The 1030552-nt window shown below is 44.8% G+C and overlaps 3 protein-coding genes, 3 long non-coding RNA genes and 1 other non-coding gene across 12 annotated transcripts; 4 read left to right on the top strand and 3 right to left on the bottom strand.

The window, feature by feature from the left end:
* Window positions 1-100441: 100441 nt before the first annotated feature.
* LOC142776599 (uncharacterized) lies at window positions 100442-113541 on the top strand. The gene is made up of 3 exons (XR_012887660.1): window positions 100442-101818; window positions 102356-110653; window positions 110903-113541. It is a non-coding gene; the product is annotated as an uncharacterized LOC142776599 (long non-coding RNA).
* Window positions 113542-116850: 3309 nt separating this feature from the next.
* On the bottom strand, window positions 116851-610738 carry LOC119160896 (uncharacterized). 5 transcript variants are annotated; one of them, XM_037413166.2, is made up of 30 exons: window positions 610518-610738; window positions 564656-564726; window positions 558196-558354; window positions 552069-552153; window positions 501396-501562; window positions 456359-456685; window positions 424045-424210; window positions 363796-363941; window positions 351366-351455; window positions 339216-339323; window positions 330721-330802; window positions 326274-326446; window positions 321027-321215; window positions 316427-316666; window positions 295232-295513; window positions 294168-294351; window positions 274551-274735; window positions 270392-270490; window positions 258288-258415; window positions 257207-257353; window positions 226143-226234; window positions 212822-213281; window positions 205590-205745; window positions 204979-205103; window positions 170563-170834; window positions 128411-128480; window positions 127996-128195; window positions 121185-121309; window positions 120141-120290; window positions 116851-117199 (listed from the first exon to the last, which is right to left on the bottom strand). In XM_037413166.2, the coding sequence occupies exons 2-29, from the start codon at window positions 564720-564722 to the stop codon at window positions 120150-120152; spliced, it is 4665 nt and encodes a 1554-aa protein (XP_037269063.1). In that variant the 5' UTR covers window positions 564723-564726; window positions 610518-610738; the 3' UTR covers window positions 116851-117199; window positions 120141-120149. The 5 variants fall into 5 exon arrangements, with proteins under 5 accessions (XP_037269063.1, XP_037269064.1, XP_075736643.1 ...); XM_037413167.2 differs by lacking the exon at window positions 316427-316666; XM_075880528.1 differs by lacking the exon at window positions 558196-558354.
* Window positions 128115-163063, top strand: LOC142776601 (uncharacterized). The gene is made up of 2 exons (XR_012887662.1): window positions 128115-128232; window positions 151851-163063. It is a non-coding gene; the product is annotated as an uncharacterized LOC142776601 (long non-coding RNA).
* On the top strand, window positions 333059-333183 carry LOC119162432 (U5 spliceosomal RNA). Its single transcript, XR_005108607.1, has one exon. It is a non-coding gene; the product is annotated as a U5 spliceosomal RNA (small nuclear RNA).
* Window positions 567472-572984, top strand: LOC142776600 (uncharacterized). Its single transcript, XR_012887661.1, has 2 exons — window positions 567472-570121; window positions 570676-572984. It is a non-coding gene; the product is annotated as an uncharacterized LOC142776600 (long non-coding RNA).
* A 364536-nt stretch (window positions 610739-975274) lies between the features above and the next one.
* Window positions 975275-976963, bottom strand: LOC119185365 (ELAV-like protein 1-B). The gene is given in 1 exon segment (XM_037434411.2): window positions 975275-976963. A coding segment is annotated over 1 exon segment (960 nt). The 5' UTR covers window positions 976785-976963; the 3' UTR covers window positions 975275-975824.
* A 30529-nt stretch (window positions 976964-1007492) lies between these two features.
* On the bottom strand, window positions 1007493-1013018 carry LOC142776598 (uncharacterized). 2 transcript variants are annotated; one of them, XM_075880526.1, is made up of 4 exons: window positions 1011812-1013018; window positions 1011021-1011278; window positions 1010305-1010427; window positions 1007493-1009746 (listed from the first exon to the last, which is right to left on the bottom strand). In XM_075880526.1, exons 2-4 carry the CDS (start codon window positions 1011115-1011117, stop codon window positions 1009586-1009588), a joined length of 381 nt encoding a protein of 126 aa, XP_075736641.1. In that variant the 5' UTR covers window positions 1011118-1011278; window positions 1011812-1013018; the 3' UTR covers window positions 1007493-1009585. The 2 variants fall into 2 exon arrangements, with proteins under 2 accessions (XP_075736641.1, XP_075736642.1); XM_075880527.1 differs by having other exon boundaries at window positions 1010305-1010349.
* Between the last annotated feature and the right edge of the window lie 17534 nt (window positions 1013019-1030552).

The following is a 1030552-nucleotide window of genomic DNA, read 5'->3' as shown; positions in this document are numbered from 1 at the left end:
GAAAACAGGTGACAGCGGTGGTGGGCGCCGTGAAACCCAAGGCCATTTATGGAGGTGACAACGCCAGTGTTGCGTGTGGCATTGAGCAGCCTAAAAAAAGCGCATGCACTAGTGGAAATGCAGTGTTTTGTATTGTCGCTCCCAGATAGCACGACAATCTGCTCACTCCTGCTAGGTCGGCCAATGGCGTGTGCAGGTTTAAAAACCAAGTTTCTCAACTCATATGAATAAATACCTCTGGTATGAACGCTTGACTAGCAGCACTGCCATGACGGTTTTTTTAATGCGTCCATGTTGGCAATCGTGATGCCAGATGATTCTGATGCGGTGCGCGTATCTCACTGAAAAGTGAGAGTTCTACTGGTGAGGTTTCCCGAAGCAGCGCGTTTCGGCTCCTTTGTGCCGCGATCTGTTCAACTAGTCAAGCGTGAAATGTTCGTAAAGGTGCGTTAATTACACGCTCCAACTGCTTTGTATATATGCATACGCACAAGTACCTGTAACAACTGACATACACCAAACGCGCAATAGGCGCCCTCCTGGCATTTCAATGAAAACCAACAAATAGGCTCGCTTCAGAGATCCGCGTCGACGTAGTCGACGGAGTTGAAAGAAAGCGTTCGCGTGAAATATTTGATAGCTACACTTCACGACACGCTTCGTTTTCGATAGTACAAGGTAAGTTGAAGAGAGTGATACTGTTTTCTGTTGTTTTACGTCAACCCAGCATTGTTGTAAAACATTGATATTGCATTGAACGAGCACGGCGAAGCAATCTCGGCTAACTTCTCGCCAACTAAAACGCTCCTACTGGCTACGATTGCGTATTTGGTCAAAGTGATCATCCGTCTGGAACCATATGCACATGCGTACTCGTTTTGAACCTTTTGCATATTAATTAATACCACCACCGGCCGTTTGCAAGGTCACGTGCTAGCAATGCACCAATTACGGACGCGGATGGAAGAGAGAAGGAGGCGTAAGCCATAGAGTGAGAATAACGGCTCGAGAACAATGAGTGACGCTACCCTGGACACATGTTTCATCTAGAGGCCTTATTTTGTCACGCACTCTCGTGGTCTCCGAGATTTAAAGTGAAACTGTACACAAAAGCAGCCTGCTTTACGCGAGTCGGTGTGGGCTGTAAACAATGGCAGCCTGCTTTGCGCGACTCTATATGGGAGCATCATTTTGGTTTTACGAGCTTTGGTTAGGCTACCAACGTCTGACAACCTCGAGTGACTCTGGTATGTTGCCGGCGGGCTCTGCTAATATGAACATCGTGTCGAGTTACTCCTGGAGTCAAGAGAGAGCACCAGATGCTTCCGAAGAACGAGACGCACTTGTGGGGCCTTGTACTACTCAGTCGTGTATAATTATTAATAAACATACATTTATAGAATAGCGCCAGATGATAATTCCTGTACACAACCTTAACTTCAATCTAAGCCGAAATCGGGCATAGTTTGGCTAACTGTAGTCGTTAAACCAACGAGCTAACGGTTCGTCCAACAGAGACTGCAGGCCTAACCAATGACACACGCATGCACGCGTCTACGCGTTAAAAGCGTTGAGTCGCGCCGGTGAAAGCAAAGGGCGCAAGCACTAGTACGCACCGACCGCGTCGACACTCACGTGCCCACGGAGGAAGGAAAGGTAGGAGAGGCCCTGACGTCACTCGTTGTGAAGCCGCGATGAAGCCGGAAGTCGGCTATATTGACTGGGAAAATTCTCCTCTCTTGTTTACATCCAAATGTAAAACAGAAGGCACGACTCTCTCTCCGGCTCGGAAAGCACGTGAGCTGCATGCGCTGCGCGCGTGTCGTGACGATCCAAAACTAATGGAACGGGGCTCAACACTCTGGTTCAGCGCGACACCTTCAGCAAAATCATTTCGTCCGAGTATTAACAGCGAGTAACAGGTCATCGACAACAAGGCAAATACAAGAGAACGCGCGCTAGATGCACTGACAACGGCGAGTGTTTTCACGTCATTAACTCAGCAACTGTACAGACAACACGTTCGTTTGTGCGCCTTTAACGGTTGCATTCCGCCACGTGGCCGACGCAGCATCCGGCCACTGTGTCCGTGTTCCGCATGAAAGTCACCAGCGTCAGTAATCTGCTACCGTGGTGACTTTGACCAAGGTGCTAGTGACACTTTAACGCGGTTGCTGTTACGTTCAGATTACATGCAATGCTGGGGGAGAGAATACGAAGGTTAAAAGAAAAGGTGTTTTAATTTGCACATGCAAGTTGTTAGTGTACACACACAACACAAAACTACGTATGTGTACATAATCCTCATTGCGTCTTGCTGGGCTCAACAGCGTCGTCCGTTGTCACAAGCAGGAGCACTGCCCAACCGTCACTGACTTGCAAGGCGTTCGTCGTCGTTCCGCTTCGACATGGTCCCCAACGCTATTTCGCTGAACAGTGATTGCTTCATCCGCATCATCCGCCGCACGACACATCGATATGCACTCGTTATACGCACTGTTGATACCCCGTGATGGACAAAAAGATTCGTAAAAGTTTCTAAGAGTACAGTAACTGCCAGAAGAACACTGCGTAACCAATAACGTGGCGCAGAGCTCGGATATTGTCCGCCACGGCTCAGCATGAGACCGGGGGAGGCACACATGCCGTCGCCAGCCACGGCCGCTCCCTGCTAGACCAGCTCCACTGCGCAAAACGTAGCCATAATAACGCCGTTATTGTGTCCAGTGAATATGGCTGCCATTATGTCACTTGCGCCACATTTTTCACGTAGCGCGCCGGCTGGGCATGCCCTCTCCTATCTTTCCTTCCTCCGGGCACGTGCTGAAGGCTGATGCACAGTGTTGTTTGATTTTTGGGACTGAAACTGCCCAAGTTCATCACAAAACGGTGCGTTCCTAACTGGAATGGGTTCGTAGGTTGTCTAAGATATGAAAGCGGGTTAAAACGTTGATTGTGCTTCACACGCCACAGTTTTGAGTATTTTAGAAGCGACTGACGTAGGAGTGACCAATGTAAACACAGTGGTATGTACCCGCAATCAACTTCAATGCATGCGCTGTTCCCCGGAACGGAAATTCATGACTGACGTAGGAGTGACCAATGTAAACACAGTGGTATGTACCCGCAATCAACTTCAATGCATGCGCTGTTCCCCGGAACGGAAATTCGTGTCTAGGCCACTGCAAGTATATCATAGGCATGCGCAGTGTTCTCCTTAAGAGGGGAGAATGAAGGTTCATCGCAGTGCTCCCCTTTCCGGTTATGTCAATGTACAGGCTGACTTAGCAGCTCCTTGTCTATTATAACAATATATGGCATTTACATTGCGCCCTCTTCTTTGTTGACTAGGATGGGGGGGGGCAGCCATCTTCCTATCCTCCTCCTGTGCACGCCTATGACGTCTATGCGTCATGGAGACACAGCCAATTATGTTTGCGGAATCGCCAGTGATCGTCTTGACGCCTGTTGACGACTTTGCTATTAGTGCAGAGCAGGAACTTACATCTCCTGTTCATAAAAATGCTACAAATTCTGTCGCTGCTGAACAAAAGTGAACGGAAGCGGTATAGCAGGCACCGTCGATGAGCTTGACGACGTCCCATGACGACTATTATATGTAAGTTCGCCGCATAGCAATTAACTAATACTTTTTAGATTATTGAGGCACTTCTTCCAACCTTAGTTGTTCTACTGTTTATTACATGTACCAACAGTGAAAAGTTCGATTCCTGGAGAATATATACATAACTCATTTTTTCATATCTAAAACAAGAAACAACCAATACTAGACACCCTAACTGATGGCCCCTCTAACAACGAAATGCTCGTAAAATGAACCACAGCTGATAGAAGTACATTTCCTTGTTTCCTCATGAGTTAACATGCTCTCCTCAGAACAACTAAAGTATTCATCAGTCTTTCCTCTCACTTATTGCACTTCCACGCAGCACACAAGACATACCTGATTATTCTTTTTTTCTGCAGAGTATGATGTTTTAAGAAAGAAGGTCAGGTATATAAAACAAACAACGACTATATATAAACTACCATACAACAATCGTCTATTAGTAGTGTGCGAAAATTTTTGTGAAATAAAATGAGTAGTATGATGGTGTCTGTAGATCAAGTTATTATTGTTACGATTTGCTCAAAAAGGAATTTAGTCAACTTTGAGCTGTAATTTTGGTCCTTCTTGTTGCCAAATGTTTTACAGCATAAATCCCCTACTAAAAGATTTCATAAGCAAGAAATGAAGTAGCATGAATGTTTTTAAATCATAAGGGTACAAGACCTGCACTACCAAATCCATTATTACCGTCAATATGCTGGTACATTCAGAGCATGTTTACTCCTATTATTTCACAGCCCTCAACAACCTAATTAATTACATCTGAAACTTCATGATATGACAGATTTGAATCATAACAATTCAATTGTACCCTGTGTAGAAGCCCTTCGGATGGTCTCCGCGGAAGAAATATTTTATAGTACAAGGAAACGCACTTGGTTCTTAATGATGCAACAGATATCGGTCATAAGATGAGAACCAAGCACTGCGCACAATGGTTTTCGAAATTTCCTGAAGTCAAAATACACACTAACACAACTAACTTTGCCTGACAGTTCATAATGTCAGAAATATTGGTCATAAGACTGAACCTGAATTTTACACGCAAGACTTCTGCGCGTTTTCTGTAGAAAAAATATTCTCTGAAGCGACAAAATGCACCTTAATCTTCATAAAGGCTCAGGTCACAGTCATAAGATTGCATATAAATTCTGTATGGAAGGGATTTGAAGATTGGAACGTCGTTTACCCAGGGAAAATATTCTCTAATGCAACAAACCACACCCGACTCTTCATTATCGAACCGAGAAGTGCGTAGAACGCTTTCGCACGTTAACTTTCTTTTTTTTCAAACACTCCAGCCCAATGCTGGGCTAAAGCATCAGTGGTGCGCACAAATACAAAGTCGGAGAATTTCTTAAACAATAATCTCACAAGAACTGTGCCAGCAGAAACAAATATCGCTACCTACCTCCCTCCTGAGTGCAGCCGAGGAAAAATGAGAGAAATAGAACAAGAATATCATAAAAGTGTATCTAGAAAGTCAGACACTCATTTCACGAAACGAACAAAGTAGATCATTCCAGTGTTTGATAGCTTTCTTGTGGTGCACCTGGAGTGTTGTTCACTTGTACTCGGCGAGATAGTGCATAGATTATTGCTTAAGGCCATCGAGCAATTTCTTTTTTAGCTACAGTAATCGATGAAACGTGAGCGCTTGGTTTTGCACCGCACACTCCTGTGTCTATTAGAGCGTGGCATCGCTGTAGCAGCCGCCCGAGGAACTGAAACTGAGATACAGCAAATCATTGGCTATCATTCTATACTTTCGATGCCTGACGCTTTGCGTGCTACCTTGCTACTATCGGCCGAAACTTCTTTCTTTCTTTGTCGTTTAATGGCTACCGCGTGTCCCCTTTGCCTTCTTAATTGCCAAATAAGTCAAATTTGCACCCGCGCTATTGTAATCTCTCGAGATAGCAGAATTCTTGGCTAAGAAAATGCGTAGCCAAGAGAAAGTTGTGTGAATACGGCCCCTGTTTATTTCAAATATGCTTAAGTTCCTGCATAGTCCAAGTTGGTGCGTGTACAAAAACAATCAATAGAAATGAAACAGTCCTAGCAAACACATACAACGATTTAATGTTCGAAACCATATAATAATTTCTTCAGCTCAAATTAGTTTGGACGAACAGATTAATAAATGCACAACTCTGAACGGTCTCTGGTTGCAGTTTCTCTGGTTGCAGATGATGCACTGTTTTCATTTCTTCTATACAAACTATACCAACACATGTAAAACAAGTATACGAATGCTTCAAAGTGTCCAGGCTCAAGCACTTCGGATTTGTCTAGGCTTGCCCAAAGTGCATCAAAAGTGGCAACTATCTCCATGTCAAGGGATTACCTCATGAAGAGCCACATTAATGTTGAAGTGCTGAGTACACATATACGACACGTTGCTCGAACTGCTCGCCATCCTCTAGCCTCTCTACCAGTGGACCGACCATGCGTATCTTACTGCAACACAGTGAGCGCACATGGCGAGTTGATCCCAACCTTCTTCGGTCCTGCCGCTAGACCTGTGACTCCGCCACGGTGTCAAACTCAACCAATTAAAAATATTACCATACCTGGCGTCCAGAAAAAGCCAATTTGTCGTCACCAGCTCTTAATCAGCTCACACTACTTCTCTTGTATGGAAAATATCCAGACTCCATACATATATACACTGACGGATAGGTTCAGCCGAACTGCTCAACCGGAGCAGTCGTGATACCAAGGTTGGTCACGACAATTGAATTCAAGACATCTCACGCAACAACATCCACGGCAGCAGAATGGGCAGCACTTCGTACTGTGTAGCAATTTTTCATTGATCAGCCTACACGCAAGTGGATTATTTTCTGCGACCCGAAGGCCGCACTGCAGTCTATATTATCAGCGTTACGCCGTGGACCGCACGAGCAGCTGGTACTAGAAATAGCAGAGGTTATACGCCACCTGATTGAAAAAGGGCTCCACATTACATTTCAGTGGTTACTCAGACACTGCGGAATCATCGGGCATGTATGGGCCGATGAAACTGCCCGCTCAGCCTACGCAGAAAATCATGAACTACTACTACCACTTTCTAGGACAGATGCTGCACGAAATATCCACTGGCTTACTCGCTAGCAAACCACATCACAATAAAATCGGCCGCACTTCAAACATGCCCGACTGTACTCGCTTGACCCTACGTTAAGTCTACAAGTCCCGTCGAGGCTTTGCCGAGCAAAGCAGACCCTTCAATGTAGGCTGTGGTTAGGCGTTGCGTTTACCTACGCCCAAGCTTTCCGCATTGGGGTGGCCGACACCGCAGCCTGTGGCCACTGTGGCAAAGAAGAAACCATCCAACATATCCTTTGTGACTGCCTAGAGTATAGTAGACAACGACTATGCCTTCGCAAGGAGCTCGGCAAGTTATATAATCAATCTCTGTCGGAGAAAAGATTTCTACAATATTGACAAGATGTAACCTCACAGAAGAAGCCCCTCAAAGCGCTACTGCACTTTTTGCAATCGACCGGCCTTTCTGAACGGTTGTAGCCAGAACGCCATTCCTGTGTGTGTTTTCGTTTTCTCAGGAGTGCACGTGCTTTTTTTGCTCTCTTTCTATCTATTCCCTCTTTCTGGGCGGTATTTCCTCACCCTCAATTCTGGGTAGCAAACCTGATGCCAATATCTGCTGCGAATTTGTTTTCTTTTGAAGTTTCCCTATCGGAAAAATTGCCATGGTGGATACTGGAAAACATGGTGGGCGTAGTGGAAATAATAGTGGGCATGGTGGAAATTATGATGGATATGGTGGGACGTAGTGGAAAATATGGTGGATATGCCGGGACATACTGGGTGGTATGGTGTACAGATGATGGGTAAAGTGGAAATGATGGTGGAAAGCAGGGGCTAGATAGTGGGCAATCATGGAACACTCTGCCCACCATTGCGATAATGCTGGGAAGCCCTAAACATATGGTGGGTAGTGCTTATTATGGTGGGCCACATGGTGTACCAAGCTGAGAAACTCTTCCCACCATTGCGATAATGCTGGAAAGCACTAAGCAGATGATGGGTGCTGCTTGTTATGGTGGGCCACATGCTGTATCAAGCTGAGAAGCTCTGCCCACCATTGCGATAATGCTGGGAAGCAGTAAGCAGATGATGGGTGGGCTTATAATTAGGGCATATTATATAGTGTACCAAGCTGGGATCTGTACACTACATGTTCTACCACCATGATTTCCACCAAAGGTTAGGCCTACCGACCGAGCCCGTACAATTGTGTTATACGTGCTTCCGGGTTTCAAAATACACAATTTCGACGATTAAGAATGACAATCCAGCACAGCCATGGCATCAATTAACCTAAATGAAGCATTTTTCATTGTGCATGGTGTCCGCTGAAGAAGCAACAAACATCGATGCGACGCGATTCAAGCACTCCCAGAGAACGTACGTCTCTTCTCACCGACAGCCGCCGGTCGCACTCGCGGGTACTTCTCTAGTTTTATGCGAGAACTCAGACGTGGCAATTCGTATGCTTGGGCAACCAATATGATAGCGTAATGTTTCCGGCAGGCTGCATTTGTTTTGGCCAAGCCGTTATGTAGTTGCTTTAGTGAAAGAGCTACAGCATTACGCTGGCACGACCGCCCTCTACATTGCGCGAAAAGCATCCCAATACTCAATCAAATAAACTAGGCGGGCGTATCTATGGAGTGAGCCAAGAAGCGTCATAAAGTGTGAGCAGATGTCGCCCTTTAGAACGAGCGCGAAACGGATATACAACTTGGCAGACCCCGCCGGTAAACTGCTGCTGCTCCCAAGTCCACTTGGGTTTTTCTTCTTGCAGTTGTGAATTGCAAAAAAGAATAGCACTGGTGTCATTAACACAGTGGCAATTGTTACAGGCAGCAGTTACTTGTGTTCAATAAACGTGCAGTTTTTAGTAGCAGGTGCAGATCTCGTCTGTGTCTTGTACACGACAAACCTAACTGAAGTTGAACCGTAAGTTTGTCTACTAACTAATTAAGGCATGAGGAACCCCATGTTGATATGGCACAGTGGTTAGTGTCTTCGAATGGGAATCCGCAGGTTGCACGTTCGATCCTCCGTAGCACCTTGTTTTTTTTTACGGAACAGGTGTTTTTTACACCGTTTTTATAGAATTCTTTTTTATTTTTTGTGGCAGCTCGTCACGGTGATTCTGACGCCATTTCGCGCTCAAGCGTTGCCGGCACTGCGGCACCCACCATATCCCACCATGCGCCATGGTGGGCATTTCCCACCATTCACCCACTACATTAATCCACTATAATGGTGGGTGGTGGTTTACACCATGCCGACCCTTCGTTTTTTCCGATAATTGGTTTGGATGATTTAAGTTTGTTCTGGGATTTTGAAATGTAATTTTTAGGTATCTCAGCTGATAGTGTTCAGATAACACATTTTCGGTTTCTGTTTTATTTTTTAGGCGTTGTACACTTTTCTATGGTAAGCGTTGTTCAATTTCATAAATGACACGCATAGGAGCTTGTGTCATGGTAGATATGAGCAAATGAGCCGGGGTGATGTTACGAACTAACTACGACTGAGAGCAGAGACGCAAAGATATCCTTTGCGAGCTTTCTCAGAGTTCACGCGAAAGTTCTTTTTGTTGTTGTAAATTTACTGTCTTGTTTGCATGGGTGGTCAACGCCTGGGCTTGCCACCAAGAACAGCGTACCACCGACTGCCGCGAACAGAGCTGGGACAGCGTCTCGCTCCGAGACCAGAACAGCACCTGGCCGTGACGAACGCCGCTTCAGACCAACGTGGGTGCGAGGTGGGGCGATGCCCAGTCCAGGACGCAGCCGAGGACTTCAACGCCGGGACGAGGCCCGGACACGGAGGGTCGGAACGAGCAGCCGGGGCGTGGCCCGAACCTGCCCTTGCTCTCTGCTCTCTGGCGAGGTGGGGCGATGCCCAGTCCAGGACGCACCTGAGGACTTCAACGCCGGGACGAGGCCCGGACACGGAGGGTCAGAATGAGCAGCCGGGGCGTGGCCCGAACCTTTCTTTGCGTTCTGCTCTTTGGGGTCAGCCGAGCTGTCCCCGTGGCTCGGGAGCTTTTCCACGTGGTGCGCGCACGAGCACGCGCATAGGCGTGCTCATCGTTTTACCGCTATCACCATCATGGTGATTCCCGCGCACCTTGAAATACTAAATCAGCCCCGCACACCGATTTCCTTCGTCAAAGCATGACGCACACTCTCCAGGGCAGCGTTTTATACCACATCTTCCCCCCAGTTCAAGAACAGCGGAACGCTGGGTTAAGAAGGGTCGACATGTTCATAGAGTAGACTAGAATGTTCGAGTGTCTCGCCGGCACCACAGGGCACTGTAATATACACTCAAAGATTTACCGGCATAAAACGCACTTTGGCAGTGATATTCTTTATCATCGCCCATCCACATGGACGGATGACAGTGAAAACAATAAATAATAATAATAAAGGCAAAAATATGTGACAAGATTGTGCCACACCTAAAAGAATCTCTACACTTTTCAAGTGTAACTCGACTTCATGTGCCTTGAAATAACATTTCAGCTCTTAGGTTGTCATATTAAAAGCGTACAGCTGGTTTCACTTAGCTGACAATTATTCTCGGTGACTGTGGTTGTTCGTGGACCCAGGAACTCGGACGCGCAGAGCCGTGACCGTGAACACAGAAAATACATTCTCAAGTAAGACGGAGCACAACTGAAAGACATAGACAACCGACACAATACGCATAAACTGAACACATTCAACAATGATAATGCTTTTCTGTGACGATGTACCAAGGGCGTCCACACGGAATGCATGGCACCGCACGCTCGTGACCCGATGCCTAGGCCAACGACCACTCACTCATGCCGTTGCGGCGAACACAGGCGCCGGGCAGCACGATGAATTCGTCGAGTCAAGCTTGGAAGCATCGACGCCGAGTAAGTCGGGCAAACATTATGTCAGCGCGGGGAGTTCCGCATGCAGTTCGAAGTCCATTGTCGTGTCGCAGTTCAGTTCGGAATCGGTCAACCAGGTTTGTACTCTTCCTCCTTTTCTTCCACGTACTAGCGCAGAACCAGAGTTCTTCCTTCCTATGTGCTTCTGTGTACCGCGGTGGCTTCTCGATGTTCATATAGATGGAGGAGTATTCAATCCAAACATCTGGGTCCGAGCGCCAAGGTACGCAGTCCAAAGCACGCCGTATCTTTCGGTTGTCTTGAAGTTGGTGTGCCTCCGCACGGTACAAAGTACCATGTTGTGGGCTCACAGCGTTCCTAGCTCTACTACTACTCTTGGAGTTCCGGCCCCTCTTGCTCGAATTATGGTCATCTTCTGGCTCTGTTTTAGGGTTTTTCAATGCCACTCGCTTTTCGTTGGGCTCCGAAGCAAGAGTCTCAGATACGCATGACGTGCTCTTTCTTTGGCCGAGAGGTTTCACCTGACCACTGCAGAGGCCATGCTGCTCCATACTTCTGTCACCTTCAATGCGATCACGTATATGCTTAACACATTCACTTGCAGATCGTGTACACAGAGCTACATCATCATGTTCTCCGACATACACTTTTTCGAGTGTGTCTGACAGACTTGTGTCAACATTATGGATAACTATCTCATCCTTGAGATTATTGACTTGGTTCTCTTCATTAACCTCCTTAAGCGCTACCCTATTTGCAATCTCTCGGATTTCCAAAATAGCTGTGCTGATCTCAGACAACAGCTTCTCTCCTTCCTGTCGCAAACGCACACGCTCATTGTCATTTTTGCACATGTACCGTAGTTCGAAATCAATTCTCTTTTGTTCCTCATCAAAGTCTTCTTGCAACATTCGCTCTAAGTCGGCGCAAGACCACCCGACCTCCTCTCCAATACAAAGCTGTCTTTGCACGTTTACCGGCATCCTGTGTGCGACCGATTCTCGCCTGAAAGATGTTGAGTGCCGATCCTGGCAAGACCCATGTCCGTTCCGATTGCGTGCAATTTCTCCTAATACATCGGTTCGTCCCGCCCGTCTGGCTCTCGGCACGAAGGTAAGGCCGATCTATCCTGGCAAGGCTCGCCAAAATTTGTGGGGAACTGTGGGCGCAGGTTAGCCAGATTAGGACAGAGGACGTTCGAGGACATCGAGAGACTTTTATACACACGAAGACGGACAAATGGATACACACAACATAAAATCACACAGATATACACGCGCTAACGGTCCTACGCGAAGAGAGTTATTGTTCTTGTTCGTTCACTCACATTCTACTCTTGGGGCGTGAACGTTGCTCTTCACCTTGAGCTCTCTGGTAGTCAGGAGGCGCGATGCCTGGTGCTTGCGGAGTTCCTACCGAGGCGGGGCTCGGTCTAGAAGATAACCGCCAGAGCCATCCCAGTACGGTGGTCAACGCCTGGGCTTGCCACCGAGAACAGCGTACCACCGACTGCCGCGAACAGAGCTGGGACAGCGTCTCGCTCCGAGACCAGAACAGCACCTGGCCGTGACGAACGCCGCTTCAGATCAACGTGGGTGCGAGGTGGGGCGATGCCCAGTCCAGGACGCAGCCGAGGACTTCAACGCCGGGACGAGGCCCGGACACGGAGGGTCGGAACGAGCAGCCGGGGCGTGGCCCGAACCTTTCCTTGCGTTCTGCTCTCTGGGGTCAGCCGAGCTGTCCCCGTGGCTCGGGAGCTTTTCCACGTGGTGCGCGCACGAGCACGCGCATAGGCGCGCTCATAGTTTTACCGCTATCACCATCATGGTGATTCCCGCGCACCTTGAAATACTAAATCGGCCCCGCACACCAATTTCCTTCGTCAAAGCATGACGCACACTCTCCAGGGCAGCGTTTTATACCACAGCATGTGTCCGGTGTGGAAGAAAAGCTAATTTATACATTTATGTGTATGCTTTGTAAGAGTAGTAACCACAAGGGAAAGTTAAGTAGTAGTTCATCCATGCAGGAGCATTGTGACGAGCGTTTGTGGACGCATAATGTGGATATTCCTGATGCCGGTGCCGCATGACAGTTCTTTCTTCATCAGCTATGAAGGAACTGACAACTAGCTTTGACGGTACAAAATTTTGGGAACAAAAAGATAGCGTGAAGGAAAGCGCTTTATTTTATGAGCATGAGACTTTGTAGGTTACAGCGGATTACTCAGGCTAGCAGAAAAGTCTGCCATGGGGGGGGGGGGGGGGCGTCAGTCCAGAGTTTTTCTTGAAAGCCAATTTAATTGGAAAATTATTCTACAATCTGGATTGAGAGTTTTGGCGAAAGCTCAGAGAAAGGTTTTAATTGCTGCTTTGTGTGTGATAGTAATACTTAAGGAAGGTTGTTTTGGAGAATTTTACAAACATGATGTGTCTCAGTGTGGGCAGGGCGCTCTCCCGTGACTGCTGTGGTGTGTATGAATAGTTTTCCTAGAAGAGAGCCACGAGGAACAAGCGGGAAAGAGTCTTTGTCAGGGCGTCATAGACAGTGGCGTGGAAGACGCCACCACACAACGACACTTCGGGCAATCTGTGCAACTGGTCACCCTCAGGTCAAATATGCCGCCTGCGGACAAGCTATTGCGACTGGCGCATGAGCTTACGAGGGAGCGGCGCTGTTTTAATGTTAGAACAAGCAGCCAAACGGCCGTCTGTCAAAGCCAGCCAGCTATTGTCCATCCTAGCCGGAGGTTCAGGCATCGTGTCACCACGATGCATCAAGCCGTTTGACAGGCGACAAGTGCAGCATCTTCCTTGGAAGAGACCGTGGTGGTGGCTGCGAATCGCCCCGCTAATTGATCGAGTACTTCATTGGACCCTTTGATGTATGCAGTCGTAGGCTTGGGACTCCTCGGCAAGCGGCACACACACGACGAAAAAGAGCCCCGCTGGTGCCCCACTGAAGTGCAGTGATCGCTCCTCAACACTAGACGTTCACATGGGCCGTGCATGCTCGTCATCTTCCCCGGTTGTGTGTGATCTGTGATTGGACAGTACCAACTGAACGCGTAGGTAAGCCGGGTCACTTATTTTAAAGGGTATCTTTTCCCCATATCTAGGGATCTGTGCAGAACAAACCCTTCAAAATGAGCCACCAGGCTCATTCGAAGGAGAGCCATGGAGAGAGCCCTGTAAAGGAGCACCTGAATCGAGAGCTCGCCACGTAAGAAATAGCTCGTCCTGTACGAGAGCTCGCCGTGAACATAATGTAAGTAAACCCTCTCAAATAAGTCAACTTCTTACTGCCTCGACATCTTCATGCCGTATCTCCGGTGCCTGCGAACCCCGGTCACAACAGACCGAACGTCTAGACAGCACCACTGATATTTCGTCATGGTCTTCGGAATTTGACCAAGCCTTCTCCACCCTTCGTCGTCTCCTTGCTTCACCACTAATAATGCTTCAGTTCGATCTTACGGCAGCAACTGAGGTCCAAACTGACGCTAGCGGTGTCGGCCTCGGTGTGGTCCTCGAGCAACGTAAGCCTGGATTCGCCGAGTATGTCGTCGCATACGCCAGCACAACTCTCACCAAGGCTGAATGGAACTACAGTGTCACCGAAAAGGATTGCTTGGCGATTGTTTGGGCTCTTGTCAAGCTCTGCTCATACCTATATGGCCGTAATTGTGATGTAGTAACGAACCACCATGCATTATGCTGGTGTATTTGCTCAAGGATCCATCGGGTCGTCTTGCCCATTAGGTTCTTCGGCTTCAAAGATACGACATCCGCGATTTATATCGTTCCGGCCACAAGCATACCGGTGTGATTCACCATCACGCTCCTTCATGTCTCCTTACATTGCATCTATTTCCTTAAACAACATGTTGTCAGCTTTTGTCTTGGACACCATCTCTTCTGCACAACGCAATGATTCATGAATCGCTTCGCTTTTTGACGCATTATCCGAAGCACCGACACTTCTATTTACTCGAACCCCGTGCCACCAGGCTTCACAATTCTGCATTCGGGATGGTCTTTTGTACTATCGCAACGATTCAGCAGCTGGTAGAAAATGGCCACTAGTGATTGCCCGAACGCTGCACTGTACATTCTGTGCGTCGTTTCATTCCGACCTGCAATGTGCTTACGACGTTGCTTTCAAAACCTACGAGCACCTAAAAAAAGGTATTACTGGCGTGGAAATTTTACCTTCATCCGCCAGTTCATTCACGGCTGCCACAAATGCCAGCTGCACAAAAACCTGCCATATTCTGCAACAGGTTCATTGTAACCACTTACATACCCAGCACCTCCACCAAACGTAAAAGGGCTTTATTGAATAAGCCGAGCAAGAGGATGGTAGCTCGAAAAAAAACGCAGGTGGACCAAGATGGGGGTACTTGATCCCTTATCTCATGCCTTATTCTCGTGGTGATAACAGTTTAGCCCATGGTATCACCGTCTTTCTTCATCATTATATTTTCAACAGTCGTCAGGATTATCTAGTCGCAGACCCTAATTGGAGCCTGAACTTGGTAACGTTTAACACTAGAACCTTATCTAGTGAGGCAAGTCTAGCTGTACTATTCGAGGACCTAGAGGGTGTTAAGTAGAATATAATAGGGCTCAGTGAGGTTAAGAGGACAGATGAGGCCTACACGGTGCTACAAAATGGGCGAATTCCTTTGCTATCGGGGCTTGGCTGACAGAACTGGGAGTGGGGTTTCTTATTCACAGACACATAGCTGCCAACATAGAGGAATACTATAACAACAATGAAAAGGTGGTAGGTATTGTAAATAAACTCAATAAGCGATACAAGATGAAAATGGTACAGGCTTACGCGCCTACATCCAGCCATGATGACGCTTTAGTTTAATATTTCTATGAAGACGTGGAATCGGCAATGAGTAAAGTAAAAACACACTATATTATACTTATGAGTGTTGCGACTCCGGGTCCTGCGGTCTCAGTTTGGTAGTGGGCCCCTGTCCAAGGATCCATCGTCGAACAAGTCATTTGAGACGCTCGTAAAAACGGAAACAATGTATATACATGATTAGTAACTGACATGGAGAACAAGAAGTCAAGAACTGAACACGAGAACTGTTGAAATGTAGCACTCGTGAACACACAAGAGTCTTTCGTTTATATAGCGCCGCGTTGCCAACGCTGGGCGCACTGTCCGTGGCTTCAGCCAATACGGCGCTCCATGGTCTAGGCTCTCCACCCACGAAGGAGAGGAAAGACACCATACAATGCATGTGGAGAGGGCACAGTTCGCACGATGCTCAAATATGGTCGCCAAAGCACTGCACCGACGTTTTCGCACCCGTCACCAAGTTTCGCGCGCGTCCGATGATAATTGTTTGCAAGATTCTTCTGGCAGCTGGGTGAGCTTTGAAAAACCGGCTGCCAGTACACGTGTCAAATTTGCTTGGCTGTTTGGGTAGGACAATGTCGTGGTGGGCCCGAATATCGCCAAAATATGCCATGCCACTCAGCCAATCTTATGGAGGAAGGGGGCAGGAGGAGTGGTCCACCAATCCCTCGTCGTCGAGGCGAGCTCTCGCAAGGGCTGCAGCACATAGTGCATTATTCTTTTCTTCACCCCCACATTCCATTCCTGGTTGTTTGCTAGAAGCTGTGGCTTAGCTGCGAATGTCCTCATTGCCTGGAAAGCTTTGCATAGAGTCGAGCTCACAATGGCCTTTCTGGGCTCGTGTGCCTTCCTTGCGCAGACCGGTCCCGGCCCCTTTTCACGTTTTGCTGACAGAAAACCAACGCGTCTTGAAAGCCCTTCCTCGCTTGGAATGCGTCGAAATTTTTTCGTCCCTTTCACAAAGGCCGAAAAACTTCAATATTGATGACGGTCGTAACAGTTTCTCGCACGGTGGGGTGAAGATCTCGATGGGCTGAGGTTTGCAGCCACAGTTCGGAGAGATCAGCACTGACGTCTGGTCTGGTGAAGGCTGTCCTTGATGAAGTAGTGACCACCTGCTTCATTTTGACTTAACAGACATCACATACGCATATGAAACACAACCACGCACCTAGTGAGCGCCAGACAATTCCGTCAAACCCCACCAGGCATATTTACCCTTTTACAACAAATTAAAAGAAGCACTCTAGTTATTCTAAATTCCTCTCCTACGTTTGAGTGAAACAGAATAACAGCACTGGAAGCACACCCAATCTAAAGCCTTAAATAGTGGTGTCTTCAAAGTACTCACAATGAGTACAACGAACTCTAAAGGCAACAAACAACAACAAAACCTAATCAATGGTCCTCGTCTAGGTCAGGAAAAAATACTTCAAAACTCTCGAGAATGTCGTTCGCTTCAAGGACAGCAACTTAAATTCTCAGCGTTGCCATGGTGTATCCCTCCCTTTGAAACGTATGTCAAACGTATACTGTTGCAAAACGAGGCTCCAACGCAGAAGGTGGCCATTCTTAGAGAACAAAGGCAGTAGCTCCGAGAGAGGACAATGCTCCACCTCTATAAAACTCACTAGGTAATCTAGTAAGCTCGTTTTTTGAGCTGCCTTCCCTAGGCCTTTCCAGCACCTGGACAGGACACTTTCAAAACAACGAAAGGCTCAAAACAAAGAATTCTCGCATGAGTTCCGTTTACGCACAAAGAAGAACTTAAGTCTTCGCGCGAGCTCTCGGCGGACGCTATAACTCAAGCTCAAAGGTTACCGTTATTCACGTCTCTAGTACGACACACCTTCACAGACTCCAAACTTCAGATTAGACTCATCTGCATCTTATAACTGTCCGAAATGTTGCTGTAACCTCGACTTTCGGTAACGCGTAACGCTCCGCTTAAACTATCACACGATACTTAAGCATCCTATCAAAACCAAAGGGACGGAACTAAACCGCGCGTAATATTCTAGTTTGGTTAATGTTACCCTAGCATGCCCGTGCCTTAAAAAAACGCACTAGGTCCCTTGGGCGTGTTAGCTGTACTCTCACTTATAGAGCGCTACAACATTTCAGGACGAAGCGTACGCTTCCGTACCATTTGAAAATCTTCTAAGCGTGCATTTGATTGAAAATGTAACACAATCCGCGTTTAGCATGAACCCTTTGAAACCAGTCTTTGTTTTCTTATTAAACCTTAAATACAAAAGAAAACTTTACTTCAAAGGTTCAAAACTACAAAAATATTGAGCAAAACTCCATTCCACAAAGTATGGGTTTCATTCTGCGAAAAGTTCGAAGCTGACCTTCATGCTGTTAGTCTTGCACGTGGCGGTCGTGCTCGCTGCCACTTTCGCTATTGCCACTGGCCACAATGAGCGCGAGCTCCTAGCCCAACTTTCCTATCTCGCCTCAATCGTGATTTTGAGCGGCTTTTTTCGTAACACCGAAGATTCCTGAAGTGCGGATGAAAGACTCGCCATTGTCCTTTGTCAATTGGTTCCACCCTGAATTTAGGACCAACAACCTTTCTTTCAGGAACTTGTCGACATTGTTGTCGACACGAACCTGTCCTTTTCAACCGTGCCTTTCTTCTTGGGGACGCGTGTCTTTTTCCGCTACTCTTCGCTCGCCAATTTCGCCTGACAGGATGCCGCAAAGGACAGTTTGTAGAATTGCCCGATGGCCAACCCTTCCGTTTTCGCTGCGGCGTGCCTTGTGCCTCCAACTTTTGTGGTAGCGCACGTCCCCAATTCCATCTTTTGCGGTGACGCTTACGCACAACCTTTGTTTTTTTGTTACAAACTTCTCTGGTTGCGTCCTCGGCAACCCTACAGTTCAGGTGCGCTTGTGCACCACCCTTTCTGCAGCCTTTGTTCTTCAGTTTCTCCGCTTCATTGCTCTGTCGGGCTAGTTTATCTGTTCTACCCCTCGCAAAACCAGACGCTGGGCCCTCCACAGATCTGAACTCCCAGAAATCAGCGTCCTGCTTGATTTCCGGGTAGTTTTTACCGTTCGGCCGATCGTTTACGTGCCGCTGCACGAGGCATGTCTCTAAAAACACGCAATCTCTGTTCATGCTGCTGGGATTAGACTTTTCCTCGAAACGATGTTCCACCGAACTTTGCCTGTTTGAACAACTGCTACAGCCACGCAATATACCTTCTCACCCTCTGAACCATTTCCCACGTTATCTGTAGGAAATACTTTCAACAGTAGCTCGCCCTCGCTGGCAGTACTGTAGGGTTTCAGTAGCGTTTTGTCTTCGCTACATTTAGGACTAGGTTTGTCGTCCTCTCTTTCCATGCCCGAAAAGTAATTGCCCTGCTGAGGCTAGAGCATGGTCTCCAGCTCACCAATCTGTTCAATGACCCCATCAGGGCAACTGGAACCAGCCTCGGTCTCACACGCAACACCTTTTGGACTTGCTACAGTTTGCATACCAGCCCCCGTACCGCTCTCTGCATGCACTACCTTCGCACAATCGGAGAGTCGCGTACCTTCCCTAGGCGAATTTTCACTAACAACGACCTGTTGCTCTTTTCTCTCCGCCGAAGGATCACTTTGCATGTCGCACTGATAGAGACGTGTACCTTTCTCGGGCGGTCCCTCACAAACAGCAGCTTTCTCAGTGACTTCACTCCGCACCATACTCAACACTTCACCGCACCTTTCGGGCTCTACACATACTGAACATATACACGACCAAAGATGCTTTCGATCCTGTGCCCTAACTTCAAGTTTCCTCCTTTCAATATTGACACGTGCGGTTCTTTTGGTTCACGAAGGAAGACGCTATCACTTTCTGTTAAGCGCAACGCAGGCCGCGTTTATCTTGTATGCCACTCTGGAACGCGTTACGACGCGTGTATAAAAAACTGACACGTGCGGTTCTTTTCGTTTGGGAAGGAAGACGCTATCACTTTCTATTAAGCGCAACGCAGGCCGCGTTTATCTTGTATGCCACTTTGGAACGCGTTACGACGCGTGTATAAAAAGCCGGCGCAGTGCGCCACTGGGGGTCTTTTTATACACGCGTCGTAACGCGTGTATAAAAAGACGATGTTCTCAATGAAGAACATCGTCCTCCGTGGCGGAGGACGATGTTCTTCATTGAGAACATCGTCCTCCGCCACGGAGCCCCCGAGGTCCTCATCACCGACAGAGGTACGGCCTTTGCGGCTGACCTAACGCAAGCGATCTTGAGGTACAGTCAGACAAGCCACCGCCGAACCACCGCGTACCACCCACAGACGAATGGCCTCACCGAGCGTCTAAATAAGACCATCGCCGACATGCTGGCCATGTACGTGGACGTCGAGCACAAGACGTGGGACGCCATACTCCCGTATGTAACCTTCGCGTACAACACGGCCGTGCAGGAAACGACGCAGTTTGCTCCATACAAGCTCGTCTACGGACGGAGCCCAACAACGACGCTTGACGCCATGCTACCGGTCGGCACCGACGAAGAAGACCTCGACGTCGCCAGCTACCTGGATCGCGCTGAAGAAGCTCGACAGCTAGCCCGCCTGCGTATCAAGAGCCAACACACGGTAGACAGGCGCCACTACAACCTTCGACGACACCACACCGAATACCAACCAGGTGACCTTGTCTGGGTCTGGACGCCGATACGACGACGGGGATTGTCTGAGAAGCTCCTGCGACGCTACTTTGGACCCTACAAGGTAGTCCGACGTCGTGGTGAACTGGACTATGAGGTCGTGCCCGATGGCTTAACGTCATCCCAACGACGCCGTGCACGACCCGAAGTCGTACACGTGGTGCGACTTAAACCTTATTACGCGCGCTGATTAGCTGTGACGCATTGTTAATGTAATATATTGCATGTACTCTCTCTTATGTTCTGTCTTTAGCATCGGGACGATGCTTTTTCAGAGGGGGGTAGTGACACGTGCGGTTCTTTTGGTTCACGAAGGAAGACGCTATCACTTTCTGTTAAGCGCAACGCAGGCCGCGTTTATCTTGTATGCCACTTTGGAACGCGTTACGACGCGTGTATAAAAAGCCGGCGCCACTGGGGGTCTTTTTTTTTTCCGTCGGCCGACGACTGTTCACGCCGCTGTTGCTGTGAGTTGTGTTTGGCCCTGTTTTTCTGGGCACAAGTTCGCCCAATAAACAGTTCGCCTGACACCGCCCTGACTCCTGCGTGCTTCCTCTCAAGTGCTGCGTGTATCACAACCTCGTGACAATATCTTCGTCTAACGCTCGTATTTTAGCCTCGTGTATACGTATTCTTTCGGCTTCTTCTGCCTCTTCTCTCTGGGCTTCTGCCGGTTTTCTCAGTTGAATGCTCTCGAGATACTCTGAGAGGTCCTCATCGCTTGTCCATGTCCCGACGATCCGCTCGATCAGTTCTGTTCTGTTTGGGGAGTCTGACACATCCAGTTTCAACTCCTCTGCGATCGCTAGCAATAAAGGTTTTCGCAGGGCTTTCAGATTCATGACTGCTTCCGGTACCGTTCTCTGTTCTACAAATGATTCCTGTCTTGCAGCTAATTAACCCTGACAACAACGACAGCCCTTGTTTTCTGCCTTGGCTCATGTTACCTGTTAACTTAGTCTGCAAAAGCTTCCTTAAGCTCTTACACGGAATCCTGTTCTGTCACTGTTAACCTTGCTGTCACCCACAGATTATAGCTTAAACAAGCTATCTCACAATTACCTACCCGACGCAAGTTATCTGTTAACCATATGACTAAAACAGCCCTGTCACCGTTAACATTGCCGTCACCCACAGACTATAGCTTAAACAAGCTATCTCACAATTATCTGCTCGACTAAAGTTATCTGTTAACCTGATGACTAAAATAGCTCTGTCACTGTTAACTTTGCCGTCACCCACAGACTATAGCTTAAACTAGCTATCTTACAATTGTCTGCCTGACACAAGTTATTTGTTAACCCAATGACTAAAATAGCTCTGTCACTGTTAATCTTGCCGTCACCCACAGAGTATAGCTCTATCAAGCTATCTCACAATCTGCCTGACGCCAGTTACACAATGACCAAATAAGCTATGCTCCCTACTAGCACTTACTCACGCATTAGTAAATGCCTGGTAAAGTTTAACAGAGAAAGTCGGCACTCACCCGGCTCGCAGTCGTACCTCCAGCGTCGTGCATCTCAGCAGTACCTTCCAGTTGCCTCTCGCAGTCGATGACCTCGTGTCATCCAAGAACTGTCGTTCGGCTGCCTCTCAAGTCGATGAGCTCGAATCATCCGACCGTTATCGTCCAATCGCCTCTGGATGTCGATGGGGTCGTAGCATCTGTCGGCTGTCGTCTAGTCGTTGCTACCTGGGTTGATGCCATCTCTCCGCTGAATTCAGTGACCTAAGATGACGCAATCCCACCGCTGCCATCCAGTGGTGGCGACCTGGGTTGACGCTATCCCACCGCTGCCACCCAGTTCGTGCGACCTGGGTTGACGCTATCCCACCGCTGCCACCAGTTGTTGCGACTCCGGGTCCTGCGGGTCTCAGTTTGGTAGCGGGCGCCGTGCAAGGACCCATCGTCGAACAAGTCAGTTGGGGCGCTCGTAAAAACGGCAACAATTTATTTACATGGTTAGTAACTGAGAAGAAGAACGAGAAGTCAAGAACTGTACATGATAACTGTTGAACTGTAGCACTCGTGAACACACAAGAGCCTTCCGTATATATAGCGCCGCGTTGCCAACGCTGGGCGCACTGTCCGTGGCTTCAGTCAATACGGCGCTCCATGGTCTAGGTGCTCCACCCACGAAGGAGAGTCAAGACACCACACAATGCATGTGGAGAGGGTACAGTCCGCACGATGCCCAAATATGGTCGCCAAAGCACTGCACGAAAGTTTTCGCACACGTCACCAAGTTTCGCGCACGTCCGATGATTTAGGTTTCCAAGATTCTTCTGGCAGCTGCGTGAGGTCTGAAAACCAGCTGCCAGTACACGTGACAAATTTGCTTGACTTTTTGGGTAGGACAATGTCGTGGTGGGCCCGCATATCATCAAAATATGCCATCCCATTCAGCCAATCCTATGGAGAAAGGGGGAAGGAGGAGTGGTTGACTAATCCCTCGTCGTCGAAGCGAGCTCCCGCGAGAGCTGCAGCACATAGTGCATTATCTTTCTTCACCCCCACATTCCATTCCTGGTTGTTTGCTAGAAGCTGTGGATTAGCTGCGAATATCCTGGTTTGCCTGGAAAGCTTTGCATTGAGTCGAGCTCACAATGGCCTTTCTGGGCTCGTGTGCCTTCCTTGCGCAGACCGGTTCTGGCCCCTTTTCCCGTTTTGCTGACAGGAAACCAACCCGTCTTCACAGCACACCCTCGCTTGGAATGCGTCGAAATATTTTCGTCCCTTTCACAAAGGCCGAAAAACTTCAATTTTGATGACGGTCGTAACATGGGAGGCTTTAACGGGAAGGTTGAGAAGAAGCAGGCTGCAGACCAGGCAGCGGGTGATTATGACAACGGTACTAGAAAAGGCCAGAGGAGAGCTACTAGTAGAATTCGCAGAACGCAATAATTTACGGATTTGGAATACCTTATACCGAAAACGAGGAAACCGCAAGTGGACATGGAGGAGCCCTAATCGCGAAAATAAGAACGAAATAGGCTTTATAATGAGTGCACACCCAGACATCGTGCAGGATGTGGAAGGGCTTGGCAAGGTACGATGCAGTGACCATAGAACGGTACGGTCTCGAATTCACCTAGACTTGAAAAAAGAACGACAGAAACTGATACGCAATAGGCTCATAAATGAGCTAGCACTAAGAGGGAAAGTAGATGAATTGAGAGTCTCACTTCAGAACAGGTACTCGGTTCTTATCGAGGAAACCAGCCTTAGCATTGACTTATTGAATGATAATCTGACGAGTATCATTACGGAGTGTGCAGTGGAAGTTTCAGTTTCAGACAGGACCATGGCAAGCTGTCTCAGGAGACGAAGAACCTCATTAAAAAGCATCAAAGCATTGATTGATTTGTGCGATTTAACGTCCCAAAACCACCCTTTGATTATGAGAGACGCAAGCACCAAAGCATAAAACTATTGAGTACAACAGGCAAAATAGAACTGGCAGAGCTCTTGAAGTTGAATAATAAGCGTAAGGTATACGATGTAAAAGGTTAACTTGGAGAGAATTGAACACGGTCTGAAAAACGAAGGAAGCGAAAAATCAGTGAACAGAAAACTTGGGATAGGCAAAATCAGATGTACGCACTACGGGACAAAGTAGGCGAAATAACTGCCAATATGGATAGGATAGTTAAAATAGCGGAGGAGTTTTACAGAGACTTGTACAGTAGCCGGCACAACCCTGAACCTAAACTAAGAGAACTAGCAGTCACCCAGATGCCGTCCCACCAGTAATAATAGAAGAAGTCAGAAAAGCCTTGGAGGGCATGCAAAGAAGTAAAGCTGCTGGTGAGGACCAGGTAACATCAGATTTGCTTAAAGATGAAGGACAGATTGTGTTAGAAAATCTTGCCACCCTGTTTTCGAGGTGCCTCCTGAGGGAACCAGTACCAGAGTCTTAGAAGAATGCTAACATCATTTTAATACACAAGAAAGAAGATGACGAGGACTTGAAGAATTACAGGCCGATCAGCTTGCTCTCCGTAGTATACAAGCTGTTTACAAAGGTAATTGCTAACAGAGTGAAGAAAACATTAGAATTCAATCAACCAAAGGAACAAGCAGGATTTCGAACAGGCTACTCAACAATCGACCACACTCATATTATCAATCAGGCAATAGAGAAACGCTCAGAATATAGCCGACCACTATACATAGCCTTGATAGATTACGAGAAGGCGCTTGATTCAGTAGAAATATCAGTAGTCATGCAGACACTGCGGAATCAGGGAATCGATGAAGTATATATAAACATCCTGGCAGAAATATACAGTGGATCAACTGCTATCATATTCCTTCGTAAAGATAGAAACAGAATACCAATCAAGAAGGGTGTAAGGCAGGGGGACACAATCTCCCTAATGCTATTTACCGCGTGTTACAGGAGGTTTTCAGAAGCCTAGAATAGAAACAGTTAGGAATAAGAGTTAATGGAGAGTACCTTAGGAACCTGCGCTTCGCGGATGACATTGCATTGCTGAGTAACTCAGGGGACAAATTGCAACTCGTGATTACAGATTTGGACAAGGGGAGCAGAAAGATGGGTCTTAAAATTAATCTGCAGAAAACGAAAGATATGTACAACAACCTCGGAAAAGAGCAGCGCTTCGAGTTAGGTAATAGTGCACTTCAAGTTGTAAAAGACTATGCCTTTTTAGGGCAGGTAATAACCACGGAGCCGAAACGCGAGATTGAAGTAACTAGAAGAATAAGGATGGAGTGGAGCACATGTGACATGCACTCTCAAATTATGACAGGTAGATTGCCACTATCCCTCAAGAGGAAGGTATATAGCAGCTGCATCTTTCTGGTACGCTGCTATGAAGCAGAAGCCTGAACACTTACAAAGAGGGTTCAGCATAAATTGAGGATGACGCAGCGAGCAATGGAGAAATGGTAGGTGTAACCTTAAAAGACAAGAAGAGAGCAGAGTGGATTAGGGAACAATGAGGGTTAAGGATATCATAGTTGAAATGAAGAAGAGGAAATGGACATGGGCTGCGCATGTCGCGCATAGACAGTATAACCACTCATCATTAAGGGTAACTAACTGGATTCCCACAGAAGGCAAGCGGGTTAGGAGGAGACAGAAGTTTAGGTAGGCAGATGAGATTAAGAAGTTTGCGGGTATAAATTGGCAGCAGCAAGCACAGGGCCGAGTTGACTGGCGGAACGTGGGAGGGGCCTTCGTCCTGCTGTGGACGTAGTCCGGCTGATGGTGATGATGATGATGAAACCCTGATTTATGCGAGCAGCTGACTTGATCTACCCCTATGTCATAAACGGCAATGTTCTTTTCACATATAGGAGCACTGCTGATATCAGTTATATGCGAAACAAACGCCCAAAAGTAGAAATAAACTGTTTTCATGGCACACTTGGCTTCGTGGCCCACATGATAATACATCATTTGCCTCAATGAAGCAACGATTGGTGTCGCGCGTCCTGTTAATATACAGAGTGGTGCTGCTCTGGTGTAATGAACCATGGGGTGACGATGAACTAAACATTTATTTTTAGAAATAGTGTTCTCGAGTTCGTGAACTCCGGCTCACCCTAGTTGGGAGGGTTCCTTATTCCAGGAACCCTCTGGCCGAAATAGCCTCCCGGGCACCGGCTACAAGTCCTCGTTGGTCGTCTAGGTCACGTGCGGCAATCTCGGCGTCCCACGTGTCGGCTAGGGGGTCGATACGTGCAGTCATTGCAGGCTTAATATTGGCATCTTCGTGGAGCCATGGGCACTCAAGTAGTAGGTGTGCCAGTGTTCCTGGCACGTCGCATATCGGGAAGTTGTAGGCGTACTGCATCAGCTAGACTCTATGCAGTAGGGTGCCATGGTTATAATGTTAATTTGAAGTCTTCGAAATGCTGTAAATTCTTCTTTAATCAGTTGGGGGTGAGATGGCGGGTATACCCTGCGAGATAGACGATAGTGTTCTAGGATGGCGTTGTATGTCTGTGGTATGGTCTCCACTTCTACTGCCATACTGGCTCACCGCGGGTCGAGCAAGGTGCTGAGGAAGGCCCGGTTGACCTGACCGCGGGCCACGGTTTGAGCCGCTTCATTTCCCTTGAGCCCCTAGTGCTCCGGCATCCATACCACGCAGTTGTAAGGAAACGGAGTTCGGCTCTTTTTAAGAATTTTGAAGAGCTTCAGCGGATATTCGGCCTCGCGTGTAATTGCAGACAGCGGATTGGGAATCTGTGATAACTACGACCGAGTCCTTACCAGTCGTAGTGGCAAGGGCGATCGTTGCTTCCTCGGAAAACTTCAGCACCGCACCCGGAGGGTGGTGGATGCCAGCTCTTGTCCTTCTTTATCGACCACACGTAAAGCGTAAGCGTTTTTGCCCGGATATTTAGCCGCATCGATGTGGAAAGCATCTGGATCGTGCTAGCGTCTTTTATGAATGGTGTCGACTCGAGTGATTCGTCTTTCCCGGTGGTACTCGGGATGCATGTTACGCGGTACTTGGGCGATGCTGAATAATTTTTGCAGGTGTTGCGGCATCTTCTCTTTGCGGTCGGCCTCGCAAATGTAGCGCTCGCCGTAGCCCAAGTGCTCAAGGACTGATTTGCTGTGGACGTGAGATTTAATCTCTCGAGTTGGCTGGTCCATTGGGCTTTAATCAGCTCTTGCCAGATGTTTTGTATAACCATTCTCAGAAGCCTCGTGGTCGACGCCAATGGAGCTAGCCCTATGGCGAGCTTGGTAGCTTTGAGGCTTAGCACATTCAGCTTGTCGACTTCAGATGTCTTGAAAGAGGGGTAGGGGATTCCATAGGTGCTTCGGCTGGTTTGAAGAGCCTGCACGAATCAGAGGGTACCATTTTCCTTCAGGCCACTGCGTCGGTTTGCGACTCTCTTTACGAGGTGCGTGATCTGGACGACTGCGTTGCAGTCTAGCAAGCGTGGCGGCCCCTGATCCTCGTGGTGCAGGTGCAAGCCGAGCACGCGAATTGATGTGACCTTCGGTATTTAGACCCCATAGAGGATGATGCATAGGTCTGGTGCTTCGCAGGTTAGAGGTTTGGCTCGCATGCGGGCCTTGAGTATCAGTAATTCCGATTTTTCAGGTGCACATTGGAGGCCGCAGCTTTCGAGGTAGTTCTAGATGACAGCACTAGTGACCACCTCCTGAAGGCAGCTTTCTTGCTCTTCAGTGCTCTTGCCCCGCGTCCATAGCGTAATATCATCCGCGTAGATGGCGTGACGTAGGCCCTGTATTTTTTCGAGAAGCCGGTGGAACTTAAGGAGTGCCACATTAAAGAAGAGTGGTGACGCAATAGAACCTTGAGGTGTACCCTTGTTCGGCAGCTCAAAATTTTCGCTCTGTAGGTTGTATATTCCCACTGTGGCCGTACGACCATCGAAGAAGCTTCGAACATAGCCATAAATCTTGGCACCGCAGCGGATATCTTCGAGATTTTGTAGTATTGCTTTATGGCTAACATTGTAGAAGGCGCTCCTGACATCAGTGGCAAGAAGGAACGAGTTGCTATTCTTGCTCAAGTGATCAACCTGATCTTTCTTTAGGAGTAAGAGAATGTCCTACGTAGAAAGCAGCTGGCGGAAGCCGAAAATGGTGTCCGGGAAGTACCCGTTGTCTTCAAGTTGTGACGTGAGCCGGTGATGGATCATATGCTCAATTAGCTTGCCAACACATGAATTCAAAGAATTCGGTCTCAAGTTGTCAAGAGTTATGGACTTCTTGGGCTTAGGTATCATGATAACCTCTCAATGCTTCCACGCAGCTTCAAGCTCTCCTTTGGCCCAACACTCATTGTAGTACCGTAGGAGAGCCGTCATAGCCTCATTAAGTAGCTGCCGGATGTGCTTGTTGACTATCCTGTCTTTGCCTGAACTTGTGTTTCTTGTCAGCTTAGAAAGAGCTGCGTGAAGCTCTGCTGGTGTAAAGGGCCTGCCTAGGTTGGAGTTGGGCATGCCTTTGTATTTTGGTGTGGTGGTAGCATTGCCGCTGATTTGACAGGGCCACACAGCTTGTTGCATAGTTCGTAAAGTAGGTCTTCTTCCGAGCCATCGTAATTGTGTGTTAGCTGACGTACTCGTTTCTGCTGCTGCATCTGGGTGGGGCGGTCACCGAAGAGAGTCCGCAGCAGGCGCCACGTCTTTTTGATGCTGAGCGTACCCTGCAGCTGATCGCAGAAGTCGCGTCAGTTGTGTTTTGCTATGCTTTCGGCATACTGTTGCGCCTCTTCTGTCAATAAGGAAATTCTCTTCCCGAGTTTATTGTTCAATTTTTGCCTCTAACATCTCTTCAGTAAGGCTTGCCTGGTCTCACTGGTATGGAGCAATGGGAAATCTACTGCAGGATTGTCTTCTTTAAGCTGCATTACATTGGTGCACCGTTTGGTGGTATCGAGTACCTTGGTGAGCCAGGCGTCTATGTGCGCTATTGCGTTGTCACTATCAAGCTTGTTTCTGAAGGTGTTTCAATCTGTCAGTCTTGCTGTGCCTGTTTTTTTGGTCAATGGTCATATTTGATTTCGAGTTGAATTATGTGGTGATCACTACCAGGCGTCTCCGGGAGACAGGTCCATACCACCTTCTTGATGTCTCGTGTAAAGGTGAGGTAAGAATGGTATCTCTCGAGATGCTGTTTCCCACTCTCGTGGGCTGGAGCGGATCTTTCAACAATGTAAGGTCATGCTGCTGAGTGGATTCGCGGAGTCTCGTGCCTTTCCTGTTGGTGTTGGCAGAACCCCAAGCTGTGTGAGGCGCATCGAAGTCCCCTACGACCAATAACCGGTCACCTTTTGTGCGTTTTCTGTGAACCAACTAGTCTGCAAAAAAGTATTGCGTTTTCTGAGTTCGCGGATTAAGAAATCGTAGTCCTTGAGGTGATCTCGTGTTAGGTGGGACACAATAGTAACGTAGAGGCTTTATTGTGATTTTCGTTCCAGTATGACTTTCTCGATAGAGTGTTCAACTGTAGTGACTTCTATCCTGTGTGCTCGGGCCGCAACAGTTTCTTGAGTAGATAGGCGGTTCTTGGGGTCACAGCGAACGTGTTGTATCTTTCGAGCCGCGCTTTTTCAGTATTGTTCTCTTGTAGAGCGATGAGGTCGGGCTGATTTTCTTTTAAAAATTCTTGCAGACTTTCCCGCCGGGGTCTGTATGATTGACAGTTCCACTGCCAAATCCGAAAAAAATGCTTGCGGAGTAAAAATTCTATTCTTAAAGCCTGCCAATTTTGTGAATATCTTGTACATTTTCCTGCTCGCCTTCGGGAGAGAAGGAGTGAGAAACATTTTTCTCTCTGTGGGCGTGGTTTTTTTCTGCCATGGCAGCCTTCAAGTTCCGCGTGACTAATGCAGTTGTTCTTGGCTTGAGCCACAAAGGTGGTTAGCTGCTACTTGAGAGCGTTTATTTGGGTTGTATGAATGTCCATTCTATGGCTAAGCATCGTAAACGTTTCCCCGATTGGGGTAGAGATTGGCTCCAACTTCACCACGATGAGTGTTTCGAGCGTCGATTCGACTGATGCTGCGCATTGTGGCTCTACTCTCGCCGTAGCTGCGAGTAGACAAGGGCGGTGAATTTTGTTCCTATAATGGAGAGTACTTCGGCCTCCACGACACCTTCAATATCTGGTGTGGTGAGTTTCGTGGCCGGTTGCTAGGTTGCTGCTATTTCAAAAGTCGAGTGAGCCTGTCTATACTTGCGTTCGGCTTCTGTATTATCTTTTCTTGTTCTTGGCACAGGTTTTCGAGCTTATCGACAACTGCCCCTGATCTCTGGAGCTGGTCACGCTCTCTTCGTACAGATTTTTGCCTAATCAAAACGATTTTTTCCGAACTTTTGAATGCAGTGGATTCAATATATGAGCAATCTGGAGTGTTCTTGTTGTTCAGGGAAGTCAAATCTACGCGTGTTGCAGCATAGCTGAGGCGTTGGGCGGAGAGTGAGCGGGATGTTGTGCGAGACCTGGAGCGCGATCGCAGAATAGACCTAGACTTGCTTCGACTGCGCTTGTCGTGCAGTGTGCCGCTGGGGCTTGGAGATGTTCTGTGAAGCTCGGGAAAGTCTTCACTGCGAGAACTTGGGAACCACAGTCATTCTTTCGGGCTTTCGTCTTCTGGAGTGTTTGTTGTATAACTTGGTAAGGTGGTGAGTTTAGTGCTGGCTTTTTCTTGCATTCCTTGCCGGCGGTTTTTGGGGGTTCTTCACATATTTGGCAGTTGGGAATACATTAGGAATCTGTGGGAACTGCGTCTTGTCCACACTTGTAACAGGTCTTCCCTGGGCTTGGGACACATGTCTTGTCGGTGCCCAATGGCACCGCTTTGCGGCAGAACAGCACAGACTTTTGATAGGATCTCCAACTGTATTATCCACTTTGGTAGGTGATGTAGTATGGGACGTGTGGGCCATAGAAAGTGTAGATGGTGGTGGATGACCAACCAAGCATGTGAGCGCTAAGGAGCTTGAATCGTGAGTTCAGTCTGAGGCCACCTACAATTTCTGCACTGCTGGTTCCGAGGAGAAGTCCGTAATGACAACTCTGCATACATCGTCGGGATGTCTCATGTGGGGGTTTACACTGAGGAAGGTGCCGCCTAACCGGATGTTAGCAATGCTTTTCCACTTGGTTGCGCGTTCTGTGTCGTCGGTATAAGCAATGATGATGTTTTCAACACTCTGCACTTGAACTCGAACGTTGTCGTGAAAATCTTTTTGTGTGAGACCGTTTCATCGTCCGATAGGGTGCGTGATTGAAGTTAGACTCCAGTTCGAAAAGTCGAGTCTGACTTGTGGCCTATAGAGTATGTTGAATTCGTCCGTAGGAAAAAGGGCCATCTCCAAATTGCGTTGCTTCGACGCTTTTTTCGTGGGAAAGGGCAATTACTAGGGCTTCTCGTTAGAAGCTTGAATCAGGTTCGGCACCCATTTTTTTCGCGTACGACTTGCAGCCATTCTATGTGCTCCTTTTCTGGTGCTTTGCCGCTTGTGACCTCACACGTCCATGCCAATTTTTCCGTGGCGACTCAGTGATCAAGTTGGTTTGCATTGATGTTGGTTCTTCTTGTGGTTCTGTTGTAGCACTCTGCTTGCTTTGAAAACCTACGGGGCGGGTAGCATCTGGCGCATCCCTCTAATTAGTTTTTCTGGACGAACGAGGAACGCCGAGCTCCTTCCCGGGCCCCCGCGTTGGGTGGGTGTACGTGCATCGTGAACCCCGAGTGCGAGAGGCACTTGCGGGTCAGATCACGGCATAAGCGCCAGCGGGGTTGTTTTTGGTGTCAAGATGCTAAGAGTTGGGTGTAGATAATCACTCACCACTGAGTGGGAGGTGTCAGTTCTTTTCTTGCAACTTGGTGAATTGGCCAGCACAAAAACCCAGAACTAGATCTGCGTCGAACCACAAAAACTAGCATGAAAAGCAGGAGCCCATCTTAAGTGAAGCCGCACTTTACGGCCTCATAGCAAAAACCACAACCTCAGAAAAAATTTATATATCAGGTTTCTATCTAAACTGATACTTACAAGCGTGACAGCACAGTTGCTACAATATTGCCTGTGGACACTATCTGAAAGCAGTGGCTGTTTCTGGAATTAGCCTACACTTATTTGCAGTGAAATTGTGCACCAAAAGATATGACAAAAACATGATACCGAATTACGTGATAAATAATGAGCACCGGCACACAAAAAGTCTGCACGCAAAATCTGCGGTGGTATTCTCGGGTGAGCGCATTCGAGATATTTTTCGACACTCGATACTAATTTTTCCGGTGAGCACGCGCCCACAGGAAACAAAAAAATGCTACCAGCACTTACTCGGATGCGTTTAATACAAATACCAATTGCGGAAGCGACAAAGTGACATCTTTTTAAAAGAAGTTGCCCGTGAACAACGTGACATGAAAGGCAAATACCTTGTCATATGTATACGTTTCAAAAGCGCCACATGATTGGGAGGCACACTGCAGGGTAATTGTGACCACCTCACATTTATACCTGCTGCACATGTGTCGTCTTACTGTTCACCGCCGTGAGAGTGCGTCTGCCGTGGACGAAAATCGAAACTATCTTCGAGGTAAGCAGCGCGAAAACCTGACAGCCCTGATCAAACCGTGTACGCTGGAGCACAGGCACCACGAGCAATTGTACAAAAAATTTTGTTTTTAAAATGTTTCCAGGAGCATTATTGATGCTTCTTTCGTCATTTATTTTACAATTAGACAAGCATAAAATAAACAGTGGCAGCACAATGGCGTACGAAGCGAGCGCGTGATACCTGTACGTGTGTCACACGCAATTCGAAGAATCCATGCCGTGATGTCATGCGAACCTCTCACCAGGTGGGACCATACATCTTTTGGGGCTAATAGGCCACACCGCTGCTGCGCTCTGACGTCATTCTCTCCCTCACCTGTCACGCGCTCACCACGGCGCCCGCACAGCAGCTGCCACCACGGCCGTTCCCCACCAAGAAATGCTTCGCATTTAAAAATATCTAATGGCAAATTTGCGAACTGATCTCCAACTTGCTCCTTAGATTGCTTTTCCCAGGTTTTATGCTTCGAAAATTGGTAATTAGAAACGTAAGTAGTGAATTACCAAAACACAACATTGACGAAGCTTGCAACAAGCCATTGCTTGCAAAAACGAAACTGGACGGTTCCAAAAACTAATCTGGTCCTTTATAGGTCGATTCTAGGCCTCGATTGATTATTATGTGGGGTTCGACGTCCCAAAAGCAACATATGAAAATGAGAGACGTGATAGTAGATGGCGCAGAAAATTTCAATATCCGGCAAGTCGAACGCACACCCAAATCTGAGCACACGGGCCTATTGCATTTGTTTCAAGGATTTGGGTAGTTGATAAAGGGTCTTTGTAGGCCACTTCTAGGCCATTGATGGGCTTGAACTAAAGTAGGTTGTGTGTATGGTTAATTTTCAGCTCAAAGAGCTACGACTTAAACCACAGAGTCGCAGACACTGCATGATTTTGTGCACTCTAGAGACGCCCCACTGTTTGCAACTGCCACATATCTAAGTGCGCGTCGTCATCGGCATTAGGCTTTCAACGCTTTGTGGTCCACTGTTGTTTAGTATTATCTGCTAGTTCATCGTTACCTTGGCCTCTCCCTGTGGTGGTCGTTAAAACTCTGCCGCCCCGAAAAGAAATCTGTGCGCCTGTAAACAGACCCTTTGTGACTTCTGGTATCCCTACTGGATGTACTATTTTGAAATGCTGGCTACGACATATTTGTTATTTTTGTTATTTGGCGAGATAGCAATACGGATTCGTTAGGCAGCACATGCACCTCCGCAGCAGCATACGTTGTTGATGCTTTTCTTGAAGAAGTTATTAGGTATACCGATTCGCATTGAAATTAACAGGCTTTTACAATAAGTTTTCGCACTGCAGGAACTGATTGATTTGATTTATTGAAATGTGTGGTTTAACGCCCCAAAAGCACCGTATGAATATGAGAGGTGCAGTAAAGAAGGGCTCCGAAAATTTTGATCACCTTGTGTTCTTTACGAACTCCAAAATCTGAGCACGCGGGCCTACAGCAATTTTGCCTCCATCGAAAATGCAGCCACTACAGCCGGCATTCGATCCCCCAACCAGTGGGTCAGCAGTAAAGTTCTGTAGCCACTAGACCACCGCGGCAAAGCGCTCTGCAGGCGTAATCGCATATTTTTGTGCCTGATGTATAGTACTTCATTCAGCCACGCAATAATACTTATGCCATTAACACTCACCACCCTACCAACTTTGCATAGCATTCACCGCTGTTAAGTGACAATAAAGTGACCTCTGTCCAGCGGAAAAAAAATACTTGACAATATTTCTGTTGATATAAGCCTAATGCTTATAAATGTGGAAGTCTCAGCAATCCATGTTAAGCCATTTTATTTAAAAATGACAAAAATTACTGAAAATTTTCAAGTACTCATCATAGAAGTTTAGGACTGATATCAAACCGACAACTGATGGTGCGCAGGAAACGCAGCCGCTCTTTTACTGCCGACAAGAATTCCCCGCGACAGCGAAGTGTGCATGGAAGTACCTCCACAGGACATTTCTCAGCGGCACTTTGCGCAAAGCTTCAACTGTCGTGCTCCAAAACAAGAGTTACGAAAAACAAAAGTGCCAGTAAGGGGAAGATAGAAGCTTCCGATGAAAAACTCCGTAAACAGAGGTTGTGCCGAGCTCTGTTTAGCCTTGATAAAGAGAACTCTGTTTCGCGGAACGTCTGCTCGACACAATCTCTGCTTATTATTTTTCATCAAAACAGGCATTCAGAAATTTTAAATATTTAACTTCCTTCTCTTCTTGCGTAGTGGCCTGAATTATTCTAATGTTCTTAGCTTTCTTTGTGGCACTGGCTAATATGGCGCGTAAACATAATTTTGTTACTCTTTTCCACATTTAGCAATTTACTGTTTCTTTTTCCTCCACTCAATTCGTGACCCGAACCAAGCAGTGGGCTGCACCCTTAAGCACCAACTAGAAGAGTTATCTGATGACCTAATTTGCAGCGATGTCTGTCAAAAACTAGAGATGGTTTGACTGCTTGCTCAGTAAACTTTTTTTCTTATTGGTAGTATTATCTCTAAACTAATTTTTCACATTGGCTTTAATTTTATTTTAGTTTCTTTAGGTATCCTGCCACCCGGTTCTTGGCCCATCCCCCTCTGTGGGTGAGCTCAATCCATCTAAGGTCATCAGCATCAGCATCAGCTTTACGTTGCTCTGGACGCCCGTGACCAGCCTTAACGAGGTGTGAAACGCTCGGGTTGTCACGCTTGTGCACCGCTATGCTTTCTAAGTGGAAGGCTTCGAGACAAGTTCAACGACACGCGGACTCTTCTTACGGGCACATAGGCGGTGCCACAGTGAGTACCTCGGTTGTGATAAGCGACTCGTGTGATACCTCGTCTGGAACCGCCAACTCCGTCAATGAACGCCAAAACCCTCTGGAGAAGGAACAGTCTGTTTCGCAGAATGCAGCATCTGCAGGAGGATCTTTGGTAGAGACAGAGGGGTCTGCAGTGGAGCGTTCTTTGTCGCTTCCAAGCTGCAGTGGCCATTCTTCAAAGGCATGCCAGGGAAAATGTCGACTCAGGTCAGGGATGGGCGGCCTCTGGAAGCGGTTGTTCGAGGAAGCGGCCGAGACCATGTCAGGGGCTCAAACAACACAACGCGAAAGAGACGTAGACGACGGCCAAGGTGTCCCCGTTTGCAGAACGTGCTCCTTCAGGCGGCAACTGTTTGAGCCGGAAAGCAACAAGTACCACTGGTGGGATCCCGGTCCTCCGAGGGCCGATGGCAGCGAGTATAATTTGGCCCACGTCTTCTGGTGAACTAATCAACAGCGGTGCGACTGGACATGACGTCAATGTTGTTTTCATGTGCATTTGTTACAGTTTTACTGCCCTTCATTTTTTATAAATATGCGTTACATGGTTCACTCCATTCAATTGAGAATATGTTCAACACGCGTACATAGGGCCTCAAGTTCAATTACGGGAAGCGACACGCAATAACATCGCATCGATTCGGTGCGCAGTACCCTAGTACGGCGCACCTTAAAAAATGGTGGTTTTTGCACATCAAACCTTTATAATATTACCAAGAACCATTACGAGCAATTTACTCGCCTTGGGGGATCTGTAGTAACAGTTGTAAGGAGGGCATTACGTAAAAAAAGATATTCAAATTTGAACAAGAAGACCTATGCATACCAAGTGGTCGAATGATGGGAACATCTCAATATTGATATTTGATGTCAGTGCTCCTATAACGTGCACCCAAATCTAAGCACACGGGCATACTGCATTTTCGCCTCCATCGAAAATGCAGCCGCCGCAGCCGGGATTCGATTCCGCATCTAGTGGGTAAGCTACAGAGTACGTTAACCTCTAGACCACTGTGGCGGGGCATCGTGTTATGCTGTAAAAAAGACTCTATGGTGCGTCATTCTTTTCAAATCTGTAAAATTCTGCCGCAAGAAATTACACCTACGTTTGTTGGTATTTAAACGTATTGAACCACATCAGGAGCAAGCAACAAGAGACAGTAATATTTGCCGGTTGTGGATGAGTGTTTACGTATACTAGCATTCTAAGGAAAAAGGCGATGCTTCTAAATTTAGTCATGTCGAGAAATCGCATCTTCTTGCGGTAGCAGCAGATGCAATTTAGTCGGACGTTTATAAATGACATAAATATAGCGTAAATTCACACAAAGCCTCTTATAAATTTGCTTAATGCAAATCATTTGAATGAAAAGAACATTTTTCCAAGTTAATAAAATTCTCTTGAGTCCCTAACTTCTATTAAACTACTGTTGAAAAATCAATACCTGCTTGTACAAAAATGTCTATGCATCTCGGCTCTTTCATGACAGCCATGAAATCAACTTGAACTGCAGAGGCAACATGTACGCAACGAAGTTCTTGCTGCTGAAGATTACTGCTGGCGGTGGTCGCGTTTCGATGGAGTCGGAATGCTACAGGCCCATTTACTGTGCGATGTCAGTGCACGTAAGAGCACCATATGGTGAAAACTTCCCGATTCCTCCAACACGGCGTACCTTAGGACCATATTGTGATGATGGCGCCTCAAACACCTTAAATATAATAATAATAATAATAATAATAATAATAATAATAATAATAATAATAATAATAATAATAATAATAATAATAATAATAATAATAATAATAATAATATTATTATTATTATTATTATTATTATTATTATTATTAGGTCCGACGCAGATCTTTCACTAGCCTGCGTGACGCTGTTTCTCCGTACAATGCGTCGCTACTGCAGCTGTTGGCGTGGTGCCAAGTGGTAGCCCGAGAACGAACACTGCTTCCGCTGCAGTTGGGCAAAGTGACGTCAAGGCAAGGACTCCACTGATCCGAGCTCTCTCTGAGCTGTAGATATTTAACGCTACATAGTAAAGGTATTTATTGCTGCTAATATTTGGCTTAGCTGCAGAAAGCATAAATGAGGGTGCAAGACAGCGACACATTAGTTGTTTTCACCATGCATGTACTGCACGAAATCAATGCTAAAAAATGTCCGTGTTAAATGGATCTGTCTTCATCACAACTAGGCGTAGACAATTCAGTTAAACCTTTATGTCAAAGAACTACAACAGAAATTATGGCGTTTTTACTTTACTCACAGCATTGCCATTTTCCCAGCAAGTCAAGTCTGGCTTTGCAATTATTGTAGGTCATTTAACAGAATTACGCTTTGGAATGCAAGAGACTTCAAATGAATCTGTCTGTCGGACACAATCACATATATTAGTCCGAAAAAAGTAACCCTGCGGCCCACACAATGGCTTCCAGGATTCTTAAACGTCATTATACTCGGATCTCATGTACAAATTTCTTATCAACAGTCGTCAGAATTACGTAGTCACATACCCTGATTTACGCGAACAGCTGACGCAATATACCACCATGTCATAAACGGTAACGTTTCCTTCAGATAGGAGCGATGTTGATAGCAATCGTTTGCAGAACAAACACCCGAAAGTCGAAATGAACTGTTTCGATAGCGCACTCGTTTTCGTGGTGCACGTAATAATGAAACGTCATTTGCCTCACTGAAGCAACAATTGGTCTCGCACGTCGTGTTTATATACATAATGATGCTTCTCTGGTGTAATCAACCATGGGAAAGATCTATTTCTCAGGTTGCTGTCTAAACTGGTACTTACAAGTGTGACACGCAGCACAGTTGCTACAAAGTTGTATGAGGGCACTATCTGAAGGCAGTATCCGTTTCTGGAATTCACCTCAACTTTTTTTGTAGTGAAACGAGGCACCGAAATAATTTACAAAAAACGCGAAGGTAAAAATGTTATGAATGATGAGCAACTGCACACAAAAAATGTAATGCAAAATTTGTGGTGGCATTTTCGGGTCAGCGCATTCGAGATATTTCGCGACACACGATACTTAAAAAAAGCCCAAGCAGCAGCTTCTCGGATGAATCTGATATATATGCCAGTTGTAGAAGCGAAAAAAAAAACACGTTTTTCAAAAGGAATCACCCGTGGACAACGCAACCTGAAATGCAAATACGCTGTCGTGCGGATAAGTTACAAAGTCAAGACATGATTGCGAGGCACGCCGGAGAGTAATTATGGTCACCTCAATTTTTTACACCTGCTGCACACGCATTGTCTAGCTGTTCAGCTCCGTGGGAGTGCGGCTGCCATGGCCGAGAATCGAAACATTCTTCGAGGTAAGCAGAGCGAAAACATAACCACCCTGACCAAGCGTGACGCTGGAGCGCCGGCACCATGGAAAATTGCCCTGAAACAAAAGTTAAGTTTTTCATGTTTACCAGGAGCATTATCGAAGCTTCGTAATTTATTTTAGGCGTGATAAAGTAAAAAGTAAACTCTGGCAGTGAAATGGCGTACGAAGGGAGCATATGTCACCTATACGCGCGCCACAGTAAAGTTCAAATTATCTCTGCCGTGACGTCATGCAAGCTTCCCACCAGGCGGCGCCACTCTTTCTTCTCGGGGCTAATAGGTCACATCAATGCTGTGCGCTGACGTCACTTTCTCCCTCATTTTCCATGCGCTCCACGACTCGCCCACATCGCAGCTACCACCTCGTCCGTTCGCCCGCTAAAAAAAGCTTCGCGTTTAAAAATATTTAATTGGACGCTTTGCGAACTCATCTCTAAGTTGCTCCTTGGAATGTTTTCTCTTGATTCTATGCTTCGAAAATTTGCTGTATAGAAAACGTAAGCAGTAAACTCACAACAAAACAACATTGACAACGCTCGCAACAAGCCGTTGCATGAAAGAGCGAAAGGGGACCCGTCCAAAAACTAGCCTTGTTCTTTCTAGGTCGTTTCTAGGTCGCTAATGATTTATATGTGAGATTCAACGCCACAAAGCCACCATAGGAATATAACCTACGCCGTAGTAGATAACTGCGGAAATTCCGACCACCAGGGTTTTTTTAGCGCGCCGCCAAATCGGAGCACACGGGCCTGTAGGATTTGTATCTAGGCTTGAGGTAGTTGATAAACGTTCTTTATAGCTACTTCTAGGCCACTGCTAGGCTTTCGCTCAAGTTGGTGGTTTGTATGGTTAATTCTCAGTTCAGAGAGCTACGAGTTAAACAACATAGTCGCAGACAATGCAGGATTGTGTTCACTCAAGAGACTCGCCCCAGTGTATGTAGGTCTCAAATATCTAAGGGCGCGTCGTCATTGGCATTAAGCTTTCGCCGCTTTGGAGTCCATCGTCATTTAATATTATCTGCTTCTCAATCGTTAACTCGGATTCCTCTCGCAGTGGACGTTAAAACAGTGCCCCTACGAAAAGAACTCTGGGCGCCTGTAAAAAGACCCTTTCCGTCTATTCTGGTATGTCTATTGGATGTACCATTTTGAAGTGCCGGCTTCGAAATAAGAATTGATTTAAGTATTCGGTGAGGTACTGCTACGGGTTCGTTAGGCAGCACATGTACCTGCGTAGATGTACACGTTGTGGAGGCTTTTCTTGATAAAGGTGTCAAAGTATGCCGATTCCCTTTGAATTCACCAGGCAATTAGATCAAGCTCTCGCACTGCAGGCGCTGATTGATATCATTGATTGATATGTGGGGTTTAGCGTCCTAAAAGCACCATATGATCATGAGAGACGTCGTAGTGGAGGGCTCCGGAAATTTCGGCCACCTGGTGTTATTCAACCCACTCCTAAATCGGCCCACATGGACCTACATTATTTTCGCTTCCATCGAAAGTAAAGCCTCCGCAGCCGGCATTTCATCCTCCGGCCTGCGGGTCAGCAGCCGAATACCTTAGCCACTAGACCACAGCGGCAGGGCGCTCTGCGGCCGTATTCGCTTATTATTGTACCGGATGTGGTACACCTTTCAGTCACACAATATTACTTATGCTATTAGCACTTATCACTCTACAAACTTTGCATAGCATTCAGCGCTGCTAAAGTGACATTGAAGTGACCTTTGTCCAGCGAAAAAAAAACATGACAACCCTTTCTGTTGATATCACGCTCTTTGCGAATAAACTACTTTAGGTCTCGAAAACTCATGTTGTGCCATGTTGCTTGCAAATGATCAAAGGTGCAAAAGATTTCAAGTACTCATCATTGAAGTGTAAGACTGATATCAAAACCGCCCACTGATGGCGCGCAGGAAACGCAGCCGCTCTTTTCTACCGACTAGAATTTCCTGTGATGACTGAGTGGCCATGGAAGAAACTCCGCAGGGAATTTTTCAGCGACAATATACTCAAAGCTTCAACTTTCGTTCGCTGAAACAAGAGTTCCAAGGAAAAAAAAAACGTCAGCAAGGGGAAGATAGGAGCTTGCGATCAAAAACTTTGTAAGAGAGGTTGTATCTAGTTCCATTTTAGCGTTGAGTAAGACAACTCCGTTTTGCGGAACGTTTGCTAGACACTACCCCTGCTTACCATATTTTTTTTGGAAAAAAGCATTTAGAAATTTTGCATATTTAACTTTCTTCTTTTTTGTGTAGTTGCCGAAGTTATTCTAATTTTCCTCAGCTCTCTTCATGGCACTGCTTAATATGGCGCGTAGTCATAAATTTATCACTCTTCACCATATTTAGCAATTTACTGTTTCTTTTTTCTCTACTCAATTCGTGGTCCAAACCAAGCAGTGGGTTTGGCCCTGTCGCTCCAACTAGAAGAGTTATCCGATCTTCTTGGCGACAAGGTAGGACAAGCTATCTGATGAGCTCTACGCTGCCTTTGACGCTCATGACCAGCTTTCACGAAGTGTAGAACGCTTGGGTTTTCGTTCTTGTGCACCGCTAAGCTGTCAACTCGGGTGGCTTCAAGACATGTTCATCGACACGCGGACTCATCTTACGGGCACAAAGGCTGTGCACAGTGAGTACCTCGGATCTGATGACCGACTGGTGTGAGTACTCGAGTCGAACCGCCACCTCCGTCAATAAATGCCGAAACTCTCTGGAGAAGGAACAGTCTGTTTCGCGGAACGCAGCATCTGCAGGAGGATCTCTCATACATACAGAGGGGTCTACAGTAGAGAATTCTCTTTCGAACCAGGGAAATTGTCTACTCAGGTCGGTGACGGGCGGCCTCTGGAAGCGGTTGATCCAGCAAGCGGCCGAAACCCTATCAGGTCCTCAAACATCGGAGCGCGAGGGGGACGTCGACATCGACCAAGATGTCCGTGTTTTCAGAACCTTCTCCTTCAGGTGGCAACTGTTTTAGCGGGAAAGCAACAAGTACCACTGGTGGGATCCCAGTCCTCTGAGGGCCGGCGGCAAAGCTTATATTTTGGCTGACGTCTTCTGGTGAACTGATCAACATCAGTGGCAGTGTACATGACGTCAATGCTGTATGATGTGCATTTGTTGAAGTTTCACTGACATTTATTTAATTTGATATACATGCGTTACATGATTCACTCAACTCTATTGAGAATGTGTTCAACACGCGAAGATACGGCCTTAAGGTTACTAACGGGAGGTCACATGCAATAACGTCTCTGTGCATTGATTTGGTGCACGGTACACCACTACGGCGCACTTTAAATGAAATGGCGGTTTTGGCACATGAAACCTTTAAACTGTTGCCAAGAACCTTTACGACCACATTTACCCGCTTCATGGGGGCAAGTAATAAATGTTGTAAGAAGGGCAGTTCACAAAAAGAAGGCACGCGACAGTAACACTGATAATGCTAAATATTAAATCATTAAGGACATTGGTGACTCCCGTCGCTGTTAAGCAGGAGATAAGGCCGCATTACCGTGTAATGCGGATTGATTGATGATGGACTTGTAGGGTTTTACGCCCCGAAAACTCCATATGATTATGAGAGACGCTGTAGTGGAGGGCTCCATAAATTTTGGCTGCCTGGGGTTCCTTGACGTGCACCCGATTATGAGCACACGGGCCTACAGCAGTTCCGCCTTCATCAAAAATGTTAATAATAATAATAATAATAATAATAATAATAATAATAATAATAATAATAATAATAATAATAATAATAATAATAATAATAATAATAATAATAATAACTATTATTATTATTATTATTATTATTAGCGTGTGCCTGCACTAAATTCTTCTGGTTTTTCAAGCGCACGCAGACAGAATTTTCGATTATTTAATATTAGTTTTCGGCTTATTTTCGTCTTCTTTTGCCATGATTGATCTTTCTGAAACTCGGCTTGGCACTCGAATTTCTTCAAGTAGCCTTCTAAATTCCTCATCTTTTTCCCTCCGACCTTCATTACTGTTGTGTTCCAAGCATCCCTGTGTCACGAGCCAGCTCCGAACCCGCGAAGGACCGGTTGCTGAAACTACTTCCAAATGTTGACTCCTTCCCTTCCCCCGCTCGGCGCAAACGAGCCACCGTCGTTTCCCCCGGCAGTTCGGCCGCCGCCTCCATCCGAATAGGAATAAACTTGTTTTTAACCGTTCGAGGCTGTCTGAGCTTTTTGGACTACCGCGACCAACGCGTACATCTATGGGCCGACGGCAACACCGGACATAACAGTGGCGACGGGGAAGTGGATTTTGACCAACGCTACGCAACGATATTGACAAGCTACAAGCTATGGCTACGCACGGGCTCCCAAATCGGCTACCCAAATTCAACGGATCATCATGGTCATCGTGGTTTGGACGCCTGCAATTTTACTTCGAGGCTAACAACATCACTGATGCAGCAATGAAGAGGGCCAACCTGCTAACGCTGTGTGGGGAGCAGACATACGACACAGTCTGTGCCCTGATTCAGCCACGCACTCCAGCAGCCGTTGACTACGACGACATCGTAGCAGCGCTACAAGAGCACTATGACCCAAGGCCATCGGAGGTCTACTGCCAAGCCAGCTTCCAACGGCGAGACCAACTGGAAGGCGAAAAAGTGGCCGAATACGTAGCGGCTCTCAAAACGTTCGCTGCTGACTGCAATTTCGGGACGTTGACCGCGACAGCTGCAATTACTGCGCAGGAGGGAGGATCGACTGCCACACCTGCTAACACCACTATGCGCCCCTTGGACGTTATGTTGCGTGACCGTTTTGTGTGCGGACTGCGTGACGCAGGCCTACAACAACGCCTGTTCGCGGAGACGGGTCTCACCTTCTCCAAAGCCTACGACATCGCCCAACGAGCGGAGAGCGCCGGTCACCAGCAGAGGGATATTCGACGGAACGTCGAGCCGGTGCATCACACCAGTCAGCAGTCACGTCATTCCACGTCTAAGGCGAAATCAAGCAGAAAGACACAGCGCTGTTGGCGATGCGACGACATGCACGATCCCCAGGTATGTTGATACAAGACAGCGACCTGCAATTTTTGCCAAAAACTAGGACACATTGAAAGGGCATGCATCTCGAAGCGCAAACAGATCGGACCGAAGACTTCAGTGCAACGGAACAACAATGTCGACGCACAGGAGGGCCAGACGCAAGATACAAGCCGAACAGCACTAACGTCATGGGCACTATATGACTTAAACGCCGTTGTGAACCTCGGAACGAGACCGAAGATTACAACTGAAATTATGGTACACCAGCGCCCTATCAGGTTTGAGGTGGATTCCGGAGCAGCATGTACGCTCATCAGCGAGGACACTTTTTGCGCTACTTGGCGAGAGAACGCGCCAGCTCTCCAGCAAGACGACACGCAGCTGAGAACGTGGTCCGGACATTCCCTTCCACTGCTGGGCTGTGCCAACGTAGACGTGTACTACAACGGGCAGACCCATCAGCTCCCCTTGCTAGTCGTCCACGGTTCTGGATCAAGCCTTTTAGGACGAAATTGGTTCACCCCCCTTGGAGTGGTCATTGGCGGAGTTCACCACACACTCAGTTATTCGTCAGTGCAGCAGCTTCAAGATAAGTACAAAGCGGTTTCTCCAAAGAAATACCAGAGAACAACTGACCTCCAGTCACACTCGAGCTGCGGGAGGATGCGACGCCGAAATTTTTGAAAGCTAGGTCGGTGCCTTTCGCCCTACGAACGTCAGTCGAGAATGAGCTTGACCGACTGCAGGAACAAGGGATCATCGAACCGACGCAACATTCGGAATGGGCGACACCACTCGCTGTCGTCCGAAAGAAGAATGGTACCCTACGCCTCTGCGGAGACTGCCGGAGCACTGTCAACCTGGCGACAAAAGCATCTTCCTACCCACTGCCGACACCGGAAGAGGTTTTTAGCACGCTTCGTGGTGGAAAAATCTTGAGCACCTTGGACATGACACAAGCCTACCAGGAGCTGAAGGTGAGCGAATCAACGTCTGAACTGCTCACAATAAACACTATTAAGGGTCTTTACAAAGTTAAAAGGCTACCATTCGGAATATCTGCAGCGCCAACAATCTTCCAGAAATTTATGGAGTCTACACTTAGCGGGATCCCAGGTGTTTGCGTCTACTTGGACGATGTTATTGTCGGTGGCGCCTCCGAAGAAGAGCACACAGAACGCTTGGAGCTCATTTGGGAAAGGCTAACAAATGCTAATTTGTGCATCAGTAAAAAAAATGTGTTTTTGCGGTGCCTGAAGTGAAGTTTTTTGGACATCAAATTGACGCGCAGGGTATCCATCCCACTGAAGACAAAGTGCGTGCAATCACCGAAGCACGAGCGCCTACTAACAAGCAAGAACTGCAGTCGTTTTTGGGGCTATTGATGTGCTACGACCGGTTCTTAGAACATCGAGCTACAGTGGCCAACGATCTATATCAGCTCCTGCAGAAATAAGTCCCATGGATTTGGTCGCCACGCCACCAAGAGTCATTTGTTGCCCTTAAGCAACTACTTCGCAAGTCTACTGTTCTGCGACACTACGACGAAAGGAGACCCCTACTGCTAGCCTGTGACGCATCACCATACAGAGTGGGAGCAGTCCTCTCCCAAGTTGACGACCAGGCACGGGAAGCCCCGATCGCTTTTGCTTCGCGCACCCTATCGCAGGCAGAAAGGAATTATTCCCAGCTAGATAAAGAGGGACTTGCCATCGTCTACGCAGCAGATCACTTTCGGCAGTACATTACCAGCAGGAAAGTGACTTTCATAACAGATCACCGGCCCTTATTGGGTATTATGGGTCCCCAGAAGCCAATGCCACAGACATTGTCGCCGCGAATGACACGATGGTGCATCAAGATGTCGGCGTACGATTACGAACTCGTACATCGCACGGGGAAGGATCAAGAGTTGTAATTCCAGCGGCACTTCGCGAACAGGCCATGTCGCTTGTCCACGCAGGTCTTCGAGGCATTGTTGCATTGAAAAAGTGCGCCAGAAGTTATATGTGGCCGCCTGGTATCGACCATGATATAGAATTAACAGTTCACGATTGCCAGCCTTGCCAAGGCAACCACAGAAGCCCGCCAAGAGCCCCTATTCCTGAATGGGAAAGACCAGACACGCCATGGCACACCCTGCACATTGATTTTGCTGGACCTATCGAAGGGTGTTCGTTCCTGGTGGTTGTAGACGCATACACCAAGTGGCTGGAGGTAAAACAAATGGCTACAACGACATCGGCAGCAGTTATCGACACTCTGCGGTCGTTGTTTGCAACGTTTGGCCTACCGCGCAAGGTGGTCTCGGACAACGGCACTCCGTTTGTGTCCACGGAGATTCTCAAGTTTTACAGCGACAACGGCGTCTCGTCTATTACATCAGCTCCTTACCACCCGGCTACGAACGGACAAGCCGAGCGCTACGTGGCTGAGCTAAAGCGCGCCCTTACTAAAGACCAGACTGGGACAATGCAACGCCGCATCGCGCGCTTTCTCTTCAGACAGCACAACACTGTTCAAAGCACTACCGACCGACCAAACGCCAGCGAAATTGATGTTCGGACGAGAAATGAGAGCCCAGCTGACAGCAATTGTCCCGGAGCCCTCAGCGAAAGCACCGTCGGAGGAAGAAAAGCTCCCACATAGCAGGAGAATTGAAAGTGGACAGCGCATATACGCCCACCAGTTCCACAGAAAGCCCGGCTGGGTTGAAGCGATGGCACTCAAACGCATAGGTTCGCGGTCATGGCTCGTCGACATTAGGGAGTTTTAGTGCTGGGTACGCATTCTCTTGGGGCGTTGCGGGCTTGGGAGCGCGCGGCGCTGCGTGCCCAACGCATACCCAACCCAGAATGCCTTTTAGTTGGTGCCACGGTGGCACGCACACAAACGCAAGCCGCACGAAGTTCACACGCGCTCGCAGAGCCATAGCGTTTTGTCGCGTAAGTATTATTGAAGTCTTTTTATGATTTAAAATGTTAAAATAAACATAAATAGTGATCAGTACACTTTTTTTATTGTGTACAGTAATCTGGTATACGCAAAAAAGTGAAAAATACAAGGTTACTCTAACGACAGTGTCGACATCTCGTGACACTTTGTGCAACCGCAGTCATGAACATGTTAGCCTAAGCGAAATGTTTTTGAGGTGAAAATGAATAAAAAGGTTACTCATTTGTAATATTGTCGCTGCGCAGTTTTTGCACCAGATGTACAATGCACAATGTTTCTGCAATAACAAAGTTGTGGTTGTCTGTTTCACTATGGCCGCGCTAGATGGCGCCACCTATTCAGGTGGTTGGGGGCTGGCATATGCTTTTTAGTGTCTATGTTCCAGGCCATTCTAGCTTTGGAAATCTGGCTGAAACCGTGTAATCGCTATAAGTGCTCGCACTTTTGCTTATTTTAACTCGACGGCTAGAATATCCGCAGTGCGGATACCGTGAGTTCTTGCGAAGGTGGACCGCGCGGACGCATGGCCCCATCGCCCCAGCGATCTTGCGACGCACTTGTTTGGGGTTTCGCGCATGCGCAATACCGCCGCCCCAACGTCCTGCGTACGCAAGCCGCTTGGGTACCCAGCACTAAAACTCCCTATTGGTGGAAAGGCCACACGCCGCCACCTTCATCAGCTACGCCGTTCAGGTAATTTGCCAAGGGAACCTCCCATTCAGGCAGCCACCTCGACGGAAGCTTCGTTCCACTTAGCCTGGCATCTCGCACCAGATGAATCGGCGCCGCCGCCCGCCGGCCCTGAACACAAGAGAAACGACACCCAGCGAGCGGAGGCTTCTCTTCCTAGTGCGTCCAGAGCGTCCACGCGCCCACGGCGGCCCCCAGATCGCTTCCAAGCGACAAGCTAAGGAGGGAGGAGATGTTGTGTTCCAAGCACCCCTGTGTCACGAGCGAGCTCCGAACCCGCGAAGGACCAGTTGCTGAAACTACTTCCAGATGTTGACTCCTCCCCTTCCCCGCTCGGCGCAAACGAGCCACCGTCGTTTCCCCCGGCAGTTCGGCCGCCGCCTCCATCCGAATAGGAATAAACTTGTTTTTAACCGTTCGAGGCTGTCTGAGCTTTTTGGACTACCGCGACCAACGTGTACGTCTATGGGCCGACGACAACACCGGACATAACATTTACCAAACACAGTGAACGAAATTTCAGTGGAACCAAACACAAAGGCAGCGGTGTGGTGATTGCCATTGACAGTTAACTGAAATCCTTTATAGGGAAAGACTTGTAATCCTTCGAAGAATCTGTCTGCTGAGATATCAGCCTGGTGGGCTGGGAACAATTGTTGACTGGAAGTTTCCATCGAGTACCCATAATTTCCACTGCCTTGTTTTGTGACGTCATGTCTTCCATTGAACGTGTGAATTCATCTCATAGTGGGCTCGGGATTATTGTTCTTGGTGACTCTGGTGTGCCGGGAATAGACTGTGGCACGCTAACATTTTTTTCATTATAATCACTTCATCGACAGAAGTGGGGCCACTCACTACTGCAACATAACGCAGTCGTCAATGACAACGTCTTGAACCTCTGTCTGTCAAACGATCATCCCGTTGAAGTTTCACGCTCCGACATCTCTCTTGTTCATCCTGACAAATTCCACCCACCACGTAATATAAGAATAATTGTATGTGGTGAAACTACAAGCTACAGCAGTCGTCTCCTAGTGTTGCTTTCAAGAGAAAGTACTACACGGGCTTTTATGATTGCTTGTCACTCGTTGAAAGCTCCCAGGTTACTGACAAAGCAATTGTTGATCAACAAACTGAGCAGTTACGGAGCTTGTATTAAACAGATTGCGTCAGTTTATACTGAAATATACCCCTAAACGTCTTTATTATCCCCGTTGGTTTTCCCCTGAGGAAATAAGTGACTTAAGCATAAAGATCGCACACGCAATGAGGCTCAGTTTTCTCCATTAAGCAAATGAAAGGAAGAGTTAAGCTTTTGCCGAGTTATCTCTAAACCCCTATATATGCAGGACCACAGCTCATATATTGCATTACTACAAAATTATTTCTGACAGCCCCCCCCTAGCGTTTTGGAAGTATGTATGCAAATGGTGTAGAAAGTGGGGAGTCCTTAAGGCTACTGGACTCGGAAGGTGTCGAAGTGCATGCCACCGCTGACTGTTTTGTCACGCATTTTTCATCCCTTTACAAGACATTTGACTCTAAGACCCAGATAGTGCAACAGTTCTAGGCAGTTGGCACATCCAGTAGTCTATCGCTGGATGAAAACCTCATCTGCTCATGCGTTAGGTGCTTAAAACAATTTTAAGTGTGTGGCCCAGACGGCATACCATCCGCCAGGTATACCCAAGGCTTATGGTAGTCTATTTGTCGGAGTACTGACTACAATGTATAAAAACTGTCTGAACTATTCGAAATTTCTCAGCTTGTGGAAAACTGCGCGCGGTTTTCAGTACTTAAGCGGGGCTGCAAAACAGATGTTTCTAATTATCACCCGATTTCTCTACGGTGTGCCTTATCCGAGATATTCGAGCTGGCTCTTCACTACGTATTGTATGTTAGTGTGAATAATTCAGTGCCTATTAGTCAGCACAGGTTTCTCTTGGCTGCTCAGCAACCACAATTCTTGCTAGCTTCATCAAGCAAATTTCTTCTTTTTCTCAGAGAGGACAGGTCCACGTATACCGTGACCTGTGCTAAGCTTTTGACGTAGTCAGCCACTCACCCCTTTTGTTTAAACTTGCAAACTTTATTGTTGACTCGTCTGTTTTGAAGCTCCTGCACAGCTATCTGTATAACAGATCACTTTATGATGCCTTGAATGGGCAAACATCTTCCTTGTCCATAACGTCTAATGGAGTCCCTGAAGAGTCGGTGTTAAGCCCACTCCAATTTTTAATTCAGATTAACGACGTTTCCTTTGCAATTTGTTATTCTTCTTTCCTCTTGTATGCTGATGACATTAGGATATTTAAGAAAATTTATCCTGTTAACTGCTGTCGCTTGCTGCATTCAGAATATTTTTCTTGCTCTGAATGATGTGGCAGCAATAACCTTTGTCTGAATACCTATAAAAACGAATTCAAATAGCATATCTCACGAAATATCCATTATGTCATTTCCATACTCGGCCAATACCATGCCCTAATGTAATGTATAGGAATTCAGCGATCTTGGTGTTCTTTTCGCTAGCATGCTAAATTTTTCTGCTAACACTGGACGTACCGCCATGCGTTCTCTTCATTTTCTCGGATGTGTTTGTTGAATCTCTCCGGAATTCAGTTCCCCTCCAGCCTTCTACCAATAGTACACGGCAATATGTCTGGAATGGCTTTGCTAAATCTGGCAGTGATGCCTTTGAGCGATTTAAGAGAAAATTTGTAAGCATTTACAACCACTGTTACGCTAGAAGTGACTCTGAATTGCGTTGGAGAACTGCCAGATTATTACCATAGTCACCACTGCCCTAGCGAAGAAATCGCGCTGGCCTTTTATTTTTTTTACAAACTAGTTCTTGGAAAAATATTCTGCCTTTTACTCAAACTTAAAGGTTGTGGATTCCGATTAAGTTAACTACAGAGAATTCACCATTTCATGTACCTGCCACCTTCTTTCAACACTCTACTGTTCACAGAATACATAGTGTCTGTAATGTTGACTTTAATGATCTTGATGTTTTTCTCAATCCAATGTCGGAGTTTTTGCCTCAGCTTTGCACTGCCTTATTATAGTTTTTCACAATTTCTTCCTTCTTCTTTCTTACAGGAAGGTTTCAAAACAGTTTTGTATATTTCTTATTTTTCAGTTTCTTTCTATGATTCTGATGTTGTCTTCTTATTCCTCCCATTTGGTGCTCATTTTATCGTCTGTGTTTTCCCTCTTTGACTTTTTTGAGGAGTGTCATGTATTGTTGTTTGTATTGTGATATTTCTGCGGGTGCTTGCGTGAAACCGCATGGTTGTTTCAGGGCACGTAATTAAGTCATTGATTGATTGAATCATTGATTGATTATTAGATGAAAACCAGCTCTCTGACTAGGCTTGGTAACGCTGTCTCTTCGTACAACGCTCCGCGCGTCGCCAGTGTTGGCGTGATGCCAAGTATAGGTCGCACCACTGCTGCTCGATGACATCGCACTCTCTTCACAATCTGCGCTGACGTCACCCTTTCCCTCACTTTCAACACACTCGCCGCCCCCCGCCGCGGTGGTCTAGTGGCTAAGGTACTCGGCTGCTGACCCACAGGTCGCGGGTTTGAATCCCGGCTGCGGCTGCTGCATTTCCGATGGAGGCGGAAATGTTGTAGGCCCGTGTGCTCAGATTTGGGTGCACGTTAAAGAACCCCAGGTGGTCTAAATTTCCGGAGCCCTCCACTACGGCGTCTCTCATAATCATATGGTGGTTTTGGGACGTTAAACCCCACATATATATCAACACTCGCCGCGGCGCCCGCACCGCTGCTGCAACCTCATCTGTTCGCCCGCAACAGCTGCACCGACCACCACTCGCTACGACGCCAACTGTTGGTGCACGCGTGATTCATCATTTCAGAAAGCGCTCCATATGCTGACAACACTGGTCAAAAAAAAAAACAAAGATGGCTGTGCCTAACAGGGTCAATGCGGGTTTTTCGCTTGGCGCTGTGATGAAGTTTATTGATTGGGGCGACGGATCGCGTAGCTTCGTCGGAAGCGAAAAGTAGCTGGCTGTAGACCACCTCATTATTATCGGCATAAAGGGTTTTCCGCACCAAACTCCGAATATAGTACATATATGGAAATAAACATCGAGTCTTTCATGCAAACCGTACAGGTTTACGCCTAGTTGCAGATTCTGTCTTGTGAGCCTGAGGTTGAAGAATGCAACTGCTCATGTGTAGAAGGCCTCTCCGAATGATGCTAGCACTTTTGCGCTGCGTTGCTACACTGCTACAAGAAAGGCCTTAACAGTATCCGTAGTAACTGCGCTGCTGCTCGTGCTGCCAATTGCATGTGTCCCGTTGAGTTTTATTGTCCCGTCAAAAGCTAAATACGCATGCCGTTCACTTGACTATAAAACAAAACTATGCCTGTACCAGTGTATCTTGAGATTTAGCATACTGTAGTTTTGATTGTAATGGGAGCGCTCTTTTCTTTTCGTTTGCGATCATGTTATGAAGTTCTAATGAAAAAGGCTGTGTGCTTCCGAACACTCGTGTGTTCGTGTTGGCAGTACTTGGTATTCACAACAGATATATGTACTATACGAATACATTGACATGAAATTTTCATAGGGTCGTGACGTTGACGAAAGGAGCAGACTATAGGTCGAAGATCAAACTGTTTAGCTGGATGACCTTGTGGCCAGTGAACAGAAAGTCAGATTACAGTGATACACACTGGCATTGATAGCAGCGAACACAGCGTCGGCAGTCGACCAACTCACAAGCGGTGAAGTGCGTCAGCATTTATACACGTGCCATCAAATTATTCACTGGTCACGTAGGTTCCAGACAAATTAATCTGTAATGACCGCGTAGTGCGCGTTATCCTAACAAAATGATATACTACAGACGTGAAGCTTCTCGAACAGTGCAGGCGTGGTTTGCGATGAGAATTATTTACAGTATCGGGGCTATACCAAAGTTTAAGGAAGGAATGTCGCAGCACGTATACACACGAAAATACACAGATCCCCGCTGTGTACGCGTGACCCTCGCGCGCGCATTTATGGGCGTGTATATACACGCATTCGAAATCTGTAAAGTACGGAGGTAAGGATATCAGCAGCTTAATTTCAGAATGGGTGGCACTAAAACTTGATCTGAATACAAGCGTATGCGAAATATACGGTCACAAACGTAACGCAACATATTTCTTAATGCGTTTGCTTATATGAACAAAGCTGGACTTCGTGCCCAAAGAACCTTAAATATTCATAAAGAAAGCAAACACACAAATTAATGGTTTACTCACTGATGAAAATTAGGTCGTCGCGAGCGAGTTCATTAGTACAAACTACCGCAGTGTCCGTCATCTTCTTTTGAATTGGTTTTGATTTGAGCCATTCTCCGTCGCACATCGTCTGCATCGTCCGGCATATTTGGACCTTGATGCCACGGATGGCGGCACACTTCAGTGGTGTGTGTACATTGTTTTCTTCTTGCTCGGGCTCACTCGCGTGGCGCCCCGCCGCGGTGGTCTAGTGGCTAAGGTACTCGGCTGCTGACCCACAGGTCACGGGATCAAATCCCGGCTGCGGCGGCTGCATTTCCGATAAAGGCGGAAATGTAGTAGGCCCGTGTGCTCAGATTTGGGTGCGTGTTGAAGTACCACAGGTGGTCGAAATTTCCGGAGCCCTCCACTACGGCGTCCCTCATAATCATATGGTGGTTTTGGGACGTTAAACCCCACATATCAATCAATCAATCACTCGCGTGGCTGGGCGAAAACAAAGGAACTATGCAGCCGCTTCTAACACGCGTAGCGCGGTGACATATTGCCTTTTATGTTTGACCCTGTTAGCACCGTTTCTAGGCGCGGCCGCTAGGTGGCGAGCGCCTAGTTGGAGTAGTGAATGAGCCTTACGCGCACCTAACGTGTACACGTAGAAGCGTGCCTGTACGTGTTACCTTCAAAACCTACGCCAGCCATCGCTTCTAACAAATATTCCAGAGCTTACCGCAGCACGCGCGTTGGCGCGGTTCTACCCGTGACGCAACCTGTGCGAAACTCTACTACAAATACTATTACGGTTCCCTTCAAGGAGGTGATTGCTTGCTTGCTCGCTTGTTCCTTTCTTTTGTGGCTCTCACCCACTAAGGGGGATTGGCCAAGAAGCCGGTGGTTAATGCAAGTCAATAACTTTAGGTTTTCTAGACTAGGGGAATATGATTGCTGTGTTTTGTCTGTGAAATTATTTTGGTGCAATGTAAAAAAAAGAAAAAAGGGGGAAAGAGAGAAATAATAGCATTTGTTGAATATCTCAGGTGTAATCATTATATGAAATTCTTCTGAAAGTTGAATCATTGCAGTGTATCAGCTAAATAATAAGAGGTAGTGTGGCTAGTAAAATTTGAGAGCTAATCACTGGCTCAGCAAGGTAGTTTTCTTGTGTTATATATGAATTCACAGAGAGCCCCACAGAAGTTCCTGTCGCTGTGTCCCAACGAAGTGGCCCCAAAAGACAAAATATTGGGAGTATTAAGTGATATTCCTAGTTTTCTGAATAAAATTTCGATGAGATGATCCAAGTTTTATTTTTCTGCGCGTTCTTCTTCATCTTTGTATTCTTCTTCTCCTTCTTCTTCTTCTTCTTCTTGATATTATTATTATTATTATTATTATTATTATTATTAATATTATTACTTATATATAAATGTGGGGGGGGGGTACCTGTGCGATTTTGCGTGTGTGAATAAGTGCGTGTGTGGGTCGGCACGTGTCTCGCGCCTTGCTTCCTCTCAAACTATTATCGGGCGTATAAAACTTGTCACTCACGATTTATACTGGCGACATAAAATCATTTAGTTACCTAAATATGAAAGTTCACGAAGATTAAGAAGAAATATGATGGTAGGCTGAAACAAAGAAGTTTGACCAGAAATGAAACCTGGGTACTGAGAATGTTTGGAAGCATTCTGGGTCGTTCGTGACACTTTAAACCCGCCCATTACAAAACGCAAACGTCATGCCTGCGCGGCAGGCGCAGCACCAATCGAGCGAAAGCTAAAAGAGCGGCCTTTCATAGCCTTTTCTAAACATTCATTGGGTAACTGCTGCAAGCACACTTGCTGGGTACCCACTACGGCATTATTATAATAATTTCTGGGCAGTAGGCTAGCATTGCAATGCTATTTTTTGTTATTATTCTGAGAAGCGTTGTATCCTCTAAACACCTTCGAAGAATTTTGTGCCAATTGTTCCTGCAGCGGCTGACGACTATGAGGAATTATGCCTGAAGTGGGTATGCGCCACAATTATTGGGCGATTGAAACCAACCTCTTGTAATGAGTTGGAGGAATGCACGACCCACTCGCTACGCTATTCGCATTGTGCGTACCCTCATTGTTCTATTGCTGTTGTAAAACGGTTCATTAGTCGGATTGACGTGTTTCCTTTCCCCGACATCAAGTCTGGCTAAGGCAAGTTTGCAAACAAGTCCCTAGTACTGGCGTATTTCAGTGAATGAAATACTGGGCTGGCACGCAGTTGATCCGGGTTCAAGCCCCACTTGGTAGTAGATTTCTTTCCTTAATTCATGGTAGTGTTTACGAACACTGGTGGCGGTAGACAACTGCGGCGCCGCAAGTGACCCGAGTGTTGATCACATAAGAGCTTTAGCTGTAAAATTCCAGCCAGGTTCACTTCTGCAGGTGTCAAAACAGCGATAGTAGTTCGCGTTCTTCATCAGGCTATGTTTTTACTCTTGTTCTAATTTTCCATTCGTTGGTGCTCAGCTTCGAACACTCTTGTGGAAACACCATGATTGGTTCGGCGATGCCATGTCTGCTCCCGCATCCGCTCTCACTGGATCTCACATCGGGTGGCTTCTTCCTCGGCAGTAGTTTTGGTCATTATAGAAGTGCAAACCCACGAAGGACCAACGTCCTGCTTGATAGACCATAGTTAAAGCGCTGGCGAGGAGCCGCCATGTGTTGTTCACCGAGGCACCGTGGTACAAGCGTTTCTTGAAACTGCTGAAACGGGCTGGGACACAGCGCGGTGCACCATAAATGCGGTGCTCAGCAGCGCGCAATGTGACATCCATAAGCGCTGCAGCCGCTCAGTGTTCTCTGAATGCCGAGCATCTCCTTTCACGCGACAACATTTTTGGATAGCAAAACTGTGCCCAGGAGCTAGCCAAACAGCGCGAGAAGACTCAGCAAGATTGTAGAGAAGATTTGAGTAGTTGCGGCACCGTACAGTTTACCATGCTTTTTGGAGCTCTAATATAACAAAAAGAAAAACGCTTTTAGGTTACGCATTCACGCGTGTAAATGTTGAGCTGAACTCTGCTCAGCAGTTTCTTCTCTCTCTCTCTCTCTCTCTCTGAAAGACTGCAGGGATGGATGTTTTTGTGCTGTTCAATGACGCCTATTGTTCTACTCGATGGTTGTTTAGTTTCTTGTCGCAACATGCAAATGGGAAAGTTTCATTAGGCAATGTCGTCAGTTTTCAAAGCAAAACCCTGGAGCTAAAAATACGTGTCGATTCATAGCAAGACTATTCGAAAGCAATACGTGGCATAGAGCGTCCGAAACCTTTTAGTTGCAGCAGAAATAGATGCAGCTTTCATGCTGACTCCCGTAGTGTTAAAAAATTTATCTGCAAAAAATTATTTTATTGCACATACGCTTTAAATCAAATTAGAAACCAATTAGGATTACGTTCGAACTTCATATTGATTTATTAGGTTCGATCCTTACGAACCTGGCGAACGTATGCACATTCTACGCGACATGCCTATAGGTCATGATCTACTTAACTAAGATCATAGGCTTTCGCCTTCAGTGACAGTACGTCACAAGGGCACTTTTGATCGCGAAAAGCCGATTCCAGGTGATGTCTCCTTGGTCTTTCTCTGATGTCACAGCAAAGCGTTGAACCAAGAAATGACGAGTTAGACATTCCTCAGGCTGTGAGATTCGACGAATATGTTCGGTAGACATGAATGTATAAAACAACCACCAGGCCATCCGGAACGCGAAGCACAGTCAAAGCAAAAGCTGGAAGAGCGGCGTTTCAGAGCCTTTCAGAGTTTCGTGCGCGTTAACTGATAGTTATACCATACTCTTTGTGTAACTGCTACAAGCAAACTTCCTTCGTACCCACTAAGCCATAAATAATCAATCGTTTTGTGTAGTAGGCTTATGCTATCTTGTGCCATTCTTCGGCGAAGCATGAGAACGCCCCGCCGCGGTGGTCTAGTGGCTAAGGTACTCGGCTGCTGACCCGCAGGGCGCGGGTTCGAATCCCGGCTGCGGCGGCTGCATTTCCGATGGAGGCGGAAATGTTGTAGGCCCGTGTGCTCAGATTTGGGTGCACGTTAAAGAACCCCAGGTGGTCTGAATTTCCGGAGCCCTCCACTACGGCGTCTCTCATAATCATATAGTGGTTTTGGGACGTTAAACCCCACATATCAATCAATCGAAGCATGAGATCCGCTACACATTTGCCATAAATTTAGTGCAATTTTTTATGCAGTGGCCGAAGACGATGAGGATTTATGCCTGAAGTGGTTATGCGCCCCAGGTATTAGGTGTTCATGAACAAGTTTTCTAGTCACTAGGAGCATCGGACGACCCACTCGTTGCGGTATTCGCTTTGCGTGGCACCTGATTTTTGTGATACTCTGAAACGCGTTATTACTATTATTAACGCGATTATTTCCAGACATCAGGCCTGCCTAGGGCAAGTTAAAGTGCGAGTTCAAAGCACCGGCGCGGCTCACTGGTGGAATACGGGGCTGGCACGCGGTGGACGCAAGGTCGAATCTCATGGTGCCCTTGATGCTTTTACTCATTGAGTTCTTTTTTTATTTTTGCGATACAAGTTAAGGACAACGTTGGCGGTAGCGCACAACTACGGCACCGAACGGGTCCGTGTTCTGATCTCATGCCAGCTTTCACTTTGAAATAAGATATTTTGTTATATTTAGGTTTGCCTTTCCAACGTAAACGAAATTTATAGTGAACGTGATAATAGTTTTATAGTAGGCAAGAAACCTAAACACGCGTGTGCTAAATTTTTATATATATTATTACCTTAAGGCTTGCTGTCTGCTGCGCTATGCGTGTGTGAGTTTTCTGGCAACATTGAGAAGTATGTTAGCTGCGGTCATAGTTTCATATTATAGGCCACAAAAACTGCAGAGATGGCCTTTATCCTTTCGAATACATTCCGTACGTCGTTACCGTTTTAATATTTCAGTTACTTTTCCTTGAAACAAGTGATTGTGTGCCAGATTTCCGCAGTATATGACCCTATGCACTTGCATCAACTTCAATCAGTAGAAATTATTGTCTTCTGTTCAATTGCAAAAGCTGACATTCTACTCATAGTGAATAAAGGACATGAAAGCGTCTTGAATACATGCCGCACAAACAGCAAGTCTTCGTGTTCTCGTAAACGTTTCATATCAGCTGCATCAGCTGCTTTCTATTTGGCTGGATGTTCATGCATCCAACGACGCTGCAGTAGACATCACACTGCCGCTCCAATTATTTGAAAAGCAAGGAGCCGAGGCCGCCATTTTCTAACAGTTCTGACAGCAGCGACGCAAGAAAACAAGCGACGCGAAGCACAGCCATCTCCTCCTCCTCTCAGCAGCTACAGCTCAGTATTTGTTGATGATCATGGTAACCAAACGTTCCCTCAAAATGTTTCTGTCAATTGTCGTCTGATGAACTATTTATTTTGAAAACAATATTTTTAACCACTTTTTGTGATGGCAAGGGAGGTCACAAGTTGGAATGGGCAATACATTCGAGTGTTGCTTTATAGTTTGAAGCAAGGGAACGTGCGGGGTAAGAGAGTTTTTCGTACGTCACGCTTTGTCCGCTTGATAAAGGTACCAAAACTTTACTAAGCGACCTCCGAGTTGGTCAGCCATGGAAAAGGTTGTGTTTTTTTATATAAACAGGCAGAGACGGGCTTCACTTCGCCCCAGGAAGGCTTGGTTGCGACTGAAAAGTGGAGTTTTTTCTGTTGAGAGCTGCAGTATGGGTCGGATGACTTTTTGTGCTATGGGGTGGCACCCTTTTGTACAGCAAAAAACTTCGCATTAAGTTCGGTCCTTAATTAGGCACACTGCGCATTTATTTTTCATTTTTTACAGGACGTAACCTGCACCTAAAGGAGTATTGACGCAAAATTTTGTGGCTGAGATAGCCTGCGGGGTCGACTGCCGCGAACATGCGTATTTCATCTGCAAAATATCAACAGCAAATATAGCGTGAAAGTATTTCAATTGAATTTTGAAGTTGGCGCAAGTTCTCGAATTCTTCGTGCCTATGACACCCTCGAAGGGCACCCTTTTGGGACTCCACCTCCAACTTCCCTTACAATTACTACGCTGCAGTCAATAAAACAAATTATAAAGCCGTCATAGCCACCATTTTTCTTCGCTGCATTTATTCTCCATCTCTATTTTACGGCGGCTGGTTCCGACTGCATGGCGTGCGCTTTGAAAGCTTTGTGTTTGGTGACACTGCTCCTAAATTTCTATTCGACAGTAATTCTTGATGCGGGCAGTGCGGAAGTAAGTCACAGTTCTGTGCGCTCACGTGATCAAAAGCTGCACACGCTGGGTGACGGTTTTTCGAGATATCTACAACTGAAAGAGAAACCGGTTGAAAATGAGGACCTTGCAAATAATTATCTGCCGCGTGCTTCGGCAAACAATGTGTGTTGTAATGGCTAACAGGCCCACAGCAACACATTGCAGCAGCAAATTGCGAGGCGAAATTTTTTGTGTCAGTACCCCTTCAAGTTGAGCAGAGACTTCTAAGTTTTTTATAATGATAATCATGGTTGAAAGGAGTGACAATTTAGAGCATTAGAGTGGTATACGTTAACGCTTGAAAGTGTCCAAAAAGTCGCTAAGTCTCCGAAGAGATAAAAAAAAACACTTGGATAACTGAAAGACGCTAAATTCAACGACTTTCTTACTAGGTTTCTTGCTAGGCACCACCAGGTGGTGCCTGGTGTCGAGAGTTGTGGTGGAGCTGACACTCTAGGTATGAAATAAAATGCACTCGGTAACCTATTTCTTGCCGAATGGTTGATTCTTATCCATTCAGCCTCCTTCTAGCCCCTTTTCACATGCCTTACGTTGCTTCTCGTCACGCTGTGATGCGACGCGATGAGAGCTACGCCTTTGGATGTAGAAGCATAGAGAAATATTCTATATACAGAGTTTTCACTCAAGCCTTTTCGCGGACGAGCAGGAAAAAGTTTGATCAGCCGCTAGATAGCATACCCATGCACGTTTCTACTTCTAGAGAAGGTAAGAGGTGACAAAAGGGTTTAGGTACGATGTGAGGAGAGATAGAAAAACAGCTAATGAACTAGAAACTGATGGTATAAGGGTTTGTAGAAACACACCCAAAAGACATGGAACAACAACCTATAAATCCGGACTACGCATGGGAATATCGTAATAGAACAGAAGGCAGTGGAAAGGAAGGTGGTATATGGGCTTTCATTTATAAAAGTACAGACTGGCAAAGTGTTAAGCAGGAATATAGGAAACATTTATGGCTAAAAGTGATAAAGGCAGGGCAGATGACGCTCTTGGGTTTTTTATACTTGTAGACCTTGGCAAAAGCCAGAGTGGAAAAGCAAGAAACGGTGCAGTGCATAGAAAATTACATTGATGAACTAGGAGAAGAGTGCGAGCTAATTATATTAGGAGATCTGAATGAGCACATAGAAGATATGAATGAATATACGGCCCAACAGGCAGTATGCTAATTAATACGTGTTGAAAGCATGATTTATTTATTTGCAACATTACCAAGAAGTTTAAAGGGCAGATAACATTGGGAGGTGGGAAGGCTGTAGTCGACAATAAATTACACAATGATGTTTGATAGGATGTATAATCGGCTAAGGTTGATACACATAGATAAATTATGGGTCCAAAAATTTACGCAGTATTCACAAACGTATCAAGTTAAGATTTGGAAGATAAAGAAAATGAGAAGGAGGCATTATGAGGTCCCACACGGTGATATTTACTCTTGAAGGCAAATAGAAATAGCAACTAAAGAGATTGATATAATGATCGCCGAGGACACCAAAACAGAGTGGACGTAAACAAATATAACTCTCTATTTTGAGTTGTACTTTGCCAGGTACGAATCAACCGGGAAAAGCAGGCACAAACCCAGAAACTGGTTGAATGAGGATTTCAAGAGAGTCATAGTAAGACGTCAGGAAGCCTCCTGGGAACACAGGTATGCTAAACAGAGGGGTGAACCGGGATATGGTGTCAAAAGAAAATGGGATGACTTTTTGAGCTGCAGGTGGGAAACGTCCAATCTAATCAGTGAAAATATTAGAAAAAAGGGGCCTCATTTGATGGAGGAAGTAAACAAAAATATAGAAAGTCAGCTGCATAGTTTTGAAAGCATCTCAATTCCTTGAGTGTCAAGACAAGCGTGGAAAAGAGGTTTATAACTACAGTTGAAGGAGTTAGAGTGGACAAAGATGAGGCAATAGAATATATAATAAATGATGACAGAAAAATTCAAGCACTAAGAAAGCGCTGCATGCACCGTACCTGATGAGGATGGACCAATTAGCGCAGTGGCTCTACTGGGACAACGAAGTTGGAAAGGGCAGAAAAAAGTGTTCCTAATAGCACATAAACAGGCCCTGACGGCATCCTAATTATGCTAATAAGAAAACTAGGACCAAACTCTAAGTGAAGTTAAAAGAGGCAGCGAGAAAAGCAACATTGCATGGTGAAGCTCCAATAGGTGGAAACTAAGGTTAATGAGTATGATCTCTAAAGGAAAGGGGGACAAAGCTGATATAAACAACTGCCGTTCTATAACAGTGACATCAATAGTTTACTGCCTGGTGATACACATAGTAAAGAAAAGACTACAGGCATGGCTGGAGAATGAGGGGGTACTGGGAGAACTGCAATATGGGTTCTGTAAACGAAGGAGGTTGCAGGAAAATTGGTTTTCATTCATGCAGTGTATTGAAATATCGGAAAAAGTACACAGGCCCCTGTGGCTTGCATTTCTAGATATCAAGGGAGCTTACAATAGTGTGATTCAAGAAGCCTTGTGGGGAATACTGGATACACTAGATGTGGAAGATGTAATAACTATTCTAAATCATATCTATAAAAGCAACAAGGAAGTTATAAATTGGGAAGAACTGCTATCTGAACCTATAGAAATACAGTGTGGGCTTTGACAGGAATGTCCTTTGTGACTTTTAATAATTATTCTGCTTCTACAGAGAATAGAATCCACATTTGAGGGGAGTGGACTTCGCTTCAGCTTTTCTTTTCCCAAGCAAGAAAAACATATTGAACTGTCAACAATAGCAATAATGTATGAAGAATATATAGTATTATTAGCTGAAAACAGGAACAATCTGCAGGGATTGATAGACATCTGCAGTAATGAAAAAATAGGGTAAATTAGAAGTTCGGCAAGGAAAAATCAGCAATCGCGATTCCTAATGATAACGAGGGCAAAGAACATAAGATAAAAAAGTAACTCTAAGAATAGAGGATAAATGCAAATATTTTGCGCGTATGGATAAATATTGGGGCTGAGTACGCAAGGGAGCACGAACGATACGGATTGACTAAGGGTAACAGGAAAGCAGCTGCAATAAAAAATAGGGCAATCCTGAACATCAATAGGTATGACGTCGTGAGAAGGATTAAGAAAGGCGTCATGGTCCTGGGTTTGCATTCGGTACTGCAGTCTAGTGCATGAGATGAGAGGTTCAAGCACAATTGAAAATTGAACAACGTGGCATAGGTAGATGCTTTGGAAGCACACAGGAGCACCCCAAATCAGGGGGTACAGTATAACATGGAATGGACATCGTTGGAGAGCAGGGAAGTTAGCAGCAAGATGGGATTTGAGGAGCGATTGAGAAAAATGGGAGAGGAGCGTTGGGCTAGGAATGTTTTTATCTACTTGTACATAAATAATGTTGTTATAAATGAAGAAAGTGAACTCAAAAATTGTCAATCAAGTATTTAGGCAACAGCAGAAAACCAAGCCTAAAGGAAACATTGGTTAAGAAAAAGGTGAAGGAAACAAAGAGGGACATGCAGACGATTGAAATGCTTACAATATTATCACTGAAAACCTACCAAACATTCCAGGAAAGAATTTCAATAGAAACTATCTATGATAAATCTCGGCGTAGTTATCTGCTTCTCGAAGCCAGAACAGGAGTAATGCGGACCACGACATACCGAGCCAAATACGAAGGCACAGACACGGTATTTAGTGTGTGTAGAGAGAAAGAGGAAGTGGCTGAACATTTGATGATGTTCTGTAAAGGGATCCACCTAATATTTCCAGATAATGGTGCAGAACTTTTGAAAGCATTCGGGTTTAGGTACAGTGAAGGCTAAATAGACTTCAAACGGGTAGCCAGAAGGAGGCTAACTGATTGGGGGCTACAATCAAGGTGTTAGTGAAATCCAATCATTAAGCACATGGTGATGGTACTTAACTGTATCGCTAGGTGACGTGAGCCGCCGCTCGATCTAAAGGGCACAGCCAGATAAGTTCATCGATCCATCCAATCTTACTCCTTTGTCAAGAAATGCAATAGCCCCCTAACGAGGACCATCAAAATTTATAATTGGCATCAAATTGTTGCCGAGAAAAAATATTATTGATTTGTAAATATTTCTATATCCGTGCCTTATCGTGTCGGGCTGAGGCCGTTTAACGCATTACCACAAAAATCGGTAAAGTCTGGCTAGATAGTGTTGTCTTTCTGCATTTGTTTTGCACAAAGGGTGTATAATCACGTGGTTTAGATGTACTGTTTATGTAATTCATTTGTGTAGGCCTAGGTGTGTAGCCTTGTGGGAAAGCCACCCGCATTCAGAGCATCAAGGTGCAGGATGGAATCTCAGCATCGGAAAGAAAAGTTTTTGTTATGCTGAAGACACTTTCGGGCCTGACCAGCTACTCGTGGTGCTGAAAGCAGCACAGCAGCTCCGGCACAGGGCCCTACGGGAGTGTTCGCCCTTTGTGTGTGTAACACAGAAGACAGCGACTCATGTCCATGACTCTAGTCACTTCGTGCTGCTAGCGTCAGAGATGAGTATCGATGATGACGAGAGCCTGGTGTCGTTCGATGTCGTTTCATTTTTCACCAACGTGACAGTACCCTTAGCTGTGTCCTCTGCCCGTGCTGTGCTTGAGGGTGACGCATGCCTCAGTGATAGGACGCCTTTGGCTGTTGACGAGCTCTGCCGTCTACTAGAATTCTGCCTGTCTGGCCTGCACATCTCCTACAAAGGGGCAATACTTCTTAGCGGCTGACCCGCAGGTCACAGGATCAAATCCCGGCTGCGGCAGCTGCACTTCCGATGGGGGTGAAAATGTTATAGGACTGTGTGCTCAGATTTGGGTGCACGTTGAAGAACTCCAGGTGATCGGAATTTCCGGAGCCCTCCACTACGGCGTCTCTCATAAATATTTAGTGGTTTGGGGACGTTAAACCCCACATATCACATCAATCAAACAATTTTCAGGCAGATCAGTGGAACCGCGACGAGAGCTTCCATCTCTGTCGCGATGGCAAACCTCACCATGAAGCACATAGGAGAGAAAGCACTCAGCTCTTTCTAGCCGTGATCCACGCTTTTTCTTTGTTATATGGACGATTGCTTCTGCGTCATGAAGACGTCTGAAATTGAAAACTTCAGACAGCATCTGAATTTCGTGCACCCAGCCATACAATTCACGGCCAAGTGTAAAAGTGACCGCTGCCTGCCCTTTCTCGACGTCCAGGTGTCAAAAGAACGCAACGGCCTGGAGTTCTCTGTTCACAGGAACCCAACGCACACTCGCCGTTACCTTCAGTATGATTCATCTCATCCCGCCTGCCACAAGGCCTCGGTTGTTACCGCGCTACTTCAGAGAGCTTAGAACATATGCTCCAATGACACAGAGCGAAAGAATTACGATGCCTGCGCAACTACGGACCTCAGAAAAAAATAGATACAAAAAAAAGTGACAGCTTTGCCGCAAAGGGGAAGAAATCAACGTGATAGCAACAAATTGGAAGGCCGCGCGTAAAATGGCGAGCAGTTCGAAATGTGCCCCGCGTTTCGAACGCACAAATGGCGCACGAAACCTACTCACGGGCACAGATGAACGCAAATAAGCGTCATAGTTGTTACTTCGCCTTGTCTGAAAAGCACGCCCTGTTCGCGAACGGAGGATGTACAACGATTGGAGTGACCAAGTGTGCACGGTAACAACACATTCCTTACGAAAAGTACGGACCTCCCCACTGCAACATAAGGGCGCGCGATCGAGCGTATACCCCCTTATTGCCTAAGCTGGTCAAAGTATTCGTGAGAGATGCGAGTCACTATGCATTGACTGCGCTATCTTGCTGAAAATGCTGAAAATATGATAGTTCCCCTCCAAGATGCCTGCGAACAGCGGTAAGTGGTAGAGATAAAAAACTGACCCCGTATCTGCTTGTAATCTGCAAATGTCGTCGAAAGACGATTGTATTGCGTGTGAAGAGAGTGAGCAGGACATTTATTTGATGTTCTGCGCAACAAAATCGGTGAATGGTATTGTGGAGGCGCTGTGTTAGAGTGCCTCGAGCGTGCAGCGGAAGCGAATGAGCGCAACAAGTCACGTCACACATGAGACTTAATCGCATCTGGCGGCTGTCTTAGAAACCAAAGCAAGTGGCTTTGAAACGAGTGTGCGCGCCCATGTCAGAGGTGATAAGGTGTAGAACGCAAGGCAACGGGTAGGTGTCACTGCCGTTTCGTTTTAGCAAAGCGTTGGAAACACTCACCTTTCCGTGCAAGCGTTGCATGGTCAGCGCGCGTGATAAGCGGTACGGTCCTTAAAAGTACTTATGTATGCCTTTTATAGTAAGAGACGGACATGCAGAATATATACGTGTTGTTATGGTGCCCCTCCACATGCGCAATAATTGCTTTTTAATTGACAATTGCACAAGCGTGAACGCTGAACCTTCAGCGGCATAGGTGGGCGCTGCGAGTGGGGTCCGCTGTTTCAGATACCCGATGCCGTAAGAGTGGACAAACAGACAAATGTACAGACAGACAGACAGACCAAAATTTTCGCGTCGAAGGTCCCCAAGAAATGCTATCGTCTTTATTAACCTGCTGTTTCAACGGCGAAGGAGGCACCTCATGGGGGCTCGGTGGTTACCGCTTCGCATTCACGCCGTGGAGGTCCCACGTTCTATTCCGTGCGCCGTAGTCTTTTGTTTTCACGATTTTGTTCTGTCCTGCATTTTCACATATATAGGTACGTATACATATACGATGCGTGACATCGACGCCGACGCCGGTGGTGAAATCTAGTCGAGAGAGTCCATATAATTGCCAAAGCAATAAAAACTTCATTAGAACCGCCGCTCGCCACGCAGAGCAACGGAGGACATGGAAACCCCAATCAGCTTTAATTGACAGCCCTCTGAAACGCGTTCCGGTCTCATACGTCCAAGGAACCAGCGAGATGTTGGCGTGGATCTTCAAAAAAGAAGGGGATCACATCGCGCACGTGCCTTCTCGTACGCTGGGCTGCCTCCTCTCCCGCCCGAAAGACAGGCCAAGAATAAACTAGACCCCCGGTGTCGTGTACAAAATCCCGTGCGCCGAGTGCCTTTCTTCTTCTTATATTGGCCAGATAAAAAAACCTACCGAAATGACTCAAGCAACACGCCAGTGACGTGCGGAGGCTCTACAAAGAGTGCAGCATAGACACAAAGCATGCTGAAACTTTGAACAACCGGATAAATATTGAAGCAACGACCATCCTTGAAAGCGAGACGAACGGGAGGAAAAAGTTACAACTAGAGTCATGGCATATACAGTGAACAGACCAAAACATCAACCGCTCTCTCGGAACCCTTCCCCCAGTGTAGGCACAAGGTCTGGGCTCCACGGCAAAACAAGAGAGAGAGAGGTCATTAAGCACCCCGCGAGTCATTGAAGATGCCGTTGCTAAGTAGTCCTGCAGTCACCACTGAGGAAGGAACCAACTTCCCAAACGTCGGGTTTCTTCACAAACTTTCTGGTTGGAGTTTAAATCATTTTCCAGTTTTTATACTCAACCAGACAGACATCTGTCGAACGTTTCCATTGAAATTTATGTAAGTAGGTTTCACTATGGTAGAAGCCTCGGCTATGAACAGCTTCACTGTAAAAAATTCCCCAACATTTGGCGTACACCTTGGAGCACAAACATTGGGCTAGCCCAAAGTTTGTTCAGAAGAATTCTCGCGTAAGAAAAATCACTGAAGCTTTCGCTATCTGGCAAGTTGGTGACACGTGTGTGAGCACAGCGTCGATTGCGTTGCGCTTGACTTTGGAAGGATTTATACTTGTATAAGAGGTAATGATGGTAGAAGCCTGGAGTATTTTCGACAAGTGCAGACGTGGCGCGCGCATGTTTCTTTAATTATTCCTCCCTTTCGTTTGAAAAACAACTCTGTTTTCCGTAAGCGCTTATATATATTCATCAACCTCTTGTGCCTTTTGAGCTGTTTAAAACATAAGAAAGCACCACATGAACTTAGGACCGTGTGCAGCGGCTATTGTGCAATGCGCCCACGGGCTGTCTTCCGTGGTCTCCCATTCAGGGAGGCAGTGAAGCTACGCTCAGTCTGCTGCGGTTGATGTGAAATAGGCTGTAGAGATTATTCGGGCTAGAAGTGCTACTACAGACAAGGCATCCAGGTGTTTTGGTTGATTGATATGTTGGGTTTAACGTCCCCAAAACCACCGTATGATTATAAAAGACATCGTAGTGGAGGGCTCCGGTAATTTCGACCACATGGCGTTCTTTAACGTACACCCAAATCTGAGCACCCGGACCTACAACATTTCCCCCTCCATCGGAAATGCAGCCGCCACCACCAAGATTCGATCTCACGATCTGCGGGTCAGCAGCCGAGTACCTTCGCTACTAGATCACCGCGGCGGGGCAATGTATGCAGGTTTACATATGCATATGTCTGTCTCAAATCATTTAGCTTAATTTATCGCAAACTCAAAGCAACTTTAGAGGTGCACTGAAAAATCCCATGTCGCAATGTTGTAGTCATCAGCGATATTTTTTTGCATAGGCGGCACGTAGCAGTAGCGGCTGCGATGACAATAGCACAGCAGATGTGCTCTGTTAACGGATGTCTCACTGCCAGCTTGAAACGGCTTGAGATCAACTACGTGGTAAAAAACTTATGATAGAGAAATAACTGCGCCCTTGTACAATCTAAACGTGCTGCCGCAATATATTTGCAAATAATCGCCGTATCAAAACTTTCAAAGCGTAAAACAAGCCACGTTGGCGGGTTTTTGTTTCTCGCTCATGTTTTTCAGTCTTCTCTTGCTGCAAGAGGAATAGGCGTAGCTATCTGTCGCGACTTTAGCCACTTCGCCAGCGTAACGCGACATCAGGAATTACGTCAATGACACGCAGCCAAAAAGAAAGGAAGGTTCTTCAAGATGCGCACATGGCTAAGCCGCGCGGCGGGGGGGGGGGAGACATGGTGTGAATAGTACTTACGAGGAATTGGCAAAGCAAGCCCCTTTTTCCTATACTCTGCTTCATACATTATGTGCAACGCCGTGGAAGCTAGCGAGACTTCTTGCAGTCGATGCGTTCACAACAAAAAATAACGCAATGTTGTTCAAATCAATAACCTCGATTTTCTTTTCTTATTAAGGTGAAATTCACTGAATATAGTATGTACCTGCTTAACGAAAACACCGTTCAACATCGGTTATTATGTGGTTGTATAGCTTAGCTTTCCTGTGACGTCAGATACAGGCTCCCTCCTATGGGTACGTCACGATGGCGGCCACCTGGATCTCAGTGTTAGTGATGCTCAACGTTCGTTGATAGTTTTTCAGTTTCCGAACTCCTCTTTTCGAGGCGGGTGCGATTTTCTTCGAGAGAGTGTGGGAGCTCTGCCATTTAAGTTTGCACCAAGTGACCAGCCGCTCTCCACTGCCTCACCTGGCTACACTGCCGCTGCAGTTTTGCGCCTTCCATGCTGGTGTTCTGTAGCACCACTGTTTTTCTGTACTTAAGCTTTGTCATAATTTATGTGCACGTGGCATGCTTTCACAGTCTTTTGGAAATCCAAGGTGTACATACACAAACGCACTCAAGCCCAAAACACGTGCAGCGTTTTGTCGGTGTTTTCGCGGCGTTTCGTACGCCAGCGTCACTCGGCGCCGACGCTGCTTGTGACGGTGGCCGAAATATCCAGCTCTGGCCGGTCCAGAAAACCAACCAGCACCGATGCCGGAAGCACTCAGGAATAGCTGACCAATCAGCACGTGCAGTAGTTCTTGCCCCTAGATTCTGCCTGTGCTCTCGATGTCGTCGAGGTGCCGATGCTCTTGATCAGAAGTGGTGGTTGGAGCGCACGTCGAAACGTAGTGTACGCATTTCATTCATACGCATGATGCCTGCCCACGTCAACATCGACACTGAACGGGTTATTGGAAGTGTAGAGGCGAGGCAAGTATTGGGGCAGGTGAAGCACATTGACGTATGAAGAGTTTGTTGAGGCGTCCTAAGAAGAGTGTGTTGTGGCGCGAAGTCTCCGCGATCTTCCTGCCGGGTGCCCCAGATGCAGGTGTGCAGCACTTTTTCCGTATTTGCCGTGATGTATGCCTCTTCTAGGCTTTTATTAGCGAATTTACTCTGAATGTCGCGTGCGGTCTTGCAATAATATCGCTCGCTGCGTCTTAGAAGGAGACAGGATGCATTAGGTTTCATTATTTCAAACAAGTAAACTTGAGCAAAACGAGATGTTTCCACGACGTGTTCGTTAACAGCCGCTTATTGAAAGAAGTAAATGTGCACGACTGACACTGTCGAATAAACTATTTTCTTGGCGCTTGCTTTTTGCATCTTAAAAGATGCGTGTAGCCGTGTTGCATGCACGTATATGAATGTTTGTCTTGCCTTCCTCTGGAAAAAAAAACCTCCACTGCGATTGTTTAGTGCATTCAAGCTTGTTGTCCAGCACCATGGCTTTTTACGCCGCCCTATCCATATGAGTGTCTGTCACGCAAATAAATCATGTGTTGCTGACCTCTGTCATGGTGGTAGAACAAAATTTCAATCACCATGGCCTGTATATTTTTATTACGCGTGCATTGAATTGTTTATTTACTTATCGGTACGGCTGCTTTTGGCAGTGCAAATAGTCATCAAGTACGAACTAGCCGCTAGCCCTCACAGCTGCTCTGCTTGCGTCATACATGGTTGTTACGATTTCACTTCCTTCAAAACTCAACAATTTTCAAATGTGGAGTAGTTCACCTATTCATCTGCCCGAGGAATTTTTAATGGTTATGACGGACATATTTTTGCAGACAAACAAATTACAGCGCGCTGGAAGTCTCTCTGAGACAAGTTCCGGCGGCAGCACACAGCCTTGAAAGCTACCCACAAGAGCGGGGCCAGTGCCCAGGACACTGAGCCGAGGACACTTTGAAATGTTGCTCTTCCTTAAGGACACCACTGAGAAAGACCGTAAGCTGCTGGCGTGAACGTTTTGTAACATTCTTTACAAACAGTTCACTAGGGCACTTGTAAAATAGTAGCCATAGGTCGGCAAAATTATTGGGGCTCACTCAGAATCGGTAAAGAAATATAGTGTTTGTTGGAGATAACACGAGGAAGATTCAGCCCTGACAGCGACCAGTTTTCGAACTGATTTTTTTTTATTATTGCGCTGCACCCGCCGCGTGCCCAATGCCAACTTCTTCGTTGACGAGCGCTGCATTCTGAGGCGCTACAGGGCTCCCCCCGGTAGAGCGAGAGCCGTAAGAGTCACCAGAGCAGTCGCCCAGTGGACATGCTTGGATATGGGCATCCAGACTGAAGTTTGAAACCCCGCGGCAACGAGAGTGGCGATATACGCAGGTTTCAGTCAATCAGCAACCACGACGTCTTCACGGCCATTGAAGTCCAGCGTGAACGTCTTAGGTGTACGATGGTGTACGTGGAATGGGTCATCATAGGCTGGTGTGAGTGGTGGCCGTATTTTGTCACGCCGGACGAAAACGTGACTGCAGTCATGCTGATACTGGCTGACGAAGACAGACTGGGGGTGTTGGTCAGCAGGAATCACCGAAGCAAGGTCCCGAAACGTAGTGCGCAGCTCTCGAATGTACGTGGAGGCATCGTGAGTGGAAGGTGGCGATGATGACTCGAAGAATTCTCCTGGAAGACGCAAGGAAACACTATAGACTAGTTCGGCTAATGAGCAGCCGAGATCCACTTTCAATGCTGATCGGATGCCCAGAAGTACGAAGGGGGGGTCGAGCCAACGTTCCCTTGGCTTATGAGCAGTGAGGGCAGCTTTCAGTTGTCGATAAGACCGTTCGAACATGCCATTGGCGAAAGGATGGTAGGTAGTTGTGTATAGTTGTCGAATGCCGAGGATTTTGGCAAGTGCGGTGAAGTGGGTCAACTGAAATTGACGACCGCGATCAGTGGTGACAACAGAAGCGCATCCAAAGCGCGACACCCAGCCGTTTGTGAAAGCCTTGGCAAATGTTGGTGCTTTATTGTCGGAAATCAGAAACGTTTGCGGCCACCAGGTGAAGTGATCCACACATGTCATCAGGTAACAGGCTCCTTGCGATGACGGAAGAGGGCCGACGATGTCGAGATAGACGTGGGAAAACCTTGCGTCTGGAGGCTGAAAGGGGGATTTTGCCGTGAATGTGTGACGGTGAACTTTAATGATTGATTTGTGGGGTTTAACGTCCCAAAACCACTATATGATTATGAGAGACGCCGTAGTGGAGGGCTCCGGAAATTTCGACCACCTGGGGTTCTTTAACGTGCACCCAAATATGAGTACACGGGCCTACAACATTTCCGCCTTCATCGGAAATGCAGCCGCCACAGCCGGGGTTTGATCCCGCGACCTGCGGGTCAGCAGCTGAGTACCTTAGCCACTAGACCACCATGGCGGGGCGACGGTGAACTTTAACCAGCTGGCATTCAAGGCAGGTTCGCGCCCAGCATCGGACATCAGCATTAATATTTGGCCAAAGGAAACGAGATGTGACCAGCTTCTGGGTCGCACGAATACCAGGATGGCTCATGTTGTGCAATTGATCAGAAATTGCGCGACGAAAAGCTTAAGGCACGAAGGGCCGAGGTACACTAGTCGACATTTCGCACGTTATTATTGAGGTAGAAAATGGAAGCAGGCCCTCAGTGAACGTCAGAGACGTGGATGAAGAACGAAGACGATGCAGCTCAGGATCTTTTCTTGGGGCAGCTGCTAGCTCTTGCATGTCTAGTGGTGGCTGGGTCGACAAGGCATCGATGCGAGATAGTGCATCAGCAGCAGCATTTTCCTGCCCATGTACGTGTCTGAGATCCACAGTGAACTTGAAAATAAAGCATAGTTGACGGACCTCCCATGCAGTATGATTGCTGTGATTGTGATGGAAGGCAAACATCAGGGGCTTGTGGTCTGTAACGACGTAAAAGTCCCAGCCCTCCAATAAATGACGAAAATGTTTGATGGCGAGGTATACCGCGAGGAGTTCTCGGGCAAATGTACTGTATTTTGCTTCCGGTGGCTTCAGTTTTTGCGAGAGAAAAACCAAGAGGCTGCAAACCGGATTTATGCTGCTTGAGAACGGTGCCAACTGCCACGCTTGATGCACCGGTGATGATACGACTTGGGGCATTAGGGACGGGATGTATGAGCGTGGTGGCGTTTGCCAGAGCCTTCTTGGCAGTGTTGAAGGCAGACGCAGCATCCTCGGTCCACTCCAGTGACGCAGCCGGGTCTTTCTTTTTAGCCATGAGGTCGGTGAAGGGCTTTAGCAATGTGGCACACTTTGGAAGAAGCGGTGATGGAAGTTTAGTAGGCCCAGAAATTCTCAGAGTCTCTTTAGTGAAGTCGGGGGTGGAAAGTCTCGAATAGCTTTCAATTTGCTGGCGAGTGTTCGGATAACCTTTAGAGTGACAAGATGGCCTAGGGACTCTATTGTAGCGCCACCGAAGAGGCACTTATTGGGATTAATTACGAGGCCCTAATCATCCAGGCGGTGGAACAGGGTGCGCAGGTGGGCTTCATGCTCAGGGCCGGATGAGTTTGCTACAAGGAGTTCATCTAGGTAGGCAAATACGAAATCGAGACCTCGCATGACCTCGTTGATAGTACGCTGAAAGGTCTGTGCAGAGTTGCGCAATTCAAAAGACATCCTCAAATATTCAAACAGACCGAATGAGGTGGTGATGGCCATCTTCGGAACGTTAGCAGGTTCAACAGCAATCTGATGGTTAGCTTTCACTAAGTCTATCTTAGAGAAGATTGTGCACCCAGCCGAATTCGGCGTGAAATCCTGTATGTGAGGAAGTGGATAGTGGTCAAGTAAGGTATTGGCATTGAGAGCGCGGAAATCCCTACATGGTTGCCAGTCGCCAGGATCTTTCTTCGGCACCATGTGGAGTGGCGACGCCCAGTTGCTGAAGGAAGGCCGCATAATACCGAGTTCAAGCATGTGCTCGAATTCACGGTGGGCGATGGTGAGGCGTTTTGCAGATAGTCGATGGTGTCGTGTAAAAACGATAGGTTCAGCGGTCACGATGTGGTGAGTGAAGGAATGCTTCAATGGTGACTCTCAGGTGTGTGGCTTTGTGATGCTGCGAAAGTCGGCGAGTATTTTTGCATACGGCGAAGCAGGTGTGAGAGCTCGCAGTCCCGATGGCGAGGAAGTACGGAGTACACCGTTGATGGAGAGGTGGGTGTTGAGATCAATGAGGCGATGAGCATGCTTGCCTACAGCAAAGTTGAAAAAACTGAGGAAGTCAGCTCCAAGAACAGCGTGCGAGACGTCAGCGAGGAAGAAAATCCAGCGGAACATACGGTGTAGCCCAAGGTCAAGTGTAATGGAGCGTTGGCCGTATGTGCGAATGGTGGAATTGTTGATCGCTTGGAGTGGGCAGGTCTGTTCGTTGTGACGGTGATCTGCACACGTGGCCGGGATGACGCTAACTTGGGCTGCTGTGTCGACCAGGGAGCGAGCGCCAGTGATCTTATCAGAAACATAGAAAAGGCGGCATAATTTTTTACTGGTACCATTTGCCGTCGTCAGCGGCTGGTCATCACATTTCCCAACCATGAGCACGGGCGAGTGCACTTGCGAGCAGAGGCACCGAATCGACGGTGATATCAGGACACGGTTGAGGATGAGACGTGTCGAGGCGCATTGGTTGGCGGAAGTTCTGGAGAACGTGGGGGTGTCGAGGAGTGACTGTGTATTTGGAACTGGATGACGGCCGACGATGCGCAGGTACTAAGTCATCGAGGTACCTGGCAAGGGTGTCCAAAGAGTTCTCGATGCCCGCGAGTGCCGGGTCTGCAGCGGTGGCCGGTGCCGGTGTGGTAACGGCGTTGAGGCTATGTGCCCGCGTGTAGTTTGCCACTCGGTCAGCCGTTTCAGCGAGGGTGTCTACTGGGACATCTCCTGCAGCTACGAGGACCAGGACCATGCTCTGCGGTAAGTGCTGGAGGAACAACTCACGTAACAGTTTCTCCTGCTGAGGGGCGGAGGGGTCGCCAAAGAGCTGGCGCATGCGTTGCAGGAGCTGTGATGTGCGACGGTCACCGACCTATGTAGCCGTGATGAGCTGTTGAAGTCTGCTGTGTTCGGACTCAGACTTCTGGGAAATTATAGCTGCCTTCTACGTGTCGTAGGGATAGCTTCGGTGCGGCGAGGCTAATATATCAGCTAAGTGGTCGGCTACGTCCAGAGGTAAGCAGGACACCGGTTACCAGTACCTGGTCTGTTAGCTGGTGATTTGCCGTAGACGGAAGTGCGCCTCGTCTTGCAAAAACCATGTGCTGGGGTTGTTGGGCAAAATGGTGGCAGGTTGGCATGTTGAATCGCGGCGACTGCAGTACCGCTAGGTCTGGCGTCTTCTTGATCGTCAGGACCGGCAGGATTGGTGGCAGAGCCGGTGGCATCCATGCGGGATGATCGGGGCTGTGTGTTCTTTATCGAGTCACCATTAACTGTCTGAGCTAACACGAGGAAGATCCAACCCTGAGTGTTCAGTTTTAAACTGATTTTTTATCGCGCTGCACCGGCCGCGCGCCCAATGCCAACTTCTTTCTTGACGAGCGCCGCATTCTGAGGCGCTACATGCTCTCTGAAAGCTCACTCGTACTCATAGTCATCATTATCTCCCTGACTCGGACTCAGCAAACTTTTTCTCAATAAGACTTACTCAAAATCAAACTAATAATTACATTTAGTTCACACTTGGAGTCGCCAGTACTTTTCTCAGCCGGAATCCCGACTCACAAAATTTTCCTCAGCCATACTCACTCACACTCACCAAAATATTGCCCACCCGGACTCACGAAGACTCAAACTCATGGCTTGATTAGAGTCTGAGCGAGTTAACTCGTGGGTTTGCCGACCTATGATAGTATGTTACCATTTGGAGAGCTGCATTGAGCAAGAAAAGGCAGGAGTGAACAGTTTCAAACCTGAATTCTAGGATTAGTTTTTGACAGATTAATTATACTGTAGCAGCTTAATTGAGAAAAATCAAACCTTCATTATCACTGTCCTAAATTTGTTTGTGGTCCACAGGCTTGTGTTTCTTGAGTTGTTCAAAGATGTCTGCATTTCTTCCAGGTGGTTGCACCGTCACCACCTTCATTATACAAGTGTATAGAAACGGTCATGTGCATGCAACTGCACTAATACAGGTCGGTTGTATCTGGTAGCTTGATGAACCTAGACGTGTTATCAATACACAGCTATGGCATATGGTCCACTTATGCGGTAGTCCTCAATTTTGTGTTCTCTCATTACCAAGCATGGCTTGGAAGGCTATACTTGGGCACAAAATTCAACCCATCAGTGATTTCTCCACCAGTGAAACTGTGTGCGGGCTTATGTATTAATATTCATAAAAATTGAGAGGTTCTACATGACATTACAAAGTTGACAGAACACAAAAGTGAATTCTTTGGACACACGTTTTGAGAGCTAAAATATGAATTAGTGCTACAAAATGTGTTTGTTATAAGTCATCATGAAAGCTGAAAAATTCACAATTATTACTTAAAACAAAAAGTTGCAGTTTTTAAAAACGTCTTGGATTCAGCATATTCTAGTCAGTGTTCCATGCAAGCACGTTTGGCTGTGGTGTTGAATGTTGTATTTACGCAAATTCTGGACATCAGGAAACACGGAAATGACGCAAGAATTTTATCAGATGATCAGCTGATGTCAAGAAAGCTACACTGACATTGAACGATTACGTAATGATACTTGTCCAGTGCTTAGTTACGTAGAAGTGTCACTGAGCACTGGACATGCACCAAGAGTTGTCACGATCAATGCCAGCGACAACCTTCTTTACGGAACATCACCAAGTACATCAGCAGCAGGCAGTGTCACTGCACCTGAAAAACAGAATTGCCTCCAAACACCACAAGAATACGAGAGAGATTTTCATTGAACAACTACGGCACGTGCAGAAGGCGCTTATTACGTGTTCCACTACCAAGGACATTGAGGAAGACTTTGCAGCAACTTTGGTGGATCGCATGAAACTTGTGGAGCACCCTGGACATGCAGCTGTAGCTTCTTGAGGGGGTCAAGAAGTTTCAGATCTCTGCACAATATATCTCCCTCTATATTTTCCAGATATTTTGTTTCTTCATCCTGGCTATAGAAAAAACCGGTAAGGTTACTCATAGGAATAATCACTTGGAAGCTATTATTTTCTACACACTCAGTGTGCACAAGCATCAAATGTACTGCCATTTTGGCATAATAAGAAAACCGGGAAAAAGTTCAAGGGGAGAGCTCTGTTTGCTCACTTTCCTGGTTTCTTTGCACAAGAATAAGCCATGGTTTTGTGGATTGTACATGAATCAATTGTCCCAGCAACGTGTACTATTATTCGGCTTGCTGTGGGCCAGGGCAAAAGAGCCCTGGCACACAGGTTTTGCAGTACAGGAATGGAATGAAAAAGCAACAAATCTAAACGTCATGTCTGTGCGTGCAGGCTAATGAACCAGAGTAGGGCGAAACCAGCACATTTTTTGTTGTGATGAGTTCCGAACTTTCATAATGATATAATATTAGGCTCAGAAATTAATTTCAAACAACTTAATCAGCCTAACAAATACACCTAAGTTTTGCTAGATTCCATATCACACCGAGGCACCACGAACCGCCAAGCCACCAGTGAGGCGAGGCGGTGGGTTTTAAGCGGTCGCCGCCGTTGAGCTCGAGCAAGCGAACGCGTGACCAAACACGCCGTTGCACGTGGAGCGTCTGCCGCCAGCGAACCTCGAACAGGAGAGCGACCGTACGCTGAGCCGCCGCCACGAAGCGCGCCGAGTTGGTTTGAAGCCAGCGCCTAGAAAACCAACGGTAATGCGGCCCTTTTTCCCGAAGTCGAGCGAGTGCAGCGAGCAAACGTGATTTCGCTGCTGGGGCATCCGTCAACGAACGGCGCCGAGCTGCTTGCGACAGATCCACGGGGAATATAATTGTAATGGCGACCGATTTTCACAGACTTGGTTCAGATACTAGCGAAAGCCCAGCCAGCCCATGCAGGTGCACTTACAGCGCGCAACATACTACAACCAAGCTCGTTACGAGCAACCCCGACGTGTTTTGGGCGACACGCAAAACAGCGACGAGGTCTCCTCTAATATCAGCAGCCCGTAGCTCATCACGGCGGCGAAGACAGGTGAGCACTTGATGACCGAGCGTCCGGGTTGCAGACAGCATAGGTGGTCAACTTCCGGGTGGTCAAAAAGCACAGGGCAACTACAGACGCTGAAGCCGACATTCGCAGTGCCCTTCATGCGTGCAATATGCAAAACGACAAAGCCCGGTGCCTGCAATCGCGAATCGCATCGCACATCGGACAAGTACGGCAGAAAAGCGAAGGATCACCTACTTGTGAAAGAATATAGCACTGATTTCCGCCCTAAGACAGACTTAAATATTGTATCCGATAGGCCTGCTGTTTTCTCGGCCGCCATGCTGGCCTTTAATCCTAACCGGTGGTGTGGTCAAATGGTCGTGACCATCTTGACTAAGCCAAAGATATACAGCACGGCGTGGCGACGTGTTGAGACCTGCTCCAGACATCATGGGTGCGGTGAAATGTAAAAGAAGTAGTGCAGGCTCATACAAACTTATACACATAACACCACAGGGTAATTTCTAGATTGTCGAGCTCTCCGAGTGCGACGCAACGCCAACCGTCACCAGCAAAATACGGGGGAAGACTGAGCCAGGAGTTGAGATGGGTGGCTTAGGAGCGAGCCGAATCATTTGAGCGGCTCTTCTGAAAGAACGAGTAGTCCGCATCTCAGTAAAAGTGAAGCACGGTTCTTCGAGAGACGGCTAAGCGCGAAGCCAACTCTCCCGCTACCACTAACCGCTCGCGGCTCACCGGCTCTTGGCTCTTCTACTCATTCGGCTCGGCAACTGACCCGCCGCCTCAGCTCTCAGCTCACAGCTCTCCTACTGAGCCGGCGAACACCTACTGAGCCGACTCAGCGCCTCATCTGAGCCGACGATTCAACGGTTCAGCGAGAGCCGATGAGCGAACTGAACGACGGTTCTCTCTCACTCACTCTGAACAGACGATTCCTAAGCGTTCGCTCTCTTACTGAACCGTCGCATCTTTACCGTACGGACGAACACCACCTAGGCTATTCACAAGGCCCCTTCACACCCCTCTCTACAAACTGCATACGTCACACTAGTTCCCGATTCTGCAGAGGCTGCGGGGACGCGCCGCTTAGGAATGTTGTTCTTACCGTGCATTTTTTATCCTGAACGACGGACAACCCACGACAGGTTTGGCTTTCGTCGCTGTATGCCTGCTTTGCTGGTTAGACTGAGTTAGGTTTGGTGCTGCATCGAATGGCTCTGTCTTCGTTGCCACGGCCATTGTGTATTACTTTATTGGTGTCCCATTTGTGAGCACGTGATTACACTTCGATCAGTACGACATTGGACATTCTTGCGTTCCTGAGTGCCGCGGAAACTATGACAGTGGTCTCAAAGTGCGTGTTTTTAAATTCCCCAAGAATGAAGGTTGGAAGAAGGCTTAAATAAGAGTCATTCCCCGAATATATTTCACACCAAATATACACTCCATGGTGAGTGTAATGAATGGACAAATTTGGGCGCTAAACGCGTGTGCGTGTAAACTTCGGTAGAATTTCGAAATGTTTGTGCAGGCGTCCGAAGTAAAGAAGGACGAGGTCAAGAAGCCGAGCCAGTAACAGGTGGCGACAGCTGGCTGCAGGGGCACAAAAAAGGAATAATTAAAAGAGAGGCACGTGGAGAACGCGCAGGAAACCGATCAAGTCCTAGCCGAAAGGCACGCCGGAATAGGACTCTGTCCTTGGATGTTTTTGTGTCGTGCTATCAGAGGGTTTGGTGCTCGCTTGGTGGTCCTGACGGCGGCTCCAGCTGGTACACAAGGAGTAGGGCACTGTCCGTGCAGCTCTTCCTGTCTGTTCTCTGGGAATCGAGGTCCGGGTTCAGAGGTACCTGTTCGGGGCGACCGGCACCGGGTGCGGCTCCTGCTCTTCGGCGTGCTCGACAGGGACGATGGAGTTCAGATCGCCGCCGCCACCTGAAATGGCTGAAAGCCGTCGATGAACGTGAGGCCTGACAGAGGCCTTGTCTCCTGCTGCGACCGCACGCGCCACCTAAAAGCCTGAGCTCACTACGGACATGTACGTATCGCTGTGTATGGCGTGTTACCTCCTCGGGACGCTGGTTAACTCAATTGTGACCTATCGTGTAGCCACGTAGATTTGACAGTAGCCGCTCGGACTTTAGGCAGTTTAGGTGTTTACTTCTGTGCTTGCATTTGTGATAGTCAATCGAGTCTCTTGTTCTTATAAATGTTGTTCAAGATCAACTCCGGCGTCATCTCATATCGTTCATTTCGTTGACCACGCACGGTCTAAGGTGACATATTACCCCTGTCATTTCAATATTATCAGGCGTCCGTGACAGAACTAAGCTCTTCCGTACATCTTTGAGCCTCACGTTGCTTCTGTGTGGTGGACGACGATGGACGAGAAGAGAACGCTCGTTGCGATAGGAAAAGAAATAGTACTACGGGGAGAGGTGTTGCTAGCATGGTTTAGTGCAGAGCACAAAGAAATAAGCGATCAGCTAGCTAAAGAGCGGGAAAAAGCTAAGGTAGCGGCACAGGACGACCAAGCGAGAAACTCGGCGCGCATGGAGGCAGAGCGGGTGCTCCTAGAAGCACAAAGGCGTGTGTTAGAGGTAGAACAGGCGATTACAAGAACCGCAAGTAGCGAGACCGGTGGTGGTCAGAGTTCCGCAGCCCCCACAAGATAATTACTCCGTTTAAAGAGGATTCAGATGAGCTAGACGCTTACATTCAAAGGTTTGAGAGAGTAGCTTCTAGCCAGGGTTGGCCACAAGACAAGCGGGCCTTTTCATTGAGTCTCTGCTTGACGGGTGAAGCACTGACGGCAGTATGTCAGATGTCCGCGAAAGACGCTACCGACTACGCCAAACTGAAGTAGACCCCACTGCAACTATTCTGCAACACGAAAGAAGGCTACCATGTAGTTTCAAGATGCCAAGCCTGAAAACAATGAAACAGCAAGTTTGCCGGTCGCCTTCTTGGCTACTTTGACCATCGGCAAGAGCTAGCTAAGACACCAAAGACGTATGAAGCGCTGCGAAACAGGATCGTGTCAGAGCAGTTTCTACGTTGCTGTGAAGAAAAGCTGGCGAGCTTTCTCAAGGAAAGAGTGTGTGAAAACCTCGACACAATGTGAATGATAGCTGGCCAGTACTTAAAAGGCCAATGCATCAGTAAGCTTGCTGAAGGCAAGGAAGAAATAGAAGACAAGAGGAAGCTGCCTGGCAGTTATGAAGCCGGTGCGACGACAGGAAGCAAAGAAAAGCCCTTCTGCTTCCGTTGCAGCAAACCGGGACAAAAAGCTTCTGACTGATGGACCGGTCCTACTGCACCGAAGCAAACACCATACCAGATATGCAAGCAGACTGGCCACAGTAAGGACGTGTGTCCTACTAGCTCTGGCAGGCATGAAGCTTCATGCACTATTCTTAGGCATGTTCAGATGGGGCGTCAGCAGGAGAAGTCAAAGCCTACCCAGTAAAGTGCATGCAATGGGCATAGTGTTTTCGAAGTTGCCCAGAGCCGTGCAACGTTCTGTGGAGGGGGCCAACAGTTGCGGTCGGTCACGGGGCGTCTTGAGAGAAAAGTGGTCACTATTCTCCGCAATTCTTGCTGCAACCAGATTGTAATGAAATGGTTCCTCGTTTCTAACTCCAAGCTAACGGGCATTCGCCATGTTATACGCCTACTTGATCGGTCAGAGCAGTGTTTGTTAGGAGCCAAAGTGTTTACCGATCCCAAGTTCTTCAATGGCGTAATGTCGCTCTTTGCATGGAGAATCACCTGTATGATGCTATCCTTGGCAACATTAAGGGTGCTGTTTCGAATGCCAACCCCGAGGTCAAACAAGCAGGTTTAACAAAGGAAAAGCGAAAAAAGCATAAAAAAGCGTAGGAAGGCAAAAGAGACGGCTGCTACAAGAAAGAAAATAGAAGAGCAAAGGAAACTACCCATACCACTAGTCAAAGCGTTAGACATCAGTCCGGAGGAACTGCGGGAATCGGTGAGAAAAGATCCCATACTGGAGGCTTGTTTTCGAGCAATGAACCAACTGGAGGCTGAGATCAAGAATATGTCTACAAATGTCATCGAGCTGAAAACGAAATTACAGAAAACCTGTAAGATGGCTCACGAAACGCTACAGAAGACAAACGCTTCAAGGACAAAGCACTGCTGCGACGGAAAACATAAAATTATACAGCTATCTGCAGATGACTGAGTCTTGCTGCTCCATTCATCCAAAAATAATGAGCTTATAATCACTTGAGAAGGGCCCCTCACCATTATTGAGAAGCGCAACGACAATAATTGTACACCTGCGTTCGTGACTTAGCTTATTCCATGCCAGCCTCCTTAAAAGACTTGAGAGGACGGAAACCGAATCACATCACCGCTAGGGTAGAATGCACCTGTATTTCGTTCGCTCTGATCAGCCGTTAATTTGTGAAGAACACAATGTGAACAGTGTTGTGTTGTTAGTATTTAGGACTAAGGACAAGTTGTTTTATTGAAACAACTTTTTAATTGTAATGAATGGACAAAATGTAGTCGCTAAACAAATGTGCGTGTGAAATTTCAAGAACTTTGGAAATGTTTGTGCGGGCGTCCGAGGAAAAGAAGGAGAAGGACAAGAAGCCGAGCCAGTGACAGGTGGTGGCAGGTGACGACAGGTGGCGGCTGGGCCCCAAGAAAATGGAAGAGCGAAGACAGGTGCGTGGGGCCGAAGAGAGCTGATCAAGAGCTAGCCAAAGGACATGCCGGACCAAGGGCTGTCCTTGGTGGTATTCGTGGCGTGCTCACGGAGGGTCTGGTGCTTGCCTGTGGTCCCGACGTTGACTCCAGCTGGGACATGCGGAGCAGGACGCTGTCCGTGGAGCTCCTCCTGTCTGTTCTCTGGGAATCAAGGTCCGGGAGCAGAGGTACCTGTTTGGGTCTAGCGACACCGTGTGCGGCTCCTGCTACGTCGGCGTGCGCGACAGGAACGACGGGTTCCAGCTCGCCGCCACCACCTGTGAAGGCTGAAAGCCGTTTACGAACGTGGGGCCTGACGGAGGCCTTGTCTCCTGCTGTGACCGCATGTACCACCTGCGTGCCTGAGTTCGCTATGGACAAAGGGCATCACCGTGTATTAACTGTCACCTCCTCGGGATGCTGCTTCAACCAACTGTAGGCTATCAGGGAGCCACGTAGATAGGACAGTAGCCGCTCGACCTTAGATAGTTTAATTGTGTACTTTTGTGCTTGTCTTTGTGATACCCGATCGAGTCCCTTGTTCCATTAAATGTTGTTCAAGATCTGCTCCAGCGTCATCTCTTATCGTTCATTTTGTTGACCACGCACGGACAAACGTAACGAACCTCCCCAGTCATTACAGTGAGAAACTAAAATTTGTGCTTTTATCGGCTGCATTGCGTTACTTGCGTTCCTACTATGTTACTGTTGAAGCGGCTTAATATCGTGCATGTGTGTTGATTATATTTTTGTCGCGCTTCAGGTAGGGCTGTGCGGTAAAATTGAGCACAAATACTCAGGGCGGCATCAGACTTCTCATTAGATAATTGGGACACATTTATTTTTGGCGCACGTTTGTGAACTACACTTCCTTCAGGGTGACTTCATTACAAATCTGTCACTTTTCAACGTAGCGCCGGGAAAAACAGTGCCAGTCGGCGGCGAAGGGGTACGCCTAGTGTCAGAAGCAGCACCATCGGTTCACCTGAAATGTCCATCCACCTGAGCACGAATTGCACTCTTCGAGAATCTACAGTCTCAAAACGAGCTCGTAGGAAGGACGGAGCCTTCAGCGAAGCTATTAAGGACGCTGTGTGCACAAATAGAAGTGAAGAGGTGAGAAATTCTGTGTCTTCTCTCACAGACTTAAAAAGCAAGCTGTCTGCTGCATGCAGCAATGATTTCTAAGGCGTCAAGGCCAATGATTGTTGTGCGATGTTCCTCCGCATTAATGATATCCTTGCACCGCATGTGGTATATCAGTGTCTATGTTTGCCGATCTCTCACTTGCAGTCCCAGCAGGTATGATTAAGCTGGCTTCATTACCTTGCGGTGGCGCAATTCCAAATGCAGTGCGTGACACCACGACGTTGTTCCCGCTGCTCCTGCAGCTGCAAAACCACATGGCGGAGACAACTGGAGTTGCAAGTGCATCTAAAACAGCGACGGTGATGCAGCAGATTGGCTCCTTGCTGAGTGAACTGTCTCAAGATGGTGCCACGACAGAAGAACACTGTGCGTTGCTCCATCTGCTAATTGAGCGAATCACTCTTGCACTCGATGCCCTCATTCGTTGCTATACTGTGCTGAAACACTAGTATTCTCTATCGTCCTGAACTCAATTTCTCCGCACGCCAATCACTTTGCTAGAGCAGCGTCGGAGTTGACATTACCCCATCCTTCAGCTCTGCGCCGCGTTTGTTCCAAGTATGAAGCCGACCCGCTAAAGGAGGAAAACGAAGCTAACTTTCTTTCCTACATTCCAGAAACACTGAAGTGCATGCAGCCGTACGAAAATACGGTGACGATAATGGTTGACGAAATTCTTATAAAGCTAAACTTCGATTATAACGGAAGCAGCATAGCAGGATCTTCAGCCACTTCTCAAAAGGCAGCCACAACAGCTCATGCTTTCACGTTCAATCAATCCTCTCATCCAGCAAAGATGTGTTTCAGATTCTTCCTATTTCCAAAATGACCGCCGAAATTTTACATGACTTCTCCAAGAAGATCATTATAGCAGTAGAGTCTATGGGCCCCAGAGTCACTGACAATTCGCTCAGAGTCTATGGGCCCCAGAGTCAATCACTGACAATTCGCTCAACCAGAAAATTGTCTTTTTTCACAAAGAACATTGAGATAACCATTGTATACCCTAATCAAGTTGATCAAATGTGACCTTTTTTATGTCGTCAACCCTGTATACATAGTGGAAAGCATTAGAAACAATTGGCTAAATCATAAAAACCAAAGGACATGTTTCTACTTTCCTGAACTGTACTCATCAGGAATATTTCCCGATGGGCAGCCTAGAATGAAAGTTGCAACATTTGAAGCTATACGGCAGCTATATTTGTTGGAACAGACATCGCTTCTCAAGCTTGGCTAGAAACTAAATTCTAAAGCTATCAATCCAACATCTATTGAGAGACAGAATGTGAAGCTGGTGTTGAATGTCATTATTCCGTTTGTATCAAATCCACTTGAGATGCTTGGTGATGACCTCGAAACCACATGTGCAAGTTTTACAGCGCTTTTTATCGGTATCATAGCGACATGGTGAAAAATTGTCAACGTGAAGACTCCTTCGAAAGGTCACCGACTGAACGACCCCTCGTAGAATTCAGTATATTTCATGGTGGATGAACAGCTGGTTTACCTAAGTGGTATGTTAGACTGGCTGGATGTTTGGAGGAGTGTCAGCATGACCAGTGGCTGCTTGACGAAGGAAACGTATTCGTCTTTGAGACTAACTTGCTACTCTCTTGCTGAGCTGACGCGGTACTGCTTATAGGAGCTCAAATTCAAGTCTGTTCTGCTGAAAAAATTTCGAACTGACACCCGTGAAGATTGCTTCGGTCGCTACCGTCAGCTTGCTGGCACACAATATCATAATTCTGTGCGGTAGCTATTGCAATAAAAAATATCCGACTGCATAATTTGTTGATGCTTCCACAGTCAGCCAGCAACAGTGAGAATCACACAGAAGTTTCAAAGCACTACTTTTCTGTTCACCTCTCAATTGTTGAAATTTCCAGCCCAAAGCACGACATGGATGTCGTTGCCTATATCGCTGGGTTTCGTGCTCATTCAGCTCTGAAAAAGTTGTCATGTGCAACTTGCAACAGCGCACTCGTTCTTGAAAACAGGATAATAGGATTGAAATCGAACGAAATGATTGACAACTTGCCTAGCGGAAGCTTAAAGTTTCCACAGCCATGTACTGTGCACATGGTACTGGTGACGACACTTGTTGCCGGAAAGCTCACCAAGGGAGAAATCGCAAAACGATTTCTCGCATCTAATTACCCAAGCAGTGTCCATCGCCACATCCCTGCTGGGAGAAGTTGAGCTGAAGACTTACGAAAATGTCATATGTCGGAGACTCTCGTGCGGCATGTATTGTGTGCTGCAAGAAATGTTGCGTTGAGCAATTTTTGTAGACTTCTAAAGGGCACCATCCAAATCACCGCACAAAAGAGGCTGCAGACAGAAATATGAAAACGTTGAGCATGAAATCAGGAAAGCCAGATTTTCGCATTTCCCCCTATTAAAGGCATTTCTGCAAGTGCATTTCCGACTTTGTTTCAGTTTGAGGCCCGTGAAGTATGAAAGCAGATGTAATTATTTAAGTACCTGTCTTGAATATAGAAAAAATTGTATTGTGCATCAGTGCGCTTGTTCAGGTTGTCTGATTTCCAAGTGGAACAAACTGACCTACCGGCTTTGAGAAGTGCCCATAGGAGGTATAACGAGTACGAGTGACGACGGGCGGCCGGGGAGCCGGTGGGCAACTAGCATGACGCCACACTCTCCCTGGTGGGGCCTTGTCTAGGTGGTGTTGTACTGACCCACACCACCTCGTTTCGTTCACATTCCGTGAGATGGCTGGGTCTGAGTGAGTGCGGCTTTTCCGCCATCTATTGGCGTTGAAAGAAATAGAACTTCCTAAAGCTTGACCTCGCACAGCGTGTTTCTCTCAACCCTCCATGCGCTCGGCATCTCGAAAGTCATGTGAAAGGTGTTTGTGTTGTGGACTTTCCGCCACCTGGCTGGCTTCGAAATCCGTAATTAGTTTTGCGTCTGGCGTTCCCGGAGCGTGCGCTGGCGATCTACGCTCGCCTGTTTCATGGTACTCGCTTGCTGTGTGCTTGTGCGCCGTGATGCTTTACAAGATGCGCTGTTCATGCAGCGTGTTGCTCAAATATATGTAGGAAGAAAACCACTCCGCGCTTAGATACTTGTGGAACAAGTTCTGGAAAATGGTGCTGACGCCCAAAAGAATGACAGGTGAGCGTGCCCTTTCGGCCTTAGTTTCCATTGTGTCAGTTTTAATTTGCGTCCACATTGACTAGCAATGCTATATCTTTATTTGCATTGTGGACACAGTTATTATTTTCGAATATCAGTGACATGAAAAAGGTGCAGCGTCGACATCATTGTACAAACAGTGGACAAGCACGTGCAACGTAACTATATAAAAATTTACAATGGCGTGAAGCCTAATGTTTGAATCCGTTCTTTGCATTTGTGTCGGGCAAATCACTCGTCATCGCTTATAATCGTGTTTCTGAGGCTTTAGGTAGATATATAAAAATTGTATTGCACTGTTACAAATAAACACGTTCGTTTTAGTGCGATTCTCCTGCGCTCTTCATCATTTCGTTGAACGTTGTCACTTTTCTTCAATATGGCAGCGTTCTTATTAGGCTATTTCACAAGGCCGCAGCTGATGGATGCGCACAGAAGATAGCTGAACAATTGCAAATCGGGGCTCCTAAATGAGAATCGCCCTTCAATATTAGGTGCTCAATGTTTTCGTGTTCTTCATAACATTATAATTAAATGGAAAATCAACGAAGTGTGGCCACTATTAGTTGAGCTTATCTGGAGTTTATTTTGACATATTTAAATCTTTAAAACATTATTCTATTTTTTACGTACTTCAACTACTTTCATTGTAGTCGCTATGGCATGACTTTTCACGTTTGTTTGTTGCCGTAATAATGACATACAAGCTAAACCGTGTGCCATATTATGCGCATACGTGAAGACAGCTTGTGCACTTTTCTCAATATAATGATGTTTTTTTTTAATTTGTGCCCAAGTGTTCAATTTTATACCATTTTTATGTAAGTTCTAACCTTGCCGGAAACTTTCGCCTTCAGTGAGATTGAACATGTGTATGTTTTTTATAAGAGTAGAGGTTTGTGCCAGTTGGTGATGCATACAGTTGAAGAAATGAAGCGCAATGAACGGGACAACAAAAGAGCAGGCACACTGACAAAGTGATTTGTCTTGCGTGCTTCTTCTTCTGTTGGTGGTGGTGGTGGTGGTGGTGGTGTTGTTGTTGCAGCAGGCGGGGTTAGCCTGGCCTGCATGGCCGGCAATTGTTCCGCCTGAGTATCTCCTGAATTTGGAAAATGTCACCACGTGTCAGACAGCTCAGTGTCTCGCAGGAACACTAACGAAATTCGTTGCACGTTCCTCCTAGTGGCCGCGGGTCCTTCAGGAAAGGTGACGTCATCAACTGTCTGGTGCCTACGACAGCCTTTTCGCAAGGTGTGGATCATCGCTGCTTTTTGTACGTCAAACTGTGGGCAAAGCCAAATGAAATATTCGATATGTCCGATGTCACCACAGAAGGCACAGAACGGGGAAGCGTATCTCCCAGTCTTGAATGACCAGGCCGGGGTGTATGCGGAGCCGGTTCTTATGTGGTACAACAGCGTCGCTTCTTCACGAGAAAGTCCATGAATTACACATGCTTGGTGTGAAAACTTGTCGATTGCCTTGAAATGATTGCGTATCACATCTTTGTTGTTTTGGTAAGTCTTGGGAGTTCTTACTTTTGGAAACGATGTACGTGCTTCGCATGCAAGGGCATCAGCCTTTTCATTGCCCTCACTGCCAACGTGGGATGGGATCCATTGAAACTTTATATTAAAACTCTTGGCATTTAGGTGTTTGATTAGTGCCAGAGATTGCCTGGTGAACTTTTCTTGAGGTAGGCGACGATGCAGTCTTTGTAGCGCCGATTTGGAGTCCGTCAGCACTACAACATCTCGTGCAGAAAAGGATCGCTATTTTCGCAAAGCCGCCGTGATTACAGCGCTTTCTACCGTTGTGGACGAAATCACGCAATCCAGGCGGCCCGACCATAACACGCCAAGGCAGGGTATGCAGAAAGCCGCTGCGCAGCTATTCGTTTGTGTGCACACTGATCCGTCGGTGTACACTTGTAGGTGGCTGCGGTACATGGTGCTCAAGTGGTCCAACGCAAGAAATTTTGCTTCCGCGGCTGGAATGGTGCGCTTCGCTGGTAGATTGGGCACGCTGAAGTTACACGCAACATCCACAAAAGACCATGGCGGGTCCATAAAGCGCCCTTTAGGCAGTTTCAAGCCTAAATATCGAAATGTGTTTAGTGCCGCGTTGACATGTGAGCCAGTTCTTGCTCTTAGCCGCCGGAGAAGCGCCATGCCTGCGAAGGACTCGCCCAGTCTTGAAAGCTGCGTCAATAAGGCCTGAGACGCCAAAAGGTGGAGCGGAAGAGACTCATCTTCATTGGTGACCTTCGTGTTTGAAGCCGGCTGAGGGACTCCCATTGCCAAGCGAAGACACTTTCTGTGCACTGCCTCTAGGCGTTCGAACTGGCTTGGTGATGGTGATGTCAGGGGCCGCTGATAAAGAATGTGGCTTGTTATAAGCGCATTATTCAATTTAAGCATGGACATAGGATTGTTGCCCCAACGGACCCCTGCCATGCGACGAAGAGCGTTGATCCTTTGCACTGATGCAGTGACCATACCATCAACCGCACGTCACCATAATAGCTTGTTGTCGATGGTAATGCCCAGGAAACGGACACTTGTTTCACAACGAATTGAGTGGCCTTGAATATTCAGCGACAGACGTGTTGACTTCCGTCGCGGTCCCGGGAAGAGCATGAAGGCCGATTTTTCCGCTGATAAAGATAGGCCAGTGTCAACAAGTGACGCTCAATGATTGAAATTGCGCTCTGTGCTATCCGGGCCAAACGTTTGTGCTGGTACCCTGAGATCCAAATGCAGATGTCATCGGCGTAGATGAATATTTTACCTGCTTTCAGAGCTAAGTGCAGAGTGTCGGGAAGGCTGGCCATGGCAGCGTTAAAAAGCAAGGGAGATAAAACACTTCCTTGTGGGACACCGAGGGAAACGCGTCTTTCTTCGCTCGTTACATTTCCAAGCTTAACACGGACACAGTGGTCTCTGAGAAATTCATGTACGAACCGAAGAGCAATTCCCGACACACCCATGGCTTGGAGCCCGTTCACAATGCCTGCCTGAAGAACACAATTGTATGCCTTGGCAACGTCCATGAAGACGGCGAGTGTCGAGAGTCCGCTGACGTGGTGGTGCTCGATGTGGCTAAATAGGTCCAAAACACTGTCCTGGGCGCTCAGTCGTGGGCGAAAACCAGTCATACACGATGGCCATCGTCTTCTGTGTTCAAGGTACCAAGTTAATCTTGTACACATTAATTTTTCATCAACTTGGATACGCATGATGTAAGAGATACCGGTCGATATGACGCGAGGCTCGTAGGATCCTTTCCGGACTTTAGGACTGGCACCACCCATGCTGTCTTCCAAACAAATGGGATCTCTACCGTGCTCCAGACATGATTAAATATGTCCAAAAGTGCCCTTTTTCGCTCATATGATAGATTTGTCAGCATTTGATTGCTGATCAAATCGGGACCCACGGCACAGCGCCTTCTTAATTTGCTAAGTGCCATATCCAGCTCTCGAAAGGTGAATGGCGTATCCATTGTGTGAAAAAGCTGGGGTGACAGAGGAATCGCCGCTCCTGCTGATCTACCAGATGTGTACACGTCTGCGAAATTCTCTGCAAGTTTTGCAAATCTCTTCCTTGTTTCAAAGCGAGTGCTTCGAATGGCCTGTGTGTTCGGATCTTCCCAGAAAGACTATTTATTACTGCCCATATCTTTGTCAAGGGCGTCAACGTTGATAAACTCTCACAGAAAGTGGCCCATTGATTTCGTCTTAGTTTTTTTGTATGGCGACAAATCGCAGCGTTTATCCTGTTATATTCGGTTTTCGCAGACGGATTTCCTTTTGTTCTCATCATTTTCCGCTCCGCCCGTCTACGTGCTGCGCAGAGGTTCTTCAATTTCAAGCCAGGAGCAGGAAAATGGTCGGGCTGTTTCAGCAACGAAGTTGCTGCTCACTTGCTTTGCAACATATCTGCGAACAGCTCACTAGTGGATTTGTCCAACGCTTCTCTGTAGGTGTCGCAGCGTGTTGCATTGCAGAATTGTCGACCAGCAGATCGAAATCCCAGGATATTGGTGAAGTTGGGGAAATGGTCACTGCCCATCCTGTCTGGAGCGTGATTAATAATACCAGAAGGTCTGTGGAGTGAAGTACAAGGTCTATTGCACAGCATGAATCTGGTGGCCTGAAAAATGTAGGTTTGCCATCGTTCGCCACACATAAGTCGGCAGCATTCGCAGCTGCTAGAAGTTTCTTGCCTCGAAAATCTACACTCTTATCTCCCCAGAGTGGATGATGGGCGTTCAAATCACCACAGATTATTCGAGGAGCGGGAGATCGAGTGCAAAGGGCCTTTAGGAAAGTCTCCATGAAGACCTTTTTTCGTGGGCTTATGTACACCGATACCACACTCAGTTTTCGGTTTCCCAGGCACACTTGCACAGCAGCGACTTCCAGTGAGTTGGAACAGAGGTCTTGCACTGGTAAGGCAACGTGAGGTATTTCCCGCCTTATGTATATTCTTGCGCTTCCATTTGCAAACGACGTTATGCTCGGGTTTCCATGTCGGGTGTACCCTGGGAGCGTCTTTGCATTCGGTAGACCGGCTTCGGAGAGGGCTAGAATCGGTATTGGAATGTCGCACAGAAAAAGCTTGACTTCGCACAGACGTTTTAGAAGACCGGCGCAGTTCCATTGCATTATTAAGGGCACTTTTTAAAGACGAAATAGACCAGGTGGGCGAGACGTTGCCATTATTCTACTGCGTGTTTGTAGAAGCAAAGCAAAGTAACACTGACTCTAGAGCCAGGACTGCTTCCAACATATCTTTCGTTGAACTCGCAGGCACCTTAGCGACGTGAGAACGTAGTGCGGTGAACACAGCGCGAATAACCTGCTCGAGGTTTTCTTGCTGTTTGCTTCCAGATGGTACTTGAGGTGGGCTCAGTGCATCAGCGTAGGTGCTCTTGGCGGACTCTGTTGTGATACATTTCTCACCAGCGTTGAGCACTTGCGTTGACTCAGTAGCAGCTCTTGTCGGATTTAGGCGCGGAAGATTTCCTGCGTGCTGGTTTTTCAAACCGCCATGTTGTGGCGCGCCTGACGTCTTCTTTGTGAGTGATGGTTCGTTCACAGTTTTCGGGCCGAGAACAAACGTCTTATTTCTTCGCTGCGCAGCTGTTTGTGCTGGACATCGGCCGTAGCTAGCTGGGTGGTCGCCGCCACAGTTTGCACACACAAGTTTTTCTTTACTTGTACACGCCTTAAAGTCATGAGGCCCCCCACAGCACTTACACCTTTGTTCCCCACGACAGTGCTTAGCAACATGTCCAAAACGCTGACATTTAAAACAGCGTGGCGGCGTCTCCATGTAGTCTACCAGCTCGTGTCTGATGAAGCGAAGGTTGATCTTCTCTGGACGTTCCGAATTGGGAGGTAATGTGAGAACCACAGAGTCAGTGCGCCTTGATTCCCACTCTAGGATGAGGTTTGGACCCGTCGTAGGATTCTTCTTGCGTGGTATACTCCCTGAGGTCTCGGGTACGTTAACAGCTCTTCGTCCGAGTACCATCTTGGGACCCCTTTTGTAATGCATGTATTTTTCATGTAGCTGTGTGGTACACGGGCAGATATGGCAAGGCCGCAGATAGTGTTGGTCTCTAGAAGCATATTAGCATGGTGTTCTGTCTCTATATCCAAGAGCAGGGCTCCCTGTGCTGTGAAACGGCTCTTAACTGGGGCTCCACCAAGAATCGTTTCAATTTCCGAGTGTAGGTCAATAGGATTCACTTGCCTCAAGTTAGCTCCTTCGGATGTTGGAGCAATTAACACAGGAATGCCCACCGTCCTGTCTTTGCGATGTCGCACAAGGCGGTAACCACCCTCGTCCATGTCTAGATCTGTGAGGTTCACCCCGTTGTGGTCCCCGACGACGGTTAATTCGTCCTCTGATTCAACGCTGTGTTGTCGCTTGCAGTCAGGTATGCTTGCGCAAACGAGCTGGTGCTTCTGACCTGGTGTCACACCTCGGAAGGTCATGGTGGCGCTCTCCCTGATGCTTGTTTCGTTTCTTCTAGCACCTATCGACGCGGCGGGCTGCGCAGCACCCGTCGGTCGCCGATACGGCAGGTACCTTTTCGAGTCGGCCGACATAGACGACGAAGCTGTTGCTGCTTTGCTAAGTAGCTCTGTCTGCATTTATCGTTTATTTTTTTTATATTACGGCTCAGCACTGCTCTTCTTCTGTCGTCCAGTTACTGTGGTTCATTTCTTCAAGTATCAGAATTTTATTTTCCTGTTATTTTGTTGATCGGTTGAGGCTGTGTCGCACCAAGTTTAATGATTTTCAGAAATGAGGACAACTACATGTTGATTTTCGGAAACGAGCACAATAGAACGAGGCCAAAGACATATTGTGTTGAGTGCGATTCATTCTGTTGTTTTCTGTCAGATGCACGCATGGCTGTTGGAATTACAGAATGCATCCTTGCAAAATGCGTTAATTGAAACGCGCGAAAGACGGCGTAGCACGAGGAAGCGGATACATTAAAAAGAAGCGTCGCACATATTGCAACACGCACGAGTCGGTTCATAAAAAAGAATGCGCCCGCGCATGCGACAAGAAACGTTAAAACCGGCGGGTGAGAAAGAGAGCTAGTTGATTAGACGTGGCTGGTTCTGGTTTTGCATTATGACGCACAGCATATGCGTGGCGTTTGCTGCCCTTTGCAACTCTGAATCCTCTTTGACAGGGTCGTAAATGAAGGGTTATATAGCGCTACCAGCGCTGACGTCATCAATTAAGGTGTCCTGCGGGAAGTACACAAAAAACGGACCCCCGGTGAACCAGTGAGCCGTTGAACTGAGCCGGTACACTATAGTGAGCTTAGCCGCTTTGCCTATGTGTAGCCAGGAGAGAGGAGGACCGCTAGTGCACTTGACAATGCTTTGCGCACGTCCCGCATCTCCCGGGCGGTTCATCTCTTTGGAGACTAAGTGGTTTGCACGTGGCCCTCATCCCTCTGTGGTCACTCCTCAACGGTCCCTCCGTTCATCGCGTGCGCCTAATGGGTCTATTACTCCTTTTTCGGTAATTTTGCCTTACAATGTACTGCTGTGCCAAGGCTCGAACTTTCCCTACATGACGAGGGTGTGTTTTGTGCCCAGGTTCCCCAGCGCGCCATCCTATTCTCTTCGTCATCTTATGCGTTGTTTCTGCTAAACAAAGAAAGATAAATTCCACGCGCGCACAAAAACTTGAGAAAGACGCGCAAGATGTGCGATGTTCATTTTCAAGAAAGCTACATTTCAAAGACATATAAGCGTGTCATAACTCAAGATGCCCTCGACATCGACGGAAGTGCATGGACATTGAGGATTCATGCAATTCGCTAGTTATATCCGAACTGCCTGAAGACGAAAGTCGGCAAAAAATGGCACGTGTACCTCAACAAAATGTTGGTGCCCTGCGATTTGCCAGAAGAATCCCGGCAACAGGTATCCGCTCTCTCGAAGGAATTCAGTTTTTCTGAGCAAGTGGAAAACGGTGTTTCATTTGAGCTTCCGCGCAACTGGACATCGGTGGTACCCGAGTAGCCCAAAATACCCCCGCTACTTGTCTCTTACAATGCATAACTATAAGAATACATCTGCTGCATCATCGAGGGCACTGTCATTCGCTAGATTTGGTTCCACGTGGTTTCGCCAAGTGGAGACTTGCAGAAAAAGTCATCTTTTAGTATATCCCGCGGTAATTCGAAGACATAAAGACAGCCATATATTTGGGCACTCTTTCTAGTCTTGTCTCGGCTGTCCTCTGCACAGGGAAGAAAGAACAAGCGTTTCTAAAAAATATTCATCACAAGAACTGTGCAGACGGCAGTAGTGCTGACAGAGGTACATGTAGGTCTCGTGTTATCTTAGCGAGAACACTGAATAAGAATGGCAACAATTGTCCAAAACGAGGTGCAGATTGCAAACAGCGAATGAATGAAACGCTTAATCTGTGCCACCGCCGCTCGAAAACAGACAATTTTCAAATACTCCAGCTGAATTTATCGTTCAATACTGCGCCCCTAGTGACTCTGAATGACTTAGTTTGATATTCGCCAGAAGTGCAGATGGTGTCCATTCCTACATGCACCAAGCAGTAAAATCAAGGAATAGGTATAAGTGCACAATAGAGTGGCTCATGATTTGTTTCATACTGATGCGCGCAACCCCGAATTGTTACAAATAATTTCGGAACCTGTGTGAAGATCGAAATCTCTTGAGAAGCATACAACAAACACATTTCAAATAATATTAGTTGAACGCAATGTACTTGTAAACTACTGAGTGATCGTGGTAAGTGTTTTTGTGTAAATGTACTGATATTACTTTCACAAAAGTTGGATTCTTTGTTTTATTGATTCGAAATATTATCCACTGACGGACACCCAGAAATCTAAACATTTCAGACTAAAAAAAGTGCACTTGCTTATGTCACCTTAACATAGAAATAGCTTCGTTTCAGTGGAATTTATTACAAGGTTCGTACCTTATACAGCAAAGGCTCGGTTTAAACTTACTTTGGTGTACAGCCCACGGATGTCATTATTACTACGCGTAGTTATTGTACACCACGTCGAAGATTCATGAATGAAGCTTCTAAACAAGTAAGTTGGAACCAGATGAGTCACAGTTTTTACCGAGTCTTTGTTGGAACCTAGCTAATACAACTGAGCTCCAAATATTGTTTCTAATACCCGAGAAAAAAAGAAAATGTGACAAAACAGCACTTTAATTGACAAGTGCACCCCTAGCACCACGCTTACGCGAACTATTTTTTACTGAGGACCCGGCCAGACCCAGATCCCACAACAATGCCTGAAGTTGTATTCCTGATGCCTAAAACAAGAAGTTCTAGTGTGGAGCTTTTCCTTAGCCAGAAATTATTGCGTAAACGACGAACTCCGGTGACACCGCACCTAGCTCAGTGGCAAACGAACTTCGTTTGCTTAGCGCAAAGCTCGACTGCAGTGCCATGACGGCGGGAACTGCAGCCGGCCGCCTGCTGCCGTAGGCGAAGCGTGGAGTCCAAAAAATTTAAAAAAAGTATCTATAAACACTGGTGCAGCTAAGAGAGGACACCACTGGGTCGTTCAGTACACGCGTTGTTTTGTGTCCTCCCCGCTTTCTTCTTTTCGGCAGTCGCGCCAAAGAGCAGCACAAAAAAACGGGAAGGTGCACCGACAATAATCCGATGTCATGCGTGCGACCACCAGACGCACAGAATCGTACGTTTTGCTCGCGGACCTTCTTGCTCAGCTCCAACAGCGTTGAATCTAATATATGAAACGGAGTATAGCGGTATAGTAGTGAGACGCCTCTTTACGTTGGGCACGGCTGTCTTTCAAACAATACCACTTGTCCCGATACTAACAGGCTCAACAAAATGCCAGAGAGCAGCCCAGGAAAATGAATACGGAGACTGCGTGGCAGACATTGCATCTCCGCATGGCCAATGCAACCGTTTGGTTGCGCAGGACTGATCGACAAGCTGAGTGGTATGAAATGTTTCTCATAGACAATAATTCACTTCATAATTTTTCCAAGTGTGTTAACAGCTAACAACAGATTGATTTAATTTTCATAGACTTTTCCAAGGCGTTCAATCGCGTTTCTTGCCTTACGCTTGACCAGAAAATAAAATGTCTAATAGGAGAAGAACCACTCACGCGTTGCACTCAAGATTATATGAGTATGCACAGTACAATGACCATATATGTGTTGCTGTTCTCGTTTTAGCGGCTGTACCACAGGTTTTCATGTTAGCCCCAATGCTTTTTTACTGATTCTAGAATAAAGGTGTCTTCGCTGTTGGAGTGGAGCAAAGCAAAGGTTTAATAAATCAGACACACAAGAAACGCGTCCATCATCTGAAAAATGTTAGTTCGAGAAGTACCATGGAGTACGTCTCGGTGAGCAGGCATAAGATGAGCTGAGTTATCAGTTCGGTAGTAGCAGTGGTTTTCTTGCCGCACGTGAGGTGAGGTTTTTTAAGGCACGTTCGTATGCTGACGATACGCTTGTCGTCGATAAATGTGTCCTGGCGTTCTAAAGAATGGTTTTCAGGTCATCCGTCGGAGTGGTGCTGCCTGATCGCTTTGTCGTGTCGCTGCTTAAGCTCTTGCTTTGCGGCAATGTGTCGTGCTGAACTGTGAAGTGGTTGCACAGCAACTGCTCAGTCTCAATCGTTTGCTATAGTCGAGCTCAGTGGCTTTGAAGGCGGTGCGATTTTGATTCACTGCTTATAATGCTGCATTTCCTCGTTCGATGAACACCTGACCTCGTTCTTGCTGTCTTCGCTGATAATCAGATCATAGATACTAATGTATTAACATAAGAGAGTCGTTGCAGAATCACGGGATCCATGTGTCAATGCAGCTCGTGCGAAGTACACAGATTTGCGTAACAGCACCTGTAGAATTCCGCTTTTTGCATGGTATTAAACCTTGAATCACCCACCTAAACTTTGTGGTAAACGCAGCTAAGCATCGACTGTGCTCATGCGTACCAACTTCATTAAGGATAAATTTGTAAAACTGGTCCGCCCCCACAAGCAAGTTCATACCAGTCCCTGCTTTTAATAAAAGAATTGTAGTCATGTCTGCATTAAACTTTGTTTTATGTAGAAGCTGCTCCACTAATTGGTTCGTGGGGGGAAGTTCCATCAGCTTCTCACTGATGAATGGTACTTGTATAGCTTCGACATTATGCTTGGTATGGTCAAATTGATTCGTGAAAATCGCTTTCACAATGTTTATTTGATTTCTGAGGGATCTGCTCGCTCCTCCGAATGCCTTGACATCCATTTCGATGGAGCAAACTGTGGGTAATCTTAGTTTCACGACGATATTTTAGCTAATGAATGCCTGTTGGCTTCCATTGTCAAAGACACCTTTACTAAAGCTGAACTCAGGTTGGTTTATCAACCAGGCTAGGAATGTCTGAAGCGGAACTATGTTCTCAGTATCTTACATGAGAACTTGTTCGTTTTGACATGCAAGCCAGGCGTCCTTGATTTGTTTGATCGCTGCTTCTGAGCGTATTTGGGGTCACAGTGAACCGTTGTGTGTCTTCCGTTACACTTGAAACACATCAGATAGCGACAGCATTCTTTAGAGCGATGTCCTTTACTGGTACACTTGAAACATCCGCCAGCTTTTGCCCAGCGGTTCTTGCTTTCTATTTGATAATGTGGAAAGACATGACTCGATAACGTGTGCTGAAAAGGCAAAGGAAAGCCGGTACCTTTCTCAGTCGTTGCGTAGCAACTCAGACAAGATGCCGTAGGTGAAACGTTGTGAAATGTGCCTTGCCGGTGATATAAAACACTACGACCACCGGTGTCCACAAAGGCAATTCTCACACGAGCCCCCACCTCCACGCGCACGTAATGGAGAAGCGCCGGGCCCGAAGATCCATCTCCAATGATGCAATCGCCTCGACGTTCGTCTGTCAGTTCTGTTGTTTGAAATAATCTACGAAGGTATCTCTGGAGATTGCTTTGGTGAGGACCTCGACGAGCATGGCATCACACGAGAGCTCCGGGCATCTGAGTGCCTTGAGTTCTCTGATGTTGATGTGGACGGTGTCCAATAGGTGCCCAACGAAGTGACATCACTGGATGACCTTACCCATTTGAGTGTTCGCTGGTTTGCCAAGTACTGTTGTTCAATGATCTTTTTCTTCTGTAAATTGGTTTCGTAAAAGTGTGATGGCGTCTTCATAGGAGTTCTACGTGGCTTGAATGCCGTTGATGGCTTTCGATGGCTGTCTAGTCACTGAGCTCTTCAAATATTGGAATCATTCAATATTCGATCGACTAGGCTTTCAGTGAACAGCGTGCCTGCACATGTCCCTGAAAGGCTGCCCCTACGTTGTGCTCCCATTAAAGTGAAGTTCAAGTTTAGGGAGACGAGAGCCGGCGAGCCCGTGTGTCATCTCATCGTCAATGCCACGGCTCCCTGCCAGCGCGATACCCTCGTTCTTTGTGTTGGTGGTCGCACTGTTTGGAATCCTGGACGTGGACGCCTTGAGCTCCTCCACGTATTGACTCACCAACGACAGCGTAGCAGCAGCATTCTCCGCACAGTCTGCTACAGAGGCCTAATCTTCTGCGACTTGGTCGTCGGTTAGGTGTGCTTCCACCTCAAACTTGAGCGCCCACCGGCCTTGGTTGCATGCTTTTGCATCTCGTACAACACACAAAGATCTGATAAGGCAAACTGGTTGGATTCGATCAGCTGCCATGCTTTGTTTTTCGAACACGCGTGCATAGCTCACTGCGTCGTTCAATTGCCTTTGATGCATCTTTAACAAACTGCAGGCTTTTCGCGGTCCATGTAGGAGTAGGGACAAGAAGATACATACTAAGCATCGAAAAAAAATACATACCGGAAGATCTCATAAGAACGAAATAATGCTCTTGCATTGTGCCAACAGAGGACAGCAGCTGGTCCTGATGGGATAACATATGCAGCATTAAAAAACCTGGGTCCTGTGGCCACATACACTTTTCCTTAAGATATTTAATGATGCATGGACAACAGAGTGCCTTCCACCCTCCTGAAAAGTTGCAAGAGCGGTCCTAATTCTCAAATCCGGAAAAACGCCTTTATCCCTAGATTCTTAGCATCCTGTCAGCCTGACTAGCTGTCTTTGTAAACTTATGAAAAATATGATAGACGCTAGACTTCAGTGGTGGGTGGAATGTACGAACGTGCTTTCAGAAAATATGGCAGGCTTTCGTAAACGCCGCTGCACCATGGATGCCATTCTAGACATTGTATTTGATGTAGATCATCAGAGGAGCTGTGGAAGAATCATCGTTGCAGTATTTTTAGATATAAAGCGAGCATTTGACACAACCAGCCACGCTCATGTACTACACGGATTAAGTCAGTTAGGAATAGTAGGGAGGGCTCTAAGATAGATTGCAGAATTCTTAAGAGACAGGAAAATCTTCATTGACACGGCCGACGGTAAAAGTAAAGAGCATGAACTTAGTCAAGGAGTCACGCAGGGTAGCGTACTAAGCCCATCTTTATTTAATGGCGTTGTGGCTGAAATATCTCATATCTTACCTACTAGTTTGAAATATTCCGTATATGCACACGATCTTTGCATTTGGGGGTCAGACACGAGCATTCAAGCAGTTCAGCAAAAACTTCAAGGTGGGCTGACAATAATCAATGGTTTTTTAAAGAGCAGAAGCATGATTCTTTCCTATGAGAAAACATCTGTACTTCCGTTCACAAGGAAATGCCTTAAAAAATTCAAAATTCAGGGCCCAGATTCACGAAACTCACTTACAAAAACATTTTTGCGCAAGAGAAATTTTGTAGCGTAAGTCGATTCACGAAACGAAAAAACGTCGTAAGAGGCCATAGTTGTCACATCGGCCGCTGCAAATAAAGCGCGCTGTGACTGCCCGGGAACATGTCAGCGATGGTGATGCAGTTGCTATATTTGCTTACGTCACCGAAAAGTGCTCGTAAGTGGATTCACGAAGCGAAATTGTGCGTAAAAACAGCATGACTGAGAGAAAATCCTAAGAGTGGTCTGGATCACACTTAGAAACAATGTGGCTACTTAGAACCTGCAGCCGCAGCGGTATACTTTGGTGCCCTGGCTGGTTCAGAGTTAGTTAACGCCCATTAAGGGCTGCCTGATGACTGCTGGAGCGTTTTTATTTCTTTCGGCGCTTTGAGCTTCGCGTGTTGTTTCCCTTGTACGCAGTGCGTGGTGTTGATAACCACCATCGTCCAATAAGTTCGAAGTCGCAGTAATTGAAGAATTCTATTGGGCGTCAATGGCCTAAAACTACGCATGTAAAGATTTGTGGTTGGATGAAAACCAATGTGATACGTGAATGGTCGGTGCATTCGAACGTGACATGGCATAGGGTCAACCTTATTTGTTATGTAGTTGTGTTGCGCCCCATCTCATCCAATTAAAAGTGAGACTCGAGATCCTTGCCTCATTGGTGAAAATTACCATCAAAGAGGTTAATGGGAGCACAATCTTTGCACCCTATTGGAAATAAAAATGAGAGGAAGTTTTCAGTGAGTGATTCCTAAAGTTTGTGCTCTAGTGTACATTCATTGGCTCTAACTGTTCAATGGTTGCGATCTCTGAAATACAGCTGTCGATACACTTTGCGACGATCTGGAACAAAGCATACTTTGTAAACCAAAGCGTATTAGGGGTGCGCGTGATTACGCATGGAACTACAAACAAATCATGCATCTTCGCCTTCACTGTTCAGACACCGATATGGACCGTGATATTACGGCAAGCAATCGGAATGAAATGACCCTAGTAACTTTGTATGACACCGAGAATATGCAAACCCTCACGATTCTGGAGCAAACCTTGGCTTAATTCATCCCTGCGTCAATTACCAGCCATTTAACTTGGCGCACGAACATCATTAAAAGGTACAGCGAGCCACTGACATGTATTTTGTGCGACGTAGCGACCACTTGAACTGAGAATAATAGCGTTGCGAAGGCGAATCCCCTGTCGCATGCTCTGATCGAAGCAGACGACAAACGCGAGCAGACGACCGCTTGGCCGACAGACACAGCTTGTGATTGGTTGTGAAGCAATACCCTCTACATCAGCTCACTCCGTGACGTTGCCAAAACACTTCTTTCATCTGGCACGCCTGTCCTGTTCGTCATATCACCCCCCTCGCACATAAGAGAAAATTTTGTCACGCCGTGAAAATAGTGCAAGTACTTTCTAAGAGCTCTCTTATCATCTTAGGTGCTGCGCAGTTGTCGAAAACAACATGGCGTCGTAAACAGCATATCGGTCGGTGCGACTTTCAGCAAACGCTTCTCGCACGAGTTACTTCAGCGTTTGACCGGATGTGTTGTGATTACAGCAGCTCTTTCGGTGCGTGTAAGCAGTGCGGAAAGCTGTGGCAGTGCAATGGTGTACGGTGAAGCGCAGCGAAGCCTGTGCGTCGGTGTGGTTGTCAAGCGGGGATTGGCGTCGATGTATCGACGGCAACTAGCACTCGAGAAGCCTGCAATGTGTGTTTGTGTGGCGGTAACAGTTCGTTCGCTTGACTTTCCAGTCTCTCAGTTTGGTGCTGTGCGACATTTCGGATTGACAGCGTTTTGACACGTTACTTGAATGACCCCAAGTACGTACGGAAACGTATGAACTACGCGCTCGACTTGCTTCGCCACTAGTTAGCCCGTACGCTTCTATTTACTTGAGAGCAATGTACTGTTCGGGAGTGAAACGATGTTCTTTGTGAACAGTGGTGCTGTGTTGACGTTCCAAGACTTGTGAACAAGCTGTGCTCGTGTGACCGAAAATTGAAAAACAGCGTTGATAACTGTTTTGCCCTGCGAAGTCGTGGTGGGGCAGCTTGGCGCTTTTGTTTGTTAAGTCGTCACTTCTCCTTTTTGTGATAACCATAGTCCTAGCACTGTGACGTGACAAACCAAAACTGCGAGATGCTTCTTTCTGTTGTGGATCGTGTTACTTTGGAAGCGCGCCTAGACTGTTTTTCGGTAACAAATTGAGAGTTCTATGTGGCAGCGAGAGCCCGTGAACGTCAAGCTTCCCTCCGGCCCCCAGAAAAAGCAAAGATTTCACCGGTGCCTTGCTTTGGATATAGTTGTAGGCCAATATCGCCTAACAACAGGTTTCTGAGTTCGCCTGGCCATCGTTTTGCACGGCACTAAAGCCTTGACAACAGCCGGTGATGGCCAGTTCTTACACTTTATCAATGGACGTACACGCCTGGCCAGCCCTTCATTGCTGTCATTGGCAGCTTCCAGTCTGCAGATAGCCTTTGCCTGTTGGCCGTACTTGGTTCCTCATGACACCGACGGCTACTAAATGCTGCCATCGGTGAGTTCACCTTGCAGAACTAAATTTCACCGGTACTATAATTCACGCAGTTCCATAACGTGTGCAAGTGTTTAAGCCCATCAGATGTAATGTTTCTCTATGGTAAGTTGAAGCATGAAAACTTCACTACTACTCTTATATACATACATATATTATGGAGCAAATACATAAAAAGTTTTTTGGGATTTGATAAAAGTGAGCTCTTGTTTGATTATGAGGTTGGTCCTGTCGATTGATCACGTTTGATAGTTGGAAAGTTAATGTAAATTTATTTTTCAGGAGCCAGGTTGCACTTAAAAAAGTTACGTTATTTTGGAAAATTACTTCTATAGATGATTACCACTGTGGTAGTACTATACTTCAGTAGGACATATATATTGCGGTACGTAAATTTTACATGAGGCTTCAGTTTATTTCAAAGTGATTATAGCAGATTTTGGTCAGCTTAACGAAGTGATAGCTTCCTCAAATAAGTATTAATGGTGAGTGCTTTTAATGATTGTTTTTAAATATCTCGTTTTTCTTGGCTCTTCACAGATCGCAGAGATTGGTTCGTTGAGGTCCTGTGATGCATCGGTTGCATGTTCTGGCACATCAATCCTCATCACTACTTGGAGCACCTGTACAAAAATAGGAAGGACACGTTCTCCCTAACTGTGCAAGCCTATGTCACTGCTGGGACTGTTATCATTCAGCGGATGTGGCGTAGAAGCATGCATGGCAGCCTCATCTGGAAGGCCTGCAATCTGCTTGGGAGCTTTGAGGGCACAAAACTGCCTAATGGCTGGCTGCAAGTTTATTTTTTCTTTAATACATACGATTACATGAACACCACTTACTGTGCACAAATTGAAAACCCAAGCATGGTTGCTTTCAGTGGATACCTGTAATATTCTTACACCTAATTCTTATTCAACATTTATAGAACTAAATTGCAAGATAACTGAGAATGTTGAAAGCTGAAAGCCTGCAGCTTATGAATGAAACTCCAATAATCTGAGACTCAAAAGCTTGTGCTTGGAAACTAGCACAAATACTTTGATTCCTTATTGAGCTATCGAGCTTGTGACTCCCTCTGTGGATCAAGTGCTCTGGAAGGAAATAGCAAGTGGGTGAAAATTGCCTGGCTGTTCACAACTTGCAGGGAGAAAGACCTATTGAAGCAGCCTCAGATGACATAGGGCCAGTAACTGCATCTTTTACCTAATGTAGCTTTTTCTCTCTCAGTGCTGTTGCTTGTGTTTCAGCCGAACATGTTCACCATGATTGCATAGTGATATATATTTTTTTACAAATTGTACCTGACCTAAGTATGCATTGTTGATCTCTGAAGGTGACGTTCAGTGTGTTTCAAAGCCATGGCTTCTCATTTCTCAGTCTGTGGCTAGCCTATTTCAGCAGCAGAGCGATGCAGCTAGCACACATGCAATCCAAGTCATGGAGCGCTCCTTTGGTGTTCTTGCAGGACACAGCATATCCATCCTGCAAGACACTGGTATCAACAATAATGGTGAGTGTTGGTGACACCTGTAGGAGCCCGTTGTGTTTGTTGCGTATGATTATTTCCCCTGATGAAGTGCATTTTTGAAAGGTTTTCTTCATTTAGAATAATAGATGTCAGTAACAATCACACTCATAATCCACAAGTTCTTTGTGTCTTCTAGACTGCCCATTTGCTCCTATATGCGGTATGGTGAGCTGGCTATGTTAGACAGCCTTAAAGTTATCAACATTGACTGTTGTGTTGTAATGCAGTCTAACTTGTGTTTCTCAGTGAACTTATTTGTGGCCTGCTTCTCGCACCTAGTGTAAAGTCGAAATAAAAGAAACTCTATTGGCTTTTTATGCCTGTCAGAAGTTTCATGCCTTCATCTATAACATTGTGGTTTTGCTCTTGTATCATATTAAATATATTTTCAGCCTTCACTGTTTGTGTGTGTGTGTGTGTTGAGGCTTGTCATTGGCTTCGGAAAATACAATAATGTAAATATGAGCACATAATTGACAACTATACACTCTTGCATGTAGCATGGTTGTAACAATGATCTGTATTTTTCTAAGTTCCAGAAGTAACAAGGGGTTCAGTGCTCCACGGTCATGTACAGTGTATCAAGAACAGAACACAGAAGACTAACAAGTATAAAGGGACTGCCAGTGACTGTTCTGCTCAAAGTTTACAACAGCAGAAAGAGCACATTGTGATGTCAGGAGCAGCTGCTGCTTAACTTCTTAGCAGTGCATTATTCAGCAGTTCCTTTGCTTGCATTCGAAATTATTTAAATTTTGCCTGCAAGATACCAAACTATGACCCTAATTTAAAGGCTGCTGTAGTGTTAGTGGGCAAAAATTTTTGAGCTGAAGTTTTTAACATGTGTGTTAAGTGCCTGCGTGCCTCTACATTTGCATGCCAGAAATCACAGCATCCATGGTCGCCAATGGTAACTGTGTTTGCATTCTTTGTAGTACAGGAAGTAAAGCCATGGATGCAGTAATTATGTACTTAGTCAATGTGATCCTTCAGTGTACACTCATTTGTATAGCACCAATGATGCCATGAGTGTAAAAGCTCTGGGAAGTGAATCTATGTGGATTATTTTATTTGGAAGGAAGAGGATCATCACTGCTCCTAGTATATCTTTACAGTAGATTCTGGTGCTTGGGTATTATCCCACTGCCTGTCCGTCCTTCAACAGTCTACTTATCTACTGTGTAAGTGTAACTTTTTAAACGTATACTTTGCTCGGATAGGTTTGTTCATAATGTAATGCAAGTGACTTATCATCTATGCAGCTCTACTCAGACTAGAAATAAAAGTGTTTATTTTTATATGTAGCTATAGCATGCATTCACTTGTGTTTTTCTAGATGCCTGTACAATTGTTTAGCCCTACAAAAGTGCTGGTATACTCTAATATTGAATCTGGCATTTTAAAATAGTTTGTTAGTGGAAGTAAGAATGTGTTTACAACCAATATTACTATCCTCAGATGAACTGTGAAAACTCTGTGGAAATTTATTTACAGTTTTTGAACGTTGTAAAGGCAAATGTTGTTATGTTCTTTTATTGTGGTGCCTGTTTCTTGCAAATGACACATAATTACTTTGCAGTGACATAGTATTAGTTGTTATTTTACACATATGTGCTGAGCAACATCGCAGTGTAGGCCAGCAGCAAGACATACATGCAGTGCACTGGAGCATCACCTCATATAGTGTACAGTCTTTGCCCACCAGTAAACTCAATATTTTTCAAGCAGACTAATAGACAGCTGTATGGGAACTGTGTTGGTGTGCAAACTTTGAAGTCTTCTTGAGGATTGTTTTTCATCATTTTTGTCCAAGTGAAGTAGCTACCCTAGGCCACAACTGGTGGGAATGTGGTGGTTCCCTCTCTCCAAAAGCACTCCTACCAGCTGCCTCAATGTTAGCATGGGGTGAATTCACGAACTAGAAAAATAATTGGTCTTTGTTTTCTTGGCCGAAAGAGTCACTTCCACCGTTGAGTCACCACGACGCGCTAGAATAGAAACTTTTAGCTAAATAAAGTTGATTCTACTTTTGAGAAGTGTTTCGGAGAAACGAAATGGTACCTATAGCTGTCAATATAAGCACTGTTTGCACAAAGGAGCTTAGTAGCTTATAATTGTATTATTCATGTATTGTCTATAATTTACTCGCGCTGTGCCAACTTTCAGCCCAAGTGTCCTAACATGCTTTGTTAGTGGGTTGTGAATGAGCCAAGCTATGCAAATAAACAGAGTGATATTGCAGACATGTACAAAATATTGATACACAGCCCTTTTCTTTAGCATGACATTGTCAAGGGCTTTATTGCTGCGTTTTTTATAAAAACTCCTTATCACTGGGCAGCAGCGGAAAACTATGCATCAAGCTTTTGCGAGATGGTTCGAGAAACACCGTGTTCAGACATAACAGTGCCGGTGGATTTCTCTCGTAAGTTACTTTCTGTAGTATATTCAAAATGAGTGTATTAGAATTGTTGTTTTATAGCCATTCATTTTATTATTTACACCTGAGTGTATGTATGTATGTATGGGTGTACATATGTATACGTGTGTGTGCGTATATGTATGTATGTATGTATGTATGTATGTATGTATGTATGTATGTATGTATGTATGTATGTATGTATGTATGTATGTATGTATGTATGTATGTATGTATGTATCTTTTAAATGAGAATCCGTTTATCATTGGTGAGTAAGTTTGGTAATGATTTGGCTGAATTTGTTTCTAGTTATTTCTCTTTTGAGCCATTATACATTTCAATTTGTTTTGTACTGCATAAAAATAAATGTAACCTTACACAGAATATGTGTGTTAAAAAAGTTGTTTCATTTACCAACCTACAGTCATGGGCGAGAAATTGGGTAAAATGGAACGAACCTGCGAAGATTAGTTTAGAGCATAGCTACTCTACATGGCATATCTCGTTCACATTGCGTTGGTTAAATATGTCGATTTCAACCTTTCAATTTTAATCAGAATAAGCAAGCTATCACCCGTGGTTGTATATGTGTGTGATATTTATGCATACTGTGATACCGGCTCGCAATGACAATTAAGGTCACAAACATAGTCAAGCTGAATACACGAGTTTTGTCCATGCACCTTTCATCTGCACTGAAACTGTTGTTAATAAAAAATAAACTTCAGCATTTGGAAATTTATTCTAGTAACCAAAAGCAGGGTATCTCTTTATCACACAAATCAAATTGCCATGGTTGTGTTCCATTCTGGACAATAGGGGACCCTCTTAGCAGAACTCGATTAACTGCTATAGTTCATTTTAACCATTGACAGCGACATTACACTGAAGCATGCAGCATGACAAATAGCGGGAGAGAAGACACAAACTAATCACTCTGTTTGCGTCGGCTCTAACTGTCCGTGCTCTTTGGTCTTGCTGCATGTGATGATGCCCACCAAGTTAGCACGAAAGCGTGTCCCTACAAAGGCAGGCAGCTTGGCTGCAAGCAGTTAGCTCACTGCATGTGTAGATTTTCTTCAAAACACCGTGAAGACTGATTGCTGGTCGAATATCCAAACACGTGAAAAGTGATATACCAAGTATGTTATTGGTATTTCAGTACTGGACACTTTTGCGATAAGAGAAGATGGAGGAGAAAATTATGAACCTTGAATTGTTTAATTTTTAAAGGAGCACAGTACAGCGCTTTTGGAACAAAAGGGGAGTGAAAGAAGCAAGTGCGAAAGCCTACTTCTCAAAAAATTAGTACCCGCCACCACGCATAATGTCAGGCCGGGCAACCTCTTGAAAAAAAAAAGTGCTCAGTGATTCTGCGAATCGAACCAAGTACCTCCTAGATTGTAGTTGAGCGCTGTAACCGCTCGTCCACTGCAGCAGTGCTTGCATTCACTTTATTGCTGATATATCGTCATTCCTTCGAATGAAGCCAAATGCAAAAACGTCCGGTGAAACTTTGTCAAAAATAGAAAAAATAGTTAGAATGCGTTTGCCCAAGGTTACTAGAAGATAGAAACCGCCACGTGTGAATGTATAACCGTGCGCTATTTATTCTTGTACATTACTATCATGACGTTGGGATAGCCGGCTTTAACGTAGGCTACCTTCTCATAGTTTGCCAAATATAAATAAGGAAATAAAAATATATATCGGCCTGTGACAACGCTAATCAACTATTATGAGTTCACTGTCACTAGTGTCACTTTCACTAGATGAATGCTCAGTTTGCTTCCATTATCGTTATTTAGGAAAGTTTTGGCTCATTAACTCAACTCTCCTAATTAGCATTGATTCTCACATCTAAGGACAGTCACACTTCATCTCGCTTTCTGAGTGGCTGTCCCTCTCATATAACGCGTACTCCACTTTTTTATGCTCTCCGATCATCTGACGCTGCTTTGCGGAGACTTTCCCTGACGTCTGCTGGGCCAGAAAATTGTCTTTATTATCTATAAATTTCAAGCTTTCGCGAAGCCTAAACGAGAGTCTCTCTCTCTCTCTCTCTTTTCATCTTTTTCGCACGTGTGATAACGTCTCTTGACCTCAAGACTCGTATACACGTCCCTTGCTTTGTTTGGGCACTCAAACAACGCTGGACGAAATATTTGCACCGTGTTTTGTGGAAAGCATTAGCACTGAGACACCTCCCGACGAGTCTCCCTCATTTTACGTAGACATATACCTAAGCGTAAGCGTATGCACGTTCTCGCATTCCGACTTTATAAACATGCTGCGGTGCATGGAACCAGCGAAATCATGCTCACAATTTCATTTGATAACTGCTGCTATCTATTTCCGCACAATTCGTCTGCAGGTACCAAAGTCACTCACGTGTCTTGTAATAAGAATATTGTAACAAAGGCTACCTTTGACTAATGGTACAAAACACCCTTACGTTCACCACTATACCGTGCTAGATTGCACCGAATAAGTTAGGTAGCAGCGCAGCTTCAATGAAATGTAATGTAACTGGTCGCGTTAGATAGGGGAAGGCATTCGAGGCACATTTTAAAACTTTGCATGCATCGATTTATGTGTGGATTCATTTATGTGATGGACCTGGAGTGTTGTTTACTTGTACTTGGCGAGATAGTGCATGGATTGCTCGGTGGCTTAAGGCCATCAAGCAATTATTTTTTTTAGCGACAGTCGTTGATTAAAGGCGAGTGCTTGGCTTTGCACAGCCCACCAAAACGCCTATTACAACGTACGCGGCATCCCTTCAGCGCTGTAGCAGACGCTCGCGGAACTGAAACTTAGATGCAGCAAATCATTGGCTATCATCGTATACTCTCGATGCTAGACACTTTGCGTGCTACCTTGAAATTATCGGCACACACTTCTTTCTTTCCTTGTCGTTTCATCAGCTATCGTGTGTCCTCCTTGCCCTTTTAAGTGCCGAATAAGTTAAATTCATACCCACGCTATAGTATTCCCTCCTGATAAGAGAATTTTGGGCTTTGAAAATGCGCAGCCAAAGAGAAAGCTTTGTGAATTCGGCCCCAGATAGACTCTCAGCGCTTACAACTTGTGTGGCAGCACAAATTTTTAGGGGTTATTTTAGACAGACGTGTGTCTTGGGCACCACAGATAAATCATTAGAGGACAAAGTCAACTCTCTAATCAATATATTACGTCGACTGACCGGAGTGAGATGGGGTAGTTCGTGTTCTTCTTTATTGCATGTACATTCAGCAATAGTTCGCAAAGAATAGCCGACTCTGCCCCGGTTATAGATGAGATATCACGTAACTTAGAGGAGAGGATTCAAAGATTGTTGGCCAGAAGCCTTCGTATATGTCTTGGTGTACCTCGAGCGTCTGCCAGTGCTTCAGTAAATGCGGAGTCTCGTCAACCGACTTTCCATGCTATGAGATTTACGGAAACTTGCCGGCATTATCTTCGGTTGACAACTCAACACGCTAATCATCCCCTTTACCAAGCTATTCAGGATAGATCAGCTGCAAGAATACATAAAAATATAGTGGAATTCAAGAGTTTACTGCCTATGCATGAATACTGGCCTCCATGTGCATCCCACCGACTATGGCGACTCAAATATTACAACTTCGATTCCGGGAATAAATTGTAAGAACAATTTGTCCATAATCGTAATAAAACAATTAACTTTAACACACCTTTATACTAAATATGAAGGCTATATTCACGTGTACACCGATGGATCATGTCTGAATCAAAGCTCTACGTCAGCATTTTTTGTACCTGCATACCAAGCGAGAAAAGCGTTTAAACTCAGCCATTTCACAACATTCACAACGGCAGAACTCTATGCAATACTCTGTGCTTTACGCTTCATATGTTTACAGCCAGGTCCACTTCGATGGGTAGTTATCAGTGACTCACAGTCCTCATTAGTTTCTTTTAAAGGAATGAGCTTGGGAAACAAAGCTAGTGAGCTCGCATATAAAATACAGAGGACGTACGCTATAGCAAAAGATTTAAACCGCACGATAATGTTCCAGTAGGTGCCAAGCCACTGTGGAGTCACAAGAAACGTCATAGCTGATCACATTGCAAGTGCAGCACATCAAGAAAATAATATATCACTGCTACCTCTTTCGATGAGTGATGCACGGTGTCTAATAAATAAGTTGATCTGTCAACTGTCTATGGAAACCCGGTTCGAAAATGGTGCGCTAAACTCTCTGTTGTATAACATTGATCCCGGTATAGAATTGAATATTCCGTTAGAGGTTGGCCGATCGGTAGAAACAGTCATCCATAGGCTTAGACTTGGTACAGCCTACACAAAGGCTTTCCTTTATAGAATAAGGGAAGCTCGCAGTCCTACCTGCTCATGTGGAGAAGCTTAAGAAGACGTGGAGCACATTCTTCTGCATTGTAAAAATCATAACGTACCCCAAAAGAACCATTTTCAAAAACTCAAATCTTTAGATAAGCGACCTCCATCAATTGCAAAAATCTTGGGTCCATCGCCAAAAGGAAAGCTACAAGCCACTGCAGCGCGTGCAGTCGTTCACTTTCTGGAGGAATCCGAAATAGCTGAAAAGTACTAAACAAAAAACAAATGTTAACCGCGGTATGTTTCAAAACAGTATTTTCGTGTTTCACAACGATATTTTTGGAAAAACCTTACTGAAAACATGTCAGTATTTAAGCGACAAGATCACCTTAGAGATTTTATTGAACTTTCACGTTTTGTGTGAACACTTAAATTGGCGTGACTATTTGTGTGTTTTTTTGTTTCTTTACAAACTCAGTGAGGTGCGGACACAGTTCTATGCAGTGTGGACCCATGTCTGTGTGGTGTGGACACTCAGTTTGGAAAAAACGTGAACTCATTGTGTAAGTGTTGTACTATGTACATATGTACAGCCTTGTGTTTACTACAAAATGTGCAATGTTGAATTTTGTGCAAGAAAAGAGGAGTAGCCGGCGCCACGCATTGGCACCAACCTCTCCTTACATACATTTATTTAAAAAAAAGGCGAACTGTTGGATTCGATCAGCTGCCATGCTTTCTTTTTTGAGCGCGCGTGCATAGCTCACTGCGTCGTTCGATTACCTTTGATGCATTTTTTTGACAAACTGCAGGCATTTCACGGCCCATGCAGGAGTGGAGACAAGAAGATACATACTAAACATCGAAAGAAAATGCATACCGGAAGAACAAGAAAGAAGGTATAATGTCAAACCGCTCATAATTCAAAATGGACACACTGTATTAGGTTCATAAATGATTGAATAGTGTTACAGCACACAATATTGTTGTCTAGTCTATTCCTATGGTAAATAGTTGAGAGAAAAAGGCAATGTTTGTGAGCATTAGGACGACTGAAAGGTTCGTGGATCGTTTTAGAATGGTTCAGTCACGGTGAGTGTTTGGGCGGGTCTAGCCGGCTATGAGATCGCGATATGCGGAATTGACCATGATACAATTGGTAAAAAAATTTTAGTCGTGAGATAATTCCGCGTTGCGAAAGAGGCTTTAAGTTTGCCCTTGCGAGCAAGCCTGCAGAACTGGATTGCCTCGAGAAGTCCGAATATACAAATCTGACTGGCAATTTTTGTATTGTTTCTATTTTAACAATGACGTGATTTTTTTTTAAATTGATATGTGGGGTTTAACGTCCCAAAACCATCATATGATTATGAGAGACGCCGTAGTGGAGGGCTCCGGAAATTTCGACCACCTGGGGTTCTTTAACGTGCACCCAAATCTGAGCACACGGGCCTACAACATTTCCGCCTCCATCGGAAAGACAGCCGCCGCAGCCGGGATTTGAACTCTCGACCTGCGGGTCAGCAGCCGAGTACCTTAGCCACTAGACCACCGCAGCGGGGCAATGACGTGCTTTTAATGTAGACTCTAGATGAGACCGGCGTACTCTAAACATGGTATAATTAGTGTTTTGTTTGCATCAAGTTTAAGGTGTGATGGTGCCGAGCGCTATTTTCTTCTCAGGAAGGATATCATCCTCTCCGCTTTACGAAATATGGTTAAAACATGTGGTTCTCAGTTGAGGTTTGATCAGAATGTAACGCCCAAGTATTTTACTTGGTCGCTTTTGTCCATAGTTGTGTTTCCTTTAGTATATGTAATGTTAAGGGGGTTGGTCCTATCTGTGAATGAAATGAAGTGAGTTTTGGTTCTGTTTAATATTATTCCCTAAGTATCACACCTGGAATAGATCATTTGCAATGACCTGTTCAGGTTAACTTGATCATTGGAGTTGTGTACGACTGTGTACATGGCACAGTCGTCTACGAATAGTCATATTTGAACAGGATTATTAACAGAAAATTGAATGTCGTTAATAAACATTAAAAACAAAATTGGGGCAAGTACCGATCCCTGAGGTACTCCAGAGTAAACATCAAGCGGTTGCGATAGATGGTTGTCGATTGTAACTCTCTGTTTTCGTTTGGTTCAAAAACTGTTAATCTACGCTACTATTTTATCATCAATCTCAAAGACCGATACTTTTTTATTAAATCTTTGTGTGAAACAACATCGAACACTTTAGAAAAGTCTAAAAAATGGCATCTAAGTGACTGTTCTCGTTAATTGCATTGGCTATGTCGTGAGTTAATTCAGCTAATTGGGTTGTAGCTGAGAGACCTAATCTGAAGCCATGTTGATGTTGGTAAAGGAGCTCATTTGTTTCTAGGTGAGTTATTATGGCTTTGAAAGTTATATACTCTTATATTTTACAGCATGAGATCATAAGCGACACTGGGCGGTGGTTTCTTATTTGTAGCTTTGAGCCTGATTTGTGTATAGGGACTGCTGCAGCATTGCACCAGTCGTCCGGTAATTTCGAAGTGTGTAGAGATAACGTGTATATAATAAAGACATATTTAGATGTTCATTACGCATATCGGCATAAAAATCTTTGTTGTGCGTGAAGTCCTTGCATTGCGTCATTTAGATCGCAGAGTCTCGTGTTTCGGCGAATTAAAATGTAGAATAAAGGTTCTTTCGCAGGTAGAGAGGGAGCAAAAACAAAAGTTTAATAACTCAGACAGACAAGAAAAGCGTCCACCGCAGGCGAAACGTTCGTTCGGCACACAGCAGGCATGAGCTTGCTTGCTTGTTCCTTTCTTTTGTGGCTCTCACTCACTGAGGGTGATTGGCCAAGAAGCCGGTGGTTAATGCAAGTCAATACCGATAGATTTTCTAGATTAGGGGAGAATGATTACTGTGTTTTGACTCACAAAATAATTTGGCGCAATGTCAGAAAAAAAAGAAAAAAGGGGGGGGGGGGCGAAATAATAGAATTTATTGAATATCTGAGGTGGAATCGTTATATGAAATTCTCCTGAAAGTTGAATCATTGCAGTGTATCAGCTAAATATTAAGTGGTAGTGTGGCTAGTAAAATTCGAGAGCTGATCGCTTCCTCAGCAAGGTAATCTTCTTGTGCTATATATGAATTCGCACAGAGCCCCGCAGATGTTCTGTCGCTCTGTCCCAATGAAGTGGCCCCAAAAGACAAAATATTGGGAGTATTAAGTGATATTCCTAATTTTCTGAATAAAATTTTGAAGCAGTTTTTTTTTTATTTTTGAATCGGTGACATGTGATAGGAAAATTGTCGATAAGTTCAGGTTCGTTACAGCTTGAGCACAGAGGGGATGGCACCAGACCAGACCTGTTTAAGTAGAAATCAAGAGGTGGTACACGGCAACGTAATTTTGTTATCAAGACTTCCAATTTACGCGTGGGACACCATTTATTATTCCATGTGAAGTGCAGGTGCGAGAAATCTGGATTCGGTATCATGATTTTTGATGAGTCTTCAAGAAGGGAAAGTTTTCTAAACCTCGCTGCTGTTACATAAGCTGTAGGAGGCATGATTGGCACAATCGGAAGATCAAGAAATGTTCGCGCAAGTTTGTCAGCCATCTCGTTTATAAATATACTACGATGGCCTGGCACCCAAATCATTCGCACTAGACGAATGTTTGCTGGGATTAATGATTTAAAAGTCTCTAGTACTGCTGATGTCGACGACGATGATAAGAATGAACACACGGAATACGAGTCAGACACTATCACAACTATCGAATGAGTCGCAGGAAGTTTACGAATAGCTAGTATAACGGCCGTTAATTCCGCTTCAATTGGTGTATAATCTGGGAGGCGTAATGAAAATGGCCAGAATAATGAGAGAGAAAAAATACCCACACCTACCTTCTCGCCACGCATAGATGCATCCGCGTCAATTACTATATTAGTACCTAATTTAGACAGGTGTTGTTCTAATAAACTAATCAAATATTTAGAGGGCAAGTGCTTAGCGTTCATGGGGAAGATATCGTCAAATTTTATTTGCACTTGGCCGATTGGTGTGACAGATGGTGTGATCTCGAATATATTAACATTTAAAGCATCTAGAAGTGTTTGAACAAATAGCACTTGGGGTTTATATAGACGGGACCAATGCTCAATAAAAAAGACACCAGGCTCGGCAAAAAATACAAATTATCGCCTTCTTAAAGTGGACTCAGAAAATTTTTAAATAGGTGTTTACTGTTAAAATACGAAATCTGCAAGCAAGGGTGGGAATCCGAGCTTCTTGATTCAAAACATTGTTAGCTGTGAATTTTGGCACACCTAAACAACTACGTAGGGCTTCCCGCGCTAAGAGAATGAGGGGGTTTATTTTGTATGCTGGTCCACCAGCGAATAGTACACATCCGAATTCAAGAATCGGACGCACTCCTCTGGTGCCCGCACTTCGTTGTCTTCTTTCTTGAATGAACTGCATATAAATGATACAACTGAGCACGTCGATATAAACATTATGCTATTTGCAGAGGAGTGCGTACTGTACGACACATTGAAAATTGAAGATGACCAAGCGAAAACTCAGAGATTATCTGTACAAAGTGACTAAGTTGTGTTCAGACTGGTAAGTGGTAATAAATGCAGAAAAGACGATATATATAAATATATATGAAGACGTTTATATATAATATATATGAAGGTGTTTTTGGTACAGATACCTGCACACTAAAAAAATATCGAGTGAACAGGGTGTCTGTTTGTCCCACAACAATAATCGTCATCAGGCTTGCGTGCGCTTTCTTTCTTGAAAACTTGGCGCTGGCCACTTGCCTATCAAGAATGCAATGTAACCCTGATAATGGGCATGTCGATCGTGACCGGATTGTACCGGGCGCGGGGATAGCGCAAGGATGGAAGGCAATATAGATGACGATTATTGTTGTGGGACAAAAAGACACCCTTTTTACCCACTCTTTTTTTAGAGTGTGGGTGTCAAGTTAAGCAAGGACCTTGGCTGGAACACACATGTGCAGGAAATTTCTGAAAAAAAAAAACCTATGAATAAATTGTTCTTCGTCAAACGATCACTTGCTGGGTGTACCGTTGAAACACGCTCCCTTGCCTACACCAGTCTCATCCAACCAACGTTAGTATACGCCGGTGTTGCGTGATTTCCGCACACTAAAAACCACATCACTGCGCTTGAACGGGTACAAAGAAAAGATGCCTGTTTTATTTTCAATCGTTACAAGCATAGCGATCCCCCGACAGAGCTGGCTGGCCTCGCCACTTTGTATAACCGAGTGAAAGTACCCAGGTTAAATTTCCCGTATTTAATATTACACAATATTAGAAGCTTGCTCATTTTGCTGGGCAGTTGTGTCTCGTCGAAGCACCGGTGATTACACTAGTGCTCATTGCTCCCGCGAGAGGCGCAGCTTTGGTCTCCGTTTCAACAGCGCCCACTCAATAGCGCACCGCCGCTCAGCCGATGTTCGTTTCACTCTCGCGCGTGTTCTAGTTTGGTAAAAGACCATTAGGTGGTCATGCTATAAATAGCGCTCGCTCTTGGCGCGTTTCCTTTCTGTTTCGCCGGACATCACTCAGTAGGCGTCAATGCCGCTACCCGCTATCAACATCGCAGAGACTAAGATGACGGCGCGGAGGGCTCGCAAAGCGGCTGCAGCGCGGGCTCACCGTCAGTACCCTTCTTGAACTTTTCACTACATCCTATTTTTCAAGATACTCTGGCTTTGTACTTTACGGATCACAAAGTCATTACACTAAGAAGAAAATTATACAAAAAAGCTTATGTGATGCGCCAATTAGCACTTGCTCAGAATGTCTATATTGCATTATTATGTAGATATTTGTTTATTCTACAGTTATATGCATTGTTAAATATTGTGTACATAACGTGTATATAAAATCACACCACAACAACTCTCGTCTCACGTCGCTTTATGTCGATGATTGAGCATATGAACAAGGAATTCATGGTTTACCGGATTTAACTTCTGAAGCAAGCTTCTTCATCATCATTGACTTTGTCAATATGCGTGAGTCTTTTTAAAGGCTTACCCCAGGTCATCTTTACATACAGCTCTGCCAGCGAAATGCGACACAAATTCACGTTAGAACTTCGCCCTGATAACAAAATACTCCACTTTTCTTTTTTTTTTACAAGCAGTAAAAGGCAGGGATGCCTCAGATTAGTTAATGTTTCACTCAGCCTACGCTAGAATTATTCACCGAACTTGTGAAAGACGTTGTCTGACGTGGACACCTGTCCATCTGTTTATTGTTCTTCCTTTTGCAGTTGCTCTAGTCTACTTGATGAAATTGCTTACTGTGTGTAAGTTTAGAGCGTAAAATTTTGTTTATGGGTGTAAGCACTATAACCCATAAGCACAATAACCCATATGGGCGCATATTTTGTTTTTCGCATTACTTCTGTATATCTATGTAAAACGTTTACTCAAACACCTTGCAGTAATTCCTTTGATGAGTTGGCAGTGTTCGCGAATAAAGATTACACAAATAATAAACTTGTCACTGCACGTACAAAGAGGATTGAATGGGCGTAGGAAAGAGGCAATGAAAATGCCTTTTTTGAAATGAATGGTCTGCGTGCCACACAGCGCAGTAATCGCAAAGCATGACTGCCACGGTGTGCTGCCTTAATTATCGAGCTTGTTTGGTGGGGGGTAAAAAAAGAATCGGAGCGTTTATATTGGCCCCTCAAATGCTTCGTTGGTAATACTTTATTGCTCATTGTAGACACAAAAACGAACTAAAATATTATGCACAATCGCAGCCATTTCACAAAAAATGTAAATAGCACAGTATCACATATGTACTAAACCTTTGAGGGTAGTTTTAAGAGGTGATTAAACCCACAAGAGCAGGAACGGTACTGAATGCGTTTGGGCTCACAATGTAGGATGGGTTCTCAGTGAGATAGAATCAACCAGAGGGCATGGTAACCTCAATAGAAAATGATGAATTTTTGGTATGGAGCCACCATCTTGTGAATTGCCGTCGTCTTGATGGCAAACTCTGGACCGTCATCAACGACCGAGTCCAATGAACCGAAGCCTGCAGAAAATCAACAAAACAAGCAATGACACCGTAAAAAGTTACTTCATAAAGTTTTCTTTTCAACTCTCTCGCATTGAAAAAAATCAGTTAGACACGGCAGGGTGACCAAAATTGTAAAGACGGGGTATCGCTTCAGCCGACACTTCAACAAGACGACTTGGCTTCTTCGAGTCTTTAACTGAGTATCAAGCCATTCTGGTAGAGTTATTAACTGTGCACTTTCTACCGTGAAATCATCGTTGTCAGGCTGTGAATTTATTTGACAAACATAATTCAGTGAAACGCCTACAAGCCTACCCACCCTCGCACGTGAATACCTCCCCCTCACTTTGTTTTTGACTGAGAGCTTCGTCTCTTTATTTACTCAGCTAATTCAGCACGATGGCTCCTTCATTACCCGCCTGTCTTCTCAGTAGGGCTTTCCTCCTCTATTGCTTGAGCCGAAGGCGAGGGCATGAAACGTATACGTACACGTGCTGAGGAAAGAATCTCAGTTACAGCTTTGAATAGGACACGTTCATTTGCAAAAACTTAGGCTCCAGCAACACCTTATGTTCAGCGATTTAAGATCTCTCTAGGCTCCCATTTTCGGGTCCACGTCTACTTCTTTTTAGCGTAAATCATAGTGAAGTTGACGGGAAAGTGTCAGATCTCTACGAAATGTAGACTTTATCACATTATTAAATCATTAGTTTTTATTTGTATCGCATACGGTGATTTGTATCATTGCCTTAGGTAGTCTACACAAGCAACACAATCGGCCCAAACGAACAAGTTTTTAATTTTTATTGTTGTTGGGACACATTCAAGTGTGTTGCCACAAAATCAGACTCCCCACCGAATATAGTAAAGAATTCAGAAGAGTTGACTGTTGCGCGAGAGAGTGTTCTGGCATAGAAATCATCACAAGTAGCGGAACTAAACAAGACACACTGGAGCTCGTCCGTTCCTTCTCGTGTGTTATATTTAATTGCGCTACTGCCGATATTTTGTGTAAAAGAAAGGATAAATCAGGATTATAATAATATTTATTATTCTCATTGTTTTTCTAGCTTAAGTGTTATGTTGCCTTATTAGAAATAGTTTGTCTTTATTGGCACAAATTCCAAAATTAATCCTGCTATTCGTTCCCGAATTTATTTAATTATTTACAATACTGCCACTCTCATCCGAGAGCATAGCAGGAGGGCATACAAATGTGTGTACAAGAAACATGTGAATCTGCAGGCTTGATTCATGAGGAAGAACAAAAAAGAACATATGCACACAAAGACGGAATAATTGCACAACTTTACGCATAAACACGCCTATATTACAAGCTGTAGTAACAAGAAGAAGAAATAAACCAAAGAAACAAGTCCATCAAAATGGTAAGAATAGTTCCAAGACAAGGCTGCAGCAATGAAATACACAAGAAATTAACAGATTTGTAAGCTGGAAATGCTACACGTGTGCTGTTCGGTTAGCGCAACAATAAGTGTTATTTCTACACTGAATAATCTAGCATTTCGACGAACTTGGATAACGAGTCAGTGCTTGTTATCACGGAGTCGAGTTTATTCCACTCGCGTATTGCCATGGGAAAGAAAGAGTACATAAACGTGTCGTTACTGCAGGAATATTCGGTTATGGTGCGGTCGTGTTTGTGACGTGTAGGGTGGGTCTGAGAAAAAGATATGTATTTATGCGTATCAATCTTGTAACTGTTATGAATTAGCTGGAACAAGAATTTTAGGCGAGCGTGCCTCGCTCTAACTGACAAACTTTTTATTCCTGAATCAGCCAAGAGATTGGTGGGAGAGTCAGTCCGTTTATATTTATTGTAGATGAACCTTGTAGCCTTTCGTTGGACACTTTCAATGTTTTTCATGAGGGTAGTCGAGTGCGGAAACCATATCGTGCTTGCATATTCCAGAAGCGGTCTTACGAACGTTCTATAAGCTAACAGCTTGGTAGGAGTGGGGGACGTCTTTAGGCACCGTTTTAGGTAGAACAGTTTGCGCAACGCGGCGGCGGTAATATTTGTGATGTGTGAATCCCATCTAAGATCAGAAGTAAGCGTAATTCCTAAATATAATTCCTAAAATAATTCCTAAAGTATTTGTATTCTAGCCTTATTAGAACCTTACTTGAACCTTATTGTTTGACCTGATGCACCACTATATTTTCTTGTATTTTGACATATTGTCTTGCATATTTGGTCACTTTTACGCTAATGAAATATGATGTCAAAATTACGACAACTATCTCAATGCGACAACTTGCTCATTTGAGAGGTTTTTTTACACTTTTATTATCTTTCATTCTTGCAAGTCAAGTGCGCTCCGTATATACTCGAAGTATAGACTGCACTATCATCTGAACAAGTCAATGTTTTCACGTCATAAGACTGACATATCACAGAAAAAACTCACAGTATCTCAAACGTGTTTGTCTCAGTCAGCTCCAAGGCGAAATACATTCTGTTCTTTTTGTCTGTATACTGAACGTGCCGCGCCCGCCTCTGGAACATTTCAGAATCAATTGTTGTTTAGCAACACTGCTAGGATTGGAGACGCTGTATACTTTCCGCTCCTCGCCATGTTTTGCGTTGCGTCCGGGATCTTTCACCAAGTATTGATGTGAGATGATGACTTCGCGATGCTTCGTCAGAAACTCTGTCAATATTGACGTCAATGTATGACGTCATGATGACGTCACCTGGGAGTGTCATGACGTGATGTTCATTCGCGTCATGTGTGGTGACGCAGCCGTTGTGAAAGAGCGGCCAGTTTTTGTGTATGATGAGGCGTCTGAGGATTTCTCCTTCACAAGCCATTTGGGATTCTTTTCACTGACGTTCGTTGAAATTCGCATTCTTAAATGAGCAGCTCTTATCATATTCATCAAAAGCAAGTAAAAAGTATTAAAGCATAGCCAATCAGAGAATGTATTTTACCGAATGGTGTCATGTTGATGTAGTCTTGACTGCTGATGAGGACAGCGTATTCTTGAAACCATGGTCAACCGTCCTCTCTTCTTTGCTTTGCCATAGACGATAAACAACATGACCAAACCAGAACTCTCTTGCAGTTTTTTCATAAGCTATCTGTAAGAAAAGGAGGCTCTCGAAGATTAATGAGGTACTGAAGGAACCTCCGCGGTGACGTTCACAACCTACTGGAGCACTAAACAGAAAAACATGAGTTTTTCTTATTAGTATATCACTGTTTCAGAACTCCGAAATCACCACATTTCTCTCAAAACTATGGTTGGTATGTGAGAAAGCATGCCAAAATATTGTTCTGCTCGCGACGTCATCACAAAATTTTCGCACCACACGCAATGACGTCAGAGACTTTGGTAGTGTCTACTATGTTCGACGCAACTTAAAATCAGTAAGACTGCGAGAAACTGTCTTTTGAGTTTGATATAGACTTCGAATACCAATTTTCAGAAAATTCCGTTGAACCAATGTCACCAGAGCACAACAAAGCGCGCTTTTATATAACTGGCGGCATGAACGAAGGCACACGGCATCAAATTCAAAAATAAATCTTTGATCTTAATATTCCGTGCCATTCGTAAACGCATGATAGGCAGGTTAGGGTAACTAGTGCTTTCAAAATACAATTTTTGACCTAAACCAATTCATTGTTAAATTTATTGTACCATTACTCTGTCTGAATAATTTACAACTTCATCCAAAATATAAGTATTGTTTTCAAATTTTGCACACAAACAGAACCAACCACAGTATTTGTCAATTAAGTAAAGCTATTCTGCGTCTAGAAATCACCACAATCATGATGGTAAATGAGAGCGCATAGTTATGTTTAGCACCATTTTATACAATAAAAGAAGTGTTTTATCAAAGTGTCGCACTTCTTCGCTTCAAAATCACTTTCTTCCGAGCAAATTATCCCAAGAGCTATGACTTAACCATTTTATGTGAGATTTATTTATGCTAAACTTATAATGAATTGTTCGAAGTGTGACTCACGTGAAAAATGAATATAACGAGACCCTGCAGAGAGCTGCTTATGACGAACAGATACTCGAAAAGATGACCCCACTCATGTGATACAGATCGTATAAGACTCAGGTATGCGAAAATCCACGTAAGTCCTGTGAGGAAAAGAAAGTGTAAGTGTGAGACAAATAAGAGCAATTGACACTTTTGCGAAAACTGTTGTGATATAATAAATGTCTGGTACATGTGGTACATTTTACTATGTTAGACTTTTGTAAGTGTGACAAACAAATGATTTCACAAGCGGCAAACGAGAGTTTCCTTTTACTACTAAGGTAGCTATTTTACTTTTTGGAATATCAGTGCGTAATAACCACAATGCACTATAACCACATTGAACCATTGATAACCACATTGAACTATTTCAGAATGAGGCGTTAAAGCCACCATCATAATGGCAAGCGCTTGGAGCAACAAACAGGCTGCAATAGGTATTGATGTGTTGTACATTAGCATTGTCATTATCGAGTACCCCGCTGACCCGAAGTTCTGTGCTGCAACTTCTAAATCGGTGTTTGCAAAAACCATGCACTGGGTGCTGTAGGAATGCTATGAGTACTTGTATGTTGATTTCAAATAAAGATAGGCCCTATCAGAAAGGCCGAACGTAAATGTCTCAAGAGAAAAAAGAAGTAATAGAAACCTTGGTAATGTAACTGTTATCCATACATCATCAATTAAAAACAAGGCAATGTGATGGCTTATTTCAGCCGAAGGTGCAGCACAAAATGCCTCACGTGGCAGCCACAGCGGCACACGTAGATGCATTCTGAATGCAAAAAATATTTGGAATTGGTAACTGTGAAACAACACGCAAACAAACAAAGATTAAGTGTACTCAGATTAAGCTCTTCACCAAAATTCTTTACATTTTATTAAAAACAATTATTGTTTACTCGTTCATTATGAAAGGCAGGAACTTCTTGGACAGAGAAATGCAACCCACCCAAGACAATCGGGGCTTTCTCCGCAAGGCAAAGACTAGTAAGGAAGCACAGACAGAAAATTGACTGGAAATGCAATTTTTAGAATTTATTTTCATCGCAGACTATACCAGCAGTGTTTACGAGTGTTTCCACGGTGTGGAGCGTTGTTAGGCGCAACGTAAAGCACTTTTAAATGGCGCCAAACGCACCTCACCCCTTGGCTACACATACTTATGGTACGAGTTCTGACAACGCATTGTAGCATTTGCTTTGTTGTAAATGTGAGACGGCGCAAACGCATTTGAAAGAATAATCGCTTAGATTGGCAGCCCATGTCTTGCTAAATCTTTTTTTCAGTAATTCAGTTCTTAGTCTAATAGATCGTTGAAGTCGCTGAAGTTTGTGCGCGAAAGTCTGTACATCCGCGTTCACACCACTATACACCCACGTTCTGCTCCTGCGTTCTGCAATTCTTGCCATTCCGGGAGGCTAACAGCTGTGATGTGCATCACATACGCACTGAGGACGAACCACTACCTTGGTTGTTACTACATCAAGGCGAGAATTGGATATTCTCGCAACACTGTACCTTCGAGAGCACAGCCAAGACACTGAGATGCCACCAATCAGTGCAAGGGCTGCCAAGTTTGCAAGTGATCTGCGAAATTTGTTTTTCGACTTACATGGCTGCAAACTAACATAAATAACGCATAATTTATTTCATAAATAATGACGACAGATATGCAGCGGGTTGAATTTTTCCTCACTTGACGCCAACCCGAAATTTAAATCGCGTTTTCTTCAAACCACTGGTTTTGTCAGAAAATGAACATTTTATATGCAAACACTGTAGCTACCAAGAGCAATTTTTGTGACAATTCTGAATGCCTGGCGCTCTTTCTGAATTAAAATAATGATGTTGAGTTCAAAATTTCATTTTAAGAATGCTTTTCTTTATGAAAAAAGTTTAAGGTTCCATTGCTCAAAGATCTACAATTTTTACAAAAGAATGGTCATGCCTACAGTTGTTATTTTGCTTATGAAAAATATTGTGGGCAAACTTAGGCACCAACAGATTCATCACCTTTCGACACGCAAAATTTTTTTCACCATTTTGTTTCAAAAACAAAAATATAAACAATAATTTTAGATTACTTTTAAAATAAGGACGTCTAGCGTATGACGCAATATCTTCTGGTCGGGAGAAAGCATTGAAGAAGAAGAAACGCGGACAACAAGAAAGACGAAAAAGAAAAACAAGACATTTCGATTTTTAACAAGGCTTTCGCGTGGGAGCCGATATGCCTTGCTTTTTTGTTTTAAACTGTTTCTTTTTGCGGTTGGCATTTTGTCTGATTTTACTTTTAAAGTGGATTCGTAATTTCTCGCCATATTCGTAAGACTTTGGTAAAATCTTCATTGAAGAAGTGTGGAGATTTTAGCTAAATAGCTTTGCTTCGCTTTAGATATGCTAGTTGGTACGACCCACTACATCGTGAGTGGCTCTTGATCCTCTTGATCATCTTTTACTGTGAAGTACTCAGGTAGTGCCTACATTTATGATAATGGACTATTATTTTTTAAATGGTCCTTCCGGAGCATACTGTGTGACATGCGCTCTTATATAGCATCTGTATTGTTTAAAAGCCTTTTTGAAATAGCAAACAACACTAAATCTATGCTTTTCTTTCAGTGTTTTGTCTTTTGGCGATTCTAGCTACCCATAATCCAGGTCATAAAGCCACAATTTGTCACATACTGCCAACACTTTCCTAGTTTTCTGTGACCGAATTTAAGCCGTGAGAGGCACAGTTAGTGCAACCACTTTACAGACCTTGAGATACAATGAGCTCTCTTTCTGTTGCATTTTCGACCAGTTCTAAAATATACTGACAACATGTAGTGCGTAGTTTTACCAAATGAACGCACTAATTGCACGAAGATAGTTCAGGCTTGCCTGTTCGTAAAGTTTACACGTTGGTTCATGGGATTGAACCCCAATCGCGCTAGCGGTGTTTTGATGTAGGCAAAATAGTAGCAACCAGTGGGGTTATACTTGGGTGCAAAACTACAGGTCGTTGAAATTGGCGGAGCCTTTAAATGAGGCATATCTCATATTCCTGTCCCGGTTTGTAGACGGAAACCTAGCTTAGCTGATCAGGACGTCTTGAGGGGCTAGTTGGTTCATTACTTCAAAGAAAAAAATTGCGCAATAAAAAAGACACCCCAAACAAGGGACACTGAAACAGGTCGAACGCAAACTACCAACTGTTTTTTTTTATTGTAGATTGTTGGTTAAATAGAGAATCCGAACATAGCTACGCCGACGCACCAGGGTATATCACATACTAACGCACCTTTTTGATCAAAAAGGAAATTTCTGCACCGTATAGCAATATCGAGGCCTCACCTCCACAGCCATCGTTTTTTGTGTTACTGAACAATGCTTCCAAAACCTCATGAGCACACGTGTTTCTTCTAAGGCAGAGTACCGTAATCTGTTGATATAGTGCTTCACATCCATAGACTGCGCAGTGTGCAGGCAAATTACCCATTTCGTTATTTTCGACTGACAGCTGGTGTTCCTGCAAATGGTCGTTTATGCAGCTGCCTGTGTAGCTCACATAAAAATTGCAGCAGGACAACGCAGCTCCGTATACCACCTCTACATCACATTGCACCATGGCTTCCCATGCTTCTTGCTACAACAGCGCTCTTCGCCGCTTGAAATTCGTGAGCACAACCTCGAAAGTTTCTTTGGTGCAGAAGGCACCATGCCAACTCCGTGGTGCTTGGCAAATTTCTTCAGGTTGTGTGTTACCCTGTGTAAGTAGGGTAACACTATCGGCTTCTCACGCTCACTGGACGCGTCTCTCAGCCGTCGCGTACTTTTAGGTCCTTCAAGAGCGTTTCAGCCACCGCTTCCAGCAGAGACGGCGGGATCGCTGCTGCTTTTAGTTGTCGAATCTTCACTGATTGCTTGATATGTTGGTTTTAACGTCCTAAACCAACCTTATGTATATGACAGACGCCGTAGGGGAGGGCTCCGGAAATTTCGACCGCCTGGGGTTCTTTAACGTGCACCCAAATCTGAGCACACAGGCCTACAGCATTTTCTCCTCCGTCAAAAATACAGCTGCCGCAGCCGGGCTTTGATACCGCGACTTGTGGGTGAGCAGCCGGGTACCGTAGCTACTAGACCACCACTGCGGGGTATTCGTCCAATCTGAACAAAGAAGCTGACTAGCCTCTCAAATAAGAACTACTTCACCAGCGCAGACTCAAAACACGTTGACGCGATTGCCCTCTTTACTATTTTAGAATGTGAAGATGTGTACGGTAAAGGTTTCTTTCTAGCACGCGGACGGTACGTAAGACAAGTATGCTGATCCTTGAATGTGACCTTAAGATCTAAACACTGAAGCGTTTTTTTCAGGCGGTAGCTTATAGGTAAATAATAGACTCCTCCCATACTTCTTAAGCTTTATAAAAACGTTGTCCACATTATAGTTTGTGCTCAATAGCTAGCCCAGTACAACCAGACAATCGTCTACGTACCTGAAAATCTTTAACACTCCCTTGCTCTTAAGTGCTTCAAACAGATCGCGGTCAATGTAGGCTAAATATAGTAACAAGACAGGGGCAACACAGGAACCAACACAAATGCCTTCTTTTTGCAGGTACAATCCTTGTTAAACCTTACGAAGGTGTGCTTCAAATAAACTCGAAAAGCGACATAAAACTGTCAATTCTCAGACTCGTTGTTTTCAAACTCTATAGCTGAATTCCCTAAAATGCAGTCAATACCACACTTAAAAAGTTCGACATGTGAAACCGACTAGAAATCCTCTTGTACAATCGCTGAGAATGTCAACCCAGGTGAAACTTTGGCATCAAAAAGCTGGAAAACTTCTATAAAATTCTCCGTGGCGGATGAATCATTCACACTCAACCGATTTGAGCACTTTAGTAAAAACAGGCTAGCCTGGTGCTGCCATGAGCCTTTTTCACTTACCATAGTGCGAAAGAGAATCTCTACTTTATGCGTTTTAGCACTGAAAACACTTGTAAGGTGCAGGATTTACTTCTTTGAATCGCATTCCCAAGTTTTGTTAGCTTGATATTCTTACCCAATGCCACTTCTTTAGTTTTGACACCATCTTTAGTAGGCTTTACCTTGACGAAGTTCTCGATATGCTGCCGAGCTTTCTCCTGGTAGGTTGCTGTCGGCATAACCATGAAGCCCGCTTCTTTATCAGCCGTCGTCAAGATGAGACCTTTGCCTTGAAGTATCTGACAATGTCCCCCAGGTGGTCTTTAGTTGTCCTCTTTGCTGGTGCACTCGTGCTCTTTTGAAAGGTTTTCAACTCCTTCTTTTTTTAGCTCACATTGAACGCTATCTGTTTGAGGATTTCAGGAGTGATGGATTGTTAAATATTTTCAGGTAGGTAGGCAACTATCTGGTTGCTGTGGACAAGCAAATGAGCACAAACAATACTGTGGACAACGTTTTAAAGAAGTTTAACATGTATGGTAGGGGTGTAAGTGTTGCTTACGAGCATGCATATTTACTTAGCAAGAAAACAAAACGCTTCAGTTTTCAGATCTTAGGCTCATTTTTAAGGATCAGTATGCTTGTTATGCGTACGGTCCACGCGCTCGAAAGAAACCTTTACTGTACACATCTTCACTATATAAAATAGTACAAATGGCGATCGCGTCACAGTGTTTGGAGTGGGCGCCGGTGAAGTCGTGCTCACTTGAGAGGCTAGCAGGCTTCTGTGCTCAGATTGGACGACCAAAGGCAGCTGCGTTTCCGTCATCTGTGCTGGAAGCGGTGGCTGATACGCTCCTGAAGAAGCTGAAAGGACGCTCGCGAAAGCGACGGCTGAGAGACGCGTGCAATGGGCGTGAGAAGCCGATAGTGTTACCCTACTTACACAGGGTAACACACAATCTGAAGAAGCTTGCCAACCGCCACGGAGCTGGCATGGTGTTTCTGAACCAAAGAAACTTTCGAGGTCGTGCTCGCCATTTTCGAGTGGAAAAAGCGCAATAGCCTCTGTAGCAAGAAGCATGCCAACCTAAGGGTGCAATGCGATGTAGGAGTGGTATACGAGGTTTCGTTTTCCGGTGGCAGTTCTTAGGTGGGCCACACAGGCCGCTGCATAAACGACCGTTTACGGGAACACCAGCTGTCAATCAAAAACAGCGAAATTGGTAATCTTCCTGCCCACTGCACAGCCTGTGAATGTGAAGCACAATTTCCGAATACTAATATACTGGCTCATAGCAGAAACACGTGTGCTCGTGAGATTTTGGAAGCGTTTTTTATTACCTTGAAAAGTGATAGCTGTGTAAGTGAGGCCTTGGTATCACTCTACGGTGCAGGAACGTCCATTGTGATCGATATTGTGGGTTACTATGTCATATACCCTGGTGCGTCAGCGCAGCTATGTTCTGTTTTAATATTTAACCGACGATCTCCAGTCAATGAAACAGTTGGTAGTTTGAGCTCGACCTGTTTATTTGTTCCTTCTTTGTGGTGTTTTTTTGATTAGGTATGCAATTTTGTCCTTTGAAATTTACTTAGCATTTATGGATTACTTCTTCTTTGCGGATGAAAAACGAGAAAGTGACGTTCTCGTCACCTCCACTACCCTTCGCACAAGCAATGTATTCTCCACCCCACTTATTGTTTCAAATCGCCTGATCATTGTCGGGAGTGATCGCACGATCCTATCCGGATTTAATGCTGCTCAGCTACACGCTCTTATCCCCACTTGCGCAGTAATCAACGTACAAAATGAAGTGATTTACGTGTGATACGAAACGTGAAAATATGTGATACCAACCCAGGAGGAAGACGATGCAGATGGTGGCACGCAGCTGTGCTTTGGCGAGCTCCACTTGGCTTTGAGTGCTGCGCAGCCCTGTTTGACGGCGGCAGTATATGTTGAACACTATCACGCAGAACACGATAGTGTTGGCCGCCAGGATCACTGCCACGGGCAACAGGAAGCTGAAGAGCAGAGCCTTGTCTTCTAGCCAGCAGCTGCTCATCGTGACCCACGTGGGGAGAAAAGCCCGAGGTAAGTACATAAGCACGACAACCAATAAGAAATTCAACTTAGTGGCCTTAAATAAGACGCAAAACTACTATAAGCACCTGATATCTGGAAAATCCAGATTTAAAAGCCCATTAAAATGTACCATTTGCCGTATGTTTTCACGAATCTTAGGAAATTCTGTATTGACACCGATACTCACAAGTCTTTGCGTTTGTGGTAGTGCATTGGGTTTATTATAAGGACGCATAGTATCACAAGCATTGGAACACCTGAAAAAGAAAACGGGAGAAAATATGTTTTAGGGTGGAGGCAGGATTTGTTGTATCTTTAATAACAGACTGTACATTTTTCTTGTGCAGAACGCCCTATAAACAGAACACAGTTATTTTTATGGACTTTTGAAGAAAGACGTGCCGTAGGTCGCAGATCCTGCTGCATTGGCGGGATAAGAAAAGAATAACTACTCGCAAGTTTGCTCGGCTTTTTCCACAATAAAACATCGGGGATCCTTCGCATAAAACTACTGCAGTTGTAACTGAAAAAAACTCATACCATTCCTTGCTCATGCTAGAGGGCCAATCTAGGATAAGCTATAATTCCAATGCTGATGAAGTCCAATGCTCATAAATCCAATGCTGATGGATCAATAATAAACGCCATAGCAAGAAATCGGTATGTCACAGGAATGACAAGCAGCTCGACATTTGTAGCGCGCGGCTCGAACACAGAGGGACCATCATTTTGCCGTAAGGTTAAGTTGGGCACTTCTCAACATGAACAACAAGAATAATAAAAACACGCCACTGACTACTGAGATATATTTTTGAAATTACACAATGTGTTCTTGCCATGCCTACGTTGGTATAAAATATCAATAATCTGTGACACATACCACCTTCTGCTGACACATACCAGCCAACGCGTATTTGCCACTACTTTCGAAACCATGAAATACAATTAGCTGCCTTTAATTTGCAGTTTGAACCCTTTCTACAATGTGCTGACAACCTGTAGTGTGGAATTTCTCGCTAACGTCTTTTGCCAATCTTGTGCTAATATTTTGTAGAGAATGTCATGTCCTATCTTGTTATCACTGTTGTCCATGTTAAAACGTGCGCAACCTAACCTTACGATAAAATGATCGCTCACCAACTAACCCAGCTCTTAACCAATAGAACAAAAGGGGGCACTCATAAACTACACACACTTATGGACTAGATAAGCACGAACTAACAGCTGTCACAGTACCATGTCTGAGTTGGCGCTGTGCGCTTTAAGTGTCGACAATGTAGAATCTGGCCCTCTTCATTTTTTTTTTCAAACAGTGGAGTGTGAAGTGGCTCGTGTTCGTTGTCCGCCACCACGCAGTGGCTTGTGATGAACGGTGTGCCCGGCGTTCTTTCTATTGTGACAGTATCTATATAGAGATCCTCGGCTAGATTTTGTCGTCAGCGTCACTGTCGCTCACACTATATCTATAAGCACCTCTCTATATCTAAACATAAGAAAGAAAAGGAATCCAGAAAAACCTCCGGCACGCAAAATCGAATGTTCGACCTTTCGTTCGCGAGTCCGCGGCGTGAGCCACTGAGTCACGAAGAAAACCTCCTTCAATGTTGAAATGGCAAGCTATTTATATCTACCATGGGGTAAATGGCGTTTTCTCATCATTACCAGTGACATGGCGCGATGAGCGTGCTCAGCGCAAAGGTGGGCGCGACAGCTCGTCGCGATGAGCCAATGCGCGCTCATCTCCCACGCGTGCTTTGCTCCGCGGAGGGAAGGTGCCTTATCCTAACACTTATCCTGTGTTGCAAGAGAATTTAACTCATTTGGTATTGTTCAGAACGATTTCGTTTAGTTGCCGGACACGCAAAGATCACTTGGCTTACTGCACAGGCTCCGCGCGCGCGCTTTTCAAACAAATCAAAGTAACAACTTGAGAACTTTTTAGTTCTTACTGATATTTGTATTTGTGATAACGTTTCGTGCGCCATTTTTGTTTAAACAGCGGATTAAGTGACGAGCTGTAAAACGTTGTTAGTTGGCTCTCGTCCTGCGTGTGCTGTTTTCACGCGTCGTTAGTGCGTGAGCATTGCGCCGAACGTTTCGATCTGCTTGCCCTTCTCAGCGTTACATTCCAAGATGTTGCTATCATATTCATTGCTTAGCCCTTGCAGCGAAACTGTGACTTTCGTTCTTTCCACACCACAAATGAAAATAGAAAGGGTTCAGGCTACTGTGCGTGTCTGAAGGCCATTTTAAATTATTTGCGCACTGCTAGCACTTTCGGTGTCTAGGTGACTATCTACCTATCTAGCCGTGTATGTCTGGGTGCCCCCTTCACTTTGGGTGAACTGAAATTATTATGTGAGCATAAGATGGCTTGACAAATACGACTGGCTGGTTATGACATCATTAACGTCACAATCTCTTCGCGCACGTCGTCGAAGACAAGAAACCTGTGGGTGGGTATGTGCCACTAGTATGCCGGTATGTGCCACAGGTGATTTACAGTTCATATCTGTGCAGGAACAGTGAGAAGACACATGTGCAATTTTACCCCGTGAGCATTAAGGAAAAGCGGACATCGGCTGCGTCAACCCGTCGAATGTGAAGCGAAAATGTTAGGGTACCAGTAGGAATCCAACCCCATCATTCTGCGTTGCAAGCGAGAATTCTACCACAAAGCCACCCCAGGTCTCGCATTTGCTTTTCAAATAGGCTGTAATAATCGTTATGCGTCTATTGGAGATACAGAAATGGCTGTCAAACTTTATAAACATTACATATGTACTCCTACAATTTAGGCTGGCGAAAATTGTGGAACTCACTCGGACTGACTCACGAAACATATTTTGCACTTGGGACTTACTCGAACTCATGCTCCCAAAAACTCTATTCAACTGCACTCACTCTGACTCGAACTCACAAAAATATAACTCTTCTAGACTCACTAAAAAAGCTGAAACTGAGTAGATAAGACCATAAGTGGTCAAACATCAGTGCAACTCACCAAGATTTTCTCGAAAAAAAATTATCTCGCGCTGTGAACATACTCGTACTCAGGCTTACTAAAACTCTCTCACTAAACTTTTTTTAACTGTACTCACACAGTCTGAAACTCACCAAAATATTACTCAACCGCACTCACTGAGACTCAGACTGACGGCTTGATCTGATTCTGAGTGAGTCGACTCTTGAGTGAGTTCGCTGACCTATGCCTATGAGAACGCTGATGAAAAATAACTACAGCCAAGCACAATGCACTGAAAATGAATGAAAGTTTATATCAACCAAGGCACGGCGTGAAGAGACATTTTAAATTTATTCAGAGAGCACTAAGCAATATCAGTACATCTCTACGAAGTGAATGACGACGAATGGGCGAAGCTACAGGTCCTAAGAACTCTAAGGTCTGCGTTGAAGTGACTGACTTGTATAGAGGACGGAGAGATGGAGGGAAGGACAGGTTAACGTATGCACGGATATACGGACAGTAGGACGCCCGAACGCGTAGATAGGATGCACGGATAGATGAATGGACGGATAGACAGGTGGACAGGCGGACAGATGGACGGCGCGGTAGGTCATGTATTTAGCTGTCGTATGGTTTATTGCACACAAAGTCGGTTGTTTACATATCTGTTCTCGTTTTTTGTTGTGGAGGTGCTCAGTGTAGGTTTGCGTTTTGTGGGGCGTGATGGGCGCCAACAAGGTCGGCCTTATAGAGCTTCTTTCCTGAAAGATGGAATGGGCTACATTAACCCAACAAACGCATTAAATAAATGTGGTCGCCGCAAGAATCTAACCCTATATTTTGCGTGATAATCAAGTATTATACGACAAAGCTGGCCTCGCAACTGATTTTCAAGTAGACCGTATTGTTTGTGGAACTTCAATTGTGGTTGCAGTGCTGCCTTTGGAATGCTTTGAACAGTACCTACGTACTTTTATCATGGAGCCGTCACATTGAGATAACGGCAATTGTAGGGAAGTGCCGTCCAGAAAGCTCATTTTTCTAGCAGTGTGCAGGGCTGCCATGCTCACTAGCGCAAGCGCTGCATATGAGCTTACTGCTCCTCATCATTGCTGGCGACTTTAATTTGGTTGTTTTGAAACACAACCTGACCTTTTCTATGTAGATAGAAGTTTCAGAAATCTCGTGCTCACGACGAGAAAAGGTGTGATTGACGCTTCTTCGAAACAGACATGAACAAATTCAAGCAATCATGCATACGTCATACTTCAGTGTACATATACCCCTCATTGCCGCTTAAACAGATAATTATAGGGGCAAATATACTTGTGCCGATGGTGATAACATTTCACAGTGATTTTGCCCAAGTTAAAGAGATTCCAGCAGCCCACTGGACGCGTATTCATGACCCATCGACACGCGGACACCACAAATGTACGCGTATTCGCGTTGTGTACGCATATAACCACCATAACGTGCTCATGAAACATTTCACCCTACCGCAGTTCATCGTGATAATGCGTGTTGTTCGTACTCGTATGCCTAACACCCTTACATCCACTTGCTTAGCATAATGATGATTCCCAAAGCACGTGCGATCTGCTATTTTCTAAGGTGAAAGAAACAAAAAAATGTATAATTGTTTGATTGAGAACATGGTCAAGCTCCTCCAAAACCTGCGTGCCCACAGCGGTAAATTGCGCATATAAATAGCTCACAGTCATTACGCTGGCGCATTCACAGCGCGTGGTTGTGTTAGCAAAAGCGACGTGCTGTGTTCGATGAGTCACAGGTTTGAGCTACTGGGCGGGTGCTCCAGCTGAATGTTCCCGTCATGATTATTTTTTTGCGCGTTATATATATTATAATCAGTTAGAGTAATATGTGAATGGGCCAGTTTGTCTTCGTTCAGATATGGGCTATAACAGTAAGAGAGCGTTGTGAAGAATGATTCATATATTATTTGCCAACAGTTTCGAGAGGGCTCCTCCCTTCGTCAGGGGATAACTGATTCCCTGACGAAGGTAGGGGACCCTCTCGAAACTGGTGGGAAATAATATCTGCATCATTGTTGACAACGCTTTCATTGCAATATATATATATATATATATATATATATATATATATATATATATATATATATATATATATATATTTATATATATTTATATATATATATATATATATATGTATACATATATATATATATGAGATCTAACAGACAGTAATGCCAAGGAATGTATAGGGGAAGTCATAAGTACAAATGGAATGTCAATAATAAGAAAAAAACGTGGGTGAAAAAATAACCAGCCGTGAGCAGGTATCGAACCTACGACCTTCGAATACCGCCATCGATGTTCTAACCACTGATCTATCACAGCGGCCTTCCCCCACCCCACTTTTTTTAGGTTTATAAGTGAATTTAGAAGTAGGAGTGTCGGTCAGTGCCATCTCGCCCCTTGACTTATAGATGGCGCTGACCGACACTCCTACTTCTAAATTCACATATAAACCCCGAAAAATTGGGGTGGGGAAGGCCGCTGTGATAGCTAAGTGGTTAGAGCACTGAACGCGTCATTGGATGGATGGATGGATGGATGGATGGATGGATGGATGGATGGATGGATGGATGGATGGATGGATGGATGGATGTTGCTGTACCCTTTTGATCGGGTGGAGGGTAGCGCCACGAAGCCGTAATACTTAATGAACCAAAAACTAGATTTATTTTTCTCTTAAATAGTGAGTTTGAGGATTCGTACTTTGCAGTGAAGGGTTTAATTTTCACTCGTGCCTTGACTTTAGCCACCAAAGAAATACCCTCCATCTAGTTAATTCTAATCGCTTAAAGTCTATTTTGCCCTCACTGTCCCTTAATACCAGTGCTTGAAAAACTCTGCGCCATCATTCTGAACTATAGGGCGAAGCCCTTTACAGAACATTATCAAATGTTCGGCAGTTTCTTCTTCCTCTGCACCCGCATTGCACACCGTGTCTAACCCTTCGTAATTGGCACGATATGTCTTGGTTCGCAATACTTCCGTCCTGGCCTCAAACAGTAGAGAACTACCCCGAATATTATGATAGATCCTTTTCTTAGCAATTTTCTGCTTAAAAGTTCGCTAGATCTTTAGTGCGGACTTCTTAATCATGCCAATTCTCCACATATTGGTCTCAGCTTCCTTCACCTTCTTCTTAACCAATAATTTGTTTTCACTTCCACCCTGCTGTTTTCCAAGTATTTGCCAGTCAATTTTCTGGTTCGCTTCCGCCATTTTGTATCGACATTCTTCATGTACAAATAGCTGAATACTTCCTAGCCCAACGCTTCTCTTCCATTTCTCTCAATCGCTTCTGAAATTTCACCTTGCTGCTAGCTTTCCTGCCCTGAAATGATGTCCATCCCATATCACCTTGTACTCCCTGATTTGGTGTATTCCCGTGAGCTCCTAAGGCAAGCCTACCTATTCCACGTTGCTTAATTTCTAATCTTGCTTGAACTTCTGATCTCATGCACAAGACTGCATTGCCAAAGGTCAAACCAGGAACCATGACCCCTTTCAATATTCCTCTCACAACATCATACCTATTGTAATTCCACAGTGCCCCGTTTTTCATTACCGCTGCATTCCTGTTACCTTTAGTCGACACATATATTTCGTGTTTGCTTAGGCACTTGGCCCCATTGCTTATCCATACGCCCAGATATTTGTATTTCTCTGTTATCTCTAGCGTGAACTCCTGTATTCTAAGCTCACTACCTTCGTTGTCATTAAAAACCATGACTGCTGATTTTTCCTTACTGAATTTGAAATCAAACCTATCTCCCTCATTACCGCAGATGTCCACTAATCTCTGCATATCTTCCTTGTTGCCGGCCATTAGCACTATATCATCTGCGTACATCAATGCTGGTAGTGCCTGTTCAATGAGTTTTACTTGTTTGACGAAACAGAGGTTGAAGCCCAGTCCACTTCCCTGTAATTTGGCCTCTAATCCTTGTAGGCACATCATGAATATAAGGGTGACAGGAGAAACCCCTGCCTAAGCCCCCGTTTTATCTCTGCAGGCTTGGATACTGGTTTGTCCCACTTTATAATTACCTTGTTACCTTTATAGATATCCTTTAAAAGATTAGTGACTACATCTTCCACGCCTAGTGTGTCCAGTATTCCCCATAATTCCTCTTGAACCACGCTATCGTACGCTCCCTTGATATCCAAAAATGCTAGCCACAGGGTCTGTGTTCCTTTTCTGCTATTTCGATGCACTGCGTCAGTGAGAACAGATTGTCTTCCAACCTACTGTGTTTCCGAAACCCATTTTGCAGTTCCCCCAGCACCCCCTCATCCTCTATCCATGCCTGCAGTCTTTCCTTTACAAATCTGCATCGCCAGCCTGTAGACCACTGATGTCACTGTTATAGGGCGGTAGTTGTTTATGTCAGCTTTGTCCCCCTTTCCTGTATAGATCAAGTTCATCCTGCTAAGTTTCCATCCATCGGAAACTTCTCCATCGATTATTATTTTGCTCACTGCCTCTCTCAAAGCCTGCTTAGACTTTGGAAGTAATGTCTTTATTGGCTTAATTAGAATGCCATCTGGGCCTGTTGATGTACTACTAGGAACCCCTTTCTCAGCCCTTTCCCTCTCTTGTTGTGAAAATCGAGCCATTGCGCCACTTGATACATCCTTGTCTATTGTGTTGCATAAAGCACTTTTTTGTTGAAATTTTTCTGTCACCCTTGTTCTTATGTATTCAATAGCTTCGTCCCCTTCTACATTAGCACCTTGATCTGTAGTTATAAACCTCTGCTCTTGGCTCGTCTCCTTTCTTAGGGACTTTAGGTGGTTCCAAAATTTTGCAGCTGCTTTTCTGTTCTTTTTGTGTACTTGTGCCAGCTACTGGACTTCCTTCGTTCTAATCTTTTTATTGATCAGAAGGGATGTATCCCTTCTACAGCTTAAAAAGATTTCCTATTTTCTTTCAACATCATCTGTCAGTTCACCCCGCTGCTTAGCATGCCTGTGTTCCCTAGAGGCTTCCTGACGTTTTGCTATGGCTCTCTTAACTTCCTCACCCCACCAACTTTTGGTTTTGTGTCTTCTTTTCCGGGGTGACTTGTCACGTGACTTAGCAAGCTCTAGCTCAAACAGTCTAATTAGATTCGTGTATGTCAACACTGTTTTATTATCCTCAGTGATTACTTTCTCAATTTGTTTAGTGGATATTTCAATTTGCCTTTCTGAATACATATTTTCCTGGAGTTGCTCATCTTGTCTCCTTCCCACTTTCACTGCTCTTTCAAAACTTAGCTTGATACGTTTGTGATCACTACCCAGACTTCTGGAGTCACCTTCATCTATGTGCATTTCTCTGAGCTTATCATAGATCCTATGTGACATCAGTGCGTAATCTATCGTCGACTGCAGCCTTCCTACCTCCCATGTTACTTGCCCTTCACAGTTCTTGGTGGTACTATTGCAAATCATCAAATCAAGCCTTTCACATATATCCATGATCATTTTGCCTGTCGGGTTGGTATACCCAGTTATATCTTCTATGTGTGCGTTCATATCTCCTAGTGTAATTATCTCGCACTCTCCCCCGAACTCCTAAATGTCCTTTGATATACACCCTACCATTGCCTGGTTTTCCTCCCTGGCCTTTGCTCCCGTCCACAAGTACACGAAATCAAGGAGTGTTATTTGCCCTGCCACTTTCCCTTTTAGCCACAAATCTTCCTTGCACTGCTGCTTGACCCTTTGCCAGTCTGTACACTATGAATGAATGCCCCAATACACCCCCTTTCTTCCGCCTTTTGTTCTATTTCAATATTCCCACGCGTAGTCCGCATTGTTAGGAGGTTGTTCCATGTCCCTGAGATGTGTTTCTACAAAAACGTATACCATCGGCCTCTCCTCCCTTAGCTGTTCTATCTGTTCCAACTTCAGCCTGTTCCTACCACCATGCATGTTAATATACCCTATGTCAGAATTGGCTCGGCGCTCGTGGCTACGTCTATATCTGCCCCGGACTTTACTTATCTTAGATACTGGTGCCACTTTGGAATCGTATCTGTCCATACCACCTGTCGAAGAGTCTCCCTGGTTGTTTTCTTCGTTACTAGCTATCCTGCACCCCGAAGGGCCCGCTTGCCCCTCAAAAAAGCTACTGCGCGTCCTGCAAGTCGCCAACCCACCTTATGACCTAGCCGCCCATCGAAGTGAATTCTGTCTCGTTAAAAACCACCCCACCGATGCACCTCTCTCTTTATTTCCACCACCTCAAAGCCTTTTTCTCGACTCATCCGCCATATCTCTTGGTTTGCGTTGAAAACCGCTCTTTTCAGGTTGCTATCACGCACCGTTACCTCCGGTGTAGTGCATATCGCTACCTGTACCTGAGGAGAAGTGGCGCGCATGTCATCGACGCCTTTCGCCAGTGTAGTTTCTAGTCCTGCTGTATCTTCATTTAAGGCATCGTTTAAACCACCTGAAATCATCACGAGGTTTCGTCTATCAGCTGAAGTTTTGAGTTTTGCGCTCGCTTGCCTCGTGACTGCTTTTAGCTTGCGTCCTGGGAACGCCCCTACTGCAACCCTCTTGTCACCTCTTACCATCACGGGAGACAAGAGTGCCATCTGGCGGTTTTCTTGAAAAACGAAGCGCGTGGCTTTGAGACGGGTGTGCGCACCTGTCTCAGAGGTGATAAGGTGTAAAATACATGGCGACGGGTACGTGCCACCACCGTCTCGAGTTAGCAAAGCGATCGAAACACTCGCCTTTTTGTGCAAACTTTGCATGGTCAGCGCAGCGGTGATAAGCGTTACGGTCCTTGAAATTACTGATGTAAGCTTTTTCTTGTAAAAGACGCACATGCAGAGTATATACGTGTTGTTATGGTGTCCCAGACATGCACAATAATTGCATTTTATTTGACAATTCCACAAGTATGAACGCTAAATCTTTAGGAACGTTGGTGGGCGCTGCGAATAAGGTGAGCCGTTTCAAGTACCCAGTGCCGTTAAGAGTGGAAAAACAGACAGAGAGACAGACAGACAGACAGACAGACAGACAGACAGACAGACAGACAAAAAATTTGCGTCGAAGATCCACAAGAAAGAAAAAAGAAACAATGAAGGGAGCTCTTCTCAAGCGGTCACTACGAAGCGAGAAAATATGCCCTTCGACCTAGAGAGGCTTCATGTGTGCGCGTCTCCGTAGACGTGCGCACGTGAAGTCTCTCTACTTCCATGGTTTAATTGTCAGTTAAAAGCTGACGTATAAACAGAAAGGAAGAGAGGACAAGCGCTTTCTCGCAACTTGTACTTTTGGGTGTACCTTTTGCCCGCAAACGCATGCGTTCTTTTTTGATTGCCTCTTTATATAGTCTTTCCTTTCTAATATATCGTTTAGTTGCGAGAAAGCGCTTGTCCTCTCTTCCTTTCTGTTTATTGGTCAGTTTGAACTGACATTTATGCCGTGCATATCCAACTAGCCCAAAATTCCATTCTGTTGCTCCCTACTTCGACCAATCTCTGCTTTGACCTTTGAACATCGACGGCACCGCGTGAGAGGGAACGCGATGTACGCAGAGAAATAAGAAAAAGAAAAAAGAACATGCGAGAAAAGAGCAGTTCAAGTTCCGAAATGCCAGCGGAGATTAGGAGATGGCCCCAGCGACGTGTGTGCGCGATAGCGAAGCGAAGCCGTCACGGGATGACGTTCGCCTTTTGAGCGACGCATTTGAGCTGTACGGCTATGTGTTGCGGTGTTGTGCGCGTGTTTCGTGCGTCAGATGTAGTGGGTTCTCTTCACTGGACGTGAAATGTGTGGTTTGGCAACAGTGCCGCACGTCGCAATGTGAGTGCGGTGATATGGCTATGGCCCTGTGACCCAAACGAGCATGCCAGCTTGCCACTGTGTAGAACCAAGCAGCTTATGGGCGCACAGTCAGGAACACAAATGATAGGTAATACTTGTGTTTCCTCTGTTCGCGAATCTTTATTGTCACTTTAGCCACAGTAGGGGGCGTTTGGCACTTTGCGTTGCGTGAAAAGAGCAATGAAAAGCAAAACGCAAAGTCGGTAAGCTCACATAACGATGGGTGGTACATGTCATAGAACTCCTGTGAATATCTCGGAAGCTTAGCGCAGCCAGGCAATTCAAGCAAGTGCAACTTAAAAAATGGCAAGTTTGTGTGACGTAATTTATTTGGTTATAATAAAGCATGAATGAAACAGTGCTTTTATGGAGTATACACTCAAGCAAAAACAAAGAAACAAAGAACCACTGTTATCGTGCTGCCATGTGACGAAGTGTGCATTAGGCCAAATTTGTTTTCTATTTATTCTTGTCTTATGCCCAGACTATGAGTTTGTAAGAAGACTTTACGATAACAATTTTGCATTGTTCACATCGACTGCGTCGTAGAGAAAAAATTACATTCCATATCAAGGTAAATAGCAACATAAGATTGTATCGATTTAGCTTGAAAGACAACTTATGTTAGAGGCATAATCATGACCATATGATGTCACAGACATGTGTTTAGTGAGACGTTTTTTGAGGAAGCACATGCATTTTACGGTATTGTCACTTCATTATTCACATATCAACACTTGAACTTGCCCCGTTACATGTGAACATTTATGGCATTTAGGAGATTTGTCACTTATGCATGGCTAATTTATTTGCATTGATATTAGTCAGTTGAATTTGTTGAACCTTGTTATTTATTCACCTTGATTCTGGCTTTTGGCTACTTTGTTTTTCATTTTGTTGCCATAGCGCACATGATCAATACAGAGTATTCTGACTATTGAGACAACTGCTGGCAAGGTAGAAACTGTTGGTATTGTGTCTTGCTCTTCTTTCATCATCATTACCACTTGGTTGCTTATTTTTGCCATGAATCAATAACAAGTCACCCAAGCCCGGTCACGGTGGTCAAGTGGCTAAGTTACTTGGGTGCTGACCTGCAGGTCACGGGATCGAATCCCGGCTGTGGCGGCTGCATTTCCGATGGAGGCGGAAATGTTGTAAACCCGTGTGCTCAGATTTGGGTGCACGATAAAGAACCCCAGGTAGTCGAAATTCCCGGAGCCCTCCACTACTGCGTCTCTGATAATCATCAGTGGTTTCGGGACGTTAAACCCCACATATCAATCACCAACAAGTCACCCAATCATAAACCTTAGCAGAATAGCTGGGGTTGTTCAGTAAGCCAGTGTTCTATGTCTTTCATCGTAAAGGGGTGTAATTGTTGCTGATTAACGTCCAAAAACTATCTTGTGATCATCAGTGACACTGTAGTGAGGAAGTACACAAATTTAGACCACCTGAAGCTCCATAAAGAGCACATTTATCTAAGGACAAGGGCCCCAAGCATGTTTTCTTCATCGAGAATGGGATGAATAACAACATATATCTTACTCACATTTGCATCTCTTTATACTACAATGCTAACTACATTGCATATCAAAAACTGTTGGAATAGTAGAACACAAGGCAAGAGTACACGTGATTCTGATGTAGTTTTGAATTTATTCACCATGATGTATTTCTCAAGTCAGTACTACAAGTCAAAAGTTTACAAGCAACTACTTAAGATCATCTCAAACTTGTATCATGTTTTGTTAGAAAGTCTGCAATGGTACTGTCAAGTGTGAGTCAGTGGTAAGGCATTAATTTTTATGCATACGCAAAACGTAATAGAATTTTTGTATTCTTTTTAGGAAGATATTTATGTAAAAGCAGCAGGCGTTGCTCACCCACCTGTTTGTGTAGAAGACAGTGTTTTGTGGGAATACTCCCCTGTGCCTCAATGTACACTAATTCGAACATTTCGTGCATCTTACAACATTTGGCATGATACTCTAAGAGTATTTTGTTATACACGCAGAGTTTTATGCTTGGTACTGCATGGAACCTGTCCAAAAGCGTGCCCATTTGAAAATTTTGCATTTTCAAAAACGACACTACGTGGAACCGGCTTTATACAGGAAGATTATTCCTAAGATAGACAGTTGGGCGAGTTGATAAGTGATAAGAGTTAAAGAAACAGCACAAAAAATGCACATACCATAGTGAAAAGAGAACGAAATGCACAGGACAATGCGCTACTAGAAAGGGAAGTGTGGTGCCAACCACAACAAATACACACGCAGAGTACAAAAAATTAGAAGATGAAAGTACCATGCAGTCGCAGATTGAGTTCTAACGGGACTAAAATAACCATACATGCAGTAAACTTCAGCTTTTTTACTGCGTTTCCCTGTTCTCTTCATTTCAATTTCTATGTTTGTTTGTTATCGCACTTCTTTTGACTATGGAGTGAATTCCTAGCTTCTTTACACTGTATACATTTGTAGTCAAATTAGTTTCAACCGCATGACACCTCAAGCTGTGACACACAATATGATAACCACCATCTACTATATATAGGATGTTTTGGTTTTTATGTGTGTGATTGCTTAATATCAGGTTGTATGCTGCCCAGGTACCCTGATTAATTTTAATGTGGTAATTATGTACAAGTCCTGAAGTAAGGAATTAAAGATGAAGGACTTCTTAGGTTGCAGATGACAATGGTTCGCATGAAAGTATTGTAAATATTTCTGTACTAATCATGTACAAATAAAGCATCGGTGTATTACAGCTGTGTGATAATGGTGAGAAGTTTTCAAGCATAAGTAGTTCCAGAAAATTACGTTATTTTTCAGATATGCGTTAGTAAACTTCTCAAGCCCAATACAAATGCAGTGTTGTTATTTTTTTGGCATGACTGATTATAGTTTACGCTCCCGACACGCTAGAATTGAACACTGAAAGACACACTGAAGCAAAGGTACGACACACAGGAGCGCGAACTAACAACTCTTTAGTCGATTGAAATTTGACAAAGATATATGGGGTGAAAAGAAACGAAAAATATGAATAGCGTAAACCTTCCCACTGCCCATCACAAGAAAGCAACCATCTATGTGACATCAAATATGGCCTTGTCAACTATCTAAAATATCCACGTATAAAAGCATATTCATTGCTGGACAAATGAATAGATGGTGCACTAACACACCTGTCTTCACCAAGCCTGCGCACCATGAAAGGTTCAATAATTTCTGTTTCCTTTGTGTATTTAGATCTTGGTGAAATAATGGTGTTTTCGAAATTTTACTTAAGTTCACATTTCATGCAATGGGTAGCTAAGTTACCGGGGTCACTAATGTGCTTGCAGTTGTAATCATGTTCGAATAAATGTGAATCAAGACATTAACCAGTTTGCCCAACGTACCAATTTTCGTTTGGCAGAGGAGTACCATATACAACATTTCTCTTCACATGGTTCAAACTTGTTGACATGCTTAACCTGTATGGTTGTTCTTCTGGTTGTTACCGTTTATTTGGTGACAAAAATTGATTTGTGAGGTGCGGTAAAGGTCATAAGTATGTCATTCCTACTTGCAATTTTTTTTCAGTTCGTGTGAAATGCCGTGGACGTAGGGCAGAACAATCCGCCTCTCTTTTTACTTATCTTTTAATTTTACGTTCGTTTCGTACGTGTTGCCGATGGCTTTTAAGAGGCTCTCGGCTAAGGCAGTGATCAATGCATCAGGGTAGTCGCTGTCCCTAAGTCTATCAACTTGCTTCATCAAACTTCACGTTACCATGTGGTGACATGACTTTTGGCAGCTGGTAAATATGCAAGCATACGTGACGCTTTATAGTGTTTTTTAGTGTTCAATTCGAGAGCGTCTTGAGTTTCAACCACATACAACCAACTAGCCCCTACTCGGGCTCTTATGAATGAACACTTTTACAAATTTTGGTAAGTGGATGTACAATGAAATCAACATGTCTCATTTGAACATATATGCAAAAAACTGAAGTTATGATCATATCACACAAGTGTTTATATCATAGGTCAAGGTAATTCAATAAAAAACAAGAAGCCTACTTGGATAGTTGCATGTTTAAAAAAAGTAATGCAAGCCTTATTGTACTAATTTGCTAACCTTTATGTGTAGAATGACTCCAAGTCTCTAGTACATCCCAATTCTTTGGATTGTGCTCACATTTTTTTTTGGATTGTGCACTGTGAAGTGCACATGTTAGTTTTGTGTTATGATGAGATTTTCGCTCTAGTTTCATCTTGCTATACTCCGGTGAATATTATATGGTGCTTGGGCTGTGCTTTGTATGTTCTTATTGTTTTGTATTAGGTATAGGTACTGTATGGAAATATATAAACATACATATGCTTACAATGACATGACAGCTGATGATGTTATGATTCGAATAAAATATTTTAACACTGTACTTTTATTCATTTGAGGTATGCCATAATAATTGCTGAAATGCAGCTGATTCAACGTCATGGCTTGTGTTTTTATTACCAAGCAAGTAGAGCAGATGTTTTGCTCTTCAGAATTACTGTGGAAGATAAATAGTTGACAGGCAATCAGGCAGAATGTCGTCGCTCTGTTCATGCATACATTAGTGAGTGCTTCATCAATCGTAGTATAATTGAAGGGGCGTGTTGCAAAAATAAAGTTAAATATATTATGCAGGTGACAACAGAGTTCTACAATAAGTAGGATTTTCCAATTTGGTGTCTATTTGCTGTACTGCTCGGGATTTCTGTGTTATGGGTACGAAATTTTGAATGGCAAAAAAGCCAACCTGTCTTCTTCTGTGCGTATAGTACGCGAGCAATTAAAAAACAATTGTTTATTGAAAAACGGCTGTTTCACAGAGAAAGACTGTAACGCCACGTTTGTTTTTATTTAGTGCTACGTCATATGTGCAACAAGAGTGCCAAGTACACGTGGTCGTTCACAAGGGCGAAGTGCTTGTGAATTAACATCATTATTTTGCGAGAGACTTGTCAACGGCTAATTTGTGGTGGTTGTGCTTGACAATGGGGTATGTCTTAGGTGTTCTCATCAATACATTTGTCTACTATTTAACAAAAAAGGTTGATTGTTAAGCTTGTAGGTAGTCAACGAGTGTGAAATCAACTAAATATTTGTTTGATTGGTGACCAAAGAGTGCAGATCCGAGGGGTATAATGTGAATGTTTTTTGAAGAACAAACCAGTTAGTTGTTAGATTGCGCCCGTTTGTCTTTCTTTCTGTTCCTGTGTGTTTTGCGCAAAAATTCAAGATAAATATTGAGTTTGGGTTAGAGAACCACTGTGTGGCGAGCTAAAATACGAGTTACGAATAAGTGCTAATTGCGGATATAGATTATTGTTTAGCTGCTTATAAGGCGCTGCTGACCTTGCGTTTGGCTCCCCACAGTACGCGTGCAGTAAAAGCACTTAGGGTACGTGCGTTACAGCGTCCTTAAAAAATTTGCACCTACGTAGGCATGCACACAAGAGCGGGGAGGGGGGAGGCACCGTTTCCCGCAATTGCCTAGGCAGGGTTGCGAGGTACACTCCGTACATTGGCTTAGTAGGGAGGGTGGGCGCTGCGACAAACCTTGGCCCCTCCCCTCTTCCGCTGAATAGGAATCCTGTGCATGCTTATAAGCATCTTCTTGTGTAACTTCCATTTTTTTATATGCTATGGGAAACTGTAGCGTTGGTGAACGCACTCGAGGCAGACTGGAACGACATACGATGGCACGCTCGCGCTCAGCAGCTGCTCATAGTCAGTCGCGTCAGAGTCTTGAAATGATAGAGATGTTGCTCAGTACTTCTTCCTCGTGTCTGATTATTCTGTGCGGTGGCAGTCCCAGACATCTGTCTACATTGGAAACAAGAGCTATCTTGAACAACTCAGGACACGCCGCTGCCACGGGACGCGTGCAGGTCTTGGCACAAATACCGGAAATAGCGCCACAGCATATGCCCATGGAACGCACATATAATCGGCCATCTGAACATAACTTTTGTCATGCAGGTATGCACAAATTTCAGGCGAGTGAAGCACTTTCCATGTATAGAGAAGTGCTAGCACTCGTTTACTATTTTTCACCAAACGACGAGTTAAATAGTTCGAAGCCGAAGGTGTTTACCATGGTCTGCATGACACCCTTCACTTTAGTCAGTAGCCTTACACAAGCGCTGACACATGCCGCTGCTACGAAAACGAAAGTTTGAAGCGTCGCCAACATGTTAGTGGCCCCTTTGTACATATAAACTCACGTGATAAATAAGGCAAGCTAGTGGTGGCCCTTTGGTGTAATGGTTATCGTGTTAGCTTTCAGTACGTGTGATCGCGAGTTCGATTCCTGTGTCGTGCGTACTTGTATGCAAATGTCTTGTTTGTGCGTAAATGGTAGATGGACGTTTTTTTATATGTTCTCGCGATTAATAAGAGCAATAAATGTCTCCGAAAATCAAATTTTATGCCTGAAATACATTTTTGCGGCCGCGTATAAAAAGGCGTTTTAAGACTCTCAAAAGAAGTAGAAAAATTTCCGCTGCGCTCCATTCGAGCCCCCAAACTGAGTTAAATAAAAACGCCAACGTTACCTCGTAAATTCCTTCTTTTGACACCAATTACTTCGTAACCAAACCTTGTTAACCCTTCTGCCAACACAAATGGGCCATGTTTCTCAAAAACGGAGCTATTTTGTCGGTGATACACAGTTAGTGGAGCTTCAGCACTAAATTCTGAATCAAATACGGGTAATATCTGTCAATAAATGAGTTTAATAGAGCAGCCTAGCAGCCTGACCACTAGAAAGATTCTAAGTGGACGGCCTTTACTTCAGTAGGTGCCGCCATCTTGACCTACGTATCCCTTTAGCACGCTGGTGTCCAAACGAGGAAAAGAAAACTCCCCAGAGACCGTACAAAACACCGCAGACAAGGGTGTTAGTGAAAACCTCATTTTAAAAGGCGTTTCACTCATTACCTTTGGGATGCACGCTTGAAGACAAGCTAAAAACACTCTAAAGGCTAAAACTGGTTTACAGTGTAGTAGCTGAAGTAGTCAGTGGTGACAGCAATATCAGAGAAAGGTGTTACAACCAGTACACATCAACTAATGGGCGCCAAACTCAGGCGAAAGTTGCCTCCTTACGGCATGTTACGGTATTGAACGGCATTGGCGCCCGGCTAGAAGAAAACACCACACGCGTTGTTTGTACACCAATGGCCGGCGACAGTTTTTTGCTTCATGGGCGTAAATGGAAAGCGCTGAGTTAAAGCCAGATGGCGCAAAGCCATTTTTGGTATGCTGAATGCTATGAGCGAGGTCGACGCTAGGGGTAATGTCACCAACTGACATTGCAATATTGCATTGACAAAATTGCACTTCTGCTCTCGAAAGTGTGCTGAAAGGAATTGACGTATGGAAAGGATGAATTGAAGGAAATAATTAGATATGTCATGGTCATTAGCCCTTTGCGAAGAGGGCAGTGCTAATTCGAGGACGGTGCTAGATACAAAAGGCGCGTTTGTAATGCTTTTAAACTCTGTGACCGTACTGCAGTGGGTAGCGTCCAGAATTTGATGCCACGGACCTAAAGGCCTTCTTTTCGACTCTTGTTGACGGAGCTTTTTTATTTGAATTTTAGTCGTGTCTTTTCTTCGACGTCATTTCCCAAAAACTACGTCATTCAAGTCTTGACAACATGACAACAACCTTTATGTCTGCTTGCAGCTATGTGTGCTTCCTTTTCTTCCTCCTCACCATGCGAGAGGAGCACTTGGAAAGGAGAGATGAGCCAAGAAACAGCGTGTATTGAAGGAAAGCGCGAAGTGATTGAGGACTGTCTTCTGTTGGTCGAACAAGTGAAAAGTCGCAATTACGGCAGCGATTCCAAATTTTCCATCGGCTACACGTTTTTTGTATATTTTCACAAAGCTGCCGCCCCACATCTAAACTTCAACCTTCAAAAAGTTCTGTTGGAAGCTTTGAAGGGGCCCTTAACCACTGTTCTTGGTAATTATCAAATGACCTCAGTCTCTGCGCGTGTAGCCCAACAATTCTAATTTCAAAGAACAAGCGCATTCACAGTGATTTATCACCCGCTTGATATCCTTTCTCTCTTTGTCCAGACAATGGCATTCAGAGCTTCACAGGGTGGTATTACATGGAGAAAAAATATGTCAGTGCACGTCAAGGTCTATTGCACACGTGCTTCAACGTGCTTATTCTGAACTGTTGTGATGTCTATGCGTGACTGCGGCTACACAGCTTTACCAAAGCATTGCCTGAGAATAATTGAGAAAAATCTCTAGACATTTCGGTAAAATTTTAGAAGAACCACGTATGCTGGCAGCATTCTCCTAGACCTTCAATACTGGCAGTGAACTTGACGTCACAATATTTCAAACCTTTCGGCCCTGACAGTGTCAACTGACACAACCGCACAACATTTCTCTTAGCACCCAAAAAGAAAAACAAGACTGCTCATTTTGGCTGAAACGTTTACTCAATCATTCCCACTACAGTGGACAACAACGTTGTGACATATTTGCGGACGTGGAAACCACAAAGACGAAGCTTGCCCGAAGTAATTAGTGTCACGTAGGCCAGTAAGCTGAAGTGGCTGAGCGCCTTTTTCGGGGGAAAGTACCGAAACAGTTCTAATGACTACTACGCTGCCCAATAATAGGTTCAGACCGGGTTGAGTTTAGTGAGTAGCAAGAATAAAGAAGGCATTTTTGCACTTTTGCAACCTCTGACCCTTGGAGACCTCATTAGAAACCTTGTTTGTTAATCCATAAATACATGCACCGTTAGCACAATTCCTTGTTTGCAAAGTTTTTTGGTTTTAACTGTTATGAAAAAACACACGAAATAAATGATTCAGCAAAGTCTTAAAGAGACAGATTCTAGGTACCATGAGAATCGATGTTTTTATTCTTTATTGAGTAAACTGTTGAGTTGTGGCGGTAAAGATATGTACAAATGCAGGCATAGACATACATTAAACCGCCGCATATGCTTTATATAACCGGATAATTACAGTTGCGTAGCAATTCTAGCAGCAACATAAATACTAGCAGCACCAGAAGCGGTAAGCTGATATAAAGCACTGGTGGTCATGAGGATGGCACCTCGGGACACTGTTACACTAATCAGCTTGAGCGGATAGCACTTAAATAGAGCGGACGTTCACCCAACATGAAGGCTGTAATATAGGAGCACGTATGGATAGTTTATTAAATTGGATAGCCAGCACTTCACTCACAAATGACGTTTCAAGAACGTTTGAGTCTATTTGAGCAGCTGTTCTGAAACCTGGCGTGGCTCTGTGGTAGAATGCTTCATTGCCGCGCAGATTGCTGGGGTTCGATTCCTGCTGGAACCATGACAATTTTTCTTTGCATTCGTGCGGTCAACACTGCCAATGTCCACTTTTTTTATTCTGAGGTGTTAAAATGATCTATGTCTTTTTTCGCCATTCCTTGGTAGATGTAAAATGTTACTTACCTGTGGCACATATACCTCCATAACAGTGGCACATAAGGAGCCACGCGTATGTGCCACACGTCTCTAGGGTAGAGTGAGAGGGAGTCAAAGTTTTTAAAAGATCTTACCCTTATATATTATTTTTGTTGACCAAAGTTATGGGGGTGGTCACAACAGCACCGAGACGTTGTCGGCTAGATAGACAGATAGAGAGATACGAAAGCAAACGCTGCAAATGTCTCAAGATTGAAAAAAATGCTTCGCAAATAATGTCAGGGCTGTATAGACTCAAGTTGTAAAAAAAAGGTATGGTAATCTTATGGCCTTAGTCTCCCTCATGATTTTCTGCGAGCACAAAATGAGTGCAAACTTTAACGAACAGTTTACGTGTCTTTCAGGAGTATCCTTATCATCACGTTGCAATGGCCACTGTTGCTGCAGGTTTAAGGAAACGTAACCTAATAAAATCCTTGATTGAGCCCTCGTAGAGTTATCTTCTTTTCTTGTGTGCTATTCCCTTGCACTTCAATCTATAACAGAATCTTAAAGAAGTCAGTTTTTTTATCCGAGCACGGTTCCAGACAGCTATACGAAAATTACAACACATGTAACAGGTATTCCTTGCATTGATTAAGCGTTTTACCGGCTAAAATATGTGAGAATACAGTAGATGCAGCGCACAAGTAGCTTTTACGGCCGCAAGTAAGCTAAAAATTCTTTGCTGTTGTACATACAAAAAATCAGTCAGCAATAGGCAAGCAAAAAACTGACGTGTATTTCGTGAAACGCACACACAAACTCATCAATTACCATAGAGGTTTGTCCAAAGGTGCTAATAGAGAGTTTTAGAATAGCGCACCATGAGCCCTTGCAGTGCGGTCGCTGCAACTGCTCATGCGTCGTAACGCGAGTCGGGGTTCGCGTTCGTGGATTACACGCAGAAAATCCGAAATTTCGTGTGGTGATAGCGGCCCGCATGTGACCCGCAACGCTGGTTTCGAGGCTACGGTGTCGCTACGATCGTGCGCTGCGGTTCGCAGCAGGGCAAACACTGTTCTAAAGCTCTTATGGCGCCCGCAACGCGCGCAGCGCTTGTAAACGGTATTCTAAAACTCCCTAATATTTTATTACGCAATCAAGTTTATCGTTAAAAAACACTACAAGGTTATGAGAAATGCCGTACTGAATGATTTTGGAAATTTTGACTATCTAGAGGTCTTCAACAACTAGCTAGATCTAAGTATACAAGTCTCGAGCCTTTTCCTTCGCCTGTATCTAAAATGCGGTCGCCACGGCGACGATTTGATCATGCGGCCTGTTGGTCCGCCCTCGAGCTTCATAACCACAAGACAACCGTGATGGGTGCCGAAATTCGAATAAAGCGCCGTTTTGTGTGTTAACATGAAAGAAGGGTGGAGCGTCTAGGACAGGGGCGCACTGACCTTAGAAGTGATTTTTTAAGAATGTTGCATCGCATTACCTCTAGCTACAAGCAATGTACGCGCCTACAATCAGCCACGATGACATAATAATGTAGAGCTTCTATGAAGACGTCGAATTGGCAGTGAGTAATGTAGAAGCGCAATATGCTATAGTGACGTGCGACTTCAATGCCAAGGTAGGAAAGAAGAATGCTGGACACCAGGTAATAGGGTATTATGGCATCAGGACTAGAAATGCTAGACAAGGGTTGGAAGAATCCACAGAACGAAATAATTTACGGGTCTTCAATACTTTCAACCGAAAACGAGTGAACCTTAAGAAGATATGAAGGGTTCCTGATGGCGAAAGTAACAACGCAATAGAATATTGTGTGTGTACACCTAGGAGGGATCGTACATCATGTGAAAGCGCTTGACAAATTACGTAGTAGTGACAAGGTAAAGTCTCGAATTCACCTAGACTTGAAAAAGGAACGACAGAAACTTTTATATAAAATAGCTAATCAATGAGTTAGCACTGAGAGGTAAAGTACAGGAATTCAGAGTGTTGTGTCAGAACAGATACTTGGTTCTTACCGAGAAACTAGCTTTAACTTTGACGCAATGAATGATAAGCTGCCAAGTATCATTATAGAGTGCGCCGTGGAATTCGGTAGTTAGGACACTAGCAAGCTTTCCCAAGAGACAATGAACGTCATTGAAAAACACGAAAGCACGAACGCCGAAAACATAACAGACTAAATAGAGCAAGTAGAGCTTTTTAAAGTTTATTAGTTATCATGAGGTATCCGATGTAAAACACATAAAAAGAATTTAACATGCTCTAATCAACGGAGAATGAGTCAAAGCGGTTAAGAAAAAATTTGGGATAGACAAAAGAAGGAAACAGATGTATGCACTAAGGAGCCAGGAAAACAAAGTAACCACTAAGATTGCTGCGAAATTAAAGTAAACAGGAGTGTTGCAGAGATCAGTTCAGTAGCCGGGACAACCATGACCATATTGTAGGAAGTAACGCTACTCCAGAATAAATCCCACCAATAATGCCAGAAGAAGTCAGGAAAGCCTTCAAGAAATTGCAAAGATTCAAAGCTGCTGGAGAGGATCAGGTAACAGAAGATCCGCTGAAAGACGAAGTACAAATTGTGTCAGAAACCTGGCTATGCTGTTTACGAAGTGTCCACTGACGAGGTTGGTACCAGAATCTTGAAAGCTTGCTAACATCTTAATCGATAGAAATGTACGTCATTGACTTCAAAGTTTACAGGCCGATTTTAATACTTTTCTAAAACTATTTACAGAAACATTAGCTAATAGAGTTAAGGCAACACTAGAGTTCAGTTAACTAAGGGATCAAGCCGTATTTTATACAGGCTGCTCAATAAAAACCTAAAATCATATTATCAACCTGGTGATAAAGAAATGCTCAAAATACGCCGAACCACTATACGTAGGTCTCAGAGAAGACATTTGATTAAGTAGAGGTATCAGCAGTCACGCAGAAACTGCAGAATGAGGTCGTCGAAGAAGTATACATAAACATCCTGGAAAAAATATATAGCGGATCAAGTGCCACAATAGTGCTCCACAAAGAAGCCTACGAAATAGCAATAAAAAACGGTGTGAGACAAGAGTATACAATCTCCTTAAGGCTTGAATGTAGACATTTCACAGAAGTCTGTCTGGTTGGTTATGAGACTGGGAGATGATTTAGACTCCAAATGAAAGTTTTGAAGAAATCCGAAGCTTCAAACCGACTTGGTTTCTTCCTTAGTGGTGGCATATCGGCGGACCTCGCGTCGACATCATGTCAAATCCGTTTATTTTCTTCATGCAGCTTCTCGTCTTGGGGTCGACGGTGACGGTCCGAGAGGCGCATTGCACATTCGTCCTCGCTGAAACCCTGGAAAATTTTGAAGACTGCGCAGGACAACCAGTGCACTACAAGCGGTGCTGGGAAGGATGGAAAGTGCCACGTGCGGCTACATCGACGTCACCGGACGGAGATATAAATTCACGGCATCCATCGAGCTTCTTCAGTGGGTATGTCGGCTGGCCTCGCGTCTACATCATGTCAAATCCCTTTATTTTCTTCATGCAGGTTAGTGATGATGTTTCACCTGTCAAGTGTGAGGACCCTTTCTTTGTCCAGCTGACATGCCCATGTAGCTTAAGCAGAATATGTTCTGGTGCACGCGAAATGCTTCTCTTTTTGTTCTTGTTTTGTGGCGACGTCGAGCTGAATCCTGGTCGTGACGTTCAAAAGTTGCTTTCCGAGGTTTTGGATGGCCAGAAAAGCATTCGAAAAAGGCTGCATGGCATTGAGCTGAAGGTAAAAAAAGTGGAAGAAGTTGCTACGGCTGTAAATGAGGTGAAAACAATGGCGTATATGTTGGAAAAAACGGTCGTGAGCTTGGAAAGCAAGCTAGCTGATTTTGAAGATAGAAATAGGCGGAACAACTTGATTGTCCTCGGTATACCGGAAACGAATAATGAAAGTTTCGGTGAACTCAGCGAAAGTGTGTGAAAGGGTGTGTTTACCGATATCCTGGAAATTCAAGTTTCGTCTGCGGAAACAATTCACAGAATTGGGCGCAAACAACTACGTAAGCCTCGTGCTATAATTCTAAAGCTTATTGATTACCATGACAAGGTTGCTGTGCTTAAAAATTGCTCCAAACTAAAGAGGTCAGGTTTCTCGATTTCTGAGGACTTCTCTGAAGCTACACGACATAAAAGAAGAAATTAGTCTATGACAAAATCCGAGTTAACGGTGTTTTGTTCGTTTGGGATGCAGACCGCAACGAACGAGTGCCACTTCCAGGTAATGTCGTTAAAGAATCTTAGCAGTGAACCGAAGCACAATCAGGCAATTTACTTCGCTGCATTCAGTGTAACGCCCGCAGCATCATTAATAAACTTGATGACCTGGAAATTATCACAATAGCGCTTGCACCCCATCTTATTGTAATAACAGAAACCTGGCTACATTCAGATATTAGGATGACGAAATAGTGCCCCCAGGATGTGGCATTTATAAGAAAGGCAGACCATCGCGTGGTGGTGGTGTGGCCGTCCTGTTTAAAAACTACCTCGATGTGACTAGGCTTTCCGATAGAGACGGTATTGAAGGTGTCATCATTAAAATACACCTTGAGGAAATGAACCTGGTTGTGGATGCATTTTACCGCCCTCCGCATGCCGCAAGGCGTTTTTTTGATGGTATTAATGATTTTCTTCGTTCATGCAACACAAGCACTTGTAATATATTGTTAGCTGGCGAATTTAACATTCCTCAAGTTAATTGAAACGCGGATTTCCCGGAACCGCTTTCCAGTGCTGCTGAGCCCTTGGTCGACGTTGTACTTTTTCATGACTTGACACAGTTAGTAAAGCAACCCACCCGTGTTCAAAGTAACGCACAATCTATTTTGGATCTTTTTCTTGTGAGTGACAGAATCCTTCGTCGAAATCCTGCTTTGTGCGTCTATGACGGTGTATCCGACCATCAATTTTTATCTTTGAGCATTCCACTCCACGTAAGAAAAGAAGTGAAGGAAAAACGCGTAGTGCCAAATTTCACTCGTGCTGATGACGTCGCCGTTCTTGACATGTTAGATATATCGTTTTCTGATTTCAGTGACATGTATGAATCCAGTAGTTGCTCTGTCGAAGGTTTGTGGGGTTTCTTCAAGAATCTTGTTATGAAATGCGTCTCAATTTAAATACTTAGGTGTTTGGTATACCCCAGAATTATCGTGGCAGAAGCAGGTTAACTACGTAACTGGAAAGGCGGGAAAAATGCTGGGCTTCATTCGCAGGAACTCTGGTGCATTCAGTCAGTCCACACGTGAGCTACTCTACAAGACGTACGTGAGGTCCGTCCTCGAGTACGCTTGTGTAGTGTGGGACCCTACGACGGCGCGCGACGTTATTAAACTTGAAAGAGTTCAGAATCTTGGTGCGAGGTACGTGTCCCGTCAATACACAATTAATTTCAGTGCAACAAGAACTAAGGAAGAACTCAAATGGGATACCCTGCTAGAACGACGCAGAAAGCTGCGCCTGAAGCTTTTTCATTCCATTTACTATGGTACGATTAACATACAGAGAGACATATATATAATACCGCCTAACTATAGGTCCCAACGCGTGGACCATGAGCGAAAAGTAAGAGAGGTTCTATGCCGCACGGAACTTTTTAAGAAATCTTTCTTTCCAAAAACAATCCACGATTGGAATAGGTTACCTGCTGACATCGTCAACGTAGTTTCGAATGAGGTGTTTTTTGCCCTGCTGAAATGATTGTTTCTTTGATCTTTTTAGGACGTACTGTATGTATTACTGTTCTTATCTTTTGTTCTTCTTTCTTTTGTCCTCACACTGTATGCAGAAGGGAATTGTGGCTATACTCCGATATCAAATCACTTATTTTTCCTGTTGAAGTGACTCAACCTTGTAGTGTTCTTGTTTCTCACATATACTGCATACTGCTGTGAATAACTTATGTTGTCGATCTGCTGTAGCTGTTGTTGTTGCTATTACCGTTTTCCACGCTTTATATATGACAAAATATTGAACTGTCCAGACTGACTGTAAACCCCTCCCCCACTGTAATGCCTTTGGCGCTGTGGGTACTAAATAAATAAATAAATAAATAAATAAATCAAGTCATGTACCCTCATAGATTATCAGAACGCAATCTGCTCGCCCTTGGACGACGAGGGAAGTAGTGCGAGCGGGAAGCAAACTAAAGAAGATGCGCAAAAAACTACGCCAGAACCCGTCATCTTCTTATGTATCAAAATTTTCTAATAAGCGTTTGCAGTTAAATGAAATCATAAAGAAGACAAAAGACTACTTTTTCAACATATCTTTCAAAAACTTCTTGCTTTCCACTCTTGCGAAGTTCTGGCGACGCTTGTCACCTAGGAAGCAACGGACATATAAAATCCTCATTAATGGAGATTTGGTTAGTGATGAATCACTCATTGCGTCATTGTTGAACAACTTCTTCTGTTCAGTCTACACAAATGACGATGGGAAACAACCAAATTTTGCGATTTCCGAGGACGTACCTAAAATTTCTGGCTTAATGATAACTGAAGAGGGTGTCTTATCACTGCTGCCTAAAATCAACCTAAAGAAATCACCAGGAATTTATTGCACACCGAACGCATTTCTAGTAAGGTATGCAGAATGGTGTTCAAGTTATTTATCTAATATATTAAAATAAACATTGTCCACTGCAGAACTCCCGAGATATTGTAAGCGCGCGAAGGTTGTCCCGATCCCTAAGGCGGTAAATCCTTCACTAATTACGTCATACAGACCAGTATCTTTACTGTGTACCTGCTCAAAATTGCTAGAACATATTATTTTTACGCACTTGTCAAACTTTCTGCAACAAAATAAATTGATTGATTGCCGCCAACATGGTTTCCGTAAGAGAATGTCGACGGTTACCCAACTCCTTGAGACGATACATGAGTTTGCCTCAGCCTTAAATATACAGAGTCAAGTCAATGTAATTTTTTGGACTTCCAGAAGGCATTTGATCGCGTCTCGCACCATAAGCTTTTGTTAAAACCAAGACCCATATTACAAAACAACTCACTTCTCTCATGAATAGAGTCACACTTATCGGCTATAGGAGTCAATGTGTATCAGTTGGCGGCTCGTGTTCACGCCCGGCGCCCGTGCAATCAGGCATTCCCCAAGGGTCGGTTCTTGGGCCATTATTCTTTTTAGTTTATATGAATGATATCGTAAACAATATACCAGTCAAAATCAAACTGTTCGCAGACGATTGCATCCTTTATCAGGAAGTAAACACACCCGCCGACCAGGCATTATTAAGTAGTGCCCGGGACAAACTACATATTTGGTGTGGAAAATGGCAGATGAGCATCAATACTACAAAAACCGTCTCAATGACAATTTCAAAAAAGAAGGCACAACTTACTTTCCAGTAATCAATAAATGGTTGCTGTCTTAGTGCTGTAAATTGTTATAAATACTTAGGTTTAATAATCACTTCAGACCTCCGGTGGAATGAACATATCACTTTTCTAGAAAAGAACGCCATGAAAAAGCTTGGATATCTTAGAAGATCGTTACGACAGTCAACGCAAGAAATAAAACTATTGCATATAAAACCTACATTCGTCCCCTTTTGGAATATGCCTGCACGGTCTGGGACCCATACACAAAGAAAAATATTGATAAACTAGAAAGCCTACAAAGAAAATCTGCTCGATTTATCTTTCGCTCATACAATCGCCTCACGTCAGCCACTGCTTTGCTTCAGACAGCGAACTTGGAAGCTTTACATTTGCGGCGATATCGCGAAAGACTAAAATATATGTATCTGCTCTACCACGATAAGCTTGGCATTGATTCAAGTGCGCATATAGAAAAAGTTGTGTGACGACCCACGAGGGCGGATCACTCAAAAAAATTACAAGAATTTTCTTGCAGAACGAACTTCTACATGGGCTCTTTCTTCCCACGAACTGTACGCGAGTGTAATCGCCTCCCTGGTGGGATTGTGGAGGCGGTGACAGTGGCGTCATTCTTATCGGAGCTAAAAAACTTATAGCATGTCTTCCTGCCATATTTGTACTTTTTGTTTTGTGACGTTGCGTTGTTAGTACACAAGTGATGTTAGTACGCAATTATATAGGTATTATGCTATGCGCAATTGCATGTCATGCACTGTATATTTTTCTTTTTACCGCGTTAAAACCTCTGTGTCCGTGGCATTCTATGTGCGTAATATATTGTGAAAATGTTCAGTGTGCTATATTTATATGTTACCCACTCCTGCTTTTGAATTCACTTTGATGCCAGCAGAAATCCTGTAAATAGACTGCAGGACTACCTACCAGCAGCGTCTTCAAAGCACTCGCGTGGTGGATAATGATCCCCCTCTCGCTCTCTCCTTTCGCTGTGGAGCGCACTCCATGCGTATACACTAGAAGAAGAGCTCCGAGAGAGCGGTTGATGTTATAGGCTGTCTTTTGTATGTGCCACGACTCGAATTGAAACTTTCTCCTCCAGTTCGTTTCGCTTTCAAGGATGGTCGTTGCTTCGAAATTTACCCGGTGATCCAACGGCTCAGCATGTTCGGGCACTGTGCGGAGCTCTCTGTAGAGCTTAGACACATCGTTGGCGTTGTGCTTCAGTCGTTCCAGTAGGTTTTTTGTCTCGCCGATATACAAAAAAGGGGCACTAGGAGAACAGAATTTTTTAAACGACATTGGGAGTCCTCTCCATTGTTGGCCGGTCTTTCGGGCAAAGGAGGAGGTGGCCCAACGTACACCAAGGCACGTGCGTGATGCGAACCTCCTCCTTCTTGAAGATACGCATCAACATCTCGCTGGTTCCCTGAACATATGGGACTGGTACGCGTTTCGGGGGGCTGCCAATTACGGTGGGCTGGGGTTTTCGTGTCCTCTGTTGCTCTGCGTGGCGGGTGACAGCTCGAATGAATGTTTCGGTATATCCGCTTTTTCTTAGGTCCGCCTTTACGCAGGCCTCTTCTTTCTATCGCTCCGTCTCATTGGAGCATAAGCTCTTACCTCTCTGGAGTAGCGTGGTCACAACAGAGGCCTTGTGGCAGGCGGAGTGGGAAGAATCAAATTCAAGGTAGCGGCCAGTGTGTGTTGGCTTCCTAGGAATGGGGAACTCCAGGTCATTGCGCTTTCTTGCCACCTGGACGTCGAGAAAGGGCAGGCAGCGGTCGTTTTCACCCTTGGTCGTGAATTGTATGCTTGGGTGCACAAAATTTAGCTGCTGTATGAAGTTTTCAACTTCAGACGCCTTCATGACGCAAATGCAATCCTTCAAATAACGGAAAAAAGCTTGGGTTACTGCGAGAAGGAGCTGAGTGCTTTTTCTTCTATGTACTCCATGGTCAGGTTTTCCTTCTTGACGGAGATGGAAGCTCCCATCATAGTTGCACTGTTCTGCCTGAAAGTAGTTCCTTTGTAGGAGAAGTACGGTCTGGACCGACAGACCTTCAGTGAATGACCGAGCTATCAACCACCTAAGGAGTCATTTCACTCAGGCTTTCGTTCCCCTCAAACGCAGAACGGGCAGAGGAGTCAGCTAAAGGCACTGGCACATTGGTGAACAATAAAAAGAAATGAAATAAGACTAAGCTCTCATCATCGTCGATGTTTACATCTGACGCTAGCATTACGAAGTGGCTGGAGTCACGGACATGAGTTGGTGATTTCCGGGCTTGGGGGGCGGGGCGAAGATACGGTCTAAAGAATTTGAAACGGCTCGGCATGGGGAGGAAGTGAAGTCTATAATTGATTGGAGGGGGGTGTGAGGCTTGCGCATTTTCAGTAGTTCTTAGAAACTCGGTGTGGATCTGTTACGGTAGATTAGTCGCAGGCAAATTGTTCTGAGATCCGGGTAATGCTTTAAAATTTCCGCAAGTAGCTTGTTTAGCTGGCTCTGGGTTTGCTTCGTTGGGTCTATTACTAGCTGCGTGTATGCGTCTCTTCTAAAAGGGCTAACATCTTCTGATCGTAGTCCCCGCTGGCCAACACATCCGTCGAATTGCCCTTGTCGGTGGGCAAGATGACAATGCTGCCATCCCATCGGAGTTCGCGAAGTGCCTGGTTCTCCTCTGTGGTCCAGTTCTTTTCCTTTGTAACGGTAATTTTGAAAAGTTCCTAATTGATTTCAGCCTAATTTCTTCTCAGGTGCCCGGCCTCACGCTCTAGACGGCTTCCTCTACAGGTGCGACAAGGTTCAGTAAACGGGGCCTCGCTGACATGTTATAGCCGTGTCCCTTTTACAGAAGAGAAGTTTTCGGAGCAGTGAGTAAACGAGATGAAAGATTGGTGAAAAACCTGAAATTCGGGATGCTCCTGGGGGAACTCCGGTCTAACATGTAGGAGAGTTTGTTTTCCTGAGCGGTCCATTGCTTTTTTTTGCCGTCGATGCCGAAACGGAGCCCATGAACGCGTCGACCGCAGATATCAACTCAGGGATGTGGTGCTCAAGTTGACGCTTGGCGAAGAACAGCTCCAATTTTTTTTCTGTAAAGAGCCATTATTTCATGAAGACGGGCGTTCATCACTCGTTGTCCGGCTCTCGTGACGACTTTCAAGCCTTCATGGGTCAAGACAGGTCGTTTGAGGCACAGGATTTGAGCAATGACATTTCGTTTTTTGCAGGTGCGGCTGAAGTCGAGATGAGTCTTCGAGACTGAGATGCCTTCCTTAATGCGTATGTAGCGCTTGACGACCTTCCTGGTGTCGTGTCCGAAGTCTTGGCTGATTGACTAGAATGTAAACATTCGACAGAAGTCTGTCTGGTTGGGTATGTAACTGAGAGATGAATTAGACTCCAACCAAAAGTTTTGGAGAAACTCAACGTTTCGAAACCGACTTTGTTCCTTCCTCCAGGGTCACTGCAGGACTACCTAGCAGCGGCGTCTTCAAAGCACTTGCGGGGCGGATAATGACCCCCCTCTCGCTCTCTCGTTTCGCCGTGGAGCGCAGTCCTTGTGTATACACTGGGGGAAAGGCTCTGAGAGGGCGGTTGATGTTATGGGTTGTCCCCTGTATGTGCCATGACTCGAGTAGAAACCTTCTACTCCAGTTCGGCTCGCTTTCAAGGATGGTCACTGTTTCGAAATTTATCCGATGATCCAACGTCTCAGCATGTTCGGCGACTGCACTGCGCTGTTTGTAGAGCTTCCGTACATCATAGGCTTGGTGCTTCAGTATTTCCGGTAGGTTTTTCGTCTCGCCGATATTTGAAGGAGGGCACTTGGTGCACGGATTTTTGTTAACGACACCGGGATTCCTGTCCTTTGTTGGCCGATCTTTCGGGTGGGGGATGAGGTGGTCCAACGTACACTGAGGCACGTGCGTGATGTGAACCCCCTCTTTCTTGAAGATCCGCGCCAAGTTCTCACTGGTTCCCTGAACTTATGGGACCAGTACATATTTTAGGCGACTGAGAGATCGGAGCATTGTCATCTTGCCAGCCGACAAGGGCAATGCGATGGTCGTGCCAGACAGTGGGGACTCACGATCGAAAGAGTTCAGCTCTTTCAGAAGGGACCGCCTACACTCACCTCGTAAAGGACCAAACTAAGACAACCCAGGCACAGATGAACAAGCTACTCGCGGATATTTTCAAGCATTACCCGGGTCTCAGAACACTTTCCCTGTGATTAATCTGCCGTAATGAATCCGCACCGAGTTTCTAGGGACTGCCGAAAATTCGCAAGCCTGACGTCCCCCTCCGACCGACTGTAGACTTGACTTCCCCGCCATGCTCAGCCCTTCCGAACTTTCTACACCGAATCATTGCCCCACTAACCCGGAAGACACCAACTCATGTTCATGACTCCAGCCACTTCATGCAGCTAGCTTCAGATGTCAGCATCGACGATGACGAGAGCCTGGTCTCGTTTGACGTCGTTTCATTGTTCACCAATGTGACAGTGCCCTTTGCTGTCTCCTCTGGCCGTTCTGCGCTTGAGGGGGGACACAAGCCTGAGTGAAAGGACTCCTTTGGTGGTTGACAAGCTCTGCCGTCTACTGGAGTTCTGCCTATCCAGTGTCTACTTCCCCTACAAAGGAACTATTTTCAGGCAGAAAAGTGGAACCGCGATGGGCGCTTCCAACTCCGTCACGATGGAAAACCTGACCATGGAGTACCCAGAAGAGAAAGCAGTCCGCTCCTTCTCGGCGCGACCCAAGCTTTTTTTTTCGTTATATGGACGATTGCTTCTGCGTCATGAAGACGTCTAGAACTCAAGACAGCACTTAAATTAGATGCACCAAGCCATACAATTCACTACCGAGCGTGAAAGCGACCACTGCCTGCCCTTTCTCTGCGTCCAGGTGGTAAGAAAGCACAACAGCCTGGACTTATCCGTTCCGAGGAAGCCAATGCACACTGGCTGCTACCTACAATTTGATTATTCCCACCCCTCCGGCCACAAAACCTCGGTTGTAACTACACTACACAAGATAGCTAAGAACTTATGCTCCAGTGACACGGATCGAAAGAAAGAAAAGGCCCACGTAATTGCGCACCTCAAAAATACGGATACCCAAAACCTTCATTCAAGTCGCCACACCTCACGCAGAGCAACAGAAGATAAGAAAACCCCAATTAGCTTGGCTGCCCTCCGAGACGCGTACCGGTCCCATACGTTTAGGGAACCAGCGAGATGTAGGCGCGGATCTTCAAGAAGGAGGAGGTTCGCATCATGCACGTGCCTCCGTGTACGCTGGGCCACCTCCTCCCCCGCCTGAAAGACCGCCCAACAATGGACAGGACTCCCGGTGTCGTTTACAAAATCTTGTGCGTCGAGTGCCTTTCTTCGTACATCGGTGAGACGAAAAACCTTTTGGAACGACTGAAGCAACACGCCAACAATGCGTGGAAGCTCTACAAAGAGCGCAGCGCAGTCGCCGAACATGCTGAGACGTTGGATCACCGGATAAATTCTGAAGCAACGGCCATCCTTGAAAGCGAGCCGAACTGCAGGAGAAGGTTACTACTCGTGTCGTGGCACGTACACACCACAGCACATAACATCAACCACTCTCTCGAAGCCATTCCCCCAGTGTATACACATGTTCTACGCCCACGGCAAGACGACAGAGACCGATAGGCGTCATTATCCGCCTCGCGAGTGCTTTGAAGACGGCGCTGCTACGTAGTTCTGCAGTCACCCCTCAGGAAGGAACCAAGTCGGTTTTGAAATGTCGGGTTCCTGCAAAACTTTAAGTTGGCGTCTAAGTCATTTTCCATTCTCCTTGAGGGTATTTACCGCGTGCTTAGATGAAGCTTTACGAGGCCGAGAATGGAAAACTTAGAGGTACGTGTTAATAGAGAGTACTTTAGTGACCTGCGGTTCGCCGATGAAATTTAGTGGACGAAGTACAATTTATGATTACCTGATAGTACAAGGAGAGCAGATAGGTAGGTCCTAAATTTATGCAGCAGAAAACTAAGGTATTGTTCCGCAATCTCGGTGAGCACAGTGCTTTGTGATAGCTAGCAGTGCACAGCTGGTTAGAAAGTAGTATGTCTACAATAAATAGGTAGTAACCATGTAGCCGAACCACGAGATTCAAGTAACTAAAAGAATAAAAACGGGGCGAAGCACAATCGACAAGGTTTCTCAATTCATGAGCGGTAGATTGTCCCTATCGATCAACAGCAAGGTACACAACTGCTGCTTCTTACTGGTACTTACTTATGAAGCAGATACCTGAAGGATTACAAAGAGGGTTCCGCTTATGATGAAGACGATGGTGCGAGTAGTGAAAAGAAAAGATGGGTGTCACCCTAAGAGACCACAATAAAGCAGAGTGTTTCAGAGCACAAGCGAGCGTTAGCGACATCATAGTCTTTCATCACTTTCATTTTGAGGGATTGTGGCATACTACCCTTGATAATTTGAGAATGCTTACCGATTGTTCTCCACCACAATCTTGTTGTCCTAGTTACTTCAAGCTCGTGGCTTCACTCGGCGGTTACCACCTGACCTAAGTAGACGTACTGTTTTAAAACTTCAAGTGATCTTCCACCTATATCGAAGCGCTTTTCTCTTGCGAGGTTGTTGCACAATACTTTCGTTTTCTGCAGAATAATTCTAAAACCTACCTTTTTGCTCTCCTTTTCTACCTCAGTAATCATAAAGTGCCATTCGTCACATCAGTTACTCAGTAATTCAAAGTCATGGACGACGTGCTAGTTACGAAGGTACTCACCGATACCTTGTTTCTCCTAACTTTTGCCATTTAAGGCCTCGGAAATCCTTGTGTAAGCAGGCGGTAAGTACCATTGATGAGATTGTATCCATATATAATACACCCTTCTGTATTGGTATTATCTCCTCAAGAGCAGAGTGCTTTGGCTATTTCTTGTCATTTATTGTTATGTATGATAGAAGTTGTAGAGGAAGTACCTATTTTTGTATGTATATTGGTTTTTTCCACCCCTGTTATAGCCCAAATGGGGCTGACAGTATAATAAAATGAAAATGATTGAAATGAATGTCGCTTTCTTTATGGAACCCTATGGTGGCAGTCAATCTGCTGTAGACTTTTTGCTATATGCTTCATCGACACACTCGAATCGCATTGCCTGCATGACTGCTGATATACCCACGGAAAGAAATACCTTCCCGTAAACAATGAAGAGTATGCATAGTGGTTGGGTGTATTATGGACACTTCTCCGTCACTTGATTGATAATATGAATGTGGTCAATGCGTGCTTTATCGTTTAGTTGATTGAACATTAGGGTAATCTTAATTTTGTTAGAAATTACCTTCGTAAATAACTTGTATACTTCGAAGAGCAAGCTGACTGGCCTGCATTTTATCAAGTTCTTGTCGTTTCCTTTCTCATGAATTAAGACTGTGTTAGCATTCTCAGAAGATTTTGGTACGCTTCTCATCAGGACACATTTCATGAACAGCGTGAATATTTTTCTAACACAATCTGTCCTCATTATTTCAGCAGGTATCATGTTACGCAATCATCACAAGTAGGTTTTACCACTTTGCATTCTCTTCAAAGCTTTCCTGAATGCTTTTGTTATTACTGGTGGGATACCATCTGGGGTAACGCTACTTCTTAGATTATGGTAGGGGTTGTTCCAGTTACTGTAGAGATCTCTGTGAAACGCCTCCTCAATTTTAACAACCCTAACAGTATTATTAGTTACTTTGTCCTTCTTGCCCCTTAGTATATATATCCGTGCTTTTTATGCCTCCCTAGTTTACTCTTCACCACTTTTACGCCTCCTTTATCAAGTAGAGAATGTTCAAGTCTCTTTGTGTTATACCCTTTTACGTCGAATACATTGCGCTTATTATTCAACCTTGAAAGCTAGCTAGTTCTTTTTTGTCTGTTGCGTTTTAGGCTTTCATGCTATGACATTTTCAATGAGATTTTTCTTTTCCTGGAACAGCTTCCTAGTGTCCTGTCTAATTACTGAATCCCACTGCACACTTCGCAATGATACTCGACAGATTATGATTTATTGCATCAACGCTAAGGTTGGTTTTCTTGATAGGAGCCACGTATCTGTTCTGAAGTGAATTCCTGTACTTTCACTCTCAGTTCTATCATTCATTGGCTTCTTGCGTATCAGTTCCTGTAATTACTTTTTCAAGTCTAGATTATTTGTGACCTTACTAGGTCACTGCGTCATACCCTGCCAAGAACTTCCACATCACGCATGATGCCTGGGTATGTACTAGCCCTTAAGAGTTTTGCGTTCCCACTTCCGCCGTTAGGGCTTCTCGATATCCATTTACGGTTGACTGGTTTTTGGTAGAATGTATTTGAGAAACGTAAACAATTGTGGTCTGCAAATGCTACTAATAGGTCTGCTCTGGCATTTCTGGTACCGATTCCATAACCCCTACTGCCTGGTGTCCAGCCTGATTCTTCTTTACACTGACATTGAGGTCTTCCATCAGCATAGTAGCCTCTGTTTTCACTTTACTCAATGGCGAGTCTATGTCTTCATATATTATTGCTACTAATTCTTCATCATGGCTGAATGTAGGTGCGCAAGCCAGTACCACCTTCATTTTGTATTTATTGTTAAGTTTAAATAAAGCACCTGCCAACCTTTCATCAATGCTATAGTATTCATCTATGTTATCAGCTACATGTTTTGTAGATATAACTTCCTCTCCCGCAGTTCTGTTCTGTCAGCCAAGCCACAATAGCAGATGACGTGCCCATTCTGTAGCAATGCATAGTCCTCATCTGCCCACCTAAGCTCACTGATCCCTGATTTATTGATATTCATTAACCTCCCGAAACCACCATATGAATACCAGAGACACGGTAGTGGTGTGGTCCGGAAATTCCAACTACTTTGGATTCTTCAATCTGCCCCAAATCTGCGAACATGATTGCACAGAATTTTCGCTTCCATCTAAATTGCAGCTGCTGTTGCCGGGATTTGATCCCGTAACCTGTGAGTCAGCAGCCGAGTATCTTAGCCACTAGACCATGCGGCGGGGCCTTCCCTGAACACTATGACATCCCATTTAACACACTCAACTCCCAGATTATCAGAGCTAGACTTGTCTCACTAGATAGCGTTCTAGCGGTACATTTAGCAAAAATTCAGAGTTATTTATGTGTTGTTACTTGATATTTGTGCTTGCATACCATAAACTTAAATATGCGACAAGTCAGTTTTGGCAGCTATGCCCTCGTACATTGTCGTGTCAGGTTTGGTAGACACCAAGTCTAAAAAGGGCTGTCAGAGTTCCAAGACCAGTAGTGTATGTCATTGCCTACATGACTGCGTGACAATATTTTTGTGTACTGATCAGCTTTTGATGGTTTATTCTCTTACTATGTCATGTAAACTTTTGGTACTCAATAAAATTATGAAACCGCCATTGCAGCTCCACGGCAGGTCATATATGTTTTGGCGTGCATGATATGCATGACGACTTTTTCGTTTTATAAACCAGTCATTTTTTCACGTTATGCTGTTATCTTGCCCTGTCAGTTCTGAATTACATAAATGGCAACTAGAGCCTTATGCGACTGCAATATGTGTGTCATGGCGCACGTGATTTGTATGACAATCATTTTGGAATATGGCCAGTCATTCATGTTTTTCATTCACTCGTGTATTGGCGTGTCAGATTTGGCCCTCGTCAAGTTAATTATTTTAGTAAAGCGTCCAGAAACGCTCCATGACCGGGTGATGTACGTCACGGCTTATACGACAGGCAATACAAGGTTTTTGGGTTATGACCAGCCTTGTAAATTTTGTCATGCTCTTGTGATGCCATTTTATTGTTGGTATACATAAAATTCACAAAACAGTCATCTAGTTCCTTGAACAATTAACTTATCTGATGGTGAAAATAATGGCATATTAGAATTTTCATGCATGAACAGTCATTCATGTTTTAACATGTCTTTTTCATGTCATGTCATTTTTATGCTCGTCAATTGAATGAATCAGCCGCGAGGGCACGAAAACCAACGCAGCTAGTGAGACAAACAGACCGATAAATACGCTCTAAGTGCTTCTATTCCGCCACTAAATGTTTTGTGCCTAATTAGTAGTGCCTAATCTATTTATTAACAACAATGCGTGTGTAAGCTCTATCAGCAGAAAAGATAAAGTGAGCCAAATTACGGAGCATTTCGCTGGACGCGATCTATGTAGGCATGCCAGTCAATGCGAGCGTTTGAACCAATAAACGGTAGATAAATGCAGTGTCTCCACCTTGTTCCGGAGGAACACACCTAGGCACTCAACAACGAAGCGCATTGCCACGCCACCTGTTGATGAAGGTCAAAGTTACTGATGATCGAAGGTAGAGCGACCTAGAAATTAGGGACCGTCTCCCCGAAGGCAAAGCCTGGTTGGACGCCAAGCAGCAGCGGTGCGCTCGGCGTTAACCCGGTTAAAGCGGGTGTCGACGCGACTGCTTGAAGAACGGTTTGAAACTAAACTTGGTGTAGCCTGTACTCGAGTAAACGTTTGTTTGAAACGAAAATGCATGAAAGTTGTATTGGGCTTCGAGCAAGCTTCATCGAAGATAAACGTGCCGAAGGAGTAAACAGCTTTATTCACGCGTCTGCAACAGCTGTATGGACGCCGCCTGTGAGCCATTTGCAATGGGAAGCCGCGTCCGTATTGCTGTTGCGGATGCGCAACGAAATCTGTCTACTATTTCTACTCGACTTGTGGTCGAGCGTGTTGGGTGGTGGAGACGGTGAAGCGAGAGAGAAGTGTGTTGCGAGTGGGCGTAGGAGCCAGCAGCAGCTGCGGGTGAGGACGAGTGACTTGAATGCGCAGAAGTGACTTGACCTACTTCGCACCGCTGAAAGACCTGCCCGTGCTTGTCCGTGTGATCAGATTTGGGTGCACGTTAAAGAACCCCAGGTGGTCGAAATTTCCGGAGCCCTCCACTACGGCGTCTCTCATAATCAAATGGTGGTTTTGGGACGTTAAACTCCCCATATCAATCAGCCATTTAGTACGTGTGTGTTAACAAGTACTGATGGTTTATCCCCTGCATGCATGCAGACCATTATTGAAAGTGAGCCGTATTCGGCTTCTAGACGCATTGGCCTCCGCTCGGCGCCGTTCGACCTCCACTTGCTGCTTCTCGTGACACTCTTGACTGCGTGCTATGTTGTCCATCGCATGCGTGCTTGAATGCAGTCTCGGTTGTTCGTGTCTTGAAACGCGGAAAGGTATACTATGAATTCGAAGAGCCTCGGCGTTGATTAGTGTCTTCATATCTCCTTTCTTGTTCACTTGCCTACAGTGGAATGCACTCCACACACATGAACTTTGGGGTTGCTTCGTTGAAACTTGAGCGCATTATGTGCGCCAGCTAGCCAGAATCTTCGCTGATTTGTGCGAAGCAATTTCCTACACCCACGCTGACTTTCAATACAATGTGGTATTCGAAAGAAACTACTATTTGTCGGCTGCTTTTTTCTTATGCAGTGGTCGCCACGATTATAACAGAGTACAACTGCTTATATATCGTCATCGGAGAAATAAACTCGGCTGTACGGTGAGGCAGCGCTGCTGATAGTTTATCCGCTGGTCACCAATGCGGCCGGCGCGCCCAGAGCCGTCACTCTGAGTGAATTAGGTGGAAGCCATCTATAGTAAAAAGCGAAAGGCTGAGAGACGCCCAGATTGTTTGAGTGGACTGCACTGATGTGTGGTCTGTTGAACAACGTTTAGGTGGCTGCTAATTGAGCAGACGCTTGACTTGGAAAGCACTCATTCGTTACACGCGCTTTACTTAGGAGACAAAATGAGCGGCAAGTGGCTCCCTTTGTGAAAACGCTGGCTGTGCCGGCCGGCCGCGCATGAGCAGTGGTCGTCTGTTTGCTTACAGGGCTGGCAAAGACACCCAGCTATTGCTCTGTACTAGTGCGTAATTTATAAGGGGCTTAGTGGGCCAACGGACCCAGCGCGGGAGCTGAGGAAGCAGTGGAGCGCAAAATAAACATATGAGCAACAGATCAGTGATTCTCCGCTTTTTTTCGTGGAGCCTATTGCTGCACCACCTGTGGAACAAGGTTGAAGTTAAGCAGGACTTTTTGGGCAAGTTCGTTTATTGTTAGCTACAAGCTAAACAGCGCAAAAAACACGATGACGTAAAAACGCAAGATGCGTGCGCGCGGTTCAAATCATGCACACTTGATAGCTTCAGCTGACCATGTATTTTGCCTACCTGATGGTTTTGTTTGGCGAGTAGTTAGGATAGGTGTTCTCAGTTTGGCGCGCTGTAAAAGGAGTGGTCGGTGCAATAAAAATTTCAGTTGTACATGCAGCGCTCGTGTCTCTACCGTGTTTCTGTGTCCTCATATTTGTGAGCTGTTTTTTCAACCTAAAAAGCTAAAGTTAATTTAAATCGAGCAGACGCTTTGCTTGGCAAATGCTTCCACGCTCGTCCGCTGTGCAAGCTTTGCTGAAGAGACGAAATGAGTAGCCGAGTAGCTCGCTCCGTTGCGCGCACGCATTTGGCGCTTCCACTCGTTCAATGACCTCACAGACCCGTTGAGCCGCTTGAGTATTACTTTCTATCAACTCGATGAGTAAAGTGCTACTTTTAGAAATAATTGTTGTATTGATATCCGTTTGTGTTTTTTGGTAGTGAGCTAAAAATTGGTGTTGTCCATGGGGGAATATGCGGCATACAGTACTTGCAAATCATTCAGCACTACAGAAACCTTTGGTACGAAAAAGAATTGAACCCAGGCGTTCTGCGTGGCCAGCAGGTGTTCAACCATAGAGTTACACCAGTGCTCCAAACAGCTTCATAAAATTATGCCCTAAGAATCTCACGTGCTAGGAGGAGTCTCTTGAACGCATGTAAAACATCGAGGCAGAAGAGTGGAATTGCACCTGGTATCAAAACATCTGATTTGTGCCATGTAGGGTTGATTGAAAGGGATCCTGCAACACTTTTTGAGCATGGTCAGAAAACGATACTGATCTGCACTAGAGGCTCTCGACAACATGCGAGCCAATTATTGTAGCGCAGCACGCGGCCTGTAATTCGCAATAAATGATCAAAGTCAGGTAAAAGTAGCTTTCTCTTCTCTGGACAAAACACGGAAAATAAGGCCAGTAAGACCACCTATCAGTCATTGGTTGATTAGAATATGACGCGCTCGGTTGTTGCAGAGGTCGCCGCGAGAGGCCGTCACTTCTCCACGCGTGCGCGCGCGATCGCAGTGAGAAAAGCCGCGTATTTGAAGAAAAAAAGAAAAAAATGCTCAAGTTGACGAAGCTTGAGTGACGTTTTTTGTTTGGCTCTCCCATTCCTATCTGCTCAGCTTCCAGAGCTTTCGTCGGGACGAGAGAAGAGAGGTTGTGATTGCAGCTTGTGACAAATTTTTGTAACTCCGCTCGTACTTGATAAATTCCTAAAATTTTCGCGGCGTTGAATTTGTGATGTAATATGCTTTTCCAGTGAAATAATTTATTGGTTGCTCAAAAAAGTGTTTAAGGCCCCTTTTAACGTAGCACACCCACAACAAAGAGTGCAGTTTTGTAGACTTGCGTGGCACATGAAGGCCTAGTGGGTCCTTACTGAATTCACTAAAATTAATTATGGCGTAGAGGGCTCTTCGAAACTATACCTCACCAGGCAATATAGGATAGTTACGATTGACGAATGATAGGCACAACGACATGTTTTCTTCTTACGGAATGATTGAACGTTGTGTACAGAGCACCAGATAACACTATGGTGTTCTACTCTTGAAGGCAAAGCTCGAGCGTCCTCTAATACTTACAAGCTAAATGCAGCACAGTGGTAACCAACCAACCTTCACTCATCTGATATGGTAACCATGCACTAAGCACGTCAGAGTAATTGCATTATCAAAATGTCACTTCAATCTGGTGCAGCCATTGGGAGAATGAGCAGTTCTCACTACTGCGAGCATAACAAGGGGGCAAAAATGCAACGACTATACGCTACGTTTTAGCTCATATTCATCTTTTTATGTGAGATTTGCACCTACCTTTAACATTTACTTTCTGCCTTTCTGTCCAACAAGACATCCACTTCACACTATTTGTTTAAACCTTAATCGTCATAGCACTAACAGTGCCTGTTTATGGTGTTTTATATATAACGTAATGAATACATGTAGCGGGGCGTTTTTTTGCGACAGACGTGCCCTTAAGGCTCGATATTTTGTGTGTCTATGTGTACTAAATGTGTGTTGTTGGGCTGCTGTTGTGTATGAAGTAAAGTATCGGCTTGTGCAATGTGTTGTCATTTATCCAGCGGTCATAACTGGTAGTGTCACTGTAGCCAAGGCTGGCTTGCAGAAGGTTACGGGAGCACTCTGTTTGCAACGTTTGGCATGTCTAGCTGAGGTAGTATGCATCTACTTGAATCACTGGAGTTGTACAATAAATGCATGTATCATCAACTGCTAAATGTGAGCAGTTGCACTCTGATATAACAGCTGGCGTAAGCCTCCTCCCCCCTGTTATTTTTTACAAACACTTACCCCATGCTCCGAAGGCTGCCTTGAGCACGAGATTAGGCACATATGTTCCCAAAACACGGACGAATCGAAGGTACTGCAGCAGGGCCTCGATGAAAGTCCATGAGAAGGACACGAGCAAGAAGTAGTGGAGAGCTACACCCACGCACGTGCAGGAGACCAGGCTGGCAAGTTGCTTGGGAATGTTCGCCATTACCACAAAGGAGACAAGGGCTCCAACAAGTGCAAGGCAAAGGTTGAACAGGATCTGGTGGCCCGTGCTTCTGCGCCACTTTCTGCGCATAGTAAAAAGAAAACAGAGCTGGTGGGAAGGGGGATCTGCGTGCAGGCAAAGAATCCATCAACTTGGTCATGAGTAGCACAATGGCATATTAGGTCGAGATCAAGTTTAAGAAGGTGATTGGTAAGCAAGGAATCGTGCTGAAGCTAGGAATATCTGAGAAGAAAATACTTGCCCAAGGCACTACCACATCATAAACGCCATTTGTCAGAACTGTGCTCTAGTATACCAGTGAAATGCATGGCAAACTAAAACAGGGCTTTCATACAAGTCGAAATCATTATCCCAAAGCATTTGCGTGATAAAACATTTTGAATGATCAAATCAACTTCTTCTGACGCTTTTCCTTGTTCTGATTATAAACACGTTCGTTTGTTTTCATGAAGTGTTCATGATTTAGAACAGTTTAAGAAATGAACATTATGATTTAGGCGACAGCATGGACAAAAATAGTAATATCACAGGCTTTCTTACTGCTTTCCGAGCAGTAATATTACAGGCTTTCTTGATAAATTGGAAGCAATTTTCTGCGTTTTGTCGGGGCACAAAAATACAACAGTGATTTTAGTAGGTGACATGAACATAAACACATACAACGTGACAGACAGTGATTATGGCTATTCGTTGCAGTCTTACAACTACCATAACTTAATTACGACACCAACACGTATAACTCGGGAACCAACGTCTTTAATCGACCACGCATCGACAAATCTGGACACGGGGGTCACCGGAGGCGTTCACGTAGAGCCAATCTCTCATCACCTACCTAAATTTGCTGTTTTAGATTCCCTTACGGGTACCATGAAAACAAAAAGTAACATAGTATTCAAAATAGATTGCAAGTTATTACGCCAAAAAATTCGTGGCATTAACTACAATGAAGTACACATTGAGGACATAGACATCGAAACTGATAACTTAATCAAATACCTTCAAAACGGTATAGAAAGGAGTAATCGCAAGATAAAGAAAAGCCGCCATGATAAACCTATGCGCCCTTCAATGACTGAACAGATACTTCAAACACTCAAGGCCAAAGAATGCTGTCACGACAAATGGCGTCATAACAAAGACAATCTCTACTACTTACAGCAATTGAAAGCTCAGCGGAATAAGTCTGTCGCTGATTCGATCACGCAAAAGGCAGTATTATACTCAACTAATTAGACAGACCGCTGGCAACACGAAAAAACTGTGGGAAACTATAAAAGAAATTATAATTAAACAACGTAAGCAGACTGTGCTTCCCGAAACCATTGATGAAGACGTTGTAGAAAATTTCAACACATATTTCGCAGGTATTGGTCCATCACTGGCCAAAAAACTTAATGACTCGGACAACATTTCTATATCGCAGAGCCCTCTGCCCAACACCTTCGTTATGTATAACATTGAGCCCGAAGACGTGATATCAGAAATTAATAAAATGTCTGCCTTTAAAGCTTCTGGACTAGACGGCATTCCTATTCGAATTATCAAAGAAAATATAGATGTATTTGTAGCAATATTATGCCTCTTGTTCAATCACTCCGTCAGCTGCTCCAGATATCCATTTAAGCTGAAGATTGCTAAGGTTGTCTCTACCTACAAAGACGGAGACCGCAATGACCCTTCTAATTACAGGCCAATATCCTTGCTAAGTACCATTATTATTATATTTGAAAAATTCTTATCAGCCGGTTCCAAAAATTCATTCAAAAATATCAGGTTATTTGCCCGCAGCAACATGGTTTCCAGCCAACTCACTCTACTTCATCAGCAGTGTTAACGCTTACTCAAAAACTTAATGTATTTTTGCAAAGTAATATACTTGTGTGTGTCATATTCTTGGACCTGAAAAAAGCCTTCGACATGGTAGATCACAACATACTTTTACATAAACTAAAACATTATGGTTATCGCGGTAGCCCATTAGATCTTTTGACTAGCTACCTTCATGAGCAAGTGCAGGTGGCTAGAATGAACGATATTACGTCATTACCAAAGTATATGCGCACAGGAGTCCCTCAAGGATCCGTCCAAGGGCCACTTTTATTTTCATTATATATTAATGACCTCCCACAAATTTTAGACACTAGTGAAGTTATTATGTACGCCGATGACACTTGTATTGTTATAACAGCAGGCAACATTCAAGATCTGCAAACTAAAGCAAACAAATAGTTAAAAATATCAAGTGAATGGTTCGTGAAGAACAAACTTACTATAATCGTCAAAAAAAAAACTAAATATTTAGTGTTCGACTACGCAACAATATCATCCATTCTATATCACTAGATTTGCGAATAAACGAATTTCAACTTCACGAAGCCATGTCATTGAAATACCTTGGCTTGATATTTGATAAAACTCTGCACTGGCAAGAGCAAATAAACGCAGTTTGTACAAAGCTCTCCTCGGGATGCTATGCACTTTCGCAAGCACGTCATCATCTTGATACCAGTACTCTGCGTACTTCATAAATTTCACTCATTCACAGCCACATCTCATACTGCGATGAATCATGGAGTACGACATATAAAAGGTTTCCTGAAACTGTTCGCAAACTTCAAAAACGAGCCCTGAGAATAATCACCCAATCTTGCTACAATCAGCCGAGTCTGCCTTTGTTTATAAAATTGAATATTTTGCCTTATGATAAGGTACACAAATTAAAAATTGCCACGTGTGTTTTTAATGTTGTTAAAAACAACCTGCCTTTTCATGTTTCCTTATTTTGCACATCCTCTCATGTAACCCTTAAATCAAATATATGGAAATTTCAATCTTCTTCCAACTAAGAATACTTACGGACAACGTTTGCTGCAGCTTTCAGGGCGAAAAATTTAGAATAATTCACCAGCAGAAATAAAACAGTTGAATAATTTTTCATCAGTGCTCAAGACATACTTACTTACACTTAACAATGTTTATCACTTAAAACAATTATCATGTCATTTGTGTGTGTATCTGTATGCATGTGTGTCTGCCAGAAACTTGGGAAATCGGTTAAAAATACTATTGTCACCCAGTGATTTGGTTTTTGTTTTCGGTATTAGCCATGCACAATTTAACCTTCATGATAATGCAACAATCTGCTTTTTTACTTGTGTTTTCGTCTGTTAGAACTGTTAAAAACAATCGTGCACTTACCGACACTTTCGCTCTCCCTTTGTATCGCTCGTGCAAATTAAGAATGCACGGTAACTATCCGTATGCGTGTGATATATCTTTTTTGTACATGGAACTCTTAGATATTTATTTTTTTTGGACCCCCAACTGGCGTTCGGCTATGGGTCCAACCAGTCGTGATGTTTCTTTTTGTTTCACAGATTGCGAATAAAAAATGGATTGAATTCAATTGAATGGTATTCATTGGCTGTTAAAGTGACGTAGGGAGCCTTGCTGCCGGGAGGCCGTTGCCTAAAAACCGACATGGTGCAGACCAAGCCGATGCAAGCGATCGGCCACATTAGAGAAAACGAAATCGACCTGTGCACCTTCTAGGTACCACAAGTGACTACAAGCAGCAACAAAGAGTCTCATTGACAGAAGAGAGTTGTGGGAACTTTAATCGCGCGATGTTTCCGGGTTGCCAACGACACATTGTGATCGCGCGAGTGCTGAACGACTCCACGGTCAGTGGTGCGGTAAACAGGTGAGTGAGCTCTTCTTGAAACGTCTGTGTTATCCTTGTCACGCGGTGCTAAGATTGGTAATGTTGGGTTTATGGGTACACAGGTTATCAATAATAGGCTGATTTTACAGGACATGCATCAGTAAACGTCAGCGAAAATTCCGATAATGCCTTGTTTAGCCTAAGAGTCTTTTTCTTAACATAACTTCGGTAATTTTAATTACACCACACTAATATTTGGAGCACTGGTTAGTTATCCAATAGTGAAAAATATCATGGTTTCGGGCTTATTCTATAAAAACTTGCTAATTGTTATAAATAAACGAAACAGGTCAAAATTTGTTTTGGTATTGTCATCATATATAAGCAGTAATATTTGTCCGCTTTCCATATAAACTAACGCCGGTTCGAGGTGTACCTTTGCATATAAATTATTATGATATATAATGTAAGCTGTACTAATAAACATGAATAACTGTAGTCTCTGTCGACTGTTTATAAATGTAGTTATTGAGCTGGGAAAATTTGCTTGGTACAGACTTTAAGAACGGATAGAAGCACTCAATTTGGTGAAAGTTTTTTTCATTGTATAAGTGGTGTCTGAAATATCAAGCCCTTCGGAGGTCGTTCTGCTTTCAGGTCAAGATAGAGATGGTAGAAAGGAGATGACGAGACCAGTGGCGAGTAATGCGTGAAGAAGCGAGGGTCGGGTCGCTTGGCAAAACGGTATGTAGAGCTTAGAAGAACCGAACATTGGGCGATTTGGTATTCTATTGTGAACGGTGTTTTGAACAAAAAAGAAGAAGAAGGTAGTAGTTTTTGCTGTTTTTTGTGCCCATATTTTTTCGTAATACGCCGTTCACGATGGTCGCACGACTTCCGACGTTTCTGGGAAATTGGCGGCGGGTGGATTGAATGCTCAATTCTGCAATCTATTTGACCGTACAGCTCAAGGTAGGATGGTGAGGCATAGTTATGAAAATAAGGGGGAAAGGAAAAGGCACACTACCTACTAAGATGCAGCATTTTTGTTTTCTCTTTTCAGTCCCGCTGTTCTGACTGTGAAGGCAGTTTTTTTTTGGGGGGGGGGGGGGTAGAGACTGGAGTCAAGTTTTCCTGGCAAAACAGCTAAAATTCAAAATGCTTGATTGATATGTGGGGTTTAACGTCCCTGAACCACCATATGATTATGAGAGACGCCGTAGTGGAGGGCTCCAGAAATTTCGACCACCTGGAGTTCTTTAACGTGCACCCAAATCTGAGCACATGGGCCTACAACATTTTCGCCTCAATCGGAAATTCAGCCGCCGCAGCCGGGATAAATACAAAATGCTTGCTGTCCAGTTCAACTTCTCTCTGAAAAGAAAACGCTTCTTCCTGTCTCTCTCTTACGAACAGGCCTCGACTACCACAAGCAACAACGCTGGTCTGTGACCACGACGGGGGAAAAGAAAATTTCTCGAATTTTGGAGTACACGTTGCGAGGCTTCTACGTGAATCACTTTCCATGACCTCCGGACGTTTATATGGGCCTGTAAGTTGAGTAAACTGGTCGACCCCCTTATTTCTGTCAATATATGATGTAAATGCAGCTGAAATATGTGACGTAGTGTTCGTACTTTTCGTTGCTAATTTATTTTGTTACGCCGAAGTCAACTTTTCTTGGTTTTGTGCTTGAGGTTAAAGCAACTCATCCAATACCTACTTCGAAAAATGTTCACTACGACAAGTATCGAAACAGTGCACATGCAAATGAAAAAAAAAAATGAGAAGAATGTCAACATCTCTCGAAGACTGTTTTGACAAGGAGAATGAAGGTACTCTTTACTTAATGACAGGCCGCAAGAATTGAAACTCTAAGGGCCTAATTTACGAGAATTATGACGATGAGCACATAATAAAATGCGATTCAAACTATTAGCAGTAACATACATAAATTAGAAAATAATTGGTATAGGCATTCCTGATGCTGTTTTCGAAAGCACCAAAATTCACTATTTTTATCGAAAAAAAAAGGTTTCGCATGTTTCAGCACAAATGGAGCTATAGATTTAGAAATATGCAGAAAAACCCACAGTTTTCAACTTTGTTGACGTCACGGGGATGTGTTTTTTTGTTGCGTAGCTGCTGTCTAACAACAGAGTACGTGAGTTCTATACTAAAGTGCTTGTTTGGGCCGGTTGGTACATAATGAATGAAGCGAAAAAACAGTGTGTAACAGGGTAGTGCGTAGCGCACTCTCTTCTGTACCTTTTGGTCGAACGAGGGATTAAGAGGCTCACAGCTTCCCAAGTTGTTGATTTTTCGGGTTGATAAATAGAGGCCTGTAGTTTCAGGATAATACGTTTAGTCAGCAATAACCACAAAGTGAATGTCAATGCTATAAAACTGCTAGGATATAGTATTCTTATGTAGAGGAAGAACATCCCTGTGACAGCGACAGCCTCCACATTTTAAGTGTGGGTCCGTGTTACGTTTCAAAAATATATGCGCTCGCACTTTTTGGCTCATGACATTGGCCAAAAAGGAGTGATGTCATCTTGCTACATCAAGTAGCTATACGAACTATACAAAAACCAGGTTGAAAAGCCCGTGCTCTACTTCAGCCGAAAGCATGTGTATCCGAATAATATATAAAGGATGAATGTCGCAAGAGCAATTTGCGACCTGTCACCTGGTGTTACTGCAGCTTTAAACCATCTCAGGGTCCAAGCTGGGCACACATCAAGTGCCACATTCGCATATGCAGGCCAGACCACCATTTTGGTGCAGATCATGTATCGCTGGTTGGTGCTGCATGACACTAGTAACATAACCCAGCACATTCACAAAATGGCCTAACGCTAAACATTTCGACGGAATTGAAGATGCCAGGTTGGAGTGGCTAGAAGTAACACTGCCTATTTACTTGGATGAATTGAAAAAAGCTCTGAAAACCAAAAAATGTAACAAAAGAAACAGGCGAAGCATTGCTTCTGACCACGTATTCCACAGTTGACTGCATCAAGTACCTGCTTTTAGAGGAGAAGTAGCTGTTTATTCTTACTCGCAAGTTCAACAGTGACCCAATCGAGTCACTATTTGGCACATTGCGAATGTACTTTCGATGTAAAAACATGCTGAATGTTAGTTTTCTTTTGTCAGGCTTGGAGAAGGTTATAAAACTGGAATTGCAGCATCCAGCGTGTCATCAGATGTCGCCCATAGTGAAAGTGCACAAATGTCGACAGGTACTCTGCCCACCGAAGCTTCCTTTTTACGAGCACAGCAGGTTCCTCAGCTACAGAGAGCAGCACGAGTTTCGGAACGACTCAGCGCGACACTTCTGCCACTGCAGCTGCCTTCAGTTGAAATTTCAGCAACTGTTTACGTTGGATGTCATCTTTATTGCGCGTGTTATAAACGAGCACGTGAAATGCGAAAGTTGCACTGTAATCTACAAGAAGTCTGCAAGTGGTCAGCCAATTTCAGTTCACTTGCAGCCAGGACCGAGGTGCGATTCTTTACCAGTCAGACCAGTTGTTGTTTGCAGTTAATGTACTCTACCTATTTGCTGATTGGGGTTCTCCCTTAACGACAACCCCAGTCAGCAAATGGGGGTAGAGCGTTGTTGTCCCTGAGGAACCATCCAACTCTACCACAAGTAATGTCAACCTTAGTGAAACATCGTGTGTGAGCCCTGTGTCCTTTAAACTTGCTCGAGTGCAAAGACATCGATGACATTCACAGAAAAAAGCTCATGTAGCTAATAGCTGTTTGATTACCACGACCACTTCTGGTGAACTATACCTTCAATGTCAGCGTCAAGAAAGATGCGTTAAGCTACATTGCAATGAAGTATTTGTCCGGAGGATATATGTGAAGTTTTAAGGGCTTAGCGGCTATGAATGTGCAGATAGGTAGAAATAAGCGTTTTGTGTTGTTTTTTTTTCTTTCTATTAAACTTCTCTCTATTTCAATTACGTGATATTTGGTATTTTTAGTGTATGAAACGACCATGCAGTCAGTGTTCAAAATATATGGAAATTATGTCCACGCGTATGTGCACACTGTGTCCACACTGTGCGCTTAACACACACCTGCTATTCAATATATATATATATATATATATATATATATATATATATATATATATATATATATATATATATATATATATATATATATTTATATATATATATATATGGTATGAAGAAAGGCAGGTAGGTTAATCAGAAAGCAAGCGTTTCGCTTGCAATTCAAGGTTTGAGCGCGAAACATAGACAATAAAGCTGTTTTTGTTTGAGTGCAGCGCCAGCAGCGACGCTGTTTGGGTGGTCCATCGTGCCTCGTGACCGTACGCTGCACTTTCGCCGACGGAGATTCCTGATGTTCTCTCACGATTTCACCGGGCACTGAAAGTATACAGGAGTCACTGCTACTGCATATCCTGGCTTTAAGAGCAATGGTATGTGGCGCTGGTGTTAGGTCTAGCCACAAATAGGGAGCTCAATGAAACAAATGACAGACATATGATATTGGAGCTGGAAAAACGTCTTTCAAATCTACTGGGCAAAGTACGCGGACGCAAGGTTGACGCAAATATGGCTAACCATCATGGAGACTCGAATCACGACCAACAACTGCCTTTGAGGAGCGCACGTTTGCACTAGTTTTGAAGAAATAAAGGAGACGTTGAGCGAGGATTGTGCGAATCATTTGGACACGTTCGAGAAAAGGAAATTGCTCTGTGCACCATCTAGATATCAGAAGTGGCAACAAAGGTTGTCAGCGACCTGGTGATTGCTGGCGTGACGCAAAACCGGTCACTGACATCTTCTAGAACTATCTGGGTCATTGTTGTCAGATATTGCTAATATTAAGTAATGTTGGGTTGATAACAAAACATATTATTAAGCTTAGGGTAGTTTTACCGGATGCGCCTAAAAAAGCCAGCGGAAGTTCAGTAAATGCGTTGCTTGGACCACGTGTTGTTTTCTTAGGATAACTTCCGTAATTTTAGTCACATCACAATAACATTTGAATTGCTGATTGAGACTCTGTTGATATGCAATAATATAAAACATCACAGTTTTTGGTTATTTCAATAGAAAGTTCATAATTATTATTCGCAACTTTCACGAGCTAAAGTTGGCGCGATTGTACATTCAGCAGAGCAGCCTTTGCGATGATCGTGCCGAGAAAGAAGTTACTATCTAGCACCTTAACGTTACTGGGAAGTATACGTTTGGAGAAGAGTTCAATTCTTCGTGCTTCGGTGGCCCTTTGATTTATGTTTGTCTAAAATTAAGGCAGTGCTAAGATACTATAATAGGTAAATAATTTCTGGGTAGCAGATTGAGTAGGCAAATATGATATAAACTGTAAATTATGCTTAGACAATCTTCACAATGTTGGCTGTGCTAATCACGCACAACACCTGCTGTAAAGTTGAAAAAACTTTGTAAAGGAGGCTCGGAACAAATTTCTTAGTAGTATAGGAGACATTTTTTATAAATGCGCTTTATGTTGCAGTGATGCCTGCATTTCATATAACCGCTAATTCATTCAGCTCACCTAAGCAGGACGAGCATTAGAATAAGCAGACGAAAAAAAAGCGTGTTGCTTTTATATACCGAAGCCCAAGCACCAATTGAGACATTTCCTATTACCGCCACTAAAATATATGGCACATTCTTGACTAAAGAAACTGCAGAGTATGAAGAGCATGAAGTCGGCAAGCAGCGAGCAAAATCAGTGGTAATATGCAATTTTCACGTATAACACGGACGTTCCCGATCTATATTCTCGTGTTTGAAAAGTAAAAAAGATATGATGCTGCGCGGAAGAAAGGAGAAAGGGTGCCATCAGCAAGTAATATTGTATTGCAAACATATTGCATGCAGATATGCAGACGTTAAGATCATTGAGACATTGCGCCGACGCTCCAGATGTGAAAAGATATGTTGAATATATTCGAATTATTAGTCCTTTATATATATATATATATATATATATATATATATATATATATATATATATATATATATATGTATGTATGTATTTATATATATATATATATATATATATATATATATATATATATATATATAGGGTAGATCCTTCTAGAGCAGTCACAACATCGTTTCTTTCGATGTTTCAGCCAGAGTCTGGCCTTCATCAGGAATGAGGGTACAGTTTGAAGGTGCTCAGCTGTATACAATCCTAAATAAGAGGGGGTACACGAAAAGAATGAAGCAAGCAAGAAAGAAAAAAAAGAAAAAAGAAAATGGGAACATGAGATGAACCCCCCTATCTGGCCGCCCCTACCACTTTGCTTTTTCTCTTCTCTTCCTTGCCCCCTGCTTTTCAAACGATCACATTTAAGATGTCCGAGGTCTGCGTATCCTTCCTTCTACTAACTCATTGTTCCCGACCAGACTGCGTCGAATGACTCTGGCGGTTTCTTGTGGTGAAAAAGAGCTTTTTCAAGAATTTTAGTCTTAACTACTCAGTGCCTCGTAGACGTCTCGTCGTCTAAAGAAGGGGGCCGTGTATTGCCGCAGCGGCTGACTAGCGGGTGCAATGTCAATTCTGGCCTGCTCCTGAATTTACACAGTAGGGTCGTCCTGATTGTTCACAGGTTTGCTGTTGGACATGTCTTTCTTGGCACAATTTCTTGGATAGTAAGGTAGAAACAGACGACAGCTGTACTTAAAAGGAGTAGTTACATTTAGAAGCATTTCCAGTTGTCCAGTGCCCGTCGCAGCTGCAATGCCATGAACTCAGTTATTATTGTCATCATTGCTGTTATTGTTTTTTAATGCTTTAACTGCTGCAAGTGTTACTGGAACCGTATTTATTCCTCTATGGGGGGTGTCAAATCAGTGGATGAGGTATGACTCTCGTTGTACAAGTTCTCGTTTTGGTTTAAATCCAGTTTCTAAGAATGTTACTGATAGTTTGTCGAATTCGTGGTCAAGAAGGTTGAGATGTTTTGATAGAGGTAGACTTGGGGCTGCTTTCGCATGGGCTCTGTGAATATTGAAGCAAATCCTAAATGGTGTTTCTGTCTTCCGATGTACTGCATACTGCACGCGTTGCATTCGAGTAGGTATACCACATTATAAGAATCGCATTTTAGGTTTGCTCGTATGTTAATCAAAAACCTGAATTGTTTGCTGGTTGCTTTGTCTGTTTCTCGCATCGCTTTACATACGAGACATCTTGACTTCAATCAAGGTCAGCATGAATTATTAGGAAGTGAGGTATTGATTTGAGAGTACACAAATGTGTCTTTGAGGTGGCGCGGTCGTCGGTAAACGACGCCAGGTGCGGGTGGGAATGCGCGTTTCAGACGTTCACTTTTGTTTCAGTGAGTTGTAATGTCGTTTAATAATTTTGTTTACATTGGGGAAGTTTGTGCTGTAAGTTAAGCACAAGTTTGGTTGTTACGGGTCTTTTTGCGGTGGTCGCTCAATAGGTAAGTCTTCACGCTTCAGTTCTCTCGCTTTCTGAACGGCGTCATCAATTACAATTGGGCGGTATTTTTGTTTATAGCATAAATTTTAGCCTCTGTGAGATCTTGTCAAAATCAGCGTCCCGTGAGCAGATTCGCCTAAACAAGTGAGCCTGGCAGTATGGAATACTGTCTCTATAGTGGCGCGGGTGATCGCTTTGGTAATGAAAGTATTGTTGTTGATCCGTTCGTTTGATTGATATGATTGATATGTGAGGTTTAACGTCCCAAAACGACCATATAATTATGATAGACGCCGTAGTGAAGAGCTCTGCAAATTTCGTTCACCCGGGGTTCTTTAACGTGCGCCCAAATCTGAGCACACGGCCCTACAATAATTCCGCCTCCATCAGAAACGTAGCCGTCGCAGCCAGGATTTGAACCCGCGACCTGCGGGTCAGCGGCCGAGTACCTTAGCCACTAGACCACCGCGGCGGGATGATCCGTTGGTTTGGAATATAGGGTGGTAGAAACTTGTCTTCTTCTATCTTTATGGTAACATCTAGAAAATTGACGGTTGCTTACGAGTAGGTGTGTATGAAGTGTATGTTTAGATTTACAACGTTGTAAGTGTCGGTACAGCTGAGAAGTTTATTCTCACTGTGGGTCGAAATAAGGAAGATGACTATGTATCTCTTATATAAGAGCGGTTTCAAGGAACTTTGTGCAAGAAATTAGTATTATTGCTTTCTCATAAGCATGTTGGCATAATTGGGTGTCATTTTGGAGCCCATAGCGTCCCCAGTATTCAAATGAAAGTACTCTTGGATATTGAAATGAATTTATTTTTAGGAGCATCTTCGTCTAAGCTGCGATGGCAGAGAGATCTGGGGTATCAAGTTGTCTATGGTCTGTTTACATGTTTTGTAAAGCAGCTATGCCGTCATTGTGAGGAATATTTGTATACATTGATGACACGTCAAAAGTAACCAAATACGAGTTTTTCGACACACACAGACCTGCGATGTCTCAAAGAGAATGTGTGTTGTCTTTTGTGTACGTCGCGAGGTTGCATGCAATGTGATTTATTCGTTTGTCCACGTACCCTAATAAGAGTTAAGTTATTGTACCTATGCCTGATATAATTGATCAACCTGGGTTACCGGGTTTATGAATGTTTTCGAGGATGTAGAAGCGACCTGAACGAGGGTATGCTCCTCGAATTAGTTTGTGGTCAGTGTTGGTCCTCCTTTCTGCATCCAACAGTTTCTTTAGTTCTGTTGATATTATACGTTTGTATTCATTTGTCGGATCACCTGAGAGGCGTTCATAAGCTTTTGAGTTTTCTAGTTGGCGGTATGCTTCTTGTCAGTAGTTGGTCGTATTAAGGACCACAATTGCTCCTACTTTGTCAGCGGGTTTTATTGTTATGTCTGTCCTAAATGCCAGATTTCTCATTCTCATTTTTTCAGATCTAATTAAGTTTTATCGCTTTCCATTCTGTCTGTGGTATTCATGTGCTATATCTTTGTCTTGTCTACTGCGGTTGTTTAAAGGTCCAGACACTTGTCTCAAACACTGCTCGGTGTGCAATCATTTGTTTTACGAGGGTAAATTTTTTCGTGGTTAGAAGGCCTGTCGAAGAAATTCGTGCAACCTTAAGCTTCTAGCGAAGTTGTCGTGGTTTCGCAGCCAGTGGAATTCAACAAAAAAATTGTGTGATTGGGCAAAAACGTTTTCCTTTATTTAAGCGTTTTTCTTCGTCAGGTGACAATTTCGTGCCTGATAGGTTTACAATTACAGTGTAAAAGGGTGTGTTCATAGATGGGTGCTTGTTTGTACCATTAGTGCTTTCCTGGGTGGTGGTGTTGAATTGGTATGGAATTATCTCTGAAAATGCGGGGTTGAGGACAATGTCTCTTTTGAATTTATGAAGTTTTGTGGTCATGATGACCTGGTATTCTTTTTGTTCGAATTTTGTTAGCAGGGTGATTACCTTGTTCTATATCGTGTTACGGCGGAGAATGGAGCTGGTAATAGCGACCAATTTCTTTACCTACTTAGCACTGTGTTCAAGAGCGATTCCTGTTATTTCAAGAGACGCCTCAAGGAGGTTGTTCCGTCATGTTATTTGGTCATGTTCGTCTAGGTTACTAGCAGCTAGTGTGAGAGAGAGTGTCATTATTTTGGGGGCTATTTTAGCACGAAGACACACTTGCCATGTTGATTATTGCATTTAAAGTCCAATTCATTTGCCAGCGAGATATCGTACTTTAAGAAAGGTGGCACTCCAACTGAGAAGAAATGGGTCGAACTTAAACTTTAGAGGTTAATGTTCTTTTGGTTGTGGGGATGGCACTGACGAAGTCCGCAGATTGTAGTTGTGTCCAGCGAACCCTCGTTGTTGTAGGGGGGATTTTGGTGTTGGTCTTCCGGCGAGCGTTGAGTGCAGAATACTTGTGTCCGTTGGGAGTTGTGGTCCGTGGTCTGGAATAGAGGGACGCGGCTTCGTAGTTCGGCAGGCTTCCCTTTGAGGAGTGGTGTGGTAGTGCTGTCGTGCAGTGCTTTTTGTCTTGTCATTCACAATTGAGGGAAGCGTGTTGGCTGTACAGCAGACTTCCGCTCTAGTAGTAGGGTACTCTTGATGGTGGTAAGGGGGTGCTTGTGGCGCGCGGGTGTCACAGTTTTGCCGATCGTCGGGAACTCGGCTGGGATGTTGGGTGAGTTCGAGGCTCTAGTTGCATGTTGATATACGGGGTTCGTGTCATGAGTGTCTTGCTGTGATGAACGAATATTTACGAGAGCTATGGGTTGAGTTGAACACCCCATGGTAGCTTCGAGGTCTTCGTGACCTAGTGTGCTCTTCAGGGTTTCGGCAATCGATGCAACACCCATAAAATTCAGATGAAGCCCATCCGCAGCAAGGAAGCGTCTTAGTAGTAACTGCTTGAATTGATAGTTGATGTATGACACCTTTCTTTGTCTTCGGCATTGGACCTTGACTGTCTCGCTGAATTGACAAACTTCCTGGTTGAAGCGGTGCACGAATTGTTTGTTCGATCTTTCTACTAGGTGTTGGTTGAGATGACGTGGCAGCACGCATGTAACAACGAGTCTTTCAAATTCCTGGCGTGTTAGAAGCGTGTTGTTTACGAGGCGACGAAGGCGGCGTAGCGATTCGTCTAATCCGTACGACGCCAGCTCACTCGTACCGACGCGGTAAACGAGCGTGGTCACAGATCTTGGTATGGCAGTCAGCTCTTTCTCGATGTCGAATGTCCACAAGTTGATATGATCGCCGGTGTTGCCTTATTATGTGGGTTGAAATACCTGTGCAAATACCTTGTTTGCGTGCTTGCGATTATGCCTGAGGTTGGTGCATGTTTAGGGAGCTACCGTAAGACCTGCTCGACTGGAGGTGCGTCTGTGGCCGTTCTTATATAGGCAGGCATGGTGGTGGAGTGCCCGTTGCGTTGCCAGTAGTCAAGTAGATCCTCCGTGAGCAGTCGCAACGTGGTTTATTTCAACGCTTCAGCCAGAGTCTGGCCTTCACCAGGAGTGAGGGTACAGTTTGTTGGTGCTCAGTTTCATGTAATCCTAAATGAAATGTGGTTTACGAAAAAACGGCAATGAGAACATAAGGCTGACCCCCCTCCCCCCCGGCAGCCCCCTTTCACTTCCCTTTGCTTTTCTTCTCTCTCTTTTCTCCTCTTTTTCCGACGATCACCTCTAAGATGTCCGTGGCCTGGGTATCCTTCCTTCCACTAAGGTATTGTTCCCGACCAGATGGCGCCGCACGACTCTGGCGATTCAATGTAAGGAAAAAGAGCTTTCTAAAAAGTTTAAGGCTTTAACCACCATATGTATATATATAATGAGAGAGAGAGAGAGAGAAAGAGAGGCGGAAGATATTCTTTATTATTTTTTTAAATATTTGCACAGCGACCGTGTACAGCAGAGAAACTAAGCACGAAATCTCCTATTTGGGGTGGAAACCTTCAATTTGCTGCACTTGTCCACAAAATGGGTGCTGCGTACATTCATAGGCTTTGGTTATTTGCCTGCTAAATCGAGTCCTTTTAACCACACACGGCTTTTGAGGCGCTAACAGCCTATACACTTCGAGACAAAGTAAGCCTCCAGTTATAAATATATATACACTATATATATACACAAAATGAGCACACACAAAATGGGTGATGCGTACACTCTCGGGCATTGGTTATTCGCGTGCAAAATTTATCCCTCTTAACCGCTCACGGCATTTTAGGGTGCAAATTAAAACGGGATGCTTACTTTGTCTCTCAGTGGCAGGCTCTTTGCCTCGATGCTCACCATCAAATCAGTCGGCAGAATTTTAGTTTCTGTAACTAGAGAAACCCAAATGCTCACTCAGAGGCCACTCACAGCTCTGCAAAATGAGCACAAACGCAGGAAAAGATCCAGCAACATTTGCTGTTTGAATCAGGTCCAACACTTCAATAATTTCTACTGTGCTTCCGACCGCCACCACTAGTGGAGCCATGGTACATGAAAGTTGCGAAGAAGTATACCTAACTAGTTAAACAAGCTTCTTGGTGCTAATTGTTAATAATAATAAACAGTATTATCTTCCCACCTTCCTAATCGAAAATGCCAGGTCAATGTCTACCGTTGCGTATAAGTATTTTTGTTTATCATGGCAGCTGAACTAATAAAACATGAAAAGCTGAATACAGCCTTCTTTCTTCGTAAATTTAGGGAGTTAAGGTAGGACACTGTGTTTCGCACATACTTCGAGAACGCGTACACGCACCTATAATGATTATGGGGAAATAATTTGATTCTATAATTGGTATCTGAGATGTTAATCTAGAAGTAACTGACACGTGGTGCTTTCAGGACAAGAAAAGAAAAGGTGGGGTAGGAGCTGACGTGGCCTGCGACGAGGAATGCGAAAAGAGGGAAGGGTCGCTTGACAGAAAGGGTTGTGGGGCGCTTGACGTCACTGTAGAAAGGAGGTAAAAGAGAAGTAGTCGGAGAATTAAAAAAAATGTTGACATCTGCAACCTACTCGACAAGAAATGTCAATAAAAACGCAAGAAAAAGAAAAAAAGAGGGCACTTTCTCGATGAACTCGCGATATTTTCTTCGTTCGTGATGAAGGAAAGTACTATCGCGCTGCTGTTTTTTTTTTTTGCAGTAGGGCAATAGTATTCTCGAAACGCTCCTACCATACAATTTGTAAGAGCCTTATTAAACGTATGACGATGAGCACATTCTGAAGTCTGACTGTAATACTCAGCAAAATATTTTATAAATTTAAGAGAAGTCGGAAGAGGCATTCTCGATGCTGTCTTCGAGACTAACAAAATCCTCTCATTTTACTCAAAAAAATGTAGAGACAGACAGAAAGACCAAAAGTTTTGCGTCGAAATACTCTAATAAAGACTATCGTCTTTAGAAAACCGCCAGGCCAGTGTGAACGTGCAGCACTGTCACAGTGAAAACTAGAAGAGGGGCCTTTAAGAGCCTTTTCAAAGACGATAGTCTTTCTTGGGGTCATCCTCATCATCAGCCTGACTACGTCTCCGGCAGGATAAAGGCCTCTCCCATGTTCCGCCAGTTAACCCGGTCCTGTGCTTGCTGCTGCCAGCACAAGACCGGGGTACTTCAATGCAAATATTTTGATTGGTTTGTCTGGGTGTACATTTGCCTGTTTGGGTGTATATTTGCCTGTATGTCAACCGAAACAATACCCGGAACGCCCAAAATCTAACCCCATCCGCAGCACCCAACAATATTGTTCAAGTTACAGCATTCATACTTGTGCGATTCTCAATAGAAAGATCTTATTGCGCATATCTGAGGCACAATAACAACACGTCAATATTCTGTGTGTCTTTATACTATAAAAGGCATACACAAGTAATTCTAAGGACTGTAGCGTTTATCACGCTGCGCTGACAATGCAGCGTTATGCACAGGCGACTGTTTTCAACGCTTCGCTAAGACGACCCAGTGGTGGCACCTGCCCGTCGCTTTGCCTTCTACACTTTATCGCCTCAAAGACAGGCGTGCACGCCTTCCATCGTTTTCGAAGATAACTGCCAGATAGGGCTCATGTCTCACGTGCCTCGAAGCGCTCGTTCGCCCTCACAGCGCCGACCGAGACTCTCCAACGCAGCACCTACAGAATACAATTCACTGATTCCCTCACGCAGGATAATAAATAAACGTTTTGTTCACTCTCTCCACACGCAAGACTATGATCTTTTGATGACATTTGCAGTGAAACATGAAGATACATGACCAACTTTTTTTCAACACTCTTTACGAAGCGACTGCAAACACACATGCATGGTACCCACTACGCATTAATCGTTGTGTAATAGGCAGGTATTCACTATGCCATTCTTCGTCATTCTTCGGAGAAGCGAAGTATCCGCCAAACACTTGCGAATAATTTTGCGTTAATTTTGTTTTTCACGCAGTGGCGGACGAAGATGAAAAATTACGCCTGAAGTGGGTATGTGGTAGAGTTAATAGGTGATGAAGAACAAGCTTTTGTAATAGATTGGAGCATTGGATGACCCACTCATTGCGCGATTTGCATTGTGTGACACCTGTTTTTCCTTTGCTGTTTTGAAACGCTTTATTAGCCATGTTAACGCGATTCCTTTCACAACACCAAGTCTGCCTATGGCAAGTTTGCGAACAAGTCCTAAGCACCAATGCGGTTCAGCGGTAGAATACCAGGCAGACATGCAATGGACCCTGGCTGGAATCTCACAATGAAACTGGTGTCATTTTTTTTTTATTTTGTGCGAGAGTGGTTACAGGCACCGGCGGCGGCGGTGGTGGGGGACAACTACGGCACTGCGAGTGCCCCGTGTTGTGAACTGAAAACAACTTTCGCTGTAAAAAAAAGAGCTTTTCAGTGTTTCATGAAAAGTAAAGCAATCAATCTAAAAATATATTGAAATTTTCTGCATTTTTAAACCAAATTCGCTTCACAGAGGTATGCTTTTTTATCATGAAGCTGCTGACACCGGAGGACATGAGATCTGTTTCTTGATATTGAAAGCTCGTCCTGTCTTCATATGTGTGTGGTCTGTTTAAGAACCCCGATGTTCTTACGGACTCGCAGATTCTATAGGATTTGAAAAGTACACGTGGCTTCAGTGTCTTAAGTCTTAATGGTTCTCACACAATTCGCAGTTCTAATTCACAACTACTTTTTTGGCTAAATTATGCAGGAACCGATAAGCTGAATTCTTGCGTCATCAATGAATCTTATGAATGTTTCTTCGTGGTTGGTGAACTTTTTTGCCGGACGTCACACTTTATACATTTGTTGAGCATCATTATGGGTTCAATTTCAAAGTGCCGGGCTTAAAAATTGAATGCTGTTGATTTTATGTAATCTGTTTTGTCGTGTTGTGCTTTTTCTTTTTGTTTAAATCCGAACCAATTCGTAGCGAACTTTGGCCACTTTAAAAGTATCTATCTATCTATCTATCTATCTATCTATCTATCTATCTATCTATCTATCTATCTATCTATCTATCTATCTATCTATCTATCTATCTATCTATCTATCTATCTATCTATCTGTCTGTCTATCTATCTATCTATCCATCTATCTATCTATCTATCTATCTATCTATCTATCTATCTATCTATCTATCTATCTATCTATCTATCTATCTTGCCGTTTACGTGTGGGTGCTCTCGTGGTTACCCCCTTAACTTGCCTTGAGCCAAAATTAGCATGATAGGGTAAGATTGTTTGACAAGTATGACGCCCTGATCAAGACATCAATAATACCACGATCCCGTCATGCACGTCATCGAACACTTCCCGCCAGACAGTGGCACATACCCACGGGCGGGTATGTGCCGCTGGTATGCGGGTATGTGCCACTGGTGATTGGCACTTGCTGTCTACCCAGGAACGACGAGAACAAACATGGACAATTTTAACACGCGAGCGTTTCGAAAAAAAAAAGACATCAATAACTTTTAGCAGACGAATTCAAAGATTAAGTGTCCGGGTCCCAGCTGGAATGAAACCCAAGCATTTTGCTTGGCGATGAAGCATTTTACCAAAGAGCTACGCCAGGTCTCACAACTATTTTTCAAATAGACGCTAATCTTCCTGAAACGTCAATAGCGGTGGCAGTGCTGCCTACTCAGTTTATAAACATCACATATGTACTCCTTTAATACAGCCATCACGTCGGGTTAACGTCAATTGTGGTTAGTTGCCGTGCGCTGAAGTTCATTTATGTAACAGTTCCCAGGACCAGCATCCTCGAGAGCATCAGTGCTTCATATCAGCTTCTGGTGTTCCTTATACGCATATTCCAGTTGACATCGTTGCGCAAATGCAAACGACTTGTCATAAAACATCTGCAACTCTTCGACATATGTCTGTATGCGCAGCATTTGTACATATATTTAGCGTCATTTAATGACGTGTCGCTCAATAAAAATTGCAACGTGGTCACCTTGACAATGACAATGACTTTATTGTGGCATCAAAATAATGAATGATACGACGCGGCGGGCGGAAAAAGCTGTCGTTTGGACAGCTTGACAAAGCTGCTGGCCCCCTCATTGGCGCTGAACAGCAGTGATGCAACAACAAGAAACCCACACAAATCAGCATTATATAATACAAGACATATATAGAGAAAAAAAACAATAATTTGTAAGTTTACAAAAATGCGATCCTTTGCAAAGACCAAGAAAAAAGAAAAAGAAGAAGAAAAATACCGCATTACAATAACGTTCTTCCTACGTGACCTTAATTATTCATGTGCGGGAAGTTTAGAAATGAGAGGCATCAGAAGAATGCTTTTCAAGAATAATTTGTCTTGAGTTCAAAATAACTGTGTCTGGCTTCAAAAGACATGTTTTGTCATTGTAGCCCTTCGCAAATCAATCTGTTTAATAATCTTGGTAAGTTGTTACCGAGTTTTGTTTACCATATATTGTTCGCACTGTCGGTATTTTCCAGTACTTCAATTTACGTGTTGCATATACAGGGGTGTATTCTTGTAACCTGGAAAGGCGCTTAAGAAAATCGGCTCTGGTTTCAACTCTTGTTTACACGCCTTACACAAACGGTAATCATATAGTGTTGTGGCTGGAAGTACCCTATAGTTTAAGAAATACTAAAGTGCGTGGAAATGTCTCGGGACATTTTCGATTCTGCGTAAGAACTTTTTTTGTAAGACGTGTATTCTGTGCAGATTTCCTTCTGTAGTGGTGCCCCAGACTAAATGACAATAGTTCAGTCTGGATTAAAACAAACTGTTGAAAATTAGCATCATAATGTTCAGTGGCAGTATATGACGATTGCGGTAAACAATACTAGTCACTTGAGAGAGCTTTGTTACTAGGCAAACGACATGTGCATCCCAGCATATTGTTTTCTGAAAGATGACGCCTGATGTTTTAAAACTGGATACGAGGGCGATAGGTGAGGCGTTTACTGTTAAAGTTTTAATAACTATATATTTTTATTTTTACTGCGAAATAACATAGTTTTTGTTTTATTTGTATGTAATTTGAAACTGTTTTGCTATGCCCATTCGTCTAACTTTTGTAAGGTTAAGTTGGCTTCATCTATTAACTCATCAGCCTAATTCCTTATTAGAAAGGTGCTAGTATCATCAGCGCAAATTATATGTTTTGCCTGAAGGTTTATGGCAATATTATCAATAATACAGAGATTAAAAAGGAATGGACCTAAGATACTGCCTTTTGGCACACTTGAAGACACGGCAAGGGGACTAGAGAGATCCTGGTTTATGTCGACTCGCTGAATACGATGTTGTAGATAGGATTTTATGAGTTCTACCGCCTTGTCGCAGTAGCCATAGCGTAACAGTTTCTCTAATAGAAGGGTATGATTTATAAGATCAAATGCTTTAGTGAAGTCAACAAAAATTCCTAGAACTAATTTACTTTCGTTAAGTGTTGGTAATATTAGGTCTTTTTGAGCCAATAACGCCATTTTAGTGCTAAGACCTTTGCAGAAACCAAATTAGAATGGTGTTAGAAAGTTATGTTTTTCTTCAAATTCAGTAAATTGATTCAAAATTATTTTTAAGTACTCATGAAAATACTGGAAAAATAGATATAGGGCGATAGTTACCTATGTCTTTTTTATTACCCTTTTTAAATAACACCATCACACGTGCAAGCTTGCACTCTGCAGGGAAAGACAGCCTGGTTTCGACACAGGTTGAAAATGTAAGAAAGAGGAGGTGCTAATAAATCAATTACATGCTTTATGGGTTTAGTCTGGAAACCATCTATGTCTTTTGCTTTGCTGGTATTTAGGTGATGAGTTATATAAATTACTTCAGGCTGATTTACACGGTTTAAAAATTGTGTTTGTAATGTAAGGAAGGCTATTAACATTGTATTGCCCAACGGGAATATTTGCAACGCTAAAAAATAGCCTATTAAAAGCGTTTGCAAGCAGTTTACCGTAGAGCTCTTCACCATTTACCTCTAATTTCGTAATCTTTTCAGGAGTGGTGTTTACTTTTAAGACAGTGTTCAGCCTTTTCCACGTAAGCTCAGAACATTCAGCAGCGGTGGTGAAATAGTTTACAAAGTAGTTACGCCTAACTTTCTTTATATCCTTATCCAAGCGATTACGACACAATTTGAATTGGTGAAACAGCTCACAGTCTTTAAGTTGAATGAATCTGCGGCATAATTTATTCTTTTCCTCGATTTTAGAAAGAAGCTCGGAGCTTATCCAGGGCTCCGCATGCTTCCTTGCTTCCGCATGCTTCGCATAACGTGAATTCTCAATTACGTGGGATCTGCTGAATTTTTGAATGTTTGTTTTTTGTCATCTTTTGTCGAACGCTGCGTCATCAGCGAGAAACGGCAGCTTATTTTGAATAAATTAAGCAATAAGAACTCAAGTGTTCCAATATATTCATATGGTATAGCTTTGTGGAAAAAGTACTCAGCAAATCTGCAATGTTGAAATGAGAATTGAGAATTCCTGCATCTTGCACAGTGATTCGCGCATGATTGTTTTAAGGATTACATATAATTTGATTCAGGCGTCTTTCCCTGCCGTGGTGGTCTAGTGGCTAAGGAATTCGGCTGCTGACCAGCATTGTATGCCGGCTGCAGCAGCTGCATTCTCGATGAAGGCGAAACTGCTGTGGGCCTGTGTGCTTAGATTCAGGTGCACGTTAAAGAACCAAAGATGGCCGAAATTGCCGGAGTCCTCAAGTACGGCGTCTTTCATATTAATATGGTGGCTTTGGGATGTTTACCCCACGTATCCATAAATCATTCAGGCATCTCATTACAATCTCCGGATTAAACACCTGCTTACTTCAGAGTTTTGTCATATGTTTTAACCTTCATCGACAATGAAGAAATTTTGCCAAAATCCGTCTGCCTCAGTGAAACAGTGGCTCAGAGGCTGAGCTGCTGACCCGAAGGTCGTGGTTTCTATTTCGGTCGAGGCAGTTGCATTCCGATGGAGGCTAAATGGTCAAGGCAGGTTATTGTGGGAGTCAGTGCACATTAAAGGACACATGGTGGTGAAAATTTCCAGAGCCGCCGACTAGGCTATCTGTCCTAATTATTTATCTCCTTCATGGCCCTTGTTGTTTGCCTTGTATATATTGACTTATCTACTAATATAAACTGCAAAATAAAGGTATTCGCGGATTACTGCATCACCTACAGATAGATTATAAAGGACTAAGACCACTACTCGCTCAACAAATCTCACTATGCTATTTCCGAATGGTGCTCAGACTTTCAAACGACAATGTAAGGAAAAAATCAGCTTTTATGACATTATTGAGGAAGAGGAAGCCTTCAAACGTTTGCTACACTATGAATTCGGGTGCTATCACCAGAATATATAACTATAAATGCCTACGCTTGTTATTACTTCAGACTTAAAGTGGGACGAGCACAGTAATCACATTATTTCATCTGCCCTGAAAAAAATTATTTTTCCTTCTCAAATCGCTTCAGATGGCAACCTTGACAACAAAAATCCTAGCATAGAAAACATCCGTTAGGGTGATCCAAAATACAGAAATACAATGTGCTTGCCTTACACCCGCACAACCAAAGACAATCGAAGCCGTACAGAGGAAGGCGAGACGATTCATCCACAACAAATACAGGCGTGAACACTCACCTACTCATCATCTCTTTCTGAACTTCCTACTCTTGAAGAATGGCACGTTTAAAACGTATTTAGCGACTCCGGCAAACTTATTCTTAAATAGGCATTTCAAATCACGTGTCTTATTTAGAAACACAAGTGACAAGACAGAAAATTACACATACCATAGGACGACTCAAACAAAACACTGATGTCTTTAAATATCCTTTTTTTTCAGTTGCCATACGTGAATGGAATATGTCGATCCCTCAAATAACTAACACCGAGTATTTATCTCCATTTGAGGCAGATATAAAAAAATTGTCAGTTTGTTTAAGTAGCCAATGACATTAGTATTGCAACCAGTATGTACTTTCAGGTTCTGTAAGTAGCCATGTGGGCAGCCTCATTGTTGAACTTGCAATTTTGCGTGTACTTACATTTTGTTTACACATTTTGTAATGTAAAGATCACTCATCTCCAAAGTGCCAAGTAGATGTTACTCTCATTTTCTGTAATGTTGATTTGTTACTATGATGGGCATTAATCGTCTGAACAGTGGGCCTACCTGCCATGGTCTCAGTGGAGACAGGCAGTATCGCAAACAAATACTTAAATAGTTATATAAGTAAGTACCGTGGTTGCGGACTGTAAAACCCCCGTAAATAATAATAATCTCATCCTTATTATTAGATTTTGTCAATGTATGCCGAGCGCATGTGTTGGTCATTTATGGGAAATATTATTGGCAGGACAGTTCATGTCCAAACCCACCGTCGTCATAATAATTATACAGTTATTGGCTTTATCTCTTGAGCCGTTCGGTTTATCACGTTATACCAAGCAAGCCCCTCCCCCGCCCTCACCCGTCAAAAGTGCAAATTTATTGCTGCAACGTTGCATGAAAAAAAAATGAGGGCACAGGAAAAAACAAACGGAACCTAAAGCGAAACTACCAGGCATGTGTTTATTTGTACGAGCACGAATAATTGCGCTTCCACACTTGAGAGGACGAGAAGTTTTCAAAAAGCGCATGCGCCCTACCCTACTAACGCATCTACTGGGAAATAGGAGCTACAGCCGAACCTAGCGCAATGGGTTGCCCAATTGCTGCCTGTCTTCATTGTAAGATTGGTGGCGTCCAACACTCGCCGGTCTGCCTGACCGAAACACAAGCCTCCACTGGATACCATATATATATATATATATATATATATATATATATATATATATATATATATATATATATATATACTGTAAGAATTTATTGAGCTTCGTCTTCCTCATCTGTCAATAACCACCATCAGTCTTCGCGGCGGCCTCTTCATCATCGGCGCCATCTTGCTGTTGCTTGAATAAAGCGTCAGCTGAACCGTGGTATTTCAAGTGGTGGAGGTGCTTCACGATTTCTTCGACCTCTCTCCATCCAAAGCCAGCTCCTGGAGCTCCGTTCAGGACGCCGCTTACGCCAGAAGAGCACCATGGCGCAAGAGCAAGCCCAACCGAGCCACCTGCCGCCAACCCCAGCCCGGTCAACAACCCCCCTCGGGCGCTTCCAATCTTCTCCGGTCTGCCTGGCGAAAATGTCGAAGACTGCCTCGACAACTATGACCGCGTAGGTGTCTACAACAACTGGAACGAGGCATCGAAATTATCACGCGTCCAGTTTTACGTCTCCCAGGTTGCCAAGACGTGGTTCCTAAAGCATGAGAGCGACTTCCGCGATTTGCCTTCCTTCAAAAACCATCTCCGACGCATTTTCGGCACACCGACCCTCTGTTCAGAAGAAACTGGCAGAACGCGTTCAACGTTGTGGTGAGTCCTACACTTCTAATATTGAGGATATGCTTGCACTTTGCCGTCGTATCGATGACACCATGCCCGAAGCTGATCGCGTCCGACACCTTGTGAAGGGTATCGGACCTACCGCATTCAAGTCCCTCGCTGCGCACAACCCTTCGACGGTTTCCGGCGTCGTCTCTGTATGCCAGCGGCTTGATACCTTACAGTCAATCCGCCGGTGACCCGACTTCTCTGGGAACCTATGGTAAACAGTATGGAGCTCCGATTCATCATTTGAGCCATAATTCGTGAGGAATTACAAGCCTACGGTGTACCTCCTTCTAACAACGTTCCCGCTCAACCTGTCTCTAGCGGTCTGCGTGGCAATATCAGGGAAGAAATGTCAGCATCTCAAAGCACCCACCATGCTCTATCTTGCCCCCAACCCGCTTCGTACGCACAGATCGTTTCAATGCGACCCTCGCCGTCTTAAGTATCACCATCTGTGCTTGATCGTGACCATCTCGCCCCTCTAGTCGCCCGTCCACCAAACCCTACCTACCATTCTCCCTGGCAAGCCCCACGGCCTATTTGCTACTACTGTGGAATTCGAGGACACATTTACCGGTTCTGCCGACGTCGGCAGCAAGATGAACGTCGTGATTATACCGCTTTTGAACGTGACGACTCATCTGCTCGAGGTTACTACCGTTATGCTGACAGTCCTTCCAACCACCGATCCCCGTTTCCTGTGCACATTTCCAACACGACCAACAATATACGTGCCTCCCGACAATGCTCCCCTTCGCGACTTCGACGCTCTGTTTCACCACTTCGGCCTGTCTCTCAACTGTCTTCCCAGCGATAGGAAAAATAAACAGTGCAGTTTTTGGAGGTAAAACTGCATCGTGGCGAAATGATCCAAGTCCTCCTGAACGATCGTCAAACATGTTATTGGTGACTGTGCAAGGTGTGCGGGCCTTGTTGGACACGAGAGCATCTATTTCAGTTATGCGTGCCGACTTCTGCTCTCGATTGCGGAAAGTGAAAACACCCTACCTTGAATCATCCTTGCTTGGGGCCATTGAAGCAATAATCAGACTATCGGCCTAATGTACAGCGCCTGTCTTCATTGATGGTATTCGTCATCACATCACCTTCGCTGTTTTAGTTTTGTGTGCTCATGAACTAATTTTATGTTGGAACTTTCTCTCATGAGCATCTGCATTAACTTCTTGCCGTCAACGTGTAGTCCAGATGACCGAGACTGATCACTGCAACGAACGCGTCGACGAGAAACCACTGCGTTTTTTCACAGCTACCGATTACGTACTGCTCCCGGGTCAGGAGCAGTATGGAATCAAAGCAACTCATCACCATCACTGCTCCGAATATTGTCAATGGTGACGTCCTATCACCCCTTCAAGCCACTGTCTAGCTCGTGGCGTCATACTCCCCTCCAGCCTGGTGTGGTTGAAAGACAGTGCTGCAATAATCGTTGGCCTGAACCCGACCCCAGAGCCTCTTCTCCTACCCCAAGGTTTTACAGTGTCCTGCTATGTGGATACCCAACCGGTATCTTTGGTCTCTCTTGACGCCTTGCCAGCTCATCCACTACAGGGCCAGCCTGTTACTTCCTCCTTCTTGGCGGCCGGAATAAATCTTGATCTTTCTGCTCCTTAACGTGAGGCGTTGCTAGATTTGCTAACGGAACACCAGGCCTCCTTCGACGCCAATGCCTCGGCACGAGGGACAGACCACAGTTGCGCATCATCGCATCAACACTCAAGGTCAGAGTGTTCTACACCGTCGTCCCTACCGAGTATCCTTGGCCAAGCACCAAATCATCGACGAGAACGCGACCGATATGCTAAAAAAATCATCATACGACCCTCTACCGGTTATTCGTCATCACCCGTCATGTTGGTACAAGATTTATTATATATATATATATATATATATATATATATATATATATATATATATATATATATATATATATATATATATATATATATATATATATATATATAAAGGTGTTTCTGTGTAAAGGCTCCTGCAGTTTTCGCGCATAAACTCGAAGTCGTGGAGGAAATACTTTGCCGTGGTTTGCACTACACATTTGCGACTATTTAACTTGTTAACTTGTTTCCTATCTCTTTATTTATTAGATGGAGGGCAAGTGTTTATCTCACTAAATTGTAGTGCGTGTCGCTTGATCGCATAACCATTTTTCAGAAATGGTCAAATTTGCCAGTCATTCGAGATATTCATCATTGAAATAACGGGCGAAATCAAACCTGATCTCTTAAAGGGCGCACGAAGCGCAACCGTTTTACATCACACCAGAACTACCCGTCACACGAGAGTGACAAAATTGAGTGACCGCGTGCCGCGGTCACTTACCTTTGTGAAAACTTGCACGTCATCTTACTTGTGCCGGTGTATCACCTTTATTTTGCGCCTTCTATTTTAGGCTTAGCTTTTTCTTGTGGAATTGCACCGAGGAAATCGAGAATAGCAAACCTCTTCTTGGTCGGAGAAGCATAAAACACTTGGGTGGTCACTGTGCGGCTTCTTCTTTCATACAGCCAGAACAGCTTTTTTTTCGCCTTCGTATAGTTTGCGAGAAAAACAGATATGCATCACCCATTGCACACAAGCTATAAAGTAGGTCAGTAGTTAGCGACAGGTTGCTTGTTTCCTGACTTACGTATTCAAACCACATTCACCACATGAGAAACTCGCAACACCTGGCCTTCTTTGAAAAAGTGGCAAAATGTTTCGCACGGGAAAAACAAGAGATTATATATGATTGCTTTTTTAAAGAAAACATGGAGTTTATGTTGTCAACGCCGCAAGCAGAGGACTGTTGGAGTGATTCAATTATTCTCCAATGCCACAACCTTCAGTCCCAATAGCAGACATTAATAGATAATTGCGCATTGTTGACGGAACCGTGGTAGAAGTGGAGAATACTGAAAAGTTGCAAACAATGTTTTCATGCAAGTGTGTTGCATACTTCTCGGAAGACTTGGGAAGCCAACCGAGCAAATAAAATTTTAGTGTCATCTAAGTTGCGTTAGAGTTTTTCAAAACTTTCTCGATTTACTTACAAGCATTGATAGTAATATGTTTGTCTTAGCATTCTAATCGATGCTAAAAGATGCTGATAAAGTTTACGCTGCACTTTAATAGGAAAGCCAGTGTTTTTGTACAAAAGAGTTTCATAACAAGAAAAAGCGTGATTTTCAGCATATAATAACCCATGGTGATGAATGGCCTAAAAGTATGAAAGTTAGAGGAGCAAAGGTTTCACGAAATTTGTAGATTTCATTAATAAGAATATCACAATTTTTCTGCACGCTTGTGTGATAAACGTCAAGCAGGTGTGCGTCACGAAAGACAGAGAGTTTGTGGTTGATCACTTCAATGTTTGCGTCGTTGCAGTCATCAAATACCTTGCATATTTTAATAGCGGTTGAGATGGTAATGCGTTTGTAAATACGTAGCTAACAGTTATCGTTGAGGCATGAAAGTGATTTTAATGAATCAATATTCTTGGACGTTGTTGTTAGAATGAAGACACAAATGTTCGAGGAAAAACTGGCAACGGAAATTGGGTTATTTACCATCTGCATAACACTAAAGATGCTGAAAGTATGTAGGAAGCATTGGCCGTTTGAAGAAAATAGCACAACGTGCGGTAACGATGACGTTCATACTATGATAGGATAGTTGAAGTCTTCTCGAACAGTTATTGCAGTTGTTGAAGCTCACTGGTACAGCATTAAAATTTTGATATCGAATACATGAGAATTCAACTAATTCTCGTATACAGCCATCAGGTCAGCTTCACAAGAATTGATAACAGGGTCAAACGCCTCACAATTCCCCATTATGTTACGGATGTTCGTGTAAAGCACCAAAATAGGACACGACACTGCTACTTCTTCTTACTGATTATCACGACAAGGATGCGCCCGTAACAAAAGCACCACATCGGACAAACATACCTGAAAATTATGGTTGTGATCAGAAGTAGATTACCTCAGAATTTGGTCGCGAATTCTGCTGTGTGAAAATGTTCAGTTGTTTCGGGAAGAACGCCAACCGAAGCACCATAAGAATAACTTGTGTGGTTAGCAACGAGCTTGGCAGTATGAAGGTAAAAATAGGGTTGGCCAGGCAACCATTCGGCGAAATCACACAGCATCTTGAGAGCTTATGTTGTAGCCTGATAGAAAACCTCTGATACTGGCCCGTTTGTCAACTTTGAGATCGACACGCCATCACAAGTTTTTATTGTTTGTTTTGTGTTAAGACATGCAAAGTTTACTATGAATTTTCTTTCAATTTTCTTCTAAGCTTAACGGATTCAGTATATGATTCGATAGTCAATTTAATTGGCAACCCCTCATCACAATTCGATTTGAATTGAATTCGAAATGAAGTTTCACAATTCGTCCACCCTGAGTTATCACGTTGTTGTTTTTTATACTGCGAAGAATAAAAAAATTTAGGCTTGTTTTGATTTCAGAAGAATATTTTTCAGACCTGTATAAAACTAAGATACGCCCTGATTCCGGATATTTTGTGCTTGTAGTTATTGATATTTGAAGCTGTATTTCAACGCATATTGAATTCATTATACGACAGTATCAAATGTAGCCTTAACTGCAGTTCTACAATAAACACTTTTGATATAGAACTAATTCAGTAGTAGTAGAAGCAGCAGTAGTGGTAGTAGTAGTAGCGATACATTGAGCAACTTCAGCTATGCATGCGATCAGGACCCTTTCACGCTGAAAGCAGCCGACTGCGTATAGTAGACGCGAATTCGTGGCCACGCGTCTATGCTGCGGACATTTGCGAATTTCTGGTCTTACGAAGGAGTTTTGTTACGCCGCTGGAGTTCAAAGCAAGTAAGGCCCTTTGTGGCCTCAGCCTCTCGACAAGCCGCTGGGTACACGAAACTCGAGCGAAGTAAGTTGCCATCGATAGAGAGATCGTCTTGACACAGGTAAGCTTGTAATGTTTTTCGTATATTTGTCTTATTCATTTTGCTGATAGGTGACCCATTTGAAGCCTCTCAATATGCCTCCTGTCAATGCGTGGATCCTGGGGTTCCGGCTCGGCGAAATTCTAGAGGCGCACTCAATGTGCCAAACCGGAAGCAGCCATGTTTGTGCAGTGCATTTTCCCGTTGTAGCGCTCGTGGCCTTTCGGAGAGAGCGTCTGTGCGTACTATTTTGTCTTTTCTGACTTAGTTGTTATTGTTTGGTACTGCTCACAGTAACAACAAGCGCGATAACGCTGGCGTGTGGGTGTGGTTTACTGGGAGCTGCAGCATACGCGCTTCCCGGGTTAGCTGGCTATGAGTTCAAAATGGTGAACGGCTCACAATGCACAGTGTTACCGCCTCTAGTGAAAGCTTTTTATAGGCAATGCTAAGCGTAAATATGTGTGCACGTCGCGAATGGGAAGAATTTAAGCGGAGTCAAAGTCAAGATTAGGGTACAGACAAGTAGCCTTGTAATCTAACTTTAGTGCCAATTTTGAAGCCAAACAGAAGAACAACGTGACGTTATGGGTAGAGTACTCACAGTATAAACAATGGGGTCCAGAATAAACGAAATCCGAGTATAACAGGGACATTTTTTATCCACCTGTTCTTTTTTTAGCAAATCGCAGGTAAGTTCAACATATATGAATAATTTTACTTTCAGTGTGCCTGCGCATTTTGTCTTCCATACATTTTCTGCAAAAGTATTTTTAACATACCAAACCACTCAGCTGGAACGTTAGATGTCGAAGGTGTTTTTTTTTTGAAACCATAAACCAAGATTACTACAATGTCAGAATAATAACAGACTAGCTTAGAGCAGAAAATTCTGATCGAAAATCAGACATCTGATCATGTTCTCAGATATCTGAGAACGCGCTGTGTTTCACATAGGAATCTGGTGAGAGCAATGCCCCGGGAAGAAAAGGCGGATGAGCTTTCAAGCAAGAAGGACGTGTGTTATTGCGCTCCTGTCCTCACCCCGAACTTCGTTCCGCGCTCATCGCGTGCAGCCCTTTTAAGGGCTACTTACGGCGCCTCGGCGAGGCACCAGAAAAAAATCTACGCAGCAGGATGCCATTCTGGCAGCCTCGGCATCATCTTCGGTGCCAACACAGCAGCAGCAGCAGGCCCCAGCCAAGCCAGCTAGCTCCAAACAACCCCCGCCGCTGAAAGTCAGCAGCCATCACACTGCTGCTGTCTCCGCGGCTTCGAGCAAAGGCAAGGCATATACTGGATCTTGCTCGTCTCCTGCCACGGCCGTGGCTATCTGCGAGGGATACCCCCCTGGCAGCAACACCTCCTCATCTCCTTCAACCACTCCGGCCGCCGAGCAAACGGCGTCTGCCTCCAGCGAGCGCGGTGTGTCTCCAAGCACGCTCCCGCGTTCTGACGGTCCTCACGTTGCTGACGACCTTCCTCCGATTGGATGTGCGGCCACCATCATCTTTCGGCCTGTCGGGAAGAAGGCTAACTTCCTGGCTGCTTCGAGGGATGCGATCGCCGCCTTCCTTTTGGGGTTCCCAGCCACCAAGCGAGTGCGGGTGAATTTCCGGCGTAACCTTGTTGCTGCGGACAGCTATCCCAACACCGATCTGACTGCCCTACTTGAGGTCGGAACGCTCTGTGCAACAAAAGTTCGAGCCAAACAACTCGACCTCAACACCTGCGTTGGCATGGTTTCTGGAGTCGACCCAACGATCCCCTTCGAGGACCTCGCCGACAACCTTGCTTCACCTGTGCCCATCGTGTCCGGTGTACGCAGAGGCAACTGCCTCACCCTCACCTTCGCTGGGACTACCGTCCCACCGGATATCCTGCTCTATAAGCAAAGGCGCCCAGTTCGACCCCGTCAGCCCCGGCCTCTGCAATGCTCCCGTTGCGGCCGCTTCGGGCACGCAACCGCCACCTGCTATCGGGACGAACGGTGCCTGCGCTGCGGCCTCAGGCACGTCCCAGCATCGTGTGCAGCGCACCCCCGTTGCTTAAACTGCAGCGGGAAACACCCTGCAACCGAGCCCCGCTGTCCAGCCTGGCAACTTCATCGCAAAGCCGTGGTCATCATGGCCTCAACTGACGGCACGGTGACTCGCCGCCAAGCCCTGCAGCACGCTAGGACCCCTGGCAGCAACCCCTCCATCATCAAGGGTCGCTCCTTCCGGGATGCGCTTGCCGGTACCGGTGACACCACCTCGGATGCCGCCCCTTGTCTCGCAAAGAGTGCGCCCGTCGTCCCCACAACAACGACGACTGCCCCGCTCTCGGCCACAGCTCAGCCGGCCCCTACTGTTGTCGAAAAGCGCTCGACAGTGACGCTGACACCGCGCGCTTTTTTCCAACCGCCGCTTCCCGTCACCGTCAACACAAGCACGACGATGGAGCCCGCTACTGCAACCTCGCAGCAACCTGAGGTCCAAAAAAGGAACGAGCTCCTGACCGCCCTTGCTACAGCACTTCGAGTGGCGCTCAGGGCCCTACCAGAGGGCTATGATCGCAATGTTGCTTCTTGGGCCTTCTTCAGTTTGGAATCAACCTGGAGAACACACCCGGTTATCAAGAAGCCGGCTCCCGTCCGCTATAAATCGTGCAAATCAATGTGCCGCTGGCCTTTTTGGTGGTAAGTCCCAGTTGGTTGCGTCTGGTATACTTTCTTTGCGCGTATCCTTACTCCGCTCTTTTTTTTCCTTCTCTCCCTACTGCTACGTCGCGCTGCACACCACGCCTTTTTTTTTTCCTGCTCCGAGTTCCACGTGTACTTGTTTACATGGGCTGCTCGGAGCTGCCTGACGGCTTTTTTTCCCTCTCCTTGTTTTTTTTCTTATTTTTTTTTCTTCCTACTCTATGTGGGCGCATTTAGCCTTTGCAGCAGACACTCTCTCCCCTTCACTATCAGTTCGGGAGCACCCTACCTTCTTTCCACTTGTCTAGTGGTTTCTTTTATTTTCTCTCTTCTTTTTTTCCTCTCTTGCTTTCCCTTGATGGGCGCATCTCCACACCCCCGGCTTCTCCACGGGCCTTTCTGTATGTCGCGCTTTCACGTTTGTTTCTTGCACGCGTGTGCGATACGAGTGATCGAATGCTTTTTACCACTCTATTCTTACCTCTTCTCTTCTGTCTCTTTAATTCCCATCCCCCGTCCCTGCGCTTACCTGTGGAGGTGCCCTCGTTAAGAGAGGCAGTAACGAGACAGCGCTTTTTTCTTCCTTTTCCTCTTTCATAGCCACTCAGAGCAATGCCCCGCATAGCCATTCGTTTTCTTACATGCGCACATGCAATTAATTTCTCCACCGGAGAGGTGCTTCTTAGGGGCTGTGATGCGCAGTGGCTTGTTGGTGGGGCAAGAGCAAGTGCGCGCATAACGCAACAGCAGAGACAGGCATAAACAAATAATGATTACTCTTTAGATTTACTTCTTATTTTCAGAAAACCTAAAAAAGGCTGATAACTACGGCAGAATTGAAGTTCAAGGTAGGTAGATGGGAACCATAGTGTCCACCTCAAAGTTTCTTGCACGACAGGGTCGGAGAGTTGCCCATTTGGCGCCAAGTAGCCAGTAACAGCAATAATAATGTGCGCGGCGAACATAGCCTGCAATAATCGCAGCTCACGTGGACGCTGGCAACGCCATCTAAAGCGAATAAACAGCCCAACGGCAAAGCCAGCATTGCTGGAGAGAGCGGGGGGCATGTAGTGGACAGTGCGCGTGGCGTCAGAAAGACGACAAAGTAAAAGACATAAACAAAATAAATAATGCGACACGTGTACTAGGTAATCCGTATTTTTCTCATAAATAAGTTACAATAGTCTAAAACATCATATATATTTTATAAAACCACTCAATTACTGACAGATTCACCAAAGTCGGTATCACACGAAGTTATTAGGTGGAGAAGAAAAAGAACAAGCTCAAACAGCATGGCTGTCTGAGGTCCGCCATTCGATAAATAAATCTGCGCGGAGCCTTCTGCTCTCCCACAGCGTTAAAAAGACCTGCACCAGGCCACATTGAAAAGTTTTGCGCACTGTAAGTGCCTAAATCAATTAGAATTTCCATCAGCATTATTTGTTTTTATAAAACACTTACCTATAGCAAATGTATGTGAGAATGACGAAGAACAGTCCCAAGCCAGAGACAGCTATCCCGAATGAAGTCAAGTAGCTGAGAACAGTATCATGAACGTTCGTTGTTTCCTGGCTTTTGTCATATCTCTGCAAAAACACAACTACGCTCAGCAGTCTTGTTTACAAAAGAAAGCAGCAGCTGCAACAGTTCACCATGCTTTAGAATCCTGTCAGCATTTCTATGTGATAGAAGTTCCCAACGGCTTTCTTAATATATGAAGGTTGTACGTTATAAAGTAGTTTCTTTTAATTTTTCTCTGAGGTATACTCGTGCCTTTTTGAATGTTACTTTTAGAGCTGATTACTTTGATACAACTACTTATTATGCTCGAGATTTTAGAATCATTAAAGTTTTCTTGCTGCACAGGAATTGCATGTGTTAATGGTTTGTACGTAAATATTTTGTTGGTATATAAAACAATTTGGCGCCATACAAGATTATGCATTATTATGCTATATGTAAAATTAGCTTACGCGAATAATATAATTTCTGGCAATGTTAGCATTGAAATGTCGAGAAGCTAAAAGTACTTGAAAGCAGTTCTGCAGTAGAGTATAATTCTTGCTACTCACAAATATGACGGCGAAGCTAGTCAAGTGCGTGCAATTGCAGAGGTGGTAGTCATGCACCATGTTGAGGTACTCGCATCCATCACCAGACCATGAACCAAGCCCCTCATTTTCGTTGATATCCCAGAATACGCACTCAATTTTAGTAGGTAATATATCCTGAAAAGCAGACATAAAAAATTAGCATCTTCATAGACGCTGCCTAGTTGGGAAATAGCGCCAAAGACAACATATCTTATAAATTGGGCGGAGGTTGGTACTAAAACCTTACGAAGCATGAAATTGCAGTGACGAAATGATTCGTAAAATGGAACAGTTGCGCTAAAAGCTATCTTTAAAGTCGAGGCTTTAAGTAAATTTGGGCTAACTGCAATGTGCAGCAACGGCAATATCGAATGCGGGCACGCGTCGTGCTTTAAAATAAAATGTGCTTTTAAGGTGGTCATGCGACCCAGGTAACCAACAAAGTGGACTTTCGCATTCGTAAATAAGCTGCTTACTGTTTCAAACTCTTGTGTACCGTAGAACCCCACTAATGCGCTCCTCACTTACTAAATTTCGCATGTAAATTACTTCACCCGCACCGGTGGTCTAGTGGCTAAGGCACTGGGCTGCTGACCCGCAGGTCGAGGAATCGATCACGTCTGGGATGGCCGCAAGTACGATGAAAACAAAATTCTTGAACTTCCTTCTTTAAATTTTTGATTTAGGTGTACGTTTAATAGGCTGAGTTGGTCGAAGTTTGCTGAGGCATCTGCTACGACATCTGTCATAATCATATGGTGATTTTGCGACGGTAAACTTCGGGAACTATAATAAAAAGTGTATGATATTTTGTAATGCAGTAATGCAAAAAACCTAGAAAAAGTTGTGAATTAAAATCTCATTGGATTGACACTCCCGCCCCGTTTCTCTCTGATATGTAAAAACTGCCCCTAGTGCTGGACATTCAGAGCAAGTACATCAATGAGTCGAGGATTTTGAAATTCCAGAAGGTCATTGAAAAGCTCGAAACGGGTGTGGTTCCGGCATGGACACAATATAAACGGCAGGCTTCAATGAATAACTTTTTAACCGCTGAGGAAAAAAAAACGTTGGCCCGTATCCGCATGTTACATTGCAAATGTCGTCGACAGACGATAGCGTTGCGTCTGGAGAGAATGAACAAAACGTTTTTTTATTGTTCTGCGCAAGAAAATTGGTTAATGGTATTCTGGAGACGCTGCGTTATAGTACCTCGAGCGTGCAGCGGAGGCGAACGAGCGCATCGTGAAGTCACACGTGAGACATGAGCGCTATCTGGCAGCTATCTTCGAAAACGAAGCGCGTGGCCTGTGTGCCTGTCTCGGAGGCAACAAGCTGTAGAACGCAAAGGAACGGGCAGGTGCCATCACCGCGACGTCATAAGAAAGCGTTGGAAAAACTTGCGTTTTCGTGCAACTGTTCCATTGTCAGCGCAGCGTGATAAAGGCTATGGTCCTTATAATTACTTACGTATGCTTTCTCTAGTTTAACGACACACAGAATATTGACGTGTTGTTATGGTGCCTCAGATATGCTCAATAATTGCTCTTTAATTGACAATCGCACAACTACGAACGCTGATTCTTGAGCAATGCTAGGGAGTTTCTGTGGATGGTGTCGGCCATTTGGGGTATTGGTAAGTGTAGACAGACAAATGTACATACATACGTACAGACAGACAGACAGACCGACAGCCAGACCAAAATTTTTGTGTCGAAGGTTCTCAAAAAAAACTATCGTCTTTAAAATTCTCTTGAAGCGGAAGAGCAGGGTACTATTTATCTGTTTTGTTGTTTATTTGCACTTCAAATCTTTATCCCATGCTCGCATTACACGTTTCCCGGACAATGAAATTTCTTTTCGTTCGGCGCAGTAAGAAACTTATTGGGTGAGTTCTGCTGCATTCCAAGAAATTATTCGATGAACTCAGATGTTCTTTTTCTCAGAGTTTATATATGTGGTTCTCAGAAATTGCGACAAACATTCACAGTGCTATCATTCCTGGTAATTCTCAATGCGCTTAAATGTATTGAATAAATTACGTCATTACACATGCCATATAACATTTGTTTCTGGCAGTGCAGTTACAATGTCACAAAGACAATTTAATTGCACTCAAAAGAAGCCAATAGTTATTTTTTTATGAAAAATAAAAAGCATAAATAATTGCATACGCTGTGATGACTTTTGAATACCAGCTTTTGTAAATATTATATGACAGCGTGAGAAACACCAATGACACCTGAATTTTCATCTGCATTCCGCAGAAAAGGTATGTTTCATTTTTTTAATTATATATGTTGATATTTTTCTACTTTTTATTTTTTCACTGCGTTGCAGAAATAAAATATCTGGGGCAACTATTACCTGAATATATCCGTATAAACCCATATTTAGCGGACCAGAACAGCCCTCTACCAAACCAAATAGCACAATGCTAACCCATGCCATCGAGACAAATATCATCTTGTTTATGTCAGATGATTTTCTAGTGACGTACATCATTATAACGGCCAAATGCCACAACAAAGAAGAGGTCATTACTTCTTAACAGAAAATATTTCATTTTTTGAAAGTGAATGTTGTGTCTGCTCAATTATTTACTGTGCTAGCAAGACCTGCCTTCGTTTCGCGCTGCAGTCCGGACCAGAAGAAATCTTTTTTTTTTAATTTTAAACTTGTTCTTGAAGCATGTCTATGAAATTTGTGGAGCTGCAAGCTGAGAATAGATGAACGCCTGTTTGTGCCTTCAAAATATGCCATTTACATGTTGTGTCTTTGTATACAACAGTCATTGTGAACTTGCGCAATGTTTGTTGGCCAAAAGGTAAGGTTTATATGAAGACTTTTGGCGAGTCGCAAAAGCAGAAATGAGAATACAAGAACTCTACCTTTTCAGTAAAACGGAAGTAGGAGCAATATGAAACACTCATCTTCAGACACAGTAATTTCGCGCTGAGTGTTTCTAGGCATTAACATTGAGAACGTTAACGCTTTTTGCCTGGTTTCAATTACTTGTCGTCAAGTCCCATAAATTTTGAAGAAGATTATCTGTCGAAGAAAATAGCAATCTAACAAAAAGTTTCGTAGTATTTGCTAAAAAAAACCACGTCGATAACAAAATTTGATCGTCTCTAATATTTCTTCCTATTGTGGAGAAAACAGGTCTATCACCAGTGTTATAACAATTTTACTATTATATTAGCAGCTATTGAGACATTTTTGTTGTTAGCACATTCTCATTGGTTTTTATTTGTTGAGGCTTAAGCTTGAGATGCTTTTTGAAATTGTATTTTCGAAAATAACGAATTTTGACATAGAAAGAAATAGACTTCGGGCTCTCCGACGGCGTGTGAAAAGAAGGTACCGACGCACAAAACACTTCAGGATTTAAGCAGTGCTAGACGCTTGCCGAATAAAATGCACAAGCGGATAGACATTCTAGACTGACAACTTTGGGTTGCCTTCTGTGAGTTGGTAATTTCTCACAAGCGCCTTTCATGCTTATGGAGGACAATAAGAGGACTCCGGACACTACCCGTTCAGCTGTTTTTATTTAAGGCTCTAGCCCTATCTCAACAGCGATCGGAGGTTGACGTGGCAGAAAAGTTTTATGCGAACTCATGTGGTCAGATCAGAGATCACAACAGCTTCACGCCTTCGCGTGGCGTTCCGACATCACGCAATGGCTGAATGAACCTACCCTTTTTAATTCATAAACTTAAAGCCGCACTAGCTTTGTGTAGACGGACATTGGCACCTGAGGCTGATGAAATTTTTACAGAGCCCTGAGTCAGCTTGATGTGCATGCCTGAATTTCTCTCCTCTAGTCATGCAACAAATTCTGGTGAGAGGGCACACTCTAAGTTAACTGGAAGACTAGTCGTCTGGTTTCATTACTGAAGCCTGGAAAGTCTCCACTGGTGCTCACACCGTACAGCCCGATTATACTGGCTAGTTGTGTGGGCAAAATAATGGAAAGATGGATTCTAGGACGCCTAGAATAGTACCTAGAGCATCAAAACATCTACGCAGATGCTATGACGGGGTTTCACCGTGGTCGCTCATCGATTGTCAGTGCCGTCAGCCTGGTCCCCTACGTACAACACGAAAAAAGGACACAATCGTGCCTGCGTTTTTATTAAATTTTTGTCGTTAAAAGGGCGTATGACAATGTCAGTCATCAAGCTATCCTCGCCACTCTCAAAGCGGTAGGAGTGGGTGGTCCGGTGTTTCAGTGGCTACACAGCTACCTCTCAGAGAAATTCGTTTTCGTGACAATCGAAGTTGGACCCACTTTCTACATTACATCCAACGTGATGTTTCATAGGCTGGAGTACTGAGCCTTGTGCTCTTCACCTTGAAGCTAATCAGTCGCCATGAGCACCTGCCATGCTCTGGGAGATTGTCAATGTACCCTGACGACATCTGCGCTTGGACTTCTGCAGTAACGCGTCTACAGCTGCAAGCACAGATTCATGGAGCGAACACACAAGCTGCCATTCACCTGCGCAAGTGAGGTGTTAGAATTTCCTGCGAAAAATGTGTGCTTGTGGAATTCACGCGCAAATCAACAGAGAGATACAGCGAAACGATAAGTGGCGAATTGATACCCTACCTCGGAACGTACTAGTTGCTCGGTGTATTATTGACAGAGACATCTCTGGAGCCCTCCTGTACATGAAAAAGCGATTGACAGGCCTCTGTCACCTGTTGAAGTTCTTCACATGAAATAGACAGCGAATCTCCCAATCACCAAGTTTCGATTAAACAGGGTTCTTTTTCTTTGATTTCTTTCGTGCAACTTACCTGCGCTGCCCAACGGAAATGAAGCAAGTCTACGGACGATTGAAAGTGTTCAGGCTCAGGCATTCCAGATTTGTGTAGGCTTGGTTTAACGTGCATCAACAGTGGGGACTATCACCATCGCAAGGCACTAACTAATCAAAACACAAATTGATATGGAAGTGCAGAAGACACACATATACGACACCTTGCTTACACTCCCCGCCATCAACTACCCTCTCTACCGGAGTATTAATCTCGTACGTCTTACTGCCAAACAGAGACTGCGCATAATTTGTCGATACCAACTTCCTTCATACACGCCGCTGGACCTCTGGCTCCTCCATGGTGCTTCGCTCAACCTAATATGAACATTACCGTACCTGGGGCCCAGAATAAAGCCAATTTATCGTCACCAGCACTTAAGCAGCTCTCACCATTTCTCTTGTATGAAAAGTAGAGACGCAAGATACATCTACAGTGACGGATCTGTTCTGCCGAACAGCTCAACCGGCGCAGTCGAGTTACCAAGGTTGGTCATGACTATTAAATTCAAGACACTTCACACAACAACATCAACGGCAGCAGAATTGACAGCCCTTCGTGGCACACTACAGTTCGTCATTACTCGACTAACACACAAGTAGACTATTTTCTGCGAATCGAATGTGGTAATGCAGACCCCCAGTCTTACGCCGCGGGATGCACGAGACGCTGATACTACAGACAGCTGAGCTTAAACTTCAGCTGATTGAGAAAAGGCACCAAATTACGTTTCAGTGGCTACCCAGTCACTGCGCAATCATCGACAATGAACTGGCCAATCAAGGTGCCGGCTCAGTCTGGTGCCGGCTCAGTCACGCAAAAGACCATAAGGTGCTACTATCACATTCTAGGACCGAAAGCTCAAGGCAGCTACGCTGGTTTGCTCGCCAGTGTTCACGTCACAATGGATTCAGCTGCACTTCAAGCATGATTTGGGTTCACGTTAAAGAACCCCAGGTAGTCGAAATTTCCGGAGCCCTCCACTACGGCGTCTCTCATAATCATATGGTGGTTTTGGGACGTTAAACCCCACATATCATCATCATCATCATGCACTTCAAGCATGCCCGACTGCACTCGTTTGACCCTACGCTACGTGTTGAACTCGCTTCGAAGCATCGCCGAGTAGACAGGACCCTTATGTGTCGGCTGTGCTTGGACACTACGTTTGCCAACGCCTACGATTTCCGCAGTGAGATGGCTGATATAACCACCTGTGACCACTGTGGCAACAAAGAAACTTTTGAACATAAATTTTGTGACTACCTGCAATATAGTGCACAGTGACTATGCCTTTGGGCGCTTTCAATTTTATAAACAAACCTCTATCGCGGAGGTACGAATTTCACAATACAGTAAGGATGCAACTTCACGAAAGAAGGTCTTACAAGCGCTGTGCTTTTTGCAATTGACCGACCTCTCTGAACGATTGTAGTCAAAACGCTGTTCGACCTCTCTATGTGTGTGCGCCTGTTTTTGTTGTCTCCTGCGTGCACATTTGTTTTTGTTCCATTTGTTTTTTTCTTCCCACACCCTCTTTCGTGTTCCTATTTTCCACCCCTAGTGCTGGTCAGCCAATCAGATGCTCATAACTACGTAACCTTCCTGCCCTCAGCTTCATCTCTTTCTCTCTCTCTACATTTTCACGGTCAGCAGTACACAATTAACATTCATTTACCACACATATGCACCCGCAATGCGTATCTACTGTTATATCAAAAAACGGTTCTAGATTGGTACGCAGCACTATTTTAGTGGGCGCGATTTAACTCACAAATATAGATTTTCTAAAAAAAGAGATTTACTTATAAAACATATACCTGAGTATCTTTCTTACAGAATACGTCATGCTATGCCCTACAATATCTGAATTGTAGCCTAAAAGATTGAATGTATCAACCACTTGGAACAGATACAGAGTGTGGCAGCAGTCGCGAAATATACATTGTCAAAGAATTGCTACGTAATGTATTGGTGTTCAAGTCATTTACGAGATATAATGCGTAAGAACACACTTTGTATTGAATTGCATGACGCAGCAGTGCATTTGACAGTCCTTATTTGATAACTACTTCTCTGAGAAGAAACTCCGCTTTAAAAAATTAGTGCATTTAACCCTTGTGAAATTGCTGCTCTAGTTTGTGTGTTAGAATAGCTGCGCTAGAGCAATGAGTGCAAGATATGTTTCTGAAATCTTCATACTTATTGAATTATGCATCCTGAACTTTAGTGTAAGCAGTTTCCTTCTTCAAAAAATGTTGGATCCTAAAATATTTTGTTAACAATGCAGTAAAACACATGTTTCATGCTGACTGAATTATGCCAGACAACATTTCTTAACTTCTAATATGTACAATCAGAAGGATCTTAAGTGTACTTACACATGTCTGACGAAAGAAGAAGCTGAATCTCGCATTACTACTGGTCAGATTTGCGGTGCCATCATCAATGGTGTATTTCACCTGCAATACTTGGGTACACACTTCATACGTGGAGCCGACATTTCTGTCATTTTTTCCCACTTCGAGTTTGGTGCCATTTCTTTCAACCTCGTGTTCGGTGTCATTTCTGCACATTTCCTTGAACAGTGCACCAGCGGGCATCAGTGCAATCGTGAGATGTGGTATGGAAGCATTGGGTTCGGCAAGAATGATTGCGGCGTCAGTGCCCCTGGGGATGCTTTGTGGGTCACTGAAGTGGTATGTACTGTTGTCTCGCAGGTGAATGGCAATGCCCCGGTTGTATTCTATGATGTCCACCTTGCCCACAGCCACAGAACCACTGAAGATCACGGTGGATGTGGACAGCGCTGCGGAGGCCTCCTCTATGGCAGTGAGGATTCTGCAGCAAGCAATCAATGAGCAAGAAGAAAAATATAACAACACTCTCTGATGACTTCGTGTCACAAAGTGAGCCTTCATGAATAATACATGCTTGCTTCACTTGAGCCTTAAGAAATTAGAAGAAGGTCTTCCATTAGTCGACTTCACACTAAGAATTTTTTTTGTATGCGCCCCCCCCCCCTTTATGCGCCAACATGCGTACACCAGCATTTTTGTGAAACAGCTAGAATTTTAGCTGTTCAAATCATCTCCTGCAAAGGCTTGTACCTATCTCTGCATATTGATGACATATTGTTACGAGACTTGTAAATAACGTTGATCAGAGGCTTATTCACAGAGCATGGATGGGAAGTGCGTGCAGTACTGAGGGTCATTATTCTTTTCACCCTTTTTTTTCTTGTTTCTGCTGTGAGTTCGGTAGATTAAACTCACTGTAATAATATATACATTCATATACAGGACATAACGGCAACTGCGAAAATCACCCGAGATCGTCAGTATAACTTTTATTGCAATACAAGTCACTAAGCTTCCAAGGAGATATAAGTATTGCTTGGATCATCGCAAATCCGCCAGATATAGTGACTTTCTCGCTAACCTAACATAACTAGTGTCTAGGGCCAGCATCCTCACTCGCACAAGCGCTGAATATCAGCTTTCCGTTTGCCATCGTCTGGCGACATTAAGATGGGTATTTGAGACCAGGTTCACACAATACATGCAAGACTTTTGTACGTAGAGAGAGCCTTCCCGAATTCCGCGCCCACGACGAGGCACAGTAGTGTCATTGACAACTTTTTCATAAAAGACATCAACAATTTCTAGAAAATAAACTATACGTCACAGTTCAGTTAATATAGGCCCCTCATCGCTGCTATAACACATGGGCAACTACATTTCTGCTGATAGTGCTGATACTTTACAATGATCCAGCCCAAGTTAAGGATGTGTTGAGAGCCAGCTGGATGCGTACTTATGACCCATGGGCACATGGGCGTCACAAATGTACGTGTATTCGTAGTGTGTGTGCATGTATTCACCATCATGTGCTAATGAAACATTTAAGTCTACCGCAGTTCATGTTGGCAGTGCGTGTAGTTTGTGTAACTAACGTCCTCCCATCCGCATGCTTCACATTGCGTCGATTCCTATGCCGCGTGGGATCTGCTGAAATTTTGTGACCTTCACTATTTCATGATATATATGTCGTATAAAATCGCGAAAAGATTACTCCATTCTGATGTCATAAATGCCCTTTTCAATTTTTTTACTGATACTTAGACACTTTTCGACCGTTTCTCAGTCGCTTTAGGTTGACTTGGGCGCGCCGGGAAGGTACGATTGTTGATTCCCCTGTTTTTCATCGTCCAGATTGCTTTGTGCTCTTCATGGCAATTTGCTGTCACCGCTAATCATGACAGGCTGTAATTCAACACTACGCTATCTGCACTGGGACAATGCAAGATTTACAAAGCGGAGCTGCCACCGCATGCCGACAACATCACGTTCGAATACACTTCTTTGTGGTGATTAAAATTTCCCAGAAATAAACTGCCGATACTTGTGCCCTGACCAACGAGAAATAGCCAGTGCAAATTTCTTAACAAAAGAACTTAGTTTCGCAATATCTCCACTAGTATTTTGTGACTTTCATTTTGTAGATTCTTTTTCAATACTTAACCTCGTGTTCGTTATTAGTTAATTCAAGGACTTATGTATCATTGTTAAAAATGAAATTTCTGGCCACAATATTGTTTTTTTGTGTTCTATGAGGCTATTGCAAACAAACAGAACAAATTACCTCGAACTACATATTTCAAAGACTGTGCGCATGCGGACGACAATATCGTTTTAGTTCATTTAGATTCATTCTTTCCGAATTTCGGGAAAATAGACAATGTGAACAAAATGTGGTCATTCTTTAAAAATATCGAGAGCTATCATGAAACTTATCACGTTTCTTTGAAAAGGTAATGCGTTGATTGAGAGTATCCGTGGGTAACGCAGGAGAACCTACATCTAAAAGAATTAAACGCTGCCGCAAGCGCGGAATATTTAGCAAACTACACAGTTTTTTGGCCACGATAAAGAACAAAATTTATACCGCCAAGTATGACTTCCTTCCGGAACCACCACCGTATTTCATGCGATGGGAGTGAAAAAAAAGTTTTGGCGCTGTTTGTCGATTCACCATTCAAAATAAACTTTGCCTTCAAACTTTGCCTCTTGCTTTGAGTGCGCAAGAGCATTTTCGTGCAATTTTTACTTGAAGTGCTTGAAACAATGGGGGATAAAAATTCGGGCGACATGGGCAATATTGCAGTGACCCTTGCTGAGAGGCAGCCAAATAGCATTAAAGGGGTCGTGAAATTTCTAGGTGATCTGGTGGGAAGACTTGACGTGTTCTCCACAGAGGTTAAATGTGAGATAGCTAAGGTCGCTTCCTCGAACACTGAAAAATTCACTGAACTTGGACGTGTTCGAGGTGCTATTGGCTGCATGAATGAGAGCTTTGAGCTTTTTAGGACTGACGTGGAGGCTTTTCGCAAGGAGATTGACGTGGTAAAGGCTGAGAGTGCGCAGTGTCGTAAGGAAAACGAAGAACTGCGGAGGGACCTGAAAATAGCTAGACGGGAGATTTTCGAGCTGAAGCAATACAGCCGCAATATGAATATTGAAATCCAAGTTCTTTCGCTAATCGAAAAAAAATTTTGGAGAAAACTGTCGCAAACATCGCCAAGTGCTTAGGAACTTATGTCACAGATAATGACATTGACGTCGCCCACCGCGTACTATCTAAAGATAAAAAGAAATCAAATGTGGTCGTCAGATTCTTCACCAGAACGGCGCAAGACAAGATGTTGTCCGCAGCAAAAAAGATTAGACTAGATAAAACTCGTCTTGGTTTTGACAACAGTAACCCTGTATATATAAATGAACACGTGTGCATGGAAAGGAAGGTTCTGCTCAATAAGGCGCGGCAAGCAAGGCGTGAAAGAGAATGGAAATATGTATGGATATCACAGGGCAGGATCTTCATGCGGAAAGCAGAGAGGACACCTGTTTTATATGTAACTTCTGAGGCGGATCTACCTTAAGTAGTCTAGCTTAATAGTAGACTTATATTTCTGCTGTAAGCATTGGCAATGTATTCTAGCGTTTCTGAATTGAAATCGTATGTAAGTGACCGTCATAGGCAGCCCATGACATTCCTTCACAATAATATGCAGTCAGCTCGTTCGAAAGAAGAAAACTTTCTTTTGTTTCTTGATGAGTTTAAATTTTTTCCGTTATTATGATGCCTGAAACTTAGTACCGTAGTGAAAAGCACGTGTTTCATATTGACGGATGTAATGTTGTGTACCAAAATAGAAAATTGAAAATTGGTAGTGGTGTATGCTTGTATGTCAAAGCAGAAATAACGTATGGGTATCGTGAAGGTCTGTCTCTGTGCACCGATGACCTTAAGGCGTTAACATTACAGTATCACAACTACACTTTTGCTGCAGTTTACAGGCCACTAAGGGGCAATTTTCATTCATTTATTCAATATTTAGAAAACCTATTTCCGTTGTTAACCAATTTAATTACAAACTAGTGCTGGGAGGTGATCTTAACATAGATATGTTGAGCGACACAAAGAAACAGATGAGATTTTCAGACCTTCTTGCTTTTTTTTAGCAAACGTAATTACAATTCCAACACGTATTACTGATACCACTTCGATTCTATTAGACTTGTTTATTACAAGTAGTACAAACAGTAGGTTATAGGCAGGCGTCCTGCGTGCCCCGATAAGTGATCATTTGGACATATATCTAGTCATAGAAAACATAACCAGTGTAAGGAGTCAAATCCTTCCTGCCGTTCACTTTCAACAAATTCATCTGCGAACGCTATCTACTTTTAGAGAGGAAATGAGAACTCTAAATTGGAACAACGTTCTATCTGGTTTTTCTGCTGATCTCGCTGATGATTGTTTTAATGACCCTCTATGCTCTGTGTATAAAAACATTTCACTTACAAAGCTTTAAAGAGACCAAAACGGGCGCGTAAACCTTGGATTTCTTCCGCAATACTCAATATAATAAAAAAATAGGTTGTATCAAGAGTTTCTGATAAAGCGAGACACGAATAAATTTAAAGCTTTTAAGGTATACAAAAATAAACTCACTAAACTACAAAAACAAGCTAAACGCGATTATCACTTCAAGATGTTTGACGGTGTCACCGATTCTAAGCAATTATGGAGCAAACACAATGCTATTATATCTACCAAACAAGTGAGTAATGATAATAGTGAGATGGTGATCAAAAATAAAATATACAAAAGTGCAGTACTAGCAAACAAATTTAACGAGTACTTTACCTCAATAGTTGACAGTAGTCATAATTGTGATTAATTAGGTTATTTGCCTCCTGCTTTAAATAATTCTGTGTTTGCTAATCCTACAGACGCGCAAGAGGTCATCAGCGTTTTTTCAGCATTTCAAATTGAGTAAAAGCGAGGACATAGATGACTTAAAAATAGAACTAATAATATACATTTTAGATCTCACATGCGCCTGCTTAGTACATATTTATGATCTCGTGTTCGCCACTGGGCTGTTTCCTCAGAGAATGAAAAACGCTAAAGTAACGGTTATATATAAGGGTGGGAACAAAAGCAAATTAGGAAACTACAGGGCAATTTCGATTTTACCAGCTTTCTCTAAGGAGTGTGAAAAACTTTTCACTCGGTTACATAATTTCTTTAATAAATACAACATTATTACGCCGTCACAGTTCGGTTTTCAGTCAGGCCTCTCAACCGAAAGTGCCCAACTATACCAAAAGGAATTGATTCTAAGAAATATAGAAGCAAAAAAACTTACCCTAGGAATATTTCTAGATTTCTTGAAAGCTTTCGATAGAATAGACCATGATATTATGCTAGAAAAACTTGACTGTTATGAAGTGGGTGGTACCGTTTTAGCTCTAATAAGAAGCTACCTATCTAATAGGGAACAATGTGTATCAATCAACCGAGAGCTATTATCATCCGTGAACGTTAAGAATGGTTGAATAGTATCATCCGTGAACGTTAATAGGAGCATTTTGAGACTCCTATTATTCAATACTTTTATCAACAATATTGTACGTGTTGACAGCTCTGTAGAATATGTACTCTACGCGGACGATACCAGTATATTTTTTCTGGGGAAACGGCTCATGACATCATTGTTTCTGCTAATGAAATACTAAATAAAATATATGCCTGGACTGTGGCAAATTCTCTACACTAAGGTCATTTGAAACGTCTCACAAACTAATACTTATTAACGTTGAAATTAAACTTTGTCAAACAGTTAAAACTCTCCCTGTGCATTTTCAAGAACACATGGCACGGAATTACCATGCCGAACACATTAGTCACAAACGTTTTAAAATTTTAGGTGTGTTGCGTCGATGCCAGAACATACTACCTGTGAAACAAAAAATATTAGTGTACAATGCTCTCTTTTCTTCACATTTACACTATTGTCATCTGGTCTGGTCTACAGGCTCTAAAGCATCTCTTATTAACCTGGTCGTGTAACAAAAAATGCCTTGCGGTGCATTGAAGGTGTATCCTATAACATGTACACGGCTTCAATATTTGCAAAATATAGAATTTCGAGAATTACCTGTTATTACGAATACCAGCTTCTGTCAGCTTTTAAATCAGAGATACGCACAGGAAGTATCTTTTTACGCATCTTGGTTACCTTGCAACCAAATCCTGCCAGTCGCGTTACTCAGTGTACGGAGACTTTGCACGTACCTTGTCCTCGCCCAAACTATGGATTTGAAACACTACTTTACCGCTTTCCAAGTGTGATGAACAAATGAAAACTAACAACTGATAATCTGCGTATATTGTCTAAAACTGAAATGTTAAATCGGATGTGCTGATTGTGTTGTAAATGAATGTTGGGTGATTTCTGTAATGGCTATTAAGTTTTAATTTTTTCATACATCGCTTTGTTATGAATATTTTTGTATGTGTTTAAGAGTTGTCATGCTATTATTTGCTGTCAAGGGGCACATGCGTGTTTCTTTTTGTATTGTCGCTTTCCGCTGCCTCTAATTTTTGTAATTTTTGTAAATTTGTAGTTTAGATTTTTTTCTGGGCGAAGGGGCCAGTGAAGCTGTGAAATGCAGCTTTTTTCCTTCACACCAAATCACGTATACAGTGTATTTTCGTGTACTTGTCACGTGGTTAAATTAACTCAAACTCAAACTCAAAAATATCCCCCAGCTTACATGATGCCATCTAATCGCTACCCAGGCAGGCCAAATAACTAATAAAATGAGCAATGTGTTTCAGTATATCTTCGCGAACGGATCAATTGGTGGAACATTGCAATCATGTTTTAATTGAACATAAGTCAAAATTAAATGCAAATCTAGATGGTGTCCACTGCTTACAACGAACAATTGGTCTCAAGAGCTCTGCCAGCCAAGATAACATTTCCAGCACTTTCCTAAGGAAATTTTCTGACCACATGAGTCAATATATATGCAAAATATACAAGTTTTCTCGATCAACACACACAATCTTTGATAAAATTATATCTTAAGTTGAATCTCCAGACGTCTTGAGATCCGTCTTGAAATCCGCATCTCAAGAAGAAGCTGGCCTTTGCTACACCTGTTCTAGAGCAACCAAGGGCTTGGACATATTCAAACATGTAAGTTTTAAAGGCACTATAACTACTCTAGAGGTTCACAACCTGCGCTACTCTTGGCAACACGAATTTTGATCTGGCTCCCCAACAGTTGTATAGCTTGCCGTGATCACCAAATAAATTGTAAATGCAATGAACACAACAGGACAAATAAATGCTGTTTTTCTGGGAATCGCAAAAGCTTTTGATGTCATTCCCCACCATGATATCACTGAAAATTGAAGCAATCGGTATTTAATATAATGTTATTCAATGAGTAATGTCATTTTTAGAAATTGTAGATATTCATTTCAGTGAACAAGAATATTTCAAGCAGCCTAAGTGTCTTGTCAGGCGTGCCACAAGGACGTGTATTAGCGCCAAGTATATTTCCTAGCTACATTATTGGCATTTCTTTTTGCGTCAATCCAACCATTTAACTAGGGCTTTTCAAAATCTACTTCGCGGTGTACACGATGATAAGTCAATGTCACAAAACGAGTGCTAAAAAAAACGCGCGCCGCCAAATTCTCGCGATGAAACGCCGGAGTGACGCCGCGAACTCAACGATAAAAGAAAAAGAAAAAAGAAAACAAGCTTCCAAAGACACCCCAGGCACGCTCCCTCTCCCCTCGGAAGTGTAGGTTCGCCGACGAACCTCCTCACTCCACATCGGCGGCCGAGCAAGCACTCGAAATTTCTAGATGGAAAGGGGCGTGGAGATGCCGGATTGAGTCATCCGTCACGGACGGCCTTCGAACCGTCTCGCCCTCTACCCAGACTTTGCTGCGTATCGCGCCGACGAAATGATGAGAACTTTCTGGAATGTCACGTGGAAGGTATTTAACCGAGCAGCGGAGATGAGAGATCAGGAGAAGACGGAAGTTAGCGCCACAGCGCGTAGGGTATTCCGCCGTGTAGTCGGTGAAGGTTTTGTCCGTTAGTGACAAAGCAGCAGAAGAAGAGGATTTCCACCGTAGGGGTGACGACTCGAGCTACAGGCAAGAGTGTGTGTTTACCGCTATCGAGCGAAGACGCGTGGTAACAGCTGCGTGTGTGAAACCGACGTGTTTCCGGCGAAGAAGTTTGAAGCTTGGAGAGTGGCCAATTGGAGACGCGAGGTTTCCTGGAAGAGAAACTTCAGCGAGGTTTCCTGGAAGAGAAACTTCGGGAGCACTTGAAGACGCTAGGTTTCCTGGAAGACAAACTTCGGGAGCACTTGAACACGCGAGGTTTCCTGGAAGAGAAACTTCGGGGGCAGCGGAACGACAATGGACGCGAGGTTTCCTGGAAGAGAAAGTTCGGGGGCAGCGGAACGACAACAACGCTGAACTTTGAGTGAGTGATTCTCGGAAGAATATCATCCACACTTTTGTTCCAAAAACTTTGGACTGAATAGGTTTTCTATCTCTTTAGTCTTTAAGTGTCTTGGTTGTTCAATGCATGCGACTGCATTGTAGTGCGTATTGTTGTCTGTGTCCGTTGTTTCGAGTGTGGCTGATTATACTGTGTAGTACGTTGTTTGATTGGTGACATATTGTACTCAACTATTGTGGAGTGTGCATACTTGTGTATAGTTTTTGATCTGACATTATTGAGAATATAATTTTGTTTGTTTATCAACTCTCGGCTCTGACTTGTTCTTTGGGCCACAGCTGGCGTCCGTTGGCGCGCCAAAAAGGACCACTTCTAAATTGTCTACGCTTTCGTGGTGCGGTTCGAGGGCCAATACTTCGGCCCTTGGAATTAGCTTGGCGATCGCCTCCCTAATTAACGGGACCTGTGACCATTATTCTGGCGTCCGCGACGAGGACCTTGTGGTGCACAGTGTGCCCAAAGTAGTGAGAAAGAGCCTCGAGTTGTTGATTGTGCTATCGGAACAATTTTCTGTGTTGCTCAAAGTTCTCGTTAACGAGTGCAGGGGAGTGTTTCGATAGACTGATTTAGGCAGACACTTTTTACACGCGGCAAGACTGCATTTGCGAGGCACAATGAATCTCGAAAAGTTAGTAGCTCTTGGTGAGAAGATGGGTCTTTCTGGCGCCGAACTACGGAAGTGGGTAAGCCAGAAGGAGAAAGAGGCGGTGGAGAGAGAGAGGTTGACAGCTGAGAAAGCCAAGGAAGAAAAAGCAGCTGAGTTGGAGCGAGACAGGTTGGCAGCTGAGAGAGAGAAAGAAGAAAGAGAGGCAAATGAGCGACAGCTGAAAGAAGAAAGAGAGGCGAAGGAGCGACAGCTGAAAGATGAAAGAGAGCAGCAATTGAAGTTGGAGCTGGAGAAAGAAAAGCTGGCCGCTGAGAGGGCGAGAGAAGAAAGAGAGGCAAAGGAGCGACAGCTGAAAGAAGAAAGAGAGGAAAGGGAACGGCAGTGGCAGCACGAGATGGAACTCAAGCGGCTCCGTTTGCAACAGCGAAGTGAAACTTCCGTCCAAGCTAGAGTTGAAAGCAGCGAACGGGAAGATCATGGCTTCCGCTTGAACCCAAGCAAGCTGCTCGTAGCGTTTGATGAAAGGAAGGACGACCTTCACGCGTACCTCCACCGATTTGAGACGATTGCAAGGAGCCAAAATTGGCCGGAACATCAATGGGCAACTGCTTTGAGTACCTGCTTGAGTGGTGAAGCGCTCAGTGTATACGGTAGGCTGACGCCGACTGATGCAGCCAACTATGCAAAGGTGAAAACTGCTTTGCTGAAGCGATTTAGATTTACTGTCGAAGGATTCCGGGACAGATGTCGGACGGGAAAGCCAGCTGATGGTGAGACAGCTACGCAGTATGCCGCCCCACTTTGCCATTATTTCGACAGAAGGATTGAACTTTCAGGGACAGCACAGGAGTACAATGAGCTTAGAGAGCTCCTAATTAGAGAACAATTTCTTACTAGTTGCCACCCAAGCCTGTCGCTGTACTTGAAAGAGAGGAGAGCTAAGTCACTTGAAGACACGCTTGAATTAGCTGACCAATTCTTGGAAGCGCAAGGTGGCACTAATTTGGCCAAGGTCAAGAAGGAGTGTCCTGAAGATTAAAAAAATTCGGCACCCGAACAAAAGAAGCGTGCACCGGAGAGTGTTCCGCGATGTTTTCTGTGTAACCGAGTGGGTCATCGCGCGAACAGCTGTCGTACTAACTTTACGAGCCCTACGGTAGTGAAATGTTTCAAGTGTGGGCAAAATTGGCACAAAGCAGACGCATGCCGTAACGGAGCGAGTCAAACTTATCAGGTACCCTGTGTGCTAGCAGCACCGAAATCTGATGATAATGCCGTCACCGACGGATTTGTAGAGTTGGAAAATGGGGAGAAAATTCCTATTGTGGGTGCTGTATTGTCAAAACAGCCCACCTGTGTTACGATGGGAATGCCAACGCTGCCTGGAAAGGTTGCCGGCAAGAAGATTACGGTTCTAAGAGACACCGGTAGCTCCACGGTTATCATGCGGAGAAATTCGGTACGGGAATGTGAGTTAACAGGCAAAACTAAACCAGTTTGCCTAATTGACCGTACGGTTCGGATGCCTCCCGAAGCAGAAATTGAGGTTAAAACTCTTTACTTCAGCGGAAAGGTTACTGCTCTATGCATGACGAACCGCCTCTCCGACCTCGTCATTGGAAACATCGACGGGGCGCGAGGGCCGAATGATCCAGAACGATTGGGAGAAGACCCGAAGATGAAGCCCTCGCCAACCCAGCGACCGCGAGATACAGTGGAAGAGCATCTCGTGACTGATCTCACTCGAGCCCAAGTTGAAGCCGCGGTGCAAAAGACAGTGAATGAGAAGACGATAGTGTTGAATGAGTTCACGTGCTGGGCAGCGGGACTTAAGTCGGCACGACCTCAACCGACCGGCAGTGTGAAGGTAAAGGAGTCGGCCGACCAGGCCCAATGTTGTGACATGAACAAGCGGGTCACCGGATCGGTTGAACGTTTCGACCCGTTAACGTTGTCGGAAGTGACAACGATGGCTGAGACGCCGCCTCAAATACCGTCATTGGAAGGGGCTCGCCGGAACAAAACGAGGAAAAACAATAAGAAGAGATCGAGAAAGCACCGCAAGAAAGGGCGCAAGCGCCGCTCGAAATGCACAGGATAGGTGTCGAGGTCGATCCGGAATGTGTTTGACAGTGCTTTATGTTAAGTTAATGTGGTTGTTATCCTGTGTCACAACTGTATGTCGAGTGAGTCAAAATATTTGTTACGGTGATGTAATGAGAGGACTTTGTACATTTGTATTGTCTGGAATATGTGATGGAGTGTTGTACTCATGTACTGGTGGTTATATTTCATGTGTGTCAGATTGAATTACTATGTACAATTGAATAGAGTGATCTATTGTGAATGTGACGGTTCATGAGCGATGGACTTTGTTATAGTCTTTGGGAGTGTGGGAACTGTTCGCGCTTGTTTGTGTGGTTTTGAATATTATGAGATAATATTTTTAAAGTGGGGGGCAGTGTCACAAAACGAGCGCTCAAAAAAGGGCGCGCCGCTAAATTCTCGCGACGAAACGCCGGAGTGACGCCGCGAAGTCAACGATAAAAGAAAAAGAAAAAGACAACAAGTATCCAAAGACTCCCCGGGCACGCTCCCTCTCACCTTGGAAGTGTAGGTTCACCGACGAACCTCCTCACCTCACATCGGCGGTCGAGCAAGCACTCGAACTTTCTAGATGGAAAGGGGCGTGGAGATGCTGGGTTGAGTCATTCGTCGCGAACGGCCTTCGAACCATCTCGCCCTCTCCCCAGCCTTCGCTGCGTATCCCGCCGAAGAAATTATGAAAACTTTCTGGAATGTCGCGCGGAAGGTATTTAACCGAGCAGCGGAGATGAGAGATCAGGAGAAGACGGAAGTTAGCGCCAGAGCGCGTAGGGTATTCCGCCGTGTAGGCGGCGAAGGTTTTGTCCGTTAGTGACAAAGCAGGAGAAGAAGAGGATTTCCACCTGAGGGGTGACGACTCGAGCTACAGGCAAGAATGTGTGTTTACCGCTATTGAGCGAAGACGCGTGGCAACCGCTGCGTGCGTGAAGCCGACGTGTTTCCGGCGAAGAAGTTTGAAACTTGGAGAGTGGCCAATTGAAGACGCGCAGTTTCCTGGAAGAGAAATTTCGGGAGCACTTGAAGACGCGAGGTTTCCTGGAAGAGAAACTTCGGGAGCACTTGAAGAGGCGAGGTTTCCTGGAAGAGAAACTTCGGGGGCAGCGGAACGACAACCGACGCGAGGTTTCCTGGAAGAGAAACTTCGGGGGCAGCGGAACGACAACCGACGCGAGGTTTCCTGGAAGAGAAACTTCGGGGGCAGTGGAACGACAACAACGCTGGACTTTGAGTGAGTGATTTTCGGAAGAGTATTATCAACACTTTTGTTCCAAGAACTTTGGACTGAATAGGATTTCTATCTCTTTAGTCTTTAAGTGTCTTGGTTGTTCAGTGCATGCGACTGCATTGTAGTGCGTATCGTTATCTGTGTCCGTTGTTTCGAGTGTGGCTGATTGTACTGTGTAGTACGTTGTTTGATTGGTGACATATTGTACTCAACTATTGTGGAGTGTGCATACTTGTGTACTGTTTTCGATCTGCCATTATTGAGAATATAATTTTGTTTGTTTATCAACTCTCGGCTCTGACTTGTTCTTTGGGCCACAGCCCGCGTCCGCTGGCGCGCCAAAGCACCCCAGGCACTGCTCCAGAGCTAATCACAACAAAATAATAAGAGGCTTGAAAGTCATAACGACATTTATAGAAACTTTTTTGCCATCAAAAATAGCATACTGGATTAGTCTACCATCGTCTGCGGTAAACAATAAAACGTTAGAATTTCTTGCTAAAATATCAGGAGTATTTTTTTTCTCATCAGTGTATTAGATTTTTCCTGTTTGGTACTCGTACGTTATCTAAACACGGTATCTTTGAAACTGTTGTTAACTTGCCATCTTATATCGAACTGTTTCTCTGGAATGTGTTCGTCACTTTCGACATAATTGTATCCACTTCATGTACTGCCACTCCTGCTTGAACCGAGGCCTGCGGTATATTGAGATAAATAAAAAAATGCCAGTCATAGTTTTTCAGTGAGCACTAGCATTGTGACACAAGATTGTGATAGCGAAAATATGCGCAGCAACTACACAACCTGATTTTTTAAAGCTGCATTACTGATGCCACGTACGGTGCCACGTACCTATTTGTCGAGTTGCCAGAACGAGACTGCTGGAGTGCTGTTCTGTTGACATTCATTACGTGATCGATTGTTGATGCAATGTTCCTTGCGGTCTGAAAAATAAAGACACATCGAAGGAAGATTCAGTTTTCAGTGCATAACAAATGAAGCAGAATTTACCTTCCAAGCTGGATGGATCAATTTATTTACAGAGTGAACACGTCTTGCTTAAGATGCAGGTTTGCAGGTACTTAAGATCAAACGGGAGGCTGAAGGGTCAAGCAAATAAAGTAAATCAACATGAAAAGTTTTCTGCTGGAAACAAGTTGGACGGCTGAATGTCAACTCTGGTGATTTTTTGACCATGTCAGGATAATGATGTTTTTATGTTCCTGAGACACTCTTGGCATGCGTCCAATCACTGAAACAATATACAAGTACGAAAATATGTTTTATTACAAAAAAACTGCAATGACGAAACCGAGACCCAACCGAGTGTGCTTCTACGTGTGACGCAATCATTTCTCGAAGCTGCCTGATTGCGCACAACGTTCGCCAGATGACACTATCTGTCAATGCCATCCAGAGTTACTGTATATGCTACCGTGGGTAGCTGAGTTGCGCTTAGTTCCGCTATCTTTCCCACTGGCGCGTCCATGATAAGCAGGAAAGCCACCCCTGTGGGATGTAGGAGCCTACGCAGCTCAGCGGCTCCATGTACTCTCTCAGTGTACGCTCATTAAAACACGGCACTGACACTGGCCCATAGGTAAAGAGAAGGGACGGGGTTTTTTGCCGAAACTCTGGGTACATGAATGTTTCTGAAAATGACTCAAAGAAATGAGTGTTTTAATGGTCTTCAGCAAGTCAGCCCCCTACCCCCGCGAAAAATAAAGTTGCTGCTTATGGGTTGGCGCTTACAAAAAACTTACTGACTCTCGCTTACAACTCTCGCTTACAAAAACTCTCGCTTACAAAAAACTTACACTGACAGCAAGAAACAGCACCGCAACACCGACGAACAGTTCACACTGTGCTAGCCGAACCGCTTCGCCGGACGGACGGCTTGACGGTGCAGTTGTAGCACTGGTGGCGCTGCGGTCACCAGTACCGGTGCGGCCATCAAGTTGGATTTCCCTTAAACGGACGATTTTTTCGCACGTGAGCGCACTCGGAGAATGATGGCGCGAGCGGCGAGTTCTGTCAAAAGCGCATTCTGCTACCTAAAGGTAGCATATACAGTAACTCTAATGCCATCTACCACGATAGGCGAAAACGCTTACGCTGTTATGGTGATTATACGTCGAATGACGCGTAGCACATAACGCAACACCACTTGCCACCTGTTGCACGCCAACCAACACGAAAAACGAAACTGCACGCTTAACCAAAGAAGCACCCGTCCAATCCACACAATCCATGGAAAACTAACAGACGCTGGAGTTGCACATTAGTTCCGTCTCTTTCGCCAAGTAAAACTCAAAGCCACACGCACAGAGTTGCAAATAATTCTGCCAAGCGATGTGAGCGTTTCGAGGCAAGGTATAACATTCATTTGAATAGAATTCGAAACTCTAAAGCTTGTAATTTGGCATAAATGGCGCAAACGTGCAAATGGACGTACCAAAGTGAACTTGATTCAGATCCATTGACCTCGAAAAACTGCCGGACTTAGCCATTTGAATATTAGCGTGACATTGTCACAAAAGTACGTTGCCTACAGCCCCTTTTAGTGTAGCGGAATAGCTTTACGTGGTTTACCTTCCCTAGCGCGGACAGTGGCGCTACCTATCAGAGGTTGAATAAGTGAAGGAACCGAGAAAACGAAAAAAATGAGTGCCTTGCTGTGTAATGACACGAAGCGATGTTACAAGCTTTTTTAAAGTAATAATAAAATAAATAACTGTGAAACACCTCCCAAACACACAAATTATTATGTTGCCTGTTATGTTTACACCAATCTTCTAGTTACGCCTACAGACGTTCGAAATGGGAAGCTATCTTATAACTACGCTAGCTCATCTGTAATACTCGGTCATCGAAGCTAACTAAAGAAAAGCAAAGTCATTTTAAACTTCCGTTTGCTGTGAAAGAAATGGGTCTTTCAAAAAACTACATAAAAATTGTTTCCGAAAGGGCGTTCAAAATGGTCGTCATGTTTCGAATACACTACGTAAACCAAGCAAACATGGTAACGTTAAATCTGAAAAATACCATGCGCACGGTAAGCGGTACGGTTCACGTACACTACTGCGGACGCGCACTTCAGTACCGATATCTTGGTAAGCCCACTACTCCGCTAGCCCTGGTAAACTATAACGGTCTAATAGCACGCGCACCAAACACAACAAATTGTAGGGCAAACTTCAGCTGGCAGAGGAAAAATTTGCGCATCGCAATGCGGAGAGGACACCTTTATGTGGGCGACTGGGCTCGAACAGTGAAGTGCACTCCACGCCCATACATAGGGCGCTGACTTTTGTCATGAAAATATTGCATTTCATAAGCAGATAACACACACACACACACACACACACACATATATATATATTCTGTTACATCTAATTATATTGTGTCAGAAACACCGAAAAACGAGCCCTAAAATATACAGTTCTTTCTCTTATTCATTACCGAGGGTCTCGTACCGGCAGACTTAATGCGTCAAGTTGTATACGAGGTACTATTGGTCAGCTGCCAATTAGTATTAAGTTCACGTGCTACGTGACGCCAAACAGTCTCATAAAGAGTGTGCCACACTTGCCACCGTGGGTACTAATGGCGCTGATTGACCCTCCCACGTTTAAATTCACATATATACCCAATAAAGGAACTAGGAGGGTAGCCTCGGCGGTAGCTCGGTGGTAGACCATCGAAAGCGTTATTCGAAGGTCGCAGGTTTGGATCCTGCCTACGGCAAGTTATCTTTTCACCCACTTTTCTTTCTTCTCATTTACATTACAATTGACCTAATAACTTCCCCTATACCTTCCTTGGCATTATTGTCTGTTATATCTCATAATTATTGTGTAAACACGGAAAACGAGCTCTTAAGTATACACTTGTTTCTCTCATTTATTAACGAGGGTCTCGTACTGGCAGACTTGATGCCTTTAGGTTGTATACGAGGGACTATTTGGTCAGCTGCCAGTTAGTAATAAGTTCACATTCTACTTGACGCCAAACAGGCTGATAAAGAGTGTGCCACACTCGCCGCCATGGCTACTAGTGGCGCTGACTTACACTCCCACGTTTAAATTGACATAGATACCCAATAAAGTGGCTGGGGGGATAGCTGTCGCGGTAGCTCAGCGGTAGAGCATCGAACGCGTTATTCGAAGGTCGCAGGTTCGGATTCTTCCCACGGCCTATTATTGTCTGTTAGATCTCATTATATTCTGTAAACACGAAAAACGAGCCCTTAAGTGTACACTTGTTTCTCTTATATATATATATATATATATATTGCAAGGGGGTTCAATAGCGACGCCAGGTAATAGACAGACAGCCGGTATGGAAACAAATGCTTGGGCAGTCCAGCGTCTACAGCTCGTGCACCCGCTCGCGCTTCGCACTCAGCGATGGTCCCACTAGTCATTGCCTTGCGAATTCCCCACTACGATGCCTGGGCGGCGAAGACGACCCATCCTGGCGACTCAAGGTGACGAGAGAACAGGAGGGTCGTAACCGGGCTGGAGGCGACAGACGTGTAACGCTATAATGAATGGGCGACGTGGCCCGGCTCATACTCCATGTTTATTCTATAAGCACTTCTTCCTTCTCGGCTTCTACCAACCATCGCTACCTTCATACGTCACATGATTCCCCCTCCCCCCGAAAGAATGCGCGAGCTAAAAACTATGAAGCATGAACAAGTGGTGTGTCATCATAGGAAAAAATATCACAAAATAGAGTAGTTCCGTGTAACACGGCAGTTCCATGCACTTGCACAAAAATCTTCACAGGGAAGGCAGTCCAGTGACATCTAGGAGACCTCAGGTGGGCGAGGTTGGCTGTTGCGTTCTGGAGAGCATAACCCTCCATTCGACGTGGAAAATGGTGATGACACAGCCTGGATAGTAGCGAAAAACGAACAAGGTTGGGAGTCCTTGTAGCATTGAAAGGTTGGACGTCTAATGCGTCGGATTTCGAGTCGTGGCTGCGACAGACGCATTGTATCTAGAATGCGTGCTTCTTGAGAGATCGTGACGGCTAGATGCCTGTGTGCTGGTGGCGTGCAAGAAGTGCTTCCGCGTCTTTCTGGGCGTTCCGTGGTGTTGTCTGTGTAACCGCAGACGCAGAGAGCGTCTCTGGTGACTTTCCTCTGTGCGAGAAAATTTGACGTCTTGGAATACTTTTTGGGTTAGAGATCTTATTTTCCGCTGTTCTTCAATTGGTGAGTGTGCTTCCGTTGAATTTCGCGTTCGTCGATGCCTTCGTTGCAGTCTATTTTGTTGTCGCATGAGGTTGCGCGCTTGGCTATGCTTGCTTTGCTGATGCTGCTCAGGAGATGGCTGTAGTGGCAAGCCTTCCGGCATGGGACATTCATTTACTTTGAGGTTTGACGCGTCCTGTAGACAGCTGATGCATGGTGAACAGGTTTCTTGATTATCTGGCATGGTTGGTGGTGCGCCATCATTGCTAGCCTGCTCTTCAGAGGCTTCTGTGACGTGGTTGATTACGGACGCGTCTGAAAAACAACTGCGTACGAGGTTTGATGTATGATTTGCTTCTGAGTTGGTCCGAATCTTGGATTGGTGACCACTGCATGAGAGTACGACATGTGACGTCGCATCACCAGGTTTAAAATGCAAATTTTGGCATGTCTGCGGTGCCGTGGAAATGAACTCTTGCGACAAAAAACATTCAGAGTTGACAGATAGTTCATCAGGGGCTTCTTCTTCGCGGCTCACTATGAGTGGTTCTTGCGCCTGGTAGCATGTGACGTTCGATGCGTCTGAGCCTTCTGTGTTTGGAGTTTCTGGTGGCTGCGCACTGGACGGCAACACCGCAACAGGGGTAGTTCGGTAAGGTTTGAGTTGTGAATGGCCCTCTTTCTGTGCAACTAACGATGCGAGCTGTTCTGGCGCATGAATCTGGGTGGTAAGTCCAGGGCTTGGCGTAGCATCGTCCAAGCTCCGCAGCTCTATCCCAACCATTGTGAGCGTGCTAGATGTGAGATGAACATTGGGAGTCACGAAAGAGCCAAGCGATGGAAAACCAGGAGGCGGGCCAAGTCTGCGAGATGGGGAGTAAGCTGCTCCAATGCGTGAAGACTGATTTTCACTCTTTGAGTCATCTTGGCGTTGTTAGGTATTTTCCCCATGTGTCAGCCGTTCTACCATGAACAAGGCGTCCTTATGACACGAATAGTGACCGTTAGGAGCAGAGCTGCGTCGTAGAAAACCAGATGGTGGACCATGTATGCGAGACGAAGCTTGAAAATCATCAGTAGGGTGAGCGACGTCTCGTGTCGTATGTTGGTGCCACGACTTTGGAAATGCCGACTTTCGTGCACAAGGGAGCTGCGCTTGACGGTTGGGTTTTTCCGAATATACGCATGGCCTTCTGTAAGTAAACGCATGTGCCACTTCGTCTTGAGGCACTTGTCGATTCGCGCTGGACTTTCTAATGCTTGAGGACTGCTTAGGAAATTGACGATAGTGTGCAGTTGTCTCTAGCTGGTTGGCAATGACTAGGTCTTGGTCATAGTCGTTAAAACGGGTAATCATCTACTCTTTGATTTTTCGCCATGACTCGTCGTTCTCGAATATGTGAATTAGGTAAAATTTAAATGCCTCACCGGTGACGTAGTCGCTGAAGTTCGTAACCATCTCCCGTTCCGACCATGATGCAGCGGTTGCGTGGTGCTCGAACAGGTCGAACCAGTCCTGTACAGGTCCATCGTCCGCTGCTCCGGTGTACTTGGGAATGGGAAGGTCATCTGATGCTGCTGTCATGATGCTTGGTGGTCTTGGTGGTCCGTGTTCTTCTGTGGTCCGCGTTCGGTCACTGCGTGTTGCTGAGGTCTTCGATGATGATGGCCAGGCGGTGAAGTGGTTGCGAGGTCTTCATCCTGTCGACTTGTGTAACGCTATAATGAATGGGCGACGTGGCCCGGCTCATACTCCATGTTTATTCTATAAGCACTTCTTCCTTCTCGGCTTCTACCAACCATCGCTACCTTCATACGTCACACACATATATATACATACATACATACATACATATATATATATATGTATATATATATATATATATATATATATTGCAAGGGGGTTCAATAGCGACGCCAGGTAATAGGCAGACAGCCGGTATGGAAACAAATGCTTGGGCAGTCCAGCGTCTACAGCTCGTGCACCCGCTCGCGCTTCGCACTCAGCGATGGTCCCACTAGTCATTGCCTTGCGAATTCCCCACTACAATGCCTGGGCGACGAAGACGACCCATCCTGGCGACTCAAGATGACGAGAGAACAGGAGGGTCGTAACAGGGCTGGAGGCGACAGACGTGGACCATCTCACGACCAAGGCGGCGCTTGTCCGTGGACGGCTTGAGTGGTTCAATCACATAGGTGACAGAAGAAGGGTGCTGTGTGACGCGGGAAGGGCCCGTATACTTCGGTGCAAACTTGAGAGTCAGTCCAGGATAGTGGAAAGGCAGTCGGAGCCACACGAGAGATCCGACGGGGAAGGTATTCTGAACAAGGTCATGGTCATGGCGACCTTTTTGGAGGGCTTGGTTATAGGCTATGAAGGACCGTGCAAGCTGACGACACTCTTCGGCATGTTTGGCCATTTCAGAAACTGGGCTGAACTCGGAGGCATCAGGTTTGTATGGCAGAATTTTGTCGAGTATGTTGCATGGGTCACGACCATATAAAAGAAAAAATGAAGAAAAGCCTGTTGTTGGTTGAATCGCCGTATTGTTGGCGTACTTCACGAAGGAAGAACAACGTCCCAGTTGGAGTGCTCGCAATCAATATAAATAGCGAGCATGTCTCCGAGCGTTCTGTTCAAACGTTCCGTAAGGCCGTTCGTCCGAGGGTGGTAGGCTGTTGATGTGCGGTGTTCCGTACGGCATGAATGTAGGAGCTGCTTCAGAACTTCGGACAAAAATACGCAGCCTGTGTCACTCAGGAGCTCCCGTGGTGCACCATGACGAAGAACAAACCGGTGCAAGATGAAGGTTTCAATGTCATGAGCGCCAGCCGAAGGTAGCGCTGGCGTTTCGGCGTACCTTGTGAGTTGGTCGGCAGCCACAATCACCCATCGGTTACCACCAACAGAGCACGGTAGCGGGCCGTATAGGTCAATCCCAACACGGTCAAATGGGCGTGCAGGACATGGCAAAGGCTGCAGTTGACCGAGTGAATGAGAGAATGTCTCGCGCTGCTGACACTGGGAACATGAGCGAATGTGTTTGCGTGCAAATGTGTACACACCCCGCCAGTAGTAACGTTGGCGGATGCGCTCATACGTCTTTAGCGCAACGGCGTGTGCGTGTTGGGGTTCAGCATGAAAATATTTGCAGATATCAGACCGCATATGGCTGGGTATGACTAGCAGCCATTTACGACCCGCCACTTGATATTTGCGATGGTATAACAGGCCTTCCCGTATGGCGAAATGGCTTGGCGGCGAAGAGCACGCGGGTAACCGGAAGTTGATGCGTCAGAAAGCATATTCAAGAGCGAGGCAATCCAAGGGTCCTTCCGCTGTTCGGATGGCATGTCTGTGACGCTGACAGCAGAGAGGGGAAGGTCCAGGGCTGGTATATCCGTATCATCAGATTTCACGGGTGATCGTGAAAGCGCATCTGCGTCAGAGTGCTTTCGCCCCGATCGGTAGACGACGCGTATGTCGAATTCCTGGAGGCGTAGTGCCCAATGTCCGAGGCGGCCGGAAGGATCTTTCAGTGAAGCCAACCAACAGAGTGCGTGATTGTCAGTTACCACATCAAAAGTTTGGCCGTACAAATAGGGGCGAAACTTGTTTAGTGCCCACGCAATCGCGAGGCACTCTTTTTCCGTAACAGAATAGTTAGCTTCGGCCTTAGTGAGGGCTCGGCTTGCATAGGCGATCACATACTCCGTAAAACCTGGTTTGCGTTGCGCGAGTACTGCACCAAGGCCGACGCCACTTGCATCCGTGTGTACTTCGGTTGGCGCAGTAGGGTCGTAATGGCGCAGTACGAGTGGTGAGGTAAGGAGTTGGCGCAGTGTTGCGAAGGATTCGTCACAAGCTGCTGTCAAATTCGAAAGATCTGCAGGACCAGCAAGGAGTTTGGTGAGTGGAGCGATGATGAAGGTAAAGTTCCGGACAAACCGACAAAAATAGGAGCACAGGCCCACAAAGCTCCGTAGTTGTTTAACTGTAGTCGGCTTAGGAAATTCGGCAACAGCACGAAGCTTGTCAGGGTAGGGAAGGGTGCCGGCTTTCGAGACGACACGACCAAATTTGGTGAGTTGTTTAGCCCCGAAGTGACACATCTTCAGGTTAAGCTGAAGCCTGGCGTTTGTAAGGCACTGTAGAATCTCACGGAGAAGAGTGAGATGTGAAGTAAAATCAGGTGAAAAAACCACGTCATCAAGATAGCACAAGCATATGTTCCATTTGAGACCGCGTAAAATGCTGTCCATCATTCGCTCGAATGTGGCAGGCGCATTGCAGAGTTCGAATGGCATTACGATAAATTCATAGAGGCCATGCGGTGTGACAAACGCCGTTTTTGAATGATCAGACTCAGCCATTGGGACCTGCCAATAACCCGAGCGAAGGTCAAGAGAGGAAAAGAATTCTGCACCTTGGAGACAGTTGAGAGCGTCGTCTATGCGGGGAAGAGGGTAAACATCTTTCCTTCTAATGTTGTTTAGGCGCCTGTAGTCTACGCAGAACCAGATTGAACCATCCTTTTTTTGACGAGTACAAATGGTGAAGACCAAAGACTACAAGAAGGCTTGATGACTCCACGCTGTAGCGTGTCGTCTACTTGTTCTGCAATTACCCGACGCTCCGCCAGTGACACACGATAAGGGCGCTGGTGCAAAGAAGTACTCTTTCCTGTGTGAATCGTGTGCACAACGGTGTTCGTTCTTCCTAGCACCGCTTGGGGAAAGTCAAACGAACGCTTGATTTCGTGCAACAGGGTAACAAGCTGCTCTCGTTGAGCCGGGGTGGGATGGGTGTCAGTAGAACGGTGAAATGCATCGGTAGACACGCTGTTTGAAGCAAAGTAGGAAATCAATGCGTTCAGCTCCATATTCTGCTTGGTGTCGAAGAAATCGGCAGGCACGATAGTACCTTCATCGATAAGCTGAATGTGACCGAGCGTCTCCTTGCGGCGCAAACTGAGGGGGCACGAGTTTGGATTGGAAATAAATATCCCGGTAGTGTCTTGACAAAGCTCTAGAACGGCGAATGGCAGCGATGTGTGATGGCGGCTATCGAAGATGTCAGATGGCGTGAATAGGACGGTAGCATCAGAAAGTGAAGCACAGCAGGCAGGGACAAACTAGGTGCTGAAAGGAGGAAGGTCTATGTCCGTCGCGACGACAAGGTTAGCCACACTAGATACGGCCACATCTACAGAAGGCGCATCACGAAACGGTAACAGCTCCACGTTGGTCCGAGCGCAGTCCACGACGGCGTGATAACGTGATAAGAAATCCCATCCTAGGATGACATCATGGGAACATGAAGCCAACACGTGAAATTCAACGGTGTACGACACGTCTCGAATAACCACTTTTGCTGTACATGCCGCAATGGGCTCAATTTGTTGGACGCTTGCAGTGCTAAGAGAAACCACGGGAGAAAGCATCGTCACTTTAAGAAGAGAGCGGCAGAGCCTTTGACTAATCACAGATATCGTGGCACTGGTATCGATGAACGCGAGTGTTCGTACACCTTCGACGATTACATCGATAAGATTGGCGGGAGACAGGCCAGGACTTAACGATTAGACGATGACGCAGCTCGTGCCTCCGGAGCTGCGGCAGTTAGTTTTCTGTCTCAATGGAGGTGGGTTGTCGACGCATAGGCGATACAGAACAACGACTTGTTGAAGGTGAAGGCGAGCGGGAAGTAGAACGTCTAGAAGCGAATGTTTGGGTGCTGGAAGCAGTTTGCGCATCGCGCTCGTGAACTTCAGGTGGTACGTGAGCCGCGTGGTATGGAGGCCGAAACGAATAGTCAGGATATTTTTGTGCGTTAACTGTGAAGGGCCGACAGTATAGACGTGCAACGTGACCTGGAATTCTACAAAAGTAACATATGAGCCGGTTGTCAGCAGTGCGCCAAGGATTTCCGGCGTGCGGCTGTGTAGCTAGAAACAGCGTGGTGGATGGTCGCACAGGTTGTGGCATATACATTGGCAAACGAGATGGAGGCATTGCCGCGACAGCCGCATAAGTCAGTGGCGCGGCAACATGCGTTGGTGGAGGGGCAGGCGTAGGTAATGGCAACGCCTCGCAGACCTGCTCCTGAATAACTTGTCTGATTGTCGGCGTTAGGCGGTTCGTTGGTGCTTTGGTGGTCGGTAGATACGAGAGACACGAAAGCTGTCGTGCGACCTGTTCGCGTACATATTCTTTTATCTGCTCCAGCATGGAGCTGTCACCACCGACGGCCAGGACAGCGAGAGAGTCGTCTGCTGTCGTCGACCTCCGAACTGCTGCACGTTGTTTCCGACTCTCTTCCAAGCTCTGGCACAAAGTCACAAGTTCGGATACGGTACTTGGGTCTTTTGCCAGCAACAATTGAAAGCCATCATCGTCTATGCCTTTCAAGATATGCCTGATCTTGTCATGTTCGGTCGTCTCAGGGTTAAAGCGCCGGCATAAATCGATTACATCTTCAATATAGCTAGTGAAGATTTTGCCCTGCCTTTGTGCACGTCCGCGTAGGCGCAGCTCAGCACGCTGCTTGCGCTTTGCGGGGCGATCGAACACCGCTGCGAGGGTGGTCTTGAAACCGGCCCAAGTGATAAATTCAGTACGGTGGTTTGTGAACCACAGGCTGGCGACATCTTGAGATAAAATGGGACATACTCCAATTTTGAGGGGTCGTCCCACTTGTTGGTGGCGCTCACCTTTTCAAACAGCTGCAACCAGTCCTCCACATCTTGGTCCTCGCTGCTGCTAAAGAAGAGGGGATCTCGTTGGCGCAGGGTGGTAGGCACAATGACCAGTTGAGATTGGGCCGTGCTTTGCTGGGTGGTGCCTTGCTCGGTCGTTTGATGAGGCATTGCTGATGCAGTGAGCAGCTTCCGGCTTCGAAGTACCAGGTTTGCGTACGCAGCACCTCCACCACGTTGCAAGGGGTTTACTAGCGACGCCAAGTAATAGGCAGACAGCCGGTACGGAAACAAATGCTCGGGCAGTCCAGCATCTACAGTCTACAGCTCGTGCATCTGTTCGCACTTCGCACTCAGCGATGGTCCATCAGTCATTGCCTTGCAAATTTCCCACTACAATATATATATATATATATATATATATATATATATATATATAGGGGAAAGAAGTGTATACCTAAGGGCTCGTTTTTCCATGTTTTGACACAATAATAAGGAGATCTAACAGGCAGTAGTGCCAAGGAATGTATAAGGAAAGTTATTAGAACAAATGGAATGTAACTAAGAAGAAAAGTGGGTGAAGAAATACCCAGCCGTGAGCTGGAATATATATCGTGCATGAGCATATGTATATATATATATATATATATATATATGTATATATATATATATATATATATATATATATATATATATAGTTATATATATATATATATATATATATATATATATATATATATATATATATATATATTTATATATATATATATATTGTAAAAACTAGGCTTAAACACCGCTTATTAAGCCCAAGGGATCAGCAGCGAACGGGCTGTCTGAAAGAGAGCGCGCACACAGCCAATGATGGTGGTGGTGGCACCCAGGGAAGATGAGGACAGATACCCAGATGGATGCTGACGAATATGATAATGCATATATGAGAAGAAGCGCATAACGAATGCCCCCACTAATTCCGCCCAGATGAAAACGGCCAACCAGGCCATATATCAAGTCAATGTGACAAATAACGTCGCCCTAAAGGCTTCATGCGTAAGAACACGCACGATATCTGTGGTGCGGCGAAGACGGTCTATGAGGACGGCAAGTGGAGTCCCACGATGACTAACGGGCGAAGCCTGCTCGATAACTTTGTAATACCTAGTGAGGTGTGGCTGAAACTTGTAACATAAACGAGGTGTACAAATAGGTGTGAACACGAGCCCCTCGTCAGCAGGTCGGAAGAATAACAGGCGATAGGATGCATCAAAAGTGTACTTTTAGACCTTGCTGTCACGCTTCCGTGTTCATGCGAGCATGATTGCCACACCAGGCTAGTCTTGAAAAATATCTCTCGCTGGTAGATGGGGACTAGTTGACGTCAGTGTTCAAAACGGAACGTCGAGGAAGAAAGCAGGGAACATCCTTAAACGAGGTAGAATGGCGAATATCCGGTGGTATGCTGAATGGCAGTGTTGTAGGCAAAGGTGTGGAATGGGAGACGGGCATCCCAGTTTTTGTGGTTTGGACTGATGTAGACGGCTAATATATCAGCAAGAGTTCGGTGAAGTTTCTCGGTGAGACCATAGGTCTCAGAGTGGTAGCTTGAAGCGTTCTTGTGTGTTATACCAGAGGCGCGTACTTGGGACAGGAACACCCTTCCACAGTCACTCAGCAATATACCAAGGGCGTCATGGCACAGAGAGATAGCGCGAAGAACGAAGTCAGCAACATCCGGAGCAGAGGCAGTTGACACCGACGTTGTCTCCGCGTAGTATATCAGGTGGTATGGCGGTCACTATCCATCGTTTGCCAGTAGAAGTGACGGGAAGAGGGCCTAAAAAGACTACACTTACAACTTCAAGTGGCATTTTAGTGCACGGAATATGCTTCAGAGGCCCGGCTGGTGCAGGAGCCAAAGTCACAAAGCTAACTTACGAAAAAGTTTTCGCGAAAGAATTATTTTGTTGAGTAAGTTCATTTACAAATTGAAAAAAAAACGTCCTAAGAGGCCATCGTTGTCACACCAACCGCTGCAATAAAGCACACTGCGACTGCCCTAGAACATGTCAGCGATGGTGTTGCCGTTGCTATATTTGCTACGTCTGCGAAAACTGCTCGTAAGTGGATTAAAGAAGCGAAATTTCACGTGAAAACAGCGTGGCTAAGAGAAAATCCTATGAGTGGTCCCAACCACTTTTAGAAAGAATGTGGCTACTTACAACATGCTTGCCCCGCCGCGGCGGTCTAGTGGCTAAGGTACTCGGCTGCTGACCCGCAGGTCGCAAGATTAAATCCCATCTGTGGCGGCATCTCCGATGGAGGCGGAAATGTTGTAGGCCCGTGGGCTAAAATTTGGGTGCACGTTGAAGAACCCCAGGTGGTCGAAATTTCTGGAGCCCTCCACTACGGCGTCTCTCATAATCATATGGTGGTTTTGGGAAGTTAAGACCTACATATCAATCAATCAATCAATCAATCAATCTTCTTAAAACGTGCCGCCGTGGCGCTATACTTTGTACCCTGGCTGGTTTTCAGTTAGTTCACGCCCCTGTAGGGCTGGCTGAGGACAGCTGATGCGTCTTTATTTAATTCGGCGCTTTGAGATTTGTGTTGTTTCGCTTTCATGCAGTGGATGTTATTGACAACCATCGTCGACCAATAAGTTCGGAGTCACAGTAACTGAAGAATCTTATTAAACGTCTATACCGTGAAATTATGCAAGTAAAGATTTGTGGTTAGATGAAAACAAATAAGCTTCGTGAATGGTCGGTGAATTCGAACGCGGCATGGCACATGATCAACCTTATTTGTTATGTTGTTTTGTTGCGTCTCATCTCATTCAATTCAAAGTAAATCTCGAGATCTTTGGCTCATCAGTGGAAGTTACTAGCAAAGAGGTTAGGAGAGCATTCCTTGCATGACATTGAAAATAAAAATGAGCGGAACTTTTCAGTTAGCGGCTCATGAAGCCTGATGCACTTCGTGTACTTCGATTGGCTCCAATTGTCCAATGTGCACGATTTCTGAAACAAAGCTGTCGATACGCTGTTGGACAATCTAGAACAAGCGCGTTCTTTGTAAACCGAAGCGTTATAGGAGTGTGCGTTATGACGCATACAAATACAAACAAATCAAGCATTCTCACCTTCACAATTCAGAAACCGAAACGGGACGTGATAATATGGCAAACAGTCAGGATAATTTGACCTTAGTATTTTAGGCGACACCGGGAATGTGCAAACCCTTATGATTCCGGAGGAAACCTTGGCTAAATTCGTTCCTGCGGCAAATACCCGTCGTTTAACTTGGCGCACGAATATCAGTCAAAGGCAGTGCGAGCCAGTGACATGTAGTTTGTGTGACGCAGCGACCACTTGATTTGGGAACATTTGCGTTGCGAAGCAGAAACTGCCGTCGCATGCTCCGATTGAAGCACATGACAAATGCGAGCAGATGATGGCTTGGCCGACAGGCGCAGCTTGTTATTGGTTGTTAAGCAATATTCTAAACATCAGCTCAGTCCGTGACGTTGCCAAAACACTTCATTTTTCTGGCACGCCTGTCGTGTTTGTCATATCATCCACCTCACACATAAAAAATATTTTTTTCACGCCGTGGAAAACTCGCAATTACTTTGTAAGAGCTCTGTTGAGTGCTGCGTCATTTTTGAAAAGAGCATGGCGTTGTAAACAGCGTATTGGCTAGGGAAGGGGGCGAGTGATTGTAAATGAAAAGAGAGAAAAGTGAACCCTATAACTGTCTCTCAGGGGGGGACACACCTAAACAGTAGCTCACCAGGGGTGGGAGTAAAGGAAAGATCAAAAGGATAGGATTAACAGGTAAAGAGATAAAGAGAGAAGAAGGAGAGAGCGAGGCAGTGCAAATTTTAACAAACTCCTCTCACTTGGGTTCCTTCAGCGTTCGACTGGATGTATTTGTGCTTACCACTGCTTTTTTGGTGCTGTTATTTGGTGTGAAAATCAGCAGCAGTGTATCAGTGTACGGTGACAAGTAGCGAAGCCTGTGCCTTGGTGTGTTCATAAAGCGAGTTTGGCGCCTGCTCATCAGTGACAGCTAGCGCTCGAGAAGGCTGCGGTTTTTGTTTGTGCGCTGGTAACAGTTTGTTCACTTCACTTTCCAGTCTCTCAGTTGGGTGCTGTGCGACATTTTGGATTGACAGCGTTTTAGCACGTTACCTGAGTGACCTTAATTACGTACGGAAACGTATGAACTACGTGCTGTGTTCGGCTCTTTTTCGCCACTGGTTAGCCTGTACGCTTTTATTTTCTGGTGAGCAGTCTAGTTTTCTTGAGTGAAACGGTGTTGTTTGGGAACAGTGGTGCTGTGTTAACGTTTACAAGACTTGTGAAGAGGCTGTGCTCGCGTGACCAAAAACTGGAAGACAGCGTTGATAACTGTTTTGCCTTGCGAAGTTGTGGTGGCGGGGCTTGGCGTTTTGTTTGTTAACTCGTCACTTCTCTTTTTTGTGATAACAATATTTCGAGCGCCGTAATGTGACGAACCGAAGCTGCGAGATGCTTCATTCTGTTGTGAATCTTGTTGCTTTGGTAGCACGCGTAGACTGCTCTTTGGTAAGAACTTGAGAGTTAGTTCTATGTGCCAGTGAGAATCCGTGAACGTCAAGCTTTTTTCCGGCCCCACAAAAGAGCAGATTTCACCAGGGCCTCTCTCTGGATAAAGTTGTAGGCTAGTACCGGCTAACTACAGGCTTCCGAGTTCGTCAGGACATCGTTTTGCATGGCACTAGACCCATGACAACAGCGGCTCATGGCCAGTTTTTACACTATAATAATGTACGTGCACCCCTGGCCAGCCTTTCATTGCTATGTAGTCGATAGCTTCCTGTCTGCATATGTTCTTTGCCTGTTGGCCCCAGAGCACACTTGGTCTCTGATGACACTAATGGCTACTAAAAGCTGCCATCGGTGAGTTGACCTTGCGGAACTAAATTTGCTTCTATTCACGTAGTACTGTAACGTGTGCAAATTTTTCAGCCCAGCAGGTGTAGTGTCTTCCTATGTTAAATTCAAGCATAAAAAATTGCTACTAATGTTATATACATACATATATCATGAAGAGGGCAGCAAATACATCGGCAGCTTTTAAAGATTTGATGTAATGAAGCTCTCGTTTTATTATTAGGACGGGCTTGTCTATTTACCACGTCTCATAGTTTAAAAGTTAATGTGAATTTATTTCCCTGGAGCCACGTTGCACTTGAGGAACTCATGGTAATAAAAAAATATTTCTCTTCACGATTGCCGCTGTGGTAGCACTATACTTCACTAGGACATATATATATTGCAGTATGTCAACCTTACATGGGGCTGGAGTTTGTTTCAAAGAGATTATAGCAGATTTGATCACTTTGACGAAGTGATACTTTGGTGAAATAAGTATTAGAAGAGAGTGCTTTTAGTGATTGTTTTTAAATATATCGTATTCGGTCCTTAACAGATCGCAGAGTTGGTTAAAGTCCTGTGATGCATTGGTTGCACGAAATAACATATGACACCTCCTCATGACTTGGAGCACCTGTACGAAAATAGGAAGGACACGTGCTCCCTAATTGTGCAAGTTTATGTCACTGCTGGAAATTTCATCACTCAGCAGACCTGGAAGCGGCCTGGAAGCATGCATGGCAGCCTCACCTAGAAATACTGGGTCCTGTCTGGGAGCTTCGAGGGCACTGAACTGTCTAACGGCCGGTTGCAAGGTCAGTTTTTAAATACATACGTTTAAGTAAAGACCACTTACTGTGCACAAATTGAAAACCCAAGAATGTTGCTTGCAGTGGATACCTGTGTTATTCTCACATGTATAGCTTATTGAACATTATTATAAGTAAATTGCAAAATAATTGAGAATGTTGAAAGTGAAAACCTGGAGCTCATGAATGAAACTTCAATCATCTGAGGCTGAAATGATTTTCAATGAGCGCATATACATTGATTCCATATTGAGCTCCCGAGCTTGCGACTAGCTCTGTGGAGGAAGTTCTCTGGAAGGAAATAGCAAATGGGTGAAAATCACCTTGCTGTTCACAACTTGCAAGCCATCTGAGGCTTGCACTTATCGTAGAAGCCTCAGATGACATAGGGCCGGTAACTGCATCTTTTACTTGAGGTAGCTTTTTGTCTACCAGTGCTGTGGCGTGTTGTGTTTCAGCCCAGCGTCTTCACCACGATTGCAAAGTGATATATTTTTTTCTAAAAATCGTAACTGGCCTAACTATGCATTTTTGATCTTTTTAAAAGTGACGCTTGGTGTGACTCAAAGCCATAGCTGTCTACCTCTCCGTCTATGGCTGACCTACTTCGGCTGTAGTGCGGTGCAGCGAGCACCTATTCAAGCCAAGCCTTGGAGTGCTTTGCTCCTTTGATGTTCTGTGCAGGACACAGCATATCCACCCGGTAAGACACTGAGCTCAATATTAATGGTGAGTATTGGTGGCACCTGTAGGAGCCCGTTGTGTTTGTTGTGTATGAATAATTACGCTAATGAAGTGCATTTTTGAAAGAATGTTTTCGTTTAGAATAATAAATGTGAGCAACAAGCACACTCATATTACAAAAGTGTTTTGTTTCTTCAAGACTGCCGATCCCCTCCTATACGCCGTATTGGGAGCTGGCTATGTTAAATAGCTTCGAAGTTATGAACACTAGCTATTGTCTTGTAATGCAGTCTAACTTGTGTTCCCTTGTCTACTTATTTGTGGCCGGCTTCTCGCACCTAGTGTAAAGTCAAAATAGAAGACAATTTATTTGCTTAGTATGCCTGGCAGAACTTTCATGGCTTCAAATATAACCTTGTAGTTTTACATTTGTATCATAATAAAATATATTTTCAGGCTTCACTGTTTGTGTGTGTTAAGACTTCCTTTATTTTTATGATTTTCGCATAGTTTTCATCGGCTTCTGAAAATACATTTGTATACATGAACACATATTGAACAACTGGGCACTTTTGCATGTAGCATGGTTGTAACGATGATCTGTATTTTTGTAATTTCAAGCAGAAACAAGAGATCAGGTGCTCCATGGTCATGCAACGTGTATAACGAACAGAGCACAGAATACCAACGTGTCTAAAGGTACAGCCAGTGACTGTGTTCTCCTCCTCTAAGTTCACGACAGCAGAAAGAGCACATTGTGATGTCGGGAGCAGTTTGAATTGTATACGTAGTAACATTCGGTGCAGCTGCAGTTTAACTTCTTTGCAGTGCATAAATCAGCAGTTTCTTTGTGCTTAAGCATTCTAAGTTAATAAAAATTTTCTTAAAAGATACTAAACTACGACACCAATTTAAAGGTGGCTCTAGTGCAAATGAGGAAATAATTTTGAGCTGAAGTTTTTACCCTGTACGTTAATAAAAGTGCCTGCGTGTCTTTGCACTTTTCTGCCATAAATCACAGCATCTATGGTCAGCAATGGTAACTGTGTTTGCATTGTTTGTAGTACAAAAAGTAAAGCCATGAATGCAGTAGTCTTGTACTTAGTCGATATAATCCTTCAGTATACACTCATGTGAATTGCACCAATGATGTCATGTGTTTAGAAGCTCGGGCTAGTGCTCTTATGTGGATTTTTCTATTTGGAAGGAAGAGAATCATCACTACTCTTAGTATATTTAACACTACGTTTTACTACTCGTGTAATGTTATCCCACAGCCTATCCGTCCTTCAACACTCTACTTGTCTGTTTCTACTGTGTAAGTGTAACTTTCTAAATGTAGTCTTTGCTCCTATTGGTTTGTTCATATTGTAATTGTGTACGCTTGATTGATTTGTGGGGTTTAACGTCCCAAAGACACCATTTGATTATGAGAGACGCCCTAGTGGAGGACTCCGGAAATTTTGACTAGCTGGGCTTCTTTAACGTGCACCCAAATCTGGGCACATGGGCCTACAACATTTCCGCCTCCATCGGAAATGCAGCCGCCGCCGCCAGGATTCGATCCCGTGACCCGCGGTCAGCAGCTGAGTACCTTAGCCACTAGACCACCGCGGCGGGGCAGTAGTCCAGGACGTAAAACAGAGGTATGACATCCAGCCACAGTGACGCGGGCGGCACACATCCCACTGACAGCTGATGGTGCTCCATCGGCTACTCGTACTACAGTAATAGTAGCAGGAGTGAGCACTTTCTTTAGCCATGCACGAAGGCTGTAGTTCATTACTGACAGGTCAGCACCGGTGTCAATGAGTGCTATTGCAGGTGTCCTGTCTACATTTATGTTGATCAAGTTCTTGTGTCCGGGTAGCACGCGCAGAGGAATTTCAAGTTGGGTCATCAAGGCATGCTCACCTCTAGCAGCTGCGTCCGTTAGTTTTCCGAGGACTGGCGGTGGTAGGAGGGTGAGAGAGATCAGCAATGGGTACGTGAACGGGACAGGCATCTGGATGATGATGCCGAATGAGTTGGTCGAGCGTACATGGTTAGCGGAGGGTTGTCGTGGTCAACGTCTAACTGGCATGCGGAAATCATTAGCTGGGTACGGGGTGTTAGCGCCGTGTGGCCATGGCTGCCAGTTTCAGGAATTACGACAATGACGTGAAATGTGGTCGACTCGTTCGCTGCAACCGGAAATGGGTCTGTCATCGGAGGTTTGCCATTCAGCCGAGTTTCTGTAACGTGGACGGCTGTGCGGGCCGCCGGACATATCAGGTGCACTTGGTAGTCAATCGGGTCTGCTAACTGGGCAGAGCATCTGTAGCACGGTTTTGGCCAGTTCTTGGCGCATAATGGTCTGAATTCAAGAAATTGTTGCAGGAGAATTGTCAGTGACACGGGCAGAATCAAAAATGAGGCGATGCGGCCTCGATTTCACGGCCAACAATGCACACAATATTGTCAGAAGCAGCAGTGGCTGGTGGGAGACGGGCATCTTTGCAGGTAGATGTGGCCGCGATGTTGGGAAGACGCGAAAAGTAGGGAGTAATATTACAACTTTTCGCTTCTTTAAAGCATCAGCATTCATTACTGACGTCGTCTACTGTCGAAGAGCTGCGGAACACGAGAACAGTGAAGGCATCATCAGAGATTTTTTTGAGGACGTGCATGACCTTTTCCGATTTTAAGGTTGTGCATGACCTTTTCAGCGGCAGAGGGCGAGCACATCCTGGATGTGTATTAAGTATGAGTCAATGCAGGATGGCAGTCGCACGTGAGTTCTTTCTGCGCTGAACGACGACGCCCGTTGAGCTTGCCGAAGAGGTCGATATGTTTGCGTGTGCGAATGTCGCAACTGGTCATCTCGGTTGGAAAATCTAACTTCGGCCGCACCCTCAATGTAAAATATAACATTTGCCAACATAAGCGTCGGGTACCATTTGTATAGTGTGCCTACGCGTTCGTATAGCTGAAGCCACTTTTCCACATGCTTGTTGTCCGTACCGGAAAAGGTGCTTGGGTCATCTGGGTTGGGGAGAAGAGCGGTGCGGTTCGTGACGGCTGGATGCGGCTCTGTCGGTTACTGCACCGTTGGACGATTCACGCTTGATGAATTTTCAAATGAATCTTCGTTCTCGTCATAATCAGCCACCGCAGGGGCAGGTAAGGAACGTCCGCTTCGTAGAATCGTCGTGGATGTTGATTCTGGGAAGACCCGCCGCCCACATCAAATTTTACGAGAAAAAAAAACGTCTGAAAAAGATACTTGCTAAAGATACAAAGGCAGGCATACAAGAAGGATACCAGTCTGCACAAGAGCTCAAACTTTTTCTTCTTCCCTACCGAGTTCCTTTGTGGCGTCCTATAGCAATATTGTGACGTGCCGTTGTTGCCGTCGGATATACTAGGTTCCGAGGCGGCCTAAGAAGAACGTCGGATGTGCGGGCATGAAAGCTCCTTGGCTTTTTTGTAGTCGTTTACGCACTACCAGTAGTTTGATTTTTCTTTGAGCGCTTCAAGCTCTCGGCGGCTGTATACAACATTTAGTGGTAGCACCGGATCCCTCCTGTAGAACAGAAAGAAGGGAGTTCGGCGAACCATGTCTTGGTACCCAGTGTTATAAACAAAATACAATATAAGGAAGGACATCAGCCAATTTTTCTCCCCCGGCGGTAGTTATGGCAATCATCTGTTTAATTGTCTTGTTAGCTTTTTCGCACAAGCCGTTTGCTGCGGGGTGATATGCAGTAGTGGCAGCATGTCTGATGTCCCGATGTTTGAGGTGTGCTTCAGTAGAGCGCACCATAATTTCAGTACCGCTGTCTGTGATAATTGTGGCTGGGCATCCGTGCTTTAATATGATCCATGATTCGCCAAACTTCTGGGCAGTTGCGGCCTCTATGTTCCGGAGTGGTTTTGCCTCAACGAACTTTGTGAGGTAATCAATGGCTACAAAGATGTACTTGTAAACTCTTGAAGTTTCGCATGGCCCTGTTATGTCCATTACAACTGTGAGAAATCGTCTGTGGACTTCTATTGGCTGTCTTAGACCATTGGGCACCAATGTCGACATCTTCATCCTCTGACAAAGGTCACAGTGACGCACGTACCGTCTGTCATCTGCATAGAGCTTCGGCCAGTAATACTTAGACCTAAGGGCATTTCATGTTCGCCTGATGCCCAAGTGGCCACCGTATCGTCTTTCATGTATTACACGGAGTACCTCAGCTTGTCGTTTTGCAGGAAGGCAGAGGAGAAATCGACTGCTGACTAGGCCTTGGTCTCGTTTGTACAACACGTCGTTATGCGTCATAAACTTATTTTGCACGCGTTGCTGTTGCTTTTTTGTGCCCAGCGCACCCCTAAGCATATGCAGCACTTTAACGCAAAATGCAACCTGGCGCTGCTCCCCACCTATGTTTTCACACAATCGCAGTGATGAATATGATACTGCAAGAATTGGTTAAGCATCATCAACAATGGGGATTCCTGGAAAGACAACCTGGTGCGCTGTGCAAAAGTCCTGACTTATAGATGACATCAAAGTTAAATTCTTTCAGAATCAGTGACAAACGAAGAAGGCGTTGGTTTTCTTCCTTGTAGCGCAAGACACAGCACAGTGCACGGTGGTCGCTGACAACTTGAAATTTTCGGCCAATCAGGTATGGTCGCAGCTCTCCTAATGCCCATTTTACTGCAAGAGCTTCCAGTTCTGTCGAAGAATAATTAAACTCGGCGCCTTTGAGAGATCGACTCAAATATAGCACTGGACAATATCATCGCTCTTTATTTTTTTGCAACAACAGACCTCCCAAGTCGAGCCGAGATGAATCTGTGTATACTTGGACATAAAATTCTGGTTTTCGGAGAATAGCTCAAAGACAGGCGGCTGGCACAACGTGAGCTTTGATGTCTCAAATGCCACTTGCAGATCTTCTTCCCAAAAATGTAGCGTTCTTCTTTAGGAGTGATTGAAGAAGTGCTGCGATAACGCTGCAATTTGAGAAAAACTTCCTGAAGTACGATGTGAGACGGATCAATGATTGTAGTTCCTGTACATTTCGAGGAGGCCGGAAAGCCTGAGCTGCTGCCAGTTTCGATGGGTCAGGAGATACACCGTCTTCTGTAGCAACGTGCCCAAGGTTAATGATGGCAGTACAAAAAAAGCAACACTTCGTGGCTTGAACTTCAATGGTCTAATTCGAACCTTGTATATATGTTCTCAAGTTGCGAACCGCGTTCTTCAAATGTCCAGCTGAAGACTACGCAGTCATCCATATACACAAGGGCATTGTCGTATTTATTACCGTCAATGATTATATCTACGGCTCGATGACATGTGAATGGGGCACCTATAAGCCCAAATGGCATCCGGAGGAATTTGTAAACAACCCACAGCGTGATGAAAACAGTCTTCTGTAGGTTATCTCGATGCAAGGTGATCTGATAAAATCCAGACACCAAGTCCATAACAGACAGCAATTGCTTCCAGTGAGTGCCTGCAGCGCATCTTCAATTCTTAGGAAAGGGTACAAAATGTCCTCAGTGATGAGGTTGAGACGTCAATAATCAGCGCACATGCGCGTCGTCCCGTCTTTCTTTGCTACAAGGACAAGGGGTGACGCCCAAGGACTTCAAGAAGGTCACACTGTATTGGCATCAATAAGGTCCTTCATCATACTTTTGACGAAATCACACTGTGCTGGCGACCATCTACGAGGGCGTTGCGATATTGGTTTTGCGTTTCCAGTTGGAACGCAATGTCACTCAACTGATCAAAAGCCTACATCTGTACTTCACTGTGCAAAGCAAACTGAATGTCGCACCAAGAAATCCTTCACGACCTGCAGCTCATTGGAAGATAACGTTGTTCTAATGTTAACGCTGACGTCTCTTATTGCAATTGAACGGTGCTGGGGATCGACGACTGTATGAGCTGGTGGCGCATCAAAGGCCACAGGAGAATGAATGCATGAAATTTGTAGGATCTTTTGGCAGTCTTCTCCAGAAAGTTCATTACCCTCAATTTCGCTTACTTCTTCAATGAGGCTAATGGTCAACTGATAAGGAAGCAAAACTGCTTGAGAAGAGCAGTTTGTGATCAAAATCTTCGTTGTATTTTCCGATTCAACTGTTACCATGGGCTTCACTATGACTGAATAGTGGTCGTACAAAAGCTTTGTCCCGGTAATGACCAATAAATGATTTTTATCTTCCGACACGTGATGCCAGGCCACAGGAACTAACTTCTGCGATAAAGCTAACAGTGGTTGCTTCCTAACAAGGTAGACCTTGCGTAGCCTTTGGGGGATCGATACCGCGGATCTCTCCAAGCCCCAGTCGATGACGGCTCTTGAAGCCCGCAAGAAGACATCGCCTTGCAGTATTCCTTCATGATATAACTGGGGAGCGACAACAAAGTCTTGCTGCAGCGTTTGGTCGTCGACACTCACCACAGCACTGACGACCTAAATTTTGTAGCTGATGGCCGCTTGCTACTACCAAATGTAGGGACGAAGGCGTTATGCTTAATTCGAGTTTGTCAACTATTGATGCCGTAATCAAGCTTTTAGCAGCTCCAGAATCCAAGATGCTTTTAATCGTTTGTCCAGTGATGACGACAGCTACAAAAAGAGTACCCGCTTCTGAGACACGTGGCACCTTCTCAATTACTCTTGACTGCTCGTGGGAATCGGCATCACCAGCTGTTTGGTTTCCCGCGGTTGTGAGCTGGAAAACTCGAAATCATCCTGCCACTTCAAAAACTCTTCAGTTAACGGTAGACGACTGTGCGCGACAAAATAGGCACTTCTGGAGCATTTCAAGCACAATTTGTTAAACTATCAAGACATTTCTTTGCGACCTTTAAAAACACGCATTGCGAAATGAGTCGATTGCCGCGACGGTGATGGCTTCACTTTCGTATTCTCTTTCACATTTCTCTCAGCTACTTCATCATCTGAGTAACCACTAGACTCTATGCTGTCCACGCGTTGACGATGGCGCATAGGCTTCCGAGACGAACGCGTTGCCATAACACGGCATTCGGCGGATGGCATTGTGGATGGCGTTCCGTTTTCTTCCGCAGCCAAAATTTGAATGCTTTCCTCCGAATCCCTGATGCGGTCAAAGCGCAGAAAAGAGCTTATCGTATCGTCTAGCCGCCTAAATGTTTTATGAAAAAAGTGCTTCTTTGCCTTGGGTGACAGAGTAGCGATGATAACTTGGCACTTTTCCTGTTGTAGTGCAGGATAGTTGCACTGTTCCATCAGGTCGAGCTTTCGGTATGCGACGTCTGTACATTATTCGCCTGCGTGTTGTGATGCACCGAACATTCACTGCTTAGATGTTGCATCGCAGTCCAAGTTATAACGTCAATGGAATTCTGCCTTTTTGTCAGCCCAAGTACTGATACTAGCCACCTTCGTGTGGTGACGCAACCTTGTGAAGTCTTTAGCTGGGAGCCTTGAAATAATGAACGGTATGGCGACCTTATCGGGAACGCAGAAAGTTCTAAACCAATGGTCAACTTGGTAAAACCAGACGTTTGAATCTTTCCCGAGATGCGGTAACAAGCTCGCCGTGAAACTCAAAAGTCGGTTGCGAGCGTCTCCAGTGTTAGACATTCACACGGGAGTATCACTTCTGGCTTGTCTTTGTTGCTTTCTCAAGCCGTGTTTGAGATTCATCGACACACTGCTCTCTTCTGCACTTGTGCTTGATTCGGTGTCAAAACTGTCATGCTGTTTTATCTCTAGACGCTCGATGCGCTCCGCCAGTGGAGCAAGTAAGTTACACAAGTGGTCGTGACTTGCCTTCATCTGCGAGTTAAGAGGTGGTTTTGGTGCGTCGTCGTTTGTGGCGGCGTACTGTCCTTGAGGGTCGTCAGTTTCGGTTCTTCCCATTTGCTCCGGAGCTGGCCCACCTCGGTCCTTAGGATATCGGCTTCGGACACAGCTAACCGGTAAGCTTCTACCCGGGTGGCGTCATCCAGCTGCTCGAACACGTCGACAAAACACGGGACCGTCGCCATCTTAAGATCACTGAGCCGACGCTGTCCAAACGTAAGTGGTTGAGCCAAAGGAGCGCGTAGTGAGCAACGTCCCCACACAGGAACTGTAAACATCTCCGTAGTTCACCTCGAGCCATTGGGTGTCAATTGTGACGTGTCGTTGTGGCCGTCAGATATACTAGGTTCCGAGGCGGCCCAAGAAGAACGTCCATACTTTTTCAAGATCAGGAAGGCACTGCCAGACCCTTTTTTATTTCACGTTCTTAGAGCACCCGCGAGCTCGGCACCGATTGCCTTCGTTTTCCTCGCGCAAAGGTGCGATTCATGCATCGAAGGTCGTCTGCTATCGGTCGTCAGAATCATGTTGGCGAGATGAGTGGTTACTTTGTCCAGATTTTGGCAGACGTTCGCTCTAACTACAGTTATGGGTGCTACAGAGACAACTAGTCCCTGTACTTTAACGCCAATAATTAAGAGGTTGATTTTGTTCGGAGACAGCAGTTATATTTTGAAATTTCGCCGACAACGCAGTTCTTATTTCCAGAATGGCGCTCATCAGTTTCGCTCTTGTTTCTGGGCTGTCGCGAGTTGACATTAGAGATATTGATTGGCAACGAGGAGAAGACGAACGACTTGAACCAAATAGTTGGCCACCGGGAGGTAAATACGGAGGTAAGTTGGCAGGAACGAGATAATAATGGTGAACAGGCGTGTATTTGGATTTACCTGCAGTTTCATGAGAAAGGAAGCTGCGATGGCAGCAGTGACAAGCGATATTGGCTTGAATGTCACATTAAAAACATACGGGCCGATTATCATGAGTGCGACATTGGCTGACGCTAGGAGCACTGTTCCTTTGAATAAGGAAGTATGGTGGCATGGAGGTAGATTGTGGCAAATGCAGTACCCAGCACCCCAACCATTTGAAACATGGTGTTTTGCATACAGGGGTTGACTCGACGAAACAGATTTATTTAACGCAAGGGCTACGGGCTAACTCGATGGCAGGCAATTACAGTACGTCGTCTTCTTGTTCTGCTCGAGCTCTGTGACCACCGCCCTCGATACTGTACATATATTGCAAGAGAAACGAGACTCATATAGAGCACCCGCTTCTAGGCAGGCTGTTCTTATTGTCTGACTTTGTCGTCCTCTCTCTCTCGCCAGGATTGCTCCGAGCATGATCACTGCTTTGTCATCACTACACTGGGCCACGCTTCAGCTCGTCTCTTCTTGTAAAAACACACAAATCATTGTCACATTTGCCAATGTATGCAGTTCTTCATCCGCGACACATGCACCGCAAAGTTATTTCGTTTCCTCTTGTCACTTCGCACATCAGAAGCCGTGGACTTTACCGCTAAGTGTTGTCTCTCAAGCGCTGGGAAACAATGAAAGGGCCTTCGAACTTTGGGCACAGTTTGTTTGAAGACGACGGTGCACCTCGCTATAGCCCCATCCTGTCAGCTAAACTTTATTTCGGCGCTCGACGGTGGCGTTGGTCGTAGTACCACGTTTGTGTCTCATGAGCATGTGCAATCCTCCTACGCGCCTTCAGACGGATATTGTGACAGTGTTGAGCTTGCAACAGATCGCCCCACTTTTGCGGGATGCATGGTAAAACGTATGTAGCATTTACCTGCGGGAGCGGACCGTAGAAAATGTCATAAGGGTAATTTCCTGCATTTATATTTGCCGCCGTGTTCTCTGCGCGCGCAGCTGCTTGGAGGTGATCATCCCAGTCAGTGTCACATCGTTTATGATTCTTATAGTACGGTGCGAGTCGAGCCTGAAGAGTCTGGTTTCACCGTTCCGTCAGTCCATTCGCCGGCGGATGGTATGCCGACGCGAAGTGATGTGTCACTACAGCTTGATTCAGGTAAGTGCGGAGCTCGCGACTGCGAAAGGTGGTCCACCGGTCAATCAGCTTGTCAGGAAGATCATGTCGCCATTCGAAACGCTCTCCCAGGAATCGGATGACGTACCTAGTAGCAAGCGAAGGCACGGTTGCGACCTCTACGAACTTGCAGAAGTAGTCCACAGCGAGTAGAATATAACAATTACCCGCTGGGGTCTTTGAAAAAGCACAATGTGGTTTATTCCCAACCTGTGGATAACTGTCTCTGAAGGCATTAGCGGTATAACAAGTCCACGTTGAGCTCCGGAACGTCCTTTGTGGTGTTGACAAACCACGCTACAGGCAACTTACGAACACACGCTTTCATCTACTTTCAGCCACCAAAAAAGTTCTTGTGCCTTGCGTAGGGTGGTTGGATAAACGACATGGCCTCCTTCAGGGCTGTCTTACATGGCACGTAGTACGTTTGATGTTAAGGTGTGAGAAATCACCAGAAGATGACAATCGTGGCGTTTATCGGCCCAGTAACGCAAGTATAACGTTTCATTGCGTTCTAAGACGAACTTGGTATTGCGTCCTGCATCGCCATTTGCCAATGGAGTCTATAACCGATGCAAAACTCATAGGCGCGTTCGGCCTTGGTCACGGCCTGTTGAGAAAACATGATGCATATTCATCTATTTATCTTGGAGGGCTACTGGATCGCATTACGCGATACAGCATCCGTTAGCTGCTTTTGGGCTCCACCACAGTGACGGATGTCTTGGAGTCGAACGATTCATCGGGCAAACTTGTGCTTGGGATGGTGCTTCTGGAACATCCACGCCAATGCGGAGTTGTCTGTTACTACCATGAAGTGTCGGCCAAGCTAGTAGTAGTGAAACTTTTCGTCCACACTCCATACTACAGCCAAACACTCCAGTTGATTCGAATGATAATGCCATTTGGTGTCTGATAGTTTTTGACTGGCGTTACAGATGACGTGCCCACGCCCACTTGTGTCACACTGATGTAAAACCGCCCCTAGGTCAATCTGGTTCGCATCAGTTTGGACTTCTGTAAATCAATCTTAATCAAAAAGGCAGAGCACGGGGTATGTGTAAACTTGTCTTTGAGGGTATCGAGAACGTTGTTCTGGTAAGTACTTCATTGAAAGTGAGCACCTTTTCTCAGTAAGTTCGTGATAGGAGTAGTAGTCAACGCAAAGCTCAATACAAACTTGCGCAAGTTTGACGCCAATCCTAGAAATACCCGGAGCTTTTTTGACAAAGTTTGTGCATGGTATTCGCCGACGGCGTCTATGCATTCAAGCAATAGTCGTACGACAATATGAAATATCTGATAACCGAGATAACACATTGTCGTCAACACAAACTGGCACTTCTCATGGTCAAGTTTAAAACTGGTGGTATGCAGCCTCTGCAAAATTGTGTCCAGATTTTGTAGATGTTGTTTTTCCGTTCCTGCGATGACTAGAATGTCGGCGAGATAAACGACGCAGGCGCGGTCTATCAGTGTGTGAAATACAGTGTTCATGGCACGCTGAAAGGTGCTTGTGGCCGTTTGTACACCCACCAAACTGCATCTGGTTAAACTCGTACAACGCAGATGGTGTTCGCAAGGCCGTCTTACACTTATATTCTTTCACCACATTGATCTGCCAACACCATGCTTTCAAGTCTAGAGAGGAAGAAACCTCGTATTTTGTACGGCGTCATTTGTATCGTCAATGCGTGGCAGTGTGTAGGAGTCCGGTGGAGCGTCTTTGTCCAGCCCACGGTAGTCGACACAAATTCAGAGTTTGCCGTAATTTCTATAGACTAGAGGAACATGCGCTGCCCACAGGCTGGAAGACGGGCTTCTGATGTTTGTGGCAAGTATTTGTTGCACCTGATGATCAAATACATTCCGCTCTCATTCGGCGTATCTACGCAACCGTATGGAAGCTGGAGGGTGATTGCCAGTCGTAATATGATGTTATTGCAGGATAGTTCTGGGAAACTGATTTTATTGATTGATATGTGGGATTTAACGTCCGAAAACCACCATATAATTATGAGAGACGCCGTAGTGGAGGGCTCCGGAAATTTCGACCACCTGGGGTTCTTTAACGTGCACCCAAATCTGAGCACATGGGCCTACAACAATTCCGCCTCCATCGGAAATGCAGCCGTCGAAGCCGGAAATCGAACCCGCGACCTGCGGGTCAGCAGCCGAGTACCTTAGCCACTAGGCCACCGCGGCGGGGCTGCTGGTGTAATGCTGAGCATGAAGCAGTGCTGATAGTCACAAGCAGTCAACGCTGAAAGTGTCGTGAGGGTTATTTGAATTTCGCAACTATGTATATTCATGTGTATCTCCTATGTTTCAAAACCTATTTTGAAGTGAAGCCTTGTCCACTTATTTGAAGATATTCTCCAGACACATGAGGATGCTCTTTGAAGCATGCTCACAAAGAAACAGTTGCGTGATCGCTATCCTGATAGTTGTGATTGCTTTCCACAAAACATATTAGTGGTGGACTCATTCATACCTCAATATTTTCATTGCAAAAAACAATCTTTCTCCTCCACCTACAATTATCAAGAGAAAAACCTTTCTATAAAGCGCATTTTTGTGGTACCTATTCCTATATTTCTCATCGGAGACACTTGATCACTTGGTGTATGAGCTGAGTGAATTTTGTGACTTCGCTAATTCATTTGTCAACATCCACCCGCTTTAGTGAGCACCAATACATAGGTAAAAAATAACCTAGTTATATGGGCTTGAGAACCACTGTATATGTGATGCTCATTACGCAGGTATATTTAGTAAATTCTTCAAAACGAACGTGTGCCATGTGGAAAGCTCCAAATTTTTTTAGGTTTTGCTGGCCTTCCGAAACCTCATACGTTAACATTTTGTATCGACGAGCTAATTATCTTCCCTTTAAAAGCCGTTAGCGGAGAACTTTACCTTACGATAGCATTAACACAGCGTGAATGAGCTTTATTCTCGTCAGTCGATTGCATCTTAGGCATGCTATGATATGTAGATGACTTGGTACATATATTGTATTAAATTTCCATTTGTAATATTTACTGTCCCTTTAAGCTGCAAAAGATATTTCTTGCATAGTGGTGCAAAACGTCATAATTGATGGCATCGTTCATGTTATTATTAGTATAAATATTCAAAATGCTAAGCGCCACAGCATTTTCGCATAGTGAAGCACATACCTTATTAAAACCTATGTAAATTTGCGGTCTAAAAGTAGGCCATAATTTAATACTGTCTCTTCTAACTTGCACTTTACTATAAGCAAGAAAATTTAGAAATATGGTACTATAAAGGAAAGGCATCTCTTTGGGAAAAAATAATATATTTATGCAGACTTCAGGTTTGCCGTTACATCTGCGAAGAAATTCCAGCTTTAAAATGTACAGATTGAACAGGAGTCTTCCAAAGAGTGCCGATTGCCACGCAGATGACTACTTCGACAGCTATTCGAAGAGACCGTGGCATCGGACTCTGCGGCACAGATTCTTACTCCTACAGTGCAAGCATTTCAGAATTGACATGGAAATGCAACCAAAAAATAAGAGTTTACAAAATCATCTTTTGTTACAAGCGGATGTACTATGGGCCAGGATAGCCTTGGAGTTTTCCATACTGCAGCAATGAGTCAAAGTGGGTTACAAAAATTGTGCGGGAAACAGCTACAGTTTTGAATATAAGCATTTGCTTACCTGTATTTCGATAGTACCAGCGGATACTATGTTCTCCAGGGTCGTTGCCACATACAGCACATCCTGGGCACCGAGGTTATCACTGTCCGCAGTGAGCTCTCGGAGGCGTTCAGCAGTAGGAGCGATGGTCGTGTTGGTGACCATTGCCTGGTTTTGAAATAGATGGTGATTCCACGAATTTCGAAAATATCCTCATTAAAATAATTGCCTCTTTGTCATTGTCTCCGACACTGTAGGAACCTATTGCCTAGTTGCATCTGTTAGGAAAGATTATTAAAAGAACACATAAATATTTAGAATGAGTATATCTTCAGTTATTTGACGTATGCATGTGGGAGGTAGTGGCCAGATACTGCACCAGGGTGGCGAATTCTTCTCTGGTGAGGGAGTGCGTTCCCGGCGGTGGTTGCCGGTGAGGCTACCCCCCAGGCCTTGTAATGCAGTTCCATCACCACGCGGATTTTTTTTATCCGGTTGGGAGCTGCGCGGCACAGGGATTTGAACCACGAACCTTTTGCATCAAGGCGGATGCTCTTACAACTGCGCCATCGCTGCTTCTCTGGAAATCCAGTTAGTTACCCCAGCCGTTAAGGGTAACTAACTGGATTCCCAGAGAAGGAAAGCGGGTTAGGGGGAGACAGAAGGTTAGGTGGGCAGATGAGATTAAGAAGTTTGCGGGTATAAATTGGCAGCAGCAAGCACAGGACCTGGTTAACTGGCGGAACATGGGAGAGGCCTTTGTCCTGCAGTGGACGTAGTCAGGATTATGATGATGATGATGATAATATCTTCAGTAATCACACCACAAATTCATGTAACAATTTACACATTACAAAAATTCTGTGTGTAATTAAAATTCAGAATAAGGTAAATACTTATATATTCGGCTTTTAGGTTACGTGACACTATATGCATCTGGTCAAACAAAATTTATTAGGCCTAGAACAAATAGTTTAGGTAGCAAGTAAGTTGATTTTTGAGAGTTCTTAACTGCGTGATGAATTCAGAATTTCAAAAAAATAATAAATGAACATTTCAACCGAACAGCATGGAGTGGTGAAGTGATACGACCACAACTTGCCATAGAGAGGTTGCGGAGGTCTACGGTTGTTTGAGATGGAGTGCGCTCACATATTCCTTGGATATTCCCCCAGTGGGCCCCTGTCGTGAAGTTGCCTTCACAGCGCCGTACGACGGGTTGACCATCACCTATAAAAATATATGAAAGTGAACTCTTACATCAGTGGCTCCAAGTCATCTCAGCTGGAGGGCAAGCGTCATGATATTTTGCCCCACAAGATCCGGTACAGTGAATTTCAAAATAAATTTGCAAGCGCGAAAAAGATTGAACATTTCGAAACATTTTGCGCTAGTAAAATTATCTTAATCATGAACCAACTTGCCCAAGCAGCCGTTGCAGTAAAGATGGTGGAAGCGGGGAGGGGGCATGGGTAAAGTTGGAACGACATGTCACTTAACTTCACCATTAATCATCGGGTTTCAGAACGCATATCGATGGTGATTTCCACTGTGACCTAAAACTGCACTCTGGCTTTGAAACATTCACTTTACATATTGAAGTTATGTTCAAACTCGTAGTGACCACATTGGGTGCATGACGAAAAAAAATGCTTCAAACCAGTTTTGTCACGGTAGCTTACTCGAATGAAATGTTAATATTTTGAATAGGTGAGAAAATAAACTGAGTTCTGTGCTTAGTACAGTCGCAAATATTCATTTCTTGCGAAGACACGGACAGCAACCGGCCAGTTGGCCGCGTGTTTGGTAACCCTGTCTTATATGAACACTTTCTGTGATTGTGAAATGATAAGAATAGTGTGTTTTCAAGGTTCCCGTGCACTTCAGACAACTACCCGGATATATTGCTGACATCATGGTGACAATTATAAACAAATAGGTAAAAGTCAGCGTAACCGGTAGACATCGTGAGCAGAAATCTGTTTCTGTCCACGGCAAGATGTTATCCTTTCATCCACATTTGTTTGTTAACATGTAGCTTACGATTCAGTCTAATAATTTCCCCTATACATTCGTTGGCATTATTCTCTGTTAGATCTCATTATTATACATATATTATCAGCCTGACTATGCCAACTGTATAGGCCTGTTGGGCAACAAACGTCTCCCTTTTTGGCCAATCAACCTGGTCCTCTGCTTTCTCTTGTTAATGTAATCGGTCCATCTAATTTTCTGTCTCCCACTTAAGCGTTTGCCTTCTCTTGAAAATTAGCCAGTTACCTTTAGTGACCACCGATTATTTTGCCTCCTTGTCACGAGCCTTGCCCATGGTAATTTCTTTTTCTTGATTTTAAATATGATATTCCTAACGCTCGTTTTAATCTGATCGACTCTGCTCTCTTCCAAGCTCTTAAGGTTACACCTATCAATTTCTTCTCCGTTGCTCGCTGCTTCGTCCTCAATATGAGCTGAACCCACTTTGTAAGCCTCCAGGTTTCTGCTCCGTAGGTAAGTACCGGCAAGATTTCTCTCTTATGTACCTTCGTCTAGAGGGATAATGGTAGACTACCATTCATGACTTAGGAATGCTTGCTGAATTTGTTTCACGCCTATCAGAATATTGTAGTTATTTCAGTTTCATAGTTCGGATCCGTAGTTACTACCTGTCCTAAGTAGATGTATTTCATTTTACCTTTTAGTGTCTCGTGGTCTATACGCAAAGCGTTGCTTTCTGTCAAGTATTTACACATTACTTTCGTTTTATTGATAATATTTTCAAACCTACTCTCCTGCTTTCCGTGTACCTTTGAGTAATCATGATTGTAACCTGATCCTTGAGTTACTCATCAACGCAATGTCATCTGCGAATCGCAGGTCAATAAAATATTCGCCATTACCTGTTATCATTACGTCTCCCAAATCTAGGACCCTGAAAACCTTCAGTGAACATGTGGTGAATGCTATTCGACAGATCGTGCCTCCCTGCCTTATACCCTTTTATGTAGCGATTTTGTTGCTTTCTTTATAGAGACTTATGGTGACCGTAGATCCACTGTAAATGTTTTTCAGTAAGCTTATATATGCTTCGTTGATGCCCTGATTTCATAGACTCTACATGACTGCTGATATCTTGACCTAATCAAATGCCTTCCAGTAATCTCTAAAGGCTGTGCATACGAGTTGCTTTTATTCCGCGCATATGTCCATGACCTCATTGATAGTATGTGTGCCAGAAAAAACCGTGCTCATGCAGCAATCCAGAAGTGTTTTCGCCTTGGCAGAATAGTTGGTCAACTGAAACACCTTCTCTCCAGGCTTGAGAAATTATTTACAATTCACTGTTCTGCTACAATTTGAACTACTGCGTAGCGGCCTGGGGCACGACGACATTTTCTAACATTCAAAAATACATAAGATTCAAGAAGCGTTGATTAGGTTACTTACCATGTACTTTTTGGAGGAGGAGAATAAAACTTTATTATAAAAACCAGCAGGTTTAGGTGGCCCAGCCTATGCCTCTCCTGACTTTTTAAAGACATCTATCACCATTCATCAGCTGGATCGCAGTACTCCAAGTGTCCGCTTTAAATTCGAAACAAAAGAGAATATAAAATGCTTGAGATTTTGAGTGCCAATAAATTATGCAGTTATGCGACAATAAAAGAGGAGACGAGGATGGTACCGGCCACGCGTTTAAACTCTTCAGTGCAACGCTTGTTCCATGGCTCACCTTCGCATGGTAATAGATACACATTAACTAATCTTGATGTCTTTTGTTGTATATAAAGCAAGTTACGCTTGAAATTTGTAAACGCTAAAGGTTATGGATATGTGTATTTTAGTTTTTTTCACTTGTTGGTCTTTTCATTAGTCGGTTGTTGAAATACATGTTTCCAAGTGACTTTGCGTTTTCAAAATCATGTGGCTTTTTTTCTTCTGCATCTGTTTTGAAATAATTTTCTAATTGTAACTGTTACTGTGATGCCGTGAGCTCTCGCTATGAGGTAAGCGGGCTTGTCAAGCTGTCAGAAGACAGCTTTCATTTCCCGCTCCTCTGTGTCTTAGAAATAGCAGAAAAACGTTGATTAATCGATTATGGTCTATTGTTGAGCAGCCTGCATGAAATCCTGCTAGGTTCTTAGATTGGTTCAACAATAATACCTCCTTCATTCTAATAATAATGGTGTTTGAAAATAGCTCGGAAACAACGCAAAGTAAAGTGATCAGCCTGTGGCGTTCTCAGTTCTACATATCTCTTTCCCTTCAAGTAAGACGATGGTAGCAGTCTTCAAACAATCTGGTAACTTTCCCGTCATAAGGCATTTTGTATAGAGGGTGGCCAGTTTTTCTAACATGCGCTCTTCACCGTCTTTCCACAAGTTTGGCGTCAACACATTCTCACCAGTGGATTTTCCTCCTTGCCTACCTTCCATGGCTTTCTTTAGTTTTCCTGTCATTTCTGGTGGCACGTCAGATTCCCATTGTCTGCAAGTGCGTGTTAACTTATCATATTCGCTGTCTCGGCTGCTGTACAGGCCTTTCTAGAACCATTATGCTACTTCTACTACTACATCTACATTGAGTGTGACCTTGCCTTTGTGGATCGAAACTCCCTCATCCAAGTCTTGCCCAAGCACAGTTTTGCCTTCACTGTTTTGAGGCTTTCTTCGTTCTTTATAGCATGCTCTATTCTTCACACGCTACGCCTCCTCTCGGCTACATCACGCGTATTGATAAACTTTCTTGCAGAGTGGAGTAATGGCATTTATGTTAGAAATGCCGAGAAAAGGCACTGATGGCGTGGAGAGCACCTAATAATTTAGAAATCTCGAAGACCTTCTACAAAAAATTGTCCAACAATAAGTAGAGGTGGAAATGTCCTAATGGCAAAATAAAACCGAAGTAGACCTAATTGAGTGTGCACACCCAGGCATTGTACAAGATCTGGAAGAAGTTGGCAAAGTACAATTTCATTACCAGAGAATGTCTGTAATTCCCCTATACTTGAGCAACGAATGGCAGAAACTCATACGCAAAAAGTCAATAAGCTAGTGCTGTGAGGAAAAATGTAAGAATTCAAAGTTTCACTTCATATTAGATCCGCCGATCTATCCCGGGAACTGAAGTTTCCCAAACTCTACTATGGGGTAGGGAGCCGTAGAGGTCGATACCCACGCGGTCAAATGGGCGAGCCAAGCAAGGCAGTGACTCTAACATGCCAGAAAGGTGTCGCGGCGGTGTCTTGTTTTATTGGCATGTAGTGCAAGACTCAACATATTTCTGCACAAAGCGATACATTCCTCACCAGTATATCGCTGACGCAGCCTTTCGTAGGTATTCAGTTCAACGGCGTGAGCCATTAAGCGATATGCATGAAAATTCATGCAGATCTCAGAGCGATTATGACAAGAGACCGCAAGGAGCCACTTTCGACCACCTGGCATGTGGTTACGCCGGTACAGATTGTTGTCTGACACAGAACAGTGGGCTGCGTGACGGCGTTTCGCTCTCATGGAAGGGACAGCCAATGGATCGGTAAGGTAGTCGAGTGACGTGGCAAGGTGTGGATCTTTAAGGTACTCCGAAAGCATGTCAGTAGTGTCTAGTGGTGACATGGTGTTAACAAGGGCGACATACAAGCGATATCCGGTGTTACTGGTGAGCTGGACAGTGCATCGGCACATGACTTGCTTGTGACTGGAGCAATATACGACACGAATATCGCATTCTTACAATCAAAGTGCCCAACGACCCAGCCGTCTCGACAGGTCTTTCAAGGTAAAAAGCCAACAAAGAGCGTGGTGGGCTGTCCCCATGTTAAAAATACAGCCATAAAGGTACGGGCGAAACTTCATCAACGCCGAATTTTTCGTCAAACACTCTTTCTCTGTGAGTGAGTAACTTAATGCAGCTTTTTTGGGAGTATAAGCGACTACGTATTCCGCTTGGGTGCCTTACTGTTGTGCTGTCTTTGACCAGAAGTATATCAAGACCAACGCCACTTGCATCGGTGTGAATTTCTGTGTGAGAAGTGCGGTCATAATGACGAAGCACAGGTGGGGAGGTTAACAGGCAGCGCTGATAGTGAAATGCGTCGTCACATGCAGGTCATCATATGGTTATATTTTTGCTGGTGGCAAGCAGAATCGTCAGAGGTGCGATTATGGACGCGAAGTTTCGCACAAAGCGACAAAAGTATGAGCAGTGACAAACAACATTTCTGAGGGCTTTCAGCGTTATGGGCTTTGGGAATTCCTCGACTGCTCGAAGCTTATCGGGATCCAGAAAAACACCGTCTTTTGAGATGACATGTCCCAAGATGTATAAACTGCGTGCTGCGAAGTGGAACTTATTAGTGTTGTGACGTCCCCGCAAACACGGACTGAACCCCGGTTCTTTCAAGATGCTTAAAAAAAGGAAAAGAAAACCTTCGGTGTAACCAATGGGCATTGCGGAGTGGAGTACCTACTGTTCTTACGCCCCCCCCCCCCCCGTGCAAACACGAGGACCGGGCGGCGCCTTGTGGTCTACAGACAGTGTGACAGTGCACGGTGGCAATAATCCTCGCGCACCCTTCAGATTTGTGGCATAGGGGAGCAGCAGAGCCCCTTTTGTTGGTTCCGGGAATGCAACCCTGCCACAGTGCCTGTGCCGGGTCCGGTCTGACTTTCCGTCAGCTTCCGTGGCTCCAGGGCTCATTACTGCGTTCTGTGCGGATGGCTACCCGTGGCGTTGAATGACGAAGAAGCGGTGGCTACGGAGAATTTTGCGGGAGACACCGAGCTGCTTGGAAACGTTGAGACTTGGTCTGGACACCGGCTCATCAAGTACCGGAAGCATCGGGACTATTGTTCTTCCGTAATTAAAGTGTCTTGGGACAGCTAGCCCATCTCTCTATCTCTGAGGCTTGAGTTTGTACATTGTTACTTGCTCGGCTTTGTTTGGGAGAGGGTTTCTACTGGTGTGAGCCGCGGGGGCGGCCACCGAAGATGATACACTCTGACTGACAAGAAAATATGCCGCGTCGATAGTAGCGATTGGTTTGGTGCCCCGGTAGGGCAGAGTCGGAACACGAGAAAAGCGGCCACGTGTCAAACAAGGAGAAAGGCGAAAAGAGTAATTCTGAGGGGAGAAAAAGAAGTACACAGCGACGAAAAGGACAGATCAGACCCCGACGCCAAGAACCAATCTTCGGCCCCGACTCGAGCAGCCAACTCCAAGGCCCCGACTACATGGACATTCTGTGAGACGAACTTCACCTCCTTTATTTAAACGAGCTTTGCGGGAAGGTATGTGGCATATTGAGACAAGTAAAGATAACAGACAAGCTACGGCGTTTTCCCTACACAATAGTGTCGCGCCTCGATAGGAGGCGGGGAGGGCTGGCTTGTGGGAAGAGATGAAGCAGCCCCGGTATCGACAAGGCGAGGTGAAAGTTCAAATTGAAATGGTTTCACGGCGTCTCCCCGCACGGAAGTGTCGCGCCTCGTTAGGAGGCAGGGTTGTCGTGATCGGTATTGATGTACAATGCCCAATGTCACAGTTGCACTGGACAGCCTATACGCTACGTTCTCAGCCAATCCGAACACGCAATTCGCGTTAAAGGTCCCTTTCCCTCACCGACAGGTGCAGCAGAGGCCGGGCAGGAGATGGTATGCGAGGGTAATTCAGTGTTGCTGCCTCTATGACCTATGTTGTAACGCCATCCCGCTTTTCGTTTGGTTTGAAATGTTCGATAAGGCCTTAAAATTTTGTGCCTGTGTGGAATGAAAGCGTATTGAAATGTGTGTATTCTCTGTTCGATTTTGCTGAGAGTGGCACTGCAGGCAAAGTGTGTGATGTGCTCGCATGGTAGTGAACTTTCCGTACACTTGACTGAACGTTAAGTGCCAAACCACCTGACGAGCAGCTGTGAGCAGTGTGCGTTTTGCCCACGCGTCATCCACGAGTTTCTGCGGTGATTTTGAAGGTTTCTAGTGTGTTGTGCGTTGTAGAAACACGGAATCAAACTGCTTCGCGGAGGGTGATGATTCAGCAACAATCACAGATTGGTTCCTCTCAGCGACGTGCTGTCACCAGGGCTGAGTCACAAGTGTGCTGTGTTCGCTTACCGTATTCCTAGGACTGCCGCAATGTCTCCATTTCGCTGCGCAACCCGAAGGCGCTATGCGCCCGCATTCCTCGTGTGTGAATTTCCCCGCTGGGTAAATTCTTCTGCAAGGTGAAGGGATTGTGACGTCCCCGCCAACACGGACTGAACCCGGTCCTTTCAAGATGTTGACGCTCATTTCTTAAAACCCACGCATTAAAAAAAAGAAAAAGAAAACCTTCGGTGTAACGAATGGGCATTCTGGAGTGGAGTACCTGGAAGGATTATTTCTGCTGTTCTCACGGGCCCCCCCGCGCAAACACGAGGACCGGGCGGCGCCTTGTGGTCTACAGACAGTGTGACAGTGTACGGTGGCAATAATCCGTGCGCACCCTTCAGATTTGTGGCATGAGGGAGCAGCAGAGCACCTTTGTTGGTTCGGGGAATGCGACCCTGCCGCAGCGCCAGTGCCGGGTCCGGTCTGATTTTTCGTCAGCCTTTGTGGCTCCAGGGCTCATTACTGCGTTCTGCGCGGATGGCCAGCCACGGCGTTGAATGACGAAGAAGCGGTGGCTACGGAGAATTTCGCGGGAAGCACCTAGCTGCATGGAAACGTTGAGACTTGATCTGGACACCGGCTCATCAAGTACCGGAAGCATCGGGACCATTGTTCATCTGTAATTAAAGTGTCTTGGGACAGCTCGCCCATCTCTCTCTCGCTGAGGCTTGAGTTTGGACATTGTTACTTGCTCGGCCTTGTTTGGGAGAGGGTTTTCTAGAGGTGTGGGCCGCGGGGGCAGCCGCCGAAGATAATACACTCCGACTGACAAGGAAATATGCCGCGTCGATTGTGGCGATTGGTTTGGTGCCCCGGTGGGGCAGAGTCGGAACCCGAGAAAAGCGGCCACGTGTGAAGGAGGATGAGAGGTGATGAGATGATGACTGGGGCAAGGACGGTACGATGAGGAATGAAAGTTAGGGATAGGAGGCGAGTGAATGGAGTGTTACGAAAGAGGGCTAGGATAGAAATCACTGAGAGGCATGACGTAGGCGACGATGACGGAGACGATGAAGACGGTGACGAATTGGCTAATGACCCCAGGAAGAAGCCCTGAGCCCCGACTCGAACAACCAGCTCCGAGGCCCCCGTCAACATGGACCTTTCGTGAGACGGACTTTATGCACGTTATTCAGAATATTTTTGCGGAAAGGGAGGTGGCGAATCGAGACATTGCGCGGTTTTATTGAATAATGACTTTATAATTTGTGTCGTCATGTGTTTACTCTGTATTTAGGCATCCTTGTATTGTCACACTTCGCTTATGTATCCTCTTTCGCGTGTCACGAGTATTTGCTGATGTGTTACAATTTCGTGTAACAGATGTCGTTCACGGGCAGTATGTGTGTACGCCATTTGCACTTGCTATTTAATTAAATGAATCAGTAAACAGAAACAGGTAGTAGCGTCTCTCACTTTGCGACCCCAGCACGAATCCCTGTATGTGAGAAGTGATTGAGACGCATAGCCAAGAACGAACCGAAAAGACAAGGGGTTAAGTGGTCTTCCCTCTCTTTGGTAATCGGTGGCGTAGCAGGAAACGTCTCAGTGTGAAAGTGTTAGCCAGCAGAAGTTAGACACGTAAGAATTTCGTGAAGATGAGCAAGGTGTATCCGGAAGTATAATAAAAAGACTACGATATAGTGCAGGTCACCAAAGCAAATCTTCTAATTGTGGCATTTTAATATGGTATCATTCGTTCGCTCAAATGTCACAGGTGAGTTCCAGAGTCAAAATGGCTTGACATTGAACTCATATAAACCATCCGGCTTTATAAAGGCTCTTTTAGGGTGATCACATCCGGCCATTGGCACCTGCCATTATCCGGAACGCAAATTCAAGGATATATAGTTCTCGACGCCTTGTAAACAGTCAAGAGCATCCAATATTCGTGCTAGCAGGTTGACGTCTTTTTTGTGATCTTGTTTAGGTGGCAATATTAAACGCAAAATCAAATGTGGCCATCTTTTTTCTTAACCAGTACCACAAGTGATGACCAAGGGCTTTAGGAAGGGTGTATGATTCCAGTTGAAACATGTAATCTACATGCGCCCTAATGACGCGGCGCTCTCCGGCGGAACGTGGTAAGGACGCTGTCGCAAAGGCGAATGGAAGCCCGTGTCCATAGTATGACTATAATCGGGGTGTGGCCTAAAGAAAGTTGTTGAAAGTCGAAAGAAGAAAGAAACTTGCTAAGGAGAGCAACAAGTTGGCGTCAATGAGAGGGGGGGGGGTCTGCGTTAATGCCATTGTCGAAGGCTGACGAACTTGATGGCGCAGACGGAAGAGTGGTCGTGGAAATCTTCCACAATGAGGTTTCATCGGTAAGATCAAGATCATCGACAGTATCCACAGAATGCACATATTCTAATTTTTCACCATGGAATAAGCCAATGGGGTGGTTGCGGTGGTTGGTAACCAGCATTATGGTTAAACCCTGCGCAATTAAAAGAACAGCGAAAGGAAGAACGATGTCCTTGCGTTCAGTAAACACTGGAGTTGGCGTAAACACCACAATGGTGTCAGGCTGCGCAGCACATAAAAAGGGTATAGGGAGTGAAGCTTCCGGAGGCAAGTTGATATCGTCCTAAACGATTAGTTTGCAAAGACGAGGAGAACTGTCGGGTGATGAAAATTCACGTGTTGGCACAAGGAACACTTCCGAGCAGGAACAATTGATGATAGCTTCGTGATGTGACAGGAATTTCGAATCTAGCATGAGGTCATGAGAGCTAGACGGTAGAAGTAAAAATGAACCATGTACAGAACACCTAGGATGGCGACGCGCACCGTACATACAGCGGAGGAATGAATGCGTTGCGCGTTTGCCGTGGATAGCACCAGGTCACACAGAGATGTGGTCACATTCTTGGTTCTCCGACGAAATTTTTCGTTCATCAGAGAAACGGCGGCCCCAGTATCAACAAGCGCTACTGAGGAGACTCCTACAACGTAGACAACAATAACGTTTTCAGGCGAAAATAGAGGCCATGAGAATGACGCAGAAGTTGCAGTTGGTGCCTCCGGAACTGCGCTGAATAGTTTCCCTGCTCAGAAGGCGATCGATGACGCATAGGCGATGGCAATCGGCGATGCGGGGATGGTAAACGAGCACTTGATTAGCGGTAATCGGTGTCAGATTGCCTCTGTTCAGATGCAGATGTGGTAGCATGTTGCGGCGTGTATTAGTTTTGAAGGATGCGTATATAGGTGTGGGAGGGTGGGGGCAGACGCGTACAATATGGCCAGCGATGCCACACGCGAAGCCGATAGGGCAGCTGTCGTGGATGCGCCACGCATCAGATGGACGAAAAGAGCGAGGCGGCGGCCTGAAAACTGGAGGTGAGGAGGGATGAGGTGGTGCTTAAAGGAAGCCCGGATGCGGTGGGTGCCCCACGGACACAGCTAAGCTGGCGCAGGTGGCCCGTAGCGGGCAGTCTAGAGAGAATATGGCACGGAAGAACATGGGTAAGGGGCCGGAACTGCAGGGAGGGCATCACACTTTTCAATAATTGATTGATATGTGGGTCATTAGGGGAACTAACTGGATTCCTAGAGAAGGAAACTGGGTTATGGGGAGACAGAAGGTTAGGTGGGCAGATGAAATTAAGAAGTTTGCGGGTGGAAATTGGCAGCAGCAAGCACAGAACCTGGTTTACTGGCGGAACACAGGAAAGGCGTTTGTGCTGCGGTGGGTGTTGTCAGGCTGATGATTATTGTGGTGATGTAAGGTTTAACGTCCCAAAATTACTATATGATTATGAGATACGCTGTAGTGGAGGGCTCAAGAAATTTCGATCACTTGGCGTTCTTTAACGTGCACCCAAATCTGAACACACAGGCCTACCACATTTTCGCCTCCATCGGAAATGCAGCTGCCGCAGCCGGGATTCAATCCCGTAACCTGCGGGTCACAGCCAAGTACCTTAGCCACTAGACGCATCACAAATGTCGGTGCGTATGGCCTCCTGCAGTGTCGAAAGCAGGCTTGCGGTGGGCGCGTCACTATGAGGCAGCAGGGAGAGTTGTCGGCCGACTTCCTGTCTGATAAAGTCTTTAATCTGATTAGAGAGGGTCCCTTGCCAAAGGTGGCCTTTGCGCCTGTGACGGCCAATATCGTGTGATATCGTGTGGTAGGACACTGTGCCGGGCAATGAAACGCTGACAGCGCATTTTATCGAAGCTCTGGCACAGGTTTACGAAGACTGCCACAGTGGTCGAGCTTTTCGCCAACACCTGGAATACGCCATCCTCGATACCCTTGAGAATGTGTCAGGCATAGATTGGTTGACACGCCTGCAGAGGTTTAGCACATTTTTAATATAATTAGGAAACGTCACTGTAGGCTGCTGTGCTTGGTCGTGTAGACGCTGTTCAGCACGGAGCTTGCGGACCGTTGGTCAGCCGAACGCTTCGGTGAGAGCAGTTGGCGATGGCGGTTTCACGGATGGTGAACCAAAGCTTAGCGACGTCAGCCAAGTAAAAGGTAACCTAGGTGAGCTTAGAATCGTCGTCCCACTTGTTTCTGGCGCTTACGCGTACCTATAAGCAGAGCCAGTCTTCTACGTCTTGCTCACCACTGCCGCTGAAGATGGGCGGGTCCCGTTGATGGGTAGCGCAGGGGCACAGAGACGGGACAGCCGGTGGTGCTGGCTGCGCAGGGGTGGGCTGGTTGGTGACGGCGTCAGTCATGTTGTGCGGTGGTCTTTTGGCCAACTTGCGAGAGCAAAGCTGCACGTTTGCTTGGGGATCTCAGCAGCCTCTACCGAATGGGAGGAGGGTTATTGAATCAGAGCATTTGTATTGAGGTCGCAACAGAAAAGCGCCATACGTCAAGGCTGGCAAAGGAGGCACAGGTACTCGCACAATCCGAGCGCGGGGCTTCTCGTCTTCTTCCGAAGGTGCATACGCATTGGTGCATATGCTCCACTACACTTACAAAATATCTTGACCTTGAACACAGAGTCCCTAGGCAATCTGTACTGTGTGTTGGCACACCTTCTTGGCATGAACATTTTGACATAAACTGCTTTAGAAAATGAAAACAACGCTGGCTTACCCTGAATACATGCCTCACGAGGAACTGCAACTCTTCCAATAGTAGTCGTTGGCCACGTCAGGGTCTCTTCCAGCTTCGTTTTGTCTTCAAAGCACATCTCTGCGAGGAAGCAGGCAAAGTTTAAAATACACTTCCGCGTACCTGCCTTGTTTTTTGTACTTCAAGGTACTGATAAATATTACGACAATTAAAACAGCATGATAAGCCAATATTGAATTGTCAGTGTGAAAGAGTGAGAATTTATTAGAAGGCAGAGAGGTCGGCCTGAGCTTGTTTGCTCTAGCCTGCTACTCTACACGGGAGATTAGGAAAAGGGAAGGAAAGAGGGATTAAGGGTGATGATGGGGACAAGAAGAGGTAGTGCGTATGTACAGTAGCCACTTATCATAGTACCCTACAGTCTAGTTTCTAGTCCAGTGCTTTTTATAAAGTCTAGAACAGCCTTTGTTTAATTGCTGACAATATCTGGCTTTCACTTAAAGGTGTTCGACCTATGCTTGCCAACGTTGCAGTTAGTAATTTTCTTTGCGCCACGAATAATGCACAGTCACAAAATATGTGAGCTTTCGTTTCGCGCACTTGGCAGCGTTCAGAATTCGGGCTGTCCGCACGGCCGATTAGGTGGGTGTAGTGGCGAGTGAAGGCGACGCCCAGGTGAATTCGGTGCAGGATATTAGCATGTCTTCGGCTTATTTTGTCTGGAAGACGAAAAGTCATACCGGGGTCTGTTTCACGCAGGCGCTTGTTCCGGTGATCTGGTAGCGACCAATAGGTGGCAGCGAATTTGCGCATGAGTGATCTCAACAATGTGTTGACGTCACTTTGCGAATACGGTACTTTGACGTACATAAGAGCGTTGTATATTGCCGCTCTTGCTTTGCTATCGGCTGTTTCGTTGCCAACCAGGCCGCAGTGTCAAGGAATCCATTGGAGTGTAATCAAGTGACCGCTGCTGTCTGTTAGGTCAAATGCTTGGATGATTGCTAATGCTAACTCGTAAAATTGGCCTCTTCTTGAGCAAGAATGGATAGCTTGAAGCGCTGATTTTGAATCAGAAAGAATTGTCCATTTACGTGGTGCTTGGTCGTTCGCAAAATATATGGCTTCTTGTATAGCAACAAGTTCTGCAGCTGTCGAAGATGACCTATGATCTAATTTGTACTTTCGGGAAACACCGAGTTGAAGGACAACGAAGGCTGCAGCTGAGGCGGATGAAGTTATGGATCCATCGGTGTAAATGTGCATAGAGTCGCTGTATTGGTCATCTAAATGTGTCAAGGTGAGTTGCTTGAGGGCAATATAAGAAACACGCGACTTATACAAAATTCCACGTATGTGAAGGCACACCAGCGGTTTAGTCAATGTCCTTGGAGGCACTGCAGGGATTACGGAGGGTGCAAAGCCGGAAGGGATCATGTGCCTATGCGTATCGAGGCATCGCGAATAGGTACAGCCTGGTCGGTCCACTTGTAGCGAAGACAACGGGTGCTGTGCATGTCGGGTCAGCAGACAAAGGTGCACTCGAAGAGGCTCACAGGACGTGTAAACCTGTATAGGGTAGGTGTGGGACTCCTCTATAGTGCCAGAGTTTGACGTGCACCGTGGCAGGCCAAGGAATATTCTCAGTGCTCGTGCCTGAAGGCTCTCTAAATTACGAAGGCACGTTACCCGCATGCTGGAAAGCACAGGTGAGCTCTACCTTATACAGCCCACAAACAATGCCTTGTATAACTGCAGAAGACTTCTCTGAACAGCCCCATCTCAGTCCTGCTAAAACACGAAGAACATACACAAAACTGATTAGTTTGTTTTGCAGCACAGTCACATGCTTTGATCAGGACAGGCTGCGATCAATGACGACCCCTAAATAGCGGTGGTGCTTGACCGCGGGAATCACAGCTCCGTAAGCGAAGATTGGGTACCACGACATTGATTTCTTCGTAAATGCCAATGCAGCACATTTTGCTATTGAAAGTTCCAGGCCCTGAAGACGTAAGTACTTAGATGTTATTGATGTGCCTTGTTGTAGCCTTGCTCGCAGTTGCGGTCGCGTTGCTCCAGATGCCCATATGCATATGTCGTCCGCATACGCACTGTTTCTGACCACGTCGGGAAGCTCAGCTTCAAGGCCAATGAGTGCTATATTAAAAAGCATGGTTTTCAGGACAGCGCCTTGCGGTACTCCACGGCTTACGAGGTGCCTGGCTGTGTCACCGTCAGATGTCGGCATAAAAATGGCACGTCCTCTGAGATAGCTCACTATCCATGTGTGTAGTCAGCCACCTACGCCGATGTCTTCAAGTGCGTCAAGAATGGCCTCATGGTAGACGCTATCCTATGGGCCCTTTATATCTAAGAAAATGGCCCCTACCCATCTCCGACGTTGTCTTTCCTTTTCAACAGAAGAAACTAGAGCTACAACACCGTCATTACAGAAGCCATTTACAAAATCTGGTAAGCCGACATTATTCTCCAGCAGCCATTCCAATCTCGCCAGCACCATGCGCTCCATCACCTTACCGATGCAACTGGCTAGGGCAATGGGTCAATAAGAAGACAACTCGTGTGAACACTTGCCTGGTTTCAGTAAGGCCACTATGCGGCTGCACTTCCGACTCTCTGGGACTGTCGCTGTTTCCCACGTAGAGTTGTACAACGACAAGAGAGCCTGCCTTGCTTCTTGGCTGAGGTGATACAGAGCCGAATAAGTGATTCCGTCAGGCCCTGGCGCGGACGACCGTCGGGACGCAAAAATCGCAGCGTCGAGTTCGTGCATTGTGAATGGTAAGTTGAGGCGATCGTCGCTGGATGGCGGTGAGGATAAACACGAAGGCGATATCGATGAGGAGGACATACCTACGAGTAAGTGGCAGTAATCTTCTGCAACCTCTACTTTAGGTCGACCTTGCTTTAGAGTCAAAGATCGAAAAGTAAACAACTGTTGAGTGGGCGCCTGAAGGCTTCGGACAGTTTCCCATATTCGAGACAGGGGTTTTGTGGGATCAAGAGAGCCACAAAATACCGTCCACCGTTGCCTATTGAGCTTATCGAGGTGTCACAATACATGTCGTTGTGCTTGACGTGCTGTAGATAGGTCAGATGGTGATTTCGTCCTCCTGTATTTCCTCTCTGCCCGGCAACGAATTGCACGAAGGTATTCATATTGTGCGTCAAGTTGTGATCTTGGTAGCGACACATTCACAAGTTACGTATGCGTTGTTAAGGCTGATGCAATAAGGTTTTCTATTTCAGATATAGATTGAATGTTCCCGCACTGAGCCTATACAGAAGCTTGGAATCCTGGCCAGTCTACGCTTTTCACAGGCAGGGGAGTCAAACGACAGTGTCAGTGTCGACTTGTCAGTGTTTGAACTATTACCATGGCATTCTGAGGAAGTGTTACAGAAACGTTGGTATCTAAAAAAACGGTAGCTCCTGCCACAAAGCACTGTCCGTTCTTTAGTTCGCTTGAAAAATCCACATTTCGCTGATTGCATAGAAAACAAGCGGTAAAGTAGACCGAGTAAGTAAAATAAAACACACCATTTACTTCATTATTTGCGCCTAATCTAGCCTATTTTAGAGCTATGGTAGACATTTTACGAGATGTACGGTAGAATACCTGCTATGTATGAATATTAAGCACGAAGTTAGGCATATAAAATATCTCAGTGCTATTTTTCTTCCACTTTGATTGGAGGAAAGCAGTGGTCCGCAGTGTGCTTTAGCCATAGCATCTATAAAATTTCGCCAACTGTGAACATTGGGAAATAAGAATGACCGAGACACGAGAAGGAATATTCATTGCAGCTCTAGTGTTAGTATACAGAAAAAAAGACATTAAAGTTGGCTGCCATACGCGAATTTTTAAGCTGTAACATTGATTTCAACAGTCATGAGCTCCATGTAATAAGCAGGCCTTGTTAAGAGAGCACCACTGCGTTTTTTTTTACTGTCACGAATTATATGTAAGCAATATATTTTATAGCAATGTATGCAGAGTACTTGAGATATGAAAAAAAAGAGACATGTTTATTGCCTAATTCTTCTGAAGCCTTGCCCTGTATCGTAAAAAAATAAGGCTAACCACTGCAAAATTTCAAATATAAACCAAGTAAGGATTTATTATGTCACTGCTAGTTCTGCTGTGGATTCTTACCTGTGCTCTTAATTTTCAGTTTGTGGGGAAGGACTCGTGGAGAAGTGATCAGTGAGGAAGTGCTGTTTATTACGGCTGATCTAAGAGATCGAATTATGTCCATTTCTTCCTCCTGTTTTGTCATTCTTGACAGCTGTTCGAGTTGCCTGAAGAACACAAAAAACCTCACGGCGTCGTCAGTAGCTCTGAAAAACACAAGAAAAGTAGAAAATAAGCCTAACCTAATTTTAGTTATTGAAACTTCTTTGCTTTACTTGTTGAATGCGTAGACGTTCTAGTTAAGGTGCAGCCTTACAATAAAGATATACAAAGAAATAAACTAAAGAGAAGGTGAGAACATTCAATAGTGTGTACCCTTTTAAAGTTGTTGTAAAGCAGGGTTTGCAAACACAGGGCCCGCTTTGGCTTGTGCAAGATTGACTAATAAGTCATCCTGCACAAGTCATTTTATAACTTGTAAGTTAGAAGTCCCATATAAGGGCGTCCCAAACTCAGCACGGTATAAAAAAACGAGAAACGGGGAAACGGCGTTACACGAGCAAAGCTAATGCATATTTTTTTCCTGTAAGCCGAAGTAGACGCTAATAACTGTTTCGTTCATTATCAACAAATTTTTGTCATAGTTGTAAGGGTAACCCAAAATTACTCGCCTAATTATTAAAATACCAATGAGGCAGATGTACAAAGCTGAAATTACATCTGTATATGTTACTTCCAACAACGTATTCATTGCGTGCTTATTCTTTTTCTGTGAATAAAGAAAGCATGCAAATTATATAAAAAAAGAAATTGCAACCGTGATGACACGGGGCATTAGAAAGCAGTTCCCTCAAATAGTATTACTAGAAGCTTCCGCTTCTTTTATTTTCCGTTGCCTGAGACAGCGTTTCGCACATTGGCAAAGATTCATGTCGAGCAACAACAGCATGCGCCACAGTTTTCCAGGGATTTCCGCCCAATGGTACGCCGCTATTGCCATTCATTTCCCACGATCAACTGTTTTCATTTATAACGCGGCCAGATCTCTGTTTTGACTGAATACAGTCGGGCTGTGTGAAGAAGCCGGTGCGTTTCTTCAGATGGGATATAACACAATCTGCATTTTTCTTTCTTTCTAATTATTTTTCAGTGCTACTAGCAATCTCAAAGCGAGTTTATTTGAAGCCGGCCTTTTCTGATGCACGCAGCTGTGTAGTCGCGTGTTATTTTTCTCAATTCGCGAGCTTTCTTTACTATAGAGAAAAAAACATGAGCCCTTAGTTAGTACGTTGTTGAAAGTAGCAGAGACAGAGGGCGTTTCAATAGATGCACATCTGCTTCATTGACATTTTGATAGTTGGGCGAGTACTTTTTGAGTTACGAATATGATTATGACTCAATAACTATTTATCGCTAAGAAAACTAGTAGTAGCTACTACAGTACACTGGGAAGTTTTGGTTCGCGTAACGCAGTTCCTGTTTGTTTCCAAAATTGGGCTGTATGGTAAGTGGGATGCCCGATACATGTAGTGAATGCTTCTCTAACAAGTATTTTCGTGAGTTATGCCTATGTGACTGGTCCGAAGCATTTTTTTCGTGACACACCCCATGCGGTCTCCATGCATTGTAAACAAAATTGTACAAGGTACAGAATGTATGCTGATTGCGAATAAAAAGCTTATAATGAAATGTATATAATAATTTACTTTTGTTTTAACATTTTTCAGCTTTCATTGGATATCGCCTTATATCAGCCTTCATAGGATATCAGCCTTATAGAAAATACAAAAGAAATGAATTTCAACACAACGCAAGAGACCTAGAGCGGGAAGATCAGTGGTTATTGTTGTACTGAATGAATTCATCACGCGATAAAGGTTTACCATGCCCAGGCAGCGCATTCCATATTTCTATGATGTGGACAAAACACTGCAATTACAGGAGTTTGTTCGGTGATTAAAAGGAGCATGTTCAACTCATGATGCTGTCTAGTGAAAGTTAGTTCAGCAGGTGTTATGTAGTCGCAGAGTGAAGGAAATTGTGGACTGTGACTGGGAGTGTAAATTATCTTCAATGATGCGAGGTGACGACAAATAGAGAGAGTAGTAAGCTCAAGGCTATGAAGATGAGAACTAGGTGAAAAATACCTGTCACAGCGACGATTTATGAAGCGTACTTCTTTCTTTTGGACGCATTCGTTTTTTTTGTCAGAAATTTTGTAGGATTCCATATGACAGAGCCACACTCGAGTATTGGGCGAACTTAGGTTTTCTGAGTAAGGAGCCTTGTATTAGTTTGGGCCAAACGTAGCGTACGTGGCAGGTACCTCAGTTTTCTAGGGGTACGGTTACACATTACTTCAATGTTATGTGACCAAGTCAGATTCTTAGAAAATAAAATGCCTAAGTATTTGCATCCAGACACAATTTTCCAGAAGTGAACCTACAAAACTAATAGGCAAAAGAAAAGAAAAATTAGCGTTTTGTAAATGACATGAAGAAAGTTTTGCGGAAGGTAATTTGAATCTTCCAAGCTTAACACCTTCATTCGACTTATGCAGATGGATCAATAAAATTATTTCATCATTGGTGGTTTTCGTCATATGGTAAAAGACGCACTCGTGCTCGTACATGCGAATTTTAACGGGAATTTTATGTGGTAGATTTTTATGTATATTAGGAAAAGTACAGCGACTAGAATGGAGCATTGAGGCACGCAAGCCGTAACACTAGAAATAGTTGATCGACCTGAAAAGAACTAAATTGTACGTACTGAAACCGGTTTCAAAAAAATTCAATTAACTAATGCTTGAAGGTTGAGGGTGACAGAGTGCTTTTCTAATCGTTTACAGTGTGGTACAGTATCAAATTATTTTGAAAAAACAATGAAGATCGCAATATTTGGTCACCAGCATTGAGAGCTGCAGTGATATTTTAAATGAATAACTGAGTTGGTTTGTGACCACGTCGAAAACCATGGCAAGCATCGCATAAAATTGTATTTGACTCCAGAAATTCTATGATGCCTGTTTCTGTTATGTGTTCAATATTTTTGCACGAGTGAGATGTAAGAGAAATAGGTCTATACTTATTAAAGACTAATTGTTTCACAATTTAAAGACAGGAAGAGTTTTAGCGGACTTCTATGTTTTAGAGACCTTTGAGGTTTGAAGAGATTTCTGGAAAACGACAGTTAAATGGTGACAAGTTCATGATGAATATCTTGTGAGGAATGCAATGTCTATTTTCTCCACACTATTAAAATCCAAACTTAAAATCAAGCTCAATACTCCCTAACTTCAGGAAAATATTAATAATTAAATTTTGAGACTGTTTTAACAAAGAGGAACGATGAGGTTGTCATAAGAGAAAACAGATATGAAATAAGTGTTAAAAACGAATTTCCTCCTTCATAGAAATAAATTGAGTCGTACGAACGGCTTTCTCGGCACGTTTAACACACCACAAACGTCCGAGTCGTCGCGATAGATGCAATCTTTCTCGATTCATCTAAGACAGCTCTGAATTAGTCATCTTCGTTTCCAGTGGAACGAAATGTGCATGACACGTTTTAACAAGGTCCCGGAAAAATTCCTTTTTAGCATCAACATCATCAAGGCAGCTGATCATTTCACACTGGCTAAATGCAGTGCTAAGTGTATTTATAACGGAAACATGATCCGCAGGTTAATGTCAAAAAAATTATTATATAGACATTTTGATTTAGGAAGAGGATAAGAAATAGATGCAAATACTGCCGTATGGTATGATATCCTGTCCACTACAGTGCGCTCATACCCGAGGACTGAAAAAGATTAAATCCATAATCGCCGTACCTTTTAAAGCATCTCAGACTGTTTGTTTATGACCGTAAATCAATGAAAAGTGCAATGCTTCTCTCTTCACTTTAAAGTCACCATTCTTCGATGCCAGCGAAGGCCATTGTATATCTCGAACGTTGAAACAACCTGGCATAATATGTTTGGAGCGTGAGGTGCGATTTTTTAAATGAGTTAATGAGGGAAATGAGTGAATCAGGGAAATAAAAGGGTCCACAATGTGGTCAGGTGGGTGGTAGAAGACGCCAACAACAAGAGTAATGCCTGAACCAACACGGGCAGAGAAAATGGCATTTATCTCCTAATTAAGTACAAAAAAGGTAATCCATCATCTCGGAGTAGTTACCGTCCGATCTCACTCACCAGCATACCATGTAAATTAATAGAACATGTTCTTTATTCTCACGTAACAATAATAGTAATACCCCAAAACTTTTTCCACCCCAATCAACATGGCTTCCTATAGGTACTCTCGTGCGACACTCAGTTAGCCTTATTTATTAACAACGCCAGTACCAGCCTGGATAAAAATGTTCCTGTAGATTCACTATTTCTTGCTTTTGAGAAGGCATTTGACAAAGTTCCATAAAACAGATTATTTCTGAAGCTATCTTGTCTAAACCTTCATCACGCTGTATTTACTTCGTTACCAAATTTCTTAAGTAACCGTAAGCAGTTTGTATTCGCAAACTCGCACTCTTCTAGTTCATCTCCAGTTCTCTCAGGAGTGCCTCAAGAAACAGTTTTAGGGCCCTTACTATATCTAGTTTACATTATTGACTTGCCAAATATTATTCCATCTAACATACGTCTATTTGTTGATTATTACGTCTTCTATCGTTCCATATACACTTGTAACGAGAATTTAATTCTCTAGCTTGATCATATTATTATTATGAATTGGTGTGATACAAGGCTAGAGTCTCTTTATGTCTCTAAAACCTCATTACTGTCTTTCCACCGCATCGCTACGTAATTGGCAGTTCTAACGGTTCATCTGTTCAATCCTATAAATATCTCGGTCTTTCCTTATTCAAGGATCTGACTTGGTCAAATCACAATTCGAACGTGACCAACGATGCTAATCGCGTTCTTGGGTATCTGCGCCGTAATTCAAGTTTCTGTTCTTCACCCGTCAAACTGCTCGCCTATCAAACATTTGTCTGACCTAAAGCTGAGTACGCATGTGCGATCTGAAATCCCCGTCTCTCTAACTAATCTAATACACTTGAATCTGTGCAAAAACGTGCGGAAAGGTTTATTTATTCGACCTACTCTTACCACACAAGCGTCAATAAACTAAAAAGCCAAGCTAATCTTCCTCTACTCGTAACAAGGCGTAAAGTTAAGCGGCTGTGCTTCTTTCATAAGACTTATGATTCACGCATCGTTACGACAGTCATATAAGAATTTCATCGTCACTCTGATCACATCAAACAACCACTGGCTGTTTACCCAGGAAAGACTCTCAACTCGGCCCATCAGCACTCTCTTTTTATCGAAACAGCAAACGACTGGAATGATCTGCCAACCGACGCCGTTGTCATCTCCAGCCCCATTCATTTTCTTGAAACAATCGAAGACATACTCTAACAAAACCAAGTACCAAAACTCTTTACTGACCACAAATGACATTGTTCACAATATATGCCTACCCCTCATGTGAAACCCCTGGATGCCTTTGAGGTATAAAAAATAAATAATAAATGCCTTCAGATTGAAGGTCATTCGCCTGGTGTCACACGGATGAACGAAATGGCATTCGCCCTAATGCCATCGCCAGAACTCATTCGACTGAAAAATGCGCACTCTCGACGGCACAGCTGATGAAGTAATTGCATAAAACCACATTTGATTTAACTGAAAGGAACTTTTTGCGTATTTTATTTACACTATTCACCTAAACAACTGCTTAAAAACTTCTCTTCGACTGGTAGGCGTTGTAAAATAAATGCGCCAGGCGCCACTTTTTTTTTCCGCTGCGGAACTGACTAGCTTTGGCTTAAGTTGCTACACGGTCGGTTGCAACGTCATGAAACAAAGTAACGAACAAACTCTAACGGCAGCGTAATATGCATACTTTTAATTATTATCGAATGTGTATGAAGCTTGTAAACGCTTGTTTATTTTTTTTATTGCTACTCAGCCGATGCTCTCGAGGAAGGTGCTGCGATCGACATCATCAAGGCAAATGCCATTCGCTTTGGACATGTAGCAGCACCGCCGAAAAAAATGTCATTCGGGAACTCAATGCCTTCACTACCGAATGTCATTTTCTATGCCCGTGTGGCACGGGTATAAGTGATTCAAAATACACTTTACACTCAGTTTGCAACAGAGCATCAAGTACGAAAACCTTCAGGTCATAGTACAAGTATTAAGTGATCCCTCCCCCACTACCTTCACCTGTGTGAGTTCTCATAACACTAAAACCTGGTAATGACACGTCGGCGTCAGATATGTCCTCATGAAACCACATTTCAGTAACTCTAATGATATGGGGGGAAAAACACAAACTTCATGACAAGAAGTCGACGAATTTATTAACTAAACTTCTGGCATTATTAATTAAAATGAGTGGGTTCATTTAGCGTAACTGACTGGATTTGCAGGGAAGGCAAACTTGATCGGGGCAGACAGAAAGTTAGGAGGGCCGATAAGATTGAAAAGTTTTCACTATATTGTGGCAGCAGAGACCACAAGGCCGGGTTGATTGACGGATCTCAGAAGAAGCCTTTCCTGTGCTGTGGGCGTAATCAGGCTGATGATGATATTTATGAAAGTCCATCAACACTGATGTTAGAGTGCGGACGTAAGCTTCGTTGAAACGAAAAGCATGCTACAGTGTGATTCACAATGGTTGACCTCGTAGCAATACACTAAGAAAGGGTACGTATCATGTTTACATCATCGGACGCCATTGTGCGATATTGTATTTTGTATGTAACACTTCGAGCCTGCTTATAACATGAAACGTAAAAAGTTGTGCAGTTTTAGATCAGTGGCGTAGGCACGACGTAATACGAGAAGCTAGAGGGTGAAGACGAAGTAAAATGCAGGTAGCATGTTTGTGCACCTGATGTTGTTCGCCAGTGTACGATCTAGACATTGCGAGCCACACATAGTAGAAAATCTCGTGTCGCAGAAACACAATACTTCAGATAGGCCCTTACGCCTCCATGATGCTTCTAAGCTTGCACAGCTACTTTGTAGCCGTGCCCTTGGTGGAAGCACTGTTACTCTCCATGTAACTGGTACAGTCACAAAGGAGGGTACTGCAAAATGAAGGACCCATTTTGCACTTTTCGAGACAAAGATCATTGCTCAGAGCGCATAACTGCCCCCCGCTGAAACCATTACCAAGATGAGTTTCCTCGGAATTGGGCTTAATTGATGCACGTAAGTTAAGCAGGCCCAATATATGCCACGTTTCTTTTTAAATTTTTATGTAAACCAGTCAATTATTCTCACGGCGTAATGCGATGTATTTTTGGACAATGTAGCCACCGCAACTACAACCTCTCTTGAGAGGTTGCACTACGTGATCCCTGGGTATATTACGCGACATGTGGGGACATCTCTTAAAAGCCAACACAGATTTATTAGTGAAAAGTGGTTCCCTGCCTACGACAATCGTAGGTGAAGTGGTACCTGTTGTCGGTAGGATAATGCAAAGTCTTGTCTTCTTAGAGTGTCCAATAGGTCACGCTCGACTAAAATGTGAAGCAGTGTTAGTGCTTCACCACATCTGTCACACAGTGGTGAATCGCCACCAGACATAAGATATGAGTGAGTCATGTATGTTAGTCCAATTCTGAGACTTCTTAATGTTACCTCTGTTCGACGCGATTTCGATACTGGCGGCCAATTACCAAGGTGCGGCCTAATAACGCGCAGTTTGTTTTTTGTGTGTGTCCATTCCTCATGCTCTGTCAATAATCTCTGAGCTTTCGTTAGATAGAGGCTTTAAGCTCAAGTGCTGGAATAGATATGGGTGTAGTGGCAGTGCTTTCGTAGATGGATGCGGCAAGCTTGTCTCCCCTCATGTTGCCTTGCATCTCACGGAGTCCTGGCACCAAGCACACTACGGCAAGTTGTTTAAGTCTGTAGAGTGTGCATATTAGGGAGTACTAGGGAGTAACTGAGGTAAGTACGTTTTTGGTATTAGGGAGTGCATATTAGGGAGTATTAGGGAGTAACCTGTCATAACTTGAGAGTGCTTGCCAAATGTGCTCCACCCCATTCTTATTCTTCTAGTTACTTCAATCTCGTGGTTCGGCTCCGCGGTTATTACCTGCCCTAAGTAGACATAGTCTTTTACAACTTGAAGTGCACTATTACCTATCTCGAAGCGCTGCTCTTTTCCGAGGTTGTTGTTCATTACTTTCGTTTTCTGCAGAATAATAATAAGACCCACCTTTTTGCTCTCCTTGTCTAACTCCATAATCATGAGTTGAAATTCGTCCCCAGAGTTACTCAGCAATGCAATTTCATCGGCGAAGCGCAGGTTACTAAGGTACTCTCCATTAACTCTTATTCCTAACTTTTCCCATTCTAGGCTTCTGAAAACCTCCTGTAAGCACGCGGTAAATAGCAGTGGGAAGATTGTGTTCCCCTACCTTACACCCTTTTGGATTGGTATTCTGTTGCTTTCTTTATGAAGCACTATGGTAGCAGTTGATCCCCTGTATATTTCATCCAGGATGTTTATATATACTTCATCGACGCCCTGATTCCGCAGTGTCTGCATGACGGCTGATATTTCCACTGAATCAAACGCCTTCTCGTAATCTATGAAGGCTATGTATAGTGGTTGGTTATATTCTGAGCATTTCTCTATTACCTGATTGGTAGTATGTATGTGATCGACTGTTGAGTAGCCTGTTCAAAATCCTGCTTGTTCCATTGGTTGAATGAATTCTAATGTTTCGTTACTATGTTATCAATTATCTTTGTAAATAGCTTGTAAAATACAAAGAGCAAGCTGATCGGCCTGTAATTCTTCAAGTCCTTGTCATCTCCTTTCTTATGTATTAAGATAATGTTAGCGTTCTTCTAAGATTCTGGTACTCTTCCCGTAAGGAGACACCTCGTAAACAGGGTGGCTAGGTTTTTTAACACAATCTGTCCTCCATCTTTCAGCAGATCTTTCACCTGATCTTTCACCAGCACCTTTGCCTCTTTGCATACTCTCTAAAGCTTTTCTGACTTCTTCTATCATTACTGGTGGGGCGTCATCTGGGTTACTGCTAGTTCTTATAGTAATAAATTCGTGGTTGTCCTGGCTACTGTACAGATCTCTGTAAAACTCCTCCGCTACTTTATCCTATCAATATTAGTAGTTACTTTGCCTTCTTTGTCCCTTAGTGCATACATCCGATTTTCGCCTATCCAAGTTTCCTCTTCACTGCTTTGACGCTTCCTCCGTTTTTTGGAGTGTGTTCAATTCTCTTCATGTTATACCTTCTTACATCGGATAGCTTACGTATATTAATCAGCTTCGAAAGCTCTACCTGTTCTATTTTGTTTGTTGTACTTGTGACTTTCATGATTTGACGCTTCTTAATGAGATTCTTCGTTTTCTGGGAAAACTTGCCAGTGTCCTGTCTAACTACCCTGCCTCCAACTTCCACTGCACACTACGTAATGATACTCGTCAAATTATTATTCACTGTATCTACGCTAAGGTTGGTTTCCTCACTAAGAGCCAAGTTCTTGTTCTGAAGCGAGACTCTGAATTCCTGTACTTTCCCTCTCAGTGCTAGCTCATTGATTTGCTTCTTGCTTATCAGTTTCTGTCGTTCCTTCCTCAAGTCTTGGTGAATTTGAGACCGTACCATTCTATGGTCACTTCATAGTACCTTGCCAATCACTTTCACATCCTACACGATGCCTGGATGTGCACTCATTATAAAGTCTATTTCGTTCTTGTTTTCGCCATTAGGGCTCCTCCATGTCCACTTGCGGTTTCCTCGTTTTCGGTAGAAGGTATTCAAAATCCGTAAATTATTGCGTTCTGCGAATTCTACTAGTAGCTCTCCTCTGGCGTTTTTAGTGCCGATGTCATAATCTCCTACTGCCTTGTCGCCAGCCTGCTTCTTCCCTTCCTTTGCATTAAAGTCTCCCATCAGTATAGTATACTGTGTTTTTACCTTACTCATTGTCGATTCCAGGTCTTCATAGAAGCTTTCAACTGAAGCGCCATCATGGCTGGATGTAGGCGCTAAGCCTGTACCACCTTCTTCTTGTATCTTTTATTCAGTTTGATTACTACTATCCCTCAAGAGGAATGTATATAACAGCTGTATCTTGCCGGTACTTAGCTACGGAGCAGAAACCTGGAGAAAGAGGGTTTAGAATAAATTGAGGACGACGCTGCGAGCAATGGAAAGAAAAATGGTAGGTGTAACCTTAAGAGACAAGATTAGAGCAGAGGGGATCAGGAAACAGACTGGGGTTAAAGATATCATAGCTGAAATCAAGAAGAAATGGTAATGGGTCACACATGTAGCGCGTAGACAGGATAACTGCTGGTCATTAAGGGTAACTAACTGGATTCTTAGAGAAGGCAAGCGAGTTAGGGGGAGACCGAAGGTTAGGTGGGCAGATGAGATTAAGAAGTTTGCGGGTATAAATTGCCAGCAGCAAGCACAGGACCGGGCTAACTGGTGGACCATGACAGAGGCCTTTGTCCTGCAGTGGACGTAGTCAGGCTGATGATGATCATCATTTGGGAGTAACTGAGGTAAATACGTTTTTTGTTCTTGAGAGTTCTCACATATTTTACCACACGGAGGGACTCCGTGTAAATTACTGCTTTTTGTAGTTCTAATTGGTTGGTGTGATTAGCGGCCACAATTATTGCGTAAGCTTTCGCTGTGAAATTCCTTGTATCTGGATGCAGAGGGCCAGCGTTCGAAAAGGATGGGCCGACAGCAGCTTAGCACACATAAGAGTTAGACTAAGAAGCAACTGTCAAGAACTCGGGGCGTGTGCATTTGTGTTTAAGTTCTAGGAATTGTGTGTGGATATGGGCAATGGGCACGTGTTTTGTAACTGCTAGGAAGGACACATCGCAATTCACAGTCTACTGCTCCCATAGGGGCGGGTATGCTGCATTAAGGCTCTGTTCAAGTTTCCTAGGGTAGACTCTTCAGGTGAAACAAGTAGGGTTGTGTCATCGAAGGCCTGTGTTGAAACAGAGTAAGCTCGACAAATCATTAATAGTAGAGCATGAGGGACGCTTTCTGCGTTCACTTCAAGTAAATATACAAATGAGATGTAAGTTTTATGCAGATGAAGCGACCTCTCAATGGACTCTATGTACAGGCTTTCTATGGGGCCGGTGCTAAAAGCACCGGTAGAAAAGTAGATGCTTAAACGGTGGGTAGGATCCAGCATTTGCCATTATTTATGGTTTTCATTGAATACCGGTAGCAGAAATGGAGATCGAATGATTATATTTGTGAAAGAGTAGGTATTGTTACCGTGGCTGTATTATGAAGGTCCTTTCCGATTCAAGATACAGGCGCCAGGAGAGAAAACGAACTGTTCGAGTAGGCAACCTTACACGTCGCAACGAGAGTCTCCCCATAGATAATTATGAGCAATAAAATCTTCTTGGACAAAATATGGTTCGGGAAGTTCATCAATATTGGACTGGAATTCATGTTTCTGCAGCTGAAAATGTTGAAGTAAGTATATACAGAAAATAGTGACGGGTTTGTTTAGAAGCATCACTCGAACAGCCACTGCCTCAAGAGACGTCTGGAGTTTGAATCATGTACATGCTATCCCTCCCTTATCTATAACAGCTACCCCTACGGATGATACCATGGCATCATTGCGGTCCTTTCAAAAATAATGTAACGGTGTCGAAAGTTGGTGTGTTTATATTTTAAGTGTGTTTCTTGTACACACACCACTTTTGGTGAGTGCCTGTGCAGAAGTTCTTAGACATCGTCCAGATTTGTAAGAAGTCCTTTGATATTCTACTGTATAATTTCTGTTTCCTCATTGAATAGAAAGTAGTGCATTGTATACGGAAACGAAGAGCCGCGCCGCACTTCCGCCACCAAATGAATCATGTGTGTGTCCCTTCTCTCATATGAGACACTGGACGCCCATCAAAGGGGACCGCTGTTGCGTGTTTGCGACCTCGCCTGGCTAGACGCAGTGGGAGGACCCGACGACCCTGGACTCGCCTGCGTCTGTGGCGTGGTTGGTGTAGCATTCTTGACTGATTCCACCATGGGGGCGGCCACCATAGCCATTGACTCACTTTGCGTGACATTTCCTAGTGGTGGAGGGGGATGCGACGCTGTCTCCTGACGTGCGGCATCAGCGTAGGTTGTGCCTTGAAAAGACGGATACTTTTGGTGTGCTTTTTGAAGCACATGTTTTTGTAAATCTTTAGTGAAATAATGTCGGTTTTTTTTACACTGTGAACGAGAACGTGAATATACCACATGGTCTCTGGCACAGTGTACACAGTGTGGGATTTTAATGCAGGTTTCCATAGCATGGCTTTGGGTGCCGAAATTTGAACAAGTAGCACAACCACAGTATCTCTAAGAACAAAGGCCGAACCTTTGGTCTCAGTAACATTTGCGAGGATTTAGTGTATAGAGTTTGATCGGTGTCGAGTGTATACATTTTATATTGCTTGTGGTAGTTTACTTGTGGCAAATGTGAGTACTAAGTGTTTTGTGGGGATTTGCTGACTGCTTCTTCTATTCAGATTTACTTCACACTAGTTGAATTCTGCTGTTTCCAGCACTCGAGGAGCTGAGCCTCCGTTAGGTCAAGAAAATCTTTTTGTTAAACAACTCCACGTGCAGAGTTCATGCATCGATGGGGTGTTACACTGATGGGGATGTCACCGAATGTTGGAAAGTTCCTTGGTTTCTCAAATTATATTCGTCACGGACTTCTCTAAACAAGGTTTCCACAAGCCATTTTTGTAAATTTATAGCCATCACCTAACGTGGTAGTCCATTATTGCGATACTACGAACGGGGACACTGTTCTGGCTGTTTTGTTGGGCTTCTCCCTGTGTACCACATTATAATAGGGAAAAAATTTTCTGGTTTGCTGAAAAATAGAAAATTCTTCTGTGTGCGCGCGCTTTGAAGCGGCACAAATACTGAGGAGCGGAAATATTCTATGCATGGTAGTAGGATATACCTCAGTAACGATGGGTGCCACGCACGATGGAACCCACAAAAAGACGCTACAAAGGTTCGCGATATGAGAAACATGCATCCGCCAGCCATGCGCCACTACGATAACCCAATTAGCGTATGCCAAGATTGGCTAGTTGCACACGGTTAACGCGAGCCGCCAAATGAAAATGAGAAGTTAAGGAACAGCTTAGAAGACAGCTAAGACACATGAGAAAGAGGACAGAGAAAAAAGATCAGAGATGGAAATAGGGAAGGGTGACCGCCGATTTCCCCGAAATAGGTCAGCCCGGGCGTGCTGTTTGTTAAAAAAGAATTGACGATGAAGAATAGAAAGAGTACTGGTCTTCAAATTCACGTGCTGCAACAGCTACCCACGGAGATGGTCTGTATTTTATTGTCAATAAACCCAGTTCTTATTCACAACGGGAGGCTCGATTTTCTAGATGTGGTGACAAAACCCATCGGAATAGCAAACCACGCCGATGAACCGAGAGTAGTCGGCTTCTCGCTTACCGATTTGACCAACCAAATTGCAGTTGCTGAACGCATTGACGCAATATGGAAGCTCTCTAACTGAAGCTTAAATCCGAGAGAGCCCAATTAAGGCGTTTATGAATGAGTCAGAAGCAACACTCGCCTAAGAAATCGTTACGAAAGAGGAGCTTTGCGTTCTCAATGAATGCCTCAACCAGCTTCACACCGACCTGAAGGCCACCGACTGCAACGTCATCCGTCTACTATCAACCGTAGAAGCGGAGACAGAGTTCGACCGGGTTGTTAAATACAACAATCAAGGCACAACCACGTCAGAGAAGCTGAATTATAGACTACGCCAACTTTCAGATTCCCAGAACCGCGTACTACTACCGGCGGCACGTACTGAACCCATGTCGCACATGACCAAGCCCACCTTCCTACTTTTGAAAATCGACCTCAGGAAGGTCGGTGGGCAACTGTCACCATGGACGCTTTTTGGGGAGCAGTTTCGCCAATTATTTCACAACAACGGTATGCTCACTGACGTAGACCGCTTCGCCTATCTACGTTCGGTTCTGACCGGTGACGCGGCATCGGCTAATGCGGGACTTGCATCCAGCAACGGCAAGCTGCAATTGTGAAGCCCTGGACATTTTAAAACAACGCCCCACCAAAATCGATGTCATCATTCAGGCTTAGATGCAGCGACTCATCGACATGCAGCCAGTGCAGTCCTCGAAAGATGTTCGAGGACTTCAATTTATTTACGACACGATTGAATCACAGACGCGTGCCGTTAAGAGTCTCGGAGTATCAGAGGATGATTACTCCGTGATTTTCTACCCCATCCTACTCAAGTCGCTTCCTAAAGATATACTCCTCGACATCAATGGGGCCACAGCACGTCAACGCACAGAGGACCCAGGATGGCCCACCCAGGATGCCCCCCCCCCCTAGTACAGAAGGCGAGCTATATATCTTTACCGTTTTTTATTCGGACAGAAGTATAGTCTCGCAAACAAACTGTCCTGAACGTGTCTCGAAGGAGCTCATGTCGAAGTGCCAAGGTAGAGATTCACGCACTAGCACGACAGCTTCTTTGCAACATCAACGGTTCACAACCGAGTCACAAACAACATCGGCGAAGCTAGTTCCAAGCAAGAACTTCTGCTTTTTCTTGTGAGGCAAATACCCGTAACATAGAGCAATGCGACTGTCCGATTCCTCTCGAGAAAAAGACGAGTACTTTGGGGAGGCCCATTTTTATGATATACATTTCAATATCATTTGGCGAAAAATTGCTGAAAAAACGTAGCATGTACAAAATGCAATCGAAGCTATGCCAAAACAATGTGTGGCCCTCGGTTGCTGAATTCTATTAACAGTCCACAAACATGAAAAGCGGCAATTCAGCCTAAAATTATTGAAACTGGCAGCTCTAAATGGCTTCTGTTCATTCATACAGCTACAGATAGGGCCACCAGACAAGGAAACAAATGCGTAGTTAGAGTTTCATTCGATAGAGAAAGCCAGCACAGTTTCATCACTGAGAATTTGGCTCAAAATATAAATTGTCGCGTACTGAATCACGAGAACCTAATGAGGCGATTTTTAGGACGACCACATGATGAGAAGGCTTTCCAGCATGTGCTCGTTTTTTCTACATCTCTGCATAGTCAGATGCCACTTTCGATCAAGCCCTCTTCACAACAAACATTTGTCACCAGTCTATCCCACGACTGCATCAGGCCTTCATCGACAAGCTTGAACAGCAACGATATTACTTCTCTGACGTTGATCAAGCCGGAAGCTCAAACGCGTTCGAGGTCTTGGTGGGTCGTGAATAGTAATGGTCACTTGTCACAGACAATACGCCAAATTTGGACGCCGGACTCAAGGTCGTCAACACTAGTTTAGGCTGGACTCTACATGTACCAGTAGCCTCCTCCTCTGCTATCACGTATCGCAATGATGCAATTTTTCTGAAGGCAGGGACAGACTGTAAATTTACAACGAGCAGTTATCGAGACTTGGAAGTGATAGAAATAAAACTGGAGGAATACAAGAGCACCCCGGATGAAAACCCAGTTCTGTATTTTGTCAACGGCACAGTCATGATGTAGCATCAGCCCTACGTGGCCTCTCTCCTACATAAACTGACCATTCTCAATAACAACAATAGAGCAAACGCAAAGACATGTTTAAATCAGCTTCACCAAAAACTTCGCTGATGTCCTCATTTGCTAAGAGTGTCATGTTGGCATACGCAATCACGCGAAAGATGGTGCAGCTCAAAAGGTCATTGAACATAAAGCAGAGGACACTGTGTATTACATGGTGCACCATCTTCCATGCTTCGAGTATTCGATGCTTTATCTCATGAAAAAGCAGAATTCTCATTTAACGACAGTCTCCATACTGCACCGAACCTAAATGCCGATCTCATGGGTGCCGATCTCCGCTTCAGAAAATGGCGCATTGGCTTAGTCGGAGACATCGAAAAAGCCTTTCTCCAAGGAAGCGTTAACCGCGAATACCGACATGCATTGCACTACTTGTGGTTAGAGAAAGCGCCACTACAGTTCAATCATTGCCTAAAGTCGCAACCTTTCGCAGGCAAGGGTACCATTTGGCACGACATGCCTCTTTCTGTTGGCGGTCATCATACATCATCACCTTGATCAAACATCATCAGCTTACACCAAAACGACCACATTACTGAGGAATTCCAGATATCTCGACAACATTTCAACTGGAGCGAACTGGGTCGAAGAAGCGGCTGCGTTTGGAAGCTGCCGAGTTACTTCAAGTGCATTGATGAAGCTACACAAGTAGGCTCAATTGACCTACGCGCTGGGCAACGTGTAACAAAGAAGCGATACCAAACGCTTCATGCTACCGACGATCTCCCGCCTATACAACCCCCTCGGCATGTTCACTCTTTTCACAATACGGATGAAAAGCAGTTTCCAAAAGCTTTGGCACATGGGGATAGACTTGGAGGAAGAGTTACCTTTGGACGTTCTACATGAATGGAGGACTCGGTGCAATAACCTTTCACACCTCTGTAACATAGGAATACGTCGGCTCTACCAACATAGTGGACGTGGACTTGGCGACAACTCCGCACTCCATTTCTTCACTAACGCAAGTTAGTCAGCCTATAGTGCAGCTTGCTACATTTGCACAACAGGATATACAAACAACAAAAGCTGAACAATTGCTTTATGCAAGTCCAGAGTAGCACCATTGATAAAAATAGGTCTTGTCGGACTCGTTCTGCTTGCTTGTTTTATCTCAGCACAAATGTACGACTATGTGCGCCGTCAGCTGGACAAGGCCATCACTTCAGTACAGTTTTGAACTGACTCAATGATCGCACTGTACTGGAGAATCGAAGATCCTAACAAATGGAAAGATTTTGTTCGGCATAGGGTAACGGAGATTCAGAGCAAAACGGGCATACATACATCGAGACTCTGGCCAAGAGAGCAAAACGCAGCTAATTTTTTAACGAGAAGACTGTCCGCTTACAACCTAATAACAAACTCAGTCTGGTAGAGGGGACCCAACTCAATTACATGTAAAAAAACGAATGCCCTACACACCAAATCCTCAACTCCATCGATAATCCACTGAGCATCACACAGGAATTAACGCATTGGGCAACATGTTTGGAGTTGTCGTTTGAAAGGAACCGCCCATTCAGTAGATTCATAAATAGAGCTCCCTCTTAAGTCAACACCCCTTTACAGCTTGGATACTAAGGTTTCGACGAAGATGAAGCGGAAGTTCTCGTTACATGGAGCCCTGACTGCTAAAGAAATACAAGTGGCCGAATTATATTAGATAGAAAAAGTACAGAGTTCAGCATTTTATCAGGAAATTGAGTGCATTCAATGGGCAGCTCAAACCTTGAAGGGCTTTATGCTTCGCGATGAGACCTGCTTCCTCAGAAATGGAGTTCTTCTCGTCCAGGGACGCTTACAATTCAGCAAAAATCTCACGACGAAAAGCACCCAATTGTATTACCCAAGAAGCACCACTACTGCAAGCTTCTCGTCGTGTAGTACCACTGTCAACGCACTCATGCAGCAGTTTCGAATACACTTGTTCAAATAAGGGAGAGATTCTTGATACTACGAGGATGAACACTGATCAAGAAAATTATCAGAGGGTACATAGGTTGGCAAAGCTCTAATGTGAGACATTTGTCCGAAGTAGCAGTGCCGTTACCACCTGAGAGAGTGACCACCTCGGAACCTTACAAGTAACAGGACTGGACTTCGCCGGTCCACTATACATAAAATACTAAGATGACTACACCAAAATTTACATTTGAATATTCACGTGGGCCGTGATTCGAGTAGTTCATATCGAATTAGTCGAAGATATGACTGCCGCAAGCTTTCTTGTCGTTTTCTGATGCTTCGTCTTGAGGCGAGCTGTTCCTTCTGTTATATATTCAGACAATGTCTTACCGTTCATGAACCGCAAAAAGAATTTTCGACACAATGGCAATCAATGACAAATGAAGAAGTTTGTAGCTGATTCACCAACAAAGGATGAACTGTATATTTATCACCGATCATGCACCATGGTGAGTGGCTTTTACGAGACACTTGACAGGTCTGTCAAACTGACGAAGAAATGCATATGAAGAGCGTCTCTTACAGAAAAACAGCTACAAACTACCTTAACTGAAGTGGAAGCTGTCATCAATTCTCGACTATTCACATACCTTTATAATGACTGTCGAGAGCTAGAACAACACACTCTGGCTTACTTTCTCATCGAAGGGGAATATCTGCACTTCCCGACGTGACTCACGCCGAGATCACTGTCTATATTTGTAATGTGTTACCTATGTGACAACAAAAAGAAAACACTCAGAATTTTCAGAGAGCGTTGGTTTAAATAATACCTCTCGGATTTGAAAGCAATGCCTTTTCCCAAATAAGCGACTCTGTCTGACCGAATCAAGAAAGGCGACCTTATTTTTTTTGAAGAGATCAGAAAGCCCCGACAACTATAGAACGTCGTTTGAATAGAAGAGCTCCATAAAGGAAGGGATAGCAAGGTCAGATCCTGTACGTTGAGACTAATGAGTGGAACTACCATTAAACGGGCCGTTAAACACCTTTACCTTCGGGAATCAAGCTTTGGATGAACTTTCACGTGCGGGTAGTTTGTTGAATAAGGATCGACGATGAAAAGGACCAATAGTACTGGCCTTCGGATTCACGCGCTCCAGCAGCAATTTATAGAGTCAGGCAGCGCTTTATAGTAAATAAACCCATTTTTTTCTAAACGGGAGGCTTAATTTTCTGCACCCCCAGAATCCCCTTTTCCCCGACCCGACTCAGCCACGCACGGCTTAGCGTGGAAGAAAAACGAAACCCCCCCCCCCCCCCCCCGTTAACTCGGGTCCATGGTGTCAATACGCGCTACCGCCTGCTTGCGCAGATATGTTGCTGTGGGGATCAGGAAAAGCAGGACACAGGCTTTAAGATAATATTTCAACAAGATCAAGTGTTGATTATTTAAAACTGGTCTTATACAATGTCATTCGCACGAGAAGTATGAAGAGTATCGTGACTTCAAGAATATGATGCACTTATATCGGGAAGTCCCGCCGCGGTGGTCTAGTGCTTAAGGTACTCGGCTGCTGACCCGCAGGTCGCGGGATTGAATCCCGGCTGCGGCGGCTGCGTTGCCGATGGAAGCGGAAACTCTGTAGGTCAGTGTGCTCAGATTTAGGTGCACGGTAAAAAACCCTAGGTGGTCTAAATTTTCCGAACCCTCCACTACGGCGTCACTCATAATCTTATCCTGGGTTTAGAACGTTAAATCCCACATATTTATCAATCATATAGCTGGAAGTAAAACGAAACTAAACGACATTAGAAGAGTAATAACACCATACATATTCTGAGGAGTCCGGTTATGGTTCTTTGCTTTAAAGTTAATGTGCACTGAAGCATGACAAGAGGCGGTCCCATCATCTCTTTATCTATGTAATAACAGAAGTTTCGTGCAGTTCATAGGTTTCGGTAGTCTTGTGAAGATAGTATTTCATTACATACGAGTGACAGACCTTGATGGATGCAATGACACCAAATAGCTATCAATACTTACGTGTCTTGGACAACACCCACAACTTGCAGTTCATTGTGGTATCCTTCCAACGTTGTGTCATGAATCGCATACAAGAATTCTCTTCGAAAATTAGAAGCAAACCGAAGCGCCTCGTTAGAAGAGAATGCGTAAAGTTGCGGATTCCTTCCGTTCAGAGACATGCTACAGGCGTATGTCTTCACACCTGAAAGAAAGTACGGCAATAGTTTTACGTCTGCCTTCCTAATCATGTAACGGTTTTTTTAATAGGTGCGGTAGCTCCATACTGTAATTTGGAAATTCTGTTTGATACAGTGTTAGGCGTTCCAAAGACTTTCAGTTCCTCTCAGCAAAAATAAATGCAATTTATGAAGTGCACTCGCATTTGTTATAAAAAAACTGTTTGATAACAAGGTCATCTACTTTTATATTACTTTGAAGCTAATGTCTTTTAGCGCCACCCTGCGCGGGGCCTCAAGCAAACGTCTTTCGAGCAGCCAGGATAGAATTATAAAAGACGCCATAGTTGAGAGCTCCAGTAATTGGATCACCTGGCATTTTTCAGCGTGCACTGACTTTGCATAGTACCCGGAAATGTACTATTTCGCCTTCGTAGAAATGCGACCGCGACGGCTGGAGTCGAAGACATGACCTTAGGGTCAGCCCATAACCACAGGGTGTGCAGGACATGAATAACGTTTTTAACACTACAGGAATGTCACTTTTGACGTTATTTTATTGTGAATTTACCAATACGCATGTCTTGCAAGACTTTTTTAAGAGTTTATTTTGTAATGACCGTGTAATCCCTAACATGAAAAGAGAATTAGGCAAATGACTTTACGAACAATATTTGAATGTTCAACATAAAATAATGTTTTGGAAAGTACTTGCTCTGGGTTGAGCAAGAGTGCGCAGCATTGCTTGACAGATAAATGCAAAAAGCATGGCAATGATATAGGGACACGTGACAGCCGCCTACAGCGTTTCAAGCTTTGCGCATAAACTGAAATTGCTTCAAAGCGCCAATGTTCATGGATGTACCTCTGTACAGACGGCTGGGCTGAGAAGCTGTTCTTCCTTACCTGGAAAGCGGACGAGTAATTTCTTTGACTCCACCGGTCGAAAGTCGACCACATTTACACCTTCGCACCAGTAATAACCTTGCAAGTAGGAGTTCTCTGGCGCAGCTTTCTCGATAACCAGAACGATGTCATTTCCGTCAGCTGTTCTGACCCGGTCACCCAGTACTGCGATGCCGTCCTTGTACCAGAGAACGCTGCCGGGAATTATTTCTGCTGAGACGCGGCACGTGAGCACCATGCGCTGGCCCCTGTCTCGGCGCTCAACGCGCAGCCATGGTGTTCCTGTCAAAGGAAAAAAAATACTATTGAAGTCACCCAGAATCGCATGTTCAATAAGTGTACTTCAGTTATGCGTGAAAACAGCGTGCATATAGACGGAACGAAGACAAGGTAAGAAAACAGAAGCGCTAACTCTCAACTGGTGATTTACTAGGGTACTGTACAGACTAGTCAGACACTTAAACAGAATGCACCTCCGCAGAAGAGCTTGCAAGGCACCATAACCATCCCATCTTTCTATGAGCCTCAATATCATTCCTGACCAACTCCTCTGCGTATGTTCAGTACGCTCATTGTTTAAGTATTCAGTATATTCTAATCACCAGTTGAGAGTCAGCGTTGACATTGTGTTACCTTATCATCGTCTGCACACTGCTTGCCCATAATGCGCGTATGAACAACTATCCCCACCTTCAGTATTGATTGTTCAGTTATTAGGTGTTCCGTAATACGCAATAGAAAAGTCGTGTTTCATCAATTTTCAAGCTAGGTAGGACACATGATATATGGTCAAACACAAAACTTACGCTCTATTTATTGTCACTGGCCGTGTGTTCATCACCTCCAGTGAATCGACACCCATGTCTGGAGAATTTTCAGTTCGAATACGCGAAGAACTTACGCGGTGACGAAACTTCTATGAAACATGTGTGAATACCGGGATCTTTCACCTCTAGGCAGATTGTTGACCACCGAATCCGTGTACACTGCTGTTAGTTTACAGCGTGCATTACCTGTAATTTGACTTTTTGTTCCCGCTGAACAAGTTCGCTCAATTGAAGAGTTTCATATCTGCAATTCTTTATTGTTGCCTTATTCAATGTCACAACCACGTGACATAAATCATGTTCGTATGAAAAAATGACAGAGAACAGTGAATAAACACAACAATAACAGCAATAATAATATTAAATATTAATATTTTTTTGTTATTAGTATTATCAATAATAATAATATTTTATATAATTGTTATTGTTAATAATGTAATAGGAATCATCACCATTATTATTATTATTATTATTATTATTATTATTATTATTATTATTATTATTATTAACATTACCGTGGGTTTTACTTTCCAAAACCACGGCATCATTAGACACTATATTGGAGGGCTCCGGAAATTTCGACCCTCTGGTGCTCAGTAACGTGCACTGACATCGGACGCTAAAGCAGCCGCCACCACATCACCTCCGAAATGCGATCAACGTGGCCATGATCGAACGCGCTACTTTCAGGTTAGCACCTGAGGGCCGTAAACACTAATTCACCGCACAACAGTTGGAAACTCGGCTTGCTGTAAAATACAATAGGACGAATGACCATGAATCAAGAAAAATACAGAGGTGCACACTCAGTGACCTGCGTTTAAAAATATCTAAACAAAAGGATTTTTTCATCAGATTTGCAAGCAACTCGCATAAAAATTCATAAAAGGGCCTTCCAACACTATTCAAGCTACCTATTTTTTACTCGCATGTTGCAGGATGTGAAGGATGTCCGTTGAACGGATGTCCGTCCCGCCATCGCACAACTTATGACAGAACTCGCTGTAATTGCGGAGCTCTCGAGACCACCCGAATGGTGTGTGGTGTACACTCTAAATACTAAGAGAGTGCTAGGTGTTATTTTTTGTCACACATTAAAGATGATAGTCTTTCTTAGGGACCTTCGACGGAAAAATTTTTTTCTGTCTGTCTTTACAATTGTCTGTTTGTCCACCCTTAACGATACCTCAAACGGCACCAAATGGCCGACCCCATCCGCTGCGCCCACCAATATTGCTCAAGATTCAGCGATCATAATTGTGCGATTGTCAAACAAAAAGCAATTATTGCGTATATCTGAGGCTCCATAACAACACGTTGATGTTTTGTATGTGTGTCTTCATACTAGCAGAGGCACACACAAGTAACTATAAGGACTGTAGCGGTTATCTCGCTGCGCTGACAGTGCAACGTGACGATCAAAAAGTAAGCGTTTTCAACGCTTTGTTAAGACGACATGGTAATGGCACCTACCCGTCGCTTTCCGTTCTATACATTATCACTCCCTAGAGAGGCGCGCATCTTTTTCCGCGGGCGCGTACGCTTTCGTTTTCGAAGATAACTGGCAGATGGCGATCGGGTCAAAAGTGCCTCGATGCGCTCATTCGCGTTCACTACCCGCTCAAGGCCCTCTAACGCAGCACCTCCAGAATACCATTCATCCATTGTGTTGCATAAAACATCAAATAAATGTTTTGTTCACTCTCTCCAGTGGTAAGACTATCGTCTTTCAACGACATTTGCAGTGTACCATGCCTATTTGAGGCCAATTTTTTTTCAGTCTATTTTGCAGAGTAAATCACATCTTTTTCAGGCAAAATATAGTTATTCTCCCAGAAATATTCAAAGTATTCCACGACAACAGAGCAGCCTTAAGCTGCCCGAAGTAGAGTAGCATGACCCTACCCAGGGTGTTAGTACAATAAAAATAGCAGAAATCGGGCCGAAATAGGGCTTTGTAATTGATTGTCACAAATTTTTTCGCGCGCGGCACGCTAGGGTGGCTAAATACGAGTACAAAAAAAGCAACACCAGAAATTCCTTAGACTCGAACCTTTGATCTCTAGACGCACTTCAAATTGAGACTCCGACATGCTGACCACTACACCACACAGGTAGACGGCTCACGAGCACTCATTTCTTCATGTCTTTAGTCATGCATATAAATTTTCTGAATTTCTTTGTTTAGAAGCGCTGACGGGAGTGCCTCAGCGCTTCTAACAACCATTAGGTCTGTTGTTCATGTGTTTGATGTGTTTGTTTTGTGCTTCGTGAGCTCAGAACGTCTATCCGACACGTTTTACAGTAGGAAAGTATAGCGCAAACGATTGTATGAATGACATTTGCAAGAACTGGCTAAGCGGTTAGTCATTTCTGTGTACAAAACATCACGCCTCTCTAGTGCACCCTGAACAATTATGTTTTATTCCCGTCCTTAGACAGACTTTCAGTAATTCAAGTTCACGTTCCACGACTGAAGCCACAATATTTTACTGTAGACATTCCGAACGTTAGACTTACGGCAGGATCCCTGTGCGATGGTGATCCCATAAAACCTAAATATTATTATAAAAAGGACGCAATAGCCGTTTGAATTTATTTTGAATTGGACCGAATGAACGAAGTCGTATTCGCTCATTTAACTATAAAGAACTGAGTCTAAAAATGAGGAGAATAAGAGTTCAAACTGTCTGCCAGTGCGATGAAACTCACTGGTGCGCGCTGAAAACGCTGTTGTTTTTTTATCGTCTCTCACGCCACAACAAACAAATTCGTTACTTTTTACTACATATAACAGTGGTTACAAAGTAGCGCTAATCACTCGCGGGTTGCCACGGCATCAATGTGTAATCAATAGCAAGAGTTTAATCGCGTTTTACTCTCTCACGTCTTAACATTCCATATTATGGGCATTACTCTCTCTCCGAGAGAGGTAAACAGCAGTTTCACTCTCTCCGTTCATTCGGAGTGAAAATGGTTTTCATTCAATCTGATGCTTTGCGACAGTAAAAAAAAAATATTCTGAAGAATAACAAGGCCTTTTTACTACTGCGATACCCTCTGCAATTTTAGGGTGCATTTGAATAGCTTGCCGTTCCTAAACTGAACTGTATACGCTTCATAGGTCAGTAAAATGGCGCCGCCCCCTGCGGAGCGAGAGGTCGTAGTTCTCACGCCCCGGCAACAAAGCTTTCTGCATATATTTTCAAGCAATCTGTAAGACTATATTTTATGACGTCATACTTATGACGGAAATACGTCAGCGGATAACACCGTGCATATGAAAGTGTTATATGCCATGGTGGGTCACTGCATAAACGCTATTGTGTACAAAAAAAAACAGAAAAGGAAACGAGCTAAAGGACGAACAGTTTACTCTCCTTTCTGGTTATTTCTGTTAAATATGTGATTTCAAGTTTTATTCTGTTGGTTTCTAGCACCATCAGTTTCATATTATTAGTATAGACGAGAAATGCCTGGAAAGTTATGGGGCCTAACACATCTGCGAAGCAAGGCTGCCAGGTAACGCTCACCGCAGTCGCAACAAGAATTAGGTGATTGAATCATTTTGTTTAGAGGTCTGAAGCCCTCAAGTTAAATGTCAGAGACCAAATAACAGGAAGCGCCACTATCATGTGTTGCATTAGTCCTTTATTTGTTTTTGTTGCAACGATATATCTGTTTGGCGGTCAATGCTCAAGCACGTGAAAAAAATAAAGCTTAAGATATTGGTTGTTTTGAGGCATCAGTGCCTCCATGTTTAAACGACAAGCATTTCTAAGCGAACTTCGGCGACTTTGAGCGTATCTATCTATCTATCTATCTATCTATCTATCTATCTATCTATCTATCTATCTATCTATCTATCTATCTATCTATCTATCTATCTATCTATCTATCTATCTATCTATCTATCTAACTGCCTATGCCTTTTAGCTCTCCTTGCCATTTCGCTAATAGTATCAATATAAAAATTGATGAGGTATAACATGACTGTATGATGAGCAGAAGTGGCTATCAATACCATGAAAATCATGACATATATGTCACAAATGTCATGATTTGCGATTCATGGTCTTGCTTCTTTTGCAGTAGTTTCGTTCGCGTGGCGTATACCAATACTAGTATCTTAACACATGACTGCATGGCGAACACATGTGACAGACCTGAATGTGGAAATTATGACATGTATATCATGTAATTCATCACTACACGCCGTGTTCATGCTGTACTCGCGGTCATTTTGCTATCTTCAGATATAGCAAATTTGGCATACGTGACGTGAATGGACGACGAAAGTAAATGACATGTCCGAACATGATAATTATGACATGCGTGTAATGTGCAACATGACTTCATGCTATACTCATAGAGCGCTAAGCGTCCGTTTCGCTAGCTTCATATAGACCAATTTTGGTGTTACGTGACGTCAATGGATTACAAATGTATGTAAATGGTGCAAAACTGATAATATTGACATGTGTGTCATGTAAGAACATGACAACACACCACCATCATGATGCGCTCACAGCCGTTTCGCTAGCTTCACATATACCAAACATGGTATTACGTGCCGTCAATGGACGAAGAAGTTAAATGACATGTCCAAACTTGATACGTATGCCACAAGTGTCATGTAAACTCTGTACACATGCTACGCTTATAGCGAGCTCGCGGTCATTTCGGTAGCTCAACGTATACAAAATCAGGTATCACGTGACGTGAATAGACCACGAAGGTAAATGACACGTCCAGACATAATCATCATAGCATGCGTGTCATGCAAAATATGACGGCCTGCTATGCTCTTAGCACGCTCTCTGCTGTTTGGCTAGCTCCACATTTTTCTATATCAATATCACGTGACGTGAATAGACGACGAAGGCAAATGAGACGTCCAAACATGAAAATTATGACATGGAAGTCATGTACGGCATTATATACGTACGCTTCGTAACGTTGAGCTGATGTTCCTATGTAAACTATGTACATACGCTACGCTTATAGCGAGCTCGCGGACGTTTCGAAAGCTTAACGTATACAAAATCAGGTATCACGTGACGTGAATAGACCACGAAGGTAAATGACACGTCCAGACATAATCATCATGGCATGCGTGTCATGCAAAGTATGACGGCCTGCTATGCTCTTAGCATGCTCTCTGCTGTTTGGCTAGCTCCACATTTTTCTATATCGGTATCACGTGACGTGAATAGACGACGAAGGCAAATGACACGTCCAAACATGAAAATTATGACATGGAAGTCTTGTACGGCATTATATACGTACGCTTCGTAACGTTGAGCTGATGTTCATATGACATTAACCTTCCTTATTCCTGCTTCGCATATCATCTATTCCCACTGCACATGGAAATTGCCAATATTTTCTCCCATGTCACTTATATAAACAATAACCTGCGCTCGTCGACATTTACGCCAACGATAAATTGATGAATGTATGGTATCTGGGTCGGCTTTATAGCGGCATGGTGACATTTGTGTCGCCAGAGTCTACCAAAAAAATTTGAATCTCCTTTCCTTTTATGTTGGCTTAATGCATTGTCTGCTTTGATTAAACTGATATGACTATAGAAAAAAATAAGTCACAGCTTAGTTATCAGCCGCCTTGAGGTAAAAAGCCCTCTATTTTCGCACTATTTATTTTTAACCTTTCTGTCTATTTAACAATACTCTGTCACACCAATTCTTAAGGCAGCTTCCTTAAGCTTTTCATTGCCGTCCCCAAAACCAAGGTGTACCCTCGTGGCGAATTGAACACCTGTGTGGATATCTCTCATTCAATCAGAGCTCAATTTCTTGCTTATTCAGTCTAGATTTATAACAATGCGGTATAAAAAAACCTTACCTCGCTTCGAACATTACAGCTCTTCCAGTTAAATTATCATAAAATGTCTCACTCCTTATTTTGTTTCGTCCTTTTGTAGTTCATCAAAGCCCCCTCTTCTTTTTTAATCACTACCATCTAAATCCTCTGCGCCTCACTGACTTTGCACCTAATACTCTTCGTTGCTATATGGCCTACACCGCTAGCCGTAAAAAGAACTAAACAAAATCATGAATCAAACTCAAGTTAGTTGTAAGGAAGCTGCTCTAGTCAAGGGCCCCACTGGCCTTAGGTGCCCTTTCTACCTGGTCAATAATCGCTTTCTGGTCAGCCCGGGATGAGCGGCACCATCGTGCCTCCCACTATTACCACGTGTGCATTGAAGTCTCTTTTGTGTTTTTCAGGTGTGTTCTGGAGACAACCTAAATACCTCACATTTCCTGGGGCTGCTTACAGTATTGGCCGTGTATCAACTACTGAGCCTCTCAGTTCTTTTTCACGAAAGTGTGTCACGCACCTTCGTTTAAAAACGCTTAAAAAAAACTTCTCTGCCCTTCTAACCCCTTTGCTCTGCTTCTCATTAAAACTCACTTTGCGTTCAGGTTCTCTCAATTCCACATTTGTACATTTCATATCACCCATTTCAGCCTCATTCGTTGTCTTCCAATAAGCGCCCTACACGAGGTGTCCCACAGTCCTTTGATTCGCAGACTTCAAGCACACCACTGAGTGGAGAACTTTAAGCTCCGGATTTATGATCTTTATTAGTCAAGAGCTGTAAAGAACTAAACAAGAGAGAAAGAAAAGTGTACAAAAAACAAAAAAAAAACTTAAGGAAATTTGAAGAGGAACAAAGCGAGGTCAGTCCTGCCATCAGGCTCGGCACCAATAATGCAAAACTGCCTTACTTTTTTGTCAACTTTCTTTTCGCCACTGTGCAATCTTTCTGTTACCGCTGTGTGCAGTGTCTTGACTTCTCTTTTGAGCCCATGTTTGCACACCCTGTCTCTAATAGAACCCCAAAACAGCATATAAATTTGCAAAGTCGAGCACGCTGTTTTCTCATGACGTTACAAGTTTTTGAACGGTCTTTTCGTGATGCCAGAATGGTGATTTACATGACATGATTAGAGCAGAAACTTTTGATTGGTACATTTACGAGAAATATGAGTTGTGAATAGTCTGCTAGCCTGCCTTGCCATGTAGGCGCCCACTCACCTATTAATGTCTCGCATAACTACCGTGCACAATGAAGCTATTTCACTCATTTCTCTGTGTTTTAGAGTGTGATAGTGGGAAGAACAGCGTGTTGCAGACAACCGCGAAACCACACTCTGCTTACCCCTTAAAGCTCACAATGCAGGCGTGCTTTACTGCAACAATAGGCAGAGATAACATGTAGCCTGTAATAAGAAAAGTCAAAGGGAGCACGAAATGATTGGAAGAGGTGCCAGACTATTTGATTCCTTCATTAAAAATACACCTTCCTTCAATCACAATGCAGGGGTGCTATGCAGGATCGGTCGAGTTTCACAAAACTTGGCATCTTCCCGAGCTCTGGCAACACCCTCATGATTGAGCCTACCAGTACGAAAAAATCAAACCCACCCCTCAGCCCACAGCGTTTCATTGGTTACGATGGAACCAGTCATTGAGTCAAGGACGGTTGAGTAAGTTGGGTGGCGTTTTCAAACCAGGGACATCTTCTTTCTTATGTTTGATTTTTCACTGAATGCAGAAGTGCACCCATGCAATAAATGTGTCACAAAAATTTGGAGATATTATTCGGAGGATTGGGGTGTTTATATTATATTATGAAGCATTTATTGCCTGCACTAAGTCTGTTTATAATAAACAGCACGATAGCCTCTGAGGTCAGTACCGGCTGAGCGTCTCACAACATCGCTACCACAGCTAAACCCGAGGCCACGTGTTAATAATATTCATAGTCTGCCAGTACATTCTTCTCTTGTCTTGTCACCTAAGAGATCTTGGCTCATACCCACATGGGGGATTTGCCACACTATACCTTACAATAGATTTTTTTACAATGCTACTAAAAAAAGAAAGAAAAATTAGATAAGAACAATAATAACGTTCCTTTGAAAAAACGTCAAAAAAGTGCTCAATTTTATAAACTAGAATATATAAAACAAATGAACAAGAACGAGGAAGGGGACAAAGAATTGGATATATTTGGCAGTACCACTAGCAGCGTATCCTCCCGGTTGCCTGAATGAATTTATGTAGTGCTGACAGAATAGCTATGCGGCCCACACCCAACTGACTGGCTCCAAACCATAATAGGGTGAATGTATTGACTGGCAATCCGAGCATACAAATCGGTCTTTCAAGAATTATTCAGCGCAGTGAGGCAAAGCGGCGGCATGTGAGAAGAAAGTGATGTATTGTTTGCGGTTCATTGCAAACTGCACATGGGTTAGTTAATGAAAATCCTGATTTGTTGAGATAAAAATTTAACCGAGGAACTCTACAGCGAAAGCTTGTGAGGGTCACCTCACATTGACGGGAAAGGCAATTTGCGGTGTTCCATGTGAATTGCAAGTGCCGAAATTCTTCATATTGTAGGAGCGACGTTTCATTGATTTTTAAGACTAACAGGCGTTTGAATCGTTCGGCAGTAATAAAAGGAAACTGTGTAGCTACTAGCACCACCGGGAAATTTAAAGATGCCGAAGCAAGCGAATCAGCAATTTCATTTAGTACAATTCCAGCATGCCCGGGGACCCAAATAAACCGAGTTTCTGATAGGCTATGCGGTACGAGAGGCCAAAGTATCCGGAGAAGATACTAGTGCGCAGCTCGGCCGGTGCGCGTCGTCTTTGTTGTCATCGCCGGCTAGCACCCGAGCACGTGCGACTGGTTATTTATCACTTTGGGGTGAAGCTCTTGTTGCCGTGGGTCTGTCACTCCTATCTCGTGTGACAAGACGGTCAAGTTAATGACTCACTCAGCAGGTGTGGGTGGACGAATAGACAGAAAGACGATTCACAGTTTATATTAATAAAGCCTCCGAAGTCTTTTCCCACTCGTTATCATTCACGCCATGGATATTCAGCAATTTTTTGGGCTGCGCGGTACACTTGGCCAGTTAGAGCAGGACATGCTATGACCAAGCTAATTACGCCAAGTCATTGTAAAGCCGAGGAAATGAAGCCACATCTTAAGACTACCGTACTAATGAAGCCATAAAAACCAAAAACCAGGCTGCTTAAAGCATGCTAGTAGATGAGCAAACTAAACTATGCCAATTAATGCGACGTTATTCACGAGCAGGCAAAGTAAATCCATGTATTTAACCCTTATCAATATGGTGGCAATTAGTACCCTGCTACTCAGGATTATGTTTATTAGATCGATACTGATCTTGTCCTCGGTAGTTTCGCCCGAGATAATTGCCTTTTAACTACAACCTTATTAATGAAGACAGCTCATTGTAGTTGTCGTTAAACCTCAGCCAATTAGTGCAATTAAAATTAAGACAGAACAGATGTGGTCCTCACTTCGAAGCTGACCACGCACATAAGCGGACCACTAATTTAGAAGGCAGCAGGAAGCTAGGTTATCACAAACTCCTTTATGGCTTCAGCCTTGCACAAGTAGTGTAAGCTCACCAAACTATTTTATATGCAAAGAAGCTGCCGCTTAGCGTTCACCACATTAAATGGTCGACAGTCACACCGGCACAATCCCAGTCCCGAGTTGAACTCGCGCCTTCTCAGAATTAACGAGTTTGTATCTGAGTTCACGCGTCCATCAGTTTGATGCAGACGCCCGCGGCGAAGATCAGGAATGCCCACCACGTTTGCTCTAGCCGAGGAGCAGCACTCCCATTGAGCGGCACGATTAATCTGTCAGCTTTATCACGCAGACTATGCACACACGCTCGCAGAAGTAAAAAAGATATCTCCACGCCACTACGATGTCTTGCATTCGATTTCCCAGGGTTCACGACATATTCAATCACAGCCGCGTTGCCAACAATATGCGAGTGCCCCTAGTGATCACATGTCCATATATTTATCTGAAATATTTGATAGAAGTGAAACGAACAGCACGAGTGTGCTGCGTGTGCACCCTTGCTGCCTGATTGATTGATATGTGCGGGTTAACGTCCCAAAACCACTATATGATTATGAGAGACGCCGTAGTGGAGGGCTCCGGAAATTTCGACCATTTGGGGTACTTTAACGTGCACCCAAATCTGAGTACACGGGCCCAAAACAACCCTTCCTGCCTTCGAGAGTGCAAATTTTCATGCTACAGATGGAACAAAAGAACCTGCAAGGTATATGTAAAGTGGTAGCGCAACTTCCGTTTCAGATTCACATCATATACCACCATTTAATTTGAGGAATGCTTGGTTGCTAGAGAGTGCGCAAATTATCTCGATATGTCTGTGCAAAAAAGAGTTTGTCCTCAGAGCTGAGCAGATAGTTTACTGTAAGAGCACCAACAAAGATGTACTAACAGCAAAAAGGCACAGCGCATGCCTAAAGCTTATTTTCTTATAATTGGGTCTTTTGAATCTGTAAGCACACACATCATAACTCTGTTCCTTTAGCATATATGGTCGCAGCATACGCAGCAGACTGGTTCTTATCTGCGACGAGAAATTCTAGTTGTAGTAACTGTGTAACTTAACTCTAACAATAAACGTACCAAGCCTAAAATATTTTAGGCCCATCACCTAAATACATATTACCTATGATAAGGGCTCACGGCGGAGAATTAAAACTAGTGTTTACCCTGCCGACACGATGCGACATTGTACAATTGTGAAGTATTCATTGTAGCATTGCAGAACAAAAAAGATTCAGAACTGTACGCATCCGCAATTGTTCTTTTTTAACAAATTTAGCAAAATTACATTGCTCTAACTGCGTGAGCTATCTATCGGCAATGTGCAAGTTTCCTTCCCGATTTCACATTATGCAGTCACTTCACTTCAATATCAACACTGCATGGCAAGCGCTGCATCTGACGACAGAATTGGACGCTTGTCCTGAAGCCACGCTATTAAACTCTAACGCCGCAACCCGATGAGAGCGACGTTCATTCACTGACCTCGATGTTCAGGTATATGCATATGCTTGTTAGCTTTCAAGAGTCTTTAGAGATGGGTTGAAAGCTTTCGATGTGTATGAGTGACTTGTTTTATTCGGACCCGACCATATACATTGGTTGTACTGGCTTGCACACTCGCAATAAAGGATGCCAACCTTACTTGGTTGCCGTTGGTATTGCCAGTCGAGGTCAGTTAGGTTACCTGGATAAAATTAAACATGCGAACCACGACTTCGCGACGAAAAAAAACCTAAATTTCAACGGAAGCGAGCAGCGCAAACCAGCAGTGAGCCCCCCACCTGCAGCAAAAAAAATGCGTGAAGATGATACTACTGCCAGCGCCATATCGCCTCACGATATTGCAGTTCAGTACGCTGCCACTACTTATTTGCATGGTATTTTGGTGCAACAGCCCAAAGGTACAGACAGTTTCCACTCTCTAAACTGGTAGTGGCTCGGCGACCGAGGATGGAAAAGGCTGCTGAGTGGCGTGCCTGCAGGGCGGCGGTGGCTCGCGGTCGAAGGAGAGACCCCGACGTGTGGGCACGGTAGACAAAAGTTCGCCGCGAAGCCTTACGGTGGCGCCGCGAGGACCCTACAGTTCGACAATGGGAGGCTGGAGCGGCGTTGTTATTTTACCTGCGACGAAAAAACTTTGGTCTGTCTGTCTGTACATTTGTCTGTTAGTCTACCATTACCGCGAACCGGTTACTCTAAACAGCACCAGCCGATACACCAAACGGCCGACCCCATACGCAGCGCCCACCAATGTTGCTCAAATGTAAGCGTTCATGCATGTGCGATTGTTAATTAAAAAGCAATTATTGCGCATATCTGATGCACCATAACAACACGTATATATTCTGCATGTTCGTCTTATACTAGAAAAGGCATGCATAAGTAATTCTAAAGACCGTAGCGCCTACCACGCGCGCTGACCATGCAATGCTTGCACAAAGAAGCAAGTGTTACCAACGTTTTGCCAAGACGACACGGTAGTGGCACCTACCCGTCACCTTGCGTTATACATATTATCACCTCTGAGACGGGACGCGCGCGCCCGTCTCAGGGCCACGCTCTTTGTTGTCCAAATAAAACTGCCAGAGGGCGCGCATGTTTCACGTGTGACGTGACTTGATGCCCTTACTCGCCTCCGCTTCACGCTCGAGGCACTCTAACGAGTGTCTCCGGAATACCATTCACCAATTTTCTTGCGCAGAACATCAAATAAATGTATTGTTCACTCTCTCCAGACGCCAGACTATCGTCTTTCGACGACATTTGCAGACTACAAGCAGATATGGGGCCAATGTTTTATCACGGAGGAAGGAAAGGTAAGAGAGGGCATGCCCAGGCGGCGCGTTACGTGAAAATTGTCGAGGAAAGGACATCATAGCGGCAATGTTCACTGGGAACAATGACGGCGTCACTACGGTTACGTGTTGCGCAGTGGAGCTGGTCTAGCAGTAAGCGGCCGCCGCTGGCGCGGCATGTGTGCCTCTTCAGGTCTCATGCTGAGCCGTGCCGGACAATATCCATGCTCTGCGCCGCGTTATTGGTTACACAGTCTTCTCCTGGCAGTACTCTACTCTTACCAATGTTTACAAATCCTTTTGTTCATCACTGGGTTTCAACAGTGCGTAGAACTAGTGCATTTTCATGTGTTGTGTGGCGGATGACGTGGATGAAGCAATCACTGTTCAGCGAAATGGCGTTTGGCACCATGTCAAAGCTCAACGACGACGAACGCCTTGCAAGCCAGTGACGGTTAAAGAGTGCTCCTGCTTGTGACAACGGACGACGCTGTAGAGCCCAGCAAGACACAATGAGGATTATGTGCACATACGTTTTTTCGTGTTGTGTGTGTACAGTACCAACTTGCATGTGCGAATTAAAACATCTTTTCTGTTCCACTTCGTATACTCTCTCCCAGCATTGCATGTAATCTCAACGTAACAGCAACTGCGTTGAAGTGTCACTAGCACCGTGCTCAGAGTCACCACGGTCACAGAATGCTGGCGCCGGTGAGTTTCACGCGGAACACGGACACAGTGGCCGGATGCTGCGTCGGCCGCGTGGCGGAATGCAACCATAGAAGGCACACGTCCGATCATGTTGTCTGAACAGTTGCTGAGTTAATGACGTGAAAACATTCACCGTTGTCAGTGCATCTAGCGCGCGTTCTCTTGTATTTGCTTCGTTGTCGATGAGCTGTTACTCGCTGATAATACAGGGACGAAATGATTTCGCCGAAGGTGTCGCGCTGGCCCAGAGTGTTGAGACCCGTTTTATTAGTTTCGGATCGTCACGAAACGCGCGCTGCGCAGCTCACGTGCTTTCCGAGCCGGAGAGAGAGTCGTGTTTTCTGCTTTACATTCGAATGTAAACAAGGGAGGAGATTTTGCCCACTCAATATGGCTGACGTCCGGCTTCATCGCGGCTTCACAACGAGAGACGTCAGGGCATCTCCTACCTTTCATTCCTTCGTGTTTTTTATCAACGCTACTATCATTCGCTCCGCACAGTATTCATCCCATGGCCAGCAAAGGGAGCTGGGATCAAACTCGGCTGCCCGAGAAGTTCGGACCGTGTTGCATTGCACCCCAGGACTCCAGATAAAAGCCAACCCGCTTCAATTTATTCAGATATTTTTAATGAGATAACAACTACATGGACACTATGTACAGGTTATTATAGTCGCCACTATGTTCGCTATAAATTTTAAAATCACTAACTTTTTACGCCCATCGTATGCTGCACACGCCAGCAAAAGCGTGCGAGTGCTAGCGGCAAAGGGTGCTTAAGCATTACTGGGAGAACCGGCCTATCTCCGTCGCACGGAGAGCACATGCGATAAAATGATGCCACGTGCGAGGTGTTAGGCCAGAGGCAAGGTCCTCGTTCGGCAGCGCTTTTGCCCATGAGAACGAGTGCAGTTCCGGTGAAATCTCCCCCCTCCAGTGCCAACTTCCACGCAGACGCCGCCGAGCCACGTGTAGTTCCGGGGTAGGCTTCACGTCCTCCACCAAGCACCGCGAAGTTGTCTCAGATGACAGATACAAACGTTATTTAAGGCCGTGCCTGACCGATGTTTGAGGATTTTGCCCCAGCTAACGTCGCCGTGCTGGCCGGCTCTGTAGAAACGATAAGCTATTGATATAATCAATGCTACCTTTTTTTTGTTTTACAAAGTACTTACCTTCTTATTCCGCTTGTGGGCAGAGCCTTCAGCGACGTCCTTTTGGCTGCTCGCCGCTCATGGTTACCGCTACCATCGCTACACAGCGAATTCATAACAGTGGTGGCAGCAGTGGAATGCCATCAAACTCGAATTCATAACAGTGGTTGGCAGCTTCAGGATACACTACCCTACGTTTGGCAAGTCTTATCAGGTTTCTGAGCATGAGTACGACGACCGTGATAGCGTTTGGCTATGCTGAGATACGCTACGCTATGTTTGGCATGCCAGATTGAACCCATGGAAGCTCAAGCACGACCAACCTGATATCAGTGTTTGGATACGCTGGGATGCGCTACCCTGTTCTCATCGTTCGGCAAGCCAGGACAAGCTACCGTGGATCTCAACATTGGCAATTCGGACCAGATCCTTGAAGGCCAGAGGACTGCTACGGCACTGTTTGACGGCAAATACGACTTGGAGCATCGTCAGCTACTTTGGGTGAGTGAAAAGCCAACGTTTACTGTTCTTTTCGCCGGACCTCTCGAGCACAGGAAGATGTTAGGAGTGTGTTTGTGTTCTGTTGGTTATACTTTAATATACACGTGCTTTAAACTATGAGATTGGTATTAGAGTATGGTGAATATCAGTAGTAGATCATCACGATGGACAAGATTACGATGGAGCTGTACCTTGTGCAGGACCTACTTGAAATTTGTAGAGCAATGGGAACTTCCGCAGGATTTGCTAAAACAAGGGAAGCGGTTCTGAAGGTGATGCGGGCAGAGAATGGAATGGCCGAAGAAGCTTAAGAGTTTTGGGAGCTCATTTGTGATCAAGAGCAGATGGCCGAAGTACGAGAGGCCGAGCAACGTCGCGAAGAGCGAGAGGCTAAAAGTCGCAAAGAGCATAAGGTCGAGGAGAGTCGCGAAGAGCGAAACGTCGAAACACATTGTTGTTGTTGTTGTTGTTGTTGTTGTTGTTGTTGTTGTTGTTGTTGTTGTTTGTGGGGTTTAACGTCCCAAAACCACCATATGATTATGAGAGAAGCCGTAGTGGAGGGCTCCGGAAATTTAGACCACCTGGGGTTCTTTAACGTGCACCCAAATCTGAGTACACGGGCCTACAACATTTCCGCCTCCATCGGAAATGCAGCCGCCACAGCCGGGATTTGATCCCGGGGCACCCGAAACACATTGTGAAAAGCTCGAAGCTTAAAGACGTGAACAGTGGGAGGCTGAGCAGAGTCACAAAAGGAGAGAGCATGCACTCGAAATGAGAGAGCTTGATTGTAAAATTCAAACGCTTAAGTGGCAGCAAGCGAAACGCCAGTTCCACAACTTTCAGACAAGCGAAAACATCGCGCATTTTTTTGATGATTTTGAAGTTGTTTGCAGTAATGTTGGTGCTAGGCGTGACTTTTGGGTGGAGAGACTAGTCACGTTGTTGCCACGTGACATCGCACATATTTCACATTGCTTATCGGCTGATAAAGCAGGATAACTTAGTCGTGCTAGATATGCTTTGATAAGATACTTTTTTTTCAAGTCTGGAGACTGGGAAAGTGGGAGCAATAGACACAGCACAGAAGCGTGTCGTAAGGTGCTAGAAGTAGATGCCCACCGAAAAAAGCGAGAGGATGAGGCGTGTCGTAGAGAGCTGGAGGAGGACACGCGCCGTAATGCGATAGAGGCCTGTCACGTGGCGCTTCAGAATGAGGCTCACCGAAAAGCGTTAGATGAAAAGAAAAGACAGGGAGTTCAAGAGGCTGAGGCCCGTCATTATGCGCAAGCCGGTGGAGTGCGTCAGAGAAAGCGGAACGCTGAAAAAAGTCGCTAGGCATCTGATATTGAGGCCCGTCACAAGGTGCAGGACACCGAAGTGCGTCGGACAGAGCCGGACACTGAGGAGCATCACGAGGAGTTAGAAGCGGACGCCCAGCGGTTACCTCGGAATTCAGAGGCGCATCGTAAAGCGCTAGAGACTGGGCCGCTTCACCAAGAACGTGATCGGGATCAATCGCGTCAAGGAGAGCAGCAGGCCGTTTACGAAGACCTAGGAACAGGAGCTATCCTGGAAAGGGAGAGAGAACACTTACGAACTGAAGAGACACCTTCAGGTGAGTAGATCGGCTTTAAAGACGTTGGAAATTCAGTTCTGTCACAAGCAGAGACGGCTAGCAAAGGGGCCGAGGAAAAGCTAGCTAACCAGTCGAGAGTTTTGGCAGTGCCTGTCAAAGGCAGTGAACTTGAAATTAATTGTGTCGAAGCAGCCAGCATTCTTAACCATTCCGTCAAAAGAACGCGTCGGCGAAGGCGTAACGCAGAAAAGACAAGAGCCAAGTGCGCTAAAGCCACTGTTAGGTGCCATGACGTTTTCATTCGAGACGCCAGGTTCAGGGCTAGGCGCAAGATCGCTAAAGGGCTCTCTAGGAAATGTTTGAAGCTCAGACAATCACTGAGATCAAGATTATGCGGGAAGCGAGTCAAGATAGACCAAATTTCAGGCAAATTTGAAAGCCGAGATCACCGCCTGGTCTCATCCTTTTCACTGCCACGTTGATGCAAGCAAGTGAGCAAACCTTGCGAGCGCTTGAGCTGTAACACAAGCGGTTGTTACCCACCGTGGCGAAAGGAACACTGGTCGAACCAGCGGGGTAAGCGATAGAGTGTAAATGCCCCTTTGTTCGAGTTCAGCGGCTGAGTGTCAAAAGTCGCTGCTACTGATCTCAGTGAACAGGTTGGTTCGTCATCCCTTTGTCAAAACCAGAACCCTGAAAAGCTATGCAGTGCTCGACTCCCCAGAATTCGTCTGAAAGAGTGGCAACTTTCCTTTACAAAGATTGAATTTTGTATTCAGCTTTAAGAAATCTTTTTCTAGTTTTGTGGTCAGCCGTTTAGCAAGGAATGCGTTATTATTTTTGTAGGTTTTACTTTCTTTGTTGTCAAAGAAGCATACATAGAGATTTTTGTTCCATTATTTTACTAACATTTCGAAAGTTAACAGTAAAATTTTCGAAAGGCTGCGTAAAAGCCCCTGTTTAAAATACCTTCAAGTATTGTAGCTTTCTTTTGTATCATGCACGCAAGTATGACTTTCAGTCTTAATTTATTGTTTTTTTCAAGCGTGCTTTCTTTTGACGTGATGATCATTGGCGGCGCGCACTGAATGAGAGCTTGTTGCTGGACTAACTTTGTTATGTTTAGCGGTCTGATGCTTGCAAGCGACGCCAATGTGCGTGAATGAGAGGTGCTTTGTATTCTAAATACTAGTTTCGGGGCCAAGTTTAGTTATTCTTAGACTATTCCATCATCCACAATCTGCCCATTTCACAATTGAGAATCGCTCAAAAAATGTGTTAGGGTTTAGCATTGTCATGCACTGACACTTAGCTAAAGGTGTGTCCGCATTCTGTATTCCTCCTTAGATACGTTGCTCATGATGCTATTTATTAGCTCAATCAATCTCGAGGAAATATTTACGTTTCTGTTTGTCTGGCGATTTGATCAGCACTTGGAAGGCGCTCGGTTTGGCCAGAGTGGTTTGGCTTAGTGCTTGACTCCGTCGTTCTAGTGATCCTCGTCAGGGCTCTGAAAGTCACCACGGGCGTAGAGAGCGGAACAGCTACAGTTCTCAACAGTCAACCAGTAATTCTCCTTCAAAGCCACGCTAGACGGTTCAAAACTCCGGCTGAGTTTTCTGGCGGCGGGGTTGCTGTTAGGCCAGAGACATGGTCATCGTTCGGGAGTGCTTCTTCCCACGAGATGAGCGCAGTTCCGGCGAACGCTCCACTCTCCCAGCGCCACCTTTAATACAGACGCTACCGAGCCACGTGCAGTTTCGGCAAAGGCTTTGCCTCTTACGCCGAGCTACTTGCAGTTCCGACGAAGGCATCGCAGACGGCGGCGAGCCACGTACAGTTCCAGGGAAAGCTGGACCTCCTCAGCCGAGTCACGTGCAGTTACAAGGAAGGCTTCGCCTTCTCCACCAAGCGCCGGTAACTGGTCTCAGAGAAAAGACCAAAACGTTATTTAAGGCCGTGCCGGCTTGATACTTGAGGATTTTGCCCCAGCCAGTGTCGTCGTGCTGGCCGGCTCTGTACAAACGGTAAGCATCAGCTCTAAACGTTGCTACCTATTTTGTTATACAAGATATTAGCCTCCATACTCTGCCTTGGGTGAAGGCTTCATCGACGTTCGTTTGGCTGCTCGCTGCTCTTGGAAACCGCTACTATCGGGACACTGCAAATTCATAACAGTGGTGGCAGCGGTGGGATATCATCAATCCCCAATTCATAACAGATGACTGTCGTAGATTGCTCGTCAACCTGAGAGGAAGCCCCCTCTCCGTATTTCACTCCAGGGAGGAGTAAGAAAATTGCTGTGGTAGAGGAGCTGCGCGGATCGAGCTGCAACTGTTAGCATTGACCATATGAGTGTGGTCGCAAGAACTAGCGTGCGCGCTATCTCGGCCGGCATCATCAAACACCTCGTGTGCTCTTTTACGTGCTATCAGCTCACGACTTTGTGTTGTGTTTTGTGCCTCTTTCCCAGTAGTGGCTAATTTCCATGCACAAGCGTTTTGAAATTTCATGAGATTAGGTTAAAAATAGTTAGATGCTAGCTTTAGTTCATTATAGCAATAAATGTCGGTAACATATTCACTCCGTCACCCTAGTGGGGAAGAGTTCTTTTTTCAAAATACAAGAAAAAAAAATTTCTCTCCCCACCGACTCCTGAATCCTAAATATAATCTACCCCAACCCCCCCCCCCCCCCTTCCCAACCAAGCCGTGCCGCCGTCAATCCGATTAACCCTTTTCTGTGAGCGCACCACCGCTGGTGAGTTTAGGACACGCGCACAAGTTTAATCATCTATTTGAAATAGGGTGCCTAACCTACAAACCTGCCTTAGTACTCGTATTCTTAACTTAGAGCAATTGTCGACGGCACTGAACGAAAGGGTGGATATTCATTCAGTATTTTGCGCCTTTGCATTACCACACTTCAGGGAAAGACAACAATTATTGCCTTCTAAAGATTCCTTGACTTGAAGTTTCGTAGATTCATTTGATTGTCTTTACCAAGAAACAGGCGCGCTCGAAAAACATTTCCCTTCTTTGCAGATAGATGGTTTCAAAATTACAAAAGTTGTCCCCGAATAAACTTCCGGTCACCTCGTTTATCAGCTTTTAACGTCAAAACTGACAGCACGTTTTCAAAATTTTTTTTAAGGTTAAGGAAAGTTTTTCTCTAGTTCTTCAGTTAAAATGATTGTGCGTGCTGTTCAACAAAATCTCTCATAAACTTTACGTAGCTCAAAAGACGATTTACTTGAATATATTTTGCTAAATATAGCAAGGGATTTGTAGCAAATTTGCTGGATATTTTCTAAGACTCTTTTTTATCACCAATGATATTAGGGCACATCGGTGGACGAAACCACATGTCATCAAGGGCCTGTCTTTGAGATTAGTGCAAGGGTCCATATAGCAGTCAGAGCAACATTCTCTCAGAATAATATTATTCTACTCTATTAATTACTCTAGTTTCTGTCTGTTTATACACTTTAGATTTTTTACTTACACACCATATTGCACACAAACTTTTTCAACTAAAGACCATATGGAAACATCCGGCAAGTTAGTAACCTCTATTGAAATCCTGCTTTATTGGACAACGTTTAGGGTAAGTGATTCCTAAAAGTCTTTCGGACTGTAACACGGAACAATGTGCACATGCAAATCAAAATAATAGGAGCAGCCAACGCGAAGCATCGAATGTTCTAGTAAACAATGAATTTAATTGATACGAAGCAGCGTATTTATGCTCGCATTTCGCTGATGCAGGTGATGCGTTAAAGTTACACAGTTGGTGGCACGAGAAGCGCGGAAAGTTGTATGATTAAATATGTCACGATAAGAAAGCATCAGCTGGTGCTTTGCCAGAGTAAGCAGATATTGTTAGGAGTTGATTGATACGTGAAGTTTGACGTCTTAAAATCACCATATCATTATGAGAGACGTCGTAGTGGAGGGCTTTGGAAATTTCGACCACCTGCAGTTCTTTAATGTGCACCAAAATAGGAGCACACGGGCCTACAACATTTCCGCCTTCATTGAAAATGCCATAATGCTAGGAGTGGTCAATTTTCGTAAAGCGGACATCATACAGGTGCGTTGACGCTCAATAATACAGTGAAGCACTGGAATTAGCGCAAAAATAGAGCCGCGGTGAAAAAAGCACAGCCACCATACCTGTTCGCAGGGGAGCTTGGCATATAAAGGGAAGCTTCTGACTTGGATCCTCGAGAGAATATCGCATGGAGATACCCCCTTGAAGGTAATATCGATCGATGAAGAGAGTGCCTGCACTGTGGCTATAGTTCGTCCGGGGGTGCCAGGCGAAATCACGCAACGGCTGACCGGTCTCCCACTTGTAGATACCACCCGACGACTTCTGAAGTGCAATCCAAAAGCGGTCGTACTTGCGTGGAACTGAAGAGAGGTCAGAAACGCCAAACGTTGCTACTTTTGTCAACTTCTCTTTACATATTGAGGCAATTGGGAATGAACTAAAGTGCGCTGCTTTCACTGCGCCATATATATGCGGGTTTCGGGTAGTTGCATCTCATGATATGCACCACCGCTAAAGACATAAGCAATAACCTTCAGTATCTACTACGTTGCCTTTTCTTCAGCTATTTTTGCCAAAGCACGCCAAAAGGTTTCGCCCTCTTGGACAAGCAGACAAGCCCCTTGTCTGGCGTTTTTCAATGCGCCCGCGGTACACTTCTATTCAGTGATATGCTATTACTGACAAAAAGTCGACACCATAATATTACAGGAACGCCAAACTTGCTGGCGAGTGAAATCAGTGCTTCATATCTAGTTGCATGTAACAGGTCACCAGCTCAATCCATCACTAGTGGGGTGCTTGAAGTGCCGTATGTACTTGCCATCTGAGTATTTTTTCCGTCTACATTTTTTCTGACGTTGCCTACGTATGAGAGATATCTACGAATGGGTCACTATTCTGGCATCACAAATATTGAGGGAACGGAAACACTTTCTCGGTTTGCTTCCGCGCGAATTCACAATTTTTAAAATTTCCAACTCTTAGGAATGAAGGAGTGCACAAGATATATATCTGCGTGTAAACACCTTAAGAAATGGTTTTAATGCAGTGCAAGATCATGTTGTCGTCAAACCACCCCTCTAGAAGTAGTCGCAATTCTGTGAATGGCAGAGGCAAACTCGAATGTACAGAAATCATCTCAGGCTCATTCTGGGACCAAGCTCAAGCTTCAACGACTGGCGCGATTACTCGCTACTAGCTGAACGGACAACCGAATTTCTCTGGCGGCAAGTTCTGCCGGGGCTGAGAACGCAAGTACAAAAGAAGCCCCCCGCACCATCGAATCCTCTTCACGTCATCGGTGATGTGAACCTGCCCGACAAAGTGCGACAGGTACTCAAGTGTGGACCAAAGTTCGCCGTCGAGCCGCGAAAATCTAGCCCCGAACTTCTAGGGATGGTTCGGAATGTCTCAAAACAAGTACCTGAAGGTGACGTTGACAGGTGTGTATCTGAAGGTGTCGACGTTCTCATGCGTGTTCGTCCTACGGGTGTAAGATATGCTATCCAGGAGACCATTAGGCACTTGAAGGACAATTCGCTCGCGCTACTACCAGCCGATAAAGACGGTGGCTTTGCGGTTATGCGTAAGTCACTGTATCGAGCGAAGGCGTCGGAGGCCGTCAATTCTGTTTTTGATACTCATAACAATATTTCGTTACAAAAAGTGCGAACTGCCGCGAAGAAGCTATGCAAAAGCTTTAATCTTGAAGGCCTGGTTAGATCAATTGAGAAGACAAAAAAAGTGGATCTTGATATCTTTTTCACGGCAAAGACGCATAAAGTTGAATGCCCTTTCAGAGTGATCATCTCAGAGAATGAATCGTGGCAAAAGTGTATCGCGTTATTTCTACAAAAGCATTTGAAGTTGATATCTCTTGACGACCCCTTTTTGGTGAAACAGTCGGAACAAGTACTAGACTTTCTTGCAGGCAAGGAAAACGCAGACCTTTTAGCTTTTTCGATCGACGTTAAGGACCTTTATTACACCCTCCCTCAGGCAGAGTTGATGGCGTGTGTATCGGAAGGTATAGACAGAGTAGGAGCGGTTGATTTTCAAAATACTGCCGGTGTGTCGAGTGATCAGTTTTTAGAGCTCCTTTACTTTTATCTTAACTCGACCTATGCGACATGGAATGGAAACACTGTAAAACAAAAGAACGGGATATGTATTGGTTCCTGCATAGCCCCGTACCTGAGCGACCTGTTTTTAGCAAAACGTAACAAGGTCCTTGACGAACGTATGAAGCACAGTGACGTTATTGCTGTTTTTAGATATGTAGATGACTATCTGATCGTTTCCAATAATGCTCATAACAATTTTGACGCAGTTGTCACTGAAACTCTAACCATGTTATTGACAGTGTTATCTCCCTTGGTGCTGACGCATGAAGTACCACATGACAATTTCATAAAATTTCTTGACCTCGGGCTGTATTTTTCACCAGCAAGAGTATGCTGGAGCTATGAACCACGAGGGAATAAACCGGTTCTACCGTTCACGTCCACTCATTCGAAATTGGTAAAGCGTGCGGTGATAAAATCCTGTTTTCAGAATTCACTGATCAAGTCGTGCCACCACAAGCTTGATGAGAGCTTGTGGGCTCAAGCAAAACGTTTATTAAACTCTGGCTACCCCTCGCACTTGTTGACCGCTGTCGCCGAATCTATAAACAGGAAAGGAAGGGCAAACGGCAAAGACCAGGCAACCGCCACTAAGGCAGGCAAGGTTGCTGTAGTGCCTTACATGCATGCCATTTCGCATAACTTGCGAAGGATAGCAAGGAAGGCGGGTGCGGATGTAGTGTTTTCTGCTCCCGAAAAGTTGCAAGGAATGTGCAAAAAGGTCAATGCAGAGAGTAGCGGGAAACAGGTTTGTAAGATTAAGCACCGGGAGAAATTTGTGAATTGTTGTTGTGGTGTTGTCTATAGCACTCCTTTGACTTGCGGTTGCGAATACATAGGCCAATCTGGAAGGTGTGTGAATGAAAGACTAAAGGAGCACAAGTACAATGTAGAAAGAGCTGTATGTGGTCATTTGGCCCTTCACTGTCAGAGGTGCGGTTGCGTCCCTATGTTCCAAAACACCCGTATACTCTTTAAGGCCCGTGACAGAACCACACGTGAAATTATTGAACCTTTTGAAATAGACAAAATGAAAGAAAAATGTGTGAGTGTGGCTTCCTTAGCATTATCATCTAAAGAAAAGAAGTATCTGGAATTTCCGCTTTCACGAGCTAGTGTAGATTGTCGCTATCAGTGATGACACGTGCATGGGCTGTGCTGTATTCTTGACGTGACATTATCCATGTTTTATCCGTCTCCTGTTGTATAAACAGCGTGTGTGATCGCAAATAAAACATTAGTTGCAAGTTAGCGCTGTGTGTGTGTGAATCTCTCCTTTGTGTGTGTCCTTGTCGTGGTGCGCTATACCAGTGAAAATGATGAATTCTGTGAGGCCTCACGTGAAGCCTAAATGTAGGTGTCGCACGAAGGGTAAATTTCCAAATCAAGTCGTTCACAAACACGTTTTTGGATTGAGTTTTAAAGAACTTTATCCAGTACTCTAATTGAAAAAACAGGTGCTGTAAAATTGAATTTAGCATATCTTAAATTCGTTGCTTCACAAATCGCAGCGGACGAAGTTAAAAGCCGTAAAACACCTGAGCTGTTCTGCATCCTAACGCTGAAAAGAGGCGATGAAAATACGTCAAAAAATATCTAGCCTCCGAATGTCGAATAATTTAATAAAGTGCGAGCTTTCAGAAAAGACAACATTAGCACACATAATGAATAGCGGTGTTGGATCTGCAGGGAGTTATCACTCACACAACACCGTGTTTTTTCTAGATTCAATGTGTAGAATCGAAAGACTTGGCTCCTTAGGACATCGTGAGGACCAATAAAGTGAACTTCAAGTGTCTGTACTCTAAAAAACTGAAAGAAATATTTTTTTGACACTGTATCGTTTTGCGCCGCAGGTTTGGGCAAAATAACATCCTAAGCATTTAATTATGTTTAAATTATGTTTTCAATGTTGGCAACAAGGCAACACGTATGTAGCACATGCCTTGTACCCAAATGAAAGTTTCTGCATTGATGTATTTGTAAATAATGAAATAAAATGAATTCGCACTTTTTATTATTTTTGTTGGAATTTACACCACCCAACCCAGCAGCACTCGTTTATGCGTCTTTTTACGTGTGCCTGTTTTGTGTCCTTTTGAACACTGCTTCTTCAAAAATAATGACATTAAATAACACAAGTAGTGCATATTAGGTAATAGATTAGCCATGACACAGGTTTTGTTGGAGAGTAATGGCAATTATTAATTATGTCTGGTAGGTTTAAAAGGAGGGCGTACAAATGATGTTTTACCATAAAACTGGGAATGCACAACGGTGAAAATTTATACTCATTTAAATAACTATCGACCACTTTTTCCACCTTGCCTTTAGTGTAAAATGTTCAAAAAATTCAAAGAAGTGTTTTAACGAGAACATACGTCGAGTATATGTCGAAAGACGCACTAAACTCTAAAATAACCTATTTGTATTCGAGCTCTCAAACAATTACAAAGTCCTAATAAAGAACTCTTCTTTTTGTGTATCGTTGGAGACCTGACACGTCTTCTCAACTGTTATTTGTAATACTTCCTCATCTAAAAGTTTTTTTTGCACTACGGACACGAAATAGCAGGTACATGTGCGGTCTACTTACCATTGCTTGGAGTGAGCAGTAGTGTGAGAGTGTAGGACAATGAAGAGTTATCGATCACAGCCAAGTGTCCTTTATTAGCACGACACTCCTCAGCGGCTTGCGTGTAATTCAATGGAGATAAGCTGAGCCACAAACAGGTATTCCTGCTCGAGAAGTCCAACCACCCTCCTTTTGGACAAGGATACAGGTCTCGAAAGAGAAAAAAATGCAGACACTGAGAGGAACAAATCGCAGCACAAAATATTAGACATTGAATATTCACATATGCTGAATTGACGCATTTAAACTCAGTAACCTTCAGCAGTAACGACAAGTGGTCGTCAAGTGTTTACCATCTCAACTTTGTACCAAGATTCCTAAATATAGTAAAGAAAGAAATTCAAGCAGCAATAAACACTCCTAAACCAACCATCATAACTTTAAATAGACATTGCATCTTTCCAACTAATAGTAGCTTCCTTTCCGAGTTATTTCCAAGCACACACACCTTACCACTACACGCAGTGGCCTCATGGTTTTCGTAGCGTAAAGTTTTTGAAAGATCTATATACGTCTATAGTTCCACGTTGTGTATCGCAGGCGCTGGGTGTTTTCTCAACCCTGAATAGCCGGCCAAAAGCACGTCTATATTCTCCGTTATGTATCGCGGGCGCTAGGTGTTTTCTCAACCCTGAATAGCCGGCCAAAGCCTACATAGGTGAGGGAGCGGTACGAGGGCGTTAGAGCAAAGGGAACAGGAAGTTACGTCAACACATGCCATGGCCTTGAATACGTTTTGTGCTGTTTTTAACGGGTTGCCCACTTATTCCAGTTGAGATGTGTACTACGACAGCAAGTGCCACAACTTCGCCATGCATGCTGTGCGTTTTCAAGACTACATTGCACTACTGCGATAAAAATATGGGAATGTGTATCCTTGGCTTAGGAGTTGAAATGCATGAAGTCGATATCCACATGAACGCACACAAGCTCTCAAACGCACGCACACATACAAACACATGCACGCGTAAACACACATGAGCACACACACAGACAAGCGCATGTTCGTACGCACGCACACAAGCACCAAACACGCAGACATATTACTAGCTTTACAAGCACTAGTCTCCATCGCTTCTCTTTAAGCTGCGTGGTAACGCAAGCCACAGCGAAAATTACTGATAATTCTATCCTTATTTGCGTCTACCCCAATTTTTTTTTCCGCTCAGAACTCAAGACGCCGCCACGACAACGACACCAGCATTTCTTTGAAACGGGCTCTCATACGTGCATGGCGCAGCACTGGAATCATCACGCAACTGTCATGCCTTAGTCTGGCGCAGCTACGTTGGTACCTTAGACTTTGTCCTGCATAGTAAAGTAGTAAAAAACGGGAGTAGTGAGGAAATCCGGAATATATTTTTAGCTAACTATAAATTCGTATGCTAAGGTATTCTGCCCCATTGAAGAGGAACATAGAAGAGAGCTTTTATATAGTGGTAAGCGCAGTAAGGCAGTTGTAGATGATATGCATCATAAACTACTCTCTTCGAAGACTCCCTATAACAGCAGCAACCGATTAAGGCTCGTTCTGCTTGTAAATCTTGCACGTAACATGCAAATCGCCACCTCACGTGTGCGTTAGGAATAAAACTAATATTTACCAGATGACTATCGATCGCGGTCTCAAGTGAATGAAGAGATACTTTTTCGGTGTTTTTGAAGATACGGACGTTCCTGCAATATATTGATTGAGGTTATTATGCTGCACAGAAATTACTAAGGATACTTTTGCAGGGTTGAACACAGGAAGTGATTGTGTCAGTGCCACGTATTTTGTAGACAGCCCAGTTATTAGCATAGTTTGCGGACGAGAAAGAGAGCAATTTTCGGCTGTTTTTTACACAAACCTACAATTTCTCTCCAACATGCAGAGCGAGAATATTTAGCTGATTCGTTCACACAAGCTTTACAATGTCGTTGACTCGGGCTAGTTGGTTATTTGCGATTGTGAAAATTACTGCAGAAGTAGCGAGGGACTAACACACAGAGACAGTGCTAACTTCTCGTTGTGTTTGTCATTTTTTGTGTGTTGTTCTTTTTCCGTTCTCAGATGCATTGACCGTTGATCAGCAGCATGTTTGGACCATCTTCCAAACGTAGTGCAGGGACTTATGTCAAGAGGTAAAAAGGAGGCCACCAGTTTTCATCTCCAAACAGCGCACAGGTGGTTTCGGCGTGAAGCATGACACAGTTTTCTGCACAAGATCCCTTTCACTGCAGCACAATTTGAGGATTATATGTCATTGTAAGACTTTTACTTGCCGGTAAAGTACTACACAGTGTAGCATTGTCACTTGCATCAAATGTGAGTCACAAAGAACAGGTTGATTACAAAGCCGTCGTCTGCAAAACTAGCAGCAAGAGTTCTGCGGCTTGCTATATGTGAATTCAGCTGTCACTTTGAAGCGTGTCGTAGTAATGCTGATCAGAATCGATTTAACCTATGAACAAGTGCTCAGTGAGTGCCAGAAAACGATGAAGAGAAAGAGGGATGAACAAAAACAGTTGCTGAGAAATGGAATAATGTTAGTAAAAATCAAAATGAATAACATCATGACACCAACGCTAAGCACATACCTAACGTACTCAGGCCGTAATAAAAAAGCTTAGTTTAGAAAAAGGTTTCCCGTTAAAAACATTGTGCCTATAAACAGCATCGTGAAGTGTACTAAGTGTCGCAAGAGGCTAGTCTATCGCATCGACAACCGCAATAATGCGTGATGCAGTTTTTGTATTTTCTGAACTCCCTGAAAAAGACTTATAGGTGGATTTACGAAGTCAAATTGTGCGCACAAGTATTGTGCCAACAAGCAAATCTCAAAAGTTCTCCGGATGAGTCATAGCAGCGTTTAGGAAATGTGGCAGTCGCGCAGTGTTTGAGTGGTGTGCATCATTACGAGCCATTCAGTCTTGTAAGGCTACGTGCTGATCGCAGGCGCGTTTTGCTTTATTTCGGCACGATCAGTTTTGTGTGTTTTGTCACTTGTACGAAAGACGAATATTGATACTCGCAGTCGGCCAACAAGCTTGGAGACGCTGTATTCGAAGAGGCCTAATGGGTATTAGTAACACAAAAGTATGTGTGTAAAAGCTTATGGTTGCTTGGATTGTGAATATGGTTGGAAAAAAAGAGCTACATTAAAGGTAGATAATGTTAAGAGTGGCGCGATGTATGGCCAACATTTTTCTTATGTCGTTAGGTTGAACTTTATTATTCGAATTCAATGTCCAACTTATATTGATTACGTATGCGCCATTGGCCACTATTACCACCAGATAGGTCCACAGGAGCACTTCATCTTCACACTATTGGGAATGAAGTAAACGAGCCATTTCAGTTTCATATTAGCTCCTATTTAGGCATATTGTTTGGTCCGAGAAGTTGTCTGGTCAGTTAGCTTAAACGCACAATAGCCACGCTTTGTCAAAAGTACTGTCGCTATATACAACTTTGACCAATACGGAACAGGCAATACTGTAACAAACCAGAAAGTAATAGAGATGTGCGGGATTATTGTTAAAATCACGAGCAAGTCCAGCCCTGTAGATTGTCACTGCGACGCAACCGAATTGGAACGCATTAAGTCCTATAAGCAAGGAGTCAAGAAGAAAATGTTGCCGTAATTTGAAACGGCATTGAAAACGTGACCGAAAGCAAACGATTTTCAAGTATAAGCAGGGCTTTGCCTGGCTAGTGCCCCATTGACAATCAACTGCCATTTCAGTTTGAGGGACAGTATGAGTTAATTCACCGTTGATATGAATTTTGTGCGATGATGTGGCTGCTTAACCTGGAATTAGTCGCGTATCCAAGGGAGCGGGTCCGCTGCAGGCCCTCATCGTAGCAGACGACAGAAGTTAGTCCACGAAAGCTTGGTGAACAGGCACGGCTTGTCATTGCTTGGGGAGCAAGCATTCATACGTCAGGTTATCTTATGGCATTACTAAAAAGACATCACTGATTTCTCTATTCACGAATTCTGCTCGAGCTCGCCTTGTCAACTCCCTCGAATGTAGGAAAAGTTTTTGCTTTGCATTTAAAGTACACGCAATAGTTTTCTATGAGTTCTCCAAGTACGTGCCACTGCTCGGAACTGCGGGAAAAGACAGGTGACGTAAACAGTTTGTGTGTGCCATTTTAGCAAACGCTTCTCGCTTGAGTTCCTGCAGCGTTCCACTGAATGTGTTGCGCATGCCACTGCTATTTCGGTGTGTCCAAGTCGTGTAATAACCAATGGCAGTGTCTCTCAGTGTATGACGAAACTCGTTGATTCTGTGAAGTGGGGATAGATGCTTGTGTGCCGACGTTAACTAGTAATCGAAGATCCTGCAATGTGCGTTTGATTGCTGGTAACTGCTCGCTTCCTTCGCTTACGAGTCTCTCGGCGTCCATGGGCGCGACTAATATGCAACAGCGCGCAGAATTTATCGCGCACACCCCAGGTTTTACCTCAACATTTAGAGCTGCACTCTTTAAAAGCCACGTGTGTAAGCATCCATTACAACAGAGCGAAATATAACAAATACGTTCAGGTGAAAATGCGTGTGATCATGGGAGTCAGTGTATGCGTCCCGCAAATTTTCTGTGACAACGCCAATATTTGATTTATTCGTGGAATAGCTCGATCTACATCATACTGTTCGCAAGTCGTGAGCTTCTAACCCACGTCACCAGTAACGTCAAGTTTCACGCTAACATAAATCCAAATGCAAACCCAAATTTTATTTTCGCATTGCCCATAGCCTCTGTTGTAAAGCCAACAATATCTGCCTGTAATGTCAGGCCAGAAGTATTGACGTATATAGGATTATCGAAGAGACAAATCAGCACAAATATTTCCACTTTGCACACTTATTGCGAGGTTTGTTTAAGGTTGCACAGCTGATTATCACGACAATGCTCACCATCACCTTGCTGAGGCTTAGGAACCTAATTAGGTTTCTTGTTAGAGCACCGTGATTTTAAAGAATGTCCCGATTACTTCGCATTGCACCTTGTGCTCATCCTCAAACCTATCTAACAAAAAAATTTCATTTTAGGAAGCTTATTCAATGGAAGGAAGGCTCTAAAGCCTTACCACAAAGAGCAACGCATGTACAGTGGGTCATGGCTTCTCAGCAAAATTTGCTTTTCAAGTGTTACACACCTGTTTAAAAATTCTACAAGATCAAAAGCGAAACAAGTAATCGCTTATTAGTACATACCACGAAAAAAAGAGCGGTGCGTAAACTCGCATTTCCCTTGCCGTGTGTCGGAGCACGAGGATTCCATGATAGCACCTTCAGCAGATTGATTTTGGGACTGGGCTGGGCTGACATAGAAGCAAACGTCTTCCGCTGAAACCATGGGCAGGACTATTGGTACCAGCAACTCAGACCTGCAGGGCGACAATTTACGATAACATACTTAGTATATTTTATAAATAAAATGCACAAATAAGACGTAGGCCTTTCAAAATGTTAATCAAGAAATGACATTTATCGTGTCTTATCCTGTTTCTGATGCCTGCCATGTTGATTATGCTATGTCGTTCAATTATACTAAAAAAATAAAACTGTATACACAGAAGTAGGATTTTTTAGAATACATTGCACTGGAGACACATCTTTTAGTCAAAAATATTGGTAACAGAAGTGCAGAACTGCTGATACCCACATAAATATTGATGCATGGTAGCTTTTAACAACATCATATTACTTCAATAACACAAATGAGGCAGAAAATTGCTTTCACATCCACGCTTTACAACGAAAAGCAACGTAATTAGAGTGAAGATGTTTCACATTCACACCCTCTCAGAAGAGCTTTCCTGAAATCTCCTCAAAGCAGAAGCCCGTACAGTTTACTCTAAGAGACGAAATGCAGTCCTCGGCAAGTCAATCAGCACCCACGCCTTACAGGCCCAAAGATCATCTCTTCTGAGTGCTCTGATTCATATAAATATAAAAATGTGGAATCAGCTATTTAGAAGCTCTGACAAAGTAACCTCATTCTGCCAAGCAATTTTTTTTCAAAAAAAAAACTATTGCGTCCAAAGTAGCATTATTTCATGCTTTTTTTTTGACGAAGAATACTAATGGCTTACATTACCTGATGCAATCCGGGACAAACTTTCATGCTGAAAATGGTTCTAGTTTTTGTTGGAAAAATATATATTTAACTCGATCTAAAGTAAAGTACTAATAAATACATGGGAACCCGACATTTGGAATTGAATTTGTTCCTCTTTCACAGGAACAGTGGCGAGGTTGCGACGTTGTCTTGAAGGCACTTGCGGGGTGGTTATTTACCCCCCAATTTGCCGCGGAGCGTAGTCCGTGTACATACAACGAGGGAACAGTTTCGAGAGAATGGTAGATGTTTTGGGCCGTTCGCGGTATGTGCCATGACTCGAGTAGTAGCCATCTCTTGCAGTTAGGCTTCCTTTCCCGGATGGTCGTTTCTTGGAAAGTCACAGATTTGCTGCAAAAGCGACGCGATGAACGCAATAGAAACAAATTCGAAGGTCACACGCAGAATGGGAAGCAGATGAAACCGCACCCTGCGGTTCTCACGAACAAATGATGCACGAAACGTATACACAGGTAGAGATGAACGCGAATAAGCGTCTCAGCTGGGTCTACGCTGCGTCTGAAAAGCACGTCTTTTTTGCAAACGGAGACTCTGCTACGACTGCAGAGATGCGCCCGGTGCGCCCGGTAACTACAACAGAATCGTTCCAATTAAAACCCAAGATAAGATACCAAGACGTACGATGGTCCCCACCACGAGATAAGCGCACGCGCTAACGTCCAGCCTGCTCCCTCTCCGTGAGGCAAAGTACGCGCGGGAGATGAGAGCGCACGCCGCCACGTCCTCACGATGTGGCGATGCACGCTCATTGCGCCAACTTCTTGGTAGTGATGTAAACACGATAGTACCTCCCCCCCCCCCAAGATTCCAGTCACCAGTGGTAAGGGGTAGATATGAATAGCTTCCGATTTGAACATTTGATTTGAGGAGGTGCTCCTTCGTGGCTTAGTGGTTAACGCCTCACGCGCAAAATTTAGAGGTCCCGTGGTCGGCACCAAGCACCGAAGTCTTCTTTTATTTATTTTTTCTTGCATTTTCATTTATATAGCTACGTATACATATACGGTGACTGACGGCAACCACGATGCCGACGCCAGCGGCAATATACAGGTGATAGTGTCAACATAATTTATGTTGCAATGAAGTTTATGTGGTGGTCAAACGTCTCACAAACGCTGGCGCTCGGTGACGGTGCTGCGCATTTCGTTCAGCTTTGGGACGTCTTTGGGAGTCATTCCGGTAGGTTTTTTTTTGTTTCGCTCATATATGCAGCAGGGCACTCGGTGCACCAGATTTTGTAAACGACACTCTTCATTTTCTCATTCTTCCAGCCACAAGGCCTTCTTTGTGATCATGTGACTCCAGAGAGCCAAGAACATATGCTTCATCGTACAAAGTGCAGAAAAAAAGAGGCGCGTGTATTTGCGCGCCTCAAAAAGACGGGCCCCTGCGAAATTTCATACGATTAATCACTCGCAACGAAGAGCAATACAGACTACGAAGATCCCAATCAGCAATGAATGGCAGCACTCCAAACCGCGTACCAGCGCCACACGTTCAAAGAATTAGAGAGATGTTGTCCCGTAACTTCAAAAAAGAATGGGTGTGCATCGGGCACGCCCCTTCATGCACGCTGACAATCCCCTCCACCACCAGAAAGACCAGCCAAAAATTAACAGGAGCCCTGCTGTCGTTTACAAAATGCCACGCGCCGAGTGTTCTTCTTTGTACATTGCCGAGAGAAAAACCTACCGGAACGTTTAGGGCAACACGCCAACGACGTCTGTAAGCTGAACGAAAAGTGCAGCGCCGTCGCTCAGCATTTCGAGACGTTTGAGCATCAGATATACTTAAAAAAAACAACCATCTCAGACAGCGAGACTAACTGGGAGAACACAGAACAGAACAGAAGATTTTATTGTGTTAAATGAAGAAGAATACATGTGCATGATATACAGAAAGAGGTCCCATAGTCAGAGACTGCAAGGGGACCTCTTGTACAATGTAGAATTGATAATGATTGTGATGTACATAGCAGGGAGACAGAGCTACAGTAAAATGCAATTGAAACAAATAAAGTAAGAATATACCCTTGTAATATCACAGAAACAAAAAGTAAGAATAACGTGCTAACTTCAATGACAAATGATTACAGAACACAACTCACAATGAACAGGAATCAAACAGGCTAGTTAGTTGACATGATATGATTTTTTAACTTCGATTTAATTTCCTTCAGGGATCGACATACTTTAATGTCGAAAGGCAGACTATTCCAAAAAGAAATTCCGGAAAAATGAATGGTTTGTTTGCCATAATTGGTGCGAACTTTTGGCAGTAGAAAGTTATTGTTAAGGGCAAACCTAGTGACATTGTTATTTGAGAGAATGGTAGTGAAATGTGGAAGTTGGTTATTTATAGTTCTATACATGTAAATACCAAGGTTATATTTAACTAGCTCAGATACAGTTAATATATTGTTTTCGTGAAGTAGTGACTTAGCGTTAGAGAGATATGGGCTTGATGTGAGAATTCTTATCGCTTGGTTTTGAATTGTCTGAACTGAAGTAAGATGAGTGGTGTATGTGTTGCCCCATGAAGTAATACAGTAAGAAATGTGCGAAATGTGCGAAATAAGAGAAGGTTACTACGCAAGACGTGGCACATCGAGCGAACGGCCCAAAAGATGAAGCGTTCTTTTTTAACCCTTCCCTTGCTCTATACGCGCGGACTATGCTCCGCAGCAAAATAGGGGTCCATTAAACGCCCCACTAGTGCCTTCAAGAAACCGTCACAACGTCTATACTGTCCCTCCTGAGGTAGAAACCAAGGCAGTTCTGAAACGACGGGTTTTTACGTATTTTCACGGACTTTGCATTGGTTGGAGTAAAAATAGTTTTCCTAGTTTATCCATGCAACCAGACAGACATCTCTGGAATGATTACGTTCTTGTTTTTGTTGATTCTAGATGCACATTACTACTACTCTGAAAATCCTGATTGCCATACTTGTCCTAAAAATAGTGCTCGTGAATGTAATATTTATGTGATGCGCATACCCACAGCTGTAAATAACAGGAAGACCTCCTATACTATAATGGTTCTCACGTAGATATAATGTTATTGTGGTCACCTATGTAAGTTTATGGAACTTCTTGTGCGTTTCTGCCTTCTTCTGACATAAATTACACTAACTTTAAGTCAGCAAAGGCTAGTAGAAATGCGCAATAAACCGGTATTGATTGTATAGTATGCGTGCACTCGCATGAACTTGGGAAAGGACTCCCTGCAGTTTGGTGGCATCAATTAACCTGAATAGTTGATCATCAATCAGAACACTTCAAATTTTTATTGCGTTAGAAAGTATGACGATATGAAATGACTCTTTTCATTGGGAGATGGGTAAAGAATTACAATTTTTATATTACACGTACGCATCCTCAAACTGTTTTGTAACCTTGCCTTCAAAAAAATCAAAGACCTATTTGTTGGTTCTTTTACAATTACTTTTTTGTTTTTCCTCTTAAACAGTGGTATTCAATGTTTGTAAATATTCGGTACGAATGATTTCAACACCTACACTTGTAATGCTTCAAGAACGTCAGGTTGCCCGGTGCTGTCAGACTGAAGATGACCATGCTTTTTGACAATGCCAGTCCAATCTGAAAAAAGAATCACTTTGTTCATTCTGAAAAACTGGGCTTGCTGAAATTTTTTGAATACTCTGAGAAAAGTGAAATACAAGAGACAGAAAAAGGTCGCTGATTCAAGCTTCGCCAAGAAGTGCAACATTTTCTCAGATACGACTTGCTCAAAATATAATTTATAGGTAAGACGGTGTGCAGTTCACTGGCAAATTTCAGTGCGTGGGTGGCTTCACGATAATATAAAAAACGCAGATTTACGACTGTACTCCGGGTCATATTTCTAATGTTTAATATTCTGCGGCGTGTTGCTGCAAGTGTGAGATAGATAAATGGAGGGGTGGGTCATACACGAGAAATTACAGTAATGAATGAGTTGATGGATGAAATAGAATGAGTGGATGATACTTCTATTTAAAAACAGATAATGACTGTTCTTTTCTTTTTATAGTCCGCTGTTAGAGATGATGCAGGAGAAGAGTAACGAGATTAATTGGTGATGAGCAGCTTCATGCCATACTCTTTTACACCTTCCGAAACAGGCCGCTTTGACTATCGTATAATAAGCAGCCTTCTAATTTTGAATTCTTGGGTGGCCTGGATGGAGGAAGTGTGTTATAAGTATCTTTATTTGCACTTAACGGTGCAAAAATTTAAATGATGAAGGAGATGTTATACGTAGCAATTGTGATATGGATGTGAAGGAAGTAGGTGAACAAATAACTTGTCAAAAAGACGACTTGATCGAGCCCAGGATGAGTTGTTCGTTGATTGATGGTGTGCTCCCGCCAGTGGTGAGTTATCTCTTTGTTCACTTTAGTTTCTCCCCATTTTCATCATAAATATATAAATAGCATTCTTTACACATTTCTTGGCTTTGTTGCGTGTTAGTTCGAAATAATGTTGGGTCTAGAAATTGAAAACAAAGTTTTAAAAGTTTCTTTCTTTTGTTTTGCTTGAATTCATTTGTACAAATTTCCCTCTGGAAGGTAGAGTGCACAATTTACAAAGACTAGAGCTAATTTTCTTTTTCTTACAATCTCTTCAGTGGAACATAACTTCGAATACTACCAAATATGAGGACATAAGCTCCCACTACATGCTCTATTTTTGGTAGCAGGGGCACAATCGGCAGTGTTGTTAACAACCATTGTACAACTTTTTTGCTTTTTTCAATGAAAATCAATTTGTTCAGAACAACTTGTTTACTACATCATAAATAAGTCCAGTTGACCCATGCATAGAATAACACCACCTGCGCGACAAGCTAACGCAGGCCCTGTCGCACATTGGAGGCCATCAATGCTCATTCTTTCACTAACTGCTTATTTATTCTGAGGCATAAAGAAGTAGTGAATGACGAACAAGCACGTTTCATCATGTCGAGTGCGAAGCACAAGCAAGTCTGAACGTGAAGCTATCTTGGTACTAACTGCGAAATCAGCTCTGAATGGAAAATGTACGTGGGCAATATTTGCCGTTTGGAAGCAAAAGTTCTTCAGTTTACGCATACAAATTTCACAACATCAACTATTTCATACCTGGACCATTGTTTTTTTAGCCTTTCAAGGCTGAATGTCACAGTGAAGATTCGTTCAAGATTGGCTTTTCAAGAATGTTTCGGCATTAAAATGTTTCTCAAAAAGCCCGAGCGTACATCAAATCTAATGAAAACTTGGCATTACCTTGTGCAAGGATGGTTCCACTCTTCCTGTCACCTGCTCCGGGTTGGTCACAAAATAATAATACTTTTTTGTTGATGCCCTTATAAAAGCAGTACGATCCTTATATCAGTAGGATATATATATACATATATAGGCATGGTGGTTGAGTGGCCGTAGCGTTGCATATAGTCCAGTAGATCCTCCGTGAGCGGTCACAACGTGGTTTATTTCGACGTTTCGGCCTAGAGTCTGGCCTTCATCAGGATTAAAGATACAGTTTGTTGGTGCTCAGCTTTATACAATCTGAAATCGGAGGTCAAGGAAAGAGAAAAAAGAGACATTAAAGAAAAAAAGGAAACAAAGAAAAAAAGAAAAAGGAAAGAAAAAGAAGAAAAAAGAGAAGAAGAAGAAGGAAGGAAGCAAACTAGAGGGAAAAGAAAGGCAAGGAGGTTAACCAGCTTATAGGCAGCCGGTTTGCTACCCTGCGCATGGGAGAGGGATGGGGGAGATGAAAGAGAGCAGAGAGGGAAGATAGAAACAGCACATTCGGCAGCACATGCGTGCACACTCAGTCATAGTCCAGTCTTGTCTTTCGCGGTGTGTAACATTGCTGTTACAGTCGCTTGTTCAAGTCGGTGTCGCGTAAGAATTTCAATCTTTCGCCTTTTACTAAAGATTGCCGTGGGGGAGGACACTCTAATGAGCCTATAGGCCAATTTTTGGGAGGCCTTGCCCGTTTGAAATTCCTACGCGAGAAGAAGAAGAGAAAAATAATATACGGTTGACGCCCCTCGGGTGCCCCCCTCCACTTCTCCCTTTGTCTCTCTCCCCCCTCTCCCTTTCACCTTTCTGATGTCAGCGGTCTGTGTATGTTTCCGTTCACTAACGCATTCCTCCCGATCAGGGGCGTCCCGTGCACAGCCGGGAGGCCCCTGTGCACAGCCGGGAGGCCCCCACAACACGCGTAATCCAGAAGCGGGCAAGGAATTCGCATTGCACCCGCTTGCACAGCCTACCGCAATACGGAGCACCCTTTTTTTTACGACGAAATGATGACAGGGCGTGGAGTTGTTAAAGGCTTAGAACTTCCTAAAATGCCCGCTTACCAGCCTCCGCCACAATACGCGGCACCCCTCCTTCTACGACGAATTGTTTACGGGACCCCGAGTAGTTAAAGGCTTAGGACTTCCTGAAAAGCTCTTTTTTGCCCCACACCGAACCGCCAGTGCCAGGAGGGGCCGTCTGATCGGGAGGAATGCGTTAGTGAACGGAAACATACACAGACCGCTGACATCAGAAAGGTGAAGGGGAGAGGGGGGAGAGAGATGAAGGGTGAAGTGGAGGGGGGCACCCGAGGGGCGTCAACCGTATATTATTTTTCTTTTCTTCTTCTCTTTTTTCTTTTTTCTCCTTTTTCTTTTTTTCTTTTTTCCTTTTTTTCTCTAATGTCTTTTTTCCTCTTTCCTTGCCCTCCGATTTGAGATTGTATAAAGCTGAGCACCAACAAACTGTATCTTTAATCCTGATGAAGGCCAGACTCTAGGCCGAAACGTCCAAATAAACCACGTTGTGACCGCTCACGGAGGATCTACTGGACTATATATATATATATATATATATATATATATATATATATATATATATATATATTCGAAGTAATAATTCAATGGGCCAGGGGCCAGTTAGTCTTCGTGAAGGTATGGGATATGGCAGAACGGGAGTGTTGTCAACAAGGATAAGTATATTTATTTCCCAACAGTTTCGAGAGGGGTCCTCCCTTCCGAAGGGGATGAGTTATACTCATCTCCTGATGAAGGGAGGACCCCTTCCGAAGGGGATTTTTTAAAGTTATTGGCCGTTGTGTGTTTTTCAAAGCATGCTGCTGGGATATATTCCGAAGTAGGCAAAATAGGTAAGACAGGACAACCAAAGGAAGATACAGCTAGTGCATCTGCATGCTCATTAAGAGCTAAACCTCTATGGCCTGGTACCCTAACTAGTCGGACGAGTCGCACATGTGTAGGAATGAGCGAGTAGAAAGTTTCTAAGGTACGCAAAAAATTCGGTGAGCTTAAGGCAGTACAGACCGAGAGACAGTCTGTTAGAACAATCCCCGCTGATAGATCTTGCGGCACTTTACGCAATGCAAGGACTCTTGCCAGTAGTTCAGATTGGTAAATAGGTGTGAAGTCGGATAATAGAATTGAGAAAGCCCAATCTAGAGAGGATAATACGATTTCACGCCAGCCTTCTCTTCATAAACCAAAGCGTCAGTCGCTATCACAATGGATGTTTCTAGATTTGCCAAATGATGTTTCAAAATGCCGTTTGTATGCTGATATGGTAAATTTTTTGCATTCTTGGGATATATATCGTCCAAGTCTATCCTATTTGCATCTACAGTGTTGAGCACAAGTGTTTCCCAAAGGTTGCCCCGCCGCGGTGGTCTAGTGGCTAGGGTACTCGGCTGCTGACCCGCAGGGCGCGGGTTCGAACCCCGGCTGTGGCGGCTGCATTTCCGATGGAGGCGGAAATGGTGTAGGCCCGTGTGCTCAGATTTGGGTGCACGTTAATGAACCCCAGGTGGTCTAAATTTCTGGAGCCCTCCACTACGGCGTCTCATAATCATATAGTGGTTTTGGGACATTAAACCCCACATATCAATCAATGTTTCCCAAAGGTTTACTCTTAAGGGCTCCAAACGTTTCGGAGTAAATATTACTTGAGGACACTTTAATTTAGGCCATTGGTGGTTGAAGAATGAGGTCTGCTGGTTAATGGACACATACTGTGCCCTCCGGTGAGGTGATCCCAGGCGAACGATCACCACTCGTGCCAACTTCGTTCTCCTCTTCTTGCACGCGTCCCCTCAGTATCGTAACAATATGTTGCTCATAAAGGCCAAACACAATAACCACAAAAATGCATGTGACAGTGATAACTGACGCGACGTGGATTGTCTTCACGTGAACAGTCGCTTGCGCAGGGAAACCTCATTCACCCAACGGCTTCGGCGACCTGAACTGGACTGTTCCTAGCAAGAGGCTCTCTACTCATATGTTCATACCTAAGGGCTCATTTTTCTGTGTTTTGACACAATATTATTCAGATCTAACAGACAATATTGCCAAGGAATGTATAGGGGAAGGTATAAGACCCAATTATAACGTAAATGAGAAGAAAGAAAAGTGGTTGAAAAGATAATTTGCCGTGAGCAGGAATCGAATCTGCGACCTTCGAATAACGCGTTCGATGCTCTACTATGAGCTACCACCGCTGCTATCCTCCCATCCACTTTATTGGGTTTATATTCAAACTTAAACATGGGAGTGTCAGTGAGCGCCCCCTGTAGCCACGGTGGCGAGTGTGGCACACTATTTATGAGCCAGTATGGCGTCACGTAGCACGTGAACTTATTACGAGATGGCAGCTGACCAATAGTTTCTTGTACACACACACACGCATACACAAACACACACACACACGCACACACACACACACACATATATATATATATACATATATATATGTATGTGCGTGTGTGTGTTTGTGTGTGTATGTGTGTGTGCGTGCGTTTAGACATCCTAAGTTGATCAATACAGCTAGTTATGAGCGCTACGATTTCCTTTCATCGAATACTTTTTTCACCTACGTTTGCATGAGGCGATGGTCCAAAAGATGGGAGGAGCGAAACTAGAGATGAATCATTATAAAGCAAAAAATAAAGTTATAAATTGATATGTGAATGACGTGGGTGGCATGGTATGCGAGAGTCAAAAGACAGATGTTATCGGATGGAATTGTATGAAAAGAAAGGTGGGCAGGATAACTGTGATGGGTGTGGTGCGCGTTCTAGTGGTGCTTCATTGTAAAGAAGACCTACAAGGAGTGCATGCGCGGATAGAAGCTTGCTGATATACGATGACGATGAAAAACAGTGCTACTGGTGCGCGAGGCACAAGGATATCACGTAGAAGTGGCCCCATGACAAGCGATCACGCCACATCTGTGGTGCCAATTATTTGCCAACACTTAGGTGCAAATGTATTCCATGAACAAAGACGAGTGGACACGAATGTCACTAAAAGCCTAATCTGAGGAAGAGCAGGAGAGTTTAATATTACGTTACGAGCAGTACATTGTTGCCGCACCTGACGATAAAGATTGGCAGTCGAGGTTGGTACTGGAGCCTCTATGGCTTTGAGCGGTCGGTGCCTCCTACCGTCGCGTTCCGGTTCGAGAAGGCCTGAGCGAGTTTACACCAAATGCTGCTTGACCCCTTGGTACTTTAGTGCCAGCTGGCAACAACCACCAGTACTTCGGCTACGAGCCGGACCTCTGCCCAGCTGCCAGACTATGTATTTCCTGGTTTCTCACCGCTTCATCTCACGACGACCGTTCTCTCGTTATAACCGGCCATCCGACGTCCATTCAACAAGCCTAACTTCTTAATTTCAATTGTGAATGCATCGACTAAGTCTTCGATATTCTCGTGAGACTGAGCACAAGTTACGCCACCAATACCGTGCTCAACTGTAATCGAACTTCACTGCTTTGTTCAAGTCAGTGAGCAAAAGCTTTGTTTGTTGCTACAAGTTTGATGTGCAGGGAACATTAGGGGCTTCCTCCTTTTGCTCGTGGCCTGTCCTTTGTAGGCGAGCGGTGCGTACACCAGTCTTGCCTGTACACTTCTGTGGTCGAGCTGAAGGTCGCCTCTCCACTGATTCCATAAATTCTCAATGCTCCCTTGATGGCGCACCGCCACCAATGGTGTATATGTACCTCGGAGTATGAATAAATGGGGAAAATATGGAGGTATAATGAAAATAAAACATTGGCAGTGAAGAGAAAGACGAATGCTGCAATACCGAAACACAGATTGTTATGGCGATGCAATAAGTACAAAATGCTTCGAGGTCTGTGGAAGGGCATAATCGTTTCTGTATTTACATTCGGGAGCTCAGTGAGCTGCATGAAGTCAGAGGTGCTATCAGGAATGGATGTAAATCAAAGGGCTGTGGGCAGCCTCAGATTGGGTGCTCATAGGAACATCACAAATGAGCTGTAAAAGGGGATATGGAATGAACAGTCTGGAAGGAAGGGAAGTTTCGAGCCGAATGAGATATGGAGAGATGCTTAGAAAAATGGAGAGTAGGTGGGTAGAGAAGGTGTTCAGTTATTTGTACAGGAAGAGCGTGAACACAAAGTGTATAAGAGGAACTAGAAGGCTCACCAGTAAATATGTGGCTGGCAGTGTGGACTATATGAAGGCAAGGAGCAATAAGTAAAAAGTCATAGTGGCGGACAGGTTTTATTGGATGACAGTGATGGAAAAGAAGCCAGCTCTCAGTAGCGACCGAAAGGGCAAAAAGGCAATATGGATAAAGGTGTTTCATAACAATTCAAGTAAAGTGCTTTACTGTTCGAAGAAAGCTCGTGTTCATAAAACGCGTAGTTATAAAGTGAAATTGAATGAAGAACAATAATGTAAATCCTGTGGGCGAGCCAAGGAAATGATGGAACTTGCGCAGATTGAATGTGGCAATATACACACAGGTATACGTGTGCGTACGAACGTACAAGTGAATTTGGGTTTTAGGGACAACCACAGAAAGCAGAACACGTCTACGAAAGAAGCAAGTAAAAGACGGTTAAGCTATTCGGGGCAGGAATCTGGACATAAAGGACAGAAATAGTGGAAATTCACCTGAAGCGGTAGTAACAAGCACTATGAATATATATATATATATATATATATATATATATATATATATATATATATATATATATATATATATAATAGGAAAAATTTGTTAGAAGGAGTTAAGGCATTGGGCTAAGATAAAGTCAAAGGTTTCTTTTTGTTTTTCTTTGTAGAGCCTGGTGACTCGTACGTCATCGCTCCGTTAAAGCATGGACGCTCATAGCGTTCATCTATCCATTCGCCGTATTTAGATTGCCCGCGCGCTCGCTTCCTAAAAGTAGATTTGAAAAAAGGGAAGTGAAGAGAAAAGTGTGCCGAGGTGACTATCTTTCTCTCAAGAGGGCACTCCAACAACGCCAAACTAAGAACGGTTAGTGGAAAAAGAAAGGTATTTGAAAGAGAGAGGAAAAGAGGAGCGTGTCGGTGGTGTTTGGTCTAGCCACGCGTGAATGCGTGCTGCCTTCGAGCCGAGAGAAGAGAAACAATATCGTCAGATCGTCAGGCAAGCAAGAAGGGCGAGGATCGTCGCTTCGTTGGCACGGAAGCACGCCACAAGTTCCTACAATATCCTGACTGAAGGCCCCTCACTTGCCTACAATGCAACGGCGTCGAAGAACGCCTGATAGCTTCACGTCTGTCATTTATGAGCCTTATGCATTCGACTCCCGGCAACGTCCAGTATGGCATGATGAGGCAAGTGATTAACGTGCCGGTCAACGTGGCCAACACTGTGCAGCACCGGCTGCGTAACGTACCCGACAAAGCTCCCTGCGACGTACACATCGTGCGCGGGCTCGTTAACAACCATTACAACAGAAATGGTCTCGCCAAAGAATGCCCCGCAGGAGTCTGAGGAAGGTTCTTTAACATGATTCACTTTAGATATATGACAGCGATTTTTGTTTACTGTTTACCAGTGTATAGTTCACGTGTGTTATAGTTTCTTATAGAAACTTGGCTGTGTTTTTCAATCAAACGGTTTTGTCCTTATCAAGACCATCAGAAGCTCAGCCTTAGAGAGGTGTGGGAAACGATAGCAATAACCTGCATGACAATCACTCACATCCGTGTTCATTACTGGAGAGGTAGCCACCCATGTTGTTGCACAACTGCCATACCTCCATCCAGGTGCCATTCAGCAGGTGGTGTGTATCTGTACGCACATCGAACGCTGCACACACAAAAAACGAGAACAAAATTACACTCATGTGCCTCTCTCCCTTTTTATTATATGTCTTATATTATTATTCTCTTTTTGCTAATAGCACTCCCGCAAAATTCATTGCCGATGCCCCGTCGTTGGTTGAGCCACTCCTCTAGAATCCCACCAACCATCCATGTAGAGCATTTTCTGACTGCTGCACTTGTCCGCCTACACAAAGGAAGGAAATATTAATAATAGCTTCGCAATTCGACCATCTTAGCACAAAAATGACACGAGCGCATTGCTAGTCGTGCAAAGATTGAAGAAAGAACGCAGCTAGGTAGCGTTTCATGTTTTTCAATTTTATTTTGTTCTCCTCTTATTCACGTTTTTTTCTCTTTTTTTTTCTTTCTGCCTTCATCAATGTTTTTCAATCTCTCGTCTTGTCTGCTTTTTTTGTACATCGCTTTTCTTGTGTCTGCCTCCCGCTGTTTTTGCTTCTTTCTTTATATCTTGTACTCTTTGCCTCTGCTTCTTTCTTAGCGTTTTTGTAATGCTTTGCGTCTCTTTCCCTCAGCCTTTTTGCTTCTATTTTTTTTGTTTTCCTTTTTTCTGACTGGCTTTTTCTTATTCTTTTTACTTGTATTTTCTTCATATATATTTCGCGCTTTTCTTTGTCTCCCTATCTTTATATATACTTATCCCTTTTGATCGTCTGTATTTTGAGTCCCTTTCCCCTTCTATGGCTTCACTTCTGTTGTTGTTGTTGTTGCCCCTTCGCACTGGCACATACCCACTATGGGGGATTGGCCATGAAATCTAGAAGTATCCTATATGAGATATATTAAAAGGTTTATCCTTAATGAAAAAACTAATGATGTAATAGAAAATAATAATTAACTAAAAAGGAATATTAAACTAAACAAATAATTGAAGATTGAATCAAGAAGAGAAAAGGTGAGGTAATACTACAGTGGAAGACAGAAATTTTGAGTAGACCAGACAATCGAGCTTATCTCACCCGGTCACAATCAAATGAATATGCAAATTTCATTCAAAATTAGACAAGTGTCTTCAGAAATATATTTAAGCAGGCATTATTATGACATGCGCTTTGATTCTCGAATGAAATTGCATACAGCATCGAATACGCTCCTGTGGCAATGTCCCAAGCTAAAGGCACCGAAACTTAGAACATTATCTGCAGTTAAATTTAAACCTACTGCTTGAAACGGAACAATTAAAAGTCTTTTCCTAATTAATGAATAGTTTTTACATGTTATAAAGTAATGCTCTATTGTTTCCGTTTCTTCACAGAATGGACACAGGGGGGATATCGCCAGACCAGCTCTGTGCAAGTAAAAGTTTAATGGAGGGACACGACATCGAAATTTGGTTAAAATAACCTCTAACTTTTTAGATTGACTCCACTGAGGTTTCCAGGGGTATGTTAGGTGCTGATAGTCCGTATATTTAGTAATATTTTCCATAATATCCGTATAAATAGCCCATTTTCTATATCTGATCGACACTATGTGTTCCGATTCTGGTAGTACCGAGATCACAGGGCCATCAAGTGTGGCTCGAGATAGTGAATCGGCTATTTCATTCAACCGTATGCCACAGTGTCCCGGGACCCAGACTAACTTCAGGAACTTCACATGAGGTGGAACTAATGTTTGTAATGTCGCTAGAGCTCTTGATTGTTCTGAAGCTGTTCTCCTTCTATTCTTCTCCCTTTTCTTGTTTCTTCTCTTTTTCGCGTGCTCGTAGTTGCCTGACCCTCGCACCGAATGTAAAGTGTAGTGGGACATGCCCAATTTTTGTGGTTCATACTGACGTGGGCAGTATTGCACAAAAGTGCTCTAGTTATAGATGGCTTAAACCGGTTGACTGTGGAAAGATTGAAGACAGCGTGTGCTAGTTTATGATGATTCGATAACGATAGTGTTTTCACACATGTTACCAACACCATGAAATTTTTCGCTCTTAAATATGTGGTGAAAATCACCTATTTTCGCATAGCCTCCTTGGATTCTTTAGCCACGCCTTCTTATTGCACCATCTGCAATGACACAGCGAGGTGACTTGCGATTGAATTATTTATATGTGAGGTTTACCGTCCCAAAATCACCATATGATTATGAGAGACACCATAGCGGAGGGCTCCGGAAATTTCCACCACCTGGGGTTCTTTTCCGTGCACTCCAATCTGAGCACACGGGTCTACAGAGGCGACTTGAGAATCTTATGAAAATGTTCCTAGGGTGTTTGCTTTTTCTGCGTGTTGATTCTATCTGCTACCAAATATTTTTGCACCTGGTCCCAATAAAATGACATGTTAGATTTGTGGGGTTTAACGTCCCAAAACCACCATATGATTTTGAGAGACGCCGTAGTAGAGGGCTCCGAAAATTTTGACCACCTGGGGTTCGTTAACGTGCACCCAAATATGAGTACACGGGCCTACAACATTTCTGCCTCCATCGGAAATATCAAACGACATGTTTACCTCTTATGAAACTGTAGATAATTGCTGGGGGACTGTCATCGAAACTTTTTATGAAGAGATGCGGAGAGGAATAAATCTTTTGGGTGATTGTTCACAATACTAAAGCTATAGTTTTTATTTGGTGTGCACTATACGATGTACCATCTTTCTTTTCCAGCTAAATATTTGGCAGACCTCACACAATTTAGGAATCAACGCTTAGTGAAGCATGCTGATGAAATGTGACTATGTTGCTATTTCCTTTATTGAGCGAAACGTTTTCAAGTACATGGCGCTAAAGATATGTACGAATGCACACATAGGCACACGTTAAACAACCCGCATTTGTTTTATACAACCTCTTCTTTACGTTGCGTAGCGATGCCTAAAATAACATAGATATTAGCATCCCCACGAGTGGTAAGCTGAAATGAAGCGCTGGTGCTCACGCGGATGGTATAGCTTTGGACGCCGCTACAGAAATCAGCTTCAGAGGATGACGCTCAACTACAGTTTGCAGCTGTATTATAAAAGTACATGTGTAATTTTTATAAAAGTGGATGGCCACCACCGCAATCACAATTGACGTTTAATGAACACTATAGTCAGTTGGAAGAGCCATTCGAAGACCGAGCATGACTTTCTGGTCGAATACTTGATTTTCATGCTAAATGCTAGAGCTCGGTTACGGGTGGAACTATTGCATTTATTCTGCAGACCAGAGAGGTCAACGCTACCTATGTTAGCTTTTTCATAACGCCTACGTGTTAAGATTGCTCATTTCTATTGTGGCTGGTTCTGGGTACATTTAAGCGGTCCATCACCTGTTGCAGATACCCGCATACCCGGGGCACATGCACACCCACGAGTATGTGCCACACGTTTGGCGGAAAGGTTTGATGATGTACACCACGGCATCATCACATCATTCATATCATGAAAAGCAATTCATATTCATCAAACCATCTCATCCTTTCATTCTTATTGGTTTACCCTCATTTAAGAAGAGATTATGAGAACACCCAGACGTAGGCCGCTAGATAGATAGATAGATAGATAGATAGATAGATAGATAGATAGATAGATAGATAGATAGATAGATAGATAGATAGATGTATAGATATATAGATAGATAGATAGACAGATAGATAGATAGATAGATAGATAGATAGATAGATAGATAGATGGATAGATAGATAGATAGATAGGTAGATGCTCTCAGTACGTGCTGTATACAAAAAGTGCTTCACATTTGAAAAGGAATATGAGAGCTTTCAGCCCTCGGTTTCATAATATTCACTTGTCAGTTACTTCATCCTTATCTTACTTCACTTCCACAGTTATCAGTGTCTTTGTAAAAAGATGTCTCTCATTATCATATGGTGGTTTTGAGATTTCATTTTCAGATATACAATGAATTGATCAATCAATTATTTATTTAACGTGCCCTGGAACAACAATAAGGTCTTAGTGCAGGCGCACGCAAAAATAAAACATTCACAATAAACGATACAATAAAGACACTTTTCAGAAAAATCAAATAAAAAAACTTAGAACACACAGGAAGAAACTAGTGCTAAATGGTAAGGATTAAAAGTACAAGACAATTATCTTGGAATGGAGTGAAAATTAAGTGGGACTCTACACAACTATGTAGAAACCTCTCAAAAAAGAAAAAAAATCTGCAAATTTTGAACAGCTATGTTAAGACAGTACAGAACTATTAATGATAATATACATTATTACTATAATACTACTGTTATTTGTGAAGAAAAATTTACTTTACCTACACATAAGTTTGTGTTCCACGCTAATCATGGTTTAAATGCTTCACATTTGAAAAGGAATATGAGTGCTATCAGCCCAAGGTTACATTTATCTTATGTAGAAGTTTGCGTTCTTGCTAATTGCAATACAGCAAAGTGCATATTTAAGAATGAATTAGGTGCGGGATTTCATCACGTGGAGGGTGGGACAAGATTGCTGCTCTTCCTCATCAGAACAAAGAAACACTCAACGAGATTCTGCAGGTAGCTCGACGAAATGACGTGCGTGTACGTAGACATTTGCTTCGCAAAAGCTGCAAGTAAGTAGCAAAACAAGGGGCAAGATTGTTGCAGTTTCGTTCAAAATGACTAAAACATCAAGCATAAACTTGAGCCATTTGTTCAACATCAAGTTTTCATAGCCAATTGGACACTGATTAGTTGAGTTACAACAATTTATTAACCCCAGCAACAATAATACACGTGGGTTTATTTATAAAAGCCTATGCAGGCTTTTCTGCATTTTCAAGTGACAATAATCGCACCACGAACAAGAATATTCAATGGTTTGCAGGGACTGAGGGATACAGGCACTGCAAAAGAAAAAATATCTTCTTACACACTGTATGTAGCTTTCTGCCACAAACAGATATACGGAAGGTATGATTCTTTATTGGATTAGCGGTTATTGAATTAAAGCCTCATTTAGGCTGATTAGTTTAAAACCTTGAGGAAAATCTAGCCACTTAGATCAATTTTGCGCTACTACCTGCAGTTCCTTTAAATGCCGTGTTTTCAATGGCATGAATATCCTTTCCACCTTATATCTACAAAACATTGAGTCTTAATAGAAGGCTCCTCCACAAAAATCTTCCAATCGCCATAACTACCACAACAAAGTTTTTCTACATACACAGGCACGCAATGCAAACATTGCTGAGATGTGCTTGGAACTGCACATTACCACAAAGGTGAATGATGGCCTAAGCTTGTGAGGCAGGTAAATTTCAGCAGTAAAAGAAGCTTCGTTTGTGAGAAGTGAGTATCTAAAGTAAAGGAATGAAAATGGTGAAGTGGCAGATTGTAAAGTCTTAATAGCATAAATCTTCCCGATAGATTATTTGGCCGTTTTTAAACAAGTGCGAATAGCTTGAACATTTGCCATTTGTAGACATGTTTTCCAGAGGTTCAGCTCTAAGAAATTCAAGCACCAGCATGTCAATGGTATTGTTTGTTTAGTCCTAAAAGTGGCGAAAATAGACTAGTAGTAAATTGACACGACATACGTTTAACCACTCCAGCCTGAAACCAGACGACAAAAACCAAATTAGGTAAGAATCTACCTTTACACCTTGCAAAATTAATAAAAAGAAAGGGTGGTTGTTCTGATTTAACTACGTGCTCCTCGCAGTTCTCTATTATCCTTTCGCTAGCATTGTATGTTAATGACAGCCAGAGCATTAAGAAAAAAAATGAAGTCCTAGAAGACAGGAAAGAATGCCTCATGATTTTATGCACATGGGCATATCAGATGAGTTTTTCGCTACCTTTGCAAGGCTTTTACGAGCATGTCTAGCGGTAAAGCTGCCAAAAATAAAATAGGCAAAATTGATGCATCGGCACTCTGAAAACATTTCCCCTAAATTGTATTCGCGCCTTGCACGCGGACTCGTCGAATGCACGCTGCGTTCGCTTCAACTCAAATTTTATAAAGCAGGAGAACGAAACAAGCTCATTTTAATCTGGAAATATAGCGCCAATAGCAAGGTCAATATGAAGCTTGTAACTACTCATCACGGTACTTTGGGCAATATTTTGCATCTGTCCAACCGTTAAACAGGTGTATTTTATAAGTAAACATGCGCCATGCTTTTGTGCAAATTAGCGAGAACACCCCAAAAATACGCATAAACAGTCATGCCTCTAGGCAAAACACACACCTGAGCATTCATTGTGCTTATCACTGAAGAGTGTTTCAACAGCGAATTTCGTGCAAGTACGTTCGTTGTGGTCAAGGCCAAACCACATATTCAAGAAAACGTACCCAACGGTGACGAGCACCTTCGTGCAAGTCGTCGATTGCAAGGGCGAGCCCCATTCGCGTGACTGCTTAGGCGAGCGATGTCGACTTTTGCGTGCATAAGGGCGCTTACTCGTACCAAACGTCGCTCGTTGTCAGCAGTATGCAGCGTAGAAAATAGCGTTCTGTATAATTGTCTTGCCCTATTTGTTTCGATCCTGTCACTGCTGCTACGTGCCGCCAAGCCGCTTCAGAGACGGTCTTTAAGTAGCAGTTCTTGGTCCTAAGGTCCCACAGTGAACATGGGCGTTCAGCGACATTTGCAGTGCGCTTGTCACCATTGTCCATGATGATGAACGTAATTGCTGGTGCGCGTTGATAAGCAAGTGGTAACCAGCAGCACGTCATTTACGTACACCCTGTTTCGATGCTTAGCAATTGGCTGCTACTGGTCGTCGGGTGACAATTTCCAAATCTGAAAAAAAAATGTGAGCGATAGCGCAATATCCACCACGCGGCACGTCGCTCTAACGACCAGTTTTGCGCCTCATAGTGTCATTCGTCGCTGTCGCATGCATTTTCGAACATATTCACCTTCATTTCAGAAAACAATCATCAGCATGAATAGGCATGTGTCACTAAAATTCGGTACGTCTCACTACTCAATACTGGTCTAATAAAAATTAAGACAACAAAGGCGTTCCGTGCACTAGTACCTGCGCATTTGAGAAAAGTACGATTAGTTTGGGTGCCTGGACATAAAGGTTTGTTTCTAAATGAAATCGCCGATTCCTTAGCTAAGTCGTCAATCACCTAACCAATTCTACCGCTCTGTCCATCATTCGCTTATGTGACTGCTGCTCGATTCCGCAGACGTACGCTTATGCAAGTCTTTAAAGGTTCAGCACTAACAAACTCTACAGAACACCACCATTTCTTATATTCCTGGCGAAGAGACTTTTGCCACACTCGAAAACAAGAAGTAGCTATCACAAGGCTGCGTTGCCGGGTACCAAATCTAAGTTTCTATAAACACAGGTCTGCTCAGGCACCTTCGCCACTGTGCGCATTCTGTGATGAACTGGAAACAATATACCATTTCTTTTTGACCTGTAGGCAGTTTAACACATTACGAAAAACCCTATTAAAAATACCTTTACGTGGTATTGGTATGGACTTATCTCTGCCTGTCATTTTGCCTTTTGGAGCTTCCATTTCTGGTTTCTCTAATGCGACAGTATGCGCGGCCGTCCGGGACTATATTATTGAAACTAATAGGTTGACTAATTAACCTGTTTCATTATCTTAATATGTCCACATATTTATATACGTATAAAATTAGAATATTGGTCTATACTAAGAATAAATTCGTTTATGTAAATATTTGTATGCATTACATTAAGCACCACACTTTCCTAGGCTATCGCTAATCTTTCTGTTATACCTCCATCATTCCAAATCTGAACAGTAAGTATTAAAACTTCTCGATTCTTGGCCGATCCCCCACAGTGAGTATGTGCCACTAACAATAGGTTAACAACAACAACAACAACAACAGTTAGCCCTACAAATGGCTGCGCATCGACTGCGCCAAGCCGAAAACCCTGGGTACGTAGGAAAGAACTTTGGAGCAGGAGAAAAGCAGCAATAGCTGCGAAAAGAACACCAAGAAACGGAAAGCCTGTTTGGGCGATGACGTCTCCGTAGATTTATGACATATGCGAAAGCGTGGTTTGAGCTCTAGTTTCTCTCTGAAAGGGGCCCTGCAACACTTTTTGAGCATGGTCAGAACATTCTGCCGATCGCTAGTAGATGCTTCCATTAACACATGAGCCATGTACCGGAGCACAGCTCGCGGCCTGGAATTCGCCATAAATTATCAAAGTCAGCTAAGAAATTGGCCCCGTATCTGCATTTTACACTGCAAATGTCGTCAAATTACGATAGCCTTGCGCCGTGAGAGAGTGAGCAAAAAGTTTATTTGATGTTCTGTGCAAGAAAATTGATGAATAATATTCTGTAGGCACTACGTTAGAGTACCTCGAGCGTGCAACGATCCGAACGAGCGGATCAAATCACGTGACACGTGAGACATCAGCACTATCTGGCAGTTGTGTTGGAAAACGAAGCGCGTGGCGTGCGTGCCCATCTCGGAAGTGATAAGGTGAAGAACGCAAAGCGACGGGTAGGCGCCACCACTGTATCGTCTTGCCAAAGTGTAGGAAGCACTTCCCTTTTCGTGCAAGCGTTGCATGGTAGTGCAGCGTGATAAACGCTATGGTCCTTAGAATTACCTATTTATGCCTTTTCTGGTAAAAGAGTTGCATAAAGAATGTTGACGTGTTGTTATGGTGCATCAGATATGCGCCATAATACTTTTTAATTGACATTTGCACAAGTATGAACGCTGAATCTTGAGCACTATTGGTGGGTACTGCGCATGGGGTTGGACGTTTAGGGTATCGGCTGTTGCGTTCAGGGCGGACAAGCAGATAAATGTACAGACAGACAGACATACAGACAGACAGACAGACAGACAGACAGACAGACAGACAGACTGACAGAGAGACAGACAGACAGGCTAAATTTTTTGCGTCGAAGGTCCCCAAGAAAGACTACTGTGTTTGAAATAGTTTTTTCGCCTCCCGAGAAATCACGGAAAATAATCGCAGTAAGCCCATCTATCAGCCATTAGCTAATTTGAACATGGCACGATGGAGTGTTACAGAGGTCAGAGGTCATGCTGAGAGGCCGCCTTTTGTCCAAGCGTGCGCGCGCGGGCGCACTGAAAAAGCCGCGTATTTGAAGAAAAAAATAGCTCAAGGTAACAAGGCGTGAGTGACGTTTTTTGTTTGCCCCTCAAATCTCTCGCTGCCCAGCTGCTAGCTCTTTCGTCAGGACGAGCGAAGAAAGAATGTGATTGCAGCGTGTGACAAATCTTTGTCACTCGGCTCGTACTGTAAAGATTCTTGAAATATTTGCGGCGTTCGATTTGTGAGGCAATACGCTTTTCCAGTGAACTAATTCGATGTTTACAAAAAGTGTTTCTGGGCGTCTTTAAGAGTTTGCGGAGCTGCGTCACGTCTGTGACTTTGTGGTCGTATTCAAAACTATCAGCTCTGAAATAATTTGTTGACGCAATCTACGATCATCGAGCTAAAGCCTAGCGACAGCCCTTAAGAAACCTAGAATCTGTATAATGTAGTTCAAGCCTAAAACATTATAGAAGCAACGAGATTATTCTTCAGAAGCTTCCGGTTCTGCTCTATGAAGCCCTGCGTGGCTGAGTCGAAAGCTCTAATTAAAAAAAATAGCTACACAGAGAATGCTTTTCCAATCTTCTGCCCACTCCCTCTACGACAACCAATTTATTGCAAATAAAAATAAAGTACGACCAAACATGTGTAGACTTTCATTGCTGCACGTCATCATTAAGTGGATGCAATGAAATTGAAATCCTGCCTTGACACTGAAATTCTCTTTCAGGTTACTCATATCCGCAAAACATTATCAAGTTTTATACCTGATTATTTCAATGCAGCTGCATTATTATTTATTTACTGACCCTGACCAATTGGTGATTGCAATATGAATTAGTAGTACTTCATGTATTTCATCTTCGATATTCTTTTCTTTGCTTCTCACTAGTCTCGTTTCTGCTATATATCTCTAAACGCACTTAGCCTGGGACAGGAAGATGACGTTTAGACTTTTTCTTTTAAATACTTTGCGCGCTTTTCCTTATCTAGTGTTCTCAATGAACTGAAAAAAAACTGACATATAAAGTATTGCAGAACTAATAATATATAAATAAAATGTGCGCATACTCATAGCTGCACATTGATTTGATAAGAATTGGATGTACCTAAAACCCATATTGCTAAGAGACAATCGACAGTGGTGTTTTAGAGGGTTTGTCTGCAATTATTTTGATGTGATATGATCAACACTTGGTGCTGAATTGTTGCGAAAACCGGGAAAGACCTTAAGCTTAGCTAAATAGACAATTTGAGCTTTGATATGATGCACACAATTGTTCAAGTGGCTATCACTTTGCTTGTTTCTTGAACGTGAGAAACTTGCCTGCACAGTGTGCTGTACAAAAAATTACACGAAGCGCTTGCTTGAAAAATCAAATTTTTAACTATTACCTTCCTTGTTTTGCAAAGTAAAAGGATCAAATTTTAGCATGGTGTCACAGCACAGCTACTGACTACACACTATATATTTAAAATTTATATCAGGCGCCATCCCATTGCACGCAATGAATGGCAGTTTTGGTCGGTGGTGTTCAAGTGACTTAAGTTAGGTCCAAAGATGCATTCACTGGCTAAAATGCAAGCATGTAATTGAGCCTATATGATCCAAACAAGTACATATCAATACCTCTTGATTTGGCTGCCTCAACACTTTACCTACTAAACAAACATATTTTTCTTGTGTTCATCAGGTAAAATAAATGGATTTATTAGCGAATAAATGCCTTTCGCAGGTCCTTTAAATACTTTTAATAACGCATCTACCCATTTGTTTATTTATCCTCCTACGTCTGCGTGCTCTCATTATCGTCTTATTAACTTGCGGTGAAGCCAAATTAGTATAGGAGGGTAAGAGAATTAGACAATTATGCCTGGCAGGTGATCGATTAAATAGCGTGAAAATATCTTCAAGTACGCCTCCAAACCCCCTTTTCAATTTCCAGACGCTGTGGCACATACCCGTAGAGCAAGAGCCGCCGTACGAAGGTATTCACTAGAGGGTATCAACAGTTTGTGTCCAGGGACGGGGAGAAGAGGTATTGCTAACCTAAATGACAGATCGTTAAGAAAAAGTGACATTGGTACCGCTGACCCAATAACTGCAAAGAATAAATATCAGTGTGTGACAAGGAATGGAACTTAAACATTGTGACTGGCAACCAAGTATTCTACCACAGAGCAATAGCAGTTGTCGGAACTGCTTTGCAATGAGACTATATCAGGAGTAATGTTGTTGAAATATAAACTGTTGTTGTAGTGGTGGCTATCTAGTTTCCTAAACATTACTAATGTACCACCATGTTGAAGGTGTCACGTTTAGATAATGTGAATTGTAGTTAGGCGCCATCTACTGAAGTTAGTCTGCATATCACTATCCAGGGCTCCCATCATCTCACGCGCAAGCGCTGCATGCCTGCTTATCGATTTTGCTGTTGGTAACACAACCATACAGTCTCTGCTGTTGGTATCGTTACACAACTGCAAAGAACTGGTTGTGTAAGACGTGTGAAAGGTGTCGGCGACGTGGCCGAATGGTTAAGGCGATAGATAGACGTGTGAATGTTCATCGTATGTGCATGCGTGCATCATTTGTATAAAGGTATTTAGGATCATTTCGTAACGTTTCCCACAATAAAGTTACACCACAGTGACGTTCCCTCCGCAATCTCCTCATAACATTATTCTGTTGTTACGCTGCATATGAGAAAATTTCTTTAACAAAGTTTTTTATCACTCTTTTCGTATCTGAAGAAGCGTTTTCTTTCTTATTCCGTAAACTACAAATGTATATTTTGAATTATCTCTGGTGCTGACTTACAGTCTTGTCGCTCATGTTGCTACTCTGAGTTCGGTGGCTTGAGCCGACGCAATAATATTATCATAACTCCACAGCAGCTGTAGTCTGTAATGGTATTGTGACTACCTGACTAACCAGTCATGCTTATATGTATTGCATTTAGATGAAACCAATATAAGAAGAACTGGTCTGCAGCTTGGCGACAAAACTCCCTTGTAAAAAGAACACAAACTCACCAGTAAGGCAGTTCGGTGTGTACTCTAAGAATCCACCAATGCCCTTAGGAGAGAGAGTAGATTTTTCTTCTTGCAGGAAGCCACAATTTACTGCACAGACAGACAGAAAGATAGAGATATTAGCTCAGAACATTGACATGAAAATTACTTTAAATAAGAATCTATGTACAGAGATAACAGTGTGTAAAAATATGTTCATATTATTGACCGCCAATGCACTGCCATGGCCATTGTTGTGCTGAAAACAAACATGAGCTGCTCTTCACGGCCCTCTTGAAGACTGTCATGAATGTAGTTATTGCGGATAAAAAGCAGACTATGCTCTGGACTATATTTACGTATGACAACTGTTGGCCACAATATATCCTTTAAATGCCAACACCGGCAATTTTTCGAGGTCAATGAATCTCGAAAAAATTCGCCGGGTATGTCCCTTTGCCCATTCTAGTCCTTAACGCCAAATCACAGGTTTGAGTGATGCACTGCTCATCTGCAAATGATTTTAAACATTTCCTCGAAAAGCTCTTGCCCCACCGTGGTGATATAGTGGCTAAGGTACTCGACTTCTGACCTGCAGGTCGCGGGATCGAATCCCGGCTGCAGTGGCTGCATTTCCGATGGAGGCGGAAATGATGTAGGCCCGTGTACTCAGATTTGGGTGCACGTTAAAAAACCCTAGGTGGTCCGAATTTCCGGAGCCCTCCACTATGGCATCTTTCATAATCATATGAAGGTTTTGGGGCGTTAAACCCCTTATATCAATAAATCAATCAATCAATCAAAAAGCTCACCTCACTTGCCAGAAATATTGGCAACACTGTCTGTGTGACGTCATGTTTGGCACGTAAACGGAAGTGACGCAGCCGATGGCATCCGTACTTTTGCCACTACAGCGTTTGTTGTGTTTTCCACAAGATGATGGTTGCGGTGTTTGGCACGGGTATAGCACGGGAATGCTTTTTTCCTTCCTCTGTGGTGTTTGGCCGGTGCTTTGCTAGATTGTCTTTCACAGTTTTCATACTCCACACTGGCAGAACCAGTATACGCCCTCCGGCTTCACGAAATAGTATGTCATACGCCGACAGGGCAGTCGGTTGGGTTTTGGTTTTGGTATCGCATATTTTTGCTCATTAAAAATTATTTTCAACTTTCCTGAGTACTTGAGCTATTGGGCTCGTGACAAGAGTATCTCAGGAACATAGAAACGTCATAACCTTGACATGGCCGAAAAATCGCCGGAGTTGGCCTTCAAATTAACCATGTATCAACTGCTTCCTCCTCTCATTGCTGTTTTAACCAACCGCTGCCTCTATAAAGATGATTAAAATAAACGTCTCTGCAATAAACCACAAGAGAGACCGACACGTATCTGACATATCTCAGAGTAAGTATTTCTCTTCATTGGTAATAAATAGGCATGGGTGAGTCTGCTTTACAGCACGTACGACAATTTTTTCTTTCAATCAATCAATCATTTTATTTCTTTTAGATAAGGTGGAGTACAGGACTAAAAGCTCAAGAGATTGACGAGGTCCTGACCCCGTGCACAAGTTTACAAAGAAGCAGGAATGGCAGTCAATCATGTACAACAAATATGAAATAAACATACAGGTATAACATCACAAAAAAGTATTACAAAAGTTTATGAAAACAGTGCTAAGATTAAAAGACAGTAGTTCAAATGTATGGTCATAAAGTGGCATGAACATGAAAAACAATAATAAAAAGGAAAGAATGGGCATAAATTCTGAGAGATGTATCATTGAAGATAATGTATCAGTTGGGCAAAGTGTTTATTCTGACAGTTTTGTTTAGAGGAAGGATCGAAATCTTCGCGGTTTAAAAAATTTAACAAAGAAGGTAGTCTGTAGGTCAATGATTGTTAGTCATATAAGGCTCTTGGGGTGGGTACAGTCCAAACTTCTTTGTGCCTGGTGAGTCGAACACTTGTGTTTACGCTAAGTTTTGCAAGATGTATTGTGGTATTGGTACAATATTTGACAAACTCTTTATAGCATAACATCAGACTGTAGTTGTACAAAAAGAAAACGGAAAGAATATCATATTTTAGAAAAAGAAGTTTTGTAGAGAAGAGATAGTGTTCAGCTGCAATATGTCGTACGGCCCTTTTCTGCAGTAAGTTCAACTTGCGCAAATTCGTCACACCGGTTGTGCACCACACTAAGCTACAGTACTGTAACAAAGATGATACCAGTGCATTGTATATCATAATTTTGACCTTAGCGGGAAGAAGAGATCGCATGCGTGCAAGGACACCAACGGCCGATGACATCTTAGAGTATAGAATATCAACATGTACATTCCACGTAAAGTGTCGTGAAAAATACACACCGAGAATACTAAACGAATCAACCACGTCTAACTGCTGAGAGCCCATAAATAAGCTCATCTTATTTATCAAGGTTTTTCCTTTAGGCGTATGTAAATGACTTGTGTTTTTGAAGGGTTTAGTTTTAGTAAATTCACTGAAGCCCAGGTATCTATAGCAGACAGTGTTTCATTAGTCATTTCTTCTATCTCTGTTTCCATGCTTCCTGTAATAAAAACTGTTGTGTCATCGGCGTAAAAGACAAATGTTGCGTTGTTTGTGCAGTGTACAATGCCATTAATATAAATCAAAAATAAAAGTGGCCCTAAAATACTTCCTTGTGGCACACCTACAACGACCGGCTTCCTTGCAGATATTTCATTGTTGGCATCTACGAATTGTGTCCTGTCTGAAAGGTAGGATTTTAAGAGAGCATGCACTGTCCCACGCACACCATAATTTACTAATTTGCTGAGAAGAATGAAATGATTGATTAGGTGAAATGCCTTAGAAAAATTGACCTATATGCCTAATGCCATTTTTTAGGGCTAAATGCATTTATGATTATTTCTTTATGCGTCAAACGGATTGTTTCAGTAGAGCGATGCTTCCCGAACTCTTGTTGAAAATCTTAAAGCAAATTGTGGTGATTAAAAAATGCTAACAATCTGATATGCATTAATTTTTCCGTTGCTTTTGAAAACACTGGGATTATTGAAATAGGTCGATAATTGTTAATGTTCTTTTTAGTACCATGCTTGTAAACAAGAACAACGCGCGAAGTCTGCATTTGTTTTGGAAATACACCTGTAGATAATATGAAATTTTAATATGGGTAAGAACGGGGCATATGATGTCAAGCACATGCTTTATGGGGCGAATCTGGATACCGTCGGCGTCCAAGGAGCGGCTGTTACTAATAGTACTGAAGCAAGAAAATATTTCCGGTGGTGTAGTTGGGGCAAGAAATAGAGTGTTACTAAACGCGTTTACAGGCAGGAACTGAGCATAGTTATCGAGGTCATCAACATTATTTAACTGAGGGTTTAATGAAAACAACTCATTAAACACATCCGGTATCCCCTTTCCCGAAAGTTTTTGGCCATCGTGACTCAAAACGTCAGGAAGTACTGAAAGTGAAGTAGGCTTTAACAAAGCATTCAGTTTGCGCCAGACCACATCACTTTTTTGATTGACTAGGTCACTAAACATTGCTACAATATAGGCAATCTTTGCAGACCTAAGCTGACTTGTTAGACTATTTTGATATTTTTTTAAAATTCGCTTAGGAGGGCTGGATCTCTAGACTCCACAAATTGAGCATACAGGGCATGTTTGCGTTTAATCATACGAAGAAGCTCAGGCGTTAGCCAAGGTTTGCGTGCCCCGGATGCCCGTGCCACTTTTTTCTTGGGGAAATGATCACGGTAAAGTGTTGGAAAAGTGTGAATAAAAGCATTGTATGCAACGTCACTATCTTTCGATCTGTAAACGCTATGCCATGCCTCTTGGGCAATAACTTTGCGAAATTCTTCAAGATTTGATGAGGTAATAGATTGAATAAGAACAGGCTTTGTAGTTTTACTAGCAATGAAGTGCATTCGATTTACCAGTAATATAATACCTAGGTGATCACTAATGTCAGTGTACACAATATCAGCCTCTAACAAGTCGATGTTAATGTTTGAGATGAATACATCAAACAGGGATGCGCCGTCGATAGTAACACGTGTTGCAGAAGATATCCTGTTTTAAAAACCGTAAGTTGTGATGAGTGAGTGGAAATCTTTTCGTAGCGGGGATGATGAAAGCATGTTTATATTGACGTCACCACCTAAGACCAGGTTGATTTTCTCTTCTAATGAATAGCTGAAAAGCTTTTCAAGGAATGCAAAAAATCTTGTTGTATCACCAGATGGAGGTCTGTACATAACGGAGAACATGTTGTTACGGCTCTGCACTGTTAACACCTCATAATCAGGAGTTATATCAGTAAATTCGACCATGACCTCAGCCAAGATATTTTTTGCTTGAGAAACAGTGCGATACCACCCCCTCGCTTATCATGACTATTTCGGAGGAACGATTGATAGCCAGGAAGCTGAAACATGTCCGATGGGCGCGTTAACCAAGCTTCAGTTAACATTATTACTGAAAACGATGTTCCGAAAGTGTCGAGTAGCAAGCTGAAATCGTCTATTTTGTTTTGCAGTGAACGAATATTTTGATGAAAAATTGTGAATTTTGGTTTTTTAGCTGACACTAAATGTTTTATTCCGGAAGGCACGTAACCCATTATCAAGGCAAGTCATACTTGGTTAGGCCCCATTAGCAAATTTTGGACAGGTCCCTTGTGCTTCCAATGACACACCCGGCTGTCCTCCGTTTCCCTCGCCTTGATAAGACAACCATCAGTCCAAAGAAACTTCCACTTTTTTTCTTTTTTTAGAGCTAATGCCCGCGCAAGAAGGCGCTTGTTTTCAGGCGTCAAGTATTCATTGATATAGATTGGAACGGCCGGAGTCTGTGGGAGGTCAAGGTCTGCCGTAGTTAACCTAGCTTTCCTAGCTTTTCTGATAAAGTCAGCTTTCTTTGTTCTCAGGCAAAATCTGACTAGTATGTTTTTGTCCTTCTTTGCGGGTACACGGTGAACGACGTCAATGTCTGTAGAGGTCACTGGACACCCTATCATGTCCCCAAGTTTTTGCAAGATGGCTTTGCAGTCCTCCCCTTGCACACAAGGTATACCCTTGATTTCAATGTTGTTGATACGAGAGTATTGCTCTGAATTAGCAAGTATTCTCGCTAGGTCCACGTTTTCTTTTCTCAAAGTTTTGTTGTCCAAAGCTAACGCTTCCTGATCTTCTTTCATTTCTTCGTACATTGAGTTAAACATCTCAAGGCGTTTGCGCATTTCTGCCACCTCTTTTCAGGGGCAGAAATGCGCAATGCGCAATGAGGTCATTATATGATGACCTCATTGGTCAAACTGCTTCTCATATTTCTCTCCCAGCCTCTCTCACGTTTTTACAAGATATTACGGACTTAATACTGATTTCCTTCCTCTTCTTTTTCTTCTTCAACTTCTTTTATTATTATTATTATTATTAATATTATTATTATTATGATTATTGCGCTTAAATAATATTTTATCACAAACTAGTTGAAGGGTATTAGCCTTGAGAACGAACCCTGGCGTCGCTGCAGTGGCGGCGAAGACAAGTCATGGCCCGAACTCGCCTGCTCCGCCGCCGACACATGCCAATGGTCGCTTCTTTCCGAGCCCGCCGTGTACCCGCTCTTCGGCGATACAGTGGTGATTTCTTCTCAATTTCGAGATTTCGAGTAGTAGATTACTACATGTACAAAGTAAATGTATTTATTGCTGTTGAGAGTTAACTAAGCTTCCGAAAATGTGTATCCATTTTGAAAATGAAGGGGCAGGACAGTGAGACATTAGTGGTCTTTACCATGCACGTTTTCAACAAAATCAATGCTAAGAAAATATTTGCGCTGAATGCATCTGACTTCCTTACAACTTGGCATTGACTACGCGAATAAACATTTGTGTCGAAGTATTACAAATGAAATGAGGACGTTTTTCGTTTACTCACAGCATTGTGATTTACCATGCAAGTTATGTCTGCCTCTGCAAATAATGTAGCCTATTGGACATAATTCTGCTTTGCGATGCAGGAGACTTAAGATTGATTTTTTCGCATACACAATCACTCATATTAAAAAAAAAACAACGCTGCAAGTGACAGAACTGTTTCCACAAGTCTAACAAGACAGTATACTTGGATCTTTTGTACAGATTTCCTCTCAACAGTTATCATGATTACGCAGTCGCATACGCTGATTTACGTTAAGAGCGGACTCGATCTACTATCACGTCATAAATGGCAACGTTCACTTCACGTGGGAGCACTGCTGAAAGCAAATGTTTGCAAAAGACACGCCAGAAGTCGAAATAAACAGTTTCATTGGCACTTGCCGCTTCGTGACCTGCGGGATAATGAAACACCCCTTTGCCTCAGTGAAGCAACGATTGGTCTCACACGCCATTTTCCTATAGAGATTGATGCTGTTTTGCTGTAATAAACCGTGGGAAAATTTCGTTCATCAGGAAGCTATCCAACCTGGTATTTACCGGCGTGACAGCACAGTTGCTAGGATGTTCCACGTAAACACTATCTCAAATCAGTAGCAGTTTCTGCAACTAACCTTAAGTTGTTTTTCTACTGAATCGCAGCGCTGAAGTATTTCCCTAAAACATGAAGCTAAATAACGTGATGAAATATAAGCAACTAGGCAAAAGAAAATGTAACGCAACAGCTGCGGTGGTATTCTCAAACAAGAGCATTCGAGATATTTTACGACACTCGAGGCTAACAGCATACTATTAGAATGCGCGCAAAAGAAAAAAAACGCTGCCAGCAGATATCACGATGCGTGCGATACAGAAACCGATTGTGGAAGCGACACAATCACATCTTTTTAAAAAAATTGCCCAACGAAAAACGCAACCTTGATTGAAAGCACGCTGTCGTACATGGTTTAGAAGCGTGACATGATAATGAGGCACGCTGCAGAGTAATTATGGTCACTTCGCATTTTTTAAACCTGATCCACAGTATTGTATTGATGTTCACCCCCGTTGTAGTGCGTCTACCGTTGCATAAAATCGAACCCATCTTCGAAGTAAGCAGCGCAACACAGTAACAAACGTCATCAAAGCGTGTACACTAAAGCGCAAGCACCGTTGGCGATTCTACCGAAAAATAAATGTTTAATTTTTCATTGTTTCACCAGGAACATTATCGATGCTGCTTCCGTCCTTGATTGATTGATATGTGGGGTTTAACGTCCCAAAACCACTATATGATTATGAGAGACGCCGTAGTGGAGGGCTGCGGAAATTTCGACCACCTGGGGTTCTTTAACGTGCACCCAAATCTGAGCACACGGGCCTACAACATTTCCGCCTCCATCGGAAATGCAGCCGCCGCAGCCGGGATTTGAACCCGCGCCCTGCGGGTCAGCAGCCGAGTACCTTAGCCACTAGACCACCGCGGCGGGGCCTGCTTCCGTCCTTTATTTTATGCGTGAAACAAGCGAAAAGTGAACGCTGGAAGCGCAACGGCGTTCGAAGCGAGCGAGTGCTATGCATAGGCGCGACACAGCAAGATTGCGAGAGTCTGTGCCGTGACGTCATGCAAGCCTCCCAGCAGGCGGTGCCACTCCAACTTCTCGGGGCTAATGCTATCCTGCCCTTTACGTCCCAGTTGGGTAAATTTTTGGATTCCGCATAAGATAACCAGAGAGAATCAACCATTTTATGTACCTACCAACTTCTTTCAGCACTTTGCTATTCACAAAATACAAAAGCTAATGCCATTTTTCATGATCTTGATGTTTTTCACAGTCCACTGTCCCTGTTGTTATCTCAGCTTTGCACTGTATTAACGTAATTTTTTACAATGTACATATTCTTCCCATTCCGTCTTTAGGTGAGGTTTCTACATAGCTGTGGATGTTTCTGTTTATTTTACTGTTGCTTTCTTCTTTTCTCGTCGTGTCCTTTTATTCTTGCCGTTTTGCACTGATTTATTTTTTCGGCGTATTTTCACACTTAATTTCATTTTCCTGAAGAGTGTCGGTGTTGTATTTTCTTTTTCCTGTTTATTGTTTTAAACATTCTTTGTATTCTTTATTTGTATTTTTTATTGTTGGTTGTTGCAAGGCACGTGAAATAAATGACTGATTGATTATTTGATTATTATTATTTTTATTGCTGCGGCTGCTGCTGCTGCTTGAGCCGTTGGTGTTAACAGAAGTACTGGCCTCACCAGTCTCGCAGCACTTGCCAGCCTTTGGCTTGGAGTGCTACGACACCAAGATTTTGCATATTTACCTTTGCTTCAGCTTTTAAAGAAGCCCTGCAACACGTTTAGAGCATGGTCAGAATACGCTGCCAATTACTAGACGGCGGTCCCAAATACACGCCAGGCAATTATCAAAGCACGTGCATATGTGGCCTTGTATTTGAAATATATTCTCAAAATCAATGGCGTTGAATCTATATTATATTTAAAAAGTCGGCAAGAAATCGTTTACTCTTCCCTCTACAGGTAGTCACAAATTTTTTTTTTGGTAGTGCCACATAGTAAAAAAATCATTGCTTAATGTCCGAAGGATCACGTCATTGGATTACTTAAGCCTGGCACAGTGAGGAGAAACTCGGGCTGCCACGGGAGGCAGCGACGTGACCACGCGTGCTGGCGCACTGAAAAGCCGCGTGTTCGAAAAGAAAACGAAGAGATAGAAATAGTTGAGGTCACGGAGCGCGTGTGACACCTTCCTTCTTAATTAGTTTCGAGCGCTTTTGCTGGGACGAGAGAATAAAGCAATTGCAGTGCACGACAAATCTTTGTAACTGCGTTCGTACTGCACAGAGTATAAAAATTTGTGCGGTGATCCCTTTTTGATGCAATAAGCGCCTTTCGTCAATCTATTCCATGGCTTCTAAGAAAAGTGCAGCAGAACCTCTTTCAAAAACAGGGCCACTATAAAACATCTGCATTATTTTCAGAACTGATACCTTAGAACACACTCTATCTGTGTCAGTAATGCTATCTTGGCTGACATTACGGGCTAACAGTAACCAAGCAACCAGGTTAAAAATGGTTTACCGAATAAAGTTCTAGTGAACTTTGTGAGCTTTATGAACATGAACTGCAGGTGTGCACGGGCTGCGGGAAGCTTGAAAGACCGAGCCAGGCCAGACAAGGGCTTGATTCGTGTAGTCCAACATCTTTTCAGCTCAGGCCCTTGCCGGGCCCTGGCTACTTTGCACTTATCGGGAGGAGCGGGCCAGGGGACAAGCCCTAATGAAGCCCAAGATATTGAAGTTGTGCAGAAATTGTTTTCTAGCAGGTAGTAATTAGAAGACAAAGATAGCTTTGTGACTATGGATTATTAGAATATTCCACCTCTCCTGCATTTGGGGTACATTTGGAGGGACAAGAAGCTTAAATATCGCAAGCTTACTATGGCTGCGAAAAATGTATTTGCAGTACCAGCTACCTGTGCGAGCTGCGTACGGGACTTCAGTTCAGCGAGACGTTGGAATTGAAATTTTATGGCTCACTTATGTTAATATATTTTGCACACACTCAATGAACTCATTACTTTTGACTAGTTTGGGTCCAAAAAGATACATTTCATAAGGGCACTTCGGAAAAGCATAACTCAGAGGCTATAAAATATCTAAGAAAGAATCTGAAAAAAGCACAGTAAATGAATGATCACACAAAGAACAAAAAATTCCGCCATATCTACGAAGTGAATGATGATGAGTGGGCGAAGCCCCGGAGGTAAACCTGGTAAACCATGAATCCTCTGTACATTTTGCCCACTCGATTTTATTACATCGCTCCTCCTAGAGTACGTCACCGCACTAAATCGAACGATTGCCTTCAACCAATGACACGCGCCATATGTGACATCATTCCTATTTTATAAGATCTCGCGTCTTTGATCAACTACAAGTACCGCTTTCTAGTTTATAACATCTTGCATCTTTTCATCATCAGCTACAAGTACCACCATCTAGTAAACACTACAAGAACTAAACGAGAGGTGGCTACATACAGGAGACGGTACCGCCATCTAGTGAACACTGCAAGAACTAAACTAGAGGTGGATACATACAGGGGACGGTACCGCCATCTAGTAAACACTGCAAGAACTAAACTAGAGGTGGCTACATTCAGGCTACAGGGGACGCACAGCCCACGCCCTAAGGAGCTTCGCCCCTAAAAAAGCAAACTATTACAACACAGGAATAGGAAAAAAAGGACGACCTCTACATATATAATGAAATAGGAAGGCCATCGCACTAAACATGACCGGCCAATTTTAAACCAGAAAGTTCTTCTAAATTATGTTTTCTTGTTGTCTAAGTAAAATTTGAACACAGTTTTATTTCAAAAGGTATGGCATTCCCGATCATAATACCAGCGAACTGTAAAAACCGTTCATCATATACGTTCGTAGTTCAAGGAGTATGCATTTAACAAGGGTATAGTTGTTTGGTAGGACGAGAAGATGCAGGAAACATCGACACAATAAATAGGTGCTGGAAGTTGTTTACTGTGTATGCTTATTTGGCTAGTTTTAATTTTCATAGCTTATCGAATTACAAAATAAGTAATCAGGGAAAAAGAAGTTCACTGGGGTGATTGTACTTCGAATGAGTAATAATTTTTACACCCCGTTTCTGAAGTCGCCTAACTGGGTCCGGGTAAGTTCTGTACCTGCCGCTCCAAGACTCAATGCAATATAATACATGACAAGGAATGTAAGCACAATATAGTATTCGTAGAGTAGTACTACTAAAAGGTTGAAGAGCCAGAGTAAGTGAATGACATCCATGGCTAATTTGAAACACATATGCTAAATCTGTCTCTGCCAATGTAAGGTATTATCTATAGTAACACCAAGATATTTATTGTGTTTACTTGCTCGATCACAGAATCAGTAATCTTAAAGTATATAATACTAGAAATGATAAATTTTAACTTAAAGTAAAATGTAATACATTTGGCTTTATTGGTACTTACAGATAGTTGACTCCTTCATAATTAATGAGTAACCTTATCTAATTCGTAGTTCGACTTTGACCTAGATCACGCAGATTTTGACTTGTTACTATAGCACGCAGGTATCGTCAGCGTACATGAGTATGTTAGAAAAATTTATTATCAACGAAAGGTCGTTTATATACAATGAAAAAAGCAATGGTCCTAGCACAGAACCCTGGGCAACACCAGTATTCAAGTGACTCATAAAAGACAAGAAATCATTAATTATTACAACTTGTGGGAGGTTTCAGGTAGTCGAAAGAAGTCCAAAATTGGTTCCATGGAAACAGTATTGTGGTAATTTATTTAGCAGTATACTGTGGTCTACGGTGTCTAATATTTTTTTTTGTTTGGGGGTGGGAGTCCAGAAGGATAGCTGCTACTAGCTTATTTAAAATCAATGCTGTGTTTTCTGATTGCGTAAGGGTCATAACAGTGGTGGACGTACAATAGGCAGGACCGCCACAATGCTCTGAAGCCCGAATCCTTGGACAGCTTTTTTTTGCAATAGAAATTTTACGGACAGTCTCGGATTGTTTTAGCCGTCGTTAGCGTCATGCGGCCACACTGCAGGAAACTTGGTTACTAAGCAAGCTCATGCTTACTAAAAATGATGTTGCCCCTAAAATGCTAGCCTTACTTCGGAAAACATTCGAATATGTTTCTATCATATTAATTGCTTCGGCCTTTTATGCAAAACTTTCAGTTTTTATACACAACGATTTGTTCTCTGAGCTTAGAATAACGGTCGTTTTCATTTGCGTATGTTTCACATTGATATGTTTATTAAAATTACACAGTATTTGAAAACAATACTTAGCCTAGAGAGCAAACCTTCATAATGTTGGCAAGGATTGAAGTCAGGCTACGAAATTGGGCATGCGCACTGCTCTAATATGAAATACCGAGTGCAAGCGTAGAAGAAAAGGATGCCACTTCTCTACTGATTTAAACTCATTAGCAATCCTAAGAATTTCTTGAAAGGTGCTTAACGTGAAAGTGTACTTGTTTGGAGCACAATATTCCAACTTGTAATAGGCTGACGAGAATAAATCCCAATAATACCAGAAAAAGATGACAGGTATACAGACCACTTCTGGGGTGACGCAAACGAAATAATCAGTAACAAGGACTGAAATGGTTTTGGTAATACTTGTATGGGTGCCCTAAAGAGGAACTGATTGATTGATATTTGGGGTTGAACGTCCCAAAACCACCATATCATTATGAGGGACACCATAGTGGAGGGCTCCAGAAATTTTGATAAGTTGGGCTTCTTTAACGTGCACACAAATCTGAGAACACAGACATATAGTATTTTCGCCTCCATTGAAAATGCAGCCACCGCAGCCTGGATTGTATCCCGCGATCGGCGGTTCAGCAGTCGAGTACGTTATTCACTAGACCACCCCGGTGGGGCGTACTAATTGAAGAAAACAAAGGCGCTACTTACATACGTGGGTAATACTGGTAATCACAAGTAAGTCCTGAAGGGCCTCGGAGAGGCTTTCCTTTCTTGTTTCGCTGTCTGCGAGCGATGCAGGTTGGGCTCGTTGATAGTAAACAAATATGCTGATGTTTATACGGTTCATGTAATCTCTGGGTATAAAAAGAAAAGAAATACAGAATGGCCATTTGGAATAAAGCAAGAAAACACTTGACAGTAGTTACTGATTAAGTATTTTGTGCTTGCTTCTAAAATAATATATTTATGTCTTTCTTCCCACCATAAAGCAGTAGAGGGGACGGGGGGGGTCAAAGCCGCGTGCATCTGTTTGGGACAACACCATTACGTGCCAGCATACCAAATGGCGAGAAAATCTTCAGACTCGGCAGTGAAAGGCAATACAGAAAGCCTTGAAACTTATCTTCTGAAGTTTCGAAAAGTACAAAATAAGGAACACACATACCAGTAATTACCATCGTCTTCGAACCACGTATGCAAGACTGACAATTGTGTTATCGTATCATTCAAAGTTTTATTGCGACAGAAATTACAAGGACACTCTCAGCTGGATTTCGCCACCGGCGTCGGCGTGGGCGTATGCGTCGATATCATGCACCGTATATGTAAACGTATCTTTATATAAGACAAGACAAAAAAGAAAAAAATCCAGAACAGACTCTGGCGGGCGCAATCGATTGAGGGGCTCCGCGTCGTGAGTGCGTGGCGTTAACCACGGAGCTTCCGAGGGGTACGTCCTTCAACAATCAAATGGTGAGCTATTCCCGTCAACTACTTATTTACACTGTTGGTGGGCATCTGGGGGGGGGGACTATTGTGTTTTCAACATTATCCGCAAGATATTGCTGTGAGCGCACGGTGGCTCTCACCTATCACACGTACTTTGGCCGCAAAGAGGAGGAGAGTGGACAATGTCTCGAGCGCCCTTATCACCCGGTAGAGAGGATCATATGTTTTGAATGAATAGTGGAGTTTATTGGCGCAAGGGCCAGATATAGCCAAAGAGCGCCAGAGCGATGATAATGAACTGTGGGATGTGCAGTGTAGATAAAACAGATGTGACGTGGCTGTAAATGGCCTAAAACAGTCACTGTAGGTGCGTAAAACTATTCATATAGTAAAATTATGGCAATGAAAAATGATGTGAACTATGGAGACATAAAATGGTTTAAAAGTGATAAGTATGTGAAATAAAAAGTTGGCATGGAGCACCAGTGCCTCGACAGAGCCCTTAAAACAAGAGCATAGAGGCCTGGGCTCGTTGAAAGCTGCTATCACAGCGGCATCCTCTGAACAGAGGATGCGCTATGAACTTATTGGGCTAAAAACATTCAATGTTGGGCTAAAAACATTCAATACTACATGCTTTAAAAAGCTTAAAACTGATTTTGCATAAAAAAGCGGCTCTTCACCGAGAAACATAATCGGATTTAAAGGAAGAATATAGCGGTATGCTAAAGCAAAATATTTATTTCTCTCCCTTTCAGCTTCCGCACACTCCAGCAGGACGTGGAGGACGGTTGGCCTGTCGCCACATCTACCACAAGTGGGAGGTTCATCGCTAGTCAGCAGAAAGCTATGGGTACCATAAGTGTGTCCTATTCTGAGGCGACAGAATAGGACATCAGTTCGCCGTGTTCCTGTAGCGGAGGGCCAGTAACCCAACCGCGGCTTAATCAAATGAAGCTTATTATTTATTTCTGTGTCCCACAAGCGTTGCCAGTGATTTCGCAGTTTCTTACGTAGGAAGGGTTTTAGATCTGTTGCAGGGACAGTAGCGGTGGGGTTAATAGCGCGCAATATAATTAACGTGGCCATTCGGTCAGCTAACACATTGCCCTTGATACTTCTATGGCCAGGTACCCAGCAAATAGTAACATACTGGTTGGACATATACGCTGTACACAGAACAGATTACAGCTCAATTATTACCGGATTTCTGAATCTGAAAAGGGATCTTAATACATTTACGACGCTTAACGAGTCTGTGAATATAATGGATTTTTGTATGTTGGATTTCCGTATATGCTTCACAGCGGACAATAGTGCATAACCCTCAGCCGTAAATATACTTGTTTCCGGGTGCAGCACACCGGATTCTGAGAAGGATGGTCCGACGGCTGCATAGGCCACCCCTGCATGCGACTTAGAAGCGTCAGTATAAAACTCTACGCATGAGTAGTTGGACTGGAGTTGTCGGAAATGCATTTTAATATGTGCTTCTGGTGCGTGTTTAGTGATCTCGGCAAATGAAGTGTCACAATGTATGAGCTGCCACTGCCACAGTGGTAAATGTTTTGTTGTGGGCATAGGACAAAGTTCTAGCAGCGGAGCACCCATTTCCTCACTTAAGCTTCTCACACACAACGAGAACGGCTTTCTCGCTGCGGGTCGATTATGGTAGTGGGTGGCAGCGGTCATATCGTTTATAGCTGAATAAGAAGGATGCTTTATGTTTGCGCGTACCTTTATAAAATAAGTGAAACTGCTATAGGATCACTGCAGGTGAAGTGACCACAGATTCGACTCTACATAGAGACTCTGGATCGGAATTGTTCTGAAGGCCCCGGTTGCCAGTTGGATACCCATATGATGCACGGGGTCTAGGAGTTTAAAGCACTTGGCGTTGTGGAATGATAAACTATAGAGGCATAATCAAGGCGCGACCAGACAAGGCTTTTGTACAAGTTCAAGAGACACTTCCGATCACTACCCCATGTTGTACGTGATAGGAGCTTTGGGAGGTTCATCGCTTTCAGACATTTCATTTTTACATGTTTAATATGGGGTATAAACGTGAGCTTAGAATCTAAAGTGGTTCCCAGGAATTTATGCTCGTTGCTCACAGAGAGTTGGTCTCCCTTGATCGCAATATTTAGTAGTGGCATTACTCCTTGTTTGTTGGAGAAGAGTACGCAAGTACTTCTCTGGGTGTTTATTTTAAAACCATTCTCATCCGCCTAATTAGAGAATTTATTCATTCTAAGCTGCACTTGTCGTTCGCAGATAGATAAATTGCACGATTGGAAACTCATCTGCACATCGTCTAGATACACGGAATAAAACATCGCGCTTGGAATTACTGACTGCAGGGAGTTCGTTTTTACAAGGAAGAGTGTGCAACTAAGCACGCCCCCTTGCGGAACACCAGTCTCTTGGGTAAATGATCTAGAGAGAGCATTTCCCACTTTTACGCGAAAGGTTCGATTAGACAGATAGCTTCCAATTGTGTTTAACATGTTCCCATGGATGCCCATGGCGGCAAGATCGCGTAGAATCCTGAATCGCCATGTGGTATCGTACGCTTTCTCCAGGTCTAAGAATACCGAAAGTACAAACTGCCTATGAATAAATGCATCTCTGATACATGTCTCTATGCGAACAAGGTGGTCTATTGTCGACCTCCCCTCTCTGAAACCACATTGAAGGGGGTCTAGTATACTGTTAATTTCTAGAAAGTGGGTTAAGCGCCGGTTTAACATTTTCTCATATCGTTTGCATAAAAAGCTTCTTAACGCTATTGGCCTGTAGCTGGAGGCCAAGGACGGGTCTTTGCCTTGTTTAAGTACCAGGATGACTATCGCTTCTTTCTATGACAATAGAATATATCAAGCTTCCCACATGGTATTGAAGAGGGTTAGGAGTGTTTTTAGTGCTTCTGGGTGAAGATACTTGATCATTTTGTACATTACGCGATCGCCACCTGGCGCCGAGTTGTTGCAGTACGCAAGAGATGCCTTAAGTTCAGCTTATGAAAATGGGCAGTTGTAAGCCTCCCTGGATGGACGTTAACATTTAAGGGGTTGCCGCTCTTCGCGTTCTTTGAATCTTAAGAACGTTTTTGTGTAGTGCGATGTACTTGAGACGTATTCATAGTGTTCGCCTAGGCAGTCCGCCTGCTCCTCCAGGCTCTCCCCTCGGCTACTTACCAAGGGTAGGGGGTGTGAATCCCGACCAAATAACTTGTTTACCCTATTCCAAACCTTCGTTTCGTCGGTGTAAGAATCTATACTGGAGATGTACCTATTCCAACTTTCTTTCTTTGCAATACGACGCGTTCTTCTGGCTTGAGAGTTAACCTGTTTGAACTTGACAAGGTTTTCAACCGTTGGATAATTTCGGAGTAGTCTCCAAGCTTTATTTTGTCTATTGCGCGCTTTCCGACAATCGTCGTTCTACCATGGGATGCGACGTTTATTGGTGATTCCATTAGTTTGCTTGATACATTTCACTGCAGCGTCAATAATAAAACCTGTTAGGTATGCTACAGCATCGTCTATGTTAAAATAAGCAATGTGATCTCCGTCTAAAAATGTAATTTCTCGAAACAGTTCCAAGTTAGCTGACTTGGTGTTCCAGAGAGGAAAGTCAGGCAAGCATGTATCTTCTTTTGTTAGCTTCAACATAATCGGGAAGTGGTCACTCCCAAAGGGGTTCTTGAGAACGTACCACTCCAGATATGGAATTAATGTACTCTAGACAATACTCAGGTCTATAGAAGAGTATGTGTTGTGTGTAGTGCTATAGTACGTTGGTTCTTTTTTGTTTAGTAGACATGCACCTGACGAAAACAGAAAGTGTTCTATTAGGCGTCCTCGCGCATCTTAATGGGAGTCGCCCCTTGGGGATTATATGCATTTAGATCACCAACGACTATATATGGTGGAGGAAGTTCATCAATTATGCTTTGAAATTGTGTCTTTGAAAGTTGACAGCACGGGGGAATGTAAATAGAGGTAATTGTTGGTAGCTTCCCGAACAGCACTGCTCGGACAGCAACTGCCTCAAGAGAAGTTCGGAGGTTTAATTGCTTACAGGCAACACCTTCATCAACTATTATAGCGACACCGCCCGACGAAACGGCAGCGTCGTCACAGTCTTTGCGGAAGACGGCATATTGCTTTAGAAAGTTTGTTTGTGTGGACTTGAGATGTGTTTCCTGAACACACAGCACCTTTGGAGTATGTTTATTAAGAAGTTCTCTAACATCATCGAGGTTATAGAGAAGTCCTCTCACATTCCACTGTAAGATCCGTGTGTCCATTTTAGATGTGTTTTGTGCTGTGTGCTCAAAGATGGAATGTTAGCTCACGGACCCTTTCCAGGGGTCGTGACACGAGATTTTTCTTTTTTGGATCGGTCGACGGAGTCACGCCGATCCTTATGCGCTGGCTGCGCCCTCGCACTCAGTGTTTTGTTCATTGCCTCTCGCGAGGCGCTGGACACGCGCTCTTGCGAGCGCGGAATTTGTTTTGAGGGCCTCGCCTGAAAAGACGAGACCTTCGCGGCCCCCAGCCCGGAAGTTGGTGGGTCTTTCTTGATGGCGGAGCAGCACTGGCTGCAACCGCCGAGGGGGCGGATGGCGTCACCGCTGGCTCACTACGCGTGTGCCGGACAGGCGCCGGGGACCGTCGTGGCGCTGCCCCCTGACGCGCCACTTCGGCAAAGCTAGTTTTTGGTAGGCAGGACACCTGCCTTCGTGCCTCCTTAAATGAATTGTTTTGTTTTACTTTAATTGTGACAATTTCCTTTTCCTTTTTCCAGCACGGGCATGACCGTGAGTATGCGGCATGTTCCCCATTACAGTTCGCACAGTGAAGAGAGTTTTCACAGGCATCTGATGTGTGCTCTTCAGCACTGCATTTCGCGCAAGTTAGGCGGCCTTGGCAGTTCTGTGAACTGTGGCCGAACCGCTGGCATTTGAAACATCGGAGAGGGTTTGGTATATATGGCCTCACTCGAAGCTTCATATACCCAGCCTCAACGGAGCCGGGCAGTACACTTGAATTGAAGGTAAGCATCAGGTGTTTAGTCTGGACTTCTTTGCCATCACGCCTAATCCTAATTCTTTTCACGTTTATGACATTCTGTTCGCTGAAACCCTCCAGGAGTTCAGCCTCCGTCAGCTCTAACAGGTCATCATCTGAGACAACGCCACGGGTGGTGTTCATGGTTCGGTGTGGGGTTACTATTAATTTGGTATCTCCAAATTTCACTAAATTAGGCAATTTTTCATATTGTTTCTGGTCGCGGAGCTCTAACAGGAGGTCACCACTTGCCATTCTCGAAGCTTTATATCCTGGGCCAAAGATTTCTGCCAAAGACTTTGAAACAAGAAAAGGTGAAATTGTTCGCACTTGTTTGCCGGGTGTGTCAGCGTGGATAACGTGGAATCGGGGAAAGGATACTCTCTGGTGACCAAAAAACTGGAAGACTTCATCGGTGCGCCCTCTTTTCTGAGGGCAATCACGGAGTGGGGGGAAGGAACTAGCCATAAGAAAAGGTTTATTTTCGGCAGCGGCACCAGCCACCCACCATGGAGTCCTACAAGGGGACGCTGCAAGGTCTGTAAGCACAGGCCCTGCAGACGCAAGCTGTACACCACCACTATAACCGAATATGGTGTATCCAAGGTAGGATAGCCACACAGGGTTAACCCTTGCCGCCAGGAAACACGGAAGTCAACGGAAGAGAGTAGAGGACAGGAAAGATTTAAAGTAAGAGAAAAGACGAAGATGTGAGGGGGAGACAGGAAAAGGCGACTGCCAATTCCCCCCAGGCGGGTCAATCCGGGGGTGCCATCTACGTGAAGCCAGGGCCAAAGGGGTGTGTTGCCTCTGCCAGGGGGCCTTAAAGGTCGAATCACCTAGCGTCAGCTCAACCCTCAGGATCCCCTTTTCCCCGGACACGGCAAAGCCACGCACGGCTAGGCGTGGGAGGGAGTCAAAACCCCCCCGTTAGTTCGGGTCCGTGGTGTCACTACACACCAAACGTCTACTTGCGCAGGCGCCCCTGCGGCGGACCATATGTTTTAGCCAGTGTTGGGCTTGACTGGAACAATTCTGTTATAGTTACGGGGCGCACAAAAGTAACTGCAATCGTTGTACAGCCTCCATTTGCGGAAAGTGTGCGCTTTTCAGACAGAGCGAAGAAACAACTGAGACGCATATTAGCGTTCATCTGTGTACCTGTGAGTATGTTTTGTGCGTCATTTGTGCGTGGGAAACGTGAGGCAGGTTTCGATTTGCTCGCCATTCTGCGCGTGACCTTCCAATTCGTTCCTATCACATTCATAGCTTCGGCTTTGCGGCAAAGCTGTTAAGCATTAGGCAAACACAAAAGTGGTATAAAGTGCAATCAATAAATGCAGCACAACCTAACGTAGCAACACTAAGACTTTAATTCATAGATTTTGCAATTGACCGGCGCTCTGGAGGCGGAATAACGTACGAAGAAACTAAAATATATCGCAGGGCATCGCGAAGGAGATCTTAGTGGTAACCCCTCTCGATGTGCTCCTCCGGTACAGAATGGAGACACTGTCTTTTGCGTGCAATATTAGTTCAAATCCTTCGGTTCACTGGCGTTAACTGTTATGAAGCCATCAATCGCTTTTAGAAACATGCTTGATCTTTTGGCTGAGTTGATCACTTTTCACGGTTGCGCTTCCTTATGTAATATTAGAAACAATCAGGTTAGGCACTAAATAATAAAATCGAAGCATTTTTCGACTAATGCAGGCTTTTTGAGCGTCTTTCTAACTAGCAGTGTACAATTTCGTGCTGTTGCGGCTGATTGCTTAACTTGATGTATACTTATATTAGCATCACATGACAAGAGCATATGAAAAATTTGAGCTACTATTTGTCAAATCAAAAAAGGTCACCGTATCATTGCAAGGGTGAAGCAGTGAATGCAATAACACAAACTTGGAATGTGACGCTGAGAACAGTGAGCAGATCGAAATGTGCAGCGCACTGCTCACACAAACGACGCACAAAACCAACATACACAAGACGAGAGTGAACTAACAACGTTTACCGTTCTACACTTAACATGTTGTTTAAACAAAAATGTCACAGCTTTCCCGCAAAGGCGATGCAATGAAGACGATAGCAACAATTTGAAAGGTCACGCGCAGAATGGAAAGCAGATAGAAACGTGCTCAGCGTTTCTCGCGCACAAACTACGCACGGAGCGTGCTCACGGGTATGGATGCACGCGAATAAGCGTCCCATTCGTTACTTCAGTGAGTCTGAAAAGCGCGCAATTTCCGCCAACGGTGATTGCAATGATTGCAGTGACCTATGTGCACCCGGTAACTACAGCATAATTGTTCCACGAGAAGCCCGAGGCCAGACAAGGAATACGATTTACCCCTCCCCACCACCGCGAGATTAGGGCACGTGAGGGATCGTCACTCCTCTTCTCTAAGCCTGGGAAAGTACGCGTAAGAGATTAGAGCGGGCGTCACTGCGTGATGTGGCGACGACGTGCGCTCATTGCGCCTCTTTCTGGTAATGCCGAGAACACAACAGCGGTAAGTGGTAGATATAAATAACTTGCCGTTTCAACGGTGAAGAACGTTATCCGGGGTGTCTCAGTGGTTAGCGCCTCACTTTCACGATGCGGCGGTCCCACGTTCGATTCCGCACGCCAGAGTGCTTTTTTCTAGATTTTTTTTCTGTCTTGCGTTTTCATATACGTATACATATATGGTGCAATTACATCGACGCCAACGTTCAGCCGAGAGTGTCCACATAATTGCTATCGCAATAAAACGATGCACAAAACGTAATCACATGTTAGATGAGCGAAATTAACAAGTGTTTCAGTTATACTTCACTGTGTATGAAACACTTGCTCTTTTTGCAAACGGGGCCTGTGTAGCCAGGTAAGTGACCTTTGAGTTGGGCCCGGTAATTGACCAACTAACGCGATTGTTCCGGTGAAAGCCGAAGGCACCTGATTCTTCCCACCGAAAAATAAGCGCGCGCACAAGCATCTAAGCACTTTTACCCCATTCGTGGGGCAAACTACCCGTGGGAGATAATCATGCATCGGCGCATAGCGCTAAGCGGGGCGCCGAGCTTGGTGATGATGAAATAATTGTATTGAACATCCGGCGAATGGAACGCCCGGGCCGGGGGCCACCTAAATGGCTGCTTAGAGCTGTTGCTCCCGCGTTGCCTGTAGGGTTTGCTGGATGTCCCAAAGTGGGTCCGTGAGCTCCAGTCCTGGCAGCGCGGCCGACCATCGTGCCCGCAGATCTTCCGAAGAAACCACCATTTCATCTTGGTATATTAGACATCACACATCTGTTAAGGCGTGGCTCTACCACACTTGCATAGCTTGCAGGTGTCACTCTCGTATATGTCAGGGTAGAAAGTCTAATTTCATAGTATTGGGGTAGCTTTGTGTCTGTAATCGCCTGCAAGCGATGGACTCTACTCTGTTGAGCACACAGGTGGCCTTTTTTCTAATAGATATATAGCCCCGCCGCGGTTGTCTAGTGGCTGAGGTACTCGGCTGCTGACCCGCAGGTCGCGCGACTGAATCCCGGCTGCGACAGCTGCATTTCTGAAGGATGCGGAAATGTTGTAGGCCCGTGTGCTCAGATTGGGATGCAAAATAAAGAATCCCAGGTGGCCGAAAATTTCCGGAGCCCTCCACTACTGCGTCTCTCATATTCATATAGTGGTTTTGGGACAATTTGGTTTAATGACTCCCATTAAACACTCCTTGGTATTATTTTCTGTTAAATCTCAATAATATTGTTCCAGAACACGGAAAAGCGAGCCCTGAAGTATACACTTCTTTCTCTTATAAATATATATATATATATATATATATATATATATATATATATAGTCCAGTAGATTCTCCGTGAGCGGTCACAACGTGGTTTATTTCGACGTTTCGGCTTAGAGTCTGGCCTAAATTCATCAGGAATAAAGATACAGTTTGTTGGTGCTCAGCTTTATACAATCTCAAATCAGAGGGCAAGGAAAGAGGGAAAAAAGGAAAGAAAAAAGAAAAGAAAAAAGAAAGAAAAAAGAAAAAAGAGAAAAATAATATACGGTGGACGCCCCTCGGGTGCCCCCCTTCCACTTTTCCTTCCACTTCCCCCCTCATCTCTCTCCCCCCTCTCCCCTTCACGTTTCTGATGTCAGCGGTCTGTGTATGTTTCCGTTCACTAGCGCATTCCTCCCGATCAGACGGCCCCTCCTGGCACTGGCGGTTCGGTGTGGGGCAAAAAAGAGCTTTTCAGGAAGTCCTAAGCCTTTAACTACTCGGGGTCCCGTAAACAATTCGTCGTAGAAGAACGGGGACCGCGTATTGTGGCAGAGGCTGGTCAGCGGGCATTTTAGGAAGTTCTAAGCCTTTAACTACTCCGCGCCCTGTCAACATTTCGTCGTAAAAATAGGGGTGCCCCGTATTGCGGTAGGCTGTGCAAGCGCGTGCAATGCGAATTCCTTGCCCGCTTCTAAATTACGCGTGTAGTGGGGGCCTCCCGGCTGTGCACAGGGTTGCTGTTGGGCATGTCGTGCATGGCACAATTGATTGGGTAGTGAAATAAAACAGAAAACAGACGACAGCTGCACTTAGGAAGAGTAGTTACACTTGGAATTGTTCTGGGTTGTCCAGTGCCCTTCGCAGCTGCAGTGCCGCGAACTCAGTTACTATTTTCATTGTTGCCGTTATTGTATTCTAATGCTTTAATTGCTGCAAGTGTACCAGGATTCTCATTTATTCCTCTATCGAGGGTGTTAAATCGGTGGATAAGGTATGACTCTCGTTGTTCACTTTCTCGATTTGATTTAAATCCCGTCTCTAAGAGCGTTACTGATAGTTTGTCGAATGCATGGTCGAGAAGATTGAGATGCTTTGATAGAGGTAGACTTGGGGCTGATTTCGCATGGGCTCTGTGATTATTAAGCGAATCCTAAATGGTGTTTCTGTTTGTCCGATGTACTGCAAACCACACACGTTGCATTCGAGTAGGTACACCACATTAGAGGAATCGCATGTTAGGTTTCCTCGTATGTTAATCGAAAACTTGGATTGCGTGCTGGTTGCTTTGTCTGTTTCTCGCATCGCCTTACATACAAGACATTGTGGTTTTAAGCAAGGGCGGCATGAATTATTGGGGGGTGATGTGTTAATTTGGGAGTGGACAAGGGTGTCCTTGAGGTTACGTGGTCGTCGGTAAACGACGCCTGGAGCGGATGGGAATGCGCGTTTCAGACGTTCACTTTGTTCCAGAATGTTGTAATGTCGTGTAAGGATTTTGTTTACATTGGGGAAGTTTGTGCCGTAAGTCAAGCAGAGGTTTGTTCGTTGTGGGTCTTCTCGTGGTGGTCGCTTCATAAGTAAGTCTTCACGCTTTAGTTTTCTCGCTTTTTGAACAGCGTCATTAATTACATGTGGAGGCTATTTTTGTTTCTCGAGCATAAGTTTTAGCCTCTGTGAGCTCGTGTCAAAGTCAGCGTCTCTAGAGCAGATTCGCTTAAACCGGTGAGCCTGGCTGTATGGAATACTGTTTTTACAGTGGCGTGGGTGATCGCTTTGGTAATGAAGGTATTGTTGTCGATCCGTTGGTTTTCGATATAGGGTTGTAGAGAGCTTCTCTTCTTCTATCGTTATGGTGACATCAAGAAAATTTACGGTAAATTGCGAGTATGTGTGTGTGAAGTGTATGTTCGGATGTGCAGCATTGTAAGTGTCGATAAAGCCGAGAAGTTCGTCCTCGCTGTGGGTCCAAATAAGAAAGATGTCGTCTATGTATCTTCTGTATACCATTGGTTTCAAGGAACTTTGTGCAAGAAATTCAGATTCTAGCTTTCCCATAAATATGTTGGCATAATTAGGTGCCATTTTGGTGCCCATAGTGGTCCCGCAGATTTGTCTAAAATACTCTTGGTTACACTCGAATGAATTTAATTCGAGGACCATCCTCGTCAATGTTGCAATGGCAGAGAAATCTGGGGTGTTAGATTGTCTAGGGTTTGTGTACATGTTTTGTATATATATATAAATGTATATATATTGTTACGAGGCAGTGGACATGGCTCCGCTATCGTAGAAAAATCGATAAATAAGAAGCGAACTCACCGCGCGAGATGCTAGCAGCCCTAGGGTGTTACACCTACCTGTAAATATTGGAAATATACTCGTTTGTCTCTTTCGTGTGTTTGTAATCCCCGTCACAAATCGGTGGACGTGCGGGGTAACGAAGCGCTATACAACGAAGCTCCACAATGGTCGTGAAATCGGAGTTTCCCTGATAGAACATAGGACTGGTCACATCATCCACCGGCCACTTCTTCATCAAACTCGACAACGCCTGCACCATCCACGGCTACGCCTGCACCGGCCTCAACCACACCGACGTACGTGCTGACGCATTAGAAGCACCCAGGAACATTCTGTCGTACGGACGACGCTGACGTCGACGATTGGATAGCTGACTTCGAACGTACGAGTGCGCTCAACCGGTATGATCCAACTCTCATTCTGACCAACGTGCCAATTTACCTGAAAAGCACGGCCAAGATCTGGTACGAGAATCATTAGAAGGAGATTGTCAGTTGGGACACCTTCAAGCAGAAGCTTCGTGACCTATTTGGGATACCTATCGGTCGAAAGGCGGCGGCAAAGAAGCGATTGTTCATCTGTGCTCAGACGTCCAAAGACACGTAGGTCTTGTATATACAGGACGTGCTGTCTCTGTCGTAAGATCGACAATGACATGTTGGAGTCTGATAAGGTTGGCCACGGGCTCAAGGGGATAGTGGACGACGCGTTACACCTGCTATTGTACCAGATTTGTGCACCCATTCATGAAGTTATTGAACAATGCCGGCATTTTGAACTCTTTCAAAGGCAGGCATATTGCAAGATCATTCACTCGTCTTCCGAAAACCGCTGCTACGTCCTCCTTTGAAGATTGACTGACCTCTAGTGGGCAGTCTTGAACGGCGTCTGATATTGCGCGAAACGTCCGGCTGGAAATCGAAGCAATTACACCTGCGCTTCCCACCAACAGCCACGTCGATTCGCAAATATCTAACGTTTCCGTGATCCAGTCGACTGTGCGGGAGGAACTCATCAATTTGGGCTTAGATGTCTGCAACGTTGCTCTATCTTGACCAATTGGCTTCTGTTCTGGGTCGCCAATCAACGCCAGGCTCCGCCCTAGGAGCGGTTCTATCCACGCTCTCGCAATCCAGCCGAATGACGAACTGCGGAAGATCAGCTGATCTGCTTTAACTGCCGCCGCATCGGTCATGTCGCACGGTATTGCCACATCCATTGGTCTTCGCCCCAAACCCAGTATAGCAATGCTGGCCGCGCCGACATCTACCGCTGTTATCAGTCTCCTGCACTATTCACTGACAACTACAACCACCTCCCGCACTTAGATACCTACGCCTGCGATATTCCTGGTGCGCAGCACAGCCGCTCACCGTCACCTCAACGTCACAAGTCCCGTTCGCCGCCTGGACATCAACCATCGTCCCCGTCTTCTCCACAACGACGCCCAACCTTCCCGCTGAATTCTCACCCGGGAAACTAAGTGGTGCAGCTCCGATAGGTGAAGCTACATCCTTGATACTGACCTCAGTTCTTCTCTTTGCACTGCCTACACGACGAAATTGGATCGACGTTCATGTTGATGGCCTGACTGTTTCTGCGCTTGTTGGCACTGGGCGCACATTTGTGATGAGTGCCCGACTTCGTGACCACCTGAAGAAAGTGCTCATGCCGGTGGCTCCTGGCTTATTCGTGTCACCGACGGAAAAAGTCTAGCCTTCACAGGAATGGGCACAGCATGCATCACAATCGTCGATCACCCAACATCTGTTCTGTTTGCAGTTATTTCACTGTTGCAGTTTTCCACTCATGCTGCTCTCATCGACTGTGCAACCGGTGTTCTCCAACTTGAACTGCCTCTACACTGAGCTGTGTCATTCTCACCATCTCGCCGCTTGTGCGCTGTCGATTATTTTCGGCTGTCACCACAAGGTACCGAGCTCCTGTTTTTGCGGGATATGCCGCGGCATCTCCCGGGACGCTCCTCGTTCTTTCGCCTGCATGATGCTCATTTTTTGACTGTGAGGCTTTTCGCCCAACTGGTGGAACCTTTGAATTCAGCAAGTGGCTGTTACCTCGCCGAAGCCAAGTTTGTCGCAGTGAGTTGTTTTTTTGTCCATTCATTCGTGAGACTCCGACGCTCTCAGGCAGCGTCTATGCGGCTGCTGCTACTGCGGTGGAACTTCCACGTCCCATACTACAGGCCCGAAGCAGGCATCAGTGCGAAGGGTTCTTAGCCGACTCACGACTCTGTGTTAATTGAGCATTCAACCACCGTAACGCCGCCTTCTAGTGAGCAAGGATTGTTGTCGGTGACCGAAAACGCTACCTGGCGTTGCGTGGCAGTAAAAATACTCCAGATGCACACCGCTGGGCTGACATCTGAACAATTTTTCCCTAGTTCTCCTCCCGCACAACAAAATAACATTTTGACTGGGGAAAGAATGAAGGACGGTGCTGCCTCGAACTGTCCTCCTGACCACAATGATGACGACGATGCAGGCGGCTGTTTGAAGTCCGTCATCAAGAAATGATATGCCCGCTAAATGAACACCCACAAGGAAACCCAACCAAGCGAGAACATCCCGGGCGTCTCTCAGCGCAATTTACGCAAGCAGAGTGGGAACTGGCATCTGCTTCGAATTCCTATACACAATGAAAAGATCATTCTACGCCCTCATAAAGAGCTTTCCCTGGATAGTTTGACGCGCCCTTAACTCGCCGGTGCTCTCTGGAGCACTGCTGGCTTGACTACCAAAGCCCGCGAAGACCTCACGTTCCGACTGCTACAACTGAAAAACCTAGCGACCATCAGCACGCCCCGGCCACAAGTGGTCGACGCTTTCACAGGGTGTGCGAGGTGATACTCGGTAAGCGTGTTTACCCTATCACAACATACAATGCAGCTCTGGACCACTCTTGCAAGGGTACTGTTCCTGGCATTGTGTCCATTACATCGTCTTTAACGCTAGTAAATGAACTTGTGGCTCCTGCAACCCAAATACTTCAAGCACGCATGATGAGTCACATCAACATTTAGTTGGTCAATTCGAAAAATTGAAGGTAGCTCGCTACGTGCGCTTGTAATGGGCCGAACTGCATAGTTCGCCACAAACTGGGCCATCGGGATGACCATTGCCCTATACCATACATTGTCATATGCCTGACGAGGGATGTCCATCACGACGTTCGTCGAAGAAGCGCCCTCCTTCCCCATCTACACACAGAAGGTGATTCTTAAGAGAGAATGAAAGAGAAAAGTGAGGCCCGGAACTGTCTGCTTCAGTGAGCGAAACCTCAACAGTAGCTCACAAGGGATGGGGGTGAGGAGGGATAAAAGGGGTAGGAGTAAAGGTGTAGAAAAAAGAAATAGACGCGAGGTGGTAAGCCAGAAGGTGCGACAACACACCGAGGGGAGAGGAAAGATAGGAAAGATGAAAACATGGTCACAGGAGTCCGAGCACGAGGCACCACTTGCGAGAGCTCTGGTCGGCGTCAGTCGATGGCGTAGAGCAAGTCCAGTCGGTCAGTGCTACGCTGTCGTCGAAAGTCGTCGGCGTCAGAAGGTGACGTAGGGTGAGCCCAGTCGGCCAGAGCTACGCTGACGCTGGAGACCGCGAAGGCACAACCGGTCGGCACGGAATCCAGCGAGCGAGACACAGCAACCCTACAAGAAGACTCTTCAGAGCAATCCTGTTGGCAAGGAGGTACATGCTTTCTCCAAGCAGCAACGGGCCCTGGAACGGAACGCAACTAAGATGGCACCTCGGGAGGTAGGTCAGACAGAGGGTTTCCCAAATCTTGCTCCGCCCCGCCAATCTGTCTCCACTGCGTCTACTCATATCGTTAAATCCTCGGTGCCTGATCTTCTTGCGGAAATATCACGCCTACGTCAAGACATGGAGGCACGTTGCGAACGCCTGCAAAAGCGAATGCAGGTGCTGGTAGCAGAAATCGGCACCAGTATGCAGGCTGCACTTGACAGGATAGAATGTTGCATAGAAATTCTTCCAATTGAGAAGCTGGAGCACGTCCAGTCGCTTATTGAACGCATGCTCACACGTTTCACCGCCGTGTCACATACCGAGACAAAACTTGGGCAAATCTCTCGCCCGTCAACGTTCAAAGCGAGTGCACGGTGCTCACACCCTGACACACGCCTTTCCGTTTCTTCCCTCTATGAAGATGGGTTCACGTGACACGCCATGACTAGTAGTGTGGCAATGAAACGGCAGAGGATTTCACCAAAAGAGGGATTCCCTGCAGCAGAACAAAGCCACATACACTGACACTCCTGATGTTATCCTATTACAAGAACGAAATTGCCGGCCTTCTTTATCAGGCTGCAACACGCTCTTGGGTGACTCATCTCTTGTGGCAGCCCTAGTTTTGAAACATATCACATGTCCAGTGCATACCACTAGTAGTTACAATTCTCACCAAATCATTGAAATAATTACGCAAAGCTCAAAGAGCGAAAGCTTGTTTTTACTAAACGTGTACAGTTCCACCCGTTCACGCACTGCTTTCACCGCCTTCTCACGGAATTGGGGAGTTGTGGACGGGCTCGGTGTGCGGCGATTTCAATGCTCCACATAGAATCTGGCGTTACGTCCAATCGCAAGCCAAAGAGCCACGCTTCTGAAACGATATTCGTAACGTGAGATACACTATACTCACTGACCGAGAACGCCCCACTCGTATTGGTAACAACGTGACACCTGCCTTGACCTCACCATCGTGCTCAATACAGGCCCGGTGTTAGCGCATGGTCCTTTCGAGAAACACCTTGGCAGCGACCACTATATTGTGGGGACCATTCTACCACTTATTGATGCCAGGAGGACCGAGTGGTGTTTACGCATTACATACAGGCTCGAATTCAGGGAACGTCGCCGGGACCCGCCTGAGGGGCAATGTTACGAGTGATGACTGGACTTTCTCACTCAAGATATAGAGGCCACCACGCGCGCATCATGTACTACCAACGAAACACCTGACATTATCCCATATTTGCTTCACCTTTGCGACGCACAGAGAGAACTGACACAGTGATAGAAACGCGAACGTCTCAATTGTAAGCTGAGGAAAAAAATAGATCGAATTACACAGGAATCTCAAGAATGCACAGTGACCCTCAAAATAAATTTCTGGCGAGCATTCAATAACCGGCTTTTACAAACATTAGGCACCGCAAAAAACATGGTCGATTCTTCAATTTCTCACAGACTCCACCACCATGAAAACAAAAACAATTCAACAGTCACGCAGCCTAATGCACGAGTATCGGGACGACCCCTCGAGACTTCTCAGGGAGCTCGAAAAACATTTCACTCCGAGACACCAAACATCACATTACTCTGACTATCCGTACGTAAGCAAGATAAATGAATTGTTGGATACAAATAACACGGTTGAGGAAGTACCGCTAGTGTTACAAGAGCTGCACGGCAACACGGAACCGGGAGCAGACCACATTTCGTTTACCACACTCTGCAACATAAGTGATGCGTATATCACACACCTCACTGGTATATTCAATGAATACTGGCGCCAAGGGACGCATCCTCATGCGTGGCAACACGCCGTTATTTCAATGATTATCAAGCTGGGCAAACCAGTTCAGATTCGAAACCGACCTCCCTAATTGCATTAGCAAGCTGATGAATTATGTACTCTTGCGATGTCTGTAGCCCTTTTAGGGGCGAAGCTCCTTAGGGCGTGGGCTGTGCGTCCCCTGTATGTAGCCACCTCTAGTTTAGTTCTTGCAGTGTTCACTAGATGGCGGTACCGTCCCCTGTATGTAGCCACCTCTAGTTTAGTTCTTGCAGTGTTCACTAGATGGCGGTACCGTCTCCTGTATGTAGCCACCTCTCGTTTAGTTCTTGTAGTGTTTACTAGATGGTGGTACTTGTAGCTGATGATGAAAAGATGCAAGATGTTATAAACTAGAAAGCGGTACTTGTAGTTGATGAAAGACGCGAGATCTTATAAAATAGGAATGATGTCACATATGGCGCGTGTCATTGGTTGAAGGCAATCGTTCGATTTAGTGCGGCGACGTACGCTAGGAGGAGCGATGTAATAAAATCGAGTGGGCAAAATGTACAGAGGATTCATGGTTTACCAGGTTTACCTCCGGAGCTTCGCCCACTCATCATCATTAACTTCGTGGATATGGCGGCACTTTTTTAGAACTGCAATCCTTCTTCGCGCATTCTCAATTCGGGTACTCAGCTCGTCTATCGGCCAAAGATGTACTGTTACAGCCACGGGAGGAAGTCCTGGGGCATCCTTCTTGCGTCCACACGAAAGCACTCATTGATTTAGATTTGAAGTGGGCCTATGATCATGCTGAACATGACCTCATCCTTAGCAATCTAGGCAAGTCACATTGTGGAACTCAAATGTATATTTACATAATGATTGTAAGGCCACTGCGGGAAAGGGACCTCATCCGTCTAGTATAATGCACCTTACAGGACGTGGCACACCTCACGGCTTTGTTCTTTCCCCTACATTATTCATTATCGCGCTGGCAGGGCTTCCCCACTCGGTCGACGAGATCCCCTATGTCGCCCATGCTATTTATACGAATGACATCACATCTGGTCGACACGGTGCTCTGATGAAGCCATCCAGGACCGACTGCAGAAAACACAGGATACTATCGTTGAGTAAATTAGAAAACAAGGCTTGCATGTGCTCCTCAAAAATCAGAGCTCATGGTCATTCGCTCCCAAAGCAGTAGCCCTCCTCCTCCAATCATTTTGCGCGTGGATAGCATACTCATGCCTCATGTCCCTCGTGCCCGCATCCTTGGACTGCATGTTCAAGCGGATGGCAAAGTTAACTACACCGTTGGCCTTTAATCTGGACAAGTTGACCGAATACTGTCCATGATTCGGCGAGTTTCAAATCGGCGCTCAGGGCTTAGAGAAGACCTGCTAAGCTTGGAGGAGGCCTACGTGATCAGCCGGCTGACAAATCACTTGCTTTTCCAGTAGTTGACTCAATCACAACAACTGCGCATAGACGCCATGATCCACAAAACAACAAAGCTGGCCCACGGCGTTCCAAACTGCCCTTCCACACATGTTATTCTTAAGTTGTGGGCACACAACACACTAAGTGAGCTGCTCAAGGCGGATTGGGTCAGTCCGCGCCAATGCCTCCTACTCTCTTTTGCTGGCCGCAATCTCCTCTCACGCCTCGGATATCCTATTCCACCACTTGAGATTCAAACCCGCCCTACGCCCTTATCTCCTGCGTTACGAAAAATACTAACTGTTGATCCTTACCTCGTAACAAGCACCCCCAGGATGACAAGGGCTGTTACAAATCTCGCGAATGATACCTCAGCCGTATGCTCAAAAAACATCCCGGAATCGCATACTCTTTACACAAATACAGCACGAACTTGCGAAGGTTACACCTCGGTAGTGTCAAATGGTACTGATTCCCTGCAAGACTCGGCTGCAATGCGTGGGACAAATGCCAATCACGCGAAATTCTTGGAGTTGCTCTAGCGATGTGATATGCAATCCGTGTTCCAGTGAGGCCTGCATATTGACAGATTCACAACAGGCATGTCGGGTTTTCTATCAGGACCTTGCATCTCTAGAGCGGTCCGCCAAACTCTCGATCGAATTCCGCTAACTGAGTCAAACAGTACTTTTGGCATCCAATTGCTCTGGACTCCTGGTCATACTTCTCTGCTCGGCAAAGAACGCTCACACGCTGCTGCCCGCGAAATTTTCCTCCGGGCGGCCCGGCAAGGTGAGGTGACCATTTCGGAGTGGGTGGATGCTGTTCTCACTTCTTCGTCACTATAGGAACGCCTGTCACACTAAGAGCACCCACCGCCTTCTTTCTCGTGAGAGGATGCAGTAGCGCTACGCCAGCTACAGGCTAAAACATTTACCAACCTGGTATCACTTCATATATTCCACCCGCAGGTCTATGCAGACAGTTGCCCCGGCTGAGGAAACTCGCCATGACCTTCCAGGTCTCCATTGAGTGCACTTCTAACATCTTTGCACTCTTACCTGCTTTCTTTTGCTCTTTATGAAACGAGGAGCTGGGGAGCAAACGGTTCACGTAACGAGGACCCAGTGGAGCAAACACATGATGCTGTCCACGATGCACCTCATGAAGTCCTCCGAGCTTTGATACAGTGGGCGCCACACGTCGCTGGAGTCGGCCTAGAGACCCCGGAGTAGGGGTTCCTCCTATGCTATCCTTCTCTATGCCTATTGAATAAAGACAGTTTCTCTCTCTGTCACCATAAGCCACCATGTGGGTCGCCTTGATAATATCACAGGCTCTTCCTGACGGTGACTACATAGTATCTCCATTAGTGGATGTGCTCTGGGCCCGAAGTCTTGCTGTGTCGCATACTATCCTCGGCAGGTACGTTGAACTTGTGCTCCTCAAATTTAGTAATTCAATCAAGTTCTTCTGCAAGGCATTTCGTTAGCCAACGTTTCTCCACTTGATGCATGTAACATCGTGGCAGTAGACCCTGAAGACTGCTCGTCCTCTATTTCAGCCAGCGGAGCAAACGCACCCACCCACAGAATCGCAATGATTGCCTCTAGTTTTCTGCCCTGTCAGGCTGCGCAACTCCACCACGTTTTGACCACCCACCGAGATATTTTCTAATTCAATGACCACCCTTTTGGTAAAACGTTCATCGTGTATCATGAAATACATACCGGCGATGTTAGAAGACTACCTTATTGTGTTTCCCCGTCCGAGTGCCAGATCATACAAAGAGAAGTCGAGGAGATGCTCTCCAAAGAAGTCATAGAGGCCTCTTCAAGTCCATGAGTATCACCTGTTGTTTTAGTCAAAAAGACGGATGGCAGCTGCAGATTTTCCGTTGACTACCGTGCCTTGAACAAGATAACCCGCAAAGACGCATGTTCGCTACCACGAACTGAAGACGCTTTTGACTTCATCCTGGCACGTGATGCTTCTCATCTATAGATCTGCGTCTGATCTACTAGCGAACTTCTGTCATAGACTAAGACGAAGAAAAACTGCCTTCATTACACCAGACGGCCTTCATCAGTACAAAGTTATGCCTTTAGAGCTGTGCAACGCTCCGGCAACATTCGAACGCATGATGGACTCTCTCCTGTGTGGTTATAAATGGTCCAGCTGCCCTTGCTACCTTGAAAATGTGATTGCTATTCTCTCAGCATTTGAAACCCATCTAACTTGTTTGTCAATCATTCTAGTCGTTTTTCGTCGACTGGAACTCCAGCTAAACTAAAACAAGTGCAATTTAGGCTGACAAGAAATCACTGTCCTTGGTCATCGTGTAAGTGCTGCTTGTGTACAACCGGACCCTGACAAGATTAGCGCTGTCGAGAACTGTCGTCTGCCGTCTACAAAAGATATTCACAGTTTTGTGGGCTGCATTTCACTACAATTGCATGATCACTAACTGATCTTCGCAAAATAAACGTGCCCTTCTCGAGGAGCCAAAACCAAGCAGCCGTGTTTTCAACGCTGATCGACCTGCTCAGTTCACCACCAATACTGGCCCACTTCGACCAGTCCGTGACGACTGAACTTCGCCCAGACGCCAGTGCTCACGGCCTCGGCCCCATACTCGCTCAAAACCGGAGGTCCCAAACGCGTGTTATTGCGTATGCCACCCACCTTTTCTACACATCTGAGCGAAACTATTTGGTAACGGAGCGCCAGTGTCTTGTGTTGATCTGCGCTTTAGCAAAATTTTGCCTCTACTTGTATGGCCATGAGTTTTTAGTTAATATCCACCACCACGCTCTGTGTAGGTTATCATCACTGAAGGACCCCACTAGTCGCCTAGGTTGCTAGACTCTACGTCTCCTGAAGTATACCTTCGACGTAATTTATACGTCTGGCAGGTTGTGCCAAGATGCCGATTGTATCTCGCGTTATTTAGTAGACCTGGCTAGCCTCGCTGTCGATGACAGCGATAATTGTGTGCTCGCCATACCTGATTTGCGTGACATCGGCACAGAGCAGCGTCGGGATGCAACCCTTAAGACTGTCATTGAGGGGGTATTTTTAGAACATTCCGACCCTTCGCTCCGTCAATATGTCCCTCGCGACGATCTTATAAATCGCAGCAACATGAAGCTTGATGGCTCGCAATTCTCCAACACCCGCATTACCTTTCTTTAACATCTGCATTACGCGCTGACGGTGGGACACCTGGGTCCTTCACACACCTGTCACCGCGTGCGGCAACGGTCATTTGGCCTGGCCTGTATAGACTTGTGCGCCGATATATCCCTGCTTGCGAGTTCTGCCAGTGTCGCAAACGTCCTTCTCTCCGTCCGGCTGGCCTGCTCCAACCTATCGACATTCCCCCAGAACTACTATTCCGCGTCGGCAACGACTTGCTCAGACCTTTCCCGAGGTCCATGTCAAGCAACAAAGGAATCGCTGTCTGTATATATATATATATATATATATATATATATATATATATATATATATATATATATATATATATGTGTGTGTGTGTGTGTGTGTGTGTGTGTGTGTGTGTGTGTGTGTGTGTGTGTGCGGTGTGTGTGAGCGCAGTCACCGACTCTTCTTTACCATTAGGACGTGTCATCATCTACTGTATATTTTCCTCATCTGTAGGTACCATCCTCAGTGTGTGCCAGCTCGAGCTCGTCTCGAATAAAGCTATTCTTCATAAGAAGTGGAGGGGCTGGGTATCGATCCCAGTCTGTTGCAGTAAGGAACATGAACGAGGAAATCGTCTCAGACAGGCTTTGACGGAATATCATACGTCCTTTCTCGAGTCCATGGTCTTCACCAGTTGTTTTGGTGCAAAATAAAGACGGAACAGTACGTTTTTGCGTTGATTACTTGGCACTGAACAAAATAACGCGAAAAGATGTTTACCTTCTCCAACGAATCAACAACGCACTAAAATCGTTGCATGGCACAGCGTATTTTTCCAGTTTGACCTGTGATCGGGCTACTGGCAAATACCAGTGTCCAAATCTCACAAATACAAGACGGTTTTTACCACCCAAGATGGGCTATATGAATTTAACGTAATGCCATTCGTACTTTGTAACGCGCTCACTACTATCGAACGTATTTTCGATAGCGTACTGCGTGGCCTGAAGTGGAAACCTTGATATGCTACCTCGACAACATCATAGTGATTTCGTCTACCTTTTCGCAATATCTGCAACGTCTAGAAGAAGTCCTAAGTTGCCATGCAAAAGCTAGCTTCCAGCTGAATGCTAGAAAATGCACCTTCGCAAGCAAGACGTTCACGGTTCTAGAGAACTTATTCAGCAAAGATGGTATTCGACCAGATCCTGAAAATCTCTCCGCCGTCCTCAAGTTTCATTGTTTGTTACGTCAAAATGACCTGCGCAGTTTTTTCGGCGAGGCATCCTACTTGTACTTTCGGCGCTTCATATGCGATTTCGCGAGGCTTTCATCTTCGCTTCATCAACTGCTCGCAAATAACACGGCATTCGTCTTGTCCGAAGACTGTGAAAAGGCTTTTCTGGCGTTGAAGCAAGCCCTGACATCGAACCCAGTACTATGTCACTTCGATCCAGGTGCACCCATCATTCTTCACACTGAAGCCAGTGGTCATGGTCTTGGTGCCGTTCTACTGCAGCGTGAGAACACTGCACGTGATCGTGTCATCGCTTACGGCAGTCGTGCTTTGACTGCTGCCGAGAAAAATTACACAATAACTGAACAGGAGTGCCTCGCTGTTGTATGGGTGGTACGAAAATTTCGTCCATACCTCTATGGCTGCCACTTCACAGTCGTCATCGGCTACAACACATTGTGCTAACTTTCGTCGCTAAAGAACTTATCGGGCCGTCTTGGCCACTGGGTGCTTCATTTACAAGAGCAGAACTTCGATGTCGTCTACAGGTCTGGTAAGAAGCACGAAGATGCTGATGCTCTCTCTCGATGCCCTGTACCCAACCGTGATAGCCCACCATCACGAATTTCCACCGCGGCATTGCCCATCTCGGGTCTCAGTTGGCTAAGATCTGGCTGGCCGTCTACCCTTCTGTCGCATCAACGCGTTGACCCTTACCGCCGCTTCATAATAGTACGCTTAGAAGGCACATCCGCTCCTCCGAACGCCTGACTTCATCGACAACTTAACAATGCAAGCTTCACGATGGTGTTTTACATCGCTATATTTACCACATTGAAAAAACAAATGGGTCCCCGTTACACCGCAATGTCTACAACGTCAGGCTCTTGAGAAATCCCCCGATGATCCTGCTGCTGGGCATCTTGGCTATCCCAAAACGTACGACAAAATACGCAGTTGGTTCACCTGGCCTGGCCTCTCATCCGCCATTGCCAAATATGTTTCTTCGTGTGCCTTATGTGAACGGCGGAAACCACCCCCTACTGCTCCTTTTGGCTTTCTCTAACCTCTTCCTTGTCCCGCTTTGCCTTTCGAAGTCGACGGGATAGGCTTGTACAGCCCCCTTCCCGTGACCTCCAATGGAAATCGTTGGATTGTGACAGCTGTCGACCACCTCACTCGTTACGCGGAAACAGCCTCGCTGCATGCTGGTACAGCAACTGAAGTAGCCGATTTTTTTCTGCGTAACATATTTTTACGTCACGGAGCACCACGTGTTCTCAGTGAACGCGACAAGGTCTTTCTTTCCTCTATTGTTGCTGAGGTTATACGCACCGCCAACCCCATTCTCAAGACAACCTCAACTTATCATCCACGAAGAAATGGCCTAACGGAACGCCTTCATCAAACCCTCTCGGACATGATTGCCATGTACGTCAACCCTGACCACACGAACTGGGATGTCATTTTGTCATTCGTAACATTCGCATACAATACGATTACGCAACGCGCGACCGGCTTTTCTCCCTATTTTCTAGTCTATGGCCGCTCTTCAAGTGCAACTCTGGACGTCTCCTTCCTTTCGGCTCCTGCTACCTCAGCAGAATCTTTATCCGCACAATTTTCGTCTCGCCTCAAGCAGTGCCAGCATCTGGCCCGAATCAACACCGGCATCTCTCAGAAAGCTCACAAGTCTCGCTACGCCTCAACTCACCGTGCCGTTACCTTTTCTCCAGGAGACGAAGTTCTTCTCTGGACTCCCGTGCGTGTGCCCGGCTTATGTGAAAAATTCCTCAGTCGCTTTGTAGGACCTTATATGGTGATTGAACAAACGTCCCCTGTTCAGTACCGTATCTCAATACTTAACGCTCCCTTCGACCATCGTTGCTATGGGACAGAAATTGTTCACGTTTCTCGACTGAAGCTGTATAACCGATGCAATTCTTAATTGTGTCGCTCGCGCGGCCAGGAGGCCGCTTCCAGTGTGACGGGTAATTAGTGTTAGCGCAGTCGCCGACACTTCTTTATCAATTGAACGTGACATCGTTATTTGTATAATGTCCTTCTGTCGATACCATCATCAGTGTTTGTCAGCTCGAGCTCGTCTCGAATAAAATTCTTCCTCATAAAGTAAATATATATATATATATATATATTTATATATATATATGGCTCACTGCAGCCGCATCGGGGCTCTAGCACACGAGGAGCTGGCTGTGAGAGGAAGACGAAAATTCTCAATATAACAGCCAGCCCACAGTAATTATGCTGTCTCTTTCTCGTTATTCGTTACTGTTGTGTTCCAAGCACCCCTGTGTCACGAGCGAGCCTCCGAACCCGCGAAGGACCGGATGCTGAAACTGCTTCCAGATGTTGGCTCCTCCCCTTCCCCCGCTCGGCGCAAACGAGCCACCGTCGTTTCCCCCGGCAGTTCGACCGCCGCCTCCATCAGAATAGGAATAAACTTGTTTTTAACCGTTCGAGGCTGTCAGAGCTTTTTGGACCACCGCGACCAATGCGTACGTCTATGGGCTGCAACAACACCGGGCATAACAGTGGGGACGAGGAAGTGGATTTGGACCAACGCTACGCAACGATATTGACAAGATACAAGCTATGGCTACGCACAGGCTCCCAAATCGGCTACCCGAATTCAACGACTCATCATGGTCATCGTGGTTTGGACGCCTGTAATTTTACTTCGAGGCTAACAACATCACTGATGCAGCAATGAAGAGAGCCAACCTGCTAACGCTGTGTGGGGAGCAGACATACGACACAGTCTGTGCCCTGATTCAGCCACGCACTCCAGCAGCCGTTGACTACGACGACATCGTAGCAGCGCTACAAGAGCACTATGAGCCAAGGCCATCGGAGGTCTACTGTCGAGCCCGCTTCCAACGGCGAGACCAAGTGGAAGGCGAAAAAGTGGCCGAATACATAGCGGCTCTCAAAAAGCTCGCTGCCGACTGCAATTTCGGGACGTTGACCGCGACAGCTGCAGCTACTGCGCATGAGGGTGGATCGGCTGCCACACCTGCTAACACCACTATGCTCCCCTTGGACGTTATGTTGCGTGACCGTTTTGTGTGCGGACTGTGTGACGCAGGCCTACAACAACGCCTGTTCGCGGAGACGGGTCTCACCTTCTCCAAAGCCTACGACATCGCCCAACGAGAGGAGAGCGACGGTCACCAGCAGAGGGATATTCGACGGAACGTCGAGCCGGTGCATCACACCAGTCAGCAGTCAGGTTATTACACGTCTAAGGCGAAATCAAGCATAAAGACACAGCGCTGTTGGCCATGCGACGACATGCACGATCCCCAGGTATGTCGATACAAGACAGCAACCTGCAATTTTTGGCAAAAACTGGGACACATTGAAAGGGCATGCATCTCAAAACGCAAACAGCTCGGACCGAAGACTTCAGTGCAACGGAACAACAATGTCGTCGCACAGGAGGGCCAGACGCAAGATACAAGCTGAACAGCACTAACGTCATCGGCACTATATGACTTAAACGCCGTTGTGAACCTCGGAACGAGACCGAAGGTTACAACTGAAATTATGGTACACCAGCGCCCTATCAGGTTTGAGGTGGATTCCGGAGCAGCAGGTACGCTCCTCAGCGAGGACACTTTTCGCGCTACTTGGCGTGAGAACGCGCGAGCTCTCCAGCAAGACGACACGCAGCTGAGAACGTGGTTCGGACATTCCCTTCCACTGCTGGGCTGTGCCAAGGTAAACGTGTACTACAACGGGCAGACCCATCAGCTCCCCTTGCTAGTCGTCCACGGTTCTGGATCAAGCCTTTTAGGACGAAATTGGTTCACCCCCCTTGGAGTGGTCATTGGCGGAGTTCACCACACACCCAGTTATCCGTCAGTGGAGCAGCTTCAAGATAAGTACAAAGCGGTTTTCTCCGAAGAAATACCAGAGAACAACGGACCTCCAGTCACACTGGAGCTGCGGGAGGATGCCACGCCAAAATTTTTGAAAGCTATGTCGGTGCCTTTCGCCCTACGAACGTCAGTCGAGAATGAGCTTGACCGACTGCAGGAACAAGGGATCATTGAACCGACGCAACATTCGGAATGGGCTACACCACTCGTTCTCGTCCGAAAAAAGAACGGTACCCTACGCCTCTGCGGAGACCACCGGAGCACTGTCAACCTGGCGACAAAAGCATCTTCCTACCGACTGCCGACACCGGAAGAGGTTTTTAGCACGCTTCGTGGTGGAAAAATCTTCAGCACCTTGGACATGACACAAGCCTACCAGGAGTTGAAGGTGAGCGAATCAACGTCTGAACTGCTCACAATAAACACTATTAAGGGTCTTTACAAAGTTAAAAGGCTACCATTCGGAATATCTGCAGCGCCAGCAATCTTCCAGAAATTTATGGAGTCTACACTTAGCGGGATCCCAGGTGTTTGCGTCTACTTGAACGATGTTATTGTCGGTGGCGCCTCCAATGAAGAGCACACAGAACCCTTGGAGCTCATTTTTGAAAGGCTAGCAAATGCTAATTTGCGCATCAGTAAAGAAAACATTGTTTTTGCGGTGCCTGAAGTGAAGTTTCTTGGACATCAAATTGACGCGCAGGGTATCCATCTCACTGAAGACAAAGTGCGTGCAATCACCGAAGCACGAGCGCCTACTAACAAGCAAGAACTGCAGTCGTTTTTGGGGCTATTGACGTTCTACGACCAGTTCTTAGAACATCGAGCTACAGTGGCCAACGATCTATATCAGCTCCTGCAGAAAGAAGTCCCATGGCCTTAGTCGCCACGCCACCAAGAGTCATTTGTTGCCCTAAAGCAACTACTTCGCAAGTCTACTGTTCTGCGACACTACGACGAAAGGAGACCCCTACTGCTAGCCTGTGACACATCACCATACGGAGTGGGAGCAGTCCTCTCTCAAGTTGACGACCAGGGACAGGAAGCCCCTATCGCTTTTGCTTCGCGCACCCTATCGTAGGCAGAGAGGAATTATTCCCAGCTAGATAAAGAGGGACTTGCCATCGTCTACGCAGCAGATCACTTTCGGCAGTACATTACCGGCAGGAAAGTCACTTTCATAACAGATCACCGGCCCTTATTGGGTATTATGGGTCCCCAGAAGCCAATGCCACAGACATTGTCGCCGCGAATGACACGATGGGGCATCAAGATGTCGGCGTACGATTACGAACTCGTACATCGCACGGGGAAGAAACACCAGAACGCCGACGCACTAAGCCACCTGCCGCTAGACACCACAATAGATGAACCACCCCCGCCGGGTGATATACTCATGTTCGAGGCGCTGCCGAACCCTCCACTAACAGCTGACAAGGTAGCAGCATCAACGCAGGAGTGCACTGTCTTGAAGGAAGTCTACGCAGCTATACAAGAAGGCAACGTGCAGAAGCTAAAGGGTGAATACTTACACGCTTACCGCAAGCGAGCTGCGGAGTTGAGCACTCATCGCGGTTGCGTCACCTTGGGATCAAGAGTTGTAATTCCAGTGGCACTTCGCGAACAGGCCATGTCGCTTGTCCACGCAGGTCATCGAGGCATTGTTGCCATGAAAACGTGCGCTAGAAGTTATATGTGGTGGCCTGGTATCGACCATTATATAGAATTAACAGTTCACGCTTGCCAGCCTTGCCAATGCAACCACAGAAGCCCGCCAAGAGCCCCTATTCCTGAATGGGAAAGACCAGACACGCCTTGGCACACCCTGCACATTGTTTTTGCTGGACCTATCGAATGGTGTTTGTTTCTGGTGGTTGTAGACGCATACACCAAGTGGCTGGAGGTAAAACAAATGGCTACAACGACATCGGCAGCAGTTACCGACACTCTGCCGTCGTTGTTTGCAACGTTTGGCCTACCGCGCAAGGTGGTCTCGGACAACGGCACTCCGTTTGTGTCCACGGAGATTCTCAAGTTTTACAGCGACAACGGCGTCTCGTCTGTTACATCAGCTCCTTACCACCCGGCTACGAACGGACAAGCCGAGCGCTACGTGGCTGAGCTAAAGCGCGCCCTTACTAAAGACCAGTCTGGGACAATGCAACGCCGCATCGTGCGCTTTCTCTTCAGACAGCGCCACACTGTTCAAAGCACTACTGATCAAACGCCAGCAAAATTGATGTTCGGACGAGAAATGAGAACCCAGCTGACAGCAATTGTCCCGGAGCCCTCAGCGAAAGCACCGTCGGAGGAAGAAAAGCTCCCGCATAGCAGGAGAATTGAAAGTGGACAGCGCATATACGCCCGCCAGTTCCACAGAAAGCCCGGCTGGGTTGAAGCGACGGCACTCAAACGCATAGGTTTGCAGTCATGGCTCATCGACATTGGTGGAAAGGCCACACGCCGCCACCTTAATCAGCTACGCCGTTCAGGTAATTTGCCAAGGAAACCTCCCATTCAAGCAGCCACCTCGACGGAAGCTTCGTTCCACTTAGCCTGGCATCTCGCACCAGATGAATTGGCGCCACCGCCTGCCGGCCCTGAACACAAGAGAAACGACATCCAGCGAGCGGAGGCTTCTCTTCCTAGTGCGTCCAGAGCGTCCACGCGCCCACGGCGGCCCCCAGATCGCTTCCAAGCGACAAGCTAAGGAGGGAGGAGATGTTGTGTTCCAAGCACCCCTGTGTCACGAGCGAGCCTCCGAACCCGCGAAGGACCGGATGCTGAAACTGCTTCCAGATGTTGACTCCTCCCTTTCCCCCGCTCGGCGCAAACGAGCCACCGTCATTTCCTCCGGAAGTTCGACCACCGCCTCCATCCGAATAGGAATAAACTTGTTTTTAACCGTTCGAGGCTGTCAGCGCTTTTTGGACTACCGCGACCAACGCGTACGTCTATGGGCTGATGACAACACCGGACATAACAGTTACACTGACGCAGTCTGACAAAGAAACCTTCGAGATGACGCCATCTGCTTTCATGGGTAATCGGCAGACGGGTTTCTTCATCTGAAGAACGCCTTTAACGCTTCCTTTCTCATGAACACCGCGGTCCCAAGGCTGCCTGTAGGACCTACGTTACAATCCCAGGATGGCGTCCCAGACTCCTTGGTAGCCAACAAGGAGGTTTACCCCACCGCCGTCAAGACGGCGCACAGCCCCCTGTTGCCCGGGGACGCTATTCACGCTTCCTGTGGCGACAAGCTCTCGCTCATGACTACATCAGCCCCTGAGCTGTTCAGCAGGAATGCTGTTCGAGCTTCATTGGACGATGATTACGCCGCTGTGCGCCCACCAATGGGCTTTTTATTAACCAGCGTAACCACGGGCTCAACCTGCGGTTCATCGGACAGCGCCACGCACCTGCAGCGTAGACTCGCCAAACTCTGCTATATGATCAATGCTTTCAAAGCATCGCACTCTGCGCTCTTTCCTGCCATTCTGCCGGCATCGAGCACCACCGATGCCATGCTCGACATTTGCGCCTAACAGCACCTCAAAGCCAACCACCCGAGTAACGCAGAGAGCTCCGGAATGTTCTCATGCAGCTCTGGGACCAGCTTGGCGGCATCGCGTTGGCGCTCTCTACCCTTTTGTCTGCGGTCGCATCATCGCAAGCTGCCTGCGAAACACCGCAACTACACGGGATCGAGAACAACGCACACGATTCAGTGCCAATTGTCAAAGCGGGGCAGCGCATGAGGCTTCGACGTAGTAATATGAATTGTGCGTCGGCATAGACCACCTTCAGGAAGGTGCCGCGTCGTGGCACCAATATGAAGGCGTGTAATCGCAGTGCTGGGCGGAGTAGAGCTCCAAGATCATACTTGCTTTTCGTCCGATTCCCTGTCCTATCTGCTCGTGCATCTCGTCCTCTCCTTAGGATGGGTCTCAGGAGAAGCCCGACCTAAAGGATTCAACTCGCGTCTCTACCATCCAGCCACCTCTCCTTGACCAAGGTCAAGGGCACCATCACAACTGTGTAAGTGTGGCTTTCACAGACATTTCCACTGTCGTGTTTCAAGTTCCTGAAGAGCCGCGGCCAAACGAAGATACTGTGTTCGATGGGTCCCTCACGGCAAACTTTCTGAAACGCCCTGCGACAAATCCGATGAAGGTCATCCGGTGGACTTGGGTCGTCAGGCCATCCAGTGGGTTTCGATGCGCCAGCCTCCATGTTACTGAACGTTCTACAGTGTAATGAAACATACGTACATGTGTATCTCACGATGCTCCTCCGTGACCGAACGGAAGCGGATCTACATGCTTTCTATCAAACACAAAATTAATGTGAGCATTTATATCTTGAGAACAGACGCTTCTCGAGAAGACAAAGTCTCTGACACGTCTCCTGTGGTTTGCAGCAAAGACCAGTCTGCACAGTGCAAGTCTCGTACTCTCAAAACATCTTCTCACCGGGCTGTCCCAATTCCACGAAGCGTGGTGTCGCTAAGCAGGGTCTTGAGAACATGCACAAGCCACGTTGCCGAACTGAGAGACAACTTGAACCCTTGAACAGCCACCCAGTAGTAAAGTCAACCAACCCATCACCCCCTGCAACACGCACAGACGACCACGTCTGGTGCAGGAAGTACCGTTGGCGGATCTACCATTTAGTGCGCTGCTATCAAAGCAGTGGTTTAAAAAAGACCAGCACTTTGTAAAAAACCACCGATGATGCCAAAACAGTCAGAGCCACCAGCCTGAACTGTCTCCAAGAATTTTCCTTGCCAAGCCGCATCACGTCAGAGAACTTCAACTACCCCGAGAAAGCCTGCTCCGTCCACCCGAGGAAAATTGAACTTCTTTCTTCGCTGAGTCGCAGCGTGGCTAAGGTAGTAGACCACCAAGATAGAGTCACTGTTGCCTCCGGAGTCGTTATGGGGGGCAAAGAGTTCAATCAAAGCCAAGTCTCTACAGCAACATGGTGAACGACTCCGGTGACATAGTCAATGTCGGCCCCCGGAACCAACTTGGACACTTACACAGGCGAATTTTCAGCACGGCTGAGTCCGGAAATCTGGAACAGTCAGTGCCAACCGCCGTAAACTCTTCACACAGATCTCCCATTTACGTTGTCCAGTGGTTGCAGCGGACCACAACAATGCAGCCAAGCTTGCCCATCAGAAACGTTGCTGTCAGCTGCGCGCGCTTGCAGTCATGACCGAGTGTAAGAACTAACTTCAGCAGCATCGGGACTCAAGCGCGCGAGAAGCTAGCTGGAAGAGGAGGATGCGTACGAAAATTCAGAATAGAGCAGCTGGCCTGCAGCAAGGGTGGTGTCTCTGTCTCGTTATTTGTTACAATATATAGATACAATACATATACGGCCAATGACGCTAGTGGTGATGACCAAAAAAACATCCGATACTGTCCTATCACAATAATATTTGCATGCTGTCGTGTATGCAATAACGCAACTGTCCCGGTCATGGAGCTGTACCTGCCGTTTGGATAACTAGTATATGAAAGTTCACTTGGTATAATAAGAACGCATCCCTATTGTAAAAACCAGCGCGACTGGGTACCATGCAGTGTTCAGTGCCATGCCTGATTATGGGCCCAGTATGGCGCTGGGGCCAGCGCCTTCAGGGACCGGTACTGGGACGCTCGCTGGAGCAGCAGCATCCCAGTACTCTGCGCGAAACTGCTTCACAGGGTTAAAATGGGGGTGCCCATTCGCCATAAACAAATCATTATATAAGTGAAATAGCGCGCAATCACATTGGAAATAAAAAATGTAAAAATTTTAAAAAATGAAACACTTCTTGACGGGATTCAAACTCGCCACTACATGAATTTGAACTGAGTACGCTACCCACTACGCCACGCCAAAACTTGCAAGGAAAGTTCGAAAATTAGAATTTATCCTAAAAACGCGCCCTTTATTTTATGTTTACAAGTCGCACAATCAAGACTGACACAATATTCTTTTACAAATAACAAATTCGTCTTGATTCGACAGTGGCGGACAGCTTCCGGGCACTGAATGTCGTGCTAATACTTGCAAGAGTATAAAGTTTCTTTAGGCATCCACATAATAACTCTGAAAAAGCTCAAATTGACCTGAGGAGCAGCCATAGGTTGTGAGCTGTTGCTGCCAATAGTTGTTTTTCTTTGATAGTCGGTTCTTGCACTTGCTACTGGTAAACATATACAGATGATTTAAATGTCCTGTTCGGTAGATATCCGAGCACACGAGTGAATATTGAGTATTTTTTTCGCGCAAGCGACGATGTAGCAGTACACATGTGGCACGCCAGATTACATATTTGCAGTTATATCGATACCTGCAACTAAGAAACTAGCGAAGAAATGACTGACGCAATCCGCTGAAAAAGTATGCCAGTTAGTTAGTTCACTATAACACGTACGAAATTACCAACTTAAAATTGCGTGTTCTTACATACGAGTCAGAGAATTACCAGCTCCTGCGCTCAGAAGGAAGCTTTCGGTGACAGCCAACGTTGCTGAGAGCGCGACACATCGATCGTCACCGCTCCATGTGTGGGCACCGCACGCACAGATAAATGGTTGATTTAGGCTCAGGGATGTCTAAACTGTACTTTACAGTCATTCTTACACTTTTGAATTGTGTCTACCTAAAAAGTAACAAGCGCCAGCAGCATGTACACCGACGCAGCCGACACGATAGGCCTCGCTGGGATGGCGCACTGGGTAAGGCTGCTCTCGAAGCAGCTGAGTTGCGATGCTTGAAGTTTATGCATTTGAGCTTTGCAACATTTCTAACTGTTACCTAAACTGTACCTGAAGTAAGTGGATGGTCAATCAATCCCAGAAATGCATGTACGGAGTGGTGATGCTGAGCGACAGCCGTTTTCTGGCCTCCGCTGGCAGTCTACAGCAGGCGTGCCAGTGTATATGTAGACATATGCAGTTATATTGTTACGGTGCATCATCGACAGGAGCAAGCGTGGCACTTTGCGAAGATGAAGCAGACGCCTGTGCGTTAGGTGCTTGCGCGAGAGGCAACTCAGTCATCTTCTTCGGCTGCGGATTCTCTGTGGACGCTATCCTATAAGCCTAGACCTCACCCCATCACCTTTGGTGGACGCGCTTGATAACCGCATTGCAACGGAACTTCGCAGCGCCCGTCGTTTGAAGGGTCATTCCACAACGATGACGGAAAGTACGGCGTCTGCATCTGCTCCTGGTGTTCCTGCGGCCGGAGATGATGCGGTAACTACATCTCCTTCTGCGACAGCAACCTTCGTGCTCGAACCCCCGCGGGATCCTGGCACGTTAAGCGGTTCCGGCGATCTAGATGAAGTTGACGTTGAAGATTGGCTGGCAGAGAACGAACGTGTGAGTACTCAATACCGATGAAGCTCGGCTCTTATGCTGGCGAACCTGTATTCTATCTTAGGAGAACCGCCAAATCCTGGTATGAGAACCATGAAACAGAACTTGGGAGTTGGGCAGTGTGCAGGGGGAAAATGTTGGACCTGTTTGGAAAGCCGATTGGAAAAAAATGGCCGCGAACAAAATGCTCGCGTCTCGGGTGCGGACCTCGATTGAGTCTTACTTCTCCTATATAGAAGATGTGTTATCATTTTGTCGCAAAGCCAATGCCGAGAGGCCGGAGGCAGAAAAGGTCGGACATATTTTTAAGGGAGTTGCGGATGGTGCATTCAACCTCCTCATCTGCGAAAATTATTTTACAGTGGACGCCATTATAAAAGATTGTCGGCTCTTTGAGCAAGCGAAGAGCCGGCGGATTAACAGCGTGTTTACCCACCTTCTTAATATGGCTGCAACGTCGTCTTGCAAAGACCGTGCAAGAACACAGCCGCCACCTCTAGATTCATCGGATTAGGTGACCCGAATTGTACGGCGCGAACTTGAAGCCACATCCTCTACTCCGGCTCACACCGCTGCAAGTGACACGACCCCACTCACTGCTAACATGGTTCAAGGTATCGTCCACCAAGAGCTCGCCAGCATAGGTATTCCCTCGGTGTGCACTTTGCCAAGCCCGCAGCGAACTACATGGCGTCCACCCTCGTCCTATCACGAGCAACAGTTTACGGCCCGATCTCGCGACCCTGCTGCGTGGAGAACCGTTGAAAATCCACCAATTTGTTTTCATTGCCACCGTATCGGTCATGTCGTCCGTTACTGCAATTAACGCTGGTCCTCGCCACCTCTGACTTCATCTGAACCTCACTACCGACAGGACAGCACCCGCTTCGCGTCTGCCGCACAGCCTTCTCCGCCAAACAACTACAGAAGATTCAACAGCCGATCTCCGTCACCGCATGGTCGTCAGTCGCGTTTGCCTCCAGGACGTCGCCAGTCGTCTCGCTCACCGAAGACTCGCAGGCCGTCGTCCCCATTCAACCCCGCTCCGGCCTACCCGGAAAACTAAACGGTGCAGCACCCGGAGGTGACGCTGCATTTTTGACTCCCTCCACAAATCATCTCTTGGCGCTTCCGACGAGACAAAGTTTGTTAGATGTTGATGTAGACGGTGTGGCTATTTCTGCCCTTATAGATACTGGAGCGCACATTTCTGTAAGGAGCCGGAACCTTCGCCGACGCCTACATAAAGTGCTCACGCCTGCCCCTTCCCGCACACTTCGTGTCGCTGATGGGAGAACCCCTGACGTTCAAGGGATGGGCACAGCCCGTGCGTCTATTGCCGGTCATTCTACATTAGTTCAGTTTGCCGTCATTGAAATGTGTCCCCATGACCTAATACTTGGTTTGGACTTCCTTTCACGTCATTCTACGCTCATTGATTGTGCCACTGATGCTCTGAAGCTTGAACGGCCGCAGCTTGCCGATTTTCTAGCTGACTATTCTCCCCATTTGTGTTGTCGTCACCACGTTGGCTTGCCTCCACAAGCGGCTACATATGTCACTTTGTCGTGCTCACGTCATGTGCCCGATGGTGACTACTTCGTCACAGTCGACGTACTGATGGCCCGAGACGTCGCCCTTGCTCACACCGTTGTCGCCATTGCTAATAATACAGTGGTTATACCACTACTCAACGTGAGTCTCTTGACTCAAGTTATTCCGCAAGACATGTCTTTGGCCACACTATCTCCACTTGACAGCTGCAACGTTACTGGTTTGGACACCGATACTTCATCCCCCTGTCTTGGCCACAGTTACACTCTGCCTGCGGATGACATTAACAAAATGATTGCTCCCGACCTCACTCCAGCGCAAGCTGCCAGCCTCCGTAGTCTGCTAAAATCATATAGAGGCATTTTCGACTTTGACCACCGCCCTCTCTGCCAAACAACTGCAGTGACTCACCGGATCAACACTGGTGATGCCACTTCTATACGGTGGCATCCATATCGCGTATCTCCCAAAGAACGCCAAATAATTCAGAATGAAGTGGACAAAATGATTACTAAAGGCGTAATAGAACCATCATCCAGCCACTGGGCCTCCTCAGTTGTGCTCGTTGAGGAGAATGATGGCAGCTGGCGCTTTTGCGTGGACTATCGCCATTTAAACAGGGTGACCCACAAAGATGTCTGCCCTTTGCCTCAGATTGATGACGCCCTCGATGGCCTCCATGGTGCCCAATACTTTTCACCTATCGACCTTCGGTCCAGCTATTGGCGAATTTCCGTCGACCCCATGGATCATGAAAAAGTCGCTTTCGTTACGCCCGACGGCCTCTACCAGTTCAAAGTCATGCCGTTTGGACTGTGTAATGCGCCGGCAAATTTTTAGCGCATGTTGAATGAATGAATAAACAGATTTTATTACTGGTGAGATACAGAAAGCTACATTTCGATACATCTCGATGATGGACTCCCTTCTCCGAGGATATAAGTGGTCCATCTGCTTATGTTACTTGGACGATGTCATCGTCTTTTCACCTACCTTTGACAGCCATATAACACGTCTGTCAGCCGTTCTGGATGTTTTTCGAAGAGCCACTCTTCAGCTCAATTCTGCAAAATGCCACTGCGGACGTCGCCAAATCACCATACTCGGCCCCCTTGTCAGTGCCGCTGGTGTTCAACCAGATCCCTACAAGGTTCGAGCAGTACAAGAATTTTCTGAACCACGCTCAACCAACGACGTCCGAAGTTTTGTAGGTCTATGTTCCTGTTTTCGTCGATTTGTCCGCAACTTCGCCGACATCGCTCGACCACTTACTGATCCCTTAAAGAAGGACGTTCCCTTCGCATGGGGCATAGAGGAAGCGGATGCCTTTTCGGCTCTTATCCATCTGCTGACTACGCCACCAATACTGGCCCATTTCAACCCTGCATCACCTACAGAGCTTCGGACCGATGCCCGTGGCCATGGAATTGGAGCGGTCCTTGGCCAACAGCAGAACGAGAAGGACCGAGTGATTGCTTACGCCAGTCGTCTTCTTTCATCTGCCGAACGTAAGTTCTCCATCACTGAACGTGAATGCCTAGCTTTAGTGTGAGCCGTGGCCAAATTCAGGCGTTACCTGTAAGGCCGAACTTTTTCCGTTGTTACGGACCATCACGCTCTTTGCTCGCTGTCATCACTAAAGTACCCATCTGGACGTCTCGGTCACTGGGCGCTCCGTCTGCAAGAATACTCGTTCTTGGTCCACTGCAAGCCGGGACGCCTGCACACAGACGCAGACTGTTTGTCACGTTATCCGGTTGAAACGCCCGACTTGACAGACCTTGATTCAGACCCCTGCGTTCTCTCCATGCACGCTTTGGGTGATATCTCCACCGAACAACGACATAACCCGTCGTTACTCTCCATCATCGAGCGTCTGACCTCTGCTCCAACAGGCCGTTCCGTTCGCCTGTTCGAACTTCACGACAACATTCTTTACCGTCGCTGCTTCAACGCTGATGGCCCGAATTAGTGCTCGTGCTTCCCCATCAGCTGCGTACCAGCATTCTCGAACAACTACATGACGTACCTACTGCCAGTGACTGAGGCGTCTCTTATACTTACGATCATGTGCGACGTCGCTTTTTCTAGCCCGGACTGTATCGCTCAGTGGTTCGCTACGTCACTGCTTGCGACCGCTGCCCACACCACAAGCGCCCCTCTTTGGTACCGTCTGGCCTCCTACAGCCCATTGACATACCGACGGAACCATTCTTCCGTGTTGGCCTTGACCTGTTGGGCCCGTTTCCTACGTCCACCTCCGGAAATAATTGGGTTGCAGTCGCCACAGACTACGCCACACGCTTTGCCATCACTAAAGCACTGCCGGCAAGCTGTTCCACTGACGTCGCTAACTTTTTTTGTATGAAATCATTTTTCATCACGGCGCTCCGCGGCAGCTGCTTACTGATCGGGGAAGGTACTTCCTTTCACGTGTTGTAGATGAAATTCTTCGCACCTGCTCCACTGAGCACAAGCTTATCACCGCTTATCATCCACAAACGAATGGATTGACCAAGTGTCTGAACCGAACGCTGACGCAGATGCTGTCAATGTACGTTTAGCCAGATGATCGTGACTGGGACAAACCACTCCCCTTTTTCACGTTCGCGTTCAATTCTTCACGGTACGACACAGCTAGTTATTCGCCATTTTATTTGCTATTTGGCCGACATCAAGCATTACCATTTGACACGCTCCTTCCTTCGGCTGCCCCCTTGTCTACTGAGTACGCCAGCTATGTCGTTTCTCGAGCTCATGCAGCCCGTCCGCTTGCCTATGATCGGCAGCACTTGTCACAAGCGCACAAAAAAGACTGCTATGACAGTCGCCATCAAAGCGTGCACTTCTCGCCGGGGTCTCTGGTACTTCTCTGGACACCAAACCGCCAAGTCGGCTTATCAGAGAAGCTACTATCAGACTACCATGGCCCCTACAAAGTATTAGGACACCTCAGCGACGTGACCTACGAGATCGCACCCTTAAACAATGCCTCTTCGACCCCCTCACTCCAGACGGACGTTGTACACGTTTCGAGACTCAAACCGTATGACCCTGCTCGTTCGTCGCCACCATACTAAGTGCCGTGACGGCGCTTTCGCTGCAGGGGAGTGATGTTACGGTGCATCATCAACAGGAGCAAGTGTGGCACTTTGCGAAGATGAAGAAGACACCTGTGCGTTAGGCGCTTGCACGAGAGGCAACTCAGCCATCTTGTTCGGCTGCCGATTCTTGGTGGACGCTATCCTATAAGCCTAGACCTCACCCCGTCACAATATCAATACCAACAATTTAAAAAAACACCCATAGAAATACCAATGCAATCCGTTGAAAACGTAGGCCAGGGTGTCATTTAACGAAGGCTTACCAAATTACCCGCTGAAAATTGCGTGTTGTTACATATCAGTCAGAAAATTAGGCTAAGTGCGGTGGGCAGCTTTTGGTGACAGCTTCCATAGCTGAAAGCGCGACGGTCGATCGTCGTGAACCTCGACACAAAACAAAATAGTTGATTTAGGTTCATGGATGTCTAAACTATACTTCACAAATATTCTCACAATTTAAAAATGTGTGTGCATGAAGCAAGAAGCGCCGGTAAGATTTATACCAACGCGGCCGGCACGACAGGTTTAATGCTCGCTGGGCCGGGCACTGGGCAAAACCGCTCTCAACGCGGTGAGTTGGGATGTTTGAAGATTCTGCATTTGAGTTCTAAACATTCGTAATGTTTACTTGAAGTAAGTAGGCCAGACATACATTTGTGAATTGTGGCATAATCGAACGACAGCTTTTTTTTTCATGCCTCCACTGGGAAACCTTGCGAAGCGATCAAGAGAGCTCATTCACGTTTCCTCAACTTTACGGAAAAAACAATTTCCTGTTTTGGTAAGGAGAGGTGTGAATCTCCAGGCTTACAAACACTGCAACTTGGAATCGTTACAGCAATACACGGACGATGCGAATGTGGCCGGTTTACGCGGGGGCATATGCGAAAAAGGTGCAATATAGTGGTTGCGATACGTACGTGCGCCGCAAAAACTACGTATGGTCGGTATCTGTTAGGGTAGCATCTATTCATGCTGTCGACTCAGACTGAGTCAACGAACCTCTTGCCTGACTATACCGCAATGGAAAAAAGCAGGTGTAGTCATGGTGCACTGCATCATGCTACCTCCTAGATTTTCTAAATTTCGGCCACAAAGTCCAATGAACAGGCTCGTAAAGATTCAGGCTGGTTTTTACTTTCTTAATAATGTCTCGCTTCAGGACAAAGACATGAACACTGTATCCATGTTTTCTCCTGATATTTGAGGCATTATGCTTACCCCTTAGAATACAGGCATATGACTGACATTGAGGTTTTGTGCTAGCTCTACGGAAAGCTGCAGTACCTTGTCTCATACCCCCCTGTCATGCTTAACACTGGTTTATGAACTCGGGCTGTCTGAACCACGCTGCCAAAAAGCCAGTGCATGTCCAGGTATATCAGCTTTGGCGCTAAGGCGTAATTCATTCCACAGGTGGCCACGCAGTCATCGCAAGACATCACTTTCAAGACGGCGCACAAGACCACACTCGAGCCCGTTACGTAGCATTAACCAGTTTCACCTCACGTGAACAGTTTTTTTCTAACACACCTGATATTGCCTACGCGAGCGCTCATAGAACAATGCATACGGCGAGCCAAGTGGCATCGACGTCATCAATTATGTGACCAAACAAGAGCTCAACAATACTACTAATGCCTCTCAATCAAGTGAACAAACGGCTCTTTCCTCCCCACTACTTTGTGACTTTAGTGTTCGCGATGTTCCCAGAGTGTGTGCTCCAGCCATTGGGTTATTACTCTTGCTTCATGTCCTTCGTGCTCCTATTCTGCATTCCCGTCCCAGCACCGAAGCTGCCGAGCTTCAAAGCTCATGCTCTTTCAAAAACAAACGGGAATGCCATGTCGCTTTGAGGAAGACCACCGATTCATTCAGATCTAGTCTACGCCACCTGCCTAGGAGCGCAAATAAACAATCTCCTACCGACTATCTCGAGAAACACAATGATGTACTCTTTTTTACGTTATTGCTAGAATAATTAACCCAGTGTCTGCCCGTCCTCTTTTGAATCCTTAGATTTTAATTTCCCTAGAAAATTAGGCACACAATCGCCACTCCCACTCGTCAACTTGGACACTCAGGTAGACATATTTTGACTACGACGCTGTCTGTACGGTGAGGGGCCGTATCGCGTGCTGGCGTGCAAACTAACCACAGCAACACGGCCGACAGGCCCGAGCAGGCACACACAAGCCGTGCATTAAATAAGCGGTTTTTTGTTTTTCATGTAGTAGCACCATTCTTCTGCCACCATTCGCTACAGTTGACAGATCATAACACAAAATATTTTTCATGTATGTCACATATCCCATGACCAATCCTCATGCCAAAGGGGGGGTGGGAGGCTGGGGCTTCCAGTTGAAAGCATGATGAAGGGGCACAGTTAGACTACGTGCCTAGTCAGGAAGTACATGGTTCGGTCAATGGGCTCTAACGACGGCATTATGAACTTGATGTACGCTAACACTATAATGCATAATAGGAGCACGTGATGAACATAAATGATCGGTCGTAACACAAAAATTTATGGTCTCGCCGCTATGGCGAAGCAATGAATGGTCTATCAAGAAATTGGACTGTCATACAAAGAAGGATATACAGCTCGACAATTCACACAAGCCGCTAAACCCAAAGGCGGTCCAGCGACAAGAACGAGCAGTTATAGTCAGGACAAGTGTCTGTCGCAGTTGTTGCTTTTTTTTGTTTGACCAACGTGCTGTAATGGTCCACAATGCATAAGCTGACACTCTTTGATCTTTCCTTTTCTGTTTCAAACTATGGTGCGTGCAGGGACCCTTCTGCGTATCCTGCTACGAGGTGTCATCTGACCCAATGTGTTCCTGTCGTTTTTTTTTTCGTTGCACCCAAAGAGTGGGTACCAAAAGTGGCCACTTCATGTGCGTTTGAAGGAAAGCTGCGAAACCTAAGCGAAAATTCTAAACATTGCTTGACGCATACACACACACACACACACACAGATATATATATATATATATATATATATATATATATATATATATTAAAGTAGAGGTGTTGTACGTCGAGAAAGGTTCAGACGCAGCTTGGCAAAATGAGGTTTAACAGGCAGGTCTGGCTAATGGCGAACGGCGTGCGCGAGCTACTACTGCAGCCACCGATCATCATCGTCTTCTTCGTTGCCAGCAGAGCGTCCGTTACTCAGATTCATTAATTCATTACAATTACTTCCCGCGAAATAAGGAGCCATCCTGGCGACCTATGGACAAGTAAACACGGGAGGGTCGTAGCAGGGCTTAAGTCTCGAGACGTGGACAATTTCCTGGCCACGACGACGTTGGTCAGAAGATGGTTCCAGTGGCTCAATGAGGTAATTCAATGGTGACGTTTTTTGTAGCACACGATATGGGCCGTGATACTTGGGGACCAACTTGGTAGAAAGGCCAGGTGTAGCAGAGGGAACATGCAGCCAGACGAGTGAACCTGGATCGTAGGAAGTGGTGTTATTTGATGCGTCATGGTGGTGCTTTTGGCGTCCTTGGTCTTGGGTTGTGAATGCTCTTGCCAGTTGGCGGCATTCCTCAGCGTATGTAGCGGCTTTAGACAAAGTCGTGGACTCTGAGGAGTCAGGTTTGTACGAAAGAATGGTGTCCATAGTGCAAGAAGGTTCGCGTCCGTAAAGGAGGAAAAAAGGAGAGAACCCTGTAGTGCTTTGAATGGCGGTATTATAAGCGAACGTGATAAACGGGAGCACTCGGTCCCAATTGGAGTGGTCTGACGAAATATACATAGACAGCATGTCACCAAGGGTGCGGTTGAAGCGCTCTGTCATTCCATTGGTCTGAGGATGATAGGCGCTTGTAGTGCGGTGAACGACGTGGCACTCACGCAGCAATGCTGTGATGACGTCTGACAAGAATACGCGACCACGATCGCTCAGTAACTCCCGAGGTGCTCCATGACGTAATACGATGTTGTGAAAAACGAAAGTCGCAACGTCTTTTGCTGTAGACGAGGGAAGGGATGAAGTTTCGGCATACCGCGTGAGATGGTCGACGGCAACTATGATCCAGCGGTTACCGTCAGCAGTGTTTGGAAGGGGACCATAGATATCGATGCCGACGCGGTCGAATGGTCGAGATGGGCATGGTAAGGGTAGCAAGGTACCGCTGGCGTGACAAGGGGGAGTTTTTCGTCTCTGGCATGTCGAGCAGGCCCGAACGTATTGTCGTATAAAACGGTACATGCCACGCCAGTAATATCGGAGACGTATGCGAGAATAAGTCTTCAGGAAACCTGCGTGGCCACATTGGGGAACAAATTTCGGATCGCAGATGACGTGGAATCTTGAGTAGCCACTGACGTCCACCGGGTGCGTAGTTGCGTCGGTACAGCACGTCGTCGCGAGTGGCGAAGTGCTCCACTTGCCGACGCAACGTGCGAGAAGGGGGGGAAGCCGTCCGCCCAGCCAGGATGTCTAGAATCGAAGCAACCCAAGGGTCCTTGCGTTGCTCAGATGGCATGTCGGCGATGGTGACGGCAGTGGCATCACAGGTTATACTTTCGCAGCAGTCCGGGTCAGGGGGTAGAGGCGAACGGGATAGGGCGTCTGCGTCTGAATGTTTCCGGCCGGAGCGATAGACCACGCGAATATTATATTCTTGGAGGCGTAATGCCCATCGGGCGAGGCGACCGCTTGGATCCTTCAATGACGACAACCAGCAGAGGGCGTGGTGGTCAGTCACGACGTCAAAAGGGCGCCCGTACACGTAAGGTCGAAATTTTTCTATCGCCCAAATAATGGCGAGGCATTCCTTTTCGGTGACAGAATAGTTGCTTTCGGCTTTGCTAAGAGTTCGACTTGCGTAGGCAACCACGTACTCTTGGAAGCCGTCTTTCTTCTGTGCAAGAATAGCGCCTAGCCCGACACCACTAGCGTCGGTGTGGATCTCTGTGGGTGCCGATGGGTCGTAGTGTCGCAGAACAGGCGGCGACGTGAGGAGGCGGCGCAGTTCATTGAAAGAGTCGTCACAGGTGGCAGACCAGGCTGAAAGGTCTCTGGAGCCGGCGAGGAGCTTGGTCAAAGGAGCGATGATCGTCGCGAAATTGCGGACGAAGCGCCGGAAGTAAGAGCAAAGGCCTATGAAGCTTCGGAGCTCTTTCATGGTGGTCGGTTTGGGAAACGCTGAAACGGCTGTAAGTTTGGCAGGGTCAGGAAGAATGCGGTCTTTTGAAACCACGTGGCCAAGGATCGTAAGCTTTCGAGCGGCGAAATTGCACTTCTTCAGATTCAGTTGCAGCCCCGCGGCAGAAATACACGCGAGGACTTTCTCGAGGCGGGTTAAATGGGTTGCAAAATCAGTTGAAAAGACGACAATATCATCTAAATAACAAAGGCAAACGTTCCATTTGAGGCCTCGAAAGATAGAGTCCATCATCCGCTCGAAAGTAGCTGGCGCGTTGCAGAGGCCGAAGGGCATCACTGTGAATTCGTAAAGCCCGTCGGGTGTGATGAAAGCAGTTTTTTCACGATCGGCCTCTGCCATGGGTACCTGCCAGTATCCAGAGCCGAGATCTAAAGAAGAGAAAAATTCGGCTCCCTGTAGGCAGTCCAAGGCATCGTCAATGCGTGGCAGCGGATAGACATCCTTGCGCGTGATTCGGTTGAGACGCCGGTAGTCCACGCAAAACCTGATGGATCCGTCCTTCTTCTTCACCAACACAACTGGAGAGGCCCAGGGACTGCTTGACGGTTCGATTATGTCACGTGTCAGCATGTCGTCAACCTGTTCATTGATGGCACGGCGTTCGGTAGTTGACACACGATATGGACGCTGCCGTAATGGCGTCTCTTGACCGGTATCTATACGGTGTACAACAGATGACGCTCGACCTAAGGAAGGCTGATTGTGGTCAAACGAGGCTCGAAAACGCTGTAGGAGCTTGATCAGCTGTTTCTGTTGCCCAGGCGTGAGGTTACAATCGATGGACTTGCGGAATACATCCATAGGTTCATTAGCGTCAGTTGCGGGTGTAATGGCACAAGTCGGTAGAGATGGCTTGTCTGGATAGATCGGTTCTTCGAAAATACAATTTAAGGTCTCGAGGCTTCCCAGACACTCACCGCGTAGCAGGATGTACGGGCAAGCAGAAACGTTGCACGCATAAAGTACCGCCGAACCATTGGAAAAGTTGATGACGACAAACGGGAGGACGATGGTTCGGTGTTGCACACTAGCTATAGTTGGTTGGAACAGGAGCGTCGAGTTAGTGGCAGCAGGGGAAAACACAGGCACTAGGACGGCGGACAACGGCGCGATGCGGACGTCAGCTGCGGCAAACACTTTCGAGGGACTGTGGTGGTCGATATCAAGGCACGGATTCGTCAACGTGAGTTCAGCACGAGCGCAGTCGACGAGAGCCTGATGGGTAGAAAGGAAATCCCATCCTAGTATCACGTCGTAAGATGAACGTGGGAGAACAACAAAGTTGACGGCGTACCAAACATCTTGAATAAGAACGCGTGCTGTGCACTGAGCTGTCGGCGCGATGAAATGGGAGGTGGCTGTACGCAGAGCAAGATTCGTAAGCGGCGTTGTAACTTTTCTCAAATCGCGACACAGTTTTTCACTAATTACAGAAACGACGGCGCCTTTGTCGACAAGTGCACGTACAGCAACACCTTCTACTAGCACATCAATTTCGTTGGACGGACAAAGAGGAGGTCTTAGAAAGTTAGACGACGACGCAGTTCTTGCCTCCGGAACTGCGGCTGTCAGTTTTCCTCTCGAGCGGGGCACGTGCGCCGAAGCATCGGGGAGACAGATCGGCGACGGGGTGGTAATGACCGGCGAGAATCGACGGGGCGTCGTGGGGACAATGAGTCGGTGATAGGAGAAGATGGTCGCCGGCGATTCTGGGCAGCCTGGTAATTTGCAGAATTCCCATGGTCTGGAGGCTGGAAGTTGCGACGGCGACAGTAGCGTGCTATATGTCCCACGAAACCGCATGCGAAACAGATGGGTCGATTATCCAAGGTGCGCCATGGGTTAACGACAGAAGGTGCCGGGGGCGAAACGGGATGGGGTGCCGTGTATGTAGGCAGCGTCGTAGGGTAGGAGGACCCGGTGCCCCGGTATGCGCCAGAGACAGGTGGGGCTGGGGGTCTAGCAACGACGGCAGCGTAGGTCAGCGGCGTAGGGACAGGTGGCGATGGAGGCAGTGCTTGCGCGACCTGTGTCTCAATGACCTGGCGTAGACGTGGGTCTAACGAGGTCACTGGCGCGGATGCTTCGGCCACAAGAGAAAGCTGACGCGCAACTTCCTCACGAATGAATTGTTTGATTTGGGGGAGTAAGACGGTCTGATCAGCAGCGACGTCGTGTACGAGGGCGGAAACTTCAGCCGTATCTTCTGCGGCCCTGCGCGTCGAGACACGCTGCTTACGCAACTCGTCGTACTCCTGACAGAGGTGGACAACATCGGTGACGGTCTGTGGATTCCTAGCGACGAGCATCTGGAAGGTGTCGTCATCAACTCCTTTGATGATGTGCTTGATTTTGTCGCGTTCGGTTAGAGATTCATCCACGCGCTTGCAAAGGGACAAGAAATCTTCAATGTAACTCGTAAAGGTCTCGTCCCTGCGCTGGACTCGACTACGGAGACGCTGTTCCGCGCGAAGCCGGCGCACGGCGGGACGGCCGGAGACCGCGGAGATGGTGGTCTTGAAGGCGGACCAGTTGGTAATTTCGCCTTGGTGGTTCTTGAACCAGAGGCTGGCCACATCAGCTAGGTAAAAGCGCACGTTTGTGAGCTGGTCGCAGGCGTTCCACTTGTTGGAAGCGCTTACGATTTCGTACTCGACGAGCCAGTCCTCGACGTCTTGTTCATCGTTGCCGCGAAAAATTGGTGGGTCACGTTGCCGAGGCGCGCCAGTACAGTAGACTGTCGTTGGTGAGGCAGCTTGAGAAGGGCCAGGAGCAGTCATGGTGAACGGTGAGGGTAGCGTCCGATAGCGAAGTTCCAGGTTGATGGGAACCCCGGCTCCTCCACCACTTAAAATAGAGGTGTTGTACGTCGAGAAAGGTTCAGACGCAGCTTGGCAAAATGAGCTTTAACAGGCAGGTCTGGCTAATGGCGAACGGCGTGCGCGAGCTACTACTGCAGCCACCGATCATCATCGTCTTCTTCGTTGCCAGCAGAGCGTCCGTTACTCAGATTCATTAATTCATTACAATTTGTATATATATATATATATATATATATATTAATATATATATATATATATATATATATATATATATATATATATATATATATATATATATATATGATATCTAAGAGACAATAGTGCCAAGGAATGTATAGGGGAAGTTATTAAAACCAATGTATTGTAATTACGAAGAAAGAAAAATGGGTGAAAAATAGCTTGCCGTGAGCAGGAATCGAGCCTACGACCTTCGAATAACACGTTCGATGCTCTAACCACCGAGCTTTCACGGCTGCTTTCCTCCAGCCACTTTATTGAGTTTAAATGTGAATTTGAACGTGGGAGTGTCAGTCAGCGCCATTTGTAGCCATGGCGGCAAGTGTGGAACACCCTTTTATGAGCCCGTGTGGCGTCACGTAGCACGATAACATATTACGAACGGGCAGCTGACCAATAGTCCTGCGTATACAACCTAACGGCACCAAGTCTGCCAGTACGAAAGCCTCGTTGATGAATAAGGGAGAGAAGTGTATGCCTAAGGGCTAGGTTTTCCGTGCTTTCACAAAAAATGATATCTAACAGACAATAATACCAAGCAATGTATAGGGGAAGATGTTAGAACCAATGTAATGTAAATAGACAGAACTAAAATCGGTGAGAGGTCAAAGTTTGATTCCTGCTCATGGCAAGTTACTTTTGCACCCATTTTTCTTTCTTCTTATTTAAATTACCTTGGTTCTAATAACTTCCTCTATTCATTTCTTGGCATTATTGTCTGTTAGATGTCATTATTATTGTGTCAATACACGGAAAAACGAGCCCTTAAGTATACACTTCCTTCCCTTATTTATTAACAAGTATCTCATACTGGCAGAATTGGTGCCATTAGGTTGCATACGGAGCACTATTGGTCAGGTGCCGGCTCGTAATAACTTCAGGTGCTACGTGACGCAACACAGGCACATACAAGGGTGTTCCACACTCGCCGCCTTGGCTCAAAATGGCGCTGACTGACACTTGACGCTTAAATTCACATATAAACCCAATAAAGTGGCCGGGGGGGACAGCCGCCGTGATGGCTCGGTGGTTAGAGCATTGAACGCGTTATTCGAAGGTCGTAGGTTTCATTTCTGATCACGGCAAGCCATTTGTTCACCCATTTTTTTCCTTCTCATTTACATTATATTGGATTATATTGGTTCTAATAACTTCCCCTATACATTCCTGGTCCAGTTAGGTCTGATTATTATTGTGTTAAAAATGAGCCCTTAGGTATACACTTCATTCCGTTATATATATATATATATATATTTATATATATATATATATATATATATATATATATATATATATAATTATATATATCACAATGCAGGAACAGCAGCAATAGAATACCGAACAACTTGCTTTAAATGTACCATATATATATATATATATATATATATATATATATATATATATATATATACATATATGTGTGTGTGTGTGTGTGTGTTGTAAGAATTCATTACACTTCATCTTTCTCATCTGTCAATAATTATTGCAGAACCTTGGTGTAGGAGGACATGCTCCGGGGTAGTGTTCAGGCAAAGGATTATCGCAGCTCTGCCTTTGAACCGCGCCAGGCTTGAGGGGAGTACTACGCCACGAGCTGGACAGTGCTTTGAAGGGGTGATAAGGACGTCACCATTGCCAATATTCGGAGAAGTGATAGTGATGAGTTGCTCCTGACGCGGGAGCAGTATGAAACCGGAAGCTGTGAAAAAACGCAGTGGTTTCTCGACGACGCGTTCGTCGCAGTAATCGGTCTCGATCATCTTGACTACTCGTTGACAGCAAGAAATTAATGCAGATGCTGATGAGAGAAAGTCTCAACCTAACATTAGTTCATGAGCACACGAAATTAAGACAGCGAAGGTGATGTGATAACAAATACCATCAATGAAGACACGCGCTGTACATTGGGCCGATGGTCTATTATTGTTCCATTAGCCCCAATCAAAGATGATCCAAGGTAGGGAGTCTTCACTTTCCGCAATCGAGAACACAAGTCGGCACGCATAACTGAAATAGATGCTCCCGTGTCCAACAAAGCCAATACCCGCACACGTTGCAAAGTCACCAATAACATGTTTGACGGTCTTTCAGGAGGACTTGGGTCATTTCACCCCGATGCAGTTTTCTCTCCAAAAACTGCACTGTTTAGTTTTCCGATCGCTGGGCAGACAGTTGAGAGACAGGGCGAAGTGGTGAAACAGAGCGTCGGAGTGACGAAGGAAAGCGTGGTCGGGAGGCACGTGTATTGTGGGTCGTGTTGGAAATGTGCTCAGCAGACGGCGATCGGTGGTTGGCAGAACTGTCGGCATAATGGTAGTAACCTCGAGCACATGTGTCGTCATGTTTAAAACCAGCATAACCACGACGTTGATCTTGCTACAGACGTCGACAGAACCGGGAAATGTGTCATCGAATTCCACAGTAGTAGCAAACAGGCTGTGGGGCCCGCCAGGAAGAATGGTAGGTAGGGTTCGGTGGACGGGCAACTAGAGTGGCGAGATGGTCATGATCAGGCACAGAGGGTGATACTTGAGACGGCGAGGGTTGCATTGAAGCGATCTGTGCGTACGAAGTGGGTTGTGGGCAAGGTGGAGCATGGTGGGTGCTTGGTTATTGACAACTTCAACTAAACATAAAGTTCCATTTCGGCAACACAGCTATAAAAGATCTAAGACATATCGATAGTAAAGATGTCATCCAGCTCAAACCGGACAAAATTTCCGCAGTCCTCATTTTTCTGCGCCCCTTTCGTTCCAAAGAACTAAGCAGTTTTCTTGGACATGCATCGTACTTTCGCCGATTCAATCGCAACTTTGCCACCAGTGCCACTCCTCTCCACAAGCTTCTTGATTGCACCGGTTCCTTCGATTGGAATGATCGATGCGAGGCCTCATTTCAAGAATTCAAGCACGCACTGACATCCCCAACAGTGCTTTTTTTTATTTCGATGACAAGGCGCTTACGTTATTATACATTGACGCTAGTGGACAAGTAATCGGCGCCACACTCCTCCAGCGCGACCATGCCTTTCGCGAGAAAGTTGTCGCTTATGCAAGCCACACTCTGATCTCTGCAGAGAAGAGGTACTCGATAAACGAACAAGAGTGCTTGGCTCTTGTCTGGTCCATCCAAAAATTTCAGTCGTATCTACATGGTCGACATCTTACTGTTGTGAAAAACCACCATGCTCTTTGCTGGTTGTTCACAATCAAAAACTTGTCGGGGCGACTTGACCGCTGCACTCTCCGGTTACAATTATGTGACTTTGACGTCACCTTCAAGACCGGAACACAACACCAAGATGCCGACGCTTTGTCACGATGCCCTTTGCTGTACTCTTCGGTGCACGTCACATCCCCTTGTCAAATTGGCTATGCGGAGGACGCCTCGTCGATATCATCCATTTCTTCCCTACCGTCATCCACCCGTCCTTCAGTACTTACCACTCACCAGCGAGCCGACTATTACTGCACTGACCTCATCGGTCGGCTTACCGGTGCCTCGTCTTCCCCAAATGCCAGTCTCCTGAAACAACTCCTGCTATTCAAGTTTGAAGACGACGTGCTCTATCGATACATTTTCCACCCTGAAGGTCATCGATGGGTTCCCGTCGTACCACGCGCACTACGCACTGATGTTCTGCGTGCTTCACACGTCGACCCGACGTCAGGCCACTTGGGTTACTACAAAACCTACAAGCTCATCCGCAGTCAATTGTTCTGGCCAGGTCTTTCCACGATGATAGCTAAGTATATTGTCTCATGCGCACTTTGTCAACACCGCAAGCGGCCCACTACTGCTCAAGTCGGGACCCTATAACCACGTCGTTGCCCAGCAGAGCCTTTTCTTTCGTCGGAATTTACCTCTTCGGGCCCCTCCCAACTACATCAGAAGGCAAGAGATGCATAGTCACCACGGTTATTCACTTGATTCGGTACGCTGAGACGGCTTCGATAACTTCAGGAACTGCTTTCAAAGTGTTAACTTTCTTCTTGAATGCTATTTACCTCCGTCACTAAGCCCCTCGTGTTCTTTTGAGCGACCGGGGCAAGGCATTTCTTTCAAGCACGCTCAGTGAAGTTCTTCAAGCATCAAAAACAGTTCATAAAACAACATCTAGCTATCATCCACAAACCAATAGCTTAACTGAAAGTTTTCATCGCACGCTGTGCGACATGCTGTCTATGTATATGCAATCAGACCATCGCAACTGAAATGCCCTCCTTCCCTTTGTAACGTATGCATACAATAAGTCAATTCAACGAACCACAGGTTATTCTCTATTTTTCTTAGTATACGGACGCCAACCGAGATCACCACTTGACATTTCATTCTTTTGTGGCCCCGTCAACGCTTCACCATTCGTTTGCGACCAGTTTCTGTCTCTTGTTGCTCAATGCCGTTCTCGCCCGTGTAAGCATCGAAGCTAGCCAACAAGATCGCAAACATCGTTACGATGCCACTTATCGCATCGTTCTCTACCGCTGTTCTGTGGACTCCTTCATGAACGCCTGACTTATGCGAGAAGCTTTAGTCGTGCTATCTTGGCCCCTACAAAGTTGTCGAACAGACATCACCGGTGAACTACCATATCACACCTGTTCATGCACCAATGACCAACACTGCCGCGGGACAAAGCTTGTGCACGTTTCACGTCTCAAGCCCTATTGTATGCGTTCCACAGCGTGATTCGCGGCCAGGCTGGCCGCTTCCATCGGCAGGGAAATTAGTGTAAGAATTCATTGGACTTCATCTTCCTCATCTGTCAACAACCATCATCAGTCTTCGCTTCGGCCCTCTTCATCATCGGCGCCTTCTTGCTATTGCTTGAAGAAAGCGTCAGCTGAACCTTGGTATTTCAATATATATGTATATATATATATATATATATATATATATATATATATATATATATATATATATATATATATATATATATATAGGCATGGTGGTTGAGTTGCCGTAGCATTGCATACAGTAGATCTTCCATGAGCGGTCACAACGTGGTTTATTTCGACGTTTCGTCCTAGAGTCTGGCCTTCATCAGGATTCAATCCTGATGAAGGCCAGACTCTAGGCCGAAACGTCGAAATAAACCACGTTGTGACCGCTCACGGAGGATCTTTGGACTATATATATATATATATATATATATATATATATATATATATGTGTGTGTGTGTGTGTGTGTACAGGTGAGGCAAAGAGCTATCTACCCTGTTTCTTTCTTTTTGTCTTCCACCAAACCCCTCAGGCACCCATGCCTGGTGTTCACTTCATTTACCTTATACTCGAACACACTGCAAAAGTGCTTGTAGAGTTCCAAAAATGCGTTCAGGTGGCTGGCAATAGCTTTGCCACAGTGGTCGTCGAAGGCTCACAGGCCCTCAATCCTAAGCTGTCATCGTTACCCAATACTCTCTCTGGTGGCTGGTGTTGCCTGTGCCTTGGGGATCTATGTGGTGCCGAAATGTTCACTGGTGGATGACACTGGCTGTGCAGACTTGGTCTTTGCAGGCCCGCCGTCTCAGAACCCTGAAGAGTCATCGTTAGTGGAATGATCTCTGGTGGTCGGCAATTACTCTGCCGTGGCAGGCGGTTTTGCTTACGCTCCACTCTGCCTTGCCGGGCTGCCCAAACTCTTTGGGTCGAGGGGGCGACACTGGTTGTTTTAGGGTGAAAGCATTGGTAACTCTGTGACATAGGGTGGTGAGCGGCAGCTGATAAGACAAGCGGCTGGCCCTTTTTCTCTGTCCTAGAGCCAAGCATCCACCTGCCTGCATAATGATTTGCCACTACTTTGGCATCGAACGCACGCAATACATCTTCCGTGATACATTGGACGCACGTGGTAGAGAAGTGATACACCCACGTCTGGTCGGTATGTGTCGACTGCCTCCAGGTTGGCGATTTCGTGTAAAACATTTGCACCCTCCGCAAGCGACTGCCGGGAAGTCTGCCTATGTATGTCTGAGTATCCGTAGAAGGGGCTTTTGGTATCCACAGACAGTTCCGGCAGTGGTCTATTGGCTTAAGATTTTTGCACCAATGTAATACTCGGAGTCGAGCACCTGATGTGGACTCTATCATGGCCAACGGTGACGCAAGCTTCACCTGGCAGGAAATATTCGGGTCCTAGAATAAAGTGTGTGGGCCTGTCCTCGAATCGGGCAACGCTGGCAAAGAACATGCTACCGGCTTCAGTTTTGAGATGCAGGTGAAATGCACCGAGAGGCAACGCGAAACCACCGCAGACATTCAGGTGTGCCGCAGGCCAATATTGGCGGTTGGCGGGAAAATGGCATCGATACAGTACCGTGCGTCTAGCTCCCGTGAGCACAAGTTCTGTAACCTCGCTAATTCCAGCCACGTAGACCTGCACCGCTAGAACAGACTGCGTTTGGTGTTGTGTAGCTCTGTGTCTTGCATGTAGTAGGTTAACACCAATCCGGCCAATGAAACTCGTTAGGATCTCCTGATTTTTAATGTCGAAGACGACAAGCCAGGTCTGGTGTATGGAAGAGGGTCAGCTGCCGAGCTGCAGTATACAGATGGATTCACGAGGAGGTTCCCCTGAGGTCCGCCCTCGGCACGTGTTGTGTTCAACACGCAAGTGTGAACCCTGACTCCGTTCTATCGAGGAAGTCATCTAGACACCTTCATTCTTGTACCAGGCCTCTGCATCAACACGCAGGCGGTTAATTGCTTCTAGCCATTTATTTTTGTTTTGGGGTGATGCATGGCACAAGCCGAGCGAATTTATGGCTGCTACCTACGCCTCAGCGCCATCCTGAGGGCAACGCCACGCCACCATTTAAGCTTTTCTCCGAATGCCCTACCAAGATAGTGACTGACATAAGGCAGCAAACCTGGTATGCCATCTTTCACGAATTTCTGCGCTTGCTTCGTGCAAATTGTCTTTTCACGGCCGCCTACCATCCCGACCAATGGACACGTAGAACGATTAATTTGACAACTTAAGCGCCGTAGACTGTTCAAGTCACGCCATCACAATTGGTTCAACATCTGCCACTGGTATTATAGGTATCCGGTGCGCCTTGAAATTAGACTTAGGGTGCTCGAACACGGAGCTCGTCTACGGTACTCCGCTACGTCTACCTAGCGACTTCTCCTCAGAACTAACGTCGGCAGCTCTGCCTACTCATGAATATGTACATCTTCTTCGCGACCTCTTCCGGTATTTTAAACCCTGTCGGACTCGACGTCTTTCATAACGCACGCCATACATCACATCCGACCTGAACAACGCAACACAGGTGTTTGTGCGCTTTGGACCAATTCGATCTGCCATCCGTTCACACTTCCTCGGCTTCTTTCCGGTACTCGAGAAACACTAGTCGACATATCTCGTTGAGGTTCACGGCAAACCTGACACTATAGCAGTGGGAGCGCCTGAAGCCAGCCTATCTGAGACTACTCCTACAGTTACGTGGCTCAATCCAGAACCAAATGTTTGCGTTACGGTCAGTACAGGCACTATTTTAACTCACATAGTTTCCTGGCAGCGCTGATCTGGATAACAGATCGTACTTACCTCTATCAGAGCAGCTATGGAGCGCCACCGACATCATTGAAATGGCTCCATGAAGGAGGAATTGAACGGACGTGATCTTATGCGGCGTGGCAGCTTTGCTTACGCAAGGGGTCCGAAAAAAAGTCAGTGCTTTGCCGCAAAGGCGAAGCACCGAATGTGTTAGGAACAAATGGGAAGGTCACGCGCAGAATGGGAAGCAGATCGGAGCATACCACGCGTTTGGCCCGCTCAAATGACGCACAAAACGTACTCACAGGTACAGATGAACACGAATAAGCGTCTGCGTCTCAGTTCTTACTTTGATGTGTCTGAGAAGCACGCCCTCTTCGTAAACTGAAGCTGTGTAACAGTGGCAGTAACCTTTGTGCACTCATTACTTACAACAGGATCGTTCCAGTGCAGCTCAACGCCAGCCACGACGTACAATGCTCTCCAACGGGAGATAAAAGTGCGCGAGAGATAGCGCAGTTTTCTCCGTGGGCCAAAGTACGCGTGAACATGAGAGCTGCCACGCACTCATAGCGTCATCTTGCTGGTAAGGCTGAAAACACGATAGTCCCCCCTGATATGCCCGCCAACAGCAGTAAGTGGTAGATATAATTATCTTGCAGTTTGAACATTCACGGGGGGTACGCCTCGGTAGCTCAGTGGTTAGAGCCTCGCACTCACGACGCGGAGGCTCCAAGCTTGATATCGCGCGGCAAAGTCCTTTTTCTGGATTTCCTTTTTTTTCTTGCGAATACATATACGTATACATATACGGTGTAAGATGCCGATGCCGGTGGCAAAGTCCCACCGAGTGTATTTATATGAATTCTATCGCAATAATTAGGAAGTCAAGTCTGTTTTTTCTCGCTCTAACGATAGAAGGACGTGTCAAGTCGTTTTCTCATGTGTGTCCACAAGGACATGCAAGTTGCCCACTACACGCCCACCGTAACTTTCCTGTAGTAAATGTTAGAACTGAAAGGCGGTTGAGTTGAAATTTCTCGGCTAGCGAACAACTTCAAAACAGGAAAGGAGGGAACCGGACAAGCACTAGTATAACTAAAAATCTATTAGCAATATTGGATCTATAAATGATATTTAAAAAAATTTTCCATTTTTAGAGCAACTCTTGTCCAGTTTTCTTCCTATGTGGTTTCAATTTGTGCGCTACCCGACAGTGAGTAACTTTATTGAAGTAAGGAAGCATCTATTATGCCGTTCCCTTATGAAAAGCGAGGTAGCCGTTATACATCTGCATAACAACATGCACGCTTTGTTCATGCTGTGTCTAATGACGATGAAGAATGAGCGCAAACCAGACCACACATTTTCTTTCTGCCAAAAACATTTAGCAACTATATTCATGAAATGATGCATTTCTCCTAATTCTGAAATTATCCTTGTGCTCGGAGCTTTTTCTCTGAGCCACAGAAACTGGAGCGTCTGCATAGCTCTTCGCAAATTCAGTAGACACAATAAGGTTTGCTTGTTAGGTTTTTCCTGAGGAGACACAAAACAGTTTGCTTGTTAAGTTTGTTCTAATGCAATTCTACTTCTTCGGAATTTTCATTTATGTATCAACTTTAACTATTTGTTTTCTACGAAGTTTACTCATGAGTAACTTTTGATTGTTCAATTCAGTACTATACTGGTGAAACTAATCGAATAACACACATTATTTGTCCCTCGTTGTCTCATTATTACGAAATTGTTATTAGGAGATCGATAACCACGTGTTGACGCAAAACGGGGACATGCATGAAGTATGTCACTGCTCTTTTAGGCAGTCCCAAGTTGACAGGTCATAGCCCCAGCCAGTTATGTGGCGCAAAACAAAAACTATAGTACATTGTACCTCATAGCCAAATTTCGTCTGCGTACGCAAGTTGGCGGTGTGTATATGTAGAAAAACTTCTGAATAAAGCTTAGTTGCGTGTTTGTGCTTTGTCTTTCATTTCTGTGTTCCTTTCTGTCCTCGGCAATTTTGCGCTACCAAGCTATAAGATGACGAACAATCCAGCGCGGCCGCGCATTCTTTTTAGTCATGATTCACATCGTGGAAACGCATGGATATTTCTACACATCCTTCGCTGGTGAAGGCATGAGAACGTCACACATTTTGGTCACCATCTCAAGCAGGAGGCTGGCAATCACGTTGTACTAATTTGTCCGCTTGATAGCAATGCGCCGCGCTGCGATTTGAGCTTCCGCTTGGAAAAGGCAGAGTTTTGTGTCAGCGGTATAAGAAGGTGGCAGTTCAAGTATATACAGGTGTTTGTCGCTTGCGCTGTAGCCTTCATGGCATCCATGCACAGGATTGCCATTATAAGCCTTGTCTCGGTTCCCAACGTATCGACGCGTACACGCCAGGAAGAACTGCGCTTCACAGACTGAGTGTCAAACAATCTCTCACATGTTCGTTCTTTTTTAAGTCACCCACTCACCACTGAAAAAAATAGTTCTCATCGGTTCCCATTAGATTCAGGGCACGTGTACTTCTTTGAGCGCTACAGTATAAAAAACAATAAACTGTACACAAGTATTTGTCAGATAAAAATTACTATTTCACTAAAAAAAAGTGAGCCCACTTGAGCGCGAGAACGTCATAAATATTTACAGCGTCCAGTAGACCCAACGTTGTACCTAATGAGTAAAAGTGAACTACAGCCTGCTGAAAGAGCTACAGCAAGTTTTACAAAACATCGTTTTGTCAAGGTGGCCGAAATGCGAAAGACAATTTTCGGACTTGTGATTTTGACATAAGATATTCATGCGGCAAATTTACGAGTGGAAGTTTAGGCATCAATTTCCTGATCTAATTACTATAGAGTAATAAAGTTGAGGAAGCTATATTTACAAAGTAAAATCTATCAGTACAAACTAGTTTGCTGTTTAACTTCAGTATCTCCTTAACACTACATACACTCTACTGCTACATAAAGTAGTTGAAAAAAACGTTGCTAATCCCCCGTTTAGGAATCAGTATACCATGAGTTTGAAACATTTCTTCACAGAGGCAGTTGAGAGTTTTTTGCGCACTGTTTCTCCAGAAGGGCAAAGGAATGTATGCCATAGCAACAAAATGTAATGTCACGCGATGAAAGGCAAGGATCTTGAAATTCTGGGCTCGCACCTTCAGCCGAAAGCATTCACGAAGTGAATATACACTAAGCGAGCACGGACTAAAACTTTCATATCGTGAAATTTAAAGTGCTGCTTTTATAGAAAGAGAGACGCATGGAACAAAAGCACAGGTATACACAGAACTAGCCCGAACAACTGCTACAATTTACTTTATAGTATGTCAGCATGTGCTCCTTTTGTAAACATGGTCGCGGGAGCAAGCTAAGGGATGTTCGTGCTCCGCAAAATCACGAGCCTGATATGCACCTTCGCTGGTGGAGGAGCTCATCAAAACGCAAAAAGTAATGGTCTTTATAAATGCTCAATGCGAGGCATTTACGCCATCTCGCCACTGAAGGCGAAAACGCAGTGAAGTTGCGGAGCTCTGAGGATCGCCAAATGGTATATGATGTATATAAATAGCTTACTTTAGCAAGCTTGATAACGTGTGTTTTGTAGTCTTGTGGATTCACGCCACGCGCGTTGGAGTAGGAGGTAGAAAGTTGTACACACAGCAGTGGTACTTCATGTCATTGTATTCTTCCTTTGCAATTTGTTAGCATATATTCTACGACGTCGTATCGAGGAGGAAAATAAGTCAGTGGAGCCGTGGTGAACCCCTCTTTAAAACACTTTTGTGTAGAACAACATTGCAGGCTCGTTTACCATTGTGCCACTACGACTAATGAGGATATTGGCTCCTATATCTTGCTACAGATACGTTGTAGTATTATTTTTGAGCGATTACACGAAAATTAGTTGCTGTCTAAGCCCACCGCTCAATCACGGTTCACAGAGTGCAAGATGGCCGTAGCTTGGAGACAGCCAAACTCCCCTCAAACGAGAAATACTTCTGAAACCAATGCTTCACCGCTGCACCCTTGTTACCATCGTTGTACACATTGGCACGCCCTGCTAAAGTCATGTTGACGAACAAAATTGTGTAGGCGAGTACGGCGTTATTCACAGAACTTTGTACACTGATTATCTTCACCAATATTTACGTAGCACACTTCTCCAACGAATCGCCAACATGGCGGAGCTTAAGAAGAGACGCAACGCATGCAGCAACACAACAGCTACAGAGGCGATGCATTGAAAGTAGATCACATAAAGCAGCATGGAAGCACCAATTTATATCATAAGAGCCCACGGCAGTGAAAGGCCTCTATGCTTCAGATACAGACCTGAAATGCCTCACAAAACAGCTAACAAATAACACTAGTGATTTCACGAGATGCGTGCTTAGAAAAACTTGTTAATTATTTGGAGTACTTGGTACTCTACTAAGAGAGAGCAAAATCCATTCCGTGGGCCTAACAATTCATGACGCCTGACACAAAATTATGTATGAATATACTCAATAGGTACAATCTTCAAAGAGCAAAAAGAGATTCTCAATGTCACACTATCGTTTATGAGGACCTTCGAAATATCGCTGGTGATGTGAGCCCAATTTGCAGTAACGTAGGGGGAAAAAGCAGTGCTTAAGAGACGAGGACAAGAAAGAAAGAACTTTCGTTCTTTCTTGTAATTGTATTCTTAGCGGTGGTTTTCTCTTTCGTAATGCAGTGACAACAGCCTAACTTTGTTCACTTTTGCAGTTTCTAAACCTCTAAATAGTATTCACGGGAGCGCTTACATTGGGAGCACTATCTTCTGCAATGTAATACAGGAATAATTACTACACCAATAGTGGTGTTTAGAATTGCCCTCCTTTATTTTGTTGAGTCTGTAAGTACTCGATAGGAACAGACAGTGAGCCAAAATAGCAAGCGTTCATAACGGTAAGCTGCATGAACAGCTGTGGCAGTAATGCCTGTATTTAGGGAAAACAGTCCAAGTTCCAGCCAGTGCCCACACATACTGTATGGAGTTGAAATGCATAATGTACCGGTGCTATGTTTAGGAATACGCAAGTGTCAAGCTTAATGGCTACCCGCCAGCTATTTAGTCTTTCAATATGACACCTCGTGCCAGACAATACTTGTTTTCATGAAAAATAAGCCACTGCATAAATCATATTTTTCTAAAGACCAATGAAGATTGCTCTTGGGGGAAACAAACTGGTAATGTTCAACAAACGAACATTTCTTCAATTATAAAGGAAAGGTAGGTTAAATAACTTACTTTGTTAGTCCAGAATAGCTCCAACCAGCTAGGTCATTTGGCTGCTGGCGATTCAAAGCATTGTCTATGCTTCTTGCGAAAGAAACAAAGCTACTGCCAGCGAATTGTATGGGTTGAGGATCGACAGAAGCATGCAAATGCCCAGTTACACGATAGCTGTCGAAGTCTGGAACGAAAAAGAGAACAAATAGAGCAAATGCACTGTATAAAACCTCTGCACAGTGTTGGTGGAATAATGTAAAGGTGATGCCTCACCATCCTAGCCCATTTGTTTCACCTTCTAGCCTACGCTATGAGGCAGAGAACCAGTTGGAAAAAAAGCAAAAAAGCACGAAATATAAGCAAATATCTTAACACTGTTTTATGCGCCCTTTTGCATTGCAGTCGATGCGGACAAATAGTGCAATAGTTGTATATTTATTTTAAGGCTAACCCTTCAAGTTTTATATTGACTGCCTATGGAGCACTGACAGTTGGGCGAGTTGGTGTTTGTTCATAGTTATGAACGACGAATGAAAAACGCATGAAACACAGATGAAGAAAACCAGAAAGACATGGGCGCCAGACTTGCTATTAATGTTTATTCACGTCGACACAAACATATATACTGGCACGTGGTCCGAAAAACATGTGACAAAGCACGAAATATTTGTCATAATTTTCTATACAAATAAGATACCTCCTTTTCTTGCAAGGCGATAGATGAAACGCTGATATATGAATTAGTGTTAAACATGTGCAAAGCCTATATGATTTTCTGAGTTGTCTGATTGTTACTCCTAGCGATGATGTGAGTTTTTCCAATTGAGAGACACACCAACACTCTCTGGAGTACGCGCCTTCATGTCATAGGGCATCGGTGCGAACATTGGCCTCATGTTTCCTCAATCTCAGATTGATACACCCACCAGTTTGTCCCATATGTATAGCCTCACAAGAAAAAGGAAACACGTACAAAATGCCCGTGGCAAAGTCAACAGCGTTTGAACGCTGCCTCACGCCGCAGCCTGCAGTCTCTCTCTCGTTTCTTTTTTTCAATTTTTTGCTTACACGTGTGCCAATTTGTTGCAGCTTATTACGTACTGAAAATACTACCCTCAAGCAAAACCGGCTGGCCACGTTCTTCAATTTATCTTCAATCTTATGCACATAAGGTACTACAGCTGTTTTCTTGTTATCTTCCAGGTTAATGTTTTCTTTGTCTCTGTTGCCTTCATGTTTTAGTGATCTTATCATCTTCTAACACACTCCGGTTACATGTCCCGGGTAGGCAGCGCGCACGAGCCTACCTACTTGTCTGAAAACGCTTTCCTTAATCCGATGACGGTTTGTATTCAGGAGGGCCGCTCTCAAGGAAAAGGAGGTATTGCATCCTTGACTATTTCGGAGTGGGCTGAGGAGTAGTTCAGAAGGCCTTCTTTTTTGGATCGTGGCCAATATTCCAAACAAAGATGTTGAGGCATCAAGAAAATTGCCAGATCAACAAATCTTATTTTTTGCTGCACTGCAACCTCGTGTGTAAGCTTGAGGCCCATACCTTCCTGCTTGAACAGTTCTAAAATTCCATGCAGAGATTGAACCTCGACTTTCATCCATGAGGGCGAGATAATTTTCTGCATACCAAAATATTTTATTGTCCTGAGCTTCAACGCACCACCCAATACCCTTGTCTACATAACCTAGAAAAATATTGCTAAGAATGGGGGCGATCCTAGACCATATACAAACACCTTCTTTTTGTATAAATCTTTTTCCTTGAAAACAAATAACTGTAAATCTCAAATAGCACGTTAAAATTACCAAGAAAGATGCCACAGAAATGCCGCAGTTTGTAACAAAATGAAATTCATCATTACACACCGCAATGCATCTGTTTACGCATACCATCAATCGCTCCTGTTATATCAATTCTATATCAAGAAAGGATCTGGGACCACCAGGTTTCTTAGGCAATTACGAAGGTACTTCAAAATTGCCTAAGAAACCTGGTGTTTCTGGGGCAATTAAAAGTGTTTTTTACAGTTGAGACCCACAAGAAAGGGATGCTGTTTCAAACAATTGTTCCTGTGAAGGGTTCATGGCAGCTGCTGGTTTCGAAGTACCATCAAAATTTCCTAAGAAACCTGGTGGGTCAGATTATTTCCTGATATCAATATAAAAAAGGCATGGTAGATCAACTAAGAAGATGTGAACCGGGTCGGTACGCCACGTTTACTGTGGACGTGCAAGATTTGTAACATTCGATACCACAGGAACGATTGGTGGCATGTGTATAAAAATGCATTAAGGTGTATGTTGTGTTCCAAGCACCCCTGTGTCACGAGCAAGCCTTTGAACCCGCGAAGGACCGGTTGCTGAAACTGCTTCCAGATGTTGACTCCTCCCCTTCCCCCGCTCGGCGGAAACGAGCCACCGTCGTTTCCCCCGGCAGATGGGCCGCCGCCTCCATCCGAATAGGAATAAACTTGTTTTTAACCGTTCGAGGCTGTCTGAGCTTTTTGGACTACCGCGACCAACGCGTACGTCTATGGGCCGACGACAACACCGGACATAACAGTGTATGATGACAAATTTAAGTTTTTATCAACTGCGGCATTTCTGTAGCATCTTTCTTGGGAATTTGAACGTTCTATTTGAAATATACTGTTATTGGTTTCCAAGAGAAGTGGTTTATACGAAAAAAAGGTATTGTATGGGGTCTAGGATAGCCCCAATTCTTAGCAATGTTTTCCTTGCTTGTGTACACAAGGGTATTGAGCGGTGTATTTAAGGTCATGACATTAGTTTTTTTTGGTACGTAGATGATTATTTAGTCCTCATCGGTGAAAGCTGAGATCCAATATCAATCCATGCAGTTTTAGAACTGTTCATGCAGGAAGCTATGGTCCTCGAGTCACACACGAGTTTTTGGAGCAGCAAAAATTAAGATGTCTTGATCTGGTAATTTTCGTGATGCCTGAACATCTTTGTTTGGAATATTGGCCACGATCAAAAAAGGCCTCTGAACTTCTCGTCAGCTCATTCTAAAATAGCCAAGGATGAAACAAGCTCCTCTTGCTGAGAGCTCCCTCCAGAAGACGAATCGTCATAAGATTAGGGGAAGCGTTTTCCAATGAGTAGGTAGGCTCGTGCACGCTGGATACCAGTGGCATGTAACCAGAGTGTGTTAAAAATAATAAGATCACTACAGCATGAAGGCAACGGAGAAAAAAAATTAAGCAGGAAGATAACAAGAAAACAGCTGTTGTACCATGTGTGCATAAGATGTCCCATGGATTGAAGAACATGCACGCCGGCTTGGTGTGAGGGTGGTATTTTCTGGGCGTAATAAGCTGCAACATATTGGCGCACGTGCAAGCGAAAAAATTGAAAGAAAGAAATGAGAAAGAGACTGCAGGATGCGGCTTCAGGCAGCGTTCAAAAGCTGTTGAATGCGCCACGGGGGTTGTGTACGGGATTTCTTTTTGTGACGCTATACATATGACAAACTGGTAGGTGTGTCAATCGGAGATTCAGGGAACATTAGGCCAACGTTCGCACCGATGCCCTATCGCATGTAGGCGTGCACTGCAGAGAGTGCGGGTGCGTCCTTCCATTTGAAGAAACTACTATCATCGCTAGAAGTAACGACCAGACTACTCGGGAAATACCAGAGGCTTTACACATTTCTAACACTAACTCATGTATCAGCGTTTCGTCTATCGCCTTGTAATAAAAGGAGGTATCATACTTCAATAGAATAATATTACACAATTTTTCTGTTGTATCACATGTTATGCGGACCACGTGCTTGTATATATATGTGTCCACACGAGTAAAAATTCTTTGCGAGACTGGCGCCCGTGTCTGTGTAGTTTTTTAACTAGCTGTGGTTTGGTTTTGATACGCCATTCATAACAATGCCTTTGGAGCGTTGAACTCACCAAACATACAACCCTACATATTGTTCCACATTTTGCTGGAAACACAGTTCTACAACTCTTTCCTGCAATGAGCATTATGGTGTGTGAATCACTGCCAGAGCAATACTGGAGGAGATTACTCGGCGGTAATAAAAATGACACCTACAAAGTAGCTAACCAAGCACACTAGCAAAAAACTGGGATGTGCCGTACGTGCTAATACTTGAGGACCTTGAGCAAGACAATTTCAGCGGGAACAATGACAATCCACCATACGAGAGTCAGCTGGTCACCACCTAAAGTATATAGGCATGCATGCCTGTCTTGTAGAAAGCAGGCGACAATATCTCTTGGCACCCAACAAGGCTACTGACAATGTCTGCCAGATCAGTGTAATGATTACGCGTACTCCTCTGAGATGTCACTAGTTCGCTTTATATATTATATAAAACATAGTGTTCGCACTACTGTTGTGACAAATGTCGCCTCACTACCTCATTGGCCACAGTACCGTTATGGGGCTGCCAAAACAAATGCCAGATAGTTAAAGTGCTTACAAATGAGAACAACGACGGTGGGAATGGATTCATGATTTATCTAAAACACACACAAAAGCGCTGTTTACTTCAAAGTTTCGGAGGTTTACGCTGCTTTTCTTGTTGTCAGCAACAAAGGAAAGAAGTTATATTTTGGAATAAGGAGCTGAAAATGCTGAAATGGAAAGACCAGCACCCGCTTGTAGCACAAGGCCGCAAGGAAATCTGTATTGATTTTTCATAAAGCAAAGCCTCTTAGGTGCCGAAAAAATTGTAATACTCTAGGATATTAGCCCGGGAAAAACGCCTTTCCGGGGTGGTGATGATGAATAATGGGGCATTATGTCGCAAGGGCTGCAAAATCTAGGGAAAGTAGATATTTCTGTGTTTCGAGAGGCAAGTGCACCAGCATTTGATAAGCTACACTGTCGTAACCGGGAAATGATTTGTTGCATTAGTTTAGCGATGCCTGCAACTCTACCAGGCCAAAAGGTTTATTGTATTCTTCGCATTTTGTACACTGTCGTTCTAGTTTCTGTCCCTCTATTCTTGATTTGTAACGTTTGAAATTTTTAGAGTAATGCAATTTGCTGGACACGCCTCCGAAATAGGCGTCCAAGTTGTTTGATTGGTCCTCCAGCATATTGCCCTGCATATCAATCAAAGGGTGTGGGTGTGTGTGTTCCTCAGTCATGTATCCTGTTACCCTGTTCTCGGTATTGCTTTCGTCTGTATACAAGTTTATTCTTGATAAGAACTTTTGCCAGCTCTCTCTTCGAGCCTGCCGGCGTGTCCTCCTCTCTTGAGATTTTACACCCTTGAAATATGTAAGTTTCTCCACGGTTGGAGAACCTCGCAATAACCGCCACGCTTTATTTTGTTTGTTCCACGCCTTTATAGGCTCATTCTTTCACCAGGGAACACGTCATTTAGAGCCGGAGCTACTCGCTTCTGGAATACATTGAGAACCAGCATCAACCGGAACAGCTGTGAAGTACTTCATGGCATCTTCTATTATCAGACCTGCCCCGCTGCGGTGGTCTAGTGGCTAAGGTACTCGGCTGCTGACCCGTAGGTCGCGGGTTCGAATCTCGGCTGCGGCGGCTGCATATTCGTTGGAGGCGGAAATGTTGTAGGCCCGTGTACTCAAATTTGGGCGCACGTTAAAGAACCCCAGGTGGTCGAAATTTCCGGAGACCTCCACTACGGCGTCTCTCATAATCATCAGTGGTTTTGGGACGTTAAACCCCACATATCAATCAATCAATTATTGTCAGACCAGACATTTCAGCGCACGTCACGTAAGTATCAGTAAGGAACCGTTCCCAGTCTGCAGAGTCAAGCTTCCACCGAGGGGCCTGGGGAATAAGCTCATTCTCGTTTGGCGCACTGAGGATCATCGAGAAATGGAGGCTTCTGTAAGGGTTTTTAAGAACATTTCATTTAAAATATGGTTAAAGCAATGGTGATGAAATGCAAAGGTCTATGGACGAGTATGAATTGTTTGTGATTCTAAAATACATGGACTCCTTTGTATGAAAAATGCGTAGCTTAGCGAAAAAAACAAGCTGTTAGATAAAGCTTCCTTGACCATCGCAGCGAGAATTGCCCAAAAGGGCATCGTGCGCATTAAAATCGCCAAGAAGCAAATGGGGATCTGGGAGCTCTTATGGTAGTAATTCTAGGTCCTGTTTGTGGAGCTGATGGTGAGGTGATACGTACAATGAACAAATAGTAAGTAATTAGTTTATTTAAAGAACTGCTTGGATGACAACTCCCTCAAGGGACATTTGAAGTGCAAATGGGAACACGTCCAACTTTAAATTACTATATTAGACACACCTCCTAACGAACGCCACAGCATCATCGCGATCCTTTCGGAAAATGACATGGTGTCGGAAAAAGTTGGTATGTTTGGACTTTAAATGTGTCTCGTGTACACACAGCACTTTCAAACCGAATTCATGGAGGAGTTCTTGTATATTATCGAGGTCTTCAAGTAGACCTCTTATGTTCCATTGTATTATTTGTGGGTCCCTATTGGACATAAGGTGGTGCTGTGTGTATTATGAGGACTGTGTGTCGAAAAAAACTGAACTGTTTTTCAAGACCATTGTAAGGCTCTGTGAATAGTGTTTTTGACTTTTTTGAAGCGATCGACGAAATTTCGCTGCTCCTTTGGCTCTACCTGTGTGATATGGCCAGAAGTGGTGTCCATTTCCTCCTGCAAAGCCCTGGACGCCCATTCCACAGAGCGATCTGTATGTCGGTTAGACTTCACCTCATTCCGAGGCAGGGGTTGATAGGACTTCGTTAGCCTCTTCATTTTCCTGGCTGCCATCAGGCTTTGTAGAGACCATCGGTGTGGAGTGGTTGGTTGTAGGCGAAGAAGCATTGGCTGCTCCCATTGTAGGGGTGAGTGGCTTTAACCTGGGTACGCTAGGCTTAGATCAGGTATCTACAAAGGGCCGTCGTGGTGCCGCTCATTGTTGCACTACTTCAGTGAAAGATGTTTTTAGGGCAAAATATAAATGTCGGGCTCGTTGTCGTGCTTCACAAAATGTGAGGTTTTCCTCAATTTAACTAGCGATAATTTCCTTTTCTCTCTTCCAGGCTGTGCCCGCTCTGTAGTATGGAAGATGACTACCTTCGCAGCTCGCACAAAGAACCTCATCGTGTTTGCATTGTTCTGTACCGTGACCAGTTGTGGCGCACTTAGCACAAGTCAGCTGACCTCGGCACGTCTGAGATTTGTGTCTAAAGCACTGGCATTTGAAGCAACGTCACGGATTCAGAATGCATATGCGCACAGGAAGTTTTACATAGCCAGTTTTGATTGCCTGAGGTAGAATAGGTGAGTTGAAAACGAGTATTAAGTGTTTCCCTAAAATTTCTGTGTTGTTGCGTCTGATTGGGATGTGCTGCACAAGTGTTATGCCTATGTCCTTCCATCTATTAAAGAGTTCATCTTCGGTTAGGGTCATCAAGTCTTCATCTGATACTACGCACTTCACTGTGTTCATTGTATGGTTTGCATTTACTGATACAAGGATATTGCCAAAAGCATTGAGGTGTGCAAATTTGTCGAACTGTACTTTGTCCTTTAGTTCAAGTAGAGTATGACTTGCCATCTTTGTAGCTTCATAGTCAGTTCCAATAGTGTCTCTAAGGCACTTGGCCACAAGAAAGGCGAGATTGCTCTGGCTTTTATTGAAGGTTGTCATAATGAAGGACATGAAATTTCAAAAAGGTTGCTATGTTTTGGTAAGAAATGAGATCCTACATCAGTGCGTACCCTTTGGGAGGCACGATCGGTTACGGGGCGGGGGCTAAAAGGTCCCAAGAAGTTTTTGGGTTTTTCGGCAGCGGCGCCTACCATCCACCATGGAGTCCAAGAAAGGGACGTGATAGAACATGTGGACAAGTCTGAACTGCGCCAGTAGTACACCGTTGCTCTGGTTTATGGTTTATCGTAGGCAGGATAGCCACCCAGGGTTAACCCTAACCGCCAGTAATGAATGAAATAAATAGAAAAGAGAAGAATACAAGATAGGTTCAAAGTGAAGAAAGAGGCGAAGATGTAAGGAGAGAAACAAAGGAAAATGTGACTACCCATTTCCCATCCGTATGGGTAAATCCATATGGAGTTTTTAGAAAGCAAAGCCTCTTAGTTGCTGAAAAATTCGCACCGGTCTGGGATTTCTCGGCAACCTAAAGGTTTGCTTTCTGATACATGTGTACACATTTTCTCGTTGCTTTGTGCTAAAAACGGGTGGCTGTCTTCTATGCCCTTCTAGACCCTTCCGCCACCTTGTGGGTTTCCGCAGAACTAAGTTGCATAGGTGGAAATTATGACTGAATACGAGTAATAAAAGACACTACGTTGTGTTGAATTATTTTTGTTCACCCTTCTGCTGTTTTAACGCTTACGCACGGAGAGCTGAGCAAGCTGGCGAATAACTTACGTTTACACGCCACGTAGATTTACACGCAACGCTGATGGCACACTCACGGTGTTTTCGCTAGCGTGACGGGCATGGTTGAACATTATTGTATGACGGACATCTATGAGAGGTTCTATTATTAAAATTGTGACATGAATGTATGACATAACTTAGATGCCGCTTTCACGGTACCCGCACAGTCATTTTGGTAGCTTGGTATTTACCCCTCCACCATACGCATGATGCGACACGGGTTTGTCGCAAAAAATAACGCAGACGCTAACACGGAAATCATGAAAGGCATGCCATGTGATGTTGATGTGTGGCGCTTTGTGGCGCAAGGGCCAATTGATGGCCAAAGAGCGCCATTTCGATGAGTACAGATGCGGACAATGATATGTTGCGTGGCTGTATAGGGGCCTTAAAATTCCTCGCGATAATGCGGGTAAAAACATAAGTATTAAGATCATGACAGCGGCGTGATATGCATAGTAAAAGGGGTGACAAGAGTTTGATAATAAAAACTTGTGAAAATATTTGGCACTAGCACAAGTGCCTCATCAGCGCCTTGTGTCCAAGGGCTGCGAGGCAAGTGCTTTTAAATGTAGTCACTGCAGCAGCAACCTCTCTTGAGAGGTCACGCTATGCATACCTGAGTATATTACATGGTAAAAACCGACATATTTTAAAAAAGCTAGCAATGATTTATGGGTAAAAAGTGGTTCCCTACCGACAAACATTGCGGGGTGTAATGGTATATGTTGTCGGTAGGGTATTGGAAAGTGTTGTCTTCTTAGAGTGTCTACTTGTTTACATTGGATTAAAACGTGAAGAACTGTTAATGCCTCAGCACATTTATCACACAATGGTAGATCGCCACCGGACAAAAGATGTGTGTGTGTCGTGTATGTGTGTCCTATCCTGAGTCTTATTAGTGTTCCCAATGTTAGACGTGATTTTGATACTTGTGGCCAATGGCCAAGGTGTGGCTTGATAACGTGTACCTTGTTTTGTGTGTGTCTATTCCACTTGATCTGCCAGTAGTCCTTCAGCTTTCGTTTGAGGGACGGCTTAAGATCAAGGGGGGAAGGGGATCGATATGGGTGTAGTGGCACTGATTTCGTGGACGGATGCAGTAAGCTGATCCGCCATCACGTTGCCTTGAATCTCACGGTGCCCAGGCACCCAGCACACTACAACATGTTGGTTGAGTGTGTAGAGTGTGCATAAAATTGAGTAAAGTGAGACGAGGACAGCGTTTTTTTGTTTTTTAAGACTGTGCAGAGCCGTTACGACACTGAGAGAGTCTGTATAAATTACTGCTTTTTGTATTTGTAATTGTTTGATGTGTTTAGCTGCCACAAGTATCGCGTAAGCTTCCGCTGTGAAGATACTTGGGCCTGGATGTAAAGGGCCCGCATCCGAAAAGGAAGGGCCAACAGCAGCGTAGAACACAGAGAGGTTGGACTTAGAGGCATCTGTAAAGAACCCAGGGCGTGTGTATTTGTGTTGAAGTTCCAGGAAGTATGTTCGAATATGGGCAATAGGCGCATGTTTAGTAACTTCTAGGAAAGACACTTCGCAATCTATAGTCTGCCACAGCCACGGTGGCGGGTATGCTACAGGAGCCATTAAACTGTGTTCAAGCGACACTCCAGTGTCCTCAGCTAGACCTTTCAGGCGAACTGAGAAGGGCTGCCTCATCGAAGGCCTGTTTTGAAACAGAATGGAGCTCGACAAATCAATAATAGTAAAGTATGAGGGGTGCTTCTTGTCTGCTTTCACCTTAAGAAAATAAACAAAGGACATGTAAGTTCTCTACAGATGAAGCGACCACTCATTTGACTCAACGTAAATGCTTTCTACGGGGCTGGTGCGAAAAGCACCCGTAGAAAGGCGGATGCCCAAATGGTGCACGGGGTCAAGCATCTTCCAAGCACTTTGAGTCGCAGACTGATAATTAACGGCCCCATAATATAAGCGGGTGCGAATGAGGCTTCTATACAGGTTCATGAGACATTGCCTGTCACTAGCCTACGTAGTACGTGACTACACTTTTATAACATTCATGGCTTTTAAACATTTGTTTTCAAATACTTGATGTGAGGTACGAAGGTCAACTTATAGTCCAAGATTAAGCCTGAGAATTTAGGCTCCGCATTGACAGACAGACGTTGACCGTTCAGTTCAATGTCAGGTTCTGAGTGCACGCCGCTCTTTTTGGGAGAACAAGACACAGGTGCATTTTTCTGGGTTCAGCCGGAATCCGTTTTTTTCTGCCCATTTGGCGACCTTGTTTAAGCCTAACTGAACCTGCCACTCACACATTGCTAAGTTGGATGACTTGAAGCGAAGCTGGACGTCATCGACTTATGTGGAATAGAACATGTTGTGGGGTATGGACAGTTGCAAGGAATTCATTTTGATAATAAAAAGTGTACAACTAAGTACCCCACCTTGCGGTACTCCCGTTTCTTGCACAAATGTTTGGGAGCGAATACCGCCCACACTGAAACGGAATTTCCGATTGGACAAGTGACTCTGGATTATGGAAAGCATTTTACCGCGCACACTTAGGTCAGATAAGTCTCTTAATATGCCAAAACTACATGTGTCGTAAGCCTTCTCGATATCGAGAAACACAGAGAGGAAGTATTGTTTGTGGACGAAAGCGTCTCGGATCTGTGCCTCGATACGCACCAGATGGTCGGTGGTGGATCTATCCTCTCGAAACACACATTGTTATTGGTCAAGCAGACTGTGTGTTTCAAGGAAATTTGAAAGTCGATGGTTTATAACATTTTTAAAAAGTTTACAAAGGCAGCTGGTTAGTGCAATGAGCCTATAACTTGAAACTGAGCAAGGGTCCTTGCCCTGTTTCAAAATGAGGATAACAATGGCCTCTTTCCAGGAAGCAGGGATGGTGCCAGAAAGTTAGATAGCATTGTATAGAGAGAGCAAAGTATTTCGCGTTTTAAGAGGCAGGCTTTTCAACATTTCATACGTGACACGGTTGTAGCCTGGGGAGAATTACTGCAAGAGTTTAGGGATGTTTGTAGCTCAGCTAAGTTGAAAGGTTGGTTGTATGCTTCGTGATTTGTACACTTGTATGCTAGTTTTTGCTTTTCTATCCTTGCTTTATATCTTTGGAAAGCTTCAATATAGTGTGACGAGCCAGACACTTGCTCGTAGTGTGCCCCGAGGAAGTTTGCCTGATCTTCCAGGCTGTCACCCTGTGTGTTTACGAGTGGGAGTGAGTGTACTTGTCTTCCTACTACCCTACGAACTATGTTCCAGACTTTAGCCTCTTGTGTATATGTATTTATTCCTGATAGAAACGTGTGCCAGCTTTCTCTTCTGGCCTGCCGACGGGTTCTCCTGCCTGAACATTTTATTTTCTTAAAGCTCTCAAGGTTTTCTGCTGTCGGCGAGTTCCGCAGCAACCTCCATGCCCTGTTTTGTTCCTTTCGCGCACTCTGACACTCAGTGTTCCACCACGGTCCGTGTCGTTTGCCGGGCAGTCCAGATGTTTGTGGAATGCAGTTGGCTGCTGCGTCTGTAAGAAAAGCCGTGAAGTACTGCACATCTCCATCTATGCCTATTCCACATATGTCAGTCCAACTTAAGTGAGTAATCTTTTGAAATTGTTCCCAGTCGGCTTTGTTTACCAGCCATTTGTGAACATGTGGAGGACATTCATATATTATTGGTGTACTCAAAACTAAAGGAAAATGGTCACTTCCGTATAGATAATTTATGACTTTCCACTGAAGTAATGGTACAAGTGAAGGAGCTGCGATACTGAGGTCTATGGAAGAGTAAGTTTTGTTGGCAAGGTTATAGTATGTTGCCTCTTTCCTATTCAACAGACAAGCACCTGATGAAATGAGAAATTGTTCAATGAGACGACCTCTTGCATCACAGCGAGAGTCACCCCACAGACCATTATGTGCGTTCAGGTCCCCAAGGACCAGATAAGGTTCAGGTAGATCGTCTATTAAAGACTGCAATTGAAGTTTTTCAAGACGGTGGTGCGGAAGTATGTACAAAGAGCAGACAGTGACAAGTTTGTTTAGAAAATAATTTCTCGGACAGCCACCGCCTCGAGGGAAGTTAGAAGGCGTAATTTTGTACACGCTATACCTTGACTAACTATAACCGCTACACCACCGGATGGTGGCATGGCCTCATCTCTATCCTTCCGGAAGATTACGTAGTTACGTAAAAAGTTTGTGTTTGTTCGTTTTAAGTGTGTCTCTTGTACACACAGCACTCTTGCATTGTGTTCATGGAGGAGTTCTTGTAAGTCATCGAGGTTTCGAAGAAGGCCTCAGATGTTCCACTGTAATATTTCTGTCTGCATATTAAAAGAAGTGATGCTGCTGTGTGTACAGAGAGTATCCTGTGTTAGAGTGAGCTTATTAGTTCAGGTGTCAGGACGGTCGTCCGGCCACGTTATTGGTTTTTTATTTTTCTTAGCGCGCTCCAAGGAGTCGCGCCGCTCTTTCGGTACCAAGGGTACCGTTGTATTCATTGCCTCCTCAGAGGCACTGGATGCCCGCACATGCGAGGTGGTGGTTTGGATTTTAGGCCTCGCCTGATGAGGTGAGGCCTTGAGACCAGAGGACCCTGGAGTCTCCAGCCTTAAATTGCTTGTAGGCGGAATAGCCTGAACTACTGCCGCCTTGGGGGCAGGCGCCACAGCCGACGGCCCGCTCTGCGTGGGCCGAAGGGGTGGCGAGGGCTGGTGCGGCGTTGCCCCCTGACGCACCGCACCAGCATATGTTGTGCCGTAAAATGGCGACACTCTTCGTCTTGCTTCTTTGAATGTGATATTTTCTTTGACTTTAAGAGTGACTATTTCTTTTTCTTTCTTCCAGTTAGGACACGAACGCGAATACGCGGCGTGTTCCCCGTCACAATTCACGCAGTGAGGCGTAGTAACACAGTTATCAGACGGGTGGCCGTGGCTGCCACATCTTGCACAAGTTTCCTGACCCCGGCAGTTCTGTGAGCCATGACCAATCGTTGACATTTATAACACCGTCTTGGATTGGGAATGTTGGGACGGACAGAGAGGTTGATGTAGCTTGTGTCCATAGATCAAGGCAGTGTGCTAGATGCGAAAGTGAGTATTAAATGTTTGGTAGGTATTTCTTTGTTGTCGCATCTGATGACGATTCGTTTCACATCCGTGACATTTTGCTGTTTCCCCCCTTCAAGCAGTTCCTGTTCAGACATTTCAAGAAGGTCTGCTTCTGAAACAACTCCACGTGTGGTGTTCATTGATCTATCAGGTGAAACAGATACTGGGATATTACCAAATGTCAGAAGACTGCCAAGTTTTTCATAGTGATGTTTTTCAGGCAGCTCAAGGAGAAGGCCTCCGCCAGCCATTTTTCTAACCTTGTATCCTGGACCAAAGACCTCAGTCAGAGATTTCGCAACAAGAAGTGGAGATATGGCTCTGGCTTGTTTTGTCGGATTTTCGCTGTGCACAACATGGAATTTCGGAAAGCATTATCTGGGTTGGCTGAAAATTGATATTTCATCGGTGCGTCCCCTCTTAAGCGGAAGACGATCTAGGAGACGGGAAAATGCAGGTGTTCCCCTAGTAGTGTACTTTTTTTCGGCAGCAATGGCGACCACCCTTCACGAAGTCCAACCAGGGAACGCTGAAGCCCTTATTAGCTTAAGGCTGCAGACACCAGCCATACATTGCCACTATAACCAAATGTAACTATCAAGGTTGAGTAATTACACAAAGTTAACCCTTGCCACCACGAAAATTGGATATAAACAGAAGAGAGAAGTAGACAGAACAGACTAAAAAAGAGAGAGATAAAAGCGAAGTTGTAGGGGAGAGAGGTAGGAAAAGGTGACTGCCGATTTCCCCTGGGTGGGTCAGCCCACGGGTGCCCTCTACGTGAAGCCGGGGCCAAAGGGGTGTGTTGCCTCTTTCGGGGGGCCTTAAAGGTCCAATCACCCAGTGTCGGCTCAACCCCCAGGATCCCCTTTTCCCCGAACACGTCTCAGCCACCCACGGCTAGGCGTGGGAGGGAGCCAAAACTCCCCCATTAGCTCGGGTCTGTGGTGTCGCTACACACCAAACGCCTACTTGCGCAGGCGCCCCTGCGGGGAAGGCATGCCATGTTTATGATGCCATATACATGATCTGGCAGTGGTGAAATCGCAGCCGTTTCGTTATTACAATTTGTTTCGAAATGATGTTGTGTGACGTCATCGCACACATAATGTAAATTATGATCGCTCACAATAAAAACTTGGCATTCTTCTCATGTGCAATATCATCCACATAAAAAAGTATTGGCGCTATCAGGGCCATTTCTCTGGTTGGATACATTCCCCAATTGTTATGGTGGGAGAACAGTGCATGACCAAAATAGGTCAAATATTGTAAGGTGACGTCATGACACGCATGCCACGTGTGGCGACATTTGCGTGACGTGGTCTTTTGGAGCTCGCGGCTGTATCGTAAATTATACATAACAATACAGGTATGAGGTGCAATATTTGTTTGGCGAACAATAATTATTAGTTTCACGAGAAAATCATCACATGCATTTACAAGAGCATGGTTTGCATCTCGCGCTCATGGGGGACTTGCGTCGTAATTTTGCCACAAGAGTGGAAACTTGGGCTAGTTGGTGCGTAGTCATATTTGCAAGATGTTTCAGCGCGCGAACAAAGGAAAAAGGACCCTTTCTGTCTACCCTGTCCTTTTTCCTTTGTTCGCGCGCTGAAACATCTTGCAAGTAATTTTGCCACACCCACGAACTATAGATGACACTCCTTGAGGTTAGAAATTGCGCCCAGAGGAGGGTCCACTAGATTTTAGTATAGTAACATATTGGACATGAGGACGTGCAGCCCATGCCACTTCCACTGGATCATTTCATGAGCTGCAGGAAATGAATATGGGACCAAACTTTTTTCCAAATCTTGGCAAACAATAAAAGCTCTTCACTTCATTATTTAAATGTTGTGAAATGTTCTATTTCAGCTTCATTACCATGCGTCAACAATGATTCGCGAAATTTTATGCCTACTATAGTAAACGCATGAGGTGAAGGGCACTGAAAATATACGTAAGCAGTCTACCTGACAGGTATGTCGTAGTATTAGGCCTTTCGCGAAGACACCTATCTTGCCTGCATGGGGCTGCGTGTTTGTCGACAGGAGACTTTAGAAACAAATTACGCCGTTGTCGTTACTTGCCTGGTCATAATCACGGTGTGCACAGTTCCTATCTCTCGAATGTTGCAGGTTTGATCAGAACTTTGAGAGCAATGCACCAGCATGTTTTCCCAATGTCAAAGAATTTCTTGATGACGCCGTTCGGACAGAGCAGGCTGACCTCAATTGGCGATTCAGCGGCGCGGCTTGTGCCCACGAAAGCATTTTTCACTTCGTTCAGCAAACCTTGGCAGGTTAGGGTCACAAAAGTTGCGCTACATATAAAGCATACAAAACTTTTTTTTCATTTTACTTGTACCTTAACACTACTGTACATCCAGTACACTCCAAGTTACGTAGGTGTAGGAAAATACTCCGTAAAGGTAGTTAACTAGCACACCTCGCGAAAGACTAGCTCCTTACAATTTAGGAGCGAGCTGCATCTTCATCAGTGCCGTAAAATCGGTGGTTTCACAGGGTACAATGTGCAGTGAAAAGACCTAGACATCAATGTTGTCTCAACCTATCACGGCTAAAAGCATTTTAAAAGTTTTTTCCCCCTGAAAGCCGCATTTTGGCCTCTCCATTTTCACTCTGTGGTGTAAGAGGACACTTTGGTTATTCTGTGCTGCCACATGTCTCCAATGTACAATACAAGTAGCACAGTGCTGGTCATGTAACGTTTGTCACTACTGGCTGCCGAAGCAACACCGGTGAGGGACTACGTCGAGAGGAAGACTGGCTGTCAAATTTGTCTAGCTGGGTTTATTATTATGAGAAGTACTTTGGATGAGAAGTACTTGGATTATTATGAACATTCGCAGACTTGATCAATCAATGTCACGTTAAAAATCCTTCGAAATGCGTCTGCTGAGTACAAGTTTGAGCCCGCCACACTGCCGATACTTTGTCGTAGACTACGATAGCCGTAAAGCGACTAAATTATAGCCTGAACGATTCATACAGCTCTTTCCTGGGAAGGCATGTGTTATTTTATTGTACGAGCTATTGATTATGAAGACCACAAAATATATGACAACTTGACCTCCCGTAATTTTCTGCGCAATAGGTTAGACGTAGATTTCATGAACTTCTAAAACAGTCACGAATATGATAAGTTTAAGCAAAGCAACACAAGTTTTTTTTTGCAAAATGCAGGACAATAAAAATTCACGAACTTGTCTAGCTACAGCAGCATGATTTGCCCACTGTGCGTCACTACTTATTTTAGCGTAAAATTTATGTCTCGCAAGGAAATACCATATCTATTTTGTCCCGGAGGGCCAAGCTTTTTTTACTGGCACTCGAAGCATGTAATTTCCAAGTGTTCTTTTTCTGTTAACGCGTTAACTATCCGGCTACAGTCAACGACAACGTTTCTTGGCATTGATGCGAAGGCTACAAAGCGAAATCGCGTGTATCGTACGACCAGTCAATGTATATTTCAGAATAGCGCCCGCATTTTCAACATGAATTTTCTAAGTTCTTTTTTTATTTTCTACGTGGAAAAATTTCAGACAGAACACAGTTCACAAGTAAGATATTCGCAGTTCTTTTAATTTATTTGTTCTGACTTCGCATTTAGAGCGCACGAGAAAGTCTCGCTTCTTTACGTCCACCTCAAACACCAAGTAGCCTCTGCGTCGACATGAAATGGTGATGGAGCGCCCCTGTCACTTTCCACAGCGTTACAAGACGCATGCCAAATCGAACTACTTGGCGTACTACTACATGTGCAGGAGCTCCACCCCCGTAGGTTTCTCTTCAGTGCCAAGAAAAAGTTGTCAGCTAGTACAGCAGAGTCTGATTGTTAAGATGGGAGCTGCTGCTGCTGTGTCGTCTGCTAACCCTCCTCGTGAAATCCGCTTGGTGGCGTGTCAGCTTATAAGAATTGCACAAAACTTTATTTGCCTCAAAACAAATAATGCGGTGTTATGTAGCATATCACTGACTGTTTTGCCTTACATCGGTTCCAGACAATGCGTAATATACCCAATGAAAAAACGTCCACCAAAGGAGAGGTGCATGCCACCATGCACCATTCTGGTGTATATGGTGCTAGAAATGTTGGTGACACATAGCGTATGATGAATGCTGGAGTGCCGGCAATGCTGGAGCACAAAACGGCGTTAAAACTACCGTGACGCCCTGCCACTGAAAAACAAAAACAATTGTAAGAAAAGCAGTGTAGAAACCACCCGTCAAAAAAAAGGAAACACGCCCCGAAGGGGATGGGATTGTGCACCCTTCGGATTCCAAACTGAACGAGCTAACCACAGTACCGTGACAAATTATGAATTCTGGGCTGTCAAATGACAAGTCAACTTACGAACTGATCATTGAATTTCAGCTCAGCATGTCGTGTACTCGAGGCAGACAAGATCTCCACCTGCTCCTAAAATTTCCACATTTATTGAATGCCAACAACTGCTGCGTGTAACGATTACCACTGCGATAATGGCAACAGCACTATGTTTTTCTTACAATTCGGAACTGCAAGACAAGAAGCCAAGTAGACAAAGAAGCCGGTACAGTTTACTGATGGTCATCTTCAATTGATGGATTTGTGGTGTTTAACGTCCCGAAACCACCATATGATTATGATGGACGCGTAGTGGAGGGCTCCGGAAATTTCGACCACCTGGGGTTTTTTAACATGCACCCAAATCTGAGCACACGGGCCTACAACTTTTCCGTCTCCATCGAAAATGCAGCCGCCGCCGCCGGAATTCGATCCCGCGACCTGCGGGTCAGCAGCCGAGTACCTTAGCCACTAGACCACCGCGAAGGGGCAGTAGTCATCTTTAAGTTTATTATCAGTTTCTCGCTTGTTCTAAAAGATGACGTCTGCTCAGGCTTTATGACGATTCTAGGTTTATTCGAAAGACACGGCCACACAGTTGATTGAGTGTTGTGGTATTTTTCGCGCAATTTACAGAGAAGCCATGCGAGCGCGCTCCTGTATCTTTATTGTTAGCAACAACTGCATGATGAGTGTGGCAAAACGAATGCAGTGTGCCGGAAACATTATGCGATCTTATTTGTTCAAAAAGCATATTGTCACGAGACTTCAGAAGTGCAAGGGTCTTTTATTAGCCAAGATATAGCCAGCTCTTTGAAAACACGTTCGTTGCGGTCGAAGCTAGAGCGAAGAAGACGCACGCGATCTTTTTTTTTTCTTTTTCAGTGTGACAACCACTCTTGCTCTCAACCCATTACAAGCAGGTGGCATTAACCCGCTTGCCAAAAAAGGACAAAAATGTCAAAAAGAAAGAAGAAAAAACCTATAGCGTTGCTCCGAAGTTCTAACGTAGGGGCATGAAGAAAAAAGAAAATAAAAATCTCAGGTAAAAAGAAAGGGGAAAATAAAGATCTCAACAATAAGAAAAAGTCAATGAATGAGGAAGAAAGTTCACGAAAAGGAATCAAGAACACAAAGACCGGTGAATGATGAAAAAAAAGTGGCAGAATATCCACGAAGTGAATGATGGAGAGTGGGGCAAAGCACTCCTCCGTTCCTTCGTTCTTGCTTCCGTCCGTCCATGCGTGCGTCTGTGTGGCTGCCCGTGCGTCCATCCGCCCGTCCATGAGTGCGTCTGTTCGTGCGTCCACACGTCAATCTGTGCGTCTGTCCCTGCGTTCGTCCATGCATCCGCTCCTGCGTCCATTCATGCGTTCATCCATCCGTGCGGTCATCCATGCGTCCATCATGCCTCTGTCTGTGTGTCCATTCGTCCACCTATCGAACACTCCAAGTACCACCATCTTGCAGTTTTCATCATATATTCCTCATATAGAAGCACCGCCATCAAGTGGACATTCCCAGGACTGAATGAGAGGAGGCACACCCACACTTTCTTACGGCTTGCGCTTCGTGTCTACTTCCCACCTTTAACCACCTCGAGTTCATGTTACATACTAGTTTACTGTATTATTGGCACTGCGGCCCAACGCTCGCTAAACCTTTCTAAAACCAAGAAGGTTACGCCCAGCGAGTACAACGTAGCAACCTTTTCTTTTCAGATAGTGCTCAATGTACATGCCAACGGCTGCTAAGGGGGAATAAGAGACAGGAGAATTCGGCTTTTAGTTAACGCGCACGCTGCAAATTTTTTTATTGTTCTACAACGCACAGAAGAAATCTCCCACCCGCACCACCTTGGAGGTCAAAATCTAAGACTGGTTACACTCTAATACTACGGCCACGAGGGATGAACGAGGGCCGCTATAAGGAGCTTCGCCCCTAAAAAAAAGTTATGGACGCGCAATTAACTGTTTTATGCGCACAACATGAACAACCGTCGCACTCGGTCTTGTGCTGGTCTATGCCTGCAGTGTTGTTGAGTCCGGTGCACTTCATTGCTCACGTGACTGACGCGGCGTAACACCTTGTATGTGGCGAAATACCGGCTAAGTAGCTTTTCACTGAAGCCTTGGCGAAGAACGAGAGTCCACACCCAAACTTGGTCTGCGGGTTTTTAGACTATGTTCCTGTGAGGGTATTATCATCGTGCGTCTGCCTGCAGCTGCTGGCCGATGTGCAGTCGTGCAAGCTGTTGAGCCTCCTCGGCACACTCTGCGAATTCCTCGGCGTCAGTTGCCAACTCATCGTTGTGTTGACATGATAGCATGGAGTCGAGCATAGTCTGCACTTTGCGGCCGTAGAAAAGCCGAAATGGCGCAATCCGCGTGCTCTCTTGCACGGCGGTGTTATACGCGAAGATCACGTAAGGCAAGATCCGGTCCTTTGTCTTGTATTGAACGTCGATTTACATTGCGATAATATCTGCGAGCGTATTATTCAGCTGCTCAGTACGCCCGTTCACTTGCGGATGGCATGTGGTGTTCTTTCGGTGCCTTGTGCTGCTTAGTTCAAAAACTTTTTGCATAGACTGTGCCGTGAATGCTTTGTATCTGTCCGTTATGACGCTAGAGTGTGCACCACGACGCGTCACAAAGTGGCGCATGAAACATCGCGCTACCTCACAGGCCGTGGCTCATGGGATCACCTGCGTTTCAGCGTAGCAAGTTAAATAATTGGTCACTACAATCACCTATTTGTTGTCGTCAGAAGAGAGGGGAAATGAGCCGAGAATGTTTATGCCAACTTGTCCGAACAGCGAGCATACTAATTTATTGGCTGAAAGCCAGCTGACTTAAATGGTTGCTTTCGGCGCTGGCATTCCCGGCAGTCTTTGACATACTGTTCGACGCATGTCAAACGTTCAGGTCAATAGTACTTCTCGCTCACTTTGGCATGTCCAGAGGAACCACCAGAAGGTCAGCATGGTCGTTCGAACGAGCGTTCTTCTTGTAGAGCACGCCGTCTCGCAGGCAAAGCGATGTCGACGAGCGCGAGAGATGACGTGGTGTAGTTGTGTCGTGGCCCTCAAAATGATCGATGATTGTTCGAATTTCTTCGTCGTCGCGAAGCCACTACAGCTTACAATATGGCCACTACCGCTTCTACCATGTCCGCTGTATTTTTCACCACATTAAATGTTCTTACCATCATATACAATTCCAATTCCAGCATCCACCAACCCACAATTTTGAATAGTGATAATTTTTTTTGCTTGTGAACACAAAGGTTATGACACTGTTAGGGAAAAGAGAGAAGAAAGCAGAGGCATGCTTTTCATGGATGAGAAAGCGCAATAGTGAGCGCCTAGCGGGGGTGCTTCTATCCACAATCAAGAAACAGGTCGAATCCCGGGACACTATCAAAAACTGCATTCGAGACAAATTGTCTCAATGTGAAAAGTTGTTGGCTGAGCATGCCTAAAGCTTTCGTATTTTCGCAGGTACATTTTGGTAATCAAGAAATTAGGATAAATGTACTGCAGAATTTATGACGCCAGCAGGACATTCAGAAACATAATTCCGACGAAGTCGTATGGCCTCGGCACATATTAACATATATACTTAGACTATACGTGCAAAACACATGATTTATCTGCATCAAAAACACCTATGGAAGATCGGCCTGACGAAGCTATTTGACTGATGTGGAAAAAAGTTTTGGACGGTAACCCTTGAAAACGACGCAAGTTCTTTTTTACCGGGCATTGCACCACTAAAGACACACTACAGCGCTGCAACAAATTTAGGGCTGGAATGAGCAGACGGGGCCAATGCCAAGTAAGAAACTCGCTGTTGCCGGCTTATGGTATTATTCGAGCAAACAGACCTCTAAACCAAATAAAATAAATAAAGCGAAGCGAAGGTACTCGACTTGAAACAAGCATTACGAGGTTTCTGAAACGTGCTTTACGAGTATTTGTTGGTGCAACATTTTTCTTTACTGTATGATGATGTTTGATGTTTTGTGGCGCAAGGGCCATTCCATGGCCAAAGAGCGCCAGGTCATCTTACTAGAGGTATGAACGATGATTGTGATAAGCAGCAGTAAAAGGGCCATAAAATTCCTCGCGCTAAGGCGGAAAAAAACGTAGAAGTAATAAAGTTAGGACCAAGCCGTGAAAGGTGTGTAGTCTTAATGAATGACAAAAGTTTGTGGTAATAAAAACTATGGTGGACACTTATGGCATTAGCACAAGTGCCTTACTCGTTCACACCCTTGCATCCAAGAGCCGTGAGGCTTGTACTTTGTAGAGTGTAGCCACCACAGCAGAGACCTCTCTGGAGAGGTCAAGCTACGGAATGCCCGGGTATATGATATGAAAATTACAAACCTCTCTTAAAGAGCTAACAATGATTTATGTGTAAAAAGTGGTTTCCTACCGACGAACATTGCAGGGAGAAGTGGTATCTGCTGTCGGTAGGGTAATGAAAAGTGTTGTCTTCTTAGCGTGTCTATATCTTTACACTGGATTAGAATGTGAAGTGCCATGAGCGCTTCTCCACATGTTTGACACGTAGGTGGATCCCCACCAGACAAAAGAAATGAATGTGTAGTGTATGTATGTCCTGTTCTTAAGCTTGTAAATATTACTTCTGTGTGGCGTGATTTTGATACTGGTGGCCATTGACCAAGTTGCGGCTTGATGGCATGCAATTTATTAACTGTGTGCGTGTCCCATGTGCTCTGCCAATATCCCCTGAGATTTCGTTTTCTAAAACTTTCAAGTCGAGTGCGGGAACTGGTATAGATGTATTGCTAGCCGTTTTGTTGGCGGATCTAGCTAGCTGGTCCACCAGTACGTTGCTTTGTATTTCGCAGTGTCCAGGCACCCAGCAGACTATAACATGTTGCTTGGATGAGCACACTGTGCTTAGGAGTGAATAGAGTGAGACAAGGACAGGGTTTTTGTGCTTTTTAGGTGTTTTAGAGAATCTGTATATAATATATTATTGTGGTGTTTTTTGTTTAATTATCTCAACAGCCACAAGTATCGCATAAGCTTCACCGGTGAAAATGCTTGTATCAGTGTGCAGAACGCCGGCTTCCAAAAAGGATGGGCCGACGGCGGCGTACGAAACAAAAGTGTTAGACTTTGAAGCATCCGTGAAGAACTCAGGACATGTGTATTTATGTTGTGGTTCAAGGAAGTATGTTTGGGTACGCGTAATCGGAGCATGCTTCGTAACCTCCAAGAAAGACACGTCGCAATCTATCGCCTGCCACTGCCACTGCGGCATACTGCGGCATACTTCGGGAGTCATCAAGCGGTGTTCGAGGGGCACATCGGTTTCCTTCGCTAGGCCCCTCACACACAGTGAATAGGACTGTCTCATAGAAGGCTGTTTTTCAAACACAGCAAGTCTTGACATTTCATTAATTGTGGAATGTGATGGGTGATTCTTCTCTGCGTTTACATTAAGATATATTTAAGAGACATGTAACATCTCTCTAGGTGAAGGGACCATTCATTCGATTCCACGTAGAGGCTTTCCAAGGGACTAGTGCGAAACGCACCTATTAAGTGGTGGATGCCTAGATGATGAACAGGATCAAGCATTTTGAGGGTAGTAGGTGTCGTGGACTGATATGTTTCTGCGCTATAGTCTAGGCAGGTACGTATGGGGCTTTTATATAAATTAATTAAACACTTCTTCTCACTTCCCTATGTAGTGCGGGACAACAATTTTAGAACATTTATGGCTTTTATGCACTTGTTTTTTAAATACTTGATGTGTGGTATGAAGCTTAGCTTCGTGTCCAATGTTAGGCCTAAGAATTTTTGTTCGGTATAACAGCAAAACGTTGGCCATGCAGTTGAAAAGCAGGTTCGGAATGAAGGCCTCTCTTCCTGAAAAACAAGACACACGTGCTTTTCTGTGCATTCAGCCTGAACCCGTTTTTTTCTGCCCAATTAGAGACAGAGCTGAACCGGCCGCTCACACATGGCCAGATTACAATTAAAACCAAACTGAACGTCGTCGACATATGTGAGGTAAAAGATGTTTTGAGGGATAGACAAGCGGAAGGAATTCATTTTGATAACGAAAAGAGTGCAACTAAGTACACCACCTTGCGGCACTCCTGTTTTTTGGGCAAATGTTTGGGAAAGAATGCTGCCTACTCGAACTCGGAATGTTCGATTTGACAGGTAACTTTCGATTATGCTAAACATTCTTCCGCGCACACCAAGATGGGATAGGTCTCTTAATACTCCGAAGCGCCATGTTGTATCGTAAGCCTTTTCAAAATCGAGGAACTAAGATAGAAAATATTGCTTGTGGACGAAAGCGTCTCTGATCTGTGCCTCGATAAGATCAAGGCGGTTTGTGGTGGATCTACCCTCTCAAAATCTGAACTTAAACGGGTCGAGTAAATTGTTTGTTTCAAGGAAATGTACAAGTCGGCAGTTTATAGTTTTTCCGAAGACTTTGCACAAGCAGCTTGTATATGCAATAGGCCTATAACTCGAAACTGAAGAAGGGTCCTTGCCCTCTTTCAAAATAGGAACAATAATAGCCTCTTTCCAGGAAGTAGGGATGGCGCCAGAAAACCAGATAGCATTGTACAAACAAAGTAACGTTTTTTGTGCTTCGATCGGTAGGTTTTTTAAAATTTCATACACCACACTGCCACAGCCTTCGTAGAAGTACTGCAGGAGTTTGGAGATGTTTGGAGCTAAGCTAAACCGAAAGCTTGGTTATATGCCTCGTATATAGTGCATTTGTACTCGGGTTTCTGCTTTTCGATTCTTGTTCTGTATATTTGAAAAGCATCAGTATAGTGTGACGAGCTGGACACCTGTTCGAAGCGTGCGCCGAGGAAGTTCGCTTGATCTTCTAAGCTGTCACCATGTGTGTTCACGAGTGTGAGAGAGTGTACTTGTCTTCCTGCTACCCTACTAACCATGTACCAGACTTTAGCCTCGTGTGTGTATGAATTGATTTGTGAGAGAATCTTCTGCTAGCTTTCTTGTGGCCCACTGACGCGTTCTTCTGCCTTGAGACTTTATTTCCTTAAAGATGTCAAGATTTTTGGCTGTCGGTGAGTTCTAAAGCAACCTCTATTCTTTGTTTCGCTGTTTGCGCGCATTTCGGCATTCAGAGTTCCACCACGGCACACGCCGTTTTCCAGGGTGCCCATTTGTTTGTGGGACGCATTTTGTTGCAGCATCAAAAAAAAAAAACGCTGTGAAGTAATTGACAGTAACATGATTGCTCAAGGTACATATTTCACTCCAACCTAAACAAGCGATGGTATAAAACTGTTCCCAGTCGGCTTTGTTTATGAGACATTTGGAAACACGTGCTGGACATTCAGTTGGTGTAGTTGTGCTCAATACTACGGGGAAGTGGCCACTTTCGTACGGATTACTGATGGTTTTCCACTGGAGTAGAGGCACAAGAGACAGCGATGCTATGCTTAAGTCTATGGAGGAATAGGTATTATTAGCGAGATTATAATAGGTTGGTTGCTTTCGATTTGGGAGACAGGCGCTCAATGAGAGAAGGAATTGTTCAATAAGTCGACCTTGCGCGTCGGAACGAGAGTCACCCCTTCGCCTGCTATGCACATCAAAGACTCCAAGGGAAACATAAGGCTCAGGGAAGTTCATCATTTAAAGAGTGTAAATAACGTTTTTGCAGCTGATAGCTAAGAGGAATGTAAACAGCGGAAACTGTGATCAGTTTATTAAAAAGAACACCTCGAACAGCCACTTCCTCAAGGGACATTTGAGTTGTAAATGTGCGCATGCAATCCCTTCATTCACTATAATGACCATACAATCAAATGATGTCATGGCATCATCACGGTCCTTTCAGAAAATAACGTATTTACGACGAAAGTTGTTGTATTTTGAATTGAGCTGTCTTTCTTGTACACACAGCACTTTTAGTGATTGTTCGTGTAAAAGTTCTCGGATATCGTCAAGGTTTCTGAAAAGGCTCCTGACGTTTCATTGTATATTTTGAGTGTTCATGGTGAATGCTAAATAGTGCTGTGTGTATGAAAAGCGAGTGGCTGCTTAGGCGGGGAGCTTGATTTAATGTAACAGGGCTGTCACCAGGCCCTGTTATCTGCTGTTTTGTTTTCTTGGCGCGCTTCCAGGATCCATGCCGCTCTTTTGGCACCAAGGGTACCGATGTATCTGTTGCCTCCTCAGAGGCACTGGATACCCGGGTGCGAGCTGGTAGTTCGAATTTTGGGCCTCGCCCGGTGAGGTGAGGCCTTGTGACCTGAGGACCCTGGAGTCTCCGGTCTTTGTTCGGGAGTAGGCGGTGTAGTCTGGACTACAGCCGCCTTGAGGTCAGGGTCCACAACCGCTGGCTCGCTTCGTGCGGGCCGAAGGAGTGACGGGGGCTGGTGCGGCGGTGCCCCCTGACGCACCGCATCAGCATATGTCGGTCCATAGACTGGTGTGACTCTTCGCCGTGCTTCCTTAAATGAAATGTTCTCCTTCTCCTTCATTGTAATTATCTCTTTTTCTCTCTTCCAGTGTGTGCAGAAGATTGAATATGCGGCATGGTTTCCTTCACAGTTTCCAGAGTTTGGCGGTTGTTTGCAGTTCTCAGACACGCGGCCTAGAACTCCACACTGTGCACTAGACTGAAGACCACGACAGCGTTTAGAGCCATGGCTATACCTCTGGCACTGGAAGCAACGTCGGGGGTTTGGAATGTGTGGCCTAAGAGGGAGTTTTGTGTAACTTGTCCTAATAGATTCCGGCAGTTTACGTGAAGCAAACGTGAGGAACAAGTGTTTCGTTGGTGTTTCTTTGTTTTCTCTTCTGGTAATGATTCTCTGTGCATTAGTGACATTTTAGCTCTTGCATCCTTTCAAATATTCAGTTTCGGTCAGCTCATGCAAGTCTGAGTCCGACACCACTCCACGAGTTATGTTCATTGATCTGTGTGGTGTTACGGTGATCGGTACGTCACCGAAATCGGAGAGGCCGTCAAACTTTTCAAATTGTTCTTTGTCCCAAATTTCAAGGAAGAGGTCTCCGCTAGCAATTTTGGTTACCTTGTATCCAGCCCCGAGAGTTTTGGTAAGACACCTGGCAACTATGAAAGGAGATGCGGTCCTGGCTTGCTTTCCAGTTTTGTCACAGTGATTGACGTGGAAGTGAAGAAATGTTTCTGTTGGCTGGTTGAAAAGATTTATGTCATCGGTGCGTACCCGCTTTAAGCCAGTACGATCAGTAAGTGAGAGGAATGCTCTATGCATGACGGTCTTATTTTTATTAAGCAACGTTGATGGCCACCCGCCACGGAGCCCAACAAGGGGACGCTGCAAGTTTGCGGATGCTGAAAGCTTGCAGACGTCAGCCATACAACACTGCTATAACTGAATGCGCCTCGGCCAAGGTAGACTATTTGCACAGGGTCAACCCTTGCCACCGAGGAAATTGGAAGTAAACAGAAGGGACAACTACACAAGAAAGATAAAAAGTGAGACAGACGAAGAAATAGGGATAGAGAGAGAGACAGGAAAAGGCGACTGCCAATTTACTATGGGTGGGTCAGCCCAGGGGTGCCGTCTACGTGAAGCCGGGGCCACAGGGGTGTGACGCCCTGCCGGGGGGCCTTAAAGGTCAAATCACCCCACGTCGGCTCAACTCCCAGGCTCCCCTTTTACTCGGACACGGTAAAGCCAAGCACGGCTAGGCGTGGGTGGCAGTCGAACACCACTCCCTTAGCTTGGGTCCGTGGTGTCGCTACACACCAAGCGCCTACTTACGCACACGCCCCTGCGGGGATTTATCTTTACTCTAACCTAATATAAGATGCGTGGTTTCCTCTGAAATGCGAAGAAAAACATCGCGTATGTCAGCGGGGCCTCCAGTTCTAGTCAGCAAGCGCACGGTCGTGTATGCTATGATCACTGTGTGTGGGTTCAAAGGAAGATCAAATCAAAATGGCTCATCGCTTAATGTGAGCTAGAGATGTGGTTGAAGCTTCCTTTTCGGAGCACGCGCTGATAAAATACGTCGAGACAGTGTGGATCAGTAACACCTTCCAAAAAACAAAAAACTCGCTCATGTATTTCACAAGGGTGTTGGCTTGGAACTGTGCAAATTTTATGACAGTAAACTAGTACTGAAGATCAGAAGAAAAAGAAACAAAACGACACACTTCCTTCTCCCGTCAGATGTCATAAAAATTTTTATTGATAGTACAATACTAATAGTGTTTTTACAATGCATTTGACACAGTGTTGATAGGGTGGCTAGAATAAGGAGGTGTGAAAAGCGGCCGCTGAAACCGGTCCCCAAAGCGCGCTGATGCCGCTTGGAGCGCTGCACGCAGAGGCGCGGGTCTTGTGCATGAGATCAGAAGTTCAAGCAAGATTAGAAATTAAGCAACGTGGAATAGGTAGGCTTGCTTTAGGAGCTCACGGGAATACACCAAATCAGGGAGTAAAGGTGATATGGAATGGACATCATTTGAGGGCAGGGAAGCTAGCAGCAAGATAAAATTTGAGAAGCGATTGATAGAAACGGGGGAGGAGCGTTGGGCTAGGAAGGTTTTCAGCTACTTGTACATGAAAAATGTCGATACAAAATGGAGGAAGCGAACCAGGAAATTGACTGGTAAATACGTAGAAAACAGCAGGTGACCAAACCAAAAAGAACTATCGGTTAAGAAGAAAGTGAAGGAAACAGAGACAGACATGTGGAGAATGGGCATGATTAAGAAGTACGCAGTAGAGACCTATTGAACCTTTAAGCAGGAAATTGCCAAGGAAAGGATCTATGATAATACTCGGGGTAGTTCTCTACTGTTTGAGGCCAGGACGGGAGTACTGCGAACCAAGACATATCGGGCCAACTATGAAGGGGTAGACAGAGTATGCAGTGCGTGTGGAGAGGAAGAAGAAACTGCCGAACACTTGATAATGTTCTGTAAAGGGCTTCACCCTATAGTTCAGGATGATGGCGCAGAGTTTTTCAAAGCACTGGGGTTTAGGGATCGGGAGGGCAAAATAGACTTCAAGCGGGTAGACTTAACTAGAAGGAGGTTATCTGATTGGTGGCTAAAGTCAAGGCACGAGTGAAAATTACTCTTCACTGCAAAGTACGAATCCTCAAACTCACTTTTTTAAGGGGAAAAAATAAATATAGTTTTTGGTTCATTAAGTATTACGGCTTGGTGGCGCTAGCCACCGCCCGATCTAAAGGGTACAGCCATATCCATCCATCCATCCATTCATTCGGGTGCCCTTGCGCAGGCGACATACGAATGAGCGCGCGCTGCCCTCCGCAGAAATCTCTCAAGCAGTTAGACGCAGGCCCATAGCCGGGGGGAGAAGACGGGCTAGGGGCTCCTTCGTTCCTAGTTTTTAGCAAGTGCCCCCCCCCCCCCCGAAAAAAATTTCTGGCTACGAGCCTGCTCTCGTGCTATATGGCGGTCACCTATTTTCGGTGAAAACCTTTTTTATTGAGTCAATGTACGACAATACTTAGGATCCTTAAACCACATAATGTATTACGTGGCTAAATTATCTCTATATTTTCTCGCCTCTGAAAACTATTCTCGAGAAGGCATATGAGCGAGACCCGACACCAGCTTTTGTGAATTTCGTAATATTGCAGTTACTCACCGCAGAACTGCAGGGGTGTTACGAGACATTGCGATTACTGGAAGGCTTCATATTACTTCGAGCATGTTAAGTTCGTTTATCCACGAGCAGAAACGTCGGTACAAGAACCTCGTTTTGCTGCTCCGCCGCGAACGCATAATCTTGTGCGAGTGGCAGCTTAAATTCTCACTTCGCATTCAACTATCGGTTTCGGAACGTGAAGTTTTCGCAGCCTACAATTGCTCAATAACTTAGACCAGTAACGCTGTAAGAGCGCTAAAACTTACGTATGCCGCAAGCCTGTAACTCGAGAATCGTCCCCAGCAGCCGAAATAGAGGAGACACTTTTTTAACAAGAACATGACTTGATTTTCATGCAAGCTAAGATATTCATGCTCTGCCACTAGAGTACACAAGGTTTAACCCTCCACCCTTTTTTCGTCTTCTTTTTGGTTCATTCCTTTAAAAAAAGGGGGACAACAGTGAGGCAATAAAATTGCACCACACTTTTGGTCAAGAGAGCACCGTGCTTTGGGCAGCCAATTTGTTGTGTCTCACCAATTCCCTTCAGCATCTCTTTGGCCGACTTGGCATGAAGACGTGCTGACCTCAGGAAACGAGTGATTTTGTCCTCAAGGTTCAGAATGAGAGTATAAAGAGAATTCGACGGATACAAAATCCCGCCCAGTACGCACAGCTTGCTTGCCTGGGCTGGGAGATTTCCTGGCACATTTTCCCTCGAGACAAGACAGGCGTTCTTGCACTCATCACAATTATTGCTAAGTATACGATTTCTCGCAACGTAGCCTGCGACATAATATACGTGGCGGGAGTCACTTCGCTCAGCAGTGTACGATTCCTGATCTATCGACACTATCGGCACCCAGGCACAAAGCACCAACGCTGGGTCTTCTTTTTTACCGTTGACAATCTCGGACATTTCAGAGAGAGCTAGCACAAACACTGACTAATGGCATACTTGCTATGTAGCGACTGCTTGCGAAGAAAATCCCAGCGCACCTGCAGCAAACACAGGGAAGTGCGCCGCTCTCTACCAACACCACCTAGACTTTTAAAAAAGTCTAGGTGGTGTTGTCCCTAACTGCACTGCTGCCCTCCGCGCCCCTTGCGTTATCGGCGCGCCGAGTGACCCTCTTCGAAAAGGGGAAATTGCCCCGCTCATCACACCTCCCCATTGTAGCCACCCTAGTGTTGATGCAATTGTCACACGCCTTGTGAATTTGAAGAGCCTTTATTATCTTCATTTATATTTGTTGCCTCCGACGTGCGTCATAGAAGTAGTACCATATGCCAGGATTAAACCTTCAGATTTTCGCAGTCGTCAATAAACCCCTGCTCGCTAGTGATATAACAACAATAATATGCTCCCTGAGCCGTTCGGTGTCGCATCTTCCATCTGAAATATATATATACGCTTCGCCGCGGGCAAGAATTGATTGATATGTGGGGTTTAACGTCCCAAAACCATGTATGAATGTGAGAGACGCCGTAGTGAAGGGCTCCAGAAATTTCGACCACCTGAGGTTCTTTAACGTGCAGCGAAATCTGAGCACACGGGCCTACAACATTTCCGCCTCCATGGGAAATGCAGCCGCCACAGCCGGGATTCGATCCCGCGACCTGCGGGTCAGCAGCCGAGTACCGTAGCCACTAGACCACCGTGGCGGGGCAAAATCACGCGAGCAAGAAGACTGAAATAAACGACTCCTCTTCTGCAAGCTTTAAACTTGGTTTGGTGTTTCTTAGAACATCATCAATTCAGTTGTTCCGTCATTGCGGGGTGCAGATGTTTCATCTTGCTGGGAGAAGTGAACAAGACCACCAAGACTGCATTTTCGCCCCCTTTCTTGAGCCTATCAGCTACGCAATCGAACAAATGTGTATCCAAACGAAGCTTGAGCGAACAATACAGAGGCGCAGCAGAGAATTTATTTTGGCAAACCTTGTCACTGACTGGACACTTGCATATGCGCAACGAAACCTGTTTATCTGTCTTTTATGTCGGTTTAATGAGTTCAAGTCTAGTGTTTGTTCTGTGTCATTCTCTGTAGTTCTCGTGCATGTTCGGGAGTGTTAAAGAAGCACTCACTAAGTACCAAAAAACCCAGCTAAATGTCCTACTAGAAGCAAGTACAAGGTTTAGAAGCTAGAGTTCAGGCTTTGATAGCCGTGAGTGGAAAGCGGAAAGCAAAATGCATTGCGTCTTAATTGTAGACCTTCGTCTCTTGAGACCATTGAAAAAATTGTACTTACTGACGTGGTGTAAGCAACTCTTGGTGGGAAAACAAAGTACCAGCTACTCCTCTGCTCTTAGAGTTGGCAAACATATATCATACATGGCCCTAAACTTCCGAACATGCAGATCAGCCGCAAAGAAAATTTAAAACATGAAGAGCACCCTCACTCACTAACACCACAAAATTAGCAAAACATTTCCCCCTATAAAACTTTATACAATACGTAGATTATTCATTGCTTAAAGACATAGTGGTGATGAAAACGTAGTAAATAATATAGATGGCGATGTTAAAAAAACGTAACGTTTTAGACAAACGTATCTGCAACAGTCGCAAAAATATACATTGCGACGTTAAAACAAAACAAAGCTTACACACAGCAATGGTCAAGAATGCCGCAATTTTCATCACCCAATGCTGCCTCTTTCAAAAGACCTAACTCATCAGTGAACTTAAGCACATGTCGTAGTTCATGCAAACAGAGAAAATATATATTAAAAGCAAGAAAAGTACCTGCGCACTTTCGACCCACCTTCTAAGACCACGGTGATGACTTGCGACCAGACGGTGTGGCCCGAGGGCAGCACCTTCATACCGCACTGGTATCTGCCTTGCTTAGACGGGCCTAAGTGCGTGAACGCATTAAGCTCGCTAACTGTCTCTGGCTGTAGAAATGAGTTGGTGTTGTCGAGGAAGATGCCGTTCTTGGTCCACACGTAAGCGTACCCGTAGCCACCTGGCTCTTCAAGCACGGTACCGTTGCTCAACTTGGCCTGGCAGGTGAGCCTCAGGTCAGCAAGGTTTCTGCTCAGGAGAATCGGTGGCTGGTTAGGCGTCAGCTCCACGCTGGATGCCTCGGCTGTGGAATCGATGGGTAAAGTTGTGAGAACATTGTTATTGTAGTCTTAAAAGAGCTGCCATTTTTTTAGCGCAATGAGCATCGCAAGAGCAGGTAATCATGCTTGTACCCAGAACATCGGAAAATCCTCTCACACCAAAAGCAACCGAGGTGATACATACGAGCGATCCTGTTGTAGGTTTGCCTGCATTTTCAACCTCTTGTTATAAAATTGGGCTGGGGTATATAGATATAACCCCCCGTCAAAAAACGTTATTGATCCCTTTTTTTTAAAATGATAATAACTCGAAAGTGGAACGTGTCTTCGCAGAGGTAGCTGAGCGTTCATTCTGCAATGTTTGACAACAATGGCGAGAGAATGAATGCTATAGAAGCAATTGAAATGTCACACAAAGAACGTCAAGCAGCTCAAAACTTGCAGGGCACACCTCAAGTAGAGCGCACTCGCGAAATTAGCATAAACGGGATGAGTGCGAAGAAACAGCTGTCACAACTCGACACTTCAACTAAGCTGCTCAAACGGCAAGAAAGGCGCCCGAAACTAACGCAAAGGTATACACTACAAGCGCGAACAACCATCACACTTCTTACTTCTTCGTGTGTGAGCATCACGGTCCTTTCGTAAACGCAGCCGCGGCAGCGAAAGAATCAGCATTCGTGCGCTCTTTCTTTATTGTGTAAATAGGTTTATTGGGCAAACCTGACGGGCAGATGGACGATTCGAAATATCTACAGGACAAGGAAGATGGTGGTGCTCGAGCGCTGATCTCGTGGTTCCTTTCTCTGCGATGATGCTTGTTGTTCCCTGGTGTTATGATTATTCCTTCATTATAACTGCCCCCGTCAAGAACGATGCAGCAGCCATCCTGGCGATATAACAGCTGGAAACTAGCGGGTCGAAGTACGGCTTCAAGTGGTCCTTGTGAACAATATTGTGTCCACGCAGACAATGATTAGCGAGTGGCGTGAGCGGTTCAATGGCGTATTTAACAAGCGATGTGCGCTCTACCACGTGGTATGGACCATGGCAATACGAAAGTAGCTTTGTAGACAAGCCAGGTGCACAGGGTTGTACATACAGCCATACCAGGGTTCCAGGGGTGAACTTTGCGGCAGGAGGGTGGTCGTCATCGCGGGCCTTTTTCTGGCGTTGCTGGTCGGTGGTAGTAAACTTCTTCTTTAGTTGGCGGCGTTCTTCGGCGTAACGGGTGACTTCAGACACGGTTGTGCACTCCGATACATCTGGTGCGTATGGCAGCAAAGTGTCAATTGTGTGCAATGGTTGACGTCCGTATAGAAGGAGGAATGGGGGAAAGCCGGTGGTGACTTGGGTAGCAATGTTGTACGCGTAGGTCGCAAATAGAAGAACCAGGTCACAGTTCCTTTGGTCAGATGCCGAATGCGTCGCGAGCATGTCACCAAGGGTCCGATTAAACCGCTCAGTCAGTCCATTCGTCTGAGCGTGGTAAGCAGTACTCATCCGGTGTACAATATGGCAGTGGCGGAGAAGTGCTTGAATTACATCGGATAGAAATACATGGCCCTGGTCACTGTAGAGCTCACGAGGAGGGCCATGACGTAACCAAAAACGATGGAGGATGAAAGCTTCAACGTCCTGAGCGGTCGCCGTAGAAAGAGCAGCAATTTCGGCGCACCGCGTCAGGTGATCTACAGCAACGATAGCCTACCGGTTACCTGCTGTGGTCAATGGCAGTGTTCCATAAAGGTCAATTCCGACGCGATCAAATGGACGGTCGGGGCAGGCAAGTGGCTGTAGTGGAACTGCTCCTAGATGCGTTGGCTGCTTCTGTCGCTGACATTCATGGCAGACGTCGAACGAAGGTAAACTGTCGAACAAAGGTAAACCTCCCACGCCAGTAGTACCACTTCCATAAACGTTCGTAGATCTTGAAGACACCAGCTTTAGCGCATTGCGGGTCGGAGTGAAATGATGCACAGATTGTAGAGCGCAGCTTTCGGGTAATATTGAGCAGCCACTTCCTGCTGTCTGGCTAATAATCGCGCCGGTACAAGAGGCCACCTCAAATGGTGAAATGCGAAGCCTGGCGTCGCATTGCTCGAGTGGTTAGAAGTGTCGGTAACTCAGATAAAATGTCCAGAAGCGAAGTTATCCATGGATGGCCGCGCTGTGCAGAAGATATTGTGTCGGTGTCAGGAGCTGACAGCGCGTGTTTTATAGAAGATATAGAGGCAGCCTCAGTAAACAGTGGTGATCGCGAGAGCGCATCAGCATCAGCATGTTGGTGGCCGTAATCGTATGCGACACGGATGTCATATTCTTGAAGTCGCAGAGCCCAACAAGCAAGGTGACCTGATGGATCCTTCAGCAACGACAACCAACATAAGGCATGTTGGTCTGTAACTGCAGCAAACGTGATGCCATACAAGTATGGGTGAAACTTGCCAATCGCCTAAAGTATGGCTAAGCCCTCTTTTAGGTACTACTGTAGTTTACCTCAGCCTTGTCGAGCGCTCTGCTGGCGTAGGCGACGACATATTCAGGATATCCAGGCTTGCGTCGAGCGAGAACTGCACCGAGACCGACAACGCTGGCTTCTGTATGTATCTCAGTTGCAGCCATGGGATCGCAGTGGTGCAAATAGGTGGTGATGTCAGGAGATGGCGAAGAGTGGTAAATGAGGGATCACACTCGGAAGACCATGACGAGATGTCGTTGGCACTGCTTAAAAGTTGGGTCAAAAGGGCAATTACGGAGGCAAAGTTACGCACCAACCGACGAAAGTAGGAGCATAATTCTACTAATTTGCGTAAATGTTTTACAGTCGTCGGTTTAGGGAATTCAGCGAGAGCTTGAAGTTTAGCCGCGTCGAGAAGAACGCTATCTTTTGATACGACGTGACCGAGAATAGTGAGCTTCCCAGCAGCGAATTGGCATTTTTTGAGATTCAGTCGGAGCTGCACATTCTTCAGACACGTGAGGACATGTTTCAGGCGTACAAGACGTCTTGTGAAGTTGGGTACAAACACGACGATATCGTCGAGGTAGCAGAGGCATATGTTTCATTTCAAACCCCGCAGAACCGAGTACATCATGTACTCAGATGTGGCCGGCGCATTTCATAAGCCCGAAGGGCATGACATTGAACTCATATAGCCAGCCCGGTGTCACGAAGGCTGTTTTTGGATGATCGGCATCTGCTAAGGGCACCTCCCAATACCGCGAACGCAAATCTAATGACGAAAAAACTCAGTACCTTGTAAGCAATCAAGGGCGTGATGAATATTGGGCAAAGAGTATACGTCTTCGCGAGTGATCTTATTTGAGCGCCTGTAATCCACGCAGAAGCGAATTGAACCATTCTTCGTAACAAGAATGACAGGTGATGCCCATGGACTTTTGCAAGGTCGGATAACGTCGCGTTTGAACATAACGACAAAATGTTCTGTGATAAACTGACGTTTCTCGGCAAAAACGCGGTATGGTCGCTGTCGTACTGGTGCGTTAGAACCTGTGTCAACGCAGTGAAAAAACAGGGAGTTCGGCCAAGGGTAGGTTGAGCAACGTCAAAGAATTCACTGAACTGGTAGAGCAGCTGCAGAAGCTCGGAGTGTTCAGATAGCGACAGTCCGTCAGTGATCGATAATTAAAAAGCTTGGTAGGTAGTACAATGGAAGGGTTGAGGGCGCTGATGGCGTCGTAGTCACCAGAACAGTCTGGCGGCCTCCTAAAAATTTGTTATTTATCAATGGCGTGCACGTGTCCAAGAGACTCACCTTCAAACAGTTCGACGGGATACAGAAGGGGATTGAAAAGGCAAAAAGCACTGTTTCCTTCGGAAATGGAGAGGATTGCAAAAAGCAGAAGTTATCTTTGACTAAGGAACAGGCATGATGGTTCAAAGAATGCAACTTCGTCCGTAATGACGTCACAGGACACGGGGATCTACACACCTGCTATCGGCGGAATTTCAGCGCCTTCTTTGACGACGAGTTTGTGTACGGCAGGCTGAATGCGGTAAGTTGGTTGGTGGTAAAACGGGAAGAGTTCAAGTTCCAATCTTTCACAATCAATAACGGCGTAGTTAGGCGATAAAAATACCATCAAGTATGATGTTGTGTGAGCATAACGAGAAGACTATAAACTCGACAGCGTAGTGGTCCTTCGCAATGATTAGTTGGGCAGTAAAGGTGACTACAGGCGGAACCGGGTCCCCATTTGCTGTTTACAAGTACATCATACCAAGAGGCGTCGTCACTTTTCGGAGCTTGCGGCAAAGTTTAGCGTCTATCACGGAAACAGCGGCACCGGTATCAACTGTAGCATGTGCTCGAGTACCTTCTATATAAACTTCGGCAATATTGTCACGGGGTCGTGACGGGGCCGAAGACAGGAGACTTTATGTTTGGATTTACCTGTTTATTTGGGTGAACCTGTGCCCGGTAAACGGAAAGTTCGATTGCAGTAGCAGTCTTGCACAGCTAGTGTTTAAGAGAATTTTATTTCCAGATATATCTTACACAGCTTATGTGCACACATAAAAATGGACAATGATGAACAATGCGTGTGTACAATGCAAGCTGTTATATACAGCGAAAGAACTCATAGAGTATGCAGTGACGTAAAATGCAAAAATTGTACAACAAATACAGGACACTCATGACATCGAGATGATTAAAGTTAAATAAACAATAAGGCTATATGAACAAACAAAGGGAGGTCATTCACAGTGTAGCGTAATAGTTTGCATTCACCTGTAAGGACAATTTGCTCTCGCGCTCAAGAACAATATTGCACAAAAGGACATGTTTCTAAAGAAGAAAAGAAAAATACACACTGTAATGTCACAGTGGTACAAGCTCTAGCCCACCTCCTCAATAGGAGAGGAAAGGCATGGGCACTCTGTTGTTTTTTACGATAATAAATCGCGTATACCACCGTCGGAGGAAAGCCTCTTCTCCCAGAATGACTAGTTCTGCGTTAAGATGCATAAGCATTATGTTTCTTAGCCGATGTAGTAGGGAAAACATGGCTCTCTGGGGGCGTCCCCCCTCAGGCAGGCCAGTTCCCTTCATTTCCATAAGACGAAGGCTCCGATAGCCATTAAGACTACGACAAAGTTATCCCTGTGACTAGACTCCACTGCATACTTGTTTGGAACATCCTGGTAACCATGCGCCAAAAGGTGCGCGCGACTATACATTCATGGAAGACATGGTTTAGTGTTTCGACGCGACCGCATTGCGGGCATGTGGCGGAGGGCGCCACGCCCCACGCCGCAAGGCGGTAAGCCGTTGGTAAAGCCCCCATTCCCTGAGCCAGTTTAGGTCACTGACCTCGGAGGGGAGAGACTTGTTTGTAAGAGTCCAGCGTCTTTTCGCCCGGCATTTCCGGCGTTGTTCCTCAGATAGGCTTTTAAATGCTATTAATTCGCTCATCGTGGTTGGGGACATTTCCATAAGTTCTTGAACTGGGAAATTGTTTCGCCATTGTTGCAAACATTTTATGACATGTGTGTAATACGCTGGTGGCTACTCAGCAGCTGGTCCTGTGTAGTTTGCTAAACCAAAACGTCTTCTAGAGATTCCTAGCAGATACACTACAAGTTGCCTGCCTCGATACGTTGAGTTCTCTAAGAGTGCCCAGGTGTTTTTGAGAGCCAACATGCGGCACATTACATCAAGGTTGGGTAAATGAGCCCTCCCCATTTTACTGGTAGGCGGACCAAGGCTCTGGCAAGAGCCTCGGCATGGTCGTCCCAGAAAAAGGAGCCGCACGCAGTATCCACTCACAGCAAAACCCATCGAGGTGGTCGGGCACTTCTGGCTATATAAAGTAGTGGCGCTGTTGTGCTGGATTTAATTAGGTAACCTCTTACAGTAAAAGGTAGTTGAAACGTTCTGGCGACTTCAATGCGCCTGTCAATTTTGTGTTGGATTTCTTTCCATGAGGTGCGGGCTACCTTACCAGTCGAAAGGAAAGTAACACCTAAGACTTTAACGCTTTGGACGATTTTGACGCTATCAGGGAACTCTTCACTGTGCATCCCAAAGCACAATGCCTTGCTTTTTCTGGGATTAAGACGTGCTCCTACAGGTAACAATATGTGTGGAATATTCGCAGAAAGGCTCTGTAGCTATCTATGTTCCAAATAAACAACGAGATGTCATCGGCGTATGACGCTACTTTCACTTCGCCCAAGCCTGGAAGAGGGAAACCGCGCATCGAAGTGCATTTCTGGATTTGTTTCAATAATAGATCTATGCATAATACAAAGAGAAGTGCGGAGAGGGGACAGCCTTGTCGAATGCCCCTACTTACTGCAATAGGTTCAGATGTATAGCTATTCACTACTAATGACGTTTCTAAGTCTGTGTATAGTAAGCGGAGGGTGTCGGTTAAATGTGCTGGGAAGCCATAACACTCAAGCACAGCGAAGAGATAGTTCCATTCTACGCAATCAAAAGCTTTTTCCTGATCCAAGAAAAAAAATGCCAGATATTTGTGCTCTTGTAGCGTACGTGAATAAATCGCGAGTCAGCGCAAGCGAGGAATAGATCGTACGACCTGGGACACAGCATGTTTGTATGTCGCTTACTATTTCCGGTAGAATGGTTGTTATGCGGTTTGCAAGTATGGCTGTCAATATCTTATAATCCGAGTTAAGTAGGGAAATAGGCCTCCAGGCCTTTGGATCGGACGGCTCTCCCTCGCTTTTAAGCAAGAGTACAACTCTGCTCTCACGAAACGTATTCGGTATGATTCTGTCAGCAAGAAGCCCATTCAGCATTGTCGAAAGGTGGTCTTGTATTGTTTCAAGGAAGGTTTTGTAGAAATTCAAAGGTATCCCGTCAGGGCCGGCGGCGGCGGTTGTGTTGATGCGCTGAAGCACGATGCGTAATTCACCCAGCGTCACTGGGCTGCACAGACCATCGCGCAGCTCCTCCGGTACGCGGGAAATTCTCTCGCAAAACTCATTAACTATGGTGGTATAGTTCACGTCGATTGCGTTCTCCGCCCTGAAAAGATTCGAAAAATGCGTTTCAAAACCCTCATTACGTCTTCTGCTCGTGTAGACTGTTCGTCGTTGGGCAACTGAACGAAAGGGACATGCATTTGTTCACCCAAGGAGCCGTTGCGAACACTTCGAAGAACAGCTGGATCTGAAACCGGTCGTCCGTTGATAAAAGACTGCGCAGCCGAGCGCGAACTAAGAAGCAACAAAAGTTCGTACCGCGCCTTTAACTGATCGAGATAGTCGTGTATTGCGAACGTCAGCGTCTCGCCTCTGCGTATAATGCGCGCTTTTCGTAGCGTGTCGTTTATCTCTGTCGTCAGGCGCGCTTTCATTTCGCGCCCCGCTTTGGTAAGCTCGGCGCGCCAACTGTGTTTCAATGTGTCCAAATTACGGGGTTAAGCCGGCATTTTGCATGCTTGCTCTATTGCATTGCGCAGTATTGCTACGCTTTCCGGGTCGTGCACGAGTTTGGTGTCCATTTTCCAATGGTTTCTAAATATGATGGATTGTTCAAAGAAAAGTTTTACAGACACTGGAAAGTGGTCTGTAATGCATGGAACGTCCGGTGGAAAATGTAGGACCTCGCAACTAAGGACATGTGTGGCTACAACTTCTGGAAAATAGAAGCGGTCTAGCCGGGTCATGTTGGGACCCCGTTGCCATGTTGCAACGAAGTCATTTCCATGATTGTCGACCCACGCATTCCTGAGCTTGAAATTGCGGATGAGTTGTCGCAATGCGCTAACTCCGCTATATTGACTGCTTTCTCTGCGTCCGCGCGCATGTCTGTCAGTGTCCTCAACACAGTTAAAATCTCCTACTCAGAAAGTAGGGTAGCTGTCAAACATAAATGAGTAGAGTGAATTGAAAAAAAAAATCGACCGTGCCCCCACGTTGAGCTGGGGCATATATTAAGAGCACCCTTACTCGTCTGCCGTGGAGGTCAAAGTCTACTGTTAGTGTGTGGCCGTCAAAACTATAAACACAGTGTGCTCTTCGACGTAACGCTGGTGTCAAGAAAACAACTCCGACTCCACGCATCTTTGAATCAGTCAGCGAAAAAAAAGGCTTCGACTCCAAAATGTGACTAAAATGATTGCACATCAAAGGGGGTTCTAAAATTACATTCCTGTAAGAAGAGGATGCCGACATGACGTGACCTTGCGAAGTGCATGACTTCTCTCTGCTTATTTTGGTGTCTGAAACCTCTGACGTTTAAGGAGAGAAAATGCACCGTAGCCATTTTGAGGAAGAGAGAGTGTGCGCAAACTTCAAAAAAAAACCTTGCAGAGGGTAGGGCGAGTGCTCAACGAGTGAACATGACTAAAGAGAGAAATGCTCTGACGTCATCAGAGCATTAGCGAATTTTCGGGGCTTACTATTGTCCGTTGAGCCCTCAGAGTCCGTGGTCGGTGGGTGGGCTCTTTTGGTGGCTGGACGGTCTATGTCGATGGCGCTGGCACCGACACTCGCACCAGCGGCCGCACCTGTAATCTGGTAAATATGGTTCGACAAGCTCAGTTTGCAAGTCTGAGCCAAGTACTTGCTGGCGCGGGCGCTCGTCGGTACACAGCGGTACCCGGAAGACTGTGACGTGGACTATTTCAGGACCTACGCTGACTAGTCGAACTGATTCGCCGTTCAAGAGAATGGCGCCCCGGCTTTTCAGCTTGGTGGCTGCATGGACGTTTGCGGCTGCGGTGCCCAACTTTGCACCTCTCATGTGCTGGAGGGACTTGATACCAGCTGGACCGGTTACTGCTTCGGGGGCATCTATGATGTCGTCGACAGTGCTCCCCTCTCGATCGCTGAAATTGGAGCAAGGAGCTTTCGGCAGTGGCTCTGCGATAGCCATCACACTTTCGTCCTGGCTCTGGCTCCCACGGCTTGCGCTGTGGTGCCCGGGCGTTAGCTCACGATGAAGGCCTGGACAGAGCAGGGGGTTGTCCAGGGGTTCGCTTGATGCTCGATAAGATGGGGTCAACGACTGGCAGCGTGCGTGGTCGCGGGAATCCCGGCACCAGGGAAGCGGCGAACGGGGCGTCGGCCGTCGATCAACTACTGACAAGCGGCGAAGCGCGTCGGCATTCATACTCTTGCCGTCGAATGTTCTAGCGTTATCCCTGGCGGTGGCGTAGGTTCCAGAATAATCTGTACAGCTCGCAGAGTAGGCGTTATCTTATCGAAATGATCTACCACAGCCCGGAAGCTTCTCGAAAACTGCAGGCGCGGTTTGCGCTGAGAATTGTTTAGTGTTTTGGGACGACAACCTCTGAAAAACCCCCCTCTGAAAAAGGCATCGCACCGATGCTTTAACTAATGATGAAGGTACAACAATAATGCAAAAGAAATACAATGAATAAACTACGATACAATAGTAATACTAAAAATACTGTTTCAGATTGTCAACGCGCATGAAACGGCTTGAGGCGCGCGACCTGGACGACTTCAGGTCGCGATCGGCGTCGTTGAGAGTTCATGATGCCGTCGGGGACAACCTCGTAATCAAGTGGGCCGAGACGTCGAACCACCGTTTATGGTCCGAAGTACCGTCCCAGAAGCTTTTCACTTAGTCCACGTCGGCGTATCGGCGTCCACACCCAAACACGTTCACCGGGCTGATATTCCGCGAAGCGTCGTCGAAGATTGTAACGGTGGCTGTCGGTCGTCTGTTGATTCTTGATACGGAGACGCGCGAGTTGTCGGGCTTCTTCGGTGCGTTGAAGGTACTCACTCACATCGAGGTTTTCTTCGTCGGTGACGTTGGGTAACATGGCATCGAGCGTCGTTGCCGGGCTCCTTCCGTAGACGAATTTGTATGGATATATCTGCGTGGTCTCCTGCACCGCCGTGTTGTATGCGAAGGTCACGTACGGAAGAATGGCGTCCCACGTCTTGTGTTCGACATCGACTTACATTGCCAGCATGCCGGCGATCGTCTTGTTAAGCCGCTTGGTGAGGCCGTTGGTCTGTGGGTGGTACGCTGTCGTCCGCCGGTGGTTTGTCTGGCTGTACGCCAAGATTGCTTGAGTTAAGTCGGCAATAAATGCCGTTCCTCTGTCGGCGATAAGGACCTCAGGGACGCCGTGACGTAATACGATATTTTTGACGAAGAACTTAGCTACCTCAGATGCAGTGCCTTTGGGAAGGGCTTTTGTCTCGCCGTAGCGGGTAAGGTAGTCGGTAGCTACCACGATCCACTTGTTTGTTTCCGAAAGCCGACGTCGGCAACGGCCCCAGTAGGTCCATACCAATCTGCTGGAAAAGTCGGCAAGGTGGTTCAATTGGCTGCTGAAGTCCCGCTGGCCTTGTCGGCGGTGCCTTGCGTCGCTGACAGTCCCAGCATGTCCTCACATAACGAGTGACGTCAGTGGTAAGACGTGGCTAGTAGTACCGTTCTTGTATCCTCGCGAGCGTGCGAGAAACACCGAGGTGCCCTGCCATCGGATCGTCGTGCAGGGTCTGCAGGAGTTCTTGTCGCAAAGCTGAAGGCACCACAAGGAGGTACTTAGCTCGAAGCGGTGGAAATTTTTCTTTTGTAGAAGACCGTTTCGCATGAAGAACGACGCAAGTGTGTGCTTGAATACCTTCGGGACTTAAGCGGTCCTGCCTTCGAGGTATTGTATTAGGGCCTTATGTTCAGGGTCGGCCCGCTGTCGTTCAGCGAAGACGTCGGTAGTTATCGTTCCCAAGAAGTAGTCGTCATCCGGGTCGTCGGGTGGTGGTTGGTCGACAGGCGCACGAGAGAGACAGTCGGCGTCAAAATGTTTCTTGCCGGACTTGTAAATGACACTAATGTCATATTCTTGAAGTCTCAGGCTCCATCGTGCAAGGCGACCTGAAGGATCCTTCAAGGTGACTAGCCAACACAAGGCGTGGTGGTCGCTCACAACTTTGAAGGACTTGCCATGAAGGTAGGGGCGAAATTTCGACGTAGCCCAGCTGAAGGCGTGGCACTCATTTTCTCTTGTGGAATAATTGGCTTCAGCTTTGGATAGCGATCGGCTGGCGTAACTAATAACCCTTTCAAGCCCGTCAGCGCTCTGCACAAGAACAGCGCCAAGACCTACGCTGCTTGCGTCAGTGTGTATTTCTGTCTCGGCAAATTCGTCGAAATGGGCAAGTAATGCAGGCGTCTGGACGCGATGTTTAGGCTCCTGGAAAGCGTGTTCCTGCGGCGTTTCCCACTTGAACTCAACGTTGGCCTTGGTAACCTTGATTGATTGATATGTGGGGTTTAACGTCCAAAAACCACTATATGATTATGAGAGACGCTGTAGTGGAGGGCTCCAGAAATTTAGACCACCTGGGGTTCTTTAACGTGCACCCAAATCTGAGCACACGGGCCTACAACATTTCCGCCTCCATCGGAAATGCAGCCGCCGCAGCCGGGATTCGAACCCGCCCCCTGCGGGTCCTTGGTAACCTTAGTGAGAGGATCGGCGTTGCGGGCGAAGTTTTTCACGAACCGCTTATATTAGGCGCACCGGCCCAGAAATCGGTGCACCGCGTTCTTGTCAGTGGGTGGCGGGAAGTCGGCGATGGCGGCTGTTTTCCGTGGATCGGGACGAACTCCAGACATGCTAATAACGTGCCCCAGAAACAAGAGCTCCTCGTACGCAAATCTGCACTTTTATGGCTTCAGTGTGAGTCCGGCCGTCTTCATGGCTCGAAGTACAGCTTCAAGGCGCCGAGTCGAAACTCGAGGAAAACACGACGACGTCGTCTAAGTACACAAGGCAAGTCTGCCACTTCAATCCTGCCATTACTGTATCCAGAACGCGTTGAAAAGTTGCAGGCGCTGAGCAAAGACATAAGGACATCACCTTAAACTCGAAGAGGCCGTCCGGTGTTATAAACGCCGTCTTCTCTCGGTCTCTTTCGTCGACTTCGATTTGCCAATTGCCAGTCTTGAGGTCCATTGACGAGAAGTACTTGGTGTTATGGAGCCGATCAAGGGCGTCGTCTATTCGTGGGAGAGGATACACGTCCTTTCTTGTGATTTTGTTCAGGCGGCGATAATCAACGCAGAAACGTAGCATCCGATCCTTTTTCTTCACTAACACCACGGGGGATGCACACGGACTCTTGGACGGCTGGATAATGTCATCTCGCAGCATTTCATCAACTTGTCTCTTCATTGCCTCACGTTCTCGCGTCGAAACCCTGTACGGACTCTGACGGAGTGGTCTGGCATTTTCTTCGGTTATGATTCGATGTTTCGTGATTGGGGTCTGCCGAATTTTTGATGACGACGAAAAGCAATCTTCGTATTGCAGGAGCAGGGCCTTGAGCTGTTCTTGCTTATCGTTCGGAAGTCTGGGATTGACGTCGAAAGCTATGGGAAAGCTTGGTTCTTCTGAGCAAGTTCCGCAGAATCGACGAGGGCGAAAGCACTGGTGGCTTCGACAATTTATTCGATGTATGCGACCGTTGTTCCTTTGTTCACAAGTTTGTACTCATTGCTGAAATTTGTGAGCATAACCGTTGCTTTGCCTCCCCGCAGCTCTGCAATTCCTCTTGCGACGCAAATATTTCGGGTGACCAAAATGCTGACTGCCTTCAACGACGCCTTCCAAGTCAGGTGATTTAGGAGCGCCGACTGAAATAATGACGCTTGATCGAGGCGGAATGGTGACTTGGTCTTTCAGCACATTCAAGGCATGGTTTCCTGACGGCGTGCGCGGTGGTAGTGCTTCTTCTATGGATAACGTTATCGACCTCGTTTTTAGGTTAATGACAGCACCATGGAGGCATAAGAAGCCCCTGTCAAGAATGACATCTCTCGAGCAACGCTGTAGGACTACGAAGCCTGTAGGATAAATACGGCCGTTAATGGTGACTCTCGCTGTGCAGATTTCTGCTGGCGTTACGAGATGACCTCCGGCTGTGTGGATTTCAGGGCCTTCCCAAGCTGTCCTAACTTTCTTTAACTTTGTGGCGAACGACCCACTGATGACGGAGTAGTCGGCTCCAGTATCGATGAGAGCGGTCACACTGTGGCCGTCGATAAGAACGTCGAAGTCGCTAGTTCGCCGCATCGCATTACAGTTAGGGCGTGGCGTCGGTTCACGGCTGCGTCGGCTTGTTCCGCTGCTTCCATGTTGCGTCGTCAGGTCACCTTCGGTAAGTGAGTTTTCGCTGTCAGGGCTTTACCTGGTTGGCGTTGTGTTCGGAAAGCTCCGTCGCGGCGTCGTCGTCGTCGGAGGATCTTCGGTAGTTCGTCGCACAGCAACCGCACCTCCATCGATTGCTGCCCTTAGTTTCTCGGATACGAGCTAAGAGTCCGGCCCCGCGTTGGGCCAGAGTACTGCCGGTGGTGCGGTGACGTGCGGCGGCTGCGCGATAGTGAACGCGAAGGGCTTCGTGGTGTCCACTGAGTTGCTGTCAGGTAGTCGGAAATGTCACGTGGCCGTTCTCCTGGCTGTGGAGGCGGGGCATTGACGGCGAAGCCACACAGTCCTATCTGTCGGTACTGGCAACGGCGGTATGTGTGTCCGGCCTCGCCGCAGTGGTAGCAGAGCGGACGGTGGTCAGGGGTGCGCCAGACGTCAGTCTTCCTCGGCACACTGTGCTGGGCCACTGGCGAACGGTATCACGTCAGTGGGGGTGGTTTGCGGTGGTGGCGTCTGTCGAAGGAAGGGCGATGGGGCGGCGTTTTGGCATGAACGGGGAGGAGCGTTGTGGCGCACTGCAGCAGCGTAGCTCATAGCTTCCGGCTCGGGCAGCGGTGCTTGGGGAATTCAAAGCGATTGCCGAACTTCTTCTCGCACAATGTCGGCGATCGAATCCACTTGAGGCTTCGCCGAAGGCAACAGCTTGCGCAGCTCTTCCCGCGCGATCGCTCGGATCGTTTCACGCAGGTCTTCGGAGTTACTGGCTTGAGCAGCAGCGCATTTTGGAGTCAGGTGACGATTATACTGTCGGGTGCGCATGCCGAGGGTCTTTTCGATAGTGGTTGCTTCAGCTACAAATTCTTGGACGGTGTTTGGTCGATTTCTCATCAGTCCCGCGAAGAGCTACTGTTTGACGCCTCGCATGAAGAAACGAACTTTTTTCTCCTCAGGCATGTCTGGGTCAGCGTGACGGAATAGGCGGGTCATTTCTTCTGTGAAAACGGCGACATTTTCATTTGGTAGCTGAACCCGGGTCTTTAATAAAGCAGCGGCCCTCTCTTTGCGAGCGATGCTCGCGAACGTTTGCAGGAATGCGCCGCAGAAAACATCCCACATTCGGAGCGTGGACTCCCAATTTTCGAGCCAGGTCCTTGCGGTGTCTTCCAAATAGAAGAACACACGACGGAGCTTTTCGCCATGGTCCCTGTGGTTGAGGGCGGCCACGCGGTCGTATGTTTCTAGCCAGGACCCCAGGTCTTCGAACGATGACCCTTGGAAAATTGGTGGTTCCCTGGGTTTATGCATGACCAACGTGGGCTGGAACGCTGCGGTTGTTATTGTCGCTGCCGTCACGGTCATGGCCTTGGTCTTCCGCGCTTTGTCTTGTAGAAGCCCGTACTCCGGTGGCAGCCCTTGCTGTCGGCGGCTTGTTCGCTGCTCCTGGTTGGCGTCGGTGTCTTCTCCGCGACGTGGGCTGGGTTCACGGCTTGACAGGGGCGTCTGGTACATGAACGAAGCAGCACCTCCACCAGATGTCACAGGGTCGTGACGTGGCCGAAGACAGGAGACTTTATGTTGGGATTTAACTGTTTATTTGGGTGAACCTGTGCCTTGTAAACGAAAAGTTAAATTACAGTAGCAGTCTTGCACAGATAGCAGTGAATGGAGCGTCGGCCGTCAATCAACTACTGACAACCGGTAAAGCGCGTCGGCATTTATACTCTTGCCGTCGAATGTTCTAGCGTTATCGCTGGTGGTGGCGTAGGTTTCAGAATAATCTGTACAGTTCGCAGAGTAGGCGTGATCTTATCAAAATGATCTACTACAGCCCAGAAGCGTCTCGAAAACTGCAGGCGCGGTTTGCGCTGAGAATTGTGTAGTGTTTTCGGACGATAACGAAAATTGCGAAATGGAACGTGGCAATATTCAACGGCGATTTCCGAGGGTTTGAGCATTTTGACAGCGCAGTTCTTGCTTTCTGAACTACGGCGGTTAGTTTCCTCGTGTTCAGGATCTGACCGACGACGCATGTGTGACAGGGAGTGACGATGGGGTAAAGGTGAACGACCAGACATAGTACGTGAATATTCTCGTGAAGACGAGCTTGACTAAGGATCCGAATTTTCCAGACGAGATGGATGAAGATCCACGAAGCTGGTCTGTGTCTGGGCGTCTGGTCTGTGTCTGGGCGCACACGATGACGGCAGTACCGCGCGATATGGCCAGGACCACCGCACGCAAAAGAGATGGGCCTGTTATGGCGCGTTCTCAAAGTATTGGCGACGAGGGAAGCAGTCCATGCGGCCAACGGGTGAGTTGAGGCTGTGGTATCAATGGGAGGAGCCCAGGCGGTGGATGGCTGAGTCGGGTCTGAGGTATGCGACAGTCCCTGCAACAGCGGGGGCTGGTGTAGCTGCTGCCGCTTCAGTGCCTCAGCGTAAATAAAAGGTGCGTTGACGGGGGGCTGCGGCAAAGGCACTGGCATAGCCTCAGAAGTTCGCTCCTGGACAACATGTCGGAGCATGGGAGCCAATGATGGTTGGTGTGCAGTGGCTGTGGGTGCGACAGCTGCTGGCGTTGAGCAAAAGGCAGTAGAGAAAGCTGCCGAGCAACTTCCTCTTTTACGAAGTCTTTTATTTGTTCGAGAAGGTTTGTCTAGTCAGTCATGACGTCCAGTGTGTTCACTGGTTACATTGTCTGGAATGAGCGTCGTGTCTGAGCACGTTGCCTCCGCAATTCATCATAGCTTTGACACAAAGTCCACTCTTCAGCCACAGTGCGAGGAGACTTCGCGGGAAGCGTCGAGAAAGCATCATTGTCGACGCCCTTCATAATGTGCTGTATTTTTGCACTCACGCTCATGGAAGCATCAACGCGCCGGCCGAGATCGATCACTTTTTTTATTTATGAGTTGAAAGTTACACCTGGCTCTTGTGCTCATGTGAGCAGTCTTTGTTCGCCGCGTAGCTTCCGTAAGACAGGGTGACCAAAAAGGGCGCATATCGCCTCCTTGAAGGCGGATCAGTTCGCCAACTCGGTTTCGTGGATCGTATACCACAGCTTCGCCACGTTGGTAAGACAAAAATTAGCAGTGCCCAACTTAGCCGCGTCATCTCACCTGTTGGGTCTAGCGACGTTTTTGTATGACGACAGCCAGTCCTCGACATTCTGGTCTTCAGTGCCCGCGAAGATAAGGGGGCCTCGCTGGTGAACCGGGCCGGAGCAAGTGGCGGCCACGAGAGGTACTGTTTGTTGGGCAGCGTCAACTTGCATGGTGGACGGCAGGGCGCGAAATCGGAGTTCCTGGGCGTAGGTGATGTGGTTGCCCCGCACGACCACGAAATATAAACAGGTTTATTGGGCGAATGTAGAGGGCAGGTGGAAGATTCGAGATAGCCAGAGGACAAGGAAGATGGTGGTGCTCGAGCGTCGATCTCGTGGTGCCTTTCTCTGCGATTATGCTTGCTGTTCTCTTGTGTTGTCACCATTCCTTCAATATATCTGTTACTTCAAAGGAAACTTGCGGTGGGAGTGCAAGAGTATAAAGCACCCGAGTCCCATGATAACCGTGTGCGGGAAAAAACCACCATGCTAGATAACAACAATACGTATTTTTAACCACGTCATTTTGAGACGCGTGCCCATAGCGACGCGCGGGGTAGTGCGGCACGACGACATTTAGGCCGTGAGCCCTTCGTGCCTACACGTTACGGATGGCAAAAACGCGCTAAAATTGCGGAGCTCTAAGAACCGCCTGTGGTACATGGTGTATATAAATTCCTCGCCGTTAGTAAAGTGTAGAAGGTTCGCTCGTTTGCCTATTGTTTAGCTTGGCGCGTTGAGCAGCCTGGAAGAGCGTTGAACCGATCTTTTCCGTGCCGTTTTTTTTTGAAATTAGTTGGTATAATTTTTACAACGCGTTATTCGTGCTAAAAATGCTTCGGAAAAGGCGTTGTGCACGCCGGCATAAATCACTTTCTTGTTAAAACAGTACGAAATGATTTTCGTGAAGATCACACCAGTGCCTTGCCGGCAAAAATAGGAACACTTTATTGTGTCCGACGGACTCATTGAAAGTAGCATCATGCGATCACACCACTGAGTATTTAGATAAAACAGCCTTAAGAAGTGCCGCAGATGAGCACTCTTGACGTTGTACAAAAGAACGTCAAGCGCAGCTAAATATAAAGCAGTGCAACAGTATCTGCCCATTCTCCTGACAAGCCTCGACAAGGTTGTGGTCAATTCCTTAAAAGCTTCCTTTACTACTCAGACCAAGCATTCTTTGTCAGTTTTGTTATTCATTTTTCCGGTGCAAAAGTCGTCGGTCGGGCGCTGATGTGGCCTCTGAATATTTTTCCACTTTCCGAGAGCTATAAGACACGAATCTATTTATCCTGCATCGTAATCAATATTAGGCTTAGCGAAGATAATGGCAATTTCACAAAGGACTGTGTTCTCATGCATTTATCAGAGAAGCTACTGCACTAATCTACATAACCACATCATGTCTAGCCACTCTAAAAAGTGGGAAAAAAGAGAAGACTACAGGGTTTTTTGTAACCTGTTATGTTTTTACACCACGTGATCGCTGCCGCAAGCAGCCGTATGCCGACTGGATCAAGGTGGCAAACCAACTTGAGAATTTTCTTTGGTGAATAACACTTGAAGAATTTCAACTATGTAAGAAAACAATTGTACTGTTTCACAGCGAAATAACTTGCGGTTCCTTGGAGGAGCTGTATTGGAGCATCGCCATGGCAGAACGCTCACCTTAGGCAAAAAATGCTATTTTAAGCCGAACAGCAAGCCAATAGGTGTTCTAAGTTTGCCGCGTACTATCACTACAAGAGTTTTTGAGGAAGAGTGCTCGCACAAAATTGGAGGCTGCTTAGCAAGTACCAAGTGGTGAAATATGCATCTCAAAGGCTGTGATCCAATACGGCCTTGTGTGAATGATTTTGTGAAGAAACTCCGACCAGTAATTGCAGATGAAAAAGGGTAATTTGAAAATATGCGATAAAGTATTTGCTCTCAAAAAGCATTAGGAACCACAAAAAGTAGCTATAGGATTTTAGCACTTAAGCCATCGCTAGTTATCAACGTACTGTCTTCCTTTTCATGAAGCCGAAGCTTCGGAGAATATATTATGACGTCCTAAAGTCCACATCACTTATATTTCAGCATTTCTTTTTTAGCGAAAACACGTAAGACCTATATCTATTTTTGAGCAATCGTTTTAGAGAACCGCACTTTCCAAAACTTTATTTTCTTACTTGCACAACTACTTAGCGTACTTAAGGTTTTCATACTTTTTCGCTCACGAAATTCCAAGGCGCTAAGTCGGTTCTTTTTAAAAGATCATCACGGTGACCGAAAACATTTTAGTATGAATATTGATGAGCTGTATTAGTCTTTTTCGAATAATGAATTGTTAAAATCTGTAATTGACTGCATTAACAAACAAGGGCGCAAGTTTACAATATGGAAGCTTGCGCTAGTTGGCAATTTGGAATCAAGATATTTGCACATCGCAAGAAAACGAGTAGTTAGCGGGTACCCACGGAAGGAAGACAAATGGATAGGAAAATAGACAGAAGGGGTGTGACGGCTTTCACTGATAAATGTGGGGTTTCCTGAGGGCTTTTTAGAAAATATTTCTATGTACCAAAAGTTGACAATAGTAGGTTGGAAGGGTGGTGTTCATGTGCACAAATGACAGATTCGTATAACTTCTATCGTTGCTCCAATTTTTAGCCAATTATACCTTAGAAAGATCGATAAAAGTTAAAAAGTGCTTTAGGATATTTCATTATTAGGATTTTTGTTTGTAGAAGAGTACTTGAATTTTAGGAATGATCAGGACTTGGAAACTATGGTAACCTCAGTCATTAGTCCAAGGCACATAGGTAATAGTGGTAGCGAATGCGTGAGCTAACCGTCAGTTACCTTTCATAAAAGGCAAAATGAAAAGCCTTAGCAGTTATCTTTCGTGTAAAACCCCACATGTGCCCGATTGATAGCTTCGCACAATGCAGGGGCATACGCAGATAAGATTCTTCCTCTACTGCCTCCGTCCACTTCTTCAGTTGTTAGTACACAGCAAAACAAAATAAGCCCAGGTGGGAGTACATGACATGTCCTCTGAAGCACGCTCCGACGGGGTTCTTTAAACACCATCTAGAGGAAGTAAAAAAATGAAATTTCGAAAAGCACGGCGTTTTTGGATTGATTCAGGTGAGTGTGTATGTACCCACCTGAAGTGCGTACGCCCCAGTAATTAGGAGATCAAGAACAAGCTTTGGAATGCGTAAGCTTTTTTTTGTTAAAGCATTGGAAAATCCAATCGTTACGCAATTAACATTGTATTGTGCCTGATTGTTTCTTTGGTGTTCTAAAACGCTGTATTACTCATATTTTTGCCGTTCCTTCGCATGCATCAAGCCTGTCTTAGGACAGTTTGCACAGAGGTTGCAAGCACCAGTGTGACTCAGCGGCACACTATTAGGGTGGCATGCAGAGGATCCGCGTTCAAATTCTATTGTGTCCTTAGTGTTCTATTTGAGAGTTTTCTTTTATTTCATACGATAGCGGTTACGGACAACTGTGGCAGTGGCGGACAACTACGGCGCCACACGCGACGTGTGTTGTGTACTCAAAACAGCTTTAGCTGTAAAAAACACTCCATCTTATTTTGCCCCGCAGGTTGCGGCAAAAAGAAATGCTGCGTGGGGCAAAACGAGACACTGTAAAAAAGTTGATTCCTCTAGTTCCTGCAGTAAGAAGACTTGAAATTCATTTTCTGGGGCTTGAAGATCTTTTAAGGAGCTCCGTCCTTGAACTCCACGCACTAAATCTAGACGAAACTTGGTGTTGTGATGCTCCAAATTTCCGAAGCTCCAAAACAACGTGAATCTTTCTCTGTGAAGAAGTTGTCTTTTGTGAAACGCTTGCACCTAATTTTATTATTTGACAATTACAGACTAGGTCAGTATTGACGTACCTGATTCACTTCTTTTTGTCCCTGATTTCATTATTCAAAAATTGGAGACTAGGTAAGTATTCACTTATGTTATTCACTTCTTTTTGTCGGTTTGGTGCAGAACTGTTGCGGTGTTTCATGGGTTTATCTTCATCCGGAGGATTTTGTGAGGCAATGGATTTAAAATGGTGCTAAATTCATTATTTCTAGCATTTCTTTTTCAGCTCGGGTATAGAGAAACGTCATTGAAACTCAACTCGAAGACGTGCTTGTGAATGATTTAACGCTGATGTTCTGCCTTTTTTCTACGCCTGTTGAGAATAGTTTTTGGAACACGGAAAACCTTGAAGCAGCGTGAATGAAAGGAGTCATGTCCTGAACGACAATTAGTGTCTTTTCATGTCGTTTTCCTCCCAGGAAAGTCATTATGATATTATATTGTACGTTGAAGCACTCTTAAACGAATGAATAATATATATCTTGAGTGTGTGGCATTGATTCAGTTTATAGGGCACTCTGTAAAGCAATTAAATGCTTTTTTGTGGTGTTTTGCCTCTCTCGCATGCCAGAATTCAAAACGATTGCCGATTTATCACCGGACCCCAAATGAACAGAACATTTGATGTTATGTAGCTAGTAGCATAAAGTAACTAAATAATTATTTACGTTGCTGTACTGACGCAAAAGTAGATTCATGCACAAATTCAAGAATTTAGTCGAGCAGAGAATTGCCAGTTTTTGACAGATCACAAACACACTGACACCAGCGGCGTAACTTTTCTCGCGCGAACGCTGTCAGTGAACATCCACTTTTACACACGAAAAGGTTGACAAAGACCAGAACGTATAGCTAGAAAAAAGAAAGAAAGGACAGTTGCTTTAGATATTACCTAGAGAGGCCGATAACATCAAAACGTCATGTTTTGCCCAGTGTCTCTATACACCCCTGCCAAACCTGGAGAGGCACCGTATTTGGACCTCACAAGTAGCACTGGAAGGACTTTGCTTTTACGAATAATTTATCAGTAATATTCATGGCATAGGAGTAAAATTGTGGTGGGGCAATGATAGCCCTTAAACAGTACCTTTTATCCTAAACCTGTCTACACTCACAGCCCCAAGAGAGTGCTGGCAACTCTCTGCAGAAGTTGTTCCATATATTATTCTCTTTTCAGGATTGCTGGGAAATTCCTTCTGCACAGATTAGTCAAACTCTCTTGAAAGAACGTCTATACTCTGTTTTAACAAAAGTGAACAAGTTTTCTTGCCAGAGTAGTCACGCTTCTGAATTAGAGTTCATACACTTAATGCGGGAGTTGAACCAATCTCGCAGGGTATACAATTTAATTGGGCTAGAATACATGAACTCTCCCAAAACTAAAATCACTGCTGTTGCTAGGACTACCATTTTAAAAACGAAATCGCAGATCCAACATCCTATGGAAATTTATGATATGTGAAACACGAATGAAAACTGCTGAATTGTCACTTTAAAATCGGCAAAACTTTACGAGGCGGTCGTAAATTATGTTGCGCGCGACTTCCTTGCCATGATTATACATTTGCTTCTGGCATTTGTTCTCGTTATCCATTCACGTCAAGTAGTACCAAATTTGGTATCTATGCGCCTCCCACATGCACACTTCAATTAACTCACGACCCTCAGTGTCAAGCGGCTGAGAAGAAACTGACCACGGCAATGGTCAGATCTGCAATGTAGCAAAGGGTGCTAATACTCTCTGGGTCCGGACAACCCACCATTGAAACCGTAACTTCGCAACGTTTATTACTAGAACCTTATTTATAGAGGCAAGTCTAGCTGTACTATTCGAGGAGCTAGTAGGTGTAAGTTGGATGTAACAGGGCTCAGTGAGGTTAGAAGGACAGATGAGGCTTGTGCTGTGCTACATAATGGGCAGGTCTTTTTTTATCTTGCAGTGGCTGACAGAAAAGAACTAGACGTGGGGTACCTTCTCCCCAGAAATATAGCTGGCAACATAGAGGAATACTATAGCTATAATGAAAGGGTGGTAGATGTCGTAATTAAACTCAATAAGAGGTACAAAATGAAGGTGTAAGCCCTACATCATGGCTGGATGTAGGGCTTACGCGCCTACATCCAGCCATGATGACGCGTGAGTTGAAAGCTTCTATGAAGACGTGGAATTTGCAATGAATATAGTGAAAACACAGTATGCAATAATAATGGGTGACCTCAATGCCAAAGTAGCAAAGAAGCAAGGTGGAGACCATTCAGTAGGAGATTATCACATTGGAACTAAAAATGCCAGAGAGAAGGCAGTAGTGTAATTCGCAGAACGTAATAAGTGCCGGGTTTTGAGTACTTTTTACCGAAAAGGAGGAAACCATAGGTAGACATGGAAGAGCCCTAATGGAGAAAGTAAGAGCGAAGTAGACTGTACTGAGTGCACACTCAGGAATTGTGCAGGATGTGGAAGTGCTTGGCAAGGTACGATGCAGTGAATATAAAATTGCACGGTCTCAATTTTGCCTAGACTTGAAGAAGTAACGACAGAAACTTTTATAAAAGACGCCAAATGAATTAGCTGGAACTGCGAAGGAAAGTACAGCAATTCAATCTCACTTCAAAACAGGTTATCGGCTGTTATCGGCTGTTATCGAGGAAACCACCGTAAGCGTTTACGCCATGAATGATAATCTGACAAAAATCACTGCGGAGTGTCCAGTGAAATTTGGAGGTATGGTACTTAGACAGGACACTGGCTAGCTGTCCCGGGTGATGAAAAAGCTCAATAAGAAGCGTCAAAGCATAATAGCCTCAAATACAACATACAAAATATAATAAAAAGAGCCTTTGAAGCTGCGTATAAACGTATGGTATCCAATGTCAGAAGGTATAACATGAAGGTAATTGAACAAGCTCTGAAGAACAGAGCAAGCGTCAAACAGTGAACTTGAAACTTGGGATAGGCGAAAACCATATGTATTCACTAAAGAACAAGGAAGGCAAAGTAACCACCCATATGGATAGAATAATTGAAATAGCGGAGTTTTACAGATATCTTTACATTAGCCGGCAAAACCACAGCCCTAATATAGGAATTAGCAGTATCTCAGATGGCATAATACCAGTAATGATAGAAGGAGGCAGAAAATCCTGGGAATGCAAAGAGACAAAGATGCTGGTGAGGACCAGGTAACACAAGATCTGCTGAAAGACGGAGGACAAATGGTGGTAGAAAAACTAGCCACCATGTTTACGTAGTGTCTCCTGACGGGAAGATTAGCAGAATCTTAGAAGAATGCTAACATCATCTTATTGCATAAGAAAGAAGATAACAAGGACTTGAAGAATTTCAGGCCGATCAGCTTGCTCTCCATAGTATAAGAGCTATTTACAAAGGTAATTGCTAACAGAGTTAGGAAAACATTGGAATTCAATCAACCAAAAGAACCAGCAGGATTTCGAACAGGCTACTCAAGAATCGACCACATTCAAACTATCATTGGGGTATTACAAAAATGCTCAGAATACACACAACCTCTAGGCATAGCCTTCATAGTTACGAGAAAGCGTTTGATTTTGCAGAAATATCAGCTTTCATGCAGACATTGCGAAGGAGGGCGTTGATGAATCGTATAAACTTCTTGGAAGAAATATGAAGGGGAAGAACGGCCTCCATAATGCATAATATGGAAAGGAATAAAATACCAATAAAAAGGGTGTAAGGAGGTAGGATACAATCTAGCCATTGCTATTTACCGCGTGCTTAAAGGAGCTCTTCAGAGGCCTACGGTGGGAAGAGTTAGGAGTAAGAGTTAATGGAGAGTACTTTAGCAACCTGCGCTTCCAATGACTATGCATAGCTGAGTTACTCAGGGGACGAATTGAAACTCATGATCACGCAGTTAGACAAGAAGAGCAGAAAGGTAGGTCTTAAAATTATTCTGCAAAAAACGAAAGAAATGTACAACAACCTCGAAAGAGTACAGCGCTTCGAAATATGTAAGAGTGCACTTGAAGTTGTGAAAGACTACGTCTGCTTAGGGCAGGTAATAACTGCGGAGCCGAACCACAAGATCTCCGAAGTTCCGAAACAACGCGAGTCTTTCTCTGCGCTAATGTTGTCTTTTGTCGATTGCTTGCACCTGGACTGAATATTTAACAACTAGAGACTAGATAAGTATTGACGTTCCTTATTGAAGTAACTAGAAGAATAAGAATGGGATGGAGCACATTTGGCAAGAGCTCTCAAATCATGACTGGCAGATTGCCTTATCCTTCAAGAGGAAAGTATATAACAGCTGCATCTTGCCAGTACTTACCTACAGAGCAGAAACATTGAAACTTTCGAAGAGGTTCCGCTTAAAATGAGGACGACGCGGCGAGCCATGGAAAGGAAAATAGTAGGTGCAAGTACCCTTAAGGGAGAAGAAGAGAGCATATTGGATCAGGGAACATGCCGGGGTTAAGGATGTCATATGTAAAATCAAGAAGAGAAAATAGACATGGGTGGGCATGTGGCGCGTAGGCGGGATAGCCGCTGGTCACAAGGAGTAACAGACTCGGTTCCCAGAGAAGGTAAGCGGGTTAGGGGGAGACAGAAAATTAGGTGGGCATACGAGACGAGAAAGTTCTCGGGTACAAGGTGGCAACTCCAAGCACAGCACCGAGTTTACTGGGGGGGCATGGGAGAAGCCGTTGTCCTGCAGTGGACTTAGCGAGGCTTATGATGGTGATGATGAAGCTAGGGAAACGGCCGCGAGTGCGCTATGAACGTAGCAGGTAGTACGCTTACGCGACGCACACGTCATCATTACCATGCTGGACGTGTCACTAATCTTTGTCGTCTATCCAGATCACGTAATACCAAATTGGGTCTATATGAAGCTAGCGAAACGGCCGCGAGTGCATCTTGAACGTGGTATGTAGTCATGTTCTCACATAACACGCAGATCATGATCATCATGTTTGCACCAGCCATATTCCTTCGTCATTCACTCACCTCGCGTAACGCTAAATTTTGTATATGTGAAGCAAGCGATATGGCCGCGTGCGCACTATGAGCGTCGCAAGTAGTCGTGTTTTACATGACACGCATGTCACGATTATCATGTTTAGATATGTCATTTATTTTTGTCGTCCATACATGTCACGGAATATCAAACGTGGTATATCTGAAGCTAGTGAAACAACCGCGAGCGCATCATGAGCCTGGCATGTAGTTATGCTCGTACATGACAAATATGTCATGGTTATCACGTTTCCACCAGTCATGTATCTTTGTCATCCTTTCACGTCACGTTAACCAACGTTGGTATATACGAAGCTAGCGAAACGAACGTGAGCACATGAAAAGCATGGCTTGTAGTCATGTTCTTACAAGACACGCCTGTCATGTATATCATGATTTGAGCAGTCATATACCTTTATCTCCCATTCACATCACGTAATACCAAATTTGCTGTATGTGAAGCTAGCCAAACGACGAAGAGCGCATAACGAACGGGGCATGTAGTCATGTTCTTACATGCCAAGTATATCAAGATTATCCTGTTAGCACCCGTAATATACATTTCTCAGTCATTGACATCATGTAATACCGTATTTGATGCATGTTAAGCTAGCGAAACCACTGCGAGCGCATGATAAGCGTGGCATGTAGTCATGTTCTCTCATGACACGAATGCCATGATTATCATGTTTGCACCAGTCATATACCTTCATCTTCCATTCACGTTACATAATGCCCAATTCGGTGTATGTGTCATTGTACAACTTGTACAGGTGTCAGTGTACTCGCTGCAGTCTCCATTTTTGTTTGCCTGAAAAGCACGCTTTTCAGATACAGCGACGTTTCTACTGTTAATTATTTGCGTTCATCTCTACTTGTGTGTGCGTTCTGTGCGCTATTGGTGCGTGAGCAACGTGGGGCACGTTTCCGTCTGCGTGAGATTCTTTGCGCGACATTCCAATTTGTTGCTATTGTATTTATTGCTTCATCTTTGCAGCGAAGCTGTGCCTTTTTTCAACCTCGAGAAACAACAATATTATGCCGTGCTGCTACAGCTTTGCCAGTTAAAAGCACATACCACCAGTACTCAAATGGTTTTGGAAGATAACCACACCCTATTGAAAAAACGTCCCCTATAGGAATGGTGGATTCTCTCATCCATCATTTTGGTGAATTATGGTGCTGGAAATAATGGTGACACGTAGTGTATGGTGGCGTACGGTTGATGGTTGAGTGCCAGCAATGCTGGAGCGCGAAGCGGCGTCAGACCCACCGTGACAAACTGCCCCTGTAAGGTCTGGCGTCACAGGCCACGGGGGTAAGTCTTCTTTGTCGCAAAAGGCTGCGCGTCCCTAAGAGCCGATTTTCGGGAAATGAAAATCCCGGCGTAAGGATGTCCGTTTTAGTAAGAAGATCGTGGTCGATCGCCTCTTTTGACAACCACCTAGGTGGTCCCCGGCCAGCGAATTGCCGGCGGGTGCCATGAGGACAGCCAGTGTATTGGCACCCATCCCAGTGTATTGGCACCCAGTAATGGCAGGGGATTCACAGCTGAACGGCGCCATCATCGTGTGCGTTCGCACAGTTCGCAGAACGTAGTGTGCAGGCCGGTCCTTTTGTCTCTCTCTCTCTCTGACCGAGAGGTCAAGTGCTTGAATAAGAGAGCTAGAGGAGAGGACGGCAACAAATGTGTTTGGTCTGTCCAATAAACGGACTGAAATGTTTTGGTTGACCATGAGGAGAATTCGGAGAGGCAACCGAGGGGTTAAAACCTGGCTCCCGTTCCCTCATGGTCTTCTGGGCGCATCAAGAGTGCTCTGCAGTATCGGCTCTGCCGAGACAACATGTTATGGTTCCAACGGTGAAGAGTTTTATAAATTTGTACATAGGTTCCTGTACATAAAGTCGAGTTGTCGCAATAAATCGAAAGGCGTTGGTCTTCATCCTATACAAGCAGCAGCAGTCACGACAAGACAAGACGGACACTATGCAACCAACCTTCCACTCCCTTCTATAGCAACAGCCACTACGCAGCTGAGAGAGCTCTGCTCAAGGAAACAGAGAAAGCGCGTAGAAGGTAGAGTTTTACTGAACCTACAGAAATAACAAAAAAACTGTATAAAACGTCATAGCAAAGGACCGTAAAAAAAAGATGCGTCAACACGAAAACAAACGTGCAGCCTTCGGAGTCCCAACGGAGCACACTATCCACTGCGCCATGCCGACATACGACATCATTGCTGTTAAAAGACTAGTCAAGAAACAAACTGGCTGTTCAACTTCTGTTTGTCGCGTACTCGAGCTGGACAGCATCTGCACCTGCTACTGAAATTTACATAGTTGATCAACCCAAACAACTACTGCCTCTAACGATTGCCACCTGGATAATGGCATCAGCGCTATGTTTTCGATACAATGTACAACCGCAAGTAAAAATAACTCGGGGGACTGAGGAGCAGGTACAGTTTATCAGTGCTTACTCTCAAGTTTAATATCCGTTTCTCGCTCCTTCCAAAGAGCGATATCTGCTCAGGCATTTTGACGCTTCTATCATCATTCGATAGATACGCCCACACAATTTATTGTCATGTTTATCGCGCAACGCACAGCGCAGTCGTGCCAGCGCACTGCTTTTGCTCTACCGTTAGGAACAACTACATAGCCCAGGTGAAATTGTGTGACTGGTGATGAACTCGATCAACTGGCCTCAATCGGTCTCAGCCTGAAAGCAACTGGGACCAGAGAGCTCCCATCGGGTGTCAGGCTCGAACAATCTGGTCCCAGTTAAGGGCAAGCTGGGACCAGAAGCCTGTCATCTGGTCCCAGTTAAAGGTGAGCTGATACCAGAAGCCTTCCATCTGGTTCCAGTTAGGGGCGACCTTAGACGAGATGCAAGCTTTCGGGGCCCAGTTCATGCTCAATCGTAATCAGATGAGGCTATATATTTGGAGGCCTAGAACACGCAGGTAGTTTTAGTGGGTGTGTATAGAAAGTCAGTGGGAGTAGTACATGGAAATTCATCAGCTGGCAGACAAATGAGGTGCTATTGTGTGAAAATATAATGAGAGTATTCAGGGTCAGTTTTGTCCATTAGGGGGATTTTCATGCTTTTTCTAGTAAGTAGAACTGTAAATGTATTGGAAGAGCCTGTGCACAGTGCTTCACTTAGTGTTTTGCATTACTATAATGAAAAAAATATAGCAGGTTTACAGAGTTAGCAGACAGCATCAAGGAATGCATAAGAAAAGCAAATAAACTGATGGTGATGCAGCTTGACGAATTTTATTGGGCATCGCACAGCAGACAACATAACTGTATATAGGGATAAAATTAAAAACGAATTCATGCTAAATAATTCATAGGTACATGCACACAGACCTGCTAAAATTTTTGCAGAGGCAAACTGAAAAAAGGGTTGAAAATTGAGACACACTGGAAAGCTCTCGGGTTCTTGTGATTTTTTTCAGCCCTCTCTAGTGCTGCTTTTCATGAACAAAAATCAATTTGCTAACTTTTTTGCTCGATTTCAATTTATGAACATCCCCATCCAGCCACAGAATATTGTAGCTACCGAGCCACCATGACAAATTTATTGGCTTATGTTGTTCAGCACTGCAGGCAATGCAGCCATTACCAATGTTTTTAAACTCGAGTGGTAGAATAAAGGACAAAAAACATTGTATCATTATTCCAAGATGAAAGTAATCGCCATTTAGATATTTACAATACAAAACTTTTTTTTGAATTTTAAAGACAAAGGTCAAGAAACTGTAGGCCCGAAATCAAAGCTGCATTCTTCAGTCAATAATAACTTTATCTGCCACCAAGCAACCATACATCAAGGTTTCAATAAATATTAAAATCCTATACCACTTAAAAGCTACAGCAATATTGTTTTTATACGAAAAATTGAGACAATATTGTTTTACTTTTAAGGGCAGTCGGTTACAAACCCCACTGAGTCACACTTCAAGGCCACTCAACTATTGAACATGCATAGAATTCATCAAAACAAAGAATATATAATAAAAAAATTTGTGGAATGTGTTACAAAGTAAATCAACTGAAAATTTGCATGGTATTGTTAGAAGAACAGTTAAAACCAAGCTCTGAGAACAGATCATTTCTGAATGAGATTTGCCGACATAACATAGTACACATCTAGACTCTTCACTACGTAAAGTTCACTTATCACACACCAAGTCAAATATGTTTGAGGCAATACTTGTACAAATCTCTCAATGAAATGCCACAAATGGCACTGTATAAAATAGGCTGGTGCACAGCAAGGTAAAAGCGATTGTGATATAATGGAAGTTATGCATACATAAAGACGATGGCCTACATGGCCTACAACATAATGGAAACTAAAGTGAGAAACTAAAGCAATAACAACCTCAATATCAATTCGGATATGATAAGCATTTCAGCAAACATTTGGTTGCTGAACACACAGTAGATTTAAGAAGTCTATTTTAATTTCACAAGTAACTAAAAGCATACTTGACCGAGAACGTGATTCTTATATTGCTCTGCGCGATTCAGTAAAGTTACCAATTGAATATAAAGAGCAGCAATATAACGAAAACTTAAACCAAGAAAAACGTGGTCACAACAGTACTGTGTACACAAATGCGTAAACACAACTTATAGGTCGCGTAGTTTATGTTCTTGCTGAGGCCTGTTCGACACGCCACTTGAAAAAATGCCAGCGAGAGTAGCTTCAGTTAGGGAATGATTTAAAGTGATACTACAGTAAAGCAGTAAGACGTTTAAGTGCTATTACTAGTTTGACAACCTTGATTTCTATAACAGAAAGTAAGAGAGGTCAAAGTAACATACTAGTAAAGAGGTACTGCCATAAAGGTTTAGTGCTTGTCCCACCGTGGTAGTCTAGTGGTTGAGGTACTCGGCTGCTGACCCGCAGGTCACGGGATCAAACACCGGCTGCACCGGCTGCATTTCCGATGGAGGCGGAAAAGTTTTATGCCCGTGTGCTCAGACTTGGGTGCACTATAAAGAACCTCAGGGGGTCAAAACTTCCGAAGCCCTCCACTATGGCGTCTCTCATAATCATAAGGTGGTTTTGGGACGTTACACCCCTTATATCAATCATATCAAGGAGGTCTGGTGGATATGTTGCTCGTCTGTTGACCTGCAAGCCACGGGATTGAATCCCGATTTTATTTTCAATGGAGGCGAAAATGCTTGAGGCCCGTGTTCTTCAATTTAGTGGAAGTTGAAAACCCCAGGTGCTAGAAAGTTCCGGGGCCTTTCACTAAAACGACCCTCAATATTTTATGGTTTGAAGCATTTATTGCAACTAAGTATTAAACAAAAAAGCAACGTACAAAAGAAAGAAAAATCATTTTTCTAAGTAGACATTATTAATTCCTTCATTACAAAGAATTCAAAATACAAAAATAACGGTTTTTGAATAGGGGCCTAAAAGTAATAGGGGCCAAGAAAACATCGCGCTCAAACAGCATGTGCACACATGGTGCAATACCAGCCTCCATTTCAAAAACATATTGGACTGATTGCTTAGGGCTATATAATTATGAAAAACTTAAGTCTCTCGTATCTCAAGTTTTTCAGCGACTGCAAACACTCTGTCTTCGCCAGAGATGCGCTTCCACCATACAATGTGACCTAGTATTACATGTTTTCCTGAGGAAAGCATAGCAAGGTTGCAGTTTGTTCTGTTAAGTCTTTTGTATATTACGCTATTGAATATGTATCGCAAAACTGAAACTTTGTTATATTCTAACCCACGGCTCTATAAAATGTATCCAATACAGTTCTTCAGCAAGTTTTAAAGTGGCTGTGCAACTTTTTGTGGCTTGGCAAGCATGAAAACAATTACCTCATACCTTGAAACATTGCCTTTGAACAAGAATTCTTGTGTTGAGGCATAGTAGATGGTTTTAAACTAGTAAAAAGACTAGCCATCAAAAGCCGCTCCACAATATCGATGGGCACTTCTTTTTCAGATGTAACGAGCTCCTTCACATTCCCAAGGATTGAATCGAATGCGAAGCACGATTCATACCTAAGTGATGCCTGTAACGTCGTACTCTTGGGCAAGTGTAGAAACTGTAGTACATTAAAAGTAATTTCTTTCTCTCCATAAATGAACTGCATCCCAACTGAAAACTTGGCTAGTAGGCTGGCACTCTCGCTGACACCAGTGCTGCTGCTACTGTCCATAAGCAGCAGTGACACTCCCTTGTCAAGTTAGGTGAAATGCATGAAGTATTCAGTGGGCAAAATGTCATTTAAACAAGGCACCAAAAACCACAACGGCCACTCCGACCACTAGACAGCCTTTCAAAACTTGCGCGAGAAAAGTGCCCACTGCAACCTGAAACACAAACGTGGCTTTGTATGCACAGCCGTGTGTCTACAACAGTGAACAGGGCTGGCCTCCCTATGCGGTAGGACTTGCCCACGCTGGACAGAGTTTCGACAAGTGGCAAATAATGCCCAATGAAACACAGTGCGTATAATCTGGGGTGAGTACCCAGAATATATGAAAATGTGGCATGTTGATCAACGGAGTGATATCTTTTATGCCTTCAATAACTGTACTTCTGTTTGCAACTGCCTTGATGACATCACGGGTTTCTGCTGCTGCTATATCGAGCACTGGCTCATCCTATGTGTACTTTACGGTTCCCGTTTCAAAAGAAAATAACAGATGGTAAAATGAACAGGCTACTTTTGCTTGAAAAATCTTATGAGACAAGTAGTTTTTTCAGAGTCGTTAATTACATACTTACTGAAAATAGGCACCGATCCTAAGTACTTGTATGTTAATATGACAAATCTTTCTGAGAAATCTGTGCGTGCACTTTACGTTAATTTCCTTGCAGCTATATAAATACCTTACAAGAGTGTTTATGACGTGCATGTCTAGATAGCTTCTCACCATATACAGTACACCCAAGATGCAGGCACGAGCCACAGCCGAAATACCTACAGAATTGGCACATGTTTTGCATCGTTGTCTTGGCTGTGGCATCAGCACAACAGCTGAAAACGTGGACCTGCGAATGAACCGAAAATTTGGCCAAGACTTGACAAAGTGAAATAAGCAGAATATGTCACATAGATTCTGAATTTCCTTTGATGCAAATTAAACGTTGGCGTTGCCTCACAGGATTGGCAGAATTTGCACTTGTTAAATCTTAAGGTACACCTCATTAGTTATCTTGACATGCTGTATTTTTGTTGAATTTTATTTCCACAAGACCTAACATTGAAATATTGCTATACATAACTTGCAAATATGTTACACCGCAGATCGCCGGGAAAAGATTCAGGCACACGCGCCGCAATTACCGAGCACATTGCAGCAGACAACGACGAGTCAAGCTGTGTGACTCTCAAAATTCCCGTCAACGTCCATGTCGCAATGGTGATTTGTTCGATATTTGACTGCTAAACGAGAAGTATGAATGAGATAAAAAAAAGACCAGAAGCACAGAGGTGTAGTCATTAGAAACAATATTCACAAGTCATGTGACTGCTTGAAATACGTATCGAAAAGCGGAGCACAATGTTCATGCACTCACAAACAGGAAAGACCTCAAGAATGAACAACGTAGGTGTGTGCGAGCGTCACTTCATACCAGGCAAGTTATGTTTGCAAAGGTTGTGCGAAGTTTTTTCACCCATTTCGTGCGACACCATGAACTCGTACACTGTGGACAGGAAAGATTCATATTCCTCATTCAACGATGCTTTGCTGCTAGCTGCATCATTTCCTGAACAATTCTTCATTGTAATATGTGCGAGGTAAACGGTCAAAACATGCGCTCTGCGCCAAACGATCTGCTGCTCGCATCTAAATATGGTGCGTTCACTAAAATGTACGTGCTGCGTGTGCTTGGTGATGGCTAAAAGAAAAGAACTCGTGTCACTTGCAAATTATGTATAATGTTGAATGCACATACAACCAAAGCAAATACAAATGCATATATCACACAGATATAAATTGTCTTCAATACTTTCTCTGTATATGTAATATTTTATCCATAGAATTGCCTATATGTAGAACTCTGTAATATTTCCTTTCCAATTTGCTGTATCTGAACTCAACTGTACTTAGGCTGTAGCATTGTACCCCTTTTTGCGAGCATGACTGAATTGTGATAGCTGGTTACAAGATATCTGAAATCGTAGGCCAGACATTGTTACATTATGCTATAAATACAAACAAATTACATTCAGCGATGCATATACCCAATATAAAGCACTGTAACAATTGTGGACAGGTTCGCACTGATAGTAAGAAATGGTGAGGAACTGCATCAACCAAGACGTACTAATGAAATTGTAAGTTTTCGCTTGCTCTCACACAGCGACAAACCAATAACTTTGTGTAACCCTTTTGTCGGTAAGTCTTTATCGTTAGTTTCATTATTGTAAGATAACATGAGCGTACAAAAGGTAGATAGGTTAGAGGTGTATTAAAGCTATGTTAGGTCAGAGCAACTGAATAATTATTACAAGTGTTTCGGATGTGATACGTACCTTCGAAGTGATAGAGCTCGTCCCATCCATCCAGGTGATGCCACCTTGTGCAAAGTGCTCCAATTCTTGCACAAAAATTTGAATCAACAATTCCATTCGAGGATGAGATTGTCCATACCGAAGTGTGGTTTAATCACACGTTTGTTACGATGATGAGGCTCTAGCTCATTTATTATCACTTGGAATCACATCATAGCATACTTCAATGACCCAAAGAGCAGGCTTTCGTCAGAGTTGACTGTCAGGCTCAAGTCATGTTTGTTTAGCTTTGGGCGCATGGCCCGGTAGGTCTTTCCGTCTGTGATATCCCCCATTTCATCTGTCTCACTCCCTCTGCAGCAGTTATCGATCTGATCCAGCCTTTCTCACTGCGAAAGTGAAGCTCCCTGTGGGGAAAGTATGGACGCCAATTGTTGATACAGTGGTAGGTTGACATAAAAGTGCCCATCACGCAGCATCTTCTTCCTGCTGTACGCTTGAGTACACACACTGGACCTGCCCCGAGTATTATTCCTTTCAGTCAGAAGGCCCGATGCCTCGGAGACGAGAGACGTGCAGTTACTACAGCAAAAGTGAAACTTTGCTGCGTACCAACGTTTTCCAATGCCGATACCAACGTTTTTTCTGCAGAGAAACTTCGTTACTGGTCAATCGCTTCTTTGCAAAACATATGCAAGCTGCCTCTACAGTGCCTTTACCGCTTTCCACGAAAGCGCGTATTCGGTCGCGAAGTTCACAGCAAGCGCTAACAATTCGTAGGACTGAGCTGCGGCTCATCTTCCTGTGCTGGCTCTGTCTGCAGCGTAGCATCACTCTCTTGTGGAGGCAGGGTTAAAGTCATGGAGTCCTCGTCAGACCCCACAGAGTCTTCGCCAGACCCTAAATACGCGTGCAGTGGGCTAGAAATTGCTGAACACATGGAACCTGCAGCGTCTTGAACGGTGACCTGCTGTAACACAGACTTATTTTCGATCAGCCTTTGTATTGTAGCGTAGGAAAGGTCACTGACATCACCTCTGAGATCGAGATACCGTTTACGAGGCTTCATATCACTCAACTGATCGGAAACACAACGTCGTTCACCAGCACAATTTGCACAACACCAAACGGCACACACGGTAAACGCTAGGCAGCGGTTTGGCTTAGCTTCGCTGTTTCACGCAAGATTATCTTCGCAATGACGTATTTGAACAGATGCGCTAAGGTGGCATTATTATAGCCTAAATCATCGAAGTAAACCATACTAGAACTCGTCTAAAATACATATACATTTTAAAAATTTAAGGAATACAACAGTTTGAAGTATTTAATAAAAAGGCGTGACCAAAAAAGAGTTTTCGTCAATTTGATAGATGTCCCAGAATCCGACTCGGTATCTTCATGTGCTTAGCTGCAGCTACATTTCATGTACCTAGATTGTCTTTGTTGCTTTTCAAATCAGTAGTGTGATATGTTTGCGCTTGTAAAGTTTTAGAGAGTTCGACAGTAATTGACTTTTTGTTGTCAACTCGTACTCCATTCTGGACTGACATCCACGAAGCACGGACAAGTTCGACAATTGCAAAGTGTAATTTTGTGTTCTGGGTAGACGAAAAAAACACGAGAATACGCGGGCGTACGAGGCCCAGGTACTGCTGCTGGCTGGTGAGTTTCGTTATAGTACGCGTACAAACAACCCAGAACAAAAATATGTTCCGGTTGTTCGTTGATGTACGATTTAGAAATATAGCGTGTCATTCAGAGGGGTGAGCGCAGATTCGTGTGGTTCTTCGCTAGCCTATTGCTCATATCTTGCCGCCTAAAAGATCTTGGCTATGTTTATAAGCGTTAGTTGTTCTTGGTGGTCTTTGTATATTATAATCATATTATTTGGTGACCCGTCAAGTACGGTAATATGATTTTGCAGTACAGGGTGATGTTGAATTTATGCTTTAAACGTACAGCAAAGGAGCTTACAGGTTTGGCAGAAAAGACTAAAGTTATTTGAGCGCGCGTAATTCTCTTTTTCTCAGTAGTGGCTAAAGTACGCTTGAGAAAGTGGACGTGTTTGCTAAGTGTTGCAAAATCATGTAATTGCTGCGGCAGTCGTTCTTCAACGGTACGTGTTTGAGTTCTACAGAGCTGCAGTACGTCCGATCGCACTTCCCAGCTAGGCGTCCACTTTAAGAGCTAAAATATGTATTTTGAAAAGTTGTTAGAATGTTTTTGTTCTAATTTTACCGTAATTTATGTCACCTTTGTGCGTACCTCTTTCTGTAGAGTCGCAGGAGGAGGCAGAAAACAAAGACCTCCGCGCGGTGGTCTAGTGGCTAAGGTACTCGGCTGCTGACACGCAGGTCGCGGGTTCGAATCCCGGCTTCGACGGCTGCGTTTCCGATGGAGGCGGAAATGTTGTAGGCCCGTGTTCTCAGGTTTCGGTGCACGCTAAAGAACCCCAGGTGGTCAAAATTTTTGGAGCCCTCCACTATGGCGTCTCTCGTGATCATACGGTGGTTTTCGGACTTTAAACCCCACATATCAATCAATTAAAAACAAAAAGACAACTAAAATATTGCCAATTCCTAAAGTACTGATGAATACAAATTCCGATGAGGATAAGCCCTGAAGCAGTACGAAACACGATCATAAGGAGGCACGCAACCATTCTGGCATGTACTTGACATGTAGAATAATAGGCAATGCCTTGTGAAGTGGTTTTACCTACAGTTTTTTTTACTTTTTTCTGGGCATTACAAACGCTCAAAAATGCGCAAATGCGTGTAAAATCAAACGCGTACTGCAAGATTACGGCCTTGCATGTGTCAGACGTGCCAAAAAGTCACATGTGACTCTTGTAACTATCGATGCCAAGCATTGCAAGTGTATATGTACAAGTTATAATTTTCTCTTGATAATGTTTCAATTAAAATTCCAAAGAAACAACGCTAGAACAGTGATGTGTCGTCATCAGAGGGTGACAAATCGTTAGTGGCACTTTCCCAGCTCCAGAAAGAGGTTGAAGAGAAAATAGTGTGCAAAAAAAAAACTGCTGGGAGGCATGAAGAACAAAACAGTATTTTGCTGCAGTGTCATTGCAGGGTTGCCTTGAGAGCAAATTTTTTCAAGGTAAGAAGCATATCTTTAGCCTTTACACTACGAATTATGCCGTCAAAATTGTGTAAAAGGCACATTCCACGTGAAGTGTATTGTGTACTTTGTGAACCAAGAGAATCATAATGTGGTAAATATTAGCTCTGTCCTAAGCATACCAATATAACTGGCATACATTATTGCAGCCGAAGCCATTCAAACTCGTGGCCAAGGCATGGAAGCTTGTTTTCCACTTTTTAGGTGCAAAGTACGAAACCATCAATTCTTAATTATCGAATATGTGACATAACAATGACTTGTTTTAATGCTGGGTTGTGCATCAATTGCACTCATATTTCTAAACCTTCGCTGCACGGCAGAAGTGATACGGGCAATACAATTGAGGCCGAGAAGCAAACCATGGCAAAATAGTTGAGTTCCTTTAATTGTTCTCAAGTTTTTTGGTTTCAAAGCAGATATGGTTCTACTCTTTAACAAAGGACAACTGCTTCATTTAAAAAAAACGCGATCTTCTCCTCAAAAGGTATTTACAAAGAAAGCTGGGATGTAACGAGAAATTTCTTGAATTTGTGAGACCAAACTATTTTCCCAGTATTCGGCAAGTTTAACTTTGTAATATTAAACCACTTTACTACCGAAGTCGTCTTATCAGAAGCCGAAGCGTCAGCGGCAGCCACTGAATTGATAACTGGCACAGAAGGTGAGTGCTCTCAGCCCTTTGCACTGAAGCTAGAAATGCATCGAATTAGTTTTCAACAAGCTATTTGTGTGAATCTGTGTTTTGTCACAAAGGGCATTCTCAATGGCAGTTCAGTTCGTAACATCGGAAAATTTCGCACCTTGTAAATTCACAGGAGCTCTAATGTCACCACTCGGCAAAACTATCTGATATAGAAAATAACTGGCATGCCCTTTGTAATGTTCTTGCAGTGTCATCGCCCATTTGTGGTAGAAATAAATACTGGTCTTATAAATCTTGCAGAGTCTGTAGAAATCTGCGTGCTTTCATAGAAACTTTAATTTGCACAAATATGCTTTTAATGGCGCTGTCATAAAACTAGACACCATGACTTGTCGATAGCCCACATTTCCACCTGTTGCTGTATAGACAGTGAAGACTAGTCTTAGGAACTAAATCATCTGACACTGAAGCAGTAGTAGCCTACTACAATTCTATTGTCAATTGCTCCTTCACAAAGTGCCAATGCTTTTCAGAAGGTACAAATTTACTATTTTTACCTTGTTCTGTGCCAGTGTCGGAATATAATATTGAAGAATAATCATAAATGATTTTATTTAGCATCAACAACCTATTATACAATTTAATGATTGTTTAAAAACTCAAAGCTCCGCCTGGTGATCATAAACCCTGCACTGTGGCGTCCCTATTCGACTGAGTGCAGTTTCAGGCCGTTAAACTTTCAATGTGAACGTTACCTACTCAAAGTTGCTGTTTTTGTTCAATTAGCATGGCCTTTGACATTACCGACAAACCTATATATGATCGCACAGAGGTCGAAAAAGGCATTGCGTAACAGGTATGCTTCTCCTTGTATATTTAAAGCAGGGAATTTCCAAACATAAAAATTCATTACTTATTTTAGATTACCCTAGGCAGTCTCGTTGGACCGGATAAAATGTGCTATTGCATAGAGGCTAATCAATGCAACAAAAATTCTATATAAGGTATATCATCCTGTGTTGTAGCTTAGCTGCAAGGCAAGTTCCAGTGTTCTTTACACATATTTTAACATCACTTTAAATTGAATTTGCAGTCTTGGTAAAGGTATAGAAAGTCAATGTTCATAAAAATTCTTGACAGTCATAAAGTGAATGTAACAGCTTTTATTCGCTGTTGTTTCATGAGAAATATACCATGACAATGCAGCCTGCTTTGCCTTGCCGTATGTGTTTACAATACATGTCATACTCGAATTAGAAAAAAGAAACTGATGACTTTTGGTAGCTTTTAGAACTTCTGACAATTTGAGTGATAGAGTATTTAACCCTCTTATCGTAGAAATAGCAATGTATAGACTATGATATCACGAGGGGCGTCATGTGTATTAAAAGATGTGATTTACAAACTTGCTACAGTTCGTTTTATACTATAATATCTCACTTTCTCTGCAAAGTTTTGTATAATTGTGGTCGGCGTTTGGAAATATGTCACGTTTGCATTCAAATGCTCTTGATGCCAAACTTGTCTCACATTACCTTTGCACACATTTAGAGGCAGTGTCACCCCAGTGATTGAAATCGGCTTTTATTCTGTCTAGCGCCTCACAAAGAATTTGTGCAGCTCCCTGATGGATTGGTACCTTACACTTTTAGCCCACATTACTGTTAGTGTACGGTTGTTAAACGAACTTAGTGAGCTACTTTTTTTAACCGCACACAAACTTAATGGTCACAGTTATACTGAAGTAATAGTAAATATACCATCTTAGTTATACAGCACGTGAGCCTGAGAGATGGGAGTTGCATTTCAGTAGTGGTCAATTTAGTGATGATTACAATGATCATTCAATATCTCATTTAGAATGGTGTGATGCATGCTTTCTAGTTTCAAATGCTTTTTCCAGATAAGCTTTTCTGTCTTTTTTATGGAACAAAAGTTCTCTGCATCGAGCTGCATTTTTCAAAATTTCTGAAAGCGTTCCTATTGTGCTTAGTATTGTTTAGTTTTGGGACTGCGTGTGTTCTTTTCTGTGTTTTTTTGTTTCAGTATCACTTGGCAAAAGGTATCATTAAAACCACCAGCCAGACAGCAAAGGTGCTAAATGATAAAAAAGCTACATTAGTGTGCAACGACACTGCCCCGGCCCTTCAGGGCATGGAGCTTCTGGCCGAAAGGAGTGTGTGTGGAGTTGCTGCCCCAAAGGCAAGAGCCACTGGGCAGCTGCCCCAGCAACCCCTCACACAAACAAAGGTGGTCGTATTAGAAGGTGTTTCAGTTGAGAAGATGCATTAATTATGTAAAACTTCTAGTTCTGGTTTTGTTGACCTGGAGAATGCACTAAGTTGTTAACTTATATTTTACAGCCACTGTCCGCCATTGGGGCATCATGAAGGGAGAAGACGTCTCCTACACGATCTACAACATAACGAAGGTGCTCTCAAAAAAAATTCAAGATGCGCGGAAAACTACAAAGCGACTGGCTACAATGAACATTATTACATTGTAAAAAAGTTTTTCTTGCAAATGTAAATAAATTTTAATTGGCTGAATTGCTTTTGCTTAGCATCATCTGTGCATGCATGGTTGCTCGTGGGCAGCTTGTATGGCGCTGGTGCCAAAATTTCTACTAGTTCGAGTGTAACTTGTCCCAGTTGGGACTGGTACTATCTGGTGCCAGTTGGTCTCAGTCATTACTGGGATCAACTGCGAATTTCACCATAAACCAGTTCAAGGGGGACCACTTGGAACCAACTGGCACCACTTGATATATTTTCATCCGAGAACAGCTTGGTAAAAACGAATGCAGTGACCTGAAAACATTATGCTGGCATATTTGTTCAGTAAGCATACGAATTGACGAGTCTGTGTTCTCGCATAACAGCCAGAGAAGTGGCGGCGAGTGCGACCGGCGGCTGTCAGTGACGGTCCGGAGGCATACATTTGGTGGAAGTGCTGCATGCGCTTCGCATTGATGCTTGTCACTTCTTGCGCGGACGCCATACACAACAAAAAAAGGTTTCAGTTGGGTTGAATGATGCCACGGCTGTGCTGCATTGGGATTCGTACTGGTCTAAAATGTGCATTCTGAAAACCAAAAGCGCCGTTCACATTTGTACTGGCTCGGCTCGTAGGCGTAATCTTTGGTGGAAATAATGGTGGTATAACAGAGTGCTGAAAGTAAAACTCACTGGGGCTCGTCTCGACGCGTGTCCAAGCTCATTGTTTATGCATATTAGCGTTGCACGCACTTGGTTACCTTAAATGCACAGTTCACGCATTAGAGTGTGCGAGAATCGCCAGAGTTGCGTTCCAGCGTGGCGACATCAAGTTACCACTGTATTCCGCTTCAACATTGAAGGGTGCAATTGCGAACCGTAGCTTATTTATTTTTCAACAACTGTGCGGTGATGTAAAACATTTATTGTCTCTGTTCTTAGTGACAGCTCCAATCACCCAAACCTCACAACAAATAAACACCTCACGGATGTCCAACTGATGTAAGTACATGCGCGAAATGTAAACACATTCACGATCACATATTTAACGCTCCACAAAAATTGAAGCGTTGTTGGCATTTTCTACGCTCCACAAAAATTGAAGCGTTTTTTACACCACAGGAATAAAAAATCAACGTGCTAGAAAGCGTAATGAGCAGCATCGGGTTGGATCCGCGCAATCTAAACCAAAAGTTGGCAAAGTTGGACTAACTGCAGTCGTTAAACCATCGGACGAACGGTTCATTCAACAGGGACTGATTGCAAGACACTGCGTGTTAGCGCGAACGCCCGGCAATGAAGGGACCAACGGGGAGGGTGACTGCGCCGCGATCGCCTTTTGTTGGTGCTGCACTGCAATGCTCGGCGCAGTCAGTGATCACGAAAACAAGTTAAATCGGCTATATGCACCACTGTGAAAGTGAAGCACTATGAAACAAATAGAAGATGTTTTGAGAGGCAAGTACAACGCACAGTCAGTGCGCACAGCAAGTGTCCTCACGTTATCACCATCCCGGCACGGGCGGGCTGAAACCAAATGGAAGTCTCCACGAACACGGACAATGCGGGTAACTCGCTTCAATGTGCTGAATTAGTTATAACTACGAAGAACATTGTAGCAGTTCGTCCATGGTCGTGGAACCGCATTCACTGGCCATAACTTCAAAGCGACATATAGAAAAAGTAGGCTTTTTACGTCATCGGTATCAAGCTGGCTGCCCACGTACGTGCATTGCCGGCGCACGCGAAAGAAACGTCGCATAAATTTCTTTCGCAGAAAATATTATCACTTGCATTAAAGCTGCGAAAAACCTATGTCTTTTTCTACACGCGACAATCATTGTCAAACATCAAGCGTGAAGGCAATCACGGATACGACTTAGTGTGTGGCCGGCGGTGCACAGCGAGCGGCTTACCAGCACTATGAAAGAACCGTGTCAGCGAACTGTCTCGTCACTGTAAGTATACAGATATCTACATCACTCCGTAAGCCACCATGAACATTGGACACCTACCTATTGTTCATTTGTGTCTATAAAATAACGACGACGAAACGTGAGCCTCATGTTGCGATCGCCAGCGGTAGTTTGGCCGCACTCCTCGTAAGCCTAGCGACGCTATCGGCAAGCATTATGGCAACAGCGGGGCGCCGGGCTGCTTCACCTGCTTTGCTGCATGAGCGCCGCTGCTATGTATGTGTTTGCCGATATATGCATCAGCACCGCGAATGCTAGTTCAGCCGACATGATTCACTGCCAGCTGATAATGACTGCAGGGATGTTGACTGACTCTGACTGCAGGGATGTTGAAGATTAGATAGATCCATTAAAAAAAAAACTGTGCGCTTTGGTGTTTCAAACTAGCCTCTGTAAAGTTTCACGTTGTTGTGTCGAAGTTTATTGTTTTTTGAACTGAGTAAAGGTTGCTCACTGGCACTACAAGGGAGGTCCAAATACTGTGCTATATATATCTGATAGTTCGTTCTCTGTATGGTAGCGCGGGTGGTCTGTGTTTGCGGTGTTTTACCTTGAAATCTATTACGTATGTTTATAGATGTATATATATGTGTGTGTGTTTAATGACCAATTTACTGCGTTCTCCGGTGCTGAATAAACAGGAATAAACATAAAATATACTCCACTAGTGCAGTGTCGTCATTTTTTGTCAATCGTACAGACGGTTCAACTGTTAGTTCCACTGAAGCATTCTACTTGGACCAAAATTTAAACCAAGTTGACTTTATGCTAGGGGGTAACAATTTAGCTCTTGCTGTTGCTCCCGCAGTTAGTCAAAAATTGGTTCAAAATCTGTGGCAGCCCATTGTCCCTTAAAGAACCAATGGCATTCCCCACTTTAGTCTTTTTAGGCTTAGAGTGCAGGAATAAAAAATGTGCTAGCAAGCGTAATAAGCAGTGTTGGTTTCTTTTACCGTAAACATATATCTCTGTGCATTCAAGAATGAAACACTACAAAATGTAGTTTCACATACTGCCATGCGGTTTTTTTATTCATGTCATCATCATTCACCTAGCTTCCATGACGCCACCGTTATCCAGCTTGCTCACCAGACCTTCCAAGAAGCACGTTTTGCATTTTCAACGGTCACCACCATCGGCTCGCCACCACCACCACCATCTGCCACCATTTTTTTTCACTGTCGCTGTCATCAGCCATTATGGCCACAACAGTTTCCACCATATCCACTATTATTTCCACTATACACAGTATTATTTTCACCATTTTCACCAACGATTCCAGCATCCACCAACCCAGGATTTTCGAAAGGGTGCCTCCGATGAAGTTTCAGATATGTGTTCCGGTCATTCCGAACCCTTCTTTTACTTTTTGTTTTTTTTAACTTGAGTGACAAGGAATCATTGCCATTGTGGTGCTTTCAAAAAGTTTGGTAGAGCCAGGCCAGCGGAAAACAAAGTTTAAGTAATCAGATGGGCTTGTGTGGTAATCACACCTGCAGTAAAATTTTAGATTTTGCTCCGTACACGAGACCGCATGCCTCTGAGGGGGATATCATACGTATACACACTGCTAATATCAATTAGGATAGAGTTGTTGCTTACTCAGTTTATTGACCTTCTTGGATTGCTTCATGGCATTAAAAAAGCTTGATTTAGGAATTAGGACAAACAAACTTCGTGATTTGGTATCGAATTTTCCTAAACCTAGCTACAATCACAAATGGCTAAACCTTGAGAGCGAGAAATTCATTGAATTGTGCAATCGCACCAAAAGTGCTTCTAATTAGTGAAACTACAGCGCGCCAGTTTTGTTGGCAAGGGCGCGATAACGTGCTCACTCTGCCGGACTCTCTTTTATGTAGCAATCTGCTCTCTTGTCTTAAACTTCTAGACCAGGATTATTAATGAAGCCATGGCGGCATGATTATGATATTACACGTATGATTAGCAAAGTCAATCCCGTTTTAACGAAGATTCCGTGCTTTCGCCAGTGCCAGTTCCAATTGGTTTCTGAAAAAGCGTTGTCATTCGAGTCTGTGTTCTCTTCGAGTCAAAAGAAGAGACAAAAAGAAAACCGATGAGTGATTGCGTGTAAACAAGCTTCCTTCTTTTTCGCAGAACAGACATTTAGCAACCTGAGGTTAGGCATTCTTCAAAGACGCAATCACTGGGAATTCACGATCTATTCGCATACATGTTGTCTTGACATTCTAGGGATCAATTCACAATTCCTTGAGTTCATAACTTGCCACAGTGTAGCCAGCTTCCTCAATATTACAATGTATGTCGAGCACCGGTACTCCTGAAACTTTTGGTTTTCTGAATACCGAGTAGGAATATTTAGTTTTTGTGACTACTAAGAACAAATATTGACTTGGAAATTTTTACTGCTAAGCAATATACGGGCGGGCACTTGAAGTGCACTTGTTTCATCACCACCAAGGCCCATACGAAGTCACGTTGAAAACATCGTGGCGCTTTTCCTATGTGCTATGTGACTTTCAAAGTTTGCATAGCGCCCTCATTGTTAACTACGCGTTGATTTGACAGAGAGCCAAACAACCACTTCGCTTTCTGAAGGAACCCTGTCTTACTCATCCTTTTCTAGAGGATTCTCATTTGCTGCTATCACATTCTTATTTGCTGCTGTCACAATCACTGCTTTGCCATGGCATGAGTTTCTTTCGCATTGGGCTCTCTAGTTTCCCATTTCATGTGGCCATCATTTTTATGAGAGAATAGAACTTGATACATTTTTGAAAGCATTCTTTAAAAACGTGCCAACAGATATGTTCACATTCAGTATCATTTAATCAAAGATTCAGAGTGAACGCACCTGAGTGGTCGAATAACCGCTGCTGGTTGTCGTATATGCAGACGAACTTGTGCTTGTCGTCGCACGGTCTTGTCTCAATGAAGCCGACAGACGTGTTTAGGACGGCACATTCATGGTGAAAACTGAGAGATATGATCTTGTTCCCGTATGGCCAGGACGCATTTTGTCTGCGCAAGCAATCATTGTTAATCGAGTAATCAAACGCGCTTGTCCTGCGCAAATGAACTGTAAAAGTACAGCAGTAGAAAATGCAGTTTTAAATGTAGCTAAATGGCGCCGATTCAATAAAGAACCAATAAATAATGACTTATGGGAATGCTTGTAGATACACTCTAAACACTGAGATCCCGGCAAATAGAGGTATAGGGCTTGATCAATGAATCTCCAGAGTAATTAACAAATTACACTTTGTCTAAAAATGCACTTATTTTCTTTTGTCAGAAGTGAAAGCGTGTTTCATTTCTCCCACCAGAACAGTGTAAAGTGCTCGCTTCACTCCTGCAAAGTGCGAGAGTTTTCAAAGCCCATTTTACAACTTTACCATATGCTAGCTTGTTTCAGAACTTGTTTTTATCGTCCACCACTCCTAATCACAGAAGCGGTGAAGATAACTCTGCCCAATCTTGTATCTCCGACTGTCGCTCAATCGAAAGAGAGCACATTGTATTAAAAATAATGACTGTTGCTTATGTTCATTATGCGAACGAGAGCTCCAAGATGAAACACCATCTTCTAAACCACCAGCACACGCTCACGCTCACATGGCACTTTGCTAGTAGATGCCCAATCTCCATGAGTTTTCAGCTGGAATACCGAGGAAGGGCATTGAGAGAGGTAGGCAGAGAAACTGATAAACGCGTCCGCTGTAGGCACCTGCACACCCACAACACCACTATAAACTTCACGCGCCTTGTCTCGGGGTAGGCGTCATTCGCTTCAAGGCTACGTAGTAATACGAAGAGATACACAGTGAAACTCGCATAAAGGTATTTTGAAATTTGTAAACGGCGTCTCTCCTAATCATAAGGTGGTTGTGGGACGTTAAACTTCACATATCAATAGAAGTTGTAAACCGAAATACCTGTTTTTATAGTGAATTTATTAGTGCAAAAAGACAAAACAATTAGGAAGACACACACACAGATAGCGCCAAACTCAACAAGATCACAATTTCAAACCCAAGACTTATTTCTCGGCATGTATCGAAGCAAGTTAAAAATAACATGGTGAGAATAAACGACAAAAACATCGTGACAGCTAGAGAAAGATATTCAACCAAAAGTAAGAGTGCAGTCAAAAAGTTTTAGACCACAAAGCATATGAATATACGAATAAAATGAACCCCCAATATACGAATAAAGTGAACAGGATAGTGGATCCTAAAACACGTTGAAGCCAGAGAAGTCAAAGCATTCAGTAGAAAACATGGGAAAAAAAGTGAACCTTTTAAAAAGAAGAAAGAAATATAAACTTACATAAAAAATAGGGTAAAAACTATAGAGAAGACATGCGCAGTTCAGTTAATGTTGAGTTAGCTCGCCCAAGCAGCACTTTTAGCTGATTTTGTTGTAGCCTACTATAGTCCTTCATTTATTCAATCATGTGCGAGGCAGCGCTTTGGACTTTGGCGACATGGGCTCGTCGAACCCAAGCCTGAGGAATTTTCGAGAGGCCCGTCACATGCGGAGGGGATCACCTCACATCATTTTGGTGCGGAAGGGACGCAAGATCACAGGGAGGGGAGGTAATAAATTCGCGGTGCACTCCACCATGACGTGGAACACCGTTGGGTACCTGCCATGGCCTGGGCATCTAGCCATCAGGCTTCACGTACTGTCCCAGCTGTGTGGATGAAAGCTGCCTGTTCAACGTGTCATGACAAAAACCGTTGACATACGCAAAAAAAAACGGTGATCTTAAATGCACGTGATTATGTTCACTCGTACTCAAACACTCCCAGCGCTCCCAAACATCACTCCTGCGTCTTCATGACCGCTTGCGCGCGTGAAGCATTGATGACACCTATTTGCAAGCAGAAAGTGAACGCCGGTTGCATTTCGGTGAGCTCACATTCCGGCTTGGTAAACATGCCGTGCCGTAATGTACCACATTGCTCTGCTCGTAATTTCAGCAAATAAGCATAACCTTTTTTCCCGGCAGTGGTTCTGCACTGATCTGTGCAAGCATAGCGGTGTGCTTTTCAGAGAGCCAGCGCCAATAGTCGGAACATGCACATAACAAGCATTGAAGCACCACTCCATAACACGCAAGAAATAAAGTGCACAATTTCAAATTATTTATCATCGAGTTTCACCACTCTAAAGAACTAAGTGCAAACACGCTTCTGGATTCCAGCTTTATTTGTACACACCTAAAACTTTCGCTCAAGGTCAACGCTCCTTTTGTGCTCAATACAAAAGGCACCGATGCCACTGACGCCGAGCTCTTTGACACTGTCGTGTTAAGAAAATAAAAAAAGCTGTCTTCAAGCGTTCACAAAGCAGGAAGACTTATAGAAGTACTCCCGAGAGAAAAACTTGATAATGAAACCTTACGGCACATGCACCCTTTAAAAAACAAGGAAAACCGGCTGTTTCTACACATTGTGACACTCCATGCAATGCGAAGCATCCAGCAGGCAGCAAATTGTGATGTACTCACCCACACACCTTTTAGAAACCTCCGGTCTACCCACTCTTGCAACAAGAGCAAAAATCGCGCGTCTCAAATTTTTACACCACATTCTGCATAACCACAGCCGGATCGATGCATCCAGGTACATATCTTTGGCAGAATCACGAACACTACGACATAAACATGCATACACTATCAAAGAATACTCTTCCAACAACGACTGTTTCAAGCAATCCTTTTTCCCCCTGTCAATCAGCGAATGGAATAGGTTAGATCCCTCCATTACTAACGTAACATCACTGGCAGAATTCACTTCAAAAATTGAGAGTATACTTTGAGACAACGGCTTTCTTCAACCATGACCTCCAATATTGTTTTCCGGTAGTATTTATTTGGATGTATAAGTTTACACAATGCCTTCTCTGTATAAAACTGTATTGATTTTTTTTTTATGCAGCAAAGATTTAGTTTGCTGCTTCCGAAGTGTGAATATTTGGAGTGCATAAATACCTAGGTCTAATGTTTCTATGTAACTAGGATTATTATTACTAATTTTAAAATAACTACAGTTCTGTATGCCGCCTGTAAGAAAGTACTTAGCATTCATTGTATTTTGATACTCATGCCCTCCTGCTTTGGTCTCGTAAGAGACTGGCAGTATTGTAAATAAATAAATAAATAAATAAAATTATGCATGCGATGGTTCATGCTAGGACATGTCATTTATGTTGGTCACACATGTCACGCAATACAACTTCTGGTGTATATCAACCAAGCGAAACGACTTCAAGCGCACTGCCCCGCCGCGGTGGTCTATTGGCTCAGGTACTCAGCTGCTGACCCGCAGGTCGCACGAATCCCGTCTGCCGCGGCTACATTTTTAATGAAAGCGAAAGTGTTGTAGGTCCGCGTGCACAGATTCGGGTGCACGTTAAAGAACCCCACGTGGTCGAAATTTCTGAAGCCCTCCACTACGGCGTCTTTCATAGTCATTTGAGTGTTTTAGGATGTTAAACCGCTCATATGAATCAATCGTCGGCTTCGTTCGCACTGTAAGCATTGGAGGTGAAACAGGACGCACATGGCATGCTTGTCATGACTTTTATATTACCACCTGTCATTTATGCTGTTCAGGCACAACAACCTAATGGACAGGTTGTGACAACACAAATGTGTAATCCGACTAACTTTAAAATCAAGGTGTGGGGGAGCACTAGTTGGTATTCCTTGTACTTTACAGCTGTAGCGCAAAAGGAAGACTTTTAAAGATGTCAAGTTAGTGAAATGGCCGCAGGAGCACGACGGCCATGGTGTGGAAGCCATACCGTTCATGAGAAGGTAGTCATGATTTTAATGCTATGACCGCTCGTGTTTTCCTGTTCTTCATACAGCCAGGTGATGCCATTCTAACTTTGGTTGATTTGATTGACTGATATTTGACGTTTAACGTGTCCCTTAAATATTACGATCTGAAGAGAACAAATTTAGAGGTGGCTAGTCAGACAGACAGACAGACAGACAGACAGACAGACAGACAGACAGACAGACAGACAGACAGAAACACAGACAGACAGATAGATAGATAGATAGATAGATAGATAGATAGATAGATAGATAGATAGATAGATAGATAGATAGATAGATAGATAGATAGATAGATACGATCAAATTTACGAATATCGCTATTCTTGCTTCGCATTTGAAACATGGACTGAAGAAACAGTAGAAATTGCGCGAGCGTGCGCGCTCTCTGAAGTAGTTGAAACTGGGTCGTTATGCTGCCGTCGCCCGTCACTGTCTTTGCCATTGGATGAGAGACACAACAAAATTTTTATGCCATCATCGCTAAATGCTATTTATCTTGTTGTCGACTTCGAGATATGGCAACAACGGAAGTGAAGAAATTATAGATAAGAATGTTATAAAATTAAGAAGAGTAGCATTCGATAAAGGCTCAAAGGAATTAATTTGCCATCATCGCGAAACGCAATTCATCTCGTCATTGGCTTGCAACTACATCTTGTGCCGCCCCTGTAAGCAAAAACTATCTGAGTTTGGGGTTTTTGCGGCTCATGACTCCTGAGAACTCTCTGGCGTTTAAAATTACTACCTCCTGTTACAGTAAAAAGTGGTACATGACATACATTTACCACCATCTCTGAAGGACGTTGTAAAAGATTTCAAAATGAAGTTTTACCACTAGAGAGTTCCCTATCACGTGATTTTTAACCTGCATTGCAGAGTTTATTACCACGTGACTGCAAGCTGCAGCTGCTTCGGCGGATTTTGCCCCATACCTCCCTAGTGACGCTCTCAGTGAATCCTGAAGGTACGTGAGGATCATAGATGTTGTTTTTGGTATCTTCCTGCCTCATGACTGACCTCGAGTTAACGCACTTTCACTGAAACTGGGGGCTGTATAAGCACAAGGACAGGATTCTGTGAATGAAAAAAAAGGCGTGGGGAATTCTTAAAGAAACCTGCTGTGGAATTTTGTCCTCCATATTTTCGCCAATTGTTGGCTTTCGCTCTGCGGCGGCCATAAAGACAGACAATGAAGAACCTCGGGATCTGTGTGTCTAGTTGAGCTGATGGATCTCACGTGCTTCCTGCATCATCGAGCGACCATGTGCTTCCAGCGCGAGCCTCCGAACCTGCACATTGTGGATACCTCGCTTCCGTGCCGAGTCACGAAGATCTGCCAGTGGTAACAAAATCAAGCTGGTCATCGTCCTTCGTTGCTTCCTGGAGAAGCGATGAGCGAAACGCTTCATTATGTCATCGGCACTGACCACGGCCGCCAGTGACCAGTGGGACTGTGTCACCGGGGCAGGTGAAAGAAGCATCGCATATGCTTTGTTCCGCAGAAGATAACGTCAGCCGGAGTAAAGTGCTGCCCGAATTGTCCCACCCATGCACCAACTCTGCTCAAACATTTAGCGCGAAGGCGAGAGCTGATACGAGACAGACGAAACCAACGAGCGGCTGCCGGTGAGCAGGAAGGAAACACAGACGGGGGTCGATCTCTCTTGTTCGAAGTACATACATCGTCCCATCACCATAAGACTCCGCAGATAGCAGACGCGTATTCATTTGTGTCTGAAATGACAATGAAATTTGCACAGGAGATGTATTCTGTTATCGCCAGCTGTGTTTCATCGCATAGCCGTGTTCCTCGAAAAGGCCTAGTGTGCCGTCGGCAAGAAGCTTGTATACATGCGTTCACCGCTCTTCTACGCCCGTTGTCATGAATACGTGCTGCTACTCTGTTTGTGCATCGCCGCTCAATGAAAATTATTGAGCTACGTGGTTGTTTGTGTGTAAATAGGTATATTTTGTGGACTTTTGCACCAGCAGTGCTAACACTGGTGAGACCAATAGGCCAATGTGGCAGCTAATTATTGAATAATCAAACAGGTGAAATCGGGCAGGTTTATGAAAAAAGGACGGTGTGACTCCTATCGACTGGCAGCCTACCTAAAGTTTACGCTTGAAATTTTAACCGTTCTTGTTATTCGATGTGACAAAAAAAAAACAGCTGTCCTACCGGCCCTACACGGCAGGCCAAAACGTCGTGCCTATATATACCGAATTGTCGAAGTGCTGTCGAGTAACGCGTGGAGTCTGTTTTGGTGATGTTTTATTCTGCATTTGTTTTGTGTACGTGTTTGTCTGTGTGTTATTCTATGTGTCATCAATACTGCCATCATTTCGTATTAAATAAATTTGTCGACTCTTTCGGCGAATGCACCCGTCAACTTTTATTTTTTACCACCTGAATGAACTGCCAGAACTCACGTCAACAACATTCTGAAGGCAGTGAAAATTTACTCTCATTATACTCGCTCAAAACTTAAGTGGGGTAAATAATTACAACCCTTCCGACGCTGACAAACTCCGTTAGCACGAGAGTAAACTTTTACTTCAACTTGTATTTGGTAAAAAAACAAGAAAATGTAGTTCGCTAGAAGACAAGTGGTTTACCCAGTTGTTGAAGTTATTTCAGGTTATTTTCGTTCAGTGTGTATGTGGCCAGTGACAACGCGCAAAGGCATTTCATCATAATCACCGCACGAGATGTGCTGCCTCTTGTTGATAATATTCTAATAAATAATGTTGTCAGAGTGACGAGAATCTGTTGAGCGCATGATTATGAGGCGCCCCGCCGCGGTGGTCTAGTGGCTAAAGTACTCGGCTGCTGACCCGCAGGTTGCGGGTTCGAATCCCGACTGTAGTGGCAGCATTTCCGACGGAAGTGGAAATGCTGTAGCCCCGTGTGCTCAGATTTTGGTGAACGTTAAAGAACCACAGGTGGTCGAAATTTCCGGATCCCTCTACTACGGCGTCTCCATTAATCTTATGGTGGTTTTGGGACGTTAAACCCCACATATTAGTCAATCAATCAATCAATCAATCAATCAATCAATGATTCTGAGGCGTTAGCAACTCTTATACCAAAGCTTAGCGTTCACAGCACAACTTATATATTTCAAGCTACATGCTAATAGACGGCTTCACTGTATTAAAGAAGATATTAAATATAACGCATTTTTTCTTTCTTAGCTACATGCCAGTTTATTGATGTCAGATTAAAAAGTATGAAAACGCAGTCAAGAGCTTTACGCGCATTAGATAGGGTCAAAATTTCTCACACCCCATTGCGAAGAAGAAAATCATGTTATTTTAGTGAGTTTTGATGGCCTGATCTTTTCCATTCGTCGTGTAGATTGCCTCAACCGAATATTAGCTATCTGGATCACGTGAGGAAGAGTTTTAGTTCTTTCTTGAGCCATTTTTGTTTATTTCAAAAGTTGGGGAGAGATAAGTACCACCGTTGGCAATACAGAAAGAACAAAGGGCGTGGGACACGAGTGGAAGTCCCGGGCGCTGGCTTGTTGAGTGGTTCAAGTGCCTTCTTTTTGTCCTCTGCACATGACGCACACCTATTCGAGGGGCTTGGCCGAGTAGAAGGCGAATGAATTCAGACGTCCGGTGGCTAAAATATTCTTCGCGCCTCCCTACAACTGCTGTAATTACGCCCAGTATACATATAATATACTCAAACTTACCTGAACGATTATATCCGTATGCCAGCGACGGAATTCACGCCTATCTGGGAATCGCCATATGCAGAATGTGACGAGAGATGCAGAAGAGCAGTCATGACCGATATTTCTAAGTGCTTCACGTGGCCACATAAGCCCAAGCGTAGGACAATCTTGAATACGGGCAAGAATTCGAAATATACCAAAATCTGGGACCGGGACCTGCTTCACGAGAAACTATCCACAGTGGAAGACACGACGTGCGTGAACGCAGCTCACCGTAACACCGGCTTTGGTTGGGGGCACCGGGACGATGCCACAAGACCAAGTGGCAGGCAGGCTGAGAAATATCAGCCAATTAAAATTCAGGAGACCAGTTCAACCCTTCATTGCGTACGTTGCCGACCCGGAGGACGTCCTGCGAGGCATCGTTCACAGACTCCCGCCCTGAATTACTCAGGCCGCTTTCATAGTAAGCCTGCGAATACAGACACAAGGGGTGGAGGTAGAAAGATCCAGGATGCCGGGGCTTCGAAGTAAGCAATATTAACTTTTACGGGTGACATGCTCCCCAGGTGCGTCTACTTCGTGGGTGTAGAGGCAATCTGTTACATATACAAGCCTAGCGTACAGGTTTGCAAGATTTGTGAATCCGATGTGTGCGTGATCCCGAACGCCGGACTTGCTCGCTGGATTCCGTGCCGACCAGTTGTGCCCTCGCAATCTCCGACGTCTACGTAGCTCTGGCCGACTGGGCTCGCCCCACGCCATCTCCTGACGCCAATTTCCGACGACAGCGTAGCTCTGACCTACCGGACTCGCTCTACGCCATCTCCTGACGCCGATAAGAGCTCTCGCAAGTGGGCCCCGTCCTCGGACTCCCGTGACGTTGTTTCAATCTTTCCTATCTCTCCTATCTCCTCGATATGTCCTCACTCACTGGCTTAGCGCATCTCTCTTTCTCTCTACACCTTTATTCCAATCGTTTTAATCCCTTCTCACTCCCATCCCTTGTGAGCTACTGTTGAGGAGTCGCACCTTGATGCAGACAGTTACGGGGCTCACTTTTCTCTTCTTTTTCTTCTTATAAACATAAACACTTCCCCGAACGCAAACGTGTTCTCCAAGTGTGGGAAGTCTATCCTACTCAAGCACACTAATGTACCCTAAACTGCGCCATATGCAGTGAGGAGCACATTGCAGCAGTGCAATCGTGCAGAAAGAAACTGAAAATTGTGGCTTCCCAAATATCGTGAATGGAGACGCCTCGATGACGAACAGAATGGTCCTACGCGGAGAAGGAATTTCCGCAGCTTAAGCAAAATCAGCAGAAACCTCCTCGCTGGTTCAGCTTAGACCGAGAGGACTCAGTGCTACAGAAGCAGCCGGCATCCAGCTCCAGCTCCAGATCCCAATCAAGATCAAGATCAGCGTCAAAGACCCTGCAACAACAAAACAACAGCAAGCCTGCGGAGGCCCCTGGCAAACAAAACTTGAAGAAAACGTTATGTATAGCTGGACAACAAGCTCCGTTCATGCCAATAAAAAAAGCAGCAGCAGCGACCACTGGCCTTAGTATGAAGAACGTACCAAACAACCAACCAAACAATGGGAGCCAAGTGAGTCTAGTGCCCCCCAATGTTTTGGTAACTGATAGCCACCAGTTTTTAAAAATTCTGGAGGAGAACGAGTGATTAACACAAGAAATATTTACCTTAGAAAACAAATGGCGCGGGAGAGCAAAAAGTATAATCAGGCCATCTCTTCAATAGAAAGAAAATTAGCAAATTGAATTAAAACTACAAAAACCAGGGTTGGTAAGCAACCCTCACGAAGGCAATAAAAAGGTGCGAGAGCTGGGTCTAAGCGACATAAAGGAAAGCGCAGAAACAAGCGAGTAAACGATAGACGAAGACTCCTTCACTACTCAATCATAAAGAAGCGAACTATTAAAGCTAGTGCAGACTCAGGTTCAAGCAAACAGGGAAAGCACAGCTACTCTACATAAACTTCTAGCCGATTTCATGGTGGAAATGGAAACGTTTGCCACAAAAAAAACTGAAGATTCCGAGGCAGCAGCTTAACAATGCTGTTGATGGCTTGCAGAGGGCACTAAACAAACGTCCCCTCTCCACTCCAGTTTGTGACAAACCTTCCAAAGCGGGCTGCGACAATGTGAACGCGACCTTGCATCATGGTCAAAAATAGTATAAAAAGTGCAGAACATTTAGAGATTCGGCAATGGAACTTTCGCGCTTTTAACAAGCACGCCACAGCAATCCAGAAAACATGAACTCGGTACCCATTCAGCCAGACTTAATATTCCTGCAGGAGGTTGGACCTAAAATGTCCTAACTGCGGGAATATTATTGGTTACAACATTTGAATTCCTCCCGCTTAGCCTTACTGGTTAGCAAAATTATTGCATCTAAGCTTTAACACATCGAAAGTTCGCGAATAAATCATCACATAATCACGCTCTGTCACAAACGACTGCAATTTTCATTTTGCCCCCGTGCCCCAACATCCAAGGAAGGGCGCTTTTTTTTTTTGTTGGGAAGATGACATCCGGTGCCTTACACTGTAAACAAAAATAAGCCCATAAGGGCGTTTTAAGCAGGTTATGTGCGCTTTTTCCAGCCATCGCAAAATGCGAACGCCCTTGAAAAGGCATAAAATGGGAAACTGTGGGAGTTAAACCAGTCTGAAATGGGAGTGACTAAAAATAAAACGAAAAATAAATTGTCGTGGGTCAGAAGGGTGTATCTCAATACGCCCAATTGGTGAAGAAAAAACAAGCGAGAAGGATTGTTCTAAGCCTCAGCGTCAACGTCGCAAAAGTTATTTCAGTAGGCAAGTTTGAAATAGCCCTCGCCGCACCGACGCCCTTCAAAAAGTTCGTAAACCGTGCCTAACGAACCGGCGTATGAACGACACGCACGCCCGGCGGAGAAAGTGGTCCGGACTTTGCCAACTTGTGTACTTCGAGCGCGGGAAAGGGCGTCGCTTCAGAACTACCTCTTGTTCGACGAGGCAGCCAGCAGCGGCCGGGACGAAGTTGTTGGTGTTGTCTAATTTTCAAGCCGAAGACACATGTTAAGTAAACCAAATGAACTTTGTGCGCTATTTGTTCGTATGAGTGTGCGCTACGGCAACCCAATCAGTTGTTATAAGGCTCGCGCTGGGTTCAAATTCGACATTTGTTCTCTTCGGAGTGAAAGCAACAAAACGCCCCGGGAATTCACTCGCTTCACCGCCTAAGCCACCGGAAACCTACGCCGCCAAGCCGGAACGAAGATGTCTGTCCGATTTTCTGGTTCGAAAACCATGCGATCAGAATAGCTGGCCGCAGATGCAAGATGGCGAAAGCGTCGGCGGTAGAAAGCAACGGCTATAATTGCAAACTACTCGCGCAGCTCGACGAAGCTTGACAGCTTTAACGAGGATGTATTCATCGAGATCCTGGTCTGCATTACGATCGTAGAGAACACTAGAAGTAGACGGTGCTGCCATGGTGCAGCTGCAGCGAGTCCGCATGCCCGAACGTGTCTCGTTTTCGTGCACAGCCGGCTGAATCCAGTGCCGCCTCAGCCGGTGCATTCGCTCGTGCCGTTTTTGCTGGCGTATATCTCCTCAAACAAAGTTTCAAGAAGTGCGAGCTGTGTCTTTACAGTACTTTGCGTGAAAACTGGAATTCGGTACGGAACATAGCGCTTTGTAAGCAGGCAAACTCGAATTATTTCGCGAAAGCAGCGGCGGCCGCATCATTCCCCGGGCCCATAACAAATGTGAACATTTCCGACGCGTGCAGACGTGGTTTTCGGCCGCTCTGGTGTTTTCGTTTCACTTCTCAACAGCGGCGAAGCCAGGGAGTGCTACACACCGTGCCCGTGCCCCCCCTCTTCTAATATTTTTGTTCGTTGGCATATAGAGCAGAAAATAGCCATTTTAAAAGGGTTGCCCCCCCCCCCCCCCCCGCGAGAAAAAATTCTGGCTAGGCACCTATTTCTCATGTGTGAATGCGGCATGTGTGTTGCAAGCCTGTACTCTTAATAGCATCAATCGAGGGGAAGGAAAATTAGGAATGGTCATACATGTAAAGAGTATGTGACGCAAATGTGCAGTTCTGTTGCCAAGGCCACCATAGAGTAGTCGTAACGCCACTTGAGATCATCAAAAACCTCGCATTGCTTTGGTGCGTTTTTATTTGGTGCTGTTAACGCTCGGTGTTTCGAGCCACGACGTGTAGCATTCGGCCAGAAAGTTCTTCCACGCAGAGCGAACTTAAGTTGCTGCTGCGTCACTCGGAATGCGTGCGTTTAATAAGATTCATCAGATTGAAATGAACCATGAGCAATATGATTTTTGCAAATTCAAGTTTAGGTTTTTTTGTTTTTTTTCTAAAAGGGTTGTAGTAAGAGATGCTGATCCATAGCTACGATTTGAAACATGCGTTGTAGGAGCATGCTGGCCGAAACGAAAGGTTGAGACATCGCTTTATCTGTTTTTCCTCAACACATTTGAACCATTAGTGTCAACAGTCAACATATGCGCGACCTAAATAAGCCTATTTAGTATCCAGTCGGTAAGCAGAAGTCAGCCTTTTCCTATGCTTTTCTTCTCTGGCTCATGGAGGACTCGATTTGGATTATTCGACCGTGATTAGGTTTGCTTTATCTTGGCTAATTATGCTTGGTTAAATGACGAAATATCATTATCAGTTATGCCTAATTATATTTGGATATATTTAACTTGACTCGCCTGAAAAACATGAAAAAAGGAAATTACATTGTCTAATTAAAATTAGCCTATTTAATCTGCTTAGGCTTGGCTTTTACAGGTTATATTATGCTACACTATGCTTGAGTAGTTTGGCGCAAGAAGGCAAGTTTAACTTGGGTTAATGTGACAAGGGCAAGCTGGGCTGAAGAAATATAATTTTTTATACTTGCCTTCATTTGGTTATATGGCGCTAGCTATACTTAGGCTAATTGGTAAAAAAAAGCTATCCGCCCAGAACTTCCATTGGGGCTACCTAAGCTGCTGCATTAAAGAGCGGCATAGATTTGATGGAGCAAAGGAAAGTAACACTCGGTTGTCGTTTCGGCTATGAGCGCCATAACTCCATCCAACAAAGTGCTGTGCAAGGATATTTGATTACGACTGGACAGGCATGCACACTGCAGCAGGCAGTGTGCATAGATGGCACGTCGATCTCTCCTGCCACGCAACCCCGTGGTCTGCACACTTTTCTTATGCCTGTATGTTTAAGACACGTTGCAAGCTGTACTAGGCTGGTGCTGTATTGAATAATGTCTTTATAAACGTGTGAGCTCATCATAGCAGCCTAAGCAATGCAATAAGCACTTGCAGCTGAATGCTGCATGTTCTGTGTTTGTTAAAGTCATAGTTCGTAGTTTTGTTGTGTTTTTCAAAGTCACATTCATTTATTACTAGCTGGCATGCAACTGAATTGCTGCAACAAAATATAATTGACGCTTAACTCTGGCGCCTTTCAGAAAGAAGATGCAGACTCATAGCCAAATATCACTTGGCCTATGGCTGTTCCCTTTTGTGGTAACGTATGCATTATTTGTCATGTGCCTACTGATGTTTCCTTCCATTTTCATGATGCTGTGGCCATCATTTGTCGTTGTGACTGCTTTTTCATGCGTGCAGCAGTTATAAGAAAACTGTGAAAACTCAGCAGGATTTGTATATAAGTTAGCCCATCATACTGTGTGATGATAAAGGAAGCAAAGAAAAATTTTGAGCACAGATCATGCATATAGCGGTGAGCACTAGCATTCAGAAACTCGGTGAAAATTTTTTTCCAAGCTATACTGCTCAATGTTTCCTCCGTCACTGTATTATCGTGGATGTGTCGCTGGGCTCAAGATAGTATTGCATGATTAAAAGACATTAAGCTGCGAAGTTAACACTGGAAGGGTTTTCATTGGCTTCCTCGTGGCTCTTCTTTTTCAAATAACTATTGTAGGCACAGTATAGTGATTACAGGCAATGTGAATTCACTGTAACAGGTGGGGAAGTAGCAGGAGAGTTGGTAAATTATTTGCTGCAGTAGTGCCTGCTGTGCTGATATCTCTGGCTTGACGTTCTGAACTTTGTTGCACTTCGATTATGTTATCAATACATATCATTTCTGTGTTGTTTCAGCACCTGTGAACCTTCATAAGATTCAATTTATTGCCTCAACTGCTATCGAACATTTTTTTTCAAGTACTTTGGCACTTAGCAACTAGTGTTCAGCTGAAAGGTAGAGCTAGTTTGGGCCCATTTGAATAGGGCACAATAGCATTAAGATAAAAACATTTTAATGCAAAAAAGCATTGGTATATTAGTCTTTTGCACTTAATTTGTGTATGAAGCGTAGGTTTTTGCCAGTATGCAATGCATAGCAAATAATGTAGTCAAACTATTTGATATTTTGAAAAACTTAAACTCTCAATTTTTTTCAATGGCATTCCAAAATTATCTGCACCCGCAACACATGGCTTGAATAAAATTCTTACCAAATATCTGTGCAGTGAACAAAATATTTAAACCAGATTTTGCTAACAGTGGATGTAATAACAGTTGTTGACATCTAATGGGTCTGCTCTATGGATACTGTATGTTCGCCTCCTAAAGGCCATTGAAGACTTCACGCAGTCTTACATTTATGAATCAGATTTTCTGTACCCGAGTCTCATATACGTTTGTGTCACAGTGCGTATGAAAGAAACCTTATAAAAATCCACTGAATGAGCTCACCATTTTGCTTAATAAAGCGTAACTGAATCAAACTTAGCAAGAGTAAAAAAATGAATAGCAAATAATTATAAACAATGTGAAAAGAATGTTAGTTTCGTAGTGCAAGCTTTTGTATGACGTTTTATTGCCAAGCAATATAGTGATGTTATGGCTGCACACGGTCCAATGTGTGTCGTAATATTGATGATAAATAAAGAAACATTTCTGGTCAGTGAATAATTTGCCTATTCACTGCAGAGCCATTGCTGCTAGTGCGCAACAAATAATCTGGCAATCAAGGTGGCACCTGTGTCCCAGGGCCTGCTGGACAATACCCACTAGGATGTGGTGGCTTCATAGGAACGCCGCATGTGCCATACCCACAAGGCAAGCTAGGAATCCAAAAGTTTGGCAAGTAGCATTTTTGTTTCTCCAGACAAGTTATGCTCCTGTCTGCAGATCTGATAAATTGAACTCTGAAGTTGAGAGCTTTCAATTCTATGTTGAGCGTTTAGAGCTTCAGGGCAAAGACATAACCGAATAGAAGACGTCGTGCCTATTTTTACCAATAATTGGCACTGAAGCATCAGAAATGTACAAGAATTTGGTTTTGTCATTGCCAGGAGAAAAGCTTTTCGTGGAAGTATGACAACTAGTTCAAATTCACTGCTGCTCGAAGATGTATATAATTGTGGAAAGGTGTAAATTCAGTCATTATTTTAGCTTCAAAATGCAAGTGACGAAGATGTGTAGATTTTAAGGACCCAACTCGAAAATGTAACTGTTCTGGTGGTTGATCGGCCCGGCAGAATGGTAGCTTAAATTCAACTCACGTTTGAAGTCGTCTGCTTTTGACAAAACATGGACCACATTACAAACTGCTGAAATAAAAGTCGGAAACCTGGAGAAACGCTTAAACGCAGTGAATAAGAAAAGAAACATTGCCGAAGGTGCTGTGGCCCCCCCCCCCCAATGGCACTGAAGCAAGAAGTTCAAACTGAGTAAGGCCAAGAAACGGAACTGGTATAACTGTCTCAAATCCCAAGTGCCAGAAAATTGATGTGACAAAAGTTACTAAGCTCATCAAGAAAACATGTGACGAACAAGGATAAATGAAGGCTAAATGCATGAAGTAATTTCAATAAAACGACCAGAGAAACATAAATACACTGCAAACAACTGTGCAGTCGCATCATCAAAAAAAATTATGGGGTGAATCTTACTGGGAAGTACCATGATTCTTGAATTAAGGTGGACATGTGGCCACAACTGCCATTATATGTGGAAGTATGCTTCAAAATAGTGAATTGTTGGGCTAGTTAGTTTACATTTGCCCTGGAGAAGCGAAGGCTTGGAATCAAAGGAAGACTACTTAGAAGACAGTCAACTTGCAATTGAGTTTATTTTGAAAGGCATCTCAGCGCAAAAACAAATGGGCAGGTGCAGTCACACCTGAGTTTCACTGGCCGACAACAAATGTCTGGGCAAAAAATGTGTTAACAGTGTACAATACCATAAACAGGGCATGCTGAACCAGTTTTTTTATTTATAACTGCATTCGAGAAAGTTTAATTTCTTCATTGTCAGATTCACCAATGATGCACTAATGCATGCATACGCGGCAATTTCAATCTTTCCTGCCTGTAATATTTTGCGCTCACACCTGCCCTTACCTCTTCCCTTGACATTCGCCTCCTGGAAAATTGCATTGCAGCCAAATGCGCTGCAATGCGCAGGACGGTGTGCACCATTGTTTCGAGCATGCACCGTAGCTACGTGTTCTCCGAGTATATTGTTAGGGCATCGGCCTGTTTGGGTGATGTGCGCTTTACTACAGCTGCATGGTATCCTAAATACTACTTCCGTAGCACAACGGACAAATGGCTTCTTATGCTTTTTTCGACATACTCTTTCCTCTCTTCCATCCTTCACCTGCAAGAAGTGCACAAAGGGAAAAGCTTTCAGGGTTCTATGAAGGCGAGGTTTTTCCTCTGTTTTGAAGCTATTCTCTTAAGGTTGCGTATAATCGTGTAATTGTAAGGAATTACAACAAACTTGTTCAACTTGTTGGACCTCTGTCGTGTAGGCATGCTGGATGAAGCCACAATCAGCTTCATAAGGGAGGATGCTATGGCAACGAGCAATGTGGAAAGAAAACCCGAAGTTTGAAGGCACAAAATCTGGTGCTTGAAGCGGAAGTTGACCTGAAAAGCGCATGACCTGGACAGAGCCGAGTTGAGACACGAAGAAGCAATCCGCCTTTTCACCAGTATAGTATAGAAAGAGTCTAAAGGGAGGATGGCTTTTTTTAACGTGGCTTATACTCCCAGGAAATGTGGTTGTCCCATGTTTTCCGGATCGCATTATTGTTGGAAAGGTTCATTGTAAAGCATAATGAGGGTGAACTCTGCTTAAAGCACTGTTCAACCAACAACATTACAATCCAGTCATTGATTTAATATTGTTTTTCAATTGTGACGAGGGCATTTGTTGGGAGTTTCAGCCGCGGTCAAAAACAGCTATCCTCCCATATGACTCTTCCCATACTATACTAGTGAAAAGAGAGATCGCTTCTTCATGCTTCAACACGACTCTGACCAAGTCATGCTATCATAAGGACAGCCTTAGCTTTGACTGCCAGATTTTACACCTTCTAACTTCGGGTTTTTCTTCCACCTTGCTCGTCGCCAAGGCATCCTCCCTTCACATACAGATTGAGCCTTCACTGAGCGTGCCAACACGACAGAGGATCAACAAGTTTTTTTTAAATTTCTTAGATTCACAGTATTTCACACAATCTTAAGAGAATAATCAAAGCACAACGAAGACCTCATCTTCTGAGCCCCCTTAAAGTTTTTCCATTATGCACTCATGCAGGGGACCGAACAGAAAAAGAAGTCTGTTGAAAGAAACATAAGAAGCTATTTGTCCCCTGAGCTACGGAAGTAGTATATAAGATACTACTCCGTTCTGGCAAAGCTTACATCGTCCAAACAGGCCGATGCCCTAACGATGGACTAGGAGGGCACCTAAACTACAGTGAATGCTCGGAACAATGGGGCACACCTTCCTGCGCATTGCATAAAATTTGGCTGCAATGCACTTTTCAAGGAGGCGAATGTCAAGGGCAGGGTTAAGGGCAGGTGTGAGCGCAAAATCTTGCTGGCGGGAAAGATTAAAATTGCCACAGATGCATTTATTAATGCATCATTGGTGCATCTGACAATGAAGGCAATAAACTACCTTGAATGAAGTTGTCTTAAAGCTGATTAAGGATGCCCCCGTTCATGGTGTCTTAGACTGTTAACACAATTTTTTATCCAGATATTTCTTGTTGGTTCAGTGAAAATCGAGTGTGACTGTGCCAGCGCATTTGTTTTCCCGCTAAAATACTTTTCAAAGTAAACTCGGTTGCAAGTTGAGGGTCTTATAAGTAGTCTGCCTTTTATTCCAAGCCTTCGCTTCTCTAGGCCAAATGTAAACTAACTAGCCCAACAATTCACTATTTCGAAGCGTACTTCAACATATAATGGCTGCTCTGACCACATGTCAACCTTAATTTAAGAATCACGGCACTTCTCAGCAAGAGTCACCCCATAATTTTTTCTTTTTTTTGGTGACGTGAGTTCACAGTTGTTTGGAGTGTATTCATGTTTCTCTTGTGGTTTTATTAAAATTACTGCATGCATTTAGCCTTCATTTATTCTTGTTGATCACATGTTTTATTGATGCCTTCAAAAGCTTGTGTAAGTGTAAAAAGCAGTACAGCTTTAACAGTCAGGCATTACATCATATTTTGGCTGCAAGCTACACTAAACTGCTCCTAACGATGGTTACCGAAGCCGTGATTTAAAAAAAATTAAGTGGGTGATGTGTGACTGAACTTTCGGGCCAGTTGTGGCGCCTCGCTTTCATACTGTCACATGTTAACCCAAGAGAATGGTTAGCACTCATGATATATATCTCTATGTCTTTTTCTGTATAAAGCAAGCTTGCTAAGCAGTGCTGCTGTATATGCAGTAGTGTTGGGGGGGGGGGGGTAGCAGACACTAGTCAAGCATGGAATCTGCTATATCCTGCGCAGCACCTTTGATACACACTATGCCTCATTTTAGTAGCAAGACCTGCATCGGGCAAACTGGGCATTGAATAATATAGCAACCTAAGAAATATGCCCAATGCTTAAATGATACTGGAATATGACGACATCATATTGCTCATCTGAACCCAACTGCTGCAGCTGCGCCTCATGATTTTGTGAGATGGTGATTTTTGGCAGAAGCAACGGTAAATATGTCGCTTGCACTGAAGCTGGCCACATAAAAAAAGGGAAAGCTTTGTATCATTGATACTAATATATATTATTTTAACCTGTTAATTTTCAATTTGTGCATTCAATTCATTGTTAAATATCTGTGTATTCGTATGTAATATGTTTTGCTGCATATGCAATGTTATGTAGCTATGACGTTTATACGTCGCTCACTGTTCACATTAGGCAAGAACCGTGGAAAAATCTGAATAATCGAGAGTCCAAAAGAAAGGAATGGTCAGAAAAAACGCACCTTTATTGGGCCAGTAGCCCGAAAAAAATAGTGCACCTCTGCGCACAAGCACAAATACGCGCGACTAAGTGTGCCTGTATTTTAGCTAGTGTTTGGCCATAACTGTAGGTCATAGCACTGTTAAGGTATGTGCTAAATATGCATAACATTTGTGTGTGCAGCACTTCAGGGGAGTCATCATAAGCCACTGTTCACCTATTCTGGCCTGACTCAAACTCCTAAGCAGCATCAGATTGAAGTCTCCCTACTTTGGTCTTGCAAATTATTACAGCTTCTTTCAAAGCCACCAATGACTTGTAAATTCCTAATTCTCTTGTTAGTGCGAACGACACAAATGGAATTGGTAGCGTTGGAGCCTTTTAAGCAGCACTTCACCAAACAAGAGAGCGAGACACAAAACACGCTTGACCACAGATATAATTGACAAGCAAACTCTCAAATGCCAAAAGTAACTAAGCTGCATAAAGCTATTTCATGCTATAGCACTCGTGTTTCTTTGTTTGGTGCATACGTGTGGCCAATTCGAGCAATCAAGAAGCCGATTCTGAGTATGACGTGGCTTGGCTTGCAGTTTGATTGTGGTAGTCATTCAATGAGTACTCGGCCAAAAACGGCCATTACGTTCAGCCCAAAAACGCCTGGCCTTCGAAATCTGCATTTCTGCGTTGAATTTTACTCTTACACAATCTCCAGCCATAGTCACTGCAACCTTTTAGAGCTGGCAACCTAGTGAAACTATTGTAAAAACAATGCGGGCAGCTGGTCATGGAATTCGATGCCGCACTCGTTCAGGCAGCCTGAGTCCGGAAAATCTGAACGGCGTACCGTGTGGCATCCTTCTTCTCGGTGCCGAGCTTGCAATGCTTCAATGACGTAAGTGGCGGTGCCACAGAGATTTCCGAATTAATAGGCATGTTCGAATTTTCAGCGTCCGACAAAAACTGTGGGTGACTGTAATAAATGGCATATTTGCCTTAGCTATGGTTAAGTCCGAGCTTGTGTGTTTGCTAGCTGGTACTGCAGTTGTGTTTTAGACATTGTGAAAGCTTAGTATTTATGAACACCAGGTTTTTGGGGCACATTGAGTGTACATGTTGCAAAAAGAACAAAGTTGTTTTGGGCCAGTGCTAGTCTATTTTACTCTTTGGGGGGTCTGCCTGGCTTGCATTCAAGACTTCTTCCTAAAATAGATGTGTTTTGCGATAGACAAATATAAGTATATATACACAGAGTGTGTATGTGTGTTTAATTAGTCTATGAAAAAACTTTTTTGGCATGATTACATCGCAGGCACACTTGCCACGTGCACGCACTGTGGTGGCAGATGAAACCTCCCTGACGTGCCAAATGTCAGTCATGTCAGTGTTTTGTTAGGCTACATCAAGTTTTAGTGGACTCGTGTTGAGAGACTGTGCCAGTGCATAATGCAGCAACCGAATAAACAGCAACATGACTGAGCATCAACATTTGAGTTCACCTCCCAATACATGACCACCTGGCCTAAATGAAGTCTGAACGATTCCCCGATTTCCTTACTGCATTTACTTAGCACCAGCAGACTCTTTCCTGTTTCTCAAAGTGAAATCTATCTGCAATGCACATCACCATGCCACTTTAGAGAAACCTGTGCGCCTGCCCTTTGAAGACTCCCTCCTGACAGCAAAAGGTTTTGCAACTTTTTACAAGAATTTGAAGCTTTGCTTGTGGTAATACTGACATTGAAACATAAGTACTCTAACAGATTGTATAATCAATACTAGTGCAATAATTTCAATACTGTGTTGATTGAAAACGCCCTCCTAAGTATTCTAAGAGACAAGCACCACACAGTGTGAAATTGCCCGAGACTGCATGCGCTGAAGCATCGGTCTCCCGATCGATGCTTCAGCGCATGCAGTCTCAAAAAGTGGCAGACCTGCAGGTGGTCAAGAATGAATAAAAAATGGGAGGCCTTTGATCATATCCCCCTGAGATAAAGAGAGGACAACTACTGCCATAAGCAGCCGAAACCACTGTGAGAGCTGCCCGGCAACAAAGTGAAAGGGGAGAGCGGTGAGGTGGCACTCCTCACCAAGGGCCATTTAGGGTATAGTGCGCTACCCACAAAAGTTTTCTGTTGTCGACAATACTTTCCTTACTCATAAACGTCACGCGCGACCTCTTTGCATCAAATAAGAGATGTCGATTGGTGCTATTGGCTCGGATGAGCACTCACTCCTACTTTAAAATCAAATTTTTAAAATTTATAGGCAGCGCTTTTCCATAATAATTGGTCATACGTGCTTCGGCCTGCTGGACTGTCGGACAATGCAAGCATTTTGAATTTCCAAATTTGGTGTCAAGTTTTGTTCAAAAAGCTTTCAGAATTAATCTACAAGGATACATTTTAGTAATGAAAAAGTCATTGGCAAAACTACGTCGGTGGTCAATACTTCAAAGGCTTTAGAATGACTAAGCAGCGTCTTGAATAAACCTGTTTTTCCGAAACCTCCTCATATACAAAAGGCTTATCAAAGTAAGCTCGAATATTCAGGGAAAGAACACACAGACACACAGAAGTACAGGTTGCAAGAAATATATGGCTACACGACCCATGTATGTGCTGGGATTGTTAACACTGCTAGTAGCCCTGGCAACGAGTATGGAACACTTTTCCCGCCTGCTGGATTGCTAAAGCACGTAATATTTTATGAGTTGGAAGCTGGCTAATAATCTTTGCATACTACCTAACGGCACCCAGCCTGACAGAATGAGACCCTCACTATGAATGAACATAATAAGGGGAACTTTAAGGGCTTGTTCACCTGCTTTAGGTACATTTGTTAGATTTAATGACAAAACAAGTTGGTAGAGCATCGGCGTATTCCAATTTGGCAGGTTTGGTCTCTGCCGAAGGAAAACTATCTTTTCGGGCACCTTTCTCGCAATTACACTATAATTACTTGAAATAACTACCCCTATATTTTCATTGCTTTTCTTGTTAGTATCAACATTTTGTTAATGTTGGAAAACGACCTCTTATCATTCCCCATTTTTTCGTTCATTCCATACTATGAAAGGATTTCGTGATGACGAGCACTTTGCATGAAACAAAGCTCTAGCATGAATCTTCTCACAGGCACTCAGGTTTCACCTCTTGAATTAAGGCATAAATATTAGGAGGGGTTGAGGAAACAGCGAGTCCATTCACCTCTGTCTACTCTATTTTCAAATTCTGCGACGTTATAGTAAGGCAATACTTCCAACTTTCTTGTTGGGCGCTTTGGCAACAAGCTTTGATTTTTTTTAGAAACTTGTTATTGTTTTCGAAACTAGCCTTTAACCTTACCTTACATCACCACAGTTATTTGAATTAGTGTCCATAGTCAGTATTGAACCAATTAAAAAAATTCTTTCAGTAAATCCTCCATTGGAATGCCTGTTCTTTTAAAACTCTGCTGTGCCTATCTTATGCCATTTCAGCTCACCAAGCACTGGACATGTTCTTCATGCAAAACAGATATAATTGTCCGCGATACCACCAAAATAAGACATTGTTATAAAACATGCCTTGTTAACTTAAGTTGGACAGACCATGCGTGGTTAAAGAACATCTTTATATTGGTTCAAGAGCATGGACGCTGAATGTTACCATTTTGCTCAGTTTTGTTTAGTGTTGCAGTAGTGTTGCGCTTGTGCTAGTCCATTCCTATCTAATATTAGTCTTGTCTCGTTACGCTACTCGCAATGATTTTTGTGTCCAAATACGAGGTAGTCCAATCATCAACTCTTTTTTACAGTGTTCCTTTCTTTCTTCTATCGCAGGAACGAACGCAGTTTCGGCCTTACCTGGTGTAGAAAACCATATTGTCCCAGCGCTTCACTATGATAACCAGCTTGTTTTTCAAGCGTAATTGCCATATTCTGGAATAGCCTACCTTCTTGTGCCTCATGGGGAATACACTTGAAAAAGCACACAGAGAATGGTTCACAGAGCATGCATTATTCAACTTTTATAGAAACAGCTGCATTTCGAAGCATTGACATGAATGTTTAAAAAATTATTAGTGACTATTTTGCCCTGCTGCTGTTTTTTTTTCACAAAAGTGCTTCTCTTATGGTACTATCTTGATAAGTTTGATTGCAAATATTGGTAACATTTTCATTGACATTACTTTGCCTTAAGAGGGGTGGCAGGGTATTTAAACTAGCACATATGTGTTGTATGAATGTGGACTCAATGTGATTTTTTATCGAGTCATGGTTCCTAAATACTCTACTGGTTTTGTGACTGGGCGCAGATAGGTCATTGACCCGTGTATACATGTTTAGCATGTTTGGCTTGCAAACCAGTGTAAGAAAGCTCAATGCGAAATTTTTGTAAATATTACAGGTTGGTTGTTGTTACAATCAGTGCAGCATTGATTTTTCACCCGCCATGATCTCTGTAATCGACACCATAATTAATGCACGATGGTATATAGTTGTTGCTTACAATGTTTTTCGTAGCCTAATTGTCAATTGAATTACTCTTTTGTATAACAAAAAATAAGCCCCTCAAAAGTGCTCCCATTTTTGTTAATTTGCATTCAGTTAGCACGTTATACTTGGGTCATAACATGCCAAGTCAACCAGCGGTTTTCAGACGATCGCAAATATGGCCAAAAACATTTCACATTTCTCAAAGAACTTGTCCTGGTTGTCTGGTTGTTTATTCTGGTTGCCAAAAGTGTTCGTGCCGATTGTAAGTCTTTAGTTCTGTGCTGACTGAGCTATACTTTTTTTTCATAAAGTGTTTTGTAATGAAGCAATGTAACCGTAAAAATAATTACTCATTTACGTATATCAATTCTGCGAAGGCTTCCCACACCATCAAAACTGAATAGTTGACAAATTCGTTTTTTCAGGAAACATGGCAAGCTCAAAGGGCACAAATAGATTATGCGTAGCTGGCCTGTTTGACCTGCTGAAGAATAAAAATAATTTAAGTGCTGAAAGTATAGCAGATCATCTGAGAAAAAATTGTGATTCTACCTTTTTCTTATGGGGAAAAGCTCTGTATTCAGCACCTAAAGTCAATTTGGTGCTTGGGCAAAAAATATGTATTTATCTCACTTGAAAGAATTATGTATTAGCTGAAAACAGGTGCAGTTACTAGAGAGTATTATTTTTTTAAACTAAAAAACTTTTTTTAATAAATTTTTCTTTTACAGCTTTTGATCAACGTAACTATGCAGCATGATGCACTTCCAAAGGCAATCTTCAGCCCAAGCTTACTGATAAACATGCAGACGGCAATCTTGGTGCATCTATAAAGCAACCGTAAAGGACATGGTGTTATGATCTGTGTTCTACTGCCAACACAGGTGCACTGCAAGGAATGTAGATAGTGTGGTGACATGTAGCATAGCAAAAAATATTTTGTGTGTGAGGTTGTGTGAGGAAAAAAAGTGTCACCCACACTTTGTGTACATTCGTGTGTGCATTTGTATCTGTACAGGTATATATGCTTATGATAACTAAAACTGAAAAATATCTGAACAGCAACAGGGGGAGGGGGTAGTCGAGCATCTCTCTCTCTCCTTTCCTATTGATGACTCGGAGATGAGCTATCAAGCTGTTAAAAAAGTACACAACACGCAATAACACTACATAACACCCACAATGCAAGTGAGAGAAGACAGTAGACTAGCCTCCAAGTTCTCAATATAAAGCTCTTCATTTGTGTAGTCATATCACAGGGTTTGGGTCTCAATGAGCAAGATAGTCTCCTGAAAGCTGGAAAAAATGAATTTGTATAAAGACTGCGTTCATCAGCGTATTTTGTGAATGGTATTTGCGTACTGAATATGAATTGCCTTTTTTATTAAGTGTGTAAAACATGCCTTCTGCATTTGCAGAAGTTCATAAGAAATTAGCATTTCTGACTGTAAATCTCTTATGCTGGATGGTTCATCTCAAGTCACCACATTGACCACATTCACTGTTTTGCATTTTTGTTAGCAATGGAATATAGACGATAAATCTATTCCCTTGTAGATAGCACGAAGTTTGCCATCTGCATCCTAGGCCAGTCGGCCAGAGTTGAGGATTGCTTTTGTGAACGCATCATGCTGCTTGAGTGGCATAGGTAAAAAGCTGTAAGGAGTACTCAATTTCAACAAAATATTTCTGAAGTTAAAAAATAATACTGCCGCGAGGCGTATTGCGGATAGTGTTGCGCATGCCGATACCGCCGGCACGCGGCCTTATCGTGGTCCAGGATGCACCGCGACTCATCTGCGAAGATCATGGCCCGCACGTCGACCATTCGTTGATAACGAGATAGCGCCAGACGCTACGGCGACTGCATCTCGGATGGTGAACGCGCCCTGCGTTCCAGTGGGACATTTCTGTCACCCGACGGCCGTCGAACGCGCCTTGCGTTCCAGTGGGACATTTCTGTTACCCGACGGCCGTCGAACGCGCCTTGCATTCCAGTGGGACATTCTGTTCCCCGACGGCCGTCGAGCGCGTTGTTCACCTCCCGCTAAGCCGGTGTGTCTGTTTTCCTTTAGTGGGCGCAAGTCCGCCAAAGAAACGGATCTCCTTCTATTTCTACTAACCTCCCGGTCTCCTGTCTTCGGGCTACCCTCACTCTTACGTGACATCTGGTGGAGGTGCTGGGTATGCACAAAAACGACCTTAAAACAGCCACTGCAGAGAACGAGGACGCTGAAGACACAGATACTCGAAGCAGTCGCCACCTCCGAAACCTGCCAACTGAGCTCGGGACCGCTACCGGACCCCACGCGACCACGAAAGGACGCTTCCACAGCCACCATGAGCACCCCGCAATCACCTACCCCTGTCATGCTGCAGCAGCCACGGGTGCCCTCGACTTTCCATGGTTATGCCGCTGAAGACCCAGAAGAATGGCTCGACCAATTCGAGCGCGTGGCTACCATAAACAGGTGGGATGAAGAATTGAAACTGCGATACGTTTACTTTTCCCTGGACGGCCCCGCCAAAACGTGGTATGAAAACCATGAGACCACACTGACCACCTGGGAATTTCTGAAGAATGGGTTGCTCAGGACCTTCACCAGCATTATGCGAAAAGAAAAGGCCCAGCTGCTGCTAGAATTGAGGACCCAACAGCCCAATGAGACCCTAAACGTGTACGTCGAAGAAATGAAACGTCTTTTTAGGCGAGCGGACCAAGACATGACCGAAGACAAAAAGGTCGGATACCTAATGCGAGGGGTGAAGGAGTCGCTTTTCGCCGGTTTCATAAGGAACCCTCCTAAAACAGTCGCCGAATTCACTGAAGAAGCGCACACCATAGAAAGGACCCTGGACGCCCGGACTCGGCAATACAACCGCCCGTTTCAGCTCAGCTCGCTCTACTCGGAACCGATTCGAGGTGGGCTAACCACCAACGATCTGCGGGAAGCTATTCGAGAAGTGGTTAAGGAAGAACTACGCCGATTGCTACCTCCTACCCCCCAGCCCCCCCCAAGGAGCATCTCTCTTGGACATAGTGCGTGATGAAGTCCAGCAGGCGCTTGGCTCTTCATCAGAGACGACTCGAACAGAGGCCGAAGCAATGACTTACGCCGCTGCAGTGAACACTAGGCCACCCCGACGAAACGAGCCCAGTCTTCGACGGTACGCTGCAGCCCCAAGTAGCCGTCCGCCCTTACCCGCCCAGCCTACATACGAGAGACGCCCGAGCCAAAGAAAATGCGACACCTGGAGAACTCCCGACGACCGTCCCCTATGCTTTCACTGCGGTGAGGCCGGCCACATTCTTCGACACTGCCCCTACAGGCGGATGGGACTGCATGGCTTCTCCTCTCAGGCACCACGGCCACGCCCTGGACAACGACCTCCGGCAATCGAAGACTACTTGCGCCATACAGAGTACTTGTCCAGCCATTCTCCATCACCGCCATCCCCACGCTTCACGTCACCGAACCGCAGCAACAACGAACGAAGAAGGTCCCCAAGCCCCCGTAGGGAAAACTAAAACCAGCAACCTTTGGAGGTGAGGTTGCTTCAAGAGGAAAAGCTGAAGACCCTCCACCGACGACCATATATGACGACAGCACATCATCTACGACGACGACAACGCACAACAACTCAAGCCGCGAGACGAAGCAAAACGAAGCAACAAGACGAAGCCGTGACCCGAACCCAAAACCAACGCGCAACTCCAGCCCACGTGCCACCGATTTTGAAGTATCTATCGACGGCCACCCGGTAACTGCCTTGATTGACACAGGAGCTGACTACTCGGTCATCAGCGGGCCATTGACAGCACAACTGAAGAAGGTTAAGACAGCTTGGGACAGCCAGCAGATCCGCACAGCGGGAGGCCACCTCCTCACCCCATCGGGGCGATGTACTGCAAAGGTGACATTCGACGGTCACACATACCTTGCCATTTTCTTGGTGCTCCCACAGTGCTCCCATGGCGTCATTCTCGGCATGGACTTCTTGACTCAACATCACGCGGTTATTGACCTGGCGTCCAGATCCATCAAACTTTCCTCGGATGAAGCCATAAATTCATACTCGGCACCACATAATCGCGTAGCCCTCCGTGTGCTCGAGAATGACGTGAGCGTCCCACCCCGATCAACGACCCTAATCCCCGTAACCACTGGTACTGCCGAAAATGCTCATGGCGTCGTCGAAGGTAACATACAGCTTTTGCTTGGCCGTGATATCGCAATCGCAAGAGGCATTGCGGACTTCCGGAATGGACAGGGCCCAGTGCTGCTAACAAATTTCAGCCCAAGAACACCGTCGCCAGGCCAAAGGCACGACCATTGCCTTTCTCGATGAAATCGCGGAAGTCATTGACACCCTCGCTCTCTCGAATCTAGCGACCATCACCCCACAGACCCACAACTCGCAGCTGTCAATCGACATTAACCCTTTCTTGCCTCAATGCAAGCAGCAACTGCTCCAGAACCTCCTTCGACGTTATGACGACTGTTTCACCACTTCTTCACAGGTTCGACACACTTCTCTGGCAAAGCATCGAATCATAACACAAGAAGACGACGGCCGCCCTCTCCATCAAAGCCCTTATCGTGTGTCGGCACGTGAATGTCAGGCCATCCGAGAGCAAGTTGAGGAAATGTTACACGACGATGTAATTCAGCCATAGAAAAGCCCATGGGCGGCACCAGTCGTCCTTGTCAAAAAGAAAGACGGAAGTCTTCGGTTTTGCGTCGATTACCGACGGTTGAATAGTGTAACCAAAAAGTACGTGTACCCTTTACCAAGGATCGACGATACTCTAGATCGTCTTAGTGATGCAAGGTACTTCTCGTCCATTGATCTGAAGACAGGGTATTGGCAAATTCAGGCTGATGAAAAAGACCGAGAAAAGACCGCCTTCATCACGCCGGATGGATTGTATGAGTTCAAAGTGATGCCATTTGGACGTTGTTCCGCTCCAGCAACCTTCCAGCGTCTAATGGACACAGTACTGGCAGGTCTCAAGTGGCAAATATGTCTCGTATACCTGGACGATGTGGTCTTCTTCGCCTCCAACTTTAGCGACCACCTGAAAAGGCTCCGGATGGTACTGGACGCAATTAGGTCATCAGGGCTGACACTGAAGCAAGAAAAATGCCATTTTGCCTATAAAAAACTACAGTTTCTTGGCCATGTTATAAGCAAAGATGGCGTAAGACCAGATCCCGAGAAGACAGCCGCTATGGCACAGTTTCCTCAACCGCAAGATAAGAGAGCAGTGCGCCGATTCTTAGGACTGTGCGCCTATTACCGACGCTTCGTCAAGAACTTCTCACACATTGCTGCCCCTTTGACGCAACTCACCAAGTCGGACGCCCCTTTCGAATGGAAAGCTGAGCAACGTGAGGCATTCAAAGAACTTCAACAACGTTTACAGTCGCCGCCTGTGCTGGGTCACTTTGATGAAAATGCCGAAACTGAGATACATACAGACGCCAGCAGCATCGGCTTAGGTGCCGTTCTCGTTCAGAAGCACGAGGGCTGCGAGCGCGTCATCGCGTATGCAAGCCGCTCACTGTCGAAAGCGGAAGTGAACTATTCCACGTCTGAGAAGGAGTGTCTTGCGATAGTATGGGCCACCTCGAAATTCCGCCCATACTTATATGGCAGACCCTTCAAGGTCGTAACGGAGATCATGCGTTGTGCTGGTTGGCCAGTTTGAAAGACCCTTCTGGCCGCCTCGCTCGATGGAGCCTACGGCTTGGGGAGTTTGACGTGAAGGTAGTCTACACATCTGGTCGTAAGCACTCCGACGCAGACTGCCTCTCAAGAGCCCCTGTCGGCGCACCACCAAGCCATGAAGACGACGATGCCTTTCTTGGGCCTATCAGCAGCAGCACCTTTGCATTACAGCAGCGCTCAGACCCGATCCTACAACAGTTGATCAACTACATCGAAGGAAAGGCCTCCATACCGCCTGCACTGTTCAAGCGTGGGATATCCTCCTTCTGTGTGCAAAACGGGGTGGTAGTTAAAAAGAACTTCGCACCGAATAAGGCAGCTTACCTTCTTGTCGTTCCAAGCAGCCTCAGAGAAGAAATTTTACAAGCGTTACATGACGAACCCACTGCAGGCCACCTCGGTTTTACACGCACACTCCACAGAATTCAAGAACGATACTACTGGCCCCGCCTCTCCTCAGATGTTGCGCGGTACGTCAAGAGTTGCCGCGAATGTCAGCGCCGGAAGAGACCTCCAACAAAACCAGCTGGATTTCTCAAGCCAATTGAACCCCCGTCGAGATCATTCCAACAGATTGGTATGGACCTGCTTGGACCTTTCCCTACGTCAACATCCTGTAACAAGTGGATCATAGTGGCCACTGATTACCTTACCCGATACGCTGAAGCTAAGGCCCTCCCGAATGGCACAGCCGTAGAAGTTGACAAATTTTTTGTCGAATCAATTCTCCTTCATCATGGCGCACCTGAGGTACTAATAACAGACAGGGGAACGGCGTTTACGGCTGATCTTACTCAGGCAATCTTACATTACAGTCATACAGATCACCGAAGAACAACTGCGTACCATCCGCAGACAAATGGTCTCACGGAACGCTTGAACAAGACCATTGCCGATATGCTCGCTATGTACGTGGACACAGAACACAAGACCTGGGACTTAATTCTGCCTTACGTGGTCTTCGCCTACAACACCGCGGTGCAGGAGACCACTAAAATGACACCATTTAATCTCGTCCATGGGAGGGATACCGTTACTACCCTGGACGCCATGCTGCCTAATGTCACTGATGAAAACAACCTAGACGTGGCCGCCTACCTTCAGTGCGCGGAAGAAGCCCGGCAGCTTGCTCGTCTGCGCATAAAAGACCAACAGCGAAACGACGCAAGACGCTACAACCTGCGGAGACGCGATTTAACATACAGGCCAGGTGACAAAGTCTGGGTTTGGACGCCCGTTCGCCGCCAAGGATTAAGCGAAAAACTCATGCGCCGTTATTTCGGCCCATACAAAGTCATCCGTCAAATGGGTGAAGTGGACTATGAAGTTGTCCCTGATGGGGCTAGCTCATCCCAACGACGCCGCGCACGACAAGAAGTGGTACACGTCGCCCGTTTGAAGCCCTATCATGCGCGCTAAAGGAGGCTCCCTGTTTGCATCTCTTGTTTTGTTTATGTGTGCGTGATTTGTGCTTATTTGCCATTTACTTTCGCACAAGGTGTTTTTTTGTTTTGGTTTTATTTTAAACAAAACATCGGGTCGATGCTTACGTTGAGGAGGGGAGCAATGCCGCGAGGCGTATTGCGGATAGTGTTGCGCATGCCGATCCGCCGGCACGCGGCCTTATCGTGGTCCAGGATGCACCGCGACTCATCTGCGAAGATCATGGCCCGCACATCGACCATTCGTTGATAACGAGATAGCGCCAGACGCTACGGCGACTGCATCTCGGATGGTGAACGCGCCTTGCGTTCCAATGGGACATTTCTGTTACCCGACGGCCGTCGAACGCGCCTTGCGTTCCAGTGGGACATTCTGTTCCCCGACAACCGTCGAGCGCGTTGTTCACCTCCTGCTAAGCCGGTGTGTCTCTTTTCCTTTAGTGGGTGCAAGTCCGCCAAATAAACGGATCTCCTTCTATTTCTACTAACCTCCCGGTCTCCTGTCTTCGGGCTACCCTCACTCTTACGTGACAATACTGTCTAGTAACTGCATCTATGTTTAGCTCATATATAACACTTTCAAATGAGCTATCGTGCATATTTTTAGTCCAACACCAAGGTAATCTTTTTTTCTGCGGTGTACAGTTTTCCGGAAAAAAAGGAGTTTTGCATATTTTTTCAGATGAACTGGTACACCTTGAGCACCTAAATTACTTTTAAATTATAGCATGTCAAACAGGCTAATTGCACATATTCTATGTGTGCTCTTTGATCTTGCTACGATTCTGGAAAAATATGCTTACGAATGCATGCATTTTGCTCGTGTGAAAAGCCCTAAAATTGATATACACAAATAAATTATTTTTGCAGTTGGATCAATTCCTTACCTTGCTGTAAATACCAAGATATTGAGTGCATTTCACAAACATCCTTTGAGAAAAAAATTGTTTTTTAGCGCCCTCTATCTCAGTCGGCGAAAAACTACAGACTCTTATAAAAATGCTAGAAAGTTTTCGGCAATGGAAATAAACAAGCAGTAGAAGTTTCGAGCTTCTAGAAACACATGAAAATTATTTCAGCTATACTAGTGGTGGTCGGAGAAACGCTGAATGATATGAAGTGGCGTGACCCCATTGCGTGTAAGTATGCTAGCTGACATCAGTACGATTTATTAATGTGTAGCGTAAGTTCTGGTGTTGTAATGCTGCAATTTTTATTTGCTGTAATTGTGTGCGCTGGTTTTCCCCATTGCCATTTTAAATGCTATATGCTGGAAAAGTAGAAGTTTAGACAATTTTGAATGCATTCATTACACAGCATTAGTAATGTATACATCGGAAAGTGAGACAGAAAAAGCTGTCTGCTTGTGGTGATAGCGTGGTGATAGAGCCGCACAGTTGAAGCGGCTGCATCCTGCATATGATTGCACTGGTTTTATAGTGGCGTTATAGTGACAGTTTGCAATATCGAGTGTATGGATTTTGATAAGTGGATCGCGCACGGTAAACAGTTAGGCCTCGAGGGCGCCGAACTGAGACAATGGGTTAAGGAGCAGCAGGAACAGGCGCAGGCGTTAGCCAGAGAAGAGCGGGCACTGGCCCGGGTGGAAAAGGAAAAACAAAGCGAAAGAGAACGCTAAGAAAAGGAGAGATAACGCGAAGAAAAGGAGAGAGAGCGCAAAGAAAAGGAGAGAAAACGCGAAGAAAGGAAGAAAGAACGAGAAGCGGCAAAGGAAGCGGCTAGGGAAGCCGGAGAACGGGAAGTGCAGTTACTGCAATTAAAGATTCGCCTCAGTGAAAGTAGCAGGGTGAGCCGATCCAGCAGTGAGCACGGCGATGCCGAGGGTGATCCGAGTTTGAGAATACACACAGGTAGACTGCTCGTCACCTTTGACGAAGGGGGGGGACGACTTAGATGCGTTTATACGCCGGTTTGAGAGCATCGCCAGAGGGCAAAAGTGGCCTGAAGGCCAATGGGCGACGGCGCTATCAAGATGTCTTACGAGAGAGGCGCTAATTGTTTATGGCAGGCTACCACCTACAGATGCAGCGGACTACACCAAGGTTAAAACCGCCCTCCTGAAACGCTTTCGCTTCACGGCAGATGGGTTCCGAGACAAGTTTAATAAGGAGAGGCCAGTAGGGGGTGAAACAGCAACACAGTACGCGGCTCGCTTAAGACATTACTTCGATAGATGGGTTGAGCTGTCCAAAACTGAGACAGAATTCGAGTCCCTCCGCGCATTAGTAATTAGAGAGAGGTTTTTGCATGGATGTGGTTCGAACCTGGCTTTATATTTGAAAGAAAGGAGGACGGAATCCCTGGGAGACATGCGTGAGCTTGCAGACTAGTTTTTGAAAGCTCAGGGTGGAGCAAGCCTAGCGAAAACAAAGATAGTCCCATAACGGACGAGAAGGGGAAATACGAGGAAGGAGGCAACAGCCATGCACCACTACCACGGTGCTATATTTGCAATCGTGGCAATCACCCGCCGCACTTGTGTCGCAACAGACTTGCCGCTAATGTAGCCATCGTCTGCTTCAAGTGTGGGAAAAAAGGACATAGGGAAAACGACTGCCTGTCAGGAGCAAATAACTCACTCCAGGCGTCCTGCCTCTACGTACCAAGGGAAACGCGTGACGATCCCATATGCGACGGGTATATCGAGCTTAGGAATGGCGAAAATGTCCCGGTCGTCAACGCCGTAAGGGTGACACCGCCGAAAAATCTGGCCGAGAACCTAGCAGTGGCCTCAAGGACCCTCCTAGGCACAGACATATCAGTGTTGCGGGATACGGGGAGCAACACAATAATCGTGCGGAGGAAGTTGGTGAAGGAAGACGAGCTGACAGGTACAAGCAGACTCGTCTACTTGGTTGACGGAACAGCGAGGATGCTGCCCAAAGCACGGATTGAGGTTGACACCCCCTACTTTACTGGCAATCTGACAGCACTATGCCTGCAAGATTCACTGTATGACCTCATTCTGGGCAATATCGATGTCGTAAGACCTCCTAATGATCCCAGAAAGGAGACTGAAAAACCTGTCTCTACAAAGGAGTTAAGGTAAGAGCCTGTAGCAGCAGCTATCACCCGTTCCCAAGCACATACACAGCCGGAAAAATTTACCAAGCTTCGTTCGCCTGGGACCACGACGGGATTGCCGGGAGATAACTATGGTTGCGAGCAGAGGGGAGATGCGACACTCAGACAGTGTTTTGAGAAGATCAGCAGGAAGCAAACATGCCGAAATGAGAAGGGAAACGACGAGTATAAACAAGAACAGGGAGTGCTGTACCGACAGTACACACCGGCCAACGGACAGCTTGTACGCCAATTAGTCGTTCCGCACTGCCACCGAGAAGCTGTGCTTAAACCAGCACACGATGGTATCATGGCAGGACACTTGGGCACGCAGAAAACCAAGGACCGGATCTCGGAGGAGTTCTTTTGGCCAGGCATCACAGCTTTCGTAAAAAGGTTCGTCGCCTCATGTGACATTTGTCAGCGCACCGTACCAAAGGGCCATGTACCACATGTTCCACGGGGGTGGGCACCCATAATCAACACCCCGTTCAAGCAAGTGGTGATCGATATAGTGGGACCGATTCACCCGCCCTCAAAGCATGGGAACCGATACATTTTGACTTTGATGGATTATGCCACCCGGTATCCAGACGCAGTGGCGCTCCTGAGTATCGAAACTGAGCGAGTGGCCGAAGACCTGGTCAAGATGTTCTCCCGATTTGGCGTCCCTTGCGAGGTACTGAGCGACCGTGGCACGAACTTTACATCGGACCTGATGAAGAAAGTTGCGCGGCTCCTTTCCGTGCGCCAGCTCCACACCACCCCATATCACCCCATTGCAAATGGCTTAGTGGAAAAATTCAATGACACCTTAAAATTAATGTTGAAGTGCATGTGCGCCGAAAAACCGAGAGATTGGGACCGCTACCTGGCACCTCTGCTCTTTGCCTCTAGGGAGGTTCCGCAGGCCAGTATGAGGTTTTCACCCTTCGAGCTTCTCAACGACCGCCATGGGAGGGGACCCTTGGCGATACTGAAGGAGCTGTGGACGAACGCCGACTTGACTGAAGAAGCTAAGACGATGTACCAGCATGTCTTCGACCTTCGCAACCGTTTGGAGGAAACGTGCCACCTGGCACACGAGGAGCTAGAAAAAATCCGGAGCATGGTACACGAAGCTGTATAATCAAAGGGCGATGGAGCGGAGTTTCAAGCCCGGAGACAAGGTACTGATTTTACTTCCCACTGACACGAACAAGTTGCTGCTGCAATGGGAGGGCCCTTTTGAAGTCCGGGAAAAGAAAGGTGAAGCTGACTACGTCATAGACACGGCTGGCGGCAGAAAATTCTTCCACGCCAACTTACTGAAAAGATACGAGGAGAGGAATAGCAGCCCACGAGGAGGCTTTTCGAAGTCTCAAACACGTCTCTACGAAGCCGATACTACGGCTACCAAATCTGCACCAACCATTCGTACTTCGAACGGACGCATCGGACACAAGTCTCGGAGCCATGCTCATGCAGGCCCACGAAGGCAAGCTCAACCCCACAGATTATGCCAGCCGAAAGCTGCTTCCACGGGAGGCTTCCTATAGTACCATCGAACGCGAATGTCTCGCGTTGGTATGGGGAATTCAGAAATTCTCCATGTACTTATACGGAGTACATTTTTGTGTCCAGACAGACCACCAGCCTCTGAGTTATATCCAACAGGCAATACAGCTGAACGCGCGAGTACTTCGATGGAGTTTACTACACCAAAAGTACCAGTTCACCTTCACGCATATTAAGGGTAGCGAAAATGCGGGAGCCGATTACTTGGGCCGGATATAGTTCTTGAGGTCTATGAGCAGATAATTTTTTTTCCTTTCGTCGTTTGTTTTCTGTTTTTGTGTGCCTATTTCATTGTAAAAGAAGTGTATTTTGAGTTATTTTCTTTTTGCTTGGTGCATTGGTTGTTTTTACATGTTGTAATGCACTTTGAAGGATTTCACTACAGTAGAGGAGTGCACCTGTTCCGTTTTGTTTTGTAGTATACATTCGTGCAGTGTATTCTGTATTGATGGCTGCCGTACACGGCGATTTCTTTTTCTTGTTTGTATGGCGCATTGATATTGTTGCGTGTAACTGAAGCTGGTACTCTAGCAATTGTTTTTTTTTCCTTTTGTTGTTACTTTGATGCACTCTGCCTATTTATGTTGTGTATGAGGGACAGTCCTCATGTCTCCCTTGTTGGTGGTGTTTTGTTCCTTGTTGTCAAAAAATTCCCCTCCGTGTGAGCAAATGTTATGAATAACATTCTGAAAAGGGGGGCAATGTCATGGACGGCCAATTTTGGCGACCCCGCGTCACGGCAATTAACGGGCGCCGTACTCCCCCACTGACCGTGGGAACGGAGGGCGCATGAAAGAGAGCCGAGAAGTGCTGAATAGGGTGCTCTTCTTCGAACGTCGCCGCCGACGTTTGATCCTTTGTAACTGCGGCGGCGTCGGCAGGGTCGTGGAAGGCCGCGATGTACCCCGAACAAGGATTAGACAACGGGACACACCGGCTGAGAGCCAAACAGTCTGACCGTTCCAACGCGGGGAAACCGTGAGAAAGCCTCTGGTGGCTAAGTCGTATGACAACACCCCAACAGGTTGTCACTTTCGCTAGTTGAGGGCCCTCTCCTAATTAAAAAGGGGTGGGGTGAATAAATTTTGGGGCGGAGTTTCCATCAATGAAACGCGCATGATTGGACCCATGTAGAGGTCTCTCGTCCCCAAGGAAGAGAGTGAGGAGACACGAGGGGGATTTGAGCGCAGGATTTGCCCTGCTCGGCAGACTAGTCGCTGACCAACATGGTGTAGAAACAGATCAACAAGCATCTCTTCTACAAGTTTTTAGTGTGGCTCTGTATCGGCTGGCCACCTAAACTTAGCCGTTCGCCTAGTTGTGACGCGATATTAACGTCTGCAGCGTAGACATCGGGACTTCGCCTCGAGTTAGCTCAACCTGCCCGAAGTCACCTGCATGCACTAGCCTCCCGAAGCCACCAGCGTCGCCACACCGGCGACATCGCAGTCGTGCCAGAACTCTCTTCGACTTCTCGCATCCGATCGTCGGGGACGCAACGCTGCCGGTCATCACACGTATGCCTTCACCTGTTTATATTGCCACGTTCCATTTCACAAGTTTTTGTTATCGTTCCGAAACACCACACGATTCTCGGCGCAAACCGCGCCTGCAGGTTTCGAGAAGATTCCGGACTGTAGTAGATCATTTCGATAAGATCACGCCCACTGTGCGAACGGTACAGATTGTTCTGGAACCTACGCCACCGCCAGCGATAACGCTAGAACATTCGACGGCAAGGGTATAAATGCCGACGCGCTTCGCCGCTTGTCAGTTGTTGATCGAAGGCCGACGCTGCGTTCGCCGCTATCAGTCCGAAACTGCTATCTGTGCAAGACTGCTGCTGTAATTAGACTTTCCCTTTACCGGGCACAGGTTCGCCCAAATAAACAGTTAAATCCCAACACGAAGTTTTCTGTCTTTGGCCACGTCACGACTCCGTGACATCTGGTGGAGGTGCTGCTTCGTTCATGTACCGGACGCCCCCGTCAAGCCGTGAACCCAGCCCCCTTCGCGGAGAAAACACCGACGCCAACCAAGAGCAGCGAACGAGCCGCCGACAGCAAGGTCTCCCACCGAAGTACGGCCTGCTACAAGACAAGGCGCGGAAGACCAAGACCATGACCTCGACGGCAGCGACAATGACAACCGGAGCGTCCCAGCCCGCGATCGTCATTCATCAACCCAGGGAACGCCAACGTTCCATGGCTTATCGTTCGAAGACCCGGAAACCTGGCTAGAAACATACGACCGTGTGGCCGCCCTCAACCACTGGGACAACGAAGAAAAGCTCCGTCGTGTGTACTTCCACCTGGAAGACACCGCAAGGACCTGGCTAGAGAATCGGGAGTCCACGCTCCGAACGTGGGATGTCTTCTGCGGCGCATTTCTTAAAACGTTCGCAAGCGTCGCTCGCAAAGAGAGGGCCGCTGCTCTACTCGAGACCCGGGTTCAGCTACCAAACGAAAAGGTTGGAATTTTCACAGAAGAGATGACCCGCCTATTCTGTCACGCTGACCCAGACATGCCTGAGGAAAAGAAAGTTCGTTTCCTCATGCGAGGGGTCAAACAGGAGCTCTTCGCGGGACTAATGAGGAATCCACCGAACACCGTCCAAGAATTTGTATCCGAGGCGACCACCATCGAAAAAATGCTGGACATGCGCACCAGACAGTATAATCGTCGCCTGACTCCAGAATGCGCTGCTGCTCAAGCCAGTGACTCCGACGAACTGCGTGAAACGATCCGAGCGATCGTGCGGGAAGAGCTGCGCAAACTGTTGCCTTCGGCGCAGCCTCAAGTGGATTTGATCGCCGACATTGTGCGAGAAGAAGTCCGGCAATTGCTTCGAATTCCCGAAACACCGCCACCCGAGCCAGAAACTATGAGCTACGCCGCTGCAGTGCACCACAAAGCTCCTCACGTCCACGCCAAAACGGCGCCCCGTCACACTTCCGTCGCCAGGCGCCACCGCCGCCACCACCCCAACCGACGTCCTACCGTTCCCCAGCGGGCCAGCGCAGTGCACCGAGGAAAACGGACGTTTGGCGTGCACCTGACAACCGCCCGCTCTGCTACCACTGCGGCGAGGCCGGGCACACATACCGCCGTTGCCAGTACCGACAGATGCGACTGCGTGGCTTCGCCGTCAATGCACCGCGTCCGCAGCCAGGAGATCGGCCACGTGACATCGCCGACTACCTGGCAGGAACTCAATGGACACCACGACGTCTTTCCCCTTCGCCGTCGCCCAGCCGCCGCATGTCACCACACCCCCAGCAGTACTCTGGCCCAACGCGGGGCCGGTCTCCTAGCCCGGAAAACTAAGGGCAGAAACCGATGGAGGTGCGGCTGCTGTGCGACGAACTACCGAAGATCCTCCGACGCCGACGCCGACGCGACGGAGCTTTTTGAACACAACCCCAACCAGGCAAAGCCATGAAGGCAAAAGCTCATTTACCGAAGGTGGCCGGACGACGCAACATGGAAGCAGCGGTACAAGCCGACGCAGCCGTGACCCGACGCCACGCCCTAACTGTAATGCGAGACGGCGAACTAGCGACCTCGACGTTCTTATCGACGGCCACAGTGTGACTGCTCTCGTCGATACTGGAGCCGACTATTCTGTCATCAGTGGGTCGTTCGCCGCGAAGTTAAAGAAAGTTAGGACAGCTTGGAAAGGCCCTGAAATCTGCACAGCCGGAGGTCATCTCGTAACGCCTGCAGGAATCTGCACAGCGAGAGTCACCATTAACGGCCGTATTTATCCTACAGACTTCGTAGTCCTACAGCGTTGCTCGAGAGATGTCATCCTTGGCATGGACTTCTTATGCCTCCATGGTGCTGTCATCAACCTAAAAACAAGGTCGATAACGTTATCCACAGAAGAAGCACCACCACCGCGCACGCCGTCAGGACACCATGCCTTGAATGTGCAGGAAAAACAAGTCACCATTCCGCCTCGCTCAAGCGTCATTATTTCAGTCGGCGCTCCTAAATCACCTGACTTGGAAGGCGTCGTTGAAGGCAGTCAGCATCTGTTGGTCACCCGAAATATTTGCATCGCAAGAGGAATTGCAGAGCTGCGGGGAGGCAAAGCAACGGTATGCTCACGAATTTCAGCAATGAGTACAAACATGTGAACAAAGGAACAACGGTCGCAAACATCGAAGAAATTGTCGAAGCCACCAGTGCTTTCGCCCTCGTCGATTCTGCGGAACCTGCTCAGAGGAACCAAGCCCCTCCCATAGCTTTCGACGTCAATCCCACACTTCCGAACGATAAGCAAGAACAGCTCAAGGCCCTGCTCCTGCATTACGAAGATTGCTTTTCGTCGTCATCGAAAATTCGGCAGACCCCAATCACGAAACATCGAATCATAACCGAAGAAAATGCCAGAACACTCCGTCAGAGTCCGTACAGGGTTTCGACGCGAGAACGTGAGGCAATGAAGAGACAAGTTGATGAAATTTTGCGAGATGACATTATCCAGCCGTCCAAGAGTCCGTGGGCATCCCCCGTGGTGTTAGTGAAGAAAAAGTATCGGACTCTACGTTTCTGCGTCGATTATCGCCGCCTGAACAAAATCACAAGAAAGGACGTGTATCCTGTCCCACGAATAGACGACGCCCTTGATGGGCTCCATAACACCAAGTACTTCTCGTCAATGGACCTCAAAACTGCCTATTGGCAAATCAAAGTCGACGAAAGAGACCGAGAGAAGACGGCGTTTATAACCCCGGACGGCCTCTTCGAGCTTAAGGTGATGCCCTTCGGCCTTTGCTCAGCGCCTGCAACTTTTCAACGCGTTATGGATACAGTACTGGCAGGATTGAAGTGGCAGACTTGCCTTGTGTACTTGGACGACGTCATCGTGTTTTCCTCGAGTTTTGACGAGCATCTTCGGAACCTTGAAGCTTTACTTCAAGCCATCAAGACGTCTGGACTCACACTGAAGCCAGAAAAGTGCAGATTTGCATATGAGGAGCTTTTGTTTCTAGGGCACGTTATCAGCAAGTCTGGAGTTCGTCCCGATCCACGGAAAACAGCCGCTATCGCCGACTTCCCGCCGCCCACTGACAAGAAAGCCGTGCGCCGATTTCTGGGCCTGTGTGCCTATTATAGGCGGTTTGTGAAAAACTTCGCCCGCATCGCCGATCCTCTCACTAACCTTACCAAGGCCGACGTGGAGTTTAAGTGGGAAACGCCGAAGGAACACGCTTTCCAGGAGCTTAAACATCGCCTCCAGACGCCTCCGGTACTTGCCCATTTCGACGAATTCACCGAGACAGAAATACATACTGACACAAGCAGCGTAGGTCTTGGCGCCGTTCTTGTGCAGAGGGCTGACGGACTTGAAAGGGTTATTAGTTACGCCAGCCGATCGCTATACAAAGCAGAAGCAAATTATTCCACAACAGAAAAGGAGTGCCTCGCCATCATCTGGGCTACGTCGAAATTTCGCCCCTACCTCTACGGCAGGCCCTTCAAAGTTGTGAGCGACCACCACGCCTTGTGTTGGCTAGCCACCTTGAAGGACCCTTCAGGTCGCCTCGCACGATGGAGCCTCAGACTTCAAGAGTATGACAATACTGTCATTTACAAGTCTGGCAAAAAACACTCCGACGCTGACTGTCTCTCTCGTGCGCCTGTCGACCAACCGCTACCCGACGACTCGGATGACGACTACTTCTTGGGAACGATAACTACCGACGACTTTGCTGAACGACAGCGGGCCGACCCGGAACTTAAAGCCCTAATAGAATACCTCGAAGGCAGGACCGCCGAAGTCCCGAAGGTATTCAAGCGCGCACTTGCGTCGTTCTTTCTACGAAACGGTCTTCTACAAAAGAAAAACTTTTCACCGCTTCGAGCTAAGTACCTCCTTGTGGTGCCTTCAGCTCTGCGACCAGAACTCCTGCAGGCCCTGCACGACGATCCGACGGCAGGGCACCTCGGTGTTTGCCGCACGCTCGCGAGGATACAAGAAAGGTACTACTGGCCACGTCTTACCACCGACGTCACTCGTTATGTGAGGACATGCCGGGACTGTCAGCGACGCAAGACACCGCCGACAAGGCCAGCGGGACTTCTGCAGCCAATTGATCCACCTTGCCGACCTTTCCAGCAGATTGGTATGGACCTACTGGGGCCGTGTCCGACGTCGGCTTTCAGAAACAAGTGGATCGTGGTAGCTACCGACTACCTCACCCGCTACGCCGAGACAAAAGCCCTGCCAAAAGGCAGTGCATCCGAGGTAGCTAAGTTCTTCGTCGAAAATATCGTCCTACGTCACGGCGCCCCGGAGGTCCTTATCACCGACAGAGGAATGGCATTCACTGCCGACTTAACTCAAGCGATCTTGGCGTACAGCCAAAAAAACCACCGCCGGACGACAGCGTAGCACCCACAGACCAACGGCCTCACCGAGCGGCTTAACAAGACGATCGCCGACATGCTGTCAATTTACGTCGATGTCGAACACAAGACGTGGGACGCCATTCTTCCGTATGTGACTTTCGCATACAACACGGCGATGCAGGAGACGACGCAGATATCTTCATACAAATTGGTCTACGGAAGGAGCCCGGCAAACGATGCTCGATGCCATGTTACCCAACGTCACCGACGAAGAAAACCTCGATGTGAGCGAGTACCTTCAACGCGCCGAAGAAGCCAACTTGCGCGTCTTCGTATCAAGAATCAACAGACGACCGACAGCCACCGTTACAACCTTCGACGACGCTTCGTGGATTACCAGCCCGGTGAACGTGTTTGGGTGTGGACGCCGATACGCCGACGTCGACTAAGTGAAAAGCTTCTGCGACGGTACTTCGGACCGTACAAGGTGGTTCGACATCTCGGCCCACTTGATTACGAGGTTGTCCCTGACGGCATCACGAACTCTCAACGACGCCGATCGTGACCTGAAGTCGTCCATGTCGCGCGCCTCAAGCCGTTTCATGCACGTTAACAAACTGAAACAGTATTTTTTTGTATTATTGTTGTATTGTAATTTATTCATTGTACTTTCTTGCATTATTATTGTACCTTCATCTTTAGTTAAAGCATCGGGACGATGCCTTTTTTCAGAGGGGGGCAATGCCACGTTCCATTTCACAAGTTTTTGTTATCGTTCCGAAACACCACACGATTCTCGGCGCAAACCGCGCCTGCAGGTTTCGAGAGGGTTCCGGACTGTAGTAGATCATTTCGATAAGATCACGCCCACTGTGCGAACGGTAAAGATTGTTCTGGAACCTACGCCACCGCCAGCGATAACGCTAGAACATTCGACGGCAAGGGTATAAATGCTGACGCGCTTCGCCGCTTGTCAGTTGTTGATCGAAGGCCGACGCTGCGTTCGCCGCTATCAGTCCGAGACTGCTATCTGTGCAAGACTGCTGCTTTAATTAGACTTTCCCTTTACCGGGCACAGGTTCGCCCAAATAAACAGTTAAATCCCAACACGAAGTTTTCTGTCTTTGGCCACGTCACGACTCCGTGACAATATCTTCGAACTTTCTCCTCCGTAGTCATATTGTTGTTAGTTTGTGTAGTATGTAAATGTTCTCTCTCGTAAGCTGATTTATTGTTTTTATGTATGTTTTTAGTTGTATCAAATGTTGATGTATTTTGTTAGTTGTATTGAAGTGTTGTACTAGATCCCGTGTGCTGCAATATCACTAGAGTAAAGCTTATTTTGTTTTCTCACGTCTCTGATCTCTTCACTGTCTCTGCTTGCGTACGGAACGAACTAACCTGCTGTCATTTCCGTCGCCGACTTCGCGCTGGCGACGCTAGAGTGGCAGCTTGTAACAGGGAGTAATATTTTTGCCCAATCCACGCCTTTTGTATGCCCTACCACATGGGTGTTTTTGTTACTCCCATTTCGAGGGCGTAAAAACTTGTACAGACGGGAGTGATATACACTCTAAAAAAGAGCGAGTAAAAAGGGTGTCATTTTGTCCCACAACTATAATCGTCATCTATATTGCGTTCCATCCTTGTGCTATCGCCCCACGCCCGGTACATTCCGGTCACGATCGACATGCTCATTATCAGGGTTGCATTGCATTCTCGATAGGAAAGTGGCCTGCGCAGAGTTTTCAAGAAAGGAAGCGCACGCAAGCTTGATGACGATTATTGTAGTGGGACAAAAAGACACCCTTTTTACTCAATATTTTTAGAGCTTAGAGGGCAAGCCAAAAACTCCCATTTGCGGTTTTTTTGTTTACAGTGTATGACCGAGCAGCGGCGCCACCGCGTCTTCCCTACACCTGCACCGAAAGAGCATGCATGTGTTCGAGTAAAAGGAAATTACTTCCAGAGGGGACGGCAGCACGCCCACACCCCGAAAAAGTTTTGACTGTTTCAAATTCGGCAGTTGACGTGCAAACAGCAAGAAGCGCGGTTGTCGGTGTCGTAAGGCTCGCGTAGGCGACGAGCATGGAGTACCCGCGCAACGCTTTGAAGTGGCTGCAATACTGGGCACCCTCGTCGTCTACTAAGCTGGCGAGATTTTCAGCGGCACCGATAACTCCCCTACGTGTAACAAGAGCTAGCCTGGTCCGTATGGAGCTTGTTATTCTGTTTTTTCTTCAAGTGGCAGTTTATTATAGGCAGCTTTTTAATAAGTGTAGTTGTGTGCGCTGCGACGCACTTAGACGTTCAGAAGTGCGAGCAAGATCCCCTCGTAATTATTCTTTATTTCTTTTTGATTTTTATCTTGTTATTATTTTATTAACATTCCATGTTGTGCTTACTTGTACCTGTTGTATTGTTCTTTTCAAGCTTAGTTTGCTTTGTTGTTGTTTTCTTCGCGTATTAGTGTCTTTCCTCTGTTATTTTTCGTAATCTCCTGACATTGCCCTTGCTTTAATTAAATGCTTGTTTGTGTTTAGGGAAATGTCCGTGTCTGCTCTTTGAGTGCGTCAGTCAGACCTATACATCACCACACGTGCAACCCCGCACGGGTCGACGACTTGCTAATAAATTTTAGATGTGCAACTTCGAGGTCTTTCGGGCGTCGTAGGCCAAAGCGTAAAGTGGAAGCCTGCGAGTCTTCCGCAGGTGGATTTTTGGGTCGGCGGGCCTCACCTGAAGTGTCTGACACCCTCCTTCGTCTGAAGAGGGGCAAAACGAAAACCGTAGTAGTAAATATATACAGCCCTTTCAAAGTTATACACGAGGACTTTGATGAACTGATTACAGATGTGGTCGGAATCGCAGGGGCGATAGATATACTTTTGGTATTGGGTGACTTTAACGCACCAAGCACCACCTAGGGTTATTCGAGAGATTTCCCCAAAGAAACGCACCTTGAACATGCCCTATCAAAACAAGGATTCAACCTAATTACTCTACCCACCACACCCACGAGCATAGATAATGGCGTAAGTCGAGACACGTTCTCATATCTGGCATTCACACGTATTATTAGTGACACCAACAGGACAAACCTGGAAGAGAATCTCAGCAGCGATCACTATATATTCAGCATTTCCAACTCAACTCGAGATCTGCGTAGGGTCATGGAATACGTGGTGATCACTGACTGGGAAAGGTACCGCCGACGCAATCTTCCACCCGACTCTGTGCTGTAGCCAATTGGAGAACAGTCGGAGTACATAATCTCAGTTTAGAAATAAACATCTAAACGCAAAACAATAACAGCAGAGACGCCAGCAGAGGACAGGTACTTGCGCCACTTGTGGAAGAGCAGGCGCCATTTGTTGAAACAGAGGAATAACCAGCGACTCAACCGTAATCTTCTCCGCAATGTCGCCACTTTAGGAAGAAAGGCGAATCAATGCACTAACAAAATTGCAACTGAAGGATGGATCCAGTTCTGCAATTCACTACAGGACACTCGGAGCACTGCGAAATTTTGGGCCATCCTAAGGAACATGCTTTACACGGAAAAATCAAAACCGGCCATCAGCAGAACACAACAAATTTTCATTAGTTTTCGCGTACGGAGGAGGAGTTAATACAGGTATTTAGGGCAGATACAAAGGAAAGAGTACCTACAGTTGCAGTATTCAAATGCAACAGACTCGTACATAAAAAACGAGACGCTCTACGCTCCAATTACCAAGAAAGAGGTATTTGCGGCTACCCAAGAAGCCAAGAGAAATTCTTCTCCTGGTGCAGATCAAATCACAAATGCAATGAAAGCAACCTGAGCGTCAAGGTCATAAAGGCACTGCCAAATCATTTTAATGAAAACTATTGCCTCAAAGGGAAGATACCTGATGAATGCAAAGTAGCCGAAATCATTACGATAACGAAATCCGTGAAGAAGCTATCCCTGCAGGCAGTCAGACCCATATATTTGGCGTCGTGTATACGGAAGCTTTTTGAAAGGGTTAATAAGAATCGGCTCCAAAACGTTATAAAGAACAACGACCGTTTTCCAGCCACTATGCTGGATTTCCGCGATGGCCTCTACACTCAAGACGCGTTCCTCCTATTAAGATAGGAAGTTATGAGCTTTGTACCGATGGGAGGAGAACATCTAATACCAGCCCTTGATTTAAAAGAAGCACTCGAGAGTATCGCATAAGGCCATCCTGTCAGTACTAAACAAAATCGGATGTTGGACAAACGCTTACAATTATATAAAGGTTTTCCTCACAGAGAGGCGGGCTTCAATAGGCGTAGCGCAAGTCACGCGGACGCTTTTGTGATGCCAAACAAAAGTACCCCTCAAAACGTCATCCTCTTTGTCCTGCTCTTTAATATCACCATGTTAGAACTCTGGATGTTAGAACTCTGGCGAACTCTAGATGAAGTGCCGCAGCTAGGATACACACTCAATTCGGAATATATCACCCTATGGGCAACGCGTGGATCTCTGGCTACCAAAGAGCAGGCACTTCCAGAGGCTGCAACAGAAGTTGCAAACTTTGCCAGGGCCAGTGGGCTCAGCTGTGCCCCAGAAAAATCTGAAATCATCAAGGTACATAAATAAAAATACAAAAGTAGTGCACACTATTACATACACATTGAAGGTGTCAAAGTACGTAAGGTAACCGTCACACGTATTTTGGGTTTCAGGGTTCAGAGTAACAGACGAGCGAACCATACAATAAGCTATAAAATCAGCCACAAAGGTAGTTTTCATTTCATTTCATTTTATTTTAGTCAAGGCAAAGTCATTACACTTTGCCTTGGGGGACGCGACGAAAGGCTTAATAAAGTTACACGAATTATCTAGAGAATAACACACCACAAATATAGAATGAAGGAAGAAGGCACAATTACATTAGTACAGGCATCGCACTGTGTAAGGGTACGTACAGTCTACATTTCCACGCGTTAAACAAATCAGAAGAAACCATCGAGGTTATAATCAAGTCTGCCTACAAGGTGGCCCTAGGGCTACCAGTAGGTGCACCGACTCAAAAGCTATTGAACCTCGGTATATCTAACACATACCCTGAACTAAAGACAGTGGTACAGACTGCGCGGAGAAATTGACTAAGTCAGACGAAAGCGGGGAGAGAGATACTCGCTAAGGTGGGCTTTCCGCCATATCCCGAGAACCTTGACAAGGTTCTTGCAAAAATCACGCATCCCGTCTCCAGCAAGACCACGATCTCGCCATTGCCCAAGAACATGGACATCAAACAGATTGCGCGGAGAGCAGAAAGTGCAGTGGCTCCAAAAATCCTTGAAAAATAAATCAAGCATTTTGTATGTTAACGCTTTGAGGTTTATTTGGAATGATCAGTTTCATCGGTACTTAGCAACGTTAACAGCATCGTGGCATGTGCATCACTCTACACGTCCTCGATCACCAAGGCGGAATGCTTTGCCGTTGGCCTAGAAGTCAAAGTGCAAATACAGAGAGATGAACAGCAGGCAATTTTTATCTCCCACTCGTAGAAAGCGTGTGGTTTCTTTTTAAGAAGCCGCATTCCGATAAAAATAAAAAAAACTCTTTGGCGGGATAATGAAGAGTGAATACAGGCTGATCTCGTGCCCAGGACACGCAGGCCTGGATGGAATTGAAAGTTCCGATGCTTTCGCTCGTGGGCTCACGAACCGAGAAGTGCCTCGATAGCACTTTCAATCCTTTAAAACACTCCAGGAGGAAGCTAACAAGAAAAATAATGACCAAACCAAAATAGCTCCTCGCGAAATTCTTACTAACCAGCAAGGCATGCGACAAAAATACAGCCTCCCCCACGAATCTTGAGAAAGGCAGGACGCGATTCACTCCTGCATAATTACAACGGGAGTCTTTCCAAACCTTCCAAAATTACCAAACATTTTTCCAATGCTGTATGGATGTATTTCTGTGAAGTGGCCGCTCGCCATCACTCTACCGCATGTCGTGGAGATGCCTAAATCGACCAAAAAATTTAGATACCTATTTAGGTCAGTACAAACTTTCTAATACTTTCGAGCAATTGGAGGCACAGCTTGCCAGCTCTGACAAAGAAAAGCAGCTTGCGCTTCTGCGTCATGTCAGGCAGGCGGTAGCAGCCAGTGCAGCTTGGACTTGGGTTCTCTCCTATCGAGCTCAAGACCTCTTTCCCAAACATTCGCGAATAAGCTTTTTCAATCCTTCTTTCTTCAATGCAACCTTGTGAAGGGAACAGAGCACGCAACGGTGATAACAAAATAAGCCAGACCTTAAACAGGTGCAGCACCGCGTTTGTCTAATTTGCGCCTTTCTTCGTCCTTGTCTTTAACTGCGCTGTGCCCTTCGCTATGTTCTACCAACACGCTCAAGTGAAAAAGCTGGGTACGGCACTTCCACGAATAGTTCTGCCGAAGTCAGGTATAACTAATGCTACGTTGGGAAGTATTTTTTAGCAGATTTTGTTGCAAGCAATGCCCGTATGCAAAAACAACAGACACATTGAAATTCTTTATTAGAGCACCTAATTAAAATAAAGGCGCACAAAAAAGACGGAGACAAAGAAGAGAACCACACACAGCGCTGCACTCACAACTGAAAGTTTAATCCGAGCAACAAGAATTTAAAAAGTAATAGCCGCGCATGACAAGTGAGGTACAACGAGATTAAGTGATACGCTCATCAATAAAAGTGAACTCTTTTTTGTGCAATGTAACCGAGGTCTGGCTTACGCAAGCATCACGTGACTTGTTAATATGATAGGCTTCAGACACCTCACGGGTGAATTGATCGTGGTGCTTAAAAATAATAACAGTGTTAGACAGAAGAGGTGTGCACCCACACGTGGCACAATGCGAAGCTAAATGGGAAGGCGTGCCGTTATGCAAAGAGAGATAGTGCTCCCGCAGCCTTTTATTGATACAGCGGCCCGTCTGTCCCACATAATGAAGGCCACAAGATAAAAGAATGCGGTACATCACCCCCACAGCACAAGGCACATACTTATATCTATGGTTTACGGCACATTTCTTTACATCTGGCTTGTCCTTCTTGTCTTGCTGATTGGACACCAAAGCACATATCTTTCCCAATTTATTGGGTGCCCCAAAAACCACATCAACTCCGTAGCGGGAACCAACATTTTTTAACCCATGTGCCAGTTTATGCATATAAGGAATTACTGCGAACTTCATTTTTTCCCGATTGAATTTCCTAGCTGCACGTCCTTTTAAACCACCAATTAACTTATCGCAAACAGCCACAATTATGTTAGGGGGGAACCCTGCTTCCTCTAGTCTTGCAACTTGCTTAGCAAAACCAGAGCCCAACATATGCCTGCACGATTTTTCTAGAGCGGATTTAAGGCAGGTGAAAGCGATGCCCCTCTTTACCACCTTTGAGTGGGCTGATCCAAAATTAAGAATTGGTTTCACTGATCGTGGCTCAAAACACCAGCAAATATGGGAACTCTGAAACCAAAGTTTAAGATCAAGAAATTGTAGACAGTCAGATTCTGGAACCTCCGATGTGAAGGACAGACCCATTCCTTCTGTCCTGAACACCTTCAACACATCGGAAACATTATTCGGGAACGTGGCATCCTTTACAACAACTAAAAAATCGTCCACATATCGCAAAATACGCATCACAGTTCCGCTTAGGATTGTGTCTACAATGCGATCTATTTTGGCTAAAAAAATTTCACAAAGGACAGGTGCAACGCACGAACCTATACAGACTCCTGATCGCTGGATTAGGGTCTGCCCTCGCCAACCACGATCAATTCACCCGTGAATTTTTAAGCACCACGATCAATTCACCCGTGAGGTGTCTGAAGCCTATCATATTAACAAGTCACGTGATGCTTGCGTAAGCCAGACCTCGGTTACATTGCCCAAAAAAGAGTTCACTTTTATTGATGAGCGTATCACTTAATCTCGTTGTACCTCACTTGTCATGCGCGGTCGGATTAAACTTTCAGTTGTGAGTGCAGCGCTGTGTGTGGTTCTCTTCTTTGTCTCCGTCTTTTTTGTGCGCCGCTTTTCTTTAAATATGAATACACAACAACTCGCCCAACTTTCTATTCTGTTACACCTAATTAAAGTTTTGAAATGCGCACTCTGTCGTGGAACATCATATGTTAAAAAGTATGATAGCAGCAAGTACCTGATCTCAAAGCAAGATTTTGAATAAAAAGTTCACAGCATCTTCACAGAGTGATTCATGACGAGTGGTGCAAAGAGTCTGTCGATCTGTCTATCCGTCTGTCTGTCTGTTTGTCTGTCTGTCCACCCATTCGTCAAAACAACTGTCTGCCTGTCAGCTTGTCTGTCTGTCTGTCTGTCTGTCTGTCTGTCTGTTTGTCTGCCTGTCTGTCACTTATAAGAAATTGTCAAATATACGAAAACTACCAACGCCATTTCCTGATATTATTTCTAAGTTCTCACTTTAGAACGAATACACACAACGCCATCTAACGAGCTCTTCATGAGCTAAATGTGGCTACATACTACTACTACTACTACTACTACTTCTACTACTACTACTACTACTACTACTACTACTTCTTCTGCTACTACTATGAAGGAAGGAACAAACCATGCCCTCAGAAGCTTCGCCCTTAAAAATAATAATAACACAGCCCACTGCTATGGCACTGCGGTAAAGTGCTTGCTTGCTTGGCAGAACGCGTGGGATCAAATTCACCAACAACAAGGCTTTTTCTTCGCACTGTGTACCCTAGATTCCATTCGACGCCAGCCCTGGCACCGAAAGCTATGCAGAAAAATTGGTTGCTGTTGTTGTTGTGAGTTCATAATAGCTTACGCTGTAAAACAAAGTAGAGAGTGCGATGCCGGTTGCATATGATAGCAATTCTTTTGATGCTGCTAAGCAAGTATTCTTACTTTATCAGATGCATTATACGCACCAATAATACTAGGTAAACCAACTAATCGCAGTGATTTCGTTGGCTCAGCGATGCAATGCACAACGTTGAAAAGTAAATTAGCATGAAACATACATACCTGAAAAGTTGAGGAACGGGGTCCAACCAGTGAAAGAACCCATGCACCAGCCGCATATTCAGCCATACGTAAGAAGAATGGAGGCCTGGTTGGTGCAAAATAGAGGCGAGACATCACGTATGTACACAAAGCACAGACGATCATAACGAATGTTGCACTCAATGCTACGTTTGTAGTTTTCGCTTTGAAATAGCTAAAACATGTGGTTAACTTTATGACTTCAAAGAATGAACTTGCGACTTGCCAATAAATCCTATTATGACTCACAACTTCATCATTAATTTAGAAACCTATTTTCCTCTCAACTTTACACATTTAGGTGGACAGTCAACGATTTGGTTGATTTCAGGTAAACTCCAGATAAACTCCAGATAAACTCCATCGAGCAGGAACCGGACGTCCGTGGTGGTACGCAAGCATGACCTTTGCGATTCCTAGCTCAATAGCTCGATGCAGGAGAAAAAAAAAGGCTGCTTGGTAACCTATTGTTGAACAGCCGGTGGTTTGCAAAAGACAGGATTGTGAAAAGAGAGACAAGCGGCGTGGGACTTCCTCATGAACAAATAAATTCCTTAAGTTGTGCCAGCAACGGCGCCTGGTAAGAGCTCACCACCAAGCTGGACCTCTGCATCTCATGAAGAACAGTGAATGCTCATCTAAAGCTGCCGATGAAGCTCCTCGTAGCTCTGGCACAGCGTTTTGACTTTGGCCACTGTGCCAGGATTTTTGACAAGCAGCATCATTGTCAATACCTTTCATGACCTGCCACATTTTGTCAGACTCAGATATGGTTCCGTTCGCTTTCTTACACTGGTCGAGGACATCTTCAATATAAGTGGTGAACGACTCACCAGCCTGCTAACAGCGTTCGCGTAAGCGCTGTTCACTTTGCAGCTAACGAATGGCAGGGAGGCCCAAAACGTTGATGACGAAGCTCTTGAAATCGCACCAAGTATACAAATCGGATGCGTGGGTTTTTGTACCATAAACTCGCCACTCCAGCAAGATATAATACTGAGTTGGTCAATTGTCGCCGTCGTCCCATTTGATGGGTACACGCATGCCTTTATATAGTGCGAGCCAGTCCGCTACGTGGGTACCATCAACGCCAGTGACGATGGGTGGATCGCGGATGCGTGCGACACAACAAAGAGTGGGTGGTAGCGGGGGGATGCACTTGCTGAAAAGCGTCTTGGGGCAAGATAAATGGCACGGTACGAAATCGAAGCTCCACGGGCATTGAATGGGAGCACCGCACTCTCCACCAATTTGTTACGATGTTTATTAGCCGGCACTCAGCGACAACATGCAATGTCGACAGTAATGACCAGGCACGGATTATAGCACGAGCAGTGTTGTTGCAGAGATGACGCACAAGAGGGCACTCGAAAATGATACCCATTTCAAAGTTCCGTTGCTTCACTGCACTCCATTATTTTTACTTAGCCTCTCAAGGGGCTAATCGAGGTAACTTTAGTTTAAGTAAGTAAGAAATCCGGGAGCATGAATTTCAGTCTCCTGTGTTCGGATGCCGTTTCCGGGTTCAAGGAATTCAAAAATATTACTCTTGCCTATTAAGCCAAAAAATTAAAACTGATGCACCGTAGAAAGAAGTTAATATTGAACGGCAGCACTTTCTGGGCTCCTGTGGCTATTCTAACGCTGCATTGTTTAGAAGCGATATCTAACAGAAGTTTGCGGCTTCGTATAGCGCCATACTTCCAAGTACCCACAGAGTTTCGAAGCATAGTATGAACCTTGTGACATATATTGGCCTTCATTTGTAATGGGGAAACATTTTTTATTGTAATCACGTTCTGAAAGTTTTTATCACTTTCAAGCTTATGTAGACCTTCGTTGGAGCATCGTTCACGTAATGTGAGCGCCTGCAGTTTTGAGTGGCTGCTACGAGAAAAAGTGAACTCAAGAACGACAAAACTTGCCGCATTATTGACCGCGCTACGCACTTGTTTTTTTAACATATTCTTTGCAAACATGTCTAGCACAATCATTTTCAACAATCAACATCCGCACTATGGCCGTGTTACGGCAGCTGGCCGAGTTGGTTGCATTAGCTGCATTGCAACTTGTAATGAATTCAATTCATGCGACGGAGTCACATTATATTGTACTCGAAGATGTAAGGGTTCACGAAGGTAATGCTATTTCGATCTCTCTTGTCTACTTCGATTTGTCACAAGCGTTTCTTAAGGTCCATCTATAAAAAGTATTTTGCGTTGTGAAGTCAATCCTGGGTGTCGTCTATTCTGAGAAGAAAGACACGTCCTTCTTCGCGATTTTGATATGTTCAGGTGCTATCAGTTGACGCTGAAGTGTACTGTTCCGTTCTTCTCCACAAACACCACAAGAAGCGCCCACAAACTCCAGGATGGCTGCATAATGGCGTCTTGTAGCATTTCGTCAGCTTATTTTTTACACCATGTTGTTTCTACGGGCTCTGAGAAAGTGATCTCGCACTTTCATGTGTTATGATGCAATATTTTATGACTGGTGTTTGCCGAATTTTCGACAAAGACGAAAAGCATCGTCGAAATACAGAAGCAGCTAGAGCTTTGAGATCGTCTTGCTTGCTGTTGAGAAGAATCGAGTTGCGGTTCAAACCTGGTTGAGTAGGCTGGGGTGTTAGAGTCAGATTGGCAGATTTGCTGACAGTAAAAGCGCTGGAGGCTTCCGAACGTTCTTTGATGTGAACGATCATCATGTCTTTCCTCACGTGCTTGTACTCAATACAGACTTCGTGAGCATCACTACTACTTTCCTTCTATGCAGCTCAGTCATTAGTCTTCAATGCAAACATCTAGGTTGACCACCAGGTGCTTGTGGCCTTCAACAACACTTCGAAGACTTCTGGTTTTAGAGTGCTGACGGAAATGATGACGCTGGAGCGAGATGAATTGGTGACTTCTTAATTGTGCACATTCAAGCCGTGGTTCCATCACCGTGCGCGTGGTGGTGGTGCTTCTTCTGTGGATAGTATATTGACTTTGTTCTCAGATTGATGACTGCCCCAATGAGGCAAAAGCAGTACATACCAAGGTTGACGTCTCTCGAGCAATGATGTACTGCGAAGATTGCGGGATAAATCAAGCTGTTAATTGTGATTGTGACTGTGCGCATTCCCACCACAACTGTGAGCGTTGTGGTGGTCCTTGTTACCACAGGGCCCCGGAAATGTAGTCCGCCATGTCGCGACGCCGTTCACCTAGCTGCGGAGGCGTAGCGTCGAGAGTGAGAGGAAACTGCGTAGCACCATGTGTCAGTACTTGCAGTGGCGTTAAGTGTTGCCGGCGGCCTCGCAGTGTTAGCAGAGCGGGTGGTTTTGGGGGGCGCGCTACACGTCGCTCTTCTTTGGAGCGTTGCGCTGGCCGACAGGATAGCACTAGGGTGTCAGTGGTGGTGGTGGCTGCATTAGGCGGTGGTGCTGCAGCCGTTCGGCGCCTTCGCATTAGCGCAGAGGGAGAGCATTACAACGCGCTGCAGCCGCGTAGCTGATGGCTTGTGGTTCAGACTTGACTGCCTCAAGTGCTTCCAGAACTTGCTTCGCTTCCAAGCACATGATGTCGGTGATCGCCTACCGCTTAGGATCATAAGAAAAAGGGCACGACGCACGTGCAAAACGATGGAATAAAGCGATGGCGCTTGAGGCCCCTATGGTGTGCATACCCTCAACGTCCATATACGGGATTGGTTGGAAGAAAACTTGTGGCGCGTGACCTGAGCCGTGGTGGCGAATTTCAGAGCAAAAAAATAGCGCTGACTTGTGGGGCTTTGAGCAACGATGATCAAGGAAGTCAGCGTCGCTATAGTTACAGAAGTACTAACCGCCCGGTTATGGAGACTGTCGGCGTGAGAGGCCCGGGGAGTGGCCGTCAACATCGGTATACCCGATTAAAGATTCCCAGTCTTGCCTCACCTCTTCACCGCATTTCTCAGTTGGCCGACAGCTCTTTCACTTTGTACCAGGCAGACACAAGGCAGTCATCGGGGTGCACCGTCATCGATTGGGTCTGACAGCATGAAACTATGGTCAATGAGGAGTTAAGCTTCAACTGGCTAGGCAGAAGACGACGAAGACGACAAAGTCAATGGAGATGAATACAGGTGATTCGTTTGGCAGAAGCAACCGATGAACTAGAAGAGCCGTCGACCTGGTAAAGGCACGGAGTCGAGGCCGTGAACTGTAAGAATATTTTTATACAAAGATTATATATTGCCTATATTTTGGTTAGGGCTAGAGACGGACGTACGCTGGATTACAGACGGTGTTTGTAGAGGTTTTATTATTCGACTAATTTTTAGTGTTCGCAAGTACTTGTTTTTTCTTATTTTTTCGATCGTGTTTTTCTTGCCACTACTATCTGCTATCCGCGTCTCTCTCAATTTTATTCTTTGAAAGTAATCCCATTATATAGAAATACACTGAGGCTACAAAGATGGCAACAATTCCAGCAGCTCTTCTTAAACGGTTCTTGAGATACTTTTGCGAAGGTCGCAGGAATGCAGCGCTTGAACCTTTCCGTAGATCGTGTGGGAATGCATAGATTGTACTGGCTGCTACGCAATTCCAGCGCTTTTTGAATCGTCCAGGCCACCAAGACAATTTTCGTGACCGTCTTTGTCTGGTTCCATACAAGACTAGCAAACAGGCATTGGTAACGCGACACATCAAGAAGCAACACCTTTGGAATTATTAAATGCGAAGCATTTCTTAGCGAACTTCAGCGACTTTGAGCGTATGTATCTATCTAGCCGCCTTCGACTTTTAGCTCTCCTGGCTGTTTCAATAATGATATCAATACCAAACTTGGTATGGTACACCATGACTGCATGAATAACATACTTGGCTAGCCATACCATGAAAATCATGAAATGTTTCTCATGAATATCGAGATTTATGTTTCATGGTTCTGCAGCTCATGCAGTCGTTTTGTTCACATGGCATGTTGTAAAACTGGTATGGTATGACATGATTGCATGACGAACACTAGCGAAAGACCCTAACATGAAAATCATGACATGCGTGTCATGTAACAATATGACTACAAGCTAAGCTCATTACGCGCTCGTGGCCGTTTCGCTAGCGTCACATATACCAAATTTGGTATTACAGTACGTGAATAGATGACAAAGGTATGCTACTGGTGCAAACATGATAATCATGAGATTCATGTCATGTGAGAACATGAGTCCATGTCACAGTCAAGGCGCCAATACATTTCGTCATGACGTGGTGTGCGTGCTCGCCGGCGTTCATTTCTTCGCGTCACGCCGGCATTTCCACGCCAGGCGCTGGTCCTGCCATATACTCGCAGGCGCGCACCGTGCTGCGGTGCTTTGACGCATGTGCAGAAGGAGAGACGCAGTGTTTTCTTGGTAACGCATTGGCATATATTAATGTTTTTCTATGGCACGTGCGCGAATTGCAGCATGTTGCAATTCACGCGGGCTGCCGTCGCGCCGCACCTATGGATGCTGGTCGCGCCGGGCGTCAGACTCTGGAGTGCTCGCGTTCTGCTAACGCAGCGTCACTGTGCCCAGCGTGCGCGTGCGTGAACGCTAGAGTGGAGTATATTGGGCCCTTCATGATGCACACGCGGCCGTTTTGCTAGCTCCCCATATACCAAGTTTGGTGTTACGTGACGTCAATGGATGACAAAATAACGACTGGTGCATACATGATAATACTGACACGCGTGTCATGTAACAACATGGCAACATACCACCCTCATAGCGTGCTCGCGGCCATTTCGCTAGCTCCACATATACTAAATTTGGTATCACGTTACGGGAATAGATGGCGAAGGTAAACGACACGTCTAAACATGATAATCGTGACAATGAAGTCATGTACGGCATAATTTACCTCCACCTTGTAACGTATTGCTGATTTTGAAGTGACATATCCAAATTTCTTATTCATGCTTTGCATATAATCGATTCCCACTGTACGTGGGATCTGCCAGTTTATATTCTCTCATACTATGTGAACAATTTTCTGGTCAATATTACCATTATGTTAATGAAATGTTCTTACATGAACACTTTATTTAGGTAAGCATTGCTCCGAAATATTGCTATGAAGTTTCAAAAGGTTTGCTGTTCTCACCATGGCGCTGGAGCATCGCTGAAACATGGGACACATTCACAGCGGCTTGTAGATTTAGCAGGTACTTGTTGGTTCCGCAGTAGTCATGAGCTTCACCGAAGGTCATAGGTTCACCAACAAAAACTGTGAACCGCTGCTCGTCGTGACCACGGTCTTCCCCTAGAGGACGTTATGACAAGCTTTGCTTTAAGCTATTCAGTTTAAAAAACACAAGCCTACTATGAACATGCCTATTCTGTTTATTACTGCATGCCTTTTACAGTAAGGGAGAGCGAGAGAAAGATGATTGCTTGCGCATCAATAGACGGTATTAGTTTGGCGCCCACAGCAGCTATGCAGACGTAGTTTTTCAGTGGTGCGTACGTACAGCTGTTGTGGAGACACAGTCAAGTCTTTGTGCAACTCCACGGATTAGCAGCCAACTTCGTGTGTCAGGTTGACTCTTGGTTATCATGTCTTACGCTCATCTAGCCTATAGGCCCACTGCCACGATAACCAAATAAAACAGTTTTTATGATTTACATTTCCTGAGAGCTCGGTATAGCTCGAGTGCTAATGTACAGGCACAGGCAACAATAATGATTTAAAATGTCAGAGAGGCTCCCGCTGTGTAGTGCAGTGCACTGGTGAAAATATTTTGCCCTAATATACAAAGTCTCTTTAGCTAGCAAGTATCGAACAAATTGTGGCATCATCTGAGAACGAGGAAAAAAATTACTTGCCCATCGTTAGACTCTGCAAACAAGCATCAGTCTATAGTGAATTCCGAGTGGTGTTAATAACCAATTTCTGTACCGTGTCATGCGAACACGACGAGACAAATAAGAGGCATGCTGTAAAGGAGGGCTCGGCAATCTTTGATCACCTGTGGGCTTTCAAGAGTTCACCTGAATTAATGTACATAAATCTCTATGGCATTTCGCTGTCGTATAAACGCAACCACTGGGAACACAATCTCAGCTTCGACTTTCTAGTCAGCAGCCCAACTTCGTTCCTATTTTGCAGGTGCAACGACTCTCAAGACTGAAGATGCTTAGCTTAAAAAAAACTAGTTGGTAGGACAGCTATATGTGATGATTCTCTTCATGTGGCGATATTTTTTCTAATTGGTGCCGTTGATGCTATTCATTAACCTCTTCTAACACATACTAGCGAAAGAATTTCGAACTGCACGTGTCATTGAACGATCACAAGTTCGTTTCGATCAAAGAAAGTTGTCTTTTTGTCCACTTTCCTATCTTACCAATAATTTCATACAAATGTCATCCCCTGTGCTAAATTTCTCCTAATTTGCTGTTTGTTGAATTGAGAGCTTTTTTCATGAATAACACATATTCTTAAGTTTTCCTGTTCTCACTCATTCAAAGTGAGTAAGATTTTAAGAACTCTCGTGGGGCGTCAAAGAAAAAATGATGAAAGTGTAATAATTATGACCACCCTTATCTTTTGCATGGACGGCGGTGTCAAAAGTTTTTCTTTCACTTAAAAAAACAACTAAATGCCAATGCATTAAAAGTGATATTCGAATAATTTTGGAAGCATGCATTGCAGAATCACACCTTATTATGAAATGATTATTTATTTACTTACATACCAGTCAAGAACTTTACCTTGAAACTTTTAGAGAGTTTTACCTTAAACTTTTACCTTGAATAGGGCAATTCCAGCATTACAAACGTTTCGTTTTAATATAGCGAAGTTGTCAAACGCAATTTTTCGCAAATATTGTGCTTTTCAAGTCCAAGTATGCAATTCTCAGCGAGCCCCGCCTCGGTGGTCTAGTGGCTAAGGTACTCGGCTGCTGACCCTCAGGTCGCGGGATCGAATCCCGGCTGTGGCGGCTGCATTTCCGACGGAGGCGGAAATGTTGCAGGCCCGTGTACTCAGATTTGGGTGCATGTTAAAGTACCCCAGGTGGTCAAAATTTCCCGAGCCCTCCACTACGGCGTATCTCATAATCATATGGTGGTTTTGGGACGTTAAACCCCACAAATCAATCAATCAATCAATTCTCAGCGATAGCAACAAATGTTTCCTAAACAGGGCTGGGTAGAACAGGAGTGAATGCCTCACATTTCTTTAACTCTCTATTTTTTTATGTGTTCTCTGAAAGATTTGTGAAGTATTGATGTTTTCAAGTAAATTGGGAATTTTTTTCGCTATTCGTGCGAAGTGTCCGCCACCGTCCCTAATTATTCACTTGCACTCAAGCACTTTATTATAACGTTTTGTGAAGATAACGCGTATACTGTCCGTCCTTGGGAGTTCACGCCTGACGAAGGCACTTGAAAATTATCTCCTTCAAGTTACTACATGAAATGTGTATCTAAATGCTCACTGCGTCTGAGGAAATGGAAAACCTCAAATTGCTCGTTTCATGACCATTCCTCTGCTGTACTACAGCGTAAAACACTGACGATGGAATAACCAACTAAAGTAATATATTATGCCTTAACTAAGGAAGAAGGCCGCTCTGGCAAATTAGATCATATACCAAGGAAGCGGACAGTTTTTTTATATTACTTTATGGCTTTAAGGTAAAATAAGTGTTATTTTTACCAACTAGAAAGTTGCCCCTTGTAGCTTCTCATTTACACGTAAGCACCAACACCACCAGGATACAAAGGTACTCTTCGTTTACTCTTATCCTTAACTCTTTACCTTCTAGGCCTCTGAAAATTTTGTGTAAGCATGAAATAAATATCATTGGGGAGTTCATATCTACATTTTTACAGTCACCTTTATTGGTAATCTGTCGCTATCTATAAGGAGCACTAAGGTGGCGGTTGAAGCTTTGTAGATTTCTTGGAAGATGTTTCTATACTTTTCGTCGACGCCATAAATCTGCAATTTTTGCATGACTGCTGATATCTCTACTTAATCAAATGCTTTCTCATAATCTATGAAAGCAATGTATAGAGTTGTTGGGTTGATTCTGAGGATTGCTCTTTCACCTCATTGATAGTTTGAATGCGGGTGATTTTTCAGTAGCCTGTTCAAATATCTGCTCGTTCCTTTATTTAAGTGAATTCTAATGTTGTCTTAGGTCTGTTAGCAACTACCTTTTTAAATAGCTTCTATACAACGGAGAGCAAGCTGATCGGCCTGTAATTCTTCAAGTCCTTGTCTCCTTTCTTATGAACAAAGATGACGTTAGCATTTCTGAAAGATTGTGGTAACTTCCCTGTCAGGAGACACTTCGTAAACAGGGTGGCTAGATTTTCCAACACAATCTGTCCTCGATCTTTCAGTGGATCTTAGGTCGCCTGATCTTCCCGAGCAGCTTTGCCTCTGCATTTCATCCAAGGCATTGCTGACTTCCGTAATTACTGGTGCAATGTCATTGGCGTTCCTGCTAGTTCTTAGGTTATGGTCATGCTTGCCCCGGCTACTGTAGTGATCTCTGTAAACTAAGCATTATAATAACTGTCCTATCTATATTGGTAATTACTTTGCCTCCCTTGTCCCTCAGTGCGTTCATCTGGTTTTCGCCAATCCCAAGTTTTTTTTTCACCGCTTTGATGCAGCCTCCGTTCTTTAGAGAAAGCTCAATTCTCTCTGTGTTACACCTTTTTACATCGAATATTTTGCGTTTAAAATCAACTCTGAAGCACTGCACGTTCTATTCAGTGGGTTGTGTTTGACGCTTGCACGCTTTGATGTGCTTGAATAGGTATTCCGTATCCTGGGACAGCTTGCTAGTCTGCTGTCTAACTACCGTGCCTTCATCTTTCATTGCACACTCCGTAATAATACTCGTCACATGATCATTCATTGCGTCAACGATAAGGACAGTTACATCAAAATTTAATTACCTGGTAACGCAATGGACGAAGTGCAATTCATGATTACTTAATTAGACAGAAAAAGCAGAAAGGTAATTCTGGCTTCAAACAATCTGCAGAAAACAAATTTAACTTACAACAACCTCGAAAGAAAACAGTGATTCCAATTAGGTAGAAGTGCACTTGAAGCTGTAAAATAGTAAGACTACATAGAATGGATAGTCAACGCGAAGCCGAATTTTGAGACTAAAGTAGCTACAAGAATCATATTGGGGTGGAGCACATTCCGCAAGCATTCTCAAATCATGATAGGTAGATTGCATGTATCCCCAAAGAAGAAGGCGCTGCCGCAGTGGTGTAGAGGCTAAGATGCTCAGCTGCTGACCCACAGGTTGCGGGATCAAGTCCTGGCTGTGGTAGCTGCATTTTAGATGGAGGCGAAAATCATGAAGGCCTGTGTGCTCAGACGTGGGTGCAGGTTGAAGAACTCCAGGTTGCCGCAATCTCTGGAGTCCTCCACTACGGCGTCTCTCTTAGCCATATGGTGGTTTTGGGACGTTAAACCTCACATATAAAATTAAGCAAGAGGAAGGTACAGAACAACTGCATTTTGCACTTTCTACAGAGCAGAAACCTGGAGGCTCACAAAGAGGGTTCAGCTTCATTTGACCATGACACATCATGCTATGGAAAGGAAAATCATATGTGTAACCTTAAAAGACAAGAAGAGAGCAGACTGGAATAGGAAACAAACCGGGGTAGGGTATATCATAATGTAAATCAAGAAGAAATGAACATGGTCCGGGAACGAAGCGCGTAGGCAGGATAACCGCTTGTTATTGAGAGTAACTGTTTGAATTCCCAGGAAAGGCAAGTGAGTGAGGGGGGAGAGAAAGATAGGTGAACAGATAAGATTAGGAAGAATACGGGTGTAAAGGGACAGCAGCAAGCACAAGATAGGTATTTGCCCTGCAATGGGCGTAGTCATGCTGATGATAATGGTGATGACAAAGAGCATTACCGCAACAAAAAGGACGCATTCTATCTGCGGCGGTCGCAATTGAAGGAGGCGAAATGAAAAAAAAAGCCTATCCAAAATGCGACGTCAGTGCTTGTTAAGGAACACCAATTGGACAAAACTTTCGGGGCCCTGCACTAGGCATTTCTCATAATCACGTCGTATTTTTCGGTAGTACAACCTCACAATTGTATTTAACAATAGGCATTAACATGATGCCACTGATGTAGTCACCACGATGGAGCAACCATATCCATATTCTCTGTTAATTCAACTAAAGAGAGCTCAGAAAAGCGTCGGTGAATAATGTAGCGTGTTTCATAGCAATGCCGTGGACATCAATGCCTATGATGCTAATGAGAAAGCCATCTTCTGGTTAGAAGGCAAATAGAAAGCGTTGCCTCCTTCCCCTCTTACAACAAGTGTTTTAGTGCCAATAATACGTGTCAAATTCTTTCAGCTGCGACTTATAATGCACTATTTGGAAATGCGTCAAACTTTCAAGGCGTAATTACAAAGCGCTTTTGTTACATGCCTGAATTAACAACAAAGAGATGTGCTTTTCTTCCCTATGGTAATTATTCAATTCATCAGCCTGTACCTAAAATATAAGTGTTCTCTTACCAGTGAGCGCCCATTCTAGCGTAAAAAGGAACCAAATTTTAGGCCCGAATTGAATGCACTGTTTCTTTCTGGTAACACTCGTTTCCAGCAAAGAAAAAAAATACTCATCATGTAGGTCCTGGAACGCGGTACGTAGAACGACCGTGGAAAATGGCAGTGTCTCTGAAAAAGTGATGCTATGTGGCAATAAGAAACGCAATTAAGGTAATTGAGCTTAGTTGTCTACTCGGTAGACCTCCACTATCGAGCCCACTGCGTTTCAAGCCCTTCATAGAAACACACCTTGCGTGACGCGCTTCTAAAGTTTGCACGTACAATTTTTTACCTGGCACCTGAAGGGCATGTTTGTACATCGTATATTTAGGCGATGCTGAGAGTATTCTAATTGTGTGTGAAAAACAAAATCACCGCAGTTTGCTCGCAGGTGCCTGCCTTAAGCATGCTGGCCTGGCAGCTTGACGTAGCATAGATTTGCAGTGCTTAAAAAGTACGTATATCTAGATTCAGAGAGCGCAGATGCTAGCATGGAAGAAAACTTCTGCAATTTTTTATGATGTGTAGGGGTGGTAGTTTAACCTATGTACTTCTCGCTTGTTTTTTTTTTGTCCAGACACGAAATTTCAACGCATGTGTAACTGGTTCCTTTTGTAGGTGTTGTGGGAGTCGCGTCCACGGCTAAACAATATCAACACGTGCTGCGCAGTGGGTGCGCATGTGGCCTACATATGGACTGCCAAACCGGCAGCATATACGCTGAGAGGTGGTTCGCCGACTTACTGGCAGTAAGCGTAGTACGTGCGTGCCGTGTCTACCCACCGCGGTGATCACAAGAGCGGAAGATTTCAGGTTGTGGAGTGCAATGTGCGCGTAATATCTTCCAGTTCTTCATGAAAAAACGAAATCAACAATATTTTTTCAAGTTCCTACAGCAGCGGCTGCCTCCTGTCTTGGGCCAGACGGCACAACCCTACATTATATAACGTGTGATGTGCTACATGTCGTTGCCACACCTCCAGTGTTCATCAAAATATACCTGATCCTTGGCAGGAACAGCACAGCACGCTGGCCAGGATATAAAGCCATGTCTCCAGAAAATGCATGGTCCTGCGATGAGGATAAGCAATGAATTAAGAAAGCAGTACGTTTAAGCAATACATCAAAATGTGTGCTGTGATTAACATTATCAGTAAGTGGGAATGCGTGTCATGGTTCCTCCTTCAATACAGACGCACGCCCGCACACACACACACACACACGCACACGCACACGCACACACACGCGCGCGCGTGCGCACGCACGAAATTTAGAGCAAAACGTCAACAACTCTACGAGGTATATTGCTCAAAGCACTGGCGTTCACCAACGCCGGTGTCAGTTGCTTGCCTGTTAATACTCTTGTTTTACGAATAGGCATTTTGAACGCACTCGTGTCGTGAAGTTTTACCGTAAAAAGGTGTATACTGGCTACGAGAAACCAAACACCATTCGGTATTGTTGTCACAAGTGAGCTGCATTGACAGTGCTATCAGTTACATCATTTTCAGCATTGTACGAAAGCACGCGCGCCAGCAGATGCAATGTGAGTGACGTCGTCCGACCCATCGCAGCTGCGGCGCTGAGCACGTGCGTAGCATAAATTTCTACTGAGTGCTTCCACATGGGTAAGTTATGGATAATTCTACGAGAGCGCCGACAGTAAAAACGCGAGAGAGCTCTAAGCCGGATTGATGGTGAAGTCGCGGCCCACAAACAGGTGCGAAGGCCGAGTGCCGGCAGCAACTTTGAATTGATAATCCGTAAACCTCCAAGGCCACCTTAAATCGCGAACGGGAACGCAAGTACCAATAGCGGGTGGCCCTGCAAACTACGCCACCGTTGTCAAACGCTTGCAACGGACAAGTTGTGTTGTGGGCACAAGGGCATCAACGTGATAATTGCGGGATCTCGTTCGGCCTGGCGAATACTCACTTTCTGCATGAGTTTCACCAGCGACTATTTAGCTTCGGCTGCGATGTCTGTGATTTGAGAACAACCACTATGATTAACTAATTGCGAAACGCACTTAGCCGCTCATTACAATTCTCTAAAACCGTGATCATGCGGGGCACATTGTGTGGCATGTCGAAACAACACTGTGATAAAACCAAGTCTAATTTGTGGCTACCCTTATTCAGGAGCCCAAACACGCAACCAATAATTGTAAAAAGCTTTAGTGCAGCGTCGGGTTGAACCTACTGCAGTTGTTTTCAGCTTTCGATGGGTAACCATGCAGTTGTACGGATTGCTTGGGCGTTAATTTTTAGTACATATAGTGATGAATATAGGTGAGTCATGGTTTTATTTCTAACTTGACACGGCCTCACAACGAAAGGGAAGAAAGCCTACTATGGTAGTTGGGCACCTGGGCCCGGATTCACAAAACTCATTTACGAAAACATTTTTGCGCAAGAAAAATTTTCTTGCGTAAGTCGATTCACGAAACGAAAAAACGTCGTAAGAGGCAATAGTTCTCACATCGGCCGCTGCAAACAAAGCGCGCTGTGACTGCCCGGGAACATGTCAGCGATGGTGATGCAGTTGCTATATTTGCTTACGTCACCGAAAAGTGCTCGTAAGTGGATTCACGAAGCGAAATTGTGCGTAAAAACAGCATGGCTGAGAAAAAATCCCAAGAGTGGTCCAGACCACTCTTAGGAACAATGTGGCTACTTAGAACCTGCTGCCACAGCGGTATACTTTGGTGCCCTGGCTGGTTTTGAGTTAATTCACGCCCATCAAGGGCTGCCTGATGACTGCTGGTGCGTTTTTATTTCTTTCGGCGCTTTGAGCTTCGCGTGTTGTTTCCCTTGTACGCAGTGGATGGTGTTGACAACCACCATCGTCCAATAAGTTCGGAGTCGCAGTAATTGAAGAATTCTATTGGGCGTCAATGGCATAAAACTACGCATGTAAAGATTTGTGGTTGGATGAAAACGAATGTGATACGTGAATGGTCGGCGCATTCGAACGCGGCAATGCATAGGGTCAACCTTATTTGTTATGTTGTTGTGTTGCGCCCCATCTCATCCAATTAAAAGTGCGACTCGAGATCCTTGCCTCATTGGTGGAAATTACCACCAAAGAGGTTCATGGGAGCACATTCTTCGCATGCTATTGGAAATAAAAATGAGAGGAAGTTTTCAGTGAGTGGTTCCTAAAGTTTGTGCTCTAGTGTACTTTCATTGGCTCTAACTGTCCAATGGTTGCGCTCTCTGAAATACAGCTGTCGATACACTTTGGGACGATCTGGAACAAAGCGTACTTTGTAAACCAAAGCGTATTAGGGGTGCGCATGATTACGCATGGAACTACAAACAAATCATGCATCTTCACCTTCACTGTTCAGACACCGATATGAACCGTGATACCATGGCAAGCAATCGGAATGAAATGACCCTAGTAACTTTGTATGACACCAAAAATATGCCAACTCTCACGATTCTAGAGCAAACCTTGGCTGAATTCATCCCTGCGTCATTTACCAGCCATTTACCTTGGCGCACGAACATCATTCAAAAGTAGAGCGAGCCACTGACATGTATTTTGTGCGACGCAGCGACCACTTGACCTGAGAATAATAGCTTTGCGAAGGCGAATCCCCTGTCGCATGCTCTGATCGAAGCAGACGACAAACACGAGCAGACGACGGCTTGGCCGACAGGCACAGCTTGTGATTGGTTGTGAAGCAATACCCTCTACATCAGCTCACTCCGTGACGTTGCCAAAACACTTCTTTCATCTGGCAAGGCTGTCCTGTTCGTCATATCACCCCCCTCGCACATAAGAGAAATTTTTTCCACGCCGTGAAAATAGTGCAAGTACTTTCTAAGAGCTCTCTTATCATCTTATGTGCTGCGCAGTTGTCGAAAACAACATGGCGTCGTAAACAGCATATCGGTCGGTGCGACTTTCAGCAAACGCTTCTCGCACGAGTTACTTCAGCGTTTGACCGGATGTGTTGTGATTACAGCAGCTCTTTCGGTGCGTGTAAGCAGTGCGGAAAGCTGTGGCAGTGCAATGGTGTACGGTGAAGCGCAGTGAAGCCTGTGCGTCGGTGTGGTTATCAAGCGGGGATCGGCGTCGATGTATCGACGACAACTGGCACTCGAGAAGCCTGCAATGTGTGTTTGTGTGCCGGTAACAGTTCGTTCGCTTGACTTTCTAGTCTCTCAGTTTGGTGCTGCTCGACATTTCGGATTGACAGCGCTTTGACACGTTACTTGAGTGACCCCAAGTACGTACGGAAACGTATGAACTACGCGCTCGGTTCTTGCTTCGCCACTAGTTAGCCCGCACGCTTCTATTTACTTGAGAGCAATGTACTGTTCGGGAGTGAAACGATGTTCGTTGTGAACAGTGGTGCTGTGTTGACGTTCCAAGACTTGTGAACAAGCTGTGCTCGTGTGACCGAAACTTGAAAGACAGCGTTGATAACTATTTTGCCCTGCGAAGTCGTGGTGGGGCAGCTTGGCGCTTTTGTTTGTTAAGTCGTCACTTCTCCTTTTTGTGATAGCCATAGTCCTAGCGCTGTGATGTGATCAACCAAAACTGCGAGATGCTACATTCTGTTGTGGATCGTGTTACTTTGGAAGCGCGCCTAGACTGTTCTTCGGTAACAAATTGAGAGTTCTATGTGGCAGCGAGAGCCCGTGAACGTCAAGCTTCCCTCCAGCCCCCCAAAAAAGCAAAGATTTCACCGGTGCCTTGCTTTTGATGAAGTTGTAGGCCAATATCGCCTAACTACAGGTTTCCCAGTTCGTCTGGCCATCATTTTGCACTTCACTAGAGCCTTGACAACAGCCGGTCATGGCCAGTTCTTACACTTTATCAATGGACGTGCACGCCTGGCCAGCCCTTCATTGCTGTCATTGGCAGCTTCCAGTCTGCAGATGCCCTTTGCCTGTTCACCGTACTTGGTTCCTTATGACACCGACTGCCACTAAATGTTGCCATCGGTGAGTTCACCTTGCAGAACTAAATTTCGCTGGTACTATAATTCACGCCGTTCTATAACGTGTGCAAGTTTTTAAGCCCATCAGATGTAATGTTTCGCTATGGTAAGTTGAAGCATGAAATATTTACTACCACTGTTATATACATACATATATTATGGAGCAAATACATAAAAAGTTTTTTGTGATTTGATACAAGTGAGCTCTTGTTTGATTATGAGGTTGGGCCTGTCGATTGACCACGTTTGATAGTTGGAAAGTTTATGTGAATTTATTTTTCAGGAGCCAGGTTGCACTTAAAAATTTATGTTATCTTGGAAAATTAGTTCTATAGATGATTACCACTGTGGTAGTACTATACTTCAGTAGGATGTATATATTGCGGTACGTAAATTTTACATGAGGCTTCAGTTTATTTCAAAGTGATTATAGCAAACTTTGGTCACTTTACCGAAGTGATAGCTTCCTCAATTGAGTATTAGAAGTGAGTGCTTTTAATGATTGTTTTTAAATATCTTGTTTTTAGCTCTTCACAGATCGCAGAGATTGGTTTGTTAAGGTCCTGTGATGCATCGGTTGCACATTCTGGCACACCAATCCTCATCATTACTTGGAGCACCAGTACAAAAATAGGAAGGACACGTTCTCCCTAACTGTGCAAGCCTATGTCACTGCTCGGACTGTTATCATTCAGCGGATGTGGCGTGGAAGCATGCATGGCAGCCTCATCTGGAAGGACTGCAATCTGCTTGGGAGCTTCGAGGGCACAAAACTGCCTAACGGCTGGCTGCAAGGATAGTTTTTCATTAACACAAACGATTACGTGAACACCACTTACTGTGCACAAATTGAAAACCCAAGCATGGTTGCTTTCAGTGGATACCTGTAATATTCTTACACATAATTCTTATTCAACATTTATAGGACTAAATTGCAAGATAATTAAGAATGTTGAAAGCTGAAAGCCTGCAGCTTATGAATGAAACTCCAATAATCTGAGACTCAAAAGCTTGTGCTTTGAAACGAGCACAAATACTTTGATTCCTTATTGAGCTCTCCAGCTTGTGACTCCCTCTGTGGATCAAGTGCTCTCGAAGGAAATGGCAAGTGGGTGAAAATTGCCTGGCTGTTCACAACTTGCAAGGAGAAAGACCTATTGAAGAAGCCTCAGATGACATAAGGCCAGTAACTGCATCTTTTACCTAATGTAGCTTTTTCTCTCTCAGTGCTGTTGCTTGTGTTTCAGCCGAACATGTTCACCACGATTGCATAGAGATATATATTTTTTCACAAATTGTACCTGACCTAAGTATGCATTGTTGATCTCTAAAGGTGACGTTCAGTGTGTTTCAAAGCCATGGCTTCTCATTTCTCTGACTGTGGCTAGCCTATTTCAGCAGCAGAGCGATGCAGCTAGCACACATGCTTCAAGTCATGGAGCGCTCCTTTGGTGTTCTGTGCAGGACGCAGCATATTCATCCGGCAAGACACTGGTATCAACAATAATGGTGAGTGTTGGTGGCACCTGTAGGAGCCCGTTGTATTTGTTGCGTATGAATATTTCCCCTGATGAAGTGCATTTTTGGAAGCTTTTCTTCTTTTAGAATAATAGATGTCAGCAACCAGCACACTCATAATCCACAAGTTCTTTGTGTCTTCTAGACTGCCCATTTGCTGCTATATGCGGTATGGTGAGCTGGCTATGTTAGACAGCCTTAAAGTTATCAACATTAGCTGTTGTGTTGTAATGCAGTCTAACTTGTGTTTCTTAGTGAACTTATTTGTGGTCTACTTCTCGCACCTAGTGTAAAGTCGAAATAAAAGAAACTCTATTGGCTTTTTATGCCTGTCAGAAGTTTCATGCCTTCATCTATAACATTGTGGTTTTGCTCTTGTATCATATTAAATATATTTTCAGCCTTCACTGTTTGTGTGTGTGTGTGTATGTTGAGGCTTGTCATTGGCTTCTGAAAATACAATATCTGTAAATATGAGCACATAATTGACAACTATACACTCTTGCATGTAGCATGGTTGTAACAATGATCTGTATTTTTCTAAGTTCCAGCAGTAACAAGAGGTTCGGTGCTCCACGGTCATGTACAGTGTATCAAGAACAGAGCACAGAAGACCAACAAGTATGAAGGGACTGCCAGTGACTGTTCTCCTGCTCAAAGTTTACAACAGCAGAAAGAGCACATTGTGATGTCAGGAGCAGCTGCTGTTTAACTTCTTAGCAGTGCATTATTCAGCAGTTCCTTTGCTTGCATTCGAAATTATTTAAATTTTGCATGGAAGATACCAAACTACGACACTAATTTAAAGGCTGCTGTAGTGTTAGAGGGCAAATATTTTTGAGCTGAAGTTTTTAACATGTGTGTTAAGTGCCTGCGTGCCTCTACATTTGCATGCCAGAAATCACAGCATCCATGGTCGCCAATGGTAACTGTGTTTGCATTCTTTGTAGTACAAGAAGTAAAGCCATGGATGCAGTAATCATGTACTTAGTCGATGTAATCCTTCAGTGTACACTCATTTGTATAGCACCAATGATGCCATGAGTGTATAAGCTCTGGGAAGTGAATCTATGTGGATTATTTTATTTGGAAGGAAGAGGATCATCACTACTCCTAGTATATCTCAACAGTAGATTTTAGTGCTTGGGTATTATCCCACTGCCTGTCCGTCCTTCAACAGTCTACTTATCTACTGTGTAAGTGTAACTTTTTAAATGTATACTTTGCTCGGAAAGGTTTGTTCATAATGTAATGCAAGTGACTTATCATCTATGCAGCTCTACTCAGACTAGAAATAAAAGTATTTATTTTTATATGTAGCTATAGCATGCATTCACTTGTGTTTTTCTACGTGCCTGTACAATTGTTTAGCCCTACAAAAGTGCTGGTATACTCTAATATTGAATCTGGCATCTTAGAATAGTTTGTTAGTGAAAGTAAGATTGTGTTTACAACCAATATTACTATCCTCAGATGAACTGTGAAAACTCTGTGGAAATTTATTTACAGTTTTTGAACGTTGTGAAGGCAAATGTTATGTTCTTTTATTGTGGTCCCTGTTTCATGCAAATGACCCATAATTACTTGGCAGTGGCACAGCATTAGTTGTTATTTTACACATATGTACTGAGCAACATCGCAGTTGAGGCCAGCAGCAAGACATACATGCAGTGCACTGGAGCATCACCTCACATAGTGTACAGTCTTTGCTCACCAGTAAACTCAATATTTTTCAAGCAGACTAATAGACAGCTGTATGGGAACTGTGTTGGTGTGCAAACTTTGAAGTCTTCTTGAGGAGTGTTTTTCATCATTTTTGTCCAAGTGAAGTAGCTACCCAAGGCCACAACTGGTGGGAATGTGGTGGTTTCCTCTCTCCAAAAGCACTCCTACCAGCTGCCTCAATGTTAGCATGGGGTGAATTCACGAACTGGAAAAATAATTGGTCTTTGTTTTCTTGGCCGAAAGAGTCACTTCCACCGTTGAGCCACCACGACGCGCCAGAATAGAAACTTTTAGCTAAATAAAGCTGATTCTACTTTTGAGAAGTGTTTTGGGGAAACGAAATGGCACCTATAGCTGTCAGTATAAACACTGTTTGCACCAAGAAGCTTAGTAGCTTATATTTGTATTATTCATGTATTGTCTAGAATTTACTCGCGTTGTGCCAACTTTCAGCCCAAGTGTCCTAACATGCTTTGTTAGTGGCTTGTGAATGAGCCAAGCTATGTAAATAGAGTGATATTGCAGACATGTACAAAATATTGATGCACAGCCCTTTTCTTTAGCATGACATTGTCAAGGGCTTTATTCTTGTGTTTTTTATAAAGAGTGCTTGTCACTGGGCATCAGCGGAAAACTATGCATCAAGCTTTTGCGAGATGGTTCGAGAAACACCGTGTTCAGACATAACAGTGCCGGTAAATTTCGCTCGTAAGTTACTTTCTGTAGTATATTTAAAATGAGTTTATTAGAATTGTTGTTTTATAGCCATTCATTTTAATATTTACACCTGAGTGTGTGTATTGTATGTATGTATGTATGGGTGTACATATATGTGTGTGTGCGTATATGTATGTATGTATGTATGTATGTATGTATGTATGTATGTATGTATGTATGTATGTATGTATGTATGTATGTATGTATGTATGTATGTATGTATGTATGTATGTATGTATGTATGTATGTATCTTTTAAATGAGAATCCGTTTATCACTGGTGAGTAAGTTTAGTAATGATATGGCTGAATTTGTTTCTAGTTATTTCTCCTTTGAGCCATTACATATTTCAATTTATTTTGTACTGCATAAAAATAAATGTAACCTTACACAGAATATGTGTGTTCGAAGAAGTTGTTTTATTTACCAACCTACAGTCATGGGCAAGAAATTGGGTAAAATGTAACGGACCTGCGAAGGTTAGTTTAGAGCATAGCTACTCTACATGGCATATCGCGTACACATTGCGTTGGTTGAATATGACGATTTCAACCTTTCAATTTTAATCTGAATAAGCAAGCTATCACCCATGGTTGTATATGTGTGTGATATTTATGCATACTGTGATACCGGTTCGCAATTACAATTAAGGTCACAAACCTAGTCAAGCTGAATACACGAATTTTGTCCATGCACCTTTCATCTGCACTGGAACTGTTGTTAATAAAAAATAAACTTCAGTTTAGAAATTTATTCTAGTAACCAAAAGCAGGGTATCTCTTTATCACACAAATCCAATTGCCATTGTTCTGTTCCATTCTGGACAATAGGAGACCCTCTCAGCAGAAATCGATTAACTGCTATAGTTCATTTTAAGCATTGACAGCGACATTACACTGAAGCGTGCAGCATGACAAATAGCGGGAGAGAAGACACAAACTAACCACTCTGTTCGCGTCAGCGCTAACTGTCCGTGATCTTTGGTCTTACTGCATGTGATGATGCCCACCAAATTAGCACGAAAGCGTGTCCCTACGAAGGCAGTCAACTTGGCTGCAAGCAGTTAGCTCACTGCATGTGTAGATTTTCTTCAAAACACCATGAAGACTGATTGCTAGTCCAATATCCAAACACGTGAAAAGTAATATACCAGGTATAATTTGGTATTTCAGCACTCGACACTTTTGCGATAAGAGAGAATGGAGGAGAAAATTATGAACCCTGAATTGTTTAATTTTTGAAGGAGCACAATACAGCGCTTTTGGGTCAAAAGGGGAGTGAAAGAAGCAAGTGCGAAAGCCTACTTCTCAAAAAATTAGTACCCGCCACCACGCATAATGTCAGGCCGGGCAACCTCTTGAAAAAAAAAAAACGTCCTCAGTGATTTTGCGAATCGAACCAAGTACCTCGTAAATTGTAGTTGAGCGCTGTAACCACTCGTCCACTGCAGCAGTGCTTGCATTCGCCCTATTGCTGATAAATCGTCATTCCTTCGAATGAAGCCAAATACAAAAACGTTCGGTGAAACTTTGTCAAAAATAGAAAAAATAGTTAGAATGCGTTTGCCCAAGGTTACTAGAAGATAGAAACCACCACGTGTGACTGTATAATCGTGCGCTATTTATTCTTGTACATTACTGTCATGACGTTGGGATAGCCGGGTCTAACGTAGGCTACCTTCTCATAGTTTGCCAAATATAAATAAGAAAATAAAAATATATAACAGCCTGTGACAACGCTAATCAACTATTATGAGTTCACTGTCACTAGTGTCACTTTCACTAGATGAATGCTCAGTTTGCTTCCATTATCGTTATATAGGAAAGTTTTGGCTCAATAACTCAACTCTCCTAATTAGCAATGATTCTCACATCTAAGTACTGTCACACTTCATCTCGCTTTCTGAGTGGCTGTCACTCCCATATAACGCGTACTCCTCTTTTTTATGCTCTCCGAGCATCTGACGCTGCTTTGCGGAGACTTTCCCTGACGTCTGCTGGGCCAGAAAATTGCCTTTATTATCCATCAATTTCAAGCTTTCGCGAAGCCGAAACGAGAGTCTCTCTCTCTCTCTCTTCATACTTTTCGCACGTGTGATAACGTCTCTTGACCTCAAGACTCGTATACACGTCCCTTGCTTTGTTTGCGCACTCAAACAACGCTGGACGAAATATTTGCACCGTGTTTTGTGAAAAGCATTAGCACTGAGACACCTCCCGACGAGTCTCCCTCATTTTACGTAGACATATACCTAAGCGTAAGCGTATGCTCGTTCTCGCATTCCGGCTTTATAAAAATACCGCGGTGCATCGAACCAGCGAAATTGCGCTCACAATTTCATTTGATTACTGCTGTTATCTATTTTAGCACAATTCGTCTGCAGGCACCAAAGTCGCTCATGTGTCTTGTAATAAGAATATTGTAACAAAGGCTACCTTTGACTATAGGTACAAAACACCCTTACGTTCACCACTATACCGTGCTAGATTGCACGAAATTAGTTAAGTAGCAGCGCAGCTTCAATGAAATGTAAGGTAAGTGGTCGCTTTAAATAAGGGAAGACATTCAAGGCACATTTTCAAATATTGCATGCATCGATTTATGTGTGGTTTCATTTATGTGGTGCACCTGGAGTGTTGTTTACTTGTACTTGGCGAGATAGTGCATGGATTGCTCGGTGGCTTAAGGCCATCAAGCAATTATTTTTTTTAGCTACAGTCGTTGATTAAAGGCGAGTGCTTGGCTTTGCACCGCCCACCAAAACGTCTTTTACAACGTACGCGGCATCCCGTAAGCGCTGTAGCAGACGCTCGCGGAACTGAAAGTTAGATGCAGCAAATCATTGGCTATCATCGTATACTCTCGATGCTAGACGCTTTGCGTGCTACCTTGATATTATCGGCACACACTTCTTTCTTTCCTTGTCGTTTCATCGGCTATCGTCGGTCCTCCTTGCCCTCTTAAGTGCCGAATAAGTTAAATTCATACCCACGCTATAGTAATCCCTCCAGATAAGAGAATTTTTGGCTAAGAAAATGCGTAGCCAAAGAGAAAGCTTTGTGAATTCGGGCCCTGAAGTGCCGCTTTTTGAGATGCAACCAATTCGATAGCTACATTACTATTAGGGATTGTTTAATATTTTAGAGCGTTTGAGCTCAGGCACTTCATTATTATTAGATTGTACACCTGTACGTCTTATGTTCATGATGTTGTACATTGTAAAAATCATCTTTTGATAAATGTTATTACTTCTGATTTTCTAAATTGCTACATTGCAGTTGCGCATCGAGGCGTAGCTAGGGTTTGATTCTAAAATGTCACAAGTTGAAAACAAGCTTACTCCGTGAACTCACGTTGGCTTCTGTAAAAACACGCTGTAGTGCTGTGGAGAACAGGAGTGCAATGGCAGCCCTAACGCGAAAAGTTGTGATGTTTTTGACAGGGTAATGGAAAGGCGGTTTTCTGTCTTTCTATTCTGGCTGATTGTCTGCTGGTGATTTAAAAAAATGTCATCTGGGTACAGCGCTTTTCTCGGTGCTTTCTGTGTTTTTGAAGAATAGCAATGAAGAAAAAAAGTGACACATGTGACTTCCAAATGCTGCTTAGATCCATGTGTTGGATAGGTTTAAAGGGCCCCTGACATCAAATTTGGAAACTCAAGATGCTCGTGTTGTTTCAGAGTCTTGTATGCGGGAGCACTTCTCGCCGATTTTTGGTCAGGAGCGTTACTATAACATACTTTCATTTAGTTTCAAAATAAGGCTTAGTGCTCATCTAAGTTATACACGCCTGTTGAATACTTTTCACGTTCCGGGCTGGCACAAGGAAACGAGGAAAAAGAAGAGTGCGAGCCAAAGAGAGACGCGGGGACGCTCAAGTGACAGCAGAGCGCTTCAGAGCGCAGGTAATTAAACAAGTATTTTTTTGCTTTATACCTTAAAGACGGAGTTGAGTCTGATCGCAGTGTCTGGAACACCGTCGTCTTAATATTTGGTGTTGAAGAACCGGAATTGGAAACCAGGACCCTACGGACGGCTGCCAGTAAACTGCAGCGGCATAGAGCGACTTAAGTCGAAGTGGACGTCGCGGCGAGCACCGAACACGAGGATTATAAACAAGGCAAGTGCTCTCCTCGATAACGACTCTGCCTCCCATGACCAACTCAATTCCATATATGAGAGGCTGAAGGCTAATAACGAATAGCTTAAAAACTTAAACAACGCGATTGAGCAGCATATACCTGACGAGTTCTAAGTCGTATATAACACCGTCTTACAATACGAGGACAAGTCTACGCGCATTCTCGCAGAGATTCTAAGCGAGAAAAATCCCAGGCTAAGGACATCGACCGGAACTCAAGAAACAGTTGCCCAAACAGCCGCAGCACCATCAGACGGAACTGGAGTTATATTTCCTAAACTGACAATGGCTCCTTTCTCAGGCGACCTATGCAAGTAGACCAAATTTTTGGAAGAATTTGACCAAATTGTTCATAGTAACACTAGCATCACTGCCACACAAGAGTTTCATTACGTTCGACTCTATCTGAAAGGACACGCTGGCGGGCCTTCCGACGACAGAAAGTCGCTACAACGACGCCATCAACATGCTACAGAAACGATTTGGTGACAACACGCGCCTGGAGCAAGAATATTTTGCCAAGGTACGGATGTTAAGCCCTTTACGTTCATCGACTGAAAAAAGCGCTACGCAGCTTGTACGACCAAGTTCTCGTTAATATCTGAGGCTTGGAGGCTTTGGGTGTGCACAAGTCGTCATTTTCGTCTATGCTCTGCGACATCCTACTGCGTGCTCTTCCACGGCATATAATCGTGCAGTGTAATTGATCGTGTGCCCCGTCCAGTTGGCAAATGACACGAGAGCTGAAGCTACACCCGTGGGACTGGACCGTGTGCTCAACTTCCTGTGTATCAAGCTGAAAAGCCTGGAGAAGAGTGATGTTAAGAATGCCCGAGGACGAGAACATGGAACACTCCCCGTGGCCAGTCAGTCGACGTACTCTCGGCGTGGCAAACCGGCGTCATCTGTGATTCACAGAAACTTGGTGCGAGAAAAAAAAGACATCTGCGTATTCTGCTTATCCAGTCATCACGGATCGGAAGCCTGCACAGCTGATTTGTCACTGACGCAGAAGAAGGAACTGCTTTCCAACGACACAAGGTGCTTCCGCTGCACCGTCAAAGGACATCGGGCACGGGACTGTAAAAAGAAGATTTCCTGCTCCAGATGCCAAGCTCGACACGCTACAAGCGTGTGCGATCCCGATAGGTGTTCGCGGAAGTCGGACTATGCTAACAAGAACAACGAAAAAACTACGACAGTCTGCGCATCACTTGGAAGAAGACCCGTCAAGGAAGGCTCCATCACTTGCGTTTTCCTTCAGACTTTCAGAGCATGGGCCATGAATGTTGACACCTGCCACTCCATACGAGGCGTTTTTGATGGTGCCAGTCGGAGGACTTTCATACCTGAAAATCTGTCCAAGCACCTCTAGCATAAAATCGCGGAAACAACTCGAATAGCCTTTAATACTTTCGCAAGTGCATCGGACCAAGAGGCTACGAGGCGTCGCATCGTAGAACTACGACTTCCAAGCCAGTTTTCCGACGTGGAAGTGGTCTTAACTGCAATAGAGATCCGAAGCATCTGCCAGGAAATCGCAGAGACTGCAATAGACGTAGCCTTTGTCGCGTCTTTCAAGAAGCGTGGAAAGTATGTCGCCGATGAGCTCAAACACCCATCTATTATCACTACGAGTGGCATCAGCATACTTATCGGGTCCGATCAGATGTGGAAAGTGTTGACCGGCGAAGTTTCGCGGTGTGAAGGCAACGATTCATTGATCGCACTGAACTCTAAGCATGGATGGAACTTCCAGGGAAGCACATTGCATTGGTGCCCCGACCAACTACTTCACATATGATGGCGTGGTGCCCAAAGCCCAAGCTACCGATTCCGGCGAGATTTTGCGCTCTTTTAGGGAACTTGTAAATATAGAAATTACGGACACGATAAACAAGCCACCTGAAATGAGCAATGCCATAATACATTTTTAGCAAATGATTAGCTTTATAAACGGTAGGTATGAAGTGGCCCTCTCTTGGAAGGATAATTTCAAGCTTGCAAGCAAGAATCAAGTCGGCGTTACTCGACTGGACAAGCTTGTCAACCGTCTCAACTCCAGGAAAGGACTGCTCGAAACGTATGACTGTGCCATAAGAGAGTACTTGAGGGCAGGACGCGCCGAAGTAGTCAGTGATGTACCTGCAGAGGTGACGAAGTTATATTACTTGCCGCACAAGGAAGTCATGCGTGAACAAGCGCTGACGACAAAAATGAGAATGGTGTTCGACGCTTCGTCACATGCCAAAGAATGGAAGTCCCTTAATGACTGCCTCGAAAAAGTTGACAACTTATACCAAGACCTCGTGCAAATTCTGCTAAGCTTCAGAACGCATCTGGTGACAGTTATCGCGGACATAGAAAAGGCATTCCTTCAGACTGCGATTCGGGAACACGACCGAGACGCCTTCCCCTTTCTCTGGTTTGCAGAAGGAGATTTATCTAAGGGCAAGCTGCAAGAGTGGAGAATGACACGAGTGCCTTTTAGAGCTACATTCGGCCCATTTTTCCTCACAGCTACTATTCTCTACCACATGAAAATAGCACCGGCTGCCATGGCACAAACAGCGCAATCTCTTGCAGAGTTATTTTACGTGGATGACTTAGGCACTGGTGCCGACACAGAAGAGGATGCCACTAAACTTTGCCGAGAAGCGCGCACAATAGTGAAATCTGCCGGCATGACATTGCGGAAATAGACAAGTTCAGGAAATTTGATGCGAACGCTTGAAAATCAAGTAGAATCTACTATTAATGAGATGGTCGTTCTTCATGAAACGTCGGTCAAGGTCCTGGGTTTGGTGTGGAATCATGCAAAGGATGAATTCCACTTTTCAGTTGAAAATCTACTCCGGTTTTAGACAGCACAGACGGACACAAAACGGTTTATCTTGACGTCAGCATCAAGAATATTTGACCCGTTGATATTTGTAGGACCATATACAATTGCCATGCGAATATTGTTTCAGAAGCTGTGGATACGAGGGATTGGCTGGGATGAAGTACCACCCAATGACCTGCAAAAGAATAGAATGATTGGATCCTCCAGCTGCCGCAACTGCAAGACGTCGTCGTTCCTCACTATTTGGGCGGCGGAGCAAGGAGGCTCAATGTGCTTCAAGTACATGTTTTCTGCGATGGCAGTCCAGCGGCATACGGACGCGGCAGCAGCACAAACGTCGTGTCAAGTCCTGAGGAGCCGAAACTGTAAATTGCGAAGTGTCGTGTAGCACCCATTAAGGAGGCAACGCTACCGCGAATGGACCTGCTGGCTGCCTTAAGGTGGTAGGCCACTCAAAAAAAAATTTAAGGGCAGGCAGCGTTTAAATAGCTTTTTCCTCAAAACCAGCATGGCTTATTTAATTTACCCAGCTATTTACAGTGCAAAATAGTGAATATTTATTTATTGGGTGGTAATCTTTGTCAAAAATTGCATTAAAAGTGCTAGCCACGCCAGCTGTGATAAGTGACTCATGGATGGCTTTATTCAGTAAAGCTTTGGCATTTGTGTAACTAATGACTGGAGCTAAGCAGTGAACCAGAATAAATATTATGCAGTGAATATCAAGAAAGTAAAGCTAAAGAACGGGGAAAAAGAGCCAATTTAGACTGAACCTGTTGGAGAATTCAGCTGTGAAGTGAAAAATATTCAATGGATTTTTTTTATTCTGGTTCACTGCACAGATATATATGTTGTAAATCATTGTGCGAATTTCAGCTCTAAGTATACTCTGAGAAACACGTTATAAAAGTTTGCGTCGCAGCATTTGGAGCAAATCGTTATTTTCAGAAAAACGTAAAGATTTCCGAGCTTGTAAAAAGAGTCACATTCTTCGCATGCAGGCCTAAAATGCACCAGATTCATAGCTTGGCCCTTCTGAGGAAGCTATATTGTCTCCTTTTGTTCGGGTGGCTGCTCGTCTTTTCTTCCTGGCCTGTTTTGTCCCACCTGCTGACTTGCGTTTAGCATTCTGCATGCGCAGGTGATCCCTGGCGATGCAAGCTTTCGTCGTGTGGTACCCTGGTTCTATGCCAGCTTGCCTCAGAATATCTAGGGTGCTTACACTGCCATTATTAAAGTGTGCCACAGCATCATGCAAGGCAAACATTACTGTAGGCAAGCTTACATAGACCTCTTTGGGTGCCCGCTCCCATAATAGACCATTGAAACACTCATTAGCATTTTGAGTCTTTGCATGAAGGCACTTCATTGGAAGTTCATCAGAGCACAGATCACTGTAAACAGTTTCAACTTTGTTGAGCATATCATTTGGAAGTCCTCCTTTGTGTACATATTTTTCTTGGCCGAGTCCTTCGACCCTTTAGTATCCGCACAAGCTTTTCGGTACAAGTGGACACAGGCCATGTCTCGGCTGCTTGTCGGTAGAGCTGCGATGAAAAAGACTGCCAAGGGTAGCCTTTTTCATTGCAGAAAGGTGCCCTACAACAGCCGTTATGGCGATGCCATAGTAGTTGTTCAGGCGGTCAATGAGGGCATCAGTCAGCTTTCCCTTACCACCGAGTCCACGTGCTGTCTCCTTCAGTTTTCTGAGGCGGCAACCAACACGCTTCTGGACATGCCCAATACAATCCAGTCTCTGCACACTGTCCTTTCCATACATATCTTTGAGAGCGGCATAGCTCTTAGACTTTTTTGAAACCAAAACCACAGTTGGAAATGTGGTCTCGGTTTTGCTAAAGAAGCATAGGGTATAGAAAACTTGCTGTAACTCGCAAACTAATGACGCTAGGAGTATAAGTTTTGTTGAAACATATATTTGAATGTTTGGGCTTGCAAGAAAAACAAAACCTAAAAATTTATTTTGCAAAAAAAGACTTTTGAAGGTGGCCTACCACATTATTCGTCTCGAGAATGTTGGCATACGTGAAAAGCGCTTTGAGGAATGTTCAAGTTGACTACACGATGTAGACAGATTCCGCCATTGTGTTGTCAGGAATAAAAGGTGACGTCAAAAAGTGGAAACAATTCGTAGCCATCAGAGTCAATGAAATTAGGTGCACTACATATCCATCAAAGTAGAGGTGCTGTCCTGGAACGGACAACCCGGCTGACCTACTCACGCGTGGCGCGACGCTTGAGAGACTGCTGTGCAGCTCTAAATGGTGGCATGGTCCCGAGTGGCTAACTAAACTGATGTCTGAATGGCCTCTTCAGTTCAGTGAACTAGACATAGCGGAAGCCACCCAAGGTGAAGTTACACCAGTCCACATAGCACTAATGAAACGCTTCTCAGTTCCGATAATCGACATTCAATGGTACAGCAGGCTTCAGCACCTACTCAGAGTCACTGTGTGGGTTTTCAGATTCACTGACCGATGAAGAAAAAAGACGGATCATACAGGACATCTCATGGCAACAGAAATCTTGAACGCTGAACAGTATTGGATAAGATGTACAAAAGAGCAAGGCTTTATTGAAGAACCCACCGCTTTGACCAACGGCCAACCACTCGAGTCTACATCTCGAATCACTGAACTACGCCCTTACATAGACAAAGACAGAATTATTCGGGTTGGAGGCCGTTTATACCTCATGCATTCCACACAAGATGTCAAGCACCCAATCGTAAAGCCGTCAAGCCACCACTTTTCGGCACTTTTGGCAAACAGAACCCATCTTCAAGTCCTACATTGCGGAGTTAGAGATACATCTACGCAGTTTCGGGAACGCTACTGGAATTGTCGAGCTCACTCTTTGGTAAAGAGAGCGCTGCATGGCTGCAACATATGCAGACATTTCAGTGCAGGCCCAGGAAGTGCCGAGACTGCTCCGTAAACAAGTCATAGAGTGTCACCAACGAACCCGTTGGAATTTGTAGGAGTCGACTTCGCGGGCCTTCTGTATGCACGCACGGAGAAAGGGAATGCGAAGTGCTATGTTGCACTTTTTACGTGCGTCGTATCTAGAGCCGTGCATCTCGAGCTTGTCTCGGAAATGACATCCAAAGCTTTCCTGCTGTGCCTACGACGATTTGCAACTCGAAGAGGATTACCTAAAGTGATCTATTCTGACAACGCACGATGCTTTCACAAGACATCGGCAGACATAAAGCGACTACACCGAATGATCTTTGAAGAGGATGTCGCTGGTCACCACAGCACCACCAGCATTTCGTGGAAGTTTATTTCACCAAATGCTCCTTGGCGGGATGGATGGTGGGAGTGCCTCGTACGATCAGTGAAAATTCCACTGCGAAAAAATATCGGCAAAGCTCGTCTGAACTACGAAGAAATATTGACAGTGCTGGCGGAGGTCGAAGCAGTCGTAAACTCTAGGCCTCTCACTTTCATCGAGACAGATGCAGGAAAACCTTGCACTTTCACACCAACCGAACTTCTCTTTGGACGAAGGTTGACTTCCATACCGTATGCGACCGCTGACGAAGTCAACAGTAACGCCAAGCGAGCAGACGCCATACGCAGACACAACTAAAGGAAGCTGCTGGTTGAAAATTTTTGGAAGCGTTGGCAAAAAGAATACCTGTTGCAATTACGATCTGCACACTTTGCCGACACAAAATCAACTACAGCATTAAAGCAAGGGGACATCGTTCTCGTGCATGCGGACAACACGCCACGCCCGCTATGAAAGCTTGCAAGGGTCACGGAAGAGTACCGCAGTGCCGACTGTATCATTCGTTCCTGCAAGATGAAGTTGCAAGGCGGTAACCTCGCGATGAGGCTGATACAAAGACTCTAGCCACTTGAACTATGCGTTTAACTTGGCGTGGCCGGGAATGTTTATTATTTTTCACGTTCCGGGCTGGGACAAGGAAACGAGAAAGAAGAGCGCGAGCAGAAGAAAGACGCGGGGACGCTCAAGTGACAGCAGAGTGCTTCAGATCGCAGTTCAATAAACAAGTATTTTTTGCCTTATATCTTAAAGACGGAGTTGAGTCTGATCGCAGTGTCTGGAACGCCATCGTCTTAATACGCCAATCACCGTGTCCTCTCGTTCGGCGTAGACTTTATTTGATGATGCGATTTGATATCTGGTGTTTAACGTTCCAAAACAACCATATAATTATGAAGACGCCGTAGTGAAAGGGCTCTGGAAATCTTAACCACTTGGGGTCAGAGGAGGCAGAAGCCGCGCGTGACGTTTTATTATTAAGGCGAGCGTTCTCGGCGACACAGAATGTATGCGGAGTGCGCAGAATACCCTGACCACCACCCAGTGAGGACTATTGTTCGTCCACCCTCGCACTCTGTTATTGGGCATCTCTCAAGGTGGTTTAGACTGCTTATGCAACGAACGTATTTCTTTTCCTGTGGGTGACACGCTCAAGGATCCCACATCCTTTCATTTTTCACGTCGCGCAGGTTCCCTGATTTGCAAAGATTGCGTTCAGCGTCACCGAAACTTAAGCGCAAGTGTATTCTGTCTCAAGCGCTCGCCTCCTGTGGGGTACTAGTTATGCTAACTAGAAGGGGATTTCGAACTGATGGAAAATTCTTGTGAATTAGGGACGCTAGTAATAATAATACGATTTGTTAGAGCATTCACAAATAAATTTCAGTATTACCAGATCTAACGCTACAAACTTTCTTTGTACAAATGCTGTCGTTTATATAAGTGCTGTCGCAATAAAATTTTTATAAGGATCTAATAACCAAATGCAGAGGCTTCTTTTGCATTGGGGACATTTTGCTCTTCTATAGTGACGGGAAGTGCATTTTTGTAGCCCGTTTCACTCGCGTATTTGTAAGCTTCACAATACCCCCACACTCCCTGCTCATGTTTGTTATCACCCTGTTACACTATGCTCAGAGCCAACCACGCCTACAGCCCCACCGCGGTGGTCTTGTGGCTAAGGTATTCGGCTGCTGATCCAAAATTGGCGGGATCGAATCCCGTCTGCAGCAGCTACATTTGCGATGGAGGCGAAAATAGTGTACGCCTGAGTCTTCAGATTTGGGTGCACTTTTAAAAACCCCAGGTGGTCAAAATTTCCGGAGCCTTCCACTACGGTGTCTCTCATAAACATATGGTGGTTTTGGGAGGTTAAACCACACATATCAATCAATCAACGGGGAGGTCGAATCAGGTCATAAATCGCATCATCCAAGCTTATAAGAGAGAAGGCCGCATGAGCGGTGCTCCACCTAAACGGCACCGTCGTGCAACGACTGCTGCTCAGGACGCAGACATCCACGACGCCACGAAGGCAAACCCCTTCAGTACTGCCAAAGAAATCCGTGTGGCCAATGGAGTGTCTGCAAGCACGTCGACAATAAAACGACCGCTAGCAGAAGTTAAACTAAAGAGCCTCGTTGCGGCCCAGATGCGGCACCTTTCCTTGTCTAACAGGACGGCACGTTTTAACTTCACTAAAGAACACGTCTTCTGGACCATGGACGACTGAAAAGCAGCTCTTTTTTCTGATGAGTCCCCGTTCACCACATGCTGGGACACCACATGCTGGGACACCACATGCTGGGACATAGAGCAACGTGTGTTACGCCCTGTCAATGACCGCTAAGACCCTCTTTACGTGCAAGAAGTAGGCATCGAGTAGACGCACGGCTGTGAATGTTTGGGGCACTATGTCCCGTGGCAGGCTTGGTGTTTGCGCCTCAGTGAGGGACACCTGATATCGGTAAAGGACTGCAACATCCTCGATTTCGTCACGATACCCTACGCACTGGACGGGCCTGTTCCTGACGAAGACTTCCTGTTTCAGCAAGACTTTTCATCTGCTCACACTGCAAAGGTTATATAAGAGCTCCTGAACATGCTAGGGGTGCATTTCATGAAGTGGGCCCCCAAAAGAGCAGACCTCAACATCATTGAGGCCGTATGGAGCAGAATAAAAGTCAGGCTGTGTAAAATAGGGTTACACAGTTCATCCACCGATGAGCTATGGAGCGCTGTCGAAGAAGAATGGATACGCCTCCAAAAATGAACGCAGTTTCATTAAGAATTCGTACGCATAACAACCGTCTAGAATGCACGATGTGATTTCCATTCAAGGTGCCATGACCCGCTACTAAGGCGTGGCGACCACTTCATCTGCTTTCCTTTCGGTATGTCGCATTCTTGCATCCTAATACTATCAGTGCCGACGCGTCATCGGTTCATGAGCAGCCGTTCAGCATTGGGTCCGCGGCCAAGCACCATAGACGAAGTTTCTGGCAGGAATAGAAATTCGCAAGTAGGTGCTTCTTATGTTTGCATGTTAGCGTAACTTCATTTTGTATTATTTTTGTGCACAATCCTGCCTTTTTACAGTACTCAAGGTATAATTCTGTTCCTTCTTTACTGCGAGAAATTGACTTTCCTTCGCCATTTCAATCAACATTAAATGAATACTAGACAACAACAAAAAAGAAAAGCACACAGCTTTCGTTCTCACTTAAGTATCAGTTACCTTTTTTTATTCTAGCAGTGTTTTGCTTCCGTTTGCTGACTACACAAATATTTGGAAAGCCACGTAGGTTTATGATTCGAAAACACTGAACACAATTTCTCGTTGACGTATCTACAAAAAGTGTTTCCCGCTTTCCCATTTTCTTGGCGAACGGACTGGAAAGTGGTTTGTGTTCGTAACTAGTGTTATTAAAACATAAAATGTGAAGCATTTTTTAGCGAACTTCGGTGACTTTGAGCCTATCCATCTATATATCTATCTATCTAGCCGCCTACGGCTTTTAGCTCTCTTGGCCGTTTGAATAACGGTATTGATACCAAACTTGGTATAGCGTAATAAGACTGCATTGTAAGTATATTTGACTAGTCAAACATGAAAATCATGAAATGTATGTCATGAATGTCATGATTTGCAACTCTTCGTCTTACTGCTCTTGCGGTAGTTCAGTTCACATGACATGTCGCAAAACTGGTATGGTATGACATGATTGCATGGGGAACACAAGCGAGAAATTCCAACAGTAAAATCATGACATGCGTGTCATGTAACAACATCACTACATGCCATGCTCATGATGCCCTTTCGGCCATTTCGCTAGCGTCACATGTGCCAAAGTTGGTATTACGGTACGTGAATAGAGGACGAGGGCATGTGATTGGTGCAAACATGATAATCATGAAATGCGTGTCATGTAACAACATCACTACATGCCACGCTCATGATGCACTCGCGGCCGTTTCGCTAGCTTCACATATGCCAAATTTGGTATTACGTGACGTCAATGGAGGACGTATATATGTGACTGGTGCAAGCATGATAATCATGAGATTCGTGTGTTGTGAGAACTTGACTACATGCAACTGCCAAGGCGTGAATACACTTCGACGTAACCCGGTGCGCGTGCGTGCCGGCGTTCGTTTTGTTGTGTCACGCCAGCGTTGTTACGCCAGGTGCCGGTCCTGCCGTATACCTGCAGGCATGCGTCGTGGTTCGTTGCTTTGACGCATGCGCGATTAACCGCGTCCAGCATCCCTCCGTCTCGAAAACAGGCAGACGCAGTGCTGGCTGGATAACGCATCGGCGTCATATTTAGCATGCCGCATGTCGCGCCGGTTGCTGTCGGGCCGTGCCTGCTGACGCTGGTCGCGCCGGTTACGCCTGGCGTCACACTATAGAGTGCTCGCATTTTGCTAAAGAAGCGTCCCTGTGCCCAGCGTGCGTGCACGTTAACGTTACGTTGGAGTATATTGGGCTCTTCATGATGCACTCGAGGCCATTTTGCTAGCTCCACATATACCAAATTTGGTGCTACGTCATGTCAAGAGATGACGAAAGTATGGGACTCTTGAAAACATTATAATCACGAGACGCGTGTCATCTAAGAACATGACAACATAGCACGCTCATAGCGTGCTCGCGGCTGTCTCGTTAGCCCCACATATACTAAATATGGCATTACGTGAGGTTAATGACGAAGGTAGACGACACATCCAAAATGATCACAATGACGCGGAAGTCGTGTACGGCACACTTTACCCCCACTTCGTAACGGTGTGGAGATATGAAAGTGACACATCAAGCTTCCTCATTCGTGCTTCGCATATCACTGATTCCCATTGTACGAGAGATTTGCCAGTTTTTTATCAGCGTAGGTGAAAACAAGGAAAGTAACAGCAGCCACACCCACAGAGAAAATGCTGCTAGCTATCACCGAAACGGTATTCACGGCAACACGTTGGGACTTGGCAGCACAGCTCTGCTAAAATTTATTACTGAAAATACTGCATAGCCCGAGTCCTCGCCGGCTCTCAATTGTGTCATGCTCGAGAAGCATGACACAATCTGAAGTACTTAATTCAAGTAAAGCAGCACTTTCATATCAATTCTTGCATGAAGTTACCGCTCAATCTTTAATAAAATTCGCACGGCACGTCTGGTGGGCGGTGAAGTCACTACATTGTGCTCAAACTTTTTTGCAGTAACCACAGGGTCAGCAAGCGAAACGAAGCGCAAAATGTTCTTCTAAATAAAAAAGGGCGAGGGTGAAAGCAAGCATGTGGGGGGGGTAATGTATATTCGCAGGATCAGCCACTTTCCCGATAACTCAAAATTATGTCACGAGCGGCGCTAATGTACGACCTTGCAGCGCGCTCGGCCACGCGGTCGCGTGGTGTATCTCATACTGAGCGCGATAGTACAACCATTTTGGGCTTATATACATAGTGTTCATGTGATGTCACTTCCTCCGTTGTCGTCCTCTCCCGCCATGCCCGGGTACCTCCCTGGGTACCTACGGCAGTTCGCGTGCTGCTGTGCGGTTTGTTTGGGGCTCGTCATCTGTTGCTGTGCACGCTGTTGAGAGAGAAGCATTGTGGTTTTTTGTTGTCATACATTACCGAGCTGATCAGATCATGAATGCCTCGTTTGTTCACTCGATACAAGACCAGAAAATCAAGATGTGCGACACGTATACCAGACCACCGCGTACACCGGCTGCCCGCCATGACCTACGAGGACCCATTATGTAGCTTTCACTACAAAATTCGTGGTTCAAGAACAAGTGAAAGCCTATCGTGAACAAGTGAATGTCTCTAGAGCCGCAATTTTAAGAGTGGATGAGCGAAGCGCAGCAGCTCCTATCGAAAACGAGTCGTGAAAAGCTAGGCAAGTTTACAAGAAATACAATAATAATAATAATATATTGCTGAGGCCCAGGCCAACGAAATAACAGCCCCCCCCCCCCTTAAGTGTTTCAAACAGTGCTGATGTTGAGCCTCTTTGACTGAAATTTGTGGAAACAGCCGAGGAAAATATTATGCGAGGCAGATATAAGACTTCGCGTGGTGCGTGCCGCGGTAATGCCGGTCATCACTTTTTTTTCGCGTAGGTTTTCACACCTTTTTTCACCTCGTGTTTTACTTTTTTCTACGCTAATGTACAGTGGAGTCCCTGAAAATGATAGAGATTGTGTTAGGGACTTAGCTGACCAATTTTTCAAAATTCTGACCCCCCAACTTGAACCATTCGGCTATAATTCAAAGGGAACTATTATTGTTTCGCATCCATTTTCACAGTTTGTTTCAATGCAATACCCAAATTTCCGCAATCGTTGTCACAATTTTAACCGCCTCCCTGACACGCTTATAGTGCACGCAGTGGTCACGGACAAGATTGTATGTACAGTATCTTGGTAAATTATCTCTGTTTGCAGGTATGTGCTTGGCTATGGCACTTACACGGAATGAAGTCACACCTGAAGACGCAAGTATCACCGAGATTCTTCAGGCAGTTTTTCTTTTGTTAATCCGCGCCAGCCAAACACGCCGCTACTTTTCGGAAAATCGCAATGCGCGTTTTCTATTTCAGGTAATAACTTTCGGCGAAGAAACACCCCGAAGATCTGCTCCTTCTTTGGGGACTACTATATCAACTTTCCTCACTGACAGCCCTCAAACTTGCATCGTGAGGCGAACCTAAACTGGCGCAAGCATGAGGAGACAACACGGAAGCGGTAGGCGACGGAGTCGGTAGGTTCCCGGGCATGTCGGTGGCGCATTTCAAAAGTGACGAAGGGACGCTGCGTAACGCACGTGCACACTATGTATAGCAAATCGTCGGACAACCTTGAGGCACCCATTGTCCAGACCTCTCACCAATCATATGGCTCGACGACCGGGAGGCGAGGAGAGTTCGAGAGGGTGAGAGGAACCGAGAGGGTACCGCTGACCTTCAGTGTGAGGCAGGCGCACTCCTAGTTCCCCACTTCCAGTGCTCTCAGAGTATAAATACCAGGCAAACAGCACTATATCAGGTAAGCAGGTCGAAGCGCTTGATTGAGTGTTCTCTGTGACTTCGCGGGTGGTTTTGGAACTGTCAGCCCTATTTGTCATGGGTATACTGAAATGTTTGATAATAACACCTATATAGACTTCGAACTTCAGAGAACGGGTATACACTAACGTAAGAATGCCGCCACCGAGCTACAAGTTTTAAGTCGCAGTAGCCAAGAATGGTAAAAGGCACATGTTTAAGTCTCACTGGCTTCAGCGATATGAGCGACTTGATATTTGTCACGTACGGATGGCAGCGTTTTGCAAAACCTGTGTACATTTCTGTCGTCAAAGCGGAGCGGGTAGAGCGTCTCACCAGTCATGCAGGAACCTCGTAACAGGTCTGTTTACGAAGTAGAAGAATGCCATTGAGACATTCGAGAATCATGCACAAACTGAGCACCACAAGACAGCAACAGTTGACGCGAAATTCTTTGTCGGAGCCGCCAGAGGAAATTTAGGTAGTGGCTACATACAGCTTATTCAGCAAGCAAAGTGAAAGCGTGAAGGCTTCCAGACTGCCCCGTCGTTGTGGTCTAGTGGCTAAGGTACTCGGCTGCTGACCCGCAGGTCGCGGGATCGAATCCCGGTGGCGACGGCTGCATTTCCGATGGAGACGGAAATGTTGTAGGCCCGTGTGCTCATATTTGGGTGCACGTTAAAGAACCCCAGTTGGTAGAAATTTCCGGAGACCTCCACTACGGCGTCTCTCATAATCATATGGTGGTTTTGGGACGTTGAACCCCACATATCAATCATCAATCGACTTCGAGACAAAGTTGCGCGCGATCAAGGAGACAATTGTACTCTCTGGCCATCAAGACCTCGCTCTGAAAGGTAATGAATATTCTGGGCGTCTGTCTCTTGAGGAACCCTAACAGAACGGCGGCAACTTCAGGGCGCTGCTACGTTATACAGCAAATGGAGGAGACACAATTTGGCCTATAACAAACGCACAGCAAGCAGCAATGTTCTCTACTCCAGCCTGCACATTCGAAATCAAATCATTTTGATAATTGGCAAGGTTAATCAAGATAAAATTGCCATACAAGTAACATGGCTGAATTTTTTTCGGTGCTGGCAGATGAAACAATGGATGTCTCCCAAACTGAGTAATTTAGGCTGTGCGCACGATACGTCGATCCTACTACTTCGAGCATTCGGAAACATTTCCACTGCTTTGTAGCTATTGACGACGTCAGCGTGTCTAGCCTATAGCTGACACACTAAAAATGGAGCTCTTCAATTTAGGCCTACAGTTGAACATGATGGGAGGCCAAGGATACAATGGAGCCATGCGATTAGTTGGGCATTAAACGGTGTGCAACGCACTCATCCGGAATGGCTTCCTAATAGCATTGTACACGCATTGCTCGTCGCACTCCCTGAATCGATCTTTGAGTGGCGCCTCAGCTGTCTAAGACCTTTGACGGGCCTTTGGCACAATTAGGACAATTAGTGAAGTGGGCACTTTCTTTTTGGTGTAACTAAAAAGGACAGAATTCTTAAAAAAACATCTAGAAGCGTCTACAAAGTCCCTCGGCTGGCTGTGCCAATACTGTGAAAAAAGGTGGGAGAAACGTCACAATTTAGTTGCGTTGTTAGGAGTTGCGCTTTACAAGATAGATCGCTCACTTGAAGAGTTCATATACACTTTCCGTAACAAAGGAGCAGCGTCCACCACTCATTGCCTCCATCAGCGAATGACTCGCTGTTAGTGAGACATTGCCAGGCCTCACGCACCGATTGTCTCTGTATCTTCACAGTCCATCTGTTGAGATGAGCGTCGCCTTGGAGCAGATTGACTTGGTGCTGGCTGAGCTGGAAAATGTGAGAACTAACGCAGTGGCAGCGTTCCACAAAATAGTTTCCCTATGTCAAAACAGAGCGGTGGAGTTTGGAGTATAGCGTGAGGTACCATACTATGATTGCAGTTATACGGAAAATACTACAGGCAAACAATGTTCTTTTTATATACAGATGGCCTGAAAGCTTCCCTCAAACGGCGCTTTGCAAGCCGGAGCGAAATACTGCTAAACTTGAAAATTGTGCTGCCAAAGCACGCCTCCAAAGGCAATTTTGAATCTGTGAGGCCGGGGTTCGATTTTCACTTGACAGATATGACAACAGCTTCTATTCTTACACTAAAAGTTTAATGTCAATTTCGGGAAACTACATCGCAAACCATGCAAGAGGACGAGTTTCCCCACTTTGCGACGGACGCTTTTACTGAATGTGCAAATCCCTCTTCCCGAATATTCACACACTCCTCAAGATAACGCTTCCAGCTATAGAACGCAGCTTCTTGTCACTGATAAGAGGAAAATGCATCTCAGAAAACAGACGGCTCAGAGGTGGCTTCATGGTCTGGCCCTGATTCCCATTCACCGGACAAAAGGCATATTGAAGAAGTTATTGTAGTGTCTATGGAGAAACCACGAAGCATAAAAATTATAGCATGATCAGTTCTCTTCAGGCAGGCTAAATGTTTTTTTTTCTTTTGCATTAACCTTCGCTGTGCGGTAAAACTATTCTCAATAGCAATCTTTAAAATAGCTTGCTAAAATTAATGTTAATGCTCTCCTTTTATGTCAGGAAAACATCCATGTTTTAGTACGTTGTTGTCCAATAAAATTATTTTCGCGCATGTGTGGGCTCATTGTTTTAAAACTTCCCTCCAGAAAATTACTCACGTTCTTCTTGGGCGCCTGTTGTTAAGACAGTGTGAATAGTTTGGCAGAGAAAGAGTCTGATACTTTTTTTTTGTTATTGCTCCGCACGCGTAAGTGGACGACCGATTGCCTCGCATTTCTCGTGCCTACTTTTTTTTATTTTTCTCACACGTTTTCTCGTTACTGACTCAGTATGACCCTTCTTGATCGATATTATTTTGTACAAAAGCATTCCTTCTTATGCACAAGCACTAGCTTTACTGCAGTGTCAAAATTCGCTTTAGATCGCTGATTTACTCACTTTTTGTGCCACATTCCCTTCGTTCTAATTTCATTATAATAATTAGGCACCTTCTACATTCCCGGGAAACTTTCTTTATATTCTTTATCAAAAGACTTCGTTTCTAACAATTACGTCTTGCCCCCCCCCAAAAAAAAAGTTTCTGGCTACGCGCCTGCACATACATACATACATACATACATACATACATACATACATACATACATACATACATACATACATACATACATAACATACATACATACATACTTATGTTTGTACTATCGTGAGCGATATGAGCTCGAACATGCGAGTGCTGGCAAGTAGCATCAAAACCAAGAAACGTGATACTTGGATGGCGATACCGAAACTGGACGGCAAAGAAGGCGTGCTCTTGTGTGTTGGCACTCCTGCTTGGCAAGCATTGCTGACAAGAGGCATATAATTGTGTGAAATGTCCCGCTAGCGACAATAACACGACGAAATAATGTTCAAAAAGCCTAGTAAGTGAAAGACACGCACCAAAACGCGAATCTGACGCCACCTACATATAATTCAGGCATGGCTTCACGGCAGCCTGCGTCACAGCCATTATTTTAGCCGCTACATGGGTGACTTGGTGGGACTGTGCGCGCTAATGGAGTTCACATCACCACTGGTAGCCACTAACATGCAATAAGCCAGCGTTTTATACAAACCATGTCTAGGCGGAAGGGTCGACAGATACCACGTGCACCCCCACCCCCATCCACTTCGCTTTCGACAAAAGCCGCTGCCATTCAACTGCAGCCGATGTAAAGTTCGAGGCTATTCTGTTTGTCACGCACTCGCGTGTTCAAACTCTAATGTTCAAGATAGTACGTGTGTATGAAAGTATTTATGGACCACGACAGCGCAGTGACGGGAGTGCCATGCTCGCTTTTCATGCTTGTGCAGTTGGTGTTGTTGGCGGCGTCTGGTCTACAGTCAGCCTTCATGCCGGAGTGACCTGATTGTACTACATCGGAAAACACCCCACCAAGTGAAGACGTCACGGTCGAAAATGTGCATCCAGCTCGCGGCGTTTTTTCTTCAGTATATTACCGCCTCTTTGACATACGGCTGCACTATTCAGCTGGCAAAATAGAACCCTATCTACAGAATGCACTGAGCTAAAAACCGTCCACTGCAGCAGCACTTCGAGCCCCGATGGCGCAATGATTGAAATGCCGTGCTCCCTTTCCATGCTTGTGTAGCTTAGTTCGAGCAGTACTTGAGCTTTTCGGCACAACGAAGTGGGCTTTTAGCGGGAGAGTGGGAACGCAATCTAGTCAAGTGCTTACGCAATTTTATAATGCGCCTGCGGCGCCTACTGCTGCTTGGGAGCATTGTCAGCGTAAACCCGGGCCCAATAACTAAATCACAAGAATAAAAACTTCACATTGTATTTGTTACTCTTCAGAGACTACATTCAAGTGGTATAAGTGTCAATAAATCAATTAAAGGTGCTGCGAATTCATTACGGCCCAAAATTTATTTGAACAAATATTTGGCGTACTTTAAACTTGAAGCCGAAATTCAATCTGATGCAGAGTTCTGTAGTCAAGCTGACGGCTGCTTTTGTGGATATGTATACTTCATGTATTAACATTTCTTCGATGGTATATGAAATTTTCTTTCAATTGTGAATGTCTATTTAGCTTTACCGCTCTTAGGCTCAGCCCAACCAGGACCTCGTCAGGAGGCAAACCACCTCCTTTGTCCTGACCACGAGCAATGCAATCGTATTGTTCAAAAAATGAAATAAATAAATAAAAATGTTTCTAAAATAGTCCAACTGATCTGTGAAAAGCAGTTTTTTTTTAAATACAAAACCAACTTGGTGATTTTCACCTTTAAAGAACTTGGGGTTCTTTGACGGAGAAGGCTAGTGCGGACTCTGTCATAACTTATTATAAAACATGAAGTGGGTACTCTCATAAAAGAAGAAAAGGCCGATGAGTTAGAGAACCACTCGGACAGGTGAAACTTGCTCTTTTATGGGCTTCCCGACACGGAGCCTAATGAGAAATGGGAACCATACGAGCGCCTGGTTCAGAATTTTCGTGATAGCATTCTCAGTTTGAAAGTTCTCCCATAGCAAGTGCAGACAGGTTATGCCTATTTCTAACATTTAACAGTGACTAATTATCGCAAAACTTCAATGCCACGAAATTCGAAGCAATACTCAGCTATGCTTGCAAACGAAAAACTAAACTGTTCAGCATCTTGCGTGACTACTTAGAAGCTCTCCAAAACAAGTGCCACAACCATCTACAACTGCCAAAACAATCAGGAAGTGGGCTATTGTGTGCGACTGGCACTCGAAAAGTTGTTTGTAATTAGTCATATCTTTATATGGAAAAACTACCTGACATGTGCAATGCAGATATCATAACAAGCCACAAAAAAACCAGTATCATGCAATAACCCACACCACCTGTCAGCTAGACCATTATCGCAGAACAACGATATAGGTCTTATTGCATTCCTGTACAGCAGCGTATAAAGTGTCCTTTCAAAAACAGCATGAATACCATTCATCAATGACTTTTTTCAGCACCCCTCTCATAATCATGGCGAATTCCACTAGCCGAGTGGGAGAGTTTGCTTGCTCCGCTGTCGAGAATTTGCATTCCGATGGTAGATTCGGAGCAAGTTCGCTTGCTGCACTGGCAGATTCGGAGCAACCCACTCCAAGACGAAGAATTGCGCGTTCTTCATCTTGTTGAACGCGATAGCAATATTTGTCACTAGTACGTAATTTTAAACACCTATCGCGAATTCCACTGGTAGATCCGTAGCGGCGAGGGGAACACGTGAACACATGTACAAGTTGAACACGTGAATGCACTGCGGTAGGTCACTACCGAAGTTGTTAACGCATACGTCACTAAACCAGTCCCAAAAACTTCATCGAATAGCCGATTATCTTCGGCAGTGCTTACTGTGGGCCAGGAAACATTTCCTCATGCATCTTTTTGTATGGCTTGTCGTCCTTTCTGCTACTACAGCTAGCAGAACTAGTGCTCTCGCTGTTGCTCAAAGCGAGAAGCAAACCAGTAGGAGCAGGTCCAGGAGAGTCAAACGACGCCACAGAGTAGACAAACACCGCCAAAAAATAAGCTCTTAAGACAATCTAACTGCCCGACTGTACCGGAAATTATGGCGAAGCATTCTTAGAGTTCCGGCGAAATCCGTTTCTGCAAGACGGAGCACGGGAACGCACCGTCACGGAATGGGTTGCTCCGAATCTGCCAGTGAAAAATGTTAACTTGCTCCGAATCCGCCAGCGGAATGCAGATTCTCGGACGCGCAGCAACAAAACTTGATCCCGCTCGAGCAGTGCGATTCGCCACTAGTGTATGAAACCTTTTCCAACTTGCTTTAGACCCCGTACATGGTCTCAAGAGGGCAGTAGCGTGTGCGCCTTTTGTAGTAGGTGACTAGGTTTCAACTGTGAAGTAATTTTGATAAGTAATGTTCTGAAACCCAATGCCAACGTACACTTGTAGAGGTACCATGCATTATATAGCAATATTTCATGTGGTATGGTGAAGCATATATACGGGACGCGTGTGTTAGTAAAGCATGGAACTAACTATCATTGTATTTTTAACCAGAGGAAGTTATTTTCTCTGTATCTACAAGCAAAGTCGTGGCTGTGTGGTAGAACACCCGCTTGCCACGCAAACAAGCCGGGATTGATCCCTACTCCTGGAGTTTATTATTATTTCTTATTTGCATCTTTCTCAAGTTTTTAGTCATGCAAACATGATTTTTCACTCAAAACCAACAACGCCGACGCCGAAATTTCTGCAAAACGTTTTCACGTTAATAAAGCAAATAAGTCTGAATATACAATCAACTGTTATCGGAATGTTTCAGATTTTCCTCTCATTTAGATCACAATACACATCTGGTAACAACAGAACCTCTCATCTGTCGATGTAACTGTCAGTGTTCTGCAAGGCGGTGTTTCTTGCCCTTTTCTTAATCTCTATTGTTGACTTGCCCTAACTATGTGTCCTCTCAGATCAGACTTTTTAAGGATTACAGCGTAACTTATCGAATAGTTTCAGGTGACCATGACAAATATATTCTTCAAAATGATTTCAGGATAATCAGCACGTGGTGTACAACATAATGGATGACTCTCAATGTAGGGAACACACCACTGCAATAATTTACAAGACACATCTACCTAATTCTGATACCCTACGTAATCATTACCTACGTAATCGAACTCACAACTTCCAATAAGTATCTTGGTGTTGAACGTATTTGCACAGCACAAGACAACGTGTAGTTACAACGTAACTACAGAAGAAACAAGGACTGAAAGAGCGCTGATTTCAACTGAAATTTTATTAGTGAAAACGCTGGAAATATATACCCGCGACAGAACATCACCACGCAATCGCGCAGGCTATTGCATCACTCATTATAATCATCATCTCATTATAAAGTTACAACACCACAGCTCAGCACAAGCTCACAATCTATTGTGTCAAAGCCAGAAACTAGATTTCTTTTTTAGTCAGAGCAAGCCAAAGCGTGCTGATACATCCATCACCCAGCATTTGCATTCCATTGGCCTCCATAATCTCTCATGTTAGCTGGTGACGGTGTTTGGCTACAACAGTGCACTTTTCAAATTCCCGCCTGCAACCACAATCCCCACAATAGATGCCCAAATGCCCTTGCACAGCTGAGTATACATTGTAATGATGCTCCTTGAAACACTCAATCAGGCACCAGCCCGTTTACCCAACATTTATCTTCCCGCATGACAACGGGAGCGAATAAACCACGGCTATCACACATATTATGAATAGCTTTCTATGTTTGATTGCGCAGCAGGTCCTTCGTGCGGACTGTGCATTCATCCGTTTGCAAGCGTTAAAAGCTTTTCTGTGGCAGATAAAAGCACTTCAACCACTGTACAAGTATGTTGATTCCCAATCACCAACTAGCCCATTCATCTGTCTCATCAACTTGGTGTTCACTTGCAGTCTGACCTTACGTGGCATCTTGCCATCTGTATGACATTTGCATTAATTAAATGCTGATTATATTTTTTCAAACGAAACATCAAGTATGTTTCAGGCAACCTCAGCAAACCGGAATAGATCACGATAGATCACTTAAAAATGAATACGCGTCACCTATATGCTATTCCACACAAAGCATTGGCATACATGACATTGAGTTGTTACAAAACTATGCACCACGTTGATTTTTTTAATAATCACGGTACACAAGCATTTCAGCATGAAAAGCTCGGTCTCAGCTAGACGACTCATGGTCGCAAAACTGCCCACCTTTCGTGTCTGCACAAAATTTGCCATCACTAATATCTTAACTGCATCTTGGAAACACACACAGCTGTCTTTCCACACACAAACCATATCTTCGAAATTGAATTCATATCTTGTCCCTAAGCTGAATATTTCATGCTCTGAGCAATAGTCGCATGGACTAGCCTGACATTTCTGACTGCCCCTCAAGCTGCGGACCCACAGGTCACGAGATCAAATCCCCGCTGCCGTGTCTGCATTTCCGATGGAGACGGAAATGTAGGCCCGTGTGCTCAGATTTGGCTGGACGTTCAAGAACCCCAGGTGGTCGAAATTTCCGGAGCCCTTCACTACGGCTTATCTCATAATCACATGGTGGTTTCGGGACGTTATACCCCACATATCAATCATTCCTGACTGCCCCTCAAGCCTTTTAGTCAATGATTCAGCAAATTTTACGAAGCACTATAGACTAAATATCCACCTCGCGTACTGATTTAGTGCCCCGCCGCGGTGGTCTAGTGGCTAAGGTACTCGGCTGCTGACCCGCAGGTCGCGGGTTCAAATCCCGGCTGCGGCGGCTGCATTTCCGATGGAGGCGGAAATGTTGTAGGCCCGTGTACTCAGATTTGGGTGCACGTTAAAGAACTCCAGGTGGCCGAAATTTCCGGAGCCCTCCACTACGGCGTCTCTCATAATCATATGGTGGTTTTGGGACGTTAAACCCCACATATCAATCAATCAATCGTACTGATTTAGTTTACTTCATACGTTTTTCAGTGGTTATTTTTTTATTTTGATCATTTGCTAGCAATTCCGATCATTTGACAGCTTGGACTGAAGTTAGCACCGCCAAGGGTACAAATTGATATGCTTGTAGCAGGTAACGTTGACACAGCGCAGGTAGGTTTCACTAGTAAATAGCTGTTTCCAGTATGCCTGACCAGCAGGTTCACTGCCATTACTTTGCATCCCGTTTTCGCAATGGTTCACTCTTGGCTACGTTATTGTTGCACGCCAATGACACCCGTCGTTGCGTAGAGTATCATAAAATAATACCTCGAGGAGAATCTGGCGCTAGTGTCCAAGTGGGCTCCTTCAGCGGCCCTTGTACCCCCATGGGAATTGTGGGAAGTACAGGCTTCGTATCTGCTTCGGATGGATGGCGTCTTTGAGATTGGTGACGGTTGTTTGCCGAATGTAAAACAAAGTGGTATTAAGTTGAAGAAGAACGGCTATTTGGGCTATTCGGTTAAATTTTGTTATATTACGGGTTGCAGCGCAAGCACAAAAGTTTTTGAAGAAAATTTTATTGAAGGAGAGTAACGAAAGGCGTGTTGTCCCTCTTTGCTTTCCGTTCGGCGCTTTCAATACGCTTTTCTTCCAGGACTTTTGGGCTGATCTGTAGGTAAATTCAAATAAACTTGCTTCGTTCTTCTGTACGTGAAGTTTCTTACAAAACGTTCTTGTGATTATGTGGTAGAAGTGAAACCTGGAATAATATATAACCACCAGGGTACGCATTTCCATGGCCGCTGGATAAAAAAAATGGGGGGGGGGGGGGGGGGTGCGGCCAGTTGCGTGCCGCCGAAACGGTCGGATGGGCCTATAGTTCACCACGCGTCTGCTCTGGCGCCTTCGCTTGTCGCAGGAAAAGGGCTCACGCACGCATTTATACGAGGCACAGTAGGCCGTTAATAACGTGTTTTGTAATTGCATATCGTAGGTTAGATTCTACATTGTTATTAAGGGTACCCATTACACCACGTATGTGAACAGTTTGTCCTGGGGAGGGGATAATTCCTAGAGTATAGGCCTCAATACTCTCCATGAATGCGGCCCGTTTGACTCACCTGAAAAAAAAAGTTAACTGGTTCCGTACATGGGGAGGCGATCGGGGGGCAGATTGCAAAGGCTGGCGTATCGGCCTACGGTAGTGCATCGCGAAAGCGCACGTTGCGCGCGCAGGAAGCGTTTGGCAGGGTGATTCGATACTGTCATCTAGAGGCGACGCGTATTTGCTTCAGCGCTCGTTTGTGACAAAAAGAAGTGCTGTGTTACGAGTAATACGCATTCCGATCCACTTCTTGTAGATGTAGATTGCATGGGAATGCGTTGCGCTTCATTGTAGCACTTTTTTCGCATTCCAGCTGCTCAGCGGCACACAACAGCTTTGTGGCGTCACACCACTGAAAACCTGTCTGCCATGCATGCGTGCCCCAAGGAATTCTACTCGGTAACAAGAAACAAGAGGCCAAGTACCCTACCCCCGACACACACGCACACGATCGCACACAAAACAAGCACGGGAAAGCACAAAAAAAGCACACAGACACACACGAATCCACAGACACACAAAGACACACACGAATTTAAAAAAAAAGCGACCGAAGCCGTCAACTCTGCACAAAGGCGCTCGCCCATTGACGGCTACACGACGCAGCAAGCCGCACCTTTTTTTTTTAATCTAGCGGCCGTTTCATTGCTCTCCTAATGTGTTCCTGATTCGGCATCAAGCTATAATGAATTATTTTTACAAGACTTGGATTCCGATACGCTAGTTTTCTTTCTCAAAAGTACGCATTATCTATTTATAGAAATAACAGTACAATATTGAGTGAAAAACACTAAATGTTTCGTCTTTTGTGACGCTAGGTGCATTTGTCGGGTGTTCTGCCGCCAACGCACCTCTGGTTTTGTTGCGAAGTCGAGTCAGCGGAGCGTTTTCGTGCGTCTGGGTAGCTTCGTCAGTGTTCCGAAGTCCGTTTAAACAAGTTTAGTCAAGACGCGCTCATGAAAAAAAAACATAAACTTGATGCAACATCCTGCACTGGCATGATACGCTATATTAATGCGTAGTGGTGAAAGGACAACGCCTCGTTTAAACTGTCAAGTACGACTCGTAAAGCTCGAGAATCGCAGCAAATAAAGAGACCTCACCTCTTCGAACAACAAGGGCATCGCTTCAGCACTTTTCACCGCACCCCACATCCCACGCTGTGTGAAGAACGGACATTTTGCTAGCTAACCCGATCCAATCCTAAGTCTGTACTTCACAAAATTGCCATGGAGGTACACGATCGAAGCGCCAGATTTCTTTCTAGGTATTTTGTATGCAACTGTATCAGTTGTCGTATGCTTATCTCGACAATGAACAATTAGATGTGACAGCTTACATACCTTTTGAGTTTGAATTCGCAGCTTGTGCTCAAAATAAATCACGTTCGCAGCGAGTTTTACATGCTTAACAGCTTTATTCTGGTTTTTGGGTCCAAAACGGCGCTGTTTTAAGTGATGTATTGTGTTTGAGAGCAATAGAAGATTCACTTGTGAGCCATATCTTTCACAAAATGTCAAATATTGTACGCATCAAACGTGTGGTTGATCTATAGTAGCAAAATGTGATAGTCCAATAAAATGACAAAATAAATAAGGTAAATTTAATGCATTCTTTATTTATATACAGACACATGCACACACACACTATATAGAGCATGCAGAAAAACTGTCCCTACTCATTTGCGAAATTTCAGCAGTTTTATTTGTGCTCTTTTGAACACCTGTCTTTATACACACGTAGGTATTGATGAGAGTGTGTGCTACTGCGACATATATGTTATTTAGCCCAACATCAGGATTATGACCAGTGCAAGAAACACAAATTTTTTCGTTTCACAAAAATCCTTTGCGACCGAGACAAGAGGCGTTTCCTCTTTCGCCCTAACTCCTACTGCAGTGATGCGTAGTCAGAAATATGCCTTAGGGCCTGGCAAGTGTTAGTACAGCAGGTGTGTATAAAACCGTGCAGCCCCCGTGGGTGTTTCTACTGCACTGCTGCTTTCAGATCGGTATATTTTTGTCGTGGTTCCTAAATATTCTAGATTGAAGTAGGAATGACATACCTGAAAACCAATTAAGGAAGTGCTTCACTATAAGAGTCTAAACGCATCTAAATTTCAAGGGAACGTATTACGCTAAGCTGCTGACCGGAAAATTACCGAAATAAAGTGGTAAGAACACCGGAAAAAAAATAGTGCACACAAAAGCGATTCACTAAGGCATGCAACAGCACTCCTTCCAATTTTATAGCGCAGGTTAATAAAGGCAATGCAACAAGTCTGTGGTGCTAATCACCAATAGCAAAGTGTTTAGCGACACTGAAGAAAAAACGCCTGTTCTGACAACAACGAGGTGCGACGCGTGTTTATTATTTTAATGCCAGGGCTTACGCAAACTAGTCAGAAGCACATAAGATCCTTTGATTTTAAAGAAAGAATGGAAAATAGTGAAAATAGAGCCATTGAAACGAAGAGAATTGATGTGGACGTCATCTTGGAGAACGAGACGCTTCGGTTTTGTTCTTCGGTTGTCGTTAGGAAACGAGAACGCTACCAACTTCGGTTCTTTTGCCGCTACCATTCACCACGCAGCCCCGCCCAGCCATTCTGATTTGCAGCCGTGCAGATTGCAAATATCCAGTCCACAAAACGCATCACATGTCCACGCTGCAGTTCAAGGACACAGAAAAACACCATCTTCTCGAGTTACCAACACGCACACCAGTACACCATGAAAGGGTTCGTATGGCTTGGCAATCCATGTCTGTTGAGCGACGAGAGCAAGCGTGGGCACGTATGTGAAGCGTAACACACCGGTCTGAACGGAATGACATCAGAGCCCATGGGAGACACAGTGAGCAGGTCTGAAACTCTCTCTCCACATTAATAGTAAGGAGCAGTGGGAGGCTGCTATGTGCAGCTTGGCGCCCGAGGTCCAGGACCAGATCTTGAATTGGGCCAAGAGGGTAGTGGAGACCTACCTACGCTGGGTAGGCTCCCCTGACACTGCACTACCGCACCTTTCCCTCTTGGGATGAATAAAGTTTTTCTCCTCCTCTTCTGAAACTCTCTAGGTGGCATTGGCCGAGGCCAAGTGTCGGAGCGTTCGTGCTAAACGTGCTCACGACTGCACATACATACATACATACATACATACATACATACATACATACATACATACTAACACACGCATGCTGGCATGAATAAAATCACGCGCATGAAAACGAACTGAATCCAGGAATATATTATTTAGCATTTCATTCTCAACAGAAATTTATCGCGCAGCAATATGTATTTCAGAAAGATATCCTATTGCAAAAGAAAAACGACAACATTGACATTTCTAATCGGTAAAACTACAGATATAGTAAGTGATGGGCAAGCGGTACACTCTTTTCGGTTTTTTATGTGCAAAGCATTTCTAAGCGTACTTCGGTGACCTTGAGCGTATTTATCTCTCTATCTATCTAGCCGCTTACGTTTGGGTGCTTTCGTGGTCACCCCCTTAACTCGGCGTGAACCAAAATTAGCATGGTAGGGTAAAATGGTTTGACGAATATGACGTGCTCATCAAGACATAAATGATGTCACAATACCGTCGCGTACGCCGTCAAGCATTTCCCGTCAGACAGTGGCACATACACATGGGCGGGTATGTGCCGCTGGTAAGCGGGTATGTGCCACAGGTGATAGACACTTAGTATCGACGCAGGAATGACGAAAACACACATGAGCAATATTAATGCCTGAAATTGGTAGCGTCGACCCAACGAAGGCATAGAATAAATATCAGTGTTAAGAAAAACCGGACATAAGCAGCAATGGCCACCCGACGAATGCAAATAATAAATTTCATGGTCGCAGCAGGAATTGAACCCAAGCATTCTGCGTGGCATTCAAGCATTCTACCACAGAGCTACGCCAGGTTTCGGAACTACTTTTAAATAGACGCTAATCTTCGTTAAACGTTAATAGTGATTGCAGTGCTGCCTACCAAAGTTTATAAACATTACATATGTACTCCTTTCATACCACTGTCACGTGGGGTCAAATGTGGTGATGTGCCACGTGCGCAAATTGATTTAAGTAGCAGTGTCAAGGGCCAGCATCTTCGTGAGCATCAGCACTTCATATCAGCTTCTGGTGTTGCTAAAACACATTTCCAGCTGACATCGCTGTGCCAGGAGAAAACTGGTTATATAAACATCTGCAACTCTTCAACATACGTCTTTGCGTGCAACATTTGTACATATTGTCACGTGATCACAGAACGACCACAACGTCTGTTCACAGGAGCAGCACTGGACGTCGAGCCGAACCGAACGTTAGAGCACGAGCACACACCAACCGTCCTCTTCTTTCACACCATGGAACATACTCGCATTGGCATGGCTAAACCTCGTTCCATGCCTGTGGCATTACCCCTCTTCGAAAAAAAAGTACCACCCCGATGACCGATGCCGATTAAAAGTTAAAGTAGTCGCGTACACGCACAAAGACGCGTAAAGAAGCAGCGTCAGGTGGCTCGGGGGTAGTGTGGCTTCATCCGTGACACATGAACAATGTCGGGCTGCTGGGAACATCGAGATCGCTGAGCTGTGTCTTCAAGCAGAATTTCGTAGTTGACATCTGTGAGGCGTCGTAGTACTCTATAGAGACCGAAGTAGCGGTGAAGTAACTTTTCCGAGTGGCCCCTTTTGCGAACGGGGATCCACAGCCAGACCAGATCACCGGGTTGGTAAATGACATGGCGATGACGGGAGTTGTACCTCTGCGAGTCGATTCGTTGTTGTTTTCGGATCCGCTTGAGTGCAAGCTGGCGGGCCGCGTCAGCTAGCCGGAGAAAGTCGTTCGCATCAGTAGTAATATCGGTCGTGTCAGGCAACAGCATGGCATCAAGCATCGTAATTGCTTCTCGGCCGTGAAGCAACCGGAATGGAGTGAAACCCGTAGTCTCTTGAACCGCAGTGTTGTAAGCGAACGTTACGTATGGCGAAATTGCATCCCAGTTCTTGTGATTACGGTCGACGTACATAGATAGCATGTCAGCGAGCATCTTGTTTAATCTCTCCGTCAGACCGTTGGTTTGTGGATGGTATGCGGTTGTTTTGCGATGAGCTGTTCCACTAAGTCTCGTGACGTCTTGCATCAATTGGGCTGTAAAGGCTGTTCCACGGTCAGTGATAAGAACTGTTGGCGCTCCATGGCGGAGGACGATGTTGTTGATAAAAAAATACGCAACCTCATTGGCGGTGCCTCGTTGTAGGGCTTTCGTTTCGCAGTACCTCGTTAAATAGTCAGTAGCGACTACGTTCCAGCGGTTGCCATCAAGTGACTTCGGGAAGGGCTCAAGCAAGTCCATGCCGATTCGTTCAAACGGTTGTGACGGGGGTGCAACAGGCTGTAATAAACCAGCAGGGCACACAGGTGGGGCTTTACGGCGCTGGCAATGATTGCATGTTTTAACGTAATGCTTGACATCCTGGGTGAGCTTTGGCCAGTAGTAGCGAGTCCGAATCCGGGCAAGGGTACGTGCGAATCCTAGGTGGCCGGAGGAAGGCTCGTCGTGGCAGGCAGATAAAATGTCAGCACGTAGCCCTGGTGGAACGACGAGGAGGTACTCAGTCGCATAAGGTTCGAAGTTCTTTTTGTAGACGATGTCATTGCGGAGACAAAATGACCCTGAACGTGCAAATGCCGATGGTGGACTCGAGCTGCGACCTTGAAGGTATTTGATAAGTTGTTGGATCTCTGAATCATTCCACTGTTGTTGGGCCAAGTCGGATTCACTGACTGCACAAAGAAAATGGCCATCGGTACCATCGTCCCTCGATGTCGTCGCGAGGGGTGCGCGCGAAAGGCAATCAGCATAAGTGTGCCTGCGGCCCGACTTGTAGACGACTGTAACCTCGAATTATTGAAGGCGTAAGCTCCACCTCGCGAGGCGCCCTGAAGGGTCCTTGAGATTGGCCAGCCAACAAAGGGCATGATGGTCCGTAACTACTCTGAATGGACGGCCATACAGATACGGTCGGAACTTTGTTATCGCCCAAATAACAGCAAGACATTCATTCTCCGTGGTCGAGTAGCTAGTTTCCGCAGGTGACAAAATGCGGCTAGCATAAGCGATGGGACGTTCAGCGCCGTCTTGCCACTGGACGAGTACTGCACCAAGACCGATGTTGCTTGCGTCAGTGTGAAGTTCGGTGGTGGCATCTTCATCAAAGTGCCCTAGTGAGGGTTCACTCTGAAGGCACTGCTGAAGCTGGGAAAAAGCGGCTGTCTGCTCTGGACCCCACACAAAAGGAGTATCCTCCTTCGTTAAACGAATAAGGGGTTCAGCGATGTTGGCAAAGCTCTGGACAAAGCGCCTGTAGTAGGCGCAGAGACCCAAAAACCGGCGCAAATCCCGTTTGTTCGAAGGTGGAGGAAATGCAGCAACAGCCATGGTCTTTTCTGGGTCTGGTCTAATGCCATCGTGACTGATAAGGTGGCCGAGGAACTTTAGTTCTTCGTAGCCGAAATGACACTTCTCCGGTTTTAGAGATAGGCCTGCGGATCGAATAGCGACGAAGACGGACTGAAGTCGTTGTAAATGTTGCTCAAAGGTTTTGGAAAAAACAACGACGTCGTCTAAATACACGAGGCAGGATTCCCACTTCAGACCGGACAGGACGGTGTCCATCATCCTTTGGAACGTTGCCGGTGCAGAGCACAATCCAAATGGTAACACTTCGAATTCGTAGAGGCCATCGGGAGTTATGAATGCTGTTTTTTCCCTGTCACGTTCATCGACCTCAATCTGCCAGTAGCCGCTGCGTAAATCCATTGAGGAAAAATATCGGGCATGTCGAAGTCGATCCAGTGAATCATCTATGCGTGGGAGAGGGTAGACGTCTCTCTTCGTCACTTTGTTGAGCTTCCGGTAATCGACGCAAAATCGAAGAGTGCCGTCTTTCTTTTTAACAAGTACGATGGGTGACGCCCATGGACTGTTCGAGGGTTGGATGACGTCGTCGTCGAGCATCTGTTTTACTTGAAAACGTATTGCCTCTTGTTCTTTTTGCGACAAGCGGTAGGCTCGCTGTCGTACAGGCCGTTCGGTAGGGTCCGTTATAATGCGGTGCTTCACGGTTGGGGTCTGCTTGATTTTGGAGGTGGACGCAAAGCAATCACTATACGTACGTAAAATCATGCGTATCTGCTGTTGCTGCGCACAGGATAGCTGGCAATCCACGTCAACCGTACTGGCTATATCAGTGTTACCTTCGGCAGCAGTGGCAATCGGAGCGATAGTGGAATATTCTGCGTCATCGATGGCTTCAAAGTTCGCGATTGCTGTTCGCTTTGCTAAGTGTTGGTACTGGCCGCCGAAATTCGTGATCAGAAGCTGAGTCCTCCGATGATTCAGTTTGACGATAGCACGCACGACACAAATCTGCCGAGCCAAGAGCACCGAGAGGTTAGTTTCCGCGATGCCACTACTCTTGTTGTCACAGTCGCTCTCCACCGTTACCAACATACTGGCTCGCGGCGGCAGTGCGATGGTGTCGTCAGCAATTCGAAGTGTTGTGGTCGGTGCAACTGCATCCTTTCGTAGGGCTGTATGGTCGTTAGATAACGTTATGAGCAGGTCTCGAAGGTTAATAATGGCTCCATGCTCGCGGAGAAAATCTATTCCGAGAATCAGGTTTTGGGAGCATTCGCGCAATACAACGAAGGAAACAATGTACGTCGACTCACGAATACAGAGGCGGGCAGTGCACATTCCTAGCGGTGTCAATAGGTGACCTCCTGCAGTCCGGAGGTTGGTTCCATGTCCCCAAGGTGTCGTTACCTTTCTTAGCTGTGCAGCGAGGTCAGCGCTTATAACAGAATAATCGGCACCCGTATCTACCAGAGCGGTCAGCGGGTGGTTGTCGAGAAGAACAGAGATACGAGCAGAGACCTGTTTGTCGTCGATGGCACACGTCGATGAAAGAATGTCGTCGGATGTCGGCAGGCCAATCGGGGGAGGGTCTTGTAACGGTTGATCAACAGCGGCCTCACCCCCAGAGGTCGCTGTTCTTAGTTTCCCCGGGGTTTAGGGACCGGGAGGGCAAAATAAACTTTAAGCGGGTAGACTTAACCAGAAGGAGGTTATCTGATTGGTGGCTAAAGTCAAGACACGAGTGAAAATTAAACTCTTCACTGCAAAGTACGAATCCTCAAACTCACTTTTTAAGGAAAAAAAATAAATATAGTTTTTGGTTCATTAGGTGTTACGGCTTGGTGGCGCTAGCCACCGCCCGATCTAAAGGGTACAGCCATATCCATCCATCCATCCATCCATCCATCCATCCATCCATCCATCCGGCGCGGGCTTGTGGATCTAGGTGATCTTCCTGCAAGGACGTCCGCAAAGGTTGATTGTTGGCCAGGTGACGTGGAACGCTGTGGAGATGGTGAGCGGGATTGGCGACGAGGAAGGTTTGAGGATCGTTGGCTTGCCAAGTATTCGGCGATAGCACGGGGCCGCTCACCATCTCTGGGTTGACGAGCATCCGGACGAAAGCCGGGAAGACCCATGTGCCTGTAGGCTCACTCACGGTAGATGTGACCTGGTTCACCACAGTGATAACATAGAGGCCGTTTGTCGGGAGCACGCCATACACTGGATTTCCGTGTAAGGGGTGGGTTGCCGTACTGCGGTGGTCCCGAGTAGAACGACGATGCCGTCTGCAGGGTGGACGGACGGGACGGATTGCCAACAGCCGGTGCAGGAGTACGCAGTGCTTCTGCGTCCAGCCGAAGTTCCGCGTAGCGGAGCTTCGGCTGGACGCGGGGCCGCCATGGGTTGGACTTCGGCTGCACGCAGAGTCGTCATGGGGTGCACCAGCTGCCGGACCTCTCCGCGAACGACATCCGTTAAAGCAGCAACATGGGGCGGAGAAGACACCACGTGCAGCTTTTGCAGCTCCTCGCGCACAATACTGCGCACGAGCTCCGTCAGGTTTTTTACAGTCGTGACGTCAGGTGTTTGTAGGGCCGACGACACTGACGAAAGACTGCCAGGATGTTCATACTGGTACGAACGCTGCCTTAGCATTCTCTCCATTGTCGTGGCTTCGCGAAGGAAATCCTCTACAGTGCCTGGAGGGTTCCGCACTAGTCCCGCGAACAGCTGCTCCTTCACTCCCCGCATTAGGAGGCGCACCTTCTTTTCTTCCGTCATTGAAGAGTCGGCTCGCCTGAACAGCCGCATCATGTCCTCCACGAACATGGCAACACTCTCGTTCGGACGCTGGTTTCGGGAAATGAGGAGGCGTTCCGCTTGCTCCTTTCGGTCAGAGCTTCGGAAAGTATTTCGCAACTGGTTGCAAAACTCTGGCCAGGTTGTCATAGTGGCTTCATGGTTTTCGAACCAAGTGCGCGCAGAGTCCTCGAGATAAAAGTAGACGTACCGAAGCTTTCGCTGATCGTTCCACTCGTTGACGCTGCCGCAACGGTTGTAGTCGTCGAGCCAGTCGTCGACGTCCTCATAAGGGTCACCGTGGAACGGCTTCGGAGTACGGGGGACTTTGAAGAATCATGGAGGAGGCAGCGTTGATGTTTCTTGGGTTTGCGTTCGCGCACTGACCATAGTACTGCCGAGTTGAGGAAATGGTCCGAATTCAGGACGTAGGCCTAGTTGTCGCCTGCTACGCCGTAGGTCAGCTGGTTCTTCCAAGTCGCGGCTAGTGTCGGGATCTTGCTGCTGATTGCAGTGCATACAACACTACCCAGCACCTCCACCAGAAAATGTCACGTGATCACAGAACGACCACAACGTCTGTTCACAGGAGCAGCACTGGACGTCGAGCCGAACCGAACGTTAGAGCACGAGCAGACACCAACCGTCCTCTTCTTCTTTCACACCTTGGCACATACTCGCATTGGCATGGCTAAACCTCGTTCCATGCCTGTGGCAATATATATAGCGTCTTTTTATAATGTGTTGCTCAAAAAAAAAACTATGCAACGCGGTCACCTTTTTTCTGCGTGTTTTGCATAAAGTTGTTTCCCGAGTACTTGGTACCGGCCACTTTTTTTTTAGAGCGAAAGATTTCGAATGTTGGTATAATCAGAAAGTGCGAGTTTTGAGCCCTCGTCACTGCATGAACGTGCGCAAGTGCAAATTCAAGCTGTCTACCACGTGGTGATTTAAAACCTTGTAACCAGCTTCTTTACAAAGCCCCTTGTAAGCGTCAAATGAAACCCGAACAACGGCAAGCCTTATCGACAATGTAGTGCACGCCGTCCAGTTATCAACGTTGACAGGCGCGCGCATACTGTTTGGCAGCTTTGCCCATATACGCGTGCTCTCCACAGCTATAGCTGGATGGCATGCACTATACCATCGTGAAGGCTTGCCGCTGTTAGGGTTTAATTTGACGTTGATAGTACAAACCTTTCAAGCAGATAACAGTTTTCATGCCCCAGGCGGGAACTCACCGGGTTTCTTTTCTTGATCGGGTCCAGCCAGCCGCGACAACGAGGAGCGATGATTACCGCCGATTGAAGCACTCGTACACGCAGCGTTCGATTTAACAAGCCGTTCGGATAACTACGCAGCACAGCACGTCGCACAGCGTTTGCCGAGCGCTTCTCCGTTGGAACACCCTGATTACGCTGAGGCCCGCGTCTCTTAGGGCACGGGAAAGGATGTGCGACAATCCGGCCCGTCGTAGAACGGATACATAGGAGTAGGAGAGGTGACAGCTTTAGGCGGAAGCGAAAGGGCATAACGCCGGAAAAGCATCCACTTTTTTCATATCTCACTCCTTTGACATCCGCTTACGACTAAGGAGGCGCACGTCAGAACCTCTCGAATTGCGTCTTCCCTTTTCGTAAACGCTGCCTTTATACGTTACGCTGGCAAGCGCACTTTAGAGCCTACGCTGAGCTGAATAAAAACTGAGCGAATGTATAGTGCTATGATTGAGTATTCATTACTTCACAAGTGAGTGGTGACAGGATTGGCGCCACTTGCGATACCTTCATCGATTGCGGTTCCTTACAGCTTCGTAGTATCAAATATTTCAAGCCTCTTTTATTCTTCGTTTAGGTACTGCAGCATTGCATGTTGTTGTTTGTATGTGCACGTATAGTAGATGTTTATGCTGATTATTTGACTTTCTCGCTTCGTTTCTGCTTTGTTTTATCAATTTGTTCTCAGAGTACTGGTTATAATACAATCGGTAACTAAAGTAGCTCTCTTATCATTTGTACAGAACCGATTGCTACCGACGAATACTACTGCGCAAAGCGGCATGCCTTCATGTCTGTTCTGTGTGCTTGTTGGTGAGATCACTGTTCGTGAGATCATTTTCATATGCGAGCGCATATGTGTATTTCACACGCAGGGGCATGTTTAAAGAATTTTCGCAGCAAACGACAGTACTGCATAAAGTCAGCTAAACACTAGCATTTGCTAGCGCATTTCAGTAGCTGTATATTCTGGTAACCTTGATTAGGAAGGTATATTCACCATACTGGCACGAATCAGTACACAACAAAAGTTCAGGTTATACGAAGAAAACTTCCCTCATATAAAATCCTTGCTCAATAATAGCGTGCCCTACACTCTAACAAAAAAAGTTAGTAATCAACTAGTTAACGCCTGCGTTTACTAGTTTACGGAGTATTTTACTATCTTCGCGGCATACTTTTACTAGCCACCAGCTAGTAGAGCTAGTAACTTTAGCCGTTACTAACCAGGCAGGCTTTCTTGGTGTTTTTTTTTACCTAGGGAACTACTTAGCCACCTACGTTGCCAGATATTTCATAGATTCCGCAGTATATTTTGCTTTAATGGTGACATCATAAGCAATATTGAGGCAAGCTCTAACTTTATTGGCTACCTTGGAATAGAAGTTTCGTGCTACGTAATGGTACACACGTAATTAAATAGAAGGGGACATGATGATGCATAGACAACAGCAACAAACTCTGTGACTGCTAACCAGTACGCTGTGTTCGGCCCCTAAGCAGGGGTATATATAACCTATAGTCTTGATGCTGCTGCTGCAGTATATTTATACAATGTCCAAGTCTTGATATTTACTTGTGCACGTGTTCTCGTGATCCGCACATTAGAGTTCTCATACTCATATTAGCATATAATCAAGTGAGTATGAAAATTATATGCTCATATAGACTCGTATAAGCATATCATATGCTCATATAGGTCCATGTGAGCATATGAGATTAACAAATGATCATACATAAATCATATGATCAAGTCGTCAATTTTTTATGAGTATTTTGCTGTGATGCGCACTTACCCCAGTAAAGTTACATGAAGTAATTAAAAGCCATTATTATTTTACGAGGGCCATTGCAATTCATTTTCATCCTATATTTTCGTAATAGAATCATATTGATATGGCCACGCACACGAACATTCAACAAAATAGGCGTAAGCCTCAATTTGCGGCGCCTACCAACAATTTAGTAATGAACTAACCACTCGAGTCAGCACTATTCACTAACTAACTAGGTAGTGATTTTAACTACCCAACGACGTTGTGCTTTTAACCAGCCTGGCAGTATTTGGGCTATGTTTTTTACTAGCCCAATGAAGTAGTGCCTTTCACTAGGGTTGCTTTTACTAGCTGCCTTTACTAGCTGGTAAGTGGATTCTGTGACAAGTAACAGTCTAGACTTAGTAAATATACCAACCTTTTTTCGAAGAGTAAGAATTTACAGTTCTTCATTCAACACAATTCATTTTGAACAGTAGGACACATCAGAGACTAATTAATCACATTTAGTCAACTTTAACACCAAGGCTACCGAGTCCTCGCTTCTCACATTCCTTACCCGTGACAACTAGATGATTGAAATGATTTGTTAGATTGCACTTATTTCGGAAATTGGCTGATGTTTTTATTGAGAACTCGGACGTCACACTCTAATAAAAACGTGGATTGAAAACACTTGGGAGAACAGTGAACAAAATATTTTTGGTGTTTTCCTTTTCCTATCTCATTTTTACACGTTGGTCGCTTCAATTCGTTTTTCAATAAACGCTATCTTTCACACTTCACAAAACATTTTCTTTTCTACCGAAGTATATGCCTCAATACCATAGTCATTGACATAATGTACCTGTTACATTTTTCAGAATGACAGCATTGTCCGACTCATTTTTACCGCTCACCGCAATCGAGTGGAACGACCTTCCCGCTTATGAAGAGCCATCCAGCAGCTTGAGGAGGCCCTGGCAAAGCAGAGGAGAAAGGGAGCCGACGCCCTGGACAACGTGAGCGGAGGAGCCCGAGTATCCAACGCCTAGCCGGAGCACAACGTCCTCAAGAGCTAGGCCCTGGGACTATATGACTCTATTAGCCATAGTCTTCAGATAGGGAATACCCGCGCCCTGCGTGGCCGGTGACTTTCCGCACGCCAGATGCGTAAATAAGTGTTGTTTCTCTCTCTTCCCGCTTATGTTCGGATCATGCACCTACAAATAACGCTTTCGCCAAGCGCTAACAAAAGTGGTTTAAAGAAAAAGCTTTTTTACTTTACTCACTCCTTCACCTTATGTATGTATGTATGTATGTATGTATGTATGTATGTATGTATGTATGTATGTATGTATGTATGTATGTGTGTGTACGTATCTATGTATGTATGTATGTATGTATGTAAATACTCGTATGTGTGTGTATGCATACATGCGTGCATGTGTAGATTTCTGTAATTCATGCGTCGCCGCTCAGGCACATTTTAGGAAGACTGATTGCTGCAGTACACTCTGAAGTGTTCCCGAGTCGAGACTGTGGTGCTTTGAGATAAGTCCGCAGCGCCGAATATGCTTTGTGGGAGACAAAAAACTATGTTGTACATTCAGTAGGTCACCCCAGCTACAAATGTTACGTAACAAGGGGACTGCATGTATAAATATGAAAAATAAGTGAATGAGTGAATAATTCATTAAAAGCACCGAAAAACTATCATTCGGCCTTGACATTCGCACTTTCTTTTAAAAATTTTACTATTACATTGATCAAATGATCAATTGCCCAACACATTACGTTTAGTTCAAATTGTAATAGATATGTGGCGGCAGCCAAGCCAACCCGCCAGGCAGCGTCACCCTCCGCCGCTCTCCAGAATCTTTAAAAAGAACCCGATAAAACTAGTTGATGTTTGAGATTCGCGCCGCGCGGTTGTATCTGCTTCTGCTGCATGTGCACGGGTCCCAACAGTGGTGATCCGGGCGAGGCTTACCGCCTTTTTCAAGAGATTTACGCCATGGATACTTCCCCTCACACAGCGGCAATTTCCGCTGTCGATATCAGGTTTTCGCCGTTTTGGACAGCGGACCTGCAGTTTTGGTTGCTGCATGTGGGGTCCAAATTGACCTCTCGTAGTATTGCCGCTGAGCTAACACGGTACCAGTGGCGTACGTACCAACTTTATTGCAAGTGTGGGAGTGCAGACATGCCTCACTTGTCAACCAGGGTAATATAAAGGGCGTCCCAGGTAGCTTTAGCCCAAGTTTACCAATATGCCGGCACATGCAATTACGACGCGACCAAATGCGTGTTGCTCACCGTTGCCTGTAGTTAGACAATTTTTGTGTTCTGAAATATTGTGTAATAAGATCTCTTTAATTATGGAACTTTTGAAGGAACGAAGATGGATAAAAAATTCAATGAAAAAGTTGTAGATCAGCTTGCAAAATGTCCAATTAGAATATTTTAAACTTTTTATCTGGTAGGTATTAGTGTTTTCCTGCTGATTACAAATGCCGTCGATAAACAAAAAATAGCACGTGACAAACCGACTAGTGTGCCAGTGCGAACAGTGACTCTAGTGCTCCCTTACGTTCCGCGTACGTACGAGCATAACATTTCCCCCATGGTGCTGTCTCGGCAGACCCGCAACGATGGTTGAGGCTTTACGATGAACACATTTTGCTATCGGCCCCGAAAACGATATTCACTGTGACTGCTTATCGCGTCACGAGCCGTCACTATTGCTGAACCGTTGTGAGGGAAACGTCTTGTTCGTACGCGTAACGTTAGAAACTACTAGAATCATCGTGCGCACTGACGTGCGAGCGAGTTGGTCACGTGGTATTTTTTTTATTTCGCCAGAATTTGTAACTAGCAGAAAAACACTGATACTTAACACATGAAAAGTTGAAAACTATCTATTCGGACGTTTTTGCAAACCCATCTACAAATTTCTCAATGCAATTTTTATTAATTTTTGTTTCTTCAAAAATTAGCCTAACTCCAGGCAACGGTGAGCAACAGGCATTTGGTCACTTCGGAATTGTGTGTGCCGGCATAGTTTCACTCTGGCTGTTACCTGAGACACACACACACACAGACACACACACACACACACACACATATATATATATATATATATATATGTGTGTGTGTGTGTGTGTGTGTGTGTGTGTCAATAAGAAGAAAGAAAAGTGGGAGAAAAAATGACCAGCCGTGAGCAGGAATCGAACCTACGACCTTCGAAGAACGCGTTCAATGCTCTAACCCCTGTGCATTGTGGTTAGAGCATCAAACGCGTTATTCGAAGGTCGTAGGTTTGATATCTGATCCCCCACGAGTGGTATATCGCAGATCGAAGAACTTACGCGACATACTAACCTCATCAAGAATTACCGCCACCAATTTTTCTGGTTGTCATCCATGCAACAAACCCCTTGCAAAGTTTGTAACCACATGACGATGACCACTTTGGTTAAGAGTACATCATCAAACTTTCATCTAAGAATTAAAGGGAATTTTGACTGCGACACAAGCAACATTGTGTACATGCTTGAATGCTCTGTGTGCAAACTCCAATACATCGGACATACTAAAACGCCTTTTAAACTGCGCTTTAATAACCATAGGTCACATGCCACAAGCCTACCCAATCTACCTTTGTCTAAGCACGTTAACATTCCTGATCACTCATTCAATAGACTAAGAGCTACTATACTGGAATCAGGTTTCCCTTCACACTATGATAGGGAACTGCGCGAGTCATTTCTGATACATAAGTTCAACGTGATCTTATCTGGTACAAATAAAGATCCAGGAAAACTGACGTTTCTTTCGGCGCAGAACTAAGTTCTAGTTTCATCACAGTCTGTACATAATTACTGTACATGCAGATTTTTGCTACGCCTTTTTCGGTGCAGTGAATTCCTTCACTTTGTCTTACCAATTCTGTTTGTGCCCCATGAAATTCTTAGTTACGCATTTTATTCCATTTGAACGTTTTCTGCTATACTTTTTGCCTTTTTTTGTGCGTGTGATTGGCTGTATTGGTTTGATAGTTTTGTTTGTAGATATTACTGCAATTTGCAAACTGTCATTCATGTGATCTACTTCATGTAAACACCGTTCATGCATTCTCATAATCTTTCTTTGACATTGTTTTGACATTTTCTGCTGTTCATTACTCACCACGTCACAGTAGATAGTGTATGATAGTGATAGTTCCCGTGTCAGGCGCCCTTGATATGCCATGACTACTTAAAAAAATTGCAATTTTGTATCGTATTTTTCCTTATAAAGGCTGGTGCCCGGTTGAAACGTAGGAAAAATAAAGAGTTTTCGGTTTGCCTGTCCTCCACTTTTAGGTATATATATATATATATATATATATATATATATTTACATATACATATATATATCAGCTTTGGAAGCGTTTTATTCTACAGTTACGATAAGAGTCTGGCCTTCGTCAAAAAAGAGGGGGTACATTTTGTTCGCACTCACATGTATAGTACTTTCAGTAAAAAATAAGAGGGAAATACAGCTAAGACAAAAAAATGAAAGAAAAATGACAAAAACACGGAATAAAACCCGAGAACTTTGCAATTGTCTGGTATACACTGTCCCAAGTAACGCAGAATGTTATCCCAACGTTGAATGAAAGCGCCCAGATGTCAGTAAGCAACGTTGTCTAAAAGCGCTTAACGTCTTCTGTTTTGATGACATGAAAACGTTGCTACAATATGGCAATATGGCATATATTCAGGACAATATGGCAACGTCCAGGATCAAATTTTCAACGTCAAGGCAATGTTTACGCAACATACTAGCAATGTGTTGTAAACATTGCTGTGTGACGAGTTGACTTCCATCCGACGTGCGCAGAAAATATATACTACTTTGTGTGCATTAGTAATAAAAGACATCTTGATTTTCATTGTAATAAGGGTTGAAGTGCAAGCACGAAAGCGCTGGAAGAAAGGCATCTTATGGCGAGGAGTGGAAAGCAAGGTGGACAACATGTGTTGTCTTCTTTGCTTTCCAATCCTTCCCTTCTGTTTGCCTTTCATGTCGCACTTTCGAGCTTGCGCTGCAACGCTTATTACAATTGAATTTAGCAAACTAGCCCAAATAGCCTCTATTCTGCATCCTGACTTGTTACAGAAACCACCTTGAAGCTTTTGGCCAGGAAAAAAGCTCTGGTATTGTGGGAAAATTTCCATAAATAATGTTCATGCAGGAAATGTTTCTGAACAGCTCTTTATCAACGCATTCGAACATGCATAAAAGGTGTTGTTTGAACAGTGAAGCTATAAAAATGTGAGAATACACTTGTGCGTGCTAATAAGACCCAGAACAGACTTTTAAAGTCCCAAAGCCTCCAACGCTTGCGATATACATGCCGTGTTTTTGTTAGAGCATTGCAACATGTAGTTTTGCTCTGTGTAAGCAATAACTACAATAAGTAGACATGTTTTGAGGATGCAATATTTTTGCGTGCAAAATTGGAGCAACCATGAGGACATATAGTTCCACAGCTTAGGCAGGAGAGAACATGCCGAAAGGCCTGAATGCCACCTGAAGGAGAAAAAGAAGACATTCATTTACGCTGATTCACTTAATAGTTTTTTGTCGTTGTCACAGAGCAAGACTTGAATGGGAATTTTACAAAACATATTTTAAGCATGCATTCAATTTTAAATAGGAAGAAAACACGTTGCGAGTTTCTTTTTTTACTGTTTCAACTCCTGCGTCGTAAAAACAAGTACAGGTGCAAAACGGAAACACATCTTGTTTATAGAATCTTAGCAAACGTTTGACTAAAAAAGCTTTTTCTATAGTAATTGCAATATATGAGGAAAGGTGCATAGACAAGGAAGAAGAGGCTGGCGAAACTTTGTGTCAAATAGATAAGAGGACACGAATATTATAGACAACCATTGCTTTATCGATAATTTTTTAACATATGCAAGCCTTGTTTACAATGTCGGTTACCACTGCTGTTGACTGTCTATGTCTCCATTTCATGAACAGAGACCATATAACAGAGTTGAGAAGCTGGCACATCCCACTCAGGTGCAGGTTGTTTCGACGGAGGTTAAAAAGTCCAAAACAAAAACCTATTTTCACCAAAACAAAACGAACCTGCGGATATCTGTGTAGCAAAACATGTTGCACATCAAAAGAAGCTTCTCATGAGTTTTAAAGCAACTGAACTTTATGATTACTGGCTGGCATGCATTCAGTAAAAAGTGGTGTATGAAATGTGGCTCCTTGATTACATAAAAAATAGGCCTTTACAATTTAAGGTAGCCGGTACCGGTCAGAAAAAGTGAAAGGCTATCAGTGGAGCAACTGCTCAGTGTAATTCATACAGGACAGTGACCTCCCAGCCACAACCAAACGAGAAATATTCATCACAAAACGAACACACAAGGCATGCGAATATTTTGTGTTCGATTCATTACCAAGTTGTGCTTTCGTTCATTAGACCGCAAGTGATTAAACTGCCATGATAGAATTATTCTTGTTCATTCAGTCTTTATTTTAATGTTTTGTATCTTGAGTGAAGCTCAAGTTATCTTTAGATTGTTATGCGCTACTCTGCATAACTGTCTAGTATTTTTTTCATTTAAGCATTTTTAGTATTGTGTGTGCCACTAATTTTAGCATTTCAACTTCTTTTGATATGAAGCGTATGCAGCTTCTAACTTCATACTTTGTAGCAAATGGTTATGCGCATCTTTGGAAAAGTGGCAAAGTACTCTCACTGATTTGTGGAAGTCGTTAGAGAGGAAGTTGATTTTTTGAAGCCATTCAGAACGCGTAATATGACCGGGTAGCCTCTTTCTCACAAGAATATAATACTATAAATGTCTACTAAGTATATACATACAATCATACTTGTGGGCACAGGAACAGCAGCAGGCGCAGGAATTGCAATCTTTAGGAGTAGAATGACAACTGGACACCAACCTGCATCAACATCAGAGAAGCAACTAACAGCCATACCGCTACAACAGTTCACATGCCCAGAGAATTTCACATATGCAAACTGCGCAGCACATTGAACTTGCTAGTTTTTACTCAAGACTTTGCCAATGTGTCTCAACTTGAGTGAACGAGCTAGCCAGATCAGGGTAAGTCCAAGAGGAGTACACTGTCGACGATGTCGGCAAACACCAATTGCAGGGTGATGGCTGTGACGACCGTGGAACAAGCCATGATGCGAGAAAATAGGTTGACACTGAGGGCCTGGATTATGAAAAAGTGATTAGACCCATACTAGTAGCTGATGAAGCAAAATAAAAAACCGGATGAGAACACTTCCGAAAAATTGCGGAGAATTGGCTGACAAGATGTGTCTGCTACAAAAGGTATGAAGGGTTATAACATGACCATTGACATAGGTTTCTATGCTGCTATGGGAGAATGTAGAAAGACCCCTAAAATAAGGATCGGATCGGAATCTCTGCCATGCATTGGATCATGTGAGGGTGCTCACATGCGCAGGAAATAGCAGAGGATCTTATATAGAGCGCCATCCCATTGATGCGGCAGTGCATGAGAGGACAGGATGGTGTTCATATCGCAAAGTCTGAAGATTAAGGAGTAGCGCTGCATTGTCAGATTTGGACAGCATTCCTTGTTAAATTGGTCACGATTCAGCACCGACAATTTCCATGCCCATGAAAAAACATCAGATGGAGTAACTGTTCAGTTCGGACGACAAACTCGGGAACACTGAGGTACACTGAGTCATGTCGCGACGAAAAGAAGATTGGTAAGAGGGAGTCCTTGGTTCGCTTATCACTGGGATTGTTGTCATTGGGCACGTAGTGTGTACTTAGACTAAACTTCTCAATCAGACTCGCAGTTTCTGCTTCCCTCGTCGCTGACTTCTTAGTCGCTGTCTTCAAACAATGTGCAATCTTCAGTGCCATCAAGCGCACTGGATATGCCGCACTTCTTAAAAGAGCGCGCAGTCAGAATTTCTTGAATGTCGTCCGACGCTGCAGCAGCAGGCCTTCCAACGACGCACATTTTTTTCATTCACTCCAATGTCTTGCCTGGCTTGAAAGTTGGATGATAACTACTCAGCTAGGACAACTTTCCTTTTATAGGAGGCACAATAACGACACCGCCTGTTTGGTGCCACTGAGGTAAACCACCCACAGACTACTTGAAGTGCGACTCGAAATGACGAACAGTTCGCCTCAAAGCTTGCCAGAAAAATCGAAATGGGGGCCTCATGTGCGTACTTAAACCAGGTGTTGGCTCGGCTACTAACCGCTACAATACCGTCTAGGTGGCGCTAGTTGTGCACCACTTTTCAAAATAAAAAATGGCGCGTTTTTCAATATTCTCGAGTCTAAACCGACCCTGAAGTTTCATACAAAAAAATCTGAAAAAAAACTATCAGGCTAGATATTAATAATTATGGTATATCAATTCTCATTGTGTTTTAAACGACTGATCCCATGAAAGCTGTACCATGACTGACAGAAAGTTATGTAACAATGTAGCAGTGAAAACACACAGCAGTGAGGAATTTTAAATAGTGAAGACATAAAATTTGTGAAGCTCTATTTTGAGCTGAATCATTGGCTCCTTACTAATCATTGAAAGCAATGAATCAACATTTTAAGCTTATTTACGGTCTTATTTCAGTTATTTGGCTCAGACATATTAAGTCTGCCTAGTTATTTTTCGAGTGGCAATGTACGTTGAGTTAATATATATAGCACAAAAAATTGTTAGTAGTTTAAATTTGCCATATAATATGGTGCTTACCAAACAGATGGCGCTCACAAAGTAGTATTTCTTTCTGTCACTCTTCATCAGCTGCATTGGTGGCAAAGTAAGATTAAATTTTGCATCTGATTTTCTTCTTCCGGCACGTGCATATGTACCTAAAACAAAATAAATTTCATCGAAAACATAGAAATAAAATTAATATGTTCTTTGATACGGCAGAGTATGAAACAGAGTTATAACTATGAGCAGTTGTGAAAATTTTCAAAAGATGGGTGAACACATTATTCAAAATATGGACTCAGATTTAACAGAGGAAAATATAACAAAGACTAGTATCCTCAGTATGCCCTCGCACCAAATCAGCAGAGATCACGCAGTTCACTGCTTGTATCATATATCTCGACACATCAAGTAGGCGGCCACGGTTGCTGTGCGCCAACTTGTCACAATGGATGAATCATGACTCGAGAAGCTTTCTCTTTCCCCACTTTTGTTCGCGAGCCAGTGTCGTCTGATTACTGAAGTCAAAGGCATGCCCCTCGGTCCAGCAGTGTTCGATGAGTTCTGTCTTGGGATGCGTGGCATGCGCGGCTTTTGCAAAGCCCCATTTGTGTTCCTTGAGCCTTGTTGGTCACTTACTGCCTCTTCAACTGATGCATATGGTGTTTTATACATCACTGTTTGTTCTTATCACCATTTGCAGTCGTGTGAAATGAAAAATGAGGTTGGTGCATTGGAACACAACCTTTATTAGAGAATGTTTATCAACGACACCTAGAAACGTGTGCGAAAGAAACAAGGAAAGTGCCACGAGAAATAACATCCTATGTTTTTATACCGTACGTTCAGGGTTTGTCAGAATCCGTTCGCAAAGCGCTTCATTCGCTGGGCATTAAACCCTTTTCAAACCTCATCGTACCTTGGGAAACGTGTTCAGCAAGCCCAAAGACCAAACTCCCGCGAACGATAAAAGCACAGTTGTTTATAAGGTACCGTGCGGTAACTGCGACACCACTTCGATCTGAAAAACAGGCAGGAGGTGGTAGACAATGCTTAAGGAGCACAAAACAAAACATCATAAAAGCCACGCATTTTAAGACATAACTCGTCAAACACTGCTTCAAAATGGGGCAAGTCTTCGATTCCCATAATGCGACGACGCTGACTTGGTAACAAAGTTGACAGAACAGAAAGCTTCTCGAGTCATGGTTCAACCGTCATCACCAGTCAGCGTGCAACAACCACCACGATCCCTACCGGATGTGCAAAAACATACGAGACAAGCAGTGAATTCGGTGACCTTTGCTCATTTGGTGCCAGTGTATACAGGTGATGCCACTCACTTGGGAGGCAAAATGTCTGTGTAGCTTTTGTGATATTTTGTTATATAAACACGGAGTACATATTATATTCACGAAGGAGCAGACCTTTATTTTCATGTTAATTTAGCAATGTTCAATTATTTCAAGAGAAAAAAATTGTTTTTATTCAAGTAAGAAACAAGTATTAATAGACTTGCTTTATATATTTGCCTATATATTCAACTCCTGAGGCAAAATAAACATTGCCACTCTGCATTTATGCCATTTGTTTACTACTGATAATCTACGATCCCATAATTATGCTACTGTCAGTGAACTGTTTTCTTGGCAAAGTGTTATCCATGCGTTTCTTCTATTTGGCTACATCTCCTGTGTTAATTAAAAAAAAACTTCCAAGCATTTCCCTGAGGGTGAACATGGTTAAGTGCGAATGCACGGGGTGATGCTATGAGGGGTATTTATTAATTCGCACTATTATATTTATTATTCACACTATGGTGCCTTTATGGTGTAATGGTTCCTGGGAATCGCAATTTGATCACACGGGGGGGAACGTCCACTCGCCGTTGACGATTGCAAGCGGCGTCTTGACGCCGGCCTTCATCGCCCTTCTCCGCCTGACGCTTGCGTTGTCGTTCCGCTTGTTGGGCCGCGTTCGCGGATCGATGCTGACGCCTCATCTCGGCCCCGCGAACGCGGAGTTCACCATCCGCTGCACGCTTCGCCCGCTTGTCCTCGGCCTCGCGAGCGCGAAGTGCGGCATCCTCTGCACGCTTCGCCCGCTTGTCCTCGGCCTCGCGAGCGCGCAGTTCGGCATCCGCTGCACGCTTCGCCCGCTTGCACTCGGCCTCGCGAGCGCGCAGTTCGGCATCCTCTGCACGCTTCGCCCGCTTACGTTCGGTCTCACGAGCCTTTCGCAGCGCCGCCTTGTCTTCCAACGTCGGGGAAACCACCGCGGTACCGTCACCTCCAACGACGGGTTCAGTGCTGGCATTCGGTTGTACTGCATTCGTTGTTGATGGTAGCGTTGCCTCTGGGACATCCATCGCACGACCCGCTCTCGACGGGAGACTGAGAGAGAAGGTGGGCGCGCGAGAGAGAGGGGTGCGCGCGCAGCTGCAGCGAGCGAGGAGAGCGGAGGAGCGAGCGAAGGAGGAAGGGGACGCGCGCAGCGGCGTTAAAGATATAAGGCGCGTTACTGACACCGATATCAGCGTCGCGTCCGTGGCTTATTCGGTAGAGCGTCGCGCTGCGGCCCGCCAAGTCCTCTTTCTTTTAAAAATAGAGAGAAGACTGCGGACGCCGCCGACGGCGGTTGATGGTTCGGGGTCGCTTATAAAGTGTATTCACACCTAAAAGTGCAACAGTCAACCACCAAATTTTTGGTTGGTAGTTAGCTCAATGAGTGCTCCTCAGTCTTTCAGAATCGTTATTCTAAATTTAAAGCATCAAAACAAACTTAACCCAATTTTAGGCATTTGCCTTAGGTGAAATTTCCCAAATTTTTTAGAATTGAACAAGGTTAATTTTTTTGCTCTATCTTGCCATATATTATTCAAAATTTATGTACTTCCTCTTAATAAAGATACTGTATCAACGGTTTCGCAGAGGCATTCCCTTGAATAACATGTTAAGCTGCAAATTCACAACAAAACATGGCTAGTTCAGGTACTATGCCTAGCCTTCCTTATGCTGGTATAACTTCTGTTAGCAATATTTTGCCTCATGAAAAGCAACAGAATACATGCATTTTACGGCATTTTGTTTACAACGTAATGTCTCTCTGACATTCAGAATACTCTAACATGCACCACTCTATGATGGCTAAATTGGAACTTGAAGCATACTGAACAAAAACAGGGAAAAAATACGAAAGCATCAAAATTTCACTTGAAAGCAGCTTCTGTTTTGATAAACCATTTACTTTCAGTGTTTCTGAACATCTGCCTATATTTTGGAACATTTCTAGTTGCCACAGCTGCACACCAGTCTTTGTGAGGCAGCACATTTGTGGCCATGATTTCAGACGTCAATGAGTCATATGTAAGCTGCGCACTTTCCTGTCCTACTACTTTCTATTTTATACACCTCTGATGTAGATCATGCACTCTTCCTTCCACAAAGGGGCCAAGATAGCCCTCCTTTCGGGGCTTTACTCTTTAGCCGGTAGCATTATTCACTGCCGGTGCTATTCACACTCGATTTAAGAACCCTACAGAGGGAATGCAGGGGGTTGAGAGACACGAGCGATGGCTGGCGAGGTCGGCAAGCCCATTTCTCAGGGGATGTTAAGCGTCACCTGCTCGACTTAATCACGTGGCCACTAGATGTGGCAATTTGTAAAAAAAAAAACGACAGAGCCGACTACACGTGCTTCGGTGTTCCCTTTAACCACTCTGCACATATTCTGCGGGTGTTGCGCGTGGTCTGCTTGATACTTATGATGTCGCTACATGCAGAAGCTACCCGGAAAGCTATCTTTTACTACTTCCTGGCTATCATTACACAAAGCCCTTTTCCATGCCTTGCAGTGAGCCAGAAAATGGGGACTTCATGGGCAAGAACGCCGTAGGAGATTTGCCAGCCAAAATATTACAAGCCATCTGTATCACTAAACAGATGCATGGGATGTGGCTTTTTTTAATTTATTACATAGCTACTTGAAATCTTCAAGAATATGAATGGGGATCGGGGTGACATCAGCCATGATGTGGTGCAAGCGTGGTGAGCAGGCAGAGGGAAAGACGAGGTCAAGCAGTGCGACATTTGTACTTGGAGAGCAGTCTCACACTTACATTCACGAATGCAGTGCTCAGACTTAGTGAAACATATCATAGTCAATTCTTTCAACTATAAAGCGAGCTCCCCTCGCAGCACAACTAAATTGTAAAGCACATGCGAATCGCACTCGTTGAACTTTTAACAACGAATCTAATCATATCATATTCACTTAGATTTCTAATCCAAAAAGTATGTATTTATTTGATATGCCTTTGGCAGTATTCAATTCAGTGTAAGAAGTTCATAATATTCAGGCGCTCCTATAAAGTAAACAGCACAGTGTCCATAGTCGCGAAAGTTTAAAGGCCTTATCAAGTGCGAAAAGTGCCCGACCCTGTCTCTACACGAGCGCTGAACAAAATTATTGGTTGCCATTATAGATCACCAAAATTTTCGAAAAAATGACGTCGTCGTGTGGCATCGTCGTTTGGTCTAAATTGGCCAGATCACCGAGAAACTGGCAAACCGCATGAGGTGCACATAGCTTTTGGCAACGGAATACAGTCAGCCGAAAAGGAGAACAAGATCGCTGCTTTGGTGTTCAAATCCTCTAAGACAAATGCATATGATATCTTCGGCGTCTTATTGGGACAGAAATTTCGCACACCACCTGCGCACTTACCGGGCTCTCACGAATGTGGCGGCGAACCTGTCGAAAACTGATCAGTTCGTGCTTATGGTACTGCTGATCTTTTCATTCCAGTTTCAGAACCTCAGCACAGTGGTGTTGTATATGATGCGATCACGTGAAACGATTGCTTCATGAGTGCTCACCGATGTGAGTACTCATAGCACTAATATTTGAGATGGCTATCGTGAAAGCTCACGCACAGTCTTCTTTTATTTCAAATTTCTAATTCTTTTGTTTCAAACTTAATGTCCCCCCTACCCCCTTTTTGCTTTTACCATATTCAGTGTCTGCACAGCACGCTAGCTCATGGGTACCCTTGCCTTAGCGAGTGGAAGCTGCGCAACCAGTCCGGGTATCGCATTTGTCATTTGGAGGGCGCAGGGGAATAGGCAGCTCGCACATTTGTGGCTGCACCCTTTGAGCGCTCGTAAAGGTTCATCGGAGGAATACGCTTGAGTGCGTCTACGTTTTCTGCGAACGTCTCACTTTCTAGGTGTCTATGGTGGCCGATGCAAAGAGTAAATGAGTTATGTCCAGCTTTGTTCAGTGAAAGCCGGGTGCCTAGAAAGTAAGACATAACATGACCTACTCGAATGAACAGATTATTTGCCAAAGCTCAGCTTTGCTAGAGGTAAATTGTAAAGGTCTTACCTATTTCACGCAGTTTAAGCTTTATTCCTGCTCCATCTCTGCTAGATCAGTCACTCCCCACTACAACAAGCAAGTGGCGTCACATGAATGATTTTTGAGGACCAAATGACGATTCGCAATGCATGTGTTACCAATATGTGAGTGTAGGTGTTACGCTAGCAGACGCATTTTTATCGAGAAGTTGGTGTACTGCAAATATTGCTTCCAAACTTCAGAAGACGTTGAGACACTCGAAATTTGTGTTGCGGCGCGTGGCTGGGGACGCTGTAGAGCTCACGCAGCCATCCGCACTTTTTGCTGTAGTCAGGGAAATAAAGATCATTACTTCACAGTTTACAATATAGTTATTGTGCGTATGCAAGTTTGTTTTCCACAAACCTGCTTCCAACTATCCAAAAACTTGTCAATGGGCCCTTTTAAAGTCTGAATAACCCCTCCATGGAGGTCACTAAAATCAAAACTGGGGGTCCGTGGCCTCTGAAGTTAACCGCCACGCACCGGCGAAGAAATCTCGGGGGCTTGGTATTTTTCAGAAAAGATTTGCAGACGATTCGAAGTACCTCTCAGTTAGCACCTTTCGCCACCGTTTGCAACGTTTATAGAGGCTGCTTGGCCTTGTGACCCCCCTCTCCTCCAAATAAAAAAAATGTGATGTGCGTCATGTCGCCACAGCTTCGCATGCGCAGGCTAGTCTCTCGAAAAAGGTCCGATGTTATACTACCCTTTAACCAGTGTCATAATGTCCTACAAGTCTCAAAAATAGGAAAGAGCAAGGTCAAGTTCTTTGTGTACTTCAGAAACGCTTCTGCAGTCCACTGACTACAAAGACGAGCAACCAAGCAGGTCCTGGAAAACTCGGTATAATTGCCGAACCACATGGTGAGGATTGTGGCACGCTTTCTTTCCGTCTTTTTTTTTTTGCGGCACTCCTTTTCTTTCTTTCTGTTACTACGTCTGTTTCTTTTTTTAGCAGCCTCTTGTGGTTACATCGTGTATTGGAGACGTACCGACTAGATTTACCCACTAGGCTAAAAGGCGCTGAAGTCTGGAGTCTGGAGAAATAACCCATACGTGTTTCGCAGCATAGTGATGTTTAGCGGCATCACTTTTGACAAACGTCAGAAATGACGCAAGACATCTTCATGGTTCTTTTCACAGATGACGCCACCACCAAAGATTGTTTGCAAGATTTATTATTGGTTGAAAATATTTTGATTCATGCACTGCTACGCAAAGTTAGTGAGCACTGGTAATTACAAAACACGAAATGATCCTGCTAATGTGCGATTATTGTTGTGAAATAGAAGTAAAAGAGAAAAGTAAATCTGCACTAACCTGGGAAGCAGAAAAATGAGCTGCTGTCTTACATTTCACTGCCGTTTTACATGTTTCTAATTAACTTACGACAATTTTCTCTTCATAGAAAGGATTGCTGCTTCAATATTGAAATTTTTAGTTATCTTCTTGGACAATTTTTCGCCTCCTTGGTAATGCTTGAACAAATGGATCAACAAATTTGTGAATTCAAGTGTTTTATTTCGGGAGCTATTGGTTAGAATGCATTTTTTTTGCACTTATAGCACTTATTTTGCCCATTTTTATAAGCCTGCATGACTTTAAGATTGCTTTACTGGCTATCTCTCTTCGTAGAAACCTTGCATATTGATTCATGAAGAGGCTCAGACACTTTTATTTGGTAATGTTGAACAGTTTTTCCACACTGCCAGTGCAACGAAAGCTTGTACAGCAAAAACACTGGTTTTTGCTCGCACTGTTTTGATTGCTATGCAATACCGCTTCAGACTAGGCGACAATACTAGCTCTCATTAGAAAGTGGAGAATGTAAGCTTTCTAATTCAATGCAATTACCTTCAAAAGGCTGAGCATAGAATGTAAGCAAACAATGACTAAAATGTAGAGTGGGTGCTGTCAGACTGGGACCACCACCTTAATAAATATTTTGTTTGGATAGTTGGTACATGCTTACTCAATTCCAAAAAGACGCCTACCATGGGGGAAGAAATTTGAGGACAGAACAGAAAGGGTGTCACTCGTAACTAACTCTATTCTCAGAAAGCCAACGAAATATATAAGCACAGCAACCATGCGCGCGCGCATTGCCTCACACGCTACTAAAAAACGCGCGATAAGATTGACAACAAAAGAATGATGACAAAGAACCCACTAAATGAAAAAAATATTATGAAAAATCAAATTACCCACCAGGCAGAGCAACAAATGTATCACTAACATGCCTATCTCTTTTTATCTCTTTTAATCTGTTTTTTTAATGTAGTATGCTTTCAAAAAATTACGTGCCAATGTATCATTACTCTTTCCAAGGACGCACCCACTGGAAAACCTAGCCTCACACTTGGAGGTACCACAATGTGCAGGGAAATGAGCTGGTGCATAAAAAACAGAATTAGGGAGCAAGAACTTTCTGTAAAAATAAATTTTCAGAGAGCGCAGGCTAGGTTTCTCAGTGTATCAGTCCTTGGAAAGAGCAATGATACCTTGGCACGTTAAATTATGAAACCATACTAGAGTGAAAAAAGGGAGATACGCATGTTAGTATTACATTTGTTGCTTTTCATGGTGGGTAATTTATTTTCTTAGAATCTTTTATTGTTTAGTTGCTTTTTGTCCTCAATCTTTTGTTGTCAGTCTTATTGCATCTTTTTTAGTAGCATGTCAGGCAATGTGCGCACGCATGGTTGCTACGCTTATATATTTCGCTGGTTTTTCGAGAATAAAGTTGGTAGCGAGTAACGGCCTTTCCGTACCGTCCTGAATTTTCTTCCCCGATGGTATGCATCTGTCTATTTCAGCAAGTACTGTTATGTTTGTCAATAACGAAACCCTTGCATCACCAAAATTTTTCTTAACCTGTCCATTTAGTTACAGCAAGGGTCAGCTGTACACAAAAAATAAATGAAAGCATCAAACGATGCACCAGAATAAAAATATCAGGATAAGCGAAATGAAACGTATGTAGCCTAACTGCTCACATCCCTAAATCACACCAAAAAACATGCTCCTTATCTAAAATGTGCAACGGCAGCACATTTACACATGCGTCAGTTGACCTTGCAATCTCCTTTACCTCTACCATTTCCCTCACATTTCACCTAGACTAAGTGCAAGGAACACACTGTCTTCAACAATGGACCTAACCAATCGACCCATGTTAGAATTCTGAAAAATCTGAAAACTCCTGTTTATACAGTGCAGTGGTGCTCACAGAGTGTATCATTAGGTAAGGTTCCTGTCCGAGCCACTGATCTCCTGCATATCACAGAAGGAAAGGAGCATTTAAGGGCTCATTTTTCGTTCATATACGAAGACTGAGCACTCACAAAATATTCGCAAAGCGTTGTTTTTTGTTGCAGTAAGTAGTTGATAAAACACTCATCGTGAATAGAGTGGTTAGTTACTTAAAAAAGGCTTTACAGTGCTCACTCACAATTTTCGTTTCAGAGAGCGCAGAGTAAGGTCGGACCTAATGTGGTTTTCATGCGAACATAGCTGGCTACATGAACACAAAACCACATGCACGTGGTTATCACACAAACAACTTTCTTCAATGAAGGCTTCATTGGTGCCGCAATTATTGCCTCTAAGATGTAAATATTCATGACCCATAAATATGAACAGCCAAAGCAAAGACATCAGCCTTTGTGCTCCCTTGCAAGTCTGCCTCCTCTTCATTTGAAGAAGTCTGCTAGCAAAGCACTTGCAAGGGTTGTGGAAGCCAACACACTTATGACAAAGAAAGTAGCGGGTTGTTTAGACGGAAACTAAAGAGTGTTCTGTAAATGATAGTATGACAATCACTGTAAAGTTGATCTTAAGTGTGTTCCAGCATATATTATTTGTTAATATTTTGTAGACAAGCATGTCCCCACATATCTATCTGACAAGTTAACTCGCCTGCAAAGGCTGCTCCGAGCAAATGCAAGAGAAGGGACAAAAGATATAAATATGCAGCACCGTTTTCCAACTGAAATGTATTACAAAGCAGTGCATATGTGTATACTGTCTTTCAATTAGAACAGACAATCAGCCCACAAAAAATATACAACACGTTATTAGTAGGTTTTGACTGTAGTACAGCAATTACGATAAAAAAGTAAAGAAATTAGGGTGAACAAACACACCCCTATTGCAAAAAACAGCGTCCCCAGCGTGATGCCAGTACAATTTTTTGGAACTGGTAGAGGCTGGAGACACGGGTAAACGCTTGTATTCCCTGGAACTTCGCTGGCCGCACTAGGACAAAGCTGTGTCGCACTGGTAAGGGTTCTGGCTTAACTGCTGTGATGCTAGTGCACACTGCGAAGTGCTGGAAGCACTGCATTTTCACTGGCAAGCGCTGATGGATACTGGAGCATGCTCTGTTTCTACGAGCGCAGCGTGCACATTATTGTAGCGTGTGCCGTGGTATGCTTCGGTGTCGTTGAATATAAAACGCTTCACTGGACAGCACGGAGAGATGCTACTCTTACAGATACCGAGCACACATAATTTTTACGGCGCATGTAGGTATTGCAGAATCTATAATGCACCTTTTTTAGCATATGCCCCTGCGTATACCAGCCATTTTCGCATCAGCCGTATATTCTTGTAATGATTCCAAGCTGCAGTGTTTCTAAGCCTGGAGCTGCACGCCACTCGTAACAAAAGCAGGAAATTGTTTTTGCCGCCAAGTTGACGAAACGTAAATGAGCTCTCGTGATCGCTTCGCAAGGTTTCCCAGCGCAGGCAAAAAAAAAGCTATTTTTCAATTCCGCCACGCTGCATAAATGGATGTCTGGTCATGCTTATCGTTCTTCTTAATTCAGGTAACAATTAGAAATGTTCTGAAGCTTAAATGCAGAATCTTCAACTTTCCCAACTCACCGCGTCGAGAGTGGTCTTACCCAGTGCCCGGCCCTGCGAACATTAAGCCTGTCATGCTGGCTGCGTTGGTGTATATGTTAACAGCCCTTCTTGCTCCGCGTACACACAATTTTAAAGTGTGAGAATAACTGTAAAGTATAGTTTAGACATCCGTGAACCAAAAAGCAACTATGTTTGCCTTGTGTCGATGTTCGCACAAGGAGCGCTGACGATCGATGCGTCGCGCGTTCAGCTACGCATGCTGTCACCGAAAGCTGCCGGCCGCACTTAGCCGGTACTTCTCTGACTGATATGTAAAACATGACATTTCCAGTTGGTAATTTGGTACGCCTTCATGAACTGACTCCCTGGCATACGTTTTCAGGTGATTGCATTAGTATTTCAATGGCTGTTTTTTTAATTGTTGTTATTGATATAACTGCATATATCTATACACTGGATCGCCTGCTGTATACTGCCAGCAGAGGATCGAAAAACGGCTGTCGCTCGGTATCGTCACTCCGTAAATGCATTTCTGACAATGATTGACCTTCTGCTTACTTCAGGTAGATTCACGGTAAGAGTTAGAAATGTTGCAAAGCTCGAATGCAGAAACTTCAAGCATCGCAACTCAGCTGCTTCATGACGTGGTCTTACCCAGTGCCCCGTCCCATTGAGGCCTATCATGCCGGCCACGCCGGCGTACATGCTGCCAGTGCTTTTTACTTTAAGTAGGCCCAATTCTAAAGTGTAAGAATGACTTTAAGGTACAGTTTAATTTCCTGAGCCTAAACCAACCATTTCTCCGCGTGTGCGGTGCCCGCACAAGGAGCGGCGACAATCGATGTGTCATGCTTTCAGCAGCGCAGGCTGTCGCCGAAAGCTTCCTTCTGAGCGCAGGATCCAGTACTTCTCTGACTCTTATGTAAGAACGCGCAATTTTTAGTTGGCAATGTGGTACGCGTTGAACTAACACACTCGCCTTCTTTTTTCAGCGGATCGCTTTAGCAATTATCGAAGGTTTTTTAGTTGGAGGTATCGATATAACTGCAAATATGTATTCTGGCACGCCAGATGTGTACTGCTGCATCGTGGCTTGCGCGAAGAAAAAACTCAATATTCACTCTTGTGAGCGGATATCTACTGAACAATACATTTTGAATCATCTGTACACGTTGACCATTAGCAAGTGTGAGAAACGACAATCAAAGGAAAAAAAACTAATGGCAGCAACAGCCGACAATCTGTGCCTGCCCCTCCAGTCAATTTAAGATATTTCAGAGTTAAGATGTGGATGCTTGAAAAAACTTAACGCTTCTGCTATATCCGCACGTCATTCGGTGCCCGGTAGCCATTAGTCACTGTCAAATCAAGACGCAATTGCTATTTGGAAAGGAATTCCGCGTCAATCTTGACTGTGCGACTTGTAAACATGAAGTCGAACGGTGCGTTCTTCATATTGTTACGAGACAATGCCCCACTTAAACAGTGAGATAGGCGCTGAGGAAGACGAGGTGATTTTGTGTGTGCGCGCGCTCTCTCTTGTTCGCCATCTTGGCTTGCGCGTTGGCGCTGTGTAAATATATTTTAAAACGCCTAGTTTCCCTTGTGCCTTCACGCAACATTTTGGTGGAAGGTGCTGGGTTACAACGCACGACGGAGTTACGCAGCGGACGCCTAGTCTCTGCTCCCAACATGTCCACCGGCAGCGACGCTTCCTCAACTGCTACGCCCAATGCATCAATGGCGCCGACCTCTCCTGTTTATCTCGTGGCCGCTCCACCCCGCGATCCCGGCAACTTTTCGGGAACGGACGGCGAGGACGTGGATGAGTGGCTTAAACTCTACGAACTCTTCAGCACAAATCACAGGTGGGACCCAACCTTAATGCTGGCAAACATCATCTTTTATTTACAAGGAACGGCCAAGGCGTGGTTTAATAACAATGTGGACGGTATCACAAGCTGGGACGTATGCAAGACCAAATTACGCGAGTTGTTTGGTCAATCTGCCGGCTGCAAGCAGGCCGCTAGGAAAGAACTTGGCACACGTGTTCAGACGTCCACGGAGTCCTACCTGGCGTATATTCAAGATGTGCTGACCCTTTGCCGTAAAGTTGACCGAACCATGGCTGAAGCCGACAAGGTAGCGCACGTGCTCAAGGGCATCGCAGACGATGCATTTAACCTCATTGTGTGCAAAGGCTGTTCCACCGTGCAAGATGTTATCTTGGAGTGCCAACAGTTTCAAGAGGCTAAAAGCCGTCGCATTGCTTACCACTTTACGCGCCTTCCCAACACTGCTGCGACGTCAACATGTGCGGATCTCTGTGTACCGACCCTGCCCAATTCACACTCCAGTGACATCACGAGAATTGTACGCCGTGAAATCGAAGCCATCTCACCCGCCCCCTTGAGAGCACTGGCACCGAGTGATCCTCAGCCGACCATATCGCTAATACAGACCGTTGTTCGCCAGGAACTAGCCAACGCGGGTGTTCACACAGTCTGTTCTGTGCACCGTCCCGGCGCTGTCAGTTCGTCTACCCCGAGCCACCCACAGCAGTATCGCCGCCCTGCTCCACGTAATCGTGACCCAAATGCGTGGAGAACGCCTGATGACAGGCCGATTTGCTTCCGATGTGAACGAGTGGGACACATTTCCCGTCATTGCCGAAGCACGTGGACCTCACCGTATCGGGCAAACCCAAACTTCTCCAACCCCCATTCACCGGCCCACCTCTATGACCAGGAACCACCACGGCGTGATGGCTCAGCTAATTACGACCCGACCACTACGACCACTGCCCAGTACAGTCGCTCACCTTCACCTCGACGTAGATTTTCCCGATCTCCACCACCACCTCGTTCCCCGTCCCCGTCCTCTGCCCGGCGGTTTTCTTCGGAAAACTAACGGCTGCAGCTCCTGGAGGTGACGCTGCTGATACGACTTGCTCTCCAATTCCTCTGTTGACGCTCCCGACCAATCAGAACTTGATCGACGTTGAAGTGGACGGTTTATCTGTTAAAGCCTTAGTAGACACTGGCGCCCATATTTCTGTGATGAGCCTGCACATTCGAGACCGCTTAAAGAAAGTACTTACTCCAGCCCCTTCACGCAGCGTTCGCGTTGCTGATGGTAGTACGGCTGCTGTTATTGGCGTCTGTACTGCACGCGTTACTATTGCCGGCCGTCAAACTTCAGTTCTCTTCACTGTTCTTTCTCATTGCACCAATGACGTGATCCTCGGCCTTGACTTTTTGTCCACTCATTCCGCTCTCATCGACTGTTCAGCCGGTACTGTGCAACTTGACCTACCGTGTCCGATTGATCCGCCCAGTCGACCGCAAGCCCGTATGTGCTCTGCTGAACATGTCCGTTTGTTACCGCAAACTGTGACCTGCATCACCGTTACGCCCTCGCCACCTGTATCCGATGGTGACTATGTGCTCGCGCCCATCACATCCCTTCTCTTGACCCACAGTGTTACCTTACCACACACTGTTATTCAGTTACGTGCAAACCGCGCCTGCATTCCTGTGCTCAACTTTGCTCTGTGTCCGCAAGTGCTTCCGCGCGGAATCGCCCTCGCCATGCTGACTCCTTCTGAAGAATGCGTCATATCAGCTCTGTCTTCGAACGAGGCTCGACACTCCAACTTCACACATGCTCGATCTTCGCAAGGAAGCCCGTCTCCTGATGTTAAAAAAATGATCGCGTCAGACCTTTTGCCGCATCAAGCTGACGAACTCCTTCGCGTTCTTGAGTCATACTGGGACGTATTTGACTTTTGTGATCGTCCACTAGGTCAAACCAGTGCGGTAAAGCACCGCATTGACACCGGCGATGCCTCCCCTGTCCATCGACGGCCATACCGCGTATCTTCGACCGAGCGTCACATAATTCAAGCAGAAGTCGACAACATGCTCGCCAAAGACATAATTGAACCATCATGTAGTCCATGGGCTTCCCCTGTTGTTCTTGTCAAAAAGAAGGACAACACTTGGCGATTCTGTGTTGACTACCGACATCTGAACAAGATCACTAAAAAAGACGTCTACCCGCTACCGCGCATAGACGACGCCCTAGATTGTCTTCACGGCGCTAAGTATTTTTCTTCTATTGATCTAAGAGCAGGTTACTGGCAAATTGCTGTCGATGACATGGACCGCGAGAAGACCGCTTTTGTCACCCCCGATGGTCTTTACCAATTTAAGGTCATGCCCTTCGGATTATGCAACGCTCCAGCCACCTTCGAGCGGATGATGGACTCTCTTTTGCGTGGGTTCAAATGGTCAATTTGTCTATGCTACCTTGACGACGTTATCGTCTTTTCCCCGACCTTTGAAACCCACCTCGACCGCGTTTCCTCAATACTGGCCGTATTTCGCAATGCCGGTCTCCAACTGAACTCGTCAAAGTGTCACTTCGGACGCCAGCAACTAACAATGTTGGGCCACCTTGTCGACTCCTCTGGTGTACGTCCTGATCCCGATAAAGTGCGAGCCGTGCGTAACTTCCCTGTTCCGACCTGCACTAAAGAAGTACGCAGCTTTCTCGGTCTGTGCTCGTACTTTCGACGTTTTGTGAACAACTTTGCGGAAGTCGCCCGTCCTCTCACAGACTTATTGAGAAAAGATGTCTCATTCACATGGGGCGCTGCGCAGGCTACGGCGTTCTCTACACTTATTGAATCGCTAACAAAACCACCTGTTCTGGCCCATTTCGACGTTTCTGCCCCTACAGAAGTACACACAGATGCCAGCGGTTACGGAATCGGTGCTGTTTTGGTTCAGCATCAAAGCGGCTGCGCCCGCGTTATCGCCTATGCCAGCCGTCTCCTCTCGCAGGCGGAAAGGAACTACTCCATCACCGAAAGGGAATGCCTTGCTCTCGTTTGGGCAGTAGCAAAATTTCGGCCTTATTTACATGGTCGACATTTCACTGTCATAACCGATCACCACGCACTTTGCTGGCTCTCGTCCTTGAAGGACCCCACTGGGCGCCTTGGTCGATGGGCACTACGGCTTCAAGAGTATAACTACTCGGTGTCCTACAAATCTGGCCGTTTACACCATGACGCTGACTGCTTATCTCGGAATCCAGTGGACCCACCTGAAGCGTTCGATGAATCGCCATGTGTGCTGTCTCTCTCCGCTTTAAGCAACATCCGTGAGGAACAGCGCCGAGATCCTACCTTGCGTAACATCATCGAGAAGCTTCATTCTGCGGCACCCGATCCTTCTACTCGATTGTTCGTGCTTAAGGATGACACATTGTACCGTTGCAACGTCCGCCCTGATGGACACGAACTGCTCCTTGTAGTACCTTCCCACTTACGTGCGAGCGTGATCAGCCAGCTTCATGACGCTCCCACTGCCGGTCACCTCGGACTGTCTCGGACGTATGACCGCGTACAGCGTCGATTTTACTGGCCCAGTCTTTATCGCTCGGTCCGCAGCTACGTCGCCTCATGCGATCAGTGTCAACGCCGCAAAAAACCTTCTATGAGTCCTGCCGGGTTCCTTCAACCACTTGACGTTCCCTTTGATCCCTTCTTCCGACTTGGTCTTGACCTCCTAGGCCCTTTCCCTGCATCCACTTTGGGGAATAAGTGGATAGCTGTCGCGACGGATCATACAACCCGGTACGCTATCACGCGGGCTTTGCCAACCAGCTGCGCCACAGACGTTGCCGATTTTCTCCTGCACGACGTCATACTTCACCATGGCGCCCCACGCCAACTCCTAACAGATCGTGGGCGCTATTTCCTTTCCCGAGTTATCGACGACCTGCTTCGCTCCTGCGAGACGAAACATAAATTTACGACAGCTTACCACCCGCAAACTAACGGACTCACTGAACGATTCAACCGGACTTTAACTGATATGCTCGCTATGTACGTATCGTCCGACCACCAGGACTGGGACGTTGCATTGCCCTTCGTTACGTTTGCCTATAATTCTTCACGCCATGATGCAGCTGGTTTTTCACCTTTCTATCTGGTGTTTGGCCGTCATCCAACTTTACCTTTCGACACCATCTTTCCGACAGCCGTCGACTTCACGACTGAATACACCCGTGATGCTATCACCAGGGCTCGCAAAGCACGAGAAGTTGCTCGTCAGCGCCTTTTAGCATCGCAAGATCACCAGCGGCATCGTTACGACTCACATCACCGCCAAATTTCCTTTACACCAGGTTCTCTTGTGCTATTGTGGACTCCGACTAGACGCGTCGGACTTTCTGAAAAACTGCTTTCCCGGTACTCGGGACCCTACCGCGTATTGCGCCAGGTGACAGATGTGACATACGAGATAGCCCCGCTCGAGTCTTCCTCCGCCTCCGCTTCGCTGTCTACAGACATTGTCCACGTATCCCGCCTTAAGCTTTACCACTCGGCAACACAATAGAAAGCACCGAGACGGTGCTTCAGCACCCGGGGGTTATGTTACGAGACAATGCCCCACTTAAACAGTGAGATAGGCGCTGAGGAAGACGAGGTGATTTTGTGTGTGCGCGCGCTCTCTCTTGTTCGCCATCTTGGCTTGCGCGTTGGCGCTGTGTAAATATATTTTAAAACGCCTAGTTTCCCTTGTGCCTTCACGCAACAATATGAGTAGTCATTTCACATTTGAAAATATACGTTCTGGCGTGGCGTATATCTGGCGTGGCGTATACTACCGTCGGCATATTCCAGCGCAGGTACTACTGAGACGCTGCCGCTCCAGCGTCTCAGTACCTGCGCTGGGAGCCGCTGGTACCAGCGCCATTCTGGGCCCATAATCAGACATGGTGCTGGACGCTGGTATCCAGTGGCACACGTTTTTGCAACAGAGACAACTTTCCACCGGCGGAGACTGAACCAACCATTTTCGGATAATGAATTCGATGCTCTTATGAATTGTGCTAAAGCTGCGGCTGTCTTCTTGTCTACATTATCGAGTGTTTCCGAGCACGTAAACCTGGAAGTGTTAGTCGGCAAGGGCCGTAGCACGAAATCGTTTCACGTGTGAGTACCTGACAATAAGCCCTCCTACATTACCTACAGGTATAAGTCTACAGGAGCGAAACCTTCGGTATGAATGAACAAAAGGAAATTTTAGGGGCTCATTTTTCTTTGTTAGAAGGATTGTGTTCACCACGCATTTAAAACATATTACAAACTTCTGCCTGTGATCAGAGATTTTTTGGTTCATTCAAGAGGTGGATATGCACAGGCAAGAAAGTACACCGCCTGTACTTCAACACTTTCCCACTAACTCCTTCAGTCTGTGAGACACTGCGCATGCAATGTATTGCCGTCGGCATATTCCTTTCTTAGGCCTTCGATATGGCCCGCCACTCCTCTTCACGCCTAGGATCGTTCACATACCTAATCAAACTCACAGCTACCAACAACAAAACATCTTGATCGAAACCTATAATATTAAAATGGGATGCTTACTCGGAGAATGCATCATCCACGTTGTCTGCGATGAGACGATTGCCACAGAGAATTCTGCAAAGGCTGGTGCAAGTTCCGCGTTTCAGCCACTTTTGAACATCGAGACACAAAAGCAGCAATGGCTTCCAAGCAAAAGGTTCATATTACCAGTGTGAGTGCTTTTCTCTGAGATGAAGCCTTAAGTTCAAATATTTAATCGTGCCTCACTCAAGAAGCAGGTACGCTATTTGAAAACGTCGGAGCACATCCTAAAAGAACTTCAAAGTGTGCACGACATTTTACTCACAGCCTATTGGTTCTGCCGACTGGAACACCAAAAAATCATCTACAAAGCAGGAGAATGGTACAGCACTTGAAGTCATCTGCCTTTTATTAATATTTTTCCGTTCAGCACAGGCCGATACAAGTCAATGATTAATCAAATATAAACAGCCTGCCAGCGCCAAGAATATACTGCTCTGTGTCAAGGATGCTATCGAATTTTTTTGAAAAGTAGCCTTCTCTGGCAAGTGTCCAATGTGACTGGCAGGTGTTTCGAAGTGTTTTTCACGCTGTTACTTGAGTCTACATTTTCTAGCTAGGTCATAAATGTGTATTTGTAACGGCAGGGTATTGGTATTGGATCGAGCACTGTAACAATTCCTAAATACCTGTACTTGACTTGTATTTGAAGGAACAATAATAACAGATATCTAGATTTCAGTGCTGTACAATCTCTTACTATGTGGGTAATTTTTTACTGTTTAAGTTGTCAGAAACAGTGGGCTGCAAGCAGCTTGTCGTGCCCAGTATGAAGGTGTTGCAGCACAAGCTCCAGCATCTTGTGGCAACACATAAAATATCCAAATGTTTCACAATCGAATCCCTGCGCTTAACACAGCTTTTTACAAAATGGTGCACAAAGTGGCGGTATATGTCTCGTGCATGAAAGTCACTGCCGCCTTTCTCGTTGAGGCACACAAATGGGGCCAAGAGGGCGGCCATGCACATGGCCTTGCCTTATCACAAAGTGGCTGAAGCCATTTTAAAGTAGGTGTCTAGGTTCAATTCAAGATGCGTTTACTGTAGTCTAGGATTCTATAAGGCATGCTAGGTATCCTGGGCATAAAAAGGAGCTTCAGACCATCTGAAGGGCTGCAAGAAAAGAAGACAGCTGTCGTACTTAGCATGCACAGTGTTTCTCACATACTCTACTAGAAAATAGGAAGAACGTGCTGGAGTCGAAGTGGTGCTTATGGCCCCTGATACTTTCTGACCTATGCAGATTCATCGATCAGATAAAAGGAAGGAAACACTGCTTCGCTCACCAAAGGCAGAAGTATGCAACCTGTCTTAAAGGCATGATGTGCACAATTGTTGGCATGCAGCAGGAGGTACATGGGTCAGATGGGACGCTGTCCTAATGATAGACCGCATCAAACCTTTACAGCATACAAACAGTGACAAGGCATTTCCGAATCTATAAGCGGGATTGTAGGTTTCTTTGAAGACAGTGTGGTACTTTCAAGTAGTCCGTATCAAGGAGTTATTCTACTCATGCTAAGTTTGAAACATTAGATCATTCAGGTTATGGTCAACATTTGAGTGGTTAGCATTCGATTGTCGAGATCGTTTACCTGTAGACAGTTTACTTTTCAACAATAAATACACAATTATAATAAAGTTAGATTTATTTATTCACTTTTAAATCATTTGCAAGTAGTTGAACGATAATAATAGTTCTGCCGCCGGTCACCACGTCGATAGAAATGCGCTTTACACGCAGTGGTTGTTTCAACTGCCATAATACAATCATACTCGTTCTCCTCACAGACTAACAGCAATAAAATTATATGCATGCTATGAAACGACAAAGCGTGTACAACTATACTGACGCTGACTTGGGCCAAATAAACAAAGCCTTAATAGCAGACGCAATGGAAGAGGATACGGCGAAACTGGTGGCCTCGGTAAACACGGGGAAACCATTGTTTAAACGAACAAGGGGCTGCCACTCACTCAAAGTATCGATTTCTAATACACATAGTCACACAGAGCAACCTACGAATGACTCTAAGAAAAAATAGTTGATGTTACTTTTACTTAATTTAACGTATACATCGTATACACAACACAACTGGAGATATTGAAAGTGAATGAACGCAACAATGACTCATTTATGATTTTTGGTAGCATACAGTAGATTGAATTGGTGTCACATGAGCACTTTTGCTCGTCAAAAAGGCTGGTTTGGGTTTGACTTCTTGATCGTGATCAACAATGATCGTTGCTAAGCGGTTCAAATTAGTCTGGACTGAGTTTGGCCTAGACGTGACTCAAACCGCGATTCGGGAGCAATATCGCGACCAAATGTGCCCGTGTGACACCGGCAGTGAACGTGACTTACTCACAATTAGTGGGACGAAACATGCGATAACAAAAAGGGCTACAAAAGAGAAAAATGCACTTGGTCTTTATGACAGACCCCACTACTTAACCGATCATGCAGCGTGGGCAATGGTCAGGTGGAAGTCGTTGCCACTGAACACCTTGCTTAGATGCACACAAACAGGAGGGGGCACCGCAGAACACAAGCCTGTAAATGCAGCCACGCAGACAATATATAAACTAAAATCTCACATTGGTAACTACTGATGAATGGACTGTGGTGGAACCCTCCATCATTTTGAGCTCGAAATGCTGTCACGTGACTACAACAGCTCATGATGGAATCCGGGGCCCGACGTTGACTATGTATAGCCTCCGAGACAAACAATGTTAATGCGAATACTAAAGGCTATTGCTTGTTTTACAACAAGGTAATTTTAAATATTCTACGTAAAATTACAATAATAATTTTAATTCTGTCTGCATTTTACTTTGGTGAATCTGATGAGCGCAACATAGAAACCGTTGCAATGGTGCATCATGAGGGTGCAAAAAAATAAGCAGATGACGAGTGCGTTAGTTAAACTTCCATTGTGCTGTACAGTACTGAATTCCAATTTCTTTCTAGCCTGGTTTAAATTTTCGTGGTTGTTGTAGCGGTGCCCCTGCGCAGGGTGTGGATGTTCTTTTAATAAAGACAGTTAGTAGTTTGCGCCAGTCCTCGTGTGTCTCTTCGTGTGTGTTGTGCGTAGTTGCGCCCTCACGATGGTTTCTATCTCAAGGCACCAACAGCCAACTCTTCTGATTAGCGCGAGTATAGCAAAAAAAGGTTCATTTTGGCACTGCGAACTCCGCTACATGCCCTGTAAAACAGGATCTGCTTTGGAATGTTCATGCGTAGCCACAATGTGACCTCTAGCCAAGAACATAACTATTTGAGGTGTGACGTCAAAGAAGCTTTGTCATTGTGAGCTTCCTTTTGTACGCTTTTTGAAGTGTTCAAAAGAGGACCCTCTCCGCAGCCAGCAGGTACAAATTTAGGCACTGAGTGAGGTCAGTGAGGTACGTACACAGGTCAGCGAACTCATTCGAGAGCCGACGAGATTCAGATCGAACCTTCAGCACCTTGAGTGTGAGTCCGGGTGAATGTAATTCTCGCGAGTTTCTTGAGTGAGTCTTAGTGTATTCCATTGCTTTTTTTGTCCACCCCTACCTATTGAACAGTACAGCCTTGCCTAGGTTAACGTTTACACTCACATATAATATACAGTGTCGTTCACTTAAACTCGTAATCGAGGTTACAGAGTCAAAATGCACCCAGAAGAGCACCAATGGCGTGAGATATTGACGTGAAAAGAGCACCGACGCCATGGTGGACTCATGAGTTGATTGATTCACTCAGATGCAGATTGAGCCATGAGTTTGCGTCTGAATGAGTCCTGGTGAAATATATTATGGTAAGTTTGAGTCTGAGTGAGTCCAGTGAGAAAATTTTCTGGAGTCTAATTTTGACTGAGCTCTAAGCACGAGATATAATTCAGAAGTCAGTCTGAGCGAGCTTCACAATTTTTATCAGCCTATGGGGAGGTAGATGACTTATCACAGAAGACGACACCAACGGCGCGCAATATGGCTGCAGCTGGATCAGCCGAGTTTAACACAATGCATTGCAGACTTGCACAACCAACCACTTACCTGCTAATGCTAAACAAGCCTCACTAAGTCATAGCGTTGTCCTGCGACTATTTTAGTGCATACACTTAATTGGGTCCTTTGCAAACAGCTTCCATCACGTTTTTGATGCTGCCTTACCTGTCTTTTTTTCTGTAGACTCCGTCCTATGACGCTAAAAAACTACCGTAAAATGAAGTCGCAATCAAAACTTTCGCACTTTTGGTTTTGATTCACTACCATCATCTTCATAACACAGTAGCATGGAGCATCTATTTTTCGTGTGTTCTCGCTCTGTATTTTCGGTCAGAGGCGTCAAGTTAAAGTGGCCTAGTCAAGAGTGAGGAGTCGTTCAAGAGTGACCGATAACGACGACCACTAGTGAAAAAAAAGCGGAGTACCTCCAAGCAACAGCAGTGAGCTCACTTGATGCGGATTTTCCTACAGAAAATAACGTCCACAGCAGAGATATTTGAGTGCCTAACTGAATGATCAGCGATTTGTGGGCGAACTGGATGCTGCTCACACAGTGATTTGAGCTTCATTTGACCGTTGCAAGTCAAGGAACGGCATATATCGAATGGACGGTGATTCTGTGACTTTCCGTTGCCGGCGCCCCTGTTGCCCTTATCTACAAAAGCTTAGACTTCGGTTCTCCAACTGAGGTGACTCCGCAACCAGAAATGGACCTCCCTATTGTGAAGAAGACGCTTCATGCACACTTTATGCTGACACGCAATAAAGCGTGTACCTGCTACACCCTTCGCTGCTTAAAGTGGCAAGTAAATACCATCGCGGCCCTTGCGCCGTGCCTCAATCTTAAAAGCATATGAAAGTACCAATAAGCAGCAGCAAGACAATATGATCAGACAACAGACCTCCCCAGGTATGAATTACCATTTGACCAAACTAGCGACAATAGCCCACACTTGTCATGTACAGAGCTCACCAAGTTCACCAAGCAGTGGTATCTCGCACATGACTTCCAGCTCAAATCACCATCAGTCTAAATGCATATTTGACAGTGGGATAAATGCAGCTAAGCCTTCTTTCAAGGAAGCATTGAAAGTTGTTCATAAGCTGCACTTATTCATTTTGGACCACAAATATACACCACGCTGTAACAGAAAGGAAAGCCCGCCGAACTGCTGACAGGCTACTATACCTACACTGTCGACAACAAACACGCTGCTTAAAAACCTACCCTGCACTAGCAGACTAAGTAGGGAAAAGGGAATGAATAAGGAACTACCAGAGAGAAAAAGCATGTGAGCCACCTTTACTAAAGAAAGAAAACTCTGTTAAGTCTGCAACAGTTCACGCCTCGAGTGTCTTAGGAAATAGGCGTTGTTGTGGGACCAGTAGTGGCCAAATACTGCAGCATTGAAGTGCACGGTGGCATGATAACAAGAAAGGAGCACACCTGTGACATGTGCGTCAGCCGCTGGTGTTGTGACCAAAGGGAAAAAGACTGCAGTTGACCAGATGCATCAGTCGTCCAGACAGCTGCATAAAGGTGGTGCTACTTCTACATCTACTACATAGAAAGTTGCATGAAGCCTCGTGAAGAAAGAATGGCATCTCGTTAGCTACTTTGCCTGGGTTGTGTGTCTTCTCGCTTGACCCACTCGAACAAGGGAATCACAATCGGTAGGTGCATTTGCTCAAACTAACATAAGCCTTACAGTCAAAGTGAAGCTGGAGCCAGGCCTTGGACAAATGGCAAGAGAACTGCAGTGGTCTGATGTTCCTTGTGTTCTTCATTTTGTGTAGTGCAGGCTTGGAATCTCCTTGTTGGCGTCTCCCAGACTTGCTGTGGGTGATATTGCGTACAGATTACTGTGCCCTTTACGATACTGCCATTTGTGGTTTAGGTTTTCTTACCAACAACACATTCTGTTCGGCAGGCCTGATTTCTTCGCGTTGGTGTCTCCTGTGTGTGTTGTGAGTGATCGTCGATGTGTATTTTTGTGGCCTTTCTTGACGGAGCAACTTAATGTTTATATTTGCTTGCAGATAGTGTGTTCTGCAGGCCTGGCGTTTGCCGTGAGCGCCGTGAATTGATAGCTTTGGCAGTGACAGAATAACACACTTTTTTACGATTGCTCAATTTTTGGCTGATGTTTACATACACGCAGTTCTAAAGAAGACAATAAATGCTTTCTTGACGATACGAATTCACAACAAAGATGTAAGTGCAAAGTACTTATAATAGCTGCTCTATTGGATTTTCTTCAGTCACAGATGCTATCAGATATATGAGTACGGCAAAGAGTTGTGAAGGCAGTTTCGAGCCAGAATGGGCACTCTCTTTGTTCGAAAGCTGAGCATGTCTATGTATTTATTGTGATTACAACCGTCCTCCTGAAGTTTCTGCGGTCAACGCGCCTGGTCGAACGTTTGCGACATTCTAGTGTGTGTGTTTTTTTGCTTCCTCCCGCTCTATTTCTCTCTCATTCAGTTTTTTCTTTACTTTTCTGTCTCCCATCACCCTTTCTCAGTGCTGGGTAGCTAACCAAATACTTGCTTTCCGGTGAACCTCTATGCCTTTCTTCATACCATCTCTCTCTCTCTCTTGACCGTGATTCCATACTTTATTACTATATTCAGTTACAGTATTTCTGTTTGTATGTTTTGCTCACTTCATTGCATTGCCTTTTATGTTCCCAAGAATAAAGGCTCTGTGAAATAGCAGTTTTTCTTGCTCCAAGGTTCCTATTTCATCCACTTTCATAATTTTTGCCAATCGCAGGGTTGGTCGTGGCTGTTGCCTTGCATCATGCAAGCATGTAGGTCCTGTTTTAGTAGATCTGTTTCTTGTGTGTTTAATCTGAAACACTATTTAAAACAAGATTGTGGTGATGCATCATAATTCAGGCACAGGTTGATTTAAGAACTGCTTGCTCACTTCATAATGTAATGGTTTCCATGGTATTTCTACAACCACACAGTAATAATTAAAATAAACAGGTATTTCATATCTTTAAGTCTGCATACATACATGTTGAGATGAAGCCTGCCGGCAGCAGGCTTTTTGTAGCCTGGAAATTTGTGATCTGAACCATTTTAACAGGGTCCTAAAAGGCTAGCTCTTGCACATCTCTTTCTCACATATGAATTTACTGTGTTTAGTGTAAATAGCTACAGCCCTAACAGAGCAACGCAATGTTCTCCACCAGGTTATTGTGTTCTTGTGTTTTTTTTCCAAAGAAGACAGTATGTGTGAAGAATGTATCGTATTGGGCTATAAAGGCCTCGTCAGGTCACTCATGATGTTTTTGTCTCCTGCTCTACGGTAGTAGATGAATAAAAACACAGGGTACAGGTATACGAAGAAATCAGATTCATAGAAGGATTAGTGATTAGCGTATAAATAACACAGGCTGATCTGTTGTCTGTATTGTTCGTGTTTCTTCTATTGCTTGCTCAACCACACTAACTAGCCACTGTTGGCCGTTATTCAAATGAATACACGAAGTTGAAAAAGTTCCCATGTGTGTAATTGGATGTTTCAGCGATTATTTTTCCCATGTTGACTCTACGTTTGCTATTCAACATGAGCTTGATGTCTATATTTATAGTTATTGCAATGACATTATTTCATTGTTGTTGCCACATTAAAACCATCAAGTTAGGACAACGTGTTACTTTGAATGTTGTCACTTTAATAATAACGTCACGTTAGGGCAACGTGAATATTTCAATGGTGCTGCAACATCAAATACACTGTGTCATGGGAACGTAATTCTATAAACGTCGATGCAACAATATATTTTACTGTCCAACGTTGCCTCACATTCGTTGCATTGAAACCACGTTGACTGAACGTTCCGCGGTAATTGGGGGGGGGATCTATACATAAATAAATAAATTAATTAATTATATATAAATAAATAAATAATTATATATATATATATATATATATATATATAGAGAGAGAGAGAGAGAGACTAGAAGTTTGAAATTCCGGCATCAGCAGCGTTGATTACACTACTGCAAAGAAAAAGTGTCGGAATACCAGAACAGATTTTGAACCAAAGCATTTTGTGTGGCAGTCATATATTTACCTCCCTACCAAGCAAGGTCTTGAATCTGCTTTGAAAAAGGTACTGTGCAGGCATCAACTATCAACCTCTCTCTCTCTCTCTCTCTCTCTCTATATATATATATATATATATATATATATATATATATATATATATATATATATATATATATATATATATATATATATATATATATATATATATTGGAAAGAACTGTACACTCAAGGGCTCGTTTTTTCATGTTTTGACACAATACTACTGAAATCTAACAGAAAATATTGCCAAGGATTGTATAGGAAGGTGATCACTCCGCATGATAAGGTAAATGTGAAGAAAGAAAAATGGGTGAAAAGATAAGATGCCGTGGGCAGGAACAGAACCTGCGACTTTCGAATAACACGTGTCATGCTCTACCACTGAGCTACCACGGCGGCTATTCTCCCAGCCACTTTATTAGATATATATGCGAACTTAAACGTTGGAGTGTAAGTCAGCACCACCTGTAGCCATTACGGCGAGTGTCGCACATTCTTTATGAGCCCGTGTGGCGTCACGTAGCACGGGGACTTATTACGAGCTGGCAGCTGACCAATTGTCCCTGGTATACCACCCAAAACACCAAGACTGCCAGTACAAGACTCGTCATAGTATAAGGAAAAAAAGTGTATACTTCAGGGCTTGATTTTGCGTGTTTTGACACAATAATAATAAAATTTAACAGAAATAAATGCCAAGGAACGTATAAAGGAGGTTATCAGACCGAATTATAAGGTAATTGTGAAAAAGAAATTGGGCGAAAACATAACTTGCCGTGGGCAGGAATATATATTGCTGTGCTAACTGTTTCAACTCGTCGTACACTAGAGTTGAAACAGTTAGCAGAGCCTATTATCAAAAGTGACAAAAATGGGCTCAGCATGGATTTTTTCTGCCAAAACACATATAGTCGACATGTCATTGTGACAGAAAGTAGAACGTGGCGAAAGCAACTCGGCTTGTTTATTCATACCCATCTAAAATGTCTAAAGATTGATGACGCATTTCTGAACAAAAACTTGCAAGCACTGATCTAATTTTTCAAACAGTCAAACCAATCGATTGTTTTCGGTTTTTAAATTGACACAAAGGACATATACTACTCAGTGCCTCACAATGAGGTAATAGAACCTATAAGAGATAAAATAGCAGTCTTTGGGGAATTGAACTTCCAATAAAAACTGGCATCAGTGCGCGAGATTTTCTTGACTTGGTGTTGACGTACGCATTCTCTACTTTCGTTCAATGAAATGATTGCATTTATTTGCAGATAAAAAGTGTTTCAATCGAGGCATACATAGCACCTCTATGCCCCGCCACGGTGGTCTAGTGGATAAGGTACTCGGCTGCTGACTCTCATGTCGCGGGCTCGAATCCCGGCTGCGGCGGCTGCATTTCCGATGAAGGCGGAAGTGTTGTAAGCCCGTGTGCTCAGAATTGGGTGCACGTTAAAGAACTCAGGTGGTCGAAATTTCCGGAGACCTCCACTACAGCGTGTCTCATAATCATATAGTGGTTTTGGGACGTTAAACCGCACAAATCAATCAATCAATCAATCTATTCATAGCACCTCTACTCAGTAATCTTCAAAAATGGGCAATAAACTGCAGAAAACGTTAGAGGGCTCGCATGTCGTCAAAGTATTCAAATACGTGGATGATTTTTTGGTTCTTCAAAATTGTAACCCTTCTATGTTTCACTCTATTGCGATTCAAACTATAAGTGTGTTTGAAGAATGTTTAAAGCCTCTTGTGCTGACACATAAAATGCCCGAAAATGATAAGTTACGCTTTTTGGATTTAAGACTGTTTTTTAGGTCACAGCACATCAGTTGGTGTTATGAGCCACGTGCGCAGAAACCTTCACTTCTTTTTTCTTCCGCTCACAGCATGTTAGTTAAGTGAGGCATAGCACGAACCTGTCTTGAGAATGTCTTAAATAGGTCGTGCGTCCACAACATCTCTCAGAGCGTCAAAGCTCAAGATTCCCGGCTTGAGGCTTCGAGTTTCCTGGAGGCGCTAATCGCTACCGTTGCTGAGACTGTCCTGCGAACTAATAAGGCAGAGCAGAGGCAGCGACATAATCCGAGCAACGTGAATACATAGCGTGAAAAGATAGCTGTGATTCCATACAAACACCAGATATCACACAGGCTAATGAAAATTGGAAAACGTGTTGGAGTTCGTGTTCTGTTCTCTGCACCGGTCAAATTAATCAGCCTCACCAAATCTACAAACCCCCTGAAAACGCAATCACCAAAGGAATGCAGAGTTCAGCATAGAAACAGGTATGCGGCTTGCTCCCGGGAAGTTTTCTATACAACCCCTTTTTCATGCGGTGCTTGTTATGTCGGAACGACCGGAAGGTGTTTGAACGATCGACTGAGAGAACACGCTAACAATGTTAGAAACGGGAAAGATGGTTTTCTTGCTCAGCACTACACTGAGTGCCACTGTGTGCCCCTTTTCAAGGACACTGTAACGATGTACATGGACAGGAATCCGCGCACCCGAGTCATCGTCGAGGCCGCACAGATGGCACGTGAACCAGTGTCATGCATTAGCAAGCCCTCGATGTCTCTGTCCGAGAAGGAACCAGGGTTCCTCGAAGGTTTTGGTGCGCGCAAGTAGTTATATTACCTTACTTTTCTGTTTTTTATTTATTTATTTATTTACAGAATACTGCGGTCGGAAGACCAAGCAGGGGGGCATAATAAAAAGTGATTCACAATGTAACTTAAATAAAAGAAAGTTCAATCAATAAAAACATGTTAAGGCAGAAGAACACAGGATAACATTTGAACAAAGGTAAATGGCAGGACTTTTGCCGCGTTCGTTGCCTTACAGACTTTTCTTTGCCTTTTTCTGTGCTTTTGTTTTTTGTTTTTGTTTTTTCTTCTTACTCATGTTTTGCTCTTTGTGCTATATGGTTTTTGTCACATGGTTACTGTCTTCTCTATATATTTTCGCACTCTGCACAATAAACTCAGTTGGAAGTTAGTGCTCGTGTCCTTCGTCTCCTTCTTGTCTTTTTGTCATCGTTTTGTGCTCGCGTTATAACTATCGTCATGCATCTTGGTGCTCTTGTAAATGCCTCATTACCTAAGTGTATACCAAAATTTATATATGGGGGAACGAGGGCATGACAAACCTGTGTAGATGTATTGTCACAACATTGATAACGGGAAAGTTATATTGTGTATGTCATGAAACGTTTTCATTCAGTCATGTGTGTCACATGCCCGCATACCACGGACAGCAGTATGCAGATATAATCCACCTCGATAGAACAGTGGCCAGGTTGTTTGGCTGCTCGCCCGAAGGTTACGGGTTCAATCCCGACCATAGCGGTAGCATTTCGAATAAAGTTAAATGATAGAGGCCCTTATACTGTGCGATGTCAGAGCACTTTGAAGAACGCCAGATTGTCAAAATTTCTGGAGCCCTCTACTATGGAATATCTGCTAATATCGTGGTTTGGGACCTGAAATCTCGGATTTTACTACTACTATCACACCGGTATGAGTCTTAAAGTTTCTATCTGTCAAGAATTGCTGACAACAAATGTCGGTAATTTAAAAGTTAGAACTTCAGAAAATCCGGCTTCAGCAGCGTTGAATAGACTACTGCAAGGCAAAAGTTATGATCCCACTAGAATTTGAACTCGATCATTTCGTATGGCAGTCACGTAGTGCGCCACAGAACCACGCAAGGTCTTGATTCTGCTTTGAAAAAGGTACACTATAGACGTCAAATTTGTGCAAAATGAGTATGGTTACAGTACTGGCTGTCTAAACTCATAACAAGGTGATAAATATTTCATATGTACTCCTGATACAGGACGTGAAATTCATCATAATCATCAACATTACACTACTGCGCCCACTGCAGGGCAAAAGCCTCTCCCATGATCCGCCAATCAACTCGGTCTTGTGTTTTTTGTTGCCACGTTTGACCTGCAAACTTTTCTAAACTTTTTAACCTCGTCAGCCTACCTAACTCTCTGTTTTCCTTACGTGCGTTTGTCTTATCTGGGAATTCAATCAGTTATCATTAATGACCACCGGTTATTCTGCCTACGTGCTACGTGTCCGGCCCATATCCATATTGCTTTCCTGATTTCAACTATAATATCCTAAATCCCGGTTTGTTCCCTGACCCACTCTGCTCTCTTCTTGTTTATTTAGGTTACACCAATCATTTTCCTTTCCATCGCTCGCTGCGTCGTCCTCAATGTAAGCTCAACCTCCATGTAAACCTCCAGGTTTTTGCTTCTTAGTTCAGTACTGGCAAGATGCAACTGTTTTATACCTTGCTCTTGAGGAAGAGTGGTAGTCTGCCAGTCATGATTTGAGAGTGCTTGCCAAATGTGCCCCACCTCATTCTTATTCTTCTAGTTTCTTTTATCTCGTATTTCGACACCACCCTTATTACCTATTCTAAGTAGACATCTTCCTTTGAAACTTCCAGCGCCTATCCCCGTATCACAAAGCGCTGTTTGCTACCAAGGTTGTTGCAAATTACCTTACTTGTGTGCATATTAAGTTTCAACCTACTTTTCTGCTTTCCGCCTCCATTTCAGTAATAACCAACTGTAATTAGTCCCCTGAGTTGCTCATCAAGGCAATGTCATCAGCGAAACGCAGGCTACTAAGGTACTCTCCAAAAAATCTTATCCCTAACTCTTCGTAGTGTAGGGTCCTAAATACCTCCTGTAAACACGCGGTGAATAGCATTGAAGAGATCGTGTGTTCCTGCCTTACACCCTTCATTATTGAATATTCTTTCACTTTCTTCATGGAGAAGTATGGTGTCTGTGGATCCTCTGTATGTTTTTTTCTAATATGTTTATGTAGGGCTTTTCAATGCCCGAATTCTGTAGTGCCTGCATTACTCGTGATGTCTCGACTGAGTCAAATGCCTTCTGGTAATCTATAAGAGCTATGTATAGGGATTTGTTGTATTCAGCGTTTTTCACTATTACCTGAATAATAGTATGAATATGGTCCATTGCGGAGTAGCCGGTACGAAGCCCTGCTTGGTAGTTTGGCTGATTGAACTCTAATACAACCTTAATTCTATTAGCTATTATTTTTCTAACTATTTTCGTGAGAACGGGGAGTAAGTTGATTGGCCTGTGATTTTTCAAGTCATTGACGTCCCCTTTCTTATAGATTAAGATGATGTTGGCGCTCTGCCAAGATTCTGGTACCCTTCCCGTCAAGGGACTCTTCGTATATAAAAGGTTGCTAATTTTTTTACTAGAATTTCTCTGCCATCTATCAGTAGATCCATTGTTATTTTATCCTCGCCAGCGGTTTTGCCTGCATGCATTCCTTCTAGGGCTTTTCCTTACTTCTCCTGTGGTTTTTGGTAGGATGTCGGGTTCTCTTGAACTAATATAGTATCTCCCAATACCATCCTGGTTCCTTTGGCTTCTGTACAGCTCTCTGGAAAACTCCTCCGCCATCTCGACTCTCCTATCCACATTATATATGACATTGCCTTCCTTGTTTCTCAGTACATACATTCAATTTTCGCCTATGCACAAGTCGGCTTCACATCATTTAGGCTTTTGCCGCGTTTTACAGCTTGCTCAATTCTTTCCATGTTATACCTGCTGATGTCGGCTGCTTTACGCCTATTGATTAACTTCGAAGGCACCGCTAGCTCTATTTGGTCGCTTGCGTTTGAAGCTTTCATTGTTTGTCGCCTTTTAATAAACTTTTTTGTCTCCTGCGATATTTTGCCGGTTTCCTGTCTAGTGACTGAACCTCCAGCTTCAATTGCACACTCTTTGTTGGCGCTAGTAATATTATCGTTCATTGTGTGAAAGCTAGCGTCGGTTATCTCATTTAGTGCCTCGAATTGATTCTGAAGCAAAACTCTGAATTATTGTATTTTTTTTCTCACCGCCAGTTCATTGATAGGTTTTTGCGTATCAGTTTTTTTCTTTGCTTTTTTTCATTCTAGGTGTATACGAGCTGTTAGCATTCTATGGTAACTGAATCTAATCTTCCTAACTAATTCTACATCCTGTACAATATCTGAGTGTTCACACAGATTGATGTCTATTTCATTTTTAGTTTCACCATTAGGACTTTACCACGTCCACTTACGGTTAGCCCGTTTTCTGAAGAAGGTATTCATAATCCGTAAATTATTGCGTTCTGCAAACTCTACTAATAACTCCCCTCTGTAATTTCTAGAGCCGATGCCACATTCCCCCACTGCATGGTCTACAGCCTGTTTTTTACCTACTTTGGCATTAAAGCCGCCCATAAGAGTAGTATACTGTGCTTTTACTTTATTATTGACTGACTCTACGCCTTCATAAAAGCGTTCGACCAAATGATCATCATGGCTCGAAGTAGGCACGTAGGACTTTACCACCTTTATCTTGTACCTTTTGTTAGACTTGATTATGATATTTGCCAACCTATCACTGTTGCTATAGTATTCTTCTGTGTTGCCAGCGTTATTCTTGTGTATGAGAAACTCCACTCCTAGTTCTTTTCTGTCCACTAATCCACGGTAGCATAGGAAGTGTCCATTCTTCACCATTGTAAAGCTTCACGTGTCCTGCTGTTGTCGCTGAGCCTTATTACATCCCATTTAACACCCTCTCATTCCTCAAATGGCACAGTTAGACTAGCTTCACTGGATAGCATTCTAGTGTTGAAAATAGCCTTGTTCAGATTCCAATGTCCGCCTGTCCGTACTTAGGGACTCTTAGCACTTTCCGCCATGTCACACGTCTGACCGCCGCCTTGGACAGTTGCTTCGCAGCTGCTGGATTGAGGGCCAACGGTTAATTGCTGTGTTACTGGGAGGTTGGGGCCAGGTACTGCACCGAGGTGGTGAATGCTGCTCGGTTGTGGGAGTGCATTAACAGCAGATGGTCGCTAGTGAGGCCGCACCCCAGTCCTTTTTTTAAACGATTTCTCGCTCACGCATTTCAAGTAGGTATACAATTCGTAATGGTTCGACATCTCTACTTGAACCAAATTTTGTCATGGCATGCTTCGCTGCTGCGCAATCTTCAAGTAGATGGTTTGTGGCACTTGATTAGCAATTTAAAAAACCACCTGACCACCTATAAGCTTCCTACTTTACCTGACTCGTAGCTCTACTCACCTTTTTTTACTTGTAGTCTGAAAATCTATTTTCTCTATTAAAAAGAAAGCAACCTGTGTGGTTTCGAACTGCTCACCTTCTGAGCTAGTTTCCGACTAGTGCCTTGAATGACCCTTCTTTCCACGCGTTTGTTCCCTCCTAATTTCTTCCTGTCAGGCTCGATATTAATATTGTGGGTTTAAAGTGGCCACAATGTCAGAGATTTTGTGTAATCGCACTTCTACTTAGATGTTTCCTTTGAAATGACGAGTTGCGCACACCTGTTTTCCGAATAATTGGCTACTTCCATATGATTCTTACGTTGAGCGTATACGTCGAGTGTGGTGGGAGGGCATGAAACTTAAACACGAACACTTTCTAGCTGCTAAAAATATACAGGCGCTTCCATTAGGGCTGTATGCTACTTTGCTGACATTCTGGGGTAGTAAATAAAAGAACACTCTGGTAAATAGACATAGAAGAAGACAGAAGCTCTCAGACGGGAGTCAGCTATACGTATTAGTAATTACTTCAATTGTTAGCCTAATAACGTAAAATAAAGCAGGGAAGGTAAGGAGTGAATTAATTCTAGTTCTAAAAAGCGGCGAAAGCAAAAAAAAGTTCGTAAAAAGCAATGTCGTGTTCACATCACTCACCGCAAGCGTCAGCCTAAATCATTAGACTACAACAACTCTTGGCACCCACTCTCGCACATGTTCAGCTCGCACATGCTTCTTGGCATCGTCCTACGTTTGAGGAGCTGGCGCTAGTGGGTGCCAATGCTTTAGGGTAAATAGTTTGGTTTGCCTGTTTGTTTAGCGCAGTGCACAACTGTATTAGGTGCCGGAAGTAACATAGCGTACTACTTTAATCAAATAGTAATACAAATAATCTAAATGTAATTGAGCTCGTTTAATAGATGCAAGACAAAAACAGTGCACAAAAGAACATTTCCACATTTAACTGTTTGCAAACTGTTTGCAATCTAGTTTGCAAACGTAGAATTCAGCAAGGCGATATTACGCAGCCGAGGTGTGGAAGAAAAACAATGTAATCAGTTTCGCCCTAACCACCACCGAGTCCTAAGAGGTTGCGGCCGAGGGATAGGGAGAGAAACCAGGGCAGATGCCACAACGTCCTCCCCCATCATTCTCGATGGGCGCAAATAAATGTTATTTCTCTCTCTCTCTCTCTCTCTTCCGCCTAGAAAAACATTGCAACCGGTCTACAGGGGCAACATGACGCGCTTAGCGTTTTTCAAGGTATCACAAAGTGGATGGCGCCCTTAACCCAATTTCCACGTCCAATATGCGACGCTCATCCTGTTATCACACCTCTTTCCTTGATTATGCTCTGGCCGTTACCATCTAAAGATACAACAATGGTTTGTTTAATTAATTGATCATGAATGTAAGTCGTCGGCATGAAGATATCAAGCGTCAACAAGAGTATACCTACTTTTATTAGTGCTACAGCTGTCTAACAAAAACATAAATAGGATAAACTTTCCTACATAAATGTGCAGCAAGCATTTAATTTTTTCTGCAAAGGCACGTTTTACATTCGTCATTTTCCCATTCTTATAACGAAGGATCAACCATGTTTGTTTTGTTTTTTTTAATTAGTGATTGCTGTCATACGTTTGAATTATTACACTTTGTTGCATATATATTCATGCTTGTTTATTGTAATTTGCCGTGTTTTCTAATAGTCTCAAGCAGTGTGTCTGGTGCACGCTGTTTAACATTATTACTTACGTCAATCTTATTATCACTTTCTCAACCCTTTTATTTAAAATGTATAATTTGTGGTGTTCAGGTGCTAGTACATTGCTTATACTCGTCGTGTTTGCCTTAACAAATCTCTTCTTTATAAGCATGCCATTACAAAGGGTGGAAACAAAACGTTCTTTTGAAGTAAAGAAGGTAAGTGATAATAACTTTAAACAAGTACTCGCTGCCTTCCTCAAAAATGGTCGTTAGCTGTATATGATTGGTCAAAACATTGTGGGTCATCCACACAGAACCACCTCGTTACGCGAGGCAAGAAACGATGCCAAAGTGATCGATAACGTATTCACCACCTCTGCATGACGAAGTAAAAAATAGACATGAACTATTTTTCATACCATATTATAATTGCAATGGTTTTTTCTGCATTTAACATTTGCTGTTCTATAAAATCACATTCTTGATACATGACGTCACGAATCTGTGATGTGTCGTACTGTTTACTACAGCGCATGCACAATTAACAGTGCATTCACGTGCTGAATAATACCTAAAAAGTTTTGGTATAGCCAGAGTGTGTTTCCTTTTAAACGTGGTTCAAGTAGGTAAGCCGCCGATCACATTAGCAGGGGATACTCATAGCAGGTGGCAAGATGAAGCCTTCTGAATTAATAGATAGTTACATTTGCAGCACAGCAAAAATTGGCAGCTCATGCGCGTGTACATATCTGTGAGTTCATCCTTGCTGAGATAGACAGAGAATGACGTTGCGATGCACGTATGTGCAGCGCTGCTGCTTCACTATCCGAGCTGTATTTTGAGCGGTAAAGGTGTATTTAACATGAATAAAAGGCAACTAGCCCGACTAATAATTAGGCTGCCTTAGCACGAAGAACCATGCACCTCTGCCACCTCTCTGGACTGGTGGATAAAGTTGTGGGGCAAGCTTAAACGCTGAGCTTCACACTGTGCCCGAGTTAACTGTTTTATTCGTCGCTTTGTTGGAATCTGCCACCTCCGCTCCAATCTACCAGAAGCAAGGCTTACCATGTGGAAAGCTGACTCAAGTGGAAACCCTTTTTTGGCGCTTCCATTACCACAAAATTAAAACATTAAAAAGTATTCGTCATAGTCATCGACCCACAGCTGTTTCCATCGAGCTGAGGTGATGCTATTCATTTTTGATGAAAGACAAATATTTTCCAACAGCAGCATATGCCTTAACTGCTCCATAAAAAGATTCCTCGTTCCCATCAGTAACTGCATTAGCCAGGCACAATAGGATAAAAGAATGAAGAAGTGACGTATTGTAAGCACCCCTGTTTAGCACTATCGCTTTCTCTGCAATGCCACAACACAACGCGCGAAAACATCGCATAGGCAGTCTCCTATGCAAGGAGCCTACAAGAAAAATCGGGAAAGCAGAATTGTTACAATTCAACAATATTGTACCATTCTATTGTTGCAATAGATTTGAGTAGTTACTGTGTTGAAGTAAAACTTTGCCTAAGCAGGTTTCTCCAGCGTGTAGCCAACAGTGAGCCCTGTCAAAAATGGAGGGTTCAACCGCCCTAACTTTTTCCAAGGGAGTTCTCGCGCCCGCTGCCCCCCTCCCCTCCTGCCTGATACGTCTATGCACGGTACCACAACGGGGTCCATAGCCTCCCACCGACAAAGGCGAGTGGAATTCGATCTGCTGGTCACTCCACCTGCCGACCAAGAACGCGTAAACAACGCTCATACAGGTGCTCGTCAGCCACCACACGCAGTCAGAGCCTCAGCGACTACAGCAGCTACTGCACGACACCGAGCTCGGGCACCGGACGCCTATAGCCAAATGTTGTGCCACATCAGGCAGCTGTTGCTCACGGTCGGTGCACCCGCCATCGTTGCAGATGGCAAACTGCTTCGCGAGCTGTTCTTATGGCGACTGCTGGTCAACGTGGCATGCTCCTCGCCTTGGCTGCCCACATACGCCTGTCTCAACTAGCCCAGCTAGCGGACTCGGTGCTGGTGGTCGCTCCGCCGTCGATCGCGGTTCTACAGCCAGGCACCGGCCGCGCAACTACGACCGCACTGCATGGCATCCGGGAGCGGATATCCCGCCTCAGCGATATCGTCGCAGCGATGCAGGCCCACAACACTCCAGAGGAGCGCCAGCGCCCAGCAGTGCAACATGGATCTCCTAGTATCACATGAAGCATTGAAATGCTGCTCGCAAATGCATTCCTCTTTGCCGCTATGCGGAAAATGGGAGCGGCCAGCAATGAGGATGACCAGTGTCCCAGATGCTCTTGAATATCCTCTATAAGTGTTTTAAATGCCAAGCATTTCTTGGCAAACTTCGTCGAGTTTGAGTGTGGCTATCTATCCATCTATCTAGCCGCTTACATTTCGGTGCTGTCGTGAACATCTTAACTTCACGTGAACCAATATTAGTATGGGAGGGTAAGATTGACAAATATGACGCACTGGTCATAATTGTCCCATGATGCGCTGGTCCTATGAAGCATCAGCGCTTTATATCAGCTTCTGCTAGTATGCATGTTTCAGTTGGCATCGTTGCGCATGTGCAAACAACTGGATATATAAACATCTGCATCTCTTCAACATATGTGTATGCGTGCAACATTTGTACACATATTGAGCGTCACTTCGTGACGTGTCACTCAATAAAAATTGCACTATGGTTACAATTCTTCCACATGCTTCGCATAACGTTGATTACAATGTACGTGGGATCTATCGAATTTTTTTCCTCACAGATTGTGGCTGTGGCCTTTGATTTCTTGTGAACACCGGCGCAGAGTTGAGCGTGTTGCCTGTTTAATCCACCAATCACCGTGTCCCGAGTGTGTCCCTCCTTCAAGCAGTCAACAACACAACCATCGCCACCTACGGACATTGCTTGCTGCCACTAGATTTAGTCTTGAACAGCACGTTCCGGTAGACATTCATCGTGACAGCAGTGAATTTCGCCATCTCGGGTGCGGACTTAGGCATTTCGACTCTCTCGTACTCCACTACATCACCTTGAGCAGCCCACCCGTGCTCGCGCGGCCTCGCCGTTTGCCCCCAGAAAAGTTGAAGGCCTCACGACAGGAATTTTAACACATGATGTAGCTATAGAGATCGTCAGACCCTTGTCGAGCGCCTGGGCATCTTCACTTGACACGGTATCAATGTCATTGCCGGGAGACTGGCAACTCTGCGGAGACTACAGGATCCATAACCAGGCAACAGCTCCAGACAGATACCCGGTACCGAACATGATAGATGTCACGACGAGGCCTCACAAAGACATTATCTTCTCGAAGATCAACCTGATGCGGCCATACCATCAGTTTCCCGTTGTCCCGGAGGATGTCCCGAAGACCGCCATCGCAACGCCTTTCAGACTTTTCTAATTCCTTCATATGCCATTGGGACTCTGAAACGCGTCAGACATTCCAGCGGTTCATAAACGGTGTTGCACGGGGCCTCAACTTCGGCAATGCCTATCTTGACGACTTGCTAGTCGCGAGCAGCACTCTGGAAGAACACGTGATTCATCTGCGCATCGTTTTTCAGCGCTTAGTGGAGCATGGCGTGGTCGTCAACATGGCCAAATGCGAACAAGGTATGCGACAACTCTAGTTTCTTGGAAACGTCATGTCCACCTTAGGAGTTGTTTCTAAACCCCAGAAGGTTGAGGCCTTGCAAGCATTTCAGTAGCCAACCGCCAAGCGCCAGCTTCGCGAATTTCGGGTTTTACAAACTTCTACCATCGTTTCATTCCCTGCTGTGCGCAGTTCCTTCAACCTCTTCACGACCTGCTGTTCATTTCACTTAATGTCTCACACACCCTCGCATAGTCTCAGGAAGCAAAAGAAGCCTTCTGTGAGGTCAAGGAAGCTTTTGCAAACGCCCTACTGCTTGAACACTCCACGTCCGGTGCACCGCAGAGCGTAATGATATATGCCTCCGATACAGTCTCTGGCGTTGTGTTACAGGAGGTGGTTGGGGAAATCTGGCGCCCGATTTCGTTCTTTTTAAATCAAGTTAATGCTTCCGAGCACCGCTACAGCGTCTTCGGGGGAGAACTGCAGGCCGTGTACGCTGCCATACAACATTTTTGCCATTTCCTAGAAGGTGTGCAATTTTTTCGTCCTCACCCGCAACAAGCCCCTTATTTATGCATTGCATTCGCTAAGCTACGAAGGCAAAACGCACACAGCCCGTGAACAGCGCCAAACGCCACATATAACAGAGTTCACGACTGGTATCCACTACATCAAAGGTGGTGACAACGAGGTAGCGGATGTCCTGAAACGGAATCCTGTGAGCGCTGTAATACGGCTCATATAGGTGGTAGAAGTGTAACGAATGTTAGGGTATAACAGGTTATGCAGGTGATATGGGTTGGATTAGCTTTTTGGGTTGAAATTGACATGCAGCCAAAGAATGTATTAAGAAAGGCATGCCAGTTCATGAAGCACACAGTAAATTAAACACTGTAATGTAGGTATGCTGCAATGATATCAAATAAACACAATGAGGCTAGAGTAATGCTTTGACGACTCATTTATTTATGTCGTTCAACATTTCTGCAATGAAGCGGTTTATCTTTCTTAGCCTGTGAATTGCTGCACTTCATTTGGTTTCGCAGCTATGTACTTGCTGACAGCATCTGTAAAAATGAGCAGGATTGTGTACTAATTAGGGACTTACTGGTTCGTGTAGTCGATAAAGTTCATTGTCCCTAAATTCACCAAAATATACTAAGCATGAATCACTTACTTCCAACTGCCTCCAATTTCTTAGGCGTGAGTGCCCTCCTGGTGGTGCCTGGTTCTCGGAACGCACGCCACGCCGACAAGGGGCTCCTGTGATGCTCCTGTTGTGGAGGGCACTCACACCCCACAGAAGCTTGGTCGCCTCCTTGCAGAACAAGCTGTCTCTATGACGCAAAATCAGCCATGCCCATTTCTCCTGTTCCACGATGATGTCATTTCCTAGGTGAATCTGCGCAAAAACGATGGAATAATAATAAAAGACTCAAGAGATATCTTGTTTTTGAAATGTTAGTTGCGTTCTTCGGTCATGCGAGTATAGTTTTGCTCATATGTATTGAAATAGTTCTGATGAATCTTACATTTCACTTCTGCAACTGCATGCCATCTTGTATAACACTGTCATACTAAAAGTTATCCAAATATTCTTCTTTTTCTAAAGCAAGTACGATTCACAGAATGTGCGTAATTCTACAGGTGCATATAGTGGTCATTATGGCAATACTACCCCAGCCCTCACAAGAAGAATCATTGAGTTTCAGATACTAAAAGACTGGGCAAAAAGTGTGGTGGTATAGTAGGTTAGAAAAACATCAACAAAATTATTTCAAAATTTTGCGCTAATGTGGCTGCAGCGAAACAAAAAACATTCCTTTCAGTGATCAATGAAAAGCAAATCACATATATCATTGCTGTCGTTAAGTCTCACCTGAACAGCTTGTGAGAAGCTGTAAGACATTTTAGAAAGAAGCATATTTACAATTTCGAGTGCTCTAGATAAGTTTGGAAGGTAAATTAGCAACTATGTAACATATCTTAAAGTTGTCTTACAGTTCTTAGTTATGTTGAGTCTATAATATTCCACGAAAATATAAGATACCACCAGACACCCTAAAAGGCACTTAGAGCTGGCACTAACAAAAAGTGCTCTTGCACATTGCAGATGAAAATTTCTTTTGTCAAGTGCAATAATAAGAGGCACGCAGGAATCAAAAAGAACGAGCCTCAATTCATTCCCCTTTTTTCTGACATTAGGACTTGTCACAAAAATATTTATGAAGCTTGTACTGAATGCCGTCACATTCCAAAAAAGGATAATGCAGAAGATTGCACTGGTCATTCGTGAAGTAACCTCCTGAATCTCTAAATTCACCAGTTCATATTTTCTAAAGATATTCGTAATAGCTGAATAAACTAAGCATAAACATGCACAGAAGTGCAAGTGCAATGCAAGTTGCATAACTATGTATTCATTTCAGTAGTGATAGTATTGCACAGAATAAACACAAATTTACAAAAAGTAAAGCTCCTTCATTGTTTAACTGAATAAGGACATGCACACAGACACGGACACTAGAAGAAGAAAATGCACACAACATAAGCGATGTTCAAGTGTCTGTGTGTTCCCTTATTCAGTTAAAAGATGAACAAATACGAACTAGCCTAATTATCCAAGCTACTGTAAAGCTACTTACTTGATTGTCCACCAGAAAAAACAGTGGCAGTTCATCACGGGCACCCAAACCCTAAAAGGCACAACAAAGAAAAAGTTGATGAGCTACAAAATAAAAATTATGCACACATATGCAAGCATGGCTTCCAGGTATGAAAGATAAGCAATGTTTCCAAAACTTTTTTTTGTTAATTTTCAGACACAACATTACTATCTACCCTTATTTTTCCTTTGTTCAGCCCAATAACAGCTGCTAAAGCTTTTATCCCTATTGTTTTTCCAACTTATGCTCCATAAATTGTTAAAACACTAATCACGGAGCTGCACAACCCACTGATCAATGTTCTACACGGTGTTACCTAAACAACGTTTTTTAATCCCACCTAAAACTAAGTTCCTAGTTTATACAGTTTCTAAAACAAAGCTCCCTTTTAATTATCTTTCATAATTTAAATCCTGCAATTTGATGTGTTTTCTAGGCCAAAAACGTGAGCCTAACGTGAAGTTCACCCATCATATTGCTTATGCTAAACAAAAAAAAACTCTTCGGTGTAGGAGCCCTCATTAAATGTTCTTTATTTATCTCCGGTGACACCTTATTGTTGCCCTGCTTTCATAAACAGTCATATCCTCTATGGCATTATTACATGGGCAAATATACATAACAACAATCTTTTGTCAATAGAGAACATTCAGAATCGGGGCACACACATAATAACCAAGAGTTCTTTTTACTCTAATGCTGCTCGTCTTGTCTAGGCTAACTTCATACTACTTGCATGTGACTTGTTTAGTTATCCCTTAATCATAACGGTATTCAAACTAGCTTTTGTAAAAACTGAATTATTATAGAATGTTCAAAAATACTAATTGCGCAAGGTTTGCCCATAGTTACAACTTCCTTACACCTAAACATACATTAAATTTGGCAGAATGACATCCTACTTTGCAGTGATTAAATTATAGAACTTACTTCACACACTTGAAGAATTTCATCTCCTAAACTAGCTTGTCAAGAATGTTTATTCATGCAAAAATCATATGCAATCAGCTTAAAAATCTTTGTAAGTTTACATTTAGGTTTTGTGGAGAGTAAAGCTACGTGTACAACTATTATTATGTTGAATTAGACTGAGAGTTTCGGAACAGCCGCCCAAGTCTTGAAGCGAGCACTCGGCTTACATGAACGTTTTTAGATACTGTCAGTTGGGAAAACCCGCTCTGGAGGCGGCAACGACTCGCGCGCGCTCCGAGGGCAAGGCGCCAACGTACCCTTGAGAACGAGCTCCCGCTGACTTCCCGCGGCAGCGTTGAATTTGTTTTTGTTTTATTTTAGTTTGCTTGCTCAGATTACAGCGGCGGGAGCTTCAAGGTTAGGTTTCTGTAACGTATCCTTGAGAACGAGCTCACGCTGGCTTCCCTCGTCAGCGTTGAATTTGTTTTTTTTTATTTTAGTTTGCTTGCTCAAATTACAGTGGCGGGAGCTTGAAGGTTAGATTTCTGTCATGTCAAATAGTATTTAACATGGTACACAATAACCAAGCAAGCTTGACTGAATTAGTAGTTTAAAATAGTAAACATGCCGACCTGCAGTGCGTCGGGCTATCTAAGTGGCTATGCCTATGAGGAAAACACTTGTGATCAGCAGTACTTCTTTAAACCCACAAATTACCCTGCAGTTCTAAGGACTGAACAGCTGCTATTCCATGAAAGGTCTTGCAGGTAATGGTCGGAACTTACAGAAATAATCATACATTTCTTAGGCACAGGCCCGCACCTTATTTATTACTTAGTAGTACAGTCGAGCCCACATAGAACGGCCCCTCTTAAAACAAACTTTCGCTTAAAACGAACAACACCCGCTTGACCGTGAATATATACATTGTTTCAATGGCACAAAATCACACTTACAACGAACGTCTCTGAGCACCGCTGATCGGTTACAGAGAACAGAGTCAGCGGTCTGCCAACTTCCTTGGAAACCAATTTCTACCACCGATCAGGCAACGGCGAGGTGCCCATACATTCTTATTGTTAAACGTTGACCCTGCCTCCGCGACCCTCTAGTTGCTGCTCTCCCAAACCCATGGAGAAAGGAAAGTTGTTTCCTTCCTTCACTCCCTGACTGCTTTTTGTTATGCACCCTTCCGTCCTTTGTCCCCCCGCTACTCTGAGCGCCCCGCATCGCCAGATGAGGCCCGCGTTTTTACACTGCCACTGATCTTTCGAAGACCGGTCGGCCATCTACCCTGTTTTTAATCGCTGGTACTGTCATTGAAATCGCCGGCCTGACCAGACCATTTGCCAACATCGGCGGCCACCGACTGTATTCGATAATCTGCGTCTAGTGCATGCGCGTACGCCACCTCACCGATTCTGATTATTTGTGATAATTTGCGAAGAGGGTTGCTCCGAATCTGCCAGTAGAAATCGCAAACTTGCTCCGAATTGACCAGGGGAACCCGGCGAGATAACTTTGATCCTGCTCAACCAGTGCGATTCGCCATTGACAGATGGTCACACTGCATTTGCTCAACTTTAAAATACTTGTCTGCATACCACTAACAATGACTAGATGTATACTCAATAAATAAAAAAACTGAAAAGGTGCAGGAACCTAGCCTGACAATATAACCCTAAATCGGATTAAAAAACAACAAAGAAAAATTCATTTCAATTATAAAGTAGTACACACCTGGCTGTTAGGTTCTTCAGAACCACTTGAAGTAGTTCCACGGTTTGGTACCGGTGGCATCAATAGGCATGGCTGCATCGGTGGCTGCTTTGAAGAAGGTGATGGAGGCTCCGTTAGCAGTAAGTGGTGCGGCGGTGGCAAAGGTAGTGTTGCTGACCACCCTTGCGGAGACGATGGTGAGCATGGCCATAGTGGTGGTGGCGACGGTGGTGGTGGCAACGATGGCGATGCCTGCAGCGATGGCTGCATGAACTGCAACGGCTCGCCTGAAAATGCAAAAAAATCTATATTACACTTTTGAAGCATACAGCTTTTTTAGCAAGTTGAATCGAATTTGTTTTTTGTCCGTTTTATAATTGTATCCAGCTTGTCTAAAGTGACTCCAATATGCTTTTGTCGCTTTGTTTTTGGTGCAATACCGTCAAATCTCATTAATTCAAACACGCTTACTTAACAAATAACAATTCACGGGAGAGTGAAAGCTCAATGTATGACATCTAAAACGACAGTATTATCAACAGCAGTGTCCTAATTACCGAGAAATTAAGGTAAATGCATGCGAACAAATGCGCCGCAGTAGGACGTTCACGAAATGAACCTTATGATGTCAGACAAACTGCGTACAATTAATCACTAGTAATCAAACTAGCTCACTAAATAAAGAACCTTCCAAGCATCAAAGGACGTAACAAAATGCTGCCTGTTAAGTTGTTTGACTCATAAAAAAAGAACCGCCTGGGGTTACGATGGGGAATAGCACAAGGGGTTAGAAAATTCAATTTTTCCTGGTTAAACTAGACAGGCCGTGTCATCTTGCGGGATCCATTAGCGCCAAAACATGTCTGCCATCTCGGAGCCTATTGTAGGAAATTGATCGATGGCTGGTGTTGCAGATGCAGCTCCTGGTGCTTTAGTTTCGCTAATGGTGTCGGCGACCGTACAGTAAAAAGCCGGGTACGTTGTGCACGGCAACAGTGACGTGAGACTTTCCGCTTATTGAGGCGGGTGAATTGAAGTGTGCTACCTTATGCAGAACACTAAGCATGATTTTATTTCAAAATAAGCACTTCCTTGGCACAAAAGGTTTCTGGACTGGTAATCCAACAATAAAGGTTGACAACTTTGATTCTCGAGCTCACACATTTGCCTCAACTGTACTGCTGACATCACTTCAGTTCGACCTATGAGAAGTCTTCATTGATAACAAAACGTGGCAGCGCAGCCATGTTTGCCAAGCCATAACTGAGTGGGGTTCGTAGTACCATAATGGTTCGATTGTGCCACCATAAAGATAGTTCCTCTTTAATAAGTTGTGCAGCAATGTGTGATGATGCACACGGTTGACTGAATATTGCATCGAAATGTTTTGAAATCGACTTGTCTAACCATTATTGAAGCGGGAAAATAACAACTGGGCACAGCTTCAATCCCCTTTCACGGCTACTTTAAAAAAACAGATAACGAAATTCATCGTTTTCTTTAAGTCGATTGTATTGACCCGCCACGACTCCCAAGAGCTTTCTGCACTCCCAGTTGTTTTTCAATTACCTCCGGGATAGGCAACCTTAGAACACGCAATGACATCATGTGACGTCATTATGACACGACCAATTTGGGAAACTTATTTCTGATGCCACGATGATGGCATCACAATGTGATAAATGACACTTTTGTTGGTGCTGATGGCCACTTTTCGCACTTCATGAAGCATGTTAATGCGTTGTCATATGCTCATACCTTCTCTTGAATTTTCCTTTGGGTGGTCTCATTTTCATAGGCGCCATGATTATTTCAGGTGCTTGTGTTGCATTGGTGGTGCCATCAGGAACAGCCGGCCAATGTCTCTGGAAAAAAGCAAGTGTGAAAAATAAAGAGGGCACTTTTCTTAACTGCGTCCTGATTGAAGCATTTATTTTTCCGAACTTCATAATATCACAACCTGATTATTACAAACACAATTATGTTTTATTTGCTCAAATCTACACCAGCGTGTCAGGCTGATATTTTTCTCGATTTTATCGCAGTGCGTTTTGCTACATTCCTCGGGTGCCATAAAACTCTTTCATACTCTGAAGTGCTCCAACCAAGTTGCCTTGCCGCTTTACTCTCTAGAAAACGTGTTACAAACAAAAGAAAATAATCCCATGCATACTGTAGTATACATTTCACTCAAACCAATGGGTGAAGTTGAGATATTGACAGAAGCCTGTTAGGGTGAGAACATGACAAATTTATGACACCAACCACGAAAAGGAATACAAATAAGACATTTCAGCTTCCATGATGGGAGTCTTGTTGAAAGTGACGGCAAGAGCGAGTGAAAATGTGCTTATGAGGTCTTCAAAAGTGACTCAAAACAGCGAGTGTATATAAGGAAGAAAGTTCTATGTGTTATCTATGGTTCAATGTGTTATGTGTATCCATTGTTTAAATCAGCATTGATAGCTAGTGGTCTCTTGAAGAGTTTTTTTCCGAGCTTATGCCGTTATCCTAATCTATTTTATTGCTCAAGTTTTCAGGGCGTTTGGCCAAGGCGTTGGAAGACACCTTTACCTCGTTGACATCATTTACATGCTGTCTGACCTGATGTTCGAAATTTCCAGTCTCACTGAAATATACACCATCACTGTCTACAAGGTATCTAATAAGCATAGAGATACCTTTCTTTTTTGTCCTTCATCTTTGTCAGCCGATGATGCACTTTATTTTCAATAAGCATCAAGATACCTTTTTTTGTCCTTCATCTTTATCAGCTGAAAATGCTATTTCTTTGTAGGAACGGAACTACTTGGACATCGTTATGGCATTTGAACTCGTGCATGACTCGCACGCATCAGACACGTACAGTATAGTGGCACGTTTTCTTGGGAACACACGGCAGGTCTTTGCGGCTGAAAGAGCTGGCGTTTAACGAGATCTCGGGTAGCCGGATGCTAAGAGGTCTCTGTGCACTTGCTGTAGGTCAGCAGCCCTGATAGTCTGCATTGTACAGATGCTATTGGTTGTAGCGACAAGTGAGACAACCATCGATATATTCTGGTTTGTCAGTTGCACCAAGTCAGTGCCGGTACCTGATGTGTGTTTTTTTCTGTAGACAGGAAACTTCAAACTGCGCTGGTAACATTTGACTAGGACTAGCAAGCGTGTGGCCACACTTGCTGTCTTCCAGAAATGCTTCGGAGAAAAGTATCGTTGATGGCACATGGCACCAAACACCAAGCTTTTTCGGTGGTTTGTGGCTTCCTCGATAAGCTCCGCTTTTTCAAATAGATGCCGCAAAAAACAGGAAAAAAACGAGAAAAAAGGAAGCACTGCTCGGTAAATTGGCAAGAGGGAACGCATTTTGAAAACGATGCTGTGGGTTGGTGCCCACTGTGCCATATACAATACTCCTCACTGCTGGAATTCAAAATGGCTGTATAACATTATTGACAAGCTCCCAAGCAGGTGATGATTCAAACACATTCCAGTTCTGCCTGCACAACGAAACGCGGGTAGCAAAGCAACTAGCTCACTTTCAAGAAGGTAGGAGTCAGTTACGTCCTGAGAATAAATGTAGAAATGGTGGGTGCACATCTCGCCACACAACGCTAAGGTCACAGCTTATTTTTTTGCCATGGTAAACACGTCTCAGATCATTTCTGAAAAAAAGGTAACCACATACCCTTGCTCTGGATAAATATGCAATACGGGCGATACATAGTAAAAGTATTTCACTACTGAGATACAAATACATTTTTAAAAAGTATCTCGATACAGCAATACAGACACTCAAAAGTATCTCTGAAATACTATCGCGATACTGTCCAGCCCTGCTCTTGAGACAGTTGTACACCAACAACTCCTTCAAGTGTCAGACAACTCAAACTGTTCCTTATAGTTCTCAAAGGCTGTCCTCTCTAATGCTCGATTCCTGCTAAAGAGATGCATTTTTGTTAGAGAAATTTTTTTGAAGAAAGGTAATAGTTCCGACAGGGTGGCTCGTGACGTTATATGTTCCTCCTCTGCTAAGCCACCTAACCCCCCCCCCCCTCAGGTACACATGAATATAATGAGAAAGAATGCACTTTGATCGGTGGCATCTGATGGCATCTTGCTTAAAGCCACAACTTTTTCTGTTACCTTGCTGGAGCCGTCTACACTTTGGTGAAAAAGGGTAGGAGGAGCGGAGTCCATTCATACAGAACATATGCTTTGCTGGCTGCCGTTTCCTGCTGGTGCTGCTGTACCCACTGCACTGTCGCAGAAGGGAACACCATTCAGCGACTATCACAGCTGTTTCCATATGAAGTGGCCACTCTCTCACACAAATGTGATTCCATAAAGGGCTACATTGCTTTGGTTCATTTATCTCTGATCATACAGTTAACGTCTGATTTCTCGGACGACTGAAACCCTGGACATGCCTGATTTCCCCGAATGATCTGTGGCACCATCAAGTACCCCATAGAGTCAATCAAATAAAAACTCCCAAATTTCGGACATTTATAGCTTTCACTGTCCGAATTTTTCAACTTTTTACCGCTAACAGCGGACTTGAAGTCACTATCAGCGCCACTATTTTGGTTCTTTTCGTACCCTCGAACCCACTGTGACGTGGCTACCGTGCCCTCGACACCGCAAATTCCGAAATCCAGTGCACGCCTATTTGTTGCCAGCTGTGGCTTAGAGAAACCGGTGGCCACAGCTGCATGGTGCTTCCACTTCTGTTACTATAAAGTTGTGCTCCGGCGCGAAAGCTACGCTGTTGACCTGTAGTCAGCCGTAGGCCTGCTTCCCGACTCATAGAAGGCGGTAACGCAACAGACCCCCAGGAACTGCTTTTGCGACGCCAGCTTTTAAATGAACGCCAAGATGGCAGTCTCGCCTAGAGAGGGCAGCGTGTGTAAAGAACTTCCAGCTGTGGTCATTGCTTCAATGACCTGCACGGTGGGGGTGTTTTGATTTCAGCCGGGATAACCTTTGAGGGCTTGCCAACGCTAGCAAAAATCTCTAGCTGTGTGTGGAATGGACCGATGACGAAATCATTCAAGTTACGAAAGGTTTCGACAACTCCGACACAGAGATCAAATAGGCAGAGCCTACACGGGCAACAAGTTCGGTGTTGACGCGAGCATGACATCGTCATGGGTGTACAGTGACAGCATGACATCAGCTGATATTGAGGCAAACATAATCGGGGCAAGTGGAACTCCGTCCAAAGGAAAATAAGCAAGTCCTTTTAGCGCCTAATGTTTACACATGTAGTAGCGTCCGTCACATCAAATTTTTTTCTTTTCGCTTTTATATTACAAATGGCTCTTTTCGGGGCCACCTAAATGATGCACTCGCTGAATTGCAATGAGAATCCTGTGCTCCTGCCGTGACCCTTTCCGTCAGTGAAAAATATGTATTGAAAAGTGTATCTTTACTTGCATTCGTTTTTCCAGACTGGCTGATTTTCCGGACCTTTCGCGATCTCTTGAGTGTCCGCGAAATTGCATGTCGACTGTACAACATTAATTCAAAGAGCTATTTCAGGTACCACTTTCTGAATGTGGAACAAAAAGCATCGAGATACATGAAGATGCCAAAGAAACTGTGTTAGGGAACATATAACCACAGGACTCACTGACTGCATGATAAATTATTTTTTTAATCCTAAAAGGAGGCATGGAGCAAATATAGCTTACTGAGTTCGTTTTGCAGCATGTCTTGCAGCTTGTCGTTTCTCTTCTGAAGTATTTCTACTCCTGTAGTCTTTTTTTTTTCTTCAGCAGCTTTGTGAGGTTCCTCTCTTTTTCCAGCCGACTACGTTCGAAGAGCTCTTCTTCGGAGCTTTCACTCTTTCGGTGCCTCCTTGTTCTCGGTTGCTCATTTTTTTTGTTTTTTTCTTCTTTTTTGAATGCTAGCAAATAAACACATCAACCCAAAGCCAACATCACTGATTAGAAGCCAAAAACGAGCAAATAAGCCAGGAAACATACACGCTCTATTGATACAAACATAAATTAGGTTGTAGCAACTACCTAGCGTATGAAGTTCAGTAGGGTTGAGAGCTGGGCTAGTTGGTGAGATATCATTTAAACATATGGTATAGTAGCGCAAACTCGACGGGGACACAGAGGACAAAAAACACGCCACTGTTTGTGAGACTAGCAGAGCCGTCTTTTCTTGTCCTCAGTGTCCCCATCAAATTTGCGCTACTACACAATTTGCGCTACTACTGCAATTGACATGATACGTAGCATATTCCAGCCATGACTAGTGAGCATTCTAACACCCTGTCACACAGCAAATCGAATGTCCTTCGTTTTCAATGTCCTTTCTTTGCTGTCACACGGGGAAATTTATGCCACTTGATGAAAACGACCTTTTCTGCGGAAAGAGTTCCTGAAACACATTCGCATTCACTTTTCTGACTGAGTAGTCTCAATGCCCATGACTTTTAGGCAAGTGACTGTAACTTAGGTATATAGAAATTTTATAATTTTTAAAAGATCTTGTTTCTTACTAGCTCAACGTATTACTAGTTTGATGACATGATAGCACGTGCAAAAGTTAAAAAATAAATTAAGTGACTTTAAAGCTTTGTTTTTAGGAGTTGAAGGCGACAAGGATATCTATCCTGTTGCTACTGCGTGTATCGAACACTTGGTGCATGAAACCTCTTCGAACTTGTTACGCACCCACCACGTGGCCTTAAGGGAGTAGGTACTGTAGCGCATGTGCCTTTTGTAGTGGGTGACTGGTTTTAAACTACGAAGCCATTATGACAATGACATGTCATGACGTCGCTGGAAATGGCAGCTTGTACCACGCATAATTACTGCAATATTTCATGTTGCATTGTAAATCATGTATGCAGGACGTGTGTGTTTAAGTATGAAAGGTAATTTCACTGCATTTCCAAGCAGAGGAAGTTCTTTAACTGTATTTCCAAACAGATGCGTGACCGTGTGGTAGAACATCCCCTTGCCATGCAAACTACCTGCGTTCGATCCTCACTTTGACTCAAGAATTTTTATTGTTTATTTTATTGGCATCATTCTCAAACTTTCAGTAGCGCATCAGATGATTTTTCGCTCACAACGAATGATGCGTACGCCGCTATTTCTGCAAATCGAGCTCTTTAATGCTATCGCGTTAAAAAGAAGCTACGCTCCATTACAGTAGCTGGACGCAGGGCATCTTTCGTTTGTGCCCTGTTGTCGTTATTGCCTGTATTGTGGATATTATGTGGTGAACAAGGTAGTGACTACACGAAATCGTTGCTGCCGTCTCATTTCTGCAGCGGGGGAGTTAGTTGTGCATCCTGTTTCAGTTGACTGTACTCATGCCCGGTCATACCATCGGCCAACGGTATTCGAGTGTGTCATGCAGCTGTGCCAAGTTTTTATTTAAAACTGCCACTTTTTTATTATAGGTGCACCTTTCGACCCATAAAAATTATTTTTGTGGATACACAAATGTTACATGCAAGTTTTATTATATGTTTATTTTTCCCAAAGCCATGGGTCAGGAGGGCTGTGGTCGTGGTCATCATTTCAAAACGACATTTTTTTGTCGTGGGACAGCACGCAAGTAAAATGAAATTAGGTCCGCTTAATTTATTTTTTGTGAATGGCAATAACTTTCCATGTGACAATAGTATAACATTTCTCACATTGAAAGGTGTCCCGCTAACCACCACAGCCACCACAGTTGCAGTGATCTTCGATTTCAAGCAGTGCAATTTGCGCACCCCCTATACTTGCGCTAAATTGTCTAGCAAAATTCTTAGGTGCATCATAACATCAATGAACACATAGTTACCATGACTGCAACTAAAAAAAATATCGCATACCAACTATTGCCACATAATAGGATAAAAGCGACAACACTAACACACAATGTCATCTAAAAAAGCTGAAAAATGCATATCTGTCAAATTTAACATAGGCCACTATGTAATACGTAACCAGAATGCTGGAAGTTGCTGCTCTGTGCTGCTATTCTCTCTACTGTCATTCCATGCATGGCGAAGTTAACATTTTTGTAACAAACAGCCATATTATGCATACCTAGCTTAGTGTACACTGATCAGATTTATACACAACGAGTTTCAAGTAAACAATTACTTTTCCAAAACTAACATTCGGGGTAATTCAATTAGGTTTACTTATCATTGATTACCAGTTATCATTGACTTTTTTTCATAAATGATCAAGTTATACCCAATATTGTACACCACTTTTTGTCCTGAAACCCTGTAAATTCCGCCCCCCCTTCCACTCTTAGTCAAACAAAGGCCACGACAGAGTGTCCATGCATGCTCCTTTCCTTAAGGCCTTCTCAACTGTTGCGAAAGCAATGGGAAAGTTTCTCAGCATGTTTTGCCACCTATCGGTTGTAAGAGTTCTGCAACCCTGACTTTGCATCTCCTGTGTCGCGTACACATCAAACGACTGTTGCTCGATGTAAAACCGCGAAATGGGGATTGTCCACGGGGTGGGTGATTATTCAAGAAGCTGTAATTTTATCACCACTTCAAAATTGATGCTCGGTGTACACCAGCTGCATTACCTACACATAGTGCCCCGTAAGAAGAGCTCTCTAGGACTTTTGTCCTTTCAAAGAACTTCTGAGCCATTTCCACAGCTATAAAACTGCCAAACACAGTCACGCGGGAACATCTCATCCTGGTTTTGCAGCTTCATGAAACTTAAAAACATGCCATTTCAATACAGTTATAAGTGCTCTAAGTACCAAATCTGGCAGCATAGTATTAGCACCTGTATTTAAAATGCAGAAGTCACTTTTTGCCCAGGTGCCTGATGGAGGTCACTGTCAATGTCAAAAAAAAAAAGTTTCAAGTATATGTTACCTTTTCAGTTCTCTTTTCTTTACTGTCTATGTCATAAAAGACAGTGTCAGGAACCGACAGCCGTTTTTGCCCATCTTATGGACTAGGTCACTGAAGGTGGCTACAGAAATTATCAAATGAAATTAAATTTTAGCAGGCAACTAAAGCACCAACGTGGTATGAAGACCAGAAATGCATGCAAAGTACAACTACATATCTATTCTGCCACAAAAGTTTGGTTCTGCAGAAATAAAGCTGAGCTGTACATGCATTCAATCCTAGATTATGCAAGTCAATGGCTGATGGTAAGAGTTATGCAAGTATTCAAACCTTGAGACAAACAACATGTTGCTAGTTATAGCACGATCTCAATTAATTTACCAGGTGATCACATATAAGCCATTGGAACACACATCACCAAAATAATTATTCAAAGCTTTTGAACGTAATTTTGTTTGTGTGAGCAACACCATTTTTAGGACTGCTTAGTAACTATCCCGCAGCAGCTTTTTGAAGTTCCATTTTATTACCATTGCAATCTAATCCAGAGAAAAAAATTATCTAATTACATTAAACCCGTGAAAATAATTTTGGCATTGCCATTTACTTATAGCTTCAACATGCAGCAGTTCCAAGATCTTGTCGGTTGAAGTGTCTATGTGCAAAGATTGCATCGAGTTTAAACTAGAACAAGATAATCAGAAAAAATGTGTAGCTCAGGTGATCGCAAGTTGGGCATTTATGGCGTTGTTACAAGCCGTAGTATATACCCGCATTACCGAGCAGGCCCAACCTGTCTGAACTGCCTATATGCCAACAGATCACATGCCTTAAATTACTCGACCAGCTGCACAATATAACATTCCACGGATATTCTAATTGATCTTTGCGTCCACCGGGATGACTGTCACTGTGAAGGAGTGCACAATTTGTCTTCTGGTTTCCTACACTAAACAACTATCACTTGCACGCTGTTTTTCCTGCTACGCACTTGTTTTGATTAAGCCCGATTGTGTTGCGTTTGTGGACTGAAAGACTGCTGAAACATTCCAATGACATTTAGAGTATACACGAAAAATGTTTTGCCTCCTTGGATAGCAGCCCGCAAGGTCATACCGTATTCCAAATCATATACTGATATCCCGAGACGACCACCACATGCAAACGAAAAGAGCTACGTGGGCCTATAAGCATGAACAACTTAGCAGTAGTTGCGCAACCACCACCAAGAGGTCAAAGAAGGCACACTGAAAACACACTTATTTTGACTACGCGCCGAATCACCACACGTGCAAGCAGCGACGTCTGCCACGCATTTTTTCGGTATTGCAAAACAGATTCCCAAACGCCACCAAAATCAGCACCTCAAAGAAGACAGAACTCACCACCAAGGAGGATGACGTCTCCTGGGTAATAGCCTTCATCGACGTGCCCTCCTTCATTGCTCTTTCAATATATTTCTTTGTGTTTGTGGCAGTCAGCCATACTCGCCGGCTCAAAGTCCTTAATGAGCTTCACGCTCACTTAGCCCGGTAACCATCGTCGTAAACTACGTAGGCCACGTTCAGTGCTGTCGGCATAATTAGGTGGGAGCGTAAAATCTACACTGACTCCAAAAACAAAAAAAGACGGCTGGGAATACTACCATGGTACATCTGACAGGGCTCTTCCAAAACATCCAGTACTTCAAACATAGAGTACTGCACTTGGAATGGCAAAACTACACATGCTAATGACCCAACTTGTAAAACGATGGATTGATGGATGGATGGATGGATGGATATGGCTGTACCCTTTAGATCGGGCGGTGGCTAGCGCCACCAAGCCGTAATACCTAATGAACCAAAAACTAGATTTATTTTTTTCCTTAAATAGTGAGGTTGAGGATTGGTACTTTGCCTTGAAGGGTTTAATTTTCACTCGTGCCTTGACTTTAGCCAGGCACGAGTGAAAATTGAACCCTTCACCGCAAAGTACCAATCCTCAACCTCACTATTTAAAGAAAAAAATGAAATGTAGCTTTTGGAAACGTCTAATGGTTGTTGTGCCACCTACTGGGTGAAAAATAAATCATAATGTGTGTATTTTGAAATAAACGTAAGTATGAATAATGTTTTTTGTCACAAGATGACAGAACATGCTGGTAACTTTTCACACGAAGGAGTTGCGTTTGATTTTTGATAATTTCGACTGTTGTAGAACAATGTAATCACAACCCATTCAACTCGAAAGGTGTGCTTAGTATATGTAGTTTACTTGCCTGTATTGCTTCTTGAGGGTGTTTTTTACTTCTATTGTTTGAGGGGGTTAATGGGTTTGTGGGGTAAAAATGTTATAAGGTAGTGTTATGTTTAAGGAAATTTGTTACGATACCAGGTAGGACACTACAAAACTAGTAGCCTGCGCAGATCCAAACTGTGAACACACGCCACATCTACTGCTTAACAGGACACTGGAGGAATAAATAAAATGTACTTGATTGCATCTTTTTTTTCTTGCTTAATTTTTAAGACGTTGGTAGACGTGCGTGTTTTACACATTACCCGTAATCTTATTTATGAATATATATGCGCGACAAGATAGTGCCATATAATTAATGAAGAAACCAGCCTATTAACCACTGCACTGCTTTTATGCGATATTCACTGAACGACACGATAAAAAAGAAAAGCGCGTGGCTTGCTATAACTATCAAAACTATTGGCATTCGCATATTAGAAATGTAATTGCGGAATGCTAACACTCGCAATAACAACATAAATATTGCGGTTTAACGTTCCAAAACACTGACAAATCAGAGATGCGCCTTAGCGAATGCTCGAGAAAGTTCGACCACATGGAATTCCTAAACGTCCACCGAAATCTAAGTACAAAGGCATCAAGCATATTCGCCTCTACTAGAAATACGTATTCGAACACAGACCTTCGGGGTCAGTAGTGGAGCGACGGGAACGAATTGATGCACAGGATACACGGCATGTGAATGTCCACGTTCGAGGTTGTATTAGGGTAATTTAGGGCTAAGTAATGAGTCCATCTTAGTAGGAAGTGCAGCCACTACTACTCAGAAAACACAACACAAGCGCTTGTGTTGTGTGTTCTGTTTAATAGTGGCTCCGCTTCTTACCAAGATGGATTCATACCAACTGGCCTGATACATTTGCTTATTGACTTACATTTCTAGTTCGGTGAGCTCTTTATTATTAACGTCTCAACCTCTTGTGTTGTGTGTTCTGTGTAATAGTGACTGCGCTTTCTACAAGATGGCTTCATACCAACTGGCCCGATACAATTGTTTATTAAGTATTGAGCTCGTCTTGCAATATCGCCATATAATTTCGACTCGGATGCGAAGATCAGAGCCAACATTGCCTTAATAGAAGCCACATTCGTCGCGACATAATATTTCTATCTCGAGTATTTGCGCGTACAAGTCGTCAAAGCAAAAAATAATAATAATACCCCGTTTTATCGCGTGAGTATACTCATGTGCGTGACATGTACGTCTATGTACTTCAGATCGGTGAAGGAGGACCAACATTAATGCTGCAGTGATCAATGGTACCCTGCGGCATCACTAAAATTGAAAGAGTTGCATGTCGACATTGGCCAGCAATCATGTCTGCATCTTGTCAGGTTAAATATTGCAAATATATGCATGTGGGCTGAGTGCAACTATATGCGGCTACATTTTCTTACGTCAATCTCTAGCGTGTTAACTATCTCAGGTTATCCGCGGTATTCACCTGTACCCAGTACCCAGGATGCCGCCAAGATTTCTTTTGGGGTGGGGGCAGCAGTTTGAACCCCCCTGGCTACTGGAGTGACCTGGATGGTAGTAATGCAGGTGTGACCTGGTGTGCACGCTCGAGCGCGTAGAAAGCGGATATGTGGGCTTCAAGAATAGCGCCAAGAGAACTGCGAACGTGGAGAAAAGATTTATATACACGATCGGTAGTGTTTAGTGATTTTACTTCGCCCTTTTTCCGGCTCTCTTAGTTGATTCAGCGAATAAACTTTGGGGTCAGGTTTCCGGGAAGTGCTTTTGAGACATGACAAATTTTGAGAATATCAACAGCTGTCGGCGGAAAATTTTTGTTTCGGAGCTGGCTTTATACAGCGGCATTCGATGATGGACTTATGAAGGAGATTACTTTTAGGTAGCCGCATCAGTGGGCAATAATAATAGTTATGAGCAGGCCATTATTTTATGAAACTCCAAAAGCCAGACCATGGACACACACTCTTCCAGTATTGCATTCGTAATCTCTCGGTCCCGTCGTTTAATAGAAAAAAGCCTGTGCAGTGATAACCTTGCAGCTAACAAAAATAGTGCATTCCTTGAAGTGAATACTTTTATGACCACCTGTTACGGGCTCAACATAGCAAAAGTACACGTTCATTGAAAGAATCTAAACACCACTGTCGACGACAGCACCAATTTCTGTTTAATGGGTCACTGATCTTCACAAGTTTTGCTCTGACACTGCCTACATTCCACCATTGTTTATTTTTCATAAGTTTACATTCCAGGCACTATACCGACTATACTGCTACTGTGGTTAATGCTGTCATTCTTCTGTTGTCATCCATATCGTTACCTCCACCATCATATCGTGGTCTTCAGTTGTGCTTTTTCAGCTAGTCATCAGTCAACTAACTGCAAAGAAACGTCGAAAGCTGTATTTAGGACCAGACACTGAATTCGTAGTACCCCGTTCTACGCGATGGTACAGCCATCAGTCGACCAGCAGTGCTTCGGCGACCGCTATGACTCGTCTCGTGGGTGTTTTGAACTCGCCACCAGACAGTTCTCGCGCGTCCCAGGCATTACTAGGAGATCGATGTCTTACGGACGGCTGTTCTGCTGATACAAGTTCTATAGGACTACGAACAGAGGTGCCAGAAGGAAGTGACGACGCCTTCAACAGCGTGCATGGCGTAAGCGACAATGCATACCAAAGCCCCGAAGAATGCCCTGACAACGAAAGCAATCATTCAGAAAATGACAGTGAAGACGGTGACACTCGACCTTTCCGAGATACAGATCAAGACCCAAGCTATGGAGCCGAAGAAGATAGTGGTGACTATCTTTGTGGCAACGGCACTTCTGTAGATCGAGACCGAAACCCTGGAGCCGAAGGAGTCATTTCTGGTGACCGTAGTTCTGTACCCTCGCTTACGAGTCTCAGAATTGCTTGCGAGATGCGTCGCGGATTTTGGAACAAAAACACTTCCGGGATCAGCAACCACAATCGCAGTGGCTATCGCTCTAATAATGTCGATCATAGCGGCTCACGGTCTTTCCTGGTCTGCTGTGGACGACTTGTTGAAACTTGTGGAAGCCTTGTTCTGTTTCGAAAAGTGCGGCCTGCCGCAGTCGAAATACCTACTGAGGAATTTGTGGTCCACGAAATGCGATTCCCTCAGCAAATACCACTGCTGCTGTAGTTAGTGTGGCACGCTGCTAGACATTTCTAGCGACAAAATTCACCTGACTTGCATTGTCTGTCGGAGTACTGTGAAGATGTCGGACGTAAAGAGCGGGGGCACATTTTTTTTCCATTCTGGATGTTGAAATGCAACTTTCTAGCACTATAGCATTATAGAAAGGCTCTCTGGTGTTTTGTTTGAGAACCTCAGCAAGTTGAAGCAGGAGGCAGAAGCCGGGTTCCACTTGATTCGTGACATCACAAGTGGCATGATGCACCAGAATTTGTGAGAAAAGGGTGTGTTCAACTGGAGTGATTTGACTATTACCTTGAACACGTATGGCTGATCTTTACACAAATCATCTAATTCCTCAATATGGTCCATACAAATGATAATCAATGAAATTCCTGCGCCCTACAGATATAGGAATGTTATTCTCGGAGGCTTATGGTACCGACAAAAACACCCCAACTTGCTCGTCTTTCTGGAGAAGTTTGTTGAATCCTTGTGTAGGAAAGGCGAACTTATTTGGAAATGCTCTTTAACTGTTATTCACAGCAAGATTTACGCCATCTGTGTCTGTGTCGATGCACCGGCGAGGGCAGCAGTTGGAAACCAAGTTCAGTTCAATGGCTTTTGTGGCTGCCCGTGGTGCCTGGCTTGTGAAGAAAGCCAAGAGGGTAAGTGCACGAAATTTTATAAAGCACAGTGCCTGAACAAGCTTTGATAATGCTTCAGCCTCATCAGTAGTCTTTTTTTTTTCAGGAAATTAGAGAATGCCCAATAGTTGTGTATGAGGAAAAGTGTTTATAAGGAAAAACAAATTAGCGTATCACAATATTCTGTAATTAGAGTTGACTAGCTTAACAAAAATGATTGTTGTAAATTCATTAGAAGAAGAGTTATATATGTTGAACATTCGTCAATGAAATCCCAGATTGAAATTCGCATACTGAAAAATGTTAAACCTTCTATAACTTTCTAAATCAAATCTCTTTTTGTTGCTCTGCCATAAGATCTGATTCCAGATTACTGTGATATGCTAATTTGCTTCGTAGCTCTTTTAGTTAAAAAAATTGTTACCCAAAAAGCAAAAAAAATATTCTGCATTTCTTATAAAAGTACACTTAATACAAGAAAAATAATTGCATATTCGAAATAAGCACACAAATATACATAAACTTATCAAGTTTCATCAAACTCAATCAAGAAATAAAAAAAACATGTAAGAGCAATGTCTCCCCTAAAATGAGTTGCTGCTTAAAAGGAACAAATCTATCTAATATGATTGGGAATGAACTCAGTTTCAACCCTGTTGATCGTTCAGTAAACTTAACTCCTAATAAATGGAACGTATTTTTTTTTCTCCTTCCAGGGTTCGTTTAACTAGAAATTACTGTAGTAGTTTTTGTCGTTTGTATCCCCAATTGGTATGCCATGCTTTATGTTGACATGAAGTGTGACATGCATTATGTTGACATGAAGTGTGACATGCAATATGTTGACATATTTGGTGGTGTTTTATGGTACAATGGTTATGTGAAAGCCCTTCCTTGCCAGAGTCCCTCCATTAGTGATTTGCTTTCAAATCAAGGTGGTAGCCCACTTTGGGCTTTGTTTTTTCTGAACTCTGATTTATTTTATTTACAAATATTGCCTCTGTTCACTAAAGAAGCAGAAGAGGGTAGCAAATTTATCATAAACCATATAACCAAACAGACGCTCGGTCAGGCCTTTTGTTTATTGATGGTACGCAGTTGTAAGGTGGTGGCTTGTCTGACTCTATCTCAGGATTGCCCGAGTCAGGTCAGCAGTAAATGCCTTACCACTGTTGGTGATGAGAACCTCCGGCGCAATGTCAAAGGACGATATTCTCAACGACGAACTTGGCCGAAGATTTCTGCCGGTGTTACTAGGTGACCTCCGACTGTACGGGTTTCAGGGCCTTCCTAAGCCCCGAAACCCGTCCTAACTTTAACTCCACAGCGAACATCCCACTGATGACGGAATAGTCAGCTCCCATGTCGACGAGAGCTCTGACGCTGTGGCCATTGTTGAGGACGTCGAGGTCGCTAGTTCGTTGCCTGGTATTGAGGTTTGGTCATGGCGTCAAATCACGGCTACGATGGTTTGTACCACTGTTTCGACGTTGCGTCATCAGGTCTTCTGGCCGCGAAGTTTCGACGTCGGAACTATGTTGAGGTTGCGGTGGGTTCTTGAAGTTGTGTAGCGGCATCGTCATCGTCAGTGGGTGTTCTTCGGTTGTTCGTTCTGCAGCAACTGCATCTCTATAGGTGTCTGAGCTTAGTTTTCCGAATATGGGCTAGACGGCCAGCCCCAGGCCTAGCCAGTGTGAAACCGGTGGTGAGGCGACATGTAGTGACCAGGTGGAGGTGAACGCAAGGATGCTCGGGGTGTCCACTGTGTGGCTGTGAGGTAGTCAGTGATGGCACGCGTTCTTTAACCCCACTGTGGACAGGCGCTTTGATAGCGAAACCACGCAGTCTTATTTGGTGGTACTGGCAGCGGCTGTTGGTGTGACCAGCTTCTCCGCAGTAGTAGCAGAGAGGTCGGGGGCACGTCACACGTCGCGTTTTGCGAGAGCGTAGCACTGGCCGGTGGGTGGACGGTATGGTGGCGGGGGTGTCTGGTGACAAAAATGCGTCAACGCAGCCTCTTGACGTAGACGTCAAGGTGGAGTGTAGTGTCGGCCAGCAGCAGCATAGCTCATGGCTTGGGGTTGCGGTTGCGATGTCTCAGGGATATTTATTGAGTGCCGCATTTTTTGTCTTACGATATCTGCGATCGATGAAACTTGTAGCTGACATGACAGGAACATTCGGCAATGTTCTTCCCGCACTACGGCCATTGTAGTCTTTTGAGTCTTGTTTTGTAGAGGTTCGTACTCTGGTGATAAATATTGCTGCCTGTGGCTTGTTCGCTGCTTGTGGCCAGCGTGGGTGTCTTCACCACGACGTGGGATGGGTTCACTGCTTGACGGGGAGGGGTCTAGCACAGGAAAGAAGCTGCACCTCCACCAGATGTCACGGGGGCATGATGTGGACAATGAAAGCAGCCTGTGATTGCGAGATGAAACTGTTTATTCGGCTGAACTTGTGGCCCATAAACTGAAGGTCAGACTACAGTGATTCCCACTTGCACTGGTAGCAGTTAACAGAATGTTGGCCGTTGATTAACAGGCAAGTGGTGAGGCGCATCGACGTTTATACATTTGCCATCGACTATACTAGCATTCTCTTTAGCAGTTACGTAGGTTCCAGAATATTCTGCAATGTTCCCGAAGTGGGCGTAATCACGACCAAGTGATGTACTGTGGTCTTGAAGCTTCTTGGATCACTGCAGGTGTGGTTTGTGCTGAGAATCACTGGCAGTAAAATAGGGCAATAACAAAGCTTGAGGAAAGAATATGGCAATACAAACAAATTAACAGGTGATGTAGCTTTGTAGTTTGCTCGAAGAACTTTTGGAAAGCAGTATGTAGTTCAATATTTCAACTGTCAGTAGAACAAAATTCTTTAAAGCAGTTCAAGTGTGACCGGTAAGCAACTGTCCATTGGCAATGTCAGGTTGCACATGCACTGGAATATATGAAAGAGCAAGGTTCTTGAATGTGAGTATAATTGTTAATGATCCAGCGCAGCATAACGATTCGTTACTGTAAGCACCCGCATTTCAAAGTCTGCAATAATAAAACATAAGCATGCAATGAAGCTGAAAAAATGTGAATGTAACAAGTGTATATGACTCTTATTGCTTTTTATGAACTTATTTCATGGTATTTATGCAATTGTGTCACACTGTGAGGGGGCTGAATAGTTGAAGTGTATTTCAGTATCGGGCAAACCAATGATTTGTAAACAGCTGACTTATTTTTTGTTACATTTTAAAATCATTTAAGGTAACCATTTTGATGGCCTTGTTATTTGTGCTTTTGTATATTACAGCATTCTAACTGCAAATATAGTCTTGGCAGTGGCGTGTGTATGAACAAATAAATAAATTACATGATCGCTCTGCATTCCAATGCTGTCGGATCTGGATATATGCCTGCATGAAATTGAAGCCATGCATCATTTTGTAGTAAGCAGTAGAAAACCTCAATTGCAGAAGCTATTTTTTCTAGCCTTGCATTGTGGCAATGTTTGTTTTAGGGGGTTTCATGTAGTAGCTGTACTGAGTGTCAATGTTTGTTGTTGTGGTTTTATGTACGAGTTGTAATGAGTGGGGAGTATGTTGCACCAATAGTACAAAGCAGTCTTAATTTCTTCTTACCTTGCATTGTATAAATTTCGATGTTTATGGGTTAACTGTACTGGAGTAGAAGCATGTTCTCTGAGTCTAACTCATACAGAATTGACCAGTTCATATGTGAAAATAAAGAAACATATTTTTCATCCTTTTGTGTGGAAAGCGGTTTGCTACGAGGACATAAAATTTTATTACAAAGTGCTCAGATACTTAAACCTGTTCACATGCCATAATAATGAGACATCAAACATAATTAATGGCATAGACATACATATATTTCACTCTGACAAGAACACTAAAATATATTCCAAGCAAGAGCAGGCTGAAGGCTATTTTACCTATCCAGAGAACCTCCACATGTATTCTAAACTATGTAACCATTTAGCCCAATATAGTTGCATAATTCACTCTTTTACGTTAGGATTCTGGAACATCAATCAGTAGCACATTTACAACATTTGCATCAATTGGCTTGTGTAGCCAGCTCAAACTTGAACATGTGGGCAAGTAAGCTAATCACAATTGTAACTGAAAGGCTTTTGGAATCTATCTTATATACTTTGGGATATATACTTTAATTTCATGATATATACAAATCAAAAATTTATTATTTCATCTAAAAGGACCGAAAAGTAATGGAGCAGAAAACTTATGTTTTTTGGATCCTTTTACTTTCAAAGGATTGTTATACATGCCTTACGTGAGGTACTTTAGAAAAAATATACATGAAACTCATTGAGTTAAGAGTTGTGGCATTTTTAGGCTCTTCATGCTTTAAAAGTTGATATGGAAGCACACAAAACACAATCTTGAGAACTATTTGCTCTTATTCAGCTTTTCAGCAATAAGTACAGCCAAGTACATTTCAGGAGCAAGCAAACTTGTGCCACCCAAACAGAATTGAACTATTTAAAGAAATGCATTGATACTTGAACTAATAATTCGAGCCAATTTTGTTTTAATACATAAGTGCCACTAGAAATACATTTTTGGTCAGTGATGAAGATGCTTTCATGCATACGTACGTACAAGCTATTTCAAAGGTTCAGGTGAATTTTTGTGTAGTGTGCATATAATAGGAAGTTATTCACTTTTTACCGTTTTACTGAAATGATTATTTTTGCACAAATACAAAATTTGAATGATTTCTTGCATAAATATCATAACATAAATTGTGCAAATGTAAGTATGCATACAACTGAGGTGATCACAAATGATATTGAAGTACTTTGGTATATATCTGTTACACTTTTCTAATTTGCTGTAGCATATATTTGCATCTCATGATATATACTAATTAAAACTGGTTATTTCTTGAGGTTGTGTGCAGCTAACTAATACAACTGAAGAAGTTAAAAATTTGGGTACTTCAATGCCAGAAAAAGTTATACTTTCCTAGATACTCGGTCTTATAAGTTCTATTCATGTTCTACATTCACGCTTGAGGGTCACAATGAGCCCTATGCAAGTCCTATACATGGCCTCCATTCAGCCCCAGTAGCTCCTATATTGTGCTTGATGGGAGCCACATAGCATTCCCATACACCTACATAGCTCCTACATTTCACTATATAGGTCCTGCCCAGGTCCCATTTAGCATCTACATAGCACCATGTAGGTCTTGTATACGTCCTATTTAACCAATTTGGTCCTCCCACAGCTCCTGTATTAACTCCTGTAACCCCTGTATTGAAGCATACGGATCCTGTATGAAATTAAATAGATTATTTCAGTAGGAATGGTTCTTATTTACAGCCCAAGTTAGTTTCAGTCATCCTAATAGAGCATGGAGAATGTTTACGCCCCTTATGTAAAATGTAAACAAAGGGTCTACTTACCTTGGGCACCTTGTCGCCCTGCTCAAGACTCCGGTCCTGTGCTTAATAAAGCAGTAAGTTCTTAGATGCTTGAGTGTTATGGTGTCACTGCTATCAGCAACAGCTTCAGTGGCCTCCACCGTCATTTCCACCGCCGTAGTGGGAACATCTGTCTGCTGGACAGTGTCGAAAGCATGATCTTTCAGAAAGTGGGTATTCGTTACTATGGTTATTTTACAACCTTACGTACTAAACATCTGCGGAAATGTTCTGCAGCTGTTCAGTGGTCATTGATATCATGTATTATCATTTTAGTGCATGCACCTTCCCGCAAGCATTGCGTGTCTTATGATAAATAAATACCCCTTGTACTGCAAGAGCCGCAAACTGAGATTTTAGTTGATAAACTTACCCGCTTTTGAATTCTTTCTCCTGCTCTATATTCCCGTTTAACAAGGTTCCACTAAAGGCACCCCTTCAGATATCAAACTCTGTCATAGCACCGCTCAGGAACCCGTGATACTTCGGCGGCAGAGTGATTACCTGTTGAAAGGTGAAACCAGAGACGCCACTGAAGCGTGTCGTCCCAGTCAACTGTAGAACCCAGCCGCGAAAGCCAGGCAGCCAACCACCTCCAGTGCCCCTGAAAATATAGACCAATGTCAAAGAACAAATCACCTGCGCCATTCGACGGTCACTCACGTTTGTGCCTCTGATGGCGCCGGCGCCACCGCAGGCCTCGTGCACCGGCCTTCGCCACCAAGCCTGCCACTCCTGCGCAGGCCCTTCATGGTTCAGCACGTCGCTGAGCTCTTGCCACAGCCGCCGCCGGTCGGCGACGGTGATGCCGTGCCGCAGCTCGATGGCTTTCGCCGCGAGCTGGGGATGTTCGTCCATAAAGGCGAGCACCAGCCTGCGCTGAGCCTCGGAAACACGAATCAGCCGCTGCTGCTGTTGGCTACTGGTGCCGCTGCCCTCCGTCATGATGGTGCTCGACTGAGCCAACAATATCGAAAGTTGCGTCGTTTAGGTTTGTATAGTGGTGGAGATAAGAGAACAGTAACTGCTTGAAACGGGGTTGTACTTAGCGCGACTACTTATCAGTTCGCTAAATTTAGCGTCATTTCAAAACAATAACAGGAAAAAATACGTTTGGATATTGCCGTATTCCTTAATCAACGTTTGAAAACTAGTGCTAACATATTTTCATAGTGAGCAATAATAGTCAAACATTTTTCAACACGTTAAAAACACTTTTCATTTGTCTATACGGTCGCAAGCCCGACGTAAAATGATGACACAAGCCTCCATTTCCTTCATTGGCTGTTCACTTCTCCTCTTCCTTGTGACTGCTGCGGACCACGTGCACCCACTTTTTGACGTCATCGACAGAACGCCTCCGTCCGGATTTGGAATTTGTATATAAATGCTCCACTAAATAGGTCGCGAAAGTCGCAACGAAATGTGGTCTGAAACCAATTGCGACAGGCATCAACAACCGCGTGACGATTGAAGCGCGACTAGGTGAGGGAGGATAAAAATAGCAAAACAAAAAGAAATATTGGAACGTTTATTGTCATTGATTTTATTTTATTTGTTACAAAAAGTTAGTAGATTACTTCAATAAATCTTTATTCTTCTGTATGCGGTTGAGCGCCATTTTTTTCCCTTTGGTTTCAGAAACAGCAGGCACATGCACTCAGTCTGATAACATGGGCCAACGAATTTCAGGTTGTAGCCAGGCATTCTGCTATCAGAGCTTGTGTTTATTTTGGCCTGTTCTTTAATTCGGTGCTTTACCAGGTCAACGAGGCAGCGCTCACTATTCTGTGGTGATTTCGTGCATACCTACAGAAGTTTTCTTTTTTATGTGCAATTCGTAGCTCGACTAGCTCACCGAATGTGTAGATAGCCACTCCTGTGACTACCAACTGCTTTCGCTGGCGCACGGCCAGCGTGCCCTCGCCTTTGGTGACTGTTAACGCGTCAGGCTAAGCAACAAGACGCTGTAGTCTACGCCTGTCAAAGCTATATTTTCAAAACTGTTGTCTCACTGAAGTGTTTTTCAACGAGCGGGCAGCATGAGTTTTTGAACTATATGCTATTGTGTTCGTGAACAGTTCTCACAATTACCTCTGCGAAGTTTCTTGTGCATATTGCAAGTACATCATATACTAAAAAAACAAATTTGCTTCCTCAATCTTTGTTATTTTTGTTTCTTTTCTCTCTCGCATGCAATTAGAGACACAAAATTAAGGCGCAATAAAATAGCGAAAAAAAAGACCTGGAAGGTCAGCAATAAAAAAACCAATTTCGCACAATGTAGTCGAAGCGGGCAACGGCGCTACCACTTCCAGTTGCGACGTCATCTTTTACTTTTTTTGCTGTTAGTTGTCCCCTTCTCATGTAGATGGCGACGATGGCAGTGAGCCTCTGACTACTAGATCCATGGGCTCCTACGGAAGTTACGCTACCAGTTTAAATATACCTTGCATTCGGCCACAAATGCCACCGAGTCACCTGCGTAAGCAAGAGTTTATCAGCATACCACGAGCATTTGAAGGACCGCGTTGCAAAAATAGCGTTAGGGAACAATATTATGCCAATGGGTGACCAGTAAAAGTGCGAGGGATTGTGGTATGCATTGTGTGCTACCGGCTTCCAATTCGAGAAGTGTAGACGAAGGGGATCCGCTCCGCCTTAAGCCTCAAATTATTCGGGATTCACGCGCACGGTCACGCATTTATCTTCGTCCTGATAAACAATGGTCGGTTGGTCAGCCGTTGGTTGCTCCAACTAGAGCGTGAAAGGCAAGCGCAGGTATCCATTCCCACGGAATGAAGTAAAATTAGGTGTGCCGCGACTGTGAGAGATATACAGCGACCGGTAACCTTTGAGTACGGAACGTTGAAGCCACAATGTGGGAAAACCATTTTATCGCTGTTACATGTGTATTCCACACCAAAAAAAGCTTAGGTATAAATTTGCTGCGAATATTATATTGAGACATAAATGGTCGCACAGGCGTGCCTACCAAAGATGTTATAGGAACACGCGGGGGAAATCTGCCTGCCGTACGAGATGAGCGGCGGCCATTTTTCCCATATATATATGACAAAAAACATGAAAGCCTAATTTAATAGTGAGTTTACACAAAGCACTGGACGAGTCCGATTACGTTTATCGTGGTCAAACTGTCCGCCAAGACGGCACCCAAAGAAAGAAGTGCGTTAAACAAGTGCAGGGTTTCGAATATTTGGCGCTGTCTATGTCTGACTGTATAGTTTATGTGCCCCCGTGCCGCGCAGCCTGATCAAGATCAGCGTTCAAATAAGGATCTGGCTTTGACCAAGAAATGCATCTTATAGCGCGCTGAAGGCTACAAAAAAAATATCCCAACTCGCTAAATATGTGCTGCGCTTCATGCCGATCGACCGGTAATGTCCACCGAAGCAGCGATCCCGAAGTGAACTTTTAGCACACTGCTACTGTGATCTGCGGCGATGGCGTAGTGGTTGCGGCGATGGCGTAGTGGTTAGAGCATCCGCCTCGCATGCAAGAGGTCCGTGGTTCAAATCCCGGTACCGCGCAGTTCCCAACCGGATTAAAAAAAAAATCCGCGTTGATGGAACTGCATTAAGAGGCCTGGTGTGCGGCCTCACCGGCAAACACCGCCGAGAACGCGCTCCCTCACCAGAGAAGGATTGGCCACCCTGGTGCAGTATCTGGCCACTACCTCCCACATGCTTACGTCAAATAACTCACGGCCCTCAGTCCCCAGCAGCTGCGAAGCAACTGACCATGGCGGCGGTCAGATCTGCAACGCAGCAGAGGGTGCTAAGAATCTCTGGATCCGGACAGGCCGCCATTGGAACCTGAACTTGGCAACGTTTAATGCTAGAACCTTATCTAGTGAGGGAAGTCTAGCTTTACTATTCGAGGAGCTAGAGGGTGTTAAATGGGATATAATAGGGCTCAGTGAGGTTAGGAGGACAGATGAGGCTTATACGGTGCTACAGAATGGGCACGTCCTTTGCTACAGGGGCTTGGCAGACAGAAGAGAACTGGGAGTGGGGTTCCTAATTCACAGAAACATAGCTGGCAACATAGAGGAATACTATAGCATTAATGAAAGGGTGGTAGGTACCGTAATTAAACTGAATAAAAGATACATGATGAAGGTAGTACAGGCTTACGCGCCTACATCCAGCCATGATGACGCTTCAGTTGAAAGCTTCTATGAAGACGTGGAATCGGCAATGAGTAAGGTAAAAACACAGTATACTATAGTGATGGGCTACTTTAATGCAAAGGTAGGGAAGAAGCAGGCTGGAGATCAGGCAGTAGGAGATTATGGCATTGGTACTAGAAACGCCAGAGGAGAGCTACTAGTAGAATTCGCAGAACGCAATAATTTACGGATTTTGAATACCTTCTACCGAAAACGAGAAAACCGCAAGTGGACATTGAGGAGCCCTAATGGCGAAAATAAGAACGAAATAGACTTTATAATGAGTGCACAACCTGGAATCGTGCAGGATGTGGAAGTGATTGGCAAGGTACGATGCAGTGACCTTAGAATAGTACGGTCTCGAATTCGCCTAGACTTGAAGAAGGAACGACAGAAACTGACACGCAAGAAGCCAATCAATCAGCTAGCACTGAGAGGGAAAGTACAGGAATTCAGAGTGTCGCCGCAGAACAGGTACTCGGCTCTTAGTGAGGAAACGAACCTTAGCGTAGATACAATGAATGATAATCTAACGAGTATCATTACGGAGTGTGCAGTGGAAGTTGGAGGCAGGGTAGTTAGACAAGACACTGGCAAGCTTTCCCAGGAAACGAAGAACCTAATTAAGAAGCGTCAAATCATGAAAGTGTCAAGTACAACAGACAAAATAGAACTGGCAGAGCTTTCGAAGTTGATTAATAAACGTAAGGTATGCGATGTAAGAAGGTATAACATGAAGAGAATTGAACACGCTCTGAAAAACGGAGGAAGTGTCAAAGCATTGAAGAGGAAACTTGGGATAGGCAAAAGTCGGATGTATGCACTAAGGGACAAAGAAGGCAAAATAACTACCAATATGGATAGGATAGTTAAAATAGCAGAGGAGTTTTACAGAGATCTGTACAGTAGCCGTGACAACCACGGCCTTAATACTATAAGAACTAGCAGTAACCCAGATTACACCCCACCAGTAATGATAGAAGAAGTCAGGAAAGCTTTGGAGAGCATGCAAAGGGGCAAAGCTGCTGGTGAGGATCAGGTAACATCAGATCTGCTGAAAGATGGAGGACAGATTGTGTTAGAAAAACTAGCCACCCTGTTTACGAGGTGTCTCCTGACGGGAAGAGTACCAGAGTCTTGGAAGAACGCTAACATCATCTTAATACATAAGAAAGGAGATGACAAGGACTTGAAGAATTACAGGCCGATCAGCTTGCTCTCTGTAGTATACAAGCTATTTACAAAGGTAATTGCTAACAGAGTAAAGAAAACATTAGAATTCAATCAACCAAAGGAACAAGCAGGATTTCGAACAGGCTACTCAACAATTGACCACATTCATACTATCAATCAGGTAATAGAGAAATGCTCAGAGTATAACCAACCCCTATACATAGCCTTCATAGATTACGAGAAAGCGTTTGATTCAGTAGAAATATCAGCCGTCATGCAAACACTGCGGAATCAGGGCGTAGATGAAGTATATATAAACATTCTGGAAGAAATCTACAGGGGATCAACTGTACCATAGTGCTTCATAAAGAAAGCAACAGAATACCAATCAAGAAGTGTGTAAGGCAGGGGGACACAATTTCCCCAATGCTATTTACCGCGTGCTTACAGGAGGTTTTCAGAAGCCTAGAATGGGAACAGTTAGGGATAAGAGTCAATGGAGAATACCTTAGTAACCTGCGCTTCGCCGATGACATTGCATTGCTGAGTAACTCGGGGGACGAATTGCAACTCATGATTACGGAGCTAGACAAGGAGAGCAGAAAGGTGGGTCTTAAAATTAATCTGCAGAAAACGAAAGTAATGTACAACAACCTCGGCAAAGAGCAGCGCTTCGAGATAGGTAATAGTGCACTTGAAGTTGTAAAAGACTATGTCTACTTAGGGCAGGTAATAACCGCAGAGCCGAACCACGAGACTGAAGTATCTAGAAGAATAAGAATGGGGTGGAGCACATTTGGCAAGCACTCTCAAATTATGACAGGTAGTTTGCCACTATCCCTCAAGAGGAAGGTATATAACAGCTGTATCTTGCCGGTACTTAGCTACGGAGCAGAAACCTGGAGACTTACAAAGAGGGTTCAGCTTAAATTGAGGACGACGCAGCGAGCAATGGAAAGAAAAATGGTAGGTGTACCCTAAGAGACAAGAAGAGAGCAGAGTGGATTAGGGAACAAACGGGGGTTAAGGATATCATAGCTGAAATCAAGAAGAAGAAATGGACATGGGCAGGGCATGTAGCGCGTAGACAGGATAACCGCTGGTCATTAAGGGTAACTGACTGGATTCCCAGAGAAGGGAAGCGGGTTAGGGGGAGACAGAAGGTTAGGTGGGCAGATGAGATTAAGAAGTTTGCGGGTATAAATTGGCAGCAGCAAGCACAGGACCGGGTTAACTGGCGGAACATGGGAGAGGCCTTTGTCCTGCAGTGGACGTAGTCAGGCTGATGATGATGATGATGATGATGATGACTGTGATCTGCATCCCCTGAGATCTCTAAAATGGTCATATTTTATCTGCAGTACGTATCATACAATGAAAACTGTTTTCTGTATCAACTAATCCGCTAGCCAAACTGACAGTACCTCCGAGGAGCATAAAAGCATCGCAGATCATTTTACTGCGATAAAAAAGTTTCGTCACAGTTCATGGTCTTCCTAGCTTGCCATCGGCACAGTCACGGTTAGCGAAAACGAAAAACCAACTTCTAAAGTACCGAAATTGCACGGAGAGAAGCTTTTTTTTTTAACGAAGTGGTACAAAAATGCGCGCGCGCCACTGCTAACCCGCGTGGTGCGTCGAACCGAAAGCCGTCATATTCCACAGTTTCCTGCGATTGCCCATATTACCGGTCACCTACTGCGGAACGTTCTGAATGACTACATTCGAAAGCTGAGTGTCAGGACAACATACGGCGTACTGACCATACGTAGAGCCTGCTGTTAACGTTTTTGTCACAAAATAAAGGCCAATTGTTTTTTGCCATTTCCATAGGCTACCATTGTGCAATATTTAACTGCTTTGGGAACAAAATTCAAGCTTACCCCAACATGATCGCTGCAGCTTTCTTGTCCGTATAGGTTCCCAGACACGCTATATTTGCGTTTTTCAACAATCAACCTCTGCATTTAAATATTCAAGAAAACCACACTCGCTTCACTGAGAACGCGCGAGCTTCTAGCTTGGACTGCAAGAGGTGCTGGCTGTTATGTGTCCAGAAAAGCTGAAAAGTTTAAAAATTATAGCTAATTGAATTAAAGCGACTTTAGAGTTCAATAAGCCAAAAGACCTAGCAGGATTTTGTAGATGCTACTCGTCAGCAGACCATATCTATACAGGTAATAGAGAAATGCGCGGAATACAACAAACCCAACTACATAGCCTTCATAGTTTACGAGAAGGTGCTGGACTCAGTTAAGACATCTGCAGTGAGGCAGGCACTGTGAAACTAGTGCATATAAGAACTTTACATAGACTTACTGGAAGAAATCAACAGTAGATACACCGCCACCATAGTTCTTTATAAATAATGCGAATGAATCCCAAAAAAGAAGGTTGTAAGGCAGGGAGAACCGACCTCTCCGATGTTATTCACCGTGTGTTTACAGGAGCTTTTCAGGACCCCATAATGGGAAAATTTAGAAATAAGAGCTAATGAATTGTATCTTAGTAACCCGCAATTCGCTGATGACATAACCTTGGTGGGTAACTCAGGGAATGATTTAGAGCTCTTGATTACAGAACCATACACGGAAATCAGCGAAGTAGGTCTGAAAAATATTGTGCACAAAACAAGAGTAATGTGCAACAGTCTCGGCAGAAAAGAGCACCCTGCGGTATGTGGAAAGATGCTCTAAGTTGTCAGGTATATGTCTTCTTATAGGACGGGTAGTAACGACGGAGCCGAAACGTGACAGTGAAATAACTAGAACAATAAGAATGGGGTGAATCACTATCGACAAGCATTCTGATATCATGAATAGTTATCTACCACTAGTCCTTAGGGCAAGGTATATAACTTCTGCGTTTTACCAGTACTTACCTACGGAGCAGAAACCTGGAGGCTTACAAAAATGGTTCAGCTTAAATATAGGGAAAGACGCGGATAGTTGAAAAGAAAATTTCAGATGTTACGTTAAAAGACAAGAAGAAGGCATAAAGGGTCAGGGAACAAACCGGGGTTAAGAATATTATATGTAGTTTAAATCAAGAAATGGACACGGGCTGGGCACGTACCACGTAGGAAAGATAACCACTGGTCCTTAAGGGTAACTGAATATATTGCCAGAAAAAGTAAATTCAAGAAGGAGAGACAAAAAGTGGGGTGGGCTAATGAAAATAATGTGTTCGCACGGACAACTTGAGAACTGCAAGCACAATAAAGACTGAGTTGATTGGCGGATCATGAGAATTGCCTTTGCCCTGCAGTGGACGTAGACAGGCTGATGATAATTCATTCGAGTAGGTACTAATAACTTATTAAGTAGGCTGTAAATTTCATTAAGCAACATTTTACTACCTTCACATACTACGAGACTAGTGCCTTTTGGGACAAGTGAATGGTTAGTATTTAGTTAGTGAATATGCCAACCTTTTTTTAGGAGTCCTCTTGTGGGGTTTAAGTTTTCCCTCAACCAGCATTGTGTTGTTGCGTCAGGTGCCCTTTTCACTAAAGTCGTTGCCTGATTTTGGCTATAGCGTAGCACTGGCATTGTAAACTAATAATATGTGTGATTTTACGGCCCAGAACCACGGTATGGTTAGGAGATGACACCATTGTGGGGCGCTCAGGAAACTCATACCACCTGGAATTTTTCCTGAACCTAAATCTAAGCCCTTGCAGCTCATCCATTCTCTTCTTCATAAAAAATGCAGCCGGCGTGTCCAGTATCCAGTTGCGCGATTTTCGGTGCCTCCAGGTGAGCAGTCTTACGTCGTAACCACTAGACAACCATCGCAGGCGACACGAACAATGTCGGTTGTGCGCCCGCCTCGGAAAAACGTCGAGCGGCCCGACACATCCGTTCACTTCATGAACATTAATTGGATAAATTTTCTATTACACCCATACCACCCACTCACGTCATCAAAAAGTGTAGTAGGACTGCAAGGGGGGTGAGTTCGAACCTATGCAACTTTTTTCGTGTGTTGCATTTGAGCGCTACCCTGTGATGTCTTTAAGGAAACGTCTAAGCTCAATATTTTCAAATGTTAAACAAGCACTACACACATCTTCTCTGCCTCTCAAAAGATTGCATGGCCGGCTGGTCATGATGGCTGATGTCTGTGCTTAATGGCGGCCTGACCGTGGTGTCACATGGGTGTGAAGCCCGATTGATAAGAGCGTTTAGACAACGCTGGAATCCTGCATCCACACCACCTCTTTGGAGACCAAGGACAAGTGTATGCACTTGCTTCATACGGGGTGTGTACAGGCCTGTGTCTCTGTGAAGACAATATCTTTCTGAACTATATTATGAAGCGGGCATACGCCCCCTCAGTGAATTCGTCATTATTCACGTTGTCCTGTGTTCGGCCACAAAACAGACGACACTGAAAACTCCTGGAATTCAACGAGCACTATTACTACATTAAAATTGACTTCAAGTTTCAAACAATATATAAATATATATATATATATATATATATATATATATATATATATATATATATATATATATATATATATATATATATGGGGTTACTGTACTGCTTATTCAGCATATCTTTTGATTGATTTGTGGGGTTTAACGTCCCAGAATCACGATATGATTATGAGAGACACCGTAGTGGAGGGCTCCGAAAATTTCGATTACCTGGGGTTCTTTAACATGCACCCAAATCGGAGTACACGGGCCTACAACATTCCCGCCTCCATCGGAAATACAGCCGCCACAGCCGAGATTTGATCTCGCGACCTGCAGATCAGCAGCCGAGTACCTTAGCCACTAGACCACCATGGTGGAGCAAGCCCATCTTTTTAAATAGCGTTAGAATACCAATATTAGGTACAGATATCACATGAAATATGCTAATGATCTAGGTAGATCATCACGGAGGCTCACCTGTTGTCTATTATTCTATGCACCAGAACACGACAAGCTCAGTTTCTGCTGAAACAGTGAAAAGCGCGTCACGTCATCTGTTGAAAGCGCGGCGAAGCAACGTGCTGCACTGCCACGCAGGCAGACGCTTCGCAAATCATACACGAAACTTTACAACCCTAGTCCGGCCAACGCCAACTAGAAGAATATCCTCGGGCCTACTCACTGCCGCCCGTGGCATCACTCGTTTTTGCCAAGCGAGCGCACGTATGGGAGGCAGTGAATCTAATGCCACCATAGTCTGCCGTTACAAGATGAAGCATTTGCGGCGAGTTTTTTGTGCTTGACAGCTTTTGTCTGCATTTTGCTTAAATAAAGGCGCTGCTTTAAGTAATGTACTGCGTTTGAAAGCGTTCGGAGATTCAGTTTTGAGCCATTTCTGCCACAAAAAAGTCAAAGCTTGTGCGCTATCAAACGTGTGGTCGATTGATAAGGGCAAAGTTTAATGGACGAACAAAGTGACAAAGTCAATAGGGGAAATTTTATTTATTCCTTACTTACACACACACGCACGCACACCCACGCTATCAGAGCACGCAGAGAAACTAAATTTACTCATTTGGAAAGTTTCTGCAGTTTCATTTGTACTTTTCGAAGATCTCTCTTCATAGACACGTACTTATCGAGAAAAGTGTGTGCTGCTGCCACAAGTATGTTATTCAACACAATATCAGGGATATGACGATGCCATGCGAAAAGAAAATGTCTCGTTTCACAAAAATATCTTGAGATCAACAAAAGGAGCGGCGTTAGCTCACTTGCTCCGGCCCCTCTCGCAGTGGTGCGTAGTAGTGGGTCATATAACTTAGGCTTGGCAAAATGATAGGACAGATCTATAATAAACCATGTAGCCCCCATTGGAGCTTTTACTGCACTGCCGCTTCTTGCACTAGTATATTTCGGGTAGTGGTTATAATATTGGAGCTTGAAGTAAAGCTCATGCACTTGAAGATCACTTAAGAAAACACTTCACAGTAATGGTGTCTATACGCATCCAAATTTCAGGAAAACATATTGAGGTCTGGTGATGACGACACTGGTGAAAAATTATAATACCGCAATAAAGTGGTGGGAACACCAGCAAGACAATACTGTGCACGAAACCAATGCACTAAGCAATGCAACAACAATCTTTCCCTTTTTCTCAAGCAACTGAACACAGGTTCTACAAGAAGTCCGTGGCGCTGTTCGCCGATAGCAAAACGCTTACTGACTCGCAATACAAAAACACCTGTTCTGAAAACGTACCTACTCCCACGTGTGTAAATTATTTTCATGCAACTCTTACGCGAACAAGCCAGAAACACACACTGCACCTTTATATTACAGTGAGAACAGAACATGGAGGAGATGGTGCCATTCGAAGAACTTAAAAATATGTAGCACGGACACACGCGCCTTTGGGTCACGAAGAAAACGGATGTTGAAGTCAGCTTAACGAACGACCTGCTCCCATTTCGTTATTCGGTTGTCTTTAGGAAACTATGACACTCGCAACTTCAGTCCCATTATCGTGATAATTCACCACGCAGCATTGCCCAACCGTTCGGATTTGAAGCCGTACAGATGGCGAATATCAAGTGCACCAAACGCACCACATATGCTCGCTTCAGCTCACGGACACAGAAAAAGATGGTCTTCTCGAGTCGCCAGCAAACACACCAGCAGGCCATCGAAAACTTTCGTCGGGCTTGGCAATCTATGCTTGTTGAGCGACGAGAGCAAGCGCAGGCATGCACGTCTGTGCAGCAAAACAAACTGGGCTAATTGATTGATATGTGGGGTTTAACGTCCCAATACCACCATATGATTATGAAAGACGCCGTAGTGGAGGGCTCCGGAAATTTTGACCTCCTGGGGTTCTTTAACGTGCACGCAAATCTGAGCACGCGGGCCTAGAATATTTCCGCATCCATCATAAATGCAGCCGTTGCAGCCGGGATAAAAAACTGGTGTAAACGGAGTGACCTCAAAACCAGCGGCGGACAGAGTGAGCAGGCCTGAAATGATCCATGTTTCATTGATGTGGCTTTAAGCATGCTTCACGCTCTTTTTCCTCTGGACTTTTGGCTGATTTGGTGTTAAATTTGCGAAGATCTTCCTATCCAGTCCGGATGTCTACAGTACGTGCATTGCAGACTGCGGAAGCAACTTCATGCATACTATGGCGAATAGAAGAAACACGTACAGCGGAAAGTGTTCGTTGGACTCAGTCGAACTATGGCATGTCTTGGCTATGGCAAGGAAGAATTTTTGCTGTAAGCCAGCGTCAATGTACCGCTATAATCTCGCTCCACTTTGCGCTCATGCACCGCATGTGTTTATCACTTGCCGGTTATGCTGGGCACTCGTAACACACCCGCGTGTGTGAAATTACCCGCCAGAACAAGATTTTTATTCCTATGGCGGTGCTGACTGAAAGCACAGATACGCCTAATGACAGTCAAGACACGTCGCTGTTGGACTGAGTCGAAAGCGATAGCCACGCTTTCTGCGCCATTCACGTATCGTTAGCATCGGCACAACAATTGTGCTCTACGTGCGCCGTTTGCGCATCCATGCGTGACTCGTATTATATCCACGCCACGCCACGGTGGTCTAGTGGCTAAGGTACTCCGCCGCTGACCCGCAGGTCTTGGTATCGAATCCCTGCTGTGGCGGCTGCATTTCCGATGAAGGCGGAAATGTTGTAGGCCTGTGTACTCTGATTTTGGGTGCACGATAAAGAACCCCAGGTGGTCGAAATTTCCGGAGCCCTCCACAACGGCGTCTCTCATAATCATATGGTGGTTTCGGAACCTTAAACCCCTCTAATCAATCAATCGTATTGTATCCTATTATTGGCGTGTGGCCTACGAAGGGGTTCGCCATTCATTTGGTGCTGTATACTACAGGCATACACACTGCACGGAACTTGCTGCTGTATATTGACACTGCTGGCGTCGCGCTTGAAAAAAATACGCAATAAGTGTACTTATACGTACGATTTTACTGCGCTAGTAGTTTATCCTGCTGGTTACAATTATCCCTAGGTGGCGAAGCTCAGCCATTTTCGTTGCAGATGAAAATCTGTACAATTGCGAAACACCGCAACGGCGCAATTCTCGCGACTTTTTGTGATAGATTGATTAATATGTGGAGTTTAACTTCCCAAAACACCATATGACTATGAGAGACGCCGTAGAGGAGGACTCCGGAAATTTCGACCACCTGCGGTTCTTAAACGTGAACACACACCTGAGTAAACGGGCCTACAACATTGCCGCCTCTACCGGAAATGCCGCCACCACAGCCAGGATTCGACCCGGCGACCAGCGGGTCAGCAGCCGAGTACCTTAGCCACTAGACCAGGGTGGCGGAGCACGTCTTGTGATCTTTACAGACAGTGTTGAGTATTATCCTGCTCTAGCGCTGATTGTTTTCGAATGCAAACACGGCGCAGTGGTGCTCAGACGACATATCTTAAGTTTTCAAGGGGTGAATAGGCTCTTTTTTGTATTTTAATGTGTCAGAGACGCCACTTTCCGTGTTAACTTGGTGACACTGATACAAGCTTCGACAATGAAGGCTTCTCAGTGCGAGAGTATGCGTGGGCAGCAGAAGCACCTGGGTGCGATATAGGCATGCTCTGGTCTATTCTGCTTTTTAAAAATTCGGTCGCGTGACTTCCACAGTCTGCAATGCGCGAACATGGTGTCGTTCACGTGCGCGTCCCTCCTGCCTCCCCGCTATTTAAAAATAGGAACTTAGCAGTGGTGTCAGAAACCAAAAAACTATATGCGCATGCACATAATTTTATTCAAGCAGAGCCATCGACACGCCCGCTAAACACAGTGTTACTGCACGCGAACACTCGCCATTGCCGTCCACCTTCTTCTCAAAGGATTGCTGTTCATTAGGAATTTCAAATACTGGCATATAGGTGGTGTGACTACACTTAAAAGCGGCTACCTCTTAACTGTAAAAGTACGAATCTTGCACCGCTACGTGGATCTGATTTTCGATCCTGCCGTCTTCTTCATAGTCATCGGCTACCTGGTCTTCATCATAGCTGGACTCCAATGCGCAAAAGCTCTCCGGGAGAACAAGAACTTTATGCGTCTCTACGGATTCTCGCTGTATGCCATCGCTGTCACGGTCGTCCTCGTGGACGTGCTTAGCGTGTTTCGTTGCGGATGGAAATCTGTGCAATTCCGAAACAACGCAGCGGCACAATTCTCGCGTCTTGTTCTGATAGATTGATTGATATGTGGATATGCTTTCGTGGGGTCTACCTCGAGCCCGCCAAACAGATCGGGCGTCGAAAATATCTTTAGGTGAGCCTTCGTAATTTACCTGGAAGATCCCGACATAGAGCACCTCCTCAACACGCTACAGGCATCGCTTCGGTGCTGCGGTATCTCTTCCAGGGGCTATCTAGATTGGTAGTACAACGCCTAGTCCAACTGCTCTCCGTTAATCCGAGCCGGGAGTGCTGTGGGGTGCCCATTTCTTGCTGCAGGGAGCAGAGACGCCTGCCAAATGTGATGTACGGCTATGGCGTCACGGACACAACTAAAAAGACGTTGCATTCGGTGAAGCCTGTGATATACACACAGGGCTACCTCCACGCACTCATTGGCTTGGCGAGAGAAAGCTCGGTGCTAGTCAGCGCGCTGTCAGCTGTGACCGTCGGATCACTGGCGGTAGCTATCGCGGATACTTAGCTTCTGATAAAGCAAATAAAGAGTAAAAGAAAGGTGGCAATGAGAAAACAAACCGCACCTGCCACAATGTCACGTGCAGAGTCGACCGTATGAACGTCTTTTTTTTTGTCGAGAGTAATTGCTCAAGCTCAGACATTGCGTTTTAGCTTTCTATGTGAATATAATTTTAGTGTGTTTTATGTATGCACTCTTTTATTCGTACTGCACCGAATGTACTTCTTAAATTTGCTCTCATTCCTTTTCTCTAGAAATTTCTGAAATTGTTCCGTATGTACTAGTTAATTTAGGTGCGAAGCATTCTTTGGCAAGCAATGCCACTGTGAGCATTTCTATCTGCGGATCTCTGTATCTAGCTAACCTACCTGTCCTTCCTCCTTCAATCCTGCTCCTGCGCCTACGTTGTCGTAGAAGGGTATGAAGATAGCATAAGCATGACTGTCGCGCCGTCCGATGAATAATGTGAACATTTTGACGTGCGCTTGATAAAACCATTTTCTTTTCTCACGTGTGGCAGTTATCCATTTACTACGGGTGGCGGAATCCGGTTATGCGTCACAACTAGTTTACAATTTGCATATAACCAGTAATGACGGGAACATACATTGCTAATTTAAATGTTAGAGCGCAAAAAATGGCGTATCAGCTACGTTGACCCGAAAAATGCAAAGAATTGAAATCGGCATGGCAGTAGGAATCGAGCTGTGACACTGTGTGTCAGTCAAGTATTCTAGAAGAGAGACACGCCTTGCCTTGACTTTTTCAGAATATGTCCCCACGCAAGAGTTACGTATGTGCAACTTCAGTTGTGATTGCAGTGCTGGCTATCTGTTTTTTTTTTCTTAAAATGTAATGAACTATGTTTAAGCACTGGTGCCTATAATACAGGCGTTTTTTCAGCTTAATGTCAATTTTGGTCCCAGTGTTGGCCCCTCTCTAATATAACAGCCCAATAAACGCTACATATATACTCTTATGACGCATCATGCTATATTCATTTGTTGCTTGACCCCGGAGCTATACACTAACGAGTGCTACTTCTGACGTTCACAGCATAGCGCCATAGTGTGTGATGATGCGAATGTCATAAATAGCCTTCGCTTGTCGATTGATTGAGCAACGCGAAATATTATTCAAACTGGAGCGCGTGCTTCATTCCCATAACACTGGCGTCTGTTCTCTAACATAGGTTCTGAGGTTACGTCAGACTGAAGTTGCCCTTTAAAGTATAGTCGCCGTACTTTGTGAGCACTGATTGCGCGTTAGCTTCATATAAAAAAAACACGTCCATCAATCTCATAACACTTCACTGCACGCTAAAAAATACACCATAAGCAACATGTCACTCACTGCTTCACGTAACACCAATTTTCACAATGTGTGGAATAAGCCAATTTTTTCACGAATTAATAATTCCGCAATTTTAAACAAAAACTTCACAGCTCCACAACCGTTTATTATTGTGAGAGCAAATATATTGACACTCTCAGCGGTATTTTGCTGTTGCGGTGACCTTCGCCATTACGTTCCGTGCACACGTACCATAAGCCATAATTAGAAATATTTAGGATTATATATTTACCGAAGCGCACAATCATGGGTTTGAACCTGTGAGTCCACGCTCCGTAGCGCGCCGTATTATACCATTATCCCACGGCCACCCACAAACTTTAATTCTCTCGTTTTTACGACAACGGAGATGCGGACTGTGACCCACAGCCTCCTTTACGCCAAAGAAGTTGAACGAAGCGTTTCGGAGAAGGAGTTCGGTGATCCTGGTTAGCAGCCGAACAGAGCGTTCTCGTAACCAGTAATCTGAGATTATGGAAATGGTGCACCGCCCTTAAAGGCCAACCTAAGCCCCTCCCGCTCTCGTTAGCGCAGCACGGTTCTTGTCTGATAATCCAACGTACAAAGTTCTTTAAAGTTGTCGTTGCAATCCAAGAAGTGGCTTCAGGAGGAAATTCCCTGATTCAGTCTAGAAATGATATATTCACCTATCTACTCCTAAACTGAAAGAACACAAACCGCATGCTCTGTAGCTCTGCATTCACTTCCAGTGATGCAGCTTTCTACAAAAAAATGCTTTCACGGGTCGTTGGTCTGACTCTTCTTATCGTATTTTGGTGGAATTCTAAGATGTGCGGTGTACAATGACAATGCCCTGCGTGATTTGGCTTTAGGCTTCAGTGCACAGTGCATGCGACTTTTAAATGTATTACGTTTAGCAACTCAACAAGCTAGTATGCAAATATACATACCTCTATTTTCAGCACAAACATTCGCAGTGTTTTTGATTGTTTATAACGTTATTATTCGGTATACACGGGCAAATTTGCTGCACTGACTTGCATATATGCAAATACCTGGTTCAACCGAACGATCATACTGCAATTGTAGATAAAGATCTCAAGTGTGTAAATGCCACTAAATCTTCGGCCTCAGATGGCTTGATTTATAGGCCCTAATGCCATGGTGATCAAGTTGTTAAGTAAACACATTACACTCGTGTTCAATCAATCAGTCAACCAACGTTTCTTCATTAGCATCAGAAATGTACATTCTGAGTAAGTATGCAGGAGGAGGTCCCAAGGTAGTGAACCACAGGCGGGACCTCCTATGTTAATACATACGAATAAAAAAGCTAAAATACGATTAACGAAAGAATCAGTCACAAGAATATTTCGAACTTTTTTTACAAACAAAGCAAGATATCGAAAATTAACAAAATGCAGCCGTTATACGTTTAATAGAGACCTTTGCAATTTTCTCTTAAAAACATGAATGCGCATTAAGTCTTTCACATCACGTGATAAAAAATTCCACAATGAAATTGAAGAAAAAACTGCTCATTTTTCCGTAATTATAGCGAACTTTATGTAATAACAGGTTATGGGCGACTGCGAGTCCAGTTTGATTGGAATTATTCCACAAGGTAACAGGAAATATGTCAATAGTAAAGGTGCAGTGGAAAATTTTGAAAAACAACACCTTATAAACGTCCATTTGGGAAATGGGTAATACGTCAAGCTGGCAAAAAATCGCGTGTGATGGCGTTTGACGTGAAGCGAAAGTTATGAGTCGAATTGCCCTTTTTTGCAATACCTTTAACAGCCAAATGTGCAACGAATATGAATTACCTTATGATTTAATGCAATCACTGAGATGACTGTGTATGAATTCATTATACAATGTCTTCAGAGTTCCGATTTTAAAACACATTCGTGACTTGACCAACGCCCTAATACCGTATGAAATCTTTTTGCAAACAGAATTGATATGTTGCTCAAATTTCAGATGTGTGTCCTTTATAATTCCTAAAAATGACGTATGATCACTTAAAACATAACTACGGAGTTCACATAATGATAAGGAATGTATGCTATTTTTTGTTTGATGAATAAAAAAGCATGAAACAAGTTTTGGAAGGATTACTCAACAATCTACTATAGTTGCACCAGTCGACAAGAAAATTGAGATCAGCATGAAGTCTTGACACGAGAGTCGCTAAATCAAAGTGATGAAAAAAGAGAGTCGTGTCATCAGCGTAAAGTAAACAAGAAGAATAATTAAGGCAACGTGGTAAATCGTTTATAAATATAAAAATAATAACAGAGCCTAAATTGAACCTTGCTGAACACCTCTGGTAATAGGGTTGGGACAGGATGTAAAATTTTCGACCGAGACCACCTGAAATCTATTAAGAAGAAAGCTCTGTAATAGCGTTAATTCGGGATCAGTTATGCCATAGTACTGTAGTTGGCGAAATAGGATGAAATAATCAATACTATCAAATGCTTTAGTAAAGTCGACGAATACAGATCATTCGATGTTACGATTATCAATGAATGATCTGATTTTGTCAGTGAAACAAGCGATTGCAGTATCAGTGGAAAGACCAGCCCTAAAACCAAACTGACAAAGAGAAAGTATGTTAAATTTGCTCAAATATTTAGATATTCTTATTTCAATTAACTTTTCCAAAACTTTATCCATTAAGGGAAGGACAGATATGGGCCTGTACTTGCACATGCTGAGGGGATCATCCTTTTTTAAATACTGGCACTACCTTCGCAACTTTTAATTTATCCGGGAAAACAACGTTCTTCAAACAGCGGTTTAAAACGTGGCTCAATATAGGCGCTACAAGAAATCTTACAAATTTATTGTGCTTTGAGTGGATATTGTCTAACCCACCTCCGGTAGCTATTAATTCTGAAATAATTGAGGAAATTTCAGAAGCACAAGTCGTAAAAAGAAACATCGACTGAGGACTGTGAGAAAACGGAGGTACATAGTCTGAGGAGGAGGGGACTTCAAGGCTAGTGGAAAAGTGTACATTAAAGATTTTGGCCACGTCACTGGCCGCAGTGAGGGCGACGTTGTCAACACAAATAGAGGTCACTTTTCTGCGTGACTGAGTAGAATATCAAAATTCTTTTAAAAGCTGGCATTTTTTTCCCTGAGGTATGTCTACTATTCTGTTCCCGCTCATAATAACTTTGTTTCACCTTTCTTCAAAGTGCATCCAATGTGCTGGAGTAAATTTTATAGTGGGATTTCAAGCGCGAATTACAACGCTGATGTTTCGTTTTTTTAAGAAGAATGGAACCTTTACTATAACGAAAGAAGATATATACGTCAATACTCAACCAAAAATGCTTTAAATTGTGTCTAAAGAGCACAAGTTGGTTGTTAAAAAGTTGTTAGTGTGCATTCTTTGAGCACCTTACCCCTGATAATACGCCACCGCTCGCCATTGTCGATAGCATGAGGCGAAGAGCCAAGCCTCACTCTTCAAAGACCTATGGTTTTCTGCGCTGCTTCAGTGCAAGAAATAAACAGAAGCATACTTTTGCCCAGTTTTTTGATGCCGCGCGACTGGCTTTTATATTGTGTGTTACGGATCGGGGACTGCAAATGTGTGTAATGTAGAGCTTCTTGCTGGGTTCATGTCTCGTCAAGCAGCCCACTTGAAAGCTTTTCTCGTGTGTTTATCTCTGTTATGGATCCGGAAAGATGTAGCTCAAGCTATAGCTGTGCTGCCAGTGGGAAAGCTGTTGTGGCAGCGCACCCTGTAGGAATGGGCTATGAGCAGCTGGTATGATTTGCGGCAATTTTGGGCTTGCATTTTGGCCAATGCATCATAAGTCATTTACAGCCACTAGCTGGAAAGCCCGTGATTTGGCAATAGACGTCGTCCGTGGCAGTCTTGCGAGGTTGAGAGGGCTTGCCGTGAGAGAGATTGGTGGGGATGTCATTGCCGTTATGTATTACAGCACGTGGCACAAACGCGGCCACAAGAGTCACAAAGGCATCGGAATTGTTGTGTCCCTCAACACTGGATTTTGTTTAGATTTCAAAGTCACGTTGTCCACACAAGGCTCTGCCAGATAGTGTTTGGGAAGCGTTTCATGGCCCAGTTTGTGAGGGAATTGTGTGAGGAGTCTGCTCGAAAGAGGTTTGAGGGATAAGCTTATGGTGCTGGCGCATATTAGTGGCAGTTGCCACTACAAGAATTATTATTGTTTTTTGTGTGCAAATTTCATTCACTTTACTTGCATTTTAATAAATAAACCATCAGTTTTAACCAACTCGTTTTTCTCAAAAAACATTTTGCCATTTTTCGCATTGTGCCCCTCTTTTTTCGGGTACTTCTGGTGCTTGGATCTTCATAAAGTTCACCCAATCTGTTCCAAAGTACGAGAAATGTGGTTATCGTGTTTCAATTTCAGTATTTTTATATAGTAAAAAATAGTTCTATGTACACTTTTACTAGGATAGGATAAATAGAAACTTTCTATGTTGTAATTTTTCACGTCTATTGAATATTTTGTATACACTTTCTAATTGGCTTTCTGCATTCTATACTTTATCTAAAATATTATGAACTATCAGTTAGCAGTGGAAAGAGGAGGGGGGAGGCTAGAGGTTTTTGCTTTTTCACGTTGCAGGACTAAAAGTATGCAGCTTGCAAAAAAAAATAATTATATTAGGAGCATCATTACTCGTTCCATCTTTTCATCTGTACATACTGATCATCACCACTCCAGTTTAGGTTGTGGGGCACATAATCCAGACAATAAAGAAGAGTCTTGAGGGTACTGGACACCATCTTACAAGTGGTGGATGTGCTGCCCGATTCCTGCGTCCTCTCGCGCTCTTGAACAACCCCAGCGTCTTCTAGAACACATCCCTGGAGCTCCGTTCAGGCCGCCGCTTAAACGACCTGGGTTCGGTAATGTCGCAAGCCGACCAACCCAGCGCAGCAGCTGCGCCACCGCTCCCACCGCCAAGAAACCCTTCTCGCCTGGTCACCAGCCCTCAAAAGGATCCTCCGCTGTTCGCAGGGCTTCCGGGTGAGGACGTGGAAGACTGGTTTGAGAAGTATGACCGCGTGAGTGCCATCAACAAGTGGGATGAGCCTGCGAAACTCACCCACGTTGCATTCTACTTGAGTGGCGTCGCAAAAACGTGGTTTTTGAACCACGCTACAGATTTTTTGACATGGCCCGCCTTTGCGCCAGCTCCGCCAGATTTTCGCCAAGCCGTCAGTGCGCTCGGATATCGCCAATAAACGGCTTGGTGCACGCGTTCAACGCCCCGGCGAGTCTTACACATCTTACAATGAAGATGTTCTCGCCCTTTGCCGCCGCATCGACAACCATATCACGGAAAACGACCGTGTGCGCCACCTGCTAAAAGGCATTGCGACTGTCGCTTTTAACGCGCTTGTGGTGCAGAATCCCCAGACCGTAGCCGATGTTGTAGCTACGTGTCAGCGCCTCGAGGAGCTTCAAACCACTCGGGTGCAACCTGATATTCCTGATCTCAGCTCGAGTCATGACACAACAGAACTGCGTGCATTGAGCCGCTCTATCATCCACGAAGAACTTCATGCGCAGGCTTCACCTCGCCACCTTGGTATTCGAACGACGCCACCTGCTACTTGTTTACGCGACGTCGTTAGGGAGGAACTGGCCTTGATCACAGGCACACCAGTTCCGAGCTCACATCCCGTGCCCATGCCAAGTTATGCTCACGTTGCTGCAACAACGCCTGCGCCCCACCAAAGCCTGGCCTCGATGACTGTCACACCTGTTCCGAGTTCATATCCTGTGGCCATGCCAACTTATGCTCAGGTTGCTGCTAGGACACCTGCTTCCCAGTACAGCCAAATGCAGCTACCAGCGCCCGATGTGCATGGTTCACTCAACTCGCTCGCACCACGACCATCTTCCCAGCCTCACAACACCTGGCGCACTACACGACCGACTTGCTTTTATTGCGGCATCCGTGGTAATATTTCAAGGCTTTGCCGACGCCGTCAACAAGACGAAAGATGAAGCAGCGGTGACTATGAACGGGACGACTTTTACCCAACTGGACCACCCTATCACCGACTGTACCAGAACAGCACACGCCGGTCGCCGTCTCCGCAGAACTTTGCCTCAGTTGGCAGTTCCCGTTTCTCACGTCACCGCTCACCTTCACCGATGCGGCGTTCCTCCTCTCCACTTCAATCTTCTACTTCTCTTCCCGACCGCCAACTGGAAAACTAAACAGTGCATCTTCGGGAGGGAAAGCTGCATCTTTCAAACTGCGTCAAACTCCTCTGGACCGCCCATCAAACGTTTTATTGGTGTATGTTGAAGGTATGGAGACAGAGGCACTAGTAGACACAGGCGCATCACTATCCGTAATTCGTGCAGACTTTTGTACCCACTTGAAAAAAGTTAGGATGCCATACGATGGCCCTCCCCTTCGTTGCGCAGATGGAGTCCCTATTCAGCCTTCAAGTGTTTGTGCCGTCCGCGTTTTCCTAGATGGCATCCTTCACCACATTCAGTTTCTTGTACTTCCTTTGTGCACTCACAGTCTTTTTAGGATGGGACTTCCTTTCTTCGGCATCAGCTTTCATATCGTGTCGTCAGCGAGTAATTCCTATGTCAGCTACTGAGAGTTCATCTGATGTCGATCCATACAGCTTCCGTTTCGTTGCTGCCGCGGATTCTTTCATTTCGCCAGGAGATGAACGAATTCTCACGATCGCTTCGGATACAATTGTTAACGGTGACGTGTTCATTGCTCCATCAGTTCATTCCAAACCTGCGGGGCTTACCATTGCACCCAGCCTTGTGCGGTTTAACGACGGTAAGGCATTGGTCACCGCCTTGAACCCAATTTTTTTGCCTGTGATGCTGCCCCAGGGCACTGCTGTGAGCTGCTTCGCTGACAGCGAGCCTTTTTCGCTTTTTTTCCTTTTTCTTTTTTCTTTTTTTTCTTTTTCCCAGCGAGCCTTTTTCGCTTTTTCGCTCTTCACGCAGAATCACCGCCTTTGTCTGCAACAACCGATACCAAGGCAACCACTCCTGCTTTAAATGCTATTATAAGTCCTCACCTCACAGCTGAGCAAAAGAGAGACCTTCTCCAAAAGCACAGCATTTCTTTCGACGTACATTCCAAAGTTTTGGGCCGCACCTCTGTTGCAGAGCACAGCATCGAAACCGAAGGCAGCTCCATTGTGCGCTGCCACCCATACCGTCTGTCTTCGGTAGAACGGCAAATGATTGAAGAAAACGTCGCCTACATGCTCAAATGGGATATTATTCGAACTTCATCCAGGTCCTGGTCGTCTCCTGTGGTGTTGGTTCGGAAAAAGAATGGCTCTGTCCCCTTTTGTGTTGATTACAGAGCGCTCAATAAGATAACGAAAAAAGATGTATATCCCTTGCCAGGCATAGATGATGCCCTGGACTCCCTACAAGGCGCAGAATATTTCTCCAGCCTTGACCTTCGATCCGGGTATCGGCAAATACCTATGCGCGAAGCAGACAAGGAGAAAACAGCGTTTGCAACGCCTGACGGGCTTTACGAGTTCAACGTCTTGCCTTTTGGCTTATGCAACGCTCCAGCAACATTCGAGCGCATGATAGATACTGTCTTACGTGGTCTCAAGTGAAAAACCTGCTTATGCTATTTGGACGACATCGTAATTTATTCTTCTACTTTTCCTCAGCACCTTAAGCGTTTGGACGAAGTTCTTACGTGCATTTCGAACGCTGGGCTTCAGCTCAATACAAAGAAGTGCCACTTCGCCAGAAGGAGCATCAAAATTTTGGGTCACCTTGTCAGCAAAGATGGCGTTCGACCCGACCCCGATAAGGTTGCTGCCGTAATTAATTTTCTACGTCCGGGCAATCAAAAACAATTGCGAAGTTTTGTGGGCCTGGCTTCTTACTTCCGTCGCTTTATCAGTCACTTTGCTGCCATTGCGGGGCCGTTACACAAGCTTCTGACGTTAGGAACAGCCTTCACTTGGACTGACGAGTGCGAGTGTGCTTTTCAAGCCCTTAAACGTGCTTTGACATCAGACCTCGTCCTCCATCACTTCGATGAGAGCGCACCCACTTTCCTTCACACAGATGCCAGCGGCCACGGAATCGGTGCCGTCCTCCTCCAGCGTGACGACACTTCACGTTAGCGAGCAGATGTGTATGCCAGCCGCACACTAACACCTGCGGAGCAGAACTACCCGATAACAGAACAAGAATGTCTTGCTGTCGTTTGGGCCATCCAGAAGTTTCGACATTCTGTATGTATGCCACTTCACAGTTCTTACCGACCATCATGCCCTATGCTGGTTGTCCTCGCTAAAGAATTTGTCTGGGCGACTCGGTCATTGATACTCCGTTTGCAAGAGTACACTTTTGACGTTGTGTACAGGTCTGGCAAACAGGATCAGGATGCCGACGCTCTCTCTCTCGCTGCCCTGTGCCACTTTCATCTCCAACCACGCATCCTCGATGCCCCTCAGGTGATCAAGCGGCTTCTTCTGCACTCATGTTGTCACCCTTGGCAGTTGCTGGATCACTATCCTTAAACAGCAGCGCTCAGTTCGCCGCGTTGCAACGTGACTACCCATACTCCGGATGGCGTCCCATAACCGTATACCCATACGGATGGCGTCTAGTACCCTCAAGACTCTTCTTTATTGTCTCGAGTATGTGCCCCCAACCTAAACTGAAGTGGTGATGATGAGTATGCACAGATGAAAAGATGGAAAGAGTAATGATGCTCACAATATATTTAAAGCCTCCATAAAAAGTTCTATAAACAGCTCAAGTTTCATCGCTTTAAAACGGTTGTTTAGGTGTCATTGTTCAGTTTCTGATCATAGCTGTGCCACTTTGTTGTCAATATTTTCTAGAGTAGCAAAATTATTTTTAGGGATGTTTGTTTTTCTGAGAATTAGACGAGCACTCTTTAACTAGTTGCGTAATTCTATGTTGCCTTTATTATGAATTGCTTTAAAATACATCTTTCGTACGCAGGCACTCTTGAAAAAGCCGAGCGCCGTGCCTCTGGTGCACTGTACGGCCTAGCGGCAGACACAACGCAGCAATCGGGTAATTGCTTACATTCGTTCTTTGCTTACATAAAATTGTAAGCTGGTGCCTGCTTTCCATACCTTTTAAAGAAGGTGAAACAAGTTTCGAAGAGATGATGACCACTTTGCTAATTGAGCTAACTAGGAGGTTAACCTGAGGAGACCATTCAGGTCTAATTGGCAAGCTGAAGTGTAAACAACAAACAATGTTTATGAATAACACAGGGCCTAAATTTTCAGGCTATTTGGAACTTGTGGTCACATGGTAGCTTCCCATTCTTAATGCCCCAAAATGTGGCAGTGCTCATTGAATCCACAAAACAAAATGGGGCTTTCATTACTACCGTATTTTATTTTTAAGGATGCGGTATAAGCTTGTTTTGCCACTTCATGCAGCCTTAAATGGTCCACTTATCTCTTTCATACCTAACAGTGGTTTAAAATAAGTATAAATGCATAAACAATATTTTTAGGCAACGAAGACCACAATGAACTGAAGGGCGGTTCATTGCCTGTGGTGGGGTTGCCTGAACCTCATAAGTAATTCATAAAGTAATTCTCCAAGATACCTCAGTGAAGAACACCTGTGTCAATACTGTGTTAAAGTACTCGAAATAGTTTTTTTATTAAAGTGAAATAAAAGTTTACGTCAGACTAAAAGCTCAATGTACGAGAGCGTATAAAACGACAATAACGTTAAACCTTGTTATAACGAAGCTGAAGGGGGAGTCTTAAATACTTCGTTATAGCATTAGTTTATTATAGCCCGTATTCATTTCTACCGACAATTAGCCAGCAAGAGAGAATACCCTCACCCCTGAATATCACAGCAGTCTGCCTCGCAGAGAAAAACAGCCATGGGAAAGCAGAAAACTAGCAAAATAATAAAGGGCAACGCACTTTGTTTTAGCCTAATTCAGCAAACCAGCTGGCAGAACACTTCGAAGAAAAATAGTCTTTAATAGACTTTTGTCGAATCTTCCTCACGCGAATGACTTTTTCAGCAGCAGCTATTTCCAGTCCGTCCTCACTGTCATTGTAGGCACCCAAAAGCGGCTGTGGAAGGTCTGATGCAGCCAGCGCTTGCACGGGCGTCGGTACATCGGGTTTGTCAGCATTAGGCTCCGGGATGTCGACACATTCGTCACTGTTGTCATGCACCTCCGTCACTATGCGCACAATTTCCGCATCTGACAGCCCTTCGGTTGTCCCCGTGCCAGCAATGGCACCGACGTTGGTGTAAAAAGTGCCGCAGTCAGGCACACTGGCAGCGTCAAAAAGAGCGTCCCACGATGTCTAGACCTGGTTGCCCGCGACACCCTCACTGGCGACATTGCCAAAATCTATGGCTACTATAATTTTTTTCTTGATGCCAGACTCGATGGCTTTCATCAATGCCAACTTCCGCTCGATTGTTATATTTTTGCACTCATGTCTGCCACTGCCATTGTACATCTCGTGTCTAGGGGCAGAAACTGATAGAGGTGGTGTCACTATTCCACAGCAAACGACAAGGAACAAAGCTACAATTCCTGCCATCTCGGCACAGAGCTGAAAGGAACAAGGAGGTCAGGGAACACCTATACCACTTTGAGGAGGTCAGATGCGCGGGCATGCCAAAGAGTTCTACAAAAAAGGGGAGGCTGGCTGATGCGCACGCTCGCACGAGTTGCGGCGTGGGCCAGTCCGTTAGTTCCTGAGGAACGGGAAGGCAAGGCGACTCGCACTAAAGCGAGTGTTAGTAGGCGGGTACGGGGCAGCACAAGGGGCGAGTTTTGAATTACCACAGCCGCGATGAGATGTATATCGTCGCATGCTTTAACATATTGAATTGACGTATACCGAAATGATCAGTAAATGCTTGTTGTGGACAAACCATGGTTCGTTATATTCATTTGTGAGGAAATTTTCGCTTCTTTAAAATGAACCTATATACATGGGCGTGTATGGGAATTTAAAGGGGAATTACAATTGCTTCATTAATTCTATTAGTTCATTTCTCACTTTGTTATAACGAGGTACTACTGTATTATCAACAGCAGTGCCCTACTTACCAAGAAATTAAGGTAAATGCACAAGAAAATACGTGCCGCAGTAGGACATTCTCAAAATGATCCCGGTGACGTCAGACGAACCACCTACAAAGCTAGATGGCATGACCTGTCTAGTTTATCCAGGTAAAAATTGAACGATTGAACCACTCGCACCATTCCCTATAGTAACGTGTGGCAGTTTTTTTCCGTGAATCAAACAGAAACGAGCAAGCAGCATTTTATCAAGTCTCTTGATGCACGGAAGGTCCTTTATTTAGTACAGCTAGTTTGATTACTAGTGATGATTGTAGGCTGTAACTGATGTCATCGGGATCATTGTGTTATTTTGACGCATCTGGACAAGAAGAAGTTGTCAAAGAGAACAGCCTCTGCTTCGAGCTCTGTGAGTTTCCTAATTCTTTTGCCAAGATTTTTAAATAATCGACACACTTCGGAGAACTTTTCCCCTTAGAATGGGGGATGAAAACCCCATCCAGCAACGAGGACCGGGCCGACCACATCATAGTGCGTCTGACGCAAGTTCTCACCCCGGCCCAAGCGTGGCCCACGTTGACAATTCTGATGACTCTTTCGTTGAAGATATGGCTTCGGACAGCGACTACGTGGTCGTACCAAGCCGACGCCTGAAGAGGAAAATCAGCTGGACATCGCCGACATACCGGCAAGCACAGACAAAGGCGAGTAGCCGGCGGTCGTACACCATTACGTATGTGCCGACATCGAAGACAGACATCTTGACCTCTCTTAATAGGCAGAGCCTGTCAGTGTACTTTGAGCTCATCGCTCCAGAGAAAGTCGTAGAAATACGCATAAATACCCGAAAGAACATACTGTCCGTAGAGGTCACTACGAAGGCCTTATTGGACACGCTGAAAGCGATTGTTCGATTAGGAAACATTCCGGTTTGCGCATTCTCCGCGTACGATGAAGAAACGACAACAGGAGTTATATACAATGGGGATGAGGAGATAACAGATTCGAGTCTCGAGAAACTGCTCTCATTGTCGGCTCCCGTGCTTGGCTTCCACCGCTTTGGACGCACGTGATGGGTTAAAGTAGTGGTTCAGTCGAAGACGTTACCCACACATGTAAAAGTTGGGTACGTGAGGCACTCGGTACGTCTTTACGTACCCAAACCTCTACAATGTCATAAATGCATGAAATTTGGGCACGTTAGTGCAGTTTGCAAAGGTGCAGTAACCTGCAAGCATTGCGGTGGCCTTCATGATGGTGATAACTGCAATGCTGTGGCCAAATGCCCAAACTGCTCAGGCGCCCACGACGCAACATCAAAGGAATGTCCCAAAATGAGGAATGAAATTAGTATCCTGAAGAAGATGGTTCGAGACCACTCCACTCACAGAGAAGCTGCAAGGGCTTTACGGCGCCGTAAACATTGTTCGCGACACCGACGCAAACGAAGCAGCAGTGCTCATAGCTTATCGAATTCGACACACAAAACCGTGCCCTCACCACCTCCAAGCCTACTTTTGTCGGCCAGAAAGGAGGATACAGATGCTCAAATGCCAATACAGTCCACGCAAGTACAATGTAACCAGTCATTGGCTCTCCCCACGTCGGAGACTCAGTGGCCTTCACTACCGTCAAGAGCTACAATAGCGCCATCATCACATAGTCCCCCTACCTCCACTGAAGAGACAAGAAGATGGACTACGCAGATGTCAAGGCTATGCTTAAAAATTTGATGGGTTTGATGCGTTAGATTCTCAGCAGCCTAAACACTCCCGCTGCTAAGGCGGCTGTGCAGCTACTTGAGGTTTGGAGCCTCTTCTAATGGTTCTTCAGTAAGTGAACATGGCGCTGATGTTCGAAGAACGCATGCGCCAGTCGCTTGGTATGCAATGGAATGCTCATGGCCTACGTGGCCGTCTGTCAGACTTCAGACAATGGGTTTTTAAATATCAATTTTCTGTTATCGTTATATGTGAACCGAATATGGTTTCAACTTTTCGTATATCTTGATATATCCAGATTTGGTCCCGCAGTGATCAACGTACGAGCAAAGTTCTCGTTTGTATACACCGTGATTTGACGTTCTTGAGACATGAAGTCACGTCGCATACCAGCAATGATTACTTGAGTCTGACTATAACACATAAAAAGTGGACATTCTCTGTAATAGGAGGATACAAACACCCAAGCGCACAGATGGGCTGCTTCCACCTGGGGACCATTCTTCAAGCAGCACAAAGGCCACACATTGTGATCGGCGATTTTAATGCACATCATCCTCCCTGGGGTAGCACTACAATGAATTATCGCGGAAAGGATTTAGCCAATTTTATATGCAACTATAGACTAAGTGTACTCAACGACGGGTCACCTACATTTGTTCGTGGCACGTCCTACAGCAGCTGCCTCGACCTCTGTTTCGTTTCCAGAAGCCTTCTGTCTTCCGCGTGTTGGTGCAGAGATTTGGACACTCGCGGCAGTGACCACCTTCCAACTTATGTTCAGTTCAGGTGGTTTAGCCGCACGCACACACGCTACATCCGTCAAACCGACTGGACACTGTTCAAGGCATCTGTCAAGTCTGGCTGTGAGCACACGACTGATCCATCCGAGGTAGAGAACATCAATGCTTCTTCACTGCGTGACACAACCAAACAGGTAAACCTACCGATGCAGAGATCAGCAGTTGACTCCCAATACGAGGCCCTTCGTGCAATCCGTCGCCGTGCCGAACGCCGATACAGACGAAAGAAGTCGCCTTCAGACCTTTTCGCCTGTCGTCGAGCTCAACGACATGTTGTTCGGCATCTTGACAAAATTGACAGGCAACGTTGGAGAAATTTCTGTGGATATCTGAACCCCAGGCAACCTCTATCTAAGATCTGGCGGGTGGTACGAAGTTTGCAGACAACTCCCCAACAACCTCAACCTTTTCAAGCTGTTGCTCTACATCAGGGGCGGACAGAAGTTGAGATAGCCAGTGACTACTGCAGCCTCATCGTGGACACCACTGATGGTCTTACCACTAATGAGCCTCTTACTACCATCGCGCCTCCATCGTCTGACGAGTGCCTTGATGTACGTTTTACGATACATGAGCTTGACGCTGCGATTTCTGCCTCCCGCCGATCATCGGCACCAGGAAATGACAGAATCACGTATGCTGCACTTAACCATCTCTATACAGAAGCACGACGTATCCTGTTATCTCAATATAACACCTCATGGAAGTCAGCAGAAGTCCCAGCAAATTGGAAATGCATTCGCGGTATTGCATTGCTTAAGCCGGGGAAGTGTCCTTATGCACTTTGCTCCTACAGACCAATCGCGTTAGCCAGCTGCGTTGGAAAAGTGATGGAAAGAATGGTACTGGCACGATAAGAGTGAATTCTAGAGAGCAACAACTCCTTTCCTGCATTTATGAACGGCTTCCGAAGAGGCCGATCTGCCATTGATGGTGTGGTCGACTTGATCACCAGCGTTGAAGAGGAAAGAAGCCGACGCAGACTAGTGGCGACAGTCTTCTTAGACATTAAGGGTGCCTACGATAATGTGCTGCATTATGCGATCCTTGACGCACTGGAAGATTTCGACATCGGTGGACGACCGTACACTTGGATTTTTAGCTACCTTAGGGACCGCACCATATACATGACGACAAATAACGGAGCCACCGATCGATATAAGGTTCATCGTGGTGTTCCCCAAAAAGGAGTTCTCAGCCCGATCCTATTCTATGTCACAATGATCAGCCTAGCAGCAGAACTTCCCAGCACGGTGAAGATCACTGCATACGCTGATGACATATGCATATGGGCATTCGGAAGTACTCGTCCGCAATTGCGAGCTCGACTACAGCGTGCAGTGACGATCACATACAAATATTTACGACGTCAAGGGCTCACTCTTTCAATCTACAAATGCGCAGTGCTTGCGTTCACGCGCAAGCATAAGTCGCAATACCTGATATTTATTAATGGGACAGCGATACCGGCTGTAACGCACCACAAGTTCCTTGGGGTTGTCGTACACAGAGATCTATCGTGAACGAGGCATGTCGCAGTACTTAAATCTAAATTGAAGAGCTTTGCTCTCGTTGGTCGCCACGTAGTAGGAGCATGATGGGGCCCATCGGAATCATCGCTACTTCAATTGTACCATGCTCTATTTGTGGGATACATTTGATACAGCATGCCGGTGCTCTCCAATATGAGACCTAGTTGTGTGAAGATGCTAGAGAGTGTTCACGCTCAATGCTTACGAAGATGCTTGGGTCTACCGCGCTGTACTTCAACAAATGGGACAATCGCAGAGGCTCGGGCTTGTCCCATCAGTGTTTACATGCTCTGCGAGCCACTTAGAGCTCCCCTCCGATTACCGAGCAGACACAGACAGCACCCACTGTAAGTACTACCCGCTACTCACCCAGATTGCAGTTTCTCAAGAGTAATATCACGGCATGAAAGTATGATACCATCAAGGTTTTCTCCGCCAAATTCCCCTGCAGTGCCTCCATGGGTCCTGCCTAAACCACCTGTTTCTTTTATGATACCTGGAACTACGAAGAAGTCGCTCATTTCTTCTGTTGGCCTCAGACAACTGACCCTATGTCACATTTATACAACGTACAGTGATTCTCTGCACGTGTGCACCGACGGATCCACCACGCTAAACACCTCCGTTGCAGCCTTTGTCATCCCAGACATGGATATCGCTCGACGATTCAAAGTGGACCATAAAACCACATCAACTGCCGCAGAGCTTGTCGCTCTCCGGGAGGCAATAAGATTTGTTTCCGGAGAGCGACTTCGAGCCTGGACGATTTTCTGTGATGCCAAATCCGCTTTGCAAACCATTAATTGCATCATGAAGCAAGGTCCGTATTACAACTTGGCAATAGAAATCACAGAACCTATACAGGTTGCTTCAACAAATGGTCATCTCATAACTTTCCAGTGGATTCCCGCTCATTGCGGCTTGATGGGAAACGAAGAGGCAGACGCTGAAGCTAAAAATGCCTCAAGCAGTGCCCCTGAAGTACGCATTGCGTTTTCACGAGCTGACAAGAACGCCCTGCTTCGCTGCGTCATGCGCAGCTACACACTCCAGCACTGGACCAAACCGGAACGGCGACACCAGCGACTTCACAAATGGGACCCGGAAATGAGGTTCCGCATGCCTCCTAAATTGGAACGCCAATTCACAAGTATGGTCTAACGCGTTCGTCTTGGTTTAGCGTACACCAGACGTTGCGCACATATCATCGGCCGCAGTGACACCAGTCCTAATTGTGAACACTGTGATGTGCCAGAAACACTTGAGCACATATTTTGTGTCTGCCCAGCATACGCACGTGAATGACAAACACTAATTTCTTCTACTGAACTATATCGCAGTAGCTCATTAACTGATGAGACCATGTTGGGCCCTTGGCCAGACACCAAAAGTGCAACTGCGGTCACAAGAGCAGTTATAACCTTTTTGGTAACAACTGGACTATGTGCGCGGCTATAAAATGTGTGTCAGCTAGAAAGAACACACATACTCACCTCTCTACCTCACCATCGTCATCCATCATTCTTTCTTTTCTCCTTTCCCTTCCCCCAGTGTAGAGTAGCAAGCTAGAGCAAGCTATCGCTCAGGCCGACCTCTCTGCCTTTCTGTAAATAAACTTACCTCCTCCTCCTTGACGCATCTGTTCTCGTTCACTTACCTTAATTTTTTTTTGGTAAATAGAGCAATGCTGTTGATAATATTGTTGTTTCAGACGTTATACATTGAGCTTTCAGCGTCACGTAAAATGTTACTCGACTTTACTGTCCCTGTAACAAGTGGCGGGAATCTTGCCGCTGTGTTGCTGTGTATACCAGTGCACACTCACTTGTTGTTTGTTTTCACGTATGCTGAAGAAAAAATTCCGTTGGCACTTCCAACATAGCACCAATGCCACACTTTTCAGCATGCGGGTCTGGCATCACACTGTTCTGCATCCTGTGTGCAGGCTGTGATCGGCAATACAATTATAAAGTGGGAAGTGGTGACAGTTAGATGTATCTGCAGTTGAATCTTGATAATTCGAACTCGAAGGGCCCGAAAAATTGTTCGAATGTGAAGAAGTTCGAAAAAATGAAAGCTGAATAAACGGAGGGCTCTCTATGTAGTGGTGCATGTGCATTGAGCTAGCACACGACGGGGAAGTTTAGGAAGACTTACATTTATTCACAAATCACAGGATATTTGTTATTAATTGAAGTAATCGGTAATGCGCGTCTGCATACGTTTGCGTTGCAGTGAGTCAATCAATTTCGCACACAGCTTGCAAAGCATTTCTACTTTAGTTTCAGCATTCTTCGGACAAGAGAAGTTGCACGCAAAATTGTCCAGTGCCGACACTTTTTAAAGACGACGAAAACAACGACCACTGCGTAGCGGAGCCTCACGCTCTCCGCCGCACAGCTGTGGTATGGGCAGCACGTGACGAGAAAGGAGGAGCGTCTCCACACGGAGAGAAGCAGATCGGTGTTTGAGAGGAAACCAACACTCCACGGCAGCTTTTTTTTGCTCTCTTTCGCGCGCGTCGTTTAATGGAGAAGGGTTACATGGTAGGGAAGGGAAAAGGGCATGTGCGGCACCAGCGCGTGAGAGCCCCCCTCCCCCCCCCCCTCATGGCGCAGAGCTGTGCTCCTGCAAGAAGTGTAGGCACTATCTTCTGCAGCCAGGACTGCAGAAGATAGTGCCTTTATCCTTTCCTTTAACCACAGAATCATTCAATCAGCAACGGCTTTGTTTTTTCACTTTCGCTCTTTGTGCGCGGCGTTCGAAGGAGGAGGGTCTATACTTGGCAGGGACGGATAAGGGAGAAGCATGACACTAGCGCGTCGCAGATCGGCATTTGAGAGAGCAAACATTCCACCGCAGCATTTTCTTTCCTTTTCATTTCCTTCGCGGACAGCGTTGATGTGTCGCAGGTGCCACAGCAGAATTGGGCCGGGTGCTGAGAGCATTTTCAGAGCTTGGTATGTTCGGATTAATCGTCGGAAGTGCTTGGGCGTTTGAATTACCGGGCGTTTTAGCCTATTGGAATACACATAGCTTTGACGAGACCTCATCGTGAGTTCGAATTAACCGGAAGTTGGAATTAGGCGTGTTCGAAATAATGAGATTCGACTGTACCATCCTTTGAGCATTGAGTTAAAAGAACCGACAACCAGCCAGCACATGGATTTGATCTTGGTGAAAATAAAAAGATCTTGAATATAGCTACAGACTCAAACATACCTTTTGCAGTTTGAATAATGTATATACTCTCGTAATGAATGCACATCTGAAAAATCGAATCAAAGTTGGGAGTGAGCTTATATGTGGGGTAAATTTAATAAAAACTTTTAAAGAATGAGCAAAAAATGTGGTTATGCAAAAAATAAAACGCCATATACCTTAACCTTTTACAACTCACATATGAAAACACTGTTCGGAAACAGTAGGAAATAGATTATCTGTTGCACTTCACATCCTCAGTCGTTGATGGTGCTATCTTCTGCAAGCTATTCCCGCACTACCCGTGCACCCAATGAAAGTGTTTCACTGCTTTTTATTCTGACTATTGTTGAACGTGAGACGTGGGTCTTGAAAAACTTTTTTGTTATTTGTCTGAATCGAATGAAACTTATTACACTTATTCCGTTTCTTCTGCAGATTCCAAATGTCTAAGTAGATTTTCGACGGCTGCATTAGAACAGAGGCTGTTAAATGTTTGTAATACACAATTAGAATATTTCTTATGGGGCTTTTGACAACACGACAACAAAGTATATATTCAGATTACCAAAGAGCTGGCACAGCCTATGATGCTAATTTATATTTTGGAACAAGTTTCGATTGTAAAATAAATAAATCGATACATACATGAGTGAAAATTTGTGCCAAATATTGTTTACTGTCGTCATAACTTACAATTTGGTGAAAAAGGTATAGAAGAAAATGATTAGCATAATCGGCCAGGTCTATTCAATAAAACACATTGGTATCAAACTTGTTATTGTGAGTTAATTAAACATGTAAAAATGCCCCTTAAGGCTGCGTAATACATCTAAAAACATGAAACTGACAAAAATGCATTTGAAGTTTTCGTTTCCCATAAATTGATGTGGTGTTGCGACATAACTGTGTAAATGGCGCCATTGTGTTGCATTGCTCCTCAGGAACAAAATAATGCCACATATGTTATATAAGGGGGTTTCAACAGTGTTACAACAGATAATTAAAAAAGACAGGGGATGTGCCGTGAACAAATAGAAACAAAAATAAAATGGCACGAGGCAGCGAGCGAAGGCGGGAAGGGGGGGAGCACGTGGGATTGCAGCGGATGAACGTAGGGTGTGTGTTTATTTATGGGAGAAAAAAATCCAAATTTTGGCGACTGAAATGGGGGTGAGTTAGTGAGTGCGTTCAAGATGAGAGTAAATACGGTGAATATTTTTTCAAATCTCTTTTGAAAGCCACAAAAGGTTTTTCAAATCTCTTAAAATCGCCTAGCAGAAGGTTCGTGAAGGCGGATTATGAATTTGTCGTTGTACGAAGGCCTAATATTTTCATGCGCACCATAAATAGTGCTCAAAATTTGAGTGCATATCTTGTTTTCATCCTCGCTGCATTGCGTGCTGCTTATGATGTAAAAAAAGGTGCACGCTGAGAAGTGGTGCTGCTTTTGGGAAACAATTGAAAATGGCAGGGTGCATGAATGCGGAATGCTGACGCTTACACTCAAATCACTCTTGTGTTCACCTCCAACCGCTTGCAGCATGTGTTGTGCGTACACACCTGTATATTTCACAGCTAGAAAATTTTTATTTTAGATGTTTCACGCTGTTTCCGACGTAACTATTCCATAACTACACACACTGATCAGCAAGCTTTCAATTGCGCTGAAGGACACAGGTGCCATAAAAATGCATAGTTGATTCTTTCTAGAAACCGCATGTAAAGGTTGAAGCTTCATGTGTACACACACACACACAAACACACACACACACACACACACACAGCATATTGTTTTTTGTACTTTATGAAAGCTGCCAAGGTCTCCAAGTGTAACCTGTCTTATTCATTCTCCATCATCGCAAAAGTTTTGTGAGTTTCAAATGAAAGTACATTGTGCATGGCCACGTTTGGGTAATTTTTGTGTAGGTGGTATTTGAGCAGCCCACAGTGTTTACTTTTTAAGCTTTTATGTATATGTTGCATATAAGAATGCAGAATGTGTGTGGCTGTACAATATAGATAAAGTGTAAAAATTAAGTGTGTGTATTGTAGTGTTCTTGCAACCAATCTTAGCCCCGTATTCTAGAACGTCCCTCCACTCAACGCTTCACCTTCACTTGAGATGGCCGATGGCAGTGCCATCTATAGGCAGAGAAAGTCACTGCATGTCAGCAATAATCTGCTGTGATTCTTGAGCAGCGCAGCAGTCACTTTCAAACGAGCAGCGGGGCAGTGCTCAACTCTGTCAAGTGAAGGGTGAAAGTCGAGTCGAAGAGCGTTTGTGAATATGGGGGTTAGTTTTGTTGTCTTGTTAACCTGCATTAACACTGGATTGACGCTACTTTGCTCTAGCTGTACAGTTCTCTCCCAGGCACATTGAGGCACCGCAGGGGGAAGGCTCGAAGGAAACCATGCGTGAGTTTCCATTCATTGTTACACTATGCACGTGTCAAGTGGTGGACTTTATTGTATGCTATATGTATTGTGCAAGATTTTGGGGACATACAACTTCCAACACTTATATGTTCTGACAAAAATCACGCAAGAATCTGAGAAGCTTGTGCAAAAATCATGCAAGAGTGTAAGAAGCTTGTGCAGAAGTCTGTGAAATGAAGTTTTGAAAATTTGTGGCAATGTGTCTTTGTACAGTGATCAACAGTCTTGTTCAGCATGCTTGACTGCAGGGCTCCGGCTGCGCAGGCGAATCTATGGAGGGCCTGATGCATTATAGGCCAAATGTCAGCCTGCACAGTCCTTATTAGCGCACCTGCTGGGAATTTTCTTTCTTTTTTTATCGTCCGGGCTTCAACACTGTTATAGAATTCAGAAGTGCTGTAGGTGAAGCAGCACCACAGAAAAGAATTATTGACCATCTCCCCGAAGAGAATCATGATGGGATCGGAAGCAGCAGTGGTGTACCCGACGTTGACTCGGCTGAAACAAGCGTCAATGCGGGCGCTGAAAGAACGGATTGAAGTAAAACTCTGTGTAACCTTTACTCGAGTAAATGTTTCTTTTAAACACAAAGACACGGGAGGTGGGTTGGCTTTCGTGTGAGTTTCATCGCAGATAAATAAGCCGAAAGAGTGTTTCCACTCGACGGGTGGAGAAGTATTGCGCGTGGAGGAGAGGGTGAAGTGATAGAAATGTCTGTTGCGAGCGGGCGGAGAAGCAACACCACCTGGTTTTGTTGGGAGCTGCTGCGGGTGAGGGAGAGAGTGCGTCAAGGTGCAGCTGTGACTTGACGTACTTGGCATCGTTCCAACAACTGCGGCTGAGCAACGTAGTGCGGCGCTTTAGCATGGAGACACGGATGGACAGGTTACACGGGCTGGTCAAAGAGCTGCTTCGCATGTAAAGAGAAGATGTGGAGTCACTAGACTTTGTGCGCTATGCGAGAAAAGCTGCAAAGGTTATCTTCAGTCTGTAGTGTTTGCAGGTTTGCATAGGATGCGGGCCAAGGCGATTTCTCGTGTTTTCAGTTCCTTTTTTTTTGCGGTTTTGCTACACCGTCGGCCGCACCTCTGATGGCCTAAGCAGTTGTAGCCATGACAACAAATAAAGAGAGAATGTAGGTGGGGTTCTTTAGATATTGGCCTTGCAGCTCCGAGTGCAATGCTCTGATATTTTAGATAAATATGTTAACGTCTGTTCCTATTCTTGAAATGCCGCCCTTAGGTATTTGAGTAGAATAAAAGCTGGAGAAAGTTCATTTTGAGCCATTTAATACTTGCATGGTGATATCTTTGCAGGCAAGTTGAAAATAAAGTATTTTCATTGGTGGAGACATGTTAAACTTAACTGTACCAAAGCAGCACCAGTTGTTTACTGCTGCTGTGCATAAAAACTTGTTCCTGCTGTAGTTGCGAGACAGCCAGCAAAGTTGGTTTTACACTTGAGAGCGATGCACCGAGAAATGCACTGGCGAGCGACTCTTCTCTATTAGATGAGGCATCTCTCATCAGCAGGGTACTACATATGCATTTTCTTATCAATCTGTATTTTACTGTAGGCACACTGGTGCCTCTTATTCCCGTTTGTCTGTTACATCAGTGTCTCTTGTAAAGGGGATCAACTGTGCTACCTTTTTTTCAAATGAAATGAGTTCTTTTTTCAGATTATTGTTGTTTTAATGTACAGCCTCACATTTCAATCAAATACTGGAGATTCTATTTTTTCTTCTAGATGCTTTGAAGTCACTCTTTGTGTTACAATAGAGTGAACACTGTTATGAGAAAAGTTACGTTATGGAGTTAACTCACTCCATATTGACCTAACACACACATTCGGTGAAAACTACACTTCACTCCAGCTGCATTAGGATTAATATTCATCTGCATACTTCCGTTTCTTTGTTTGTTTGCTGGCTGGAGGTTTAGAGTATAGGGTTGCCAGGGGGCACTGTGTAGTCTTTCTTGATCTTCCCAATTTAATCAACATCAATTGATAGGCGTATGGGGAAGCCAGCATGCTGAAACAGCGGTGCAAGCAAGGGAGATGTTGACTATTGCATGCAGTCAGTTGCTATGAGCAACCTACTGCATACAATTAACTGTGAATGAGTCAGTGGTGAACTAACACTCGCACTATGTGTGCGTCCTGGCAAGCTGCATTGGTAAAGTGCCACAATCATATAGTAACATGGACAAAATCGGAATTTGTTTTGTTGAATAATTTTGCTACAGAATCAATGAAGCTTTGGATAAATTTGTGTATCTGCCTGGTGCATCAAACTACAGAGTCAAATTCGGTATATACTCGCGTATTATGAGTAATTTTTTGTCAATCCGGTTATGTGCGAAGCTAGTAGGAATCGCTGATCTAAAAGCCCAACTGCGAATATATGTTGCAGGCGCTGTCACAGCTGTCTCAAAGTGGATTGTCATTTATTTGCTAAGCCTGTTCAAATGCCCCCATTTTCTTGAAGTTCTTTCGAACATTGTTCACAAAAACAAGTTCCCACGACAGGGTTATACCAGAGAACATAAGTATTCTCCAAAAACTGTAGGGAACCCAACGCAAAGTAAGATGCAGACAAGGAAGCGTGATGAAAACACCGTGCTGTGTGTGTCGCGCTTCATGTGTGTGTGTCCCCATTCTTTGTCCCAGTCTTCTCTTGTGTTGTGTTACCTCCGATATCTAACCAACACACCCAAGCTTCTATGCTTAGTCTTATTCAACGCAATCTTCTGCCGGCTCCCACACTGAATATTGCATGTCGAAGAACTGCACGCTGATGTGCTTGGCGGTGGCAAGATTTCAGTTTTCTTCGGTAAGCTTTATAACAGCAATCTGCCTCATATGTAATTATTGTAGCCTATCACAAAGGAGCGGTAAAAACGCAATGTACAAATGGCGACGCCAAAAAAAAAAGAAAATGAGTGCGAAAACCTGCCTCATATAGTTGGCGTTACAGGTCCTTGCACGTGTCCAAATATCTGTGTTGTGTCTGAGGAATACATTCTTGCCGTGGAAGAGATGGGAAGATAGGAGGCGAACCTTAAAGCATTTCAGACTACACATAAACAGGTTTCGGTTTTCAAGTTCGATATTCTAAGGAAAGCATAAAAGTTCATGGAAGAAGGGACCTTGCACTCAGCCCATTTTGTGTATGACTGCACTCGCCTGCTCGACAAGAAATGTGCCTGACCAGAGCATCACGAAGTCAAATGCGTCTGTGTGTGGGCTGGCAAGGTGGCTCGGGCTGCTTTGGGAGGGCAAAGTATGCGAGCAAAAAGTTTCTTGTAGTGAAGCTGGCTGGCTAATTATACTGGTGAGCAAATTATGTGAGGATGCAAATTGTGCGAGTAAATATGTTATGTACTCTTGTATGTTTCAGCTGTGTTGTTGTGGATCCTGCGGGTCCAACTTGGCGTCCGGCAGCAACAAAGAGAGGTTCTGCAGGAGGTGCGACAGCTGAGGCACGAGTTAGGGCTCGTCCGAGAGAGTGGATGTTTTATCGACTCTCGACGGTAGCTGTACCGTGCCTCAGCACGCCCAGCCGGCACGGCCCCCTGCTGACCTGCCCCGGCTGCCTGCTGGTGCAATTGGAGAAGTGGAGGCAGCAGAGGCAGCTGTGCAGAGTGAAGCTGTGGCTGCGACTTTGGTGTGTATTTCTTGATTTTTATATGCCTATGTAACATGCAGAAATTTAGTACTGCTTTAAGATAATGTGTGTCGGGAAACAAACTAGTCAGGTAATCTCATCAGCCACTGTACTACAGTCGATTATGAATAATTCATACTCAAAGAGGCCAGAAAATTTTTCCGAATCAAAAGAAGTTCCAAATAATGAAAGCGAAATGAGCGGAGGGCTCACCATGCAGCGGTGCATATGCATGGGGAAGTGTTATTCACAAATCACAGGATATCCATCATTATTTAAAGTAATCAATACATGTCTGTACACGTTGGCCTTGCAACGAGTCAACCAGTTTTGCGTGCTGTTTGCAAAGCATCTGTATTTTGGTTTCAGTATTCTCCTGGCAAAAGAAGTTGCGCGCGGCAATGCCCAGTGCTGACACTCTTCGAAGACGACAACTGTGTTTCCACTGTTACCATCTGCGCTGCAGCCGGAGCGTAGCCAGCACATGATGAGAATGGAGGAACGTCTCCACCCCGAGAAAAGCAGATGGCTTCGAGAGAGAAGCAACAATCTGCGGCAGCTTTTTTTTTTGCTCTGTTCATGCGTGGTGTTGAAAGAAGAAGGGTCTCTACATAGCAGGGACGGAAAACAGGGAAGCGTGGCACCGGCGTTTCGCAGATCGGCATTAGAGAGAGCCAACTCTCTGTGACAGCTTTTGTTTCCCTCTCTCTTTTCGTGCGCGGCGTTAAAAGCATGAGGGTCTCTACGTGGCAGGCACGGAACAGGCCGAAGCGTGGCACAGGCAAGTCGCAGATTGGCATTTGAGAGACGACAAACATTCCACCACAGTCTTTTATTTCCTTTTCTTCATTTTGTTCTTCAAACAGAGCGATGAGGTGTCTGAAGTGCTGCCGCAGGATTAGGCGTGGTGCTAAGAGCATTTTCGGAGTGCGGTGTGTTTGAGTTAACTGTCACAAGTGCTTGCGCATTCGAATTACAGGGTGTTTTCGCCCATTGGAATACACATAGCTTTGATAGGACCACAGCGTCAGTTCGAATCAACCGAAAGTTCGAATTAAGCGTGCAGAAACTAATGAGATTTGACTGTAATTACTATAGTCTATGAAGTACGAGTGAATTGTCCTAAGCTAGCAGACGATGTAGGCGACATCGTGTGTTTACTGGGCAGTGACTAGCAATAGCCTGCTTAAAACAGACAGTCAGTAATTTTGTTCATTTATCACCGTATTTCTTGTCCACTGCGGCTCTCTCTACTCATTCAAATATTTCTAGCTTGAACCCTGGCAGATAGCGAGGTGAGGCAACATTAGTAGATACTACCAAATTTGTTAAAACATTTTGTGAAATTAACTTGCAAGATTGCTCAAAACAGTGGATGAGCACAGTACAAAAATACGAAAAGCGCCACACCAGTTGTCTAGTAAAGAGGTGTACCAACACAAAACAACCTGCGCAGACAAGACTAAAAACGTTATCTCGCCTCATCGGTTCATACGCTGATGACCAAATATAGGTAGCAAATATACGGTGAAGTTTCTGTATGCAAACTTCGAACAACAAATTATTTGCTGAAGGTAGAATATTTTTGTTGCCAAAAAGAGATTTCATGCTTTACTTCTGCCAAAGATAAAAAGGTTATGAGGAATAAACGCCTAGGCATAGCGGATTAAGGTGGGTACACGTTCTTTCCAATAATTTGCACTTCATCGATATGCATCTAAGGGAACGCCTAGGTATTTTGGTGGAACACAAGACCATTCTATATCCTGAAATTGGCTTGGTTTATATGTCCTTGAGCCAAATCACAGTCCCAAGCTTTAAGCAAAGTTTATTCATGCTTCTGAAAATTTCCCGAACTCTCTGATCGTTGACACCACCATTTTTATACTAGAAAGATTTGTGCGAACTAACGCTAGGTCATGCGCATACGCCAATACCTTTACATCATTTCCATAAGCACTGAATCCGCGGACGTTACTATATCGAAATACATTTAAGCACATTGGGTCCAAGAGCAAAAAGCATTATCGACAACAGACAGCCCTGTTTCATAGACCAGTTAAGAAATATGGGTTTTGAAAAATAGCCATGAACAATTAAACGGGTTGAACATTCATTGTAGCATAGCTTTACACCTTTAAATATAGAGGAGCGAACGTTTGCATGTTCGAGAAGAGAAAACAGAAAAGAATGGCGAACCTGATCAAAGGCTTTCGCTAAGTCTACTTGTGGTATTACAAGTTTTTCATATGAGGGTGAAAGATGTTCGAATACTGTGTGAGCAATGTGAATACTAGTTTGTATTGAGCGACGTTTTAGACCCCCCATCTGATTGGCACCAATGAGTATTGACATTGCTAATTGAAGCCTGTTTAAAAGTACGTTTGAAAAATTTTTGTAATTAACGTTGCACAATGTCTGGAGCCATCAATGTGACGAAGTATTTTTCGATTTGAGCATTTTGGAATTAGAAAAGTTTGGCTTTTAGTAAAAGAGCGAGGAAGCGTCTCCAGATCCAAACTTAGCGTGAAAATTTCAAGCAGTACAGGGCACAGTATGGATTTATATGCTTTGTAAAACTCGCCGGATATTCCATCATGTCTTTGCGTTTTTGAAAATGGCACTGTTCAATGGCAAGTTCTATTTCTTGCATAGTAAATGGCCCACTAATAGACTCACATTCCTCGGCAGTTAGAGGAGTCACAAGTGACAAAAAACGCGTCACCAGAACCTCATTTTCGTTTTCAGAAGAGGCGCTGAACAATTCTTTTTAATAAGTTTATAATTCTGTCTTAATTTCACTGCAATTATTGACCAATAATCCTCCTGAGTAAATGTTAAGTATAAACTTGATTTTAACATTGTGATATTGATAGATTAAGGCTTGACGTCTGGGCTCCTCTGAATGCAACATACGAGTATTGCGGGATTGAGCACGGGCACCTCTGTAACTTAAAGCTTCCTACCTCTGGAGTGTGTTTTTGGTGTTAACAATTTCAGCTGCATAGCGACCAGGGGCGTCACGCTCAAATTCATATAGATTTTGAAGAGTTTTCTTTAGGATGCTTTGTTTTATTTTCTGTAGAAGCCCCTCACAGATCCAAATTTTTTTGCTATTACCCAAACTTTTTGTTTGAATAATTCCAAAGAGGCGAACAAAGGCATGCCAGCGGACAAACAGTTCCTCGGAGCTATGTGGACGCGTGCAGTAAACTCCTGGTCGCTCACAATTGAGCAGCTGAGTTTACAAAGTGCTCATTGTGGTCTGAAGTTAGATCAAATGTTGCTACCTATCTGACCCACAACAGTGCAGTGATCTGAAAAGGAAATAGGTTCCGTTTTGCAAGACACGTCACGGGAAATAAGTGGTGCTGAAACGTAAATACGATCAAGGCGCGTATGTGTACTTCCTTTTGCATGCGTATACGAGGGTGGGTTGTTGAGTGATCTTATATCAACTAGTCCCTAAATTTAAACAATAAGCGAGAGCACTTCAGCACTCCTCTCATTGTGACTAAGCCCGGTACTTTCGAATGGATTGCAAGCGCTGTTGAAATCGCCCAAGAGCACTATGTTATGGTCAGGATCTAACAAGGTAGCCAAACTTTCAAGAAAACTAGGAGGGCGTGGTGCATCGCTAAAGGCATACACGTTGATTAGGCGCCACGGCTAATCAAACAACACAAAATCACATTGTATCAGTGGCCCTTCTTGGTCAACACTATATGTTATGAAAGAATACGGTAAACTATTCTTGAGAAACAGGAGGCAGCCCACCGAAAGGCCCAAGGCATGCGACTAAAACACATGAACTACAGAGAGATGAGGCCGCAAGGCCCTTTCTGTAGCCACTTCACTCTCGATCTTTCTTTCTTGAACGGCGACAAAATCAAGAGGTCGGCTGAAGAGCAAATGGCAGAGCTGCACCTGTTTCTGCTTGAATCGTAGTCCACATATGTTGACCACTGCAAAAGTGACTGTCTGGGGAAGTGCCATGGTGTCCGTATTCTTTTCAGAGTTGCATTCACCGGTCTGGTGGAGAAGGGGCGTGTGAATACACCACGTCCTCAACAGCCGACCTCCTTGATCTTAAGCGTCTGCACTTTCCTGCTGGCTGTGATGACTTGCGACAACGTGACCGACGAGGGCATGCAATGGAGTCGCTTTCCTCGCTTGTCGCGGAGATGGGTGATGCTCTGCGTTTACTTATAAAGGCGTCGGTGCATCCTCGCACATCATGAGCAGTCATCTCCAAATCTAGTGCCTCATTATCAAACTTGCTTTCAAGGCTTTCTTTACGAGTGTCTTACGATCCAGATGCAGGGACCACCTGCTTTTCCTCACTGTCGTTCGCACCATCTTATTTCGATGCTTTTTCGAATATTTACGCTACAGCACAGTTATTAGCCTCGTCTTTCTCTGCAGCACAGGGTTCAACAACTACGGTACGAGGAAGGTTACCAGTTGCTTCAAGGGCTTCCGTAGCATCCATAATGTGTTCTTGCAAAACGTCATCAGGTGGCCGTATGCGATGGCGCTGTTTATTGGCATACGTCGCCACACATTCAACTGTGTGTCCGAATCGTTCACAATCCTCGCTGCGTGGTGTCCGGCAGTGACGAGGAATGTGTCCTAATCTGTTGCAGCACAGGCATAATGGTGGTCTGCCAGGATTGAGCACGAGGCTTTGTAGGGCGCAAACCGAGAGTAGATGAGGGATGTCTCACACGCGGACTCCATCTACGAGTGTAAATATGACATCTTGATTAAGGATACGCATCTGGTACATTCCTTACACTCTCCAAGTTCCCGCTGTAGTTGACTTGATTTTTTTCCGAATGACTGCAGGGCTTCATACACATAGATATCTTCTAAACGTTCAGGGAGCCATAATTTCATTTTAACTTCCGTGGCTCAGGGTCTATCAAAACACACCTTCGACCTCGAGCAAACAATTCATCGCAGGTTACAAACTTCGTTTTCGCTTGTGCTGTCCTGCAAGTCACAATCCAAACATGGGACATTTGAAACTGTGCAATAGAGGTTACATCTGTAAGGTCTATGATATTACGGAGGACATCTCGAAAGTCCTGCGCTAAGTAGGGATGACCAGCAAGGTCTGCATGTAAAAAAAATGGAGTCGGCGACGTGCTTACCTGTGGGAAGACGGGGCAGGACGATGCGGTATTTATTACTGCTGGTAGAAAATTGAGCAGTACCTCGGCTTGAAGCCGATTGATCACTTGTGGCGGAGAACATGAAAAACGCACCGTTTTGAATGGCGTCTTCGTCTTTCTCCCTGCTTTGGAATACAGGTAAAATAATTTTTCATGCTTGGAAATACAGTGAAAAAGACACATGCTTTAGAAACACACACGTCCCGTGTGCATTCTTCAGAATGAAACATGAAATAATGCAGTTATAATGCGTTGTGCATTATGGTCCTCTTTTAAAGGTAACATTCGAATGCAAACCATCAATATTTGTGTCCCTCTAAGAGCAAGTGGAATAAGAAGAATCTCCATGCAAGTCAATAGTTTGTCAAGAGTAGTCAGAATTTCGAACCAACAGTAACTTATGCATATATCTAAGCCGCTGTGATTCCGTAAGATAGCAAAATCTAAACATGCTGCTCACGCAGGTGTTCTCTTCAACAGTGGACCCGCCTGTACGAGTGCCCATTGCAATCGGCCGTGAGAACATGCGGTTATCCCAATGAATTTGTGGTTTGAAGCAGGTAATGCACTACAAAATTCACACACGCTACTGCGCTTGTTTCCTAGGGTGATGTAGAGGGTGCACAACTGGTTCGAAAAGGTTTCATGCTATAAGTGTTTGATGTACAGTTTAGGAACAAGAGATCGCTGTCGTGATGAACTTCTAAAGACGAAGCGATAGGGTGCCCTAATGTTTTAACCATCATTATGACATTGCTCTGATTTTATCAAATGAGCAAGATCTAAGCTGTCATTGATACGTCTGCCACAACAACATATGCAGGTTTTTAAGGGAGGTGGGGTGGCACCTATTTGATATGGGCCTTTTTTGATGTGTATGCCATCACGAAAAATGTAATTCGGAGAAGAGGGGGGGGGGGGCACGCGCGTCGTTTCGTGCCGTGAAATGGCTACGTCATCGGTCCACCCGTTTAGCTAATATGAACACCGTCTTTGGTTTTGCTGTGATTTTATGGCATTTTGCTGATGAATCTCTTGGACTCTTTCAAATCAATTGTCCGGTGGCATGCATGATGCCAATGACCAAAAAACTATATCATATATAAAAAAAAAAACATTAGGAAGGGGAAGAAGGAAGCTTGCGATGCAGAATCCGTAAACAGAGATTGTGTCGAGACGTGTCTGCCTCAAAGCTGGAACAGAACTGGTGTCTTTAGCGCTAGCGTGTCTATGCTTCGTACCCTCTACTCAGTCAGAAAATAACTGCATGAAAACTATGCGAAAAACTTTGCGTTGACAGAGACCATTTTATGAAAAAACTGCCCCATTTTCACCACCATAGACGAGTCACCAGAAGTTTGCGGATGACAGTCAGTGACAAATTTTGCAACCATCTGTGACGAGGAGCATCCTAGGCGTAGGACTATCATGATGTAATAACAAGTAGTTCAACAGTGTAGCGAAATATCACTTAGCATGTTGATACAGCCCCTTAACCAGGAATCACCAATCGAAAAGACTGCGCTTCAATCAGTGACAACAACCTCATAAAATATTCTTGCATTGATACATGCATACACTTGCGTATATTACCGCAAGCTTTAAGATTGGTATACGGACAACTGTAGATGTTCTGTTATCAAGTATTTTAACGTAATCATAAAGACAGCTTTCACGGACAATAGGCGTTTAGTTCGCCTGTCTTCCACTACGTGCCACGTGAGCTTTACCTGTTTGAGTCTCGCGTGCAGTGAAAAGTTTCATCGAGGCGAGAAAAAAACTGAAAAGTTCAAGATGTGGCTTGGTCTGCCACCTTATGTCGTCGACGGTGACAGAGATAAGACCAGTGAGATATAACCTTAAAGAGGATAGTCGCTTCCCTATTCTATGGCAACGAGTCATTCGACGCATAAAAAAAGTGCTGTGCAACTGCACCCGACATTTTGAAAAGGCATCTAAACATAACATTTTTTTCCTTCTTGTGATTTCCAGCCGTTTGTTGGGCTAGCGATGTAGAGAAGAAACCACGATTATGCTGGCACGGTGATGGCATCAAGCAAACTTCATAAGCGCTGTGCCTCTCTAAAGCATTGTAACCATAGGTAGGTCCTATAAAAATTTGTTCTTGTAAAACGTAATTAGCTACGCATAACTTGGGTAATGAAAACATAATTTAATAAACCTTTATTAGGCCGAGCTGAGATTCTTGTATGCCAATAGCCATGCTGAATAAAATAAGGTAAGATGCGTTGAGCTTAGTTTAACACTGATTAGGAGTCAGTCTAATTAACACTTACATGGTTAAGTAGCTAATTGCTTAGGTTAACCTAAGATGCAACATAATCAAGACCAAGTCTCTATGAAGTTAGTCTAACTGTTTATTTACGAAAAAAATGGTACTAGTTGCTGCGATTGCGAAGCCATTCTCAATAGAACCCGATTGATATCAAGCCAAACCTCGTGAATCACAATGTGATCGCTTGAAAATTTTGTGGATGAGTGTGTGAGTAAACATATGCCTAGTCAAGCCTGCAGACAAGGCAGTGTCGACTACATTTGGTATGCCCCAGTCTTGGACAACTCGGTGAAAGCTGAGCAAATTTATTACCATGTCAAACGGCTCGGCCGATGGCAGATTCTCGAAGTGGTTGGCATAACATTGAATGACTGAACAGTTCAATGGTAACATTTTCGGAATTTTGAAATCTACGTTACTTTTATCATGTAGCATAGGCTAACCCGTGGTTGTCATCCCCGTGGTTTTCAAAATTTTTCTACTACTTGGCCTTTTCAGGCTGCGTAGAAAGCGGTTATACTTCTTAAAATATTTCTTGGTGCTTTGACGTCCGAAAAAGCTATATCAATGTGAGAAATACCATAGTGGAGGGCTCAATATTTTGACGATGTGGGGTTAACGTGCTTCTAAATCTGAGCACACAGTATTCTAGCAGATTGCTGCAGTCGAAATGTGGCCGCCGCGTCTGAGATTTGGTCCCGCGAACTAACATGGTGTTATTTCAACATATGACTCCATGCACAAAGTACGGCTGCGGCGGTCACATTTTAGGTAAAGGCGAAAAAGCTTGAGACTCGTGTGCTTAGATTTAGGCGCACGGTAAAGAACCTTCAGAGGTCTGAATAATGAAAACACTCCACTAATGTGTCTCGCAAAATCATAGGGTTGTTTAGAGCGTTACAATTCTTCTTCTTCTTCTTCTTCTTCTTCTTCTTCTTCTTCTTCTTCTTCTTCTTCTTCTTCTTCTTCTTCTTCTTCTTCTTCTTCTTCTTCTTCTTCTTCTTCTTCTTATTATTATTATTATTATTAATATTATTATTATTATTATTATTATTATTATTATTCCTTCTATTTCCACGCGACGTCAATATACAATTTGGCACGCTACGTGACGTGCTCATTGACTGAAGAAAACGTGTTTCTGTCGGATGTCGTCAAGCAATTCAAGTGAAATGCAAGGTCTTTCACCGGACCAGCACATCTTAACATCATGAAATGAATGGTTTCACAGAAATGTTCATTTGAACATCAGATGGTTTACTGCCTTGTACGTCACTTCAAGTTACTAAGACTGGGACTGCGTCATTTTATTCGTGACGTATACGCCCAAAGCATCACTACGCAGACCAAGACTAGACTCTCCCCTGACTTCTACCTATAAGGACTCGAGGCCTCCAGTACGTAACGCCGAATACATCCTTTTGATGCTTATGTGAGTGAGTCCATGGCCGTTTCCCCAAGCTGCTAAGCATTCAAAAAGGTCGCCAGAGAGCACGTTATCACACTACAGCTGCTAGCAGCTTCAAACGCACCATCTAGATGTCTCGAAGCTTTTTAGCGTCGTATGGCCTTGACCGAGTTTGATACGTTTCCATGTTTTCGTTTGTGAGCTGTTTTTCTTACCTGTTGCCTATATACTATAGATTACTTTGGACTACGAACTAGTCAAGCCAGTTCTCGACAGTTTTTTTTTTCGTTCTCTCCATCTATATATTGTATATGGTGGAAAAATTCCGTAAGACTGCGCATACGGCATAAGATTGGGGATATGGAACTGATACACTCTTACTATCACTTCACTTTGGTTTTCTGTCTGCGATTCCTCAGGATGGCTCTATTTCTGAAGAGAAGTAAGTAGAGAGATTTAAAATAGTGTTCTGATTGCGGTCCTTGTAATCGCCCGCTATTTTGGTCACTCAACTTGAACCTACTAGAGGTTATCGTAAGACGCATGCGTACTGGCGAGCAGCGCAAACTCAAAGCTTTGCGCACGTTATCCTAAAACTGCCTATTGTAACGACCAAAAGCGCCATTGATTTTCGAAGCAGAGAACATTGCTCATTTGCAAAATGAAAACGAAAAAACGTCGAGTTGGCAACACAAGCTTTGTGCTGGTTCTGTCATTTCTCGTCAGACTGTAATAATACAGTGCCTGTTTCGTAGTACGAATAGCTTATCTATGATTTCCTTGAATTCAAGAAAAAGCGCCTTTATGGTGTGGCAGTTAGCTGAAATAGAGCCCTGATTACCTTTGTTTTGTTAAAATAATAGCTTCAGTAATAAGAAGTAATAAAACATCTGAAAATTACTTGCTCCATTTTGAGAAGAGAAACCGGCGCTACAGAAAAGATTCTGGCTGCACCACTTTGGTAAAAGAACAAGTAGCTACATCTTCAGCAATGAATAAATATTAAGAACTTAAATCACACAGACGAAAAAAATGGAGATTGGATGTAGCGTCGCCTTGCAACTGACTTTATTGAAAAAAAAATTGCCCGCAGCTTCCCTCGGGGGAACACTGAGGAGGATGCGGAGCATATAATTGGTTAACGGGGTGTTAAAGTGCGACTTACTTGGGTCGATGGCTAAATTGGTTAACGTGGTTGTGAAATGGGGTGTTAAATTGCGACTTACTTGGGTCGATGGCTAAATTGGTTAAGGTGGTTGTAGGAGGGGCTGTTAAATGAGTGAACACGTACACACGTATGCGAAAGGGCGGCGCTGGTCGAAGGGACGTCGATCATTGTGTTTGTGGATTCGTTGGAATTCATTTCACCGCGACCTTGGACGTCGACGCGCCGTACAAACCAACCGACGAGCGGCAACTGAGCGAGCGAGCGCCGACCTTGAGTATATATACAGCGCGACGGTGCATGCACTGTCAGCTGTTGAATGTTCTCGAAGCGCGACGCCACATGCGCGTCCACTGGAGAATCAGGAGAATCGTAGATGTCGAACGCGGTGTGTAGAGGAGGAAGGGTGCACAGATGGTGGAGGAGTGAAGCGCGCGCGGTGTGTAGAGGAGGAAGGGATGCACAGATGGTGGAAGAGTGGGCGACGGCGCGACGGCGCATGCGCGCGCGTCAGCTGTCGAATGTTCGAGAAGCGGTGCGGACGGCGCGGACGGCGCACTACAAGGCGCGAGTATAAGATGCTTCCGCATCTAAAAAAGCTCATCTTTATATGCGTGCAAACACGTGCCCAGTTACCGTGGTGGAGGACACGTTGCACTAGTAAGAATTAATGCTGGAGATACACGTGCCGAAAGTACTATACGTTAATGAGGTGCGCTGTAGAGAAGGACTGAATTGGAAAAACAATGCCCAAAAGGCTACAGCAGTCACGTGCTGAAGCCTGTGGGGCATAGTTTTTCTCTCTGTAGCCGCTAAGGAGGGTGCCCGAATTTTCGATCATCTCGGGCCATTTCACGTGAATTTACACCTAAGTACACGCAGTGGCGTAACTAGATAGACCGGTGCCCGTGCCAAATATATTACAACGTCACTCATAATTTTATTGTGAGTGATTCTTTTTCTTGTCATTATTATTGTTTAATATTCAAAAAACCATCTGGCTTTTTTTGGGCTAGCGAATGAGCGATATCTTGTTGGAATGATTGACTGATTGATAGTTCACTGCAGTGGACTGAAGCCGCCGTGGACGTCCACGCATCGTACGACAAAAACAAATTTCAACAATGTTTAGAAAAATGAGACAGAAGAAATGAACCTAATTGGCCACTTGTCTCAGTTTACACTAAACAAGCCAAATTCATTAATTACACGCATCCGAATGAAAGAGAACGATGAAGCATGAAGAAATGGCGGCCGAAATAACGGCAAAATACAAGTGACAGAAGGTAAAGTTCCACGCTGACAAAAAAACAATTAGGCGACCAAAAAGAACCATTAGGAAAATTATGAAAGAATTTGTGCAGCTGCATGATAAGAGCATCGACTGGAGTCAGTGATTCTGAATCAGAAACGTGGCAACAGTCTGAACTATTGCTAAAAAGCATCTGCAAAAGAAACAAACAAACAAAAAGCTTGAATTTAGAATTTATTTATTTATTTATTTATTTAATATACCTCAAAGGCCACCCAACAGGGGGCTTTACATGAGGGTGTGGGCAAACAATATAGGGTTAATAAAACAACGATTCTATGGCATTTTTAAATCTATCCGTGTTGCTATGATGGATGACACTTGGGGGAATATCGTTCCAGTCCCTGGCTGCTTGAGCGAAGAAGGAGTGATGGTGGGCTGTGGTACATGCAGGAGGTGGGTACACGGCCTTGTGGTGGCTTGTGCGGGCTGAAGTACGATGAGCTGATTGAATGGGACAGTTGTAATAAAACGTATGATACATTTTGTGATACAAGGATAGTCTGGAAACCTTACGGCGTAGGTCAAGGTTAGGTAGATCTGCTATTCTTTTAAGGGTGGTAACACTGGTATGATACGAGTAATCTGAGTAGATGAATCTAACTGCTCGGTTTTGAATTAGTTCGATGGACTTACTTAGGTTAATTTGGAATGGGTCCCAAATGGCGGATGCGTACTCTAGTTTTGGGCGAATTAGTGTTTTGTAGGCTAGTAATTTGACTGATGGAGGGGCAAGATGCAAGTTACGACGAAGGTAACCGAGAGCTCTGTTAGCATTGTTAACTATTTTACTTACGTGAAAAGACCAGTTTAGATTCTGTGAAATGTTAACACCGAGATATTTAATGGAACTTAGGGAAGAAACTATGGAGCCATTAATATTATAGTTAGTGGTGGGTAAGTTTTGGCGTCTGTGAAATGAAATAAGTGCAGTTTTATTAGTATTTAATACCATGAGCCATTTGCGACACCACTCGTCCAGCTTTAGTAGCTCCTGCTGGAGAGTAATTGTATCTGAAACGTTAGTAATAGGTCGGTAGATTACACAGTCGTCGGCAAAGAGGCGGATGTTAGATGAAATGTTATCGGGTAAATCATTGATGTAAATTAAGAAGAGGAGGGGTCCTAGAACTGTACCTTGTGGCACACCGGAGATTACGTTGGAAAGGGAAGAGGGCGTATCGTTAGCTTCAACAAATTGCTGACGGTTAGTGAGGAAGTCCTGAATCCAATTGTAGACAAGTTGGTTAAGGCTTAATTGGGAGAGTTTTAGTAGTAGGCGGTTGTGGGGAACTTTGTCAAAGGCTTTCTCAAAGTCAATAAAAAGGGCGTCAACTGGTATGTTAAGGTCTACACTAGCGCTTAAGTCATGGATGAATAGTGCAAGCTGAGTATCGCATGAGAGTCCCCTTTGGAATCCATGTTGGTTAGGGTGAAAAAATTTAACTGAGGTAAGGAAGTTAGCGATTTGTGAATGAATTATATGTTCCATTATTTTTGAACAGACGCTGGTAAAGGAAATTGGCCGGTAACTAGATGAACCAGGCTTAGGAACCGGAACGATCTTACCCACTTTCCAGTCGTGAGGAACGATGCCGGATGAGAGTGATTGCTGAAAAATATAGGAAAGAATGACACTGGTGATTTCATTGGTGTTTTTGAGCACCTTAGCATTTATACCATCGATGCCGCAGGATGATGCAAGTTTTAACGACTCGATAATTTTCTGGATGCCCTGAGGCGAAAAAATGACGTCCGGCATGGTAGGGTAGTTGTGGGGGGAGACATCAGGGAGGTTTTCAATCGGTTCTCTGGTGAAAACGGAAGAAAAGGTATGGTTTAATTCTTCTGTTACTGCATTATTCGCGATAGGCTGTCCAGTTGGATCCATTATTGATATGCATTTGTTTTCGTTTCGCGGGTTAATCACTCTCCAAAATTGTTTTGGGTTAGTGCGGAGTAAGTTGGGCAAGGTGTTATTATTAAACAGCCGCTTCGCTTTATCGATGGCAGAGCAGAATAGTTTCGTGGTAGTCTGGTATTTTTGCCACGCCACAGGATTGTTGCTTTTTTTTGCGGCGCAAAATTGTCGTTTCTTTTTGTTTTTGAGCCTCTTGAGTTCAGGATTAAACCAGCGGGATGTGCTACGTTCACCAATCGTAATTGTTGGATTGTAAGTACTAATAAGCTCGTGCATTTTAGATTTAAACATTAACCAATTTTCAGTGACAGATCGTTTGTTAAAATCTTTAACTACAAACTGACAGAATTTTGTTAGTTCTTTATTGAAATTAATATAATCACCCTTATCGTATAAGGTAAGCTTTTTCCTTGTTTTGTCTGGGCGCTTCAGCTTACATTGAAATGTGCCATTAATGACCTTATGGTCGCTGATTTCGTCGAGGTACGAAAGCGAAGTGATTCTATCAGGATGGGTTGTTAGTACTAGATCAAGTATATTGGCTGAGTGTTTAGATTGCCTCGTTGCTGCATTAACAATTTGAGTTAAAGCGAATGTTAAACATGTATCGACGAAGTTGCTTTCAATGTTTTGTTTCGATGTGACAAGGACGAGGTCAGACCAATCTATGTTCGGAAAATTAAAGTCGCCGAATAGGACAACTGGTGCATTAGGGAAATGAATCTTTAGTGATTGTAGCACGTCATGAAACATTGGTATAAATGTACTGTCGGAATCAGGTGGGCGATAGCATGCACCTAAGACTACGTGGGGTTGAATGGCTTTATAGCACACAAACACCATTTCGAGTGAGGTTGGTATATTGATACGATAGCAGCCAAGGTCACGGTGAGTAGCAATGAGCACGCCACCACCTCGCCTGCCATCTCGGTCGGTACGAAAAATATTGAAATCTGGATAAGAAGGGAATATTTCACCGCTGATGACAGACGAGTTTAACCATGTTTCGGTTAGCACTATAACGTTGGAATCTGAAGAGTCAATTAAACAGGACAAGATATCCCGCTTTGGTAGTACGCTCCTGATATTAGTAAAAAGAAACGATAAATAGTCCTTGGGACCGTAAGGGCAACCACTAGCTAACTGCTACGGCGTGCGAAGAACGACTTGTTGATTAACCGGGTCATACACGTCGGTGTTCTTCCCTGCTACAAGTTTATGACGAAGGCTGCTGGGAAAAGTTTGAGTTTTTTTGAACTCGACCAGTTTTTTACGGGCTAGGCGTGTGGCTGGTGAAAAATCTTGCACAATGTTAACATTGGGATGCTTGTGATCTCTACTAGCAGTTAGTACCTTTTCCTTATCTTTGAAATGGGTGAATTTTACTAGAACTGGTCTAGTTTTATTCGGCGAAAAGGTACCGAGTCTGTGCGCGCGTTCTATGTCTTTCGGAGCAATAGTTAATTTGAGGTGCTCGCTTGAAAACCTGATAATCTTTTCCTCAGATTTTGTCCAACTTTCGTTAGACTCATCATCTATCCCGTAGAACACTAAGTTATTTCGCCGCGCTCTATCTTCGGCGTCATCAGTGCGTGCAGTCAGCTGCTCAATCTGATGCGCGTTTGCCTCTGCGAGTGCATGCACACTCTTCACGTCAGCTTTGATCGCCGTCAGCGATTGGCACTCCCCTTCAATTTTCGTAAGTCTCTCTTTTATGTCTTTCAGCATTTTATCGTTATCAGCCTGTTTATCTCGGATACCTTTGATTTCGCTAAGTAGTGCTGATTGGCCTGTTTTTAGTTCGCGCAAGGCTGCTAACACATCTGAATGGTCGTCACCGGCAGAGGCACGAGTGGCAGGCCCTGGGTTTAGTTCGACATCGCCAGACAGTTGCAGGAGACTCATGATATTCACACAGTCGCAAAGAATGGCAAACTCTGCATGTGGGCCCGGCAGCACTAAAAGACCACGGTAACGCGTGGGTTTAGTGAATAAGGAAAAGCGGTTTGTTACCTGCACAAAGGATAGAGGCGTGTGGTGAGTTGGTGTCATCGCGATCGTGCCGCCGGACCCACTGAAAGCAGCGATGATGTCACGGCGATTTATATAGGTGCAGTCACGTGTGGGAATGGCGAGAGCGCGTGGTCCCGGACGAAGCATGCGCAGCACCGTGGGGGGCCGCACAGGCAAGGCAGCGGGAGCCAGGCACCATTGTTGATGCACGGCGTCAGATGCAAGGCTGTGCCCTGCGGACGTGGTCATTGGGTGGCATAGCCGCTCACCAGCATAGTCGTCGAGCAGAGGCCGGGGGCCGGATGGAGGGTTCCAAGGACGAACACGCATGGAATCGCCGACAAGACGTACCGACGAAGCCTTCCAGAAGGACGACGATGGACCAGCCATGATGTTGCCGAAGCGGTGAGCTCGGGTAGCAGTCATTGCCGCGGAAGCATTGGTGATAGCACCGCAGGAGCAGCAGGCCATGACTAATAGCTGCACAAAGGATAGAGGCGTGTGGTGAGTTGGTGTCATCGCGATCGTGCCGCCGGACCCACCCGATCGTGCCGCCGGAGAATTGCATTCAATAGAAGGAGTACATCGTATCTTTAGCTATAATGCATCAAGAAACAAGCCTATAATCGCCAACTTTTCCTCCTGCGAAGGGAAGTCCCATGTTTTTTCCCAAGGTAAGAAATTCAAGGGAACGGCGTACAGTGTTGAGAAAGATTATGCACCTGAAACACAATATATTCAAAAAAGACTTTGGGAGTACGTCAAAACCAACAACATAATTGAAAAAGATCGCACTAGGTTGAACTTTGATAAGTTGATTGTTGAAGGTATAGCATATAGGTGGGAGAAAGAAAAGGATGAAGTCGTTGAAGTTGTAAAAAAGGACCCTTGACAGGAAAAAGGGGCGTAAAATTTAACATCTGATTACACTAACAGTGAACAGCAGAAACATTGTGAATAAAGTTGATTGACTCATGGCTCTTATCTATTCTGCGAAAGCTGATAAAATATTCGGAACCGAATCGTGGCTTGACACTTCGATTAGAGATAGCGAAGTGTTTCCGAGTGAACTTGCTGCTTGTCGAAAAGATAGATCCCGTGCAGGTGGGCGTGTTTTTTTGAGTGTATCGCTCTTTAAGTTCATCTGAAATAAATATAGGTCATGAAGGTGTAGAAACAGTTAGGAGCAAAGTTCATATGCGAGACAATTCCTCGTTCGTAGCAGTTACTTTCTATCGATCTCTAATCTCGTCCGTAATCGCGTTAGAACTTTTGCATGAAATAAGTTTGGAAGAATTTAACTTGCCTGACATATCTTGGCATGAAACAACTTGTGAGATAACAGCAGGAGGGGCGGAGGATCTTATGATAATATTATGGGGGGCTTAACGGCCCACAACCACCATATAATTATGAGAGACGCCATAGTGGAGGCTCCAGAAATTTTGACAACTTGGGGTTCTTTACGGGCACCCAAATCGGAGCACACAGGCCTACACAAGGGGAAATCCTGAACCTTGAGATGAACAATAATATAGATTCTTACGGGGTAATCCAATGTGTTGCTGCGCCAACATGAGGCAATATTACATTTGACCTTGTTTTTTGCAACTCGCCAAATACGGCGAATTCAGTAAATGTACCAGGAATAGGTGACCTCTATGCTGTCGTCGTCAATGCCCAAAGAAAGAAAGGAAAACCAACGAAACAGGAGAAAATAATGGTGTCCCCTTATGACAGAGGTGATTACGCTAGCATATTAAGGAAGCTTCTCAATTATCTGCCGCTTTTTTAATATCTCTCAGATGACTGTGACTTACAAGAGTTATAGGATAAGTTTAAACAAAAAATCAAAGAGCTTACTGAAATCTACATTCCCAGTAGCAAATCGGTAGACTTAAAAAGCGAAAGAAACCATGCATGGACGACAGCGCGTATCTTGAGAACAGTAAGGAAAGGAGGGCGCATGTATTGAAAATATAAAACGACTAAATACTATCGTCAGTTTGAAAGCTTTAATGATGACGCGACTCGTGAGCTCAAGCCTAATATAAAGTAGAATAAACGGCACTACTTCGAAAAACTTGGAAACAAAACAAAACAAATTGAAAGGGTTCTGGCAATATATGAAAGGCTGAGGAGCAGACACTGCAGGAATCACCAAAATTGTCTTCAATAATGAGGAGTTATTAGACGACAAAGAGAAAGCTACCTGTTTAAACAACTAATTTCTTTCCGTATACCTGCTGAAAAATGGTTCTAATGCTTCGCAATGCACAAGTTCCGTGCCGGAAGTGCAATCAGTGGAGATATGTGTCAGTGAAATCAGGGCATTACTCAACAAACTTACAGATATTAAGGCAATCTGATTAGACGGAATTTCACAACGAGTCTTAAAGTAGCTTGCTGAGTCAATTTCCCGTTACCTGCACGTAACGTGTACAGACTCAATGTTTCCCGACGACATTACAGATGACAGGAAAATTGCGCATATAGTCCTTATTCATAAAAGTGGGTCTAAGCAAGACGTAACCAAGTATAGACCTAATTAACTTACGTTCATACTCCGCAAGGTAATAGAGCATATCATGTATAATTTATCGGTAAACAACTTGCTGGCGTATCAAAAACATGGTTTTCGTAAAGGCCTATCTTGTAAAACGCAATAAATTGAAATTTAGCATGGCGTAATATCTGAAAACGACAATGGCGGACAAATCGATTGCCTTTTTTTAGACTTACAGAAAGCTCCCGACACTGTATCACACTATTTTCTTTAAATAAGCTTGCAGAGGTAAACGTTGATAGCGAAGTTATTGCGTGGATAGAAAATTACCTTTCAGGCCACCAACAATGTGTAGTATGGCGAAACATCGTGCTTTGTAAGCATCACTTCAGGGGTGCCACAGGGCTGAGTCCAAGAGCCACTTTTATATTTATATATATAAAAGACGTTTGCTCAGGATTGATCATTTGTTACAGTTGTTTGCAGTTGAATTGATATGGTTGTGTGCTGAATACTGGGTCATGTACAGAAAAACTAGAAACGAGAGTGACGTCACCCAGCTACAAAGCGACTTATCGCGCATTCAAGAATGGTGTTCAAGTTGGGAAATGACACAAAATGCCAAAAAATGTTTTCATGTTACTTTCACGCGTAAAAAACGAAGTTAGTTTCAGAGTATGCAATCTGAAATAGTATAGGAACACAAGAGCTGCATTATAAATGTCTAGGTGTAACTTTTTCAACCGACTGTTCATGGAATGCATGCGTTGATTGGACCTATGCTTGAATACGCTTTTGCAGTGTGGGACTCCTGGCAATGTACTTCAGTGACAAACCTGAAACAATACAAAATACCTGTAAGGTTTGTCGTAAATCTGTACTCAAGGGATGACAGTTGCACCAATATAAAAAATTAGTTTGGATGGGAATTACTTTCGTCGCGTCGAAAGAAACTACGGCTGAAGCTTTTGTACCAAATATTTCATGATAAAACTGGCATTTGAAATGAAATTTACATTCAGAGTCCTCACTATATTCGTTCGTGAAATGATCATTGTTTCAAAATTCTAGAGTGCCGTACCAGATCTAATTTGCATGCTAATTCAATCTTTGTTCGTTCCACTAGAGAATGGAAGCGCTTATGTAATGAACCAGTGTGCTCTATATTTGAAGATGTGTTTTCCTAAATATTGCGACCCCCCTGCTGCAGATCCTTCGGGCTAAGCGGAGTAATCATTGAATAAAAAATAAAGAATAAAAATAAAGATCTAGGCTAGTGAACGGTTCTCAATTTTTAGGATACATCACCATAAAAAGTACTTTTACTCATTTATTAGCTAAATCACATCTGCATACTATGGTTACTATTTTATAATAATGCTGACGATGTATCTACAGGTTCTTTCCAGCAAATCAAGTTGTCGTATATAATATGTTTTTTGCGAAACCAGTGCTACTTTTGACTGGGAAAAATAGTTGTAAAAAACACGTTCTTTATATAAGACATATGAGATGGCACAAAAAGTTACGAAAGTATCTGTCCTCCCGGGTCACACACATCCGCCCTCGGCTGTCCAACATAGACCAAGGGTCTTGAACACGTGGCCCGCAGACCTCTCGCCAATTTACTACAGCTCAGACGTGGCTGTCTTCTCCACGGTTTTCTTCTTCGTTTTTGCCCCACGACGGTTGTCTAGTGGCTGTAGGGTATTCGGCTGCTGACCCGCAGGTCGCGGGATCGAATCCTGGCTGCGGTGGCTGCATTTCCGATAAAGGCGGATGTGTTGTAGGCTCGTATGCCCAGATTTGGGTGCACGTTAAAGGTGCACAAACCCCAGGTGGACGATATTTGCGCAGCCCTCCACTACGGCGTCTCTCGTAATCATATGGTGATTTTGGGACGTTAAACCCCCCATATTAATGAATCAATAAATCAATCTTCGCTTATTTTCTTAATAGGTGTTGTCATGAAATACACAGCTATGACTCGCCTAGAACATTTTTTCTTGATGGGACCGCTGCAGTAAGCATGTGTTGATACATAACCACAAAACAAAACTCTATATTTGAGAAACACATCGTCCAGATAATGGACAGTTATAGTTTACCGGGCTTAGCGAGATTGCGGGCTTACGGGGATAGCGGGATTGAAGTGTGCATGCGCTGTAACGTACGTGACCTCTTCCGCTCACCATACGCACTCTGTTTTTCAGTTTTACGTTAACGTGCTAGCGTTGTTTACGTAGTGTACGTAGAATATGGTGGCGGTTTCTGACGCATGCTTCGAAGTAATTTTTACATAGTTGTGTAAAAATTGACTTCGTTTGCAGGAAACGACTGTTTCAGATAGCTTAGCTTGCTTTCAATAAGATTCCATGACCGAGTTTATGGATATGTTTGCGAGAGTTTTTAGGTAGCTTCCTGTTTCGAACGTCTCTAGGCCTAACTAGAAGATCAATGCAAACAAATCAGGAAAACCAATGTTCTTGCGTTTTGTGTGTTTTCATTTATTTACATTTATTTACTTTTGTTATTACAAAAGAACTTGTAACACTGCTTCGTGCAGTGACACATGCACAAATACTCGTTTTTTTTTATTTTCGCTGTTCTTCAAGTTATTCACCCTCGCACAGGTGTCACCACCGTCAAAGCTGAAACACGCAAACGCTATCCCACTGGACTGGCTCTCTCCGCAACGAACAACGAACGTTTGTGGCACAATAACGGCATTTCTTTAACTCCCTCTTTCACCCTAACAGTGGACAATTAGTTTATAAATTAGTCATTGTGGAGGTATATATATATATATATATATATATATAAATATATATATATATATATATATATATATATATATATATATATATATATATATATATATATATATATATATATATATATATATATATATATATATATATAGCCTGGAGTCTAGCCCTCGTCAGGGAAACGTCAAAATAAACCACGTTGTGACCGCTCACAGAGAATCTACTTGACTGTATATATATATATATCTATATATATATATATATATATATATATATATATATATATAATTAAAATCTTGTTGCTAAACTGCCTTCAGAAGTGACCCATATCTATATCGGATATGGAAACTTATTTCTAATGGCAATGTTAGAGATTGGAAACTTAGCCTCTTATGTGCGTGTTTTGTGCCCTATCCGGAGTCAATATCGACAAGGTGACGCTGATGCTAAATCATGCAACCAGCCACCATAACCCGTATATGTTCGACATCAAACAGAAATCATTTAGCTGCATTAGCAGAAAATAAAATGTCATTGTAGCTTGCCACTTCACTAAAACCGACAGTGAAGTCGATGTTCGAGACCACGTTGTTTCCAGAGGTAGTAGGTAAAACATGAGCGTATAGATATTTTCTGGTGGAAACCTTCTGGTAAGGTATCCGATACGCCCAGTCAGGGATCTCCAAAGTACACTAACGAGAAACGTCAAGTTTATGTGAAATGAGCAGGGGCTTTGAATAATGCGTGCAGTTTTGGTTGGTTGTGAAAAGATAAGTTAACAAACGAGATGAAGCGGAGGTCAAATATGTCTTATATACTGAATGCGTCTCGCCTCACACTCCATAAAGAATATATGCCGTCCCGAATGTGATGGCTCATAACGAACTTGAAAGCGCAATCACACGTCACCACGCGTGCAATCAGCCGCTGCTTGGTCGTGAGGCAGTGGAGTAACCGCTCTAACGATTTGCGCGAAGGATGTGGTCAAACTTTCAACCTCGCGGCGAAGATCTCAGCATAGATGCATAATTGTATTTTAGTCAGTCTGAATTGATTCCCCGTGTCCTCGCGGCGGCAGCAGTTCTTTCTGCTAATGATCCCCGATTCTTTCATTTTTGTCTACGGCCTACGCGAGGTTTCCGACTGCCGAATACTGTTTATGTACCCACGTATTTATTCTTTCGTTTATATTAATGATGTTTTCGTTATGTATAACTCGAATAGAGGCACCCTCCTGTAAAGAGAATCGCAGCAGAGCAGTGAGAGCAGAGCAATGCAGAGCTGTTCAATCCGCCCCTGGAATTCTGCCCGCATCCTAAGAGTAGGTGGGAGGGTACCAGTGAGAAGAAATGTAACACGAGATCAAAACAATCGAAGCCTCGTAAGTCGTTGTGGTACCGTGGTAGAAAAGGTGTGAAATTCAATGCAGAACCACTGAGGGGCTGGCTTAAATAAATGATCTCACCATCACTATAGCCAGACTACACCTGCGGATGCTGTTATTGCCACATACTGACCAGCAGAAGCACGAAAACAGAACAAAATTAATGATCAAGACATCAAGATGGCTAACTCTCGGCAAAGAACAGCCGGACTGTCCTTGTGATTATTACGAAAAACGTGAAGAAATGTTGGTACAATGGGCATGAAATATGGAACACGACGAGCGGCAACCACTATAGAACAGTCTAGTGTGTGCCGTGCAATCATCGCTATGGACATGTGCAGTGATGCGAAATAGGAATGATGGACACCTATCAATGTTTGTGACTGGAGGGCGCGCAATATACGAGTTGTAGTACTTACCACTGTTCACACTTATTTTGACGTCAATATCAAATATTCTTCAGTTTATCGTGGTTTTATCTCTCGTTAAAGCCAAGTTCACAGCAATATTGGAATAGATGTGATAACGATAGGGTAATATGCCATTGCAGTTCCACCTCCTGTATCTTTTTAGTACTATTATGTGCAAGGCCCACCACAGGAGACGCGGCACGGCAGTCGACGTATCTTCCGACATATTGATCACGTGATGCAAGTATTTCTAAGAAGGCGACTTTGCCGGTAGACTAGGAAGGCATATTTTAATTTGGTGAGTGACAGTGAGTTCACACGTTACACCTCCTAATCTACATTAAGAGGCAAACACCTCGAAGCCTTCTAAAAATGACTCGGGTACATCATTTCAAACTGTCAACCCCCTTTTATGCATGTTGATTGGGTTTAGTGCCGTGGGAAAAGTACCGGTACACAAAGGAAAATGAAGAGAGCTGACACAATTTGATGGAAGAAAGGAGTATTCGAACGCCCCGCCGCGGTGGTCTACTAGTTAGAGCACTCAACTGCTAACCCACAGGTTGCGGGATGAATTCCTGGCTGCGCAGGTCGCATTTTTGATGGAGACAGAATTGTTTGAGACCCATGTATTTAGATTTAGGTGCTCGTTTAAGAACTCCAGTTAGTTAGAATTTCGGAGCCCTCCACTACGACATCTCTCATAATCATATCGCGACATAGGGACGTTAAACCGAAAATATTCTTTTTAGTTTGGGAAGAAGTTTTTGGTTTCAGAGAAGATAAAAATGAAACATGGCAAGGAAGCTTATGCTTAGCTTTTTCATTTCATCCTTCTTTCCCCATGTCGGCCGACGAAGGCTCGCCAAGCATGAAGAATAACGTGTCTGATGAGTTAGTAAAGAGTTTCTAGGTCGCAACTCTCCAGCAACAAGACGAAGAACAGTGCTTTTCTTTTCCAATTTTGTGTGATTGATTGATATGTGGGGTTTAACATCGAAAACTCACCATATAAATCTGAGAGACGCCGTATTGTGGAGGGCTCCAGAGGTTTAGGCCATCTGGAGTTCATTAACGTGCGCCCGAATCTGAGCACACGAGCCTACAGCATTTTCACCTCCATCGAAAATGCAGCAGCTGCAGCCGAGATTTGATCCCGCGACCTGCGGGTCAGTAGCCGAGTACCTTAAGCACCAGACCACCGCGACGGGGCTCCTTATTATAACTAGGGTTATATACGTGTAGAAGAACCAAACGAGAAGAAAACAATGAATTCAAGCGATAAGATCAGAGGGGAAGCTACAAGAAGATTCAACCTCTCACTGCGCCAATATCATTACATTTGTCCAGTACATATGCGCACACACATAAAGAAATGACAGACCACAAATAAAGCAAAGAGGGAACACCAAAGCAAAGATTTTGTCTACAATCATGGACATGTATTCGTTCTTGATTGAAATTGTGATTAGGTGGAAACAGGCTTAAATCTACCTATTTATCTCATTAGCTTTTATGAGCCTAAATATGAGCAAAAAGCTATAGGTTCTTTGCTTATATGAGCCACTGATTCCTAGTAGCCCCAGGCTCTCAGAAGATTGTGTTTCATTAGCCAAAAGAAAGGAGCAATATTTAATTTGTGAAATGAGTCTCTAGCCTCACGGATGGTACCAGGAGAGAAGAAAGTGAGAAAAGGAGTGTTGGAAAAGTGTGGCAGCATGCCTTCATTGGTTTTGAACCTGTAGGGGCGACCTTTCGACGGGACCCGGTGCGCTATAATATTCCGCTTGTGTTCCAGGTAGCCCCGGAACACCTGTTGGGCGGGCTTTGCTCGGCGCCCCCGTTCGAGTGGCGCTTGGGGCATTTGTGCCCCACTTGCCCCACCCGAGTTATGCCAATGCGTACATGAATCTAATCTTAAGTAGCCTAAAATTCTCGCCTACTTCGAATTTATAGAGCCGTGATGATGATCACACCCGTTTTTTTTTCAGATCAGCAGCTGAGCACAGTAACCACTAATATAAATTCGGTAATAAAAAGGAAAGAAAGGAAAGAAAACAGTTGAAACTTTTGGGAGGGGGATTCGAACCGATGACGTGCCAAGTTGCCTGCGCGGGAGCTACCAGCTTGTTCACACAACCAATTCGGTCATAACGCCAATCGGGTGCGTGGCTATAATACTTGTCTTGTCAAGACACTGCGGTCTTAGACTCAAGTCGGCGACGCGACTGTGTTGTGGAAAACTGCACTTTGGAACGTATTTTTCGTCAAGCATAAAAATGATTGCAGGCTCCAATTAAAGCTTAGTCTTTGTACTACTCATATCTCCGACAAATTAGCAGGTTTGCGCCAAGGTTTTTGAATGGCCTTTTTTGTCCCAAAAAACAAGCTGTGATTTCGGTGGATTCCGTAGGGCCCCATTGTTGTGAGAACAAAATTCTCTATTCTCTATTCCCTCTATTCGTTGTGAGAACAAAATTCGAAGGGCCGACATTAACAATGCTGCATTTGTGAAGGGCTGTAAAGATCCTAGAACTTTTCGGTTTGATCAATTATGGAGTTTCCGTCAGCACAATTTTTTATCGTCGATAAATTACCCCATCCTATTGAAAAAGCGTGAGCTTCCAGCTGAAGCCGCTAGGAGCGCTGATCTGTCAGTGAAACCCGGCAATGGTCGAGTGTATATCAAAGGACATTCAGGAGTTAGGAAGAGAGTGCGAGATAATTATACTAGGAGACATGAATGCGCACATAGAAGATATAGATGGGTATACCGACCCGACAGGCAAAATGATCATGGATATGTGTGAAAGGCTTGATTTGATCATTTGCAACAGTACCGAGAAGTGTGAAGGGCAAATAACATGGGAGGTAGGAAGGCTTCAGTCGACGATAGATTATGCACTGATGTCACTTAGGATGTATGATAAGCTCAGGGGAATGCACATAGATGAAGGTGGCTCCAGAAGTCTGGGTAGCGATCACAAACGTATCAAGCTAAGTTTTGGAAGAGCAGTGAAAGTGGGAAGGAGACAAGATGAGCAACTACAGGAAAATTTTTATCCAGAAAGGCAAATTGAAATAGCCACTAAACAAATTGAGAAAGTAATCACGGAGGATAATAAGACAGTGTGGACATACACGAATCTAATTAGACTCTTTGAGCTAGAGCTTGCTAAGACGCGTGACAAATCACCCCGGAAAAGAAGACACAAACCCAAAAGTTGGTGGGATGAGGAAGTTAGGACAGCCATAGCAAAACGTCAGGAAGCCTCTAGGGAACACAGACATGCTAAGCAACGGGGTGAACCGACAGATGTTGTTGAAAGAAAATGGGCAACCTTTCTAAGCTGTAGAAGGGATGCATCCCTTCTGATCAATGAAAAGATTAGAAGGAAGGGAGCTCAGTGGCTGGCAGAAGTACATAAAAAAGATAGAAAGGCAGCTGCAAAATTTTGGAACCATCTAAACTCCCTAAGAAATGAGACGAGCCTAGAGCAGAGTTTTATAACTACAGCCCAAGGTGCTAGGCTAGAAGGGGACGAAGCTGTTGAATATATAAGAACAAGGGTGACAGAAAAATTTCAACAAAGAAGTACTTTATGCACCACAATAGACAAGGACGAATCAAGTGGTGCAATGGCTCCATTTTCACAACAAGAGTGGGAAAGGGCTGAGAAAAGGGTTCCTGGTAGTACATCAACAGGCCCAGATGGCATTCCAATTAGGCTGATAAAGACATTAGGTCCGAAGTCTAAGCAGGCTTTGAGAGAGGCAGTGAGCAAAATAATAATCGATGGTGAAGTTCCCAATGGATGGAAAATTAGCAGGATGAGCATGATCTATAAAGGAAAGGGGGACAAAGCTGACATAAACAACTACCGTCCTATAACAGTGACATCAGTGGTCTACAGGCTGGCGATGCAAATTATAAAGGAAAGATTGCAGGCGTGGATAGAGGATGAGGGGGTGCTGGGGGAACTGCAGAATGGGTTTCGGAAACACAGGAGGTTAGAAGACAATCTGTTCTCACTGACGCAGTGCATCGAAATAGCAGAAAAGGAACACAGGCCCCTGTGGCTAGCATTTTTGGATATCAAGGGAGCGTAGGATAGCGTGGTTCAAGAGGAATTGTGGGGAATACTGGACACACTAGGCGTGAAACATGTAGTCACTAATCTTTTAAAAGGTATCTATAAAGGTAACAAGGTAGTTATAAAGTGGGAAAAACAGGTATCCAAGCCTGCAGAGGTAAAACGGGGGCTTAGGCAGGGGTGCCCCCTATCACCCTTATTATTCATGATGTACCTACAAGGATTAGAGGCAAAATTAGAGGGAAGTGGACTGGGCTTCAACCTCTCTTTAGTCAAACAAGGAAAACTTATTGATCAGGCACTACCAGCATTAATGTACGCAGATGATATAGTGCTAATGGCCAACAACAAGGAAGATTTGCAGAGATTGATGGACATCTGCGGTAGTGAGGGAGATAGGTTAGATTTTAGATTCAGTAAGGAAAATCAGCAGTCATGATTTTCAATGACAACGAAGGTAGTGAGCTTAGAATACAGGAGGTCACGCTAGAGATAACAGATAAATACAAATATCTGGGCGTATGGATAAGCAATGGGACCGAGTATCTGAGGGAACACGAAATATACGTGACGACTAAAGGTAACAGGAATGCAGCAGTCATGAAAAATAAAGCACTGTGGAATTACAATAGGTATGATGTTGTGAGAGGAATATGGAAAGGGGTCATGGTTCCTGGGCTGACGTTCGGCAATGCGGTCTTGTGCATGAGATCAGAAGTTCAAGCAAGATTAGAAATTAAGCAACGTGGAATAGGTAGGCTTGCTTTAGGAGCTCACGGGAATACACCAAATCAGGGAGTACAAGGTGATATGGGATGGACATCATTTGAGGGCAGGGAAGCTAGCAGCAAGATAAAGTTTGAGAAATGATTGAGAGAAATGGGGGAAGAGCGTTGGGCTAGGAAGGTTTTGAGCTACTTGTACATGAAGAATGTCGATACCGAATGGAGGAAGCGAACCAGGAATTTGACTGGTAAATACTTAGAAAACAGCAGGTGGCCAAACCAAAAAGAACTATCGGTTAAGAAGAAAGTGAAAGAATCGGAGACTGGCATGTGGAGAATGGGCATGATTAAGAAGTCCGCACTAGAGATCTATCGAACTTTTAAGCAGGAAATTGCCAAGGAAAGGATCTATGATAATACTCGGGGTAGTTCTCTACTGTTTGAGGCCAGGACGGGAGTACTGCGAACCAAGACATATCGAGCCAAATACGAAGGGGTAGACACAGTATGCAGTGCGTGTGGAGAGGAAGAAGAAACTGCCGAACTCTTGATAATGTTCTGTAAAGGGCTTCACCCTATAGTTCAGGATGATGGCGCAGAGTTTTTCAAAGCACTGGGGTTTATGGACCGGGAGAGCAAAATAAACTTTAAGCGGGTAGACTTACCCAGAAGGAGGTTATCTGATTGGTGGCTAAAGTCAAGACACGAGTGAAAATTAAACTCTTCACTGCAAAGTACGAATCCTCAAACTCACTTTTTAAGGAAAAAAAATAAATATAGTTTTTGGTTCATTAGGTATTACGGCTTGGTGGCGCTAGCCACCGCCCGATCTAAAGGGTACAGCCATATCCATCCATCCATCCATCCTCTGAAAGCTGGATATGCAAGGAGAAGTGCAAGATATCACGATTCCAGCTAGCCGACTGCGACTTCTTCCGATGTCGTTGAAATTGCTTAGCTCTGCCCACCAGAGAGTCTTGCTGCAACTTTGAAAATTGTTGTGGCATTGATGGCGTATGGCAGGATGAGCCTGTGTGACGCGCGCGGCGTCGCACGCATTTGCTGGAAATTCTGAGAAGCGCACCACAGAAGGGCAGTGTGACTACCCAAGGTATCGCTAAAATTCGGAATCGCATTTTTTTATTCAGTAACGTACAGCTAATATACACACAGCAGTATATAAAACGTGTATACGTAACACAGTTATCTGGCAAATAAACGTGCACGATAGCGCCGCTTAGCAAGTGCAACTGATGCTGAAAGCGAGAAGGCGCTGTAATGGTTGCCTACCCAAGTTCTAATGGTATTTTACAAACGTCATATGTCTCATGGAGTGCACAGCTATATCACATTCCTCGAGTAACTATAGGACATAGCGATGTGCAAAAACTACTACAAGGTACGAATTTTGATGCCCTCTGTGATGAAGACGTGGACGTCGAGTGTGATAACATTGCAAAATGCATTGTGGATGTCATTGAACGATGTACGCGTAGCTGTTCGCGCCGAAATTATGACCATGCCATATGTCCATGGATGAATAGAAATATACTTGAGGTTTTGAAGCTGAAAGATTCTTACTACGACAAATGGAAAAATAACAGGAGCAATGAATACTACCATCAAAATTTTAAGCTTTACAGAAATAAGTCAGTAGCAATGATAAGAAAATCCAAGAAGTGCTACTATACCAACCTAGTGAAAGAAAATGATGGTAACACGAAGAAGATATGGCAGATTGTTAAAGACGTCACTGGCATGGGTAGCAAAGAACGCATTATACCTGATAATCCAACTCGTGAAGTGGCCGACAACTTTAACGATTACTTTACTAATATTGGTCTCAGCCTTACGAGGAAGTTCCCTGCTCATATGCCGAATTTAAATGCACCCTGTACTGTTACCAATAATTTCGATCTATGTGATGTAACTGAGGATGACATCCGACAAGTAATTAATAAGTTACCAGGGAACAAGGCAGCTGGCCATGACGCCATATCATCAAGGATTTTAAAGGAGAATATTGATGTTTTGTGTGGTCCCTTATGCCATATATTTAATCATGCATTTTCCTCTAAAACTTATCCTAGTATACTTAAGACCGCCAAAGTAATACCAGTGTACAAATCTGGTGATCGGAATCTTCCGGACAGCTACAGACCAATATCTGTCCTGAGTAGTATTAACACTACGCTTGAAAAACTCATTTCGTCGCAATTAAGACGCTTCCTGGGTGAACAGAATATACTTTGTCCCCAGCAACACGGCTTTGTTGCAAACAGGTCCACTTCAACTGCTGTTTCGATGCTTACGCAATATATTAATTCCGCGCTACATAAAAACAACATAGCAATGGCAGTATTTTTAGACATACGAAAGGCATTTGATGCTATTAGTCATTCCATTTTACTGGAAAAAATGCATTCCTATGGGATAAAAGGTAACTCGCTTGATTTTTTTTCTAGTTATTTATCGGCACGCAAACAAAAGGTCGTCATTGGTGACATCAAGTCATCTTACGGTTATATTAAATGCGGGGTGCCACAGGGTTCAGTTTTGGGCCCTATATTGTTCTCTCTTTATATTAATAATGTCCCGCGATCTCTACAGAGGTCAAGGGCACTGATGTACACGGACGACACTGTTTTAGTTTTCACAGGACACTCCTTAGCAGATTTACAAAATGACGCGATGACCGATTTATCGAACATTTCGGAATGGTTTGCCAGGAATCAGCTGACTGTTAACTGTACTAAAACAAAGTACATGGTGTTTCACTCTCGTAGGAAACATATTGACGCTGAATCTCTTAACCTAACAATAAACAACGCTCCTATTCAACAAGTTTCTTGTTTTAAATATTTAGGCGTCACTTTTGATGAACATTTACACTGGCATGAGCAAGTACAGAGTGTGTGCGCAAAGGTAGCCTATGGCTGCTATTCTCTAATAAAAGCTCGCCAATATTTTCCACAAGCTATACTTCGCACACTCTACTTTTCATTGTGTCATTGTCACATAGGTTACTGTCTGGAATCGTGGGGTGTGACGTACAACAGTTATCTAAAAACTCTTGAACGACTTCAAAAGCGTACACTGAAAATCATAAGCCAAGGTGAATCAGTAAGTAATATTTTCCAATCACAACGCATTCTCTCGGTTCCGATGTTGCGTGACTACAAAATTGCCGTTTCAGTAAATAACATAATTATTAGAAATTCACCTTTGCCTGCTGATCTTTTTTCAATTCCTAAACGCAATACGCGACATGCTTCGAATGGTAATTTCAATCTGCCCAAATGTTTTAATGTTTACGGAGAAAGACTGATACAGTTTAATGAGAACAAAAATATGGAACACGGTCCCCCTAGAGATTAAAACGGCACGTAATTTCAGCATGGCATGTAAATCATTTTTTCTGTGGAGTCAAGACAAGTAAGCATGTGTGTGTTTGATTCGATTTTCATTGTATTTTTTAATAAGTGCCTATGTATAGAAACTAGCTGCAAGCTAATAAGTATGCATATCTGCAGGAAAAAAAATGTATTACTGAGTTATCTGTATCATATGATTGTTTTTTTTTTTGATGTTACCTCAGAGCTGACCTGTACACTTTTTTATGTTGCACATTGTATTGGACCGTCAACTAGCTACTTTAAAGGTGGCTATCGGTCCAAATAATCCCGGTAATTGCATATATCTATTCATGAAAATAAAGTTTCATTGATTGATTGATTGATTGATTGATTGATTGATTGATGTGTTTCTCGTAGTCATTCATCACACAGTTGAATGTTCGTGCAGCGCCGAATTGAACGAGCTTCTTACTTGGCAGCTTTGTGTTTGCACGCTTCACTGCAATATTCCGCGACCGTTACCGTAATACCACTAAAGTGCAGCGTGTTTATCCCACCCGAGGCGTGACGAGGAAAAACAAGAAGGCAGTCAGCCGCCGGGTGTCATCAAGGTGGTATTACCCGACCGACACGTGCGCGCATGTCTGCCAATAAAGCACGTGTGCGAGATGCCTACTCGGATTCACGGCCACCGAACCAGTCTGTGGAGTCGCACAACAAGCGTTGCTGCGCAACTGCGACGTCCAGTGAAGCGGCGTTTCATGCACAGCTCAATAAAAACGAGTTTTTGCCGGAATCTGGCGCGTCCCCTTGACCATCGATGTCTCTGTGGTCGAGTCTGTGACGCGCCAGCACTCTTTCCATTATAAGCACTCTCATCTTTCCCCAATAGCCGAAGCCGAGCTATTGACTACCTGTACGCCATGTCTAGCCTGAACTCTCGCTCTGTTTTGTGAGCCATTCTCGAGATCATAGATTGGGAGACTCCTCTCGATAGTGTGGAAAGGGCGCCTACGGAACCGTGTCATTTGCCCTATAGATGTTTGTCAGTGTAGAATAAAAAGAGCGCGTTATCAAATGAGGTACCAGGGCTTACTTGAGTTGTGATCGTGTGCGGTTCTCCTAGCCTTCCTTGTTCATAACAAGGACATCGAAAGACGGCTTCATGCAGCAAGGCTCAATGTTCTTCGTATCTGTGCTCACCGTATGTCTTCTTGCGACCGATGTCACGTCACGCCGCCCAGGTATGGCGTTATGTAGCAATCACTGTTATTTGGACAAGAAAGATTGAGAAGCCTCGTTGTCAACGTTGTGCTCGTTTATATATACGTATATTGTAACGAGATCTAATGATTGATTGATTTAGAGGTTGGGAGAGAGAAAGAAGGACGTTGGTTAGTTCTGTAAACATTGCCATTTATCCGCCAGGATCCACCCCGTGAAAAAATCAATGTTAATTGATGCAGCCAGTGAGCAAATGCATACGTAATAATTTTTGCTATGTAGATCAAATTGTTTCTGTAAAGTGGCTACATTATGTGCACATCAGAGGCATATCAGGCATCAGTGTTTGTTGGCTGTAACTTGGGGGAACATGCAACGCGAATCTATAACTTTTGCAGTAATATAACTACATATATATTTATTAAATCGTTTTAGGAGCTGATCGCGCACTTTTGCACTGAATAAGCACCACCACATTACCTGATATCAGGCGAATTAATACATTTGCGTGTTTGGTGGCTACAGAGAAGGGTGTCCACAAAAGTGTTTCCAGGGGAGGCATCGGCAAAAAACGGAGGGGAGGAACTCAGCAAAGGTAACCAAATTTCTGTGACATGACATTCACAACGTCGAAAGTTGGCCAGCAATCCTGAAGGCCATTTTACAAGTGTGTACGAGTCATGAGTGTGCTAAGCAAACTGCGTACCTTATTGACACTACATAGAAAAAATACTATACAAAATACCAAGGTGGGGATTAGCCGCACCCTTCTTGCACTCCCCCCTCCTAGCGCCCATGGCGACAGGTCGTTAGAACCCGTTTATTAGCATTCGCCTGTGACATCGACAACTATAACGAACGCTATGTCTTCCTGTCTTTTACCACAAGCAGTTTCTTTTCAGTCTTCTGCTGTCCATTTTACCTGCATAAGAATGTACAGATTGTGAATTACATGTGGTGCTTACCCGAATACCAAGGACCGTGATAGCGGGGTATACTTTACATATCAGAAGGTTGCTGCGTTATTCACTTGATGACCTGTTTGCCAATTTTATTCTACGTCAAACCAAGGAGGTCAACACGATAGCATTCAAATATAGATAGATGGATAGATAGATAGGTAGATAGATAGATAGATTAGATAGATAGATAGATAGATGAATAGATAGATAGATAGACAGATAGATAGATAGATAGATAGATAGATAGATAGATAGATAGATAGATAGATAGATAGATAGATAGATAGATAGATAGATAGATAGATAGATAGATCAAAGTGAAAGAATAGGGGCTCAGGCATTTAGATTTCGGTGCACGTCGAAGAACCCCATTTGGGCGAAATTAAGTGCTAGTGCCCCCTACTGCATGTTTCATAATCACATGGTGCTATTAAAGTGCAAAAACACCACTATTATTATATTACACGCCAATTAAGCCGCCTAAAACAGGCAGATTGCACATGTGTATACATAGCCTTAAAATACAGCAATGTTTACGTATTTCTGTTCATAAAAGACCTACTGGTGATTGAATGCAGTGCGACAGGGTGAATTAAATGTGTCAGTCTAGCTTTATCTGATAACTTGGATATATCATCAAATGAATCGTAACATAGCTGCTTACTCAGAAATCACAGAGTTGAATAATTGGTGCATAAGGCCATATTATTGAGTTATCAGTAAATAAAGAAAACTATTGTTTTAATAAAGATAGCCTACGAGAAAATTTTTTATTTAGGAAGATTATACCTTTCCTTCGAAATGTTGTTAAAGACCACCATATAGTCGAAGTGCTCAAGATGTAAGCTTTTGTAATGCATTTTCTGGTTTCTTAAAGTAGAAGCACTTGAGTGGAAGTTTTGTTTTCAAAACTAAGTTTGGGAGAGTTGGTTCAAATTCAACGCGACATTTCACGCATGGGTGTTCGAACACACACGAAAATCACGCTGTCAATTTGTACTGCACAGAAGTCAGACAAGTTAATCAGCGAAGATAAAAGTGAAACTCTATTGGCAGTGCATGTATCGGTCTACTACTAGTTGTTTGAAAGCCATGAGATTCGATGACTGGTGGTGCCGAATGAAGCAATGTTAACATGGTGTGCAAGAAATAAAGCGGAGGCATGACACGCACTTAAAACGCTTATTGTTTAATTATTTTTATTGAATATTCATTGGTTCTATCGTAGTAAAAACCGCCATTATGACCAAATTTATTTACACGGTATCTACAAAGGTATCTGGTGCGCAAGCGAATATCTTGAAACACTTTTTTTTATTATTTGGCCATGCAAATGTTTACTATAAATGAATGGTGTAGCACTGCAAACTCGGTTATGGTATATTGAAAATCCGCTGAACAAGTTCCGGGCAAAGAAACATCCGGGAAACGTAAAGAAAACAGCTGTAATTTTGCTTGACATGCACTAAAAGATGAAAAGTGTCCTGAGAAGCATCAAACTTTTAAAATTAAAAACTTAGTAGAGCACAACACTTTAATAGGGATGTGCAAAATGTAAACACCTCGATGTACATCGAGAATAGGGCACTTAAACAACTTGAAGCCGATGTGGACATTGTGCACCGCCAATGGGCAGCAGTGCACCAATTGGTTAGGCTTGCTTATTGGCGATGTCCGGCAGTTAGGGGAAGAGTTATGAAATTAATGTAAGAGGAAATTACCTAGCCTAAATGATGCTGTCTTTGAAAAACTCGGAAACAGGCGTTGTTTATACATCAGCAAACAAATTATTGCCGAGAATATGAAACCCTCATCTTCAACCTTTCGCCCCAGTCAGTCCTGTGTCAAATTTTTGTGCTACGTGATCCGTTATCAATTACTGCCAGACGTGATGCAAAAATTAGCAACTTTTAGGAAGATAGCCTCGCCGCGGTAGTCTTGTGGTTAAGGTACTCGGCTGCTGACCCGCAGGTCGCGGGATCAAATCCCGGCTGCGGCGGCTGCATTTCCAATGGAGGCGAAAATGTTGTAGGCCCGTGTGCTCAGATGTGGGCGCACGTTAAAGAACCTCAGGTGGTCGAAATTTCCGGAGCCCTCCACTACGGCGTTTCTCATAATCATATGGTGTTTTTGGGACGTTAAACTCCACAAATCGATCAATCAACTTTCAGGAAGATAGAGCTTCGTACCAACAATATCGATGTATTACATCTTTTTCTTAAAACAAACGTAAGGCTCAGCAAAACATTGTATAAAAATGTATCTCCATTGCTGTCAAAGACAAAGTCATAGATGAATAAAAGGTACAAAATGAAGGCGTTAAAACCCTACGCGTCAACACCAAAGCATCACAATCATTTGGTTGGACGTTTCTGCGAAAACGTAGCATCAAAAAACTTATGGTAAGGACATGGCATACTGTACTAGGGCGCAGCTTCAATGCCAAAGTAAGTAAAAAGCATGTTGAAAACCACGTCATGAAAAATTATGGCAACGGCTCTAGAAGTGCCAGAGGACAGTTGCAGCGTTCACCGAAAGTAATAATTTGCGCATCTTGATTACCTTCTTTAGAGAACGGGCTAAGCGTAACGAGACGTGGCGAAGTCCTAACCGTGAAAATGAAAGTGAAATATACTTCATTCTGTGTGCACACACAAGAATTGTACAAGATAAAAAAGTGATTGACGAGATCCGAAGCAGTTACCATAGAATCATAAGAGTTCGAATTCTCCTAGCCGTAAAAAAGCAAAGATTGAACCTGATATACAAGAAGTCAGTCAGTAAGCAATTGCTCAAAGAAAAGGACGAACTCAGAGTTCTGCTTTAGGATACATTTGCAGCTTTAATGGAGTACACCGATGTTCACGCAATGAATGATAATCTGACTGGTATCATTAGGCAGTGAGGAACGGAATTCGAGAATAAATTCTTTAGAAAGTACACTAAAAAACTATCCCAGGAGACGAAAAATGACGTCAAACCGTGAACGCCTCAAATGAGAGAGACAGAGTAGACCTGGTGGAGTTTTCAAGGTGAATTTATAGGCGCAAGGCTGCCAACAAAAGAAGGTATTACATGGAGAAAATTCATCATGCTCCGAAGAGCGCAAGTTTAAAAGTTGTGAAATCAAGGCTGTTTGCCGAGGCAAAAATTAGTTTGATGCAATAAGGGACAAGGAAGGCAAGGTCACATATATCATATCAATGGCATACTTGAGATGTCGGAGGAGTCTTACAGAGGGCTGTACAGAAACGAAAACAACTGTGGTGGCAACGTAACAAGCGCTAATAACCCAAAAAAATCAGTATCTCATCAGTAATGACACAAGGAGTGAAGAAATTCCTAGAGAGATTGCAAAGAGACAAAGCCGCTGGGAAGGATAAAGTACCATCAGACTTGCTGAAAGATCTTGAAGGTATTGAGTTACAAAACTGGCTAAGCTGCGCAAAAAATGTCTCTTGACAGCGGGTGCAGTACATGTTATTTGTAGAAGGCTAACATCATCCAATCCGTGAAACACGGTACGCCAAGGACTTGAAAAAACAGGTCCAGCAACATATTGCGTGCGCGGAGGGGGCCGAAAGTTAGGGAGACAGAAGGAATAAAACGTTTCCAGGTATAACAATGCCACACAAAGCACAAAACAGGGTCGATTGACAGAACGTGAGAGGGGCCTTTGCCCTCATTGGGCGTAGTCAGGTTGATGATGATGGTTATGTTGATAATAATCAATTAGGTTTTCTTTAACGCACCAATTATGGCGCTTTCAATCAGTGAACTGGAACGCGAATTCTATGAAACCTACCATATTTGTGTATTCTGTTGAAAACTGAACATTTTGTACGAACAAGCATATTTTGTTCATAATTTTGAATAACACAATTTCACTTTCCGCGCAGTTGCCATAACAGCATCTTGCCTTAGGAAGAAAAACACATCTCCATTCCAGCATGGAGTGTTGTAAACAATCCTAGGGATGTACGTTCGAGTGGAGAGGCAGTGTCTTTCGTAACCAAGCAAAAATTGATTTTAAAAGTAATCCTAGGTATTGAGATAAGTACCAGTATGGGGAAATCTGCCTCTTTTTAAGGGGTAGGTGGGTGGGTGGGTTAGATGCAAGCATGTTTGTTGGTGTAATAAGCGGTCACCCATGTCTGTCTGATCTTTATTATTTGTTGAAGTTTATCATTCATATCGTGGGCACTAAGAGATATGGCACTGCCACTATTGTTTGCGGCTTTGCGTCGAAAACGTTCGGGATAACGTTCTCCTCGCATATTCAACTATGCGCTATACGCTATTATGCCACTGAAGTAATACCGCTCTGAGCCGAACGTTGCTGGCCTCTGTGTGTACCTCTGTGTCGGCGCTTTCGTCAAACTGACCCAGTACAAGCAAAAACTGCAGAAGGTTTTGGAGGTTGTCGAACGCATGGCGCTTGTATGGACCCAAAATAAATGGAACACAGTCTTTTGTAAGCTTGTTGAGGGATTCAGCGATCTTTGAAAAGTTTTCACAGAGCGCTTGTAGTAGCCACAATCCCCAGAAATTGGCGTAGGTCGCGCTTATTTGTGGGCAAAGTAAAGGCGGCAATGGTGCAGGTTTTCTGCGAATCTGGGTGGAAGCCAGCATGGCTCACAACAACCAAGGAATTTCAGTTCTTCGTATCCAAAATAGCATTTATCATGTATGAGAGAAAATCCCGCTGTTATAGCTGCTTGGAGAGCTGGCTGAAGGCATTGGACGTGTTGTTCGAACGTGTCGACAAAGACGACGACGTCGTGAAAGTAAACCAGACATGATGTGCTGATGTACCTTTGAGCCCGTGAGAACCGTATACAACAATCTTTGGAAAGTAGCTGGCGCTGAGCATAAACCGAAAGGTAAGACTAAAGCTCGTACAGGCGGCCGGGAGTAAAAAAAAAGCTGTCTTTTCGAGGTTAGCTCGTCCCCTGCTATTTACCAGTAGCCGCAACGTGAATCCACGGAGGAAAAATACGTAGCATTGCGTGTGCGGCCCAGTGAGTTATCTATCCGGGGTAGAGGATAAACGTTCTTTTTTTGGTGACCGTGTTCAATTTACGGTAATCAACGCAAAAGTGCAAGTACCATCCTTCTTCTTTACTAACACAATTGGCGAAGCCCACACTCTAAAGAATTTTACACCCATAAGGCTGTATTTGTTTTTTCCTATAGGCAACACCCCTTTAGGGTGTCTAGGAGCACCTTAAACCATAAGATGTTTAAAACACCCTGAAACTGTTGGGTGTAAAGAAACGTTACACCCTACTTTAATAGGTGTTTATGAACACCCTTAAACTATGGGTGTTAGATGAAGCTACACCCATGCGAGTGGGGTGTACACTGAAAACCCTCTTGAAACGATGGCAGTTATATGAATGAGCATACTTGATCAAATGAAGCGCAATTAACGGGCAATAAAAGCAGAGACACAGGAAGTGACGCTTAGACATGTGTGTTGAGGAGAGCCGTTCACAGCACTTCATTTCATCAAATATGCATCACCAACTGGCCCAAGCCTCAATTCTTCTCAGGGAGAAGCATATATAAAACTTCTTTGTGGCTTACAGGGATGAAGGAAGATACTGGTGTCACCCACTGCACTTACACCTGCATGCATGCAGCTGATCAAATAAGGTGCCAAGGTCTTGAATGAACTGCATGAGACCAGCGTATATATGTGTATGTAGGTAGACTGGGCCGTAAACGACAAAGACGCGGAATGCACTTACGTGCACACACACACACACACACCACACCACACCACACCACAGTAGTGGAAGCAGTAACCTGTAGCGTAAGGTCCAACTGAACATAACGCCGAAGCAAAAAACAAACAATTACGCCTATATGTTAACATCTGCCTTTATTATAGAAAAACTGCAAACCTGACAAACAGGACTCTGATGGCATTCTGCAAATTTTTGAAATATGTCACGCGACCAATTTTTTTCTTTGTATTCTTAAAATTCATTGTTTTCAATACAATAAATCTCCACAACTTTCAAAACATTTGCGCTTGTCGGGCAAACGACTGAGACGCATGGCGTTTGATTGCCACCTGTACTATAGAAGAAAAAAACACGTAGAATGAGTAAGCGAGTTTCTGGAGTCACATATACAACCTATTACATCTCTCAGTATAAATTTCAACATTAAGAAAGAGAATATTCAACAAGGTAGTGTAATTGGGGTTGTAATAATGTAATGTCAGTGTTGATATACTTCTAACTGCTAAACCACTCGTCACTGCTGCTTGCACAATCATCTTCAGCTACTGAGATGACTGGTGCCTTCGAGAAAAGTGGGGCGAAGCTGTTCTTTCTGTACAGGAAATTCAATCCCGGAAACCTAAAATAAATACACAAGAAACAATGACTGACATTTCACAAATGGTGCAACATACAGTGTGCACCATGCATAACTAACTGCTTTCCTATGTGTAAGTATAAATTGAGTGCACAGCAAGCATATTCAGTTGCATCGGGCTCCGCTGCAGTGAGAAATGCTAGAAAAGGTATGGTGAGCAATAAACGCCATAAAAAGCACGCTGTGGCATAATAATTATACCTTTCGTGCCATAGATATGAACTTTATCCTTTCAGCTTGCTCGCGCAGGCAAATAAAAAGGTGCTGCTCCAAGTTGATAACGTTCCATTTGCTGCATGCAACGACCAATCTAAGTGAATGTCAAGTTCTATGCTTAAGTATACATAAACACAGCTGCATGTGTATTTCTGCAGATCTACCATGGTACTCATTCGATTAGTTTATTAAAAGGAAAACAGTACGACGCGCAACAACATATACATATTTTATCTGTATTGCACAAAATCACAATGCCACTGAGCATACATGGCGGTATGCGCATTGAGTAGGTATTCAGTGTAGGTAACTTGTAAAATTAAGTACTGTACAGTTAAGTATTAAAATGCGAATGATACTAGTGTTCTTGAACTGGCTCACAACGACACGATTATGACCCAATAGCCATTCTCCCTTTAGGGATAATGGCTATTGGGTCATTTCACATCAGACGTCCCAGCCATTTTGGTGACCACCACAAATGTATTCGAAAAAAAATCGCACTGATTTTACTGCATTAAAATGGTAACTACTAGAATACTTCGCAGACAAATAATTTATTGATCACGTGGCTGCCTCCTGAACTTCCCGGAATCTGGTCTGTATGTTTGCGAAAAAAAATATTTGATAAGTATTACTTCTTCCGTGCCAAATTTGGTCTTCAAGTTAAGTGAAGGGCTTGCGTAAAGTGTTTTAAGCTCAGTAATAATATTACCATTTTTCGACCACATACGCCTCAAATAATTTAGCCTAAGTGTGTTATATCTGCATTTTTCTGTATGAATACTGCAATTTGAATGAATATCTGAGGAGCGAATGCTTAATCCACATAAGGTATGTTTGTGGGAAAAAAATATTTTAGACCTCTCAAGGTGTCAAACACCAAGAGAAAAAAACGCAAATTTCGCAAAATAATTGTTTTGTCTATAATGAGACACAACTTGCACCATGTGGTGATTGAATTAAAATAGACTTTGTACCTAAATCGAAGCAAATAAGCAGTTCTTTTCATGTGCCAAATTTTGTCATAGCAATTTATTTTTTGAGAAAAAGATCGCAGCATATCCACGGAGTGAATAATGATGAGTGGGGCGTAGCATTCTTCCGTCCGGACGCACAAACTGATGGACAGACAGTCTGACACCAGTGTGGACGAACAGAAAGACGGACGGACTCACGGAAAGACCGACACACGGAAGCCCGGACGGATGGATGCACAGACAAACGGACGAAAGCACATATGTACGGACAAACGATTCGGTCCACGATTCAACATTTTGTCCGTGTATATGCTGTGAAAACCACTAACGCTATCTATTGTGCAACCCATCAAGTGGCTACATAATGCTAGTACGTCTACAGAGAAGGGAATGACCCACGGCTTCGAAAGCTTTGCCCCTAAATGATTTTTGAAGTTCGTAGTTCCCCATTCGCCATTTGGTCATCCAGCAGCTGACGCCTCAAAGTTCCCCATTGCCGTTGATGGAAAAATTCAAAAAATATTTTATTCCTTGAAATAGAAATTGTAATAATGAAACTTGTCACATACAGAGAACTGTTCATTTGCTTTCACATTCGGTAAAAGGTGATTTTTAATTGGACCACCACATGGTGCAAATTGCGTCTCAATACGGAGGAAATTGACAATTCTGTGAATTGAGTGATATTTTCTCGTAGAGGTTACCAGCTTAAGATGTCTGAAAATAATTTTTCACCGAAATATCTTTTCTGTGAAGTAAGTATTCACAGCTCAGATATTATTACAAAGTGCAGTATAGCAATGAAAAAATGCAAACATACACACTTTGGCTAAATTCTTGAAGACATGGTGGCCGAAATTTGTAATATTATTGTTGAGTTTCAAACACCTTACATAAGCCCCTTTACTTAACATGTGCCAAAATTGGTATAAAAATGGTGCGATACTTGTAAAACATTTTTTTTTCACAAACAACACTCAAACAACAGTCTAGAAAGTTTGAAAGGCAACCACGTGACCAATAACTTTTTCTCTTCGAAATATTCAAGCACTTCACTATTATCAGTGCATTACATGAGCACGGTTTTCTTCAAACACATTTGCCATAGCCGCAAAATTGGCTGGGAAATGTCGAATAAAGTGACCATGTTACCTTCACTCGATGACAATTGCATACTGCGAAAGTAGGGCCACTTGTTTCAATCAAGCTGTCAGGGTGAGAAAGCATAACTCCTTCCCGATGCAGCGTAGGCTGTTCAGTGGCTGTGCGTGTAGTGTTCCCAGATAGAGATGCGGCCCAGTCTTAGATATTGGCTGCAACACATGCTTAGATACCGTGTAGTATGTATAACATCAAAGTGTTTTTGTGCAAGAAAAAAAACTAATAATACGCTTCACATTGCGAAAATATCTTTTACATCTGAAGTACTTAGCGAAGTTAAACGCCGAAGCGAGGCGACGGCAATAAAACTCTGAATAACAAGAATATTTTGAAAGTTACACATGATGTAAACAATCTGAATAAAATGTGCTCGAATGTTAGCAGTTTTGTTCAAACAAGCGTTTGCGCTGTTTAAGTAGGCAATTCGACCACACACACAGACTAAAGGTCTGTTCAAACAAAAGTCCAGCTTCAGTGCTCGATCCGCTACATAGGCACGGCTGTCGGCAGTGTCACGCTACGTTGCGGGTGAACAAAAATACCAGTGTAAACGAATTTGATGAAATTCAATGTATTAGCAAGTAAGCAAACTCGCGAGGTGCACCTAACGCGAAACAATATGCTGTGTTGTCACCCGATGCATCACCCTAGTTATCACGGTAGTGTTACCGCACAAAACGAAAAAGAACCGAAAAGAACGACATGGACACCACGCCCTTTTTTCTGTTCTCGGTCTTTTTTATCCAATAAGAAAAACAAAGAAAGTAAATGAACTACCGACATGCCAAAGCATATACGTCTTACATACGGTTGATGCTTAGAGCTAACAGGCACCGTCCCCACACATGTATTAATTAGTAAACTAAAATTGATGTGCAGCATGAGCGGGCCCCGTTAAAAACAGCTGCCAACAAAGGGCACCGCAAAAATCTGTTCAATTTCTCCGCTGAACCTCAGCGGCACACGCTCACTCTGCTTTGTACTCCAAACAGTTCAAAGAAACAAACAAAAAAACTTGCCCACAATCACACTTCGCCATCATCCCCGTGAAACAGTTCAGGCAAATATTCTCGCTAAGTAAACAAATGCTGAATTTTTATCAACTAGTTGAAAACAAAATTGTTTGAAGGCGTTATTCTCGTGATCACGCAGTCAACAAAGCGCTGAAGGGAACAACGTGAGAGCGGTACTCACAATTTCACTTCGAGTGCTCCACAATATGAATCCATAGGTCAAGTCTTCAGGATGGTGCACCTTCGCAATAATCAGCACTGACAAAACACACTGGTGGTTTGGGACGTTAAACCCCACATATCAATCAATCAGAACACACTGGTGGAGCACAGAGCGCAGGCACATATTTATTTATTTATTTATTTATTTTCCAAATACTTTTAGCCTTTCGGCTGTTACAGGGGTGGGACATACTAAGAATGTCAAACATCAATACATTCAAATCATACAGCAATTCAAACAGCAACACTTGAACTTGGAATTGTTACTTGACATACATGGGAAACACCGGCTTTGAGGCTGAAGGAAAACAGTGCAGTCGTAGTAAGCATACAAATAAATTGTAATAAATTAACATAGTAGACCATGCTTACAGAAAAATATCTTTGAGCCCTTCCTCAAATTCTTCTAATGAATCACATTGAAATAGTGGTAATGGCAAAGCATTCCACTTACGAATTGTTTTTGGAAAAAATGAATTTGCATATACATTGACACGCTGTTGTGGCACTTCGTATGTGTAATCATTTACATTTCTCAGGTTTCTTCCGCGGCGTGGCGTTAAGTATTTTGTTGTGTTTATGTTTAATTTATTTTTAACAATGAAAACAAGAACTTCATCCTGGCCCATTGCCGTCGTTCAGCTAAAGTGGGCAGTTGAAGAGAGCGTAGCATTTCTGTTACTGACTCAGTAACAGAAATATCAAACTAAACACCAACTAATAAACTCTACCGATCGAGAAGCCACGCGCACCACACGCACACACACGGGGGATTTTTCGCCAGCGCACGCAGTGACATGTAAGACGATGTCGACCCCTTTCCCGGGCAGCAATACCGGGCAGCCAAGGTTGTCTAGGCGACGAGACTTCCTGGCATCGGCGCGCTTTCAAACCGGCTACATGCGGTTTAACGCTAGCTCCGGCCCTCTGCTGATAGCGCGGGTGCTGTTTTTTTTTTTGCGGCAGCGATATGTTGCGTTATGGTCGTTTTTTAACAGTGCATCTACTTTGTGACGGTGCAGTGCAGCCAGCACGAGCTACTAGTCAGAGCGTCATTTGTAATATTCAGGAGCAATGTTTAGCGCACCTTCACCGACCTAATGTAGTGAATTTTAGTAAAAAAGCTAAGCTGATGCTTTTTGCTTAGCTCTATGGGTCTTTAGGGACTGAACATTCAAAGTCACGCAGGCGATATTTTATTAGCACTTTCATTTCGGTATAGACATTGCAACATTGCATGCATTGGCCGTCACACTATTCGATGAGAACATATTGCCACGTGCGTACTGCTAGGAAGACGAAGACGACAGCGCATCTGCACGTTTTTATGCAGCAAGCCATAACAAGAAAGAAGAGGAACGCTCTGTCACGCAGTATATAAAAGTACTGACCTGCTGCTATTTCTCAACCTGTTAATTACTACTTCTGTCTTCACGTTGCGGCAATACATTTGTACTTAGCTTGCAGTCCTTGGAACAAGACCACGGCTGAGAATATTTCATCAATGCTGTTTTCTAACTACGTACAAAGTCAAGGCTTTGACCGAAGCACGTCTGCTGGGGAAGTTACATAAATTAAAAGAAGGGGATTCACAAAAAAAAAACGAAGAGAGAGACAGGAAACTTAAGAATGCGTTTCGGCTCCCCTGATGAGAGATTTGTTCGCAATTTAGTCCACATGGCTCCCGTCATTGTGAGCAAGGCTGCGTCAAGATCACCGAAATGTCCTTATTCTGCATTTTTCTCTATGGTCGGTGTCCTCTTCCTAGTTTTCATGGCGCACTCTTAAGGACACAAGAAAAGGAATATTTGCTACAGTAATTAAATAAAACGTGCCTGCTAAAAATACATGACGTCAATGTTCGTTTTTAAGCCACCTGATAGCTTGCTGACGTGGTGGTTATGGCTAAAAAACTGTGCTGTTGTTTCTTTTTTGCAGGTGGTGGACTTTTTATCTCCAGCTTTAAAAGCTTCGATCTTATGGATGGGGACGGGGGGAGGGGGGGAGTCTTCTATGCATGGCTACACCAATGTGCGCAACATTACCTTGTTCAGGCAGATCAGTGTACTTGGTGAGTGTTGACTAATCACGCAAATTGCATAGATGGAAGAAGCAGGTACAGGAGAATTGGCCTTTACTCTATTGAACAAGCATCGCTCCTATTGTATCTTTCATCCTATAGTAGTTTGCGTGCTTTATCGATGAAAACTGCGTTCTTGTCACATTACTTTATGCTTCGATTCATTACTAGACTCGCAAGCAGCTAGTAGTGGGAACTTTGATGGTATCAAAATGGTTAACATATACCAACAGTATAAGCAAAACGGCCAGAAAATGTCGTGCATTTGTAGCCTTGTGGCACGTGTGCTCAGATTTGGGTGCATGTTAAAGAACCCCAGGTGGTCGAAATTTCCGGTGCCCTCCGCTACAGCGTCTCTCATAATCGTATGGTCGTTTTGGGTCCTTAAACCCCACATATCAATCAATTAGTTGTAGCCTTGTTCAATACACCCCAAATATAAGGGTGTAAATGGAGTGTTTTGAGGGTGTTTTGATTACGGACTTTTCAAGTTTAAAAAATAGGGCATAAAAAGGGTATGAGTATGGGTGATTTTATTCCGTACACCTGTTGTACACCTTTTAGGGTGTAAACTTTTTTAGAGGGCAGGGACTGGTGGATGGCTGGATGACGTCGTCCGTTTTGAAGCATAAGTTAGACTTGGTCACGTAAAGCGTCTTGTTTCTTTTGCGACACCCTATAGGCATGTTGTCGGTTGGGTATTTTAGTAGGTGCCGTAATGATACGATGCTGAGCAAGTGACGTCTGGTTAACCTTCGACGTTGTAGCAAAGCAGCTTGAAATGAGCCAAGCATACGCGAAAAGCTTTTTTGTTGTGCTGAAGGTAGACCTTCATTCACTTCGAGAATGCTTGAAGGCCTCGTCAGAGTGGTTATTCAACGAAAGTGAAGCTAACGCAGATGATTCTGGGGTATCGGCAAGTTCTCCAAAATATGCAACGCAGTGTATCTCGTAAGGTGGCGATATTCGTCGCGTAAGTTTGTGACTAGGAGATGAGCATGTCTGTTTCTAGGCTGAATGATTCCTCAGGAACGCAAATTTGTCATGAATAAAGGGACAAATTGGCCTCCACAATTATTGTGTCAGACACGTCCTGTCCTAATTCCACCTTGACAAAGAGACTGCTTCGAGGCGGCAGACTCAGAGAATCGTCAGTAACGCGGAGCGCTCTCTTCTACAATTGCGTATTGTCTGTTGCAGTACTAAAAGCATCCCTAAACGACGCAAGTAATTCATGGAGGGTGATAACCGCGCCATATTTGATTGATTGATATGTGGAGTTTAACGTCCCAAAACCACCATATGATTATGAGAGACGCCGTAGTGGAGGGCTCTGGAAATTTCGACCACCTGGGGTTCTTTAACGTGCACCCAAATCTGAGCACACGGGCCTACAACATTTCCGCCTCCATCAGAAATGCAGCCGCCACAGCCGAGATTTGATCTCGCGACCTGCAGATCAGCAGCCGAGTACCTTAGCCACTAGACCACCATGGTGGAGCAAGCCCATCTTTTTAAATAGCGTTAGAATACCAATATTAGGTACAGATATCACATGAAATATGCTAATGATCTAGGTAGATCATCACGGAGGCTCACCTGTTGTCTATTATTCTATGCACCAGAACACGACAAGCTCAGTGTCTTCTGAAACAGTGAAAAGCGCGTCACGTCATCTGTTGAAAGCGCGGCGAAGCAACGTGCTGCACTGCCACGCAGGCAGACGCTTCGCAAATCATACACGAAACTTACACAAACTTCGCAAATCATACACGAAACTTACGAAACTTCGCAAATCATACACGAAGCCGAGTACCTTAGCCACTAGAAAACCGCGGCGGGGCAACCGCGCCATATTTACGAAGGAAGTCCATTCCCAGGATGATTGGCCGAGAGCCCACGCTCAATACGAGGAAAGACCCCGTAAATTACGACGTACAGATTCGAGTGCGCGCCGTGTACATACGAGTAGCCATCGACAGATGGCCACCTACTGTGCGAAACTGGGGTCCTTAACACGGTGTGATAACATTCTTTAGTTCAGAAGCCAGTGCGGCGCTCTTTACTGAATAATCGGTGCTGGTGTCGATGAGGGCGTTGATAGCATGATTGTCGAGGAAGACGGCGATTTGCTGACGGGGAACAGAAAAAAACCGGAATGGTCGTCATCGGGTCGTTGCGTCAAATGAGGCTCTTAAGCAGTTCTACGGACCGTGACTTCATCCCCAGAAGTGACCATTCCTTGTTTCCCCAGCGGGGACTTGATGATCGGCTCCCGAAAGGAGTGGGAGACTATGAGGGCAAATTGGGTGACGTAGACCGGCGAGGCAATGGTGGTCTCGATTGGAGCTGCCGAACAGTCGAAGGAGTTTACTGACCCGTGAGATAGGCTTCGATTTCACGAGGGCGTTCACCATAGCATGGGCATCGAGCATTAGGGTGGAAGTCGAGGAGACCTTGTTGACGGTACTGAAAGTTACGCTACACGTGACCGGCTTCGCCGCAGTCATTCGCCGCAGATTCCAAGCAGTGTCCTGGAAGGGGGGCATAGCCTGGTAGATTTTAAGCCCAGCGCGACCTGTCGCCGGTAGCACAGGGGATCGTAATGCCGCCGCATATGTCAGGACTGGGGCCTCGGGTATTGATTGTGCAACTGACGCCAGTGATGCGACTGCCTACCGGACTTCTTTTCTGAAAACATTCGTGATGTCTGGCACAGGTTGACGAGATCCCGCTGCCTGAAGCTGTCGCAATTCATCTCGCATGATACTTCGAGTGAAGTCTGCGAGAGCCTGTCGCTCGCTGTGAGATCTGATAGAGCATGTGGTGGCCGGGATGTGGCGTTCGTATGGTGACGACCGCTGCTGCACAGTACGCTTGATGAAGGTTGCCTCACGGCATTAACTCGGCGATGGTCGTTGGTGGACTGCGCACAAGTCCAGTGAAAAGATGGGCTTTTACAACCCGCATCAAATGCCGTACCTTCTTTTCTTTTCACATGGCAGGGTCCGTGCGCCTGAAGAGCCGAAGAATGTCCTTGGTAAACATAAAAATGCGTTCGTTCGGCTGCTAGTTCCAGCAGTAAATGTCTTGTTCAGCCATCTTTTTTCTACCGCCATTGTGGTAGGCGTCGCGGAGCTGTCGACTAAATTCTTGCCCTGTTGCAAAGGAGCCCTCGTGGTTCTCGTACCTCGTCTTCGCAGAATCTTCGAAGTAGAAGTAAACCCCGCGCAGCTTGCGAACTTGTGCCATTCGTTGATACTGGCAACCCAATAAAAGTGGTCGAGCCAGTCATAAACATCCTCGAAGATATCTCCATGGTACAGTATTGGTGTCTGTGGCGCATTGAAAACATGCGCGAAAAGCAAACCATGGGACGGGAATGGCTGGTTTGGACCGCCTGGCTTGTCAAAGAAGCTGTGTTCATTCGGCGTGTCGATGCCAAGAGACCGACTTCAGGGTGTAACCCACGCAGGTTGCGGATGCTTTTCGCTCTGGGAAATGTAGCTGTCTTCAAGAAGGCTGACACAGCCGAAGTACACGTACCCAGCGTCTCCACCGGTAATGTAGCCACAAAACAAGACCGACAGCCAGGCGTTCACTCATGATGATGATGATGATGATCCTTAGAATACTGTCACACACCTACAAAAGGGGATCTGTCAAGAACTGAGGTGCAGGATCGACAGGAAGGTAAAGGCTTATGGTTTTCCAAACAGAAAGAAATTTTATTACGGACTGAAAAAAATTATATATATATATATATATATATATATATATATATATATATATATATATTGTAACGAGGGCAGTGGGCATGGAGCTCGAATATAGAAAAGGAAGAAGACTTGCTGTGATCGCAGGCTTGCGTTCAGTTAGCCCTTACGCTCAATAAAGCTTTCGTTCGCCGAGTCAACTCCTGCTTATTCAACACCCCGTTTCATGTGGTGGAAGTGCTGGGATACATCTGGTCCTCACCCTGAAGCTTCGTAGCCGCATACTCCAACCACCTTCTGCGATGACTGATCCGGGACCGTCTCAGGCCGCCACTCCAGCTCTCGCACCCATACCTGTCTTCTGCGCTGGCGCTCTCCGGCAGCGCGACCCCCCATATTTGGTGGCACAGAGGACCAAGATGTGGACAACTGGATTGCCGAGTATGAACTGGTGAGCGCGTACAATAAGTGGAACGCAGCCGATAAGCTCACAAACGTGAATTTTTACCTGACCGACGTGGCGAAACTATGGTACAGAAATCATCGAAGTGATTTCAGTACGTGGTCGGAATTGGCGAAAACTCTCTCGGAAGTCTTTGGACGTCCTGCTGTCCGCCGCCTTCGTGCTGAACAGCGCTTGCGTGGCAGAGTACAGAGAACAGATGAGACTTTCACGAGCTACATCGAAGATGTGCTCTTCCTCTGCCAGCTCATCAACCCGACTCTGGATGAGGCAGGCAAGATAAAAAAAATAATGAAAGGAATCGACGATGGTGCATTCCAAATGCTTGCTGCGAAGTGTCCCCAGACAGTCGCCGAGGTGATTCAGCTCTGCCAAAGTTATGATGAGCTGCGTAGGCAACGTGCTTCCACACGTTGCGCTGCTCAAGACACCGCGGACCTTTCATCCCTCGACTATAGCCATGACACTGCCGACCACTCTGCTTTAATGCCACTCATAAAGCAATTCATACGCGAGGAGGTCGCCAGGCAGCTATCTATAATCACCAGAACTACCAAACCGATGGCACCCTTATCGCCTTCGCTTCGTCAGGTCATTGAATCGCAAGTTGCCGAAGCATTGCCGCCAGCTCCGGCTTCACCATCTGTTACCGCACCACTAACATATGCAGCCGCTGTTGCTCGGCCACGCGCTCCATCGTCTCCGGCTATCTACGGAGCAACTCGCCACGTTTATTCGTCGACGCCACCTGCCCACCCGTTGACTGTCCCGTCTCCGGCTGTATACGAAACAACCCGGAACGTTTATATGAAGCCGCCGCCTGCACGACCGTTTCCGGTACCTTATTCGGCGACAAGTGCCCCTACCGTCAGCCAATGGCGCACTCCGGATAATCGGCCAATATGTTTTTCATGTGGCATCCCAGGCAACACAGCTCGTCACTGCCGCCGTCGCAGCTTCCCTTCTCATGACATTGCAGGGGCCTCCCACTACATGCCCATTCAGCCGCGATATCCCGTTCCTGCCGATCCACCTCTAGACGTACGTACCGTTCGCCGCCCATCCGGCTCAAGCCGTTCGCCTTCTCCTCGTCACAGATCCATTTCTCCAATGTTACGTCGCAACAGCCCACCGCGAGGGGAAAACTGACGGGCGCAGTTCCGGAGGCAAGAACTGCGTTGGCAGCGAAAATTTCAAGACCTAACTGCTGTCCCCCGAACGAAATCGAACTCTATATTGATGGCATAAAGGTACACGGACTGGTTGACACTGGAGCTGCCGTATCTGTAATTAGCGAGAAATTGTGCCGAAACTTGAAGAAAGTGACCACGCCACTTACCGACCTATCTTTGCAGACAGCTACGTCCCATCATATTCAGCCTTCAGCTGTGTGCACTGCACGAGTCGTCATTCAAGGTGCGATGTACGTCGTCTCATTTGTAGTTTTATTCCGTTCTTCGCATGACGTTATGCTTGGATGGGACTTTCTTTCGTCAAATTCTGCTTTGGTCGACTGTGCTCGTTCCGAACTCGCATTATCTGTGCCGTGCTATGACCCCGACGATGGCGCTTCGTGTAGAGTGTTTGCTGCTTCTGACGTTGACATTGCGCCTTTCTCAGCTGTTGTCTCGGTGTCGTGTGCCTCCCCCCCGAAATCGCCTGTGTTGTTTATGCCATCGGTCCCATCTGCGTGCCGTCGAAATATTATGCTTCCGTTTGCCGTCGTCATTTTTCGCAATGGTCACGCTGCCATTTATGTGTGCAATCCCTCGGACAGCCCGTCATCCTTACTACGTGGAGAATGCCTGGGAAGCTACGAACCTTGCGAGTGCATTCTTCCGGCTACTATACCCGATTCAACGGTTTCACTCCCAATTTGTGCTGTCACTCCTACCAACGCGCCTAATGATGCTCTGGACGTATTCTCGGATGCCATCGACTCTGAGCTCGCACCAACTCAGCGCGAAGAGATTATAAATCTTCTTCTCCGCTTTCGTTCTTCATTCGATCGTGACCAGCCAGGCTTAAGCCGAACCTCTGCGGTCGTTCACCGTATTGACACCGGTCAACAAGCCCCACTAAGGCAGCGTCCGTACCGTGTGTCATCTGCTGAACGCCGTGTCATCGACGAACAAGTGGACGACATGTTGAAACGTGGCATCATCGAGCCCTCCAACAGTCCCTGGGCTTCACCGGTTGTTCTCGTCAAGAAAAAAGACGGATCCATTCGGTTCTGCGTTGACTACCGCCGACTCAACAAGATAACGCGCAAAGACGTATACCCTCTGCCGCGCATCGATGATGCTTTGGACTGCCTACAAGGAGCAGAGTTCTTTTCTTCGTTAGATTTACGCTCCGGCTACTGGCAGGTGCCCATGGCAGAGGGTGACCGCCCGAAGACAGCCTTTGTAACACCGGATGGACTATATGAATCCACCGTTATGCCCTTTGGCCTCTGCAATGCGCCTGCCACTTTCGAAAGAATGATGGATACCGTCTTGCGAGGTATGAAATGGAAAACGTGCCTCTGTTATTTGGAACACATTGTGGTATTTTCAAGCGACTTTGCGACCCACCTCAGCCGCCTCGAGCAAGTTCTCACGTGCCTTTCAGCGGCGAGACTTCAACTTAACTTGAAGAAATGCCACTTCGGCGCTCGCAAGCTTGTAATTCTCGGCCATGTGGTTTCTAAGGACGGCATTCTCCCGGACCCTACGAAACTTAATGCAGTCGCGGCGTTCCCAAAACCAACCACCGTCAAAGAGCTTCGAAACTTCATCGGCCTATGTTCTTACTTCCGGCGCTACGTCCGCAATTTCGCCTCCATTATCGCCCCCTTGACCAATCTTCTTGCCGGAAGGTCTGATTTGTCAGCGTGGTCGCAGGCGTGTGATGATGCATTTCAGGAACTCCGACGGCTTCTCACCACGCCTCCCATACTCCGACAATTCGATCCATCTGCGCCAACGGAGCTTCATACAGACGCTAGTGGTGTCGGGCTAGGGGCCATACTGGCCCAACGCAAGGATGGCTTTGACGAGTACATCGTTGCCTATGCCAGCCGCACCCTCAGTAAAGCCGAGAAGAATTACAGTGTAACTGAAAAGGAGTGCCTTGCCATTATTTGGGCAATTGGAAAATTTCGGCCTTATTTATATGGACGTCCGTTTGATATTGTGACAGACCACCATGCGCTTTGCTGGTTATCTTCACTAAAAGATCCTAATGGTCGGCTCGCTCGTTGGGCATTGCGGTTACAGGAGTTCGATATCCGTGTTGTCTACCGTTCTGGCCGTAAGCATTCCGAGGCCGATGCCCTGTCACGTTCGCCATTGGCTTCAGAACCTGTCGGCTCGCCTATCTCCACCAGTGCTGCCTTGGCCATCAGCATTTCGGACATGCCTTCCGAGCAACGCAAAGATGCTTGGATTTCTTCTCTTTTGGACTTGCTCTCAAACCGGACGCCCGCTCCAGTTTCCAGGACGCTTCGCCGTCAAGCAGGACACTTCGCTATTCGGGATAACCTGCTTTACCGCCGAAACTACAGTTCGATGGGTCGTAAGTGGTTGCTCGTCATTCCCCGACATCTGCGCTCTGACATCTGTGCCACGTTCCACGATGATCCGCAATGTGGCCACGCTGGTGTGTTAAAAACATACACTCGCTTGCAGCTGCGGTACTACTGGCGCGGTATGTACCGTTTCGTTCGCAGTTACGTAAGGTCTTGCCTTACGTGCCAGCGACGCAAAATGCCCACTCAGCATGCCACAGGTCCCTTGCAGCCGTTGCCATGTCCAGCACGAGCTTTCGATTGTGTCGGAATCAACCTTTACGGTCCGCTTCCCTATACTTCGAGTAGCAACCGCTGGGTCATTGTCGCTATCGACCACCTAACGCGGTACGCTGAAACAGCTGCGTTACCTTCTGCTACCGCAAAAGACGTTGCGTGTTTTATACTGCAAAACCTGGTTTTAATGCATGGAGCACCTCGAGAGTTACTAAGCGACCGCGGCCGCGTTTTTCTCTCCGATGCTATCAAAGCGTTGTTGAGCGAGTGTCGCATCATACACCGCACTACCACAGCCTATCATCCGCAAACTAATGGGATGACAGAGCGTTTTAATCGTACACTTGGGGATATGCTGGCCAAGTACGCTTCATCCGACCAGTAAAATTGGGATAGCATACAGCCTTTTGTGACATATGCTTACAACACTGCAACGCAAAGCACCACTGGATTTTCGCCTTTCTTTCTTCTTTATGGACGCGAGCCATCATCAACAATGGATACTATTCTTCCTTATCGACCGGACCCTTCAGAGATGACTACCGTTTCTCGAGCAGCAGCACACGCTGAAGAATGTCGGAAGCTTGCTCGTGCGTTCACGTCACATGACCAGACGCGCCAAAAACATCGCCACGACGCATCAGCCACGCCTATGAGCTTTGCACCGAACTCACTGGTGTGGTTATGGATTCCTTCTACTCCTCCAGGACTCTCCCACAAGCTTTCGTCCAGGTACCATGGCCCTTATCGAGTTATACGCCAAACATCCCCTGTCAACTACCTGGTCGAGCCGCTGGATGCACCTCCGGACAAGCGCCGTCGGGGACAAGAAATTGTACACATTTCTCGGCTCAAGCCATACCATGACCCTTCTGTGTACACCTGTCCTTAGGTCGCCAGGATGGCTCCCTCATCACCCGGGGGTGATTGTAACGAGGGCAGTGGGCATGGAGCTCGAATATAGAAAAGGAAGAAGACTTGCTGTGATCGCAGGCTTGCGTTCAGTTAGCCCTTGCGCTCAATAAAGCTTTCGTTTACCGAGTCAACTCCTGCTGGTTCAACACCCCGTTTCAATATATATATATAGGCAAAGAGAATAATCGAAAAAGGAGGATATTTGAGCAAGGAAGCAAGCTATCAGATGTGGTTTGAAACAGAGGTAGAGATGGCTCCAAAACAAAATATATAGGTAAAAAATGCACACTAACGTGGCAATCGATTTGTTTCAATTTCGTAGCCAAATACGGCAGAGTAGACGTCTTCGTTGATATAACATAATTTAATGCCGACAAACGATAAGAATACTGCCACATTTAATTCTAATCCTAATTTTTCAAATAGAGCTACCAGGTATGTTTTCCACTGATAAGAATATCGGCAACAAAACAAAAAAATGATCCATGGTTTTCATTTCTTCGCAAACCTGACATAAAGGTGACGCCTTTATACCAGCTTTATGTAAATGGTGATTTAGTTGTGGGATTCTACAACGCAATCTGTTATTATAAACTTCCAATTGCCGTGTTGCGCACCTCTAGATTTTCCAGCCGCATCTTTGATATGCGAAATCTCGAAATTTATTCAATGAGAAGGGGTTGTTTTCATTATACAAACAAAGGTTTGTAATTCTTATTGCTGTCTCGTAAGCCATATTAGGCAAAATTGTTTAAGGGGACCGCTAAAATGAGTATGAGCCACAGCGGCTGATCCTTAAAGGGTGGCATTTGTGAATACGTGCGATGGGCGGAACAGTGTTGTCCATTCGGAACTCATCAGAAAACTCATGGGGACAGGTAAATACTGTCCAAAGTGTCCATATAATAACTGTAGCAAAAGAAATTGTGCAAGCGGGCTCGTCTTTTTCTAGGAGAGCGGCATCGTCTCAGCTGTTAAGAGCTCTGCTGGAAGAATAAAATGATCCGCCGTATATTTATTGGTACCATTCTCCACTACCCTTTTTACAGGTTATGTCTCCTCGCCACATCATTCGTCATAAAGCATGCGTACGTCACTACAAAGCGTTCAGATTATTGCTGATTTTGCGCCAGTCGGCTATACCCTGTTGTATCTACTCAGGCTGTTGTTAACGTTCTAAATGGAGCGAAATCAGTTAATCACGTGCGATTTTCGTGTGATACAAGAAAAAATTAGGCAGATCCCGCGTACCTTGGCAATCGATGTTATGCATAGCATGCGGAAGGAAGGCGACTGTGCAGTATTTTTTCACTGAGCGAAATGTTACCAAATTATGATAAAGGTATGCCCAACTGTTGTACGCACAGACATGTTACACAGTCGCATGTGCGCAGTTGTATAACTGTGCCATCAACAACATGTGTATCAGCACCAGCAGAAGCGGTAAGCTGATTGTAGCGCGTGTGCCAGCGAGGATGGCGGCCCTGGACACTGCTAGATAAATGCACTTCAGTGTATGCGCTTCAGTACAATTATATTTATTCCGACGTGACCGCTGTATGATTGGAGTACCTATGTACTGATTATAAGATTGGGTAGCCAGCCCATACTGTGACCAGAGTTGACGGTTCACAAAAAAATGGTCTACTTGAAAATGGTCTACTTGTTGGTTCTTCGAGGACCTAGCATATCTCTGCGGTAGAATACTTAATTGCCACGCAGAATGTTGGGGTCTGGTTCCTGCTGGGACAATGATATTTATTCTATTCGTTCGTTGTGTCAACGCTGCAGATGCCGCCCTGCCGCGGTGGTCTAGTGGCCTAAATACTCGGTTGTTGACCCACCGGTCCTTGCATCGAATTCCGGCGGCGGCGGCACCATTTTCGTTGTAGATAATGAGGCTGTAGGCAGGTTTGGTTAGATTTGGGTACACTTAAAAACCCCTAGGTGGTCGCAATTTTCAAAGCCCTGCACCACGGCGTCTCCAATAAATATATGGTGGTCTTGGGACAGTAAAGCCCGCATATTGATTAACGTTGCCAATGCCTGCTTTTTAGGGGCGACGCTGACGTGGTGGTCGACGTAGTTGGCGTCTATTACACCTCGCAAAACGCAAACCGGAACTGAACACCTGCACAACACGAAACGTGAACGTGTGTAAACAACCGTGTTTATGTGTAACCAACTATACGACAGCACAATACTTCTTTGCCGGTGCCGTACGCCTGTCTGATCGTCCATCCATGCATGCATCAGTCCGCGCGTCGATGCGTACATCCACCTGTCCGTCCATCGGTGCATACGTCCTCCTGGCCCTCCATCCGTGCGTTTGTTCGCCTCGCTTTCCGTCCTTTCAAGTTGGCGACTTCGACATAGACATTACGACCATAGGACTGTGACGTCCCCGCAAACACGGACTGAACCCTAGTCTTTTCAAGATGTTTTCGCTCGTTTCTCAAACCCACGCATAAAAAAATGGAAAAGAAAATCTTCGGTGTACCGAATGGGCATTCCGTGGTGGAGTACCTGGAAGGATTATTTCTACTATTCTCATAGGCTCCCCCGCGCCAACACGAGGACCGGGCGGTGCCTTCTCGTCTACAAACATTGAGACAGTGTACGGTGGAGGTAATCCACGCGCACCCTTCAGATTTGTGGCATGGGGGAGCAGCAGAGAACCTTTTGTTGGTTCGGGAAATACGACGCTGCAGCAGACCTGTGCCGGGTCCAGTATGACTTTCCGTGAGCCTCCGTGGCTCCAGGGTTCATTACTGCGTTCAGCGCGGATGGCCGCCCGCGGTGGTGAATGACGAAGAAGCGGTGGCTACGGAGAATTTCGCGGGAGACACCGAGCTGCATGGAAACGTTGAGACTTGGTCTGGACATCGGCTGATCAAGTACCGGAAGCATCGGGACCATTGTTCACCCATAATTAAAGTGTCTTGGACCGCTCGCCCATCTCTCTCTCTGAGGTTTGAGTTTGTACATTGTTACTTGCTCTGCTTTGTTTGGGAGAAGGTTTTCTACTGGTGTGGGCCACGGGAGCGGCCGTCGAAGACGGCACACTCGGACTGACAAGAAAATATGCCGCGTTGATAGTGGCGATTGGTTTGGTGCCCCGGTAGGGCGGAGTCACGTCCTACAAAAAGGGACTACGAGACGATACCAGAGAGTCAGAGATACGATGTGAAGGGAGGAGAGATATACGATGCGATGAGCTCGAGATGGTAGAGAGACAAGGACGGTACGATGAGGATTGAAAGTTAGGGGTAGGAGGCGAGTGAATGAAGCGTTACGAACGAGGGCTAAGATGGAAATCACTGAGAGGCTCGACGTAGGCGACGATGACGAAGACTATGAAGACGCTGACGATTCGGACAGATCAGACCTCGACGCCAAGAACCAACCTTCGGCCCTGACTCGAGCAGCCAACTCCGAGTCCCCGACTACATGGACATTCAGTGAGACGAACTTCACCTCCTTTACTTAAACGAGCTTTGCGAGAAGGGATGCGGCATAGTGAGACATTGCGCGGTTTTATTAAATAATGACTTTACAATTTGTGTCGTCGTGTGTTTACTTTGTATCGTCGCAACATTGCACTGTCAAAGTTATTTCCCTTATGTATCCTGCGCAGCACTTCGCAAGTGTGTAAACCATGTGTTATAATTTTGTGTAGTGGTTGATGTACGCCGGTATACGATGTTTGCAGTTAGTATTAAATTTAAAGAATCACTAAACAGGAACAGGCCGTAGCGTCTCTTACTTCCCGGCCCCAGCACGAATCCCTGTATGTGGGATGTGTTGAGACACACAACCAAGAGGTAACCCGATTGAAAAGGAGTTGAGTGTTCTTTTCTCTCTTTGGTAATCGGTGGCGTAGCAGGGGACGTCTCAGGACCAACAGCTTCGCCCACACGTCACCATTAATTTATTTGAGATGCACTACTTTTTGTTAACGCTCCCGAAATGAAATTGCCAATCTCTGTTCACGCCATTAATTGGTTGATATAAACTGTCAATAACCTTAAGTGCATTGCGCTTAACTACTGTTGATCTTAGGAGCCGTTCTCGCAATCTTAGATGGCACTGGAGTGGATGCACGTCTGTAGAAATGGCTCAGCCTAACAAGACCATGATCTCATCTCCCTAGTTTATCGCCATCAATCATCACTCTTTCACTGTCAGTCACCATTTCAGTCAGCCTTTCGCGGTTTACAGTAGCAGGCCAAAGCAAACTGTCGCTCAGGCGGAGATCTACCTCTCCATAAATGAATTATCTTTTCAAAAGAACTTGTTTTGGGGTGAGTTGGGGCTTACTTGATGCAGATGAGTGAAACGCAAAAAACATTTCGTGAAACGCGAAGAGCAGAATGGAAGAAAGAACAGCGCCAACTACCAACTGTTCAATGACAGTCTAAAAAAGGCACAGGAAAAAAAACAACTCTGCCAATGCGTGAACAGAGAACCAACGTCGTACAGTGTCTATAATGCTGTATTCAACAGAAACTCGGTTTTTTGATAGCTTATTGCCTTGACCATGACGCTGCACGATGTTGGTTGACTGTGCACTCATGCTCAGAATTGTCTTGTATTTTCTCGTGCGTTTCTTAGAATGTCAGTAAACGGTTGGTAGTTTGCGCTGTTCTGTCTTCTTTTTTGCTCTTCCCGTTTTATGAAATATTTTTGCGCCTCAGTCATCTGCACCAAATTATCTCTCTCTGTCTGTCCAGACATAAGAGCTCAATCGTAGGAGTACATATGTAATGTTTCGAAAATTGGATAGCCAACACTGCATCCCGAATTCATGCTTTACTAACGTTATGGTCTATATTTGAAAAGCAGTTGAGAGGTCTGCCGTTGCTCTGTGGTAGAATTTTTGGATGCCACGAAGAATTCTAGGGTTGTATTCCCACTGAGACCCTGACATTTTTTCTTTGCATTAGTCTGGTCGACGCAGCCGATGTAAACTTTTGCTCCACGCTGACGCTTTAAAATTACCTGTGTTTGTTCTCGACGTTCCGGGGTAGATACTAATTGTCAATCACCTGTTGTACATACCCGTATACCAGTAGCACATACGCGTCCGCAGATATATATGCCATTGTCTGGCGGGAAGGGTTCAACAACGTACGTGACAGAATTGTGAAATTATTCATGTCATGACCAGTGAGTCGTATTCGTAAAACCATCTTATCTACCCATATTAATTTCGGTTTGCATAAAGGTAAAGGGGTGATGACGAGAGCACCCAGGCGTAGCCGGCCAAATATAGATAGATAGATAAACAGACATACAGACGCCTAAAGTGCTTGCAGTGCGCAAAGAAATGCTTCGCTTTCTTTACCTTTTGGGCGACTTCACTGATAACCAACATTTTCTCCCTAAGTATGAAAAAATTGAGATTATGCATGTTAAGGCGGTCACGTTAATCACCCTTCTGACACCGTGAACTTCGCTAGAAAGACAAACATATGCCAAGAAAAAACAGCGCGCACTACTTTTTTTGTGGGGAGGGGGGGGGGCTGAAGCGTCCTCAGCAAGTGTTTTTCAGGTACTCGGTAAATGGTGCACTATAGAGAACCAATTACCGAGAAACCAAATGCGCGCAGGAAACGAGTGTGAACACTGTTCTGGCTTCCATGACATGGCAGCTAATCTGCACATGACGCGAACGACCTTTAGACGCATTTACGTTTGAGTACACTAACATTACAATCGGCTTCCTAATAGCTAGAAGCATTTTGTATTTTTTCTGCAGATCGTTGTGCCACGGTACGCTGCGCTGGCTGTCCATCTGGATCTACGTTCAGCCCCACACCGCGTGAATGCTGCCGATGCGTTCGTAAGTTAATCTTCTCAGAACATTACAATAACATAGAAAATACATGTGCCGTTTGTTTCGTAGTACTGAGTTCTGTCGAGCGCTATTCAGTTCGTGCCATCTTTGACAACGATATAAAATAGTTCCAAAGTAAAACCTAGCATTGTGGCGTTATTTTGCTCGGGTGAGCCGAAATCACAATAATTCTACTTCGTATGTGGCTTTTGCTATCCCTTAGAAAGCTTCACCGTGCCTGAGGTGTGAGATGGGTAAAATGCTTTATCATGGAAACTTATGGCTTGAAACGTTTTAACCAATAAGGGAACTGACGTATTGAAAAAAAATGTATACTTGACAATAGGCCACAATCATCACCTCACTTGCTGCAACAGAAAACGTACTGTTACTGTACACTGATATGCAGTGAACAAGCAACTTATAGAAAAAAAGCAGCCATAATAATGTGACATCTAATTCCACAAAACGTAATACATAAACGGATACCCTTTTTGCGATAATCAATTGTATGTACTACTAGGGGATGATACCACAACTGGATAAGTAAAGATTCTTGATATTCTTTCCTTATGAAGTATGTTATGGAGTTTATGAAGTCACTCCACAAACTTTCTGGGGTATTATTTATGCCTTCGCAGATTCTTCGACAATGTGACAACCAAGTTGATTCTTGAAGTTTCTGAACCCATCTATATACGGGTAGAGCAAACAGAGCTAATTGTACGTGTCTCTTCAACCCTATTAGAAAAAAGACCACCAAAGGATTGGTGAAGTGGTGAATTGGCACATAACGTATGGAAGATGCTGGAGGGCCGCCAATGCTGGAGCGCAAAACGGCATCATGACCACCATCACTAGCTGCCACCAAAAAAAAAACAAATAAAAAATAAAAGAAAGATTGTGTGCAAAGCGAAGCAGCAAGCACCCGTACAAAAAAACCCGAGAGCGCAAAGATTTGAATGCACAAATTTCGGATTTTTAACTGAACACATTAACTACAAACCCATACCAACTTATACAACACAAGTTGTTAAATCACTTGGTAACTTACGAACTCAGCGTTCAACTTCCGTTCTGTTTCTCGCTTACTTCAGATAGACGGGATCGGCACCTGGTACAAAAACTGGCACGTTTATGAAACACAAACAACTACATGCCTGCAACAATTATCACTGCGATAATGGCAACAGTGTTACGTTTTAGCTACAGTTCACAACCGCAAGAAAAAAAAACTCAAGTGGACTGCGGAGAAGGTACAGTTTACCTGCAGCTACTGTCAAGTTTTATATCCGTTTCCCACTCGTTCCAAAGGGCAGCATCTTCTGAAGCTTCATGACGCCTCTATGCTCCTTCGATTGATACGCCCACACAATTGATTTAGTATTGCGATGTTTTTCCTGCAACGTACAGCACAGTCGTGCCAGCGCACTTCTGTAAATAACGTTACCAACAGTTACGTAATGGTGGGCAAAAAAGAATTCAGTGCGCCAGAAACATTACGCTATCCTATTGTTTCAATAAGCATACAAATTCACAATTCTTTGTTCTCGCATAAGAGCCAGAGAAGTCCCGGCGAGTGCGACCAGCCGTGGTCGGTGAGTGGAGGCGCACGTTTGCTGTAAGTGCTGAAACCGCACCGCATCAATGGTCGTCGCTTCTTGCGTGGACACCGTACACAATAAAAAAACAATGCTTCATTTAGGGTAACTGATGTCACGCGTGTGCTGCAGTGTTATTCTTACTCGTCGAATTTGTGTATTCTACAACCTGAAAGCGCAGATAACACTTACTGTCTCGGTCAGCTTAACCTTTGGTAGACATCAGGGTGGTAGAACAGAATGGTAGTAGTCAAACTTGCTGGGGTTCGTCTCGACGCACGTCGAAGGTAAACGTTCATGCACTTTAGCGTCGCACGCATTTTGTTAACACAAACATACGGCTGAAGTTATTGAATGTGCAAAAATTGACAGAGTTGCGTTTTTAGCGTGGAGACATAAATGACCCCGGTATTCTCGTCTACCGCTAAAAGGGGCAATTGTAAACTGGTGCTCATTTACTTTTCGGCGATTGCGTGGGGATGTAATACATTTACCACAGCTGTTCACAGTAACACCACTGTGGTACTATAAACAGCTGCGCAGAGCAACACATTGACACATCGCAGCAGAGCAACGCATTGCTCATGCCAAACTTATGTAGGTACGTGCACAAAATGTAAACATTCACGGCAGCATGCTACGCCACACAAATATTGAAGCGTTTTTGACACCGCACAAATGAAAAAAAAAACGTGCTAGCAAGTGTGAGGACCGCCGCTAGTTTCAGTCAACCGTAAACATATTTCTCTGCGCATTCCAGAGTGATACACAAGAAATAATGGGTTTTAACATACTCTCATCTGCTTTTTCATGATGACCCCACCATCCACCAAGCTTCCATCAAGCCACCGTCATTCAGCATGTTCACTAAGCCATCCACAAAGCACGTTTCGCATCGCCACCATCAGCTGGCCTTTTCCACTGTCACCACCACCATCAAGCTTCCATCACACTAGCATCATCCAGTTTGTTCACCATGTCATTCACCGTTCTTAAACGTGTTTTAAAACGTGTTTACGTTTTACATCACCACAGACTAAATGAAAATACCCTGAAATAACCTCAAACTCAGGGTAAACCACTTGTCCTCTAGCGAACCAGCGTTGCTGGGTATAATTAACCACCTACCAGTCGAAGTAAAATTTTACTCTCGTGCTAAATGAGTTTTTAAATGTAGATAGGGTAGTAATTATTTAACACACTAAGGTTTTGGGTGAGTATAGAGAGAGTAAATTTTTACTGCCCTCACGAGGGTTTTTGAGGTAATTTCTGGGAGTTATTCAGGTGGTAAAGAAAATTAACGTTGACGGGTGCATTCGCCTAAAGAGTCGACAAATTTTCAATTATTAAAGGATGGCAGAATTGAAGACACATAGATTAACATACAGCCAAACACATGCATACGAAAAATGCAGTATAAAACACCACTTCAATAGACTGCACGTGTTACGTGACTGTAACAGATGTTCTGTGACTGCACTTCGACAATCCGGTATATATTGGCATGCGTTTCTGAACAGCCGTGTAGTGCCGGTAGGAGAGTATTTTTCGCATCGATTAACAATAACGGTTAAACGTGCAAGCACTAACTATTAACTCCAGGTGGGCTGCAGATTGCTAGGTGTCACACCGACTTTCTATACTAAACTCACCCGATCTCACTTTTTTGAATATCCAATAATTAACTCGCGCACCGGCCTGTTGGCCCCACCCGTGTTTGCACTGCTGATGCACAAGTCCATAAAATTTACGTATGTACACTCAGACCACGGCAGCTCAGTTGTTTGCATTGAGCAGTGGTGCACAAACACAGTAGCAGCACGTATTCATGACAACGGGCATAAAAGAGCGGTGAACGTCTGTATAAAAGCTTCTTACCAACGGCGTACTAGGCCTTTTTGAGGAGCATGGCTATGCGATTAACGGCAGCTGGCGATCATAGAATACATCACCTGTGCGAATTTTGTCGCCATTTTGGGCTGCACACTTTGGGCTGCAATTTGCTGCAGCAGACATTGTCTTCTGTGAAACAAAATATATTCGATGCTTCGTTTACCTGCCCCGGCGATGCACCCACCCTGGCCGGCTTCATGTCGACGACGTAGCGAAGCCTTTCGCTTATCGCTTCGGTAACTGGTCACTCTTCAGGAAGCAACCACGGACGATGACACCAGCATCATTTTGTTACCGCTGGCAGGTCTCAGCGAATCAGCACGAAATCGAGGTATCCATGACGTACAGGTTCGGAGGCTCGCGCTCGGAAGTGCACGGTCGCTCGATGAAGTAAGAAACACGTGAAATTCATCAGCTCAACCAGACACACAGATCTCGAGCTTCTTTCAACGTCTGTCTCCAGGGCACCACACAGCAAAACCCGATGATTTGCTTAAAAAATGCAGGAGAACTTTCCAGCACGTTTTTCTTTCTTGGAATGTCCCTCCCCCCGCCCCCACACACACACACACTTTTTTTGGTTCACAGATTGCTTTCCTCGCTCGTTGTGCTCATGTTGCTCCCAGTTCCAATGAAAGTGCGTTGACTCGAGGTCAGTGATGAGGCGCGACGATGCCGTACCAAACTATAAAAAAAACATATGTGATCCTCGCGTACATTCACGATGCAGTGAGAGCTAGAGAGCGTCAGTCAGGGGGTTTGAGGCCAAAAGCCACCAAAGCAGCTGCAGCTAGCAGTCAAGTGGTAATAAACTCCGAAGCGTGGGTTAAAAGTCACGTGATAGAAATCTCCCCAAGAGGTAAAAGTGGATTTTTACTTCCAAGTGGATTTTTACAAGTGAATGTGTTCATAAATTTAAAAACAAGATAACATTACTTTTGGACACCGGATACAGTCTTTATTTTCGAGTGTCCGTTGATTTGTTGCAGGTGTGCTTTCCTGGTGGCAATTCCCTCTGTTTCGTTTAGTTGTACTTCACATAATTTCAATTGTAAGTTAGGCAGATTTGTAGCGGCACTTCAATATTTTCTTCATTTCCGTAATCTATCACCAGTTAAATACTTGAATTAGCTTGTATTTCTGTCACTAAATTTCTCGTGAAGTTGGTGTAGGTATTTCACAGTTTTTTCATAACAACTGCTTGAATTTTGCTGTACCCCAATGCTTCTTGCTGGCCACACTACTGTTAAGTGTTTTTTTTTCGAGCTTGGTTGTAAGCCTAGTCCGGAAACAGTCATGTCTGTTTTATTTAGCGTCATATCAGAGGTATGTAACATGGCATGTAAGTGTACAATGTTCACATGTCAGTCAAAGGCAACCAATAGTATTACTTATGCCAGTTCATTAATATTAATAATATAATAATAATAACGATATTATTATTAATATTATTATTATTATTATTACTATTATTATTATTTAGATGGTTTATGAAATACATTGACGACACTTGATCACACTTGAGAAAAAGCACACGTGCGCGCTCTACAACTGGTTACTGTATCATACAGACACATCCGTCACCTAAAACTAAAGCAGGCAGAACAAACGATTTTGAAAATGTTTGATAAATTTTATGCTTGACATTTCGTAATCCAATATGAAGTCTTACAGAAAGTCTACGGAGCGCATCCAGTTTCTTCTATTGTGGCGCCAGTGTTGCCAGCGTGCAGGCACAGTGCATGCAGCACGACCAGTGCCTCACAGCGGTGCGTAAGACTGTAGGCCACGCTGTACAGTGTGTCCCAGTGACTTCCAGCGCGCTGTAGTACAACGGTAAACACTGAACAGTGTTTCCAGAGTAACTCAGTATGCTGAATCGCACTTAGAGACTGTGGAGACCATTTTTTTTCAATAGAAATTCATCAAATAATCTAAATGCAAAAATGTAACAGCGAGTTTTTAATTTTTTTCTTGTTGCTTGCGATAGCTCGGCATCCGGTTAACTTTAGCAATTTATTGGCACTGTGAAAAATCTACTTAGAGGGGTGTTATTTTATTGCAGAGCACATTATTTTGATACATTTTTGTTTCAGTCCTGAAATCTGTTTTTAACACTCAGCGCACATACCGTTGCGAATTGTGGAAAGCTTCGCATGTGTGTCAAGATTACACGCAGGACACTAATAGTCAAGTTGTTGTCGAGAGCTTAAACAAGGACACTTCATAATGCTGGGAGGTACAAGGACTGCCTAGTAAAAGGCGAAGACTCTCGCCGATGATGAGATAGCTCGACCGCCAAAGCTCTATCAGTTAGCAGCTTGAAATCCTTGTACCAAGCTTGACCTTTATTATTCCCAATACAAGTTCACTCAACTAGAGTTTTGTTTCGGACGAGACGACTGATGCGTTCATGAACATCATGACCACGTGACAATATTACGAGTCGTGGTTTACGTGACGGCAACGTGATTTTTTGTAGCTATGTTACACATGTGCCAAAATTATTGTTACCTGTGATAAAACTTACGAATAAAATACCCTAACTCCTATCCCTCCTCCCTTCAACACACACGAACTCATAGCTCTGATGATTTAACAACTTCTTCATGTCGCAAAGCGATCATTTATTTCAGCGCATATGCGAGCAATTTGAAGCCTTTCAAAAGAAACACGTCGAGCCCTTCGATAAGAACCGGCCCAGGCCATCTGCGCCTTTCATTAGGAAATGTACATTGCTTGAGAAATGTCCATTCACTTCAACTAGCATATTTTACGGCACCACTTAGTGCCCAGGAAATACAAAAAAGTGTGATTTATCTAGCCTTCTATCAGTTTTAATAAGTGTATGCATTTACTGTCATTTTATTTCAGCTAAAGTGGACTGCAGGGTTGTGTTCTGCCGCGCATGTCCCTCAGGAACCACGCTTCGCCAGACGCCCTTAAACTGCTGCGAATGCGTGAGGAGGCAGATATGAATTTAAAGTCTGCCACCTTTGCCTCCAACAAGCAGATGAGGAAACGTTTGCACAGGTCTGAAGCAAGAACGCCCCATTTGCGACGCTTTACAACAATTGGCGAATAAAATTTGCGATATGTGCTCTGAGCTGTTCATGTTTTGATAATAAAACCTATGTTTAAGACATGGCGTGAGTTTGATCCGTGTGCCCTAACCTAGCTACAAACATCCTGCAGCTAATTTGGTCATCAACTTTTGTCACCTCAAGGAACACTTCCCGGCAAAAGATGCGTAATTTATTAGTTGAACTTTCTCACAATCAGAAAAATTTGACAGCCCTTTAGCGTTCAATGAAACCAGAGATAAATTTTGCAAATGTTGGCAGTCCCTTCAATGCAAAAAAAAATGTTCACAATTTTCTCCTTGTGAACGCCTCTTTGGCAAGCAACTCTGACACTGTATTTATTATAGTCCTAACAAAATGAAACACAGACTAATTTGACGTGAAACAGGCACGCCATACATGAACGGCTACAGATGGGCTTCCTTGACAAGCGTTTTCATTTCACAGGTGCATAAAAGGTGACCGCCGGAGATTGTACCCACGTCTTGTAGCGTACCCACGTCCTGTAGCGTCCTGTAGAAAAAGTGAAGCATACCCTCAGTCATCGTCAACATCATCATTACCCTTACTATGTCCACTGCTGGACAAAGCCCTATCCGGTCCTGCGCCAGTCAACTCGGTCCTGTGCTTGGTGTGGCCATTTTATACCCGTAAACTTCTTATTCTAAGCTGCCCGCCTAGCTTACTGTCACTCCCAAACCCGCTTGCCTTCTTTGGGAATCCAGGTAACTACACTTCATGACCAGCGGTTATCCTGTCTACGCGCTACATCGTATCCTTCATAAGTCGGTTCGATTAGTTGGCAGTTTCGCACCACTTTTCTGGAAGTTGTCCGAAACAAAGCAGGTGTGTTTTGAATGCAGCACTGGATTTATTGCGTATAAGCTGTAGGAATGATAATCGACAAAAACAGGCACTTAGGGAGAAATATTTGTATGCTTAATTAAACGCAACTATTCTGCAGCCCCAACGTCACATTAAAAGCCCTTTTTGTGAACATTCAGCAAAGCAGTTTTAGTGTAGAAGTATGTACGCCACAAATAGTGCTTTTAGTGACGACCACTGAACCATTGCAACATTTTTCAGAGGTACAATGCATGCTGACCACTCTTTGAACTTGCCTAATTGTGGGGCACCAGCCTTCACGTACACGTGTGGAATGGACATTCTGAACGTCTCTTGCTTATCGAATGGATATGTGTATAAGTTCAAAACAACAAATGAATGTAGAAAACCTTCCAATTCAACATCTAAACCGGTGTCCAGCTTTTGCGGGATGAAGCCCGCACCACAACTGAAATATTGAAATATATATATATATATATATATATATATATATATATATATATATATATATATATATATATATATATATATTTATATATATATATTTATATATATATATATATTTATATATATATATATTTATATATTGTTACGGGTAACTTATTTAATAAATTAAATACGAGGCACTGTGCTCGGCGAACAAGATGGCGACAGTTCATAAACAACCAGCCACCAACGTCGTCTTTCTCTTTCTTCCAGACAGGCTGTGCCGGCTGTTGCGTATCATAACCCCCCGGTGGTAGAAGCACCGTCTCGGTGCTTGAGCGACTCGGATGCGGTAGAAGGAGGGTGATAGGGCTTGAGTCGAGCTATGTGCACGATGTCACTCGAAGGTGACGATGATGACGTTGAATCGGCTGGAACGATCTCGTAGGTAACGTCAGTCACCTGGCGAACGACACGGTATGGTCCAGTGTAGCGTGACAGCAGTTTTTCAGAAAGGCCTACACGCCGAGTGGGGGACCAGAGGAGGACAAGGGAACCCGGTGAAAAGTGCACGTTTCGATGATGGGAATCGTAGAGCTGTCTTTGGCGCTCCTGTGAAGCCTGCAGGCGGCTGCGGGCGAGTTGGCGTGCGTGGTCGGCTCGCGCGATGGCTTCGCTGACATACTCAGTGACCGAGGGCAGCAAGGTGTCAAATGGTAGGGCGGGTTCTCGGCCGTATAGAAGATGGAATGGTGAATAGCCGGCAGTGTCGTGACGTGACGAATTATATGCGAACGTCACAAATGGCAAATGAACGTCCCAGTCCCGGTGGTCGGCCGCTACGTATTTAGAAAGCATGTCGGTTATGGTGCGGTTGAGGCGCTCCGTAAGACCGTTCGTTTGTGGATGGTACGAAGTGGCAAACTTGTGCTTGGCAGAGCAAGCGCGCAGGATTTCATCAACGGCAGCTGATAGGAAGGTGCGGCCCCGGTCAGTGAGAAGTTGGCGTGGAGCTCCGTGTACTAAAATAATATCATATACCAGAAAGTCCGCCACATCGGTTGCGCAACTCGTCGGAAGTGCTCGTGTGATAGCGTACCGTGTCGCATAGTCAGTGGCGACAGCGATCCATTTGTTGCCTGAGCTGGAGATCGGGAATGGGCCAAGCAGGTCGAGGCCAACTCGAAAAAAAGGTTCGATGGGAATGTCGATTGGCTGAAGAAATCCAGCTGGTAGGGAAGATGGCTTTTTGCGGCGCTGGCAGAGTTCACAAGCGGCGACGTAGCGTCGAACAGAGCGGGCAAGACCAGGCCAAAAGAAACGACGACGTACACGGTCGTATGTGCGAGAGACGCCCAAGTGGCCCGCCAAAGGAGCGTCATGAAGTTGGTTGAGAATAGTCGCACGAAGATGTGCTGGTATGACGGGGAGCAAGTCATGGCCATATGGCTCGAGGTTACGGCGATACAGGATGCCGTCTTTTACCAGGAACATTTGTAGAGATGCGTCGCGAGGCCTTGACTCAAGTTTGCCAATGATGGTTCGCAGGGAAGCATCCAGGCGTTGTTCGTGCCCAAGGTTGAGTAGCTGCGTCACAGACAGAAGGTCTGGAAAGGTGTCAGTATGGGCAGCCTCCTCCACGGGGTAGCGTGATAAACAATCAGCATCTTGGTGTGACCGCCCTGTTTTGTACGTTACGGTGAACGTGTACTCTTGTAATCGTACGGACCAACGAGCGAGGTGTCCTGTGGGATCCTTGAGTGAGGCCAGCCAGCAGAGTGCGTGATGGTCGGTGACTACCCGGAATGGACGCCCGTATAAGTATGGGCGAAACTTGGCGACTGCCCACACGAGAGCGAGACACTCACGTTCCGTGATTGAATAGTTGCGCTCGGCTGTAGATAGTAGGCGGCTTGCATATGCTATAACACGGTCATGTCCGCGTTCATGTTGCACTAGCATTGCCCCGATGCCATGCCCACTAGCGTCAGTGCGAACCTCGGTTGGAGCTGATGGATCAAAATGGGCTAAAATCGGCGGTGTTGTAAGGAGCGTCGTGAGCTGGGAAAAAGATGAGGCTTGATCAGCGCCCCAGAAAAACGGGGTGTCCTTCTTCAGGAGGTTTGTGAGTGGGCTGCAATGATGGCGAAGTCCTTAACAAACCGTCTAAAGTAGGAGCACAAGCCCACAAAACTGCGAACGTCCTTTGTTGACTTCGGAACAGGAAAGTCCGTGACGGCGCGAATTTTCTTGGGATCCGGGCGGACTCTTGCGGCATCGACGATGTGGCCAAGTACGGTTATTTGACGACGAGCAAAGTGGCATTTCGACGAGTTCAGTTGATATCCGGCTCGACGAAAAACTTCAAGAGTCGCCGATAAACGCTTGAGATGGGAGTCGAATGTGGGCGAGAAAACGATAACGTCGTCTAAATAACATAAGCAGGTTGACCATTTAAACCCTTGGAGCAACGAGTCCATCATTCTTTCGAATGTGGCCGGCGCATTACAGAGACCAAAGGGCATAACTTTGAAGTGATAAAGCCCGTCAGGAGTGACGAATGCGGTCTTCTCACGGTCCATCTCATCCACAGCGATCTGCCAATAGCCAGATCGAAGGTCGATAGTGGAAAAATACTTAGCACCGTAAAGGCAGTCTAAGGCATCGTCAATTCTAGGCAACGGAAACATCTTTCTTCGTAATTTTGTTGAGATGCCTGTAATCTACACAAAAGCGCCATGTTCCATCCTTCTTTCTGATTAGGATGACAGGAGAAGCCCAGGGGCTACAAGAGGGTTCGATTATGTCCTTTGCAAGCATCTTTTCGACTTCCTGTTGTATGACTGTGCGCTCGGACGCGGAAACACGGTATTGACGTCGGTGAATGGGACTCGCGTCACCGGTATTGATGCGATGAGTAACAACACTCGTTCGGCTTAAAGCCGTGCTGGCGAAGTCAAAAATGTCACTATAGGACTCCAGGACGTGACGAAGGGCTTCGGCTTGATCAGGAGCGAGGTCTGATGGTACCATGTGGTCAACGTCGACGCCCGATGAACGTGTTAGAGTTGGTTCATTGTCTGAGGTGCAGCAATCATCCACTCGGAAGGGTTCAACCGTATGGTCTTGTAGAGCAGTAATTTCGGCCAGGGAGATACCTTGTGGAAGAATTTGGGCAGTGAGGGCAAAATTCACAATAGGAAGGCATGTGCGGTTTCCAACGATTGTCAAAATGGTGTGCGGAACAGCGACGCCATGCGTAAGCATCACGGCATAAATTGGTGCCACCATGTAATCGCCGTCAGGTACAGGTGGTGTAGAGAAGAGGTCGATATGTGTGACACAGTTAGGCGGAAGGCGTGCGAAATCAATGCAGCAAAGGCGACTTTGGGGTGGGTTGGTCAGATCAGCAAGTAGAGGCATTTCAAGGTCAAGACAGCCGGCTGAACAATCTATACGGGCCGAGTGAGCGATTAGAAAATCCATGCCTAGAATTACTTCATGAGGGCAATTTTCTATAACGGTGAAAAGAACAGCAGTGCTTCTATCGGCGATAGTCACACGGGCAGAGCACATGCCAATAATCGCGGCAGTTCCCCCGTCGGCGACTCGAACGGCTCGGTTCAAGGCGGGTGTGACAACTTTCTTTAGGCGGCGACGAAGAGCAGCACTCATTATGGACACATGCGCGCCGGTATCGATCAATGCGCGCACAGGTACATTGTCTAATGTAACGTTCAACAGATTCCGGGTCGTCGGTAATAATACACGAGGATTTCTTGCAGAGGCCATCGTCAATGCAGCTTCACCTCCAGAAGCTGCACAGCCTAGTTTTCCGGTCGGGGGCGCTGCGAATAGGTCGGAGATGCAGGACGGCGTTGTGGGGGCGAACGAGATTGACGGCGAGCAGGGGATGGTGAGCGGGCGTAGCGAGGTCTCGTCAGAGGTGCGGCAGAATCAGAAGATGTGGTCGGCATAGGGGAACCAAAATCAAATGTTGAGGACGAGTGGTGGTCAGAAGTGGCTTGGGTAGGAGGCCCATAGCGTGCCGGCGGAGCCCAGTGATTGCGGCAGTGGCGAGCAATATGACCGACACGTCGGCAGTTGAAGCAGATGGGCTTGTCGTCCGGTGTACGCCATTCGGACAAATTGTGCTGTCGAGAGTGGTTGGACCCAAATCGAGGAGCGGATGGGCGACGATAAAAAGGCTCGGCAGAGTAGACTGGTTGAATGGGGTGTAGGCCGACGTTCGATAATTCTTGACGAACGACGGCTTGTATCAGTGAGATCGTGGTCGGTGAAGGATCAGGCGTTGGAAATGGAGTAGCTACTGGTTGGGCTGCCTCGACCTCACGACGAATGATGCGGGTGAGGTTGTCACATCGGGGAACTGGGCGGACGGAGTCATCACAAGAGGAAGTAGCAGCTGTGTTCGGCAGGCGCGTGATGCCGTGGGTGACGCGGCGGGCTTTAGCCTGTTCTAGACGGCGGCACTCTGTCAGGATCGTGTCGATTCTCGTGACATTATTAAAAAGCAGCAGGTCAAGGCATCGTCAGCAATTCCTTTGAGGTCATGGTTAACTTTTTCTTCTTCTGACATGCGCTGGTCGACCTTGCTACAAAGCGCCAAGACGTCAAGAATGTATGAGACGTACGATTCAGTAGACGTCTGGGCGAGAGTGGCGAGAGTCTTCTTGGCAGCGAGCTGACGACCAGATGAATCGCCGAAAAGATCACGGATCTTCGATTTGAAAAGATCCCAGCTTGTGATTTCGGCTTCGTTGGTTTCGAACCATGTCCGCGGCGTGCCGTCGAGGTAGAACACAACATTGGCGAGCATGAGCGTGGGATCCCAGCGGTGGGTAGCACTGACTCGCTCGTACCGGTGCAGCCAGGAGTCAAAGTCGATGGTGCCGTCAGCGGAGAAAGTTCCAGGATCCCGCAGGGGTGGCAGGGTGACGTAGGTTGTCGACTCGGATCGAGAGACCGGTTGGGATGGGGCACTGGCAGTTGAAGTAGCCGAAGAGTCCCCGGTGTTGCGACCGCTGCGCGTCACGATCGAGGTACGGGAGTCGTCCACCTCCACCAATAATGTTACTGGTAACTTATTTAATAAATTAAATACGAGGCACTGTGCTCGGCGAACAAGATGGCGACAGTTCATAAACAACCAGCCACCAACGTCGTCTTTCTCTTTCTTCCAGACAGGCTGTGCCGGCTGTTGCGTATCAATATATATGTATATATATATATATATATATATATATATATATATATATACATGAACAGGAGATGCGATGGCTATGCGATGAACTATTTGTTTGTCTTCGTCTTCTTCCTTCTCTACTTCTAGACCACACCGTTCTCGTGTGGTTAGTCACACGCTTTCCCCCTCCCCCGAGAGAAAAGTAGATGCAGGGGCAGTTGATATCGTTTAAGTTTCCCGACATGAACGATGTCAGTCTGGCGACCGAGTGGGGCCACGCTGTGGTCGATCTCGCAGTTCACTGCCGTGATCTTGCGTATGATCGTATAGGGTCCTTCCATGATTGCGCTGAGTTTGCTATAATTCGGGTGTCAGGGTGTTTCATATGGAACAGTTTCCTACTTATGTTCTAATGAAATGAAGTTGTTGTCATATATGATCTTGTTTTTCTCGTGAGATGCCACTGAATGGCGGAATGCGTTTGTACGAGCTTCCTGCAGATTTTCGGCACGCCTGAAGAAAGATAGAGATACCCCGGTGTGCCATACATAAGAAAGCAGGGTGGGTAGCCTGTGACTTCGTGAGGTGTTCTATTGTACTCGTCGACAACGTCAGTGAGGAGACGTGGTCACGGTTCTCGCGGTTTGTTGTTGATCTTGTATCGGAGGCAAGTAACGATCGTCTGATTAGTGCGCTTGTTTAGGTCATTAAACTGCGGGCGTTGTGACATTGTTAAAAGCTGATAAATATTGTTGTGCTTGAGGAACTGCTTAAATTTACCGGCAGTGAATCCTGTGCCACAGTCGGAAAGGAACTTCCGAGGCTTTCTAGCAGCGAAGGTACTCTTCAGGCAAGAGATATAGGCATCGCAAGTATAATTCTTGTGTGCGAACGCCCACACATAATGGGTTGCATGACCAATGGCTAAGAGAATGAATCTTTTGGTTGAGCTGTAGTTGCCAAAACCTCCGTTAGTATGCATGGCCAGAAAATGAAATAGTTGTTCCGTTGGTGGCAAAGACTCTAAAGAACCAAATCGTTTGATCTACGGCTTCCTGCAGCGCTGGCAAGTATTGCATTGCCGTATGTACTCGCTCAAGTCGATGATGATGTCGGGCCTATAGTACTGTGGAGGTAGAAGCCGTAATTTCTTCTTTACACCGACACGACCGAAAGCACTATGAGCTTTTTGTAGAAGAGAAGACTGGTGGGCAAAATGCACATAGACTTTTCGCATACCTCCAGTGGCACTATACTTCGTCCGTTCTCATTGGTATGCTTTCCGGGTGGTTTGTGGTTGTGATGCCCTCCAGTTGCTCAGCAGATAGGAATTGAACAATTGTGTTCGAGCACGGCCGCTGGATCAAAGCGCACAGGGTGCGGCCTGCTGCGTGGAGCCGCCGCGCATTGGCGAGGGAGAACGAGCGTTGTTGACAGTTGCGGCCGCAAGTTTCGCGGGGGGCGCTAGTAGTAGGGGACACGCCGAAGAGACGCGCGGGCGCGCTACGGTGAACGCGGCATTTTCGCGCCAATTTCTCACCGCGGAATGAGGTTACATGCTCCAAACAAATGTAGTCGTGTTCAGCTTGATGCGATCTGCCTCACAGTCCAGCTAGGTAGTTAGAGTGGCCAGTTAGTATGCGAAAAACTGCTGTGTTCCACTGTGAACGTCGAACGCAAAGAAAAATCCCGGTTTGAGCTACCATGAATTTCCATCGAGCGCTGAACGACGACAAGCATGGCTCACGAACATCTCCCGGCAGGGATATGGCGGAAAAGAAACGAGGTGGGTACCCAGTGACCGCTATTCGGTTTGTTCCTTTCACGTCACCGAAGATCACAATAAGAAAGGCACCAAACTGCGAATGCTCCTGCCAACTGCTATCCCGACGGTGTTCCCCAATTACCCGTCCTATATGCAAAAGCCAAGGGCTCCAAGGATAAGAAAGTGGCCTCGAAGAGAAGTACCAGATGGTGGTTCATCAGCTCGCGCGAAAAAGAGTGCACGAAATGGCCCAGATGAAAGCAGGCATGAAGATGTCGAGCCTGATCTCTTCGGAGATCAAGAACATGTTGCACCAAGCGGGTCTTCGGACGGAACGTGGGAGTGTTCATTGCCAGCTGATAGTATGTGCCAAACCAGTTCATGTACAGATAAAATGTCTCAAACAGACCTTGACCTTAAGCGGATGATAGAGGATGCGAAGAAAACGACGAACCGCCTGCAGCGGAAAATTTCCTGCCTCAATAAGTCACTGCAGACGCTCCAAAGCCAGCACGATATGGTTCGTGAACGGCTTCAAGCTTTCGAAAGCAACAAAGAAATCGCCTGTTTTGTGAGTGTACTAAGAGCCGCAGACGAAGGCCATAAAACCGCCGAATTTATCAAGAATCAAGAGTCGAATTTCGCTTCCAAGAAGCCAGCGTACACTGAATCAATTCTGAGGGAGTGCGTCCTCTGGAAAGCGTGCTCCAACAAAGGTTACGAGTATGTGAGAACAAGAGGCCTGTTCAAGTTGCCTTGTCGTGCCACACTACAGAAGTACATCGGGCACTCAACAGGCGAAATAGGCGTCACATAACTCATACCAGAACGCCTCCGCGCAGAGTTTCAAGCGCTACAAGTCGAACAAGAAATCTTCTGCTCCCTAATCATCGATGAAATGGCGATACAGCAGAAAGTTATGTACGATCGCCAACTTGATAAGGTTTTCGGTATCGTTGACATGGGTCCTGAGCAGCAATCATGTGCAACGCCTGAAGTGGCGAACAGGTTGTTGTGCTTCGTCCTGTGAGGGCTATCAACTGCCTATGTAATAACAGTTGGGTACTTCTTTACCCGGTGACTCAGGAGTGAGCAACTTCGTTCTATGACAATGAATGTCATGAAGGCAGTCGGAGATGTGGGTTTCCGTGTAACGAGGATTGTTACCGACAATCACCAGTCAAATGTTGCGCTCTTCAAGAGCCTTTCCGAGGACGGAATGCTTGCGCATGTAGTGCCACATCCATTGTGACAAAGTGATCCTCTTTTTTTGTCTTTTGATCCGAATCACCTCATCAAGAACCTCAGAAATAATCTTGTGGAAAGAGAGATGATGGACGGAGATAATCTAATTCAAGGTGGACTGTACTTGAAGAAGCTACTCAGCATTCAGTCACAGCTACTCGTAAAGCCAGTGAGGTTCCTAACACAGTCACACGTTGAACCGAACAACTTAGAAAAGATGAAAGTGTCAAGGGCTACGCAAGTTTTCTCCCCAGTCGTAATAGCAACGCTTGAGTTCCTACAAGAAAACCCGCAATGCCACCCTGATGCGACGGAATTTCAGGACTGTTTGCCCACCATCACCTTCATGAAAATGGTGTCGAAGTGGTATGACCTTCACAATAATGGCGCTGTGAAGCCGCGCGGTCAAAGGGAAGAACCATTCTACTTGATCGACGACGACCGTCTTTCGTGGCTTGAAGTAGACTTCATCACGTACATCGAGGAGATTCAGCTTTCTGGTGGCAAAACAAAAAGAAAATGACGAAAGAAACATGCGAGGCAACGATAATGACGACGAGGTCAACTGTGGCATTGATTCAACATCTATTAGACAACAAGTAGGTTTTTCTTTTTTCAACTTCATATTTTTTATCGCAGTTACGTATATGTGTATTGACTTAGGTATCAAACAAACTTTTTTCCAGCTTTCGCTAAGTCACGACCCGTGCCTTGAACAGCGACCCCGTGGAGTCCCTCTTCAGTTGCTTTCGACAGTTTAACGGAGGCAACGATAGAGTTGATGCAAGAACCGCGGTCTTCACAGCCGAAAAGCTGTTAAAGGTATATTTGGTGCCCGTTGGAGAGCACACCCATGTAACCTACGCACTTTTTTCCCCAGGTTGGAATCCTCCAAACTGCTAAGAGTGGAAACGCTCCCCATAGCTCCGAAACAAATGCACCTCTAAAACTCAAAGCCCGAGAAGGCAACACCGCGGCCGTGCCACTTGCGGTCGTCCTCGGTGCTAACCGGCTTTCCTATGAGCTAGAAGTATTGAATCTTTGGCTTGCTGTGCCGGATGACCTCGAACTAGCACCCCTAGCATACCTGGCCAGATACATCGCGCGTGCATGTGAGGAGAAGGTAAGGACCGTTATTTTTAAGCTTTGCATTATTTGCTGCATTCTTTCGAACGCGTCGCTAGCGCGCCAGCCAGTCTTAAACAATGTTCACTTCACTTTCGCCTTCTTCGAATGTTAACTATAATATGCGAACCAGCAGTTCTCCCTCTTTCTCATATTTTTCTCCTTTTGTCCTCCCTTTCGCCACTAAAAACCAAGGGCAGGGTTCCAGGCTGACCTCGAGTGAAGAAAAACTCAGGTCAGTCCGGAGCCAGGGTTCCGGCCCGAATCAGGATGCGGGTCCCGCCCCGCCGGTGTGCCACCACTGTAAGGGTCGACACCAGATATGCGTGTATGCCACTCTTTTTGCCGCAGGTTGTTTCATTCCCACTCTTACGAAATTTAGATAATATTTTTCTTTAGCTAAGCGAAGTAAGAAAAGGAGCCTACATACTTGTTGCATGTACTTTTGATGAAAATTTTACTTGGCTTGATTTTATTACTTGCAGTTGCCCTGTGAATCATGCAAGGTTCTCCTGCAAGAGACGAAACCGTGTGGCAGCATCTACGATTTAGTGAAGAAAATCGATAACGGAGAACTTCGGTATCCCAACATGGAGATCGTGAAAATTTGCAAACTCGCATGTGACTTTGTCAGAGAAGTGATGAAAGACACTGAAGTTCGAAGAAGTGGAAATCTGTGTAAGCTTCTTCACTCAGCCCTCCTTCCACATTTGGTTACTTGCCCTGCACTTCGGTGTGGTTCGGGCAGCCTTCAGCACATGAACCAGATCTGTGATGTTTTTTTTAAAGCTGCTTCGACCACTCTTAGCTAACTGGGCAGGGAATGTGAGTGCCACTGTGCAACGTCTTTTAAGGCTGGCACACTAGCCCCTCCCCAGAAACGTTCTGCGCCTTTGAGGACAATGGCACCTCCATTTTTTTACCTTGTAATGCAGGCAAAATTGTTCTGCTGTATTAGAAAATATTGCCACGTTCCATTTCCCAAGTTTTGTTATCGTCCGAAAACACCGCACGATTCTCAGCGCAAACCGCGCCTGCAGTTTTCTAGAAGGTTCCGGACTGTAGTAGATCATTTCGATAAGATCACGCCCACTGTGCGAACGGTACAGATTGTTCTGGAAGCTACGCCACCGCCAGCGATAACGCTAGAACATTCGACGGCAAGAGTATAAATGCCGACGCGCTTCGCCGCTTGTCAGTTGTTGATCGAAGCCCGACGCTCCGTTCGCCGCTATCAGTCCGAGACTGCTATCTGTGCGAGACTGCTGCTGTAATTGGACTTTCAGTTTACCAGGCACAGGTTCGCCCAAATAAACAGTTAAATCCTAACACGAAGTCTCCTGTCTTCGGCCACGTCACGACCCCGTGACATCTGGTAGAGGTGTCTTCGTTCATGTACCGGACGCCCCCGTCAAGCCGTGAACCCAGCCCACGTCGCGGAGAAGACACCGACACCAGCCAGGAGCAGCGAACAAGCCGCCGACAGCAAGGGCTACCACCGGAGTACGGGCTTCTACCAGACAAGGCGCGGAAGACGAAGGCCATGACCGCGACTGCAGCGACAATGACAACCGCAGCGTCCCTGCCCACGATGGTCATGCATCAACCCAGGGAACCACCAATTTTCCATGGGTCATCGTTCGAAGACCCGGAGTCCTGGCTGGAGACATACGACCGTGTGGCCGCCCTCAACCACTGGGACCATGACGAAAAGCTGCGTCGTGTGTTCTTCTATTTGGAAGACACCGCAAGGACGTGGCTTGAAAATCGGGAGTCCACGCTCCGAACGTGGGATGTTTTCTGCGGCGCATTCCTTCAAACGTTCGCGAGCGTCGCTCGCAAAGAGAGGGCCGCTGCTTTATTAGAGACTCGGGTTCAGCTACCAAATGAAAATGTCGCCATTTTCACAGAAGAAATGACCCGACTATTCCGTCACGCTGATCCAGACATGCCTGAGGAGAAAAAGTTCGTTTCCTCATGCGAGGGGTCAAACAGGAGCTCTTCGCGGGACTGATAAGAAACCCACCGATAACCGTCCAAGAATTTGTAGCAGAAGCGACCACTATCGAAAAGACCCTGGACATGCGCACCAGACAGTATAATCGTCGCCTGACTGCAGACTGCGCTGATGCTCAAGCCAGTAACTCCGGAGACCTGCGTGAAACGATCCGAGCGATCGTGCGGGAAGAGCTGCGCAAGCTGTTGCCTTCGGCCCAGCCTCAAGTGGATTCAATTGCCGACATTGTGCGAGAAGAAATTCGGCAATCGCTTCAAATTCCCCACGCACCGCTGCCCAAGCCGGAAGCTATGAGCTACGCCGCTGCACTGCGCCATAACGCTCCTCCCCGTCCACGCCAAAACGCCGTCCCATCGCAATTCCGTCGACAGACGCCACCGCCCCCACCCCCCCCACCGACGTCATACCGTTCGCCAGCGGCCCAGCGCAGTGCACCGAGGAAAACTGATGTCTGGCGCACCCCTGACCATCGCCCGCTCTGCTACCACTGCGGCGAGGCCGGACACACATACCGCCGTTGCCAGTACCGACAGATGGGACTGCGTGGCTTCGCCGTCAATGCACCGCGTCCACAGCCAGGAGAACGACCACGTGACATCGCCGACTACCTGACAGGAACTCGGTGGACACCACGAAGCCCTTCGCGTTCGCCGTCGCCCAGCCGCCGCACGTCACCGCACCACCGGCAGTACTCTGGCCCAACGCGGGGCCGGTCTCCTAGCCCGTATCCGGGAAACTAAGGGCAGCAACCGGTGGAGGTGCGGTTGCTGTGAGACGAACTACCGAAGATCCTCCGACGACGACGACGCCGCGACGGAGCTTTCCGAACACAACGCCAGCCAGGCAAAACCCTGACGGCGAAAGCTCATTTACCGAAAGTGGCCTGACGACGCAGCATGGAAGCAGCGGAACAAGCCGACGCAGCCGTGACCCGACGCCACGCCCTAACTGTAATGCGAGACGGCGAACTAGCGACCTCGACGTTCTTATCGACGGCCACAGTGTGACTGCTCTCGTCGATACTGGAGCCGACTATTCTGTCATCAGTGGGTCGTTTGCCGCGAAGTTAAAAAAAGTTAGGACAGCTTGGAAAGGCCCTGAAATCCGCACAGCCGGAGGTCATCTCGTAACGCCTGCAGGAATCTGCACAGCGAGAGTCACCATTAACGGCCGTATTTATCCTACAGACTTCGTAGTCCTACAGCGTTGCTCGAGAGATGTCATCCTTGGCATGGACTTCTTATGCCTCCATGGTGCTGTCATCAACCTAAAAACAAAGTCGATAACGTTATCCTCAGAAGAAGCACTACCACCGCGCACGCCGTCAGGACACCATGCCTTGAATGTGGTGGAAGAACAAGTCACCATTCCGCCTCGCTCAAGCGTCATTATTTCAGTCGGCGCTCCTAAATCACCTGACTTGGAAGGCGTCGTTGAAGGCAGTCAGCATCTGTTGGTCACCCGAAATATTTGCGTCGCAAGAGGAATTGCAGAGCTGCGGGGAGGCAAAGCAACGGTTTTTCTCACGAATTTCAGCAATGAGTACAAACATGTGAACAAAGGAACAATGGTCGCATACATCGAAGAAATTGTCGAAGCCACCAGTGCTTTCGCCCTCGCTGATTCTGCGGAACCTGCTCAGAGGAACCAAGCCCCTCCCATAGCTTTCGACGTCAATCCCAGACTTCCGAACGATAAGCAAGAACAGCTCAAGGCCCTGCTCCTGCAATACGAAGATTGCTTTTCGTCGTCATCAAAAATTCGGCATACCCCAATCACGAAACACCGCATCATAACCGAAGAAAATGCCAGACCACTCCGTCAAAGTCCGTACAGGGTTTCGACGCGAGAACGTGAGGCCATGAAGAGACAAGTTGATGAAATGCTGCGGGATGACATTATCCAGCCGTCCAAGAGTCCGTGGGCATCCCCCGTGGTGTTAGTGAAGAAAAAGGATGGGACCCTACGTTTCTGCGTCGATTATCGCCGCCTGAACAAAATCACAAGAAAGGACGTGTATCCCCTCCCACGAATAGACGACGCACTTGATCGGCTCCATAACGCCAAGTACTTTTCGTCAATGGACCTTAAGACTGCCTATTGGCAAATCGAAGTCGACGAAAGAGACCGAGAGAAGACGGCGTTCATAACACCGGACGGCCTCTTCGAGTTTAAGGTGATGCCCTTCGGCCTTTGCTCAGCGCCTGCAACGTTTCAACGCGTTATGGATACAGTACTGGCAGGATTGAAGTGGCAGACTTGCCTTGTGTACTTGGACGACGTCGTCGTGTTTTCCTCGTGTTTCGACGAACATCTTCGGCGCCTTGAAGCTGTACTTCAAGCCATCAAGACTTCCGGACTCACACTGAAGCCAGAAAAGTGCAGATTTGCGTATGAGGAGCTCTTGTTTCTGGGGCACGTTATCAGCAAGTCTGGAGTTCGTCCCGATCCACGCATAACAGCCGCCATTGCCGACTTCCCGCCGCCCACTGACAAGAAAGCCGTGCGCCGATTTCTGGGCCTGTGTGCCTATTATAGGCGGTTCGTGAAAACCTTCGCCCGCATCGCCGATCCTCTCACTAACCTTACCAAGGCCGACGTGGAGTTTAAGTGGGAAACGCCGCAGGAACACGCTTTCCAAGAGCTTAAACATCGCCTCCAGACGCCTCCGTTACTTGCCCATTTCTACGAATTCGCCGAGACAGAAATACATACTGACGCAAGCAGCGTAGGTCTTGGCGCCGTTCTTGTGCAGAGGGCTGACGGACTTGAAAGGGTTATTAGTTACGCCAGCCGATCGCTATCCAAAGCAGAAGCAAATTATTCCACAACAGAAAAGGAGTGCCTCGCCATCATCTGGGCTACGTCGAAATTTCGCCCCTACCTCTACGGCAGGCCCTTCAAAGTTGTGAGCGACCACCACGCATTGTGTTGGCTAGCCACCTTAAAGGACCCCTCAGGTCGCCTCGCACGATGGAGCCTGAGACTTCAAGAATATGACATTACTGTCATTTACAAGTCCGGCAAAAAACACTCCGACGCCGACTGTCTCTCTCGTGCGCCTGTCGACCAACCGCTACCCGACGACCCGGATGACGACTACTTCTTAGGAACGATAACTACCGATGACTTCGCTGAACGACAGAGGGCCGACCCGGAACTTAAGGCCCTAATAGAATACCTCGAAGGCAGGACCGCCGAAGTCCCGAAGATATTCAAGCGCGCACTTGCGTCGTTCTTTCTACGAAACGGTCTTCTAAAAAAGAAAAACTTTTCACCGCTTCGAGTTAAGTACCTTCTTGTGGTGCCTTCAGCTCTGCGACCAGAACTCCTGCAGGCCCTTCACGACGATCCGACGGCAGGGCACCTCGGTGTTTCTCGCATGCTCGCGAGGATACAAGAAAGGTACTACTGGCCACGTCTTACCACCGACGTCACTCGTTATGTGAGAACATGCCGGGACTGTCAGCGACGCAAGACACCGCCGACAAGGCCAGCGGGACTTCTGCAGCCAATTGATCCACCTTGCCGACCTTTCCAGCAGATTGGTATGGACCTACTGGGGCCGTTCCCGACGTCGGCTTTCGGAAACAAGTGGATCGTGGTAGCTACCGACTACCTCACCCGCTACGCCGAGACAAAAGCCCTGCCAAAAGGCAGTGCATCTGAAGTAGCCAAATTCTTCGTCGAAAATATTGTCCTACGTCATGGCGCCCCAGAGGTCCTTATCACCGACAGAGGAACGGCATTCACTGCCGACTTAACTCAAGCAATCTTGGCATACAGCCAAACAAACCACCGCCGGACGACAGCGTACCACCCACAGACCAACGGCCTCACCGAGCGGCTCAACAAGACGATCGCCGACATGCTGTCAATGTACGTCGATGTCGAACACAAGACGTGGGACGCCATTCTTCCGTATGTGACCTTCGCATACAACACGGCGGTGCAGGAGACGACGCAGATATCGCCATACAAATCGGTCTACGGAAGGAGCCCGGCAACGACGCTCGATGCCATGTTACCCAACGTCACCGACGAAGAAAACCTCGATGTGAGCGAGTACCTTCAACGCGCCGAAGAAGCCCGACAACTTGCGCGTCTCCGTATCAAGAATCAACAGACGACCGACAGCCACCGTTACAACCTTCGACGACGCTTCGTGGAATACCAGCCCGGTGAACGTGTTTGGGTGTGGACGCCGATACGCCGACGTGGACTAAGTGAAAAGCTTCTGCGACGGTACTTCGGACCGTACAAGGTGGTTCGACGGCTCGGCCCACTTGATTACGAGGTTGTCCCCGACGGCATCACGAACTCTCAACGACGCCGATCGCGACCTGAAGTCGTCCATGTCGCGCGCCTCAAGCCGTTTCATGCGCGTTAACAAACTGAACTAGTGTTTTTTTAGATGCGGAAGCATCTTATACTCGCGCCTTGTAGTGCGCCGTCCGCGCCGTCCGCACCGCTTCTCGAACATTCGACAGCTGACGCGCGCGCATGCGCCGTCGCGCCGTCGCGCCGTCGCCCACCATCTGTGCCGCGCGCGCTTCTCCTTCGAGAACATTCGACAGCTGACAGCGCATGCGCCGTCGCGCCGTCGCCATCTGTGCCGCGCGCGCGCTTCTCCTTCGAGAACCTTCAACAGCTGACAGTGCATGCGCCGTCGCGTTGTATATATACTCAAGGTCGGCGCTCGCTCGCTCAGTTGCCGCTCGTCGGTTGGTTTGTACGGCGCGTCGACGTCCAAGGTCGCGGTGAAATGAATTCCAACGAATCCACAAACACAATGATCGACGTCCCTTCGACCAGCGCCGTCCTTTCGCATACGTGTGTACGTGTTCACTCATTTAACACCCCCTCCTACAACCACGTTAACCAATTTAGCCATCGACCCAAGTAAGTCGCAATTTAACACCCCATTTCACAACCACGTTAACCAATTTATCCATCGACCCAAGTAAGTCGTACTTTAACACCCCGTTAACCAATTATATGCTCCGCATCCTCCTCAGTGTTCCCCCGAGGGAAGCTGCGGGCAATTTTTTTTGTGTTATTGTTGTATCGTAATTTATTCATTGTACTTTCTTGCATTATTATTGTACTTTCATCTTTAGTTAAAGCATCGGGACGATGCCTTTTTTTCAGAGGGGGGCAATGCCACGTTCCATTTCCCAAGTTTTGTTATTGTCCGAAAACACCGCACGATTCTCAGCGCAAACCGCGCCTGCAGTTTTCTAGAAGGTTCCGGACTGTAGTAGATCATTTCGATAAGATCACGCCCACTGTGCGAACGGTACAGATTGTTCTGGAAGCTACGCCACCGCCAGCGATAACGCTAGAACATTCGACGGCAAGAGTATAAGTGCCGACGCGCTTCGCCGCTTGTCAGTTGTTGATCGAAGCCCGACGCTCCGTTCGCCGCTATCAGTCCGAGACTGCTATCTGTGCGAGACTGCTGCTGTAATTGGACTTTCAGTTTACCGGGCACAGGTTCGCCCAAATAAACAGTTAAATCCTAACACGAAGTCTCCTGTCTTCGGCCACGTCACGACCCCGTGACATTATACTGATCTTTTAGAGATTGTAGAGCTCCAGTTAATAAACGCACGTTTCATAGTAAGCACAATACCCGGCATTTTCATTGTTTCCACATGCACAGTAAGGAAGACAATTTCACATTCAACAGTCTTCGAACGGGAAATATGCAGAAGGATGCTAATTTAGAGTTATTATAGCTCCTGAAATACTCTGGAATGAATTGAAGGTTGTGTAATCTACCGTCGCGCCAACGTACAAAGGTAAACATAAAATCATGGCCTTTATTCAAAAGTGGTTTTAACGAGAAGCTAAAACGTTGTGCTATAGGTAAATGTCGTAAAAGGGGTCTGAAAGTTCTTTCAAGACCTTTTGTAAAACAATATGAAATACGTGTATTAATCCTGTGGCCTGAGGACGGGGCAAACTTGTCATAAGCATGAATTTAAAGCTGACTGTTGCAGGGGCGGGATGACTTAGTCGAGGCCACTCCGTCTCCCTTAGTAGCGATAAACCATTTGTCACAAGGGAATGGGTCCCGTAGTAGGGTGGAACAAAGCACTGACAGGATATCAAATTCAAAGTGTCCGCTTGCAGCACGAAGAGTCGCGAGTTAAAACATCCCTGGAATTCGCGCGCGCACCGCTACTCCGCCGCTTTTCGTTGTCCTTGACCGGTGGCGCCGTGGCGGCAGGCGAATGAACTCGGCCTCTCCCGCTCTTTCGGGCGCACGCAGCAGGCCGCACCCTGTGTGCTTTGATCCAGCGGCCGTGGTTCGAGATAGTGCATCAGCTTCAATGTTGACACCGCCCTTTTGGTGTTTGATGTGAACGTCGTACATAGAAAGTTTCAAGTACCCCCCAAAGAGTCGGCCTCGGGGATTCTTGATGCTTGTAAGCCATTGCAACACTGCGTAGTCCGTGATCACAGTGAAAGGTTTACCGTGCAGACAGCAGTGCCATTTATCAAGGGCGTCAATAATTGCTAAGCATTCGAGTTCTGCGATGGCGTAATTTATTTTGTGTTTTAGTAAATTCCGTAAATGAAATGAAATTGGGTGTTCTTTACCTTCATCATAAGCCTGCTTCATGACGACGCCAATAGCTCTGTTGGATACAACAAAGCATAGCACACAAGGCTTAGCAGCATCGTAATTGTAAAAGACGGGCTCTTCCGTCACGCATTTTTTGAACTGGGTGAAAACCAGCTCACACTCCGAAACCCAGTTCCAGGTTGCGTCTTTGCTGAGCCGGCGTGTCAATGGGTGAGAAATTTGACTGAAGTGGTCGCTGTGTCGACGGCAAACATTGACAGTGCCGAAAAAACGCTGCAACTCTTTAGGGTGTGATGGTGTCGAAAACCATAGGATTGCGTCCCCGTTGTTTGTTTTAGAGTGGCGGTGCCATGCGAAACGTTGTGTCCCGGGTACTCAATGGAGGCTCAATGAATTGACATTTTTTTATTATTAGGCTTGACACCTTCCCTTTTCAAAGCTTTTAAAACGCCCTCTAGATGCTTCAGATGGTCTGGAAACGTGTCACAGTAGACAACAGTGTCATCGAACGAAGGGATTCGTGATGTTCTACGAACGGTGTTTTGCCAATATAATTTAGACAGCCTGTTCGAAGGGGGCCGGAGCATGCCGAAGACCTAAAGGCATGACGAGCCACTCGTGGTGACCAGTATGTGCAAGAAACGCCGTTTTCGGAACATCATTAGGTGAATATTCACGTGCCAGTAACCAGATGTTATGTCTAACGTCGAGAAGTGCCTTAATTTCCCCAGAGAATCGAGAACATCGTCGATGCGAGGAATGAGCTGATAATCAAGCACCTGCACATCGTTTAGCTTACGGTAGCGGATGCAGAAGCACGTGCGAGTTTTCCCTTTTTACCTGCCAGAAAGCCGGCGCAGCATATGGGGAGGTAGATATTCGTATGACACCTTGCTTGAGAAGGTCGTTGATCTGTGTGTCCATTTCAACGCTGTTGTTTTCCGAGCATCGATAGGGAGCTCTACGAATGGAAACATTGTTGGGGAAATGAATACGATGCATTTCGCCATTGATGCATCCAATGTCTGTCTGTGATTTGGAAAAAATTTTGTCGTACTTGTGGATAGCTGCTTCAATGCCAACTGTTGAGTTTTATTTAGATGTAGTACATCGCAAACTTCAACACCCTGCAAAGATACACCCATGTTAGCTGTGGTATCGTTTTGTGTACGAGAATGAAGGATGTCATTCTGTTGGCATACAGTCATGGTGTCAAGGTCCAGCGCCCAGTTAAAGAAGTAGGCACTATCCAAGCCAAGAAGTAAGTTGCTCTTCATGCATTGTAGAACATAAGCTTAAATTTCTGTTGTCACTTTTTCTATCTGTACCTTTAGAATAACGCGACGCAGAGATTTGGTAGATGATGTGACTTCTACTCAGATCCATGAAATCCTCATAATTTGCAGGTGAAGTGCCTTCAGCACTGCTTCGTTGATACAGATAATCGTAGCTTCGGTATCAAGATTAGCGCTGGCAGGGTATCCATTATGAGGGCATCAAACTGAATTACAGGAACTCGGGGTCACCCTCCTCGTTTGCCTGGTCGGTGGAGAGCGCGTAAATGCTTGTGCGTCGTGGGAATTTATTATGCCAGTGCATCGGTTGGGGTAAGCCATCTATCGCGCAGTGTTTTCACTCGCACACGTGTGTTCGTACCAAGGTATTACATAAACGCTGACGATTTCTGTCGCTTGGTACATTATTCTGGGTATTCGGAGCTGGTGAAAGGTGCTACAACTTCACACTCTGCATGGTTGACTCTACAAGAAGTGCAGCTGTAAGCCATGCCAATGGTGTAGACGACGTAAGCCAAGTAAGCGCCCTTTCCATATGTGCAGGAATGCCGTCGATGGCCCTGATATAAGGTAGACACAGCGCCGTGCTCCCTCAAGGGCTGGAGAAATAAGCGTCTTTTTCCATTCTTCACCGAACCACTACCACCACCACAACCACGATATAAAGTGCGTGTCCTTTAGGTTTAAGAGGCGTCCAAGACATACTTTTCAACATAACATTCCTTCAGCCTCTGGCCTGGTCTACACCAACAATGAATAAATTGGCGGAAAGGATCCGTGTTGCCGCTCGTAAAGCGTTCTTTCATGGTTTCAGATAAGCTCTCCTAAGACGCGTCAGTGTCTAAAACCTCGATGAAAAACCATCGGAAAGCCTCACCTTCAAGGTAGTCAGAGAAGTAGCACAGCTTGTCTCGCTGCGTTTATGCTCTACTACTCCACCACACTGTTTTCGTGTGGTTCGGTTCGTCATATATATATATATATATATATATATATATATATATATATATATATATATATATATATATATATATATATATATATATATATGTATGTGTATATATATATATATATATATAGAGAGAGAGACAGTGAAATTGAAGGGAAGGCACTATAGGTCCAGGTATTTTCTATATTGAATGAACTTGCAGATAGCACATTTGAAAAGGAAATTGTATTTACTAACGTTTCGGCCGTGGCACGGCCTTCGTCAGAGTAAGTAGGTATGATACAATGCAGCCATTTTGTATCATACCTACTTACTCTGACGAAGGCCGTGCCACGGTCGAAACGTTAGTAAATACAATTTCCTTTTCAAATGTGCTATCTGCAAGTTCATTCAATATATATATATATATATATATATATATATATATATATATATATATATATATATATATATATATATATATATATATATATATATGACGAACCACTCAAAAACAGTGCGGTGGAGTAGTAGAGCAGGACGAAGAGACACACACACACGCACATATATATATATATATATATATAGAGAGGCAGAAGATGATGTTTGGTGCTTTAGAGCGCCAATTTACAGGGCAAAAGATGTGATTAATGATTGTGATTAGCGGCTTTACAAGGGCCTTAAAATTTCTCGCCCTAAGGCGGGTAAAAACATCGAAGTAATAAAATCATAAGCATGCCATGAAAATTGTGTGGTATTAAAGAATGACGAAAGTTTGTGATACTAAAAACCATGGTGAACATGTATGGCATTGGCGCAATTGCCTCACTCATTCACACCCTTGCGTCCAAGGGCCGTGAGGCAAGTGCTTTGTTGAACGTAGCCACCGCAGCGGAGACATTTCTGGAGAGGTAGTGCTACGGAATGCTTGGGTATGTGATATTAAAAGTAGAAATTTCTTTTTAAAAACTAACAACAATTTATGAGTAAAAAGTGTTTCTCTACCGACATTGCAGGATGTAATGGTATCTGTTGTCGGTAGGGTAACAGAAAGTGTTGTCTTCTCAGCGTGTCTAATTTTTTACACTGTATTAGAATGTGAAGTACGGTGAGTGCTCCTCCGAATTTGTCACGCAAAGATGGATCCCGCCCCCCCCCCCAGATAAAATAAATGAATGTGATGCGTGTGTATGTCCTATTTTTACCCTGAAAGGATTATTTCTGTGTGGCGTGATTTTGATACTGGCGGCCAATGACCGAGTCGCGGCTTGAAGACATGCAATTTATTACATGTTTGTGTGTCCCACGTGCTCTACCAAGAACCTCTGAGCTTTCGTTTTAGAAAAACTTTCAAGTCGAGTGCAGGATTCGGTATCGAAGGGTTGATAGAGGTTTTGTTGGCGGATCCAGCTAGCTGGTCCACCAGAACATTGCTTTGTACTTCACGGTGTCCTGGCACCCAACAGGTTATGACATGCTGCATTAATGAGTAGACTGTGCATGAAAGCAAATAAAGCGAGACAAAGCGAGACAAAGACAGAGTCTTGTGCTTTTTACGAGTTTTCAGAGCTTTTACTACGCTGAGGGAATCTGTATATACTTTTGCATTCTGTAGCGTTATTCGCTTCATGTGTTTGACGGCCCCGAGTACCGCATAAGCTTCGCCGGTGAAAATGCTTGAATCAGAGAGCAGAAGGCTGGTTTCCGAATAGGATGGACCGACGGCTGCGTACGACACAGAAGTGACGGACTTTGAAGCATCCGTGAAAAACTCAGGATATGGGTAATTCTGTTGTAGTTCTAAGAAGTATGTCTTGATATGTGCAATCGGTGCATGTTTTGTAACCTCTAAAAACACACGTCTCAATCTATCGCCTGTCACTGCCACGGTGGCAGGCATACTATGGGAGCCATCAAACGGTGTTCAAGTGGCACACCGGTTTCCTTCGCTTGGCACCTCACACGGAGTGAGTAGGGTTGTCTCATAAAAGGCCGTTTCTCACACACAGCAGGGCTTGACATGCCAATAATTGTGGATTGTGATGGGTGATAATTGTCAGCATTTACATTAAGATAATATTTAAAAGACATGTAACATCTCTGTAGGTGGAGCGACCATTCGTTCGATTCCACGCACAAGCTTTCCACGGGGCTATCGCAAAAAGCACCCGTGGAAAGACGGATGCCTAGGTGATGAACAGGGTCAAGCATTTCAAGGGCAGTAGGTGTCGCAGACTGATATGCTAATGCCCCATAGTCTATGCGAGTACGTACGAGGCTTTCATGCAAATTCATTAAACACTTCTTGTCGCTTCCTCAAGTAGTTCGATACAACACTTTTAGAGCGTTCATGACTTTTATGCACTTGTTTCTTAAATATTTGATGTGTGGTATAAAAGTTATCTTGGTGTTAAAGACTAGGCCTAAGAATTTGTATTCGGTATAAACGGAAAGACGTTGACCATGCAGTTGACAATCGGGTTCGGGATGAATGCCTCTCTTCCTGGAGAAAAAGACACGTGCTTTTCTTTGCATTCAGACGGAACACCTTTGTCGTCAACCCTATTTGAGACTTTGTTCAAACCAAGGTGAACCTGGCGCTCCCACATGGCCAGATTGCAAGATCTAAAGCCAAGCTCGATGTCATTGACATATGGACAATAAAACATACTGCGTAGGATGGACAAGCGCAAAGAATTCATTTTGAAGAGAAAAAGTGTACAGCTAAGTACACCACGTTGCAGCACGCCTGTTTCTTGGACAAATGTTTGGGAAAGAACGCCGCCCACTCGGACACGGAAAGTCAGGTTTGACAGGTAACTTTATCATGGTAAACATTCTTCCGCGCACGTCAAGGTGGGACAGCTCTCTTAGTACTCCAAAGTATCATGTTGTATCGTAAGCCTTTTCAATATCGGGGAACACAGAGAGAAAATAGTGTTTATGAACGAAAGCGTCTCTGATCTGTGCCTTGATACGAACAAGGTGGTCTGTGGTGGATCCACCCTCTTGAAACCCGAACTCAAATGAGTCGAGTAAATTGTTTGCTTTAAGGAAATGTACAAGACGGCAGTTTATCATTGTTTTTTCGAAGACTTTGCACAAGTGGCTTGTAAGTGCAATAGGTTTGTAACCCGAAACTGAAGAAGGGTCCTTGTTTTTTTTTTAAAATAGGAATAATATGCTCCTCTTCAAAGAAGTAGGAATAGTGCCAGAAAACAAGATAGTATTGTACAAACAAAGTAAGGATTATTTTGTGTTTCAATTGGTAGAATTTTTAACATATCGTAAACCACACGGTCAGAACCTGGAATAGAATTACTGTAGGAGTTTAGAGATGTTTGGATCTCAGCTAAGCAGAAAAGCTTGGTTGTACGCCTCGTATCTGGTACATTTGTGCTCGAGTTTTTGCTTTTATATTCTCGTTCTGTATTTTTGGAAAGCGTCAGTATAGTGGGACGAGCTGGACACCCGTTGGAAGTGTTCACCGAGGATGTTCGCCTGATCTTTCAAGGTGTCACTTTGTGTGTTTACGAATAGGAGCGTGTGTGCTTGTCTTCCTGCTACCCTACCAACCATGTTCCAGACTTTAGCCTCCTGTGTGTATGAATTTATCACTGACAAAATCTTTAGCCAGCGTTCTCTTCTGGCCTGCCGACGTGTTCTCTTGCCTCGAGACTATTTTCTTAAACCTGTCGAGATTTTCGCCTGTCGGTGAGTTACAAAGTAACCTCAATTCTCTGTTTTGCTGTTTGCGCGCGTTACGGGCATTCAGAGTTCCACCATGGCACAGGAGGCCCTTTCCAGGGTGTCCATTTGCTTGTGGGATGCATTTTGTTGCAGCACCAATCAAAAACGCTGCGAAGTAGTTGACAGCAACATCGATGCTCAAAGTACATATGTCACTCTAACCTAAACGATCGAATGTATAGAACTGTTTCCAGTCGGCTCTGTTTATGAGCCATTGAGAACACGTGGTGGAAACTCAGTTGCAGTTGTGCTCAAACCTGCGGAGAAGTGGTCACATCCGTACGGATTACTGATGACTTTCCACTGGAGCAGAGGCGCAAGAGACGGCGATACCATGCTCATGTCTATGGAGGAGTAGGTAATATTAGGAAGATTATATTGCGTTGGTTCTTTTCGATTCAGAAGACAGGCGCTCGACGAGAAAAGGAACTGCTCAATCAGTCGACCTCGCGCGCCGCAATGAGAGTCACCCCATAGCCTGCTATGCGCTATAAATTCTTCAAGGAAAACATAAGGCTCAGGGAAGTTCATCATTTAAAGAGTGTAAATAACGTTTTGGCAGCTGATAGCTAAGAGGAATAAAAACAGCGGAAACTGTGATCAGTTTATTGAAAAGAACACCTCGAACAGCCACTGCCTTAAGAAATATTTGAGTTGTAAATGTGTGCATGCAATCCCTACATTCACTATAATGACATCACCAAATGATGTCATGGCATCATCACGGTCCTTTCGGAAAATAACGTATTTACGAAGAAAGTTGTTGTATTTCGAATTGAGCTGTGTTTCTTGTACACACAGCACTTTTGGTGAGCGTTCGTGTGAAAGTTCTTGGATGTCGTCAAGGTTTTATAGAAGGCCCCTGACGTTCCATTGTATAATTTGAGGGTTCATGGGGAACATGAAGTAGTGCTGCGTGTAGGAAAAGCGAGTGGCTGTTTAGGCGAGGAGTTGGAGTTCATGTAACAGGGCCGTCACCAGGCCCTATTATTTGCTTTTTTTGTTTTCTTGGGCGCTCCAAGGAGCCGCGCCGCTCTTTCGGCTCCAAGAGTGCCGATGAATCCATTGCCTCTTCAGAGGCACTGGAGGCCCGCACGTGCGAGCTGGTAGTTCGAATTTCGGGCCTCGCCTGGCGAGGTGAAGCCTGAAGACCTGAGGACCCTGGGGTCTGTGGTCTCTGTTCAGGAGTAGGCAGTGTAGTCTGGACTACAGCCACCTTGGGGGCAGGTGCCACAACCACTGGCTTGGTATGCGCGGGCCGAAGGAGTGCTGAGGGCTGGTGCGGCGGTGCCTCCTGACGCATCGCATCAGCGTATGTTTGGCCATAGAATGGCAAAACCCTTCTCCTTACTTCCTTAAAAGAAATGTTCTCCTCCACCTTCAAATTAATTATCTCTTTTTCTTTCTTCCAGTATTTGCAGGAGCGTGAATATGCGGCTTGGTTTCCTTCACAGTTTGCACAGTGTAGCGGTTGTTTGCAGTTTTCATACACGTGGCCCAGGACTCCACAATGTGCACAAGTCGGGCAAACGGACAGCGTTTAGAGCCAAGGTCATACCTCTGGCATTGGAAGCAACGACGTGGGTTTGGTATGTACGGCCTGAGAGATGTCTTCGTGTACCCTGTTTGACTAGATTCCGGCAGTTTACTGGAAGCAAACGTGAGCATTAAGTGTTTCGTTAGTGTCTCCTTGTTATCCCTTCTGATGATAAGTCTCTGTACATTAGTCACATTTTGGCTTTTCCACCCACTGACCTCCACTTGGGAGCTGGATGGCGCTTAGAGCGCGCCGGCTTGAAACCACCGGAAGTCGGCGGCCTTGTCCCGGAAGCCGGTGCTTGCTCCCGCCTGACTGCTGCCGGCGTGCGTGTTTTCTGGACTTCTCTCAAAAGAATGCCTGCCTGCTGTGCTGTTAATTGCACAAGCAGGCCAGAAAAGTCTTCTGGAAGGACGTTTCATGCGTAAGTGCCCTTAAATCATTCTTAATTTCCCGTAACTGACTTGCACGGAGCATGAGCACAGAGCATTTGAGATGCGTTGAACGGCGTGTTAAAGCTGTCCGGTATTTGTCTTGCAGGTTTCCGCAATCCCAGCCCCACTTGTACCAGCAGTGGGTTGTTAACCTCAAAAGGGACAAAGGGAAGCCATCTCCAGGCAGCAGACTTTGCAGCAGCCACTTTACCGAGGCGTGTTTTGACCGCTCGGGTTCAAGGACGCGTCTGAAAAGCGATGCCATCTACAATTTACATCTGCCAGACCACAGAGAAAGTGATACGCAGAGAAGACAACTTGCATGGCACAAGCCTTCCAAAGAAGGGGAATCTTTCCGATTCATTGACAGTTTCAGTTATGACAGAGCTTTCCGGTCACCTTGAGAAGCTATACCCCGAGTTACATGATCACATGTTCGAATCCGCGGTTGACTCAAACCAACTTGTGCGACTCGTAAAGTGTGTGATCACCTCCTATATAAAGGTAAGGATGCATCACACCCCGAAGACGGCGACGGCCAAGATAGCTGGATCAAACATCCGCAAGCAGCTGACAAAGCTTATCCTATTCAAGCACCAGTAAAACATTCACACGAATAGACCAGTACGTGTCTTCTACATCAGCTCCAATAAACAGGCCATTCGCCCTTCAGGTCCTTTTCTTCAGTTTTATGTTCTCTGTTACTTTAAATCGATATCAAGCTTATGTGGAGTGAATTCTATTCACACGGTTTTTATTATAAAACACACTGGTTATAATAAAACAGGGAACAGCTTGGTCTGAGTTATAGGAAACTTTGTTGCTGAAGTTCTCATTTAGGTGCAGTAAAGGTTAACGTAAGTTGAGGATTCGACCCTATGACCTTGTGTCGTGGTTTTGATGGGTTACTTAGGCTCCAACCCCCGATACACAGACCAATCACTGTCTCCTGGGGACTCGATTTGGTGGATTACCAAATCCGGGCTGAAAACATTGTTGGCAACGCCCCCCGTAACCCTCAAGAGACGGAAATTCTCTACCACGAGAAAAAAAAAGGAAAAGATTGAGAGCAAACCAAACAAATACAACAAACACTAAGAAACCCGCAGAGACACGTGCAAGCGGCCGTAAAAGCTTATATATAAGCGGCCTGCGTCGCTAGATTCCACGCCTTGTACAAGACCGGACAGCCACTCCGAATCTTGAGAAAAAGAAAACGGACGCGCGTCAGAAAAAAGGCAGTTTTACGTGCATACGCTGTCTCATTAAAAGCGCATTAAACAAACCCTGATCTGCGCCTACATAGCCCTTATTGTTACTTGGCTTACTCTTCTAACCACGAGCAAGTATTTACAAAAAAGAAATTAACGAAACGCGATCCAAAGAAGAGCAGCACGCCGGCATAACTCGCGTCGCGCGTACCACGTAGCGCAGCAGACGACCTCCTTCCGGGACAAGCGGCGGCACTTCCGGTGGCTTCGCAAGCTCCCTCTTCGGCTAGCGCCGGTGCGCCATCCAGCTCCCTAGTGGAGGTCAGTGTTTCCACCCTTCCAAAGGTTTAGTTTCAGTCAGGTCAAGTAAGTCTGCGTCAGACACTACTGCACCAGCTATGTTCATTAATCTGCGTGGTGTTATGGTGATTGGTACATCACCGAAATATGAGAGGCCGTCTAGCTTTTCAAATTTTTCTTTGTTCTGAATTTTGAGAAGGAAGTCTCCGCTAGCCATATTAATTACCTTGTATCCAACCCCGAGAGTTTCGGTAAGACACCTGGCAACTACGAAAGGAGTATGGTCCTGGCTTTCTTTCCAGTTTTCTCACTGTGAAGACGTGGAATTGAGGAAGTGTTTTTGTTGGCTGGTTGAAAAAGTTGATGTCATGGGTGCGTAGCCGCTTTAAGGCGGTACGATTATTTACCAGAGGAAGAGCTCTATGGATGCCTGTTTTACATTATTCTGAAGCATTGGCGGCCACCCACCACGGCGCCCAACGAGGGGATGCTACAAGATTGCGGATGCTAAAACCTGCAGACGCACGCCGTAGAACGCAAAAAAATGACCCAATGCGCCTAGGCCAAGGTAGGCTATTTGCACAGGGTTAACCCTTGCCGACAGTAAAATTGGAAGTAAAAAGAAGAGGGAAGTAGACAGGACAGACTAAAACTGAGAGATAAAGACGAATTTGTAGGGGAAGGGATAGGAATAGGCGACTGCCGATTTCCCCTGGGTGGGTCAGCCATGGGGTGCCGTCTTCGTGAAGCTGAGGCCAAAAGGGTGTGTTGCAGCTGCCGGAGGGCTTTAAAGGTCCAATCACTTAGCGTCGGCTCAACCCCCAGGATCCCGTTTTTCCCGGACACGGCAATGCCGCACACGGCAAGGCGTGGGAGGGTGCCAAAAATCTCCCGTTAGCTCGGGTCCGTGGTGTCGTTACACACCAAACGCCTACTTGTGCAGGCGACTTTCCGGGGATATATATAGGTAGGCATGGTGGTTGAGTGGCCGTAGCGTTACAAGTAGTCAAGTAGATCCTCGGTGAGCAGTCACAACATGGTTTATTTCGACGTTTCAGCCAGAGTCTGGCCTTCATCAGGATGGAGGGTACAGTTTGCTGGTGCTCAGCTTCATACAATCTTAAATCAGAGGGGAGAAAGAAACGAATCAATTAAAAAAAAGAAAAGTGAGAATATAAGGTGGACTCCCCCGGGTGCTCGCGAATACAAATGTATCGTATCAACAGAACAAAATAAACTGTTGGATGCAGAAAAGATAACCAACACTGACCACAAACTAATGCGAGCAGCATACCCTCGTCCAGGTCGCATCTACAACCTCCCGAAAATTCATAAACGCAGTAACTTAGGTCGTCCAATCATATCAGGTATGGGTACAATAACTGAACCCATATCAGGGTACATGAACAAACTAATAAGCCACATTCCATGCACCTTCGCGTCGTACTTAAAAGACACCACACATTTTCTTCTAAACATTGCAGGTCTGTGTGTGCCGAAAACCTCGTACATGGTTACTCTTGATGTCTCTTCATTGTATACAAATATTCCTCATGGTGACAGCATAGCTGTACTACAAAACATGTACACAGACCATAGACAATATAACACCCCGATTTCTCTGCCATCACAACATTGACGAGGATGGTCTTCGAAATAAATTCATTTTAATTTAACGAAGGGTATGTTGACAAATTAGTGGGACCGCTAAGGGCACCAAAATGGCACTCAAATTTGTCAACATATTTATAGAAAAGCTAGAATCGCCATTTCTTGCACAAAGTTTTTTGAAACCACTGTTATACAGAAGATACTTAGACGACAACTTTCTTATTTGGACTCACAGCAAGGATGATCTTCTCAGCTTTATCCACACTTACAACGCTGTACATCCGAACATAGACTTTACCCACACCTACTCGCAAGCAACCTAAAATTTTCTTGATGTTAACATAACCATATAAAAAGACAAGCTTTCTACAACCCTATATCGCAAACCAACGGACCAACAACAATACCTCCATTACCAATGGGATCACCCACACCAGTGTAAAAACAGCATTCCATACAGCCAGTTTCACCGGTTTAAGTGAATCTGCTTAAGAGACGCTGATTACGACACGAGCTCACAGAGGCTAAAACTTATGCTCCTTAAACAAAAATACCCCCCACTTGTGATTGATGACACCGTCTAAAAAGCGAGAGAACTGAAGCGTAATGACTTACTTATGAAGCGACCACCGCGAGAAGACCCGAAACGAACAAACCTCTGCTTAACTTGCAGCACGAACTTCGCCAATGGAAACAAATTTTTTAAACGACACTACAACATTCTGGAAAAAAGTGAACGTCTAAAACGCGCATTCCCATCCGCTTCTGGCGTCGTTTACCGACGACCACGCAAGCTCAAAAACACTTGTTCACTCTCTAATCAATACCTTACGCCCTAATAATTCCTGCCGACTTTGTTTAAATTCACGATGTTTTGTATGTAAAGCGATGCGAAAAACACACAAAGCAACCAGCACACAATAGAAGTTTTTGATGAACACAAGAGGCGACCTAACATGCGATTCCTCTATTGTGGCATACCTACTTGAATTATTGATTGATACGTGGAGTTTAACGTCCCAAAACCAGCATATGATTATGAGCGACGCCGTAGTGGAGGGCTCCGAAAATTTCGACAACCTGGGGTTCTTTACCTTGCACCCAAATCTGAGCACACAGACCTACAAGATTTTCCGCCTCCATCGGAAATGCAGCTGCCACAGCCTGTAATTGATCCCGCGACCTGCAGATCAGCAGCTGAGTACCTTAGCCACTAGACCACCTTGGCGGGGCAGGCTGAGAGGATAGCCGCCGTGGTAGCTCAGTGGTAGAACATCGAAGTCGTTATTGAAAGGTCGCAGGTTCGGTTCCTGCCCACGGCAAGTTATCTTGCCGTACACTTTTCTTTATTCACATGTACATTACAATTTGGTCTAACAACTTCCCCTATATTTTCCATGACATTTTTTGTCTGTTAGATTTCAATATAATTGTGTGAAAACACAAAAAATGGGCCCTTCATTATACAATTGTTTATATATATATATATATATATATATATATATATATATATATATTGATTTGGAAAATGATTGAAAAAGGGTGAAATAATAAAAACATGCGGAACAAGTAAACAAATATATATCTCACCAAATTGCACCTAAGTGCCTCCGCCTAACCTGCCACCCCTCAATGTATGCACTAAGTGAAGCAGAAAGGCGGAAAATGGAAAAAGTATTACTAGAAGCGTCCTTTCAACTGACTCGGGTCATTGCGGACCATAGTGAGTGTAAGGCCGCCGAAAACAGTGTCACGAAGGCCACGGAGAAATTACTATCTAATCTCGGAGAGAATGAGGCAAGAGAACTGGAAAGATATAACCTAAACAAGAGAGGCGAAATTGGAATAGGCGAAGAGAGAAAATATTATCGGGACTGCAGAAGCTCCACTGCTCTTCAACAGGAATGTAGGAATAAGATCCTACAAGAACACCAGGGACCACCTGTACCACAGCCTAACTTTGAGGAGAAAAATGGGAGCTCGAAACTACAGTGTAATCCTAATCAAACTAGCCTGACTCTCAAATATGATGCTGACACTTCCGTGTCACATGATAGCCGAGAGCAGCCAAAAACTCATGGGAAAAATGCCCTCATCTGTCCAACACAACGCTTACACACGCTCAGCTACAACTTCTGTCGAGAGGCTTAACCTTTTGTCCATAATCCACTACATTCAAATGAATTTGAACTGTATCAAGACCTCGATAATTTTGCGCATATTCTCCGCTACCGTGAATACTTTCATGATCAGAAGGACTGTACGGACGAGAATATATTGATTGGTGGTGACAAATCATGGTGTCTAGGTGAGCAGACGGACAAACACCTTGACATGTATATATCAGCAGTTCAAAAAGATATCATCAGAGCATATGAATAAAGTCGGCCATCTCGATAACAACCTATCAAAGTCAGAACGTAGGGCACTCGATGAACAACAAAAACGAATGCTGGAAAAACCATGAAACCTGCTGATAAGGGGGCTGCATAGTAATTTTAAACTTCTCGATCTACTTAAAACAAAGGGAACGACAACTATCAGACAGAAATTTCTACAACAATTTTCGAACGGACATAAATATTGAATTTGAAAGTGAGATAAAAGGTACCCTAAATAATCTCCACCAGCAAGAAAAAATTACCGGTACATTGTTAAAAGCAATGTTACCGGCCCAATTTTTTCCCGGTCGAGTCTCGCTCACCGAAAAACACAAGGCAGGCAATCCGGGGCGTACGATAGTTTCTAGTAACAGCACATCAACAGAAAATACATAAGAATTCATCAATTCCGAAATAAAGGACTTTCTCCCGAATTATTTCTATTACCTAAAAGACACAAACCACTTCATCTGCAAAACCACTTCATCTGCAAAGTCTCAACATCCCAGGCGGTAGTTTTCTGGTGACCCTTTATGTCTGCTCACTGTACACCAACATACCCCACCATGACGAAATAACGGCTATAATTTCTGAATATGTAAAATCTGACTCATCAACTGGTGTAAGTGCCGAGGAACTGTTCACACTTTTGAACTTGTACTAAATTATAACATTTTTGAGTTCAATGGCAAACAATTCCTTCGGGTTAGTGGCACTTGAATTGACAAATAAATGGCCCCAAAGTTTACGCAAACCTTCATGGCTTCACTTGAAATCCCATTCATTGAGGGATGCACCTTGAAACCTTTCTACTACAGAAGATACTCAGACAATATTTTTATGATATGGAACCACGATGAGGGAAGTCTTTTCCGCTTCATAGAGTATATTAAAATGTGCCATCCCTCAACCACGCACAATATTTCCAAAACTAGTATTAACTTCTTGGACATTACTGTCACGGTCAAAATTGACCGCTGTCAACAAACATTCACAAAAAGCCTAGAGACTGTCAAATGTACCTACATTTCAACAGCAGCCATCCGGAGCAATCAAAAAGGACTTTTCCATATTATCATGCCTACCAGTACCGAAAAATATGCACCAATATGCTGAAATTTGACCAACACGTAGAACACCTAAAGCCTTTCTTATTGAAACAAAATTATCCCGAAGACCTTATAGACGATGCCATAATACGTGCTCAGAACAGGAACCGGAATGATATAATTAAGCGGCCAGACACAGTATCTAAAACAACTTCCCAAATGAGCCTTGTACTAACTTATTCCTGATCAGTGCCACAAATCAACAACATACTTTCCCGCACTTTCAACATAATCAGGCAAAGCAAATGACTAACTTCAACTTTTGCAGAGCCACCTCACGTGGTGTACCACAGGGATAAAAACCTGAAGGACATTCTTGTAAGAGCAAAAAAAAACCTTCAAAACTCAATCAGGCTGTCATCCCTGTGGAAAAGCTCGGCAACGTGTGCCCACAGATGGTCACAACAGGTGAATCAAGAGCGAACTTCTCTGATTTCAATCTCTGCAGAACTGAAAGCCTTAGTTTTGACTACAGTAACGTAATATACATGCTACATTGCAACCTCTGCGGACAAGAATATATCAGCCAAATAGACACGCCATTTTAGCTACGGTTCAATAACCACCGGTTCCACGCCACTTCCCTGCCGAAGCTACCTTTGCCTAGACATCTGCGCCTGTCAAGCCACAGTTTCCAAAATATCAGCATAACTCTTTCACAGTCTGGTTACTCAAACAGGCGCGAGCGCGAACAGCTAGGGACATATTTTTTTTTCAAATTCAGAACAGTAGTTGCTGGCATCAACGAGAATCCCTAAAGACTCTCCTGCCTCCGAGAAGTAAGCCAGGAGGAAAATGGCGACAAAGATTCATAGCTGGGGACCATGTTTGTTTTTCTGACTGACTCGTACGTGTACACTGCACTTTCTCGTTTATTTTTTCTTTTTTTCTCTTTTTTCTTTTTTTTCTCTTTCCTATACTGTTTATTTTATCACGTGTACATACGAAGTGTTTACGCTCGCCTACCACTTGATGGCCTTTGAGGGGAAACGGGCAAAGATGAAAGGTAAAAAGCCAACAGACCCAATAAAGGGAAACTCTTTCCTTACGCTCGCCGTCGCGGGCCCCTTCTGTCACCGCGGCGACAATCTTGGGTGGCACGACACACATCTTGAACTGGCCAGCACAGAATGAGAGCCAGGTGTGGACTTACACGGACATCTGGATGTGCATATTCTGATTTTGTGCTCAGCTCTCACAGTGTTTTGTTCCTTTTTTGTTTGTTTGTTTTTTTAGTTCTCTCTCACTTTCGCAAACATCTTTCAAGGTGAGAGGGACGCGCCAGCAACGAAGTTTGAACGTCTATGTTAGCACAACTTATCACCTGCCGAACCTCCCGCAACGGTAAGGAATTACCCTCCCGCAACGGTAAGGAATTAAATACATTTATCTTGGTTGACAGTGCCTCCATTGTGCCATACCATTCTCTCTCTCTCCTTCTCTCTCTCTTTCTCTCTCTCTCTCTCTCTATCTATATATATATATATATATATATATATATATATATATATATACCACAAACTGGCTCGCGGCATTGCCAGTTTGTGGTAAAACAACCAGGCGACTGATTTTGCAACCTAGTCCGATTTTAAGGCCGCTGTAATCAACGTTTTCGGCCGCCCTGACGTTCCTAAGCTGCAAGCCGAGCAGCGCTTGTGTGAACACGCTCAGCAGACTGGTGAGTCATTCACCAGCTATATTGAAGATGCACTGGGCTTGTGCAACAAATCCAATCAAACCATGCCCGAGTTTGACAGGATGCGAAACATCATGAAAGGCATTGACGAAGATGCCTTCACGATGCTGCTTGCCAAAAACACCGGCACAGTGGCTGACGTCGTCACATTGTGTCAGAGCTACGAAGACCTCCGCCGGCAGCGTTCGATGACACGTCGCTCCCCACCACGAGTTGCAACGCTTGCTGGCTTGGAGGCCAGTTGTGACGAAGTGGCGTTGATGAAAGACCTCAAGTCCTTCATTGATGAGAACATTGCGCGCCAGTTCTCTCTCTTGCCCTTTGCCCACCCATCGGCTGTTCAACAATCGGCCACTACCCTTCTCCCTCCCATCCGTCGGGATATTGAGCAGGAAATAGCGCAGCTCATGCATGCGTACCATTCTTAACAACCACCAGCTCCTGCGCCCCTTAGCTATACCCAAGTTGTCGCCAGGCTGGTTCAAGTCGTTCCAGCAGCGGCCCCTCTGACTTACGCCGAAGCTGCCTCTCGACCTCCGTCCTTGGCAGCGGGTATGCCCACTACGTATGTTGGCGCCACCCCTCAGCCTCATTATCAGTCATCCATGCAGCCTTTTCAGCCACTGTTCCGGGCGAGACCCACTCCGGCGAACCGACAGCGAACACCCGACAACCAGCCCATCTGCTTTGCTTGAGGCTACGCCGGTCACGTAGCCCGTTATTGCTCTCGAGTACAGCCGGCTCTCATTTCTTCGCTGGTTGCCGGCCAGCTTAGCCATCCGTAAAACGACGAACTGCCATCTATGCCACAGTCGTCTCGCCCAGGTCCGTTTCCTCGAACGTTGCCGTCTCCAATACGTCGTTTCCTGCCACCCATGCGGCCTAGTTCGGCTGCTCATGAGCGCGAAAACTTGTCGCAGTCCCAGAGGCAAAAACTACGACGCTATCGCAACGTGAAAGCCCTCAGAGCAGCCCATCGAATGTCATTGACGTGCTTGTGGACGGTGTTCATGCATCGGCTGTTATTGACACTGGAGCTGCCGTAGCAGTTATGGACGAAAAACTTTGCCGCTTACAACGAAAAGTGACGACGCCACTTTCTGGGTTGTCCCTCCATAGTGCTAGTTTGCATCGTATTCATCCTACAGTAGGGTGCACAGCTCGCGTTGTCATTCAGGACGTTCTTTAAGTCGCCCAGTTCATCATCATTCCGGCATGCTCTCATGCCGGAATGATGACTGCTGCTTTGCAGCATGGCAGCTCACCATTTTAGGGTACATCGTGTCCAAGGACGGCATTCTTCCTGATCCCTCAAGCTTTGTGCCGTGGCCGCATTCCCCTAACGTGCGTCCGTCAAAGATCTGCATAGTTTTGTAGGCCTGTGCTCATACTTCCGAGGTTTCATACGAAACTTTGCCACGATCATATCACCTATGACGAAGCTCCTTGGAGGTAACGGGCCCCTTAATTTGTGGTCATCAGAGTGCGTTGACGCGTTCGCAAAGCTCCGCCATTTGTTGACGTCTCCCCCCATTCTACGCTACTATGACCCTACGGCCCCAACGGAGTTGCCCATGAATGCCAGTGGTGTAGGCCTCGGCGCTGTCCTTGCGCAGCGCAAACCCAGATTTCCTAAATATGTCATAGCATATGCAAGCCGTACGCTCACGAGAACCGAGACAAACTACACCGTCACGGAAAAAGAGTGCCTGGCAATTGTCTGGGCGCTTACAAAATTTCGACTTTATTTGTATGGTCACCCATTCGATGTCGTCACCGACCATCATGCACTAAGCTGGCTTTCATCATTAAAGGATTCCTCAGGCCGTCTCGCCAGTTGCGCTTTTCAATTACAATACTACAACACTCACGTACAATACCGCTACGGATGCCAGCATGCTGACGCCGACGCCCTCTCGCACTCCCCTCTACCTGAAGACGGCGTGCCCTGCTCAGTAACCTCAATTGCTGTTTCTTCCATCGATGTTGACATCCTCACTACCGAACGGCGAAACGATAATTAGATCGCCCCGGTTATAGACTTGCTCTCTGATCCGTGCGCCACCCCATCCACGCGTGCCTTGCATCGTCGAGCTCACCATTTCGCCATCCGTGATAGCCTCCTACACAATTGCGACGCTGATGGCCGGCAGTGGTTACTCGTGATACCCCGCAGTCTGCGGTTGGAGATATGTGAATCTTTCTATTCTGATCCGCAATGCGCGCACTCTGGGGTCCCCAAAACGTACCACCGCATTCGGCAACGCTACTTCTGGCGTGGGATGTACCGCTACGTGCAGCACTTTGTACGCTCTTGTCTCGCTTGGTAACGCCGCAAACCGTCAGCACACATGTCGCATGCTGGTCTGCAACCGTTACCTTGCCCTGACCGTCCGTTTGGGCGTATCGGTATCGATTTGTATGGACCACTCCCTCTGACGTCAGCTGGTAACCGCTGGGCCATCGTTGCCGTAGACCATTTAACGCGATACGCCGAAACCGCCACTCTCTCTGCGGCTACTGCGCGCGATAATGCATCATTTCTGCTGCATCAATTCATATTGCGCCAGGGACCACACTAGGAGCTTCTCAGTGATCGAGACCGTGTCTTCCTGTCGGAAGTCGTCGAAGCCATTCTGACGGAGTGCCATTCTGTCCACCGCAAAACGACTGCTTACCACCCGCGGACGAATGGCCTCACCGAACGCTTTAACCGCACCCTCGGCGAAATGCTTTGATGTACGTCGCCGCCAACCACACCAAGTGGGATAATATACTGCCCTTCGTCACCTATGCCTACAACACCACCCCTAAGAGCACGACCAGATTTTCACCTTTTTTCCTGCTGTACGTAAGGAACCCATCGCACACCAAGGACACGATACACCTGTACACGCCGGATCCATCTAAGTGTGCACCTATTTCTTAGACAGCCAGGCTTGCTGAAGAAAGTCGGGAGCTTGCCAAGACTTTTAAGACGCATGAGAAATTGCGGCAGAAGTGTATTCGTAACGGCTCCACCACGTCTGAGCCCAGGTTTCTTCCTGGTGCGTTTATTCGGCTCTCGATTCCGACCTTTGTAGCTGGCCTCTCTTCCAAACTACTTCCCAAATAGGAAGGCCCTTACCGTGTCATCGAGCGCACATCTCCAGTCAACTATCTCATTGAACCTGTCGAAAAATCTGGGGACATGCGCCACCGCGGGCGCGAGATCATCAACGTGAAGCGCCAGAAGGCTTACTATGACCTGCTCATAGTAACAAGCTGGTAGGTCGCCAGGCAGCTCTCTCTTCGACCGCGAGGTAATTGTAGCGAAGCCTCCGAACTTTGAAATGCGCCAAACTCTTGATGATTACCTTCTAGTGAAGCTACCTAACAAGGATGCCGCTCGCGCTGGGAGTCCGTGCTTGACTGTCACTGTCCCCATAGCGTATGATCGCTGGTTGCCGGCTAATGAACGCCTGAACATTATATATATATATATATATATATATATATATATATATATATGTGTGTGTGTGTGTGTGTGTGTGTGTGTGTGTGTGTGTGTGTGTGTGTTTGCGTGTGTGTCTGTGAACTGGATAGATTGCCTCAAACTTACGTCACATATAGGGGACAGATATCGACATACACAACCAACGTCAAGGAACAGTTGGTGAGGTATAACGGCAAAACCAAGCGCTACCACTTACGCAGGCGGATATGGCCTGAAGCTCACCCCAAACCTAAACGATGCCAGGGAGTCGTGTGGCGACAGCTGCAGACTGACACCTTCCTTAGTCTGGAGCTCCGACAAATGTTCCCAGTGCAATACCTGATTGCTATTAGCAAATTGTTTCAGGCAACTTGAGCTAGACCTTCACACTTGTTGTGCGACAGCTTTACCACAGCAGCTGAAATGGCAGTAGAAAACACAAAAATGAACAGCCCAGCGGACCGGAGGCGCAGCGACGAGGTTATGCCTTGAGGTGTCCTCATGAGAAACCTGAGCCCGCATTCTAAACACTGCTGGACTTTCAATTAAATTGTTTCCATTCATCTATCACCTTGGCTTTGGTTTTCGAACATCAAAATTATATAAATGTGTCGTGGAGGCCAGGCTAAGGCGCTATAAACAGGCTACTTTTGAAATGCAATGACACGCCGTAAAATTAAAAAAAAAATACGCACGCAGTCGACGGTATTCGTACCTGCGCGGGGAGACCCCAATGTATTTCTAGTCCATTGCTTTAACTGCTCGGCCACGACTGCGGGTAAAAAGCGCTTGCAGAGTAATTACTTTATGGTGTGAATTACGTTGCAAGTCTTATTTTTTGTTTGTTTGCAACAATTAACGCTGGACGTGGAGTGTAGCCCTTCTTTTTCTGCCATAAGTCACAATGTTAGCTGAATTCGTTTTTCCTTCTGCCGACAAATGATGCCAAATAGTCAAAAATAATTGCGCCACAGGTTCCAGTCACACGTCTAGGCTCATTTCAAAATGGTGCGCTTGGGAAGTACATCAGCTGCTGCAAAAGGCCGCCACGTGTGCATTCGCGAACGTCTTCCACCATGGCAAGCGTGCACTAGCTTGTAAAAAAACAATAAAGGACTTTTCACACTTATGGCTGGCAGTTGGCGCGCGACCGTTTCAGGATGAAGACCAAAAAGCGACTGACGTTTACACTGGCAAGGGCCAGAGTTATTTACTCATATAAGGTGTGAAAGTTCCGTAGCCATTCCAAGTATCAAAATTGGGACATGTCCATTTTCCACCCCCTGTTGACAGCGAGTATCATTTCGCGCGACGTGTTGATCCATGCCCGCACTAATAAACGCACATTTGTGCGTTGCGTTGCTGCTCTAAGCTGGCATAACTGTCACTTAACTTCCCAAAAATCCTGCCAACTTCATGTCCAGATTTAAGAACACAGTTTTTAAGCAGTCTGAAAAGAGAAACTAGACAAGAAGGGAAATTGAATGCACAGGAGAAAGAAGTGAGAAAACAGTCATAAATGGTAGACGACACTCGTTTCTTGTGTATTAGATGGTTCTATTTGTTGAACCTAGGACCGTTACTATAAACTGGCATGGTTGCTGGATAAACAACAAGGAGCACACAGTAAACCGATTCTGACCCTTAAGGGTGTCAAAAAAAGTGCCGACACCCTAAGCACACCCTTTGAGCACCCTATTCGCGTCTCAGCACCCTACAAGCGGAGCCAAAAAGGTGAACACATCAAAAGGGTGGAAACTAGGGTGCAAAAAGGGTGCAACAACTAATGGGTGCTGATGAGCACCCAATAGGGTGCACAGTCGCAGACAAAGCTTTGTGAGTAACGTGGTCATAGAGTATAACCAACAGCTTTTAGATGTCTACTGGTTAGACACCATGGTCTCATTAATAGCCCCACCGCAGTAACGGATCTCTGAATAGCGATGGTGCCCGGCTGAACGTAAGTTCTGCACTGGTTCTTGCATTCTTGCTGCCTTTTTCTCGTCGCCTCACGGCCGGCGCTGACCAAGCCATGCGCTACAAGCTCACTAGCCAATGGCGGAGTACGCAGCTTGTAGAGCTACAACAGGATTGTGACTTACACTTATAGAGCTCCCGGCCTCGTTTGCGCCTAACATTGAAAACAAAGCTTCGTCCATGACAGTGTATATAAATCATACATTTGTTAATGCAAAGAAATACAAACCAACAAGACCGTGGCAGATAAAATAGTTTTTGTGTTGTACAAATATTTGTTAACCTTACAATGTATCAGTTGACACGTGTTACCAATTTTGATGGTGGGCTATGGACTTCGACGTTCTAATATTATAACATTAAAAAAACGTTTTCTTGATTTTGTTCATAGAAATATTCTTCAAAGCAAGTCCAAATGAGCCTTGACTAAAACATTTTCCTAAAGGAAATTCACTGTAGACAGCTAAAATATTGTTTGCCAACTAATACGCTTATTTTGTTGTGACAAAATTTGCTTGCTGCCTGTACTTTGTACTAATATACAACCGTTTTAACACTGTTTTTAACAGCCAGCTTAACCACTCAACCAGTGTACAGATGTTAACAAGGTATCGGTATAAGAAATACACAAGCAAGCAAACGTTTCAAATTTCGCGCGCTCTTTCACATTTCAAGTTTCGCGCAAATACGCATTATGTGATTTTGTCATTTTCAAAGGTAAGAAATATTCTATGCAATACACACTAGCGTATCTTCTATTTTCACAATTTTTACTTAAAATTTAAGCAGAAATAATCTATTTACTTATCATATAAAAAATTATGTGCGCAAATGCGGATCGGTGGCGTCAGCAGGACAGAAATGGCGGCATCTTCCTGAAGGCCGCAACGGCCGTGTGCTGAGTGTTTAAAGTCGATTTTTTATGTTGTTCAAAGTGTGCTTGCGCTTTCTTTCCTGTTCTGTCGGTGCTACTTGTTACGAAGATGCACTATACTCAAGAGAGGACCGGCTGCTTTGTACCGTCGAGCGCTCACCAAACTAAAAAGGTAGGTGGTTGTTTCTGCTGTCGGCGCTTTGTTTTTTGCTTCTCCGGCCAGGCCGCGGCGTGCCCGATCCAGGCTGTTGTGCTGCCGCTCGCGTCCTCGGCTCCTCCCGTGGTTAACACCGAAAGCGCTATAGTATAATAACGTTGTGAACTAAGGTTTTTCTAGCTGGTAGACAATAAGTGAGTTTTTATTGACGTAGCGAGCCTGCTGGCGTGTCTGATTTCATTAGGCTCAAGTCTAAGCTCAGGGACGTTACGCGCGGATGAATTTTTTCTGTGGCGAAGGAGGTTAAAGCAATGTGCGCTGTGATGCTGCGAGTCGGCGGGCGATGCTCTTCACGCTATGAATCACTATATTTTTGCAATGCCGTCGGACGCCGTTCGGGGACTGCGCATGGAAGCCGTAGCGTCGTCTGTGTGTCGCGTGCGTTGGAGTATTCCGGTGATTCGCGTTGAATTAGATCTTTGCGTATTTAATTTAGAAGAATGGAAAAGAATAACGTGGTGTCCGCGTTGGTATTTACGCGGCCTTGTTCGTTTTCTGTGCCAAAGAAGTATATGAAGAAAGTTTTATATGTTACGCGTCCTCTTTTAAACAGCTACATGATCATTAAATGTGTGTGACTACTATAAGATAGATGTGTTTTCCTGTGTAACCAAATGTGTTTGCATCCACCGGGCACGTATAACATTAAATTACTATGATATTCAGCTTAATAAGTGTGCGTAAACTTGGCACAGCGTGCTGTAGGTGCGGTTCTCAAAGCGTGCAATTACGCCTGGGTCAATACATTTTCTCTATGAGTGGCCGAATAGCCGTACTTTAGCTGTGCAAGCGCTAGTTTAAGCAGTAGTTCACTCGTTCTAGCGCAATTTTGGTGGTACTGCTTTTTCCCCCCTGTTCACATATCATTGCATTCTTCTGGTTTGTAAAAGAATTGTGGGTGCTGCAGCCCGCTTTGGAGTTAAAACTTTGCCGAATACCTACACGTCTATAAACATTCTAAAACTAAGTTCTACCAAAAACTTCCAATGACACTTTCGAATACAAGCGTAACGCTTCATCTGATATCATAAATTTTTTATGACCTCGCTGCAGATTTACAAGTGACCTGTGATATGTGCAGTGTATTAATGCCTAATTTATTGCTCAAAACACAATAAGGTTATACATCACAGTATACGTGCCAAAGGCGTGCATATGTTGCTGCTGACATGCAAACTTAGACATTGTACTTATCTAAGAATGAACAAATCTAAACTGCCGTTTTTGAAGATGTACGCATCAGAATAATTGTATAATATCAAAAATAATGTTCACCAAGTGATTGTTCTTTATTGCCTTGCACCGACGTCACTAAAACCGCCTTGTTGGTACTTAGACCACATAGTAGGATGCAAGATTCATGACGTCATATTGAATGTTAATGTCACTTGATATGCAACGTAAATTGTTATTAGCATACAGAGGCCAATAATGTTATGGTCCCATCGTTATCATAATGAAGCAGGTTGGGCAATAGGTGATTCTGCTGCCTTTACGTCATGTTGGGAAACCATTATGTTATGTAGCTATCTGCAGTGTCTGAGATCTTGGTTGCCGGTCAATACTGCAGAAGCTTGCCTGCTTCATTGTGATGGCATGGGGTTCAAGATTGATGTTTTGTCTTAGCGTTTCCACTTTTCCTCCTCTATGGTCAGACCGCTTGTGCTGTTTGATTAGAAGTGAGTAGTGCTTTTTTAGCCAACCAGAACAATTTATATCAATGATCACTATGAAGCAGCACACAATATTCATTTAGTGAACTCAATTTCAGGCAAATTATAAACGTCCGAATGTTAGCCGTTTGAAGGAAGCTTCATTCGTTGAACTCATGAGAATAAATGGTAGAGAAGGAAAGACAGAGAGGTTAGCCAGACCAGCAAAGACGGTCTATCACCCTACACGGGGGAACAGGGAGATTGTAGTCCTGTCGCAGTGGTCTAGTCACTAAGGTACTCGGTTTCTAACCCGAAGGTCGCAGGATGATATTCCGGCCTTGCTGGCTGCTTTTTCGATAAAGATGAAAATGCTGTAGGCCTGTGTTCTCAGATTTGTGTGCACGTTAAAGAACTCCAGGTGGTCGAAATTTCTGGAGCCCTCCACTACCTTGGTAAAAAATTCATGTGTCAGTATTGCTTTAATTTTATGCTTTATCTGCAGTGGCTGCATATGTGCATACTGACAGGTATATGCGGTGGTATTGCAATTTTACGGAATAAAATATTCATATGGTGCATATTGCAGGGCATTTACTTAAGAAACACATCACATGGGTACCATAACTACAGAAATGCAAATGTGCCTCTATGGATGCACTCGTGCATACATTTGGTCAGCTTCAAGAACAGAATTTATTGATTGCAGGCAACAGCATTACTCACGCATGCTTATCTCTTAATTACGCGCAGTCGATACAGCTAAAAGGGAGTGTCTTCATCTAAGAGTTTTAACTTCAACTTCGTGCATGAGTGAGCTATAAGGGTGAATGAAAATTCACATGTATGACATCGACATGAAAAGCTCTGCAGCAGCATGTTTTTCATTGTAATTATACTGCAGCATGCCCTTTTTGTATTTCTCAATTGCGTGCCAGTAAATATATGTTGGCCATGCGTTTCTAGCCATTCACTGCAATTTGGCAAGCAGCGCATGCAGTCTAGACAAACCTCACTAAAATAATTTTTTTGAACTGGTGCAGAAATTCTTCGGCACGGTCTGTCATTTCATTTGAGTGAGGCTGCTCAAGGAAATTTCCTGGCAATGTCAAAGAGCCCAAGCACCAGCGAACTCTGAACCATTGTTTCAAGCATCAGCGCTGTTCACCCTGCTTATGCGCTGTGCCTCACCAAACTACTGGACGCTGCCTACTTATATGAAGTGCTCTCCATATTCTTCTCAGTTCAACAGCAGTGTATGTGGTCTTCACAGTGCCAAAATAATTTTTGCACAGGTGAGACACTTATTTGTTGCTTTAATTGTGTTAGTATTACTGCATGTACTCCTGCCAAGCAAGAGTACTAATGTTTCCTGTGAATTGTTTGTCATGGTAAACAGAGGATTTCAAGCACAAAATTCACACTGAACTTTTGTCTTTCAAGAAGTGTGGAATGAAGGTGGTGACAGTGTCAACGCGCTTTCTTTAGAAATAAAGGCTTTTCATGAAGAGCCTGTCGCACCTTGAAACAGGCACAAAAAACTTCCAGGTGAAAATAAGCAACTTCAGATGAAAATTGAAGAATTTACACTGTATTCAAGGTTGAACTATCCGACATCAAATGCGTCTCAGATGAAGGTTTTCTTCTGACGCTGTCCGAAATTTTTGGCCGATGATGGAAAAACCGTTACTCGTGATGATATTGACACTGCAGACAGAGTAGGAACAAACAAGCCTAGTTTGAAAAAAAATAGTAGTGCATTATGAACGATGTTAAAAATTAAATGTTCTGGATAAGACAAAAAGCTTACGTCTGTCTACAGTGGCCTTTCCTTTTAGATCAAGTAGTCCAATTTATGTCAACGAACAAAGTAAACATATGCGGCTGTTTAACGTATGTGTGTGCGAGAATTTGTACTTAAATTGAGCTCCACTTCATAAGATCGCTCAATAAAAAAATTAAAATACAAGTTACGCGTGTTTCACATAACATTGATTCCCAAAGTATGTGGGGTCTGCCAAATTTATAGCATCAATTTTCTTACCTAAATGCTACCATAAACAATTATTTATTGAACATGAACAGCTGCACTGCAACACACTGAGTTTTAGGTATTAGGAAAACTGAATATGTTCATCACTATAGCATACCTAACAGGCAAATACTAGTACTACATACATGACACACTATTGTAGAGCTAGACTAGAATATTGCTAATTGGCACTTTACAATTCTTTAAAAACCCTAATTAACTTCAGTGCCTTAATTGGTTTGTTCAAATCGGATGTGCCCAATTACTTGATGAATAGCTTTTTTACTCAAACATAACTCATGTTTCACATGTGCATCAAGCTGAATCGTTGCTCAGATGTTTCTTGTGTATATATTTACTTTCTACTATGCTGTTTGTTTTTGTATGTGAAATCTGTTGTACGTGCTACCCTCTGTAGGCCCCCAGGTACTGTCAAGTTGTTTACACAGTTTTTTGCCTGGGGGACCTCCAACAAGCATGTTTTCCGTTGAAAACAAAGCGAATTTCGATGCTGACATCTACTCACGTAGAACTAAGAACACTCCAGCATGACAAAGCATATTGTATCTTGGACAGTCTGTCTTGTGAAACTCTTAGTGATTACTTCGGTCTTTATTTTAGGCTTCCGGGTGCGGATGTGCTGTAGAGAAGGAGCGCCCTGACCACACTTTTGTAAAAGGAACCAAAGTCGCCTGGCCAGCTGAAGATGGATTGTGCAAGTGTTTGAATAATCACATTATAACAATCCAACACCACTTGCATTAATTTGCCAACATATGGGATTTTGTAACGCACAAATTTAGATACACACACATATATAAAGGGAGAGCTGTAAATAAGCTTTGAGCAAGTTTGTAGTCAAGGCTTTTAGCATGACCAAAGCATGTTATATAAGCCCACATGTTTTACCACACAACTACTTTCCTATCTATTTTCTTTTTCAATTTTTTGGGCACTGGCAACACCCTCAATAAGCGCCTTTGGACTGCTGGTGCCTCTAACTTATATTTTGTTGTTCTAAATAATTTATTTGTTACCTACTATGCAAGGAGGAAAGTCATAATGTTAAAAGTTAAAAAAGAATCTCGTCACAAAAAAGATGTCTACTCGTAAGAAAAAAAGGTTTGAAAAACAGAAGATTGATCCTCACTCACAAAGATCTCACCATTACAGTCGATGCAGAAGGTCATAGCTCATGTTTACTATTGTCAATCTTTTTCGGTTGTATGCTATGTACAATAAAATAGTGACTATTTGCATCATGTTAGTTTATTTGTAATAAATTTTTGTTGGGGCCTAATATCTTGCATTCTCACATGCATAAAAGCTCACGTCTACTACACATAATTTAAAACAGCGCAATGTGGTAGGGTTATGTATTTAGCGCATATTATCTGTGTGTCTCTCAAAGTGAGTATATGGCATTTGAAATAATCACCAGTATTCAAAACTTGTGAATTTTAATTTGCGGGCATGCATGTCTTTATGGTGACCAAGCATCCATAAATTGTGCATGCATGTGTGCAGCAAGGGGCCTTGAATAGGTTACATTCTTTCTGGACCAAAAATGGGTAGCACAGGCCATATACGCACTCTGGGATCAGTTTCATGATTATTGGAATACACATATTTATTCAATATAGCTTGCTTTAAGGTATATATTTACATATTGTCTATTTCCACGTTGAACAGTTCACCATGCATCCGGCACTCTGCCGAGCGCTTCTCGAGGGCACTTTGGTAACTAGTACACTGACGTACAAACAGCTATAAGTGGGCCTCCACTTTGTTGACTGCTGGAGAACGGCGGCTTCGCCAAATGACACTTCCTTTGTGGTTAAGCTAACTTTGCTCTTGCAAGAGTACAAGCTTATCTAAAATTCGACACTGTTCTTCAGAAGTGCAGCTTGTTCTATCCAGAGCAGCCAAAAATGAAAACACGAGGAACAGCACCTGGACAGGGTAAGGCACAATTGCAGCACTTCTCGATAACAGTGCCGAATTCTCTATTTGCCTACACATAGAGAAAGCAAAACACTGGAGCCAACTTACCAGTAGCTTCACTGCAGAGACACTATGTTTTAAAAGACGATGATGCAAAAGCCCCTCCTAGAGCTGTCACTCTGTTTCAGTGCTAGTTTCATAAGCGCCTGCGGAAGGCACTCAGTGGAGGGCCGGCCGCGTGCATGGTGCACGTGTTCAGGGTGGAATGGACGACTTAGTACATGTGTTCAAGTACTAACAAACCGCATGTGGTCTGTCACTCAGCATGGTCTACAGAGTATACAGCAATCTGCATTTTTAGCCATCTCCGGCATTAATCCTAGATTTAGCCCACTGGTAGGTCGATGTGGAGCACCCTTCCAGCACCCATTTGAAATGGTGTTATTTCATCACAGCACCTTTTTTAAAAGGTGCACTCATTACACCCTTCAAACTTTTTGCTCTGCACTCTCTTCTTAAGGGTGCTGAGCTCTGCACCCTTTCTCAGCACTCTTTTTTGAACACCCAATAGGGAGCAAAGGGTGTTCGTCTGGCGACAAGCTCATTTACACCCTTAAGGGTCAGATTTGGTTTAGTGTGCAGCCTATTGCGTGGCGTCGCCGTCTATTGCGGAGCGCGTCTGGGTAGAGTTCACAGTTTTGGCCGCTGTCTTGGGAAGAACGCTGACACCCAAGCAGTCATAGGGAGCCTACATGACTATTTTCCTTTGGTTTTAAACATGTTAAAAACGCGTTATAAAAACTCAGCGAAAATCAGTGGTTAACTAGGCACACTGTAACCAGCTTCCACCAAATTTAGCATAAATTTTTCTGCACCGCCAATTTGTGGCCGGCTGTAAAATCCTCCCCGCGCTACTCTGCTAACCGTGTTCCGTAAGATATTTAGTGACTTGCAGTAAATTTTCAAAGGCCCAATTTCACTCTAGACCTCATTAAGGAAAAAGCATTAAATACATCAGGCGTGAAATGTGAGCGGTGTCAAGCGTCTGTGTCAACACAAAGTATTAGATGCATCAAGAGGGAATTGTAACCGTCGGTGCCGTCGTACTGCGTCGGGTCAACACGTTATCAACGCCTCCCGTTACATACTTTAACTCGAAACATAGCCATCGCTTGTGTCCAGCATCGGAGTCAACATGTTACATACATCGAGCTCGAAACATAAGCGTTGGGGGCGTTGTGCAGCGTCAGTGTCCACACTAATCTTCAGGTGCATCAAGCGAAAAATGTGACCGTCGGTGGCGCGCAGCATCGGCGTCAAAACGTATCATACCAAGCTCGAAACGTAACAGTCAGTGGCGTAGTCCAGCATCGGCGTCAACACGTTACGTGCACCAAGCTCGAAACATAACTGTCGTCGATGTCCAGCGTCGCCGTCAATACATTACATAGATCAAGCCTGAAGCCTAACAGGCACAGACGTCGTCAAGCATCAGCGTCTACTCTTGCGTGCTTGCAACGCGAAATATAAACGTCGGCAGCATCAAGCATTTACTATCCGTCCGTGCATAGAACTGTCTGTCCGTTCGTTCATCCGTGCACCTGTCTGTCTGTCCATCCCTCCGGCTCTCTGTCCGTCCATCTGTCTGTTTGTCCATCCATCTATCACTCAGTAAGGCATTTTCCTATCAATCAGTCAGTCCATCCGTGCATTCCTCCGACCATTGGTCCGTCCGTGCATTCATTTGCCTGCCCCACCGTGGTGGTCTAGTGATTAAGGTACGCGGCAGCTGACCCGCATGGCGCGGGATCTAATCGTGGCCGCGGCAGCAGAATTTTCAATGGAGCCGAAAATACGGAGGCCCGTGTGCTGAGTTTAGGGTCCACGTTTAAGAACCCCTGGTGGTTGAAATTTCCGGAGTCCTGTACTGCGGCGTCTCTCACGATCTTATGGTAATTTTGTGGCGTTAAACCCAACTTATCAATTAATGAAATCGGGTTGTCTGTCTCTCTCTGTTCTTCCGAATGTTGGTGCGTCCATATGTTCGTTAGTCAGTCAGTCCGCCCGTGCGACCATCCATCAATCCGTGAGTTCGCCCTTGCGCATGTTCGTGCATCCACCCATCCGCTTCAGCTCACTCGTCATCGTCTTTCTCGTGGATATGCTGTGAAATTTTCGCCACCTGGCACTGATGTATCTAATGCTTCGGGGTGAAGCTGATGTTGGAAAATTCCCATGTTTACCTTTCACACTTGACGCGTCTGCTGCTTCGTCACGGCGTCGACGATGCATGACACCGACGTTCACATTTCACACTCGACGGATCGACTGTTTCGGGTTGTTGCCGATGCTGGACGCCACGGACGGACACTTTTCACGCTTGATGCACTTGATGCTTCGTGTTGACGCCGAGTCTGGATGACACCGACGTTTACATTTCACGCTTGATGCATCTACTGTTCCGTGTTGACACCAACGCTGGACGCCACCGACGGACCCAATTGATATTTGATTCATCTACTGCTTCGTGTTGACGCCGACTCCGGGTGGTATTCTCGAGAATGAAATAGAGGCAGGCGTTTAGGACGTGCGGGCCACAATATAGAGCGATAGCATAGAATTGCCGTCTGGCAACAATGTGTCTTGGCGGGTTGAGCAGCGTTGCCAGCATGTAGTGGATTAAGGCTGGCACTACTCTAAAACAGGTATTCATGTATACTCACTAAGCAGTCAAAGTGGGAGACACTTCGTGTTTCAAATTCAGTGTAGTTATGTGGGGACTTGGGCATGTCCGCTTGCTTTTTTATGTGATTTCTGATTTATTGTGTGCGATCATAGGGGGGCTTGCCTCATGTCTTCTTTGATCGAGTACGAATCTTTGGAGCGCGCATGTGTGGCAGATGGTTTTCAGTTGTGTGACGCCAAGAATTTTGTCTGCTTCTGAACACCACGAACGCGAAAAAAGACGCGGCTTTTATGTACAACGTATTCTCCAGCAATCTGAAGTGTCCAGAAGCGTATTGGCGTGCATATTATTCCTAACAGAACACCTTTTTTTGTCAAAAGCGAGCGCTTAATCACACGCGCGCCCCTCCCTCCACACGGCAGATTCAATTGCCTGCCCCAAGTGGTCTCTTCAAGGACTTGCGCAACAAAACAATGAAAAAAGGTGTCCAGGGTGTACCAATACCATCTACACACGTGACAGCAAACGAGAACAGATGAGGAAAAATGGAGACATCGAAGTGCCGCCTCTTTTCGGGGTGGCAATTTTAGCAGACGAACTGGTGAGACAACCTTTTCCTTTGACTTGAGCCCTGTTACGTATACGTGCAACCCGCGATAGAATTACTAGAAATGATTGCGAAACCGAGAAGAATCGAAACTATGGCGTCAGAGGGTAGGACGGCGGTTGAGCAACGGCGAAGATGTTTTGAAGTTTGAGCTATGTGAATGAGTCGTGTAGCGCATCCAGTCGATGTTGAAGATAGCAGTTATGACGCCACTGAATACGTTGTTTAAGAGTGTCGCCAGCTCCGTGGTTGCCAAGATGACGACCAGCACTGGGGTTCGTTTCAGTGTTTTCTTGAATAGAGATAATGTAGACACGTTCGAAGAATTGTGGCGTACACGCGTGTGGGGCCACCAAGTGTTTTTGTGCAGTTTGAGTGCGTGAGATTGCATTTGTAACACGTTAAGTTTGTTCCCGTTGTTTTAAATACCTTCTAAGTGATTTTGTGAGTTGTATACGGCACTGGCCGAGAGTGCAATTTGTGTGATGCCTTTACTGAGATTACATGTTTTGTCTTTCGGCCTCCACTCTGTATTTGTGGGCTACTACTGCTTTTCGGTTACTTAAAAAGACCTTCACTTGTAATACACGGGCTTTTGTAGTGCTTTTCGGTGGGTCGATACGAAATCTCTTAGAATCTTCCTGCGACTGCATCAAAATAAACAGAATCGTTGACCATTTTCATTTCGGGCGAGTCAAACGGGCATCATTATATAAGAATACCGTGGCCTACACTCTGCAAATGATCGGCCCTGCTAGACCGAACTTTTCACATAGAGTTGTAATATGTGCTCCTAATGACGATTCAAATTTGCACTTTTGATGTAAAGCTAAGAATAGCGTTATTCACTGCCTAATGTTCAGCGCAGACGCGCGGGTGAAAGCGTTTCTCCTGGGCAGAATATTGGCGCCAGAGATGGCGAGAGGTGAACTAGGCCCGTCCCGTAAAATCAGTGGCACGCGTCGGGCCACACCTTGTTTTTTATCCAGCGTCCCTTCAACTGGAATGTTTGAATAACACGGGGTAGAGGCTGCATGCAAGTACCCAAAGTGACTGACCCCAAAATTGACGTACGGATTTTGATATCAACTAGAATTTGTGAGACCGTCGGCGATCAGCTGATCGCCCCCAGCTCAATGAGCGTATCACTCGCAGCCCCTAGAAAGTACTGGCAACTCTTTTTGCTTGAGTAGAGGCTTGTCTGCTGATATTTCACTCTCTTCACAAGAATGCTCGGAAGTCTCTCCTGCACAGAGTGGGCACACTCTCTCGACAGAGTTCCGGTACACTAGCTGAAAGATATTGAACAACCTCCCTTGCAAAAGTACAGTCGCGCTTCTGAACTGGAGTTCATACACTCTCTGTGGAAGTTTTACTAATCTCTCCGAGAGCTTTACAAACTGGTCAGGCTAGAGTGCATCTCCCCATGAGTATAATCACTCCTGCTGTGCTAAGAACAAGGTCCATATATATATATATATATATATATATATATATATATATATATATATATATATATATATATATATATATATATATATATATATGGGATATGGCACAACGGGAGCGTTGTCAACAAGGATGAATATATTTATTTCCCAACACTTTCGGGAGGGGTCCTCCCTTCATCAGGGGATGAGTTATACTAACATGAACTTCCAAATTTTGTTGCTGTCGCGTCCCTCTCGCCTTGGAAGATGTTTGCGAGAGTGAGAAAAAACTAAAGAAAGAAAGAAAGAAAAAAAAGAGAAGATAAAAAGACGAAAAAAATAAAAGGAGAAAAAAGAAAAAAAGAAAAAAAAGAAAGTAAAAAAGAGGGGGAGAAGACCTATCACTACCTGCTCGTGGTTCCCCCTGCCACCGTGCTTTCTTTAGAGAATTACCTTTGAGTTATTCATTGACCGCTGGTGCAACAGTGAAGGCACCTCGGTCATTAGGGAGAAATTCCTAAGGCCTCTTTTGCTTGGCTTGTTAGCTGAAAAGAATATTTTCAAGAATGTGACTGCCCACAGGCAGCCACACCAAGCATGGGGTATGTATCCCAACACTCGTGCGAGTTATTCGCGAAGGGTGCCCGCAGTGAGCCCAGTTGAAAGGAGCCTGTACACGTGTGACATCTGGAAACGGTCTTTTGGAACCCAGAGAGGGCTGGGTGTGCATCGTGCGAGATTCGGTCACGAGGCTAAGGAGAAGCCTAGCGTTCCGGGCGACAGTGGTGGCGACACCGGGAAGGCTGCTGAGACAGGAAGAGAGTTATCGCCAGAGACTGATAGAGGAGGTGATGCTCAAGCACTTGATATCCCTGATGAAGGGTACAATGAAGGATCTAGAGTTGGGACTGGTTGTGCAGAGATCCAGACTGAAGGCGAACAAGTTTACGCTGGAAATAAAGTGGCAGGAAATGTTCCAGAGGTTGCAGTGACATGTGAGGTGACAGGAGAGGCAAATTCACGGGTGATGGAATCTCCCGAAGGTCATGACAATGAGAGATCAGAAGAAGCTCTTTGTGGAGAAGAGTCTTGGGCAGAGTGTACGGATATGCCACCAGAAAGAATTGAGGGGAGGCTTGAGTCTCCTCAGTTGGCGGTTGCGCACGGACTTGCCGGTGGCAACAAAGGGTCAGACTGGCGGAGCACGGGCGCAAGGCCAAGAGGTAGGCGCATTTTACCATCTGACCTATTTTCGGACTCCAAATCTGACAATGGAAATGAGGACCCCGCGTTCTGCGAGGGTGCTTTTTATGGGACTTCTGCCCTCATTCACAGTAGTGATGGCATAACGATGGTGGAATCAAATACATTCCTGGACAGGGAGAGGGACCACTATGCCTGCCCCGAATGTGGAAGATCTTTCATGTCGAAGATTGGCTTAAGCCAACATAAGCGTCATGCTCATATTGAGGCTTATAATGCCAACATTGACATTGAACGAACTAGACCAAGATGGACAAGAGAGGAAGAATACCTTCTGGCTGCCCATGAAGTCCACCTCCTTAAAGAGGGTGTTCAGAATATCAACCAGTGATTGGCGAGGAGATTTCCAACAAGAAAATTCGATGGCATTAAGTCTCATAGGCGGCAAGTGCAGTACCGGAATCTTGCGAAAGACTTGCAAAGTAGGAGAGATGGTGACGATCGAAGCCAAGCTGTTTTTGGTTCTTCGTCAATGTCTATACAGCTCAGGAAGACAGAGGGGCACCGTGCGACACTGCATCTTCACAGGTAGACCATTGAGCTGCCATTGTGAATGAGCTGCAAACACTGGTGGGGAAACAGCCACCTCGTTCCTTCCAAGGTTTTAGACCGTGGGAATTGACAAAAAGATTCCTGGTTGGACAGAATGTCGTAACTGCCCTTGAAAATTACCTACTTGACGTCTTCACTACAGATAGGAGGGTACAGAGAAGATGCACGCCGGCCGTGACTGAAGAAAGCCGTCGAAAAAGAAAGAAGAGAGAATACGCACAATGCCAGAATCTTCATAATAAGAATCGCTCGTTTTGCATAAGGAACATCCTGGACGAAGCTGGGTCATCCGCGATAGCGGAGCCCAATGCTTTCCTTGCAACTGACTCGGGTCATTGCGGACCATAGTGAGCGTAAGGCCACCGAATACAGTGTCACGGAGGCCACGCAGAAATTGGTTAATAATCTCGGAGAGCATGAGGCAAGAGAACTGGAAACATATGAACTAAAAAAAGAGGCGATATTTCAGTAGTAAACGATAGAAAACTCAATCGGGATTGCAGAAGCTCCACTGCTCTGCAACAAAAAAAATAGGAATGAGGCTGTACAAGAACGCAAGGGACCACGCGCACCACAACCTAACTTTGAGGAGAACAATGGAAGCTCAAACTACAGTGCAATCCTAATCAAATCAGCCTTACTCTCGAATATGACGCTGACACTCCTGTGCCACGTGGTAGCCAAGAGCAGCCAAAAACTTATGAGAAAAATGTCCTCAATCTGTCCAACACAACGCTCACACCCGCTCAGCTTCAACTTTTGTCGAGACGCTTAACCTTTTGTCCATCTTCCCGTAGATTCAATGAATTCGAACTGTACTAAGACCTCGATAACTTTGCGCGTAATCACCGCCTCCGTGAATACCTTCATGATCGCAAGGACTGTACGGACGAGAATAGATTGATTGGTGGTGAGAAATCATGCTGTCCAGGTGAGCAGAGGGACAAACACCTCGGTATGTATATATCAGCAGTTCAAAAAGATATCATCAGAGCGTAAGAAAAAAATCGGCCATCTCGAAACAACATATCAAAGTCAGAACGAAGGGCACTCGATGAACTACAAAAAAACACTGAAATTACCATCAAACGGGCTGATAAAGGGGGCTGCATAGTAAATCTAAACACGTCGGACTACTTAAAGGAAGGGGAACGGCAACTATCAGACACAAAATTCTGCAAAGAACTTCCAACGGACCCGACTCCCGAATTTGAAAGGGAGATCAAAGTAACCCTAAATAATCTCCGCCGGGACGAGAAAATTACCGGCAAAATATTAAAAGCAATGTTACCGGCTCAATCTGTTCCCGGTCGATTCTATTTGCTCCCCAAAGTACACAAGGCAGGAAATCCGGGACGTCCGATAGTATCCAGTAACAGCACATCAACAGAAAATATATCAGAATTCATCAATTCCTTAATAAAAAACATCCCCCCAGATTTTCCCTATTACCTAAAGGACACAAACCACTTCATTTGGGAAACTTCATGTCTCGGCATCCCAGGCGGTCGTTTTCTGGTGACCATGGACGTCTGCTTACTGTACACCAACATACCCCACCAAAACGGAATAGTGGCTATGGTTTTTGAATATGTAAAATCTTACTCATCAACTTGTGTAAGTGGCGAAGTACGGTTTACACTTCTTGAACTTGTACTAAATTATAACCATTTTGAGTTCAATGGCAAGCATTTCCTTCAGGTCAGTGGCACTGCAATGGGCACGAAAATGGCCCCATACTTCGCGAGCACCTTTATGGCTTCACTTGAAATCCCATTCATTGAGCGACGCACCATGAAACCTTTCTACTACAGAAGGTACTTAGACGATATTCTTATGATATGGAACCACGATGAGGGAAGTCTTTTCAGCTTCACAGAGGATTTTAACAAGTGCCACCCATCAATTAAATTCACGCACAAAATTTGCAAAACTAGCATTAACTTGTTGGACGCCACGGTCACGGTCAAAAATGACCGCTTGTCAACAAACCTTTACAAAAAGCCTACAGACCGTCAAATGTACCTACATTTCAACAACAGCCACCCAAAGCATTGCAAAACGGGTATTCCATATTCTCAGGCCTACCGGTACCGAAGAATATGCACCAATATGCGGGAATTTGACAGACACGCGGAACACCTAAAGCATTCCTTATTGAAACAAAATTATCCGGAAGACATTATTGACGATGCCATACTACGTGCTCACAACGTGAACAGGAATGATATAATTAAGGGAACAAGCAAAGTATCTAAAACGACTTCCCAAACGAACCTTGTACTAACTTACTCCTCATCAGCGCCACGAATCAACAACATACTTTCCCGCCATTTCAACTTATTCAGGCAAAGCAAACGACTAACTTCCATTTTCGCGAAGCCACCTCACGTGGTGTACCGCAGGGATAAAAATCTGAAGGACATTCTTGTCAGAGCAAAAACAAACACGCCCAAAATTCAATCAGGGTGCCATTCCTGCGGAAAAGCTCGATGCAAGGTATGCCCACAGATGGTGACAACACGTGAATCCAAAGCGAACTTATCAGATTTCAAATTCTGCATAATTGAAAGCCTTAATTGTGACTCCAGTAACGTTATATGCATGCTACAATGCAACATCTCCGGACAAGAATATATCAGCCAAACAGACACGCCATTTCGGCTGCGGTTCAATAACCACCGGTACCACGCCACTTCACTGCCGAAGCTACCTTTATCTAGACATCTGCGCCTGCCAAACCACAGTTTTGAAAATATCAGCGTTACTCTTTTGCAGTCCGGTTTCTCAAACAGACGCGAGCGCGAGCAGCGTGAGGCACATTTTATTTTCAAATTTCGAACATTAGTCGCTGCCATTAATGGGGACCGCGCAAGACTCTCCTGCCTCCGAGAAGTGAGCCAGGAGGAAACTGGTGACAAAGACTGATAGCTGGAGACCATGCTTGTTTTTTTCTGACTTACTCGTACGTGTACACTGTTCTTTCGTGTTTTTTTTTCGCTTGCACATACAAAGTGGTTCTGTTCACCTACCACTTCATGACCATTGAGGGGAAACGGACGAAGATGAAAGAGAAACGACCGACCCATTAAGGGGAAACCCGTCATGAACCGCTCCCGCCACCGCGGCGACAGTCTTGGGTGGCCCGACACACGCCGAGAACTGACCAGCACGGGATTAGAACCGGATGTGAACGTACACGGACATTTGGTTTTGATGTCAGTGTTGACAATGGTTCTTCCTCTTTTTTACTTTCTTTTTTTCTTTTTTTTTCTTTTTTCTCCTTTTATTCTTTTCGTCTTTTTTCTTCTCTTTTTTTCTTTTTTTTCTTTCTTTCTTTCTTTAGTTCTTTCTAGCGCTCGCAAACATCTTCCAAGGCGAGAGGGACATGACAGCAACAAAGTTTGGAAGTTCATGTTAGTATAACTCCTCCCCTGATGAAGGGAGGACCCTTCCCGAAACTGTTGGGAAATAAATATATTTATCCTTGTTGACAATGCTCCTGTTGTGCATATTCCATACATTCAAGAAGACTAACTGGCCCATTGAATTATTACTCTCACAATGTATATATATATATATATATATATATATATATATATATATATATATATATATATATATATATATATATATATGTTGAAACGGACGTCTGTCGCGTGGCCATCAAACTTCCACCATTTTGGGCAGAGGTACCTGACGCGTGGTTTGCTCAAGTCGAGGCGGAGTTTCCTATGGCACGCGTCACCCAGGACCGGATGCGCTATGACTACGTTGTTGCCCATCTAGACTCTCGCTATGCGGCTGAGGTTCGCAATATACTTTCTCATCCCCTGGCTGATGACCATTACCTACACCTGAAGAGGGAACTGACCCACCGGCTTTCACCTTCACAAGACGAGAAGGTGCGTAACCTATTCCAGCACGAACAGCTCGGTGACCGCAAGCCATCGCAGCTCCTGCGTTACATGCGTGACCTCTTGGGCAGCACTCCGCTCGACGGCACCCTCCTCCGTGTCATCTGGCTTCAGCGTCTACCCTCACACGCGCAGGCCATCCTCCAGGTGCAGCCTAATTTGCCGCTGAACCAGCTCTTTCACATCGCCGATCAAGTCGTCGAGATGCCGTTGCCAGCACCGCCTCCCACCGTAAACGCCGTTGACACCCGACAGTCCCGCGGGGAGCTCTCGCGCCGTGCCGAGGAAATCACCCGTCAGCTGGACTCAATTCAAAGGCGTCTGGATCAAATCCCGAAGCTGCGTCCACAAAAAAGCTCCCAAAGCCAAGACAACAACGCCGTTTCATTGCACGGAATTGATAACGGCCCCTCCTACTACCATCGCCGCTTCGGGGATAAAACCCGGAAATGTCAACCACCTTGCTCAAATGGACGTCAGGGAAACTTCAACGGCAGCCCGCAGAGACAGCCGCGAGCTGCACACTTAGAGGTCGGCGCGTATTTGTCACCGAACATGTCACAAAGCGGCGGTTCCTTGTCGACTGTGGCTGCGACATCTGCTGCTTTCCCCGAATCTTCCTGTGTGACACCCGTCCTTGCACGTCCTTTGAGCTCAGCGCGGTGAACCATGCGACCATCAAGGCATACGGCTTGCTCCGCCTTAACATCAACTCCAAAAACCTGATCAAGATTTTTCATGGAATTTCGTCATCGCCGACGTCGCAGAGCCGATCATCGGGTCTGACTTCTTGACGTACTCCAATCTCCAACCTAACTGCCGATATGACCGACTTATCGACGCTACAACAGGCCTCTTCACACCGGGCCAACGTGCGACCACCCAACAGCCTAACGTCAAAGCACTCACTATTGGGAACCAGTCGCCATACCATAACATCCTCGCAGAATTTCCCGACCTTACTCGACCTAGCGGGCGTCCGCGAGAGGTGCGCCACTCAACCGTACACTACATTCGTACTACTTCCGACCCCCTGGTCTCATGCCACACCCGTCGGCTAGCCCCAGACCGCCTACAAATCGCACAGGCCGAGTTTGAAGCCGTGCTCCGGGAAGGTACTGCCCACCGCTCGGAGAGACTTTACGCCTCACCGCTTCATCTGGTAACAAAGAAGACCAATGGCTGGCGCCCCTGCGGAGATTATGGCGCCCTCAACCCTCGCACCGTTCCCGACAGGTACCCTGTCCGTCATATACAGAGCTTTGCTCAACGCTTAGATGGCAGCACTATCTTCTCAGTGGTGTACTTCGTAAAGGCCTACACACAAATTTCTGTAAACCCGGATGACGTCCCAAAGACCGCAATTATCACGCCTTTCGGCCTCTTCGAATTCCTTTTCATGAGTTTTCGTCTCTGCAACGCGGGGCAAACCTTTCAACGCTTCATCGACGACGTCGTCCGCGGCTTGGACTTCTGTTTCGTCTACCTAGACGACATCATGATCTTCTCCCGCAACAAAACGGAACATCGTCAACCCCTTCGTCGACTGTTCCAGCGTTTCGATGAACACGGCTTATTCATAAAAGTTCAGAAGAGCACGCTCGGCGCCCCGTCGTCACGTTTTTGGCCATGAAATCTCTTCAGAAGGAACTAGACCCTTGCCTGACCACATCCTCGCTCTTAAAAATTACGCGCTACCTGCCACAGCGAAAGACCTCCGCCATTTGCTGGGCATGTTCAACTTTTAGAGGTGTTTCGTGTCTAATGCGGCCACATATCAGGCCCCTCTCCATGATGCGTTGTCCGGCCAACGTGGCAATCATCCTGTCACTTGGACCCCAGCCTTAACGCAAGTGTTCGAAGACTCCAAAACTCCCTCGGCAACGCTACGCTGCTCTCCCATTCTAAGCCAGAGGCGCCACTGGGTCTTTTCTCAGATGCCTCTAGCAGCGCCATCGTAGCCTCTCTGATGTGCATGTGGGCAACAACTGGCGCCCCTTGGCGTTCTTCTCAAAGAAACTCTCTTCCCCGAAGCCGTCCCAGCCTACCGGCAGCATCGGCGATGAAACCTCGCCCCCTGCGGAGACGACCTGGCCAGCCTACTACAGAGAGCTCCTAACCATCTACGAAGCAGTCCAACACTTTCGCCACACCCTCGAGGCACACACTGCATCATATACGCCGACCATAAACCTATCACTTACGACTTTTCCCAACGCCGCGAAAAACTTCCACCGGTCCAGCAGAACCAGCTGTCCTTCATCGCTCAATTCACTACAGATATCCATGGCATCAGCGGAAAAAAAACGTGGTCACCGACGAATTCTCTCGCGTCTCGGCTGTCGAGCTACCAACCGTCGCAACCGACGCCCTCGCCGAAGCTGAGAAAACGGACACCAAACTCCAGCAGCTCCTCGAAAAGAGCTCTTCCCTTCAACTGCAAAAAGTTGCCATCCCTGGGTCAACGGACGCTCTCTATTGTGACACATCAACAGGACGAGTGAGACCATAAGTCCCTTCTTTGCATCGTCAAAGCCTCTTCAACCAGTTACACAACATCCGTAATCCCGGCATCCGAACTTCTACACACCTCGTGACTGACCGGTAGGCGTGGCCCTCAATACAAAGGGACTGCCGCACCTGGGCACGCACATGTATTCAATACCAGCGCGCCTAAATCACCCGACACGTCACGTCGCCACTCAGAGAATTCCTCCTGCCAACGGGATGGTTTCAGCAAGTCCACATTGACATATTTGGCCCCCTCCCACCAGCCGGCCCTTACCGCTATTGCCTCACCGCCATCGATCGTTACACTCGTTGGCCCGAGGTGTGGCCGCTGAAAAGGATCACCGCAGAAGACGTCGCATCAGCCTTCTTTTCCGGCTGGGTTTTACGCTTCGGCACTCCTCGTCGAGTAACAACCGATCAAGGAAGGCAATTCGAATCTCAACTCTTAAGGCTTCTCGGGATCTCCACCGGGTTCGAGCATTCACAGACAACTAGCTAGCACCCTTGCGCCAACGGGATGATTGAACGGTTTCACCGGCAGTTGAAGGCAGCCATCATGTGCCACCCTCACTCAACCAGGCTCGAAGCTCTTCCCGCCGTCGCTCTTGATCTGCGCGCAACTTTCAAGCCAGACATTCAAGCCACGCCTGCTGAATTCATCTGCGTGAAGCCGCTTCGCCTACCTGGAGAACTCCTCTCCACTCTGACCTCTGATGTAATCAGATCGGACCCTGGAGACTTCGTCACTCGACTCCGTCGCACAAAGGGCGCGCTGCGCCCCTCACCAGCGGCTCTCCACACCAATCCGACCCCGTTCGTGTTTAAGGGCCTGACAATATGCTCGCATGCCTTCCTCCGTGACGACACCGGTGGCGCACTTTTCCAGCTGCCTTACTCCGGACCTTACAAAGTCATCTGTCGCTACGACAAAACATTCACCCTGCAAATCAGTGGAAAGGATGTACGTGTTTCCATCGACTGCTAAAGCCATCATACATCCTTTCCCAGGAGCCTACCAACACCCGAACACCTCCCGTAATTCGCCGACAAAAGCCCGCGACGCCATGACTCGCACCCTACACCACCCGCCTTGGACGCCACGTGCGGGTCCCCAAACCTTTTCAACCCTGACGGCTCCTATCTGCGTGGGGTGGTGGTGGGGCCAAACGGCTCAGGCACCGATTCTACGCCTGCGCGTCACGGCAACGCCTCCAAACACGGGCGCCGGCGATAAGAACAATCTCGCCCGAAAGAAGCAAGAAAACTGTGTGTGTGTGCCCCTATTGAGGGACAGTTGTAGTACCTTCAGTGCGGCAACATTAAAGTTATGTTATTCCGTATATATATATATATATATATATATATATATATATATATATATATATATATATATATATATATATATATATATATATATATATATACTGCATAGATTGCATCAAGCTTACGTCACATATACAGGATTGATATCGACATACACATCAAACATCGATGAAGAATTAGTGATGTATAACGACTAAACCAAGCGCTACAATTTATGCAGGTGGATATAGCTTCCACCTCACCCCGAACCTAAACGATGCCAGGGAGTCATGTGATGGCAGCTGCAGACAGACACCTTCCTCAGTCTTTATTGATTGGGACACATTTTTCCTGCTCAATACCCGATTGCTTTTGGCAAATGGTTTCAGAAGACTTGATCTACACTTTCATTCTTTTTTTGGGAGTGCTTTGCCTAAGCAGCTGAAATGACAGTAGAAAATACAAGAGTAGGCATGGGCAACCCAGCAAACCAGGGGGCTGCGAAGAGGTAAGGCTTTCTGGTTCGTTTATGAGAAACCCGAGTCAGAGTTGTAAACATCGCAGGATTCAATTAAATTTTTAACATTCAGCCATCAGAGTGGCTTTGGTTTTAGAACATAAAAATAAATATATTTGCCGCGGAGGCCAGGCTAAGGCGCTATATCCAGGCTACTTTAGACGCTCACTGACGCTCTGTAAAAATGAAAAAAGTGCGCACGCGGTCGACGGGATTTGAACCCGCACGGGGAGACCCCAATGAATTTCTAGTTCATCGCCTTAACCGCTCAGGCACAAGTGCGGTGATGAACCGCTTGTAGAGGTAGGACTCTAAGGTGTGAATAACGTTGCAAGCTCCAGTTTTTTCGTTGTTTGCTGCCGTTAACGCCGAACGTGGAGTCTATCTCTCCTTTTTTGCCAAAAATCACAATGTTAGCTCAATTTGTTTTTCCGTCTGTCGACAAATGATGCCAGAATGTTAATAATCTTTGCGCCACAGGTCTAGGTCACACCCTGTTGGCACATTTCAGAATGGTGCGCTCTTCAGCCACCGGAAGAGGCCGCCACGTGTGCATTCGCGAACGTCTTCCTCCATGGCGAGCTTGCAGTAGCAATACACAGCGCCACAAACGAAGAAAAAGGTAATAAAACCAAACGTTTGGTTCACACCAGCGGCTAGCATTGGTCACAAAACCATTTCGGACTGGCGACCAAATAGCGACTGACGTTCACACTGGCAAAGCCAGAGTTATTCCATCATATGAGTTGCCAAAGTCCCGGTAGGCGCTCCAAGTATCCAAATTGGGACACGTCTCCCCCCCTCCACCGTTGGCAGCGAGCATATTTGTCGCGCTAAATGTTGATTCATGCGTGCACTACCAAACGCACTATTTGTGTTTCGTGTTGCTGCTCAAAGATGGCAAGACTCTCAGCTGATTTCCGAAAAATGGGCCAACTGCGTGTCCAGATTTGGGAACACAGATTTGAAGCAGTCTGTATGGAGAAACTGAAGAGGAAGAGAAGTGTAATGCAGAGAAGGAAGAAGTGAGAGAACAGTTATAAATGGCGGACGACACTCGTCTGCCTTGGTTTATTAGTTGGTTCTGTTTATTGAACCTAGGTGTGTTACTAGTTTCACTACTGGCATGGCTGCTGGATAAACAACAAGGTGCAGCCTATTGCGTGTCATCGCCGTCTATTGCCGAGCGCGTCTGAGCAGAGTTAACAGTTTCGGCCGCTTTTTGAGGAGGGCACTGGCACTCCATGAGTCATAGGGAGCCTACATGACTATTTTCGTTAGGTTGAAAATATGTGAAAACGCCCTATCAAAACCTCAGCCAAGTTCAGTGGGCAACTTGGCACAGTGTTGCCAGCTTCCTCCGAAATCAGCATAATTTTTCTGCACCGCCATTTTGTGGCCAGCTGTACAACCACCCCCTGCGCCTCTGCTACCCGTGTTGTGTGAGATATTAAGTGGCTTCCAGTGAATTTTCAAAGGCCTGATTTCAGTGTTGGACCTTAATAAGAAAAAAGCCCTCAACATACAGTCGTGAAATGTCAGTGGTGTCCAGCATCTGCGTCAACACGAAGTATTAGATGCATCAAGAGCGAAATGTAATCGTCGTTCGAGTTGTACAGCGTCAGGTAAGCACGTACCAATGCCTCACGTTACATGCATCAAGGTAGAAATTTAACCATTGGTGGTGTCCAGCGTTGGACTCAACACGTTACATGCATTGAGCTCGCAACATAAGCGTTGGAGCGTTGTGCAGCGTCGGTGTAAACACTAATCTTTAGGTGCATCAAGCAAGTAATTTAACCGTCGGTGGCGTGCAGCATCAGCATCGAAACATATTATGTGAAGCTCGGAACATAGCCGTCAGTGGCGTCGTCCGGCATCGGCGTCAAAGCGTTACGTGAATCAAGCTCGAAACATAACCATCGGCGGTGTCCAGCATCGCCGTAAACACACTACATACATAAAGCGTGAAACCTTACAGCCAGTGACGTCGTCCAGCATCAGCGTCAACACTAACACTTACGTGCATGAAGCGTGAAATGTAAACGTCGGCAGCGTCCAGCATTATACGTCCATCCGTGCACCTGTCTGTCTGTGCATCCGTCCGGCGGTCTGTCCATCTATCCGTCAGTCAGTGAGACGTCCACCTGTCACTCACCCTGTCCGTCCCTGCATCCCTTCGACCATTCGTCCGTCCTTGCATCCATTTTTCTCTGCCCCACCACAGTGCCCATGTGGCTAAGGTACTCGGCTGCTGACCCGAATTTCACGGGATGTAATCATGATGGCGGTGGCCGAATTTTCGATGGAGATAAAAAGGCTGTGGCCCGTGTGATCAGATTTGGGTGCACGTTAAAGAACCCCTAGTGGTCGAAATTTCCGGAGCTCTCTTCTGCGGCGTCTCTCATAATCATATGGTGGTTTTAGGGCGTTAAACCCAAATTATCAATAATCAAATCTGTCTGTCTATCTGTTCTTTCGTCTGTTTGTCCGTCCATCTGTCCGTCGGTAATTCAGTCAGTCAGTCCATCCGTGTGACCATCCATCCATCCGTTAGTTCGCCCTTACGCCTGTTCGTGCGTCGGTCCATCAGCTTGTCCCACTCTTCATCGTTCTCCTCGAGGATAGGCTGTGATTTATTTGCTACCTGGGACTGATGTATCTAATGCGTCAGGACGAAGCCGACGTTGGAGGACACCCATGTTTGCATTTCACGCTTGACGCATCTACTGCTTCGTCATGACGTCGATGATGCAAGGCACTGACGATTACATTTCCCACTTAACGCATCGATTGTTTCATGTTTATGCCGATGCTAGGTGCCACCCACGGACACTTTTTATGCTTGATGCATCTGCTTTTTCGTGTTGACGCCGGCGTTCAACGACACGGATGGACACTTTTTACGCTTTATGTACTCATTGCTTCATTTTGGCTCCGAGGCTAGATGACAACGACGTTTACATTTCGCGCTAGATGCACGTACTGCGTCAAGTAGATGCTGACTTCGGACGCCACTGATGGACACATTTCACGCGTGATGCATATACTGTTCAATGCTGACACCAATGCTGGATGCCCCCGATGGACACATTTCATACTTGATGCATCTTCTGCTTCGTGTTGATGCCGACGCCGGGCCGCATTCTCGAGAATGAAATGGAGGCAGGCGTACAAGCCTTGCGGGCCAAACTATAGAGAGATAGCATGGCCTTGTCGTCTGGCAAACAATGTGTTTCGGTGGGTTGAGCAGAAGTGCCAGCATGTAGTGGGTCAAAGGCTGGCAAAACTCTAAAACAGACCGGTACTCATGTACATATTGGTCCAATACACAACCTAAAGTCAATGCTTAGCATACAATTCGATGATATATTTCCTCACAACGCGAAACAATTGGCATATAGGTATTTAAATGACCAGTTAGCAGATTATCTAGCCCACCTAGAGATAAGCAATATCATAGCGACTGATGCATCTGTGTCAAAAGAAAAAGCTGGGGTTGGCATCTTCTCTCCTTCTTTGGACTGGTCTTTTTCGATTCGACTCCCAGATTATACCCCGGTATTCATGGCAGAATTATTGGCCATTGTTCTTGCCCTACGCAAATTACCCTCAAGCGAATCATTAGCAGTTATCATTACAGATTCGTTATCAGTTTGTAATGCACTTTCTACGGCAGTAAATTCAGAGCTGATGAATACGTTTCGGCATTTAGTACCGAAAAACGTAAAAAAACTGCATTTGCTATGGGTACCAGGTCACCGCGGAAAATATTTGAACGAAATGGCGGACTCTTTAGCTGCAGTATCCCTGGGTGGGCCCACCATCCCAGTTTTGCCAGATACGGCTTACGTAACCGCGCTAAGGTTCCGAAATGCTTGCCTGCAATGGGGAAAAAGTAATTTGGATAAATTTAAAGATTTCGAGCATTTGAGCTATTGCTGGAATAAACAGTGGTGTGTATCTCGCCAGTTAGAGGTCACTTATACCAGATTGCGCTGTGCAGTTCCACAACTAAATTATTATCTTAATAAAGCTCAGCTCAAGGCGTCACCGCTATGCATTTGGTGCAACGAAATTGAAACAATTGAACATTTCTTTTTATTCTGTCATCGTTATTCTTATCAGAGAAAAAGATTTTTAGTAACCCCATTACAAAAGAAGCTCGGAATACAAGTAAATTTACCAGTAATTTTATCACTTGGCGGAACTTCATTTGGTTACTGCCACAGGGATGTATGCTTCGCTGTGTTTGATTACATTAACGCAACTAAACGATTACCATGCTAGTGAACCACTACCTTTTCAAATCTTTAGTTTATGATTCGTAGTTATGTCTTTCAAAAACAAAAGATGGTTTGACCGCTTGCTCAGCACACATTTTTGTTTTTTTTTGGTAGTATTATTTTAAGCTACTTTTTTAGATTGGCTTCATTTTCAGTTTAGTTTCATTTAAGTATCCTGCCGCCCGGTTCTTGGCCCATCCCCCTTTGTGGGTAAGCGCCATCCATAAAAGGCCATCAACATCAACATCAACATCATGTACACTCACTAAGCTGTCAAATCGGGAGACACTTCGTGTTTCAAGTTCAGTGTGGTTGCGTGTACACTTGGGCGTGTCCGCTTGCTTTTTTATATGCTTTCTGAATTATTCGTGTGACCATAGGGGAGGGGGGTAGCTTGCCTCATGCCTTCTCTCATCGAGTACGACTCTTTAGTGCACGCATGTGTGGCAGATGCTTTTCAGTGATGTGACGCCTAGCAATTTGTCTGCTTCTGAGCACCACGAACGCGAAAAGAGACACGGCTTTTATGTACAACATATTTTACAGCAATCTGAAGTGTCCAGAAGCGTATCGGCGTGCATATTAATCCTAACAGAACACCTGTTTTTGTCAAAAGCCAGCATTAAAACAAACGCGCGCCGCTCCCTCCACACGGCAGAATCAATTAAATCCCCCAAGGGGTCTCTTCAAGGACGTGCACAACCAAACAATTAACAAAAGGGGTCCAGGGTGTACCAATACTCTCTACACACGTGACAGCAAACCAGAATAGACGAGGAGAAATCAAGACATCAAAGTGCCACCTCTTTTGGGGGTGGCAAGTTTAGCTAACGAAGCGGCGGGACAACCCTTTCCCTTGACTTGAGCCCTGTTACGTTTACGTGATACCCCTATTGAAAATCCTGGGTTGGTGGATGCTGGAATCGTTGGTAGATATGTTGGAAAGAATTGTGAGTATGGTTGAAACTCTAGAGGGCATAATGGCTGATGACGGCGAAAGTGGAAAAAATTATGGCAGATGGTTGTGGTGCTGGCGAGGCAATGGTGGTGACGGTGGAAAATGCCGGCTGATGATGGCTAGAGTGGAAAATTGGTGGCAAATGGTGGTGGTAGTGGCGAGTCAATGGTGGTGACAATAAAAAATGCTGGCTTATGGTGGCGAGGAAAAACGTGTTTGTTGGAAGGCTTACGCGCAAGGTGAATGATGGTGGCTTGATGGAAGCTTGGTGGATGATGGCGACATGAGGAAAAGCACATGAATGTATGTGAAATCACCTATTTGTAGGGTTTCATTCTTGAATGCGCAGAGATATATGTTTACGCTCAAAAGAAACCGACACTGCTCATTACGCTCTAGTACGTTTTTTTTAATTCTTTGTTGTAGACAACGCTTTAATTTCTATGGAGCATAGAATATGCGGCCGGGAATATGTTTACATTTCGCGCACGTACTTATATCAGTTCAACATCCGCGATGTGTTTCTTTGTTGTGATGTTTAGAAGACTAGAGTTGTCAGTATGAAAATGTCAATCAATGTTTTACATCGACGCGCAGTTGTCGACAAATAAATGTGCTCCAGTTCGCAATTGTCGCTTTCAATCATTAGAGCAGAGTACAGCGGTCACTTGATGTCGCCACACTCAAAACGCAACTCTCATAATTCTTGCACCCTCTATTGTTTGAGCCGTACCTTTAAGTTAACAAATTGCGTGAGAATATAAATAAACTTTCACTTTCGACAGGCGTCAAGATTACCTCCAGAAAATTTGACTTCTACCCTTCTGTTCTACCACCATGACTTCCACCAAAGGTTAGTGCTACCGACCGAGCCCGTACAAGTGTTATCGGCGCTTCTGGGTTTCAGAATACACCATTTTGACGAGTAAAAATGACAATACAGCACCGCTGAACTCATTTAAACTAATCGAAACCTTTTTTATTGTGTAAGGTGTCTGCGCAAGAAGCGACAAACATCGATGCGACACTGTAGCAGCGCTTCCATGAAACGTACGCCTCTCCTCACCGACAGACGTTGGTCGCACTTGCCGGCACTTCACTGGCTCTTATGCGAGAACATGGACACGTAAATTCGTTTGCTTACTTAACCAATAAGATAGCATAATGTTTCTGGCGCACTGCATTCCTTTTGGCCAAGCCGTCATGTAGTTGTTCCTAACGACAGAGCAACAGCAGTGCGCTGGCACGACTGCGCTGTGCATTGAGCAAAAAACATCAAAATCAATTGTGTTGGCGCATCTATCAATTGAGCATAGACGCGTCATGAAGCCTGAACTGATATCACCCTTGGGAAGGAGTGAGAAAGGAATAATAAACTTGGCAGCAACCGCCGATAAACTCGACCTGCTTCTCAGTACCCTGAGTTATTGTTTTTTCTCTGTGGTTGTAAATTGTAACAAAAGCATAGCACTGCTGCCGTTATCGCAATGGCTATCGTTACAGGCAGCAGTGTTTCGTGTATATCAAATATGAAAATTTTAGTAGCAGATGCAGATCCCGCCCTTCCCGAGTAAACAACAAATATGACTGAAGTTAAACAGTGACTATGTGAGTTGACTACTTCTTTAACACCCATGTCATCATCTGCCGTCGTGGCGCAGACATTCCACATCTGGCGCTCGACAAGATCAGACGCGGGATGACTCGCTCCTTGCGAGGTAAAGAAACGGCCGACGCTGGCCGGGATCAAGGTCTTTCGTGCCCTTCACCGGGCTACCGCTTTTTACTGCCGACTATGCTGACGGTTGAAGGAATGGAACTCTGTGTTTTTCTCCACGGGGACCTTCCGAAGAGGCCCTATCGAATCGAAGATTTCCGGGAACCCATTGAAGAAGCTGGCGTGCTCAAGGCTGTCAGTGGCAGAGGTGCGTTCCAGATGAGCCTTGTCGGGCTTGTCAAGTTTCGCACGCGACAGGCAAAGGACACTGTGGTTGGCAAAGGAGGCTTACGTGTGAAAGGTAGATATTGTGCAATCATTGATCCGTGTAAGAAGGAAATTACAATGAAGATAAACTGGGTGCCTTTCCACATCCCAGGAGAGGCTCTGCGAAAGGCTCTGAGTGAGTTTAGTGAAGTGAAGGACGTGCATCTCGACGAGTGGCGTGTTCCTGGAGTGGAGTTCACAGAATCGACAACGCGAGTTGTACGGATGGTCCTCAATGAAGGTGTGTCAGTCAAGAAACTACCACATCTGTTTACAAGTTCTACAACGGCTCTGTACTTGTCGTTGTGCCTGGACGAGCGCCAGTTTGCTTGAGGTGCCGAAGGCATGGGCATATCAAACATGATTGTCAGACGCCACGCTGCACGGGGTGTCATGCTTTTGGGCACGTCAGGGAGGACTGTGCAAGAACGTATGCCAGCGTCATTGGCACGTCTCTCTTACTGTAGATGATAGCTACGAGAACATCATGGATGCCGACGAGGCTGAGAGTGTGGCACCAATGACGGAAGACTATTCTCCGCAACGCGGATCAAGCGGACAACCTGAGCGCTCTGAAAGTTCGCTGACAGAGCCTGGTGTCACCAACGAGGAGACGATTGAAGACCAGAACGCAGTGGCGCAACAGGAATGAGGAGACCGCCACGGCTGTGACCTGTCAAAGGATAGCGCAGCGCGACAAAGCGCCCGAGGACGGACGCTACTTTGCCAAGCGAGAAGGCATCCGACTGCAAGCAGCAACGCCGCGATTGTCCGTCGCCCAAGGCCGGTGGTCTAAAGGGCAATACATCTGCAATGTCCTGATCGGCGTCCTCGTCGCCTGCACGCGGCGAACGGCGCATAAAGTGAGCGTTCTGGCCTTCAGTCTGGATGTGCACTGGTCGTGTTGAGATAACCGTGTAAGTCTGTTCACACTTGTTGAAAATGATGCGTCGGACTGCACCGATTCGCGTAGGCACGCTTAACGTGTGGGGATTGTCTGCAAGGCGTAAACAGTGTCACGTAAGGCGTCTCATTATAAAAAAGACTTAGACATACTTGTCGTTCAAGAGAGAAAGGTCGAAACGAGCGTGGAAGCGAACATATGGTTGCTCCTTTCAGCACACGTTATAACGTGTGTGTTGCCCATGCAATAGGTACTTCTGCAGGGTGTGCAATATTTAGAAGAAGTGCTTCGGCATTGTGGAAAAAGGGGTGGTTACATCTTTGTATGGAAGGTTTATTTTGTGCCATTTTACCTATGAAGAGGCGAAATTCAGAATGATTTGTGTCTACGCACCAACAGAACCTCATGATCGCTTAGCTTTTTTTCAAGAACTGTGTCGCTTTCACTCGCTTGCGCGCTTCAGGATACGTTATGGTTTCTTTGGTTTTCAGTGTGACTATGTCTTTTTCTTTTTGCCATTCTGGGCAAGAATGTGAGTACGCTGCATGGTGCCCCTTGCAGTTCACACAGTTTAAAGCGTTGGTGCACTCGGCATCATCATGTTCAATCTGGCTGCATTTAGAGCTGGTTGGATTATCACGACATGAATGAGACCCGTGTCCAAACCCCTTGCACCGGAAGCACCAGCGAGAATTAGGTGTGCAGGGCCTCACACGTAGATAAAGCTATGCTACCTTAACTGCAGCAGGAAGAGTCGTGCTTGCGAAGGTTAGTATTACATTCCTTGTGCGGGTTTCCTTCTTATCTCTACGGATGATGATTGCTCATGCGGCAAGTACACTTTGATCCACTAAATCATCCTCAGTGCACTTGAGCTGTTAATTGACGGATAATACACCTCACGTGTTATTAAGAGATCGGTGAGCTGTTACAAGAGATCATGTTGTCCGATTTTTTCAAGGTGTCTTATTTTGTCACTTTGTTTCCCACTTCTATGAGGAGATCTCCTGAATTCAGTGTTTGCACTTTAATTACTTTCATTGCATTGTTTGATTCCTTTTACAATCGGAAATGGGGATATGTCCTGAATCTTAGTCTCAGTCAATGACGTTACAACAACGAATTTCGTGTATTCGGTTTCTTCAGTCAGTAAGGTTCTATTTGCTTCGATGCGACCCTTTTGTGGGACCAATCATTGTAGAAAGGGGGTAATTTTCCATAGAAAAGCATGATCATTTGGTAGCTATGCTGGCCACCCACCATGGAGTCCAACAAGGGGAACGTATACACACGTTAGCCGTACATTTCTACTATAACCCAATGGTCCTGACCAAGGGATATCAGTCCCCCAGGGTTAACCCTAATTGCCAGGAAATTTAGAAGTAAACGGAAAAGAGAAGACAATAGTACAGGTAAAAAGTGAGAGATAAAGACAAAGATGTAGGGAGCGAGGTAAGAAAAGGCTACAGCCGATTTCCCCTGGGTGGGTCAGCCCTGGGGTGCCATCTACGTGAAGCCGGTGCCAAAGGGTTGTGTTGCTTCTTCCGGGGTGCCTTAAAATTCCAATAACCCGACGTCGGCTCAACCCCCAAGATACTCTTTTCCCCGGCCACGGTAAAGCCACGCACAACTAGGCGTGGGAGGGAGTCGAAATCCTCCCGTTAGCTCGAGTCCGTAGTGTCGCTACGCACCAAACGCCTGCTTGTGCAGACGCACCTGCAAGGCTTTGCACTACAGATATAGTTTACCTCTTCGGTGGCTTCAACCTTCCACTAACTGATTGGACAAACATATCATCACTATGCTGTCTTTCGACAGAGTTCATTTTTTATCATTGGACTTTAACCTTTCACAAGTCATCGATCAACCAGCCCGTGGTTCAAACACGTTGGACCTGCTACTAACAAGCACTCCGGAGTCTGTGTGGACAGTCTCTTGCCTAAAAGGCTTCAGTGACCATAATTTATTTGAGGAATCGTTGCACGTCTCTCTACCGTTCCTAGGAATACACAGAAAGAAAATTCGGGACTAAAGCAAAGCCGAGTTTGGCAAAATAAACGCAGAACCCGAAAAAGTTTTCAGCAAACACTTGTGGCCGTTGTTAAAACACAAGTCTGTCAATGAAAACTGGGTTGTTTTCAGAAACAAGATGTATTCACTTATAAACCAATATATCCCAACTGTCACCTTTTCTAACGATAGATCTAATCCCTGGTTCGCCAAATCCCTCGGTAAGCAGAGAAGTAGGAAAAAACGCTTGTACAGTAACGCAAAATGCACTGCTACGACCTCCGCTTGGGAAAATGCAAGCAGTGCTTGACAGACTACTGCAAAGCAATACCCAATGCCAACGATAAATATTTTCACAACGACTTTCCTTCACTTTTGTAAAACAATACAGAGAAATCATGCCGCCTCATATCCCCGGATCGCGGTTTTAACCAGTTGTCACTACTTGATGAAAATAATATCCCACTATCAGATTATGAACGTTCTACTGCTTTAATGCATTTTCTCATCTGTATTCAGCCGGGAAGATCATTTTAATGTGCGGCATATCCCTGACTACCATTTCCAGTACATGCAGCCTATTGAAATCATGGTGGGTGGTATTGCGTGTCAAATAAACAGATTAGGACATCTCCATCAGCCGGTATTGATGATATCAGCTCTAAGGTACTAAAACACTGTTTCCACATCTAGCATTGCATTATACCACATCCTTCGACAGTCGCTGTCGTCTGGAAAACTGCCAGATAGCTAGACAATCGCCGAAGTAGTGCCTATCTTTAAATCATAAGATAAGAATTCACCTTAAAGTTATCGCCCAATATAAAGCCTTTGCATCTGTTGCAAAATACTCGAATACATAATCGCCTCCCACATCTACAGTCACCTCGAGACTAACAAATCATTCTTCCCAAACCAGCACAGATTCAGAAAAGGCATGTCATGTAAAACACAGTTATTAAAATTTTCCACCGACATTCATCACATCATAAACAGTGGGCTGGAGAGAGATTGCATATTTCTTGATTTTGCCAAAGCATTTGATTGTGTCGCTCATTGCCACCTTATTTCAAAATTGTTTGCCCTATGATTAGACTGCCTCACTTTATCTTCGATACGAAGTTTTTTGCCCCGCAAGCAGTTCACAACCGTGCACTCATTACCGTTTAGCATACTTAATCAAGTACAGTGAATAAAATTTTTTTCTCTCATCGAGGCGATTATATATCAAATTTGAGTTCATATTACTGCCATCAGAGGGTTTCTTTACCACCCCTGTGTAGGTGGTCATCTCTCCATTCCTTCGACTAGGTGATTTTTCCTGCCGAACTTCTGGAAACTGGACGCCGCCTCACTAGCTCCGTAAGTGCGCACATTTTATTCTATAAAGTTTTTCAGCGGGCTCTGCGAGATTCAATATTTGTGTGGGTTGTTTATAAAAACGGGTCCTCGGCACGTGCATAATTTTGTTCGCGTTGTTTGGCAATATTAACAAGTTATGTTGGATTGAATTTAAATGTACTTAATATAGTACAATGGGCGCGTACGTGTGCTACACTAATATCCCGTTGCAGACGGTTTGCGCCAAGAAGGCTGACTTTTTCTTTGGCCCGAAAACGTTCTAACAACTTCAAGAAGCCCTAGAAGAGCTTGACAGTGCAGATGAGACAGTGATGTTGACTTGGCCATCGTGCCCCCTCAGCCTGCTGCAGAAACCAATGAATAATAAGAAGATGATGACAACTGCATTGAAGACCTTGGGGTGAATGACGTATGCGGTGAGTGCTACTAATTTTGCAACAACGATTTTAAAATTCTTCGTGCAGTTGTAGGGCTTCATTTATTTTCTAGGTTCGCTCGAAGTCCACGGGCTTTCTGCAAATCCCCTACCGCATGCTCAAAGTGCTCCTAAAAAGGCGAAGAACGGGACCGCCTCCAAATGGCAACAAAGTACGCCTCAATACTCTTGGTCTGCGCCCAGGAACGGAGCTGAAGATCGAAGAAGCAGTTTGAAGACAAATTTTCAAGAAAAATCACCGAGTAAAATATTTTTTACCATTTTATTGAGGAGGTCATCACCCAAAATATATTTCAGTCAGGGACATACGCGAAACAAAAAATGAGCACGGCTTTTTTCTGAGTATAAATGATCTAAAAAAATCCTTGGTATTCTTCTTCTGAGTGGGTACAACAGATTGCCAAGTCAGAGGATGTACTGGTCTTTTGACGGAAATGTTGGCGTTCCTTGTGTGTTTCGGTGCAACCCAAGACGAGGTGCTTGAATTTCAAGAAATTCTTGCGTTTTGCTGACAACGACGCTATTGTTAGAACAGCCGACAGGATGTATAAAGTCCGGCTGCTCATAGATTCACTGAACAAAAAGTTACAGCAGCACGGGGTTTTTCACAGAAACATTTCCTTAGACGAATCACTGGTAAAATATTTTGGACATCACCCGTGCAGCAGTTCATTCGGGGCAAGCCAATATGATTTGGCTATAAAACCTGGATGCTCTGCAGTTCAGATGGCTACTGCTATGCCTTTGACACCTATTGCGGAAAGTCGTCAAACTCTGAACACTTGGCAGCCAAGTCATGCTTTCTTTTTGCGAGAACATTTCTATCCCTTCAAACCACATTCTTTACTTAGACAATTTTTTTCACCGGAATAGACCTGTTAGCGGCTCTTAAAATGAAGGGTTCCAGAGCGACAGGCACTATCCGCGAGAACCGCCTCAAGAATGATCCCGTGCCAGCGAAGAACAAGATGGAAAAGCGAGATAAGGGCTACTTCACTAGCTGCTTTGACACTCCAAATGAAGTGCTCCTCGTGAAGTGGCGGGACAGCAGCGTCATGACAACGGCCACGAATTATGATTCAGTTGAGCCCATTGGGGCAGTAAGCCGGTAATATTCTTCAAAAAAAGAAAAAGTAAAGGTAGCCCAGCGAAGCGTTTTCGGCACTTACAATAATGAAATGGATGGCGGGGACCTTTTTGATCAGACCGCCAACAACTACAGGATTGACGTTTGCTTTAAGAATTGGTAGTGGGTATTGTTCACCCAGATGCCAAATATTTCCGTTGTGAATGCGTGGAAGATTCACCAAATATCGTCTGAATACAAACATGACCTTCTAACTCTCAATAGACTGCTTACTTGTCACCTCTTGCGCCTCGGTGTTCAGAACCCGAAGCAAAGACGAACCCCTGCAAGCGTCCCAACTGACATCATTTTTGACTCCAGAGGGCACTACCCCAGAAATCTGGTAGAGCAGCTCAGATTCAAAGTTGTCCATAAGCGAGCCATGTGGGAATGCGAAAAATGCCAATGCACTTTGTTCCTTGAGCGAGGATGCTTCAAGAAATTTCATGAAGGCAAGTAACCTGTCAGAAAAACCACGGTGGAAATGACATGGCAACCGCTCATTCTACTAGATCCAGTACGGCGTCATAACTTTTTCGGAAAAACAGTTTTTTTGTGAACTTTTGTTGACAGTTTTCTTGAGGTGTCCTAATATTATATGCATTTTTTTTTCAACTTTCACCCAGTAGTTTTTCCACGCGTCATATTGAGTAAATAATTCTATCTCTCCCTATTCGTAAGTTTTTTCTGGCGTCCCATAAGGGAGCGTCCTATGCCCATTATTTTTCTTATCTGCATCAATGATTTCCCATATAATATATTATCAATTATCAGAATATTCGCGGATGACTACAGGCTCTACAGACCCATGAACTGGCCAAACGACCACCGGATCCTTTAAAACGATCTGAACACTAGCTCTAGCTGGTGTGATACTTGGCTTATGACTCTAAACACTAATAAATACAAAGTTTGTTTCGAACGAAAACACATCACCTCCAACTTTTCATACCACTTACAATATGACATACTTTCGCGGGCATCATCCTACAAATCTTAGGCGTCCACCTTACACCAGGACTTTCCTGGCTAGAACACGTCACTTCTCTTTGTGCTAATGCCTCTAAAACATTAGGGTATTTACGCCGAAACATCTGTCATTGTCCATCTAATGTTTGCAAATTGTCTTACTTTACTTTGATCCGACCGCAGCTTCAATTTGTCTCATTTGTTTGGTCCCCTTCCGCTCAGTACCAAATTAACATTCTGGGCGGAATTCATAGCAGAGCCTCTTGTTACATTTCTAGGAACTTTGACATTCATTCCAGTGTAACTCAGCTTAAACTTGATAATTCCCTCTATGCATTTCAGGTTCGCCGTCACGTTTCTTTGTTATGCCTATTGCAAAAGTACGTGTACAGTAACACTACATCGTCATTGCACCTTATAAGTCCCCTCTACACGTCACGCAGGTTACAGAATCTTCTCAGCTTAATGCGAATGCTTGGTAACGAAAAACTTTTAACGCATCAGCACTACCGCAAGCCATGCACATGTGGAATGATCTTCCCGAAAATATCGCCTCTGATAGTCAATCTAACACATTTCGGCATAAACTTGAGATGCATTTCTTTAATATTGAATCGTGAGGTTGTTTCACTTGTTTAACTTTCGAGCTCTTTTATGTTGTGAAATTTTGGCCTTTTTTCATCGACAAGTTGTAATCTGTTGTGTTATGTGATGGTGAGTTATTGAATTGTTAGCATTTGTTACACCACACTTTGCTGTTAATATTAACATGCATGGTTGTTCCTTAAAAGTTTACTTCTACATTCACTATTACCACCCTCACTCATTGTCCTCGGGCCTGTAAGGTATTTTTCAATAAATAAATAAATAAATAAAATATATATGATTATGTATATTGTCGCGATGTGAAGACAGAGGTCGTATTTGAAGAAGCTGAGAAAGCAGCAGCGGGTCGGTCTTTTTACTTACCGCGTCCAACAGAGATCCTCCTCTTTCTCATTGTTGCGTTATGCATAAAAGCCTGCAGATGCGCGTATGCGCTATTGCCTTCGTCTTTCTTGAAGGACGCACGGGACATTTGCCTCCCTCCGAAAATGGCATCGTCCTGATGCGCAGCCAAGACGCTCGACTTATAAAAACGCACATATGCACTGGCACCCGTGAGACAAGCGAGAGTTATGATGCGCAGCCAAGACGCTCTACTTATAAAAACGCACATATGCGCTGGCACCCATGAGACAAGCGAGAGTTAGCTGGACAAGTAGGGTTTCTTCCGGATGACATGCACGATCTTGGGTGAGCAGTTTATGTGACTGCAATTGCAATCGCCGTCGAGAATACCTTCGTAGTTGTTGTTCAAGCATCGGGTGGCTCGATATGGGCTGAAGTATTGTCGTATTACCTTCTGTGGAAGTCCACGTCGACGTAATAGGATCCAGACCCATACCTGTTCGCCTGGTGTGCAGGTTAATAATTTATGCCGTAGGTCACACCGTTTCGCATCTTTGTGTTTCTGGTGACAAATACGCACGCGGGATAGCTGTCAGGCTTCTTGGGCGCGCTGACCAAATTCTTTGGCGTCAGCATGAATGTCTTCACACTCGTGCGGCAGCATAGCGTCAAACACTAGTGACTTCGCGCCCATGTATTAAACTAAACGGCGTCATTGAGGTAGTTTCCTGTCGGGTGGTATTATAGGCGATGGTTACATAAGGCAAGATTTTATCCCAGTTCTTGTGTTCTGTGTCCACATACATGCAGAGCATGTCTGCGAGGGTCTTATTAAGGCGCAGCGTTTGTCCGTTCATTTGGAGATGGTACGTCGTTTTTCTCCGGTGAGCTGTACCGCTGAGTCCAAGAACTGACTCCAAAATTTCTGCCATGAATGCAGTTCCTCTATCTGTGATCAGAACTGTTGGAGCACCATTCCAAAGGACGATGTTTTCTATGAAAAACTTTGCCGTTTCTGCTGCTGTGGCCCTTTACATGGCTTTAGTCTTCGCGTAGTGAGACAAGTAATTGGTGGCGACAGTGATACATCTGTTTCGCGTGGTAGAAGTTAGGAATGCGTCGAGGAAATCCATTCTGATTTGTGCGCCTGGCTTTGCTGGTACTTGGAAAGAATGAAATAAGCCTGCCAGCTTGCCGGGGTGACTTTGCGTCTTTGGCAGTCGGCACAGTATTGGACGTGATGTTTTACAGCAGCCGTTAGGTTTGTACTGTAGTCACTGTTTTATAGTCGGGACAATGTTCGAGTGTAGGCGAGATATTTGAAAGAAATTTATGTAGCACGAGGCGAAAAAACGAACACAGGAAAGAATAGACTAAGAAGAAAGAGCGCTCTGTCTTCTCAGTGTTAGCGCTTTGTTAGCACTCTGTCTTCTCAGTCTATTCTTTTGTGTGTTTGTTTTTTCGCCTCGCGCTACATAAATTTCTTTCAATTGTTTCACCAACAAGCCCACATCGCCACTGTAGCCGAGATGACCGGAGGTGAGTTCATCATGAGAGGCTTCCAAACAACGAGCAAGAATGGGCTGCCGGTGGGAGAAAAGTTCTTCTTGTATAGAACGTTGTTCCTTCAACAAAAAAACGACAGTCATCTAGCGAAAACTTGTGGCAAATGTTTACATCGTCCTTCCAAGAAGTTGATAAGCGGAAGCAGGTCGGGGTCACAGCGCTGCTGTTGTGAAATAGTGACTGCGTTGATGACTCCCAAGAATGCGACGTCCACAGACTCGTCATTGATAGCAGCATGCTCCTCAGATTTAGGTGCACGAGAACCCCGGGTGGTCGAAATTTCCGAAGCCCTCCACTACGGCGTCTTTCATTATCACATGGTGGTTTTGGGGCGTTAAACCCCAAATATCATTCAATCAATCAATAGTGGCATGCTCGACGGGTGACCGCGAGAGACAGTCTGCCGCAGTATGCTTCTTCCCTGATTTAAAAATAAATGGTCATACCAAACTCTTGAAGCCGATGGCTCTAGCGTGCCAAACGGTTGGATGGGTCTTTCAAGTTAGTGAACCAGCAAAGCGAGTAGTCATCGCTGACGACCTTAATTGAGCTGCCATAATTATACGGTCGAAATTTGAGAACTGCCAAGACCATGGTAAGGCACTCTTTCTCGGTAGTCGAGTACTTTTCCTCAGTGTGAGAGAGCTCTGCAGGCGTAGGCTATCACCTTTTCGGAGTAATCTTGCCGTTGTATCACTATGGTGCCCCGGCCTATATTGCTGGCGTCGGTGTGAAGTGCTGTTGGCGCTTCTTGGTGAAATTTCGCAAGAGCCGGAGGTGTTGTTGAATGCACTTTGTTGAATGCACTTTGTTCCTTTTCACCCCCTCCAAAAAGGGGACATCCTCTCGTGTGAGCCGTGTCAAAGGCGCCACTATGTACGAAAAGTTGGTGATGAATCGTCGGTAATAAGCGCAGATGCCTAAGAAGCTCCTCACGGCTCTTTGTCATGTGGTGTAGAAAACTTTGTGACAGCGCCAATTTGGCCCAGCTCAGGTCGAACACCTTCGTGGCTGACCACATGGCCTAAGAAGCAAAGTTCACTGAAACCAAACTGGCTCTTCTCTGGTTTAAAACCAGGCCATCTGAACGTAAAGCTGGTAGAACTGCGAATAAACAACTTAGGTGTTCCTCAAATGTAGCTGAGAAGACAATAACGTCGTCTGAATAGACGAAGCATGTCTGCCACTTCAGTCCTGATAGCACAGCGTCCAATAGGCGCTGAAAACTGGCTGGCGCTGAGCATAACCCGAAAAGAAGCACTGTAAATTCAGAAAGACCGTCAGGTGTCACGAAGGCAGTTTTCTGAAGGTCTCTCTCGTCAACTTTTATTTGTCAATAGCCACTTCTCAGGTACATTGATGAAAAATAGCGTGCATGCCGCAGCCGATCAAGAGAGTCCTCTATGCGTGGCAGTGATAGACGTCTTTCTATGGGAGTTGGTTTAACTTGCGGTAATTCATACAGAAACGCAAGCTGCCGTCATTCTTTTTGACCAATACCGTGGGGGATGCCCAGGGACTTTTGCAAGGCGGTATTACCTCATCTTGAAACAATTTCTGAACTTGCTTTTGGTTCTCCTCGCGTTCTTTCAGAACCTCATAATATGGATTTTGCCGGAATGGTCTCGTATTTTCTTCAACAACGATCTGGTGCCGGGTCAGTGGTGTTTGCTTGACCTTCGACGTGCACGAAAGACAATTTTGGAACAGGTGTATAAGCTCTAATAGGCGCTGTTTATGCGAAGGTGACAGGGTAGAGCGAATGTCGACAGACAAAAATGTCGAGGCTGGGAGAGTCGCGTCGTCCGGTTGCAAAGCGAAGCAATCTCTGGCTTGGTCCACATCGTCATAGTGTAGGCAATTGCTGCGCCTTTCGGGATGTGACGGCACTCGTTGCTGAAGTTGGTGAGGAGCACTTCTGCCCACCTATCAGTTATTGCCAGGATGCCTCTCGCTAGGGAAACACCTTGCGTAGGCAATACCGTGACTATTCGCTCCGCTAATACCTCTTCACGGCATGACCGTTCACATAACACCGACACAAGGCAGCAAGATCTCGGCGGGAGCATCACATCATAGGCTACACGTAAATGTTGCAGTTGTTTTTCAATGGCGGCGTCGACGTAAGGGTGGGCGGAAAAGGTGACGATACGTTCTAGAATGTTAATGACAGCACCGTACCCTCGCAGAAAATTCATCCCCAAAATCAGCTCTTTCCAATAGTCCGGTAAAATCACAAAAGTGGCGACGAAGATCGAGTCACTGGTTACGAGCCGAGTGGTGCATTTACCGGTTCGTGTCATTAGCTGTCCACCAGCACTTCATATGCTCGGTCGACTCCACAGCGTCTTCACCTTCTCAAGGCGGTCGGTGAGCTCTCGTCACATAATAGAGAGGTCAGCACCAGTGACAACGAGTGCTGTTACGTAGTGTCCATCTAGAATAACGCTAAGGTCGGCACGTACGAATTCTTCAGCATTAGTACCCGTGATTGTCGTGGTCTTCGTCATTATCGTCATGTCGTCTTTCTGTATGGGCAAGGGGGTCCTTTACTGGCGCCTTGGTGATTGGCAACCTTGCCCCCGGAGATCGCGGCAGTTGGTTTCTCTTGCACGAGCTTGGGGAGCGGTTTCTGACGGTGTCAGCGTAACCTTGGCGATTCGAGGAAGTGTGACCTCGTGCAGGTGAGGGAGACCGCCAGCGACGACCCGTTCAAGAAGCTTGGTTAGTCGGCAGGTGATCAGCACCATGGTCACGGGGGTCTTCAAAATAAAATGAAGTAGAACGAGAGAAGTTTCCAAACTGGACTTCTCGATGATGGCAGTAGCGCAAGATGTGGCTTGGTTCGCCGCAGTGGACACAAAGGGTTCGACGGTTGGCAGTGCGCCACAAGTCGGTCCGACATACCGGTGGTCGCCACACAGTTTCCACATATCCCACAAGCAACTTTATTGGGTTTATATGTGAATTTAAACGTGGGAGTGTCAGACAGCGCCACCTGTAGCCATGGCCGCGAGTGTGGCACACTCTTTTGATGAGCCTGTATGCGTAACGTAGCACGTGAATTTATTACGAGCGGGTAGCTGACCAATAGTTCCTCGTTTACCACCTAATGGCACCAAGTCTGCCAGTACGAGACTCTAATTAATGAATAAGGGAAAGAAGTGTATACCTAAGGGCTCGTTTTTTGTGTTTTGACACAATATTGCTACGTGAAGATGACACAAGGCGTGTTTATTTAGAATCTACATTGAAACTGATGCGTATAGCATCGACTAAGATGGAGGACAGCAAGCACAACTCACAGACCGGCTCCTTGTTGTGGTCTTCTGACCACTGATATGTCAGATACGTAGCACTACCCCCCCCCCCCCGGGGGTAAAAGCGCCGTCTCGATGCACAATAATTACAGTCTTCAGTAGGCAGGTGGCAAGGTTTTAGCTTGCTGATGTGCACAACATCACTGGGTGTGGTTGCAGGCAGCCTTGTGGTCTCAAATGCACAAATTATCTCATAGTTGACGTCAGTTACCTTGAAGATGATATGGTAAGGACCCATGTAGCAAGACAACAACTTCTCTAATAAGCCAACTCAACAATCTGGGCACCACAGGAGACCGAGAGAACCGGGTGAGAAGCGAACGTCAACTTGCCGGCTGTCGTAGATGGCTTTCTGGGTGGCTTGCGAAGCCTAAAGTCTAGAGCGGGCGATCTGACGTGCGTGGTCGGCACGAGCAATGGCATCGCGTGCATATTCGGTTGACGGCGTTGTAGTGGTTTGTAGTAGGGTTTCGAGTGGTAACGTCGGATCACGGCCATAAAGCAAATAAAAGGGTGAATAACCAGTGGTGTCATGGCGTGAAAAATTCTACGTGAAGGTCACGTGAGGTAGCGCCAGGTCCCTGTCATGTCGACGTTAAAACTGTTATACAGACATAAGCTATGTCTAGAGATATTACACCAGTATAAACTAAATACATCACTATTCTTGGACGCATATTATGTGAAACAAACACCATACGAGCTGAAAAAGAGCCTAATATACAAATATAGATCACGCACGAACTACGCTGACCAACTATTAGCGTTACAAATTTCACACATCCCAAACAAACACCCAACAATATTACATATACTGGAAGACGGTATTTCAGCTAGATCGTTTTAAAAAATAACGAGAGTCCCTAGTAGATGAAAGCGATGCTTTTCTTGATTGTTGAAATTTGTAGTGATGTTTTTGTATTCGTTGCACCTTGTTCATTATTGTCCCTTGCCTGTTGTTTACTATACTCTAATTTGTCTTGTAGAGCAACTCCATTTTCTAGTCAAGATGTTTCTTGTTCATTTATTTGTTAGAAAACGTGCATTTGTTTGTATTTGCCACCGCTCGAATAAGGACTGTTTATATTTCTATTCTTTTATTCACACTTCTGGCAGTTCCTGTTTGACTATGGTACCCATGTAACATAACACGTGATCTTGTAAGTTTCTGAGTATTGTACTTGCGGTATGTTTCTGCTGTGCTGCCAGGGTGGCACGACCAAGTCAGGCTTTTACTTAGCCTTTACTCGTGTCCCCCAAGGCAATCTCGTTCAATTTCGCCTTGAATAAAAGCAAACCAACCAATGATGGTCGGAGGACACATACATCACGAGCATGCCCGTGAGGGTGCGATTTAGGCGTTTGGTGAGGCCATTTGTTTAGGAATAGTAGGAAGTGGTCACTTCGTGCTGCGTCGAGGAAGAGCGCAGAAGATCGTCGATTACTCGGGACAATAATGCGCGGCCGCGATCCGTGAGTAATTGGTGAGGAGTGTCGTGGCGTAGAATGACATCGTGGAGCAAAAAGTCCGCATCGTCAGTAGCGGTGCTGGCGGGGAGCGCTCGAGTCATGGCATACCTAGTCGCGTAGTCTATAGCAATGGCGACTCACTTGTATCCCGATTTTGACTCAGGAAAAGGACCGAGAAGATCTATACTAACACGGAAGAAAGTTTTGGTTGGGTTGGAGATCGGTTGAAGAAGTGCATCCGCGAACGCAGTAGATCGCTTCCTACGTTGGCATTTATCGCAGGAGGACACGTAACGGCGAAAGGACTTGGCGAGACCGTGCCAAAAAAAAGCGGCGACGCACACGGTCGTACGTCCGAGATTCACTCATATTACCAGCAATTGGTTTATCGCGAAGCTCGTGCAGCACGGTTGAACGCAAATGTTTCGGCACGACAAGGAGCCCAGGGCCATCTGGCTGGAGGCTACGACGGTACAGCGTGCCATTCAGGAGGACGTACATGCGAAGCGGCGCGTCATTCGGAGCAGATTCAAGACTGTCAATAAGTTGTCGCATGGAAGCATCGCAACGTTGTTCTTCGCCAATCTGAAGAAACTCGGACATTGACATCACGCTGAGGCTAGGCTCGGTGAACGATTCGTCGGGCTGATCAACAAGGGTCACGGGATAAGCAATTGGCGTCCAGGTGGAGACGTGTAGACCTATAGCCAACCGAGTAGGAATACTCCTGTAGGCGTACTGTCCAAAGGCCAAGTCGTCCAGTGGGGTCCTTCAGAGAAGAAAGCCAACAAAGCGCGTGATGATCTGTGATGACATGGAAAGGGCGGCCATACAAGTAAGGACAGAATTTTGAAACAGCCCAGAACAGGGCGAGACATTCTCGTTCTGGTATAGAATAATTGTGTTCAGACTTTGAAAGCAGACGGCTGGCGTACGGGATTACACAGTCGTTCCCCACTGATATTGCGCGAAAAATGCACCAATTCCATGACCACTCGCGTCTGTTCACACTTCTGTAGGAGCATCGGGATCGAAATCTGCAAGAATAGGAGGTGTCGTAAGAGTGGTGATTAACTGAGAGAAGGCGTCAGCTTGAAGAGGACCCTAACAAAATAAGACGCCTTGTTTGAGAAGTTCGGTTAGTGGCCGCGCCGCAAAGTTTTTCACGAACCGGCGAAAGTAGGAGCACAGGCCCAAGAAACTGTGAACATCGTGGACAGAGCATTGGACTGGGAAGTTTGTTACAGCGCGTACTTTTACCGGATCTGATCTTACGCCGGCAGCGTCAATAAGGTGACCCAACACGGTAATCTGACGAAGACCAAAGTGAAACTTGGAGGAATTGAGCTGCAGGCCGGCCCGTCGAAATATGGATAGAATGGTCAAAAGGCGTTCAAGGTGTGTTGCGAATATATGTGAGAAAATAATCACGTCGTCTAGGTAACACAAACGTGTCGACCATTTAAATTCTTGTAGGAGTGCAACCATTATTCACTGGAAGGTTGCTGGAGCGTTGCAGAGACCGAAAGGCATGATTTTAATTGGTAAAGACCGTCAGGGGTAACAAAGGCGGTTTTTTCTCAGTCCTTGTCATTCACAGCAATTTGCCAGTAGCCAGATCGGAGGTCGAGAAATGAAAAGAAGGTGGCGCGATAGAGGCAATCGAGGGCATCGTCAATGCGTGGTAGAGGGTACACATCTTTTATGGTAATTTTGTTGAGGTGGCCATGATCAACGCAGAAACATCGTAAGCCGTCTTTCTTCTTGACTAATACTAAGGGAGATGCCCGAGGGCTCGATGATGGTTCAATTACGTTTTTCGTAAGCATTTTGGCCCCTTCTTTTTGAATCACTTCTCGCTTGGACGCTGACACGTGGTACGGCCGACGGTGAATGGGCGAAGTCACCAGTGTTGATTCAACTCAATTCAATTCAATTTATTTTCCAGTTTATAGATGCTGGATGGTTGCCTTGGGTTAAAAGCTACATAAGTAGCTTGACGAGACCCAACGACCAGACTATACAGGGCAGTAACAACAAGCACTCCGGTGCAGTGACGAGAAATCCAACAAGTAAAACAGAATACCATATCGTATGTACATATATAGCGATTTACATAGATTTCCAGCAGGAAGATTGCAGGAAGAAAAAGTGAAAATAGATACATGTGCATAAAAAGTGCTAGAAAAAATAAATAATAAAAAAGTGCTACATACAATAAAATACGGCTATAGCATAAGTAATAAACATAAATAATAATAACACAGAATAATAACACCGTACCAATGTAGCAATGCTGGCTATTCGGGACAAAAATAAAATAAAAAAAACACTGGCCATATAACACAGCAAGAAATGCATGTAAGCAGAAGATTATGTTAAAGAAACAACATAAGTTACGCACAATTCAATTACACAGAATGTCACAGTATGTGACATTACACGTGAACGAAATATAAGCGGAAGTTTTTTTACTGACCGTGTCAATATCTTTATATTTATTTAAAGTAGATGGTAGGTTATATGCCAACGATTGATGTTTGTAGTGAGTCCAGAAATATGGAACTGACCATGTCTCAGGGTTCTTTGTGTTCACATCAATTCTACGACGTTCTAACGATGCCAACTGTTTTATATAGTTTTTGAGGGATTCAGAAGCATATCGCGCAGTATGTAATAAACGAAAAGTATAAAGGTTGTCAATTTTAATAATGTACTTAGGAAACGCTTCTCTCGTGCTAGAATAATAGTCTATGTTGCCAATATAGCGAATAATCTTCTTCTGTAGCATCAGAATTTTACGTATGTTAGTTATAGTGGTTGTACTCCACATTAAGGCGCAGTAATTTAGGTGGGCATGAAATAAAACATTTTAAATCTGTACTTTGGCCTTTGTAGGTAGCAAACTACGACATCGTGATAAGACACCTGTCACGGAGGATAGCTTTTCACATAGGTAATTTACATGCATGTCCCAAGTAAGTTGTGAAGAAAAGTGCACGCCAAGGATTTTGTGACTGTCAACTATTTCGATTTTTTGACCTTCAAAAGCAATAGTATTACTTAACGGAAGCAATTTGTTCTTGGAGGGAAAAGTAATTACCTTAGTTTTCTTCGCGTTGATCTTAAGTTGATTTAGCTGAGACCAGGTAGATAACTTTCTTAGCAGTTCTTTGCAATCCGTTGTCAAGTTGCGCACGTCGTTCCCAGACAATATGACAGTGCTGTCATCAGCGTATATAATAAATTCAGCATTAGTATTAAAGTTCACAATGTCATTAATGTAGATAATAAATAAAAGCGGCCCTAAAACGCTTTTCTGAGGCACGCCAAATTTGTTTATTAGACAAGACGACCTGTGACCGTTCACGTAAACACACTGGTATCTGTCACTTAAGTAAGACTTAAACAGTGATAAGCAGCTACCACGTACTCCGTAACATTCTAGTTTGTCTAATAAAATATTATGACTTAGGCAGTCGAATGCCTTACTAAAATCTCTAAATAACGCCAGCGCATAGGATCTTCTTTCTATGTTCCTTATCATCGTCTCCTTGATTGACAGAAGGGCTGTTTCCGTTGACCTGTGTTTCCTAAATCCGTGTTGCGCGTTAGTTATGATACCAAACTTATCGAAGAAATTGACCATGCGACAGTGTATAACTTTTCTAGCCCCTTAGAAAACACAGGTAACACCGAAATTGGCCGGTAGTTGTTGGGGTCATTAGGGCTTCCTGCTTTCAATAATGCCGAAACTCTGGCGTATTTCATTGCCTGTGCGAATACGCCCGATTGAAGCGTTGAATTGAATATGTGAGCAAGAGCAGGAGAAATCGAAGTTATACAATGCTTAATAGGGCCTAGTTGCAGGTTGTTGGTGTCTAACGCATCAGTATTTTTCAAGGATTGAAATGTAGCGCAGACTTCGTATTCATCAGTAGGCTGGAAGAAAATGCTTTCGACAATAAGACTTGAGTTTGTTATTCCCGACGTTGCAGCGCAGGTGGGGTAGGCAGCAGGAATATCAGCGTTAATGAAATGTCGGTTAAAGTGATATGCGAGGGCCTTGCCTTTCAAATCAGTACCGTCATGAAGTATACTGTTTGGAACACTTTGTTTGGTCCGACGACCAAGAACATCGTTTATTATTTTCCATGTCTTATCGGGCCGTTGCTGTGAGGCGGACAGAAAAAGTTGCTCGTAATAAGCTCGTTTGTCACGCCGTAGCTCACAATTTAATTGGTTTCGAAAAGCTTTAAATTCCTTTAATTGTATTTGCAAACGAGACTTCAAAAATGAATGATACAAGAAATTTTCACGCGAAATCATTTTCAAGTGTTCTTTCGTTACCCATGGTTTTCTCGCTTTTTTGGTGGTTTTACTTGTTTCATAGGAAAATGCCTTACGTATATTTTTATAAATTCCTCTATGAACTCATTGTATGCCTCATTGGCGGACGTTAATGCCAAGACAGAAGACCAGTCTTGGGCCATTATCTCAGTTTTAAAGGCAAGCAGCCAACTATCTGTTATTCGCTGAACAGTGAATGTTTCTACCTCACGGTTTCGAATTCCTCTTTGATTTTCATATAGCGCATAAACAGGGAGGTGGTCACTAATGCCCGAAGCAACGGTACCAGTGGTGTATATCTTTGTCCCTGCATTTATTATTAGATGGTGAAGGCAAGACAATGTGCCGCACGTAATGCGAGTTGGTGTAGTAATCAAATTTTTGAAACCACTCGAAGACAGCAATGTACCAAATTCCATTGAAGTAGTGCTGTCATCAAGAATATTGATGTTTAAGTCGCCACCACATGTCAAGTGAAAGTTGTTTTTGCAAGTGAAGTCCAGAAAGCTTTCATAAAATGCTAGGAAACGCCTAATATTCCCACACGGTGGGCGATAAACAACAGCGAACATTTCATTTTGATCGGAGACAGTGAGCATTTTGTAATCTTCTGTTGACACGCAGTATTCATGAACTAAATGGCATTTCTTCTTTGTAGTCACATAAAGCGCAACACCCCCTCCACGTTTATCCGATCGATTGGAAAAGAAACTGGCATATCCAGGCAGTTTCAACTTGTTACTATTGTTCGTATACCAGGTTTCAGACAGCATAAGAACACCCACTTTGAATGAGAGTTGCTCTAAAAAAAGCAAAATGTCATCCTCTTTATTCATTACAGAGCGAGTGTTAATATTCAAAACTGATTGGCATGGTGGGTAATCAGATTTAATAGCAGAAGGTGATGCTATGTTTATGTATGCGCAGTCGTTATCCATTTTGATGATACGGCGCAGTGTTCAGCCCAGCCTGTCATCTGCGCCTACGCAGTTGCATATGACGATCCCAAAAAAACCTTATCAATATCATGCTCATTCGGAATGTGCACAGCGGGCGTATCGTCAGATTGCTTCGCATAGATTTTCCCGTTAAATGACCAGACGGATTTTCATTTGTATTCATACTTTTTCCTCACAGCAAGAGCTAGAAGTTTCTTTAAGGCTGGGCAAAGATGCTCATTCACATAGATAGCATTTTCACTGGTCAGTCCGGCATCTTTGTTAGTCAGACGAGCTCGTTTTGCTTTCCTTAAAATGCTGTCTCGCTTTGCACGTGACTTAAACTGGACGATGATATTACTTCTGCCGCTGTGTCGGCTCGGCACCCGATGACAGACCTCAATATCACCTGTAGTTATTTGCTCATTTATGGCACTGCCAATCTTAGAGACAATGTTAGTAACAGATTCATTGTATTGTTTCAGTACACCTTGTATCTCGAGGTTTGCCTTCCTCGAGTACTGCTCAGCAAGAACAAGCCTTGTTTCAAGATCCCTGTCTTTGCTCTCAAGACATTTACACTCAGCACGAATAGCAGCATTTTCACTTTCTGTTGTGACCGTTTTGACGCTTTTCGTGCGGCTGCTTGAAATGCCCTGCGATAAGAGTGCCAGAAAGTTTAGCCCGTGCACACAGCTTTCGCCGCTATGCCAAGTGAAAACTGCGACAACCACGTAGCTCCTTTTGTAGTGCACAAAGCGTGACGTTGATTCTGGAGACAGGGCGCAGGCGCAGCCGACAATGACGCCTCTTGGTACCAGACCCTGCATTGCTTCAGAGAAGTGGTGGACCGTTTGGACGCTTTTGGTGCGGCTGCTTGAAATGCCCTGCGATAAGAGTGCCAGAAAGTTTAGCCCGTGCACACAGCTCTCGCCGCTACTGCCAAGCCATTCGGTGCGTGACAATTTTAGTCTGGCCCAAGGGACGATCGTCGGGGACGAAAATGTCACTGTATGAGGTCGAAACCTGGTAGAGAGCGTCAATCTGGTGATGCGAAAGCTCCGATATAATCTTGTTTAGAAAAACAGCATCGTGTGAACTGGGTGACCATGAGACTGCACTTCAATCAGGAGCAGATGCAACGACAACACCGACATCGTCCTGTGTTATGGCAGTTAGCTGGGCTACAGACATCTAGCAGGGCAACACTAGAGGGGTGAAACCAAAGTTAAGGAGTGGAAGGAACACACAGTTATCCGCTATGGTCAAGATGGTATGGGGCGCAGTAACACTGCGCGTCAGCCGAACGTCAGTAATCAGCGTAACGATATAATCACCGTCAGGAACGGGAAGAGCCGATGACAAAGACACGTACGTGACGGCTCGAGGTGGCAGTTGAACGAAAGTAGTTGGGCTCAAGCTTCTGGTGGGCTTTGCAGAGTAGTCGGCAAAAATTGGAAGATCAAGGCTGAGAATACCAGACGAACAGTCAATTATGGCCGAGTGTGCCGAAAGGAAATCAAGGCCAAGCATGATGTCGTAAGGACAACAGGCTAGCACGGCAAAAAGGACCACGGAGTGACGACCGGCAATGCTGACACAAGCAGTGCACATTACGATTACTGGTACAGTACTCCCATCGGCAACACGTATTTCCTGTGTCGTAGACGGCGTCATAATTTTTTGCAAGCAGCGGCGTAGAGAAACGCTCATAATAGCCAGGTGCGCACCTGTGTCAATGAGGGTGGTCACGTGAACATGGTCGACTTGTACTTCAAGCAGGCTGTGGTGCGCGAGAAGCGTCCATAGAGGATTTTCTGCCGGAATTGGTATTGCAGCTTCACCTCTATAGGCTGCAATATCTCGTTTTCCTGCTGCTATCGTCCAGAGAAGCTCGGCGAGGAAAAGCGCCGAGGCGGCGGAGAGCGGCAATGTAGTGACGACGGGGAGTGGGGCGATGTAGCGGTGACGTAGGGGCGACGGGGAGCGGAAACTGCGGAGACCGGACGAAGGGGCGTCAGTGTAGCGGCGACCGGGCAAAGCGGCGTTAGTGGAAGGCTCGTAAGGTTACGACGAATAGAAATTTAAACGTGCGGCGACTGAACATCGAGAAGTAGTCGGGTGCATGTGCGCAGAAGTACAGAAGGTCTCACGTGGTTGGTTTGACCAGCAGCGGCAGCAATAGCGAGAAACGTGCCCAGGCTGGTGGCAGAAAAAACAAATAGGCCTGTCGTCGGGTGTTTGCCATTCCGAAGGGTTAAGAATAGGCATTGATGGAGGGAAACGGTGAGCTTGTCCTGGGGAGTAAGACGGAACTTCAGGGCGAGTCAAGAGACAAGCTGATGGAAGGCCGAGGTTCACAAACTCCTGCCTCACCACAGCTTGTATTAACGCCACTGAAGACTGTTGTTGGTCAGAGGCGAGCATTGCGAAAACGGGTGGCTGAGAGAAGCCAGACAGGCGGCTTCAATTTCCCGATGAACAATGTGTGTGATGTTGTCAAACATTAGGGACTGGCGGGCAGCTTCACACGATAAGGTTGCGGCCGTGTTTGGCAGCCGGGTGAATCGCTGAGTAATACGGTGGCTCTTGGCTTCTTCCAACCGCCGGCACTCCTAATGATGGCGTCGGTGGTGGCATTGTTGTTGTATACTACAAGATTAAAGGCGTCGTCTGCTATGCCTTTCAGCACATGGGCCACATTCTCAGACTCACTCATGTGCTCGTCAATCTTGCGGCATAGGGAGATGACGTCGTGAATTCCCTATTGCACAAACAGCGTCTACCCAGTAAGTTTTTGTATGGGGAGCACTGCTAACGTGCTGGAAGTGCTGCCTTTTCACTGAGACGCGCAAGTTGGGACACTGGGGGCGCTGGCGGGTGCTGGTACTGCACTGGAGGACACGACCGGCGCGCTCCGGGAAGCTGGCATAGTGTGATATCACTGGTCCCAGCGCAAGGCTTACTGGGTTTCGTAAAGCGCTGGGACGCTGAGCGCTGGCACCAGTCCTAAAAATGCGGGCAGCACCACATGGACACGCTGCTCGCTGGTAAGCTGGGACGCTGTGCGCTGGTGCCAGTGTGGAACGCGCTTGAAAGTTCGCTGGGTGTACGTCAAGCTGGTAACGTTTTGCGGTGGGCTGCACTTCAGTATAGACAGCCACAGAATGTTTTATAGCATGACGTATGGGCAGGCCTATACAATTGAAGTATTGACGAAAGGCGACGCCGAAATAACCGTGTGCACGTATTGGCTGCAGCGAAAAAAAAGTGTGTTACTATGTATATGATGTTTTCCAATGTTTCGGACAGGTCGATTCTGCTCAATCGCTCTACGTCAATCGTATACGACGCGTAGATTATTCAAACTCATATCTTGATAGAGAAATCTTTTCCGTTGACACGTTATCACACAGTGCACGATCCGCGTTTGTATTATTGGAACACGGATGCACGTTTCATGTTCGTCGAGCCGCTGCGATGCATCTCATGCAGCTGTTGCTTTCTGGCCGTCACGGACTCTCGTGGCGGTCTGAAAGCAACACGTTAAAAAGACAGATATCTGACACATAAGCGCTTATACGGGTTGTGCAGATAAGCACGATGACATCGTGTTTTAATCGTTGATGCAACTGAGTGTACGCGCAGCGTACAGGCACGGTATGCTTTCTTCCGTGTTGACGCGCACTGGTGGTTCCTTTGCGTATGTTAGTTCGTAGCAATATGTATAGCAAATGCTCAACATTGTACGATTTCGAGATTTGTCGCCGTCAAGAAACCATAGAATCAGCATATAACCTTTGTAGTGGAGCTCCTTGGTAAGCGAGCAGCTTGGTGGGTGCAGCGCAAGGAGAATAATTAGTGAAACTGTGCATTGAAACTAGCATCGAGGTATATTGCAAGACGCCCAAGGCAGGAACGTTACGGCCGGTACGTTTACGCACAAAACATAGTTTCACCTTACAGTCTTGTGACCTCACAACACAAGCGTACACTTGACTTGAGAAAAATACTGATGATTTATGTAGTTCGATTGCTCTCATTATTAAAATTCTCCTGAAAGCAGTTTTGCGCTGCTGAAGCAACTGATTTGTGAGCAATCTCAGTAGATGCCTGGCTGATTGTACATATAATTGTGGAAAAATATTTCACGAGAGCTGTCTCAGTACTTAATGTGCATTACGTGCATAGTACAAATGAGGGATCTTGTGTCTGTTGGCCTCGTCCGTGTGTCACTACTAGAACAACACAGCTGGTGTTGCAGCTAATGTACCATAATTACCTTTAATTAACACAAGTGATTACAAAGCTTGACCTGCAATGTATGTCTTGCTCATTCTAAATTGCTTGATTAAAAATGTAATAAAAGCTTTATATTACCTCTGATCCTGCGTTTTCTATACCTCCTTGAGATAAAGTAGTACTTTTTTCAGAAATCACACATTTAATGCAATGATCATGAAATAATTACGGTCTGCCACGTAGATAGCAAATAACTAGGTGGTACCATCTGGCCACAATCTTGAGGCCAGCATAGTCATAACTCAATCCAATTTAACCTGGTGTTACATAGTGCCCAATGGAACGAAATTTCCACTTGTTGGCAAATGCCTATAAGGTACAGTGTTGCGATCAGCCTAAAGTAATAAATCAATCCAGCCACCAAAGCTCATTTTAAAAATTATTTCCTGAAATATTGAAATATAAAGAAGGTAATTGCTGTTAATTTTAATTAGACACAGATCTTTCTTCGAGCATGTCCCGTGATCCTGATTCAAGGTCGTTCTCCTAGGCTGCATGACACATTTTAAACGTCAGGCATTTATTAACGAATTTCATGTCATTTTACCTAGACGCCTACATTTGGGTGCTCTCGTGATTGCCTCCTCAACCTAGAGTCGGCCAGAATTATCTTGGAGGGTAGGACGTTTTGACGAGTGTGTCTGGCTGGTGATAGCGTGAAAATGCCGTAGTGTATTTTGTCAAACCCCTTCCTCCCGACACGGGTGACACAACCTGTATATCATAGGCTGGGTATGCATTGCATGTGATAAACAGTTTATATCGGCACAGGATCGGTAAAAGTAGATATTTGTAATTAAAATTTGAAAGCATTAGGAAAAACTGAAACTGGCAGCAATGACCCAACGAGTCAAGGAATAAATATTAGGGTCTCGGCAAAAATAGAATCCCAGCATTCTGCAGGGTAAAGCCATGCCAACTCTCAAAACTGCTATGGAAAAGACGTTATGCTGGCGTAATGTTCGTTAGACATGCTTCTGCTGTTCGTAATGTTCGTTCGTAGGGCTGTTTCTTCGATTGTGTAAATGTTTCATATGCACTCCTATAATACAGACATCGCACCCGCTCTACGTCAGTTGTTGTGATGTGCAAGTGTGCATTTGAAAATGGCATGAAACTGCCAAAGACGACGACAACTCGTGACTGTAGCATGTGTGAGCTCGACCACATTTGCCCTGTGTGAGCTCGACCACAGAGCCAGAAGGGGATTTGGAGGAAAAGCCAAGGGTGCCGAACGGCAAAGTAGTCGAGACATGGCTGAGTTGGACCTAGTGAAGGGGGTGGCCGAGGTGCGCAAGTGGTGACCGGTAGAGCTTACCAAGACCGGTGTGAGCTCCCACCTGGACCCACACGAAGCTTCCCATTGTCTGGCAATGGCCAGGAACACTCACATCCCCAGTTCCATGCCCAAGCATTGGATGACGAACCCCGAAAGGTTACTGACTCCGACTTGCCAATGTTCTCTTCCCTCTACCCAAGTGAGCATCTGTACCGTGTCTCAGCCATTGCTGTGTGCAAGAGTGCATTTATCTCTTGCCTCCAAAGCCTTTTCTGCATCTTCGTGTACTGTTTATGGTGAAACTGTGTTCTTGTTCTGAACATTTTTCTATGCACTGTTTCCGTCTTTGGACCTTCTACAATTCCTCTTGGCTTCTTTTTCGTCTATATGCTTTGCCCATTTTGTGCGTCATTCATTATCTTCCTGTCTTGTTTGACTAAATTGAGTATTGTGGGATTTTATGTACACAAACGATGTGGCATCTCTTCTAAATGAATTTTACAATTTTTCTCATTACACAAACAGACATGAGAGTGTATTTATTGAATAGCCTTGTGACACTTGTGTACTTCAGCGTCATTCACCAAAATCGGTCTACGTAGCACTAGCCAGGGCTACCTTCATCTCAAGCAAAAACGCTACATATCAGCCTACCACCCCTGTTGTTGGTAACACTCATATTGCTGTTGACATAACTATGTAACTGGGAAGAACTAGATGTATTAAACACATGTGACTGTTCAACATATGTTTGTGCATACAACATTGGTACACATATTTAGTGTCATTTCATAACATTTCGCTCCATGAAAAAATTTACACCACATGGGGTTCAATGCATGCTTCTCACAACAAATTCCAATGGCATTTGGGGTTTCCGAAATTTATAAAAAGTTTTAAATGCTGTTCAAAAGTATCAAAGATTTAGATACTATATAGATCACAAATAGAAGACTGAAAGTGTAACTATTCGTGCTATTTTCATTTCCCCAGAATCTAATCACATGTTCTTGCAAGTTCTCAGTTTTTTGAGAGAAAAATAGAACCTCGCCACATGTTAGCACTACCCTAAAATTCATAGCCACCGCCCCTCCTCATGCATGAGCCCCCCCTCCTTCCTTCGGAAGATTTCAAATATGCACCAACTGCTCCCCTCTCACAATTTTCACTATTTCATCCACTGTTTTTATTCGCTTTTTGAAGACAAATGAAAACAGTTAATGCATGCATATTCAATAAAGCATTGCGTTAGAAGCACAGATGGGCCTTCTTTATTTTTAGCGGCTCCTCTGCTGTCGTGACCAAAGAAGGGCACCTTTTTGAATCTTATGTATTTAGTTATTTATTCAGAAGTTTTCTGCTTTGCCAAGAAGCGTGTAATCAGGGGGCTTTCAGCTTAAAAAATTATTCTTCAATATTACAGCACACTTGGTCCCAAGACAAACGATTCCACTCTACCACAGTGTGAACAAAATAGGAATCAACTTATATGTTTTTTTCTGGCCCGGTGTTCTTGAAATTGAAGTGATGATCGCATCTTTTAAAGATGGTGCGGTGGCTTAAGATACATGTCTTTGTTAAGGTCAATTTTTTGTGGTATATGTGAAATAACAATTTCATGTGTGATTTTATCCTGCGAGAAGACAGCATATCTCATTACAGCTCATTTTTTTATTTCAGTACGGCTGTCCCCTCACTAATACTTCCTTTGAACAAACCTTGCCGCTTGGTTTTGTATTCTCTCAATGAGATAAATCAAAGACTTTTATTTGGGATCCCACACACAACACGCATATTCCAAAATCGGCCAGACAAATGAAATATAAGTAGTAGTTTTTAAAGCAGCAGGTTAGGATCTCAGATTACGCTGAATAAAATTTATTGCTTTGGCAGCTTTTGCAACCATGGCATGCACATGCACATTCCAAGAACAGTCACTCACAAATGTTACCACGTGGTACCTGTACATTGGTTGCTGATGAATGATGTTGCTGTTCAGAAAATAATGCGTTTCATCTATGTTCTTTTAGTAGTAAAAGAGAAATGAACACATTTTTAACATTAGGTCGCATTTTCCACTTCTCCGGCCATTTCATACATTTGGTAAGGTCAGCTTGCCATTCAGTGTGGTTCAGTTCATTTTTGTTTTCTGTATAAGATAGTGCCATCGGCAAATAATTCTACTCCAAAGAATATCCCATCAGAAATGTCAATAATGTAAACTAGAGTAGCAGCCCTAAAACGGACCCCTGAGGGACACCTGATGTTACTTTTACCGTGAACGAAGTGATACCATTCAGATAAACAGATTGTTGATGCTGTCATAGATAACTGGCAATCTATTTTAGCACTTTTTATCAATATTTTCACTTTGAAGTTTGCGAAGAAGCAGGGCGTGGCACACGGTATCAAACGCTTTCCTGAAATTTAAAAAAATGCAGTCAGTTTTTTCCATTCGCATCCACCTCAGCCATAAACCATGGTTAAATTCAACAGTTGTGCTGTGCAAAAAAGGTCCTTGTGGGAGCCATACAGAAAATTGACTAATAATTTGTGTTGAAGTAAGTCTTTTCTTATGTATTTTTACAATATATGCTCTATGTCTTGCAGGGAATCGATGTCAAAGAAATGGACCTATAAGTGCTGGCTTCTTTCTTAAAACCACTTTCATAATTTCAAATCATAATTGAGTTTTTGCAGGCTTAAGGCAGAATTTCAGTAACCATAGACTTTTTGTATAACCGATAAATACAAGATGCAATTAGCTAGACACTGTGATTCAATACGGGGGTAAAATACAATCTGGGCCAGAGGCCTTATTTTCATCTATATTTTTTTCAGGAATTTGATACCATTGAGACAATATTCAGCCGGTGGCATAAATGATTTGCTTCCAGGGTGCTTTACCAGCACAGGTAATTTCACAGTATTCTCCGCAGGTAAAAATATGGAATGAAAGAAATCATTAAGAAACGTCGCTTTATCAATGTCGCGAGATAATATCTTACTGTCATGAACAATTTCGTCCACTCCAGTTGAAATCAGCACCGCAGTTCCTTACGTATCCCCAAAAAAGCTTGTGGCTTGTTTTCATGTTTTCATTCAGTTGACTGAAGTACTGATCTTTTGCACTACGTATTTATATTCATTAGTTACTTCCATCAATGCCTCCTTTATTTCTTTCATCGATAGTGAACACCCGCACCTACCTACGGGAGCCGTGGGTCCGTCTTGGTTGAGAGGCGGTTGGGATGCAGCGCTATACGAGTGGTCACTCTGCTCACGTCACACGTGCTTCCAAGCGCTTTCCCTTGGAGATGTAATGGACGTGTTTACAATCATAGCAGTAGGAAGGGTGACAGCAATCTCAAAACACCGTATTTTTACAGAGTCACCGTGACCGCCAACAATATGAACATGAGGAATGCAAAACGCCGCCCCGTGGATCTGTACTCTACTGAACAGAAAATTACTTCATATGATTCTGTCATGAGGTACTACATGGTGGGCTCTCTCCCCCATGACTGCAAAGCACTCGCGAAGGCTAGGCTACGGGCGAGAGTAGGAAAGGGCTAGAGGAGAGGGTGGTGAAAGGCTGGATCAGATGCATCTAGCTGGCATTGATAAAATAGATAAGGCTTTGTCTCCACTAACCTGATGTACTAATAATTAAGTTGGGTTCGTTTAATTGCCTTGTATACTTGTCTTCTTATCATTATTCTAAATATCGCTGGCGACACCCATGGTTCTTGGCACTTGTTGAATTTAGCCGCATTTGTAATTGGCACATACTTCTCTGTTAGTTCCATTATTTTCGCTTTAAAGAAATACCGTAGTTTCAAAAACATCAGCATTCTTGCTGTGACATTCAAAAAACAGACATAAGCAAAGATTTTCTGCGAAATGGCAGAGTAACCACACTTTTCATAAATAAAAATTTTCCAGATTAGAGAAGAAATAGCACCCTTTTGTATCTTGTCAGGTTATCCTTCACCAGGTAAGTCTTCGTGCTAAGAATTATATGGTAATAGTGGTGAGCTTGCGTTGGGTTTGCCTGCTGCAGGCACTGGAGTGGCTTAATCCTACTCAGGAGGCACCACACACTATTCAAGAGGGGCAGTGTTCGAGGAGGTTGGCTTGTTGCAGAAAGCCGAATCACATCACACTCCCACCTAGTTATATCTCCTCCATCTATTCAGTCAGCCCAATAAATGCACGATTAACTGCTTCATAAACTCCAGATGGCAGAACTTTTGTAGTTGCACATATGTGATATTTATTTCAGTGTGCCAAGAACATGCATTTATTAGTGGAAACAACTTGTTCCAAGGGTGTAGTATGTAAGCTTGCACCTAGGAAAAGTGATGAGAGTCTGAGAATGAATTGAAAGACTCAGTCAGTCTTCAAAGTGTCAAAGATAGTAAATATTACAGTTTTCCTTTCCACTCACTGAGTTGCCTCAACGAGGCACTTGTGTGCCTAATATTCAGCTATAACCAGGAGCATAGCCAGAATTTTTTAGGAGTGGGGATACTCCTGCTTCTCGCTATCTGTGTTTGTATCTATTCACTTATATTACAAATACAAAATTTCAAAGCCTGTGCCATGGGGGGGGGGGGGCTGATTCCGTCTTCCTTAAACCAATCCCCTTTGTTGTGCCACTGCCCATAACCTTATTAACAAAAATTCATGAAAGAGAACAAACTGCAATTGATGAGGGTTTGTTGATGTAAACCAAACAATAATTTTCTGCAACATAATCTGTATCAATGTTATATGTCTTGCAAGGAAAGAAGGCTACATTGCGTACAAATTCTCAAAAATGATTACAGCACATTTAGCTCCCAGGCCTGCTAGGTGGCTGGCACCATGAGCTAGCTAATTTTTCATGTTGTATAGCCGGTGGAGGCCATGGATTCATGACAAAACTTACAACACACTGGCTAAGTGTAGACGTCAGCAAGCATGTGCAGTATTATTATTTCTGATTGCATTTATGGTGGCTTAATTATTGTGTGGCAGGTTGGCTAGGGGATGACCATCATGAAACATCAGTGGATATTATTGCTTTGCGTTATTCATGGATGAGAATTTGGAGTGGCTTACTTCAATTAGAAAGCATATTGGGCACTAAAAACCATACAGCAAAAGCCTTCATGACTTTTAACTAAGCATAGAATTCTCGTTGTAGTGTTATGAGCCACAGCACATAATTGTACTGTAGGCACACTGAATGTAAACACAATAAAGATTTGTCACTGTAAGCACAATGAAGCGACAGTTTCAATATGGCTACCTCAATGGAAATCAAGTTAGCTAAACTTTTAAAAGCATGTCTTTTGATTCTCATGTAAATAATGGTGTGAATGTTTGTGCACTGTGTACACTTAGTCGTATGCAGTGCCTTGTTATCAAACCTACAAGTTCATGCCTAGCTTCCTAATGCAGTGGGAAGACACAATGAGAATGCTGTTACATCGACCCAAAGTTTGTGCAAAGTAATTCTTGTTCTAACATAGAGATTCGTTTAGCTTTTGTGTTAAGAGACAAAGCTTTTAAAAGCCGTTGAAGGGCTATGCACCCCTTTGAAATGTTTGCATGAAATGACCTTAGGCTCACAGTTTACAGCCCCACTAATTTGTCGCGTCTGTCAGGAATGAAATATAAAATGTCTTGCCAGACACTATAAAAGCTTTCTCTCCTCTCATACCAATGGGTACACTATAAGCTGCACAGAGAGAGATGAAATGGGCAGAAGCTAAACTAGTGACAAGTACGAGGTGTATGAAATAAAACTCCACTAAATTGTGTGTCAGCTTTCCTTCTGCTCAGTTAATAAATAAGTTGCCTACCTAACTGCTAATCACACTTTGTCAACTCTCATGTTTTGCGAGTTTCTTCATTGCTTTTCTTTCTTTCTTGCCGCAGAATTTTGTCTGTTTATAGTACTCTTTGACACAATGAGCCCCAGTAGTAAATAGAGCCTTGTAGCTTTTTCTTGTGTGTGTCCTGTTTTTTCTGGTAACCAAGAAGATACAAAAAACATGTGCAGCTTTATGTGGTAGTACTGAGCTCTCAAGTTCCTTGTTTTTAGGTGCTACTCTTCAATACAGTCTCATATAATACACTATACCGGGCTTGGTTGCATCTATGTATATATAAATACTAGGTAATATTAGACATCTGAAGAACTGAGGAGCTTGTAAATTTAATAAATAAATACTGCTTTGCATTACTTGTGCCTACATATTGTTGTGTGGGTGTAACGATGAAAAATTGTCAAAACATATTAACTACGAGATATGTGTGAAGCACCGTGGTTTCTTTTAATAGTGTTACTTAGTGAGACAAGTAACCAAGTAACACTTTTGAAAACTTGGTGAGACTCGCCAAACAATAAATGCAAACAAAATATAGCTCATTGCTTGTTTCATTTCATGACTAAATTATTGACCACTAGGTGAAGAAAAGGGCAGTTTAAAGGCTGTTTTTTGTTACCAACAATATAAATGTGAACTAACACACAATAATTTCAAGGAAAAGCATTTGGGATGTTATTAGTAGCCATTTTATTCCAACTGTGAAGAAAGTAATTTGTATGAACAGTTAACGTACCGTAAGCAGGCACCGTACATGCAACCTTCAAAGGCAATGGTCGCAGGTAGTGTTCCTTCCAGCGGCAAGTTGAAAGTCACAGGTTTGGCTCCTGCTGGAGGAAGGTTATTGTTTTGTGCATCATACTTCCTTCACATTCACAATAAATTACTACTATTAACATCCCAAATGCTTTCTTTGGCATTGTCTGTTAGTTCTCTATAGTAATACTGATCACTGGTTGTGTGTGGCATGTTCTGGAACAGGTTGCACTGTACTGGAACTGCAGTTCTACTGCAGTAAATTTATTTAGAAGAGCCTTCAAATGCTATAATATGTCTCCTAAGAGACTATACGTGTTATTATTTGTTTTAAAGTTGACAATAGCAAACAACCAGGCAAGCTTGAACACAAATTTCTCGACTCTAATGTCAATGTAATACCTTGGAGCATTGTATTGCCGTACAAAATGCCCAGTATTTGCATGCTACTGTATCTTTGGGGTCACTAGCATGAGGCTATCAGTGCAAATAACTCACAGGTAGCTGTTTGATTAAAAGAGCTTTACAAATGAGGGAGAGTACAAAGTTCAATAGGCATATTGGCTGAACTTGCGCAGTTTAGATAGCTACATGGATTCAATTTGCAATTTTGCATTTTTTTATACTTAGGTTCATGGTACCAAGAATTGATTCCAGTGAAGTATGTAAGCCGTCATCATTGGCCTTTGATGAAAAGACTAGGCCCGGTAAATTATGCAATGGCTAGATATATGCACAATAAATTTCAGGATGCTGCTTACAACAGGTGTGAGAAACACTAGGCAACATAGCAGCTTTGTACAATGCTGGTGATACAGCATTGAGTGAAAAACATAGGTACAGCGAAAAATAAATCATAGGCACCACCGTACATAAGTACATCTGCATGACGAACTCAATCAATCAATCAATCAATCAATCAGTTTTATTGTGTATCATACATATAATAGCTGGTTCTCATTATACAGGTAGGACCCCCGAGCCCAGACAAGGCAGTTGCGGGGGTCCGTTTTTTAACAGTAGTAGGTACTGCTGAGCTACCAACCGATGGTAAGTACACACAAGTGCAACAAAAAACAATAAATACATATAATTGATACATAGCAATACAAAATTACGTATAACTACAAAGAAATTGGAATAATAATCCTAATTGATGTATTACTATTGTCAGTTTTGCAAGTGATCGCGAAAACATTGTTTATACAAAAGAAATTATGTGGATGCTGCGATGATACAAGGTGAAGTGTTCCAGAGTTTTGGTGCAATATAGGAAAGTGAATGTGCTCCGTAGTGAGTCCTTATGTCAGGTATGCATAACGGTTTACTTAAAGCACAACGTAAGAAATATGGAGCGTTTTATATGGTAATGCTATAGACGGGCTTCGAACAGCGTTATGCAAAAGTTTGTAGACAAGTACTAAAACACGGTAATTGACACGAACTGTGATGGGTTGTATGTTTAGTAGTCTGTAAGCATAGGAAGCTGAGTGTGTTTTCGTTATGGAGAGAAGGGCGCGCACAGCCGTGTTCTGTGCTACTTTGAGGGGTTTCAGTGTTGTCAGGTATGTAAATCCATAAATTACTATGGCATATGTGATGTGTGAATGTATGAAAGAGTGATATAATGTTAACATTCCCTTTATTGGTAAAACGTAGCGTAGCCAGTGAAGAATAGGTATTGTTCTGTATATCTTCAGTGTTGTCTGATGTACGTGTGTGTGCATTGAAAATTGTGCGCCCCAGTATACACCGAGATATTTGGTATTACTAACCCTTTCTAGCACTGTGTTATTCATTTCAAGCCGATTACTTAATGTAAGGTGAGTGTTTTTAAGGGCGAAGGTAATGTAATTACTGTTAGAGCTGTTGGAAAGCAGTTTGTTTTCGTTAAGCCAAGATGATAATTTTTGTAAGGCCGTTGTTGCTTTATGGTGTAGGATAGTTTCGTTTTTTGCTGTTATAAATATGTTAGTGTCATCTGCGTAAAGTATATAGTCTTCCAATGTTATATGGATGGCAGATCATTAATATAAGCTAAGAACAAGAATGGCCTTAGAATTGAACCTTGTGAAACGCCTCCATTAGTTATAGATCGACATCACGACACACCGTTCACATACACATATTGCTCTCTATTATTCATAAAGTTCGACAAAAGCGTTAGCGCTGTCCCGCGTATTCCGTAGTGATATAGTTTGGTTAGTAATAAGTCATGATCAAGCATCTCAAACGCTTTCGGGAGGTCAACGAAAATACCCAATCGATCAATCAATCATTTTTTTTTTTTCACTTCAGCAAGTAGAGGGCATGAGAAGAATAATATCCGGCAAGCTTGACTATGCTTCCCAGCCGGTTACAGTTCAGCAGCCAGTGATAACATATAAAAACTGGCATACGCAAATAAAAGCAGAAAAAACATCCAATATTCTTATGCATAGTCACCAAAAGAACAGTACAGGTACATGCAATGCATGAAAAAAGGAGTAAAATATAAAAAACCACAAAACTAGCATTACAGTTATGTCATGACGAAAACATGCAGTGCAGGCCTGGAAGATGAAATACAAAGACCATTTTGCGATAAAAGGTTTAATACTGAGGGCCAACTTTTTGTAGCATCTGGCCCCCGTAGTTTGTGCATGGTGCCCTTGTTTCAAAATTTGTCATGAACTGTAATGGATACAAAGAAGAATATTCAGCTAACTCTGCTAAGTCGGCCAGCATTGCACTATTGTTCTTTATTTCATACTGATAGCGAAGAACAAGGCGCAAGTTGTAAATATTAAAAGCCGTTGGAATATTAGCCGCTTAGAAGAGGTGCAGAAGTACGATCTCTGGCTGAATTGTACACGATGCGTAAAGCCTTTTTCTGTAGAAATTGGAGCTTTTTTAAGGCTGTATGCGTTTAATGCACAAGGTGCTAGAAAAAAACCATAGGTTACGTTTGTAGAAAAGAAGCCCTTTCCTCTTTCTGAACAATAATTTTCCCTGAAATGTGTAATATTTGCAGATAGGCAACAAGAGGACACTCTGGTCTATGCCACGTTTAGCTTCTAGTCCAAGTTTTTGTTTCTGTTGCATTTCATACAACATAGTGAGAGTAAGATGTAGCGCAAGTATATATTGTGGCCTGCAGTGTATTTATTTATTTATTTGAATACTCTTAACCCCATTGTAGATGCTCCAGCTGACTAAAAGTGCCATGAGGGCTCAAGATCTGTTGATGCCATCTAGTCAGAAACTTAGTATTGTAAATAGCTGCAGACTTATTGAGGTTGTTTCCTCCTGATTCCACAACCACAAAGCCAATCACCCTTACATATGCAAGAATAAACCTAAAAAATGCTTTGTGCATGACTCATCTGGTCGAAGTGTAGCCATGTGACAATGGGCCATGCAAGAGAAAAAATGCTACAGATTCTCATCTTTGGATGACGGTAAACTAATAAGATGACCAGTTGCCACTGTTACTTGCCACCTCTGTCAATAAGCATCCTCCCACTAGAGAGCTAAAGAGAAAGAAATCATTCACCAAGCTTGCATTATTCGTTGGCCCCTTCTATGCACTGTGTCTCACATCTATACTTTAGTTTAATTAAGCATAAAGTACTTTTCAACCAGTCACAGCTTGTAAATCTTAAGCCTAGAACCACTGAGAGTATCAACAAGTTTCATGAACTATGTTTCACAGCAGTCTACCAGACGGGCTCCAGCTTGTTTGATTACTTTAAAAAAATTTAACTTAATCCAGGCAAAACAAAAAAGTGCTTAAAACGGCACTGAACTCTTGAGTATAGATACAAAACAAAAGATGGAGACCACGCACAGATTTTCTTATCATCAGTACCAACACATAATAATTTAGCTGATGAAACCTTCTGTGAAGGTAAATTTGAAAATTTCAGGAAATTATTTGGCTGCCAGAAATTGAACCATATTCTAAGTTGCATTGAAAATTGGGCAAGTTGGCAACGATTCATTTTTTTAAGGTAAACAGCGCGAAAAACAGAGACGGAGAAGTAAGCGCTTGTCCTGTGTCTTTCTACTTCTCTATGCGTCTCTGCAGTGTTACCGGTGCATATTTAGGCTATGTTAGTAGGTGTACACACGCCCAGAGAAACAAGAAGCATGTGCAATCTACAATGGTAGAGCATTTGACAAAGTTATCGCTCAGTGAAACATTTATTCCAATCTCCTCGATTTTTTTTTGTTTATGCCATATCCAGCCAGAGCCACATGCCACTACAGGGGGGGGGGGGAAGCAGACAAATTCAAAGCATACAGTGTAGTAGCAAGCTCTAGCAGCATCAAGGAAACATAGAAACATAAATAAATATTTTCGAACATCATTATTGTAACACTAATGAGCACCTTAGTAATTCATTAAAGCATACTTGTGTAAAAACTTAAATACAAATTGCAAGTAGACCAGCATACATGATTGATATGTCGGGTTTTACGTCCCGAAACCACCATATGATTATGAGACACGCAGTAGACAATCATATATATAATCAATTTGGCAAGAGGTGTAATAAAGTTATCAGCATAATCACATGAACAATAATGAATAATGTGCTCCAAGCAAGTTCAGTACGCTTGTTTCGAAATAAATCAAGCGTGCTAAACAATGACACATCTGTGAATGCCTAGCTCACAGAACCTCATGTTTGGGCTATGACACGCATACATTCAAGGTTTCAAATATTTTGCAGTATCCAGACATGCGCTTTCTCATTTTCAAAAAATGATAAATGCTTGCAAACACAGATATCTTTTGATGTGACACACTCAGGTATAAGTTTGAGGTCATGTAAAAGTAACAGCACCGCACCTGCTTTCTCGTGACTAGGGCTCCGTGTTTTCAAATAAATTGAAAAATATATTATAAATATTTGCCAAAAAATATTATACAAACATTGTTTAGTATACTTTTTGATAAATCAAATTTATCTTGTAAACTTTGATCTTAAAAGGGCATTTTCATCGTTCAGAGAGCATTTTCAGAGCTTGAAGCATCACCCAAGGAGCGCACATCCATCAGTGGCTGCCCCACCTCACAAAGTCTGCTTTTATTGCAGCCAACTTTAAGGTTTTAATACAAAAAAACATAGATGTTCTTTGATCAAGTATCGGTACTTGTATATTATGTGTATGTGCGTTCAAACCTTCGAGATATCTAAAGTACAGTTGCCATTACACGTTTTTGTGTGTTCAGATATGTCGTATATTATTTCATAGTATTGAGAATAACACTAATATTAGGTCATCTGTTTTATAGAGAAGATTACGGAGCCTAGGAGAAAATTATGAGATGCAGGTTTACTAACTTCTCTCCCCCCCCCCCAAACTAACACTTCATTGAGCTTCCAGCAAATTCACATCATTGGCCTTATGAAGTGGGTAAATAAACGGGAAGTGAGAAAATAAGAAGTAAAAAGATGAGGAAACATAATTACTAGCCACAGTAAAAGACATTTTTTTGGAAATAATATTAATAAGAATCTATTGCAGCCACTGGTAATGCAAAATGAAATGCCGAATTTTACAGCAAGCTAGATGCAAAAAAGAAACACTTACAGCCGAATTCTTTCCCGAACAATAGATTTCGAAAACATTCTCTGAAATTAACGAAAAATGAAATCCGAAAACACTGAGCTCTGTCCAATTTCTGAACACTGAAAAACACTGTCCAATTCCGCCAATCAATCACAGTTGTGGTGCTTCAGGGCATTCTTTAGTCCCTTTCAATTATGATCGGCATGGGGCACAGTAAGGCGTTTCGTATGTTGTTCAGTTCAATGTAGACACAACTTTTTAGGATGTCCGTTGGTCTCAGAACTTTTGGTGGGGCCTTTGCTGACAAAAAGCATGGCTTGATGTGCGGAGGAAAGCGATGATTGTCCGAAAAAATCACCTCTCGTCACAGCAGCAAGCAAACGTGACCTGCTTCCACGAACACACGGACCACCTTCTCTATACAGAAGAAGCCTTGTGATGCCTTCACAAATGTACTGTCGCTTTTAGCTGACCTTGTGTAGAGTGTGCTGTGGTACACCTGCGCTTTTTAAAAATTAACCTGTCATAGCACTCAACACCACTGCTATTAAACCCTGCGTCACTCAGTGCTCGCATTTCTGAAGCATTCAGAGTAGCATGCTGGTTTAGCCCAAGCAGTGTTGCACCACCGTCTTCAGCTGCATTGTTGACAGGTGGGTGCTGTTGAGAAACGGCGGACCGATCCCACCGCTGACCTCCACTGTTGCGTACGACGGACCGTTCCCGCCGAAGCCACCACTGTTGCGAAAGACGGCGACGCCAACACGGCCCCGGAGGCGCCACTGCTTTCGACCCCGCCGGGAAGGTCACCAGCCGTTTGGTAGCGTATGTTTCTCAGCTCGCGACTGCTTCTGCGCAGAGCTGAGGAGACGAGCGGACGAGACGACGGTGAGTTAAACAAGGTTTATGTACAGCATATATACAGAGGCGTTACAATTTCGGCACTGGGGCCGGCAGAGACTCGAAGAGCCGAGCTCCTCTCTCTAATACATAGGTCAGCCTTTCGCCTAAAACCGCTGACACACACATGTCGGCCCTCCGACATGGGGGCTCCTCTCTCTAGGACTGCCGATCGCGACGCGCCGCAGGGCTTCTTTTATTTACACCGGGTCCAACCCAAAATGTCCAATCAGAAGCGCCGCCGGTCGTCCGGGCAGATTCCGCCAATGGGGGTCGCCGCGCCATGCGTCAGACCACCAGGCACGAGAACGCCGGCTCGCTGTCACGTGCGCCGATGACTCAATGCACGTGGGCGAGAGAGGCGCCGCGCGTGTTCACGCCGTTGAGATGTTCGCGTCGGGCAGACGGCGGGCTGGCCTTGACCCAGATTGCCTTTTTCAGAGGCACGGTCGTTTGACGAGGACTCGCTGGCATAACAGCACCCCCGCCGCCAGACAATGCACCGGAAAGACGAGCTGCTTCCACGGGGCTCAGATGTCAGGTGCGCTCGTTCGCCTGGTCCCTCCAGGTTCGCCTCCAGGGCCATGGGGAGAATACAGCTCCAGACTGGTCCGGGAACACATCCCATTTTTGACGACGGATCCCAGCTCCACTGGCTTGTCGCCACAACTTGCTGACCAGCTTCACTTGTCTCTTCTGACCATCTTCGGGTTCAGCACTTGTCGATGGTTCTGCAACTTGCTAAGAACGGTTCGACAACAGACAACACACGACACAAGCAAGTGCCCTCGGTCACCCGACAGAACACCAGACAAAGTATAGTACAACATATACCTATCTACGTGTCTATCGGAATTTTGTTCCCTCTACATCAAGAGGCACATGTGGGACAAAAGACTCTTAAAGTAAGAACTTGAATTTCTCACAATTACAACAACGCAACGAATTAGAATACCACATAAAGTTGGCCCTTTGAGAGCACTCTGAACGGGAGCGCTCGGCCCAGGTCGTGATGAGGTCAAAATTTTGCCCCGAATCGCCAGCCAGAAACCGAAAGGTTGAGAAGTTACTAGCTGGAACGCACTGCTCAATGCACCTGCATTAGCGTTTACCTTTCTTTTTTTTTTCTTTAGCGAACGTCAAAGTTGCGCTGTGGAGCAACATGCTCCACCTCAGTAACCGGCCACTTTTAGGCGACGATACCTATGCGGCACCAAGAGCGGCTCACACTTGCGACGTTGAACAGGGGAACAACGATACGGCTTGCTATTGATTGACTCCTCACCGCTTAGCTCGATATCGGGTTCGATCACCCTCATGTTTCCGGGGCAGTCCGAAAACACGTCTTCAAACTCGGAACCAATCTTTCTCAGGTCCTCTTTCTCAGGTCCTCCTTCACTTAAGCTAGGCTCTAGGTTTATCTGCTCCCGGATTACTTTCGATCCCCCTTCGATTACCTCACTAGAACTCAAACTTTCTGCTTCCTCTTCCTCTGAAGCATTCAACAACAGATTTACGATCGCTTGATGTTGAACGTATGGTTTCATCAAGTTGTAAATTTTGTCCGGCCGCCTTCCTAATTTCACTTCATAATTTGTATCGCAAGGCTTTGATAATACTGTGGCGGGCCCTTCCCAATCAACCTCAAGCTTGTTCCTTTTGGGTGGCTGCAGCCGCATTACCTGATTATCAACTTCAAAAGCGCGCTTCTTCCCCGATTTCTCGTAGTGCTCCTTCAACAGCACTTTTGCCGCGTTTTTCTGGCTTTCCACGAGCGCTTCAATTTGGCTTTCCACTAGCGCTTCAATCGAGAGATCCTCACTCTGCCCTCGAATGAGCGTCTCTCGATCAACTCTCGGCAGCTCGCTCCCACTTTCCGCTACAGGCGAGAGCGTTGCAACCCTCTCGCTCTGACTCAATGGCGCCACGTCGTCTCCCCCAGCGCATACCGCGCCGGCCGCTCCCGCGACGGGCCGCTCGCGTGACTGCTCACATGACTCATGCGGAAAATTTCCTTTCTGGGGTTCCGTCGACCCGCCGACAAGGTCACTTGAGAGTTCACCGCATGGAACCAAGTCAAGCTTCCGCGAAAGCTTTCGCGCTTGCGATCGCGTGAGAGCCATGCACGCTAAGTTGGGGAAGAACGATTTGCCCTGCTCTTTGAGGAGCTGCTCCGAGTTGTTGGAGAAAAGATAAGGAAAACGATCGTTCAGCGCGGCAGACACAGCCGCTTCGGTGCGAAGCTTACCGAACGGGCCTTCAATGACAACCGTGGCGATTGGTAAGCGAACACTCTGCTCCTCGGCGACTTGCCTAATCCACGCGCATTCTCCTGTGAAGTCATCCGGAGACACCAATGAAGGATGGACAACGTCCATGGTTGCCGCTGAGTCTCTAAGTGCTCGGCACGTTTTCTCGTTGACCCTAATTTCTTGGAGATACGGCTCCAACAACCGAATGTTTTTTTCTGATTCTCGGATCGTTGCGAAGGCAAACTTTTCCTGACAGTTTCTCGCGATGTGCCCTTCCTTTTTACAGTTGTAGCAGATTAGCGGCTTCCGTTTGTTTTCCGATTCAAATGCCTGTGTGGTGGAAACCTCACTCGATTTCTCCGCTTCTGCTTGCCCTTCCCCTACACTGTCCTTAGTAAGAGATGGGTCCTTTTTGAAATTACGGTGCGGAACGGGTTTCCGTTGATCAGGTTTCCTTGAAAAGCTCTCTTTTCTCTCATCCTTTTCAACGCGCACTGCCCTGCTATGCAACTTTCGGCGAGTATAATACTCCTCAGCTAACTCAGCTGCCTTATTTAACTGTACTTCCCCAAGTCTGTCCTGCAGCCAAAGTCTGACATTATCCTCGATGCAGCGGTAGAATTGCTCCAATGCAACGCATTCCACCACTTTATCGCGATCATCATAAACACCTTCGCCCTTGAGCCATTCAATTAAATCGGCTTCAAGACGAAACGCGAAGTCAACGTGTGACTCATTCCCCTTTTCAGCATACCGGAACCTTTGCCTGAAAGCCTCGGGTGACAACTTATAACGTCTCAAGAGCACTTCCTTAACCTCGTCATAGCTCTCAAACGCTTCCCTCGACAAGCAAGTTATCGCGTCGGACACTTCGCCGGGAAGAAGAGCTAGCAGGTTCCGCGCCCAAAGAGACCGCTCCAAAGCGTTTCGCTCACAGACGTGTTCAAACTTGACGAGATACTTCGCCATGTCCTCGCCTACTACGAACGGTGGCAGTTGGTCACGAATTCTAAAACCGCTGACCTGAATCGTCGGAGAAGCTACGCTAGGCGCCTGCGAACACTGTAGGATTGCCAATTCTAGTCGTTTCAACTCTAGGCGCTCTTGTCTCTCGGCCTCCTCGCGCTCGCGAGCTTCTCGCCTTTCTTCACGTTCGCGAGCTTCGCGCCTTTCTTCACGTTCGCGAGCTTCGCGCCTTTCAGCCTCCTCACGTTCGCGAGCTTCGCGCCTTTCAGCCTCCTCACGGCGTGCTTTGATATCCACCCAGGCCTCATCGACTTCCTCAGCCGACACTCCCTCATCCTTCATGATCTCAAGGATCGCTTGCTTTCGTTTCGCACGGCCCAAAGTAATGCCGAGTTCCTCACAAATTTCGATGAGTTCCTTCACTTTAAGGTTCTCCATCGTTCACACTAGCCTCTTGCTGTTTCCCCTGTTAAGAATCTACTTGCCGTACCCACTATAAGCCTACTAGCAAGACGCGCAAGCAATTTTTCACACTCCCGTGTTTACCCCCTCCGCATTAACTTTGGTTTCAAAGCGCTTCGACTTGGCTTGAAACGATCAAAGCTCACTTCAATGCTTCACACAGCCCTTCTCTAAACTACTACAACCTGAGCTAGAGTAGTCTGGTGAACTGAGGGGAAAACATCAGGCACTCACCGCATCGATGTCGCTGACGCCGGCCGATCCCGCAGCTGCCAACCACTGTTGCGTAGCGCCGGGCCTATCCCGCCGAAGCCACCACTGTTGAGAAACGGCGGACCGATCCCACCGCTGACCTCCACTGTTGCGTACGACGGACCGTTCCCGCCGAAGCCACCACTGTTGCGAAAGACGGCGACGCCAACACGGCCCCGGAGGCGCCACTGCTTTCGACCCCGCCGGGAAGGTCACCAGCCGTTTGGTAGCGTATGTTTCTCAGCTCGCGACTGCTTCTGCGCAGAGCTGAGGAGACGAGCGGACGAGACGACGGTGAGTTAAACAAGGTTTATGTACAGCATATATACAGAGGCGTTACAATTTCGGCACTGGGGCCGGCAGAGACTCGAAGAGCCGAGCTCCTCTCTCTAATACATAGGTCAGCCTTTCGCCTAAAACCGCTGACACACACATGTCGGCCCTCCGACATGGGGGCTCCTCTCTCTAGGACTGCCGATCGCGACGCGCCGCAGGGCTTCTTTTATTTACACCGGGTCCAACCCAAAATGTCCAATCAGAAGCGCCGCCGGTCGTCCGGGCAGATTCCGCCAATGGGGGTCGCCGCGCCATGCGTCAGACCACCAGGCACGAGAACGCCGGCTCGCTGTCACGTGCGCCGATGACTCAATGCACGTGGGCGAGAGAGGCGCCGCGCGTGTTCACGCCGTTGAGATGTTCGCGTCGGGCAGACGGCGGGCTGGCCTTGACCCAGATTGCCTTTTTCAGAGGCACGGTCGTTTGACGAGGACTCGCTGGCATAACAGTGCCCGAAAAAGTCTTGGAAAACTGCTGTGTCTTTTTCCGATATGCCAGAAGTGGTGATGAAGTGTTCAAGATGTTGTGTCATGACTACCCTTTCAACAATTTGATGGGGCAAGCCACAGGCAGCTGTGACAGATATGATGAGTCGCCTATTCCCACACTCGAAGTAACTTAGAAGCGTGGCAGCTTGGGCTAGTTGGTATGGCATGACGATAGTTTGATTGATTTATTGAACTTTTATTATCATTTATCACATGAGGTTTACAAACACTGATTGGACCCATAGCCTGAGGCTAGTGTAGGGTCCAATGAGAAAAGTAATGGACAGAAGCGGGAAATATCAATTACACATAATACATATACAGACACTGTAAATATACACATATACAGAGTAGAGAAGTCTTTCTCTTCTTAAACAATCTGGTCACACCAAATAAAACTGCATGTGTGCATTCAAAAAGTTATGACAGATAACTTCATGGACACACCCAAAAAACATCAGTTAAAATACATAAAGAACATCAAACTATCACAAGTTTTAGTTAGAAGGAAAAAAATGCTAGGTTTACAAGATTCACCAGCGTATATTTATACAAATGTAAGTGCTTACCACCAAAGAGAAAAAGAATTATTTACAGCTTGATCAAGAATTGATTTTTTAGTTTTACCGCAGCATTGTGTGGTGTCTTCAGTTCAGTGGGCAAACTATTCCAGATCTTCATCCCTGTGAATTGCAATAATCTCTCACCATAAACGTTATTTCTTGGCGCCAAGTTAAAGTTACCGAACGTCAGGCTTCTAGTAGGGCGGGAAGAGGAATAAAATAACGAGACATCAAATGGGCTATTGTATTTTACGATACTGTTAACACAAACGGTTATCTTATAGTCACGCAAAAGATCAAAGGGTAGTATTTTTAGCGATCGGAATAACGGCCGGCTTGGCTCGTTGTACTTACTCTGAGTTATTATTCTTATGGCACGCTGTTGTAGCCTTCGAAGGGGATCCAGATAAAAATCATAAGTCCAGGCCCACGATTCCATGCAGTAGATTAAATGACTATGGATGAAAGCAAAGTAAAGCGCCCGCAAAATGCTTTTATCAAAGAAGCCTCTAGCTTGTAAAAGCGCGTGGCAGCCGGAAGCCAGCTTTACACCGACGGCATTTATTTGACCTGCCCAGTGAAAGTGATTATCTAGTATAATCCCGAGGTATTTAAACGTGTCCGTACGTTCTCATATGCAGTTGCCAATTTTCATCTGAATATCTTCGTAACTAAATAATTTCCTACGGAAATGAAATATAATGTACTTCGTTATTTTAGCATTAACCGTTAACCTGTTAGCAAAAAACCACTGGGAATTTTTTTTCAATTCTGCGTTTACTTGTCTTTGTAATTCAAGAACATTGTCGGCCGTACATATTAATGCTGTATCATCGGCATACATAATAATTTCGGAAGAGCTTAATACATGAGGCAAGTCATTGATATAAAGGAGAAGAACAGCGGCCCGAGAACCGATCCCTGTGGCACCCCTGTGTTCATTTATTGCAGTGTGGAAGTAATATCGGTCATCACGACAGCCTGCTGTCTGTTTTTGATGTAATTAGAAAATAACTCATAGGCTTGATTACGTATGCCGTAGTGCTTTAATTTATGCAAAAGAATTGAATGTTCTACCGTATCGAATGCTTTTTGTAAGTCCACAAAAACAACTCCCGCTAGCTTGTTGTTGTTTAGGGTCGTGTTAATCGATTGTGCTAATGTCAACACTGCGAATGACGTAGAATAATTAGACCAAAATCCATGTTGCTGAGGACAAAAAACCATGTATTTCTGTAAAAACATATTTATGCGGTTTGATAGAATTTTTTTCAAAAATGTTATTTACAACGCTAAGAACCGATATCGGTCTGTAGCTAGATGGATCGGAAATGTCACCGTTTTTTGTAAACTGGAATTACTTTTGCAATTTTTAGTATGGATGGATAGGTTTCGTTTTGTATAGAATGATTAAGTAAATTGCACAAGATTGGGCCTAAAATATCCACGTTTTCTTTTAACAATCGCGCGGTAATTTGGTCCAGCCCAGCAGTCTTGGCGCGAGAACAAAACGACAACACAGAGACAAGAAAGACGTGTCTTTCGTGTCTTTCGTGGCTCAGTGTCATAGCGCTTGTGTCTTTCGTGTCCTTTTTGTCTCTGTGTTGTCGTTTTGTTCTCACGCTATAACTATCGTTATCGACTGCAAAGGCCGAGTGTGCCCACAGTGGCCCCAAATGCCGAACATTGTCTGCCAGGTGATGAAGTTGGTGTACGTTGAAAGTGGCTGCTGTCACACCATAAAGTGACTAGCATCTTGTAACAAATTTTAACAGAAGGCGCTCTGAAAATCATAAAATGTAGCAATCAGACTTGAAAATTTTTCATATATAAAAGTTAGAAACTGCAGCCATACGTGGTTGTTAGCTCGTATTCCTAATGTGTGTTTGTTGATACCACATTAGTAAGTATTGACATGGATGCTTACTGAAAGAACAGTTCTTCAAAGATGTTATATTGATGCCTATATTTACACAGTAGTTTCCCTGTATAGTCAATCTGCCTGGCTGATATTTTTTCTGTGAGCAAAATGTTCACAGCCTGCGACAGCTTTGCCAGGTGTCGCCAGTATTCTTGTAGGATTAGGTCATCTAGGCATGGCAGGGCATAGAACCAAAGCCAATGCTTCCATTCCAAAGCTTTTTAATGAGCCATGTCTGTAATGCGACGTGGCAAGCGTGTGATGCAGTGCGAAGGTTGAATACCTAACAGACGGCTATTCACTTTCCTCACAGAAGACGGGCTGCCTGCATACATAAAATCACACAGGCATTTTTATGGAAAGTGTTCAAACAAAAATACTTGTGTCTTCACTTTCGTAGATGTAAATTAAACTACTAGATTACCTTATATACTGTATATTTATTCTTATTATATTGTGTGGTTCAATCAGTCCTGTTTCTGTAAATGACAGGAACATTTGTATTCTTTATTCGGGCTCCACCTGAGGATACCACCAGTTCCAGTCATTTGTACAGATGTGAGCATGATGTCATTTCTGTCGTGGTATTGCATTTGTTGTATCAAATAAATGAAACATGGTAGCGTATCGTCACGAGAACAGTACTTCCTTAAAAGTTTGCGACACATAATGGCGATGGCAGCCACCATTGTTTATACATGTGCAGTTTATATAGTGCTAAAACCATAAGATATATTACTGTCGGGGACGCTGCTCATTACGTTCATTTATTGCATGCCACATATTATTCCTTGCAATTACTACCAAAGCAGACTGGTTTACTAATGAGCTTTCTCTTTTCATAAATGAAAGATATTCAGTTGTCTTTTGTCTTACTCATTTGTTTTTTGCTTGTCTTGATGTACAACTAAAGATTGTTGCTGTTTTCTTTTTAACAAATAACTGATTTTATTACATATTTATTACAGCTCTTATTAAATTTGAAACCGTGAGATTACGCACTGAACTTTTCTCATTAAACTTTTTACTTCACAGAAGAGACTTCTATGGTTGTTCGCTGTAATATATGTTTTGCTTAAAAATCATATGTGTATGAGGGATACAACAAAATCTAAACAGTACATACCTACGTAAAATCTTTCTGCACAGCTAGTAGTGTTGAACAAGATCTCGGTGATCTGCCGTGTCAACCCCAGCAGAACACCGTGCATAAATTCTGCACTCATCCTCTTGAAATTGTTGAAACCTGTATAGATTGTATGAAACATCAACAATAAATATGAAAAAGTACTGATAATGATGCTCTTACCAAAAGCCACCTGACGTGCATAACAGGCCTGAAAGAGGCCCTGAAACACTTTTTAAGTAACCATGAAATGAATTCAGTGGAATAGCTTATTGCCTCATGAATTCAATGTCTCAATTAGTTTTGAATTGGTCCAGTGCGAGTGGAGTTCCATAAGAATTGGCGTATGCTGAAATTGCATTCTCTCTTCGCTCATCTCGACGAGAGCGCTGGAAGCTAAGCAAGAAGGATTGACGAGGGTAAAAAACAAATTTTGCGCGCCTCGTGACTGACACATTTGTGTAGTTTTTTCTTCGAATGTGGGGATTTTTCAGTGCTAGTGCGTGAACGCGTGGACAAGTCGCGGCCTCCCGCTGCAATCTCTGTAACAACCGAGCGTGCCATGTTCAAATTAGCCAATGGCTGATAGATGGGCTTTGAGTAATTTTTGAGCGTCTTCTGTCATTTGTCAAGAGAAAGCAATTTTTGGCTGACTGATAATTTATTTTGAATTCCTGGCCACGTGTTGCGCTATATTTGGCTCGCTTGTTGTCAGCAGCCTCTACTACCGATCGGCAGTGATTTCTGACCATGCTCAAAAGGTGTTGCAGGGCCCCTTTATGCTGGTTTGCCTGACTGCATACATCTGATTGGTTCTACATCACTGCAGCTTGCGCTATTCTAGATATTGTGACGTAGCCGCATAATTCGCAGCAATATAAGAGTGTATGTGTGTTTGCTCAGCTAACTTTTGCATGTGGATACATTTGTAGTATTTGTAGTAAGGTAACACACACTGCATCATGAACCAACTAGCCTCATTTATCATATATTAACTTTTGCACCACTTAACATACCTTTATACTTTATTTGATAGGGCACCTTAAGGGGTGTTGTATTTGGCCGTAGTTGCTGCTGTTTGTAATGATGGAGTGCTGCGTGTGCTCTCTTTCGCCTGTGTCCTTATGTGTTTTTGTGCTATTCCACTACATTCATTTCAACTAGCTCAGCTTTCCTTTGAGGTGAAGCGATTGTTATTGTCCTATATTGAAGGTGCATTTACTAACTGGGGATACATATAAATTGTGTACAATACCATCTGTAGTAGTGACGGTGCTAGGATAAAAAATTTACTATATGTATCACGCTGTGCTCAAAGGTTATCTAGTAAATGAAAGTTTTTTTTCAGTATAGATTATCGGCAGTGTAAACCTCCATGTTCTGGTTGCTATACATTCTAATTAAACGGTCATCAGGGAAGGGAAGGTGTGCCAATACAGAAATAAAGGACTACACTAAAAATGCCAGTTATTTACACTTCTATCTGTGTTCACTTACCCTGCCATGTTTGAAAATATATCCTTATGCACTATGAACATTGTGTTGTTATGAAGCAATTTTCATAGGAATGCAGGTGATCGTATTAGTATGCTATATCTGAGTAGACCTACATGTTTTGTGCAGACCTACGTTACACCCTAATAGACCATGATCCATGCAGGACACCAGGTTCAACTGAAACTGAACATTGATCAGTATTATTGGTGGTTAGAGGCAGAACATGTGATATCAAAAATACTCCAGCCCAAATAATAATATAGTCTGTGTTTACAATACTTAGCTTATGAAGAAGCAATGCCTGGTTCACGCTGTCAAATACTTCTAAAACATACTCTGTAACTTGTTTCTTCATGCAACCTAAACTGGCATGCAGGCTTTTAGTGAAGAGGATGATGTGATTCATAAGAAAATTGGTTATATATGCGCTGCATAACTATTTAGTTATTCAAAAATGTCCATCAAAAAATAGTAGCTACAAAAAACATCCCATGTGCTAATTTTTTTTCCCAAAGCAATGTTCCTCAAGCAATATTGAATTTAAAACTGATAGGTGTGTTTTAACTGGCTCCTCTGTATTAACAGATATGTCTAAATAAATACCCTCAGTGGAAATTTTTATTTGAGCGCAACCCAAAAAGCAATTAAATTGGACATCATATCCCAGTACCTAGTGATAAAATCAACATAACTTACATCTTAATGCTCTTCCTGTGACTTCTGCTATGACAACTGATATTACCTAATGAGGCACTCTTTTACACAGTGCAACAAAAAATTAGTTGATCTGTACTAATATGTTCGTCTGAACTTACCGTAAATGCTCATCAAAGCCGATGGCCCCTATATGCCATTCACTGCGCTTTGGGTAGCCTGTGCAATGTGCATATCTCTTACAACTTGGCTATGTGTCCTTGCCTCTACTGGTGGACTAATGTAGCGCATGCTACCTAAATATGAAAAAAGTGAAACCTCCTTTCACATTTGCAAAGCCACTGCCATAGCAAATATATTTGGGAACAACCAAAGCATGCAGAACTAATCCTGCTTATAAAATCATATTGCCTTCATATTGTCACCGGTATGTAAGTGCAAACATTTATGAAAGTTGCTATTACACTTGCTCCTTACATATCCATAGTATTTCAAAAAGCATCAGTGCAACTTTCAAGAGTTGCTATATAGTGCAGCTTGCCTTTATTGACTACATGAAACTGCAGCATTTTAAAACTTATCTGCACAAATGCAGCTATACGAAAACAAAAATTACATCTCTCTCACAAGTACTCTTGGTAGCGGCCCGAATTCTTTTCTGGCAGAGCTGTTCACAACAAAATGCAGAAAATCAAAATTTCTTTACCACGACACACAAATGAACTGAGCCATTTTGGTGGCATTCCTACTGACAAATAATAATGGCATAAAAATGTATTTACTACAAAAATAAGAATGCCAAAGCAGAATCTCTTGCATGAACTTGCAATATATTGTGTTAACACCAGCGTGACCGTCACTACGCGTAAATTCTTATTCTCATTGCATGTTATGCGCAAAGTAAGCACATTCAAATTAACACACTCACAGAATGTCCATTCTTTTTTTCATGCATGTATACTGCTGTGTGAACAACCACTTGCGCACAGAGTGAAAGATTGCCAGATGCTGAGAATGCTGCAGCTCAGAGGAATTCTTTATGCAGTATGGTTCAGTCAATCAAAATATGCATGCTTGATAAGCCAGATCATTTTCTTTTCTGTAGTTTTTTTTAATTTTTAGATGTCTGTGGCATTTTCTCCTTAATACGGGCGCACTCAATGCTTAATCAATGGGCCCGTGATCCAGACTGACACCAGGAGCCAGACGAGTCAGATTATTGCAAGTGTCAAATACTGAAGCAAGACAACTCCAGAATCTGGCTGCATGCTTCCCAGTGTGACAATATCAGCAGACAGTGGCCAACATTCAATAGCTTATCCTTAGCTCAAAACTCTGGTGCTATTCAGAGTCTTGTTTGGCAGGTTGGTATTCACTTCTACTGATCTTTTTTCTGTAGTTGTATGTGTTCTCATTGGTCAGCACACAGTTAGTTAAAGAAGCAAACGTTACACCATGGCAGCTTCCAGATTGATTAAATATTCAGATTTCGACATAGGCAGCCTGGTTGTGAGAAAATGTGTCCCTAAATTATATTTAGGGACACATTTCATAGCCTACATAAGTGTACTTTATGATACAAAATTTGTATTGCGTATGATGTATGCTATTATAGTATTGATAGTTGCCGCTGCTTCGTAGCTCTTTATTCAGGCCACACGTTATTGCTCTTGCGTATCCGACTTGACAATAAGCACCCACTTCGTTAATATTGAAAATTTTTAATTGTATACAACTCTGAAACACAATAGCCATACTACTGTAACATTTGTGAAAATAATGATTAAGATACATGAATATCTTACCATCTTTGTATGTTGACACTGTAAGGCACAGTGGGCAGCCATGCAAGCCGTTCAATTGCCCCATATTTAGAACGTCAGCACGTGCCGCTGCATGGACAACAGAGCACAGCACAAATATTTGTGAATAATGCACCTTTGATTGTGTCTTCCAAATAATTAGTTCCATATTATCCAGCTGGACAAAAGACCTGCTCAGGAAGGGCTGCATATTTGGATGAGAATTCCCAAACCAAAGTCCTATTAAAATGGCTTTATGCATCCGTGTGGCACGTGGCAGTTCATTTACTGACACTTGGATAGGCCACACAGAAGTCTTGGGCGATTTGAATACTGTTGGGAAATTAAGCTCTAGACTTCCGTCCTAGACTACCGTCCGTACCTATAGTCAAAGTCAAGTCGTCATTGCTCACGTTTTCGTATAAACAGAGTTCATCAAAACCGGCAGCACTAGTAATACTTGTCACTGCATTTTAGCGTCGCTCACTTCTTTTCGACAACCCTTCTTCCAGGCTTTCTCTTGTCTGGTCAATGAGATGTCTAAGCTGGCTTCTTATATTGAGTGTTACAAAAAATGACCACCTATCGTGTACTTTGGAGACACTTTCTTTAGTGCGGCAGACAGTGCACATAGCATCACCATCGTCCACAGTCAACAAAGCGGGACACTTATGACAAGTGTAGCAGTATGTAGCTAATTTATTTTTTTCTGTTGCCCAGTTTTCTAAAGGTATACTTGCTTTTTAGCAATATCTTAACACCAGCTATGTTATTTACAAGCTTAGCCAGGTCACTCAATGCTGTCCATGTGAAGCCATGCGAGATTGCAAACGACATGGCCATGGCAGCAGCCCCTGCTTTTGATGTGCCAAGATTAGGGTGCTTTTCCGAGCTTAATTTCCCAAATGCCATGGCCAGTATTTTGTCTTCACTGTAGTGCGGTGGCGATCTGCCGTCGTCAAACACTGTGGAGTCCGGATCTACTGCTTCATTCGAGAACTGTGCTTCCTCGAGGGTAGGTGACGGTTCACGTGTCACATGTTCGCTTGAGCACTGGCTAGTGCTGGAACACAGTTCATCAGCTGCGCACGTAGACGACTCTGCTTCATTAAGAGCAGGCGATTGTTCACGTGGCACATGGGCGCTAGAGCGCTGGCTTGCGCTGGAAGATGGCGCGTTATCCAAGCACATGGACGACGCTGCTTCGTCAAAGCTCTCTTTCAGACCTTGTGCATTTTTCTTCGGTGTCTGTAAAACGTCATTTTTGGCACACCGAACTCTTGGCTGTGGTGGGAGTACTCCTTGCGCGACGTTTTCGCCGGAAGCGTCGCCATGGCGAGGCTTGACTAGCGAACACGTTTAGTGCACACAGCCGCTACAAAAAGCGCTAAGCCTAAACTTTGCCGGTCGGGACTAAACGCACGTCGCCATCGGCGGGGCTAGGCTAACAAACACGGAAAGTGTACTGCTACAGAAAGCGCCAAGTCTTCGCCAAGATCTAAACGCACTAAGCAACTGAGTTAACACTTTATGTGCAGCTAACGACAAGCATCACTGTGACTTCACTGCACGAACTACACAGGCTGGAGTGCTTACAAAAATAGGATTAAAATTTCTTACTTACGTGTTCACAAAATGTTGATCATTTGTTTTAAGGGAAACATTAAATATTATAACATGAATGAACGCCTGCATCGTGCTCGTGTCGAAGAAAAATGGGTCACAGCTCGATCACATATCAAGAACCAGAGATTGCGCGAAAATCGTTTTGCAATTGCTCTGGACAACTGGAGCAATGTCGAGGCTTTAAGTTTAATTTATACAAAGAACTGCACACTACTTATCTTTCTGACATACAATAAACTAGGGGAAATGATCGACTGTTGAAATAAAGTTCTGCAGAATCCCTGCATGAAACTTGGGAATCGTTGCTATACGAAGCATAGCTAGGGAAGGGGACTGTGTTGTACTTTTTTATAGAGGGAGATGTTACGAAATGACGCTAAAAAGATGCAAAAATGCTCTATGCACAGGCATGTTGAAAAGTCATATATGTTTTGTATAACCAGTTTACAGTTGCGTAATCATGCCAACACCAACATCGGCATTATATTAACAACAGAAGTGGTATGCTGATGTGTAGCGATAGTGCAAGCGAGAATGGTAGACCTCGACAGTGAAAGTGGTATAGGCGTTCTCTGGTAGCACCAGAGAACGCCTATACCACTTTCACTGTCGAGGTGCTACATCACCTGGTGCTACATCAGTCATTTTGAGTGGATGGCACCTAACTATACAATTGACGTTAACCCCTGGATTGTATCATAGAAGTATTTATGTTTATAAAATTAGACAGCACGTACTGAAACCACAATTGACGTTGAGCTGTTCCGAGCACTAGCGTGGCTCTGTGCTGGAATACTTGAATACCACGCAAAATGCTTAGGTTCCATCGATATCTGCCGGGACCTTGAAACTTATTACTTGCATTTGTTGGCTCAACGCAACAGATGTATGCTTCTTCTTAACACTCTCGCGTTAAAATTACTGCTGTTTTCTGCATATTCCTGGGTACATGGGTTTTGTTCTTAGCATATCCAGCTATCTTAGTTTTGGGTGTTATCAAGTTTGGTATTCCGATAATTCGTGGTTTTCATTTTAGGCGTTTTGAATGACATTCAATAAAACTACATCACACACCACCTCCTAACAAAGTGAAATGAACGGATTGCGTGAAGGACACTGCAATTATCTCTTACGAAATGCTTGATATATTTGGTAGATTAACAAGCTTTTCAAATCATCTAACAGAAATTAAGTGCAAAATAGCAGCAGAAGCATCTACGAGCAGCCGAATCCAACTAAGTTTTTGTCGCTTAAGGCTGCAGCAATATAATCGATCATATTCATGAACGATTGCGTTAACTTAGGCTTGCATTGGTGCACCTCGGGCGCAGAAGTTTATATACTAAGTTTGGCGAACGCTGACAATAATTCTTGCACTCGTATCCAGGCACGCGTATAGTTGCTGCAAGGAACTCACACCTAGGCTGCGTGCAGTTAAATTTCAACTAATTGGTAATTTTGTAAACGACCGACTGAAGGCGATAATCAAAAAACAATTGAACTTCATCGTAGAATTTCAGCAATTTGTGGCTCAATTAGTATGTATTTCAATAGAGATTAATTGTGTCACACTGCAGTGAAGATGAACTTGCTTTTGAGCTAAGTGTTCTACATCAATGGATTACATATTTAATTCTTGTAGCATTCGTAATATTGTGCATAGTGTACTGGTACGTATCGATTTTATTTCTTGTATTATTTGATTCTGGCCAAACAGGTGGCGAACCTATATACAAAAACATGTGAAACGAGAAGTGATGATCGATGTAGAGCTCGTAATTGAATACACAATCGACGACGTAAGTACCGAGTAATAATAATCAAGTCTTTTTGAAGGTTGGCGCATTAATGTCGTCCAAGTGCTCGCCCCATGACCTTATCATAAGTAAGCCATCAATTACCTTTATCGTCTGAGCAGTCACCATGCATCCAGCGACTCATGAAACATCCTCATCCTGCGCTTTGTTCAATTCCCATAGCTCCCTCTCTTGATTTGTGTCCCTCTTTTTGCGCTCGGATGACGGTCTATGATATGCACGAACGTAAGATGATTTGCTTTCTTTTCAGCCTAAGACGCCCCTCGTGATTTTACACACACACACACACACACACACACACACATATATATATATATATATATATATATATATATATATATATATATATATATATAAGTCACCAGAAGAAGTGAACGAGCAAACGAAAAACGATGTTTTCTTGCCAACGTTACGGCCTGGGACCGGCCTTCGTCAGGGCGTACGTGCATATTACACTTGAGTGTAATATGCACATATGCCCTGACGAAGGCCGGTCCTCGGCCGTACGTTCGCAATAAAGCATCGTTCTTTGTTTGCTCGTTCGCTTCTTCTGGTGACTTATAACTCCACCCGAATCAAGGAAGTCATTCAAATATATATATATATATATATATATATATATATATATATATATATATATATATATATATGTGTGTGTGTGTGTGTGTGTGTGTGTGTGTTTGAATATAGGGTATTACAATATACAGGTGACCCTGCAGCATATTCAATTAGGTTAACCGTTTTCTGGTCCTCCAAGCTGTTAAACGGGTGCCGCACAGTGTCATTTCAACAGTAATCTCATCCTGTGTGATGGAAGGGAAGAATGGGAATTTTATAGGCTCGTTTTTCTTTGATCAGTTGAAATCGCCCATTGACGCTAGATGCGGATGGTACGGTCAAGAAATGCCACGATCATTGAGAATTTATTGCGAAAGAATTTTCTTTTCCTAATGCTGCAGTTCGAATCACCACGCATTTGTTGGTCACACTTAAATAATCAAAACAAATGCGCCGATAAAAATAGAGAAAAAAATGTGAGTGCTGCGCTGATGATTTTACGTGAATAAAACCGAAACTATGATGAACTAGTCTACAAACTTACGATGTAATAAGAACACATAGTTAATCCAACTGGCTACAAAAATTAAACTGCACTGCAAATTACTTTTAATGAAAGGTAACGCAAACACACACGTGACAAAGAGGAAGGAGAAAGTGTTGTTTTTAGCGCCATCTATTTTTACATGCAGTGCCGAGTTTTCGTGTGTAGTGTTCGTGTTATCGATGTTATGGTTTCACGTGTGTAGCACTTTTACTCAAATGCTCTTTGCGTTGTGAGTTATACAGTTGTTCTGTGTATAGACTGCAGACTGTAAGCATGTTTGCGTGTGTGCAATATACAAAAGACTAGGAGTGGGCTGTGCTCGCTGTGTCGTTGGTGAACGTTTTTGTACCGCGCAACGCGCAAGATTTCAACAAGAACACAATAGTGCTGGCCTACTGGGCTGACGAGTACGGCCATGGCGAGAACTTTTATCCGGCCATGGTCACTGCTCTAGCAGGTACGCCTATGTAAACTTTACTTGCCCGAAGGTAGCGATTTTCAAATTTCGCGAAAGCTTTGAGTCGAGCATAGGTTCAAGCACGTCATCGACCACCATGTTTTTGCATTTTGTTTGCATTAATAATACCATGTGTCTAAAGGTAGTACGTTGTACGTGCGCGAATTGTGAAAGCTAAGAGTACATCGGACATACGCGAAACAGAGAGCCTAAGGATACGCCGGACGCGTATACCCGTAACCAGGTGTCTAAATATGCGTTGGACGTCACGCTTTCTTGTGAGTTTGCGCTCAAGTGACTCCAAATTAAACCAGCTTGTCGCGCCCGTCCGTCGTTTGTTCGCACGATTGATCTCCTGGACCCACGAAAGCGCGGATAAGGGAGTCTAAAGATACGTCGGACGTTGCACTTTGTCCCCTACTTAAGCTTGGTTATAGCACTTGATTGAACAAACAAACAAACAAACAAACAAACAAACAAAGTGGGCTCACGCATGCTGGTTAGTTTTTGAAAGATAGTCGCAGTTGCGGTTGGCATCGAGTGAGGCGGCACCCAGAATGGCTTCGGCAAACTCAGCTGGATACATGGACACAGAAAACTACGTTCAAATGAGGCCCTAGGGGGCGGGTATGATCCCCTCTCGCATGTTGCAACTATAAACGCGACCCCCCCCCCCCCAAAAAAAAGTGCTGCGCATGCAAACTTTATTTAATTATTGAGTACCTGAATCGCCTTGCAGGCATTACAGCAGGAGGGGGGGGGAATATATACTTCACTAAACCAAATTGTCATTCATTTCTACACACAAAGCATAGTAAAAATCACAATTACATGGAATTTCCGCAATATTTGACCGAAGAGAATTCCACACACTCGCCGTCCTACAAAAATTTAATAACAAAAAGCATCATCTTTAAATGAAAGTTTAATACAGATGGGGCAGAAAGAGCAATAAGGGGCAGACTCGCACTTCTGTGCAAGTCTGCTCCTTCTTCTCATTTGAAAGATCAGGTATGAGGGAAAGCTCGCCACGATTGTGGCAGGTAGCACAAACTTGTGACGCAGATGGCAATTCGTCTTTTAACGAAAACTGAAGGTGCATTTCGTGTGCAGTAGGAAGGCGACGTGAGACATACTTTAAAATCGTTGATAATAAAGCCTAGACAAATCTATCTGACGAGATATCACATTTTTAGTTTTGTCACTAGTCCTTTAAGAAGGCATTCACACCGGTGACTGGGAGAAGTCTGTGACTGGCACCACCAACTGCGACGCTGTTCGTCAACCATGCGTGCTCAAAGTTTTCTGTTGTCATCGGCAGTGCTCAGTTGGCTCGTTCCTTGTTGGTCTTATGCAAACTGGTACGCAGTAGCCATGACCCACCCTGTGGATGGTGTGTCCCAGTACATCGCGACAACCGAAGTATCTTCAAGGCTCGCGGTAACGGGTGCGTCTGATGCACAGTACCTTCAACTTTTCTGATTCACGCACACCTATCGTATCGCTAGAGTCGTGGTTTTGCGAACGTCTGATGTACCTTGAGCTTTCAGTATTTGGGTACGTCCGACGTACCTTTAGACCCAGCGTTATTAATATCTTCATCTGTTAATAAACCTTAGAGAGCTCCTACAGATTCCACACACAACAGGAAGTTGTGTATTGAGAGGTAGCCAGTGAAAAGCTGCGTACATTGCCTTGTTTGTCTTTGATGTCATTGAAGTCATTCACGTCATGACATCTAATTCACTATATATGGCACATTTTTAGTGCATGTATGCGCATGTTCAATCTGGTATGTGTGCATGTACAAGATACAAATATATGGCTGTTTTCCACATAAAAACGAGAGAAGGGGCCAAGGGTAGCGCAAATTTTCTATTGTTTATTGAATAAATACTGCAATGAAATTTACAAGCATATACATGTGCAGCATGCTAGATACACGAGTGTATACGCACTCTAAACACAAAGTGTGATTTAAGAATCTGCTCTGTGCCTGTGAAAGAAACAATGATACATAAGGAGCCTCATGCTGTTATTTGATAATCTTCCAAAAGGTCTCTAGCCATGGTGTCGCTGGTTCTACCGAGAATCCTAATCTTATTCAGGCACAACTCACACTTATGTGAATTACAGTGTGTAGGCAAATGTGCCCAATCTCAACCTTTTAGCGGAAGCTTGTGTTCACGTGCAGACTAATTCACGTACCTTTGCATCTGGCTGGCATAATTCTTGTCACACGATAGTGGAAATTCATAACGATACTGGTGGCACATCCTGTCCAAGACTTGTTGTGCCAACGCTCAGCACTGCATAGTGGTCACAAGCAGGTAAACGAGGAGGGAGACGTCTTGCCGGAAGATGTTTGTGTAACGATTGTGGCTTAATGGTTTGACTCGAACAGGGCAGTAGCATACTGGTAAGTTATATAAAAGGGCACAGTTAATATGTCCCTAAAATAAGTCTGTGATAACACAAGGTCATGTGTTTTTTTGTAACCAATTACATTAACCTGAAAAAAGTTAAAAATTCTTGGCAGGGCTTCAATTTTACAGCAATAATACAGCTTTCTTAAAGTTTTCCTAAAGCAACTAAGAGAAGAGCGGGGTGCAAGCGTAGGTTAGTAGATGCTCCCTGCGTCGGCGTTGCGAGGCGAGAAGGGAAAGCCTAGGAGAAGAAAAAAGTTACGCATGCATATTGTGAAAGCAGACACCGACGTCGTGGAACATAGACCCGAGCAAGAGATGCTTTGTGTTTACGCAGCTGAAGTTTCTCAATTATTTGTTGAAAATGTTAGTCAGATAAGGGTGGCAGAACTTTGCGTGTAATTAGGAAACTTTGTTTCCAACTTGAATGAGATACTCAGTTATGTAAGGTGCTGCACAAGCAGGTGGAAGATGCCTGTAAGGTCTCTTCTGCCATGGTGTGGTGAAGAGCTTTTTCATAGGCATTTACTGCTATACTAGATGTAGGAAAAAATGCAAGTGTTTTAGTGCATAACTAGATACTATGAATGAAGCATTCATGTGAAAAACGTTTTTATATGTTGTGTTCTTTCATGAGAATTTTTATCAATCTTTTTCAGACTTCCCTGACACCCTTGTAGTGAAGCTTAAAGCATCCCGAAACACACTTCCTCGAGTAATTATAGGAAAGCTTGGTAAAGACATTATGGTAAGATTTCTTTTAAATATTTTTTGAGCCTAAAGAGGCCCTCCAAGACTATTGAACTACCCTTTTTTATTTGTGGGTTGTGTAGACTGAAGTACAAGCAGACTAATGTAGGGAAAACGACACTAGAAACAGCACGCAGTCTGAAGTTATTTCGCTTAGAAAACTCAATATACAGGGAAAAAGAAGCCAACTCTCAATTCACTTTTTGTGGGGTCACCTGACCACACTTCACTCGTCCGTGACTTTGGAGGGCTGCCCCAATAAATTGAGCTCGAAGTGCCAACTTATGGGAAGCTCACAAATCAGTGTTGCTTGTTTTTGGCTCAGTTATACTGGCCTTGTTGCCAGATCAACAAATATGGTGCCTGAGGCCTGGATCGTCAAAACACAAGCAGGAGCTACTATGCTGAGGCGACGCATTTTCTGCTGTTTTTTTACAACATTCTGTGTCTCTTCCTGCTCTTTTGCTGAAAAAGGAATTTGTGGGAGGATGAGGTTGGTGAATTAGATGTTGTTAACCCGTCGCAAGTCGTTTTTTGAGCTGCCTGGGAAACTAAAAGGGTGCATTGCACCCCATCAACAACAATGAAGAGCGTACATCACGTAGGGAAAGAGGCAGCCCGCAAACATACGACCTGCGCAGCAGAAAAAAATCCAGATGCGAAATGATAGCCAGCGTGTCTATCGTGCTTTTAGACACAGTGATCTTTTTTGTTGCTGCCACATCTGTTCAAGGGTAAATGAACAAGGACAGAAAAAAAACACATTAGTAACCTCAATTTTGATTATATGCCACGACTGCTTCTAACTTCACAATTTCCCAATCACAGGCCTCATACCATAGTCATATTTCTGTGCCAGCAATTAATCGGTCAGTGATTGTTATTTCATGCATACTCTGTAGGCTGTAGGTCGAGTTCTTGCTGGTACTGATAACATAATTAGACCCCGATTCATTTGTAAATATTGTTTAGGAAGTGCAAAACATTCGATCTCATTTGTATATAATTTAATTGTTATGGCACCTGAAGGTGTGTCACATTGGGAGCAGCGAAAGAGAAAAAGAGAAGCTAATAGGAAAGAACTGGGCCGTATACCGAAAGCTTTAAGAATTCCCAGGACCGTGAACTGGTGAGCAATATTTATGCATGCACTGTGTTGGTAAAGGCAACACTGAATTATGATAGCGAACTTTCAGTCAATAAGTATTTTCGTTGAAACTTGATCGAATAAGGTAACCTGCTGTATCATTATTTCATGTGTCATTTTGTGATAGGTGCAGTTATAATGCCCAAAATCTGTTGGTTGGTGAGCTCTGCTTTTCAAGCATTTTTGGTAAATAAGTCATATAGTGCGTTGTAGGTTCCATTGATTGTTTCAAAATGTGTTGCACTGTTTTTTTACTAAGCTTTCTTGTTTGGAGAAAAGCAAATGTATGTGTGCCGCTGTCGTACAAAAAGTTTAAGGGGTGCTTAGACAAAAACTTTTGCCTGGTGCTTTTTTTGGTGAAATACGTTGCTGGGAGCCTATTAACATGAAGCTCATTGCTTGCTACAGCGTATGGCAGATAATTATTTGCAGTCTGTCTGTTACCAACCAGCCTCAGTTTTATCTCGGGAGAGTACCAAGAATGGCAAGCCACTGAGTGCAGCCAACGCCATCTAGCTTGTGACACAGAACTGGTACTGACTCTCATGCTGCCTGCATCATCGGCTTGTATTCTTTTGTTGCTGCATGTGTGGTGCGGTGTCGTTATGACCGTCGTTGTTATTGTCATCATCGTATGGTGGCAAAAACGTTCTCGAGGCTTCGACACACTTTCCGCTAGCTTGTGTATTGAGCAACAATTGAATAGTAGCCTGTTGGCATAACAGCGGCAGAAGTGCAGCGGTAACTTGTGCGTGATGATTTAGTTGGGCATCTTGAACCTTGGCCTCAGGTATGATGAAGTGGACGTTTGGGGCCACCTTTAGGTCACTTTGTATGATGTCAGTGTTACAATGTGCTGTAGATAGTGTTGGATCATGCATGAAAGTTTTCAAATTCACATAGGATTTCTTCCAAGCAATAATTGGTGTTGCTATTTGGCAGATGATCAATGCATGTTCATGAAAATCAATCTTCAGGCTGTACCAGGCATGAAATTGCATGTCTGTACCTTTATAAGTTAGCGGGTCAGCTTTGGCTACATGTCCCAACCACTGCTTGGGATTTGGCGCAGTAATAATGCATCTGATAATGTTACACCCATTATCTTTTCCTTTCATTGTACACTGCATAGTCCTTGCTTTCTTGAGAATTTCTGTTTTGGACTGCTATTCTTTGCCCCATATTTCAGTACTGACAGGATATGATTTCGAAATGCCTGCCATTGATTTTTGGGCAGTCTTATTCTGTTTTTTTTTTCATGAGTAATTTGGTCTGTATTGCACTGATAATGGGAACTTGTTTTCAATCTTTATTTTTTGACATTTTAAGGGGGCTTAAAATGCTCTCTGCAATATTTCATGTAACTATCACTGCTTAGCTGTAAACTGTTGTCGGTTCTTGATAGGACGCAAAATGTTTATAACAGCCACTAAGATTTGTTAGTGTGAAAAAGGTAAATGCAGTTTTTTTCATTGTGGATGATGCGCAAGCCTTAAAACTTAGTTTTCATTGAGAAGTGTATCTCTATTTAACACTGCCAAAACACATAACCTTAAGTTGTGTGTTTGTCAATATCTTTTTTTCAATTACGTCACGCGCTAACACGTAATAATGCCAGCTGAGTTGCTCGGTCTTAAATGCGAATTATTCATAGGTTGTTCTTGACCTATTACCTTGGCTTTTTAATCATGTCTGTTTTCATTTCAGTTTGACGACAGCGACTTGGAGAGTCAGCACGAAACAGTTGATGGCGTTCCTCCAAATGAGGAAAAGCGTAGGGCATATGATGACAAAACTAAGAATTTGGAGAATGAAATCTGGAATCTGAAGGAGGAGGTAGAAAAATATAAATGAAAAGAACTGTCAGCTTGCTGTGCTCTTAGAGCAAGAGAGGGAGCGATTAAGAGGACTCACAAGTGCCCTGCTTAACAAGTTTAGTAAGTTTCAAACTCGCATAAATGTCTCTTGAATTTTAAGTCACAATCATGAAGCCTTCCTTGCCTTCATTTCTGTGGTGCAGTATCTGCAGGGGTGCAACAGCTGTGCCAAATGTGCCAATTTGATGAAATTTCCGATTGTTGTGCCGAGCTGCGCCAAAACTGGGAAATTTGCTAAAATTGCACCACGCTGCGCCAAAATGCCCCGCCAGCTAGATGATTTCCACAGGTGTGATAGTTTTTGCGATAAATGCAAGCCACGTCGGCCACGCCATCAATCAGAGCGTGGAGACCCTAACCAGCCCTACGCCCGTGAGACGCAATTGACCGGATAAAGTAACAACGCTTCGCGCCCATCGGTCCACAGACCGCAGCAGATACTTATCAGCGGGACGAGAGAACTTCCAAGACGGAAATGCGTTGCTGTAGCCACCAACGCTTCGCAAGACATGTAAACTTCCTAGACTGAAAACGCTGCTATGGCTTGTTAGAAACTAAAGATGGAAGCGTATGCCGCGTTTTCCTCGCGCGAACAAGCTCGACGTGCTGTGAACGCTTGCGTTGCCAGCGACCACGCTAATTTTCTCAGCAGTGGCACCTAAAACTTTTTTCTGTCTTGAAGTTGCGTCGTCCTGGCCACAGTCCTGGCGATAAATATCTGGTGCCATCGCCGAGCCAGCGCGTGCGTGCCATTGTTTCTTTACCTGGTCGAACGCTCCTTGTAAGGGAGCCAAAGTGGTACCTAAATTACGGTGAAAAAAATTATGTGGGGAGTTTTGGGGACGATGAGGGAGAGGGGAGGTGTGGTGTCTAGAAATTTTTTTTGCTTAAGATTCTGGCTTGTGCACAGAATGCTACTTAAGCCACCTTTGCCGCGGTACAGCAGTAGCCAACGAAAAAGCCTCTTGAGATTTTGAAGGGGCTGTCAATACTAGTGACGGGACACTGCACATTCTGTTCAGTTATTCATGTGTTTGTACTCCGCATATTTATGAGTACTAGAATAATAATTGATGTCTAAATATGCTATTGGCAATCATTTGGAGCAATGTATGACAATTCTGCTTCCCTAAAAAATAATTGAGGGCCAGTTTTTTTTCACCACCCCTACCTCTTTGCTTTACGAATCTCCCAAATTGCAAGGTCTTGAGCTTGAAAGATTCATTTTCGAAATCGCAGAGTCTGTCAAGTGATTTCATAGGCACAGCAAATGTTAATGTAGACTTTATTATTCTTAGCTCACTGGGGTGGTTAAAAATACCACTTTCATTGAAATAGCCGTGCTTATGCTCACACTGCAAGATTTAGGCCATATCGAATGCTTTATGCATTTTCTTAAATGTAAGACTTTTTATACTGCACAAAATTTTGCATTTTATAATAAAAATCTATGTTTTTTTTCTGTAATCTGCTTCAAATTTAGCTTTTGGGCTCCAAAAGTTACATTTTGCTGCTCAATAAATTTCTGAAGATTGCATTTCGGCTGTTGCATTCATGATTGCACCCTATGTAGTGGTTCTTACAATAATGACGTGCAGTGATGCAAATAGTGACCACAGCCTCTAATACACTTATGACTTACATGTGTTAGCTTCCTGTAAAAAACTACAAATTTCTTTATGAAGTGCTGACATACGTAGTATTCCTAGTGATTTATACATATGATAATTCTTGCATCACACTGCACTTTCAAATTCACTTAGGGGCAAAAATATCATGTCAATAACACTTCTTAAGCTTTACTGAGTCGTGAAGCACCAGTGTCTTTTCAATACTACTCTGTGACAGCCATTTTACATGAAAGCACGCGTGTCTATGCTTAGACTTTTTATGCTGTCAAGTTTAGTGTGAAGTGAAAACCCAGCTGTAACCACACTCTTTGCTTCATTTGGGCATATGTCAGTGTGGTAGCTATTCGCGGCAAGATCGGGCTACAGGTTGCAGCGCCATGCCCACGTAAGTATGAATGGGCGGTCAGTGGGGCGTATACAAATACACGCAGCGGCGCTTCGTTGCGTGTGGTCTGAGCCAATTGTTGTCAGATAAAATGCGTTATCTACAGCTTACTGTGAATATCTATGCTCTTCTCTACTGAATAAGTGCACGATGCCTATGCAACACTAACATTACCCTCGAGTAAAGCGCATTCTGCCTTTCATAGAGATGCTCGCGATGGGTGACCCTATTCACGCTTTTGCACTAAATCATGCCCTTGCTGTGTTGTTTGTACGTGGTTAGCTTGTGTTTCGCCTGCTACGTACTGCTGTAGCATGACTGAACTATTTATTTACATTTTTGTCATCTGCATACTACAATAAAGCGAGAAAGATTGTACAAAGCCCGCATATTAGTGTGATAAGTTCAGTATGACCATTCGCACCTTATTCTGTTCACCATAAAATGTGGGACAGTCAATAAGTCTAGTAAAAAAGCTTAATCGCTATCGGCACTTTAGGCTATACTGCATTTACCACGTGTTCTTGCGCCACTAAAATTATAAAAATTTCGTATAAGAGTGTAGCAGAAAACTTTCATTGATAGATTACGCACATGACAATGCTAGATAGAAGGCCTAGTTAATGAGACAAGACTTTTTTTTCAGCCAGAAAACGGCTACAAACTTCCGTCCGTCACTAACAATGCCACACAAACGCTGAAGACATTGTGAAAACGACTAAATTTTCATTGAAATGATGCAAATTTTTACATATAACGCATACTGTCTGAATTATTTTCAATGTCTGGGCTCTATTCAAAGCGTTCTTAAATCTAAGTACATGGTTGTGCATTGTAACTCTGTTTTAGGTACAATGCACCGAAGTGTCACAGTTTATGTGATACCACTACTACATATTTCTTTGTAGTAGTACCCGCATGATCGATGAGCTACAGTACCGTAGTTGTACGCTTCCCAACAGCGTGCAAGTGCATGGCCGAGAGCCTTTTTTTTACAACTGGGTCGTGCTAAAACGCTGAATTCACACAGCATTTAATAATCCTCATATTTGGGAGGACGCCAAGAGCATTTTGCGATGTGCTTGAATCAGAAAGTGGCACCCACTCTGAAATTATTCTGGTGAATGAAGGGTATGACAAAAATAAACAGCACTCTGCAAAGTTGCGCTTGCCGATCTTATTACAATGCAGTAGCAACCGAGCTAGACCAATTGCTTTCGTAGGTCATTTCAGGCATACGTAAAAACAGTTGCACTCGCGCTGACATGACCACACAAACCACACTTTAAGAGCGCGCACGACGTACGCACACATAAAACACGACGTGGCTAGCAGACGAAGCACGGTGCAATCTACACATGGACTCTTCGGCCAGTTCCCACCAGGCAGTGACTCTGCTTGATCTCGCAGTCAAAATTGACTCTGCTAAATTTGCAGTGTTCAAGTGATTCTATGATTGCTGAATTCGGGACAACGAATTACTGAGCTGTGTAGCAAGGCACATGGTCCATACAAATTGCATACAGCTTTAAAGGTTGTGAACTCCTCCAATTCAATTTGTCACTCATTTCGTGCCAGAGGAGCCCCGCCGCGGTGGTCAGGTGGCTAAGGTACTCGGCGGCTGACCCGCAGGTCGCGAGATCGATTCCCGGCTGCAGAGGCTGAATTTTCGAAGGAGGCGAATGTCACAAAACGAGCGCTCAAAAAAGGGCGCGCCGCCAAATTCTCGTGACGAAGCGCCGAGAGGTCAACGATAAAAAAAAAAGAAAACAAGCATCCAAAGACTCCCCGGGCGCGCGCCCCTCTCCACTCGGAAGCCTAGGTTCACCAACAAACCTCCTCGCATCAGCGGCCGAGTAAGCCCTAGAAAGTTCTCGATGGAAAGGGGCGTGTTGATGCAGGGTTGCGTCATTCTTCGCGGACGGCCCTCGTACAATCTCGCCCTTTCCCCAGCCTTCGCTGCGTATCGCGCCGACGAAATGATGAGAACTTTCTGGAATCTCACGCGGAAGGTATTTAATCGAGCAGCCGAGATGGGAGATCAGGAGAAAAAGGAATTTCGTGCCGGAGTGCGTAGGGTGTTCCGCCGTGTCGTCGGCGAAAGTTTTCCTGTCGATTTCCCCTGGTTGGGTCAGCCCAGGGGTGCCGTCTACGTGAAGCCGGGGCCAAAGGGGTGTGTTGCCTCTGCTGGGGGCCTTAAAGGTCCAATCACCCGTCGTTGGCTCAACCCCCAGGATCACCTTTTCCCCAGACACGGCAGAGCCACGCACCGCTATGCATGGGAGGGAGTCGGAAATCCCTTGTTAGTTCGGGTCCGTGGTGTCGCTAGGCACCAAACACCTACTTACGCAGACGCCCCTGCGGGGTTGGTCATCTTCATGATCAGCTTGTAACTTGTTATGATTATTACGAATTGGGGATGACACGAATACTTTACGTGCTCCCTGAGAATTCATATGAACAAGATTCTACGGTATAGCAAAAGTATACCTTCAAATAAGATGTCCGTGGTGCTCCACCAGCTGAGCTTCAGTGGCAATAAGTTAGTAAAGCATCAGATGCGTTATTCGAGGGTCACACGTTCTCCCGCCAGTGGCAAGTTCTCTTTCTGTCAATTTTTTTAATTCACTTTTACATAACTTATACTACCAATAATATCATGTGTACCTTTCTCGCCATCACTGTTTCTTCGCATTTTTTGGTTCTCACTTCTCATTCACACGGATTTTATTTGTAAATAATTTTTCTTTTTGCTGCATTTAAGTAGGATGTTCGGTGCTGAGTACAACCATCTCTACAAAAAATAAATCATTTGAAAAAGTATTCTTCCAAGTGGTAATTCCCAGTTCCTAGGCTAGCTTCTACACTAGATAAGGTGGGAAGCTGGTTTAGGCCCCATGATGGCTCCAGTGTTCAGTGGCGGCGTGAACGAAGAACTGTTGTGTGATGAAGTGACGCTTAATTGCAGCACACGGGCATCTGTCTGGGTACAAGCCCAAACCAGCGCTCTGATTTCGCGTCCAGACAACCTCTTTTTGACCCTTGGTCAAACAACACGCAAGGAGCTGGTTCTTTGTGCAACGCATATCGTCACACTCTCTGTCATGTTAGCATGTGTATCGGCGGAAATTCGCTGACGGCCTTTCCCAGGCTTGAGCCTCCGTCAGCTTGCACACTAAACGTCATTTTGTATAAGCCCCTCTGAATGCGGTGAGAACATTGTCAAGCCTTGTGCGCTGACAATGTGTGCATTCGATAGCGAGGCACCCCTCCATCCCAAGAACCACTTGGTAATGATGTGAAGTGGAGGATGGGGGACAAGCTTGCTTGCGTGCTCGGAAAGCTGTATTGTCACCAAAGGTAAATATGCGTACTGAAACTATGTCTCGGTCGGCCCTGCGGCCAAAAAGCTCCTCCTGCGTGCTTACGGCACATGTGAATGCTGAACAATCGACTTGAAACCTAGACGACTGCTCGTTGCTTCGTTCTTGCGAGACATGTTTTTTGTTCGTATCTCCCCTTTGTCCCGAACGGGGGGTGGCTTTGACCGCTCTTTTCATCGAGTGTGTGAACGACGTCCGTCGCCCTTCTTTCACCTGTGCGGGTATTCAAAATCCTACTTTACTGAACCTACCTGTCAAAAAGATGGAACGGGAACTCACTATGAGCTTTTCAGCACCCGTATACACTGCGTGCCTGCAACAACACACTGCCCTGCATACCTCATACGAACTGTGTTCCTCTTTCAAAGTGCACTTGTTTAAATGATTTTTTTACTTATCAATGCAATCCTTCCAAATTTTTGAGATGAGTTCGTTACTCTGGGCTTGGCACACCACGTTGATTTTGGTATGTAGATGAATTTGTCGGAGGTTAATCTGATCGGAAACATAACATGTCTCATCCAAAGGCTGAACTTTCGTAACTGCTTGAGAAGACAAAGACATAAGGAAGAAAACATGTAAAAGAGAATGCGCTCGTGGTGTTCTGAAAGTTTTCTTACTTGTGTTTTCTTCTCGTGCAGTTTAAAAAAAATTTAGCAATGAAGAAGCTACTACCAAAGAGCAAAGAAAAGTGATTTTTTGGTACTAGCTGAGCCAAGGTTTGGTAAAATATTCTCGCTGGACAAGCAGAGTTAAAGGACCCCTGAAGTTATTGATTTTCTTTAAAATACTTTTGAGCACTTAGGCAGCTACATCATCGGATCATTTGTACCATAATTTAAGTGAGGCTTCCTTATCAAAGAGTCTACGGGCAGTGAAATGTTAATCTTCTTAGCACTACCTTAGAACCTTTTTGCTGACAAGTTGCGTCAACTGATATAGTTGTCAGAACTAATCTCCTTGTTGCACAACTATGGCCAAGTGCACTACTGAGCTCTAGGCCGCAAATATTCTGGTTGATACCTCTTCATTTTTCTTCGGTAAGCCAACATTTTTTATTTGCTGCAAGGACCTTTACTGGAGAGGCCGGCACGCCGACTGTTTTAATGTCGCAGATAGGGTGCTTCTGCTCACCTTGCTGTGTAGCTGCTCCAGGGAGTGAGGTTCGGGTGTAAATGCGGTGCATTGCATTGCGTTCTTGGTGTATGAAGTTCAATTTGGTCAGCTAGAGATACTGTTGTATAAGCTTGCTAGGTTGTGTGCAAGCGGCTACTGACAGAACTATTACACTGAGGGTTTTGCGCCCCAAAACTACGATTTAATTGAGGGACGCCATAGCAGAGAGCTTAGCAAACTTTAGTCATTTGGTGTTGCCTAACGTGCACTGACATCGCACAGTACATGAGCCTCGAGCATTTCGCCTCCATGAAAACTTTACTGCGTGGCCAGGATCAACCTTGCAAACTTCAGATCAGCATCCGAGTACTATAACTGTTGCACCACTGCAGAGGACAGCAAGCAGCTTCAGTTTGCTGGTGTACTCTTTGAGGCCTCAATGCCGGACACTTGCAACAAAACAAGCTGTAAGGTTTCATCATTATTCCAAATGCAAACATGTTTGACTGCTGGCTAGTATTGCAAAAAATGGAAAAACACTCCAACGCCAACTCGCGGGTCTGCAGAAAGTACTTTCTTGACGAGGGTTTTTTGTATGTTGAAACAGCCATAATGTTGAGTAACAGCTGACGTAGGCTCACATGAGCTAAATGATTATACAGAAGAGTTTCTATGTCTTGAATATTTCTCATGGCGAGGTCTGCACGAAACAAACAAGGTATGCACAAAACAAACATTTTTGTCATGCTTCCGATCTCATTGAAAGTGCTGAACGTGAACATTGATAAGCTGTCTACAAGTATCAGCCAAGGCGAAAAGTAAAGTTATTAGGAAAAAAAGCTTGAAACTGTAACAATCATCGCTCTGATCAGATCACAATGAAAATGAGCACAGGCAGGAAAATTGCCTCTTTGTTTTGAAAATTCAACCTCCATTTTCTAATCATATATGGCGATTCACACCACTCACTTTTCCTGCATGTTTGTTGACACTCCATTGCCACTGCACTGCGCGGGGGGTATCGCGGTTCAGTGGCACGTTTCTTTAGTTGGTGCAAGTCCACTCGCTTATTTCAAACAAATTCTAAGAATTCTCTTGAATGAAGTATTTAATGATGTATGAGTGACTTATTTCCACCACACCACTTCCATCAACCTGTATGGTGTCAGCTGCAGCAGCTTTAGATGACGGTTGTAGCATGCTACACAAGTGTACCACTGGGCGTGCCTACTCGTGGTTTGTGTACCAGGTCATACTCCCTCTCAAGAAATCATCATCATAGAATTAGGCGAGGACGCACGGTGCCCACAGCGAAAATGCGTGGGGACGATACCAGCCGACTCTTCTGCTTTTCTGTAAAATGTACAAATTTTGACCGCCCTTTTATTTCACTAATCTTGCCTGAAAATTTTCAGAAATTATTTCACTTTTGAGAAAAATAAAAATAAAATTTGTAAAATAGCATGGCCTCTGCGATTGGCTACAGCGCCTTGCGGTAGCTAGTTGCCGAGGCCACAAAAACGACGTTGTGCTGTATTCTGCGACCGGGAGAGAACAATATGTATTGGTGTTGTCATCGCATACCTGCCAGTTAAGTCTCCCGCATTGTCTGGGAGACTCCCGTATTACAATCATTCCTTCCGTTTGTACAATGCAATAGAAACCTCCCGGATATGGAAATTTGTTCGCAAGATCTGGTCGCATTGACTTAAATGCAGGTGAGTTCGTTCCACGTCTTTTGCGAGCTCACCGCATTTTGTTATATATGAGTTTGAGAGGCGTTCATCTAAACATAGAGTCTCAGTGGTGCGAAACCACAGCAGATACGAGTTCGGGAAATTCCTCAGCCAAATGAATGTGTCGATTGGGCGGAAATACAAATGTTTTGAACACTTTCCTAATTGCAACGTCTGATATGCACTTTAGCGCCGAAACCTTCGAATGAAGGCTGATCGAGAGCAGCATCCTCGAAGCATCAGAAGTACGCGTGTGACCACTGCACCCACTGTTTTCTACAGTGCGTGTGGGTTTGTTGCCACAACTGGTGTGGACGAAACCGCGGTCGTTCTACACAATAAAGTATGGCGACGACGTTACTGACAGAATTCCGAAAGAGTTCACGCATGCCCAACGCTCGACCAGTCAAATCAACGCAGCTTTCGGCAAACTCTGTGGACAAAACCGCGGAAGTTGTGATCATAGACGCCATAAAACGACTTAGTTTTGAAAGCACGTGGATTGCAAACAAAACTACCATTTGCCGCAACCTCTTTGCAGAAAACCCCTGTCGTGGTGACGCAGTAGCAGTCTATGAGCTCTGAAGACATGTGGCTGATGCAGCGGTAGATTAAAGGCGGTAAAGACGTAAAAAAAGCTAGAAGCGTTTTGCGTTCCTGCCCAAAGACTCTAGTAGCGAGAAAAGCCAAAGCTTTGACCTGCGCTTACGCAGCAGCCAGCTTTTCCGTCCCGTTCATTCATGTGTGAAGGCATACACGAGTTGTTTCGACGGAAATCAAGTTTTTGCTAGTTGTTTTGATGAACCGAAATTTCAGGAGAATATGCCTCCCTTTGAGACTCTCACCTTAGTGGGAAACTTTACCCTCGTGTGTTCAGCCACTCCAAGCCATTGTGAGACCGCATCGCCGATGTGGGCGCTTGGGTTTGGGACCCCCCCCCCTTACCCCTTCCTCTTGTGTTTTGGGATGCTATTTTTTATTTGGTGACAAAAAAGGTCGAAATAATTCAGCATGTCGATTTGACTTATGGCAGCAAACATGATTACGCTTGTCACTAACGGCAAATTAATCTCAGCTAAAAAGTAGAAAAAAAGTTGGTAGACCCGCCCGTGCCCTTCCTTCCCCGTTCAGGGGTGCTACGGCTTCTTTTTTCCCAGGTTGGCAGGTATGACAAACCATAGTGCAGCAAATTGGTGGCTCTAGTAGATCACATTCACTGGCGTCATATAATTGATGTCATGATGCAGGTGGTGCCATGCTGTGTTCTCGAGGCCAATATGCCGCAAATGCAGCTAAAAACTAAAGCTCTTTGACAAACCACATCATTAGGAATGAAAATCGAAATTGAAGTAGTAGTCATCATGGTTGAAGTTACAGTCATGTGTGACTTGAAATACTGTTTACTAGAGACAACGCACCTACGAGTAATGGAGAACCTTAGTTTAGATTTCTCAAGGCTGCATGTCCACAACGTGCTGCGTATGCTACAGTTTTTGAGGCTGCGTCAAACATCATTAGTTTACCGTGCGCAACATCTTAAACCTGTACTGCACCTGAACGGCCGAAAGCCTTGAGTGTGCTGCATGCCATCTCGTGGAGAAGTACGAAGCTATAAAAACGGATATTCGTCGACAGAACGCACAAGTCAGGGCATGAGGCTAGGTGATCCTTCCCCAGGACGAGTAGTGGTTTGGGGTGTTGAGGCTAGGTGAACTATAAGCAAGAAGGAAAGAGATCGGGAAGACGATCACTTCCCATTTAATTACTTATTGCTTGCCACAGACATTTTTCGATATCATGAGATAATAAAGAATGGGGGTTGCTCAACGCCGAATCCCCAATTGCCCCCATTGGCGCCGGCGTTTTCACGTGTCATTCTTCATGTCGTGATAGCTGCTTTCGCATTGTTGAGAGCACCGTGTAAGAGAACATTTACCTGAGTGTCTAAAACACGGACTTGCATCCACATGCGCGCTCAATACATGACCGGAACTAACCTTTACTTTCTAACACTTAGAATGCTTTTGCAGGCGATCATTCAGACATTATCCGGTTAGACAGGCAGCAACCACCGCAGTTCAATGGGATCGACGCCCCGTACACAACCCACAAATATGTCATGGTGCTTCACGTCAGCATTGGGTTTCTGCTTCTTCATAAATGACGTGCTGTCGTCCAACATTGTGCTCCAGCTTAGCAGCGATTCCTATCTACTGCACCTGTTCACCTATTGGCTTCAGAATAATTAAGTTAAAAACGCACCGAAATTCACACGGACTTCATTTGCTGCCTTGACCTTCGTTGTGTTGTCAGTTGCAGCCCTTTTGTCTGTTTTGTTCTTAGCTGTTCGATATCTGGTGAGAGTCAATGGTAATGTACGGAACGGTCCTAGCATGTGCAATATAAGTGCCGAGATCTAGTGTTCACACCCCTTGCGTGCACGAATGCACGCATTTCTCTTAAGCTCAGTTATTGGCTCTCATGCTCCCTGTCACATGTTGCGTACGCTTGGCTGTTCAAGCTAAATTAAAACTCTATAATGACAGGCTAGGGAACCTGCGTTACTGAAAAAATTAAAACAATGAACGCAATGGCAATTGTCTGCCATTGACCCAGAGATGTTGGAATAACACAAGAAGTCAATACATATGCACTAATATGTGAGGTATCACTGGTAATACACACTCTGCACTCATTTTCCACATGTACTAGGAAGGCATAGTTGTTTTTAGAGTGGCAATTACCTGGCAAGGGAGACTTGAACCAGCCTAGATGGCTCAAGTAGGTGATAGCTGGGCAAGCTTGCCTTTGAAATTTGAAATTTATTTGAAATCTAAACACAAGTGATAAATTGCATGTGTTCAATACAAATACAGAAGCAGGTCTGAAAGTGACAAGACTGGGTCTTTCCTCTAAAGAACATAATTTTTTCAAAGAAAATAGTCTTTCTTGGGGACCTTCGATGTAAATGTTTTAGTCTGCTTACCTATCTGTCTCTCTGTCTGTACATTTGTCTGTTTGTTCACCCTTAACGGAATTGGATACTCTAAACGGCATTAGCCGATATTGCAAACGGTTGACCCCATCGGCAGCCCTTTCCATGTTGCTCAAGATTCAGCATTCATACTTGTGCGATTGTCGAATAAAAAGTAAATATTGCGCACATTTGAGGCACCATAACAACCCGTATATATTCTGCATGTGCGTCTTTGACTAGAAAAGGCATATAAAAGTAATACTAAGGACTGTAGCGTTTATCACGCAGCGCTGACCATGCAACACTTGCACGAAAAGGCGAGTGTTTTCAACGCTTTGCTGAGACGACACGGCGGTGGCACCTACCTGACGCCTTGCGTTCTACACTTTATCACCTCCGAGACGGGCACGCCCGCTTTGTTTTCTAAGATAACTGCCAGATGGCGCTAATGTCTCACGTGTGACGTGACATGATGCACTCGTTCGCCTCCGCTGCATGCTCGAAGCGCTCTAATGCAGTGCCTACAGAATACCAAATACTAATTTTCTTGTGCAGAACACCAAATAAATGTTTTGTTCACTCTCTCCACATGCAAGACTATAGTCTTTCGACAACATTTGTAGATTAACATGCAGATACGGGGCCAATTTTTTTATTTCTATCCTTCGGATAATACATTGTTTTTTGAATTTTATTTGTGTTTTTTAGTAATAGTGCAAGCTTGGTTGCAAGTACGTGTGCCGATGTGTGCTTTTCTAACAATTTTAGTTTGATGTTGGCGTTTTTTTCTGTCTCCTCAATTAATATATAGCATATGTTTCACGCTGAAACGACTTGTGTAGTGACGCACCAACTCGCCCAGACTTTCATGTTACTGATAATCTGGCAAACTTAATTTTGGCTTATTGCGTGTGTATAGAATATTGACAAAGCAGTTTCAAGGCACCTTTCATACACATAATTTAAATAGGGAAATCTGTTGTGTACTTTACATGTGCTGCCATAGTGCTTGTTTTCTTCTTGCGGGATGTTCAATAAAACCGTAAATTTTTCAGATGGGAGTTGCCTTACCAGCAGCACGCCCGCTACCAAAGAACCCAACCTATTCGAAGCGATCAATGGCAATGCAGATTTCATTTGAATATTTAAGGTTATAACTGTCGTGCTTATAAATAAGCCTTTTTTGTGTTACATGCTTCCAGGTGCACCTTGGACAAGGAATGTCCACTCCGAAAAGCAAGTTTACTTTTATATTGAAACTTGGCCACGTAATGAAAGTGGCCAGAGACATGGCCAGATAATTCTGGACCACGCCAGAACTGAAAGAAAGGTGCTCAACGGGACAGCCCACTAAGAGAACACCTAACAGTGTGCCAAAAAGCAGGCAATGTCAGCAAAAGATGCAGCTATAATGAGTAAGTTAATATGCACACTCATATATGTGGCTTGAAAATATTTTTTGTTTAAGGTGCTTCACCACAGAAGCTTACATTTTTCAGACACTGTGAAAAAAGTCATTGCAGAGAGTGCAAGTGACGCGGCTGAAAACAAGAGGCGGGGCAATGCGAGAAAAGCACTGCAGGACATATTCGTTGAAATGGCCAGACTGGGCCAGCGGTCGAAGTGCCCTTCGTGACCTTAAGCGGGCAGACCTAGTTTTCCTAAATAAATGTATCTGTTCTGTTTCAATTCTTCCTATTTCTTATGGTTAAAAAGTGGTTGCCAGCCATTTACCGTACGTCAGATGAAATTGTTCTATAGAATGAATTGATTTGATTGATTTGTGGTGTTTAACTTCCCAAAACCACCATATGATTATGAAAGACGCCGTAGTGGAGGGCTCCGGAAATTTTGATCACCTGGGGTTCTTTAACGTGCACCCAAATCTGAGCACACGGGCCTACAACATTTCCGCCTCCATCGTGTTCTATAGAATAGCAACGTACCATATGCATGGGTTGCACTGGATATCATACCTTGCTGTGTAATATTTTTTCAGATATCACGGAAAGCATTATGACAATTTTTAAAAAGTACCCAAGCTACCGAAAGTAAATTGTTGAGATACACAAAAACATCACTCGGACATTTCTCCGCAGGTCGACACAGGGAAAGCGGGATAACTCCAAACGCTTTCTGCGAGACCTTCAAGTCTGCATTATTTGAATACTTGTTTCAGGTCAGCAATTTTTGTCATTTATCATTCAAAATAGTGGGCGCAAGTCGCCTTCCTTTGCTGAAAACTAGCCTCCCAGTACGCCAACGTCCCAGTATGCCAGTGTGCCAGTGTTACACTAGGCCCATAATCAGGCATGGCACTGGAGGCTGGTACCCAGTGGCGCTAGTTTTTGCAATAGGGTGTACGCGACGTACGACTCTGTCGACGTCTGCTCACGAGCCGCCAGTTGATTCCACGCTGCAATCTGCCGCCCAAAGGTGTCGCCGAAAAGGTTGCAGATCTTCTTTTTAAAAGAATCCCAGCTCGTGATCTCCGCTTCGTGCGTCTCGAACCACACCCGCGGTGGGTCATCGAGGTAAAAAAGCACATTGAGGCTCTTCGATTTTAGACATCTGGCTACCCGCGGGCTGCCAGAGCAAGCCAGAGCGCGCTCGTTTTTCTCGGCTGCTCCGTCGCCCCGCGGTGCACTTCCGGATGGCGTTCGTTCTTCTCGGGTTCGACGTTCTGGCGACCCGCGGGGAGCCTGACAGTCGAAGACGCTTTCAGGACAATTTAGTCGTGGAAGCTTTCTGGAAGGTTTTGCGCAGGTTTCGGGCTAGCAGATGCCGAAAAGGTACGATGCGTGCTCGGTACCATTTTTGTGAGGACTCGATGGATTGTAATGCAGGCGCTTGAGGACTCTGCCTTCGCTTGTCATTACGCGTGGCGTTATCTTCTGAAGCCTGTTCCACCTTGCGAGTTGAGGCGATTACGAGTGGCGGCGAGTGTTTAAAGCTTCTGTTCATCGCATTTGTTATGTTTCTCGTGAAGCTTCCTCTAGTGAACAACCCCCGCAGGGGCGTCTGCGCAAGCCGCTGTTTGGTGTGTAGCGACACGACGGACCTGAGCTAACGGGGGGGAGGGGAGCTTCGACTCCCTCACACGCCTAGCCGTGCGCGGCTTTGCCATGTCCGGGGAAAAGGGGATCCTGGGGGTTGAGCTAATGCTGGGTGATTGTACCTGGAAGGCCTCCAGCAGTGGCAACACACTCCTTTGGCCATGGCTTCTCGTCAACGGCACCCCTGGATTTACCCGCCCGGGGGGAATCAGCAGGCGCCTTTTCCTATCTCCCCCTCACATCTTCGTCTTTTCTCTTACTTTGAATATTTCCTGTCCTCCACTCTCTTCCATTGACTTCCGTGTTTCCTGGCGGCAAGGGTTAATCCTGTGTGGCTATTTTACATTAGATAAACCATATTCGGTAAAAGTGGTGGCATACAGCTGGCGTCTGCGGGGCCTGTACTTACAAACCATGCAGCGTCCCCTTGTAGGACTCCATGGTGGGTGGCTGGCGCCACTGCCAAAAATTAAGCATTTACATGAATAGTTCCTTCCCCCACTCCGTGATCGCCCTCGAAAAATTGGGCGCACCGATGAAGTCTTTCAGTTTTTTGGTCACCAGAGAGTATTTTCTCCCGATTACATGATATCCACGCTGACACACCCGGCAAAACAGTGCGAACACTTTCACCTTTTCTAGTTTCAAAGTCTTTGACGGAAATCTTTGGCCCAGGATATAAAGCATCGAGAATGGCAAGTGGTGACCTCTTGTTGGAGCTCCGCGACCAGAAACAATATGAGAGCCTGCCTAATCTAGTGAATTTCGGAGATACCAAAATAATAGTAACCCCACACCTAACCATGAACACCACCCGTGGCGTTATTTCAGATGGGCTGTTGGAAGCTGAACTCCTGGAGGGTTTCAGCGAACAGAATGTCATCAACGGGAAACGAATTAGGATGAGGCGTGATGACAAAGAAGTCCAGACTAAGCAGATGATACTTATTTTCAATTCAAGTGTACTGCCCGACTCCGTTGAGGCTGGTTACATCAAGCTTCGAGTGAGGCCATATATACCAAACCCTCTCCGATGTTACAAATGCCAGCGGTTCGGCCACAGTTCACAGAACTGCCGAGGCCGCATAACTTGCGCGAAATGCAGTGCTGAAGACATATCTGATGCCTGTGAAAACTCTCTTCACTGTTTGAACTGTAATGGGGAGCATGCCGCATACTCACCGTCATGCTCATGCTGAAAGAAAGAAAAGGAAATGGTCACAATTAAAGTAAAACAAAAGATTTCATTTAGGGAGGCACGAAGGCACGTGTCCTACCTACCAGAAACAAGCTTTGCCGAAGTGGCGCTTCAGCGGGCAGCGCCACGAGGGCCCCCAGCGGCTGTCTGGCACACGCGTAGTGAGCTATCGATGACGCCATCCGCCCTCTCAACAGTTGCAGCAAGTGCGGCTCCGCCATCCAAGAAAGACCCACCAACCTACGGGCTGGGGGCCGCGAAGGTCTCGTCTTTTGAGGCGAGGATCTCAAAACAAACGCAGCGCTTGCTAGAGCGCGTGTCCAGCACCTCGCAAGAGGCAATGGGCACAACACCGAGCGTGCGTACGCTGTTAAGCTTGGCCTGAAAATTCGTCTGGGCAGACGCCATTGTGCGTAAGCCGATCTACTGCGGAGGCTCTCAATTCCTTCGGCGCCAAAACTACCAGACGCTGTCGAAGATTTGAGCAATTACCCTGACAATGCGGCAAGCAAAGGCAAGTTCCCTACTTTCAAATGCGGACCCTTTTGTCGTCGCTTCAAGCAGCAGTGGTGCCTGATGACATCGGTGATTCATCTGGCGACGGGGAAGCTGTTGTGACCGGCGCCAGAGCTGACAGGAGAGCAGCGCTCCTTTTAATCCCCATTTAAGTAAACGACCGGCCGGCTGCCTACAGGCAATGTTCCTGCTAGCCAGAGGATGAGACGTCGTGACACCACGACCCCGTTAACCGTTCGAGAGAAGACAACAAAGACGGCATCTTCCTGGAAGAGACCGCGGCGGCCACCGCAAATCACCCCGCTAATTAGGCGAGCTGTGCGGCAGACCGTTTGATGTATACTGTCAGGATCGTGGGACCTCTCGACTAGTGGCCCACACACGACGAGGAAGAGCCCTGCTGGTGCCATCTTGCCGTGCAGTGATCACGACTCAATATTGGACGTGTACGTGGGCCGTGCTTGCTCGTCCCCCTCACCTGTTGTGTGTGTGTGTGTGTGTGATTGGTGTTCCACTAGGAGAGGAGGAGCCCGACAGGGCTTAAAAAGACGCCGCAGAGTGCTGGACGTCGCTTTGAACCATGTAACGGTTCAACCACCACGCTCGTGGTTTGCAAAACTACTATCCTTTCTTTGCTGTAAATAAGGGTAAATAGTGTCATAAACCTGTTTGTTTTCGTATCCTCTTCGTGTCAGCGTTCGTTTCCTCCACCCGGTTACACCACGCTACCACAAGAGACTGGGTAGACCCCCCATCCCATATAACCTTAGGCCGCGGTGGGATGCCATCATCAGCGACCTTCCTTCCGACCCCCAACATCTAGTTGGCAGCGGTGAGATGGACTTCGCGTCATGGTGCTGTGCTGTGGTGAGTGCTTGGTCTTTGTTTTGACTTTCCAGGCTTCAATTCTGTGAGTTTATTAGAAGCCGGATTGTGTGTGAATTAGGCAGATTACCTTTTGTGAGTTTTGAGTTGTAGGGATCCCCTAATTAGGTGTGAAATGCAGGACATGTCTCGGAAGGCAATGCTAAAAGATGAACTTTTGGCTGTGGGTAAGCATCTAGGCATTGAAGTAGAGGAAGGAATGGGCAAGACAGCGATTTTGAGGCTGATCTTGCAAAAAGCCAGTGAGAAGGAGATTAAAAACGCAGTAGAGATTTTTGAACGACAGGAAATGGAGGAGCGAGAAAGGGAACGGGAAAGAGAAGAAAAGGAAAGAAGGGATATGAAGGAAAGAGAAGAAACGAAAAGATTGGAACGGGAGCAAGAGAGAGAGCAGTGGAAGGAAAGCCTAAAAGTAAAACAGGAAGAGACAAGAAGATCAATACAGTACCTTAGATCGTCACAAGTAAGTTCCAGGATCCATGCATTCGAAGAGGGTGATGATTTAGAGAGTTATCTAACCTCTTACGAGGAAGTTTGCAGAAAACTACAGCTCGACGAAGACTATTGGTCTATGGCCCTATTGAGTGTCCTTCTATGCAACTTAATGGGTAGGATACTTTACCTTTCCGAGGAACAGTTCAATAGATACGATGTAGCTAAGACAGCTTTACTGCGGTGCCTCGGCATCAGAGTTGACAGAAAGCGAATTGAGTACAAGCTCATGAACGCTGCCGTGAATAACGCGCAACGTTGTGCTCGTAGTAAAATTATGCCTGAGAGAGGTCCGCGTGTCTCTTATAGCACCAAGGTGGATAGTGAGCGAAAATGGGAGATAGAAAAACGGGAGAGAGGTGAAGAGCGTGAGCGAGCACTCTGCCAATAGATTAAACTGTCGGAAGAAAAAGTCGAGGCAAGGCGGCGGAAGATTCAGCCATCCGCAAGCGTAGTGCACGAGAAGTACGATAACCAAATAAGTGAGGTGCAGCCCAGAGCTACAGAGAAGGCTAGCACGTGTGAAGAGCGCAGCAGGTTTGAAGACGAACCAAATGTGAGAGCTGCGAAAGGTGCTGCGCTGAGTAGAGAGGCGACAAAGGCCAGAGCGTGTGCGACGAGGTGCTGTGCCAGTTAGATGCTAGCAAAACAGGTAGGATATCTGTAGACAGGCTGGTACAGGCGTCAACTGAAGTTGTCGCGACGGTGGCACTTGCAAACAATGTGGTAGTAGGCAAGGAAACCGGAGAAAGCTCTGGAGCAGCAGCCAAAGCAGAGGTTGAGAATAACAATACAGTTGCTGACAGCTCCCACCCAATCGAGGTAGATTGTGTGAAGGAAAACTGTGGCACTGTTCTTGAGTGTGTTGAGCTTTCCACCACTCTAGAGTGTGAAAGAGATGATTTTTTAGAAAATCATTTAGACTGCATGGTTTCGACAGCCGACGCAAGGTGTGTGCGAGTTGACGAGCTTGCGATGAAATCGGAAGGCTCGGCAACAAGCCGCCGCAAAAAGTGGCGCAGACGAAAGGGACGTCGCAAAGCCGCGAGAAAGATGAACAGTACTACGCGTGTAAAAAAAGACACAAAACCTGTCAGCGTAGCAAATAGGAGCTTTGCAGCAGCGTCAAAACTGCGTTGCATGCGTCCGAGCCGCGGGACGAAAAGTAAAAAGAAAGCGGATTCGCAAATGGTATCTCGTGTAAAGCGCCAGTCTTGCGATTCCGTCCACAACAAGTTTTATGGTGCTGCCTTGATCTGTAGTACCGTCGATGACTCAACCCGCGACAAATTTCAAAGCAGTGCGGGACAAGTCAGTCGCATACGTCGCCATAAAAGAGGGAAGCGTACGCGAGCGATAAAGCGAAGGCATGGAAGAGGTAGCAATCAGCCGGGCGAACGACGGAAGTGTAGATCATCGGCCAGTTCGACTGGGAGGCCTTTGTGTCGTGCAGCAAAAGGCTAGTGGCGGAGTGATAGGCCACCGCGCGCATCCTCGCGACAGAATTCGTGGCAGAGGCTTGAGGCTTTGAGCGGACAGGAGTATCGAAGGGGTTCTAGGAAAAAGGCCACATTGATGAAGCACCGCGCGGATGCAAACCCAAAAAGGACATCGTCACTCTTTTCAGCGGATCACTGGTGCCCCCTCCGTCGAAATAAGAAAGCCCACCGAATTCGCAAATGAGGCGTAACGCTGCAGTTCAGCTGGTAGCACGTGCACGTCGTTGCCTCGGGCATTCTCGAAATTTGCCAAGACCGCGACCACCGCGGGTACGACTAAAGAGTGAGGGACAGCTGTAATCTGGAGAGAGTGACACAGTAATTTACTGGGAAGCACGTTTGTTTAGTTATTTTTAGTTTTAAAGTAATATTTCTTTGTCATCTCCCCGGCTAGTTTGTTTAATTAGTTTTTCACTTCAATGCTTTTTTGTAAACATCGGAGGGCTTCGAGTTAAATTATTAAGCGTTATGTGGAAGCAGTGGCCCGCAACAGTCTGCCGACTGCGTGAAATTAGTTTCCTTCGATACAAAAGCATGCAGGTCAGGGATGAAGATTTGGTACGCCCACTATATTTGAATGAGTGGTGGCTGTAGGTTATCACGATATGACCTATGATTAGGGGTGTGTTAGTATGCTAGCATTCTTTGATTGAGAGTATGATGTTGTGCTAGAGTGCACAGCAAAGTCACGTGCGTTCTTTAAAAACATGGGCTGACATGAAACTATATTCAGCAAATGAGCGTGTTAGTAAACGAATTGCATTTCAATTTATTATTTTAGTATGTGCTCAGGGATCAGGTTAATTCTTTAGCTGAGCGTTATGTTATACCGTACGTTGAGATTAGGGATGCATTTTAAGGATTTACACAGTTCATTATATTGGAGAATGAAGAATGCACCCAGATAACTTGTGTATAGGGTCCGGCAGCATTCGTATGAAACCTTTGTATTTGGTTGTGTTTCATGAAATTAGTCATGAAGTTAAATGTAAGTTACAACTTAGTAGTGCGGATGGTAGGAGAAAGCCAGTATTGTGAAAATGGGATTACGGACATATGCGGCCAAATTGTATTTGTTTTTGTGTGCTTTTCTCGCACAGCACTTTGTTCCATTTTTGGTAGGCATCTCCACGTCAATGATTGTTGTAACTTTGGCGGCACAAAATTGTCTCAAATTTTTAGCGTACAGGTTTCTCTTTTGTTTGTGTTTCTAGAGAAGCCTGGAGGGTTTAAATCGGGTCCAATGTGCTTGAATCGAGCATGGTAATGTGTTGTGTGGTTCGCCTTGCTGTTGTCGATCATTGTGAGCTGGTTTGAAAGTTGCTTACGAGTTTGCAGCTGGAGGGTCAAAGCCAGGCCATCGTCCTCGTCACCAACCATTCTCTTCGTGCCCAGCGGTTAGGAGCGCTGGCCAGCCGAGATTTTCCGGGCGGCAGAGGAGCTGTTAAGTGTGGCCTGGAAATTCGTCTGGGCAGACGCCATTGTGCGTAAGCCGGTCTACTGGGGAGGCTCTCAATCCCTTCGGCGCCAAAACTGCCAGACGCTGTCGAAGATTTGAGCAATTACCCTGACAATGCGGCAAGCAAAGGCGAGTTCCCGACTTTCAAATGCGGACCCTTCGTCGTCCCTCCAAGCAGCAGCAGTGCCTGATGACGTCGGTGATTCATCCGGCGACGGGGAACTGTTGTGACAGGCGCCAGAGCTGACAGGAGAGCGGCGCTCCTTTATATCCCCAATAAAGTAGACGACCGGCCGGCTGCCTATGCCCGCCAGGCATTGTCCCTGCTAGCCGGAGGATGAGACGTCATGTCGCCACGACGCCGTTAACGGTTCGAGAGAGGACGACAAAGACAGCATCTTTCTGGAAGAGACCACGGCGGCCACAGAAATTCACCGCACTAATTAGGCGAGCTGTGCGGCAGACCCTTTGATGTATGCTGTCAGGATCGTGGGACCTCTCGAGTAGCGGCGCACACACGACGAGGAAGAGCCCTGTTGGCGCCACCTTGCAGTGCAGTGATCACGACTCAATATTGGGCGTGCACGTGGGCCGTGCTTGCTCATCCCCCTCACCTGTTGTGTGCATGTGATTGGTGTTCTACTCGGAGAGGAGGAGCCCGACAGGGCTTAAAACGACGCCGCAGAGTGCTGGACGTTGCTCTGAACTATGTAACGGTTCAACCACCATGCTCGTGCATTGCGAAACCACTATCCTTTCTTTTCTGTAAATAAGTGTAAATATTGTCATAAACCGGTTTGTTTTCGTATTCTCTTCTTGTCAGCGTTCGTTTCCTCCACCCGGTTACACCACGCTACCACAAGAGACCGGGTAGACCCCCCATCCCTTATAACGCAGCCAGCGCCTAAGGATCGGCGCGACTCCGTCGACTTATCCAAAAAAAAGAATAATCTCGTGTCACGGCCCCTGGAAATGGTCCGTGAGCTAACTTTCCATCCTTGAGCACACAGCACAAAACACACCTAAAGTGGACACACAGATCTTACAGAGAGAAGACTTCTGCATAACCTCGATGATATTAGAGAACTTCTTAATAAACATACTCCAAAGGTGCTGTGTGTTCAGGAAACACATCTCAAGTCCACACAAACAAACGTTCAAAAGCAATATACAATCCTCCGCGAAGAACGCGATGACGCTGCCGTTTTGTCGGGTAGTGTCGCTATAATAGTTGATAGGTTGCCTGTAATCAATTAAACCACTGAACTTCTCTTGAGGCAGTTGCTGTAAGAGCAGTGCTGTTCGGGAAGCTACTAACATATACTTCTTTTTACATTCCTTCGCGCTATCAACTTTCGAAGAAACCATTTCAAAGCTTCAATGATTAACTTCCTCCGGTATGTATTATCGTTGGTGATCGAAATGCACATAATCTCGGATGGGGCGACTCCCGTTTAGATGCGCGAGGATGCCTAATAGAACACTTTCTGTTTTCCTCAGGTGCATGTCTACTGAGGAAAAGCGAACCAACACATTATGGCGCTACACACAACACATACTCTTCTACAGACCTGAGTATTGTCTCGAGTACATTATTTCCATATTTGGAGTGGTTTGTTTTTAAGAACCCCTTTGGGAGTGACCACTTCCCAATTATGTTGAAGCTAACAAAAGAAGACACATGCACGCCTGACTTTCCTCGTTGGAACACCAAGTCAGCCAACTGGGAACTGTTCCGAGAAATTACATTTTTAGACGGAGATGACATTGCTTATTTTAATATAGACAATGCTGTAGCATACCTAACAGGTTTTATTGCTGACGCTGCGGTGACATGTATTAGGCAAACTCAAAAAAATGTATAATAATCGTCGCATTCCATCGTGGAACGACGATTGTCGGAAAGCGCACAATATTCAAAATAAAACTTGGAGATTACTCCGAAATCACCCAACGGCTGAAAACCTCGTCAATTTCCAACAGGTCATGTCCCAAACCAGAAGAACGCGTCGTCTTGGAAAAAAAAAATGTTGGAATGGGTACATCTCCAGTTTAAGCTTTTACACCGACGAAACGAAGGTTTGGAATAGGGTAAACAAGTTAATGGGTCGGGAGTCACACCCCCTACCCTCGGCAAGTAGTCGAGGAGAGAGCACGGAGGAGCAGGTGGACTGCCTAGGGGAACACTTTGAATATGTCTAAAGTGCATCACACTATACAGAAACGTTCTTAAGATTCAAAGAACGCGAAGAGTGGCAACCCCTTAAACGTAAACGTACATCCAGTCAGACGTACAACTGCCCATTTACATTAGCTGAACCTAATGCATCTCTTGCGTACTGCAATAACTCGCCGCCAGGTGGCGATCGTATAATGTACGAAATGATCAATTACCTTCACCGCAAAGCACTAAAAACACTCCTAACCCTCTTCAATACCATGTGGGAAGCTGGGTATATTTAATTGTCGTGAAAAGAAGCGATAATCATCCCGGTACTTAAAGAAGGCAAAGACCCGTCCTTTGCCGCCAGCTCTAGGCCAATAGCGTTAACAAGCTGTCTATGCAAACTATTTGAGAAAATGTTAGGCCGGCGCTTAATCCCCTTTCTAAAAAGTAACAGTATACTAGACCCCCGTCAGTGTGGTTTCAGAGAGGGGAGGTCGACAATAGACCACCTTGTTCGCGTAGAGACATACATCAGAGATGCATTTATTCATAGGCAGTTTGTACTTTCGGTATTCCTAGACTTAGAGAAAACGTACGATACCACATGGCGATTCGGGATTGTACGCCATCTTGCCACCATGGGCATCCATGGGTACATGTTAAACACACTTGAAAGCTATCTCTCTAATCGAACCTTTCGCGTAAAAGGGGGAAATGCTCTTTCTAGTTGATTTACCTAAGAGACTGGTGTTCCGCAAGGGGCGTGCTTAGTTGCACACTCTTCCTTGTAAAAATGAACTCCCTGCAGTCAGGAAATCCCAAGCGCGATGTTTTATTCAATGTATGTTGAACATGTGCAGATGAGTTTCAAATCCTGCAATATGTCTATCTGCGAACGACAAGTGCAGCTTGGAATGAATAAATTCTCTAAATGGACGAATGACAATCGTTTTAACATAAACACCCATAAAAGTACTTGCGTACTCTTCTCCAACAAACGAGGGTCATGCCACTACCAACTGTTGCAATCAAGGGAGACCAACTCTCTGTGAGCAGCGAGCATAAATTCCTGGGAACCACTGTAGATTCAAAGCTAACGTTTATTCCCCACCTTAAATATGTAAAATTTAAATGTGTGAAAGCGATGAACCTCCTAACACTCCTGTCACGTACAACATTGGGTAGTTATCGGAAGTGTCTCTTGAAGTTGTACAAAAGCCTTTTCTGGTCGCGCCTTGATTATGCCTCTATAATTTATAATTCCGCAACGCCAAGTGCTTTAAAAATCGTAGACCCCGTTCACCATCTGGGTATCCGACTTGCAACCGGTGCTTTCAGGACAAGTCCGATCCAGTGTCTCTGTGTAGAGTCGAATCAGTAGACACTTCACCTGCAGCGATCCTATACCAGTTTCACATATTTTATAAAGGTACGCGCAAACATCAAGCATCCTTCTTATTCAACTCCAAACGATATGACCGCTGCCACCTCTTTCATAATTGACCCGCTGAGAGAAAGCCGTTCTCTTTGCATGTGAGAAACTTAAGTGAGTAAATGGGTGTTCCACTGCTAGAACTTTGTCTTATGCCCACAGCGAAACTTTTACCGCCGTGGCAGTGACACCTCATTTGTCGAGATCACTAAACATGCACCAAAAGCGCATATTAAAATGCATTTCTGACAGCCCCAGTCCAACTACTCATGCGTAGAGTTTTGTACCGACGCTTCTAAGTTGCATGCAGAGGTGGCTTATGCAGCCGTCTGACCATCCTTCTCGGTATACGGTGTACTGCACCCGGAAACAAGTATCTTTACGGCTGAGGGCTATGCACTATTGTCGACTCTGAAGGATATACAAAAATCAAACAAAAGAATCAATTATATTTACAGACTTGTTCAGCATCGTAAATGCATTAAGATCACTTTTAGGATTCAAAAATCCGGTAATAATTGAGCTGTATTTCATTCTGTGTATTGTGTGTATGTCCCACCAGCATGTTACTATTTGCTGGGTACCTGGCCATAGAAGCATTGAGGGCAATATGTTAGCTGACCAAATGACCACGTCAATTATCTTCAGCGCTATTAACCCTACCGCTACTGTCCCTGCAACAGATTTAAACCCTTCCTACGTAAGAAACTGCGAAGCCACTGGCAACGCTTGTGGGACACAGAAATAAATAATAAGTTTCACTTGATTAAGCCGCGGTTCGGTTACTGGCCTTCCGCTACAAGAACACGGCGAACTGATATCCTAATCTGTCGCCTCAGAATAGGACACACATATGGTACCTATAGCTTTCTTCTGGCTGGCGATGAACCTCCTAATTGTGGTAGATGTGGCGAGAGACTAACCGTCCTCCACGTCCTCCTGAAGTGTCCGGAAGCTGAAAGAGAAAGAGAGAAATATTTTCCTTTAGCATACCGCTATCATCTTCCTTTACATCCTATTATGTTTCTTGGCGAAGAGCTGCTTTTTGACGCAAAATCAGCCCTAAGCTTTCTAAAAGATGTGGTATTTAATGTTTTTAGCCCAACAATCTCATAGCACATCCTCTGTCCAGACGATGCCGCTGTGATAGCAGTTTTCAAGGAGCCCAGGCCTCCATACCCTTGTTTTAAGGGCTCTGCCGAGGCACTAGTGCTCCACGCCAAGTTTTTATTTCATATACGTATCATTTTTAATGGATTTTATGTCTCTATAGAACACATCATTTGTCATTGCCATAATTTTACTCTATGTATATTTTACGCACCTACGGCGACTCTTTTAGCCCCATTTACAGCCACGTCACATATGTTTCATCCACACTGCGTAACGCACAGTTCACTAACATCGGTCTGGCACTCTTTGGCCACATCTTGCCCTTGCGCCAATAAACTATTTATCATTATCATCCTCAGAACAACGTGGTGAACATTTGCTTGTTGACTGCGTCGTGCACATGCCTTAAAAGGTATGTACGTAGTACACGTTCGTACGCACGCATGAAGACAACTGTGGAGTTATTTTCTTTTCGTAGTGGCCATTTGCGAAGCTGTGCCTCCTTTCTATGCACTTAGTGAAGACGACTGGGATCAAACTAGCTCGCTCCGTCGTATGTTTGCGTACGTGAACCTGTTAGAACCTCTGACCTGACTACTCGATTGATCTTCGATAATGATAGAAGGCCCTAGATCGCGACTGTTGGTGATGCTCGCTGGTCACGAACGGTGTGCGAACCCATTTCCATCTATGAGCCAGCATATGCGGCATGATGTTATACGATACGGCGCGAGAAAGAAAACGAAGAATATAATCAGAAATGTATACATCCTTTCGTGGCCCATTTCATTGTTGGCTTCGTCTTTTTTCACCTCTTCGTAATAATGCCCGAATCAAAGCTGATATACATGACATTTGTTAGGTGCTACTTAGAACTGAAAAACAGGCCAAGGCGAGTTGTAAAAATGGGTCGAGAACGTGTCATGCAAAGGTTTATTTTATATACAACGCGCATTCGTGGTAATGATACCTGCGCATATCATAAACTATAGACAAAAACGTGAGTTGGTCAATGTGTGTTGGTGATGTATGATACGCGATGGCTGAGCAGGTATATATCTTCAAGCTCTTTTGGGGGCACGATCGCTTTTGTGTGACTTCGCGTCGTGTTGTGCAGTGACTGATACGTGTGCTAAAGAGGCGTGAGCTTGTCAAGCCATCACCGTCGCGGCTGCTCACTTTGCATTGTTCTCAAAGCAGCGTGCGCCAACTGGCTGTTTCGTTCGCGGCCGCGGCGAGTGATCGTGCGAGCGTACGAAGTCGTACCCCAAATGCGTACGCTCGAGAATATTGTTTCAGCTTTTTGGCGAGCTTGGCTACGTACTTCCAAGCGGACAATGCAGAAAAAACCAACATACATGCGGCGCACTGTTTTGTTTGCTGCCATGACGGTAGAGTTTGTTTACGTTTACGCTGACGGTCATGCTTTCGATTTCGCGACCTACGGGCTGTCGCCGGGCGTGAGCGTAGCCAGCCTACGTCATTTCCTATCAGAGCCGGATGCAGCGGTAGCTTTCGAGAGCCCGCGGAATCCGGAATCCGGAACCAACCCAGGAATCCGGAAATCAAAGAGCCCCTTTGGCAAGCATAGGATTCGGGTCCCACCTATAGCTTGCGCTGACCCATTCGTACCAGTTGATCCATTTGTTGATGTCAACGCCATCCTGACCAGAAAATACACTGGGATCACAAGCAAGAGGTAGAACGACGTACGTAGAAGTCACGGAAGGGGCAGGTGGGGATGACGATGGTTGTTAAACCTGGGACATGGTTGGACCTATGACGATGCGGCCATTGCAGAGCTTCCTGATGAAGAGAGGCAAGTACCCAACGCTTCCACCACAAAGATGTTACGTAAAAATGACATTAGGCGTGTCTATTTAGAATCTATATTCAAACTGATGCGTATAGCACCGACTAAGATGGAGGACAGCACACACAAACCACAGATTGATTGATTGATCGATTTGTGGGGTTTAACGTCCCAAAACCACCATATGATTATGAGAGACGCTGTAGTGGAGGGCTCCGGAAATTTTGACCACCTGGGGTTCTTTAACGTGCACCCAAATCTGAGCACACGGGCCTACAACATTTCTGCCTTCATCGGAAATGCAGCCGCCGCAGCCGGGATTTGAACCCGCGACCTGCGGGTCAGCAGACGAGTACCTTAGCCACTAGACCACCGCGGCGGGGCATCACAAACCACAGACCACTTCCTCGTTGTCGTCTTTTGACCACTGATATGACAGCTACGTAGCAATAATAATGAGATCTAACAGACAATAATTCTAAGGAATATATCGGCGAAGTTATTAGAACCGATGTATTGTAAACAATTGGAAAGAAAAGTGAATGAAAACATAACTTGCCGTGAACAAAAATCGAACCTACGACCTTCGAATACCACGTTCGATGCTGTACCCCCGAGCTATCACGGCTGCTATCCCGCCAGCCTCTTTATTGGGTTTATGTGTGAAATTAAGCGTCTGAGTGTCAGTCAGCGCCATCTTTAGCCATGATGGCGAGTGTGGCAAACTCTTTTTATAAGCCTGTATGGCGTCACGAAGCACGTGAACGTATGACGAGCTGGCAGGTGACCAATAGTCCCTTGTATAACACCTAACGACACTAAGTCTTTCAGTAAGAGACCCTCGTTAATGAATAAGTTAAAGTGTATAATTAAGGACTTGGTTTTCCGTTTTTTGACACAAGATTATTGAGATCTAACAGAAAAAATGCCAAGGAATGAATAGGGAAAGTTATTATAACCTATGTTATGTATATAAGAATGAAGGAAAGTGGGTGAAAAGATAACTTGCCGTGGGCAGGAACCGAACCTGCAAGCTCGGTTCTTCCCCAAGGCCACTTTTCTTTATACATTACAATTTGATTTATTAACTTCCCCACATACACTCCTTGGCATGATTGTCTATTATATCTCATTATATTATGCCAGAAACGCGGAAAAACGACCCTTTAAGTATACACTTCTTTCCCATATTCATTAACGAAGGTCTCGTACTGGCAGACTTGGTGGTTTCAGGACGTATATGAGAGACTAATGGTCAGCTGCTCACTCGTAATGAGTTCGAGTGCTATGTGACGCCAAAGAGGCTCATAAAGAGTGTGCCACACTCGCCGACATGGCTACAGGTGGCACTGACTGACACTCTCACGTCTCAATTCACATATATACACCCAATAAAATGGCTGGCAGGAAAGCCGCTCTAGTAGCTTAATGGTAGAGCATCGAACACGCGTTATTCGATGTTCGCAGGTTTTGTTCTTTCCCATGGCAAGTCATCTTTTCACTCACTTCTCTTTCTTCACATTTACTTTACAATTTGTTTTATTAACTACCCCTATACTTTCCTTGGCATCATTGCCGGTTATATCTCATTATATTGTGTAAAAAACACAAAACATTTGAGCTCCTAAATATAAACTTCGTTCCCATTTATATATATGGATATGTATATACATATATATATATATATATATATATATATATATATACATATACATAGGTGAAACAAGTGTATACCGAAGGGCTCGGTTTCTGTGTTTCGACAGAATATTAAAGAGATCTAACAGACAGTAATACCAAGGAATATATAGGGGAAGCTATTACAACAAATGGAATTTCAATAAGAAGAAATAAAAGTGGGTGAAAAATACCCAGTTGTGAACGGGAATTGAACCTACGACCTTCGAATAACACGTTCGATGCTCCAACCACTGAGCTATCACAGCGGCCTTCCCTCACCCCACTTTTTTCGGTTTATATGTGAGTTTAGAAGTAGGAGTGTCGGTCAGCGCCATCTATACGCCAAGCGGCGAGTGTGAAACACCGTTTTATGCGCATGTGTGGCGTCACGTAGCACGTGAACTTATTATGAGCGGGCAGCTGACCAATAGTCCCTCATATACAACCTAATGAGACCAAGTCTGCCAATACGAGACCCTCGTTAATGAATAAGGGAAAGAAGTGTGTACCTAAGGGCTCGTATTTCCGTGTTTTGACACAATGTTAATGAGATCTAACAGACATTAATGCCAAGGAATGTATTGAGAAAATTATTAGAACAAATGTAATGTCCATAAAAAGAAAGAAAAGTGGGTGAAAAAATAACCAGCCGTGAGCAGGAATCAAGCCTACAACCTTCGAATAACGCGTTCGATGCTATAATCACTGCGCTATCACAGCGGCCTTCTCCCACCCCACTTTTTTGGGTTTATATGTGAATTTAAAAGTGGGAGTGTCGGTCAGCGTCATTTATAAGTCAAGCGGCGGGTGTGAAACACCCTTTTAACACCCTTTTATGCGCAAGTGTGGCGTCACGTAGCACGTGAACTTATTACGAGCGGGCAGGCAACTGATATATATATATATATATATATATATATATATATATATATATATATATATATATATATATATATATATATATATATATATATATAGTACCGATGCATAGTGACGCCGACGCCAGCTGTGCCAGCGTGAAAGAAGACGTTGACGTTTGTGTGTAGCTCGTGCTTGCCGTGTTCCTGCCTGTACCAGCTTGTTGCGGCTAACGTTTCTCGAATAATAACCTTTCTTTTACGCAACCTTGCTCATTGCGTTTGGTGGAAACGTGCTGGGTGACGTCCTGGAGCTCCGTAGCCGTAAGCTACCATCTTAGTCCACGATGACAGAGTGCGTCGATCCCCCACAAGCCTCTTCCACGCCACTGCCTGTCATGTGCCCTGGTGTACTTCGTCTGCGTGACCCACCAGTATACAACACCACTGAAGATCAAGATGTCGAGGACTGGCGGGCAGAGTACGAGAGTGGCAGCGCGATTAACAAGTGGGATAACCCTGCGAAGCTGACTCACGTCATCTTCTACTTGACGGATTTGGCCAACCTATGGTTCACCAACCACCAATCCGACATCCCCACCTGGTCGGTTTTCAAGGAGGCCGTCACCTCGTTTTTCGGTCGTCCAGCCATGCGCAAGCTTCGTGCTGAACTGGGTCTGCGGGGACAATTTCAGCGTAATGGTGAGAGCTTCACGAGCTACATTGAGGATGTGATCAGCCTCTGTAGGCGAGTTGATGCGAGGATGACGGAGGCTGACAGAATAAAGAATATATTGAAAGGCATTGACGACGACGCTTTTCGTATGCTTGTGGCGAAAGACCCACAGACCGTCATGGCCGTGATTCAGCTATGTCAAAGTTTCAATGTGCTGCGGAAGCAATGAATTCCTACACGTCACGCTAGTACGCAAACTGCTAATATTTCCGCTTTGGAGTGCAAAAGCAGTGGCCCGGACTAGAGCCTGTTAATATTTAAAATTCAACAGTACATCCGGGAGAGAGTTGCTCGACAGCTCTCTCTTGTCGCCACCAGCAACGAGACCCCCACAGCACTGGACCACTCACTTCAGACGCAAGTGTATTCAGACGCAAGTTGCCGAGGCTCTCCTTTCGCCCGCGTCCCCAATATCTGTTGCTGCACCGCTGACTTATGCAGAAGCCGTCCGCCGACAGCCTGCCCAACCGCCGCTCCCTTCATTCTGTCCAGCCAACAACTACTACAGGTCACAAGTTTCAGTTTATCCGGTAAATCGGCCCTTTCTACCACCTCGAGCACCTGTAAACTCTTGGCGTACTCCGGATAACCGGCCCGTCTGCTACAACTGCGGTATTCCAGGACTTGTCGCACGCTACTGTCGCTGTGGATTCTATTTTAATGATGTTCAGCATTCTGGCAACATACCTCGGCAGTCGGAATCACATGTGACACCTGATGCACATGACCCCCACTCACGTCAACCAGACTTGAGCCGACGTCGATCTCCTTCACCCCGTCTTCTGTCTCCTTCCCCCATGCTTCGCCGTTCCAACCACACCTAGGAGGAAAACTAGCAGTCGCAGTTCCTGAAGCAAGAGCTGCGCCACCGACGAAATTTCCAAAGCCTCATCTTTCGCCCCCTAACGAGATTGCTGTGTTTGTGGACGGTTTCGCCACAACTGCTCTTGTGGACACAGGTGCCGCTCTTTGTATATTCAGTGAAGTTTTATGCTGCAAACTGAACAAAGTGACGACTCCACTGGTTGAAATTTTTTTGCGCACAGCGAGTTCGCAACACGTCCAACATTCTGCCGCTTGCAATGCTCGTGTTGTGATTCAAGGAGTGCTTCACATCGTCGAATTCGTCGTCCTTCCGCATGCGTCTCATGAAATCATCCTGGGATGGAACTTTATTTCCGCTAATCATGCGGTTGTCAACTGCGCTCGTGCTCAGCTTGTTTTGTTTTCATTCAGCACGACATTCATAGATCTGCCTCACTCACCCAAAAAGGTGATCGTCACGGCTGACATCGCCATCTCTACTTTTTCGGTCGTCGCGGTATCTCTTTTGTGCAACTCCGTTTCCGATTCAACTGTCCTCTTTATGCCTTCACAAGAATGCGCTCGTCGCCGGAACCTTGTCGTCCCGTTTGCCGTCATAACACTTGCCGATGGCTCCAGTGCCATATGCGTGTGCAATCCGTTCCCTTGTCCCGCTACCTTATTGCGTGGCGAATGTTTTGGTTGACATTTATGATGACACTTTCCTTTCGATGCCCGTTCTGATACCACGCCGATGTCCGTGGATGCTGTCACAGCTGCCAGCGTGCCCTCACTACCTGACGAAGACGTTCTGTTGCGCAGCGTAGACACCGGCCTTACGCAAGACCAGCGCAACTAGCTCATTCAGCTACTTGACCGTTTCCGTGCCTCCTTCGACCACGGACAACTTCCCTTGGGACGCCCGTCAGTTGTCGCTCACCATATCGACACCGGTCATCATAACTCACTTCGTCAGCGCCCTTACCGCATCTCGCAGGCTGAGCGTGACGTCATCACTCAACACGTCGACGAGATGCTGCAACGTGGTGTTATTCAACATTCACACAGTCCTTGGCCTTCGCCAGTGGTCCTCGTGCGAAAAAAGAATAGCTCCTTCAGGTTTTGCGTAGATTATCGTCAGTAAACAAGATCACACGCAATGATGTTTATCTCCTGCCACGCATTGATGACGCCTTGGATTGCTTTCAAGGTGTGCAGTTTTTCTCTTCACTGGATCTGCACTCTGGATATTGGCAAGTGCCAATGGCTGAACCAGACCGTCCAAAAACGGCGTTTGTGAACCCTGACGGCTTATATGAATTTATTGTAATGCTCTTCGGTCTTTGCAATGCACCTGTGACTTTTGAAAAAATGATGAACAATGTCCTCAGGGGACTTAAATGGCACATCTGTATTTGCTATTTAGACGACATAGTTGTATTCTCGGCGAATTTGGACACTCATCTTTCCTGTCTGGAACAAGTTCTCCAGTGCCTTACGGCAGCCGGATTGCACTAAACTTCAAGAAATGTCATTTTGGCGCCCGAAAACTCGCTATTCTCGGCCACGTCGTTTAAAAAGAAGGAATATCGCCAGACCCTGCCAAACTGCGTACCGTTTCCGAGTACCCAAAGCCTACTACCCTAAAGGAGCTTCGTAGTTTCGTAGGCTTATGTTCATATTTTTGGCGTTTCATTCACAATTTCGCCTTTATATTTGCCCCCTGACTCAGCTTTTCTCCCGTAGCGCGGACCTCTCTGGCTGCATTTCCCCCTGCGATGACGCATTCACGGCGCTGTGCCGGCTACTGACGTCTCCGCCAGTTCTCCGCCACTTTGATTCCAATGCACCCACTGATATCCACACGGATGCAAGCGGTGTCGGCCTCGGTGCCATTCTCGCTCAATGCAAGGATGGCTGCGACGAGTACGTTGTCGCCTATGCCAGCTGTACCCTAACGAAGGCAGATTCCAACAATTCCGTAAGGGAAAAGGAGTGCCTGGCTATCATTTGGGCTATAGGAAAATTTCGCACTTTTACGGATGCCAGTTTGATGTTGTCACAGATCATCATGCCTTATGCTGGCTAGCGTCCATAAAAGATCCTACTGGCCGCCTCGCTGGTTGGGCTTTATGCCTTCAGGAATACGACATCCGTGTTGTTTATCGCTCAGGACGTAGACATTCAGACGCCTATGCACGTTGACACGCCGAACTATCCCGTTCTCCACTGCCTCCTGACCTGGCCTGCTCAACAACTGCCATTTGCGATTCGTCATCAATGAGCATCACTGACTTGCTATTCGAGCAGTGCAAGGATCCTTGTATCAATTCTTTGCTCGACGTCCTCTCTCACAGTTCGTCAGAAACGACTTCACGCTCCCTCTATCGTCAAGCGAGACACTTAGCTGTCCGTGAAGGCTTGTTGTATTGCCGCAATGACGTGACGGGCGGCCGTAGGTGGCTCCTTGTCATCCCTCATCATTTGCCCTCGTACATCTGCTCTGCCTTTCACGATGACCCCCAGTGTGGCCACGCTGGAGTATTTAGGACTTACTCTCTTCGCTTTCGTCTAAGATACTACGGGCGCGGCATGTATCGGCACGTTCGCCAGTTCGTTCGCTCATGCACCACGTGTCAACGACGCAAGACGCCTTCTCACAGCACTTCTGGCCCTTTGCAACCCTTAACCTGCCCAGCGATAACATTCGACCACGTCGAAATTTATATTTATGGTCCTCTACACAGCAACTCCACCAATTCACAATGCACCTCATGAATTACTGGGTGGCCGTGGACGCGTGTTTCTCTCAAACGCCGTCGACGAGCTGCTCAAGGCATGTCGCACTGTCCATCGCAAAACCTTCGCATACCATCCTAAAACCAATGGCATGACAGAACGCTTTAACTGTACTCTAGGAGATATACTAGCCATGTACGCCTCTGACGACCACACTAATTGGAACCAAGTGCTCCCTTTTGTCACGTACGCGTACAACTCTGTGCCACAAACAATCACTGGCTTTTTTTCTTTCTTCCTCCTGTACGGACGTGAGCCATCATGCTCCATGGACACCATTCTCCCTTACAGGCCTGATGTCTCCGAAGTGACGCCTGTTTCCGAAGCAGCTGCTTATGCTGAAGTGTGTCGTGAACTCGCTCGCTCATTTACCGCACAAGACCAATGGCGCCAGAAAACTGAGCACGATGCATTTGCGTCTAGTGTCCACTATAACCCAGGAATGCTGGTTTGGCTCTGGGTCTCGTCTACCCCTCCCGGTCTTTCCCCGAAGCTTTCGTCGAAATACCAAGGCCCCTACCGTGTGGTGCGACAAAAATCTCCTGCCAACTATCAAGTTGAGCCCATTAATCCACCTTCGGACCAACGCTGCCGTGGGCGTAGAACAGTACACGTATCACGCCTCAAACAGTGCTACCACCCCCTTGGGTCATTTCTCTAGGTCGCCAGGTTGGCTCCTATCTGCGCGGGGTGTAATTGTACCGAAGCAGAGTATCGCCACCTCTGTGCCAGCGTGAAAGAAGACGTTGACGCCCGTGTGTGGCTCATGCTTGCCAAGTTCCTACCTGTACCAGCTTGTTGCGGCTAACGTTTATCGAATAATAACCTGTGCTTTTACGCAACCTTGCTCTTGGCGATATATATATATATATATATATATATATATATATATATATATATATATATATATATATATATATATATATATATATATATATATATATATATGTATATATATATATAAGCAAAAGAAGTGTATACCCAAGGGCTCGTTTTCCCGTGTTTTTACACAATAATAATGACATCTAACAGACAGTAATGCCAAGGAATGTGTACGGGAAGTTATTAAAGCCAACAGAATGTAAAATTAGAAGAAAGAAAAGTGGGTGGGAAAATAACCAGCCGTGAGCAGGAATCGAACCTACGACCTTCGAATAACGCGTTCAATGCTCTAACCACTGAGCTATCACAGCGGCTTTCCCTCCATCCACTTTTTTGGGTTTATATGTGAATTTAGAAGTAGGAGTGTCAGTCAGCGCCATCTATAAGCCAAGCGACGAGTGTGAAACACTCTTTTATGCGCATCTGTGGCGTCACGTAGCACGTGAAATTATTACGAGCAGGCAGCCGATTAATAGTCCCTCGTATACAACCTAATGACACCAAGTCTGCCAGTAGGAGACCCTTGTTAATGAATAAGGAAAAGAAGTGTATACCTAAGGGCTCGTTTTTCCGTGTTTTGACACAATAATAATGAGATCTACCAGACAGTAATGCCAAGGAATGTGTGGGGAAACTTATTTGAACCAATAGAATGTAAAATGAAAAGAAAGAAAAGTGGTTGAAAAATAGCCAGCCCTGCTCACGGCTGGTTATTTTTTCGCCCACTTTTCTTTCTTCTTATTTTACATTCTATTGGTTCTAATAACTTCCCCTACACATTCCTTGGCATTACTGTCTGTCATATATATATATATATATATATATATATATATATATATATATATATATACATATATATATATATATATATATATATATATATCCTATGACGTCTGGGTTGAGACAGCGTTTTCAGCCCAAGGGCTCAACAGCAAACAGGCATCTGAGACATCAAGGGCGCACACAACCGATGATGATTGTGGTGTGACGCTCAGAAAAGATGAGGACAGAGACCCAGACCGATGATTATGATTGTGATAATGCAAATATGAGAAAAAGCACATGACGAATATCCACAATTACTCCCCCCACATCGAAGCGGCCAACCTGGCCGTAGCAAGTCAATGTGACAGAGGACGTCGCCTGAAAGGCTTCATGCGAGACACGTGCCCGATCTCTGTGGTGCGATGACGGCGGTATGTTGGGACAACAAGTGGGGTCACACGATATTTAATGGGCGAAGACTGCTCGATAACTATGTGAGGCCCAATGACGTGTGGCTGAAACTTGTCAAACAGAACAGGTGTACGAATAGGTGTAAACAGGAGCACCTCGTCACCAGGCTGGAAGAGTAAAAGGTGATAGGATGCGTCACAAACGACTTTTAAATGTTGCTGTCGTGCTTCCGTGTTGATGCGAGCACGATCGCGACACCGGTGTAATCTTCAAATGTGTTCCTCGCTGGAAGACGGAGACGAGTTGACGCTACTGTTGAAAAAGGAAACGTCGAAGAAGAAAGTAGGGAAACGTCCATAAACAAGGTAGAGTGGCGAATATCCGGTGGTATGCTGAACTGCCGTGTTGTAGGCAAAAGTGAGGAATGGAAGAAGAGTATCCCAGTTTTTGTGGTCCGGGCTGATGTAGACGGCTATCATATCAGCAAGAGTGCGGTGAAACCTCTCGGAGAGACTGTTGGTCTGAGGGTGGTAGTGTGAAGCTGTCTTGTGTGTTAATCCTGACGCGCACTATACTTTATTTACCACTTCTCAGAGGAACACCCTTCCACGGTCACTCAGCAATATACGAGGGGCGCCATGGCGCAGAATGATGGCATGCAGAACGAAGTCGGCAACTTCCGTAGCAGAGGCAGTAGATACAGACGTCTCCGCGTAGCGTGTCAAGTTGTCTACGGCGGCCACTATCCATCTTTTGCCAAAAGTTGTGTTGGAAAGAGGGCCGTAAAGATCGATACTTAAACCCCAAATGGCGTTGCGGGGCAGGAAATTGGCTGCAGAGGCCCGGCCGGTGCAGTTGCTGGAATTTTACGACGCTGGCATGGGACCCAGGAACTGACGTAGCGCGCAATGCTAGTAAAAATACCAGGCCAGTAGAAGCGACTTCAAATGCAGTCGTGAGTTTTTTGAATACCAAGATGTCCAGCAGTCCAGTCGTCATGGAAGGCTTTAAGCATGTCAATTCCAAAAGAGCGTGGTAGCATGGGCTCCCAGCGTTGACCATCATGGTGGTAGATGTGACGTTCAGAACTCCATTCTCCTGCCTTAATCGTAAGAGTTGACGACGATGCTGCGCTTTAGGTGGATGGGAAGCTCTTAGAGCTAGTCCTTAATACGCCTACAGCACAGATCAGACAATTGGCAGGAGTGAAATGTGTGCTTCTCATCCGAGAATAGCTGGTCTATTGAGGCGAGCGCGGGCGCTGCAGTAGAAGCGACGGCCGAACTTTGACCGATGCTGAGCTGGGTAGTTGGTAGCGGGCAGCGCGAAAGGGCGTCGGCGTCTTGGTGTTTTACACCTGACTTGTAATTGATATCGAAGTCATACTCTTGTAAACGTAGAATCCGCCGACCGAGGCGTCCAGACAAGTTCTTCAGCGTGGAAAGCCAGTATAGGGCGTGGTTGTACGCAACGATCGTGAAATTGTGGCCGTGGAAATATCGACGTAACTATTGCACTGACCAGACCACAGCCAAGCACCCCTGCTTACTTATGGTATAGTTCTTCTCGTTCGCGGTTAGTACTCTACTGGCATATGTAACTAATTTCTCTTGTGAAAGGGTGTCGCGTTAAAGCAGAACGGCAGCTATATCACGGGCTCTGTTGTCCGTATGTAGGATGGTCGGTGCGGCCTCATCAAAGTGGCAGAGTACAGGTTCGGACGTCAGGACACACTTTGACAGGTCTAATGCCGTTTTACAAGCTACCGATCACAAAAAGGGCACGTCGGAAGCAAGAATCTGGTACAGTGGAGTCGCTATTGATGCAATGTTCTGTATAAAACAGCGAAAATGGGAGGCGACCCAAGAAACCTTCACAACTTCTTCGGCCTTCTGGAGCGCGGAAAGCGAAGCACCGCAGCAATTTTGTCCGGATCCGGCCGAGTTCCGTCTTTAGTCACAATAGTGCCCAAAACCTTGATAGCTTTTGTGGAGAAACGGCATTTTTTCGTGTTGAGTTGGACACCAGTGGCAGCAAGGCACGTCACAACGTCTTCCAAACGTTGTAGGTGCTGAGGGAATGTTCACAAAAAATTGACAGTGTCGTCCGAGTAGCAGACGCACCCTCTACGGCAAAATTACAGGAAAATAGAGTAACAGAGCTCAATAGGTGCGCGGGATGAACGGATAGACCTTTGAGGATAAACAACAGAGGGAGCGTGCCACGCGCAAACCACTTAGTATCCAAACACGCTCCAAAAAGATGAACCGCCCGGGGATTGCAGGCAGTGGGAAAAGCGTTGCCAAGGTCACTAGCCGTTCTTCTCCTCCTCTGATGGCTCAGTCTTTTCCCGTATTTTGCTGGCGATGGTTCGCGTTGCGTCGCGCTCGTAATGTTCGACCACGGCCGCCTCAATTCGACGATTTAGGAATTAATTTATATGTGACGTTTAACGTCCCAAAACCACCATTAGCTTATGAGGGACACCGTAGTGGAGGGCTCTGGAAATTTCGACCACCTGGGGTTCTTTAACGTGCACCCAAATCTGAGCACACGGGCCTACAACATTCCCGCCTGTATCGGGATTGCAGCCGCCGCAGCCGGGATTCTAACCCGCGACAACCGGGTCAGCAGCCGAGTACCTTAGACACTATAGACCACCGCGGCAGGGCGACGATATAGGAATTACGACGTGGTGCTTGTGTGTACGCTTGGATCAGCGTGGGCTGCTGCTTTTACGTTTCGCTGAAACCATGAAGTCTGGAGCAAGTCTAGGCATGTCACTACGCCACGCTTTATATTTCTGGCTTCAAGACAGTCACGACCAACACACGGCAGCAACAGTTGGGAAGGCCAACATGGCGGCCGTGAAGACAGCAGGCCTATCGAGTATATATACTTCGGTCCGACTCACGGCAGAAATCAGCGCTGGATTCTTTCGCAAGTAGGTTATCATTCTATTCAAATCAACTTGTCACGTGCGCGATACGGATCGCGCTTTTCGGCGATGGGCTCAGTTTTGTGGTATATCGCACGCATGAAATGCACCGCGAAGGTCAGCTTGGCCGTCTGCAGTTCGCCTGTGCTTTGCGACCGCCTAGAAATTGGCCGCCATTGCCATCGGCCTCTTGTACGCTCGCTCATTGAGTGCTCGACTGTCTTCACCGCTGCGAGGAGCTCTCAGCTGACGATATTGGGCTGAGACCTTGTCGTTGTGTTAAGAGTCGTCGAAATTACATTGCGGGTTCTCGTAACGAGCTTAGTTGTAGTATGTCGCACACTGTAAGTGCACCAGCATGGGCTGACAAGGCTTTCGCTAGCGTCGGAACTCAGTGAAAATTCGTCGCCATTACAGTTGGCTTTCCCGTCAGTCGGTCGCAAGCACCTCGGCGCCGTTCATTGGCCGCGCCGGTGGCCTTGCATTTGCACGCTGCACTTGCTCGAGTTTATAGAAAATGGCCGCATTACCACCGATTTCTTCGGCGGTAGCTCCAAACAAGCTCGGCGCTGTTCGCGGCGGCGGCCAAGCGTACGGTCGCTCTCCTGTTCGAAGTTCGCTGGCGGCAAACACTCCGCGTGCAGCGCCGTGTTTGGTTTCGCGTTCGCTTGTTTGAGCTGAACGACGTCGCTCGCTAAGGACTCGCCGACTTGTTAGCGGCACGGTGGTTCGCGGAGTTGTGGCTGTGGCCGCAACTCCTAAGCTGTTGAGCTACGGGAATCCAAATGAGTCTGACAATGTGTGATATCACGATGAAATTATTAGCATGTCATATCTCACGTATGTTTTCATTTCACCTTGCACATATTTCCCATGTGCATTTGTATTCATCTTTTGTCACGTGTGAATCACTGTTTTACATACTTATTTTGCAGCTGTGGGCACACACCGTGCTGAAGACTGTGTGCGCTGGTGTCTGCGATGCCTGCACATCCATCTCTTTCGTCAGAGCAGCTTCAGGACTGTGGGAGATGTGAAGGTAGAGTTATTTGTGTGTTATAATTTACACGCATGTTTTTGTATTAACGTGCGCATACTCGTCATATGCGTGCATATTTATCTTCTTCAACGTGTGTCTAACTATTTTTACTATATTATTGTACGTGCAGCTGTGGGAACATAACGGGCAGAAGGCTGCGTGCGCTGGCGTCTGCGATGCCTGTCATCTATCGCTTCCGTTGGTGGAGCTCCCCAAGGAGTGAACAAGATCTGACAAAGAGACTGGACTTGTACACTCCACCAAGAATTCAATAGAAAGAGTAAAGACACTTTACGTGTATGTAGAAAAATAAAAGATTTCGACGTCTTACTTTTGTCTTTCGTTGTTGCCGTTACTCTGAAAGCAGTTACACAGAGGTGGCTAATTACTTTTTCGGTTGTTCCTTTCTGCGCTATCTGTTTCTCACTGCGCAGAAAAACAGGCAAAAAAAGTAATAGGCCTGGCGGGAAATAAATAAAAAGAATGTTCGAACTGAGGATAAAAAGTTCATCTGATTCAAGTATTTAAGTGGATCAACCGTTCCTCCGGCGAGGTGCAACTGTGAGGAATAACGGTTGCCCGGTAGGAGGTAAATGTGGGGATTAGCAGTTACTCTATAAGTTGCAAATGTGGGGACTAAATGTTAGTCCTTTGAGCTGAATTCTGGGATGAACGGTTACTCACTAAGGTGTAAATGTGAGGACTAATTGATAGTCCATTCAGCTCGCCTGTGGGGACAGACTGTTAGACCCGGTGCCGTTAGTCCTTAAAAGAAATAATGGTGGTGGTAGCCCCATTAGTCCCCAAAAGGACGAACCACACACACTTTTAACACTCTTTCGCCTTAGAGTGCAGGTCTTTGATTTGAGGCCGCGCAGAACGGTATCGACCATGAGCTCAAATGTAGCGGGCGCGTTCCACAGCCTAAAGGCATAACGTTGAATTCGTATAGCCCATCGGGGGTTACGAATGCCGGTTTCTATTTATCCTCTTCGTGCATAAAAAAATTGCCAATATCCCGAACGCAGGTCGAGGCTGGAAAAGTATTTCGCACCTTGTAGAGAATCAAGGGCATCGTCAATGTAAGGCATTGGGTACAGATCCTTGCGAGTGATCTCGTTGAGCGCTTGTAAATGACACAAAAGCGCACGGAGCCATCTTTCTTATAAACCAGAACCACAGGCGACGACCAAGGGCTAGATGAAGGGCGAATTACTTCTCGTTTGAGCATGTCAGCTACGTTTTCTTCGATAATTTTTCTCTCGGCAGGAGACACGCCGTAGGGCCAGCGGCGCACAACTGACGTTCCGACTGTGTGGATTCAATGCGTTGTAGTAGTAGTACAGCCCAACGTCGAGGAGTAAACATCAAAAGAACTTGCTTGTTTTTTAACAAAGCAATCAACTGTTGCGTTTTTGAAGGTCTAACATCGTCGCTAATGGCTGCAGTAAAGGCGGAAGAAGAAGCAGGCTCACCACTAGGGCTGTCGCTGGAGGAGACGGCATGAAGTGGCACGACGGACGCAGGCTCGGGATCCGTCACGCAGGCCAGCGTGGTGTTCTGAGGAAGTAAAATCTTTTCGCATGTTGTATTCACGGCGGTGACAAGTTCGGAACCATTCAAAAACGAACTACACCAGAAGCGAGAATCAAGCCTTTATCGACGCAAATAAATGATGGGGAGACCGAAACGTTTCAAGGGTCGATGTATTTGGAGGTGATAGGTACTATTCGCTCTTGACCTGGTGGTAATTCGGTATCTTTCGCAGCTGTCAAACGTGGTGGCTTGTGGGGGTCGTCGTTGAGCGTGCAGACCGTGTCGGTGAGGTAGACGACGAGTTGGCCACAGCAAATAGCCGCGGAGGCAGAAGAATGAAAATCCCACCCTAATATATTTGGTGAGAGCAGTCAGTGAGGACGGCGAAATGAATATCGTGTCGGATATCATCAATAAAAACGCGGGCTGTACAAAAAGCGGAAGGACAAATGGTATACCCCTGGGCAGCAGCCAACGTGGGTTCATCGTAAGGGGTCATCACTTTTTTCAGACGTTGGCCTGAATCAACACGCATTACAGAAAATGCCACATCCATGTCCACCAGAGCATCCACGTACATTGCTTCCACTACAACCGAAATTATGTTGCACGGGCCTGGGGGAGGAATATCAGTCCGAATTTGTACTGCAGTGTTTCCCCCAGAAACTGCATCACTCAGTTTTCTAAATGACTGGCATTGGCGAATGAAGCAGGCCGAAATGAGGATGAGGAGCGGCGAAAGGGTGAAGATGAACGGCGTCTGGAGTTCTGGCTGTTCCGAGGTGCACTCTATGCGGGCGGAGAGGGAGACCGGTGGAGATGATGAAGGGCGTTGATCTTGGTAGTACGAAGTATCTCGTTCGCGCATGTCATAACCGCGGTGCTCGTCTTGCTGGCGCTTGCGGCGGAAACGAGAAATGCGGCCACGATATCCTCAGTATTAGCAAACAGGGCGAGATGAGCGTCAGGGAGAAGGGTAGAAACCATGCGGAGTGCCTGAAGAGAGTGTGGTCAGGTGTGCATAGGAAGGGTCAGGCAGGACCGAACTAAAGTTGAGGAGGGAAGCTGCAGCAACCGATGCATACGATCGTAGTGGAAACGTCGTGTTTATTTCGCTGGAAGGCGTCGCAGCGACTGGCGCGTAGGTTTGTATGGGCTGAGACAAGGGTGACTGAACATGAGCCGGAGAGTTCAGAGATGTCAGTTCCTCCCTCATAATGTTGCGTAATGCCGCTCCAGTAGACTGTGGAGTACACGTAGAGAAAGTGAAAAACCGATGTTCTGCAACTTTTCACGTATTATGTCTCTTATGATATCACGAAGAGGTCTGTTGGTTGTGGAATAATGTTCGCCAATGTCTGGTTGTAGACGAACCGAGTCCAGAGTATCGAAGCGCTGACATGTCGTGACGACGTCGGCGATGGTAGACGGGTTCGGAGCAACCAGGGCATTGAGGGCAATAGGTCCTATACCCTTCAAAATGTGTCGTACTTCCTCGGACTCCAGCATACACGAATCGGCATGCCGGCAGAGCCCAAAAACGTCCTCGATGTACGGCGTGTACGACTCACTGGAATGTTGTTGGTGAATGTTGAGGACTTTCATCGTGACTGCAGAGCGATTGACTGGTGTGCCAAAAACGTGACGGAGCTGCTGCTCGAAGGTCGCCCAGTTGGGTATGTCGATAATGTGCTTAAAATACCATGTCTTCGCCACAGCAGTCAAGTAGAAAGAGACGTGACGGAGCTTGGCGCTATCATCTCTGCAATTAGCAACACTCACGCAGCTGTACTCATCGAGCCAGTCCTCCACGGATTCCCCGCGAAGACCAGCGAATCAGAGGAGGGTCACGCTGGTGACTCTTTACGTAAACAGGAGGCACGGCTGAAGACGGTGGGGGAGAGATGGCAGCAGTGATGGCAGCAGCGCCAGCTGGATTGCTCTCTGACATGCTGCAAGACTGTCGGAGCAATCGGCGCCCTGAACGCTGCTCCAGGAAGTCCAGCGAGGTGGGAAAGGACCGAGGATCTCAAATTCACCTCCACCACGCATGACGTCTGGGTTGAGACAGCGTTGATGCAGCCCAAGGGCTCAGCAGCGATCGGGCAGTCTGAGACTAAGCGCGCACACACACACCCAATGATGATTGTGGTGACACCCAGTGAAAATAGACAGAGAACCCAACGGATGATGATTGATGATGATTATAATAATGCATGTATGAGATGAAGCGCATGCCGAATGCCCACAATATATATATATATATATATATATATATATATATATATATATATATATATATATATATATATATATATATATATATATATATATATATATGTGCGTGTGTGTGTGTGTGTGTGTATTATAAGGCAACGTTTTGGCTGCAAGACACTTCTTTTACTTGCCGAGCCTTCGCCCCACAACAAAGGTCAGACTGATGATGATGAGTATGTACATATGGGATGACGCGTATGAATAATGCTCACAATTATCCCCCCCCCCCCCCCGCGTAAGCGGTCAGCCCGAACGCGTTTTAGACGGAAACGGAACGTCAAAAGAATGGCTTCAGACGCGATACATGGACAATCTCCGAACCACGACAGTGACGATCCGAAGAAAGGTCGGTGGGTGTAACACGATAGTTCACTGGGGACGTTTGTTCATTGATTATATATTGCCACGTTCCATTTCACAAGTTTTGTTATCGTTCCGAAACGCCACATGATTCTCGGCGCAAACCGCGCCTGCAGGTTTCAAGAAGGTTCCGGACTGTAGTAGATCATTTCGATAAGATCACGCCCACTGAGCGAACAGTACAGATTGTTCTGGAACCTACGCCACCGCCAGCGATAACGCTAGAACATTCGACGGCAAGGGTATAAATGCCGACGCGCTTCGCCGCTTGTCAGTTGTTGATCGAAGGCCGACGCTCCGTTCGCCGCTATCAGTCCGAGACTGCTATCTGTGCAAGACTGCTGCTGTAATTAGACTTTCCCTTTACCGGGCACAGGTTCGCCCAAATAAACAGTTAAATCCCAACACGAAGTTTCCTGTCTTTGGCCATGTCACGACCCCGTGACAATATGGTCCAATGAAGCGTGACTGAAACTTGTCACACATACCTGGAGTACGAATGGGCGTCCAAAGCAACACTTCATCCCCCGGACTGAAGGAGATATCACGATGAGAGCTGTCGTAGCGTTGCTTGCGATCTTGCTGATTGGCTTCTGTATTAAGGCGAGCCCGTTGCCGACATTTTTCGAGCCTTGTGATAAACTGCTCTGATACTGTTGCCGAGGCGTCGGTTGGCACATTTAGGAAAAAGTAGTTGATGGCGAATGACGGTGAACGGCCATACACGCGGTAGAAAGGCGAGTAGCCAGTAGTTCTTTGAACCGCGGTTTTATGGGCAAACGTGAAAAAAGGCAAAATCGTATCCCAGTTGTCGTGGTTTGGTGCGATGTACATCGACAGCATGTCTGTTAGGGTCCGATGAAATCCCTCTGTCAGCCCATTAGTTTGGGGATAGTAGGCGGACGTCGTCTTATGTACTGTGCCACAGGTTATCAGCAGGGTTTCGATTATGGTGGACAGGAACGTCTTGCCGTGATCACTCAGGAGGACGCGAGGTGCACCGTGACGCAATAGAATGGCGTTGAGAAATAAGTCTGCGACGTGTTAAGCAGAACTTGTGCGTAGTGCAGCACTCTCTGTGTACCGTGTCAGGTGGTCGACAGCACTCACAATCCAACGATTACCTGCTGGCGTGATGGGGAGAAGTCCAAGTAGGTCTATGCCAATGATTACAAATGGAGTCTTGGGACACGGGATAGGTTGCAGAAGGCCAGCAGGAGACGAAGTTGGTCGCTTCCGCCGTTGACACAGATGGCAAGATGCAAGGTACTTGGCCACAAAGGTAGAGATGCCTGGCCAGAAGAAACGGTTTCTGATGCGGCTTTGTGTTTTGTGAAATCCCAAGTGTCCTGCACATGGGTCGTCGTGAAAGTCTTCGAGGACTTGATGACGTAGATAATGCGGAAGTACTGGAACCCAGCGGTGTCCATCAGTAGTGTAAACGTAGCGATGGAGCACATTGTTATCGAGCTTAAATTGCCGTAGTTGTCGGCGCAGTCTAGCATTGGGTGTAGGTGATATGCCATTTAGGCATTGGATAATGCGATTTCAATATGGATCATCACGCTGGCGTGAGGCGAACTCGGTGTAATGATTTGAAGTCAACGTGTCGATAACCGCAAGGTGTGGTAATGTGAGGGGTGACGCAGTGCCTTGCCCACTGCGTCAAGCTGACGTACATCAAGCTGACGTACTTGATGGTGAAAGTGGAAAGGGGCAGCGAGAGAGAGAATCTGCATCTTGGTGTCTTTTGCCAGACTTATAGATGACGTCAAAATCGTACTCTTGTAGGCGGAGCACCCAACAACCGAGGCGACCCGACAAGTTTCTCAGTGTCGAGAGCCAGCACAAGGCGTGGTGGTCTGTAATAACCGTGAAGTGGCGTCCATAAAGACACGGTCGAAATTTTTGTATGACCCAAACGACAGCAAGGCACTCCTGCTCAGTTATGAAGTAGTTCTGTTCAGCAGCCGTAAGAGCACGACTAGCATACGCTATAACTCTTTCCCGTGAAGTGGCATCGCGCTGTAGAAAAACTGCACCAATGCCATGGCCTCTCGCGTTGGTGTGCAAACATGTAGGTGCGTTCTCATCGAAATGGTACAGAATAGGGTCGGACGTTAAAGCATTCTTGAGGGCTTGAAAGGCACGGTCACAGTCGTCGTTCCAAGCGAAAGTTGATCCGGATGTCAGCAGCTTGTGCAGTGGCGACGCGATGGCAGCAAAATGACTAATGAAGCGGTGAAAGTAGGATGCCAGGCCCAGGAAACCTCGTAGGTGTTTCTGATTTTCCGGCTTAGGGAAGCGTATAACGGCAGCAAGCTTGTCAGGACCTGGACTAAGGCTATCTTTGCTGACAAGGTAGCCCAACACCTTGATGTTGTTGTTGGCGAAATGGCATTTTTTGTGTTTAGCTGAAGTCGAGCACAAGAAATACATGTCAAAATTTTGTCCAAACGATCAAGATGCCGACGAAAAGAAGAAGAGGAAATGACGATGTCATCTAGATAACAGAGATATGTTTTCCAATTTAGGCCGCGTAGAACTGTGTCCATCATTCGTTAAACTTGGCAGGAGCGTTACATATACCGAATGGCATGACGTTAAATTCGTACAGCCCGTCTGGTTTTTCAAAGGCAGTTTTTTCTTTGTCCACTTCGTGCATAGGTATTGTTCAATAACCAGACCGTAAATTGAGGCTGGAGAAAAATTCAGCGCCTTGCAGAGAGTCCAGTGCGTCGTCGATTCATGGCATCAGGTAGACGTCGTTGCGCGTGATCTTATTAAGTGCTCGATAATCGACGCAGAATCGCACCGAACCATCTTTCTCTCGCACTAGCACTACAGGTGCTGACCGCGAGCTGGACGAAGGCCGGATAACATCTCGTTTAAGCATATCAGCAACGTTGTCCTCGATGATTTTCCGCTCTGTGGATGACACTTGATATGGGCGGCGGCGTACGATTGTATTGCTTTCCATTTCAATTCAATGCACGGCGACAGAAGTGCGACCCAGAAGCTTGGAAGATACATCAAAAGAAGCGCTGTGTTTTTGAAGCATACCCAAAAGTCCTTGCTTTTGCACTGACGTGAGATCGGGATTTATTGTGAATGTTAAAGCAGTCGTTGTAGCATGGTCATCAGTACTCGTAGAGAAAGATGGCGAGTATGCGTGAAGGGGCCCCAGAGAAAGTGCTTCGATATCTGTGAAGCAAACCACACTGCTACCCTGGGGCAGTGCAACAGGCAATGAAGTGAAATTAACTGCTGTAACTAATGCTCTGCCATCACGAAAGCGCACCAGGCTAGGAGCGATGGTAAGTCCACCAGAAATGTAGCGTCCACACGGGGCTAGGAACACATCACCAGTACCGATCTTATCTGATGTCAGGGTCCGAATATGCTCATTACCTGGAGGAATAAAACAGTCATCAGCGGTGACGAAACGCTGGTTGTGGGCATAGTTATCAGACGAAAGCGCAGTATTTGACATGCGAAGGAACCTCTGACGCCAGGATATTATGGCTGAAGCTGAGGAGAGAAAGTCCCATCCTAAAATGAGCGCATTGATACACGATGACAGAACGAGGAACTGTATATGGTGAAGGATGCCCTCAATAAAAACTCGCGCTGTGCAAACACCAGAAGGCTAAATAAATATCGCATTAGGACAGCGAAAGGAAGGGCCATCATAAGGTGTCTTCACTTTGCGCAAACGGGACCACAAGTCCACACTAATAACTAAAAGCGATGCACCTGTGTCCACCAAGGCTTCAGTTCATATACCCTCAACACACACTGAAAGTACATTTGAGGGGCGTTCCGGAGGAGTTTGATGCAAACCGCAAAATGCAGCGGTAGTGCATGATCATCATCATCATTTTTTCAATCACCGCGCCGCGCCTCTCGCGCAGCGGATACTAGCTCGAGCGGCGCGAGTATTAGAACAAGCTAGAGCACTTGGTGTGTCAGACGTGGACACCCACCGCGGCTCCGTTTGAGGCGTGGAATAAAGTAGCGAGAGAACGACACGACCACGTTGGCCGCCGTCCCGTCTTCCTCTCTCGCTACATTGGTGACCCGGACGAGAGAACGACACGACCACGTTGGCCGCCGTCTCGTTTTCCTCTCTCGCTACACAGCTTTCTCTCCTGAAGCTGCACTGTTTAGTTTTCCGCGCGATGATCAGACGCCATGGTAGCAGGACGAAGTGGTGACGAGGAACGGCACCTAGGTGACGAGGAGCGACGGCGCGAGGAGCGGGAGGTACTGACTGCATCAAAGTGCTGTGGAGAAGGTGAGCGGCGTTGGTACACTTGGTATGGGTGGCGATGTTGTGGAGCAGGGGCAAACTCATCCCTCTCGAAGTCACCATAGCCACGCCTTTTGTCTTGTTGACGTCGACGACAGAACCGTGAGATGTGGCCGCTTATTCCGCAATAATAGCAAATTGGTCTAGATGGATGCCAGGCTTGAAAAGAAGGAGGTGTCGCTCTTGGGGCGAGGACATTCAGTGAAGGCTGCTTAGTTGACCCATACTATGGTGATTGCTGAGGAGGTGAAGCTGCGACATCCTGAGCGTACGTCGGTTTTGGAGTGATATGGAAGCTTGGGACTTGCTCACACGTCATGGACGCTAGTTCGTCCCTCACAATGTTGCGGAGGCTGCCTGCAGAAGGCGTCATGCGGAGCTCACAAGATGACGAGGTGGCCTGGAGTTGCAGCTCCTCGCGAATCATGGACCGTATCTGCGCATGGAGCTCACCGTCATGCGTTGGCCTGATATTTTTTTATTTATTTATTTACAAATACTGCTGGCCAGAGGCCAAAGCAGGAAAGGCAAGATAATACAGTTGTCATACACATTTCAAAACAACATCAACAATAAAGAGAGAAAAAGTGGAAAGCGCGACATATTTATACAAATGCAACAAAACGAAAGATTGGGGAGGGAAAAGAGGAAATAGTTGGAATAGTTAGAAAAACAACTTCAAATTTCAGCGTAAATAATCTGCTGTTTCAGGTTGTAAACGTATCAGTTGAAGGTGATCGAGTCGCTGACATATCCTGATGATATCGGCGACTCTGGTCGGCTTCTTTACCGCCAGAGCGTTAAATGCGACGGCACCTATGCCCTCGAGCAAGTGGCGAACGCGGACATGCTCCGCTATCGAGCTGTCGACGCGACGTCATAGGGCGAGGACATCTTCAATGTGCGAAGTATAGGAGTCGCCGGAGTGCTGGACACGTTCAGCAAGCTTCCGTTTGGCGATGTCTGCACGTACAGAAGGTTGGCAAATATCTGACGGAGCTGCTGCTTACAGGTAGGCCAGTCTGGGAAATCTAGCTGATGGTTGAGAAACCATGTCTTAGCGACACCCGTCAAATAGAACGGTGGTTGCAACAGCTTCACAGAATCATGCCAATAGTTAAGCGCACTCACACGGTCGTACTCATCCAACCAGTCTTGAACGTCTTCACCGCGAAGGCCGGAGAACATCGGTGGATCTTTTTGAGGGGCGGTGGCAGTCTAAAAAGGCATGCCCAGGGGTGCAGGTGGGGTGGGTGGAGCCGTGTTGTGCTCGTCTTGTGACATGACCATAGGCTGACTGCGCAGACAGCGACCCGACCGGAGCTCCAGGGATGGTTCGTAGTCGATGATAACAAAAACGCCTGCAGAGAGAGGACCAGGGGACCGAAAAGCACTCTCCACCACTTGTAAGGCAACGTTTTGGCTGCAAGACACTTCTACTTCCCGAGCCTGTGCCCCACAACACAGGTCAGACTGATGATGATGAGTATGTACATATAAGATGACGCGTATGAATAATGCTCATAATATATATATATATATATATATATATATATATATATATATATATATATATATATATATATACTCTTACTAACACACTGTTACTAACAGATCAATGGTTCTAAGCCCGACATGTCGAACAGCCATCGCATACACAACTAGAAGCTTCCAAACACGGATTCTCTGAACAAGATAGTATTCACTTTAAACGCCCATTCCCGTATTTTGCCAACACTGCCTCGTAACTTTTCGAAGCGAGACAGCACCTGGAGAAACCTTTTCTTCCGCGCCACCTCCCTGGAGCCTCGGGACATCGTTTTGGATGCCTGATTAGTAACGGTCGGTGAGACAAAAAACTTCTGCGACACGTAAGCCCCTTACCTTAGCCAGGCACCATCTGCAATAAGAGGACCCCCAGCCAACAACACTGAACGCAACACTTCTAAGAAGATACACACTCACGAAGCCACTCGCATAGCACAATGAACCGTAGAACGTTCAAGATTTTTCCTCGCTCTTTATTATTGTCATCTTTCTTTTCTTTTTTTCGCTTAGCCGTTGTTTGGTAGAAGAAGAAAGTGCTTAAGAGCTCAAATGGCAGGACGTGATAGAAGAGACGAGAACAGAGCGCAGAACTGACAAAGAATGTTTATATCAAACCAACTGCAATACAATGGAAAACAGAATCTGCGTATAACCACGCAACATGAGCAAAATCGAACATACATGCGCCAAACGGCCTACCTAATGAAGAATCTGTCCCATCCGTGGACCCAAGATAACTAATTTCACAGCCGTGAAGAGAAATTGAGGGTACGCTAACACAGGAAGCACCAAGTGGTTTAATGTGGAAGGCTTCGCTAATATCGCGCTCGCGCTGATTTTTAAACCGCCCCATGTTAACACACTTGTCAAGAATCACCTCACAACCACTCTTTAACAATGGTCCACCTGGTGGCTGGGAACGGAGCCTTTTAGAAAATAAGCGTCCTACCTCAACCGATATTTTATGCATTTGCCTGTTTGCAAATGTAACAGCCCACAAGTAAACAATATCTTGTATATAATCACTAAAATACATTCAACATAGCGCGTAGCGTGCTTCTTAGTGCATGCTTCTATCTTAGGTCCTTCGCCGTTGACCCTGCGACATAGCCCAGCGAGCTTGTCGCTATCGCAGTACACAACTCTTATACATATTTTGCCAGCGAGTTTCTTTAGCCTATGGGAAACCTAGAGTACGTAGGGAATGGCAGCCGTGCTGGAATGAGGCTTGTTGAGTTGGCTGTTGATTTGTTCCTTATTAGACACTCGTGACGTTAGGAGATTCTCGAAGGTGGAAGTTGGCAGGGGATTAAGAAAACCTGCTTGTTGAAGGCGGTGAACTTGGTGCGAAAAACCGCATTCTATCTGGTGGTGACCAGAGCAAGCTAGAGCGGCCTTCAGGCAGGAAAAAGCGACGCTTCGCTTGGTTAGCTTAGAATGAGCGCATATAGAAGACATAAGGATTTTCTTTGAGCGTGGCTCATACGGCCAACAGACAACAGAAAGAAGCATGCACTAATAAACACAGACAACAAAAAGAAGCATGCACAAAGAAGTGTGCACCAAGAAAAAAGGTATTCACTAAGAAACACGCTACGTGCTATGTTGGATCATTTTTAGCGATTGTACACAAGGTTTTGTTTACTTGTGGGCTCTGTTACATTCGCCAAACAAGCCAGTGCATTAATGATCGGTGGAGGGAGCACGCTTACTCTCGAAAATGCTCCGCTCCCTTTTTTGCTAACTCCGTGTGCATTCAGACATAAAAAAAAAGTCTCAACCACATGCACCGACTCACACACACTAAGATTCAAACTTTAAACCAGCAAAACGTAGAATAAGAAAGCAAGGAATGTAACAGTATCTACGGTCCAGAAAAAAACAGGTGATGCAACAATGTCTTACAAACCCCACAAGATGAATGGGGCACAACTTGACCCTTCTGCTATCAAGGCAAACCTAATTGAGTAAGACAAGATGCAGCACACAAGTCGCATTGTTGTAATAAGTCAAAACTCATAGGCAGAAAACAAAACCAAAAAACTCGAGACCATCACCGTGTCTTTTTTGAAGGAAGAAAAGTTGAACAAGGAAAAAGGAAGTGCCCATTTTCCCCAAAATTCAGTTAAGCAAAAGGCAATGGATGCACAGGCTTATTGCTAACTTAGCACATTCACGAATCTAAAAAAACAATGACTGAACAACATACACACACTCAGACACACTAATTATAAAACTTTAAAACCAGAAAACCAAATAATAGAGCATGGATTGAAGCAATGTCTACGTACCAAAAAAAGCAGGAAATGCCACAGTGACTTACAATACCCTCAAGATGAAGGGGGCACATTCTGTTCCTTCTGCTAACAAGGAAAACTTCATTGAGCAAGACAACATGCAGTAGACATGTCGCGTTGGTGTTTAATGAGTCACAATTCACAAGCAGAAAAAAAACCAAAATCCTGTACACTCAAGACCATCCCCACAAAATGCTACCAGTCTCTTAAGGTGACCAGTCATACCATATTTAGCACAGAGGCGATATGGGGCAGCGTTTGCCAATCCAGAGCAGTTCTCAGAAAAAATGCAACAATGAATAGGAAAAAAATAACATATGGTGGAGGCACGTAACACTGCCACTCACCAACAAGACATAGACACAGTTCTTGTGTTGCAAGAAGCGCACACCAGAGTCCTGCAAACAGTTGAGAAAGCCTTTTCGATCCAATAAGTGTGGCTACCAATAAAATTAAGGTCCCTGACCTGACTTGCAGAATTGCAGTTGATGCCCCTTGCAACCGTCTGATGATCACGACTGTCAGCCTAGCTATCACTTTTAGTTGGGCTGCTTCAAGGAGACTTGCAGCGGTCGGCCCGCGTAGTAAAAACCATTTAAAGCCTCGATGGCCCGCACACAGTCCAGGTAGTTAACCATGGTAACGAAGCCAAAATTTTTAGACAGGCCCACGGCTCTGTCGCGGATGATGTTCACACTGGTCACCATGCCATACTGGGTGAAGAGTTGCCACAGCGACGTTTCGTCTGTATCGGTTCCAATGTTGTAGACAAAGAGTACATGTCCATCTCCATCGGCTGCTATGGGAGCGAAAGTCATGTCTTCCATCGGGTACTGGTAGAAGCCCGTCAGTGGGTTGTAACAGTAGCAATCTTGAGCGCCGCACATGGGGCCTCCGCCACCGGTGCTCGAGGGTCCGATCAGCTGACCATGGGGCCCCCGACCTCCAGGAGGTCGCAGCTTCTTGGTGCTGTTTACAGTGAACTTGATAAGAAGCGGCTCAGTGGCGCCTGGAAGTGTCTGACCATTCAGGGCTGACATGGCAGCCTCAGCATTTTTACGAAGATCATACAGTGCAAATGCCACCCCCTTGTTACTCTGTCCAGTGTCGTCCTTCAGCACTCAAAACTGAATAAGCTGACCGAAGTCTGCAAACAGTTTCTCAACCTCCTCAGGTGGGAAGTGCTTGGGGATGCCACGAATGTAGAGGTTGGCGTGCTTGGTGGTCTGGCCACTTGGTCTGGCATATGCCACCTTGATCTTCTTGTTCTGCAGCTGAAAACCATTGAGCGACTCGACCGCCCGCGCTGCGTCGCCTGCTCTCTGATAGTCGACAAATCCAAAGCCATAGCTGTAGCCGGATGCCTTGTGGCGCAGTATCTTCGAAGACTTAATGGGACCAATTCTGGTAAACATTCCCCAAAACTCTTCATCTGTCAGGTCCTGGGGAAGGCAGTTGATGATGAGGTTTGTTTGAATGTTGCCTTCGTGACCTTCCATGGTTTCGTATACTTCCAGCCTGTCCGTCGATTCAGGCGCTCACTGCTCCCATTAGGTTGTTTCGTCTGCTGCTTTCTGCCAACTCGCCACAAGTCCTCAAATAACAGCCGCCAGCCCTGGTGAAAATAGAGGTGCACAAGAGACAAAACAGTTACAGCTTCTCTCACCAAAACAAAACCCTGTTTAGATGCAAAGCAGTGGGTGCTAACACATGCACTGGCAGCGGCGTTGACGCTGGCGCTCACCGCAACGTTGCGGAGGAGAAACCCCGGGGCAGGTGCAAGCATGCAGTAGTAGACCGGCATGTCTTAATGGAACACACCAATCACTGCTAATGGCCAATAAGAAACAGAAGAGTAAGATTGAACACAGAGACCTGCTTTCTGCGTCGTCTTTGGGAATGGCGAGCATAGACAAGGAGCAAAGGGGAGGGGGTACGCATGCGCAATCGGGTGTACACGCCATAGTGAGGGATGCTTACAAAAAAGGGGGAGCGAAAGCAGGCTAGCAGACGCTGCCCGCGTCGGCCTTGCGAGGTGACAGAGGGGGAACATAGAGAAAGAAGAGGCACGCATGCGCAGTAAGAGTGGTTATGCCACAAACCAGATTGAACTCGACCATAAGTTGCTTTGCATGTAAAACAGCAGTTCCTCCGCGAACACGATGGCGGGCGTGACGTCAGTCAGCAGTGTGCTAGAGTTGACAAACCCCCTAGGAAGGCGGGGGGCCGACATCAGCAATGGAGAGCAGCAGCGATACTGAGTAAATATGGATCCAGGTCAGTAAAAATAGTAGAAAAAAGGAACAAAAAATCACAAATAAAACAATAGAGAAAACACAGTGGCTGCAAAACAAAGTGGCGAGAAAGACGGTCGTTTATCCCGTGCTTTGTGTATCGTACTCCACGTTCATCATATCAATGCATCAAAAATGTATGTTAGGCCCAGACTACAAAAAATACATGACTAATACAAAGTTGCGCTGTTGTGGTGGCATTGAAATTCTTGAAGAGAATAAGAGTACGTAGAAATAAACTCTTACGCGGGTGCCGCTGCAGTGAACCACACCAGAACATGAAATGTTCGAAGCGCAAGGTAACAATCATTCACCATAAAGGATCTGACAGTAGAGTAGCAAGCCACACAGCGAACAACCATAAGCTATGTTGCTTGGTCTGTTTCCCCTTTACACTATGCTGATATGCCAGTGAACTCATGAGAAGCTGTCGATCCTGCACGGCAGATCTTTCTATTTTAGCTCTCTGCAAAAGGGATACAGAAGAAACGACACAACAGAAAATATTTTAGCTTCGTCCAGGCATTGATTTCTGAAAAACTTATTTTCGGCATCACAAAACAACAGTTATGCTGCAATGACTGCTTTTTCCTAATGGCCTCATGCTCAACTTGCTTAAGAGAAAATAGCAGTGGTAACGACACTGATGTCAACCAGCGCATAAGAAACACTTTGGCAAAATTGCTTGCTAAATTTCTACCATTCGACTCTTAGAAGTGAACAACATCGCAATTATCATTAGCACGTAGTAAATCTTTTGTTTTTTCCCCGCATTAACATGAACACTAATGTTGCCAGTTGCCCCGTCGCGGTGGTCTAGTGGCTAAGGTACTCGGCTGCTGACCCACGGGGCGCGGGTTCGAATCCCAGCTGCGGCGGCTGCATTTCCGATGGAGGTGGAAATGTTGTAGGCCCGTGTGCACAGATTTGGGTGCACAATAAAAGAACCCAAGGTGGTCAAAATTTCCGGAGCCCTCTACTACGGCGTCTCTCATAATCGTATCGTGCTTTTGGGACGTTAAACCCTACAAATCAATCAATCAATGTTTGCTAGTTGTTGGGGTTTAAGAAATTGTTTGATGTCTCTACATATGCTAAGCTAACTAGTGCGCCGGTAAGCACGACTGTACTTTGTAACGAAAAACCTAACACAGACCGTTGCCAGTACACACTTCTAGTTTCAAATGGGAGCAGTAGGAGCCCACAAAAAGCTGTGGAAATCCTAACGAAAACCTCATAGAACATCCTATAACAGTCAAACTCCTCTATAAAAACACTAATATAGGAGACACATGCGTATATAAGACACCAGTGTGCCTACAGTAAAATATCCGTAGATAAAAACAGGCATTCATTGGCACCCTGCGTATAAGAGAAATCTCATATAAAAGACAGGAACTGCTTTCCGGAGCATGTCTCTTATAAAATAGATCAACTGTTTTTTCGTTGGCATGATTTTATGTTAGATAACAATATTGTTGTGTCTAACGATAAACAAGTCGTTAAAAGGGCCTTGAAACACTTTTTTTGAGTAATCATGGAATTGAGTCAATGGAAGAGCTAATTGCTTCATCAATTCAACGCTGCGAAAATTCTAAGAATCTATCCAGTACGAGCGGAGTTACAAACGTTTCTCACACGCTCCAATTGCATTCTCTCTTCACTTGTCTCGAGGAAAGCGCTGGATGCTAAGCAGCGAGAAATGGGAGGGGCAAACAAAAAACGTCACGTGCGCCTCGTGACCTTTAGCACTTTTTTCTTTTTTTTTGTCTTTTTCATTGAACACGCGGCTTTTTGAGTGCAATCGCGCACGCACGCGTGGACAAGTCACGGCCTCCCGTGGTGATCTCTGTAACGACCGAGCACGCCATGTTAAAATTAGCCAATGGCTGATAGACGACCTTTTTACGAGTGGTTTTTCAGCGTCTTCCGTCATTTTTCGAGGGATGAGAAAGCAATTTTCAGCCGACTTTTATAATGTATTGTGAATTCTAGGCCGCGTGCGGTGCTATAAAATTTGGATCGCGTTTTCTCGGGAGCCTATACTGCCAATCAGCAGTGTTTTCTGACCATGCTCAAAAGGTGTTGCAGGGCCTTTAAGTGTACACTTCTTTCCTCCAATTTTAGCGTAGGTCTCATTCTGACAGAATTGGTGCATTCAGTTAATATACAAGAAAATATTGTTCAGCTGCCCACTTGTAATGAGATTACGTACTACGTGACGCCATGTGTCATTTTTTCCAGGGCGATAGCGCGGTGGAATAGGTTGCCTTCTGAAGTAGCAGATGTTACATCACATCAAGTATTTTCAAGATTACTTCAGGGTCTAGAGTAGTGTAGTCGCGAGGATGTGTACACTGTAAGCAAAAACTATCCGTGTTTGGAATTTTTGCGGCTCATGACCTCTGAAAACTCTCTTGCGTTTAAAATTACTACCTCGTGTAGGAGTAAAAGATGGTACATGACATAGTTTTACCACCAGCTCTCAGGAAAGTAGTAAAAGGATGTCAAAATCCAGTTTTACCACGTAGGGAGTTTTCTATCACGTGATTTTTAACCTGCGTTTCAGAGTTTATTAACACGTGACTGCAAGGTGCAGCTGCTTTGGTGGCTTTTGCCCCATACCCTCATCGTGACGCTCTCAGTAAAGGTACGCGAGGACCACATAGACTTTTTTTTAGCTCCGACGTGCCTCAGGACTGACCTCAAGTAACGCACTTTCACTGGAACTGGGGGCAGGATAAGCACAACAAGCGAGAACAGCATTCTGTGAACGAAAAAGAAACAAAGACAGGGGGATCTCAAAAGAAGAAAAAAGAAAGAAAGAAAACCTGCTGTCGAAAGTTGTCCTGCATATTTTCGCAAATTGTTGGCTTTTGCTCGGCGGTGGTGCCTTGGAGAAAGACGGTGCAAGAAGCTCGGTATCTGTGTCTGGTTGGGGTGATGGATCTCACGTGTTTCCTACATCGTCAAACGACAGTGCACTTCCGAGCGCCTCCGAACCTGCAAGTCGCGGATATCTCGCTTCGAGCCGAATCGCGAATATCTGCCAGTGGTAACAAAATCAATCTGGTGTCATCGTCCGTACTTCCCTACTGGAGAAGCAATAAGCGAAATGCTTCACTCTGTCGTCGGCACCGAGCCACGGCCGCCAGTGACCAGTGGGAGTGTGTCGCCGGGGCAGGTGAAAGAAGCATCGCATATATTTTGTTCCACAGTAGGCGATGTCTGCGTGAGTAAAGTGCTGCCCGAATGGCCCACCTCATGCACCAACTGTTCTCAAACATGTAGCGCGAAGCCGATACGAGGCAGACGGAACCAGCAAGCGGCTGCCGGTGAGCACGAAGAAAACCCGGACGTTGGTCTTTCGTTGTAAGTATGCATACACTGCCCCGTCCCCGTAAGATAGCGGTCACGTGTTCATTTATGTCTTAAATGACGACGAAATTCGCACAGGATATGTGTTCTGTGATCGCCAGCTGTGTTTCGTCGGATAGCCGTGCTCCTCGAAAAGGCCTACTACGCCGTCGGTAAGAAGCTTGTGTGCTGGCGTGCACCGCTCCTCTACGCCCGTTGTGATGAATACGTGCTGCTACTGTGTTTGTGCACCGTCGCTCAATGAAAACCATTGAGCCACCATGGTTTGTGCGTACTTATGCGCGTACTTTTGTGTGTACTTTATGGACTTGTGGATCAGCAGTGCTAACACGCGTGGGGCCATGAGCCCGGTGTGCCAAGTAATTATTGGATACTCAAAAAGGTGAGATTGGGTAAATTTATAATAAAAGGTTGGTGTGACATTCAGTTCTCTGCAGCCCACCTTAAGTTTACGCTTGTACCTTCAACCGTTGTTGTTAATCAATGCAAAAAAAGAGCTCTCCAACCAGTCCTACAGGGCCAGTCAAAAAGTCGTCCCTATATATACCGGATTGTCAAAGTGTAGTTGAGCAACGCGTGCAGTCTGTTCGAGTGGTGTATTATTCTGCATTTGTTGTGTGTGCGTGTTTGTCTGTGTGTAAATCTGTGTCACAATCTGCCGTTTAATAAATTCAATCAATTCTGCTATTTAATAAATTCGTCGACTCTGGGCGAATGCACCCGTCAATTTTTGTTTTTCACCACTAGAAATAACTCCCACAAATCACCTCAAAAACCTTGTGAAGGCAGTAAAAATTTACTCTCTCTATACTCGCTCAAAACCTCACTGGGGTAAATAATTACTACTCTTCCTACGTTCAAAAACTCAGTTAGCGCGAGAGTAAATTTTTACCTCGATAGTAGGTAGTAAAGAAAAACCCAGGAGAGGTAGTGCGCTAGAGGACAAAAGGTTTACCCAGTTTTTCAGGTTATTTCAGGTCATTTTTGTTTAGTGTGTAGAGATGAAGCGGTACTGTGAAGCGGCTTTGTATTTCTACTCCCATGTGCCGCTGCGTGTAGTTGACAATGAATTGCTTTATTATTGTGATGTAAAAGTGTGAGTGCCTGTATGCAGTGCTGAAGTTTTCATTCTTATGCTTGTATTCTTATGCTTGTAAATTATGCTCTATGGGAACATAAGACATATTTGAAAACATGCACTAATGAACTTATCACCAATGAGTGAGAAGCGTGACAAATTTCTCTAAGCTGTAGGCCGAAAAGCAAGTAGCTTACTTGAAACCAAAACATATTACGCTGAATACCAGTGCAAAGAAGATGCTTGAAGCAACATTGTCAGTGCCACCTAACTTTCACAAGCTAGTATACATACACAGTCGTGCTGTTCTGAAAAAGCAACTGTGGGCAAATAGACTGCACTGAACAATGCCCCAAGTGTCATCTTTGACTGCACTGTTTTGCACCTTACAGTGTTGGCTGCTAAACTTAGCCACATTAGCAAAGTTACCAGAACAGGACACTCCGAATTGCAAGGTGCCCCAATGACACACTCTGTTTAATATTTGGAGCAGACTTCGAAAGTAAGGAATTTCTGTTTAGGAGTTGATAGAAAACTGTATGAACCTCCTCGAGCTGAATAAGTTTGTGCAATCACTTCTTGGTGATCCAGATCGCGCAACGAAAACTGCCTCTTCTAAACGGCTTTTCAATTATTACGAATAAGTTTTAACATCTTAAGTTAAAATACGCATCGTGCTGAGAATGCCGTCACGATCAGCAACGCTAAACGAAGCAGCGCTGTAAGCTGCAGGTGCCACAGGTGGTCGAAGTTTTCGGAGCCCTCTACTACCACTTCTCTTCTAATTATATGGTGATTTCAGGACATTAAGCCCGTTGATCAACCCCTACATGTTTCAAAGAAAATATTTATCAGCTATCACGTTTTCGTGATGCAAATGAACACAAGCAAGTCTTTATAACGTCTAGACCTAGACGAGTTCAATATTGTCATTGCCCACGTTTGGCGCATCTAGTCCATTTGGGATTTCACTCCGCTTTGATATGCGCTTCTTGAGCCTTAAAGAGTGCTTGACTCACTGTACAGGCTATCTATGTGCCTATTTTTGCCTGAAGTGAATTAGTGCATTCATAGTCATAACAGCACGCGTTATGCTGTCTTCGTTTTGCGCGCACAGTTTCTGCACATCCGGAAGAAATGATCGCTGGAGAGAATGGAGCAATGCGTGGTGACAAACACAGCTATTGTAAACTGCAGCGCTGGTGTCTTCATGCTTCATAGTAAGTGTAAGGGCTGTTTGTTTCTTCGAACAGATAAATTCAGTTGCAGAAAGATGTATTTTCTTTTCGACATTACTGACCAGGTCGGCCTATTTTGCAACAATTTCGCACCTGCATGCATTGCAGGCTGCCCCCGCAGAGTTTGAACTCATTTAGGCTTTCCAGTCTCCAAATAAGTCGTCTTTTAGACACTCTCATGTGAACTTTTGAGTGTGTAGCAGAGAGGCAGGGGAATAAAGATGCTGCTACATTGTAAAACGGAAAACAACTGATTTACTTCATGACTGGAAAAAATTGCGCCACGATTGCTGCGCAAAACGAAGTTAGGGAGGAGACAAAAAAGAAGTGGAGAGTACATCAAGGAGCTTTAAAAATTTGCTGGAGTGGAGCTCCTGCAATCCTTTGCCAGCAGTAGTCAAGCTAGGTTTCGCCCTCCAAAGATCTCAGAAACATACTGTTTTCCGGTGGTGCCCACTTACACATCAAATGGCCTTGATTTGCTAATCTAAAGGCAACGGTAATTGAACTTTAAAAGATAGTTGTTCCCGAAGAAATATTTCGCAGAGACTACAATCGGTGACTTAATCTCCAATGGAATTTCTTTGAATGCCAGGCTTACTAAAGAAAACTAGTAACACAAAGGCGTACTTTGAGCACTACATAACCCGAAAGGTTGCCATGTTAAACTCGTTGGGCGTGCGAAGAAAACGCTTTTCCATAACCAGCGAAAGCCCACATCTCATCATGCCCCTTGTAAGATAGCTGCCGCAGCTGCCATCTTACAGTTGGCACGGCTTCACTTTTTGCCAAGAATTTCCACTCCAGCAATTTTTAAACCTCCTTGGAGTACATTGCTTTTGTACTGTGCACTCCTTTTTTGTCTCCTCCCTAACGTCGTCTTTTTGAAGCAATCGTAGCGCAATTTTTTTGACTCGTGAAAAATTAACTAGCTGACACGTTGCTTTGCTGGTTTACTTTGATCCAAATGCACGCACTGCTCATGCTTCCCCTGACCTGACTGTCGTCACTTCCCCGGCACGTCAGCACGCCACAGGACCCCCTGCCATATAGAATGAAACTTGGTGAGGCTAGAGTACACATTTCTTTTCTCTTTGTTGCAGATGGCTTCATGCAGGTTGAAGAGGGAAGAGTAGAAACAATAAAGATGGTATCATTCATGGAGGTCTGTGCATGAGCGGTCTTGAGCCTTTCTATTAACACTTTTTTTTTCTCTTACGCTCACATAAATTGCGAAACCCTTATGTCGCTGGATAACCCAACGCGGTCCAGTGTACAGTGGTTGCAGCGATGTGCGAACTGCGTCTGTTCGACAAAAAAAAACTTGACTGGCGGCATGTAAATGTTAGACAAGGAACGGCTTGTGTGTTGACTTATGACACAGCAATTGCCTTGAAAACATTTTGCAAGCGTTTCAGATAAGATGGGGTATCCGGCTCGTTTTCCTGAGAAGGCTGTTTGCAGATGAACTCAGCAGACACCCACTGTCGAGTTCCGTACGTTAACTGCACTAAACACTTTGAAGATCTCCTTCAAATGTACTTCATGTACAAAGACGTACCAAATCAAAGCGTGAACCTAGTGGTCAGTGTCACCATGAGCCATCAGCGCTGCTTTCAATCCACTGTGAAAGCGTTCCACTAGGTCACTTTCTTCACGATTATATGCTGTTATGCACTGATAGTGCGTTACCAGAAGCCTTGAAAAGTGGTGGAAAAATGCAGTTTCAGATCGTCTGCCTCGGTCGGTAACTACTTCTTTCTGGAACTGCGAAATTGCAATACCCAGATGTCAACAAAAGCCCCGACTCACTGGCTACGGCTTCGGCTGTAATTCTGCTGTTTGGGGCTGCTTCTGGCCACCTGGTGAACCTGTCGACTATTGTCAGAAGGTAACAATATCTGTTAGAAAAAGGAAGAGGTCCGACGATGTGTATATGTACCTTGAGCAAGTTGCTCAACCTACACACAGACTGTGATAGTCACCAGGAAGTAGAAATTTTAGAAACGCAGTGTTGGTACGTTGGCTCGTATTTTGCATTCTTGAGAATAGAGATAGACATGCACGAGCCAAATTTCTCAGACCAGTGTTCATTTCGGGCCACAGGTAACATTCGCACACAAATTTCTGCATTGCTCTAGTATTACGATTGAAAAAGGAATGAAAATGCTTGGATATTCTTCACCTTAGTGTAAGTTGTACAAAAAACCTTGGCGAGCCGGTCGGCATGTCAGACACTATGGCGTTAAAGTAGTGCCTGGTGCAGGAAAATTTCTTAACAGAGAACTCGTCAGTGTACGTATGCCGCGAAATCCTTCATCCTTCAACTGAACCGATGCAAGCTGTATGCCTGTCACCTGTGCAGCTTTTATTTCATCAACTCGGCTAGTCCATCGACCAGAATATTCATTGCACTTTTGACAGGCTCAATCCGCATCACAAATTCTGCGAGGTAAGCCAACAGCCTAGTCTCTATCGGCGAGTACTTTGTTCTTCCAGATTTCAATGCACCATTCGGTGGTTTACTCTCTGTGAACAAGGTGAAATGACGTCTTCAGAGAAAATAGCACAAGTGCATCATGGCGAGGTAACATGCCGGACGTTTGTGGCCAAAAAGACTGTAGCGCTTCTTCGGTCCGGACAGCTTTTTTAGAGAAAGAAACGAAAGGTTTCCAGTAGCCGTTAATGAATTGCTGAAGATTTCCAACTGCTACACCACGAGCATCCCACATAAGACTGGTGGGGGACATCGTGCTTCGATGCGTTAAGAGTGGTACTCCAGCCAGTTTGTCCTTTATGTTAGAAAAAGCTTGTTCTGCAGTGTCTGTTCAAGCTAATCCTGATGCGGCTGATTTCACGTGAACCAGCAAGTCTTCAAGTGGTTTAAGCGCTGTGGCGCAAGAAGGGGTGAAACACATGTAGAAATTTCCCGAACTGAGAAAAACCCTGAGTTGTCGATTTGCGTTTGGACGAGATTGATTGATTGATATGTGGGACTTGACGTCCCAAAACCACCATATGATTATGAGAGACGCCGTATTAAAGGGCTCCGGAAATTTCAACCTCCTGGAATTCCTTAACGTGAGTTTCGACAAGGGTAATTCACAGTGGCCTGAGCCTTGGCAGAGAAGGGCTCAATGACATCACTGTTTACAATATGTACAAAAAACCCCGGAGATGCCACACCCAACTGGCACTTTTCTGATTAAATCACAAGCCCATGCTCCTTAAGGCAACTTAAAAGCAAATGCAGGTGGCCGTAATAAAATTCTCTCGACGAGCTGGTTCCTATAATGTCATCAGTGTAAGTCAACGCAAATGATAGCCCATGGATAGCTCATGCACGACTACGTCAATAAATCGTCGGAATGTTTGCACAGCATCCTTGAGGCCAAGTGGCATTCTCTGAAATTCAAACAATATATAGAGAGCTGTGATGGCGGTTTTAGGAATATCTTCCGGAGCCATGGGGGTCTGATGATATGCCTCTGCCAGATCAGTCTTGGATGGTTGTGCTCTGTGAATACTGGCTGTAAAATCCTGAGTTCTCGGCAGCGGGTATCTGCCAGGAATTGTGGCTGCTTTCAGAACCCGCGAATCTTCACACTGACGCCAATCACTGCTTTTCTCAGGTGCCATATCTACAAATAACGATCATGCACAACATGAAGGACGACCAATACCCAGTTCCAGCATATGTTCGAACTTGTTTTTGCAATGGTTATCTTTACTGGTGCGAGGTGACGAAGTGATGCATGGCATGGTGGCCCTGAAAAAATTATAATGAATGCTAAATGTTATGGCACACAGGTTTAGTTCAGTCATGTGCCAGTGTAAGTTATGCAAACTCGTCAAGTAATGTGTTATAGGACTCTAGAAGAGCGTGCCATATTGTGCAGACGAATGACTGGGTGGAGAAGTTCACGCCACACACTTTTGATCCAGTAGTGGAATCTACATTTGTTCTTTTGCCTTAGAGGGCCTAGTTCGCAAGACATTCAACACTTAGTATTGAATGACTGACTGAAGATACTATAAAAATTCAACTCAATGTTATTCTAAGTCTATTAATCAGCGTGATGGACTTGCGGCAGTATACGTTTATTTCCTGCCGTTCACAGCGTGTGATAGCAAGATTGGCCCAGAGTTTTTTGTTGTCCTCGGTGCCTGGGTACCCAATTGTGTACGTCTGTTTGCAAGGCTACAGATAATCACAATTCAATATCTACATGTCCAAACTTATCTTAGCACATTAAAGATGAATTATTTTCATGAAGACCCGAGAAGTGCTGCCGTTTGTCTTATTTGCAAAACAAACGAACATAAATGATCGAGTATTGCAGGAGCACTCAGATGCGTACTGCACGAGTGCTCGGCGGCGAGCTCGTCATAAGTAGAAGCTTTTATTTTCAAAGTTGTTGCGTGAACGACAACACATCTAGTATATTTCTGTAACTGTAGATGTCCTGGAAATTATAATGAATGTCACTTTGGTCTGATATTTTTGTATCAATCTTAAAGACTTCAAAAAATTAGGAGTACGTTAATGGATACCATCACATTTTGAGACAATCCTTCCATTTCTCAGGTTCTTAATTGTTCTGCGTTCGTTTTGAAGGGAAGGAGTCACGCATTGGAGCTTTGCAAAAGCTTTTTTTCTTTAGTGCGTTCTTGAGATTAAGGAGCCTAACCTACGAGTGGGTAACACGCTCACCTCTGTTCCTGTGTCAACCAGTAACCGAAGCCCGCAGATAAAGTCTTGAACAAAAAACACTGGGAGACACGCGAGAGTCACTCGTTACCATTGGTGGTTCCTGATGCCGTTTCCCGTCCAGCCACAAGGTGCCGCACAGAATATTCTAAATGTCGGTTGTGCCAGCAGGCCAGCAAAGACTCCAAAGAATGTATCGCTGAAGACGGACGGTTGAAACAAGCTGGCGAATTAGGTCGAGATTTGCTGTAGCGCTGTTCATATCTAAAGTGTCTTACGGAGGCACTGCCATCTGTGGTGGTGAGGTTGCTCGCTATATCATCCGTGAGCTGCTGAATGTCAGCGCGAAGGTCAGTGATGCAGACTTGCCTTCATGAGGGATTATTCGGAGGTGACACCCGACTGGCAAGCAACGTCACTGGAAGCGTGGTAGCTACACCCCTCTCGGAACTTGTATCAGGTACGGGTAGCTGAGACCTCACTCTTTCATGCACCTTGTCAGCGAGGGTGGCCAAAGAGTACACGTTCTGCTCCGGCGCTGTTGTCAAAACTATCTGCACCATGACTGGCAAGCTGAGTGAACAGTTCCTTTAATAGCACTTGGTCAAAAGATGAAACTGGAACGCCGAGAAAGGCTTGCATGTGCCTGAGGAACTGTGATGGACGGTGATCTCCGAGCCATGTTGATGACAGGAACATTTGCAACCACCTTGACTCTGAAATTGCCATGCACTCAAAAATTGCCTCCTTTAACGTGTTTTAGGGCATCCGGTCCCATGGCACCGATAGGATGTCGCACAGACCTTGGGGCAAAGCACAAAGCAATCAACTGTACTTTGCTGGCTGTGAGGTAACAATAGATACCTGTAAATGGGTCTCTACTTGCATAAACCTAATGTCAGGTTTATGCACAACTGAGGTAGCCACACTGCGTAGTGACCTGTCAATGGCAACGATGACTTGCTTGAGTCTATGTCTGATATTGACGAAACAAAGCTTCAGGAACAATGTGTTTTGTGGTCTGTTGTTACCACTGTAGCAGAGAGGCAGAAGGATGCTACTACATAAGAGCACAAAAACCAACTGATTTATTTCGCTCTCCAAACAATCATACTTCCCGCGCCTCTGCAGGCCTCACGGTCGTTGCTGCACCGGCACGTCAGCCCGCGACAAGTGTAAACCTTTGCATGGTTAGTCTTGTTTTCCTCTTGAATTCTGTCCGGCTCACTCAATACTTACGCAATACAACCACATGCAACATTTGAGCAGGCTGCAGGTCAGTGTTGGCAAATTAAAATGTCTAGAACCTGCAACAAAAACCCCGAAAAGCAAACCGAACACTACTCGTAGCAAATTTTCAAATGGTGTATAAATCTTTTTAGAATATAGCAATACAACCCGCTATATTTCATATAACCACGATAAAGAAGGAACGATTAAGCGGAAGGACAGGGAGGTTAGAAACACGATATACCTTCCCGCGCTAGCAGATAGACCACTATTGCACCCTCTAACTACCATAAAAAATCTGAGTCTAGCGGGGAAAAGCTAAGTTGTTAACACTCATCAGAAGCCAAGTGTGTTTTTATGAGTTCTTTTTGGGCAGGTAGTCTGCGCATGCGTGCTGTTTTCAGGGAGGCGTGCACCATGAGTTTCGGTGGCCAAAACGTGACGACACGTGTAGACCAAGCAATATCTGGGGCCAAAAAACATGCAAACTTTCGCTCCAAAGAGAGGCGCGAACGCAGGCCTTCGAGATCGTCTACCGGCATGTGGCAGACGATTTCGGAGTCTAAGAGCTGCCAGTTTTTATTTCGATGATCTGCACTATGAGTGCTGTTACAAATAGGAAAAGGCCCACTGCAGGGATGTCGGGTGGCTGCACAAATAGTTTGACAAAGATCATAGTGCATAGTGAAGATAGTGTGTGCTAGACAGCGTAAACAAATGCTCTCGTTAGCGTCAGTGTTTGCTGGACCAACCAAACACGCCGTCGTCGCGTTAAAAGAGAACAAAAAAGTATAAAGGCCGAAACACTCGCATGCTGCCCGAGCACGAGCAGGGGCGGATCAGGGTGCCTAGCTCGGGCTCGAGTCACGTGCATAGGTGGTTTCAACCCACGCACAACGCGCGCAGATCTGCACTTGAAGGAGCACTGACATCAAATGTACTCATGTCAAGGTTTTTGCACCAACGAGTAGCTATCGACCCCCTAGTAGCGATTCGCGACCTGAAACGTATCTTAGGTGCGAATGATTATCTCAATCAATCAATCAATCAGTTTTAATCTGTATCATACATATAATGGCGGGTTATTATTATACAGGTAGGACCGCAGAGCCCAGTCAAGGCAGTTGCAGGGGTCCGTTTTTCAACAGTAGTAGGTACTGCTGAGCTACCAACAGATGGTAAGTACATACAAGTGCAACTACATACAATAAATACTTATAATTGATACATAGCAATACCAAAATACATAAAACTACAAAGATATCGAATAATATTCTGAGTTCATGTATTGCTGTTGTGAGTTTTGCAGGTGATCACAAACACATTGTTTATACAAATGAAATGATGTGGATGCTGCGATGGTACAAGGTAAAGTGTTCCAGAGTTTTGGTGCAATATAGGAAAATGAATGTGCTCCGTAGTCAGTCCTTGGGTGAGGTATGCATAACGGTTTACTTAAAGTAGAACGTAAGAAATAAGTGGGCGATTGATATGGTAATGCTATAGACGGGCATCGAACAGCGTTATGCAAAAGTTTGCAGACAAGTAGTAAAACACGGTAATTGACACAAACTGTGATGGGTTGTATGTTTAGTAGTCTATAAACATAGGAAGCTGAGTCTGTTTTTGGTATGGAGAAAAGGGCACGCACAGCCATGCACTGTGCTACTTTGAGGGGTTTCAGTGTTGTCAGGTAGGTCAATCCATAAATTAGTATGGCATGTGCGATGTGTGAATGTATGAAAGAATGATATAAGGTTAACATTGTTTTTTGGAAAAATGTAGCATAGCTTGTAAAGAATAGGTATTTTTCTGTATATCTGCAGTGTTGTCTCATGAACGTGTGTGTGCCATGAAAATTGTGCGTCCAAGTATACACCGAGAAATTTTCTATTAATAACCCTTTCTAGTACTGTGTTATTCATTTCAAGCTGATAACTTAACGTAATGTGGGTGTTTTGGGGGCAAAGATAATGTCATTACTCTTAGAGCTGTTGGCGAATAGTTTGTTTTCATTAAACCAAGATGGTAATTTTTGTAAGGCTGTTGTTGCTTTATGGTATAGGATATTTTCGTTTTTTGCTGTTATAAATTTGTTAGTGTCATCTGCGTAAAGGATACAATCTTCCGATGTTTTGGATCGCAGATCAATAATATAGGCTAAGAACAAGAATGGCCCTAGAATTGAACCTTGTGGAACACCTCTATTAGTTTTACATCTACATGACGACACACTGTTCACATACACATATTGCTCTCAAGTCAGAAAATCTTTGGAGAACATGAAAAGAGGCAAAGCTGCTGGTGAGGATCAGGTAACGTCAGATCTGCTGAAAGATGGAGGACAGATTGTGTTGGAAAAACTAGCCACCCTGTTTACGAGGTGTCTCCTGACGGGATGAGTACCAGAGTCTTGGAAGAACGCTAACGTCATCTCAATACGTAAGAAAGGAGATGACAAGGATTTGAAGAATTACAGGCAGAATAGCTTGCTCTCAGTAGTATACAAGCTATTTACAAAGGTAATTGCTAACAGAGTAAAGAAAACAATAAAATTCAATCAATCAAAGGAACAAGCAGTATGTCGAACAGGCTACTCAACAATTGACCACATTCATACTATCAATCAGGTAATAGAAAAATGCTCAGAATGTAACCAACCACTATACATAGCCTTCATAGATTACGAGAAGGCGTTTGATTCAGTAGAAATATCAGCCGTCATGCAGACCCTGCGGAATCAGGGCGTCGATGAAGTATATATAAACATCCTCGAAGAAATCTACAGGGGTCAACTGCTACCATAGTGATTCATAAAGGAAGCAACAGAATACCAATCAAGAAGGGTGTAAGGCAGGGGGACAAAATCTCCCCAATGCTATTTACCGCGTGCTTACAGGAGGTTTTCAGAAGCCTAGAATGGGAACAGTTAGGGATAAGAGTTAATGGAGAGTACCTTAGTAACCTGCGCTTTGCCGATGACATTGCATTGCTGAGTAACTCAGGAGACTAATTACAACTCATGATTACGGAGTTAAACAAGGAGAGCAGAAAACGAAAGTATTTTACAACAACCTCGGAAAAGAACAGCGCTTCGAGATAGGTAATAGTGCACTTCAAGTTGTAAAAGACTATGTCTACCGCGTCTATGTCTACCGCGACTATGTCTAATAACTGCGGAGCCTAACCACGAGATTGAAGTAACTAGAAGAATAAGAATGCGGTAGAGCACATTTTGCAAGCACTCTCAAATTATGACAGGTAGATTGCCACTATCTCTCAAGAGGAAGGTATATAACAGCTGTATCTTGCCGGTACTTAGCTGCGGAGCAGAAACCTGGAGACTTACAAATAGGGTTTAGCTTAAATTGAGGACGACGCAGCGAGCAATTGAAAGAAAAATGGTAGGTGTAACCTTAAGAGACAAGAAGAGAGCAGAGTGGATTAGGGAACAAACGGGGGTTAAGGATATCATTGCTGATATCAAGAAGAAGAAATCGACATGGGCCGGGCATGTAGCGCGTAGACAGGATAACCGTTGGTCGTTAAGGGTAACTAAATGGATTCCCAGAGAAGGTAAGCGGGTTAGGGGGAGACAGAAGGTTATGTGGGCAGATGAGATTAAGAAGTTTGCGGGTATAAATTGGCAGCAGCAAGCACAGGACCAGGTTGACTGGCGGAACATGGGAGAGGCCTTTGTCCTGCAGTGGACGTAGTCAGGCTGATGATGATGATTGCTCTCTATTATTCATATAGTTTGACAAAGGCGTTCGCGCTGTCCCGCGTATTCCGTAGTGATCTATTTTGGTTAGTAGTATGTCATGATCAAGCATGTCACACGCTTTCGTGAGGTCAACAAAAACACCCATTGTAAGTAGTATATTTTCTATGTTCGTTTTTTTTCTTCAAAATAGATAAACAATCTGTAGTATTGTTTTATATATTCGCTATCTAACGTGGTTCAAAATGGTTCGAAAGCCCTCCAAATTTTAGTGTTGTCAGTGCTACCTCGCGGCGACGTCGGGGCCGCGAGGCCGCCAGCTAGGGAAACATGAAGGAAGAAAAAACTGAGTAGGGGCCCTATCCTATCCCAATGCATTGTGAAAAGTGTGACGCAATTCACGTCAAATTTATGGGGCAAACAAACCAGTATGGAGCAAACAAAACAGCAGACGCTTCGCAAGGTGCTCTATGCACTGGTTCGCTTCTGCGCTAACTTATAGCCCCGGCGTAAACTAAACGCGTATTGTATAGTTTGCATGCAGTAAAATGTTGCGAGCACACTTTTCCGAAAGTGTTCGTGCGTGGCAGGCCCGAGCGCGGTGTGCTGAAATACTTCGTATAGTGTTTTTGTGCAACAGCAGAGAAAGCACCGTTACGTGTCGTAATCGAAATCATTCAGCCCCTGCATCATCGTATTCGAACTCATCCAGCAGTCACCTACGTGTACTACTCGCCAAAACGCGTTTTATTCTATTAGCCGGATTTCCTGATCTTCGGACCAATTAGCAGTTTTTTGCTCAGTGTGGCAATGCACAATTTTGAGAGCAGGTTTTGTAGCTGTTCCGTGCTACGCCAGTCTGGTACTTGAGGTACTTGACGTCGGTAAGAAGGCACACTCTATTGTATACGCAATCGTGCACGTACAGTGTGTATTCCAGGGCGCGCGCACACAACCAACACGTAGCGAGCGCACATCGTACAATGCATACACTTTTAGTCCCATAAAAAGAAAAGCTTATTGTCCTTCCGTATGAACGACGCAACTTCTAAAAACGCAACATCATGCCTACCACACTATAAAACAAAAGTTCGCGTATGTTCTAGCTCAGTTGATGCAATGCGTAAAAAACAACGTAGCGTGCAGCTGAGAGCTCCGCAAGCAAATATTAAGCATTATTGATCAACAGTGAAGCGAACATACGTGAAAAGTGCTACCAGGTACATCCGGCGGTGCACGCGATTGGCACCGAGTGTACACGACAGCTGGGCATCGCACAGCCTTCCTAAAACATCTCTGCCGGCAGCGACGCACCTCGTGAATTGCGTCGCTGCCGGTACAGAACCCCTACCACTCAGCTGGCGCCGCTTCGAAGGCCGATGTGGCGGCTGCTCGGTGGAAATCGCTAAGTGTTTATCTGCTTCTCCACTAGGAGGTAGTGTGGGTGTTTGCGATGCGGCGGAAACAGGTAGGTGTTCTGTGTGGTGGCTTGACGAGTATGACGTCATGGCTTCTATATTTTTCCTTCCTCCCTGTAGGTAAAGTAGCGCCAACTCGTTCGTCCCCTCTCCCTTTAGCCCCAGCCTCGAGATGGGGCGTCGTATTGCCAGTGAAACCCAACTCGTTCTCCAATACAGAATTAACCCTCTAGCAGCTCGGCGCATAGTGAAGTGAGCTAATGCGGCTGTTCTTCTTAGGCGTCCAGTCCCTCTGTCCATCCGCGCGTCCGAAGTCAACCCACTGGCTGCATTGAAGTTCGTGGCTTAGATCCGCGCTTCTATGTGCAGGTTCTCACTGCGCAGCGGTTCACGGTCATTCTGGCACGTGTTGTCACGCTGAATGATTGTACTGATGCTGTGGAGCACATGTCAAATATGTCGATGCACCACGATGAATCGCACGCATGTTTCAATAGAGCAAGGAAAAGCATTAGTGAGGGAATGGCCGGGAGTCGGCTCCAAACACACTCAGATCGCAAACGTCATTGTTACTAGCGTATCGTCACTCAGGATGGTATTTTTGGTATGTATCACACCGAACACTTAGCACTGGTGTCGATGTCGCAGGGAAGTCTGTTTTTTTCGTCTTTTCTTTTTAGGTTTTCTATGCTGTTTTACATGAAATTAACATAAATTCCACGCACGTGATGTCATTCAAATTTGGACAAGAAGACCTATGAGCACCCAGCGATCAAATCATGGGTACACCTCGATCTTGAACTTTCATGTCAATGCTCTTTAAGACCTAACCGCACGTACCTGTTGAAGTCGAGGCATTCACGCCACGGTGGCACCCTGGGCTCTCTATATAGACAACCGAAGCTGAAGTTTGTGGAGCGAAAACAACGCCGCACATCGCTCTGGCGGCGACCTTTGCAAACTTTGAGGACGGGCCATGGCCAGGCTCAACTGCACCTGCGCGCTCGTGCCTTACGGCCTTCACATAAGGTACATAAGGTGTATTACATGCCTCTCGCCACTCCTTTGAAGAGGCGCTGTGACCCTGACCCTCTTCCATCACTCCTTAAAGCGCGCGCAACGCCAGCACATGAGTTCGGGCGCTCTTCGCCACTCACCACGCATTGAAGAACAATTGGCCTAATAGTTGAAGACGCAGAAATGATTTATGACATTGCCCGTAACTGATAATGCTGGGATTGGACCTATACACCACTGAAGAGAGCAGTTTGCCTGCAGTGCCACAAGCCCCGAAGTGCGCGCACGATTGTTGCTCTTTTTTTTTACATAAAGCATCATAATATAACCCTTACATATCACACACTTACAAGTTTGTCTGGGTACGCTGAAGGCTTTCTTCCGTCGCGTTATAATTTATGCAAAAGAAATGCGGCCTTTTTTCTCCTTTCTGTGCATCTGTTTCAATTTTCTGAACACATGCGTGGTGCTTGCTTTTGCGATAATACTGGGACGTGTTTTTTTCAGCAACCGCTGCGCGTTCTCCCACGATGGTGCTACACTTGAGAGCGCAATTGTCCAATCACAGCCCATGGTAACGACTCGTGCGATGAGGGTCGCTGTTTATCGTTTGCGTTGTTACGACTCGCACCGCCGCCGACACTGTTGCGTAGGGCGCCGAGGTCACAAGTCGCCAAGCTTGTTCCGTAACGCGTTTCTCAGCTCGCGGCTGCATCTGCGCAGAGCTGATAGACGAGCGGACAAGACGACAGTGAGTTTGGAAATGTTTATGTACAGTATTGAAATAGAGGCGTTACATATTTGGCACGGAGGCCGACAGCTCAGGGACTCAAAGAGCCGAGATGTTTTCAAACGCTCTAACGCTGCTGTCGTCTCTCTGACGCATCGGTCGGCTGCTTGGCATCACGCCGCATGCTTCTCTATAGGCGCTAGGTGAACCATTACGGTAGCAACGTCCAATCACAACCTCCGCTGGTGGCGTGAACTTTTTGAAGTCGGGACCCGCCGCTGGTTTGCGTCATAATCCTCCAATACGGAGCCGCTTCGCTGGGTTGCATCCATGATTGAGTGCTAATACCACGCGTTGCCTAAGGCTCGCCAGACTGGATGTCGTCGATTGAATTGTCCTGCAACTGTCGGGCCCGTAGGTTGATGGAGCTCGCCGAGCGTTGCGTAAGACAGACCGGTGCCGTCGGGCTGGATAACGTCATTGAGGTGAAGGCGTCAGGTGGGCTTGCTGGCCTCTACACAGATTGCCTTTGCACAGGCAATGAAGTTCGATATGGACTCTCAGGCGTAAGAGCGTGCAAACACTTGGTGCTTCTTGATCAGTGAAAGCGTCTTGCGAAGTTGCAACGTCCAGATCTTTTTTGTTGGTTTCCGCTTTTCACTTCCTTGATGTTTGACAGAGAGGCAAAGCTCGTGAAGCAGGATCTTTGCGAGGCTTCTATGCACTTTAAATAAAGAAGGCAGAATAGTCCTCGAAAGAATAGGCGCGGAGTCTAGAATAAGTGTTCTGATGCGGAACGGAAGTACATAGTCTTTATCGCGCAAGTGTCTCCTGCTTACGAATGTTGATGCAGAATTTTCGTTAAGGATGAGCTTGTCATTCGTAATATTTTTGTCACTTCACGCACAGCCCTGCATTGTTTGGGAATTGGTGAGAAGAAACACCGGGTATTTTTCCCGCACAGGACTTTCATTACGGGACCACGGGGATCGAGCAGCCGTGACGGAACACAGCAATACACCTTCACACACATAGTAAATATCCATGTGCGTAATGAGCGTACTCAAGGTTGTGCGACTGCCTTCTCAATTCGAGAAATCACTGTAGACTGAACACTGACAAATCACCGAAATAAATGCAGCCGTGGTGGGTAAATCCCAGAAGAAAGCAAGAAAGCAAATCACACTAGAGATAAAAGGAAATTGGCAACAACCTGCTTGTAGCACTAAGCCTCACGAGCATTCATGCAGATTTTGTAGAAAAAAAGCTGCTTCATTACTTGCCTAAATTTCTAATCTTGTCAGTTTCTATTTATAAACACGTTTTTCTACGAAGTCGAAGGATAGCGCACAAATGATTTGCACTTGAGTTTTAGTTCCGGAGCAAGCGGCTTGCGAGCGTAAACAGCTGAGTACTTTGTTCGCATTCTTAATGGACATGGCTTGCAACACAAAGAAATGCAAGAGGGCTTGGCGTCTCTGGAATCAACATTTCTAGGTGGTGTTAACACCTTGATAATTCAGACAATCACTTTCTTTGCGTGCGGTTCGAAGGGCTCATTCAGTAGCAAGGGTGCTCTTTTATTGCGATAGCAATTGTAAGGACACTCTCGGCTAGATTTTTCCATCGGCTTTGTAGTCACTCACCGTATATGTATACGTATTATATCTATGAAAATGCAAGAAGAAAAAAACCCAGGAAACACTCCGGCGTGTGGAATCGAAGGTGGGACATCTGGGCCGTGAAATCATGGCGTTAACCACTGAGCCACCCCGGAGCACTTCCTTTATCATTGAAATGGCAAGGTATTCATATCTACCGCTACCCGCTGCTCACGAGTATCTCGAGGGGAATTGTGTTGTCAGTATTACCAGCAAGATAGCGCAACAAGCGTGCATCACCACATTACGTGCCCGCGCCTGCTCTAATCTCCTACGTGTAATTTGCTGGGCTTAGAGACGGGGGGGCGACGCTCCCTTACGCGCCCTTATCTCGTGGTGGTAAGGAGGAGATGATCGTACGTCTCCACTGCCCTCGGGTTTTTCCTGGAACGATTCTGTTATATTTACTGCGTGCACAAAAGTCACTGCAATTATTTCAGTCTCCGTTTGCGAAAGGCGCATGCTTTTCAGACACAGCGGAATAACAAGTAAGACACTTATTCGGGTGTATCTACCCGCACCTGCGAGTACGTTTTGTGCATCATTTGTGCAAGAGAAACGCAGGGCACGTTTCCATGTACTTTCAATATTGCGCGTGACTTTTCAATTTGTTTCTATCACGTTCATTGCTTCGCCTTGGTGGCAAAGTTGTGATTTTTTTTTACTTTATTCCTCCTTGTACGTTGTTTTTATTCATTACACATACAATACACGTGCGTGTTTCAAAGAGTTGTCAGGCTGCAGACCACATCTTTTAGACTTGATAACCGCTTCAGATATATTTGGAAAAATAAAAAAATGTTAAATACCTAGCTAAAGGAAGGTGTGGTCGTAATTCTGCTAGCGGCCTGTCTTATTTGCGATGGCGTTGTCCAACGAGACCAAGGGTCAGAGGTATTTGGTGCTCTCTGCTTGCAAAACAGGTGCAGTATCGTTTATTTTTCTTTCTGAGCGTTGCCAGTTATTTATGCCTCCTGATTTATGCCTCTCACTAGCCGACATTTTCTCATTTTTACCTAATTTCAGCTTGTATTATCCACGACCACATACATAACTACATTACGTTGAAAGCCATCTGAAAAGAGTAATTTTTTTAACTAGGCGAAGCTCTCTCTATTCCAGACCTAATTATTAAAACTTCTCCCCCTCTTCGTCGAGAACCCACATTCTACGGTTTCACAATGACATACTATTTTGTGCCGTGTGCGTGGTGCAGAAGATGCAAGCTCAGGGTCACTGCGCCCCTACCGACGACGGCTGGCGAAACATGCTCCGATACTCTCCCATTGTATTCACAACGAGTCGAAAGGTCGTAAGAAAAGAAGCGCACGCAGGTGCAGTCAGCGGCTCCTCTATTTTTTCAGCGCCCGGGCAATCGCTTCCTTCAGGCCGTCGAGAACACACTCCTCCTCCGCTCTCTGCTGCCACATGGTGGCGCTGCGAGAGTAGACTACAGGAGGCTGGCATTGAACGACCGCACGTATTAGAAAGCTCGCAAAGGCGTCTCTTCATGCGAGTTAGTTTGCAGTCGTGCTTCTCGAAAGCTTCACGGATGCAGGGTTGATAAAAAGTAACACGAACATAGCGCTGCGCTCTTTTCACCGGGCTCTGTCAGGCAGTCCTTCTGATCCGATATATGCGCTCGAGTTTTATAGCATTCGCGTTTTATTATCTTTTTCAAGCTATTGAAACCCGATTACATGCATGCCCCAGTATATAATACGGTTGTGTACCGCTCTCCTTATCTGACAGAAAAAAAACAGATCGTCTTTTTTTCGTTTCTGATTGGTTAAAAAAACCCGCCGGTCCTTCTACGGATTCACCTGAGACGAATTGTTTGTTTGTTTGTTTGTTTGTAGCCTGAAATTCATGGCACATACCCACTCTGGAGGATTGGCAACTAAAACATGTAGCATCCTATAGATGGTAACTGCACTGTTGCTTACAAAAAACAGATGAAGGAAGACATTGTCAAAAAACGAAGATTCATAGAGTGATAAAAAATAAATTATTCATTTATAAAATAATTATACCTTGATTTTTGGAGAGCCGACTAGACAGCTGAGTCAGCCAAACTCGAATAATTTGGGATGTATGTCTCATGTTTATTGACATTTAGAAAATTACTTCGCGGCTGTTCTTTTTTGAGTATTTGTTAAAGGGAGCCTTATGTGTAAATAGGTTTTTTGTGTGGAATGTAATTGAACACCGCGTCAAATACATCAGTTGGGAGATTTCCAAAAACGGAGGCGCCGAAAATTACAACAGTTTCTGTGGTTAAACTCAAACTTAAACGGTACAAGAATAGTTTTGGTGAGTGAACAACACGAAGCGAGCACTTGGCGTGGAGGAACCAATTATGTTCTCGTGTGCGGCGTGCCGATAGATTGCTTGCCGGACTGAGGACCGTGGCGGGCTGCTGGCACATTCCGCAAAGTACATCCGGCACGTGAGCGACGGTTTCCAAATCTTAGAAAACCAGGTAATCGTACGATATCAGCTTTGCGACACGCATAGAGGGGCGCCGCGAAAGAGAGGGGGATAAGGGAGGAGTATGACGATGCGGCGAGCGTGTTGTGGTGACGCTAAATGAGCACCGCTACTTTCCTACTAAACGCGGCTTTCCTTCACCGAGAACGGGAGAGTGGAAACCGGCGTACGGTGGCTATAATAGGAAAGTGTGATGAGCGGCAAGCGGCGCCTACGGAGCGCACTGAAGCCTCTGAAGAGGAGCCGCGTGGGGGGAGGCGCAGTCGTTTATCCAAATTAGAGGGAAGCCAAATAAAGGGAAGCCGACTCGGATTCAGCCTCTCTTTTGCCAAGCAAGGAAAACACATTGAACAGTCATTACCAGCATTGATGGATGCTGATGATATATTATTAATAGCCGACAACAAGGCAGATATGCAAAGATTCTCAGACATCTGTTGTAATGAGGGAGATACGTATAATTTGAACGTCAGAAAAAAACAGCAATAATAATTTTCAATGATAACAAAGGCAGTGAGCATAACATACAGGAAGGTATGCTAGAAATAGACCTCTACCGGGGTACGTCACAGCGTGACGTCACCGGTGCACGTGCAAGGTGGTGGTTGGCAAAACATTCCCGCCGGTGGCTGAGTTGGGTGCAGTCGCTCGGTGCTTGGGGCATTTTTTTTTCTTTTTGAAAACCTAATCTTCATCTCACAGTGGCAACATCAGCTGTGGTATGTTGAAAATCTACGTGTTTTATAAAGTGCGTGATGAAATATTCACCAAGCTGGCTCGCTGTTTATCTCGGAGAAGTGAACACACGTGGCGGCATATGCGAGGAACAGCGGCATCACCTTCGAAAATGTGCAGTGTTGACTATGGTGTGTAGTGTGCGTTAGTGAAACTGGGAATATTGTGCGTGGTCTGTGCAGTGTGAATTAAGCGAAGCGTCCTGTTTGCGAAAACACTGGTATTAGTTGTGGGCGGGTTTCAGAAACAGGTTGTCGATGGAACTTTGCGATCGGACATTGTAGTCAAAATAAAGATACGTTTGACGCAATCATCTGCGATTGGGTACATCTCAGCGTATGTGCGGTGTGCAGAAAAAAAATGATCATGATTCCCGGATGATATATACGACTACGCTTGAGCTATAAGCATGTAGTAGTGTTGCCGAATCTGCATATATGCTTGATTGATATATTTGTGGGGTTTAACGTCCCAAAACCACCATATGATTATAAGAGATGCGGTAGTGGAGGGTTCCGGTAATTTTGACCTCCTGAGGTTCTTTAGCGTGCACCGAAATCTGAGCACATGGGCCTACAACGTTTCCGCCTTCATCGGAAATGCAGCCACCACAGCTGGGATTTGATTCTGCGAACTGCGGGTCAGCAGCCGAGTACCTTATCCACTAGACCACCATGACGGGGCCGCATATATGCTTCACCATGGCTATAACTCGTAATATTGAATACCTGATACGTGTTAATAGAAACAGTGGAGATTTTCATTTCTTATCTACTTCGTACTTTTATGGCTCGATCCTGATGAAGTGACAATGCGCATTATTTATTTTATTTATTTATTTACAAGACACTGCAGGCATGGAGCCCAAGCAGGAATGGTACAGGCAGTAAGGCAATCAAGCCAAGCATCACACAGCATACAATAATCAAATCATCATGCACATACATCAATAATGCAACCAAGCTTATCATAACAGCAATGATTTAAGTGGGATTGCGAGAATCGCATTTGCGTGAATCGCAAAGGGAAACAACATGGCACTGAAAGTAAGCAATCAACAAAAAGGATCAGTGGATAAGTGTGTATCAGGCCTAAAGGAGCAATATGTGTGTACGATAGCACGTTATAGGTGTTAAATGCATTAAATGCAGCAAGGTAAGTGGTCAGATTATATTATATATTTTTACGATGTCGGGTTTAACATCACACGAATTTTCACTGGGTTATTGAAAAACGCAACGGCAGAATGTCACTTCGATTTTCACGAGGATATGTTAACCTCAGCCTAAACCAAGGCAAGAAGTGTTTCTTTTTTTTATTCATCTCCGATCAGACTTGTGGGCAATGAGTGAGAATCTTATACATACGTGACGTCGCGCGCAGCAGCTCACATCCACGCTGCGGCAAATGCTCTACCTGGTTTAAAACTGCATTGCACATGCCACAATAGAAATTAAATAAGTTTACATCCTTGTCATGCAAATATTTCCTGAAGGGCCAGTAACCGTCTACATTCAAAACATTCGCTTTCGAAAAAGATCAGAATTTTTTTATGGATGCCATCTACGTGGGTGAAGCCCATGCGTGCTAGTCGCGTCTCTTAGTACTCTAAACAAAGCTTGTTCATCCATCCAACTACGACGAGCTGATTTCCACACTATGAGTAGTGACACTTCCGTGACCCCCTTCTTTCAAAAGCTGCGACTTTATAACATAGCAAAGTAGGAATTTCTGTCTAATGAGTGCAGATACGCAGCTCTGCTATGCAAAAAGATGCCGCTGGAGAAACTTTCTTGCCAACCAGCAGCTGCTCTGAAAAAGGGTATGAGGGGCGGGGTGCCCACAGTGACGTCACACTGTTTACAAACAGGAAGAGGTCTATAGTGGATAAATACAAATGATTGGGAGCATAGATAAAAAACGGGGCTGAGTATGTAAGGGAGCACGAAAGATACGTAATGACTAAGGGCACCAGGAATGCAGTTGTAATCGAAAAAAGGGCACTATAGAACAACAATAGGTATGACGTTGTGAGATGGATTTGGGAAGATGTCATGGTCCCGGGTTTGACGTTCGGCAATGCGGCCTTGATCATGAAATAGTAAGTCCAAGCAAGACTGGAAATTAAACAACATGGCGTAGGTAGACGTGCTTTGAAAGCACACAGCAATACCCCAAATCACGGAGTGCAGGGAGACATGAGATGGACATCGTTTGAGTGCAGAAAAGCGAGTGCAGAAACTCAATAACTGTCAAGCAAATATTTATACAACAGCAGAATACCAAGCCAACAGGAAACATCAGTTAAGAAGAAGGTGAAGGAAACAAAGAGGGGCATGTGGAAGATGGGAATGCTTACAAAATCATCACTAGAGACCCACCGAACTTTTAAGCAGGCAATTGCAAGGGAAAATATCTACGAAGATTCTAGGGGTAGTTCTCTGCTCTTCGAGGCTAGAACGGGAGTATTGCTGACTAAGACACACCGAGCAAAATACGAAGACATAGACACGGTATGTAGTGCGTGTGGAGAGGAGGAACAAACGGCTGAACATTTGATATTGTTCTGTAAAGGGCTCTACCCTATTGTCGAAGATAATGGTACCGAATTTTTCAAAGCATTGGGGTTTAGAGACAGTGAAGGCAAAATAGACTTTAAAGGGGTAGAAATAACCAGAAAGAGGCTAACTGAATGGTGGCTGCAATCGAGACGCGAATGAAATTTGATCCTTAAACACACAGTGATAGTACTTAACTTTATGGCTAGTTGGCGTGAGCCACTGTCTGAGCCTAAGGGCACAGCCGGATACATAAAGAAACGTTGTTTGCACGTTTCCGTAAGTATCACTGGGCGCGTTCATCCTTGTTTTTTTTCATTGCGGTGACACTCTGACACCAAAGCTTCTGTATGCACTCTCATGGCACAAAAACAAAGTCATTGTTTTGTCCCAGGGTGCACTACAAGCTACAAGTCAGCTAAAAAGCATGCATTGTTCGGAGGAAGCTCTGTCTGCGTAGTGGCAGAGAGCGATCCCGCGCGTTCACAAGCTGCTTCAAGAAAACGGCTGTGTGCGAGCTGCACTTCCACGAGAGTTACATCTCCCGGCACCCTTTGCCCATATCTACAACCTCATCCTGAGAACTGGAACGTTCCGGCCAAACTAAAAGTGGCCAAAGTATTTGTAATCCACAAAGGCGGTGATGAAAATGACATAAATAGATATAGGCCCATTTCTGTTTTGCCTATTTTTTCAAAAATTATTGAATGTGTCTCTTATGCACGAATTTCAAAGTTTTGTAGCTCAAAAAAAGTGATAACAGAACATCAGTATGAGTTTCAGAAGAACAAGTGTATTGAAAAAGCCCTATTATTTAATAAATATAAAATAATCCATAATTTTGAGCAAATGTACCACACAATCAGAGTATTTCTTGATTTCAAGAAAGCATTTGATTCTATCAAGCATGAAGTTCTTCTAAAAAGCCTAATGAATAGGAATAAGAGTCTTATCTCTTCACTTAATAAGAATTTACCAAGATAATCAGTATCAATATACCAATATGAAGCACCCCAAGTCTTAAATTGGAAAGGCAAATTACGGCGTCCCACAGGGTTTCATACTCAGACCACTTCTCTTTTTATTCTATATGAACGATGTTGTAAACGTGCAATAACACCAGATATTGTGCTTTATGCAGACGACACTAACGTATTTTTTTCTGGTCACGCAATGTGCAGTCTAGAGAAACAAGCAAACCTTCGCTTATTGATTTGTCTCTATAGTTTCGAACAAATGAATTAGAAATATATAATAAGAAAACAAACAAAAAACATAGGCCCGAATTCACAAAGCTTTCTCTTTGGCTACGCATTTTCTTAGCCAAAAAGTCTCTTATCTGGAGGGATTACTATAGCGCGGGTATGAATTTAACTTATTCGGCACTTTAGAGGGCAAGGAGGACAGACGATAGCCGATGAAACGACAAGAAAAGAAAGAAGTGTGTGCCGATAATATCAACGTAGCACGCAAAGCGTCTAGCATCCAGAGTATACGATGATAGCCAATGATTTGCTGCATCTAAGTTTCAGTTCCGCGAGCGTCTGCTACAGCGCTTACGGGATGCCGCGTACGTTGTAATAGACATTTTGGTGGGCTGTGTGAAGCCAAGCACTCGCCTTTAATCAACGACTGTAGCTAAAAAAATAATTGCTTGATGGCCTTAAGCCACCGAGCAATCCATGCACTATCTCGCCAAGTACAAGTAAACAACACTCCAGGTGCACCACATAAATAAAACCACACATAAATCAATGCATGCAATGTTTGAAAATGTGCCTTGAATGTCTTCCCTTATTTAAAGCGACCACTTACCTTGCATTTCATTGAAGCTGCGCTGCTACTTAACTAATTCGGTGCAATCTAGCACGGTATAGTGGTGAACGTAAGGGTGTTTTGTACCTATAGTCAAAGGTAGCCTTTGTTACAATATTCTTATTACAAGACACATGAGCGACTTTGGTGCCTGCAGACGAATTGTGCTAAAATAGTCAACAGCAGTAATCAAATGAAATTGTGAGCGCAATTTCGCTGGTTCCATGCACCGCAGCATTTTTATAAAGCCGGAATGCGAGAACGTGCATACGCTTACGCTTAGGTATATGTATACGTAAAATGAGGGAGACTCGTCGGAAGGTGTCTCAGTGCTAATGCTTTTCACAAAACACGGTGCAAATATTTCGTCCAGCGTTGTTTGAGTGCGCAAACAAAGCAAGGAACGTGTCTACGAGTCTTGAGGTCGAGAGACGTTAACACACGTGCGAAAAAGATGAAGAGAGAGAGAGAGAGAGAGAGACTCTCGTTTCGGCTTCGCGAAAGCTTGAAATTGATAGATAATAAAGACAATTTTCTGGCCAAGCAGACGTCAGGGAAAGTCTCCGCAAAGCAGCGTCAGATGCTCGGAGAGCATAAAAAAGTGGAGTACGCGTTATATGGGAGTGACAGCCACTCAGAAAGCGAGATGAAGTGTGACTGTCCTTAGATGTGAGAATCATTGCTAATTAGGAGAGTTGAGTTAATGAGCTAAAACTTTCCTAAATAACGATAATGGAAGCAAACTGAGCATTCATCTAGTGAAAGTGATACTAGTGACAGTGAACTCATAATAGTTGATTAGCGTTGTCAAGGGCTGTTATTTATTTTTATTTTCTTATTTATATTTGACAAACTATGAGAAGGTAGCCTACGTTAGAGCCGGCTATCCAAACGTCATGACAGTAATGTACAAGAATAAATAGCGCACGGTTATACAGTCACACGTGGCAGTTTTTATCTTCTAGTAACCTTGGGCAAACGCATTCTAACTTTTTTTTCTATTTTTGACAAAGTTTCACCGGACGTTTTTGCATTTGGCTTCATTCGAAGGAATGACGATATATCAGCAATAGGGCGAATGCAACCACTGCTGCAGTGGACGAGCGGTTACAGCGCTCAACTACGATCTACGAGGTACTTGGTTCGATTCGCAGAATCACTGAGCACTTTTTTTTTTCAAGAGGTTGCCCGGCCTGACATTATGCGTGGTGGCGGGTACTAGTTTTTTGAGAAGTAGGCTTTCGCACTTGCTTCTCTCACTCCCCTTTTGGCCCAAAAGCGCTGTACTGTGCTCCTTCAAAAATTAAACACTTCAGGGTTCATAATTTTTTCCTCCATTCTCTCTTATCGCAAAAGTGTACAGAGCTGAAATACCAATATTATACCTGGTATATTACTTTTCACGTGTTTGGATATTCGACCAGCAATCAGTCTTCACGGTGTTTTGAAGAAATTCTACACATGCAGTGAGCTAACTGCGTGCAGTCAAGTTGACCGCCTTTGTAGGGACACGCTTTTGTGCTAATTTGGTGGGCATCATCACATGCAGCAAGACCAAAAAGCACGGACAAATAGAGCTGACGCGAACAGAGTGATTAGTTTGTGTCTTCTATCCCGCCATTTGTCATGCTGCACGCTTCAGTGTAATGTCGCTGTCAATGGTTAAGATGAACTATAGCAGTTAATCGAGTTCTGCTGAGAGGGTTTCCTATTGTCCAGAATGGAACAGAACAATGGCAATTTGATTTGTGTGATAAAGAGATACCCTGCTTTTGGTTACTAGAATAAATTTCTAAACTGAAGTTTATTTTTTATTAACAAGAGTTCCAGAGCAGATGAAAGGTGCATGGACAAAATTCGTGTATTCAGCTTGACTAGGTTTGTGACCTTAACGAACCAGTATCACAGTATGCATAAATATCACACACATATACAACCACGGGGGATTGCTTGCTTATTCTGATTCAAATTGAAAGGTTGAAATCGACATATTCAACCAACGCAATGTGTACGAGATATGCCATGTAGAGTAGCTATGCTCTGAACTAATCTTCGCAGGTTCGTTCCATTTTACCCAATTTCTTGCCCATGCCTGTAGGTTGGTAAATGAAACAACTTCTTCGAACACACATATTCTGTGTAAGGTTACATTTATTTTTATGCAGTACAAAATAAATCGAAATATGTAATGGCTCAAAAGAGAAATAAGTAGAAACAAATTCAGCCATAGTATTACCAAACTCACTCACCAATGATAAACGGATTCTCATTTAAAAGATACATACATACATACATACATACATACATACATACATACATACATACATACATACATACATACATACATACATACATACATACATACATATACGCACACACACATATACATATGTACACCCATACATAGATACAAACACACTCAGGTGTAAATATTAAAATGAATGGCTATAAAACAACAATTCTAATAAACTCATTTTGAATACACTACAGAAAGTAACTTATGAGAGAAATCCACCGGCACTGTTATGTCTGAACACGGTGTTTCTCGAACCATCTCGCAAAAGCTTGATGAATAGTTTTCCGCTGATGCCCAGTGACAAGCACTCTTTATAAAAAACACAATAATAAAGCCCTTGACAATGTCATGCTAAACAAAAGGGCTGTGCGTCAATATTTTGTACATGTCTGCAATATCAATGTGTTTATTTACATAGCTTAGCTCATTCACAACCCACAAACAAAGCATGTTAGGACACTTGGGCTGAAAGTTGGCACAGCGCGAGTAAATTCTAGAAAATACATGAATAATACAATTATAAGCTACTAAGCTCCTTGGTGCAAACAGTGTTTGTATTGACAGCTAAAGGTGCCATTTCGTTTCCCCAAAACACTTCTCAAAAGTAGAATCAACTTTATTTAGCTAAAAGTTTCTATTCTGGCGCGTCGTGGTGGCTCAACGGTGGAAGTGACTCTTTCGGCCAAGAAAACAAAGACCAATTATTTTTCCAGTTCGTGAATTCACCCCATGCTAACATTGAGGCAGCTGGTAGGAGTGCTTTTGGAGAGAGGAAACCACCACATTCCCACCAGTTATGGCCTTGGGTAGCTACTTCACTTGGACAAAAATGATGAAAAACACTCCTAAAGAAGACTTCAAAGTTTGCACACCAACACAGTTCCCATACAGCTGTCTATTAGTCTGCTTGAAAAATATTGAGTTTACTGGTGGGCAAAGACTGTACACTATGTGAGGTGATGCTCCAGTGCACTGCAGGTATGTCTTGCTGCTGGCCTCAACTGCGATGTTGCTCAGCACATATGTGTAAAAAAACAACTAATACTATGCCACTGCAAAGTTTTTATGTGTCATTTGCATGAAACAGGGACCACAATAAAAGAACATAACATTTGCCTTCACAACGTTCAAAAACTGTAAATAAATTTCCACAGAGTTTTCACAGTTCATCTGAGGATAGTAATATTGGTTGTAAACACATTTTTACTTCCACTAACAAACTATTTTAAGATACCACATGCAATATTAGAGTATACCAGCACTTTTGTAGGGCTAAACAATTGTACAGGCACCTAGAAAAACATAAGTGAATGCATGCTATAGCTACATATAAAAATAAATACTTTTATTTCTAGTCTGAGTAGAGCTGCATAGATGATAAGTCACTTGCATTACATTATGAACAAACCTATCTAAGCAAAGTATACATTTAAAACTTTACACTTATACAGTAGATAAGTAGACTGTTGAAGGACGGACAGGCAGTGGGATAATATCCAAGCACTAAAATCTACTGTTAAGATATACTAGGAGTAGTGATGATCCTCTTTCTTCCAAATAAAATAATCCACATAGATTCACTTCCCAGAGCTTATACACTCATGGCATCATTGGTGCCATACAATTGAGTGTACACTGAAGGATTAAATCGACTAAGTACATGATTACTGCATCCATGGCTTTATTTCTTGTACTACTAAGAATGCAAACACAGTTACCATTGGCGACCATGGATGCTGTGATTTCTGGCATGCAAATGTAGAGGCACGCAGGCACTTAACACACACGTTAAAAACTTTAGCTCAAAAATATTTGCCCACTAACACTACAGCAGCCTTTAAATTAGTTCATAGTTTGGTATCTTCCATGCAAAATTTAAATAATTTCGAATGCAAGCAAAGGAACTGCTGAATAATGCACTGCTAAGAAGTTAAGCAGCAGCAGCTCCTGACATCACAATGTGCTCTTTCTGCTGTTGTAAACTTTGAGCAGGAGAACAGTCACTGGCAGTCCCTTTATACTTGTTGGTCTTCTGTGCTCTGTTCTTGATACACTGTACATGACCGTGGAGCACCGAACCCCTTGTTACTGCTGGAACGTAGAAAAATACAGATCATTGTTACAACCATGCTACATGCAAGAGTGTATAGTTGTCAATTATGTGCTCATATCTACAGATATTGTATTTTCAGAAGCCAATGACAAGCCTCAACACACACACACACACAAACAGTGAAGGCTGAAAATATATTTAATATGATACAAGAGCAAAACCACAATGTTATAGATGAAGGCATGAAACTTCTGACAGGCATAAAAAGCCAATAGAGTTTCTTTTATTTCGACTTTACACTAGGTGCGAGAAGTAGACCACAAATAAGTTCACTAAGAAACACAAGTTAGACTGCATTACAACACAACAGCCAATGTTGATAACTTTAAGGCTGTCTAACATAGCCAGCTCACTATACCGCATATAGGAGCAAATGGGCAGTCTAGAAGGCACAAAGAACTTGTGGATTATGAGTGTGCTTGTTACTGACATCTATTATTCTAAATGAAGAAAACCTTTCAAAAATGCACTTCATCAGGAGAAATAATCATACGCAACAAACACAACAGGCGCCTACAGGTGCCACCAACACTCACCATTATTGTTGATACCAGTGTCTTGCCGGATGGATATGCTGTGTCCTGCACAGAACACCAAAGGAGCGCTCCATGACTTGGATTGCATGTGTGCTAGCTGCATCGCTCTGCTGCAGAAATAGGCTAGCCACAGACAGAGAAAGGAGAAGCCATGGCTTTGAAACACACTGAACGTCACCTTTAGAGATCAACAATGCATACTTAGGTCAGGTAAAATTTGTAGAAAAATATATATCACTATGCAATTGTGGTGAACATGTTCGGCTGAAACACAAGCAACAGCACTGAGAGAGAAAAAGCTACATTAGGTAAAAGATGCAGTTACTGGCCCTATGTCATCTGAGGCTTCTTCAATAGGTCTTTCTCCTTGCAAGTTGTGAACAGCCAGGCAATTTTCACCCACTTGCTATTTCCTTCCAGAGCACTCAATCCACAGAGGGAGTCACAAGCTCGAGAGCTCAATAAGGAATCAAAGTGTTTGTGCTCGTTTCAAAGCACAAGCTTTTGAGTCTTAGATTATTGGAGTTTCATTCATAAGTTGCAGGCTTCCAGCTTTCAACATTCTCAATTATCTTGCTATTTAGTTCTGTAAATGTTGAATAAGAATTATGTGTAAGAATTTTACAGGTATCCACTGAAAGCAACCATGCTTGGGTTTTCAATTTGTGCACAGTAAGTGGTGTTCACGTAATCGTATGTATTAAAGAAAAACTAACCTTGCAGCCAGCCGTTAGGCAGTTTGGTGCCCTCGAAGCTCCCAAGCAGATTGCAGTCCTTCCAGATGAGGCTGCCATGCATGCTTCCACGCCACATCCGCTGAATGATAACAGTCCGAGCAGTGACATAGGCTTGCACAGTTAGGGAGAACGTCTCCTTCTTATTTTTGTACAGGTGCTCCAAGTAATGATGAGGATTGATGTGCCAGAATGTGCAACCGATGCATCACAGGACCTTAACAAACCAATCTCTGCGATCTGTGAAGAGCCAAAAACGAGATATTTAAAAACAATCATTAAAAGCACTCACTTCTAATACTTATTTAAGGAAGCTATCACTTCGTTAAAGTGACCAAAATCTGCTATAATCACTTTGAAATAAACTGAAGCCCCATGTAAAATTTACGTACCGCAATATATATGTCCTACTGAAGTATAGTACTACCACAGTGGTAATCGTCTATAGAACTAATTTTCCAAAATAACGTGAATTTTTAAGTGCAACCTGGCTCCTGAAAAATAAATTCACATTAACTTTCCAACTATCAAACGTGGTCAATCGACAGGCCCAACCTCTTAATCAAACAAGAGCTCACTTGTATCAAATCACAAAAAACGTTTTATGTATTTGCTCCATAATATATGTATGTATATAACAGTAGTAGTAAATTTTTTATGCTTCAACTTACCATAGAGGAACATTAGATCTGATGGGCTTAAAAACTTGCACACGTTATAGAACTGCGTGAATTATAGTACCGGTAAAATTTAGTTCTGCAAGGTGAACTCACCGATGGCAGCATTTAGTAGCCGTCGGTGTCATAAGCAACCAAGTACGGCCAACAGGCAAAGGGCATCTGCAGACTGGAAGCTGCCAATGACAGCAATGAGGGGCTGGCCAGGCGTGCACGTCCATTGATAAAGTGTAAGAACTGGCCATGACCGGCTGTTGTCAAGGCTCTAGTTCCGTGCAAAACGATGGCCAGACGAACTCGGAAACCTGTAGTTAGGCGATATTGGCCTACAACTTCATCCAAAGCAAGGCACCGGTGAAATCTTTGCTCTTTTGGGGGGCTGGAGGGAAGCTTGACGTTCACGGGCTCTCGCTGCCACATAGAACTCTCAATTTGTTACCGAAGAACAGTCTAGGCGCGCTTCCAAAGTAACACGATCCACAACAGAATGTAGCATCTCGCAGTTTTGGTTGATCACATCACAGCCCTAGAACTATGGTTATCACAAAAAGGAGAAGTGACGACTTAACAAACAAAAGCGTCAAGCTGCCCCACCACGACTTCGCAGGGCAAAACAGTTATCAACGCTGTCTTTCAATTTTCGGTCACACGAGCACAGCTCATTCACAAGTCTCGGAACGTCAACACAGCACCACTGTTCACAACGAACATCGTTTCACTCCCGAACAGTACATTGCTCTCAAGTAAATAGAAGCGTACGGGCTAACTAGTGGCGAAGCAAGAACCGAGCGCGTAGTTCATACGTTTCCGTACGTACTTGGGGTCACTCAAGTAACGTGTCAAAACGCTGTCAATCCGAAATGTCGCACAGCACCAAACTGAGAGACTGGAAAGTCAAGCGAACGAACTGTTACCGGCACACAAACACACATTGCAGGCTTCTCGAGTGCTAGTTGCCGTCGATACATCGACGCCGATCCCCGCTTGATAACCACACCGACGCACAGGCTTCGCTGCGCTTCACCGTACACCACTGCACTGCCACAGCTTTCCGCACTGCTTACACGCACCGAAAGAGCTGCTGTAATCACAACACATCCGGTCAAACGCTGAAGTAACTCGTGCGAGAAGCGTTTGCTGAAAGTCGCACCGACCGATATGCTGTTTACGACGCCATGTTGTTTTCAACAACTGCGCAGCACATATGATAATAAGAGAGCTCTTAGAAAGTACTTGCACTATTTTCACGGCGTGACAAAATTTTCTCTTATGTGCGAGAAGGTGATATGACGAACCGCACAGGCGTGCCAGATGAAACAAGTGTCTTGGCAACGTCATGGAGTGAGCTGATGTAGAGGGTATTGCTTCACAACCAATCACAAGCTGTGCCTGTCGGCCAAGCCGTCGTCTGCTCGCGTTTGTCGTCTGCTTCGATCAGAGCATGCGACAGGGGATTCGCCTTCGCAACGCTATTATTCTCAGGTCAAGTGGTCGCTACGTCGCACAAAATACATGTCAGTGGCTCGCTCTACCTTTCAATGATGTTCGTGCGCCAAGTTAAATGGCTGGTATTTGACGCAGGGATGAATTCAGCCAAGGTTTGCTCCAGATTCGTGAGGGTTTGCATATTTTCGGTGTCATACAAAGTTACTAGGGTAATTTCATTCCAATTGCTTGCCATAATATCACGGTCCATATCGGTGTCTGAACGGTGAAGGTGAAGATGCATGATTTGTTTGTAGTTCCATGCGTAATCACGCGCATCCCTAATACGTTTTGGTTTACAAAGTACGCTTTGTTCCAGAATGTCCCAAAGTGTATCGACAGCTGTATTTCAGAGATCGCAATGATTGGACAGTTAGAGCCAATGAAAATACACTAGAGCACAAACTTTAGGAACCACTCACTGAAAACTTCCTCTCATTTTTGTTTCCAATAGCGTGCAAAGAATGTGCTCCCATTAACCTCTTTGGTGGTAATTTCCACCAATAAGGCAAGGATCTCGAGTCGCACTTTTAACTGGATGAGATGGGGCGCAACATAACAAATGAGGTTGATCCTATGCCATGTCGCGTTCGAATGCACCGACCATTCACGTATCACATTGGTTTTCATCCAACCACAAATCTTTACATGCGTAGTTTTTTGCCATTGACGCCCAATAGAATTCTTCAATTACTGCGACTTCGAACTTATTGGACGATGGTGGTTGTCAACACCATCCAGTGCGTACAAGGGAAACAACACGCGAAGCTCAAAGTGCCGAAAGAAATAAAAACGCACCAGCAGTCATCAGGCAGCCCTTGATGGGCGTGAATTAACTCAAAACCAGCCAGGGCACCAAAGTATACCGCTGCGGCAGCAGGTTCTAAGTAGCCACATTGTTCCTAAGAGTGGTCCGGACCACTCTTAGAATTTTTTCTCAGCCATGCTGTTTTTACGCACAATTTCGCTTCGTGAATCCACTTACGAGCACTTTTCGGTGACGTAAGCAAATATAGCAACTGCATCACCATCGCTGACATGTTCCCGGGCAGTCACAGCGCGCTTTATTTGCAGCGGCCGATGTGACAACTATGGCCTCTTACGACGTTTTTTCGTTTCGTGAATTGACTTACGCAAGAAAATTTCTCTTGCGCAAAAATGTTTTCGTAAGTGAGTTTTGTGAATCCGGGCCATAATTTTTCAACCTCAAAACTGTTCTCTTCGTAATCCACAGCTAACATTCAGAGGAGGTTTGATTGCACGGTTTCAGGCCCAAAAGTTTCTAGGTGTAATTTTTCACGAAACGTTGAACTGGTCTAATAACATAGACAAACTTTGTACGCAGGACTCACGGTCCACTGATGTAATAGGAAAAATAGGATGCTCACTACCCCTTTGAGGCACAAAGCAGCTTTACTACACCTTAGTTTATTCGTGCCTACATTGCTTCATGTTAATCTGGGGCTCCACAACAAAAACAAATAAAATTAGTATTCACAGACTACAAAAAAGAATGCTGTGCATAATTCAAAATGTTATGTGTCGAACGCTGTCCACCCCACATTTTCATAAGCATGATATTGTAATATATGAAAATATTTTCAATAAAAAGTTGGCGTCAGTCATTCATGATCAAATGAATTGGAAAGTGGAAGTATTTAACCATGCCTACCTCAGCAAACAATAAACGTACAGTTTAAGAAAAACAACCCATTACACTGAGAGGATTCGGACTAACTATGGAAAACAAATGCTAGCACACGTTATCCATTTATTTTGAAATTCAAACCGCATGACCATTAGCATATTAAATGAAATCGATCATCATCAATTCTCTAATTAAAGATACAAGATTATCTGTTGACGCTTCAAGCATGATACGTCTATTTTTTTCCATCTTTTATAAATTTGCTCATTTCAAGTATTTCATTGCAATACACGCATCTCAACCCTTTCAAGGCACGCATATTCCCGTTCGCTTATTCATAAATGTTCACTTGTTCCCGTGATGTTCCTAACAACGGTTTTTACTCCTAAATGTTTCTTTTATTTGTAGAGAGTATTTACAAATGTTCAATTGCTTCTTCTCGCTAACTTGTTTCGTTTTCTCTGTAAAATTGCACTCATTTTTTGTGGCATTAAATTTATAAGATTACGTTTTGAGTTTATGTTAAAAATGTTTACACAATACTGTTCCTATACATTCATATTTTCATATTTGTGCTTTAAATATATATATATATATATATATGTATGTATATATATATATATATATATATATGTATGTATATATATATATATATATATATATATATATATATATATATATATATATACAGTAAAAAAAGAGGTCAACAAACGTGCGAAAATACACTAGTTTTACTAACGTTTCGGCAGGCCCACCTGCCGAAACGTTAGTAAAACTAGTGTTTTTTCGCACGTTTGTCGACCTCTTTTTATACTGCATTTTCCACCGGATCCATTGAATATCACCCCACCATATATATATATATATATATATATATATATATATATATATATATTTATTTATTTATTTATTTATTTATTTATTTATTTATTTACTTATTTATTTATTTACACAGTGTTGTGCATTATTGCGGCCAGGGCAGGGGTCGGTGCTCTGTCAGGCATTCAGTTGCCTTTTAATCGCCCCTTCCTATTCAACCACTTCATAAATCATTGTTGTATGTTTTCGAATATGAATAAACTTCAAACTTTGAGCGCACAGTGAATTGCAAAATTGTCCGCATTGAAAGCGGTAGGCCCACAGGCATGCTTGCCATTCAGGGGAAAATGTTCATTGCAGGGTGCCTCCTCTTTAATAAATCATTGTATGAGGCTGATTTTGCGTCCCTCTTTTATATGACTTAAACAGTGCCCCGCTGCCTAGTCAATGTATAGAGCAGACTTAGCGCCCCCCTCCCAAGTGAGCCTTTGCCCCCGTCGTGTGGACGCCTATGGGTAGGTCTTTCGTTGAAGCTCTTCGCAGTTGTGGACGCCCTTGAAATCACTTTTTCAAAGTGATTTAGCTACAACTAGCTTCACAGTGACCGTTCGGAAGAGCTTGTTTCCTGCTTGAAAAAAAAAAAGATGTCACACAATATGCTGCGCACAAAATGGTCCGAGCGTCACCAATAAGGGGACAAGTTTTTTTCTGCTCACCCATTTGCGTTTTTACACAAAGGCACTAAACAAGGAGCGAGCATCTTCCCCTGAAAAGAAGAAGTACCTGAAGCTCAGGCGCGTCACTTAGGCCTGCAGCTCAATGTTCTGTTGGGCACTTGTGAACTATTAACTTTTTTCCCTTGGGGATAAAAAAAAGACGCACAACCAATTATTAAGAATGCATTGTTGTAAATAGATAGTGAGTCACTATTCGAAAATGCGTTGTATGACCTGTGTGCAGGAAAAAAAAGTTTTCATCCAGATACTGTTCATGATTTTCGTCTCTGAGTTTGACAATACGAATTATGGGGCTTTAATTACAAATTAGTGATTGAGGAAATAATAGTTCACCTTGGAAGGTGTTGCAAGCAATGGCTTACAACTGAGTTCATCGTTTCACTTTTTTACCGTTCACAACAATTTTTTAGCGATAAAATATTTCAGTGCCGTCACGCGCACACTTTCGGCACACTGTCGATATTTCAGCTCAACCGTGAACCCACGTAGCCATCCCGTTTTCAAGAAGCTAATTACCATATTTTCTCTGTCATCATTTGGGGCCATGCACGAGCAACAAAATATAGTTTAAACGCTTACCATTGCCCACATGCGTGGTTGATTCCAGTCTCTGAGCAGCGCAGAGCCGCCTTGGGTGCCCCGTTTGCACGCGCTGGCGTACGGATGGATGGAATGGATGGATGTTATGAGCGTCCCCTTTATAACGGGGTGGTGGCAAGTATGCCACCAGGCTCGACAAAAAAAATCCTTTTTTCTTTTTTTTATGTTGGCCTAATGCCTCTACTTCGATAAATTCTATCTTAATGGAAAAAGGTAAATTTTCAGCTTAAGTTCTCTGCCATTTACGGCACACTGTCCATATTTTATTCTTCCAATATTTATTTTTGTCCTTTCTCTCTGATTTTCTGCCACCAATACTCTAACCGTCTCTTACTTATTTCAATCGCGGGTGTGTTCAGCTTTCCATTGTTGTCCCTAAAACCCAAGGCTTCCTGTAGGCTCGTGCCCAAACGTACACCTGGGTGGATATCTCCACATTCAATCAGAACATGCTCCGCCGTTTCCTTATCTTTCCCGCAGTATGTGCATTGTTCTTCTTCTTTACTGAATCTTGCTTTATAACTACGCGTTCTAAGGCAACCCGATCTCGCTTCAAACAGTAAAGCGCTTCCACTTGAATTATCGTAAAATGCCTCCCTCCTTATTTCATTTTTGCCCTTTCGGTAGTTACTCAAAGCCGGTTTTTTCTCCATAGCTGCCATCCAGTAAATCCTCTCCGCCTCCCTGACTTTTCCCTTAACGCTCTTTGTTGACATATGGCTCACAATACCAGCCGTATATTTACTAGTGAGTCTTCTAGTTCTTTTTCTCCACTGTGTGTCCACGCTCTTCCTATACAAATAACGGAACACCTTCTCTGCCCATCTACTCTCCTTCATATTTCTTAGCCTTTCTTCGAACCTTATTTTGCTCTGCGCTTCCCTCGCCTCAAAACCTGCCCACCCCATATCGCCCTTTACAGCCTCGTTTGTCGTCTTCCCGTGAGCACCCAACGCGAGGCGTCCCACAGTCCTTTGATTTACATCCAGTCCCGATTGCACCTCTGCCCTCATGCACACCACTGAGTTCCCAAAAGTAAGCCCTGGAACCATTACACCCTTCCACAGACCTCGAAGCACCTCATACCTATTGTATCCCCACAACGCTCTGTGCTTCATTATTGCCGCATTCCTCTTTCCCTTTGCTGCCGAGGCTTTTTCCTGTACCTCCATGTATCTATCACTCTCATTTACCCATACTCCAAGGTACTTGTATTCACTTACCCTCGGTATTTCTTGGCCTTGTATGGACACCGTCTGATCACAGGGATCATTGAATACCATCAAACCACACTTCGTTACACTGAATCCTAGTCCAAGAGCTTCACCTTCCCTTCCGCATATATTCGCCAGCTGCTGTATATCATCTCGACTGTCCGCAAACAAGACGATATCGTCCGCATAAAATAAACCTCGAAGCTTCTGCTCAATCATCATGCCGCCCTGTTTGTGTGACAGATTAAAACCAATGTTGCTACCTTCTAGCGCTTTTTCCATACTCACCATGTACAGCATGAATAACAGTGGGGACAAAGGACATCCCTGTCTCAGACCCCTGCTAACCTCAACGTTCTCTTTGCTACGCATTCCTTCCCACTCTATGCAAACTGTATTTTCTCGGTATATCTCCCTCAAAAGCTGTATACAGTCGTCGCCCATGCCCATTCCTTTCAATATATCCCACAAAATTTCCTGATTAACGTTGTCGTATGCCCCAGTGATGTCTAGAAAAGCCACGTACAAGGGCCTATTCTCTATTTTAGATATTTCTATACACTGAGTGAGAACAAACAGTTTATCGTCTAACCGCCTGTCGACTCGAAATCCGTTCTGAAGTTCTCCCAAAATATCGTTATGTTCGGCCCATGTTTCTATTTTCATTTTTACTGCTTGCATCGCCAACCTGTATAGTACCGATGTAATGGTTAGTGGTCTATACGAGCGAATCTTGTCCTTTTCTGCCTTGCCTTTATAGATTAAGTTCATTCTACTTTGTCGCCAACTTTCCGGTATTTGTCCGTCCTTTAAGCTTTTTTCTACTGCTTTTAACAATGCTTCTTTAGTGTTATGTCTTAGTTCGTTAATGAGGATAACGGGAATCCCATCTAAACCCGCGGCAGTGCGCTTTGGAATTTTTCCTTCGGCCTTTTTCCAGTTGAAATTATCTAGTACTAGCTCTTCCTCTGTTGCTTTCTCCGCCACACTTTTACTCACCGGGGAGATCCCCTGGACGCTCTTTTGAAACGAATCGGCTGTTACCTTTTGGATGTAACCTAGCGCTTCGTACCCTTCCAATTGATTTCCTCCTTCATCTAGAATATGTTGTTGCTGCGTTGTGACAGACTTCCTACCTAGCGCCTTTATGTGGCTCCAAAAAATCCTAGGCGCGGCCTCCTTTTTTTCGTGTATCTCTGTCATCCAGCGTTCACTTTCACCTTTAATTTTTGCCTCTACCAATTTCTGTACAAGGGATTTTTTTTCCAAATATATTTCCCATATTTTTTTGACTTCGTCCTGCGGCCGCTTCTCCTTTTTTGCCTTTCTATGCTCCCGTGATGCTTCGCGTCGCTTCTCGATCGCCTCCCGGATTTCCTTGTTCCACCAACTTTTTGGCTTCCTTTTTCCTTTCCAGCAAACGGTTTTCTTCTCTTTCCCTATCTCCTTCGTCATTAGATGTAACAGCTCCCTATACTCCCAGTCCTTGCCTGGTATTTCGCCTACTTCTTCCTCGACTCTTGCGGCTATATTTATTATTTGTTTGTCATTTAAATACGAGCTGCCAGACTTTGATTCCATGCTCATATTTTTAGTTTCGTATCCCATTTGTAATGTTATTCGTTTATGATCACTACCCAAGCTGTTAATGCCTTCCTCGTCTATCCTCATTTCTGTCAGTTTGTGGTAAATTCCTTCAGTCATGAGACAATAATCAATACTTGATTGCTTGTTTCCGACTTCCCATGTGATCTGGCCGTCACATTTAGGCCCCGTGTTAACTATCTCCAGACTATGTTGCTCGCAAAGATCTAGTAATAACTTCCCATTGGTGTCTGAATATCCGTCAAGGTCATGTATGTGCGCATTCATGTCCCCTAGAAGGATGATTTCGGCCCCATTACCAAATTCCTTGATATCCGCACTCATGCAATCCACTATCTCCTGATTCTTTTCTCTGCAGTTATTATAGTAGGGCAAACGTACGCCACCGTATTATAGTAGGGCAAACGTACGCCACCTGGCGTACGTTTGCCCGTACGCCAGGTGGCGCTGGCGTACGGGCAAACGTACGCCAGCGCCACCTGGCAGTTTCCTCTCAAGGTGTTGCGTGCAAGCCGGCGCCTTCATCACACTTCCCTATTCTAGCTACTGTAGCCGGGACAAAGTTTGCAGCGCCATCTCCCAGGCTCCTAGCGAAACAGAACCTTAAGGGGCAGTGGATTGTCCCGCCGTTCGCTCAGCTGAAGTATTCTTGCACCATGCCTTGCGGTAAGTGATTCTTAAATGAAAAGAAGAAAAAAGTCAGCCCCGTAACTGTTTCTTAGGCGGAGTACACCTCAGTAGTAGCTTTCGAGGAGTGGTGTTAAGGAGAGAATAAAAGGTAAAGAGAAAGCGAGGCGCAGGGACAACGACACAGGAAATAAGGAGAACATAGAAAAGATGGACACGGTCACAGGAATCCGAGGACGGGGCACCACTCGGCCAGAGCTCTTGTCGGCGTCAGGAGTTGGCGTAGGGCGAGCCAGTCAGCCAGAGCTGCGCTGTCGTTAGAGATCGCTGGGACACAACCGGTCAGCTCAAAATCCAAAGAGCGAGTCTCACTCTGCCCTTGAAACTACACGTTGCGGCTGACGAAAGGTGCGTCTCGGTCTGCTTTTTTTTCCTCCTGTTTTTTGTTTGTTTGTTTTGAGGCCTCATTTTGCACGTGTTTCGGTGTTCGATAGGTTTTGACGCCCTTTTCTAGCAGATGAATGGCACGTCTAGGCTTTTTTTTAATATTCTTGTTTTGCACGTGTTAGGCGTTCGGTCCGATTTGACGTGCCAACTCTTTATGCTGCTCCCGCGGGTGTTAGGCGCTTGTGCTTGCTGCATTCTCAGGCATTCTGTGTTCATCCAGCGCTGCTATTTTATTATCTACGGATGCTAAAATGAACCAATGTTTCTGTTTGCAGAAGTTTTGCATACAGAACAAATAATAATCTGGCCCTTGAATATCAATGTGCGTGGCATGCATATTTGTGTGTGGTGTCCTTCAGGGGAGTAACAGTTACCTGACGAGAGCTTTTACTGCGGTCCCTCTTTCCGGTGCATTGTTACCATCTTAAGACTAATACAATTGCTCCCCCGTTTTTGAACATGTCAGCCATCTTGTTTTGCTGTAACCATTCGTTTGAAAGACTAAAAGCAGCCGTTGCTCCCATTTCGGCTGGTTTTGGCTTAGAGTGCTATAGTTACGACATGAACACAATAATGTTCAATAGTTTCCCACTTATCGCAGAACGGAAAAAGAGGTAAGAGTGTCAGACCAGCTCTGTCTGAATAAATGTGTAACGGGGGAACATGGCAGTGGTGTCTGCAGATAACTTCAAGTTTTTTTGACGGACTCTACTAAGATTACCTTGGAATGTTCAAACGACTAGAAGGCAAAAACCATCTTTATGTTTTTTGATTTAATGCACTAAATGTTTCCTACTTCGATGCAGAAGATTTCTTCAATAGTTTTTTCACTGCCTCAATGATTGGAGACATAGCTAACGTTGTGCGCTTCAGCTGAATATGCACTGCCCTCATGATCGGCCCATTTCAACCAAGTGAAGATGTTATATAATGCCGTCAAGTTATGTTACCTCCCAATATGTAAGAAACATTTATGATATGTGACGTCATATGATGACGTTTTCACGTAATGATGATTTTTCGCATCACTCGTGTTCACGCTCCCGATGCGGGAAGACGCCGGATGCCGCCGGCAATCAATTTTGTTTTTTGATGAGAAATTCAAAGCTATCGCCCTAATGCACTGTACGGTATATCTCCGTGCAATTGCAGCTTCCGCTAGTGTTCGGGAGAGCGTGCTAGCAGTAATCAAGCAACGAAGTTGGTCTCGTAACAAGTCTTCGCACTACACTCTAGTTGTAGCCGTCATTTACAATCCGAGTATTTTATAGATTATGAGTAGTGGCGGGTGAAGACTGCCCGTCAAGTTTCGCAACATGACAATTGAAATGAGTAATTGGGAGCACGCTGCATCCTAACAGTCAACAAATAAATCTATCAGTAGCAATGCTGCCTCGAATTCGCTGCCTTGTGCAACGCTAACATTACGCCCTGAAGCTGAATAGCAGCCTATGGGCACCACACAGTCATTCGGTCTTAACTCTGCTCGCTACTGAATTAAGATGCCAGCGGGAAGCAGAAAGAAACAGAACTAAGCAGCCGGATATTAAGGCTACAACAATTCGTGCACAAATAGAAAGACAAGCTCAAGCAACTGATCACAGGCCGCATTTATTATGCCTGTCACCTTCGCTCACGTTGAGAGTCAGCAATAGACTTCAGACTTTCATAGCGCTTGTTGAAATTACAGACAACGATCGCAGAAATATGAAGCTGCATATCTAGTGCCGCATATGGAGCGTCGCATATAGAGCTGTTCTTGTCTATTTCTCTATGATTTCGTCGTTTAAGCTCTCAAATGGTGAAATTGCCTGCCTTAGTTCCTCATTTTCTGACACTTGCTTTTTTCCTCGATGGCAACTCATGTCAGGCTATGCGAATGGAACGGATGATGACATATATCCCTGGAAGCAGTCTTGTGACATTCGGTGCTATTTAAGGCATGAACTCCACGCTTGCGCGTAATGTGCTACGCCACTAGATAGTAGCAAGCATCCAGGAACATTAGGCACCCAAGCTTTTAATATTAGCTTCTGGCAAAGGCTTCTCTCAAAAGTCAACTTTATGTTAGTCGAAAAATCAACTCTTACTCTAGCGAACGCCGTGGTGACAAAACGATCTTCCGTGGATTACTTGCATGAACTATCTGGTATCGGCCGAGCTTGCAGACGACACGCGAGTGCCCCGATGAAGTAGTCAAGAACGACTCAAACCTTTGAAATGAGCTGAGAGCCCAGAACTACGAGTGCTTCACGATTCTTGTTTCCAAGTTTCCATTACACCTCAAGCAATGTGATTATAGCAGGAAACCGAGCCGGTGCCATTATCTTAGACAGTAGGGTGGAGCCATTTACAGAACATTATCAAATGTTCAGCCGTTTCCTGCTCCTCTACACACGCACTACAAACCCTGTCTATGCCTTCTTATTTTGCTCGGTACGTCTTAGCAATACTCCCGTTCGAGATTCGAAGAGCCGAGAACTACCCTGAGAATCATCGTAGATATTTTCCTGTGCAATTTCCTGCTTAAAAGTTCGGTAGGTCGGTTGTGATGATTTCGTAAGCTTTCCCATCTTCCTCAGATCCCTCTTTGTTTTTTCCACCTTCTCCTTAGCCGATGTTTCCTTTCGGCTTAGCATTCTGCTGTTGTGTAAATACTTGCTCGAAAATTTTCGAGTTTGTTTCCTCCGTTCAGTAGCGACATTCTTCATGTACAAGTAACTGAAAACTTTCCTTCCCAAATGCTCCTCTCCCATATTTCTCAATCGCTCCCCAAATTCTATCTTGCTGCTAGCTTCCCTGCACTCAAACGATGTCCATCCCATGTTTCCCTGTACCCCCTGGTGGGAATATTTCCATGTGCTCCCAGAGCAAGTTTACTATGTCACGTTGTTTAATATCCAATCTTCCTTTAACTTCTGATTTCATGCACAAGACCGCATGGCCGCACGTCGAAACCGGCACCATGACACCTTCCAAATCCCTCTCACGATGTCATACTAATTGTAGTTGCACTGTGCCCTATTTTTCATTACAACTGCATTCCTGCTGCCCTCAGTTATTAGGTATCTTTCGTGCTCCCTTAGATACTCTGCCCCATTATTTATTCATACTACCAAGTAATTGTATTTATAGACTATTTCTAGCGTGACGTCCTGTATCTTATCCTCACTGCCTTTGTTATAAATAAAAATTATGATTAGCGGTTTTTTCCTGCTGAAGTTCAAATTTAACCAATTTCCCTCCTTACCACAGATGTCTATCAATCTCTGCAGATCTTTCTTGTTGTCGGCTATTACTACTATATCATCTGCATACATCAGTGCTGGTAATGACTGTTCAATGTGTTTTCCTTGCTTTTTCAAAACAGAGGCTTAGTCCGAGTTGACTCTCCCCTAATTTGGCTTCTAGTCCCTGGAGATACAGCATAAATAACAAAGGTGGCAAGGGACATCCCTGTCGAACTCCACGTTGTATCTCTAGTAGGTGGGAGCCGCAGCGCCACCATGCGTTGTTTTGCCTTCCTCTTGGAGAGAGGGCGCGGCGCCGCGTCAACAAGGCACGCGCTGCAAGTGGTGTGCGCGGTCAGGCCTTTAAGAGCAAACCTAATAAGCGCGAAAATGCACGCGACAGTGACGAGCGATGCTATGAGCGACAAAACAGGGCGTTCGCGCGACGTGTCGCGTGCTCATTTTCGCGCGATCGCTTGGTTCTCCAGATTTGGAAACCGTCGCCCATCGCCCGGAAGTGCTGGGCTCAAGCAGCCAATAGCGAAAAACCGGAAAAGACAAAGACTACATAGGTGCACGTGACCCTGCCCGAGTCACGTATGCGCAAAAAGAAATAACGCAATGTTTATTACACATGTGCATATAAAAAAGTGCTGCAAGGCAATAATAAACACTTTCCGTTCCATTACACAACAATATATCTTATTTTTAAATTGCATACCGCTCGCTACACAGTTTTCTTGGTACGAGTAGACGCCTCATGCCAGCAACAGTGGAATTCGCTCGCCAAAGCCGTCGCGTGAATGAGGTTTGCCTGCGCTAGCGACTGATCGCGCGAAGACGATCTACGTCGCGTCGCTCGTCGCTGTCGCGTGCATTTTCGCGCTTATGAGGTTTGGCCCTTACTCCTAGCAGCTGGGAATAGGCGGGCGGTGCTTCATAGTAAGCTGATTATGAGCTTTGAAACAATATATTTGAGCTTTACCACTTTTCATGTGTAAAGCTGGTGCAGAGCAGAGCCACGGCACACTTTTCCCGGCGGACGTCCGATTAAAGTCCGAACGGCCAGCGATGGTGACGAACGTTCGGCGGACAACCGATAAAAACCCGGAATTTCGGTGCACATGAAGGTCATCCACCGGACTTCCACAAAATTACCGCACGCGGACGTCTCAACTTGGAGATCCACGAAAGTCTGACGTAAGAATGCTCCAGGATAAAATTTAAAGTACGTCAACACGCTAAAAACTCGTTACTTGCTGGTACACTTCACCAATGCGAACATTTATTGCTTGTTTCGGTTCTGCATAACAACAAAAAGCTCTTGAAGTAAAAATCCATCGCAATGTATTATTTGATTATTCATACGCAATGTTAATAGCTCCACATGGCATGCAGAAAATCATTCGTAGAGCTTTGTGCGTAATGAGAGACAATAAATTGATCTATGGCTTCACAATTTATGAAAGTCAAGAGCCCACGCGTTGATTGAACCTGCTGATTATCCCGATTATAGGACGCAAGGTTAAATAAAATTTCCAAAAATTCATGTCGCGACAATGACTAGTTTCAACTTCCTTCTGATATTAACACGTTGCATAACTTTGTTTTATGCAACTATACTTACTACGCTTATAACAGCTACAAATAATCAAACTATGGTACGAAGCCACTCCAAGACATTCCTCAAGCCTCTATTCGCTTCCCGCTTATTTGCTTCCGATTTTGTGGCTGCGAACGACGCGACGGCGAAAGTTATGTTATAGTTTTGTCGACCTTTTTGCTGGGACGCCCCCCATCCACAATTCTGAGCTGTCTGTATCGTACAACAATTTCGGTAAGTATTTCTTCTTGTTCCTTCGTCTGTCATATTCCGTTTGGCACACAGTAGCATCGAGTTTAGGTTCATTGCTTGTCCCGCACTCCGGTGCAGCATTTGTAATGGAGAGCGATTGGAAGCGCATTTGTATAGCTCAAAGAGCTGCTCGGCAAACACAGCAACTTTTTAGACTTTTAGGCGACCCTGCAAATGTGTTACCGGTCAGCGATGAACGGTCGGCGCTTTCTCAAGACAGCCGTGCTGCCTTCGGCGATGAAGCCGTTATGCGTAAGCAGTATTCGGGCACGTTCCGCCCACCGGGAGCTCATGAAGCCACAAACTCTATTGACAGCTTTTTACAGTAGGATTAAATGGCGAGTGCCGTGTTGCATCCAATCTCGAGTGCCGCAGCCAATCACGGCGTAAGTTTTCGACCTTCGCCTGACATTGTAGTATCCACCGAAGTCATGCAGGGCTGCTAGTTCCAACAATACAAACGCTAGCAAGGAAGATCACGGGGAAGCACTGCAAAAGTGGGCAGTAACGCTCAGTATCAAAAGGGACGTGTCAAGCGACCTTTTGAAACTTCTGAAGCCGTTGTTTTGAGTCATTACCCTTGTCAATACGTTTGAGAGTGACAGCTTTTAAGTAGGTTTCAGGATCCTCCTATCACATATGTCATTAGTTCATGACTTCTTACTTAATGTGTAGCATGTAGTTACAACCTTTGGGGTTACTAGCTTCATTATTCAAGTTATAAAAACCTGCCACCATTGCTTAGTAACGGTGCGCATGGTCAACAGAGCTTATGATCTTTTTTTATGTGAAGGATTAAGTGACAATCATTTGTTGGTATACCAGTACTCTGGGTGGCGTGTCTATTTTAGGAGCTCGTGCAGTTAATTGTCATCGTTTTTGGTTTTCAAAATTCCAGGGTCCAGTTCTCGCAACTTTAAACATCATAAAACCAACCATATAGCATATAGAAAGCTCCATCGACACGTCACTATCTGCTTGTAGAACTACCATAGCACCTGCTCCTCTAGTCTCAAGCTCCACTACGGCGTCTCTCATAATCATATAGTGGTTTTGGGACGTTAAACCCCACATATCAATCAAATCTAGTCTCAAGCTCCTTCGAGGATGTGCATGCCTTGATGAAGTTCTAGGAGCCACTTACGAACGAAAACGAAGACGTCCTGGTATGTCAGCGTTTCAGTCTGCTGAGAGTTTAGTTGTATGAAAGCTGCTTTGTGATGGTCAAGTCTGCCCAATTCCAATAAAATGTACTGGAATCATGGATTTGCCTCAATATGCAAGTTAGAGTAACTACAGCTGTCTGTGCTTTTTGTTTTTTGAAAGCAGCAGTTCACAAATATTCCAGCTTGTTAATTCTTTTGCGTGAGCTTACATAGCGTTGCAGATGTCAGGGCATAGTGAGCGTTTCCTTAACTTATTCCCAAAGTACCTGCGTGGGCTGGGAAACAACCCATATTGTTTCCATACACCTTCCAAGGATTAGGCACGGTATTTAACTAGGCACGTATGCAATGTGTCTTGACAATGTGTCAAAACAGGACTTGGCCGGAGGCATATTATCACACAGTGGGGCTAGGGTGGAGCCACTGTATTTAATGAGCGGTAACAACTTGGGTCGCAGTAGCTTCCCTGGAGATTATCTGTATTAGCTATGAAGAGTAACGAAATTCGATTTAATCATCAAGCTCAAATTATTGGTACACGTACACGATGGAGACATGACAAATAATTTTTTAGGTGCCCAGCTTTCAAGTCATGCCAAAACTTTTTAGCCTTGAAGGCTGCAGCAGAAGGGCAGTGTCGTGCAAGGTATTTTGTCCGGAAATAGTATAACAATATTTTTCCCGTGTTTAAACATTGCAGAACAGCGAGCTGATACAGCTTGCTGGCATGAGGTCAAACATCACAGTGAAGCGCATACTCATATATCTTTTTGGTGACTCCTTAGCTGCCCAGTTTTCTTGGTATAGCAAGAAGGGAAAAGGCAATTTTCAGAACTGAAACTGTGCCAGTGGCTGTTAAGTAAGTGGCATACTGTTTACTTTGAATGTCCAGCACAGTCAAGAGTGATATTTTTCAAAGTGACAGTAATCTTACTGTGGTTGTATTCTACACATTCTTTGTCTGTGAACTCTTTAGTTCAGGCAGTTTGTATCGTCTTCAGATCTAGCCAACCCTCCAGCAGTTAAATGGGCATGATGACAGGGCAGCTTCGGTGCTGTTGCCGTGTCACGACACTGTGAAAAAAGCTGCTAACAAGTATGCTTGTCAGGTGTCAGCTGCACCAACAGATGTATGTAGGACAGGCGATCTGCCTTATTAAGTAATGTCTGGTGCGATTCGTACCAAAACTACTATATTTATGTGGAACGCTGTTGTGGAGGGCTTCGGAAATTTCAACCATCAGATGTTCTTAAACGTGCACTGATAATGCACAGTACATGGGCTTCTATCATTTTGCATAAACCACAATGCGACTGCTGTGGCCAAGATCAAGCCTACGACGTTCAGGCCAGCAGTCGAGTAGCGTAATCACTACACCCCTACGGCAGATTGGTCATTTGCCTTGGAGAAAAGTTCAGCTCTGTGAAACTTTTAGACTAGGTAGAAAAGCAAAGCATCTTATAAGTCTTCTTTTTGGTTTAGGCTTGTAAACGGTTCGAGCGAATTGAATTTGTGATATCGAGTGTCGTGCCACTTGAAGAACCACTTGTGCAGGCCTCTTGGTTGACCTATCACGTGCAGTTAGGGCAGCTATATATATACAAGGCTTTTCGTTTCATTCGTATGCACACTTTTTAAGCTTTTATAAACTATGGTTCTAAACGCACGGCTAAAATAAATGGAGACCGACATTTCTGCATGTAGACTGATAATTCACACAACTTGAAGCACAGTTTGAGTTCCCATATCTGAAAACTTATGCAATTAATTCCGACTGGTTTATCTTGTATTCTGATAGGCGACAGTTCTACCTTTGCAACAGTACTTAGTTGATTAGATCAATTTAGTAAATCAGCTATCTTAGCGCTACTTTTTCCTAAGACAGACCTGCCTTTTCATGTCATTTAGCCAGATGAACAGAGTTGGCTACAGGCTGTTTGAAAAATGCACGCTTTAAAGATTTTACTTTATTTTTGTGTATACAATGCTGCAGGCCCTAGTTGGGTCCAAGCCAGAGGGCACTACATGAATACGTACATTCATGAATACCAATCGCAATAATTTTAGATAGATAATGCCGCTGAGAAAAATATGGAGGCAGATGATATCTGTGTTCTTTTCTTACATATTCTTATTATGGACATGTAATTCATGCATATAGTCCTGTAATTCTCAGCGTGTTTCACTCCAAAAAGTGTTCCTGAGTTTCTATTTTATTGGTGATTTCATTTTGTTAAACGCACAGGAGTTTTTTTACTGTCATAATTTCTGACATAGCATTAATTATTTGAACCTCGGTGTAATTTAACCTAGTTTAATATTTTAAAACCAACATTAGTTCTGAAGATACATTTTTTTATATTCTTTTTTGTAGTAGTCACACCCAGAGTTTTATTGAAGAATTTCTGATAAAAGTATTTCATAGCCTACGTTCAGAACTCCAGTAAGTAATGTATGAAATTGTACTTCAGTGTGCAGCTTCAGCACTGATTTTTTCAGGTTGTAGGCAGAGTCCTCTCATTCCCTGTAAAAGTGTGGAACGACAGCCGGGGCTCACTAACACGCTCCAACTAGTTCTGCTCTCTTATATATATATATATTATATATATATATATATATATATATATATATATATATATATATATATATATATATATATATATATATATATATATATATATGGGTTTTGTATTGCCTTTATAGAATTAGCCGCACCCATTGCTTGCTAGAAAGTTATGTAAGTCAGTGGCCAGCGTAGCGTTTAAATTTAGCAGTCTGCCTTATTTTTGTGCGTGACTGGTGGCAATGTTGACAAGTGATAAGCTAAAACGAAAGTTTTAAAAACAATTGTACACAAATATATTGTTATGATGCCTTGATACATTAGGCAGTACAAACTTTTTTCCAGCCATACGTGTCATAAGAGAGAGGTACGCTAGTTTATCGATGTGAACACGACATAGTTTATCAATGGGTGATTAATGAATAACTTTTGTGATTTCATTTGGCAGTTGCTATTACGAAAGGTTTTCCAAGCAGTACATGAAATGACGTAGAGAGCAGCTCGATGTCATGGCTCCGCCACGCCCCAGAAGGTTTTATAGGCGAAGGCAGCGAAAATTTCAAACACTGTTGGCAAAGTGACCTATTTTCAGACCTGTGCCAGGGAGCCGTAAATTGATGTAACCATGCTGCTGCAGCTCAAATGTTACGTTCTGGTGAGCGTAGGCTCAGTGTGAAGCTGCAATAGTAGTGGCGTGCAAAATAAATGCGATGGAATTACGGGCTTAAAATAGGTTAGATAAAGCTGATATTGAACTTGACACATGTGCCAAATTCGTCATTGTGCCTATCACTGGGTTTTTTGCTACTGTTTATATTTTCAGTCTAGAGTTATCTCGCA

This window comes from Rhipicephalus microplus, chromosome X, assembly GCF_043290135.1.
Source record: "Rhipicephalus microplus isolate Deutch F79 chromosome X, USDA_Rmic, whole genome shotgun sequence".
Lineage (NCBI taxonomy): Eukaryota > Metazoa > Arthropoda > Arachnida > Ixodida > Ixodidae > Rhipicephalus > Rhipicephalus microplus.
The sequence above is the reverse complement of the archived record's forward strand: the minus strand, read 5'-3'. Positions and strand labels throughout refer to the sequence as shown.

Coding starts and splice junctions, on each gene's coding strand:
- LOC119160896 (XM_037413166.2), bottom strand. CDS start 564,722: ATGCATTTTCTGGAGACATGGCTTTATATCCTGGCCAGCGTGCTGTGC. Junction 295,514..316,426: donor CCAAGCTCCCCTGCGAACAG/GTATGGTGGCTG, acceptor TTCCTTTGACAG/GAACACCATGGCTGCGCGTT. Junction 294,352..295,231: donor ATTACTCGTCCGCTTTCCAG/GTAAGGAAGAAC, acceptor ACTTTCTTTCAG/GTGTGAAGACATACGCCTGT.
- LOC142776598 (XM_075880526.1), bottom strand. CDS start 1,011,117: ATGTGGCGTGGAAGCATGCATGGCAGCCTCATCTGGAAGGACTGCAAT. Junction 1,010,428..1,011,020: donor GCCTAACGGCTGGCTGCAAG/GTTAGTTTTTCT, acceptor GTCTGTGGCTAG/CCTATTTCTGCAGCAGAGCG. Junction 1,009,747..1,010,304: donor CACTGGTATCAACAATAATG/GTGAGTGTTGGT, acceptor TCTACGTTCCAG/CAGTAACAAGGGGTTCGGTG.